A 947,875-nucleotide genomic window follows, 5' to 3' on the forward strand; every position below is an offset into this window, starting at 1 on the left:
GCAATGAAATATAATCATAGCTTAATTGGTAGCATTAAGTTATCTGAAGAAAGAGAGGTGATCTGTAGCCTGGGAAAAGGGAAATTTGATATTAAGGATCTGGCAACTTTTATTCTGCAGAGAGAGAGAAGGAGAGAGAGAGAGAGAGAGAGAGAGAGAGGCTGAAGTTAGAAGGAATTCCAGTTTATTGTGCATTTCGTAGATGAAAGAAATGCCTATTGGGATCATACTGCTCCTGAGTTTTGGCTTCTCTCACTACTAATTAAGTCTCCCCACCATCTCCACTGCAAGTTAATAAATTGGTGCCGAGGTTTATTTATTAATCTTTTATGTGTTGAGTTAATTTTAATTGGGTTTTGAGAAGTTTTCTGGGTACGTGGATATAATGGAGTTTATGGACCTTCAAAAACTAAGGTACAGACTGAAGAACAAGGCGCCTGCATTTAAATATCACTGGTTCAAATTGGTATAATGGTTTAGTTCCTCAGTTAATAAAAAGAATAAAAATAATAATTACTGTTTGTATAGCCCTTCTGTTGCACACTCTGTACTTCACATATTTCTCATCCTTTCTGTAACTTTGCAAGCAGGCTATTATTATTTCATAGGTGAAAGAACTAAAACTCAAATTAATTCTTTCTTTTGGTTCAAATTTTACCATAGAAATATTTAAATGTATGGATCACGAGGTCAGGAGATCGAGACCATCCTGGCTAACCCGGTGAAACCCCGTCTCTACTAAAAAAATACAAAAAACTAGCCGGGCGAGATGGCGGGCGCCTGTAGTCCCAGCTACTCGGGAGGCTGAGGCAGGAGAATGGCGTAAACCCGGGAGGCGGAGCTTGCAGTGAGCTGAGATCCGGCCACTGCACTCCAGCCTGGGTGACAGAGCGAGACTCCGTCTCAAAAAAAAAAAAAAAAAAAAAAAAAAAGAAAAATAGTGCGAATAAGCCCTACGGAATCCAGATACAAGAATTACTGATATCTGCCCATCTTGTTTCAGCTCTGTTCCCCCTACTCTGTTACCCCCAGATACATCTCTTTCTCACCAGCTTGGAGAATTTATATGCCTTGCCCAAGTCCACTCAACCAACAGACTTTCTAAGTATCTACTACGGGTTAAATACTAAATGAGCAATTGAGAGTATAGACAGAATATCTGGTCCCTTCCAGTACGACCACAAACAGCAACAAGTGTTTGCTAGCCATTTTTCTATGAGAATTAACTCAGTTAATAATTACCATGATCCCATAAGGTTGGTATTACCTCTGTCTTACAGATGTGGAAACTGAGTTACAGAGAGGATAAAATGACCCATGCAAGAATGGGAAAGCTGGAATTCTGACCCAGATGATCTGGTTCCAGAAATGGTGCAGTCAGGTAGGGAGAGCAAACTATAAAGAATTTGGAATGATTAGTGGTGATAGGATGAAAGGATCTGGAAGGTTCATCCTTTTGGTGACATTGGCCAACTGGTAACCTTCTCTGCTACCTTTTTCATCTTCATCTCCAGATATAATCCTGCAAGGTAAGCAAACATTTGTATAACAGCACGCACCACATCATTAGAACCATGGCCTGGCTGGGTCTATCTCTTTGGTAGTTTGTGCAGCCAAGTCAAAGTGAAAGTAGAGAAAACTCAGAAGTTAATGACAGACTTTTTGGCCTGCTTGGTTTTTCAGAAGGTGTTAACTGAATAATGTGTATGACTGAATACATTTAGTATAAGTTGGCAGGGCCGGCCTCTGAAAAGCCTTCAGGGGGATGAAACTGGGACTGCTTTTTAACTGCCAGCTAGACATTGTTTCAGCTATGCTGAATTCCAATGAGCTGGGCTTTATTGGCAGCTTCTTCACCATATCATCATGTTACTTTAAATTAAATAATATCTCAGTCATTAATAAGCATTGTTCTTTCATCTGGAATAGTAAGAGTAGAAAAATTGCATTAGGAAGAAGACGTTCCTCTTGATTTATTTTCTTAGCTCCCCATGGATATTCAGTTATTATGTGACAAGCACTCAGATTAATTGCTTATGTGATTAGTAGCGATTTTTGCCCCTGCTCTGGAGACTAAAATGGCAGCTCTGTTACCCTGCAATTCAAAGGCAAATAGATAGGGATGCAAACTTATAGCCGCAGTGCTGATATGAAGAGGGAAAGGAGAAAAGAAAAGAGAGGAAATGAAAGGAGTAGGTCGTAGAATACAATTTTTCTCCTTTGTTAAGAATCACGATATTGGGTGTATGAGAATGATCCCTTACAAATGAAATTCTTCTTAGAGGAATCAGTTGATGTTAGAATTTTTATCTCCTGACTTGAAGTCCAGAATTGTGCAATTGCTGCAATCTTACTTTGTCTTGAAAATTTATTTCTTAGAAATTCAAGCCAAACCTTCTATTCATTCTGGTAACTGAAAGGCAGTCCTCTTGGCTGATTCAGAGTGTGCCAGTGGGAAGTCAGGTTGCTTCTGACTGATGAACTGGCTTGAAGACATGTTATACTCTAAATTGCTTCCAAGTTTATTTTGTAAAACTCTATGGAAGGCTGTATTTCTAGATGCTTGGCAAGCTGCTGGAGAGTAGTGTTCAGTAAGCAAACCATTTTAGTTATTCATCAAAACAAACTCTTACACTCCCACTCACCTTCCAAATTCTCATTGAGCTTTTGATGGAAAGAGACTGTAACTCAGTAGGCTCACTTTCCTATTAAAAAAAAAAAAAAAGAAAGAAAGAAGGAAAGCAGCCTCTGTCACAATGATTCACTAGAGGTAACCGCCCATATCCCAGTTCATCTAAAGTTCATTAAGTTCCAGTCCCCCCACACGCCAAGTTCCAATAACATTGTAATCCAAGAAGTGAAGGAAATAATTTATCCCAACAGTTTATGCACTTGTAAATGCCTTGCTAGCCTTGTGATGTACATGGTTGTATAGAGCTCATTACTGTATTTGACAAGTTTATGCATTAACTTTGGGCAATAGGAATTTTGCTTACATCCCGTTGGTCATATATTGCTAGTGGAACATTAGAATTCTGTTAGTTTGCATAATCTCAAGGTTTGAAATCATTATTTAGAAGAATGCTCTACTCTTCAAAAATTTGCAGAATTTGAAGAACATCATTGCAAATTCTACTCCTTACATTGCATGCCTCTTTGAAAAAAAAAATCACTTTATTGAGGGGTGCTTGACATATGTACATAGTTAATGCACAATTTGATGAGTTTGGAGTATATGTCTTTCAAAATTATTGTTGTGTAATACCATGAATTATTATGTGGCTAATGAAAATGAGGAGAAGACATGATGAAATATTAACGTGTTTTACTATATATAGTTTTACTATATATAGTTATTAAAAAGCATGAAAGTTTAAAAAGGTAAATTTGACTTTGAGAGAAAAATGAATTGTACCATTAGTGAGACTTAACCCACTAGGGATTTTAATCAGTATCATGAAAACATTCAATATATTCTATGTTTGAGTTAAATATCAAACTTGAAAGAGAACTACTTGCTAAATTTGCATTCATTTTAGATACTGAGATTATTTTCGTGGCATTGTCTGGTAGAATCAGTTTTTGTAGAGGATTAGTTTTTTCATATTGGTCGCTGACTGAATGGGATTATAACTGAATTATTATAAATGTTGGTTGTTTTTTGGGAAAGAAAAGTTGTATTATAGTATATTAGGGTTCTTCAGAGAAACAGAAATGCTAGGATTCAAAACACTGAGTTCAAAGGCCTGAGAACTGGAAAAGTAATGATATAACTCTCAGTCTGAGGTTGAAGCCTGAGAACTGAGTTGGGGTGTTGGGGGTGGCTAGCCTGGGGGTGGGGATGGAGGTCTGAAGGCCTGAGAACAAGGAGCTCTGATGTCTGAGGGCAGGAGAAGATGAATGTGTCCCAATTCAAAGAGAGGAGAGAATTTGCCCTTTCTTCTCCATTTGGTCTATTCAGGCCCTCAGCAAATTGGATGGGGCCCACTCACATGGGTGAGGACAGATCTTTATTCAGCCTGCTGACTCAAATGCTGATCATTTCCAGAACACCCTCATACATACATCTAGAAATAATTTTTTTACCAGCTCTCTGGACATCCCTTAGCCCAGTCAAGGTGACACATAAAATTAACCATCATATACAGACCACAGGAAGGGGAAATATGAATTGCCCAATGATTTGACTATTGCTATAATAGAAAATAGAAAGAAAAAAATTTTCTATACTGATAAAGTTAATTAAACGGGTATATATTAAGTAAGAATTGTGATTTGAAGAGACATAAGACATATTCTCTTTTTTGTCATCTCTCTTTTGGGGACTATAGCCTAAGACTTCCTTAAATTTTTTTTTAACTGAAGCACATTTTATTTTAGTTCATGTGGGGCATGCCTGTCTAGACTTTTCAGTTACTTTTACAAAAATATCCACTAAATAATTCATGGATCTCATCTTCACCCATTTAACAACAAATATGTGTTCAGTGGGTATTGTATTTAAAAAACTATTCTAGGCATTGGGAACATAGCAGTGAAAACAATAGGCAGAGCCCTTTACCTTAAGGGGTTTACAACCTAATAGGGGAACAGACAACAGATCAATAATCATGTATAAACCAATTTCTATATCTTAGGTGGATATAGATAAACATATATTAGGAAAATAAAGCAGGGTAGGGAAGCATTAAGGAAGAAAGTGTTACTGTTTTTGAGTGGTTAAGAGAGGCCTCTCTTATAAGAGATTTTTTTTTGGACCAGAGATCTGTAAAATACAAGAGAACAGACTATTCTGTTCTAGGCAGAGGAACATGCCGTGATGGGCATGGGCTTGACATGTTTAAGGATCATCCAGGAAGCCACTGTAGAGGAGGAGCAGTAGGAAGGGATAGGAGAGAGTAGCATGTCGCCTGATTATACAGAACCTTGTGGTTATTTTAAGACTTAGATTTTGTTTGTTCTAATCTAAGAATTTTAGATTAGAAATTTTCTAATTTGTTGTTGTTGTTGTTGTTGTTAGAGACTGGGTCTCACTCTTGTCACCGAGGCTGGAGTACAGTGGCACAATCATAGCTCATTGCAGCCTTGAACTCCTGGGCTCAAGCAATCCTACTGCCTTAGCCTCCCAAGTAGCTAGGAGTACAGGTGTGCATCACTGTGCCTGGCTAATGTTTTAAATTTTTCTGTAGAGACAGGATCTCACTATGTTGTCCAGGCTGGTCTCAAGCTCCTGACCTCAAGCAATCCTCTTGCTTCGGCCTCCCAAAGGACTTAGGTTTCAATATGGAGAAAAATGGGAAGCCATTGAAGGATTTCGAGCAGAGAGATGTAATCTGATTTACAATTAATAGGATTACTCTATTTTTATTTGAGACACATCTCACTCTGTTGCCCAAAGCTAGCATGCAATGGCATGATGTCAGCTCACCGCAACCTCCATCCGCTTCCTGGGTTTGAGTGATTCTCCTACCTCAGCCTCCCGAGTAGCTGGGACTACAGGCATATGCCACCATGCCTGGCTAAGTTTTCTGTTTTTTTTGGGGTAGAGATGGGGTTTTGACATGTTGGTCAGGCTGGTCTCAAACTCCTGACCTCAAGTGATCTGTCTACCTTGGCCTCCCAAAGTGCTAGGATTATAGGCATGAGCCATTGTGCCTGGCCAGGATTACTCTTATTGCAGTGTGGAGATAGAATGTAGGGACACAAGAAAGTAAGAGATTTCAGTTAAAAAAGCACTACAATAATTCAGTTGAAAGACAGTGGTGGACTTGGGGGGAGATGATAGTGGGGAAGTTGGTGAGGAATGCGGAGTTCTAGATATCTATATTGCTAGTGGTAGGATTTCATGATGGATTGGGTGTGTGATGTGAGAAAAACAGATCAACCTAAGAACTATCTTCTCTGATTTGCAGAAGAGCAATACATTTTACTCTATTTCCTTTTTGTCTCTTTGAGGTGGTTGTAGGATGGAGTGTGTGGGCATGGGAGGGAGGAGACTCTTGAGGAGAGTTCAGCTTGGGCTTTATGCAGCCTGCATATTTGCTGTTCTCATGGGCTACTCCCCAAGCCTCAGATTGGTCATTCACTTTTGCCATTGTCATGCTTCCTCTGAGACTTTGGGTGGAATCCTCCCTTGTTTTTTAGCTTCTGATGGTGGTCAGCAACCCTTGGTTTTTCTTGGATTGTAAATATTAATATATCACTGCAGTGTTTGCCTGTTTTCACATGGTCATCTTCCTATGCATCCCTGTCATCTCCTCTTCTTATAAGGGCACCAATCATATTAGATCAGGGACCCATCCTACTCCAGTATGATCTCATCTTAATCATTCACAACCACCCCATTCCCAAATAAGGTCACATTCTAAATACTGGGGACCAGGGCTTCAACATGTTTTAGGGGACACAGTTCAACTCACAATGATGATGGAAATGATGAAGCCTGCTGATATTCCTTGTAGACCCAATTACTTTTTGGTGGTTGTAGTGCCTGTTTCTCCTAAGAGTTTATTTTTTCACCTACCACAGTTTTATGAATGCTGGCAGAACAAATACACATCTTGGGTCAAAGATGAAGGAGAGTTTATTAATCATAGCAATAGGAGTAGTCAAAATACCAGCATTTTGGCATCCATTGCCCAAGCCCCACTTCCCACTTGGTGATGTGAAGAGAATCAGATGACATTTGCACACTCAATGGATTACATTATGAGAGAAAGATACTGAGTTTAGGGAACCTGAATCTTTTAATGGGCAGAAAGCATGTCTGTTGTCTGTTTCAGAGGGACTCCTGGAGAATTGTCTTCCAACAATTGTTATGAGAGGTTATTTCCTCATGAAAACACATATGGTGATGTTGTAATATTTTTCAGAAGATGTGGTGATTTGTGTAAAGTTTTACAGTGACAATATATTTAAATGCTGTTGTTACAACATCACTGCATAGAACAATAACTGTGCACTTCAATGTATAATTCATACGTGGTCCTCAAAATGGTATTGTATGGTAGGTAAAGTAGGAGCTTTGGAGACAGACAGAATTTAGTTTTATCACTCATTGGGTCAATTCTTCATCCATGGGCAAAAAAAAAAAAAAAAAAAAAATCTTCAAAATTGCTTCCTCAGGCTGGGTGCGGTGTCTCATGCCTGTAATCCCAGCACTGTGGGAGGCTGAGGTGGGCGGATCACTTGAGGTCAGGAGTTCGAGTCCAGCCTGGCCAACATGGTGAAACCTTGTCTGTACTAGCAATACAAAATTAGCCAGACATGGTGGTGGCGCCTATAATCCTAGCTAATTGGGAGGCTGAGGCAGGAGAATCACTGGAACCACAGAGGCGGAGGTTGCAGTGAGCCAGAGATCACGCCACCGTGCTCCATCGTGGACAACAGAGTGAGACTCTGTCTCAAAAACAAAAACAAAAAACAAAAAACCAAAAATATTGCTTCTTTGTTGAATCCAACTTAATCCTTACAAAAACACATCAGATCGAAGAGCTTTGGTCACTCTCCCAATGTCATGGTGCTAACAGAAGAGAATCAGGACTGAAACCCAAGTCTACCTGGTTCCTGATTCTTAACTACTTTATTATGACAAAGATGTAAATTACCTTGTGTAATTAATAATAGGTGTTTTTATTTAGTAGTCATAATTTAGTAGTTAGAATTTATAGAAGTCAACAGATTTCCAAAATGAATTCTGAACTATTTCTTGGAAACAGAGAAAGATACAGTTGTGTTAACATCAGAGAAATCAAAGTAGAGAACATCCCTAGAAAGCAGACATCTGTCATTGCCCTTAGAGAAGTTGTTTTCAGAGAAAAATTTGATATAAAAAAGGAATTGTCGTACCTCTGGGCATGGACATTATCTGTTAATTAATGAAGTTGTTTGGCTATAACAGCCAGTGAACGTGAACTATAATTCAGATTTATATATTCATTTGATTCATATCTGCCAAAGCGGGAGAAAAAACAGGGACAAGAGTGGGGAATTATTTACTTTATTTTGCAAGTCAGAAGAGCAGAAAATTTTCTGTTTCATTGTCTTGGTGTAGGAGGGACTCCTGAGCAGTGCTCTAGGTATTTTGGTTGAGTATACACATGAGATTTACCGTATGCTTACATTTTCTCAATGTATGCTTGGCTTTATCAGGTTTGTCTCATCTCTACCACTCAGTGTTTTCTTTGGTGTTGCTGGTTTAAATTTACTAGGCATTAATCACATGCAAGCACTGTAGAAAATACCAGTTACAAAGGATCCCTTCTCAGTACATTTGTGATAGAAATGGAAACATCAAGTGATATATTCTAGGATGGTGATAGGGTTTGGTTGTGTCCCCACTCAAATCTCATCTTGAATTGTAGTTCCCATAAGCCCCACATGTCGTGGGAGAGACCCAGTTGGAGGTAATTTGATCTTGGGGGTGGTTACCCTCATGCTGTTCTCATGCTAGTGAGTTCTCACCAGATCTGATGATTTTATAAGGGGCTTTTCCCCATTTTGTGCAGCACTACTCTTTACTGCCACCATGTGAAGAAGGACGTGTTTGCTTCCCTTTCCACCATGATTGTAAGTTTCCTGAGGCCTTCCTAGGCATGCTGAAATATGAGTCAATTAAATCTCTTTTCTTTATAAACTACCCACTCTTGCGTATGTCTTTATTAGCAGCATGAGAATGGACTAATAAAGATGGCAAGTGGATATTTCTGGTTTTAATTTATTTTCAGTGATGGGTCATTTAGATTCTCAAGTGGCATCCAATCACAGCCTGTCACATGACATATTTGTTTTGCTAAGAGTTAACATTTTCATTTGGCCATTGTTTTTGTTATTGCTGGAGCTTATGCTGTTCTGTGTTCCTTGCTTGTTGGTATAATTGACTGTACTACCCAGGTGTTTGGACAGTCTTGTTGCCAGTAATTAATAAATACTTTCACTTGAGGCTTAAGAAAAGAACTTTGATTCTAAAATAAATGTTTACATCTGGGACATGCATTTGACTTTCAATGTAATGTGAGTTTCCTTTAACTTGATTAACTCTGGGGTTATCTTTTCAAGAATGCCAATTAAGTGCAGACCTGCCCTAGAAAACAAATTCCTTTCAAACACAGGCTGCCAGCAGAGGGGCACAGGCTATTGGCAAGACATTGAAATATCAAAGTTGGAGGCCAAAGGATTGCATTTTAATCCTAATGCCTCTTCTCATTAAGTTCTTAATTTTGGGCAAATCTCTTAACCTTTTGGTGACCATCTTTCCATTTATAATGAGAGCACCTGAATATCTCTAAAACTGATAGGTGCATATAACGTCTTTTATTACTTGTCAATTTTATTTCTTCTAACTTTGTGTGACATATAAGAATTTATTAAGATATTATATAAAATTCTCTGTTCCAGTTTCTATTAGTGTAAAATAAATAATCCTGAAACATAGTGGCTTGGCATGGTAATGTTTTCTTCTTTTTTTTCTTATGGATCTGAAATGTGGACAGAGCTTGACGGCAAGGAGCTCATCTCTACTGGGTACCAGTTGGGGCTGCATGATGGTGGCTAGCAGGTTCATTTATACATTTTCATTGGTAGAGATGGGGTCTCAATATATTGCTCAGACTAGTCTTGAACTCCTGGGATCAAGTGATTCTCCTGCCTTGGCCTCCAAAAGTGTTGGGATTACAGGCATGAGCCACTGTGACTGGCCCAGATCCATTTTTAAGATGCTAGCAAATTGGTGCAGGCCACTGGCAGGGACCTCAGTGCTGTAGGTTGGGGGTCTGGTTCTGCTTCAGCTGGACCTCTCCATGGGCTGTTTGTAGATTCTCATAACACGATGTCAGGTTCCAAGAGCAAGTACCCCAAGAGACAAGTGGAAGCTGCCAGTTCCTAAGGCCTAGAGTCACACACAGGTATAGTGTTACTTTGGCTATAGTCTGTTTTGAAAGTTTTTACAAAGCTCCATTTCAAGAGGAGAGAACCTAGAGGCTACCTTTCAGTGAGAGGTGTGTCAAAAAAAATTGGAGGCCATTTAAAAAAAATTTTAAATAAATTTATCTAAGTTTTTTATTTTAATTTATTTGTTTATGTATGTATGTATGTATTTTTGAGACAGAGTCTAGCTCTGTCACCCAGGCTGGAGTGCAGTGGCGCGATCTTGGCTCACTGCAACCTCTGCCTCCCGGGTTCAAGTGATTCTCCTGTCTCAGCCTCCTGAGTAGCTGGGATTACAGGCCTGTGCCACCATGCTTGGCTAATTTTTGTATTTTTAGTAGAGACGGGCTTTCATCATGTTGACCAGGCTGGTCTTGAACTCCTGATCTCAGGCAATCTACTCACCTCAGTGGAGGCCATTTTAAAACCACCACACCCAGTAGACAGTTTCTGAACTACTGACAATTTATCATGCATCCTTTTAAGTAGCATTTCCTATGTTTAACTTTTTTCTTTAAAATAGGAATGTTCCCCTTGATAGCCTACATCTCTGAATTTGAAACTTCCTCACCATAGTTATTATACATATATATGTATGAATTTCTAATGAAGCAAATGGACAAAGAACTAGAAGAGAGAAGAAAAATTTGTTGTCACCTACCTCTGAGTATTAAAACACTCATAAATTAATTCAGAAAAATTAATTTAAAAGTATCATTCAACTTAATTCAGAAAAATAAAACATATTGAGAAACTCTCAATCAGTGACATCAATGTATCATTAAAAGGAACAGTCTTTGGGAGGCCGAGGCAGGCGGATCACGAGGTCAGGAGATCAAAACCATCCTGGCTAACATGGTGAAACCCCGTCTCTACTAAAAATACAAAAAAAAGCCTGGGGAGGCTGAGGCAGGAGAATGGCGTGAACCCGGGAGGCAGAGCTTGCAGTGAGCCGAGATTGCGCCACTGCACTCCAGCCTGGGTGACAGAGCAAGACTCTATCTCAAAAAAAAAAAAAAAAAAAAAAAAAAAAGAGTCAGAATAGAGCTAGTGGCAGTCAGTCTAATAAATAAATTGTAACAGAAATACACGTTGTATGAGAACACTCTCACCATTTAATCAATGTCACTGATACACATCCTCAACAGGAAAGGGCAGGAGTTCCTATCAAGGTTGGGAAAGCATTCTACACATTGAAGTAAAGAAGGCTTTGTGAACAGTAGTTCTGGGTAGATAGGAGGATTTCTAAATAGCTCCAGAATATTAAAATAGAGTAGAGACACTAAATGGATAAAATGACCACAAGTCCTTTACAACGTTCACTGGGGCGCAATTTCGGAAGCTTGAGCACAAGTACAGCTTTAGAACAGTTAAAATTGGAAGATAAATAAACCTGATATGAAATGGTCTAAAATGGGATGAGTTTTTTTCTGTAGGAGAAAATATGAGTCAAAGAGGGGAAGGTTACATTAACATTAGGTATTAAAAATACCAGCCAAAGCAAAATCTCAAGACTCCTGTAATAGCGAGAGCATCTGTTTTGGCCATCTTCTTCGAGGGGTCCTGAGGAAGAAGGAGGTGGCCACGTGAGGTAGCTGGTATCCCGGACACCTTCTCTGAGGACCTCCCTGGTTTCCCAAGCACTAATACCTTCATACTCTTTTTCTGCTACCTTCATACTCTTTTCTGCTATCTTGACAGTTAGTCTTCATCAGATGGCTCTTTTATGTCTGTTGCAGATTATTGGGTTGCATGTGCATCTCCTTCACTTAATGTACCCTTTTACCATAATGACTGAATGAATATGGAGCTTTTCATGCTACTTTATTAAATCTACTTGTTCTTCATTATTGGCATGAAATCACCTTTTTGTTCTTCTACATGGTTGAAGTTAGTATTGAGTGTCAATTTGATTGGATTGAAGGATGCAAAATATTGTTCCTGGGTGTATCTGTGAGGATGTTACCAAAGGAGATTAACATTTGGGTCAGTGGACTGGGAGAGGTAGACCCACCCTCAATCTGGGTGGGCATCATCTAATCAGCTGCCAGTGTGGCCACGATAAAAGCAGACAGAGGAGCATAGAAGGACTAGACTGGCTTAGTTTTCTGGCCTCCATCTTTCTCCCGTGCTGGATGCTTTCTGCCCTTGAACACCAGACTCCAAGTTCTTCAGCTTTGAGACTCTTCGACCTTCGACCACAGACTGAAGGCTGCACTGTTGGCTTCCCTGCTTTTGAGGTTTTGGAACTCACACTGGCATCCTTGCTCCTCACCTTGCAGACGGCCTGTTTGAGACTTCACATTGTGATCATGTGAGCTAATACTCCTTAGTAAACTCCCCTTTATCTATCTATTCTATTACTTCTGTTCCTTTAGAGAACCCTGACTATTACAGTAGGGTTATGTCTGCCTTTTATCCTAACAGAATAAATTTACTTATATAATCATCTTTTGAAAGGACCATGTGAATCATAAATTGATTAATCATACTCATATCCACTAATAATTTAGGATTGTTCTTTCAGTCAATTGCTAACCACAGCATCATGCACAATGATGTTAAGAGTAAATGCTTTGATATTTGTCCCATTAAAAAGAAAGATCTACTTATTTATATTTGCTTTTGTTATTGGACAATAAGATAGATAACCAATTCACTTTTTAAATCATTAATTTGAAACTTTTTAAAATAAATACAGCATGCATATATATATATATGTATGTTTTTAAATTAAAAACATTTTCTTTTGAGACAGAGTCTTACTCCGTTGCCTGGGCTGGAGTGCAGCAGTATGAACATGGCTCACTTCAGCCTGAACCTCTGAGGCTCAAGGGATCCTACCACCTCAGCCTCCTGAGTAGCTGGAACTATAGGCATGCACCATGTCCAGCTACTTTTTTATTTTTATTTTTTTGTAAAGATGGGGGTCTCACTATGTTGCACAGCTTGTCCAAACTCCTTGGCTCAAGTGATTCTCCTGCCTTGGCCTCTCAAAGTGCTGGGATTATAGGTGTGAGCCACTGCACCTGGCCAGGGTATAGAATTTATGTCATATGAAGAGGAATAGGACCTCAGCAGTATTGCTCAACCTCTGTCTTCTCCTCCTGATACCATCATGACCTTTGTACTACAGTTGTTGCTGTGGCAACCAGCTATATGCAGGCATAACCTGATAACACTTTGCCTCAGCTGATCTCATATTACTGCCCCAGGACTTCTCTGCTGCTGTTCTGTAGGATGTGCACTGAAATCTATCCCACTCCTTTAAACTATGCATAAAAATGGAAGAGTGAGAACATGAACACTTCATGGGCTAGCCCTTGACCCATGGTGCAGGAGGCTGTACATGAATACTTTCTTCTTCAGTCCTTCATTCAGACATTATGAAGTGCATCCAATAAGAGCAGCAGGACCCAGCTCCAGTTGCCCGCAGGGGTGCTCAGGTCAAACATGCACTTTTAAAAAAAATGTTGTGGGTACATCGTAGGTGTATATATTTATGGGGTACATGAGATATTTTGATACAGGCATACAGTATATAATCACATCGGGGTAAATGGGGTATCCATCATCTCAAGCATTGTCCTTTGTTATAAACAATCCAATTGTACTCTTTTAGTTATTTAAAAATGTACAGTTATCTTTGATTATAGTCACCCTGTTATGCTAGCAAATACTAGGTCTTATTCTTTCTAACTATGTTTCTGTACCCATTAACTATCCCCACTACCCTTCCCAGCCTGTGGTAGCCATTCTCTTCCTCTCTATCTCCATTAGTTCCATTATTTTAATTTTTAGCTCCCACAAATAAGTGAGAACATGTGAAATTTGTCTTTTTGTGCCTGACCTATTTCATCTGACATAATGACCTCCAATTCCATCCATGTTGTTACAAATGACAGGATCTCATTATTTTTTTATGGCTGCATAGTACTCCGTTGTGTATATGTACCACATTTCAAAAATGTACATTGTGATGTGCTTTTCCTTCTCTGTTTACTCTTTCCAGTCCCCCATTCCTGTGTGTTAGGATCACCTCCCAGAATAAACTACCTGTACACAAATTCTTGTCTTTGGGGCAACCTGACTCAAGATATCAGAAAAAAAGACAAAAGCAGGAAAGTACCAAAAGTACTCCCCAACATGGAGAGCCTTGGTAGTTCACTTGCCTCTCCCTCATTGCCTTTGAAATGCTGTTCTTTTTTAATTTTGTTATGCAAAATGTATTCTGTGCAAAAGAATGTGCTGCATAACACTTCCTCAGTTTCTATGGTAATGATCTCATTTAGGTATTTACAAGTGAGCATTTAAGTATGTAATAAAAATTAGGCTGTAGTATCAGTGACTCGTGTCCTATATATATATATATTTTTGCCAAATTCTAAATTCAAGTAGGCAAGTCAGTCAATAAAAATGGTGATACCAGATAGGCAAACTTATAAGGAATTCACTTTCCATGCCTATAGAATTGAAATACTAAAATCATGACATAAATTAGAAACATTGCTGTTATGAAAAATGATGAAAATATAGGAGGCAAAGAATATACTATCCAAGGGATGTTTTTGCAAAGGAGGACACATATAATGTCTCAGTTCTTCATTTTAGCAGTTTAATTGGATTTGTGTATAAGATGATTATGTGCTTGCATGTCTTCTTAATTTCTTCTTTATTTTTCCTTTGTCCTTTCTTAATGAGATCTGATTTCCTCTTTAAACATTATTTTGTAATCTTTATTCTTTTGGCCTGGTGAAAGCCACCTTGCTAGAATGTTTAAGGAACACTAGCACCTTTCCTATTAAACACATTCAATACAAATGACAAATTTCTTTTTGAAATTCTAGAAAACTTGGCTGATTTACTGATCTCTATGGTGTCCTTGAGTAACCTATATCTTTTAGTGTGTAATTTTTAGTGAAGAAGGATTTATTATGAATATACAAAAGCAATTTGGAGAGCCTAAGGATGAAAGTACCATTTGGCCACAGAAAAAATGAGATAAACAAAATGAAATATTGTCTGAAGCCAAAGCAGCAAATCTTACTCTTCCATGTAAATCTTTTGTCTCTCTCTATAGCTACAAGTCTCTCCTCTTCATTTTTCCTCTGTATCTTTGCTTCATCCTTTCTTTTCTCTTCATAGGCTTGTCTTTTTTGCTTATGTGTACGGAAAGAGAAGTGGCAGCAACAGACATATGTGGTCTCCCACTAAAATGCTCAGGAGGTACATGCTAGATCCTGTATCTCAGATATGCTAACATGCACTATTGCTTAATGTATTACTAAGGAAAAATGCTGTCTATTAAATGTAATACACAAGCTATTGTAAGATGCATTATGATTTTGGAAATAAAAATATGTGAAAAATATGTATTTAGCATCAACAGAATACAATACTAGAGTGTCTGGTGTCCAGATTCTGAATTCATGGAGAGAACCTGATTGGTTCAGCCAGTTGACTGCGGCCTTCAAGCTCAAATGTATTCCAGGCCCAGTTAGCCATGGCAAGAGGGCCTGTGATTGGTTAAGGGAAAAGTTCCCAGGCAAAGCGCAGATGGTGGGTTGGGGGGCAGGAATTACTCCATATTGTTCTTTAACATTTTCTAGAATTTTACTTTCAGTATTCTGGTAACACAAAATGTTGATATGTTTGCTTTTAAGTTTTCTGTTGGTTTTGAATTGCTGCAAAATATTGGTCAAAAAATTCATACAGGCAAAAATCCAATGTATACTAAATTGTTGTTAATTCAGACAATTAAAAATGTATTGTCTTTGAATATTGAAAGTTCCATTATACGGTCCAGCTACAAACTAAAAATACTTTTCTTTTGTGTTGTTGGTGTCCATATAACCATCTAGGTCAGGCAAAGAACTGTGGAAGTTGAGGTTTTGGGTTTAACCTCAAATTAAAAATTAATATTTAACCCTTTATTTTGAGATTATTTTAGACTTTCAGAAGAGTTCCAGAAATAGTAAAGAGAATTCTCAGATGACCTTCATTCAGCTTACAATTATGGGAATATCTTACATAACCATAGAACAGTGATCAAAACTAAGAAATGTGGCTGGGCGCAGTGGCTCATGCCTGTAATCCCAGCACTTTGGGAGGCCAAGACAGGTGGATAACCTGAGGTCAGGAGTTTGAGACCAGCCTTGTACTACAATACAAAAATTAGTGAAGCGTGGTGGCGGGCATCTGTTGTCCCAGCTACTTGGGAGGCTGAGGCAGGAGAATTGCTTGAACCTGGGAGATGGAGGTTGCAGTGAGCAGAGATTGTGCCTCTGCACTCCAGCCTGGGTGACAGAGCAAGACTTCATCTCAAAAACAAAAAAACAAAACAAAACAACCCTAAGAAATTTGACCTAGATATAATATCATTGTCTAACCATCCTTGGCATGATGTGGCAATGGGCATAAGCACAATATCACCGTTGGATACTCCTAATTTAAACACCTAAAAAGGGCAAAGATCTGGGTAATGAGGCATAGGATGTCTTTGAACGTTTTTGTCAAACTGAGTGTAATGAGATTGGCTGGTTGCTCCTAATGTTGCTGGTAAAAGTGGGAAAAGAAAAGGATGAACTCAGGGATACAAGTTCCTAACTCAAGCATAGAATGAATGAACTGAAAGCTTCTATGTCTGCCCAGAATGCAACACTGAACTTCTACAGCTGTGGGGCTGAGATTGCTGAAGACCAAACCTGTAAGTGACTGTATTACAAAGCAAATGGAATTATCACTCTCACAGGTTGTCTGCTCTTCAGGTGAGGGAATTGATTAGAAAGGAATGGGATTCAGGAAGTTGGAGAATGTGTGTGTGTGAAAACCATGGAAAAGCTGGGGACACTGAACCCCTAAATTTGCATGCATCTCCCTTGCCTGTAAAAGCAACCTCTCCACCACAATTGAGGAGATTAACCCTGCATTGCCTGAAGAAACTGCAACAGCCTCCCTTGAGGCAGTTGCCAAGCAAGACAATGCTCAGACTCCTTAGGACTCATTCCAAATACCCATCTTTGCTTTTCAGCCTATAACTAGACTGAAGTTTTAGAGGTCCCCAAAGGTGAATTACAAAGTGTGAGTCATGCATAAGTATGCTACTGTCCAGAAGAACTTCTTTATTTTTTAATTTATACAAACTGGAACCTGTAGATATGTGTGGAAATGAATATTAAGGGTGTGGAATAGTGGTGGAAGGAACCAATAAAGTTAGATCAGGCTGAATTGATTGATTTGAGTCCGCTAATGAGGCATTCTGCATTTAAAGTCATAGTTCAGGGAGTTACAAAGAATTCTCACAGATTGGTTGGTTGGTTAGTTGATTTAAACATGGAGCAAAAGGAGGCCCATACTGATTGAACCTGAAATACCATATCTGCCTTGGTTTACCATAGAGGAAGCCATTCAAAGGGTTAGGGAGTTTGGAATGTTAGAATGAATTTGTCATCTAAGACCTACTTACCTGCCCTGGGAGCTTTCCCTACAACGATGGGAAATGAATTTGTTAGAGGAGCCCCAATATTCTTGAAGAGCTCTGTGATCCCTGTTCCCTGTAGGCCAGAACTTACAGTGAGAGCAACAGCCACTGAATTAGGAAAACTAAATGCAATGGGAATAATTGCATCCTGGGGTGTAGGGGCTAAGTGGTGGCACTCAACAACCCGAGGCAGGTAGATACAGTTCCTGTAATGAACCGTAGAGGCAAAGCAGTGATTCATTAGTCTGACTCATGCTGACTATGGGATTGGCTAGTTAAATGTTATTTTATCAGAGGTGAAATAGATAGGAAGACTATTAAATTCATCCTTGATCTATATAAGTAAGAAAGCTCTAGGTCAAGAGAAGAAAAGTCTAACCTGAGTCACAAAAACAGAGAGTCATAGCCCATATGTCAATTCTTAGATTTGAACCAGTTTATAGACACAAAGCCCCTTGAATGAAGGGGTGTTTAAGTCCTTTTGGGGAAGAACCCTAGTCCACTGCTAAAAATTTATACTGTTAACCTTTCTTCTAGCTTTCCCCCAAAGGACTACAGCCTTTTATTATGGTAGCTATGCACAAGGGAAAAAGAACTAATCAGACTTGAGGGGACTACTGGACACTGACTGAAGTGGTACTGATTTCAAGAGACTCAAACCATTACTGTGGTCTGTAAGCCAATAGGGGCTTCTGGAGGTCATCAGTGGAGTTTTAGCTGAGGTCTATGGGCCTCGTGGATCCCCAAAGCCATCTTGGTTATAACCCCAGTTCCAGAATTCATAATTGGAATAGACATACTCAGCAACTGGCAGAATTCCCACACTGATTCTCTGACCTGTGGAATCAGGGCCATCATGATGGGAAAAGATAAGTGTAAGCAACTAGAATTGCATTTATCTAGAAAAGTAGTAAATTAAAGTGTACATCATGTTCCTAGAGAGCTTCAACAGATGAGTACCACCAGCAAAGACTTAAAAGAGACATGGGTGGTGATTCCCACCACAGTCCTGTTCAGTTCACTTATTTTGCCTGTGCAGAAGACAGATGGATCTTGGAGAACGGCAGTGGATTATTATAACTTAGCCAGGTGGTGACCCTAATTGCAGCTGCTGTATTAGATGATGTGGTTTCATTATTTGAGCAAATTAACACTTGGCACCTGGTATGTAGCTTTTGATCTGAAATGTGCCTTTTCCTCCATACCTGCCCATAAGGTCCATAAGAAAGATTTTACTTTCAGCTGTCAGTGCTACCAATACATCTTCATTGTTCCACCTCAGTGGTACATCAACTCTACAGCCTTGTGTCATAATTTAGAGTGCAGGGATCTTGTTAGACTTTCCATTCCACAAGATATTATACTGATCCATTATATTGATGACATTTTGCTGATTAGACCTAGAGAGCAAGAAGTAGAAACAACACTAGACTTATTGGTAAGACATTTGTGTGTGAGAGGGTGGGATATAAATCAGTCTAAAATTTGGGAGTCTTCTAGTTCAGTGAAATTTCTAGAGGTCCAGTGGTATAGGACATGTTGAGATATTCCTTTTAAAGTGAAGGATATATTGTTTGCCTCTGGCCCTTCCTATAACAAAAAAGGCTCAATGTCTAGTGGGCCTCTTTTAAGTTTTAGAGGCTACATATTCTTCATTTGGATTTGTTACTCCAGCTGTATGCCAGGTGACCCAAAAAGCTACTAGTTTTGAGTTGGGCTCATAAAAAGAGAAGGTCCAGGCTGCTCTGCCAACTGCTCTGCCAGTTGGGCCATATGATCCAGCAGATCCAGTGGGGTTTGAGGTGTCAGTGGTAGGTAGGAATGCTGTTTGATGCCTTTGACTGACCCTTATGGGAGAATCAAAGAGGATAACTATGCTACTTTTTATTTAATTTTAATTTAATTTTATTATGAGACAAGGTCTTGCTCTGTGGCCCAGGCAAGATTGCAGTGGCGCAATCATAGCTCACTGCAACCTTGACCTACTGAGCTCAAGCAATCCTTCCATCACAGCCTCCTGAGTAGCTGGGACTACAGGTACCACTGTGCCTAGCTAATTTTTTTGGCATTTTGTGTGTGTGTGTGTGTGTTACCCAGGCTTGTCTTGAACTCCTGAGCTCAAGCAATCCTCCCACCTTTGCTTCCCAGAGTGCTGAGGTTACATGCGTGAGCCATTGCCCGTGGCCTTTACTCTCTTTTTCATAAACAATTCTTAACTTGCTTCTGGACCTTAGTAGAGTTATGGGCCATCATGTTACCTTGGAAGCTGAGCTTTATCTGATGAACTGGGTTTTATCTGATCTAGAAAAATGGTACACCAAAATTCATACTAAGCCATAAAGTTGGGCCTATATAGCATGTACATAGCAGCACTCCATCATCAAATGGAGGTGATGTACATGTGATCAGGACCAAGTAGGCCCTGAAGGCACAAGTAAGTTACATGAAGAAGTGGCCCAAATGCCCATGGTCTCCACTCCTGCTACAACTTTCTTTTCTCTTTCAGCCTGAACCCATAGTCTCTTGGAGAGTTCCATATGATCAAATAACAGAGGAAGGGTAAATTCGATCTGGTTTACAGATAGTTTTGCATAATATGCATGTAATATCCAAAACTGGACAACTGTCGCAATACAGCCTTTTTCTGGGACACCTCTGAAGGACAGCGGTGAAGGGGAATCTTCCCCCTGGGCAGAACTTCCAGCAGTGCATCTGGTTGTTCATTTTGCTTGGAAGGAGAATTGACTGGATAAGCAATTATAGACTGACTTAGAAGCCATGGCCAATTGTTTGGCTGCATAGTCAGGGACTTGGAAGGAACAGAATTGGAAAATTGGTGATAAAGAAATCTGGGAGAGAGGTACATAAATAGACCTCTCTGAATGGGCAAAAAACATGAAGATATTTGTATACTATGTGAATGTTCACTAAAGGGTGACCTTAATAGAGGGAGATTTTGATAATCATGTAGACAGCGTGATCCATTCTTTTGATACCAGCTAACCTCTTTCCTCAGCCACTCTTGTCACTACCCTATGGGCCCATGAACAAAATGACCATCACAGCAAAGAGAGAGATTAGGGATGGGCTAACAATATCCACTTTTACTTACCAAGGCCAACCTGATTATAGCTACTGTTGAGTGTCCGGTGTTCCAGCAGCAGACGCCAACACTGAATCCTCAGTATGGCATCATTCTCTGGGGTGATCAGCCAGCTGCCTGGGGCAAGTCATTCCATTGAACTACTTCCATCATGGAAGGGATAGTGTTTTATTCTTATTGGAATAGGCCTTCTGGATATGATTTGCCTTCCCTGCACACTGTTCTTCTGCCAAAACTACCACCTGTAGACTTACAGAGTGCCTTTGCACCCTTATGGTATTCCATACAACATTCCTTCTGGCTAAGGAACTCACTTCACAGCAAATGAAGTGTAGTAATGGGCCTATGCTCATGGAGTTCATTGTATTTACCATGTTGCTCACCATCTTGAAGTGGTTTCCTTGATAGAATGATGGAGTGGCATTTTGAAGACTCAGTTATGGCACCAGATAGATGGCAAAAACTTGCAGGGCTGGGTCAACATTCTCCAGGAGGCTTTATATACTCTGCATCAGAGTCCAGTCTATGGTGCTGTTTATCCCATAGACAGGAGTCACAGGTCCAGGTATCAAGGAGTGGAAATGGGAATGGTACTACTCACTATTAATCCTAGTAATCTGCTAGCAAATTTTTTGCTTCCTGTTCCTTCAGGGGTCTTAGTTGCAGAGGGAGGAATGCATTCACCAGAAACTAAAACAATTATTCCATTCAATGGGAAGTTAAGACTGCCACCTGGACCCCTTGGACTCCTCATATCTCTGAGTCAACAGGCTAAGCAGGGTGTTATGGTGTTGGCTGGCACAACTGATCCCAACTGTCAAAGGGAAATTGGACTGCTATGCTAAAATGGTAGCAAGAAAGAGTATATCTGGAGTAGAGGAAGTCACTTAGGGTGTGTCTTATTGTTATGCCGTGTGATTATAGTCAATAGAAAATGACAACAACCCAATCCAGGAAGGACTAATGGCCCAGACTCTTCAGGAAAGAAGCTTGGATCACTCTACCTGGTAAAGAATCATGACTGCCTGAGGTACTTGCTGAGGGCAAAAGAAATACAGAATGGGTAATGGGAGAAGGTAGCTATACATATTAATATCAGCTATGACCACGTGATCAGTTACAGAAGTGAAGACTGTAATTGTTATGAGTATTTTTTCCTTATTTAGTTGTGAATACATTTGTGCATTTTTGTTTTATTTCCCTCTGTTATCCTGTTATGTAGTGTAAGAGATATTGACTTATAGTATTTAAGTACTCTTTAATTTTACAACATAGTATTTAAGTTATAGAATATGGAGGAGAAGAGTTAACATCACTCTAGAACTTTGTATCCTCTTCTGGGGAAAGAGTATGTTTTTGGTTGTATGCAGAATACTTTATCATGTTAGGTAGAAGTATGACTTTGTTATTGTTGTTATTTGGAGAGTAATATGGTTTAAGAAGATGTGTATGGTGTGAAGTTGACAAGAGTTGCACTTGTGATAGTTAATTTTATGTATCAACTTGGTTGGGCCACAGGATGCCTACATATGCGGTCAAACATTATGCTGGATGTTTCAGTGAAAAATGTTTTTGGATGAAACTGACAGTTAAACAGGTAGACTTTGGGTATAGCAGATTACTCTCCATAATGTGGTATACCTCCTTCAAGCAGTTGAAGCCCTCAGTGGAACAAAAGATTGACCTTCCCCAAGAGGAAATGAATTCTGCCAGCAGATGGTGGTCTTTGGAGTTGAATTACAACATCAACTCTTCCCTGGGTTCATGCCTAATGGCTTTCAGATTTGAACTGGAACATTGACTCTCCTGGGTATCCACCTTGCAAGCCTTCAGACTGGAAGTGAAACATTGATTCTTTCATGCATCTGTAGCCTACTAGCTCACCTTGATGATTCTGGGCTTGCCAGCCTCTATAATCACATGAACCAGTTCCTTAAAATAAATCTGTCTCTCTCTTACACACAGCAATTGGTTCTGTTTAACTGGAGACCTCTGACTAACACAGCTCTCAACCCAGCAAACGTCTCCACAAAGGTAGAAGAGGAGGACAACCGTTTTATTATTGAATAAACATTAAATCACAATGTGATGCACACCACAGGCAATCTGCTAAAGAGATTGCAAAGACAGAAAGAGATCTCACTCCTCCGTATAGCTACACAAATACAACCCATCACATACATGTGCTCAAGTAGAGCAATGACTGCTCTTCAAGTAAAAGGACTTGACAGCATCATTTGTCATAGTTTGTGGTAAATTCACCTGGTGATTGGAGTCATCATCTGTGTTAGCTAATTGGTTTTATCCAAAGGAAAAACTAAACTACTCACATCTTTATGACAGAATGTAGTTAGTCCTGGAGTAATGTGCCCACCTGAGTGAGGCTGCACGCCTCTGACAGAAACTGGGAGATGGGGCACTGTTTTCCATTATGATTACATTTCAAAGAGAGGGCTCCTAGGTCCTTGAGATTCTTGGTTTGTAAAGTTGCCAAAAGGCTTATTTAGGTTTCAAAAAGATTTACACACATCTCAAAGGAACATAGAAGGAATTTATCATAACAAGTTTTCTTAAGAAAATGCTCTGAAAGCAAAAGGGGAAAAGGGTATCTCTCTTTTTGCAGCAGGGAAAGTTAACCTTTTTCTTTTTAAATTTGTATTTACCCTTGCATTATTCATCATTAGCTTTGGAAGTTCATCTTTGCTGTTGTATGGAGCAGTAATTCATTCATCATCAAAAATAGTAATTCATTGAATAACTACAAGAATTTATGTATGTATTCTCTTGTCAATGAACATTTGGTGGGGGTCCTCCTCCTCCTTCCTCCTCCTCTTCCTCCTCCTCTTCTTCTTCCTTCTTTCTTCTTTCTTACTTTTTTTTTTTTTTTTTTTTTTTTTTTTTTAACATGCGGTCTTGTTCTGTCCTCCAGGCATGAGAATCCGGGAGGCGGAGATTGCAGTGAACCGAGAGTGCGCCACTGCACTCCAGCCTGGACAACAGCACGAGACTCTGGCTAAAAAAGCTTCCCTTTAGATCTGCCCTTTCCCTTTCCCTTTCCCTTTCCCTTTCCCTTTCCCTTCCCTTTTGACAGAGTCTCCCTGTGTCATCCAGGCTGGAGTGCAGTGGCGCGATCTGGGTTCACTGCAACCTCCGCCTCCCAGCTTCAAGCGATTCTCCTGCCTCTGTCTCCCTAGTAGTTGGGATTATAGGCATGCGCCACCAGGCTGATTTTTGTATTTTTGGTAGAGACGGGGTTTCACCATGTTGGGGAAACTGGTTTCTTTTTTTTTTTTTTTAATTTTCTTATTTTTTTTATTTTTTATTTTTTATTTATTTTTATTATTATTATACTTTAAGTTGTAGGGTACATGTGCATAACGTGCAGGTTTGTTACATATGTATACTTGTGCCATGTTGGTGTGCTGCACCCATCAACTCGTCATTTACATCAGGTATAACTCCCAATGCAATCCCTCCCCCGTCCCCCCTCCCCATGATAGGCCCCGGTGTGTGATGTTCCCCTTCCCGAGTCCAAGTGATCTCATTGTTCAGTTCCCACCTATGAGTGAGAACATGCGGTGTTTGGTTTTCTGTTCTTGTGATAGTTTGCTAAGAATGATGGTTTCCAGCTGCATCCATGTCCCTACAAAGGACACCAACTCATCCTTTTTTATGGCTGCATAGTATTCCATGGTGTATATGTGCCACATTTTCTTAATCCAATCTGTCACTGATGGACATTTGGGTTGGTGCCAAGTCTTTGCTATTGTGAATAGTGCTGCAATAAACATACGTGTGCATGTGTCTTTATAGCAGCATAATTTATAATCCTTTGGGTATATACCCAGTAATGGGATGGCTGGGTCATATGGTACATCTAGTTCTAGATCCTTGAGGAATCGCCATACTGTTTTCCATAATGGTTGAACTAGTTTACACTCCCACCAACAGTGTAAAAGTGTTCCTATTTCTCCACATCCTCTCCAGCACCTGTTGTTTCCTGACTTTTGAATGATCGCCATTCTAACTGGTGTGAGATGGTATCTCATTGTGGTTTTGATTTGCATTTCTCTGATGGCCAGTGATGATGAGCATTTTTTCATGTGTCTGTTGGCTGTATGAATGTCTTCTTTTGAGAACTGTCTGTTCATATCCTTTGCCCACTTTTTGATGGGGTTGTTTGTTTTTTTCTTGTAAATTTGTTTGAGTTCTTTGTAGGTTCTGGATATTAGCCCTTTGTCAGATGGCAAACTGGTTTCTAACTCCTGACCTCAAGTGATCCGCCCTCCTTGGCCTCCCAAAGTGCCAAGATTACAGGAATGAGCTGTAGCACCGGGCCATATTTCTTCTTTTTACGTATTTTTCAATTAATCATTTGTCTCTTCCTTCTTGATTTATGAGAATTGTTTAATGTATTCTAGCTTATGCTTTACCGATTGCAATAGTATCTTTTAGGCTGATATTTGATTTTATATTTTCTTTTAAAATCTCTGTTGATACAAAGAAACCTTGGTAATTTTAATGAGTCAAGTTTGTTTATTTTTCAACCGTGATTTGTGCTTTGTATCCTGTTTAAGAAAGTCTTCCTTACCACAGGGTGCCAAAAATACTAACCTATATATTTTTTTAAAATGGAAAAATCTCCTTTCACATTTAAATCTTTAATCTGGAATTGATTTTTTGTATGATGTGAGATAGAGTTCTCATTTCTTTTTGTATTTAATCAATTTTTCCAACCTCACTTTTATAAATTCACTTTTCCAACATGATTATTTAAGCTCCAGTAAATCGTTACGGATTTGCAATGCCTATTTTATCATATATTATGTTTTCTTGTATATGAGGGTCTCTTTTTGAGACTACTACAGAGGGTCCCAAGTGGTGAAGCCCATGTTCATTGATGTGACAAGGATAAATGGAATATACTGTACTTTTATTTTTGGCTTCCATTTCATTTAATCCTGCTGTTGATTCTTTTGTTTCTTTATCTTTCTTCGTTTTATTCTTTTGTCTTTTTATGACTTTTTAAAGGATGTTTTCCTTGTCTTTGGTTTTCTGAATGTTTTAGTATGCTGTGTCTAGGCTGTGATTTTTCTGTTATTTTATTTTTTATTTTATTTTTTATTAAATAAAACCCTGCTTGAGTATTTCTAAGCTTTAAAATTTCTAGAAAATTCTTAGACATTATTCTTTAGATATTGCCTATGCCCTAACCTCTTTGTTGTTTCTGACTGTGATTAGATATATGTTAAAATTTCTCATCCTATTCTCCAGACCTCTTAAATTATCTTTTTTTGGGTTGCATTTGGCTAATTTCTTCCGGTATACTTAATTAATTTTTCTTTGGTTTTGTTTCATGTGCTATTTAACTCATTCTCTGAGTGTTGAACTTCAGTAATTTTTTTTTTAATTTTTAAAAGTTTTACTGATTCTTTGTCAAAACTACTTGGTCATTTTTAATATTCTCTTGACCCTTGGCTATGATTCTATTCTTTAAACATTTTAATCTTTGATTATTTTCTATTCTGTGTATTCTAGTATTAATATAAACTTCCACATATTAATACTAGAATACTATTAATATAAAACTTTATTAATATTAATGTTAATAATATAACAATATTTTATAATTACCTTACAATAATTATTTTAAGTTATTAAATCATAATATAATTATGATAAAAATTGCCATAATACATTTATGCAATTATATTATAAAATATTAATACATTATAATTGTATAATTATATAATGAATATATTATGATCATATATTATTATGATTAATAGCATTAATTTTAATTAGATTAATATATTACATATTTATCAATATGTCAATATATTGTTAATATCGGTATAACATGATATAATATAATATTAATATATTAAATATCTATTATTTAATATATTAATTGTGTTAAATATCTATTATAAAGTGATATTAAATTATTATTAATATAAAATTCTGTGTATTGGGGCTCTGAACCTCTTTGTTATTTTTACTGACTCTCAAGATATCTTGTTTTCTTATGTAATTGATAATTATTTTGGTCTAACATTTGACTTTAGAAAATCACATTGGGGCTCAGTGGAAGATGCTTTCTTCCCAAGAGGATTTGTGTTGTCATCCTTGGTCTACTTTAATTAATATTTTGGCTTCTGCTTCCCCAAATCATACACATGATATGAAACCGAGCCCCAACCACATGTGGTGGCAGTCTATGGTTAGAATTTTTTATGAGATTGTTTTTATTCTTCTAATATATTTCTCTCCTTTAACTGAAGCTGGGACTGACAGGTTTTCTTCTTAGCTCTCTTAATTCTGCTGCAGGCCTGAGTTGCCCAGGTCGTTCTTCCACCTTGTTAGAGTTGTCTGTTTTGATGGGGGGCTTATGTCCAGCAGTCTACCCTGGCAAAGACCCACAGTCTAATCCTCAGTTACCCACCTGGTATGATCTCAGTCCCCAAAGCTCGAGGCTCCTGTTATTGACATTTGCCCCCAGGACCTTTCCAACTTCATATTCTCTTTCTCACTGTACTTGTAGTTTATTCTTATTTTCATTTTTTTTTTGCCTTTGGGAATTTTTCTGGACTTTCTTTTTAACTTAACAATGCATTTAAAAGTATGTGGGTTTTATTTTTGATTGTATCTTGTATGTATTTTTTTGTGTCATAGGTTGGGGTAGAGGGATTAGAATGTTAATCCCCAAATGGCCAGAAACAAAATTCTCACCGTATTTTCAGAAATACAAGGAACCAACATTTCAATTACTCTAAACTTTCAGGGAAAAAGAAAATAAGTGATTGTCTTATGATGTGGGAAGGTATGTTGCAAATGACTCCAAATTTTGGCAGGGGCAGGGGGTGATTGGTGAGGTGTTATAAAGGGGTGACATTTTACTTTAACCAGAGCTTCTGCAATGCCTGCAGTACAAAAGAGACTGATTTGTTAATTTCATTCTCTATCTTACTGTAAAGCTATTGCTCTAAATTACTTTGAAAAGGCTATAGATTATATTCCAATTCTTATAGGGAGCCCTAGATATACAGAAAGTCACAATCATAGAATTCCTAATAAAATTTTCTCAGCTGACTCTCTGTTCTAAGATCCTTCTTTCTGACAGTATCTACAGCATTAATTTTACCTTAGAACTGATATAACTTCAGGATCAGCCTCACATTTAGAAAATACTGATTTCATTTTCATAATGAACCAATTAATACCACTTCAGTAATGGAATTGAAGTGTTTTATATAAATCTTATTAAAGATGTAAAACTTGGGAAATTGAAGATTTTGAGTTAACACAGGAAAATCTAAATGTCCTTCTGACTAATTTTTTCTTTCCCAGTTCATTCTGCAGACAACTATGAGATTCTTTTCTGAAAGCAAAAATCTCAGTATATGGGCCTTTCTCTACTCAAGAAACTATCAAAATTCTGCTTTTTCTAATTCCTTCTTAGACCTTTCTATTTGGATGCTCAATTTACAGTCAAATGGTATCTACTTGATTCCAAGACTTTTATTCCATTAAACCAAAATTTATTGATGCCTTCCTTTATATTGTATTCTGTGTAAGTCAGAGATGAACTAGTCATGGTCCTACCTTCCAGGGAACATTTAGTCCAATGGGCAGTCGGAGTGGGGGCAGAGAGGAACAAAAAGCATGTTTTAAAAAGTCACATGCTGTTTTAAGTTTTATAATGGAAGATTAAGTAATTCTTTTCTAAATTTTCATAGCATTTTATCTTTATGTCTTATGTGGCATCATCACTTTCTTCTTTTAGTATCTTTACCTCTTCTATGATACTAAAGTTTTTGAGAAGCAACATACAGATATTACATTTCGTGATATCTTTTTTTTTTTTAATCCTACAACACATTTAGTGGAGTGCCTTACACGGAAAAATAACAATAACAGAATGATAACAGTAATGCCAATAATTAAATAAATCACTTAAAAATGGTTAACTCTGGCCAATATGGTGAAACCTGTCTCTACTAAAAATACAAAAATTAGCTGGGCATGGTGGTGCACACCTATAATCCCAGCTACTCGGGGGGGCTGAGGTAGGAGAATCGCTTGAACCCAGGAGGGGGAGGTTGCAGTGAGCCTAGATCATGCCACTGCACTCATGCCTGGCCAACAGAGCAAGACTCCATCTCAGAAACCAACCAACAAACAAAAAACAAAAAAACCCACAGGGTAAGTACGTACTAGTCTGCGTGTTCTAGAGTTTTATGTATATTAATTCTAATTCATGCCATAGCCGGTGAAATGCAAACAGTTGTTGTCCTCATTCAACTTATGAGGGATCTGAAGCACAAGTAAGTTAAATAACTTGCCCCAGTTCACATAGCTAGTAATGCAGAATTCAGAACTGGGATACAATATATACTTAGAAAATACAGATTTAAGACATAATGAATTATTGCTAGATAGCTTTTATACAAAACTAAAAATCTTAAGCACAAAAGCCTTGGAAATTCTAATACTAATTTGGATTTTGGGTTGCATTATTGGCAAGGAGAGTAAAACAGTATCTGCATTAAATGACTTGATTCATGTCTAATAGGAAGCCTGTTTGCGTCTTTACCTGAAGACATGAAAGATTGACACGTTTTACCTCTAGCAGTTCTTTGATTTTGTTGTTCTGTTTTTCAAGTTGGATGGTCCTCAAAGGACAGAAACTTCATTGGCATGCTAGACATTTCTTGTGTATTACATGGAAACTTCCCAATGTTCTGAATATAAATAAGCTTTACCTGCAATGCATAACAACTGACTTTCTCACTTGCATATTAATGGACCACACTGAAGTGAAAGTCATTTGGAAACCTGGACCCTTTTAGCCTTCATGGTCCTTTACCTTCGGGCCCTAAAATAATCATAGCTTGGTGGAGTTAGAAAGAGCTTTAGGAATCACACAGTCCAGCTGTCTCCTTTTACAGGCCAGGAAGCTGTGGTTAAGAGAAGCTCTGACTCACCCTCAGCCACACTATAAATTACCAGAGAAGGACAATGAGAACAGTCGTGAAAGATAAGACTGACACGCACAGAATAATCGTGGAAATGATCGAGGATAACATGAGTTATTACTATGAAAAGAAAACTGTGTAAACCGTTCCCTGTATTCGAGTAATTTATACTTAGCAGAGAACAATAGGGGGTAGAAGTAATTACACTAAAAAGCGATCTGATAGGGTCTACACACATGATAAACGTTAGATTATATGGGATTATGGAGGAATGATGGATACATTTTAGCTGTTGTATTCATTTATTCATTTGAAATATTTTTATCTAGCTTATGTTCCAGGGGTATGCAGCAGAATTTAGATTGACCAGGGACCTTGTGTTCTGGGGAAGGAGTGATTAAAAACTTGAGACTAATGCAAAATCGCAAAAAGTATGGTTTTGTTAATTAGGAAACAGGCATCTGTTATGAGAATAATATAATTTATACCTTAGTTTGGGATGATTTCTTTCTTTGTAGTCACACAATGGATGAGAGAGATGGAGTTTATTAGAAGGAATAGTAGTGCTGAAACTCTTTCAATAGTCTGTGTATGAGATGCTGCTAGAAGAGTGGGAACAGAAAGAACTGGAGAGAAGCAATGGTTTTTGTTGTTTCAAGAATTTCAGAGAATGAAGACATTATCCTACTGCATGGGATAAACATGACTTCATATATTTCAATGTACCACTGTAGCAGCAAACAGCTTTTAATATCAGCCATTAGAGTTTGGCCATGTGTAATTGCAAATGATAGGAAACAATTATAAGCAAAGAGAGTCTGAATAATATAAGACCGTCTTCCAGGCAACTTTTGACCCAGAAGGTACTATGTCCCTGCTTAAAGCTGGGAAGATCTGAAACCTCACACAGAAGAAAGCTTATGGCAGGAGGCATTGTTCAGAAAGTAGAGGTTAGTTTCAAAGCACATCTTTGTTTCTGTCCTTTGTTTTCTTTGCATTTTAAAATGGCTGAGTTCAGGCTGCAGATAAAATTTTGAATCTGATTCTTCTCAGGCATTATTAGAATTTTTTGGTGGCATAAAAACTCTTGGTAAGCGTAATTGTTAAGCATATTCATGTCTTTGTACATAAACCTTTGCTGATATTTCAAATTATCCCCCTAGGAAATGTTACTAGAAGAGAAATGAATGGACTATTTCCAGTTACTTTTGTTCCTAATAGTTTTTGCATTATTCTTGAGAATGTAGGAAATTGAAGAGGTAGAGTCTTTCATTATTCCTTTCAAATGCAAACATGAAAAGTTGAACATGAATTATCAAAGCATGTCAATGGCTGACTCAGAATGAAATAGTAGTGATTACTTGAATGGCTGATGACTTGATTCTAGTGATACAGACAAGAGGCAGGCAAATACTGGGTAGAAGGGGGGTTCCCTGGTGAAGCCCTACCCTCAAACCTGGAACTGTGGCTCAAAGTGAGAACGTGCATTCTTGTTTCCTGCTTGAATGTTGCCTTCTCTAAAACCACCCACGGCCTGCCCTGCCCTGCATCCTGTACCCATAAAAACCTCGGGTTACTCTGACAGCAGAGTGGCAGAGAGGAGAGAAGAGAGTAAGCAGCTTGACGTTGATGAGAAGCAGGTTGACTTCAGAGGTGGGGCTTGATGGTGGGATCTTGGAGAAAAGTTTGGCTGGGGACAGCTGAACTCCAGGGGAAGACCACCTTTCTTCTCCATCTCCTTCCCAGCTCTCCATCCCACTGAGAACCAATTTTATCAGCAATAAAATTTACTGCATTTATCATCTTCTGTTTGTTCATTCTACCTGATTATTCCTGGATGCCGAACAAGAGCTTGGGGTACAGAGGGCTGTCACATTGAGCTGTTAAACACTGAAGCCCTCTGTGGACAGCAAAGCTGAAAGAGTGCACTCTAACACATGCCTTCTGGGGCTCCAGGGGGTCTCAGGTTCCCCCCCAGATGCTGCCATGGGGCCGCAGAGAGCTCTGCTCCTGCCGGCGCCCAGAAGCATTTGTCTGGGCCCCTGTACTGCTCACCTGCATGCTCCTCCTCCTGTGAGGGATTGAGAGTTGCAGGCTGAGTAAACGAGTCACCGGTTTTGCCAGCTCCGTGAAGGGGTGAGGGAAAATTTCCTGTTTCACTACGGCTTTTATATATTGTCTTCTTTAGGCTTTGAAACAATTCTGAGTCAGGTATTGTTATTCCCACTTTGCAAGTGTGGAAACTGAGGCTGTGAGGGTTAGCCAACGCCTGCAGACTGCTGTGTTTGATTCCAGAGCCTATGCTCTCAGTCTGATGAGACAAATAAATAAAACTAGACAATAACCTGAATGAGAACATCCAAGCCATTCCTGGTTAAGGGTTTTATCCTTAACCCTGCGGGGGAACTATTTCCTCACCTTAAAACATCCCTTTCATCCTCCCTTCTAGCCTTAAATACTAGGCTGAAGTTGTTTTCCTCACAATTAGATTTTAGCTGTTCTTCCTGATTCCACCTGTAACCGCATAGCCCTCGTAACTGTAACCACAGTGTAGTTAGACCTTACTGTAGTACCTGTATATTTAAGATACATTGACTTAGCCTGTAGTTGATTCTGTAGTGTAAATTCAGTAGTTATGCAGTAATTGTTTTGCCATCAACGTAAAGTTAGATGTATAGAAGGCCTTGAAGGACTAAACATTTTTCGATGTGATGTTTGCAAGACTTTGGCCTCCCAGGTATTTCTCCCCACCCTTCTGGCTAAACCCTAATTGTCTATTCAACAGCTGCTGAGCCACCCATTCATTTCTGGAGCTCTTTCCTGCTTCGTGGTTAGCATAACCTGTTTCCTAAAACTCGCTGGGAATTTGAACAACAAATAATTCTTAGAACAAAATTCATTGGGCTTTCTCCTTTCATAAAAGATTTTCTACAGATAATTTAAGGATCTACTTTGAACTGAATTGACCTGATTGACATTTGAAGTTGCTTGTTTTAGTTACAGTTTGGGAAAACCAGGTAATTAGGGATTTTATAACTTCATGTGTCAATAACGATATAAAACAATATTGTAAAGTTACTTACTGAGCAATTATTCAGTATTAGGGTCTGAGCACTTTAAAGACACCATGCCATTTACTTCTGAAAAGAAAGGTGTAATGTACAATTATCAACCCATTTAAAAAGCAGTGAAACCAAAGCTTAATTTAAGTAACTTCCCAGATAGTAGATGGCAGAGCTTGGTTTTTAATCCAGATGTAGTTGACTCCAAAGCCTGGGTTCCAAATCTCTACAAAACCTATTCCCAGCTATCCATTCCTGAAAACAACCAGAAATTCAAACTGAGGCATAATTCAATTGTGCTTAATTGTTTGTTATATAGCCAGGTTGCTTAATTGCATAGTAAAATTTCCTGTTTAGTCAACAAATTATAATTATACTTCAAATGGATCTTTCATTGGCTTGCTTTATTTTCAAAGTACATTTTTTTTTTTTTTTAATGCGAATGAAACAAAAGGGAAAGAAAGCAATTTACTGGGCTTAAAAGTCCATTAATTTGTGTTACACCTTTGAAGATCACAGAGCAATGTTCAAATATATCTCGTTTATGGTCTAAAAGCATCAAATTGTGTATTTTATTTAAATTTTAAGGAAGTTATCAGGATAGCTTGACAGTGAATTTATCTAAATGACATTTTTTCCAGATAATTTTTATTGGAAAATCACTTCATTAATGCTTTTATAAATGTCATCGTTAAGGAATGTATTAGCCATTTATTTGTGCTTTTACTGAGATGGAGACAAATGACCAGCAAAAGCTTAGGTAGTAAAGAACCACAAACCTGTGAATTCTTACTGTTTATCAAGTCTTTAAGATATAAAGGGCAGCTAGCCGGACACCGTGGCTCATGTCTGTAATCCCAGCACTTTGGGAGGATGAGGCGTGCGGATTACCTGAGGTCAGGAGTTTGAGACCAGCCTGGCCAACATGGTGAAACTCCATCTTTACTAAAAATACAAATATTAGCTGGGCGTGGTGGCACATGCCTGTAGTCCCAGCTACTCAGGAGTCTGAGGCAGGATATCACTTGACCCAGGAGGTGGAGGTTGCAGTGAACTGAGATTGTGCCACTGCACTTCAGCCTAGGTGACAGAGTGAGACTCTTTCTCAAAAAACAAAAAAAGATCTAAAGGGCAGCTTTAAATAGATCTCTTGCTATTTTCCAAAGACGATTGGACAACTCTGTGCCATCTGCCAGGGATGTTGTTAATTATGTTTTAGATTGCAGATTCTCCAGCAAAGTCCATGTCTTGGCCATCTTCAGTTTTCCACATGTGATATTGTCATCACTCAAGTCCCACAAAATCATCAGAATCCTAATAGTTTGTGCTGCCATCATTCCAGGAATGCGCTCGCATCAAAGCAATTCAAATATCAGTGAATATTTATTTTATTATTATGTCATTTATTTAAAATGACATGAAGCAAAGAATTGGTATCTGTCCAAAAAGTGGAGGGTTTTAATAGCTTTGGAACCAATCCATTTCATCAATGCTTTTTCTTTTTCTTTTTTTAAAGCTTTTTCTTAATAGATGTGATGAATTGCACTCAGATTATTGACAATTCACAAATATCAATGTTGATAACATTTCCATACTATTTATCAAATCTATGCATGGTGAACACAGTCTTTTTGCAGTTCTGTAATAAATTAAAAGTGTTTTGAAACACTTTAAAATTGTTTAGAAAATTTGAGTCAGAATGTGTAAGTGGATTATTCTCAAGGAGGAGTATGTTTGTATGTTTTCATGCTTTTTCCTTTCATTAATTCTAATGGAGAAGAAGGAAAAAAGGAAAAGTAGACATATATTATTCTTGCTTTATTAACGTGGCCATTTATACAGAGAATGCTTTTCTATAAGCTCAAAACAAGCCCAGAGATCAAATGAGCAAACAGGTATTTGGAATCTTAGGTTTGCCATACTTAACATATTAAGTTGTACATGGTAGTCAACATTTAAAAAAATGTACTGTGCTCTTCTAATAATTTTCCATTCATTCATTCATTCATTCATTCATTCATTCATTCATTCAGATGGAGTCTCGCTCTGTCACCAGGCTGGAGTGCAGTGGCACGATCTGGGCTCACTGCAGCCTCCGCCTCCTGGGTTCAAGTGATTCTTCTGCCTCAGCCTCCTGAGAAGCTGGGATTGCTAATGAAGTGAAATTTCCTGTCAGTGAGAAGGCTGAACAGAGTAGAAGCATTTGAGGCCCAGCATACCTCTTAAAACGTTTGATTTTAATCTTTAATTCAAATTATAAGTGTCTGCGAATTTTTTTAACCTTTGTTTATGTTTGCTGGGCTAGTCATGGCCTGTTTGCCCTCTGACCCACTGTAGCCTTTCCTTGCTTGACTTTTGTTTGACAGTAAGGTGAACACCTGCAGGCTGCTTTATCCAGGAGATGTTGGCTTCCAGTTGGGCGTGGTGAATGGGAGGCTGGGTGGGAATTTAAAGGGCTGTGAAAGAATAGGGCAGATTATCCCCAGCCTGCTCTCCTCCCTATTCCCACCCCTCTGTTTTATCTCAATCAGCTGCTCCATATCCTCACTGGCTGCAATTTCCACCTGAGAGGCTCATTGCTGCTTTAGCTACTCTTGTGTGATCCTGATCCCTGGATGCTGAGAACATCACTTCCATGCTCTCTCCAGTCAAGGAGTGAGAGTGGCTTCCCTCTGTGCTAATGTCCAGGTTGACTCAATGTCCCGTGCTTGACTTCTTCAAACACCACTGTAACCAATTATTTTTACTAAATTCCTTCTATTTTAAATGTTTAGAGTAGTTTCTGTCTTCCTGAAAGACCCCTGAACAATATACTTGCCAGGGCTGTGATAAAGAGTTGAACAATTTTCTATACCCTAGCACAGAAGTGCAGTCTGTTCATCTGGGGATAATAGGGGTACTGGGTTGAATAGTTTATCCCCAAAATTTATGTCAGCCTAAAACCTCAGTATGTGAATTTATTTGGAAGCAGAATCTTCATAGAAGTAATTAGTTAAAATGAGGTCATACTGAATTAGGGTGGGCTCTAAACCCAATGACTAGAATCCTTGTAAGAAGGTCATGTGAAGACTCAGAGACACACACAGAGAAAAACCACGTGAGGCAGATGCAGGGATCACAGTGATGTGTCTACAAGCCAAGGAACATCAAGGATTGCCAGCAACCACTGGAAGCTAGGAGAGACATGGAACAGATTCTTCAGAGCTTCCAGAAGAAACCCATACTCCAACACCTTGATTTCAGATGTTTGGCTTCCAGAAGTGTGAGAGAATACATTTCTGTTGTTTAAAGCCACCCAGTCTGAGCTATTTTGTTATGGTAGCCCCAGGAGACCAATGTACCAACTACCTTTTGCGTTGGGATGTTATTGTAATTCTTATCATCTTCCTTATTTATGTTGGCTCATTTTGCTGATTCTCTCCATGACTGGGAGCAGGTAATTAGCATTATTGATCTAATGAAAAGTAAGTGATGACCTTAGAATAGGGTGCTGGCATGATGAAGTTTCCCCCTAGCCACATTGATATAAAGACTTGCCAATTCCCTGGCATGGTGGCTCACGCTTGTTATCACTTTGGGGGGCTGAGGTGGGCAGTTCACTTTAGGTCAGGAGTTTAAGTCCAGCCTGGGCAACTTGGTGGAACCCCGTCTCTGGTAAAAATACCAACATTAGCTGGGTGTGGTGGCAGGCACCTGTAATTTAAACTACTCAGCAGGCTGAGGCAGGAGATTCGCTTGAACCTGGGAGGTGGAGGTTGCATTGAGCTGAGATCATGCCACTTGCACTCCAGCCTGGGTGACAGAGTGACTCTGTCTCAAAAAAAAAAAAAAATTGCCAATCTAAGTATTCTAATGTAAAAATGTATTTCTATAAGAACACTGTTTTGAAACAATTATGTAACATAAACAAAAGAATATATGTAACATATCTAAGTTATATATGTAAGTTATGAAGCATAATGAGCCAGGAGCCTATCACTGAATTTATGAACTAGAATAGAGATTGGTAAATACTTTCTATGGAGGACCAGATAGGAAATATTTGGGTTTTGTAGACTAGATGGCATCTCTTTTACAACCATTCAAGTCTGCCTTTGTAGCATGAAAGCCACTATATACAATACGTAAATGAATGTGTTCCAATAAAACTTTATAGGCATCAGGCCAGATGTGACCCATGGCTATAATTTGCTGAGCCCTGATCTAGAACATTGCCAGAGTAGATCCTAGATATCCTTCTCCTGTACCCTTGCTCTGAGCAGTAACTACTATTCTGATATTCATGTTGTTCTGTTCCTTAAACATTATTTTATTTTATTTTGTTTTGTTTGTGAGCTTTATTAAAATTCATTTTAAAAGAAAAAGGTCAGAATGGAAGACAATTTTTGCAATCTATCCATCTGACAAAGGTCTAATAATATCCAGAATCTACAAGGAACTTAAATTTGCAAGAAAAAGCAAACAACCCCATCAAAAGGTGGGCAAAGGACATGAACAGACAGTTCTCGAAAGAAAACCCATATGCAACCAATAAACATAGGGAAAAAAGCTTAATATCACTGACCATGAGAGAAATGCAAATCAAAACCGCAATAAACTATCATCTCACATCAGTCAGAATGATGATTATTAAAAAGTCAAGAAACAACATATGTTGGCGAGACTGCGGAGAAATAATAATGCTTTTACACTGTTGGTGGGAATGTAAATTAGTTCAACCATTGTGGAAGACAATGTGGTGATTCCTTAAAGATCTAGAACCAGAAATACGAATTGACCTAGCAATCCCATTACTGGGTATATACCCAAAGGAATATCAATCATTCCATTATAAAGATACATGCACGTGTGTGTTCATTGCAGCATTATTCACAATAGCAAAAACGTGGAATCAACCCAAATGCCCATCAATGATAGACTGGATAAAGAATATGTGGCATATATATATACCATGGAATACTATTCAGCCATTAAAACAAATGAGATCACGTCCTTCACAGGGACATGAATGAAGCAGGAAACCATCATTCTCAGCAAACTAACACAGGAACAGAAAACCAAACACCACATGTTCTTACTTATAAGTAGGAGCTGAACAATGAGAACACGTGGACCCAGGGAGGGGAACAACAAACACTGGGGTCTGCTCAGGAGGGTGGTGTAGGGGGAGGGAGAGCATCAAGATAAATAGCTAATGCATGTGGGGCTTAATACCTAGGTGATGGGTTGACAGGTGCAGCAAACCACCATGGCACATGTTTACCTGTGTAACAAACCTGCATATCCTGCACATGTATCCCAGAACTTAAAATAAAATTTTTTAAAAAAGAAAAAAGAAAAGAAGTCAAATTATACTTGAGAGAGTCATTTGTGGCATTAAGTCAATCATTTTCAATGCTATAAAATATTTTTAATATTAATATTCTCTAGTTTTTCATTTTTCTGTTTTTGGACATTTGGATTGTCTGCTGTTATTTTTTGCTAACATTACTAACAATGTTGCTTTGTTCGTAATATAACAATGTTGCTTTGTTCGTAATACTCATATCCCTGTGCACATGTGCATCTATGGGCCATGTACCTGGGTGTGGAACTGATAAATGGTAAAGCATGCCCATCTTCAATTGTATAAGAAATTGATAAAGTGCTACATTTTTAATGTAGTTACAGTAATTTACATCTTGCTAACAATATATAAAAATCTCCAGGATTCCACATTGTTGCTAAAGCAATATTGCTAGACTTCTTATCTTTTACTCATTTTGGTGAGTATAAAATGATATCTTGGTTTGGTCTTCATTTACATTTCCAGGACTACTAGTTACGTCAAAAATCTTTCTCTGGCCTGTTATTTACTCTTCCGTGAAATGCCTCTATTTTTGCATGTGTGTGTATTTATATTTCATTGGCTCATGTGTCTTTTCCTAATTGATTTGCCAGAATTCTTTTTAGATTCTGGATATTAAGCCTCTATTGATTAAAACAATAGTATAAAAATTTGCCTCACATCGGTATCCTTTAATGGACTTTAGTAAGATTTAATAATCTACAAATTGAATCTGAACACATTTTTGAACTTAATATCCAAGAACCTTGTATTTTTGTACTTTGAGTAAATAGATTCAATTAAAGACATTCTGCTTACTGGTAATAAACCAGGTTTTAATGATAAAAATGGAAATTCTTTAGAAAGTAGGATGCAAATTAGGAATTGAGTAAGTAATAGTGAACTTTATAATAATTGTAAATGTTATAGTCATAGGAAAAAATTTATAATATAAATATAATATGAATTATAAACAAATATTACATATTATGTAATACGTAATTATATTATTTAGATATACATAATGTAAAGCAAATGTATATAAATAATACAAAATAAATTTATAATAATAGTAAATATAATAATAAACAAATACTAGTAACATTATAATAGTAAAATGGTGAATTTTAATCATAGTTCGGCTTTGCATATATTTCCTAGAATATCACAAGTTTATTTTTCCTGAGAGTAATACAATGAGTATAGCTCCATTTTCTAATGGCATACTTTATAAAGTTATGTTGCAGCGTATTTCAGTTTTGTATACCTACTGCAACACAGTGCCAGGAATATTAAGTGTTGTTGTTATTGCTATTTTGGCAAATGAAAGAAGTTTGCCTGACATATCTGGGTTAGAAACCTAGAGACCCGAAGTTCTGTAGTCTGATTTGTGCAATCAGGACTTCCATTAAGAAATTATGCAGAGCTTCAACTGAACAACTATGAATTTCTCTCTCTTTTCTGTCTTTTCAGCATTCATTAAGCCAAATCCCTACATGGTTGTTTAAATAACTACTTAAAAAGTAAACACTGACATTATCAAAATTATATGACTTTCTAAATGTGATATCTTTTAGCATAGATCAGATAAAGAGATAATTTTCATCTCCAAATTTTGTGATTGTACACTAGATAGCAACTATTAGTATCACCAGGCTTAGTCATGTCAGTTTTTTAGATGGAAAGACAACCTAGAAAAAACTATTTTTCTTAAGTGATAAGTTAAAAGCCTACATTTATTTTCATATTACTATGTTGTGATTTGATATAGAGAAAATTTCATAGATTTGCTCCTTTTATAATAACAAGCATCTTCTGGTGCTGCCTACTGTCCCTTGGAACTGTCCCTCTTTCATGCTCTGTGTTTTCAGCCCACATTGTCTTGTTGCATTTCTATGTCTGCCAAAAAGATGTCCACTGGAAGAATTATTTCATAAATCTTTGCTTAATACTTCAGCTCATGTATTAAGCCCAGCAGTGTTATCTCACAAAACAGATCCATTTCTATAAATTTTGAAATTTCTCTATTGACATACTCATCTTTAAAAAAAGAACAAATTATAATCACTTAGCTTAATGAATTACCCCAAAGTATGTAACTGCTATTTAGGTAAAAAAAATGGGAACATTGTCAGTACCAGAGAAGACCCTTTAATGTCCTTTCCCAGTCTTTCTACATTCTCCCCCGCAAATAACCACAATCTTGACCTTGACCTCTAGCATATAGTTTAAGTTTCATCATTATTAGCTTTGGTATAGTTATATAATTGGAATCTTTCAAAGATATTATTTGGGTCTCATTTCTGCTGATTAATATTATGTTTATGATATTCAATCACATTTTTGTGACTAGCTATAGTAAATTTATTTTATATATTTAGTTATACAAGTGTAAGATAATTTAATCTACTTTTTTGGACATTTGGGTTATTTTTAGTTTCTGCTATCCTGAATTATTCTGTTATGAACATTCTCATACATATCTTCTGGTGCACATACGCTGACAGTTTTGTTGGATATATACCTAGAAGTGGATTTGCTGAATCATAAGAAGAGCATATACTTAACTTTAGTGGACAATGCCAAATAGTTGTTCATCTTGGCCTTACCAATTTATACTTTTCCTAGCACTGTATGACAGTTCCCATCTTTCCACCTAATCAACAACATTTGATGCTGTCAGCATTTTAAAATTTAGCCATTTGGGTAGGTGTCTTTGTATTTCATTGTAGTTTTAATTTCAGTGTTCCCAGTGCCTAGTGATGGTAAGAATTATGCTAAGCACCATTTCTCATATTTGTTGTTATTCAAAGTCAGTCTCTTATATACAACATTAAACTGTAGTTGTTATTTTTAAATCTAGTTTGACAATATTACTCTTTTCCTTGGTGTATTTAATTCATTTATATTTAATACAACTTTGAAATAGTTGGGCTTAAAATGATCATACTATTAATATTTTTTATTTTATTCATATTTTTAATTTTTTTATCTTTACTTTTTTCCTTTTCTATTATTATATTACCTTTTTACTATTCTAATATTAATTAAATATTTTAGTTATACATTATTTTACTATCTTTTATTGGTTACTATAGAAATTATAATATATGTCACCTCCTTATTATAGACTAAGGCAAATTATTAATTTTCCCCAGTACTGGAAGAAACTTTTCCCCAGTACTGGAAGAAACTTCAAATCTCTAAAGTCTTTTTACTTACTTTCTACCTTTACATTATCTTCTTTTAAAAAAATCTTTCTACATGTAATTAAAATTTCACAAAATATTACAATTATTGCTATCTATAGGCAATACCCTGTTATGCCTACTCATACCATTATTCACATGTTATTTATATAGTATTCACATTCACTTGTGTATATTTATATGCCTCCAGTATTTATTTGTATATATTCTTACTGGTGATCTTCACTTCCTTTTGTATTTTTATATTTCCTTCTAAAATAATTTTTATTTTGCTTGAAGAATTCTCAGCTTTTCTTTCATTTATGACTGGGAAGTAAGTGAACTCAGTTATTGTCTACACGTTTGTTCATGCTGACTTTCATTTTTGAATGTTATTTTCACTGGATATAGAATTCTAGGTTAGCAGTCATTTTGTCAGCCCTTTGGAGATGCCTTTTAATTTCCTTCTTGTTTACATTATTTTTGTTAAGAAGTGTGCTGTCATTTTTAATATTGTTTCTTTGAAGGCAATGTTTTCCCACTTTGTCTACTTTGAAGCTTTATTCTTTAGCTTTGGTTTATCCTGCTTTGGGTTCATGGAGCTTCTTGGAAACTGTGCGTTAATGCCTCATGTTAGTTTTGAAATTATCTCATCCATTATCTCTTCAAATTGTTTCTGCCCCATTCTTTTCTCTCATTTAGGGATATCAGTTATAAATGTGATAGATATTTTGAACATTTTACATTTACCTGCTATTCCCTGTTCTGTCCCCTCAACCCCACTATTTTTTATTATGCAGTGCTTAACTTAGCATTTTTATTTACTGACTTTTCAATCTACTACTCTTATGTTCTGCTGTATTCAATCTGTTATTAAACTTATCAATAGTATTCTTTATTTTGTACATTCTATTTTTCTTTTTTCAGCTCTAGAATGTCCCTTTGAACCTTTTCATAGATTCCTATTTTCCATTAAATTCCATCCTTTCACTTATTTGATCCATATTTTCATTTATTTCTCAAACATATTGCAGATGTTTTAAAATACCATTGTCTGCTAAACTTACACTTGGATTATCTGTATGTCTGTTTTTATTGTCTGCCATTTCTCTTTTTTAATAGGTAACATTTTCTGACTTCTTTCCAATTATAATAGTTTTTTATTACATGTTGAACATTTATATATGTTGGACATACAAAGAATTAAAGAGGTTCCTATGTTGTAAACTTCCACCAGAGAGAGTTCTTTCTTCTTCCCTCTATTAATCAAATGCGATGAGAATCTTGTTACTGCAGTCCAATTCAAAATTGAGCTGGGTAGGAGCTGAGTTTGAATTTTAGCAATAGATAGTCAACCTCTGGTTCACCTTTGCTTTGAGGATGTGGCTTTCCCAGACCTTATGTGTAGAGCTTGGATTGCCTTATTTTTCTCAGATGTAAAATACTACAGAAGTTACAGTTCTTTACTTCAGAGCCCAAATCTCTAGGCTAACACCCTGCCTATCTTCAAAATGTGGCAAATATTTTGAAGATAAACTTGACGGCGTGCTTGAAACAAGTTTTTATTTCTTAGCATTGAAAAATGGAATTTCAGTCTGCCTATAAAAGGATTTGACCTATATCACCTTACTTCTTTACAAAATCAAAATGCAGAAAATATCTTATAAACACATCAACTATTGTTTCCATTTCTTCAAGTTTTTAATTTGCCACACTACTTCCTCTGTGATTACTACAAGTCTTTCTGGCTTACAGTTCTCTCATTAGGAGCTTTGTGCTTAGGCAAGCCTAAGCTAACACAACCCAAATCATTAGTCTACAACAGAAATTAGCTCATGTTCCATGAAAACAAAACAAAACAAAACCCAAAAACCGTAAAACCCCTGGATATTATTAGATTAGCTTCTCTCAGAAAGTTTCCCCTCTTACATACTTCTTAGAATTCTCCTTAGAATTTTATTTCAAATAACTCTTTTTGTGTCCATAGATTTCTAGTATCTTTAAAAGTATGATTTGGGTAATTTACTTATCTTTTTTTTTTCTAGTTATTGTTTCGTGAGCATTGGCCTGCTATAAAATAGTACATTATACTTAGACATTAAAATTTGAATGGATTGATTATTTTTATTATTTAATGTTTTTCCTACCTATTGGCTTTTTATTTATATAGTCATTCTTCTATTCCTTTAGTTGTTACTTTAAACATTATAGTACACATTCTTACATCTGGAAAATGCAAGATGTTTCTGCTATTTTTGTATAACACAAAGTGCTAGGAAACTTACCGCCTTAAGACAACAATTATTTCTCATGTTTTGTGGCAACTGGGCTTACCTAGACAATTCTTATTTGGGTTTTTTATATGGTTCTAAGTAGATGATGACTAGGACCAGTGCCTACTGAAAACTTAACTGGGTGGGTTTTTTTTTCTTCTTTAAAGAAGAACAGCTATATCCTCTTAATATTTTAATGTGTTTTCTATTTTTTAATGTGCATGTTGATATGATCTTTTATATTCTGATTGTGAAGGATAGTTATTGGAGGGAATTGCTTTTTATTTTTTCCTGCTTTATTAAGGCATAACTGAGCAATAAAAATTATATATACTTATGTAAAACATGATGTTTTGACTTATGTATGCATTGTAAAATGATAAATCTAGCTAGTTAGCATATCAATCACTTCATATACTTATTGTTTTTTAGTGACAGTATTTAGGATCTACTTTCTCAACAATTTTCAAGTGTACAGTACATTATTATTAACGATAATCACCATGCTGTACAATAGATGTCCATAACTTATTCATCCTATCTAACTGAAACTTCCTACTTTTGTCTAACATCTTCCCATTCTCCATCCATCCCCCAACCAGGATAGAGATTCCTGGTAGTTTACTCATGTGATTGACAGTTGATGCTGATCTTCCAGCTGGGACTGTCAACTGAGTAAATGCTTTTCTATGATCAAAAAGTTCTTGGATAGTAAATAACCTCCAGTGATACCCTCCTCAATGAATCCTATTTCCCAGTATTTACAGTATTGTGTGTCCCCCTGTCTTTGAGTCTGACTTACCCTAGAATTCCATTTTTGCCAGTAGAATGGGGCAAACATAATGCTGCATGACTACAAAGGCAAGGTCACAAGAGACATTTCAGCTTCTACCTGTCTCTTGGTGTGTTTGTCCTTGAGGTGCTCCCTCTTAGAATTCAGTTAACATGACGTAATAGGCTCAAGCCAAGTAGCAAGATCATGGAACAGCACTTGGGTTGAGAGTCCCTCCTATGACAACGGTAACAAAAGAAGAATTATGTGAATTTTTTCCTTTCTGAATTTGTTCCCAAAATCCATTATCCTGAAGTTTATACATTTTTATTTGGGGCTTATATTGGTAGGGTGGAATATTTTTAATACCAAGATGATGTGAAAATATTTCTCACAAGAACTGGAGAGCAAACATCACACAGCCTCGTGCTTACTATTTGGTGCCAAGCCCTTGAAGTTGTGCCTTCTATCTCATTGTTATTTAATATATTGCATTAGAATAATCTATTTAAGTTTTTATTAATAAGTCCACAGTACAAAAATTATTCCTCAAGAATATGGACCATTCTTATTCATCTTCTATCCCTAGACCTAAGCATGACTCTCCTGTAGTTAGCACTCAATAGATGGTTGTTGATCTGAATTGATGGGAAGTACAAGCTGTGGATTTCAGATCAGTAAGCTTTCTAAAGTTGTTGTTGTTGTTTTTTAAAATGGTGTGGGTCCCATGGTTCTTGGGTATGAAGAGATAAATGTAAATAGAAGAGAGTTTAAATATTTTGTTCAACTGTAAGTTATCTAGCATAAAACATGGTTTAATTCAATATAAAATTATTACAATGATCACTAGGTAAAAAAAATGTACATTAAGTTTTCAGAAAAAAAAGCAGTCACTGTATTTTCCACCAATCCCATTTCTTTTGCTACGTATTTTCCTTTCTTCTAGTTTTTCTTTATTGTTAATCATCATCATCATATATAAGTTATGTTACTTGATCTCCATATAGCATTAAATTTTAGAAATACAAAGAGGTTACTTTTGGAGGTAAATATTTATGGATCACTTATTGTTTGTTAGGCACTACTTTAGGTTCTTATGATACAATAATGAGCAGAAGTAGATATCATCACTGCTTTCATTTATTGCTTTCATAGAATTTATGAACTAATCACTGTACTTGATTATGTGAAGTACACATAGAAAACACTACTGATAAGCTTTATAGATTCAGAGTAAGTCATCATTGTTGAAGACTCATGTGATTAGGTGTCAAGGTAGAAATATAATTTGAATGGTGGCATGGTTTATATAAGTAGGAAGATACCTTGCTTAGTTATTAACAAAATCCTTGGAATTGTGACCTGTTTGGAGATGAGTAGTTTGTTTTGATTGGATAAGAGGCTTTGGCATGAGTTTAATGGGAGATAGACTTGAAGAGGTAGATGGAGGTTAGATTGTTAAGAACAAGCACCATTTTTGTTATTGTTGTTTGTAGCAAAAAAGGGCCACGTTAGGCAAACTAATGTGACTAACGTGATAGCAGATCGAGTCAAGCAGCAGAACCAGACAAATATGGACATCCCTTTTGCCATATTCTTTTGGTAAACAGGAAGTCACAAGTTCAGCCAACGTTTATAGGAAGGAGATTATGCAAGGGCATAAATAGTAGGAGGTTACCTTGTCTGTAAGGTAACCTTGGGCATGGCAAGGCACCAAAATAGAGGAGAAAGGGATAGACTTACAAAAGGGCACAAGAAAACTTCTGAGGGTGATGAAATAGTCACTCTCTTGATTGTGGTGATTATAATGATTATTTCATGGATGTATACATATGTCAAAACATTATAGAGTTAAAACGTACAGTTTATTGTATGGCAATTATACCTTAATAAAGCTGTTAAGAAAGAAAGAATTGTATTTCTGTACATATCCAGATTCAAATTGAAGCCAAACAAGAATAGGCAAGGAAAAACATTGGCATTTTCTCAGCTGTAGAGAATCAAGCCTATGGATGTGTCCTTGACTATTCTTTAGATGAAAATGTACTAAAGGTGCTAATACAGTCAGTTTTATGTAAAGAAATGCAAAGTGTACAAAACATTACTGTTAGTGATATCAATTTAAATGTATAAAAATTATGAGCTCTTGTAGTTTATGTCTTATAAGGAATAATAAAGAACAATGCAAATTTTATATAATTCAACTGCAAGTTAATTCCCCACATAAAGCATGAATAGGATAAGAAAATAATCTGTCACATTTGTGAAACTAGAGTTAGAGCCCTTAGAGAAGGTATTTTAATGTCATAATGCAAGTCATATTTCAGTTTATCATAATGAAATTATGCAAATATGTTTACAAATGGGCAAGCATGGTGTAACTTGATGGAAATGTGGATATTAAAACTGAGTTGATTTTATGTTTACTGCTAATTTTGAAAGTGTGTGAAAGATAAATCATCAAAAGAGCAAAAAATGAAAGAACACAGCAGCTTATCACTTTCCAGTGAGCAGAATACTGGTAGGTTAATATAGTCTAGGTTTATGGTAATAGAATCAAGAAAATTTCATTCACAATGGGGAAAGAAAGTAGCAACCACTGAGTATCAGATGTGTTAGGAAAATATAGTAGGCACTTTACATATTATGAGTTGAATATTTAATTCATATAAAATTCCTGCAAGTCATTTTCTAAAGGATGAGAATACGGGGCTGAGGTCACACAGAGCTATCTACAGTATAACTAGGTTTCCAGTGATGGTCTGTGTCACCCTAGGTATTTTGTTCCTCAAAATAAGAGGCAGAGCACCATTTTGGAAAGGAGCAGAGATTCTGGAGCCACAGTGTGTAGATTCAAATCCTGATTATATAATCTGATACAAATTATTCCATCTCTCTATGCCTCTGTTTTCTCTACTGTAAATATCAATGATACTTCCTCAGTGCGTTGCTTTTTAACCCATTTCCCATGTAGAAAAAAAAAGTGCAGCCCACTGGCCTCGCAGTATTCTTGGTGCAAATGAGAAATGTGATAAGGAATGGAGAAATATCTATAAAGGGCCTAGAGCAGTGCTTGGCACACAGTAAACACTGCAATTATTTCATCTTATTATTATTACAGTTCCCTGGACATGCACATTAGGACTTTCCAGAGAAACAATTAAGAAGGTGTATATGGGAGAGAGTCTTCAAAAAGTTCACTGAAAATGCATGCTATGAATAAACTACTCATGCATTTCAATTGTTTTTGCACCTCAATAAACTTATACTAACTTGTTATAACATATCTGAACAGGACCTAGTTTGGGACACTAAGAAGGATAAGGTATCTGGTTGAAAAGAGCCCCTATCAGAGCAACCTGAATTCTGTGAAAATTGAAGCAAGAACAAACACCAAATTTATGGTAAGGCTTGAGTAGATGAATGGTGAAATCATGAATGATTTATGACAAGTTTATGGAGACAATGCACCAAAGAAACCAGTAGTTTTCAAATGGATAACTCATTTTAGGAAGGGACAAGACAGTGTTGAAGATACAGTCTGCAGCAGAAGACCATCCACATCAGTTTGTGAGGAAAAAATTTGTCTTGCTTGTGCCCTAATTGACGAGGACCAATGACTAACAGTACAAAAAATTCCCAACACCATAGACATCTCAGTTGATTCAGCTTAAATAATTCTGACTGAAAATTTAAAGTTGGGCAAACTTTCCCTTCAGATGTGAAAACTGTTCTTCCAGACTAGCTATAGACAAGAACAGAGCTTTCAATGCAAGTTTTAAACAAGTGGGATCAAGATCCTGAAGCATTTCTTCAAATAATTGTAACAGGAGATGAAACATGGCTTTATCAGTACGATCCTGAAGACAAAGCACAATCAAAGCAACAGCTACCAAGGAGTGGACTGTTCAAGACCAAAGGTCGTGGCAACAGTTTTCTGGGATGCCCAAGGAATTTTGCTTGTTGACTTTCTGGAGGACTAAAGAATGATAACATCTGCTTGTTATGAGATTTTTTTCTTTTTTCTTTTTAGAAAGCCAAAACTTCAGCAAAAAAGAAACTGGAGAAACTTCACCAGGGAGTCCTTCTCTACCACAATAATGCTCCTGTTCATTTTTCTCATCATACAAGGGCAATTTTGTGAGCTGCAATAGGAAGTCATTCAGCATCCACTGACAGTCCTGATTGGGCTCCTTCTGACTTCTTTTTGATTCCTAATCTTAAAAAATCTTTGAAGTGTGCCAATTTTTCTTCAATTAACAATGTAAAAAAATAACTAAATTGACATGGTTGAATTCCCAGGACCCACAGTTCTTCAGGGATGGACTAAATGGCTGATACAATATCAAACATGTCCTGAACTTGACTGAGCTTGGTTGTAAAATAAAGTTTATATTTTTTATTTTTATCTTTTAATTCCATATTCCCACAAATGTTTTGAAGTTCCCAAATATATAGGAAGAGATTTACTAAAAGGAATTGGCTCATGCAATTGTGAAGGCTGACAAGTTTCGAGTTCTGCAGTGTGAGTTGTCAAGCTAGAGACACAGGGGAGACAATGGTGTAGTTTCAGCCCTAAAGTTGGCAGACTTGAGACCCAGAAAGCCTTGACATTTCAGTTCAGGTCTGAAGGCAGGAAAAAGATGATGTCCCAGTTGAAAGGCATTCAGACCGGAGGAAACCTCTTTTATTCAGGGAAGGATCAGATTTTTTGTTCTATTCCAGCCCTCACCTGATTGGATGAGGTCTATCCACACTAGGGAGGGTGATCTGATTTACTAATTTCACCAATTTAAATGTTAATCTCATCGAAAAACACCCTCAGAGGCACACTCAGAATAACGTTTGACTAACTATCTGGGAACCCTGTACCCAATCATGGAAACAACTATCACACAATTCACCAACACTATGCACCACTAGAGCCTAGATTCTGTGATATTTTTGATTGAGGTTTATTGATGTTTAAATGTTTTATTTTATAGTTATGTTTATGCCTTTTTATTACTGAATGCTTGATGGTTTCTTGCCTTGGCACAGACGCTTATGATTTCTCTTCCTCTTAGTATGACTAATTTATAAGTTATATTGTCTGGAACATGACAAGCTGGCTGCTTATTGTGAAAATAAATTAGAATACTTGTGAGTGATGAAATAACAAATGTTATGTTTTTTTTTTTCTATTAACAAATCATTGGTTTTTAACTCTTTTGAAGCAATTCAGAAATTTTGGGCCTGGTTGGTTCTTAACTACCATTTTAGCATCAAGTGAGACATTAAACAAAAAATGAAAAAGAATAATGAGGTATTAGTAGTAGTACCAGTAATAATATTTACCATTTATTGAGCAACTACGGTGTGCCAAGCACTGGAACAGACACTTCACATCAATTACTTCTTTAATTCTCACACACCTCATGGGTTTGAAATCAATATTTTATTTATGGTTTAATCAAGGAGTCTAATACTTTAGGAAAGAAATGGAGCCAGACTGGGCTTATGGACTTGAGTGCTTTGACTCTTGGCACCTTATTCCGTCCTTCCGCAGGAAGAGATGAGGCATCACGACATGGGGCCCCTTGGGAGATGGTAGCTCTTTAACAGTTTTTCTTCCCAGATGAGAATTACTAGGAATTACTTTAACTTTAGTTGACTTTAGTACATTCCCCCTTCTAATCACTGTGGTTTCTTTCTCCCTTTCTCCCCAGTTCTATATTATAGTGAAAGTCAGCAGGTGTTCTAAAATATAGTGTGTAACGGAAAATTTGAGGTAGAGTAAGTTCAAAAGACCAGGAGATAACTGCTATCAAAAGGATAGTTTATTACTCATAGTTCTCAAAAGAAAGGGCATGTCACACCATGGGGCACCATGCAGGCTAGCACTGGAGTTGGACATGAGGCAGAGGGAGAGGGGCAAACAGTAGGCAAGAGCTTTTGTTGTATTTCTGCAGGAAGGAATGAGTGAGTCAGGGTGAACAGGCTTCAGATTGGCTAGTTTGAATACTTTCAGCAGATTCTGAGGCATAGAGACTGTCCCTAGTTGTATAGTATCTGGCTCTGGTGTATATATAATCGCCTGGAGTGTGAGAGTTCAATAAGAAAATAAGTCCAATAAGAAAAGTGGTTGGGATGTGGATTCTAGTTTGATTGGTTTGTTTGCAAAGTGCTCCCCTGGGAGGTGAACTCCTTCTGAGGAAAAAAGCACGATGAGGGAGGCAAAAGACCAAGGCAAAGCAAGTCACATATATTATTGTGTTGTCTAGAACAAGTTATGTCCAGCATACAAGTATAGGGCAGATGTTAAAGCATCAAGCTTCCAGGAAGTAGAAATGTGGTTAATATAATAGCCCAATTTGCTTCAATTAAAGAAAGGGGAGTTCATGAAGTTGGGTTGAGTATTTGTCTTGTAATGCTCAACTTTTACATGTTTTTGGCAGAATTGCGCAGAAATGTTCTTACAGTGCCCATTCATTTCCTGTTAGTCTATAGACGCCCATCTGCAGTGAAGGTGCTCTTTGTTTGACCAGTGGTTGCAAAGACAACCATCTAATGAACGGTTGTTTGCTGCTCAGCGGTGAGATTTGTTAACATGCACAGAAATCCTCTACTGTAAGGTATGAATGGAAACACCAAAGCAGAAGATTAAAGCTCCAGGAAACCTTGAGATTTGTGAGAAGGGACCATGACTGTGTTGATTTGCATACCCTGCTGACAACTCTCTGGAATGACATGTGCCAGAAATCTCAAGTGTAGATTTTTGTCTTGATTCCCATTCTTTTCCAGATTTGAACAAATATTGTTCATTGAAACTAGTCTCTCTGAGTCCCTCCAATGACTTTTTCTGCCCTTTTTACTCTCATTCTCTGTGTTTTTAAGGATGTTGCACCAATAGCCAAAAGTAATAAAAAAAAGTAACTGATAGAGACAGATTATTTTCATTGACGGGAGAAAAAGGAAGCTGAGGGCAACTGCTTACAGGACATAAAATCCTCCTCTTAACAAAGAATGTGGGTAAGAGAAAATTGGAAAATATTTGCAGTTCAAAATGAAGGCCTGATGGGTGTCTAAGAAGCAGGTAGGTTGAGCTGAATAGGGCAACTTATGAATCTCAATGTGCCATAAACCTGTAGTGAAAGATAGCTCTGTGCATCCGTCTAGACCCAAATATTGTAATATGTTAGCTATCAACAAAACCTGGGGAGATGTTTTGGGCTGTACTTTTCTTCTATTCTGACATTAAGTGCATGGTAAGGGTGCCTTTTTTGGGGTGATTCTGAGAAGTGAGATGAAATTTTTCCTTGGATTGTTAAGGTTTTGGTGGGTCATTTTGAATAGTGTAGAGAACCCATTTCAGGTACACTCTGTGGATAGTTAATTAATAACAAGGCTTCATTTTTGGAATGGAACTTCACTCTTCCACCTTTTGGATACTCAGGGCATTGCAATGTGTTACAGGTGTAGCAGTAACAGAAAAGGTATGGATCTGATGATTGTCTAGAAATGTTTCCCAAAGTCCAGGCTCATCAGGCCTTGAGGAATCTTCCTTCAAACAGACTCTGTGGTTGGCTTTAGATCACTAATGCAATGGGAAGTAGGGAAATGCTAGAAAGTAAACATTACAGGCGTAATCTAACACAGAGTTCCTAAACCAGCGGGTTTTAGGGTTGCCAGACAGGGCTTATAGTGGCTTTCTTCACTAACTCTAGTCTTTTTTTTTTTTTTTTTCCCCAAATATGATCATGTCGTATATATTCTACAATCAGAAAATTGTTGAAAATTACTAATCTAAGGAGTTCTAAAAGGAGAATACCATCTGTTTTTTGTATTCATACTTTCCCATGCCTCTTTAAGGGTATGACCAGGCTGTAACAACCCTTCCAAGGGCAAATTATATGTGTCATTCAAAAGGAACAATACCAAGATTTGAGATGTGAACAAGCACATGAATTAAGCACCAGGAATGATCCTCCCTTCAACATCAGTCCCTTTGTTGGCTGGCTTGTTAATGAGGGAGCCTCTAACTTACCACATCAGATAAATTGGTTTATAGTGATCTGTTCTGTTGGTCAGCAGTTGAATAAAAGAAAGCACTTTTTCTTAGTTCTAACATAAAGTGTTCTAACATAGGTGGGTGCATTTGGTAGCACGACTCTCTGTATTTAGATGGCTCTAAGACTGAAAACTATGCATTTTTTTCTGGGTCAAGATATCACATAAGAGAACACAAATCAAGATTGTTTTGTGTTTTTCTTTTGTAAGTGGTACTGAATGGCTATTTACTTTTTCTTGTAAGGTTAGTACAACTTTTAGCAGCTTTTCTTTCCTTATGTTTTCTATTTCAGTGACTGACACCACTCAAGTCTTAGTCATTAAGCCAGAAATGTGGGAGCTACCTCTGACACAGTCCTCTTTTTTTACCTTCCATATCGTATTAGTCATCAAATCCTTTCAATTTTCTCTCCATGATTTTTGCCTTAGTTCAGGCCATTATGATCTCCTGCATTATTGCAACAACTTCTTTTCATTTTCCCAGAATCTAACCCACTCCCTGCTCCCAACTCCTCCATCCTCCAATCTCCATGTTGATTTCATAGTAATCTTCCTAAAATGCAGCTGTGATTGTATTGATTCCTGTTGCCTATAAGATGAAGACCAAGTTCCTTAGCATAGTTGTAAGGATCAACAACTCTTTTCCTTTCTACATGAGAAATTGATCTTGAATTAAGTGCTTCCAGTTCTCTTCCGCTGAAGACTCAATAAAAGTGGAATGTCCAGTTGTGTTACTGGGCCATATTACAAAGAGCAAAAATTGCGTATTGACACACTGCACCTGCTCAAGGAGCATTGAAGGGGGAAACCATAGGATTGACTCCTTAAGTGTCATGATGGTGTCATTGGGCAATGTCTCTTTGGATCCCTAAAAGCTGTGTCTACAGGACTGTTATAAGATATATTGGTTCGTATTTGGGGCGTGGAGCTACTAAATCAATGTGGCTCCCACATCCACCATCTCATTCCTTAGTATTCAAGTGCTATCTGGGGTTGGGGATAAAGAGGATTGGGCTGTGGATTGCTGTGAGAACTCCTGCCGAGGAAACATGCCTGACAGTCCTTTAATTAATTTCATGCCAAGTGCAGCCTTTTAGTATTGTGGGCTCGACTACTTAGCTGAACTCAAACAGACCTACAAGAAGGGACATTACACTGGCTTACAAGTTGCAGACCCTGCTTCCCAAATGTGTCTTCAGCCACTGTCAGCCTTATGTGTTCTATACTCAGCTTTGTGTTTCCTGAATGTGTTGTCCTCTTTCATCCTTATTTCTCTCTGGATTTCTTCCTCTCCCCCCACCCCTTTCTTTTCCTGTCCTTCTTCTTCTTCTCTTCCTCCTTTTCTACTTTACTGTAGAACATTATAAGCCTGGTGAGTGCCAGTTTTCCAAAATTTCAACTAAATAAAACCTGTCTGAGGTGTTTCTTGGGTGTCTAGAGCAGTGGTCATTGGCCTGCAGGACAAATCAGGGCCTGTTTTCTGAATGACCTGATGGTTCAGAATGATTTTTGCATTTTTAAATGGTTAAAAAGGGGGGAAAAAAGAATATTGTGACATGGGAAAATTATACAAAAATCAAATATTAGTGTTCCTAAGTAAAGTTTTATTGGAACATAGGCACAGTCTCTTGTACAGTGCATTGTCTTGGGCTACTTTTGGACTACAGTGGCAAGGTGCAGTTGTTTTGAGAGAGCACATATGGCTCATAAAGACTAAAATAGTTATTATCAGGCCGGGCGTGGTGGCTCATGCCTGTAATCCCAGCACTTTGGGTGGTTGAGGTAGGTGGATCACAAGGTCAAGAGATAAAGACCATCCTGGCCAACATGGTGAAATGCTTTCTCTACTAAAAATATAAAAATCAGATGGGCACGGTGGTGTGCGCCTGTAATCCCAGCTACTCAGGATGCTGAGGCAGGAGAATTACTTGAACCCAGGAGGCAGAGGTTGCAGTGAGCTGAGATTGCATCACTCTAGCCTGGCAACAAAGTAAGACTCCATCTCAAAAAAAAAAAAAAATTATTATCTGCTCTTTTACAAAAAATATTTACTGACTCCTTGTCTAGAGCAGCACTTTCCAACAGAGATTTCCATAGTGATGGAAATGTTTAAATTTGCATTCTTTATTATGGTAACTACTAGCCTATGTGACCATTTAAGTTTAAATTAATAAAAATTAAATAAAATTTAAAATTCAGTTATTTAGTCACAGTATCCACATATGACTGGTGGCTGACATATTTGGATAGAGCTGGACTAGAAATCTTGCATTGTTGTGTTGGTTAGTTCCATAGCATCCTGAACACAACTGTGTTATTGCATTTAATACATTATTTAATGACTTCTTATTTCCTTCATTTTTTTTTTTCTAATCTAGATAGGGAATTTTGTGGAGACAGTCACTTTTATTTTACTTGGCTTTCGATTGTTACGTCTATTATAGTACTTGGCAGATGACAGGAGCTCAGTAAAAGTTTGTCTGACAGCTCCATCTAATAGTAATGTTTTACGTGTCTATAGTTCTGTTGAGCTGCTTTTTTTCAAAGGGATTTTGAAGGCTTTAGGAATCTACTTAACATGACAAGATTTGTCAGAATAATCAACAGAATGTTTATTACTTTCTTAACATGACCCATTCTTAGTGCTAGGCATGATTATATTCAGTACCTTATTTGATTCCCACAAATTTGCAAAATAAGTTGTTTATTGTAGTCATCATTGCATAGCTAGTGAAAGTCAGACTCACTATTCTTACATTAAGGTTTCACTCTCCCCTTAGGGATTTTAGATATAAAAATCTAAAAAAGAAGCATTCTTTAAAACAAGTAAAGGATTTCCTAATGCAAAATTTCAATGGTCCAGAATAAACGAGAGGGGATGATATTTAGGGTCAGGAAAATAAATTCAGGTTTTCTCAAACTTTTACCCCATAAGTGGTTGTCTTCTGTGTGTTTTATTGGTAGGTTCAAAAGGTATTTAAATAATTTTATTTATTTATATAGTGAAGGGAAGTATCTTATTTAATCCTCACAATTATCTTGTGAGAATATAGATAGATTTACCTTTTTATGTAGATTTAAAAATTTCAACTCCAAAAGATTGAAAAAGTGGGCCGGGCGCGGTGGCTCAAGCCTGTAATCCCAGCACTTTGGGAGGCCGAGACGGGTGGATCACAAGGTCAGGAGATCGAGACCATCCTGGCTAACACAGTGAAACCCTGTCTCTACTAAGAAATACAAAAAAAAAAAAAAACTAGCTGGGCGAGGTGGCGGGTGCCTGTAGTCCCAGCTACTCAGGAGGCTGAGGTCGGAGAATGGCGTGAACCTGGGAGGCGGAGCTTGCAGTGAGCTGAGATCCGGCCACTGCGCTCCAGCCTGGGCAACAGAGTGAGACTCTGTCTCCAAAAAAAAAAAAAAAAAAAAAGGTTGAAAAAGTGACTAAACTGGGATACAAATACCAAGTTATCAAATTCAAAATTTTTGATTCTTAATGGAAACTTCCTGCTATGGTTTCAATATGTCCCATATTCAAATTGTATGTGTTGGAAAGTTAATTCCCAAATTCATATGTTGATGTTACTTGGAGGTGGGGTCTTTGGGAGAGAATTAGCATTAGATAAGGTCATCAGGCAAGGGTTCCCATTATGAGGCTGATGGCTTTATAAGAAGAGAAAGACCTGAACTGGCACTTTCTTGGCCTCTTGCCATGTTACAATGTAGCAAGAAGGCCCTCATCAGATGCCTCAACCATGTACTTGGACTTCCCAGCCTCCAGAACTGTGAGCGAAATAAACCTCTGTTCTTCATAAATTACCCAGTCTGTGGTATTCCATTATAGCAAAGAAAACAGACTAAGACACTTCCTTAATAAAGATGCTTTAGAATTCAGTGATCTAAAATGATACATCTCTCACAACTGAAGTACTGGGACAATTCTGGGCTCAAGGAAATAGTATTTATATCTAATGTACTGACAATACTGAGCCTTCCCGGGTAGTTCAAGAGGATTCTGAGTGTTTCTTTTTCTGTTTTTGCTCATCTAACCTAATTAAGGCTATATTTAGATAGTATGAAGAACTTAGTAAACCAGGCATCTGTTCTTATGCTTGCTGTCTGCCTATTTATCTTACATCTTCCTTGAAGAGGTTTTTTCAAAATTTTCAATTTTCAAAGTGTTCTGCAAGTCAGATGAAATTTCACTAAAATATTCATCACATAAAGTTTTATGTCCTTTTAACAAGTGAGCTAGGTGAAGGGAAAATATATTTTGTGGTGGTGATATCTTATAGCTGTGGTTTATCTTGAAGATTTTTAAAAATTATATAAGTAATGCTTGAAAATATATTCACTGGGAAATTTTTTTTAATCAATAAAGATTATATAGATTTTAAAGTAAGACTCTACTTTATACTCCACATTCAATCTATTTTTCTCCCTAGAGGTAACTATTGTAAATATTGGTACTAGATCTTTACTAGATCTTTTTTCTACATATGAATCAGACATATTTTTTGTATAATGTAATCATCCTATAATCATTTTCTTGACTTGCTTTCATGACTCAATAGTATATTTTTTGAGACTGAGTTAGTGCATTTCATTAATCTATTACCAGCATAATGCTGTGTAACAAAATATCCCAAAGCTTAATGACTTAAAACAGTAGCCCTTTGTTATCTTTCATGTGTCCATAGGTTCAGCTGGTAGTTCTTCAAATATAGGCTGATCTTAGTTTTTTTTTTTTTTTTTTTTTTTTTTTTTTTAATACATCTGTTAGTAAGTGGGCTAGGAGCAGGCTGGTCTATAATGGTATCAGCTGGAAAGCTTGGCTTTTCACCATTTACCTTTCACATCTCTTAAGCAGGCTAGCTCAGGCATGTTATAATTACAGAGGCAGGGATCCAAGAGTTGATGCAGAGGCAATAAGAGTTTTGTCAAACCTCTATTTGCATCAAATTTGCCATTACCCTATTGACTGAAGCCCATCACAAGGTCAAGTGCAGAATCAGTATGGGAATATACTAACAAAGAATGTGAATACCAGGAGCTGTGAAAAATTGGGGTAATGATTATAGCCTACCACAATGCAAAAACAGCATGATTTTGATTCTGCATAGTATTTTACTATATAGCTGTACCAAAATTCATTAATCTTACCCTGGTGATAGACACCGAGGATGCTTCTAGTTTTTAATGTTACAAACATTGCTGCAAGAAATATCCTTTTGCACGTATATTTATATCTACATTTAATTTTTTTTTTTTTTTTTTTTTTTTTTTTTTTTTTTGAGAAGGAGTCTCACTTTGTCGCCCAGGCTTGAGTGCAGTGGCACAATGTTGGATCACTTCAACCTCTGTCTGCCTCCCAGGTTCAGGCAATTCTCCTGCCTCAGCCTCCTGAGTAGCTGGGATTACAGGCATGTGCCACCATGCCCAGCTAATTTTTGTATTTTCAGTAGAGACAGGGTTTCACCATGTTGGTCAGGATGGTCTTGAACTCCTGACCTTATGATCCATTCGCCTCAGCCTCCCAAAGTGCTGGGATTACAGGCACGAACCACGGTGCCCAACCATTTAATTTTTTTAAATAGGAATGCATTCTAAGGACATCTTTACTTTTGCTTCTCATTGAAAGGAAATGAAAGTGTGGGTAGTAAAAGACTAAATTGAGAAGAAGGATGCTTCCCTCAAATTAATTGATTTCTGCCATTGGAAGCAACATTTTCTGTCCGCAAGTTGAGATTTTGACTTGCTATTGGATCAGCAAAGGGCAAAGCACACACTTCTTTCAAGTTTCTCTTGTCCCTGTAAGTGGTGTGAAGTGGGGTCCAATAAAGAGAAGTAGAAACCAAGGACTTGAATAGCACATAATGCCAGGGGAATACTGTACTTTTTTCTATATCTACCATTTCTTTTTAGCAAGTTGTTGATATCATAACTAGTACCTTGTCTTATGGATTAAATATTTCTCATATGTGATTATTTCCTTCTCGAATCTACAGATAGAAATGGAGTCACCTAAAAGCCACATTGACACAGATACAATCATGAACAGTTCCACAGATCTTGGTCATGGTCTAACCCCAAGTACAAGGATCAGTGCAAGCACATAATAGGTGTTTAATACATTTTTGTTAAATAAATATCAAAAATGTTACCACCTGCACTAGAAGTCCTTTGTAATGGAGACTATCTGACAGGAGAAAGTGGGCTGACATTTGAGATCTGAAACATCTTGTGTTTTTAGCTTCTCAGGGACTGTTGTACATAGCACCAGGATTCTGTTTGGCTTGACTATTCATTTACTGTTTAAGATGCTGGGAATAGTGGTTCTCCAGTATTATGAAGTTTCATTCAGTCGTAGTGATAAGGATCTTTGAGGTTCAGCATAAAGATCAGCACATTAGAAATGGATTTGTAAAGAGCCCAGGGCCTGGTTTGGGGTCATGTAATTGAAGACAGTTTTTCTAAATATAATGAAAACAGCCAAGGCCTAAAAGCTAAGAGTTTAAAAGGAACAGATTTATGCAAGGATGAGAAATACTAAGCCATTATGTGAAGAAAGTAATTTTTCATTCTCAAATTGCATTTTCTAATAAGTCAAGATTCAATTTATTTTACTTATAAATGAATAGACACTTTTGTCCTGCCTTCTCCTTGTTTGATTGTAGGAGTTTAGTTCAGAGAATAAGAAAAAAAAAAAAAAACACGAAACCCCACAGTGCCATTGGTTTCCCTTAGAGGAGAGATGGTTATATAATCACCACATTAAATTAAGAATATAGAAAACATCTTTTTAAACTTGCTGCCTATAAAAAAAGGCACATTTTCATTGTCAATGACAAGAAAAAATGTAGTCTAAAGCAAGATAATGTGTTAGCAATCATTTTTTACCATCCTGGAAAAATAGCTTTAAAGAATGAAGTCTGATGCTTTCATTAACTATAAATATTACCACTAGCAATATATAAATCAATCAACTATATTTGTGCTTCCAAGTGGGTAAATATGTTGAATATATAGAAACTCTGGTCCCAGAAACTCAGAAGTCACTAAGAATGGCTTAACCACATTTAGATGCTGTTTTAGAAAGAAGAAAACAGAAATGTTGCATAATGTCACCCGTATTTCCCCAAGTGACATGAAGGTACGTGAGTTAGCATGGGAGGACAAATGGAATCACATTAAAAAATAACCATCTTTAGCCGGAAGTGGTAGCTCACACCTGTAGTCCCTGTATTTTGGGAGGCTGAGGTGGGAGAATCTCTTGAGGCCAGGAGTTCAAGATCAGCCTGGGACTCCATCTCTACAAAAAATAAAATAAAATTTACCTGAATATGATGGCAGGTGGTTGTAGTCCCAGCTACTGGGGAGGCTGAGGCAAGAGGATTGCTTCAGCCCAGAAGTTGGAGATTGCAGTGAGCTATGATCATGCTACTGCACTCCAGCTTAGATGACAGAGTGAGACCCTGTCTCTTGAAAAAAAAAGTAAAATGAAGAAACCAAACTAACCTTTCTCATCACCACCCGCCCATGCAGTGTCCGAAGCCCTGCCTCCGTTACTTTAGGAAGTCTCCAGAAGTGTCTCAAGAGCAAGACTTTCTCACTTATCTGCAGTGAGAAAGCTCATTCTGTTCTTCTCTACTATGCCAGTTCTACCTCCTGATGCTGAGTCCCAGGATGCTGCTTGGGGCTGCTTCAGTGCAGTCAGAGGTACCGGTGGCCATCAGGAGAATATGTGGGGGGTCTATGCTTCCTCTTTTCCCGATGATTGCTTTCAAGGTGCTAAAGTAAGCTTTTCCTGAAGTCATCTGCTGACCATCATCATGTTCTTGTCCCAGGCTGAAGTGTGAAGACAGTCTCTTTTTCCATTCTGTGACATTTTGCTACCTGGAACCAAAGCAGCACAACTTGTGAGCAGAAGTCTCCCAGGGTTCCAGAGGGGTAGACCTTCAATTTTGGTCTGTCATTCCTTTCTGCAGCACTCAGATAGGCATCTTCAGGGCTAGGCAAGTTGTAACCAGCAGATGCTAAGCCCTCCACTATACCACTTTCACTGTCTTTACCTATCTATTCCCACCTCCACCCCTTGCCTCACATGGACACACAACTCCTGCAAACTCCATCCACTAACAACTCTCCTTCAAGCTGGCTCACGAAAACTACCTTTTAAAAAATATGCTTTTAGAGACACTGTCTGGCTTTGTCTCCCAGGCTGTAGTGCAGTGGCACCATCAGAGCTCCCTGTAGCCTCAACTGGGCTCAAGTGAGCCTCCCACTTCAGCCTCCCGAGTAGCTGGGACTACAGGCATGCACCACCACACCGAGCTAAGGCTTTTTCTTTTTTGTAGAGATGAGCTTGCAGTGTTCCCCAGGCTGGTGTTGAACCCCTGGCCTCGAGCCATCCTGCCAGCTTACCTTCCCAAAGCATGGGGATTACAGACATGACCCACCACATTGGCCAGAAAAATCACTGGCCAAAATGACTTCTGATGTCATCTTCTAACAGTTCATGCATCTATGTAGCCATATATAACTTTCCATGATAGCTTAGGACTTTGCTTCTTAGACTGTAATGTACAAGTCAATCACCCAGGGAATCTTGTTGAAATGCAGATTATTCATTTGACCTGAGGTGGGACTTAAGATGATTCATTTTAATAAACTGTCAGCCGATGCTGATATTGCTGGAGCATGGACCACACTGTGAGTAGCAAGGCTGAGAATGCAACTGAGAATTTTGCTATACCAGTAATTGGCCCGTATGGGAGTGACACTTGGGTTCTATCATGGTCTGCAGCTGGTTCCTTTATCTCTAATATTCACTCTTGATTTCCTCATGGTTCCATGAGTAAGTGAGGAAACAGTAAGGCAGAATCAGAAAAATAACTGTTCAGTATTGTGTTTTACTGTGAACAAGGTCAAATACAAAGTGTGCATGTCTGATGAATGATATTTTCATTCATATATTTCATCTGAATATTTCAAATATTCAGATGAATATTTCTGATGAATGATACTCAGGCTGCCCTAGATTTAACCTAAAATTTTGGAGGGTAAGTTATGGTTGCTGTAAGGAAAGCTTATAGTAAATTAGTCTCCACTTATATGCTTAAGATTTTTATCATTCTTTTCCATTTCGGTGCCAACATTGCCTTACTTTGGAAATAAGACTGGATAATTTCTGCATGGTGATAACTTTAGCAGCTTATGGAAAGGTTAGGATGAAATCTATAATTTATATGATTCTAATTATACAACAATAACAACAGTTATGCAGTACAAATTTTACAATTTATTATAAATGTAATGTACATTATAGAATGTAAACTTTGTAACAACCCTGTGAAAGTAAATAATTTAGGATATGTCTAATAAAATTTTATAAATGAGGAAACTGAGGCTCAGGGAGATTATTGAATTTGCCCAAAGTTTCAAGGCTAATAATTGGCAAAGGCAAAATTTAAGGCCAGGTCACTTAATCAGAATCAGTACTTTTCCACTTTTTACCACAATGACTTAGAGATTCTGTTATTTTCTTACCATGTATTCAAACACTCCTCTGTTGTTTGATGGTTAAATTTTACACACACGCAGCCATGCAAATAAACACATTTCATACACTTATGATAGTATGAATCCCCTTCTTCATTTTGCTGAACTCTTTTTTTGCTTTCCTCTGCCATCAAATCAAACTGACCCTCCATCTCCACACAGATACCATGTTAACAATATGATTTTCCTATTTCTTTCATGTTTATATAATCACATAAAATATACATATATGGATATGAATAATAATTATGTAATATACAGTTTTCTGAATTTTGCTTTTCTCATTTAATGCAGTTGGAAATCTTTCCAAATTCAATGGTTTACTTCTTTATTCTTTTGATTGGCCATATAATATGTCATAGTCGTGTATCCTTTAAGTTGTTCAGTATTCTTTTGACAATGGGCATTCAGCGTGTTTGCAGTTTCAGTCATTATGAACAGTGTTGCAATTAATATTCTTGTACATGTGTCTGGTTGCCATTTTGAAGGAGTACATGTTCAATATTCTTAATTTTAATAGTTGTTGATCAATCGTTTCCCAAAAGTTTCTAACAAGCTACATTTCCATAGGAAGTACATAAGAATATAATCTTATGTTCTCTTATGCTCCACCTGCAAGAGATGAGATAATTTTTAATTTTTGCCTATGAGAATAACATGTTATATCATAGCAAATTTCATTTTCACTCTTGCTACTATAGTTGGACATCTTTTTCATATATATATATTATATATATATATATTTGTCATTTGGGTGAGATCTGTGAATTGCCTTTTCATTTTTCTTTTTTAAAAAAAATTTTTTTGAGATGGAGCCTCATTCTGTTGCCCAGGCTGGAGTGCAGTGGCGCGGGCACGGTGTCAGCTCACTGCAACCTCTGCCCCCTGGGTTCAAGCAATTCTCGCGTCTCAGCCTCCCAAGTAGCTGAGACTATAGACAAGCGCCACCACGCCCGGCTAATTTTTGTATTTTTAGCAGAGACAGGGTTCACGCCTGTAATCCCAGCACATTGGGAGGCTGAGGCCAGAGGATCACCTGAGATCAGGAGTTCGTGAATTGCCTTTTCATATCCTTAGTGTAGTTTTCTACAGGGTAGTTTTATTTCCACCTTGCCTGTTTTTAAAAGCTCATGGTATAATTCATCAAATATATGTTAATCTTTTTTGTTTGCATTGCAGTAGTATCAGTGTCTCTTGTTTATCTGTTACATTTTGGTACCTAATGTCATAAAATGTTTATATAATCACATAAAATATATGTATATGGATATGAATAATAATTATGTAATATAAAGTTTTCTGAATTTGCTTTTCTCATTTTATGCAGTTGGAAATCTTTCCAAATTCAACGGTTTACTTCTTCTTTATTCTTTTGATTGGCCATATGATATGTCATGGTCGTGTATCCTATAAGTTGTTCAGTATTCTTTTGACAATGGGCATTCAGTGTGTTTGCAATTTCAGTCATTATGGATTTCTCTCCATGGTAAAGACTTCCCCTGAGATTATAAACTGTGTGTGAATTTTATTGTTTTATGTTTTACATTTAAGTGTTTTGTTCTTCTGAAATTTAGTGATGTACGTGGTGAAACAATCAGTCTGCTTTAATTTTATTCCAGTTGGAAAGCCAGTTGTTTCAATACCATTTGTTGAACTTCACAGTTTTCCACTGAATTAAAATTCCTCCTTTGTTAACTTCTTAAATATACTAGATCTGTTCCTGAATTATGATTTATAGATCTTTGTCAAGAATTATGAAGGATCTGAGATTTTCTTCTACTGAGTTAACAAGGTAGCCTGCCATAGATTTTGGATCCTGGAAAAAGATACAAGACTCCTGAGTCAGAGGCAAAGGACAGTGTGCAACTCAGCAATAGCAGTAGGAATCGTTCCATAATTTTCTGGCACAGATTCCCTCAGCCCCAATTCCTTCAGAATCATATGACAAGGGCCAAGTGACACTGCTTTCACTGCATTACTTAAAGGTTGATATGTTGTGGAGTTTTGGTTTTCTTTTCACTTAGATCAAGAAATTTTCTAATTTATTTTGTGATTTCTTTGACTCGTGTTATTTAAATATGTGTTATTTAATTTCCAAATATTTAGGGGTTTCTCATATTTCTTTCCATTGATTGCTAATTTAATTCCATTATGGTCAGAGTATACATTTTGTTTTATTTAAATACTTTAAAGATTCTTGAAACTTGTATTATGGCCTACAATATAGTCTGCAGAATGTATCATATGCCAATGAAAATGATGCATATTATACATTTCACCTACTTCACGTTAGTACTGACTTAATTCCAGCAAAAATAGCAATTTGGCATCAGTTTAATTCCATTTATGCAGTTCTTATTTACCTGAGGCTGGTGTTACTTTTTTCCAGGTTTTCATCTGGTAGTGTTTCAGTCTCAGGTACTTTCCTTAGCATTTCTTGTAATGCATGTCTGTTACTGACAAATTTATTTTTTATATATCAAAAGAATCTTTATTTTTATAGCTTTTTAAACTTTATTTTATTATGATAAAACACAACATTAAACTTACCATCTTAACCATTTTCAAGTATATAGTTTAGTAGTGTTAAGTATTTTTGTGCAACAGATCTCTAGAATTTTCTCAGCTTGCAACACTGAAACTCTGTACCCATTAGATATAAATACTCTCTCTTTCCTCTAATCACATTTCTACTTACTGTTTTTATGATTTTTGACATTTCAGCTATTTCATATGCATGGAGTAATACAGTGTTTGTCCTTTTGTGACTGGCGTATTTCCCTTAGCATAATGTCTTCAAAGTTCATCCATGTTGTAGCATGTGACGGGGTTTACTTCTTTTTTAAGGCTGCATGATATTCACACACACACACACACACACCACGTTTTCTTTTTCCACTCCTCTGTCATTGAGTATCTAGGTTGTTTCCATGGCTTAGCTATTGTAAATAATGCTGCAATGAATATAATTGTACAAATACTTTGAGATCTTAACTTAGAAATCTTTTGGATGTATACCCAAAAGTGAGATTTCTGGATTATATACTAATTATAATTTAAAAATTTTGAAGAATCTCCATACTGTTTTCCATAATAGCTGTACCATTTTACATTACAACCCATAGTGAGCAAGGGTTCCAATTCTCTGCATCCTCATTAATGCTTAATATTTTTTGTTCTTTTGATAGTGGCCATCCTGATGGGTGTAAGGTTTTGATTTGCATTTCCTTAATGATTAGTGATGTTGAACATCTTTTTATATGGTTATTAGCCATTTATATATATTCTTTGGAGAAGTGTCTAAAGCCTTTACCTATTTTTGTTGAGTTATTGCTGGAATTTTTTAAGGAATATTTGCAGGAGGTTAGAATTCTGGGTTGAGATTTTTCTTTCAGTACTTTAAAGATGTTGTTGTATTGTTTTCTGGCTCTTAATAGGTTTTTTGTTATTGTTTTTTGGTTATTGTTGCTCCCCTTTTCCAAACGTAATACTTATTTTCCTCTGGTTGATTTCAAGATTTTCTGTCAACTCTTTATTTTCAGCCACTTAGCTATAACGTGCCTAGATATTTGTTTGTTTTTCTTAGTATCCTGTTTGGCATTTGCTATTTTTTTTCCCTTTCCATTTCAAGGTTGTAATTTTCACCAAAGTTATTATAATTTCAACTGCCGTTTCTTTAAAATATTTTTCTTCCTCTCTCTCCTCTTTTTTTAGGCTCTGATTCTGTTAGATGACTTAATATTGTTTCACATGTCTATCATTGAAGCTTTGTTCTAATCATTTTTTCAATCTTTCTCTGTTTTTTAGATTGGAACATTTTTATTTATCTTTCTCCATTTATTGTGCTTTTCTTCTTGGAATCTCAATTCTGTTAAGCCTATTAAGCAAAATTCTAATTTTAACATTGTAATTTTCAGTTCTAAAATTTCCATTTAGTTCTCAATTATAGGTTCCAAATTTCTGTTAATATTTTCTATCTTCATTCATTCAGTAATATTTTTATTTGCACTTTTGAACATGTTTATTATAGGTGTTCTGAAAGCTACACTTTCACATCTGGGTAATTGTGGGGTTGGTTTTTATAGACATTTTTCTCTTTATTATGGGAATTTTGTTTTTGTTTTGCTTTCTTTTTAAAATAATGTCTAGTAATTTTTGTTGTGTAATGTACATTTTAGTTGTTATATTGTAGGCATTCTGAATTTTGTTATATTTCAATGAAAAATCTCAAATTTGGCTTTTGTCCTAGCCAACAATTAATTTAGCTAAACTGTAACTCCTAATTATGTCACTTTTGGTGAGCAAGCAATTGAAATTTCCCCTAAATTTCTTGGGCCTCCACTATTTCCTTCACTTGAACCTCTGGAGTATATATAGTTCAGGGACTAACCAAGGATTTGGGTAGAGTTTATAAACAGGTTTAACCCTTCTCCTTTATAGCTTTCCTCATTGTGGATTTTCTCTGTCAGACCTAAACTCCATCCTGTGCATTCATAATGCCCTCACCTATTCAGACTGGGACATACCCTCATAGAAGAAGCTGCAAAAACAAATTTTGCCCAGGGCATTCCCTCTCTTTCAAGGGTGTCTTCCCCTGAGTTATGTAAGCTTCACTCATTCTCCAGTGCCTTAAAATGGTTTTTATTCATATTTTGTCAAGAGTTTGTAAGTATGATCTATGGGAGATCTGACCACTCTATTACAGATAAACCATAGAGATATTGTGGATTCAGTTCCAGACCTCCATACTAAGGTGGATATCATAATTAAGTGAGTTAAAATAATTTTTTGGTTTCCCTGTACATACAAAAGTTATATTTACAGTATATCATAGTCTATTAAGTGCACAATAACATTATGTCTAAAAACTATAAATACCTTAATTAAAAATACCTTATTGCTAAAAGCTGCTAATAATCATCTGAGTCTTCAGTGAATTGTACTCCTTTTGCTGATGGAGGGTCTTGCCTTGATGTTGATGGCTGCTAACTGATCAGGGTGGTGGTTGCTGAAGATTGGAGTGGCTCTGGAAATTTCTTAAGACAACAATGAAGTTTACCACATTGATTGATTCTTCACTTTATGAAAGATTTATCTATAGCATGTAATGTTGTCTCATGGCATTTTACCCACGGGAGAACTTCCTTTAAAATTGGAGTCAGTCTTCTCATACCGTGCCATTGCTTTATCAGTTAAGTTGATGTAATATTCTAAACCCTTTGTTGTCATTTCAATAATGTTCACAGCATTTTCACTAGGAGTAGATTTCATCTCAAGAAACTACTTTCTTTGCTTATTTGTAAGGGGCAACTACTCATTGAAGTTTTGTCATGCAAATGCAGCAGTTCAGTCATATTTTCTGGCTCTACTTCCAATTTTAGTTCTCTTGTATTTCTGCCACATCTGCAGTTGTTTCCTCCACTGAAGGTTTGAACTCCTCAAAGTCATCCATGAGAGTCAGAATGAACTTTTTCCAAACTCTTGTTAATGTTGATATTTTTACCTTCCTCCATGAATCATGAATGTTGTTAATGGCATCTAGATTGGTGAATGCATAAAAACCTTTGCATAAAGTTTTTAACTTTCTTTTCCCAGATTCATCAGAGTGGCAGCTATAGCCTTATGAAATATTTCTTAAATAATAATGATGAAAGTCAAAATTACTTTTTGATCCATGGGCTGCAGGATGGATGTTGTGTTAACAGCATAAAATCAAGATTAATCTCCATATATATCTCCATCAGAGTTATTGGATGACTAGGTGCATTGCCAATGAGCATTCGTATTTTGAAAGGAATCTTTGTTTTCTGAGCAGTAGGTCTCAATAGTGGGCTTTCCATAGTCAGTAAATCATGCTATAAACAGATGGGCTATCATCCAGGCTTTGTTATTTAATTTCTAGGGCACAAGTAGAGTAGATTTAGCAATATTCTTCAGGGCCTTAGGATTTTTGGAGTGGTAAGTGAGCATTGTCTTCAACTTAAAGTCATCAGCTCCATTAGCCCTTAACAGGAGAGTCAGCCTGTCCTTTGAAGCTTTGAAGTCAGGCATTGACTTCTTCTTTCTAAGGTATGCAAGTCCTAGATGACATCGTCTTCTAATAGAAGGCTGTATTCATCTCCATTAAAAATAAGTTGTTTAGTATATCCATCTTCATCAATAATCTTAGCTAGATCTTCTTGATAACTTGCTGCAGCTTCTGCATCGGCACTTGGTGCTTCACCTTGCATTTCTATGTTATCGAGATGGCTTCTTTTATTCAACTATGAACCAACCTCTGCTAGCTTTGAACTTTTCTTCTGCAGCTTCCTCAACTTTCTCAGCCTTCATGTAATTGAATAGAGTTATGGCCTTGCTCTGGATTAGGCTTTGGCTTAAGGGAATGTTGTGGCTGGTTTGATCTATCCAGATCACTAAAACTTCCTCTATATCTGCAACAAGGCTGTTGCACTTTTTTATTTGTGTGTTCACTGGAGTAACACTTTTAAATACCTTCAAGAGCCTTTCCTTTCCTTTCACAACTTGGTTAACGGGTTCAAGAAGCCTAGCTTTCATCCGAGGCTGGCTTTTGATATACCTTCTTCACTAAGCTTAGTAATTTCTAGATTTGATTTTAAAGTGAGAGAAGTGTGACTTTGCCTTTCACTTGAATGCTTAGCACCATAGGAGGGTTATTAAGTGTCCTAGTTTCACTATTGTTGACCTCAGAAAAAAGGGATGCCCAGGAAGAGGGACAGAGGCAGTGGAATGGCTGGTTGGTGAAGCAGTCAGAACACATACAACAGTTAGCAATTAAGCAAGAATCACTTGAGTCCAGGAGGTTGAGGCTGCAGTGACCTGTGGTCACGCCACTGCGCTCCAGGCCAGGCAACAGAGTGAGACCCTATTGCATACACACACAAAAAGTTTTCCATGTTATATGGGCATGGCTGTTCCCCCAAAATATTACAATAGTAATATCAAAGATGTTCCAGGAGTTTGAGATCAGCCTGGGCAACCCCATCTCTCTCTATATATTTTTTTTCAGCTGGGCCGGGTGGTTTGTGCCTGTAGTTCTAGCCACGCAGGAGGCTGAGGTGGGAGGATCACCTGAACCCAGGAATTTGAGGTTGTGGTGAGCAACCTCTGTATCAAACTCTGTATCTCACTCTGTATCAAAATAAATACATAAATAAAAATAAATAAAAAGGTCACTGATAATAGATCATCATAACAGATACAATAATAAGGAAAAGTTTGAACTATTGTGAGAATTACCAAAATGTGACACAGAGACATGAAGTAATCACAAGCTGTTTGAAAAATGGTGCTGATAGACTTCCTCAACACAGATTTGCCACAAACTTTTAATTTGAAAAAAAGCAAAATATCCACAAAGCACAATAAAGCAAATTGCAATAAAACAACATATGCCTGTATTGAAATAGGAATCTGTCCACACTTGTGATAAACTAAAACAACCATCAATTATGGAATCTCTGTTACAATCTCTTGGGAAGAAAAAGTCAAGAAGCATTTTTGAAGTCAATGAGTTTTAATGAATAATTAAAATGAAGTCAATGACTAATTAATGAATAATCAAACAATAACAATTTTCTAGCTACTTGCCAAAGTAATTTCTTCTGAACACATAATAGTTGTTCAACAAAGGCTGATAAACTAATTCATAGAAAAGTTGACCCTTTTGTGTATACTTTATCAATGTAGCCATTATATGGCTTTCATAAGCTTGTATGGCTTACATTTATATGTAAAGCTTTACATTTATATGTAAGTTTATATGAAAGTTTATTAATCAATAAAAAATGGCAAGCATAGCAACCTGGGTGGAATTGGAGACTATTGTTCTAAGTGAAGTAACTCAGGAATGGAAAACCAAACTTATATGTTCTCCCTCGTATGTGGAAGCCCAGCCATGAGGATGCAATTGAATACACAAGCATAGGCATAGAATGAAACGCTGGACTTTGGGGACTGGGAGAAAGGGTAGGGGGGTGGTGAGGGATACAAGACTACACATTAGGTACAGTGTACATCACTGCTCAGGTGATGGGTGCACCGGAATCTCAGAAATCACCACTAAAGAACTTACTCATGAAATGAAACACCACTTGTTCTGCGAAAACCTATTGAAATTAAAAAAAGGTAAAAAATGTGCATAAAAGAAGTGTCAAGGGAATCATATTCTATGGCAGCTCAGGATTAGGTGTGTATAAATGTTTTGGTTTGTTTTATAAAAAATTATTTACTTGTATGAAACCACGCTATGAGTGTGGGTTAAAATTTACTGAAAACATCTGGTTAAAATGACCAGGTATTTCCTTTGTCACTGAAACCAGTTAAAGTTTGGCAACATTGGAGACCCAGGATGAGTTCAGGGTCACATTTTATTCTCCTTTAAATCACAGTTTTTCCCTCTTTGACTTTCCTGCCAAAAAGCCTGTAATTTTTGTACAATAAGTTTTATAATAGATATTTCTTTAAAAAATAGGCTAAGCCAAGTAAAGAGTCATTATATACTTTTTTCTTAAATGGAAAATATGCTTTCATATGATTTTGAAAAGAAGCAAGAATAACAATGTTTTAGGCATATCTGGTACTGGCTTTGTGTAGGAAATGATAATAGTCAATTATTACCATTTTTAATAAGAGCATTGCATTTTCCTTTCTGAGGTGCTCTAAAATGACTAGTTTTGCATATAAAATAGGTTAGATTAGACTGTGAATACCTTGGGGACAGAGCTGCATCACATTTCTTTGTACTCTGTGTCTAGCACAATACCTGGCACACAGTAAAAAGACAAGATATATTTGTTTTCCAAATAGTATTTCTTTTACTACAAATATATTTTTTAAGAAGTAAGAAATAGATTAGTGGATTTTCATCATTTCCATCAATTTATACATTGTGTTGATGGTCTATAGTTTTAATATAAACACTTTGATGTCAGATACATTTCCTTTCTATTTTAAAGTATAATCATATGTCAGGCAAGTAAAAATTCTATTCTTCGTGTAAAGTATTGTTTTGAAAAACAAATTCTGAAGCTAGGTTTTTGTTTTGCTTCAGAAATGAGTGTTACATTTTCACAATTTAGAATTTTAAGTATAGCTTAGGGAGACCATTGTTTAAGGGGAAAATGAGTAGACTGAGATTCTTAAGGTGAGGGCAGTGTATTGTTCTGGCTGCCTTTATATTTGGAATTCCTAGAACATAGTAGGAAATCAATAAATATTGAATTAAATCAATAAAGAGTGAATGCCAGGTTTATTAAAATATGTTGAGATAATAAATGTGATTCTAATATTTCTTAGCAAATCAACTGCCAGTTAGAAAAATTCATAGGTTAATTGCAATTCATTCAGTGTTTTCTACATTTCATTGGAATTTTCCAACATGGCATTAACTTTCAGTGATCTACAGAAATACATTCACTTTTTTCCTACTTTCATGATGGGATTTTATTACATGTATGTTTGCATGTTTAGATTTGCTGTTTTGTTTTACTGACCCTGACAGCTGTTAAGCAGCTTGAGAAGCTGAACATTTTGTACTTATTCTGACTGATGATGATTCTGTTTGAAGATCTGCTCATCATTGAGTAGTCACCCAAGATTCATTTGAAGAAAAGACTCACCCAGTACTCATTGTCTTCATTCACTTAATAGATGGAGGACTGTAACTTATGAAAAGGAAGATAACTTGTGTGGAGCATAGCATACTGTACAATTGTCTTTTATTCCAGACTTTACTTATTGTTTTTGACCTTGCATTCCTCTGATTATATTCATGCAGCTTCCATAAAATAATTACAGTAAGACTAATCTATAATTGTAAAATGCAGTTGGTATTTTTCTGTATTCTTTCACATGTACCAATTACCCAGCTAAATTGAAAATAAAATAGGTGGCTATATTTCATCCTAGTATTATCTAGTCGGGAGTGTCCAGTCTGAGAAAAGGAACTACTCTGGATATATTGAGTAGAGAGGGATCTAATGTTGAGATTGTTACAATAGGCTGATCATGCCGGAGACAGCAATGGGATGGTGAGTGTTACTGTCCCTCCGCTTGGACTCAAAATCCCCCACTCTCACATCTAACTTACTGGGAATTCCAAGGCTGTTTTGCAACCACTTCACTTATTTTTACTTTTTCTTATTTTATTTTATTTTATTTTATTTTATTTTTTGAGACAGAGTCTCGCTCTGTCACCCAGGTTGGAGTGCAATCGTGCGATCATAGCCCACTGCAACCTCCACCTCCCAGGTTCAAGCAATTCTCCTGCCTCAGACTCCCATGTAGCTGGGACTACAGGTGTGTGCCACCAAGCCCAGCTATTTTTTGTATTTTTAGTAGAGACGGGGTTTCACATGTTGGCCAGGCTGGTCTTGAACTCCTGACCTCAAATGATCTGCCTTCCTTGGCCTCCCAAAATGCTGATATTACAGGCATGAACCACTGTGCCTGGCTCCACTTTACTCTTTATTTTGGATTTGGAGATAGATATTTGTTCATAGGACAATAACAATGAACTCTAATGAGCTATTGATTATAAAATCTCGTTAATAAAAACACTTCCATAAGTGTCCATTGATATCATATTATGATGGCTCCACTAGATCTGAATTCCTAAAAGGAAGGTACCTATATGTATTCAGTGCTCTTTATTGAACTGAATTATGGAATTGATGGTTTCTGACTTCAGAAAAGGTTTGTAAAAGATGGAAAAACTAGGGAACAAAAAATTTAGCAGTCTTTTCACTCAATAATCTCAGAAAGCAGATTCATTTTTAGAGCTTGTATCTGCTTTTACAGATTTTGGGTACCATTTGTTGGGACTGGTGGGATTGGGATGTGTCTGCTTATGCATAGGATAATGTTGTACTAGGCATAATATTCTAGGTTATGTGAAATTTATATTTGCTTTTTGTATTACATACTCGAATGTGGAAGTATAATCATTGTCTAAGTTTCAGAGATTTCGTTGCCACTTGTTCAATGAAAATGTAAACAGTTGTGTCTACCACCCAATTTGCTTCAGAATTTGGAAACGATGTTAAACATAAGAATAAAGCAAAATAAGTGACTTTTATTTTAAATACAATCGGGACAAATTTGAGCTGATTCTTTAAAGTTAACTCTATCTCCAGGAATTAAAAATATTATTTCTGAACTGGATATTCTAAGAATGGTACACATCATTTTCACATGTACACTACTGTTAGTTCAGTGTCACTCTCAGTTTTATATTAAAAGTTGGTTGTCATCGTATTTTTAGAAAACTCTTTCCTTATATTCTTATAGTTTATAGTAAATGGCATAGGAAAAACTCCATAAAAATGACTAGACAGAAATCTAAACAAGTGAGTTTTTATGGACATAACATTTATACAGAAATATCAGGTATGTTTTTGAGCATGTGGCCTTGCTAAGCGTGTTAATGTTTCACAGAAGACTTTACTGGGAATAAAATTATGAATCTATTATTTAAATGAGGTAAAGGATTATATGGTTCTTTATGCAGAAAATATATCTCGTTTCTCTTACTTTATTATCTCATTTGGTTTTAGACGAAGGATGTCAGATTGTATAATGAGGAAACCAGTTCTCATTTTCACCAAGACTACCCAAATTTAATACATGTGCTTCAAGCTTCAGTATCCTTCTAAGTAATAAGCTGCTACGTGTCTTACTTTTTTGTTTGTCAAATGGGGGCAAGGGCATTGTGAAACTTACAATTTTGCTCTGCTCAACTGCCTGTAACAATATTAATTGAAATGGCTACATTTTACTATGATATTAAAAGTTGGAATTTTCTACTGTTTCTAATATGCTTTTAAAGATACTTTCAGAGTTATTGGAATTATTAAAGGTAGCAACCAAAGACACTTTCACAGACTATTTCTAACAATTAGCAAATTCTTTATTCACAATCAAGACATAAATAGCATAATAAAACATATATCTAGGTCTAGGCCTATAAAGGGTTTGTTTTCCTCCAAAAAATGATTTCAAAGTAAATAATACCTACACTCTAAATGTCTTTATAGGTTATTTTGTGTCTGCATGGAATGTACACCTGTAAAAAGGATTACTTAAGGATAATATAGAATTTATATTTTACTTATTTCCTTCTCAATTAGTATACATACACATATGTATACACACAAACCACTTGAGCTACCTTGATGGCTAGCCCACACTTTTACCTAAATGAGAAATAGAGTAATATTACAGTAGTGAAGTAAAGAGGAAAAAACACAAGGGCTAGATTTGTCCAACTTGCACTTTCTGGCGGCAGGAAACTTCTAATAGTTCTGAAGAGAAGTAGAATGGCAATTTCTTTATTTAACACCATGTTAACATAAAGATTTAAAAATGTATACTTATTAGAAAGAATGACATAATTTGATTCTTCCTGTTTAATAAAATAAGGTCACCATTTATGTGGACATGCACACGGGAAAAAAAATGACTGCAGGAAAGAATGACTTTGAGATCAGACCCATCAAATAAGATTACTTAATTGTCTGCTGCCATACTAGACACTCAGAAATGCAAAATAAGATAATTTCATTGTGAGGATAAGAAATTCTATTAAAAAATTATAAAATGGTGTGTACTTGGGTAGCATGGGGTGGATATAATTAGGAATCATGTCTTTACTTGGAGGATCAGCCTATTAGGCTGGGTAGCAGGTAGGCAGCTTCAGAAGAGGCAAGCTGAAGAAAAGACTCAGAGGTGGAAATGAGTGTTAGGGCTGTCCTAGGAACTAGGAACAAGGGCCTAATGACACCCAAGACTTCTGTGTTTATTTTTACCTGATTTATCTGAAAGGTTCAGCCCCAGAGATAAAAAAATTGAATGATGAGGACAGGCTTGATTCCCCTACTGATAAAGGAGACAGGCTGTCCTCTGGAAACTGTGAAAAATTATCAGAACCTTGGCACTGATAAGTCAAGGGAAGAATGCTGAAACCAGCAAGATTGGTAACATTTATGAAGGCACATTTATGCAATGGGAAAACATTCATGTCCCATGTTATTGACTAATAAATCTGTATGCTGTAGTAAACTCTGAATAAAAACATAAAAAAATAGCTTAATATTGGCAAAGATAGATATTTCCTTTTGTTTTTTTTAAAACAAGAATGAGGAAAATCCACAGATTTCCCCCCACCCCTCCACCCCTGCTAGAGGTTAGCAGACATGGAAACTGCTCCTTATTTTCATATTGCAATATTTCCCCAATATTTCCTCCTCCTGAGTCTTCTGCTTTGAGCCCAGGTTTCCTTAAATATAAAGCAGAAGTGCTTCTATATAACTGAACCCAGTTCTTTGATTTCCTGTGGTAACTCTGTTTTAAAATGACTGTCATGCAATGGATTTTGTTCTTTCTGTGTCTTGTGTATTTGGCTGAAACCCTTACTAGTTCTTTTAATTTCTACCTTTCAAACATGTCTGATGCAAATGAATAAAAGTTAAAACCCAGTGATCTCAAGATGGGAGTTGGGGTGGGAGAGGGTAAACTTTTTGAAATCAACAGGAAACCTCATTCTCAGTGTCCTGAGGTTAATGTTCACATATGTTAAGTAGCCGAATATGTCTTGAGCAAGTCACTTGGTCTCTTCAGGCATTGGTGTTTTCATTTGAGAAGGTGGGATGATAACAACTTTGAAAGTTGCTTTACATTTCAGTGACTGCATCGGGACATAGTATGTCCTATTTAAAGGCTATAGTAGCTTTTTACCAGTCTTTTCACATAAATGACTGACACTTGGCATAGTGCTCTGTGAGTAGCAAGTATTCACTGTACAATGAACAAATGGGATGGATTTTTCTGGCATTATTGATTCTAGTTGGAAAGTCATATGATATACATTGCCATCTTTAAAAATTAATAGCACCCCTGTCCATACCTAATACATTTTCATAATCTTCCCTATTTATTTTCTTCCTCAAACTTTCAATACTTTATTGTATTACGGATATCAGGAAGTTTGGAAAAAAGTGGGAAAATGAAATAAAAATATCATTTTCAGTCTGCTAATTTGATAGTAGATCTATTAAGTAAAACTAATCATAACTAAAAGTATTTTCACCACAGCTCTCAAATTTCTCATTCAGCTATAACCATGAAAGCTAAAGTGTACAAATTAACAGAGATTATTCAAAGGAGTCCTATGTTAATGAAAATAGGAAATTTTAATAGAATTTTTTTTTTTTTACAAACTTTACTCTTGTGATTGTTATAATTGGAGATACTGAATTGAAAATGTGACCAAGATGTTCAATAACAGGCATTTTGACAGCTTTTGGAATAAAAATATTCAGGCACTTTGTAATTTTAAAGTTTTTTGAAAGTTTAATCTCTTTTGTCATTTGCTCCCGATCACATTTATTTCTTTATACAGATTTATTTCTATAAACTATGCATTTACATTTGTATGAGCAATGTGGCACTAAAATTATGTTTGGAGTAATCAACGAGATTCAAATTTTCATGAATTAGTAAAATTAAAATAGATTATTTTTAATTTTAATAAATTTGAACTTATCAATTTTTTCTTTCATGAACAATGTTTTTGTTATTCTATCTAAAAAGTCATCACATTAATTTTTTAAAGCATCACATTTATTAAAATATATTTTAGTTTTTTGTTTCGTTTTGCATTTTCTTTTTTTATTTTTATACTTTAAGTTCTAGGATACATGTGCAGAATGTGAAAGTTTGTTACATAGGTATACATGTTCCATGGTGGTTTGCTGCACCCATCAACTTGTCATCTACATTAGGTATTTCTCCTAGTGCTGTCCCTCCCCTTGCCCTCCACCCCCTGACAGGCCCTGGTGTGTGACGTTTCCCTCTCTGTGTCCATGTGTTATCATTGTTCAGCTCCCACTTATGCATGAGAACATGTGGTGTTTGGTTTTCTGTTCATGTGTTAGTTTGCTGAGAATGATGGTTTCCAACTTCATCTATGTCCCTGGAAAGGACATGAACTCATTCTTTTTTATGGCTGCAGAGTATTCCATGGTGTATATATGCTACATTTTATTTATCCAGTCTAACATTAATGGTCATTTGGGTTGGTGCCAAGTCTTTGCTATTGTGAACAGAGTTGCAATAAACATACGTGTGCATGTGTCTTTATAGTAGAATGATTTATAATCCTTTGGGTATATACCCAGTAATGGGATTGCTGGGTCAAACGGTATTTCTAGTTCTAGATCCCGGAGGAATCATTGCACTGTCTTCCACAATGGTTGAACTAATTTACACTCCCACTAACAGTGTAAAAGTGTTCCTATTTCTTTACATCTGCTCCAGCATCTGTTGTTTCCTTTCTTTTTAATGATCACCATTCTAACTGGTGTGAGATGGCATCTCATTATGGTTTTGATTTGCATTTCTCTAATAACCAGCGATGATGAACTTTTTTTCATGTATTTGTTGGCCGGATAAATGTCTTCTTTTGGAAAGTGTTTGTTCATATTTTGCCCACTTTTTGATGGGGTTGCTTTTTTCTTGTAAATTTAAGTTCCTTGTAGATTCTGGATATTAGTCCTTTGTCAGATGGATAGATTGCAAAAATTATCTCCCATTCTGTAGGGTGCCTATTCACTCTGATGATAGTTCCTTTTGCTGTGAAGAAGGTCTTTAGTTTAATTAGATTCCATTTGTCTATTTTGGCTTTTGTTGCCATTGCTTTTGGTATTTTAGTCATGAAGTCTTTGCCCACGCCTGTGTCCTGAATGGTATTGCCTAGGTTTTCTTCCAGGGTTTTTATGGTTTTAGGTCTTACATTTAAATCTTTAATCCATCTTGAGTTAATTTTTGTATAAGGTGCAAGGAAGGGGTCCTATTTCAGTTTTCTGCCTATGGCTAGCCGGTTTTCCCAACACCATTTATTAAATAGAAAATCCTTTCTCCATTGCTTGTGTTTGTCAGGTTTGTCAAAGAATGAATGGTTGTAGACGTGTGGTGTGATTTCTGAGGCCTCTGTTCTGTTCCATTGGTCTATATATCTGTTTATCTGTTTTGGTTACTGTAGCCTTGTAGTATAGTTTGAAGTCAGGTAGCATGATGCCTCTAGCTTTGTTCTTTTTGCTTAGGACTGTCTTGGCTATATAGGCTCTTTTTTGGTTCCAAATGAAATTTAAAGTAGTTTTTTCTAATTTTGTGAAGAAAGTCAATGGTAGCTTGATGGGAATAGCATTGAACCTATAAATTATTTTGGACAGTATGGCCATTTTCATGATATTGAGTCTTCCTATCCATGAGCATGGAATGTTTTCCCATCTGTTTGTGTCCTCTCTTATTTCCTTGAGGAGTGGTTTGTAGTTCTCCTTGAAGAGGTCCTTCATATCCCTTTAAGTTGGATGCCTAGGTATTTTATTCTATTTGAGGCAATTGTGAATGGGAGTTTGCTCATTATTTGGCTGTTTGTCTATTACTGGTGTATAGGAATGCTTGTGATTTTTGCACATTGATTTTGTATCCTGAGACTTTATTGAAGTGCTTACCAGCTTAAGGAATTTTTGACTGAGATGATGGGGTTTTCTAGATACACCATCATGTCATCTGCAAATAGAGATAATTTGACTTTCTTTCTTCTATTTGAATACGCTTTATTTCTTTCTCTTGCATGATTGCCCTGGCCACAACTTCCAATACTATGTTGAATAGGAGTGGTGAGAGAGGGCATCCTTTTCTTTTGCCGGATTTCAAAGGGAATGCTTCCAGCTTTTGCCCATTCAGTATGATATTGGCCATGGGTTTGTCATAAATAATTCTTATTATTTTGAGATATGTTCCATCCATACCTAGTTTATTGAGTGTTTTTAGCATGAAGGGACGTTGAATTTTATTGAAGGCCTTTTCTGCATCTATTGAGATAATCATGTGGTTTTTGTCAATGGTTCTGTTTATGTGATGAATTATGTTTATTGATTTGCATATGTTGAGCCAGCCTTGCATCCAGGGATGAAGCCGACTTGATCGTGGTGGATAAGCTTTTTGATGTACTGCTGGATTTGGTTTGGCAGTATTTTATTGAGGATTTTCACATCAATGTTTGTTAGGGATATTAGCCTGAAATTTTATTTTTTTAATTGTGTCTCTGCCAGGTTTTGGTATCAGAATGATGCTGGCCTCATAAAATGAATTAGGAAGGAGTCCCTCTTTTTCTATTGTTTGAAATAGTTTCAGAAGGAATGGTACCAGCTCCTCTTTTTATCTCTAGTAGAATTTGGCTGTGAATCCATCTGGTCCTGGACTTTTTTGGTTGGTAGGCTATTAATTACTGCCTCAATTTCAGATCTTGTTATTGGCCTATTCAGGGATTTGACTTCTTCCTGGTTTAGTCTTGGGAGGGTGTATGTGTCCAGGAATTTATCAGTTTCTTCTAGATTTTCTAAGGGTGTTTGTAGTATTCTCTGATAGTCATTTGTATTTTTGTGGGATCAGTGGTGATATCCCCTTTATCACTTTTTATTGTGTCTATTTGATTCTTCCATCTTTTCTTCTTTATAGTCTGACTAGCAGTCTATCTATTTGTTAATGTTTTCAGAAAACTAACTCCTGGATTTATTGATTTTTTGAAGTGTTTTTCGTGTCTCTGTCTCCTTCACTTCTGCTCTGATCGTAGTTATTTCTTTTCTTCTGCCAGCTTTTGAATTTGTTTACTCTTGATTCTCTAGTTCTTTTAATAGTGATGTTAAGGAGTCAATTTTAGATCTTTCCCTGGGCATTTAGTGGTATAAATTTCCCTGTAAAGACTTCTTTAGCTGTGTTCCAGAGATTCTGGTATGTTGTGTCTTTGTTCTCATTGGTTTTAAAGAACTTATTTATTTCTGCCTTCATTTCGTTATTTACCCAGTAGTCATTCAGGAGCAGGTTGTTCAGTTTCCATGTAGTTGTGCAGTTTTGAGTGAGTTTGTTAATCGTGAAGTCTAATTCGATTGCACTGTGGTCTGAGAAACTGTTTGTTATGACTTCTGTCCTTTTGCTTGTGCTGAGGAGTGTTTTACTTGCAATTATGTGTTTGATTTTAGAATAAGTGCTATGTGGTTCTGAGAAAAATGTATATTCTGTTGATTTGGGATGGAGAGTTCTGTAGACGTCTATTAGGTCTGCTTGGTGCAAAGCTGAGTTCAAGTCCTGAATATTCTTGTTAATTTTCTGTCTTACTGATGTAATATTGACAGTGGGGTGTTAAAGTCTCCCACTATTATTGTGTGGGAGTCTAAGTCTCTTTGTAGGTCTTTAAGAACTTGCCTTATATATCTGGGAGCTCCTGTATTGGGTGCACATATATTTAGGATAGTTAACTCTTCTTGTTGCATTGATCCCTTTACCATTATGTGATGACGTTGTTTGTGTTTTTTGATCTTTGTTGGTTTAAAGTCTGTTTTATCAGAGACCAGGATTGCAACCCCTGCTTTTTTTTTTTTTTTTTTTCCTGCTTTCCATTTGCTTGGTAAATCTTTTCTTTATGCCTTTATTTTTAGCATGTGTCTTTGCGTTTGAAATGGGTCTCCTGAATATAGTACACCGATGGGTCTTGACTCTTTATCCAATTTGCCAGTCTGTGCCTTCTACATTTAATGTTAACATTGTTAGGTGTGAATTTGATCCTGTCATTATGATGCTAGCTGGCTATTTTGCCCATTAGTTGATGCAGTTTCTTCATAGTGTTGATGGTCTTTACATTTTGGTTTGTTTTTGCAGTGACTGGTACCAATTTATCTTTTTCATATTTAGTGCTTCCTTCAGGAGCTCTTGTAAGGGAGACCTGGTGGTGACAAAATCCCTCAGCATTTCCTTTTCTGTAAAGGATTTTATTTCTCCTTCACTTATGAAGCTTAGTTTGGCTGGATATGAAATTCTGGGTTGAAAATTATTTTCTTTAAGAATGTTGAATGTTGGTCCCCACTCTCTTCTGGCTTGCAGGGTTTCTGCAGAGAGATCTGCTGTTAGTCTGATGGACTTCCCTTTGAGAGTAACCTGATGGTTCTCTCTGGCTGCCCTTAACATTTTTTCCTTCATTTCAACCTTGGTGAATCTGACGGTTATGTGTCTTGGGGTTGCTCTACTCGAGTAGTATTTTTGTGGTGTTCTCTGTATTTCCTCAATTAGGATGTTGGCCTTTCTTGCTAGGTTGGGGAAGTTCTCTTGGATAATATCCTGAAGTGTGTTTTCCAACTTGGTTACATTCTCCCTGTCACTTTCAGGTACACCAATCAAATGTAGGTTTGATCTTTTCACATAGTCCCGTATTTCTTAGAGGCTTTGTTCATTCCTTTTCTTTCTTTTTTCTCTAATCTTGTCTTCATACTTTATTTCATTAAATTGATCTGCGGTCAGTAGGCTTTTAGCCTAAGCTTTTCTATTTATCTAACTAGAAGTTGAGGTGTGTCTACTGTTTGCTGTAGTTGTAGGTCAGAGAAAGTAAAATTTCCTCTGGTGTCTTTATTATTGTCTCCTTTGTTGTCTTTGGGTTTCCCTAGAAACTGCTTCTTAAAGAGGGTTTGAGGTTTCCAGTGCTTTTAGTTATAATCTCAGTTGTAGCTGATTGATGTGTTGGCAAGGTGTGGGGGCGGGGAGAACATTCTATCGTTCTGCGATTAGGTCTCAGTCTTTTGGTGAGCCTGTTTCTCTAGGCTGTGACTTTCACAAGTGCTTCTCAGCCTTCTATACCTCTTCCCCTTTTAGGGGGGTTAGAAAGACTAAAAGGGACTGGAGTTGGTAATTTTCCATTCCTCACCTTAACAGATAGAGGGGGCTGGAGTTGGGAATTTCTGGTGAAAGCCATATTGGTTAGAGTCTAATCAATGTGGGGGAGAAGGTAGAACCAGAAAAGAGAAAAGGTCTCATTTATTATCCTATTCCATAATCATACGCCAACACTGACTAAGACCTGGTAATTTCCCCTGCTAAATATTTTTAAATATTTTACACCAGTACATACCATTTCTTCCATTCTTGTTGAAATCAGCAAGATCTCTACCTGTTTCTTTTAATAATCTCTTTTTGAAAAATTATTTTCATTTATTTTCTGAATTAAAGAATTTGAAGGAGCTTTGAAGGGCAAAGGTAGTGTCTGTTATCACCGTGTCTCCAGTGCCAAGTCTGTGAGAGAACACAGTATACATTTATTTAAAGAATGACATTATAAATAAATTATAAGAGCACTGCTACAAGGAATATTTGCATTGCATAGGCTCGAAATTTTTAAGCTAAAAGACAGAGTTAGGCAACAGATATTTTAAAAATAATTGAGGTGAAATTCATATAACATACAATTAGCCATTTAAATGTACAATTCCAGGGCAATTGTATACTTTAAATTCCAGTTGTACACTTTAAATTCCATTTAAATTCCATTTAAAGTGTACAATTTCAGTGTACAGTTTCAGGGACTGCATTCACAATGTTGTGCAACCCCCATCTCTAGTTCCAAAATTATTTAATCACCTCCCAAGAACACCTTATACCCATTATGTTCCCCATTATCCCCTTTGCCCCATAATATGGCAACCACTGATCTGCTTTCTTTTTCTATAGATGTGTCTGTTTTGGATATTTCATATAATAAGATTCCTGCAATATGTATCTTGCATCTGGCTTCGTTTACTTAGTATAATGTTTTTGAGGATCAGACAACTTGTAGTATGTTTCAATGCTTCATTCCCTTTTATTGCCAAATAGTATTCCATTGTGTGTGTGTTCTGTATACACATATGTAATAATCAAGGTCCTGGGAACTCCAACAAGGGAGCAAATTAGAGAAGTGAACCCAAACTACACAGAATTTAAATTCCCTCAAATTAAGGCACATCCTTGGACTATATAGTCTTCTGACCCTGAACTGCACTGGAGGCAATTGCACCATGTAGCCGTCTGCTGGAGTATACACCAACTCTTGACTGACACCACTGGAAGCTTGTGCACATTTATTTTTTGATGAATTACAGGATCCAAATGTCAAACTACCAAATGGGTGAGACACACCTGCATTCTCCAACTTCACTACTCAAGAACTGCCAGATAATCTACCTCTGGCTACCGTCCTTATTCCTCCTCATGCTCAGATTCAAGCAGCTGTTTCAGTGCCCACAAATGCCACAGCAGCTTCCTGTGCTAATGCGGAGACTGTGAATAAACCAATAATGTTCTTTTTGCATCAGCTTCCAACTCCACCTGAACAGTCTTGAGAAACCAGCTGCACAGGAAAAGCCACCAGTTACTTGAGTGTCACTCAGCAAAACTGGTCACTTCTGGAAAGAATATTAAAAAGAGAAAAATATCTATTAAAAATATATGTGTGTGTGTATATATACACACACACAATGAAATATTATACATATATATTTATTGTGATATATAAAAATTTATCCATCAGACTATATGTATGTGTGTGTATGTGTATATATATACACATATATGTATATACATATATATACATGCAATAGAATATTATATGTTATATATATTTACATTCAGTATATATATAATATATAATACTTTATCCATCAGACTTAATTTTAAGGGCAGAAATCTTGCCTTAGTCCACCTGAAAGAAATAATTTATCCTAATAAAGATAACTTGGAGCTAGCCAGCCTAAAAAGTAAGAGTTTATCCCTTTATTGAAAGAAAATAGGTGACCTCTTTATTGGAAGAAAAAAGGTGAAATTATTGAATCGTATATTCTATTGGTTCTTCTCATGGAAATATTCTGCTCAACTTATTTAAATGGCGAAAATCCAGTTCAACGTGGTTTGATGGATGTTGTAATGCTGTCATACTCTAGGACAGGGATTGACATGCTGTGGTTTGGGAGTCAAATCCAGCCTACCATCTGTTTTTATAAGTAAAGTTTTATTGGAACATAGCCAAATCCATTCTTTTCCATACTGTTTATGGCTGCTTTCATATGAAAACAGCAGAATTGCGTAGCTATTACTGAGATTGCGTGGCTTACGATGTCTAAAATACTTCTTCTCTGACAATGTACAGTAAGAGCTTGGTGATCTCTGCTCTAGAATAATGAAATCAGTGATGAATTTCTTTTCTGCAGGATTGCATTGATTTGGATATCTTCAAAGGAAACATTCAACTTAATCAGACTTGGGGGCTTTTCCTCACCAAACTAGAATATAAGAATAAATGTAGTTTTCTCTGTTGGTGGGAGTTTTTTGTTAATAAAAAGAAAGGACCTTAGAATTTCAATCTGGAGGGAACATCTAAGACACTGTAGGATAACATAACACCTTTTGGGATGTGTTGAAAGACAGAAATCAGAAGAATTTGAGTTTTGCTACAATAATTTCTCAACTGAAATATTTAAAAAATCTGTGCCATAGATATCTGTGTAAGGTTAAGAATGATTTTCAATTTAGGAGAAAAAAACTAGATGCTTCTGTGAATAAAAATATCTCACAGTTTTGTTATGCATCAATATCTTTGAAAGACTTTTGGCTTTTCTGTTTTACTTCCTTCTCCAGACCATTTTTGAGGGAAAGGTTCTGAAATAAAAGGCCTACTTGTTTCCATTTTTGTTCAATTACTTTTCAACACATTGTCTAAATGTCATCCCTGTGGATGTAGGGCGCAAATAGTCCTCATCTGTTCTTCTGCTTGGGTAGAAGTGCCCTCTCATTACCTTTTCAAGATTATGTTGTCTCGTAAGAAAACATGTTTTAATTTCAGAAAGCAGCTGATGTAATATTTTTGAAGAAATTTTCTTTAAGACTATAAGATTGAGATAGGATGACAATTGAACTTCTGTTCTAGCTAAATTGGATCAGCAAAACAATAAAAATAGTTTTCAGAATCTTTAACTTTACAAAGCTAGACTCATAAAACCAAAAAGAGGAATCTTGACATTTCTGTCATCCCATAATAAGGACTTAATCTTCAACTGGGGCTAAATATTTGGTTGTATTATTTGTTCAGAGACTTCTGTATGAGTAGGAGACAATGCCATATGGTCATCACAGCTATGTGGCCATAGCAACTACATGATTATTTGAATAATTTCCTTTTCTGTTTAATTTTTCTTCCTTTACAACTGAGTGCCACTTTATAGGCAACCCTCAATTTGGAGCAGATGGTTGTACAGTTTGTGAATTTTTCATGCTTCTTCCATTTTGTTGTTCCTTTCTTGAATGTCCCTTGCTCTCTTTAGTAAAAGTGGATCATCAAAAATCAGGAAAAGCAAATCACATTAATTGGTATCTTAAAAGAAAAAAAAAAACTGTTGAAAGAAAAAAAGAATATTGACCTCGATTACTGTGACTGCTGTGACTGTCTATGCTACTGCAAACGTAAAGGTTATCAATAGTTGACTGTAAGTTTCTTATAGGTACCTAAAGAGCAAATGTATTATGATAAAGATGAATTTGGCATATGTATATTCCTATTTTTCCTTACAATGAATTCAAAATCACATTGCTACTTTTATGAAGTTTATAGACAGTCTGACAAATTTTAGACTTGAAAAGTAAAATGATGATGACATTGGATTTTTAAAACTAAATCTCTTTTAACACCCTTTAGGTGTGTTGGAGTTTAGAAATGATTGAGCTATAATACTTTTCCAGAGTATTGCTCCTATAGGCAATTTCGAGTTCCTTAAGCCCCTTTGATTTCATGTGGTGCCTGGTCTTCCTCATCCTGCAGTCTATGCTTGAGTCGCTTGTTTCTCGCTATCTAGGACTTTGTTCTTCCTTTATAAGCTGCTTCTGACTTTTGTAGTCACTCTGGGTTTCCTAACCAATATCATACTTTGATCATGGTATAGGTGTAAGATTTTTTTGATTAATTTCTGTGTTTCCTCTTAGTAAATGATGATTTCATTATTATCATTATAATCCACAGAAATATCTGTTTTGAAGTGTTGGTTCAAACAGGCCTGTTTCAATTGCAAGCAATAGAAACAAACTTGGCAAAAAAAAAAAAAAAAAAAAAAAAAAAAAAAAAAAAAAAAAAAAAAACAGAGAAAGAAAGACTGACAAACTTAAGAGCCGAATAAAGAAAATCAAAGCTCACAAATTGGTGGAAAGTTTGAAGAACTGGGTTTGGCAATGAATGGAGACTAGAAGAGCTAGTAGCAGCAACTATAAATTAGACCAGGTAGGAACAGTCTGCTCTGGTCACCACAGCTGTTATAAATAAGTTTTGACCAGCTCTAGTCTTTTCTTAACACTTCTCAAGATTCAAAATACAGAGATAGAGTATCACGTTGTCCCTTCTGGATTTAAATTCCCACCCTTTGTCTAAGGGATGGCAAGATACACTGATTAAAATTCCTTCTGATAATATCAAAATAGAGAAGAAATAACTCCACGAAAGGAAATTCAGTTGTTATTAAAGAAAGTGAAATGACTGTGAGTAGCTAGAACCCAATAAGTGTCCAGTACAATATCTGTACATGAAAAATCATAATAGTTTAACAGTTTTTTAACTTTCTTCTAAATTGGGACTTTGGCACTCTGGACAGGTTTTAGAACTTACCTAATATTACTGATTTTGTAATTACATGATGTTTTTCACTTTTACACATTGGGAAGTGTTCAAATTAATTAAGTTTAGGTGGGTGTAGTTTTTATACAAAATATTTTTTAATCCTCTATTTTAAATAAAGGATTATAGTACTTTTAGTTATAAATGCTTATAATCAAAATTTCTAAGAATGTATTAATACAAAATGTTATTTTAAGAGAAATTTCTAGAGTTTTAGACTCTTCTTAGAAATAATACAGTTCTATATGTTTTATATTGATTCAGAAGTTCTTTCTTTTGGAGCTACAAGAAAATGTGACCATAAAAATGATTATACATGAAATTCATCATAATTGCTTAGAAAAGAAAGGTAGAAAATAATGACTATTGAGAGTCACGTATCCAAAGAATAAAAGTAATATGTAGGGTAATGTCCTATACTTGAAAAATCATTCATTTATTTTTTTTGAGATAGGGTCTCACTCTGTCACCCAGGCTGGAGTGCTGTGACACAGTCAACCGCTCGCTTGACCTCCTGGGCTCAATCAATCCTCCCATCTAACTCTCCCAAGTAGCTTGGACTACAGCCAAGTGCCACCATGCCTGGCTAATTATTTAATGTTTTTTATAGGGATGGGATCTGCTTATGTTGCCTAGGCTTGTCTTGAACTCCCAGGCTCAGGCAATCCTCTTACCTCAGCCTCTCAAAGGGTTGGGATTACAGGTGTGAGTCACCGTGCCCAACTGAAAAATATTTTTTTGAAATGTAGAATGATATACACAACATTGAAACTACTTTTACTATTCAGAAATAAATAACATGTTTAATACATATACTAAATGATAACATGGATGTAACTAGAGTTTTAATGTTGTAAGGGAAAGGGAAAAACCAAGCAAGATGAAGAGTAGGGATAGAAATAAAACAGAAATGGAGAGCAAATGGAAGGCAGGGCAGAACTGGAAGCTAAAATTTCCACTTCCCATATCCTTCTTAACAGACTATAATGCCTTCAACCTGTTCCTCTGTTCCTAAATTGGCCTGACATGCTTTCACCCTCTTATGACCTACCTCTGTATTTGAATTAAAACATTCTTAGTCTTGGAAGTTACCCCTTGTTTCAACAGTTCCCTACATTCACTGCCATGAATAACCTACATTTCTTTTATGTGAATCCTTTCTGTTTCAACTCTTTGTATTTTGTAGTAGTACCTTGAAATGGGTCCAAATCTTTTTCTTTGACTTTTGGCCTACTGCCAGTATTATAAGTCTCTCTCTCTCTCCTGTTTTCACTCCATCAACCAAATCACTTATGGTTAATCTGCTTATAGGGTGAATTGTCTTCTGCCTGACCTCTAAATTGGCTGTCATCAATTAATTTATCAAATATTTACTAAGTTTAGATGAGGTACCAAGACCTAGTTCCCCACCCTACTCCTTAATTTCCCAATCCATGCTGAATACTGGCAGATTTCTTATAAGATTTGCCAACCAGTTAATTTTATTTAACTTCTTGCAATAGTTTCTATGTTAAACTAGGGCCTAAGTCTTAACATGGACTCCTATTTTTTTTTTTTTCCCCAGAAATGCATCGACTCTTTGAGGGGCTATGGATACATGAATTTATTGCCTTTTTAAAAAAACTATTGAGCTAGATATTCTTTGGGGCATGAATGGAGGCAAGTATTAAGATAATATACCTGGAATTGAAAAGAAAGAAGAAATTTATTCTGAGTTGCATTTCATAGCTCTCCTGAAATGAAAAATGACATAATCTCTCAGAATGAATCCTTTCTTTTAGGTAAGAAAAAGTGTCACAATCCCAGCACTTAGGGTAGCCGAGGAGGGCAGACCACCTGAGGTAAGGAGTTTGAGACCAGCCTGGTCAATGTGGTCACACCCCATCTCTACTAAAAATACAAAAATTAACTGGGTGTGGTGATGTGTGCCTGAAAGCCCAGCTACTTGGGAGGCTGAAAGATGAGACTCGCTTGAGACCAGGAGGTGGAGGTTGCAGTGAGCCAAGATCGCACCACATCACTCCAGCTTGGGCGAGAGAGCAAGATTCCGTCTCAAAAAAAGAAAGAAAGAAAAATTGTCACAAATGTAGAATGGACATTACTTGGTATACATTTATTAAAAATCCACTGAGAAGTCCATTTGGGTATTTAAAAAAACACCTAAAACCTAATGAGATATTTAAATTATGACAAGTTAAACTAGAGTCAAAGTATTACAGAATTAGCACCAGAAAATTGTGGGAATTCTCAAATGTGATGCTGTGATCACAGATCAATCACAGATCAGTCACAGAGGTCTTCTGGCTAGGGTCCTTTGCTAAAATTCCTCTGACTAGCTTCCTTAATATAAATTTACTACATTTCTATCTTACCTTAAGAGTTCTATGCTTTAGTTGTGAGATACTCTTCTTGAGATTTGATTTATTATTCGTTTGACTGTGTCTCTCTCTTGAGAAGTTTCCTTTTAAAAGTATAAATAATTGGCTGGGTGCGGTGGCTCACACTTGTAATCCCAGCACTTTGGGAGGCCAAGGTGGGTGGATCACTTGAGGTCAGGAGTTCAAGACCAGCCTGACTAACATGGTGAAATCCCGTCTCTACTAAAATTAGAAAAAAAAAAAAGTTTTCTAGGCCTGGTGGTGCACACCTGTAATCCCAGCTACTTGGGAGGCTGAGGCAGGAGAATCTCATGAACCTGGGAGGAGGAGGTTGCAGTGAGCCGAAGTCATGCCATTGCACTCCAACCTGGGCAACAAGAGCAAAACTGCATCACAAATAAATAAATAAACTGTAAAAAATTAAAACTGACAGGAATCAGGAGTCACTTTCTAAATGTGAGCTGGGTAAGGAATGCTGGATGTGGACAGGAGTGTATGCCATTCATGAGAGCCTGGTTTTGAGGCAAAGGTGCTGTGTCAATAACTGTATGGGATCTTCCCATGTTTGCAAAATGTCCCAGTTGGTGATTTTAGTTGATTTTGCATCTTTTTAAATTTTAAATATTTGGCTATTGCATGCAGTGGCTATTGTGTCAAAATGTGTGGCAAATGCTGAAACCTCAAATCCCAGTGGTTTCCGGTTCCTTCCCTCCCTCCATTCTTCCCTCCTTTCCTTCCGTAAACATTTGGAGAACACCTAGTTTGTGTCAGGTTTACATGCTAATCTATATGTTGTTGGTGAGCAACACAGAAAGAGTCCCTGCCTTACAAGGAACTCATTATATTTTTCATAAGTGATTATGAAAAAGATGGATATTAAATAAAATTCCATAAATCAATAAATAGTAACAGACTGCAGCTGTGAAGGAAAAACTGTTGAGTGCTTAGAAGGTACATTATAGATAGACTCCTGTATTAGGGTTCTCTGCTGGACAGAACTAATAGGATAGATGTATATATAAAGGAGAGTTTATTAAGGAGAATTGACTCACATGATCACAAGGCTGTCTGCAAGCTGAGGATCAAGGAAGCCAGTCCGAGTCCCAAAGCTGAAGAACTTGCAGTCCAATGTTTGAGGGCAGGAAACATCCAGCACGGGAGAAAGATGTAAGCCAAAAGACTCAACCGGTCTAGTTGTTCCACGTTCTTCTGCCTGCTTTTATTCTTGCTGCACTGGCAGCTGATTAGATGGAGCCCACCCAGATTGAGGGTGGGTCTGCCTTTCCCAGTTCCCTGACTCAAATGTTAATCTCCTTTGGCAACACACTCACAGACACACCCAGGAACAGTACTTTGCATCCTTCAATCCCATCAAGTTAACACTCAATATTAACCATCATAACTCCTCCTCCAAATCTACACTGTGGTCATTTTTTGGTACTGGAATGAGCCAGGCTCCTGTGGGTCTTTGAGTCTTTTCCACACAGGCTATTTGCTGTATTCTGCAGGGCTCAGTTTAAAATCATTGCCTTAGGAAAGATGTCCAGAACATCTCAGTTTTATCATTTATAAGCTTTTACACTATCCTGGTTGCCTTCCTTAACATTTATTTAAAGGAGCTAATCATTTACTGGTATAATTTTGTTTAATGTCTTATCCTTCCATTGGACTGCACTCTGTCCATCTTGTTCATATATATGTCATTAATGCCTAGAAAGAGAACATGGTAGTTACTTGATAAATGCTTTTTTTTTCCCCCTTAAAGCAGAGATATTGGACTATGGTGACTGTGTTCTTTCTCCAATGTCTGAAGTGAAGAATTTCATGTGTCATTGTGGGTGTTTCCCAGCATCCATTCTATCCTTTTCCTTGTATTTAATAGTCAGGTAACATCGGGGTGACCCCAGCATTAGAGGAGAGGGACTTACTAATCTATGCCAACAGGGCAATTTGATCATTCTTGCCACACTGATAGATTCGGGATCAGGGAGCTTCGGCTGGTTGATTTATGATACCCTCTTGGTCAGGGATTGGAGTGGTTTTGTGATTTAAGCTGAAACAATAAGCTTCAAAGACAGATTTGCCGGAGCCTTCTGGGACAGAATCTTCCTCTTTCTGTCTGTTCTGGGATGCAGATGTGAGGCCGAGGCTGCTGTCTCACTCATCATGAGCCTCAAGTATACACAAAGAGGGGGAGCCTGAGGGGAATCCCAGCAGCAGAACCAGATTGAACTGGCCCTACTGGCCCTGACTCTGGCTTCTGCCCATCTCTGCACTTTCCAGTGACCCAGGGTGAGAAATGGCTTTAACTATTTATTCCAGCTTGAGTTGGGTATTGTTGTTGTATTTTTATTTAAGGATTTAAGTTCTTATTCTCCATTGACACTGGAGATCTCGTCTCACCCACACTTCCATTATCAAACAGGCAAATAAGCAATATTAGGTAATAAAAAACTATAGGAAATCCCAATCCTCACTTAGATAATACTTTACAAATTTTAGAATATGCTCATTTTAAATCTAGTATATTGAGCAAGACGAATTACCTATGTTTCAGAAGAACAAAACAGTAACTTTGTTAACTATTCAAAACTCTTGTGATTTTATTTATTAATTTTGTTTTCATTCATTGTGGTCAAATATACATAACATATGATATGGTTTGGCTCTGTGTCCCCACCCAAATCTTATCTACAATTGTAATTCCCATAATCCCCATATGTTGAGAGAGGAACCAGGTGGGAAGTGGTTGGATCATGGGAATGTTTTCCCTCATGCTGTTCTCCTGATAGTGAGTAAATTCTCAAGAAATCTGATGGTTTTATAAGGCAGGATTTCCTGTTCTTGCTCTCTGTCTCTCTCACCTGCTGCCATGTAAGATGTGCCTGCTTCCTCTTCCACCATGGTTGTAAGTTTCCTGAGGCCTTCCCAGACATGCAGAACTGTGAGTCAACTAAATCTCTTTCCTTTATAAATTACCCCATCTAGGGTATGTCTTTATAGCATTGTGAAAACGGACTAATACAACATACAATTTATCATTTTAACCACTTTTTTCCAGTAACTTGAAAAAACACTTAAAACTATTTTTCAGTAGCATTAAGTACATTCACAATGTTGTGCAGCCATCACCAGTATCAATTCCCAAACATTTTCATTATTCCAGAAAGAAATACTGTACTTCTTAAACAATAACTCTCTGGTCCTTCTTCCCTTAGCCCCTGGTAATCTCTATTCTACTTTCTGTCTCTATGCATTTGCTTATGCTAGGTACATCCTATAAGTATGATTGTATGATATTTGTTCTTTAGTGTCTGGCTTATTACATTTCACATAATGTTTTTTTCAAGGTTCATTCATATTGTAGCATGTATCAGAATCTCATTGCTTTTTAAGGCTGAGTAATATTCCATGGTATGTTTTCACCACATTTTGGTTTTTCATTCACCTGATAGACACAGGTTGTTTTCACATCAAGACTTTTGAATAATGGTACAATAATTCATAATAGCAATAATGCTACAAATAATGCTATTTGAACATCAAACATGCAAACATCTGCTTGAGTACTTGCTTTCAATTCTTTGGGGGTATATATGCCTAGAAGTAGAATTGTTGGATCATTGATAAGTATATGTTCAACTTTTTAAGGAGTCTCTAAGCTGTTTTCCACACTGGCTGCATCATTTTACATTACCACCAGCAAGACAAAAAGGGTCCCGCCTTCCCCACACCCTGCCACCACCCCAACGCTTGTTTTTTTTTTATTCACTTGTTTTTTTTTTTGCTAATAACCATTCTAATGAATGTGAAGTAGTATCTTGTCGTGTGTGTGTGTGTGTGTGTGTGTGTATGTGTTTAATGAATAGCTTCACCAGTTAGCTAGAGAGAGGTTTACTGGTTAGCATTCAAAAGTATAGTCTTCTGAGCCAATATATCAGGGTTCAAATCCTGGCTCTGATACCCAGCAGACACATTAGGGTCACCTTGGGATATTTATCCAATTTTTCCGTGTCCCAGTTTATTCACATGTAAAATGAGGATAATAATAGTAACCCATCTCATAAATTAAATACATTAACTTGATTCAGTCTTGAGAGTTTCCTTTCTATATCTTGAATTTGACTAGTTTTTTTTTTTTTTTTTTTTGAGACAGAGTCTTGCTCTGTCACCCAGATTGGAATGCAGTGGCGCAATCTCAGCTCACTGCAAGTTCCACCTCCCAGGTTCACACCATTCTCCTGCCTCAGCCTCCTGAGTAGCTGGGACTACAAGCGCCCGCCACCACGCCCGGCTAATTTTTTGTATTTTTAGTAGAGGCGGGGTTTCATCGTGTTAGCCAGGATGGTTTCGATCTCCTGACCTTGTGATCCGCCCACCTCGGCCTCCCAAAGTGCTAGGATTACAGGCTTGACTAGTATTTTGTATTAGTCCTTTAAGAGACCATTTTTGTAAATTGTCTTATAGTGAGAAGAGTAATTCAGGTCATCCCAGTCTGTATTGTTATTGATGCACCTTGATATTATTTCATTGAAGAACTCTCTCTCCACCATGCTGTGAGCCATCACTCAAGTACCAACTCTACTCTCTGTTAACATTTTCTATTTTTTTCCTGTCAGCATTTTTAAAAGTCAAACTTTATTCTTTAGAGCAGTTTTAGGTTTACAGCAAAACTGAGCAGAAGGCATAAAGAGTTCCCATAAATTCTCACCCCTGACACAGCTACAGCCTCCTTCAATATCAACATTCCCCACTAGGGTAGCACATTTATTGTAATTGATAAACCTATATCGACAACATCATTTTCACCCAGAGTCCATAGTTACCATTAGGCTTCACTCTTGGTGTTATATATTCCATGGGTTTGGATAAATCTATAATGATGTACATCCACCATTATAGTATTAGACAGAGTAGTTTCATTGCTATAAAAATACTTTGTGTTCTATTAATCCTGCAAATACCTAAAAACCACTGATGTTTTCACTGCCTTAGTTTTGTATTATCCAGAATATCACATACTTGGAATCATATAGAATGTAGCCTTTTCAGATTGTCTTCATTTACTTAGGAATGTGCACTTACAGTTCCTCCATATCTCTTCATGGCTTGGAAACTCATTGCTTTTTAGTGCTGAATAAAGTTTCATTGTCTGGATATACCACAGTTTATTTACTCATTCTACTGAAGGACAACTTGGTGGTTTCCAAGTTTTGGCAATTATGAACAAAGTTGCTATAAATATCCATGTGTATGTTTTTGTATGAATATAAATTTCCAACTACTGTGGTTAAATACCAAAGAGCATGATTGCTGGATCATCTGTAATGGCATGTTTATTTTTGTAGGAAATTGCCAAACTGTCTTCTAAAGTTGCTGCACCAGTTTTCATTACCACTAGCGATGAAGGAGTTTTCCTGTTGCTCCACATCCTTGCCAGCATTGGTGGTCTCAGTGTTTGGATTTTGGCCATTCTAATAGACATGTAGTGATATCACATTGTTGTTTTAATTTGCATTTCCTTGATGACATATGATATGGAAAATCTTTTAATATACTTATTAATCATCTGTCTGTCTTCTTTGATAAGGTGTCAGTTAAATCTTTGGCCCAGTTAATAATCAGGTTGTTTTCTTTTTGTTGAATTTTAAGCATCCTCTGTACATTTTGGTAATAGTCCTTTAGCAGATATGTTTTTTTTAAAATATTTTCTCTCAGTCCGTGACTTGTCTTCTCATTCTCTTGATAATTTTTTTGCAGGACAGAAAATTTTGATTTTAATGAAGTTCAGCTTAGCAATTCTTTCTTTCATGGATTGTGCCTTTTGTATTGTCTCTAAAAAGTCATTGCCAAACCCAAGGTCATCTATATTTTCTCTTAAGCTGTCTTTTAGGTGTTTGGTAGTTTCACATCTTACCCTTCTCTTTATGATCTATTTTGAGTTAATTTTTGTGAAGTGTGGAAATTGTGTATCTAGATCCTTTTTTTTTTAAACGTGCATGTCTGGTTCATCTGGCATCATTTGCTGAAAAAAACAAAAAACAACAACAAAAAACCCCTATATTTTCTCCATAGTATTGCCTTTGACTTTTTATCAAAGATCAGTTGACCATAGTTGTGTAGGTCTATTTCTGGGTGCTTCTATTTTGTTCCATTGACAAATTTGTCTGTTGTTTTGTTCATGCCACATGGTCTTGCTTAATCTGGTTTTATAGTAAGTCTTGAATTCTGATAGTGTCACTTGTCTGAGTTTATTCTTGTTTTTCAATATTTTGTTAGCTATTCTGATCTTTCACCTGTATATAAACTTTAGAATCAGTTTGTCAATATCCACAAAACAACTTGCTGGAATTTTGATTGAATTTGCATTGAATCTCTAGATCACATTGGGAAGAACTATTCTTGACAATATTGTCTTCCTATTCATTTTTAGTTCTTTGATGTCTTTTATTAGAATTTTATAGTTTTCCTCAAATAGGTCTTGTACATATTTTGTTAGATTTATAATTAAGTATTTTATCTTTTGGGGCTAATGTAAATGGTATTGTGTTTTTAATATCAAATCCTACTTGTTCACTGTTGGCATATAGGAAAGCAATTGACTTCTGTATGTTAACCTTGTATTCTGCAAACTTGTTATAATTACTTTTTAGTTCCAGAAGTTTTCGTTGTTTTTGTTTTGCTTTTCTACGTAGATAATCATGTCATCTATCAAAAAAGACAGTTTGAATTCTATCTTCCCAACTGTATAACTTTTGTTTCTTTCACTTGTCTTGTTGCATTTGTTAGGATTTCCAGTACAATGTGGAAAAGCAGTGGCAAAATGTAGCATTCTTGCCTTGTTCCTGATCTTAGCAACATCTCAGTCTGTATTGTTATCAGTAGCTTCTAGTTTGTCATCATTAAGTAGGATGCTAGCTGTATATTTTTTTTGTAGATAAGTCCTAGTTTACTGAGAGGTTTTTTCATGAATGAGTGTTAGGTTTTGTCAAATGCTTTTTCTGTATCTATTGATATAGTTATTTCACTTTTCTTCTTCAGCCTGTTGAGATATTGGGTTATATTAATTGATTTTCAAATGTTCCCTCAACCTTGCATAACTGGATAACTTGGTCCTGGTATGTAACTGTTAAAATACATTTTGAGTTTGATTTGCCAATGCCCTGCCTTATCTCTGATAACTTTCCTTGCTCTGAACTCTGCTGTATCTGAAATTAATATAACTACTTCTATTTTTTTTTTGTTACTGTTAGCATGGTTTATCTTTCCACATCCACTTATTTTTAATCAATATATGTCTTTATATTTAAAATGGGTAGCACATAGTTGGGTATTGTTTTTTGATCCACTCTGACAATCTCTGGCTTTTAATTGGTGTATTTCAATTATTAGTGTTCAGTGATTATTGATATAGTTAGATTAATATCTACTATCTTCATTACTGTTTTATATTTGCTGCCATTATTCTTTGTTCCTATTTTTGTCTTCTGTTTTTATGCTTATTTTGGTTTTAATTGAGTATTTCACATGATTCCATTTTTTTCTTTCTCATTATATATATATATATATATATATATAAACTTTTTTGTTGTTGCCCATGAGTTCACAGTATACATTTACAACTAATCCAAATATACTGCTTTGTGGGTAGTGTAAGTGCCTTATAATAACAGAATAATTTTAATTCCTCCCTTCCATCCCTTGTATCATCACTGTTTTCATTTTACTTATACATTTTATTTATGCATCAGGATACATAAGTATATATATACACATCCATATGTAATTATGGTTATTATAATTATAACTGATAAATAATATATAAGTATATAAAATTATGATTATGTATAACTATATTGCACATATATCCTTATATATAAATATTTGCATATCATTATATATAATATAGTTATATATTTTAATTTATAAAACAAAAACACATGTAATTGGATACATTGTTTCCATTATTATTTTGAATAATCTGGTATCTGTTCACTCAATTAAAAATAAGAAAAATAAAAGTTTATATTTTACCTTATTCTTTCTCCAGTGCTTTTCTTTTTTTTAAATGTTGATCCAAGTTTCTGACATATATTATTTTTCTTCTCTTTAAATAACTTATTTCAACATCTTTTTTGCTAGGCAAGTCTACTGGCAACAGATTTCCTCAAGTTTTGTTTGTCTGAAAAGTCTTTATTTCTCTTTCTCTTCTTTTTTTTTTTTTTTTTTTGAGACCGAGTCTCCCTCTGTTGCCCAGGCTGGAGTGCAGTGGTGGTATCTCAGCTCACTGCAAGCCCCGCCTCCCTGGTTCACGCCATTCTCCTGCTTCAGTCTCCCGAGTAGCTGGAACTACAGGCACCCGCCACCATGCCTGGCTAATTTTTTTGTATTTTCAGTAGAGACGGGGTTTCACCGTGTTAGCCAGGATGGTCTCGATCTCCTGACCTCGTGATCTGCCATCCTCAGCCTCCCAAAGTGCTAGTATTATAGGCGTGAGCCACTGCGCCCTTCTCCTTCACTTTTGAAAGAAAATGTTTCAGGGTACAGAATTCTAGTTTGGTAGTTGTTTTGCTCTCAATGCTCTAAATATTTTACTCTACTCTCTCACTGCTTGTGTGGTTTCTGAGGATGAGTCAGATGTCATTCTTGTCTTTGCTCCTTGGTAGATAAAGTATTTATTTCCTCTGATATCTTTCAGACTTTTTTTTTTTTTTTAAATTAGATACCAAATAGAACCCAAATAAAGAAAATATTTTTGTTATTTTATATTTTGTAGAGACAGGGTCTTGCCCCGTTGCCCAGGCTGGTCTCAAGTTCCTGGCCTCAAGTGATCCTCCCACCTCAGCCTTCCAAACTGCTGGAATTACAGACATGAGCCACCATGCCTGGCCAAAACAGGACTTTTAAAAGATAAAATTGGATGAACTATGCAGTCACCTACTAGTTATATTTGGAAGGATTCTATGAGGGCCTATTTACCCATCAAAACATAGTTTTCGTAATGGCCTTATTGCCTTGTACCCAGCCTGGTCTATTATTCTGATAATCAGAGTCTGAAATAACAGAAGTGATCAGGCATTATTAAAGTACTCTTAAATTAGCTTGTCTTGTTAACTCTTCTTGAAATGGGGGAATTTGAGGGAGGTTGCAGCCTCCTTGAAGGGATGAGTTTTGTTTTGTTTTGTTTCTTTTATTATTATTATTATTATTATTATACTTTAAGTTCTAGGGTACATGTGCATAATGTGCAGGTTTGTTACATATGTATACTTGTGCCATGTTGCTGTGCTGCACCCATCAACTCGTCAGCACCCATCAACTCGTCATTTACATCAGGTATAACTCCCAATGCAATCCCTCCCCCCTCCCCGCTCCCCATGATAGACCCCGGTGTGTGATGTTCCCCTTCCCGAGTCCAAGTGATCTCATTGTTTAGTTCCCACCTGTGAGTGAGAACATGCGGTGTTTGGTTTTCTGTTCTTGTGATAGTTTGCTGAGAATGATGGTTTCCAGGTGCATCCATGTCCCTACAAAGGACACAAACTCATCCTTTTTTATGGCCGCATAGTATTCCATGGTGTATATATGCCACATTTTCTTAATCCAGTCTGTCACTGATGGACATTTGGGTTGATTCAAGTCTTTGCTATTGTGAATAGTGCCGCAATAAACATACATGTGCATGTGTCTTTATAGCAGCATGATTTATAATCCTTTGGGTGTATACCCAGTAATGGGATGGCTGGGTCATATGGTACTTCTAGTTCTAGATCCTTGAGGAATCGCCATACTGTTTTCCATAATGGTTGAACTAGTTTACAATGCCACCAACAGTGTAAAAGTGTTCCTATTTCTCCACATCCTCTCCAGCACCTGTTGTTTCCTGACTTTTTAATGATTGCCATTCTAACTGGTGTGAGATGGTATCTCATTGTGGTTTTGATTTGCATTTCTCTGGTGCTGGGAAAATTGGCTAGCCATAAGTAGAAAGCTGAAACTGGATCCTTTCCTTACTCCTTATACGAAAATTAATTCAAGATGGATTAGAGACTTAAATGTTAGACCTAAAACCATAAAAACCCTAGAAGAAAACCTAGGTAATACCATTCAGGACATAGGCATGGGCAAGAACTTCATGTCTAAAACACCAAAAGCAACGGCAACAAAAGCTAAAATTGACAAATAGGATCTAATTAAACTAAAGAGCTTCTGCACAGCAAAAGAAACTACCATCAGAGTGAACAGGCAAGCTACAGAATGGGAGAAAATTTTTGCAATCTACTTATCTGACAAAGGGCTAATATCCAGAACCTACAAAGAACTCAAACAAATTTACAAGAAAAAACAAACAACCCCATCAAAAAGTGGGCAAAGGATATGAACAGACATTTCTAGAAAGGAGACATTTATCCAGCCAACAGACACTTGAAAAAATGCTCATCATCACTGGCCATCAGAGAAATGCAAATCAGGGATGAGTTTTAATTGTAATTGAATGAAGAATCTCAGCTACTGAATTCTGAAACTCTTGCGAGCTGGATTCTCTATTGTATAGGATGCGCGATTAAGCCATCTTATTGAGATACCAAAAACAGCCAAAACAGGTGACCTTAAAAGGTAGGAGGACTTGAGGACATTTGCGTTATAGGTGTGTGTGTGTATATATATACACACATATACATATATTGCATACAAGAAAATTATTTTCATGGTTACAATAATATTTTTTGGTATTTTTCTGATACAAACTATTCTTAGCAAAAATGTGTTTGGTTAGATTATGTTATTTGCCAAAATTAACTTACTCAGGAAGCATATCCCTGTGGCTCTTGGAGAATTACAAAAGAGTGAAGAATTGTCTGTTGCCTTTGCTTATATTGATGGAAAACGAATGTGAATTCGTTCTTAGGGACTTTCCTGGCATAGGCAGCCCTAAACTACAGTTTCAGCTCAACCCACTATCTCATATTTCATCCTTTCAAAGGCTTTTTCTTTCTTTTCTGCCAATTTTTATGCTGTTTTCAAATTGTCAGTTTACTGATGGCCAAAACTCATCACTGTCCCTTTCATTTCCAGAGGCGTAAGATAGTAAGCTTTTAATTCCAATTCTAGACAGATGTCTACAAGGTAAGCAACAACATTGGCATTTCATTTAATAGTACAAATTACTTTGAATCTCGTCTTCATTTTCCTGTTGTTATTGGTACTACTAGAAATTAGATATATTACAGATAAAAGCAGGTCTTTGGAGAAGATTTTGGATGCAACAGTGGTTGGTGGGGTGATATGGGTCCTTTTGTGAACTAAGTAAGGTCATTAAAAACAGGCGACAGACAACTACAGTTAGACTGAATACTTCTAAGGAATCAAACTAAGAATAAATGTCCATAAGCTGCCTCATTCTTGGGCATAAAATAGCACTATACATAAAAACGTAATTTTAAAGAACAACAATTAACAAATAGTGTTACATTTGTTCTATGCCTGTTAGATATACTGTAAAGCAAGTCTTGCAGGCAAGAATCATATGCCATATTCATTTTGAATCTTGCATACCTAGTAAAGAACCTCATACATGGTTGGTATGAATACGTGCTTAACTACATAAATTAAGGAAATGAATTATGTGTGAAATTCAAATAAAACTTTATTGCTTTTAGAGTCAGAATGGTGTAATTAAATAACGTTAAGTACTAACACGTTTAAGTGGTATTTCACTTTGAGAAAAAAATTATTTCAGTTAGCTGATTTTAAAACTGTTTGTTTCCTTCTAGCAAAGTGAAGTAGAGGCTTAGATAATAAGAGGTGGAGTCTTTTCACAACCCAACTAAATAATATAAAATAATATAAAATAATTCAAAATAATATAAATAATTTAGGCCCACCATACTACCTTTTCCTCATTTATAACATTGCATTTATCAAAATATCTAAATAATTGCCATGGTTTTTTTGGTTTTGTTTATTTTTGAGACCAAGTCTTGCTCTGTTACCCAGGCTGGAGTGCAGTGGCACAATCTTGGCTCACTGCAACCTCTGCCTCCCGGGTTCAAGTGATTCTCCTGCCTTAGCCTCCCAAGTAACTGGGACTATAGGCACGTACCACAAAGCTTGGCTAATTTTTTTGCATTTTTAGTAGAGACGGGGTTTCACCATGTTAGCCAAGATGGTCTTGATCTCTTGATCTCGTGATCCACCTGCCTGGGCCTCCCAAAGTGATTGCCATGATTTTAAACTCGATTTACCTGTGTAAACACAGTCTTATTTTGCTCACCAAATTAGTTTGGCCTACTTTTATATTTGTCATCATTTTTCCACTGCTACCAGCAAATATTTATTGTGTGCTTACTGTGTACAAAGTAGTTTCATACTTTGATGCTGGTATAGAAAATGCATCCCACTTAGAAAGAAGTTTACCATGTGGAAAGAATTTAAAATAAAATAAAAGCATGGAGTAGCTTTTTGACAATTTATTTGTAATATAAAAGTTTTGAAAAGACTAAAAATGGTAGGGGCAAAAGGAAATGGTCATATAAATTGTTAAATCAACTTGATGAAATATTTGAAGATACTCTAGTAACTTGGCAACCTACCATGATATTTAAGCTATTGTGATAACTATGAAACTGTTTGAGTATGAAGGAGAATAGTCAAGGAAGACAGGAAAAATGTACATAGTACTAGCCTAGTTGAAATAAGGGTGATCAATATTTCTTCTTAATTGCTTAAATGTTTAAACAGTTATATAATTTAAATAATGAAAGGTATGACCTGTTGAGATATGACCTTAATCCTTAAAGAGCTTGGCTTATAACTTAATTGCAGGGAGATAGTAAGTACACTTATGCATGGAAAAATAACTCATGCCCTAGAATTTCTGTCATCAGAGTTAAAGGAATACCACGGAAAATAAGAATTTCAGTTCTAACATTTTTCTTCTATGCTGGCATTTTGAGATATTGACAAGATGGTCACTTCAGAGTCCATCAGATACAGGAAATATACTACATGATGAACAGCATCCCTAGTGCATTACTCCGTCATTTCCAGCTCATTTAGTTTCCATCTACAAATCCACTTGGTGCTTCTATTACACAGTGACTGATTTTCCAATTTAAACCATATTCATTCATATTTTATTTAGTTTTGCTTTGTTATAAAACACTCTAGGATAAGACTTAATGATCACCGCTAATTACAGTTTTACAAAAATTTCACTTAATTCTTCTGAAGTTTACCTTTGCATAGGAAATTGGGAACATCTTAATTCAGTTTATCTTCTGAATAATTGTGAGTAAACTATTCTGGAGAAAATATGACTGTAATTGTTTTAGAAAGGGTCAATTTTCAAGTCTGCCCTTGATGCAATGGTTGGTATCCTATGACTGTGTGTGGTTAGACCAGAAAGCTAGTGGATCAAGATCATAGGCTGTTTCTGTGTGACCAAGTTAGGTTTGAAAATGTGCTCACAGTCTCTGCCCTGCTTTTATGTTGTCATATAATATCATCTTATATGATATGATCTTACTAATGCTATGGGCTAAATCGTGTCCCCCTAAAATGTATATGTTGAAGCCCTAACCCCCAATGCGATGGTCTTTGGAGATAGGTCCTTTGAGAGTTAATTAGATTTAGATAAAGTCATGAGGCTGGGCCCTCATAATGGGATTAATATCCTTATTAGAAGAAACTCCAAAGCACTTACCTCCTCTTTCTCTCCCAGCCAAGTGAGGACAAAGCAAGAAGATGGCTTTCTATAAGCCAGGGAGAGATTCCTTAACAGGAGCCAGTAACCATGCTGGCATCCTGACTTTCAAATTCCAGCCTCCAGAACTGTGAAAAACAAACAACCACCAAATTTCTATTGTTTAAGCCGACCAATCTATGCTGTTTTGTTACAGCAACCTGACTAAGGGTTAGGATACATCAGTGGCTGAAGGTCATATTCCAATGGCCAGTGTCTCTAACTTGTTGTTTGAGGACTTTCTCTGAAACCAAAGGCAACTCGGCTTGAGGTCTTGGAAGTGTCAAGAAACTCACCAATGCATTCTCCACCCTCAGCAGTTCTCAACTATGGGCTGCAGCATTTGACTCCTGGCTTTTGGAAAGGAATTCTAGGAGTGTGTTCTAAATTGTTTATCACACCCGTTGGTAGCTGGCTTCATGATGCAGCCTTCTGGGGCTGCCCTCCCCTTGTGGTCACATCCTTATTCCCTGAGAGAGGTTTCCTATATCTTTCAGGTAAACTACCGGCACTTGATTTTTGCTCAGGGTCTGGCTTGTTGGAACACAAGACAATGCTGAAGGTCTTACTTTGTAAGGCATCTTGTTTGTGTGATAGGATGTAGCCAGTTGTAGGGGGGAAATTGCAGGGGTCTGGAAATGTCACTAGGGTGTTAGCAATGTTGGAAAGAGATTTAAGTGCAGCTCTAATCCTGGTAGATAACAGTGTTTCTCTCCTTCCTCAAACACTCAAGCGACACATGCATGTTTGTATTGAACGTATGTTTATTTTTACATTTGTTAAATCAAACTAAAATCTGGTCTGCAAACTCATACACTTGAATTATTGCATATGAACTACAACCTGACTTAGTAAGTAAACAAACAGAAAACCTTATTTAGGAAAGTGGTTCTGTAAGAAGAGCTAAGTCTTAGCAAACGCAGCAGCTCTACTTCAACCATGCACAGGCAGCCAGTGGTTCAGATTGTTTTCAAATAAGACAAATGCTGAGCTGTAACCAATCCAGCTATTTCTGGGCCTCGTTTCTTTTTTTTTTTTCCCTTGAGGCTGAATCTCTCTCTGTTGCCCAGGCTGGAGTGCAGTGGCACGATCTCGGCTTGCTGCAACCTCTGCCTTCTAGGTTCAAGTGGTTCTCCTTCCTCAGCCTCCTGAGTAGCTGGGATTTCAGGCAACCATCAACACCCCTGATTAATTTTTGTGTTTTTAGTACAGACAGATTTTTTTGCCATGCTAACCAGGCTTGTTTTGAACTCCTGAACTCAAGTGATCTACCTGCCTTGGCCTCCCAAAGTGCTGGGATTAGAGGTGTGATCCACCGTGCCCGGCCTCTGTGCCTCACTTCTGGTTTTCGTGCATCACGTTCCTTTTTTTCTGCCTATAAATCTCCTCTGACCACATGGCAGCCCCAGAGTCTCTCTGAATCTGTTCAGATTCTTGGGACTGCCTGATTCATGAATCATGTTTTTTGTCTCGTTCAATTAAACTCTATTAAATTTAATTTCTCTAAAGTTTTTATTTCAACAGATCTGGTATCAGAAGTGAGATTTGAAGTAAAACTTTGGTTGCCCCCAGGAACAGCAGGGGACCAGGTGAGGTGACCCCAGAGCCAATTTTGCTCACTGCTCTCTTTTTTGTAAACTACAGGTCATGGGTGAGTTTTCTCTTAGATTCTGAAGTCCACTAATGTGTATTCTGCACTCTCTGAATTTATTTGAGCAATATTTAGATGCATTGTATCCAGGATTAGATTAGATTTGATAATTAACTGGATTAGATTTACTCAGAGGCCTTGAACCTCAGGCAGGTGCATTTTCGATAATGGGTTATCTCAATCCAAGTTGTCTGGGGCTCCACCTTCTGGGGTTCTAGTTCATTTTATGTATAGAAATTATGAGCCCAGAATGTATATATTTTTAGAGAAACAGGTTAACCTTACTAGAGAAAACTTAGAATTAATATGGCCACAATAGAGAAGTTTTAAATTGGATGAAATGCTTTATTTGTGAGGCATAAGAGAAAAGGATTTAAAAAATCCTGCAAACACAATGGAATGTATTCTTTAATTGGCATGTGGAGGCATCTAAAAAACTATCCAAATCAAAAATTGCTGACTTAAAAAATATATATATATATATTTGCAAAAGAGCAAATGAGAAGTTTAAGTAAGAGACCAAGAACATGACCAAAAAGGGCTATACAGTGACCAAACCAACTCCAACTATACCTTTTCTATCCATTTCTACCTATATACTCTGAGCCCATTCCTAAATTACCCTTTCACAGTGAAGATGATGAAAAAAGAAAAACAAGGTATGCCTTACAAAGTAAGACATATAAACCTTTTTATTTTTATTTCATTCTTTTTTTTTAATTTTATTTTTCCATAAGTTATTGGGATCCAGGTGGTATTTGGTTACATGAGTAAGTTCTTTAGTGGTGATTTGTGAGATCCTGGTGTACCCATTAGCTGAGCAGTATATACTGCACTGTATTTGTTGTACAAAGTAAGACCTTCTGACCTATTGTCAGGTACTAGTATAAAAGCAGACAATCTTTTTTTTCTAGTGCCCTGGCTATTTGCAATAAAGGCAGATAACTTGGGGTGAAAAATTTCTTGTTCTAGGACCTCTTGGTTGGAACTTAAAGTAGGGATGAGAAGGTTTCTTTGGCTTTGTCCCTTATAACTGTTGTAATTGGAGAGACATAAGCTTGTTAGCCTTTTAGGTTTGTTCTTGCCCTGGAGTCCTCACAAAATGTTCAGCCACACTCACCCATTCCATCATATCTGTGACTTCCTATCTCAGTTTATGTTTTTTAATTAAACTGCTAAGCTCAAGACAGAGTCCATTTATAAATAGAGCAGTTAATGCCATTCCAATCCCTGCAGGAAATACTCTGCTCTATGTTGATTCCTCCTTTTTTTTTTTTTTTTTTTGTCTGCAAGATTGTATGATGGGCCAATCAAGTGTTTTGTGTAAAAATCTTAGGAATTGAATCTAAAAGGCTTTATCATTTTTTTTTTCTAGCTCCTTTTGGTGCTTCTCATGAGGAGGTTTTTGAAAGGTCTTTAATATCCTCCTCAGGTTTGTCCAGTTCTATTGTTGCCATCCGTTTTCAGGTGCTGCCAGGCCCCAATGTCAAGTGAATAAATTGGTAAAGGTCAGGGAATCCTGGGTCATAATCTCCTATGATAATTCTAAATTCCTCAGTACATTTTTGAGGATTTTCCCTTGAATCAGGGAAGTCCTTTACAAAGGCTCTAAGCTCAGTTTTAGACCATGAAGTATAGATGGTTGCAGCGGGAGGGCCTGCCTTTGTTCAGAAAGTCTTACTTTGTAAGGCATCTTGTTTAATTTTTCTTTTCTCATCATCTTCATTGTGAAAGGGTAATTTAGCAAAAAGATTAGTGGTACTAACCTATATCGTACTTAATAGTACTGCACAATGGATCAGAAGGTCTTACTTTGGTACTTACCTAAATTGTAGGGTAATATTAGAAAGATAGTACCTTATAATCCTAATGCTATCTATCAAACTTCAGTAAGAGGAATTTTGGCATCAACTAATGAACTGTAGCAAAGCTAACAAAAGATCAATCAAAAGTGCTTTAAAGGGAGCAGTACTGGCTCATATTCTGCCAAGTTTCTGGCCATTCAGGACCTGGCTACAGGGAAAAGAGAATCAAACCAGCAGGTGCTCTGGACCCAAGCTCTCACACTGTGGCTCGCCTTTGTCCTGTGGTACCTGGCAGCCCATGGTCCCCTTGGCATTTCCAGGCCCCCGTGCAATGTGGGTGGAGCCCTAGGAGTCAAGGGGCCACTGGTAAAGGGCTAGAACTTGGCCTTGCAGTCAGTTGGCTTCTGCCTATTGTGGTCATGTTCTTTCCAGAGTGCCTGGAGCACTCTCAGTGGACACAGTGGCCATCCAGCCTTCCTGGACCATTTTCTCATAGAAGATGACTTCCCTGGCGGACATTGCCGTGAGTCAAGGGACTCACTGCCTTTATGGCAAATAACCAGGGCACTAGAAAAAAAAAGTGTTTGCTTTTATATTAGTGCCTGACAATAGGTCAGAAGGTCTTACTTTGTACAAAAAATAAGGTGCCACTGTACTCCAGCCTGGCGACACAGTGAGACTCCATATCAAAAAAAAAAAAAAAAAAAAAAAAAAGATGATCTCCCTCTGAAAATTGCAAGTGTCTTTCTTCAATTCCTGGGCTAGGTCTTGGCCATTTTTCTTGTAGTGGTTGCCGGTCTGACACTCACAGTTCAAAATTTTCATACAGCTTGCCAAGTCTCTCATCAAGGTTCGGGTAGGAAGAGGACACATACTGCCTGGCCTTGATGAGAGAGACTCCTGCTGAGGCCCCATCATGTTTTCTTGGTGCAGTTCAGGCAGAGTAGGAAGCAGCAGCAGCAGCTATCTGAGCTCTCTCTCCAGCTCTGCACTTGCATCCTGCAGAGAGTCCTGCCTCCTGAGCAGATCTTGGATTTGTGCTGTGAGTTCTGTACTCCTTTGGATTTCTTCCCACAGTGGCATGCCTGCTTCAGTCTCCCCCTCAGGACATTCGAAGGACACACCTGAGTCACCATCATCGCCCACAGTCTTCACAGGGACTTGTGGTCAGAATGCTGAGGGACCACCATGTCCTACTTCCCTGTTCCCCTCCATTTTCAAGTCCCTATCTTCCACGTAGTCTCTCCCACCCTCAAGCAGATGCAGGATGCCTGCTGAGGTGTGGGCCAGGGAGGCCACTCCAACATTTGCAGCCTGGTCCATTCCTGCCTTGGCCTCTTCTGGCTTTTTCTTCTTTGCCTGCAAAGGTTGCTTCCATCTTGGAATTTCTTGATCGGGTAGCTCTGCAGGTTGCTGAGAGTCCAAGATGTCATTCAGGTTGTCCATTGTTTGCCCCTGAAGATCCTCTCCACTGTGCTGTGAAGTGTGCAGGACATGGTTTGCATCAGTCACTTGGGGAAGTTCAGGAGGCCTGCTTTCTTTTGCTATTGTCAGAAGCTCACCTGAGTCCCAAAGGGAAGACCTCATTTCATTTGGAATCCTCAAGTAGAGGGTTTGGGGCAATCAAGAACTAGCCTCCGACATGGACAACGTGAAGCCGCCATTGGCCTGAGGTGCTAACCACATCTTGGCCTTTCTGTTGACTTCACGCTGGGCCAAATCCCTTTGGGCCTACTCACTACATGTCTTCTCCTGACCATCAAGGCCACCACAGCAGTGCATGCCTGTCTCACCAGGTATCCTTAAGGTTCCTGGCACTAGTCCCAGGATTCTATGTTAGTACTACTGCCCACAGGTGGGCCAGCAGCAACTGAGTAGGCATTTCGTGGTAGGCAGCAGGCCCTCTGTGGCTCCTAAGGGCTCTGCAGCTCTGCCTTTACTTGTCACTGACCTGTGAGCCACAGCTGACCACTCAAAACCCTGTGGAATATTCCACTTCTAACATGAACAAGGGCCCACCAACCAGGGTGGGCCATCCGTTGAGCTGAGGTGAGGGGAGGCACCCCGTGTGCTAGAAAACTGTGTCCCTGATTTTGCTGTGTGAATAGAAGGTGTCATTACTTATGCAGTTCCTTGGGGGAGTGGAAAGAGTTCATGGCAGTCCCTAGATCAGGCCACTCCAGGCCCCACTTGGCTCTACCACACAGCTAGAGGGTCAAAGCAGGCTGTTACACAGCCCTGTGTCCACACAAGATCCTCTCCGGGCAGTGTGGTGGCTGGTCCCTGGTGGGGCTCATTACCCTGATTTCAAGTTTCCTTCTGCTGCAGGGAAGCCTGGTCCCACCTACAAAGAGGCTGTCTACCTTGCTGGATTGAGCTTCTTGAAGGGACTATGTTTTCTTCATCTCTGTATCCCCAATAGCTCGCCAGTGTCTGGTATACACTAGAGGCTCAGTCGTCGTTTGTCTTGTTCTTTTGTTGACTCGACTCTACTCTCACTTAGGACATACCACTTTCCTCTCTTGACTACATATTCAGATCTGTGAATAAGACTAAGTAGGTAAAGGCCCCTCTAACTTTAAAACCTCTCCAATATAGAGAGGGTTTCTGGTTCTGAAACCAGAACCAGGAGCTAAGGAATGCTGAAGGCAGCATTTTTCCTGGCATGATGGATAAACCCTACAGATCTGGCTACAGGGTGATATCTGGCCACTTGAATGCCTCTGCAGAATTTGACCCTAGTTTTCAAATTAGACCCAAGATGATATTTAGTGTTGGTGGGTTTGTGGTTGTTTTGCTTTCTTTTTTTGAGACCTACAGAGGTTTCTGCCCTGGAATCCTGCTCCCCACAGGCACAGCTACAACATGCTCCAGTCCTGCTCTTTCCAGGAATATAGGCCATGGGACTGCCAGGACCCTGCTTTCTTGAACTCTGCAGTCTGTGTGGGCAGCAAGCCTGAAATGGTGAGAGCTGCCCTGATGGTGAGGGCTGAGAACAAGGTGGTTGTGTTAGGCAGCATCCTGGCCACCAGTGAGGAGAACAGTGACTCAGCTTCTGTCTCCCCCTTGAAGCTGCCATTTTGCCATCATGAGCTCTTCTCCAAGGACCTGTTTTTCGGTTTCCCTTTGCCTGGATGGCAATGGTGGCCTCTCTGGCCCTGCCAGGAACTAGGTGTAGTGAGGGGAGGGGCAGCCGACGGGCCTGAGGTGAGTGGGTGACCTGTGGCCTCTGGTTATGGCCTGCTGCAGCCCAGGCACCTCCTCAGGCCTTCCCTGGCCCTGCTTCAGGCCTCCACCTTCACCACCTCTGGGGGCCTGGACTATATCCAAGACTTACTTCTAAAGCTAAAAGGGCACATACAATTCTCCTCAGAGGGAAAAATAACGTGAGAGTTTCCTGTCTCTCCTGAACCAGAACTGTTATGCTCTCTGTGGCAGAAATTGATAAGATCAAAACTCAGGTCTGTGATACCTCTGACCTTCCTAAAATACCTGAATGCTTATGGACTTCTTCTTCAACTGATACAGGAATAATTAAATGTGTGGAACCTATTAAAGTCCAAGTAGACCATTCGTACCTTTTGCCTAAGTTACCCCATTATCCATGAAAGCCCAAAGAAATTCAAGGGCTGTCACCAATTATAGAATATTTAATTGAATAAGGAGTTACAATTCCATGTTCTCATCCTTCTAACATTCCAATCCTCCAATCTTTCCAGTTTATTTCTTTTTTTCTTTCTTTCTTTTTTTAAAAAACCAAACGAGGTTAGACATGTGATCAAGATTTATAGGTGTTAGCAGTGGCAAATTCATATGTTCTGCAGCAACCTCAGTTCTTTCCTCCTTGGAAGAAAAAATTTGACCGACAGGCATGAGGCAGAGGGAGAGACTGAGGCAAGTTTTAGAGCAGGAATGAAAGTTTATTAAAAATATTTAGAGCAGGAATGAAATGAAGTAAAGTATACTTGAAAGAGGGCTTTTTCCTTGGGAAGACAGTCATGATCAGACTTTTAACCAAATAAAATAGGCTTTACAACAGCCCTCGGATTTAGGACTTCTAAATTACACTAAACCTATTACCTTGTTTGTTCATGAATATAACAAATCAAGTATTAGTAGTTCTTACCGAAGAACAGAGGGGAAAACCTAGGTCCATTGCATGGTAATAGCCTGCAACTAAACCTAGAAGCTAAGGCATATCCCACTTGCTTAGCAGCAGTAGCAGCAGCAGCTAAGTTGGTAGATGCTTCATCTGAACTGGTTTTAGGGGATGCAGTTAATTTGCAAGTCCCATATGCTGTGGAAAGTCTTACATTTCAATGAAACTCAGCCTTTTTTGGCAAATTGACTAAGATCTTATGAAATTCTTCTCCTGTCTCCTACTCTTTACCTAAACACTGCAATCTATTTAACCCTACTCTAACTCTGTCTCGCTCTCTCTCTTCTTTTAACACAGTGAATAATTTCTTGTTTTCCTCCTGAGTCATATAATATGCTGTCTTATATAATATAGCTCACTCAGGAAGCACAGGCTTCATTGTCACTGGGCTATAAAGGGGGCTGTTTATTTGGCTTGTCTATTTTGGGTGCTACAGTCTTAACTGCAGTTGTCATTAGGGATGCATAGAGGGTACATACATGGCCCAGTCATACCAGTTGCTAAAATACTGAAATATTTCTGAACTGGTTGCTAAAAGGCTGCTTCCTTGATACTCCTAAGTATTCTTCCCCACCTCCTGTATTAGTCCATTTTCACACTGCTGATTAAGACATAACCAAGACTGGGCAATTTACAAAAGAAAGAGGTTTAATGGACTTACAGTTCTATGTGATTGGGAAAGCCTCACAATCATGGCAGAAGGCAAAGGAAGAACAAAGGCACATATTACATGGATGACAACAGGCAAAGACAGTTTGTGCAGATTAACACCCCCTTATAAAGCCATCAGATCTCATGACACTTATTCACTATCATTAGAACAGCAAGGGAAAGACCTGCCCTCATGATTCAGTTACCTCCCACCAGGTCCGTCCCACAACATGTGGGAATTCAAGATGAGTTTTGGGTGAGGACACAGCCAAACCATATCACCTCCTTTCTCCCCTCTCAAGCTGTCTAGATTTTCTCGTCACTCAGATCTGATAACTGAAAGGTTAATGCTTACATAGAATTTTTAATCTCAGCACTGTGTATAGGCCAAGAAAAAATAGGAGCTTTATTTATTTATTTATTTATTTATTTATTTATTTATTTATTTCATAGAGTCTCACTCTGTTCCCAGGCCGGAGTACAGTGGCACAATCTTGACTCACTGCCACCTCCGCCTCCTGGGTTCAAGCGATTCTCCTGCCTCAGTCTCCTGAGTAGCTGGGATTACAGATGCCTGCTACCACACCTGGCTAATTTTCGTATTTTTACTAGAGATGGGGTTTTACTATGTTGGTCATGCTGGTCTTGAACTCCTTACCTCGTGATCTGCCCACCTTGGTCTCCCAAAGTGCTGGATGTGTGAGCCACCACACCTGGCCCAAAATGGGAGTTTTTTTATGTAGAAATTTTAAAGGTAACTTTATAATTAGTTTAAATGACTGAGCCTACACAAGGAAATAGGCTTTATTTTTACTTATAAATTAAGCTTATGTATTTATTGTTATCAATTAGCTAAAATATGAATGTATATGTGAGTATATAAAAACATTCACATATATGTATACACAATGCATACATACATAATCATATTTGCATACGTAAAACAAATATCTAACAGATATAACCAGTGGGTAACTCCATATTATCTCTGCCTTGGTCCTACTTTTGCTGATCTGATCCTGTGTCACCATCCTCTGAACCTGTTTTTAATATTACCATAGTGTTCCTTGTTTTAGTCACCTCTAAATACATGTACAGACAAGCGCAGCTTTAGCTTAATCTTCTCAGCTGCTGGGATTCAAACATGTCTGGGCACCTATGGCAGCCGAGCTGTGTGGCCCCATCAGGCAGCATAGTACTGATCTAGGCAAGGGGCTTAGTAGGTTGCTGAGCGTCATCTAAACACGTCTTCTTTGTTCTGATGACTCCCCTGAGTATCTGAGCAAAGATGACACACAGGAAGATTATTTCTCCTTTATCAAAGTTCCTGGGATGCATCTGAAGCCTGTTATTCTAGGAATGAGTTTTCTATCCACTATCGATTTCTGTCTGAAACTTTTCTCTGTGAACTCTGATGTATGCCGTGCCCATGAGAAGAGACTGTAGGATTTGGAGAGGAAAAGAACAATTTCTGGGATTGACAATAATCTGAAAAGAGTCACTTTTGGAGAATAGTTAATGGATGCTGAGCTTAATACCTGGGTGGTGGGATGATCTATGCAGTAAACCACCATGGCACACATTTACCTATGTAACATACCTGCACATCCTGCACATGTACCCCTGCACTTAAAAGTTGAAAAAAAAGAGTCATTTTTGGTATATAAAACTTAGGGCATTTCTTTTGTTTTAATGGAAAATATTTCTCTTGATGGAGTGACCTCTTAGTTTTCTCTGTTAAGTTACGTCAAGTCCATGGTGTGTATGGTGTACTTTCAAGTGTAGCATTTTACTTAATTTCTCCAATATCAATGTGAGTTAGAATGTTAGAAATATGTTTTACATTTACAGATGAGGAAATTGAGGTGCAGGCTGTATTTAGCCTCAACAGTATAAATGACCAGATTAATACCAGCAGCAGCAGCAGCAGCACTAAAACCTTAAATGTTGTGTAAAGGTATTACTTCCTTGAATCTCCTGGAAGAAATGCAGAGCGTTGCAGCCCTAGCTAAATGTAGGCAATTTATATGAAAAAGGACGCTCATAGATTAAGATTTTGGAAATGATTGGCTGTTTGTAAAATGTGACTTTAAAAATGATTCTGGTGATTAAGCATCTGTTTCAGTCCTAATTATGTGCTTCTGGCTTTCATCATTTCTCTTTATTTTTTACCTCTTCATCATCATATTATGTTTAGCTATTTTTTCTTGCTTTCTTTTCTGTTTATTTTCATGCTTGCCTCAGGAAAGATCACATACCCACAGTACTTTATTATTTGGCTTAATAGAAAGCCATCTAGAAATCACTGTTCTCTTCCCTGCTTGTACTTTATTTCTATTATGTGCACAGAAGACATTTGGAATTCATTGGCAAGATCATGGGGATGATTTTTGAAGGTGGCAGTCATGCCTTATTCAATTTTGAGTACACTGGAGCATCTAGCATGGTGTTACAGAGGGAAGTGGTACATTCTTGTTGAATGAATGCTCAAAGGAGAGGAGAACAAGATCAGAAATAAGGGTTTACACGCTTAAAAATGAGAGCAAAAACACAGGAGTGACAATTATAAAAGGAGAGAAAAAGATTTATAAAAATGTATTCTTTATCATTATTTTGTGCATGAAAGATTAAATTGTCAAAAAATTTAGTTGATGTTAAAAAAATAGTTTGTCTTACACCCTATGGAAACATACAGTTTTTACATAATTATTTAGCCTATTCATTGACTTGCTAAAAATGAACTGTCTACTCTGCACTAGCCATTGTAATGGGTGCTAGGGATATAATGGTGCGTAAAAACAGAAATTATTTTTGTTTTCATGTTTTAGAACTACAAATGTAGTTCTAAATGTAAAGACTGAATACAAACAGTGTGATATTTAAGATTCAATTGATTGTAAACAAAAGAAACAAAAATCAACATAGTACAGACAAAAGTAGTCGATGTAGGTAAGAATTTTTGGTACATAAAACCAAAAAGTGGAGGTTATTTCTTTGGCATGGTTGGACTAGGAGACTGTCACTCCCCATTTCCTGGGCTGGTTTTCCTCTGAGGTAGCTTCTTCTCAGGCAGACTTTCTCCACATTCTAGCCAGAGAGCCCCTAGTAACTTCTGCTTTACACAAGCCTTAGCATCTGTGATCCCAGAAGGGGACAGATTCTCCTTTCTCTGTTGTTCCAGCTAAGATGACTTCTTCTTGGGCTAGTAATCACCATGGCTTGGAAGAACTGGGCTGATTGTTCAAGTCGGTGGTGGAAGTATGAAACTTCACCTTCCCATAAGCCACATAAAATGTGGCTTAGAAAGAGTGTTTATGTTTTAGAAGAAGGAGGAAGAGATGATAGGCAAGCACAAATAAATGAGAGTCACCATAAATACTACTAGAAATACAGAAATTATTGATTTGAAGAAAAGGAAAATAATTCTATAAATCAAGTCAAAACGGTGAAAATAGCTAAAATAAAATGGAAATAATATTGCTAACATATATACAGCATTTATTATATGTACATAACGATCATCTTCCTAAATGCAGAAACATTAGCAGCATAACTTTAAAAGTCACCAGAAAGACAGATATACAGACTGTTATTATTTGTATTAAATAATTTACTAGAGGTTTAGGCTATAAATCAAGTCAAAAAAATAGAAATTAAATACATACAGATTAGAAAGGGAGAAATACTGTTGTTGGTTTTTGCCTAATACAGTCATCTGCATACAAATTTAAAATAAGCTCCTGACAAACTAGTAAAAATTGTTCTATCTAAAAGGAAAGTTAGCAAGATGACAAGATATAATAATATCAATATAAACAAATCAATTTTATCTCCATTGACCAACAAAAAAGTCTTTTTAGCACCACCTATAGTAGCAACAAAAACTGAAAAATACATGTAAATATATCTAACAAAAGGTGAACAAGATACATAATAATAAAATTTTATTAAAGGCATTAAAAGAACTCAAAGTGGAGAGTTGTGCTAAATTCATGTGTAAGCAGACAATATCATTCATAATTCAGTTTACCCCAATCTGTCTATAAGGTCCATGTGGGGTCAATAAAAATTCCAGTAGTTATTCACAGAACTTGAAAAACCCAATTTTCACATTTATAGGGGTGTACAAAGCGTCAGTAAAAGTCAAAACACAACAAAAAAAGAAGCATGAAAGAGGACTTGCCTTACTATATATCAAGACTCTTATGTAGCTATAGTAATGAAGACAGTGTGGTGTTAGTACAGAGGACATATTGAACAATGAAAGAGAATAGAAAGATGACAATAGACCATACAGATTTTGAACTTGGTATCTGACAGAGGTGATAAAGCAGATCCATAGTGGAGGAGAGACCATTCCTACAGGGGTTTAAAAGGACTGGTTGACCATATGAAAACCTAAAATGACACTGGGTTCTTACATTACACCAGACTAAAAGCTAAAACAGATTAAAGACATAATATCAAAAACAAAGCTTTAAAACGTCTAGAAGAAAATATAAAGAAGTCTTCTGCTAGCTTTAGGATTGGAGGGATTTTTTGTTTTGTTTTGTTTTGTTTTTTGAGATGGTTTCTCACTCTGTCACCCAGGCTCGAGTGGTGCAATCTCAGCTCACTGCAACCTCTGCCTCCTGGGTTCAAGCAATTCTCTTGCCTCAGCCTTCCCAGTAGCTGGGATTACAGGTACATGTCACCACACCCAGCTAATTTTTTTTTTTTTGTAGTTTTAGTAGAGACAGGGTTTCACCATGTTGGTCAAGCTGGTCTCAAACTCCTGACCTCAAGTGATCCATCCACCTTGGCCTCCCGAAGTGCTAGGATTACAGGTGTGAGCCACCATGCCCAGCCCAAGAGGATTTTTTTTAAGATAGAAAATGTGTTAATCATAAGGGAAACTATGGATACATTTTTTTTATACTAAAGTTAAGAATTTCTGCTTACCAAAACACCTTAACCTAAAAAGAGAGTCTACAGTCTAGGAAAAAATAATTATATTACAAATACCTGACAAAGTACTAGTAACCAGATTATTCATAGAATTGCTACAAGTCAATACAAAAATACAAACAACATGACATAAAAATGGGTAAAATATATGAATTGGCATTTCAAAGATGGAGAAACTCACACTGTTAATAATTAAGAAGTTTGACAATTGCCAGCGTTAGAGATATGGATTATCTGGATCCTTTAGATATTATTGATAAGTTATATGCTGGTACTTGAAACATTGGCCATTGTATTTTAATTGCCTACCTTATAATGAAGCAATTTCAATCCTAGCTATATAGTCAAGAGAACATTCTACCCAGATGCACCAGGAGAAATGAAGAGTAATGTTCCTGTTCAAAAGTAAAAAATTAGAAAAAACATAAATATTCATCAAATACTGATAAATTGTGGTATGTTTCCACTGTGGAATACTTCAGTTATAAATTGCAGCGCCGATAGTATTTTTTGGTATAATTTTGAAAGAAAAAGTCAAGTCTCAGAAGACTGTATACTGCGTATAAAGTTCAAAACTAACAAACACTAAATACTAACTGCTTTGGCATAGATAGAAGGGAATTGTTAGCATAAAGTGAGATTATTTGTTATTGCTGGAAAATGTTTGAAAGGGGGGAAGGACAATGAGATAAGAGAGGAGATGAGCTTATAGGTTTAAGTTATTGTCATGATAATTCTTTGGTTTAAGTAATAGATTAAAATTGACCATTATATTATTTTAAATTGAGCAAATAAAGTAAGGCCTGGCATAGATTGTTAATGATCAGTAATCAAGAACTAATTCAGTCAAATGTTGGACTTAAGTTGCACAACTGGAAAAATCATAAATCATTTACAGGAAAACCTGAAAGCAGACCAAGACATCTCTCAAAAGAAGAAATACAAGAAGCCAACAAACACATGAAAAAATGCTCAACCTCATGAATCATCGGAGAAATGTAAATTAAAACCACAGAGAGAGATCATCTTACACCAGTCAGAATGGCTTTTATTAAAAAGTCAAAAAACAACAGATGGTGTGAATGTGGAGAAAAGGGAACACTCATACACTGTTGGTGGGAATGCAAATTAGTTCAGCCTCTCTTGAAAAAAGTGTGGTGATTTCTCAAAGAACTAAAAATAGAACTACTATTAGACCCAGCAATCCTACTACTGTATCTATCTCAAGAAAAAGAAACCATTATATAGAAAGAGGTACCTGCACTCATACATATATTGCAACACTACTTACAATAGCAAAGTCAGGGAACCAACGTTAGTATACATCAATGATTGATTGGACAAAGATTATATATATTATACACAGACATACACACACACACACACACTGTGGAGTACTATGCAGCCATAAAAATAATGAAATCACGTTCTTGGCAGCAACACGAATGGAGCTGGAGGCTATTATCCTAAGTGAACTAATGCAGAATCAGAAAGTCAAATATTATGTGTTCTCACTTACAAGTGGGAGCTAAATATAGGGTATGCATGAACATAAAGATAAGGTAAATAGACTCTGTGAACTTTAAAATCAGGAAAGCAAGAAGGAGGGTTAGAGTTGAAAAATTACCTATTGGGTACAATGTCCAATTTTGGGATGTTGGGTACACTAGGAGCCCAACTCCCTTTATTACACAATATATCCATGTAACATACAAACATATATATCCCCTGAATCTAAAATTTAAAAGAAAGGAAGAGAAAACACCTATATCGAATTGATGTCTTCAGTTGCTTCTTACTATCGTGGTATCACTTAACCAGAGAAACGAAGAGAATGATTTTAGCAGTATTCTTTTTATTTTGTTCCTTTGGGGTCTACATTGTTATCGGTCTTCCTCTGTGTTCGGTGTCCATTATTTGATTCAGACTTGTATTACTTACTTTCATACATGTTTTATTTGTGAGATGATTTCTGTGCATAGGGGGAAGTCTCAGATTGTACATGGCTTAGTTTACCAACTGCATTCAAATATGTCTGAATACTGATAGGGAATGCTCGTCAAGATCCTGCTTATTGGGAGGACTTTGATGATTCCTCAAGAAGATCTGCTGTAAAAGGAAGAGTGAGTTAGGCAGAGAAGCTTGACTCAGTAAGAAGGTTGAGTCAGTTGTGTATTAGAGGCTATTGTCATGGGTGGATGATATAAAATATATATAACATAGTGTTAATTGAATTTCTATCCACTGATTTACAAATGTATTTTAGGAATGAAGAATCTGAATTTTATTTTTTTATTTTTTTATGTTTTTGAGACAGAGTCTCACTTTGTCGTCCAGGCTGGAGTGCAGTGGTGTGATCTCAGCTCACTGCAACCTCCGCCTCCTGAGTTCAGAGTTTAAGTAATTCTCCTGCTTCGGCCTCCCAAGTAGCTGGGACTACAGGTGCGTGCCACCACGTCCAGCTAATTTTTGTACTTTTAGTAGAGACAGGGTTTCACCATGTTGGCCAGGCTGGTCTTGTACTCCTGACCCCAAGTGATCTGCCCACCTCGGCCTCCCAAAGTGAAGGGATTACAGGTGTGAGCCACCATACTTGGCCTGGAATTTTTTGATAAAAGAGGCACTCTGTGTTAAGGAAACCAGGTGGTCTGAATTGCTACATACCTATTCTACTGGTATAAATACATAGAAGTGCTGGATTAAATAACATAAAATGATTTTTAAATATTACCAAGCTCAAGAGAAAAAAATATGGGAGAAATCCCTTGATAGGAAGACAAAAATCAAAGGAATAGTTGTAAATTGTAGTTAATGATAAGACAATCTTCAGGGTAGTAGACATGGGGAAGGAGGCTCTGGTTTTAACCAGAATATGAAGACAGGGCTTATGATCTTTGTCGTGCACTAGAGTGAGGAGCTGCAACCAATATTTTGCATAAAGTTGAGATCTTCAGAGAGCTTCCAATCTATGAAGTATACTAGAAAAATTAAGGAACATTGAGAAGCAGTGATAGCTCAAAATCTCAATGAAAAATAATTATGAAATTCTCCTAAGACACCGAACACCAAGACATACAACTAGAAATGAAATCTGATTTTTATGAAATGTCCCTTTGCAGTTTAGTATGTCTAAATTATGAGTAATAGGTTATAATCTTCCAGGACCTATCCAGGAAATAGGTCCATGCCATTCTCAGAGCCTGAGTCTTTTATACTCTGGAGCAATGTCTGTGTAGTAATTTTTGGTCACAGGTGACTAAATACTCAATAGCCCATGAGCCAATTTGTGATTTTTACATTGCGTATGCTCAAGGGTAAAATTAGGGGTGTTAACACCTAAGGAATGTTCCTGCAGAGCCATGGTCTCACTATTTTATGAAACCAGCTACTCTGGAAGGTAGACATTTCATCCCTTTACCAGTCCTGGAATACATTACAGTAGTCACTCCTTACTGGTGGTTTGCTTCCATGATTTCAGTTACCTCCAATCAACCATGGTACATAAATAGGTGAGCACAGTACAATAAGATATTTTGAAAGACAGAGACACACAGAGAGAGAGACCACATTCACATTACATTTATTACAATATATTGTTATAATTATTCTATTTTATTACTAGTTGTTGTTTATCTCTTACTATGTCTAATTTACAAATTAAACTTCATCATATGTATGTATGACATTAGTATATACATTTATGTATACATATAGGTATGTGTATATATACATTATATTTCCTATACAGGAAAAAACAGTATATATAAGGTTCAGTACTGTCCACAGTTTCAGACATATACTAGGGATCTTGGAATTAATTCCCCACAGATAAGGAAGGGCTTCTGTACTTCAGTGGCGTGATGATAAATGTTTAACAACTGAACTTCCCAGGGGAAAAATGCTTGCATTTGTAGCATTTTCTGATATCCAAGGTAAAAATTATTCCACCATGGTCAATTTCAGGCTATCATTGTATCTCACTGAAAGTGAGTTTGGGAAGAAATGACCTCAGGTGAGCCAGTGTGAACCAGCCCCAGTGCACTAATATCTTTGATGGTATTTGCCTGTCAGAACAGAAAGGCAGATGTGAGTGAGGCTGAAAAAGAAGTGAGATGACCTCTTTAGATTTTCTGTCTTTATGATATCATACCCTCAACTTTGAGAGTGTGAAGGAATAGATAATGTAAACTAGTATACATTCCTATTTGAAATTTGCTTGACTTCTTTACCCACACTATTAAAATCTAAAATGATAATTTGCATAGTGATTCCCAAGATTGAATTTTTGACAACAAAGAAGACAATTAGTTCCCTCAAAGAGTGAATCATATAAAACCAGAAAATCCAAGTTTAATAGCCAGTCAACTGCAACTTAGATAAGAACCATCTACAGAGGGATAACTTAAAATGAAAGTCACTATCACTGTTGTTTTTGATTCTTTTATCTTTTATAGCACTAACTCGACCCTTGTCCCATCTTGATCTTCCCTGGGGTTATAGTTAGTATTGTGGATTATTAGGCCGAAGTTCAGACACAAGAAACAAAGATAAAGCAACATAAATTTGAACTTTGAAATGCTGCTACTTCTCTGTGATAGAAATTTAGTTTCACTGAGTGGCAAGTGAAATGACACCAGGCAGAAAAATCATGTGTCAGTGGGAGGGAAAAGGGATAAAAGAAAGCTATTAAATCATCAAGAGCAATGAAGAAAATTCAAGAAATCTGTTAACATCCTTTCAACTGAAGGATTCTCTCTTCATATCTCTTAATGCCAACACTTCAGAGTATAATCTAGACTATACACAAAGTATCTATTTTAATCCTCAGAAATAAATAGTTTGGTTAAGTAGGAAAGGTAGAATCCTTGAAATTTTAACTTATCTTTTACTGAAAAGTTAGGGTGGTCAATATGTTCTCACTTTTTTTCTGTGCCTAATTAGCCCAGGCAGTTGGAGAAGAGTTATAACAGGTGTTAAGATGGTTATGAGATCTAATTTAAAGGTTCTAATGGTTTTGTGGCTCTGCCTAGTCCTAAAATCTACAGTTAAGAAAATAAATTCTCTTCATTATGGAGTTGAATCTGTTTATTCTGTCTTCAATTTGGTATTAGATGAAAGTCAACAATGCAGGAGCTGCTCACAATTAAGCTTTCAATTGCAGCTTAACTTCTAATCTTTAAATGCAAGACTATGCAAATCTCATTTTGGCCTCAGACACCAAGAAGCTGCCTCTTCAGAGAAGCCTAAAAATGTCAACTAATCAACGTACAATATACAGTTTGAAAATGAGCTATTAATACAAAAACAGAGCAAATGAAATCTAAAAAGCTGGAGGTAAGACAGGATACCATGTATTAATAAATAGGATTATATATATTTTTCTAGTTTCTCCAAAATGGAGTTGGAACATAAACAACAATGATCAAACATGCTTTGTTTGAATCTGAAAAAAAATCATAGAAAGGAATAACTGAAAGATGTCTATGAAAGCTTTGAGATAAATAAATTTAGAACAAATAAAATATTGGTTTACATGATGGATATCCAAAGAAGGACGTTATAAAATATTAAAGAAGTATTTTAAGAAGTCATGGATGGAAGATACAGTCCATCCTGGTTATTCATGGGTACCATAGTTGCAAATTCATCTGTTTAGTCCAATGTATATGTGACCCCCATACTCTCAATGCCTTGTCATTCACAGACATGCAGAGCAGTAAAACAATTTGAGTCACTAACATGCATGTTTCCAGCTGAGGTGCAAATAGGCAATGCTTTGGTTTCTTAGACTGTCAACAAGTGTCTTTTTTGAGATCTAATTTAGTGCCATATGGTTTGCTTTTTTTTTTTTTTTTGCTTTTTTTGGTGACTTCACTGTTAATGGCCTGCATGCATAGTGCTGAAGTGCCATCTAATGTTCTTAAGCACAAGAAGGCTGTGATGTGCCTCACAGAGAAAATATGGATGTTCCCAGTAGTGGGATGGCTGGGTCAAATGGTATTTCTACTTCCAGATCCTTGAGGAATCGCCACACTGTGTTCTACAATGGTTGAACTAGTTTACAGTCCTACCAAGAGTGTAAGAGTGTTCCTATTTTCCCACATCCTCTCCACTCCCCAGCACATTTGTGCACGTGTGCCCTAGAACTTAAAGTACAATTAAAAAATAAAAAGAAGAAAATACGGATGTTCGGTAAGCGTAGTTCAGGTGTGAGTTACAGTGCTGATGGCTGTGAGTTCAACGTTAACAAATCTATTATATACATAACAAAAACATACATAATGAATGAACAAGAACTAGGGGGAATCTTTAAACAGAAACACACATAAAGACAAGGTTAGCTACTGATTGGCTGAGGAAAATGTGACCAGAAACACAGGAATCTAACTGGGTCTGTCCCTTAGGAATTTAGTGTTTGTAGAGACTTCATAGACTCTAACTGCTGGGAATAATGAGAATTAACCATATATAATGTGCTAAAAAAGGAAGCTTAGGGTGTTTGAAAGATGCGTCCACAACATTTTAAGGTTGTTCAGTGTGGTGTGTTACATGAAAGCTGCTTTGAATCTGTCAGAAACAAAAACTAGACTGAGCCCAACTAATCTGATGCAGTAGGTGTAAAGTCTTTTTGTTTTCAATTGATTATTTTGAAAGAAGTGGCAAAAGAAAAAAACAATCTAGTACCTTATTTGAATAATGGTAATGCATGGAAATTGTAAGGGTGAGGGTGTGGATCATAAGCTTGGAAAGAACTTTGGCATCCACTTCTTTGTCTAAGGATCTGATAAGAACTAATGAGTATCATTTGTCCCCTGAATTAGTATTGATTAGACTGAGATGGTGGGGTTTATTTATCTTTTCCTGGAAAGTTGTCCTATATTTTAATTACTACATAATATTATAAGAAATCTGATCACGTCCCATTGTAAAAATTAATATTTGTGATTACTTTTTTTTTTTAGATGGAGTCTTGCTCTGTCACCCAGGCTGGAGTACAGTGGTGCAATCTCAGCTCACTGCAACCTCTGCCTCCTGGGTTCAAGTGATGCTCGTGATTCTCCTGCCTCAGCCTCCCAAGTAGCTGGGATTATAGGTATGCACCACCATGCCTGGCTAATTTTTGTATTTTTAGTAGAGATGGATTTTCACCATGTTGGCCAGGCTGGTCTTGAATTCCTGACCTCAGGTGATCTGCCCGCCTTGGCCTCCCAAAGTGCTGGGATTACAGGCATGAGCCACTGTGCCTGGCCGCAGTTCCTTTTTTGAATAAAATTGAAGAACATAGGGACATAATATAAAGTGCTTTGAAACTCTGGAACAGAAAACTATTAACTTTTTAAAAAGTGGAAATATTCTCTTAACTAATGTGTCATTAATATTTGATTTGAAAAATGAATTTACTATACCCTATAAAGCTGATTAAAAAAAGAATGCTTATTAAGTTCCTAGGTTTAAGAATTAGACCTTCAAAACATGTATCTGTTCCAGGAATTCTAGCACACTAGAATATAGTACCTTATTGCTATATCATTACCATAACAAAGAACTTCCTTTATGCCTTTTAAGATTATGATAGCATGGGGAAGGGGAGCGGTGAACAGAATTATGCTTTAGATGAAACTGAATCAAGGAGATGATCAGTCCTCTCTGGCATGGCACTGGCAAAGAAGAGCCTAACAGGGAACAATGTCTTTCCTTAATTTATGGAGCAAATTGGAAGTTACAGGTTAGGGAAACCATGAATGAAAGAGCAGATAGGGACTGTGATTGATGACTTTTGGTTTTGCCATCCGTCTCCATTAATTTATCTCTAGGAAGAGTACTCCAGTTTTCTTCTGGCGAATCACACCTTTCTCTTATTCTTAGTCCATGTACTGGGGTGGCAGACCTGGAACTCAATATAGACCTTTCCAAACACTGCCTTGTACCAGCCACAAGGATTGGTTTGATGATGGACTTAAAACCAACCAGAGTTAAGGACACATCTGCTGGGCCTGTTGGGAAAGGGAAGTGTGTGTTTTCATTGCAGCATTGGGTCTCTGCCGCCACCAAGGGGGATGCTTAACTGGCTCTGCCCAGAGCTACTGACAAAATCTGATAATAAACCCAACATAGAGGAAGGCAGGGCTAAGGGAAAGAAATTGAGTTCTGAGACTACTTCATGCTCTGAATGGGACTTTTCAGCTACATCAGCAATAATTTCCTCTTATTTCTTATTTTGCTTTAAATGCCAATTTTATTCAGGTCGTTTACTCTTACAACTAAACGTGTCCTAAGTTACAGATACTTAACTCTTCTAAGTCCTGAATTTCAGAAGTGATGAATGCTTTAGTATCAAATCTCACATTTTTCCTTTCTAAGCATGATATAGAAGCAAGTGAGTAATAATTTATTATATTTTTGAAGAAGGAGTATACTGGGAATTCTTCTTGACATTGTAGAGAATTTAACCTTGGCCCTATAGAGACTGACTAAATAGAATACATCAAGGAGATACCCAAATACTTTGTTTTTTAGGTGAATTCTTGCTCTGTTGCCCAGGCTGGAGTGCAGTGGCATGATCTCAGTTCACTACAACCTCTGCCTCTTGGGTTCAAGCAATTCTTCTGCCTCAGCCTCCCACATAGCTTGGACTACAGGTGTGTACCACCACACTTGGTTAATTTTTGTAATTTTAGTAGAGCTTGGACTACAGGTGTACATCACCACGCCTGGTTAATTTTTGTAACTTTAGTAGAGACGAGGTTTTACCATGTTGGCCAGGCTGGTCTTGAATTCCTGGTCTCAAGTGATCTGCCTACCCTGGCCTCCCAAAGTGTTGAGATTATAGGTGTGAGCCACCATGCCTGGACCTAAATACTTCTTTAACATAATAATAATAATAATAATAATTTATTTTTCTGGTTGCTTTAATTTTTGTGTAAGGCTGAAAATATTTTAAATAAGATATAGTACTTCTCACATTAGGATATTTTAACTACAAATACGCAGCAGTGGTATGCCCATTGTGTTATGAAAATTCTTTTCTATTTTAAGGAAAAATGTACAGACGTCTGCATTCATTAAGTTCAAATAGGTTGATGGACTCAGCTGTAAAATATTTGGAAAAAATTCAAGTGATAATCTCTATAATTTTGCTTTAGTTGTGTCAGTGGGAAGGTTCAGATATAATTGCTCTTAGTTTCTAAGATGACTTGTATTAAAAAGTTGAAGCTTGTGTGTCATAAAAGATTTTATGCACAACTATGCCAAATTAGTTTTGTCTTTTTTAGCTTGAGTATCTGCTGCAAGAATGAAATATAGAATTAGCCAATCTTCCTGGTAGGGCATATTCTGTACAGTTGAGTTGCCAATCACAATGATTGAATGAATACCTCTAGATCTTACTTGATAAAGTCGGCAAGCAGACTTGTGCCTTCGAGAGCCGTTTTATAAATTTGACCTTTAGCATGAAAAAGCAAATTGTGCTTCTTTGATTTTGGATTTCACCTTGTCATAAACTAGTCAGGGCCTCTTGTACTATTTCATTAATTTTAGCACAAAATTCATTTTCAAAAATATAACTCTAATAAATTCAGAAAAAGAAAAATATATTAATAACTTAAAAGTTATTTAGGGAGACTATGGGCAAGTTCAGAGACTGCAAGTATTTGGCCACTACTGGGTATTCCAGGGAGCCATCTCCTTCCTAAAAGATAATTCAATCATGAAATTCACTGGGCATTCATCAGCTTTTAAGGATATACTGCTTCTTAAAGGTTAGAATGCAGGGATGAGAATTGACTATATTACACCAATTCTAATCTAAAGATGATGCCTAAATGGGTCTTGAAAATAGCTTATTAAGTCAGCAAAGGTGAACCCTAGAAAATAGCTCAAAAATAAATTCAGTGGGCTTTTTCTTTTTACAGATTTATAATTATTCTTTACTAGTGGAATGATATAAATCATATCTATAGATACATAGGTTCATAGAATAAATAGAATTTGTAATAGAATAGAATAAATAGAATAGAATAAAATTTGTAAAATAATAGAATAAATAATAGAATTTTTAATGTGTTTAACTTTCTATCTAAAATGAGAGGTTTGCTTTAGTTGTGTCAGTGGGAAGGTTCAGATATAATTGCTCTTAGTTTCTAAGATGATTTATATTAAAAAGTTGAAGCTTGTGCATCATAAAAGATTTTATGCACAACTATGCCAAATCATTTCTACGTAGAAACCTCTCATTTTAGATAGAAAGTTAAACACATTACAAATAGAATGAAAAAATAAATTTAAGAATTCAACTTGTTTTATTTTTTTAGTTTACGTTTAAAATTTATTTTTGTTTTTGTTTCTCTGAGACAGTCTCGCTCTATCACCCAGACTGAAGTACAGTGGCACAATCTTGGCTCACTGCAACTTCCACCTCCCAGGTTCAAGCAATTCTCTTGCCTCAGCCTCCTGAGTAGCTGGGATTACAGGCGCTTGCCACTGCACTTGGCTAATTTTTTATAATTTTTAGTAAAGATGGGGTTTCATCATGTTGGCCAGGCCGGTCTTGAACTCTTGACCTCAGGTGATCCGCCCACCTCGGCCTCCCAAAGTGCTGAGATTACAGGTGTGAGCCACTACATCTGGCCTAAAATTTGTTGTTGTTGTTTTTTTAAATGAAAGAAATAACTACATAATTTAAAGAGTCAATGGTACCACAGGGATTATAATTTTAAGAAGCAGTCCTCTGTCCCAACTCTTTGATAATATTGCTGATAGGACAATAATGATAAAATGAGTACTTTTGGAAAGTGAACTACATTGCATTCCATGATAATATTTGCTTTGATGTACAGATTCTTTTGGACAATACTTGCCTTCCTCCCTCTTCACCTCAATTTTTCTTAGTTTTCTATGACAAAACTGTAAAACTCTTCTCAACAATATATCGGGTTCCTCCTACCCCCAAGTTCCCTTTGGGGACATAACTCCTAGAGATGAGAGATATAACCTAATTACAGTAGGGGCTCCTCTCTGCTGATACATTCTCCAGGACTGTTCCACAGTTGTTGTTTATTATCTATAAATTATTTTTGCTTCTTTTCTATGTAGACTTCACCTTCCTGGATCCCATGTCTTCCTTCTTGGTTTTCTTCTTGCTTTCTGTAAAGCATATAGTCTCTTTGCTTCTTGAGAAGTGTTGCTTTGAAAGTAAAGTTTTTGTGACCTTATTTGTCTGAAAATATTATTCTCCTCCCTTTAACCTTCCCTGCTAATGTTGCACAGAATTCTAGGTTAAAAATTATGTTCAGTTCATAATTCGAAAGTACATGTCAAAGCCAAAATAAAAAATGTAGAAACAAATCTTGAAATTGAATGTTTTAGTTGGGAAAAAAGAATCACATTTCAGGGCATACACACAGACCAACTGGTCTCAGGTTTGTCCAAAGAACAGAGAGAAGGTTAGAGGTTTTACAAAAAAGAAATGTTATGTATCACTCTCGAAGAAAGTTCATTGGCATTAGTTAGGGATTGAGGAGCTGCCTAGCTTCAACTGGTAAGCAATGGTGGTGGGCAAAATTATTTCTAGATTTGCAGCAAGTTATCTCAAAAGCTATAGAAAAAACTGGTTTCACGTTGCAATAGTTTAAACAGTCAGGCTTGCAGAGAAGTACTTTCTTGGAGTAATGGTTTGTACCCTGTGTTTTTTCCCCATGGCTTCTCAAATTTTTCTTCTGGATCTTCTGTTGAATTTTTAACTTCTGTTATTAAATTTTGAAACACAATATTCACTTTTAATTTGTTGCAAATTACTATAAAATAGCATTCTATTTTTATATCACAATAAAATTTTTTTTCTCATCTGTATGAAGATATCTTTTAAGTTTTAAAAATTACTCTCTAAACTTTCTGTTCATTGAAGTTTTTCTTTCTTTGATTCCTAGTTTCTTGTTTCATGTTTTCTTTAAATATTTATTACTATCCTTCTTCTTATTTTTATTATAAAACATTGGGACCCTATTAATCTGATCGGATGTTCTGTGTACATGAGTGGTGCTTATCAAATGAAGGCCTTAGGATGGTGTTCTGGTCATTTCATAGGAGCATCCTCCTAATGTTAGTGTGATGGTCGGTTTTACCTGTAACCTTAGCTAGGCTGCAGTCCTAAGTTATTCAATGAATAGTAATTCTGGTATTGCTGTAAAGGTACTTTGTAACTATGATTGAAGTCCACAATCAGTTGATTTACAAGGGAGAATATCCCAGTATAATCTGATGGACCTGATTCAATCAATTGAAAGGAGTTAAGAGCAGAACTGAGGTTTCCTTGAAGAAGAAGAAATTCTGCCTATGGATAGCAGCTTCAGCTTGTGTTCAAGAATTTTAGCCTGCCCTCCCTAATGGCCTGCCCCATAGATTTCAGATTTGCTTCATCAGGCACCATAATTACATAAACCAGTTACAACTTCAATTTTAAAATTTTAGTACCCCTTACTCCTGCCTTCAGTTATTCCTGGTTTCCTGAGTCCTGAGAGTCTCAGATTCAACATCTCTTAAGAGTACCCTTTCTTTGTTTTGGATCAGGGCAGCCTTCTGTCTGCATGAGCTCGAAGTCTGGAGTATTTTCTTCAATAGGTCGTCTATTTAAACCCCAGCCAAAGTTCAGCTTTCAGTGGTATGTTATCTGGTCTCTTGACCTCTTGTTCTGCTCTGAGTCATGATGGAAATTGGTTTCCTTTTTACTGTATTCTTTTGTAAGCAGTTGGGTTTCATCATTCTGCTAAATGCTGAGTCAGTTACTGCTTGTCTCTTTTCTGTCTCCAATATTCGTTTGATGTGTCTTACCTGTTATAATGCCCTCCCTCTTCTTTTCTTGTAAATTGTGAATTTCCTTTTTAAAAGTCCTTTAACTTCATGTTAATATGGATTTTGGTTTAGGGCAGAGGTTAACACTTAAATGCAATCTGTGTTTAACTGAGAGTTTCCTTTCCTCCTCCTTATTTAAAGAAGGTGTTATTTTATTTTATTTTATCTTGTTATTATTATTATTTTGAGATGGAGTCTCACTCTGTCAACCAGGTTGGAGTGCAGTGACACGACCTTGGCTCATTGCAACCTCCACCTCCCAAGTTCAAGCGATTCTCCTGCCTCAGACTCCTGAGTAGCTGGGACTACAGGCGCATGACACCATGCCCAGCTAATTTTTGTATTTTTAGTAGAGACGGGGTTTCACCATATTGGCCAGGCTGGTCTTGAATTCCTGACCTCAGGTGATCCACCTGCCGCGGCTTCCCAAAGTGCTGCGATTACAGGCGTGAGCCACTGCACCCAGCCACTAAGGTGTTATTTTAAAAATGCAGAAAGAAATTTCCGTGTTCTTTGCATATGTTCCTCCAAAAACTAAACCCATCAAGTCTTTAGGAAGCAATTTCAGTTGCTCAAATCCTTTAACAAGTGGTTATAGACCGAGTTTGTAACTAATGGTGGTGTAAGAGGCCAGCAATGGTATTATAGAGTGTTCTCTTTAAGTTGTCCACAATGCTGTGAGTTTCATTATTCATCAGGATATTAAAAATGCATGCACTGGGTCTTCGAGTCTTTTCAATTCAAATTTAGATAGGAACCTAGATAGAAACAGTTATTTTTCCTTCTTTCATCTAAACAAACCTTAAAACTAAGAGGTTTAATTACATATGTCCCAAATAAAGATTATAGTATATTCTCAGAGCTTCTAGTATTTTAATGTAATTTTATTCAAAATCTTATATAACTATATATATACTTACATTAACACAAGGTAAAAAGCTTTTACTATAAAATTATTTCTGATTTTAACATGTTGAACATATTTCTTTATTGGCAATTTACTACATTTTTTTCTTCAGCTGATAATTGATTCAAAAAATGCTTTGACCTTAACTATTCTTTTGTTTTTCACCTTCAACCAAGTGCTAAATAAACAGTCATTCTCCAAACTCCTCTGTGAAATAAAAGATACTTCAGTAATAATCCCTTATTTCTTTTTATACTGAGAAATTCAGACTTAGAGAAGGAAACGGACTTTAAATAGTGACCTTTATAGTAGACAGTGAATAATACAGGATCAGACTACAAATTTTTCAGTCGCTCCTGTATATCTCATAATATTTCTGATGAAACTTACCAGCAAAAGTCAATCATTCAGAATCAATTGTAGATATCTATTTCTTTCATTAACAGTCTAACAGGGTCAATACAGTAAATTCAGTTGGCAAACTTATTCAGGAAAGCAAGAGAACTATCTTTCACCAAGACGATAGTTAATTGTTAGAGCAAACACAGTATTCTTATTTGCATTTAGAAGTTGATTACTATCTTTTGTTAACTTTTGATTACTTCAGAGCTAAACTTTTTCTATTTTGGTAGAATAATTTAAAAGCACAGGAGATTTGAAATAAATTCGTTTTCCGGCTAGAGAGCAGAACGTTAAGTTTTAAAGAAATGCTTCAGATTTTATTTTAGTTGGAAGAGACTGGAATACATATGTGAACAATGGCCTGAGTACTGGCACAAAAGCAAACCCATGCATTGATTGACAGGAAAGTAAAACCAATTTACACTGAAATCAATGCATGTGTGCTCCAGTTACTGTGGCTGTGTTACAAACATTCTCAAAATGTAGCAACTTAAAGCACCTACCCTTTTATTATATCTCAGGATTCTGTAGGTTAGAAATTCATGCAGAGTTCAGCTAGGTAATTCCTCTGTAATGTATGCAGTCAACTGAGTCTTTAGGTGGTACTCAACTGGTAGATGGACTGGTATAGAGCACCAAACTCAGTTTCACTCATATGTCTGGGGCCTTGGGAGGGATGACTGACAGAGTGGGCTTAGCTGGAAATGTCAGCAAATGTACCTATATGTGGCCTCTCCAGCAGGGAGTCTTCAAGGTATTCTAAAATCTTACATGATAGCTGACTTTCCCCAGAAGGTGCGTCAAGAGAACCATTCAGCTTCTGCACTGCCTTGTCTAAAGTAGCAGTAGATGTCACATGGCATCACTTTTGCCACATTCTTTTCGTTCCAGTTTAACCACATGGCAAATCCAGATTCAGGTGCAAATGGGAAGACCATAGAAGCACATTGTTGAAGAGCAGGTAGGACAAGAGATATCACTGCTGTGCTGTCAATTTAGGAAAATCTATCCATCACAATGTGCTAAGAGATTCCTGGCTTTACTTACCTGGTAAACCTTGTGACTTTGGGTATTTTAATGAATCTTTTTGGGTCTTAATTTTATTATCTGCAACCTGAGGGTAAATAACAAGGCATTTCAGAGATCAAGTGGGAAATAAACTGGAAGTATCTAGTGAAGAGCTGGCAGATAATAAAACTGCTCCAAAATAATAGCTAATGTTATTAATGTAACAAAAGTCTGTTCTCATGCTGCTAATAAAGACATACCTGAGACTGGATAATTTATGAAGTAAAGAGGCTTAATGGACTCACAGTTCTACATGGCTGGGGAAGCCTCACAATCATGGAGGAAGGCAAATTCACATGTTACATGGCAGCAGAAAAGAGAGTGTGTGCAGGGGAACTCCCATTTATATGACCATCAGTTGTGAGAGTTACTCGTTATTATGAGAAAAGCACAGGAAAGACCTGCCCCTGTAATTCAGTTAACTCCCACCAGATCCCTCCTATGACATGTAGGAATTATGGGACCTGCAATTCAGATGAATGCCTTCCCAAAGCAGTCCCCAAAGTCTTAACTCATTTTAGCATTAACTAAAAAGTCCACAGTCCAAAGTCTCATCTGAGACAAGGCAAATTCCTTCTGCCTATGAGCCTGTAAAATCAAAAGCAATTTAGTTACTTCCTAGATCCAATTTGGGGACAGTCATTGAGTAAATACATCCATTCCAAATGGGAGAGATTGGCCCAAACAAAGGGGCTATAGGCCCCATGCAAATCTGAAATCCAGTGGGGCAGTCAAATCTTAAAGTTCCAAAATGATCTCCTTCGACTCCATGTCTCACATCCAGGTCATGCAAGAGATGGGTTCCCATGGTCTTGGGTAGCTCCGCCCTTGTGACTTTGCAGGGTACAGCCCCCTCCCCACCCAGCTGCTTTAATAGGCTGGCATTGAGTGTCTGTGACTTTTCCAGGTGCATGGCATAAGCTATTGGTGGATCTACTATTCTGGGGCCTAAAGGACAGTGGCCCTCTTCTCACAGCTCCACTAGGCAGTGCCCCAGTGGGGACTCTGTGTGGGCACTTGCACCCCACATTTCCGTTCCTCACTGCTTTAGGAGATGTTCTCCATGAGGGCTCCACCCCTGCAGCACACCTCTTCCTGGACATCCAAGCGTTTCCATACATTGTCTGAAATCTAGGTAGAGGTTGCCAAACCTCACTTCTTGACTTCTGTGCACCTGCAGGCCTAACATCATGTGTAAGCCACCAAGATTTGGGGCTTGCACCCTCTGAAGCAATGGCCTGAACTATTTGTTGGCCCCTTTTAGCAATGACTGGGATGGAGGGCACCAAGTCCCAAGACTGCACAAAGCAGCAAGGCCATGGGCCTGGCACACAAAACCATTTTTTCCTCCTTGGCCTCTGGGCCTGTGATGGGAGGGGCTGCCGTGAAGACCGCTGACATGCCCTGGAGACATTTTCCCCATTGTCTTGCCATTGATTAACATTTGGCTCCTCATTAATTATGCACATTTCTGCAACTGGCTTGAAGTTATCAGAAAATGGGTTTTTCTTTTCTGTCACATTGTCAGGCTTCAAATTTTCCAAACTTTTATGCTCTGCTTCCCCTTTAAACATAAGTTCCTATTCCAAACTATATGTTTGCGAATGAATAAAACTGAAATCTTTTAACAGTATCCAAGTCACCTCTTGAATACTTTGCTGCTTAGAAATTTCTTCTGCCAGATGCCCAAAATCATCTCTCTCAAATTCAAAGTTCCACAAATCTCTAGAGCAAGGGCAAAATGCCACTAGTCTCTTTGCTAAAATATAGCAAGAGTCACCTTTGATCCAGTTCCCAACAAGTTTCTCATCTCCATTTGAGACCACCTCAGGCCAGACTTTAATATCCATATTACTATCAGCATTTTGGTCAAAGACATTCAACAAGTCTCTAGGAAGTTCTAAAATGTCCCACATCTTTTTGTCTTCTTCTGAGACCTCCATACTGTTCCAACCTCAACCTTTGCCTGTTACCCAGTTCCAAAGTTGCTTACACATTTTTGGGTATCTTTACAGCAGCACCCCACTCTACTGGTACCAGTTGACTCTGTTCATCTGTTCTCATACTGCTAATAAAGACATACCCAAGACTGGGTAATTTATGAAGAAAGAGAAATTTGATAGACTCACAGTTCCACATGAATGGGGAGCCTCACAATCATGGAGGAAGGTGAAGGAGGAGCAAAAGCATGTCTTACATGGTGGCAGGCAAGAGAGCATGTGCGGGGGAACTCCCCTTTATAAAACTATCAGATCTCATGAGACTTATTCACCATCACAAAAACAGCACAGGAAAGACCCACCCCTATGATTCCATTACCTCCCACTGGGTCTCTCTCATGACACTTGGGAATTATGGCACCTACAAATCAAGATGAAATTTGGGTGGGGATATAGCCAAATCCTATCACAAAGGCATTTCAGAGATGAAATGGGAAATAAACTGGAAGTGTCTAGTGAAGGGCTTGCATGTAATAAAACTGCTGCAAAATAATAGCTAATATTAGTTATTAATGTAATGAAAAAAGGAGAGCATCCAGGAACTTTCCCTGAAGACAGTGACTGTCATTTGGATAATTATCACAAGAGGTCACTGTATTAAGTAATCTGAATTTTTTAACACCAAAAATTAGGAGATATTGACACATCAGATACATCCTTATTCAATACTGCCACTTTAATAAAAGTTAACATTTATCAGAGCTGATTGCTAGGTGCTGTTCTAAATGTTATACATGTATTACATTAATTCCCACAAAATCCCTATAATGTAAGTATTATTATTATTCCCATTTAGAGTTGAAGAAACAGGCAAAGAGGAGTAGGGAAGTTTGTTGAAGATGCTCTAGACAGCAAGTGGAAGGGCAATGACTTGAACTTAGGTTCCAGAACTCAAGTTCTTTCTCACTAGCTTTTATCCTGAAAGTAAAAGATTAATCATTACAAACATAGGACAGGATCATAATATCTTAGAGATTGGAAGCAATGCTGGTAATAGAAGTTAAATTACTTGACTGGTAAATAAAGTAACCAAGAATTTGAGAGCCTGTGGATTTTCCTACTTCTTATATTAGTGTGGGAGAAGTGGGGATGGTTAATGAGTAGAAAAACATATAAAAAATGAATAAGACCCACGATTTGATAGCATAATAGGGTGATTATAGTCAATAATAACTTAATTGTATATTTTAAAATAAAGAATGTAATTCAATTGTTCATAGCTCAAAGGATAAATGCTTGAGGGGGTAGATACCCCATTCTCCATGATATGCTTATTTCACATTTCATGCCTGTATCAAAACATCTTATGTACCCCATAAATATATACACATACTATGTACTCACAAAAATTTAAAAATTTAAAAAGGTATGCTATACAACAAAAAGAAACAATTAATGCCATCTGTTATGTAGTCTATAATTAATACAGACCCAGCCCCTATAGCAAGAACTCAATTAAAAAATGACTGGTATATATTTTATGGATTTTCTGCATCCTAAATGTATTTGTTTCTCTTATTATTTGTAAGTCATATTCCTGCCCAGGTTTTCTTATAACTTTTGCTCTCTCCCATATTTCTGGAATATCTGGGACAATACCTCTCAATTAGGGATGGGAGGATGGTATTTCTTAGGGAGAAAAGGGGGTTATATTTACAAAGGTTGAAAAAAGCATATTCAATATAATATTCTTGAGTTGTTCCTGGTAATAAATTTTAATATATTTGTATTTTAAAATATGTAAACTTTATGTCAAAAACATTCTCAAATTTTGTTTTTTTGAGATGTTAAGGGGCATTTGATGGAAAGTCATACTTGTTCAAATAAGTTTAGAAAATGAACTGTAATGTACTATTCTTTTAGAAATGCACAGAGGAAAATTAGACATAATAAAACTGAAAGGACCCATGATAAACTTTGCTTGCCTTAATATTTTCCAGACTTACTTGAACATGTTTTTAAGTGGGAAATCCATAAATGTCCACATACAGCACAAGATCTTCTCTGAAGTTCAGGGCTAAGAAGCTGGCTGCTTCTGTTGGTTTCAGATCTGAAAACTTAGCCTGACTTTGATTAGTGTATTTTTACATTTTATCTAGAGTTTATTGTTGTGATCTGTGAAAAGGTTGGTCAACAAGAAGCTATGTCACCATTCTGAAATGGAATTCCTCCACTTTATTTTTGATGAATTTTTAAAATTACTTCATTGGGGTATTACTGACATTAAAAAAGCTGTACATATTTAATGCATGTGCCTTGATGAATTTGGAGACAAGTATACACTTATGAAAACATCACCACAACCAATGCCATAGAATATCCAGAATATCCAAAAGTTTCCTCCCACCCTCTTCATTTTATTTTTGTGATAAGATTTTTTTCTGTGCATAAGAACATTTAACATGGCCCAGCACGCTGGCTCATACTTGTAATCCCAGCACTTCGGGAGGCTGAGGTGGGCGGATCACCTGAGGTTGGGAGTTGGAGACCAGCCCGACCAACATAGAGAAACCCCATCTCTACTAAAAATACAAAACTAGCTGCGTGTGGTGGCGCACGCCTGTAATCCCAGCTACCTGGGAGGCTGAGGCAGGAGAATTGCTTGAACCGGGAGGTGGAGGTTGTGTTGAGTCGAGATTGTGCCATTGCACTCCAGCCTGGGCAACAAGAGCATCTCAAAAAACAAACAAAAAAACACACAAAAACCACTTAAGATCTATCCTCTTAGAAGATTTTTGAGTATTGTTAACAATAGCACTATGCTGTATAATGATCTACCACATGCTACTATACTATGTTATATATAGTGCAGTAAATCCCATATGGCATAGGAGACATTCAGGATAAGCTGACCTTCACTTTGTCCAGTTAAATATAGGTGGAATTCCCCCACATCTTGCATAATGGAAACTTTTACCCTTTAATCAATACCTCCCCATTTCCCCCTTCCCCAGCCCCTAGCAACCACAATTCTCTCTAATTCTGTGAGTTTGACTATTTTAGATTCTTAATAAAAATGGGATCATGTAGTATTTATATATTCCAAAAATTGAAGTCAGGATCCTGAAGAGGTATCTGCACACTCATGTTCGTTGCAGTATTATTTTCAATAGCCAAGATGTGAGAAGCAACCCAAATTTTTTTTTAACAGATGTATGGATAAAGAAAATGTGGTATGTACATATAGCAAAATACTATTCAGTCTTAAAAAAAGGAAGCAAATCCTGTCATTTGTGACAACGTGAATAAACCTGAAAGACTATGCTAAATGGAATAAGCCAGACATAAATGGATGTTTTCATTTGCATCAGCATTCTAGTTTGTCCGTTATCTTTTTGCGACAATGGGAAGATGCCATTCCATTTTCTCCCAGTTTTCATCATTTTTGTTTATAATTTTTTAGGTTTTTTTTTTTGAGACAAGGTCTCGCTTTGTTGCCCAAGCCAGAGTGTGGTGGCATGATCTCAGCTCACTGCAGCCTCCACTTCCTGGTCTCAAGCAATCCTCTTATTTCAGCCTTCCAAGTAGCTGGGACTACAGGTGTGCACCACCATGCCCAGCTACTTTAAAAATTTTTGAAGAGACTGCATCTCACTGTGTTGCCCAGGCAGGTCTCAAACTCCTGGGCTCAAGTGATCCACCTGCCTGGACCTCCCAAAGTCCTGGGATTGCAGGCATAAGCCACTTTACCTGGCCAGTTTGGTTTTTAAATAGCATGTTTGTGTTACATGTCTTTAGTAAAGTAAAATTTTAAATTAAAAAATAAAAACATCTTGCAGGGTATATGATCTTATCTATTTTTGTTCTCAGTTGGTCTAACATATAACTTTGAAGTAAATAATTTTCATAAGTTTAATGGATACTTTTTGTGTTTTTTTCCTTCATTTAAATATTGCAAAAGTAATATAAATACTTGGGCTTATCTTAATATTATTTTCCAATAACTAGTAATAGGCTTTTGAAGCACAATACCAATTTGACTATGAAAATACATTTTAAAATCTTGATTTTTCTTCTTCCTTATCTAATTCACAGACAGAGATGGTCTAAAGATTTTGCTGAGATACCACTTCACCTTGAATAATTTATAATCAATGTGGGTTTTTTTGGTTGTGCTAGATGACTGATCATTTATTTATTACATGTCTGGGTTTTTTATGTTTCAAAATAGAATTTTAATGGGCATTAAATCAATTAGAATACATTTGACAATCATTGCAGATTAACTGTATGTGGAATTATAAACCTTTTTTATTTTGATAAATGTGCACTGATAAATACAGTGCTGAGAACTGCTGAGAAAGTCATTAAAGTGAGGGAAAATATTACAATGAAAAATTTCTCAGTCTGTTATAGAAAGTAGGCTGTTTAATGCATGCTAGATTTTGAAAAGTTTGGTAAGTCAATGAATGGATTAGAAGCTAGCAGTTGCTTAGTGAAAACACCTACACAACATTTAAGGTACGTCAATCTGTAATTAATATTTCATTTAAAAATAAAATCTGTTGTAAGGGAGTTGCATTTAATTTTCCAATAACAATGTTATAAACTTCTTCAGTTGGTCGTTTTCTTCTTTTCAGCTCATAGTCAGTTCACAGTGCATCCATCAGAAGGATGCCCAGGGGAAATCAACGGTAGTGAAACTCAACTACAGAGCTCAGCAGCCAGGAGACAGAGGAAGAATAGCAGTTAAAGTGCTTGGCTAAACATGAAGTATTTGAATGATGCAGTTATATATTTTTCAGTATTAATCGGGACTGAAGCCAGGGTGGCCGAAAGAGGCATTTGTCTACAGCAGGGCAATAGGAAGTTACCTTGTCTGAAATTCTATTATTAGAGTTTTATTCCAGGAATAGTGGTGGGGGTGGGATGGAGTGCATATATCTTAAAGTGTAATGGAAAAAGCAATTGCTTTTCATCATGCAGAACTAAATTTTAATTCAAATTGCACCTTTGAGTAGTTTTGTGGGAAAATTCATTTCACCAAAAAATACTCAACTTCACCATGAGAAACGACCATCAGGCAGGCATGGTGGCTCACACCTGTAATCTCAGCACTTTGGGAGGCTGAGGGGGGTGGATCACTTGAGGTCAGGAGTTCAAGACCAGCCTGGCCAACATGGTGAAACCCCATCTCTACTAAAAATACAAAAATTAGCTGGGCATGGTGGTACATGCCTATAATTCCAGCTACTTGGGAGGCTGAGGCAGGACAATAGCTTGAACCCGGGAGGCAGAGGTCACAGTGAGCCGAGATTGCATCACTGCATTCCAGCCTGGGTGACAGAGCAAGACTCCGTCTCAAACCAAAAAAAAAAAGAAAAGAACATCAACATCACAGGATAGGATAGTGGGGATAATGATATCAAGTGAGTTCACATGTGCAAAAATTATTGAACAACATATGGTAGGGGCTTGGTGACTGGTTGTGTCCTTTCCTTCCTCCTCTACCTTCCTTTATCCCCTTCCACCCCCCACTCAAAGAACTTACAATAGGACAACTCTAAAATTTACAGTGAAACATGAAAGATGTCTGATTTCTTACACATTACAATATAGGTATCTCACATTACAAAATGGCTTTAAGAATTAGGGAAATTTTTGTACACAAAACCCTGACATGCTCTAGGGGGAAGAAGCACTTTGGAATCAGAGACATCAGAATATCAATAGTTTCAGAGTCCAGGGAAAACCATTTGTCTTCTTTGAGTTCTGGTTTCTTTTTTGTGAAGTAGTGTGGGGAGAGGTGTGTAAATGTATACACTGCAGACCTCTGCACTTAGTAGGATATCAGAGGATTTTGCATCTTGGGGCCCCATTATCACCAGTAAAGGAGAACGGTGTCAAACTTTAATTCAGTAGCTGTCAGCTGAAAGAATTAAAGAGTTGGCTGCGTGCAAATCTTGACGGGCATATCCCTAAGCTACAGCTGTCACTGATAATTGTTTAACAGTCCAGTTAGCATGGTGGTAAGTTGTTGCTTTCAGACGACTTGTATATTTGGGAAGAGACTTCCAAATCATTTCAGTGACCATACCTGCATTTCAGCTAATTCAAAAGATGTCTCAAGCACTTTGATGACTTTGGGTTTAAATTTTTATTCTAAATATTTGATATAACCTGCTCTTTCTTTTTGAAAGAAGTTGTATATGGGATATCATGAATCATCTTGACAGTCAAAATACAAAGTGGCAATTGTATTACATGTTCAATCAGTCAGGAAAGCAATAAGAGTTTATTGCTGGACTTCAACTATCTAATGCTCAGCATAACCATTAAATTAGCTTCAAGTGATTTAAATTCAGAATATATGGAATACGATTGGCAATGCTTAAAAAACCTGGCTGCTGCCAGCAACTGATATATAAATTTAGCAGTGGGGACCAAGTTTGGGGATTACAGGTGAGGTAGTTAAAATGTGAATATAGAAAGGTTTTTAGCGATGGCTGTGAAATTAGCTTTGGCCATGATGTGGGTGTTCAGGGACAGGGCTGTTCTAGAGCCTGTATTGGGCTTAATACCTTGTTCTCCTCCTAATAGCTAAGTTTTCAATATCTCTCATGAATAATTATTCTTAGGAGGATAAATCTGTGGCAAATACCACACATTTGCTGCAAACTTTTCACGATTATGCCCGTTTTAATCTTAGACTTACTGTTTGAAGTTTCTGAAGTAGAAGCATAGATCTTTTACATTAAAGTAGGTTTTCATTGCTGCCCTGATAGAACCTGCTTTTTAGATTCAGTTTAGAGGCATCCAATGAAGATGTTCCTATCCATCTGGTTCCGATCATTTAGGCACAAAGCCGCGATTCTCAAACCGCAAGTACATCAGTATCCTCTCAAGGGCTTCTTAAAACAGACTTGGCAGGAGGTGTAGAAATGTCTATTTCTGTAGAGCTTCTAGGAGAGGCTGATGCTGCTGGTACAGGGATCACACTTTGAGAACCGCTGCTATGCTACAGAGGAAGTGATTTAGATGGTTTGCATTATGCGACATGTAAGAGAACTCCTGACTCAAGTGACTTCAACTAAACAACTTACCTCACATAATAAATCCAGAAGTAGTAAGTCTCAGAGTTGGTTCAGTGGCACAGTAGGTGCCACTCTTTCTACTTTTGTGTGACGTCCGCACTGTGTTGGTTATGACTTCTTCATATCCCTGGATATGGCATATACATATCACTGGATGACTACAGCAGCTCCAGGCATTAGGTACCAACACAACAGCATTCAGAAGCAGACAAATGGAAGGATAGGAGATCTTTTTGATCTCTACTGGGGAAGCACTCTTAGACAAAGAGGAAGAAGGGGAAGGATTGGAATGGTGCTGACAGGTAACCAACAACCATCAGAGGCAACTTTGACAATAATGTTAGGAAAAGGTCCTCTGACTTTTGTTTTCCACAAGGTTCCACAGCACAAAGGCATTGATTGTTTGTGTTTTTCCTTCCTTCCTTCCTTCCTTCCTTCCTTCCTTCCTTCCTTCCTTCCTTCCTTCCTTCCCTCCCTCCCTCCCTATCTCCCTGCCTCCCTCCCTGCCTCCCTGCCTCCCTTCCTCTCTGCCTGCCTCCCTCCCTCCTTCCCTGTGTTAGGGTTCTCTAGAGGGACAGAACTAATTTTATATATATATATATAAAATTATATACATATAATTAGTTATATATATATAATTATATACATATAATTATATATATAATTATATATCTAATTAGTTATATATATCTAATTAGTTATATATATATAATTAGTTTTATATATATATATATGAAGAGGAGTGTATTAGGAGAATTGACTCACGTGATCACAAGGTGAAGTCCCACAATAGGCTGTCTGCAAGCTGAGGAGCAAGGAAGCCAGTCCCAAAGCCTCAAAGTAGGGAAGCCGACAGTGAAGCCTTTAGTCTGTCGCCAAAGGTCCGACAGCCCCAGGGCAATCCACTGGTATAAGCTCAAGAGTCCAAAAGCTGAAGAACTTGGAGTCTGATGTTTGAGGGCAGGAAGCATCCAGCCTGGGAGAAAGATGGAGGCCTGAAGACTGAATAATCAAGTCCTTCCAACTTCTGCCTGCTTTATTCTAACCATGCTGGCAGCTGATTAGATGGTGCCCATCCAAATTGAGGGTGGGTCTGCCTCTCCCCATCCACTGACTCAAATGCTAATCTCCTTTGGCAACACCTGCACAGACACACCCAGGATCAATACTTTGCATCCTTCAATCAAATCAAGTTGACACTCAATATTAACTATCTCACCCCCTCCCCTCCCCTCCTCTCCCCTGCCCATCCCCTCCCCTCCTCTCCTTCCCTCCCTCCCTCCTTTTCTTCCTCTCCATAATGTACTCTTGTTCTCACTACCTCTTAATACTAACTGCTTTCATCTAACTTCCTTCTTCCCACCCACTAAAAATTTTAAATTACATTTGAGACAGTAAATAATTGCAGTTCTGATTTTAAGAGTCACATGCCTTTTCCTTACTTTCTATGGAGCAGAGTTGGATTTCCTTTCTCCTTCCCGTCATGCTAAATTCCCCCCTTTACCCTTATGGGGAAGAAGCTTTCAGACAAGACATAATAAAATCTTAATTTACCTTGCAGAGTTCTACTCTCAAAAACTGGAAAGCCCCAAAGTTTGCCAGATCAGATGTTGAGTCTATAGGGGTACCAGTGTTTAGAACTCCCAGGATTTCACCCTGCCCTCCTAGAATGGAGTATGTCTCCAAATCTACCCTTCTTACAGTCTTATTTCCATAAAACGTATAACTCCATCTCTAAGTTGTCAGGCCAATATCTGGGAGTTATTTTCTATTCTTCTCTTTCTCTTGCACACCAGAAATAATTCTTTAGCAGAACTTGGCAGTTTTGACTTCAGAATATGCCCCGATCTGACCATTTCTCACACCTTTCATAAATAGAACACTAGTCCAAGTCAACCTTCTCTTATCTGAATTTTTTTCTTGTCCTCACCTTGGTCTTCTTAAATTTATCCCCATCAGGAACCAGAGCGATTCTATTAAAATGTAAATAAGATCAAGCCCCTACTCTTTAAAATCCTTTAGTGGTTCCACATTGCACTACAGTTGAGAGCCAAAGTTGCTGCCCTGGCCTAAGATGTTGATAAACAATCAGCTCTCCGTCCTGCATTGCTGCTCCTTGAACACACTGGGGTGCTACCATATTGAGGCATTTGTTCTTCCTTTATTCCAGGCACCCATGATCTTTCTTCAGGCCATGCCTCAAATGTCTGCTTCTCGGTGGGCCCTTGTCACTCTGTTTAAAATGATATCCTGTGCCCCTGTTCCTTATGTAACTGCATCAGAGCAATCTGGTTCAACTTTTATGTATTAGTGTTGTGAGTTGTTTCTCAGTTGCCATGGACTCTCGGGTCATGCAGCCTGAGCATGCCCAGATGAAGAAAGTGTGCAACCGCGGGGGGACCTAAGTGCTCAGACCGAGGAGCAGGGACTGAATTCAGAAGTGGACACCGCATAGCAGGATCCGACATCCAATCAGATTGAGCCATTGCACCACCCCATGGCAGGATCCAATTAGATCATGCCTGCTAGTGTCACCTCATTGAAAGATCCAATTGGATCACACCTCATTACATTATGCTTATAAAACCTGACCCAACCCCCAGCACTTGGAGTTGTATTTGAGCATTTCCTCCTTTCCCCTTGGCAGTAGACTCCAAATAAAGCTTTTCTTTTCTGAAATACCAATCCCATGGTATCAGCCTCTATGTGCACTGGGCAGCAAACCCATTGATTGTTTGGTAATAACACTTGCTATTTCTCCTCCCTGTCTGCTTTTCCTTTACAGCACTTAGAACCATTCATTATATTGTATCTTTTACTTATTTATTATTTATTTACTCAATATTTTATTTCTTGTTTGTCCTTCTTCACCACAATGTGAGTTCTATGACAATAGCCATGGGTTTTTTTTTTTTTTTTGTATTGGTTCCTGTTCTCAGCAGAACAGAAAACAGTACTTACCACATCAAAACCACGAAGAAAAATTTGTTGAATGAAAGAATCATTGTACAATAATTTAAAACTCACAAGGGATACCAAGCACATGCAAAATAAAGAATATAGTATTATGAACCTCTTATACCAACGATTCAGATTCAATAATGATCATCATTCTGTCATTCTCATGTCATCCTGTCTCCCTATCACTTAATAACTGAGTGGAGACTCAATTGTTATTTATTTTTTAAAGCTTTTTTCAGGTAAAATTACATATATGGAAATGCATAAATGTTATCAGTACAATTTTTGACAAATGTCTATACTTAGACAAACTATACCTCTAACATGATTATAATACATTTTCATCTGCCTGGAAAGTTCACTGATGTCCCTTCCAATGAAATGGGAAAAGTTCCCTTATCCCCCTTGCAGGGCGTGTGATGGGGGTCCAGCTCACTTCTTCAGTGCCCCCCAGCTCATACCCCTAAGGGGGAGCATGCAGATGGACAGGTTGTGGGGAGCGTGGGCTCCAACCCCACAGCAACGTCTAGGGTTGAGTGTTTACAGCTCCTGAAGCCCCAGTGGGCATGTGTTACAGTGTACTCTTTCAGTTTAGCTGTCCACAGGTGGCTTGTGTTAATCCGCTCAATTAGACCCTCTGCCTTATCACAAGGACAGAGGGCTTTCTGTACCCAAGGTTCTTGCCTTAGCGTACTGGAAAAATCGGATCACATGTGAGCTTGGAGAATGAGTGCAAGGTTTAGTAAATGGTGGAGGTAGCTCTCCGCAGATGGATGGGGAGCCAGAAGAGGTATGGAGTGGGAAGGTGGTCTTCCCCTGGAGTCTTTCCTCTGACCGCCCTCAGCCAAATTTCCCGAAGTGTTCATATTTTTCCCCCATGGATGGCCTGCCAGCGTCTGTAGGTTCTGCTGCTGCTGTGTTCCTCTCAATGTCCAGCTGTTTGTGTCTCTGCCTGATAGGGTCTTGGGGTTTTATAGGCACAGGATTGGGGGCATGGCAGGCCAGGGTGGTCTTGGAAAATTAAACATTTGGGTGTGAAAACAGGAGTGCCTGTCCTCACCTAGGTTTGTGAGCTCAGGCCCAAGGGTAGAGCCCTCACCAGGGGCCTTTCTCTACCATGTACTTCCCTGGCCCCCTCCTGTATCACCAAGGCAATCTCTTCCTGCCATCACCACTATCCCTCGTAGGCAGGTAATGACCATTCTGATTTTTCCCACCATAACTTGTTTTTACCTATTTTAGAGCTTATGTGGATTGAATCATACAATAGAAACTCTATTTTTTCTCTCCTGGTCTGGCTTTGAATTTGGGGACCCTTAATTTCCCTCTGCTGTCTTTCACTCAGAATAATATCTATGACATTCATTCATGGTTTGTATGTATTAGTCATCAGTTCCTTTTCATTCAGGCTGGAGTGCAGTGGCGTGATCTCAGTTCACTGCAAGCTCCGCCTCCCGGGTTTACGCCATTCTCCTGCTTCAGCCTCCCAAGGTGGCGCCCGCCACCTCACCCGGTTAGTTTTTTGTATTTTTTAGTAGAGACGGGGTTTCGCCGGGTTAGCCAGGATGGTCTCGATCTCCTGACCTCGTGATCTGCCCGTCTTGGCCTCCCAAAGTGCTGGGATTACAGGCTTGAGCCACCACACTCTGCTGCATTCAATCTTATGAGTATATGGCAATTTATCATTCCATTCTTCCAATGATAGTTATTTGCAATTGTTTTATGGCCCAACACATTCTAGCTAGCATTCTAACTGAATGCTTCATGGGCAATTGAAAGTAATGTTTTTGGCTGTTGATCAAAAGTTGCTAAATATATATATATACACACACACATATATAATTGTACAAGTCTCTTTTTTGAACATATGTTTTCATTTCTCGTAGATAAATAATTAGGAGTAGCATTGTTAGACCAAGGTGTTGGTGTATGATTAACTGTACAACAAATGCCAAATATATCTACCGAGTAGTTGTAGCACTCTACTTTTTTATTAGTAATGTTTTATACTTTTAATTTGCATTTCCCCAATGGCAAATGATATTGAACATTTTTTCACGTGCCACTAGTTATTTATTTGATAAGTGTCTATTGTAAGAGGTTTTTATATATTCCAGATATAAGACCTTAGTCAGCTATATGTTTTGTGGTTATTTCCTCCTAGTCTGTGGTTTGCTGTTAATTTTTTAAATGATGTCTCAATAAGCAATTTTTAATTTTGAGAAAGTGCAATTTATCATTTATTTTTCTGTCTTTTTTTTCTGCTTTCTGTATAAGAAGTTTTGCCTACAGGGACATTTTTCTGTTTCCTTTTAAAAGTGTTATGATGGCCAGGCGCAGTGGCTCACGCCTGTAATCCCAGCACTTTGGGAGGCTGAGGTGGGCAGATCACAAGGTCAGGAGATCAAGACCATTCTGGTTAACACAGTGAAACCCCATCTCTACTAAAAATACAAAAAATTAGCCAGGGGTGGTGGTGGGCGCCTGTAGTCCCAGCTACTCGGGAGGCTGAGGCAGGAGAATGGCGTGAACCCGGGAGGCGGAGCTTGCAGTGAGCTGAGATCGTGCCACTGCACTCCAGCCTGGGTGACAGAGCGAGACTCAGTCTCAAAAAAAAAAAAAAAAAAAAAAAAAGAAAGTGTTATGATGATGTTGTCTTTAACATTTAGAACTCTGCTTCTTTGCAGCATGATTTTTGTTTATGGTGTGAAAGATGGAGGTTATTTATTGATTTTTTTATTTGGATGTCCAGTTGTCCCAACACCATTCGTTGAAAAGATTTTCCTTTCTGCTTTGAATTGCTTTGGAATCTGTAAAATGTCAATTAACTGTGGTAAGTGTGAGTCTATTTCTGGGCTCTGTATTATATTCCAATAACCTATTTGTCTATTTGTATTCCCAGTCCAGATGGATTTGTATTGCTTTATAATAAATCTTGTAGTCAAATGGTATATGTTTTTTGACTTTGTTTTTCTTTTGAAAGATTGTTTTAGGTATTCTAGTTCCTTTGTATTTCCATATAAATTTTAGAAATACCTTATTAATTTCTATAAAAATTTCTCACTGGGATTCTGATTCATATTGTTTTATGGCTCAACATATGGTCTATTTAGCTGAATGTCGGCATGCACTTGAAAAGCAATGTATTCTACAGTTTGAGAATATAGTGCCTATAAATGTTAACAATTTCAAGGTGGTTGATAATCTAGTAGTTTTGGCCGTTACCAAGGAGTGGTACAAAAATTTCCATTTGGTTCTGATACTTTTTCTGTTGCTTTGAACTTTTTATTTATTTATTTATTTATTTTTTACTTTTAGCAGGCCTCGAATTTTTGTTTGGAAAGGCAGACAATGCCATGGTATTGACCTCTATGTGCATTGGGCATCAAGCCCATTGACTGTTATAACACTTGCTATTAATGTATTGGATGAAAGGAACTGCAGGAGTAGGCCTTTTGCAATGTAGTTGTAAGGTGTTGGGTAAGATGTGTCCTATAGTCCTATGGTTAGGTCTCAGTGTTTTCATGTGCCTAAGCCCTTCAGCTGTGAGCTTCACAAGTGCTTCTCAATTCTTATTTTCTTCACCCTCTTTGGTGGAACAGGCTGGCTACAGGAGGCTGAAGTTGGGTATTTTCCTTTACCCAAGTCAGTTAGGTTTTAATCACACCCTCATCTTTCAGATTGTGGTAAAATAGTTTCTCTTGATGACAGGTCTTGAGATTCTCTGTATCCACCTGTCTCTCCAAGCAGTTTGTCCTATGACTTCATTTCTCTGATAAATTTAAGAACTGCTGATTTTTCAGCTCATTCAGTTTTTTTACTCGTTGTTAAGATGGACCAATGACTTCTAAAATCCTTACACATCAGACTGGAAATTGGAAGTCACCATTATTTTTCAAATACTTTTTTTCTGTCTCATTCTCTTTCCTGGCTTTTTGGGACTTCAATTGCATATAGGTTGGATTACTTTGTATTGTATACATGTCTCTTAGTTTTCTGTCCATATTTTTTTTCTCAATCTTTTTTTTCTATTCTGAAAATTGTATAATTATTATTGATATATTCTCAAGTTGACTGAATCTTCAGCTACCATGGATCTTATGGTTAGCCCACCCAGGGAATTTTTTATTCTATTAATAGTTATTACAATTCCTGGTTCTATAATTTTTTAAAATTTGGTTGTGTTTTATAGTTTCAGTTTCTTTGCTGAGATAGCCCATGTGATTGTTCAAAATGATTGCTCACTCACCATAAGCAAATCTTTCTTGAATGTGTTTAAAATAGCTGCTTTAAAGTCTTTGCTAATTCCAGTATCTGGTTCATCTTAGGGTAGTTTTTGTTGACCGGTTTTTACCCTGAGTATGGGTACCTTTTCTTATTTTTTTGTAAATGAAGTAATTTTTAACTGGATTTAACATAAATGATACAGTGTAGGTACTCTACATTCTATTATTTTCTCCTGAGGCATGTTTTTGTTGTTGCCGTTGTTGTTGTTGTTGAGTCAGTTAATTAGGCTGGACTGTACTCTCAATTCTATCTCTTTTGTATGGGGAACTAGCTCTGTTTTTTCAGCTCCAAGCTGCTGTTATTGTTTTTGTTGTTTTGTTTTATTTATTGCTAAGTTTCCTGGATCCTCCCCACCATCTTCTTAAGCATATATAGATTAAAAGTTAGCCCCGGATTAAGATGAATTTTATCTTTGGGGCTCAGCACCTCAGTGGCTCCTCTTCCTCCTTCTATGGATTTAATCCCTGCCTCAAATTTATGGTTGTTTTGTCAGCCCCTAACTCTTCTTTGACACCTCAAGGCAGTACATCTGTGGTACAAATCTGTGGTGCATCTGAGCAGTGGACAGTCTGAGAAGTTCATTCAAGAAAAATACTGCAAAATTACGAGTCTTACCCTTGCTCCTCAGCTTTTCAGGACAGACTCTTTTTCAGTTTCTACCTGGTTTCTCTAGTGCATTCATATATACATACACACACAGTAGTCCCTCCTTACCCAGGATTTTGCTTTCTGTGGTTTCAGTTACTTACAGTCAGCTACAGTCTGAAAATATTGAATGAAAAATTCCAGAAATAAACCATTCATACATTTTGAATTGCATGCTGTTCTGAATAGCATGATGAAATGTCGTGCCATTCTATGTCCTCCCTGGGATGCAAATTATCCCTTTGGGCAGAGTGTCCACACTGTAAGCAGTATTTATACGTTAGTCATTGGCATGTCTGCTTCTGACATCCAGCCATTGACATCATCATGGCTTGCTGTTCCAGAACTCCCTGAAGTGGATGATCCTTCCGATGTATAGTCAGAAAATCAGCAGTAACCTAATAATTACATCACAATGTCTGTGTCATTCGCCTCACTTCATCTCATCACACAGACATTTTATCTCACATTGTCACACAAATAAAAGGGACTACAATAATATATTTTGAGAAAGAGAGAGACCAGAACCACATAACTTTTGTTACTGTGTATTATGATTGTTCTATGTTATTGTTAATCTCTTACTGTGCTTAATTTATAAATTAAACTTTATCATAGGTATGTGTGAATAGGCAAAAACATAGCATATATAGGGTTTAGTACTATTTGTGTTTTCAGGCATCCAGTAGAGGTCTTAGAATGTATCCCTCATGGATGGGGGGGACTACTGTATCTGGGAATGGGATCATTGCAGGTGTAATTAGTTCAGATGAGGTGATACTTGAGTAAGATGGAGTTGAACCTTAATCCAATATGAGGGAAATCCAATCCAACAAGACAGAATTCTTACTCAAAGAAGAGGAAAATTTAGACACAGACACAGAGGGAAGAAGGCCATGTGAAGACAGAGGGAGAGATTAGAGTTGCACAGCCACAATATAGGAAGTGCCTGGGGCTATCAGCAGTGGGAAGAAGTAGAGAATCCTCCCTTTCTAGAGGCTTTAGAGGCATAGCCCAGCCAACACCTTGATTTTGAACTTCTAGCCTCCAGAACGGTGAGACAATACATTTCTGTTACTTAAGCCATGCAGTTTGTGGCACATTGTTAAAGCATCCCTAGGACATTTATACACACACACACACACACACACACACACACACACAGAGGCAGACACACATGCATGTACAAACACATACACAAACACACATCCACAAACACACACACATATACCAACACACACACATGCATATTTATACTGCATAAATATATGTAAGCTTTATTCCAGATTCTAAAATATATAGGAAGATTAATCTGACCAATTTATTCTCCACTATCCCATGGTTATTTGAAGTAAGCTTTCAGATACCGTATTACTTTCTAATAGAATCCTAGTATTTATAATCTGTATTAGAAACATAGATTGTACTGCTGCTTGTATCAGAACCTTAGAAGTTTATTAATCTGTGGTGACTTTGGGAACAAGTACATGTCTCATCAAATTGTGACATTCCCAGTTGGTTAAGAAAACTTGTAGCAAACTCACCCTCTCATTATTCAGTATTGCTTTCCAATTGGCAAAATATCTATTTGCCTTTTACTAAGAATGAATTTTGTCTGATACGTTGTGAATATACACCAAATAATAAAGTTGAAAGAAATGATACGAACCAATGCTGTATTTCTTGATTTATCTGAGTAACATTAAATAACATGTATAACATGATGTCACAGTTTTGGGAAAAATAGTAGTACTATGAGATTATATCCAAGTAGGGGGAGTGTGCTCTGATGTGAATGTTTTTGTCACCTCCAAAGATGCATGTTGAAACTTAATCCCTAGTGTAACTGAATTGAGAGGTGTGGCCTTTTGGAAGGTGTTTAGGTCATGAGGGCTCCACTCTCGCGAAAAGATTGATGCCATTATAAAAGGACATATGGAGGGAATTTGGTCCCCTTTTGACTCTTCTGTCCTTTCCACCATGTGAAGACACAGACTTGCTGTCTTCTGGAGGACGTAGCATTTCAAGGTACCATCTCGGAAGCAGAGAGCTGCCCTCACTGGATGATGGTACCTTGCTCTTGAACTTCCCAGTGTACAGAGCCCTGAGAAATAAATTTCTGTTCTTCATTAATGACCCAGTTTGTGGTACTCTGTTATACCAGCAAAAACAGACTAAGGCAGGGAGATAGACAATAACAAATAAAAAATGAAAGCAAAAAATACCATGTTGTAGTAAGTGATGTAATTATAATAAAACAAGAAAATGTGCAAGAGAGTGAGTGTGGGGATTTAATCTATGTCTGAATGGGTGTGTGTTGGAGAACCCCAGGATGTCATCCACATAGGTTTTGGTGTCAGAGGCACCCCAGAGTTGTGCAATGCAGCAGCCTTAGCTGGGTGGCCAGTTTCTATTGTGTGGTCAGAGAAGATAGCTCTGAATGATAACATTATTCTGTAGCTTTAATGAGATGAAGGAGCTAGCTTTGCAAAGCTTAATGAGAATAGACTATACAGAATTAGGAAAAGCTGGTACAAGTTCTCATTGTAGCTGAAATGGAATAAGGGAAGGAAGGGAATCTACACCAGGACTAGATTATGTAGGAGTTTAGATTTTATTCCAAGTATGATTAAAAGCCCTTTGAAGGTTTAATGCAAAAGTTATTGGATCTGATTTGTAATTTTAAAAGATTCTTCTTTTTGTCTAGGATTATCTTGACTATTCGGGCTCTTTTTTGGTTCCATATGAAATTTAAAGTAGTTTTTTCTAACTCTGTGAAGAAAGTCAATGGTAGCTTGATGGGGATAGCATTGAATACACACTGTAGAATACTATGCAGCCATAAAAAAGGATGAGTTCATGTCCTTTGCAGGGACATGGATGAAGCTGGAAACCATCATTCTCAGTAAACTAATACAAGAACAGAAAACCAAACACCACATATTCTCACTCATAAGTGGGAGTTGAACAGTGAGGACACATGGACACAGGGAGGGGATCATCACACACTAGGGCCTGTTGGAGAATTGGGGGCTAGGGGAGGGATAGCATTAGGAGAAATACCTAATGTAGGTGAAGGATTGATGGGTGCAGCAAGCTATCATGGCATGCGTATACCTATGTAACAAACTTGCATATTCTGCACATATATCCCAGAACTTAAAGTATAATAAAAAAATTTAAAAACCAGATTATTCTTTTTAAGATTCCATATGTAAGTGAGATCATGCAGTATCTGTCTTTCTGTGATTGGCTTATTTCAATGAGCATAATGTCCTCCAGGTTCATCTAGAAAGCTGAACTCATAAAAGCAGAGAATTAGAATGGTGATTTCCAGAGGCTAGTGGTTATGTCGAGGGAATGAGGAAAGAGGAGATATTGGTCAAGGGGTACAAAGTTTTGGTTAGACAGGGGTAAGTTTTTGATCTGTTATTGCATAGCATAGTGACTATAGTTAACAGCAATGTGCATTTCAAAATTGCTAAAAGAGTAGATTTAAAATCTCACCACAAAAATATGACAGTTGAGGTGACGAACATGTTAATTAGGTTGATTTAATTATTCTACTATATATATATTGAAAAATTACGGCCGGGCGCGGTGGCTCAAGCCTGTAATCCCAGCACTTTGGGAGGCCAAGACGGGCGGATCACGAGGTCAGGAGATCGAGACCATCCTGGCTAACCCGGTGAAACCCCGTCTCTACTAAAAAATACAAAAAAACTAGCCAGGCGAGGTGGCGGGTGCCTGTAGTCCCAGCTACTCGGGAGGCTGAGGCAGGAGAATGGCGTAAACCCGGGAGGCGGAGCTTGCAGTGAGCTGAGATCCGGCCACTGCACTCCAGCCTGGGCGACAGAGCGAGACTCCGTCTCACAAAAAAAAAAAAAAAAAAAAAAAAAAAAAAAGAAAAATTACATTATACCTAATAAATATATACAATCTTTTTTCAATTTAGGAAAAAGGATTCTTCTGACCAGTTTGTGGACAGGAATGCAACGTAGCTGGCGGGACAAACATGGACATGGGGGTGGTGAGATGAGCTAGAAGGACATTGCCGTCATGCCATTGAGTGTTGATGTGATCTGAGAGCTGGTTATGCAGCTAGTCTTTATCTTGAAAACAGCCTAAAAGATTTCCAAAAGCAAAAGGAACAAATTGTAGGTTATTCAGTGGTCTCTGAGGCAATAGATCATTGACTCCAATCCAAGTCCCCAGAATAAATATTGCATGCCAGAAAACAATGCCTTTATATTTAGCTTTATTTTCATCAATTCCATAGTCCAGCTAAAATAATTATTTGACACTTCCTAAACTTGTATCATATTTTCCAGTTCTGTACTTCTGCACATGACACTTCTTCCTGTTTGAAATGTATTTCCTTTATCACTGAAACATTTTTTTTTTGAGGTCTTAATCAAATGCTATCAGTCATTTTTTCTTCCTCTCATTTCTGATGCAGTTTTATCTGTTACGTGTTTCAAGGTGTATATTGTATGTTAGTCTACACTGTAATTACTATTTATTTGTTGGCAAGTACTATGAACAGCCTGGGAATTTATCCTAATTGCAAGGTATTAATAACAACAAGTTACAGTTTCGTGGACACTCTTCTGCAACTCCATGGACCCAGGAGACATGAGACTCCTGGGTCAGAGACAAATGGCCTTAATACAGATGGCATTGCAGACAACATGGACTTCATGTTTTGTTGATTCTTCTTGTTCCTCAAGTCCAGTGGGATTAACAAAGAGAAGCCCAGTTGGATATTGTGCACTCTGGGGCTTTGTGTTACAGTTGAGAAGCCCCAAATGTAGGAGATCTGAATCTTATATAAGATGCTGTAAATAAGCCTTTCAGCTTGTTTTGCTCCAGAGGGAGACAGTATATTTATACTGGACAGTCAGCACACTTGACTTCTGGTCTCTGCATCTTCCAATTGTTGTTCACTCTACAAACATCCTTGAAAAGAGAGTCTGAGACGAAAAGGTGGTTAGTGCTTCTGCTAGCACAATATACAGAATCATGAACAAGCTGTCGAAAATTGTCTCCCAGTATTTTTAATGAAAGGATTGAGACCTATATATGCTTATACCACCTGGGTCCCTAGTCCAATGCCTATATGATTAGAGGAGCAATACAATACATATTGAGTAAATGAAATGCCTGATAAATTACCTATTCCTGTGTCTACATCTTCTCAAATCCTGTTAATATAGATTAATACCAATTTAGTATATTATAACAACTTGTTTTCTAAAAAATTTAAATGCTGTACTCCTGTCAGTTAAACTACTTTTGGGACTCTAGATTGTGGAAAAATTTGATTTTCAGATATTCACTAAAATATTGCAGACTTAAAGCACAAGATAGACTACTGAGAGATTTACCTTAATCGGAAGTGAGGAATTCTAGGACAAGACAGTTCAGAAATTGTTCCTGGGATAAGGGTAAATGTGGGAGCAGAGAGAAGAGTATTCGTTAGCTAGGGAGCAAGCAGGTACAGTTGTTCAAAAAAGAAACCCCACATTTTCGGGTTCCCAGCCTTGACAGCTGAGAAACTCTGAAGCTTAGCTTTGCACTGTCTCTAAAGGGAGTTTTGTTCAGGGCAATCATTCATTGTGAGAGATTGTCTAATGCATTGCAGGACACATGGTATTCCTCATTCTCAGGACCTCTGTGCCAGCAGAACTCCCCAGGTAGTATTCGTTGCATGTATTTATCAAAAAAAACCTCCCAGTCAAAACAAAATAAAATGAGACAATATGCCGTAAGGGGGTAATATTGTCCCTGGTCAAGAACTATAGGTGAGATGAAAAGATGTCAAGTTGATGGACTGTGTGTCAAGATCAAGGTAAATTCTAATGTTATATGGGCACAGCTACTGAACTTGTGGGCACTGGTTTCCTGGACAGAATATTATTTTCTGTGAGGTGAACCTCACAAATACTATCAAGATTTCACAAAGATGCCAATTTCCCCATGAAACCATTGCATTCTCTATATCTGATTTATAATTTTTCATCTAATGGCATTTATTTATTAAAAATGTTTGTTGAGTCACTACTGTGTACTAGATACTTGTTCTAGGTGTTGGGATGGGGCATTAGATAAGAAAATGACTCTAGTTTCGTGGAATTTACCTTGTTAGGAGCAGATAAATAACACAATTACACAATTAAAACAGGTAGTTGGATATAGTGACAAGTCTTTATAGGGCTGAGATAGTACCATTAAGGAGAGGGTAGTACCATTAAAGACAGGAAGGCGTCTCATAGGAGGTGATAATAAAATAAAAATCTGAAAGATGAGAAGAGGTTGGACCTGGGAAGAGATAGTGGGAGCCTGATCCAGAGAGAAGGAAGAACAAAGGTGCTGAAGACAAAAACAAGCATGTTATTAAAATACTAAGTAGTCATTAATTGGGATGGTGATGGTTATCATTTCTCAAGCCTTTACAAGGACTCCATTACCTCATTCAATCCTCACAGCAACTCCACGAGATACGTATACTTACTAATTTAGAGATGTGAAATGTGGAGAGGTTCAGTCACTTTACTGAAGGATTTGGATCCCAAACCAAGTCATTTTGATAGCAGACAGTACTCTTCACTGGATCCAGTTCAGACCATTTTTGACTTACTAATGTGTTTTGCAGTTCTATCTTGCCTTCTAGGTATATTCTGAGTTTTATAAAAGATGGTATATTTATCAACCATAACAAAATACCATAAACTGGGGGACTTAGATGACAGGAATTTATTTCTCACAGTTCTGAAGCCTGAGAAGTCCAAGATCAAGGTGCAGGTCCATTTGGTTCCTGGTGATGATACTCTTTCTGGCTTGTTGATGGCTGCCTTTTTGCTGTGTCCTCACATGGTGGAGAAACAGGGAGAGCTCTGATCTCTTCCTCTTCTCATATGCTCACTAATCCCACCAAGAGGACACTACCCTCCTGTCCTCATCTAAACCTAATTACCTTCCAAATACTCTTCCTCCAAATATCATCACACTGGGGTAAGGGCTTCAACATAAGAATTTTGGAGAGACACAGTCAGTCCATAACAGATAGGAACCACACATTGTATATGTTGGATATTCCCTAAAATACTTATCAACCAATGCTGAAGCAATGCTACTTGAATGAACAAATGATGTCAGTTTCATTCAAATACAGACCTACATCTTGAAGTCAGTTAAATCCTGGCTTTAAATACATTCCATTTTTTTCTCTTCTGGAAGCACCCTTAAGCTAAACCATTTTGTCTAGCTAATTCCCAGTTAGTTTTCAGGTTTCAGCTTAGCTGTCAGCTTTCCAGGAAGCCCTAGGTTCACTGCCCCTCTCAGGTGCTTTCATAGCACACTGTATATTTACTTCTTATCCATTTTCTTATCTTTTTTCCCCCTAAGTTTGTAAGCTCCCTGAAAACCATCACTATCACATTACTAATGTGTGGTGGCACAGTATTTGGCACATAGTAATTGTTTAATAATTGTTCAGTTAAATTGATAGATGATCTGTGGCAAGTTACCTGCTCTCTGAACTTTAGTTTCCTCATCTGTAACCTGTGAATAATTAACTTCACGCAGTTAAGAGAGTTCAGTGAACTGATAGATATGTGTGTACTGTTGTTTCCTTTTTCCCATTTGTTAATCATCCACCATTTATTCTCTTCTGAAGTTCTTTACCTTACTTTCAACACATTTTACAATTTAGCTATCCAAAAGGGATAAGTAAACTGTGGCAGGTGATTTCAAAATGGGTCTATCTTTCTAGAACATAGCTGGAATTCTTTAAATACCAAGGTCAAAACAGGACAGTGACTTTTTTTTTTGTCTGAAGATGACCTTTTATCACACTAAAGATAGAGGCAATAGATTTTTCCGTATCTTGTGTAAAAGTTTATAACTGCACTAATATTAAATTATTTGATATGTCTAAGTTGAATTAGCAAAAGGTTAAAGATATGGTTAGAATAACAATAATTTTTAATCAGAAAACCAGATCACATTGTCTGACAAGCATAAGCATATTTATTGGGATAGTTGGATATAATCTTTGAAAATATGACTGTTGCAGAAAATCTTAAGTGATATGAATAGGTGAGCATGAATCTACGGTATTTCAAGGTTCATCATTATTTCCATTCTACATTTATTTATTTATTTTACCAAGCTCCTTGAAGAAAATGCAATGTATCTATAGATACAAATGTATGTAAAATATGTTTTACTATTAAATAATAGGATATACATGGAGTACTTGATCATTATATTTTAATCTTTAAATTTTTAGTTTTATCAACATAATATAATACATAGTATTAAAACACCAAGCTTACTCGAAATAACACCTCCCTCCCCACAACCCTTGGTCTCTTTCTACAAAGGCAAAAACTTTCAACTTTCTTGCTGTTGCTTCTGATATTTACGTTCATGATAAACAACAAGCAAATGTTATTATTTCTTGATTATCGATTTTAGATTTTATTTGCTTCCTGTTATGGTGACCAGTGATATGCCTCTCGTATACCACCTCATTCCTTTACCGAATCCCTCCTTATTGTCTTGATGTAACTCTAATATAGTTTTCATTTACACCATTAATCAATTTCATATGATCATTAGTACGTGAATACCGTTGATAGGTTTCTTTACAGCACAGCCTTTTGTTGTTTTCTGAAATTAATGGCTTTCTCTCTCTCTCCTCATTTGCTTAGTTTTCTATTTATCTACCTCTTTTCGCCACCAAATACTTAACAGGCCAATAATTTTCCAAGTATTTAAAGAAACCCATTAACCCACAATCTTTTGCTTTCCCTGGAAACCTCCTGCTGTGGCCCTGTCCCCAGTTCCTGCCTGGGATGCTTGCTCCTGATTTTGCTGCACAGCTGTTGTTCTGGGACTTCCCACTCTCTAGCCCCAGTGTTCGAAATCCTTGGGCTTAAATCCTAGGTTGTCCTCTCTTGGTTTTCTACCTCCTTTTGCTATAGCACATCTTATTGTAGCTTCATAAGAAAGGGATCATCGATGATACATTTCTTTTCATCATTGTATGTCTCAAAATGTCTTCATTTTACACTTGAAACTTGATTGACAGTGGAGTGGGTTCAAAATTCTAGGTCGAAAATAATTTTCCCTCAACATTTTGACATTATTGATCCATTGCTTCTGTTGAGAATTCTGTCTAGTGCCACTCTGATCTTTGCAGATAATGTTTGTTCTAACTAAAATACATATATCAAAATAAATTTGTATGTATAATATATGCATGCACATATATATCATATATGTACGTTTTTCATTTTGAAAGAATGTAAGCTTATGAAGAAGATGCCAAAATAGTAAAAATAATTGTTCCATATACGTCATCCAGATTCTCTGAATGTTACCAACTTAAAAAATATATTTGTGATTAGTGTATTTGTCAATGTGTCTTTCTATCGATATGCATATTATTATTCATTTTGAACCATTTGAGAGTAAGTTGCAGATATCATGCCCCTTTTCTCTTAAATGCTTCAGTTTGTATTTTCTAAAAACAAGGACATTCTTTCACCACAGTTGCATTTTCTAGATGAGGAAAATAATTTTGATATAATACTCTTATCTAATCTACAGATTCTTTATTTTGTAGCAAAAAAAAAAAAAAAAAAAAAATTCCTGATCCAGGATATGTCCAAGATGAGACACAGCCTTATTGCTTCATACCCAGAATTCAGCATCAGTTTTCTTTACTCCTGTTTGTTTAGTCTGGAAAAGTTCCATGTGCTGAAATTTCACAATGATGTGCTGGACAATCTGTGGGCCCTTTTGTTTTGAAGATTTGTGCTCTTCAGTTGGGTTTTTTTTCCCTTAAATTAAATTTCAAAAATTATTTTCTTAATTTCTCTGCCTTTGTTTTCTCTGCTCTCTCTCTTTCTGGAACATCTAGTAGTGGGATGTTGGATGTTCTGATCTGATGCTCAAGTTTTCTTATCACTTCTCTCCCCATTTTTTGTTTTGATCCTTTTCTTCTAGTTTCTGGTGGATTCTGTTTGCTCTATCTTCTGTCATCTCTATTTTTAAAAATTTCACTTGATTGAATTTTTAATTTCCAAGAGAGTTTTATTCTTTTTCTGATTGTTTCTTTTCTCAAGCAGTCTGTTCTTGCTAATGTTAGATGTAATATCTTAATATCTTTTCTTTTTTCTCTGATGTTATTTTTTATATCTCTTCTTCCAAGCTATAGCTATTTTTTTAAAAAAAGTCTCTTTTTCTGCTGGTTTGATTTGGTCTGTATCTTTCAAGTCAGAGGCTCTATCAGGATCCTGGTAGGTAATAGTTGTCACTCTCAGGCAAGGTGATGGAAAGGCTTCTTTAAAGGGTTTGTTTGCAGGGTTTAGGGTAAACAACCCCTAGATGGTGAAACAAAACAAACAAAACACAACAAAAAAACAGAGGTTAGCAGTAGTGAGGCACTCTTACTGCTGTAGGCCTAAATAGTAAGAGAAGGGAGAAATTAATGGGACTTAGAACACTATGGTTGCCACTGGAGAAGAAAGCTGCCTGAAAGTAACTACAGTTATTTTTAAACAATATTAGTATATTGTTTAATAAAGTAATATAACTGTAGCTAAACTGGCTCGGCAGGGAGAGAGACTTCACTCTTCTCTTGCAATCTGGCTGGGGTCTCTGCTTAACGCAATCTACCTGGGAGCCTGGACTCCAGGACGTGGCTCCTGCATTCTCTAGGGCTCAGCCTCCTGGGTCATGGTACAGGGTAGAGAAGGAAGTGCGGGGTCTGTGGAGAGACAAATAGAGAATATTCAGCACAAAGCCTTTTAAAAATAGTAGTCATCTTTGGCTAGCTACTCATTTGTGAATGATACAATTAAAAGCTAATTGGAGAGTCTAGGATTTCTTGGAGGCCAATCTTTGGGAGAATAGAAGGAGAAAGGGTTAGAATCAAGTACATTGGTCTGAGTGTCCTGAGTTAGGAAGAGGTCTGAGAGAATCTGATATTTGTATATAGGCTTTTTATAAAGTCCTACTTCTTAAAGTCTTATTTTGTTTTAGAGACCAGGTCTCTCTCTGTTGCCCAGACTATAGTGAAGTAGTACAATCACAGCTCACTGCAGCCTTGAACTCCTGGTCTCAAGTGATCCTCTTGCCTCAGCCTCCTGAGTAGCTGGGATTACAAGCATGTGCCAACATACCTAACTAATTAAAAATTTTTTTTGTAGAGATGAGGTCTTGCTATGTTGCCCAGGCTGGCCTCAAACTCCTGGCCTCAAGCAATCCTCCCAACTTGATCTTCCAACATGGTGGGATTATAGGCATGAGCCACTGTGCCTAACCTAAAGTCCAAATTTTTGTTCCTGCAACTCAACTCTGCTTTCCAAGATACTGTGGCCTCCAGTTATTGGAATGCTCAGGATTTCCACGAGACAAATATCTTTTTATCCTCCTCTTCTCTGCTCAACTATTTACAATTTTTTCCATCAACTTTCACAATTTCATTGGGATCTATTTTATGCTATCTTATTTCCTAATCTCTGTACTTTTCATTTATATTTTTTTTGGCTCTTATCCTTAGAGGCTTAGGAATCAAAGAAAATACCTTCAATTTAACTAAAATTCTTAGGCATTTTTATAAGTCAACCCAGGAGAATGTAAATTTTATAAATTGACTTAGAATTGAATAAATTAAGAAACAGTGATTAATAACAATTTCATCACAAAATATGTCTTTAAGTAGAAAGTCACTAATCTGAAAACTATATGGTACAATGAAAAATACCATTTTGTAGTTATCAGATAGAGGACTTATTATTATATACAATTTTGGTCATTTTCTTGTTATTTGAAAAGAAGCTCAAACAATGTGTAATGTTATTGTTTCTAACACTGGAGTCAATTGTTGGCAGGAATGGATGTAGGTTCCTTATCTCTCATTTTGCCCTTTCTCTGGCAAAAGTTGCTAATACACTAAAAGCACAAAGGTGCAGGAGAAAGAAGCAAAGGGTCCGAATTACCCATCCTTAAATGATTGAGAATTTGCTGCACCAGATGCTACAAAAAAAAAAAAAATCTGCCCAAGGTCCATTTTAATCAAACATATTTATAACTCAGTCCTTACATTTGTAATTGAACAATTGAGTTAGTTTCATTTAACTGGCAGCAGATGGTGTGTGATTATTGTCTTCTTAATAAAAAAGTGCCTGTCAATACTTGTTAAATACAGATTCAGCCAAGGGTTCCTGCAACTGCTTGGGTTTTCATTAATATCATTTATTTAATTTCAATTTGGCAATTAAAATGTGTAGGAATTCCATAAATTACATATGCATTATGCATCTTGGCACCTCAGCTGCGAAATGAAGTTTGATAGTGAATTCTTCTGGAAATAAAACTTATTTTTGCTAGTTTAAATTCAAAAATAAAATGGTCCCTGTGTAAACACAGGCAGAAGCTTGCATATTTAAAAACTGATTATGTTTGTGAAATGCTGCCCTTCAGCATGGAGCCTAGGCAGACTTTGCAGCCTGCACGTCGACTCTGGTGTGCTCTCCAATTAGATGGAACACAAGCGTAGAGACACGGCAAGCACAGGCTTCCTTACCGCTGAAGCAGCAGATGGAACTGCAATGCTGTTTTCACTCTTCAGAAACTGTAACTACATTTTTTTAAAAGGTAAATTATCATCCATCAAGTACCTAAGGCTGTTCAGAAGAATGTAGGTTCATTTTTAATGGACTCCTTTGGTGGGAACTGGAGTAACTGCAGTATCATTTGGAAGTTTGCAGGATGGAGTGAATGTCTGGGTAGAATGCATTGCATTATGTATTGCAGGAAAAACAATGCAAGTCATTTTGTCTCAGTTTCTTCCTTTTTTTAAAATGAGCATTGAGTGTTTTAGAGGTTTTTGTTTGTTTGTTCATTTTTAGGCCTTTGCCTCTCCCCTGGTTCATTGTTCATCTTTGTGATATTTTTCAGGGAAATCTCAGGCATAGGCCTGGGGTGGTCTCTGCTGAAGCTTCCTTTCCTCCCTCCAGGGCTCAATTGATTTTCGCTGTAGATCCATTACTTTCCTTTAGGCTTCCGAGAGCTCATCGCTCATTCTTCTCATAACTTAGATGCCTCTTTCTTCAATTTAGAAAAATAGTTTTTGCTGTGATTTGCTTTTAAAGAGAGTTTTTAGAAGACATTTTTTTTGGTGCTGTGTGTAGATGTCATTAAGTTCTAGAATCAAATAGGAATAGACATAGAAAAATATATGGGAAAGTTGTAAAGACAGTTTTATCTTAGCTAAAACAACTTGCCAGTAAAGCACTGCGTAAATCTTGTAATCTGCTAGAGCTTGGGTCCCTCCATAAGAGTTGGTCTGACACAAATTAGGACACTAAATAGGTCTACTTGTATATAGTTTTTGTAGAAAACTAGCAATTGAATATCGGCAATTTTATATAATTTGATGTGACATTTGAGTTTTTTTTAAATTAGAATTAACAGGACTTGATAACTTATTAGTGGCAAAAGAAGAAAGAGCTAAGTGACTTTGATAAATGTTGACCTTTGGTGTTTCTCTTGAATTTGAGTTCATGGCCACTAATGTTAATATAGGCAATAGTCATCACATATAATCTTTGTTTCGGGCACAATTCTCTCTATAATATATATGTATATAAGAACAATATATGCTTTATATGTGTATATATAAAAACAATATATATTTATATACATATATACCATTATATAAGTATATAAATATGTATTATATATACTTATATATTATTATACATTATATATACCTATATATAATATGTATAATATATTTACAATATATAAACAACATATATACACTAATATATGCAAACAATATATATTATATATACTTATATATAAACAATAGATAACATGCTCATATAATATATAAACAACATATATACTAAAATATAGATTGTATATGTATATATTATAACAATATATGTATATTAATATATACTAACAATATATACTATTCGTATATAAATATATATGAACAACATATATGTATATAAACATATATGAACCATATATATTATATATATTCTCCTAATACTCAATATGGAATGTATTATTATGGAGCAGGAAAGGGCAGATCAGAGAGGTTCATTCACTTCCCCAGTTCACTTAGCTAAAAGCTGGCGGAAATTTCATGATCAGGTTGTCTGTCTGCTCCAGAGTCAGTTCTGTCAGCCCTGCGTCATTCCTCTGAGGGCTCTTAATGTTGTCTTACTATTATCCAGTTTTCTCTACTGAATTTACTCCCCCTCTTCTTCTGTAGACCCATTATATACATATCCTTTCTCCTCGAACCTCTAGTACCGCCTCTCCAATACTCACGCTCAGCTTATGACTTTGCTTTCTATATCTCTAAAAACAGAACAGAGCCCTCAGAAATAATACCACACATCTACAGCCATCTGATCTTTGACAAACCTGACAAAAACAAGAAATGGGGAAAGGATTCCCTATTTAATGAATGGTGCTAGGAAAATTGGCTAGCCATAAGTAGAAAGCTGAAACTGGATCCTTTCCTTACTCCTTATATGAAAATTAATTCAAGATGGATTAGAGACTTAAATGTTGGACCTAAAACCATAAAAACCATAGAAGAAAACCTAGGCAATACCATTCAGACATAGGCATGGGTAAGGACTTCATGTCTAAAACACCAAAAGCAACGGCAAGAAAAGCCAAAATTGACAAATGGGATCTAGTTAAATGAAAGAGCTTCTGCACAGCAAAAGAAACTATGATCAGAGTGAACAGGCAAGCTACAGAATGGGAGAAAATTTTTACAATCTACTCATCTGACAAAGGGCTAATATCCAGAACCTACAAAGAACTTGAACAAATTTACAAGAGAAAAACAACCCCATCAAAAAGTGGGCAAAGGATATGAACAGACACTTCTCAAAAGAAGACATTCACGCAGCCAACAGACACATGAAAAAATGCTCATCATCACTGGCCATCAGAGAAATGCAAATCAAAACCACAATGAGATACCATCTCACACCAGTTAGAATGACAGTCATTAAAAAGTCAGGAAACAACAGGTGCTGGAGAGGATGTGGAGAAATAGGAACACTTTGACACTGTTGGTGGGACTGTAAACTAGTTCAACCATTGTGGAAAACAGTGTGGTGATCCCTCAAGGATCTAGAGATAGAAATACCATTTCACCCAACTATCCCATTACTGGGTATATACCCAAAGGATTCTAAATCATGCTGCTATAAAGACACATGCACACGTATGTTTATTGCGGCACTATTCACAATAGCAAAGACTTGGAATCAACCCAAATGTCCATCAGTGACAGACAGGATTAAGAAAATGTGGCATGTATATACCATGAAATACTATGCAGCCATGATAAAGGATGAGTTTGTGTCCTTTGTAGGGACATGGATGCAGCTGGAAACTATCATTCTCAGCAAACTATCGCAAGGACAGAAAACCAAACACCGCATGCTCTCACTCATAGGTGGGAACTGAACAATGAGATCACCTGGACACAGGAAGGGGAACATCATACACTAGGACCTATTGTGGGGAGCGGGGAGGGGGGGCGCAGGGAGGGATAACATTAAGAGATATACCTAATGTAAATGATGAGTTAATGGGTGCAGCACACCAACATGGCACATGTATGCATATGTAACAAACCTGCATGTTGTGTACATGTACCCTAGAACTTAAAGTATAATAAAAATAAAATAAACATAAAAAAATAAAAAATAAAAAAAAGAAAATTGAAGGAATGCGGGCCGGGTGCAGTGGCTCACGCCTGTAATTCCAGCACTTTGGGAGACTGAGGCAGGCAGATCACTTGAGGTCAGGAGTTCGAGACCATCCTGGCCAACATGATGAAACCCTGTCTCTACTAAAAATACAAAAATTAGCTGGGCATGGTGGTGCATGCTTATAATCCCAGCTACTTGGGAGGCTGAGGCAGGAGAATGACTTGAACCTGGGAGGCGGAAGTTGCAGTGAGAAAAGATTGTGCCAATGCACTCCAGCCTGGGCCACAGAGCGTGACTCCATCAGAAGGAAAAACCCACACCGGGCAAGGTGGCGGGCGCCTGTAGTCCCAGCTACTCGGGAGGCTGAGGCAGGAGAATGGCGTAAACCCGGGAGGCGGAGCTTGCAGTGAGCTGAGATCCGGCCACTGCACTCCAGCCTGCCGACAGAGCAAGACTGAGTCTCAAAAAAAAAAAAAAAAAAAAAAAAAAAAAACACACACACACACACACACAAAAGAGAGAGAGAATGTCCTTAATCACCACCACCATTACCTACCCAGCTGTCTAAATCTGTGTTCCTATGCTTTGCCTCATCTTCAGTGAATATGGATAAACTGCCCTGTACCTCCTCACTGTGGACACTAGAGTACATCTCCTTTCACCCACTCAAGGATAATCCTTCAGCAGTTTTCTCCTGTTTTGCATTCTCAATTTTTACCGTTCTCCTGGGTTATTCCCATAGCCATCTTGTAATTACTTTACTCTTAAAAGAAGCAGCACCTTCAACCCACTTTCTTTTCAGCTACTCTTCCACTTTTTTCTCCTACTGTGATGAAACTCTTGAGTTGTTGAGTGAAATAAGCCAGGCACAGAAAGATACATTCCACATGTTCTCACTCATATGTGGAAGCTAAAACAGTTGACTTCATAAAAGTAGACAGTAGTGTAGTGATTACTAGAGGTGGGGATGGATTTGGGAAGGGGGAATAGCAAGAGGCTGGTGAAGGGATAGAGAAGTACAGCTAGACAGGAGAAAGTTCTAGTGTTCTATAGCACTACAGGGTGACTATAATTTACAACAGTTTGTTGTATATTTTCAAATAGCTAGAAGAGCGAATTTTGAATGTTTTCAACAAAAATGTTGTTCGAGCTGATGGATATGCTAATTACCCTGATTTGATCATTACATATTGTATACATGTATTGAAATATCACATCTTATTCCATAAATATGTACAATGATTATGTGTTGATTAAAAATATTATCATAGCAATAAAAGAACTGTTTGGGAAGAGTTACCTATGATAATTTCCCCAAATTCCTCTCTTCCCATTTAATCTACTTCAAGTAGGCTCTTTTGGCTGCTCTTGACAAAGTCACTGATAACCTTCACATCATTGCTATATGCAATGGCTGGCTAGTTTCTTAGTTAATCTCATGGCTGCATTTGCCGTGATATAGTTGATCACTGTCTCCCTTCCCTCCCCTCCCCTCTGCTTCCCTTCCCTTCCCCCTTCCCCTTTCCCCTTCTACTTTCCCTTCCCTGCTCTTTCTGTCTCTCTCTGTCTTTATTTCTTTCCTTTTTTTGTACAGGGTCTCACCCTGTTATCCAGGCTGAAGTGCAGTGGTGTGATCATTGCTCACTGCAGCCTTGAACTCCTGAGCTCAAATGATCCTCCCGCTTCATCCTCCCTAGTAGCTGAGACTACAGGCATGCGGCACCATATCTGACTAATTAAAAACATTTTTTTTTCTTTTTTTATAGAGACAGGATCTCATTGTGTTGTCCAGACTGGTCTCAAATTCCTGGCCTCAAGTGATCCTCCTGCCTTGGCCTCCCAAAGTGTTAGGGTTACAGGTGTGAGCCACCTTGCCCGCTGAATTCCTTTCTTAATTTAGTTTCTAGAACCCCACACTCTCCTGGCTTTCATTCTACTTCCCCAACCTCTCCACCACTTTTGCTTTTTGTCTTTCTGGCCTCTAAACACTGGAGTAACCCATGAATGCAGTTTCTATCTCCTCTCACTGCGTTGGTGCTCTTAATCCTGTATCAGGGCTTTCAATTCTGTTGGTATCCACTGTCCTTGTGTACCTCTTGTGTATCCTCTTTTTCTGTGTACCGTTTCAGATCCTCGCTGTCTTTTGTTCCAGCTCTGTGCCTCTTGTTTGCCTGTTTTTGCCTCCTGTCTCTATTTATGTCACCTGAGAACCTTTCTGCTTATGCCATGCGGCCACACTTGTGCAGCCCAGCAGGGAAGTTAACACTAATAGAAGGGGAGACCTGGTGGATAAATTTCTTCCTCTTTCTCACATTTTGTCTCTCCCATTACAGGCATTTTCACCTTTCCATGCCCTGGTGCTTCGTGTTTTTCACTCCTTCACAATTGTTCTGAGAATGGGAGTGAGCAAAGAAGGCCATTCCTATGTTCCTGTAAAATACTACAAATACAGCTTTAAGTAAAGTATTACATATCTTACCATTAGATTCCGGAATTGTCAACAACAATCATATTCTTCTGGTTAGATGCTGTATCTAAATATCTTTTGTGTTACGTTCCATGAACTGTACACTTTTGTATTGTTTCATAAGCAACTTCTCTATATTTCTGTAACAAGTCCACATATAATAAATGATGGCATTTTTTCTTTTCTAAGTCCACTTTCTTCTTTCTAGTTAAACCCTTACAGATATAGTGTCTCTAATATAGGTGGAATTCCAACTTCTCTTGGTGATTTATCTGATCTTTATTTATTGAATTATTCTGGTCTTTCTCCCATTTCTGCTTGTTTTTGTGAATTATCTGCCTTAAACTCACCTTTCAATGGCTTTTGAGTGTCTCTGACCCATGCTTTGTCATCTCAACCTCATGGCATACACATCATATATTCTCTGACTTTAGGTTTTATTCACCTGTAACTCTAAGGACTCCAAACAGATCTGGGCCTTTAAATGATGGAAACAAAAGTAACTTAGGGGAAAACAGAATGGTGAATAGACTGAGAAAGACCAGACACGTCTTTGTTTATCACTAAAGGGCAAAATAAAAATAAATAAAACATTTTTATTTACTTGAGCATCTTGCTGTTCTCTTTCAGGCTTTTGAAACTCAATTTTACGAAGTTTTGCAATAACAATAAGCAGCTTAACCTGTCCTCCCTTCCCCTCAATTCTGCCTCTTCACTTCAGCCGGAGGACGAAGGTTAAAGGCCAAGTACAAAAGCAAATGTCAAGGCATTGCACATCACCAAGATTTAATCACAACATTTGGCATATTCCATGTCTGATTTATTTGTCTAGCTTCTATCTTTAAGCCTACCATGCCAGGTCCTCCATATGTCGTGTGGAGGGATAAGAGTTTTAGACATTTGTTAGATAACAGAAGACACATAATTCCACTTCTCTTTTTTTCTAAGCACACACCTACGTGGACGCACAATTTATTTCATTTATTCATCCTCACATATTTCTTGAACGAATCACCTTAACATTAGAGTGTCACTCTTGTGATGCTGCCAAGTTGTTCATACCTTACAACTTTTATGTTTCCTTATATGTCAATTTTTTTTCTTTCTCTGTGTAATCAGTATTTTTTGGTGCCACTTTTCCCTCAATGCCTTTGTCAAAAATGGACTCTCCAAACATTACCAATGAAACCTAATGATAAGACTAAGCTGACTGTATGCTTATTATAGAAAGGGAGAATGCTAAGTCACGAAGCTTTGGCAGTGTGTCACAGGAGGAAAGATAAGGTCAGATATATCAAGAATTAGATATTTGAGTTAAGGCAGGTCTTTCAGTGCAAGGACTTGAGTAGAATTGGAACTGATATAACAGCTCAGAATTTATAGAAACAGCCAGATGAGGATTTTGAGGCAAAATTCAAAGTATTTTAGAATGCAAACCCAAGGACAGTCCTGGAAGAGTAAGGAAATGCTAATGAAGATGCAACATGTGGCTTTGGTTTCAATATCTAGGCCAAATGTTGAAGCTGACAATCTTGGTCTCATCTTCTATTTTATGCACATCCTTGAAGAACTAAAATGTCTAAAAATGTACATTTTTTGGCATCCTTATCATGAACAAGGAGATCATAATTTTCTATTCACTGATGGTTATTTCCTAGTATGGAGTTTCAAAACACTGGTCTCATTGATTGATTTTTTTGTGTTGTCAAGATACCCCTCGTATGTGGAACTATTTTACCTTTTAGCCTATTGCTATTTTTACAATGCCATTTATGGCTGCCATCTAAAAGTTAGCACACTCAATCCCCTTGAATTCGTGTTCTAGTCTTCAGTTTTTAATTTGTATTTTACTTTAAGTTCTGGGATACATGTACAGAATGTGCAGGTTTGTCACATAGGTATACATGTGCCATGGTGATTTGCTGCACCTATCAACCCGTCATCTCTGTTTTAAGCCCCGCATGCATTAGGTGTTTGTCCTAATGCTCTCCCTTCCCTTTCCCTCAACCCCCGAACAGGCCCCAGTGTGTGATGTTCCCCTCCCTGTGTCCATGTGTTCTCATTGTTCAGCTCCCACTTATGAGTGAGAACATGTGGTGTTTGGTTTTCTGTTCCCAAAGGATTGTAAATCATTCTTCTATAAAGACACATGCCCACACATATGTTTATTGCAGCACTATCTACAATAGCAAAGACTTGGAACCAACCCAAATGCCCATCAGTGATAGACTGGATAAAGAAAACGTAGCACATATACACCATGGAATACTATGCAGCCTTAAAAAGGACTGAGATCATGTCCTTTGCAGGGACATGGATGAAGCTAGAAGTAATCATTCTCAGCAATGTAATCCAGTCTTCATTTTTATGTTTTTGGGAAGTTTCATACCAGTTAAATGAATAGTCCATTTCTTGTGCTATAGACATTAAAAAATACCTTCTTCCATGTGCAAGGGTGAGAGGGAATTCTATGTGACATGTGACTTATACCTAATGGTCCTATTTCTGCTCTTTGGAACAACAGAGAACAAGGCTTCGCCTTCCTTTATAACTGTTTCCTTAATTCTTCTCCTCTTCTGCTAAACTTTTAGTTTATCTTAGAACAAACATTTGGGTAACTGTGCCATCTTGATTGTCCCCTTGTTCTCTCTTTGAAATGCTTCACAATGTCAATGTTTCTCCCCAAGCAGAATCCTCAGAACTGAACACAATTCTCAAAGTATTCTTGGTCACTCTCCATGAGGAGCAAAACTGCAGCTTCCTTGGTCCTGGATACTATTTGTGAAACCAAAGATTGATTTACAGGCCGGCACAGTGGCTCATGCCTGCAATCCCAGCACTTTGGGAGGCCGAGGTGGGCAGATCAGTTGAGGCCAGGAGTTTGAGACCAGCCTGGCCAATATGGTGAAACCCTGTCTCTACTAAAAATACAAAAATTAGCCAGGCATGGTGGCGCACGCCACCCAGCTACTCGGGAGGCTGAGGCAGGAGAATTGCTTGAACCCAAGAGGTGGAGGTTGCAATGAGTCGAGATCATGCCACTGCACTCCAGCCTAGGTGACAAAGTGAGACTGTCTCAAAAAAACAAAAAATTGATTTGCTTTTTCCTAGATACCATATCACACATTAAATGATATAATGTTAATATCAAAAAAGACCCAGGAGTTTTGCCCAAGTGTTGCTGTGAAGTCACATGTGTTTCATACATGGTGATACAGTCTAGGGGTTAAACACGTAGTCTTTGGATGGTTGAGATTTGGACCTTGGCTCTATTCACTACCAGTTGTGCAAGCGTAGACAACGAATGAAGTCTTTGACCCTTAGTTTTTGAAATTTTAAAATAAAATGAAAAATCTACCTATTTCTTTGGATATTGTGAGGATTCATGCATGATGAGTCCTGAGACTATTTGTGCCAGTGCCTGGCACAGAATAGAAGCCTGATAAAAGTATTAGCATTTATTATATTTTAGGTAGCTCTATTTTTCAAAATGAAAATAGCCTTTTATTATAAAAATGATAAATGTAAGTTACTTTAAACATCAATCTATAATGAAAAGAATAAAGAAAACATAAAATTTTGTTCCCCAGAGATTATCACTCTTAGACTTGTGCTCATCATGTTTCAGATGTTTCTACATGTCTACAGACATACATTTGCAAACTTTTATAAAAGTAAATACTACACATGATGTGTTGCATACTATTTATTTTATGAATACTTTTCACGTCAATTTGTACTGATCTATGACAGAAGTCAGTAACTTTTTTCTAACAACATAGATAGCAAATACTTTATTTAGCCTTGAGAGCCACATGCAGCCTATATTGTATATAGTCCTTTTGTTTCGTTGTTGTTCTTGTTTGTTTTACAGTACTTTAAATATATAAAAACTATTTCTTAGCTTGCATGCTATATAGAAACAGGCCACAGGCCAAATTTGGACTGCAGCCCATAGCATGGCAATCCCTAATCTATATTATGATTTTTCAATAACTAAATTGGATACATGTATCATATTCATAAACTTTTCAACTATTTATATTTTCCCTATTTTAAGAAACTCTGGGATAAAAATTTTATATAATTTTTTGAACAATTTTGCTTTCTCTTTAGAGAAAATTTTAGAAGTGGAATTACTGGATTAAATTTTGATACATATTGAAACTATCTTTGAAGCTAAGTATAATACATTAAAGTAAGAGCCTGATTCTGTCATCGAAATTATTATTCGTTGTCCATAGCTTCTAGTTATTGGAGAATGTCTTCAGCAGTTCTATATCTAATCTTTGTGTGAGGGCAGCAGAATAGTGTCCACTTTTACTTTGACAGCATAATTTCAGAATTGTTTGAAACTTTTAAAATAAGCACTGAATTCTAAATAACTGTAGTTACACCAAACATACATTTACAAAAATCTAAATCTTGGTCAGGCACGGTGGCTCCCACCTGTAATCCCAGCACTTTGGGAGGCCAAGGTGGGCGGATCACGAGGTCAGGAGATCGAGACCATCCTGGCTAACATGGTGAAACCCCGTCTCTACTAAAAATACAAAAAATTAGCCTGGCATGGTGGCGGGCACCTGTAGTCCCAGCTACTCGGGAGGCTGAGGCAGGAGAATGGCGTGGACCTGGGAGGCGGAGCTTGCAGTGAGCCGAGATCGCGCCACCGTGCTCCAGCCTGGGGGACACAACGAGACTCCATCTCAAAAAAAAAAAAAAAAAAAAAAAGAAAAAAGTCTAAATCCTAATAATGTCAGAAATCATCAAAAGATGAGCTGCAAACAGTCTTAAGTTTACTAATGTATTAGACATTTTTCTTTTTTTAAATACCCACATTCTTTGCGCTATTTTGAAATATTTTCCTGGTCTGCAGTTTGTGGAGTCCCCTTGGTTTATTTGTTGGGAGTACTTCCTCTTTGGGTCCACCCTGTAATGCCCTGGGGATACATTTATGTAGAAGATCTCACCCCTTTCCCTCAATTCTAGTGGGGAGCAGCCAAGCAGGTCAATATAACTCATTCTGATAATTAGCAGGAGATTCATACAAGCTAAGACTTTATTTGTATGGCAAACATATTCAAGCCCCTTTCAGCTTCAAGATTCTGCAAATATGCCTAACTGAAATCTTTTCGGTAGGTTATCTTAATGCCCTGGAAGGTCTGAACTGATTTGGAGTCACTAATTATGACACTGCCATCTACCCAGTGGATGCAGACAGAGCTAACTTTATGGATATATTAAAGTCTTAGACTTGTATGGATTGAACAGAAAGCAAAATGTAGACTGATCCGTTTCAATTAAGTAAGCTCCCAGTAATAGTGGCTCTGAATTCTGAGACCAGACTATGAATTTTCTGTCTAACAATTAAAATGAACGGGAACCATAAACAAAATTGGTATATTTTGATATTGAGAGAAGTTTTCAAAAGTGATATTTCAAGAACATTGTGAAAGCATCATTACCTTAAGAAACTCTATGATGGCCAGGTACCGTGGCTCCCGCCTGTAATCCCAGCACTTTGGGAGGCCAAGGCGGGTGGATCACAAGGTCATTGTGACCAACATGGTGAAACCCTGTCTCTACTAAAAATACAAAGATTAGCTGGGCATGGTGACACGTACCTGTAATCCCAGCTACTTGGGAGGTCGAGGCAGGAAAATCGCTTGAACCAGGGAGGAGGAGGTTGCAGTGAACCGAGATCGTGCCACTGTACTCCAGTCTGGCAACAGAGGAAAACTCTGTCTGAAAACAAAATACAACAACAAAAAACTCTATAATTCTTTTATTTTGATTTGGTGAATTTCTGGTTTCAAGGGCTGGCTGCATTTTGTATACAGAATAACATGTCACTCAGTGGAAATAAATCTTTCAGAAGTTTTTGAAAATACTGCTCTAGGTGTGTTGTTATCACTGAATATGTCAACTTCCACATCAAACAGACAAAATGAGTTCTGGTCTTAAACAGATGGATATTGTAGGAGCTGTGATGAGTTGAAATCAAACTTTCTTCCTGTGATCTATTTCAGCCTTTGAGGCTGTATTTCATCACTTGAAAATAAGTCTGGTGCCATCTAAGTGTCTCCCCTGAGCCAGAAGCCACATTCTTACTACTAACTCTGACTTTCCTTGTTACTATGTGAAATTAGATTTCATACTGTGCTATCTTGTAATGTAAAATTTTAAACATTTTCTTTATATTTTAATTGAAATTATATTTGTTAATATTTGATAAAAATATGCATTACATGAAAATTATCTGTAAGCCTACAATTTGGGGGAAATTTTGGAAGATAGTAATGAGAGCATCTTCTGCTTCTGGAATTGCACCTGCAGAGGTGACAGGTTTTTGTAGTGTTGTTGATTTTTTCTAAATAAAGTATTCTCTATATCTTCAACAGAGTTTCAGATAATTTTTTAGGATAGGTCGAACCTATTAAAGCGCATATTTTATAGAACTAACTCATATGCAGCTCTTTAAAGTTTACTGTTATTTCCATGAAGTAGGGGCAAGATTGTAATTAGGTCTGTATGCCCAGCACCCCCTGAATGCCTGATAAATAATATATATTTAATAACTCTTATTTGGAACAATGGAGCTATATCAGAGCTGCATATGTGATTTAACTATAAAAATGAAGCAATTGCAAGAAGATCAGCGTGAGATTCTTTTCAATTATTTAGAACGCGTTTTCAACATTTCATGCACTTACATGAATTTCACTTTAAGTAGGATTCCTTTTCTAAACAGGGCGTCAGTCATTGCCAAGGTTAAAGATTTCCTAAACCGCCAACTTTCTTTGGTATAGAGTTTTACCTGGGAATATCTGTCATACTAAATCAGAGAGTGTTCTTTCCCTGTGTGCCATTCATAATTAGATACAGAATTAAATAAATGAGGTAAACTGAGATAAAGTAATCTTGTAGGTGGCTACTTTCTCCTGTTTCCCATCCTTGTCGCATCCCAGCAGTTATACAGGTGTGTAGTCTCACTTAGATTGTGAGAACTGTGGGATGTCTTTCATTTAAGCTTCCTTGCTGTTTTGGCATGAGATCCCAATGCTTACATTTGAATATCATGTATGATAATTTCTCCTCTTCTATGATCTGTGGATTGATGAGCACTGGCTGGTTGCTCAGCCTCAATTGTGTGATTCCCCACCCATCCTTGCCCCAACCCTGTTCACAATGAGAACAACTATTACATAGAATGCACACCCTAAATGGAGAAGAACCTATTTCTTCCTTCTTGCATTTGTTATATTTCTTAGGTTCCCTACCATCTTATTCTACTAAAGAGCCACTTTTAAATTCCAACACAGACATTTTATTTCCAACGATGAGACTAGGATTTCCTATACTTTCCAACAATACCATAAGGCTGCTGTCAGAATTCTCATTAGAACTTGCTGAAAATTTATCTTACACAAATCATTCTTTTAAGTAGCTTTGTATTAAAAATCATGAGGTAGTTGGTGGTTCGATTATAATTTTTAGAAAATATGTCTTTAAATTTAATAATTATAGAATAAAGCTTTCTTAAAACAAGTTGAGTAGATGTTAGAAAAGATCTGTGTTAAAATATGCCTTTTCCCCCTTAAGTTCAAAATTAATATTTTATTTTTTAAATTCAAAATAAACATTAAATATAATAAAATGAAACTGTGTGTATTAGTTCAGACATTTTTGGTTGACAGGAAGAGGCACTCAGGTCACAAAATCAGCTTGTGTTATTGAAGAATCTCAGGTATAATTCAGCTTCAGGCATAGCTGTATGTAGAGGCTTATGCAGGGTCAATAGGAATTTATTCATCTTCATGTCTTGACTCAGCTAGCATCTGTGTTTGCCTCACTCTCAGAGAGAGTCTTCCCAAATGGTGCTAAAGAGGGCCATTGGATGATGTGGCCACATTGTCTTAGTTTAGCCAGGTCAGCAGGGGAGAGCACCTCTTCCATGACAGTTTCTGACACCTGGGGACTGCTCCTCCTTCGCCTCCCTTGGGTCACATGCTTATGTCTGAACCAATCACCATGGCCAAGAAGATGCACAGACCTGACTGCTCTTGACTAAGACTTGTACTAACACCTCCAACTCCTGTGAAACCACATAGGGGCTTAAAACGAGTTTGGGTGGTTTCTCAAAGAACATCAGTGTGTTATTGCTGAAAGGAGAAATGTGTGCTGGAGAGGTACTCACATAAACAAATAAACAACCCCACTGAGAATTAGAGGCAATCATTTTTATAATATAACATTTATTCATTAGCATGTACCTTCACTGAATATTTATTGAGCACCAATATGTGGTGAATAATATATACTTAGCAGTGGAGATAAAAAGATAAAACATAATGTAAAATCCTTGTAGGTTCCTCACAGCACTATTGACAAGAGCAAAGACAGGGAATCACCCTATGTGCTCATCAACAGCAGACTGGTTAAAGAAAATGTACATATACACCATGGAATAGTATGCAGCCATTAAAAAGAAGGAATTCATGTCCTTTGTAACAATATGGATGCAGCTGGAGGCCATTATCCCTAAGCAAATTAAGGCAGAAACAGAAAATCAAATACTGCATGTTCTCACTTATTAGTGGAAGCTAAATATTGGGTATTCATGGACATAAAGATGGTGGGGACTACCATAGGAGGGAGGGAGGGGGCAGGGCTGGAAAACTATTAGGTATAATGCCCATTACCTGGGTGATAAAATCATTCGCACCCCAAACCTCACTGTCATGCAATACACCCATGTAACAAATCTGCACATGCACTCCCAAGCCTAAAATAAGATTGGAAATCATAAAAAATATAATAAATAAAGCTCTAAAGAGGTCACAGTTTTGAGGTAGGGACTGGACATTGAAGCCAACCATCAGGATGCAGTCTTCAGCAGAAAGGTAAGCGTGCTGTTATGGAAACAAACAGACAACGTGGGAGGTAGCAGAAGTCAGGAATGGTTTTCTGAGGATGTTATGATGGTTGTGTCTTGAGGGATGAACAGGAGTTGTTCAGGCAGATAACTTAGAAGAAGATATAGAAGACAATGCAAGCAGCATCCACAATATTAAAATGCTTCGATTAGTGACTCCTGGGCAGTTTCATAGTAATTATTGTGATATTGGCCCAATGCAACTTCCTTTTGCTTTATGTCAGTGGTAACTCAGTGCTAATTCAATATTCAAATTATTTATGGGTATTTCTGAAGATATTTGCCCTGTTTTTAAAAGAAGGTGTTTAGCTTCATAAGCCCCTCAAATTTTTTCTTTCCAGTGACCTAAATAATTAAATGGATAAAAAAGGGATAAGTTGAAAGGTGAACTTGGAGTCAAAAATAAAGGGTATTCTGACCCCTTTTGTCTTGACGATAGCCTCTGCTCTCACAAAGGCCATGCTTTTGACTAGAGAAGGATTTGTCTCTTGAGACAGCTCAACAGAGGACCACAGAGGAATCCTCACACCAGACCCACCCCTGTATGGGACAACCAGTGACAGAGCACACGGGGCTGGCATGCCAAGCGAGGCACTGATTTATTCATATACTGGCCTGATTCATCACAGTTTAGTGCCCAGTGAAGAAGAACTGGGCCATTCCTGGGCCATTCCATTGTTAACATTTTGGTTAATCAATATAGGGATGGAGTGAATTAAAAAAAAAAATCTAGGGAGGCAGAGGTGGGCAGATCACAAGGTCAGGAATTTGAGACCAGCCTGGCCAATATGGTGAAAAGCTGTCTCTACTAAAAATACAAAAATTAGCCAGGGGTGGTGGCACGCACCTGTAGTCCCAGTCTCTTGGGAGGCTGAGGCAGTAGGATCACTTGAACCTGGGAGGCAGAGGTTGAAGTGAACTGAGATTGTGCCACTCCACTCCAGCCAAGGCGACAGAGCAAGACTCCATCTCAAAATAAATAAATAAATAAATAAATAAATAAATAAATAACCCCCTAAAACTGAAAGCTCCTGACAACTAGAGAAGGGTCAGAGAACTGAAAGCTCCTGACAACTAGAGAGGGGTCAGAGAAGGTTTGGGAAGGGTTAGCATCAAGCCACAGTTGAACAGTTGGGGAAGCAGAAGTCCGGCATATGCTGCTGACGTTCCCAGTAGTATGAGATGCAGCAAATCATCTTACTTTGAGAGTTATCTTCATTCCCAGTAAATTCATGAAAGTGTCAGAACCCTATATATCCACAGGGTTTCTATATCCCTCTTATGTATGGCTTCCACCAATTTAGAGAACCTGCTAATCCATACTTAGATCTTTAGAGAACCTGCTAATCCATGTTTACTAGAAGCTGTTATAAAAATTCCATGTCTATAGAGGAAGAGCAGATGTCCTCTCCCGCAGGTAAGGCGCTGAAAGAACTGCAAACTACATGTGACTCAGAGGAGGTGAGCTGCTGGCACTCTGAATTAAGATAGTGAAGATATATTGATGTCTTCTTGACTGAAAAAATATGTCTAGAGTTCTCTGCTTATTGGAATAAATGAGTCAATACGTCTTCCATATTGATAGCTATACGGGGGCTTTGCCAATATATTCAGTAAAGAAACTATGATTGGAAGAGCAGCTGTTTTCAGAGTCACAATCTGATTATGCTTTCAATAATCCTCCATTATTTTCCAAGACCCATTCAAGTTTTGGAGCAAGGCCAGCAAATAGTTGTTCTCTTGAGAAATAGCTATTGGGTTCAGATAGAGACTAAACTCCTCACCATGAGGCACTAATGATCTTGCAACTTGAGCTGCTCAGAATAAATGGAATGTAATAAGATACACCAAGCTATAAATCTGAGTGTGCCAAGCAGCACTCGATCATCAATGGAGTGATACAAGGTTCAGTAAAACAGTATATACCAGACTTGAACAGGCCACGAAGTCTCAAATAAATTCCAAAAGCAGATAGCTCACACTCCCAGGACATCTGTACAAAATGCCTTATCACTCACATATTTTTTTGCTGTCTAAATTTTTCACTTTTACATTTTTTTAAATTTCTATTTTATTTTCTGGTTTTGCACTAAATGTCATGGCTATCAGAGACATGTCATCTGTGTAATACTAGGTCTTTGGGATATTGTGAAACTAGTTTTAGAAACTAGTATTTTATTCGCATGCATTCTTGTTTGATGCAGAATTTAAAACATATTCATTAGTTAAGGGCTATTGGGAATAAACACTCAGATTTTTAAAAAAATTTAATTTATTTAATTTTATTTGTTTTAAGTTCTGGGGTACATGTGCAGGATATGTAGGTTTGTTACACAGGTAAACGTGTGCCGTGGTGGTTTGCTGCACCTGTCAACCCATCAGCTAGGTATTAAGCCCCATTTGCATTAGTTATTTTTTATTTTTTTATTTTTTTATTTTTATTTTTTTTTGAGACGGAGTCTCGCTCTGTCGCCCAGGTTGGAGTGCTGTGGCCGGATCTCAGCTCACTGCAAGCTCCGCCTCCCGGGTTCACGCCATTCTCCTGCCTCAGCCTCCCGAGTAGCTGGGACTACAGGCGCCTGCCACGGCGCCCGGCTAGTTTTTTGTATTTTTTTAGTAGAGACGGGGTTTCACCATGCTAGCCAGGATGGTCTCGATCTCCTGACCTTGTGATCCACCCGTCTCGGCCTCCCAAAGTGCTGGGATTACAGGCTTGAGCCACCGCGCCCGGCCGCATTAGTTATTTATGCTGATGCTTTCCCTCCCCCTATCCTCTCCAGCAGGCCCCAGTGTATGTTTTTCCCTTCCCTGTGTCCGTGTGTTTTCATTGTTCAGCTCTCACTTATACGTGAGAACATGCAGTGTTTGGTTTTGTGTTCCCGTGCTAGTTTGCTGAGGATAATGACTTCTAGATCCACTTAGGTCCTGCAAAGGACATGATCTCATTCCTTTTTATGGCTGCATAGAATTCCATGGTGTATATGTACCACATTTCCTTTATCCAGTCTATCATTGATGGGCATTTCCGTTGATTCCATGTCTTTGGTATTGTGAATAACATTCTCAGTTTTCAATTGTCCCCAAATTTCTTTGTTTTGTTTTCTATTCTGAGTAAACACTTAGTTTGCTACTGCAAAGGTCCAAGTGTAATTTTTTTATCATCACTATGAAAACATGATTCCACCATCTGCTTGCTTGCATTGTTCTGGTTGAGAAGTTAATTGCTGGTCTAAATAATATTTATTTATAGGTAATATGTTTTGTCTCCCTAATTGATTTTAAGAATTTTTATTTTCTTAAATTTTCTTTTTGGCTACAAAGTATCCAGCTGAATATGTTTTAAATTTATTCTGCACTCTGATTCTTAGAGTGCATGTTTTCTTAATTTCTGGAAAATTTATATTTTCACTAATTCCATTAATGTATATTAATAAATATATAGTATTTATTAATAATACATTCAAATTATATATTCACATATCTATTATTCATATAAGTCATATATTACTAATATACATCAATTGATAATATATTAATGATTATATAATTTATCTACAATTAATATAATATATATTTATATATATAATTAATATATATTGCTTCTCCCTATTTTCTCCTTTATCTCCCCTGCCAACTTTATGTAGTCATATAGTCATATGTTAGACCTGTCATTCTATGTTCCAGGTTTCTTTCTTTCTTTCTTTCTTTCTTTCTTTCTTTCTTTCTTTCTTTCTTTCTTTCTTTTTTTTTTTTTTTTTTTTTTTTTTTTTTTTTTTTTTTTTTTTTTTTTGAGATGGAACTTCACCCTTGTTGCCCAGGGTGGAGTGCAATGTTGAGATCTTGGCTCACTGCATCCTCCGCCTCCTGGGTTCAAGCGATTCCTTCTTGTATGCCAGTTAATTTTTCACTTGAGCTCTTATTTAGATTATCATAAGGCATCTGCCACCATGGCCAGCTAATTTTTTGTATTTTTTAGTACAGATGGAGTTCACCATGTTGGCCAGGCTGATCTCAAATTCCTGACCTCAGGTGATCCACCTGCCCTGGCCTCCCAAAGTGTTGGGATTATTGGCATGAGGCATCATGACAGGCCTATGTCCCAGGTTTCTTAAACTATATATGTTCAATATTTTCTATACACCTGTGTTGCATTTCATGTAATTTATTTTTACCTACCTTGCAATTCATTAAATGCTGTATTCACATCGATTTTTTTCTGTATTCACTTCTATTTTTCTTTGTTATTTTTCTTTTCTATAACTATATTTTTAATTATTCTTTAACAAAATCATTGTTAGTTATTTTGTTAGTTTATTGTTCATTGTGCATAATTTAAAAAAATTTAATCTTTTAGAATATTTGATAGTTATTTTATATTCTCTGTCTCACAATGCCAGTGGACAACTTTCAGTGTCTACTTCGGCCTCTGCTCGTTTGATTGTTTTGTCTCTAAGTCATAGAGGCTTCCTTCCTGTGTGCTGGTTAATTTTTCACTTAAGCTCTTATTTCGATTATCATAATTTATAGGAGTCCTGAAGTGCCTTGTTGAAGGTGCCAGGAATTTTTTCCTAGCAAATTCTTCCTCTAGCTTTATGCAAAGATATTCATTCTAATTCTCCATTTATGCAGGTTCAAGTCCTTTTATCACAGTTCCCAGTTCATCTTTTGCGATTTAGGGGTCTTTTATCTGCAAATGTGTCTTCAGACTTTCGTCATCATTTCTTCTTGCATCTCAAACCTTTATTCAATGCTTATTTTACATTAATCCTGGAATTTTCTTTAAAATAGTCTTGAACATGATGTTTTAGTAATAAACTCTCTTTTGTGTCACCTCTATATCCTCCAATCTCCTTTTCCACTTTGGAAATTGGCTTTACATTTTGCAAGCTCAGCACTTGATTATACATTTAAGAGTGTTTTATATTCCATTCCATCCAACATATAGCTTTTTTTGTGGTTAGATAGTTGGGTTTTTTACAAATAGAAAATGTAGTCAACCATTTTTGCCAAAACTAAAAGTAATGTGTGTATATATTTTGCAAGTGCCTTTATACATCCTTTGCTATGTTTAAAAATTTTTAATGTCAGGGACATAGCTTTATTATTCATTGTATCTCTTCTGTCTTCCTTTTACCTATCTCCAATATCTAGCAAAAAATGGATGTTCATTTTCTTTTCTTTTCTTTCTTTTTTTTTTTTTTTTTTTTTGGAGTTGAAGTTTTGCTCTGTATTCCAGGCTGGAGTGAAGTGTTGCAATCTTCGCTCGCTGCAACTTCTGCCTTCCAGGTTCAAGCTATTCTCCTGCCACAGCCTCCCAAGTAGCTGGGATTATTACAGGTGTGCGCCACCTCACCTGACTCATTTTTGTATTTGTAGTAGAGACGGAGTTTTGTCATGTTGGCCAGACTGGTCTTGAACTCCTGAACTCACGTGATCCACCTGCCTCAGCCTCCTAAAGTGCTGGAATTATAGGCATGAGCCACCACATCCAGCCTGAATATTAGTTTTTAAAGTAAAAGAAGGGAACAATAAAGGAGGAAACATCAGACATAATGGCAATGTTTATGAAGCATCCAGCACAGTGTTAGGGCGCTAGTATTGAATCAGACATTTTTCCCCTTCCTCAATAAACTAGATCAAAGCAACCCTAGGTGCTATCAGTGTTCCTTTATTCCTTGCCCCTTCTGGTACATTTAGAGAAAAAGTGATAAAGATTTATCAGTGGCAAACAATTTTATCTTTTGGAAACAAAATATAAAGTTGTCTTATAAAATATTATACTACTGGATGATATTGAGTTACTTTGGATGCCATATTCCAGTTCATTTCTTGTCTAAATGATGAATGACACTTGAAACACTATGGAGAAATGTTATTTTTAGTAGATAGTAACAGTTAATAAAGCAGTTTACTGGCTGATGCTAGGCAATAAACAGCTATGACAGCAACAAAATACATGATTTTTTTTCCAAATGAAAAATGTTACGAGACCTGAATTTAGAATAAGGATGTAAAATTGAAATATTTCTATATCTTCACATGCTTCCTTACATTCTTTTGTTTCTTTTCTTTCTTCTTCCCTCTTTTTTATTTCTTTCATTTTCTCTCTCTTTCTTCCTCCCTAACTTCCTTTCTTTCTTAAAGAGGAAAACTTGACATGACTTTTGTCTCAATATAATGGCTGAGTTTAGTGTTGAGGGATGATGAAGTGTATTGCCACTGTAATACAAAATTACAGTTTCAAAACCTAAAGTGTCTTTAAAAAGACTTAGACATGGAAAAGCAACACTAACCTAAGAACTGTGTATCTTTCACCTAGTGGCATTTAAAATTTTCACATCTTTATCGCATTATTTACATGTGCCTAGCAAAGTTGATATGATGGTAATCTTTCATTAATTTCATTTAATTAACAATTGAATTGAATTATTTGAGCAACTGCTATCTGCCAGGATACTGTGCTATTATGCTGGTGCCTGGGGATTCAATAGTGAAAAAGTCAAAATCCTGCTGTATCTTTTTTTTTTTTTAATTATTTTTTTAACACACTGAAACAGAAGAAATTTGATAGTTTAATAATCATATATTTAAGGGAAAAAAGCAAGCAAATATCTGATTTTTTCAAAGTCAGATATATTTATTGTAATATTTTGCCATCTTATAAAATTTTACTGCATGTAGTTAAGATGCACAATATGATGTTATGGAATACATATAGACTATAAGAAGGTTACTATAGTGAGGCAAATAGACATATTCAGCATCTCACAGTTACCCATTTGTGTGTATGTGTATGGAAACATCAGCTAAAATCTTCTCCTTCAGCATGAACCCCATATGCAGTATAATTGTATTGCCTATAGTACTCATGTTGTACATTAGATTTTTTTTTTTTCTTTTCTTTCTTTCTTTCTTTTTTTTTGAGATGGAGTCTCACTGTGTCACAAGGCTGGAGTGCAGTGGCGCGATCTCTGCTCACTGTAACCTCCGCCTCCCAGGTTCAAGTGATTCTCCTGCCTCAACCTCCTGAGTAGCTGGGATTACAGGTGCACACCACCATGTCCGGCTAATTTTATATTTTTAGTAGAGACGGGGTTTCACCATGTTGGTCAGGCTGGTCTTGAACTCCTGACCTCATGATCCACCCGCCTCGGCCTTCCAAAGTGCTGGGATTGCATGTACATTAGATCTTTACACTTGCTTGTAAGCCAAGATATGGAAACAACCTAAGTGTCCATTGACAGATGAATCGATAAAGAAATTGTAGATATATATAATGAAATATTATTTGGCCCTTGAAAAGAACAAGATCTTAGCATTTGCCACAATGTAAATGAGCCTGGCTGGAGGACACAATGCTAAGTGAAATAAGCCAGACACACAGAGAGAAAATATTGCATAATCTAATTATATGTGGAGTCTAAAGAATTCAAATATACAGATGTAGAAAACAAATCAGTGTTTATCAGGATCGGAGGAAGAAAATGGGGAAATGTAGCTCATAGGATGCAATGTAGCATGTATGTAGAATGAACAAGTCTAGAGATCTAATGCACAGTCTGCTGCATTCTCATAGGATAGGGAAGGAATCACATGAGGAGACAATGACTATACTGGACTTTCAGGTGCTAAGAATGAGTATTGAAGGCTGCGAGAGAACCTAGGAATGAAATGTAACTCAGCCTGGGTAAGTCAGCCAAGATACCTTAGAGAAAGTCTCCTAAGATGAAAAATAAAGAATAATAATTAACCTGGTGATTGGGGTGGGGAAGGGATCTCAGATCTGGAGCTGAGAGATGGCATGTTTAGAAAACTGCTAGCACAGTTGCTCAGTAAGGCTGTGGCTGAGAGGATAGGGAAGCATTGAGCCTTGCAAAGTATACTCTGTTTGTAAGCTACATTCAGAGTATGATAGTTCTACTGATTTCAGAGGGAAATACATAGGAGTGGATTTGTGCTTCAGAGCGGTCACCCTACCCAAAGACCAGGAAATGAGTTGTGAGTACTAGAAACGTGCTGAGATGAGAATGGGTAGAGTCTTCAACAGAAATACAGAAAATACCAAACGGAGGATAGGTAAGAGTAGTCCAGGAACAATATAGAGATTCCTTACTTGGGTAATTGGACAGAGGAAGATACCATTCATTGAAATATGGAACATGGGAGTAAGAGCTGGTTGGCTGGTGGGGGAAAGGAAGATGAGTTTAGTTTTCTGTTAAAGTAGATGTGTTAATTAGGGGTGTGTGTGTGTATGCATGCACGTGTGTATATGCGTGTACTCAGGAAGAAGTGCATATCAGGATTTCAGACAGAGACAGAGGAAACAAAAATAAAGACATCTTACTTGAAATCATGAGAGTGAAGAGAGAGCCTAGAAAAAAAATATTACTGTAATCTTAGGAGAAAGGAGAACTTAAAATGGAACTATAAAGATAGTCAATATTTAAGGGACAAGGAAAGAAAAAGAAGTAGATGAAGGATTTATTAGTATTTATTTGCAAAACAGAGAGGTAAGAAGAATAAATGTCTGAAACAGGGCTGAAGCACAGTGCAACAAAATGTTAGATTATGTGGAGTGCTCAGAGGTAAGGCAGAATTGTGAATTCCTGTCCCCCTACCCCCCAGAATCCAGAATGTCCACACAACATATATATATATATTCCCCCCCCCACCAATATGGGTAATTTTTAGAACATTTTAAAAAATGCTCAGATGCCTTTTCTGTCCCTGGTCTATGGTCCTTTCCACTCTACATTCTCCAGTTATTTTTGCCTCTTGTGGTTACACTGCAGAAATTAAAATAAAATAGTTGAAAAAGAACTTTAACATCCCCTTAAGAAATCAAATATAAAGCAATGTATAGAACATTCAACATCACATAATTTCTATAATATTCACGTTCATAAGATTATGTAATTAATATGTCTGTGTGATCTCAACTTCAATATGTTGTTCATTCTGAATATGCATCCTGAAATCATGTGTTTCGCTTATAAAAGTAAATTGTGATGAATTGACAGGTGAATTCTTGTGCTATAGAAGAAGGAACACTGTTTTTAGCAGTAGGATATTTGAGCTCTCGTTTCTTACACCAACTGATTGTATTTTCTCACATATATCTCATAACTTCCTTGGGTTGAAGTTATATGATTTATAAAATAATAACATCCAATGTCCCCTCAACTTTTAAAAATCTATGGTTCTTAATTTATCTCAAGAAGCACTTACTAGCACCCGTGGGCTATAGACCAACATACAAAACAAAACAAAAACAAGCAAGGTAAGTTTTCTATTTGATAATAATGGATAAGCATTTTATTTTCGTAGAGCAATTCTAATAATTGGGCCTGAAATTTTGAATATGTCTTAGTGTCCACAATAATGTTCTAAATTACATGAATGTGATTGAGTATGGGAATTAAGACAGACCATTTTTATGTAATTTACAGCTTTATTGTGGTTCCCTCTCCCCTACTATTTATTTGCCTGGCCTTTATTTTTTACAAATGTCTTTCAGGAGATAGCATAACCATAAAGGCTTAAATTGTGTAAATATGGCATACAGGGGGCAATAAAAATCTATGGTTAGCTAGATACAGAACCGGTGCAATTACTCAAGTTAAATATTTTCTAAAGTCACTCCTCTGAAAGAGTAAATTAACTGCCTGGGGAGTAATTTGTTAGAGTTGCAGATAGTTACCAATAGTACCCAGTTATAAGAAGCAAACCTAGGAAAGGAAGAATAGAGAAAAAAAAAAAAAAAGAATATTTCCAATGATGGGCTTGCTTATTACAACTGCCTGATCTCTAATAGACAATACCAAGTAATGCTGTTCTTCCTGGACAGAAGGTTGGCATTCCCAATGAGTGAAGCTTTTCGTTTCCTCTGGATTGCCTGTGTTTTCAGTTCTACACTGGGTCAGCAAGGAACAGAAAGCTTTCAGTGTGACAATGGAGTCTCCTTGCCTCCTGACAGCGTTTGTGACTTCACAGATCAGTGTGGGGACAACAGTGATGAACGGCACTGTAAGTGACATTCTCCTTTCTCCAGTTTCAACTCCCTGTCCATCCTGAAACCCGGGCCTCTGAACAGTCTGGGAGATTTGGCTAGATACCTGGCTCTGTATGGATTTTATTTTATATACCTTTAGTGTAGATCAGAAACTAAGATATATTGTTTACTAAAGAGATGCGTCCGTATATAAAAACTATCAAATCATGAGGATTTTCATCTGATGGAATATATTTTTCAGTCAATTTTTACTGATTATGAAGAAGGAATGCAAAACAAAAATGTAGCTTTTGATGTGATGTGAGTGAAACAAAATTTAAAAGAACTCATTAATGCAGCTGTAAAATGCTATGATGGAAATCAACAGCTTAAGTGTGAATTTAATGTGGAAATATTTGAAATGAATTTTAGATTGGATGGGTAGATTTTATTTTCATTTACAGAACACTGCTACCAAGTGAGTTTGTACCAATTGCATGTGGGGTACAACTCTGGCTTTTTGTCCTTTGATTTCAGAGTAGTAGAAGGGCACAACCTTTGGAGAATACAAGACCTAGATTTACGTCCTGGACAAGTCATCCAGGACCCAAATTTCGTGTGATTTTGAACCTTTGTTTTATTATAAGAGGTCATGAGATGAGATAAAGCAACTATCACAGGTGGGAAAATGCCCCATGACATACTGGGAGAACGCTAATGAACAGGAAAAAGCTTACCAAGGGAAGACATGGGTAATGACACATATGTTCCTGTCATTTCTATTGCAGTATAAAATCTTGAGGGTACACCATCTTTCAGTAATGGAGACTAGTGTCGTTCTTACACACATTCACCCTTCATAAACCACATTTTCATAAAATTACCAGGGGCTCATTGCTGGTTCATAGTAGCTATTGGTGCAGTTAATTATCCAGAGGCACGAATTCCATTATTGTAGGTCACTTAATGCAAACATATATCTTCTTTTTTTTATTCAGATAAAATATCAATTCGTGTTTACAGAATTCATTCTCTTCTGCTAAAATAAGGTTCTACATATTTGATTTTGCCATTGTTTGCCTTCCATTTATATATTCAGTTGCTATTACGTTAAAACCAGAAGAGTGATTACTGAAAAACTTTTTTCTCTATAGAATGAAATAGGCTAATAATATCTTTCTCTTAGTTTGGGATAGCTGTCATACTGTTACTACTCAGTAACCATTCAATACCAAGTGCAGCCAAGGGCAGAGATTCATTTGTATTTGTCCAATTTCCCCAGAGACGCTAACTGTGGGCTTGTTGCCCCTTGCTCTGGACTGTCTGGAAGAACCGTTACTGTTCCTTGATGAGCAAGCAACAAAGAGGAACGACTTGGCTGGTTTGACAAGCAGTGCCAAGTCCCTTCCATTATTAATCTCTATGAAACTTCCTTCAGTACCCTGGCTGTGATAACATGCATGGTCCTGCTTCAGAGAAAAGGTTAACGTGAAGGAATGGAAAGCCGCTGAGTGGGAAAGGTCTTGGCTGCATGAAAGATTCTAAAATTCTAATAACTTTCAGCCTTGGAAGGAAGTGAAGGCATAGATCTGTCGAATAAACAGATTTCATATTAAATGTTACATGGAGAGGTCACCTTTTGGCATTCTTGCTTTTCATTTTCATTTCTGGGAAGTTTCCTCTTTGGCATTTTATTTAAAATGTGGGTGAGAATCTGCAGATAAAAATTGAGAATTACATTAAAGCATGAATTTCTTTTGTATATCACACTAGAAGAAAACTACTGTGAAGAAATAACAATGGCCAAGCAGTTTCACTCGTGGAAACTTGTGATGCTAAACTTATAGATTAGATTTTTTTTTAAACTAGCTTTATAAGGATTTGCAGTAGCCACATTTAAGAAAAAAACAATGTCCCCTTTAACATCCAACTTGTGTGACCTTTAAAGAAATAGATTAATATGTCAACGTTTCTGAATAAAATTGGCATAGCTGAAGTTAAATTTCTGATGCCTCTGGTGCTATTAATACATTTTTGAAAATAAGTTCTTGGACAGCGACGCAAGATGGCAGTCACCACAGGATTAGGAGTAAAAGTCCCTCTCAATTTCCGCTGTTGGAAGAACTCGAAGGCCAGAAAGGAGTAGGAGATGGCACGGTTAGCTAGGGTCTAGAAGATGATGAAGAGATGACATTTATAAGATGGACAGGGATGATAATTGGGTCTCCAACAACAATTTATGAAAACTGAATATACAGCTTTAAAATAGAATGTGGACCTAAATACCCAGAAGCACCCCCCCCTCCTTTGTAAGAGTTATAACAAAAATTAATATGAATGGAGTTAATAGCTCTGATGGTGTGGTGGATCCAAGAGCCATGTCAGTGCTAGCAAAATGGCAGAATTCATATAGCATCAAAGTTGTCCTGCAAGAGCTTCAGAGCCTAATGATGTCTAAAGAAAATATGAAACTCCCTGAGCCACCTGAAGGACAGTGTTACAGCAATTAATCAAAAAGAAAAACCACAGGCCCTTCCCATTTCCCCCCCATTTGATTTAAATAGTCTTCATTTTCCACAGTAGTACATTTTCTAGATATGTCTTGTAGACCTCAAAGTACTGGAAAGGAAGCTGCCATTCAAAGGAAATTTATCTTAACATACTGTAAATGATACTTTTTTTTTTGTCCTTTTGGAATATATAAGTTGTGCTATAACAAATCATCCTGTCAAGTGTAACCACTGTCCATGTAGTTGAACTTCTGGGATCAAGAAAGTCTATTTAAATTGATTCCCATCATAACTGGTGGGGCACATCTAACTTAACTGTGAAAAGACACACCACACAATCACCTTACTGCTAATTACATGGCCTGGGGTCTCTATCTTCTCCGCTTACCCTCCCACCTCCCACCCTCCCTGCAACAATAGCCCTCTAGCCTGGGGGGCTTGTTAGAGTATATGTGAAGGTTTCAGGTTACAGCCTGTGGGACTGCAGCTGGGTGTGTGGGGTGCTTCGCCTGCACCCCTGGTTTCTTTAAGTCTTAAATGATGACCTTCCAAGCCATCATCCTGTTCCCGTGCTCCTCTACTCCTGCCCTTGTCCAGAGTGTAGGTTGTAACCCCTCCTCTCCCCTCTGAGATTGGCCTTCGGTAAGGAATTCAGGGCTTTCCCCATATCTTCTTTCCCCCACCTTTATTGAGGGGTGATACTTTTTCTTCCCTCCTCCTCAAGTTCCTTCTTGCACTATCACCACCCAACACCTTCCATGATACTTCCTTGCTTTGGCCAGAAGCCATCAGGTAAGGCTGGAAAGAGTCTCTGACCTCCCTTGATTAGTTTTGGAACCGTACTTACTCTCCACCAGCCTGGGAAATGAATATTGGGTTCTCAGCCGTGCCACCCTCTGCTGTCATCAGCTGATGCATTGTTTTTAGCTCAGGTTTTGATAAGGTGAAAAGAATAGTTACCAGGGTTACTCAGACCTGCCAGCTCTCGGAGTCCTTGGTGGTTGAACATGGAGAAAGGCCACATGAAGACGCTTGTAAGCGCACAAGATCCTTCTGAATTGTTTTACTTTCCTGTAATTGCTTTTGTTTTTAAAAATTGAAGAAGTTTTAAACAGGGCTTTTATTTGGTCATCCTTGCAATCCATTGGGGTCTAGTTTGGAATCTGACAACTGGAACAAAAAGGACCTTGAATCTGGTGCATGCCTTGGTTTTGGTGCTGCTGCTGCTTCTCCAGATCCTTAGCAGGGATTAAGAAAGAAGCCGGTGTGGACAGCAGATCCCCGAAACTGGCGGGCTTGACCTCCTGGCAAATTGCTTTGTCTTTCCACTTTCTGTTCAGGATCACTAAATGATGACATGTGGATGTGTACAGAATTACAAGCAATTCATTGTGTACTAAAATTTTTTTGTTTGTTTGTTTGTTTTGAAGCAGCAACTATTAAGTCTGAAAAGCAATTGATGTTTCCATTAATCTTTTTCTGGGGGAAAACCTTAGTTCTAAGGATTTAACATCTTGTAAGTGAAGTTTAACGTAACAGTATTCCACAGGTAGTCTTTCTGTTGTCCGACCATTGCCTGACTTTAATATAATAATTAAAAAAAAAAAACCAAAAAACTGTGTGTTAAAAAGAAAGTAAGTTCTTATTTTACATGAACTTCTTTTTTAGAATATGTAAACCTTTTATTTTTACTCAGTATTGTTTTAAGAAATTAGAAAAAAACCTGAGTCCTCAAGATTAAATAAATTCCATTTTCAGATGATATTAAGCACTTAATCTATAGTGAACTAAAAAAGTAATTTGTAGGTCTAATAACTCTTTGGGTCTAGTGTTGATGAGAATCCCTCTTTTAGGACCCATTAACATGCTTAGCAAGGGAAATATAAATTGTCGTACTGGTCTGTGTAATTAAAAAAAATTTTTTTAAATGATTTAAAAATAGCTTTTGAGTCATATTTAAAAAAATTATTAAGTGTTACATTCTCTGCTTCTGTGCTGATTCACGTTGGCTAGTCTTCGTTCTCTTTTGGTATTTTTATTTTTACTTTTTATCCATATTACTTTTAATTGACAAGTTATAATTGTATCCAATTATGGGGTACACAGTGATGATGTAAGTGTATAATGTGAATGATTAAATCAAGCAAAGTAGTCCATTGCTTGCAAAGCATTGCAAATCCATTGCCTCACTTATCATTTGTTTTTGTGATGAGATATTGAAATTTACTCTTAGTTATTTTGAAATATACAATACATTAATATTGACCGTAGTCACCCTGTTGTTCAGTGGATCTCAAAACTTACTCTGTTTATCTATCTGAAACTTTGTGGCTTTTATTAACTTCCCATTATTGCCCCCTATACCTCAGTGTCTGGTAATCATCATTTAATTTACTGCTTCTCTAAGTTCAGTGATTTTAGTTTCCACATGTAGTGAGATTGTGTGGTATTTGTCTTTTGGTGCCTGGCTTGTTTCACTTAGCATAATGTCCTCCAGGTTCATTCGTGTTGTCACGAATGACAGGATTTCCTTCTTTTTATGACTGATAGTGTTTCATTGTGTGTACATACCACATTTTCTTTGTGCATCCATTGATGTGCACTTAAATTGATTCTACATCTTGACTATGGTGAATAGTACTGCAATAAACATAGGAGTGCAGATATCCCTTCAATAAACCGATTTTCTCTCCTTCAGAAATATACCTAGAATTGGGATTGATGGATCATATGGTAGCTTAATTTTTAATATTTGAGAAAGCTCTGTATAGTTTTCCATAATGGCCATACTAAATGACATTCCCACCAACAATGTACAGGAGCTCCCTTATTTCTGCATTCTGCCAGCATTTGTCATCTTTCATCTATTTTTGATAAAAGCCATTCTAACAGTTATGAGATTATATCTCATTGTGGTTGTAATTTGTGTTTTCCTAGTGATTAGTAATACTGAAAAATTTTTTAATGTACCTATTGAACATTTGTATGTTTTCTTTTGAGTAATATCTTCTCAGGTCCTTTGCCCACTTTTAAATCAGGATATTATTTTCTTGATATGAAGTTACTTGAGCTCCTTATATAGTCTGAATATCAACCATTATCAGATGTGTGGTTTACAAATATTTTCTACCATTCTGTGGATTTTGTCTTTACTTTGTTAATTGTCGTCTTTGCTGTGCAGAAATTACTTAGTTTGATTCAGTCCTATTTGTCTATTTTTGTTTTTGTTGCCTGGGCTTTTGGGGATGTAGCCAAAAAACTATTGCCCATACCAGTGACATGGAGCTTTCCTCCATATTTACTTTTACAGGTAGAAGTTTTATAGTTTAAGGTCTTCTATTTAAGTCTTTAATCCATTTCAAATTGATTGTTTTACATGGTGTGATTTAAGGGTCCGATTTCCTTCATCTGCATATGGATGTCCGATGTCCAGTTTTTGTAACACCATTTACTGAGGAGACTGTCCTTTCTCCATTGTGTGTTACTGTCACTTTTGCCAAAGTCAATTGACCATGAATGTGTGGGTTGATAGACACTTAATACAGAAACAGAAAACCAAATGCTGCATGTTCTCACTTATAAGCAGGAGCTAAACATGGAGTACATATGGACACAAGTAGGGGAACAGCACACACTGGGGACTACTTAAGGGAGGAGGGAGAAAGGAGGGTGAGGATCGAAAACCACCTATTGAGTACTATTCCTATTGCCTGGGTAGCAAAATAATCTACACAAACCCTCATGACACACAGTCTACCTATGTAAGAAACGTGCACATGTACCCTGGAACCTAAAATTAGAGTTAAAAAAAAAGTGTTGCTTTATTTCTGGGCTTTCTAGCTTGTTCTGTTGGTCTCTGTGTCTGTTTTTCTTGGTCTATTTTTATGTTTTGATTACAGTTGCTTTATAGTATATTTTGAAACTAGATAGTGTAATGCCTCCAGCTTTGTTCTTTTTGCTCAAGATTGTTTTGGCTACTTGGAATCTTTTGTGATTTCATATGAATTTAAGTTTTTTTTTCTATTTCTATTTCTGTGAAAATTACATTGGAATTTTGATAGGGATTGCATTAAATCTGTAGACTGCTTCGAGTGCTTTGGGCATTTTGACAATATTAAATTTTTAAATCCGTGAATATGGAATACCTTTTCATGTACTTGTGTTTCCTTCACTTTAATTCTCGGTGTTTTATAGTTTTCAGTATGCAGATCTTTCACCTTGTTAATTACATTTTTACCTAAGTATTATACTTGATATGCTGCTATTATAAATGGGATTGTTTTCTCAATATTTTTTGGATAGTTTCTTATTAGTATATAGAAAAACGATTGATTTTTTTTATGTTGCTTTTGTATCCTTCAATGTTACTGAATTTTTTATTAGTTTTAACAGTTTTTTGTTAAGTCTTTTGGGTTTCTACATATAAGATTATGTCATCGGCAAACAGGTATACACTTTTACTTCTTTCTTTCTGATCTGAATGTCTTTTATTTCTTTCTCTTGCCTAAATGTTCTGGCTAGGACTTTCAGGACTATGCTGAAAATTGGTGGTGAGAATAGGTATTTTTGTTTTGTCCCTGATCTTAGAAAAAAAAGTTTTCAACATTTCACTGTTAAGTGTGATGTTTGCTACCTGTTGGTCATATGGCTTTTGTTGTATTCTCTCTATAAGTAATCTGTTGAAAGATTTTATTATAAAAGGATTTTGAATGTTTCAAATGCTTTCTCTGAATCTATTGAGATGGTTCTATGGTTTTTATCCTTCATTCTGTTAATGTGGTGTATCACATTAATTAATTTGCACATGTTGAACCATACTTACAGTCCTCAGCTAAATCCCACTTGACAATGCCGAATGATTCTTTCAATGTGTTGTTGAACTCAGTTTGCAAATATTTTGTTGAAAACATTTGCATCTGTGTTCATCAGGAATATTGGCTTGCAACTTTTATCCTTTAAGTGTCCCCATCTGGCTTTATTATCAAGGTAATGCTGGTCTCATAAAATGACTTTTTATCTATTCAGCCACTCTGTGTCTTTTGATGAATTCAGTACATTTACATTCAAGGAAATTATTGATAGGTATTTAAGTATATTTATTAGTTGCTGGCACCATCAAGGTGCCAGCAGATTCAGTGTCTGGTGCCCTCTTTTTGGTCTGCGGATGGCTGTCTTCTTATTGAGACCTCACATGGCACAGAGACAGATCACATCTCCCGTGGTGTTCTTGAGAGGGCAGTCATCCAGTCATGAAGGCACCATCCTCATGATCTCATAACTTCCCAAAGGCCCCACCTTCCAATACTATTACATTGGGAATTAGGGTTTTAAATATGAATTTGAGGGGACACACATATTCAGCTCATAGTACCACAGAATTAGGTATGCAAGAAATCTAAAAATAAATATGTAGAGCCTATCTGAAGAAAATCAGAAAAAAACACAGATATGCAGAAAAAAGATGACAAGACTATGCTTCTTAATGGGATGTTGCAGTGGTGTGAATAGGTCCATTTTCATGGAATCGATTTAATTACACTCTAGTACAAAATCTCACAAGGATAAACTTTGCCACCTGATAAAGTGTCTTCCAAGTTTATCTAGAAAAATGAGGGATAAATAGCTAGTAAGAGGGAGAAGAAAAAGAGAAAGAATTTTCATTGATAGGTATGATAGTGTATCATGTAAACTACACTAACGTTATGAAAGTTTATAATTAGAAAAGAATGTGATTGTTAAATATATTAAACATACGCGTAATATATTTAACAAATAAACTTGGCCTTCCAAATTAGTTGGGAAAACAAAATAGCTAATAATAATTTCAGCAGATTTGTATACAGTACTTACTGTATGCCAAGCACTGTTAAATAATCTCCATCCAGTGTCTCATTTAATTTTTACCAAACACAAACATAGTAGGAATAGTAGTTTTATTATTGTTCCTATTTTACAGCTTGAGGAAATGAGGCTTAGACTAGCTAAAATAAAATGCCAGAGGACACAGAGCTGTTCCATGGATCTCCTGGAATTCACAAACAATTCTATCGGATCCTGAAACTGTCAATACTAACCACCATACCATGCTGTTTTTATTACATAAAACAAATGAATACAAGGCAATTTCATGAAATACATTTCTTATCTACTCCACACAACAAAAATTTCTAAAGATAAAATGTTAAATATTAACAATGAAGCCATAGTCTTTATTGCCCCTAATAATCAGAAAAGTCAAGGAAAGTTTCTCTTTTTCTTCGACATGTAATAGATTTTCAAAATATGTTTGTTGAATATTGATGTTGAATAAGTATTGGGATGGGAAAGACATTTGTAAGTGTTACATGAAAGAAAAAACGTTAAAAGTCAATAAATTAGAATATATAAATTAAAAGTTTCATTATAGCAAAACATTGCAAGTAAAATGAAAGAGGAAAAATGTCTGCAATATAGCACACCAATAATTCTTTTCCAGGTCTATAAATCAAAGATGCATTTTCCTTTGTAAAAATGTAGGTAAAATTCTTGAAAACAACTCACACACACACAAAGAGAAATGACCACGTATGATGAAGTTATCAACTTCACTATTAATTGTAAATCACAATTGAAAACAAAAAGCTGCCAATATTTTAAAAATAAAATAAATATGAAAAATAAAAAAGTATGTTCATTGTTGGGAAGGGCATAAGAAGATGGATACTACTGCAGGCAAGAGAATTATAAACCCTACCTTCCTTTGTTTAGTATTTTTATAATATGAAAGAGGATTTTAAAAGTGTTCATGCCCTCTAACTGGTAATTTTGCTTTAGAAATTTATTCTAAGAAACAAAATGAGTTCATGCAAAAAGTCTCCTCACAATACCATTTAATATGGTAGAAATGGGAAGTCATTTAATTTTATATTAGGTTCATGTTTAAATAAATTGTGATGCATCGATAATATGGACATCTGTGCAGCCATCTGTCATAATTTTTGATGCTATTTAAAAATGAGAAAATGCTCATGATATATTGTTACGAGAAAAACCATGATTACCCATCAATATATGTATTGTACTTAAAAATATAGTATGGCACTGCACATAAAATATGAGATGGAATTATCTCTGTGTGTTGGGCTTATACATCACTTTTCTTTTTTGTATATCTGTATGGTTTCAACTTTTGTAAAATAGCATCTATTATTTTTTGGGATTTTTTTTTTTTTTTTTTTTTTTAAAGACGGATTCTTGCTCTGTTGCCCAGGCTGGAGTGCCGTGACACGATCTTGGCTCCCTGCAACCTCTGCCTCCCAGTTCAAGTGATTCTCCTGTCTCCCGAGTAGCTGGGACTACAGGTGCATGCCACTACACCCAGCTATTTTTTTTTTTTGTATTTTTCTTAGTAGAGATGGGGTTTCACTGTGTTTGCCAGGCTGATCTTGAACTCCTGCTCAAGTGATTTGCCCACTGTGGCCTCCCAAAGTACTGGGATTACAGGCGTGAGCCACCGTGCTGGCCTCTGCATCTACTGTTTTTTATAATGAGGATAAAATTATATTTTAAAACGATCTAATAAACAGCCTTCCCATTAGCAATTGTGCTTATTCTAGTAATGAGAGCAAGCTAATATTAGGCATATATACCATGTAACAGGATTCCTTTTCTTTCTTTCTGATTTCTATGTTTTTTCTCAAACTAATGAAAAAGGTTTTATTTATTTTTTGTTGTTGCAGATGTTATTTTTTAATCAGAATAAGGAAATTGAGAATTTGCTAGTAAAATAATATGTCAAAGTTATATTAGCAAAGGCAGTCAATATCAGCAAGAAAAGTGTTTATGTAGCAGGGTTAAATCCATGCATTGTCCAGTCCTATTCATGTTCAGAGCCTGGGACTTTTCCTTCCCCATCACAACTGCCCATCTGGATATCAATCTTTTTCTTTTGTTTTGGAGCACAGTGTCTGGGCTCTCTTTTGTGTGTTTGTGTGTGTGTGTGTGTGTGTGTGTGTGCGCATGTGTGTATTCACCAGTATCCACCAATGTTTCCGGTTTTGAGCCTTCTGCCCCATGCAGTTGTTTTATGTACATCACCTTACAGCAGTAAGAGGAGCTCATTGTAGTTCCTCTGTGCTGGTGTTTCTTTGAAGGCAATAACTTGTCTGCAAGTTTGAGCTCAGTTTCCCTGCTGCTCCCTGATGCCAGCCTAGAAGTTGCTTAACCATCACACAAGGTGAACACAGTTCCTTTTTGATGTAATTTCTGGAAATCAGGTTCTTTCTTCTCTCCCCAGTCCCTTCCCCCAGTCTACCCTCTGCAAAGTCATGCCCATCTTTCCTTCTCTCTTCTCGGACCCCTTACCCTTGCCTGGCCTCCCCGGGATGGGGACTTCTCACTCTTCTATTATGGTTTTCCAATTCTAATTCTATGGAGTTAAGCCTATGCCCTCTGTCATTCAGACGTTTTAGCTATTCAAGGACCAATTATTAGTCAAAATTGGACAGTCTATTTTTCCTTGTATTTCATTTATAATGGTTCTAACTTTTCTAGAGGCAATGACAAGAGAGAGGTCACAGAGTAGAAGGTGAAGAAAAAAGAAAAACACCATTTTTAAGATTTCAAGGTTTGTCAGCAAAGTTATATACCTTGAAGATTCTAGAGTGTCAAAGCAGCCTTGTGTCATGTGCAGCAGCACTATTCGCAACAGTGAAGACATGGAATCAGCCTAAATGCCCATCAGTGATAGACTGGATTAGGAAAATGTGGTGTATATATACACCATGGAATACTATGCAGCCATAAAAAGGAATGTGATGATGTCCTTTGTAGGGACATGGATGGAACTGGAGCTGCCCTCAGCAAACTAACACAGTAACGGAAAACCAAATACCGCATGTTCTTACTTATAGGTGGGACCTGAACAATGAGATCACATGGACACAGGGAGTGGAACCACACACACTGGGGCCTGTCAGAGGCTGGGGGGGTCATCAGGAGGGAGAGCATCAGGAAGAATAGCTAATGGATGCTGGGCTTAATACCTAGGTGATAGGATGATCTGTACAGCAAACTACCACGGGACACATTTACCTGTGTAACAAACTCACACATCCTGCACATGTACCCTGAACTTAAAATAAAGTTGAAAATCAAAAAAAAAAAAAAAAAAAGGAAAAGAAATATTGCATTATAGTACAATTGGATATGTAAACAATAGAATTAAGAAAACAGAAATAAATCCTTACATTTATGGTCAAACACCACCACCACCACCACCACACTGAACTCCTTGTTGAAACTTTTGCTGATGTAGATTCTGAAAATTTTCCAGTGAACAAGGTATAGCAAATGAAATTTGCAAGTACTTACTTGTAACTAATATGTCAATGGTATGAATCTTTATTGGGAATTTTATCATTTATTTTAGTTAAACATACCTACTAAAGCTTTTTTATTTTTTCTATGCTATCTTTTCTCCTTCCTTCAATGCTATTTTATTATTACTTATTCAATGCTTTTTATTTCTATGCTATCTTTTCTCCTTCCTTCAATGCTATTTTTCTTCCAAGAGAGTTGATTTTAATCTTGCTCCCATGGATGGACTTCAGATAGACCTTGAACTGGGTATGTCTTTTTTTTTTTTTCTTTTGGGATGTATGTCTATTAGATTCCTTCTGTTATTTTAAAAACAGTATTCATAAAATGCTTTTTATGTCAAATAACACCATTAGGAACTTTTCACTCTTGTCAATTGTTTTATGACTTAGATGCTGGTATATACAGTGGTGTAACATAAATCATTTTCTTTAATATATTTTGGTGTCTATAATTGCTTCCTAGTTGTAGACTGTTTTGTGTCATAACAGGCAATGGAAATATAAAAGAAAAGATGAACCATAAGTAATGTGGATTGTTCTTTCATCTCTGGGTATGATGTTCAAAACTGGCAGTGCTTCCCAAAGCCTGTGAACACATGAAAGCATGGAACTGAGGAAGTGTTCTCAGCATATTCTGAAAATTGGCTACATAGTGACTCTTTCTTCTAGGGAGAAAGTAAAACTTTACTGGAATTTTATTTTGACCCATCTTATAGAGTTTCTTATCACAATTCCAATAAAAGATGCCTTATAACAATTAGGGAAAATTTGGTGGGATCATGTACCTTAGTGAGATTTTAATAAAAAAAAAAAAAAGAAGTATTTCTGAATGAAATGATACCATTCTTCCAGAGCTGCAAACAGTTTCTCTGGTATTTTAAGGAGCTCATGAAAATGCAAAATAGTAACCCCATTCGATCAGGAAATTTACCTAGTTCTCCCACTTCTAGAAGACTGATTGGCACTTAGAGTCAATAAATATTTAATAGACTGGGTGATAGTACTGGTTTACTGACTGAGTGAATGGAGGAATATTCAGTTGCACTATTTTCTTTCACCATGGAATTGGATAAAAGTATTCAGTCTTGCAATGTAGTCTGCTCGTATTTTGTGGCTCAAGTGTGTAAATTGATATCACACAAGAAGAATATTCAGTTTGTGAGCTCCCTTTGAAGATTTCAGACACCTGGCAACATCAAATGGTGAATCGTTTCTTCCAAAACAAATGTCTTCTGAGCCCATATCTGTGCATAGATAGAACTCCTGCCATGCTTGTCATCCCATGTACATTTTTCTGCTTGTAAGCAAAAATGTTTGTAAATAAATATCATTTCTTCATGTACATATTGACACTTTAAGCTTGGCTAGGAATTCTAAGAGAAGCCTGGCATTCTGTTGTGAAAGCTATCAAATTTATGACGGGAAAGACCTTGAATCACAGTTTTTAAATAAGTTTCCATCAGAGAAATATGAATAGAATATAATATTCTCTACTACCCAGAAATAATTGTGACTTTCCACTGGGTAGGTCTTGAAATGCTTGATTGAATTTGGAAAAGAAATTTTACTTATTTTGAGAGAAATTTAAAACCTATTTGGGGAAAAAATGACAGGAGTTCATTTGTTCATGAATTAGCTTAATGAAAAATTTGTCCATGCAAAAGATTAAACTTTCTGTTTAGGGCCCTGTATTTATCTTTGCAGAAAGTACTGAAAAGCCATTACATCTTCTGGCCAAATAGCTACTCTGGAATAGAGAATTATTTGTAAACAGCTATATGACACTTCTAATACTTGAGTGAATACTACTGTAAGCTGGAGTGAATGCTATACCTTGTTAATATTTCTGCAAATATCATCAGACACCTGCAAACACTGAAGACCTCCTTTGAAGGTTGTGAATCATCAGGCAATAATAAAGTTGAAACATGGTCTGGTAATCCTTTTTTCACTGATATAGATACCATTGATGACACAATCCTTGCCAAAGATGTTCTCAAGACTTAAGGATAAAGACAACTATATATGACAAGAATCCTGCTGAAGGAATATTGGATAATTCTGGTGTGAACTTTAACAGTACTCACTTAATTCACTATAGTATACCTTTGTGACTTAGGGTTTTTCTTGTTTATGTGTCAATGAAAATATTAAAATTAATTCAATGTAAATGATAACAAATATATCCTTGATAAAAACTAGTTAATACTTTTAAATCACCAAGCCAAATAGTAGGTCTTTCATTGACATTTACTCTTGAGAATTATGACATTTTACTTTCATTTAATTGGAATATTTTGGATTCATTTCATTCTTTTCAGGAACTGGCCGCTAATTTCTACATTAATTGAGAGTAAGGGAAATTATTCTTTATGAAAATTTTTTGTATGTTATCTAAATGAAGGAAATGGTTTTCCAGAACAATACGATGAATTGTACGTACAATTTTGTGACAATGTAATACATAGTGTGTTAGTCCATTTTCTATTGCTATTCTAGAATCTTTCAGACTAGGTAATTTATTAAAAAACAAAAGGTTGATCTGGCACATGACTCTGCAGGCTGTAGAAGCATGACACCAGCATCTGCTTGACTTCTGGTAAGGAAGACTTATATTCATGGCAGAAGGCAATGGGGGAGCAGATGTGCCACATTGTGAGACAGGCAGCAAGGGAGAGGAGGAGGTGCAAAGCTCCTTTAAACAACCAGATCGCTTGTTAACTAACAGTGAGAACTCACTCATTACCGTGGGGAGGGCACCAAGCCATTCATAGGGGATCCACCTCCATGACCCAAACACCTCCTGCCAGGCTCCACCTCTAAAACTGGGGATCACATTTCAACATGAGATTTGGAGGGGTCACACATCCAAATTATATCACATAGCTTTCCTCAAAAAGGGATAAAACACACTCATAAACTTGGAAAAGAAGGAGACCACCTCAACATAATAAAAGCCATATATGAGAAACCCACAGCTAACATCACACTTGATGGTGAACGACTGAAAGCTTTTCCTTTAAGATCAGGAACAAGACAGGAATGGCCATTTTTATCACTTCTATTCAACATAGTTTTGAAAGTTTTAGACAGTGTAATTAGGCAAGAAAAATTTAAAGGCATTCAAATTGGAAACGAAGAAGTAAAAGTATGTCTATTCATAGACAACATGATCTTAAATGTAGATTCTATTTTAAAAAAAAAAAGAGCTAGTTAAAAATCTCAGCAAAGTTGCAGGATACAAAACAAACACACAAAACTCAGTTGCATTTTAGTACAGTAACGAACAGTCTGAAATGAATAAACCAATTTCATTTACAGTAGCATCAAGAAGAATAAAATACTGAGGAATAAACTAAAGAGACAAAAATCTTTTATATTGAAAACTATGTCATTGTTGAAAGACATTTACAAAGATATAAATGGAAAAGATGTTCTGTGTCCATAGATTGGAGGATTTAATATTATTAAGATTTCAGTATTACCCAAAGCAATCTACAGATTCAGTGCAATCTCAGTCAAAATTTCAATAATTTTTCTTTTGTAAAAGTAGTAAAATTTTTTTTTTTTTTTTTTTTTTTTTTTTTTTTTTTTTTTTTTTTTTTTTTTGAGACAGAGGAGTCTCGCTCTGTTGCCTGGGCTGGAGTGCAGTAGCTGGGACTACAGGCGCCTGCCACCTCGCCTGGCTAGTTTTTTGTATTTTTAATAGAGACGGAGGTTTCACTGTGTTAAGCAGGATGGTCTCGATCTCCTGACCTCGTGATCCGCCCATCTCGGCCTCCCAAAGTGCTGGGATTACAGGCTTGAGCCACCGCGCCCGGCCAAAAGTAGTAAAATTTATCCTAAAATTCATGTGGAATCTCAAGGGACCTCAAAAACAAAAACAAAAACCTGGGAAAAGAAGAAAGAGGTCTAACACTTCCTGATTTCAAACCTTACTAAAAAGCTACAGTATCTGAGTGTGGTATTGACATAAAGACAGACATCTAGACCATGGAATAGAGTAGAGAGCCCAGAAATAAACCTTCAAATATATGGTGAAGTGAGTTTTGAGAAGGGACCCAAGACCAATGGGGAAAGGACAGTCTTTTCAACAAAGGTGGTGGGAAAATTGGGTAGCCACAAGGAAAATAATTGGAGTTGGACCCTTACCTTATACCATATACAACAAAGTACCTCAAAATGGATTGAAGACCTAAATATAAGAGCTAAAACTGTAAAACTTAGTAACATAGGAGACAAGCTTCATAATATTAGATGTGGTAAAGATATATTCAATATGGCACCAACAGCACAGGCAACAAAAGAAAACAGATACACTGACTTCATCGAAATTAAAAACTTCTATTCATCAAAAGACAGTATCAAGAGAGTGAAAAGGCAATCCACGGAGTAGTAGAAAATATTTGCAAATCATACATCTGATAACAGATTAATATCAGAATGTAAAAAGAACTACAACTCAACAACGACAAAAAACAAATAACCTAATTAAAAAATGAATAAAGACCTTAAATAGACATTTCTCAAAAAAGATATATAAATGTCCAATAAGCACATGAAAAGATAGTCAACATTGTTCATCATTAGGTAAATACAAATAAAAACCACAATGAGATACCACTTCACACCCATTGTGATGGCTATTATAACCATCCAAAAACTCTCCTAGAAAATAATGTATATATGAAGATTTGCAGAAATTGGAACACTTGTGCTTTTCTGTTGGGAATGTAAAACGTTTTAGCCACTTTGGAAAACAGATGACAATTCCTCAAAACATTAGAAATAGAATTTCCATATGATATAGCAATTTCAATTCTTGATATATACCCCAAAGAAACCAAAGCAGGGAATTGAATAGGTATTTGTACACCCATGTTCACAGTAGCGTTATTTACAATAGCCCAAAGCTGAAAACCACACAAGTGTCCATTGATAGATGAATGGATAAACAACATTTTATGTGCTACAACATGGATTAACCTTGAAGACATTATGCTAAGTGAAACAAGCAACACACAAAAACATCCACTGTATGATTCCTCTTATATGAGTTACCTACAATACTCTAATTCATAGAGACAGAAGGTAGAATTGTGGTTGCCAGGGGTTGAGTAGGGAGAAATGGAAAGGTGGTGTTTAATGGGTACGAAGTTTCAGTTTTGCAAGATGGAATGACTTCTGGGGATAGATGATGGTGATGGTTGCTTAACAATGTGAATATACTGAATACCACAGAACTCAACACTTAAAAATTGTTAAAATGGGCCAGGCATCGTGGCTCATGCCTGTAATTCCAACACTTTGGGAGGCCAAGACTGGTGGATTGCTTGAACCCAGGAGTTTGAGATCAGCCTGAGCAACATGGCAAAACTCCATCTCTACAAAATGCAAAAAATTAGCTGGGTGTGGTGGTGTGCATCTGTAGTTCCAGCTACTTAGGAGGCTGAGATGGGAGGATCACTTGAGCCTGGGGAGATCAAGGCTGCAATGAGCCAAGATCGCACCATCACACTCCAGCCTAGGTGACAGAGCAAGACCTTGTCTAAAAAAGAAACAAAAAAAGGTTAAAATGGTAAATTTTATGTAATGTATATTTTACCATAATAATAAAAAAAAGTAGCACTCTGATGGGAAGACTGCAACTGTGCCTCATAGAACCTGTAGGAGGAGGAGAAATGTACATTATTAATATTGACCCAGGGAAGATTTTGAAATAAGTGTGGTTTCTATCTCATCTCTTCCCTTGCTAGATTTTTCATAATTTTGCTAGATTTTTCATAATTCTTACATTGTGTTCTGTCTTGTAAGAACATTACGTTGTGATGCTTTACCCAGACCATACTTTCCAGAGTTAATCCTGAGTTCTGGATTATCTGAGTTTCTTCACCATTACTACAATGGAAACTTTATCCTATTCATTCCCATTTCTTCAAAAGCATGCACCAAGCTGACTGTCGCTTTGGCATATTATTTAATATTTTTCTTTCCATTATCATGTTAAAGATCAAAACTAGGAGGATTTCTTTAGTGGTTCTTTAATGAGAGAATCTGACAGTGTGGAACCCAACTCAGGAGATAATTGTGGCTTCCAAGCAACCTTCCAATCCTCCCTCTTTGACTGCAGTACATCTGACCTTTGGGATTATAAAATTGCAAAAAAAGTGATACATTGCACAAGTTCAAAAAGTCCAGAAACTTGGATTCTACTGATACGTTCCTGTATAGCACTCCTAATTGTTCATTATATGGTCCAACTGTGGCGTTATTACTTCACACTATTTAGTGATGGCTGTCATCTACATGGTGACAGATTTTATTACAGCAGATAGTTTCAGACTTGAATGCGATTGTGTGGCATATGAAGTTAAAAGGTAAACCAACTACAATTCAAGGAAAATTATTCAAATTGTTTAAAATGTGCAATTCTCCACTGGGGAAAATGAGTATTTAGAAAATTTTCCTGATGTATTTTTGAGTCATCTGGCAGTTATTAGATGTTCAGGATTGCTTTTTTTGGTAAAAATTAATGGAAAACCTGTGCTCGTTGGATTCATTTTATAACAAAAAGAACCCCTGTTGAGACATTTCGATGAAAAAATGTTTTCTTTAGCCATTTTTTTTCTGGTTCTTACACTCAAAAATTATCATTGTCTTGTGTGTTTTTTTTTTAAAATTTATTTATTATTATTATACTTTAAGTTGTAGGGTACATGTGCACAACGTGCAGGTTTGTTACATATGTATACTTGTGCCATGTTGCTGTGCTGCACCCATCAACTCGTCATTTACATCAGGTATAACTCCCAATGCAATCCCTCCCCCCTCCCCCCTCCCCATGATAGGCCCCGGTGTGTGATGTTCCCCTTCCCGAGTCCAAGTGATCTCATTGTTCAGTTCCCACCTATGAGTGAGAACATGCGGTGTTTGGTTTTCTGTTCTTGTGATAGTTTGCTAAGAATGATGGTTTCCAGCTGCATCCATGTCCCTACAAAGGACACAAACTCATCCTTTTTTATGGCTGCATAGTATTCCATGGTGTATATGTGCCACATTTTCTTAATCCAATCTGTCACTGATGGACATTTGGGTTGATTCCAAGTCTTTGCTATTGTGAATAGTGCTGCAATAAACATACATGTGCATGTGTCTTTATAGCAGCATAATTTATAATCCTTTGGGTATATACCCAGTAATGGGATGGCTGGGTCATATGGTACATCTAGTTCTAGATCCTTGAGGAATCGCCATACTGTTTTCCATAATGGTTGAACTAGTTTACAATGCCACCAACAGTGTAAAAGTGTTCCTATTTCTCCACATCCTCTCCAGCACCTGTTGTTTCCTGACTTTTGAATGATCGCCATTCTAACTGGTGTGAGATGGTATCTCATTGTGGTTTTGATTTGCATTTCTCTGATGGCCAGTGATGATGAGCATTTTTTCATGTGTCTGTTGGCTGTATGAATGTCTTCTTTTGAGAACTGTCTGTTCATATCCTTTGCCCACTTTTTGATGGGGTTGTTTGTTTTTTTTTCTTGTAAATTTGTTTGAGTTCTTTGTAGGTTCTGGATATTAGCCCTTTGTCAGATGAGTAGATTGCAAAAATTTTCTCCCATTCTGTAGGTTGCCTGTTCACTCTGACGGTAGTTTCTTTTGCTGTGCAGAAGCTCTTTAGTTTAACGAGATCCCATTTGTCAATTTTGGCTTTTGCTGCCGTTGCTTTTGGTGTTTTAGACATGAAGTCTTTGCCCACGCCTATGTCCTGAATGGTAGTCTTGTGTGTTAAAAAAACAAAGAACATTGCAAACAGACATCAACTAAGTAATTGTATTGCAGGGAGATTTCTTGGTATTTAAAAAATGTTTGACCACCTGTGTGAGAATGTGTGTACCTTTCATACACATAATTGTTGAAATATGGTGATAAAATAATTTAGAATATTTTATAATCAGATCATTGTAAAAATTGTTGAGAACTAAAAGAAACTTGAAAATAGATACATACTTATGTCAATACATGCATGGCTAATTGAATCTCACATACACACAAACACATATACAAGTTACTATATAATTTAGTTCCTTTTTTTGTTCAGTCAGATTCCTTGGATAATTAGGAGTCTATGAGGTAATAATTTATATATTCCAGCTATCTTAAATATGTCAAAGGCCGTTTAGAAATTGTGTATTCAATCATAGTATGATTCATAGACTAATACAATTTCTTTGCTTTTGAATAGAATGACATCAACTCTATCTGTAAATACTAGTTTCCTTAGGCTGACTAGGAGCTCTGATCGAGCTTTAATTCTAGTTCAGTAATAAAAATGGGACAGTGGATTAATAATTATGTCTCAGAAGAGAGCTTTAAGAGCTATGGTTCTGGAGTACAAAAACTTGTGTTCCGTTCTTGACATTAGCACCCACTAGCTGGTCTATCTTGAGCAAGTTACTTAATGTCTGTAAGACATCATCTGAGTTTTCTTGTCTTTAAAATGGAAGAACAGGCTTGCTTCATGAGGCTTTCTTCTTGCTTCATAAGAAATAAGTTACTTCAAGTGGAATCCCAGCACAGAATAATTACCTCAATAAATTGTAACAATGAGGATTCTTCTTATTATTATACAATACAGCTGGTGGGCAAAATTTTTAAAAATAATGGATCTAGGAGTAAAATTAATGAAATAGGCCACGGCGATGAAGCAGGCTTCATGGCATGTGATTGACTGAATCCACAGATGCTGAACCCACAGACATACAAGCCTCATTACCAATGGCTTGTTTTGTTGACTTTACTCCTAGGTCCCTTATTTTGAAATATTGTGCCAACCAGTGGTATTCTGTAATAGTAAGATTCCTCATTGCTGCACTTTATTGAGGTAATTGTTTTGTGATAGGATGAAATGAAAATTAGGTTCTTTTGACTGGGTTGCCAAGCAGTGTTTAAGTCTCTTAACCAGCATGTTTGCTCCAGCTACAGCTAGTGCAACTAGTCAGGAAGTGAAGGAACTTGTCAGAGTGATGCAGATATGCAGGTGAGCACTGAAATTAGGGCTTAGCCTGGGAGGGTTCTTGGATTCACTCAGGAAAGAATTCACTTAAAGAAGTTTCAGAGTCATAGGGCAATGTTTTGGATATATAGTTAATTGTTCAACAATTATTAAAATCATGCTCAAGGCCTGCTTCTGTGCAGATGCAGAGTTCAAGTTCAAAACAATTCAAAGCCACATTCTGCAACAGTTTTGTTCAAGTAATTAAAAAAAAAAAAGACTTGAAATCTCGAAGCCAAGTGGCTCTGGTGATGAAACAGGAATTATAAAATCTCCACTGTTTTTTAAAGTTTGTTCTTTCTACTTTCTCCAAGCTCACTGTAGTAATCTTATAACTTTACACAGCTGTTTTGTTAGGCAACTCTGAATCAAGCTGAAAAGAGGATTAGAGAAGTTAGGAGAATATCCTTTGCTCCTTTTTACTACTGTGGAATATGTTATTCTACACTAAAGGTTAAAAGAAGGGGAAAGGAAAACAAATCATTATATAACATATATTGACTACAACAAGAGTATTAAACATGAACTGTGGAAATTAAAAAAAAAATTCAGGCCGGACATGGTGACTCATGCCTGTAATCCCAGCACTTTGGGAGGCCAAGATGGGTGGAACACTTGAAGTCAGGAGTTGGAGACCAGGTTGGCCACCATGGTGAAACCTCATCTCTATTAAAAGTACAAAAACAAAACAAAAGAAAATTAGCTGGGCATTGCAGCACATACCTGTAATCCCAGCTACTCTGGAGGCTGAGGTAGGAGAATCACTTGAACCCAGGAGGTGGAGGTTGCAGCGAGCTGAGATTGCACCACTGCAGTCTAGCCTGGGTGACAGAATGAGACTTCATTTCAAAAAAAAAAAAAAAAAAAAAAAAAAATTCACAGATGAGCTGGTGGTGGTAAACATCGTCTTTTATTGAATTGTAGTTGCTCCATGTGGAGTAGGGCTAACTCATAGGTAGTGCACCTAGAGCCATGCTTGTGGGGTGTTGGCAACTGTAGTTATACCCATTGTTACTTACATGCAAATCAAGGAGCAGGTTTATGCAAATTGAGGGGCAGGCTACTTAGAAATTTCTAGAGGCCAGGCGTGGTGGCTCAAGCCTGTAATCCCAGCACTTTGGTAGGCCGAGGTGGGTGGATCACGAGGTCAGGTGATCGAGACCATCCTGGCTAACACGGTGAAACCCCATCTCTACTAAACATACAAAAAATTATCCGGGCGTGGTGGTGGGTGCCTGTAGTCCCAGCTACTTGGGAGGCTGAGGCAGGAGAATGGCGTGAACCCGGGAGGCAGAGCTTGCGGTGAGCCGAGATCGTGCCACTGCACTCCAGCCTGGGCGACAGAGCGAGACTCTGCCTCAAAAAAAAAAAGAAATCTCTAGAAAGGAAGTGGTAACTTTTGGGTAATTACCATGGCATTTGCAAACTGTCATGGCACTGGTGGGAGTGTCTTATGCTAGTGAGCAATGAGAACAACTAGGGATTGTTTCTGTAGCCATCTGCTGGTTTCTGCCAGCTTCTTCACTTTATCCTGACTGGACCAGATCCTATTTTGGTCAGCAGGGTTGAGACCATAAAACAAGTCCTGCTGTTCTCCTACCTCAAAAGGACCATCTTTACAGTTGCTGAGGACCACAACCTGGGGAGGGGCCATTTGTGGTTGAGATCATCTATTTTTAGAATGTGACATTCATAGACATTGGATAATAGAATAAAGCCCTACATGGGTAGGTATTGGGAACAACCACATTCTTGAATTTTTCTGTTTCTCCCTAGCCTCTTAGATCACCCAGAGAAAGAGTCAGAAATGTCTTTGTTGTGATTTAAAACACTAAACTTTCCTCAAACACTGAGATTCAATGATGAGGTCCTGTACTTAATTTAAGGAGTATGTCTCGGCCACTGATGGTTGAGTTTTCATCAGTGGGGTCTCTGTGATTTGATCTGCCAAAACCTGAAATTCTGATATGCCTGCATGGCATGAAGACGGAAGTTGAGTTTTAAGATGTAACCTTAATAATAATTCCTTATGTGTTGTGGTACCTAAGAGTTATAAAGTACAATGGTCTCTTGCTATCCATGGATAGCAAGTCTGTGATATAAAATGATGTAGTATTTACATATAACCTATGCATATCTTCCTGTATACTTTAAGTCATCTCTAGACAATTTATAATACCTCAGACAATGTAAATATTAACACTATGTACATAGTTGGTATACTGTATTCTTTAGGAAATAACAAGAAAAAATCTGTATGTGTTCAGTACAGATGCATTTTTTTCCTGAATATTTTTGATCTGCCATTGATTGAATCCACAGATGAGGAATTCATAGACACGGAGGGCCAACTGTATTTTTATATGTATTGTATTATAGATCTTCATAGCAATTGCTTGAGAGACACAGGACAGGATGTTACTGTTCTGATTTTGCAAGTAAGGAAAGGTTTGCTATGTTTGAATAGTTAAGCTAAGACACTCAGTTAATAAGAATCAAAATCAAGGTTAGGTCCTCAGTCTTCTGACCCTGTGTCGTGTGGCATTCTTTCTATTTGAACACACTGTTTTTTGTTGTGGCAACTTACTAGAATATTGGATGCATGAAAAACTTTGCATGAATAAAGTAGACTTAGATTTGTAAGGAATAATGCTTATGTTAACTTACATTTGTCATTTGTTGCTAAACTTTATTTTTCTGCTATTGTCTTATTTTTTAAAAAGCCAAACATAGTTGTGAAAACCAATTTCTCTTCTCTCTCATTAGGCTCGAATTATGAAAGATGTGATTTTGAGGATGGTCTCTGTAACATGACTGAAGATCAGAGTCTGCAACCTAGTTGGACAAAGAGAAATGGGATGACCAGTCTATCACCTCCGTTTTATGATCACAGTGGTGATGTGTCTGGTAAATGCTTTAAATTTATTTTCTCACCTCTCTCCCTTCCTCCTTTTTTTCCTTCCCTCCCTTCCTTCTTCATTCTTTTCCACCTCTGTTTCTTCCTTTCCCCCCAAATATTTAATTAGGGAAGTAGAATCTAACTACATATTAGTAGTTAAAATGCCCAATTTTATACATTCTTTAACCAGTTTCAAAATATTTATGATTTTAAAATGTCATATTGGATTCTCATAATTGGGTTCCTGGGATTCTAATGGGCCTATTTAGATAACTGGAATTTTCCAGTTTTTCTTACTCTTTATGGAAATTGTAAAATGTAAATGGGAAAATATACCTAGATTAATTAGACAGTCAAATGTCTTTTATTTTGGCTGGACTGGTTTTAGCTTTGGGACAATATACACAGCTTAATTGGACAAATTTCTTTTCTTTTGGCTGGACTGGTTTCAGCTCTGTCTAGTACCACTTGTTAAATCAAGTTGACTGGAAAGCTCTGCTGAACGGCTCTGTAGACTTTGAGGTAGCTCTGGAGCGAGCCAGAAATTTCTTCATTTATTAACTAAGGAACTCCATTCATTCAACATCAGGTACTGGGTGTTTAAGATGTACTAGAGAGCAAAAATGGACTCCATGCCTGCCCTCATCTGATGGGTTTGCACATGCTAGGAAAAGAAGTAACACATTTCCTGGCATAACTAAAAGCTACTTATTTTTATAAGTGATACTTCCCTCAAATAAATTCAATTAATGTTAAAATATGGTTATTACCCTAGAGGTAATTTGAAACAAGCAAATATTCAGGCATTGGATGTTAGTTTGGCAAAGTTTTCATAAATATTACACATGTGGATTAGACTCCCTAGTCTGTCCCTCCCTAGCTGTAAAATCTTAGATAAATTTTTTGAACCTTATTTTTTACAAGTTTAAGAGAGGAAATAATGATGCTAAATTTTTAGGATGGTTAAGAACTACGTGAGAAATTGTTGATAGAGCTTATTATAGAAAACCCAGCACTCAAAAAAGTAGATGTTTAGTCCATTTCTGAATAATTTGGGTGTTGCTAATTTTACCTCTAGATTGATAAGATGGAGTTTCTTAATTTGTTTGGCTTTAATGTCAAAAATTATTTTTGTTTAGAATTCCTAACAATTTTTAGGAATCAGCCAGTTTTATTACCAAAAAGGGACCAGCGTCACAAATAGTAACAAGCACTAACTGCAATATAGGAAACTTTTATTACAGATTTAGTTATGTTAGATGGTGATATTGAATCTTGTCCCCAACCTAACGGCCATTGCAGTCTTACAGATGGCTGATTCCATATGTCTCTCCTTTAGTACCTCTCCTCTGTTTCTTTCTTTTACTCAGAAGGTTTTTCACAGCACATATTTATTTACTCTAGGCTTTTGTTTGTTGATGGCTCTTACTGAATGCCTCTTGCTTGCCTCCTTACTGCGGAGTTAAATAACTTCAGAAGACACTGTGCTTCCTAATTTTCTTCTCTCTCTCTTTCCTGTCTGCCATTTTCCCTCATTATTTTTTCATGCATATTTTGGATTGCCTAGTCAAGAGATAAAATGGGGGCAATCCACATCAAAACTGAGATGTTGTGTAGGCAGATACCATAGAACGATATCATCTGCGTTGACTTAAAATCTCTGGAATCAGACTATATGGGTTTGAATTCCAGCCTTGCCAGTCCGCTAGTTTTGTAGTCTCAGTTTCCTCATCTGTAAAACAAAGATAATAATAATGCAAGCTGCATATGAAAAAGAGACAAAATATTGCCTGCATAACTAATTGAAGGCTGGTAACTTTGGTAATAGTCATGCATCTCTTACAAATACAATTAAATGTTAACATGTAAGTATTCTCTAGCAATAATTTTAAGTAAGCAAGTGTTCTGGCTGTAGATATTAGCTGTTGGAAAATATTTATAGAAAATGATCTGAATCCTGTCTTTACTCAAAAATTCTTATTTCATAAGTATTAACCAAATTTTTGATTAACTTACTCTTGAAATGATTTGCCAGTGCTCCAAAATTATATTTTTCATTATGTAATCAATGCCTTGAGTGGCAAGTTTGAGAATCAATTAGAACATTAAAAACATCACTGTTGTCGATATTTGAAATCTAGTAAAGCTCAGGGAAAGAATGGTTAAAATGTAGTACTAATTTTTAAAACAATGTAACGTTGCATTTAGATAAAATAGTAGTACTACAACAAAATCAAATACATCTTTGTAAAGATGGTAAAACTACTTTTAAAGATGGGAATACAAATATGAAAGTTTTAAGTAATTCTGGAGCTCAGCTGATATTAAAGATGACAAAGGGGTTTTTAAATGTATAATTCACTTTAAGTCTATCAAAGATTAAAAAACAATTTATTTGAAAAAATATTTCCCATTATGTCACAAATTATTATTTTCTAATTTGGGCATTTACAATCAGTTTTAAATGAGGATATTAGAGCTTTTGTTATTCTGATCCATTGTTAGATCTAAAATTCATATATTATGAAACATGTACACTATTAAATAGCATCTGATATTTTTATTTTGTTCTACAGTGTTCACATATATTGTGTCTATAATCTCTACATATTATAAACCCTACAAATCAATGTTATAATATTGCTTTAGACAGCATTAAAATAAATGAAGAAGAAGATATTCTTTTATCATATTTATTATTTGCAGCAATCTTTATTTCTTCTAACTATCTGAGTTTGTTTCTGGTATCATTTCTCTTTAGCTTGAAGAAACTCCTTTAGTATTTCTTGTAGTGCAGTTCTGTTAAGGATAAATTATGTTAGTTTTTCCTCCTCAAAATGTTTTCGTTTTGCCTTCATTCTTGAAATGTATTCCTGCTGGATATATAATTTTTCATGGTCTTTTTTTTCTTTTAGTACTTTAAAGACATTATTTTGTTGTCTTCACCTAGTTTCTAATGTGATATCCACAATTTCATTTTTTTTGTGTGTGTAATATATCTGTTGTTTTGATGCTTTCAAAATTTGGTCTTTATTGTTGGATTTTAGCATGAGCATTTTAAATTTTATCATACTTACGTTAAGTAAGCTTCTTGAATCTGAAATGTATGCTGTCTGCCAATTTTGAAAAGTATTTTGCTCTTGTTTATTCAAATAGTTCTTCTGTCCCATTCTCTCTTTCATTTCCTTTTTGTATTTCAATTATCAGTGTGTTAGTCTGTAAGTCTAATGGGCTGTTAGATGAGGCTTCACCATATATTTTGATTTTGTTTTCTGTTTTTCAGAGTGCATAATTGCAATTGATATATCCTCAAGTTCTGTGATTTTTTCCTTTGTTATCTTCATTCTACTGATAATCCTATGCAGTGATTAAAAAAGAAATCAACTACAGATGCTTCTCAAATTATAATAGAGTTATATCTCAATAAATCCATCATAAATTGAAAATGCATTTACTATACCTAACCTACTGAGAATCATAGCTTAGCCTAGCCTACCTTAAACTTGCCGAGAACATATATGTTAGCCTACAGTTGGGTCAAGTCATCTAACACAAAGCCTATTTCATAGTAAATATTGAATACTTCATGTAATTTATTGCATATTGTACTTGAAAATGAAAAATAGAGTGGTTGTGTCCCTCCAAATATATATCACTTTTGCACCATCATAAAGCAGAAAAATCCTAAGTGGAACCATTGTAAGTCAGGGATTGCCTGCACTGTATTTTTCAGTTCTAAAATTTTTAATTGGTTGTTTCAGTTAAAATAAAAAGTTCTCTGTTACCTTTTCATTCATGATAAGAATATTTTCCCTTACTTCATTATGCATAATTATGTCGGGAGTTTTAAAATCCTTGCGTGCATCATCTCAGATTTACCTGCTGCTGATTACATTTTCCCATGTATGATTATGTCATCCTAGTTCTTTGTCATATAATTTTGAGTTTTATCCTGCATGTGTGAATGGAGGCTCTGGGATGTGTTGTATTTTTTTTTGAGGCACAGTGATAATTTGTTTAAGCAAGTGATTAAGTTGCATAGACTCAAATGACAAACTCTTTTTTTTTTTTTTCTTTTTTTTTTTTGGAGACAGAGTCTTGTTCCGTTGCCCAAACTGGAGTTCAGTGGCATGATCTCAGCTCACTACAGCCTCTGCCTCTCAGGTTCAAGCAATTCTTCTGCATCAGTCTCCTGAGTAGCTGGGATTACAGGCATGCGCCACCACTCCTGGCTAATTTTTATACTTTTAGTAGAGATGAGGTTCTCCATGTTGACCAGGCTAGTCTCGAACTCCTGACCTCAGGTGATCCCACCTCAGCATCCCAAAGTGCTGGGATTACAGGCGTGAGTCACCAGGTCTAGCCTCAAATGACGAACTTTTTACTGCTCTGGGCAGCAGTCCAAATATCAATTCAATTCCTCTAGGCTTAGCTGCTGGAAGGGCTCCCTGCACATACAGGTTTCTGCTTTGGCCAGAGACTTGGATAGAGATTATTCATAGAACATTGGGGCACTCTTTTTATTATTTTTTTATGGCTCTCTTCTTTATAAAATTTCTCTTTTTTTGGTCATACCTGGTTATTCCAGGTTTCCCTTCCTAGTTCCTCAGGCCAAGGAGAGAGCAGCCCTTCTCTCAGAGTTTTAGCCTTGCATGCCACCTGCAGCTGCAGCCGGACCCCATGCCAAAGCCTGACAGAATGGAATTTGCTGTGATCCCTTCACCTAAGTTCCCTATCCCTTAAAAATAATGCCTCCTCTCTTTATCTCGAAGTACTCTTGTGGTCCCAGCTTACAGATTTTTCTTGTTTTTCTACCGTAGTCATTATGTCAATCACTGAGTTTCCCAACTGAGTGAACACCAGCATCCCCTAAGCGGCTCTATGTTGCCCTTTCTGAAGGGAAACTGAGCCATAATCCACTCCTAAGTAAAAGGTAGGCTCTGCTACATACAGGTTGAGTTGGGTTCTTTTATTAAGAAGAAACTGTAAAAGACCAAACAGAGAGACAAGAATCCCACATTCTCACTCTCTAGATTATGTTTCTGCAGCCTCTGTGGTCTGAATATCTGTTTACTTTTAAATCAGTGAAAATTTAATGTCCTTTCGTTCCTTTCTATATTTACTTTGAAAACTCTTTACTGAACATCTGCATTGCTCCACATGCTCTTCCAGGACCTGAAGATATAAAAGTGAACAAGAATTCAGCTCTTGTCCCTGGTGAACTTGCAATCTGGTGATAGAGACATAAACCATTTACACGTACTTATGATTATATATTAAGATTTAGAAAAAAGCAACTAGCAACCGTTTTCTTGTCTGCACATACGCATTTAAAAAGCTCACAATGTGACAAGGATACGATGTATGTGCTTTACAGATGTTGTTTGGGAGCATCTATGTTGTTTGTAATCTGAGAAATTTCCATTGAACAACTCATCCATTCCAGGCATCTGCACGCTTTTCATTGAAAGGTCTGATAGTAAATATTTTTGACTTTTTGGGCCATATGGTCCATGTCCCAAAAACTCGACTCTGCCATCTACTCTATAAAAATAGTCATACATACACAATACATAAAGATTAAGCATGGCTGTGTTATGTTAACCTTTTGTTTATGAACATGGAAATGTATAATTAATATCATTTTTACATGTTTAAAAATATATTTTTTTGAATTTTTCAATGATTTAAACATGTAAAAATGCTTCTTAACCATAGGATATGCACAATTAGGTGGCAGATGGATTTTTCTGTGGGTTATAGTTTGCTGCCCCTGGGTCTGTTCACAATAAACATTAATTGAGCATTTTATGTCTGACACTATTCAATATTGGACATAAATGAATAAAGAATATAATTCTTCCTCTAAGAACATAGATACATTATAATCTTAATTTTAGTGCCCAGTGTTTACATTTATAACAAACATAAGTGAAGCAAACTTTGTTTCTGTATCAGAATCAGCTTTATTATGCTATTATTTAAACATGTATCTGAACTTTCATTAAGGGGGAAATTTTGTTATAGTAGTCAGTCCTCTTTCTTTAAAATAAATATGTTTAGCGCTTACTTGTACTGAGAGTACAAACAAGATGTGTTAACGAAATGGAATTACGGTGTCTTTTTTTCATTTACCCTTTTTTTTTTTAAACAGAGTCTTACTCTGTCACTCAGACTGGAGTGCAGTGGCATGCTCTCGTCTCACTGCAACCTCCCCCTCCTGGATTCAAGCTATTCTCCTGCCTCAGCCTCTTGAGTAGCTGGGATTATAGGCATGTGCCACCATGCCCGGCTAATCCTTGTATTTTTATTAGAGATGGGGTTTCACCATTTTGGCCAGACTGGTCTTGAATTCCAGACCTCAAGTGATCTGCCCACTTTGGCCTCCCGAAGTGCTGGAATTACAGGTGTGACCCACCACACCAGACCTCTTACCCATTTTTAGTATGGTAGTTTTGTTATTTTAAAGGTAAAATTATTAAAATAAAAATTTGTTACATATGTATATTTATGTTGTTAGATTTATATATGCTGATTATTATTGTTAATTTCAATGCAAAAGCTTTTATTAATTCCAGTGTAAGACATCATGATAATGTTGTTAAGATAATAAAGACTACAGGTTTATCATCCGTTATCCAAAAATCTGAAATCCAAAATGTTCCCAAATTGGAAACTTTTCGAGTGCCAATATGATGCTACAAGTGGAAAATTCCACACCTGACGCCTTTGGTTTCTGATAGTTTAATGTGCAGAGACTTTGTTTTATGCACAAAATTATTTAAAAATATTGTACAAAATTATCAGGTTATGTGAATAAAGTGAAAATAATGAAACATAAATGAATTTTATGTTTAGACTTGTGTCCCATCTGTAATGTATGTGCAAATATTCCAAAATCTGAAAAAATCTGAAATCCAAAACACTTCTGGTCCCAAGCATTTTAGGTAAGAGATACTCAACCTGTATTAAGTTACAGGCTATACATCAAGGTGTTTGTGATGTCTTTGAGACACATGTTTGGGAATAAAACAATTACTTATTGGGAGAAAGAACAAGGTACAAAATATGGGTTTGAATAAATTTCTCTGAGACTAGAGACAAATTCTGACTCCAGAAAGCAAAAAAGCATTTGAGGAAATAGTTGAAACATGAGTAGTATTTCAATGGATGGAGAGATGACAGAAATGGTATTTCAAATGGAAAGAACCACGTAAGGGCAAGGTGGAGATAGTTGCTGTGCTCAGGCGATGACATAGAAGTCTACTATGACTAGAAATGACTGGAAATAAAGAATATAGACTAAAAGTGTATGTTGTGAATGTCAAGAATTATGTCATCCACAGGTTACTGATTTTGCTCACCTGAACTGTTTCCTTGCCTTCTTTTTCCTTCTATACCCAAACTGCTTCACAGTTGACAATCGTATTTCTGCCACTGTCCAGCCAGGCAGCAGAAATGAGAGACATTGATGGATATAATAGCAGTGGTTGAGGGATAGTGTAAGGAATTTCAAGGGCATGCATATTTGGTGCTTAAGGATTCCTTCTGCCTCAAGCAGTATTTTCCAGAGAGCTTTAGTGTCTTGCACAAATTCTTTCATTGTTAAGCTAATATTGCCAAGGTCCTTGATGTCTGTGTGTTTGTGTGTGTGCCTGAATTTGAAATGGGTGAACTATATGAGATTTTCATAGTCCCTCAACAATCTTGACATCTTTTGTGTATTGGATAATATATTTGTTCTATTTTTCCACTTATTTCAAATTCAGCATTATATGTCATACTTGACAACTTAGATACTTATTTGAATTAACCGATACCATATCATTGAAATTTTGCAATATAATATTAATAGTCAAGCTGTCAGATATGTTAGAGTACTGATGAGAGCTAAAAATGATATATTCTCTAATTTCTCTCTTGAAAAATAGAAATATTTTTCTATGCATCATTTGCTTTTCGTTTGGCAATTTTTATTTTTATAGGCAGGTGGCTTGATTATTTGTTGAATTTATAGACAGATATATTCTTCAAATTAATTTAGACACAATTGACAAAATTCATGCTCAACAGAAATACATAAAAATCCCATAATAGTATATTAAAATTAAAATATTACAAATTTCAAAAGATACATATATTGAACCATGATCTAAGGGTCATTTGAATGAGATTCTCTCAAATGAGTGTGACCATGATACTTTACTAATGAAACATACCCAATAGATGTCAATTACCTACATATGAACTCTGGGAAGTATGATGAACAGTAATTTGTTTTTAAGTATCTTACAAGTGAATTAGTCCAGGAAGCTTACAGAGACTCAAAGTACTTTAGGCTTTTCAGATTTTGATCAGTACCTTGGTATATTGCAAATGGAAAAGGAGAATCAAATTATTGTCTACCTAATTGTGGCAGGCAGATTATAAAATCTGCGCCTCCCCACCCCACCCCAATTTCCTGTCCTCTGGTTGTTCAATCAAACATTAATCTGGGAACTTGTGTGAAGAGATTTCATAAATGGGTTATTAATCAACTGACCTCAAAATCACAAGATTATCTTGGACTGTTCAAGTGGGTTCAGTGTAATCACATGAGCCCTTAAAAGCAGAAGTAGAAGGCAGGAGAGCTGAGGCAGAAGGGAAGATTAAAGAGATTTGAAGTTTGAGGACTTGACCTGCATTGCTGACTTTGGAAATGAAGAAAGAGGATCACAAGAAAGTAATACAGGGGCCACTAAAAGTGGAGAACAATCACTGGTTAACAGCCAGCAAAGACGCAGGGATCTCAGTCTTAAGGCTGCATGGAATTGAATTCTTACGGCTGCATGGAATTGAATTCTGCCAACCACTTAAATGAACTTGAAAGCATATTCATCCTCAGGGCCTTCGGAAGGTAGCACAGCCACCCTACACTTCTGTTTCAGCCTTTTGTGCATCTAAGAAAAGAACCAGCTAAACCACACCATGCCTGGTCTTTTGACCTATAGAAGCTGTGATATAATACATTTGTGTTGTTTTAAGCCACTGGGTGTGTAGTAATTTGTTATGGAAGCAATATAAAATGAATACACTAATTTTCAAAGTTTTTAGGGAAAGAAAGGTTTATATTTTCTTGATTGTCTATTCTTGCTAATAATGAACGTTTGCACTGAGTAAAATCTCCCTTTTACTGGGTAAAGAGGAACAATTCTAAAAGTCATCTAGAGACCTGGATTCTTCTTAAAAACTAATTAATGGTATGATATAGGGGAAAATCCCTGGATTGTCTTTTTTCTCTTTTACATGGTTCCAGTTCCTCTGGTTTTTCATTTGTATGTTTAATTTTTTTTATTCTTACCCCTATTTTCATTGTTTTCCTTTAGATCATGCCAAAAATTAAGGATCTATCTTCCATTAATGCCACTTGCCCCTACTGTCCTAGCCTGTATAATTTTGATAAAGTCAGATTTAATTATCTGTCTACTCATCATCCATCTCTCTCTCTCTCTCTCTCTCTCTCTCTCTCAATCATCTATCTATGTACTTATTTATTTATTTACTTCTTTATATGGTTGCTCTTGTTTTAGATGTATCTAAGAAACCATTGCCTAATCCAAGGTCATAGACTTATACCTATAGTTCCTTCTAACAGTTTATATCTTTATATCTTATACTTAGGTCTTTAATCCATCTTTAGTTAATTTTTAATATGGTATGAGATATCCACTTTTGATGTACCTATCTGGTTGTCTGAGCACCATATATTGAAAACTCTATACTTTCCCCACTGAATTATCTTAACACAGTCAAAATTCATATATGTACTGTTTTACTTTTGAACTTTCAATGCAATTGCATTGATCTTTCTGCCTATACTTATGGCAGTACCACACTACCTTCTTGATTACTGCAGCCGTGTACTGTAGTTTGAAAGGAAGTTACTAGGGAAGAGTAAGTCCTATAATTTTGTTATTTTCTTTCAGGATTTTTTTGTCTATTCTGTGTTTCTTCCATTTCCATATGTATTTTAGTATTAATTTGCAAATTTCTGCAAAAATGGTCGTTGAAATTTTGAGAGGAATTGCATTGAATTGGTAGATAAATTTGGTAACAATTGTCATCTTAACAATATTGTCTTCCAACCTATCATGTATGATGTCTTTCTGTTTACTTAGGTCTTCTTTGATTTCTTTCAACATTGTATTTTTAAAATTTTTGTTGTACAATTCTTGCTTTTTATTTATTACAGTTATTCCTACGTCTTTTATTGCTTTTAAGGCAACATTAAATGAGATTTTTTTCTTAATTTTATTTTGTATTGTTCCTTGCCAGTGTATAGAAATGAAACTGGTTTTTGTCTATTGACTTTATATCCTAAAAACTTACCAACTTATTAGCTCTAACAGTTTTTAATTAATTCATTTTTTGGTGATTTATCAGGATCTTCTATATACAAGATCATGTCGTCTGCAAATAGAGATAATTTTACTTTTTGTTTTCATTCTGGGTGCTTTTAATTTTATTTCCTTGCCTAATTGTCTGAGAGAAACTCCAGTGCAATGTTGACTAGAAGTGGCGACAGACATCCTTGTCTTTTTCCTATTAGGGGAATCTTTTTCAGTCTTTTACCATTAGGTATGCTATTAGCTGTAAGTTTTTTTATATATGCCGTTTATCAAGCAGAGCATGTTTCCTTCTATTATTAGTATGCTGAGTGTTTCTTTTATTATAAGAGAGTGTTAAGACCTTGTCATATCTTTTTTGCATCTATTGTCATAGTCGTGTGGTTTTTCTTTACTTGATCAATATGGTGTCTGTATTGATTGATTTTTATATGTGGAACCAATTTTGCATTCCTAGGATAAATTCCACTCGACTACGGTGAAAAATTTTTAAAATGTGTTGCTCGATGTATATTCATCAGATATGTTGGTCTGTTGTTTGCTTTTTTGTGATGTCTTTGTCTGGTTTTGGTTTATTAAGGTAATAGTGGCCTTATAGAATGAGTTGGGAAGTGTTTCCTCCTCTTTTGTTTTTTATAATAGTTTGTGAAGTATTAGTGTTAATCATTTACATGTTTCATATAATTTACTAGTAAGCCTTTCGTGCTGGAGCATTTGTGGAAAGATTTTTGATTACCAATTTATTCTCTTGTTACAGTCTATTTGGATTTTTTATTTCTTCTTGAATTGGTTTTGGTAGTTTGTGTCTTTCTAGAAATTTGTCCATCTCATCTAGGTTATCTAATTTGGTAGCATAAAATTTTTCATAGTATTCCCTTGTAATTGTTTTTATTTATGTAAGGTTAGAAATTCTGACCCTTGTTCACTCTTCATTTTAGTAAATTGAGTATTTAATTTTATTTTTTCTTGGTTCATCTAGTGAAAAGATTGTCAGTTTTATTGATATTTCCATGAACTTTTGTTTCTTAATTTTTTTTGTCGTTTTTCTATTGCCTATTTTATTTATTTCTTCTCTAATACTTATTATTTTCCTCCTCTGCTTGCTTTGGGTTTAGTTTGCTCTTCTTTTAGCTTCTTATTAATATTTAGATCTTTCTTTGTTTAAATTTAGGCATTTATACCTATACATTTCTTACTAAGCACTGAGATAACAACATCCCATCCATTTTTATATGTTGTATTTTTATTTTCATGTATTTAAAGTATTTTCTAACATCTCTTGCAATTTATTCTTTAGCCTATCGGTTATTTAGGAGACTGTTATTTAATTCTATGTATTTGTGAATTTTTCTAATTTAATTCTGTTATTAATTTAAATCATTCTATTATTTCTGGAGAACATACTTGTATGATTTGTCTGCTCTTAAATGTATTGAGATTTGTTTTATGATCTAAAATATTCTCTTTCTTGGAGAATGTTCTGTGTGTACTTTAGAATCATATATATTCTTTTGTTGTTGGGTAGAGTAAGTGTGCCATATGTATCTGTTAGGTCTAGTTGGTTTATAGAATTGCTCAAGTTTTCTATTTTTCTTGCTGATCTTCTATCAAATAGTTCTATATATTTATTTTTGAAGGTAGAATATTACAGTCTGCAACTATTATTGTAAAATGGTCTACTTTTCAATTATTTTAGCTTTTGCTTCACATATTTCAGGGCTCTGTTTTTACATGCAGAGATGTTTATAGTTTTTATATATTCTTGATTGGTTGACTTATTTGCCATTATAAAATGCCCTGTTTTGTCTCTAATAACAATTCTGTCTTCTGTCCAGGGTAATCAAGCAAGAGAAAGAAAGAAAGCATATTCAGATAGGAAGAGAGGAGCTCAAATTATCTTTATTTGCAGCATACATGATTCTATATCTAGAAAACTCCATTTTCTCAGCAGAAAAAATCCTTAAGCTGATAAGCAATGTCAGCAATCTCAAGATACAAAATCCATATGCAAAAATTGCTAGCAATCCTATATACTAACATCTGGCAAATAGAGAGCCAAGTTATGAATGAACTTCCATTCACAATTGTCACAAAGAGAATAAAACACAGAGGAATACAGTTAACAAGGGAAGTGAAGGACCTCTTCAAGGAGAACTACAAACTACCACTCAAAGAAATCAGAGAGGACACAAAGAAATGGAAAAACATTCCATGTTCATGGATAAGAGGACTCAGTATTGTAAAAATGGCCATACTGACCAAAGTAATTTATAGATTGAATGCTATTCCCATTAAACTACCATTGGCATTCTTCACAAAATTAGAAGGAACTATTTTAAAATTAGTATATAACCCAAAATAGGTCAAATAGCCAAGATAGTCCTCAACAATGAGCACAAAACTAGAGGCATCATGCTACCCAACTTCAAACTATACGGCAAGGCTACAGTAACCCAAAAAGCATGGTACTGGTACAGAAACAGACACATAGACCAATGGCACATAATGGAGAACTCAGAATTAAGACCACACATCTACAACTATCTGATCTTTGACAAACCTGGCAAAAACAAGCTATGGGGAAAGGATTCCCTATTTAACAAATGGTGCTGGGAGAACTGGCTATCCATACGCAACGAATTGAAACTGGACCCCTTCCTTATACCTTATACAAAAATTAACTCAAGATGGACTACAGACTTACACGTAAAACCCCAAACTGTAAACATTCTAGAAGAAAATCCAGGCAATGACTTTGATGGCATAGACACGAGCAGAGATTTCATGATGAAGGCACTGAAAGTAATAGCACCAAAAGCAAAAATTGACAAATAGGATCTAATTAAAGAGCTTCTGCACAGCAAATAAACTATCATCAGTGTGAACAGAAAACCTACAGAATGAGAGAAAATGTTTTCACTCTATCCATCCAGCAAAGATCTAATATCCAGAGTCTACCAGAAACTTAAACAAATTTTCAGGAAAAAACCCCATTAAAATGTGGGCAAAGGACATGAACAGACATTTCTCAAAATAAAATATTCATGTGGCCCACAAACATATGAAAAAAAAACCTTAACATCACTGATTAGTAGAGAAATGCAAATCAAAACCACAATGAGATTGCCATCACATACCAGTCAGAATGGTGATTATTAAAAAGTCAAGAAACAACAGATGCTAGCGAGGATGCAGAGAAAAAGGAATGCTTTACATAGTAGATGAGAATGTAAATTAGTTCAACGACTATGGAAGACAGTGTGGCAACTCCTCAAAAGATCTAGAACCAGACATACCATTTGATTCAACAGTCCCATTACTGGGTACCATTTGATTCAGCAATCCCATTACTGTACATACTGGGTATAAATAAATATAAATGATTCTATTATAAAGACACATACATGCATATGTTCATTGGAGCACTGTTCACGATAGCAAAGACATGGAATCAACCCAAATGCCCATCAGTGATAGAATGGATAAAGAAAATGTGGTACATACACACCATGGAATTTTATGCAGCCATAAAAAGGAATGAGATCATGTCCTTTGCAGGGACACGGATAGAGCTGGAAACTGTTATCCTCAGCAAACTGATGCTGAAACAGAAAACCAAATACCACATATTCTCACTTATAAGTGGGAACTGAATGATGAGAACACATGGACACATGGCAGGGAACAACAGACACTGGGACTTGTCAGGAGGGGAGAAGGGAGGTAGATCATCAGGAAGAATAGCTAATGGATGCTGGGCTTAATATGTGGGTGAGGGATTGATCTCTGCAACAAACCACCATGGCACACGTTTACCCGTTTACCTGGGTTACAAACCTGCACATCCTGCACGTGTACCCCAGAACTTAAAAGTTGAAAAGAAAGAAAATCATTCTTCTGAATTTCATGTAGCCATTTCAGCTTTCTTTTTGTTATTGTTTATATAGTGTGTCTTTTATATCCTTTTACTGCTAACCTTTTTCTGTGGTTGAATCTAAAATGTGTCTCTTGTAGACAGCATATGGTTAGATCATGTTTTTATACAATATGCCAACTTCTTACTTTCGATTTAAGAATTTAATCTATTTGCGTATTATATAATTATGATTTACACATATCATCACAGTGATAGGTTGTTTGTTGCCATTTTCCTACTTGTTTTCTGTATGACTTATTTTTTTTTCTTATTACTCTGTTCCTCCATTACTACCTTATTTTGTTAAATAGATATATTCTAGTGTATTATATTAATATCCTTTTCTTTTTCTACTATATATTTTTGAATTATTTTATTAGTTGTTGCCTTAGGGATTACATTTAACATTTTAATTTACGAAAACTTAGGTTGGATTAATGCCAGTGTAATTTTAATAATATACAAAAATTTTGATCTTATATACTTCTGCTCACTTCTTCTTTATGCTGTTATTGCCACAAATTATATCATTACATATTGTGCCCATAACCTGTTATTATTATTGATTTTTATCAGTTATATAATGATTATAAAAATTATTGATTATATAATATCTACCTCTTTATCAATATTCTCTATTTTATGACACATTGTTCTTATAATTTCTGTAGTTCTTTATATATAGTTTCCTTAGCTCTTGAAAATATTTGACATAACTGATTTAAAGTCTTTGTCTAAAAAATCTGGTCTTTCTCAGAGACGTTGTATATTGATTGCTTTTCTTTTTTTCTCTCTACGTGGGAGATACCTTCTTGTTTCTTTGTATTTCTCACTTAAAAAAAAAAACCTGGACATTTAAAACAATATACTTTTGGACCTCTGGAAATCAGATGCTCAGTCTCCCAAAAACTCCCACACATTTGCTTCTGTTACTGTTTGTTGTAGTTATAGTTGTTTTGTTGTTAATTTAGTGACTTTACTGAGAGTCTCTTAGATGTCACTGTTTTAGTCCATTTTGGCTGCTAGAACAAAATGCCATAAACTACGTAGAGTATAAACAATGGAAATTTATTTCTCACAGTTCTATAGGCTGGGAAGTCCAAGATCAAGGCACTGGCAGATTCAAGTGTCTGATGAGGGACCACTTCCTGGTTCATAGGACAGTACTATCCTGCTGAGTTCTCACATGGTGGAAGGGCCAAGACAACTCTCTAGTCCTTCTTGTATAAATGAATTAAATCCATCCTTGAGGACTCTACCTTCAGGATCTAATCATATCCCAAAAGTCTCATCTCCAAAGATTATGCTTCCACATATGAATGTGTGTGTGTGCAGGGGCACAAACATTCAGACCAAAGCAGCCTGGGATCAATAAATCTCTATGTTTTGCTGAGGGACTCTGTGTGTATGTTGGGGTGCACTTTCCATACTCATCCAGGCAGCTGATAACTCTGCCTTAGTTTCCATTTCCTGCTTTCATAGAGCCTCAGTATCAGCCAGATGTTAGGGCTTAGGGTCTTTTCAGGTATTTCCAGAGCATGTATACAGCTCTACACATGCACATGTCTGGCTAGATTTGCAGGAATATGTTGGAACTTTTAAAATTCTCTATCAATGTCTCATTCTATTAGTTTGTTATTTTCACCAACTGTTACACACTGCCTCAGGTGACTATAAAGTTATAACACTTGCTGGTAATTGTTTTCAACAAACCCCTTATGTAGAAAAAGCATTTTATACTGAGCAAGCTATCATTATGGTCAATTTCACATGACGTTTTAATTGTGGTCTTTCAGGGAACCAAAAGACAAATCAAATAATGACAATTATTTGAGAATGAGGCTTTGAAGAAGGTCTGGCACCATTTTACTCATTCTTGTGGCTGCCAGGCTGCACAGGAATGCAAGCTGCTATTTTTCGAAGTTAAGGGCGGATCACGAGGTCAGGAGATCGAGACCATCCTGGCTAACAAGGTGAAACCCCATCTCTACTAAAAAATACAAAAAACTAGCCGGGCGAGGTGGCGGGCGTCTGTAGTCCCAGCCACTCGGGAGGCGAAGGCAGGAGAATGGCGTGAACCCGGGAGGCGGAGCTTGCTGTGAGCCGAGATCCGGCCACTGCACTCCAGCCTGGGTGACAGAGCGAGACTCCGTCTCAAAAAAAAAAAAGAATTAAAAAAAAAAAAAAAAATGTGAAACTGGAGAGTGGGCAATGAGACTAGGGCAAGTTAAAGCCCATAAAACTCACCATTTTTAAAAACTGAGATTTAGCCATTTGTTGAATAAAAGCCCTCCAAATTCCCAAAAAGCTTGACTGATTTCCAGAGTTCAAGACAAGTTGATCCTGACTTTTTTTCCAGTTTTAAAATTGATTTTGTGGGGGCAAAAGTTTCAGAGGTCTCTATTCTGGCATTTTCATTGACAGTACTCTTGTGGTTTACTATATATTTTATGATCTCCTAAAGTGACTCACATAGCCCTTTGTCACTGAAGTCAGACATAAGTGGATATGGCAGCATCCATGTACAACTTGCTAGTAATGAGAAGGGATTACTATTTGAGGGTATTCTTTAAGTGATACCATTTTAGCAAATATTACCTGGTTCTGTTCAGCTTGCTAGCTTAATAAATTGGTATGAATCAAAACTTATGATTCAAAGGAAACAGAATTTAATAAATAGACAAATTATCAACTTGAAGAGGTTTGTATCTAATACTACTATTTGCTCTCTATTATCCGAATTAAACTATGCTTTTTGTCAGAAATTAGTGCATTTTCATATTTCCATAAGTTTTGACATTTTAACATTTGCTGCAAAACTTGGATCTTGTTATGATGATCCATTCCTACAGCCTGATTTTTTTAAACGTTCTTGAGAACTGATATTATCTCACTGTTAAAATTCTCCTTTTTTGAGTTCCTTTGAACCAATTGGTTACTCTGCAGCATGCAACAGGATTTATGTCTCTCCTGCTCACATTCAGGTCCATTAATCTCTCAGAACATGGGAAATGGAGGAAGTACAAGGCTGCCCATCAGTGGTTGAGGAAAGTGAGACCGAAAGTTCTACCTTATCTTTCCTGAAGATCAAGGTTGATGGAATTCACTGCCAAAGTTATTGGATTTAGCTCTCAAACCTTGATTCATGGTTTTTGTTGCTTTCATATTTTATATACCTCATTTTTTTGGTCATCAAACTTGGGATTTCATTCCAATACTTAACCAGTAACTGAGAAAAAGTATTTTTTAAAGTCCTCTAACATAAACATTTAAGATTATAAATGAAATTATGCTATTTATATTATTTCATCATTTTAATAATTAACCCTTTGTCACAAGATCGTGTTACACATGTGTTTCAAAGACATTATGCATTGACTTTTATAAATGCAGGCACAACATGGGAATTTAAGTATCATGTAAACAAACTATAATGAGGATGGTGTAGAGGTTAATGGAGATATATGATGATAATGGTGATTATGTGTTCGTGATATCTGTATTATTAGGCTGCTAAAGGAAGTACAAGAGGTTTATAGAGAAAATATTCAATATAAACTTTGTTGTTCAAGAGCTTTATGCAGTCTTTTCTGGCTGGTTAGAGCTGTAGTAGATGTGAGTGTTAAATGAGGGAACGTTGAAGTGGAAAAAAGTTATGCTGTCAAAGATTTGCCTTTTTCTCTTAAACTCTTAAACAGCCATGATAAAAAGTGTTCTCTGGAAAGCCAGGGAACTTTCTATAGAGTGACATTTTTCTTTAGGGAACATCTCCATCTGTGAATTAAAGAAATTCTATACTCATACTAAAGGAGCAAGGTAAATGAAGTGCACACTAAAAAAAATCGCGATTGTCACTAAGTTAAAATTAAACATGGAAAACAGATATTGCCACTGGGTGCATTTTGAACAATTTTTTCCCCATACAAAGAAAAAAGTTTATTACTAGAACAAAGGTCAAAAGATATAAAGCTGTTTCTGAATTTAAACCTTTACTTTCTACTATAACCTGAAGATTGACCTTTATTGAATATTTGATACAATACAGAATAATTTATAGTGCCATAACACATACCAAATGACAAAGTTTTTATTTATGAAACACTGTTTAAATATTTAAATAATTTATTAATGTGTGAGTTGAAAAATATCACTGAAAAATGCTGCTTTTATTATTTAATAACAATGTGTCAAATCTGATTTTTAATGTCAAGTTTTTAAAAATATGAATAATTTAGGTAATATTGACAAATAAAAATAATTTTTCTGAGTTTCTCAGGGATTCTTTTTAGTAGTTGAATATTTATAAAGAACAATTTAGAGCCGACTGAATGCTATTACCATTTGTATTGCTAATAATATTATTTAAACCTACAATAATATATGCATAGGACTTATTATATTTATTTGATTATTCACTTGCTTAACATTTGTTTACCTGCTGCAAGAGCCAACTAATGATAGTCCACTTGCATCACCATGATAGCCGCTCTTCATCTAAATTGTGTTTACATAACAATTCCACTAAGTATATTCTTAGAATAATTGTGTGTTATTACAGTTATTTCAGTTATGTCTCTGACTATATTCATAAGCAATCGTTAATGTCACTGTTTGCTGCTTAATTAGGATGCAATTTTGGAATAGGAGTAGGGAAGAGAGGTTTCTTCCTTAGGTCTCATAATTTTACTATTGATTCTTTTAATGATGTGACAATTAGATTTCATTTCCAATCTGACTTTAAAATACCACTGAATAATTGAGGTAGGTATGTCATCATAGTCATCATCATCATATTTCTCATTCCTTTTGACAAAGAGAAGCACATGAAATAAAGTGGCAGAAAACAATGGTTTTCAGATTATATGCTAGAACCTGCATAAAACATTACAGGAAATCTATGAGAGCCCAGGGAATGCTCAACATTTATTTTACAGACTTCTAAACCATAAGAGTCCACAGGTATTATCCATACTGCAGTGCATAGGAAAGCATCAGGGCTCAGAGTTGTTTTCCATAATCCTAGGAAAAGCTGGGACTATCTGATCCAGGTTTTTCTGAACAAAAGCACAGTGAGCAATGATCTCTTCTAAAGCTGTAAGAGTTGAAGAAGGATGAAAGAAACATGAAAAGTGACTCATCAGTCAGAAACAGGTTTATTTTAAAGAATAAACCTGAGAGGGGCCTCTGGCCGTTAGGTCAAGAGCCCTCTCTCTTACAGACTAAGAGTATTTTAGGACGGGAGAGCTTACAACAGGCTCAGAATATTTCTGTGTCTCTTTGTCTTGCTTATCTGGGAGGCAGAGTTTTGTGTCTGTTCCCATACATCTTTCTGCAGCTGCAGGCATACCCCCCAAGTCTGCTTTTAGGTTCCCTATCTTAGTGAACCTAAAGAGAAAGGAATGTGCTTATTAGGGTCCACTGTTTTACTTGGGCCTATTGTATGAGTGTGAAGTTTGGTCTTTACACCATGCAGCTGTCTTATCTGTATTGTACTGTCTGCTCTTTCTAGCTGCTTATTGTTGGAAGTGATTTATTTGAAATGCATGAGGTTAGAAAGGGAGCTGGAGCTTAAAATAGTGGTGTTTGTCCAAGATAATGGTACTCCTGCTCTGTCAAAAGTCTTCCTTGAATTGCTTATTTTGGTAGGCAGTTCTGATAGTATAATGTTTTCCTTAGATAGCATCTTTGCAGGAATGTACCTTTCTATGTTAAATGTGATAAATTGGGTTGTGAACTATAGCCCATGATCATATTATAGGCAGTATAATTGCAATTAGCTGTATCACTGGGCAACAGAAAGAAGTAAAAATATCAGATGGTTTGCAAAAGTAAATGATGTAGTTAAATTATTCTTTAAACAAAAAAAATTATTAATCTAGTGAGGAGGTGGGCCTGAATCATCACCTGGTGTCTTAAATTTGCCAGTGATCACTCTGAATCTAACACATTGTCTGTTGTTTCTATTCTTTTTTTTTTTTTTTTTAAGTTTTGTAGGTACGTAGTAGATGCGTATATTTATGGGGTACATGAGATGTTTTGATACAGGTATGCAATGCATAATAATCTCATCATGGAGAATGGGGTACCCATCCCCTAAGCATTGATCTTTTATGTTACCCACAATTCAATCACACTCTTTTAGTTATTTTTAAATGTACAGTGAAATTATTATTGACTACAGTCACTCCGTTATGCTATCAAATAGTAGGTCTTATTCATTCTCTCTTTTTTTTTTTTTTTTTGTACTGTGTTTCTTCTCTCCGATAGCTCACTTCCTTTTACTGGTGTCCAGAGTGGATTCTATTTCCTCAAGTTTAAGAAGCAGAGTTTTCCTTCCGACAAATGATCAACATGACTGCCAGGTATTTGAAAGCACACAGCATTTTAAATATTTTGTCCCATTTGGGGATTCTTTATCATAACTGTTTGGGTACTAATTGTCTTTCACAGATTATATTTTATTACTTCTCCAGCCAAGTGAGTGGCAAGTTAATGGTTGGGCTTCAAACTGCATATGGAGGTCCTATTCAGCATTTATGGCAAAACACAGCTGCACTCCCAAATCAGTGGGAGAGAAATGTCATCAAAATCCAGAGTTCACAGAGATTTCAGGTATATGTGTTCTATTTTCTAACTATGGCCTTAAAGAAAAAATAAGATACAGATCTTTAACACCAGGTGAACTAAAAGTAAGGCAACCATCCCAGTTTGCCAGCGACTGAGGGATTTCCCAAGACTTTCAAGTGCTGAAAGTGGACATCTCAGGCAATTTGTGATGGCTAGCCACCCTGAAAGACACTTTTACAATAAGGTTTTGAATTGTATGTATGAAAACTAAAGGTGATATATTTTAAGACATACTAATATATCAGTAAAATACAACCTTTTAATTTCCTCCTAATTTCTTGAACCATCTGCATATTCCTCTCTACTTTTCTTACTGCTCCAACTTCTTTCTTTTCATTACTTTTTCCTTCCAGACTTTTTTTTCATGCTTTTGAGAGAAGGGAATGCTGGGTAATGAGGAAGGAGAATGTTTAAACACTTATTACAAATGCTGTTGAAGTAGAATAATTGTCATATTCATTTCATAGATAAACTCAACACAACCTTTCTTTTCTAAAGTAATTTAGAGAATTAAAGTCAATGCAAACCTATAAAACACAACTTATTTATGCAGCCTAATAAAACTTATGCATGGTCGAAATGATAATCTAATGATTATTACCAGTTCTTGAAGAAGTATTGCCTATTTTAACATTTGGGATAATCAAACAAAATTTTCCTATTAAACATGAGATTTTAAAGCATTTTATTCCTTAAAACTTTCTAATCCTTCTCTGTGAGTCAATTTAACCCAAGTCGGGTTTTTTTATCATCTATTATTAGAATGATATAATAATCAGTGTTATAAATTTGATATAAATCAAATCATTTGTTATATGGTGGATTTAGCACTTGCTTAAATATAGGGATTAAATTGGATTGAATTTTACCTTTGATTCTTTTGAGTGGCTAAGAGAAAAAGAATGGCTAAATGAACAGGATCTTCATTGTAAAAGCTGAATTATAAGATATAAGAATGGCATAGCTTCTTAATTGATTGATCATAAATCACTGTAATTTGGAATTTTCAGGTTTTGATAAACTTAATGGGGATCAAAAGAAGGCTACAAAAAATCCCTTAACAGGTGGTTAAATGACACCTATATGGCAGGACTTCAGAGAAACTCCCACTGGAAACGCTAACCAGAGACTGAGACTGTACTCTATTGAAGTCAAATATCAGTGTTGGGGGTGTGGGTGGTTGGAAAGGCATGTTAAGCCATCAGACACTTAAGTCTTTCTATCAACAATTCATTCATTCACTCAAGAAAGATTAATTTGGGGCTCTTGGATGTGGTAGGTTCCCTACCGCATGTTAAGGGAAGATGCTTGATAGGTGTGGGCAGGGGATACTATGTGTCCCTCGGCCCTGAAGACATCTGTGGCTTTCAAGGGCTGTGGTATGCAGAATGAATACCCCCTTAACACCAATAATATATTTGATTTGCTGTGGATGCTCAAGTGTTATTAACCACTGGAGAAGTTATTTTATTTCTTACCCTTCTCTTCTTAATTCCCTGTGTCTGCTTGTTGTCTCAACAACGACAACAAAAGCAACAAAACCAGGCCAAGATTGTGTTTATGGGGATTGAGTCACATCGAGTAGACTCTGAAGGTTGATCTTGCTGAAGTTCCATCTCTCTCCGTTCTTGTAGACACTTAATAAGTGAGATGAGAATCTTATCTACGGATCAACTCCATCATTATTTACACATCTTTTTAACTTTGAAACAGAGCTGATGGTATGGGAGTCTTAAACTACTTTTGCCAAGCTTTGTGCCTTCTTAGACCTGTCTATGTCTTTCGGTCCAGATCTCTATTAGAAGCATAAGAGATCAGAGTGTTGAGTAGAACCGGAACTTGCTGTATCTTGTAGGTCAAACCTTTCAAAATAACGTCCTTGTTTTGCTCAGCTTCCTATTCTCAAGTGATACATCCTGAGTTCTGATGATTAAATATGTGCAGTAGATCAATTAAAAAAAAAAAGTAAAACTCCAGAATATGTAATATCCAGGGTGATTAGACTGTAGCTGAGGCAGCAGGGTTATTCACTTGAGTGCTTTAAATGTACCAGTGGCTTCAACTAAAGCAGATGCATGTGCAATATATTAATTTTATATCCCAAAATACGTTATTGCTGATGTGAAAATAGTGCATTTACCTTAAAGGCTTTGCAAAAATTAGGAGACCATATGGCTCTCTCGGGATCCCTCGGCTACACCAGCCTTTTCGGATTGCAGGTATGCTTTAGTTCTGTCCTGTCAGCAAGTGAGCAGATGTTCATTTGCTTTTGTTTGGTGGGCCACAGAGAAGTGCTGTACTTGTAATACGGCCTGGCACCATCTAGTATCTCACTCCTGAAAAGATTTTGTGAGGGGCTTATTCAAGGGAATTCTGTAATCAGAGTCTCCAGACAGTATCTGCTGCCTCGACAACTTATAAGCCTCTGAGAATTATTTCATTTTCTGCCATTTCCTTTCCATGCTGACTTCTAATAGTTTAAAAGCCATGCATCCTTCCTTTAAAAATGTCCAAATAGGAGATTTCGGTCCCAGCTGGATCCCAGCTTCGCATGGGCTTAGGACAAAGTCTCTGCAGCTGATGCTCACCTGGGGGCTTTATCACCTCCATCTGTGAATGACTAGGTCTCTCCTTTAATGAAATTGAAGCAGGTTAATTTCTGATGGAATGCTGCTGCATATACAAGGATTGCTGTTTATCTACTTAGCAAAGACGGAAGCATTTCAGAGAGTTTTTGAAGATATTTAAGGAATAATAACAACTAAAATTTCTTTAGCACTTACTATATGTAAGGCACTGTGTTTACTTCTTTGGATACATAATTTTATTGACCCTTCACAAAAATCCTCTAAGGTAGAAAGATGATTTATTCCAAGAATTACAAGCTTTAGAGAGTTAAATAACCTACTATATCCCATACCGGCTTAGACTCTAAGGTAGTTTGATTTCAGATCTCAATTACTGAGTCACTGAGCTATAATAACTTTTTTTTATTATGTTAAGCATTACAGGGATTTAGAATACATAGGGGAAAAAAAGCCCAACCTCTAGTTTGGTCAAATCTGTTGTGTGTGACTTATTATATATTCTTTTGTCTGCTGTGCTGGGTAAAACAACAATTTTAGGCATTGCATGCTGCTGATTAATTGCAATCACATTTTTTAAAAATTGCAGACATAAGCGATTAATTTTACTGTTGTCCTAAAATATTCAAGGAGAGAAATAATAAAACAAACTTAACATGCAGTAGAAATGTAGCCCCTAATTCAGGTGAAACCTTGTTTAGTCAGAGGCATAAGTACCAGAGTGACTCCATCTTGAGTGAGGGCTAGGAAAATGAGCTTGCTGGGTTGCATCCCCAGAAATCTAGGCATTCCTAGCCTCTAGATATTTACTGTTAAGGGAACAGACTGATAACATTTACTAAACAGACTTGGACTTGGGAGTGTCCTGGTATCCCGACACTTTGAGAACAAAATCATTCCTAATTTTGCTTTATAGATAATAATGTCGATTCTTGCAAAATATAGTAATTAAGAAAATTAATCCTTTATCGCAAAAGATTATAGCAGAGCACATCTCCCCGTGATCTTTTTTTATCCTGTATATAAACAAGTATCATACCTAGGGTGGACCCATTCCTCCTCCTACTTGCGGGAAAGCCCTGCTTTGTCTATTGAGTGGCCATTCTTTTATTCTTCTACTTTCTTAATAAACTTGCTTTCACTTTACTCTCTGGACATTCTCTCAATTCTTTCTTGCGCGAGCTCCAAGACCCTCTCTTGGGGTCTGGATCGGGACTTCCTTTCGGTAACACTTTCACTCCTGTTTGTTGTTGTTCTTGAAAGAAGCTCATGTAACAGTTTTATGGGTAAGAAGGAATGAATACTATCCCTTACTACTAAGTATATCACTGACTATAATTTTCACGTTGAATGTCTAGATTGTTAAACTAAATGAACAATCAGTGCCTTAAGTATAAAAAGATACTGAAGCATTTTTAACACGCTATTATTTACTTTTCATTTCTTTGATATTTCATTGAGAAATGCTGGAGAGTTCTCAGCAGCCTCCTATTTAGAAAGAATAGAATTTATTAATAAAGACAAAAGATGAGCTTTACATTTTAAAAAATGTAAATTTTAACCTTAACTTTTAAAATTTTACTGTCACTCTTCAAAATCATTATCTGAGGTATTTTCCCTTTTAATTCAATAATATTTATGATAACACGTGATGAGGAAATAATTACTCTCATCATTTTGTATCTCAAATGTTTGCTTGGGAAATGAATGCATACTACTAATTAAGAAAACTCTTACATAATACATATAACCATAAATGTTTCTAATGTTTATACTCATGCTGAAGCAGTCTCGTTGTCTGGGGCGATACCTGAGATTAATTGTTTCATGCCAAGGAAATCAAAGACGTGAACACACAAGGCGTGAGGTTAAGAATGGAGGTAATAATAGGTGAAAGAAAGAGAAGAGCTCTCTCCTGCAGAGAGAGGGATCCTGAATGGGTTTCCAGTCCATGGCAAAATGCAGGGGGTTTTATAGATGAGCTTGAGGAAGCGGTGTCTGATTTACATAGCGCACTAAAGACTGGTCAGACTAGGTGTGTTACTTGCATAAGGCACAAAAAACTGGTTAGGGGTAGGTGTGCTGTTTGCATAGGGTACAAAAAGATGGCCTTTCCCACCCTAATCTGTTATTATGCAGATGGGTTCTCTAACTGGCTGGTACCATGTTGCCTGTTTCTTTACTGTGCATGTGGTAATAAAAGGGAAGACGGAGCTTCTATATTGGCTATGCCTGGCCCCCAGGTAGCCTTTTTTTATTGATGCAACTGCCAGCATTCACCTGTGCAAGCTTTCAGCTTGCTTATCTATGTTTACAGCTTGATTTTTCAGGCTGCTCTTTGTTGGAAAAAATAATTTATTGGGCTGCTTTTTGGTAGAAGGGAAGTCTTGCTGAGGACTCTTTTACCTTCACTATCTGCCTAAATAATTTCTTTCTAGCTCCTGTATCAATGCCATCCAGGTGGTATTATCCATATGTCATCACCATTTCCTCTAACATTTAAATCAAGTGGCTTGAGTGCTGACCGCTTACCTCTATTCAGAGGTCATCTATCTTCTCTTAAAATGTTTGGGGTGAAAGGAATTTGTTTCATGTTCACTGTCGGATTAGTGCGGGCCGTCCCTGACTTCTGTGGTGTCGGAACTCCATCATCTGTCCTATGATCCACTTTTATTTTGCTGCTTTGCTCCTTTAACAAAACCTATCTATCTATCTATCTTCCAATGTTATTAAAATGAGGTGGGTGTTTGGAAAATAATCTTGCTGATGTTTTGGAGAAAACAAAGAATGTGTGTTAGATACTACTTTTCCTAAGAATACAACTACCACACAGCAACACAGCTCTGACCAGGGCCCTCCATAGAACCTACATATATATATATATATATATATATATATATATATATATATATATATATATTTTTTTTTTTTTTTTTTTTTTTTTTCTTTTTCCAAGATGGAGTCTCACTCTGTCACCCAGGTTGGCATGCAGTGGCACCATCTCAGATTGCAACCTCTGCCTCCTGGGTTTAAGCAATTATCCTGCCTCAGCCTCCTGAGTAGCTGGGATTACAGATGTGTACCATAACACTTGGCTAATTTTTGTATTTTTAATTGAGATGGGGTTTTGCCATGTTGGCCAGGCTAGTCTCGAACTCCTGACCTCAGGTGATCAGCCTGCCTTGGCCTCCCAAAGTGTTGGGATTATAGGCGTGAGCCACCACGTCCTGCCTTTATTTTTTCTTGTTTTTTAATCATCCTGGGGTTCCATTTTCTTTAGCTAATTTTCCAGATTCTAACCCAAATCCTTGTCAACTCTTTTCGTTTAAATCTGTTTAGCTAGACTATTTAATTATGCCTGATGGGTCTTGTGTTTTATAGCCACATAGACCCATTAGTAAATTTCCCTCCAGTTAGAGAAATAGTTATTTCCCTAAGAAAAATGTTCCTTCCTGCTAGGCTAGTGGACTCAAATGGCAGCGAATTTTCACAATGACGTTTCATCAGTTATAGCAAGTTAACATGTAATTTAACAGAATCAAATAAATATGTAATATCTATTGCAAACTCTAATGAGGAGAGGATTATGGCAAGAAGGTAATTTAAAAGCTACTTCAGTAGTCAAGGGAGAGGAGATGGGAGAGGTAGTAAGAATGAAAGGAAAATAGGGATTAATGGAGCTTGTCTCATTGGAAATGAGAATGGAGGAGAAAGGGACTCTCAAGATCAGTTTGGATTTTTGAGCATTGGAGAGTACCAATCTTCTGGTACCATTGTCAGGAAATGAGAGTGAGATGAGAGCTCCAATCCGAGGAGAAAGGACAAAGTGTTGTGAATTATAAATGACTTGTGTCATCTGAGTGAAAATGTCCAGCAGACTGTGGAAACTGGGGAGGAGAGTTCAGGAAAGAGATTAACATTTGTAATGTAAGTTTCTGATTTATCAACCCTGAAGATGAATGTTGTTTTTTTGGTGAGGAGTGTGGAGAAAAAAAGCACGAGACATGTGATATAGTTAACACTTATTTCTACCTCTTTTTTAAAATATGGTGACTGTCGGCATATCCTTAACTCAGCAACAGCTAGGACTATCTCTATGAAAAAGCTTCCAGAAAGAATAAAATGTTAATTTGTAAAGAATAGATTTTTACCTACAAACACACAATTCATATAATAGCTTAAATATTTTAATAACTATGTTACAATAACAGTAGCTAACACTATTTAATGCTAACTATATACCAGGTGCTGTTTTACATGTTTGCAACTCATTTTTCCTTATCATGTAGGCTATCATTTTATCATTACAATTGTACAAAGAAGCAAACTGAGGAACAGAGATGTTAAATAGTTCTCCAAGGTCTTGTTGCTATTAAGTGGTATAGCAAGGAACTGAATCCAAATAGTTTTATTTGAAATACATATATATATATTCAAAATATATATAATATGTTACAAGTATATAATTTATCTATATTATAAATAGATATTTTGAATCAAACTACTTGGATATATATAATATATATGGTTATATATTATACATAACCAACTTGGGTATGTATATTATATTATACATATATATTTTAATAATATAGTACAATTGCATATTATATAATTTATATAATATAAATTAATATGTGTATATTATATAAATGTATATTATAACATATATAAAAATATATTTTATAATATATAAAATATAACATAATATGTATATTATATATAATCTGTATATAATACATAATTTTATGTATGTATACATACATACATATGCAAAATCTATACTATATATAATATATAGTTCTATAATATATACATTATATCACATATATAATATGTATACATATATGTATATGGAGATATATAACATATTTATATATTACAAATTTATTATATATTAATATATAACATAATTTATTAATATGTACTATTATATAATATTATATGTTATATATTGTATATCTCCAAGTAGTTTGATTAAAAATATCTATATCTATCTATATAATATATATTAATCTATATGTTATAATATTATAACTATAACATATATAACATATATGATATAACATAGCATAATGATATATGATATAAATTATATAATGTATATTATATAACTACATATATGATATAAAATATATTTTTTTGAAAAAATGTATTTTGAATCAAACTACTTGGTTTCAGATCCTAGCTATATGTTGGATTCAGATTCTAGCCATACTTTTAATCACTATGTTATACCACCTTTGTATAAAACTATCTCTACACAATAATCTTTGCCAGTCCTTTGCAACATGGTTCTATTTTCAAGTAGTTACACTTATTTTTGTATAAAGAGAATATGACTTTCTTAGGGCTATTGACAGATTTTTCTATAGGTCGTGGATGTTTCTCAGTGGATTTGTAATAGAGTGATAGATAGCATATGGTTTGAAAGGAAATGTATTGGTACAGCATATTGTACAGGGATGAAATAATTTACCGTAGAAAAATGATCTGTTATGTTTTGCTGCATCTAGATCAATTGTAAACCTAAAAATCTGGGCCGACTTCTTGAGAAATACAATGCTTATGTTGTACACAAGACTGAATAATGCACATGTTTTTATCACATCCATGAACAAAGCCTCCAACATTAGTGATATTCATTAATAAGAGTGGGATACTGTCTGCCATCAACATGCCAATTTTCTATCGATTTGGGTAATTAGAAAATCGGAGAGTGGCTTCTTTTTAAGTTTGTCAGATCAATCATACCAGAGTATCTTTTCTTAGTGGTGTCCTGGGTGGGCTCCACATCATAATGTCACGTTCAGTCATTTCTTTTCTCTTTTTTGAGACAGAGTCTTGCTCTGTCACCCAGGCTGCAGTGTAGTGGTGCGATCTCCACTCACTGCAACCTCTGCCTCCCGGGTTCAAGCAATTCAACCTCCGCTTCCCTGGTTCGAGCAGTTCTCCTGTCTTAGCCTCCTGAGTAGCTGGGATTACAGGTGCCCGCCACCACTCCCAGCTAATTTGTTGTATTTTTAGTAGATACGGGGTTTCACCATGTTTGCCAGGTTGGTCTAGAATTCCTGACCTCTAGTGATTCACCCGCCTCATCCTCCCAAAGTGCCAGGATTACAGGTTTGAGGCACTGTGACAGGCCACGTTCAGTCATTTTAACAATAAGTCACAGAACAATCATTTCCAGTCAATGTTTAGGTAATGGCAGAAAATGTGCAATAGGATAGCATGAGGATGACATCTAAGGCAAGAGTGGATAAGATTTAGAGAACCAAAGGGGAAGATGGCATACAACTGCAAAACGCCAAGAACTGTATCTCAAGATGGAGCATGGATCCAAAAGCTGGTAAATGTGAAACAGTATGAACACATAGGAACTGAATATAGGAGATGGTTGTAGGGAAAAATCCAGGTGAGTATTTCTGCATTTCACTGACATGTTACCTATCCTATGCCAGACATTTGAGATACAGTGATGACCCTACATTTCTTTGTTTTTCAGAGTGTTTGCTTTGATTTCTTTGCACCTGGAATTGGCATAGTCACCCAAGTGCTTCTAGAGAGTGACATGTTTCCTATTGCAGGCTCTCTTTTATAACACTGTGAGACAGTGATGTTCCTTGCTTTATGTTTTTGTTTTGTTTTGTTTTTCTTGTGTAGGTTGTTTTTCAAGGTCAAATGACTTCAACTTATGAACAGGATGAAGTCATTGCTATTGATGATATATCTTTCAGTTCAGGCTGCTTGCCTGCCAATGGTAAGAACTTTTTCTCTCATTTTGACCTTTATTGTGTATAAAGATTTCAGTGCAATTTAAACATTGTAATGACTTTAATCTCCTGTTTATTTTTGTCTGATGTTTTCATGTGGGCTATTTTTCCTTGTTCTAGTACATTGTATAACAGTGACTGGATCTATACTAGGAGTGAAGATTGGCTGTTTTTCACTGACTGATGCTGTAAAGAACTGAATGGGATAATTTAGTCTCAGACTTGAAATCTTGTAGCAATGTTTACAGTGGCTAAAGTTAAATCTGAACAAGGCAACTCTGTTCCTTCTAGGAGACTGGGAGAAAACTAGCCTCCATAGACTTGAAATTGTCTTCTTGGACAATTGGTTTGATTATTCTGCTGAAAGATACAAAATAGAGATATTAGTTATAATCTATTTTCTATTTTGACATATCAATAAACCACATATATCAGATATAAACTTTTATTTCTATTGTTCCTTTGATTATATTAACTGAATAATATTCTATTCTTCATTTATATTATTCCAAAACAATTCAATATTAAAATTATAGTTAAAATAGCATAAAATATCAAGCTTAATCTAATTATCAAAAAGAATCAGTCATATATATTTCAGGGTTTTTTTCTTTTAAGAATTTTGTTATATTGTGGCATGTTGTAACAGAATAAAGATAGTTATTTTATAGATAAGGCTTCTGAGTTCAATTTGGTACAGAGATATAGTTGTTGTGGTAAATAATATTTCAAGACAAGAAGAGATGTCTTCATCTACCTAAGACCGACCATTGGATCTTGATATTGTGCTTGGTTTTTAAAAAGTTTTATTTTATTTTCAATTGACACATAATTGTACATATTTATTGGATATTATGTGATGTGATGTTAAGTACATGTATACATTGTGTGATGATTAAATCAGGGTAATTATTTGTTATCTCAAAAATTTATTTTTTCTTTGTAATCAGAACTTTTGAAATTCTCTCTTCTAGTTATTTTGAAATAATATAATATTGTTAACTATACTGTGTAATAGAAAAACAGAATTTATTCCTCTGATCTATCTGTAATTTCATACCCATTGACCAGTTTCTACACACACACTGTCCATGCTATCTTCCCCAGCCTCTGGTAACCACTATTCTACCCTGTACTTCTATAAGATAGATTTTTGAAAATTTTGCAAACGAGTAAGATAATATAGTATTTGTTTTACTGTGTCTGGTTATTTCATTTAATGTCTTCCAGATTCATCCATATTGTCACAAATGGTAGGCTTTTATTCTTTTTATAGTTAAATAAAAAAGAATTATATTGCTTGTGTATTACCACATTTTCTTTATCCATTCATCCATTGATGGACACTTAGGTTGATTCCATATCTTGGCTATTGTTAATAGTTCGGCAATAAACATGGGAATGCAAAAATCTCTTTGACAGAGATTGAAATCATATCTCTTTGATTTCATTTTCTTTGGATAAATACTCAGAAGTGGGATTGATGAATCATTCGGTAGTTCTATTTTAAACTTTTTGAGGAACCTCCATACTGTTCTATATGGTTGTACTAATTTACATTTCTACCAACAGTATATAAGTATTCCCATTTATCCACATCCACACCAGCATTTGTTAACTTTGACTTTTTGATAATAGCCATTCTGAGAAGTATGAGATGATATATCATTGTGATTTTAATTTGCATTTCCCTGATGATTAATGATGCTGAGAATTTTTTTCATATTCTATTCATTGGTCATTTTTCTGTCTTTTTCTGAGAAATATCTATTGAGGTTTTCTGTCCATTTTCAAATTTGATTATTTGTTTTCTTGAAAATGAGTTGTTTTGAATTTCTTACGTATTCTGGGTATTGACCCCATATGAGATGCACAGTTTGCAAACATTGCCTCCGATCCTGTAGGTTGTCTCTTCACTCAGTTATTTTCTTTGTTGTGCAGAAACTTTTTAGTTTGATGTAATTTCATTTTTTAAAATGATAGGTACTAGTTATTTATTTATTTATTTTATGAGTGAAATATTTTACATATTTATGGGGTGCATGTGAGTTTGTTACATGCATAGAATGTATTCAGCCTCCATTTACATTCCCTTTCCACCCACTCACCCTTCACAGCCTCTAGTATCTGTCATTCTATTCTTTTATTTCCGTGAGATCAATTCTTTTAGCTCTAACATATCAGTGAGAGGTTATTAGTTATTTATTAAATGTTTGCTAGAATTGATTAGTGAAGCCATCAGGGTCTGGGTTGTTCTTTGGTGGGGGACATTTTATTAATAATTCAATCTGTTCAGATTTTCTATTTCTTCAATTTTAGTAGGTTTTATGTGTCCAGAAATTTATGAATTTCTTCTAGGTTTTCCGGCATATGATTGTTCATAATGGCTTTTTATGATCTTTTGTATTTCTGTGCAACTAGTCATAATATCTCCTTGTTCATCTCTCATTTTATTTGAATCTTCTATCTTTTTATCCTTAGTCCAGCTATTGTTTGTCAATTTTGTTTATCTTTTAAAAAAAACAACTTTTTGCTTTGTTGTCTTTGGTATTGTTTTGTTTAGTCTGTATTTAATTTAAGTCTGCTCTGATCTTTATTATTTATTTCCTTCTACTAATTTTTGATTTGGTTTCTTCCTGCGTTTTCTAATTCCTTGAAGTATAACTTTAGGTTGTTTGAGATCTTTCTAATATTTTGATGTAGGCATTTATTGCGATAAACTTCTCTCTTAGAATTGCTTTTGCTGTTTCCCATAGTTTTGGTAGATTGTGTGTCTATCTTTATTTGTCTCAAGGAATATTTAACTGTTCTTTTTAATTTTAGCATTGGCTTATTTTGTTCTTCAAAGGTATGATTAATTTTTGTGTATTTGTATAGCTTCCAAAGTTCATTTTGTTGTTGAATTCTACTTTTATTCCATTGTGGCTGGAAAAGATAATTAATATGATTTTGATTTTTACAGAATTGTTGAGACTTGTTTTGTGGCCTAACATATGATATATCCTGGAGAAAATTCCATGTGCTGATGGGAAAATGTATATTTTGTAATTATTGAATAGAATGTTCTGCAAATATATTTTAGGTTTCTTTGATCTAGAGTTAAGTTTGAATATAATGTTTCTTTGTTCATTTTCTGTCTGAATGATCCGTCCATTACTGAAAGTAAGGGATTAAAATCCTTTACTATTATTGTATTGCAGTCTATCTATTTCTGTACATCTAATAATATTTGCTTTATATATTGGGAGGTCTAGTTTTGGGTGAATGTATATTTACACGTGTTTTATCTTTTTTCTAAATAGATCCCTTTATCATTATATTATGACCATCATTATCGATTTTTTCAGTTTTCAAATTAAAGTCTATTTTATATGATATAGTTATAGCTACTGCTAGTCTCTTTTGATTTCTATTTGCATGGAATATTTTTCTTCCATTCCTTTACTTTCTCTGTCTATGGGTATTCTTACAGGTGATGTGAGTCTCTTGTAGGCAGCATAGAATTTTGTCTTGTTTTTTAATCCACTTATCCACTCTACATATTTTGAGAATTTAATCCATTTACATTTAATGTTATTATTGACAGATAAGGTCCTACTCCTTTCATTTCATTCATTATTTTCTGGTTATTTTTTAGAAATTTGTTTCTTTCTTCTCTTGTTTATCTTTGTGGCTTGGTGGTTTTGTGTGGTGATAAGCTTTGATTCTTTTCTATTTCCCATTTGTTTATCTGCTGTAATTTTTTCTCTCTGGTTACCATGGGGCTTACATTAAAAAAATCTTACAGAACACTATTTTAAACTGATAACAACTTAAGCTTGGTTGCATGCAAATATTCTAGAATTTTACTTTCCTCCCACAATTTGTAATTATGTTACCTTAATTTGCATCTTTTTATATTACATGTCCTCTAACAACATATTGTGGCTGTGGTTATCATTGATGATTTTGACTTTTACTCATCATCCTAGAGATTTGAAAGATTATATAACACCATTACAATAATTAAGTATTCTGAATTCGATTATAAATTTACCTCTACAAGTAAGTTTTATATTTTCACAGGATTTCATAGTAATAATGAATATCCTTTTATTTCCAGTTATAACACTCCCTTAAGCATTTTTTGTAAGACTAGTTTAGTGGTGATTAATTCCCTCAGCTTTTGCTTGTCTGTAAAATACTTTTTTCTCCTTAATTTCCGAAGAATAGCTTTACAGATAATATGTTCTTGGCTAACAGTTTCTTTTTCTTTTAGAACTTTGAATATATCATTCCATTCTCTCCTGGCCTACATGGTTTCTGCTGAGAAATCTGTTCATAGTCTAATGAATTCCTATAGATATGATTTGATGCTCTTCTCTTGCTACTTTTAGAATTATCTATTTGTCTTTGACTTTTGGTAATATGATTTTAATGTGTCTTAAAGAGGACATCTTTATGTTCAATCTAATGGAGACTGGGCTTTGTGTATATGGACGTTCATATTTCTCCCAAGGCTTGGGAGGTTTTTAACTATTATTTTAATAAGATTACTGTGCCTTTCTTCATCTTTTTTCCCTCTGGAAACTGTATAATGCAAAACTTTGTCTGCTTAATGATTTCCCATAGGTCACATAGGCTTTGCTTGCTGTTTTTCATTCTCTCTTCTTTCTTTTCTTCCCTCCTAAGCTATTTCAAAAGACTTGTCTTCAAGTTCAAGGATTCAGAAAATCCTTGTTATACTAGGCTGTTATTGACATCCTCAATTGTATTTTTTGTTTCATTAGTTGATATCCTCTGCTACAAGATTTCTGTCTTATAAATGGTATCTCTTTGTTGAATTAATTATTGAACCCATGAATTGTTTTTCTAATTTTGTTGAATTGTCTGTATTCTCTTTTATCTCACTGAGTTACCTTAAGATTATTATTTTGAATTCCTTTTTGGGCAATTTATAAATTTCCATTTTGGTAGGGGTCAGGTGCTGGAGAGTTATTGTGTTTTTTTAGTGGTATCATGTTTCTTTGCTTTTCTGTATTTCTTATTTCCCTATGTTGATATCTGTGCAACTGGTGGAATAATTGCCCCTTCCAATTTTATAGAATGGCTTTCAGGGGGAAATATTTTCACCTGTGTTTTAGAATATTGGTTAAGTAGGGTACCTTGATTGCACGTGTGCTTTAGAGTATTGGTTAGGTAGGGTACACTGATTTTGGTTCCAGGTGGACACAGTAAGGTAGTCTCTGGGCAATTTCTTCAGCTATAGTCAACATCAGTAATACCTGAAGGGGTCTCACTGGCTTAGGTTGTGGGAGTTTGTGCAGCTCCTTGGACAAGACTCCCTACTGGAGGTGGGGATGCTAGGCTGTTCTGAATGCCAAGTGTATGTGAGAGCTGCTCTGTTACTGGGTCAAGTGTTACCTCCCTGTCGGGGACAGAAATGCTGGGCTGTTTTGTGTATTGAGGGTTTGTCAGGGCTGCTCCACTTTGGATGTGGCTTCTTTGCTGATGTTCATGGTGCCAGACTGTTTCACATACAAGGGTACATTGGGACTGCTGTATCTCCGGTCAGTCATGACCTCCCTGGTTGGCAAGATTGCTTATAATTTTGGGGGGCAAGGCATCTCATAAGCTTGGCCACTGGAGTTGCAGCAGTACCACTAGGTATAGGCTTCAAATAGCTGGGATGGTGTGCTACATCCACTTGAACTAGAAGGTTGGAGTGCCTGCTGGCAGTTTATTCACAGAAGTAGAGAGCTGTAGCTTCTTGGATGGAGAATGGTGCACTACCATGTGTGAGCACAGTGTAGTGCCATCAGATCCTCATGGATGGGGAGATGCAGTGGCTACTGGACCCCAGAGAAAGATGCACTCTAGTCATGGCTCCAGTCTCAGATAGCACTTTATAGCAGCAGTGTAGATCATGGGAAGAGAAGGCACAGTGTGGGCTCCTTCTTTGGAGTAGCATAACCATGTCAACTTCTGGCAGTGATCTTAGATTGGGCTTAGGGCCTGTGATGACCACAGAGTTCTATAGCGTCAAAAACCGTGGCAACTGATCTTTGATGGGGGATGCTGGGGGCCTCCTGCTTTCTCTCCCTCCCTCCCCTCCCTCCCTCCCCTCCCTCCCCTCCCCCCTCCCCTCCCTCCCTCCCCTCCCCTCCCCTCCCTCCCTCCCTCCCTCCCTCCTCTCCCCTCCCCTCCCCTCCCCTCCCCTCCCCTCCCCTCCCTCCCTCCCTCCCTCCCTCCCTCCCTCCCTTCCTTCCTTCCTTCCTTCCTTCCTTCCTTCCTTCCTTCCTTCCTTCCTTTCTTCCTTCCTTCCTTCCTCAGACTCTCGCTCTGTCACCCAGGCTGGAGTGCAGTGGCACAATCTTGGCTCACAGCAAACTGTACCTCCCAGGTTCACGCCATTCTCCTGCCTCAGCCTTCCGAGTAGCTGGGACTACAGGGGCCCCCCACCACGCCTGGCTAAGTTTTTGTATTTTTAGTAGAGATGGGGTTTCACCCTGTTAGCCATGATGGTCTTGATCTGCTGACCTTGGGATCTGCTCGCCTCGGCCTCCCAAAGTGCTGGGATTACAGATGTGAGCCACCACACCCAGCCCCTGCTTACCTTTTGTTTGCAAGGATAATTGCTTCTGATTTTGAGCTACTCCCAACTGGGGAGACAGGGCAGTAAAAATAAGGTATTTTCTTCCATTTTCTAGGAATCTATTCTGAGTCTCCATGCTCTAAAGGGTCACTGCTATTCCCCTGCAACACTCTGGTGCTTTCCCTCAACTACTGTAGTCAAAATGTGCTTGTTTGTTCATTGTTTTAGTCCTTTTTAGCGGAGGGAAAATACACTAGGCATCTCTAGTCAGTTGTCTTGCTTACATTATTCCTGTCTGTGCTTGGGTTTTTAACATCCCTTCTGTTAGTATAAGAGTTTACAGATAGATGTTTCTTGCCTTGTGGACCGAGCCTGGGTTTTATAGAAGCTGGTGACAGTCGCTTCTAACACTGAACATGTAAAATTCCTGTTTGCTTTTGTATTTTTAGTGGTCAGTGTTTATCAGGTGAGAAATCACTATATGCTACATTTAAAAGTAGATAAATTGAAATAGAGAACTTTAAGGGAACAGATTATAACCCCCCTGCCTCATACCTAGAAGTAAATAAAGTATCGTCCTCATGCCTTTTTACTGTTAGAAAATAACATTTATTGGACTTATCAAAAGGGATACAATGTATCAATAGAGAATATATGGTTAACTGAAGGCATTGCAGCCTCTACTGCTGACAGATTTGTTATTTAAAATCTTCTCTAATACTCCCTCTTCTGTCACTTTGCATGGCATTCCTGGGTCCAGAGCACAGCCAGCTTAGTTTTAATGAGACATCTGGTTCTTGACCCTGATCCCTTCAGCAATGTCTTTATATATCTCAATTTTTTAGTTTCTGCAGAGGTCAGGGTCTGTCAAACAAAATGATCCCTGACTAGTGTACTAGTGTTATTCATTGGCTAGTCTGGCTAATCATGTTCAAAGGAGAAAAAGGCAAGGAAATCACCTATTGGCTGGACTTTCCTACTGTAGGGAAGTTAGGAATAGGTTGCTGCCCTTGAAACTGTATTTGCATTACAAATTTACAAACACACATGCTTGGGTGGTGCTTGGGAGTTGAGATGGCCTGTAATAAGATTCTGCTATCATGTTAGATATAAATTTCTCTGTATATTTGGTCCTGGGAACTAAAGCCATTTCCCTAATTACCCATTATCTATATACTGGGACAAAGACCAAGTAGATGGGCCATCATATATATTCAGAAGACAAATGTCAGATTTGTACTAAGTATTTAAAGTAAGTATTTAAGTAAGTGCTAAAAATTAAGTAGCATTAAATTGCCAAGTACTATAAAATCACTGCAAAAGTATAAAAGCAATCATAGTACAAGTGAGACTTCAGAAAGATGAATATTCAAAGGAAAATTGTGATCCAATAGAAAAACATGAGTATCTACAATTTCTAAGATAATTGTTCTAGACATTATTATAACCATAATGTATTTGAGGTGGTATGGAAATGAAATTTACTAAAGATGAGGCATCAATAAATTTTAAGGCTCATTTATTACCCGAGCCTTTCACATGAATATGAAATTTGCATAACATGACAAGCTTTGGGACTGGAGAGAAGGACTTTGAAATCTAAGACTGAAGTCATCAGTGAATATGGAAAGTAGACCTACATGTATGACAGAGGGCAATAAGCTGAATATCTTGAACCAAGATGTTTGCCCACATTCAAAGATAAATACTTGTGTTGAAGCAACATTGGGGATTTAGATGAACTGCAACCCTATTTTTAGGCTTTGCCTTTTATGGGGCATTGTAAACGATGTCATCTCCTGGGAAAAAAGCTGCAAAGAAAGAGGTTTTCTTATGGAGAAAGTCAAGATTCAGATGAGGTCACCTGGTGTGTTCTTTGAAGATAAGGACACAGAGAGTTGTTTCTGTTTTTGTTTTTCAAATAAAATAAGGATTGAGGGCATATTTACATTTTTGGGAGGAAAACACAGCAGCACAAAGATTAATAATAGAGGAAAAACATAAAGCATTATGGGATGAGATTGGCACTTGACTGGGGCTGCACTTTGTAAATGGCAGAAATGTGAGCGATTGTAAAATTAAGTAGCATTAAATTGCCAAGTGGGACTCTCTAGCCAAGTTCAGGCACTGTCGTAACAGACTAAACCAAGTTAATCATCAGAATCACATCGGGGAGTGATTGATTCTGGGCTTCACGCCAGTGATAGATGGGAATCACTGTGAGTGGAGCCTGAATTTTAAATAAGATTCTCAGGATATATATATTTTTTATTTGTGAAGCCACTGGAGCCCAGGCTTAAGAACAGGACTAGCATTTGGGAACAGGTCTGGTATCATGCTGGTGATTGTACTTGGGGCAGGGTCCCAGCTAACTAGAAGTAGTAGTTTTAGTCTTGTGCAATCCTGGTGGTGGTGGTTGCGGCAGGGGTGGAGGGAGCATCGGACATGCAATCCAGCATCTTCTGGACATCGTCATCAGAAAATCCTATTCCTATGGAGGGTAGGTATAGGGCTTCTTGCATTTGGATGCATGAAAACAGGCACGTTTACTTAAATTACTTAAGGAAATGAAGGAGATAATTATGGCAAAGGTTCATCAGTCCCAATACTGTTAGAGTCGAAGATCAAGGAATTTATTTTTTTCTATTTGCCTTATTACCTTATGCTTGTCACTTTATGGCTATAAGGTGATGGTTAAAGGCCTATACATCTCAAATTTTGGGCAGGAAGAAGGCATAAATAAGAAGGGGCAATGTTTTTGGCCACATCATTGGCTTGACTATTTTATCTGGATAACTTTAGTTGCTAGGCAGGCTAACAAAACTGAATATTTAGCTTTTAGCTTCTGGAATAGAGGTGAGCAAGGAGAACAGATTTATGAGTGGAATAAGCAAACGTATTTGCTACAGAAACTGAAAATCAACATGTTTAGAAGTAAATTTCAATTTTTTTTTCAAAATCTGTTACCTCTCATTCATTCCCTGTTTTAGTCATTAGCAGTTATTTTGTCTCACTCAAAAAGCTAAGAGTCATTTTTACATATTCTTCTCTTTTTTTCACCCTTATATCAATTTGGCTAAATTATTGAGGGAATGTCCTACCTTATTTCTTAAATTTTCTCCTCTTATTTATTACTATTATTTATCTAATCCTGACTTTGTTCCAGCCCACATTTTTTTTCCTGTGGGATACATTTTTTCTTCCAATTTTAATGTATTCTAATCAACAATCTACTTACAACAGATTATACTTTATAACAGACACCTATGGCCAGATCTCCACTTCTCATAAATCCATCAGTAAGTCTTATTGCCTCCAGGACAGAATTCAAATATTTTATCATGATATTAGCTTCTCATGATACTGCTCTTTTTCAGTAGTCCAATGTCCTACTTCACAGTTCCCCCAAGAATCCCATACTCTGGTCAAAACAAATTACTTGCGAGTTCAGCAACACAGGGTCCTCTAATTCTTGGGAGTTATGCAAACTTCTTTTCCTCTGCCTGAAAGCCTCATTTCATGACTTTTCTTTTTCTTCTTCTTCTCATTTTTCCTCTCCTTCACCTCTCCCTATCCTCAAGCTTCTCTTCCCTCTTTTCTCCCCATTTTTCTCCCCTCTGTCCTCCTCCTACATTTCTCCTCCTTCCTTCCTTTACTTCACTTGCCCTCTTCCTCTCCTTTCCTTTTTCTTCCTTCTTCTCCCTTCTGCCTTCATTGTTCCTTCCTTTTCTTTTTTCCTTTTCTTCTTTTTTATATGCTCAGATTTCTGAGCATAAGTTTCTTGTGAGTTGAGTTTTCTTGTGCAGGGTAATTTCCCTTATAGACTATCCCTCCACACTACCACTGCCACCACCCCCCCCCCCCCCACACACACACACGCACACACACATGTTTATTGATTTATCTTCTAGACTAAATTCTAAGTGCCTTGAGGCATAGTTCCTATCCTGTCTAATTCACTTGTGGAACCCTAGAACAGAACAAGCGCTTTGTGAATAGAGATTGACCAAATGATTGAACAGAGAACATGTGCAGTTATTCAAATGCCAAATATTTGAGATTTTGGATGATTTCTTCTTCCTTGTGAGATAAGTATGCTCCATTCCATAAAAAAATAGATTTAAATAAAATATCAGGGGAAGGTGTTTTTAACAGTACTTACATTTGTGCTGAGAATATTATATTATTTCTAGGTTTTTGTTTTAGTATGAAAAATGAAGCTAGGTCCTCAAACTACATAAGGAGGCTTTATTGAAGGAGAATTAATCTGGGCCAACCATTTCCCATATTTTAATAGACATACAGGTGCTTTTGCCACATTATAACAGAAATATTGTATTTAGAAATGAGTGGACTTAAAGAAAATGAGTGGAGTTAAGTTCTAACATAGCCGTCTTTTGATATGGTTTATTGAAATGATTGTTTAGGAGGCTGAGATGGGCGGATCACTTGAGGTCAGGAGTTCGAGACCTGCCTGGCCAACATGGTGAAACCCCATCTCTACTAAAAATACAAAAATTAGCTGGGCATGGTGACGTGCACCTGTAATCCCAGCTACACTGGAGGCTGAGGCAGGAGAATCACTTGAACCCAGGAGGCGGAGGTTGCAGTGTGCTGAGATGGCACTACTGCACTCCAGCCTGGGTGACAAAACAAGACTCTGTCCTGGAAAGAAAAGAAAAAGATATTTAGATTTCCTAAAAAGACTTCTTCTTTCTTCAAACTAATATGCCTTTCAATTTTTTTCTATTTTTTTAAATGACACTAGGAAGCGATTGTATTAACTGTGTTATTTTTTTTTCCTGTATTCTGACGCAGTGAAATCTGGGGTCTTGGTGGACCTGGAGGGGTCTCACAGGGTAAGCTTATTCCTAGAGATAGTAAACAGCTCACCCTTTTCACGTAACCAGTGTGCTTGTCAAATACAAATCAACAAATCCAGAGCCCCTATCCCCATCCACTTCCTCTATTGTTGGGCTTTCACATACCCGGGCCACTACGCACCTGCCCTACACACCCCAGGGCTAGTATATTAGTTTATTATGGCTGCCGTAACAAAGTACCTCAGACTGTGTTACTCAAACAACAGAAATTTATTTTCTCTTGATTCTTGAGGCCAGACATCTGAGTTCAGAATGTCAACAGGATTGATTGAGTTTTGTGTCCTTTCTTCTTGGCTTATAGATGACTGTCTTCTCCCTGTGTTTTCACATGGTCATTCTATACCTGACTATGACCTATACTCTAGTTATAAATACACCAGCCAGATTGGATTAGGGCCACCCGGTTACCTCATTTTACCTTAGTTAGCTGTATAAAGGACATATTTCCAAATACAGTCACTTTCAGAAGTACTTTGGGTTAGCACTTCAACATCGGAATTTCGGGAGGTGTGATTTGGCCCATAATAACCAAGTTCCACACAACTAGAAACAGCTTCTATGTTCTAGGGCCTGCTGACATCATTTAAACTAGCCAGTCCTAGGCCTGCTAACCTTGCCTCCCTTGCTTCTCCTAGAAACCAGAAGAAAGTTTCTGGCCCACATTTCACTCCTCTTCCTCTGCCTCCTGACTGACTCACGCTGGGACTTTCCCATGTGCTCCCTCTTCTTGCAGAGGGGGTGTCTAGAGACACCCAAGATGAGGTCTATACTCTGGGTGACCAAATAATGTGTATAACAGAGCCCCATGACATGAATTTCCTATATAACAAACCTGCACATGTATCCCGAAGTTAAAATTAAAGCTGCTTTTTTTTTAAAAAAAAAAAAAAAAGAGAAAACAACTCATAGAGCTGAATACTGGAAAATAGGAACTTTACCATATGTAAATTTATAAGTAATTTGAAAATGAAATGACCAATTTTTAAAGGTGAAAAATTCTGATGAGGAAGTTTATAAGTTTATATAGCTTATTTATTATGCTGTCATTTATGAAAATGAAGCTATTATTTTACCATATATATTTCTCTTTACTAAAAAAATATATCATAAGGTCAGGAGTTTGAGACTAGCCTGGCCAACATGGTGAAACCCTGTATCTACTAAAAATATAAAAATTAGCCAGGTGTGGTGGTGCATGCCTGTAATCCCAGCTACTGGGGAGGGTAAGACAGGAGAATCGCTTGAACCCGGGAGGCAGAAGTTGCAGTGAGCAGAGATCACGGCACTGTACTCCAGCCTGGGTGACAAACAAAAGAAAAAACAAAAAAGTACATATAAGCTATTTTATTTATAAAACTGCTTAGTATTAGGTATTTTCGCAGTTTCTGAACACTTTGCAAGTTGGACAATAAAACTAATTCTTTAATATGAAAGAAATTATTGAGACTATTTTCAGATTTTCAAACAATACCATTCTAACCTCTGCCCCTTCCAAGATGTGAAAATTTATTGTACATTTATTGAAAAGAGGATCACTTTAGATTTTACCAAAGTAGCTAGTATGAAAAAAAAAAATCAAGACTTGCTATTGTGATTAAATAAGAACATGTTCAATCACTGACTCTTGAATAATACTGATTCCTAAAGAAACAGCTGATTATAATTTTGTATAATGATTTCATGCAGTCAGTGGCTCATAATCAGAATATTGTGAATATTCTGTGAATATTTTTAGATTGGTTTTTCAGGACTTTTCCTAAGTCTCATATGCAAATCCCTCAAATGTACCAATCATCCCTTTATTAGAATCTGAATGATGCATATATATTATCCAGTTAAATAACTAAGGACCTTTTTTTATTTTAGTTGCTTCCAGTTTTCTTTTAAGAGACAGTAACTGTTCCTTGAAATCCACTACTAATTAAGGAAAATTGACAAATTGTCTAAAACCTCTGGAGTAAAAACTGGATGTCAGTTATAACTTTTACCTCAATGGCCTTGAGACTTGGACTTCATTTTCTACCCTCAGAGAGTCTGGACAATTTCATTTAATTGGTTTGTGCTAGATAATATTTGAAGGATGGCAGGCCCTAGACATGTGGCTTCAGTGATATAGACACCTTGAAAGGGTTGGCAAAGCTTCATTCCACTAATCATGTATCATTGACGGAGGATTTGAAAACCCCTAAAATAATATTCTACGGCCAGATTGTGGTACAATGTAAGAATAAGAGAAAGAGAGTTGGGCATGGTGGCTCACGCCTGTAATCTCAGCACTTTGGGAGGCCAAGGTGGGCAGATCGCCTGAGGTCAGGAGTTCGAGACCAACCTCAACCTGGCCAACATGATGAAACCTTTCTCTACTTAAAATACAGAAATTAGCCAGGTGTGGTGGCATGCACCTGTAATCCCAGCTACTTGGGAGACTGAGGCAGGAGAGTTGCTTGAACCTGAGAGATGGAGGTTGCAGTGAGCCAAGATTGTGCCACTGCACTCCAGCCAGCCTGGGCAACAGAGTGAGACTCTGTCTTAAAAAAAAAAAAAAAAAAAAAAAAAAAAAGAGAGGAGAGAGTGAAGGAGGGAAAATTAATGTGAATATAAATAACTGACATATTTAAATAGCTTTGAGCTCTGGGATTGAATGCACTAAAATAAAAAGAGCTGTCCAGTTTTATTGATCAACAATTTATGCATGCCAGGCCAAAATACAAACTCATATGCCACTGTTTTTATGGTTGTAAATTCCAGTTTTCAGGCCAAAGTTAGTAAAAGTGGTAGACCCTGGTGAAAGAAATTTAATACATTTGACAAAAGCTATGTTTTTAATTCCATGCAATTTGTACTCAACTGTTTTGCTTTTTTGTTTGTAGTACTTCTGGGTGTTTTTTTTTTTTTTTTTTTTTTTTTTTGTCTAGTATAAATAGTGACAAATTAGAGATAATATACAACATTTAATTGAGCTATGACCAATATTTAGTTTTGTAGCTCTAGGGATAGAAGATTTGTAGCTATTATATGAATCTACAAAAATTACAGTTTTAATTGTTTCATAGTAATCATTATTGTGCAATCTTAGCTTCATTTATCGCCAACATTCCCTTAATTGCATATGCAGCTTTATTTTCAGTGGATCTTACATTCAAGAGGATTTGCATATTCATCATTTGTAAACTCCCATTATGAGAAACCAGATTGTGGATGCATTCATAAATCATTTCCGTAACCAATTGCTTCAGTTTTATCACAAATAAAAGTGAAAATGATGTATATTGAGTCTACAGTCTTTTAAAAATTTTCATCAGGTTGTTCTTAGGTCATTTATTCATTTATCAAACAAGTATACATTGAGCATCTATTATGCCAATAATTTTTTTAGGTAGTGGTGTGATAGCAGTGAAAAAACAAATAGTAATCATTGCATTCTCCAAGCTTACAATTTAGTCAGGGAGAAAAATGATACTAAGCAAATAAATAATATAGTTTATGTCAAGTGGTGGTATTTGCTATGGAGAACAGTAAAGCAAAAAACTGTGAGAAGTTCCAGAAATGAGGATGAGATGAAGGATGGAGGTCATAAAATGTAGTTAGATTCTGGATGCATTTTATTGATAATGTGAAAATTTGCTGATGGATTGCATGTTTGGTGAGAGAGAGAGAAAGAGATGAGTCTTGGAAGACTCCCAATTTCTCACCTTCACTCATCTCATATTTAACTTTTTTAAGTTAAATATGAGATTTGGCAATATAGAGGTCAATCTCGATATATGCAGTTTCAGGGGAGCGGTAAAGGTGACCAAAAAACAAACAAAACAAAGAAGGAATAAAATACTGATCTGTGCTACAACATGGATGAGCCTCAAAAACATTTTGCTGAGTGAAAGAAGCCAAGCACAAAGGCTACAGCCTTCATGATTCCATTTAAATCGTCAGTATGTTCACATTAAAATATGTAATCTGAGAAAAATAGCCAAAGAATAGAGGAAACAAGCCATGTGAATATTAGATAGTTGACAAAAAGAGTCACGCTCTGTAAAATATTAAAGGAGATTTATTCTGAGCCAAACATGAGTGACCAATGGGTCATGACACAGTCCTCAGGAGATCCTGAGAACAGATGCCCAGGGCGGTCGGGCTACAAGTTGGTTTGATACAATTTAGGGAGACATAAAATGTCAATCAATGCATGCAAGATGTACATTGGTTGAGTTTAGAAAGGCAGAACAACTGGGAGAGGGGGCTTCCAGGTCATAGGTGGATTCAAAGATTTTCTGATTGACTATCGGTTGAGTTATTATCTAAAGACCTGGAATATAGGAAGGCATTCTAGGTTACAGTAAGAGGTGGTGGAGACCAAGGTTTTATCATGTAGATGAAGCCTCCAGGTAGCAAGCTTCAGAGAGAATAGACTGTAGATGTTTCTTATCAGACTTAGTTTGTTCTACCAGTAATTGCAAAAGGGAGGAGGGTATAATGAGGCATGTCTGGCTTCACTTTCCCATCATGGCCTGAACCAATTTTACAGGTTAACTTTGGAATGTCCGTGGATGAGAGGAGGGGTCCATTCAGATGGCTGGGGGCTTAGGGTTTAATTTTTTTATTTATAGATCCAGCGATAAATGCAAGGCCTTGAAGAAAGAGTCCTTGGTTTATATGAGGAAGGCCATAGTAAAGCATTGATGTTTACTTCATGTAGGATGAAAACCCTGGAAGAGCAGAGGAGACATGATCTGACCCACATATCTAAGATTATAGTGGAGCAAGGACAACCACAGGAAGACAAATTAAGAAGTTACTAAGACGATCAAGAAGGAGATGGTGTTTCCTGAGCCAGAGTTGGTAGTAGCAGTGGAGGTTATAAAATGTAGTTAGATTCTGGATGTGCTTTATTGATAATGCAGAAATTTGCTGATGGATTGCATGTTTGGTGAGAGAGGAGAGAGAGAGAAATAGATGAGTCGTGGAAGACTCCCAATTTCTTGCCTTAGCTAGACGGATGGGGTTTCATTAACTGGGATAAGAAAGGTTGTGGGAAGAGAAAATTTAGGTTGAGAAAAATCAGAAGTTTATTTGAGATAGTAACCGCCCATGGGGTTCACCTTGCCTACTGCCTCGAAAGAGCCAATTGATCAAGACAGGGGAATTGCAATAGAGAAAGAGTAATTCACACAGAGCTGGCTATGTGGGAGACTGGAGTTATATTAACACTCAAATCAATCTCCCTGAGCATTCAGGGAGCAGAGTTTTTAAGGATAACTTGGTGGGCGGGGGGAAGCCAGTGAGCCAGGAGTGCTGACTGGTCAGAGATGAAATCACAGGGAGTCAGAGCTGTCTTCTTGTGCTCAGTCAGTTCCTAGGATGAGGCCACAAGATCAGATGAGCCAGTTTATTGACCTGGGTGGTGCCAGTTGATCCATCAAGTGCAGGGTCTGCAAAATATGTCAAGCACTGATCTTAGGAGCAGTTTAGGGAGGGTCAGAATCTTATAGCCTCCAGCTGCATGACTCCAAAACCATAATTTCTAATCTTGTGGCTAATGTTAGTCCTACAAAGGCCATCTAGTCCCCATGCAAGAAGGTGGTCTGCTTTGGGAAAGGGCTGTTACCAACTTTGTTTAAACTATAAACTAAGTTCCTCCCAAAGTTAGTCCAGCCTACACCCAGGAATGAGCAAGGAGAGCTTGGAAGGTAGAAGTAAGATGGAGTCAATTAAGTTAGATCTCTTTCACTATCTCAGTTATACTTTTGCAAAGGTGTTTTCAAGATTTAGACCTATTTCTGTGACCCGAGGGAAGAGGCTTAAGTCAGTAACAGGATATTGCTGGAGTGTAGAGTTGGAGTCCAGCAAAAATTTTGGGCCTGAGGTATAATTTTATGAGTCATCAGCATTTAGGAAAGGATTTAATGGCATGTGACTAGGTGATATTAACAAGGTTGTGGGTTTGTAAAGAGGAGAAGAGATGGAAGGACTGAGCTTTGAGGCAGTCCTATGTTGAGCAGATGGGGGAAAACCACAAGAGAGACTGAGAAAAAAATAGCTGGCAACATGAGCAGAAAACCAGAAGAGAGATTTATGCAAAAGCCTGGTGAAGAAAATATTTCAAGAAAAAGGGAGTGAGCAGCTCTGTCCAATAATAATGATATGTCAAGTATGTTGAAGAAAAAAAGTTAAATATGTGATTTGGCAATGTAGAGGTCAATCTTGATATATGCAGTTTCAGGGGAGTGGTAAAGGTGACCAAAAAACAAACAAACAAAGAAGGAATAAAATACTGATCCATGTTACAGCATGGATGAACCTCAAAAACATTTTGCTGAGTGAAAGAAGCCAAGCACAAAGGCTACAACCTCCATGATTCCATTTGTGTGAAATAGCCAGAGGTGGAAATCCATAGAGATAGAAATCAGATGTAGTGGCTGCCAGGGGAGGAGGGGAGAAGAGAGAACGGTGAAGTGACTGAGGGGTACAAGTGATGAAAATGTCTTGGAATTAGGTAGTTTGATAATTGCACAACATTGCAAATTTAATAAAAGCCACTGACTTGTACACTTTTTTTTGGTTGAAGCAGAATTTCACTCTTGTTGCCCATGCTGGAGTGTGGTGGCATGATCTCAGCTCACTACAACCTCTGCCTCCCGGGTTCAAGTGATTCTCCTGTCTCACCTCCTGAGTAGCTGGGACTACAGGCATGCACCACCACCCCTGGCTAATTTTTGTATTTCTAGTAGAGACGGAGTTTTGCCATGTTGGTCAGGCTTATCTCAAACTCCTGACCTCAGGTGATCCACCTGTCTCAGCCTCCCCAAAGTGCCGGGATTACAGGCATGAGCCACTGTTCCTAGTCTTTTTTTTTTTTTCGACGGAGCTCTGTCACCCAGGTTGAAGTGCAGTGGTGCGATCTCGACTCACTGCAACCTCCGCCTCCTGGGTTCAAGCGATTCTCCCGTCTCAGATTTCCTAGCTGGGATTGCAGGCGTGTACCACCACAACTTGCTAATATTTGTATTTTTGGTAGAGATGGGGTTTCACCATGTTGGCCAGGCTGGTCTCAAACTCCTGAACTCAAGTGATCCACCTGCCTCGGCCTCCCAAAGTGCTGGGATCACAGGCATGAGCCACTGTGCCTGGCCTACTTGTACACTTTAAAATAGATAAAATGGAAATGGTAAGTGATATGTTTTGTGATGTTTATCTCAATTTTTAAAAAACCATTATTGACATAGGTTTAAGAGAGAATAGGAGGGGAAAGAACTGGTGTTGGAGTCAGTGTGAGAATAGGCAGAACTTTGAGAAGTTAGTTGGAGAAGGTTGTCGGGTCAGGAGAGTGTTTTTCTAAGATGGGTGAAGTTTTGGCCATTTAGGTCCTGAAGGAAATGATCTTGTTGAGAAAGAGAACACACTGTTGTAAATGAGAGGAGAGGAAATTGGCAGCATGATTCCTTAAATAGCCAACAGAGATGAAATTTCTGTCTTAATGGAAGACGTCATCCAGAGAAGGGTATGGAGAGTTGACCCGTTCCTACAGAGGGCAAAGCATGTGGACAGCCGGCCAGTGAGATTGATGATGAGACTTGTAAAGTTTTCTTCTGATTTCTCTCATCTTCCAAATGAAATATGAAGCAAGATAGTAAGCTGAGAATAATGATAGGAAAAGAAGAGCTAGAAGTTAAAAGAGGGAATAGAAGGCTTTGAACAATTGTCTAGGAATGCGGAAAAGGAAAGAATGAGGGTCACCATGACACCATGCAGTGAGTAGTCATCAATACGATGTCATTTCTGTTTGCATGATTGTGAACAAAGTGAAATCTGCATGATTTCTTCACTCCATTCAGCTGTACAGATACAGGCTAGAGTAGGTGAAGGGATGTATTTTCTAGAGTTTTTGCCATGAGAGTATGGAGAAATATGAGCATGGCCAAGGAATGATTGCTTGTCTGACATCTGTAATAAAGGAAATGAAGACATGATATGTGAGGGAAATAATTGAAAAGAATTTAGGACACTGGGCTTGTAGAACCTGGCCCAGTCGAAATATTGTTAGAGTAGAGATATGAAAAGAAGTGAGCTGGAAAGCTAGGGATGATGGTTGGGGAGCGGACCACTTGAAATTAAGACAAGGAAACGTTATCATCATTAGTAATGGTAATACTCCTTTTGAAGAGTGGTGGCAGAGGTGGTTTTTCATGAAAGTTCTCCTTCAAGGTCATCAATAAGAAGAGATCAAGAAACTGAGAAGCAAATAAAAGTGAATATTGAAATGACAAAGAATGACAGTGAGCTCAGAGCTAGAATCTTCAGGGGTTGAGGGACAGGGCACCCTCAGGGATCACCCACAGTGTCTGTAGGTGATTATAACAAGCTGGAACACTGAGGGGTGCCATTTGACATCATGAGAGTCAAAGCTTGGGTATCTAGGAAGGTCAGAGGGAGAACTGTCTGCAAGTGATATGGGCAGGAAGGACTCCTAGTCTACCTTCAAGTCTTATATTAGGAGGGCTTGGGGAAAGGAAAACAAAAAAACAGGCACAACTTTTTTTTATTTTTTATTTTTTATTTTTTATTATTTTTTAGATGGAGTCTTGCTGTGTTGCCCAGGCTAGAGTGAAGTAGCGTGACCTTGGCTTACTGCAACCTCTGCCTCCTGGGTTCAAGCGATTCTCCTGCCTCAGCCTCCCTAGTAGCTGGGATTGTGGATGCATGACACCACGCCCAGCTAATTTTTTCATTTTTAGTAGAGACGGGGTTTTGCCATGTTGGCCAGGCTGGTGTCAAACTCCTGAACTCAGGTGATCCACCCGCCTTGGCCTCCCAAAGGCCGGTCCATGGCTGGGATTAAAGGTGTGAGCCACCATGGCCGGCCAACAGGCACAATTTGAGAAAGCTCCAGAGAAAGCAGTTCCAGGGAAGATCTACCTTCAGGTTTAATGGGACACCATATCTTGTATTGGACATATATATAACTGTCTTTCAAATGGTAGACTCTGAGTTCTAACATTAGACAGTTTTTTCACTCCTGTGAGGGACTGGCTTTGGGACTTGCCAGTCACTATGGAGATATGATTAAAATCCCGAAACACTGGCATGGTTGTTTTGTTCTGTTTTTCTCTGTCTCTATGTGAGTGGTGTGTGTGTATGTGTGTGAGTGAGAGAGAGAGATAGGGTTACCTAAAGGGTGGTAGAGAAATTGGTTACAGAGTGCTTTGTAGAATGAATATTAACATTAAAAAAAAAAAATACTTGAGTCTTTCCAGTTGCACCTGCATTTCACTTCTTGCCAATCTTTAAATTTAACAGATGGAATTTTACTGTGTCAGGAAGCACTGAATGCTGAGCAGGAGCTATGCCATCCAGATACAGATCTCTGCAGATTTGATACTACAGATGAAGAATTGAAATGTGAGTGTTAAATTGAGATATTCACTTTTCTGGTGTATAAGCAATATATGAGACCCAGAGACCATTCACAAGCCAACCTATGTTGACATTAATGTCCTAGTTTTAGCTGGAGTGTTATTGGGAGGCTGTGGTGGTTTATACCAAATACATCAATTTAAAGCCATGTCATTTTGTAAAACAAACTGAAACCATCTTGAAACTATATGCAATGTTTCTTCTTTAAATTTCAGTGTGATTATGAATAGTAAATAATTTAACTAATCTAATCCCATAAAGTAGGTAAGGCAAAATATAAAGCCATTTTAAAAATAGTTGACTGGGTATCGTGGCTCATGCCTATAATCCCAGTGCTTTGAGAGGCTGGGATGAGAGGATTGCTTGAGGCCAAGAGCTCAAAATTAGCCTGGGCAGTATAGCAAGATGTCATCTCTACAAAAAAAAAAAAAAAAAAAAAAAAAAAAAAAAAAAAAATTACCCGGGCATGGTAGTGTGCACCTGTGGTCCTAGCTACTTGGGAGGCTGAGGCTGGAATATTGCTTGAGCCCAGGAGTTTGAGGCTATAGTGGGCTCTGATTGCACCACTGCATTTGGCCTGGGTGACAGAGCGAGACCCTGTCTCTTAACAAAATTAAGACATATTGTGACGGAAGTTGTGACGCATACAAGAAAAACTAGGAATCTCCTTTTTTTAATGCAATGGTTCTCATTTGAGAGAATATCGTACATGTGGATCAACTGAAAAATTTTTCAAAATAGAGTTGCTGGTACACTCTAAGACTTATTGAATTCCAACTTCCAGATGTAAATTAGTATGTGCTAATGTGTATGTGTGTATATAAGCCTTTTGGTTGATTACAATACGTAACCTGGTTAAGCAGCCACTCTAGCAGACTAATAGTCCACCAAGATCTTTTTCTCCCCTGTTTAGTGTGTCAGGCCTGTGGGTTTGAATTTGACATGTGTGAGTGGACATCAGAGGCATCTGTTGGCCAAATTTCCTGGATGCGCACAAAAGCGAGAGAGGTCCCTGCATTAGAATCCACACCTCAGCAGGATCAAGGAGGTGGTGATGAAGGTAGGAAAAAAATATCTTTTGTGTATTACTTTTAGAATTCTGCTTTATGGTGACTAGTTATAAGACATTACATAGGGGGCGTTGGTGAATATACTGAGTATATTTTATTGAAAATACACCCTGCAATAGGAGCTGAAGGTGAAAATAACAATTATGTTTCCAACAGTGTAAAAGAAGAGTTGTACTAGGTGAACAATTTTTTTTAAGTTTTATTATTTCCTTCAGGAGTTATTATTGTGTGAACAAAAAGGAGAAGTATTAAAATGTTTTTTTTTTTGTTATGCCTGTTAGCTTTCTTTTCTTTTCTTTTCTTTTCTTTTCTTTTCTTTTCTTTTCTTTTCTTTTCTTTTTTTTTTTTTTTTAAAAGAGTCTTACTCTGTCACCCAGGTTGGAATGCAGTGATGAGATCTCGGCTCACTGCAACCCCCGCCTCCTCGGTTCAAGCGATTCTCCTGCCTCCGCCTCCTGAGAAGCTAGGACTACAGGCACGTGCCACCATGCCTGGATAATTTTTGAATTTTTAGTAGAGACATAATTTCAACATGTTGGCCAGGCTGGTCTCAAACTCCTGACCTCAAGTGTTCCACCAACCTTAGCCTCCCAAAGTGCTGGGATTACAGGTGTAAGCCATTGTGCCTGGCCAAGTCTGCTAGCTTTTTCTTTTTCTTTCTTTCTTTTTTTTTTTTTCTTTCCCTCCCTCCCTCCCTCCCTCCCTCTCTCCCTTCATTCCTTCCTTCCGTCCTTCCTTCCTTTTTCTTTCTTATTTTTTTTAACACTGCCATGTTGTCTATGAGTTTCTTCCTCTTGCTAACATATTAATTTGTATTTTCTGTTTACTTTTATTCTTTTTGCTTTTTTTCTTTCTTCCTTTTCTTTGAAGGGTGAGTATTGTTACATTTTTATTTTTATTTTTTTAACTGATCTGGAAGCTTTAATTTATATATCTTATTGTTATGACTATTCTTAATTTTAGGATATATTTTTTATATGAAATTTCTTTAACAAAGCCTAAAGTGATTTAGTATTTCTGCTTTTTTGAACGTGAGAAAGACCAAAGTACTATTTAATTATTTTTTGGTCCTGAGTTACAGTTGAACATTTTAAAGTGTTTTAAAGTCAATATCTTGTTATGATACTGATAACTATTAAGATTATATATTTCATTATTTCTTTTACTCACCACTGTTTTTTAGATTTTATGCTTTCCTTCTTGGTTCCCTTATCCCCTTGCAAAGGTTGACTCTTTAATCAATTGTTCTTAATCAATTGTTCTCTTATTTAGAAAAGATCTGTGGTGATGAGCTCCCACAGTATCTGTAAACTTAAAATATTTTAAAATTGTTCCCACTTCTAAATAATAATTTATATGGTCATACAATTTTAGAATTTTTTTTTTTTTTTTTAATTTCTAAGTACAGGGTGATTTTCCCTCTTTAGCTGCTGATATCTACTGTAGTGACTGAGAAGTCTGAGTGCAAGTAATGTTTTTTTAGTTTAATGCAGATTTAAAAAATGTTTCTTTATCTTTGATATTTGAAAATTTCAGTATGATGAGTGTAGGAATGAGGTATATGTTTAATTTTTAATGCTCAGAATGCACATATATCATCTTTTGCAGAAATTGTGTTATTTTATTCAAGTAATTCTCTTTTACTCCCTCTAATCTTTTCATCTTGAGTTTCTGTTAAACACAACTAATGTTCACACTCCATTACTTGACTGCTCCTTTTTATTTTCTATATAATTTACTGTATTTTGAGTTATATTTCAGGGCTTCTGGTACATGAATTTTCTCTTTGACACTATGGCCAGTCTAGGTTATATTCTGCCTATTGGGCATTTAATTTAAAGTCTTAATTTATTTTTGTTTTAAGTTTATACTTGCTAATATTTTCTTATTTATTTCCTAGTGTATCTTAATATGTTTTTAATAGAATGTATTATAATTGTATGAAATGTAATTTCTTTTTTGTACAATTTATAAATGTAATTAGTTTTTGCTGTCTTTAGCATTATATTTATATGTTTTATTGTGCAGATTATTATTTTTATTTTTTAATTTTTTGGGGGTAGTAGTAATATTATTATTATTGTTATTTATTTTATTTAAGTTCCAGGCTACATGTGCAGGATGTGCAGGTTTGTTACATAAGTAAACATGTGCTGTGGTTGTCTGTACCTGTCAGCCCATTACCTAGGTATTAAGACCAGCATGCATTAGCTATTTATTCCGATGCTCTCCCTCCCCTCAGCCCTCAACAGGCCCCAGTGTGTGTTGTTCCCCTCCATGTGTCTGTGTTCACGTTGTTCAGCTGCCACATATAAGTGAGAACATGTGGTGCTTGGCTTTCTGTTCTGCCATTAGTTTGCTGAGGATAATGGCTTCTAGCTCCACCCATGCTCCTGCAATGGACATGATCTCATTCCTTTTTGTGGCTGCACAGTATTCCATGGTGTATATGTACCACATTTCCTTTATCCAGTCTATCAATGATGGGCATTTGGGTTGATTCCCTGTCTTTGATATTGTGAATAGTGTACAGACTATTTTCAAAAAGATTAATAGACTTTACTTTTTAGGATTATTCTTTTCAAACTGTGTTTTTTGCCTTGCAGATGCCTTGTAATTTTTTGTTGAAAGTCAGACATGATTTACTGTGTAAAAGTCATTAATGTAAATAGTGTGAGTTTTACATTACGTTTATCCAGCTAAGGATTATGTTATGCTTAGTATTTGCTGTAGCTGTAAATATCTGAAGCTGAAATTTTGTCTAATGTTCTTGTTTTTGTCTTTCTTATTGTATTTGGGTTTCCTTAGAGACTTCTTTTAAAACAGTTTCTGAGACATGCAGCTCTTTCAGTAGCATGAAGAAGTATTTCAGACTTTATTTTTGAAAATGAAGTAAAATTACAGAAATCTCTTTATAAATCGGTGTTGTCAATGTTATTAAGTTCAAGAACAGCTCAAATTGGTTTTAAATATCAGATGGGGAAAAACTTATCTACAATATCTTTATGTAAAGCAAAATCCATAAGTGATGTTTAAAAGGACCGTAGATATCTCATACCTCTGTGTGGCTTGGTAAGAAAGAAGGCATTTTAAGTTGTATTTCCTAAAACTATAAAGGATTTTCTACAAAAAGTAAATCAGAAAATCATCCAGAGGGGCAAGAATTCTGGGAAAGATGAAGAGAAATTCTTGATTGAAAAAAGGATTGAATTGTGATATTTAAAAGAAAATGACAATAATTTGGTGGTGTAGCAATTTGTATATGTAGATTTCTTTTATAGGAATCTTGAATTTTTACAAAAGGGTATTATCAAAAGGGTTTATAGAAATTAGGGGAAGATTTCTCTACATATTGGAGCTAATATAAAAATTAAAACCTCTTATTTGTAGTTGATGTAATCATTTGAACACATTCTGTCCTTTTAAGTAAAATATTTGTGTTTTAAGTCCAGTTTTGAACACTTCAGAAATGTAATAGTTTTAGTCAGACAGAAAGAAGCTAATATTTTCCTAAATTACTTATTTTTTCTTTTATATTTCAGGTTATTATGTATGGGTAGGGGCTAAGCATGCTTTTCCTCTTAACCATGTAGACAGCAGGGCTTACCTAAATAGCTCTGTGTGTCATTGCTTGGGCAAGAGCTGTCATCTTCAATTCTATTATACTATGGAAAGCAGTGTCCTGAGAGTAAGACTGTATAATAATAAGGTAAGAAGAAAGTTGCATTTATTTCAAATTCATTGAATCAGTGAAGTTTCTAACTCTTGGCAACTTGTGTTTCGATTTCTCAGTTGCACATAAGCTTTTATTCTTGAACTTGACTTTATCTGGTATACTTTTAAAAAGAATTATTAAGAAACAAGCATAGGGGACACTCTCATGTACAAAAGTTAATGTGATAAGCTGCTCAATATTATTTCATAAAGTTTTCAAAATTCATCAAAGTATATTAAATAAACTGTAGATCTAATAAAAATGAGATAGCTGAGATTCTGTAACGTGAGCTCTGTATTGAAGCTCTGATGTGATCTGTTTTGGGCATTACATCTATATATCATTAGAACTATAATGGTTGAAACTTGTTTGGGTAGCAGTCGACATAATTTTCAAGACTGGTAATTATCGATTAAATATTGAAAAAATGGCACACTGGTTAGACTGAGTCCATTCTTCTTCTCTCTCTCCTTGTCCAGCGTGCTCAATGAGTTCTAAAGTGTAAAGTTGGGTGAGTACTCCAATTAGAAAAAGAGATAAAAACAAACTTACAGTTGATTCCATAGTGTAGGAAAAAACCTGCTTTTTCTACTCTTATGCCCTCAGCACTCCCGATATCTTACTTCTGACACCAGATTCGTGTTTCGTTTTTTTTTTTTTTCCAACACAGCAATTCAGTTCTCTGGCAGACACCAACTGAGTGTCCTATGATTTGCCTCAATTCTGACACTAGCTACCTGGAGATAGTGCAGATTCCACGGGTTGAGGTCTCAGGCCCGCAATACTACCCCTACTTCAGATGTCAATCACAAGCTTCCTATTGTGAGCTGAGCTGTGCCTCTTACCTACCAGCTATAAATTGCAGTTCCCATGGCCCCCTTCTTAGGTTTGATAATTTGCTAGGATGGCTCACAGAATTCACGAAAACGTTTTACTCATGTTTACCCACTTATTATTAGAAATGTAGATGAACAATCATATGGAAGAGATGAATAGGGCAAGGTATTTGGGAAGAGGGGTGGTGCTTCGCTTCCATGCATCCCCGGGTGTGCACCCTCTAGGAATCAGCACATGTTCAGCAATCTAGAAGCTCTCTGAAACCTGTACTCCAGAAATTTTTATAGAGGATTTGCCATGTAGGTATGATCAATTACTAGCTTAATCTCCAGCCCCTCTCTTCTTCCCAGAAGAGGTGGGACTGAAAGTTCCAAGCTTCTAATCATAGCTTGACCTTTCTGGTGATGAGTCCCCTAAGATTCTATTAATATCCCTATTGATTAGGAAATTCACAAGTTTTTGGGAACTCTCTGCCAGAAACTGGAGATGAATAAATATATTCATAATAAATAATACATAATGTATAATTATATATAATATAATATATAACAAATAATATATTATTTAATGTATCCAGATTTATATGGATTCACATAATTACATCTATGTGGATGTGAGATATCTATAGATATAGATATATATCTCTACACATCCACATAGATGTAAAAATATAGATAAATATGGATGTGATATATATACATATATCACATATCTATAGATGTGGATGTGAGATATATATATCTTCCCACACATTCATATACACACATGTAGATATGTAAAGTAATATACATATGCATATACATTCTTTTTTAATTGGATGCGATATAATTTTTCTGGCATTCTAGAACTTGTTATGTTTTTGTGATTTTTGCAGTAGTACTTTGTGGTCACTGCCCTGCAATCTATTTAATATATTTCATTCCATTTGGTACGGTGTGGGGGAAGGAAGAAAAGAGGACAGCATCTCCTTATCCTTCCTACAGCACTACAAACTGTCCAGATACATGGCATCAATTTTACCGAAAAGGAAGAGAGAAAAAATTTAACTGTATCCATATATGTTCCACCATTCATGCCTCAATATTTCAGTTGCTGTCACCTGTGCTGTTTGAACCAATTCCAGTGAGCCTCCATGCAATCTGCAACATTCTATAATTTCCAGCTCCTTCTTCAATAAAGGCATAGTAGATAAATTCTAGAATAATTTCGTTGAGTTTAAATTATAGTTAAAAATGGTTACATTATATATGTGGGCCTATGGTAATGCTTTTTAGATGACAGATAATTATTTCATTAAAATTGAATGAGTTCTTAGCCTAAATTTAAGTAGAAATTTGTATTATAATATGATCTAATCCTGAGGATTATTTTAATCTGCTCTCAAAATGAGTGATGCATTTTAAAAGTTTCATTGCATGTAGAATAGAATTATGTTTTTAATTATGAATGTGTGTATGTATTGTGTATGTAATTATGAATGTGTGTGTATAGTATGTATGTATTTATGAATGTATGTAGATTGAAATTACTGAAAATGAGCAGTGCCATTCTTCCGGTGGCTTTAGAACTATGCAAGAAAGGAGTGAAAACAAATTGGCTTCAAGTATTACATCATATATAAATGATGTTAGATACCACACATTGTTAACTCTATTAATCAGTAATACAGTTATCAAGATTCTGTCTGTCATATTATAAGAAAAGAAGTTAATCATAGGGAAATGATCTAGCGCATTAACCAGAACCAAATGGTTGTACATCTTAGAGATTGTTGACTGATGCTTGATTCGTTAGACGGTATTCTGTGAGGTGTCCTGTCTTTTCTGATACTATTTGCTATCCTCTATACATATGTTACTCACTGATGCAAAATCTGCATCGAAGTACATTTAAGTCACAAGTCAGTGTTTTATCACACACTTAAAAGGACTCCAAAGCTATCATTTAAAAAAATAGCTCTTGATGAAAATGATGATTTACGTCTTTCTATGAATAGAATGCTGTTTTCTGTTATGAACATCTATTACTCTATAAATGTGAGCAGGTAAGCCAAGAAATATCTAACAAGAATGTTGAAAGTTGTTTTCTTTATTTCCAGAGGACATTAAAACTTAAGAAGTGAAAAACTCAGGGGAAGACAAGTTGTTAAATACAAAGTTCACTCTTTAGAATCAACTGAAGTGTGTAGCAATTAAAGTTTGTACCATCTAACTATTCTTGGGTTAGATCTGTGTCCATGATCTATAAAATAATACTCATAGCAACAGCCTACTTTTTATTCTGTGTAAAGTTTCCATGTAATTATTTACCAAAAAATATTACGTGTAATTTTTCTTTACAACCAAATTTACTTGTAATTCTTTACCAGATTACATGGTCTTATTCCTAGATGTGATCCAAAGTAGTGAAACTCAACAACGTTGACTTTGGTACCCTTGATTTCTTTACTGGAAGAGAAAAGCATAGACTGGCATCTCTAAGAGAGAGAGTGTTAATAAATATGTTAAATATTTTTCTTGAAAGTTAAATCAGCATTATTGATCCTGGACTAGGGGAGCAAAGATATATTTTTTAAAAAATTATTTACTGATTTTAAGATAAAAGAAAAGTAGAACATCATTTGAAAAGCTTTGCTGAGTTGGAGATTTCTTTTTTTGCATTAACACCTGTGAAAAGTAACTAGAAAGAGGGAGAGTAAGAACAGAAATAAAATGAAACCTGATTTCACTTAGAATAAATTCTTTTTACAAAACATTGCTAGTGCCATCAGACTGGAAAATGTATAGAAAAATTTAGATATCATTCACTGTGTGCTATGAACTTGGCTTTTGAAAAACCATTTAAGTTTGGAAGGAACACTGCTCACTTTTCAAAAAAATGTAAGTGCACCCATCTTCAGGGGGAGCAGAGGGGAATCAGTTAGTCACTGTGAAAAAAGAGCACAGTAGTTCTAAATTATTTTCATAAAAGGAAAGTGGTGAATGCAGTTTGCCAAGAGGTGTCACTGAAAGCATCTGTGGAGGGTGTAAGTGTTTTGATGCTAAATAACTGAAGTTGTGTAAGAAATAAGTAGAAGAAAAATTAGTTGCTTGTCTCAACTTTTTATAACTCCAGTTCATCCTGATCCGCCATGAAAGCTATCAGCCGACAGTATGTCCACCCCATGTGCTTCATTGTCTTGTGGAAATCTTCTCAGTTGATATGAATAAGTAATGAAGTACATTATAATGGATTTAGACTATCTTCTGAAATATTTAGGACTTGGAAATTTGGAGCAGGCATCTGAGGGTGCAGGACTAAGTTGAAAGTAGATTCATTTTTAGAAAATCTTGGGCATGAATAAAATATGTGACGCTGAGTGAGGAGACAAATATTGATGTCACATGTCATTTGGATTACAACAAGATGTTGCCTTTCAGGGCTGCTTTCTATCTCATGCTAGAAAGTGGGACAGAGCCAGGCTCAGAGCTTGACCTGAGAGAGAATTATGTCAATCTTTGCATTTTTATCGTATTGTTACCTAAAAAATTAGTGCATTCTATATGTAAATATTATGAACAATTTGGTCTATTTTTGGGGAGATATGTCAAATTAATTTGAATGCCTGATAAAATGTAAATAAAAGTAAGATGATTTCAGAACATAAAAGCATTATCATAAATCATAAAGACCAATGCCATACATGCAGTAGACAAAATTTTGGGTAACTTATAGACTTTTTATTTTATTTTATTTTATTTTATTTTATTTTATTTTATTTTATTTTATTTTATTTTATTTAGTTTTTTTGAGATGGATTCATGCTGTGTTGCCCAGGCTGGAGTGCAGTGGTGCCATCTTGGCTCACTGCAACCTCCGCCTCCCGGGTTCAGGTGATTCTCCTGCCTCAACCTCCTGAGTAGCTGGGATTGCAGGCACCCACCACCACGCCTGGCTAATTTTTGTATTTTTAGTAGAGATGGAGTTTCACCATAGACTTTTATTGAGCTTCTTACACTCAATACATATTTTGAATGCAGTAAAGGCTTGTTACTACACTCATAGCATGTAGTAACAATTTTATATACATTTTGCAATCTGAAAAATGATCATTGTACAGGTGCATGACATAGATTTCTCTAAAAGATGTAAATTGGCCTTTGATAGAATGACCAAATTAAGAATGTAATTTTCAGAAAATAACTGTGTGGTTTGGAACTTGGACCAAATGTTTCCATAGGAAAAAATATTTAGTATAAATTGAAATTGTGCAGAAAATACATCTGATAACATTTTTAACCTTTATATTGTTTGCCTGTAATATTTTTCTTTACTAGTATCATGGCAATATAACAAAATGTAAAAATGTTATTGAGATCAACATTTAAATTGCTGATTTTATTAGCTGTTACTTAGAATTTTATTTTTGAAGCTCACTACTGTTTTTTTTAAAGATTTCATCCAAATGTTTGTTCCATCCTAATACTGTTTATCTGCAAAAAGCAGCTTTACTGCATAAACATGCTTTATTTTCCTATTTTTTTAAATGATATTCAGCTTTTTCAATTTTACTACCAAGACTTTAGATTTCCTAGTACTTTATATCTTACAGGTAAGGTAATACCTACTAAAATGTAATTAAGAGAGCATGTATGTAAATGTGAAGATTAGAATATGGGGAATGAGTGATGTCTTTCTCTTCAAATCAAAGGAAGAAGAAATATTTTGGACATACAACACATCAACTCACAGCCAGTGGGTGAAAGCAGATGTGTTAATACCAGAAGGTCTGAAGACATTTAAGGTATGAAAGAAAAAAACAAAACAAGTATTTTTTTTAAATCATGGTTTAAGTTTTAGCTTTGCAGTAATAAATTGATCATGCGCTGCTAAAGTTAAATTAGCATTTAAGTTCGGGATGCATACTTGTATATTTGGGGAGAGTGATTGCCTACTTTTTAAATTGTACCTTTTCCTTCTCAGACCAAATTTTCGATGGCAGAGGAAACTGAGTGTATCCACTCTTGTTCACAGCTTCCTCAGTCTCCACAGCCTTCCTTTCTTGCTCCCCAGCATCATGCTTTGCCCCAGGGAAACAAATTGCATTATGAAGTAGATAAATAGTAAACTGGTATTGAATTTAGTAGAGTATAGGCAAATGTTTTGAATGCAATAATTCATATCTTTATAACACATGGATAGCTCTATCTATACCAAGAAGCATATGAAACATACATAGGCTCAAATAGGAATGCTGTCTCTTAAAAAATTACATTGATATTTTGTTTTTGTATTAGGTTGGTGCAAATTGCAGCTTTTGCCATTGTGGCTTTTGCCATTACTTTTAATAACCAAAACCTCAATTACTTTTGCACCAACATGTTATATGGAATGTGTAAGTTTATTTATGCTGGAGTGTGAGTATAAAATGATGATACTGATTATATGTGTAGGTTATGAAATCCATTTCATTTCTTTATGGTGATTTTCCATTCATATATCCTATCACAGCCTATTGAGTTAACATATTGACACTGTTTAATTTTTTTTAGTCTGATGTCTGTTTTTATAACTTCTCAGGTACTAAACAAGTTTCTTTTTTCATAAACTGAAGATTAAATTTTGTTTTAACTCAAAGATAAAACAAAGTAAAATGTAAAGAAAATGAATTTGAGAGTTATTCCGGGTTCTCAAGTGCATATGTAATATAATTAGCTGTTCAATAATTATAGGCCTTTGAGGCCTAAGTTTAAACCCATCAGTTTTTGAACCCCAAATTAATATCATTTCTGCATATCTGATCTCTTGCTGCTATGAAAATACACAGCTATACACTAATAATTTTTACATGTATGATAATTCATTATGGGAAAAGTATGTAGCAGCGTACAAAGTTTTCTCATTGTTGGCTATGATTTAAATTTAATATTATTTTCTAAACCAAATTATTAGACATATTTGCAAACTGCACATTTGACCTTAAGTAATTCTTAATGAACAAACAAATAGATATCCCTTGTGTTTTGTTTGTTTTAAATGGAGTCTTGCCCAGTTGCCCAGGCTGGAGTGCAGTGGTGGGATTTTGTCTCACTGCAGCCTCCACTTCCTGGGCTCAGGCAATTCGCTTGTCTTAGCCTCCCAAGCAGCTGGGACTACAGGCATGTGCCACCACACCTGCCTAATTTTTGTATTTTTAGTAGAGATAGATTTCATCATTTTGGCCAGGTTGGTCTCAAACTCCTGACCTCAAGTGATCCACCCTCCTTGGCCTCACAAAGTACTGGGATTACAGGTGTGAGTCACCACACCTGGCCTATCCCTCATGTTGAAAAGAAAATCTATTCAGAAACTTTAAGCTGGATGAAACTGAAGGAAGTCAATTTTAATTCTTAGTATCTGGCTGGAATTTTAACCACATTTAGGGCTGTTTGATACAACTTTCTGCATAATGGAAATGCTTTATATCTGATGTCCAGTATGGTAGCCACTGATCACATGAGGGTATTGAACAATTGAAATTTGACTACTATGACTGAGGGAACTAAATTTTATTTTGTTTTCATTGATTTGAATTGAAATAGTCATCTCTGGCTCATGGCTAATGTTTTGGACAGCAAATAATTAGTTATTTGTGATACAGTCAGCTATTTATTCTTCTGCACTTTTGATTTTAAATAATAATTGCTCTTGGTAGAAACTCAAGCAATACTAATACTTGGACATTATCTTACACTTGACCAGCAATGTGTGGTTGTTTCATTTGCTAATATTGCTTATCTTCAGAAAAGGTAGCAATTCAATTGGTGACCACAAGATGTATTTACTTTAATTGACACTTCTTTTCTCATTAAATAAATTACTCTTTTATGTAAGTTTAATAGAGTTTTATGTTTATTCCCTTACATTTTTTTATTCCTATATTGTGTCTGTTTCCATTTGCCTGATATTTTTCTTCATGTATTCAAATACCAATTTTAGTAGTTAAAAACTAAGTCAGATGCAGTTACAGCTCTTGTTCGATAAGTAATTCTTATTTTCCTTGAAAATTAAGGATGATGATCAAGTAACAAGACTGCAGTCAGGGACATCTTCGATAGTTAAGTGGGATGCTTGTGTTTTCCCTGATCCTAGGAGGTGTCTCTGAGCCTTTAGTGGAGCAGATGTTTCCATCAGTCTTATGAGCATGGGTTGAGCTTATCAAACAGGAACTTTGTTATATGTTGCCTTGGTTGCTTTAAACACTTTTTCTCAATAACTATTTAGTCTTTATCAACCTTCTTTAGTTTTTTGTCTTATTAAGGAGATTGTAAACTCATAAATTGATCTTTTTCTTCCTGAAGATTATTTTTGAAGGGACTCTTTTGAGCCAGAGAAGTTTTATTGGGCTTGATCACCTCTGGGTCTATGCCTGTGGACAGGCCCAATCCAGAAAGCTTTGCTCTGCAGATGAATTCCCTTGCTCTTGTGGCCAGTGCATCGCCAAAGAATCTGTCTGTGACTCTCGGCAGGACTGCTCCGATGGGAGTGATGAAGACCCAGAAACTTGCGGTAAGTGACTGAATGGCTTACTAGTTTACACGCTCTAATTCACGACTGTTAGTTAGGTTTAAAATAGTCTTTGTTTCTGTCAAGGCAAAGGTAAGTCATATGTATGAAATATGATAAATATGCATTATCGCTCTGAAACTATTACTACTATTCCTTCAGGGATCTCTATTTTAACTTAATGTTTTGGTGCTTGTTGCAAAAACTACAACATCTCTCTCAATTTGTTCTACAAATGAATAGTTGTGATTATTGTTGGCTGGGTGCGTGAATGTGTGTGCTTTGATTAAAGAGAAGATGGGTGGGAGAGGGAACCTTTTTGTACCTTCGCCTTGGAGGTATATAGTATGGTTTACCAACTTTTATTAAGTGTATGCTTTTTCCTTCTCTAGTCAATCATCTTGGAACTGTAGCAGAGAGGGGCGAGTAGGAGGAGGGTGGCCCTTCCTCCAGGGCAGTCTTCAGCCATCATGGCTGCTCTGGAGGAAGGGCCACCCTCCTCCTACTTGCCTAGAAATCACTTCAACTGGCCAGGTGTCGTGGCTTATACCTGTAATCCCAGCACTTTGAGAGGCCAAGGCAGGCAGATCACGAGGTCAGGAGTTCAAGACCATCCTGGCCAACATAGTGAAACCCCGTCTCCACCAAAAATACAAAAAATTAGCCAGGCGTGGTGGTGGGCACCTGTAATTGCAGCTACTTCAGAGACTGAGGTAGAAGAATCACCTGAACCCGGGAGGTGGAGGTGCCGTGAGCTGAGATCGCACCATTGCACTCCAGCCTGGGCTACAGTGTGAGACTCCATCTCAAAAAAGAAAGAAAAAAAAAAAGAAAGAAATCATTTCAGCCATGACTGGCGTTTGGGAGGGCCAAAATGCCCCAACACCTTTCAGGCCTTTTCTGAAGAGTCTTTGATGGAAGTGATGACAAGAGATCCCATTATTATTCAAGCATAGTCATATTTCAACAAAAATATAATTTAATTTACAATCCACAAGATGGTTCTCATATGAGGTAACTTAGCAACTGAGATCCCTGTGTCTCTTTAGAAAACATGAATTCCAAGGATATGAATCCAGTTTCTGTATCACAAACAGGTGGTTTTTTAAAAGATATTAAAAATTTGACATTTATTTTACTGCAGTGTTTTCTTTTTGCGAGATGTTTGGTTGAGCAGAGGTGAAAATATTATAATAAGAGAAATGCCACCTTTTAAGTGAAAAGCTCTGTATAATAGGTTTCTCTTGGGAAGCTTAGATTTTATTAAGAGCAACACAGAGAGGGACATGGGAGAGAGGAGATGAGAAAGTAAGGTTAAAATCCCCTTCTGCCATGTTCATCAACAGCAATCCAGTTAATACCTCAGACTCCTAGCTTTAGACCAAGTAATCGGCTAACCAATGTGAGCTCAATGGAGCTTTTGGGTGGCTCCCTTCTTTTGTTCAAAACAAACAATGTAAGAACAATTTATTTACTCCAATGTATGTGATGTTTCTTTCTATGTTTTATTTAAATTTTTTACAGACAATTTGGTGCATTTCTATTGGGAAAATATTTCTAACAGTTTCTATAATTCTTAATGCCAATAACTGAAGGAAAATATATTTCCTTTCTTTCCACTTACATAATATTTATTTATTTATTTATTTATTTATTTATTTATTCATTTAATTTTGAGACAGAGTCTTGCTCTGTCACCCAGGCTGAAGTACAATGGCATGATCTTGGCTCACTACAACCTCCACCTCCTGAGTTCAAGCGATTCTTCTGCCTCAGCCTCCAGAGTAACTGGGATTACAAGTGTGTGCCACCACACCCAGCTAATTTTTGTATTTTTAGTAGTGATGGGGTTTCACTGTGTTGACCAGGTTGGTCTTGAACTCCTGATCTCAGGTGATCCACCCACCTCGGCCTCCCAAAGTGCTGGGATTACAGTCATGAGCCACTGCACCTGGGCACTTGTGTATTTGAAAGCTTAGCTTTTTTCCCCTCCATTGTTTTCCCCATAGTAAATCATTCTTTATGTTCACCCTTTTAAAAATTGTTTAGCATTTGATTTTTGACATATTTTCTCATTTACTGACGTTTCATTGACTCTATATATGACATTTTTCCAATTCAGTAGAACTTGATACCGTTTTGCTATTTTCTTTGGGTGAATGCAGGAATGGGTAATTGTGTTTCTCAACAAAAACAGTATTACTTAATAATCTTTTAAGTTTTTAAATAGTATAACCTCATTTGTCCAATGAAAACCTGTCATGTTTGCATGACTGAGATTGACTTGATATAGGGAATATGTCATAAAAATGTAGCCATATTGCATACAGTATATATGTGTATTCATGTATTTTGATACCAAAATGAGTGTTTCATGTATTTATTTATACAATTATTTCTGCTGTGAAGTTATATAGATTTGAATTATTAGAACTGATATAAATTTACATTTTTTGCTGCACTAAAGTATTTAATATATTTGTGCATATAGATACGTGCATATGTATATTCTTACAAAATAAGAGAGGCTTTCCTTTGAAATTTAAAACCGCTTTAAAATATTTTACATATACATATGCATTTGTATTTTACAAATTTGAATTTGCAATATCAAGTTTTTTTTCATAAATGATTGATTCTTCCATGTTCATGAAGCACAAGAAAAATACCTTTTTATCTTTTTTTTTATTGCACTTTGGAATGAATCTCTAGGAGGGTATAGTCTGTGCAGGCAGTTTGAATAGCACTGGGAATACTTACCAAATTCTAGAGAATGAGTAAATATGAACTCGTGAGGATTGTCAGTTGGTATTCCACAGTGTGCTTTTCCCCAAAGGCAGACTCACTCAGGTCTTCTCTCATTATCAACTTGCCCTTACTTTTAGGCATTATTTTAATATATGGCGTAGCCTCCAGACCAGTGGCTTTTCAAAAGCAGTTAATAAAAAGGGCCTGTGGGTTTTGCTGCAATAGCAAACTCCACAGACCAGAGCATTAGCATTACCTGGGAACTTAGTGGAAAAGCAGAACCTCACGCCCCGGCCCAGCCTTTCAGCACCAAAAGCCACACGGAACAAGGTCCAGGTGACTTGTCTGCATATGAAACTTTGAGAACCACATACCAAAGAGGCTTCAGGAAGGAAGACAGCTAGGGGAAGAAACAGATGGCATCTAAAGAAAATGGATAAAAACTGAAGGCAAACAAGTCAGAGTTCTCTCAGGGTGGAATCAAAAACTCTCATTACTTTGCTAGTCCATTAGAGTGCGAATATTAACAAAATATTTATAATGTGTATTTATAATGTATAGTAACAAAATATTTATAATATAATCCTATTAGAATCTAGTATATTCTTATTAAATGAAGTATTCCCCATTCATTTCCCATACATGGCTTTCTTTCTTATTTCACAGAGAGCTGATTAACTTCTAGAGGATTCATAAAATAATTTACTTTTCATGATCCGGAATTTTTCTCAGATGTACAATGAAATTACTTCTTGTCTGCCCACATGCTGTAGTGTTTAAATATGCAAGAGAAAGCTTTGTCATAATCTTAAAATATTACTTTAACTGATGAACTCTGAGTAAAATTTCTCTAAAACCAAACAATAGGTTTTCTATGTTTATTAACATAATCCTGTATTAAATGAGGGCAGTTAAGATTAAAATACATCTGCACCCTCATGTTCATTGCAGCATTATTCAAAATATCCAACCAAAACAATTGAAGTCTCTGAGAATGGATCAAACAAGTAGTGTGTGTGTGTGTGTGTGTGTGTGTGTGTTTATAAAATATATATGTACTCACAATGGAATATTATTCAGCAATAATGAGAAAAATCCTGCTATTTGCGATGGTGATGAGCCTGCAGGGGATGATGCAAAGTGAAATAACCCAGACAGAGAAAGACAAATACAGCACAATCTCACTTACACATGGAATCTAAAAAAGTTGAATTTGTAGAAACAGAGAGTAGAATGGCAGTTGTTCAGGGTTGAAGCCTGGTGGAAATGAGGAAATGTTGGTCAAAAGATACAAATTTTCACTTACAAGATGAATAAGTTCTGGGGGTCTAGTGCACAGCCTGGTGACTATAGTTAATAACACTGTATTGTATTCTTGAAATTTGCTGAGAGTAGATCTGAAATCTTCTCATCACACACACAAAAGGTAACTATATGATGAAATGATGCTAATTAGCTTTACTATGGTAATCCATTCACTATGTATTATATATCAAAACATTACATTGTGTACCTTAGTTACAATTTTATTTGTCATGTAAACATCAGTAAAGCTTAAAAAAGTAATACATATATATGCAATATGTTTTAAAATTTTCTATCAAAATAATTAAAATACAACATGCCAAACGTATCCAAAGATACACATTGGATCCCTGAACAGTTTATATATGAAATAGATATAATTTTCAGACACACGCTACAACATGGATGAACTTTGAAGACGTTAAGTCAAATAAGCCAGAGACAAAAGGACACATATTGTTTGATCCCACTTATATGAGGTACCTAAAGTAGGCAAATTCATAGAGACAGATAGTAAAATTGAGGGGAGGGGATATGGAAGTTGTTATTTAATAGGGGTGGAGATTCAGTTTGGGAATGAAAAAGTTCTGGAGAGGGATGGTGGTAATGGTTGTACAACAATGGGAATGTACCTAATACCATCGAACCTTACATTAAAAATTGTTAAAATATTACATTTCTGTCATGTGTATTTTACCACAATAAAATACACATTTGTATTTATATATAAAATTTTCAATAACTCATATAGGAAAGAAAATGTATATATAGAATCTACTTCACTGTGTTCCAGAAAAGTTGGCATAATAGATATATCTTCAAATCAAAATAGTTCAGGAAATTCCATGAAACAGGGTTTTTTCTTATTATAGGACTTTTAAAACAATTTTAAATGCTAATATGAATTGTGTGCCTTCAAAGGGAACGTTGGCATAATAGTCAAATGAAAGAAATTGAAAGCAAGAATGTTGTACAATGCATTAATTTTTACTGTGATATTGTCTCTAGAAATCTTTCATGTTAAAAAAAAGTTGAATGCTAAAACATTTCATCAAGGGAAAGGAAATACCAACATAAAAATATTTAGTGTAGCAATGATCTGTGTGGGTTTGCAATACATATCAACAAAATATTTATGTAATCCTGTTAAAATCTAATATATTCTCATTAAGTGAAATATTCCCCATTCATTTCCCCTACATAGCTTTTTTTCCCCCTTATTTCACAGAGAGTTGATTAACTTCTAGAGGATTCATAAAATATTTTACTTTTCATGATCCAGATTTTTTCTCAGCTGAACAATGAAATTCTTTCTTGTCCGCCCACATGCTGCAGTGGTTAAATATGCAAGAGAAAGCTTTGTCATAATCTTAAAGTATTACTTTAACTGCCACACTCTGAGTAAAATTTCTCTAAAATTGTGAACAGTGGCATATCTCATACTGCACTTAGAGATGGTGAAGCGTATTCTATAATCACAGAAAGTTAAAATAAAAGCAACCAAGTAATCAAAATCATTATTTTAATGAAAGTACTTTATAACATTAATAGATTTTTTTAGATTTTGCAAATGTTTACATTTAACACATATAGTATGATAAGGCATTTAATAATTGCTATAATGCATTTGACTCTCCTGGCTTTCTTCAGATATTTATAAGTTCACTTTAAAGTTTTTGAATTACACAGGGGAGATATTAATGGAAGAACTTCAATTTAGTTACTGGAACTTGACTTATATTTTACAGTACAGTGAAGTTCTTGAACTTTTAGCTTTAAAAAATACTCTTTTACGTGTACAGGAACACATTAGTAAAAACAGCCAAGCAATTCACCAAGGTTTTTACAGAGGTGGTTGCACCATGTCACTGTGTTGCTTTCACAAATCTTTACAGTGATGGATTTTGAAAGCTAATTTTCATTTTTCAAAGGATAGTGGTGTTTAGCGTTCTGTAAAAAGCACAGTGATTGACATTTTTTAACCGATAAAACATCTAGGTAATGAAAGAAATGGTTTGAACTTTTGTCCTAAAGCCAAATTTCAACATATATACAATCAAAAGTTGCTTTTATCTTGAGAGCTTCGTTCTTTACGTCTTTGCGGTTGAGTGACCAGCTCAATTGTGAAGAGTCTGGGTAAGGGTGTGGTGTGCATCAGTCATATGGTACTTTCCATTTTCACACTCATCGATCTCATTGCCATTTCACACCACTGCCTTGTTGGGGAAATTAGGATGGTGACTTCAGCAGCTCTCTGCGATGAAGAAGATTGCTGTTTGCATGGATTTGCTTCCTTTGTATAGCAATGCATAGTTTGCTGCCCTAACAGTGCAATATTGAGTTTATTACTCAAACAGGGACTGAGAGAGGGAAAAGATGCTAGGACAACAGGCATGCATTGAAGCAACCCTGGGCCAGGCCAGACATGTGGTCACTCTACCCATGGAAGATTTTGTATTCCAGGGAAGTATATTCTGGGATTTGGGGGTACCCATGTAGTGAAGTGGAAGAATTTCTTGGTCAAATCCACAGCCAAGAATGTGGAACTTTGAAGCACATTTCGGAGGCCAAGTATGTACTTTGAGTCTCAAATATTTCTTTTTTTTTTTTTAATTATACTTTAAGTTCTAGGGTACATGTGCACAATGTGCAGGTTTGTTACATATGTGTACATGAGCCATGTTGGTGTGCTGCACGCATTAACTTGTCATTTACATTAGGTATATCTCCTAATGCTATCCCTCCCCCCTCCCCCCTCCTCCCTCCCCACAATAGGACCCGGTCTGTGATGTTCCCCTTCCTGTGTCCAAGTGATCTCATTGTTCAGTTCCTACCTATGAGTGAGAACATGCCATATACCACACTCCACCAACTGACAGAAAATTTTGGAGGTGGCCTAGAAGGTGGCAGAGCTCACAGAGGAGCAAAGGATTAGACCAGAGGGTTCTGTGAATGCCCAAGGAGAAAGTCACAGCTGTGTTATAAGTTCTCAAGATTGTGTCAAAAAACAAAAGGCACTCTCCCTTGGGGAGTAATGTTTTGTCAACAACCATATCCAATAAATTGTGTAGACACACCTGAGAAAAGAAAAACATAGCCAAGAGCAATAGATTTCCAGCTCGGTATATGGGCAAATTGCACTTCCTTGTCATATCAGTGCACCATTAGGCAATATGCAGCATGTTTTTGTTACTATACTGTAGTCGATTTAGTTGTTTTTTATTTGTAGATAAATCCATTTAGAGGAAAAAAATAATATTCATTTGTAATGAAAGAAATGTTACACCAAAATCTATGAATGCTTAAGTTCCTGGAGAACTTGAGCCCCGGGGAAAAGTCAGTCCTTGTATCTGCAGGTTACACATCCTGCTAATACTATATTTTTGAATCACGATTGGTTGAATCTGCAACAAGGAACCCACAGATATGAAAGACCTACTGTCTATTCTATGACTGTCTAACAAGCATGGCTTTCAGTTCTAAAAGTTCAATTTGCATGTAGAGAAATTGAAAGTGGCATTATCATTTGCATACCACACTTCAATGTTTTAATAGTTGACATATCAGGGGTAAAAATATGTGGTCATAAAATCAGGTGTCCCTATTTATGGAGATTTGAAGATGCTTTGATTATTAGGGTATAGTGAGCTTATTCCATATGCTAGTTAAATTGGCCATATTATTTAAAATTTACAAGTTGAATATAATCGTCAGAAGCAAACCCATGGCAATGGAATCTTTTAAATTATGAAACAGAGTTCCTGGTTTAAGGAGGCTTCATAGTATGAGCTTTTGGTGTCAGGTTCAAAGGCTCGATGTCTCATTTACTAAAATGTACCACAGGCAAGTTTCTTCGTGTTCTGAGTTCCAATTTTCTCTTTTAGGAAATGGTTTTTACTATGTAGAGTGTAAGAATTAAGGGTAATATATGTAAAATACCTGCTACATACTTAGAACTCAGTGGTAGTACGGCTCTTTTTATTGTTATTAAAGACGATAGCATGAAGATCTTAGGAATCCTGTCAAAAATTTGGATGTTTTCTGACAATCAATTTAATTCTCCTTTTCACCCCCACTATTTGAAAGGTGCCTCAGCATAAAGAGGAATATTTAGGAATAAGGTTATAAATTAATTGTATTAATTTTTCCCCAAAAGTACTATCTAAGATAGTCTGATACTATGATTCTTATTTTAGGAAAATGAAATTTAAGCACATAAAAATGAATTTCTTGAAAGCACAAATCAAGCTATTAGACTTTCTAGTTGAATGCCCAGTCTTATGAAACTGTCTATTTTTCTCTCATAAATCTGGTGTCAAAGCTGTGAAAGATGCCTATAAAGTATGCTCCAAATACTGACTTTCTCTAGAACCAGTTCTTTTATGATAAATGGAGGAAATTAAGTACTTGGCAACTTTTGAGTTATGTATTAAGTGAAGACAGGCTGAGGTTGGGCACAGTGGCTCATGCCTGTAATCCCAGCACTTTGGCAGGCCAAGATGAGCAGATCACTTGAGGTCAGGAGTTCAAGACTAGCCTGGCCAACACAGTGAAACACTGTCTCTCCTAAAAATACAAAAAATATTCGGGCATCGTGGCATGTGCCTGTAATCCCAGCTATTTGGGAGGCCGAGGCAGGAGAATTGCTTGAACCCAGGAGGTGGAGATTGCATGGAGCCATTGAGCCGAGATTGTGTCACTGCACTCCAGCCTGAGCGACAGAACGAGAGTCCGCCTGAAAAAAAAAAAAAGAAAAAGAAAAGACAAAAGATAACACAAGCTCAGTTCAGAATATCTAATTTACCTGTAATTCCAAAATGGCTAGGCATTTTTTTTTTTGAGAAAGTGTTAGGATAGAATAATAAAATGAATACTGAGATGCTGACCTCAAGTTGTTTGCGTGTCCAGAATTAATTTAAATTTCCCCCTTCCCAATGGATTTTCTTCCTTTAAACTACCATCTCAGCAGGTTTATACTGGGCAAGCAAATTAGTTACTCCCTGAAAAGCTCTGGAGTTCCACCTTGCATGATTAAATACAATGGAAATGGCCAACTGGAATGAAATGTACCAGACTTACAGATAGAAGCATGTGGAAGGGTCATGCCTCACAGAGCACCTGGGATATGGTGTGGGACTGGATAAAGGCAAGCTATTCTGATAATCAGAGAACATTCACTACCAAGAAGAATAATTTTGCAGGCCTCCTAAGGTGATTAGCTAATGCAGAGCAGTGTTTCCCTGCATGCTCTTCGTTTCTCCTCACCTTTTTCTCTTCCATGTGTAACAGCAAAGCATCTCACCTGTGACTTTGAGTCGGGTTTCTGTGGCTGGGAGCGATTTCTCACAGAAGAGTCACACTGGAAGCTGATGAAAGGATTGAATAGTGGAGAGCACCACTTCCCTGCAGCTGATCACACAGCAAACATAAATCATGGTAGGACATTTTCCTCTTTAAGAAAAAAAATTAGTTTTCTTTCTTGCATGTTGTGGGATGATGATACTATGTATTTTCATTTTTCCTCTGTAGGCTGTATACATGGAACTCTGGTTTGTCTTGCTTTAAAACCTCCTGACCAAGTAAATAATTGGTGGGTAATTGAGTTCCCTGAAAGGAGCGTTGTTTTAATCACCAACATTTTTGTTGTTGCAATTTTTATAAGATTGGGTTAAAGGCATAAAGAGGTGGAAAAGTTTTCTGATCATTTTCTCAAGTTGCCCAGAATCGAGTACAGTAGACTTGCCTTCTTTTTAGAGCAATCCAGTTTTTTCAAAACAGGAAGAAAAATAGTCTAATCTTGTTTCTGGGAACCAAGAACAGAGATTTAGCTCTATCTTTAACATAAATCTACAAATACTTGAATGCAATTTAATCACTCTTCATGCTTCTTTATAACAAACAGTCTTATTCTTCCACATATATATTTTTAACCGTCATTCCAGTGTTTACATATCCTCTTAAAATAGGAACCATAACTACCTGTGGTATTCCAATAAGTATCTGTGAAACACCAATAAAACAGAAAGGGTTTGTTCTCTTTTTTGTTTTGTTTACATTTATCATCGGATGTCATTCCCCATATAAGTTAGCATCATATTAATTTACTTCTTAAATGTATATATTTTAAGTAAAGACGCTATCTCTCCGTCTTGCCCAGGCTGATCTCGAACTCCTGGCCTCAAGCAATCCTCTCACCTCAGCCTCCCAAACTGCTGGGGTTATAAGAGTGAGCCACCACACCTGGCCAGCCTTATAATAGCACAACTGTACTTGTACGGTAGATCATTTTTCAACCTCATTGAACATTATCCTATTTGTTTCTTCTTTCAGACTTCCAAAGAATTATATCAAAAATAAGTATTGATCATATTTTTAATTACAGCCATTGGAAATTAGGGTTGGTGGTAGGGGGTGAGGGTACTAGGGGATGGGGTGGGAGAATTTAACCATCCATCTGTTGGCTACAGTCGTAAATCCAGTTCGTTGTTTAACAGTGTGGTAAGTTCTTAATTTTTGCTTTTGTGCCATGACTCATTTCTTTAAGATTTGTGGCAGACTATATTAAGTTTAAAGTTTAAAATAGATAGGGGACTATAAATCATTGGAACTATGTATTAACAGCACATTTTCTCTAAACTCATATAATATTTTACTTCTTTTCCTCTGTTCAAGTCAATTATTAAATACATAGCATATACAATACCTGGATGCACAAAGATGGACACCATGATCCCTGCCTTTGAGGTGGTCTGAGTCTGGTAACTGAAGTAGATAAGCAAGGAATTGCAGTCAGTTATGAGGATGCTTTAAGAGGGATGGAAGATGATTCAGATGAATTCGAGATGCCTTACTGAAGGAAATGACTCCTGAACTGAGCACTGAAGGGAAATGAAAAGTAGTCAGGGAGCCGGAAGTAAGGAATTATGGAGAGAAGGCAGAACCAAAGAGAGGTGGGAGGGATCATATCCTAATTGGAGGAAAGAATCCCAAAAGAGGGAAGAAAGATGGTAGTAGTTAGGGATGAAAGACATGTATGATTGGACAGGAGAACCGAAGTGATGAAACAGGAGAGGAAGGAAGGGGACTCTAGAGAGTGCTGAGGAATTGGAAATGTGTCTGCAGGATGATTGTGACCCAGGTAGTCATATTAAAGCACGTGACCAATCAAATTTGCTCTAAACGACTGTTCTGGCTGAGATGAGGGGAATGGAGAGGGTGAAAGGCCGGGGTGAAAAAAAACATGGATGTGCTGAAGAAATATCAGTGAGAGATGACGAAGGCCTAAGCCAAGGCAGAGTTTCCCAAAGGGAAGCTGTGCAGGCAGTGTGTCATGGTGGTCTGTTGTAAGCACTACCGTAGTCAGTTAGGGAAGAGCACGGGCTGCCCAGGGTTCTGTCAGGATGTTGACACTGCACCCATGTCTAAATGCTAGGGTGCTTCAGTTTTATTAGATAGAAAATAGAGAAAAGAAAAGTAGCTTCCCTGTGGAGTTGTCATGAGGATTAAATGAAATAACACCTGTGAAGGTTTTTCATATAGTAAGAGCTCCATAAATATTAATAGATATTTGTTGTCCATTCTAATAAGACTAGGAATAGCACCAGATAAGACAATTGGAAAATATGTTTATACTTCACCTTTAATCTCTTACTATCTTATAATTACTACATAACTGTGATTTGCATTAAAAAGATTCTAGTAGAGCCCCTGTGTTAGATGTTGAAAGACTCATTCTTTTCTGGTGAGATGAAGAATAGTGAAAGATAACAATATGACTGATAAAACTAGGGGCAGCTGGTCTCACCCAGAGTGTGAGGGAAAAAAACTCAGTCTTTCTCATTTTAGAAAGGGCCAATATAAATATATATATATATGTATCTGGATCACGGAGTCAGCATTTCTTTACCTATGTTTGCCATGATCAAACCTTAAAGAGAATCAGTAATGGTTTTAAATTGCAAGTGAGGAGGAGAATTGAAAAAAAAAAAAAAGCACCAGGAAGAGAAAGGAAAGTGAAATGGAAATTTCTGGTAGAGTCAGAGGCAGCCTAATAGTTCTGATATCTAAGAAAGTGAAGTTCTAGTTCATTTTGTTCTTAGAGCCTTAAACATAGATTGCAGCTTTTAAAACTTTTTCTTTCTCTCTCTGTCTCTTTTCCTTCCTTCCTTCCTTATTTCCTTATTTCCCTCCTTCCTTCCTTCCTTCCTTCCTTCCTTCCTTCCTTCCTTCCTTCCTTCCTTCCTTCCTTCCTTCCTTCCTTCCTTCCTTTTTCTTTTCTTTCTTTCTTTCTTTTCTTTTTTTCTTTCTCTTTCTTTTTATCTATCTATCTATCTATCTATCTATCTGTCTGTCTGTCTGTCTGTCTGTCTGTCTAACACAGAGTCTCACTCAGTTGCCCAGGCTGGAGTGCAGTGGTGTGATCTATGCTCACTGCAAACCCCACCTCCCAGGTTCAAGCAATTCTCCTGCCTTATCCTCCCAAGTAGCTGGGACTACAGGTGCACACCACCACGCCCGGCTGATTTTTTGTTTTTGTATTTTTAGTAGAGCCAGAGGTTTCACCGTGTTGACCAGGCTGAATATGTTGATAATTATGTAGTTTTTGTGCATATGTGTGTAATTAAGTCTCGAATTTCCTTCCTTCCTTTTTTGCTTGGTTTCTACCTTACTATTCCTACTCTGTTAAATTTCCATCAAAGTAGGCAACTCATGTTACTTATCTGCCACTTTTATCTAAGTTCATATAGTCCCACACAGATACATACATAGTAGATACATACATATTCAAAATTATATGTGTTTCTGTGATTGTTTATTTTATAAGAAATGTATTATCTTGTAACTATTGTCTTGTTACTAAAGATAGCTTATGGCAGTTGTTCCAAGTCATCAAATACTGTCTTTTTTTTTCATTTTTTTATTGTAAAGTATTGGTTAAATGTAAAATTCAACCATTTTAGTGTACAGTTCACTGAGTTCTAACAAACATATACAGTTGTGTAACCATCACAAAAATGAAGATGTAAAACAATTCTATTCCTGCCCCACACGTTGTTCAGTGCCATTTTATACTCAGTGATTCTCCCACTTCCAACCACCGACACCAATGGTCTGATTTCTATCCCTACTGTATTGCCTATTCCAGAATGTCTTGAAAATGGAATCATATCATATGTAGCATTTCGATTCTGCCTTCTTTCAATTAGCATAAAGGACTTGAGACTCATCCATGTCACTGGCTTCAGCCACAGTTCCTTCCTTTTTTACTGCTGAGTAGTTGGGTCCATTGTGTGGATGAACCATACTTCATTTATCCACTAACCAGCTGAAGGACACTTGGATTGTTTCCAAATATTGTCGAATATGAGTAAAAACATTGTCAAATTTGCATACGTGTTTTTTTTCTGGGCACAAGTGTTTGGTTTGAGTTCTCTATCCAATGCCTATGTCTGTTTTTTTAGACTCTGGGTGGTAAGAGAACTCCACCATTCCTGACTTTCTGTGACCTTCAGGAAATGTTCCAGCTATCCATTTCAGGTGTTTTTATCCCCAGACTCAGGTAGTTTTCTCCAATCCATGCACACGATTGGTCCTTACATGGCGATTTAGGGGGGACTGTCTGCAGATCTCCGGAGCTTGCTGTCTTTACAAAGCTCCAGTACCTGAAAGGGGCAGCTGGCACTCTGTCTTACGAATTCTACCCATGTGGGTCTCCCCAAAGCACCGACTCTATCTGTTTCAACTCGAGGAGACCACCACACTCCTGTGTTTCCCCTCTGCACAGGCACCTGGAAACTCTATCTAGGCAGTAAGCTGTGGAAATTATAGGACCTACCTAACTCATTTGTTTCCCGTCTCTCAGAGATCACTATCCTGTGATCTGTCACTATCTTGCATTCTCAACGTCCTGTATTTGACAATCCATGCTAAATATGCTTTTATCTAATTTTTTTTGCTAGTTTAAGACAGAAGATAAAATCTGGTCTGTGATACTCAGTCTTACCTGGAATCAGAAGAAGTTTAATTCATGTTTGTTTATTTAGCTAAATTTATTTGATTTGGATATACTATAATGTATCTAGCCATTCCCCTATCCAGTGACATCAATATCATGACAGTGTTTCAAATTTATTATTCTACACATTTCCTCACGTAGGATACTTTCGATTTTATGCAACAGATAACTAGGAGTGAGATTCCTATATTTTTAAATCAAGATATGTATTTATACTTTCAATAAATATTTATAGATTCATTTCCCCTGAAACTTTAGTACTTCAATTTTCAGTGGCAAAATGGGAGTACTTTTTCCTATTTTCCTACCAGCAAGAGGCATTATAATTCTCTTTAAAAATTTCCAATTAATGGGTATACAATGCTTTCTCATATGTAATATTTATTTGCATTTCACTGAAAAATATTTTTTTCAAATGTTTCCAATTCTCAATTTATTTGGGTTCTTTAATTTTACTAAATAATATTTTACAACTTTCAGTGTAGAGATTTTGAAAATCTTTTGCTAATATTTGCCTAGGTTTTTGTGCTATTATAAATGTTACATTTAAAGAACTTCTTATTTTAATTATTGCTGACATATAGAAATGCATTTTTTTATAGAAAATATTGACCTTGTATCCAGTGGCCTTGGTAATTTTATTTATCGGAGTTAAGAACTTATACATATATATTTTATTTTCTAGGATCACAATTATTTTGTCTGCAAATAATGACAATTTTATTTCCTTTTTTCTAAATATTAACATTTCTATTTTTCTTTTGTTGTTTTATGTACTGGATAGAATTTCTAGAATGTGTTGAATAGAACTGGTGATAGCTGCTAGACTTGTCTTATTTCTGTCTCAGAGGAAAAGCTGTCAATAGTTGAACCTTAAGTTCCATTCTTACTGAAAAATTGTATTCTTTATCATATAAGAATGCTCCCTTCTATTCAGAGTGTACTTTTAAAAAAAATTTAAAAAGTGAATGTATGTTAAAAATTTTCAATATTTTTCAGCATCTATTATGATCATATGATTGTCAGATTATCTTTTTTGTCTATAAGGTAAATTGATTTTTTAAATATTAAACCCCTCTTGCACTCCGGAACCAAACCTAATTGGAATAGTTTTATTTATTATTTATTTCTTCATTCTCTATGGTAATGCTTAGTTATTACTTTTGCGTTTGTAAAAGTTATAGAGACTGGCCTCTAATGTTCTCAACACATGTGAGATGTTACTTTTAGGCCCGTGCATTAACAAGGATGCATGTTGTGCAGAAGATGAGGTCAAGCCAGATGTGAACACTTTAACCCAGGGAGACTATTCACTCCCTCCTTTAATTTTTATATTGTGCGGATCACATAGCCCCTCTGGGATATGTGGGTGTGTAAGAGTTTTACAATAAACAATTCTGATTACCAGAAGTAAACTCCTTGCCGTTACCGGGAATACAATTGGTAAATTCCACATTTCTCCAACTTGGTTCATTGTTTAGAGCAGGCTTATAGGAAGATAAATCAAGGGACTTATTCCTAGAAGTCCCTGGGCCTGTGGTCAGAGTTTAGGCTCTCTATACCCCTTACCTGCACATATTAATTTTAACACAGTATTATCAACTTTCTAAATATTTGATTAAAATTATTGTAGGATAGCATTTAGCTTCCCAATCAATGGTCAGTAACTTCATATTTTAATTCTATTATCTTTCCATCTAGAAACATGTTATCTCTTTTCATCTAACTAGGGAGTTTGTAGTCTTTCACAAAGTTTTTAATGTTCTTCATATAAATCATGTCCCTTTTCTGTTAAATTTATTCCTACATAAAAAAAGTTAATTTTGCTATCAGGAGTTGGATTTTTCTTGCTGTTTCTATATCTAGAAACTTACTGCTAAGTTAAGAGAAGTAATTTTATAACATCTGTTTCCATTTAGCTTGCCAAATTGTTTAAATGATACCATAATTATAAAAAATAGAATACTTTGGCTTTCCATTTTTACAATTATAATATTGGTAAAACATGAGAAATTTGCCTCTCTCTTTCTATAATGTCTACTAGATGTTTTATTTCCTTGGCTTCTACATTCACCAGACCTTTAAGATAATATTAGTCTAAGATAATATATATTGTCTACTATTATCTCTAATTGATAATTATGACAGAAATATATTATGTCATTTCTCATTTTAATTATTGTTTTGTCATTTGCCATTTAGAATGCTATTTATTTTGGGGTTGTTCATTAGTCTTTATTTAATTATTTCCTTTTGTTTTATTAAGGTTTGTGACTTGAAATTGTTCACTGGTTTTCCATAGTCTTTTCAACATTTGGATAGGATTCTATGACTTGATACTTTCATTTTGTTGATGTAATTGAATGTGGTGACCAAGCTTCTAAATTAAACCAAACCTCCATTCTCAGAAAGCTCAGATTAATCAAGACACACTATTTTTGGATAATGATTTCAAATTTATTTGATATCATTTTAATTAGAATATTTGTTCCTATGCTCACAAGTGAGGTTGCTCTCTAGAGTTTTAAATTTTGTCCTTTTTCATCAGTTTTATTAAAAATTAAAGATATTCTGGCAACCTAAAATGAATCAGGAAGCTCTCCATATTTTTCTAAGATCTGAGGTTCCTCGAATAATGTTGCAAATGTTTGTTTTTTAAAAATTAAATAGGGAGCCAGGTACAGTGGCTCATGCTTGAAATCCAAGCACTTTGAAGGACCAAGGCAAGAGGATTGCTTGAGGTCAGGAGTTTGAGACTCTGTCCCTACAAAGAAATGGAAAAATTTGCTGTATGTGGTAGTGTGCTCTTGCAGTCCCAGTGGGAGGCTAAAGCTGGAGGATTGTTTGAACCCAGGAGTTCCAGGCAGCAGTGAGTCATAATCATGCTACTGCACTCTAGCCTAGGTGACAGAGCCAGACCCTGTATCAGGAAAAAAAAAAAAAAAAAGAAAGAAAGAAAATTAAATTTTACTTAGATGTGGCACCATACATTTCTTGTTAGGTTTTCTTTTCATTACTTTTTCAGTTACTTTTGTTGTCTAAATGATTTATTCATACCTTTTGCTCCTTTCAGATTTTGGTGTCTTAATGTGTACATGTTCTCACCTTCATTAACTGCTTGTTTGAAATCGTGTATATTCTTTTAAATGACTGGAGGAGTAAGGTCTTTGAATATTGGTTCATTTGGTTTTAGAATTTTGATTGTCTTTTTAAAAATATTCAGTTGAATTTTACCTAAACCTGAGCGTTTTTAGGTGGAAGAATTTTTCAAACTGACCTTTTTCTACTCTTTTCCTTTCTAGGTGAAGCATAGAGAATTTAATGAACTTGCTTGCATATGCTGTTTCCATTACCCATAGTTTGGAATTTGGGAACAATAATCTTTATCTTTCCAAGTTGGTTTTGAGATTTAAAAACAATATAAACTTGGGTTTATATTTTTCCTACTCAAAGATGGCACTGCTGACTCACACCCTTGGTTGTTTGGTTTAACACATGGTGGAGTCTATAAAATAATACATTCTAATTCTAAATCCTTTCCTTTCTGTGTAGTCAGCATTAACTTGTCTCTAGCAAAATCACTCTCTGAATATGGTATTTTCCAATGAAAATAGTTGGTTTTCCAAATTGCCCATCTTTGTGATTATCAAAGGGCAGGATCAGACCTTGACATTGTTGGGTATAGCCTTCCTTGTCAGTCTTCAATATTCAGTGAAACTACCCCAGACAGCAGCTCCGAACATGTGATCTTTTAAGCTGTTGAGAGATGTTATCCCCTGCACATTTGCTATGAGCACATCCGTTGTAGTTAAAATCTAAAAGCGGTTATTTTGTTAATGTTCAGATTAGATCTTTAATTAAGCTTTCATCCCCTCTAGCACAGACAACAATGTCAAACCTGAGAAACTAAAATTCATTCCATAAGCTCATATCCTTCAGTACTTTGTGAGGAAACTAAAAAATAAAGCTCTTGTGGGTATTTCATGAAGGGCATGTTGAATATCTAATTGTCAGCTTAGAAGCTTCATTTAATTTGATGTCAAACTCTATGACATAAATGAAGCCAATAAAAATGTTTGTTCAGGTGATTTGGATCAAGAGCTTGTTTTAATTGATTAAATGTTATTTTAGGTATTTAATGTTATACATGTATAAATGCTATTTGTTATCTACAAACCATAATAGTAAATATGTAAAAATGTAATTTTCCTTATCTAATTGATAGTTTAACATGTGCAAGGATAAGATTCTGAAGCAAAGAACAACTAAGTGTGTAAGAGAACTTGTATCCGTATGACTTTCCCTTTGTTTTTGCAGGATCATTTATTTATTTGGAGGCACAGCACTCCCCTGGGGTGGCCAAGCTTGGAAGTCCTGTTCTTACAAAATTGCTCACTGCCTCTAACCCATGTCAGGTAATCAACTGTTCTGAATTTCCATTGGCCATTCTGTGGTTGTAAATCGCTGGGCTTGGGTTATTCTGCTAGTAAATGCCTGCCATGTTTTACTATCACTTTAATGATGAATTAAGAGATTTATATGCGCTATTTCAACACGAAATGCCATGTCCTTCTAAAAGACCATTTGTAACATGTAACTGGCACCATTCTTTGGGGGCAGCTATTAAAGAAGCTTTCTGTTATTTTATATTCTTTTCACACAGTCATTTCAATAATCTAAAGCTGTGGATACATATTGCCAAAATGTTTGGCCAACAATGTGCATTGAGAAAAATAAAGTCAGTTAAATAAGTGTTTGTTGAAAGAAAGACGAGTGGATAAGATAAATGTATACAGAAAAAATGATTATATTTACTGAAATTTGAGTTTTTCAGATGAGTCCTCTGGTGCCAGGTAAACACAAACCAAGCAGTGAAATACTCATTTTATTTCAGCAGCATATTAGAGAGGACGGACTTGGCTCAAGTCTCTTTTGCCACTTTGTAATTGTGGCTCAGACAAATTGTATATTCCTTTTGAGACTTAGTGTCTACACCAGAAACATACATGATTCTATGGATTAAATGTCAGCATTTACACTTGAAGCATACACGATTGTACACAATTGTATGGAATAATGACAAGGATTAAAATGTGATTAAGTAAAGCACCTGGCAAAATATTTGGTACCTAATAGGTAAACAATGTTTGTACCAAATATTGGTATATATGTACCAAATATAATCTTAATTTAGTCAACATAATTCCTTTGCTTTCCATAAAAGTAACACCTAAATCAGGGGTCTCTATTCAACTTGTCTTGTTTTCAGTCCTTTTGAGAGCTCCAACATACCTCTCGCCCTTAGGATTTCAGCTCATTTTTTGATCTTTACTTGTCAGAAAATATTGAAGAGATCAATAGTGCCACATAGTACATTCACTGCCTGTAAGTGTAGTGTTACAGCAATTTGCTTGGGCATCCCTGGTGATAAGTGACATATTATTCCCAGGTATAAACCTAATTATACTTTCAGTTTGGAATAAGTCTAAGTGGGAGTGTCCTGAGTTCTTAATAGTGATGTCCCATAGATACTTTAAAGTCCTAAAGATACTTTCTTTTCCTTTCTTCTTTTTTTTTTTTTGTTTCTTCCCATTTCTTTGTGAGAATAAGAATTAAAACAACTGCCTGGTCTCCATTTCCATTTTATCCAAATGCCTTTTACCCATTCCTACCTCTTTATTTTAATTAAATCCTATAAGATAGACAGAAAAAGAGAAAGATAGATACAGAGTTTTTTTTTTTTTTTTTTTTGGGAGGGAAAAATCCAGAAGTCCAGAAGCACTTGTTCTTTGAAAGTACAAGCTAACTTAGATTTAATTCAAGGTCATACATTAATGTGATGAGACCACGAATGTCAGTTATATAGAAGAAATTGAATGTAAAGGAATACGATGTGTTAATTCTGCCTGCTTTACTCAAATTTGAAGATATTAAGAGTGTATTAGAAATTCCTATGACTCACCTAGAGTCCCTGAGAAATCAAACGCATGTATATGATTTTAAAAGGTAATCTATATTTTCCATCATTGTATGCTTCCTGATAGTCATTGATTTGTGGTCGCCGGGATTGAGTTTCAGTTTATCATTGTTTCCACTTGAGGACACTTGATTTTTGCTTAAATTTGTGACTTAGTTGGGGTTGAGGGTGTTATTTAGGTGGGATCTCAGTGAAAATGCTGTCATGGACACTTTGAGTGCTTGCTAGTTTATGTCGAAACCAAGGCTTCGATTTCTAAAGGCTGTGGATGCTGACTTCATGGTTTGCCTTGGTTTTTGAAAAACTGAGACTGTTTCAAGGAGCCACTATAGACTGCCAGAAGAGATATTTGTTTTTCATGCTTTTCTCTATGTGCTTGAATTTTAGGAGTCTTTGAGTTAGCAGGAAGGATATTTGAGTTGCTTTATAATGCTTTCCAGTTTAGGATGTAGGACTAGACTGTAGGAGAATGTTATTGATAGTCTGAGATACACATAGCTAAGGTTCTCAGGATTTTTCTAAGACTATAATATGACTGTTTTTATAAGTTTGTGGCAATATGTGATATTTTCTTACATAGAAGTTACAGAATAAGCAAACAAAACAAATTCTTACCTTCTTGGGTAATTGGAAAATCTAGCCAGTCCTCTGAATTGGAACGTATTAATAGTGCTTTCATGGAACCAGTGTTCTTCATTATAAGGTAGTAGAGTCAAGCAGTGAGATAACCAGTGTGGGGTACTTTGACATGATTAAAGCCTTCGTTTTCTGACAGTATATGTTTTGTTTTGTTTCGTTTTTTTCCTACATAATCCTATCAGGCTGATACAGTTAAGAATTTTTTCTTTTTAATGGGGAAAGGATTCCCTATTTAATAAATGGTGCTGGGAAAACTGGCTAGCCATAAGTAGAAAGCTGAAACTGGATCCTTTCCTTACTCCTTATACGAAAATTAATTCAAGATGGATTAGAGACTTAAATGTTAGACCTAATACCATAAAAATCCTAGAGGAAAACCTAGGTAGTACCATTCAGGACATAGGCATGGGCAAAGACTTTATGTCTAAAACACCAAAAGCAACGGCAACAAAAGCCAAAATTGACAAATGGGATCTCATCAAACTAAAGAGCTTCTGCACAGCAAAAGAAACTACCATCAGAGTGAGCAGGCAACCTACAGAATGGGAGAAAATTTTTGCAATCTACTCATCTGACAAAGGGCTAATATCCAGAACCTACAAAGAACTCAAACAAATTTACAAGAAAAAAACAAACAACCCCATCCAAAAGTGGGCAAAGGATATGAACAGACATTTCTCAAAAGAAGACATTCATACAGCCAACAGACACATGAAAAAATGCTCATCATCACTGGCCATCAGAGAAATGCAAATCAAAACCACAATGAGATACCATCTCACACCAGTTAGAATGGCGATCATTCAAAAGTCAGGAAACAACAGGTGCTGGAGAGGATGTGGAGAAATAGGAACACTTTTACACTGTTGGTGGGATTGTAAACTAGTTCAACCATTATGGAAAACAGTATGGCGATTCCTCAAGGATCTAGAACTAGATGTACCATATGACCCAGCCATCCCATTACTGGGTATATACCCAAAGGATTATAAATTATGCTGCTATAAGGACACATGCACACGTATGTTTATTGCAGCACTATTCACAATAGCAAAGACTTGGAATCAACCCAAATGTCCATCAGTGACAGACTGGATTAAGAAAATGTGGCACATATACACCATGGAATACTATGCAGCCATAAAAAGGATGAGTTTGTGTCCTTTGTAGGGACATGGATGCAGCTGGAAACCATCATTCTTAGCAAACTATCACAAGAACAGAAAACCAAACACCACATGTTCTCACTCGTAGGTGGGAACTGAACAATGAGATCACTTGGACTCGGGAAGGGGAACATCACACACCGGGGCCTATCATGGGGAGGGGGGAGGGGGGAGGGATTGCACTGGGAGTTATACCTGATGTAAATGACGAGTTGATGGGTGCAGCACACCAACATGGCACAAGTATACATATGTAGCAAACCTGCACGTTGTGCACATGTACCCTACAACTTGAAGTTTAATAATAATAAATAAAAAAAAAAAAAAAAAAAAGAATTTTTTCTTTTTTTGAAAGGACTTTAAAGCAACTTGAGCTTTCTTGTGAGTTGCCATATCTAACAGCACAATTTTAGGGCCAGTTTACATGGATTACCTTGTACTTTATATGTGGCCAACACATGGCATCAGCATGGACAGTTGTTCCTGCAGCTAATCATTGTTCAAGATGCGGACTTTAATTTACGCTTCAAAAGTCCCTTCAGCCACTAGTGGAAAATTGGCATTTTTCTTTGAAATATGAGATAGGACTAACAGAACACGAGGAAGCCCAAAGCTATTCTATCTTATGCTGTTGAAATGCTGTTACTGTTTACAAGTAACTAGGAAACATAAAGTATGAAGGGAATTAATGTGGATACTAATATTTTCTGAGTTCTCATATTTGAGTTACTGTGTAAGTAACATAATCTCTTACTTTTAGGACTTCACAATTACATACAGGAAGATGGATAATATGAAGCTTTTGCTTTCAAAATTAATTTGTATGTTCATCTATTGATCTTTCTTTTGTTTTTAGTTCTCCAACTTGTTTTACAATTACATTAATATTCCTTCAGTAAAAGATAATCCATAGATTGTTTTACAAATATGAATGAGAAAATCAGGACAAAGGTAGATGAAACCAGAGATGGGTTGGATCCCAAAGTAAGGTTTATTAGGGCCAGCCTACACATTTGAGTCTGCCAATGAAGAGAGGGCCACATGTGGTTCAGATTCAAGGAAGTAAAAAGAAAAAAACAAAACTAAAAATAGTTATTCTGAGACTTCTCCTCTGAGTGCTTGCTATGATACCAAAGTAAACATTATGCCTACGATCCAACATATATATATTGCTTATCTACTGTGTGTTGATCATAGTCCTTGATGCAGGGAATATAATGGCACCAACCTAAACACATACTTGCTCTAATAAAATGTAGTTTAGTGGGGGATACTGATAGCAATTCAGTGTAAAATGCTCCAAGCTGCAAGAGGGTAAGTCCAGTATAATAATAATACTCTATTTACAAATCTCGAAGAGTTTTCAAAGGCCATGTCTTACAATGTCCCCAAAGTAGGACAATGAACTCGAGTCAAAGAACAATTAAGAAAAAAAAATAATTTTGGAGCATGTCCTGGAATGGTGCAGTTGTGCTCTAGTCCCTGGTCATCGTGTTTAATCCAAAGATCAATGTTACAATAGCTGATGGATTCTAAAGGAAGCGACGGTCTACAGAGGAAAGGGCGAGCAGGTGCTCTCTCTCCACTCTGTTCATCAAAGCACCTGAAGATTAATCATTTAAACTAGAAAAACAGATTCTGTTTTATTGAAGATTCTAAACCTCAATGTAAGCTTGTTCAGGAAAAGAATGCCCAGGAAAAAGTGTAATTGACTAGGAGCCATAAAAATCACTATGGTAATGGTGAGGGATGTGTTTGTGTGTCTGTGTGTTTATGTATGTGATGAATGATTCCCTCTTTCAATATATACTTATTCCTAGCTGAATTTTGAGCAGCTGTAGATATCCTAGCTTGTTTTTTTTTTTTTTTTTTCCATTTCTCCCATTTATTTATTTTGCTTTTTTGGCTACGCTTGTTCTTCTGTATCTTCGTATTCTAGATCTTATAAAGGTGCAATAAGTGTGGCAATAAACAGACTGAGGAAGGCATAAAGGGTCTGATGTGAAGCAGAGAAGGCAGAGTTTGCTGAGGGTTTGGAATAAAATAGACAATGTCCATGAAGATCTGACCAAGGAGCTCTGAGATTGAGAAGGAATTAGAACAAAGGCCATAGGCAAGTTGAAAAAATTGGCAGAAAATTTGAAGAGGAGAGTTTCAACAAGAGATGATCAAAATTAAAAAAGAAAAGAAAAGAAAAGAAAACAGAAAAATAAGGAAGAAATCATTTTAAACTTCTGAATCATGACCTTGGGTGTCATTTTAAACTTCTGAATCATGACCTGGGACACCTTGGGTGTCCCAGACTTAAGTATCAGAGAGTCCAAGGCCCCAGAGGCACTGTACAGAAACAAGAGCCAATGGAACTAAGACTGTCACCCCCTCTCCAGCTTAGGTACTTACCCATATACAATAACTGCTGTAAATCACCAGATATTCTTTCCTTTAGTAGTAAAATATATGATTTAATACATACATATTTAGATACTTTAAAAATAGAAATAATTTAAAATCATAAGAATACAATTAAAACTAAAATAATTGGAGCTTCCATTTTTGTCTTCAATATTCAAAAAGAACTGCTTTGTTGGAAACTTTTTTAACCACATGAAATTCTCTTGAGTGCATTGATTCAAAGTCTTGAATATAGTCATACTATATATAAAATCTGCCTTAGTGGAGACCCAAGAAAAATAAAAGCAAGCCCTTTTTGTTAATATTTTACTTAACTGCTTTTGAATGATTCAGGCATGCGTCAAGAAAATTTCCTTTAAAACTGATCAAGTAGTAAATAAAATTTGAATGTTTGGTGTCATTTTCACTTACATGCTTTGCAGACCTGTTTAATGCGACATTCTGGGATGATGGACAATGTCCCCTATGTTAAGTATAGTAGCTACTAGCTACATAGAGCTAGCTATTGAACATTTAAAACATAACTGAGAAGCCGGGTGCAGTGGCTCATGCCTGTAATCCCAGCACTTTGGGAGGCTGAGGAGGATGGATCACAAAGTCAGGAGATCAAGTTCATCCTGGCCAACATGGTGGAATCTCATCTCTACTGAAAATACAAAACGTAGCCGGGCGTGGTGGCACGTGCCTGTAGTCCCAGCTACTCAGGAGGCTGAGGCAGGAGAATTGCTTGAACCTGGGAGGCGGAGGCTACAGTGAGCCGAGATTTCGCCACTGCACTCCAGCCTGGGCAACAGAGCGAAGCTCTGTCTCAAAAACAACAACAACAACAACAACAACAACAACAACAACAACAACAAAAACATAACTGAGAAACTGAATTTTTCATTTTCATTTTAATTAATTTAAATTTAATAGCCACCCTATTTTCACACTTCTGTAGTTATGCTCATTATAATTAAATGCTCATTTTCTTTTGCCACTCTTCCTCCAAAAGACTCAAAGGTCCCTAAGGACCCATAATGCCTTATACATTTTTTGACATAGAACAGATTATCTTTCTTCCTCTCTTCTCTCTCTCTCTCTCTCTCTCTCTCTCTCTCTCTCTCTCTATTTTCTCTCTATATATATTTCTGAATGTTTACAGGCATTTACTTAAGCACCGATATTAACAGTCCACTCATTTCTTCTTTTTTCCCCAATACATATGAACTGAATACCTGGAAAACACAAATTACTATAATAAGTTCTGTGAGGAATTTATGACATGTTTCATGATTTGGAGTTTAAGGTTTAGTGTTCTGCTACTGGCATATACCAGGCTGAGAGGCACAGAGTTTGCATACTTGAGTACTGCTTGTGTGAAATCACAGCTTGTATCAATAACTTAAAATTGATCATTAGAGAAATTCAAATCAAAACCACAATGAGATACCATCTCACACCAGTCAGAATGGCCATTATTAAAATGTCAAAAAATAACATGCTGGCATGGTTGTGGAGAAAAAGGGATACTTATACACTGTTGATAGGAGTGTAAATTAGTTCAACCATTGCAGAAAACAGTATGGCAACTCCTCAAAGAGCTAAAAGCAGAACTACCATTCCACCCAGCAATCCTATTACTGGGTATATATGCCCAGAGTAATAGAAATTATTCTACTGTAGGTCAGGGGCAGTGGCTCACGCCTGTAATCCCTGCACTTTGGGCAGGTGAAGTGGGTGGATTGCTTGAGTCCAGGAGTTCAAGACCAGTCTGAGTAACATGGTGAAACCTTCATCTCTACTGAAAATTAAAAAAAAAAAAAAAAAAAATAGCTGGGCGTGGTGGTGCATGCCTGTAGTCCCAATTACTGAGGAGGCTGAGGTGGGAGAATTACCTGAGCTTGGGAGGTTGAGGCTTCAGTGAGTCACGAACATGCCACTGCACTCCAGCCCGAACAATTGGAGTGAAACCCTGTCTCAATAATAAATAAATAAATAAATAAATAAATAAAAAGAAATAAGACATCATTCTATCATAAAGACACATACATGTGAATGGTCATTGCAGCACTATTTACAGTAGCAAGGACATGGAATCAACCTAGATGCCCATCTATGACAGATTGTATAAAGAAAGAGTGGTACATATGTACTACGGAATATGCAGCCATATAAAAAGAACAAGATCATGTCTTTTGTGGGAACATGGGTGGAGCTGGAGGCCATTTTCCTCAGCAAACTAACACAGGAAGAGAAAACCAAATGCCACATGTTCTCACTTACAAGTTGGGAGCTAAATAATGAGAACATATGAACACAAAGAAGAAAACAACAGACACTGGGGTCTACTTTAGTGGGGAGGGTGGAGGAGGGAGAGGAGCAGAAAAGATAACTGTTGGGTACAAGGCTTAGTACCTGGGTGACTAAATAATCTGTACAACAAGCCCCCGTGACATGTGTTTACCTATGTAACAAATCTTCACATGTACCCCTGAACCTAAAAGTAAATAGAAAAAACAATCAATTTTAAAAAATTGTGAGCTGTATCAATAACTTTTGTTCAGTGATTTCACCCTCAGAAATTGAAAAGATAATGGAACATTTCTTGGTATCTAATAACTTAAGAATTTAAGTCCCCATAATGCAAATTCTGTAAAAAAAGTAAATTATATATAAGTTCCAAGCTCTTATCCCATTGAATATGGATCCCATTGGCATTTATACTTAATACACTATTAAAATAACTTCACACTGGTGATGTACTGAGTGACAGTTTGACAGCTCGAAATTCTAATGGGACATGCACATCTCTTGTACAACTAGGTTTCAAGCTGTGTTTTGCATATTTACAAGCTTGGGACATAGTGAAACTTACAGCAGGGATCTAAAATTTAATTGCAGTTGAGAAACATGAATCATCTCTTTCCATGGAATTTAATTAAACATTTCCATTATTTTTGTTTCTAACTTACGTGTCAAGGTGTGAATTAAGGTAAGTACAGTAATAAAATCAAAAATGAAATTAAACAATCAGAATTTTTAAATCAGGTGGTCACAATTAAGTAGACATTGATAAAAATTTGTGCCAAATAGAATGCTTGATGTTATGAAATGAAAAATTTTTTTTTTTAAAAGCATTTAAAACATCTTTTTTGGTCAACATTCATCACTGGAATTGGGTCTCAACAGTGAAATGCATGGTTTGCCTATATATACACTAGTATCTGTCCATGTATCAGTATAAAAGCACAATGATGAATAAGAAAACATTTTTTAAGAAGAATTTAAAATATAACGAACCTGAAAAAATATCACTCAATCTAAAGAGAAATGTTCCACTTTTGAGGGACCTTATCTTTAAATGTTGGGTTTTTCTTTAAAACATACAGCCTTAGGACCTGTTATGTGATAATCAGAAGAAGCAAAAAAATTTGACTGCAGCATATCTGAAGTTGTTTTAATGGAGGTTTTGTGGGCATATTTTACAGAATGAATCATCCAAACAACATTGAGGGAATTAATTTTTGCCTCATACAGCTCCAGGTACTTAGAAAGTGTTCAGTAAATATTGGTTGAATCAGTAACAGTATGGAATTTCATTTTAGGGCTACTGCTATCAGCACCTGGAATAATCGTCTCTATTCTCTTTAGTATGTAGTTAAGCCATCAAACCTTTAGATTGTGTTATTCTTGATGGTGAATAGGAAGTGAAATGATTAAGCTTCCCTGCCCTCAAAGAATGTTGTCTTACTTGGCTCAATTATTCATTAACAGTACCCTGTGAGCTTCCAAGTAATTTGATAATGTTACCACAGAGACTAAATTAGTATAAAGTATTAATTACAGTTTTTAAAATTAAACTAAAAATAATTTTTAAGGAAACTTTTTCTTGTTTGAAACATCAAGTATGTATAGTGATACTTGATTTTTAATGTTGTGTCTCAACGTGTACCTCCCAGATTTATAAGAATCCAGAGAAGGATTCTGGAAACTTCCATGGAAACAATAGTACTGCCATGACTGGGTTACACATCTGGGGGAAAGGAGAATTGAGAAGATTATATTTAACACTGAAGTTGTTTGGAATATATATACATAGTTTGTTGTTGTTGTTGTTGGTTCTGAGATGGAGTCTCGCTCTCGTTGCCTTGGCTGGAGTGCAACAGCATGATCTCAGTTCACTGCAACCTCCCCACCTTCTGGGTTCAAACGATTCTCCTACCTCAGCCTCCCAAACAGCTGGGATTACACGCGCACACCACCACACCTGGCTAATTTTTGGATTATTAGTAGAGATGGGAGGCAGGCAGATCACCTGAGGTCATGAATATTTCAAATTATAGGAAAAACTACCAGAGACAGGTCAATGGAATATTTATATAATTGAAAATATGTTTTCAACAGGTGCAGTTTTGGTATCATTTGTCTCAACATTCACATCTCTCAGTTTTTACAAGAACATCTCTAGATGGAAACTTGCAAAAGCAAGGCAAAATAATCAGATTCTCTGAATCTCAGTGGAACCACGCAAAAATTGATCTCATTGCAAAAGCGGGAGAATCTACTCTACCTTTTCAGGTAAGCACATAAGAAATTAATACCACTCAACAGAAGACACTTATTTCATGCTAATCCTTTCAGATAACAATATAACACATATAGCTCATACTTTTTCAGGTAAGCGCATAAGAAATTAATACAACGCGACAGAAGACACTTATTTAATGCTAATCCTTTCAGATAACAAAATAGTACACATAGCTCATGAATTTATTCAACATTAATGAAGCAAACACATTCAGAGATCAAACACACGATCTGGGATGAGTAGAGAGATTGTTTTGACTATGCGCTCAAGAAGTATGTGTAGAATAGTAGCAAAAGTGGAGATAAGAAATGAATAAGATGCCAGAGAGAAGAGTACCTTAAAGTGATTTCTTTTTCGAAGTAAAGACGTTGGATTATATGATGTAGTGAAAATAAAATCTGACTTGGGCTGTAATATATTAATCTTATTGTCTCACTTTCTGCTGCCTGGTAACATTGAGAATGTTATCCACCTTTGGGAAGTGGAGGACATTATATTAGGTGAAATAAGCCAGGCACAGAAAGACAAATATGGCAGGTTCTCACTCACGCGTGGGAGCTAAAAAGTTGATCTCATGGAGGCAGAGAGAAGAATGGTGGTTACTAGAGGCTGAGAAGGGTGGTGGGGAGGAGGAAGTTAGGAAGGGAGGTTTGTTAGTGGTTAAAAATTGTAGTTAGAAGGAATAAGCTCTAGTGTTTGATAGCACAGTAGGCAACTATAACAAGTTATTGTGTATTTCAAAATATTTAGGAGATAAGATTTGGAGCATTCCCAACACAAAGAAATGAGAAGTGTGTAAGGTGATGGATATCCTAATTACCTTTATCTGATCATGACACAATGTATGCATGTATCAAAATATCACATTTACCCCTTAAATATGTACAACTATGTATTAATAAAAAATAATAATAAAAGAAGGCAATTGTATCTTGTCAAATGGGCATTCTAATTTCTACTCTCCTGTACATAAGTCTTCTGGATGACATTTGAAAAGAGCAATTTTGTAAACTAGATTGGATGGAGTGGAATATGATGGAAAGCACACTGTTTTGGAGTCAGGTGGTCTGAGTTTTAGTCTCTGCTCTGCTCATTGGTTGCTAAGTGACTGTGTAAATATTGTCTTTGAGCGTCAAATTTCCTAATGTGTGAAAATCAGTGATGATAAAAGCAATACCCCAGAGGAGTCTGAATATTAAAGATGATATAGCTAAAATGGCAGCCATGAACATGGGCTCTGGAACCTTGGGTTCAAGTTAAAGTGTATGATCGGCTGGTTGCAGTGGCTCATGCCTGTAATCCCAGCACTTTGGGAGGCTGAGGCAGGAAGATCATGAGGTCAGGAGATCGAGACCATCCTGAGTAACATGGTGAAACCCCATCTCTACAAAAAATTAGCCGAGCGTGGTGGCACGCACCTGTAGTCCCAGCTACTCGGGAGGCTGGAGCAGGAGAAGCACTTGAACCCAGGAGGTGGAAGTTGCAGTGAGCCGAGATGGCGCCACTGCACTCCAGCCTGGGTGACAGAGTGAGACTCCATCTTAAAAAAACAAAGACAAAAAAGTGTATGATCACAGACAAGTTACCCAAGTCTTCTATGCCTCTTTCACTAGTAGGGTGTGAGGATAATAGTAGGGGCTTTAAGGTCATCTCGTCCTCATTTCTGAACAAATTGAGATAAATATAGAAGTTAAACGGGTAGAGAATACATATTTTGGAGCAGATGGCTTTAGAATGTAGAGTCACTTATTTAAAATAATGCTTGATCTTAGAATAAATAGAATTACCCAGAGAACAACTGACTGTGCTGGAGAAATATAGAGCTCATACTTTAGGGGAAGTCTCTTACCATTAGCCAGAGATTAATATCAGAATGCATGCCTCCTGAGGACAGACTGGCTCCCAACAGGGGGTGTTGAATGGGAGAGGAGGATAAGTTGAGTTCCCCCAGGTTACTCTTCTAACTTCACAGTCAGCTAAATCTTCCTTCTGCCACGGAGTGAGGGGTAAGTAACAGCAATGTTACGACAGGGAACTGCCTTCCCATGGAAGCAGGAAGAATAGGGAATAAGCATCAACTGTAATCAATTACTGTTCTCTATAGAGTTATCGTGAGGATTATATGGTGTATACTTGTAAAGCACGTGGAAGCGAATCTGGCATAGACATGGGATTTAGCTATTTTTATTGCTGTGGTTATTCCTTGGATATTGTCTGGAAATAGTAGACACTCAATAAATGTTAGTATTCTCTGTTTTAAAAAGGGAATTTCTGCTTGATCAGAACTCTAGGCTCAATCATTAAAGGCCTCTTCACTCAGTGACAGTCTCCAACTTCCCTTCTCAAAGATCAATTTATTCTATTCTCATATTTAATGGAAAAAGACATCATGAATACTAGCAGCTCTTAATTGGGAAGCATTTGACACACAGGCTGGTCATGAAATCATTTTGGTGTCAATCTCCATTGCAAGGAGCAGGGCAGTGAAATCAGAACAATTTGATCTTTTGCCTCCTGCATTTATATTCTATAGAAAATTGTTTTCATTCAGTTTGCTTTTAGTTAGAATGAAACTCACCAAGAAGATCGTTCAGAGTTTGTCATTAATTGACATATTGAGAAGAAAACAGAATGTCCTTTCTAGCAGTAGATAATTTAGAAATATGAGTTGAAGTACATGCCATTTCTGTCTACAGCTGGAAGCTCTCATTGACCCATCACCATTACTGAAGAGTTTCAGTGAATGCAGTTTTTGTTTTCTCTTTAATGTTCTCCTTTTTGGATATAGTAATGATTTTGCTTTGCAGTGCAAATGGATACTATTTCTTATTATCTGGGGGGCATATTAACTAGTTTGTAGATAGGCAGTGGTTTGGTTAGATTCTGTGATTTTGTTGCAATGGATGTATGAGGGTTTCTAACCCAGCCCTGTTGTTCCCTCTCCCTTCATCCCCCTGCTGGTGGCTCAGCACCTTGTGTTGCTTTTTCTCTCCAATCAGCCTCAATGCTGAGTTCTTTCAAGGTCTCAGTCATGTTTAATTCAACCCAGAGAAGCTAAGATTTTTCCTCTGTGTCTCCCCACTTAATCCAGTTATGAGTTGGCTACAGCACATGTTTATTTTGGAAACTACAGATGAGTAAAAGAAAAATAAAAAAAAAATTCCCTCAAATTTCACTCTCAAGAAGGCCACGACGGCCCTATAATATCTAATCAGCAATTTAGAAAATTAAATTTGGAAAGCAATAAGCTTTTTAAAAATGAGTTTAGAAGCAAAACTCAAGCTGCCGAGGCCTTTAGGTAGCTCCTTTCATGATAGGTTTGATTTGACAGTGCTGCCCCCAATGTCCCAGAGGGTATCATGTAATAAACACTCTCAGTGTTATGTTACCATTCTCAGCTCTAAGCTATTCACATTTCAAAACTCATCTGGCCCCAAAGACTTTAGATAAGAAACTGTGGACTTGTATTGACGTTCTGTTGTGAATTAGTCTGGATTTTATACACACACAATATAAATAAATAGATACACTGGCACAGATATATACATGGTACTATTCAATACACGATTATCGCATATATTTACTATTAAATATTTCAAACTAGTAGTTAATACAGAGAGAAACAAATACTCAAATGCACCTCAGTATTAACTAATGTTAATATTTCATTTGCTTATAATGTTAAAGTTTGTTTGCTCATGAAGATGCAACTTTTGTCTTCCTTGTATGTCTCTCCATCCCATTTCTTATCCTCTGAAAAAAAAAAAGATGCTAATATGTTGGCTTTAACCTGATTTCTATCAGTGTATTTTTAAAGATGTGAAAATATACGTGAGGATTCTAGCTAAGTACAGTTCTACTTTGTTCTTTTATCAACAACAAATGAAAAAGATATTACACCTACAAATAGTTAATCTAGCTTTTTAAATATTCAAATATTTAAAGTTTGTCTTCTTGGAAATAGGCTAGGATTTAAGGTTAATAGCCTGAATCATTTAAGGGTGACCTTAGTCATTGCCTAGTCATCAGTTCCATGTGACTGAGCTCTGAACATATTTATACAGTACAGTGTAACCCAGTCCAAATATTGGAAAGAAGAAAGACATCAAATCATGTGACCTCTGTGTTCCCTTTTAGCCATGAAATTCTGATTCAGTGTGGTTCTTTTGATGTCAGTTGTAGACAATATAACAGAATACATATTGCTTTGGGTTTCATAGGAAATCAACACCCCTAATTAGGTAGGGCATTCGCTCTTCTTGCTGGCAAAGAATTAGGTTTACTGTTTATTCTGTAAGAACAGCAAATTAATGACATTTCATTATTCCCTCCATTTCTTGTGAGAGTTTTATTGGAAAAATTTAGGCCAAAGAGTTAATAGTAGTTTTCAAACCTGTTTTAACTTGGCCTGCTCACTTGGTATGTTCAACTTTTCACATAAATATATTCTTTTAATATTTCTTTTCCCCCTAACTGCTGTGCTGTTTTCGTATCTCAAGGTGGCACTTTTTCTGAGTAGTCCATTGATTTCAAGTAGCTCTACTTGCTTTGAGCTTCCCATTAAAATGTAATTGTATCATATTTTAGATTTCGTTTTAAAATGACCCTTTTGTGAAATTTCCCACAATGATGGATACCATGTTCTGTCTTTATCGGTGTCAATGATATAAATCAATAACAATTTCCTGACATTATTTGATGATTCAGTGAAGGGTAAGAGTCATAACACAAAAGTAAAAGGTGATCGAGTCTCTGTGAAGTTGCTGTGTCCTTGGCCTGCTTAATTTAGAGCTGCATGCAATCTTGTTTCTCCAGGCCGCCCTATTCTGCAGCATCCACTAAAGCCCAGTTATCTCTTTATTTTGTTAGAGAGACACAGGATGGTGTAATCATTAATGGCTCAGCTTACGTATTTTTCTTACTTGACATGTGATGCTCAACCAATTACTTCTATAATCTGTTTCTTTCACTTTAAAATAAGATGAAAATAGCATCATCTTCACAGGATTAAAGCAAGTGAATGTGACTGGCATGTAGTAAGTGCTAAATAAAAGATGACTGCTGCTCTTATTATTGATACCATCATCATCCTTCAAAAATTAATATATTCCTACTCCTCTCTACTCCTTCTTACTGTATTTCTATTTTCTCTTGGATTCATATTCATTTTTTGCTCCTGTTATTTTTTTGAAAACAAGATTTCTGTGTTAATTGTGTATTTTTCTGGAAAAGCACCTGAGTTTTATACTTACAAAAAGTAATCACTTGATTGTGAACATTTATGAATTTTTGTGGTTCCTGAAAGCAAGAAATTGTTTTGTTCTTAAAGGGAGTAATATAATTGAATAAAACAAAAATCAACAAGATCCCAGAAAATAGTTTTAGAAGAGAGAGTCATCTAATTTAATTTAAAATATAAATTCTCCAATTACTTTGAGAATCTTATCAAATGAGGTTTTCACTCTTCCTCCATCCGTGGCTGAAACAGCTCTTCTGAGTGACCTCTTTCTCACTTACTGATTACCAGTTGATGCTGACTGTGTTCCAAAAGGGAATTGGTCACAGCATTTTATATACACACACACATACATGTATACACACACATTGTGTGTGTGTGTGTGTGTGTGTGTGTGTGGTTTTGGTTAAAACCAGCAATAAAAAAAAAAAGTAACAACCATGATGATTTTGAAGCCATGAAATGGTCATTATTTACAGGTATAACGTACATTTCTTGAAGGAAGTAATTGCTTGTATTTTAAAATTTGTATGATTTTAATTAATGGTAGAATTACAATTTCTAATTGTATAATTATGAATTTCATTATGTAGAAGTAAGCAAAATGTAGACGAACTAATGTTACTTTTATTTGGCTTTTGAAGTTGGATTTATTCTTCCATTTTACTATGAATATCTAAAGGAACCTGGTAGTTCCCTTCAGGTAAAATAATGTAACCACATTTTAAAGAGTACTTCATCATTTTACTTCACCTCATCCCAGGGCCCACCCATTCCATTCAAATAATGTGAGCAGGTACCTTTTTAGGAGCATAGAGAAGTGCCTCAAACAGTCGCTTTTTTCCTCCAGTTTTCTTTGAGTAGCACAGACCTTCAAATATGATGGTCAACAAATGCTTGTCTAAGGAGTCTGAAGAATTAAGCTTCTATTTTAATGGACATCAATGCGAGATGTATTATAATAACAAATTTAGAAAAACTCTTTCAAACATAAAGCTGTCCAAAAAAATCACAATCACTTAATGGTATTAAACACAATATGTCTCTAAAGTACAATACTTGTGTATGTTTTACCAAGATCCTTTTTCAAAACCTGTTATTTTCTGCCTCTGGAATGAAGGCTATATTTCTTAGCTGGTTAAGATTCTACAGAAACCGGCCGGGCGCAGTGGCTCAAGCCTGTAATCCCAGCACTTTGGGAGGCTGAGACGGGCGGATCACGAGGTCAGGAGATCGAGACCATCCTGGTTAACATGGTGAAACCCCGTCTCTACTAAAAAATACAAAAAACTAGCCGGGCGAGGTGGTGGGCGCCTGTAGTCCCAGCTACTCGGGAGGCTGAGGCAGGAGAATGGCGTGAATCCGGGAGGCGGAGCTTGCAGTGAACTGAGATCCGGCCACTGCACTCCAGCCTGGGTGACAGAGCGAGACTCCGTCTCAAAAAAAAAAAAAAAAAGAAAAAAAAAAAAAAGATTCTACAGAAACCATCTCTAATCAGAATCTTAAAAATTATTATTATGTACATTACATTAAAATATCAAAAATTGCAAATAAAGCAACAGTCCCTGCTGACTATCCTCATCACCCACCATAGATTTTGTATTGGGTATTTATAGATAACAATTTATTTTTACTTCCAGTCCATTTTCTATTTACTTAACATGTATGAATGTACCACATATACTTGGAAATCTGAACGGTTGGATGTTTTCAGCCTAAGTAATATTATACTATAATATTTTTCTGTAACTTAATTTTTTACTCCAAACACATGTTAAATTTCTTTCCATAATGACACATGTAGATAGATGTTATTTTTAACTTGTATAGTATTTCTCACTATTGATTGATTCACATGTAAGTTCTTTCCTGTCATTTGTCATCAAAACCAGCACTGAATTAAACATTCCTTCACAGGCCTTCATGTGTATACTTTTGAATGTCTCTCTAGGATAAATGCCAAGAAATTAACTCAATTTTTATGGTCTATGCAATTTTTTTTTAATAGATGCTATCTACTTGCTATCCAATTGAGCTGTACCAACTCATGAAATTTTCCTCTCCATCTATTATCTGATTCATTTGTTGTTCTCTTAAAATCTTATACTCCTATAACACCCATCAACATTTTCTTTTATTATTATTATTATTATTGTACTTTAAGTTCTAGGATGTATGTGCACAACATGCAGTTTGTTACTTGTGTATCCATGTGCCATGTTGGTGTGCTGCACCCATTAACTCATCATTTACATTAGGTATATCTCCTAATGCTATCCCTCCTCCTCCCCCCACCCCACGACAGGCCCCGGTGTGTGTTGTTTCCCTTCCTGTGTCCAAGTGATCTCATTGTTCAGTTTTCACCTATGAGTGAGAATATGTGGTGTTTGGTTTTCTGTCCTCGCGATAGTTTGCTTAGAATGATGATTTCCTTCATCCGTGTCCCTACAAAGGACATGAACTCATCCTTTTTTATGGCTGCATAGTATTCCATGGTGTATGTATGCCACCTTTTCTTAATCCAGTCCATGATTGATGGACATTTGACACCCATCAACATTTTCTAAACACACCATGCACTTTCTCATCTCGGTGTTTTTGCTGAAATTGCTGCCTCAGTTTCTTGAGGTAAAATATTTTGCCCAACAAAATTTGGTATCATGGAGGCTATTACTTCTCCATCCAATCTTTTCCCAAACTCTCATTATTGGCAAAAAGAATGAATTGTCTTCTTTGAGTCTCCTAGTATCTTATACTTATTTCTTATACAGCATTTATGATATAGTATAGTGAATGTGTCATACCAAGTGTAAGAGAGAAAAAGTAATATCGTTTTCTCACTCATCACAAGGGGCATGACTGGAACCCCTATAACAAAAGACAGGTTAAAAGGAAAAAAAGTAACAAATTTATTAACATTTTATGTGACATAGGGGCCTTCATAAACAAAGGCCCAAAGACCAGGGAAAACTCTCTATGTTTATGCTTAGGTTCAAAGATGAGTGGACACTCATGAAGAAATATAAATGGACAAAAAGAGTATTATCTCATTGTAATAAATTGGAGAGAACTGAGCAGAGATCTTTATTGGCCTCTCTGTGTAGTGTCTGTTTCATCCAGGTATAGATAGGGTAGGACACCAGTTACATGAGGTTCTTATGACCTGTTTTGAGGAGAAGTAAGCCAGATAATTGCTTTTTATCTGGCTTTCACAAAGAGAAGAGAGGGGAAGTCGGAGAGTGACTCCAAGGTGCTATATTTTGGGATAGCATGTTCTGAGCCCTGGCACAAGTAAATTTAATGATCCTTGAGATTAGAGACCCTCCCTGATAAGATAGAGATGTACCTTCTGTCTGTGTCCTGGACTGGTGGTCCACTATATGGGTTCATAAGATTCCAGGCATAAATTACTTCTTCCTTTCCCTCCTCTCTCTCTCTCTCTTTTCTTGGAATAACAGCATAATAATAGGAGTAATTAACAAGAAAGAAAACAAATTAAATCAGACATTATTCAGAGTGTTGGAATAAATTAAACTTAAATAGATGTCTCTGAGTGCTTGAGCATATGAATATTATCAACCAGTGTATATGTGGTTATTGATGTGTGCTTTACTACGTTGAGTACGTTTCTGTGTATGTATATAATATATATTATGTTTCTATGTATGTATATAATACTTAAATATTTTAATATGGAAATAAATCATTGCCTCCAGCACACTCATTACAAATGAATTCATATCTCAATTAAATTGAGTTGTAAGCCACACAGTTGACTGCTCCAAAGAGCTCATTATAAATGCATATGACTCTTAATGGCTCCAATGGGAAGAGATCTCTTCATTAATGATGAATGTTACCACTTTTAATTGAAACAAGGTTACCTTTGGCATTAAGGTTACATAAGATGCTGTCAAAGCAGTTATGGCTTTATAAATTTAAATTAGGATGTTCTGGTCAGAACAGGTTTCTAAAATTAGATTGGGAAATGGGACAGATGTATTTCTACACAAAGAAATACGATTGTAAGACATTACTTTTGTGATGTGTTTTTAACAGTTTTATCTTTCTGTAATTATAGTTAATTTTGGAAGCTACTGTTTTTTCGTCAAATGCTACTGTTGCTCTAGATGACATCAGTGTATCCCAGGAATGTGAAATTTCCTATAAATCACTACCAAGGACCAGTACACAAAGCAAATGTAAGTTTTTCCTTGTCACTGTTGCTATTTTAAACATTGAATTAAGCTCTTCTCAATATCAAAATATAAAATATGTTAGAGTCACGAATACCTAATACAGCATGTGGATTATATCACCTGTTCTTGAAACCTAAGATATATATACATTTTTAAAATGGTAAACATCTGGTCTATCATAGTCTAGTCCTTAGCCCTGTCTTCCAGTAATACGGAAAATGTTCTATGCTTGCAGCTGAAATTATTACGTCCAAATATTTAAATTATAAATGTTATGAAAAAATTATAATTGTTTTGCATGTTTTAAATACACTTTTTAAATATTCACATCTCCATTAATTTTATTCAGAACTTCAAATGAGCATGTAATAGTATTCATATTTAAGAATCACCCAGGAGTTCAAAAAAACCAAAAACGTTGTGTTTGGAAAAATGATGTAAGGCCAACCAAAAATTTAAAACTGGACCTTAAAATTCTGTGTTTCTATTCAAAATTTAATATTTTCAAATCACAGATGGAGTTTGTCTAATTCTTTGACTAAATTTTTTGGAGAGAATATCAATTAAAGGCCAGAAATGGTGCCATAAAAATGAATCTCATATAGGCAACTATGTATTTTAAAACCTAATCATTATTTAGATTCTGGGATCAGTGTACACACTGAAAGATTTTACAGTGTATCTTCGGTTACTTTCTCTTCCCAGTACTAATTGATGTTTCTCTCTGACCACTCCTACCCTCAGATCTGAATGAATAAGTAGACAATATTAAAAAAATGTTTTCTGAAAAGTGTCACACTTTATTTTTCTTAATCTATATCTGTGGAAAATATTTGCATGTGAAAATCAGACATAGTGTATATTCCTGAGTTATATTTACTTACACAACATACTTAGTGAGTGGAACAGTTGCATTCTTACAGGAGCTGAATGGACTATCAAGAAAAATTTGGGGCACATGATTCTGGATTGAGACGAAGATTCAAGAATTTTTAATTAAAGGTCCTTTATTAAAGACATCTTTCATTCGAGAGATTGTATATTTCTAGGTACTCACTTATATTGGGTTAAGGTGCATTTACTTTTTTCAGAATGCGTGTTCTGCATGCATAATAGACCATTCTAAGCTCTGTGTGTGTGTGTTCATGCAAATATGTGTTCATGCAAGTGCGTGTTCATGCAAGTGTGTGTGTGCATGTGTGCACGTGTGCCTGTATGTTTGCGTATGTGCGTGTCCGTGCATGTGTGCATGCATGTGTGCATGTGTGTGCATGTGTGTGCACGTGTGTGTGTGTATGATTCTGATAGACACTGAAGAGTGCAGAGCAGCAGATTTAATGATTCATTTAAAGATTCACGAGTTCGGCCAGGCGCAGAGGCTCACACCTGTTATCCCAGCACTTTGGGAGGCCGACGTGGGCGGATTCCGAGGTCAGGAGATCAAGACCATCCTGGCTAACACGGTGAAACCCCGTCTCTACTAAAAATACAAAAAATTAGCTAGGCGTGGCGGCAGGTGCCTGTAGTCCCAGCTACTCGGGAGACTGAGGCAGGAGAATGGCGTGAACCCGGGAGGCGGAGCTTGCAGTGAGCCGAGATCGCGCCACTGCACTCCAGCCTGGGCAACAGAGCGAGGCTCCGTCTCAGGGAAAAAACAAAACAAAACAAACTTTTACTAGTTTTTAAGGTTTAAACAGGATTACCTTATTTTTGTTGTTTAATTAAAGATTTTCTTTCTCCTAATGAAATACCACATCACCAGAATCGCAATAGCTGAACGGCATTAAAGTTGACATTGAAGAGCATTCCCTTGTAATGTAGTACTTGGAGGTGTAGGGACAGAAAGGTGTGACAAAAACCTTTCCTCACCCATCATAAGGGTCACAGCTGACACTCCCAGAATGAAAGACAGTTTAATAGGGGGAAAAGCATAACCAATTTGTTTATCAAAGTTTTACTTGACACAGGAGCCTTCAGAAATGAAGAGGCAAAGACCCAGAGAAAACCATGTGTTTTCTTTTACTTTTTCATTTTTATTTGCTTTTCATGCCCTTTTCCTAGTCAGAAAACTGTGTATTTTTCTGCTAGGTTTTGGTGAAGAACAACCAACCATTTTGAAATGTGACTGGACAAAAGGGTATGATCCAATGGTAACAGACTGAACAGGGAAATTTAGCAAAGCCTCTGTGTTCAGAGTCTCCTTGACTCCTTTGTGTAGAATTTCTCCCCCCCTGGGAACAGGGAAGGACCCCTCTAGAATGAGGCTCTTGTTACCTAATTTCAGGCAAGATAAGCTAGATAATTTCTTTATGACCAGCGCTCACAAAGAAAGGTCAGGGAAGATCAGAGTGACCTTGCTCCTGGGGTACCTCCCGATCTCCTTCAGTTCAATGTACTTTGGGGTAGCCTTTCCTGAGCTCTTACCGAGACAAACGTGTGGTTAAAGGTTTTAAATCATTCCTAAAGTTAACCTTAGCTAAAGTTATTGAGACTACTTGTTCTTGCTTATGGAGAGTTCTTTTTCATAAATTCACTCAGGATTCACGGATGCGTGCTTCTATGTGAACGGCAGATCAGTTGAATTGATTATATATCTAATTAGGACAAATTACATGAATGATTCCTGAAAGATCAATGGATGTACACAAAGGAAAAAAAAAAAGGGTTTCTTACTGTTTTTGCAAATATGTCCAGTTGACAATTATAGGATCTCATTTGTGGAATTCAGTATTAGTAATGGGCAGAAGTTTATGGAGAGAAACTGAAAGGAATATTTAAAAACGTGCCATGCTCCATTGACAGTACATTGTTATATGTATGGAGCAGAATGGCCAAAGAGTTACCCAGATTACCCAGACCCTGTACAGGACTTGAAGCTTTTGAAATATTTAATTGGCATACAAATGGCCACACCACTTCAAAGCAATCTTCGAGCTGTAGTTTTCTGCTCACAGTTCACATGATGAAAATCGCAAGTACTGCTTTGATTTCACCTTTAATCAAGCTGCTTCTCCTTCAGAATATTTAAAAGCTAGTGTTGATGAAACAATTATGCGTTCTGTTTATTTGTTAAAGGGAGAGAGCCTGTTTTACGCTCTTAATCCCAATTTTGAAGCCAGATTTGTGCCAGGTGAGGATGCAGGTTGTATTTCATCTAGGAAGATCCATGATTTTCCACCTGAGTGCCCAAAGGGAGCACATGAAACTAATTGCTGTGAGTGCATTACTGACTCCTTCGGCAAATATTTATATGTACATATTTACTCTCTGAATGTAAAGTGCATACTACTCAAGTGAGCATTGTTTGATGAAGACAGAACAGAGACCTCTTCGTGATGGAAATGACTTGCCTGTGAGAACAAACCAGATTCGCTTTAAACTAGAGGCGATGAATGAAAACGTCCTGCTAACTTTCAGTTTTGCCGTGCCAGAGTATAACATTTGAAATAAATGCAGGATAGAGCTCAAAACACAGGAACAAGGATGTATCTAGCCAGTCATAGAAAAATAAGTACTACATGATACCACTTATATGAGGTATCTACATCGTCAAGTTTCTAGAATCAAAGAGTAAAATTGTGGTAACCAGGTTCTGGGAGGAGAGGAAGTGGAAAATTACTATTCAACAGGCATACGTTTTCAGGCAAACAAGATGAATAGATGAAAAAGATCTAGACATCTGCTGTATAACATGGTACCTACGGTCAATAACAATGTATTGTACACTTAAAAATGTGTTAAGGAGGTAGATCTGGCTGGGTGTGGTGGCTCAAGCCGGTAGTCCCTGCGCTTTGGGAGGCTGAGGTAGGTGGATCACTTGAGGTCAGGAGTTCAAGACCAGCCTGACCAACATCGCAAAACCCTCTCTCTACTAAAAATATAAAAATTAGCAGGGCATGGTGGCACATGTCTATAATCCCAGCTACTCAGGAGGGGCAGGTTGCATTGAGCTGAGATCACACCCACTGCATTCCAGCCTGGGTGACAGAGTGAGACCCTGTCTGCCACCCCTCCCATAAAAAAGAAGGTAGATCTCATGTTTTCTTATCACAATATATGTATTATGAACATTTCTTTATTATATTATTTTTAACATCATAGTATTCTTATTAAGCACTTGCTATTTCAGTACAACTAGCAGTAGAAGGCGTTATAATGCTTACGAATGTTATTTCAAATGATACTGTACAAATAAATAGTTCTGTGGTCACAAAACTGTAGACCCTGTCTAGTTCTATATATTTTTCCACCTTTGAGAGTCTCCTTTCATTTTGTCTTTTTCCAGGACAATGCCTCCATTCTTTCTGCATTCTACTTAAACAATACTAAAACTATTGTAGCATCCCTGAAAAAGTAATATAGAAGACGAAGAAAGAAAAAAAGAAGGGTGTGTGTTGGTGGATAAGCTTTTCCAGAAGTATTTAAATAACTGTGCTATTGAACACAATAAAAAAGGCAAGAGGAAAGGCAAGATAAGCATTCCATCTTATTGATTACCCATACCCAAGGTATAAACCAAGGTGGTTTTGAGTCAGGACAATGGAGGAACACAGACATTTTCCGGAAGTGTGGTGGGACAAAGAATTAGAGAGACACTTTCCTCTGCATTCAAAACATACATGAGAATGATCAGAACAATCAGGGCCATTGCTGAGTGCTAATACATTGACAAGCAGCCATGCTCTGTGACCCACAAGAAACCTTATGCGCATCTTTTCTATATCAAGAGATTTGGTAAAGAAGAAAGTCTGATCATTTCCCTCAAGAAATGTAATCTGTTACGGAGATCTCAGAAATAAATCTGAACATAAAAGACCAATTAAGTTTTGATAAAGGCACCAAGAGGACACAACAGGGAAAAAACAGTCTCTTCAATAAATGGTGCCGGAAAATCTGGACGTTCCCATGCGAAAGAATGAAATTGGACCTTTGTCTTACACCATCCACTTAAATAAATTCAAAATGTAAGAAAGTCCTATATTTAAGACCTGAAATCATTAAATTCCTAGAAGAGAACATAGGGGAAAAACTCCTTGACATTGGGGTTGGCAATGATTTTTTAATATCACACCAAATGCCCTTGCTACAAAAGCAGAAATATATAATGGGATTACCTCAAACTAAAAAGCTTCTGCACAGTAAAGGAAACACTCAGCAAAATAAAATAACAACCTGCATATCGGGAAAAATATTTGCAAACCATATATCTGATAAGGGGTCAATATTCAAAATTTATGAAGATTTTATACAACTCAGAAATAGATAAATAGATAAAAAATGGGCAAAGGCTCTGAATGGACATTTCTCCACAGAAGTCATAAAAATAATCAACTGATATATGAACAGATATTCAACATTTCTTTGGCATTAATCATCAGGGAAATACAAATCCAAAACTCTTTTAGATACCTCCTCATATCAATTAGGATGGCTATAATAAAAAAAGGTTAACAAATTTTAGTAAGAGTGTGGAGAAAAGAGTACTCATATACTGTTGGTACAAATGTGAATTGTGCAGCCATTATGGAATATGGTATGGAGGTTTCTAAAGAAATTGAAAATAAAACTACCCTATGATTTAGCAATCCCTCTTTTGGGTATATACCCAGAAGAAATGAAATTCCCACCTCAGAAAGCTATCTGCACTCCCATGTTCGCTGCAGGATTATTCTTGATAGCCAAGATATGAAAACAACCTAAGTGTCTGTTATGGACAGATAGATAAACTGTGGCATTTACAAAACAGTGGAATATTATTCAGCCTTAAAAAAAAGAGATTCTGCCTTTTTTCGCATCCTGGGTGAATCTGGAGGAAATTATGCTAAGTGAAATAAGCCAAACACAGGAAGGAAAATATTACATTATCTCAATTATGAGTGGCATCTAAAAATTGTATACAGTTATAGACAATGAAACAGTGGTTATCAGAGGCAGGGGCCAAGAGAAAGAAATGGAGATAGGTAGATCGGAGGATATGATGTAGCAGATATGGAGGAGAAATGTGTCTAGGGATGGAATGTACAACATGAGGACTACGGTTAATAATACTTTCCTGGATTTGAGTTTTCAGATTTGATAAATGAGTGAGTTTTAGCTACTCTTGCCACAAAATAAAAGAAAAAAAGGGGTAATTATGTGAGATAATGGATATTTAATTTGCCTCGCTGTAATAACCTCTATATGTAGCTCATAACCTTATGTCATGCATGTTTGATATACACAATAAAATTTGTTTTAAAAATTAAGAAAAGAAGCCTAGTCTGTGAGGGAAGAAATGTATCGGTTTAATAGTTTTGTAATGATTACTGGATTAGAGATGTAAACAAGTAGCTATTTTAAGTCTAGGAAGTTGGAGAATATATTCAATAGAAGGTATGTAAGTCCTCTATTGGAATTTCTTAAGATGTTTTCTAGTTTTCTTGCTGTTTAAGAAGAGTGTCTATTGCAAGTTCTGCCAGGGATTAAAAGTTCTAGGCCTCTCTCTGATATACATTAAGACTGTTACCAAATGTACATGGTTTAAGAACCTTACCTATATAGTCTTTTAATCATCAAATATAAGAAATAGGTACTATTTTCCTCATTTTACAAACTTTCTTATCATTTAGTTTTCTTATCAGAATTCCATTTTAAACACAGTCTGCCTCCAAAACCTATATTTCTTTTTTTTTTTTCTTTTTTTTTTTTTTTTTTTTTTTTTTTTTTTTGAGATGGAGTCTCGCTCTGTTGCCCAGGCTGGAGTGCAGTGGCACAGTCTGGGCTCACGCCTCCCAGGTTCACACCATTCTCCTGCCTCAGCCTCCCGAGTAGCTGGGACTACAGGTGCCCGCCACCACAGCTGGCTAATTTTTTTTGTATTTTCAGTAGGGACGGGGTTTCACCGTGTTAGCCAGGATGGTCTCGATCTCCTGACCTCGTGATCTGCCCGCCTCAGCCTTCCAATGTCTAGAAGTTTAATGAATGAATGTCTTTAAAAAATAATACTTAATCCTTTATCCTTAGTAATTATTTCTTTATTACATTACATTTTATAAATCTGAAATGTATTAAATAGCTTTTAATTCTTATAGTGCTTTTCAGGGACTTAAAATATAATTTTTCAGACATAAAAGGAAAATAAAAGATCACTATTTGGATAATGGACCCACCCTCATATGGAATTGAATTAGAAAATTAGCAAATGAGCTCCAGTTCTCTAAAGTCTTATTTTAAGTTCTTTTTTTTTTTTTTTGCCTGCTTTTTTTGAAAAAGCTAATTTTATACTGTGATTCTGTTTATTCATAGAAATGCTAATTCTTCATCCCATTTTTGTGAATGCTTTCATTAAAGATTCTGGCAATGAGTGGAGGTGAGGTAAAGACACAGTGAAGAATACGGAGAAATAGGAGTCTTTTTTTTTTTTTTTCTTGTCTTTTTGCAGCAAAAATGTTTGAAGGAAGCATGCAAAATTTAGGCTGCGATTCTAGTGTTGAAAAAACGAACATATCACTTCTCTTATAAAGACCTTAATTGCTTGAAAAAACAGGGGTTTCTTATGAGGAGGAAAAGACAATGCCACTCTCAGGATTTCTGTTTATGAACTTAAATCCTCCTAAAAAGGACCATTGCTATTCTTGAATTTCAAACATTTAATATTTTAATACTATTTACTTGAATTTTTCTCACTTTCACAACCATGTTTAACACAATTTACTTTCTCTTTTACATGAGACTGATCATGGCCTACCTTAAACGGGTTATTAAGTTTGCTAAAAATTTAGATCTTCAGTACCTTGAAATATCTTCAGATTTTATAGACAAAAATAGCAAATATAAATTGTAACCAATTTTGGTAAATGAGAGAAAAACAGTTAATGGATTTGTTCAAGAACTGTTTGGGATACATAGAGGTTGGGAAGTTTTACAGAATTTTGATAGCCTTGGATAATTTAATTGAATGTTTCCATATTTATTTATATTATGATATAAAAGCACAATTACTTAAATTGTAACCCAGGTGGCCAGGTTTTCAAGGAGTCTCTCTCTCTGCCAGTTAAAACACCACACACTGACTATGATGTTAAATTGTGTCTGATATTTTAATCATAATAACTGAAGGACTGAAATACCTACATAGCATGACACATAACAACATATTTCAACAAAACTTCTCTGAACCTTCAGAAACTCTAAGGGACAGGCTGCAGGGTGAATCACTGTTGGATACAATTTTTGTCTGGGCAGGGTGGAATTACAACGTATCAGAAAAGTTCAATGCCAAGAGTGGATTTTAGACCTGGACTCACGTTGCCATTTATGAGGAACTAGACAAATACTCTGTATGTTTTCATTTAAGGGAGTGTTTAACATGATGTGCACATCTTAGCTCTCAAGCCAAACTTGGCATCAGGACAAACCCTAAAAGGAGGCAGATTGGGAGTGAGCTCCAGAGAGCAGAACCAGTACCTAGGTGTCTTTCCATAATTCCAGTGTTCTGAAAAGTCCATTTCTCCTAGACAGGTTATTTGATGTAGAGGCCAATCATAATGCCACCTCATCATTTTTGAAATCTTATCTTCATTTTTCTTATATCAAAATTGTTACTCTAAATTGATTCTTTAGTATAGGTTATCGAAATACTATTTATAAGTTCCTATTTTTGTGAGCAAATACTTAGTTTCCTCAAGACTCAAATAAATAATGCTACTGATCAAGAATAATTGCATTACTCTGCGCTGAGTCTTATGTTTTCTTTTATTACATAAATTCAGAGAGAAGGCTTGAATTTCCTATAGCAACTCTCTGCTCTATATTTTTTTGAGAAGTGTTTGTGTATGTGTGTGTGTGTGTCTTAAGTCTTTGAATTAGGACTATTTTTTCAGTGTATTTTCTGAAAAATGTTTCTGAGTAGGCCTTTTTGGCTAGAGTGGAGATATTTAATCTTAATTATAATATTAAAGGCTTTCTATGATGTGTCTGTCTGTATAATTACAAATTACTTTTAATTTAATAAGACCTGGGAAAATTAGCTGCTGTTTTCTATGTTCTATCTTATGTTCTTTTTCCATAGCCCTGAATACAAGGAAAAAAAGTCTCAAAATATGCATAAATTTGCTAATTATTGAGTATCTTCCTTTTTTATTAAATGCATATTGGTAAATAAGTCTCTGTAGGGAAAAAGGCTATCTGGTTATTTTTCCGTAGTAGACTGGATTTCCATTCTCTTCTCTTGACAACTGTTTTCTAGTCAGACAAATCCCTCTAGACAGACGTCATTGTGAAAGACCCTAATGGGAGATTGTTTCTGGTGAAGGCTTGTCATTTCTGTGGCATAAAACCAAGAAGTGGAGAAAACGTCCATTCACCCTCATTTATGGAAGTCATTGATCACTGATAAAGAAAAGTGAAAAGTATTTCTATAGACAGGTACAATCTGATAAATAACCCATGATATTTTGATCAATCTTTGCTGCAGATAATCATGTTGTTAAATTAGGAGAATTCAGGACAGTAATGAAAATAAGTGATTCTTCTTCCTCAGTTGAAAATTCTATTGAGAATAAAGTCAGGCATTTAATAAGAAAGGCTTTTTCTGTGATTATTTAAGATTAAATTCCAATACATTAGATTATTAATGGTGACTATGGAGACAGTGGATTTTTTTTTCTGTGTCATTACTTTGAGCTTGGATGGGATATTATTTTTTTGACAAGATCATTGTTCTTCTTCGCTCTTAAAATTGTGTTAGAAGTGTTAGCAGCTTTCCTTTTCTTTTTGTTGCTTATGTGCTGAAACTATTCAGTTCTTCTCTTTTCTCCCATGCCACTACTCTTGTTGATTTTGTTTCCATTTTCAGGTTAGCAATGTGTATGATAGGTAAAAGGGGGGCATACAGAGCCTTCCCCATCTTACACCAAGTGTTCCAAGCATCCAAGCAGTTGATGTCTCCCTGCCTTGCAGAAACACACCACTGTAGGGAGTGAAATGTACATTGCTTCTGATGTGATAGAATTATCTCTTTGGGATATAGGTTTAAAGACACCTAAAAGACCACAGAATAATTTACTTAATTTATATAGTATAAATACTCACATGCTTACTTTTAAGCACTTACTTTATAGCTGACAGTGTTTGAAGTAAATTTGCATGCACAAGCTAATTTATAGCTCTGTAAAATAAGGCATAAAGAGGATTAATATTAGGGCCCTGCTTCCTAGCTGGGGAGAGACTGACACTTATAATGAGTGAATAAATTATGTACTATTTTTAGAAGGGATATATGCTGTAGAGAAAAAATGAGGCAAGGAAAGGGCAATGGGGGAAGGCAAGGGAACTTTGCAATTTCCAAGAGAGTGGTCATAGTACATCTCAGTTACAAGGTGGCATTGAAACAAAGACTTGAGAAGGTGAGGAAACAAGCTTTGAGATATCTCTGGAAAGAGTGTTCTAAGAAGAAAGAAGGAACTAAGGGATTGGGACAGGAACACACCTGGTGAGTTTGAACAATTGCAAGGGGACCAATGTGATTGGAAGAGGTTGATTAAAGAGAACAAGTATAGGATAATAAGGCTGAGGAAGAGCAGCCCACCTAGAGCAATGGTTCCCAACATTGGCTGTGTGTGAGAGGCACTCCGAGTTCTTTGCAGCAACATGGGTTGAGTTGGAGGGCAGAATCCTAAGCAAATTAACACAGAAACGGAAACCAAATACCACATGTTCTTAATCGTAAGTGGCAACTAAAACATTGAGTGCACCTGAACATAAATAGGGACACAACAGACAATGGACTACTGGAGGGTGGAGAGGTGGGTGGGTTTAAAAACTACCTGTTGGGTACTGTGCTGACTACCTGGGTTATGGGATCTGTACTCCAAACCTTGGCATCGTTCAGTATTCCCATTGAACAAATCTGCACATGTACTCACTGTATCTAAAATGAAAGTCGAAATGAAAAGACTTGAGGCAGGGCTAATTAAATCACAATCTCTAGGGTAGAATCCTGGCATTCATAATTTTTAAATTATGTGCAACCAAGGTTGAGGACCATTTCAGCTGAGGCCTTATGGGTCATTGTAAGGACACTAGCTTTTAAGTGAGACTGGGAGCATTTTGAACAGAAGACTTTCAAGATCTGACTTGCCACAATCACTGTGTTTGCTACATTGAAAAGGGATAGAAGGGGGTTGTTGATGCCCATCATCAATGACAACCTGTAACAAAATTGGGTTTATTGATAATTGCTAAGCAAGGAAAATGGCCTACCAGGAAAAACTTGGATGTGGCTTAGCAAGAGGAACTTATTCTAGGATTTGAACTTGTGTTGGGTGGTTTACAGAAGGGCTCAAGGAAGCAAGAATTCTCTTTTGATTGGATGTTTTTTCAAAAAATAGGATAATTCTATAATTGTGTATCTAAATAAAATTTAGGAGGTGAGAGAAATTGAACTGAAGTTATCATTGGTTAAAATACAATACTCATGTCAGTCAGGAAAGGGGAATGAATATTTGAGCACTTTCGAGTTTACACTGTGATCTTTTTTTTGTCTGTGTTCACAAATGAATAGAGTGACCTTCTTTTTGTCTGGTTTTATTTCTCAGTCTACAGAGTGACCTTGTTGGATGTTGTTGATCTGTGCAAATATTTATGTTCAACGGAAGATGACTACAGCTTAGCTGTTATTGTTGGTTCAGGTACTAGCAACACCAAAGTCTAGATGACATTACCAGCAAGCTCCCAACTGATGGCCAGTGGCAAAAATGGAAGCAGAAAGAGCAGTTGGGGAGTATTCCAAGGACTGAATAAGGAAATGATGGTGACTTCAACTAGGTAGGGTGAGAGCAGTAGAGATGGTCAGAAGTGGGCAGATTCTGGATCTATTTTGAAGGCAGGTAGAAGTGAAAAGCTTTGATAGAAGTGAATAAATAAAGATAATAAAGCAAATCAAAGAAATCAAACATTGGTTCTTCAAAAAGATTGATAAAATTGACAAACCTTTAGCTAAATGGACCAAGGGAGAAAGAGAGAGAGAGGGAGAGAGAGACAGAGAGAGGGAGAGACAAAGAGAGAGAGAAGATTCAAATTACTATAATCAGAAATAAAAGTGGGGACATTACTATCAATTCTACATAAATAAAAAAGATTATAAGAGAGTACCATATACAAGTGCATGCCTTTGGATAACTTAAGTATAATAAACAGATAACTGGATAAAATTGGATAACTTAAGTATAATAAACAGATTTCTAGAAATGTAAAACCTACCAAGACTAAAGCACAAAGAAATAGAAAATCTGAATGGATCTACAACTAGCAAAGAGATTTGATGAATAATAAAAGATCTGCCAACAAAGTAAAGCCCTGGAACTGTCCCATTAGTATCAGTGGTGAAGTTTGCCACATATGTAAAAAAGAACTAACAACAGTCCTTCTCAAATTTTTCCAAAAATTTGAAGAGAAAGAATATTTTCTAACTTATTCAGTGAGGCCAGCATTACCCTAAGACTCAAGCCAGACAAAGAGACTGCCAAAAAAAAAAAAAAAAAAAGAAAACTATGAACCCATATCCTTTATGATCATTTATGCAAAATCCTCAACAAAATATTAGCAAATTTATATCAGAAGCATATTAAAAAGATTATACAACATTACCAAGTGGGATTTTTTCCTGGAATGCAGGAATGGTTCAACCGAGGAATATCTATCTATGTAATGCACCACATTAACGGAACGAAGGAAAGAAAAAAACACGTGATCACCTCAATTGATACAGAAAAAACATTTGATACAATTCAATATTCAATTCAGGATAAAAATACTCAACAAACCAGGAAAAAAAGGAAACCACCTCAACATAATAAAAGCCGTATATGAAAAACCCACAGCTACATTATACTCATTGGTGAAAGACTAAAAGGTTTTCTTTTAAGATCAGGAATAAGGCAAGGATGTCCATCCATATCCACGTTTGCCACTTCTATTCATAGTACTAGCAAAAGCAATTAGTTTAAAACATAACAAAAAAAGAAAATAATAGGAATAAAGATAATGAAATAAAAGTCATACAAGTTGGAAAGAAAGAATTTTTATATGTAAATATCCCTGTAAATTCTACAAAAAATCCTATTAGAATTAAAAAATGAATTCAACAAAATATAAAGTTAAAATACAAAAATTGGTTGCATTTCTGTACATTAGCAATGAACCATCCAAAAAGGAAATTAAAAAGCCAATTTGTTTGCAATAACATAAAAAAAGAGAGAAAGTCTTTAGGAATTAAGATGATGAAAGACTTGTACAATAAAAAATTTTTTAAAAATTTCTGAAAGAAACTGTAAAAATATAAATAATGAAAAGACATTCCATGTTCATGGATTAGAAGACTTAATATCCTTAAGATGTGAGTACCACTCAAATTGATCTACAGATTCAATACAATCCCTATTAAAATACCAATCACATTTTTTTAGCTGAAATAGAAAATAAGTTCATATTGAATCTCAACCCCAAATAGACAAAATCATTCTGAAAAAGAGGAACAAAGTTGGAGGACACACACACACCCTGATTTCAAAACTTATTACAAAACTACAGTAAACAAAACAAAAACAGTATGGTACTACCAAAAAGACCAATGTATAGATCAATGGAATAGATTACAGAGTCCAGAAATAAACCCTCACATATATGATCAAATGATTTTTTTTTTTTTTTCCGGCAAAGGTACCAACACCATTCAATTGGTAAAAACCAGTATTTTCAATACATGCTCCTGGGAAAACTAGATACCAACTTGTGAAAGTATGAAGTTGGACACTTACCTAACTTCATATTCAAAAATTAACTTAAAATCAATCCATAACCTAAATATAAGACCTAAAACTATAAAACTCTTAAAATATAGGACAAAAACTTTATGATGCTGAGGTTGTCAATGATTTAATGGATGACACCAAAGGCATAGGCAACAAAATAAAAAATAGACAAATTGGAGTTTATGAAAACTTGAAAATTTTTTGCATCCTGAAACAGTATTAACAGAGTAAAAAGGCAACCCCAAGAAGGGGAGAAACTTTTGCAAATTATATATCTGATAAGGGATTGATATCCACAATATAGAGAGAACTTCTAAAACTCAATAATAGACCAACAGCTCAATTCAAAAGTAGACAAAATATTTTAATGGATGTTTCTCCAAAGAAGATAAACACATGACCAATAAGCATGTGAAAAGTTATCCAACATCACCAACATTAGGGAAATGCAAATCAAAACAATGAGAGACCACCATGCACCCATTAGATTACTACCAAAAAAATAAAAACCCAAAACAAAAAACAACCAAACAAAAAACTAATCCAGAAATTAACAAGTGTTAGTGAGGGTGTGGAAATTGGAACTCGTGTGCACTGTTGGGGATGTAAAATGGCATAGCTACTGTGGAAGAGGAAAGTAGTTCTTCGAAAAAATTAAAAATATGATTACCATATGATTTGGCAATTCCAGCTTTGGGTATATACTCAAAATAATTGAAAGCAGGATCTCAAAGAGGTATTTGTACATTCATATTCATAGAAATATTATTCACAATAGCTAAAAGCTGAAAATAACCCATTCATTCACTGACAGATGAGGGGATAAGAAAAATGTGGTGAATGCATACAGTGGAATGTTATTCAGTCATAACAAGGAAAGAAATTCTGACATATGCTATAAAGTGAATAAAACTTGAGGACATGGCCGGGTGCAGTTACTGACGCCTGTAATCCCAGCACTTTGGGAGGCTGAGGTGGGTGGGTGGATCACCTGAGGTCAGGAGTTTGAGACCAGCCTGGCCAACATGGTGAAATCCCATCTCTACTAAAAATACAAAAATTAGCTGGGTGTGGTGGTGTGCACCTGTAATCCCAGCTACTCAGGAGGCTGAAGCAGGAGAATTGTTTGAATCTGGGAAGTGGAGGTTGTAGTGAGCCGAGATCACTCATGCCACTGCACTCCAGCCTGGGTAACAGAGCAAAACTCCATCTCAAAAATAAATAAGTAAAAAAACAAAACAAAACAAAAAAACCAAACTTGAGGACATAATGCTCAGTGAGATAAGCCATTCACAAAAAGAAATAATGATATGGTTAGACTTATCTAACCATATCATTACAGAGGTACAGAGGTACAGAGAATAGCCTAAATCTTAGAGACAGTAGAATGGTAATTTCCTGGGCCTGAGGAAGAAGGAAGTGGAGTATTCTTGTGTAATGGGTACAGATGTCAGTTTTGCGAGATGAAAAGAGTTTTGGACATGGATGTTGGTGATGGTTGTGCAACAATATGAATGCACTTAATACTTTTAAGTTGTGCACTTAAAATGGTTTAGATAATAATTTTATGTGTATTTTATGACAATAAAGAAAAAGTAGGGGAAAAAGCAAATAAGAAGAGGGCTTGGTATGCCATTGCTGGTTTAAAGATGGAAGGAGCCACATGAAAAGATAGGACAGTCAGCCTTAAGGAGACAAAAGAAATCCTCAGCAGACAGCCAGCAGTAAAACAAGGACCTCAGTCTTAACAGCCACGAAAAACTGAATTCTGCCATCCACATAAATGAGAATAAGCCAGGAAGAAGATTTCCCCCCACAGCCTCCAGATAAGAGCCATTGTGACTTGCACTTTTATTGCTGCCTTGTGAGACCCTAAGCAGACAGCCATGCCCTGCCGTCCTAGACCTCTGACCTACAGAAACTATGAGGTAATAAATGAGTGTGGCAAGTCCCTAGGTTGCGGTTGTTTGTTACATAGCAGTAGAAAACTGATAGAAACTAAAATAAAATATAACCAACTAAAATAAAATAAAACCAATGCCCTGGGTGTCAATAGAAAACAAATGCACCGGCTGTTATTTTCTTCCAACACTCTAAAGATAACATTCCTTTTCTTTCTGGTTTCCATTGCATCTATTAAAGAGGTCTAATAAGTATTCTTTGAAGGTGATTTATGCTTTTTTTTTTCCAGCTGCTTTTAACATTTTTCTCTCTGGCATAGATTTTCGGCAGTTTGGCTAGGGTGTGCCTTTGTGGGTTTTCTTTGTATGTGTTCTTTTGTGTTCACAGGGATACTTGAAATATGGCTTTATACTCTTTTCAGTTTTGAAATTTATTAGACAGATTTTTCTAATACTTCTTCAGTTCCTGGAAATACTGTATGCCTCACAATGAATTCTGAAAGAAGGCCAACATTATTTCAACAAACGATCAACAATAGAATTGTAAGAGGGTGATAAAATAACTTACAACATCAGGCATACATAGTCATGAAATAAGATGGATCAAGCCAGGCTCGGTGGCTCTCACCTGTAATCCCAGCACTTTGAGAGGCTGAGGCAGGAGGATCACTTGAGCCCAGGAGTTCCAGACCAGTCTGGGCAACATGACAAAACCTCATCTCTACAAAAAATACAAACATTAGCTGGGCGTGGTGGCACATGCTTGTAGTCCCAGCTACTCAGAGGCTGAGAAGGAAGGATCATTAAAGTTTGGGAGGTTGAGGCTGCAGTGAACCATGATCATGCCACTGCACTCCAGCCTGGGCAACACAGTGAGATCCCATCTCAAAAAAAAAGAAAGATTGAATTATTAAATAGTGCTACAATATATGGGAATATTAATACAATTGCACTTGATTTGGGTTGTAAACATGGGGAGGGTTAATATAAATAATTCCTTATATCCTGGAGAGCAGGTTATCTTGGGTAATAAGAGATCCCTGTAAATTTTAACCAAGCAACCTGAGTTTTAACTTAAAATATTCATATTTTGGCTCTTTAGGTAATTGAGCTTTTACCAAGAAGTATAAAACATTTGAGATCATTAGCTTGGTCTGGGGGAAAAAATAATACATATATATACACACACACACATATATATGCATATATATGTAATGCAAAGACAATATAAATAAACATTTAGCATGATAGAAAAAAAGTTACATTATTTAAAAAATGTATCACTAATTTCTGCCTACCCCCAGAGAAAAAATAGTAGGGTCTTTTACGAATCATACATTTTGTTCATCTATTACTATAGTATACCCTTAATGTGATTATCTAAAAAAAAATTATTTATCTAATAACAACCCACCTCATGTCACTGTAGCACTAACAGTCTTCTCGTAAATATAAGCATAATAATGGGTACCGTTTTTAACGTGAGCTCATTAATACAATTTCACGTTTCAAACACAATTGTGGGTGCTCCTTAGAGACCCTGATAAGCCTAAGTTATATTTGCTTTTAAATATAAACATAAAGAAAATAAACATAGGTTTTTTGTAAGCCTGTACAAATTTGGTATGAATTGATATACAGTTATTGCTTGTATTTTTGTAATATTTTCCATAGCCTATTGAGTCCTCTTTAAGGACTCTGGAGTAACAAGAGTTCCTCATGGGAGTCATTTATCCAGTAACAACAAAACGTTCTCTTCTTTTTCACTGTCAGTCTTTAGTGCTACTCAAGCAGCCTTGGTTTCTTTATTATTCCCAGTTTCTAAAATACAATTTCCATAATGACACTGTCACTCTATTACCATACATGAGCTGTCTGGACACTTCGATACTTTCTGCTTGTGAACTAGATCCCATCTTTTCTTTACTATTCAATGGTGTCTCTCCAGCAAATCCCACCCACTTTGTCCCTGTCTACTGTGTCTTCCCCATGAGCCTAGATAAACATGCTGTTCAACTCTCTTGACCCCATTTTCTATGACAGCTTTCTACCTTATTTCTCAGTTTTCCTTGATAAAGTCTTAGAAAGATGTTGTCAAAAGTTATTCTCTTCTCCAATATTTACTTAAATTCTCTCTATTCAGGCTTTTCCCCCTGTAATCAGGACCCACAAGGGCCTTATATTGTTACATCTAAAAGTCAATTCTTAGCCCTCATCCTGATTTGTACAGTGGTCCACCCTTATCTGCAGTTTTGCTTTCCACAGTCAACCTCAGTCTGAAAATATAAAATGGAAAATTCCAGAAATAAATTCACAAGTTTTAAATTGCACTCCATTCTAAGTAGTGTGATGAATTCTCATGCTGTCCTTATCTGTCCTGCCCAGGATGTGAATCATCCTTTTGTCCAGTGTATTCAGGCTGTCTATGACCACCCTGCTTGGTAGCCAACTTGATTGTCAGATAGAAAAGCAGCGTATGTTGTGTTCAGCATAATCCAGAGCTTCAGCCATCTACTAGGGGGTCTTGGAAAATATCCCTTGTAAATAAATGGGGATTACTAAAAGCAATATTTGCAGCTAACCACATTTTCCGTTTCCTGAAAACATTTTATTCACTTGGCTTTCAAGATGGCAAATTCCCTAGGTTTTCCTCAACTTCCTTGATTGTTCTTTCTCATCTTTGCTTGTTTTTCTTTCTGGTTCTGATGTCTAGACCTTAGATCTTTTATCTTCACTACTGTAGAAAACTCATCTAGTCTTCAGCTTTAAATGCCATTGATATGATCATGTCTCCCAAATTTGTATCTCTAGTTTAAACCTCTTTCTTGAACTCCAGACTCAGATCTAACTCTCTATTAAACATCTTCCCCTGGACGTTTAATTGGGATCTTAAATTTTTCATACCCACCTGCAAGCTTCTGAGAGTTTCCTCCAAACATGGTCTTAGAGTATGCCCAGGGTTAGAAATGACAACGCCATTCTTCAGTTGCTACAGGTAAACACTTTGTACTCATCTTTAACTCCACCCTTTTCCTTATACTCCACATCCAGTCAACAAGCATAGCTGAATGTGGCTAGAGATAGAAAAACAAAAACAAACAGACAAAAAACCCAGTGCCATCTGTTCTCACTTTACATTGGGGATTGCTGCCCTAAAGTGTGTTCTCAAGGTTACCCGGTAAGCATATGCAATTTCCCCAATCCATTGCCTCCCCTGCCTTCCTCAATGAATAACACATTTTTCATCTGTCTTCTTTAACATCTGTCTTCAACTTCTCTATTCCTAGCCTCAACTGTGATCTTACATGTTATTTCACTGAAAAAATAGAAACAACCGGAAAAGAACTTTTAGAAATTCCAGCACCACTTCTACCCACTGGTAAAGTCAGTCTTTTCTCCTGTACCCAAAGTAAACTGTCCGTGTTTCTTATATGTAGAACCCCTTTCCGTTTGCCTGTTCAACAGCATTACTCCTGAAAGTTTTTCTACCAGTCTTTTCTATAAGCAAAAAAATAAATAAATAAATAAATAAATAAATAAAAAGGTTTTTACCTCTCACATCTTAAAAATATCTTGTCTTGATCTAGTTTCTCCTTCCAGCTAATATACCATTTTTCTCTCATTTCCTTTACATTTTCCCCCTTTCCTTTATAGTACTTCAAAGAATTCACTGTATTCACTTTCTTTAACCTTTCTCTTCTGAATCTCCTTTTAACTCAGTCCAGTGAGGCTCTGGCTGTCACCATTCAATAGAAACTGTTCTTATCCAAGTTACCAGTGACCTAGATCCAGTGACCTATTCTCAATCTTCATTTGACGCAGATGGTATCACCCTCCTCCTTCAAATACTTAAACTTGACTTGGCTCCCATGGCCATGAGGCACCACTCTTTGTTTTTTTGTTGTTGTTTTTTTTTTTTTCTCGTATTTTTATGCCTTCCTTTTGTCGCTTTGATAATTTTCTAATTTATATCTCCCGCCTAAACTCCTCATGTGAACTTCAGGCTCGTACATACAGCTCTCGACCTGACAGGATCACTTAAATACCTAATAGGAACGCAAGTACAACATGTCCAAAATTGAGATTCTGTTTCCCCTAATCGCCTTCAAACCTGCCTCCCCACAGTCTTCCCATTTCATGAATGCTACCTTCATTATTCCAAATGCTCAGGTTAAAGACTTTGAAATCATATTAACTTCTCTTTTGCTCATACTACACCTTTGATACCAATTAATCCTGTCATGTCTTCTTTCAAAGTGTCTCCAAAAGGGCTCATTTTTGTCTTCATTGCTACCACCCTGTATTAGTCTGTTTTCACACTGCTCTAAGAACGGCCTGGGACTGGGTAATTTATAAAGGAAAGAGGTTTAATTGGCTCACAGTTCTGCATGGCTGGGGAGGCCTCAAGAAACTCACAATCATGGCAGAAGGTGGAGGGGAAGCAAGGCACGTCTTACATGGTGGCAGGAGAGAGACAGAATGAAGGGAGTACAACTTTTAAACCATCAGATCTCATGAGAACTCACTCACTATAACGAGAACAGCATTGGGGGAAACCGCCCCCATGATCCAATCTCATCCCACCAGGTCCCTCCCTCAACACGTGGGAATTACAACTCAAAATGAGATTTGGGTGGGAACACAGAGCCAAACCATATCACACCTTGACCTCGAATTCTCAATTCTTGTCTGGATTTTTGCAATATTCTTCCCCTTCCTTGTTTGTCCTCCACTCTCTTCAGTAAAGTCAGATGTTGTCACATCTCTGCTTAAAACATCCCAATTGTTTCCCATCTCATTCAAAATTATAGCCAAAAAAATTGAAGTGCCTGTCTAATTTAATATCTTATTATTGTACTGTCACTCATTGTCCTTGTGATGCACTCGTCTCTGAATACATCTGAAATACATGAGAAGCATGCTTTGGCCTCAAGGCTTTGTCCCTGTGGTTCCCTTGGTGGTGAGTGTCTTTTACTTGCATAGCTGCACAACTTGCTTCCTCACCTACCCCCTTCAGCCATTTACCTAGTTGCCAAATTTTCTATAAAGTCTTCCTTGATCATTGACAAAATTACAGCCCTTTGCTCTAACATTTTCAATATTCTTCCTTATTTTTTTTTTATTAGCCCTTTTACCATTACTTACTTATCTTGTGTTTTTATTGTTATCTCCACTAATGTCCACACCCCCCTGGCTTTCATATGTAAAAATCCATGAGTACAGAGGTTTTCTTTCTTTTCCCTGCTATACTCTTAGACTTTATACTTGTACAGACATATAGCATATATTTGCTAAGTTTTTGTCAAATGAATGAATAATGAATGAATGAGCACATAGTGGTTTTTACTCTCTGATGGTTGCCTACTTGCTTATGAATTTCCCACACTAGAGTCTAAGCTTTCCTTTTTTTCTTGTTGTGAGACGGAGTCTCACTGTCACCCAGACTGGAGTGCAGTGATGTGATCTCGGCTCACGGCAAAGTGGTAGTATACATAGATATTGAATATAGTGTCAAGTATTGTGAAGGGTCTACAATTTTACCTGACTGATAAGGAAACAAGTTAGCCTGCCATTGTTTCATGGATGCTGACAGAAGAGGTGAGATTCCTGTGTCACAGGCAGATGACTTTTTACTAATGGTATAGCAAATGTTGTGAGCAACATATTTCCAATGGTTCTCCTTGCTCCCCATGTTCCCTAAGTAAGGGGCCAATAGAGAGGTGCCGAGGTAGATAGATGTACACATGAAGCAGGCTTGCATCACTACTAAAGAGGCCTAAACTTATGGAACTCAGATCTTTTATAAGCTGCAAATAAACTTGTCTGACCTTTTCTTTAGAAAGAGGCATTATCTTTATTCTACAGGATAATAACTTGTCTTCTGTTGTAGAGGGAGTCACTATCTGACTTTCATAGCTCTGCTATTTAAATACTCTTGAAAGGATAGCCTGGAACAAAGGGGCAGTTAATGGCCCTGCTCATAACCTGTGTAGAAGCATAAGAGACCCATGAGGCATTATCTGCCATTGTCTGGATCTCAGGAGACCGTTTAAGCCATAGGTAGAATAGTGTAATTAATTATTCTTATTTCAAATACAATAATGATTTAATTATTTATGTATTGGCATTTTTAAAAGATTTAATTATTTCTATTCATTTATATAGACATCTTTAAAATAATTTTATGGTACTTTTGCAAACATTGTCTTACTATTGTATATTTTGTTTTAAATAATTAATAACTATTAACTATTGATGAAGTCTAGAGTTTAATTGCTTCAACCTTATGATAACTTCAAACACATAACCATTAGAATGCATAGAAAAGCCTGAAACTCAAAAGAATTACAGTGTTACAGAACCTGTTCCAAAATAGATAATACAGTATTCATGTATTTGGAGTTTATAGCAAATGTTTAATCAAATAAAGGACAACCTCTATGAACCTAAGCCGACATACTAGAATACTCAATTAACTTTTGTCCTCCTTCATGCAACTTTCAGCAGGGTCACAAAATCTAGAGGAAAAAGAAGCCTTTAAAGGAGCAAGAAGAGTCAATGTGGTGGACTTAACAGCTATTATTATTGTATGGTGTAACATGTATTTCCAGAATGTGTCCTGTGGTCATACATGTTTTGATTTTGTGTCATTGTCCATTAAAAACACATAGCATGATGCTTGCTATAGAATAGCTGTTTAAAAATTGTTATCATTATTAATGATTTAACTTAATAGAAGCTGTATAATTTTTAAGAGCATAGGCTTTGCCATTAGGTTTGGGTTAGAATCCTGACAATAGTAATGAGCACTGAAAAATTATATGTCACTCCTCTTTCAACCTCATATTTCTCATATCTTCTAAAATAGGGACACAGGCCAGGTGCAGTGACTCACGCCTGTAATCTCAGCACTTAGGGAGGCCCAGGCAGGTGGATCACTTGAGGTCAGGAGTTGAAGACCAGCCTGGCCAACATGGCAAAAACTCATCTCTACTAAAAATACAAACATTAACTGGATGTGGTGGCAGGCACCTGTAATCCCAGCTACTCCGTAGGCTGAGGCATGAGAATTGCTTGAACCTGGGAGGTGGAGGTTTCAGTGAGCTGAGATCGCGGCCACTGCACTCCAGCCTGGGGTATAGAGCAATACTCTGTCTCCAAATTTAAAAAAATAATAAATAAAATAAAATAAAATAGGGACATGGCCAAGCATGGTGGCTTACCACTTGTAATCCCTGCACTTTGGGAGGTAAAGGCAGGAGGACCCTTGAGCCCTCAGACCAGCATGGGCAATATGAGGAGACCCCATCTCAACAATTTTTTTTTTTTTTTTTTTTTTAGTTAACCAGGCATGGTGGCATGTACCTGTGTTTTCAACTACTCAGGAGGCTGAAGCAGGAGAACTGCCTGAGCCTGGGAGGTTGAGGCTGCCATGACCCGAGATCATGTCACTGCACTCCAGCCTGGGTTACTAAATGAGACTTTGTCTCAAAAAAAATAAAATAAGATAGGGACAATAATATTTTCTTTGGTATTTCATGAGGATTAAATCAGATGACATATGTATTAACAGATGTCTTTCACTTTGCATTTATGTTCTTTCTGGTTCAGATCTTTCTGTAAGTCACAATGGTAGCTCTAGGTTTTAACTTTTTACAATTACCACTCACATGTTCAGCTTTTGTTTTATTTTGTTTTTTTCACTCAACATGAGCATCTTGCCTCTGTGGCTAACACCAGGAGTTCAACTGTTCAAAGTTCAACCACGTGATGAGTCAGGACGTATTTCCTCCTATGAATGTTTAAATCCTTGTGTGAGGCCCAAATTACCAGCTCAGACTTCAGACTTCTCTTTTGTACACTTCATGTTTATTCCTTACCAACAAACCTCAGTAGAATCATCCTAAACCATCGGAGAAGTTCTAAGACAGTGAATCTGAAATAAGAAAGAATCTGATTCTGGGCTTTTTGTATCCCTCCCTGCTTGAGGTTTTTTTTTTTTTTTGCTTCTACATAAATTCATCTTCTTTTATCTCAATGAAGAGCTCAAAAAATGACAGGGATAGACTGTGAGCCAGCCCAGCAAGTATCCCGTAACGCCATTTCTCCAGGGGCAACTGCTGTAATGATATTTACATAATTAATAGAGGCCATTCAGTTAATTTTTCTCACAGTAACTAAAAGCTGCTGTAGAATCATTAGCTTTTCAACCTATAGCCATAGTACAGACAGGCATAATTTTTATTAAATATAAATTTTGTGTCAATGGGCATCCTGTTAGTCCTGTAGCGGCCCCTAGCACAAAGCTGGCTATACACTAAACCTTGAGTAAATGCTAATTGCAGTTATTATTGCAAAAATGAGGATTCTGATGATGATAACTGAGAAAGTCAATAATGCTTCAGAAACAGTGAAAAATCCTGGGATCTCAATTTTTAAAACATACCCAGGCTATTGTATTTCTCCTTTTCTAACTTAGAAATTTTATAATTGTAGACGTGTGTGCTTATATATACACATATATATTTATATATTATATACAATTTATGTATAATTCTATGTATAAATTATATGTATAATTTTTCAAAACTGTTCTAGTGAAGCACATATTCAATTAATGACTAACTAGGAGACTAATTTAATTGACTATTACATTTATGATCAATCAAGGGGAGTTTTTAAATCTAAGTAGGAATAAAGAATACTAGAAAAGCATATTTGAATTTTAACAGCATAATTATCTGTTGAAAAATCACTATCTTTGAAGAGTCTTATCTAAGAGAACTACAAAGTCACTGTAATGATTTCTTAAATTTTACTACCATTTGAATATTCACTTATTTCTATAGCAATATCTCCCTGGATAGCAGATAATAAGGTTCCCTTTCCAGGTAGCTATGTGAGATAGATATTATACATTAGCAATAACCTGCTTTCTCCCTATATTTACATAATAATAACTGCTAGATCCAGTTCCCTGGATTGTCTGAAATAAGAATGGAAAGCATTTGCTTCCCAGGTATTGAAATGACATCCACACACTTTGAAAACTCTGGACTCTATGTATATTTATGTGTTGTTTGCATATTATTTACTTACAGAGATGGCTTTTAATAATATGAAGACAAACATCTTTTGCATTTTATTTCTAACTTGTGTTATTTACTATTATTATCTTTAATTTTTGAGCAGTATATAATTTTGCTTTGCCACAGATTTCTAAACTTTACTTGAGAAATCTTTTTTTTTGAGACGGAGCCTCGCTCTGTCACCCAGGCTGGAGTGCGGTGGAGGATCTCAGCTCACTGCAACCTCCGCCTCCCGATTCAAAGGATTCTCCTGCTTCAGCCTCCCGAGTAGCTGGGACTACAGATGCTTGCCACCATGCCCAGCTAATTTTTGTATTTTTAGTAGAGATGGGGTTTCACCATGTTGGCCAGGATGGTCTTGATCTCTTGACTTCGTGATCACTCCGCCTCGGCCACCCAAAGTGTTGGGATTACAGATATGAGCCACTGCGCCTGACTGATAAATCTTTAAATACAGTAAAACTTCTTTCATTTCACTTATTTCTAATTGTCTTTATATACTGAAGTATAGCCATCTCTTGCATATTAAGGTAGATGTGACACTTTTAAAGTATTTATTGTTAGAATATAGATGTATTTATACATTCCCTGTGATTCTGATAAGATTCAGAACTACTTTGTTGGCCAAATTTGTGCCAGGAAATTTGATAGAAAGCAAATATGGTTTTGAAATTAGACATTTCATAGAAAGCATAAAAAACTTAGAAGGTGTTTGTAATATTATTCCCTCACATTCTTCTCCATGTAGAAGAGGCATTTTCAGGATTCAAAATGATAATTTTATCATTAGGTTAAAATGCTCTTACAATTAGGTTAAATTCCCTATAATTTTATTATTACATTAAAATGCCCTTATAATTTTACATTTTGTAATCTCATTTAGTGATTTAGTTTATCCTTTTTTCCCTAAACTCATTGTTTACCTCCTAATTTATTTTACAAGGGTATGTCTATGCAGTTTATTAGTATATTCCTTGATAAAAATAGCCAATGGCTAAGAATTTCAGTGTAATCATCGTCAATGAAAATAAAGTTCATTTTACATTGGTCTATGTAGTAACAGCTGAATGTTCGTGCCAAGCAAATTCAGATTATACCTTTTTGCTTTACTTTTTTTTTTAAATCTAATGACAGTTAACACTTACTGTCAACAGTTGCAGAAAGAATATTAGCCTAATATTTGGATTACAGTCCCACTTTATAACTTCCTAAATATTTGACCTTGGTTACATTAATAACTCCTCTCAACCTCTCTTCTTCTGTAAAATAACAACAATAATACCTTCCTATATGGCTGTTTGTGAAGGTTAGATAGATATATATTCCACACAGAGTCTATGATATAAAGTGTTCAATAACTATTAGCTGTACTATTACACTACTAACATTATAATTTCCCTTTCTTTTTCTTTCTCTTCTTCCCTTTTTCCTCTACCTTTTCCAGAATATCTCTGTGGAATTTAACTGATTTCTCTGCATACTTATCTGAAAAATAGTTCAAATTATTCTTTTCTGCACCAATTAGGCAATGCATATAACACTTCGTGAAATATTAAGCTCTATAAAAATCTGGGGTACACATTGTATTAAATATAGTGTATCTGGGATTCTTCACATATTAAATTGTTTAGAAGTAGCAGCTTTTTATGATTTAACATAAAATACCCAGCAGGAACAATGACGCCTCACAGCTGATGTAATAGTAGCAGGGAAACTAACGTGAGTATCGGGATGAATTAGGCATACCTTGACAATTCTATAAGCAATCAGACTGAATGATACTGTTTCTCAGAACATTTGGAAAAAATTTGTATTTCTTAAATTGAGAATTCTGTCTTCTCAGTCTCCAGTATGGAAAGGGTAGCTCCATTTTTGCAAATGCAAAAATATGTTTTTTATTTTCTGAAATGTGTCCCTCATTGCCCTTCATGTCGTAGAGAAGTATAATAAGGTGATTTCCATTTGAGCTCTGCCTTTTCAAGGCGTGGGAGCAGTTTGGAGAGAGAGTTAACATAAGAGCCACATTTTTGTTCTTCAGTTTCCAAGTGTGATTTTGAAGCAAACAGCTGTGGTTGGTTTGAAGCAATTAGTGGTGACCATTTTGACTGGATGTGGAGCTCTCGGAATGAACTTTCTTCTGATTTTGAGCACCAGGCTCCACCTCGGGATCATAGTCTCAACACATCTCAAGGTAAGAAGCAAACAGGGATTCTCTAACCACTGCTATTTACTGTTTAGTTAGACCTCAGAAGAGAAAGGGAAGCTGGTACAGTTCTGTGACAACTACAGCGAACAGTTGGATAGTTGATTATTGTCAGTTACAGTTATGCTGTCTGCATGGACTGATTCCCTTATGGGTGGTACAGATGGCATATAGATATACTTTTGACTGAACTAGCTGAGGTTACCAATTGTCTTTGGTTATCATTTAACATGAGATGTAGATAGTGGTTCAACATTTATCAGAGCAAATTTGACCAAGAGTCACTGATTGATTTTTATTGTATAATTTTAATTTCAGTTGGACAATGATCTTGCTCAGTGTAGGGTTAAGGGACAGATGTCTCATTTTTGAATCCAATAGGTTAATGAAGGCTTTGTTTTTATATCTCAACAGGGCATTTTATGTTCATTCTGAAGAAAGGCAGTAGCTTGTGGCAAATTGCTAAGCTTCAGAGCCCAACTTTTAGCCAGACAGGACCTGGATGCATACTTTCCTTCTGGTAAATATTAAACAAAATGGTCAGTTACCCTAGTGGTCAAGTGTTTGCAGGCATACCTCTGCACTTATTCATTTCTGTGGTTTACTGCTGGTTTTACTCTAAAAATGGCTGTTGCATTAAATTCATATGATTTTCATTTTACCTAGGAGTGTGTTCTCAGTATATGTTGTTTTCTTTCTTAAGATGAAAGGGGCTTTTTCCCTCCAACCATGGATTATAATTTAATTAAGAGTGCTTCCTCTTGTTCAGTACTGAGCTCCTTGAGACAAGTTCCCAGGGTTGTGAGAACCACAGAGTGTGTGCCTCAGCAGATAAGCTCTTGCAAAGGGACAGCCACAGTTATTGCATGAAAGTAAAATGTCTTAGGATAACTCATTAAAATTGACTGTTGACCAAGTGGAAAAGTCTAAAGGTTAAATATGTAGTCTATTCTATAAATCACTTCCATTTCTTATATTTACTCTTTTTTAGGTTCTATAACTATGGCCTGTCAGTGGGAGCAGCTGAGCTGCAGCTACATATGGAAGAATCTCATGACTCAACCGTGCTTTGGAGAGTATTATACAGTCAGGGCGAACGGTGGTCAGAGGCAACCATTCAGCTAGGGCGCCTTTCTCAGCCCTTCCATTTGTCACTAGATAAAGTCAGTCTGGGCATTTATGATGGGGTTTCAGCTATTGATGACATCCGATTTGAAAATTGTTCTCTACCCCTTCCTGCTGAGAGCTGTGAAGGGCTGGATCATTTCTGGTGTCGCCACACCAGGGCTTGCATAGAAAAGCTTCGGCTATGTGACCTGGTGGATGACTGTGGTGATCGTACTGATGAAGTCAACTGCAGTAAGTTCTTTTTGTTGAGGGATTCTCTTTCTCATTTTGAAAGTGTCAACCTTGATGAATTCACTTTTATCTTGTCAGTCAAACCGATAAGAGTAAGCATAGCTCCAAAACTGATGAATGGTATGTGTGGTTAGTTAGTCAAGCCATCAGTATTTATTAAGTGAATTTATTAGATACTAGATACCAAATACTAGACATACAATGATAAACACAGCTACAGAGTCCCTGCCCTCATGGAGCTTACAATCTTATTGAAAGACAAATATCTAAATATTTAATAAACAAAAATGGTAGCTTTGATAGGAACTATGAAGAAGAGTGCTGTGACTTTACATAATAATGGCACTGGACGTTCTAGACATTAGGACTTAGATCAGATCTAAAAAAAAAATCACAAGTCAAAGCATGTAACTAAAAGCCCTGAGATGTGGCTGCAAGGCAGATGGAAAATAGCCAGTGTGGCTGGAGCAAGGAGATGAAGGGGAAAGAGGGCCCAAAATATAATAAGGATGAAGGTGTGGGGAAGGCCAGATTCACAGGCCTTTGTAGTACATAGGAGTACAATTTGAACCTAGCTCCATTATTGCCCACTGCACTTAGTGGTGCAGTGCAGAAAATAAGTTCCAAGTTAATAGGATTTTTTTTTTTTTTATTACAAAACCTTGTCAAGAAAAAGAAAAGTTTGCATCTTTCCTTGGACTCAAGATTCCTCATCCAGAAATAGCAATGATTTTAAAAATGGAAGATACTTGAATATTATATTTATTTTATAAATTACTTATATTTTATATATGAAAAATTTATAAATTATGCAATTTATTTTATTAAATTTATTTTATAAGCAAATTATTTATTTTATGTATTAAATTTATGTTCATGAAGTAGGGATGCTAATTGCAAACCAAAGTAGAAACATAAAATGCATACTACATCATAGAAAACATTAAGAAATTTCCATATAAATCATTGTAGAGAGTTTTGCATCTATATAATCTTCGGTACACATATTATCAAAGGCATATCAAAGTCAGGCCTATTAAATTCAGCATTACCATGCATCTCATGAAATTTACACACCAATATTTGAGTGGATATAATTAAAATTGGTAATTTTGACAATGACTATCATATGAAGTGTAACTTTTCCTAAGGCCAATTTATTTTTGCAAATTTAGAAAGCCTTTTCATCTTTTCAAGCTCTCTAAATCCTACTCATTAAAAAATGTTGATGTGCTGCTAAAAATAAGCAAATTACCCCTCAAGCTTCCCTATATTCGCTTAGTAGGATGTGATAATGGGAATACAACTATAGTATAAAAATACTTCTTCTTTTTTTTTTTTTTTTTTTTTTGAGACGGAGTCTCGCTCTGTCGCCCAGGCTGGAGTGCAGTGGCCGGATCTCAGCTCACTGCAAGCTCCGCCTCCCGGGTTCATGCCATTCTCCTGCCTCAGCCTCCCGAGTAGCTGGGACTACAGGCGCCGCCACCTCGCCCGGCTAGTTTTTTGTATTGTTAGTAGAGACGGGGTTTCACCGTGTTAGCCAGGATGGTCTCGATCTCCTGACCTCGTGATCCGCCCGTCTCGGCCTCCCAAAGTGCTGGGATTACAGGCTTGAGCCACCGCGCCCGGCTGATTATGGATTAGTGAAAGAATGTCAGTTTCTCACACGGCTTTCCATCAAGGCATTTTACTTCATTACACAGTATACATTAGAGATCCACAAATCCATGTTGGATTTCCTGAAATATATTGAGAGATGCGGTCTTTTACGGAAAGGTGGAGCTAGGCATATTCCCTTTGGAAATGAAGTTTGAGTGTGCAGTCAGCACCAAGACAGACAATAGAAAAATGTGTTTGCTTTAGCGTCAGTTTTATGTCAGAAACGCAGCAACTTGCCATTCACCTTCTGCCCTACAGCCGAAGACTGACATCTGGAGGGTACACTGTGTCTCCCCAGTTCACATCACAGCTGGGCTTGATTAGCCACAAGTGAGGAAATATCAAAAGAAAGCTCGTCTCCCACTTGACATTTACTCACTTGGTTCCCTTCATTAGGTCTAAGCTCCTCTTCTGTGATTTTCCAAGACAGATGATTTGTTCTCGCCTGGCTGCATTTATTCGCATACCCTTTTATTTATTGTTTCAGAGTATTTGTTCACTTTTGGCACCAAGTGCCATTACTAAGATGAATAGTTAAAGGATGGTTGACATTTATTAAAACAAAAAACTACCATGTAAATGAAGCTAAAATTTAGAACTACTTGTTAATTCTAAAACCTGTCCCCTTCTCCCAAAGACTGTCAAATGCCCATTTTATACCATTTAGTCAATACAGTGAGTATCATTTGAAAAATGGACACATTCCTATATTACCCTAGAAATTTAGATAAGAGTTTTCAATTATTGACTACAGTAGACTTCCCCCTTACCTGTGGGCTTCCAAGATCACCAGTGGATTCCTGAAACAGAATAGTAACTAGTCCTATAGATACTATGTTTTGTTCCTATGCATGCATACTTATGATAAAGTTTTTTGTTTGTTTGTTGTGTGTGTGTGTGTGTGTGTGTGTTTTTTTTTTTTTAGACAAAGTCTCCCTCTGTTGCTCAGGCTGGAGTACAGTGGCAGAATCTCTGCTCACTGCAACCTCTGCCTCCCGGGTTCAAGCGATTCTCCTGCCTCAGCCTCCTGAGTAGCTGGGATTGCAGGTGCCTGTCACCACTCCCAGCTAATTTTTTTTTTGTATTTTTAGTAGAGATGGGATTTTACCATGTTGGCCAGGCTGATCTTGAACTCCTGACCTCAAGTGATCCACTCACCTTGGCCTCTCAAAGTTCTAGGATTACAGAAGCGAGCCACTGCGCCCAGCCTGATAATGTTTAATTTATAAATTAGGCATTAAGAGATTAACAACAACTAATAATAAAATAGAACAATTATAACAATATGCCTGTGCTATAACTCTTGCACTTTGGTGCCATTATTAAGTAAAATAAGGGTGACATTTAAACACAGGCACTGTGATCCTGTTACAGTCGATCTAATAACTGAGATAACTATTGTTTGTGATGGTACAAGATTTCATCAGGCTGCTCAGAATGACCTACAACTCAAAATGTATGAATTGCTTATTTCAGGAATTCTCCATTTCACATTTTTTGACCACAGTTGGTTGTGGGTTACTGTAACTGCTAACAGCAAAACATCAGATAAGGCAGGACTCCTGTAAGATTCTTCCTAAATCTGAATTGGTCTAGGGACTGAAGGAAGCTGAAGTTTAAAAGCTGCAACTCAAAGGAGCTACAATCCAGTGAGAAGAAAAGACCCAAACTGATGAATCACAGCAAAAAAATGGCAAGGCACATACCTAACATGAGGGCAAACAGAGGTAGAGGAAGAGGTGGGGTGTTTAGAATACATGGGGAAGATGGTGCAGGGTATGGGGAAGAGTCATAGGGACCAGGCAGTCATTTTAATTTGGGGAAAGTGGAGTTTGAAAGACAGAGGAGTTTTTATTTAAAGTTTGGATTCTATGAGCATGGATGAAAGAATTTGGATTCAAGAAGGAAGTGGTAATACTGTCATTGAAGTTTGTTACCTTGGCACTGATGTGTAGGGACACCAGGATCTAGGATGGGATGGAATCAAAGATGAGAGATTTGGGAATGAGGTCAAGAAAACATCTGTATCACGGTGCTTGTTAAAAATGTGGATTTCTGGGCTTCACCCTATATCTAACAAGCTAGTATCTGTTTCAGTGTTTTACTATGAAGTAAGCAATTTTACCATGAGCCCCAGGTGATTCTTAACATATGATTGTTCTCAGCTCTGCCTGTTAGAATCACCAAGGGAGTTTAGAAAAAATCCTGATGCATGGCTTTACCACTAGGAGCAATTAAATCAACACCTCTGGAGATGAATTCTGGGCTTTAGTGTTTGTTTTTTTTTTAATGTTCCCTGGCAATTGGAACATTCATTTGAGGTTGAAATCTACTGAGCCAGAAGTTTCTCACAGTGAGCCAGGCATGGGGTCTTGATCATTTTCCTGGAGTTATGGTCATAGAAACGGAGAAGATATGTGCATAAAAAATGTTTGGAAAAAAATGTCCAAAGCAATTCCATCTTTAGTTCATAAAATATTATTAATTGATATATCACTTAGAAACACAAACTTTTTTTTTAAAAAAATCTTTGGTGTTGGATTTTTAAAAATAAAGTGGCTTACCCTGGCATGAGCAAAGTATCAACTAGCATTCTTTAAATATTAATAAATAGAATGTGGTTGCATGTATTTTTGTCCCTAATTATCTTTTGCTTTTTTTAAATGTGGATTTCAGCACCTGAGCTGCAGTGTAACTTTGAAAATGGAATCTGTAACTGGGAACAAGATACAAAAGATGACTTTGATTGGACCAGGAGCCAGGGTCCAACTCCAACACTTAACACAGGGCCAATGAAAGATAACACTCTGGGCACAGCTAAAGGACACTATCTCTACATAGAATCTTCAGAGCCACAGGCTTTTCAAGACAGTGCTGCCTTACTCAGCCCAATCCTTAATGCCACTGATACAAAAGGCTGCACCTTCCGCTTCTATTACCACATGTTTGGAAAGCAGATTTATAGGTTGGCAATCTACCAACGAATCTGGAGAGACTCAAGGGGACAGCTGCTGTGGCAGATATTTGGGAATCAAGGCAACAGATGGATTAGGAAACACCTCAACATTTCCAGCAGGCAGCCCTTTCAGGTATGGATAATGGGTTTTATAATGTACATTTGAAATGCATCCGAATGTCTAAAGAATATGAAAGATCACTGTATTCTTGAATTGAAAGTAAGTGGAATTTGATCAAAATTACATTGACACACATTTATCATTTAATTGAGGGTGTATCAAAGCTCTTTACATTGTTTCCTCCTTGACTACCTCCAATAATGTAAGATTAGAATTTCTGAAGATGAACATGAGGCCATTGGAAACAGCTGCAGGTCCTTCCAATTTCAAGTAATTGTTCTACTGAAATGAACAACCTGGAAGTGGAGGGAAGAGTTTTGCATAATCTCTGATACTTTGCAAAAAGCACAGACTCTGAAATCTGTGATTTTCCTTATTTCATTTTATTTTTATCTTTTTATAGGTAAGTAACAGAAATCCAGGCTTTATTCAACAATCAGCTTCTCTGAGGAATAATTAGAATTTGAATATCGTTCTCCTTACTCCTAGGGGAATATTCTTTACTTCAGATTTCACATGTTGTTTTCTAACAGTCAGACTTACTGTAGCAAGCTCAAATGCGTATGTGGCTGTTAACAGTTTTGTAAAGGAATTTTATATATTATCTATCTGATTATCTCAGCAATTTCCTGATTTTGGTAAGTCAGAAGTCCTTTCAGCCAATTTTGTAGATTCAAAGAAAAAATCTTAGAGTGCTGGTTGTTTATCCTTGGCCAAATAGCTTATGGGCAGCAGAACTGGGATTTGGACCAGAACTCACAGTTTCTGATGAATGAACATGTATTTACTTTCCAGCATATCATACAGCCTATAACATGCAGGGGGCTTGAATATTTGTTCTTTCATCCTATAGTCAAATTGATCTACACATAACATACTGGAAAACAGTTCTTACCTGTCCCTGGCTAAACTTTTTTTTTTTTTTTTTTTTTTTGCATGTGCTAAACTTCTTTAGTTACCCATATTTAAAGCACTATATCTATCTAAGTATCTAAATCTAGTTAACAGTTTTGTAACCAAGAACTTAGCTCCAGGTCACCTTTTGAAATCGTCTAAAAGTCATAGATGTAGATTGTACAGTGAAGAACACATTGGAATAGGAGATTTGTCCAGATTATAAACCAAAAGCTTGAGAACGAATCCCTCATCTATAGTGTGGCATCGTTCTGGTCAGCCACAGGGTAAGGTACATGTAAGCATGAGAATGAATCCCCCATCTATAGTGTGGAATCGTTCCTCTCTGCCACAGCGTAAGGTACATGTAATCATATGGAATGAAATGGAAAGGAGGTCCTTTGACTTTTATGTAATAATGGCTTATCCACTTCAGATTAATTCTTAAGGTTTTATTGGGTCAATTATAATTTGCATTGAGCAAGTATGTAGTGGATAAACCCTTCTTATGATATTTACTCAAGGATTGGTTTCCAGGAGAATATCAACTTTACAGGAAAGCAGCTTCATAGCCAGATCGATGCGTGACTAACCAAGGAACACTTTCGTCATGAACCTTAAACATGAAACTTGAGGTTTGAGACCCACGTTGGGTTACAAATGGAGTGTTCTGATTGATTTTATCTAAGGCTCCTTTTAGTCTTAAATAATAATGATAGTAAGATTCAGGCCCAAAAAGATGAAATCAGAGATTCTCCATGCTGTGTGGATTTGTCATTCTAGTGAGTAAAAAATGGGGCCTGAATCACACCTGTAATCCCAAGACTGGGAGACCAAGGCGGGAGGATTACTTGAGGTCAGAAGATCAAGACCAGCCTGGGCAACATGGCAAAATCCTATCTCTACTAAAAATACAAAACAATTAACCAGGCATGCACCTGTAATCCCAGCTACTTGAGAGGCTGAGGCAGGAGAATTGCTTGAACCTGGGAGGCAGAAGTTGCAGTGAACTGAGATGTGCTACTGCACTCCAGCCTGGGCAACAGAGCATGACTCCTCAAAAAAAAAAAAAGAAGTTGGGCAGGGTGGGCCTCTGATTTAAGGAACAGGATATTTTTTATCCATTGAATAATGGATAGACATAGTTTCTGTTCTACTGAGAAACAGCAGCAATAACAACCAGCATTTTAATTAACTGTGATATGATAGATGGAATTACCTAGCATAGGGCCCAGCAAATAGGAGGTACTCATGCTGTGTTTGTGTAAAGAAAAATGCAGAGATTTTTCAAGATCACTCATGTAACATGAAAGAAAGAAGATAGGAATAAATTGTACATGTAAGTGTACAGGAACCAGTTTGCTTGTTAACGTCAGTTGAAATAATCAGCCAATGCTTTCATGTGTACCATGGTCAGTAAAGGCTCAGAAAATCATTACACATGAAACTTCAGTTCAATCTTTTGATTTATATTACAAATTTTATTTTGTATAACGTATAATAAACTAAATATATTGAAAGTTTTGAAACTATCAACACACAATCAAGGTAATGGAAATATGCTTCACCTCCAGTCCTGATGCCTCTATAATACGTTTCTCTGGCCCCTCATTCCTGGCACTTACCAGCCACCGAAGTGCTTTCTCTCACTAGACAGTAATTCATACAGTCAAAATTTTATATAAATAAAATTTTACACTATGTACTCTTTTGTCTGACATTTTGTCTTTTTCTCTGCACGTTTTGCCTCTAGAGTCTGCCTTGTTTCATCTAGAACGATTATTTTGAGATTCATTCATGTCATAGCATGTATCCATAATTTGGACAAAGCAAGTTGATTCATTAATGTATTGATTGATATCTAGACCGTTTCTAGTTTGAGCTATTATGAATACATGTGCTATGAACATTTGTGCTGATAACATTATATGAATACCTACTTTTATTTCTCTTGGGTAAATACCCAGGAGTGCAATGGCTGAGTCTTATGGCAGAGGTATATTTAACTTTTCAAGGGACTCTTAAACTGTTTTACAAAGTTTACACTTTTTTAAATTCCCATCAGCAGTGTATGAGAGTTTCAGCTTTTCCACATCCAAGCCACTGCTTGGCTGACTATTATCAGTCATGCTAATCTTAGCTATTTAAAAATAGAGAGTGGCGTCTCATTGTGGTTTTAATTTGCATTGCCCTAAGTATTAATTATGTTGAGCATATGTGCTTATTTACCAAACAAATGTCTACTTTGAAATAAATGTCTGTTCCAGTCTTGCACCCAAGTTTTAAATGGGGTTGTTTGCTTTTCATTATTAAATTTGGAGCTTTTAAAATATATTTTTGATGCAAGCCTTTTATCAGATATATGAATTGCAAATATTTTCTCCCAGCCTGCAGCTTGTCTTTTCAGTCTCTTAATGGATTCTTTTGAAGAGCAGATTTTTTTTTTTAATTTGATGAGTTCTTCTTATCAATATATTATTTTATAAATCATGCTGTGGGGTCATATCAAAGAAAGCTTTGCCTTACTCAAAGTCCCAAATGTTTTCACATCTTCTTTCTCCTCTCCTTTGAGAACTTAGATTATACATAAATTCAGTGACTTGAAATTTACTGTCTACTATTGCTGTGTTCATGTTTTTTAAAAATTTATTTTCTCTCTGTATTTTATTTTGAGAAGTGTCTATCTTTTCTTCTTTAATGACTAATGTGCTATCAGCCTACTGAGTAGCTGGGACTACAGCTGCATGCCACCATGCCCAGCTAATTTTTGTATTTTTAGTAGAGATGGGCTTTCACCTTATTGGTCAGGCTGGTCTTGAACTCCTGAGTTCATGATTCGCCTGCCTTGGCCTCCCAAAATGCTGAGATTACAGGCATGAGCCACTGCGCCTGGCCCCCTTTAGTGTATCTTGTATATCTCTATTTTAGAACTTATAGAATACTGTTTTAAATAAGCATTTTAATGTATTTAAACTGATAATTCTGGCATCTGGATTTACTCTGGATCAGTTCTGACTGAGTGATTTTTCTCCTCATTATGAGCCATATTTTTCTGTCTTTTATTGTTACTGTTGCTTCCCTGCTAATTTGTGTCTGGATGTCAGATATGGTGAATTTTATCTTATTGAGTGCTAGAAGTATATATAAATATTATTGATCTTTGTATTGGTATGTATTTAAGTTTAGTTGGAAAGAGTTTGACTCTTTTTGGTCTTGCTTTAAAAATTCATTAGGTGGGATCAGACCAGTTCTCATTTTAGAGCTAATTACGCCCAACTAGTGAGGCAAGACCCTTCTGGGTATCCCTGTGAATCTTGAAGTGTTTGTGGTCTGGCTGGTAAAATAAGCATTATTACTGGACATTGGTGAGCACGTGTACTGTTACCTTTCATCCTCTCTGGGTGTTCTTTCCCCAACTTCAGGTACCTTTCTCTAGGCCTGTCCCAACAAGTACTTAGCTATGTACTTTAGGGGGACCCTTTGCAGAGCTCCGGAGTTCTCTTTCTGTGCAGCCCCTTCTTCTCTGAAACTTTGTCCTGAGAGCTCATGTCAACATGGTTTCTGTGGACTCTCAGCTCTGTCCCCTCAGCTCAGGGAGAACAATGGGCTCCTCCTCAGCTCTTCTCCTGGAGTAGGGGGCTGGAAAACCTTTCCAGGCATAAATTAGAGCAGTTGTCGGGCTCACCTTGTTTGAGATTGACTTTACAGCGTCTTGCAAACTTTTGTGGCATATATATATATATATATATATATTTTTTTTTTTTTTTTCTTTTTGAGACGGAGTCTCGCTCTGTCGCCCAGGCTGGAGTGCAGTGGTGCGATCTTGGCTCACTGCAAGCTCTGCCTCCCGGGTTCATGCCATTCACGCCTCAGCCTCCTGGGTAGCTGGGACTACAGGCGCCCGCCACCGCGCCTGGCTAATTTTTTTGTATTTTTAGTAGAGACGGGGTTTCACCGTGGTCTCGATCTCCTGACCTTGTGATCCGCCCGCCTCGGCCTCTCAAAGTGCTGGGATTACAGGCGTGAGCCACCGCTCCCGGCCTGTGGCATATATTTTGGCCATTTTTTTGGTTGTTTCAGGAGGGAGAGAAAGTCTAGTTCTTGTTACTCCATCATGGTCATTGCAGAAGTCAACCTAACTGGTATTTGCCAATACAGTCTGTTGCTACACATTGAACTTGCTTAAAATAATTTTTAGATGGCTCAGAACTTCCTGCCATTGAATGAGACTCTCTGCTTATTTTGTAAGTGCTCATTTGTATGTAGGAACTTCAAAAAGTTTGTGGAAAAATGAAGTTAAAAGATAAACATTGAAAATGTGATCTTCGTTTTTTCATCCCTAAAGAAGTGATGGTCCTGGGAACGTAACAATGTCAATGCAGTCTTTTATACATTATTAGCTTAAGAACAATGGGTGTCCTTTACACGTTTGTTGAGATTGGGAAACAAAAACAAGTCAGAAAGAGCCAAATCAGAGCTGTAAGGTGGATGCCTGACGATTTTCCATTGAGACTCTCACAAAATTGCCTTTGCTTGATGAGAGGAATAAGCAGAAACATTGTGGTGTTAGAAGGCTCTCTGCTAAAACTTCACCAGGTATTTTCCACTAAAACTTTGGCTAACTTATTCAAAACACTCTCAGGATAAGCAGATATTATTGTTCTTTGACCTTCCACAAAATCAACAAACAAAATGCCTGGAATGTCCCCAAAAAGCTGTTGCCATGACTTTTGCTCTTGAGTGATCCCCCTTTGCTTTGACTGAATCACTTCCAACTCTTGGTAGCCATTACTTTGATTGTGTTTTGTCCTCAGGATCATACTGGGAAAGCCAGGTTTTATCTTCTGGTACAGTTCTTCAAAGAAATGCTTCAGGATCTTGACCCTAGTTCTTTAAAATTTCCCTTGAGAGCTCTGCTCTTGTCTGCAGCTGATCTGGGCACAACACTTCTGGCACCCATGCAGTGGAAAGTGTGTTCAACTTTAATTTTTCAGTCAGAACTGTGTAAGCTGAACCAATTAGGATGTCTATGGTGTTGGCTATTGTTTGTGCTGTTGATTATCAGTCCTCTTCAATTAGGGCACAAACAGGATTAATTTTTTTCCTTGCAAATTACTGTGGATGGTCTGTCCCTGTGCACTTCATCTTCCACATCATCTTGTTTCTTCTTTAAGAAAGCTATCCACTTGTGAACTACTAATTTCTTTGGTGCATTGTCCCCCCAAGCTTCTTGTAAAGCATCGATGATTTCACCGTTCTTTCACCTAAGCTTTATCATAATTTAAGGTTTGTTCTTGCTTCAATTTTAGCAGAATTTACATTGCTCTGATAGGGGCTCTTTTCAAACTAATGTCTACTCCTTCTTAGTGTCTCAAACTAGATCCCGTTCGGACATGCTATAATAAAGTAGTATAAGTTTATTTTGCTGCCAAAATTGAAATCTTCGCATAGTTTTTTTCATAATATATGTTTTCCATGAGCTTTTTAAGGCCTCTCATATATTCACAGGGGGAGTGCCTTACCTATTCTGACTTCAGTCAATTATTCAGGCCTCTTTCCTTGTCAGTGATACATTAGAAAGGCAGAGTATTGAAAAATGAGAGTAGCGTCTGCTAAGTAAGAAATACTATATCTTTTTCTGATTCTTTCTTTCTTTTCTTTTTTTTTTTTTTTTGAGACAGAGTCCTGCTTTGTCACTCAGGCTGGAGTGCAGTGGCGCAATCTCGGCTCATTGCAACCTCTGCCTCCTGGGGTCAAGTGATTCTCCTGCCTCAACCTCCTGAGTAGCTGGGACTACAGGCACATGCCACCACACTCAGCTAATTTTTGTATTTTTAGTGGAGACGGGGTTTCACCATATTGGCCAGGCTGGTCTTGAACTCCTGACCTTGTGATCTGCCTGACTCAGCCACCCAAAGTGCTGGGATTACAGGCGTGAGCAACGGTACTCAGCTTTCTACTTCTTTCTTATTATTTTCCCTCTCTCTCCTTCCCATATTCTCTGTTTCTCCTCCCTTCCTCCCCTCTCCCTGTTTCCTTCCTTTTTTCCTTCCTTTCATCTTTCCTATTTTCAAGACTTAATGAATATTTCTTGAATATCAGATGTCATAATATGTTATTTGTTTAATCTTCACGTAACAATAATAGTTTAAATACAAATAATATTTATTTTCATCCCCATGTTATCAATATAACAGTAAAGATGTGCAGAGGCCAAACTGATGGCTCTTATATCCACGCTCTGTCTGCTAAATGATTTCACTTTAGTTTTAGTCTGCATCTCCAACCATAGTTAGTTGCAATAGTACCTTCTATCTGGCCTTGCTGCTCTCATTTTTGGACCTCCTCACTGAAATCAAATTGATCTTTCTAAAATGGAAAACTGGTCTTAGTATTTTATTACTTAAAACTCATTGGTGGCTTTCCATAATTTATGGAATAAAGTCAAAATTCCTGTTTTTGCCCATATTTCTGTGTGCCTCTCATCCCTACATTTACTGATTCCTGTATGCCTTAAGTTGCGAATAGTCCAGAGTTCATTCTCTTTTTGTACTTGGGAAGACTTCTGCATCCTGCAACTTCTGCCTTGAAACATGCTTGGAAAGTACTCATTTTTTTTCAGATTCAGGTTAGTTTTTTACTTCAGTTTCTGTTACTTTTTCCTGAAGCTTACACTGACTGCTCCATATGTCTTCAGGGGATTAGCTACTCATTCCTTTGTGCCCTTTGTAGATATACGTTTATCATGCAGTCTTTTTTTTTTTTTTTTTTTTTTTTTTTGAGACAGAGTCTCACTCTGTCACCGGGCTGGAGTGCAGTAGCACGATCTTGGCTCACTGCAACCTCAACCTCCCAGGTTCAAGTGATTCTCTTGCCTCAGCCTCTTGAGTAACTACTGGTGTGTGTCACCATGCACAGCTAATTTTTTTATTTTTAGTAGAGACGGGGTTTCACCATGTTTGCCAGAATGGTCTCAAATCTCTTGACCTCGTGATCTACTCACCTAGGCCTCACAAAGTACTGGGATTACAGGCATGAGCCACTGCTCCCGGCCAATCATGCAATCTTTATACTTACTTGTTTACTTGCCTGTGAGCTCACTGAATGCAGGGACTATGTCCTTGTTGCTCTAGTGCCTAACCCAGTACCTGGTATCCAGAAGCTGTATGCTAAATGTTTGTTGAATGACTGTTTGACTGAATGATTGTACTCCTAATTAGAAGATAGAAAGCGAGGACTCCTTTCCAGTTCGTCATTCTTTGTGCTTAATTCTGGTTTCTTTATTGAGTTCATAAGAATTCCTTAGTGACTTGAAACTATGGAGCTAGTATGTCAGCTCATTTAAGCGATGATTGGTTTATGTATGTAAGAGGCTTTAATAATTATATATTTTTATTTCAATTTCAATAAATGATCAATTTATTAATTTTCTCTGTTTTGGCTTATTGTTCACATTTAATATCAAATAAAGGTGTTTTACTTAAAATTATTCATGCCAATTATGTTAGTTAGGTGAATATTACTTTGATTTACATTCAAGTAGTTTGGTTGAACCCTGAATATGCTAAGACGTCACCTTTCTTTTTTTTATGAACAGGCTACTGTGTTTATATAAATTATTAAAATCTTCTTTGAAAATACGAAGAGTGTTATATTCTTATTTTTAGTTCTCTGTGCTTCAGAATTCCTGTGACACTTGCACTTAAGTCCTTCTGAGCAGTTGATGTTAATATTAATGTGGTTAATTCCATGAGACATGGTGGTTTTCATTTCCATCATTAATTTATACAGGAGATAGACTGTTTTCCCGGTGTACGCTCAGTCATATAATTAGAAAATTTATAAGCAGAAAGGAGTTCTTTGGTCTAACCCATTTATTCTATAGATAGAGAAATTAGAGTCCAGAAACTCTGTCTTCTTTAAAGTCTAGTAGGTATTTAAGAGCAAAGAATAGATTTGAGGTTTCCGGGTTTTGAACCCAGTGATCTTGGCACTGTAATGATCTTTATCCATATTATTCACAGAAATAAATATAATCTATATTAAATAAGAAACAAAAAATACTAGAGAGCTATTATACTGAAAAATGAAGTATTATCTTAATTATTATCGGATTCAATATAGAGCAACTTGAAGGCTAATAATTCCAATGATTTCCTGAGTAAACCATTTTTCTAATATGATTACAAGTTTTAGTAATCTAATTATTTTGACTGATCCACATGCTACCCCACTAGTCTGAAAAATGTGTTTATTTATATGTCATAAAGAATTGTTTATTCCAAAAAGGCTAATTTTCAAAATATTGGAATCTTCTGAAACTGTATTTTTTTCCCACATGTTTTCTAAATAAATTTTAGAGGGCATTTGTAGATTTTCATGGTGCTGAAAAATTATGGTATAATGCTCTTATGAAGGAGAATAATGGCATTTAGACATTGTAATTTTGGAGGATCACAATATCTTTTGGAATGTGGTTGTTGCAGCACTGGTCACTTATACTAATTATATAATAACATCCTATACTAATGCAATAATATGCCATACTAAATTATTAAATGGTAAATTGGTCTTAAATTCTCTAGAATACTACAAAGAAATAGTTTATATAAAAAAGAGTACCATAGTGTGTGTCAACACAATAGTTCCAATTTTTTTTCTTCTTTTTTTTATTTTTTTGAAGACAAGTTCTCACTCTGTAGCCCAAACTGCAGTTCAGTGCCATGTTCATAGTTCACTGCAGCCTCACACTCCCAGGCTCAAGTGATCCTCTTGATTCAGCCTCCGAAGTAGCTGCGCCTACAGGCATGCACGACCACACCCGGCTAATTTTTAAAATTTTTTATAGATATGAGGTCTCACTATGTTACCCAAGCTAGTCTCAAATTCTTGAGCTCAAGAGATCCTCTCACCTTGGCCTTTCAGAGTGTTGGGATTACAGGCATGAGCCACCATACCCAGCCAATATTTCTTTTCTAAAAGACATTTTCTATCATACTTCTCATTTTAACTAACATGATATTGAAAGTGTAGATCTGAGAAAGAGATAGTGTCTGCAGATCTGGGATCCTACATACTAATATTATGGGATGCATTCAGATTTGATCAGCAGATATTCCATTTAATCCAGAACACCACCAGTGGAAGAATGAAATTACATCTATCACTAAAACTTTGTGTCAATACAGACTACTGTACTTGTTATCATAGATGGTCCTTGGATGGCAGCCTTAAACAATTTTAAACCTAGAAAGTTGATGTACTTTTTCTTTTTGGATAAGTTTCATTGTTTTATCTAATTTGGTTATAATTAATGTGTTTAGTATGGCTTGCTTGAATTTTTAAAAGTTGTTTAGTATCCTTAGAACTCAGGGCTGATTTATTTTTCTAGCAGACCTTTTATATAGGACATCTTTCTTTCTCCTGGCTCTCTACTACTAGCATGTCTCTGTGAAAAATCAAGACAGCAAAATAATTTGTTATAGAACAGCCTGTGTAGAGGGACATGGGAGGAGTCATATTCCAAGAGGGAAAGAGCTTTGAACCAGGCTCAATTTGTAGGGGCTGTTGAATGAAAATGAGAGAGAGAGAATGGACACTTTATCACACTATTAAAGCAAAATTCTGACAATAACTTCTAAAAACATCTTAACTCTTATACAGCGAGCATATTACCGACCCTCCAAAAGTATAATTTCTTACAAGAACATCCAAGTACATCATGAAAAATAACTTTTTCATACCACTATCTTCAGCTGCCTTTATTGTTGGTTCACCACAAATGTTTTTATCAGAATCACAAAACATTAATTTTTAAATTAGCTACCATTACAACTAACTTGAGAAGAACTTTCTTTTTAAGAATTTGACCCAGATGCATTCTAGATCTATGCTAGAATTTGCGTTGTGAAGTGAGATTTAGCATACTGTTCAGTAAGCAACAAATCTGAGTGTTGCTTACACAGGATTCATAACAGCAGCCTCCTTCCAACCTCTTTCAATGCAAATTCTAGCAAATTCACACTTGGAAGAAAAATATTCCATGAAGCTGCATATGTAATTTATACTTTCAGCATTTCTGTATATAATTTCAGGGAAAGTGGGATCAACTTAACATTATTAAACATGGTCCTATGTTATTTGCAACATAACTTCAGAAACATTTTATTACTAGAAGTATTAAAAAATGATGTACCATTTAGGATTTAAGACACACCCTACAAATGAAAAAACAAATTATATTATAAACAACATTTAAAAAAAATTATGATATCTCTTTCACTACAAAATCCTCCTGGGGGAAAATATATTTTTCTTCTTTATTGAAGGATGCTATCAGAGCACAGTGGAATTACTCATTTCCTAGAATGGGTAAGAAAAATATGAATAAGAAAAAGTAGGAACATAAATGCTTTAAATTCAATTTGTCTCTTAACCCTTCTCAGTCCGTGGCCAGTTTTGAAACTTGGTGTAACTTCCTGCCTTTATTCCTCCCTCCCTTGCTTCCTCCATCCCTTCTTCCCAGCCTCCTTCCCTTCCTCTCTCCTTGCCTTTCCCTCTTCTTTCTTTCTTTTCTTTTTTTTTTTTTTAATTATTATTATACTTTAAGTTCTAGGGTACATGTGCATAACGTGCAGGTTTGTTACATATGTATACTTGTGCCATGTTGCTGTGCTGCACCCATCAACTCGTCAGCACCCATCAACTCGTCATTTACATCAGGTATAACTCCCAATGCAATCCCTCCCCCCTCCCCCCTCCCCATGATAGGCCCCGGTGTGTGATGTTCCCCTTCCCGAGTCCAAGTGATCTCATTATTCAGTTCCCACCTATGAGTGAGAACATTCGGTGTTTGGTTTTCTGTTCTTGTGATAGTTTGCTAAGAATGATGGTTTAGAGACTTAAATGTTAGACCTAATACCATAAAAACCCTAGAGGAAAACCTAGGTAGTACCATTCAGGACATAGGCATGGGCAAAGACTTCATGTCTAAAACACCAAAAGCAACGGCAGCAAAAGCCAAAATTGACAAATGGGATCCCTCTTCTTTCTTTTCTCCCTCCCTCCTTCTCTTTTTCCCTTAGTTCACCAGAATCACAGATACCAGTCATTTGAATGCTTTCTGCTCATAGATACTGCCAAGCCACCTCACCCAGACTTCTGACTGGATTTAGTAGACTGGAATGAGAAACATAGACTTTGTGTCTGGGGCGGCCACGTCTGATTTTGCAGATTTTTGCTGTGATGATGCTATCCAGCTGAGGGCCTCTAGATAGGGTTGAAATTTTGATTGTAGGATTTATTTACCATTTTGGAATTTGCAGAAATATACTGCATATGCTAACAGCCTCCTGGCTAGCTTCCACTTCTCAAGGAAGTATTTAAATATACATGTGTAAAGGTGTAATATGAAGAAAACTGCATTAGATCCTAAGGGATTAATTATTTTGTAAGTAACTATACCTTCAAATACCATACCTGGTATCAATCATCTTAATCAGATGGTATCTGTGTATATAGGTATATAAACAAAAAAAGCAGGAGTTTATTTCTCTCTAATGTATCCTTTACTCCTAGCAATGACCTCTGAAATGTCTCTGCTGGTCCAGACTTGTTTGAATCACGTGCAACGTTTCAGATTTGTCTTTTCTCTGCAAGTTTTTTTTTTGTTGTAAAGTACTATAACATATTGAACCAAATTGTTTTGCTTGCTTATATTGATGACACATGATTTTGACTTTTATCTTCAGTGGAAAATCAATATGTCACATGGCGTTCACTAAGGAAAAGGTATGGGGCCTCTTTGTAATTCTTTGTCAGCTGATTGCTTTATCTTGATTTATGCCTTAAACTTTTTCCCATTCAGCAGAAAATACTATGTTGCTATCTGTGAGAGCAAAGCGATCTATACCAATTTATGCTCTGAGTATAGCCTCCTTCCAGAACGGCTTATGGAACATATCAACTCACTATAGATTAGGGACGTAATGGATTCTTCTTTCTTAAAAGTGGCAGATTGACAATTTTAGTTCATACACAAGCTTTTATATTAACATTAAAAAATATTTGTATGTAAAATAAAAGATTATAGTTTATTATTATTTGAGAGACTCCCAGAATTTCAAGGTCTGTAAAGAAACTCAGTGTTCCTGGTGGTAACAAAATTGCCCAGACTTCCTTGTATCAGGACTGCCATTTGGAACTGCTGGGGAAGCTATTTTCAGAAATTATTTTCAAAACAGCATTGTCGCCTTTTGCCAAACTGAAATCTGATTGTAAACTTTTAAAAACTAGTTCCTTGGAATGGAATTCAAGATGTCTCCTAAGCAATTTTTTTTTAACTCAAACATACATTTTAGCTTGCTTTATTATGTCACTGTGTGAGAAGCATATTTCTATTTTTACCGTTTTGAAGTTTTTAAGTTAAACTTAAATATTATTAGGCCTGTTTTGTACTTGAATAGAAGATATGTGTGTGTGTGTGTGTGTGTGTGTGTGTGTGTGTGTGTGTGTATGTATATTAAGTTCTGGGATACATGTGCAGAACTTGCAGGTTTGTGAAATAGGTATACACGTGCTGTGGTGGTTTACTGCACCCATCGTCCCGTCATCTACATTAAGTATTTCTCCTAATGCTATCCTTCCCCTAGCCCCCCGACCCACTGACATACCCTGGTGTGTAATGTTACCCTCCCTGCGTCCATGTGTTCTCATTGTTCAACTCCCATTTATGAGTGAGAACATGCGGTGTTTGGTTTTCTGTTCCTGTGTTAGTTTGCTGAAATAATGGTTTCCAGCTTCATTCTTGTCTCTGCAAAGGACATGAACTCATCCTTCTTTGTGGCTGCATAGTATTCCATGGTGTATATGTGCCATATGTTCTTTATCCAGTCTATCACTGATGGGCATTTGGGTTGGTTCCTAGTCTTTGCCATTGTGAATAGTGCTGCAATAAACATATGTCAATGTGTCTTTATAGTAGAATGATTTATAATCCTTTGTATATATACCTGGTAATGAGATTGCTGGGTCAAATGGTATTTCTAATTCTGGATCCTTGAGGAATCGCCACACTATCTTCCACAGTGGTTGAACTAATTTACACTCCCACCAACAGTGTAAAAGTGTTCCTATTTCTCTGCATCCTCCCTAGCACCTGTTGTTTCCTGACTTTGTAATGATTGCCATTCTAGCTGGCACAAGTTGGTATCTCATTGGGCCAGTGATGATGAGCTTTTTTTTTTTTTTTTTTTGAGACAAGAGTCTCACTCTGTCACCCAGAGTGGAGTGCAGTGGCATGATTTCGGCTTACTACAACCTCCACCTCATGTGTTCAAGCAATTCTCCTGCCTTAGCCTCTTGAGTAGCCGGGATTACAGGTATGTACCACCATGCCTGGTTAAAGTGTTTTTTTGTGTTTTTAGTAGAGACAGGGTTTCACCATATTGGCGAGGCTGGTCTCAAACCCCTGACCTTGTGATCCACCCTCCTTGGCCTCCCAAAGTGCTGGGATTACAGGCGTGAGCCACCACACCCAGCCTATGATGAGCTTTTTTTCATATGTTTGTTGGCTGCATAAATGTCTTATTTTGAGACGTGTCTGTTCATATCCTTTGCCCTGAATTTCCTTCTTCTTTCTTTTCTCCCTCCCTCCTTCTCTTTTTCCCTTAGTTCCGCGGAAGCACATATACCAGCCACGTGAATGGTTTCTGCTCATAGATACTGCCAAGCCACCTCACCCAGACTTCTGACTAGATTTGGTAGAATGGAATGAGAAATGGTTGTTTGGTTTTTTCTTGTAAATTTGTTTAAGTTCCTTGTAGATTCTGGATATTAGCCCTTTGTTAGATGGATAGATTGCAAAAATTTCTCCCACTCTGTAAGTTGCCTGTTCACTCAGATGATAGTTTCTTTTGCTGTGCAGAAGCTCTTTAGTTTAATTAGATCCCATTTGTCAATTTTGGCTTTTGTTGCCATTGCTATTGGTGTTTTAGTCATGAAGTTTTTGCCTATGCCTATGTCCTGAATGATATTGGCTAGGTTTTCTTCTAGAGTTTTTATGGTTTTAGGTCTTATGGTTAAGTCTTTAATCCGTCTTGAGTTAATTTTTTTATAAAGTGTAAGGAAGGGGTCCAGTTTCAGTTTTCTTCATATGGCTAGTCAGTTTTCCCATCACCATTTATTAAATAGTGAATCTTTCCCCATTGCTTGTTTTTGTCAGGTTTGTCAAAGATATGTTTTATATTTTATGGCATAAAGCCTTCTGCCAATGGGGAAAAATAACAAACATATATGGAATGAATGAAGTCTACTATGGTTAAGGTTGAGAATATTTACTGATCCTTGAACTCAGTCTCCAGGAATGTTGGAAGTAGAGAATGGAGATAATGGAGATAAAGAAAGGTTCTAAAAATGATAAAAATAGAAGTCACTTCCCATAATGTCAAAATTGTGATCTATTGGAGAATTCTGTGATACACCAAAACCTCTGTTTATACTGATGTTTGTTATTGTGTATAAGCATATTTTTATCAGGTGTAGGCTATTTCTATACTTTCATATCTTTAAATCCATGTTTCTATTCACATATGTATATATGCAAATAGATGCATGTTAATGTTACATATGTATTTTTTCTGTCATTAGCGTGATTGCTATGATTATCATTAGCATGTATTAGTATGACCAAAGTATCATCAGTATCATTTTCTTTCTAACTGCAGTGCTCCTATAATTGCTTCATTTGTACAGAGCCAACCTACACCCACCGTTTCCCTGACTATAAGTTTACCTAAATTATAAACCCTTCTAAAGCCATGAAAACCTACCAAGAATTGTCGAAGAAGCTAGGCAGCAGCCAGGCTCTGCTTTAGGAAGACTCCACTTTTTATTATCATGTGCAGTACTTAACTACTTGTTTTGACCTCTAAGACATTGCTCTCCTATGTTTCCATCGCCTGGCTTTCTGACATTTCATGTGATTATATTTGAAAATTTAGCCTTGCTTTCCTTTTTGGCATCTCTGGTATCTCTGCTGCCACAGGTAATGACAGCTTCCTTTATAACTCTTGGTGTTATCCTTGGTCAGATTATTACTGATGAGAGAAGTAGATGTTTTGTGTGGATTATCTTGATACCAAAAGCAAATACGGATGTCACAACTCAACAGTGACAGACTGATAACCATTATGAACTTAGATGCAACATTCTTAATACAATATTAGCAAGTTGAGTCTAGGAATATTTAAAAATGATAATGTGTTTTAACAAAATGGGATTTATCTCATGTTGGTTTCAACAACTGAAAATCTACCATATTGACAGAAAAAGGGAGAAAAATCACATGACACTCTCAATAGATGCAAAAAAGGAATTTACAAAATACAACATATTTTTTAAATTAAAAACTCCCAGCAAACTAAGGATAGAAGAGTACATTTTCAAACTGATTACGTGTTTACAAAAAATTTATAGCAAACATCTTACTTAAAATGGTGAAAGCCTTAATACTTTCTACATAAGATGGTGAAAAATGCAATGATGTCATCTCTCCCCAGTTCTTTGAAGTATTGCATTAAATATTAAATAAGTGGAAATATATACCAAGTTCATTGATAAATATTTAATACTTATGAGATGATAATTCTCCTGTCAATCAATTTCTCCTGAAATTGATCTCCAGATTTAGTGTAATTCCTATGAAAACTTATAGGTCCTTTTGGATAAATTACAAAACTGATTCTAAAACAGGGATAAAGAAAGGAGGGAAGGAAGGAGGAATGGACAGAAGGAAGAAAGAAAAAGAAAAGAAAAGAAGAAATAAGTGATATCCAAGTTGGGAAGAAAGAAAAAACTATTCTCATGTGATGTAAATATATACATAGAAAATTCTTAGGCATCTGCAGAAACGTGCTAGAGGTATGAAGTGAATTTTAAAAAGCTGTGAGATGAAAGATCAATAAATAAAATCAATTGTATTTCTATACACAATCAACACCAACTAGAAAATAAAATTATGTAAGCAATTCAACTTATAATAGCCTCAAAAATAATAAAATAGTTCAGAATAAATTTAATGAAAGGTATGCCAATCCAAAATTTCCAAATCACTAATATGAGAAATTGAATAGGTAGAAATATGTATCAAGTTCATTGATAAATATATATTTTGTACTTATTAGAAGATAATTCTTCTGAAACTGATCTCCAGATTTGGCACAATCCAAATCAAACCTATAGGCGTTTCTGAAGAAATTACTAAGCAGATTCTATTTTCTTTTAAATGCAAAAGTCCTGGAATAGCCAGAGAATGTTTTAGGAAGAGGAACAAAGTTGGAGAACTTTCCAAATTTCAAGACATATTGTAAAGCTACACTAACCAATACAGTACAGTTATTGGCATGAAGACATAGTATGTTTCCAAATTTCAAGACATATCATAAAGCTACACTTACCAATACAGTAAAGTTATTGGCATGAAGAAGAGATAGTATGTGTCAGTGAAACAGAATGAATGATTTAGAAAGATATCCAGCCTTACATGGCCAAAGTTGCCACAATAATTCAATAAGGAAAAGTCTTTATAAAGATGGTCCTATTAAAACTGGATATTAAATGGAGAATATGAACTTCAGAATTACCTCACACCATATCCTCAAATTAACTCAACATGTATCATATACATAATGTAAATATAAAAAGTATAAAGCTTACTAAATAGGAAAAATATTTTAATACTCTTACTATAGCTAAAACATTTTTAGATAAGAAAAGAATAGATGAAAATAGAAAAAAATAGTAAGTTGGACTTCATCAAATTAAAACTTTTGTATTTAAAACATAGCATCAAAAAATGAAAAGGCAAACCACAAATTGGGACAGAATAATTTTAAATATGTCTGACAAAGAACTTGTATCTAGAATGTACCCATAAGTACAAAGCTAAAGAACAAAACACAACTCATTTAACATATTATTTTGACCTAAATGGGCCAAATATTTGTACAGACATTTTAATTTAAAAAGAGATGATGCCCAATATGCAGATGAAAAGATACTTAACATTACTTGTCATCAGGGAAATGCAAGTTAAAACCACATTGAGGTACTACTGTACACCCACTGGAGTGGCTGACATGAGCAGAACTGACCATACTACACGATGTGAAGAATTGCTATTCACACCTGGCTGGTGGGACTTCAAAACGGTACAGACATTTTGGAAAGCAGTTTGATAGTTTCTTTTAACATTAATCTTAGTACTGATCGTATGGCTAAATAACTCCACTGCGACTCAAAATAGATAAAAACATATGTATGCCAAGCCTCATCCTTGAAGTTCATAGCAGATGTATCCATCAACTTGTAAATGGATAAACCAGTTGTGGCAAGTCCATAGATGTAGTACCACTCAACAATAAAAAGGAGTAAACTGATACAACAGCCATATAAATGAATCTCAAAAGCATTATGTTGAGTGAAAGAAGCTAGCCATCAAAGACACCAATGTATCATTGCACTAGTAAGATACTCTAGCAAATGCAAACTGTAGCAACAGAAGCAGATTAGTGGTTGCCTGTGTTCAGGAATGGAGAAAAGATCAAATGCAAAACAGCAAAAGAAAACATTTTGTGATGATGCAGATTTTCTGTATCTTGATCATGATTGTGGTCAAATGATGATACTCATCCGCCATAACCCATTAAATTGCACATTTAAAAGGCTGAATTTTACTGTGTGTACATTATACTTAAATGGAGCTGTAAATATATTTGGAGCTTATCTGTGAAGATTAGTTGCAGAGCAGGAGTTATTTTTATAGAGTGGAAATGTGCTGAGTACAAACTTGAGAAGGGTTGAAAGAAATTAGAATCTTCTTCCAACACGTTTCAATTAGAACACTCTTAGGCTGTCCTTACGGCTATGCTCTATATTGGAGTCTCTGATGAAATCGCATGTCTAACAATCTTAGCATGCTTTTATTACACAGCATATACACGTGATTTCTTTTTTCACTATAAAGAATACACCAGGCCAGGCATAGTGGCTCACGCCTGTAATCCCAGCACTTTGGGAGGCCGAGGCAGGCGGATCACAAGGTCAGGAGATCGAAACCATCCTGGCTAACACGGTGAAACCCCGTCTCTACTAAAAAAAATACAAAAAAAAAAAAAAAAAATTAGTCGGGCGTGGTGACAGGTGCCTGTAGTCCCAGCTACTTCTACTTGGGAAGCTGAGGCAGGGGAATGGCGTGAACCTGGGAGGTGGAGCTTGCAGTGAGCCGAGATTGTGCCACTGTACTCCAGCCTGGGCAACAGAGCACGACTCCATCTCAAAAAAGAAAAAAAAAGAATACACCAAACAACTTTCTCAAGACTTTACTTCAAAAAGGCATGTATTTTTGCAACTTTTGTGGTAAGTCTTTATTTCAAAATGAAAAATTGAAAATAAAATGACAGTTATTTACTCAGACCCCACAAAAAAGGCTTGTATGGGGAATGCATGTATGGTGTGTGTGTGTGTGTGTGTGTGTGTGTGTGTGTGTGTATGTGTGTAATTTGAAGAATTCAAAAAATTTTAGTGGGGTTTTGTAGCATCACTTTGATAGCATCCTGTAATTTTGTATTGTGTTTGAAATAAAAATAAAGTGACACCGATAAAAGAATTTGGAAAGAATTTGCATTATTGCCTAAATTATGTGTGCTTTCCACAATGGCATGAATCGAACATCTTTAACCCATGTAATAATATATCAGAATGTATTAGGTAAAAAAAAGTAAACTGGTATAATGAAGTTAAATATTTCTAGAGGAAAACTATAGCTTTATTTTTTTTTCCTGAAATGTTTTGAGGAGGTATTTACAACAAAATATATTTTCACTAATCAATGAAACTTTTTCAAAATTGGCTTGTGTCCCATGAATATTTAATTACATAGTGCTTCTGTGAGTTCCATTTCATTAATTTAGCATTGACAGAGGAGAAGGCAATGGCTCTGCAGCCTCTCTGGGTGTGGGATGCTTCTGGTTCCACTGACTGATCTCTATTAGAACCATGGCCTCAATCATGCCTTTCATGTTTCTAACTTGATTTGCATTTGTTGTATATTCCAAATTTATTCTCTTGTTTAGTAACTTCCACCCATACAAAAGCAGGTCTTTTTCCATTCCCCTTCACCATTGCCCTCCTTTTTTCCTTTTGTCCTCCCGTGATGAAAAACAAGACAGAAAACAAACTATAACAACAACAAACACCTTTTGTCTATGGTCACCAATGCATTGTAACACTAAACTTTGTTCAAAATCTCTAGATCTAACCTCTATATCTGCTGTTCCCAGAGTTTCTCGAAGTATTCTCTAGACTGCTATGGCCCACTGACAGAAAGCCTAGCTATATTCAGTTGAAAGTTATTACTGTCTGATATGGTTTGGCTGTGTCCTCACCCAAATCTCATCTTGAATTGTAGCTCCCATAATTCACATGTTGTGGGAGGGACCCGGTGGAGGATAATTGAATCATGGGGATGGTTTTCCCCATACTCTTCTAGTGGTAGTGAATAAGTCTTATGAGATCTGATGGTTTTATAAGGGGAAACCCCTTTCACTTGGTTCTTATTCGCTGTTTGCCTGCTGCCATGTAAGATGTGCCTTTCGCCTTCTGTTATAATTGTGAGGCCTCCTCAGTCATGTGGAACTGTGAGTTCATTAAACCTCTTTTTACTTAAATTACCCGGTCTTGGGTATGTCTTTATCAGTGGCATGGGAATGGACTAATAAACTATCTATGAATGATAGTTTGTTAGCCCATTTGCATTGTTATAAAGAAATAACCTGAGTCTCGGAAATTTATAAAGAAATGAGGTTTATTTGGCTCCTGGTTCTGCAGGCTGTACATGAAGCATAGTATTGGCACCTGCTTCCAGGGAGGGCCTCAGAAGGCTTCCAGTCGTGGTGGAAGGTGAAGGGAAACCAGTGTGTCACATGGTGAGAGAGGAAGCAAGAGAGACAGGGAGGAGGTGTCAGTCTCCTCCAGATCTTGCATGAACTCATAGGGTGAGAACTCATTCATTACCAAGAGGGCAGTACCAAGCCGTTCAGGAGGCATCTATCTCTAGCACTGGGGATCACATTTTAACATGAGATTTGAAGGGGACAAACATCCAAACTATATGAGATACCACAGTTGACAATGCTTAGGATCTTTAGTTGTTCCAGGTTCTGGGAAGAGGGAGTGAGTTAGCTTTTCACCTCTGTGACGTGCTACTCTATATTATATTAGTAATTATTGTTCTCTAAAGGTTCTTAAAAGCAAATAAACAAATGCAAGGCAAAACATATGAAATGCATTAAAAACATTGAGTGTCAATATATAGATTTTATCTTTTTTATTATTATACTTTAAGTTCTAGGGTACATGTGCACAACTTGCAGGTTTGTTACATATGTATACATGTGCCATGTTGGTGTGCTGCACCCATTAACTCGTCATTTACATTAGGTATATCTCCTAATGCTATCCCTCCCTGCTTCCCCGCCCCCCCACGACAGGCCCCAGTGTGTGATGTTCCCCAACCTGTGTCCAACTGTTCTCATTGTTCAGTTCCCACCTATGAGTGAGAACATGTGGTGTTTGCTTTTCTGTCCTTGCAATAGTTTGCTCAGAATGATGGTTTTTAGTTTCTGTTGCTTAACCAAATAGATTATGTAGTTTTGATTCACTGGCCATGAATTAGCTCTGCCTACATAAAATTTCTCATGAATAATTGGTTGTGGAGACTATTGTGTGTGACCCAAATCCTCCCTCAAAACTGAAGTTTGCCTAGCTATTGGGAGTGTTGGCAGATCATGCCTCTCAGCTGATTCTCTCTAGAATTTATTCTCAGGAGAATGAATTAATAACTTGTCAAGCTGATGTCCATCCTTGGGGACAACTCATGTCTGAAGAATGGCCAATGAAAGGTATTAAAACTCTATATTCCTGCCTCAACTTAGGGCAACTCTGAAGGGTCACCCCAGCTTCTCAGCTCCCCCTTGAGATTAGCTGAGGTATTTGTTGTGACTGCCTCATATCTCAACTCCCTTTATCCAATTCAGCCTTTCCCCCACAGTCCTTGGTTCCTAGGAAGTTACCTAATAAATGTTCTCTACACAAATGTCTCTCTCAAGTCTGCTTTACAGGGAACTTGGCCTCAGACAGGTTTTCATTAGGTTCTGGGCATAACCCTAATTAGTCATTGATATGATTCGCCTGTGTCTCCACCCAGATCTCACCCTGAGTTGTAATTATCCCCACATGTCAAGGATGGAGCCAGGTGGAGACAATTGAATCATAGGGCTGGCTTCCCCCATCCTGTTCTCGTGGTAGTGAGTAAGTCTCATGAGATCTGATGGTTTTAAAATGGGAGTTTCCCTACACAGGCGATCTGCTCTGCTACCATTTAAGATGTGCCTTTGCTTCTTTTTCGCCTTCTGCCATGATTGTGAGGCCTTCCCAGCCATGTGGAACTGTGAGTTCTTTAAATCTCTTTCCTTTATAAATTACCTAGTCTTGGGTATGACTTTATTAGCAGCATGAGGACAGACTAGTACAGTCTGTTCTATAAGCCCAAGTCGAATCACAGAGTCTCGCTTTCTGTTTTGTTTTTTTTTTTTTCCTAGCCTATATTTCTACCAAAACTTGAGTCATATAGACTTAAAACAAAATAATTAAGCATGACTAATATTTATTTAATATTTTATACATGCCAGGTACTGAATTTTCTAACTTATATTTTAATAATCTTTCCAAATCTCTAAAAGGAGAATTCTGCTCTTTTATAGAGAAAACAAGGATGGCTCTGAAAATTTAGCATTAGGGGAAGTAGGGTGAGGGACATAGGGGGCACTTTGTGTTATTTGCGCATTTTACTATCAGTCTAAAATCAGGTCAAAATTAAAATTAAAACAACAATGAGTAGTAGAAGCAGGTTGTTAAGATTTTCATTGCGACTCTCGAATTGTTTTGTTTGTTGTTTCTTTTGGAGTGCAGTGGTGGGATCTCTGCTCACTGCAACCTCAACTTCCCAGGCTCAAGCAATTCTCCTGCCTCAGCCTCCCAGGTAGCTGGGATTATGGGCACTCGCCACCACAGCCACCTAATTTTTGTATTATTTTTAGTAGAGATGGGGTTTCACCATGTTGGCCAGGCTGGTCTCCAACTCCTGACTTCAAGCCATCCACCCGCCTTGGCCTCCCGAAGTGCTGGGACTACAGGCACGAGCCACCACGCCTGGCCCAAAGTTCATATTTTAACTACTAACCTAAATTATTTTAAAAACAAAAGTCTCTTCGGACTCAAACCAGTGCAGAGTAACATGATCACGTGCATGTTTTGTGCAGGGTGAAGTGAGATTGTTATCCAGGAAATAGCTGAAATGTTTTGTTATGGATATAAATATTTCATATAAATTCTAAGCTTAATATTAGCACTTAGGTTACAATTACCTAAAGAATAGAGAACAATTTCATATAATTTTCAGCGTATCAGGCAGAATCAAAAGTACACGTACAAGCATGCAGATGAATTTCAGCGAATATAGTGGTGACAATGCCCAACAGAATATGTGCCCCCCACTCTGACCCTGCTTTGTGCTCTTTCACTGTCCTAGAGATAGAACAAAATGGTTCAGGCATCCAGCTTGTCCCCTCCACACTTATGTTTAACACTTTGTAATCTTTAAGGTGTTTCTAATTCTTTCTGGTAGATCTCAGGACTGAGGAATGAGGAAGAATGATTTTACTTAAATAAGGTTGCTTAATTAAAAAAAAAAAAATTTAGTTTTAAAATATTTTAATTATTTTATAAATTTTTTGTGGGTACATAATGGGTGTATATATTTGTGGGGCACATGAGATGTTTGGATACAGGCATGCAATGTGAAATAATCCCATCATGAGGAATGGCCTTTCCATCGCCTCAAGCATTTATCCTCTGAGTTAAAAACCATTCAGTTGTCTGGGTGCGGTGGCTCATGCCTATAGTCCCAGCTCCTTGGGAGGCCGAGGTGGGCGGATCGCCTGAGGTCAGGAGTTTGAGACCAGCCTGGCCAACATGATGAAACCGTGTCTCTACTAGAAATACAAAAATTAGCCAGGTGTGGTGGAGAGTGTCTGTCATCCCAGCTACTCGGGAGGCTGAGACAGGAGAATCATTTGAACCTGGGAGGTGGAGATTACAGTGAGCTGAGATCACGCTCATTGTACTCCAGCCTAAGTGACAAGAGAGAAACTCCATCTCAAAAACAAATAAAAAATTACATTCTTTAAGTTATTAAAATTTAAAATCGTAAAAGATTTTTTTTCCAAACCTTTTTCAAAGAAAAAAATAGTTAGAAAAAAATACACTTTCTACTGATTTCCAACATGTGTTTCTAGCATGTGTTAAGATGAAAAATTGATTTTATGTTTAATACAAAGCATAGCATAATGTAATGCAAAACAAGATTGTAATGATCAAGGAAAATAACATTAGTGCCAGTTTGCTTCAATTTGAAGCATTGGATTAAAATGAATTAGGTTATATTCCAACATGTTTATATTGAATTTCTTTTTTCTCTAATTGGTTTCTTGTTTTTTAAGGGGGAGTGTTGCCTTTGTAAAAGGTTTCCCTATTATATTTGATTGTTTTGAGATGCTTTTAATATGAAGTTTTTATGTTTTGTTTTTGATGTATGCATGTTATGCTTTTATGATGAGTTTGATATTTGGTGCTCTACATGCAAAGCAAAGGTAATTTCCCAGCTTTTTTTATTTTTTAAAGCCCTGGGAAGCAACATAATAAAGTAGAAATAGTATCAAGACAGGAGTTAGAATACCTGGATTCTAAAATTTAATTTTTCCATCAAGGGATCTAGTGACCTTATAGGTGTTCCTTGATCTTCTGATGACCTGATTCCTCAAAAGAATAATAAAATGATCTATAAATTGTTTCTAATTCTAAAACTATTAATTCTATTTTAAAAATTATAATTAATTGAACTCTATAATTCTTGCATGTTGTAAGGGTCACAAAAATCCCTATTAAGAAACTAAAATAAACTTTTTCATATCTTAAAAATACCCTCCTTTTCTTTTTTTGTATACTGACATGAATTCTAACTATTTTCAAGGCCCTAAAAACATTTAAGATCACAGTTTATATTTTATTATTGACTTTCAGATAATTAACATTTTACTGATAGATATGAACAAATGTACTCTAATGGAGATAACCATTAGTTTATTTCTCTCTTTTCAATATCAATGAAAAGTATCGATTTAATAATAACAATGAATTAATTGCCTGAAAGAAATGAAACGTAAGCAGCAAAAGTGAACTTTTTAGTATAACTCCCCTTGTAAACATTGACTTAGTTCAAAGGGAGCTTATCTTAAAAAAAAAAAAAAGTGCTAATTCATGTCTATTGGTATAGATACAATCTTTTGTTCCTTGAAAATAGCTCCCACTATACTCCAGACACTATGCCACTTGGTGGAGATATTAACACAAATAGTAGATGATCATTGCCCTCTTGGAGTTCATTTTAAAGAGATCAAAGTGAGACAGACACACAAGCAAATAACTACAATACAAAGGGGATGGCATCTGACTATGTATGGTGGTGTCACGGAAGGTGTTGTTTTGTTTAGGTTTTGAAGCATGGGTAGGAGATGGCCCATGTTGAGAGTGGGAGTTGGGAATTAAAAAGATGAGAAGGTCTCTGCAAATCTACATGGATAGGAAGTAGCATGCTGACGTGGAAAACAACTAAAAAGTTCCAGAATGCACGGTTTATAAAGCTTGAGTCAGAGAGGGCTAGACCAGTAGCCAGATCAAGGATGTCTCTGATGTTACAGTCATGAATTAGTGCATTGACCTGTAGGCCATGGGAGCCATTGAAGGTTTCCATCAGGTAAGCGTTCTTTAGATAGGCTGCTGTCTTGGCTGTAAGGGGGAGACGTTTGAAGTAGGGCTATAGCTAAAAATATACAGACATTTCTTCTCCACAGTCCTGCTGGCATCTGTTGTATTTTGACTTTTTAATAATAGCCATTCCAACTGGTATGAGATGGTATCTCATTGTGTTTTGATTTGTACTTTTCTGATGATTAGTGATTCTAAGCATTTTTTCATGTATTTGTTGGCCATTTGTATATGTTATTTTGAGAAGTGTTTGTTCATGTCCTTTGTCTATTTTTTAATTGGGTTATTTTTTTTCTAATTGATTTAAGTTCCCTGTAGATTCTGGATATTCAACAACGAACAAAAGCCAGAAGTAATAAATACTCAGGACACACACACACACACACACACACCCCTAGGTTAGAGACCTAGGTAAGAGACCACCAACCACCAGGGTCTAAACTAGGAACACAGTCTAGTACAGACAGAATGAAAAGGATTCATGAAATATCTAGAAAGTAACATTAATGAGATTTACATGTATGGAGTGAATGAGGAGAAATAGGGATCATTCAGGATTCTGGTGGGAATAACAGGAGGAGCCATTAGTTGAAATTTAGAAGTGGGAGAGGGAGTTTTAGGGAGAAAGATGCATTGTTTTTTTTAGCTATTTCAAACCCTTGAAGCTTCTGTGGGACATCACAGTGGAAATAACAGTCCGTCGGTTGGGACAATAAAGGAAAAAATTGGTTGAAGTCTAGGGGAAAAGTATAAAGCAAAGAGATTTAAGATAATAAACATATGGGGTAGTTGAAAATGTGGGACTGGATTACAAAGGAAGAATGATTTCAGTTATAAAGCCCAAAGGCTGACAGTAGAAATGGGTGACTCCTCGAGGTGTTCATATACATCTCTTATTGTATGAATAAAAAAAATTTATCTGTTCTTTCCTAAAGATATCTTCAACCTGTTTTTGGATACATATGGGCACTGCTTTTCACTTTCTCAACCCCATTTCGTACTTTAGCCTCTGCTGTAGCAATCAGTTCTGCACAGGCTTTGACCCAGGCTTTGACTAATTGGTGCGGGTGTGATATGACACTTACCTGGAATGGCCCACAGTTTGTGGCTCCTCTCACTTAACCAGGTGAGATACGCATGCAGGTGTAACCTAGAAGCTTGGTAGAGTTTATGCCCATGGGGCAACCTGTGACCAGTCAAAAATAAAGCCGTTTCCTCCTCCCAGTTGACAAGTCTTGCATTATGTAATAAGACTCCTTAGAAGGCCTATTAGGTTCCAATATGGCATTAAGTAACTTGATAAGTTATCCCATAATCAGCCTTCTTTTCTTCCCTCATTCCTCTGCCTCTCACTCTTTCTTTCTAAGTTAACTTCTTAGATAAAATACCAACTTTCCATATTTTGCTTCACATCAGGGAAAATAATTGTATATCACATTTCAAAAGCACATAAAAAGGAAGGTTACTGTACAGAAAATTTGTCTTTAATAGATTAAACTGTAATTTTCCAAATACTTTAAAATTTTATTACAGATATGTTTTTCATTTTTATAAGCTTCATCTAAAAGCAGAGTTCATCTAAGAATATACCTAAGAGCATATTACATAAAATATTTTTTATATTTCAATAGTTTAGCTAGGATTCTTTCAAAATTGAGAGGATCTACAAATATTTCTAATACATTAGTTTTCAGTCTTAAGGCTGAGTCAAGAACAAAGCTCCTAAACTTTGCATTGGTGATTGAAAACATTTTAAAATTGCTATTTAATTCGTTACTTTATTTTAAAAAATTTTCACATTGTAATTATGTAGATTTATGGGATACAATTTGATGTTTCAATGAATATGTATGTTGTATAATGATCCAATAAGGATAGTTAGCATATACATTACCTCATGCATTTATCATTTCTTTGTAATCAGAAAATTCAAAATCCTTTCTTCTAGATACTTTGTAATATACAATACTTTACTTTTAACTATAGTCACGCACTGCTGTGCAAAGAACACTACAACTTATTCTTCCTATATAATTGTGATTTCATACCTGTTAACCAATCTTCCTCCATTTTCCCCTCCCCACTTCTTCCTCACTGTTTGGTAACCACTATTCTACTGTACTTCTCTATTAACTATTTTTTTTTTTTTTAAGATTCCACATATGAGGGAGATCATGTGGTGTTTGCTTTCTGTGTCTGGCTTATTTCACTTAACATTATATCCTACAGGGTCATCCATGTTGTTGCAACTGGCAGAATTTCATTCATTTCTATGGCTGAATAGTATTTCATTGTGTGTGTATCCATATATATATATATATATATATATAATTACACATAATTATAAATATGTAATTATATATAATATATAATAGAACATAAAATATACATGTAATTATAAATATGTAATATATAAATATATATATACATGGTCTTCACTTATTTGTTTTTAGACACATAGGTTAATTCCATATCTGATTATTACAAATAGTGCTACAGTAAACATGAGAGTGTAGATATTTCTCAAACACAATGATTTCATTTCCTATGGATATATACCCAGTAGTGGGATTGCTGGGTTATGTGATCAAATGATTGTTTTTTATATTTTTTATTTTTAAATGAACTTCTGTAAAGTTTTGCTTAATGGTTGTAGTAGTTTACAATTCCATCAACAATGTGTAAGGGTTCCCCTTTTCTCCACTTCCTTGCCAACTCCTTTTATATTTTGCCTTCTTGATAATAGCCATTCTAATGGGTAAACTGGTATCTCATTGTGGTTTTGATTTGCATTTCCCTGATGGTTAGTGATGTTGAACATTATTTTTTTTTATTCCTTTTGGTCATTTCTATATTTTCTCTTGTGGCACGTCTATTAGTGTATTTTGTTCACCGCCTGCCCCCCCCCCCCTTTTTTTTTAGATGTAGTCCTGCTCTGTTGCCCAAGTTGGAGTTCAGTGGTGCAATCTGGGCTCACTGCAACCTCCACCTCCCTGGTTCAAGCAATTCTCCTGGGTCAGCCTCCTGAGTAGCTGGGATTACAGGCACACGCCACCACATTTGGCTAAATTTTTGTATTTTTAGTAGAGAAGGGATTTCACCCTATTGGTCAGGCTGGTCTCAAACTCCTGGCCTCAGGGAATCTCCCTGCCTCAGCCTCCCAATTTGGCCCATTTTTAAATAAGTTACTTATGTTTTTGCTGTTAAGTTTCTTAAATAATCTGGGCATTAACTCCTTAGCAGATGTATAGTTTGCAAATATTGTATCCCATTCTGTAAGTAAGTTGTCTCTTCACTCATATTAAGTTTCCTTTGCTATGCAAAAGCTTTTTAGTTTGATGAAACCCCATGTATCTATTTTTGCTTCTGTTGCCTGTGCTTTTGACATCTCATTCAAAAAATTCTTGTCCAACCCAGTCATGGAGAATTTCCCGTATGTTATCTTCCAGTAGTTTTTCATAGTTTTGAATTTTACATTTAGGTCTTTAATTGAGTTTGAGTTGATTTTTGTATAAATTAAAAGATAGAGGTCTAATTTCATTCTCCCACATGTGGATATCCAGTCTTCCCAGTACCATTTAATGAAGAGACCGTCTGTACCCCTATGTGTGCTCGACTCCTTTTTTTGAAAATCAGTTGAATTTAGGTATGAGAATTTATTCCTGAGCTGTATATTCTGTTCCATTGGTCTATGTGTTTGCTTTATGCCAGTACCATGCTGTTTTGCTTACTATGGCTTTGTAGTGTATTTTGAAGTCAGGTAGAGTGGTGCCTCCAGCTTTGTTATTTTTACACAGGATTGCTTTGGTTATTTCGGGTCTTTTCTTGTTTCATACAAATTTTAGGATTTTTTTTTTCTATTTCTGTGAAGAATTTCATTGGTATTTTGATGGAGATTGCATTGAATCTCTAGGACATTTTGTTAGTATGGTCATTTCAACAGTATCAGTTCTTCCAATCCATTAGTATATAGTGTCTTTCCATTTTTTGTTTATCGTAATTTTTTTTCCATCAGTGTTTTATAGTTTTCATTGTAGAGATCTTTCATCACCTTGATTAAATTTATCTGCAGATTTCTTGGTAGCTATTGTAAATGGAATTCCTTTCTTGATGAGTTTTTCAGGTAGTTCACTATTAGCATACAGAAACACCACTGAATTTTCTGTGTTGATTTTGTATCCTACAACTTTACTGAGTTTATTATTTCTAGTAGTTTTTGGTAAAGTCTTTAGGGTTCTCACTCTATATATCTATAAGTGTATATAGAAAGAACCCTAAAGAGAGAAAGAGAGATCATATATATCTATATGATCATATATATATCATATGTGTAACATATGTATGATATGTATGTAATATATGATCATACTTTCTACAAACAGAGACAATCTGACTTCCTTCTTTCCAGTTTGGATCCCTCTTATTTATTTCTTTTGTCTAATTGCTCTGACTAGGACCTCCAGTACTATGCTAAATAGAAGTGGTGGAAATTGACATCCTTGTCTTCTTCCATATCATAGAGGAAAAGCATTTTACTTTTCCCCATAAATATGATGTTAGCTGTGGTTCTGTCACATATGGCCTTTATTGTGTTGAGGTACCCTCCTTCTATATCTACTTTGTTGACAGTTTTTATCATAAAGGAATGTTGACTTTTGTCGAGTGCTCTTTTTGCATCTATTGAAATGATCACATTGTTTTTGTTTTTCTTTCTATTATGGTGGTGTATCATATTTACTGATTTGTGCATATTAAACCATCCTTCCATCCCTGGGATGAATCCCACTTGATCATAGTGAATAATCTTTTTAGTGGGCTGTTGAAGTCAGTTTACTATTATCTTGTCGAGAATTTTTGTGTCTATGTTCTTCAGGAATATTGGCCTATCATTTTCATTTTGTGTGTGTCTTTGGTTTTAGAATCAGGGTATTGTGAGCCTTATAAAATGAGCATGGTAGTATTCCTTCCTCATTACTTTAGTGGAAAAATTTATGGAGAATTGGTATTCAACTCTTTGGTAGAATTCAGCAGTGAAGCCATCAGGTCCTGGGTGGTGGTGGTGGTGGTTGTTTTGATGGAAGATGTTTTATTACTGATTAAATTTCCAAACTCATTATTGATGTGTTCAGATGTTCTATTTCTTCACAATTTAATCTTGGTAGTTGTATGTGTGCAGAAATTTATTCATTTTATTCTACATTATCAAATTTGTTGGCATATAGTTAAGAGTAATATCTTTCAATCCGTTGTATTTCTGTAGTGTATCAGTTGTAATGTCTCCTTTTTCATCTTTTATTTATTTGAATTTTCTCTCTTTTTGTCTTAGTTTAGCTAAAGGTTTTGTCAGTTTTACCTTTACACTTTGTTTTTTTTTTTGTCTTTTGAAATATTTTTTAGTGTCTGTTTCATTTATATCTGCTGTGAACTTTATGATTTCCTTCCTTCTACGAAGTTTGGGTTCAGTTTGTTCTTGATGTTCTAGTTACTTGAAGTGTATAATTTTGCTGTGTAATTTGAAAATCTTTGTTCTTTTTTGATGTACGCTTTTACTACTACACTTTTCTATTAGAACTGCTTTTGCCATGTTCCATAGGTTTGGGTATGATGGATTTTCATTCTTACATGTCTCAGTGACTTTTGAAATTTTCCTATTAATGTCTTAATTAGACCCATTGGTTTCTTGGGTGCATGCTATTTCATTCCCACGTTTTAATAAAATTTCCAAGGGCTTTTCTGTTGTTGATTTCTGACTTTATATCATTGTAGTCAGAAAAGATACTTCATATGATATCTGTCTTCTTAAATTTGTTAAGACTTACTATGTGCCCTAATATATGATTGGTCTTGGAGAACGTTTGGTGTACAGTTGAGAATAATGTGTATTCTGCAGCTGTTGGATGATGTACTAGTCCGTTTTCAAACTGCTGATAAAGACATACCTGAGACTGGGTAATTTACAGAGAAAAAGGTTTAGTGAACTCATAGTTCCATGTAACTGGGGAGGTCTCACAATCATGGTGGAAGGTGAAAGACACGTCTTACATAGTGGCAAACAAAATAGAAATGAGAACCGAGTAAAAAGGGTTCCCCCTTATAAAACCATCAGATCTTATAAGACGTATTCACTACCACAAGAATAGTATGGGGGAAGCTGCCCCCATGATTCAGTTATCTCCCACTGGTTCCCTCCCACAACATGTATGAATTATGGGAGCTGCAATCAAGATGAGATTTGGGTGGGGATATAGAGCCAAACCATAACAGATGAGATCTTCTTTATCTGCTGGGTCCATTTGGCCAGTGGTATAGTTTGAGTCTGTCATTTCTTGGTTGATTTTCTCTTCTGATAATCTGTCCATTTTTAAAGTGGAGTGTTGAAGTTTCCTACTAATATTGTATTGCAGTCTATCTCTACCTTTAAATCTAATATTTGCTTTATATATCTGGGTGCTCTCATATTGGGTACCTATATAGTTGCACCTAAGATATGTTACGTCCTCTTGTTGAATTGGCCCCTTTATCATTATACAGTGACACTCTTTGTTTTTTTAAAATAGTTTTTTACTTAAAGCCTTTTAAAATCTGCCATGACTGTGGCTACTCCTGCTTGCTTTTCATTTGTTTGCGTAAAATATATTTTACCATCTCTTCACTTTCCATCTATTTGTCTTTAATAGTGAGGTAAGTATCATGTAGGCAGCATATAGGGGGGTTTTGCTATCTGAATCCATTTATCCAATTTATATATTTTAATTAGAGTTTAATCTACTTATATTCAGGTTTATTTTTGATAAATTAGGACTTCCTTCTACCATTTCATTAATTGTTTTATAGATTACTTGTTCAGGTCTTCCTTTCTTATCGTTTACCTCTGTAGTTTGGTGATTTTCTGTGGTGCTAAGCTTTGTTTCTTTTTCCGTTTTTGTTTGTGTATCTGCTGTAATTTGTTTCTTTCTCATTAGTGAAACTAACGTACAAAGTCCTATGTTTATAACACACTATTTTAAACTGATAACAACTTAACTTTTGTCACATAAAAATACTCTTGACTTCTCCCCTCCACACACACAATTTATATTTTTGTTACCTTACATTACATCTTTATGAATGGTAGACTCCATCGAACATAGAATCTATGTCACATCTAAATCAATTCTTTAATGGCAACATTAAAGCAGCCCAGAGAATGTGAAAAATTGGTGTGGCTGTATTTAGCTTTTAAAAACTGTATTTCATAACATTTTCATTAAAAAGTCTTTATAAAAGTTTGCTAATGCCTAATCTTTACAACCAGCCACTGTAGACTTCACAAGATAAATATATTATTTCAGTAGTAATTGAGGCAGAATTTTTGTGCTGTTCTTGCCCTTAGAGATTGTATGTTATCCTCAGATGTAATTCTTTGATTTTTTTTTCTTTTCATGTTGTTACACATAGTTATCAACAATCAATGTGAGAATAACCTTTGAACATTTTCAAGCATTAAGATTTGTTTATCCAGCTGCACAATTAGACAACCAACACTCTTGGGTCTTTACCTCTTGCCCTGGGGACAGAATACACCTGATTATTAACTTAAAGGTATGAATGGAATTGTATCAATTTTTCTTGGTCACCTAGTTTTAGAAATATGTAATAACAATAAGCTTGGGTCTGCTTCTTCAGAAGGCTAGGAGGTGGAGTGATGGTTCTCTGAAGAGGCTGAAAATAAAGTATGTGTTTTCACAAGGCTTAACAGAATATGTTAAGACACAGGCCATTAACACAAAAGTGAAAGAAATGCAAAAAAAGTATGAAAGTAGGGACTTGAGAAGGGAAGTTTTATTTTTAACTCTAAGATTCATATGAATTATATGAAAGTAAATGTCCTATCCTTAAAATTAGCCAAAGGAAGCACTTTAATCATCAGTATGATACGACTTTTCATACTCCTATCTAAAGATATCCTAAACTAAGATCCAATTTTCTAAGAAAAGACCTTTTACTCATGCTTTAAGGCATGTAAAGTGATATTCCTACCACATCACATCATGCTGTTTACATGTATGATTTAAACTGCATTTATTCTTCAACTCACTGGTTCCTTAGGCTTCTTATCTTTCCTTGCATGCTTAGATAATTTTATGTAAAATTCATTTTTGGAAGTTTAGTTGCTGGGCACAGTGGCTGTCACCTGTAATCCCAGTACTTTGGGAATTCAAGGCAGGTGGATTGCTTGAGTCTGGGAGTTTGAGACCAGCATGGGAAAGACGACAAACCTCATTTGTACAAAAATAAAAATATTAGCTGGATATGGTGGCACATGCCTGTGGTCTCAGCTACTCCAGAGGCTGAGGTGGGAAGATGACTTGAATCCAGGAGGCAGAGGTGTAAGTGAGCCAAGACCATGCCTTGCAGTCCAGCCTGGGCAACAGAGCCAGACCCTGCTTCAAAAAACAAACAAACAAACAAAAAGTCTGGTAAGATTTGATTTCTATGTGGTTCAGAACTAGGAGAGCTCCAGGGCTAATGACTTTTTAAAAATGGTCATTGCTACTTGCATTTTCTGTGAAGCCAGCATACATGCAACATGCAACTTAAAAACCAAGCTATTTAATATGTTGCTTAGATTTCAGGTTGCCTTTGAGGTTTGATTGTTGCAGAGATCAACTCCCAGACCAAATATAGATCAATTCTGCATTTGGTCTCTTTATCATATGAAACATCCCAGCCTTGGGTATAAATTAAGAGCAAATACAGACGTCCTTGTCAGGTGGTTGCTTCTCTGCACCTCCCATAGGTGGCGGTGAACTAAGACCATCAAGAGAGAAGTCAGAATAGTATCTTAGATGACGTTAAAGTATGTTTCAGTAACTCATAAACTCTGTCAGTGAGCTTGCAGCATTGCTGGAGCATACTTCTTAGAATCCAAGGGATGAAAAGCAGGTACAAATAAATTACGTATTGAGTGACTTTCAGACTGCAGTAGTATTAATGTTGTTTCAATGTTGAAATGTTGTCATTGAAGAAGTCCTAGATTCCACATGAGCTTATACACTGAGAGTTCACAATGAGATGCAGCATTATTTTGAACTATAATCTAGGTAATGTGAAGAACTAGAGAAAGCAGAATAGGTTCTTAGGAAGTAGAAATAGAGAGCTCATCTAAATTACAAATGAATTTTTTGTGTAGGCTTTAACTGGTTTTACAGGAGGCTACAAGGTACAAACTATGAATCCTCAATAGACTAGGGAAAACATAGCAAAAATTTTCTTGTAAGCAATAAAATAAATAAATGTATGCATACTGTATTCTCTCCACATTGCGTGGTTGAATAGATAGAAATTTGATTTAAGAGGAACTGATGGTTCACTCTTATCTCAGTTATTAGGTCAAGTAATTTATATTTCTAGGACTTTTATTTGCATGTGTGTGAAAAATTATAAAATATCTGAGTTATCAGGCAAAGGACTTTATGTCCCTGGGAATCCACTTGTCCTCTTTAACACAGAACTTAGATTAGATTATTAGCTCTTAAATTTTCCTAATTATCAGAAAATCCTAAAGTCTTACACAAAAATGCAGATTCCCTAGAAGCACCAATATTGAAAGCTCCAGAGGAGAATCCTAAGAATCTGTATTTTTAGCAAAAGCTGGTAGTGGTTCTGATGGTAGGAAAGACAAATTGGGGAAACATTAGATTAAATGATGTGTAAAGTAAGTGCCATGTGATTGGATGTCACAATTTATTTTTAAAATTTCTTGAGATGAATTGTAAATGTGACAATTCATTCTAGCTTATCTCCTAAATAGCATCAAGGACCCTATATTCTCTCTTTAAATTTCATTACAAAGATGCTAACTTAAATGCAGTCAGTGGAAGGTAGCTGAATCACAAAAAATGATGGTGTGTCTTACAGTTAATAAGAGCTTTTGTTAATGGTGAAGATTTTATCTGTGCTTTTAGTTCTGTAGAAAGGAGAGGGTGTCAATGCACTATCCCTTTCTAGTTGGTAGAAAACTGACTGTATTAGTTTGCTGTTACTATCTCTATAGAATATTCCACACCTCCTTCCCTCTGTTTTATCTGCTTAGCAAACAGTTCTATCCTTGATTTTGTTCAAGTAGATTTCCTTTCCTGATAACCATATTTTGATTACCAGCTAGCATAAATATTCAGACACATGTAGAGTTACATTTGCATTTTGTATTAAATAACTGGCATTTTGTTTTATGGTTACTTTCTGGGGATACTGTCCACTGAAGACCAGATGCAAGCTGAATATAGGGGGAGACACTGTAAGAGGCTGGCATGAGGCGCTAGTGCTTATTTTCTTCTACTGTAAAATGCCTGGGCATGAAGGGGAAAAGGCCTGGATGTAATTTGATCTGGAATTTCTGACCTAATGCTTTAAACGGATTTCTGATTTGAGGCACCGCTTGAGACAAACTCATCCTCTTAAATAGGAGCCTGGGGCAGTGGCTGGACACCAGAGTATATGAACAAAAAGTAGAAATCAGGCTTATCTTGTGACAGATGAAGCTGAGGTGACTGCTTGAATATTTACCCCAGGCATAATTGAGATAAAGGACCATCCTGCTGAGCTGCCAGATAATGCAATGAGAATGGTTTCCATAACTAATTCCCAGTTTTCAGGGAAAGTAGTATACTAATGTTTCAGAATTGAATACTTAATTTTTATTTTTGTATGTACAAAAATATACTTGATGAGTTTGGGAAAAGCATTAATGGACAATTTCATCAGTTTGATATATAGAGATGCTCTCTATCACTTAGCTTAATATGAATATGTGGCTCTATACAACAGTGTGTTTTTTTTTCTTAGTTGTGTGACTTACTGCCATCAAAAATCCCATTATACAAACGTGTATAATGAGAAAGGCTGCAACATAGTTTAGTGAAATTATGATGAAAGGTGTTTAGCAAAACTTTGACCAAATATATAATCAAAAATAGTTAATTTGCATAGCTAGTCTACAAAGTACCTAGGATCTCATGAACTGAAGATCCAGAAAGTTCTTGCAAATGGAATTTTTTTAATAGAAAAGCCAAAGGGCTTTCATATGAAAGAGCAGTTGGTTGTTCTACTGCCACATCTTCACAAACTGAAAAAGAAATACAAAAACAAAAAGCCTTAAGAAATTTATAACCCTCAACATGTTGAAAAATTAAATTACTTCATTAGAAATATTATCTTAACATTTATCACATTAAGAATTCACATAAGTAATGAAATATCTCTTAAATATTCAAGGATAACTTGGGTTGCAAGGTCTAAACCACCAAAAAGATTTTACTCTAGATTTCTAGAATTAAAATTATCTATTTTTTTTCAAGTAGTTAAGGAGTGATGTTTAGTTTCTATGTTAAAGGATTTGCAACATTTATGAATATTCCTGTGTTCTTATGATTCTTTGGTCTTGTAAGGTCTGTTATATATATTAGCCTTATTGTGAGGAGAAATGTATGTTAAATTATAGTCTTTGATGAGCTAAATTCCCCCACCCCCGAACTACATTATAATGTACACATTATGTCACAGTTAATGTTCAACATATCCTCAAATACCATTTTGGGAATCAGTGGCTTAGGTGACACCAAAGGATTTCCATGTGTAAGTATTAAAAAACATAGCATTAACATTGTATTTTTATTTTCAAGGATGTCAAATTTGAAGAGCAATTACAAAGTGGACAAGAACTTGACAATAAAAAACTTTAAAGTTACATTTCAAATGAAATACTATAATTTTAAAGAAGAAAATATTAACAGCATTGGTTTTTGTTAAAATAAAAACTTTACCCACATTAAATTTAACATAATTTAATTGAGGAAGGAAAGATTCATGAATTGGGCAGCTTCAGAACCAGGAGCGGTTCAGAGAGCTCCACCCTGTAACATGGGCAGGCAGTACTTGTAGACAGAAAAAAGAAGTGACGTACACAAACAGCTTGATTGCTTAGAGCTCAGCATTTGCCTTATTTGAGCATGGTGTGATAAGGCGTTTGCTTTATGTGGACGTGGTCTAATCATTTGTGCTGAAGTTTGGCTGCTGTGATTGACACTCAGCTATGAGAGTATACTCTTAGTAAATTGCAGGTTGTTTACATACTAAGTTAGGTTGCTGTTTGTTATGTAGGGATTCAAAGTACTAAGGTACTAAGTATGGAGGAAACTTTAAGCCAAATTTAATTTAATCTGATAGTTTCAAAAGCAGTTATTATTTTCACTAAAATGAGATTTTAAAATCTAAATTGAAAAAAGTGTTTATTTTGGAAAAACATTTATTATACAGAACTTGCTCCTCTTGTAAGAGTCCAAGGTCAGTTACATAATGAATATTAAGGTGCCAGGAAAAAAAAAATAAAGTGTGACACATGTAGAAAATGTTATATTATTATTATAATGCTAACCACTTGGTAGATGTTACAATTTTATAGTAAGAATAGTTATTTAAATATAAATAACTGTCTAAATTGGTTTTGTATTATTTGTATAGCTTTCTCTGTCATTTAACACCTATTAGTTACTATGTGATCAGTAAAAAAAGCTAAGAAGCCTAGTAAAAGAGAAAGTGAAAGTAAAAATTTGAATCATTTGGACCTTTTAAACCAGTCAAGAATTAGACTCTTTGACTGTTTGGACATCATTTAACCAATGGTCTTTCTATGGGCCTATGGATGAGTTACTTAAATTTTGTGGGTCTCATTTATTCAAATGTAAAATAAGAATTTTAGATTCTAAATGTTCTCTATGGACCCATTTAGTATTAAAATTATAGATTTAAAAAAATATGTTGTAAGACTGGCCACAACTAATAACTATTATACAGATATGTAACATATATGATATACATGTATATCAGATATGTAACATATACATGTATATCAGGTATGTAACATACATGTATATCTTATGTGTGTATATATGTTTTAATTTATATTATATATTTTATATGAATTATTATGTATTATTAAATGTAATTCTATATAATATAAATTAAAACATATACACGTGTGTATATATGACTGTGCGCACATGCACATATATGCACATACACGTATGTATGTGTGTATATATATTTTAATTCATCTAACAAATGACATTGATATTACTCCAGATAGAAAGTGATGCTTGATAAATAACTGAAGATTGAAGGAAAGGACTTGGAAATGCAGGCATAAGTTGGGGAATGGTAAAAGGAGGATGGTCATGACAAAACTGTATAAATGTAGGTAGAAGTCGAATTGGAATTCAGGAACTAGGCTGTGTAAGGAAGAGAAAGACACGGTTTCAAAGCAAAAGGATGCAGGATTTGTCGGCAGTTTAGATAGGAGCGTGAAATATTAACGTAATCAGTGTCTTTGGCACATATTTGTTTTTTCGATACTTTTATGTTATGTAAAACAGGTGGGATATGGCATGGCACCAAGTGTAACACCAACAGTTTTAGTTGAAAGGAGAAGTTTCATTTTTCCTTAAAATACATTGAGAGCTTATAATGTGCTAGTTACTGTGCTGGATGCTGTTTGCAGCCCTTGTGTCCTTCAGTGTCTCTCCTGGAGGTTGTCCTTAAAGTCTCATAGGGAAGACAAACACTAAACGCACAAATACTTATGTGATTATAAACTATGAGAAGTTTGTAAAAATAAAAAGAAAATAACCTCACCTTGAGTGGTCAAGGAAGGCTTCTCTGAGGAAGTAACATCTAACCTGGAACTTCAGATAGAATTTCTAATTCACGGTAACTAATGGGTGGGTACATGGGACATTGAGCCAGAACAAAAGACAAATGTGGGTTAGTTAAGGTTTAAGTAGGGTTTAAATCTATCATTTTTTTTTATTTCTGCTTTAAGTCTGCGTCAGTGTTAAGCTGCTACATAGAAACATAAAAATAGCGGTAAAAATGGGATTTGGTGTCTCCTTTTACAAAGAGAATGAAAGGCTTATGATTTTTGTAAAAATACTCATATATTAAAAATAATAAATTAGAGTTCAACTCTTTTCTTTAAAAATACCTTTAATGGTATGGAAGATACAAAATTTAGTCATTTGATGGAAAAAAATAACATTTAATAATTTTAAAGCTATGCTTCCTAAATAAGAATTTAATTTTGGCATGTGTGAGCCTATTGATTGGACAGTATTACATTGTATTCTGTTAAAATCTTATTATACCTTATTAGGTCATTTTTAAATAATAATAACATAATTTACTGAAAATTTTAATCAATAGCTCTGAACCGTCTTCACCTTTTTCTTGAGTATCAACTGGACCTTTTTAAATTAAATCCTTTGTAACCTTTAGTCAAATAGGTTCCATATAATTTTTAGGATTGGAAAAACTGAAACTGATTTGTCCTCATTCACATAATATATGAGATGCGAAGTGGGTTACAGGGTATATGGGTTCTCTGAGGGTATTTTAAAATAGCATATGAGTGTGCAGAGTTTCAAGTAGCAAACTGATTTCAATATGATCAACATTTATTCTTTTTAAATTTTACTTAGATAGGTTTCAGGAAGGCATTGTTATGTATGGGAGGCAAAAACAAAAATGTGACCCAATTTTGGCCTTTTTTTTTTTTTTTTTTTGGTACGTCTAAAAACACACAGAGGAAAATAGAACTGAAATGAACTTTGTGGTTTGTGAATCCTTTAAAAACCGCAAAAAGCAAATTAATCTCATATGACTTGAATACTTAGAGATGATATGTGTGATGATATGTGTAATGTAAGACATTTGTTTACATTTCAAATAAAGATCAGCTCCCCACATCCTCCCTCTCTCTCCCTCTCAATGTGTGGATTCTCTTTCACTCAGTAAGATTAGCAGAAAGAATTCTATGTAAGTAAAAAAACATGTCTGAGGTTTTGAATGACCCAATTTCTTAAACCTTTTTTGATTTCTGTTTTAATATTGTTATTATTTACTCTCTGCCCTCAACACAGCAGATGCCTTGATGGGAAAAGATTTTGTGGGCAAGCGATAGGTGGGTGGTCGAATCTGGAAGGTGCTAACAAATGAGACTCCTTCCTTCAGAAGAGTATAAAATGAGACATTTTATTAGGGGAAGGGAGGCTGAGTTGATTTAACCATTCCAATGTGCAGATATATTAGAAGACAATTAAGGGATCATAATTCTTCCAAAAATGAAATATTTCAACCATGCAGCACCATCCAACTGTGCTGTTTGGAGATAATTCTCCATGGATTTCTTCTGTTTGGCACAGTTCAGCCTTTGAGCAAAGGGCATAGTTAAATGGTCTTTACCTTGAGACATTTACTTACATTCCAGAGTAAAAATAAGCTCTCTTTGCCACCTCTCTTTCTCTGGAGGGGAGAATGGGCAGACTTGCCAGCAGCCTATTCCAGCTAGAGTCTTCTCATTTTGGATTCCTCTCTTATGGGTGTGACTGTCTCACATGCAGGTAAACATCCAGGCCTCCTCATGTTGCCCTGTGGAAATGGAAGGTACTTCTCTGGCTGTTGCTTTTTCCTATCTTTCCTGTAATATATATATATATAAAATAGTGGCAGATTAACTCACTAGCTTCCACGTAGGGTAAAATCTCAGGCCCTTCATTCTTTCTGCCTTAAACTGCACAAGGACTGGCAAACCCAATGGGAACCAGGCATGGGACATTAATTGAAAAAAGTAGGTGATATGGTTTGGCTCTGTGTCCCGACCTAAATCTCATGTTGATTTTTAATCTCCAGTGTTGGGAGTGGACTGGTGGGAGGTGATTGGATCATGGGGGCGGGATTTCCCCTTACTGTTCTCATGATAATGAGGGAATTCTCATGAGATCTGGTTATTTAAAAGTATGTCACACTTTCCTCCTTTCCCCTTCATTCTCTTCCTCCTACTCCAGTCATGTAGGAAATTCTGGCTTCCCTTTGCCTTCTGCCATGATTGTAAGTTTCCTGAGGCCTCCCAAGGCATACTTCCTGTACAGCCTGTGGAACTGTGAATTGATGAAACCTCTTTTCTTTATAGATTACCCAGTCTCAGTTCTTTACAGCAACGTGAAAATGAACTAATACAGTAGGTGAGGTTTAAAATAATGAATGGCAACTGACAACCTTGGTGTGGGTGCATAATAGGGTAGACTAGTGTCTGTAGCAGCCGAGGAGCAATGTCTTCTTGTGAGATACCCTACTTTTAAAATATTGGCAACCAGTCTGACTCAAGAACACTGATGGAGTTAAGCTAAACTGTTATGGACTGAGTTCAGCCCAAGGGCCACCATTTAGTCTTCTCTGTTGTAAATGGTGAGATAGTCAGGATGGGGATGAATTTATTTCTTCCTGGTAACTATGGAATCACTTGGCACAATGCCTAAGTAGGCACTCATTTTTCTTTTTTGAATCAAAAATTCTCAGCAAGCTATAAGCCAGACGTTAGCTAAGAAGAAATACAATGTAATGCCAAAAGATCAACATAAATTTTGTCATGATTTTGTTTCCCAAAATAAGAACACAGATTTGGTAGACATCATATTTTTCGGTCAGTAATCCTCTTATAGTTTTTGACTACTTATCTATCCTAGCATTTTATTTTGTCTCTACTGTTACCACAATGTTATTATTATTATCCATTCCTGTGCCCAGTTTCTCACACAGTTTTAATATGGCACTTATGGCTCTTGTTTTATGATAAATGGTTTTCATATGTCTACTACAGTAATTGAAAAACTCCAATTATTCTGCAGTCTTGTGTGTGTGATAGAGTCAGCCACAGAGTTAGAGTCATAAAATTTGTCAGGCCAAATGTGAGTTTTATTTCATAGAGATTGGTTTCAGGGTTATGTAAACAATTGCAAAGATGATTTAAAAACCAATATAAATTGTGTCCAGCAAATATTTCCCTCAGTATTGACCTAAAAAGTTTGCAGTTCTAAGAGGACTTTCTAAAAGTTCCCAAGAATTGTAGGTTATGTGGTTAAATATTAGATAGTTGTCTGGATGTGTTTATAAGAGTTTACTTAACACCTTAGTCAGGTGTTAAAATGGGCTAAAAGAGAGCTTCATGTAATGCCTTTCATTCTGTTTGTGCATTTTTAATTATCGGAAAATCCAGTGAAAAATAAGTGGGTGTCCTTAAGAAGTATAAGAAAGAGTGTAAATATTTTTCTTCTAGGAAATTATAAGTGGATAGCCAGAGAAGATTGTTCATAGCCAAATTGAAGAATAGATTGAGATTCTTGAGATTACTATATTTAATTTATTGTTATAAAATGCCACACATTAAATTAGCAATTGAGAAAAAAGTGAAAGTAATAGACATATTGATGACTTATGGCAATAGATATAGAATAAATGCTTTGTATTTGTTTATTGAGATATGATTTAAAGGTCAATTTTATCCTGTTTAGGTGAACAGTTCTATGAATTTCAACAAATGTACAGTTGTCTTTTGGGATTCAGAGGATCAGCTCCAGGACTGCCCCCATATAACTAAATCAGCACATACTCAAGTCCTGCACTGGGACAAAGTGTTGGCCCTCTGTATACACATCTTTCACAGCCACAAATATTTTTTATTGTGTGTGGTTTAAAAGAAGCCACATGTAAGTGGACCAAGGCAGTTCAAACTCATGTTGTTTAAGAGTCAACTGTATACAGTTGTGTAAGCAACCGCCACAACCAAAATAGAGTATATCTCCTCCATTCCCCCAAATCTTCCATTTCCTGATATTGTCAATCTCCTCCTTTTACACCCACAGCTTGTGTCAACACAAATCTGATTTCTTTCCTAATTGATAGGGTTTGGCTCTGTGTCCCTATCCAAATCTCACCTTGAATTGTAATAATCACCATGGGTCAAGGGTGGGACCAGGTGGAGATATGATGGTGGTTTCCTCCATACTATTCTCACAAGATCTGATGGTTTTATAAGGGTTTTCACCCTTTGCTCGGGTCTCATTCTCTCTCCTGTCACCATGTGAAGAAGGACATGTTATCTTCCCCTTCTGTCACAATTGTAAGTTTCTTGAGGCCTCCCCAACCCTACAGAACTGTGAGTCAGTCAAACCTCTTTTCTTTGCAAATTACCCAGTCTTAGACAGTTCTTTATAGCAGCATGAGAGTAGTCTAATACACCAGTAATTCTAACTTTTCTAAAACGGCATAAAAGCAGTTGATAAATGATACAGGCTTTTGAGTCTGGCTTCTTTCACTTACTATAATGCTTTTGAGGTTCACAGCTGTTGTTGCATATATCACTGTTCCTTTTTGTTGCTGAGTGGTATTCTATTGTATGAATGTACTGCAATTTGCTTGTCTGCTTACCAGTTGGGAGATATTTGGGTTGATTTGAGCTTTTGGAGATTATTAATAAAGCCTTATAAACCTTATTAATGGGTTCTTGTTTAGACATGTCTTCATTTATCTTGAATAAATAAATACCTACATGTGCATTGCCATGTCATATGAAAGTGTATGTTTAATTTTGTAAGAACCTGCCAAATTAGTTGTATGATTATGGCTGTGCCATTTAGGATTCTCATGGAATGCACTGGAGTCTCAGTTGCTCCACAGAGAATATGTGCTTTTTATAAATTTTAAACTGGAATTTCTGCCTCAAATATAATGTATCTTTATATAAAACATATTTGAGACAGAAATTCTTGTTTAAAATTTATAAATTTATAATGTATCTGAAAATACATTATAGTTATAAAACATACCAAAAAACTGATATGTTATATTGGAATTGTGTAATATTTTACAAATGCATGATGGCTAAAGGGACAGTAAACAGTAGGTTGAATTAATTCCATTTCTCTTATGAGTTAATGGAGCCTAAAACATGTGTTTGTGTGTGAGGACAATCGTTTCCATATCATTTAAAATTTTTGGTCAGTCATTCAGAGTTTCCTAAATATATAGAAGGATGAGTTCAGGAAAGTTGCTATAGCCTTGTTAATGTTTAAACCTCAAAGTTCCTACGTGGTTGACAAGGCCAGTCTGTCTTTACTTGGACCAGGTGGCAGCCCATGCAAAGAGCGACTTGGATGAGCTGGTTCACTTCATAACATTTCCAAGACGATGATAGTTCCAATACAAGTAGAATTGACCTGTACAGATAAGGCAGGTCATTTTAACTAAACTGGATTTTCAGTTGTCCTTTGAGGCACTCCATAAGGTACTGATGGGATTTAGGAGTAAAATTTGGCTTCCCTAATTTCCAGAATAGCAATACTATCTTACATACAATGTATAATGCTTGTGTTTTGATAATCTTCTATTCGTTCTGGGGGAAAAAACATCATAAATGAAAGTGACATTTTCATAATAGAGGCATTAGGGTTTATACTTCTTGTGGTCATTTTCTTAGGATTAGTATTTTAGAATAATTTACCAAGCTTTTTTGCAAGACTAAATTAAATATAGGGTTAAAGTAGGGTTAAACTTTAACAGTCATAACTTTGTTCCTGAGGTGTGATTATTATCAAAAAGTCTTTTAAAAATGCTTTTCTTAAATATTCAAAAGAAATTGAGACTATCATAAAATGGACAGGTTTAGTATCTCAAATTGTAACTATTGTTCATTAATTCTCAAGAATGCTAACATTTAGGGGTTAGCAAATTGAAGATATTTTGGTAAAAATTATGATTAAGTTGTGTATTAGAGCAAAACCAAACTGTCTTCTGTCTTGGATTGCTTCTTTGTCTTCCCATTGGCTTTGAATGCAGACAGGAACAATATTAAAATACTTCTCATGCAACATCAAGTAAATTCCAAAAGAAAAATGCCTTGTGCAAATCACATTCTCTAGCATGTTACGGACCTCTCTGCGTTACAGAATTTTGTCTGAAATTTTCATAGATAGCCAGTTATTTAATTTGTGACTATATAAAAACAATAAAAACGTCTTGGAACAATTGACTCCAACACCAGAATGGAGCTATAAATGTGTATATATCCCTACAGTTGGTTTACAGCTACTTATATTTACAACAACCTCACTCTCTGTGAAGTGGGATGTTAATACCAATTTTCTATTCCTTCTTATTAATAAGGTAATGATAATCATGAGGAGTAAGACCAAGTCAATAGTATTTATTTTTATTTACCCTGGTTTCTTCTTTATCTTGCTGTTTCTTCTAAGCCATTTGTTAGCATATTCTGTGTTGTATTGCAGTGGGATTTGCATGTATCGGTACAGGGCATTTATTAGTGATTAATTTGTATTTGTGCCTTTTCACCAATTGTTCAGCCAACTCTATTTTTAAAAATAAAACAGAAAACGTTTTTCTGTAGTATGTTCTTTCAAATTCTGTCTGCTAGTTTAGGTTTATGGAAATTAATTGTATGATTTTGTACTAAATATTCTTTACACATTTTTGTTTTCTCTTCCTATAATGCCTTTCATTCATGATGATGGTGGGAAAAAGGATGCATTTTTATGTTTGGAGAGACTCATTGTAAAACAGCAGGACACTTCCTGTGTAACACCATTAAATGTTGTTCAGACAATGTCAGGTGGACTATCTTTGCCCACTAGTTCTATGCAGAAACATTTCCCAAATTAATTAATTTCCTAAGTGACAAATCAGGGAGAAAATCCTGGTAGACCTCAAGAAAGTGTAGAAAGTTGGGGAAGTGTTACGAGGTTTGAGGTCAGCAATTTGACCTTTTAAAACTTTCTTTCTCAAGGAGAATGTCAACAAATAATGTATGTGGTAACTTTGAATGAAGGATAGAGCTTGACAAGTAAAACTTCAACTCCCACATATAACATTTGTGAGGAAAATGAAATGAAAACATATGTTCGTATAATAATGGGAAAACATAATGTATTTTTCTAAGTTTGAGTTTGCTAGAAGTTCTTTATTATTAAATTATGCTGGAATTCCTAGTAAGCATGCAATGCATTTGCATAAGTATTAAAATAATTCATCATGATTAATTCTATTACAGTAAATCTCAACCCTAATCACAATCTACCATATACTACAGTGGTTTGTCTATGTGTGATATTTCATATTTTACTAAGTTTTGGTGGAACTGCAGCTTCTGTAGCAGCACAAATGTCATCTGACTTCACTGTGATTAATGTGGTCCTGAAGGAGATCTAATCACGATTAGCCAATTTCATAAAGTGTTACAGAATCAGTGTCATGTGAGAAACATTTTAAAGCCCTTAAAAATGTATATCCTAGCAAGTAACTCTGGTAGAAAATTGAGTTTCTAGGAGGATGAAGAGGTTTAACCTGGGAAATAGATGACCCAGGGGGATCAGGGGACAATTATTTGCCTTCAGATACTTAAAGGACCAGAAGAAAACTATACAAATCTAGAACTAATGGCTGAAAGTTGTAGGGCAGTGGATATCAATCTAATATGCTGAAATTTCAAAAATGGAAACTCATCAGAGGGGCAATGAGCTCCATGAGTCTAACAGGCTCAATGAAGTATGGAGGTTTCTGTTACTAGAAGTATTCAAGGCAAGATGACCACTTATGGAGACTACTTCAAAGTAATTTTTTAATGGCACGGAAGGTTATATTTGGGTAAATTCTAAATTCCTCTTCGTCCATTCCATAAATTTCCCTTACCACATAAACACATTTCTTCTTTTTTGTTTTTTAGATTTATTTATTTATTTATTTATTTATTTATTTATTTATTTAAGATATTGGTGGAGGCTTCAGTGGGAGATGGCTTCACTGGAGATATTGCGATTGATGATCTGTCATTCCTGGACTGCACCCTCTACCCTGGTAAGAGAGAACATTTCAATTTGGGGTTATTTCTAAATCTGTTTACTTGGAAAACTTCCAAGGAAATCAGTATTTCATTTCTACAAAATTTCCAACATGACCTTGCTTTTATTCTTTTTCTCAAATCTATTAACTCTGGAAAAGATATTTTTAGATCCTTGCTAGTAATTAGTTTTAAAGTGTCAAACATAGTGAAGATGTTTGAATCATGTATATCTATGTCGTATCATATGCAAAATACTAGAAAGTCATGTCTGAATTACTGAATGTGCAAAAACTGGAAAAATTCCCTTTGAAACTGGCACAAGACAGGGATGCCCTCTCTCACCACTCCTATTCAACATAGTGTTGGAAGTTCTGGCTAGGGCAATCAGGCAAGAGAAAGAAATCAAGGGGATTCAGTTAGGAAAAGAAGAAGTCAAATTGTCCCTGTTTGCAGACGACATGATTATATATTTAGACAACCCCATTGTCTCAGCCCAAAACCTCCTTAAGCTGATCAGCAACTTCAGCAAAGTCTCAGGATACAAAATTAATGTGCAAAAATCACAAGCATTCTTATACACCAGTGACAGTCAAACAGAGAGCCAAATCAGGAATGAACTTCCATTCACAATTGCTTCAAAGAGAATAAAATACCTAGGAATCCAACTTACAAGGGATGTAAAGGACCTCTTCAAGGAGAACTACAAACCACTGCTCAGTGAAATCAAAGAGGACACAAACAAATGGAAGAACATACCATGCTCATGGATAGGAAGAATCAATATCGTGAAAATGGCCATACTGCCCAAGGTAATTTATAGATTCAGTGCCATCCCCATCAAGCTACCAATGAGCTTCTTCACAGAATTGGAAAAAACTGCTTTAAAGTTCATATGGAACCAAAAAAGAGCCCGCATCTCCAAGACAATCCTAAGTCAAAAGAACAAAGCTGGAGGCATCACGCTACCTGACTTCAAACTATACTACAAGGCTACAGTAACCAAAACAGCATGGTACTGGTACCAAAACAGAGATATAGACCAATGGAACAGAACAGAGTCCTCAGAAATAATACCACACATCTACAGCCATCTGATCTTTGACAAACCTGAGAGAAACAAGAAATGGGGAAAGGATTCCCTATTTAATAAATGGTGCTGGGAAAACTGGCTAGCCATAAGTAGAAAGCTGAAACTGGATCCTTTCCTTACTCCTTATACGAAAATTAATTCAAGATGGATTAGAGACTTAAATGTTAGACCTAATACCATAAAAATCCTAGAGGAAAACCTAGGTAGTACCATTCAGGACATAGGCATGGGCAAAGACTTCATGTCTAAAACACCAAAAGCAACGGCAACAAAAGCCAAAATTGACAAATGGGATCTCATCAAACTAAAGAGCTTCTGCACAGCAAAAGAAACTACCATCAGAGTGAACAGGCAACCTACAGAATGGGAGAAAATTTTTGCAATCTACTCATCTGACAAAGGGCTAATATCCAGAACCTACAAAGAACTCAAACAAATTTACAAGAAAAAAACAAACAACCCCATCAAAAAGTGGGCAAAGGATATGAACAGACATTTCTCAAAAGAAGACATTCATACAGCCAACAGACACATGAAAAAATGCTCATCATCACTGGCCATCAGAGAAATGCAAATCAAAACCACAATGAGATACCATCTCACACCAGTTAGAATGGCGATCATTAAAAAGTCAGGAAACAACAGGTGCTGGAGAGGATGTGGAGAAATAGGAACACTTTTACACTGTTGGTGGGATTGTAAACTAGTTCAACCATTATGGAAAACAGTATGGCGATTCCTCAAGGATCTAGAACTAGATGTACCATATGACCCAGCCATCCCATTACTGGGTATATACCCAAAGGATTATAAATTATGCTGCTATAAGGACACATGCACACGTATGTTTATTGCAGCACTATTCACAATAGCAAAGACTTGGAATCAACCCAAATGTCCATCAGTGACAGATTGGATTAAGAAAATGTGGCACATATACACCATGGAATACTATGCAGCCATAAAAAAGGATGAGTTTGTGTCCTTTGTAGGGACATGGATGCAGCTAGAAACCATCATTCTTAGCAAACTATCACAAGAACAGAAAACCAAACACCGCATGTTCTCACTCGTAGGTGGGAACTGAACAATGAGATCACTTGGACTCGGGAAGGGGAACATCACACACCGGGGCCTATCATGGGGAGGGGGGAGGGGGAAGGGATTGCATTGGGAGTTATACCTGATGTAAATGACGAGTTGATGGGTGCAGCACACCAACATGGCACAAGTATACATATGTAGCAAACCTGCACGTTGTGCACATGTACCCTACAACTTGAAGTTTAATAATAATAAATAAATTAAAAATAAATAAATAAATAAATAAATAAATAAAATGTAATTCCATTATATTTAAGGAGTTATAATAACCAAACCATTTGCCTTATATTTACATCGTATTGGATACTTTATTAACCTCTCGGTTTGCTCTCTGGAAACACTTTAAATATTTCTAAGGATTGTTGTCAACCATCTCCTCATCTCTTCACTATATTATAGATGTATGTCTATTAAAATGACATAAATGACATATTTTCCAAATTTATGTATCCATTTTCAAACTTTCCCCTGAACTCCAGACTCATCTACTAACTACCTACTCAGCAGCTTAACCTGGATGTCTAGTAGGCATCTTAAAGATAATAATAGAAAATAACCTAAAATAAACACAACCCAGGCCTCGAATAGTGTTATGAGGAGAAACCCATTCTGGGAAGTACATAGTGATCTAAGAAGACTGGATATTAAACGAATGGAGTTTGGCACTCAGACTGAGAACTCTTAAAGTGCACGATAAGAGGGAACATGATATCCTCCCTGAGTGATCAGAGGCTGGAACCCAACAACATTCTCAATTGCTGAAAACTTAACATCCATCCCTGCTCTGTCATCTTAGCCTCATTGGTCAGCGGAGCACCAGCTCCATCCCAGGCAGAGTCAGTCAGGGGATGGGGCCAATTCCAATATTTTCAGCTGTAGCATGTGACACAGCTCTGATCCTACCCACCACTCAGCGTCCTAACAGGATCTATTGGTGTCACCACTCTGTGTCATAGTTTTTCACAGAACTCTGGAGACAGCCAAATCCCTCTCTCGAAGGCCAGTAAAACAAGAGGCAGAATTGAACAAATTTGCCCTTACCTCTGAAGGCCTAAAAGTGAATTCCTGATTACCACTTGCCTCTCAATCCTGCATTCCTGCATACCTCCCTATCTCAGCAAATGACAGTTTATGTCTAGCTGCTTATTCCATATTAACAAATCTGATTTATATTAACAAACTCAGTTTAGAACCCACTCCTCATTGCCCTCACCACTTCCCCATTGGTCCAAGCAACCAGTGTCTATGCATGGATTATTGCAATTGCTTTTTAAATGATCTCTCTGCTCCTACCCTTGTGCGCTATATTCTGAAAACAGCAGCCCACATGTTCCTTTTCAAACTTAGATGAGATTAGGTCATTCTATTGTCAGAATTCCTATGACTCTATCTCATTCAGAGCAAATCTCAAACTAATGATAGCTTCCAAGGAATAAATGAATAACCCCTTATACCTCTTGAATTCACCTTTCACCAGTGTATATCTCATTCACTTTTCCCTACTACAAAGGCCTCTTGGCTAATTATTAAGCACTTCAGCCAATTTATGGTGTATTAGTCCATTCTCACACTACTAATAAAGACATAACCGAGACTGGGTAATTTATAAAGAAAGGTGGTTTAATTGACTCAGTTCTACATGACTAGGAAGGCCTCACAATCATGGCAGAAGGTGAAGGAGGAGCAAAGTCACATCTTACATGGTGCAGGCAAAGAGAGTGTGTGCAGGGGAACTCCCCTTTATAAAACCATCAAATCTTGTAAGACTTATTCACTTACAAGAGCAGTGTAGGGTGATTCAATTGCCTCTTAATGGGTCCTCCCATGACATGTGGGAATTATGGGAGCTATAATTCAAGATGAGATTCGGGAGGGACACAACCAAACTGTATCATATGGTTAGGACTTTTCCATCTGCTTTTCCCTGTTCCTGGAACAGGTTTCCTACAGATGTCTCTCTGACTCCCTCCCTTACTTCCTTGTGGTCTCTGCCAGTTTCTTCAGGGAAGCCTCCTCTGAACACACATACAAACACACACACACACACACACACACACACACACACACACACACAGAGTTTCTTATCTGGCATTTTCTATTTCTATTCCTGGTGTTATTTTTCTCCGTAACACGTATCACCCTTATAGTTAAATTTATATTTTCCCCCATATTGATGTTAGTTGCATGAGAGCAGGTGTATTACCTCTTCACTATTTCATCTCCAACACCTACAACAGTATCTGACACATACTGGTACTCAACAAATATTTGTTGGATGGATAAGTAGATAGAGGAATGTCAGTAATTTTAGGTGTTTTATGTACTCTTGTTATGTATTTTAGTTTAGTTTTAATATTATTGCTAAAACATTAAATATTTCTATGTGCCAGATACTATATTATGTATCAGTCAGCTTTTGTTGAAAGCCAGGTCTCAGTAGCTTATGACTGCATTTAGTTCTTGCTCTCAAGCGTGTGGGTTGACATAGAGAATAAGAGCAAAGACACAGACAGACAGACAGATATATCCTAATCATAGCTCTATGTAATTTTATGTAGCTCTTAGCTATGTGTCTCTGTTTCACATGGTCCTATCTCTCTGAGACCCTGGCTAAAAGACCAAGTCCCTATTTGACACATTTCATAGAGGATGGGGAAAAAAGTGTATTTGAAATTTATATTGGGACATGGTATACATCTCATTGTGTCTGTTCATGTTCATTATCCATTGATCAGATCCTAACAATGGGGCAGAGAAGTATTTTCCACCTCCAGGGAGCTCAGCAAGGGTAGGAGAAAATCTTTACAAGAAAGAGAGGTGGTATGTAGGGACAATATTACAACTGGTCACTCATGCGTATTTTATCATACATAATCTTACAATGTTTAAAGAGCCTAGAAGAGTGCCTGGTCCAACATAGGTGAATAGATGTTGTATATGGAGTAGAATTAATGCCTATATTATACCAATTTTATGGATGAAATTGAAAAGGAGATAACCTGCTCAAGGGTACCTAGCTGTAAAGTGGCAGAACACAGTGACTGCCTCTTGGGACCATAGTGTTCACCACTAGTATTACACTGCTCATCAAACCTGCAAAGAAGAGGCTACAATCTCCAATTTACAGATATGAAACATTAAACTTAAAGAGCCTAAGTAGCCTGGATGAGAATACAAAATTAGGGATTGGATTGTGATTTTACCTAAGCTTGTCTGATTTCAATGGCCAGGGCTTTCCCCACATTGCCCCCAAGTCTGAGATTAGAGAGAATCACTGTGACCTCAGAGACAGAAGAGACCAAAAAAAGAACACAGAAAAGAAACATGAGTCACCATTGAAACTGTTGTTGCCCTGATTATCCTGCTAAATCCATTCTGTGGCTCACAGTTCCAAGGAGAGGTAAAACAGCTACTAGAGGCACAGGCAGAGATGTGAAATATATGAACAGACATTTCTCAAAAGAAGACATCCATACAGCCAACAGACACATGAAAAAATGCTCATCATCACTGGCCATCAGAGAAATGCAAATCAAAACCACAATGAGATACCATCTCACACCAGTTAGAATGGCGATCATTAAAAAGTCAAGAAACAACAGGTGCTGGAGAGGATGTGGAGAAATAGGAACACTTTTACACTGTTGGTGGGATTGTAAACTAGTTCAACCATTATGGAAAACAGTATGGCGATTCCTCAAGGATCTAGAACTAGATGTACCATATGACCCAGCCATCCCATTACTGGGTATATACCCAAAGGATTATAAATCATGCTGCTATAAAGACACATGCACACGTATGTTTATTGCGGCACTATTCACAATAGCAAAGACTTGGAATCAACCCAAATGTCCATCAGTGACAGACTGGATTAAGAAAATGTGGCACATATACACCATGGAATACTATGCAGCCATAAAAAAGGATGAGTTTGTGTCCTTTGTAGGGACATGGATGCAGCTGGAAACCATCATTCTTAGCAAACTATCACAAGAACAGAAAACCAAACACCACGTGTTCTCACTGATATGTGGGAACTGAACAATGAGATCACTTGGACTCGGGAAGGGGAACATCACACACTGGGGCCTATCATGGGGAGGGGGGAGGGGGGAAGGATTGCATTGGGAGTTATACCTGATGTAAATGACGAGTTGATGGGTGCAGCACAGCAACATGGCACAAGTATACATATGTAACAAACCTGCACGTTATGCACATGTACCCTAGAACTTAAAGTATAATAATAAAAAATAATTTTAAAAAAAATCAGTTACAGAGTGTCAGTCCCAATTTGCTGTTTCAAGTTTTGGAAGAAAAATAAAAAACTTTAAAAACTGTATGAGTTGTGTGTTTTTTGCGTTGGCTTTATAACAAAATAAACTATGGGTCTAAACCACAAGGCTTGTTGAATCCTTAGGTTTGATAAAGGAATTTGATGTAATCTTGCCATAAGATGAAAGAAAAATAAAAACTGGGCTCTTCACAAAAAATGTTACTCTTGATGCTTTCCAGTCTTTTTTTTTTTTTTTTTTTTTTCTTCCATGGCATCATGTTACGTGAAGTAAGAATCATGCTTATAACTTCACTTAGGGCATTGATTTCCTTTCAATATTAACTGATTGTTTGTTTATAGCATTATTCTTCCTTGACCAATAAAACAAAGCAAAATAAATAAAAACTCAAAGTCACATACACACAAACCAAAATGTTGACCTGATCCCCAAAATGTGGATTTCTATCTTACCTACAACTTTTATTTTATAGAAAATGACTGAGCAGTAGATTATTTTACTTTTCTTTGTTACTTCAAAATCAACCTTTTCCCCTCATGCCTTCCTTGTAATTGTAATGAAAGCAGTGTACTCCAGCAACCTGGGCTTGAATTTCCAGTCATCTTTGACATTCTTCTTAAACTTGTTCGGTTGTAATTTCCACTGACTACAACCATAAGATATTTCTCAGACCTGCTTTTTTCCATTACTCTGACTCGAGACAGTATTAACTTGAATGAAAAGCAAATATTAGACTAAATATGTTATTAATTTTGCCCAATAGTTTTTATGCCCTTAGCTGAGTTTATTTTCACTTTGTCTTAAAACATCATCATTTGCTCTTCCAAGTCTTCTCTCTCATATTCTAAGCTATAGATGTTTCTAATTTAATTTTCAAATCTTTCTCAATTATGAATTATACCTGCTTTGTTTCAATACTTTTATAATATTGTTAATTTATTTTTCCTAGTTTATTAAGATGTAATTGGCAAAATGGTATGTTTTGATATGTCTGTATATTATGAAATAGTTACCACAATCAAACTATTAATAATTAACACATCTCTAACCTCATACAGTTACTCATCCTCTGTGTGTGTGGTAAGTGAACTTGACCAGGTGTGGTGGCTCACACATGTAAACCTAGCACTTTGGGAGGCTGAGGCGGGTGGATCACCTAAGGTCAGGAGTTTAACACCAGCCCGGTCAATGTGGTGAAACATGGTCTCTACTAAAAATACAAAAGTTAGCCAGGCATGGTGGCACACACCTGTAATCCCAGCTACTTAGGAGGCTGAAGCAGGAGTATTGCTTGAACCTGGGAAGCGGAGATTGCAGTGGGCCAAGATTGCGCTACTGCACTCCAGCCTGGGCGACAGAGCAAGACTCTCAAAAAAAGAAAAAAGAAAAAAAAAAAAGGTGCTTAAAATCTACTCTCAACAAATTTCAAGTATACAATATCTTACCAGAAGTTACTCTTCTGATGACTGAAAGTTTGTACCATTTCACAAACATATCTCCATTTCCTTCATCTCTCAACCTCTGCTAACTACCTCTCTACTCTCTTCTGAGTTCAACTTTTAGATTCCTTTTACATGTGCAATCATTCAGTATTTGTCTTCTGTGTCTGTCTTATTTCACTTAGTGTAATGGACATGGCATTATTCTAATTTCATAATGACAGGATTTCTTGTGTTTTTTTAAAGTTGCATAATGTTTCAATGTACATATATATCACATTTTTTTATCCATTCATCTATCTTCATACATGTAAATTGTTTCCCTATTGTGGCTCTTGTGAATCATGCTGCAATGAACATGGGAGTTCATTGGAGTCCAGATATCTCTTTGAAATAGTGATTTTTATTGCCCCTGGATATACACCCAGAATTGGAATTGCTGGATCATGTGGATAGTTACATTTTTAATTTTTGGAGCAACCTCCATACTGTTTTTCATAATGACTGTATCAGTTTACATTCCTACCAACAGGTATGGGTGTTCCCTTTTCTCCACATCTTCACCAACACTGGCTATCTTTTAACTTTTGATAATAGACATCTTAACAGATGAGAATTAATATCTCATCGTAATTTCGATTTGCATTTTTCTGATCATTACTGATAGTGAGTGCCTTTTCATATACCTGTTGTCTATGTCTTCTTTGGATAAAAAGTCTATTCAGGTATTTTGCCCCTCTTAAAATTGGATTATTTGTTGTTGTTTTTTGTTTTGTTTGTTTTTGCTGTTGAGTTGTATAAGTTTCTTACATAGTTTGATATTAGCTCCTTATCTCTTACATAGTTTGGAAATACTTTCTCCCATTGTGATTTTGTACATGATGTAAGATAAGAGCCCAATTTCATTTTGCTTTGCATTTCTTTAACACCGCTTATTGAAGAGATTGTTTTTCCCATTGTGTGTTCTTGTCATTTTTCTTATAGATTACTTGACTGTATATATGTAGGCTTATTTCTGTGCTTTCTATTTTGCTCCATTGGTCCATGTTTCTGCTTTTATGCAAGTACCATGCTGTTTTGATTACTATAACATTGTAATATAATTTGAAAGCAGGAAGTATGATGCCATCAGTTTTTTTCTTCTTGTTCAAAATTGCTTTATCTAGTTGAAATCTTTTATAGTTCTGTATGAATTTTTGTCTTAGAGACAAAGATTTGAGGATCTTAGAGGAAAAACTTTTAGCTTTTTACCATTGAGTGTGATGTTAACTTTGGGCTTGTACAGAGGTTCACTTTTACCCACATCCTCCCAATACTTGTTAAAAGCTTTAAGACTGTTCCTGTATTGAGGAGCATTTCTTCTATTCCTAATTTGTTTGGAGTTTTTATCATGAAAGGATGTTAAATATTGTCAAATGCCTTTTCTACATTTTTTTTACCTGATCATAAGATTTTAAGCCTTCATTCTGTTAATGTTATGTATCACATTTATTAATTTTCATGTGTTGAACCATCTTTATGTCGCAGGGATAAATTCCACTTGGTCATGATATATAATTCTTTTACACTGTTGTTGAAATCAGTTTGCTAGTATTTTGCTGAGGATTTTTGCATCTATATTCATCAGTCATATTGGCCTGTAATTTTCTTTCCTTGTAGTCTCCTTTTCTAGCTTGGAATCAGACTGATCATACAAAATGAGTTTGAAAGTGTTTCTGCCTCTTCAGTTTTTGGAAGAGTTTGATAAGGATTGGTATGAATTCTTTAAATATTTGGCGGAATTTAGCAGTGAATCCATCAGGCCCTCAACTTTTCTTTGGTGGGAGATTTTTGGTTAATTATTCAGTCTCATTACTCATAATTCCATCTGTTTAGATTTTTTATTTCTCCTTGATTCCATCTTGGTAGGTTGTATGTTTCTAGGAATTTATCCATTTCTTTAATGCTATTCAATTTCTTGGAGCATAATTGTTAATGGCAGTCTTGTATGATCCTTTGTATTTCTGTGGCATCAGTTGTAATGTCTCATTCTGATTTTATCTATTTGGCTCTTCTGTTTTTCTTATACCTAAAGGGTTGTTAATATTATCTTTCAAAAAATTAATTTTCAGTTTCATTGATCTTTTTTTTTTCTTATCTTCATTGTAATTATTTTTGCTCGGATCTTTATTAGTTCCTTCTTTCTGTTAACTTGGAGCTTATTCTTTTTCAAGTTCCTTGAGGTATAAAGGTAAATGTTTTATTTGAGATTTTTAAATTTCTGTATTTTTTTTTATTTCTTAGGTATTTTGTACTACAAACTTTCCTCTTAGAACTGCTATTGCTGTATCTCATAAGTTTTAATATGTTGTGTTTCCATTTTCATTTATCTCAGATTTTTTATTTCACTTTGATTTCTTCTTTGACCTATTGGTTTTTAAGGAGTGTGTTGTTTTAATTACCATGTTTGTGAATTTTCCAACTTTCCCCTGTCTTTAATTTCTAGTTTCATACTGTTGTGGCTAGAAAAGGTGCTGGATATGATTTCAAACTTCTTTATTTGTTAATGTTTGTTTTGTGACCTAACATATTATCTATCCTGGAGAATGTTCTGTGTGCTCTTGAGAAGGTGTATTCTGCTGCTGTTGAATGAAATGTTTTGTACATTATTGTTAGGTCAATTTGCTCTAAAGTATCATTTAAGTTCAATGTTTCTTAATTGATTTTCTGTCTGTATGATCTATCCATTGTTGGAAGTGGGACATTGAAGTCCTTTACTATTATTGTTTTGCTGTCTGTTTCTCCCTTCAGATTTATTAATATTTGCTATATATTTGGGTTCTCTCATGTTGAGTACATATGTATTTACAATTATATCCTCTTGATTAGTTGACCTCTATATATTTATATAATGACTTTTTTGTCTCCTTTTACCATTTTTGACTTAAAGTATATTTTGTCTTATGTAAGTCTACCTTCCGGTGCTCTTTTTGGGTTTGCATTTGCGTAGGATGTGTTTTTTGTTCTTTCACTTTCTGTATATCTGTCTTTAAAGTCGAAGTGAGACTTTTGTAGGCAGCACATTGTTGGATCTTGCTTTTTTTCCCTCTTAATCCATTAAGACCTTCTGTGTCTTTTGATTGTACAGTGTAATTTACTTACACTTAAAAGTAATTCTTAATGGGTAAGGACTTACTATAGCCATTTAAAAAATTCCTTTCTAGCTGTTTCATAGATCTTTTGTTTCCTTCTTTCTCTCTTGCTGTCTTCCATTGTGATGTAATAATTTTCTGTAGTGGTATGCTTTGATTGCTTTCTCTTTATCTTTTGTGTATTTACTATAGGTTTTTGCTATGTGTTTAACATAAGGCTTATAAAAGCCAGCTTATAGTTATAGCAATTCATTTTAAGCTGATAAAAACTTAATTTTAATTCCATACAAAAACCCTACACGTTTTCGTACCCCAACATTTATGTTTTCGATTTCACAGTTTACATCTTTTTACATTTATGATATTTAATAACTCTAAATTCAGAATACAGAATACACACTAGTACTGTAATGATAATATGTAAATCACTTATACCTCTAAATGCTAAAAGATAAATGTTAAAAATAACTATAGCTTCAGTAATTTGTTAATGGATATGCAATATATAAAGAAATTCTTATTTTTAATCTAATCCATTAGACGAAATTAACTACATTTCCAGGGACAGTAGGAACTTAGCCATGTAATACATTTCTGTGGTTCTTTGCATAACTGTACAATGATGCTATTACCTGAGGAGACAATCGTGAGGAATGATGACAGAGGTAAAGAGATTTCCGTATATCTTGAATCAGATCTTTAGATTAGATTAGGAATTACTCTGAGACATTTATATTAAAAAGTGTGTATCTCAAAAGAAGTATTTGCTTTTCATTATTCTTTCTGTCCTTCATTAGAAAGGCCAGAAGTATATTTTCTGCAGCTGAACACACATGACAAGAATTTTCTTTCTTGTAGTAAGGATTAATGGTGAGATAACTGGTTTATTTAGAAAAATAAAACATTGACTACATCACAAAATACTGTCTGCAAATTAAAAAATAATTTATGTGCTTTTTATTCTCTTTTAAAATTTCAGATTTCAGCATGCACATTAGAATTGTTAGTTACTAAAATGATTAGTTAGTAGAATGTAAGTATTATATGAATATCCATGTTTAAGGTATTATTAGTACTTTATTTTCTCCAGGATAACTGTTACTAAAGCAGTGGCACATTGTACAACTGATGATGCCTTAAAATTGATAAAATATGATGACTATTTTAAGGATGCTTAACATAATTTTTATGATGTCCTCCCCCACCCCTCACACATTGAATGTGTTGTTTTGTTGTTGTTGTTGAACTGAGTTGATTACATTTTTGGCATTCCTCTCTCATAAGCCTCAATGTCTCACCAGCTTTATTTACAAATGGTGTTCAAGTCTTTATTCTGCAGAGATGAATGTTTGTTTCAGTGTGAATCAAAAAGCAAGGGGAACAGTGTAAATACTGTTGGCTTTACTTTTAAGATATCACTTGCAGCTTTTCATCTTCTAATATGCTGTCTGGTATATTCATTATATTTGTCTCAGAATAATAAATTACGTGAAAGCACTGTGTTTTGAAATATGCCTTCTTTTGTACTTTCTAAAGGAGGTATAGACTCAGAAGAAAATACCAAATTATTGGAAAGTTTTGCAGTTTAAGATTTCAGGACAAAAATAAAGAAATTTGAGCCTTGGTTATTGCAATCTTAAATATTTTGGTTTTAACTTCTTTGGTGTCATCTGTAAAGTGATTTAGCATATACATAGGAAAGAAAAATTTGGCTGAAGTCTGTGATATGTTCAATTAGCAGTTTTATTGTGTTCCTAGAAAATAAAATTGGACAAATTATTCACTTAACCTATTGTAAGTTAAAACTTTTACATTGTTTTACATTCTCTCTTAATTGAGAGAAATGCTAAATATTAAACATGGAGAAAGTTGTCTAAATGGTTAGTTTTCAGCTTAGAAATTTTCCATCTGCTACTTCAGTCATTTGTAGTCACATTCAAATATAGTAGAATACCTGTAAAGATGGAAAATGTCATTGAATCTTTATTTATAAAGCAAAAGTATTCCAAAAATTATTGATTGGCTACCAGAGACAGAAAAAAAAAAAAGAACATTGCATAGTTTGTGGCAAACAGCTATAGCACAGTTGTTATAATCGTATCTAAGGAATAACTTTGCTTTCATAAAACCTTTTCTCCTAGAAAGTAGATCTAACACAGACACTTCAATACAATCATACTAAACATAATTCTTTCAGCTTATGGATATAACTCTAAGTTATTGTACTAAGTGAAATAGAAGAAAGGTATGATATTCCCAAAAGCTATAGATATTTAAAAATTTAAAATTTTCTAAGGAGACTGTTTAAGCTTCAAGTATGCTTTTAGATTTTTACATTAAATATATTTCTTCACTCCAAAATTCACAGGGAAAACATATACATTGTTACCTACAGATAGACATAAAGTACAATGATTCATATTGGTTAAGCAATTCAGGGATAGTATGGCTAAAGTTGGTAACAATTTATCAAGGACTAGGGATGTTAAAATGTTGATTTTATTTTCTTAATTATCAATGTGGGAATGACTGTTGGGGAGTGGGGGAGTCTAATATAAAACAAGTTAGAAAATCTGTTTCACCAGAGAGGTTATATTATTAGTGTAGCCTGAAGTTTATCATATGTGTTACAGTGAATTCGCAGAGTGAGGACTTAGAACATTGAGTCCCTCTGGAACCTAAGACATCTACTTATGAAATCTTCCACATGACAGATGTGGAGGTAGTTTGGTTCCCCTGTGGCTCTGGGATGTGGAAGAAGATCAAATCAAACTAGACTAATCTCTGCTTCTTAGTGAGTGCAAACTTCAGTCATATGCATTTCATCTTTTCAATTTTTGTTTCATCTGCAAAGCTTTTAGTGTTCTTTGTTTACAGAGACATAAATCTATCATTGCTACCAACTTTAGCCTTATTCTAAGTAATTATAGGTCAACAAAACCCTAAAAGCTTTGCAACAAGTTGAATATTTGCCCTACCCCACAATTCGTATATTGAAACCTTAATCCCCAGTGAGATGGTATTTGGAAGTGAGGCCTTTGAGAGGTAATTTGGAGTAGATTAGGTCATGAGGATGGGGTTCTTATGATGGGATTAGTACTCCTATATAAAGAGGATGAGACGGGAGCTCTTGCGCACTCTGTCTGTCTCTCTCTCTCTCTCTCTCGCTCTCTCTCTCTCTTTTTCCATATACTGCATAGTCATTTCTAGCATCACCTGAGTTAAGAGTGTGATACTTTAGAAAATACTCTTCTAATTACTTGCAAAGTTAAATGACTTCACCGCATGTACCTTAGAGGAAAAAACAATGTGTGAGGACCAGAGAGTCTGTCAGGAATCTTAACAGTCCTTGTCATGCCTTGGTCACACATGAAGAATTGGCCTAACCATGTTTCTGGATTCTGTTTTACTTCCACATCACAGAATCTGTGAAATCAGCTGCAACTCCATCTTCCCAGTTACAGCCACCACCAATTGCAAAGTTCAGCTCCAGAAGGAGAAACATTTTTCTCAGTTAGCCCTTATAGTGCTCTTCTCTTCGATGCAAGACATTGGACTTATTTGGTTTGTAAAATTTCCTCATTCTGGTGGAGTAATAAATAAGGAAGTAATGAGAATAGGACTAAGAATTATAAACTCTTACAATGTTTTCGCTTAGAGTAGTTGTTCTTTTACTTATTCTCTGAAACCTTTTTAAGATAAAAATGAATTGTCTCTACTTTTCTTCAGTATGAAGTCATCGGTCTCTCTTTCAAGTCATCCAACTTATGTCCATGATTTCTCTCTAAGGATTATTTTCCACTTAAGTTGAAATCAGGACTAAAGATGCAGTTCAGACTGCTGGTTTTGCTGAGCACAGTGGCTCATGCCTGTAATTCCAGGACTTTGGGAGGCCAAGGTGAGCGGATCACCTGAGGTCAGGAGTTTGAGACCAGCCTACCCAACATGGTGAAACCCCATCTCTACTGAAAATACAAAAACTTAGATGGCCATGGTGGTCGGCACCTGTAATCCCAGCTACTCAGGAAGCTGAGGCAGAAGAATCACTTGAACTGGGAGGCAGAAGTTGCAGTGATCCGAGATCGTGCCACTGCATTCCAGCCTGGGCAACAGTGAGTCCGTCTCTCTCTCTCGCTCTCTCTCTCTCTCTCTCTCTCTCTCACACACACACACACACGCACGCACACACACACACACACACACACACACACACACACCAAACAGCTGCTGGTTTTAGTAGTATGGAAGACCAGATAACCTAAAAACTGTAACACTATTTATTCCTAGAAATGTCAAATATAACACAACATGCATTGATTTAAATGTCAAGCTGAGCTTAAAAAGGAGAAATCTCCAGGTGAGAGAAAAAAAGAGAGGGTACTGAGAAATAGAACGGAAAGATAAAGCCAGTGCCAGAGTTAGGGAGTAAGAGCATATGGGATAGACAAGGTGGAGAAAAATGGGAGAGGAGAGCCAGAAGTGAGTCAATTGCAAAACAACCACAATTAGGCTGATGACTCCTTCTCAACAGCAAGAACAGAGGTCAGAGGACAGATATAATTTTCAGAGTTCTAAAGCTATTAATTGTTAGCCTAAAGCAAAGCAAAACTTTTTCAGGAAAGAGGTTTAAGATGGCATTCAAAGGATAACACACACACACACACACACACATACACACACACACAAATACTATTTCACTGCAGCAGATTCTGCAGTTCAGACAAATGAACTATGTAAATGTGAATCTCAGAAACACACAAAATGAGCTAAACCAGGGATGTGATGAAAACTGGCAAACACATGGATAAACCTAAATATACAAATAGATGGCAAGTACATAACGCAACTTGAATGTTTATATACTGCTGGGAAGTATAGAATTACTTCGGAAACCAGTTTGGCATTATCTCCTAAAGCTGAAATTGTACATACCCTGTGACCAAGCAATTCCATTTCTAGATACATAAGGAGAAATGTACAAAATGAGAAAACAATACCTTAGAAGAATCAACCCCAAAATCATTAATGGTGGAATGGCTAACTACAATATATTTTCATATAATAAAATATTAGACAGCATTCAGAATTACTGAATTATAATATACACATTAACATTAATGAATTAAAGTACTATCTTGAGGAAAATACCACATTGCATTGGTTAAAATCTCTAATGGTTATAATCTCTGTTAATGATACAGAGAAAACTTCCATTCATCTAAAGTTCAAAACCCAAATACCATTTCATTTAAAAAGGACCTGCCTGATGTTTGCTATATTATGTCACTATTATTAGAATTTAAAAATGTTTGACTGGGTACATTGACTCATGCAAAATATCAAAGTGGTCCTTTAAAAATATATATTTAAAATTATTTCTTTTTAAATTTTATCTTTTATTTATTTTATTATATTTTAAGTTCTAGGATACATGTGCAGAACGTACATGTTTGTTACATAGGTATACATGTGCCATGGTGATTTGCTGTACCCACCCACCTGTCATCTAGGTTTTAAGCCCTGCATGCATTAGGTATTTGTCCTAATGCTATCCCTCCCCTTGCCCTCCACCCACCACAGGCTCCGGTGTGTGATGTTCCCCTCCCTGTGTCCATGTGTTCTTATTGTTCAACTCCCACTGTGAGTGAGAACATACGATGTTTGGTTTTCTGTTCCTGTGTTAGTTTGCTGAGAATGATGGTTTCCAGCTTCATCCATGTCCCTGCAAAGGACATGAAGTCATTCTTTTTTTATGGCTGCATAGTATTCCATGGTGTATATGTGCCACATTTTCTTTATCCAGTCTGTCATTCATGGACATTTCAGTTGGTTCCAAGTCTTTGCTATTGTAAATAGCGCTGCAATAAACATATGTGTGCATGTATCTTTATAGTAGAATTATCTATAATCCTTTGGGTATATACCCAGTAATGGGATTACTTGGTCAAATGGTATTTCTGGTTCCAGATCCCTGAGTAATCACTACACTGTCTTCCACAATGGTTGAACTAATTTACACTCCCATCCCAGCACTTTGGGAGGCCGAGACGGGCGGATCACGAGGTCAGGAGTTCGAGACCATCCTGGCTAACACGGTGAAACCCCGTCTCTACTAAAAAATACAAAAAAAAACTAGCCGGGCGAGGTGGCGGCGCCTGTAGTCCCGGCTACTCGGGAGGCTGAGGCAGGAGAATGGCGTAAAAACCCGGGAGGCGGAGCTTGCAGTGAGCTGAGATCCGGCCACTGCACTCCAGCCTGGGCGATACAGCGAGACTCCGTCTCAAAAAAAAAAAAAAAAAAAAAATATTTCTTAATGTAAAAATTATATAACTTTTATAATCTCAATAATTTTCATAATTTCAATAATTAGGAAAATACAAATTAAAATGTCAAATGTCAAATGCAAGGATGTGGAGCAACAGGAATTCACATTCATTGCTGGTAGAAATACCAAATTATATAGCCACTTTGAAAAAGGTTTGACATTTTCTTCTAGAATTAAACATAGCCTTACCATATCATCGAGCAGTCAGGTGCTTTAGTATTTACCCAAATTAGTATATTCACACAAAAACCTCAATATAGATAGGTGTTTATAGCAGCTTTATTCAGAATCGGTAAAACTTGGAAGCAACCAAGATATCCTTCAGTAGATAAATAAGTAATAAACTGGATCACATCCAGAGAATGGAATATTACTCAGTGCTAAATGAGCTATCAAGCTGAGGAATGAAGGAAATTTACCTAACTATTACTAAGCAAAATAAGCCAATATGAAAAGGCGACATACCCTATGATTCTGACAATATGACGTTCTGGAAAAAAGCAAAACTATGGAGATAGTAAAAACATTAGTGTTTGCCATTGTTTAGGGGAGAGGGTAGGATGAATAGATGGAGGGTTTTTAGAGCAGTGAAACTAGTTTACATGATACTATAATTGCTGATCTAAGTGGTGACAGTAATAGAGTGTCAGATTTGGGGTTGCTGAGAACAAAAAGATACACCAGTGTCCAACAAGCATGTGAAAAGATGCTCAACACGACCAATTAAGGAAAATGGAAATCAAAACCACAGTGAGACATCACCTCATAGCCATTAGGATGGTCACTATCCAAATAATAAAAATTGGCATTCGTGAGAATATAGAGAAATCAAAATTCTTGTGCATTCTCGGTGGGACTGTAAAGTGGTTTAGCCATTATGGAAAGCAGTATGACCATTCCTCAAAAAATTAAAAATAGAATTATCCTGTGATGTAGCAATCCTACTTTCAGATATATATCCAAAAAATTTAAAGCAGAATCTTGGGATTTTTGCTTCCCCTTATTTGTTGACACATTATTCACAATAGCTGAGAAGTAGAATAACCCAAATGTCTATTAACAGATGATTGGATAAAGAAAATGTGGTATATACATACAACGGAATATTATGCAGTCTTAAGGGGGAAGGAAATCCCATCACATACTACCACATAGATGCTGTGGACTGAATGTATTTTCCCAAAATTTATATGTTGAAATTCCAGCCCCCAGCGTGATGGTGTTTGTATGTGGGATAATTAGGTCAGGAGAGTAAAGCTTTCATGGGTGGAATCAATGCCTTTATAAAAAGACAGGAGAGAGCTTGCTTTTTCTCTCCCTATTCTCTACCATGTGAGGATACAAGGAGAAAATGGCCAACTGCAAACCAGGAAGTGGGCCCTCAGCTGATATCACATCTGCTGGCACCTTGAGCTTGCACTTCCCAACCTTCAGAACTAAGGTAAATAAATGGCTGTTTAAGACACTCACTGTGTGATAGTGTGTTACGGCAACCTGAACTGACTAGGACAATGGATTAACCTCAAGGACATCATGCTAAGCTAAGTAAGCCAGTCACAAAAGTACAACCATTGTAAGACTCAAGTCATATGAAGTATCTAAGGTAGTCAATATCCTAGAAACAAATGTAGAAAGGTGCTTACCGAGAGCTGGCAGGAGGAAGGAAGGAGAACAAGTGTTTAATGGATATAGAGTTTCCATTTTTTGAGATAAAAAAAAGCTCTAAAGATCTGTTGTACAACAATGTGAATAGCCTTAACTCTATTTACCACAATAAAAACAATTAGAAAACAAACATGAGAAAATACAAATTGGTACAAACTAGTATTTGGATAAGAGTCCCTCTGAAGGCATTAGTGAAGGAGTGGAAAGAGGAAGAATGAGGTCTGAGCTTTATAGGAACGTTTTCTTTCTTTCTATTCTTTCTTCCTCTTTTTGTTAGTATAAAGATCTGAGGCAATGCTGCAATAACAATTTATTTAGTGGAGTCATGTATCATATAATTTTCTTAATTTTTATGAATGTTTAAAATTATTCATAAAGGTATTTTTTAAAGAAAAGAAGAGGTAATTGAATATGAAGCAGTTCAGTTGATGTCGTCTTTGTCTCAAATGCAAAGTTATTGACGCTGAATTCACTGGGCTTCTATCCTACCCTGAAATGCTCTTCTCTTGAAGGAAGAGTAATAAAATCAGAAATCGGCCAGGAGCAATGGCTCACGCCTGTAATCTCAGTACTTTGGGAGGCCGAGGCGGACGGATCACGAGGTCAGGAGATCGAGACCATCCTGGCTAACACGGTGAAACCCAGTCTCTACTAAAAGTACAAAAAAATTAGCCAGGCCTTGTGGTGGGCACCTGTAGTCCCAGCTGCTTGGGAGGCTGGGGCAGGAGAATCGCTTGAACCTAGGAGGCGGAGGTTGCAGTGAGCTGAGATCTGCCACTGCACTCCAGCCTGTGTGACACAGCGAGACACTGTCTCAAAAATAAATAAATAAATAAATAAAAATAATAAATAAATAAAATCAAAAATCAGTAAATCCTAGGTATTTGTGACTAGAAGTGCATTATCGAGCAAGTTTAAAGTAGTACAGTCAGTGAAGAACATCATATATGTGTTTCCATTTAGCTGTTTATTGAAGTTTCTATGTATTAAGGCAAGATGATTAATTGTAAATCTCTATTTTGAAGAATAGGAAAACATGTGTGATCCACTGTTTTTTAAGACTTTTATTGGTCTAGTAATGTGTATTTACCCTGAGCTTGGAACACAAATTTACCCATTCTCTCTTGAAATTAACACATGTCAAAATGGCTGCCTAAATTAGAGCATAGAACGCATTTCTCAGTGCAAATGACAGTCATCTCTGTGGAATTACAATCTTTGTCTTCAACTAAAACCTTATTATCTAAATATGGAACAAACCAGCTTGGATGAGCATGTGCTAAAGTGAAAGAACATGACATCCTGCTTTAGTTAAAGGCAAACACTCATTGAAACTTTGACAAAATACATCACTTTCCAGATGACATTTTTGATATAGGACATACAAATAAAACGTTTACATGCATCTTCTAATGCATTTTAGTTATATATATTTTCAGTAAAATTATGTAAGTGAATTATGCTCTGAAATGTCACAACAAATTTAGCAATCAAATTAGAAGATTATTTTTAAGACCTTGTATTTGAACATTTTGAAAGGATGATTTTCAAAGAAATTTGTTCAGTATATTCCACTGAGACATATAAAATATCCATCAGCCTGGCCATTGAATGTTTTGCAGTTCTCAGCAAATTCCCTCAGAAGTAATTTTTATAATCTTATTTTAGATTTATTTGAAAATAATTTTTCAACAAGGTTAGTGAAGTTTTCTTTCTCTGATTCAAACTCTGTTCTTCAACATCTTCAAAATCATCAGCATAGGATATATACCTAATGTAAATGATGAGTTAATGGGTGCAGCATACCAACATGGCACATGTATACATATGTAACAAACCTACATGTTGTGCACATGTACCCTAGAACTTAAAGTATAATAGTAAAAAAAAAATCATCAGTATTCAAAAATGATAAAATGATTCTCTTTTAAATTTTTTTTTCAAATTTTATAATGTTGGATGCATCAGATTTCTGTGGAAGGTAATAACTTTCACCTCTAATTGGGTTCTTATTTTTGTTCAATGACTTAGACGTGAGTATATCAAACTGGATGTGGGATAAATTTTCCAACCTGTTAGGATCTGCTTTTTTTGTGTTGTCATTGGCTAGGATAGAAAATATTTATTTTTACATTTATTTTACTTTTTTAAAAAAATTTTTAATTTTTAGTTTGGCATGGGGGTGGGGAGGCGGGATCTTACTCTGTCACCCAGACCAGAGTGCAGTAGTGTGATCTCGGCTCACTGCAGCCTCAACCTCCCCAACTCAAGTGATTTTCCCACCTCAGCCTCTCGCATAGTTGGAACTACAGGTGTGGACCACCATGTCCAGCTGATTTTTGTAGTTTTCATTTTTGTAGCGATGAGGTTTCACCACGTTGCCTATGCTAATCTCAAAATCCTGAGCTCGAGTGATCCACTTGCCGTGGCATCCCAAAGTGCTGGGATTACAGATGTGAGCCACCATATGTGGTGAGAAAATATTTCTTATTCCTAAAAACTGACTCCTTCTCTTCTGTATTTTATATATCTGATCTGGGGAATAGAATGTTGATTTACTTAACAATCCATTAATCATTTCAAACTCACCCCTATGGGATCAGAATACTATTTCCTTGGTCTTAGTCTCTCATGTACACTGAGCTCTATCTGGTAGCCTAACATTCCTGGTCTCTCTTCATCCTCTTATTCATTCCTTCCCAGAGGAAGGAAGAGCAACAATGGATTGGTGGGTTTTCAAGAAGAACCTGAGTATGCCTGCCTGGTCCCTCACCTCCTCTTTTCTTTTTAGTGTTTACTAGCTAAGGAAATAAGAAATCTGGTCACCTCTTCCTTGCTATAGTTTCACCCAGGGTAGCCTGTAAGGCATAGTTCTGTGTCTTATTTCTGGGTTTTGCATTTTAGAGGACCACTTAGCTACAGAAATAGGCGATTTTCTTCAGGATTAGCTATATCAATAAAAAGTTGATATTTTGTTCTATCTTCAATCTTAGTTCTTAATTGCCTCCACACTTGAGCTAAGAAATAAAGTACTAGTTACTGAATTTTCCCTGAATTCCCAACAGCATGTAAATCCCCAGCCCTCCAGATACTGGACGTTTAATATTGCTCAGATTTTTGCTCTTTTCTTTAAACTATCTCTGCTTTAGTTTATTAGTTGCCTGGATTAAAGAAAAAGGTTAACTATTACAACTATTTTTTTTCCCAATGTTAGAGCAACCTACAATTCATGCTTCACACTGCTGCCAAAAAGTGTATGTTGAAGTAGAAATTTTATATCTTGTTATTTCTCCTCATTTTTGTGTGTTTATTTCAGACTCCTAAGTTTATTTCACCTGGCTCTTTATGGTAACTGTCTACTCTCCCATTCCATATCTAATGAGTCAATCAGATGCATGCTTATCATATCACAAGATAATATATTAAACTCTCACAGTATTTAAAATAAAAAAACAGTTTAATATATTTCCTTGCATTCACACAAGTTTTTTCTCATTGCCCATAAAAACCTTGTATTATTTTTCACCTAGCAAGATGAGCTCATCAACCTTTGAAAGTCAGTTTAAGCATCAGCTTGCAAGGCATCTTATTTGACTCCCATTTGATATATGGTTTTCTTCTGTTTGCTTTCAATATACTGTGAAATCTTCCATTTGTTATTTTGTTCATTCATTCACTCTGGTTTTCATTGATCCATCCATCCATCCATCCATCCATCTGTTCAATTGTCCATGTTAGCATACCTATCATGTACCATGGTCTGTGAATTTTACTATGGATGCAGGGGTGAAAGATGCCATTCTTGCTTCCCTGGAGTTACATCTCTACCATAAATTTATCCCAAATGCCTATAATGAAAGATATATCTGACTGCCTTGTCTACTAGACTGTTAACTATTTAATGGCAGAGATGGCGTATTTGACTCGTGTTCTGTGCAGGAAATGTGTGAGGGGATAAGAAAAGGCACACACACAGTACCTTTAAGGGTAAACAAACTTTATCCCACATAAGTGGTAATGCAGATATAATAAGCAAATGATATAATAAGCAAATTGTAATTGGAAGGGGATAAGGGAAAAATATATGTATCAATTAAAAATATCAATTAAAAATCAATGAATACTCTTGTGAATCTCATGGAAACCAGAGAAGAGCATGAATAAGTGAACAAAATTATATATATACAAACACACACACACACACACACATATACATACATACATATACACTCACCAGACTATGGAGGATTCACCACCAAACTGGGAAGCAACAGCCTGGGCTCCAGAGTTGGACACTGCACTCACCAGACAGTGGAGGATTCACCACGAGGCTGGGAAGCAATGGCCTGGGCTCCAGAGTTGGCCACTCATCCATGCACAGACAAGGAGAGATCTCATGAAGCTTCGGCGCAGTCTGGGACCCTAGCTCTTTTTGTAATGAGCTGTTTGGCATGAGCTCCAGTCACAAGGGTCCTTCCTGATGGGGCCTAAGGAACACAAAAAGGTCGACTTGTTTTTGCTATTTTCTGTTGTTTTTCAATAACTAACATATAGGCATAGATTGACATAGAGATTTCTTCGAAACGACGCTGGATGAAAGCCTCAAGGGGCTCACACAACCCCTTCTGGGACTTGGTAATCATTCTTTGTGTCCATGTTCAGTTGAGTTCAGATTTAATATTTAACTTTTTCTCCACAGCTTGGATTCCCTGCATCTACCGTGTGTATGGCACAGACATGTTATCAATATACGTTTATTGAATAACTAATAGTCAACATCTATAAATGTCTTCCATCCTCAGTAATTTCAGAAATTGTAATATTGTACAAAACTTCTAGGTGAGGATTTGTGGTTTGACTCTTTCCTGAAGCCTTGCATTTTGAATATGTGAAAATACGTTAAACAAAGATGAGGAGACGTTAGATTTATTGTAGCAGTGGAAGAACAAAGGTTATTTACCTAGTAGATTAGAAAGTTATTTAGATCTTTACTCTGGTTCTTAATTCCAGAATCTGAAACTCCCTTGGTTTCTGCTGATTCTCTAAGCCCTGGCCTTGGGCCTCCCATGTATTTGTTGAGCTCTGAATAACTTTTCAGTAATTTCCATCTGTACCTTAATCATTTTTCATTAACAAAATTATTTAGTTATTTACTGTTACTAAATCAAGAACCTCAATTTTATTTTAGCAGAGTAGTCAATACTACCCACTGTTCTCTATGATATTAATTGTAAGGCATATTTAGAAAGCTTCATTGTGTAAAATCTAAAAGAAGTAGAAAACCTGCTAAATGATGCCTGTATATTTTTTCTTATCAAGGTAATTTGCCAGCAGACTTCCCAACTCCACCCGAAACCTCAGTTCCTGTAACATTACCTCCACACAACTGCACAGACAATGAATTTGTCTGCAGGTCTGATGGTCACTGCATTGAAAAAATGCAGAAATGTGATTTTAAATATGACTGCCCTGACAAATCAGATGAAGCATCCTGTGGTAGGTGGATTCTTAAAATTTGTTTATTGCTACAAAATAGATAAGAAAATACAAGTGTAATATCTAAATAGCACAGCCTAGTATCATAGTTAGATATTTTCAACTTGAGTTAGTGCAACTTCTAAATGTAACAGTTATTCATACAGAAAATTGTAATGGAAGAATCAGAATGCATTTTCTATCAGGCCCAGTAAGAGGTACGTGTCTTTAGATTAATGTTTTGGATTGAAAACTCATTTTCACAAACTTTACTTGACTCTGGGAGTAGCATTTAGTAGCTCTTTCCATCCATTCCCTTTGATCTGTACTCCTCACACTATAAAATAGGGAATGTTTAGGGAGGTAGCTTTATAGTACTGTCAGATTAATTCATTCAAATTTTGCTGTTGCCAAAATGCACATATAACATTAAGTACTATTAAAATATGCAGAATTAATGAGAAAACCTATCTTAATGCAGATGGGACCTCTGTCCCCTGTGTCCTAGTTTTTACCTGCCAATTCAGTGGCTTTTCCTAAATGGATCAAAGACAAACTATTTAATTTAAAAGTGGATTTGTAAGCCAAAGATACAGTCTTAGAGGAGAAAGATTAATCTGTGTCTGAATGAGCAAAGCATAAGATCAGAAGGAGTAAACACTTAGTAATATATTTCCCTTCCCTGTTCTTCATGGAGTAGCCTGCGAATTGGCTCTACCATCATATTTCTCAAGTGTCTTGATAATATTAAGGGCTCAGAACAGACAGATAACACAGAGAGAGTAGTGAAACCCTTATTTTATGTCAACCTTGTGAAGAAATTCTAGGACTTAAGAGATCCAATGAGGTTCATATTTATTCTTCTAACCCAGAAAAAAATATTCCTTAATGTACAAATACACCACCAATTAACTATCTAATCTAGACCAAAAAATCATAAAAGCAAAGCCGACTCACTTTGTGCAGAAGATGAGACAGTAATTAACTCAAGCTACCCAGGGATTTATGTCATGCACCACAGAGGAAAAATAATACAATGGAAAGTGTGGTGGTGGTCAGACTTCCTCATGGGAAGGCATTCAAATCCTCTTATGATCTTATATAAGTTGTAGTGTTTGTAAGAGTTTATACAAAACCTAATAAATTACACATAATGAGTATCTTTAGGGAATACTGAATTTCCTGTAAGTTCAACTTTGCCATTTTAGTAATGTCATTTATGATTAGAGGGGAAGTTTTGATAAATCCTTTAAATGTCTAAATAAATGCCTACTATTAAGTTATTTTAAATCAATGAGTTTTTATAATTTTGAACAACTATAAATGAATTATTACCATTTTATTTATGGATAAACTGAGATTTTGTCTCTTCCACCCTTTTGTAAGATAAAATATTATGACAAATCTGCTTGTAAACTGTGCAAGTTTTCAAATTGATTTTGAAAATTGTGATAAAAACACATAACATGGCCAGGTGCAATGGCTTATGCCTGTAATCACAGCTCTTTGGGAGACCAAGGTGGGCAGATCAGTTGAGCCCCGGAGTTCGAGACCAGCCTGGCCAACATGGCAAAACCCCATCTCTACAAAAAGAATACACAAATTAGCTGGGTGTGGTGGTATGTGCCTGTAATCCTAGCTACTTAAGAAGATCAGGTAGGAGAATTGCTTGAGCCTAGGATGGGGAGCCAAGATCGTGCCACTGCACTCTGGCCTGGGTGACAGAGTGAGACCATGTCTCAAAAAACAAAACAAAACAAAAACAAAAAACAAAAAACAAAAAAACATAACAAGAGATCTGCCCTCTTAACAAAATGTTAAGGGTACAATACATTATGGTTGACTCTCCTACAGTGTTGTACAGCAGATACCTAGAACCTATTCATCTTGCTTGACATGTTATATTTTCTAACGGTTCTTTTAAAAGCCTACAAATTATATCTTTTAAATGATATGAAGAACAGAGATATATTGGATCCTAAATCCCTTCACAAGATAAACAATTAATGTCAGAGATTAACTAATACACCTGAATGTCAACATTAAAAACACTTTTATAAATGTTTCCTTTTCAGATTTTACATTAACTCATATACCCAAATTTCTAAATGGTCATAGTGGTATGCTGGCCCTGTTAATGTCATTTAAAAGCTAGAGTGCACACCAGATTTTCTATAGTATACACAAGAACTTCATTGAATTGAATCTTTCTTTTTTATTCAGCAGCGGAAGATTTTAGACATATGAACACATTCAGAGAGAATTCAGATAACAGTTTTATGCATAACCTGTACATTTTAAAAAAAAACAGTGGGCCTGTAGTTTCCTGTGATATTAGAATAAAATTATTACAAGAATCTATAAAACTTTCTAAGAAACAGGTCCAATATGAAAGTTATTGGAAATCTCGTTGCTTAAACTGTAGTTGGGAATTTGCGATAACCCCTTCAGAGGCTGAGAAAAGGAGAACAGACTTGTCAGAAGTTGGAGATCAGGCAAGGAATGAAATTGGTTAATGAAACTGCTTAAATTGCTGCTGTAGAAGCTAATTGAAATCTCACCTCCTCATGAAACCGGATCATTAGTATATGTATTTTTTCTATATTTTATTCCCATACATATTTGACTAGAAAAAAACCTAGATTTCTTTGAAACTGTTCCAGTGATTTTACAAACCATTTGCCTAGTTATTTTAATAATGTTTAAAAGTTACATTATAATTAAAAACAAGAGTAAGAAAGTGCTGATTAAGATTGTACAGATTGAAATTGCCACTTATTAGCTCACCTTTTCTTTGTTCTACCCTGTCCAAGTTATGGAAGTTTGCAGCTTTGAGAAAAGAAGCCTGTGTAAATGGTATCAACCTATCCCAGTACATTTACTTCAAGATTCAAACACATTCAGATGGGGGCTTGGGAACGGGATTAGCATTCATCATGGGGAAGAAAACCACAGGCCATCGGTGGATCATACACAGTAAGTGACCGTGTACTTTGAACATGTCTCTTGGGAAATATTTATTAAGTGTCTCCCAAATTTCTGCCCCCACCACCTTATCCTAGGCCCATGTGATTGTAAAGACGAATGTTAAGTTGGAAAGAAGGCTGTGTGTTTTCTTTCATATAAAATGGAAAAAAATATATCAATTATAAAAGCAACGAATGCTCTCGTGAATCTCATAGAAACCCGAGAAGAGCATGAATAAGTGAACAAAATAATTTAATATTATCACTCTTTGAAAAGCCCTGTTAATATGTTGTTTTATAAATGATCTATGAATTTCTTCCCTCCCCAAATCTCTTTTCTCCTTCTCCCCTTTTCCATCTTTTCTGCCGCCACCTCCTCCCATTTCCTCTTCTTCAGCCTCCTTCCCCCCCCGACCTTCCCCTTTCTCTCTTTCTACTTTTTCTCTGATGCGTATTTGTTATACATGTATGAACACAGGTAAATGTGCGGATTTTCAACATAGATGAAAATATTTTTCTACTTTTCAGTAAGTCATGCCATTAAATATTCATCATTATTTGTATTTCACTGTAATGACTTTCAACAGTTTACTAATCTGTTCTCAACTAATGGATTTCCTAGTTATTTTCATATTATCTCAATATTATAAAGTTGCTTCAAAGAAGAAATAGAACGCCTAGTGTGTGAGAACGCTGCTGTAGGCACTAGAAATAAAGGAGTGACTGAAACAGATGGTCTTTGGCTCTCATTAGGGAGATAGGCAGTAAGTCAATAAATAGAAAGCGTTGCAGATGCTGTTAACTGCTACACAGCAGAATGGAAACAAGGAAAGGGTTTGTTAGTGATGGAGCATTAGTGATGGAGCATTTCTTTCTGAATGGAACCCAGAGGGAAAGGCCCATGCAGGAAGACCAGCGTGGCTGGGGTGGGATAAGAAGAGCAAACTACACAACAAATGTATATTTTTTTCTTTATTGTATTGACTATTAAGGCTTTCGTCCATTTTGAACTTTTTTCACTTTTGTGAAATGCGTGAATATTTTCTAGTGTTGTAAGCATGTTTGTATTTTACGTACCAACTTTTTCTATTTACCACTTTCATCTTTATGTATCACATGTAACAAATTTTTATCACAGTGACTGCATGTGTCTAGTCTAAAAGTGTCAAAGAGAATTGACAGTCTTATAATGACAAACAGCTGACATTCCTTCAGTAACATCAATCCAATTCCCTGGAGATACCCTATTACGTCCAAGATCATTCCTCTATACTTTCTTACTTTTATTAGGGACTGGTTATAGGTGCTAGTCCATATTTATAAAAGAATATATAGTCATTTCTTGATTCAAAAATTTTGGCTTCCTCTATTGACATCCTATTATGAGGAATGGAACCTCTATTCCTTTCCCCAAATCCTATTTCTCTCCCTCCCATCATTCCGACTGTGTATACTTATACACAGTTCTGTTTAAGTTTTTAGCTTAGCAGTATTCTGACTCTCTTGAAATTTCTGAGCTGGATATTGCATGATGATTATTTCTTTTGTTAGTATTTTATGTGAAAATTAATAGTTTCCTTACCTTTTATTTTCCATAGATGTTTTATGAACTTAATGTGCTTTTCCTCAATATCAGTTGCAATATCAATTTGCATTCTCCCGAACCAAGTAGGGAAAATGATTGATATTTAGTAATGGTGCTGGGATATTTGATTTTTCATATAAAAATTACATATATAAATTTAAAAACTATACTATGTGGTTTTGTGTAACTATACTGTATGATGTTGAGGTGAAGACAAATCGCCTAGCAATGCATTTCTCAGAACTTATTCCCGTTGTTAATTGACACATGACTATATGCAGTTATATAGTTGTTCAGCCTGTTTTTTATTAGGACTTGTTTATAGGGAGCAGAATCTAACACGTAGGTGGAAGTATTAATTTTACCTTGGAAGAAGGATATTCCTTGCTGTATAACAAGCAGGGAGAAAGAATGTATTGCTACCGACTCAGATGAATTTATGAATTTAAAAAAATTAGGCAACGTGACATACAAAGTAATTTAATGGATTTTTTCAAGTATCTATTTTTCACGTACTTGTCTTCTGTTTTTTAGTTTTCATTATTAATTTCTTTTTGGAGGAGTCTCACTCTGCCACACAGGCTGGAGTGCAGTGGCTCAATCTCAGCTCACTGAAACCTCTAGTTTTAATTTTTGTGGGTACACGATAGATATATATATTTATGGATTGCATAAGGTGTTTTGATACAGGCAAGCAATGTATAATAATCACATCATGAATGGGGTACCCATACCCTCAAGCATTTATCATTTGAGTTACAAACTGTCCAGTTACTCTCTTTATTTTAAAGTGTACCATTATTATTGATAATAATAACCCTGTTGTGCTATCAGATAGGTCCTATTCATTCTTTCTGTTTTTTGTACCCATTAATCATACCTACCTCCCTCTACCAGCCTCCACTACCCTTCCCAGCACAAGTATTCATCCTTCTCTGGCTTCTTTTTCACATGTCATTTTCTTTACCTTTTCTTTACATTTTTCCTTGTTCATTTGCTCCTCACATTTACATGGTAATAATTATTTTAAGTAGGGATTTTGTGACCTCATTTTGTTCCTTGTTATCATTTATTTTGATATCTTCTCTTTTTCTGAGGTTCGGTAACTAGTATATTTCCCGTTTTGTAGTCCACAATTCTATTGTGTGCCCAAGTCCTGCGAGATCTCCTCCTTCCTCCTCTCATTCTGATAATTCCAGGGAAATGTTATTGCAGATGCTCTTATATAAATAATCTTTTCAAAATCTTTATGCCCTTTACATCCCTCTCCACAGTTAAAACTTCACAACCCCCAAATTCTGTAGCTGCTGCTTCAAAGAAAACCAGTGGTGTCTCTGCTGCTCTGTCTGGACCTCCTTCTGCAGGTGGGCCTTATACCCAAGAGATTCACAACATCTTCAGCATCTAATTATTTTCTTTAGGCTGATTTCCCCTCTCCCTGCTTTTGAAGCTCTCTTTTGTCACTGCTTTTGTTCTATTAAGACGGCTTCGGTTTTTTATTTAATATTTTTTTAATTTTTAATTTTTTTATTAAAAAATGTTTTTCTTTAATATTTTTTCCTTGGACTGCTTCTGACTCACACACACACACACGAAAAAGCAAAGGGCACTTACAGAATGTTTTTGTGGCTTATATCAGTAAATGATATCTTATGAATAATCTGTAAGTACTTTAAGAAAAGGTGGACTAGAATTTCACGTGTAAGTGGTAAAGGTAGAAGTAGCAATGTGTCAAAGTATTATAAGGCAGTAATTTGTATTTCCTCTCACCCTACCACTTTCAATAGACTGAAAATTTCCTGAGGAATCCCAGGAGCTGTGATTTCCCAATTTGTTGTATTATTTTCAGGTGTCTGGTGCATAATAGGTCTCAATAATTATTTGTTGAATGAATTAGTTGCTAATTAGTATCAATATATTTGTGTTTTATAATTATAGGCTACAGAACACAAAATTAAATTTTAAATAGGAATGCTTAATAGTCCGATAATATTTAACATAGGTGCTCTACATGACAATAAATTGTGGAGAAGGGAATGGCACCTAACCTTACATCCCCTCTCCTTTTCTTCTTTTCTCTCTAGGCTCACTCCTCAGCCAAGGAAGGCTTGATATTTTTTCTTTTCTTAAAAAATAATTCTTGTGCGTCAGATAGCCTACTCTATAGCTGATAGTAAGATTCTAAGCTCAGTTTTCCAAATTTTGTTTTTTGTGTTTGAAGGAAAAGTTTTCTAATTTTAAAATGGCTTTTCTCTCTCAGGCATCTTGCTATAGAAATTTAAAGCCGGGTTTTTAAGGATGTTGTTTTGGAAATAGTTCTCAAGATTAGTTTTAAAAATTGAAAGGATTTCTCTCAATTCTTTCTTGTCTCTTTCTCTAATTCCAGCTCTCTTGTAGAAAAAGATTGCTTCTGGCTCAGTAAAGTAAGGATTATTTATGAGCAAGTATAAGAGAAAAAAAAAACAATAATATATTTCAAAATATTCTCTCACTTTATACACTTAATGAAACAATAAAAAAGTCTAGAAAAGCCACAGTAGGGTAGGAATATGTAGGGAAGTTTTCATTGTGTAGTTGAGTCTTAGGCAAGGTCTTAAAATGCACATTTTTATCATGAAATGACACAACTACCTGATATTCTACTTTTTTTTTTTTTTTTTTTTTTTTGCATCCACAATTTAATGGACTATCCTTGGCACATCTGAAGTGAACTCTGTAATATGAAGTTAAGATTGCATCTTTATTTTTTATGTTTGTGGGAGAGTAACACAATTCCATGCAGCGAATTTATTAATTTTTACATGAATTAGAAAAAGGCATCTCTTCTTGTAGACGGAGGCATTTTCAGCACAGAGTTCGGGGGTGGATTCTCCCTTTGTCGTGATCAGCAGGGCTCAACTGAGGTTACCTGGTATGATTTTTCTAGGGTTATAATCAAGGTATATGGATTGCTCTCAACTATAATGCAATGGAAAGATAAAGTAAAAATCATTCAATGTCAATATCATCAGTTGCAATTTATGGTGTTTTTTTGTTTTTTGTTTTTTGTTTTGAGATTGGGGTTGAATAAGATTTCCATTTCCTTTAAATTATGTAGGGAAAGAGAATAGTAGAAAAGTATTTTTCCTAGTATTTTGAGAAAAGAACTATAATCTAGTATTAAATAAAATGAGTTTGTACCCATTCATGCTCCAACAACTACTAAGGCAGTTGGCAAAATCATGAGTCCTACTCAACTGAGAAATTTTTTAAAAAGTTATTATTTGTTTATCATTGAATCAAGATACTTGGACCATCTAGAACCTGAGCCGTATAATTCACATTTAAATATGCTTAAATGGCTGTATGTTTGCAGGTCTCATGTAATGGTTCCTCTCAGTTTGCGATTTTTATATGATCTCAGAATCCTGTACTCTGACCTACACAATTAGTTTATTTGGTCAAGTCTCTTAGCACGGGCAGTGTTTCTGTAGTATGTAAACTGGCTCATAGCCAAGCACCGTAAATTTTATGATCCTTTTTATCTCATAAGAAAAGCCTTTATTTGATCCAATTTATTCATTTTTATTGCTGGAAGCTAGAGAGCAAAGTTTTAAGTTCTTGGTCCTCAAATACATTTTATTTTACTAAATGCCAATCTGTTGGTTAAATAATGTTTAATATTAAGACATTTTTTGGACTACAAAATTATCCCCTCAAGCAAAATAAAGTTCCTCACACTTCATTCATGTGACATGATGTCTAGTAGAATATCTACGTGTATTCTAAGTCATTGGTTTCTAACTATGCTCGTAGAACCCTTGGCGGAAATTCTCAAAATGGAGATTAAGGACCAATGAAAATTTATATATAAATTTGCTTATACATTTTTAAATGCAGATTGTAAAATCTTGGATTAAAATCTCTGGGAATGAGGCCAGGTGCAGTCACTTGCACCTATAATCCCATTGAATGGGGAAAAGTGGTTGGATCACTTGAGCCCAGGAAATTGAGGTTGTAGTACACTACGATCATTGCCATTGCACTCCAGCCTGGGTGACAGAATGACACTTTATCTCTAAAAAGAAAAAAAAAATCATGAAATAGAGTTGGGAATTTGTATTTTTGGTATAATTCCTGGATGATTCTAGAATCTCATTGTTAGGAGCTTTCAAGGCAAGAAGTGGGGAAGGTATTGCTAAAAGAGAGAGGGTGGCTTTCTCACCTAATTCCAATTTTGATCAGAGAAGATTCATTTTTCTCTAAATCTAATAACTAATTTAAAAAAGTTTCAGAAGAAAGAAAAATTGCTCTAAGGTCCTTCCATTAAAGAACATAAAATAAAATTTTTGGGCTGGGTGCAGTGATTTACATCTGTAATCCCAACACTTTGAGAGACTGAGGCAGGTGGACCACTTGACCTCAGGAGTTCAAGACCAGCCTGGTCAACTTGGTGAAACCCCATCTCTATTAAAAATGCAAAAAATTATACTCAGACATGGTGGTGCGGGCCTGTAATTCCAGTTACTCAGGAGGCTGAGTCAGGAGAATAGCTACAACCCGGAAAGCGGGGTTTGCAGTAAGCTAAGATGGTGCCACTGCATTCCAGTCTGGGTGACAGAGCGAGACCCTGTCTCAAAAAAAAAAAAAAAAAAAACAAATTTGTGTGTCCTAGGGGAACTATTATAACTGTAAAATAGTTTTGAGGGAAAACTCTACCCTGAGTCATTCTAAAAAGCATCCTTTCAAGGCACCCTTTGACTTGCTTCATTTATTGTACAATACACAATGTTTTTTTCTCAATCATTTTTGCATAAGTGATTTCTTCTCTGTCTAATCAAAATTACCTTTGTCTTTCTGTTGGATCAAAACAAAAACACACATACCAATCTCATGATTAACCAATCTCATGATTATCTGGAGGTGATGGATATTTTAAAATGTTGTGGATTTGCTTAAAATATTAGGACTTGGCTTACAGGTGGTTGAGAAACTATTTGTTTGAATATGCAATATCTTGAAAAGTAGAAGTACCCAAATTTTTTAAAAAATAACACTGATTATTATCTTTCAGTTGGAAATGAGTTATGGTCCCCACTGCTGCTCATGCACCTACATTCCTATCTGTATTATACATTTGTGCAGACTTGACATCATGACAAACTAAAAGCCATACAAATAATGCAAACTATGTCCATGTGACATTAACTCTGTGTATCCTTCTATATCTAGGGCTGGATATGAATGTGGATAAAAACGTCAGTAAAGAGAAAAATATTACATTTTTTTCCATAACAATAATAATTTTCAAAGCTTTAGTCCCTTAGACAGTAAATACCAGAATTATTGCCTTCTCTCATAAGAAGATAAGCCAATATTTTATAGGCCAGTTTAGAAGCCATAACATTCTCCCAGCATAATTTCTAACAGATCAAGATTTTTAAATCTAAAATAATGGTTAAATACCAGTCATTAGAAACAGTTTTACTGCAATAAAAAGCAAGTGGTGAAAACAGCTGAAATTTAACTGTAGTCACTTTTTTTTTTTTTTTTTTTTTTTGCCAAGACAACAAGTACAAATATGTAGTTATTTTCTTTTAACTGTTTTGATGCTTGTTGTCAACTAGTATTCTGGCAGTATTGCCATAGGACTGACTATAAAACGTAATTATCCCTCTAAACACACAAAACAATGCCCTTATTTTAGATTGTCCTTGAGTTAAGGACCTATTATTTGCATTTTCATATATATCAGTAATTTCTGGTGCGTAAGTAAATTTAATCACTTTAATTTTGATTTTATTCAAAGGTATTTTAGCTGGATGATTTTTTAAAATTAACTAGAAAAGAACGAGATCATATCTTTTGTGGAAATATGGATGGAACTGAAGGCCATCATATTTAGCAAACTATAATGCAGTGGGAGCTAAATGAAAAGAACTCTTAGACACAAAGAGGGGAACAACAGACACTGTGACCTATTTGAGTGTGGAGGGTGGGAGGAGGAAGAGAACCAGAAAAAATAACTTGGGTACCAGGGTTATTACCTGGGTGATGAAATAATCTGTATAACAAATCCCTGTGACGTGAGTTTTACCTGTATGACAAACCCATGCATGTACCCCTGAACCTAAATGTTTAAATAAAAAAAAATTAAATGCAGTCGCTTGAAATACATGGGCTTTAAGAAAAATTTGTGCTGAAAATGTACAAACCATATCTAAAATGACAGAGAGAGAGAGTGGTTAGGTAGCATACTTACTATACAAGGTAAACTTTTAAGAAGATAGTCGTAAAAAGGTCTATAAAATTATGTTACCAATGATCATAACATTTTTGACTAATAAAATAACTTTCATATCACAGTTACAATTGCATTCAAAAATTAAAAATTCATTTTCATTGTATAATCTTTAAATATGCTTTTCCTTTAGCCATGTTAAAATGAAATAATTATACTTGCATTCCAACTCCTGTAAAGAATTGTTATAATTGCCCAAAAGATTGTAGGAAAAACATGTTTCCTATACTAAGTAAATGCAAATTAGACTCGATTTCCTATAGTGAGACAAGAACTTGAAAAAATGAATATGCCATATGAAATATGAATTATTTTTAGGACATTTGTATGATCTTTTGACATAATGATTTATGCAGATACATCAGTTACTCAAATCAAACATCTTTATTGCCTAAAAGATTCATAGATTGTATCGAGTAGGCATACCATTTATCCTTAACATTAGGCATGTATTTCCTGAGCCCCTACTCTGTGAGAACAGAAAACTTTAGGCATGGAACCAGACATATATAAGTAGATGTGTAAAACCCAGTAGAAAGTGTTACTTACTGAAAGGGTGGTCCACTTAGATAACGACCTGTCAGGTTGATGTTCTTGGTTGTATGTCTGTCTTTAAAGATACCCAAGGCATTCTCTATCTTTGGATTTTGTTGGATAATACAAGTTAACTAAAATAATACTATGGGTAAAGACCATATACTGTTAAGAATTTCTTAGCTTTTTTATTGCTACAAAATTTCTTTTTTTTTTTTACCATGAAAAGAAAAATACATTTTTATTTTAGAGAAGTGTTTAGATATAGATAAGAAAGACAATGACATTAACCATAACCCTACTACCATGATATGAACATTATGCATATATGCATATATATTTTTAATAAATATGCATTTATATTGACCACACTGTTTTTGACTATGTTTTTAATTTTGTTTGCAATCTGTAATAAACTGTTTATTAATATTTTATGGGCCAAGAGTATCCCATTAAGTGAAGGTGCCAAAATTCACTAGGCCAAGTCATCGCTGTTATTAGTTGCTTTTGGTGATAAACAATTTTGATCAATCTTCATTGAACAATGTATAGCTTTGACACATCTCACATCATGTACTGAAAGGAAAATGAAACCATACACAGTAGAATTTTCTGTTAATTATTATTCGTAATTTAGACATTTGGTAAGTCTAAATTACTCCTCAAAAATGTACCACTTTTGCAAACAGTTTATGAGATACCTGTTTTTCTGTATGCTTGCTAATGCTGAATATATAAGTATTTTTTCATATTTTCTAATTTGACAAGTTAAAATAGTATCCAGTCATATATATATATTTTTATGCCTTTGGTACTAATGAAGCTCACCATTTTTTATGCTTTGCCCAAGTATATTTTGCATGTGTGTGTGTGTTTTTCCTGTTTGTGCCCTTGGCTTGAAGTGTGCAGTGTTTGTTTTTTCATCATTGATTCGTAAGACTTTTTAAAGCATTGTTGTGTTTATCTGTTATGTATGTTGTAAAGATTTTTTCCACTTTTTGTTGGCCTTTGTTTTACTGTTTATCATATTTTCATGTTTTAAAATTCTTAGTTTTTATATAGTTATGTCTTCCAATCTTATTCTTTATGGTTTATATTTTATTGTGCCTAGAAGGACATTTTACACTGAGGTTTATATATAATTCATCTGTATTTTCTACTTTTACTTTAGTAGTTTTGGTGTTTTTACAATTATATCTTGAATTCTTCTGGCAATTTATTTTGCTGACTGTTATGTAAAAAGAATCTCTTTTGTCTTAATGATTAACTAGTTGCTTTGACTTTTTTTATTATTATACTTTTAAGTTCTCGGGTACATGTGCAGAACGTGCAGGTTTGTTACATATGTATACACGTGCCATGGTGGTTTGCTGCACCCATCAACCCGTCATCTGCATTAAGAATTTCTCCTAATGCTATCCCTCCCCTATCCCCTCACTCCCTCGACAGGTCCCGGTGTGTGATATTTCCCCCCATGTCCATGTGGTCTCGTTGTTTAACTCCCACTTGTGAATGAGAACAAGTGGTGTCTGGTTTTCTGTTACTGTGTTAGTTTGCTGAGAATGATGGTTTCCAGCTTCATCCATGTCCCTGCAAAGGATATGAACTCATTCTTTTTTATGACTGAATGGTATTCCATGGTGTATACATGCCACATTTTCTTTATCCAGTCTATCACTGATGAACATTTGGGTTGGTTCCAAGTCTTTGCTATTGTGAATACTGCTGCAGTAAACAACCCCATCATGCTTTGGCATTTTTAATAGACGCAGTCTTGTTTCACTAAGTATCCTTTGCCACTGAGAGACCTCTAGTTCCAGGTGATGGAATCTCCATCTTGATCCTGGAGTTTTTCTATGGCTAGCATGTCTTGCTGAGCATATTGAGTAGCATCAGTCCAAGATAAAGTCCTACCATGTGGAGCCAGACATCCACATGATGCTTTTATGTTGCTTGTCCCCTTAAACCACACATGTGCTTGTGGTTGCTGACCCAGCTGGGAATCCCACGACTGCAGTAATCTAACCTGTCTCGCTAGGCTGCTGCTACATGGGAACCACTCCCTTCTAGGTCAACCAGTGATGTTCATCTTGCAGGATTCTCCCTGCCACAAGTTCAAGGATGAACTCCTTTCAGTATGTGGTAACGGAAGGAACCTGACATAAGTATTTAGGATTACTTTCAGCATAAGTCTTCTTTGATGCTTCTCCTACTCTGAATTGGTGCCTTATTTTGGAAAAGTGTTCCCAGCCTCTGGGCATCCCATTTCTTTTAGGTTAATGTTGTTTGATACCGTCTCCAGGCTGCTGGATAGACATGGGAGTAATGCCATTGAACCTAATCCTGTGGCCATCAACCTCAAATTCTACTCAAGTGGATTCTGATTTGGGAACAAGTGGTTTTGCCTGTAGGTGGCAGTGGAGAGCAGGGTTTCAGTGCCTGCATTAGTTTCCTATGGCTGCTATTACAAATTTTCACAGACTTGATGCTGTTAAACAATACAAATGTTTTTTTCTCCTGGTTCTAGAGGCAGAAAGTCTGAAATCAGTTATTACTGGGACAAAATCAAAGTATCAGCAGGGCTGTGCCCTCCAAAGGCTCTAGGGGAGACTGTTCTGTGCCTCTTCCAGCTTTTGGTGGCTGCTGGCATTCCTGGATTAGTGGCCTTGTCATTCTCCTGCCTCCTTGTTCATGTTGCCTCCTCTTCTCCTTGCATCAAATGTCCCTCCGCTTCTCTCATTGTCACACTTATGATTGCCTTTAGAGTCTATCCAGATAATCCAGGGTAATGGCCTATCTCAAGTCTGTTAATTTAATCATAGTGGAATAGGCTTAGCCATGTAAGGTAAAATTTATGGTTTGCAAGGATTAGGACTGATAGTTTTGGAGTCTGTGATTTAGTCTGTTATAGTGCCTAAGTTCTGGAATCAGATAACACAAGATCTAAATCCCTGATCCAGCATTTATTAGTTGTATGGACTTAGGGGATGATATAAACTCTGTGCTTTAGTTTATTCATCTGAAAAATTGGCATAAAAGTACATATTTCATATGGTTATTGTCAGCCATAAGTAAGAAAATGCAGACAAAATAAGGATCAAAAGTACGTGTCTCGTAATACAATGTGAAATGTTACTTATTATGTTGTGATATAAGATTGAAAAAATATATTAGATCAAATTGCAGAGAGTCTTAAGCACTGTGCTAAGAAGATTAACAGGAGCTTTGTGGGGGGTGGCCCTTTCAGGAGCCATTGCCGAATTTTTAATACAAATGAATCAGAAGATAATTGGTGTTTATTAAATATTTATTGTGATATTTGTGTGTAGACAGGTTTGAGAAAGAAAAAAGTTGGAAGTTAGAAAATTAGTTGAAGTAATTGAACAGGTTTTATTGACATAAACTAGACAGAAAGAATAATTTTGCAAAGGGAGGATCTTCCATGTGTCTCTTAGACCACAAGCTCCAGGAAGATAGAAACGAGGCTATTTTGTTCACCATTGTAGCCCTAGTACTTAGAAAAGCACATTCCACCTGTACTGTATTCTCAAGCACATCAGAATTGCCTGGAGATTTGTTAAAACACAGGAATCTTGGGCTCACTCTAGAGTTTCTGATTTAGTAGGTCTGGGGTAGACCCTAAGAATTTACATTTTAAACAAATTCCCAGGTGATGCTGATGCTACTGGTGTGGGAACCTTACTTTGAGAACCACTTAGTCAAGATCTGGTTCTTGAAATTGGCAGCACATTGGAATTACTTGGAGGCAGAATTGAAAGATACTCTTACCCAGGTCCTGTTTCAGTCAATGAAATCAGAATCTTGATGGTAGATGTGGTTGTATTTTATAAAGCATTGCAAGGGTAGGCAGCCAACTCTTTGGAAATTGCTATCTATACTAGGCAGATAACTTTAAACACAGTTCCAGGGAATATATTTCATGCTCCAAAAAATGGTTTCTTTATAACTTTTTCACCTTTATCACCTTTTTGGGTATGCGCTCACATGACTGTACTTTTGTTACACTTTTTCCTCAAATGTAACTATTTCTTCTCCTAGAGTTACAGTCCTTTTACATTTCTAGTTTTTTGTTTGTTTGTTTGTTTCCGACTGTTTCTTATTTGGCAAGTTGATAATCTGACTTTCCTAGCTATGTGTTTTATAAGAGGAGCAAGCCGGCTCTGGCATGATTTTTCCAATTTAGAAAAACATTGCTGTCTTCATCATTTTGTGGGGAAAATTTCAGGAATGATAAATTATTCTTAAATAATTGTTAAATCTCAAAATATTTTCTGGAGGTTTTATCACCTTTTCCTCAGCACTTAAGTGTTAAAAGGAAATGGATTTAAGGCATATGCTTACTCTAAAGAACTGCGCTATCATTTCAAGATAAGTTGGGACTGGTTTATGAAGGACACATTTAAATATCTTATTGGCTATTCATGTATTGATTTATTGAATTGATGAGTATTTGTTATATGAAATAGTCTGTTGGAAGCCCTTCATTATTCATTGTAAAAATGTGATTGAAGTAATTGTTCATCATGTTATACCTGTTCTCTTTGAGAAGACATTTGTGAGAAATTAGTTTCCAGACTTTTATGAGCACGTGATGTAATTTTACTGAAGAATCACTTTGGTTTTGTGTTTTCATAAGGCTCTCATGATTATTGCTAATTATGTTTTCTTCCTTACATTGACTCATAGAAAGCTTAGAACTGATTTTTTCATATGTTGTTAGTAAGTCTGTGAAATTTCTGTAATGCCTTTTGTGATCTACTTTTATCCTTGACTCCATTTAGTGCCCCAACTCTTTTCTCTTGGTATTATCTTTATTTATATGTAAATATATATATGTGTGTGTGTGTGTGTGTGTGTGTGAGTGTATCTTTTAGTTTATTATATTGTACTGTATTGCATGTATTTTTGAGAATAAGGTGAGTTTTAAGTAAACACTAAATTAAATTTAAAAAATATAAGCATTATGAGGCATCTCATTAGAAGTACACAAGTTCTGTGAACTTTGTTTTAATTGAAATAATTATTTACTTATAATTGTTTTCATTTTATGAACTAGTTTATTTTCTCATTCACTATAAAATAATTTACAAGAGTTAATTCTACAATCATAAGATTAAAAGAGGGAGTATATATAGGTTGGGTTTTCTTTAGGTAACTAAAACATATTTAGACATTGTATTAGTGGCATGACAGTAAAAGTAATGCAGTTTCTGGAATAATAAAGTTTGGGGTAAGAGTATAGATCATCATGGCTATTTTTAAGACTTTATTTATATAGTTACACTTTTAAAAGAATGTAGTGACTGCATACCCTGCCTCACAAATGTATAAACTATATTTATAGCATTATTTGTATACCCTATGATATATTACTTTCAAAGGCATGTTAAAATGCAATTTTATAGCTGTTTTGCATACAAGTTATGAGAAATATTTTATGCAAGTAACAGGAGATGCAAAGTCTTTAAATTTAGATTTTAAAAAGTGTATCATTTAAAACAATGTAAGGACCAGAAAGAAGATACAAAGTATTCTATGGGAACTGAGGAGAGAGGCTTCATGTCCACAAAGGAAAAAAAAAAGCATTATGGGAAAGGTAATTTTTGAGTTGGCTGTAAAGCGTTGCATAGAATTTCATCAAGCAAAGTGATGGCTACACCCAGCATGGGGAAATAATAAATGATTCTTTTATTATATTAAAAACTTAGTATCTAAGAGCAATGGCTTGGAAGGTGTCTTCATTCATTTTGTGTTTTTTATAAAGGAATACCTGAGGCTGAGTAATATATAAATGAAACAGGTTTATTTAGCTCATGGTCTGCAGGCTGTACAAGAAGCATGGTGCCCACATCTGCTCAGTTTCTGGTGAGGACTTTTGTACTGCATCAAAACATGGCAGAAAAAGTCAAAGGGAAATGGGCACATGGGAAGAAGGACCAAGCCTAAGAGGCTTCCTTGCTTTATAACAACCCACTAATCCCTTCCCTACAAGAATCAATCCAGTCTCCTGAGAGTGGGAACTCACTCACTACTGCTAGAAAAGCACCAAGCTATTCATAGATAATCAGTGCCCATGACCCAAATATCTCCTACTAGGCTTCATCTCCCAACACTGCCACACTGGAGATCAAATTTCAACATACTTGGTTGGAATGGGACAAAGGACATGATTTACAAGGGAACTGATAGGAAAGACAAGAAGGAAAGAAAAGGAAACAAGGGGAAACAAAGGGAAAGAGAGGAAAGGGAAGGGAAGCAAGGGAAAAGGGGGAAAGGGAGAAAGGGGAAAAAAGAGAAAGGGAACTCTAAGGGGAACGTGTGTGACAGAGACTATAGGAAATTATTAATGTCAAATGGGTAATGTCATGACTAAACTGTAAGAGAAGATAATGACTGTGGAACCTTGGAGAGTGCCTTTTTTAAAAACATAAGCAGGACTAGAAAAGAGACACAAGAGTGTGCCTTGTATGCCTTGACAGAGAGGTACTCAGCACGTTAAGATGCTCAGCAGCATGAGTGAGTGAGAAGTTAAGAAGAACGCAGAGTTTTGGCTCACAGGGGTAGAAACCTCAAAGCCCACCTTCAATCGGTTCACTCCATATTTAAGATGATTTGCTGGGATACATTTTGCTGGCCAGAAGTGAACATTTATCTTCTTAGAGAGGAGGTAACATCATCCAGACCCTCAAATCCTTTGCGTAGTTCCAGGCACAATGTATTGGAGAAAAAAATCAAAACTAGAATTCTATACCTGGTAAAAATATTCCTCAAAACTGAAGGCAAATTGAAGACTTTTTCAGACAAATGAAACCAAGAAAATTTGTCATCAGCAGGCTTACACAAAAGAAATGTCTACAACCAGAAGGAAAATAATCCTCGATAGAAATAAGGAATGCATTATTGAATGAAAAGCTGAGAGATAAATGTACAAATGAATTTAAATTAACATAGGCTATATGAAATAATATTTATGGATTTATAATATGTAAATCATATATTGATTAAGATACACAAAATTAATAGTATAAAAAGCAGTATAAGGCGCACTTCACATGACAAGTGCCTTGGGAATTCTGCTTCTCCATAAAACCAGGCAAAAGTTATCAAATACAAAGTAAGGGGTGGAGAAAGATCTATCAAATAGAAAACAATAGGGAGCAGGAGTTGCTATTCTAATTTCAGACAAAGCAGACTTTGAGCGAGCAATTATCCAAAAGGACAAAGAAGCGCATTAGATAATAAAGGGTACAACTCAAAAAGAATATATAACTATCCTAATTATATATGCATCCAATACTAGAGCACCTGGATTCATAAAACAAATTCTTAGAGATCTACAAAGAGACTTACACACAACATACACAAATCAATAAATGTGATGTGATTCAGCACATAAGCAGAACTAAAACCAAAACCCACATGATTATCTCAATAGATGCAGAAAAGACTTTCAATAAAATTCAACATCTTTTCATGTTAAACCCTCAACGAACTAGGCATTGAAGGAATACCTCAAAATAACAAGAGCCATCTATGACAGACCCACAGACAACATATGGAGAGGACAAAAGCTGTAAGCTTTTCCTCTGAGAACCAGAACAAGACAAAGATGCCCACTCTTATCACTCCTATTCAGCATAGCTCTGGAGTCTTAGCCAGGGCAATCAGTCAAGAGAAATAAAAGGCATCTGAATAAGAAGAGAGGAAGCCATACCATCTCTCTTTACAAACAATATGATTCTATAACTAGAGAACCCCATAGGTTCTGCCCAAGGGCTCCTGGATTCAAGAAACAACTTCAGAAAAGTTTCAGGATACAAAATCAAATAATTAGTAACATTTCTATATGCCAACAACATCCAAGCTGAGAGTCAAATCAAGGATGCACTTCTGTTCACAATGGTCACAAAAAGAACAAGATACCTAGGGATGCAACTAACCAGGGAGGTGAAATATCTTTATAACAAGAATTATGAAACACTTCTGAAAGAAATCAGAGATGACACAAGCAAATGGAGAAAAAAATCATGCTGATGGATAGGAAGAATCAATGTTGTTAAAATGGCTATACTGCCCAAAGCAATTTATAGATTTAATGCTATTCCTATCAAATTGCCAATGAAATTTTTCACAGAATTCAAAAAACTACTCTAAAATTAATATGGAACCAAAACAGAGCCTGAATAGCAAAAGCAATCCTAAGCAAAAATAAAGCAGGAGAAATCATACTACTCAGCAAACTATATTACAGAGCTACAGTAACCAAAACAGAATAGTGCTGTTACAAAAATAGACACGTAGACCAAGAGAAGAGGTTAGAGAACCCAGAAATAAAGCTGCACACCTTCAACCATCTGATCTTTGACAAAATTGACAATAACAAGCAATGGGGAAAGGACTCCCCTAGTCAATAAATGATACTGGGATAACTGGCTAGATATACACAGAGGATTGAAACTGGACTCCTTCCTTATTCCATATTCAAAAATCAACTTAATGTGGATGAAAAATACCTAAATGTAAAGCTAAAACTATAAAATCCTTAGAAGAAATCCTAGGAAATAGTATTCTGGACATAGACCCTGGCAAAGATTTCATAAGCAAATGCCAAAAGCAATGGTAACAAAAACAAAAATTGACAAGTGAGACCTAATTAAAGACCTTATGCACAGCACAAGAAGCTATCAACAGAGTAAACAGACAATCTGTAGAATGGGAGAAAATATTTGCAAACTCTGCATTGACAAAGGCCTAACTTCCAGAATCTATAAGGAACTTGAATCAAACAAACAAAGCAAACAAACAACCCAAATAATCCCATTAGAACATGTGCAAAGGACATGAGCAGACACTTCTCAAAGTTACACATATGGGTGCCCAAAAAGCGGATGAAGAAATGTTTGTCACTGATCATTAGAGAATTGCAAATCAAAACCACAGTGAGATACCATCTCAAACCAGTCAAAATGACTATTACTAAAAAGTCAAAAATTAACACAGGCAGATGAGGTTATGGAGAAAAGTAAATGCTTATACACTGTTGGTGGCAATGTAAATCTGTTCAGCTGTTGTTTAAAGCAGTGTGGTGATTTCTCAAAGAACTCAAAGCAGAATTACCATTCGATCCAGCAATCCCATTATTATTGAGTATATATCCAAAGGAATATAAATCATTCTACCATAAAGACACATGCACTGCATGTATGTTCAAGGCAGCGCTATTCACAATAACAAAGACATGGAATCAACCTAAATTCCCATCAACAGCAGATTGGATAAAGAAAATGTGGTACATATATATAGCATAGAACACTATGCAGCCATAGAAAAGAATGAGATCATGCCCTTTGCAGTGACATGGATGAAGCTGGGGGTCATCATCCTAAGAAAATTAACACAGGAACAGAAAACCAAATACCACATATCCTTTAGAAGTGGGAGCTAAACACTGAGTACACACGGGCATAAAGAAGGGAACAACAGGCACCGGGGCCTTCTTGAGGGTGGAGGTGGGAGGAGGGCGAGGATTGAAATGCTACCTATTGGGTACTGTGCTCATTATCTGATGACAAAATACTTTGTACATCAAACCTCAGTGACACAGAATTTACCCATGTAACAAACCTGCATATGTACCCATTGAACCTAAAATAAAAGAAAAAATATATATAAATAACTCTTATAACTAAGCCATAAAAGACAGATAACCTACTTTAAAATAGGGAAAGCATTTGAGTAGGTGTTTTTCCAAAGAAGTTATACAAACAGCTAAAAGGCAAACAAAAGAAGCTAAACATCAGTAGTCAATAGAAAATTTAAATCAAAACCAGAGTGAGATACCACTTCACACCCATGAGGATGGCAATAAGCATGAGGAGAATTAGACAGTAACAGGTGTTGATGAGAACATGGAGAAATTCAAGTCCTCATACTTGTTAGTGGTAATGTAAAAATTATACAGGCAACTGTGAACATTGCCTGGCAGTTTCTTAAATAGTCAAACAGAATTATATGACTCAGCGGTTCCTCAACCAATTGAATGAGTCACCATATGATTCATAGGTGTATACCTAAAGAAGTGAAAACACATGCCCACACACAACCTTGTACATGAGTACTCATAACAGCATTATTCATAATAGGTAAAATGTGGCCACGCCTCAATGACAATTATCCTATGAATGGACAAACAAAAATGTTATATCCATATAAGGAAATGCTATTCAGCTGTAAAATGGAATGAAGGACCATTATGTGCTACAACATGGATGAACCTTGAAAACATTTTACTAAGTGAAAGAAGCCAAATGCAAGACCACATGTATTTTTATTGAATTGATACAAAATTTCCAGATTGGGCAAATCTACAGAAAGAGAAAGTCTTCCAAAGGATAGAGAAAGGCAGAATGGATAAGGGGTTACTTTTTGGGGTGATCAAAATGTTCTGGATTAAATAGAGATTGACAATTCTGAATATACTAAAATTCTCTACATTGTATACTTCAAAAATTACATGAAGTATGAACTTTTTGGTATGTGAATTACAACTCAAAGCTAATTTTTTAAAAAAATAAAAAGGAAGAGGTAAACATTCAATAGGTGAGGGGTGAATTTTTTAAAACTATTAAATCAAAGATACATGTTTAATTTCTCAGATGTGAAAATTGTAAGATTTTATAACTAACAACTAATAAAGTAGAAAAGTAAAGCAAAATTATCTTTAACTCAGATTAGTTAGGGAAGAAAATGAAAGAAGAAACGTAAAAAAGTTGGAACAAAGAGTAGAAAATGGTAAGTTGGTAAAATTGAACCCTAAAGTACAACATTTAGATTAAATATGTGAGGGCTAATTACTCAAATGAAAGACAAAGATAGACTGGATGAAAAGTTATACATACACACCCCAAAATCCAACTATATGGTACTTAAAAAATAAACATATTAAATAAAAGGATTCAACAAGTTTGAAAATAGTATGGTAAAAATATATATACTATCCCAAGACCAAAACAAGCAAGCTGGCATAACAGTATAAATATCTGAGAAAATAGACATTAGGTCAGAATTACTACTGAGACAACAATTCATTTTATAATGATAAATAAAATAGTCATTACACCAAGTATGTATTATAACCCCAAGTTAGGGTCTCTCTTATAATTTATCATTTAATATATAAATAAATATTTGGCAATGATCAGAAGTCACAGATATAAATAGAAAAACTCAGAATTAAAATGCAAATGCTAAAACACTTTGAAAGGGAGAAAATGAATAGACAAAAATCAGTAAATACATAGAATAATTAATGAACTTAGCAAACTTGAATTAATGCTATTTCTTGTACTCTATACTGTTGCTATCCAATGGAAATATAATGCAAGCCTTGTGTGTAATTTTAAATTTTCTAGTAGCCACAACATATAAAAACAAAAATAAATAGGTGAGATGATTTCTGTAATACATTAACTTATTTTTATTAATACATACAAATCTTTTCATTTCAACATGTAATCAATACAAAGTTAAGATATTTGTGTCCTTTTTAAAATAATCTTCAAAATCCAGTGTGAACATTACATACTATATTGTAATTTAAAAACTAAAGTCCCATTGGAATTAGTTGTTCTCTGAACTTCATAAAATTTACATTTGAAAAAGTAGATTCATATACTCAGGTTATTTCAAATATACTTAAAAGTCCGTTACCAAAAATGAAAAACTGGGTCATCTTCTTAGAAGAATCATTTTTACCTTAAAAGCATATGTAATCCTTAATTTTAAGTTTCAACTTGACTGGGTTAAGGGATGCTGGGGTAGCTGGTAAAGTGTTATGTCTGGGTATGCCTACAAGGGTTTCTGGAATAGAATGATATTTGAATCAGTGAACTAAGAAAGGAAGATCTGCCCTCACCAAGTGAGCAGGCACCATTCAATTCGTTGAGGAACAAAAAGACAGTGGGAAGGTGAATTTGACTTGAACGAGCAGCCACTCAGATTCCCTGACCTTTGGACTTGGACTAAATTATACCATCAGCTTCTCATGTTCCGTGGCATATCATGGAACTTCTCAGCCTCATAATTGTGTGAGCCAATTCCCACAATGTCTGTCTGTCTATCCATCATCTCTCTCTGTCTCTCTCTCTCTCTCTCTCTCTATCATCTATCTATTAGTCATCATCATTATCTATCTATATCCTATTGCTTCTGTTTCTCTGGAGATTCTTGACTAATATAGCATATCAGTTTCGAAATTACATTTGTACAAGTCAAATATATTCCCTAGCCCTTGCATTAAATTGGTATTATTGATATCAACTTCAAAGGGATACATCATAAATTGAAAAGCAACTCTAAATTTATCAATGTCAACAAAACATTCTTCACATTCTTCTTGTAGATTTGTAGCCAATTACATAATCCTATTGATTGGATTTAAATTAACTGGCATGTTGATTTATGTTTGAAAAATATGTTTCATCATTATTATTGATTTGTATTATGAAAAGTTTCCATTTCAACATAGATTTTAGTACTTGTCACCTTTGTGACTAAGGTCACAAATAAGCTTTTCTTTATTTCTTCAAGCTTCACGTTTAGCTTGTTCATCACATTGTGATATCAGTGAGAAACTGCAAATCACAATGTCAATTTTGTTTTCATTGATTATTGTCTGTTTGGCAAGCATTCCTTTTTGTCAAGAAAAGCTTGAATTGAAGTTAATAGTATGGTGGATGTTTATAGAATCCTTACCTCATGAACTAAAAAGTGTTGGCAAAGCATCCACAATCATTGAAGTCATTGTCTTCTGCTTCTTCCAATGGTTCCTTGAGCTGGAGATGATTCATAGCATTACTATGCAAATCCTGAATGACTTTAACAACTGAATCCATGAAACTTTTTATTAGGTTGGTGCAAAAGTAATTGTGGTTTTTACGATTATATGGAGTCTCATTCAGAAAGCAAATCATATCTATTTTAACATATATCGTGCAGTGGAATCAGGCAATAAGAAAAACATCGATCTCTTGTTTAAAAATTCCAAGAAATCTAATCTCAGTCTAACATTGATGTGAAGTACTACCTTTGTTGTAATAGAAAATACTTTTTAAAAATCTAGCTGAAATTCTTCTTTGAAAATTATACGAATAAGAAATACTTATTCCCCAAGTAAGGTTTTCAGGTTATGACTTGACAACATTTTGTTTGTTTGTTTTTGTACATTTTGATGTAACTTGAGACCTAATATGCTCTAAGATGAGACACTGGGGAGTTATTCATAGAGCATAAATCAATATAAAGTTAAATAAAAGTATTGCAAGTTTTCAATTTTGAACCAATTTATTGTTGTGAGAAAGATCTTATATTCTATGGGCAATTATTGGGCAGCTTTACTGATGATCTTTCATTTCTTTTCCAGCCTGTATCTTCATTTCATTGTTTCTGTATTTACCCTGTTAGAGGATAATACCTGCTTCTTAAAGTAACTTAATCCTGATATTGTCTGTCCTCAGCATTCTGCTGGGTGAATTATCATTCATTCAAATACACACACACACACACACACACACACACACACACACACACACACACAAATAAATGAAGGTGTATTAGTCCGTTCTCATGCTGCTGATAAAGACATACCCAAGACTGAGTAAGTTATACATGAAAGAGGTTTAATTGACTCACAGTTCAGCATGGCTTGGGAGGCCTCAGGAAACTTACAGTCATGGCAGAAGCGGAAGCAAATGCATCCTTTTCACATGGCAGCAAGGAGAAGTGCCAAGTGAAAGGAGGAAAAGCCTCTTATAAAGCCACTGGATCTCATGAAATCTCATTCACTATCAAGAGAACAGCAGCATGGGGGTAACTGCCACCATGATTCAGTCACCTCCCACGGGTCCCTCCCAAGGCACTACAGTTCAAGATAAGATTTTGGTGGGGACACAGCCAAACCATATCAGAATGAAGACCATCAAATCGTGCTGAACAGAGGGTGTATGACAGAGATATTGGAATTGTAAGGGAACAACATTTAAAAAATTATGCTGCATAGGGTCTGCAGTTATGACATAAACAATATTATTGTTTATTGAATTGGGATGCATTGCACATTCATTGTGCAAAAGTGGGTACCCATTATATACTTTGGTAGGACATAACTATTCTCAGCTACAGAAACGTCAAACTCTCACCTGAACCACAGGGTTTTTACCCGTATTCCATTAATTTGTCTAAGGCAGATACTTGATGAATTAGTTCTGCCTGACACTACTGCCTTGTCTGTACCATATGCTGTGATTTGTGATTCTGCTGGGACACAGTTTCTATGAGCCCTCAACTGTCAGGAGGGAGTCTGTCCATCAGATTTGGAAGAACTGAGCTGAACACAGCTAGTAATTCTAACTTTTTAGCTTGGGAGATGTGAAAAATTGAGAATTTGACACATTCAGTCATAAAATACAGTTTCAGTGATATATAACTCACTAGCGGTGTGGATATTATTAATTCAGAGTATGATAATTTCTTAAACAGGCTGAGGCACATTTCTACTTGCAAACTGCATGGCATGGTTCTTTGAGGCAAATTGATAATGAAAACAATATGCTGAAGCTAATGCCAGAGACATAGTTATCCTCCATAGTTTTGTTGTGGGGAGGAAAAATATTGGATAGAGAATTGAGTTTAGAATGAAAAAAAATTGAATTAGAATTTTGCCACCTACCAACCTACTGCTAAACTTACTCTAAAGTTGTTTCTTTCTTGAAGATTTAATTAAATTTAATTTTTAATTGACAATAATTACACATATTTATGGGATACATGATTTTATCTTTTTAAAAAATTGTGTGGGTCCATAGTAGGTGTACATGTTTGTAAGGTACATGGGATGTCTTGATACAGGCCTGCAATGAAAAATAATCACGTCATGGAGAATGGGGTATCCATTCCTTCAAGAATTTATCCTTTGTGTTACCATCAGTCCAATTACATTCTTTTAGTTATTTTTAAATGCACTATTAAGTTATCGGCTATAGTCACCCCATTGTGCTGTCAAGTAGTAGGTATTATTCTTTCTATTTTTTTTTGGTACTTATTAACTATCCCTACCTTTCCCCTAGACTCCCACTATCTTTCCCAGCCTCTGGGAGCACCATCCTTCTATTATCTATGTCTATGTGTTCAATTGTTTTGATTTCATATGTGTAATGATGAGAACAGGGCAATTAGCATATTCATCATCTCAAGCATTTATCACGACTTTGTGTTGGGATCATTCAATATCCTCATCCTATGTTAACTATATAGTATATTATTGTTATCTATACTCATTCTACAGTGATGTAAAATACTAGGAGTTTCTTCATATCCAGAAATAGGAAAAGAAGTAATAGACTAGGGAATGATTAGCAGAAGTGGACAGAGTGAGGAGGATAAACTTGGCCTAGTGGGAGTCTTAAGCTTAGTCCAGTCCAGATAATAATTTCTGCAGGCTGTTTTGGTCTTCTTCTAAGAAGATATTATAATTCTCTATTTTATACTGATTTGAGATACTACCATATTTTATCCCCAGGTAGAGTTTAGCATGACGTCACAGAGTCAGACAGTATACCTGGCCGTACATGTCCTACTGTAATTGCTGACTTAACACAGTTCTCCTATTATGTTGTGAGCCCATTAGAGAAAAAGTGTGTCTTTTCTATTTCAGGCCCTTCGGACTTTAGTCCAGTGTTTAGAACAAAAGAGCTTACCTAATGTAAATTTCCAAATTCAGAGAAAGAAATACAATTTAATCTTAAAAACAATTATTTTGTACTAAGAATGTAATAAATCAAAGACAGCTGAACTGAGAAGGTAGTATCAGAGACTAATATATTGAGTATGTTTCTGTTTTAGATTTTTTAAAAATGAAGCTGTATTTTATAATCTGGGTTTTGGGCTTGTATTGCAAATCAGGATTAGGAAAGACAAATGCACTGGAAATTACAGCATTTAAGGTTTGTTCTATTACCATAAATCTAAATTTAAGATTGTTCTATCATTGTTAAATGAACCAGAATTTATTTTGTTTTTATGCTTGCCTGTTGAATTCAGTGGAGATGGATTCTCACAGAAGTATTCATGGAGCATACATTTTTTTAGTAAAGAGACGGCAACCAGAGTAGAAACTTGGCCTCCTTCAATGTGTGGTACCTTTACCTTTTGTTTAGGGTCTTTAAAGAGCAACACTCACCAATATTTAAGAATTTATAATACCTCTTTTATTTTCTCTGCTTACTTCATTTTTATAAAACATGGGAGGGAATTTTTACCAAAATATATCTATTTACCAGACCATATTTTATACCTCTATAACTGAAATTTATTATATGTAGGGTTCTCTACAGTCTATCTATAGTACCTCTGTAACTGAAATTTATTATATATAGGGTTCTCTACAGTCTATCTGTAGTAGTGTTATGGGTCACTATTGTTAAAAGGTACTATATTGAACAGGCACCATTCCAGGCTCTGGGGAAAATGATAAAAAAAGTATTTGCTTAGGTGAGCTAGACAAAGACAGATTGAAAGTAAGTAGAGACTGTGTGAACAGGCGAGACGGTGATGTTGGTGTTTAATACTGATAAATGTATGGCATGAACTAGCTGGTTAAAAGTATTCTAAAAAGAGTTGACAGATTATGCAAAAACAGGGATCAATGAAGAGTCCTAGGTTATCTGTACAGTGGTGTTAAGTAACCTGTGACAGCATGGTAGGCTCCATGCGGAAAAATGAGGTAGGTAAAGGGTAGGATGGGGACTATATTAGTTTGGGCCCAGGCAGGAAACAGTTGGCACAAAGAATTTAATCAAAGAGACTTTACTGCGAAGACTATAAAGGATTGAATCATGCACTGAAAGACCAGCAACACCTAAATCTGAAGGGGCAAGGGAAGGAGACCAGATTGCCCCATCCCCCCCAAAAAAAAAGGCTTTAAAAGAGACAAGCTCCCACAGTGAGGCAGGAAGGAAAGGGATTGGAGTTGTGGAAATAGATACTCTGAACTCTTTCCTCTCACTTTCCAATCCCTTGCCAGTGTCTCACACAGGCCAAATGTAATTCAAGGTCAGAAGACGAATGGACCTGGGTGATGCACTGCGTAAAGGTCCTCACAGTTGGGACTATTTTGCAAACAGTATAGTCATAAAAGAGACAGGAAATGAAGGGAACGATGTGCTTAGATTTGCTTTTTATCTGACGTTATTGGTAACAGACTGATTTGAGTAGGGCATGATTTTATGCATGGGAGCCGCTTCATTGTTGAAATCATCTGAGTAAGTGATGAATAAGGAGAGGTGTTAGAAAGGACAGTTGAAGGGATAACTACATTTAAATCCTGAATTGTGATACATTTATGATGTGAAGGCAATACAGTATGATTGTTAATCGGAAATTGAAAAACAAAAAGCAGCTAGATGAAAGAGGACCATTAGCTTTGAACTTGCAAACCTGGATTGTCAGAAGTCCAATTAGGAAAGTTCTGTGAACACAGAAGATAATCCATCTTATTTTTGAATTCCTTAGTTTAAGAAAACTAGAAGACCTCCAAATAGCTGCTCTTCATCTCCGAAATTTGTTCTTAAGATCTTTCGTTGTGTGGCCCAGTCTTCTTATTTTGGACTCAGTCAGCAGCCTGCTCTACCATCCGTGCAATTAATACATTTATTCTTCCCATATGACTCTGTTTTGTGCCACAGTGCCTTCGTTAAACGATCTCCTAATCATCTTTCCAAACTGAGTTCAAGATCAACTCTTCTAGGAAACTTTCCTTGATTGTGCTCTCGAGTCTGATCCCACAGTCCCTTCTCTGGGTATCATCTATATTACAGTGCATGTCCCGGAATACCATCAGTATTAATTCACTTAACTCCCACATGAATCTGTAAGCATCTCAAGGGAAATGACACTAATTTACTTTTTAGTCAACATCTATCTTAGTGCTGGCCTCAGACTAGGCCATGAGAAGAGAAGGATACCTTGAATGATAAAAATAAAAAGCTGAAACATAATATTTGGACAAAAGAGAATAGTTCTTTTATGTTAAGGAGAAGCTGAAGACAAGGGCAAAAGAGATGTAGTAACAATAATAACATCTTTCAGATAAAATTAGTTCTCTTTTCTAAGCTGCTTGTAGATATGGTTTTAATGCTTCTGTGGATTATTCCCTTATAAGTTATATTCTTAACTCGTGCACAGATATGTTACTTTTATTAACCTTGGTTATATTTTTCATGAGTATGTAGGAAGTTTCTTATAAAAAAAGAAGAAAGACACGGAAAAATGTATTGAGCTAGAATTTGGGGAAATTCCTGGGTTTAAAATTACATTTTCTCATATATACTTTAAAGTAAATACCTAAATTTCCTGCTAGTGATTACCTGTTATTCCCTTTTAAATTAAATACAATTAAGTAAAATTAAATTTTCTAACTAAACATTTGCTAGGATGTCATGAACTGAAAGTATTCTAGTGAGTTAATGAGAAAATACAGATTTTTAAAAGTAAATAATTTTTACTTTATTAATATATTTTTTAATTAAGTCATTAAGTTCAAGAATTTAATATTTTTATCAATGAAATTCTAAAACATGTAAATTATGAACAATCTATATTTCTGTCAATATAATCAACATTGTTTCAAAGCTCAGGGTAAAAATGAAATGCAATGATATATTTTTATGAAATGGGAAAATAGGCTCTTAAGTTATCCTAAATTAGACTCCTTTGGATTAGACCCATTCACTGTCATGTTCAAATCAAAGAAAAGTTTCCTTTCAACAGTACTTAAACTGTTAAAGCTTGTAAAATTTTTATCTCACTGCTAGCATTGCCTTAGAATAAATTCCAGTTGTGACATTTTGTACTCATGTTATTATAAAAACAGGGATAGGCCACAAAACACTGTGGTGGTATTTGTTTGCCTTCTGAAATACTTCCAGCATGATCTGCATCTTTTATATATTCAGAATTTAGATTGGCCTTTCCATCACGGGCCATGATGCTATAAATAACCGATAAAGGCAGTTGCTGATGAGCAAAGCTGTAGGGTAATGTAAAGGTCAAAGAATGATAATTCATGATCATCTTAACAAAGTACATATACCACGCATTAAAATACTGAAACTGAACTCTGGTGGCAAAACACAGGGAAGAAATGACACCACGTGAATGTCCTCCCCTAAATGTGACTGTGAGGAGGTTAAGAACTAGAACAAACTTATCTGTTCTTCCATTGAATGTTTATATCCAAGGGTCAGCTTTCTGTGTATAACACATTAGAGTGGATACTTTTAGACCTTATAGCTATTACTTATGCTCTTTTAATTAACCTAAAGTCTAAAACATTTGCACATCAATCTGTCTCAAATCCTGGCTTCAGCACTACTATGCAAATTAACACTGGCAGATTATTTAATTTTAGTTATCTCAGCTAGGAAATAGTCATGATTATAATCCTAACTTCTCATGTTTATTGAAAATATTAAACAATAAAATATTGATACTAAAAAGCCTCCTAACTTAAAGACTGATCTAAAATCTGTGATTTAAAATATTCATATGTCTCAGATGTGAATGTTTTTGGCCTAAAATCTAACTTACAAAGATTATATTTACTTTAGTGGGACTTTTTTCCCGAAAATAGCTAGAATAGAATAATTTGAATGTTTCTAGCATGAAGGAAACACAAAGATGTAAGGTGATTGATATCCCAGGTACTCCAATTTGATCTTGACAAATTATATGAAGGTATTATATGATCACACATACCCTCAAACTATGTACATCTATTATGAATCAATTAAAATGTTTTATAAAGGTCTAATATTTCTTTAGTGAGACTCTTAAAGTCGTATTTGAAATAAGATCATAAATAAAAACACATTACATCATGTAATTTCTTATACTTTTTTATTTATGTGTTTATACTTGCCCCATAAAGTGTTTTTCTCCAGTGAATATCATACAATATTGAAACAGAAACTGTGGTTGCTCCTAACTAGAATAGTTGGCTCTGATAGCTTTGTTATTGAAGTTTTTAGTTGCTTAAGCCCTAGGTGGTTATGTAACATTTCAACAACTGTTGTCGCTACATCATTTTTATTTCATGAGACCGGGAAAGAGAATTCCAAAAGCACTCTGCTAAAATTGTAAGTTTATTTTCAAAATCAAGATGCCTTACATTCATAAAGGAGAATTTTATATAGAAAAGTAAGAATCCTCTGTCACTTTTATTTAGCAACAGATTCAGTGAATATTTATTGAGTGCCACTTGAACTCAAGCTACTTTTCAAGATGTTCTAGATATTATGATAAAGAAGTTAAAATGTGCACGTCGGTATGTTTATAACTTACTGGGCATACAGCTATGTAGTCAATGAATTGATATCTCTAATGTTGAATGCATTGAAAAAGTTACATAGGAGGTGCTGTAAAATTCTTTGGTGAATCAGGAAATCTTGAGTTTAGAAACTTGAGTCTAGGATTCTAAAAAGGCTTGAAAATGAGAGTATATTTGAAATATATTGTGGAAGATTAGTAAGTATTATGGAGGGAGGACCAGTAGCAGAAGCTGTAAGTGTGCCCAGAAGAAAGACCAATATAAAGGAGGCACAGAGAAATGAAAAGGCATGATGTATTTAAGTAATTGCATGAATCCATGAAATGGGCGTATCCGGGTATCTGAATAAATTCATATGTAAAAATTGAAGGTAGAAATTGGAGTAGAAAGTTATTCCTCAGAGCCTAACAAGTTGAGTCTTTATCCGTAGAGCAGCAGTGAGCAAACTATAGCCTGTAAGCAAAATCCAACCTGATGCCTGCTTTTGTAAATACGGTTTTATTGAATCATGGTCATATCACTCTTTTAAGTAGTATCCATGGCTGCTTTCGTACTACAAAGGCAGAGTTGAATAGTTGTAATAGAGACCATATGGCCTCAAAGTCTAAAATATTTTCTATCTGGATCTTTACCAAAAAAAATTTCTGACCCTAGTTGTAGACCAGTGCAATGTGAAGTGCCAGTCTGTTGATTGTTAGTTATAAGTATTGTATATGACCAGATAAATAGCTTTCATAGAATGCAAATTAATTCACTTTACCAAGAAAATCTTGCTATGAAAAAGATAATTCCAGCTGATCTGGACTGTGTGCTTAGTAAATTTATATAATTTATATGATTATAGTTATATAATATATCATATTTAATTATATATAATACATATTTAATTATATACTGCACATTATGTTATATAATATATATCTATAATATGTATGTATATAATATATATGTATCATGTATAATTTATATAATTTACTAGGCACACAGTCCATATTAGCTGACATTTTTTCATTATCTTATTATTTAAAATGTTTACTTATACATAGGTATATTATTTTACTAAAATAGTACAATTTTACTAAAATAGTATAGTAGTATACTATTATACTAAGTTCACATACCTGTGAGTTTACTCAGACATCCAGATATACCCATTTCATGGGTTCATGCCTTTATTTAAATAAATCATGCACTTTTATTTCTCTGTGCCTCCTTTATATTGGTACTATTAAAGTCACTAGTAAATTTATGTAATTTACTAAGCACACTTGCTCTGCACGTAAATATATATGTTCTAGTAACACTGTGTATTTACTTGCAGAGCAATGCTATACAGTTTAGTTCAAGGACCTCACCTTGAGTCAGTCAAGATGTGGTGAACATTTCTGTGCAGGATATTAGGACCAGATGTGTATTTTGGAAAGGACCAATAAAGTCAAAAACGAGACTGTCTTGGTTTCGTCTGGAATACCACAGCGGAGTAGAAAGGTCATGTATGGGGCTATGGAGTTGGCCACAGCTGTTTCCAAACTCTGGGGAGTCAGCCAGTAAGAAGACTGGGCAAACAATACGGAATGTTCTTTTTTCATTAATTTACATGCTAAAATCCCACACAAGAACTCTGATTGGTCTGGCAAGTTTGCGAAGCCCACTTACTCCAGCAGTTGGTGGGTCAGGGACTTTTTCATCACACAATGGGGTTGGTAGTGGGAATGGGGTGCAGTTCTGCACAATGAGGAATGATCTGCAGATACCAGGGTAATGCTGTGGAAACTATGAGAAGTCTAGTGTTCTCACCTATTTGTGGGATCTAAACATCAGACAGTTGAACTCATGGAGATACGGAATAGAACAGTGATGGTTATCAAAGGCTGGGAAGGGTAGTACGGGGAGTAAGGGGGAGGTGGGGATGGTTCATGAGTACAAAAAAATAGAATGATTAAGACTTACTATTTGATAGCACAACAAGGGGACTGTAGTCAATAATTTATTTGTGCACCTTAAAATAACTAAAGGAATATGATTGGATTGCAACAGAAAGGATAAATGCTTGAGGAGATGGATACCAATTTTTCCATGATGTAATTATTATGCATTGCATGCCCATACCAAAATATCTCATGTGCCCGTTAAGCACATGAGTACCTACTATGTACCTCATGTGTACCTACTATGTATACACAAAAATTAAAACTAAAACAAAACTTTTTTTAAAGAAAATTAGCACTATTGACCACTGGCTTGGCTTATTTGGGCTCCTGTTTCTAAATGCTATAAACTGGGTTGCTTATAAATAGCAAACATATATTTCTCACAGTTCTGAAGGCTAATAAGGCTACGATCAAGGCACTGACATATTTACTGAGAGCTTTCTTGTTGGTAGATAGAGCCTTCTAGCTGTGTTTTCTTATGGTGGAAAAGCTGAGATAGTTCTAGGGTCTCTTTTCTAAGGACAGTAATCCCAATCATGGAAGTTTTACCCTGAAGATCCAATCACCTCCCAGTGGCCCCACTCCTTAATAACATTACCTTGGAGAGTAGGATTTCAACATATAAATTTTGGGGTATGGACTCTAAACATTAAGATCATTGCAAGTTCTTTGTATTTTCTGCTGCTTGAAGTATTGTTCACAACAGCTCTTTTAGTGGATTGTGTCATGTCAGATATGCTAAAACAGCCTAAGCTAGCACCGTGAATCAAAGGACAGATTCCATCTGATCCTGGAGAATAAGTCTCTCATACTGTGTGTGCCCAGGCCCAAAGATTGATGGGCCTTACTGAAAAATATCTTGATTTGTTCACAAATGGGTATTTTTTTTCCTACTCATTGAATTAGAGTAACTACTCAGGAGATTCTCAACAAAGGAAAAAACAGTCAGTGTTTTAATTACTTAATCTGTGTGATAGTAAGAGTTTAGAAACTGATTATCCTGTAAGACCTAAGCAACTTTTGTGAAAATAGCATGGACTATAAATCAGATCTCTTGTTACATAATGACTTTTCAAAGGACTTGTACATTATCACCTTGGATCTTTACTTTTGCAACACCTGAAAGTAAAGCACGATTTTCTTAAACCTTTACTACTGTGTGGTTTATGATATGTTTTATTAGAAAAAGATATGCTTCTATAAAACATCCTACTTCCCACTCTGTATGAGAAAAGATAATTTGAAGGTTGGTAGAGGGACGCTGATATTTTATGAGTGACAGTACTGTTAGCTGTGGTCATTACTGCTGTAGTCATTCCAGGAGAGGAGCTGATATCCTCTGCAGGTGCATGCTTGAATAATCTCATTGCAGACACAGGCAAGTGTTTATGCAATTCTTCATTTTTCCATTAGGGATCATACATACATCATGTGCCTCCAATTAATGCCTATAAGACTGGCGACCAAATGATATATTGCTACGTTGTACTGTGTTCACAGTTTGATAAAAACACAAATGCAGTTTGGTTGTTTGCATTTTTCAAATTGATCTCCTGACGTATGTCCTTTTTTTTTTTTCTTTTCCCTGCAGGCGAAAGGAATATTTCAGAGATATATAATATTAGACAATTGTTTCCATAATTTATTTTATGTTTGACCTTATGATTGAATTTTCTACAATTCTGTTGGATTGGGGAAATTATACCTTGATTACCTTAAATTTTTTTTTTCATTATTTGTGTAGTTTCTGGGTAATTAATACAGGGACCTTTATTTGAAGAACCAGTGACAAATGCTTTTATGGTTTCTACAATTGTGACCACTAGTCATGTAATTTCTCCATGGTCTCCAGATCTATTAGCCTTATTCTGTCTCTTCTTACCTTTTATGTTTGCCACAGTCTGGAACAATGATCAACTTTTTATGTATAATTTAATCTGAGTCTACAATTTTTGTCACAACTTTATTTTTTATTATACATGTGCTTTATTAATTTTAAATTCACTTGGTTATTTTACCTGTTTTGAAGGTCTACTAGACCCTGTGTAGAAAACAAAATGGATATGGTCCCTAAGTAAAGCAATAAATGTATCAACATTTTGGGATATTTTATCCAATTCTACCTGGTAGGAATATATAGTTAAATAAATATGTGCATATAATAACATACATACACACACACACACACACACACACACGCACACACACAGTTGAACATCTGGCGTACCGCATGCTACAAAGAAGGCAATCAATAAATGTTATATTCATTTAACGTGATACAAATGTTTTCTCCCATTGACTGGTTGGCCTTTTCATCATCATATTGATTTTTATGATAAATAGAAATCCTTATTTTAAATGCAGTATCATTTTTTCAATATTTTCCTTTATGGTTAGTGATTTTTATATACTGTTGAAAACAAACTTTCTTATTCCCACATCATGAAGATACTATTATATAAGCTTTCATTCCAAGTATAATCTACCTGGAATTTGTTATTTTTGAATGCTGTGAAATACCAGTTAAGGTTCATTTTTCCCTCTCATGGCTAACTAACTTACTCAGTTCATTTACAAAAAACATTATTCTTTCCAAAACTACTTGACAAGAGCCACAGTTTTCATAAATCAGGTGTCCAAATACATGTGGATCTGTTTCAGGACAATTTCTTATAGTTCTCTGGATTGTTTGTTCTTGTTCTAATTCCACTCTGTCTTAATGTTTTAGCCTATTCAGGCTGCTATAACAACAACAACAAAAAACCCATAAACAGAGAGACTTATAAATGAAGCACATTTATTTATCACAGTTTTGGAGGCCTTGAAGTCCAAGATCATGGTGCTGGCAGATTTGTTATCTGGTGAGGACCTATTTCCTCCTTCATAGATGGCGCCTGCTTGCTGTTTCCTCTTGTGGTAGAAGGGACTAGCTAGCTCTCTGTGGTCTCCTTTATAAGAGCATTAATCTCATTAAGGTCACTTAATCGACTCCCTAAAGGCCCTGCATACTAAGATGATCACCTTTGTATTTAGGAGTTCAACATGTGAATTTGGGGAAACACAAATGTTCAGACCATAGCACCTGATAACTCTATAATGAGTCTTTTTTTTTTTTAACTTAAAGCATTTATTGATTTAAAACATTTAACGCATTTGTAGAAAAAATCTTAAAGTTATTTTCTTTTGTAGCCACATATGAAATGGAATTTGTAAACTGCTAACCTGAGTTTTATAAAACTACTTTTTTTGTTGTTTGTTTTCAAATTTTACTTTAGGTTCTGGGATATATGTGCTGAACGTGCAGGTTTGTTACATAGGTATACATGTGCCATGGTACTTAGCTGCACCTATCAACCCATCATCTAGGTTTAAGCCCTGCATGCATTAGATATTTATCCTAATGCTCTCCCTCCCCTTGCTCCCTACCTCGACAGGCCCTGGTGTGTGATGTTCCCCTCCTTGTGTCAATGTGTTCTCATTGTTCAGCTCCCACTTATGAGTGAGAACATGCAGTGTTTGGTTTTCTGTTCCTGTGTTAGTTTGCTGAGGATGATGGTTTCCAGCTTCATCCATGTCCCTGCAAAGGACATGAACACATTCTTTTTCATAGCCACATAGTATTCCATGGTGTATATGTGCCACATTTTTATCCAGTCTATCATTGATAGGCATTTGGGTTGGTTCCAAGTCTTTACTATTGTAAATAGGGCTAAAATAAACATATGTGTTCATGTGTCTTTATAGTAGAATGATTTATATTCCTTTGGGTAAAAACCCCAAAATGGGATTGCTTGATCAAATGGTATTTCTAGTTCTAGATCCTTGAGGAATCACCACACTGTCTTCTACAATGGTTGAGCTAATTTACACTCCCATCAACAGTGTAAAAGTGTTCCTATTTCTCCACATCCTCTCCAGCATCTGTTGTTTCCTGTCTTTTTAATGGTTGCCATTCTAACTGGCGTGAGATGGTATCTCATTGTGGTCTTGATTTGCATTTCTTTAATTACCAGTGATGATGATATTTTTTTCATATGTTTGTTGGCTGCATAAATGTCTTCTTTTGAGAAGTTTCTGTTCATATCCTTTGCCCAATTTTGATGGTTTCTTTTTTTCTTGTAAATTTGTTTAAGTTCTTTGTAGATTTTGGATGTTAGACCTTTGTCAGATGGATAGATTGCAAAAATTTTCTCCCATTCTCTAGGTTGTCTGTTCATGGTGATAATAGTTTCTTTTACTGTACAGAATCTCTAGTTCAATTAGATCCCGTTTGTCTATTTTGACTTTAGTTGCCATTACTTTTGATGTTTTAGTCATGAAGTCTTTGCCCATGCCTGTGTCCTGAATGAGTCTTGATATCTGATTAAATCCTCCAACTCTGTTCTTCTCATGATAAAATTAGCTATTCCTGTCTCCTTATATTTCTATATGAAGCTTAAGATTAGTTTCCCAATTTCTGAAAAATAAAGTCTATCAGGATTGTGTTGGGATTTCATTGAATCTTTAAACCAATTTCTGAGGAATTGATATTTTTAAAACACTAAGTTTGATAATTCACACATGCGTTGTTGCTCTGGAGTCAGATTGCATTGCCTCAGGCGGGGCGATGGGAATCATCTCTTCCCAACTCCTGTTCCAACTGGGAGACAGAGATCCAAGTTATGTAGAGATTTGTAAGGCATATTAAACATATATTTTAATTATTTCAAAATTATGTTTTAATTGATGCATGATAGATGTACATAACTCCAGAGTACATGTGATAATTTAATACATTCAACTAAATCATAAAGATCAAATCGGCATACCTGGGATATTCATCACCTTAAATATTTGTCTGTCTTTATGTTAGAAACATCGGAATGATTCCCTTCTAGCCACTTGGAAGTGTACAGTAGATTATTATAAACTATATTCACCCTACTGATTTATCAAACACTAGGTCTTTTTCTTCCATTAAACTGTAATTTCGCACCCATTAATCAGCTCCTCTTTATTCCTTCTTGCTCCCCCTTCCTGGTGTCCTGTGTCAATTAAAAATACTTTAGCAGGTTTTAAGGCGTGCATTGGGGGGACATGATTTAATCCAATATCCATTAAAAATTATTCTAAGTGGTGTGTGAAGAAAGAATAGAGTGAATCAATGGTATATGTGAAAGAACAATGAGATTTATTATTCTAAGCAAGAGGTAGTAAAAATGTGATGAAGTGATAGCATTAAAATTGGAGAGGAATGGACAATTCAAGCTACATCTCATAAGCAGAACTCAATTTCCTGGTGGACATTTAGATGTAGCACATTGAAATAATTTTCAATGAAGTATAATAAAATTATAATAATCCTGACATTTGCTTAAAGAAAGATATGCAGGTTAAATAAATCATATGCATATAGGTATGTGCATGCAATTTTTTCTTGACTATTGCTTCTATATATCTGAATGTATAAGTATATCTATCTTTGTTCTGGGTATCCCTGTTATACTGGGATATTTAGCATATTATATATAAGAAAGAAAGCTGGAAATGCTTTTTCTCTGAGACATAATTCAGACAAATATAAATGATAATTCTGCCTCTTAAAAATTAACTCATAACTCTGTGGTTTGCAGGACACTAAAGTTCTTATTTCATTAGGAAGAATGAAGGATATAAACCTAACCACAAAGTACAACTTCCATTTTTTTAATATATAAAATATGCCAAGTACGGTGTTAGGTATTCCACATATTTTATTTATGATTCTTATTAACACCATACATGGAACTATCTCATTTTCTGAAATGAAGAAACTAAGATGTTTAGAGAAGTTAAATAATCTGCCCTAAATTGACCATCTAGGAAATGAGGAGGCCTGAGGCCAAACCCTGCTGTGTCTTTTGCGGACAATTCTATTCCTAGAACCTTGAGCAGTCACTGGCAAGACTTGCAAGACTGAGCGCTCTGTAAATACATGGTGACTGAACGGCTACTTCCACCTCTCTTTCCATCTGTTTGCTGTTCATAATTCCCCCAAAATGATAAACATTTTCAAAATAAAATAGCTTTAATAAGAAGCAAATTTAAACTCTAGTTTCTAGCATCTACCATTTAAATTAGAAAGTGGCAAGAAATCAAGTTAATCCAAAACCGAGTGCCAGAATACCAAACTGTGTGGATCACTTCTTTATGCTTCAAAAAGCTGTATATAACCTAGAATGACTTTAATGTTTTATTCTCTTTTGAATTAATTTTCCAAGTACGGTTATAAATTCTTTCTTTTATAGCAGAAAATATATTGATATTTAATCATTTCCATCATTATTTTTCCTTTTTAATTTAGGCCTAGGAAAGAAAGGATATTCTTTAAAATTATGCACAAGGTTACTAAAATGTGTTGAAGTGAAACTGAGCTAAATCAATATAGAGAGAGTACATTTGAATAGAAACCCTTTGAGACAGACCAGTTTCCTGTTTTTCATCCCCTACTTATTCATGTTTTTCCTTCCTTTAATGTTTCTTCTAAAGGCAATCAGTGCTTTAGGGCCTCATTTTACTCACATTAAAATTAGCTCTAAAATGCTGATTAGAGTATTAGTGGTATTATTGTAAAAATATCAACCAAGTTATTACAGATTTGGTAGTTTCAGCCTTTGTCATAATTTTATACACATTGTACCAATTGATATCATTGCAAGGACTATGGGTTCAAAATCAAAGTGGCAGAAGTATTATTTCTGATGAAGGTAATGGATGATAATTATGCTATATAACACATTATACTTTTAGGAAAAAATACAAAGCAATAAAATATGGTTAATGACAAACTATACTATGTTTTGCAGTCGTCGTCTTCTTCTTCTTCTTCTTCTTCTTCTTCTTCTTCTTCTTCTTCTTCTTCTTCTTCTTCTTCTTCTTCTTCTTCTTCTTCCCTCCTCCTCCTCCTCCTCCTCCTTCTTCTCCTTCTCCTCCTCCTCCTCCTCCTCCTCCTCCTCCTCCTCCTCTCTTTTCTCTTTTCTCTTTTCTCTTTTCTTTTTTTTTGAGATGGAGTTTCACCTTGTTGCCCAGACGGGAGTACAATGACACGATCTCAGCTCATTTCAACTTGCACCTCCTGGGTTCCAGCTATTCTCCTGCCTCAGCCTTCTAAGTAGCTGGGATTACAGGCACATGCCACCATGCCCAGCTTGTTTTTTCATATTTTTAGTAGAGACGGGCTTTCATCACGTTGGCTAGGTCGGTCTTGAACTCCTGACTGCAGGTGATCCACCTGCCTCAACCTCCCAAATTGCTGGGATTACAGGCATGAGCCACCGCACCCGGCCTCTTCTTTTTATAATATGATAAATTCCTTTTCCAGAAATACCACAGATGGCTGGTACCTGTATGCTGACAGTTCTAATGGGAAATTTGGTGACACAGCTGACATTCTTACTCCTGTCATTTCATTCACGGGACCAAAATGTACCTTGGTGTTCTGGACACATATGAATGGGGCCACCGTTGGTTCTCTTCAGGTACTATTTAGGCAATCACATTTTCTGAATTTTCTCTGTAAAAGTACATAGTGCATAATTTGGTATCATTAAAATATATTCTGTTAATAAGTGAAAATGGACAATTACCAACACTTCACTAGATTTGTAATGGTATGATGGAGTAAAAACTTTAACAGAATTGGACATGAATAACTAGTAAGTAATTTTTATTCTATTTAATTATGAATGTTGTCTCTATGCTGAGGTTATAGCTTCTGGGTAATACTATTTTACACTTGAAACATATGCATGTTTCAATATCAGTGTTCTGAGTATAACACAATCAGATAAATATATACACTTGGGTAATATCTGGATGTGTCTTCTTGTTGCCTTTGATGGTAGTAGTACTACATTCTGCAATAGTCTTTTTCAAAATGTTTCTCTGTTAAAAAATTTAAACTGTTTTAAACACATAAAATGTTTCAAGAATAGCACAGACAACTCCAATATATCCTTCACTCAGAGATCTTACTTTTTTTTTAAATGAGTTGTCCTGGTAATGTCCCCTATAGAAAAAAAAAAAAAAATCCAGTATAGGATAATAGATTATACCAAGTTATTTCTTTCTACAGTATTTCAAACAGGAATAATTCCCTATCTTCCCTAGGTTTTTATAAACTTGCTATTTTAAAAGCCAATAGCCACGTCATTTCGTAAAATGTCTCTTAGTTTAGTTTTACTGTGTTAAACTCTTTTTTCCCTATTCGTGTTATTTTTATTGCATCCCATTAGTTAATGATCCTTATCAGCCCCATTACTTTTGTGTTTTTTTTGTTATCAATAAATATTTTACGAAGAGAAATCAATATGAATATTGATTTCATTTCCATTTTACCCACAAATTTTTGCCTTCAGTGGTGGCTTTTTTTTTTTTTTTTTTTTGCCTGAATTAATTTTACAATGCTGATTGCCTAACTGTGATTTTCTAACTCTATCATTCTGTCCACATTTGTAGGTTGGATTCATGTTAAAAAAAAATTCTCATCTCTCTATTTGTATGTTCATTTACTGTTCTATATCAATGTGGACTCATAAGTTTCTATTTTAGTCAACGTAATAGTATTATTATTTATTTGGTCCTAAAATTGTCTCAGATTTGGAAATAAGAGTCCCTCTTAACCAACCTCCATGTCTCTCTAAAAAGGCCCATTGTTCTTTGAGCATATTCTTTCTTTTTGGCCAAGATGTTACAAACTTCACCTTCTTTTTATCCTGTCCTGTCTCTGGAATTAACAATTGTTTCAGGAAGTCCTGTATTTTTTTATTCTGGGGGATCCAACATATACAGGCCAGAGAGCAGTTCTGGAATATTAATGCAAAGCCCCAAGTCCTTTCTTCCCATACTGTATATTCCCTGGTAGAGAATAATGCATAAGGTTCATGACTAATATGCATAGACACATCAGTTATACTGAAGAAGCCAACTAAAATTTGGAGCATCTCCATTTATTCTGTTTCATAGCTTATGTGTTCCTTTCCAGGAAACCTTGTCTGAAAATAAATCCACAAATTCCAGAATTGTATATACTATGAGCAGTTTTAGAGTAGGGCTATCTTGCTAGAAGCAATCTATTGATAAGGACTCTCCCCCTCTTAAATACTATTAGCTTGCCAAGAAATCTTGAGCATATTTGCAACAAGATTAGACATGAGTTTCCTGCTTTTTCCCCAGTAGAGAGATACAGACTGTGACCAACTGCTAGGTAATTTATTTTCCAAAACGTTGATTGCAATATTAGTAGTAAGTGCTACCTCGATTCTTGTTTTCTTTTATTCTAGGGTTTTCCTGGCTATTGTTATTCATTTTTCTAAAGAAACTTTAGACAAACGTAGTTTCTTTCAAAAATGTTGTTTTTTTTTTTTATTGGAAACATTTATTGTTTTCATTCTGAAAACAGTTTAAAAGTATATTTGTGTGTATACGTGCATGGTTATGTTTAATAATCTAAAGGCATCCAAATGGTCTTCTGGATTGATGTTATAACTTATTGTTGTAAAGTGACTTTTTAAAAATGGTTTTAGGCAAAGCAATTACTACAACTTACTGTACGATTTTTGTCAATAAAATGAGAATTATTTGCCTGGAATATTGTGGGGTTAGGATTGATGATTTGAAATATGCTTTCATTTTTTCAGTATAAAATTTGGTATTGGTAGATTAACTTTTTTAAAAGGATTAAAATTTTATAAGTATGGAATTATAAAATGAATAAAATGATATCTATGCCTGATTTTTTTGTGCATGGATAAATAAAATAACATTAAATGTTGCATTAATAAGTTTCTTGAACATGTTTTTTTCTCAGTGATTTGTATATAGTGTGGTATTAATATAAAGAAGACTCATTTGCTATACATTTTTTCCAATGCCTTTCAAAATTGATTTTTACTTATTGGTTAGAAATGATATTTTCTTGACCTTGATAGTGTTCCAGATTAATTTGAATTTTATAGACTGATAATTTAGTGATAGTTTTGCTGGTAACACATTTTTTCTGTGACTCTGGAAACTCCAATTACATTTTTAAAATGTGAATTTCATTAAAAAAACATAATGAAATCCTTAAAATTCATCTTCACTTTTAAAAGTCAGGACTTTCACAAATCTTTTATCTGAATAATTCTTTGGTTGTGTAAATTCTATTTTTAAAAAGTAGTGTTTTGAAATCATTTAATACACTATCTAAGTCAGTTATTTTACAATCTGAAATTGTTCCACTCTCCTATGAGCCTTAGTTACTCACTTCATGGCTCATTTTGTATCATTCTAAAAGAAGAGCCATAATAGTTTGCTGAGAGTAATCTGGATTCTGCTTTACGGTGAGGGTACCGTACTGATGAGAATATGTTGGTTTCACGGTTGTTGGGCAGGAAGCTCTTACTGGTGCAGCATAAATAGATGCTCACTCATCTCACCCATCTGTGCGCTTACAATGAAATGAGCTGACATTGTAACATTACTGCCCCTCTGGAACCATCTAATGAGAAAGATCATTCTCAAAAGAGTGTTTTAGTAAGCAATTCCATACTTTCTCATTTGACCACAAGAATATTATATAATATATAAAACAGCAATTGTTACTGCCACCAGATATTTAAAAAGTTGCTGTAGTTGAGTTCTTAATTAAATGGTGCCCAGATACCTTAGGACTTGACTGACAGATATTCATGCTCATCTTTATTGTACAAAGCTTGTGAGGTACCCTAGGGGCACAATGCTGTAGAAAACAAAGATATCTAATAAAAAAAAGTCTTAGCTCTTCTCTCCGGGACTTCATGTTGATATTGCAACTAAAAAAGAATCACTGGAAGAATTCTACATGTTTGCAATTTCTCAAGATAAAATACTTCAATGACTTTTACCTGATTTATCTCTGCAGGTACTCATCAAGAAAGATAATGTTACTTCTAAATTGTGGGCTCAAACTGGAGGGCAAGGTGCACAGTGGAAGAGAGCAGAAGTGTTTTTAGGCATTCGTTCACATACACAGGTGTGTAATACAGGTAGTTATGGGGTGAGTGAGTTCTGCTGATTTTTTTTTTCATCCTATTTCCTTCCATACTCACAGTCTTCTTGCTCCCCATTCCCTTTTTGATGTGTTCTATGGATGCGTAGACATGACACTTAACACTTTAACACTCCATGGGGCATTTTACATAAGGAATTGACAACTTCAGAATACTCCAATTTCTTCCAAGTAGATATTCGTACTTCTAGGAATATTTAATTTGAATAACAACCTTCCTTCACTCCCCAACCAGCCCCACACATATAAAGAACGTTTCCCTCTGTTTTGCAAATATATTCTCAGAGCTTGTACAGCAATTAATTCTTTCAAACCCAATTTAAAAGACAGTCTTTGGAAAACATATTATATTGTTAAACCTTATTATAGGCAATAGATTCACCTAATTTAAAAATATTTTTGGGAGGCACAATATTATGTAATGCTCTACTTGTCTTCATGGAATTTGTGATAATAGTAAGAGGATCAGACCTATACATATTAATAACTAAAGAAAAGTACTAGTTTGCAGCTGAAAATGTTTAAATTGAAAATAAGCATGTGCTGAAATGTTTGGCACAAAGCATATTTCTTATGGATTACCAAGAAAGCAAGGCCTCCATTGGCTGCTGTTTTATTGGGAATTTTCTTTAAGATGAGGCTTAGCTCTGAAGATTTGTTAAAATTTGAATAGGCAGAGTGAGAACACAGAGCCATTTATGTACAGCATTTTCTTCTTAGTCTTAACTGCCTGGGTCTTAATTCCATGAATTTAGAGCCGTTTATCTCCAGATAGAAGGGATAAAATTCTTGTTGAATATTGCATTTTTACTCTTCCCTGTGCAGCTGGGGTAGTCAAGTTGGCTGTGAATGTTCAGATAAATACATCTACAACCATGTGCTTTCTCTGATAGATCAGCTGCTCCCAACTCCAATGGGAGTATACAGGCTTCCATTGTATAAAAGCACTGATAAGTATTACAGCCAATTTCTTAGAATGATAGATGTAGTAAATCCTATGTATCTTTTGCCTCTCTCTGGAATCCAGTTTTCTTGTGAATCACTTGTAGATAATTTAGGATGTGTATAAGAAGGAAGTTCAACTTGAAGCAGTAAAGACTGAATAGCTATTTCATAGCCTTGCACAATATGAAAGTTTTGTTAGAGGGATCCCAACTGTTCTGCCTCTCAGGTCTTTAAACTGAGGCGAGAAGAAATCTCATCAAGAACATGTAGAAGGTTCTACTCTGTCACACTTGGGCTTCCACCCCAGGTGATGAAGTCTTAACTAGTTCTGTGCATGTAAAATATTTGTATAGTAAAATTGTGTTTGAAGTAATATTAAGGGGAATTTCAACATATACAATCAATTATTAATTTTGCCATTCTGATTTCTAATATTTCACATATTGAGATTAAAGAGAAATATAGCCCTGATTTTTTGACTCTTAAAACTAAATATTAATGGCTTGTGAATATTTGTTGTTTTATGTGTGATTTCTTCTATAAAATATTATTGAGCACTTACTACATGCAAAGCACGTTGCTATGCACCATACACGAGAGAGACAGTGATGAGTTAGGCACACTCTTCACGATTCTGCCATTTCTTACAAGATTGTTCTCTTTAGTCTCACAAAGATGAGTGCCTCTAGCCCTTGAGGAAACATATAAAATATTTTTAGATATGGTATGCTGAACATCTCTGGGAAGTTTGTATAATTTTATTTGGGAACACCCCCCAAATTAAAATATTTAATTATAATTTTTACTATTAGAGCAATCATGTATGTAGCACTTACTGAGTGCTACATACTGTTACATGAATTTTTAAAATATTTACTCATCTTGCTTTCATAATAACCTTGCAAGTTACATAGTATTATTATCTCTATATTATAAATTAGAATACAGAAATACCCAGATGTTAGGTCTTCTGTTCTAATTATGTAACTACAAATAGCAGAGGCTGACTGTAGACAGGGTCAGGCCTTCCACCAGTCCACAGTGCAACTGCCATGCTACATTGTCTACCAAATTTTACAAAAATAATTAACCCTGACTTTATTCTGTCTGAAAAAAAAAAAGATACATTGTAGTTTCTCTCTTTTTTACGAACAGTTAATCACATTCAGTGTTAAAGTCTAGGGAATCACAACCAACACTGTGTGAAACGTTGAGACCTAAGTGATGATTTGATTATGTGAACAAGGCAGGCAACTGAGATTGGACCTATACGACAGAAGATAAGCAAATTAATAGTGCAACACTCATTGCATTATCTGATTTCCTATTCACAGAGCATTACAGCACATATTGAAATTTTAGACTATCCAGATAATAGAGTATCTTTTTTATTTTTCATATCAGTATTTTTCCATGGCTCGATTTCCCTTTTAAGAAAGTTGTAGTCCTTATTATACTTTTTGGTTTCATCTCTTTTTAATCACTTTTAAGCTCTGCATCTATTTTACTAATTTATTTTTTTCTTTCCAAGCTCACCGACTATGAAGAGCAGTCTATTCCTTTTATGTAAATTCACTATACGAACACAGTTATATTTTTCTTTTGATAATGTGAGAGGCATGATTTCAGTTATTCCATCTTCTCATGTTAAGAGGAGAATACCTAGGTTCACACAACAGTATAAAGACCTATCACATCTGAAGGGGAAAAAAAAACTATAATTATTTATTTTAAGAAAAATAATCATCCATAATTGGTCAAAAGACATTTCTAAATATGGTAACAGTAAATATTTTGTACAGCATCACTAAAGTAAAACTGTCCTTGTTAACTCAACTCTAATTGTTCTAAATTTATTTTGAAATATCTGAATATTTCTTATGTTAACATATACATACTTAGCTTGCAGAAAAACTTAATCATTTCACTGAAATATCCTAAACTACAGAATATGTGATGTTTTATGTACCTATGAAACAGCGTTCATTTTTATTTCAAGCAACAGTATTGTTAACAAATTGAAGATGGAATTTGTAAAACCATTAATGATTCCTGTTGCTATTCTTCATTCTTCCTGATTCAACTGAAGTCCACATATGTGGGAGATCATTGTCAAACAATAGGACACGTGAAGATTCTGTTTATCACATATATGAATCAAAAGCAAATCAAAGTCATTTCAATTCCAAAGATGTGTCCGATTAAAAACAAAAAAAAACTCATGGTATTGAAGACTTATCTGTTAGCTTTCAAATAGTAGGAATGGAGAGATCTGAGGAATGACAAGAATTGAGCAAAATAAAGAATCTACTTGTATCTTTTCACTCTTGGTACTTTATGTCATCCAATTGACCTACTGCTTTCCTGTGCAGTAATACTCTCAAACAGGACTAGGTCTTGTTTGACATCTGAGAGCTGGCAAAGGCAGTAGTGGATCAGTGTCTCCTGCCAATTTTCTAGACCTATCTCCTAAAAATCTGGACATGAGCCAGTGGTGTTGCCACTCCCACATTCTTAGGTGTTGAGGATGACCTGGGTCTTAAATGGTCCTTAAATTTCCTGGTTCATTTTCAGCATAGGGATATTAAAAAAACAAGACAAAACAAACAGGTTCAAGCTTGATGTGCTTGATAAATAGTGTTTGCCCAGGTTTTGAACTACTTGATTGACAGTGTAACTGTAACTGGCTTTTGTTTTTTTCGTTTTTTGTTTTAGATTGTCTTCAGAGCCAAACGTGGTATCAGTTACATAGGAGATGTAGCAGTGGATGATATTTCCTTCCAAGATTGCTCCCCTTTGCTTAACCCAGAGAGAAAGTGTACTGCTCACGAATTCATGTGTGCTAATAAGCACTGCATTGCAAAGGACAAGCTTTGTGATTTTGTGAATGATTGTGCTGATAATTCAGATGAGACTACTTTCATTTGTCGTAAGTAAAATGGTTCTGTTTTCTTACTTTCACCTTCAACTGCCACAGCCTTACTCAATATGCTGCGTTTATTGTTGAAACATGCAGAGTGTGTGTATCTCAATACTGGGGGAAGGTAAGGTGATTTAACTTGATTCTTTCCCTCCTTTCTCTGAATAATTCATTTATACTCATAATTCATTTAAAACCAATTGATGGCTGTGTGTGTGTGTGTATGTGTGTATTAATTGGAGATAAATTGGAAAACAGGTGTCTTCAAAGAAAAACAGAATGGAAACAAGTATTTTTCATATGAAAGTTTTTTTTTTTTTTCTTTTTGTGAGACGGATTCTCACTCTGTTGCCAGGATGGAGTGCAGTGGCACGATATCAGTTCACTGCAACCTCCGCCTCCCGAGTTCAAGTGATTCTCCTGCCTCAGCTTCCCGATTTGTTGGTACTACAGGCACGCACCACCATGCCCAGCTATTTTTTGTGTTTTTAGTAGAGATCGGGTTTCACCATGTTGGCCAGGATGGTCTTGATCTCTTGACCTCATGGTCCACCTGCCTTGGCTTCCCAAAGTGCTGGGATTACAGGCGTGAGTCACTGAGCCTGGCCTGAAATAAATTTTTTTTTTTTGAAAAATTACAGCAAAATTTTCATTAAAGACAATTCATGCAGGGCTGGTGAGCCTACAGGCTCCGAGGCATTTCAGAGGATTGTCATTTCTCTGTGTATGTTGTCAGATAGGTTGTTTAAAAAAAAAATCAACACCCTGATAAATACCTGTATATAAAATAGACTTAGTGATCTCTCAAGGAGATACGTATCAGCTGGGTGATATAGTCGAAAGAGATCAACTCATAATGAACACCATATATTAAAATATCCTTAGCTAAATGGGCCATATGTACTCATTCTGCTAGGCCTGTAAAATTGTGCAACATAGTCCATTTGTGGCTTCGTTTAACTGCAAATGAGGTGAATATAAATTGTCAAAATGAAGGTTGACAAATTATGTCACCATTACCTTTAATAACTTCTGAACTAGAATATTGCAGTTTGATATTATTTGCTTCTTGGAACCGAAACTGAAATATCATGAACAACTTCAGCTCACATATACATAGAACTTTTAATGTTCAAAGTCTTTTTTATTTATTCATCTTCATTTGAACTTCAGAAGCCTTGAGAGTTAGGTGGGAAAGATATTAGTGCAGTCAACAGATGAAGCTGTCAACAAGAGTGGCTTAGGTTTTGTCAAAGTTCATAAAACTTGTACTGATAGAGTTGGTCCTAGAACAGAAGTATTTTGTTTATTATTATTATACTTTAAGTTCTGAGACACATGTGCAGAATGTGCAGGTTTGTTACATAGGTTTACACATTCCATTGTTGTTTGCTGCACCCATCAACATTAGGTATGTCTCCTAATGCTATCCCTCCCCTAGCCCCCTAGCCCCTGACAGGCCCTGGTGTGTGATGTTCCCCTCCCTGTGTCCATGTGTTCTCATTAGAACTGAAGTATTTTGATTTATGATCCAATGTTTTGCCCAAGCTACCATACCACTTCTTTTAAAACAAATTATTTCAATTTTTATTTTAGAATCAGCGGTACATGTGCAGGTTTCTCGTATAGTGTGATGGTGAAATTTGGGGTATGATTAGTCTTGTCAGCCAGATAGTGAGCATAGGACACAATAGATTTTTAGCCCTTTTCCTCCTCTCTCCCTCCCTACTCTAGTAGTCCCTAGTGCTTATTGTTCCCATGTTTATGTCCACGTTTACCCAGTGTTGAGCATCCACTTATAAGTGAGAATATGCAGTGTTTGGTTTTCTGTTCCTGCATTAATTCACTTAGAATTATGGCCCCCACCTGCATCCATGTTGGTGCGAAGGACTTGATTTCATTCTTTTTTTTTTTAATGACTGTATAGTATTCCATGGTGTATATGTAACAGATTTTCTTTATTTAGTCCACCACTGATGGGCCCCTGGATTGATTCCATGTCTTTGGTATTGTGACTCGTCCTGTGATGAACATAGGAATAAGTTTATCTTTTTAGGAGAAAGATTTATTTTCCTTTGGTTATATACCCAATAATAAAATTGCTGGGTCAAATGGTAATTCTGCTTTGAGTTCTTTCACAGTCTTCAAACTCCCTTCCACAGTGGCTGAACTAATTTACATTCCCACCAGCAGTGTGTAAGCTTTACCTTTTCTTGGTAACCTCACCAACATCTGTTATTTTTTGACTTTTTAATAATGGCCATTTTGACTAATGTAAGATGGTATCTCACTGTGGTTTTGATTTGCATTTCTCTGATGATTAGTGATACAGAGAATTTCTTTCATATGTTTGTTGGCTACTTGTTTGTCTTCTTTTAGAAAAGTGTCTGTTCATGTCCTTTGCCCACTTTTTAATGGGGTTGTTTTTGCTTGTTGAATTGACTAAATTCTTTATGGATTCATGAAGTGTGACCTTTGTTGTATGCGTAGTCTGTGACTATTTTCTCCCGTTTTGTAGGTTTTCTGTTTACTCTGTTGAGAGGTTTTTTTGGTTGTTTGTTTGTTTTTTTCTGTGCAGAACTCTTTAGTTTAATTAGATCCCACTTATCAATTTTTGGTTTCATTTCAATTGCTTTTGATGATTTAGTCATAAATTCCTTGCCAGGGTTGTTGTGAAAAATTCAGTTTCCTTCTAGAATTTTTATAGTTTTAGGTCTTGCCTTTTAAGTCTTTAATCCATCTTGAGTTTATAGTTATGTATGATAAAAGGTAGAGTTCCAGCTTCATTCTCCTGCATATACCTTACCACTTTTGTGTATAATTGAATCTTAAAAAAAAAAAAAACTTAATGTTTTTACCACAAAGAGATGACAAGTGTTTGAGATATGATAAGTGTTAACTTTGATTTGATCAGTACTATAATATATACATATATTAAAACATTACACTGTACCCCATAAATATGACAATTAATGTGTCGGTTGAAAACAAAACTTATTCTCTATAGACATAGATGGCCTTTTAAAATCATATGACTATATATTCTTTCAATTTTGAATTATTTATTATATACATTATTATATGAACAAGGAAAAATACTTTGCTACTCTGGAATTCTGTATTTGTTAATATTTCTCTTTACCTTATGAATATTTTCTGCTGTTGTCTTAGTTATTTCTGTATCAAATGCTTGTACATTTTCTTCATTGTCATTTTCACTTAAATATCACACAAACATATAAGGTTAACAGAGCACACATAATGCTTTTGAATTTTATTTGTAATGTCACCAGTGTATCTCTTTCCTAGAGATATAGTTTAGTGTAATTTTTCAGAATTCAAAGTATCATTTTATTTCTGGCTAAATATTTTGTGAGCTCTTTGTATTTCAGCTCTAAAGTTGTGCATATTTCTAGGAATTTCTCTCTCTATTAGGGAAAGTATGCTGATTTACCAAGGGAATCAGAAACATATTAAAAATGTACTGTCTTGGTAGTTCTTCTGTTTCAAACCTAAAGGCCAAAGTAATCATGAGCCTTTGGAGGATAAGTTGTACCAGAAGGTGCTTTTTGGTGAATGATTGCAAATTCTCTTGTTCTTTTTTTTTTTTAGATTTGAGTGGGCATATTCATACCAGTAATATTAGAGCAAGAAAGCTGAATTAGTCCCACATAATGCACAGGAATAAAACTTTTTCAGCTGCTAGTACAAACAAAGAAATTAGAATAAACCTGATTTTGGCATTGATTGCCATTACATGAGAATTATCTCTTTTAACATAGCATTGCTAATTTTTTTTGAAGTTCAACTGTGTTTCCAGTCTACTGGTCTTAAATGTTATGTTTTAGTTATAAAGTGGCTGGAATCTGCCATATGAATTATGAGTGGTGTTATTATATTTATATGCTATAAACTTTGATGCCCTAATTAGACCCAGAAGAAGAGAAAGACAAAAGAATCTCCATAGCAACTGATTTCAAAAGTTTGGCTGGCAACCAACCATGTATTTGGGTTTAAATTCCACAGTCTCCTTTCTTTATTTTGTTTTGTTTTGAGAATTCTAAGTAAAGCTTGAACACATATCACAACTCTAAGAAGGCTTTGAAAATCTGATTAGGTAGAAATATACCATCTAGGAATAGCAGAAAGAATGAAAGAAATCAACTCCTTTTAAAGATACAAGACGTTTCATGGAGAAAAAAATATTTTTTATTACTATACTTTAAGTTCTGGGGTACATGTGCAGAACGTGCAGGTTTTGTTACATAGATATACACGTGCCATGGTGGTTTGCTGCACCCATCAACCTGTCATCTACATTAGGTATTTCCCCTAATGCTATCCCTCCCCTAGCCCCCCACCCTCCAACAGCCAATAATAGGCAAACAGAGAGCCAAATCATGAGTGAACTCCCGTTCACAATTGCTACAAAGTGAATAAAACACCTAGAAATCCTTTGTAATATAAACATGTACATCCTGCTTTAATTATCTGTAGATCAATGTAGACTCTGAAAGCAAAATCTTTAAAAAAGTAATTTTAAAAAATAATCTGAATAACACTTCTGTAATACAGGATGTAGTCAAAGTGATTTGTGTATCTAGGAACTCTAAAATCTTATTTGAATATAATCATGCCATTGATACAGAGACTTCTTTCAGAAACAACCATTTTATTAGTTTCCAAATACATTCTAATTAGCTTATTTACTGATGAGTCACAATTCAGAGTACTTCAGGCATTCTCAAAATGTTTTAGTTTTGTGCTATGGTAAGGATGCAATAGAGTTGACCAGCATAGTCAGTGATCTATACCTAATGGGCATATGTAATGCAATTTACCAGCTTCAGATATATATGATTTTCAAGCACACACAGAACATTTAGCAAGGAACAAAAAAGGGTTATAATTTTAAATGATAAGGCAATGTCTAGGAAACTCCCATTGTTTAGGAGAAAGACACTTTAAATAGCCCATGTCCCCCTCGTAAATCACATTAAATTAAAAAATGTTTTGAAACAGAAATAACAACAATATTGTATGACATAAACTATGCGCATTTTCTAAGCCAGTAGATAGAGAAAAATATATTGCCTTAAAAATTTATATTAGAAACCAGTTAGGTAATAGCACAAATTAATGAAATAGAACACAACTCTAAGATGGAGGACTTCAGAAGACCAATAAAATTTTCAAAACCCTGCCAAGAATAAAGAAAAATAAAGACAAAACTGTTTAATTAATATATATTTATTGGGCAGTTGCTATATGGCAAGCAATGTTTGAGACACCTAGTATACATCATTAAATGAAACAGAAAAAAAATCATGTTCTTCTTGAGCATGTACTTTTGTGTTAAACAGAAAATATATATTTTGTGTGTATATATATTACACAAAATATATTGTGTGTATTTATTTGTATATATATTATACACAAACTTACACTTTTGTATATGTAAGTAAACTTTCATACTTACATATGTGTATATAAACGTGTATTTGTACATACTTACGTATGTGTATATAATATGTGTATATGTACATGCTTACATATGTGTATATAAGTAAGTTACACAGCTTGTTAAGTAATAGGTACATACTTACATATGTGTATGTAAAATTACACAGCTCGTTAAGAGGTTATCAGTACTGTGATAAAAAGATAAAACATAAGAAGTCATAAGATGGAAGGATGGCAAATTAAAATATTAAGTATCATGGTAAGGACAGGCCTAGATGAGAAGGTATTCAAGCAAATTTTTGAAGGAGGTCTGGGACCTGCTGCTTTCCTTTTTAAGCTTTTTAATTATAGCCATCCTAGGGAGTATCAAGTGTAATCTCATGGTTTTGATTTGCATTTCCCTAATGATGAATGATGTTGAACATCTTTTCTTGATCTTATTGGTCATTTGTGTATCTTTTTTGGAGAAATATCTATTTTGCCCAATTTTTTTCACAGAATTATCTTTTGTTGAGTTATAGGAGTTCTTTAGAATTCTAATACTTAAATCATTATCAAATATGCAATTTGCATATATTCATTATCATTTTGTAGGTTGTCTTTTTTCATGTTTATTTTTAATACCTTTAATTTTATAGCAATTTTAGGTTTACAACAAACTGAGTAGAAAGTACAGTTATCAACTGGGTGCGGTGGCTCACGCCTGTAATCCCAGCACTTTGGGAGGCCAAGGCGGGCGGATCATGAGGTCAGGAGATCAAGACCATCCTGGCTAACATAGTGAAACCCCGTCTCTTCTAAAAATACAAAAAATTAGCTGGGCATGGTGGCACGCGCTTGTAGTCCCAGCTACTCGGGAGGCTGAGGCAGGGGAATTATTTGAACCCAGGAGGCGGAGGTTGCAGTGAGCCGAGATCGTGCCACTATACTCCTGTCTGGTGACAGCAAGATTCCATAAAAAAAAAAAAAAAAAAAAGAAGAAAGGAAGAACAAACGAACGAACATATACCCTTTATTTCCATATACCCACAGCCTTCCCCATACAAGAGTGGTACATTTTCTACAATCGATAAACCTAAAAGGACACATCATTAACACTCAAACTCCATAGTTTACATTAGGTCTCACTCCTGGTGCTGTACATTCTGTGGGTTATAACAAATGTATGATAACGTGTATCGACTATCATAGTATCCTACAGAGTCGTTTCATTGCCCTAAAAATCATCTGTGCTCTGCCTGTTCATTCCTCTCCACCCTTAAACAGCTGGCAACTGATTTTGATCCTGTCTGCATAGTTTTGTCTTTTCTAGAATGTCATGTAGTTGAAATCACACAGCATGTAGCGTTTTCAAATTTCCTTTTTTCACTTGATAATAGACATGAAAACTCACTGCTTTTTACAGCTGGATAATATTCTGTTGTCTGAATATGCCACAGTTTATTTGTCCATTTGCTCACTGAGGGGCATCTTGGTTGCTTCCAATTTTGGCAATTATGAATAAAGCTGCTGTAAGCATGCATGTGCAGGTTCTTGTGTGGACATAAGTTTTTAACTCCTTTGGGAAAATAGCAGGGACCAAGTTTGCGGGGTTATATGGTAAAGTATGTTTAGTTTTGCAAGGAACTGCCAAACTCTTTTCCAAAGTGACTGTACCATTTTGCATTCACAGCATCAATGAATGGCAATTTCTGTCACTCCATATCTTTGCCAGCACTTGATGTTTTCAGCTTTTTAAAATTTTTGCTATCTTAATGGGTATTTAGTGGTATGCCACTTTTTAAAATTTGCAATTTCCTGATGACATACGATGTTGAGCTTCGTTTCATTTCCTTACTTGCCATTGTATGTAGTCTTTGATGAGTTATCTGTTCAGATCTTCTGTCCGTTTATTAATTAGGTTGTTTGTTCTGAGTTTTGAGTATGTTTTGGATAATAATTTTTTCTCAGATGTATCTTTCACATATTTTCTTTCAGTTTGTGACTAGTCTTCTCCTGGTAATTTGCTTTACAGTGTCTTTCAGAAAGCATCACTTCTAAAATTTAAGAAAGTCCAACTTACCAATTATTTGTTTCATGAATTGTGCCATTGGTGTTGTATTTAAAAAACTATCACTATAGCAAAAGATTATCTAGATATTCTCAGATGTTATTTGCTAGAATTTTTATAGTTTCGCATTTTATATTCATGTCTATTATCCATTTTGAGTTAATTTTTGTGGAGAATATAAACTTATAAACTCTGTGTCTAGATTCATTGTTTTGCATGTAGATGTTCAATTTTTCCAGCGCCATTTACTAAAAAGACTCTTCTTTCTCATTGACTTGTTTTTGTTCTGTTTTTCAAATATCAATAACCATATTTTTGTTCATCTGTTTCTGTGCTCTGTATTGTGTTTGATTCATCTATTTGTATATTCTTTTGCCAATGTTTCATTGTCTTGATTACTGAAACTTTATTGTAAGGCCTGGGGTCAGGTAGTATTAGCTGTCTTCTTTTGTTTTATTTTTACTATTGTCTTGACTATTCTGAATCTTTTACCTCTCTATGCAAGCCTTAGGATTGTTTGTCAATAACCACAATATAACTTGCTGGGATTTTATTGGGATTGCATTGTATCTAAAGGTCAAATTGGGAAGAATTGATATCTTGACAACCTTGAGCATTTCTATTGATGAACATGAATTAACTCTCCATTTATTTAGTTATTCTTTGATATATTTTATCATAGTTTAATAGTTTTCCTCATATACATCTTACATCTGGCAGGGTGCAGTGGCTAACACCTGTAATGCCAGCATTTTGGGAGGCTGAGGCAGATGGATACACTGAGGTCTAGAGTTTGAGACTAGCCTGGCCAACATGGCGAAACCTCATCTCTACTAGAATTACAAAAAATATAGCTGGGTGTGGTGGCACGTGCCTGTAATCCCAGCTACTCAGGAGGCTGAGACAGGAGAATCATTTGAACCCAGGAGGCAAAGGTTGTAGTGAGCCAAGATCGTGCCACTGCACTCCATCCTGGGTGACAGAGCGAGACTCCACCTCAGAAAAAAACAAATAAAATAAAAATAAATCTTAAATCTACTTTGTTAGACATATACCTAAGTATTTCATTTCTGCGGAGAGAGAGTGCTAATATAAATGTTATCATGTTTTTAATTTCAAATTCCACTTGTTCACTGTTGATATATAGGAAAGCAATTGACTTTTGTGTATTAATCATGTATCCTGCAACCCCCTGTAATTGCTTATTAGTTCCAGAATATTTTTGTCTTTTAGAATTTACATAGGTAATTATGCCACGTGACCAAAGACAGTTTTGTATCTTCCTTCCTAATTTGTGTAACTTTTACTTCCTTTTCTTGTTTTATTGCATGAGTTAGGACTGTCAGTGTGATGTTGAAAAGGAGTTGTGAGAGGGAACATCTTTGTCTTGCTCCTGCTATTAGCAAAAATGCGTCTAGCTTTTCACCATTAAATGTAGTTTTAGCTGTAGGTTTTTTTGTAGTTGTTCTTTAAGAAGTTGAGAAAGTTTTCCTCTATTTCTAGTTTGCTGAGAGTTTTTATCATGAATGGGTGTCGGATTTTGTCAGATGCTTTTTCTTCATGTATTGATATGATTATATGATTTTTCGTCTTTAGCTTGTTGATGTGATGGATTACATTATTTGGTTATCGAATGTTGAGCCAGCCTTACAAACCTGGAACAAATCCCATTTGGCTATGCCATGTAGTTATTTTTAGACATCGTTGGATTTGATTTGCTAATATTTCATTGAATATTTTCAGATCTATGTTCATGAGAAATGTTGCTCTTTAGTTCTTGTTTCTTACAAGTTTTTGTCTGGTTTTGGTATTAGAAGTAATACTGGCTTCAAACAATGAATGAGAAAATATTCCCACTGCTTCTATCTTCTATAAGAAATTGTGGAGAATCTTCCTACCATTTTTAGGTTGCTGTCTTCTTGATTCAGCATTTGCTTGCTTGTTGTAATCTTTTGACTGCTTTCCAGAGTTCTGACAACATTGATTCTGACATTTTCTGCTTGCATTTTGATGTGTCTGTGGCTGAACGGAGCTTAGAGCTGCCTCTTCACCAGTTTGCTGATGTGACTTCTGCTTTTGCAAGAGACTCCCCACCTGCAAGGTCTGCAGTTCATGTTGCTTCTCACCCACTGTAAAATTCTCTGTGAGATGTGCCTTTTTCTCTAAATTTAATCACAGTTTTTTTGGATGTCTCAGATTTTTGTAAAACCATAACAAAATAAACCATAAAAAATATCACCTCCCACTATGTTTCTCCCTGACATGTGGGGATTACAATTTGAGATGAGATTTGGGTGGGGACAAAGAGCCAAATAATTTCATAGTAGGTATATATATTTATGAGGTATGTGAGATGTTTGAATACAGGCATGCAATGTGAAATAAGCATCTCATGGAGAATGGGGTGTCCATCTCCTCAAGCATTTATCCTTTGAATTACAAGCAATTCACTTGCACTCTTTAAGTTATTTTAAAATGTAAAACTAAGATATTACTGATTATAGGCACCCTGATGTGCTGTTAAATAGTAACTCTTATTAATTCTTTCTAACTATATATATATGTACACACACACGTACATATATATACAGATTTACACAATATATATAGCTACATATATACTATATGCTGGTTAATACATATACTAGTTATATACTATATATAAAACTTTGTGTATATATAGTTAGAATGAATTAATAAGACCTACTACTTAATAGCACATCAGGGTGACTATATATATAGTGTACTTGTGTGTGTGTGTGTATATATATATATACACACACACATATACATACATACATACACACACACATACCTAGGAGGATGTTTTTCCTGTCAAAAGTCTGAAAAACAGTCTCCAGCTCTACACTTGGTTTGGACTTTATCCCAAGGCCATGCTTTCATGATGGAGCCCTGGGTTTGGTCTTTTCTGGAAGATATGTTTTAGCATTCCACTATTTAAATGATCAATTAAAGTTTCTACTTCCGAGGTTTAAAATGTCCGAATTTCTCACCTCTCTCCTTGCCTTCTTAAATGTGTTTACTAGCTTATCAGTTCTTTCCTGAGCTTATATTTTTCTTGTGGCATCATATCAAATACATCAAGTAGTAACCAATTCATGTTTTCAACATTTTGCCCGGAAAACTCCTCACACAAATTTGTAATATAATTATATACATATTCAGCTTTCCACAGTATCTTGGGCACTAGGTTTATCAAATGTTTTGATGTTACATAATATAAATCTCAATTTTTTCAGTCTCCTGTAACAATTCCTTTATTGCCTGCCATCCTGGCCGTTGCTACAAATTTTAGGTAATTTTTATGTCAGCACTCCATTAAAGTACTAATTTCTGTATAAGTTATCTGTATCATGATAATGCTGTGTAACAATCTACAGCAAAAATCATTGTCAATTTAAAAACCGTTTCTTATTTTCACCCTGTAATGGTGAGGTTCTATGATTTGTTTTCTTAATTTTTAAATTTCTAAATTTTGTAGGTACATAGTATGTGTTATATTAGTTCATTCTCACACTGCTATAAAGACATATTTGAGACTGGGTAATTTATAAATAAAAGAGGTTTAACTGACTTACAGTTCCACATGGCTGGGGAGGCCTCAGGAAACTTACAATTACCGTGGAAAGTGTAGGGGAAGCAAGGAATGTCTTCCATGGAAGCAGAAGAGAGAGAGCGAGAGAGTGAGTGCTTTACTTTTAAACCATTAGATCTCCTGAGAACTCGCTCACTATCATAAGAACAGCATGGGGGAAACTGTCCTCTTGATCTAATTACCTCCCTCCAGATCCCTCTCTGACACATGGAGATTACAATTTGAGATGACATTTTGGGTGGGGATAAAGATCCAAACCATTTCATAGTAGGTGTCTATATCTATGGGTTACATAAGATGTTTTGATTCAGGCATGCCATGAAAAATAATCAGATTCCAGAGAATGGGGTATCCACCTTCTCAAACATTTATCCTATGTGTTACAATCTATTTACACTCTTTTGCTTATTTTAAAATGTAAAATTAATTTATCATTGACTGTCGTCAATTTGAGGTGCTATGAAATAGTAGGTCTTATTCATTCTTTCTAACCTTTTTTTTTTGTACCCATTAACACTCCCAAAAGGTTCTGTGATTTGGGTTGAGCTTAGCAGGGCTTAGTTGTAAGGTCTGGGTGGAGTTCATGCCTGAGCCAGCAGCTACGTAAGTCATGTTCTTTGAGCAGAAAATAGAAGGAAAAAGGCACAAATCCAGACATGAAAGTAAATGTTTATTCTCTGCCTGTATCATGTCTCTCAATATTTCATTGGCCATAGAAAGTCACAAATCCATTTCCAAAATCAATGGGATAGAAAAGTGTACTCTGCCTAGATTGGGAGGATGAGGGGAAAGAACATTCAAAAAAAAAATCAACCAAACTCTTATACTCAGTCACGTAATAGCAGTCTTTCACAATTATTAGATATGTTTAAACACAGGTTATTTCCCACTGGATGAAATGTGCCTCAAAATATTATTACTTTTTACGTCATAGCAGAGCAAAATTAAATATTGCTAAAGAATTAAACTTACTTCCAATCAGATTTTGGTCTAGAGAGCATCAGCATCTTTGCTAGCATTGAGGCCCCATCTGAGACTCACTAAATCATAAACTTCTTGTTAGCAAGTTCCTCAGGTGATTCATATGTGTATTAAAATTCAAAAAGTGTTGCTCTCGATAATACAACAATTTCACAAAGCTTTCTGGTGGAAGAGGGAGCTGTTATTGTACTCTTTAGTTCCTTGTCAACATAAGCAAATATCTGTTGGTTTTAATATTCGATATTAATTTTTTAACCATTAGCAATAATTTGTGTTTTATTTTGTACATCTTTCTTTCTATATTTTTTACCACTTTCTCTCTGGTTTTATTAATTGAATAGACTGAAATATATTCAAGTCAAGACATAGTTCATATACGTGTGTTTGCCTACTAATATAACTTATTGAAGATTTTGAGAAACTTGTAAAAATGAGCATTCATTCAGCAAGTGTTTATTATGATATTTCTGGCATTTTTTCTAATTTCTTGGAATAATGAAATGAACAATACATATATATGTCCTGCTGTCATGGAGTTTCCATTCTGACTGTTGGTGGTGGGTGGGACACAAACATCAAAGAAAATAAGTAAAATAACACTATATATATACATACACACACACACACATACACACACACACACACACACATTACAGTGATTAGTGGTCCAGCAAAAAGTACGGAAAAGTAAAGCAAAATGCTTGGGGTGGTGGTTTACAATTTTAAATAGGCACTCATAGAAATTCTCATTGAGAAATTAATATTTGACCAAAGAATGAAAAATGATGAATCAAGCCAAAGGATATATGATGTAATTGAAGGAATTAAAAAAATCAATGAAATATTTTAAAAGCCAAGAATAATTAAAACACAGCCCCTTTTATGTCATCACTATGTCAATAACAATGTCCTTTGGGTTCTATAAATGCATAAGGAGAATTTCACTACCCACTTTATCCCTCAGGATGCTTTTATTTACTTAGTTTTCTGAGTTGATGTGTTTACATCTTGATTGCCCTCTTTTAATTGTTATGGCATATGACTATATAGCATTCTCTAATTTCCAAGAAAACAGATGAATTCTGGGGGAGAAGGGATTATGATTTTAAGGTGTAATTGTTAGTTTTGCAGTGAGGTTATATTACATGTATTATTTATTTATTATAGTAAGGTCGACGTTCCATCTGAAACTTTTTATGTTTTCATAATTAGTGTTCAGTTGTGGCAAAAATGAATTTCACAGTGTACACTGCCTCTGGGCTAGGGAGTACACCAGTGTGCATTATCCTGGATACTGAAAACCACTGACCTGGGTAATTACTTCGTTCTTAGTCAATAACCATTTAAAATCTAAGAAAGCATTTTATAATTAACACTCACATTATCTGGCATATTACTACCAGATTTCCTTTTCATTTATTTATTTGGTAAACATTAGGCACCCCCAATAGAAGTGGCCCTAGGGCAAAAACAAAGAAAAACAAGATATGGTCTGAATAATTGTGGAGCTTCTTGTATAGTAAAAGAGATACATAAATAAACATTTGCATTTTTTGAGAGTTAGAGAAAGTGTCAAGTATTTTTGGAGGGGCGAAATGAAGATAATTTGGTCATGTATAAATACTAATCCCAACATAGGTTTTCATAAAAGTAACACACTGCTTTGAAAACAACCAGTGTGTTTTCAGAGTTGTTATTAAGCATGGACTGAGAATAGCTTTTGTTTTCTTTGAGAAATTATGTTGGAAAGTAGGTCAGATATCATGATGTTACTAAGGCAGGCTTTCTGGGAAGGATCCGCTGTCCTGACCTTGAGGAATTCATTAGATCCGGCTGGAGCTGAGTGACGGGAGCCAAGACCACATTCGTTGTCTTTCCAAAATTACCAACAGTGGTCCCTCCTCTTACTATCACAGTGTCTTGCGTGACAAGTGTTAGGATAATATTTTCCAGATTATAAAACCAGGTCGTCGACAGAGAAGAAAAAATTATATGTGAAGGACCTCTCTGAATCACTCATGAGATAATCCATATTTTCCAAATGTTTGATATATAATGTGCCTTATGATTTTCAAAAGGTTGATGCACATAGGACTTTTCTAAATTATTTATCCTCAAAACTGCCTTTTTCTTTGTAGGAACACAAATATGCTTTGTAGTACGGTCATTCTGTATATCACAGTGTGAAAATATTTGTTTAATATATTTATGATTATTACTTCACAGAATAACAAAATACACTGAAAACCACTCTATCATAAATTCCTAATGATAATCAGCAATTGATATTAATATTTTAGCCTTTAATTTTGAAATATTTATGAATTCATAGAAAGTTCAAAGAGAGGCCGGGCACGGTGGCTCATGCCTGTAATCCCAGCACTTTGGGAGGCCGAGGTGGGCAGATCACGAGGTCAGGAGATCGAGACCATCCTGGCTAACACATTGAAACCCCATCTCTACTAAAAATACAAAAAAATTAGCCGCATGTGGTGGCGGGTGCCTGTAGTCCCAGCTACTCGGGAGGCTGAGGCAGGAGAATGGCGTGAACCCAGGAGGCAAAGGTTAGAGTGAGCCGAGATCACGCCACTGCACTCCAGCCAGGGCGACAGAGCGAGACTCCGTCCAAAAAAAAAAGAAAGTTCAAAAGCTCAAAGATACCCTTCATGTATTTTTCCCTCAGTGGTTATATAACTATGGTCCAATATTAAAACCTGGAAACTAATATTGGCTCAATGTTTGAAAGTCTGCAGCATTTCATTACATGCATAAATTTATGTAAAGCATCATTGCCACAGTCAAGATACTCCATCTTTACAAAGATCTTCCTTGAGCTGCTTCTTTACAGTCATTCTCATCATCTCTAACCTCAGGAAGCCACTACTTTGTTTTATATCTCTTTGCTTTATCATTTTGAGAAAGTTGTATAAATGGATCTATACAGGATGTGACCTTTGAGAATAGGTCTCAAAGATCTTCTTTGTCTCAGTGTCATCCTCTTGAGATCCATCAAAGTTGTTGTATGTATAAATGAGGTTTTCCTCTGTATTGTTTAGTCATGTTTCGTGCTAACATACCCTGGTGCTGTTTTCCAGAGTGATTGCCTCGTGTCACACTACCACCAATAATGTACACAAGAACAAGTTTTGCCATGACCTTGTGAACATTTAATGGTGTTACTATTTTGTTTTCACATTACCCTTCTTATAAGGAGTGCTATCTCATCATGGTCTTAATTTGCACTTCCTTGTTAGCTAGTAATGTTGAATATTATTTCCTGTGCTTGTTTATAATCCATATATCCTCTTGGCTGAAATATCTCTTTTGCCCATTCTCGAATCAGGCTTTTTTTAACTGTTGAGTTTTGAGAATTCTTTATACATTATTGGTATAAGTCTTTTAACAGATATGTGAATGGCAAATATTTTCTCCCCAGCTTTAGGTTGTCTTTTTTGTTCTCTTAACAGGATCATTTGCAGAGCAAACATTTTTAATGTTGATGAAGTTCAATGTATTGATCTTTCCTCTTTGAGATCATGCTTTTGATATCACATCTAAGAATATTTCACCAAGTCCTAGGTCCCTGATTTTCTCCTTTGGGTTCTTTAAAAAGTTGTATGGTATCACATTTTACATTTAAGGTTATGAATCATTTTGTTAATTTTTGTATGAAGTGTCAAATTTTGGTCACAGTTTCTTTATTTGTATATTTGCCTATAACCAACTACTCCAGCATCGTTAATGAGACTGTTCTACTTTTGTTTAATTGTTTTTGTACCTTTGTCAAAACTTAGTTGTACTTACATGGAGCTAATTCTGGGTTCTTTTCTGTTCTATTGATCCAGGTATCTGTTCCTCCAGTAGTACAAGACAGTCTGGATAGCTCTGATGGAGATATAAAGGGAGTTTGATGTTGCTTTCATGACTACTAACACAATATTCATTTTCTTGTCCATGAATCAAGGAGTAATTTTGACTTTCAGGTTTTACTATTTAAGAAATACATTTTATAAGGCAACAACTGCCATAGGGGGTGATTTCTTTGATGGATCTGGACGAAGTAAATCAAAAAAGCTGTGTCATGAATCTTGAAATCAGTTAGATTAATTCCTTCTAATGTATTCTTCTTGTACAAAATTGTTTTAGTTATTCTAGTTCCATTGACGTTCTATATAAATCTTATAAAAATATATAGCTATAAATTATTTTGATGGAACTTTGATAAAAATTGCATTTAATAACATGTCAATTTGGGGAGAAGTCATATTTTTAATGTATTGAGTTTTCCAATCATCAGCACAGTAGGTTTCTCCCCATTATTTAGATCTTTGATTTCTCTCATCAGTATTTCGTGGTTTTCAGCATACAAATTCTATGTATGTCTTACAATATTTACACCTGTTTCATTTTTTGAAGGATTATAAATGGTATTATATTTTAATTTTTATTTCTGTCTTCATTTCTAGGATTCAGAAATAAAATTTAATTATTTAATTTTCCTTAAGTAATATGGTATGTCAATCTTGTGTCCTGTGACCTTGCTGACTCATTTATTAGCTATCAGAGTTTTGTAGATTTTCTTTGTGGACAGTCATGCTTTCGGAAAATAGAAACGGCTTTTAAGTCTTTCCATCCCTCCCTCCCTCTCTCCCTCCTTTCCTCCGTCCCTCCTTCCCAGTACACTCCTTAGATTTTCTTTGTGGACAGTTGTGCCTTCGGAAAATAAAGATGGTTTTTAACCAACCTCTGTTCGTCCGTCCATCCCTCCGTCCCTCCATCCCTCCCTCCCTCCCTCCCTCCCTCCCTCCCTCCCTTCCTTCCTCCCTTCCTCCCTCCTTTCCTCCCTCCCTTCCTTCCTTCCTTCCTTCCTTCCTTCCTTCCTTCCTTCCTGCCTGCCTGCCTGCCTGCCTGCCTGCCTTCCTCCCTCCCTCCCTCCCTCCCTCTCTCCCTCTCTCCCTCTCTCCCTCCCTCCCTTCCTCCCTTCCTTCCTCCTTTCCTCCCTTCTTTCTTTTTCTTGAGATAGGAACTCACTCTGTTGCCCAAGCTAGAGTACAGTGGCAAGATCTTGGCTCACTGCAACCTCTGCCTCCTGGGTTCCAGTGATTCTGGTGCCTCAGCCTCCTGAGTAGCTGAGACAACAGGCGCATGCCACCATACCTGACTAATTTTTGTATTTTTAGTAGAGATGGAGTTTCAACATGTTGCCTAGGCTGGTCTCAAACTCCTGGCCTCAAGTGATCCACCCACCTCGGCTTCCCAAAATGCTGGGATTACAGGCAAGAGCCACCATGCCCAGCAGGTTTTAAGTCTTTCTTAGTTTAAGCTCATTGAAATGGGGATTCAACATTTAGACTTTTGTATAGTGTTTATTGTACTCAATTACAATTAATCATAAATTTTCCATCTCCATCCTAGCACTTACCCCATTCTATTAAAATGCGAGAGAACTCCATTAGGACATGCTTGTTGATGAACCAGCCCCAACATCTGTTACACTGTTAAATTAATTTATCAAATGCAACACCAACCAATAAAGGAATCATTTCTGTAACTTCCGTGACTTGGCTGACAATGGAGGTGGAGGGAAGTCACCTAATTCCTGCTTCAACATTTTCATAAGAGAGAGTACATTGACTCATACCAAAGGCCGTTTCAACTGTCAGGTTCCCCCGTTGTAATAATGTTTTTCCTAATATGAATCCATGTTTCCATATTTTCCCAGTATGGATTTTGAGTATGCTCTCTAAATGGAACAATAAAGCCTAGATGAAGGCACATCTGTTTATAGCATGGTTTACTGAAGCCCACTGTTCAAATTTACAGCTCAGAAAAAGAAAAATCCTGTCAAAATATTACCACTTACTGACAATACACCTGATCTCCCAAGAGCTCTGATGGAGATATAAAGGGAGTTTGATGTTGCTTTCCTGCCTACTAACACAATATTAATTTTGTTGTCCATGAATCAAGGAGTAATTTTGACTTTCAGGTTTTACTATTTAAGAAATACGTTTTATGAGGCAACAACTGCCATAGGGGGTGATTCCTTTCATGGATCTGGACAAAGTAAATCAAAAACCTTCTGGAAAGGATTCACCATCCTAGATGCCATTAAGAACATTTGTGATTCATGGCAGAAGGTCAAAATGCTAACATTAACAGGAGTATGAAAGAAGTTGATTTTAATCTTCATGGATGACTTTGAGGGCTTCAAGATTTCAGTGCAGGAAGTAACACAGATGTGGTGGAAACAGCAAAAGAACTAGAATTAGAAGTGGAGCCTGAAGATATGTCTAAACAAACAAAACAAACGGCTTTACCTGCTACAGAGAATCTTTAGTGAAGAGTCAACCAATGTAGCAAACTTATTTCAAGCAAACTTGTTTTCTTATTTTAAGAAATTGCTACAGTAGCCAACTTAGCAGCCACCTTCAGCAACCACCATCTTGACCATTCGGCAACCATCAACATTGAGGCAATATCCTCCATCAGCAAAAGCATTGTGATTCACTAAATGTTCAGATGATAGCATTTTTTAGGAATAAATTATTTTTAACTAAGGCATTTACACTTTTTAGACATAATGTTACTTTTAGTACACTGTAGTATAGTGTAAGCATAACTTTTCTATGCACTGAGAAACCCAAAATTTCATGTGATTTGCTTTATTGTGGTATTTACTTTCTTGTAATGTCCTGGAATTGACAGAGCAATACATTAGAGGTGTGCCTGTGTATCCACATGCACATGAATTTAGATAGAATGGGGAAAATATAAACATTTGTGAACTTGGTTAAAGGGTAGATGAAAGATATTTTTATTATTATTGCAACTTTTGTGCAAGTTTGAAACTATTTCAGAATAAAAGGTTGCAAAAATATTGTTAAGAAAATAAGAAATGCTAACTTGAAAAAAAATTCAAATGATAAGTCCAAGACTGTTATTTTTAAAAGTAGAGGTAGTAGATAAACTTTTACTAATTTTTAACTTAGAAAAGGAAGAAAGATACAAATAAATGTAGTTTTGCTAAAGGAGACATAAAAAGGATATAGAGACCAATAACTCTGTGCTAATTTGCAAATGTCAGTGAAATAGTTACTTTTCTAGGGGAAAAATAACCAAAATTAACTAATAAAGCAAAAAAACCTGAAAAGACCATTAACTATCAAATAAGTTATCAACAAATGTCCTCCAGTTCTTTCTCCTGGGGTAGATACTACAGAGTTCTACCAAATTTTAATGAACTAATAATGCCCAAAGAAACTATTTCAACCATATGAAAAGGTAGAATTTATTTTATTAAGCTAATATATCACTGATTATGAAGCCTCCAAAAATCAGACAAGTGATATTCAAACGCCCTGTGAATATACATGCAGAAAAGCTTAAAATGCTAGCAAACTAAATTCATCATAATACATGTAGTATATACATAGTAATATATCATGCAATTTGAGATGAAGATCTTATAACATTTTAAGTGTATTTTGATGTCATAATATGTCAATGTACCCACATTACTGAAGAAAATAATAGCAAGCTGATAGGTGCTGAAAATTCCTGTTTAAATTAAGCAGCCATTTCTTATGCTATGCAGAGCATGCATATGATTATTTTTAAGACATTAAAGGTGTTCTATCAAATTAATATAGGAAAGAGTGAAAATACTTATATTAAAATCAAGAACATGTCAAAATATCTACTATTAGTATTACTATTTAATATTATCTTTGTGGTCCTGGTCAATATTTAAGACATGAAATGAAACAAAGGATAGCCAAATTATAATTATTTTTGAATGATATGATTACATAGCACAAAAGCCCAAGAGATTTACCTTTGAAAAAGTAAACATTTAAGTAACTGGGTTGTATAATGTCCACTGAAAATTTAGTTACACGTGGTCACCTGGAATTTTAAACTCATGGTCACCTGGAATCTCAGAATGCGACCTTATTTGGAAATAGGACTTTTGCAGATGTCATCTAGTTAAAATACAGTCCTGCTGGATAAAGGTGGGTCCTAATTCAATGACTGGTGTCTTTATAAGAAGAGGGAAAATTGGGCACAGAGAGAAGATGATGTGAAAACAGACAGGGAGAATGACAGGTGATTGATGTGATTCATCTGCAAGCCAAGGAACACTAAGATGGCCCATAGCTACCAGCAGCTATGAAGAGACAAGGAAAGGTTCTCCTCTGTAGCCATCAGAGAGAGCATGATGCTGCCAACACCTTCATTTCAGACTTCCAGCCTGAAAATGGAGTCAGACAAAAAATTTCTGTTGATTTAAGCCACTCAGTTTGTGATATTTTTGTATGCAGCCCTAGGAAACTAAGACCCAGCTTCTCTAATTATGCCTTTTGCTTGTTTGTCTTAATATCAGGATTTGAAAATCTTGTCCCGTATCATAAGCATACTATTCTACAATATGTTAATAGTTCTGCCAAAGATAAAAAGGTTCCTTAGTCAAATACATTGGGAATATCCTCTCTTGCCTAAAGAAATAGTCTGCGTATTGTGGGAATTCTCAGAGCCTTTAATATACTAGCATCTTTTAAAATCTTTCAAAGACAAAATTTATAGAATTGATCCCATTCATTTGAATGCAGAATCTTCTTCCTTTGAATGACAAATTGACACCTGTAGGACATTCATATTCAGAAGAACAGTTAAAGAAGTGATGAACTACATCATGCCACAATACCTCAAGAATAATCACACTAAATTGAATGACTGCTGTGTTCATGTTGCTACCGGCTCACAGAGGAAGGAGTCTCTTAGAGAATGTTTTCTATACATACATGTACTTTCTTATCCCATTGTATTTGTAAATTTGTTCTATTTTAACTCTCACCCCTAACTGCTACATTCCACATTATCAAAGGGAGTAGTACTAAAGGAGCTGTGTATTGTATCCTCCTTCAGCTCTGCTACTTACAGTGGAATACAAAGCAAAGTTTAATTCTGAACTTCAACTTTCTCATTAACCAAAATAAGAATGGTAACTATTATATAGAGACAAAGTGAGGATTAAATGAAATGACAGATATAAAGATAATGTTTCAGGACCTGGAACACATTATATTTCATACCCAGTACCCCTCTTTTCCTATTTTCCTCAGTGTGCTTTATTTATAGAATATGCTCAGTAATTTTATATTGAATGAATACATGAATATAATGGTAAGATTTTAATTTTTTGAGTTTGATGGTAGGACCTTAAAAGGAATTATGTTATGTTCCTTCCAAATATGCCTTTTTAAATGAGACATATTTTATACCTATAGTGATATTGATCAATGGACAAATTATAGGATTTAGAAAGGTAGAAACTAGTTTGATGACACAGCTGTAGACAAAGGTGTTCATTGTCTTCCTGATGGCACAGCTGTCTGATATTGGCATTAACTGCACCAGAAATGCCAGGAATTGGCATCAGTTCTCAAGACTATGTTATGTTTTTTAGCTGGTACCTATGGGAAATAATAGGATATGAAATTATAAGTTGTTCCCACTCATCACAGTGATGTGAAATGCAAACAACTTATTTTTACTTATTTTATTTTCCCCACTGGTATATTAGAAATAAACTTTCCAAGAAAACATAACTTCAAAACAAGGGAAAAGATCAAAAGAAAAATATGATTTACATTGTAAAGATCCATGTAACAGTGTTTACATGAATAAAAATATCAAATCTGTTTTTCAGCAGCACACATTATTTTCTTATATGAATGGCCTCTCCAGATGCTGCTCTATATGCTAATCTGTTTCTCAGAGGCTGCTAAATTTTCCAACACAAGGCAACTGAATTATTTATTTCATTTTATAGTTCTGAACCAAGACAGCGGTTCATATTCTTAAACTAGATGCTGAGTTGGAGTTCATTATTATTTTCCTGACATCTACTCCCCAGTCCTTTGAAAGGATACTTAGAACTTCAGTATTCTATACTACAATAGGTTATAAGTATTACAGTCTAGTCTAGGAAAAAAAAAATTACAAAATATATTTCAAATCACATTTGAAAACTGAATTAGCAATTAGATTTTAAAAAGGCATTCTGTTGATTTGATGACATAAATTATGACAGAAATTTTATCTCTATCCTTGAAGACATTGCAAATATGTATTATCTTGACTGGTAAACAATTTACAAAAACAAATTATCAGTCTTGATGTTTTCTTAATGTAATATGTTTAGTTCTTTCAAAAGCTAAAAATGCTTATTTTAAGCCCTTTTTCTTTATTGTATAAGTTCCTTGCTCATAGGTGTAAGAAAGTTAGCTTATATTTTATTTTAGTTTTTTCTTATATATCCCCAAATGGCATAGAAACAATGATAAAACTCGCATGTTTTCTTTTTTAATTTTTAATTCTTAAAATTTAATTTAACTATTTGTAGAGACAGTCTCACTTTGTTGGTTAGGATGGTCTTGAACTGGCCTCATGTGATCCTCTCACCTTGGCCTCCTAAAATGTTGTAATTACAGGGGTGAACCACTCCACCCAGCCTCATATGTTTTCATATTTTCCACCTTGTAAACTACAAAGAGTTCAGGGTTTGTTTTGCACATTGAGACAATTTTATCTGACTTGGGATAACTGTAAGAATGTATCCATACAGAAACAAACAAAAACCTCACTGTTTTGATGCCACATGCAACAGAACTTGGACATTCTTAAAGAGTCATGTGTAATAAAATAGAGTGGATGATTTGTCCAGGAATTACCATGGCTTCTATGGGGTTATCTGCCTTTCTTTGGCTTGTGCATTGGAGAGCAAGTCCCTGAATGTTTTGATGACAGAGTCATTCTTACCCTCATTTGCCTTAAAAATTTTGAGCAATTGTTTAAATGAGGTTTATTTAAGAGAGAAACATTTATCTGAAGATATATCAACATGCTACCATAGGTTCTTTTCAAGTATTTTTAATATTTGGACACTTATCTCACTTATGATTTTACAGATTTTTATTGCAGTTGTAATCTTCAAAAAGAACTTCATAAAGAATTATTGTCATTAAAGAATTCTAAACAGTACATTTTGTTACTTATGATCAAATTACTCACTCCCTGGTTTTTTGTTTTTTGTTTTTGTTTTTGTTTTGAGATGGAGTCTTGCTTTGTCACCCAGGCTGGAGTGCAGTGGCACGATCTCGGCTCACTGCATCCTCTACATCCCAGGTTCAAGTGATTCTTCTGCCTCAGCCTCCTGAGCAGCTGGGACCACAAGTGCAAGCCACCACGCCCAGCTAATTTTGTATGTTTAGTAGAGATGGGATTTCACCATGTTGGCCAGGCTGGTCTCAAACTCCTGACCTCAGGTGATCTACCTGCCTCAGCCTCAATGTGCTAGGATTACAGGTGTGGGCCACCATGCCCGGCCTCCCTCATTGGTTTTATGCAGAATCATGAATATTGACTTAAAAATGAAAAGTATCAAAAGTCCTAAATATATAAATGTATAAGATATGACACCTTCATATCACAATGCTCAGTTTTATAACATCTTCACTACCATTTTCAGCTGTATAATTTACTTGCAGCATGATAAAAATATTCCTGTGTAATTACTACTATCTTGGAAATGGGAAAATAAAGCAACTTAAGCAATGACAGTAATAAAATACTTCAAAAAACACCTGGGAAATAGTTTGGTATTTGATGCAATAATTTGATATTTGATGCAACTTAACATATTTAATTTCTGCAACTTATTACAATAAGCTCATTCAAATTATCACACCTTTTTACCTCACTTTTCTGTTTCACAATTTTCTCTAAAATAAAGAACTGTTCTAAAATAAAATAACTACTATGATTAATGATAACTTTTGCTCGGAGCAGCATTATCCAAGCTAAAATGTATTGCAGAATAATAAACTTCATAAATTTCTTACCAAGACCTGAGAAGCATAGATGAGAAGACAGAATAAATAAATTACATTGACCAAATAGATATTTAGAGAAGGAAATGTGTGTAATACTAAAATAGTTTATCAACTTTGAAACAGACCAGATATGTAGAGAAATGAACTTACAGAAGCCAAGGAAGTAGCTGTGTGTATAGCAAACCAAATTGGTCTCTTTATATCTTGCTATCAGGATAGCATTATAAGGTTTCAAATATTACATGATACAGCAAGATCACTGCAATTTTGAATTGCGTGTTTTAAAGTCAGTACATTTCCATTTTCCATAACATATATTTGGAAATATTTTCCAGGTACCTCCAGTGGGCGCTGTGATTTCGAATTTGATCTTTGTTCCTGGGAGCAGGAGAAAGATGAGGACTTCGACTGGAATCTGAAAGCTAGCAGCATCCCTGCAGCAGGCACAGAGCCAGCGGCAGATCACACTTTGGGAAATTCATCTGGTCATTACATCTTTATAAAGAGTTTGTTCCCTCAGCAGCCCATGAGAGCTGCCAGAATTTCAAGTCCAGTTATAAGTAAGAGAAGCAAAAACTGCAAGGTATGGGGAAAATCAAACCAACCAACCAAACAAACACAGAATTATTTTGAGAAACTGTTGATAAATTGACATACAGAAAATAGAGTGGCGGGGGCCAGAGAAAAGATGAGTTTGAATTTATTCAACTTTGGATATGTGAGGGAGGGAAAAAGCGAAGTTCAGAAGGAAAGGGAAGGATTGCTATAACTGTTAGAACAATTTCTCCTATGGATAAATTCCATGGATATTGAAGTTTGGGAAACCATTGGAAAATTCCATGGTTGTTATTCACAGCCATATATAATACAGAAGAAGTAAGATACCAGTTGCTTTCTGTTAAGAAGTTTAGTGCTTATTAAAACTATGGAAATTTTACAAACAGAAACAGAATTAAACAACAGTCAGTATATAATTAAATATCTACAAGAATGAATACTAGAGATAGTTAGAACCACAAAAATTGTTGAGTAAGTCTTCATGAAAAACAAAACAAAAAGGACCCTGAACTTACTCCTAAAACAAGTAGAATAATTTCTATAGGCAGGAAGAAAACATGACTTGGTTATTAGCCTGTGAAAATTTCACAAAAACGTCTGTGGATAATTAAAAGTATAAATAAGGTTGTATGGCTCTTTGGGAAAAGCAGCAGCCTCATTCGATAACAACGTATTTACAGGGTTTTCCACTTTCCTTTGTTTATTGTTTGCTTGTTTGTTTATATTCCATAAAAGACTTGAGTCAGCTAGGCTAAGAACTGAATTTAGCTTTACATATAGTACAAATTAAGTGTTTAGGGATCACAAGTCCTCAGAGATCTCTTGCTTACAAGAGATGGATATAGAAATAAATATATTTACAATAAGAAACGCAGTCTCTAATTTCTGAACACATGTATTTTGACTAGAGTGTTCCCCAATGTTTGAACTCTGAAAAGCAAACAAATTACATCCAGAAACTTTCTTCCCTTCCCTTCCTCTTCCCCTTCCCTTCGACAGAGTCTCACTCTGTCGCCCAGGCTGGAGGGCAGTGGCGTGATCTCAGCTCACTGCAACATCCACCTCCCAGGTTCAAGTGGTTCTACTGCCTCAGTCGCCTGAGGAGCTGGGATTACAGGCTTGCGCCATCATCCCAGCTAATTTTTGTATTTTTAGTAGAGACAGGGTTTTCACCATGTTGCCCAGGCTGGTCTCGAACTCCTGACCTCAGGTGATCTGCCCACCTCGACCTCCCACAGTATTGGGATTACAGGCGTGAGCCACTCTGCCTGGTCCAACTTACACTTCTCCGTGCCTGTGTCCACAACTGACAGAGCCCTAACCGTGGGAGAGAGACATATCAAACAGCCTTCAACACCTTAGCACTGCCATAGTATTAATACATGTTAAACTTTTACTTTGTCTTAAAAGTTTTTCTGTCTCATCGTGAGTTGATTTTACAGTTTAACTCTCATAGAGCAATTTCATCTATCACGTAGACAGTGAAGATTTTCTGCAAGGGAAGTGACATGATCAGATGAGAGTTTTAGTGATAGAACTTGGTCAGCAGTCTAGAATGAAAGTAAATCATACAAAACTATTTTGGCAAAAATTGAGTTTTTATCAAGTATAGTTTTTATCTGTTTTTGCTATCTTCCAGATTACTTGGTACTTTCTCAGGAATAAAACCCAAGCATACCAGATTTTCTGTATGTTGGCTATACATCTATAAATTTAGCTTTATACATCTATAGATATTTTGAAAATCACAAATTAGTTTTAGTCTTATAAACCTAACTAACTATTAAATACAAAATATGAAAATTCCAGGTTGACATCTAAGCTTTTCTATTGAGACACTTCTGAAAATGTCCGGTGAATATTTTTTCATACTGTAGTAACTAAGATTTCATCCATTGCTATATTCCCCTGGTCCCAGAACTAGAGTCCCCAATGTTTTAAACATCTGTATGAGAATAATGAAGTATGCCTGGAAGAAATGTCAAAAAATTAATGATGAATGGTTCATTTTATGAATATTTATGATATAGATTGAATAAGAATATGTAAGGAAAGATTGTGCTGGGAAATATTGGGTCTCCCATATTAAAAATATATTCTTCAGGTAAGCAGATTGAACTCCCAGATTTTTATGAGAATCACCTCTGCCCCTTCACCTTGTGGAATACCTTTCAAGCAGAGATAATCAATTTTTTTTCTTTGTGGGGGTTAGTGTGTAGGAAGGATGCATATAGAGGGTGATAAGAGAATAGATCAGACCTTAATGGGGTTTTTTTTCTTTTTGAGATGGAGCCTCACTTTGTTGCCTGGACTGGAGTGCAGTGGTGTGATCTCTGCTCACTGTAACCTCTGCCTCCCAGGTTCAAGCAATTATCCTGCCTCAACCTCCTGAGTAGCTGGGACTGCAGGCACAGTCCACGAAGCCTAGCTATTTTATTGTTGTTGTTGTTGTTATTATTGCTGCTGCTGTTGTATTTTTAGTAGAGACAGGGTTTCACTAAGTTTGCCAGGCTGGTCTCGAACCCCTGACCTCAGGTGATCCGCCTGCCTTGGCCTTCCAAAGTGCAGGGATTACAGGTGTGAGCCACTGGGCCTACCAATGCTTAGAAGATTTTTATTCACTCTCACTACCCTGTGTTAGGCTTTGTTGTCACCAGGTGTTCCCCCTGGAAATAGGGGTATTGGTGCATCTGTTTGCGTGTTAACCTGAAGGCATCATTCAGCAAATGAGCTGAAGAAGATACAGACGTATTTACTGAGACGTAAAACATAGGCCTTATATTTGTTGCACAAATAAGACAAACACAAAAGGAGGAGACCCTCTTTATAGCCGCAAGGGGTCCTTGCATAAGTGTGCTGGACAGGTGGCCCTGGGATGCTGTCTGAGAGGTTGGTCCCTGGCCACTTTGTTTCTCACTCAAATGAGTCATGGTACCCAAATTTCACCAGTAGCAGGACAATCTATAATGATCATAGAGCTCATGTTGGGAAAGTTAGTCCATAGAATAGGTATTTTGGGGTCATAGAATAATATTTAAAGGTTTCATCAGTTGGGAGATGGGTAGTCACTGCATGGCTCACCCATTCTTGGTTGATCCTTTTTGGATTAATGCACTGCATATGTGATTTAATGGTGTTCATTTTTCTTCTTGTAGAGTATGATTTATATGACTGCTAGTGTTTAAAACATGTCTTTTTCCTGTGTGCAGAGCACTTTGGTCACTGTTTTCCCTCATTCACACGAATGACAAGACAAAAGCTTTAAAGGCTTTGAATTCCTACTGCTCCTAAGCTGTCCTGTTCTTTTCCCAGAATTTTTCCTGACTTTTTTCAGTGTGTAACAATCGCTCAAAATCTGTTAAATTTCATCTTTGTAACATTGAAATATTAATCTCTGAAAATACTTTCTATTAATTTTTACTCAGAGAAGAGCTCCCCAGGCTGCTCTGCAAAAGTCCATTGGTAGCATTTCAAGTAAAATTTGGATAATTACTGTTCTGGGGTTTTGCTGTATTTAAATGAAGCCCAGAGAACCTTGCAGAACTGAGAAAGTGTTTCAAGTACAAAAATGGCAGTGGAATAAGCAAAAGAAGAAAAGAAAATAAGTTTCATGAGATTAAAAATAATCTTCTTTTGTTCCTGTTATTTCTTAATCATGAAGTCTTTTTATATAATGCATTGCAGTTTAATGATCTTGTATTCCTTTGACAATGGGCTCTAAGAGTTTATGAAGGAATCTTGCTTTTAGAAGTCACAGGAAGAACGTAAACTCAGCCCTTTTATCCCTACTAAATTTATATTTGATTCTTCCTCTGCTGTCTCCCATACATTGCAACATATGATTCAAGGCTTGTCTGACTTCACTCAGTGTTAAAGTGTAGACAGAGCAAGAGAATAAAGAGGTGTAATTTGCCTCCAGAAATATGTTAATAAAGAAGAGGGCAATGGGATAGAATAGAAAATAATATATTAATTATACTAATCGTATCATATGTATATTTCTATTCTTGATTACAGATTATTTTTCATTATCACATGTATGGAAATGGCATTGGGGCACTCACCTTAATGCAGGTGTCAGTCACAAACCAAATGAAGGTTCTACTTAACCTCACTGTAGAACAAGGCAATTTCTGGCAGAGGGAAGAACTGTCATTGTTTGGTGATGAAGACTTCCAACTCAAATTTGAAGGTAGAGTTGGGAAAGGTCAGCGTGGTGACATTGCACTTGATGACATTGTGCTTACAGAAGATTGTCTATCACTCCGTGAATCCATGCAAGAAGAACTGGCAGTGCCTCTTCCAACAGGTACATTCTAATCTGTGTGTGTTTGGTATTTTTGCATGGTGAAAGGTGAAAAGGAAGAAAGAAGATGCAAAAGACATAGCATAAACACCTAGTAATTTATCACTTTCATAAAGAAAATATAAGATCTTTCTAAACTCAAAAAAATATTTCTGAAGCCTTTACTCATAAAAATGTCTTCCACATTTTCTCCAAGCTTTGGTCTGTTTATCAGTTCCCACCTTCTCTGTTTAGTCAGCTTCCTCTTAGATCAATAAAATAAGGGAAGACTCCTTTGTTTGCAGTCTGCTTCAGAATTTAATCCTAAGCAAACATCGATTCACTTCCAATAAAACATAAGTAAATTGAGGACAGGGTTATACAATTTTAATTAGACATTTTTGTGGTTATGATGTTTGCCACCTTCTTCATGGACCCATGAGCAAGCCAATTTGATATTGAAACAGAGTAGATAATTGAATGTGTCCATACGCCCTTTTAACCTAAAATAACTTTTGATAATTTGTTGAAAGAATTTTCCTCAAATGTTGAGTTGGCACATGTTCAATGTAATTCCTACAGAGACAATCAGAGACAATGCTATAAGTAGTATAATTAGCAATCACCATTAACCCATATAATATTAAATGTTTGAGATGAAAATAAATGCAATAAATATTATTAACATAACAAAGGAGTAAATTTTGTTAGCCAATGATATGATAGATATTACTTTTTTTCTTTTTTTGAGACAGAGTCTAGCTCAGTCACCCAGACTGGAGTGCAGTGGTACAGTCTCAGCTCACTGCAACCTCTTCCTCCTGGGCTCAATTGATCCTCTCACCTCGGCCTCCTGAATAGCTAGGTCTACAGGCATGTTCCACCTCACCCGGCAAATTTTTGTGTTTTTTGCAGAAATGGGGTCTTGCTGTATTGCCTAGGTTGGTCTCAGACTCCTGGGCTCAAGAGATCCACCTGTCTTGGCCTCCCTAAGTACTGAGATTATAGGCATGAGCCACCATGCCCAACAGATATTAATTTTTTTAACCATGAGTTTAGTGTAGAAAACAGAAGTACAGTTTCATTGATAATTAAATTATATTTATTATAATTGATGAATATGAAAATGGTTTATTAAAAGCAAACTTATTTGTTTGCTCTGGCTTGTAACATAGTAGGCAGAATGGACAATGTTGCCATTTCTGCCTTCCCCATTTATTTCAAAGGGAGTCTTTTCGTTTGGTTACATGAAAGTTTCTAGGTAAATGTTTCCCAGTGGACCATTAGTTAAACAGGCTCTTTGCCTGACAAGCTTCTAACACTATATAGTATAGAGGAAAGCAAATAAACATTTTAAGACTGTAATGAAAGGGAAATATACATAGGTGCATTTAATGCAAAAGTGATTCACATGCCCAAGACTACTCTACTTCTCCAAGAAAAGCTTTGCCTTTCATTCTGTGTGGGATGCTTGATGGTAGATATAGGTCTTATATAAGTCTGGTCCTTTGTAGAGTAATTATTTGATCACAATAAAAAATAATCTTGTAGCATCCCATTGGTGAGGGAGCAAAAATTTTCTTTTTTTTTTTTTTTTCTTTTTTTTGGTACAGATGGGTTTTTGTTATGTTGGCCAGGCTGGTCTCAAACTCTTGAGCTCAAAGCGATCCACCTGCCTCAGCCTCTCAAAGTTCTGGGATTACAGGCTTGCACCACATGCCTGACTCAAGGAAGCAACATTAAAATAAAAAGTTAAACCGCTTTAAAATGTAATAAAAAACTATTGAGTGGGATACAAAAGAAACAAACCAATTGTGTTGGGGATTTTAAAACCTTAAACTAGTAAAATCTTGAATGAGGTCATATTTTAGGAAATATCCAACAGGAAAATTTTAAAGTATGTACAAAATAGTATTGATTGTACATTAATTACAAATTAAGGGCACAAATGAATCACACCAGAGCTCTTTGAATATCATAATATTTGAGAGGGTGTATTACAATTTTTAATGAATTTTTTTTTTTTTTTAAATTGCTCTTTAATACAAGATGGCAAGTGGGTAGAAAAAAATTCCCTGAATAACTTTAATATTGAGTAGGATGTAACTAAAATTGAGTAGGATGTAACTGAATGCCAGGAGAAATATTTAAACATTATACATTACTGAACACTAGATTGTATTCCTTCTATCTGACTGTATTTTTGTACCTATTAACCAACCAACCTATCTTTATCCCCCCATCCCCACTACCCTTTCCAGCCTCTGGTAACTACCATTCTACTCTCTACCTTTGTGGGATCATTTTTTTTAGTTCTCGCATATGAGTGAGAACACATGATATTTGTCTCTGGACCTGGCTTATTTTACTTAGCATAATATCCTCCAGTTCCATTCATGTTGTATATAGGATGAATGTAATTAACAGTAATTTACTGTATATTTCCAAATAACTAGAGGAACGGATTTGGAATGGTCCCAACATTTAAAAAAATGATAAATGTTTGAGGTGATGGTTATCCCAGTTACCCTGATTTGATCATTATACATTGCATGCTTGTATCAAAATGTCACATGTCCCCCATAAGTATGTACAGCTATTGTGTATCTGTAAATATTAAAAATAAAGAAATTTGGAGAAAAGCAAAAATATTTTATGAGGTTGTAGAGAAAAATAAAGAAAACATTCAGCTGAGGATATCTAATTTGAAATGTATTTATAGGGTGCTCAAGAATTTGGAACCACACTTAGAGCTCATAGGAGGGAAAGATCCCTTCGGTTTGTAGGGCAGGGGCGGTGGAATTTGAGCCCTGGAGGACCAGATAAAGGATATGGTCGTGAGAGTGCTGTAGGCAGGCTAAATGGCATAAGAAAGAACAGGGATGGTGTCATGCATACTGCAGTGTGGGCTGTGGGTGATGATTTGGCTGAGGTGGGCACCTTATGTAGCTATCTGAGATATTGCAAGGGAAATAGAATCAAATTGTGGACCACCTTGGGTATCAGTTTAATTTTTTCTCAAAATGAACCTACATCAAAAGGATATTAAATGGTCTTAGAAAACAAAGAATAAGAATTTAATATAAGAATATGAAAAGTTAATATAAAAGGTTAATTATATTAAACATTAATTTATTACATTAAAATAAAAAAGAGTATTCATTCATATAAAGTATGATAACTTGTGGAAATGTCTGCAGTAGAAAAACTCCAAGAAAAACAACTGAGTGGCTTTATTTCTATGATTAGAGCATTCTGAAAATTAAGGTGAGATACTGCAGTATTTGTATAGCTATCTCAGCTGTAACGCTTACATTCAAGTGAAGCAGATGACAAATAAATGCATGTGGAGTTCACTTTCCTATAAACTACTTGATGTACCTTTAATTGTGCTTTCAGAAACTAAAAGTATACACCCATTTCTTGGTAAAAGTGAAATGCTAAAGTTGGTTTAGAGACTCAAGCTGTGAAATAATTCTGAAACACCTTAACTTCATGGTGAGTTTAGAAGACTCTGTAGGAGTCTCTGATATTTTTAGAGAAGTATGTGTGTATATACATACACACATATAAGTATACTTATATATGTATATATACATATATACACATATGTCTATATATACATATATACATATCTATATATACATATATACACATACGCATATATACACTTATACGTATATATGTATATACACACATATATGTAGACGTATGTGTATGTGTATATGTGTATATATGTATATGTGTATATATGTGTATGTATATGTGTATATATGTGTATGTGTATATATGTGTATATATGCTGGGGTTAGTCAGGGTTGGAATGCAGACAATATAAGTCGCTCTAAATATGTAATTCGATGGAGACAATTTTATATGCATAAATTGTTGAAATGGTTGGATGAATGAGCTCTAATGAGGTCTTCCAGAAATGGCTCCCAGAATTGGCTCTCCATGAGACCAACTACCACTAGAGAAGTTACAGGACATCTTTCTTGGTGAGATATATTTATATCTATATGTATATCTATATCTACCATGTATATCTATATGAAGTTACAGAACATCTTTCTTGGTGAGGTATATCTATATCTGTGTGTATCTATATCTACATCTAACATCTATCTATATCTATATGGAGGGGAGGATAAAGCCAGAGGTGGGAATAGTGGTATCTTGAACAAATAAAAAGCCAGAATGTTTCTTTTGCTATTTATGGAAGTTGGTGCAAGCGAGTTAAGGAATAGCATAAATTTCCAATAGAGCCACAAATGTAAGCCACATATTTAGTTTTACATTTTCTAAGAGTGACATTTTTAAAAATGAAATTAATTTTAATAATATATTTTAATTCAATCTACCCAAATTTTACCAGCCTAACACAAAATCAATATAAAGTATTAATGAGTTATTTTGCATTATTGTTTACATACTAAGTTTTTAAATCCAGTGTGTATTATAAACTCACTGCACATCTCAATTTGAATTAGTTACATTTCAATTACCCAGTAGCTACTCATGTCTGTTGGTTACCCCAGTGGACAACAAAGGAGATAAAATCAACACTCTAGGGCACTTTTGGGCCTGTCTCTGACAAAAGAGCTCCATTAGTTGATGTGATATTTGTAAATTTCCAAGAATTTCAGCTATTTTCCTGTTTGATAGAAGTATAAAAATGCACCTTGCCAAGCACAGTGGCTCACACCTGTAATCCCAGCACTTTGGGATGCTGAGGTGGGTGAATCACCTGAGGTCAGGAGTTCGAGACCAGCCTGACCAACATGGCAAAACCCCATCTCTACTAAAAATACAAAAATTAGCCAGGCATGGTGGTGGGTGCCTGTAATTCCAGCTACTTGGGAGGCTGAGGCAGGGAGAATTGCTTGAATCTGGGAGGTAGAGGTTGCAGTGAACTGACATCTTGCCCCTGCACTCCAGCCTGGGCAACAGAGTGAGACTCCATCTGGAAAAAAAAAAAAAAAAAAAAAGAGAAATGCACCTCAAGGTCAAATGTGAAAGCACAGGCACCATGTTCTAGTGGAATAGATATTAGTATCAGACTCTCCCCTTATTAGCTATTTTTACCCAATTTATCTGAGACACAGTTTCCTCATCTATAAAGCAGAGATAATTTCCGCATGTTTCTTAGGTTCTAAGACTCTTAAGAATCAAAAGAGGTAACTGCCCACATAATTTTCTTAATGTCTGGTGTATGGTAGGTATTTTTCAATAAAAAAATCTCATATTATCCTATATTTTTATGTCTTTACCCATATTCTTTAGGTGGCATAAACATTTGACAGTAAACCTTGTTTATTTGCATTTTATTAAGAACATGTTTCTTTCATTTGTTTTAGCAAAATTATATTTCTTGCTAATATCACAAGCATATCCTTATTTTATATTGTATTATAACTATAAAATCTTATTATTTATCAAAAACATCTCTAATTTTTGATGTCTCATGAGTAGTGTATGTGTGTGTATCTTTAGAATGTTTAATGATTCTTAATTTCTCATTACTGCAAAAACACTTAACTTGGAATTTGCACAGAGTGAACTGGGATAAATGGCATTATGTTCCATCAACAGTAACAAGATCCATCAAACTTTTGGAAATGACTCTAGCTCACACACACTTTTCATCTATATTCATGTGTTTAGGCTAACAACTCCATCAAGGATAGCTTAAAATAGAAAAGACAAGAGGGGAAAAATGTATATATTTAGGAAGATGCAATTGAACAGAATCTGGAATCAGTAATTCTGATTAATCAAAATAGACCCAGGGCTTTATTAGCAAAAATAATATTAAATTATTATTAAGTCTCTAGGAGTCATATTTAAGAGCTTACTTTGATGGCAATTTTGTTAATTGCTAAATGATGAAAGTTAAAAATAATTGTTTTATGAATTTTAATAAGAAAAAGACAACCAAATTTCCTCTTCTAAATGTCCATATGCAAATTAAATCATGGTCATATTCTCTACTTATTGACAGGTATTTAATAAAACCTATATATATGCAATCAGGGCAGGAGTCGTGTGTGTGTGTGTGTGTGTGTGAGAGAGAGAGAGAGAGAGAGAGAGAGGGAGTTTAATCACAACGGCTATCTCCAAATAGGAGTTATTCAATGTATTTGTTTTGGGATATAATATGGTAATCAATTTCTTTTAAAAATGTATGGAAAACAATGAGGACTGAATAGCTCATCTTTCAAGTCACTCATTTCTCTGCAATATTTAGCAGTGCTTTAAAACTAATGCCTGGTGATGAGACTATTGGCGTAGCAACTCAGAGTCCTGAGTTAGGAATATCTGGCTGGTCGTATATGGCTAAATAATTTAGTGAAACCTACATATGCTGTTTCGCGCAAAGTACATGTGTTACATTCTGAGATTTATATACATAAATTTGGATCTTGACACTGCTTACTAACTGTGATGTCAGCTAATCTACTTAAACCTCTCTAATTCCTATCTTTATGTTCTGTACAATTGGGACTGTTGGAATCTACTTCTGAGTGATTTGAAAAACAAATCAGATAGTAACATATAGCACTTCTTGAACAATGTGTGGCATATAGTCAGTGTTAGGTGTTACTTTCTTTGCCTCTCTTTATTCCCACTAAGGAGACTATGAAATTAAACTGTACACATGTTGACATTTCTTAAAAGCATATTTTATACTTGCTGTTCTTTCTTCCTCATGTTCTATTCGCTACTCAAAGCAAGGGTTCAAATCTCCTTTGCCTTCATTTTCTCTTCAGAAAAAAAAAATGCTTTCAAAAAGTCTCTAAAATTTCTAACTGCTAAATGTGGTGTTTTAACTGATTATTCATAATAAGAAATGGAGAAGAAATAATAGTCACAATAAAGATCCAGGGATAGAATTGACATGACGGCCAGTGATGGACAAAGGAGATAAAGAAAAGATTACAGTTTTGAACCTGGAAAACCTTACAAAATAGAACTGAGATTCAGAGAAGTTGATGAGTTGGCTGGATATGATATGTAGGGAGGAGAGAAAAGTTCATTTTTAAAAATATTGGCATGCTCCACAGAATATTTTCCAAATTAATGTTTTCCCAATAAAGCACTTACTGATTTTTAATATCCAAATTTCACAGAATGCTTCTTTTTGCTTTTGGTGTTTGGTTTTTGACTAATACCTGTATTGGAAATACACATTGACATCACCCCAAACTCACTAGACTACTGTTCATACAGTATATTGTGCAAGAAAAATCACAAGTTCCATTCCAAATACAAGTTCCATTCCAAACTGGTAGACAAAGACGTTTTGCAGATTTTGTGGAGTGGCAATGGAGGCTGTTCATCACGGATGTTGCTGGAACTGGGAGAAACAGCATAGCATTAGATGCACTGTGGGCCGATACTCCATTGCGCAGTTCTTCCAGATAAATTCACTATTGTCTTTCCTGTGTAGTCATGTTTTTGTCTAATTTGAGCTATAAATGGCCCTAGAAGTTGAGAAAGTGTTGGAAAAAGTTGTGGAGAGGAAAGCAAAGCAAGTGAAAAGCATCACAATGTAGGAGAAGATAAAAGAATACAGAATTTTGACCCAGGAGAGCTGGCTTTGATGAAGTAGATGAAAAAGAATAATTAAAGAACTCTTGGAAAATCTAACTGAGGGATTCACTACCAAGTTTATTCATATCAACATGTAATGTTAGTCTAAAGAAGACAGCAGTGAAGACCCAATAAACCAGCTCATCTCACTGATGAGCATCACTGATTTAAAAGAATTTATGGCCCTTGCAAATGCCGTGATAAGCATTACACCTTTATTAGTTTCACTGGATGTCATCTGCATTTTAAGAACTTAGAATGATGGTAGATATGGAATACATTATAATTATCCCCATTTACATAATGGGAAATTTTAAAAGAGAGAAATTAAAATAATTATTCTAATTATAAAGGGAAATTGCCTCTAGGATATAGCATTTCATTTGTATAAGCAGGACATCTGACTTTCAGGAACACATTACTAAAAGTATATGAGTGGGGGCTATACTTTGTTTAAATTCTCCATGGGGCATGCTGGTATATATATTTGGTCAGCACTTGGACTTGTGAGACTTCAGATGTCTGAATGGCCAGGGATGAACTGGGCCTTTTAAGGTCTGAAAGCTGTTTCTTTTCTGCTACCTAGGTCTATTTAAAAATACTTATCTTCTGTTCGTGGATCTAATAACAAGTAGCCTAAATAGCTCCACAGCCTCTCTCCTTTAAATACAAGATATTTTCCTGGAAACCTGCTTTTTTGTATATTTGTCCTAAGAACTAAAATTTCTTCATTATGGAAGCTGGATTGTCTACCCATCCCTCCTCACTCTCATTCCCAAATTCCAATCTTGCTGGTGATAACTATATTTTACCTATCCTCATTCTTCCAATTTCAGACGTTATAGAACAGAAATTGTATAAAATTCTGCATGGCCTACATGGAAGACATTCCTGAAAATACTAGCTAATATTTTTAATATATTTAAAATTGGTTTTGAATGTAACAACACATAGTAAACAGCCTTATAAATATTGAAACAGCAGCTTCTTCCACATTATTTACCCAGTGCATCAATTTAAAAATGCATGACGTCATTATGTATTAAAATTATGGAATGATTTAGTAGAAAATAGTAATCATGTTACATGTTATCAATTATAATGCATATTATTACACTGCAATATTAACTCATAGTAGCATAGTATTATTTTAAAATCTCTAGTTAAGGTAACCAGTGAAGTTTTTATTTGAAATTCATTCCTTCATATAGCTTTACTGTGGTCTGATTATTACATAGATTAACTATATAAAAGTAAGCACTGCTGCCTGAACAAGGTGTCATTATTTTATCAAATCACCCAAGACTGGAGGTGTGGTAGTCTGCTATTTGCTCCTCAACAGCCATTCTCTTCTGCTTCTTGTAGTGATAAAACTCCCAATACTGATATAGATACATAGTCAAAGAGAGTAAAGACTATATTTCCCAGTCTCTGTTATCACCAGTGTGGAACATGTGAATGTATTTTGCCAATGGCATGTAAACAGATACTATACAAAATCTATAGGTTGTGCAATTAAAGAGAAGAGGCATTCCCTCCATTTCCCTTCTTTCCTTCCCACTGGCCAGCATGTGAATGTGAGGGTAGGCGCTCAAGCTTTGATCTCAGCTCATGAACGGTAGGAGGGGTCTGGTTCCCATCCCCCAAACACTAAAGAGCTGCCACATCAGCCTACGATTTCTTAGCTCATATTTTCTGTGAAAAAGAGAATAATCTCTTACCTTTTCACTGCTATCTTGTGGTTTGGCATAGCAGCTAAGCCTACATCTTAATAAAGGAACTTACTATTTTTCATTATCATGTGCTGTGTAACTAGGATGTTTACTTGAATGTTGACTTATCCCTAGTTACACTCAGAAGATCTCTAATTTCCCAGAAGTCATCAAGAAAGATGTTCTGTGACTTCTGTATTGTTAGTCGGTTTCATGGAGAGCCAATTCTGGGAGCCATTTCTGGAAGACCTCAATAGAGCTCACTCCTCCAACCATTTCAACACTTTATCTGTGTAAAATTCTCTCCATAAAATTACAGTCTTCTCAAAATATTTACAGTGATTTAGATCATCTGCATTTAAAGCCTGACTAACCCCAGAATTACTTATCAAAAGTTGAGTTTTATTGTTTGAATCACTTGTGGTTGTATACATTTTCTAGATGTGTCATTCTGATTCTAAAGATTCAAATTTTTTTTCCCCCAGAAAGTGCCCCAAATTTTACTTATAGGACCTTTCCAGGCTTGGTTTTAATCTTTATTCTAATTCTGCAATCTGGTGAGTCAAATCTTGTGTCTGATTTTTGCCTACATCAGCTTTGTGCCTACAAGCAAGAAGAAATTCTTTTAGGGCTGTCATAGCAATACTCTGAATTTCTGACCAGCCCGTGAGTCAATAATTTAAATTTAAGAGCCAGTTATTTCTTTTTATAAACTCTCTGATTATCAATTTCAGTGTATCCAATTCACTCCTATAGTGCTTGAATTTCTTATACCGCTCACTCTGTTATGGAAACCACCATTTGGTATTCTAATACTTTGCCTTTAATGGATACTTCTTTCCCGGTAACTGTAGATAATATTGAAAGTATTTTTTTGTGAAGTGTATTACTAGTAACGCTCCTCTAATGGTAACATACCCTCACTGCTTCCAAATATAATCAGGTCATATAAATAACACACATAAGCAAAGACAATGAAAAAGTAATTTCATATGAGGTTGTTTGAATAGACTTGAAGGAGACGTGGACATTAGCTAAGCAGACATCAGACAAAAGAGTATCCCAGGCATAGGAAGCATCCCAGGTGAAGGTACCAAGACAGGGCATGCCTGACAAATTTAAAGAAGAGGCCAGTGTAGCTAAGAAACTAACGCTGGAAGAAGGTAGTGGGATAGGAGGTCAGAGAGGAGATGGAGAGGCAGGTTTTGTAGGTTACTACAAGGGCTTTGGTTTTTATTTTGAGCAAAATGGAGGGAAAAAAAACTCTGCAAGTGATGTGATCTGCCTTACATTTAGAAAGAATCTTTTTGGCAGTAATGTAGAGAGATTTCAGAATAACCAGGTAAGAGCAGCAGGACTAGTTAGGAGGATGTTGAAGTAATGCAAGCAAGAAATGATAATGCCATAGACCAGTGTGGTGGCAAGGAAGATAGCAAGAGGTGGTTAAGTGAAAGACAAGATGTGAGGTGAGAAGTAAAAAGAGGAATTAAGAGAGATTCTTGATCTGAGGCCCTTGAAGGATGAATATGCCATCAGAGGAAATGAGGAAGACTGTGGGAGGAGCAGATTTCATAGGGGAGAGTTCAGGTATTCAGTTTGGACATGTTCAGTTTAAATGTCCATCATCTAGGCACGTACAGATGTCAACCTAGCATCTGAATACAAATCTAAGCTTTGAGGGAGGCCTGAGAGGCAGACATTAATCTAGGGGTTGTCAGAATTAAAGTCATATGCATATAAAATCATCAAAGAATGAATAGACATTTATTCCTTGAAGAATGAATAATAGAGGATAAGAGAAGATCCAGAGAAGAATGAAGAACCAGGAACTAAGCCCTGGGACATTCAACGTTATGAGATCAAGAGATTAAGACAAAGCAACAAAGGAAACAGACATAGAGAGACCAGAGTGAAAGGAAGACGATCAGGTGAACAGTGTTCTGGAAGCCAAAGGAAAATGAGTATTACCCAAGAGTGACTATGTCAAATGTTGCTGCTGGGTTAAACAAAATGAGGTCTGAAACTGGAGGGTATGTCCTGTGAGAAGAGCCAGGATATAGTACCTTGGCTTCCAAAGAATCATCAGGAATTTCTTTAAAAATTCTAACTCCCAAGACATCCCACTTCCAATGTCCAATAAATCAGTATTTCTGTGGTTAAGGACTGATCATCAGGTGATTCTAATATGCAACCAGGATGGAAAATATTGCATTGCAGTAAAAAAGAGAGTAGTGTTTTGTGAAGGCCCTGAGAATATGAAGGAGTTTGTTTACAAACAAAGAATCCTAGGGCATGATGGAAAGGATTGTGAAGGGGCCAAAAAGTTAAAAAATATAAGCATGGGAGGAGGAAGGGGAAAACAGTTTTTGCATTAGAGAACAAGAAAGAACTGGAAATCACTTTTTTGGGATAAAAATGTAAGGATCATAGTGATCAGTGTCAAGGATGAAATTAACTGAGGGTGATGCTCTGTGGATCTTGCAAAGGTAGCACCTTGCACTGTAATTGTTTAATAACAATGACATGATTTAAATTTATTACTTGATATGCTAACTTAAAATGACTACCTTATTTCCTGTTAAGTGATTGGTAGGAATGAAATCATTGCATAATTCCCCAAAATATGCTTCTGTGTCACAAATATGTTCCTTAGCACTCACAATTTGGTTCCTTCTTAGGAGCTCTAAAAACCAAAAGACTACATTTTTAATGTCCTAAATAATATATGTGTTTGTGTTTCTGATAAAGTTAATCTTTACTGAAATATAAGGCAAGTTTGAAATTACAGAATTATTGGCATTATCTTGGTTATCAAGCTAAAACTAAACTATTTTTTACTGTGTGAGTTCCTAAACTATGTTCTAGTTAAATAAAAACCAAAAATGGTCATATAATAATCTATTTTGAATGGTTGAGTGTAAGTGAAACAACATAGTACATTTCTCTTGGAAGAAAAATATTATTGTGTGAAACTGAATATGTTTCATATCCCAATGAACTTAATTTGTTAGAAAACTTCAGTTTCACTTGAAATGCCAATTGGCTGTACTCTACTTATATAATAGGGGTGAGATGTGCAGTTTAAAATACTTTAATTTTTAACTCTATCATTGTTCCAAGAAAATGTCCTTAATTCAATTTAGGATTCTTTCCACATAAGCCATTTCTTTCATTTCTGTGGAAAGAATATTGGGGATTAGCATATCTGAGTGCTATTATTTTAACAGATATTTGGTCTTCCCAACCTACCACCACATCATCTGCTTTCACAGATATATGAATAGATTACAAAAATAACATTTCTTAGAAGAATATCATTTAAAATTTTTAAGTTGTTTATATAAAATTTTGTGTCAAACCATAAAAACGAAAACACATACATGTTTTTTCTTTGAAATATATTTTATTTAAAATGAAATAAAATGAAAAGGAAAGATGTTTAAAAATTTTAGATCCAGTTTTCTTGCTCATTTGTCTGTAGTTTACATCTCTGTTCTGCCTTCTGAGATTATTATCTTCATTCTTTAAATATGCTAACTCTAAGAAATGCCTTTAATGATGATTTTTTGGGGGTTACCTGTAATTAACTTAAATACTTTTACTTCAGCAGAGTGTTTGAAAATAGATGAATTGGACATACTACAGGTTTAGGTTAGAAGTTATTTTCTGTTAGATATTTTCAACAGACATTTTATCATTCTCTTGGTTTCTAATTTTGCGATCAAGATATCAGCTCTGGGTCTAATTGTCACACCTTTTAAGCAAAGTGTTTTTTGTTTTTGTTTTTGTTTTCCTTTTAAGCTTTTGTGATTTTCTCTTTGTCTCTGGTATTCCACTCAATATTATAATGTGTATTAGTATGGGTTTCTTATTCGTCCTGTTTGAGATTCATTAAGATTTCTCAATCTGAGAATTGACATGTTTTATAAATTCTAAAAAAAAAATCCAAGCTACTATGTTTTTTGAATATTGCTTTCTCTCATTTGCTCTTTTCTCTCCTTTGGATCTCTGATGAGACTTACCTTGAGTCTTCTCCCCTTATCCTTTCATTTTGGGATACAATACAATGAATTCTGACAAATGCAGACCAGCATAAGTTCAACTACACCAAAACAGAGAACATCTACATCAACCCAGAAACTTTCCTATTCTTCCAAGTAATGCTGCCCTCCACCCCAGCACTCAGAGGCAACCAGTATTTTGATGTCTATTACCATACATTAGATTTGTTTGTCATGAGCTTCCTATCAATTATGTGAAATTTAGAGCAGCGATCCACAATCTTTTTGGCACCAGAGACCAGTTTCATGGAAGACAATTTTTCCACATACCGAGGAGTAGGGGGAAGGGGTGGTTTAGGGATGATTCAATTATATTACATTTATTGTGTACTTTATTATTATTACTACACTGTAATATCTAATAAAATAATTATACAATTTACCATAATGTAGAATCAGTGGGAGCCCTGAGTTTATTTTCCTGCAACTAGATGGTCCTATCTGGGGGTGATGGGAGACAGTGACAGATCATCAGGCATTAGCTTCTCATAAGGAGCGTGCAACCTAGATCCCTCTCATGCGCAGCAAATAATAGGGTTTGCGCTTCTGCAAGAATCTAGTGCTGCCACTGATCTGACAGGAGGTGGAGCTCAGGTGGTCATGTGAGCGATGGGGAGTAGCTGTAAATACAGGTGAAGCTTAGCTCACTCACTCGGTGCTCACCTCCTGCTCTGTGGCCCAGTTCCTAACAGGCCATGGACTGGTAGTAGTCCATGGCTCAGGGTTTGGGGACCCCTTTTCTAGGGTGTCTGACTCCTTTATCTCAACATAATATTTTTGTAACATATTCATATTGTTCTATTGTTAATTTGTTTATTTTGAATGAATAGCATTTTATTGTATGACTATTTCACAATGTGCTTATGCATTCTGGTGATGAACATATGGTTTGAGTCAAACCATTAGATATTGTGCATTAGGCTGCTGTGAAAATGTTTGTACACATCTCCTTGTAAGTACCTGGAACTTTGATTGCTGGGTCCAGAAGCATGACTTACTTTATAAGAAATAACTAAACAATTTTCCAATATGTGTATCACTTTATAATCTCACTGACAAATTTCAGTGTGTGAAATTTGTAGTTGCCCCACATCTTCACCAGTATTTGGTTTGTCAGTGTCTTTAAGTTTAGCAATTCTAGTGGGCATAAAGTCTTACACTGTGCTTTCAATTTGCTTTAAAAAAAATTTTAAATTGTCACATCATAATTGTACTTATTTTTGGGGTACGTAGTGATACTGTAATACATGCAATGGGTAGTGATCAGATGAGGGTAATTAGCATATCCATTTCAAGTATTTATTATTTATTTGTATTGGAAACATTCAGTATCCTCCTTCTAGCTGTTTGAAACTTAATATATTATTGTTAGCTATAGTCATCCTAGTGTGTATGGTACACTAGATCTTACTCCTTCTCTCTAGCTGTGATTTTATACCTTTAGCAAATCTCTCCTTATCCTTCTCTTCCTCCTACCCTTCCAAGCCCCTAGTATTCTCTGTTCTACTGTTTACTTCTAGGAGATCAACTTTATTTTAGCTTCTACATATGAGTGAGAACATGTGTTGTTTAACTTTCTATTCCTGGTGTATTTCACTTAACATAATGTCTCCAGTTCCATCCATGTTGCTGCTCACAACAGGATTTCATTCCTTTTTATGGCTGAATAAGATTGCATTGTGTATTTATACCACATTTTCTTTATCCGTTCACCTGTTATTGGACACCGAGGCTTATTTATTATCTTGACTATTGTGAATAGTGCTGCAGTAGACATAAGAGTGCAGATATCTCTTTGACGTACTAATTATTGTTCCCCCTTTGGATAAATGCCCATAGGGGGATTGAAGTTTTCTGAGGAGCCTCCATACTGTTCTTCATAGTGGCTGAACTAGTTTTCATTCTCAAGAACAGGGTATAAAAGTTCTCTTTTCTCTGCATTCTCACCGGTATTTGTTATTTTTTGTCTTATTGTATAATAGCCATCCTAGCAAGGGTGATATGATACCTCATTGTGATTTTGATTTGCATTTCCCTGGTGATTAGTGATATTGATCATTTTTTTTCATACAGTTGTTGGCCATTTCTGTGTGTTTTGAGAAATGTTTGTTCAGATCATTTGTCTATTTTTAAATTGGAGGAGTATTGTTATTATTTTTGCTGTTGAGATGTATGGTTTCCTCATATATTCTGGATATTAGTCCTCTGTTGGATGGATAGTTTACAATATTTTCAATGCAACAGGCTGTCTTTTTACCCTGTTGATGGTTTTCTTTGCTGTGCAAAACCTTTTTATTTTTATATAATCCCATGTATTTACTTTGTTTTATCTTTGTTTGTTTGTTTTGTTTGTTTTTTACCTGTGCTTTTTTGGTCTTATTCATGAATTGATTTCCCAGCCAAAACTCCTGAAGCATTTCCCTTATGTTTTCTTCTAGTAGGCTTAGTTTTGTGTCTTAAATTAGGTCTTTGATCAATTTTAATTTTGTATAGGCTGAGAGGTGGGGGCCTAGTTTCATTCTTTGGCATGTGGATATCTAGGTTTCCCTAGCACCATTTATTAAAGACACTGTCCTTTCCCCAATGTCTGTTCTTGGTGCCTTTGTCAAAAATCAATTGGCTGTAGAATTGTGGATTCATTTTGGGGTTCTGTATTCTGTTCCATTGGTCTATGTTTCTGTTTTTATGCCAGTACCATGCTGTTTTGATTACTACGCTTTGTAATGTATTTTGACGTTCAGTAGTGTGATGCCTGCAGCTTTGTTCTTTTGGTTGAGGATTGCTTTAACTGTTTGAGGTCTTTTGTAATTCCATATCAATTTTAAGATTTTTTTATATCTGTGAAGAACGTCATTGATATTTTGATAGAAATTGTGTTGAGTCTGTATATTTCTTATATAGTATGGTTATTTTAACAATATTGATTCTTCTCAGTGATCATGGGATGTTTTTCCATTTGTTTGTATCCTCTTCAATTTCTTTCCTCAATGTTTTGGAGTTTGCCTTGTAGACTTCAATTTGCTTTTTCCTGATAGATTTTTGCTTGTGCTTGTTGGTGATTTGTGTATGTGTGTGTGTGTATATATATGTAATTTAAATATATTTCTTTAAATAATATATCAGTAATATATATAATGATACTTGCATCCAGTATATATAACAAATATCTATAACTCAGTGTTAGACAAATACTTTAGCAGATAGTCCAGAGGAATATATGTGTGGGTATGTATCAATATATATTTAAATATATTTATATATAACATATTTAAATATTAATTCTTGTATATAAATGTATTTATATTTAAATATACATGTTTATGTTGTATATAATGTATATTAATGTGATATAAATATAAAATATATAAATATAAAATATGTATATATATTATATATCTGTGTATTTTAAATATACAACATATTTAAATATATTTATATATAAATGCACACACACTCCTCTATGGAGTATCTGCTAAAGTATCTATTTGCTTAACATTGAGATATAGATATTTTTTATACACTCTGGATGCAAGTGTCATAGTGTATGTGTGTATATATAAATTTAGATATATGTAAATATACAAATATTTAAATATATTTACATACAATATATAAATATATGTGAATATATCCATATAAATATATTCACATGAATATATTTAAATATACATAAGTATACAAATATGCATAAGTACACAAATGTATACATATATTTAAATATATGTAAGTACACACACACATATATTCCTTTATAGAGTATCTGTTAAAGTATCTATTTGTCTGCTTAACATTGAGTTGTAGATATTTTTCATATACTCTGAATGCCAGTATCATTATATATATTACTGATATATTATTTTCTTCAGTAAGTGTCCTATTTTATTTTCATAATGGTGTCTTCTGATAATTAGAAATGTTTGGTTTTGATGACATACAATTTATTAACCTTCTTCTATAATGGTTGCTGCTTTCTATGCTTCTGCAAATAATTTTTCTCCACCCTGGTCACAGAGATATTCCACTATATTTTCCTGGAAGTTTTTGAGCTTTAGCTTTTACATATAGGCCTCTGATTCATCATGAATTAATGTCATTATGGTGTTCCAGCTTCATTTGTTGAAATGACTCTCATTTACCTATTCATTGCCTGGAAGATTTTGTTGAAAATTAATTATATACTTATAGATCTACAACTGGTACTTTGTTCTCTTTCATCAGTCTGTTTGCCTTATTTCACCACCGATTTTGTGACCTACATATTTTTATATAAATGTGAGACCCTACTGGGATATTGATTATCATATTATTAAATCTGTTAATCTGGGAGGATTGGTGTATGAATTATATTGACTTTTCCTATCCGTGGGCATGATGTATCTCTTCAATTATTCAAATATTCTTTCATTTGTCTCAGTGCTGCTTTTTAGTTTGATTGTATAGATCTTGTCTATATAAATTATCTCCAACTATTTTATTTTTTAATGCTATTAAGTCCTATTTTTTAAATTTTACTGACATTCATTGCTCTATTATAACTACAATTAATTTTTATATGATAATTTTGTATTTTACAGCTTTGCTAAATTCACATATTGTTTTGTTTTTGAGATGGAGTCTCACTGGCTCTGTCACCCAGGCTTTAGTGCAGTGGTGTGATCTCTGCTCACTACAACCTCCACCTCCTGGGTTCAAGTGATTCTTGTGCCTCAGCCTCCTGGGTACCTGGAACTACGGGGGCACACCACCAAACCTGGCTAATTTTTGTACATTTTGTACAGACTCGATTTTGTCATGTTGGTCAGGCTGGTCTCAAACTCCTGACCTCAAGTAATCTGCCTGCCTTGGCCTCCCAAAGTGCTGGGGTTACAGGCATGAGCCACTGCACCAGGCCCACATGTTAGTTTTAATAGTCACCTTTTCACAAATTCTTTGTAATTTAAAATTACGAAAGCTGTGATTTTTAAAAAAAGTGTTTGTCTTCCTTTTCAAACTTTAGGCCTTTATTTTTGTTGTCGTTGTTAGCTAGGATATCCAAGACCATATTTTTAAGAGGTAGTAGAAGTTTTAGACCAGGCTGGGCAGCATAGTGAGGCCCTCTCTCTACAAAAATTAAAACAAAACAAAAAAAATAGCCAGGTGTGGTGGCATGCACCTGTCGTCCCAGCTCTCAGGAGGATAACTTGAGCCCAGGAGTTGGAGGCTGCAGTGAGCTATGATGGCACTACTGCATTCCAGCCTGGGCAACCCAGCAAGACCCTGTCTCTTAAAAAGGAAAAGAAAAGAAGAAAAACATAATTGACATTGCTTCTGATTTTAGAGAAAAGCCATCTTTTCCCATGGAGTATATTAGCTTTACATTTTTTATGTAGTGCCCTTTATCAGTATGAGGAAGTTTCCGTCCATTCTCAATATCCTAAGAGATTTTATCATCATTGAACATTACATTTTGTCAAATTCTCTTTTGAATCTATGCGGAAAATTATGGTTTTTTTTGGTTGTGTTTGGTTTTGTTTTTACTTGTATATCTAGTTGTGGGTATTACACTAACCAATTTTCAAATCTTGGCCCAGGCTTGCAGTCTTAGAATTAATCCTACTTGGTCAGAATCTATTATCCCTTCTATATATTGCTAGATTTTAGCTAATCATTGTTGAAATTTTTGCACATATATTTCTGAAAGGCATTGTTCTATAATTGTCTTTTCAAAGCTTTTTCCTTACAATTATATTCACTCATAATATGTATTATGTGCCTATATAAGGTATATATGAAACATATATTTATATAATTACTTTGTATTTTCTCTCACTACAATTGCAGCTTCATAGTGCTAGGGATAATTTGTTAATTGCTTTGCTTACTGCCTGGATCATAGTTGGAGGTAGGTAAATACTCTTTAAATAAACGAATGAGAAGGGCAAAGGGAATTCCTACAGATATGAGTATATAGAAGGTCTTAGCTGTAGCTCATCCAGATTGGGTCTGGAGCCATAAACTGAATCAGTATGTTCCAGAACACGTATAAGTGAACAATTAATCATTGAATTGATTATATTTAGAGGAGTTCTGTAACTCAGTTATACAATTAAATAAAAATAGGAAATAATTTAAGACAAATAATATTTGTTTGAGAACTTAAATATAACATACTATATGACTAAGTTAATTGCAATATTTATATAGGTAATGAACACTGAAGATATAATTAAACAAAAATTATAACAACCCTTGGATTGTTGAGGGGAGAAAAGTGTACATCTTGGGGAAAGAAATAGCATAAGACCTATATCCTTATCCTTCATAGGACAAAGATAAAATTGAAAAATCAAAAATTAGCATGATAAATATTTAGACACATGCAGAAAATATTAGAAAAATAGAAAGATATTAAAAGTGATTGTATCCAAAGTATAACATAGAGTTAGTGTAGGGTGAGACATAGGCCTCTTGAAATAATATTTAATTTTTTTTTTTTTTTGGAGATGGAGTTTCGCTCTGTCATCCAGGCTGGAGTGTAGTGGTGTGATCCCAGCTCACTGCAACCTCCACCTCCCAGGTTCAAGTGATTCTCCTACCTCAGCCTCCCAAGTAACTGGGATTACAGGTGCCCATCATCATGCCCAGCTAATTTCTGTATTTTTAGTAGAGACAGGGTCTCACCATGTTTGCCAGGATGGTCTCAAACTCCTGACCTCAAGTGATCCACCTGCCTCGGTCTCTCTAAGTGCTGGGATTACAGGTGTGAGCCACAGTGCCCAGCCAATATTCAATTTTTAAACTCCATTTATGCATTACTTTAATAAAAATATAAATTAAATTAAAGGTAAATTTAACTGGATAAGAGAGCTTATGTATAACACATACATAAGACTGGTGTAGTTTTTAAAAGCTCAGCACATTTCTCAAGATTACAAGATTACTAATCAGCTTATATATTTTTCACTATCATTATATTCCTCATAAATAATTTCGTGAAGATAATTACATAAATATGGATGGTCATGTGAATGAAAGTTCCCTGGCCATGCTTATTCTCAAGTGAATTTTAAAGATGAAAGGTCTTTGAAAATGTGAATTTACACTTTTGGAGAAAAAATAATTCATTGATGAAAATTTGAGTAGATAAAGCAGAAAAATAAAAGTTGTTCTCATTTTTTTCCAGGATGTTTCCTCCTTGCATTTCAACAAATGCTAAATACAAAAAAAAAAAAAAATTAAAGGGGCCAGGCACAGTGGCTCATGCATGTAATCCCAGCACTTTGGGAGGCCAAGGTGGGCAGATCACAAGGTCAGAAGTTTGAGACCAGCCTGGCCAACATGGTGAAACCCCATCTCTAATAAAAATACAAAAAAAAAAAAAAAAAAAAAAATTAGCCAGATGTGGTGGTGGCGGGCGCCTGTAATTCCAGCTACTCTGGAGGCTGAGGCAGGAGAATTGCTTGAAACCAGAGGCAGAGGTTGCAGTGAGCCGAGATCATGCCACTGCACTCCAGCCTGGGCGACAAAAGCAAAACTCTGTCAAAAAACAAAATAAAGTAAAAGAAGAAAGAAAGAAAAGGAAGGAAGGAAGAGGAAAGGGAAGAAGGGAGAGAGGGAGGGATGGAAGAAGGAAAAAATGACAACATAAAACACAAGGGAAAACACTTCTATATAACCTTATTAGGACATGCCTTGTCACTGTTAAGTTTCTCACACATGTGTACTTGTATGTGTGCTATTCTTCACTTTGCATTATCCTTGAATCCATAGGCTGGACATTGCTATTTCTAAAAATTATAAAGGTCAATTAAACAAGAAGCTTTGACAGTTTTCACACTGTTTCGTGGGTATAACTCAGACTCCAGCTTGCAAACTGAAAAACTGAAATTTTCTCTTGGTTAGATTTGCACTAGATATACAAGAACACACATTTATCAATTCAAAACAATTCGTGACTGGTCTGTTTCTCTTTCACCCCGAATAGTGCAAAACCAATTGAACTAAATGAAATACAGTTCTTTACTGCTCTCTTAGCATAAATTATTCTTTGCACTGGGAAATTGTTTAAGCGGCTATTTGTGAGGGGACTTTAATTTTGGCATCTTTATTACCTTTCCAAAGAAAGTTCATTTAAATATGTGCATACACTAGATGCTTTTTAAATGTTTTCAATGACTTAGTCTGCATATATAAATACGCACTACTGTTTTTTAAATGCCTTAGTAATTTAGACTGCACACACAGTACAATAAAGTACTAATGTAGAAATCCATTTTCTTGTGATACATAGAACATTGTAATATTCTGGAAATTATACTGTGTAATCTTGCTAGAGTATACAGCTCAGATTTCAATTCATATTAATTCTATAGCCTGTTTCAGATAAATTAAAATTTTCAGCGTAATAGTTTACATGATAAATGTTCACATTAAAAATATGATGGTTGGTACAAAGCCCAGTAGCACAATTACTGTAGGCTGCTTTCTGCAAGCTGTAACAAACCTACTTAGTTTATTTCCTGACATTCTATGCAAATTTTTGAAACAGTTATGTGATTTCATTTAGTATCACATCTTATTTCATAAGTGATTTGAAGTATCATGTAAATGACATGCATATAGTTTAGCCAATGTGTGCACACACATATACATACACATGTATATATACTGAAGGTTTATAGAATCAAGATTCAACCAACTCAGTGTCCTGGGCAGCCCTTTACAGTCTTCACTCTTCAGGATCCACAATGGTGGTATGCTCCTTCCAGGTAGCAGGGTGGATGAAGAGACAAAGAAACTGGCCAACAGGTGCATGCCAGCTGTCGTTTAGGAAAAGTATCTGGAGATCATCACAGGACCCGCAGGGTTATATGATGTTAGCCAGAACCTAGTAGTGTGATCATACTACATTTTTCTGGAAAATGGATTTCATTCTGGGCAGCCATGTAACCAGCTAAGAATTGTAAATCAGAAACAAAGGACAGATATAGGGGGCAAACATTAGTCCCTAACACGTGCAATGATAACTCATTGTGAAGGAATGGTCACAAAGTGAAATTGGCCATGGGATGCTATGGCCCTGCACATTTTCTAGACATAGACTGAAAATATAAGCTTCTTATTGACCAGAGGGAAAAGAAAAAATTGTGATGAGGTTGAACACTCTTCGCTATAACCAATAACCAGGTCAGTAGAAACACAACTTATATTAGTTGAGAATCTGATAAAATTTTCTATTGATATACTTCCAATATTCCCCCAAGTAGGTACAATAGGTAATTTTAATATTTCACGTTTAAAAATAATGTTTCTCAATACATGCCAAAGTGAAATTCACTCATTGCAACAATGGAGGAATGCGAAGTTAGATAGCTAATGTATACCCAGATATAAGATGGTATAGCTTGATCTAGTGTTGTGTTTATTATAGAGAAAGGGTTTTTCTCTGGTGGTGAGAGAGAGAGAGTTGGGAGGAAAATTTCATTATAGAACAATATATTGGGCTTTAAGGTAATAGATGTTAATCTTGTTGCTATACCAAAATCACCTGCAAGGCCCTGGATAAGGACACACATCCTTACCATACTGCCACCCGTTATGCTCTCCTACTAAGTTGGAAGGTCTCAGGCATGACCTTGCTATCTGTATTTTTCTAAAGATACACTGGTTATTTTGATACATAACTGGTTGAGAACCATTGTTATAAGATGTGAGAATTATTGGTTCCTTGTTATAAGGAGAGAGACCAACTCCTTCCTTGAAAGCTACACACGGCACTATTCACAATAGCAAAGACTTGGAATCAACCCAAATGTCCATCAGTGACAGACTGGATTAAGAAAATGTGGCACATATACACCATGGAATACTATGCAGCCATAAAAAAGGATGAGTTTGTGTCCTTTGTAGGGACATGGATGCAGCTGGAAACCATCATTCTTAGCAAACTATCACAAGAACAGAAAACCAAACACCGCATGTTCTCACTCATAGGTGGGAACTGAACAATGAGATCACTTGGACTTGGGAAGAGAAACATCACACACCGGGGCCGATCATGGGGAGGGGGGAGGGGGGAGGGATTGCACTGGGAATTATACCTGATGTAAATGACGAGTTGATGGGTGCTGACGAGTTGATGGGTGCAGCACACCAACATGGCACAAGTATACATATGTAACAAACCTGCACGTTATGCACATGTACCCTAGAACTCAAAGTATAATAATAAAAAATAAATTAAAAAAAAAAAAACTCAACCACGATGAAATTAAAACAACAACAACAACAACAGCAACAACAGACTAGTCAATCCTGTAAACCAGAAGGAACTTGAATTTACAATTAAAAAGTTCCCAAAATGAAAAATCTCCAGGCGGCAAGGCACAGTGGCCTACGCCTGTAATCCAAGCACTTTGGGAGGCCAGAGCAGATGGATCATGAGGTCAAGAGATCGAGACCATCCTGGCCAATGTGGTGAAACCCTGTCTCTACTAAAAGTACAAAAATTAACTGGGCATAGTGATGCACACCTGTAGTCCCAGCTACTCGGGAGGCTGAGGCAGGAGAGTCACTTGAACTAGGGAGGTGGAGGTTGCCGTGAGCTGAGATTGCACCACTGTACTCCAGCCTGGGTGGCAGAGCGAGACTTTGTCTCAAAAAAAAAAAAAAAAAAAAAAAAAATTATACCAAACATTTAAAGAAGATCTTTCTTCCTTTCCTTGCCTTCAGCTTCTTCAAATTGTAACTATCTCATATTTCATTTCCTCAGATTTCTACCTTTATTTAATCTGGGCTTATGAATCTGTGGTTAATAAGATGGTTAAGTTATGTTGCACTGAGTTTCTGCTTCTCTGAGGAGCCTCTTAAGAACCAATTACATGTGCAGGGGCAAAATACTGTTAACATGGGACAGAGAGGAGGGGGAGGTCCCCAGACATCACAAATTGTTTCCCTCACAGCAGCTGGGTAGGTGTTCTTTGATATTGTGTACTATTTGAACAAACAATGGAGGATAAAAATGTTGGAAAGCCAAGGAGTTGATAGATTCTTTTTAGAATTTTTTTTTTTTTTTTTTTTTTTTTTTTTTTGGTGAGCGGGAACCTTGCTCCTGTTGCCCAGGCTGGAGTGCAGTGGTGAGATCTTGGCTCACTGCAACCTCTGCCTCCTGGGTTCAAGTGATTCTCCTGCCTCAGCCTCCCGAGTAGCTAAGATTATAGGTGCCCACCACCACACCCGGCTAATTTTTGTATTTTAGTAGAGACGGGGTTTCACCATGTTGGTCAGGCTGGTCTCAAACTCCTGACAGTGACTGATCTGACCACCTCGACCTCCCAGAGTGCTGATACATTATTCTAGTTCACCTTAATATCCAAGCAAGGAACTCCCTCTTTTGTGAAAAGACTGTTTGCAATAAGTTGATTCATTGGAAAAAACTGAACAGGAATAGCAAGGAGGACTCTTTTATTTTTCAAATTATATTAAGTAAAAGGAGAATGATTATGGTAAAATAAATGAAACACTATGTGGTACAATTCTTAGAACAGGATTCTATTCCATTCAAAATAGTCAATCCAAAGTATAACATATTATTACCACATATCATGCTGAGGCATAAATAAAACTATACCCAACTGTTGGGCTCAAAACTGATATTCAAGCCCCTTAATTCCATTGCTAGATAATTTTTTGGTTTTGCAAAATGAAGAGAAATAGTAAAATCATTTCAAAAATGAAAAGATGGCTTGTTATTTTGTGGTGTTTTTTTAAAAAAGGAAAGGAATAATGCATGGGTGATTTTTATATATTAAGTAAAAAATAATACAACATTTTCTTACTAAAGAAACTAACATTTTCTTACTGAAATATATTTCATGCCCTTAAGCAACTGGTAATACACAAAGTTATTGAGAATGGTTTCTGGAACCAAACTACCTAGATTCAGAACTCAGGTCTGCTCTCTACTCAATTGTGTAGTATTGAGGAAGATGCTTTATTCTCTGCTCATTAGTTTTTTCATCTGTAAAATGAGTATTAAGCAGAACTACTTCATAAGATTGTTGTGAAGATTGAATAAGATACATAAAATTCTTATAAGCATGACTAACAACTGAAAATTTTAAGTCTCAGTCATAAATTATTGTTTTTTTTTTCATTTTTATGATACAAGTCCCTTAACCATTAATGAATTAAGAACAAATTTGTTACAGTGAACATATATGTTAAAGGAAAATATCAGGTGTAAAATGAGGTGATTTCAGGAATTAATAGATTATTATTTCTGAGTATTTTGTTTGCATTGCCAGTATTCTATAAAAAAATTAACCCTAAGCTTTATAAATAATGAAATATAATTTCCTTTCAGTAGATTTTAAAATACTCTATGCACAAAGCTTTGCCCAGTTCTACGAAATACCATTGATAATTGCCAGCAATAAAATCCCAATCCCTTTCATTCACAATTTTCACCATTTTTTTCAATTTAAGAATCAAGAATTCTGTGATAAAGTAAGCTGGACATACAGATTTTAAAACATAATTGGATTAATTGACATTTTTCTCTCCCTACTTTATTAGAAACATTATGTATTTAGCTTTTCAAATATATACGGTTTTTGCACTCTAAACTTCATATTTCTAGAGGGCCAGTATTAGATTTTATACTGTATGGAAGCTACCTCTCTATCTTGAACTAGAACCATACCAAAGCTTAAACAATATGTATTCAGTTAATGAAGAAGGGAATTAGTTTTGCATTTCCAAAAGCATTATTGAAAATAAATTCTCTGATGGCCAGTGATGATGAGCATTTTTTTCATGTGTCTGTTGGCTGTATGAATGTCTTCTTTTGAGAAATGTCTGTTCATATCCTTTGCCCACTTTTTGATGGGGTTGTTTGTTTTTTTCTTGTAAATTTGTTTGAGTTCTTTGTAGGTTCTGGATATTAGCCCTTTGTCAGATGAGTAGATTGCAAAAATTTTCCCCCATTCTGTAGGTTGCCTGTTCACTCTGATGGTAGTTTCTTTTGCTGTGCAGAAGCTCTTTAGTTTAATGAGATCCCATTTGTCAATTTTGGCTTTTGCTGCCGTTGCTTTTGGTGTTTTAGACATGAAGTCTTTGCCCATGCCTATGTCCTGAATGGTACTACCTAGGTTTTCCTCTAGGGTTTTTATGGTATTAGGTCTAACATTTAAGTCTCTAATCCATCTTGAATTAATTTTCGTATAAGGAGTAAGGAAAGGATCCAGTTTCAGCTTTCTACTTATGGCTAGCCAATTTTCCCAGCACCATTTATTAAATAGGGAATCCTTTCCCCATTTCTTGTTTCTCTCAGGTTTGTCAAAGATCAGATGGCTGTAGATGTGTGGTATTATTTCTGAGGACTCTGTTCTGTTCCATTGGTCTATATGTCTGTTTTGGTACCAGTACCATGCTGTTTTGGTTGCTGTAGCCTTGTAGTATAGTTTGAAGTCAGGTAGCGTGAATCAAAACTACAATGAGATACCATCTCACACCAGTTAGAATGGCGATCATTAAAAAGTCAGGAAACAACAGGTGCTGGAGAGGATGTGGAGAAATAGGAACACTTTTAAACTGTTGGTGGGATTGTAAACTAGTTCAACCACTGTGGAAAACAGTATGGCGATTCCTCAAGGATCTAGAACTAGATGTACCATATGACCCAACCATCCCATTACTGGGTATATACCCAAAGGATTATAAATTATGCTGCTATAAAGACACATGCACACGTATGTTTATTGCGGCACTATTCACAATAGCAAAGACTTGGAATCAACCCAAATGTCCATCAGTGACAGACTGGATTAAGAAAATGTGGCACATATACACCATGGAATACTATGCAGCCATAAAAAAGGATGAGTTTGTGTCCTTTGTAGGGACATGGATGCAGCTGGAAACCATCATTCTTAGCAAACTATCACAAGAACAGAAAACCAAACACCGCATGTTCTCACTCATAGGTGGGAACTGAACAATGAGATCACTTGGACTCGGGAAGGGGAACATCACACACTGGGGCCTATCATGGGGAGGGGGGAGGAGGGAGGGACTGCGTTGGGAGTTATGCCTGATGTAAATGACGAGTTGATGGGTGCAGCACAGCAACATGGCACAAGTATACATATGTAACAAACCTGCACGTTATGCACATGTACCCTAGAACTTAAAGTGTAATAATAATAAAAAATAATAAAAAAAGAAAATAAATTCTCCACTGTAATTTATCACATGCACTTGTGACAATGATAATGAAATGAAATCCACTGGTAGAAGTGGATTTGGTTGAATGAATCTGCTGTCAAAACTCCTTCTCTACTACTGTATCAACAAATATTTTCCAGATTCAGACAGCATCCTTTTGGTGGGCATGAAAAGAAGTATTAATCTGCACCAGCAAAGTCTTAAGACACGAGTAGTTGAAAGAACACGGGGCCTGTGATCAATCAGTGTATGGTCTACCTCTTGCTCTGATGTGTGCCAGATATTTCAGAAGACAAATATTTTTTGTTTATGCCTTTTTCTGAATCTATTAAAAATATCTTGTGTTTTTCCCTTTATTTTGTTTATGGTTATTTATATTACTTGATATTCAAGTGAATTCCTTGCACTCTGACATGAACATGATCATGACATGCTGTCTTATGTGCGGAACTTTATTGGCTAATTTAGTACAGAGTTTTGTGCCTCTGTTCATGAGAAATATTGGTCTATCGTTTTCTTGTCATGTGTTTTTCTGCTTTTGGTATTAGAGTAATATTGGCATCATAAAATACACGTGGGAGTGCTCCCTCTTCCTCTGTTTTATGGAAGAGTACATGTTAGATTACTATTATTTCTTCTTTATATGTGTCGTAGAATTTATCAGCTAAATTTTGCCCTAGCGTCTTCTTTGTGACAAGACTGTTAATTATGGTTTCTATCCATGTAATAGTTGTAGGGCTATTCACCTTTATTTTTTTCCTTAAGTTGGATTTGGTAATTTGTTTTTGGAGGAATTGATGTAGTTCACCAAAGTTGTCAAGTTTAGTGTTATAAACTTGCTCATAATAATCCTTTATTATCTTCTTAAAGTCTATACAACATGTAGTGATACGTTGTCTTTCATTTTTCGTATTGGGAATCTTTGTCTTATTTTTATTTATTCATCAGTACAGATGACGTTTTATCAGTTTCATTGATATGTACAACTAAACAGTATTTGGTTGAACTACTGTTTTTCACAATTGTTCATTTTGTCTTTAATATCTCTTCTTATCTCTATTATTTTCCTCCTCTGTGATAAATTTGCTTTTATTTTTCTAGCTTCTTATGATAGAAAATTAATTATAGATCTCGTTTTGTTAAATGTAAGCACTTATAGCCTGTATGTTAACTGAACTGCTTTACCTGGAGCCCATAAATTTTGATATGCTGGGTTTTCATTTTCACAGAGGTCAAACTATATTCTAATTACTGTTGTTATTTCTTCTTTGACTCAATGGTTGTTTACAAATATGTTGTTTGATTTCAAATATTTGGGTGATTTTTCAGATATGTAATTTGATACTGATTTCTGTTTTAAATCTGTTGTGCTTAGAAAGCATACTCTGTATGATTTTAATTCTTTTAAATTTATTGAAACCTGTTTTATGGCCTTTTATATGGTCCATCTAGTGACTATTTAACATGTCCTTAAAAACAATGCGTATTCTGCTCTTGTTTGGTGTATTGTTATGTAAATGTTAACTAGACCGGTATGCTTCGTCATGGGTTCATATATTCCATATATTTACTTTGTGTTTTATCAGTAACTGGAAAAGGGGTGGTATACTTCCAACTAACCTTGCAGATTTGCTTATTTCTCCTTTTGATTCTGTCAGTGTTTGTTTGTTGTAATTACATGGATAAACACTGAATTTTTTTTTTTTTTTTTGAAGACAGAGTGTTGCTCTGTCACCCAGGCTGGAGTGAAGTGGCACAATCTTGGCGCACTGCAGCCTCTGCCTCCCAGGTTCCAGTGATTCTCCTGCCTCAGTCTCCCAAGTAGCTGGGATTACAGGCATGCACCACCACACCTGGGTAATTTTTGTATTTTTAGTAGAGGTGGTGTTTCACCATGTTGGCCAGGCTGGTCTTGATCTCCTGACCTCAGGTGATCCACCCGCCTTGGCCTCCCGAAGTGCTAGGATTACAGGTGTGAGCCACTGTGCCTGGCCTTTTTTTTTTTTTTTTTTTTTAATCGAACGACCCTTTATTACTTCTAAATGGTCCTCTTTGTTCTTGGAAGTATTCCATACCATGAGTTCTACTCATTCTGTCTATTCTGGTGGAATTCCAGCACCTATTGGCCCTAAGTAATTTGTATGAATTATTCCCTTCAGCTGTTCAGTAGCTCTTTTGTTTCATTTTTGCTTACTTTTTATCTATTTTAAAAGTGTTTGGAATTTTACTTTACACACTTTTTCTCTCTTAAATAAAATCCCAATTTACTCTTTCTCTTAAATCCCAATTTTCTCTTCCTCTGACACTTCTATGTAGTCTTTACCGTAGAATTGTAATGTCCATACATAATATTATAAGGTTTAAAGTAATTTAATATATTAACTAATTTAATATATTAAATTTTAATATATAAAGTAATTTAATATATAATAATTTAATATTCCTTTTGAATATTATATAGAATTTAAAACTGTTTTAATCATTTCCTCTCTATCCATTTACATGTAGTTAGTTGTTTTGCCACATTTTGATACGTTACATCAAAATTTGGCATTATTGTTATCGATATTTACATCAAGTGTACTGCTTTCTTTACTAGAAATTTTTTGTAACATCTTCGGTTTTTCTTCTAGGATCATTTGACTTCTTTCTAAAGAGCATTCCTTAGCAATTTCTTAATAGAGTCTTTTGGTGGCAACGTCTTTGACAAGATCTGCTGAAGGCACGTTAGCCAAATGCCGTACCTCTAAATAGCTCTCCTTACAGATACATCGTATGTTTCATTCTCTATTATTTTCATTATAACCTCATTGAAAAATGGGTTATGGCCAGGTGCAGTGGCTCATGCCTGTAATCCCAACGTAACAGGAGGCCAGGGTGAGTGGATCCCTTGAGGTCAGGAGTTTGAGACCAGCCTGGCCTCCATGGTGAAACTCTATCTCTACTAAAAATATAAAAAAAATTGCCAGGCCTGGTGCCAGGCACCTGTAATCGCAGCTACTTGGGAGGCTGAGGCAGGAGAATCACTTGAACCTGGGAGGTGGAGGTTGTAGTGAGCTGAGATTACGCCACTGCACTCCAGCCTGGGTGACAGAGTGAGACTCCGTCTCAAAAATATAAAATAAAATAAAAATGATTATCATTAATATTATGGAACAAAAAACAACACAAGAGTTCAGGGAAGAAATGACATTTCCAACTGAGTAAAATTTTAACAGATTTTGTGGGATGTATTAAAACATTATTTTTGACCACTGCTACTACGAAATTTGTATGTGTATATATTCAGGTGTGTATATTTGAGAAATAGCTTATAGATAATTGAACTTCGAAACACTACTCCAGTCTCTGTCCTTAATGTCAAAAATATGTCTGTTCTCTTAAATACTGCCTGGCTTTAACAATTACAGATTGTTTTAATAATTTAAGAGTCTCAGATTTCATTGTGCTAAGAAATTCCAAAACTCTAGATCATCCTCACAGTATGTTGTTTTGATGTCTTTTCCTGAATACCTGTAAAAATAAATGGAAGTTTGACATTCACAACAGGCCTGATCTACTTGTAGTGTAGTGTGATGCATGCGATGACATCTGATATTATTTGATAGATTGAAGCATGTGTGTGTGTGTGTGTGTGTGTGTGTGTGTCTTAGAGAAATGGAGAGAAATGGACATAGTAAAAGGAACATTGGCATAAAAGTTAGAATATCTGAATGGTTTTATTCTTTGCTTATCTACTATTATGTGATCACAAACTAGAAGGCATAGTTGTGTCTCTTAATTTTAGTAACTCTGATTTTTATAATAGAAGTTTTTTTCTTTTTTTGGTCATGTTTGAGTTTATGTAACATACAACTGCAGAAGTAAATACCTGGGATTTACACCTGCTGTTTAATTCAGATAAAGGTCTTGATCTGGACTTTCTTCTTTTTGTCCTTTGTTATTTCTGTTAATTTTCCTGGTCTGCTCCGGGAGTCATTATAAATATAGGGAACCCTCAACTTCCACTGACCAGAAGACTCACTGAGTAGGAGCTGTTAGTACCCTAGAATATTTAGCAACATAGATACTTGTGTGACCAAATTATTTCAGGTAGAAGATTTTCATCCCATACCACTCCTGCTACTCAGTGTTTCTGCAAATGTTAAAAGGATATATACTCTTTCTTTAGTAATTAGATTCTTACACCAAACTTCTTTATATGACCTACTACAAGTTATTAAATGTTTTATGCAAATTATTAATATCAGGAATGAAGTAGGGAACACCACTACAGATACCATGGACATTAAAAGGATAATAAAAGAATTCTATGAACAACTGTATGTTCACAATTTGCTAATCTAGATGAAATGTTTGTTATATAGGTAACTTGCATGTCATGGGAGTTTGGTGTACTGATTATTTTGTCACCCAGATAATCAACATAGTACCTGATAGGTCGCTTTTTGATTTGCAGACTCCTCCCATCCTCCACCCTCAAGCCCTGGTGTCTGTTGTTCCTTTCTTAGTGTCGCTGTGTCCTCAAAGTTTAGCTCCCATTGATAAATGAGAACATACAGTGTTGACTTTCTGTTCCTGTGTTATTTTACTTAGGATAATGGCCTCCAGCTCCATTCTTGTTACTGCAAAGGATATAATCTCATTCTATTTTGTGGCTTCATAGTATTCCATGGTGAATATATACCACATTTTCCTTATCCAGTCTAATGTTGATGGGCATTTAGGTCATTCTATGTCTTAGTTATTCTGGATAGTGCTGTGATGATGATGCATGTGCATATTTCTTTATGGTAGAATGATTTATATTCTTTTGATAACTTTTTGATAATGAATATGAACTGAGAGTTACTAAACATATACTTCAGGTGGTTCATGCTGCTTAGTCTATTACATGTTAACTAATTTTAATCCTTGTAACTCTGAAAGGTAGACAAGTGTTATTATTATTTTCATTAATTAGGTAAGTCGTATTTACATGTGATGATCAAAATATCTCTTCCAATAACAAAAACTTTATGGGTTGACTATTTTAAGTCTATTTCTTATTTAGGATTAAATAGATACTAGATGCTAAGCCGTGGATGTGCAGCAATATGGAAACAGTACATTCTCTAGGACTTTGAGAGAGGCACACAATTTAAGGAAGGAATTAAACTATGATAAGTGCTGTGATATGGGAAGTGTGAGGTGTTATGGAAATGTGTAGCATTTCGGTTAATAGAACCTAACTTAGACCGAATGGTAAAGAAAGGGAACCCTAAGAATAAAGACTTAAAGTCTGAATGATAATTCTGGTATTGGAAGATAAGTATTCCAGGTAAGAGAGAGCATGGTGTGAGATGATATTGTGGTTTGCATTTGCATTCCCCTGATGATTCGTGATGTTGAGCATCTTTTCATATATACATTGTCCACTTGTATGTCTTCTTTGGAGAAATGTCTTTTGCCAATTTTTAAATCAGGTTATCTGGGATTTTGTACTATAGAGTTGTAAGAGTTTATATATATATATAAAAATATATATGTATTATATATAAATATATACTATATAATATAAATATGTAATATAATATGTATTATATATGGTAGATATATTTACTATATATTATCTATATAGCATATATAAAATAGTATATACTATATTTTATATGAATTATTCCCTCAGCTTTTCGGTATTATATATAATATTCATATATATAGTATATAATATGTAAATATTATATAGGATATATACCATATAATATATAATATATAGTGTATATATAGTATATAGTATATGTAGTATACTAGATAAATCGTATTTACATGTGATGATCAAAATATCTCTTCCAAAAACAAAAACTTTATGGGCTGACTATTTTAAGTCTATTTCTTATTTAGGATTAAATAGATACTAGATGCTAAGTATATATATACTATATATACTAATACATGGTATATATATTATATATAAAATATATATGTATAATATATATTATATATAAAATATATATGTATAATATATATTATATATAAAATATATATGTATAATATATATTATATGCTATATATAAGAGAATATATAATATATAGTATATTTACATATAGTACATATACTATATAGTATATATAAATATATATATTTTATATATAAATATTTATATATAGTACATATACTATATAGTGTGTATATATACTACGTAGTATATTTATATATAGTATATATAAATATTTTTATATTTTCAATATAAAATATATTTTAAATATAATTATATAATATATAATATACAACGTGTAACATTAATATTAATTAGATATTATATATTGTTTTATATATTATATGGTATATACATAAAATACTATATATACCATATATACACAAACTCAGTATAATATATATAGTATATAGTATATAATATATAATACATAATTATATATTAATAATGTTACATGTTGTATATTATATATTGTATAATAATTATATATTATATTTTACATTTAAATATATCATATTTTATATATATTTATATTTATAAATATATATTATAAATGAAACTATAAATAAAATATTTATAAATATATAAATATATAATATATTATATATACTATATAGTATATAATATATAATTATATGTTAATGTTACATATTATATATTATATTATATAATCATATATAATTATATATTATATATTTTACATTTAAATATATATATAAATTACATATAACATATCCTATATAGTATATATACTATATAATAATGCATAATTATATATTAATATTGCTACATATTATATATTATATATTATATTATATGATATAATATATCATATTATATATTATATAATATATTATATATTATGTATTATATAATATATATCATAATAATTATATATAATTATATATTATATATTTTACATTTAAATATTGTTTATAACTTCTATATAATATATTAATTATATATTGTATAATTATATGTCATTTCATGATATATAGTACATATAGTATATTATATATTATATGTAGTATATATTATATATTGCATATATAATATTATTCTTTTTATATTTTAATGCTTCCCTTTTTTCTTTTCTTGCCTAATTGCTCAGACTAGTACTACTGGTCCTATTTTGAATAGAAGTGCCAAGACTGGGCATTAATTCTTTACTCCTTATGCTGGAGAAAGAACTGAAAAATTTTCGCTGTTGAGTGTAATGTTGTGTTTGAGTTTTTTATATATGACCTTTATTATGTTGATGAAAATTCCTTCTATATATAATTTAAGAGATTTTATTATGAAATGGTGTTGAATTTCGTCAAATGCTTTTTCTGCATCTATTTAAATGATCATAAGATTTTTATTCTTCATTCTGTTAATGTGGAGTATCACATTATTAATTTCCTGATGTTAAACTGTTCTTGCATGTAAGATGTAATCTTACATGGTAATGATGCATGATCCTCTTAAAGTGCTGTTGAATTTGGTTTGCTAATATTTGGTTGAGGATTTTTGCATCCATATTTATTAGGGATATTGGCTGTAGTTTTCTTCTTTTGTAGTGTTTTTGCATGGCTTTGGTATTGAGGTAATGCTGGATTAATAAAATGAATTACAAAATGTTCACTTCTCTTCAATTTTTTGGAAGAGTTTGAGAAGGATTAATGGTAATTCTTCTCTGAATATTTAGTAGAATTCACCCTTGAAACCATCTGGTTCTGGACTTTATTGGGAGGATTGTTACCATTTCAATCTCATTACTCATTATTAGTCTGTTCAGATTTTCTGTTTCTTATGATTCAGTCTTAGTAGGCTGTAGGAATCTCTAGGAATGTATCCATTTATCCACGTTATTCGATTTTTGGTGTATAATTGTTCATAGTAGTCTCAGTGATCCTTTATGTTTATATGACATCAGTTGTAATAACTCCTCCTTTAATTTCTAAGTTTATTTATCTGAGGCTTCTCCTTTTTTCTTTGTTCGTCTAGCTAAGTGTTTGTCAGTTTTGTTTATCTTTTCAAAAAATGAACTATGTATTTTATTGACTTTTCTATGGTTTATTCTCTATATTATTTATTTATGTTCTAATCTTTGTAATTATTTTTATTCTGCTAACTTTGGGCTTAGTTCTTTTTCTTCTAGTTTTCTGGCAAATATAGTTAGGATATTTATTTAAGGTATTTCTTTTTTAATGTAGGTATGTATCACTGTATACTTCCCGCTTAGTACTGCTTTTGCTGCATCTCACAAGTTTTGCTATGTTGTGTTTTCATTTCATAAAATGTTCATAATTAACCTAACCAAAAAAATTTTGTCAGAGATGGAGTCCATGGTTGAAACTTATTTTCATTGGCTTTGTAATGGAAAGTTCACCTAATTAGGCAAGCTCAAACAGTTCAGGAATAGCGTAGTATACAAAATTGCCATAAGCCTTCATAACACCAGTTTCCTCTCCAGTGGCTTCAATGTGGCATTCCATTCATCTTCATTTTCTACTCTCTTCCCTCTTGACCATCTATTGTCTAAAATGTGAGCCTTATCCATGAGGTACATGCTTCTATATGAGGTTTTATCACCAGCCATTTCCAGATGCCAGAAAAACCTTATAATAAATACTGAACTTCATTCCCTACCTCTGACCCACATCAACCCTCATCTACCAGGTAACTGGCCTCCAGAGGTTCAGGCGGGGAGGCTACCACCATTACAGTAAAGCAAGGAGTGATGTTATCAGATCCTCTACCTGGAAGAAGGGGAAGACAAGAAGAAAGAAAATGTCAGATCCTGTAGAGTCAGAGAAAAAAATGTGAAGCTGATATCCCAAGTTGGATTTCTAAACAACTTTTTCTATTGAAATATTGTTACCCATGACAGTTAAATTCTATTGTAATATTGGAGTAGTATAATAATAATACCTTCAGTATACATTCTAAACAACCTTATTCCGAAGCACTTTTATTTCACTCATTCATTTATTTGACTAATATTTACTAATCACATACTAAGAGCCATGCACTGTTCTAGGCAACAGTGATATATATATATACACATATACATATACACACACAATACTGTCTTAAATTAGCTTAACTTCTCTAGGATTTTGCTCTTTTTATCTCTTTTGAGATAAGGAAACTAAAGTTTATCAAATATTGGTATGATCCAAGTCACATTACTAATAAATATCAGCACTAGAGGTCAAACTCAGGTCTTCAAAGGCATTGCTTTTTCTCATGTTTTATGCACAAATCTCTATGGTTGACATTGCGTTGCAGAAAAATTGCTTCTAAAACTCCAAATTATAGACAAATAAATATGCATTTTAGAGAAAAATCTGTTGTTGTGTCAGTTATTAGTTATATATTTGCAGTCGTGCTTCTAAGGAGGTGTCTTACATATCGTGGCTTCTGAAAAATATTGGAGTGAATGGATGCTAATGGAATGTATTTCCAAATGCCACATAATACGTGACCTCTTAGTTCCTTAAAGATTTTATTTCCAGATGAAAAAATAGAAAGCTTCACATTGGCTCTCAGATAGAATTTACATCCTTGAACACAGTTTACAAGGAATGCTGCATTTGGGGAGACGGAGGGGTACTTTCCTAGATCAATAAAGTGATGCTTTTTTTTTTTTTAGCATTTGTAAATAATCATAGTCATGAATAAGCTTCTATAGTTAGAGCTCTGGAGCAGAGTGGGAGAGAGAGAGAGATGGGGTTCAGGTACCTCAAATTCCTGAGAACAGTATGTTCCTTTATAGATTAAAATGAATCCACTCTTACTGCTTTTTGACCTCACTGAATGTGTTAGGAGTGTTCGCTCATTCTTGTTTTGTTTTGTTTTTTGTTTTAGGTTTCTGCCCACTTGGCTATTGGGAATGTCAGAATGGAAAATGCTATAGGCTGGAACAAAGCTGTAACTTCGTAGATGACTGTGGAGATAATACTGATGAAAATGAGTGTGGTAGCTCCTGCACTTTTGAAAAAGGCTGGTGTGGCTGGCACAACTCCCTGGCTGACAACTTTGATTGGGTTTTAGGGGTTGGTTCTCATCAAAGCTTAAGACCTCCCAAAGACCACACACTTGGAAATGAAAATGGTAGGTTATTAGATTGTCGTAATTGCTTTCACATGATATTCGCAACGTACATTAAAATGTCTTTTCCAACAGCACCTGGGGAGCTCTGGAGAGTCCACCACGATGATATTGCAAGGCGATCAAGCGTGTAGTGAGTGTATGTTTTTTCTTAGGACTGCAGTAAGAAAGGGCCACAGAGTGGATGGCTTAGACAACGGACATTTATTGTCTCAAATTCTGCAGGCTGGAAGTCCAAGATCAAGATATTGGGAATGGTGGTTCCTTGTGAGGGTTGTGAGGGAGAATTATCTCTTCCATGTACACTCCTAGATTCTGGTAGTTTCATTAGTTCCTTGGCTTGTGAATGGTGGTTTTCCCTAAGTCTTCACATCATCTTCTCTGTGAGCATGTCTGATTCTTACTCCAAATTCCCTGTTTTATTAGGACCCAGTCATATTGGATAAGTTTCCATCCTAATAGCCTCATTGTAACCTAATCATCAGCAGAAACCCTATTTCCAAATAAGGTCACATTCGTAAGAACTGGGGGTTAGAACGTTGACATATTTTTGGGAAGGGGGGAACACAATTCAAACCATAATGGTTTTTAGCCAGAATCCAGTATTAATCATTAATTCAGTCATTGAAGTTAGATGAGAATGTATGCTGCCATCAAACATCTTTCCTAAATGGCATACACTTGTAATCAATAACCCTGAATTCTGCCACTCATATGATCATCAGCAAGTCATGTAACTTTTCAGATTCTCAGATTCCTCATCTGTCATTTTGAGATAGTAAAATTCGACCTGTGTGCCTCACAGAGATGGTGGAGATGATGTATAGGAAGGGATAAGAGTTTGAAACCTATAGAGATGGCATGAAAATTTAACTGTAAAACCACATATGTTAAGGGTATTGGGCATGGCTCATTTTTGTAGTGAGTAGCTGAGATCAAGTCTCAGCCTCCTTGGTGAAGGAATAAAGGACAGTAGCAGAATGAAGAAGGGACCCTGAATCCCTGGATGCTATGTAATATGCAAAGAAGTCTAAATATTGAAATTCCATAGGCCTATTGGAAAAAAAAAAACTGACCAAGCCACAGAGAGCAAGACCAAAGTCTCATTCAAACACTCAGCTCTCCATACATGAAATGTTTTGGATATGTCAATGCGCAAGAACAAAACTCAATACCTTTCTTCCCATGTTACTTACTAAAATTCTCAGTATTTACACACTCAACAGATGACTGAATTTTTAAAAGCACATTTTATCACTCTTTTCTTTTAGATTTCATAGGTAGTCTTTACATTATTTTACAATCACTTGATAGTTGGGAAATCAATAAAATAATTTTTGTAACTATCTTGTTGATTCAATGGCGTAAATATCCCATCAGATCAGTTGGTCTGCATACTGTGAAGCATGTGCTAAAAGCACAGACAGTTGGAAATTGTTCTGTCAGCAAGCTAGAGGCAAGGCTATTCGATTTTCTTTCTGTTCCAGATGAAAATACTTTTGACAGCTCAGATCATATGAATTGTAATTAAAGACCGTAACTATGATGAAAATGTAAAAATAATCCCATCATTGTTATTTTGGTCTTTTCTGAATTCTGTCCTTCTTCCTAGGGCACTTCATGTATCTGGAGACCACTGCAGTGGGCCTTCGGGGTGACAAAGCACACATCAGGAGTACCATGTGGCGGGAATCCAGTGCAGCCTGCACCATGAGCTTCTGGTATTTCATATCTGCAAAGGCCACAGGATCCATTGAGATTCTCGTCAAGGTAGGAACATGGCCTGTGATGCCTCTGAGCTTATTGTGTTCTGTTTTAGAGACAGGGTCTTGCTCTGTCACCCAGGCTGCAGTGCAGTGGTGCAGTCATGGCTCACTGCAGCCTCCAACTCCTGGATTCAAGCGATCCTCCTGCCTCCGACTCCCTAATAGCTGGGACTACAGGCACACACCACCATGCCTGGCTAGGGACTACAGGCACGCACCACCATGCCTGGCTAATTTTATATTCTTTGTAGAGATCAGGTCTCACTATGTTGTCCAGGCTTGTCTCAATTCCTGGGCTCAAGCAATCCTGCCACTTCAACCTCTTGAAGTTCTGGGACTACATGCATGAGCCACCACACCTGGCCCCCTCTCTCTAGGTATCATGTGGCCTGAGGGAGTTGACTTGGCTAGAGAAGGCCCCCTGTTTTTCAAAGGTGCCATTTCTTGTGGCTGAGATGATCTATGGGGTTTGGTAAGCTGGTGCATGAGAACCAGCTTTGAGTTCGACATCATATCCTGTGATGATGACTGAATCCTAGAGACTCCTTATATAATAATAATTAAGACACGTACATTTCTTCTTCCTATTTTGTTGTTTCCTTCCCTATCCTTTCCAATAAAAGAAAATAGATTATTTGTATATCTGAAAGAAGAGCGACTATCCATTTTTCCTCACATATGAGCAATCATTAAGGGAACTAATAATAGACATTCTGGTTCGAAGCACACTGTGCAAAGGGCTGAACTACTCAGGAGAATGATCAAGGTATGATTACACGGAACTGCTTATTAACTGTGACACGGTAATGCATTTTCTTCCTGAGTATTAATTGGATGTTTCTGCCAGAGCTTTAATTTAGTATAATAAAGTGACAGTGTTCAGGGAACAAAATAACATAGTAAATATTAATATTAATGAGACTTGGTCAAACACCTTTTCTCTTTACTGAGTTAAAACAGCAGCTGAAAGGAGATATATGTGTGCGTGCGCAGGTATGTGTGTATTTATTTGAAGAATCTAGGTGGAATTCCTAGAAAGCTTACTTTAAAGCATGCCGTGAAGACCATTGCTGTTTTTTTTTTTTTCCCTCCTCACACATGAGCTTTGGTTAAATGCCCTGGCACTGATAGAAAATGCCTGAGCTGAATACCAAAGAACTTTTACCTTTGAACAGTTTATGTCTGCAGAGTCTTATGTTTCATCGGAAACCAGAATCGACTTTATAACTTAGGACTCTTCGATAATGATGCAGAAAAGTCTGCCTAATAAAATACATGTTGCAAGAACCACAACAAATCATTCTTACATTTAAAGATGGAAATTTACAAAAATATAGCACTTATAAAGTTCTCGTAAGAGGACTTCACTGGCACTCTTGGAATGTGATACTTGATTCTATGGTGTGCACCATGTAAGAGATTTGGTACTGCTCTGTGGGCTTTGCTTTTATTATTTGCCTTAGTTGTATTTACATTTCAATTATGTTATACTGACAAGCTTTATATTTCTAGAAAGTATAATATTAAACCATTTTGTGATATTAGTCTTCCTTCCAAGGAATAGAATTCCTGTGGTTCCTCTAATTGATTCTTAGGGAAATTTCACAGCATTTTAAAAAGCCTATCTTCTTACTACACACACACACACACACACACACACACACACACACTTAAAAAGTATATGCCTATATTTAATTAGTCATGTTGATTGTGAAGAAATTTCTCATAATATAGTTGGATTTTATATTTATGAATATTAGGGCAATCATTTCATCTTGGTGATTAGTAAGATATGTGTTTCCAACCAGCATTACAAAGTAGTTATTTGGCTGTCTGTGTGGAATCACGCTGGATTTTACCTTGCTCATTCTTTTGAAAGCATCCTAGCTAGATGGTAAACCCAATAAAGGCAAGGATTCTGCCTCCGAATTATTTCTTTCTTTACTCTTCATCTTTTAAAATGTTCTAGTATACACATGCGCTCCCTCTGGCTTGGCCCTCCCTCTTTTCTTAGGTAGGCCCACTTCTGTGTTTTCTATCTTTTCCCTCCACACGGAGTCACACCCAATCAGGAAAACTCGGCCTTTTGCAGAACTTTCCTTGACCATATTTGCCTAGCCTCCCACAGTGGTTCCTTTTCTGAGTGTCTTGCAGCTCCAGAAAGATTCCTGCTAACTGGCTGTTCATTGGAAATTATTCTAGTTCAACAAACTGATTGTAAAGTCTTGAGAGCAAGGCACTGAAGTTGTAGGCGCCAAGTGTCCCTCTCAGATCTTCAGAAAAGGGTCTGCTGGTTGAAGCAAAAAAGTGGTGGCCTCCCAGAGGTTGTGGCTGAGCTGGAGCCAACCCTTATTTAGGACAACCCTTGTGAAGGGATGGCCATTGTGCCTTACATGCGTGACATTCAAGTCTAGCCTGAAGAAGAGTCTGCCATCTAAATCAGAAACATACATGGAATCAGACATAAAAGCATGTGCCATTGAACAATAATTTACTGGTAGCATCATTTATATGGGGTAATACTGGTTATAGATAACTACAACAATGCATTCATAAATATGTCATTTATAGAACACCATTACTTATGTTATTTCATGGAATTCTTAGCACACCCCTCTGAGTTAAATAATGGGAGCCTTATTTTACTAAAGGGGTAGGGGGGTCACAGAAATAACTTTACCACCCTATAGCTAAATACCCAGTCAGGGACAGAGTGGGAACGTGAATCCAAGTATGTCTATGTCCAGAACTCATTTGTTTACTCCCAACCTTGAGCCCCAAGTGTTCCACACTGACTTTAATATTGAAACGAAGATCCCCTTTTACCTAGATCTATACACATTGCATAGAATAATTTTTTAGGAAAAAAAAAAAACAGAATGAATCATGGTTCTTAGAATGGCCATATATGATTCTTAAATGACTCCTGTAATGAAAAAGTAAATTCAGAGAAACTTCAATAAAGCAAAGCTATTGCTTTTGAGAACATTTGGTAAAAAGCAGTACCATATTACCTATTACCTATTTCTGCGTTTTTTGCCTCTGGTTACATGAGAGTTACTTTTCATTAGAGAGATGCAACTGAAACAAATGTAATTTTTTTTGTCTTTAATCAAGCAATGGGTGAATAATAAGAGGATCAAAAAAATTGAGAAATTGATGTTAATTTTCTCTTCTTCTTGAAGTTTGCTTTAGTTATGAATGAGAAAAAAAAAATTACCCTTAAAAGGATGTAGTTAACTTTTTGGAAGGAATAACAATTTTTTTTTAAATTTATTTATTATTATTATACTTTAAGTTGTAGGGTACATGTGCATAACGTGCAGGTTTGTTACATATGTATACTTGTGCCATGTTGCTGTGCTGCACCCATCAACTCGTCATTTACATCAGGTATAACTCCCAGTGCAATCCCTCCCCCCTCCCCCCTCCCCATGATAGGCCCCGGTGTGTGATGTTCCCCTTCCCGAGTCCAAGTGATCTCATTGTTCAGTTCCCACCTACGAGTGAGAACATGCAGTGTTTGGTTTTCTGTTCTTGTGATAGTTTGCTAAGAATGATGGTGTCTAGCTGCATCCATGTCCCTACAAAGGACACAAACTCATCCTTTTTTATGGCTGCATAGTATTCCATGGTGTATATGTGCCACATTTTCTTAATCCAATCTGTCACTGATGGACATTTGGGTTGATTCCAAGTCTTTGCTATTGTGAATAGTGCTGCGATAAACATACGTGTGCATGTGTCTTTATAGCAGCATAATTTATAATCCTTTGGGTATATACCCAGTAATGGGATGGCTGGGTCATATGGTACATCTAGTTCTAGGTCCTTGAGGAATCGCCATACTGTTTTCCATAATGGTTGAACTAGTTTACAATCCCACCAGCAGTGTAAAAGTGTTCCTATTTCTCCACATCCTCTCCAGCACCTGTTGTTTCCTGACTTTTTAATGATTGCCATTCTAACTGGTGTGAGATGGTATCTCATTGTGGTTTTGATTTGCATTTCTCTGATGGCCAGTGATGATGAGCATTTTTTCATGTGTCTGTTGGCTGTATGAATGTCTTCTTTTGAGAAATATCTGTTCATATCCTTTGCCCACTTTTTGATGGGGTTGTTTGTTTTTTTCTTGTAAATTTGTTTGAGTTCTTTGTAGGTTCTGGATATTAGCCCTTTGTCAGATGAGTAGATTGCAAAAATTTTCTCCCATTCTGTAGGTTGCCTGTTCACTCTGATGGTAGTTTCTTTTGCTGTGCAGAAGCTCTTTAGTTTAATGAGATCCCGTTTGTCAATTTTGGCTTTTGCTGCTGTTGCTTTTGGTGTTTTAGACATGAAGTCTTTGCCCATGCCTATGTCCTGAATGGTACTACCTAGGTTTTCCTCTAGGATTTTTATGGTATTAGGTCTAACATTTAAGTCTCTAATCCATCTTGACTTAATTTTCGTATAAGGAGTAAGGAAAGGATCCAGTTTCAGCTTTCTACTTATGGCTAGCCAATTTTCCCAGCACCATTTATTAAATAGGGAATCCTTTCCCCATTTCTTGTTTCTCTCAGGTTTGTCAAAGATCAGATGGCTGTAGATGTGTGGTATTATTTCTGAGGACTCTGTTCTGTTCCTTTGGTCTATATCTCTGTTTTGGTACCAGTACCATGCTGTTTTGGTTACTGTAGCCTTGTAGTATAGTTTGAAGTCAGGTAGCGTGATGCCTCCAGCTTTGTTCTTTTGACTTAGGATTGTCTTGGAGATGCGGGCTCTTTTTTGGTTCCATATGAACTTTAAAGCATTTTTTTCCAATTCTGTGAAGAAGCTCATTGGTAGCTTGATGGGAATGGCATTGAATCTATAAATTACCTTGGGCAGTATGGCCATTTTCACGATATTGATTCTTCCTATCCATGAGCATGGTATGTTCTTCCATTTGTTTGTGTCCTCTTTTATTTCACTGAGCAGTGGTTTGTAGTTCTCCTTGAAGAGGTCCTTTACATCCCTTGTAAGTTGGATTCCTAGGTATTTTATTCTCTTTGAAGCAATTGTGAATGGAAGTTCATTCCTGATTTGGCTCTCTGTTTGTCTGTTACTGGTGTATAAGAATGCTTGTGATTTTTGCACATTAATTTTGTATCCTGAGACTTTGCTGAAGTTGCTGATCAGCTTAAGGAGATTTTGGGCTGAGACAATGGGGTTTTCTAAATATACAATCATGTCATCTGCAAACAGGGACAATTTGACTTCTTCTTTTCCTAACTGAATCCCCTTGATTTCTTTCTCTTGCCTGATTGCCCTAGCCAGAACTTCCAACACTATGTTGAATAGGAGTGGTGAGAGAGGGCATCCCTGTCTTGTGCCAGTTTTCAAAGGGAATTTTTCCAGTTTTTGCCCATTCAGTATGATATTGGCTGTGGGTTTGTCATAAATAGCTCTTATTATTTTGAGGTACGTTCCATCAATAGCGAACTTATTGAGCGTTTTTAGCATGAAGGGCTGTTGAATTTTGTCAAAAGCCTTTTCTGCATCTATTGAGATAATGATGTGGTTCTTGTCTTTGGTTCTGTTTATATGCTGGATTATGTTTATTGATTTGCGAATGTTGAACCAGCCTTGCATCCCAGGGATGAAGCCCACTTGATCATGGTGGATAAGCTTTTTGATGTGTTGCTGGATCCGGTTTGCCAGTATTTTATTGAGGATTTTTGCATCGATGTTCATCAGGGATATTGGTCTAAAATTCTCTTTTTTTGTTGTGTCTCTGCCATGCTTTGGTATCAGGATGATGTTGGCCTCATAAAATGAGTTAGGGAGGATTCCCTCTTTTTCTATTGATTGGAATAGTTTCAGAAGGAATGGTACCAGCTCCTCCTTGTACCTCTGGTAGAATTCAGCTGTGAATCCATCTGGTCCTGGACTTTTTTTCGTTGGTAGGCTATTAATTATTGCCTCAATTTCAGAGCCTGCTATTGGTCTACTCAGGGATTCAACTTCTTCCTGGTTTAGTCTTGGAAGAGTATAAGTGTCCAGGAAATTATCCATTTCTTCTAAATTTTCCAGTTTATTTGTTTAGAGGTGTTTATAGTATTCTCTGATGATAGTTTGTATTTCTGTGGGGTCGGTGGTGATATCCCCTTTATCATTTTTAATTGCATCGATTTGATTCTTCTCTCTTTTCTTCTTTATTAGTCTTGCTAGTGGTCTGTCAATTTTGTTGATCTTTTCAGAAAACCAACTCCTGGATTCATTGATTTTTTGGAGGGTTTTTTGTGTCTCTATCTCCTTCAGTTCTGCTCTGATCTTAGTTATTTCTTGCCTTCTGCTAGCTTTCGAATGTGTTTGCTCTTGCTTCTCTAGTTCTTTTAATTGCAATGGTAGAGTGTCAATTTTAGATCTTTCCTGCTTTCTCTTGTGGGCATTTAGTGCTATAAATTTCCCTCTACACACTGCTTTAAATGTGTCCCAGAGATTCTGGTATGTTGTATCTTTGTTCTCATTGGTTTCAAAGAACATCTTTATTTCTGCCTTCATTTCGTTATGTACCCAGTAGTCATTCAGGAGCAGGTTGTTCAGTTTCCATGTAGTTGAGCGGTTTTGATTGAGTTTCTTAGTCCTGAGTTCTAGTTTGATTGCACTGTGGTCTGAGAGACAGTTTGTTATAATTTCTATTCTTGTACATTTGCTGAGGAGTGCTTTACTTCCAATTACGTGGTCAATTTTGGAGTAAGTACGATGTGGTGCTGAGAAGAATGTATATTCTGTTGATTTGGGGTGGAGAGTTCTATAGATGTCTATTAGGTCTGCTTGCTGCAGAGATGAGTTCAATTCCTGGATATCCTTGTTAACTTTCTGTCTCGTTGATCTGTCTAATGTTGACAGTGGAGTGTTGAAGTCTCCCATTATTATTGTATGGGAGTCTAAGTCTCTTTGTAAGTCTCTAAGGACTTGCTTTATGAATCTGGGTGCTCCTGTATTGGGTGCATATATATTTAGGATAATTAGCTCTTCCTGTTGAATTGATCCCTTTACCATTATGTAATGGCCTTCTTTGTCTCTTTTGATCTTTGATGGTTTAAAGTCTGTTTTATCAGAGACTAGTATTGCAACCCCCGCTTTTTTTTGTTCTCCATTTGCTTGGTAAATCTTCCTCCATCCCTTTATTTTGAGCCTATGTATGTCTCTGCGTGTGAGATGGGTCTCCTGAATACAGCAGACTGATGGGTCTTGACTGTTTATCCAGCTTGCCAGTCTGTGTCTTTTAATTGGGGCATTTAGTCCATTTACATTTAAGGTTAAGATTGTTATGTGTGAACTTGATCCTGCCATGATGATATTAACTGGTTATTTTGCTCGTTAGTTGATGCAGTTTCTTCCTAGCCTTGATAGTCTTTACATTTTGGCATGTTTTTGCAATGGCTGGTACCGGTTGTTCCTTTCCATGTTTAGTGCTTCCTTCAGGGTCTCTTGTAAGGCAGGCCTAGTGGTGACAAAATCTCTAAGCATTTGCTTATCTGTAAAGGATTTTATTTCTCCTTCACTTATGAAACTTAGTTTGGCTGGATATAAAATTCTGGGTTTAAAATTCTTTTCTTTAAGAATGTTGAATATTGGCCCCCACTCTCTTCTGGCTTGAAGAGTTTCTGCCGAGAGATCTGCTGTTAGTCTGATGGGCTTCCCTTTGTGGGTAACCCGACCTTTCTCTCTGGCTGCCCTTAAGATTTTTTCCTTCATTTCAACTTTGGTGAATCTGGCAATTATGTGTCTTGGAGTTGCTCTTCTCGAGGAGTATCTTTGTGGCGTTCTCTGTATTTCCTGGATTTGAATGTTGGCCTGCCCTACTAGGTTGGGGAAGTTCTCCTGGATGATATCCTGAAGAGTGTTTTCCAACTTGGTTCCATTTTCCCCCTCACTTTCAGGCACCCCAATCAGACGTAGATTTGGTCTTTTTACATAATCCCATACTTCTTGCAGGCTTTGTTCATTCCTTTTTCTTCTTTTTTCTTTTGGTTTCTCTTCTCGCTTCATTTCATTCATTTGATCCTCAATCGCTGACATTCTTTCTTCCAGTTGATCGAGTCGGTTACTGAAGCTTGTGCATTTGTCACGTATTTCTCGTGTCATGGTTTTCGTCTCTTTCATTTCGTTTATGACCTTCTCTGCATTAATTACTCTAGCCATCAATTCTTCCACTTTTTTTTCAAGATTTTTAGTTTCTTTGAGCTGGGTATGTAATTCCTCCTTTAGCTCTGAGAAATTTGATGGACTGAAGCCGCCTTCTCTCATCTCGTTGAAGTCATTCTCCGTCCAGCTTTGATCCGTTGCTGGCGATGAGCTGCGCTCCTTTGCCGGGGGAGATGCGCTCTTATTTTTTGAATTTCCAGCTTTTCTGCCCTGCTTTTTCCCCATCTTTGTGGTTTTATCTGCCTCTGGTCTTTGATCTTTGATGATGGTGATGTACTGATGGGGTTTTGGTGTAGGTGTCCTTCCTGTTTGATAGTTTTCCTTCTAACAGTCAGGACCTTCAGCTGTAGGTCTGTTGGAGATTGCTTGAGGTCCACTCCAGACCCTGTCTGCCTAGGTATCAGCAGCAGAGGCTGCAGAAAATAGAATATTTCTGAAGAGCGAGTGTACCTGTCTGATTCTTGCTTTGGAAGCTTCCTGTCAGGGGTGTACTCCACCCTGTGGGTGTGGGGTGTCAGACTGCCCCTAGTGGGGGATGTCTCCCAGTTAGGCTACTCCGGGGTCAGGGACCCACTTGAGCAGGGAGTCTGTCCCTTCTCAGATCTCAACCTCCGTGTTGGGAGATCCACTGCTCTCTTCAAAGCTGTCAGACAGAGTCGTTTGCGTCTGCAGAGCTTTCTGTTGTTATTGTTTACTGTGCCCTGTCCCCAGAGGTGGAGTCTACAAAGAGACAGGCAGGTTTCCTTGAGCTGCTGTGAGCTCCACCCAGTTCGAGCTTCCCAGCGGCTTTGTTTACCTACTTAAGCCTCAGCAATGGCGGGCGCCCCTCCCCCAGCCTCGCTGCTGCCTTGCCGGTAGATCACAGACTGCTCACAGACTGCTGTGCTAGCAATGAGGGAGGCTCCCTGGGTGTGGGACCCTCCCGGCCAGGTGTGGGATATGATCTCCTGGTGTGCCTGTTTGCTTAAAGCACAGTATTGGGGTGGGAGTTACCCGATTTTCCAGGTGTTGTGTGTCTCAGTTCCCCTGGCTAGGAAAAGGGATTCCCTTCCCCCTTGCGCTTCCCAGGGGAGGCAATGCCTCGCCCTGCTTCAGCTCTCGCTGGTCGGGCTGCAGCAGCTGACCAGCACCAATCCTCCGGCACTCCCCAGTGAGATGGACCCAGTACCTCAGTTGAAAATGCAGAAATCACCGGTCTTCTGTGTCGCTCGCGCTGGGAGTTGGAGACTGGAGCTGTTCCTATTCGGCCATCTTGCTCCGCCCCCCAGGAATAACAATTTTTTAAATACAGTTTGTTTTGTATGAGATCAGAGAGTTTACCAGGTAGGATGATTGGCTCTCACTCTCTGCTTGAGCCAAGCCAAACACTGTGTGATGAGATTCAGCCTGTGGGAAGCAATGACAATCTCTGTTACTCCACTCCTTAATTTTATGGGTGAGTCAAGAGAGGCTCAGATGGGCTAGGTTATAAACTCAAGGTCACTAGTAAGTGGATCGACTATGACTTGAACTCAGGTATTCTGAAATTAAGTTTAGAAAGTCTGCATAATTGGTTTGGTTTATCTGTTTCTAAGGAAGAGATTTGGATGTTAATCTAAGTAAAAATAACTGGGCCCTATCTTATTCTGAATTTTGTAATAGTTCATTTTTAAAATTCCATCCTTATTATTGCTAACATTTCTCATTTTTCCTTTTTAACTCATTTATATTCAGTATTAAATTTCTTATTAAATTTAAATGCATTACCTTCCAGACCACGTAAGATTTAAAACAAAAAATAAAAGAAGTACTCAAGAGTAGAAAAGGGGTTTTACAAGATGAAAGTTAACTCATTTTGCAAATATATTTAATTTTACTCCCACTGTTTTACCTGTTGTCACTCGTTTCCTGATGGGGTTAAAGTTTTTTTTTTTTGTTTTTTTTTTTTTTTGTTTTTTGTTTTTGAGACAGAGTCTCGCTCTGTCACCCAGGCTGGAGTGCAGTGGTGGCGCGATCTCGGCTCACTGCAAGCTCTGCCTCCCGGGTTCGTGCCATTCTCCTGCCTCAGCCTTCCGAGTAGCTGGGACTACAGGCGCCCACGACCACTCCTGGATAATTTTTTTTTTTTTTTTTTTTTGTATTTTTAGTAGAGATGGAATTTCACCGTGTAAGCTAGGATGGTCTCAGTCTCCTGACCTCGTGATTCACCTGCCTCAGCCTCCCAAAGTGCTGGGATTACAGGCATGAGCCACCGCACCCGGCCCTGATAGGGTTAATTAATGATGAGTAATATGTATACATGAATACACTAAAAGTAATTTGAGGGAAATTTTGAAATGGACTTTGTTTTTGACAATTGTTTTTATTGGGTAAAATCTGTCTAGCCTCTACAAGAAACAAAAGACCTTTCGTCTTTTCAATCAGCCTTTTGAATAAAATGCAGGAACACCTGCTACCTGAAGAGCATTATCTTCCTTTGGAACTATTCCATCTGTAATAAACTGTTGATATTTTAATCAAGATTACTGCATGCTTTAGGGAATTTGAATATATTTAATTGAAGGCATTCGGGACTGTCCATTATGCAGTCGTGATAGAAAACATAATATATTCAAGCCAGAAGTGGAGAAAAATAATGTGTTTCAGGAGAGCCCTCCTGATAGAGCAACCTAGTTAAGCTGAAAGACCATAATTAAATTAGCTCATTGCTTTATCTTGCTTAGTGGTTCAGATAATTTTAGAGTTGGTGGGGTCTTACTCTCAGCTATTCATTTTACAGATGAAGGAAGCAAGAGTAAGAGGTTATATTTCTTGCCTCAGCTCACATGGTATTTTAAGAAAAAAGTCAAGATGTGAATTCAGTTTTTCTGAATTCTAACTTAAAGCTCTTCTACTTGTCTTTCTAGAAATTTTATCTAACGATTTTGATATGTAATAGGGAAATAAATATTTTGTTCAAGAGGCTGTGGAAAGTATTAGATAAAGAGAAGCTAGCTTTTCTTAAGTAAAATACTGTGGCCATTCTGGGTCCACAACCTTGCTAACACTTCACAACCTTGCTAACACTTCTTTATCTTTCGTCTTTTTGATAATAGCCATTCTAACAGGCATGAGGTGATATCCATCATGGTTTTGATTTGTATTTCCCTGAAGATTAGTGATGCTGAGCATTTTTTTCTCATATATCTCTTGGCCATGTATGTGTCCTCGTTTAAGACATGTATATTAAGGTCTTTTACCCATTGTTTAATCAGATTATTTGCTTTTTTGATTATTTAATTTTTTGAGCTCCTTATTTATTCTGGATATTATCCCTTTGTCAGATGAATAGTTTGCAGTATTTTATACCATTCTGTAGATTGTCTCTTCATTCTGTTGATTGTTTCATTTGCTGTGCAGAAGCTTTGTAGTTTGATGCAATCTCATTTGTCTATTTTTTCTTTTGTTGCTGTGAATTTGAGGTCTTATCCAAAAAAATCCTTGTCCATTCTGATGTCATGAAGCATTTCTTCAATATTTTCTTTTAGTAGTTTTGTAGGAATAGCTGCATTTTAATGTTGGTTAGGAAAGAATGAATTAGAAACAAAGTAATACCAATCATTAAAATATTTTTAAAAATCTGTAATAGTGACTTTGTGAATATATGTTAAACAAGATTTATGGAGGAAGAAGTAACTACCATTATTTTAAAGGAGTGATAAACATAAATGATACTTTTGAGATAGCCAAAGTATTATAATGGGATATTAAAATATCTACTATTACTATTGGTGAGAAAGTCACAGGTACTACTAGTACCTGTGATCTGTTGCCTGTATTCACAATGTGAAGAACATACCAAAACTTTAGTTGAAGTTTGTGAAAATAAAGATGGATTTCCTCCATCCATGTTATAACTCTCTTGAAAATTAATATTCTGTTTCTAAGAAGCCTGAAGAATTTTCAGTTTTATGAGGACATCTATCTTATGTGTTCAGTGTTTACGTTTATTTATTAAGAAATATTAGTGTGCTTGTCTGTGGAGGAATTTCTTATATGAAAAAGCAATTCCAGCTTCTAACATTTGAGATCCATTAAGTCACTGAAGATAGCGTTCTATCTGAGCCAAGTTTAGAGCAGACAAAGTATAAATGAGTTTAAATGCTGTCACAGCAAAGAGCTATTTCAGCTAACTAGGCATCAGGCCTGTAGCCAGGTAGAGTCAGCAACTTCCAAACTGGCTGCTCATGGATTAATATAGTGAGAGATTTGTCACCCGGACTCAAGAGTGCCTCTCCAAATGTCATAAGTAGTCATAGACATTGTCATCTTAGCTATTATAAGATCTGAGAGAAGGAAGAGAAGAAAAGCAATATTGTGGCTTGTCTGGTTTAAAATATAATAGGCCAGTGGCTTCACATGGTACTGTCCATTTGCCCACAGAAACTTTGTAGGTACAATTGCTGTACACACAACTGGTCTGTGTAGGAGTCCTGAGAGCCAGTTAATTTCAATTTAACTTCTTCTTATTTACTGATAGTATTTGAATTTGGATTATTTCAAACAAATTTTTCATGGTGAAACATTTCTTTCTTTCTCTTCTCATTTTTCTAGGTCATTGCTTGAAAAATTGTAACAGTTTTCAGCACATGGCATTGCTTGAAAAATTGTAACAGTTTTCAGCGCATGATAGTAACTCTTTGTAGAACTCATAAGTTCTTAATTAATTGTTAATGCCTACTCTTCATTTTCTACAGTTTTCAATACGTGCTGCAGCCAAAGTAGGGTAGAATTGCTTATCAGTGGTCTGATTGTTCCAACTGAATCACATTTCTGACTCAGATGCTGCTATAAGTTTGGCAGTCCATTTTTACCAATTATAAATCACAGAGTTGGAGTATAGAGAAAACCCTTGTGATTCACTTTTGTATGCATCGATAAAATAAGAAATTAAAATGGCAATAATCTTAGATATTTTATCTCTGTAAGAAATGAATGTACAAAACAGTAGCATTTGTAATCTTTGAGGGAATTTTTATTAAAATAAATGTTTTAAACTTTTTTTAACAAATGAAGAAGTGTTTAGACAAACTTACATTTTCTAGATTAGTGTATTTCTTTACATCTTCTAAAGAAGTCAGGAATATTTTCTGATAATCTGTTGTGACAATAAAGCTCATTGGTAAATTCTGCTATGGTTCTCCCACTGTGGATAGTATTGTATGAAAGATATAAACAACAACAAAAAAAAAGCTGAGCAGTTTGGGATATACTATGCCCAACTTAGACTATTTGTAACTAACAATTCCTTTAATTTAGGATTACAACTTTCTTCTGCAAGTACCGAGTTTCCAGCTCCATCCCAGTTTTTTCACCCTTGCTTTCATTCATTGCAATTTAAACAGATAGTTAGTGAGCTTCTCCTGAATACACTCTGGTCTCATGGAGCTTGTGAGTTTAAAGTAGGCTTAACTGCTGGCAAAAAGCAATGGTATGGCATGGATTCTTTCTATCAGAAGTTGTAAGAGCTTCTCATTGGACCCTGAATGTCCTTCAGTATTTAATTCTCCTCCTTCGGAAGTCATCCTTTTCCTGAAAAGGTGGTTTATGACTTCACGTGCTACATTCTTGGCACTGGAACCTCTCTGAGGTTCATGGAATGGGTTTGAATTAAGTGGCGCTGTGTTCCCATGTGATTAAGTCTTTGTCTCCTGGCACTGCCACGCTGCTTGATGACTGAGTATGTGAAAAGTTCTCTTCTCCAGTGACTAGGGAAGTTTCATGATGCGGACCTCATCTACCTTGTTTACTATCCTGTATGTAGCGAGTAGCATAGTGCCTTGCACATAGTAGGTATTAAACACATATTTTTTAATTGAATGAAAGATTGAATGTACAAGCAGTACATAAATGCCAACTCTACGGAATAATTCAATATTCTATGAATTAAAAAGCTACTGAAGTATATATAGGCTGAAAGTGTTTAGAAGAAATAAAAAAATTAAATTGGATTTTGAAAGATAAGTAGAATTTGGATAAATAGAAGCAGGAGGCCAGGTGTGGAAGCTCACGCCTATAATCCCAGCACTTTTGTAGGCCAAGGCAGGCAGATCACTTGAAGTCAGAAGTTTGAGACCAGCCTGGCAAACATGGTGAAACCCCATCTCTACTAAAAATTCAAAAATTAGCCAGGCATGGTGACATGTTCCTGTAATCCTAGTTACTTGGGAGGCTGAGTCAGGAGAATAGCTTGAACCCAAAAGGTGGAGGTTGCAATGAGCCAAGATTGCGCCACTGCACTCCAGCCTGGGTGACAGAGGGAGACTCTGTTTCAAAAATAAAAATAAATAAATAAATAAAAATAAATTAAGAAAGAAAGGAGAACATTATTTCAAATGAGAGAATACACAGAGGAAGAGAAGCCTGGGATGTATTGAGTGGACCCTGAATTCACTAATTATTGGATAGTAATTAAGGATATGATGTTAATGACAATAAAAAATAAGCATTTATTTTACGCTCTACAGTCTACATCATACATTTGCATATCTGATACTGTGATTCTATTTGTGTCATTTAACATAGCACTGCTTTCATTGTTTCTGTAATTTTCAATTATTTCTGACTTATTAACTTATATTTAGCTTTAACTTAACTTTGTAATCATTTCTTTTGGGTAACTTCTAATATAATGTATTTAAATTAAATAAGTTATGATGTACCAAATTATATATGCAAGTTAGCAGTTTGTATAAACACAAATAATAGGAAGTAATCAAATTGAAAACTAATCCAAAACTGCTTTTGGAACGGCAGAAGAAAAACAATTGAAAAATGAAATCCTTGAATATTATTTGAATGACCTTAACTTTTAATTTTTTCTTGATATGAGAAAACAAATTTCAACTTAGTTGGTAGATATTCATTCAGACATTGACATTATTTTCTTTGTAGCAATGGACATGATGACAGATAAAATAACTTTTGTAGAATTAAGAAAATATAAATGTTTAATTTAATTCTTATAACTCAAGTTCGCACAAGATCATCGAGAATCAAGCATAAACAGCATTAACATAACAGTCAGTGACAGCCAACAGGCACATGCTGGCCACCTCTAGTGATACGACTTTAAGATTGATCAAACAATCAAAAGAGAGTTATTTAATCAAAACAATCTATTTGCCAACACTTTGTAGCATTTGTCTTGTGCACTTTTCATGTAATTTTGGAGAACTCCAATACCACTCATGTTTATACTTAAGAAAACATGATACTTACATAAACCCAACAAGAATAATTAAATTTTGAAGAATGAGACTTGCATGTATAACACTGAGCTTTGAAAGCCACAAACTGTTTGATATCTAAAATTCTGCTCCCTCTAGAACCAATTTTTGTCCCTTTGAGGGCAATATTGGCCCCTCTTAAGAATGTGTGTTATACTGTCTACTTTTTCTCCAAGTCCCATCTTTCAGTCTTTAAGAACCCTCTTTCTTCTGGGAAGGCCATCATTCTTCATCTTTGCAGAGAGCAAGTTGTCAAACTTAACACAATCACTAAACTTGAGTCCCAGAGATTGAGACCATCATGGACAACATAGCGAGACCCCATGATATGGTTTGGCTGTTTCCCGCCCAAATCTCACCTTGAATTGTAATAATACCCATGTGTCAACAACGGGGCCAGCCGGGGATAATTGAATCATGGGGACGATTTCTCCTGTACTGTTCTCCCGGTAGTGAATAAGTCTCAGGAGATCTGATGGTTTTATAAGTGGGAGTACAAGCTCTCCTGTCTCCTACCATGTAAAACATACTTTGCTCCTCACTTGTCTTCAGCCATGACTCTGAGGCCTCCCCAGCTATGTGGAACTGTGAGTCAATTTAACTTCTTTCCTTTATAAATTACCCACTCATTGGTATGTCTTTATTAGCAGCATGAGAACAGACTAATATACCCCATCTCAAAAAACATGAATAAAATAAAAAAGCTATTCCCTTACAATCTTTCTTAATAAGCCAGGGTAACCACATATTATTAATACACATGTGTCTTCCTTGCTCTTATTTATGCCTTTTTCTTATCTGTGCCTTTGTTAAATCCATGTCTTTTTCTACATTTGGAATGTTTGTCTCCTCTCCGTCCTTCCTCCGCCAACACACACATGTAGATTTTGACATAACCAAATCCTGAACATCTTTCTAGACCCAGATTGAATATTTTCCCTTCTGCGTCTTGTCACTTACTACCATTATCTTGAGAGTCAGATGTAGGTACGATTTAGTTTTGTGTCCTCCATAATAAATGGCTCATTGTAGACTCATATAATGTTAGAAAAAATAAGACATTTATAGTGCTTAAAGAAGCTTAACTATGAACAGGGAGAAAAATATGTGAACCTATAGTAATAATTTACAAAGTGGAAGATTTGGGGGAAATTGGGAGCTGATGATGGAATTATCTTTGCAGTCTAAAAAGAAATTATGTTTTCCAAAAAAAAGACTAGTTTTGTAGTCCTGATTTAAAACCCTTATATCATGTTGTGGTGAATATTATGCCTCTATGAATAAAAAATAGAAGTTATTAAAAATGGACTTGGACAAATTACTATTCTTTTTATAAATTAGACCATATGGTTATGAATTTACTTTATGGATTAGACCATATGTATTAGGGTTTTGCCATTAAAAATTCCATGAATGACTCATTGAGGACTTTGTTACGGGTTACAAATGCTGATACATTTTATTTTCCATTCACAATGTGCCATTTAATATATCCACATGTAATCATTGATCATTGCTTTGTCTTTTATGCTCACCTGTTGGTGGCAAGAAAGCATACTTAGTTCTTCAGACTTATGAGCTGAGGGATCATTGTTCTGAGTGCTAGCAATTGAAGTGACATAGAGACTTAAGGTTAAAAAGAAGGGTAAAATAATATTTTTATGTGAATTCATGGATTTCTTTTCATCAGCATTCATGAGCCCTAAGGATTTTACAGGTCATATTTTTAATGAGTTATCTTGACTCTTTTTGACTTCACTGGGGGTCATTCAGCAAATAAAATTTTACCAAAGTTAGAGGTATATATGACTCCTGAATGATGAAAGAATGGTGAGAATATTCTTTAGTCTTTTTAGGGTTTTCTTTTAAGTTGTTTTTCAGAATATCCCCAAATTATAAGGCAGAACATTGAAATTAATTACTTTGTTGGCTTCATTAGAATCAGAGCTGAATTTTCTTGGTAGTCAAAAGAATATAAAACATAACAAAACGTGTATTGTGAAAAGCATAAAATAATACTTCAAATGGCGTTAAGCTTTTTACTAAGCAATTTTGTTTCTCGTGAGGTTTTTAAAAAATGTCTAAGCAGAAGATAAATTAAAAATATAGTCAAGCTTAGAGAAAAAAATACTTTTTATTTTGCTTTTCCATTTGAACACAAAATATAATGGGAGCATATAAGTAAAACTTTTACAATTTACTATGTTTCCTTAGATGTAGGGAGATTGTGAACAGTTTTATTTTTATAGATAGATGGTTTGCAGTGATTTCAGAATGCACTTATGCTTTTTTATTATTACTTTATCCATGTAGTAATAAACATCATTAGGAAAAAAAACTCATACAATAATTTCAAGCAGATATTTCAGTACTTAATTTTTTTTATGCCTTGTAGAATGATTAAGGGCAGAGTGTTGACCTGAAACTACAGATAATTTATCTTTGGCTAAGACGTAGTATATTCTATTTCATATTAGAAGTTTCTGATATATGTTGCTCCCTTGAAAATCTTCCACTTATTTTCTTCTACACTTCCAAGCCACAAATATATGGGTTTTTTTCTAAGTACCTTAAGCACTGTTAAATATTTTAGAAAATTTTGTTAATGTAAATATAGCCAGATCATTGAGTAGGCAAACAATCAATGGTAGCAAATAACTGACATATCCATAATAGAGTCACTTTGTTTTCCTAGACCTCTGGGGAAGTGATCGTTTTATATCACTTCACTTATTTTGCACACACATACTGCAAATTACTTAAAATTCTGTTTCTGAAATAATTTGTTTAAAAACTAGCACTTCAGAAAATTTCTGTTAAATTTAATAACTTCAATGTGAACGCCCTGGATCAGAATCATTATACATAACAGAGCACTCAATATATCCATTGTATCTTCTCATATGTCGTGAGCTCTGAAAATATATGAAATGCTATGCACAGAGAAGAGAAAGCAAATGTACTAGTTGCTTTTCCTTATAACTTCTTATGAATGAGTCCATGAAAATGCATGTCCTATGTATATTCATGAAGAGAACTAGCATTTTATTTAGTAGGTTTTTCATGACAACAAAAAAGCAATCCTTTGAAAGGCAGAATTTGTGAAAATAATCGAAATTTGAAATGAGGCATTGGTGGTCTTTTGCATATATACACATTACCCCAACTTTCTAAATATTTCTTAATTTGGTAAGAATGCTTCAACATCTTCTTTGTTATTTTGTACCAAGGAAGTTAAAACTACTGGTAGAATGTAGAAGGAGAAATACGAACATAATTATTACCTTTACGGGAAATTTACGTTCAACAGGAAGGGTTACCTCCTCTCCCTCTTTGAAGTCCCAACCATTCTCTTATATTTTTGAGTTTATTTTTATATCTCCCACAGAGTTGTTTACTGTGCGCTGCTTCTCAGCATTGTGTACTTTTCCCTGCAACTCCCAACAATAGTTTTGGCCATGGATTATTCTGTTCTAGTTGCTGCCTAAGAGTCTGAGACCCCTGACTTGATCATCTGCTATAATCAACATACTGTTTACAACAAAGATTCAATGGGAGGAAAACCACATCTCTCTTTGGTCCCATCCGTCAATTCAAAACAAAAACACCAACACATGACTTATTTGCATGTTATAGATTTTACAGAAGCATTGATCCTAATTAGAATCTTAGAACCCAGAATAAGGCTGTACTGAGAGTACAAAAGGAAAATCAGATCTCAAAACTTTCACACAGAGATTCTCTCCATACAAATATCCTAGTTCCTAGACTCATTCCTTTGCATCAATGTTGACCCTCCTTTGAATCTATTAAAGGAACCACATGTTCTATTCTTCCAATGCATACACAGACTCCAATTTCAGGTAACACCACTCACTAAACATAGGGATTACTTTTGCCTTAGGATGCATTTTTTTTTTTCTTTTTGTTGGAGCGATGAAGACCCTGTGACCTATTGAGTTTATTTCCTGAAGTATGAGGTATTTAGCCAAGAGAATTTCACAGTGGGCTCCTAGATGTGACAAAAGATCACTGGCCATGTAGCTGGAGACAGACCTGGATTTGAATGTCAACTCTGCCACTTACTACTCATGATCTTGGGCAAACTACTTAGAATCCATAAGCCACTTTCTTTACATGTAAGAAATAATGATTATAATGAGTTGCAAATTGTTTTCAGGGCCACCAAATGCTATAACAATGGATGAAAGAGTACTTTGGAAACTATAAAGCATTTAACACACTTTAGGTAAAGTTTTCAATTAATCTTTCATGAAATGTAAGCATAGGAAAGGGAGAAAAAGTAAAATTCAGAATATTTGTTTAGTTGTGTTGTTAAAATAGACTGCATTAATATCTGTATCATCTAAAACTGTGCCATCTATTACTTTTCTAAGCAGGAGTTTTCATTGTATTTCCATTAAATGCCCTTTCACTTGAGGCCAGAATTCATTCTATGTGTTTAGTCTCACACGTTATCTGGTTGGATGAGTGTTCGTTAAACTTCGTGCCTGTGTTCACTGATAGCTGGGCCTCGATGAGATCCCGTCAGGTGGTAAGCTTAGAGCACAAGCTGTTATTGTTTGCCTCCCATAACCTGGCTAAGGGTGTCTGTCATTTAGGAGGTAATGTTAGAAAGGGAGAATGTTGTCAGCAGGTGAGTTATTCATGATGAATAAATATCCAAGGAAAACTAAAATGTTTGTTTTTAAAGCGAAGGAAGGGCATTGAGATCTGTTGACATATTCTGTTTTTAAAAATTATGCTGTTCTTGTACATGATGAATGTTCAAATAATATCTCACAGACAGAAGAGCATTAACATGACGTAGTGCCATGTACAACTCACTTAGTAGGTCTATAGTGAGAAAAAATACAGTACCCTCACTTGTTATTAGAGGGCCAACTTCTCCATAAAAGCACAAAATAGGAGGATAATCTGATGATTAATATGATATCAAAATTTTTTTTTTAGTTTTTCATATGGAACCCCTGTGTATACCTTCTACCACCAAACACATGTGCTGCTTCCTGTCTTAAATGAGGCGGGGTCTGTCTTCCTGATGAATTCGCCTTTTGCCTTGACTCTACTCCCCACTCCCCAATTCTGGAATCTGGCTTTTATGAGCACTGATCAAATCCCAAGATTTAAGCTTCAGTACCTGTGCTTGTAATCACCATATACTACTGCCTCTATAACCCCTGGACAGGCATGGTGGCTCACAGCTGTAATCCCAGCACTTTGGGAAGCTGAGGCAGAAGGATGCCTTTAAGCCAGGAGTTCAAGACCACTTTGGGAAACATAGTGAGACCCTATCTCTACAAAAAATAAAAATCAATAGTCAGATGTGGTGGTGTGCACCTGTAGTCCCAACAACTCAGGACGCTGAGATAGGAGGCTCACTGCAGCCCAGGAGTTCAAGGCTACAGTGAGCTGTGATTGTGTCACTGCACTCCAGTCTGGGCAACAGAGTAAGCCCTGTTTCTTAAAAAATAATAATAATAAAAATAAAGAACTTCTAATTGCTTTAGCATAGACGAATTGACAAAAGACATACATAGGTATCACACCTAAGAGGAAACAGAAAAGGCAACTAATAAACCTATAAAAAGATGCCCTGCCACTGTAGTGATCAGGTAAATGCAAATAAAGCCTAAATACCCAAATGTTGAGCAAAAGTTAAAAAGCTGATACCAAGGATTTCTATGGATGTGGAACAAACAATTAAAAATTTAGTATACTCTTGGCAGGAGTCTAAATTGGTAAAACAACAATTTGGCAGTAGTAAGTAAAATTGAAGCTGCACATACTATCCTATTACATAGCCATATTCTTCCTTTGTATGTTCTCTAGAAAAAATACTTATCTGTGTGTCCAAGAGATATAAGCAAAAATGTTCAAAGCAGAGAGTTTTGAACAACCCTGAAAATGGGTGTTTCCATAACACTGTTACCAAACACCATGGATTCAGTCTATCACTGAGACAATGAGTATTGCCAGGGAAGAAGGCTTTATTATATTACAGATAATGTCAGCCAGAGAGATGATAGCCAAATCTGAACTCCATTCCTCCTCCCCAACTAAAGGATTTATATAGATGAGAAGGAAAAGAGGAAGGGAAAGCAGGAGAAGTTGGTCAACAGGCAGCAAGTGCTTGAATGAAGGGTCTGGTGTCTCGTGGTAACCACGTGAAGGAAAACAGGAATTAAGGAAGGTTAGGGAATAGGAATTGGTCAGAGGCAGCAGGTGCGTCTGTAGGTGAAACTATAGGCTTCTCAATCTTCAGTTCTATGGGCATCTGGCTTGTTGGAAAATTGGGCCAGTTTCAACACGAAAGGAAAGACAAATATCAAACTTCACACATGATTTCTCTTCATAAGCACATTCTAGTTCCCAGCCTTGATCCTTGACTTCATGCTTGACTCTCCTTTGAGTATTTTAAAGGAATAATATATCTGTCCTTCCAAAGAATAGATAATGGATGATATAGTCAAACAATGAAAATCATACATCAGTGAAATGCATTAACAAAAAAATTAAACAATCAAATTAGAAAATGGGCAAAAAACATAAACATTTCACCAAAGAGAATATACAGATGGCAAAACAAAAACACGAAGAGGTTTTCAGCATCAGTAACCATTAGGGAAATACAAGGTAAATCCACAGTGCGATATCACTACACGCTGACCAGAATAGTGGAAAAAAAAATGATAATAACGTCAATACCAAATGCTTGGGACGATATAGAGATACTGAATCATTATACATTGCTGCTGAGAATATAAAATGGTATAGAAACTCTGTAACAAAGGGTTTGGCAGTTTCTTAAAAACAAACCAAAAACTAAACATGCAACTACCATATAATCCAGCAGTTGCACTCATAGTTGTTTATTCCAGAGAAATGAAGAGTTATGTTCACGAGAAAACCTGTTCACAGATGTTTATAACAGCATTCTGTTAACTGTGCTAGCCATTATCTAGAAACAACATTCTTTGCAATAGCCAATTTCTAGAAACAACCCAGATGGCCTTCAGTTGAGTGAATGGTTGAATAAACTGGCACATCCATACCCTAGAATACCACTCAGCAATGAAAAGAAGCAAACTATTGATGCATGCAACAACCTGGATGAATCACCAGAGAATCAGATTGAGTGAAAGATGAGGATTCCAAAAAGTGACTAATTTTTTTATTCCATTCATATGACATTTTTGAAATGACCAAATTCCTTTAGAAATGGATAACAGGCTACGTGAGTTCAGTGGCTTACACCTGTACTCTCAGTGCTTTGGAAAGCTGGAGCAGGAAGACCACTTGGGCTCAGGAGATCAAAGCTGCAGTGAGCTATGATCATACCAATACACTCTAGCTTGGGCAACAGAGTGAGACCCGTCTTTAAAATAAATAAATAAAATAAAAATAAATAGATAACATGTTAGGGATTGCAAAAAGTTAAGGAGGGAAATGGGATAGGAGAAAAGTGGGTACAGCTATTAGATAGCAACGTGAAGAATATTGTCAATGCTTGTGGTAATGGAGATGTTTTGTATCTTCACTGTATTTGTGTCAATATCCTAGTTATGATATTGTACTCTAGTTTTGAAAGATGTTACAAATGGGGGAATTGGATAAAGGGTATTTTGAGATTGCTCCATATTATTTCTTAAAACTTCATGTGAATTCATAGTTATCTCACAATAAGCACTTTAATTAAAAATAATTGTGTTAAATTTAAATTCTAGTGGTGATTTAGTTTCATTTAGTTTACATATAGCTAAAATTTACTTCCAATTTGTACAATGTGAAAGCATCTCCATCTTCTTTTTTAATTTTTAATTTAACTTAATTTTAGTTGAAAAATAATAATGCATATGCGTGCGGTGCATAGTGATATTTTGATGCATATAATATATGGTGATCATGACATATTTAGATCTGTAAACTCTGTAGTCCACAATATCATCACAAAATGGACAACAAAATAATCTTAGCCATTGACGTTTCAGGTTTTGGTTAATTAGTAGCTTGCTTTGTGTCTGTTCCAAGCCATGTCACATAATTAATACATGGATAACATCCATGACTGCTTATAGGTTTTGTCAGTTTTACCCTCATTTAAGCAATTCTTAAACATTTTCCAAATGTGTTATTTTTGTACTTTCTGTTTTTCATATTGCCTGTATTATCCAATGTCAAGTTGTAGATTTAAGCTAGATTTAGTATGATAAATAGTTTTTGATATCCTACACCCAAGTTTAGTATAGATTTTGTTTCACCTCATTACAAACCACTCTAAATGAACCTTAAGGCAGTCTTCATGAACCTCAAGTCTAGAAAACAGTCATTTTTCTCACTACTTAAAAAGTATAGGTGAAATAATGTGCACTCTGGGATGAAGCTGTAGTCAGGCATTTCAAACCAAAAAACTTGCGTAGTACAAGCCTAGGTCTTGACCTCTGAAAATCTAAATTACATCTATCAGTTAAGTGTGAACATTGTACACTTCAGGGAATAGCCTTGATAATGGACGCTAGGAAAGTAGAACTAGACAGAAACTAGTGAACAACTTCCCTCCTTATTCCCTCCCCTCCTTCTTTTTTTTCCGTCTTCCCTCCCTCCTCTTTCCCTCCCCATCCATTCTTCCTTCCTTTTTTTTTTTTTCTTTAACAAGTGTTTAGTGAGAACCTACTTTAATCTAGGAAGAGTCAAGAATAGATGTTGCATGGTAGCAGAAAATAGATGATTAATTAATGTTCTAGAAATTCCATTTAGCTTATGGGATAATGCAGAATATACAGATTTAGACATCTACTATGTCAAAAGCTGAATTTGTGTACAAGAACATAAATGAATCTTTTTGACATAAATGTTGCCTAGTAATATAGTCCATCTTTATAAGATATATGACCATGTGGATTTTTCCATTTTTATTCACTCTTAATTGGGCATTTTTGGTAAATGTGCTATAACTTCTTTTTCAGAAAAATATTTTCAACAAACACAGGATTAATATAATATCAAATCTGAGACTTTTTGAATGAGAATACTTTAAATATCAGGCCATTCTCTTAGGCAGCAGTAAATGGAAGAATGGTTTTAAAATATTATGTAGCAATTGTCCACAATAATGTGTGACCCAATCCAGAAAATATAAAATTCAGACTTCTGAGAAGATATTGTTTAGACTCCATGAGGTTGCCTTTTTTAAGTCAGCTAGGTAAAGAGATGAAGAACACAAACTAAAATAGTTGGGTTTGTGAATACATTTGCTTAGTTCCAAAAACCACCACCAGCAAGCAGCAGCAGCAGCAGTAGCTAGCATTTCCCTGGAGCTAATACCAGTATTATCCAAACACAACCTAGCTCATAATAGGCAATTAATAAATGTTTGCTTAATGGAACAATTAGTGGTACCTAAGTCTTATTCATCTCTTCCTATGAACTAAGCACTCTTTTAACTACATGATCTCATTTAATGTGCATAATAAGTGCAAAGAAGCTACCGTGATCATACTTTATGCAGATCAGATAACTAAGTTACGGAGAACTCATTAACTTTTTCATGTTAGTAAGTGGTTGAGCTGGAGTACAACTCCAGACATTCTGGTTCCAAGATCCAAGCACTTAACCATCACGCAGACTAGCTGTCGAGGTATAGGACTTAAAGATTTACTAATTCCACACACAGCCATTACCCAACATTTAGCAGGCAACCAACCAAGGGACACTAGTATTTTCCTAGAATTATTTAAGCATAGCAGTGATTTGGAGCTTGGTAAGAGAAAATTTTAATTATAAAGCTAAATTAAGTTCATGGATGTAAAAACAATGTTGCAGCTGCCAAAACTTTCTGATTAAATGTGTAAGCTGTTAAAAAATTAAAGTATAAGCCTTGTGGGACAACTGACTGCACACTTACAGTTTTTTATATCTTTACATTGATCATTACTTAAGTAAATTGTATAACATGCAATGGTATTTATTAAGAAGTTTATGGCCAGGCACAGTGGCTCACACCTGCCATCCCAGCACTTTGGGAGGCCGAGGTGAGTGGATCACTTGAGGTCAGGAGTTCGAGACGAGCCTGGCCAACATGGTGAAACCCCGTCTCTACTAAAAATACAAAAATTAGCTGGGTGTGGTGGCGGGTGCCTGTAGTCCCAGCTACTCGTCAGGCTGAGGTGGGAGAATCACTTGAACTCGTGAGGTGGAGGTTGCAGTGAGCCAAAATTGAGCCATTACACTCCAATCTGGGTGAAAGAGTGAAACTCCATCTCAAATAAGTAAATAAAAGTTTATAACATTGCTTACTCTCTTAAATGACAGAAATGAGCTTTTACCCTGCGTCAATTAAACTACTTAATCAATAGAAGGGATACTAGAAAAATCCCATCAACTAGCAAGGAAAAGAGTAAAGAAGTTTGTCACCTGATAGGAGTCTTGTATGGGGGCTGAAACGTCTCTGACATAACTAGAAAACCCAAATGTGTACAGTGATTCAGTGGGGAATCCAAATGTGTGTGTGTGTGTGTGTGTGTGTGTGTGTGTATTTTTTTTTTTTTTTTTTTTTTTTTGAGATGGAGTTTCACTGTTGTTGCCCAGGCTGGAGTGCAGTGGCACAATCTAGTCTTACTACAACCTCCGCCTCCCGGGTTCCAGCAATTCTCCTGCCTCAGCCTCCCAAGTAGCTGGGATCACAGGCATGTACCATCACACCCAGCTAATGTTGTATTTTTAATAGAGATGGGGTTTCTCCATGTTGGTCAGGCTGGTCTTGAATTCCTGACCTCAGGTGATCTGCCTGCCTCAGCCTCCCAAAGTGCTAGGATTACAGGCATGAGCCCGGTCCCAAATGTATATTATTGCATAATGAAGACACGATGAGCTAAGAAATTAGTATTAAAACAAATATGGGACCCTGGGATCTTTCGGGTGGAACCTGAAGCCCTATAGTGACAAATGGATAACTTAAACACACAACCTCCTGCTCATGATGAACTCGTGGTGAAAAATGACAAACCGATGTAAGAAATAAGCCACCAGGAGGCAGAGTCTGCCAACCAAAAACAGAAGCGTCATCATTCCACTACTGCTCCTGAGCTGGTGTCTTGCCGTCTTTCTCCATGAAAATCCTACTCATCTGTTGAGGGGATTAATTCTGTGATTTACCTATCACTGTTTTCTCTCATAGTAATGTTAAGTGTAGACATCTCATGTGTTGAGTAAATTAAAAGCTATTACTATGTAGATCAAACATTTTATTTGACAAAGAAAGAAAATAAATTATTCATATATGATGTGTTTTAGAACATAACTTTATTCTTAAAAATTGAATCTCTTTATGTAAAGATATTGAAATCTTAGAAAAAAAAAGTAATAGTTAACATCAATTGTGGAATCCCTCCTATGTGTAAGGTCACCATCATATACAGGATGTAACCCAGTTCTCTTAACAATATTATGAAGCAGTTATCCTCACATTTTACAAATAAAAAACTGAGACTCAAAGATTTTCAGTCTCTGACTTCACAACCCTTGATAACAAAAAACTACTAAATAGTTTTGAAATTGAGGCACTATTAATGATTTGACCATGATTCCATTGTGTAAAATGTCTTTAACTTCTTATCATCTTGCAACATTATTTCAAATTTAGGTCTGAGATATTGGTAGATTTATGTTCTCAGAAAAAGCACCCTAACCCTTCAACAGGAATATTCAGTTTACTATACTTTTCCTGTGCTTCTTTCACCAATTTTCTGCTTTCTACTAGATTGATTTTGAGAGAGATTTCCTTTATTTACAATTTTTGATTTATGCTTTGAAAACTGAGTATCCAATTTTAATAATTTTAATAGAAATAATTTAGGTTACTTCTCTTTTAATCATGAAAAAAAAGAATTTTAGGGCAATTTAATTTATTACCTCCCAGTCTTTTCCACCCATCTACCAGATTATTATTCTCTAGTTTCTCCTTGTTTTTCTGCACTACCACATAGCCAGTCTTTTTTTTTTTTTTTTTTTTTTTTTTTTTTTTTAATGATTTTAGGCTGCGTGTGGTCGCTCATGCCTGTAATCCCAGCACTTTGGGAGGCCGAGGTGAGTGGATCACAAGGTCGGGAGTTTGAGACCAGCCTGACCAATATTGTCAAATGCCATCTCTGGCGGGTACCTATAGTCCCAGCTACCTGGGGGGCTGAGGCTGGAGAATCACTTGAACCCGAGAAGCAGAGGTTGCAGTGAGCCGAGATCACACCACTGCACTCCAGCCTGGGTGACAGAGCGAGACTCCATCTCAAATGAAACAAAACAAACAAAACAAAACAAAACAAAAACAATGATTTTACCAATTGTTTTCCTCATAATTGATTCTCCTTCCTTCTAAGTACAATTTCCTCTTAAATGTAATAGATCATTTAGTAGTTTTATCAGTAAGGTTCTCTTATAGACTCTGCAGAACTTTATATAATAATGTACTCTGTTCAACAATTCAAATTATGGATAAATAATTCCTACATATTGTCCAGAAGGTTGTTGTAGTGGTAGCACATGGGACACACTAGAGGGGGGACAAGAAGTAAAATTCATTTAGGTGCAACTTAAAATTATTACAAAGCAATAACTGATAAGCCATTTTGTCACAAATAAGATAACAACCTATGTGATAAATTTTAAAAAATATATTGTCAAGCAAGTGGTTTGTGACTCAGAATTGGGAAACCAAGGAAAGAGAGGCATAAAGAGCCTACGTTTTTTGAGTTATTGGGGTGAAACTTAGAATAGGAAACTCAGGAAGACGATCAACCTAGTTTTGGAGAAGAAAATGATGAATTGGTTTTAGATTGTCATATAATTTTAGTGCTTATATGACATCTAGCATGTAATATGAATTGTACAGCTGTGTCCAGAAAGATATTAAAGTTGGAGGTGAAAATTTGGTAGTTATTCTCAGAAATGTATTAGTGAAAGTTGGGAAAGGATATCATAGTTAAGTTACAGAGTGTAGGGGAAGGGAAAGGAGGGCTTCGTGAAAGCTGTTGATAATCAGTACTGTAGTCAGCATCTTCTGAGGCAACTGATTCCCCCAAGAACTCTATAAGCTAGCAGTTTCCTGGACAGCAGGCTAGCAATTTCATAGAGTTTCTTGCAAAATTTTTAAATGGCATAACTTTCTATGTAAATGTAAAAGAAAGTCATATATAGTGTAACTCTTTACTACGGGTCAAACACCTCAGGTTTCATATTGATTATAGACAGCCCCAAATGATCTTGTTTTCCATAAAATCATCTTCATACCTTCTAGTTGAACTCATAACAGTTTTTTTCTGATAAGCCATGATTTGTTTCATCTATTAGTCTATGAAGCCCTATTTAAACCATAATGTAGCTCTACATTTGAAATTAAAACAATAGGTGTAGAAAACATCTTTTTTGTTGTTGTTTAAACACCAAAATTATAATTCAGTACATGGGACAGAAAAAATAATCTTTAGTAGATGCAGTAATTTTTAAATGTGTTAAATTAGAGATAACTAAAGCATGCTAATAAGGCACATCCATACAAAGGATTTATTTATTTGGGCATTTACCGTATCTTGTCAAGATTAGTATAAGATTTGTATTCATTTCAGTAAAGGTGGTTATATAAACTTTTCCTAAAATAGTTAATGATACTGTGATTCCCCCTTGTGAATTATTAGACAAAATCAATACTTTAAAGACATAATCCCTCTAATTTTTTATTTGTTGTTAAGATGATTTATCTTCATAAATAATGTGTTATTGTACTAGCTTAAGGCTAATTAAGTTAATTCACATATTGAAACATGGTAAATGGCAATCAATGTACTATTTCTGCATGTAGACCAAGCAGGAAAGCAAGATTTTTAAAAAAGACATATTCAAATTATCAGATTATTTTAAAATTGGCTAATTTTTAAAAAATTCATAAGTGTGCTGTTTTAAGAAATGGGCCTAGAGAATAGATGATTTCTATAGAATTCTACAAGATCATTATTTTTGAAAAGACCCTAGGATAGCTTTCATATCAAAGAGAGACAATACCAAAATTTTATTAAGTGAAAAACCCTACTTTGTAATACTGCCAATAGAAAGGGGTGTTCTCATGGTCTTTATAATCTCTAGACAATAAATCTCTGTAAACAGCGGTCATCAGTTTTCTGTGTTGTTCACACATGAAATCCAAGTATTAAGAATAGGGCTTGATAAATTTGGTAAAACTCAACCTTTTATTTAATGAAGTGGGCTTTTAAAGTAAAAGTACAAACTGAGTGAAGAGAGTTTTCTGATTTTTCTCTGGCTATAAACAAACTGTTTAAATGTTAGTTAGAAAGTGCAGGTTGCTTGTTAACTAATTTGCCTAACTTCCAGGAGAAACTGAAGTTCCTATTACCATTGATGTAGTTTGTGTTAGGTTTTTAGGATCTGGAATTCTACTTAATTGTGTTTGAAGTAGGTTAGATTTAAAAGACAAAGCAAGATAATGGTTGTGCCAATTAAACTAAATGAGAGTTACAAGGAAGAGATCTGTTCCCCAAATTATCTGAAAGTAACCCAAATTGAGAGAATCAGAAAAGCCACAAATCTGCATTTCCACAATATGTGATTTGTGGTATCAGCCAGCACTCTTCAATGTGGGAAGGGGCTACCTAAGAGCACCACAGGCTGGAATAAATGAATATTGAGAGGCAGAGATTAAGGTCCATCTTGGAGGCTGATTGCCCCAGGGCCATCCTGATAACCACTAGCAGCTTAATCTTCATTGATGTGAGTTCTAACCCTTCTCATCTGCTCAAATATATTCAGCAGCTCCTCATTGCCAGATGGAAAAAAAAAGTCCAAACCTGTAATTCCTGTGTATAACTCAACAGTTTGGCAACAGAAGTCAACTTTTATAGCTTATCTCATACAATACCTCTCTATTTACCATCCAGCTATGTTCTAGGTTTTAATCCTGCTCTTCTGCTCAAGGACCTTGTTTTCTTGATACTCTTTCTTCTATTTCAAGTCTCACCCTCTCACTGCATCAGCAAATGAACCTACAAACATCTTTAAAAGGTTTTAATCTATCATATTCCTGGCTTGAGTTATCACTTCTTTACTCTGCTTCCCTGGACAGGAAAACTTTTCAAAAACTTGCCATTCTTGCTCTTGCTTCTTTAATTTGTATTCACTGATCAATCCCTAAAACTCCACAGAATCTACTCTTGGAAGGCCATCAGTTTCATCTCACCAACAGGCGATGAACACTTTGCTATCTGTCACCAAATTGCTTGACTGTTCAGTCATATTCAACAACTATGGCCAGTCCTTCTTGGAAGCCCTTTCTCTTCTTATGAGATACCATACCTCCTTGGTTGTCCTCCCACTTTCCCAGCTTTTTATTCTTATCCCTTTTTCCAACTATGTCTCTTCCAGTTTCTAAATACTGGATTACCTGAGGACTGGGTCTTTGCCTCCTTAATTTTTCTCTTCAAATGGTCTCTCTGGGTCGTTGTATCTTTTCATATAGCTATAAATGTCCACTGTTTTGTTCTTTAACTCATATCAAACTGCCTAATCAATTGGATTTACAATAAATTTAACATACCAAATTGAACTTTGATTTTGGTGGACATTTTTAAGTTTCCCTATTTTATAATAGTTTCATGTGTATATGACTTATCTTCCCCAAATTAGTTGTAAATACTTAAGAGTTTTTGAAATAGCATTTTGTATTTTTCAACTTGTTATGACATATACCAGGAGAGGGGACTACTTGGTACTTAATACTCATTGAATTCCATTAACATATCAATATGGCAAGACAAGCCCTGTGAAATAAATTTGTTCCACAGCTTTAGGCAGTGGAACAAATTTACTCCTAAGTTTTAATTAGCTTTACTAATTTACATAAGCAGAGATCTCTAAAATTATATCTTAAGTCAGCATATGTAATATTGTTAAATGATTATGATATTGAGTGTCACATCAGCGTTCCAGAATGCTTTTCTTAGACTGAGATCATTCATTTTTAGGTACACCTTGAGCAGCAGTTAATTGAGTGCTGTTTTTACTCACTAATTCAATACAATGTAAAGATCTCAATTCTGAGTGAGCTGAATGCATGTAACATTGTATGGATTACACTATGTATCACATCATATAAATGTATGATATAGTGAAAACATCATTTCCTTACTGTTCAACAAAGCTTTACTGACTTCATGAGTGCCTACAGTGCACTGGGGTTACAACAGCAAACCACACACACACACACCCCTACAGACACACACCCCTACACACACACCTGCCCTCTGGATTAATTTCTCTTAAGGAAAACAAATTTATCTAAGAAAAGTCTTGACAATTTTTTTTTAATATTGATGAGCCCATATGAATATTTTCATCATAAAATAAAGCCTTAGGATGAATGTGGATCAATTGATCTGTGTCTATCTATAGATATAGATATGCTGATAAACTATCATTATAGATTATCTGTGCCTAGGAAACACATACATTCAGTAAACTAGCTAGATAATAGATCAAATATGCACCATTCCCTCCAGCCCCCAACAAATACACATTGCTTTCAAACATAAATGCCATGATTTAGAAGATTTTAAACTAAAAATAATTTAAAAAGAAAGATTATGTTTTTCAAGCTAATCTCTTTTTAGGTATGTTTTATATTTTTCTTAGCATTTCAGCATACATTTTTTGGAGATTGAGATTAAGGTTTTCTTCATCTTTAAATGAACTCCAACAGCCACTGCTATACCTGACATGTAGAAACATTGTAATGAATGTTTTTAGTGCCTTCCATGATGTCTAAATTGTTTACTATAACAGTGAATAATTTCAGTGGATTTTGGTGGATGCTACCCTGTTATCATCATATGATTTTCCTTAGATACATTTCTGATTACTAAAATAATTACAAAATTAAGATGTCATATTTTAATCATGAAATGTGATATAAAAGCTTCTTTTCAAAGCCACATAGAAGAGATATCTCTTTATCTGCCAATGGAAAAAATATATATTTCAAATCTCTTAAGGTCAATAAATTGTGATTTTCTATCCATTAAACCCTTAAGGCTTTCATAATTTTTTTCTATCCTTATAACCAACATCTTAGCCCAGGTTATCACATAGCAGCTTTGGGATTGGCCTCCTTTCATTCTAACTTCACATCTCTCCTAGTGCCTGGGACAGTGCTGTATATCCACTTTGCCTCCTTGAAAGCTATTCTATCTATCCTGCCACAAAAAAAAAGTAGTATGGTGGAGCACGTAAATGATCATTTCATTATTTAAAATCATTTGGTGGTTCCCCATAACCACAGAGGATGAACTCAAACCATTTCAATATGCACAACCTTCTCCAGCTAACGGCCTTCCTTTCCACATCTCCAGCCTCTGCCACCTGACTCCCACGTGATCTATATATGCTTGTCTTTTAATACCTTCATTTCCCTAAACTCATGATCCCTTACACTTTCCTGGTTTTAAATATGGTCCTTTTAAAATGGTTTTCCTTCTCCGTCTTCTTTTATTTTATTTTTTTATTTTTATTTTTATTTTTATTTTTTTTTAAAGAGTAGTTGGTCAGGCTGGTCTCAAACTCCTGGCCTCAGGTGATCCACCAGCCTCTGCCTCCCAAAGTGCTGAGATTACAGGCGTGAGCCACCACACCCCGCCAATTTTCCTTCTTTCAAATGGAAAAATCCTTTTACTCTTCAAATCCCATTTAGTATTAACACTTCTGTGAAATATTCCAGCCCAAAACAGTGATCACTGTAATATATTCATACTTTAATTATAGTAGTATTATATTGTATTTTACAGCTATCTTTTCCAATAGACTCTGAACCCCTGAATGGCTGTCAACTTCTCTTATTTGTAAAGCTTAGAGCCAGGCATGATAAATGTTTATTGAATGGATCAATAAACTAAATACTATCCTACTGTTAGGAAAGGAAAAAAAAATAAAAAGAAGACATAAAGTGTCGCTCACTGTCCCCTATTAAATAGAAAGATAAAAGTGTTATATATAAAGTTTCGGTGCTGCAAAATAAATAGCACCGAAATATAAAATTGTCTTTTTAATTCTCAGCAAGGCAAGATACTTCTATAGAAGGGTGTACCCTTACAGATGGAGCAATGGTGAGCGCACACTTGGACAAGGGAGGGGAAGGGATTCTTATCCCTGATGCACGTGGCCCCTGATGCTGTGTCGTTCCCCTATTGGCTAGGGTTAGATCGCGCAGGCTAAACTAATTCCGATTGGCTAATTTAAAGAGAGTGACAGGGTGAGTGGTTTGGCGGGAAAAATGGTTATGACAGAGCATGTAATCAGGAATGAGTCAGGGTGGAGTAGATAATCGGAATGAGTCAGGGTGGAATAGGTGACTGAAATGAGTCAAGGTGGAGCAGGTAATCGAAAAAGGTTGCTTTATGAAGAAGTTTAAAAGTAGAAAGCAAAGAATTGAACATACTGACATATTGATTCTTTGAAAAGAAATTTGGAACTTATATCTAACAAAAGTTATCTTCATAAGGAAAAGCAATCATATATTTGTTTCCATGGGATCTCTATTCCCTACATCTAATATGAAAAACAGAGGAATAAGTTTTCTCTTAAAGCATTGTCTATATTTAACTATCGCTCATCAGTGATTCATGCTCTCGGTAACAAGCCATTTAATCAAGTTGCAACTAGATAAGGAGGATGTTACTTTTAAATCCTTGTTATTGTGTCTTTTAGAGTCTTTTGTGCACACACACTCTGCCTGGATCAGAGCTTTGTCTCTCATGCTGCATAGCAATATTGTAAAATTTAAAAAATGCATTTGACTTACAGAAACTTCCAGGGGTAGAGAGATACAAAGTAAATGCGATGCACAGGGGTAGCAAAGTCATCAGAGGCTTGCAGCATCCCTCAAATGGGCAACTCCAAAGTGGGCAAGGCTGTGAAACCATCTTCACCACTGGAATCAGAAGGGTGCATTTCATTTTCGAAGGAAACAGGGCTACTTGTCTCTTTTTAGTTGCCATTCATTTTGATTTTGTTCACATAGACTTACCTGAGTACCCTCTCTTACACTTGCAAAATGACTCTACTCATTGGTCAATTATGGGATTTGAATGGTAAAGATGAATATTCCCAAGGATATGTGGGACACAGAGTCTGTGCTAATGGGAGAGATCTTGCTCTGTGATCAGCCGCCTCAGAGGGTTAGTGTTCCCTTCAAATCAGCCAAAACAACAATACCTGTTGTCTTTTCCTGTCTCTGAAGATGTTTTTGATGTATCTGTTTGTGTGTATGTGTGCATGTCTGTGCACACTTTAATCCTAGAATTTGTTAAATGCTATGTTTTAGAAACTGTGCCAATGACACCAGGATTTGAACCCTGGCTCTCCGATGCACTCTGATTCTAAGCACTGATATTCTAACCCTGGCTTAGGAGATGAATGGAGAAAGTCACTAACTTAAGTAGGGAATAACAGGTAATTGTGGGAAAAGATGGGCAATCTTAAAAGGAAGTATTTTTAATTTCTGGTTAGAGGCTGCAGTAAAATAAGTATGAGACATTACAAATACTAAGTCCTGTAATTACTGTGTCCCTAGATAATTATGCCCCAGTTAGAGAATGTTTAAAAGCTTTACACACTAAAGAGTATGAGAAACACATTTCATTATTGTAAATTTTGCTAAATGCATCAATGATTAATGGCGGCACTAGTCAACATATCCCATATCTTCTCGTCATATTAATAAGGTTAAAAACATAATTTGTGTTTTTCCCACTGTCATAGTGTTGGATTGTCAGCAACCCATAAAGGCGATTTTTACAATTAATCATCTTTCTCTCCACTTTTCAGAGGCAGATTGCTATTGCCTTTTTCCCCCTGGCCAGTAAAGGGTTAAATCCTCTACTTGAAATACATGTTGAGAGTTTGGCTTAGATGCAGGGATTTTGAAGATCAGAGCCAAAGTGAGTGTGTTTGTGCCAAGAAGGATGGAAGGAGCATATGACTGGACCCATCTGTAGCAAATTGCCTTTGATGATGCAACAAAAAATAATTAAAACACAACAAAGAATAGTGAATGATCCCAGTAATGAGCAGAATCCTCTGGAAGACAGATAAAGATGCTGGTGCAGAAAAACAGCATTTCTTCCAGGAAGACATTTTCAAAAGGAAACCACATTGATTTAACCTTTAGAAAGTCTTACTGCTTCTATTAGGTTCCATTTAAATCGTATTCTTTTCTAACCTCAAGTTGGCATTACTAATAGTTAGTAAAATTTTCTGTAAAGCCCTGAGATGGAATGCCACTTTGCAGTATCTTTGCAATTTTGTGATCAATAAAATACCTTCCTGCCAGAACAGAGTAATCAATGTATGAGAAATAAATTTCAAACAAAACAATAACAAAGATATTGGTGAGAAAATATATTTTAGATGTTAAAAATGTTACATATAGAAAGTAAACACAACAAAACATAGACCAAAACCAGACTTACAACATTTGCATCAGTCATGATATAAAACCTGAAGGCCTGTTAGACAAAATGTTAGAGATGATTTAAGGATAGTAAAGAGAATTATTACTCTGTATTATTTGTGCACAGAGTAGTAATTGCTTTCTGGCCCCAGAGATACAGATCTAGAGTGAAACTGAGCAAATGAGAATTGCATTTTTATACTTCATGATTACATGTAGAATACCCTGGATCTATGGTTTACTGGAACCCTGTAAAATAATTACTATATTATTTCATTTTCTAAGCCAGATTTCACCTTCTGTGTATAATTTTTTCCTGAAGTTTATTTTGTCTGAGTTTTCATATCCCCCTCAATGGGGGAAGTTTATGAAGCCTCACTAATTAGGCTGGAAATTTCAACGACAAAAAGTGCAGAATAATGATAGCATTTTCATTTTTGTCTATTGTGTTTCAAGTATGCCTCCAAGAGGGCCTGCACTCTGTTTCTATCCCACTTTAGGGCAATCCCATCAGTAAGTAGGCTCTGGTATCTCTTGTACTGCTCATATCTACTGTTCTCCTGAGAAGTGAGTTTCTTAAGCCCTTGCAGGGCTCACCATAGACTCATGGCTTCCTGTCCTATGCTGTCAGGTTGGAGAATGCCTTTAGAATTGAAAGACTGACATCAACCAAAAAATGTGCTAATTCCAATTTAGCAAGTTTTGGGAAGCCTAGCGATGGCTATTTGAGGATCACCTAAATCTTGTGTAGAACACTTTGTCAGGTTGCAATTTATATTGTTCCAACAAACAGATCTAGGATATTGTACACACCTACCACTCACTCCATGGTAAAATGCAATCCTATTTGCTCAATTTGACTCTAAATTTGTCTCTCTGTGGACCTGAAGTTATTAGCAATCTAGGAATAAATATTATAATGATGATTTGTACTATTTTTAAGGTAGACTATTCCCCCCAATAATTAAGAAGCTTATTATTAAATAAACATTAAATAATAGATTAAATGATAGGTAGATTAATCTGATACAAAAATGCCCTCCCACCCCCCCAAAAAACATAAACCTACAATGCAGTGCTCTAAGTGAATGGTGGTGGCAAAGTTTAAATGAAATACATTAAGCCATGAGCCACTGTCTGCAAGCTATGCAGTACAGGTGGTGCTCTGAGTGTCTATGGAAGAATATAGGCGCATAGAGAGGTTACTGTGGCAGGTCATCGTGTGTGTCAAATGATGAGAGCACCCATTCAGCAGCCAGGAATGAGAGAGGAGAAATCAAGGGATTGAGGCCGTAGGAGGGAGGTCATGTGTTCCATCCCAAAAACTGAAAAGAGACATGCAAAATTGGCAGATTCATGTCACCCTGAAGCCCTTCCTTCTGCTGTTCATGAAGGGCCAGGATGCAGCAGGGAGGCTGATTTCAATCTGCATATGGGTGGTCATCCTAACAATGAACACAGTTTGACATAGGAAGAGCTGATTCAAATGTCACCAGACTAAATGGAGATGATTATTTCATATGGATCATTTATGTTGGATGTTAATCTTACAGAGATGACATGTACAAATATCAATGCAACCAATTAAGAGATGGATGTAACATCTGTAGTCGAAAATAAAACAGAAAAAAAAATCCAATTTGTTTTGAATATCAGTTTAATGAAATAAATTGAGCCAAGAGTTTGGAAATCTAGCTCATGTATGTTTCTGGAATTATGCCGCTTATTCTTTGTTTTTCTTTCTTTCTTTTTTTTCTTTTCGTTTTTCTTTAAAGAGTCTTGGTCTGTTGCCCAGCCAGGGTGGAGTTCAGTGGCGCAATCTCAGCTCACTGCAACCTCTGCCTCCCAGGTTCAAGCGATTCTCCTGCCTCCGCCTCTCAAGTAGCTGGGATTACAGGCACCCACAACCACGCTTAGCTCGTTTTTGTATTTTTAGTAGAGACAGGATCTTTCTATGTTGGCCAGTCTGGTCTCAATCTCCTGACTTCAACTGATCTACCCGCCTTAGCCTCCCAAAGTTCTGGGATCACAGGTGTGGGCCACCATGCCCGGCTGCCAGTTATTCTTTAATGTAACCTTAACTAATTTCAGTTCTAAAACAATATTTAAAAATAATACTTTTCTATGCAAAATGTACACTAATATGAGATCTGCTTTTTTCACTGATATTTCAAAAATCAGAGCTAAAGTAATTTTCAGTGTTACAATTAAAATATTACGGAAATGTGTCCATTGCCTTTGTGAAATGGACAATTCAGCATTGCCTGCTTTGGTTTTCAGAAATTCCTTCAATTGTGTTTAGTGGTGAGAATTCATATTTGCTTTAAGAATCACATTTGTTTTTTTTTTTCTGTAAGCCTTGATATGGCTTTTATCCAAAAGCAGTAGAATTCTGACCTGAGTTTGCTTGGGAGCAGATACCAGCAACTGGATTAATATCAAGCATTAGAAAATTCTGGGTCTCTAGCTGACAAAAGGGTGGCTCTTTAAAACTGAATGTCAAAAGAACCAAAGAGTGAAATGGAAAAAAAAAAAAGAAGCAACAAAGGAGAAAAGGATAGGATTACAACAGGGAGAACACTTTCCAAAAATCATATTCATGGTTGACATGAATTATTTTTGGATTTGCCTTTTAAAATATGATAGTTTTATATTTAATCATGTCATTAAAAAGTGCTTGGGGGCCATTTCTTCTCTTTTTATCTGCCAGAGTGGCTTTCTGAGAGAGATCTGCCCTTTAGCAACTATTAAATGACAATGTGAAGTAAACCCAAGCCCTTTTTATTAGCCTTTAAAATTTCGTCTTTTCCTTATTAGCCTTAATAATAGAGTTTTGGCTATTGCTTTTGACATTTTACCTCAGTTTGATCTTAATATATTATTTGTGATTTCCACCTCTTCCCTTTATTCACCATCAGTGAGTCAGTCCTGTGGAAAATTGGTCTCCAGTGACTATTAAGGAATAGTAGCATTGAATATGTTCTGGTAGAAGGGTGTACATGTGTGTGGAAGTATATAGGTGTGTGTGTATGTATATATGGATCCATACCCACACATCTGTCTGTGACTGACTGACTGTCTGTCTGTCTATCTATCTATCTATCTATCTATCTATCTATCTATCTATCTATCAAACTGAAGGCTGACAAGAGTGCATTAGAGGAAGGATACAACTGTTCTCCATGGGTTGCAGAGAACTGCAAGGGCAGAGCGAAGTGAGGGACAATGTACCTGTTCTCTGTTGCATTAAGGGAGCTCAGCGCATTCTCCTGAGATGTTTAAAACTGGAGAGGGGAGTAAGAGGGAAAAGACCTCCAGCCCGCGTTTGACTCTATTTCTTGATAGAACAAGTAGTTTTAACATGGAAACATATAGTTTTAACATGGAAATGTCTGTGGTCTTGGGAGTTATAGAGGAGGATGATTGAATTGTTAAAAATTAAAATAAGGGTGATAATTTGTCCTTAGAGTCTCCTTCGAACCATAGGCTACCAATTCATTCATTAGTCTTGCCTCCTGCCCAAATCCCAGAGCAGTAATCTAATCCATGAAAAATGTAGATATACATGTATATTTTTCCTTAGTTTTCTGTTTCTTCATCTCTCTCCCAAAACATTTCACTGGAAAGAAAATAAGATGAGGGATGCTATTGTTTAAACAATTATTATTTCTAGAAAAATATTTTTAACAGTCTTATTAATGAGTGTTGACATATGTATATATATCAGCAAAATATTAATGTCTTCCATATGCCAAGCATCATGTTAGAAGCTTTAAGTCCTTGATTTCCAATCCTCACAATAGCCTGCATGGTAAATGTGACAGTTTTCATGTTTCAGAATGAGGAAAATGGGGTACTTAGTGGTTAAAACATGTCAAATAAATAAGAGAGCTGGATTATTTCTGTTCTACTCCATTGACTTCAAAATAAAGTAAATACAGATGAGTGGAGTTTGAGAATAGTGAAAGAGTGCAGTTCATTTGCCACTTACCATGAAGTTTAAGGGATGGAAAATACCTGCAGAAAGCATGATTTTTTCCCATTTAGTACTTACGAAAGACGTCACTAATCAGTCCTGACAATTTTTTTTTTCCTACTAGCCACATGCAGTTTTAAAATCTTCAGGCTTTGGTTGGGCATGGTGGCTCACACTTGTAATCCCAGCACTTTGGGAGGGTGAGGTGGGTGGATCATTTGAGGTCAGGAGTTTGAGACTATCCTGGCCAACATGGTGAAACCCTGTCTCTACTAAAAGCATAAAAAATTAGCTGGGCGTGGTGGGGCATGCCTGTAATCTCAGCTTCTCAGGAGGCTGAGGCAAGAGAATCGCTTGAACCCGGGAGGTAGAGGTTGCAGTGAACCGAGATCACACCACTGCACTCCAGCCTGGGCAACAGAGTAAGAGTCCATCTCAAAAAAAAAAAAAAAAAAAAAAAAAAAAAAATTTCAGGCTTTGATAAATGAAAATAAATTCTGGCATCTCAAGTCTATGGGTAGGATTTTATATATATATTTTTTCTTTTTAAATGTGGTCTCATAACACTTTTCTAATTAGCTTCCTCTTTTCAATTATATAAATGTGTGTTGTTTGTGCGTATCTATATTTGCGGGTTCTTTTCCATAATGACTGTCGCTATGAGGAATGTTGATGCTAACACCTAGGTCAGTGCACTAGGATTTGCTTAATTTTTACATGAATTTTCACTCAACCAGTTTTATCACTTAGTTTTATATTGTTATATTCTAGTATCTCCATTTTTAATGCTTAGAACAAGGATATGAATTCATAAAAGCAATAATTATTCTTTCTGTATGGCATCCTTGTTGTTAGTAAATGGCTTCCCATTTATTGCTGAGTAATTAATCCACTATTCATGGGTATTTGGGTCTCAGTGCTATTGCCCAAGGCTTTAAGGGACATACACAGCTCTTTCATAATATTAAACCTTAATGAGCATGGCTATCATAATTTTATATACATAATAAATTGAAAGCCTAAACCAAATCAAAATTTTATTTTTCATTCTCCCCCTGGTGTTTCAGCAGTTAAAATGTCCAGATAACAGATTATAGAGGGAGTGTTGTTATAGCCATTTTAAAAAGAAATATGACAATTGCCTAGCAGGGGCTTAAACCATGTCTTGCAGATGGCCTCTGGTTAATTTAGCGCTCTAGTTCCCAGTAGTGGATGGTGGCACAGACATCAAATTCAGACAAATCTGGGTTCAATCTCTTAAATTTCCTGCAATGTGTTTTTGGCCTCATCCCCTAAGTAGTCTGAGCCTCAATTTCCTTATTTGTAAAATGGTTAAATAATAGGTCTTTTCAGGGCTATTATTGCCATTATACAGACTGTGTGTAAGATTCTAGTATAGTTACGTCTATTTTGGGGTTAATATTATTATAATTTATAGAACATACATACATGAGAGCTAAAAGAGTCCCAATCATTTTGCGATTTACTGAGCATCTTCTGTGTAGGATGTATTGTACTAGGCATCTTTGATAGAGGAACACAGAGAATTAAGACATGGAATTTGCCTTGAACGCAGTCCCAGTGTGAAGCTTATGTATGCTGCATATCACTGTATACACATATGAATGCAGCCTAAATCTCAAATCACATACACTAATTTCCTGAACTAGAAGCATCAAGAGCTGTAAATACTTGGCCTCTCTCACCTGAGCAGAATCTCTGACCAGCATCAACATCCCCACTTTGTGGACAGAGTAAAGAACAGTTTGACCCAGCGTCACTTTCCCCTACTGCCTTAGTTTCTCCTTGGAGTGGGCAGGGAGATTTTGGGAGATGAGGTGTTGGCAATTAGGAGGTGAGTGGATGATCTCCAAGAGTTTCACCGAGATTTCACAGCAAGCTCCATGTTTAATTAATTTCATCAAAAGTTTTCCTTCTTTATGAGGCTCATGCATAGGTTTATCTGACTTCCTCTTTTTTCTTCTCTTAGACCTGAACCTAGGAAACTACTTCAGAAAAGTCTTCTTCACCTGAAATTGTTCTGATCTGATTCTGAAATGTTTAACTCTGAAATTCTAATCCCTGAATACAATCTTCTGCCATTTTATTTCTCAAATGACTTTTCTCTCATGGTAACCCCAAATCCCCCTTATTCTCCTAATGTCTGCCTGTTCTTTTCCTTCATAAACACCCCCATCATCTCCACCACAGGAGCTACTGAGTGCTTCAGGTCCAGATGCTCTCCAAAATCCTTCACATATATTATCTATGTAATTATCACAACCTTATGATTTTAAAGGGTGTGCTAAAGTCCACACACCGCTATCCATAAACTCTTTCAAACATTTGAAATGTCAAAAATTTGAAAAAAATCAGGTAATAGAAAAGTTACATTATTTAAACTGCAAGCATACTGAAATGTTTTAAGTTTATGTATAAGTTAATCCCATTTTGAATTTTCAGAAATAAGATGAAATTAACCGTAGACTATTTTAGATTTGCATAAAATGTATTCTACAGGAATAACCATAAATTCAAAGTCTAAAACCTGAAGTTTTTTAAAAAAAATTATAACTCACTTGCCATCACATTTGACAAAAACTGACATGAGCCTATTTGTAGTCTGACTTTGTTCCATTGAACATAAATAGCCATATATTTTACTTTGAAAGTATTTCTGTGTCTTATTATGGAACTGCTATTACAAACTTACTGGGCTGTTACATCTAATATATGGTATGTGTATTATAAGAACTTTCTAAAGTTTAAGCAATTCTGAATTTAAAAACACGCTTGACCACAAAGACTTGAATTAAGGGACTGTAAATCCGTATTATTATTACCTTCATTTTACAACTGAGGAAAACAAAGCCAGAATAAATTGAGTGACTTTCCCAAAGTCACATACTAGTGTGATGTGACTGGGAGTCAAATAGAGTCACTTAGGCCAGGTGCAGTGGCTCGTGCCTATAATCCCAGCACTTCAGGAGGCCGAGACAGGTGGATCGCCTGAGGTCAGGAGTTTAAGACCGGCCTGGCCAACATGGTGAAACCCCATCTCTACTAAAAATACAAAAATTAGGTGGTGGCACACACCTGTAATCCCGGCTACTCAGAAGGCTGAGGCCAGAGAATCACTTGAACCTGGGAGGTGGAGGTTGCAGTGAGCTGAGATCGTGCCATTGTACCCCAGCCTGGGCAACAGAGTGAGATTCCATAACAAAACAAAACAAAACAAAACAAAACAAAACAAATAGAGTCACTTGGTACCCAGAGCCTGTGTCCAGTTGCTGCTAAGCCTGTGGATTTTTGGATACCTGCTGTAGTCCCCAGTTTTCTCAGCCCTACCCTAGATATTTAACCCCATATGTTCAATTATCTTCATCTGATTTCTAGTTCTTGATATTGCGCTTGTATCGATCAGTTCCATTAATGAATTTATGATATCTAATGTCAACTAGATCTTCAGTGTGACCCTTCAGTTCTCCCACTTATTCCAAGGCTCTGCCTACTCTCAGGCCCCTCAGCTTCACCTCCACAAATTCCCTACCATCTTTAAGATTCCTGCCCTGACCCATCTCACAAATCCTTGTAATAGAATTAAAGACACTTTCAGAATATGGCCTATGTACCTAGTCATGACTTCTTAAGGTCTTTAACTCACTATTGATGTTCTCACCATCTCAGACTATTCAAGGTTCCTAAAATATTTAAACACTTCCATACTTCAGTATCTTCAATCATGCGGTTTCTTTGCTTGGAATTTCCTCATTTTCTTTATGCTCTTGCTGGTATCGTGTTCACTTTCCAAAGCCCATTTCAAGTGCTACACACTTTATTACAACTTGCTAATTTCATACAGGTCCTTCATTTCATTGAGAGCCCACTAAAGTACTTTCCCTTTTTGTTATAATATAATAGAATTTGCTCACACACAAGTATAATCATTACATGTTTTCATTGCCTTTTATTTGTGAGCTCCTTAAATCATGTATTCTTATTTTCCCATGTGACACCCAGCTCTATTGACACATAAAAGACACTTAATATTAATTGGATTTGAATGAAAATGATGACCTTAATGTGGATTGTATCTGTGTAGGTTTCATTATGTGTCTTCACCTACGCTAAGGAGTATTAAAATGTATTGAGCAACTTAAATATACCTCGTTCAAGTTTGTGTAAAACAAGTGTAAATTTAAGTTGTGTTTCTATAATTGTAACATTTTATCAGCAAATAGAAGGGTGCCTAATATATACTTGATGCTCCATATATGGGTTGAGTAAGTAAGAAAAAAATAAAGTTATCGTGTTGGGATTCTAATCGTTAGTTAATAAACCATTTTTTAATTTTAATTTTTATTTCAAGTTCTGGTGTACATGTGCAGGATGTGATGGTTTGTTACATAGGTAAACATGTTCCATGGTAGTTTGCTGTACCTATCAACCCATCACCTACGTATTAAGCCCAGCATATGTTAGCTATTTTTCCTAACTCTCTCCCTCCTCTGACCCCATGAACAATAAACCAATTTTTATCCTACTTAATTCCCATCCTGCATAAATTAATGGCTAGACTTCTCTCTTTTGTTATAGACTTAATTCTTCCTTTAATACTTTGTTGTTTTAGCATAAGGTCCATTTTCTAGGTTTGTACTTCTTTTTTTTCAGTATGTCTTTCTAATTCATTAATATATTTTCAGAGTAAAAGTTTGGATATTTTGACTTGTCTATTGTTAAGAAAATACACAATAGCATTTTTGTTTTGGAGAATCCAGCGATTTATTTAAGCCAGGAAATTCTCCCATTCCCTTATACATATACAGTAGATACTTTTCTGAGTAGTAACGTATTTCTATATTTTATTTTTATGTACTGTTAGATAGTATTGGTTTTCAGAAATTTTCGCATTGAACATTTTACTTTTAGCACTCCTCAAACAAATTTATCCATTTATACCCAATGTATGCAAGTGTTCCTCTGGGAAGAGAAATTGGTACAAGAATCTTGGCTTGAAATTTGTTGTTCCTTTATACACAGTTGCCGTTTCACATGCATACATTTGTTTTATTTTCTCTCTCGTCATTCCCCACCCCTCAAAGAAGACAAGTGAGCTGAGTTATGTCCAATAATTTTGCCATAAAATACTGTTCTTCTGTTTGCATTGAATGGCTATCAACCTTCATGAGCGACAGTGTGCCACAGGACAGATACAATCATTCATAACTGACACCTTGCTTTTGACCTTGCTGCCTTTACTTATTACTCTTCCTGTCAGGTGCTTCCTAAGGACTTTTCATTCTTATTTTTTTCCCGTTGTTCTTGTATGTTCCACCGTACGAATTTTTTTTTCTCCTTCAGGAACCAAATGTAGTGTGAAAGACAGTGAAAATCAGCCATCAACCACTAAGTGGGAAATCATCTTGAGTGTCATGGTTTGGGGTTTTAATTAGGTTAGTGAGCCTTTTCTATACAGAGAGTAAGGACCTGGCGTGAGTCATTCTGAATATAACTTTGTCAGAACAATGAGCAACATTGGCTATTGTCTGCTATAGACAAGGCTTACTCTTTTTTGTGTTACCTAAGATTGAGAACAATGATAGTATGCCTCAGGAAAATCACCTATATAAATGCAACAATTCACTGTTTAGGGAAAACACCCTTTAGTAAATTTTGAAATGTTTATTTTACATGTGTGCAATTTAGGCATGCAATTTAAACGAATTAAGATTAATTTTTACCTATATCAGACAAAGAATCTGAAATCTAATAGTTGGATAGGGAAGTTTTGAGTCAACTTTTAGCCAGTGGTTACAGTTCCATGAAATGCCTTAATTCATTCAGTCAAAATTAATTGATTAAATAAATACTTATTTAGTGCCTTCACAATGCTCTGTTTTAGGTATGGGAGATCCAGAAATGAATGAAGTGGAGAAAGTACTTGTCCTCATGAATCTTAAATTGTGAAGGGGAAGACAGACAATTAACAAATGTGATTTTGAAAAGAGAAGTGAAAGGTGCTGTAAATAAGCAGGTTGATTCAATATGAATAAGAATGGAGCCCATTTTGAAAGTTCTGAAAAGGCTTCTCCAAAGTGACATTTGAAGAGAAAAAGCCAATCACTAAATATTGCTTTTCTGCAATTCTGATAATTGCATTCCTGATATGTTTTCTCTTTCTCCCCCAAACTTGCAATATCCAAAGACTCTTGTGAACATTTCAAAAAGAAAACTGAATAATTTTGGATGCTTTATAATAAGCACATTTTAAAATTACATTCTTTACATTACATACACACTCAGTATCTGTTATGTAATGCACTTGTAGTACCTCTGCACACATATATGTATATATAGATACAGTTATTCCACTTGCAGTTATTTATTGAACACTTATTATGTGCAAGGCACTGTGTTAGGTACTCCTTATCAGATTTTACCTATCGTTATATTATTTTTATCTAATGAAAGAGACAGATATTTATCAGGTTTTCATACCATGGAAAACTGTATATAAGTGTAGTAAGTGCTAAGAAGGAGAAGCATATCCTGCTCTCAGAGTGTATGGCAGGGAGGCGTGCCTTTGTTGAGGGGGTCAGTGAAGGCTCCCATGAGGACGTGATTCTGCTGAAATGTGTAGAAATTAAGGAGGTTGAAATGGGGAAAGACAAAGAGTATTTCCTATAAATGTCCTGAGATAGGAGGGATCTTGGGTCATTGGAATACTCTTTGAAAGGGAGTGTGTGACTGGAGCAGGAGTGAGTTGAAGCATGATAGAAAATGAGGTTCGGCAGAGGGCCTCCGAGCCCTTTAAACATGACAGCCTCTTTGTGTCATATTATGGTATCAATTTCATAGGCTCACTTGATAAGTCCAATTTTGGTCAACAGTCATGTCAGATGGCTTATTAGACATGTTTTAGGACTTTGTGAAAATTTTTTAACTCCATTAACTATTTCGAAGATCTAGAGGCAGCTGTCAGATGTTGCTTTATTAACTTCCAATCATGAGCATGGCAGAAAATGACCATTTGAACATGGAGGAAAAAAAAAAAATGGACATCTGTGTGGAGAATGGAAAGGCTCAGTGAGAGTCATGCATGGGAACTGTGACCATTCTGTAGACAGACAGGGGGCAAATAATGGTCAGGGTGAGAATGTGGTTTCTATTTCCCTGAGAAGACCCTTGAAGAACCAAACACACACACACACACGCGCGCGCGCGCACACACACACACACACACAGGGATATTTATATCATATTTATGTGTTTATGTGAATGAAAGAGACACTAAACTTTCTATCATATATAATATAAATGAGTTTCTGGTTCTGTAATTGGAAACCCTAGGAAACAGAGAAAGACTGGTGTGGTAAAAAGGAAAATGGTTACTAAATATGGTTTCTACCTCTTCAGCTCCTCTACTTTGATCGCTATAATTTGCATTAAAATGCCTCCTTCGCCTTTGAGTCGCATATTGGCCCAAATCATTAAAGAAAAGTGTCAGTAAATAAGTATTTCAGATTTAAAGAACACTACTCTAGTAAAGAATGAGAGGATATTCTGTCTGTTTAAAACGATTTTATAAAATGTATGTCTAAAATCACATGTCTACCCAATGTGTATGTTGATCTAACCTTCATAATTATTTTCTCAGGGAAGAAAATTTCCTGTAAATGCAAGAGCCACTGATACAGGTATTTCTCCAACAATAAGAGCTGTTTGCAAGATATTTCTGTAGACGAGATTTTATGTAAATTTAAAATAGTCTACATTGATTTCATTTTATTTTTAAAAATTCAAAATACAATTAACATATATATAAACTTTAAACATTTCAATATGCAGTTTAAATATAACTTTTCTATTACTCAATGTTTTTCAAATTTTTAATATTTTAAATGGTTTAAAGAATTATATTTATTAATCTACTAGATTCAGATATTATTCTACATTCAAGCCACTCCTTTCCATTTCTTTAAAGATATTTAAAAATATTTTATTGTAACGATGGAGGATTTTAATATCAGAAAACCATCTATGTAGCTTGAAATATTTTTATGTTCTAGTCTTTTTCTGAGGCAAAAGATAAAACTAGACCTTCATGGCAGTGATTAGGGCCACACATGTATAAAATGATTTTTCTTTTGTTGTTGATTAGATTCAAAATGATTCCTGAATCTTTTTATTTATTATTTGCATGGTCCACCGTAAACATAACTTAAGGTTTGATTGATAAAATACGAAAAAAATTAACAAGAAAAGAATTATTGGACATACCAGACACAAAAAGAAAGTTTTATTTAATTAAAACATTGAAAGCTATGCTCTATTATATTAAAAATGAATAAAGGTCAGACAGTTCTTATAGTTATTAATTTTTCTGACTTTGTCGCATTCAATTGGATAAATTCTCATTACATGTGGGAATTATACAAAAATATACATAATTAATTTATAATACATATTTTATTTTATAATAATATCCTATATTATATATAGAGCAGCTTTTTAAAATTTATTTAATTAACTGCCTTATTTTAGAAAAGTTTTAGATTTAAGTAATTCTTGCAAAGATAGTACTTCACATTCATTTTCCCCTGGTATTAACATCTTATGTTAGAATGGTACATTTGTCACCATTAATGAACCAGTAATGTCCGCTATTAGTAACTGAGTCCATACCTTATGCAGATTACCTTGGTTTTTGACTAATGTCATTTTCTGTTGTAGTACTCAGGTCTTCCTAGCCTCCTCTTGGTTATGACAGTTTCCCATTTTTTTTCTTGTTTTTGGTGATCATGACAGTTTTAAGGCATACTGATCAGGTATTTTTTAGAATGTTCATTAACTGGTATTTTATCTGATGTTTTTTAAAAAATGAATGGATTGGGGTAATATGTTGGAGAATAAGACCACAGAGGTTCCATTGTTATCACATTGTATCAAGAGTCCGTAGTATCAAAATGCAAGGTCATGGTTGATGGTAACTTTGATCACCAGACTTGATAAAGTTGTCAAGTTCTTTCCCATATCCCTGGAAAGTTGCTGTCCCTTATGCCCTTTTTGTGCGTTTCAGAAGAAATCCACTGTGCGCAGCCCACGGTGATGGAATGAGAAATCATGGTCCACCTCCGTAAGGGTGGAGGATCTATGTAAATCATTTAGAATTCTTTAGCATGGGATGTTTATTCTCCCATTTATTTCTTTATTCAACTGTTTTTTTAATATTAGTATGGGCTCATTGATACTTATCTTGTAATGTGGGTTATAATTCAATAGCACTCTTTTTGTTTTGTTGCTCAAGTTGTTCCAGTTTGGGCACTGGGAACTCTCAGCACCTGTGTCACCTGTTGTATCCCCATTATTGTGGGAATTTATTTATTTAAGCACTTTCTGACTTTTCAGCCCTACAAGATGTCCTAGGCTCTTGTAGATTGCAAGACCAAGTCCTAGAATCAGTCTTTTCTCCAAGGATCGCTGGTTCTTTTATTGGAGAATAATATTAGAAATGACAACTAAGCACTGTGTTGCTTGGAGAGCCTCTCAGCTGACAGAGCTAAGAGACCTGAGTCTATGTACAGATCTGTGAATATACACATATCTATAAATATTTGTATATGCAATCATCTTTATCTAAATTAATCTAAATACAAGTTTATATTATTTCCAACTACACTCTATTACCACATGGATCATTCCAGTCTTCTCCATTAACTTAAATGTAATCTTTCACTCCAACAGTGAGAAACTTGGTTTCTATATAACATTCCATTAAAATGGTTCCATCCCCTAACCATTTAATTAATCATTTAATTTTTGTAGACGTGGATAGTGCTTTCAGAATTGTGGACCTATACCCCTGTAGGAAACAGCTTTAGTAACCAGAGTACAGTGCTTACATGCAGTTCCTTTTCACTTTGGTTTTAAGGACTCCAACTCATTTTCACATTTTCTTAGGTCAATAACTTATTTCCACTCATCCCTCTATAAGGTTGTTTCATACATTTGTAATACATTTGCATTGATTGGTCAGATTCTGCATTTCTTCCTGGCATACTTCAGACTCTTAAATGATCTTTCTAAATGGCTTACTTTTAATGGCATAACATGCTATTAAGTTGTATGAATGAGTTTTGAAAAATGCTTAGTATCTTGAGCTTACCATTACAGTATTATACAGAAAAGTGTCACTGCTCTAAAGAAATCCCCTGTTCCTCACCTATTCAATTATCTTCCTATACTCCTGGACCACTGACAGTCAGTGATAGCTTTATCATCTCTATACTTTCGGGTTTTCTAGAATATTATGACAATTGCATTTAGAGGAGTATTTGAGGGGGAATATAATGACTCTTCAAACACTGAAAGTGCAATGAATATTAACAAAACAAATGTGACCTTTTTTTGTAGACAGAATTCTGTAGCAGAAGAAAATGACAAACACCTCAAAAGGACAAGGCCACAATATGGAACTTAAATCTTTGTAGTTAACAGATAAATGATATGATGACTTGGGTATTGGTCCTAAGATCACTTGTTTTGTTTCTTTGTTCTTTGTTTTATTTTGTTTCTTCTTTTTATTTATTTATATTTTCTTTGTTTTTGTTTGTTTGTTCCACTGCTTTGTATATTTAATGTTTCAGTTGAGAGGGCCCTGATACCAATACGATTTTCTTTCCTTGTAAGTAAATTACTTCCAATTTCTGGAAGCTCATGACATTTTCTCTTAAATTTGGAGTTTAGAAATGTCACCAGGATGTGTTTCAATCTTAACATTTTGAACTGTTCTTCAGCCCAGAAATTATCTTTTATTTATTTTTTTTTTTATTGTTTCTCCTCGATCTATTTCTCTCTTTCTGGAACTCACATTTGGATCTAGATTTCCTGAATCCATTCACATTGCTTGTCTTTTCACTCACAATATTCACTTTTTTGCATTTTGCTTATTAATAGTATTAATAATAAATATTGTTTGAATATAATATCAACGACTAATGTTATATGTTAATGCTAGCTACTGATAAGTGCTGAGCTTAATTTTAGACCTGGCAGTCTACCTTCAGAGCCTAGAGGCCCGTCATTACAGTGATACATGCTGTATTTTGAGATTTCTTCAGTTATTTCAGATCACATATTTGGCTTCTAGAAATTTCAATTCTGTTATTGATTTAAGCTTTTTTTCCTGAAATAATTTTGTCTTAATAGACCCAATTCTTTACATCCTCAAATTGCCCCCCTTCCTTACAATTTCTGGTAGTATCTTTTTTGAAAACATGTCTTTCTCTGCTATTAAATATGCCTTGATAGAAGTCCCTGATGTGACTTTTAGATTTTTTTTATTTTAAATTGTGGTAAAATATATAGAACATGAAATTTACTGTCTTATCCATCATTTAAGTGGTACATTTTAGTAGCTTGCAGTGCACTCACATTGTTGTGCAACCCTCACCACCATCTATTCAAGAGCTCCTTTCATCTTGCAAAACTGAAATTCTGTACCCGTTACACTCTTAACTTTTCTTTCTTCCCTCCCCCAACCCTTGGAAACCACCATTTCACTTTCTGTCTCTATGTTTCTTTTTTTACTCTGGGTGTCTTATATAAGTGGAATCATGGAGTATTTGTCCTTTTGTCACTACTGTACACTGCATAATAGAAATATAAATATGTCCTCAAATATAAAAATGTCCTCAAAGTACACACATGTTGTAGCATGTGTCAGAATTGGTTTTCTTTTTAAGGCTGAATAATATTCCATTTTATGTATATACCACGTTACATAATGGATTATATACACCATAATCGATTCATTCATGGATGCACAAGTAGATTGCTTCCACATTTTGCTATTGCAAATAATGTTGTTATTAACATGGGTTTACAAATATATCTCTTCAAGTCTCTGCTTTCAATTACTTGCCCAGAAGCATAATTGATGGATCACATAGTAATTCCATTTTTAGTTTTCTATAGAACCTCCATACTGTTTTCTACAGTGACTGTACTATTTTATATTCTTAGCAACGTGCACAAGAGTTCCAATTTTTTCGCCTCTTTACCGACACGTGTTATTTTCTTTTATAGTAGCCATCTCAGTGAGTGTGAAATAGACTTGATGTGCTTTTGATGGTTTACTTTAGTGTTCATACAAACTATTGGGTTCTCTTGAGTGGTGAGTGACTTTTTTTCTTGTGCTCAGCAGACCCCACAGCTCAGATAGACAAGCCTTCTTTGTTGATTGCAGCATGAATAATGTTCAGTAAAAACACTTTCCACAGGACCTATCCCAGGCTCTTCTGAACTCAATGCCTGTAGCATGGTTACCGTTCATCCAAGATTCACAGGCAACCGATGCTTTTTCTTGAATCCACTGGCTGTTTACTGTCATGGTTATGTGTCTCCATCAAGGAACTAGGAGCATGATGAGGTCATGGATATGTTTACAAAATGCTAATTTCCTCAAAATTCTCACAGATTATACTTGAAAACTACCCATCTGTTGAATTTAAGTTTGTAATTGTTTTTAACAATTAGAATTTTAATTAATTAAAATTTAATTTAAAAGTTACATAAAACAGCCACTATTATGTTCACTGTTAAACATTGCTCTGAAAGATTAAGGCAATGTAAAAATAAAGTTAAAAGAGAGAAGAAGCTGGGCATGGTGGCTCATTCCTGCAATCCCAGCACTTTGGGAGGCCAAAGCAGGAGGAGGGCTTGAGCCGAGGAGTTTAAGACCAGGCTGGGCAACATAGTAAGACCCGGTCTCCTCAAAAAATAAATTTAAAAAATATTCGCCGATTGTGGTGGTGCATCCCTACAGTCCTGAGGGTGGGAGACTGAGGCTGGAGGATCACTTGTGCCTGTGAGGTCAGAGCCTGTAGTGAGCCAGGGTCACACCACTGCACTCCAGGCTGGGAAACAAAACAAGACCCTGTCTCCAAAAAAAGGAGGGAGGGGATAGATATTAGCAAGGAATAAATAAAAGTCATGCACAAGACAGTATAATTAAAAGTCAAAGTATTTAGAGTGCAGTACATTAGCTATACAACTATACTAATTAGCTAAATATATAAAATAGTTTTCTTCCTTTATTTTAATGTATTTAGTGTGTATATATAGATATAAGTAATAAATATATAATATGTGTACTGTTGTTTTGAATGTTTCGTATTTTTCATTTTGTATTGTATGTATTTTCTTTTACCATTTTTCCCCCTTCCCCACTCCATTTCCCTTTTACTCCATAGGCAACCTTTCTAATGTATATTCTTTGGTTGTATACATTTTATAATATGTGTGCTATTACTTCGAGTGTGTCAAAATTTACATTTTGTTTATTACATTTTCCCTTTCATTCTATGTCTTAAAGATCCATCTTGGCTTTGATGTATACATCCAGTCAATTGCTTCTCACTGATGCAAAGCAATTCCTGGGGCGTACTCATCACACTTTAGGTGTCCATCCTACCACTGCCTGATTGCCACCAAATCTGAGCATCTCCTTTTATGCTTGTTGAGCTGTTGTTTCCTGTAAATTGTTTAAAAAGATCTCTTTCACATTTTTCTGTTTTTCTGTCATTTTTGCATTGACTTTGGGGAGAGTTTTTTTAAATACTAGTTTTTAGTCCGTAGTCTATTTATATTTCTATTTTTATTACGGTAAGGCTTATTGCTATTCTGTATCATATTTTTTCAAATTTTACATTTTATTTTTGTTCTTATGAAGGTTTTTATCTAAAGCTTAAAACTCATTCTTTTTTTAATTATTATACTTTAAGTTCTAGGGTACCTGTGCACAACATGCAAGTTTGTTACATGTATATACATGTGTCATGTTGGTGTGCTGCACCCATTAACTCGTCATTTATATTAGGTATTTCTCCTAATACTATCCCTCCCCTTCCCCCACTCCACAACAGGCCCCAGTGTGTGGTGTTCCCCACCCTGCGTCCAAGTGTTCTCATTGTTCAGTTCCCACCTGTGAGTGAGAACATGCTGTTTGGTTTTCTGTCCCTGTGATGGTTTGTTCAGAATGATAGTTTCCAGCTGCATCCATGTCAATACAAAGGACATGAAATCATCCTTTTTTATGGCTGCATAGTATTCCATGGTGTATATGTGCCACATTTTCTTAATCCAGTCTATCACTGATGGACATTTGGGTTGGTTCCAAGTCTTTGCTATTGTGAATAGTGTCACAGTAAATATACATGTGCATGTGTCTTTGTAGCAGCATGATTTATAATCCTTTGGGTGTATACCCAGTAATGGGATGGCTGGGTCAAATGCTATTTCTAGTTCTAGATCCTTGAGGAATCACCACACTGTCTTCCACAATGGTTGAACTAGTTTACAGTCCCACCAACAGTGTTAAAGTGTTCCTTTTTCTCCACATCCTCTCCAACACCTGTTGTTTCCTGACTTTTTAATGATTGCCATTCTAACTGGTGTGAGATGGTATCTCATTGTGATTTTGATTTGCATTTCTCTGATGGCTAGTGATGATGAGCATTTCTTCATGTGTCTGTTGGCTGCATAAATGTCATCTTCTGAGAAGTGTCTGTTCATATCCTTTGACCACTTTTTGATGGGGTTGTTTGATTTTTTTCTTGTATATTTGTTTAAGTTCTTTGTAGATTCTAGATATTAGCCCTTTGTCAGATGGGAAGATCATAAACATTTTCTCCCATTCAGTAGGTTGCCTGTTTACTCTGATGGTAGTTTCTTTTGCTGTGCAGAAGCTCTTTAGTTTAATTAGGTCCCATTTGTCAATTTTGGTTTTTGTTGCCATTGCTATTGGTGTCTTAGTCATGAAGTTCTTGCCCATGCCTGTGTCCTGAATGGTATTGCCTAGGTTTTCTTCTAGGGTTTTTATGGTTTTAGTTCTAATATTTAAGTCTTTAATCCTCCTTGAATTAATTTCTGTATAAGGTGTAAGGAAGGGATCCAGTTTTGGCTTTCTACATATGGTTAGCCAGTTTCCCCAGCGCCATTTATTAAATAGGGAATCCTTTCCCCTTTTCTTGTTTTTGTCAGGTTTGTCGAAGATCAGATGATTGTAGATGGGTGGTATTATTTCTGAGGACTCTGTTCTGTTCCATTGGTCTGTATCTCTGTTTTGGTACCCGTACCATGCTGTTTTGGTTACTGTAGCCTTGTAGTATAGTTTACAGTCAGGTAGTGTGATGCCTCCAGCTTTGATCTTTTGGCTTAGGATTGTCTTGGCAATCATGGCTATTTTTTTGTTCTATATGAACTTTAAAATACTTTTTTCCAATTCTGTGAAGAAAGTCATTGATAGCTTGATGGAAATGGCATTGAATCTATAAATTAACTTGCGCAGTATGGCCATATTCACGATATTGATTCTTCCTATCCATGGGCATGGAATGTTCTTCCATTTGTTTGTGTCCTCTTTTATTTCACTGAGCAGTGGTTTGTAGTTCTCCTTGAAGAGGTTCTTCACATCCCTTACAAGTTGGATTCTTAGATATTTTAACTCTCTTAGAAGCAGTTGTGAATGGGAGTTCATTTGTGATTTGGCTCTCTGTTTGTCTGTTATTGGTGTATAAGAATGCTTGTGATTTCTGCACATTGATTTGTATCCTGAGACTTTGCTGAAGTTGCTTTATCAGCTTAAGGAGATTTGGGGCTGAGATGATGGGGTTTTCTAAATGTACAGTCATGTTCTCTGCAAAGAGGGACAATTTGACTTCCTCTTTTCCTAATTGAATACCATTTATTTCTTACTCCTGCCTGATTGCCCTGGCCAGAACTTCCAACACTATGTTGAATCTGAGTAGTGAGAGAGGGCATCCCTGTGTTGTGCCAGTTTTCAAAGGGAATGCTTCTAGTTTTTGCCCATTCAGTATGATATTGGCTGTGGGTTTGTCATACATAGCTCTTATTATTTTGAGATACATCCCATCAGTACCTAGTTTATTGAGAGTTTTTAGCATGTAGGGCTGTTGAATTTTGTTGAAGGCCTTTTGTGCATCTATTGGGATAATCATGTGGTTTTCTTCTTTGGTTCTGTTTATATGATGGATTACGTTTGTGATTTGCATATGTTGAACCAGCCTTGCATCCCAGGGATGAAGCCAACTTGATTGTGTTGGATAAGCTTTTTGATGTGCTGCTGGATTTGGTTAGCCAGTATTTTATTGAGGATTTTTGCATCGATGTTCATCAGGGATATTGGTCTAAAATTCTCTTCTTCTTGTGTCTCCACCACGCTTTGGTATCAGGATGATGCTGGCCTCATAAAATGAGTTAGGGAGGATTCCCTCTTTTTCTGTTGATTGGAATAGTTTCAGATGGAATGGTACCAGCTCCTGTTTGTACCTCTGGTAGAATTCGGCTGTGAATCCTTCTGGTCCTGGACTTCCTTTGGTTGGTAGGCTATTAATTATTGCCTCAATTTCAGAGCCTGTTATTGGTCTATTCAGGGATTCAACTTCTTCCTGGTTGAGTCTTGGGAGAGTGTATGTGTCCAGGAATTTATCCATTTCTTCTAGGTTTTCTAGTTTGTGTAGAGGTGTTCATAGTATCACCTGATGGTAGTTTGTATTTTGTGGAATCACTGGTGATATCCCTTTTATCATTTTTTATTGTGTCTATTTGATTCTTCTCTCTTTTCTTCTTTATTAGTCTTGCTAGCGGTCTATCAATTTTGTTGATCTTTTCAGAAAACCAGTGTCTGAATTCATTGATTTTTTTTGGAGGGTTTTTTGTGTCTCTATCTCCTTCAGTTCTGCTCTGATCTTAGTTATTTCTTGCCTTCTGCCAGCTTTTGAATGTGTTTGCTCTTGCTTCTCTAGTTCTTTTAATTGTGATGTTAGGGTGTCAATTTTAGATCTTTTCTGCTTTCTGTTGCGGGCATTTAGTGCTATAAATTTCCCCCTACACACTGCTTTAAATGTGTCCCAGAGGTTCTGGTATGTTGTATCTTTGTTCTCATTGGTTTCAAAGAACACCTTTATTTCTGCCTTCATGTTATGTACCCAGTAGTCATTTAGGAGCAGGTTTTTCAGTTTCCATGTAGTTTGACAGTTTTGAGTGAGTTTCTTAATCCTGAGTTCTAATTTGATTGCACTGTGGTTTGAGAGACAATTGTCATAATTTCTGTTCTTTTACATTTGCTGAGGAGTGCTTTACTTCCAACTATGTGGTCAGTTTTGGAATAAGTGTGATATGGTGCTGATAAGAATGTATATTCTGTTGATTTGGGGTGGAGAGTTCTGTAGATGTCTCTTAGGTCTTCTTGGTGCAGAGTTGAGTTCAGTTCTTGAATATCTTTGTTAACTTTCTGTCTTGTTGATCTGTGTAATGTTGAACAGTGGGGTGTTAAAGTCTCCCATTATTACTTTGTGGTAGTCTAAGTTTCTTTGTAGGTCTCTAAGGACTTGTTTTATGAATCTGGGTGCTCCTGTATTGGGTGCATGTATATTTAGGATAGTTAGCTCTTCTTGTTTTATTGATCCCTTTACCATTATGTAATAGCCTTCTTTGTCTCTTTTGGTCTTTGTTGGTTTAAAGTCTGTTTTATCAGAGACTAGGATTGCAACCCCTGCTTTTTTTGTTTTCCATTTGCTTGGTAGATATTCCTCTATCCCTTTATTTTGAGCCTATGTGTGTCTCTGCACATGAGATGGGTCTCCTGAATACAGCACACTGATGGGTCTTGACTCTTTATCCAACTTTTCAGTCTGTGTCTTTTAATTGGACCATTTAGCCCATTTACACTTAAGGTTAATATTGTTATGTGTGAATTTGATCCTGTCATTATGATGTTAGCTGGTTATTTTGCTCGTTAGTTGATGCAGTTTCTTCCTAGTATCAATGGTCTTTACAATTTGGAATATTTTTGCAGTGGCTGGTACTGGTTGTTCCTTTCCATGTTTAGTGCTTCCTTCAGGAGCTCTTGTAAGGCAGGTCTGGTGGTGACAAAATCTCTCAGTATTTGCTTGTCTGTAAAGGATTTTATTTCTCTTCACTTATGCAGCTTAGTTTGGCTGGATTTGAAATTCTGGATTGAAAATTCTTTTCTTTAAGAATGTTGAATATTGGCCCCCACTCTCTTCTGGCTTGTAGAGTTTCTGCCGAGAGATCCACTGTTAGTCTGGTGGGCTTCCCTTTGTGGGTAACCCGAATTTTTTCTCTGACTGTCCTTAATATTTTTTTCCTTCATTTCAACTTTGGTGAATCTGACAATTATGCATCTTGGAGTTGCTCTTCTTGAGGAGTATCTTTGTGGCATTCTCTGTATTTCTTGAATTTGAATGTTGGCCTGCCTTGCTAGATTGGTGAAATTCTCCTGGATAATATCCTGAAGTGTTTTCCAACTTGGTTCCATTCTCCCTGTCACTTTCAGATACACCAATCAAAGTAGATTTGGTCTTTTCACATAGTCCCATGTTTCTTGGAGGCTTTGTTCATTTATTTTACTCTTTTTTCTCTAAACTTCTCTTCTCACTTCATTTTATTCATTTGATCTTCATTCACCGATACCCTGTCTTCCACTTGATCAAATCAGCTACTGAAGCTTTTGCATGCGTCACGTAGCTCTCGTGCCATGGTTTTCTGTTCCATCAGGTTATTTAAGGTCTTCTCTAGGCTGTTTATTGTAGTTAGCCATTTGTCTCATCTTTTTTTCAAGATTTTTAGCTTCTTTGAGATGCGTTTGAACATCCTCTTTTAGCTCGGAGAAGTTTGTTATTACCAATCATCTGAAGCCTACTTCTGTCAACTTGTCAAAGTCATTCTCCATCTAGCTTTGTTCCATTGCTGGCAAGGAGCTGCATTCCTTTGGAGGAGAAGAGGTGTTCTGATTTTTAGAATTTTCAGCCTTTATGCTCTGGTTTCTCCCCATCTTTGTGCTTTTATCTACCTTTGGTCTTTGATGATGGTGATGTACAGATGGGGTTTTGGTGTGGATGTCCTTTCTGTTTGTTAGTTTTCCTTCTAACAGTCAGCACCTTCAGCTGCAGATCTGTTGGAGTTTCCTGGAAGTCCACTCCAGACCCTGTTTGCCTGGTTATCACCAGCAGAGGCTGCAGAACAGCAAATATTGCTGCCTGATCCTTCCTCTGGAAGCTTCATTTCAGAAGGGCACCCAGCTGTATGAGGTGTCAGTCAGCCCCTACTGGGAGGTATCTCCCTGTTAGGCTACTCGGGGGTCAGGGACCCACTTGAGGAGGCATGCTGTCTGTTCTCAGATCTCAAATTCTATGCTGGGAGAATCACTACTCTCTTCAAAGCTGTCAGACAGGGACGTTTAAGTCTGCAGAAGTTTCTCCTGCCTTTTGTTCAGCTATGCCCTGCCCCAAGAGGTGGAGTCTACAGAAGCAGGCAGGCCTCCTTGAGCTGCAGTGGGCTCCACCCAGTTCCAGCTTCCCAGCCATTTTGTTTACCTACTCAAGCTTCAGCAGTGGCAGGCGCCCCTCCCCCAGCCTCGCTGCTGCCTTATAGTTGATCTCAGACTGCCGTGGTAGCAGTGAGCGAGGCTCCATGGGCATAGGATCCTCCAAGCCAGGCGCGGGATATAATCTCCTGGTGTGCTGTTTGCTGAGACTGTTGGAAATGCGTGGATTAGGGTGGGAGTGTCCCAATTTGGCTAGGAAAGGGAATTCCCCGAACCCTTGCACTTCCTGGTTGAGGCGATGCCCCACCCTGCTTTGGCTCACACTCTGTGGGCTGCACTCACTGTCCAACAAGCCCCAGTGAGATCAACCCGGTACCTCAGTTGGAAATGCAGGAAAAAAATTCTTGTATTTATTTACCTTTATTAAATAGTGAAAACTCTAGAAACAGATTCAAATTATGATAAAGATGTCAGTTGGAAAAAAAAAAGGTATTATTTAAATGGTTTAGAAAAAATGGCTAGTGATTTGGGAAAAATTTGTATATTCCCTTCAAACATATGAAATAGAACTTCCAAGTAGATCTGTCTATTAATATGTTTGTAAAATCTGAAGTGGTTCGATCTTTTTAGTGTTTCTTATTGCCTTACTTTGCACAGCCCAAGAAAGAAAGACTGGTGTAAAGTATGAAGACAAACACACTATAAAATAAATATGCAATATCTAAGATAAATGTCCATGTGCATACATGTGAGGAATCATTTCAAAATTTGGAAAAAGGTTAAATTAGAAGAAGAAAGTAATTCTTCAGTATCTCTAACCATTTTTGTATTAATGTCTATTTTTTATTATTAATGTGGTTAATCACTTTTCATAGGCTTATTTCCTCTGGGTATTGAGATTAAAATCTATATAAATGCAAGAGAGAAGTCCTTTGGCAGAGGCAAAGTTACGAGTTGGGAGTGAGAGATTTTTCACTTTCACAATTTAAAACGAATTTAAATCAGGATATTAAGTAAATAGGTGAAGTAACGACATACGTGGAATAAAATTTGGGAACTGACTACATAATCACTTTTTAAAAAGTTTGTCTGTTAGTAATACAGACACAGATTGAGAGAGAGAGAGAGAGTGCACGTGCAAGCGCGAGCGCTTTTATAGTAGTTTTTTTGTATGACTCTTTTTCCTGTGTTAAATTATTACATCTCCAAGATAGGCTCCCTGTCTTTTCACGTTTTTGTGCCTGGCATCTAACTTAGTACCTGGCACTGTGTGAGCATAGAAAGTTTGCTGAATAAAGGAATGAATGAATGAATGGATAAGGAAATAAATCTCCATTGCACATTAGGATGAATATTTTTGTTAATTGTAGGGATAACATTTGATGTTATCAAACAACAGCTAATATATTAGAATGATGTCTTGTAATACATCATCATTAGGTTGATCCATGGTTGGTTTGCAAAATAATTTACCCTCATTTTTTTTCTAACACATAAAATGACAGTGAATACATTATTTGTCTCTTTGTTTTTACTAGAAGACCAGTTGTAAGATTTAAGGAATGATTCACCTTTTTTGATTAGTGTGATCATATGCTCTTCTTTGATGGTATTTGTTGAAAATTCTTTGGGGATTTGGCATAGCTAATGAGTGGCTTTATAAACTGCATAGGCAGATAAAAAGGAAAAGTTAGTAAAGTGAATTAAGTCTGTAAATCAAGACAGACTTTTATCAATATCCAACCTCTAATATTGCTAGAAGTCAGACAGACCACCCTTTCCTTTAATTTTTAATTTAACTAACCATCCCTTTGATTTCAAATCACTAAGACATCACTGAGAGTCAAAGACTAACCTTGAGAAGGATTTATCTTCTTTAGTCATCAGAAAGATATGAAATTCCATTAATTAGGTGTGAATTTTCCACCCTTTTCAGTACAGAAGTTACATGAATCTGTAGGTGTCAGATTTGTAGTTGTTTTGTTAAGGATGTTAATGATCTATCTATAAACTGTTAGTTGTTTTGCAAAGTTAATTTTAGATTAACTGATGCATAGTTGTGCTTTCTGTAACCATGCAAAGGAAGAACCACTTGATCAAACATCTTCGTCTACCTCAGCAGAACAAGGCATCAGACATATTTATTAGCATTAGTTCCCTGAAAACATGAAGTTATGAATATCTAGCTCCTTGGTATACCCTCTTCTGACATTCCTTTTCGTTTTTTCCTCTTTAGCTTTTATTTTTTAGATTATCTGTAAATTACACATTTCACACCTATATGCTATAAATCTATTGGAACATTTTGCTTCACTTCTGTATGCCATTTCCCTAAATCTTCTCCTCTAGTCTACTGTTTTGATTACAAGCTTCAGAGACAAAGTTTTTCTTGTGAATCATCATGAAAATGCTATGACCCAGGACCAAGGAATATGAATTGGGAACTAACCATAAACAGAATACTGTGTATATATGTATATTTTTTTCTTTGCCAAATATCCATCATTATGATTTGTTAAATCATCTAGTTCCCAGAAAGGGCTAGACCTAGAATACCAAAAAACAGTGTATACAATCTAAGCCTTGCCCTGTGCTCAACTGGTTAATATGCTGTTTTAGTGAAGTTGTCATTTTTGTTTGGTCATTGGGCTTATATGTCATTTTATGTCATGTTACATTATACTGGGTCAGTTCACATATTAGAATATTGTATTACTAGTTAAGCAACCTCAGATATTGATGTTTATGTAAGATTTTTAGAAAATTAATTTGTTCTTTTCAATTAAAAAAATTTATGTGAAAACAATTATAGTTGTTACTTATATAATAATTACATTATAACAGAATTTATAAAAATCAAAATAATATGTAATATAATTTTTGAAATCTTATTGCTGTTAAAATTATCACTTTTCCTCCACTCTCAATTCACTTCATAAATCCTTTATTACATCCATCAGGGATAAGTGATTTCTCCAACATATTTCTCCTTTTCTCTTTTCCTGTGTCAGTGATTTAAGCTTTCTGAAGAAGGTACAACTTGAATAATTAAACAATATGAATAGAAGTTTGGATAGCTAGTGACATCTGAAACTGTAAACCCAGGGCCTCAGTAAACCGTTCAGATTTTATCAAATATCCATAATTTCATGTAAATGCAAGGAAAGGTAGATTTTACTGAGTAGGGCAATTTATTTTATTTTATTTTATTTTATTTTATTTTATTTTATTTTATTTTATTTATTTTATTTATTTTTTGAGACAGAGTCTCACTCTGTTGCCAGGCTGGAGTGCAGTGGTGCGATCTCAGCTCACTGCAACCTCTGCCTCCCAGGTTCAAGCGATTCTCCTGCTTCAACCTCCTAAGTAGCTGGGACTACTGGCGCATACCACCACACACTGCTAATGTTGTATTTTTAGTAGAGATGGGGTTTCACCATGTTGGCCAGGATGGTCTCAATTTCTTGACCTCATGATCCGAGTAGAGCAATTTATAATAATGGTGTCTCTAAAAGTTCCAAAATAAATGTATTGCTAATTCTGCTAGTTTTTCTTTTGGGAAGTACTTTAGTAGATTAATATGCCTCTGTTTGGATGAGATAAACTATGTCTTAGTTATTATCAGAGATATGTTAAAGTCAAATAAAATATAGATAAAAATATCTAAAAAATTTTTTTGAGGGAAGCAAGAATTGCAATTTGGGGCATATACACAGACAAGGTGGTCTTCAGTATATCTGAAGAACAAAGAGAAGATTGGAGGTTTTGTAAAGGAGTAATGTAAAAATAACTATTTGGTACTATGCTTAGTACTTGATCAACAAAATAATCTGTACGTCCAACCTCCCATGACATGAGTTTGCCGGTATAACAAACATGCACACGTACCCCTGAACCTAAAATAAAAGTTTTTTAGGAAAAAAAAAAAAAGAGAGAGAAATGTTCCATATTGTTGTGAAAGAAAGTTCATTGGCACTGGTAAAGTTATGCAGAGCTGGCAAGCTCTAACTGGTGCATGATGGGTAAAACTAGTTTTAGAGTCTCAGCAGATTCTTTCAGTATCTGTCAGATACAACTAATTTCAGGTTACAACTGTCAGTTTCAGGAGCCAGGTTTGCAGAGAATTTTGTTTTTGGAGCAGTGTTACATGCCCTGAGTGCTTTCCACGACCCCTGACCTCTTGACTCTGTTTGACTTGGGTTTGACAAGAATGACTCAATTCGTAAGATCAGCTTTCACAGATTCAGTGCTTCTTTGTTGTTTCAGTTTTTATTGGTCAGATGCTTCTGAGCTAAATAACTGGGTTTTGCCCCACACTGTGTCATCTTCTTTCATGTTTGATTATTTCCCTCATACAAACTTCTTTACTTTCAGACAGAGAAAGGACTATCAAAAGTATGGCAAGAAAGTAAGCAGAACCCTGGTAATCATTGGCAAAAGGCCGACATCCTGCTAGGAAAGTTAAGGAATTTTGAAGTCATATTTCAAGGTATCAGAACAAGAGATCTTGGAGGAGGAGCTGCAATTGATGATATTGAATTTAAAAACTGCACAACTGGTAAGTTTCCAGAAAGCACTTCCATTTTGAAGTACATTTATAATCTTACCGTTTTATCTTTGTTGCATATGTTTAAAATGCTTTACTGTTTTGTATTTTGTACACATACACAAATCAATTGAAAGGTATAATTTTATAATTGTGAACTTAAAACTCTGTGTTAAGAGATAATACCTATCTTAGTCTGTTTGGGCTGCTATTACAAAATGCCATAAGCTGGGTAGCATATAAACAACAGAATTTTTTTCCTTGTGGTTTGGAGGCTGGGAAGGTCAAGATCAAGACAGGCAGATTTGGTATGTGGTGAAGGCTCATTTCTTGGTTAATAGATGGCTCCTTCTTGCTGTGTCTTCACTTGGTGGAGTCCAAGTGGAGCCCTTATAAAATGAGCTCACTTGGGCCTATGTTATAAAGGCACTAATTCCATTCATGAGGACTCTGCCCCCATGACATAGTCATCTTCCTGAAGACCCCATCTCTAGACACTGTCACCTTTGGGTTTAGGATTTCCACATATGAATGAAGGGAGGAGAATAAACAGTCAGACCATAGCAATATCTTCTTCATCATTCAATTGCACGAGTGACTCCCCACTTCCTTCCATACTATCCACTTTCTAACAAGAATAATTTTTCCCTTCTGCATTTGTTTTTAACACAATTTTAAATGTGAGCCTAATATTTACATGTATTTACCTAATTTAAACTAATTATAAATGAACCAGGAAAAACGGGTTAGAAATCTGGTAGTTAGTGCTTCTATAAGAAATAAATTCAATCAGGCAAAATTCAAGCAGAAATTGAACTGAGAGCTGTACTTGGGAGATTTAAAGATGCTACTCCAGCCTGTGAACAGTAACTTGAAAAAAAGTACTTCCATTTATCATGTTTCTAAATGAAAAGTATAACTACACTTAGATTCTCTTTACAAAACTACCCAGAAAATGTCAAAAATAATTATAAATACATTTGTACAATTTCACAGTTTGCAAAGTTCTTCCAGAGGAATTATTCCATTTGGTTTCCAAAATAATCCTGTGTGAGATATACTGCCAAGGAAATATATGCCTTCTGTGGTTTTCTATACTGATTCACTTGGCAGCAAGCCTCTGCGACTAAAAGAGCTAAACCTGAATGCTATTTAATTTTATTGTTGCTCTCATATTAAAATATCATTTCACTGAGGCAGTTCAAAAAATGTGACTTTGGTTTTTTCGTAGTGTTACAGCATCTGCTCTTTTTATGAGCAGTTCTGTTTCAAAAGATTCTGCTTAGAAATACATTCTTTTAACTTTTATATCCCTCTCCTCCAACCTATGTTTCTAGAAAAGGTGGTTGTTACTCAGTTATCTTATGTTACATAAAATCAGTAATTATGTGTTTCAGACCATTTAAGGAGCATATAGCTCCAGGTATCTATGTCATGCAGGTGACAGGATTTGGGTTTGAAGATGCTGGGGAGAGGGTGTCTTGATGAAAGAAGTTGAGGTTTTGCACATATATTCGTGTAAAGGGAATCTCAGAAATGAGAATATGCTTCTTGAACTCTCTCCTAGTAACTTTCCAAGTAATATGTTGAAATTCTATTATGGTTAGTAACTCAATCTAGAAATGATTTTGGCCACTCAAAAGGAAAATTCTTCAAAATTTTCTCTGAGATTTTAGAAAGGAAGAAGCCTTATTCAATAAGAGAAATTCCTTTTCTCTCAAGGGAAGCAGAAGGATTCCTAGATGGGTTGATTCAGGACAGAAGGAAACTGAGAGTTATTATTCTGGCTTTGCCAGTTTCATGTAGAAGTTTGCACTCTTTCTTCCCCTTTTTGTTATAGAGTTCTGTGAGAATTTACATGATTACAATTAATTTTGTTCAATTGAAGCCAACACTTGGCTAAGTTATACTTTAATATTGTATATTTAGTGATCAATTGCTTTTAGGCCTATAGTTCTTTCTTTGTCATCAACTAAAGAGGCATCATGTTGTCAGTTATAGTTGAATATGGTCTATTGCACATTTAATACATTTTCAGAAAAAGTAGCCACTGGTTTTTAACAGCCCAGCCAGCTACAATTAACAAGGATTTTCAAATTGTTTTTCAGTAAAAAATAGAAAACATGAAAAAATTATGAGAAAGTTTGAAAGACTGTGAATGGAACTCAATGACATTCTTTTTAATCATCTTAGTTTTTAGCTTTATGCCAGTGAAATATCAGGGCTGTGTAATGTGGATGATCAGAAGGAGCTTAGAGTGTAAGTTACACTAAGTTGCTTTCTGCAGTTGCCACTTTAGAAGATGAGAATGGTATTTAGCAAAACACTTCAAAGTCAGAAAGGCACTTTATCATAGGGTTTAAGAACGAGGAGCCTCGAGTCAAACTATGTGGGCATGGCATTTGGCTGTGTCATCTGGCTCAGGTAAGTTTCTTCATTTTGCTTTGCGTCAATTTCCTCACCAATAAAATTGAGAAGATGAAAATAGTATTTTCATCAATGGTTTACATAAATATTAAATATGTTAATATATGTGAAGTTCTTTGAATAGTCTTGGTACATAGCAAAATTAATGTTACATTTTATTATTACAGTGATCATCATTACTATTAACATGCCATATTCTAAAATGGTGCTTTATTGTCCTGTGTTAGGAAACCAACTTCAAATCGTAAACTACCAGGTCACCACACAATTGATCATGAAGTTGTCGATGTTATGCATTTGAAATAAATAACTTAAAAAATCAGTGAATGTTTATTTCTGTCACATTCTAATCACAAAAAAATCCACACATATTGTATGCTACCATTTATATGAATTGTACAGAATAGACAAATGTATAGAGACAGAGAGGAGGTGAGTTGTTACTTAGGTATGAGGGAATGAGGAGAGGAGAATGGCTGCTAACTGATACTGAATTTCTTCATGGAGTGATAAAAATATTCTAATGTTGTTTATAGTGATCAATGCACAACTTCATAAACATATTAGAACCATTAAATGTCATATGGCTAAACTTAATGGCATGTAAATTATAAATCAATAAAACTTTTTAAATGAAAGGAATGACCCACCTGGGCAACATAGCAAAACTGCCATCTCTATAAAAATTTTAGGCCAGGTACTTGGGAGGCTGAGGCAGCTGGATTATTTAAGATCAGGAGTTTGAGACCAGCCTGGCCAATATGGTGAAACTCCAACTCTACTAAAAATAGAAAAATGAACTGGGCGTGGTGGTACATGCTTGTAATCCCAGCTACTCAGCAGGCTGAGGCATGAGAATTGCTGGAACCAGGGAAGCAGAGGTTTGCAGTGAGCCGAGATCGTGCCACTGCATTCCAACTAGGGTGATGGGGCAAGACTCTGTCAGAAAACAAAAAACAAAACAAAACAAAACAAAAACCACAAAAAAATATATAAAATTAAAACATAAGCCAGGCATGGTGGCTTGCACCTGTAGTCCCCAGCTACTCAGGAGGCTGAGGCAGGAGAGTTGCAGCAGGCTGAGCTCAGGAGTTGGAGGTTTCAGTGAGCCATAATCATGCCACTGCACTCCAGGCTAGGTAACAGAGTCAGACCCTGTCTCAAAGAAAAAAGATCAAGAATTCTGGAAAGATAGTGCTAGTAGTGCCATAACAGTTTTTGGATTTTCCCAAGTCCTCACACAAAACGATCAGAGAACCTAATTGGCGAAGTCAGCAAGTCATGAAAAACATATACAACAAAATTAAATGAAAATACAGCTCTACAAAATCCAAAATACAAACTAATAGGACAAACCACAAACAGTGACAAGACTTGTGTATTATTTATTTCTATAAGGGGGAAGGCAGGAAAATCACAAAAGAGTCAACAGATACTGGAAAACAGCGAGGTTTGAGAATGGCAACTAACAGTGGACAGGTTTTCTGACTTGGAGAACCGAATGGGTCCAAGGTATCTGTGATGAGGCCTGTGCGGCTGGAACAATTTGAACTCTCAAAATTGATCCAACAGGATTCCCTTCTATAAAAACAGCCCACATTAAAAAACCAAACAATTAAAAAACAAAGATGCCAATAAAAACACTCCCGGGAGTGGAATCAAATTGAACAGTCTAGGGACAGTTGAAGATGAGAAAAGATTCGCTTCAAAGTGTGGGAGAACATTAGCCAGGAAATGTAAACATAAAGGAACATTAAAGAACTTTAGTCAGGAGATGTCAAAAAGCAATCACCATATTTTTATAGATATATATAGATTTTATAGACTTATATACTCTTTTCAGATTTTGACCCTAATAATATGAATTTAATCGTATTCTTTTAGAGCCTCAGGTTCCTTATCCACAAAACAACAGGATCGTGATAGGTAATCTCTGCGATTTCCCTGCAATTACCTGATATAAGTCTGGAATTTATGCATATATTTTTAAATTTCAGAATCATTGAGAACAAATTTAAATTGGTTGTGAGTAGAAATGAGGAAAGATAGATTATACATACTGTATATATAATTATATGATACGTATAAATCATATATATAAAAAATGGCATATACAAATATTCTTAGACTTATGATGGTGTTATATATGGATAAACCCATATAAGTTGAAAATGCATTCCATACCCAATAAACCCGTTATGAAGTCAAAAAATTTTAAGTCAAACCATTATAAATGCAGATGGATTTATGATGAGGTTACGTCCTGATAAAGCCATTGTAAAGCTGAAGAATTATAAATCAAACCATTGTAAATTGAGGACTGTCTGTGCACACGTACACACAGACACACATACACATTATATGTACCATAATATGTATGGTACATATTTGGTAGTTATCTACGTGCAAATAGGAAAGCTATTTAAGTTTCATATTTCTTTCTTACTTTCTATTCAAAAACTTACAACTCAATTTATTAGATAATATTTAGAAAATAGCCAACATAAAGCTAGATATATTCTTTTTTATTTCTTTGCATTCTGAATACATTGTGGTGCTATCTTCAACTTATTATCAAATGTATTTTTCTAAAAAGAAAAAGCAAAATAATGGGCATATTCTGTAGTCTGTCCAGGTACACAGTAAGAAGCCTCTCTCCTTTTTGGACAAGTTAATAAGGAAGCAAGTAGCTTATTCATATAAAAATAAGTGACAGATTATAAATTTGATGTCCCTCCTTTTTATTCAAGTTGGTTTAAAAATGATTTGTACAGAAATCTTATAAAATGCAGCAACCATTCCACAGAACAGAGAAGTAGGAAGACAATTCATATTGAAAAGAAAGGAATATCCTATCATTGTAATTCTAAAGTTCTAAATTTAAATGACTTCTGAAATTTCAGAATGTTACTTAAAGTACAATCATTTCTTAAGCACAGTCATTCACCTGATACTCAGGGAGCTTACTATAAATACTAAGTAGCATTTATGTCAGCTGTAAAGATCCCAGATCAGCAATAAGACCACTAGGTGTGAGTCCTAGCTTATGCGTTTGCTGTCTGTTCTATGGTTTTAGGCAAATGACATGATCTTCTTTTGCCTTATGTTTTTCATCTATAAAATTGTAATAATGCTTCTATCTCATAAAGTTCCTATGAAGATTAAATTATTAACTCTATACAATGTACTTTGAAAAATGCATGAGATATAGCAAGCATCTGAATATTCATTGGCCAATAAGTATAAATGAACTACACTGCAAGACTTGTTAATTGTTTTAGGGACAACACTTTTTATAGCACATTTAGAATCCTATTCTGTTTTGTTCCTTCATTTTCACAGGTTCAGCAAACATTATCGATTTTCTAGTCTGCAGAAAGCTTTGTGCAATGCACTGCACACATCTACGGAGAGCTGAGCTGAAATGTATGCATTCCAGAGTGTTCAGTTTTGTGGATTTTTCTGTTTCCCTTTTCAGTACCCCTTTCTTAATTCCTGGCATTTGTCTCCTTCCCCACTGTGTTCCCCCCATGTTTTCTATTTCCAGGACCCCTCTGTGAACTGCTCGAAGACACTGGTAAACCCAGTACCTCAGGGTAGAATCCAATAATGGTATAAGATGTTGCGTTTTCAACTGAATATCCAGAAAATCCAATTTAATGATGACCAGTTTTCAGTTCAAGGAAAAGGAAGAGATAATTTAGGGAACAGAGAATATTTCCACAATCTTCTGACAGTAGTTACTCAATCTTTCCCTACATTCATACATAGCAAAACACTCACACCCCCTAAATAATCTTGATTGTGAAAAGAAAAAAATACCTTGAGGGTAAAATAAAATAAGCTGGCATTGTTATAATTTCAGATGTCTTAGGTGTTGTCTTCACACATAATATAAAAAGGCATTCTTTTTTATCATAGCCACTTTCCCATCTTTCATTTTTTTCCTGTTAAAAACTGTATGTATGACTCCTGAGTGTTCTTTAAACAGTGATTGATCTGGAGTGAAAAATAGTGGCATGATGATAATGATCTCAGTGCAGCATCACTCTGGATTCATATTGAACTTGGGAGATCACAAAATGGTGATTGCTCTATATAAAGTTCACACACAAATAAATCTATAAAGAGAACTCCATAGATTTTAACTTCAGAACTTACCTTCTTCACTTAGTTTACATGAAAAGCTGTATTTCTGCTCACAGGCGAGTGCTCTGAGTGTTGCATTCAGATCGCTTGCAGGCTTCTTCTATAGTAAATGTCAGAAAAGAAAAAGAAGAAAAAGAAGGTGGCAATGAGTAGAAAAGTAATGTGTATCTCACCCTAATGAAATAATTTAAAGTGATATTTATTTATTTATTTATTTAGAGACAGAGTCTTGCGCTGTCACCAGGCTGGAGTGCAAAGGCACGATCTTGGTTCACTGCAACCTCCACCTCCTGGGTTCAAGCGATTCTTCTGCCTCAGCCTCCTGAGTAGCTGGGATTACAGGCATGCATCACCATGCCCAGCTAATTTTTGTATTTTTAGTAGAGACAGGATTTCACCATGTTTGCCAGGATGGTTTGATATCCGGACCTCGTGATCTGCCTGCCTCAGCGTCCCAAAGTGCTGGAATTACAGGCATGGGCCACTGCGCCCATTGCTTTAAGTAAATATTGTCAGAAAAGGAAAAGAAGAAAAAGAAGATGGTAATAAGTGGAAAACTAATGCACATCCTACCCTAACAAAATAATTAAAAATGACTTTTATTTTTAAAAGTGAATGGCTAGATAATATGTAGTACTGTGTAATGTAAGGGTGGATAAATGATAAATGAATGGATGTAAGGATGGATGGATGGATGCATGGGTGGATGGCCAGACAGATGGTTTAATAGACACCATGCATTCAAATCTTGTTATATATGTAAAATTCAGAATAGAGCAAGTTCCTGTCTTTATTGAGTTACATTCTAGTGGCACATGCAGATAATAAGCAAAGTAATATATGATATATTATATAGTAGTGATAAGTGCTACAAATGGTAAAGGGAAAAAGTAATACAGAAGTATTTCCCTGATTAGAGTGGGCAGAAACAGCCTATTTGAAGGTTGTATTTGTACAAAGGCTTAAGTGAAGTGAGGAGGCAACCATACAAACATGTCAGGGAAGAGAAATCCAGGCTTAGCAACCAGTGAGGCAGATTTGCTAGAAGAGCAAATTGCTGGAGTGAAAGGGAAGGGTATACAGACAGTGATGGTCCTCATCATGCAGAGCTTTGGTATCAGAAATGCCTGCTCACAGCATAGGGATTAAGCAAGCCAAACCTGGAGTCAGACTTCCCAGGTTCAAATCCTAGCTTTGCCACTTACTTGCTGTGTGATCTTGAATAAGTGCTTAGCAACTCAGTGCCTCAGTTTCTTTATGGCAATAAATATAGGACCTCCCAGCCAGGCATGGTGACTCATGCCTGTAATCCTAGCAGTTGGGAGGCCAAGGCAGGCAGATAACTTGAGGTCAGGAGTTCGAGACCAGCCTGGCCAACATGGTGAAACCCCGTCTCTACTAAAAATAAAATAAAAAAAAAAATTAGCTGGGGGTTTTGGCACACACCTGTAATCCAGCTACCCAGGAGGCTGAGGCAGGATAATTGCTTGAACCTGGGAGGCAAAGGTTGTAGTGAGCCAAGATTGTGCCACTATACTCAAGCCTGGGTGACAAGGAGAGACTCCATCTCAAAAAAAAAAAAAAAAAAAAAAAAAAAAAAAAAAAAAAAGGAACCTGCCTTATATTATTAGAATGATAGTGTGGATTTAAAAGTTACTATATGCCAAGTGCTTTGTACAATAACTCTTCACAGTAGCTACTGAAGCAATGTTTGATATGATTGCCATCATTCATTAATACCATCATATTTAATTGAATCCTTAAGACTCTGAAAAATTGAAATAGCTAGACATTACACCAAATAACAGCTGAACTGATTTCCTTACTGATGCTTAATGGCATGGAAACATAGCCTTATTAACCATAACATTGTAGAATACTACTAAAATAATGATAAAGAACTTGGAGGTAAAAGCAGTCACGTAGCACCTGACATATCTGTCAAACAGGTTCACTGTCCACTGGTTACCAATTTGCCTGAGTCTGGTGAGACAGAATCCTCATACACTAGTTACGTAGAGCAGCTTTATTACCTACAGAAAGACAGCAAGGGACAACAGAAAATTAGGGTTCATCATTAAACTGGTCCCCCAAGGCTCAGGAAAGCTGCCCAGCATGGATGGAATCTCATCTGTGCAAGACCCTGTTGCACCACAGCTGATGATCTGGCAAAGCCCGCCCTGGGTTCTATACCTTAAGTGAAAACATGAAAGAATGTTCTGTTTCTAAAAGGAATTGGAACCGAGACCAGGCTGTTCTAGAGCGTCCCTCTTATCTCAGAATGTTGCATTCCCAGCACATTCTGTATTTCTTCTTGAGAACTGCAGGCAAGAAACTAGGGAGACCTGGGTTGGTCCAAGGCCACAGAGAGAAATGTTCAGCAATATCTAGTTTGCCAATGATTTCAAATGGTCTTGAAAGAAAACAAGTGATATCAGACATATCATTAGTGTTTCTAATAGTAGAATGTTTTAGTAATACTAGTTTAAGTATTTTAAAACATTGTAAGTGATGTTTTAAAATTTTTTAATATTCAAATAATTCTTATTGTTACAGGTTTGTTTTATTTTGGATTCAAAAGGTTTTCAGGAAGGAAAGGGAGGGATAAGAATATGATCCTTAACTACAAATGTTATTTAACTTGAACCAGACCCAGATCATAGCAATTTCTTTCTTTACCTGATTATATATGACTGTTTTTATGCTAGGTTTCTTTATACACTGCAATGCACCTTTTGTACCTAGAGCTAAAATTTTCTGCCAACAATTGATATAATTTGTTAAGTATGCTCTTTGTATAAGAATCAATTCATACATTTAAACTTGCACTTTAAATGAAACCTGCACTTAATGGCAGGATGAAGTACTCAATGCTTCTCAAATGACAGATTAGTCTTATTTGAAGTAACTACATCCCTGCAAATATTGATTAACAAAAAGTGTCAAAGTCATGTTTAAAAATAGCTTTGTATAATTAGTTTATCTGCTGATTATATGTTCTCTTCCAACTTATCAATATTAATAATGTCCATATATGAATGCATATTTTACTAAATATATATTGTATATGGATGCAAAGATTAATTTTGACTTTTCAACGAAAGGTAACTGATTTTTATTGATTGAAGAATTTTGATTATTTATCAAGAGGTAAGAATGGTGATATCTTTGTCATTGATTTATAGACAGATGCTATCTTTTTAAAAACGTATCACCACATGTGGTAGAGACACTCTGAATAATGTCCGTTTCTTTCCCACATGTCTCCCTTTTAGTTAAATGGGACAATGTGAATGAGAACTGGCCAATGTGCTGTGAGGAAGTAGCATGTGTCATTTCCATTTGAAGTGTTTAAAATGTAGTGTACAATTTTCATCATTACAGATTTATTTTGGATTCAAAAGTAAATCTCATCAGGTCTCCCTTGCATGTTAAAAGGGGCCTTATATCCCAGATAGTATATCTACATCTGCCTCATCTTTCTGAATCTGTAGAGGAGAATCTCTTAGCAAACTTGTTTTTTGCATATGTATTTTTATATATATATGTGTGTGTGTGTGTATATATATGTGTATATATGTATGTGTATGTGTATATATATGAATACATATGTGTGTATATATATGTATACGTGTGTGTGTATATATAGTATTTTTAACGATTTAAGTGGCATTTTAAAAGTATACCATCAAGCCCATCCTAACACACATGCAATTTACTACCTAACACACAATGCAATATTACATAAAGAGACATTATTTAACATTGAGTTTTCCAGCTTCTCTACCTTGGAAGCAAATACATTTGCTGTATTTAAGGTCACAGTCTGAGGATTGTGGTTGCTTAATTAATAAACAAAAAGAAACCACAACCAAGCTATCAATCCTTTGCAGGTTTATTCAACCTGAAGATGTAAGAGAGAAGTATACTTACCTTCAGATTCTAATAGTCTGAAGGTGTTAACCAGAAGCTCCCAGCATTCCGGGGTTCAGCCTTTTGAGGAAGTACCCTCAGTGAATAAAGTTGACACTAAACAAAATTCTGAACAAAGAGGTGGAGATAGTCTTTGTGACATCGACTCTCTACCTTCAGTCATTGCTAGTTATAAATCTAACTTTCTTTTATTGCTTGAATTGATTTGAGATAGGCTTCAGAAGAGAGGCTTCATTGCCGTGGTCAACTAACTGCATTGTTCTTCATTAAGCCAAATAATTTGTTTCTTATAAAATCAGGGACTAGTTCTTTTTTTCTGGTCCAAGGCCATTCATTAAACAAAAGAACTATGTGATGCAGTTTATTATACTTTTAATCAGTGTTTTTAAATTAAAAAAAATCAAAGCCATGGATGAATCTGATTACTTTAACATTGTATTCAAGTAAACCATTTGTTACATACCTTGAAAGCATCAATACTGCTTTATCTCTCAATAAAAATAGAAAATTAGCATCTGAATGTTAAAAAGGTCTATATTTAAAGATGTAATTTAAATCATAATCATAAATATTACTATTAATATATTATAATCCAAACACAATGCTATTCCTTGGTTCATTTACATTATTAAGAAAAAATAATTATTTGAGCAGACATTTTAGTAAAGTTTAAATAGCCCTTAAAATATCCCTAGGTTCAGATAGAGGCAACTGTAAATCTGAATGTTAACATTATCCTCAGTTCATGTAATTTCTAATTAGAATTTGTTTCAATTACAATGAACATTTTCATATTCAGGATCTAGGTCCATAGGACCATTGCATAGAGTTTTTGTGACGACATGGTGTTTCAGTTTTTACTGAACTATATTTTACTTATTTTCATGCAAAATGAATATGATGTTTACCAAGAAGACTCCTACTTTATACTCATATATATTTTTTTCCCACTACATAGTTGAAGTATATGCTATTTAGTCCTGAAATATCGGTACAGATATATAATAGTATATAAGATGTATAAGCTATGGTTGAACTTGAGTAGATGTGGAACACATGAAAATTACATCTAGTTGAGCCAAACATAAAGAAACAGTTAACAATAAAATCTACAGATATTTATACATGCACAGATATTAAGCCAGGACTACAAACCAATTTTCTTGTCTATTACACTTGATGGAATGCATACACAATGCACATACTCACACACAGATTTTTTTTTTACTATAACATAATCTATAAGTTTCTGAAAAATCTCATGTTTTGAATAATATGAAAAGAAGAAAGCCTTTGGAAAAATAGGGTTGGAGCAAGCCACTATAATCATAGGTAATCTAGTTACCCAGCACTAATATAAACACTAGCAATTACATTCAAACTACTAGTACAGTTTAAAGTATCTTGAATTCCTAATAAGTGGAGGAACTTTTGAGTAAATGTATGACTCTACCTAAAACAGTGGGGGTGGATGGGAGGCAAGGACCTTGATGTAAAAGTAGTATAAAATGTTTAAGGCTGTTGAATTTTGAAGGCAAGAGCAAATTACCCAAAGACCAGGAGAACTAGGCAATAAAGAAGCACTTTCAAAAGAGAGCACATGGATAACTCATCTAAAAAATTTGATTGAAGCACACTCTGTGCAGTCATGGAATTCCTCTATGACTTGCTGAGCTCAGCTGTGCAAGTACACTTTGGTTTCATCTGCTGTATGTTGGTGCTACAAGAATTATTGTAGTGGTCAAAATCATGGACCAATCAATACAACTTCTGTGTTATAGGAACCTAATTCCTCCACTGATTAGTTGTATACATGCCTACTTGTTTAATTGTTTTACAGAAGCATGCATTGAATAAGTGACAATCAAGACAATGGAAGGAAATGAATAGATATTGAAAAATCAATGGGCGACATGTCATACTAGACCCAGCATATACACAATCTCATTTCAGCGGGGAATAAGGATGTTTAATATGGAATGGATTCTTGAAGGATTTGAGTCAGATGACTCACACAAATTGTCTGGAAAGTTGTCTTGGAGGAATTGGGAAATGAGGAGGTTAAAATCATTGATTAAAAGGTCAGGAAGGAGTTCAGAAAAAGAAATCAAGTGTGTTTGGAGTTCTTGCCACTAGCTTAGTTTTTGGTCTTTTAGTCTTTGTACAATCTCATGATAATTTCTTGGAAATCTCTATGTTAACTAGATTTACTCTACCTGCCAACAATGTCAAACATAAAAGGAGTTTATGTAAAGGTACAAGAAATCACATAGATCAAGAATACAGTACAACGTCAGGAAGATATGAAAAAAGACTAAAAAGTGAGAGGGGGTAGGGGCAGTGGCTCACACCTGTAATCCTTCACTGTGGGAGGCTGAGGCAGGAAGATCACTTGAGACCAGAAGCTCAGGATCAGCCTGGGCAACATAGTGAGACCCCGTCTCTACAGAAAAAATTTAAAAATTGGCTGGTGTGGTGGTGTACTCCTGTGGTCCCAGCTACTTAGAAGGCCGAGGCAACAAGATCACTTGAACCTGGGAGGTTGAGGCTGCAGTGAGTCGTGATCTCACCACTGCACTCTAACCTGGGTGACAGAAACTGTGTCTTTCAGCTCATCTTTTTAATTTCCCTTTCTGTGGAACGTCCATCTCTGCTTTACCATACATACAGAAAACATGTCTCCGGGGAGTACACGAGCCTGGACACATTGTTGCAGGCATCCTTTAGTTTTGTTTCTAAATTCTCTGATTGACCTATCTTGGGTCAAATGGTCACCCTCAGACTAGTTATTGTAGACGGATGGCAGGATACATTAGACAAACATGCCAACCGGAACTCCACCTTTTGTGACTGTATTGATGAAGGAGTGTCACCAGAATAGGGGAGCTGGGCATACAAATTATAATAACTATGTCTTATTTTCTGTATTCTGATGCTTCCTAGCAATAGTAAAGCTCTTCTTCTTGAGTGCATTTTTCAAATGCAAACCAACCAATCTAGAGCCCACATCTCCACCTATTTCCTTTATGAAGCCCTCACACTCAGAGCCACTATCCACCTGCCTTAATCATCCTAGGGTTAAGTACCAGAGACTAGGAAGAGCCACCATGCCCCAGAGCTTACTGAAATTATTCAAACTAGCCAATTGCAAATCTGCTTCTCACAGAAACTACAATAAAGGCTCTTGCCCACAATTTTGCATCTCTTTGTGCCTCCAGATCAATCCAAGTGTTTCCCTTTGCAGCCTCCCTGCAGTGAAGTGTTCTTCCTTCCCTCAGGATCTGTGAGTATAAAAACCTGGCTTTTCCATGGCAGTCATTTCCTGATCTGTTGGCCTCACCATGCTTAAATATTACTAAAACCTAAGTGAAAGCACAAATCCACTATAAGCCCATTTAAAATCTGTTCTTAGAACATGATATGATGCATTCAATAAATATTAATACAGTACCTCCTACTAGCAAGATATTACACAGATTAGTTGATTATTCTAATAGATGGCTAGTCCAATAGTGAGGATAAAAAGTAATGAACTGCACTAGAGCAGTACAGTGAGAGTGGAGATGGGGAGGGGGTGCCTGAAATATTGGGAGAGGAATGATAATTCAAGAGGCTGCTTTAGCTCTGGTAGCTTCCATCTGGCTGGCAAGGAAAAAAAAGGCAGAGAAAAAGACAATGGAAGGACATACTTGATGTCTTTTAAAATTGATTTCTTGAAGCTTTTGTGTATTCTACTTACAATGAATTAACCAAAATTTAGTTGCGTGGTTAAATCATAAGGAAATCTACGAAATGTGTTTATTCAAAACTAAGTTGTATTACTAGGAAAGAGGAAGGGAATGTATATTTGTATAGAGAACCAATAGCCTACCAGAAGTTCTTATAAGGTCATTTCTTTTTTCATTTCTTTAATTTTAATTATATATGTGTGTGTGTGTGTGTGTGTGTGTGTGTGTGTGTGTGTGTGTGTGTGTGTATTTCCATAGGTTTTGGGGGAATAGGTGATATTTGGTTACATGAGTATGTTTTTCAGTAGTGATTTGAGAGATTTTGGTGCACCCATCACGTGAGAAGTACACAGTGAACCCAATTTGTAGTTTTTTTTTTATCCCTTACCTCTCTTCCACCTCCCACCCTTTCCCAAGTCCTCAGAGTCCTTTGTATCATTCTTATGCCTTTGCATCCTCATAGCTTAGCTCCCACTTACGAGTAAGAACATAGGATGTTTGGTTTTCCATTCCCAAGTTAGTTTACTTAGAATAACAGTCTTTAGTTCCATCCAGGTTGCTGCAAATGCCAAATGCCACTAATTCGTTCCCTTTTGTGGCTGAGTAGTATTCCATCATACATACATATATATATGTGTGTGTGTATTTGTGGTGTGTGTGTATATATATATGATGATACCACTATTTGTGGTATATATATATGATGATGATGATACCACTATTTGTGGTGTGTGTGTATATGTGTGTGTGTGTATATATATAAATACACATACCACTATTTGTGGTGTATATATATATACACATACCAGTATTTGTGGTATGTGTATACATACACCCCCCCCCACTATTTGTGGTGTGTATATATATACATACCACTATTTGTGGTGTATATATGTGTATATATGTATATATTTATATATGTATATGTATATATGCATATACATACCACTACTTTTTTACTCATTGACTGGTGGGCATTTGGTTACATATTTTTGAAATTGTGAACTGTGCTGCTATAAACATGCGTGTGCAAGTATCTTTTTTCGTATAATTACTTCTTTTCCTCTGAGTAAATACCCAGTAGTGGGATTGCTGGATCAAATGGTATTTCTACTCTTGGTTCTTTAAGGTCTATTCGCACTGTTTTCCATAGTGGTTGTACTAGTTTACATTCCCACCAGCAGTGTAAAAGTGTTCCCTTTGCACCACATCCACACCAACATCTATTATTTTTTGATTTTTTGATTATGGCCATTCTTGCAGTAGTAAGGTGGTATCACATTATGGTTTTGATTTGCATTTCCCTGATCATTAGTGATGCTGAACATTTTTTCATATGTTTCTTGACCATGTGTATATCTTCTTTGGACAATTGTCTATTCATATCCTTAGCCTACTTTTTGATGGGGTTGTTTTTTTCTTGCTAATTTGTTTGAGTTCATTGCAGACTCTGGATGTTAGTCCTTTGTCAGAGGTATATATTATGAAGAGTTTTCTCCCACTCTGTAGGTTGTCTCTTTACTCTGCTCACTGTTCCTTTTGCTATGCAGCAGCTCTTTAATTAAGTCCCAACTGTTTATCTTTGTTTTTGTTACATTTGCTTTTGGGTTCTTGGTCATGAAGTCTTTGCCTAAGCCAATGCCTAGAAGGGTTTTTCCGATGTTATCTTCCAGAATTTTTATAGTTTCAGGTCTTAGATTTAAGTCCTTGATCCATCTTGAGTTGATTTTTGTATAAGGTGAGAGATGAAGATCCAGTTGCATTCTCCTACATGTGACTTGCCAATTATCCCAGCACCGTTTTTTGAATAGGGTGTCCTTTCCCTACTTTATATTTTTGCTTGCTTTGTCAAAGATCAGTTGGCTGTGAGAATTTGGGGTTTACTTCTTGGTTCTGTATTCTGCTCCATTGGTCTGTGTTCCTATGTTTATACCAGTACCATGCTGTTTTGGTGACTATGGCCTTATAGTACAGTTTGAAATCAAGTAATGTGATGCCTCCAGATTTGTTCTTTTTGGTCAGTCTTGCTTTGGCTATGTGGGCTTTTTTCTGTTCCATATGAATTTTAGGATTTTTTTTCTAGTTCTGTGAGAATGATGGTGGTATTTTCATGCGAATTACATTGAATTTGTAGATTGCTTTTGGCAGGATGGTCATTTTCACAACATTGATTCTACCCATCCCCGAACATGGGACGTGTTTCCAATTGTTTACGTTGCCTGTAATTTCTTTCAGCAGCGTTTTATAGTTTTCCTTGTAGAGGTCTTTCACCTCCTTGGTTACGTATAATTCCTTTTTTTTTTTTTTTTTTTTTGCAGCTCTTGTAAAAGTGATTGAGTTCTTGATTTGATTCTCAGCTTTGTCACTGTTGTTATATAGCAGAGTTACTGAATTGTGTATATTAATTTTGTATCCTGAAACTTTGCTGAATTCATTTATCAGTTTTAGGAGCTTTTTGGAGGAATCTTTAGAGTTTTCTAGGTATACGATCATATCATCAGCAAACAGTGACAGTTTGACTTCCTCCTTACCGATTTAAAGCCCTTTATTTCTTTCTCTTGTCTGATTGCTCTGGCTAGGGCTTCCAGTACTCTGTTGAATAGAAGTGGTGAGAGTGGGTATCCTTGTCTTGTTCCAGTTCTCAGAGGGAATGCTTTCAACTTTTCCCCTTTCAGTATTCTATTGGCTGTGAGTTTGTCATAAACAGCTTTTTATAAGGTAATTTCTGAGCTTAAAAATATGTAAAAGTATGACTTTAATATATACTGTCAATTAAGAATTTGTATCAAATGTAAAGTTTTACCTAACCCCGTGGTCTTAGGGCTGTTTCTTCACATACTCTCTGTTGAGGTTGCTTGTTGTTTGATTCTCTGGAGTCTTTAAAAAAATTTTTTTTGAGATATAGTCTCACTCTGTCACCCAGGCTGAAGTATAATAGCACAATCACAGCTCACTGTAGCCTAAACTTCACAGGCTCCAGCAATCTTCCCACTTCAGTCTCCCAAGTAGCCGTGACCACAGGCGTATGTGCCAGCACGTCCAGCTGATTTTTTGTATTTTTAATAGAGACAGGATTTTGCCATGTTGCCCGGGCTAGTCTCAGACTCTTGAGCTCAAGCAATCTACCTGCTTTGGCCTCCCAAAGTGCTGTGATTCCTGAGCCATGCTTGGCCTCTCCAGAGTCTGTGGGTGTCTTTCCCTGTCTCTGTAATTCAAAAACTTAAACCTTTCTTATAATCCCACCACTCCCATCAGGTTCCTTTCCTTTTTTAATATAGGTGCAATAATTTGTCAATTTCTTGAAATTCTCACCAAACTTTTTAAAAAGAAATTTCAATTTTTTAAATAGAAAAATTTCCTAATCAAGCAGATGAAATTGTAGATTGTTTTAATTTATATCTGTGATTAATAATGAGGTTGAATCTTTTTTAAAATTCATGTGCGAATTATTAAACATTTATTTTTCTTCTTTTGAGAATTACCCATTTATTTTCTTGCCAAGAATTTCTATTGAGCTGCTTGCTTTCTGGTATTCATTCAGAAGTGGTCTGTCTTCATTAACTATATTAACCTTTTTTATAAGATATAATGTAAATATATTTTTCTTGATTTTCATTGTCTTTGCATATTGTTTCTAGTAATTTTGATGAAAACTTTTTTCCCAATTTGTTTAATTTAGTCAAGATTTTCTTCTGTTGCTTTTGCCTTTGTCATTAGGCTTAAGAAGCCCCCTAAAATTAAATAAATATTATTCATATGTTTCTATATTTTCTACCTTTACATTTTAGGGCCTATATTAGTTTTCTTGGGCTGTCATAATAAAATACCACAGACTAGGAATCTTAAACAGGAGAAGTTAATTTTCTCTCAGTTCTGGAGGCTGGAAGTCCAGGTTCAAAGTGTTAGCATGATTGGTTTCTTCTGAGGCCTCTCTCCATGGCTTGAAGATGATTTTCTTCTACTTGTGTTATTACAAGTTCTTTCCTCTGTGCATGTACCCGTTGAGTATTTCTTATTGGAAATCCTTGGGACCAGAAGTGTTTTGAATTTTTTATTTTTTCAGAGTTTGGAGTATTTGCATATACATGAGATATCTTAGGAATGGGGCCCAGATCCAAACACAGAATTCACTTATGTTTTATATACACCTATGCACATAGCCTGAAGGTAATTTTATACAATATTTTAAATAATATATATGACCCATCACATGAGACCAGGTGTGGAATTTTTCACTGACATCATTACTCCGTGCTGAAAACATTTTGACTTTTGAAGCATTATCAATTTTGGATTTTCAGATTAGGGATATTTAACATTTTCATGCCTGGCATCTGTCTCCTGCTTTCTAAGGACAGAAGTCACATTGGATTACTGCTCCACCCTTAGGGCTTCAGTTCAATTTAAGGACCTTTCTTGACTGGGCCTGGTGTCTCATGCCTGTAATCCCAGCACTTTGGGAGGCCGAGGTGGGTGGATCATGACGTCAGGAGATCAAGGCCATCCTGGCTAACACAGTGAAACCCCGTCTCTACTAAAAATACAAAAAAATTAGTGGGGCGTGGCAGCGGGCGCCTGTGGTCCCAGCTACTCGGGAGTCTGAGGCAGGAGAATGGTGTGAACCTGGGAGGTGGAGCTTGCCCTGAGCCAAGATCGTGTCACTGTACCTGCAGCCTGGGTGACAGAGCGAGACTCCGCCTCAAAAAAAAAAAAAAAAAAAAAAAAAAAAAAAAAAAGCCTTTCTTTCAGCACTATCTCCAAATATAGTAACATAGATTATAGCTTACCCATATTATCTCATTTAAACTTTATTATCTCTTTAAAGGCCTTATTTCCATATATGACTTCATTTGAGATACCAGGGGTTGGGACTTCAACTTAGGAATTTTGGGGGAGAGGATGTAATTCACCCCACAATAATGCTAAAGCCCTCATATGTAAATGTCCTTGAACCATACCTTATTCTCAAGTTCCCTACCAAAATAATGTACCATAAGGCTTTTTTGGCTTTTTTTGTCAAACAAGGTTTTTTCCCTTTACAAAATGCTAGTATATATTATTTCTCTTGTTGCATAATCTACATAGTTAAAAAATTTAATTAAAAAATTTTTATTTTAATTAAAAATTTTTTTTGAGATGGAGTCTCACTCTGTTGTCCAGGCTGGAGTGCAGTGGCATGATCTCGGCTCACTGCAACCTCTGCCTCTTGAGTTCAAGTAATTCTCCTGCTTCAGCCTCCCAAGCAGCTGAGATTACAGGCATGCACCACCATGCCCAGCCAATTTTTGTATGTTTGGTAGAGACTGGGTTTCTCCTTGTTGGCCAGACTGGTCTTGAAGTCCTGACCTCAAGTGATTCACCTGCCTCAGCCTCCCAAAGTGCTAGGATTACATATGTGAGCCACCATGCCTGGCCTAGATAATTGAAAACAATAACAAAAAAATCTACTGTGCTTTGCACGAAGAGAACATCCTGTATTCATTTTAGTTGTTTGTTTCTTAATGGTTAATTAGAATTCCCTTAATTGTCCCACTCTGGTGGAAACTAAACTGTGGAATTAGGTGATTATCCTGATTATCACGGGATCACAGGAATTCATTTGACTAGGTGAGGCTTTTATTTTATTAATTGCTTTAAATGTAGGCATAGTCCAAAATATTAAAATGTTCTTTTAATCTAAGACTAAATGTGTTAGTTGAATTAATTTTAAAAAGAAAACAAAAAAGAAATGAACATATTTTGAAATTAATAGTTTTATCACTCACTAATGTTTTACTCTTGTTAATATATTTCTAGATCTTCTTTAGTATAAGTTATTGTTTCCTACATATATTTTCATGAGTTGAGTCACTGATTGAAAGTTATCTTAGTATGCATTAAATATTATAAGCACATTGAAATGAAGCTGAGTAGAATACAGCTTTCTTTGAACAAGATACAATTTTCCAGTATCTGAATATCTGATACAGACTGCTAGGGAATATCTGAAACAGACTCTGTGTAAGAACACAGCCTCTGCGAGGTTAGCTGGGGGCCCTACACTACCAAAACCTCAGCGTTTATATAATCTGAAAGATTCTGTATTCCCAGTCTTCACGAGATCCCAGAAAACCCATTTCCAGAAATACACTCCTTTTTTAATTTTTTGCCCTTTGTTCTCATTGGTTCTGATACTAAAGTTACCCACAGCCCTCCATGACAAATGTATTTCTATGAAAAGGTAAAACTTTGTTTTCCTTTCAGTTTTCTTTATTTCTCTCTGACTCTTCTCTCCCTCCTCTTTATTTTTTTTAATAAATAATATTTATTTCCCATTGTGAAATGCATCAGTGACTGTGGTTCTCAAACTTGGCTACATGTCAAAATCTTTTAAGGAACATAAAATACTATTTCTACCTGGGCAGACCAATTAAATCATTCTCTCTGGGTATGGGGTCCTAGAATCCATACTTTTTAAAACTTCAAATTATTATAAGGTGAATACAGTAATGTGAGCCCTTATTATACACATAAAAGAATATTTTTAGTGTACACTTTCAGCTTAATAATAAAATAAGATGTTCCCCTTAGTTACTCCACACAAATTAAGTATATTATCTGTCTTTGGGAAATTTTTTATGTGTTCTTGTTGAATTACGTACTTTTCTCTTCTGGTAGAGGAAGTCATTGCCATTTCTTTTATGATAATGATCTTCTTGACTTTATTTTTAGTTTTAGCACAGCTGATTGTATTCCTAAATAATGCTATTTAATTTAGCCACTTTTTGTCCTTCATATAGATAGTTACGCATTTTAGTGATTTGCTTCTTTCTGAGTGATATGTGTTTGAGATTCTTCACTAAGCACAGAGCTGTGACTCATTCATTTCATCAATTACTTTATGTAATCATGGATGAATATTCCTAAAATAAGAAAGAATTCCATTTTGTTTCTAATTTTTGCTTTTATGGAAGTAAGTAATAAGAAACCTAATCCACATAGAATTGGGATGTTTGCTGAGATTCGAGTTTTGCTGTTGCATTGTCCTGCAGGTGTCTGAACTGGGTTACATGCCAAAAGTAAGTTACATGCCAAAAATCAGTGTTGCATAATCAAAAATTGTTATTCTCTTTCTTTCCAAAAGACTTTATTCAAGTGTGATTGCCATATAGAAAGTTGTATTTAGTGAATACAACTCAATGTGTTTGGGGATGAGTATACACTCATGAAAAAAGTCACCGGCAAGGCCATAGATATATATCTCACATCCGTAAGTTGCCTCCCATCCCGTTTATTGGAATTTTTATGGTTAAAAACACTAAGCATAGGGTCTACTTTCTTAGCAAATTTTAAATATTTAATGTAGTGTTGTTGTCTAGAGGCACTATACAATATAGGGCAATCTCAGAACTTACTTATCTTGCATCACTGAAACTTTGTACCCCTTAAACATTACCTCCACATTTCCCCCTTCCACCAGACTCTGGCAATCACCACTCCATGCTTCTGTGAATCTAAAAGAAGATTCCACATATAACTAAAGTCATGTCATATTTATCTTTCTGTGTCTGGCATATTTCACTTAGGTAATACCTTCCAGAGTCACCCATGTTGTCCCAAATGGCGGGATTCCCTTCATTTTCAAGGTTGAATAATATTCCACTGCGTGTGTATACCACATTTTCTTTATGCATTCATCCATCCATTCCATGGACATTTAGGTTTTTTCCATATCTTGGTTATAATGCTGCAATTATGATACCAGGTATAAATCTCTTTGAGATACTAATTTCAGTTCCTTTGGGATATATACCCTGAAGTAGAATTGTCGGTTTATTATGATAGTTTTATTTTTAATTTTTTAAGGAAACTCTCTACTGTTTTCTGTATGGGTGTACCAACTTACATTTTCACCAGCAGTGTGCAGTGGTTTCCTTTTCTCCACATTCCCCCCGTCTTTTATTTTTCAAAATAGTAGCCATCCCAAGAGGTGTGCGGAGATAGCTCATGGAGGTTTTGATTTGTGTTTCTCTGATGATTAGTGATATTGTCCATGTTTTCATATACCTGCTGTCCATTTGTTATGTCTTTTCTGGGAAAATGTCCATTCACGGCCTTTGGCAATTTTTGCAAGTTATTATTTTTTTCTGTTGTGTGAGCTACTTATATATTTCTGATATTAATCCTTTATCAGATATATGATTCACAAATATTTTCTCCTAATATTTTCTTGGGTCATGTAGGTTGCCTTTTCATTTTGTTGATTGCTTCCTTTGCTATGCAGAAGCTTTTCAGTTTGATGTGTCTTACTTGTTTATTTTTGTTTTTGTTGCCTGACATTAGGGGTTGACATCCAAAAATTTATTGCCAAGATCAATGTCAAGGAACTTTTCCCCTATCCTTTTTTAGGAGTTTTACCATTTGGGTCTTATGTTTAGGTTTAATCCATTTGAGTTGATTTTTTTTTTTTTTTTTTTTTTTGTAAGATAAATGTTCAGTTGCATTCTTGTGCATGTGAGTATTCAGTTTTCCCAGTACCATTTGCTGAAGAGATTATTCTTTTTTCATTGTGTATTCTTGGCACCCTTGTCCAAAATTAGTTAGTCCTACATGTATGGGCTTATTTCTGGGCTCTTGATTATGTTCCATTGGTCTGTGGGCCTGGTTTTAATGCCAGTATCCACACTGTTTTCATTACTGTGGCTTTGTAATATGTTTTGAAATCAGGAAACATGATGCCTTTGGCTTTATTTTTCTTGAGGGTGCTTTGTCTAATCAGGGTATTTTGTAATTCAGTATGAATTTTAGGACTTTTTTTTTTCTGTGGAAAACGACATTGGAATTTGGATGAGGATTGCATTGAATGTGTGGATCACTTTGGGTAGTATAGACATTTTAACAATATCAATGTTTCAATTCATGAAAATGAGATTTCTTCCCAATTATTTGTCCCTTTTCCTATTTCTCTCAGGATTTTTTTTTAACTTTTCAGTATGCATATATTTCACCTCTGCTTAAATTTCTGTTTTTGATTCTTTAATAGATGGGTTTGTTTTTCTAATTTCTTTTTCATATAGTTTATTTTTATCATGAAGAAACACTACTGATTTTTGCAAGTTGATTTTTGTATATCCTGCAACTTTACAAAATTTGTTTAATAATTCTAACAGGTTTTTTGTAGATTCTTTAGGGTTTTATATATATAAGATCATGTCATCTACAGAGACAACTTTACTTTTTCTTTCAAATTTGAATGCCTTTTATTTCCTTTTCTTATCTATTTTCCCTGGCAAGGACTTGCAGTACTGTTTTAAATAAAAGTGGTAAGAGTGGGCATTCTTGCTTTGTTCCTGATCTTAGAGGAAAAATATTTTTCCTTTTCACTATTGAACTTCACATATGGCTTTTATTATGTTGAGTTACATTCCCTCTATACCTAAATTTGTTGACAGGTTTCATCATAAGAGTTGAAATTTGTCAGATGCTTTTTCTCCATCTATTGAAATGATTGTATGATTTTTATCCTTCGTCAGTTAATGCGGTGTACCACATTTCTTGATTTACCTACGTTGAATCAACTTTGAATCTCATGAATAAATCATACTTGATCATGGTATATGATCCTTTCGATGTGCTGTGAAGTTCTGTTTGCTAGAGCTTTGCTGAGGATTTTGCATGGATGTTTATCAGAATATTTGTCTGTATTTTTTTTTTCTTGTAGTATTCTTATCTGACTTTGATATCAGAGTGATGTGGGTCTCATAAATGAACTTGGAAGTATTTCCTCCTCTTCAATTATTTGTGAAAGTTTGGGAAGAATTGTCATCAATCTTTTTTAAAAGAAGAATTTGATAAAATTCACCAGTCAAGCAATCCAGTCCTGGGCTTTTCCTTGTTGAGAGTTTTTGATGACTGATTCAATCTCTTTACTCATTATTGGTCTGTTCAGATTTTCTCTTTCTTCATGACTCAGTCTTGGTAGAACGTATGTTACTAGGAATTTATCTATTTATTTCAGGTTATCAAAGTTGTTAGAATACATTTGTTAATAGTAGAATCATATGATCCTTTGTATCTCTGTGGTAACAGTGGTAATATCATTCATAATTTTATTTATGTTGTTATCTGGCCTTTCTAAGTCTAGCTAAATGTTTATCAATTTTGTATGTCTTTTCAAAAAACAAACTTGTAGTTTTTTTGATCTTTTTAATTTTTTTATCATTCCCTATTTCATTTATTTCTGTTCTCATCATGATTTTCTGACTTCTAAATTTAATCATTGATAAATATGAATTTATCTCATACCCTTCACATATATTTTTAAATATGTAATTTTAATATCCTAGACAATAATATTTGCCATTCCAGTGACAACATTCCACATTCAATGGAAATTGAAGCTAAACATTTTTGGCATCCAAAGCTTGTTCATATATAAGAAATATGAAAGCTTGCTCATAACCTCACTTTATCCTCAAAATTTAAGTTAAGGATAAAGTGAGGTTATGACGTATACCCTGCTCCTATAACAGTGCCTGACGTACTACAGACAACAAACAAATAACTACGTAATATTTTAAAAACTATTTAAAAATTGTGGTAAAATATATAGAACATAAAATTACCTTCTTAATCATTGTTAGGAATACAGTTCAGTAGCCTTAAGTACATTCACATTGTTCAACCATCACCATCATCATCATCCATCTCCAGAATTTCCATCTTGCAAAACTGAAATTCTGTACCTGTTGACAATAACTCGTCGTTTTCTCCTTCCCCAGCCCCTGATGTCCACCATTCTACTTTCTGTCTGTGTGAGTTTTTCTACTGTGGGTGCCACACGTGAGTGGAATCATACAGTATTTGCCCATTTGTGACTGGTTTATTTCATTTAGCGTAATGTACTCAAAGCTTACCCTGTTGTAGCCTGTGTCAAAACTTCTGTGAAAACTTGTTTTTTTCCAGGCAGAATAATATTCTATTGTATGCATATACCACACTTCGTTTATCTGTCAGTGGACACTTGAGTTGCTTTTGCCTTTTGACTATTGTGAATAATGCTGCTATGACATTAGTGCACAAATATCTGTTCAAATCCCTGCTTTCAGTTCCTTTGAATATAAGCCAGAAGTGGAACAGGAACAGTTTGATTATATGGTAATTCTATTTGTAATTTTTGTAAGAACCACCACATTCTTTTCCATAGCAGCTCTATCATTTTACAATCCCACCAAAAGTGCATGAGGGTTCCATTTTCTCCACATCTTCACCAACACACGTATTTTCTGTTTTTTTTTTTTTTTCATAGTAGTCATTCCCATGGGTGTAAGATGTTATCTAATTTTGGTTTTCATTTGTATTTCCCTAATGATTAGTGATGTTGAACATCGTTTCATGTGCTTATTGGACATTTGTGTATGTTCTTTGGAGAAATATCTACTTAAGTCTTTTGCCCATTGATTAGTCAGGTTATTTTTTTGTTATTGCTTTTGTCAAGTTTTAAGCAATCATTTTTTTAAAATGAGTAAAGAGATGAATGTGAACAGTAGGATCACTCTTTTGCTTTGTCATTGAGCAGCTAATAAAATATAAATACATATGCAGTTATAAATATAGAAACATTTATAAATTTATCCTATTCCCAATGTACATCCAAAGAGATTTGAATAAAAGTGTCCAAGTTTTAAAAATCTCTTCATCAAGTAGTCAAGTCTTTGTTTGCTATAATCTCATTAGTTACAAAATATTCTTTGCTCTAAGGCATAGCTTTCCTTTTTAATCTACCATACATTTCGACACAGTCTTTTGAACAATGTCTTCTGCCATCCTTTTCATTCACCAACTGATGTTGTTCCCTGGTGTCATTACAGGGAATAAACCCATTGTAAGTTATCGATTTTAATATCATTTACTAATATTATTTTATAAATTTAGAAAGTAAATGATAATATAAAATATTATTTGTGTTTTCTCAAAGAAGCATTTTGTTCTTAAAAGACTGCCGGCCAAGGATGAAAACAAACAAACAAACAAAATTAGAACTTTCAACATTTCCTATAAATCAAGAACTGTTTTGTCAACTTTGTATATTTTATTTTATCTTGGCAAAATTGTACTAGAACCCATTTTATAGAACTAAGGGTGTAACAGGGCAGGAAATTAAGAATCAAGGAGGAAAAAAAAACCTAGAAAAATGAATGTTATATAACATTTATTAAATGCCAAACACGTACTGAAAATTTTGCATTCATCAGTTCATTAAATGTTTACACACCACTTCATATAGGAAGAACACTATCCCTGTTTATCACATGAGAAATATGAGACTCAGAAAGATTTGTTAAATTTAACCTAGTCACACAGTTGTGGCAGATTTTGCTGAGGGATTTTAAGATTTCATTTAAAAACATTTTAAACTTTCTTTAAATTTTCTTTTTTGTAGCTTTGTTAACAATTACAAAATAAAGAATATAAGGTAAAAATATTAATCTTGAGTCCCAGTGTCAATAATAATCCTCAGTTCACAGCAAACCTATTGAATTCTGAAAGTGTGATTGAAATACTATGTCAAAAGTATAGTAAAGATTAAATTGTTACACAGCCCCTAAATATAAGCAAGTTCAATGGAAAGGGTCAAAGACAATATTATGCTGTGATTAGACTTGTTTGTATTCATTTTATGCAGAAAAACATAACCTGTTCATTGTTTGACCCTGAAATTTGCACATAAATTGAAAATTATGTAACTGTGTTCTGCAGTGACCTGTCTACATCAATAATAGACAAGAAAGGCTAATTAAAAGGTCTCAATCTGATTGCTCAGCTTCTCAAAATCTCTTCTTCTTCATTAAAGCCCATTAATGTTATCAAAATCAGAGAGATTCTAAAACCTCATGTTTGGGAAAGTTGTATCTCCTTTAACGTGGGATTGTTTTTCTTTTATTACACACATCAGTGATGATTATTGATGCCGCTCCTCTCCTCACTTTGAGAGTGGGACCTAAAAAGATCAATAATAGATGCAATTAATAGTTAATATTCATTTTAGTGCACATACCTTCAATAAATCAAGGGCATTTTTGCCAAAGATTGGGGGATGATGGGTCAGAAAAGTGAAAAAACAATTGTGGAAGCCATCCTTGGGGAGAGTAAGGTCCAAGGATCTCAGCAGTAGGTGTGTATGGAAATTTGCTCCAATGAGCTGCCCACTAGATGCCTGTCCCCGCCAAACTTGCATCTCTAGGTGTCTTAGTACAGCATTCAATCCCAAGTGGAATAGTCCTGTCATTCTGTCTTTGATCAGTTGTCTATCCTTAGGTCAATAAGCCATGTAATATCATCTTGAGATACAGGATAATGAGTATTTCAGGGCTCTTTTCTGTCCCTCTCTGAGCTACAGCCTTCCTCACTTGGCAAGGGATGTGTCCAGCTAAGAGGACACACCCACTCAGAGACATGCTCCCTTTTCCAGATCCAGGATCTCAGGTTTCTGTGGTTCACGTCTACCTCAGAGGTCTTTGCAGGCCTCTTCCCCAGCTCTGTCCTCTGTCAGATGAATTGCCCTGCTGGTGTGCTTACCCCAGGCTGGTGGAGTGGCTAAGCAATGACTGTGGATTTGAGGCATTTGTATGTGAACAGGTTAGACATGGATTTACAACCATAGCCTGAGTGGTCATCTTGAACCAGGATACACATTCATTTTGTGTTTACTTTGGACACCATTCTAGGCTGCACATAATAGCACTTATTTTACAAGACTCTAGCTATGTTTTTTTTATTCATATGACATGTTCTTACACAATGAACATAGAACGTTCGTGAGTCTTTCTTGGAGGTATGTACCCTTCAGAAATACATCTCTATATTTCAACATATGCTTCCAAACTCTCCATCTCATTAACCTAACTTCTTTGTCAAATTAAAAAAAAAGGTTTTCTACTGAAAAACATTCACGTTTTTATTTTTTCCAGGTATTCCAACATCTCATTTTTTAGAATCAATGGTACTAAACTCTTAGCTCTATATAATTCTTGATTTTTCCATGCCAGTGGAAACATACATTCAGAGATGGGAATGCCTAGGCCTTGAAATGCACTACAAGAATATGTTTTAACCTGTTAGTGCTCAACAATATTAATAGAATTTTAATCTTACTTTTTACCTCGTAAGAGGAATATATTATTGCATAGCTGAAAATGATACTCTTATATTACTTGTTATAGAAATTTTTATACTTGCATTTATATGTTTTAAAGGCTACAAGAGAATAGTCAATAAATTAACTAAGTATCTTCAAGGTAATATTCAAAACTCTATAAAATTTTAAAGATCCAAAGTAATTGAATGATATCTTTCAAAGTTACTCGGGGGATTTTACAAATGGGAAAATAGAAATAAGGCCTGTTGGCTCTTAGTTGAGTGACTATTGTGCTACTCTAGAGTAGTTGGAAATAAATAAATAAATAAACACAATAATTGTTGACTGCTTGGTCATGAAGCAGCATCATTGTCTGGGGCAAATACCTGGGGTTCATTGTCTCACGCCAGAGAAATTATGGATGCAGACACACAAGAAGTGAGTTTAAGGGTGGAGGTTTAGTAGACAAAAGAAAGAGAAAAAAGAATAGCACTCTCTCTTGCAGAGAGAGAGGGGCTCCCAAGTGGGACTTCTAGTTTTTTGCTGAAATGCATCAGATTTCATAGATAAGCTTGAAGAGTCAGTGTCTGATTTACACAGGGCCCAAGAGATTGGTCGGACCAGGTGTGACATTTGCATAGCACATGAAGAAACTGGTCATCCCACCCTAATCTTTTATTATGCAGATGGTGTCTCTACCTGGCCATCACCATGTTGTCTGTTTGTTACTGTACACATGGTTGACAAAAGGAAAGTTGGAGCTGCCATGTTGAACATGCCTGGCTCCCAAGTAACCCTTTTCTATTGGCACAGTTGCCAGCATTCACCTGTGCAAGCTTCTAGTTTGCCTTTCTATGTCTGCAGCTGAGTTTTACAGGCTGCTCTTTGTCAGAAAGGAAATGATTTGGGGGGCTGCTTTTATTAAAAGGGAAATCTTACCAAGGACTCTCTGGCCCTAACATTTTCAAACTCCATCAGAATAAATCAACTTTATCACCAATATAGCCAATTAATGAAGGGCCTCTTTTTAATGAGGATTACAGTTTCCTGGTCTGATTTCTTTTCTTTCCTTGCAATTTTATATCTCATACTAAATTCACCTTTCTCAACAAGAGCATTTACTATTTCAGTACTCCTTATTGCTGTGACCCGATTCTGGTTTGTTTACCTTTGCTTTCTGCCTCATTTCATCACGTACCATGGGCCTCCTTGTCTATGTAACAACCAGTAAATTGCTTCGTTAGCGGTGTTTATATAGAATATCAAAGTCACCAAATACATCACATTTCAGAAATTATCTTGGGCAATGACAATAATTATCACACAGGCTCTTTATCCTCTGAATGGTTTTCAATGGTTGAGAGCTTTTTTAGCAACCATTTTTACCTGTAAAATAATCTAAGAATCATTTTAACCAAAGTATTTTAAATTCTTTAAATGTAGGAATTAGCCTAGTACTAATAGCATGTTTAGAATGTATTTGGTGTTTCAGATAGCCACCTATTCTCACTGCAGTGGTGAAGCCAGCCCAAGCAGTTTTACCAGATTTAAACACAGTTCCATAAAATATTATTAAAAGATATCTGGGTTTTGTGCTAGTATTTAGTATATAGTGATGATTATAATACAGTTTCTTCCTTTAAGGATCCTTCATTTTCTTTCAGAATGGGCATGTTTATCTGTTGCAGAGTAAAGAAATCAAATAGAAAATGCACCATTGTATAGCATTTCAATATCATGTGCTATAGTTAGGATATCTGGAGCCCCAGAAGAGCCAGGTGGTTAGATGGGTCTGAGGCAGGTCAGATAATTCTTCATGGAAGGAACAGCACCTAAGGTGTGAGTTATAGGAGTCCATATTTGAGTAGGATGAGAGGACATATGGATTTTGTTGGCTGAGGGTAAACACTGTGGTGCCAAAGCATGAATTCTGGCTTGGCTATTAAGTAACTACATGAAATTAGGTAAGCGAAATAATAAGAATTCTAGTACCTGCTTCACGAAGCTGTTTGGAGAATTATATGAGTTAATATGTTAATATGTAACGTGCTTAAATTGAATAAGGCATGTAATAAATTCTCCATAAGTGCTAGTGTCACCATCATCATCGTCACATCCTTATCATATCAGGCTACTGCATAACAAAATAGATCCAAAAAAAAATTCATAATCCAGGAAGTATATCTCCTGTTCCCTTTACAGTAGTTGTCATGTAAACAGATTGGTGAGGTGGCTTTTCTGTTGTATTTACTCAGGGACCCAGGCCTTCAATCTGTGGCCTTCAAGGTCCATCCCACTCATCATGACTTTTCCATCCACGTGGAGAGGTACAGAACATAGGGAACAGTGTGCAGAAGTCTGTGTGGCCTCACCTGGATGTGTGCACATTACTTCTCACATTCCATGGGTTAGAACTCAGCCTTATGAGCTCACCTAGTAGCAAAACGAGCTGATAAAATGCCTGTGTGAGCAGCCACAGCCCAGAAACAAGCATGTGCTATAGAAGCGTGACCACAGGACCTGAAATAACCATCCTTCTCTACCACGTGGCTGAGGAGGGACAGATGCATGAAAGAAGATGGTGTGCATCTCCGGACCATACATGGATGGTTATCCTGAGATTGCTCATGAGTCAAGGAGTAGAGAATGATAAATAAATTAGGAGGCAAAGAAAGAAGATAGTGTGTGGATTTTTAATCCTGTTTAGTATGTCTGATATGTTGCAGAGAAATCTCACAGAAAATGTACAATAAGTGTTTAGATCTCAGCAAAAGGAACAGGTTGCCATTGTAGACATCAGGCCATCAGCCTCCAGATAGCAGTTAAAATCAAGTGGGACTACAAAGGAAAATGAATTGGGGGTCACAGTTTGTTTTTCTAGAATTTAGAAGTCTGGACTGGAAAAGGAACCAAAAGAGGAGAAGGAAGGTTGAGACTTTGACAGAGTACCAAGAATACCATGCTAAAGAGCTTAAGGAATTGAGGTTTCAAAGTGGAAGGCGTTTTCGGCATATCAGCAGCAGCAATAAATCCAGAATGGGAAGGGTTGACATTTATTTTAAAATGGTAATTAGGACATCATTAGATATTTAAGGAAGGGTTCTTTTAGTGCAGTAGTAGAAACTGCTAAGAAGCAAGGAGTGAATGATGACTTCTGAATCACTAAAGCACTGAAAATGTTTCCTTTTGTGTAACAGCATAGTGGTCCTTGTCAGGTATACCAGTTCTGAGTTTTGTGCTTGTGTTGCTTTAATTTCTTGTTATCTCTTCTTCCTTTTTCTAGGCCTTCTAAACAGGCTCTTTTTTTTGGTGGGGGGAGGAGCAGTCTGAAACTGTAAACCAGTGATTTGAAGTATGCATAGCCTAGGGTTCAGCAATCAATTGTTCTAAAATTATATGAAGAATTCATTTTATTTATTTATTATTTTTTAAAATTATTATACTTTACGTTCTAGGGTACATGTGCACAACGTGCAGGTTTGTTACATATGTATACTTGTGCCATGTTGGTGTGCTGCACCCATCAACTTGTCAGCACCCATCAGCTCGTCATTTGCATCAGGTATAACTCCTGATGCCATCCCTCCCCCCGACCCCTCCCCATAATAGGCCCTGGTGTGTGATGTTCCCCTTCCTGAGTCCAAGTGATCTCATTGTCCAATTCCTACCTATGAGTGAGAACATGTGGTGTTTGGTTTTCTGTTCTTGCCATAGTTTGCTGAGAATGATGATTTCCAGCTGCATCCATGTCCCTACAAAGGACACAAACTCATCCTTTTTTATGGCTGCATAGTATTTCATGGTGTATATGTGCCACATTTTCTTAATCCTGTCTGTCACTGATGGACATTTGGGTTGATTCCAAGTCTTTGCTATTGTGAATAGTGCTGCAGTAAACATACGTGTGCATGTGTCTTTATAGCAGCATGATTTATAATCCTTTGGGTATATACCCACTAATGGGGTGGCTGGGTCAAATGGTATTTCCAGTTCTAGATCCTTGAGGAATCGCCATACTGTTTTCCATAATGGTTGAACTAGTTTACAATCCCACCAACAGTGTAAAAGTATTCCTATTTCTCCACATCTTCTCCAGCACCTGTTGTTTCCTGACTTTTTAATGATTGCCATTCTAACTGGTGTGAGATGCTATCTCATTGTGGTTTTGATTTGCATTTCTCTGATGGCCAGTGATGATGAGCATTTTTTCATGTGTCTGTTGGCTGTATGGATGTCTTCTTTTGAGAAATGTCTGTTCATATCCTTTGCCCACTTTTTGATGGGGTTGTTTGTTTTTTTCTTGTAAATTTGTTTGAGTTCTTTGTAGGTTCTGGATATTAGCCCTTTGTCAGATGAGTAGATTGCAAAAATTTTCTCCCATTCTGTAGGTTGCCTGTTCACTCTGATGGTAGTTTCTTTTGCTGTGCAGAAGCTCTTTAGTTTAATTAGATCCCGTTTGTCAGTTTTGGCTTTTGCTGCCGTTGCTTTTGGTGTTTTAGACATGAAGTCCTTGCCCATGGCTATGTCCTTAAAAACTGGATATTTAAAATATGTCCATACACAAAATATTAAAGATAAAATGAGTTTCATGTCAGAAAAGATAGTTTGGTATATATACTTTTCTTTCAAACAAGTATACATACAGTTTATGAAGTCATCTTTTTATTTAAAATATGAAAAGTCAAACTTCAGGAAATACTCCTTTCAGCATGCACCTTACCTCTGTGTATTGCCATTGAAATCACATTTTAAAATATTTTTCTAAACTGTTTCTGTACACTAATACATGGTCCAGTAACTCTGATAACACCTCTGATAATTTCGATGCAAACTGAAGTGTGCTGTCACTGAGATCACTAAGGTTACAGTTTCAGACATGTTGCTATTAATTGCCTGATATGTGCATTGACCTTTAAACCTAATTCTTTTGACCTTAAGATAGACTTAAATTATCATGGTGAATCGAAAATGTTCTATTATGTGTATGTTCTAGATATTTGAAAATACTGGTCATGTGATATCAAATCACTGGCAGTGATGAGTTGTCCTTTTATTTGCAAACTTGCTTCTGATAGTTCCTTCTAGAGTAAGAGAGCAACCGAGTGAAATAAGTAGTTCATCTGTGAAGAGACATTTGGGTGCATGATCTTCCCAAAATATATTGTCCCCTTTATTTTCTCAAATGTTGTTCTTCCTTCACGTAAGTACGAATCTTCTAGTCATATTTATTTGCAATAGGTTGCCAAACTTGCTTTATAAGGAAACTGAGAAGAATGGAATTTTATAAATAAGGAAACTCAAAAAGGAATTGATCCCTTTCTATTGAGTGTCTGGCCTATTATTCTACTTGGTTAAATGACCCACTAGGATGATAGGTAATTCGAAATGTCATCAACAATTTATATTAACACACCAGTACAAACTAGGGCTACTTTTATTGTCTTCTGACAACAACTCATAAATATATTCAATTATAGCACTAAATATACTGTTTTACTAATAACTTTTCATCACTGGATCAAATATTGAGAGCTATCTCAATATTTTCCATAGTGTCTGATAGTTGCTCGATACATGTTTCTGGCATGAATAAATGGAAGGTTCTAAATTGTTGGCATCACTAGATATAAACACACTGTACTTTGTGTGAGAGAGTGATTATTCTTATTATTCTTATTTAGAAATCACACTAAATGACTTATTAAAGATTACAGCTTTTATAAGAACTGGGGTTCAGATCATTATCTTGGTCAACATATTTGTACTGCTCAATAGCAATCAGTGTTTACTGTCCAGAATTACCAGGTCTAACTAGAGGTTAACTTTTGCTTGTAAATTCAAAACTTTTGAGAGATGCCTACCATAAAAATTGTCCAAAGATAATTTATCAACAAGTCAAAACAGATAAATCACAAGGAAAATTCATGTATTAAAAAGCTAAAAAAAACCCAATCAAACAAAAAAACAATTTTATAGAAAAGTTTCTGGAAGTCCTAGCCAGAGCAATGAGGTAAGAGAAAGGACGAAAAGGCATCCAAATAGGGTAAGAAGTCAAATTATCTCTCTTTGCTGATGATAGGATTCTATACCTAGAAAGTCCAAAAGACTCTTCCAGAAGGACCCTGTAACTGATCCACAACAATGTACAAAAAATAGTAGCATTTATATATACTAATAAGGTTCAAGTTGAGAGCTAAAGAGCACAATCTGATTTATAACAGCCACACACTAAAAAAAAAAAAAAAAAAAAAAAAAAAAACTTAGGAATACATCTAACCAAGGAGGTGAAAGATGTCTACAAGAAGAACTATAAATAACACAAAAAAATGGAAAAACATTCCATGTTCATGGATTGGAAAAGTCAGTATCATTAAAATGGCCATACTGCCCAAATAATTCAGGAGATTCAATGCTATTCCTATCAAACAACAAATACCATTTTTCACAAAATTATAAAACACTATCCTAAAATCTATATGGAACCATAAAAGAGCACAAATTGCCAGAATAATCCTAAGCACAAAGAATAAAGCTAGAGTTATCACATTACCTGACTTCAAACTGTATTATAAGGCTACGTTAACCAAAACAGCATGGTACTGGTACAAAAAATAGACACATAGACCAATGGAACAGAACCCAAAAATAAGGTCACACACCTTTTACCATATACAGAAAGTAACTCAAAATGGATTAAAGATTTAATGGAAGAACTCAAACTATAAGAATCCTAGAAAAAAAGAAAAATAGGAAACACCATTTTTGACATTGACCCTGGGAAAGAATTTATGTCTAAGTCCTCAAAAGCAATTGCAACAAAAATAAAAATTGACAAATGAGACCTAATTAAAGAACTTCTGCACAGCAAAGGAAACTATCAACAGAGTCAACAGACAACTTACAGAATGAGAGAAAACATTCACAGACTATGCATGCAACAAAGGTCTAATATTCAGAATTTATAAGCAACTGAAGTTGATAACAAAAAAACAAAACATTAAAAAGTGGACAAAGGACATGAACAGACAGTTCTCAAAAGAAGACATACATATGGCCAATGAACATGAAAAATGTTACACTTCACCAGTCATCAGAGAAATACAAATTAAAACCACCATGAGATACCATTTCACATCAGTCAGAATGACTACTATTAGAAAGCCAAAAAATAACAGACGCTGTTGAGGTTGCAGAGAAAAAGTAATGCTTATATACTGCTGGTGGAAATGTAAATTTGTTTAGCCACTGTGGAAAGCAGTTTGGAGATTTCTTAAAGAATTTAGAACTACCATTCAACTCAGTAATCCCATTACTTGATGTATATTCAAAAGAAAATAAATCTACTACAAAAAAGATGTGTGCATGCATATGCTCTTCATAGCACCATTCTCAACAGCAAAGACATGGAATCAACCTACGTGCCCATCAACAGTGAATTGGATAAAGAAAATGTACATATTATACACCATGGATAACACACAGCCATAAAGAGGAATGATATGTCCTTTGCAGCAACATGGATGTACCTGGAGGCCATTATCCTAAGTGAATTAACATAGGAACAGAAAGTCAAATACCACGTCTTCTCACTTAACAGGAGAGCTAAACCTTGAGTGCTCATGGACATAAAGATGGCAACAATAAACACTGGGAACTACTGATGAGAGGAGGGAGGGAGGAGGGCAAGGACTGACATGCTAACTTTTGGTGACAAGGTCACTACCTAGGTGACAGGATTATTTGTATCTCAAACCTCAGCATCACACAATATACCCATGTAACAAACTTGTGCCATGTACCCTGTGAATCTAAAATAAAATTGTGTAGGTTTATCAACAGCACAGTTCACAATTGTAAAGATACAGAATCAGCCTAAGAGCTCAGCAACCCATGAGTGGATAAGGAAAATGTGATATATATACACCATGAAATACTACTCAGGCATACAAAATAATGAAACAATGTCTGTTGCAGCAACTTGGATGGAACTGGAAGCCACTGTCTTAAGTGAAGTAACTCAGGAATGGAAAACCAAATACTGCATGTTTTCACTTACAAGTGGAACTAAGCTATGGGTATATGGAGTGGCATACAGAGTGGTATGAAGAACACTGGAACCTCAGGAAGAGGGAGGCTGAGAGAGTAGGTCGAGGGATGAAAAACTGCCTGATGCATATAATGTACTCTATTTGTATTGCAGTTGCACTGAAAGCCCAGACTTTATTACTATACAATTCATCATGTAACCAAAACCATTTCTACCCCTGAGGCTATTGAAATTAATTTTTTAAAAATAATAAATCGGTGTAGCTTTTTTGAAAAGCAATTAATTTCATTGATATCAGAAGCCCTAAAAGACACAAATTCATCAATACATTTTTATACCTAACAATGGCATTTTAGGAGTCTGTCTTACATAAATACTTCCAATTATGAAGAAGCTAAATGTGGTTTTGATTAAATGTAAAATAATGTGAAAACTCTATAATAACGTCATAATGGAATTGTTAACTAAAGTAAGGGTATATTCAGTTTCATTATATTTTATAGATATTAGTGATTACTTTGAAAAGCAGATGAAGTATGATATAAATATAAAGAAGTGGAGAAATATTGTGTATATGATTACAAGTGTATAACCGAGTTACAAAAAATTTTAAAAAGAAAAATGTGACAAAATGTTAAAGACATTGTGTAAAGAGGAGAGTTTTTTTCTACATTATCTATTTAAATTCTTATTATAATAAAATATGTTTTAAAAACTCAGAGGTTTCCATTTGCTTATCACATTAAATCAAATGTCAATCTGCATTTTCAGAACCAAAATATTTAGTTTCTCAATACTTCACAGAACAACATACCTTTGTCAGTCTGATCAGTGTTTTTAACTCCTGCTCACTCATGGACATCTTTGAGTCTTTGATAGTTAAAATTCTTTGTTGTGGCCTAAACTCCTTTCATGCCTTCAATGCATCTAGATGTTTACTTGCTTAAGACTTTTCTTAGATATATTTCCTGGGTCACCGTATTCCATGGGAAAGTTCTCTTGCACTTGGAATTTCACTAGGTCTTCCACACATATATAGCAGCCTTAAAAACTCCAATTGTTTCTTTTCAGTTGATTCCAAAGCTGAATACGTGGATTTGTCAACTAAATAACATGGTCTTCAAAAGCAGGGATTATGCCCATTTTATGTTTAATATTCTTCATGTGGTTATGTGAAAAACAAAGGTGCTTAGAAACACATGCCCGTGTGAAACTTGCCATCTGGAATCTCAGAGCATATTGGAATGCCGTCAGCTTAAGAAAGTAATAAAACAAGTGTTTCTTCATAAATATTATCTATAGAATGATTGTATCTAGTTCAGTGTAATGAGCTCTGTGTACAAAATTATTTTAATCCAAATTGAAATTTGTAGAGTCGAGGATTTGTAAGTTTTGTTTCAAAGTAAAATGAAACTAGTTTCCAATTGGTGTCACTTTCAGGTTGGTGAGAGTTTGTTTAAATCTACAGTAGATTAGTGCTATATATACCTTATGTTCTTACTGGATGAAATTTTCTTTTCTTATGGCTGCATTATTTTCCAGGGCCTTCATAGGATCTTTCAGTTTCTCTTGTTTTAGTTACGTCTTTAGATCTCTATTTGTCAGTCTTTTTATAGCAAAGTAAATATCCTAGTTTTTCATATGCCATAATCTGCTAGCCAGGTTATTTTCAACTTTTATTATGAGCACCAATGTTCTATCCATTCTTGTATCATCAAATATAGAATATGTGAGATATCTTTCATTTCATATATTTGACAACCTGGTGAATAGTTATTGCCTTTATCATTACCATTATGGCTGAATAAAAAATATAAAATGGCTAAACACATGCAAAAGAGTCTTTCATTAAAAAAATCGATCTTTTCAATTTACTGTATTCTTGTCTTAAAAAAGATATGTGAGGCTGTTTTTATTTTTTTTTCTTTGGACACCTAATATTCATAGATATTCTAGTCATTGTTCAGTTGACTGCAATTCAAAGCATCACTTTATTTCTCTTCATGGCTCTGCTATTCTATATTATGAAAGAAAGGAAGCCTTATTTAGAGAGGTAGCTGATTTTAGCTATTTTTTAAAATAAAAACCAAAGAACCAATGATTTAGAGTGAGTCAAAGCACATTTCCCCTGTGGAGTAATTATATGGCTTTACACCCTATGGCATGGAAAAATAAAATAATCTCAAATGCATAGACTTGCATATGGAAAAAATGCCCACATACTGCCCTAGGGTTAACTGTAAATTCTCACTAGTGTTAATTAAAATTATGTGGCAAAATTCCTAAAGTACTCAGTAAACATGACCTTTAAGTCGTCGTCTTGTTAATGTCCATAATTGGACCATTTGCTGTTGTCTTAGATGTTCTCTCTTCAGTCTTCATATTTGTGTACACTAAATTTTACTGGTAACTTGGTTTTGGATGTCATACAGGTTTTAGCTATTATATTATGGGTATAATCCAAAGACTCTGGATATGCACTTTTAGTCAGGTCTGTAGAGTTGTGTTTTATTATTTGTGGAAGTGCTGCCTCTCAGAAAATTACCTCCACCTCAGGTACATCACCTCTGAACCTATAATCACTATGTAACAAAGGAACTGCTGAATTTAATTTGTTGAAGTTGATAAAAAAAAAAATTGTGAACCTTTAATGTAAGTCACTATGAATCTGTGAAGTATTATCATTTGACTACGTATCTGATGAAATAATATTTAAATATATGAGTTGCTCTAAAAATTCTATGTCAATTCACTTTTCTAAGTCCCCTTTAGATGAAACCATTGTTTCTGAAATTATGATAACCAAGATTTATGAAGAGCCAACTATATATTAGGTTCTATGTGAGGCCCAAGAGAACACAATAAAAACTTCTGCTTCTAAGGAGCTTGGAGTCTGGGGGGACAGCTAGCCATGTGTAAATAGCTCTTATATGTGATGATACTCATTGTAATATAGGAATAAAAGGGTACTTAGGTGGCATGAAACAGGATCGTCTTACCTGCGGCAAAGATGGCAATGAGAAAGGCAAGACAAAAGTAGAGAAAGAGAAGTGATTTCATTGAATTGTAAGTTTGGGGAGCGGGCACCTGGGGCTCTGGAGGGAATAGTCAGGGCAGACAGAGGAAGTAGCTCCTGTGAATGCATGAAAAAACGAAGAGCAAGGGACAGATTTGTGAAACCTTCAGTCACAGGATATAGAGCAATTTCAGGTACTTAAGAAGCACAGAAAATGAGACTGGAAAACTGAGCTGGAACCAAGAACAAAGGATTTTTAATGTCTTTATTAGGGGTTTGGATTTATGTGCTAGGTAATGATCAGCCTCAGTCCCCACCTGTACAACTATGGAAAGGCGTGTGGCCATGCAAAGAAGTCAAATGTCATGGATGGCCTCCCTGCAGAGTTAGGATTTTTGTTAAGAATACTTTGCATTTACTAAGAAGTAGTTTGAATTATTACATGGGTTATTAAGATCCCGTGTACTGATAAAAGTTTGGGGTCAGAGGAGAAGGCGGGCTCCCAATCCAGTTCCATCTGGTTCTCCCACCATCCCCCACCAGGGGTCTCAGCCAGCTCAGAGGGCAGGAGGAGCGGCAGTGCCAGGCACCGCGCACACGCCCTTCCAGAGCCAGGATGCCCAAGAGGAAGGTGAGCTCCTCTAAAGGGACCGCCAAAGGAAGAGTCCAACAGGAGATCAGCGCGGTTGTCAGGTTAACCTGCTCCTGCAAAAGTGGAAGCGAAGCCAAAAAAGGCAGCAGCGAAGGATACATCTTCAGACGAAAAAGCACAAACAAAAGGGAAAAGGGCAGCAAAGGGAAAACAGGCCTAAGTGGTTAACCAAGAAAGTAAAGAAAAGTTACCTGCAGAAAACTGGGAAATGAAAACTGCAGAGAGTCCAGCCTCTGATGAAGCAGGAGAGAAAGAAGCCAAGTCTGATTAATACTAAGTACCATGTCTTATCAGCGGCCCCTGTCTCCCTTCTGGTAAAATCCAGGGAAATGTTTTTATCAGCTATTTTGTAAATGTAAGTTGTTTAGTAGCTCCAGAAACATTTTTAAGAAGGAGGGAATCCCATCTCATCCTATTTTTAAAGTGTAAATGCTTTCTTTTAAGAGGTGAAATCATTCGCTAGTTGTTTATTTTTTTGTTACAACCAGAGAATAGTGTGGGATATTGAATTATGGAAGGCTTTCACTGCCTTGGGTGTCAGCTTAACATTCCATAGATGGGGGATTAGTTTTCATATCCTATAATACAAAGCATATTAAATGGCAATATGGAGTCACAATCCTGCATCTAATGTCGTTAACATTTTAAAGTACTTCTATTCCCGTGTTGTTTTGTAGTAGAATTGTTTCCTGAAGAAAACTACTCCTCGATCCTGGCTCTCCCTGTCAGAATTGTGGGCACTCTGTAGCCTCTTTGGTTGTGATAGTCCTGTTTTCCTAATAACTCTGTTACTGTGCTGTGAAAGATCAAAAATTTGAATATGTAGTGTACATGCTATTCAATTAGAATAACTTTAAGAGAGAATTACAATATATAGCTTTTTAGATTTTTGGTACATGTGTTAAGAATTGTGTTCAAATTGAAATGTCTATACTCAACCCATACAATCTCAATTATGAAAGAAAAAAATATCTTTTTATCTTTTTTTTCCTTCTTTTTCCTTCGTCCATTTAAAATGTTTGATTTTTCTTTCTAAATTAGGCTGTGATGTGCCAGTGAAATAGGCAATGTTGGCAAAACAATGTTTGTTACAATAAAATACGTTAGACATTTAAATAACCTTAAAAACCAGGCGAAGGGACATAAACCCAGTCAATTGAATCTGGAATGATGTTTTCTGCACAAGCAAGTACAGGCATACCTCTCATTAAAACTGATGTAAACAGAATGAAACATCAAATCCTACAGAAGGAGCCAAGTGGGGCAGGGGGTGGGGGTTAGGAGGGTGAGGGTAGGGTGGGGGTGAGGTGAAGGGAGGCCAAGGTGGAAGAGGGAAATGACAAACCAAAATAACACAAACTGAGGTAGCAGGACTTTGCTCAGTGCAGAAAAATTGGCTTATGAATAAAAATTAGACTATGATATCAAATTAAATTCAGATCATCATGGCAAAAGACTCAATACATGCTATTTAGTTTTAGGAAAAAAACACACACATTCGTTTCCTAAAATCTGCTGCCAATTAATTTGCTGATGGTGTCTGCTGGCTCGACTATTTTTTATACAAGGATGTGTATTAAATACTCCATTCTTTTGCCTAAGATAGTGTTAGTTCTCTGTACTTGCCAATGGACACTTTAATTGTGTGTATAAAAAGGAAAATCTTGCCCCATGGGAGTCAGAAAAAGCAAAATAAAATCTAGAGTATGAAACCTCCACAAGCCAGTATGTTCATGTGAAAATTCAGCAGAAATAGACAGTTGCTTTGAACAACAAAAAAATTAGTTAAGTTGAACATCTTCTTTATGTAAAATAGTCAAGACGGGAACATACCGCTAAAGTTCGTGTCTGTGCTATAGACCCAGACCACCAGAGGCATTATGAGCAGCACAAATGGCCAGGAAATCCCATCAGTGCATGCTGACAGTGAGTAGGATTTGGTGGCAGGCTGCACACACCCTTTACCAGGTTCTAGGTAGTTATGGGCCACAAACTTGCGCATCTTATCCGTGAGAATCATGGACAAGGAGATTTTCAGCACCATTAAAGTGCATAAAAGGTATTTCAGAAGTAGAATCAGTATAACTTGCTGAACCATTGATGGTGGGACTGAGAAAGAGGAAGTTGGGGAAGTCCACCTTAGGTAACTGTTGAAATCCTTAACCAGCTCACTAGTTGAAATCTGTAATATACCTAACCAGAATCTTTAATGAAAATATTGGCTAAATACTGCTTTTTTTTTTTTTTTCTCTAGTGGGAGAGATCTCTGAGATTTGTCCAGAAACCACTGATTTTTTGTGTCGGGACAAGAAGTGCATTGCATCCCACCTTGTTTGTGATTATAAGCCAGACTGCTCTGATAGGTCTGATGAAGCTCACTGTGGTAAGTTTATCTATCTGCTGTATGGCAGCCAGTTCAGCAGAGATTTTCCTTTATAAGTAGTGTTAGATATTGGCATTGATGATGGAGAAGAAGTATTATTTTCATGCACTAGAGTAGATTTAGAATAGCCCAAATATTTCCCCAAATTTGTATACAAGTACCAAATACAAATATAAATGGCAGTCCTTTCATATTCTTTACCCCTATACTGAGAACTGCAACAAGTCTATAGAATATCATTTTACCAAAAAATAACCCCATTCTGTAATTAGGCACACTGTGTGTAGGGTTAGAATTAAAGTTTCTAGGAACTGCAGTAGCAATCTGCCTTTCTTTATTGGTCTTCATTTGTTTTTTCTATTTTTTTTTTCCAAAAAATTGTTAATTTTGTATATGTGACTGAAAATCAGCACTTTTAATAAATACCAGTTTAGTAATTAATTTTATCAATTACATTGCACTGGAGAAAGAGGACTGGATGGGCCCCATTGGATTTTTATTCAAGCTTTAATTCAAGCAATGTTTTAAAACTTATATAAAAAACTAAGTATATAATTTTAAAATATGAGCAGATATTTAAATTCAAAGGATCTTTATTCCATATATCTTTTTTTTCTTTTGAGGCAGAGTCTTGCTGTGTCCCCCAGGCTCTTGCTGTGTCCCCCAGGCTCGAGTACAGTGGTGCGATCTCGGCTCACTGCAAGCTCTGCCTCCCAGGTTCATGCCATTCTCCTGCCTCAGCCTCCCGAGTAGCTGGGACTACAGGTGCCTGCCACCATGCCCGGATAATTTTTTGTATTTTTAGTAGAGATGGGGTTTCACCGTGTTAGCCAGGATGGTCTCGATCTCCTGACCGCGTGATCCAACTGCCTCAGCCTCCCAAAGTTTTTTCCATATATCTTATTGGGAAAAAAAGGATCTTTTTTCCATATATCTTATCTTTGCTAGAGAATATTGATACCATACGAGCTACTGTTGCAGTTACCATTTGCTGCCTAACAAGCTACCCCAGAAGTTAGTGGTCTAGGCCACTGTTACATTTTGCTCACAATTTTTGGGGTCAGTAATTCAGGAAGGGCTCTTCTGGGCAGTTTGTCTGTGATGGCCTGTGTCGAACTGATAGGGTGGAGCTGGATAATCACATCCAGGATGACTTCTTCTCTTGATACTCTTTGGTCTCTCTGTCTTACTAGAGATGGTGTCGCATCCTCCAGAGTAGTCCATGTGACTTGGGCTTTACATAACATGGCAGCCACAGGGCGGTAAGCCATTGTACACAAGGCTGGCTTCTACTAGAAAGTGTCCCCTGACCCTCAGGAAAAATAGCAACCGTTACTTTGATTTAGCCTCAGATGTTCCATAATACCATACCTCATTCCTGCTAATGGCCAAGCAAATAACAAAGTCTAGACTAGACTTTCAATGGGAAAACATCACACGTCAAATGTAGAGAAGGTTGTAGGGTGATCTTTTTGGAGACAAACTAACACACAAGCATATTTACATTTTTATTTTATAGCTCAATTTAATTTTTATTTCTTAGGATCTTATACTGATGCTTCCAATGGGCTCATTTTCTATTTAAAATTTTTAATATATTTTTAAACTTTAAAAAGCTGTGGTAAAAAATACGTAATAAAAAATTTACCATTTTAACCATTTAAATGTATAATTTAATGGCATTAAGTACATTTGTATTGTTGTGCAACCACTGCCACCATCCATCTCTAGAACTATTTTTATCCAAAAAAACTAAAACTGTACTAATTAAAGAATAACCCTCCATTTACCCCTTCCCCTAGACCATGGTAACTACCCTTCTCCTTTCCATCTCTATAAAAGATCTTTCATTTCTCTTCTAGGTACTTCATATAAGTGGAATCACATAGTATTTTTCTTTTCTGTGACTGGCTTATGTCACTTACCATAATGTCTTCAATGTTCATTTTGTATTTTAATTTTAAATGAAAGTATTTTTAAAAAGTCAAAACAATCAACACATCTTAAGACTTTATTACTAATACCAGAGAATTATAGTATTAATTTTATAAAATATCATGTATTTCTTTCATAGTATGTACATTCTCAAATAAAACTTATAGTGCACTGAGTAACATTTTCTAGTGTTATTTCTAGCTTATTTTAAATTCACCAGCTGGGCGTGGTGACTCACACCTGTAGTCGCAGCACTTTGGGAGGCCGATGTGGGTGAATCACAAGGTCAGGAGTTCAAGACCCGCCTGGCCAATATGGTGAAACCCCGTCTCTACTAAAAATAAAAAATAAAAAAATAGCCAGACCTGGTGGTGGATGCCTGTAATCCCAGCCACTCGGGAGGCTGAGGCAGAGAATTGCTTGAACCTGGGAGGCAGAGGTTGCAGTGAGCCAAGATTGTGCCACTGCACTCCAGCCTGGGCAACAGAGTGAGACTCATCTCAAAAAAAAAAAAAATTTTCACGAAAAAAGTGTATTTTTAAAAATACTGAGTGTAAGGAATTAATTTCAATGGAAGTCTCTAAAACGTGTGAAATCACCATTTTCCCCGCAAGATGTACTAAGTAGGGCATTTAATAGTCACCCACGAAACAGTAAAAACTTGGACAAATTCAAGCCCGTAAACTGCAGTCAGCACTCAGGTGAAAGAGGAGCCCACACATTTAGAGCATTAAGAGGGAACACAGCTGCATCTGTGAGGAAATACAACGGGACCACATGATTAAGAGCCTACCTACTGACCCCTGCACTTAGCACCACATGCTGGCTGGATTACACCCCAAATCTTTAACGCCAAAGTGCTTTGCTAACATACCCTCCATCAAACCAAAGGCAAGAAGTCAGCTACAAATGAGGACCCTGAACAAAGCCTCAGTCCTCTGGAAACATCCAGAAAAGAATTCTAATGACTGTACTCAATCTACGCTGAAGTTAAAGGAACATTTGCACACAGAAATAAGAAAGAACCGGTGAAAGAACTCTGGCAACTCAAATGGCCAGAGTGTCTTCTGTTCTCCAAAGGACCACAGTGGTTCTCCAGCAAGCGTTCTTAATCAGGTGAGATGGCTGAAATGGCACACATAGAATTCAGAATATGGGTAGAAACAAATATTGAGATTCAGGACGACATTGAAACCCAATCCAAAGAAGCTAAGAATAACAATTAAGTTATGCAGGAGCTGACAGATGGAATATCCAGTATAAAAAAATAACCTAACTCACCTAATGGAGCTGAAAAGCACACTACAAGAATTTTACGATGTAATCACAAGTATTAGCACCAGAATAGAACAAGTTTAGGAAAAAATCACAGAGCTTGAAGACTGGCTTACTGAAATAACATAGACAAAAATAAAGAAAAAAGAATAAAAAGGAATGAAAAAATTCTCTGAGAAATATGTGATTATGTTAAGAGGCCAAATCAATGAATCACTGGTATCCCTGAAAGAGACAGGGAGAAAGCAAACAACTTGAAAAATTGCTTTCAGGATATTGTTAATAAAAACTTCGCCAACCTCACTAAAGAGGCCAACATTCAAATTCAGGAAATGAAGAGAACCCCTGCAAGATATTACACATGAAGATCATCCACAAGACACATAATCATGGCTCTTTTTTTTTTTTTTTTGTGAGCTAGAGTCTTGCTCTGTCGCCCAGGCTGGAGAGCAGTGACACAGTCTCAGCTCACTGCAACCTCCACCTCCCAGGTTCAAGCAATTCTCCTGCCTCAGCCTCCTTAGTAGCTGGGATTACAGGTGTCTACCACCATACCCAGCTAATTTGTCTATTTTTAGTAGAGATGGGGGTTTGCCATGTTGGCCAGACTGGTCTCGAACTCCTGATCTCAAGTGATCTGCCTGCCTTGGCCTCCCTAAGTGCTGGGATTACAGATATGAGTCATCACACCTGGCCATAATAATCACATTTCCCAAGGTCAAAATGAAAGAAAAAATGTTAAAGGTAGCTAAAAAGAAAGGGCAGGTCACCTACAAAGGGAACCTCATCAGACTAACAGTGAATCTTTCAGCAGTGAATCTTTTGCCCTCCAAGCCAGAAGAAATTGGGGGCCTATATTCAACATTCTAAACACACACACACACACACAAAAAAAACAAAACAAAACCAAAAGAATTTCACATACAGGCAAACTAAACTTCAGAAATGAAGGAGAAATAACTGAGACAAGAAAATGCTGAGATAATTCATTATCTGCAAACCTGCCTTACAAAAGCTTCTGAAGACCATCACCAGCCACTACAAAAACACACCTGAGTACACAGACCAGTGACACTATAAGCAACCAGACACACAAGTCTGCGTAACAGCCAGCTAATGACATGATGACAGGATTAAATCCATGCATATCATGTTAACCTTGAATGTAAATGGGCAAAATGCCCCAATTAGAAGGCGCAGAGTGGCAAGCTAAAGAAGCAAGACCAAGTGGTTGACTGTCTTCAAGAGACCCATCTCACACTCAGTGACACCCATAGGCTCAAAATAAAGGAAAGGAGAAAAATCTACCAAGCAAATGGAAATCAGAAAAAAAGCAGAGATTGCAAACCTCATTTCAGACAAAATATACTTTAAATCAATAAAGATCAAAAAAGACAATGACAGTAGATATGGTAAAGGATTCAATTCAACAAGAAGACCTAACTATCCTAAATATATATGCACCCAGAACAGGAGTACCCATATTCATAAAGCCAGTTTCTAGAGACCTATGAAGAGACTTAGACTCCCAAACAATAATGGTGGAAGACTTCAACACCCCATTGACAGTATTAGACAGATAATTGAGGCAGAAAATTAACAAAGATATTCAACTCATGTTGAACTCAACACTTGACCAATGAACCTAATAGACATCTACAGAACACCCCACCCCAAAACCACAGAATATACATTCTTATTGCCAGATGGCACATACTTTAAAATTGACCACGCAGTTGTACATAAAATAATCCTCAGCAAATTCCAAAAAAAAATGAAATTATACCAACCATCACAGCACAATAAAAATGGAAATCAGTGCCAAGAAGATCTCCCAATACAATGTATTTACACAGAAATTAAACAATCTGCTTCTAAATGACTTTTGGGTAAATAATGAAATTAAGGTAGAAATCAGAAAGTTCTTTGAAACTAATGAGAACATGCATGCAACATATCAGAATCTCTGGGAAACAACTAAGACAGTGTTAAGAGGGAAATTTATAGCACCAAATGCCCACATCAAAAAGTTGGAAAGATCTCAAATTAATAACCTCAAATAATTTCAAATTAACCATCGCGGTCGTTGATTGGTGGGACATCAGCGTAAAAGTGTGAAAGCCCATGGAAAGGGATGATTAAGGCCAATACAGAGTGAGAAATGTAAGCAAGCAAATATATGTGAATATTTTTAAATTAATAGGGGCAGCCTGGCTGTATGACTGCAAAATAGAAGAAAGGAATTAGAAGAGAATGTGAAATTGAAGGACATGGAAAAATATGTAACTTTGAAGAAAATGAAGCTGTGGAATGTCAATAGCAGTGTTTTGATAAGGAGTTGAGATCATAAACAGAGATTAGCCTTAGGAAAGAGATAAGTGGCATAGTTTGAGATTGAGAGAATGAAATGTACGAGAATTTATCCTGATTGGATAAGTATCTTTAGAGTCAAAGATAAAGTCATATATTAAGCAAGGCAGGACAGAGGGTGCAAGGATGATCACAGAGAATAAAAAAGGATGTAGAATTAATATTGTAGGGCTGTATATCAGGGAGTCACTTACACAGAACACTAGTAAAGAATGTGCAGGTGGCATCATTCTAAAGACATAATGGCTGTCTTTTATATTCATTGCAAGATTCTGAATTTTTACAGATGTGTTGGCTAAACACCAGCAGAACAGAATGTCTCATTTTTATCTATATCATATAATAAAAACCTATTCTATATTATATAACACCGGCATGACAAACACAAAAAAGACACACATAGCCCATAAATAAGCATACAAGAAGCAATAGTTGATATAGTTATATAGAATGAATGAAAGGAATGTACATGAATACAAGTGGTTGTAATTTGTAGGGATAAGATGCAGTAATGCTTGAGAAGTAAAATGCTAATATTTTATTTAAATAATCTCAGGGATCCAGAAAGTTTTGTATGGAAATATTAAAGCTTTGCTTGCTATATATTTAGTGTCTATTTTTACAGCAAGGCTTTTTTTCTGATTACATTTCTATATGCTAACATTGGTTGTATGTTCAGGAAAAGTTGTGAACAAGAAGAAATTTTAAAAATAACACAAACTTTCTTTCTAAAAAGAAAGGAAAAGTAAATGATGACCTCAGTTGATTCATACCGATTAAATCACCCTATCATTCTTTCTGTCTGTACAACACAGTCTGGTTTTACAGTGGGTACTCAAAAGTAATAACTGATGTACAAAAAAGAGAAAGAAAAATGAAAGCCTAGATCAGGGTATCATGATGGCACTTTTCACAGGTGACTAGAAATAGATACAGTTATTATCTATTAATTTTTCTCATTGTGAATAATTTAATTTTTAAGGAGTTATCAATCAACACTTTTAGAAGAGAATTTCTTTTTTAGTGACTAGCTCTGATATGTGATGCTACAGTGACTGGTATGGTGTCCGAGATAATTTGTGTCCTATATAGTTTACTACTTCTCCCAAAGTGCCTTTTCTTTAGTAAATGACTTTGTGTCACTGATAGGCTATGCTATTCAAACATCACAATAAGGGAAGGAAGTGAATTAAACATCCAGACAACTGAAGCTGTTTATTTATTTGACCTGAATAATCTTGTATTAGCATAATGTTATGTTCATTGTTCATGTGTAGACACAGTTTTAACTATTATCTATAAATATTTTTCATCAATGCATATAACTCCTTAATGGATAAGTGACAACATTCATACACTGCTTCTAGATCTTTCGATTAAAATACTATCAATGAGTACAAATGTCTTGATGCTGTAAATATATTTATAAAGAATTAGACTATGCAGATACTAATTGTAAATGATCCCAAATATAGGGTAACAGCAAAGGTGATAGACATTTCCAGAAACTTCCATTAATATTTTTGCTTCCCCAGCACAGTATACAAGCACAACAGGAAGCTGCAATTTTGAAACAAGTTCAGGAAATTGGACCACAGCCTGCAGTCTTACTCAAGACTCTGAGGATGACTTGGACTGGGCCATTGGCAGCAGAATTCCTGCCGAAGCATTAATTCCAGACTCTGATCACACGCCAGGTATGTCTAGTAGCCATCCCCAGACCATGAAATCCACTTATCTGGAAACCTGCTTTAACAATTTGTGTGAATTTCAGTGTGCATTTCTTATGTGTATGTGGGGACAGAGCTCAGTAGATTTTTACGGAAAGAGGGCTAGTCCCTTCTATTGCAAACTCTGAATTAATAAATAGACCCAGAGCTGACACTGCTACAACAAAGAAGCTCACCACTCATGTTTTAAGAGACTCACAGATTTTACTCTACCCTAAAGGTGCCATTAAATTCCCCAATTGGGGGAGGGTAGGTGGATGGCATTCAGATTAATGATTGCAATATGCAAAGATACACAACTGACAATGCTAAAAGTTATCCTGTCATGACAATGGCCAATCACAACAATGAAATGGCTGACCACCAGTTTCCTTTCCATCATTTGGAAGTACAGGAGCCAAAGCGTAAAATGCTAAGTGGTAATGGAATGAGTGAGCATCAGCACAATCTTCACAAGTTTTGCTTTCTGCCCTGTGATTTCAGATTATGCAATCTTTAATGGCTTTACAGTTAATAGACTCAAAGTAGGAGTAAGCTTGTAATCTTATTTACTCTTATGAAGAAGTCCTATCGACTCAGAATTTATCTTAGAAATCTAGCTTTTATTAGGGATTAAAAAAACCTAAGATATTTGTGATGGCTAATTTTATTTGTCAATTTGGAGGTGTTTTGGATAAGATCAACATTTAGATTGATGAGCTTTGAGTGAAGTGGATTGCCCTTCATAATGTGGCCTCCTCCAATCAACTGAAGGCCTGAATAGAAAAACAAAACAAAACACCAGCCTATGCAGCAAGAAGGATCCCCAAGAGAATGTCTTCAGATTTCATCTGCATCATGGGCTTTCATGGTTTTCCAGCATGACAGTCCACCCTGCAGATATTGGACTTGGCAGCCTTCATAACTTCATGAGCCAATTCCTTATAAGAAATCTCTTTCTAGATGTACACACATCCTATTGATTCTGTTTCTTAGGAGAACCCTAATCAATACCATATTCTTCAGAACAGTTGAAACATATGCGCAGTAGAAAAGAACAAGATTACGTGAAATTTAAGTAACTTTCAAAAGATTGTCCTAGCCATTATATGACTAGGGAAAAGAGCACACTAATTTTATTATTTATATGTTTCAGGCTGATTGAATGTATCGTGCTATTTAATTACAATATGGGCATTCACTCTTGTTTTAAAGATTTTTCCCTAATTCGTTTTATATGGTGAATCACATGTATTGATTTGCATATGTTGAACCAACCTTGCATCTTAGGAATGAACCCTACTGGATTGTGGTGAATTAACTTTTTGATATGATGCTGGATTTGGTTTGCTAGTATTTTGTTGATGATTTTTTATGTCTGTGTTTATCAGGGATATTAGCCTGTAGTTTTCTTTTTTCACTGTGGCTTTGCCAGATTTTAGTATCGGGGTAATGCTGGCTTCATAGAATGAGTTAGGGAGGAATCCCTCCTCCTCAAATTTTTAGAATAGTGGAATTGTCACCAGCTCTTCTTTTTATGTCTGGTAGAATTAATCTTTAAATTGAATATTCTAACTCCCTTTGACTTGTCACGTTGTATCTCCCTTTCCTTTCACAAGTTTTTGTTTCCCTTAAAAACATGAAATTAATGTATACTAGATTATAAGTTGAACAGGATAGAGGATCAAGAAACTAAGGTCAGTAATTATAAGGATTTAGTATATAACAAAGGTAGATATTTAAAATACTAGGAAAAAGGTGGATGATACAGGATGGTGCTGGTATATCTGGTTATCCACCTGGAAGGACTTAAAATTAAATCCAAGTTTTATATCATATGCAGCAATACAATCTAGATAAAGACTTAAATGTAACAAATAAAAACAAGAAAATCCTTGCAAGAAAACAGAGAGTAAACTGTGTGTAATTTAGAGCAGAATATTTTAAAACCTCCTAAACCCAATTTAGAAAGGATTTTTGCCTCTTTGACATAGAAGTCAACTTTGAAAACCTGGAAGTCAGCTTCTAAACCCAATTTAGAAAGCGTTTTGGCCTCTTGCACATAGAAGGGCCGACACATAATGACTTATATGAGGATATTTACGTCAGCATTGCTTTTAGCAGAAATAATGGGAAATAAATGAATGCCTATTATATGATCATTTATGTGTTCCTTCCTTCATTCACTTAGCTATTTATCAAATGCCAGGCACTTGGCCAGGTCCTGTGGATGCATCAGTGAATAAAACAGGTATAAATCCCTGTCACAATAGAGCTTACATTACAGAAGGAGGAAAAAGATAATGGGTAAACATAATAAATAAATAAATTAGATGGCTTATTAGAAGTTAAGGGGAGAAAAGGGAAGGAATAGAGTACATACGAGTGTGAAAGACTAGGTAGGTAGGTGTGTGCCTTGGAGTTGGGAGGATGGCCATGTAAATAGGCTGGTCAAATTAGACCCTGCATAGAAATGCCATTCAACAAGAGACCTGAAGGAGCTGTGAGGAAGTGACCTATGGTTACCTAAGGAAAGAATGTTCCAGAGCTAGATCAACCTGTGTTTGGAAGGTGTCTCAACCCAGTTGCTAATGACATTTGGGGCAATCTAATTAATTAGGGGTTTGACCTAATTAATTGGTCAATTGTAAGATGTAAGATGCAATTGTAAGATGTTTAGCAGCACTTGAGGCCTCTACCAACTAGTTGTCAGAAGCACTGCTCTTTCTAATCATAATAAAGCCAAAATGTCTTTAGAAATTGCCCCTGTTGAGAACCCAGAAAAACAGCCTGGAAGCCAAGGTAACTTGTAAAATCTACAACATGCAATATTATGCAGACACTAAAAAGAATTTAGTCATGTATAGCCGATTTGAAAGGATTTCCAAATGATAGTGTTGAAGGAGTAAAGCAATATGCAAAATGTTAAGATAGTGTGATCTAGTTTTTCTAAAGCAGACAACTAGTACCCCCTTATTGTGCATATGTATAAATCTGTGCATAGATATTTCTATGAATGACTGTAGCCATGGAGGAGAATATAAAAGGATACATATTTGTTTATTAACATAGATTACTTGAATGGGTGATAGGGTTAAAGTAGACAAGAGGAAGAAATAAACTCAATATAAAAAGAAACAAGCCCGGGCACAGTGGCTCATGCCTGTAATCCCAGCCCTTTGGGAGGCCAAGGCAGGAGGATTGCTTGAGCCTAGCAGTTTGAGACCAGCCTGGGCAACATGGTGAAACCCCATCTCTACAAAAAATAAAAAATTAGCCAGGTGTGGTGGCATGCCTCTTGTCCCCACTACTCGGGAGGCTGAGGCAGGAGGATGGCTTGAGCCCATGAGGTTGAGGCTGCAGTTCGTGTTTACTCCTTTGCACTCTGGCAAGACCCTGTCTCAAAAAAAAAGAACAAAAGAAGAAGCAAATAACAGGAATTGTACCTGAAAAGAAAATCCAACATACATGGTGGTAGCACATTTGTGCGCTTGTGAAAAATGTGGTGAATATGTTAAGATTTGCCACTTCAAAGGTCTGAACTGTTGCTTGTCCTTTTAATATTTACTTTTTCTTCAATGTTTCTACTTATCAATTTTACATTACTAAATAATATAGTTTTTCTAAAATTTTTAGAATATAAATAAGCAGAAAAAACTTTTCTAGTAACCTCAGAGTAATGATAAAGCCATCAATAAGCTTCATGTTTGTTCATACTCCCATTCTTTCTTAATGTATGCATTTTCAAAGAGAACTAGTTTCTAGTTGATTTTGTAATACTAAAAATATAGTGTAAACAAAGTTATATGTAGTGAAATATCTTGCACAGCATAGTTTTATAGTATTTTACTTTTTGAATATATCAAAATTTACAAAATCTAATTATAAACATTATTTTCTCCATTATGATAAATATCACAACAATGAATTGACATTTAGATGGAATTTTTTTACTTCTGTAATTCCTGAAGATGAATATTTGGGATTTTTTGAGAAAATATGAGAAACAAGCCAATTTTCATTTATTCTGCTTAGATCTGGACAATAACATGTGGACACAAATGCCTGTGAGTTCGTTAGATATTATCTGCCACAATCTTCCCTTATGCTAAGACAGTATTTGAAAACTGTAGAGCATATCTTCTGCTACAATAATACTAAAGATAAAAAAACTGCAGGCTCAGTTGAGAACAAGATTAAAGTATAGTCAATAGATATGAGAAAGTTTACATCTGTTGTTCAAAAAGAAAAATGTGAGTGATCAATGGATACCTTTTAATGGAAATATTAAAGACTATTAATAAGAGTATTAATTTTTCTTTTTTTAACTTTTAGAGCTTATGTATGTTCATTAAAGACCACGTGCAAATTTTGAATCTGATTGTTTATGTAATGTTATATACAAGCAATGTTGTCCACAGATTTAAAAAAAAGCAATAATTCTGACAGAACACTTTATTATCCTCCTTATTAATCACTACTTGAGGCAGTATTTTTACAGAGTGCTGTCTTCAAAGCAGCCTGATTATATCATTCTTGATACACTAATACAGCTGAGTGAGACTGTTTAGGCATCTCTGAGATAATGGGATGCTGAATAAATTGTAAGGACATTAATTAATTTTGGCCCTCTGGGAAAAACAAAATTCTTTATGAGAAGACCAACAAATTCAATGAACTTATGGTCTATTTCTAAGCATCACAACATAGTTGTTAATGAAAATCGTATTTATGGAGTTTTGCACTTATTGTTATCAAGACGAAGAATTAGATACATAAGGGGGCCGTTTTCAATGCCCATCACAGCACTGTTTATGAGCCTTTTTGGAGACACTGGCGAAGCTGGAGAGAGAAACTACAAACATCAATCCACTCTCTGGTCTACACATGAGTACTGTTTAGACTTAATGTATACAAGATTGAATGGCAAGAGTGACATTTATGTAGCATGAATTAATGAAGGCGTAAGGCACAAAGCTGCTGCTGTCTCTTTTTTTCCCTTCATAACTTTATGCTCTCTTTAATGATATAATTGGCCATCTCCACAATTAGACTATCAACTCCAGTAAGACAAGTGTCACATGTTTTGATAAATACTTTTGTAGGTAAATTGGAACTATCCCCTACTATATTTATTGACAGTGAAGTATTTTGGATTACTTAATGCATTAAGCATTTCCTGATTGCCCGCTAAATACCATTCATTGTGTTGGGAACTGAGAATATGAATTAACTAAATGTTTGGTAAGTAACTAAGGAATCAAATATGCTGACTGATATAACATACATGCTTACTATGGTGCATTTCTACACTAACCACTCAAGGTCAAAAAATATCCCCAAATAATCTTAGCAAGCTAATGCTCTCATGTATAATAGCAATTTAAGACATATAGTATTCAATAAATACAACTCAATTTGATATTTGGTTGATAGTGTCCTGCAGGTAACGCAGATGATAACTACTTCCTATGGGCAGATAGGACAGACATTATCATTCTGATATCAGAGATGAGGAACACAGATATTAAATGATTTTTCTCAACCTGTAAAATGAGTAACAAAGCCGGAGTGGAAACCCTGGTGTATGGATCCTAATCCAAGCCCTTTTTTAGGACATCACTGTAGTGTGTTCCTTCCTTATATGCAGCTCTGCCTGAATCCCCTTAACCTTCTTAGCCTTCATATTCAGGGCCACTAAACCTCGATTTCACTCTAGATTCTTATCACCCTGGTCTCTGATCGAGTAGAGGGAGACTCCTATATTCATTTGCTTGGGAAGGTTGGACAGGGATATGGAGTTGGATATAAAAAAGCCAGCCCTCGCTCACATGATTCCCAGACCATTATTCTTAGACCCACTTTGATCTTACTCACATGCACTTAAACACACGCATACACTTAAAGACATACTTGCACACACACTCATGCACAGACACATACACATATACAGAAACATATAATGACTCTATTGTAACACATATTTTAAAGATTAAACTGTTGGACAAGAAATTTTTGAAGCATTCCAAGAAAAAGAAGGAGAAGATGGGGGAGGAGCTGGGGGGGAAAAAGAAGGAGAAAGAGGCAGAGGAGGAGGAATAGGGAGAGGAATAGGAATAGGAGGAGGAACAGGAAAAAGGCAAATGGGATCAGAGTGAATGGAGGAAGAACATCAGAAATCCTAAGTTAAGGAAAAATAGTTCACTGTAGGTCTTCCCAAAGAAGCTACACGTATATACAGATATCCTAAGATCCAAGGACTGAATTGTGCCCCCTTCCTCTAGAATTCATATATTGAAGTGCTAATCCTAATGTGACTATTTGGAGATAAACTATCTTTAAATAGGTAATTAAAGTTAAATGGGGTCATAAGAGTCCTAATTCAATAGGACGGTTGTCCTCATAAAATGAAGGAGAAACACCAGGAAGTACAGAAGAAAAGCCAGGTAAGGACACAGAGAGAAGACAGTCATTGCAAGCCAAGGAAAGAGGCCTCAGGAGAAATCAAACCTCTGGGCACCTTGGTCTTGGACTTCCAGCCTTCAGAACTGTGAGGAAATAAATTTCTGTTGTTTAAGTCACTAAGCCTCTGGCATTTTGTTATGGCAGCGCTAGCAAACCAATAAAAATGCTAAGAAAGGTTGTGAAGAACTCTGCAGGGGAGCTCACTCGGACCACTTGGAGGAATTGTGAAGTTGGCCCCGCTTCTCAAGTTTCCCACCAATGATCACAGCTTCCAAACACAACTGCTCACATAAATGGCTTTTCCTCTCAGGATTAAGTCAGGGAAGGGCAGTCTAAAGAAATTTGGACATCTGCCTGGGGAAAGATAATCATGAGATAATTATAGCCTGAAAATTAGTCAATGTCATAGTTGGGGTTACACAGGATCATCACAATAGGGAGTGGTTTTGAACCTTGGCTGCATATTCAAATCATCTAGGGACTTAATGAAAGTACTAATAGCTGGGTCCCACCCACAAAGATTCTGATTTAATTGGTCTATGCTGTAGGCTGGGCATGAAGATTTTTAAGAATTCCGCATGGGATTCTAGTGTGTGGTGAAGGATGAGAATGCCTGCCCTACAGGGAAGCGTGCTTGCCTGCATGCTCAGCCTACATCCAAAGCACCTGCTGTTCATCCTCCCATTCAAAGAAGTCTGTTGGGAAAACAGTTATTTATTTTGACTATTGAAATTTTTTATTGTGTCCTAAGCAACAAAGACTTTCATTGATGAGCTTAAATAAACAACCAAGAATCACCACACATTTGAAGACAACTAATGTCATGAAAGAGAAAGTAGAGGATGTGAAAAGAACAGTTATCCCTGGAAGAAATAGAACTCAGCATAATGGACAAAAATCATATTGCTCATTGCTCTTTAAAGAACTGTCACTGGGTTTATTATCCAGATACATGAGCCCAATCTCATTCAACTTCTCGTGTACTTAGGATGAAAACTATCAATCAGATGCACCTGTAGAAGGCATTGATTTGGAAGTCAGCATCAATCATACTTATCTAATGACACCAGTGTACCATACAAGTGCAACCATTTTTATCATGATATTATAAATATTGGTGAATTCCTATATATACATGTATATTCCAATGCAAATGTGTGTATATATTTAAGTAAATATTAACATAAAATATATTTTCTGTTGGTTAGATATTATAAGTGTTGTTAACTGTAATATGCTACTAATAAGAAAGAAGTCATTATCTGATAAAAATATATACTGAAGTATTTAAAGATGGTGCAATTTGATACCAGGCTTGCTTTCAAATAATTCCGTAGTATTGAAAATGTAGGTGGAAATACAGACAAAGCAAGATGGACCATGTGTATTAGGCCATCCTTGCATTGCTATAAAGAAGTACCTGAGACTGGGTAATTGATAAAGAGATTTAGTTAACTCATGGTTCTACAGCCTGTACAGGAAGAATAGTGCCAACACCTGCTTGGCTTCTGGGAAGGCCTCAGGAAGCTTGCAATTATGGCAGATGGTGAAGGGGGAGCAGGCACATTGCATGGTGAAAGCAGGAGCAAGAGAGAGAGTGGTGGTGAGAGGAGGTGCCACACACTTTTAAATGACCAGATCTCCAGAGAACTGACAAAGAGAGCACTGAGCCATGAGAGAGGGTTCTTCTGCCATGATCCGGTCACCTCTCACCAGGCCCCAACTCCAGCAATGGGGATTTCAGTTAAGCATGAGATTTAGGCAGGAACCAATATCCAAATGATATCACCATGGGTTGAAGATGGTTAAAGCTGGGTTTTGGGTAGGTAGGAGTTCATTAGTCTATTATTTGTACTTTGGTATAAATGTAAAAATTTTCAAAATAAAGGTGTTTAGAAAAATGGTCCCCACAAAGTATGAATGTGATCAAATCTAGTGAAAAAACCTAACAATATGAAACCTAGTGTGGAATTAGAACTGATTATTTAGAAAATATCAAGGGAGTTGTACACCAGATAGAAGACAAGAAATAATAGTATCTCTTCACTAGGTTTTCAAGTTGTACTGAAACATAACAAAGAATGTGATACATAAATTCTTCTTTCATTTAATATGATTTTTAAACAATACATTGGAATTTGTTGTGATGCCAATTCAGAAGAAATTTCTGTTTAATACTGGTTAGTGTTTGGATACTCAAGAGGAGTTAATTACTACGAATAGTCATGATAACAATAAATCCTGAGAGTGTTAAAGTGAAACATCTGGGATTTCTGTGATACTTCAATCACCACATTGAAAACGTATGTGAATAAATGGAGGCGTTTTCACAGGTGGGTGATACAAAAGTAAAATAATGTACATTGGCATGACGAAAAAAATGTTTCTTCAATCATTCATCCAAGAAATATTTCTTGAAGTCCATTTTTTGAGGCACTCTTCTAGGTACTTGAAATATCTGTTGAATAAATCAGAGAAGAATCTCTGCCATCATGTGGCTGACATTGTAGCAAAGGGGGAAAGAAAGTCAATATGAAGCATTATCAATCACAGATTTATATAGTTTGTTGGTTGTTGATAAGTGCTATAGGAAACAAAAGAAAAGTAGGAGTTTCTGGATGATGGTGGGAGAAGAAGAGTGAGTTAAATAAGATATTACATGTAACTACTGCAATAAAGATGCTTTCATTAGTGTTTTTAGTTTTTGAAAGAGTTGTGGATGGATGGATGGATGCGTGATATATGCTGAATAAACAAAAAAGTTTTTTTCAAACACAATGAGAAATTTCAGAATGATTTATAGGAAGAAAACTAACATTTATTAAATGTTTCCTGAGAGTCAGAAACTGTGAGAAAAAGAATTTATGTATGTTGTCTCATTTAATATATTTAAACACTGTGATGTAAAACATATGTTTTTAGAAAGGTTAAAAAGCTTTACCATGTCACATGGATGACTGAGCAGGTAGATTGGAATACCAAATTTTCTGACTCAAAACACTTTCTTCTGAACCTACACTGTCCAATATGATAGCAGCTAGTCACATGGAACTATTGAGTCCTTGAAATGTGGCTAGCAAAAATTGAGATGTGCTCTATGTGTAAATTACAAACTGGATTTCAAATATGTGGTAACAAACAAAGAATATAAAATATTATACTAGTAAGTTGTATATTGAGTATATGTTGAAATTATAACATTTTGGATATATTAGATTAAATAAATTACTACAAACTTACCTTTTTTACTTCTTAAAATGTGGCTACTAAATATGCTAAAACTACATATGTGGCTCACATTGTTTTCATTGGCAACCCTGTTTAATACTACACTGCATAGGTAAAGAAGGCTATCTTGTCTACTGAGTGAATGAAACACGAGTTGACTAGAGAAATATTGAAAAAAGCTGTCCCTATATAACTTTGAAGATGAGTAGTCTTTTACTTATAAATTTACACACTTGCAGCAAGAAGTGGCAAAGATGGTCTATTTGACTTCCAATTCACTTTAAGTCAAAAGTACTTTGGAGAAAAACAGAACAATGAAAAGCAAAGTGGTATAATTGTAACAATTTAGCCTAGTCTATTATCTTTATATTACATTATGTATATTAACAAAGTATATCCTGATAGTTAAACATTATTAAAAGAAGAATGTTAGACAAATTATATTTAGCAGAGTTTATTTGCACAATGGATAATTCATGAATTGGGCAGCACTCAGAACCAAAAGTGGTTCAGAGAGCTCCACCCTTCAGTGTGAGCAACAAGCTTTTATGAGCCAAAAACAGAAGCAAAGTAGGGAAATTATCTGATTGACTATAGCTAGGCATCTGCCTCATTTAGGCATGGTATGATGAGTTGGCTGCCACTCATTGGCTGAAATTTGTCTGTTATACTCCTAAATTTAGTTTTGGTTTATTTCTGTACTAAGTTAGGTTGCAGTTGGTTATCTAGGAACTCAAAGTACAAAGAAGACTTCAGGGCAATGGCCTCTTGCTTATTTACTTTGACAATTTCCTTTTGTGGTCAGCCTCTCAATCTTGAGAGATTGATGGAAACCTTGGGCACTGATGCTACTGTTTATCACCATCGTAGTGGACATTATTGGTCTCAGTATAGAACTCACTGGCTACAGCATTGAGTCAGCTAAATGATTATGTTCTCTTTGTGCTTTTGTGGTTCTAACCAAAGTGAGACCGTTTGATACACAGTGAATGGCTACACACAAGCATTTAAGACTCTTGAGAGAATACAGTGTACCAGGGAGACTACTATGATGACTATCAGAAGGATAATACCAAGACACTGAAGTTTACTCTATAGCAGTAGCCCTGTAAATCAAATGAATTAAAATCACATAAATCAAAAAATAAACCAGAAGAGAAATCTGCTTGTTTTAACCAAATAGCTTGTTTATTGAATTCTTACAAATTAGTTTCTATACCAGATATATGTATCCATGTGCAGCAAGAGGTGTTAGCTATTGCAGATACTCCCGCTGTTCAGCCAACAGGTAGTCCAAAGCAATCTTGCTATCTAAAACAACCTTATCAGGAGAACTTAAAGAAATGTACTGGGCAGTCATAGTGTTTGCAGTATAGTCAGCTCTATCAGTTAATATTTGAGACTGATTTCTAACCATAACTTTATTATATTTATGCCCAGCCAGGAAAGGAGTGTTCTACCCAAAGATGCTCATTTATAGCTATTAACACCTGCTAGAAAAATCTTACTTATTTTACAGTGAAAATTGAAATGTATAGATCAATTATCAGTTTCCAATTGATTGTGGAGTGACTGGTGCCATTAAAATCCCTAACCCAGATTGGCCACTTTTTGAGACATGGAACTGCTATGCATATGGCTGATTTTTAAATTCTCTACAAATAAAAATATATCTTCAAGGGCCACAGTGACAGTTCCCTTTAAGATGTCTTGTGATTTAAGGATCACTAGTAGGAAAGCACTAGTAAAATTTATCCAGGACTTTATTATCAAATCATTGCATGGTTAGAGGCCATCAAAAATTAGGGTATATATTTGTCTACAAAATGTCAAACTATCTTTTGTTCTTATTTAATTTCTGGCAGAATTAACTGCAAAACCCTCACTATATGTTTTGCCTACTGTTAGCTTTAAACAAGGAATATGAATATGTGAATCTAAAAGTCTAACCCTATAGAAGAACCAAATCTACAATATGCAAAAATGGTCACATTTGGAATATCAGTAAATTTTGTTTTAGTGTGAAATGGAGGATCTCTAAGATCATGTAGGGATATTGGTTTAACATGACATAGTCAACATTCAGTTAGGTTTTCTACAGAAGTTATCAACTGTGAAATCTGGATTTTGGCATTATCTTACCATTTGTAAACAGAAAAGAAACACAGAGAAAAAATTAAAAAGACAAAGTTTTCATAATGAGAGCGGGGAGAAGTTTTGATCCTTGTTTTGGGAAAATCGGCCATATCTAGGATGTTATCTTCTTCTGAAGAGAAATCTCCTTGGTCAGTTTTGCGTTGACGTCTCCAGAAGATGTGCAGTCTTGGAGGAGTCCTCTTGAGTTGAGAGATGTGGAGCCAGGACTGAAGGTTATAAAGTTTTGCTGCAGTATGACTGCTTAAAAGAGCTTGGTATCATTCCTTCCAGTGGGGCTCAGGGGCAGACTTTCCCTGGTGTCGTTTCCAATAGACCCATTCTCTGTGTCCTAGATCATGAAAAATTTGGTTTCATCAGTTGGTGGGTCACAAAGGGCTTTTTTTTTTTTACATGGTAAACATATACTCTGGCATAACACATTAAAGCTTGGCAAATATTTAGTCATTTATAAGAACGAGAGGTACAGACAGCTGTATTATTATGGGTAAAGGCCTTCCAGTGACTATTTTATAAGATTTCATAATTGGTGTTTTCCAGGGGGTGTGGATCTTATTTCCATCAAGGACAGCAGTAATACATTTGCCCAAGGCAATCCAGTCTATTCAGTTAGTTTTGCATAATGTCATTGTGTTTGTAATATCTTATTTAACTGTTTGATGATTTGCCCATTGAAATGAGTGCCTGCATCACTGGAAATACAGGAATACCCCATAAAAGAAAAACATTTATAATGATCTCTTAGTTACTGTCATAGCACTGACTTTCCCATACAGGAAAGCTTCTGTTTAACCGGGAAACATACAAACTACAAGAACACATTGATATCCCTTCAGTGGGATAGGTGGCAATTGAGTGAAATCCATTTGTAAAAGTTTAAATGGTTTATTGGTAGAAATGTAACACCTAAAGAGTTGATTGTGTTCCCAGATTTATGGGTTTGACAAACCAAAAAATGCTTACAAATCATTTTAGCAATTTTAGGCTAGTCACTCCGATTTTTTTTCCTAATTTAAGTCATTTTGAAATTTCCATAATGATTCGTGGAGTGCATAGTTTTAAATAATGGAAGATTTAAGGACTCAGGAAGGACCAAGTAGTCATCTGGGTCCTCCATGGGTGTACAATTAACATTGAATTTACTTACTTTTAAATAACACATTGTTTCTTCATTTCAGGTGTATAGCACTGTTTATTAAATAGGTTGTCATAGATAATTTGACTTGGGTCAATCTTTCTGTGTTCACTTAAATTGCATGTATGATATGGTTTGTATATTTGTCCCCTCCAAATCTCATGTTAAAATGTAATCCCCAGTGTTGGAGATGGAACCTAGTGAGAGCTGTTTGGGTCATGAGGGTGGATTCCTCATGAACGGCATGGTGCTCCACCTCTGGTAATGAGTCCATATGAGAGCTCATTGGTAAAATGTATCTGGGGCCTCCCCCTTCACTCTCTTGCTTCCTTTCTCACTATGTGATACAGCATGTCCCCTTTTCCCTTCTGTCATGACTATAAGCTTCCTGAGGCCTCACCAGAAGCCAAGCAGATACTGGTGCCATGCTTATACAGCCTGCAGAACCATGAGTCAAATAATTTTTTTTTTTTTTTTTTTTTTTTTTTTTTTTTTTTTTTTTAATAAATTGTCCAACCACGGCCGGTCGCGGAGGCTCTAGCCTGTAATCCCAGCACTTTGGGAGGCCGAGACGGGCGGATCACGAGGTCAGGAGATCGAGACCATCCTGGCTAACACGGTGAAACCCCGTCTCTACTAAAAAAAGTACAAAAAACTAGCCGGGCGAGGTGGCGGGTGCCTGTAGTCCCAGCTACTCCGGAGGCTGAGGCAGGAGAATGGCGTGAACCCAGGAGGCGGAGCTTGCAGTGAGCCGAGATCCGGCCACCGCACTCCAGCCTGGGCGACAGAGCGAGACTCCGTCTCAAAAAAAAATAAATAAAAATAAAATAAAAATAAATTATCCAACCTAAGGTACTCATTTATAGCAATGCAAAATTAACACAGTATCTTAACAATTTCAGTATTGGCTGACTTACCACGAAAATCTGCTACAGTATTTCCTTGGCATTCAAATGAATTCTTCTTCTACTTGATGTTGGGTTAGCAATTTAGGTGCCAATCAGTTTCTACATTAAAATTCTGGGAATTCTTATCTAGTCAAATAGTGGGATCTTACAGTTATCAGAAACCTGTTATATTATATGATATGTTATTAATATGTGTTTAGTATCACATTAATAAGGTTTAGTATCACTTATTATTTGACAGTGTTTCCCATGCCATTTAACATGTTAGATAAGCCTAATTAGTTTTACACCTCTCTTTAAATAAAGAGAAAGAAAGAAAAAAATTCTTTTGAGATATTTCTATGGCCTGTAGGAAAACTCCGTAAGTTAGTTCAAAGTCAAAAGATCCTAATTTAGACTTTGATTTTGGGAAGTCATGAAAAATAAGAGGTTTTAAATACTTGATTAAAATAGGATTACAAGGCACTGTGAAACAATGCTTACTCATTTAGCTAGAGTGATAATTAAAATATTTAAAGACAAATACAGAAAGGTACATAGTTATAGGAAAGAAAAACCTTAGTTCATTTAGTAAACAGAACTCACTTTTCTTAAGAAATGAAAGCTCCTTTACAGACTGCATGAAGCGTAGGAAATTATCTTGATAAAACACAGAGTATTTGTTTCCTAGGTCAATTATCTAAAAGGAAAACCTTTCACAATTTTCTACTAAAAGCAGACCAAGACTCCAAGTAAACCTTATTGTTTTAACACAGAGGATCAAATTCTTGTTTTGTATCAGCATACTTTTGATATAAAAGCTTAATTTTTTCGAAGACTTAAAAATGATTCCCTACTAATTGCAGCCAGTTTGATCACACATAAAATATCTGTCCATTCCTTCTACAACACCCTTACATCCATTCAGTTTTTGTTTTATACATTTTCCCATTTTGAAACAGCCATTTCTTATGCTTTAGGACAAAGAAATATATTTTTATTTAACAATCAACGAAAACACAACTTTTTACTTTATAGCTTTTCTTACCAAAAACATAGCTTGCCATCTTTATATATTTGAATTTAGAATGGTTTTTCTCATTATTTCTAGTAATTTTAGTTACAGGTATGAATTCAAATAATGAACTCTTAGTGACCTTAATTTACAGGGAACACTAGGAAGCAAGCAAGCAACTGAGGTATATCACACCAGCTTTCTGTAGATTGGCAAATCCATGAATCATAATTTCTAGAAAAGTGTGCTTTTTCATAGTACACTGTTTTTTGGTATGACACAGAACATGTGTACTAACAGTTTAAACTACCTTTGGTCTCTGTAATGAGAAACTATAGAAGAGGCAACATTTTATCTCTGTCCTTACAGAGTTTTTTTTTAGTAGTCACTTTAAGTGGTGGTTTGTACAGATTTAGCCTCAACTTCCTCTTTTTTTTTTTTTCCGGCGGGGCGGGGGCGCCGGGGCAGGAACAGAGTCTCGCTCTGTCACCCAGACTGGAGTGCAGTGGTGTGATCTCGGCTCACTGCAAGCTCTGCCTCCCGGGTTCATGCCATTCTCCTGCCTCAGCCTCCCGAGTAGCTGGCACTACAGGCGTCCGCCACCATGCCTGGCTAATTTATTTATTTATTTTTTTAGTAGAGATGGAGTTTAAGCGTGTTAGCCAGATGGTCTCAATCTCCTGACCTCGTGATCTGCCCGCCTCCGCCTCCCAAAGTGCTGGGATTATAGGCGTGAGCCACCGCACCCGGCCAACTTTCTCTTCTTGATGATAAAAGAACGTTAATATGACCCAGCCATCCCATTACTGGGTATATACCCAAAGGATTATAAATCATGCTGCTATAAAGACACATGCACACATATGTTTATTGCGACACTATTCACAATAGCAAAGACTTGGAATCAACCCAAATGCCCATCAGTGACAGACTGGGTTAAGAAAATGTGGCACATATACACCATGGAATACTATGCAGCCATGAAAAAGGATGAGTTTGTGTCCTTTGTAGGGACATGGATGCAGCTGGAAACCATCATTCTTAGCAAACTATCACAAGAACAGAAAACCAAACACCGCATGTTCTCACTCATAGGTGGGAACTGAACAATGAGGTCACTTGGACTCGGGAAGGGGAACATCACACGCCAGGGCCTATCATGGGGAGGGGGGAGGGGGGAGGGATTGCATTGGGAGTTATACCTGATGTAAATGACGAGTTGATGGGTGCTGACGAGTTGATGGGTGCAGCACACCAACATGGCACAAGTATACATATGTAACAAACCTGCACGTTGTGCACATGTACCCTAGAACTTAAAATATAATAATAAAAACAAATAAAAAAATATAAGAAATAATAAAATAGCTCTAATAGAATAATTTGATTTGCAAGTTCTGACCAATTCCATTTTACATAAATCCTACTTTGGCTTATTATACCACACAGTTGTGCTTTGTCCACCTTGGTCTACCTGTGTATCAGTAACTGCCTCGAACACCTGAGACTTGTAATATCCGTACTGTGTCCAATCAACTGAAAAAGACAGATTGTGAAAATTTTAAGAAAACTGTATTCATTGTGCAATTCTAAATTCCTCTTTTAAAATGTTTGCATATTTTTGTTCGTGATATGCATTTCCTGGTAACTGTATGCAATTCCAAAAAGTAAAGCAGATATATGCATATATATATATACACAATACATATATATATGTGCATGTCGCTTAACTAGGAAATATTACTACTGACCTTTGAAATCAGATCTCCTAAAATAAAAATCATGCCTCTAAAAAAAAAAAAAAAAAAAAAAGAACGTTAAAACCAGCTAGTATAGGAAGGACATCATTCTTCTGGGAATTTTAGATTACTTACATCTATTTAATTCACTTGTTTTTATGATTATGCTTGGGTTGCTTATGAAGATGAGGCATTAAACAACTAGCCATCATCGTAAGTTATTTTCCTTGCTGACAAATTTTGTAATACAGAGATAAAGTTGTGCATCTGAATTATATCTAGTGTTGAAAAATCTGTAGATGTACCTGCTTTAATCAAACTCACACACTTTAATTAACTTTTATTTACCAAAGAGTATCCCAGATCATGTAAATTTGAAAATAATTTGTGTTAGTTTCTTTCTAAGAGTTTAAGGAATATCTAATTTACGCAAGTGCCATTTTTTTTTTTTTTTTTTTGAGACGGAGTCTCGCTCTGTCGCCCAGGCTGGAGGGCAGTGGCCGGATCTCAGCTCACTGCAAGCTCCGCCTCCCGGGTTTGCGCCATTCTCCTGCCTCAGCCTCCCGAGTAGCAGGGACTACAGGCGCCCGCCACCTCGCCCGGCTAGGTTTTGTATTTTTTTTTTTAGTAGAGACGGGGTTTCACCGTGTTAGCCAGGATGGTCTCGATCTCCTGACCTCGTGATCCGCCCGTCTCGGCCTCCCAAAGTGCTGGGATTACAGGCTTGAGCCACCGCGCCCGGCCAAGTGCTCATTTTTTTAAGCCAATTTAACAGAGCTCTTTTACTATTTGATTTTGGCAATCCTGTAAGGTGGTAGAAAAATATCACACATACATAACACACAGATAATTAGACAAAAATATATAGACAGAAACCTTTCTTATAGCTTTTATTTGAAAATTTAAACCATGTTTCAGGTACAATAATATGAAACTCACTAATTTATTAAAGATCAGGAGTCAAATTCTTTTTTTTATACATGGAACAAGATTGCTTTCCTAGATGACTAAATATTCTACTAATATTTGTGGGAAAACTTTTAAGATTTTTTCATTTGTTCAATTTTCAAATATCTCCTCCTCCTCCTCCTCTTCCTCTTCTTTTTCCTCCTACTCTTCTTCCTCTTACCACTCTTCTTCCTCATCTCCTCCCTCCCTCCCTCCCTCTTCTTTATTCTTCCTCTTCTCCTTCCCCTTCTTCTCCTCCCTCTTCTCCTCTTTCTCCTTCATCATTATCATTTTCTCTACTCTTGCATTTTAAAATGATATCTATGAGGTCCTACAGAAGTCAGGGTTAAATTTTAAAGTCACAGAGCTTAAATTTTAGGCTTAAATACTGTAGTCTGCCTAAATCAAGAAAGAATGGCTTAAATACTGTAGTCTGCCTAAACCAAGAAACAATGGCATAGCTAAAAGCCCAGTTAAGACAAGATGGCCATGGCAAGTACTTAAAACAAAAGTAAGGCTTTTTAATTGACTGAGTAATTCCACTGGGTGAAGCAGGATTGAATAGAAAAAAACAATTAATTCTGACAAACGCTTTTCTGAAAAGATACAAATATCAATTGGATAGATTAAAACTATAGACTTTTGGGGGCTTGACTTGAAACTCGCACCACAGAAATATGCTTTTTTTTTTAATCTGAGGGTTTGGTTGGTTATTGTCCTGGGAGTCAAGCCCTTAAGTACTTTTTCTAGTAGGGAAACATTCCAGGCCAATGTGAGTGCATTCATCAGATGGCTGGTGAAAATATGGGCAATTTCTTTTCCAATAGCCTGGCTGTTTCCAGTAAAGGCAGAAATCTCAGGGCACAAGGTTCTAGTTTGAAATCTCTCAGTTTGGGTTTTAAAATACACACAAGGTGGACCTCTTAGTCCCATAGATAGAAAGACATGCATCGTGACTTTTCTAAAGAGTTTTCTCACTGTAGCCAATGTAACTCTAAGTTACCTTTGGTAAAATTTACCCATTTCTGTAGAAAAACACAGATTCTAGGTCCGTAGTTCTTATATATGAAATCAACTGGTGTTCTAGATGGGAGACTTCTAGATACCTTGGATACAGATGAACCTACAATTTTATGTAGTAACCTTACCTATTGGATCCAGTCAAGTTTTGTTGTGAGGTTCAATATGAGCCTGGGCACAGTCATATCAAAAAATTGTTCAAATAAAATCAAGGAGCTCAAAACACAAATTTGAGGAGCTCAAATCTAAGAGAAAACTCACCCACAACCTTTACTTGTTGCAAGAGAGCAATGGACATAATGGACTCAGCAAGTACCTTTGCTTGGTCACTTGGCACTTCTGAGGGTCGTGGGAGGTTTCCTCCACATCTCACTTCTGACACCGAACTGTTAATTTAAACAAATTAAATGTAGCAGAGTTATTTTTACAGAAATGATTTATAAATCAGGTAGCACTCAGAACCAGAAAAGGTTCAGAGAGCTCTGCCTGAGTTTGAGCAAGGTTTTATGAGTGAAACACAGAAGTGCTTTAGGGAATCCCCTGATTGGCTATACTGCTAGGCATCTACCTTATTTCAGAATGTTGTGATTAGTTGCCTGCCTATGACTGGCTGAAGCTCTATTGTTTGTTATACTCCTAAGTTTTATTATAGTTTGTGTACATACTAAGTTAGGTTGTAGTTTGTTTTGCAGAAACTCAAAGAGACAACCTCAGGCTAATGGCCTCCTGCTAATTTAACAACATTTACATGGCAATCTGAATATATCAGCAATTTCAATGTCCATAAATAACTGTCTTCTGAATTATTGTGCAGATATTATCATTTCTGTTTTATAATTTCCATAGAGAAAAACCAATGACTTTCTTAATTTTATATTTTCTTTATCTTTTATATGTTTTTCTTTTTCCTATACAATGTCAAAGTTGATATTTTATTATTTTTTGAAATTACAGAGTCTCTACTGACCTGTGAGATAGTATTTATGATAGTGCAATAACATCTCTATAATGACATATGTTTCCTTCATAATTAATTATACAAAATCATCCAGATCTCTATTTCCAAATTTTGTATTAATTGTTACGGGCTCTGCATTTTCAGGTAATGGTGTGAACAATTTTTTCATAAATACTAAAATGCAATTATCTTTGTCAGCAGAAAGGTACTTTTCTTAATAAAATGTTTAGTTGTTTTGCCAACAGTCATGTTCTGAAACTTCCTAAATGGAACAAACTTTGACTTACTACGTAATTAGTTTCATAGTGGCAATTGCCATGCATGAATCACTCACAACCACTATGATAATTATGACCATCAGCACTCGCAGTGCAACACTAATCATAAGGTTGATTTGCTTTAGTTGTTTTGCTTTTACAATGAATTAGACAGCATTATCCCTATAATGTCGTTTGGTATATGTAATGCAAGATCTCACTTTTTAATGATATATGAATGTATCTCGGGTTATTTTAAAAGCTTTTTCTCTTTTTGTCTCTTTTCTTTGGATGCCCTAGAAATATCCCCTTCATGTTTACCATTACTTAAAAAATGTATATACTTATTCTAATTTTTTCATTGTCAACATTTTTCTTCAGCATAGTAAAGTTTTGCATAATAGCATTTATCTGTACTATGAATATTAGTTTTTTCTCATTTTCTTCTATTGTTGCCTCCTATTTTTCCTTTTCCTTTGACTTTTCTTCTTATACCACCAGAACATATAAGCATGAGGTGAAAGGAGATTTTATCAAGGAAAATGACAAACTATTAGTATAAAATGAATACTTATTAATATTACTAATATTTCCTATACTCATTATATACTTTGAAAAATCTTTAGTATCATCTTTTTAAAATAATTTGGTTCTAGGTGGGCACAGAGGCTTACACCTGTAATCCTAGCACTTTGGGAGGCCATCGTAGGAGGCAGGAGGACTACTTGAGCCCAGGAGTTTGAGACCAACCTGGGAGACATTGTGTGACCCTGTTGCTACAGTTTTTTTAATAAGGTAGCCAGGTGTGTATCTGTAGTCCCAGCTACTTGGGAAGCTGAAGTGAGAAGATTACTTGAGCACAGAACGTTGAAGCTGCAATGAGATGTTATCACGCCACTGCACTCTAGCCAGGGCAACAGAGCAAGGTGGCTTCTCAAACGAACAACAAAAAACTGGTTCTTATATTTTCTAAATATTATATTTGTTCAATGATTAAGTAAATACTTTTATTTAGTTTGGAACAAAAGACTATTAAATGGTCTACTTCCACACAAAGCAAATGAAGAGGGGTTCTTACAGTTGCTATTGTTTTCCTCTTTTTAAAGGAATAACATATAACTAAAGGTAGATCATTGTTATGTCCACCTAAATAGAACATGTCTTGTTGTCAAAACTGATGTGACTCTTTGTAGCTACTATTCACTGAGTGTCAATCACCGTGCACTTGGCTCTGAACAGGCTTTTTCATTTAATCCTCACAACAACCTTGAATCCTTCACGGAAGAGGAAATTGATGCGCCAAAAGGGTTACCCACAACTTTGCCCCAGCTACACAGAAGGCACTTATTGAACTTAGTACTGAAACTCATGTGTATCTAAAGCCTGTATTTGTAACCACTGTCCTTTTTTAAAATTTTTTTTATTATACTTAAAGTTCTAGGGTACATGTGCACAATGTGTAGGTTTGTTACATATGTATACATGTGCCATGTTGGTGTGCTGCACCCATTAACTCATCATTTACATTAGGTATATCTCTTAATGCTATCCCTCCTCCTTCCCCCAACCCCACCACAGGCCCGAGTGTGTGATGTTCCCCACCCTGCGTCCAAGTGTTCTCATTGTTCAGTTCCCACCTATGAGTGAGAACATGTGGTGTTTGGTTTTCTGTTCTTGTAATAGTTTGCTGAGAATGATGGTTTCCAACTGCAGCCACTTCCCTACAAAGGATATGAACTCATCGTTTTTTATGGCTGCATAGTTTTCCATGGTGTATATGTGCCACATTTTCTTAATCCAGTCTGTCACTGATGGACATTTGGGTTGGTTCCAAGTCTTTGCTATTGTGAATAGTGCTGCAATAAACATACGTGTGCATGTGTCTTTACAGCAGCATGATTTATAATCCTTTGGGTATATACCCACTAATGGGGTGGCTGGGTCAAATGGTATTTCCAGTTCTAGATCCTTGAGGAATCGCCACACTGTCTTCCACAATGGTTGAACTAGTTTACCGTCCCACCAGCAGTGTAAAAGTATTCCTATTTCTCCACATCCTCTCTAGCACCTGTTGTTTCCTGCCTTTTTAATGATTGCCATTCTAACTGGTGTGAGATAGTATCTCATTGTGGTTTTGATTTGCATTTCTCTGATGGCCAGTGATGATGAGCATTTTTTCATGTGTCTGTTGGCTGCATAAATGTCATCTTTTGAGAAGTGTCTGTTCATATCCTTTGACCACTTTTTGATGGGGTTGTTTGTTTTTTTCTTGTAAATTTATTTGAGTTCTTTGTAGGTTCTGGATATTAGCCCTTTGTCAGATGAGTAGATTGCAAAAATTTTCTCCCATTCTGTAGGTTGCCTGTTCACTCTGATGGTAGTTTCTTTTGCTGTGCAGAAGCTCTTTAGTTTAATTAGATCCCATTTGTCAATTTTGGCTTTTGTTGTCATTGCTTTAGGTGTTTTAGACATGAAGTCCTTGCCCATGCCTATGTCCTGAATGGTATTCCCTAGGTTTTCTTCTAGGTTTTTTATGGTGTTAGGTCAAACACTTAAGTCTCTAATCCATCTTGAATTAATTTTCATATAAGGAGTAAGGAAAGGATCCAGTTTCAGCTTTCTACTTATGGCTAGCCAATTTTCCCAGCACCATTTATTAAATAGGGAATCCTTTCCCCATGTCTTGTTTTTCTCAGGTTTGTCAAAGATCAAATGGTTGTAGATGTGTGATATTATTTCTGAGGGCTGTGTTCTGGTCCATTGGTCTACATCTCTATTTTTGTACCAGTAACATGCTGTTTTGGTTACCGTAGCCGTGTAGTATAGTTTAAAGTCAGGTAATGTGATGCCTCCAGCTTTGTTCTTTTGGCTTAGGATTGTCTTGGCAATGTGGGTTCTTTTTTGGTTCCATATGAACTTTAAAGTAGTTTTTTCCAATTCTGTGAAGAAAGTCATTGGTAGCTTAATGGGGATGGCATTGAATCTATAAATTATCTTGGGCAGTATGGCCATTTTGACGATATTGATTCTTCCTATCCATCAGCATGGAATGTTCTTCCATTTGTTTATGTCCTCTTTTATTTCACTGAGCAGTGGTTTGTAGTTCTCCTTGAAGAGGTCCTTTACATCCCTTGTAAGTTGGATTCCTAGGTATTTTATTCTCTTAGAAACAATTGTGAATGGGAGTTCACTCATGATTTGGATCTCTGTTTGTCTGTTATTGGTGTATAGGAATGCTTCTGATTTTTACACATTGTTTTTGTATCCTGAGACTTTGCTGAAGTTGCTTATCAGCTGAAGGATATTTTGGGCTGAGATGGTGGGGTTTTCTAAATATGCAATCATGTCATCTACAAACAGGGACAACTTGGCTTCCTCTTTTCCTAATTGAATAACCTTTATTTGTTTCTCCTGCCTGATTGCCCTGGTCAGAACTTCCAACACTGTGTTGAATAGGAGTGGTGAGAGAGGGCATCCCTGTGTTGTGCCAGTTTTCAAAGGGAATGCTTCCAGTTTTTGCCTGTTCAGTATTGGCTGTCTGTTTGTCATAAATAGCTCTTATTATTTTGAGATATGTTCCATCAATACTGAATTTATTGAGAGTTTTTAGTATGAAGGGCTGTTGAATTTTGTCAAAGGCCTTTTCTGCATCTATTGAGATAGTAATATAGTTTTTGTCTTTGGTTCTGTTTATATGCTGGATTATGTTTATTGATTTGCATATCTGAACCAGCCTTGCATCCCAGGGATGAAGCCCACTTGATCATGGTGGATAAGCTTTTTGATGTGCTGCCGATTTCGGTTTGCCAGTATTTTATTGAGGATTCTTGCATCAATGTTTATCAGGAATATTGGTCTAAAAGCACTCCTTAGCAAATGTAAAAAACAGAAATTATAACAAACTGTCTCTCAGACCACAGTGCAATCAAACTAGAATTCAGGATTAAGAAACTCACTCAAAACCCCTCAACTACATGGAAACTGAACAACCTGCTCCTGAATGACTACTGGGTACGTAACAAAATGAAAGCAGAAGTAAAGATGTTGCTTGAAACCAACGAGAACAAAGATACAACATACCAGAATCTCTGGGGCACATTTAAAGCAGTGTGTAGAGGGAAATTTATAGCACTAAATGCCCATGAGAGAAAGCAGGAAAGATCTAAAATTGACACATCCCAATTAAAAAAACTAGAGAAGCAAGATCAAACACATTCAAAAGCTAGCAGAAGGCAAGAAATAACTAAGATCAGAGCAGAACTGAAGGAGATAGAGACACAAAAATCCCTTCAAAAAATCAATGAATCCAGGAGCTGGTTCTTTGAAAAGAACAACAAAATTGATAGACTGGTAGCAGGACTGATAAAGAATAAAAGAGAGAAGAATCAAATAGAAACAACAAAAAATGATAAAGGGGATATCACCACCGATCCCACAGAAATACAAACTACCATCAGAGAATACAATAAACACCCCTGCACAAATAAGCTAGAAAACCTAGAAGAAATGGATAAATTCCTGGATATATACACTCTCCCAAGACTAAACCAGGAAGAAGTTGAATCCCTGAATAGACCAATAACAGGTTCTGAAATTCAGGCAATAATTAATAGCCTACCAACCAAAAAAAGGTCCAGGACCAGACGGATTCGTAGCCGAATTCTACCAGAGGTACAAGGAGGAACTGGTACTATTCCTTCTGAAACTATTCCAATCAATAGAAAAAGAGGAAATCCCGACTAACTCATTTTATGAGGCCAGCATCATCCTGATACCAAAGCCTCGTGGAGACACAACAAAAAAAAGAGAATTTTAGACCACTGTCCTTTAATGTAGATTTCTCAAAACATCCCAAAATGTGTAAAACTGATGACATAAAAATGGTTAGTAATTGATGGTTTGTTTTCTAAAAAAAAAAAAAAAAAAAAAAAAAAAAAAAAAAAAAAAAAGCTGCAATTGATATCATCTTTGTCATTGCATTTTGTCTACACCAAATGGCTCAAATCAAGTAAGTACGTTTTTTCTATTCTTCTTACTCTAGTTGCTGTTTTCTTCCTACATATCAGTATCATTTCTACTTTCTCCTTCTCTTGTTTCACTTTTTAGAAATACAAGTATTCCACTCCATACATACAATACCATCAAAAAATAAATCCAGGTGACTTTGTTGGCTGATATAAGCCTCAGAATGTGTCTTGTACATTTAGTTTTCTTAAAAGTTTCCTGTGAAAAGGAATAAATGATAGCCATTGTTTGCTTGTTAACCATAATTAGAATATAAGTGTTTCTCTATGAAACCATAGTGAGTGTTTAGGTTAGGGTCCTTCCTGTTTATTTTTCTCTGAGACAGGTTTTTTACCTTAGTGATATTAGACAACAAGAATAAACCCTGATTGTCTATAGCTGCTCAATATTTCTTCAAATATTCACCCCATCAAATAAACAGTAACTTTCATTTTGCTGCCAAAAGGCAATGCTGGTCTGAAAATATGAACCCCTTCTATTCATCCACATGTACCATCTGAATCAGATACCCAATCAAATATTCTTGGGTATATTTGTCTACATTTATTTAAAGTATTTCCAAGAATACTTAACAACTGTTTCCAGCAGGACCAAAATGATGCTTGCTTGCTTGCATTTTTTGTTTATGCCAAAATGCCGTGAGATGATACTGAGTGAAAAATATGTGAATGAATCAATTCATTTGGAATCTTGGAGGGCATGATTAAACTGTGAATATGTAATCTGAAAACTTTTCAGATAAATTACTTCATCATTTTATAAGCATCTAGAAACTGTAATTTCTCCAAAAACAATCTCCTAAATATATATTTATTTACAGACTCTATTTCCCAATAAAATAATAAACCACTAAACCATTTCTATCTTCCCAAAATCTTACTTCCTTGAATTTATTTCATTGAGTGTCCTTAAACTGTTACTCTATCACCATATCATACTTTTTGTCTTCAAGCATTACAGTTCTCTTTGACCTTAACCAAAAAAGAAAAAACGAAATAAAGTTAGTCTAGATTCTCTTCTAATGATTATTGTTTTGATATATATACTAAATAATGTTTATATAATAAATAATATAAATATATATATATAAAATAACCATTGCTCATGTACTTTGTATCCTGCCCCTCACTATCCACACCTTCCTTGGTGCCCTTCAATCTGTCTTCTGCAAAATATTTTTTCTGCAACTAATAATCATTGGTCACTCATTCTTGGTCATTGATCTAAATAGTGTAAAGATATTTTACAAAATGCAGTCTCTGTCCTCTTGAATATATTCTAGTTCTCTTCAAGGACTTTTACAATTTTTTTAATTGTAACAACCTGATTCTTGCTATTATATATATATTTAATACCACTAATCACTTATTTCCACATTTGAGTTCTATACTATCATTTGCACACTAGGTAGTTGTTTGTATCTCCAAGTCACATATTCAAATGTAAACTTGCCTTCCTTGCAGAAAGCATCTTCTCATGACCCTAGTATTTCTGTTATTGTCATCATCATTGTTAACACTGTTAATTCTCTCTCAATTTCAAATTCTGTCAGCTCTCTTTCTCAGCTGATTATATGTTTTCATATCTTTGCATTTTCACATCTGTCATCCATACTCACTTCTGGGCTATTGTAGATGTCAAGACTGCTCATTTACAATGCAAGTATTCTTCTGTACAAGGCCGCTCTTCACACTGATGCAAGATTAATATTTATAATTGGTGACTCCTGGTCCTCCAAATGATCAGAGGCTCTTCATTGCCTTTCAGTTTAGCATCAAGGACTCTCTGCATTCTCCTCCAAATTGTACTTTTCATTCTAAATCTTATGTTCTTCTTTTACAAACTGAGTTCTTGTACCTCAAAAGTACTCTAGGTTTTATTAATATCAACACTTCATAGTATCATTGTTTTGGTATGATTTGTAATCTTTGGCTGATAGTAGACACTATATACTCGGTAAAAGAAACTGAGATTTAAAGGCCATTAGTGTGAGATTTTTATGTTTATCTGCCTTAGGACTAAGATTGTATTTACTGTTTGTTATAGCAGTAGGTGTCAGAAGGTAACATTTCCTCTGGTATCCTTGTCTTTGTCTTCCTTACGATAGTTGAGTTTCCTTGGAAGCTTCTTCTTAAGTGAGGACTGCAAGATGGCCTGTCTTTCAGTGGTCGTCCCCCATTAGTACACACCTTTTATGAAGTTTTTCCTCCTCCACCAAATTTAAGCCATCTTTTATTTGTTGAACTATGTAGCATTTATGATCTACATCAATATTTGATATTATATGATCCCAGCAATCTGAATGAGCTGTAAATTATTATTATTATCCTCTTTTGATAGATGATAAATATGAGACATAGTAGGGATTGAGAAATTTTCCCAAAGTCACAAAGCTTATAAGTATCAGCATGTGGCTTTTAACTCAGGCAGTTTGACTCAGAGCTTGCCTTTAAAACAATACATATTATTATCTTGTATTGTAAGATTCTTTTGGATTTGTTTCATATTTTACCAATCTTGTACATCATTCTACATCCAAATGAAAGACATGCTACCTTCTTTATAGTAGTTATTCAATCAATAACTTGCAATTAATTGTCTTATTTCCACTGATAGAATCATCTTTATATCTATTCTCTAAATTTCCCAGGAGAGTAGCCTTAATTTGCAACTATGTTCTAAGTACTTTACATGTAGTAGATCATTTAATTTTTACCACAACCCCATGAGGCTGAAGTATGTACTATAATTATCTCTTATTGCTTCAGAGTCCTAGAGAATTTAAGTAGGTTATCCAAGGTCACATACCTAATAAGTGGTAGAGTCAGGATGCAAATCAAAGTCTAGAGCTCCGGTGCCTTCAGACTTAACCAGTGGACAATCCTGCCTACAGTTCTACCCATTACATATTCATTAAAATAATGTGATAATATATTTCCCAGTTTCAATGAAAATAGCTATTCTTCTGTTCTTACTTGCTTTCCACACTCCTCCAGGTAAAATAGATCTGAAATTTAAATGAAGTCAAAGCTCTTTTATAATAGTGACCACTTATCATTTTACCTAAATAAAAGCATCTGTCATTTATTTTATTAGTTTTGCCTTCCTGCATGACCATGAAACAAGTTTTACTTGTAATCTCAGTTTGGAAAATAAAGTTACAGAAATGTTATTAAGCAAATTCATGTTTCCAAAGGCATCTTGAGAAATAAATGTCTCATAAAGAGATTTTTCAGGGTTCTTTGAATATGAGGATGTGGAGATTCAGAATCCCTTGTCTCTAGCTGTAACTTACAGGAAATGGCAACCAGTTTCACTTATATTTCATCTTCCTGTGATTGAGGTATTCTTCCTGCTAAGTATATTAGGAGCTTTCAAAATAAGATGACTCTACCTTGTGTTAGCATGCCACAACCAGAAGCTTCATTTTTGTATCAGATTAATGCATACTGTGGGGGGCAGGGTGGAGGGGGGAGTTTATAATATTGATTTTGATGGCAGTTAATAGCATTAAAATAAGACATTCTGGTAAAAAAAAAAAAGTGTTTTTATTTAAAGGGGCAATAATTAGTCTCAAAGGAGATTAATTCCTAAAGCATAACTTATTGGAACGAAATACAATTTATGATATTTAAAGGAAATAGTCATCGTATCACTCTTTAAAAAGCAAATCAAAATAATGTAACGACAGACATTTTTATCAAATGCTATGAGAAAAATTCATTCGCCTCCAGAAACACTGCATCTGTATTTTCCATTCTGACAACTTTGAAGAAACTTCGTTCTCTCGCTGGCCATATTTACATTTCACAGCCTTTAAAAATTGCAGATGTTAGCTGGGTGCAGTGACTCACGCCTGTAATTCCAGCACTTTGTGAGGCCAAGGTGGGTGGATCACCTGAGGTCAGGAGTTCGAGACCAGCCTGGCCAACATGGTGAAACCCTGTCTCTACTAAAAATACAAAAAATTAGCGGGGTGTCATGGTGTGTGCCTGTAGTCCCAGCTACTTGGGAGGCTGAGGCATGAGAATCACTTGAACCCGGGAGGCGGAGGTTGCAGTGAGCCGAGATTGTGCCACTGCACTGCAGCCTGGGAGACAGAGTGAGAAAAAAAAAAAAAAAATTGCAGATGCACGTTGAAAATCTGGGGGAAGAAAATAAAAGCACAAAAGAGATTGAGAGCATTTCACCTGATAGTCATTAGACACCCTTCTATTGAGAGTGAGAGACAGGCAGAAATTACAGAGGATGCAGAGGCAGACTGAATAAATCTGACTCTGAAGAATGGAGCTTTTGCTATTTTGAAAAAGGCATCATGCACAGCATTTTTAAAAACTATTAGCCAGCTTTATTTTATGAACAGGAAAATAGGGAAAAAAAAGTCTAAAATTGACTCTTAATTTAAAGCAGGGAGAGAATTCAGATCACTAGAAGTGAGAAATTATCTTTTATTGTTTTTCCTTAGTGCAATAAGTATGATTCTTCTTAGGGCACTGAAACTGTCAAAGCATACCTTTCCTTTATTTTTTAAGTTTTATTATTATTATATTGAGATGGAGTTTTGCTCTTGTCATCCAGGCTGAAGTGCAATGGCACAATCTCGGCTCACTGCAACCTCCCTGCCTCCCAGGTTCAAGAGATTCTCCTGCCTCAGCCTCCCAAGTAGCTGGCATTACAGGCATGCACCACCATGCCCGGCTAATTTTATTTTTTGTATTTCCAGTAGAGACGGGTTTCCCTATGTTGGTCAGGCTGGTCTCGGACTCCTGACCCTAGGCAGTCTGCCCGCCTGGGCCTCCCAAAGTGCTGGGATTTTAGGCGTGAGCCACCAAGCCCGGCTAACTTTCCTTTAAAAGTACCAACTTTTTTTTTTTTTTTAACAGAAAAATGTAAAATTCATTACCTTATAGTAGAATGACTCAACAGAACAGTTATAAAATCTCAAGATTGTAGCTAATCACATCTAAAAAACAAATTAGAATTTTTTACTCTCTGCTGACGTCAATGTGAAAAAATGTCCGTGAAGCATAGTGATTGATTCTGAATTTGGCTAATATATATTTGGCACTCTGATACTAAGTATTGTGATTTGAGGATAGTACACTTTGATGCTGAATTTGAGGTTTTAAGGTAAAAGTTGAATATTAATTGGAAATCTCTATTCATTGACTAATTGTAGCCAATTAAGATGCAAAATATAAAATCTGTGCCCCAGGAATCTTAAGAATTTATAATCATAAACTTACACAAGCAAAAGTGAAGTATTAAATGAAAAGTGTCCAGAAAATATTTGGTGTCAGTTTGGGAGAAGTAAAATTCAGATATATTTAATGAATACAATATTCCAGAATACTACACCTGGTAGTATTTAATTAAAGTGTAATCTATTTTACAAAATTAATTGAATGCATTTTGATCTGACTATATGAGAGTTAAGTAGCTTTTGAAATGGCAAGTAGTAAGCTGTAAAACAGTGCAAAATCAAACAAATAAACAAAAATTCTGCTTCTATAAATACCTGTCCTGTGAATGTTGTTGATCTTTTCGTAGAGTCATATAAATAAAGCGAGTTGGTTTAATGATTTACTATTAAATTCTAAATATGTTGTGGCAGTTCAGACATTTAAACTTTATTATCTGCTTTAATAAATTCTGAACTTTGTGCGAGAGGCTACATTGACCTTCCCCAAGGATTTTGCTAGATATAAATAGGTAGGTCTCAATGAAGCAACTGAAAGTTTATAAATGTTTGAAAATGGGTCTGGTCTGAGCTCACTAGATAAAGAATGAGTCTATTTCTGAAAGTATAATTCAATGTAAGATATTATAACATTGAGATACAGTACATAGTTTCTGGATAATTCATGTATTTCTATTAATAATTTGAAGAAGCTAAGCAACTTTTCACCTTTATGATTCTCCAAAATGTATATATATATGCAAGTATATATATGGAATCACAAAAGTTTTTCCCTCTTATAAAGTCAAACTTAGATATGCTAGAGTTTCACAATTAAAAATTGCCAAAGATTAAATTCTCAATGATGTCTTCTAAATTTCCAGGTGCATTTTTACATTCTTAAATTTTAAAATGAATACCTTGGCATGCATTAATATTTCGGCCAAGAATCAGTTTTCTGACTTTTGTGTTAAACTGAGGAATTTTATAAGAGCAAAATTGAGTATACAAATTTGAAGATATTAAGTGAGGATATACTTTGATAACTCAGCCCGGAGTCCCTTAATTAATAATTGGAATGGTTAGCTTTGATATTGGGCCTTACATGACATTGATTGTTCTGTGCCAAAATAAATATCCTGCAGTGAAATGGTAGATGATCATTCCCAGTGAATTAATTTTCTTCACATTGTGTTTCATGATATAACCCTAAAATGCAAACATTAGATTGTATAACATTTCTTTCTATGACGTCATACCTTTGCTAAACTGGTTTTAGTAGTTGCTGTCACAAAAGTGACATTTACTGGGGAAGAGTTGGAATAGCAAAAGAAGGTAATGTTCACTCCAATTTCAAGGTTTGGAAATTTGTGTAGTGCCCAAAAGACACACATTCCATTAGAAAATAACTGTGGCCATTTAAGAAAGAAATAATGCGTATGTTATTGTTTCCACCTGTGTGCAATAATTTTCCAAGTACCTGCAATGTTGTTAGAATATTTTTCAAGTACTTGAAATGTTATTAGGTACCAGGCTGGAAGAAATATCTCAATTTTGTTTTTTAAGTACTTTTCTTTATTAGTAAATTACTGAGACTCTAAAGATGTTGTGACTTGAGTTACTTTAGGAGCCTGTAACTTATTACAAAGGATGGAGCATTTGGTTGGACTTAATTCAGGTTGTTGTAGAAACTTAAAATTGTCCTTTTATAATTAAGTATTGGACTAAAAGTATTGAAAAGAAATATCTGAATTAGTGAAATTTCAATGTATTTATGCAATTTGAGGAATAAATTTACATAAATACAAGATTTTAAATCAGAATTCAATTCCTAACTTTGCAAAATTGGTTGAATTTGTGTCAATGAACCTAATTACTACTTTTCCTACTGCTCTAAATATTTGGCTTTCAACATTGGGTTGACTCTACAAAATGGAAAAAGAAATATTTAAAGTCTGAATTAAATAGGATCTGCTTCTGAGATGGAAGTACATTAGTTATCATTATATATGTTATAGTATTTGAGAACTGAACTATAAAAACAATTTATACAAACATGTTAGTTATTTAACTATTTGGGACAAAGTCAAGGCTATTTTTTCACGTCTAATATAGGATGAATATATTCGATACTTTCAATTAAGCCCTACTGTACATGAAGAGTTACTATAACTCGTTGGATTATACCATATTTTTCTTACTGAAGACAGTGTTTTAAAGTTGGTCTGATAAAGTGCAGTCTAAATGTGTTAGAAATTCTCAAGTGTATAAAAGGCAACAGAATGTAGAGAAATCCAGATGTTCTTATTTAATTAAAAATACCATGGATTTAAAGAAAGCATGTTTTTAATGACTAAGCCGATGTTCGCTGTAGGTTCGACAGGTGCTGTCTAGGTATTCTGGTTTCACATGCCACCTGTTTGTGATTTTCCAAATAAGAAAACAAACAAGCAGTATTTTGGGAACAAAATGTGAAACTTAGAAAACTTTTTTTTTTCCTGTGGCTAAATTAAATACTGTGTTCAGTTTTCCTAACCCAATATTTGGTGGTACATACAATATATTTCAAAGGACAATGTGGATAGAAAACAGTTTACCAAAGCTACAGGAATAGTTCAAGTTGTTTTCATGTATACTCTTTTGTCCTGAAAATTTTGCTGCAATAATTCTCAGACAAAGTTCCCTGCTTATCTTACTGAAGTAAAATTAGGCCAGGCGCAGTGGCTCACGCCTGTGATCCCAGCACTTTGGGAAGCTGAGGCGGGGGGATCACAAGGTCAGGAGATCGAGACCATCCTGGCCAACATGGTGAAACCCCATCTCTACTAAAAATACAAAAATTAGCTGGGCTTGGTGGCACACACCTGTAGTCCCATCTACTTGGGAGTCTGAGGCAGGAGAATCGCTTGAACCCGGGAGGCAGAGGTTGCAGTGAACCGAGATCGTGCCACTGCACTCCAGCCTGGCGACAGAGCAAGACTCCATCTGAATAATTAATTAATTAATTAAATTAATTAGAAAAATAAATTTTATGGAAATTTTCTTATTTTTGCAGCCTTTATAAAGGGGTGTTAGTGAAAAGAGATATTTTCAGTCAAATAGTTTTTTTAAAAAAAAATAGATGCAAGTTATTTGCATCTTCCAGTCCAGCATGTAAGGAGCTTGGAAGGCATCATTCCTATCATTATAGAAGGAAAGGTGAACCAGCTGAAAATCAATTCTTTTTAGATTCATTAGAGAACTGGGGTCACAAGCAAACCACTACCCCCAACATTGGACAGCCAGACAGCCAGACACAGAGTATTGCAACTTACCTGGGCAAGTAGCCCATGAATGGGAACTCTTCAGGGAACAAGTACTGGTGTAGGAATCCTGACTGTAACCGACAGATTGCTGCAGCCTCAATGTGGACAAGTTTGAGAGAAAACAATGTGATGGGGACCAGTCCTTGGTAGCCCACACACTTTGGTCAATGTTGCCTTCAGGGGCCCTCCCACATTCTCACAGCAAAGGTGAAAGAAAAATCTCAGTTTTCAGCAGGGAAAAGGGGAAAAGCAGCCATTTTGAAATATTGCTAGAGCGTTCTGTTCTTAACAAGGCCTGCTTTCAAGAAAAACATTTTCCCGGAACCTAACCAACCTAGGGGAATAGAAATACCCAACTATGTTATAAGAAGTGAGAGGGAACAATTGAAAATACTGTCTTACAGTACTTTTACTACCCATGAAATGGGTTAGTTATGTTGTTATGTAAATTGCTTATAAAATTGTATGATGATATTTGACAGAGGATTTGATTTGGTAGTTATAGTGTATATTGCAAATTCAAAGTCAGTCCCTAGAAAAAGAATGGAAAAACAGAAGATGTAAAATTGATATGTTAAGAGAGGATGAAAACAGAATCATGAAATATTCAATTAAAGCCAGAGAAGACAGAAAAAAACAGAAGGGGGGGAAAGAAACAAAGATTAAGAATATAAGAGTGTTGAATACAAAATAGAGAAAAATATGGTAGATGTATAAATATTACTCCAACTATATGAATAATTACTTTAAGTGCCAATCATCTAAATTCACCTGTTTGTCAAAATAGATACAAACACAAGACCCAACTATATATTGTCAGTAAGAAACCTACATTTAATATACACACACATTAAAAGTGAAGGCATGGAGAAACACATACCATACTAACATTAATCAAAAGAACGTAGAAATTTAGATAAAGATGACTTTGGAGCAAGGAAGATTACAGGGATAAAAAGAAACATTATATAACATTATGTAGCAATAATGAGATCATTCTTCCAAGAAGCCAAAACATAGATGTTCTATGTACATGGATAGTAAGACAATAGTTTGTAGATGTCAGTTCTTCCCAACATGATGTATAAATTCAATGCAATTCCAATCCCAAGTTATTTTGTAGATATTAATAAACTGATTCTGAAGATTGCATGGAAAGGCAAAAGACTCAGAATAGCCAGAACAATATTTAATTAATAAGGATGTGTCAATATTGGCTCATTAATTGTAACTAATGTGCCACACTTTGTTGAAATGTCCTTCAAAAAAATGAAAAGGCAAAAATCCAGGCCATTAAGTGGTGTGACATGGTCATCTAATTCTCCTTTGCAATATATTCTAGCCACTTCAATTTTCAATTGTATTCCGTTTCAATTGTATTCAAGCGTACAGCACATGAGTATTCCTTGCACTGAAGAATTAAATGCTGGGAGATAAAGGTAAACTAATACATATGCTGACTATTCTGATACATATTCAAGGATATAGCACATGAGTATTCCTTGCACTGAAGAATTAAATGCTGAGAGATAAAGGTAAACTAATACATATGCTGATTATATGAAGAGTACTCAATTGACCTGACAACAAGTTTTTTAAAAGAAAAACTTCAAAAGAGAAGCCTATTGGACCACTAACTCACAAATAATGCTTTAAAAACATATATCTGAATAACAATACTAAAATACCACAGGAAATCAAGAATACTTTTAATTATAAATTATTTTAATAGCCTCAATTTTGAACTAAAATTAAACAGGTAACTGAAGGGAAAAATACACATACACATAGGTAACATATAAATATATGTAGAAAATATTTTAATATATTATATATTAATATATGGTAGATAAATATATAATAGATAAATATATTTAATTATTTTATTATATATTATAAATATAAATATAAAAATATATGTGTAAATATGTAATATATTATAAATATAAAAAATATATGTGTATTTTTTCCTTAAGTTAAATATTTATTTGTAGTCTCATTCAAAACTATTAATATATTTTCTACATATAAATATACATTCATATATTTATATTTATATATTATATATTATATAATTAAATATATATTTATATTATTTATTATATATAATTAACTATTATATATAATACATTATATATAATGATTATATATAATTATATATAATATATATTTCTATTTACATATTTATACATAAATATATTTATATTTACATATATATTAAAAACATTAATAGTTTTGAATGAGACTACAAATAAATATTTAACTTAAGGAAAAAATACACCACACATATATATATATTTTACCTATCCACAAAGGGAAATGGTATCTATGATGAATTTCTGACAATGGCAACAGAAAAAAATGCAATTGTGTTTAAATGCAGAAATCTTTCACATACTAATGCATTTGAGAAGAAAAGAAGTTGTGTATTACCTAGAAAAAACTAATGTAATGACCTGAAGAATCACATTTCACTTTGCAGTTATAGCCATTCACTACTACCCTGGCCAGTGTGGGAATCAGAGCAACTGAAAATAAGATACGATACTAGTCAGTCCCCAGTACCTACTCTGTACTTGCTGTATGCACAGCATACGAAGTATTTTATTGCTGGAATCTGACAAGTTTGAGCAAATTAGGAGAACAGTAATACACCTTCATATTCAAAACCAGTATTTGATTACTTTATGAGTCACCGGCTCAAGGGAATTTTGTGAATCACATGATCATAGTGACACTTTTTTGGCTCAGAAGAATGAAATGTTATTGATATATGACTCCCAAAATGAAAATGAGTTCTGTTTGATTGTGTGTATGTATGAGGATAAAAAGATATCTGTTAATGGTTGCAATACATTCCGACTCATGCGATATTATCATTGCACTGAAAAAAATTGTGTTAATCTATTTCAAGGTAGTGGTAAGCACTTCCTGTACGTCAACTCATCTGGCTCCAAGGAAGGATCCATCGCCAGAGTTACTACCTCCAAATCCTTCCCAGCAAGCCTCGGAATGTGTACTGTTCGGTTCTGGTTCTACACGATCGATCCCAGGAGTATGGGAATATTAAAGGTACAAAAGGAAGCCAGAGATTTATGACCACTGAAATATTCATGGCATGTTTAAACATTGTCTTTCCTTGTCTTATTTGTATTTTCGTTGGTCACACCACCAATGCCGATGCCATTAATTTCTCATTTCTTTCTGGGGCAATGGGACTTTGGCAAGCTGTGCTGTCATTCATCTTAATCTCATTCAAGATTTATCTCGCTGACAGCTGCCACCTGAACTCAATTATGTCGAATGCTATTTAAAAGATCATCTGGAGGTAAAAGAATTTGGGCAGATTCCACATGTATCTTCTTTAGCAGCTTAGCTAGGGACAGTGAAGAAATGTGATGAGGCATAATGGTGAAGAAGATAATTTTCTACCCAAAATTGAGTAAAGGAAAAGCAAATTTGAGATTTTAAGTGTATATCAGCTTACAGTAAAATCAACATGCATGCTCTATTTTTAACTAATTTAAAGCAATAATCTGTACCAAATGCAGATACCTTTAATGAAACAAGTTGCTGCACGTATACTTTTCATTGTATCAATGAGTTTTTCAGTCATTATGACCCAATTTTAAGATCCTGGTTTCTAATTAAATGATTACATATCAGCACATCACACCTAGTGTTATTAACTTACAGTTTATCCTATCCTGTTTTTTAAATAAATGCAATTGGGATTTTTGTCCTTATATTAAATGGTCTGTAAATGCTCTGTAAATAACAGCTCTTATTAAATTCTGCCTTATATTTACATGTATTAGAAACCCATCTATGGTATCAATTTTAATTCTCACCTTCATCTGATGAGGAAAGTATATTTTTCCCAATTTTACAACAAAGGAACTGAGATTCAAAGAGCCTTAGTAACTTTTTCAAGATTTCACAGTCAAAATTCTGATTTCAAAAATCTGATACCTTTTTTTGGTGGGGGGCAGGGAGGGACAGAGTCTTCCTCTGTCGCCCCGGCTGAAGTGCAATGGTGTGACCTCAGTTCACTGGAACCTCCGCCTCCCAGGTTCAAGCGGTTCTCTTGCCTCAGCCTCCTAAGTAGCTGGGATTACAGGCGTGCATCACCCTGCCCAGCTAATTTTTTATATTTTTAGTAGAGATGGGGTTTCACCGTGTTGGCCAGGCTGGTCTCAAACTCCTAACCTCATGATCCACCCACCTCATCATCCCAGAGTGCCGGGATTACAGGCGTGAGCCGCCATGCCCCCACCTAAAAAATATGATATCTGTTGCCCACTTTTGTTTCTCAGATTCTCTGTGGTCAACCAGAGAAGTCAGAAGAGAAACATGTGAAAATGAGAGAAAGTAAAAAGGCCTTATCAATTCTAGGCATCGACAGAGATTGAAACTCTTAAGTAAAAATCTAAACGTGCAAAGAAAGTTGAGAATTTATCCTGACTCTATAAGGATGTCTGTTTTTTCAAAGGAAGCCAGTAAAACAACAGAGAAAGAGGTTCATTTTTAACAGTCTGGGAGCACATGAGTAAATGCAGAGTATGTAAAAATTTTATTTTTCATAGTTTTTACATCTAATCGATGAATATTCAGTAGATTAGCCTATTGCTTATGCTAAATTTTATCCATTGTAATTTATAACCATTGAGCTTCAAGAAACTCCAAAACACCTTATTTCTACTGACATTATGAAACACAGATTGCTACAACTGAAGAGAACACTAGTCTACAGTTCCTCACCGAAGCAATTATCAATGGAAAGGCCACTAGACCCTTCCGTATAATATAGGCAGACTTCCGTCACTTTCTAAGAAATTGTTGCTTCCTCAATTCAAAAAGATCATTTGTGTGTTCTTTAGCTACTCACCAGCTGGACCTTCAGTTCCTTAGTTACCCAGTTAATTGGCCCTCTGTGTTTAGCCATGTTTCTGTAAATAACCTTTGAAATAGAAATGTTGGCCTCATGTCTTGATTTCTGATACTTGGCTTTGGTGCCTACTGGTTTTTCTCACCAGAAGGCAGCAGGTAAGTAGATGCTTTTCTACTCTGACCAGTTTTCAGAGAGGTCTGGTAGAAAGAATAGTGGCAGGAAATTGATAACCAGCATGATACTGATTTTTCTGTAGCAATGGTCTTGGTGGGTATATTGGGTCATTCTTGCATTGCTATAAAGAAATACCTGAGACTGGTAATTTATAAAGGAAATAGGTTTAATTGGCTCACAGTTCTGCAGGCTGTACAGGAAGCATGGCACCAGGCATCTGCTCAGCTTCTGATGAGGCCTCAAGAAGCATTTAAGTATGGTGGAATGCAAAGTGGGAACTGTCGCAATAGTGAAAGCAGAGGCAAGAGGGGGAGGTGCCAGCGTTTTTAAATGATCGGGTATCATGATAACTCACTCACTATCATGAAGACAGCATCCAGCCATGACAGATCTGCCCCCATGACCCATACAGCTCCCACCAGTCCCCACCTCCAGCATTGGGGATTACAATTCAACATGAGATGTGGACGGGGTCAAGTATCTAAACTACATCAGTGGGGTTGACTGCCACAGTGACTTTCTTTTACCACGTTCATGGGTGACCTCAGTAGGGCCAATAATAAGCTCCTTTAAGCATTTGATGCAGAGGAAGAGAGGTATTTCTCTTTCTTTTGGATTACAAGTTGTAGGAACATAGACTAGGTGTGGGGCTGTTGGAGGCTATCTTTCCCCACAAAGGGAGAGAGATTGTTTGACAAAAAAGCTAACACACAGGGGGACACAGAGCTAAAGAAAGGGGAAGAAACAGAAACATACCTGCTCTAGTTAAACTCTCAATCCCACTTTTTCTGCTCCAGTAGAATTCTCCTTTTGTTATTTGCTGCTGAAAAAGCCCTAACCATTACAGAAACTCAGCAAAAACTGTTTTCCTAATGTGTTCTTATATCACTGATGGATCATAGCAGCTGGGCAAATCTTATTTTCTCAGCTATTGCTGTGGAAAATCTTGAGTTATTCACAGACTGAAAACCTTCCTAAGCATGCAGTAATTTTACATGTGGAGGAACCAATGAAGTGGAAACCCATTCTCCCTGCTCTTAGGATTGAGGTCCATTGGCATGCTTTTCTTTTACCTGCAACTTGGTGCTTTCTTACAATCTCAAATTTGGGTATTATAGTGCTGCAGGACCACTCCTTATAAATAAGATGTGGACCCATGTTTGTGGCTCTATTTTCACAAATAAATGATACCAAAATTCCAATTAATATAATCTGGACTTGCGGTGGGAAAAAAACCTCTTTTTCTAAGTAAAAAAGAAGTCCTTTATTCCCCTTCTCTAATAATGTTGACACCATAAAAAAACTTAAAAGAATAAAATAAATGATCATATCTACTGTTGGTGTGGATGTAAAGAAATAGATATTTATTGCTAGTTGGACTATCAATTTGCAATTATGAAGACTATTTTGACAATTAAAAAATTATAATTTTTATATTTACTAAAACATTTTACATCTAGAAATTTATTGTAATGAAATATAGATATATATGCTATTTTATTTATAAAGTTTTTGTTGTTGTTATTGTTGTTGTTTGAGATGGAGTCTTGCTCTGTCACCAGACTGGAGTGCAGTGGCGCGATCTCAGCTCGCTGCAACCTCTGCCTCCCTGGTTCAAGCGATTCTCCTGCCTCAGACTCCTGAGCAGCTGGGATTACAGGCAAGCACCACCACGCCCAGCTAACTTTTGTATTTTTAGTAGAGATGGCATTTCACCATGTTGGTCAGGCTGGTCTCAATCTTCTGACCTAGTGATCCACCTGCCTTGGCCTCCCAAAGTGCTGGGATTACAGGCGTGAGCCACTGCACCCGACCAAAGTTGGTTTTTTTTTTTTTTTTTTTTTTTTTTTTTTTTTTTTTTTTTAAATCTCAATGTTTACCCTAGTAAATTTTGGAAACCACTTGAGCATCAAATAGTGGAAATTACTAAAATATAATACATTCAGTCATATGGAAACACTGTAGAACAATTCTGTGAATGAATAATTAGTGATAAAAAGAAATGTTTATTATTCTTTAATGATCTAAGCAGATTGTTAAGGAATATGCATACTAGTATGCAATTAAAAAAATCAAATTTTGTGTGAAAATGTGTATATGGCTATAGATATTTACCTATATAAATATATGTATGTATATATATGAAAGGGAAAAGAAATAAATGGAGAAATACACACTACAATGGTTAAAAGAATTATTTGTACTTTTTGAGATGAAAAACTTTATTATTTTGCAGTCTTATGTATTTTATAATTTTTCTACCTGAAACTTGTATTAGCTTTCTAATAAAAATTACATATTTCTAAAGGGTCCTCATATTTGGAAGGGTTGAGAGACACTGCCCCAGAATGTGCCATAAACACATAACCTCTTGGGTTAATAATAGCAAATGTGGTTCCAGAGTACATGGTAGCTTACAATTGTCTGAAACTATTTCTTACGTTGATTATAGAAACCCTTCAGAAGGGATGTGGCAAAGAAAATGCCTAAGATGAATTTTCAGAGGCAAGGGTTTATGAGGCAATAAAAATAGGAAGGCATTGTCAAAAGAGATTCTGAATTGTAGATTGTGGGAGTATGTCTCCTTGTCAGCATAAATTTTCTGAAATCTCACTAAAGGTTATGCATTCCCTGCCCTTCCAGGATCTGCTCTGTATTCCAGAGAACTACACTTCCCTGGCTCCTTTGCTTTCTGCCTTCCTAGGTAGGTTTGGTCAGTGGAAGGTACCCACCAACGACCTGAGGACAGGAAGAGAAAACAAGCCTTCCTCCTCTCTCTTCCTATTTTGGATTGAATCTCTAACTGTACCTTATCTGTGACTCAGCTTCCCCCAATTAGGCCATGCTTCTTTAGTTCCAGCTCCCGTAGAACATGCTCGAAAAATTTTCTATCCTTCCAGCAGCTTGACTTTGGCGACTTTCTTCCTTTGTCCCTCTCGTTTTAGGGATGGAAACATTCTACATATGGTAGGTTGTATCATAATTTCCTTGCTGACTTCTCATCTGTTCCATAACCTTTGTAATCAGTCCCCTATATCTCTATATTAAACTTCCTTTATTTGAAATATGTTAGAGTAGTTTAGCTACTCTAAACTTGATTTTGTCTGATATAAGTGTGCACTGTAAAGAAAACACAAATCTTTTGATGCTATGACCTTACAAAATAATAATTAAAAAATTGAGTGACAGTCAGCTTCAATTTGTCCTCATAACATTAACTTTTTTCTGAATAAGGTTCTAGTAAGTGATAACAGAAAACATGTAAACAAATAAAACAGGTAACTATAGACCTTCTATTTGCCATATAGAACTCTGGAGCAAATAATAAGTTTCCTGTGATTATTACTCATCGCCTGCTGAGAGAGGCATTTTATTTTGAATGGTAAGGAAGCCCCTCTCAGAAAGATGATATTTGGATTTAGAGTTGAAAAACCAAGAAGGAGCCAGCTTTGTGAGTATCTGGAGAAAGACTGCTCTAAGCAGAGGTTACAAGCTAGTGAAAAAGCTCCCATGTAGAAATTTCTAGGGCTGACATAGCGGGAACAACATAGACCAGAGAGATAAATAAGATTGAAGATGCAGGAAGAGACCAGGTCATTTATGACCTTGTACATGATAAGGAGATTCAATTTTATTCTAAAAACCATGGGAAGCCATCAGAGAGTATTAACATGAAGAGTAATCTATTTAAAAAATGTAAAAGGGCTGTTGGGCTGCTGTATGGAAAAGGGCTGGAATCTGGTGGGTAGGAGGAGGCCGAAGAGAAAATGAAACTTGATGTCTTAGTTCTTTCAGGTCGCTATTACCAAATACCATTGACTGGGTGACTTATAAACAACATAAATTTATTTCTTCTAGTTCTGGAGGCTGGGAAGTCCAAGATCAAGGGACTGGCAAGTTTAGTATCTCACCAGACCTTTTCTGTGACTTCACATGATGGAAAAGGCAGGAGAGCTCTCTTCTCTCTCTCCTTTATCTCCTCCCTCCTCTTTCTTCAGATATTCACAAGGCTGGCTTCTTGTATTCAAATATCATCTTTCTCAGAGGGGCTTCCTTATCAGTTGATATAAAATACCTCTCCCAGCAGAAGATGAGTAATTACTTATCAAGGGAAACTGATTTTTTTTTTCCAGAGAACTATATCACAAATGGAAAGTTTCATAGCTACCTGTGTTGTTGTTTGTCATTTCTCTTACTTGACTTCAGTCTCTTTATAATGGCACTAATGCCATTCATGAGGTCTCCCCCTTCATGATCTTGTCCCTCCTTCTAATACTATCACCTTCGGGGTTAGGATTTCAATATATGAATCTTGGGGAGTAATATTCAGTCCATTGCATGGGAGAAAAGTGAAGATGATTTCAGAAGTCCAGGGCCACAAAGATGTGGCTTGATTTAAAATGCAATATAAAGATAAACTGAAAACCATTGTCTATAAATAATGCACAGGACTTAGATCTTCACTGACATTTAAGATAATTTTCTAAATAAAGCATATCTAAGTTTTATTAGCATATTAATGAAGTGTATGATGTAAAGCGAAAGCAATCAACTACTTGTATAGTTGATGAGATTAAGGTGAAATTCAATTATGATTTTCCTATTATGTTTTAGGATAAAAAGCCAAACTATGCTGATTTATCTCAGCCTTCAAAGTAGAGGGCTGCATAAAGAAAATACTTTATAGAAATTAGGAAGACTTCAATATCTTTTCATCGTAAATGACTGATAATCAGAATAATAAAATGTTCACGTAGGCATCAATATCCTTCAATTAAAGGCTGAAGGAATTAGGGAACAATGCTAATTTGTACTTAATTAATAATTGCTTTATTTTCTAGTAATGCTAAACCAGAAGCACTTACAAAGATCAGTTTCTTTCTCTCTTTCAATTACCTACTTACATGTCAAATTAAAAACACTCTTTAAAATGATGGTGGTCACTTTTTGATCCACCTTGCCAAAAGAGCCCTGAATGAAACCAAATTAATTTCCCATTATATTATTTAATTACAGTTATTCAGCTTCTTACCTTCTGTCTTGTTTTGATGTTTAATGCTATCTCATTTGAGTTGGTCTATAAAAAGCAGTTAATTTGGCACTGGACAAGATGATTTCTCTAAAAATAACTAATATATTTTATTACTCCAGACTTTTTTTTAAAGAAATAAAAGGAAAATGAATAGGTAACTCACAATTTATATTTTGTAATATTTTTGTAATTTATATAAATTTCTAATTGCTCATGGAAAAAAAAAGCTACTTTCTAAAACTTCCATGATAACAGATAAGTATATGTATATACTTATATATATATCTATTCATATACGTATACATGTATATATATGAATGGGATTCCAGAAACCGATTGTTTGTATTTCAGAACAAGTAGCCTATAGTGTTGAAATAGTCTCTATCTTAGATTTCAGGTGTTCTTAGGCCCCAGTGAGTTTCAGTAAAACCCATAGGATAAGACATTTAGCATGTAAATGTTCCAGTTCAGAAAACCATTATTGTTCTGAGCTGGTGCTATTGAGTTTTGTTTTGTTTTATTTCAATGTAATATTTAGGAAGATAGTAAAAGCAGAGAAAAAAAAACAGAATAATATCAGAGTCAGACTTAATAATATCTGATGGTTACGATATGCCATACACCAAAGTCCTTTATCATAAATTAATTAATCTGATTCTCACACCCTCCAATGAGGCAAGTACTGACATTATCGATATTTTAACAGATAAGGCAAATGAGATAGACAAAGCTTCAGGAATTTGTCCAAGGTCATGGAGCTGGGCAGGTTTTCCCACATGACCTATCTCTACTCTATGCTTGTAACTACTGCGCTTTTCTGCCTTTCAGAATTAGAGGGCTATTTTATGATATATTTAGGGTTTGCATTTTCGTTATTCAAAATTGTCTTATATTTTCTACCAGTAGTTGATAAAATTTAATTCTTTAAAAGGTATTTTGCGTATTTCGTGTTCTGCATATTATACTTTTCAGCATACATTTGGTTGGAATTATAAATTTTACAAAATGGCATCATAGTAGCTTAGTTAGATGTGTCCCTACATGCTTAGTGTGTATGAGTTTAGTATGGGGGATGCTGTAAGTATTTGTTTTACCAATAGTTGCCTATAAGACATGCCGTGCAATCCTTTTGTTCTGTTGCTTTGTTTTTAAATTTTTTATATTTTTGAGACAGGGTTTCACTCTGTCACCCAGACTGGAGTGTAGTGGTGCAATCTTCACTCACTGCAGTCTTGACCTCCTGGGCTCGAGTTGTCCTCCCACGTCAGCCTTTCTAGTACCTGGGACTACCAGCATGTGCCACCACATCCAGCTAATTTCTTTTTTGTTTTGTTTTGTTTTGTTTTTGTTTTTGTGTGTGTGCAGTGATGGGGTTTTGCCATGTTGACCAGGCTGGTCTTGAACTCTTGAGCTCAAGTGATTTTCCCACCTCGGCCTCCCATAGTGCTCGGATGATAGGTGTGAGCCACGTGCCCAGCGTGTTCTGCTGCTTGAGATGATTAACTTTTGAATGAGCTGCTCAAGGTCAAGGGCCACCAAGACTGTGTCTTCTTTGTCAAACTCACTGAGGGCCCTTCTGGTCAATTTTGTAATCATCTAGAATTTGTCATTAAATCTACAGTTGTCCTGTTAGAATTGGCAGACATTTCCGGAACCCATTCTTTAGGCTAGTGCAAGAGGAAATTCTATTCCCTGTGATGATAGCAGACATCTCATCATCAAAATAGGCAGTTTAGCAGAGAAGAAAAAGAGTCTTACCCCCCTCAGCCTCTCTTGAATGCAGAATGGCTGTGGGCCCTCTGGGGTGTGGTGCAGAGACATGTGGCACCCACAGTGGAAGGTCTTTTGAGGTAGTAAGGCTTTTGATATATCATTCAGCAGTGATTCTCACAACCTGTAATAACACAGCAAAAAATATGAATAATGAACCAATGAAATATGGCACATAGCAAGTTTCTAACAACAGAGGAAACACATTGTCTTTACGTTCCCTTAATCAGGTACTAGGTTGTCATTTATTGCAGTGAAGTAATAATTTAGAAAATGATAACCCTTGTTACTTAGCTACTGAAAAGGCTCTGGTTATTCCCATGAGATGTTACCATATAGATTAGGACCCAGCCCATCTCATAGTTATCAAATGTGCCGCAGAAATTTCTCCAGCCATATGTTGAGTGAAAAGAGAAGTAGAAAAAAGACCTTGAAGTTTCAATAGCAAAAAATATGTGAAGTTGAACATTCACTTATATTTACGAAAAACATTTATTTTCAGAAATTAAAATTGGAAGGCCGGGCACAGTGTCTCATGCCTGTATTCCCAGCACTTTGGGAGGCTGAAGCAGGAGGATTGCTTGATGCCAGGAATTTGAGACCAGCTTGGGCAACATGGCAAGACCTTGTCTCTTTAAAAATAAAAATATATTCAGGATAAAAAAAATGAAAGGAATTAAGTGAGTGCTAGTTTGTATAACATATGCTTAAGGCAATATGAACATCAGGACTTTTTGTTGTGTTTCTTTTATATTGACACTGTAAAAATGCATTCTTATGAAAGTTATTGAGTGGCATTATCAGTATGCTGTCTCTAATTTTATTCATTTTCAAAATACATTTTAACTAATTTTCTAGATTAACCAGTTCTCTTTCATTCTTGTTTATGCTGAACTTCATGGCCAGTGTTTTTACAAGTGGTGTTAAATTGCTTATCAATGGTAGCTTTGGAGAATCATATTAGATAGTATTTAAGAGACATATGCAATTATCCACATGCCTAAAAGGTAGGGAGATGTGTGTGGAAGTTTTTAAGCATACTTAACAAATTTATAAATAGACTTGCAGAAAACCTAGATTATACCTTAAATCTGAGCATGCCTTACTATTTTCAGCAGAAACATGAAAAGTAATGTTCTAGGGCAGTAGCTCTTAATGTATCACTCATCCTGGCACATTGAAATCATTTGTACAATATGACATGAGTAATGTGTTATAGCAATAGTTAAAATGAAGCAAGATATTTTTTAATGATTTCTTTTTCTCTTTGTAAAGAATAGATTCAAGTTTCTCCCTCTATAATATCAATGTTTTCTATTTTAATCTAATATGTTTTATTGAATAGCAGAAAAAGGCAAGGTTTGGTCTGGTGTGCCAGAGACACTTAGGATCCTGCAGCAGGGTACACTTAGAAGTGTGTCAAGCATACAAACATGATCTATCACATAGTGAGAATCACCAGCTCATATTAACACCTTAGCAAAGATGGTTGAATAGGTCTTGATAGCAAAGAGATACTCTGACAGCTGTGCCAGAGTAAACCTTGCTAAAATATACTATGTGTCTTCCATTGTTAATAATAGAAAATATAAACCATAGGGTGGCAAAAACCAAAACCAAAAACAAACAAACAAAAAAATACTGCTATTAAGTTTGCTATTGAATTATAAATTAGGCAGGATGGGAAATCACTGCACAAAATGCAAAGGTCGACACTCAAGAGAAAGAGCTAATCTAATTTGACCTTCAAAGTAGACTTTCCTTTCACAATATAATAAAAGTAGAAAAATAAAAGTGAACTCAACTTGAAGAGTTATGCAACTAAAAATTAAAATCAAGTCACAGTTTTAAGACAAAGGCATGGGAATTTGCAAAAGAAGGTCTTTCTTACCCCTGACTACAGATGGACTAGGTGCAAAGTCACCTTGAGAAAGAACCTAAATCAGCTTCACTTGGAAGTCTGGGTCTGGAGCTGAATATTATTTCTTTATAAAGACCATTTAATATATGTGAAGCTCAAGTAACTTTTCTTTTACATTTTTATTTCACGAAAGCTACCCACCTTTATTTTACTTACAGAGTCTGAGTTTAATGCCTTGTTTAGGAAACCATTTTCTGTCATAAAATAACAAACTACTTTCATTTGTTTTAATAATTATATATTTTCCATTTGTTTGTGTCCTCTTTTATTTCACTGAGCAGTGGTTTGTAGTTCTCCTTGAAGAGGTCCTTTACATCCCTTGTAAGTTGGATTCCTAGGTATTTTATTCTCTTTGAAGCAACTGTGAATGGAAGTTCATTCATGATTTGGCTGTCTGTTTGTCTGTTACTGGTGTATAAGAATGCTTGTGATTTTTGCCATTAATTTTGTATCCTGAGACTCTGCTGAAGTTGCTTATCAGCTTAAGGAGATTTTGGGCTGAGACAATGGGGTTTTCTAAATACACAATCATGTCATCTGCAAAGAGGGACAATTTGACTTCTTTTCCTAACTGAATACCCTTGATTTCTTTCTCTTGCCTGATTGCCCTAGCCAGAACTTCCAACACTATGTTGAATAGGAGTGGTGAGAGAGGGCATCCCTGTCTTGTGCCAGATTTCAAAGGGAATTTTTCCAGTTTTTGCCCATTCAGTATGATACTGGCTGTGGGTTTGTCATAAATAGCTCTTATTATTTTGAGGTACGTTCCATCAATACCGAATTTATTGAGCGTTTTTAGCATGAAGGGCTGTTGAATTTTGTCAAAAGCCTTTTCTGTATCTATTGAGATAATCATGTGGTTCTTGTCTTTGGTTCTGTTTATATGCTGGATTATGTTTATTGATTTGCGAATGTTGAACCAGCTTTGCATCCCAGGGATGAAGCCCACTTGATCATGGTGGATAAGCTTTTTGATGTGCTGCTGGATCCGGTTTGCCAGTATTTTATTGAGGATTTTTGCATCGATGTTCATCAGGGATATTGGTCTAAAATTCTCTTTTTTTGTTGTGTCTCTGCCATGCTTTGGTATCAGGATGATGTTGGCCTCATAAAATGAGTTAGGGAGGATTCCCTCTTTTTCTAAAGATGGGAATAGTTTCAGAAGGAATGGTACCAGCTCCTCCTTGTACCTCTGGTAGAATTCAGCTGTGAATCCATCTGGTCCTGGACTTTTTTTCGTTGGTAGGCTATTAATTATTGCCTCAATTTCAGAGCCTGCTATTGGTCTATTCAGGGATTCAACTTCTTCCTGGTTTAGTCTTGGAAGAGTGTAAGTGTCCAGGAAATTATCCATTTCTTCTAGATTTTCCAGTTTATTTGCGTAGAGGTGTTTATAGTATTCTCTGATGGTAGTTTGTATTTCTGTGGGGTTGGTGGTGATATCCCCTTTATCACTTTTTATTGCATCTATTTGATTCTTCTCTCTTTTCTTCTTTATAAGTCTTGCTAGCGGTCTAACAATTTTGTTGATCTTTTCAAAAAACCAACTCCTGGATTCATTGATTTTTTAGAGGGTTTTTTGTGTCTGTGTCTCCTTCAGTTCTGCTCTGATCTTAGTTATTTAAATGGAAGAACATACCATGCTCATGGGTAGGAAGAATCAATATCGTGAAAATGGCCATACTGCCCAAGGTAATTTATAGATTCAGTGCCATCCCCATCAAGCTACCAATGAATTTCTTCACAGAATTGGAAAAAACTGCCTTAAAGTTCATATGGAACCAAAAAAGAGCCCGCATCTCCAAGACAATCCTAAGTCAAAAGAACAAAGCTGGAGGCATCACGCTACCTGACTTCAAACTATACTACAAGGCTACAGTAACCAAAACAGCATGGTACTGGTACCAAAATAGAGATATAGACCAATGGAACAGAACAGAGTCCTCAGAAATAATACCACACATCTACAGCCATCTGATCTTTGACAAACCTGAGAGAAACAAGAAATGGGGAAAGGATTCCCTATTTAATAAATGGTGCTGGGAAAATTGGCTAGCCATAAGTAGAAAGCTGAAACTGGATCCTTTCTTACTCCTTATACGAAAATTAAGTCAAGATGGATTAGAGACTTAAATGTTAGACCTAATACCATAAAAACCCTAGAGGAAAACCTAGGTAGTACCATTCAGGACATAGGCATGGGCAAAGACTTCATGTCTAAAACACCAAAAGCAACGGCCACAAAAGCCAAAATTGACAAATGGGATCTCATTAAACTAAAGAGCTTCTGCACAGCAAAAGAAACTACCATCAGAGTGAACAGGCAACCTACAGAATGGGAGAAAATTTTTGCAATCTACTCATCTGACAAAGGGCTAATATCCAGAACCTACAAAGAACTCAAATAAATTTACAAGAAAAAAACAAACAACCCCATCAAAAAGTGGGCAAAGGATATGAACAGACATTTCTCAAAAGAAGACATTCATACAGCCAACAGACACATGAAAAAATGCTCATCATCACTGGCCATCAGAGAAATGCAAATCAAAACCACAATGAGATACCATCTCACACCAGTTAGAATGGCAATCATTAAAAAGTCAGGAAACAACAGGTGCTAGAGAGGATGTGGAGAAATAGGAACACTTTTACACTGTTGGTGGGACTGTAAACTAGTTCAACCATTATGGAAAACAGTATGGCGATTCCTCAAGGATCTAGAACTAGATGTACCATATGACTCAGCCATCCCATTACTGGGTATATACCCAAAGGATTATAAATCATGCTGCTATAAAGACACATGCACACATATGTTTATTGCGGCACTATTCACAATAGCAAAGACTTGGAATCAACCCAAATGTCCATCAGTGACAGACTGGATTAAGAAAATGTGTCACATATACACCATGGAATACTATGCAGCCATAAAAAAGGATGAGTTTGTGTCCTTTGTAGGGACATGGATGCAGCTGGAAACCATCATTCTTAGCAAACTATCACAAGAATAGAAAACCAAACACCGCATGTTCTCACTCATGGGTGGGAACTGAATAATGAGATAACTTGGACTCGGGAAGGGGAACATCACATACCGGGGCCTATCATGGGGAGGGGGGAGAGGGGAGGGATGGCATTGGGAGTTATACCTGATGTAAATGACGACTTGATGAGTGCTGACGAGTTGATGGGTGCAGCACAGCAACATGGCACAAGTATACATATGTAACAAACCTGCACGTTATGCACATGTACCCTAGAACTTAAAGTATAATAATAATAATAATAAAAAGAGAAAAAAATAAATAATTATATAATTTATGATTTTAATAATTATATAATTCTGATTTCTAGTTTTAACTACTTAATCTAGTTATAATTCATTTTTGTTTATGAGTGATAAGAGGTTAGAATCTTCTGATGGCTTTTTTCCAAATTGCAGTATAGTTGTTTCAATACCATTGATGTAATTCTTTGTCCTCTCCTGTGGATTGGACCTGCCTCCACTATCATATGGTAAAATTATATACACAGATGTAAATTTTCTTTAAATGTGTGAAAGAATGATAGCTTCTCAGCTGGATACAAAGATAGGTAGATAAATAGATATTAGAAATACAGAGACAAACCATAATCCTCTCTATCCTTTCTGTTATTGGCTTAATTTGTCAGTGTAGGAAAAAGGTATTTTAGAATCCTCCAGTACAATTATAAAAGTGTCTATTTGTCTTTTTGTTTTATCTGTCTTAGAATTTTTTGTGTCGAAGTTATGATGTTGAATGTCTAAAGATTCAGACAGTTGTGTCTGTTTGGGGAATTATAACTTTTATCAACAGTAAATGGCCCTCTTTATTCTTTCTCTGGAAATCCTGTATTATTTGTTAGTAATATGGATGTTCTACTGTCTTCATTTTTTGTCGGATTCATATAAGAAAATAAAAGAACTTTTATCTGAGCAATGCAAGAGTCCTATTAATTATTACAGCCAGGGAGACATTAAACTGAGATAGCAATTACACCGTACTCCCCTGGGTTTTTCTTTTTCCTTTTTTTTTTTTTTTTTTTTGAGACAGGATCTTGTACTATCAGGCTGGAGTACAGTGGTGCAATCACAGCTCACTGCAGCCTTGGCTTCCTAGGCTCAAGGCTCAAGCAATTCTCTGGTCTCAGCCTTTCAAGTAGCTGGGACTACAGATGTAAAAATTATGCCCAGCTGAATTTTTTTTTTTTTTTTTTTTTTTTTTGAGAGAGAGAGAGAGAGAGAGAGAGATGGGGTCTCATTATGTTGCCTAGGCTGGTCTCCAACTCCTGGACTCAATCTGTCCTCCTGCCTCAGAATCCCAAAGTGCTGAGATTACAAGCCTGAGCCACCATACTAGGCTTACTCCCCTTTTTGAGTTATGTATTTATCTCTTCAAACTGCTTGTGATTGCCCCAAGCATCTATAAATCAACCTAATAATGCCACACCAGACACTGTAACCCACACCCTGTAGCTTCACAATGCATAGCCAATCACTAATCAGTGTTATTTTTGCAAACCAATGGAGAATTCTTGGCAGACAACTTTGTGTCAACTCACTCCCTATCCCTCTTTTTGCCTTTACAAATCCACTTGTAACTGCTGCTAAATGAAGTGTATATTCAGGGCAGCCGGAATCTGTGCTCCTGGGTTTCCATCCTCAAGCCTGGTCCAAATAAACTCTCTTGTTCACATTAATTTCACCTCACCTTCTTCTTTTTAGATCAATATATATCTTATCTTTATTTTAATTATTCCATGCTTCTTGTCTTTAGTTATGCCTTTTATAAACAGTATATGGCTGGATTGGTTTTTTCCCACACAATCTGAGCTTCTGGTTTTTTAAATGTATCAATTCAGTCTTTTTATATGTTGTGGTTAGGTTTCATTGTCATATAGATCTTTTGGTTGTGTGTTTTCTACCTCACCCCCCACCCCCACTTGTGTCTTTTTGCTTTATTTTGGGTGGTTTTTTTTTTTTTTTTTTTTTTTTTTTTTTTTTAGATGGAGTCTCCTGTCACCCAGGCTGGAGTGCAATGGTGTGACCTGGGCTCACTGCAACCTCTGCCTCCTGGGCTCAGGTGATTCTCCTGCATCAGCCTCCCACGTAGCTGGGACTATAGGCCCCTGCCACCACACCTGGCTACTTTTTGTATTTTTAGTAGAGACGGGGTTTCACCATGTTGGCCAGGCTGGTCTCGAACTCCTGACCTCAAGTGATTCACCCACCTAGGCCTCCCAGAGTGCTGGGATTACCGACGTGAGTCACCACACCAGGCCTGCTTGAGTCTTTAGATGGGTTGGCTAGATTTCTTTTGTTCTTCCTTATTCCCAGTGTTTGTTAGTTTTACTTGCTGTGCCTTTTTTTTTTCTAAAGTGGACACAATTTTTATTGTCTATTAAAGTATTTATTATGAATGAAAATTAATAACCTACCTACCACCCACTAAAAGTAGATCTTTGGCAAGATTTGATTGTCCTCCCTAAAAGTTCTATGACTTATTAAAATTGTTTGGAACTAAAGTGTAAAAAATTTCCCTACTTTCTTGGCAATCATAAAAATGACCAAGATCTCTCTTCAGTTTTTCAATTCACAGGGTATTATCATCAAGTAAAACTATGCATTTTACTGGATGATAATATCAAGCAGTGGGCAAGTTATCTTTGCTTACCACTCTTTATTAATGCCTATGCAATCTACTATATTGGATTCTTTTTGTTTAATATGCGTATTAGCTTGCTAGAGTTACCATAACAAGATACCATAGACTGGATGGCTTCAACAATAGAAATATATTTCCTTATAGTCATGGAGGCTGGAGGTCCAAGATCAAGGCGTCAGCAGGTATGAGTTCTTCTGAGGCTTCTTCCTTGACTGGTCACTGGTCACCTTTCCACTGTCCTCAGCAAGGTCTTCCCTCTGTGTAGGCATATCTATCCCTCATGTTTCTTCTTATGTCTTAATTTTTGTTTTATAAGGGCATCATTCACATTGGATTAGGGCCTATCCTAACAGCCTCATTATAACTTAACGAGGCCCTGTCTCAAAATACAGTCACATTCTGAGGTTCTGTGGTTTAGGGTTGCAACATACAAACTTTAGGGGAACACATTCATCCTGTAACAGTATATTTTGCTCATATGCATTTCAGATAAGTGCAAAATGCTAACCTTTTGAGTTCCTGATTGAAAAAAACAATCATGAGTCTATATTGGAAAGATTGGTTGGGTAGAGATTTCTAGTTGAAAATTATTTTTCCTTACGTAATTGAAGATGTGGCTGCACTGCATGCTAATATCCAGTACCTGCCTACCTTTTAGAAGACTGATGTCTGTCTGATTATTTCTTCTTCAGGATTTTTACACTACCTACTTTTCCTCATAAGTGAATAAAATGTTCTTTTTATTCCCTGGAATCCATAAATTTTCCTGGAAATTTAATGAGCCCTCATCATTTGTCACCTTAGGGAGGAATTCCTCTGTAATTTACTTGGTTATCTCCTTCAAGGAAAACTATTAGACAGATCTACAAACTTCTGGACCTTTCCCCACCAACCCCTCACATAAATTCACAACGTTTTCAGCTTTTAGTCCTCTGGCACTGTGGTCTTGGACAATCACATCTTTCAGTTTTCCAATTCACTTTTTGGTATTTAATCTGGGTCAGTTCTGCTGTTCAGTCTCTCTCTGAGGGTTTTATTTTTACAATCATACTGTTAATTTCCAAGAACTCTGAATGCTTCCCCCCTTTTGTGTTTGCCTGTTAGATACGACTGACACCCAAATCTCTCAAGGAAGTTAATTTTATTTCTTTCTTCATTTTCCCATTGATTCTATTAACTGTCTTCCCCATGGTGTTCAGTATTCTGTTTAATGTAGAGTTTCTGTTTTACAGTTTTTCACAACTGTCTGGTTACTTAGTATTACTGTTCTATTTCTATAGATAGATGAATCTACACTGAATATTATTACTATATGTGTTTTATCTTCTCCCACCAAGTAAGAAATTTCCTTTCCCTAACAGTGAATATGCATTCTGGTTCAGGATCTCTGGTTTCATAATGCTCTGATGTAAAGGACTAGCTGTTTTCTAGTGTGTTTATGTTTATGATGTATTGTTAGCTTGTTTATGTGTTGAAGGAGGTACACGTATTTTTATGGCAGTCATAAGGGACATTGCATCATTTCTCTGGTCTCAGTAAAAACTCTTGTAAACTCCTATGTCGGAGCTCCGTTTCAGCAATATTTTCCCATCTTGTCTGTTCTGGGTACGAATGCTAGAATCAGCAACTCCTAACCCAAGGAATCAGCCTGGCTCTTCTGGAGTTCTTGGATTAATTACCAGATGGTGACGTATACACGACTCCTTCTCTTTGGTTTTCATCTCTTTGAGTTATTCCAGAATTTGGCTGGAACAGCTCACATTTTTGTCATTGGTACTGATCTTTTCTTTTACTTGTAGGTGTTTGCAAATGCCTCAGTTCTGTTTATGTATTTTCATCAGACAGCTTCCATTTGATTTAAAACTTCCAGAAAGTCCTATTTTTGTAAGCTGGTACCTGTGATCCTGATTTTCCAGTGCTTCTGTGGATTTATGTCAGTGTTTTTCCTGTCTTTCCAGTGGAACATTTTTGGAGAGTGTAAGTAGTGTGTGTTTCAGTTAGCCATCAGACAGAAATGATTTTTCTAAATATTTACAACTTTTGAAGAACCTACTAAAAGAACAGTAATTCAGCTCAGAAATTCATTTTTTTCCCCATTTGCTGCCTTGCAGTGTAAATTTTCCTTCAATTTGAGGGAAGGTGTTTTGAAGGCATTCTGAAGGTGGTCTGTGTAGTGATATTGTTCATTGAGAGAAAAGCCTGTAAGCGTCAGGCTAACTAACATTAAATGCTACATGGGTCATTTTACTAGGAAGAGGTATTTTCTTGGTGCTTTATTTCTGATTACTCCTATTTCTAGTTACTTGATCTCTTTCACATAATGTGGTGTTAAAGTTGAAGAGCTAAATACAAATCAGCCATTTCAATTTCCACATGCATAGTAGCTATAAGTTTTTTCAGTTCTTCCTCCTGTGAGACATTCAGTGATGTTTATTACAAACCAAGTGAGGTGCAAGAAAGACTACCCGACTGGAACACAGGAAACCTGTGTCCAACACCCAGCTTAGAAAGTCACTAAGGATTAGAAACTCAGAAATTTCTAAAGCTCTCTGCTTCTCGTCCTTCTTATTTCCAAGCACCTTAGTAATACGTTAAAAAAAAAATCTGAAAAACCTAAAACTACATCTGAAATTATTACTGTTTTAATTCCACAAAAGAATGCCAACTTCTCATAATGAAATTCCCCAGTTACCACTCTTATTAACATGACGTGACTTATCCTTGTATATTAGCTCCTTTTTTCCACCATAAGATATATATGATATGTAATAGCAATAGTAGTAAAATGTGCTTAGTGTTGGTACTGAGTTGACATGCTTCACTTAAATTTAAACCTAGTAACAGATCTATCAGGGAGCTATAGCACACTTTGTTTTATTGTACTCCATTTTACTGAACTTCACAGATATATATATATATATATATATATATATATATATATATATGTGTGTATATATATATATATATATAGAGAGAGAGAGTACAAATTGAAGGTTTGTAACAACATTGCATTCAGCAAATCTATGTATGGCTGCTATTTTCCCAATAGCTTGTGCTCGCTTTGTGTTTCTGTGTCACATTTTGAAAATTCTCCCAACATTTCAAGCTTTCCTCTTATCACTATACTTTTGTGTGTGTGTGTGACAAAGTTTCCCTCTTGTTGCCCAGGCTGGAGTGCAATGGCACAATCCCAGCTCACTGCAACCTCCACCTCCCAGTTCAGGCAATTCTACTGCCTCAGCCTCCCAACTAGCTGGGATTACAGGCATGTGCCACCACCCCTGGCTAATTTTGTATTTTTAGTGGAGATGGGGTTTCAACATGTTGGTCAGACTGATCTCGAACTCCTGACCTCAGGTGATCTGCCCCCTCTGCCTCCCAAAGTGCTGGGATTATAGGCGTGAACTACTACGTCTGGCCTACTTGAGTCTTTAGATGTGTTGGTTAGATTTTCTTTGTTCTTCCCTATTCCCAGTGTTTATAAGTTTTAATTGCTGTGTCTTTTTTTCTGAAGTGGACATCATTTTTATTGTCTATTAAATTATTTACATACTATGAATGAAAATTAATTGCACACTTGTAACTTACCACCCAAGTAAAAGTAGATCTTTGGCAAGATTTGATTGGCCTGAATCATCCTCCCTAACAGCTCTATGACTTACTAAAATTGTCACCGTGCCTGGCCTCATTATATTTCTTATGGTGATCTGTGGTCAGTGATCTTTGATGCTACTATTGTATTTTTTTCTGGGGTGTTATGAACTGTAATATAAAATGGTGAATACAGTTGATAAATACTGTGTGTGTTCTGACTGCTAGATTGACCTGTGGATCCCTTGTCTCTCTCCCTTTCTTTGGGCCTTCCTATTTCCTGAGACAAGACCACATAAAAATTAGGCCAACCCTTAAAGGCCAATGGTCTTTAAGTGTTCAAGTGAAAGGAAGAGCAGCACTTCTCTCACGTTAAATCAAAAGCTAGAAATGATTAAGCTTAGTGAGGAAAGCATGTCGAAAGGTGAGATAGGCTGAAAGCTAGACCTCTTGCTCCAAACAGCTAGTCAAGTTGGGGATGCAAGGGAAAAGTTCGTGAAGGAAGTTAAAACTGCTACTCCAGTGAACACACACATGATCACAAAGCAAAACAGCCTTACTGCTAAAAAGTTAGTGAGAAAGTTTAAGTGGTCTGGTTAGAAGATCAAACCAGCTGCAATATTCCCTTAATCCAAAGCCTAATCCAGAACAAGACCCAACTCTCTTCAGTTTTATGAAGGCTGAGAGAAGTGAGGAAGCTGTGGAAGAAAAGTTGGAAGCTAGTAGAGGATGGTTAGTTCATGAGATTTAAGGAAAGGAGCCACCTGCCTAATGTAAAAGTACAAAGTGAAGCAGAAAGTACTGACGAAGTGCTCGATAAAGCAGCAGCAGGGTTTGAGAGGATTGATTCCGATTTTGAAAGACGTTCTACTGTGAGTAAAATACTATCAACTAGCATCATTTGCTACAGAGAAATCTTTTGAACAAGGAAGAGTCGATCATGCAGCAAACTTATTGTCTTACTTTTAGAAATTGCCACAGCCACTCCAGCCTTCAGCAATCACCACCCTAATCAGTGAGTAGCCCAACAAGGCAAGACCCTTCACCAGCAAGAAGGTTATGACCCGAAGGCTGAGATGGTCATTAGCATATTTTAGCAATAATATATTTTTAAATTAAGGTATATACATGGCTTTTTGTAGACATACTGCTGTTGAACACTTAACCAACTACAGTATAGTGTAAACATGACTTTTATATGCGCTGAGAAACCAAAAGATTTGTATGACTCATGTTATTGCAATATTCAGTTTATTGCAGTAGTCTGGAACCGAACTCGCAATATCTTTGAGCTCTGCTTATTAACGTGTCTTTCATTTAATAGCCATTAAAACTGAAATTTAAAGAGATTAAGTAACTTGGCCTAAAACATTCAATTAATCTGGGAAAAGACAGGATTGGAATCTGGGTCCTAATTCCTATTACGTTGCTCAGCTTTCTGGCTAACAGGTAGGTTAAACATTGGGGGAAAGTTCTATGCTTTTGAAATATAGTAGAGATTAACAGAAATGCCTCCCTGTATCACAAATAATCACCAACCAATTTTGGACAGTCCTTTATAGTTTGAAAAAGTATTTCATATATATAAACCCGTTTAATTTGCTTTGAGGTGTTAGAAAGGAAACTGTGGGATTTTTGGTCTTTGTCTTAAATAAGAAAGGTGAAGAAAAAGATAAGAGTGATCTATTTCCTCAATCTTTAATGACTCAGCTGAATTGTAGATTGTTATTTCATCCTAATTCTGATTGTTCTAAGATTTGGTTTTTATTATTACCCACTCCCCTACTTGCCTATGGTGCATTCTTTATAACATGCCCTAGATTATTTATAATTCAGTGACATCCAAACCCAGAAATTGTGGTGAAGTGTTAGTGCAACAAAGTAATTAAGTTTTTTAAACTTTTTAATTTTAAGTTCAGGGGTACATGTGCAGGTTTGTTACACAGGTAGATGTGTGCCATGGGTTTTTATTATTATTATTTCATCACCTAGGTATTAAGCCAAATAACTAGTACCCCTTAATTATATTTCCTGACCCCCTACCTCCTTCCACCCTCCACCCTCCACCCTCCAATAGGCCCCAGTGTGTGTGGGCTCCCCTCTATGTGTCCACATGTTCTCATCATTTCGCTCCCACTTAAGTGTGAGAAAATGCGGTATTTGGTTTTCTGTTCCTGCATTAGTCTCCTGAGGATAATGGCTTCCAGCTCCATCCATGTCCCTGCAAAGGACATGATCTCATTCTTTTTAATGGCCACATAGTATTCCATGGTGTCTATGTACCATATTTTCCTTATCCAGTCTATCATTAATAGGGATTTAGGTTGATTCCATGCCTTTGCTACCATTAATAGTGCTGCAATGAACATACATACCTGTATGTATGTCTTTATAGTAGAAGGATTTATATTTTGGGGGGTATATACCCCATAATAGAATTGCAGGATAAAATGCTAGTTCTGTTTCTAGATTTTTGAGGAATCACCACACTGTCTTCCACAATATAAGTGTTCCTTTTTCTCTACAACCTTGTCAGCATCTGTTATTTTTTGCCTTTTTACTGGTAGCCATTCTGACTGGTGTGAGATGATATCTTATTGTGATTTTGATTTGCGTTTCTGTAAAGATCAGTGATTGAACTTTTTTTTTTTTTCATATGATTGTTGGCTGCATGTAGGTCTTCTTTTGAAAAGTGTCTGTTCATGTCCTTTACCCATCTTTAATATGGTTGTTTTTGTTCCTGTAAACTTAAGTTCTTTAGAGATGCTGGATATTAGACCTTTATAAGATGCAAAGTATGCAAATGTTTCCTCACATTCTGTAGGTTGTCTGTTTACTCTGTTCTTTTTGCTTAGGATTGCCTTGGCTATTTGGGCTCTTTTTTGCTTTGTTCTTTTTGTTTGGGATTGTCTTGGCTATTCTGGCTCTTTTTTGGTTCCGTATAAATTTTAAAATAGTCTTTTCTAGTTCTGTGAAGAGTGTCAGTGGTAGTTTAATGGGACTAGCATTAAATCTATAAATTGCTTTGGGCAGTACGGCTATTTTAATAATATTGCTTCTTCCTATCCGTGAGCATGAAATGTTTTTCCATTTGTTTATGTCATCTCTGATATTTTTCAGCACTGTCTTGTAATTTTCATTGTAGAGATATTTCACCTCCCTGGTTCACTGTATTCCTAGATATTTTATTCATTTGTTGCTATTGTGAACGGGATTTTATTCCTGGCTCAGCTCTCAGCTTGACTGTTGCTGGTATATAGGAATGCTACTGATTTTTGTATGTTGATTTTGTATCTTGAGACTTTACTGAAGTTGCTTATCAGCTTAAGAAGCTTTTGCGCTGAGACAATGGGGTTTTCTAGATATAGGATCATGTCGCCTGCAAGCAAGGGTAATTTAACTTTCTCTCTTCCTTTTTGGAAGCCTTTGTTTCTTTATCTTTCCCGATTGCCCTGGTCTGGACTTTCAGTACTGTGTTGAATAGGAGTGGTGAGAGAGTGCCTCCTTGTCTTGAAGGGGGAACGCTTCTAGCTTTTGCCCATTGAGTATAATATTGGCTGTGGGTTTGTTCTATGTGGCTTTTATTATTTTGAGGTATATTCCTTCAATATACAGTTTATTGAGAGTTTTTAACCTGAACAGATGCTGAATTTCAACGAAAGCCTTTCTGCATCTATTGAGATAATCATGTGGTTTTGTCTTTAGTTTTGTTTATGCAATGAATCATATTTATTGATTTCTGTATGTTGAACGAACCCTGCATCCTAGGGATGAAGGCTACTTGATTGTGGTAAATAAGCTTTTTGATGTGCTGCTAGATTAGTTTGCCAGTATTTTTTTTTTTTTTTTTGAGGATTTTTGCATTTATGTTCATTGAAGATATTGGCCTGAAGTTTTCTTTTTTTTGCTGTATCTCTGCCAGGTTTTGGTATCAGGATGATGCTGCCCTAGTAGAATGAGTTAGGGAGGAGTCCCTCCTTTTCAATTTTTTTGCTATAGTTTCTGTAGGAATGGTACCAGCTATTCTTTGTACATCTGGTAGAATTCAGCTGTGAATTCATCTGGTCCTAGGATTTTTTGGTTGGTAGGCTATTTATTACCGCTTCAATTTCAGAACTCGTTATTGGCCTGTTCAGGGATTCAATTTCAGGGTGTATATGTCTGGAAATTCATGAATTTCTTCTAGATTTCCTAGTTCATGTGCATAGAGGTATTTATAATATTCTCTGATGGTTGTTTGTATTTCTGTGGAGTCAGTGGTAATATCACCCTTATCATTTCTGATTGTTTATTTGAATCTTCTCTCTTTTCTTCTTTGTTAGTCTAGCTAGTAGCTACCTACTTTATTAATTGTTTTCAAAGTGCCAGCTCCTGGATTTGTTGATGTTTTGAATGTTGTGTGTGTGTGTGTGTGTGTGTGTGTGTCTCTGTCTCCTTATCTGTAAACAGGGTAAGAACACTACTAACTCTCACAGCAGTACCTGAATAATCCTGGTTTTTGTAAGTAGATGGATTTGTCTTTTAAATAAGTTGATGAATTGATTATGGTAGAAACATTTTTTAATTTCAAAAGAAAAAATTATTTTGTTTTTCTTTTGTTCAGTGTTTGCTTTTGTAAAGAATTAATAGTTACACTATAATAACTTATACACAATAAACATCAAGTTCTGCTCTCCTGCCCTCCTTCCCCATGTTGCCTCCAGTACACATGTTCAAGCTATGATCCACAACATTATTTTCTGATAAATATGTTATAACAGTTTGATCTAAGTGTAGATACATTATATTGTACTTGTCCCTGGAAGAAAACAAATTTTAATATGCAAATGTTTGTTTATATAATACGTAAATGGAAAAAACTATAGTAGGCATACGACCTAATTATGACTTGTAGATGATGATTTCTAGATACTCTCCTACTAGCAATGAATGTTTAAAAGTCCTAAGAAGACTATTTTATTTATATATGTACTCGTTTTCACCTTATTCCATATACTGTACATGGCTATTGACAATCTGGGAATTTAAAGGTGCAGCCCTCAAGAAGCTGTTAATAACTAAAAACAAAAACAGTTGGGCTCTATGGTTGGACAAGGAAAACTCAGAAATTTTCCAATTTAAAATTTCATATCAGTAGGAAAATATTAAAAAATAATTTTCTGGACTGGACACGGTGGCTCACGCCTGTAATCCCAGCCCTTTGGGAGGCCAAGGCGAGTGGATCACAAGGTCAGATCAAGACCATCGTGGCTAATTCAGTGAAACCCCATCTCTACTAAAAATACAAAAAAAAAAGTAGCCAGGCGTGGTGGCGGGCGCCTGTAGTCCCAGCTATTCGGGAGGCTGAGGCAGGAGAATGGCGTGAACCCAGGAGGTGGAGTTTACAGTGAGCCGAGATTATGCCATTGAACTCCAGCCTGGGTGACAGAAAATCCATCTCAAATAATAATAATAATAATTTTCTGTATATATGTATGGATATGTTTATATATTGAATTGTTCATATATCTCATGTTATCAATACAATTTAAGTCAAGACATTTGGTTGTGTTATTTTTCTGGTTAATAACCAGTATGTCAAAGTATAAAAATATTTTGTACCATCATTTTAAAAAATCCATTTATCATTTCAACAGCTTGTACTGTTTTTTAAAAAATTTTATATTCTTCATAACTAAATTCCCTGATTTCTAGTGTTAAATCCCCTACTTAAATTAAAACCATTTTGTTATTCAGAAACTGAATAATGTTTAAATTTAGCAAGTTCTCTTTAAGTTTTTAATGTTCTACATTATAAGCAGTAGCTTTGAACATAATATCTTTACATATAATATAACCTTAATGATAACATAAACTCTAGTATAATTTGATATTTTTATATATTCTTGGAATCTATATTTTTATGACAAAGATTATGCTAAAATTATTACTTTACATTATAAAATATTGACAGTTAATATATTACTGGGTCTGTGTTCAACTAAAATTGAAAAAATATTAAAATAGAAATAACCAAATTCATCCAGCAGTTAATTTTTAGAAAGCTATTTCAAATAATTATTACTGTGATATGTGTTGCTGTTTTAGTAGAGTGTGTTTAATAAATGTAAAATTAGAAACAAATGACATTGGAATTAATTATTTTTCAAGGAAGTTAGCATGGTGGTTTTTCAAAATTATCGACATTTAAAAGTTATTAAAAATAAATATTTTGTTGAAAGTTATCACACAGAAACCCTCAGAATACAATAACATCAATTCCATTGAAGTACAAAAATATATGCTGTAATTTTAGTTGTTAATGGGCTTCCCATTAGACATAATGAATAAACAACATTATGAGTTCTTAAATAATACTCCTAGTTTTCCTCATTGACCACAATGACTATGGAAGCACTTGCCATAACATGTAATTATTCAATTTAATACACTGGAGGTATTATAAATACATGTTGCTAATGAAATAACCTACAAACTGGCCGAAATGTCATTGAAATAAATAGTGAGTTAGTAAAGTTGACCAGAATTAATTGGGACTAGTGGTAGGGTCAAATAATGGGGTAAGATGTGTTGACATGTATTGGAGAGTTTAATGCTCATGGCATGGGGGAGAAAAAGTCATGGTATGGTTTTGAGAAGTAGAGTAGGAAGAGAATGGAAGGAAAATGAATTTGACAAGAGCATGTAGGATTGAAGATTTAAAAGACTGAATGCAGAGAGAAAAATAAACTGTAAAACCAATAAAAATAGATACATTAATAAATATGCGCAGAGGTTTGGGGAAAAAACAAAGTGTTGTAGTTACATTTTCATGTAATTTGGCTTTCTAAACTAATTTTGCCAGAAAAAAAATTACAAAATAAATATAATAAAGCCATTTATTTTTAAGTTACTGTGATATAAACCAAGATTTTTGTAAAACTCAGAGTTCACTTTAATTAGGTTCTGTATAGTATGCTCTGTTATCAACAAATTGAATTAGACATTTCACATCTTTTTATTTTTAATTTTTAAGAAATGGAAAAATAATTGGATAAGCTTGTAAACCAAGTATCCACCAGATGCTGGGGCTGAAGATTCTTTGGGATGAGTGCTTACGTGTCAGACTGGAAGTAGTCAACAGATCCAAATTCCCTTCAGATTGAATCTTAGCTTCTTTTGTTAATTAAAGGATCCACATTAAAAGTTTTTTTTTTTTTTTCTTAAGAAATGTCTCGAGAATCATCTTTTCCAAAATGTCCAGTTTGACTTTAGGGTTTAAGTCTCACATTTCAGGTTTCCAAACTTTGGGCAAATTTTAAATTTTTCTTTAGTTTATAGTCATCTTGATTTATTTTTGTTTTGTTTAATTTCCATTAACAGCTAGATTTCTGAAATTGATCTTAGATTTCTTTTGTACTTGGGGACACTAGCAACATGCTTAACTTCTGGCTCTGGAATATTTGGTGATTCTTGGTAATATTTCTAGAATGTCAATTTAATATCATAAAATGTAATAAGATGACTGGTATTCTTTCCTTACAGTATAAATTTTGGATATATTTTTATTTATCTATTTATTTTTATTTTATTTTATTTTATTTCTTTTGAGATGGAGTCTTACTCTGTCGTCCAGGCTGGAGTGCAGTGGTGCAATCTCAGCTCACTGCAAGCTCCACCTCCTGGGTTCACGCCATTCTCCTGCCTCAGCCTCCCGAGTAGCTGGGACTACAGGTGCCCGCCACCATGCCCGGCTAATTTTTTGTTTTCTTTTTGTATTTTTAGTAGAGATGGGGTTTCACCATGTTAGCCAGAATGGTCTCTATCTTCTGACCTCCTGATCTACCTGCCTCGGCCTCCCAAAGTGCTGGAATTACAGGCATGAGCCATCGCACCAGACCATATTTTATAGGATAAGTTAACTGTGGATAAATTTTGACACTAAGAAAACAGTGACACAGTAAGATTTTTTAGTAAGAGGGAGGTCATTGGAAAAATATACTATTGCAATAGAAGAAAATTAATATCCGTGTATTTTCTTTTCTCTGGGTCTTATTTTCCCATGTGAAAAAAAGCATTGTATAACTGATTGCTGAAGTATACTATAAGCCAAATATAAATATATAGAGATATATAGATAGTATTATGTATAAGTATCTAATTATATATGGTATGATATATAAATATTACTATATTACCAAATTATATATAACTTTGATATCTAACTTTAAAATTTAGGTGCAAAAAGAGAATATAGAAATATTTCTTTTATCATACCTTTTTCCTCATTAATTATAGGATGTTTTAAACAGCACTAGAAAATGCCATTTTTAAAAAATTATTTCTACTGATAAAAATACTAAATCTAGCATGTTTGTTGGTTTCAAAGCTAACTATTTCTCTTTCATTTCTTGTTTGTTGCATTTGTTAGTCACTGAACTATAAAAAAAAGTGCTGAATATCGATGCTAGTTAATCCAGGAAGATTTCCATCTTCAAAATGTTAAAATATTTTCTGCACATTACTATGGTTTTTAAAATGACTTCTATAATCTCATATTCATTTATCATATTCATGTATCTTGAGGGTCCTCTTTTTCTGCAGTTACAGAACCTTAGTCTAACACAGACAAAGTTCTTTACAATAAAAAAAATTGTGTTTGTATCTCCTCTAGCTTTTTAAATGCTTAAGACACTTACAGTTTTTTTTTATTATGTCCAGTTTGACATACAGAAGTTGATGACAGAAGCAAACAAAGGTCCTACTAACCAAGGAAAATATAACATCCATTGACTCACTTTATAACTCACAATTTCTACAGATAGAAAATACAATAGTCAATATATTGAGCTGTTACATAGCCAGAGATTTCATTCTTTCATCAATCATCTGGATGTCCTGATACTTCTAATATCCAATCATAAAAAGTTATTTTTTAATGATTTTTAAAGGTGTATACCATTGAAGAATCGGGGCTAAACATCCTGGTGTGGTCAGTGATTGGAAATAAAAGAACGGGATGGACATATGGCTATGTGCCTCTCTCCAGTAACAGTCCATTTAAGGTGGCATTTGAAGCTGATTTGGATGGCAATGAGGACATCTTTATTGCTCTTGATGACATCTCTTTTACCCCAGAGTGTGTGACTGGAGGTAAGTGATTCTTTCAGAAAATGGGAATAAGTATTTATTTTTAGTATCTAAATATACTAAATATTTGGGAATTTCTGAGGAATTACATTTGTTTTCAGGTCCAGTTCTAGTTACACATGGAAAAGAGACATATATAGTAAGAAGTAAAGTTTATCTGCCCATGAACTTTGCCATGAAATTTTCATGTCTTGTAGGCAACAAAATAACTTTGCACTAAAGTTGTTTTAGAAACCCTGAGGAAATTTTGTTCAGTGAATGTAGCTTTATTTTCTGCTTTCCTTATTCCCAAAGGTTCACAAGAACTGCACAAGGCAAAGGCCCCCGTGGCTACCTGTTGTCTTCCAGACTGTCTTCTCCATCTAGTATTGACCTTTCACCTTCCCCAGGCCATGTTCCTTCTCCTAACCGTTTCTACTGTACAAGCTAGAAGGCTCATTCTATTTCAAAAAGAAAAAAAAAAGGGTTATATTCTAAATACCTTTTCTAAAAAAGTCACCCCTTTAAATGAATTCTGAATTTCTGCTATTTAAGACGTTCCCCCCTAAGTGGGGCTGTTTGTTCCCTTACTGAGTCTTCCATTTAAAATATTAAATAGTAGGGTCATTGTCTTTCTAACTACTCAATGCCTCTTTTAAAGTTTTTTTTTTCCCCCCCTAACACTCCTACTCAAAGGTTTCTTTTCTTTTAAGGCCACACATCTGAATTTTTATTCTTCTCATAGTTTTTCTCTGGATTCTAAATCTTGGGCAATTTCAACTTCAGGTGACACACCCTATCTAAAACATCAACTTCTTTGAGTCTAATAGCTAGTGCAAACCTGCTTCTGCAATAAATCATCCCATAGTTACATTCAGGGCCTGAGCATCCCCTTTGAAATCTTAAGGTTAAAAATCTCATATAATCACCACTTTCTCATCTTCATTACTCCTCCGAAGGCTGTTTTCTAGTAACATTAATAATAAGAAAAATATATTTTAAATCATCAAGGCCTCCTGGTTTTTAGGATTCCATAAACAGCCTCTTACTTTTTCACCCAATAATTATAGATTTAATGATTAACTCCTTATCCAAATCCATTCACATTCTGAATTTTGAATTCTGTTATGTCCTATTTCTTAAATTTTTCACACAAATTTGAATACTATGTGCCAGGCAATTTGCTAAGCATTTTGCACATATTAATACATTTATTTATCAGTACACTCCTGTAAATAGATTCTAGATGTACATGCATATAATAATATGAATAGATCATTCAACTGATATTCTGCCATAATGGCTTTATGGTAAATAAACTTATTTACAATAAATTATAATTTATTTACAATAAGTAAATCTATTATTGTAAATAGATTCTAGATCTATATTCATATAATAATATGAATAGATTATTCATCCCATATTCTGCCATAATGGCTTTAATCATCTTTGCGATTGAGTTCATATAACCATCTGAATTTTCCAAAACTGCTGCTGGTCATGCTGATTAGAACCACTAGATGTGCTGGTATCTTACCTTAGCTAGGCCTTTTAGGTCCCCAGACACATGAGTTTCTCATTTCCTGGCACCCATTTTCTCCAGCAATCCTCAAAGCCTCCCATTTCTCCCAGGCACATTCTTTACTCTGCTGGTGTTCTTGTGTCCTTTGAATAGAAGTAAAGCCATTTTGTGATAAATTCCTTTAATTTCCTCATTTTCACCCCGTAAATGGGCCTGCATCTGCCTCCAAACTTTTTTTTTCACCATTTATCTCAGGTAAAAAAAAAATTCTCCATCTTCCCAAGCATGAATATATATTTTTAGAACATTTGCTTTCTCAACTACTCTCAGCCATTGCTCCATAAAAGTCTTCTGTAGCTCATGTCTTCAATACCTCTTCTTCCACTCATTCTTGGCTCTGTCTTTTATATATATATTTTTTTCCATAATATTTATATTATAAAATGTATTATTATATATTATAATGTATATTGCTAATTACATTATTATATTATTCATTAGTAACACATATATTAACATGCAGTTCATATGTATAATTCTATATACATCATTATATATATTATATATATACTGGAATATATATTTACATATATTTCTTATATATATTATTCCATATGTATATAATGGAATAATACATATTTATATGTATTTTATGAATTTTGAGCTCCTCAAGAGCGAGAGAAGCTTGAGAGCTTATATTTCATCTCCAGATTCTAACATAGGGCCTAGGAAATGTAACCTAAGAAATTGCTGTTTTTCAAAATAACATAATAACAGTGAAAACTGATTGTGTGAACAACAACCTAACATTCACCAAAGTATAAAGGTTCATCTTTCCCAGTATGTTATAGAACAGACTTTACTGTCAAGGACTATTTAAAAAAAACAAAACACTGTGACCTTTGGCATTAAACCTTGAACTTTGTCATTTTATGTAATAAAAGTACCTCTCCCTAGCCCCATTCTGTCCTCCAAAATCCAGAGTCTTAAGGCATAGCTTCTACAGCATGACTTCATTATTGATTCAGGCAGTTGCTTTTAGAAAATCATAAATTAAATCAGCACTCCTAAAACTGGGGTGCACAGATGCCCACAGCAATGTCCTAGGGAGTATGCAATACCACGAAATAAATCCGATGTAATTCATTGGGTTTATCTGAAAATTTTGGGAGAAAAGTTAAATAATTTATTATGTGACATTTGAAGTAAACACAAATCTACTATATAGTGGAATGTCAAAGAGAAAATAGAAAGATTTAAAGGAATGTGATCCTTTAGCGCTATTACTAATATCCTCTTCCCTGTGGTTTTTGGCACTATTGTGGAAAATTTTGAAAGGTGCCTAATAGATAATTTAGACACTGAACACCTGTGTCATATAATAGACAATATGCATAATATATTGGTGAATATGAAAGTTACAACCAATGCAAGATCTAAATAATACAAGAGTCTATTGTTAAGTGTAGAAAAATGATAAAGAAAAGAGTAAAACCAATTTTAATAAGGTATCCATCAAAAAAGATATCTATCTATAAATCCTGAAAGATATACAAAATATAATATCTGTCTCTGAAAAATAGAAATATGAATTATTTTTCTTTTCTTCGTGGTATTTTTCTTCCATGTTTTTTAATGTCTGCTTAAAACTGTGTTGTTCGTAATTGGGAAAAAAATAATGATGTTGCTTTATCAAGTAAAGTATAAGGTCATGATACATATAATTAAGAACCACATATTTTGGGTTAATTATTGTTTTAATCTTGCCCTAAATGAAGTTATTTATTGAAATTATTATAGGGCACTGTTGCATAGATGGATTTATTTCTATTACTTTGAGTCCTGTGTTTTTCCAATAGTTATTCCTGTTAATAATAACTCCTATATGTGAAACTCTTTGAGAAATGTGAGAACAGATTATAATTAGCTCTTCTTACTTGCCAAGGTTAGGGAACGTCAGGCAGAATAAACGTTACGGGTGAGCTGTTCTGCTAGTAGTTCAGGCATCTGATGTTTCACCGTTCAGGAGCAAATCTTTATCATGTGTAAAAATGACTGATCTAGAATTAGTTTATCCTGTGTAAGAATGACTAATCTAGAATTAGTTTTGCCTTAGCGGTTTTTCTTCCAGTTGCCTTAACTTTCCAAATAACAGCCAACAAAGTTAGACAGAAGTTTTAGATGTTCAAGAAGGAAACAAAAATAGCAATTATATGTATGCCTCAGAGACATTTGGTAAAAATTATCTTTTAAGTGTTAGTACTTAGCAAGGCAAACTTCATTTCCCAGAAATGCTGGATAAAGGGAGCATTCTTTTTCACATAACATTTAAAATAGGTCAAATTGAGACATTCCTCTTTAAAGTTTCTATTTTATAGGCTAAAAATCTCCAGAATAGGATGCAGTTTACCAGTGAAATATAGTTGTTAAAAAATGCAAGAATTCTGATAGTACAAGACCTACCACAATCTGAATAAAGCAAGAAACAGAAATTAAATATTTTTTTTCAGTATCCATTTATGTGTTCATACTTCAGCCCTTAGGAAATGTGAAAAAGTCTATACTATTAAAACTACTAGCTTTGTTTGTCTTTCCGTAGTAAACACAGACAAGACACAAATGAATCAAGGCACCTGAATTAACAGATAACTTTCTTCAGATCTTATAACAAGACATCCAGATTTGTATGTTGAACATGCCAGCTTTCTGCTCGGGTCCAGATTAACATCCTACGATTGAAAACAGCAAACTCTCAACTTCATTTCAACCTCATATTAGGTGTTTTGCTGTTGTTTTTATCACCCCCACAAACTCCCATAATCGGAAGGAATATAGAACAACATTTGTCACCCCAAGTTACCTGCAGTTTTCTTTCCATGTAGAAGATTCCACTAAAAACAGCAGTCCTATCCCCCACCAACCTTTACCTTCCGCATTATTACTTCTCTGTCCTGCCTTAATTCCTTTACGTTTCCCAGGGCAACATTTTGTAAACGAGACAAACTTGACGGAATAGGAAATCTCCAGAAATTCTGAGTCAACAGAAGAGTGTGTTTATTTTTATTGCATCTGTTTTCCTTAGCCATGTGAGTTTCCAAGAGGGAAATGTGTTTTCTGTTTTACTTCTATCATTTGAAACAAGGAGGATCTCATCTGTCTCTGTGATGAAGAAACATTTTACAGCACTGTTAGGACGTGGATACTTTTAAAACTAAATGTGAGGTTGTAAAAATATTTGAAATAACAATGGCTTGAAAATACTGTGCATATCTGCGCCGTTTTGTCAGGAGTTTAATAAGGTGGCAAATACCAACAGACACAACCCTATGGAGATTGCGCCATAGCTAGGAAGTGGATTATTTCCATATAGAAGTTGGCTGGTACACTGGGTAGAATAGTATCTTCTCAAAAATCCATGTTCTTTGCAAGACCTCAGAATATGACCTCATTTAGAAATATGGCCTTTGTGGATATAATTAAGAAGTGAATTAAGGGCATTTTGGAGTAGGATGGACCCTAATCCAATATGACCAATGTCCTTAGAAGAAGAAGAGGAGAAAACACACAGAGAATACCATGTGATGAAGGAGGCAGAGATTGGAGTAACTTATCTACAAGCCAGGGAATGCCCAGCATGGTCAGCCAAAAAGATGCTGAGAGAAAGGAGTGGAGCAGCTTGTCCCCAGAGTCTGCAGAGAGAGCAGGGCCCTAGCAACACCTTGAATTCAGACTTCTGGTCTCCACAACTATGGAAGCATCAATGTCTAGTGTTTTCAGCCATCTACCTTGTGTTACTTTGTTACTGTGACTAGGAAACTAATACAACTGGGAGCATTGAAGCCTACTTTATAGTCAAGAACTGGGTGCAGATCTTCATTATGCACTGCTTCCTGTTTTCTTTCTGTCTCTCTTGTTTGCTATCTGGGATAGGACCCCACTGAGCCATGAGCTCTAGATTCTGTACAGCGGGCAGAAAACCTTGACCATGGGACATTTTCCTTCTGGATCCTGCCCCAGGTCAAGGTGGTTGGAAACCCTCCCTGGACCTGGAAGCCATTAAGGCTTGGCCTCCCATCACCATGGCCCTCTCCTAGGAGGGACTCAAGGCTGGCATGGCTCTGCATGGCAGGCATGGTGGATCAGGGCACCTGCCCAGCTCAGCCAGTCCCTGGTGCCCCTTCTTCTGAACCAGGTGGCGGCAGCAGCCATGGGCAGAAGAGACAGCTAGGAAGTGGTCTCATGGAAGCCCAGTGGAGCAGAGAAATGAGAAACAAAGCACATTTCATCCAACTTTAGGCAGGAAAAGCAGAGATTCGCCCCCTGCCTCATTTTCTTTCTCTTCCCAGAATAATCATTAAACTTTTCCCTTGCTCAGCCACCCCCTTCCCCCACAAAAAGAAAAAAAATCTTCATTATGCTAACTTACTACTCATTGGACCTGATTTTTCTCATCCATGAAATGATTATTGTCAGGATTTAGTAATATGCCTTTCCTAAGAGTTGCATTAACCACTTCACGCAAATGAGGAATCATTTTGAAAAACCTACGAATCATTCTTAAGTGACCTAATATATCACTTAATATTCCCCATTGAAACATGCTGCATCTGAAACTCCCTTAGATAAAGGCAGTAAATAACAAGAGGTGCTATGATATGTTCAAACGCTGAGGAAACTCCAGTTTGGGAGATTAACATTATGGGCACTTTCTCCCCTTCCCCCAGTGACTAGGTTTTGTTGTTATTGAATTGAAAGAAAATAGACCTTCAGAGAGTGAATGGAGATTCTAAAGAAAAGAAATGTCATCATAGGGCATCCTTTTTGTCTTGACTTGATAAATGTAAGTTAATGGCAAATAGCAAGGTGTCAAACAAAATAAAGAATAAAATTCATAATAAAGTTAAGGGGAGTAGTTCAAATTCTGTTTCACTGCTGAAAAATAATAGCTCTCACTTCATTAATGAATAGAGACTCCCATTCTTCTTTCATATCTCTAGGCTGGACTAGCAAGTCCAAGTTAGAATTTTCAGGTGTAATCTCTTAAGCACAAATCATTTAAAGGCAGAGATCTTTGTCAGTTGTGTTCAATGGTGTATTCTATATGCCTAGATGAGTTCCTGTTATGTAGTAAGCACTCAATGAGTATGTTGTATCACTAGAGAAATATGTTGAATGAAGAGATAATTAAGTAAAAGTCACCGTTAGTTGAATTTATGTGGCACCTCTCTCTTCATACTCACCAATGACCTCAGCCTGCAAAGTTGTCTCAATTTTGTGTTTGGGGAAAAGAGAGATCAAGAACAAGAGACAGAGAGAGAGAGAGAGAATGAATTTTGTGAATAGTCCAGCAGGCTCTGTGTGGTTGTATTGAGTGGTGGAAAGAAGACTGCTGGAATAAAATTATGGAGAGCTTGGTCTAAACCATGGTTGAGCCACTAGATACTTGTACAATTTTGGACAAATCATTTAAACTCTCTAGACCATGTTATGTCATTGGGGAAATGAAATGGATGATTGCTTAAATCCCTTCCAACTCTGCCATTTTGTGATTATATGAGACTAGATTTGGAGGAAAGGATTAGGGAAACAGAAAGAAGGCACAGAGCATGACATGGGAGAGTAGAGAATTCAGAGAGAATGAGGAGGGAGTTAAAGGAGATCTGGGAGTTAGAGGAGCGAGGTAAAAGTAGAAATGTCGTTGCAGTTAGATGCAGAAGACTTCTCACTACTGGATGTGTCTTTGAATTTAAGTTTGCCATTCATACAGTCAATGCTAGTTGACAATCAATGTGCTGCCCTCAAGTTGGATTGGAAAGACAGGTAGGAATGTAGCAATGTCTACAGCTCTCGAGGAGTTTACAATCTAAGAAAATACTGTTATAATGATGCATACCTGAAAGTTTAAAGTACAGTTTGCCCTTGAACTACATGGATTCGAATTGCCCAGGTTCACTTATTTGTGGAATTTTTTTCAACCAAATGCAGATGGAAAATGCAATATTCGTGGGATGCAAAACCCACATATACAGAGGGCAACTATTCGTATAAGCAAGACCCAGCAGGGCTAACCAAAGCCCCAATTTGTAGCATTTGCCTATTTGGTGTAAATACTCCCAGCATGGTTGATTTCAGGCTGCTCATGTGACATTCCTGAAGGTGATATTAAGAATAGATACTCAGCATCATCTGGTGAACCAGTACAAGCAGGATGCTACACGTAGTGTCAGAGGAGTGAGCCCCAGGTTCAACAGCACCACTTCCCTCCCAGCTAGACAGTGGGAATAAAAGCAAAGGCCATGGTTCATGGCAAAAAAATAAAGTAAATAAATAAATAAATAAATAAAGTAGCACATTTACTCAGCATTATTAATAGATATTATTGCCAATGAGCAATAATGTTTTCATAATAAGGATATTTGTACCTTTTGTTTCAGTTGATAAAGAAGGCCTCAGAAGTCTCTTGGTTATGAATGATAAGGAAATGCCTTTAGTGTCTTCAGTGCCTGTGCATACCTTTGTAAATATCCACTTTGAAACCAGTTATTATCCACTGCTCCATATCCTTACTCTCAGTACAGCTCAGTCAGTAAGTTCTATAAATGTTGCCATCTTTTCTTCTCCCAGTTTCTTTTTACTGCCCAAGTTCTCATTTGAGACCTTCTGATTGTTCATCAGACTCTCTGTAACGACCACATAACTGATGTATCTAATTTATTCACACATATACAACTCCCAAATTAGTCCTCTAGTACCAATTATGTTGTCAGTTCCAGAAAGGTAGACCACTCCCCTATCTTACCACAATAGAGAAAAGAATATGTTATTGCAAGCAACAGAATTGTGCTTGGGCTAACTTAAGCAGAAAGTAAGTTTACTGAAAGGATATTGGATTGCTCCAAAATTCAGAAGTAAGGTTAAAAATCCAAACCAGGGACATGAGCAGGAAGAAAGTGAGACAACATTTGAGGGTAAGATTGGCTAATGCCACTGCCTTCAAGTAATTGCTTGAAGAATTGTACCCCTCTGCCATCACTATGAATAATCTTAAATACTCCCTATGTCATTCTTCCAAAATTGAAAGTGCTGGTTGGAGCATACCATTTCCAATCCCAAGTCATACTTCCACACTTCTAAGTCACATTAAGTTACTCTATCATCTTTAATTTGCACAACATGCCTCTCTGGATGATAGCCATTCTTATTCTCATTTTATCAGAGTTAAGCTTGAAAATTCTGCAACATTTGTGCCAAATTATAACATTAACCAGCAACAATAAACCCTCTATGTATACTTTCATGTTGTATAATAGAACACAAATAGAAGGGAAATTAATCAAAATACATAAATTCATGCAAGTTGTAAAGAGGAGAAGAATGCTTAGTGGTTAATTGCCTACTAAATAAGTTTCTTATTCTTTAGTACACCTACTGACTTATCTGTCTCTGTCTATAAAATGATCCCTTTAAACAGGATCCTTTGTCTTTCTCAAGTCATTACCCATATCCCCTCATCTCCATGATTTTAGTCCTACCACTTCTCTGGCTGAGAAAGCACAACCCTTTATCTCCTGTTGTGTAAATCCTCCTCCAATTTCGGGGCAGAGCAAAAGCTGCTTTCTTCATGAACTTATCCTTAATCCTCCCCACAGGAACCCATGCTCTGAGATTGTCTTAGCTTTAACTTTGCAGTTCTTCTATAGTATATCTTACAAGATACTGTTGATATCTGTAGCTTGTTCTCTGTCATTTTTAGTTTCTCCACATTGAAAAATCCACATTGTCTTTTTTTTATAGATATATGGTGATAGGGTTATGGATAACTTTCTCCTCATCTTTAGAATTTTTTTTCTCTTTTATTTTTTAATTTATTTTTTATTATACTTTAAGTTCTAGGGTACATGTACACAACATGCAAGTTTGTTACATATATATACATGTGCCATGTTGGTGTGCTGCACCCATTAACTTGTCATTTACATTAGGTATATCTCCTAATGCTATCCCTCCCCACTACCCCATCCCCACAGTAGGACCTGGTATGTGAGTTTGATTTAGCAAGAATGAGTGATCGTTAACTTCAAAATGGATTGAGAAAATGTAAAATAAATTTCAAGTCAGTATATAACATAGAGTAGGTATCTATTGTATATAATATAGCAATTGTAGATGAATTATTTAGAACTTTGTTTTAATATGAGTGTCATTTTTATGATTTTGGTTCAGTTAGTGATTCATAGGCCTTGTTTTAAAATGAATAGTGATAAATGTATAAAAGCCGAAAGGAAATGATTACCAGGCAATCCTGATTCACTTATTGGATTATAGAATATTATTAGATTTTAAATCTATTATTGTGGGTCATGAAGTCCTTACTGTTTGTCAGAAGATGGGTTAATTCCTTTTTGCTCCTGGAAGGGATATTAGATTTGAAGGCAAAAACACTAGAGCCAGAAAATGGCATTAAATGCTAATACCAGGCAGGCTTAAGGGAGTAAAACCTGGATTCCCTGCTTGACAGCCTTTGGAGGAGTCTGCCTGTTATACTAGGAGGTGGTTCTTACTTGGTTGCCTGCTGCTCATCAGGCTGGAAGGAATTTTGTTGAATTAGGGGGAAGAACTCTAAATGACAACCATGGAAAAATCACTCTCAGTGTGAATCATATTCCATTAGCTTGAATTTCACAAGTGTCTCATCCAGAACTCAAAGATGAAACATAAACCACTGTCCCAACACTCTGTCTTAAAGATGAAGGCTTTTATGTGAACGATGACATTGGTCACATAAATACATATGCATTAATATATATGCAGCATAACATATATATAAAATAAAACATAACATGGTAACTTAGTCATTTCACAACCATATGGAAACAATCATCAATTCCTAAATTCCTGGTCACTTTTGGAAATTATAACTTTTGCTGACTCTTATTTTCACTCAGAAAAGCTCAGCATCCAAATGTTTTACCAGGCCAAGCAGGTCAGAGAGATTCTGTGGGCTTTTCACAGCCAGGGTCAATCTGGCCCTGTTTTGTTCTCTTGGGCTAAAGAGAGTCTACTTTTATTATGATTTTTCTGATTCCTTGGAACACATATGTTGTTTGCTGGAAAACATCCAGACTTTATAAAAACAAGTTCATTTGTTGTCTAAGAAATAGGAGAATGCAATGTTGTTTTACTTAATAGTCTAAGTTTTAAGAAAATATTTTTTTTTTTTTTCAGATAGAAAAAGAAGAGACTTTCCCAGAATGGCCTTTTTTTCTTTTGTAATAGCATCTTATTGATGTGTAAGACTATTTTACCCAGAAAGAACCAGTGGCTATTTGTAGAAATAGCTGAAAATGGGGGCCTGGGTGGGATTGATGGTTCAACAAAGAGTGATTGTGCATACACATATGAGTCTTCATTTTTTACCATTGTAAATTTGCTCAAAATAGAAAACATGGGATTAGAGAAATAACCCAGTTCCGGGTGCAGTGGCTCATGCCTGTCATCCCAGCACTTAGGAAGCCTGAGGCAGGTAGAACACCTGAGGTCAGGTGTTTGAGCCCACTCTGGCTGACATGGTGAAGCCATGTCTCTATTAAAAATATAAAAATTAACTTAATGTGGAGGCACATGCCTGTAATCTCAGCTACTTGGGAAGCTGAGGCAGAAGAATCGCTTGAACCCGAGAGATGGAGGTTACAGTGAGCTGAGATCATGTCACTGCACTCCAGCTGGGGGGACAGAAAAAGAAAACAAAAAAGAGGTGACAAGCTCATGGCTGGGTTTTTTGTTTTGTTTTGTTTTGTTTTCACAGAATACATGATTGACCAATTTAAAGACCAGTCCAAGAACCAAAATATCTAAACCTTGTGTTTTGTCCTTCCTTCTTCTTCTGATGGTGTTGTAACTCATGTTATGCATGCTGGTGAGATGTGCACCCTGTGGGTTTCCATATACATCTTTTAGCTTACATCTTCATACTTGAGTCAGCCTGTTCTGACCAACAATCTCAGGGAACGCGTGTTATATAATGGGACAAGATAACCCAACAGAATTTAATCTAATAACATTTAGTTGTTTCTATTAGGAAGGCAGAAATTATTCTCAACCTCTGTGTTTTATAAAATAATGATGTAGTCATATGCAGTGCTTTAAATGTTAGATTAAGGGGCTCATTCACATTCCTCAAAAGTTACTCTTCAGTTAAATATAGCTATATTTGTCTTTGTCTTTAGTGCCGATCACTGTTAACTGGAAGGTATGGTATCACAGCCACTTGTTCTATTTGGTTGCATCATAGAGTGGTTGAGATATTGCACCTGGAGGGTATCTATTAGAGAAAACTGTAGAATAACAGACAAGTGTAGAATAATACCTGACTCTTGAGTGGTCTTCTCTAATGCCCATCTCACTAAATGATTTTTCTCTCATTTGACCTTTCTAAGACAGGTAAAGCAGATGTTCCCAAAGTGCATATGAAATTTAACATTCTTCCTTCACTGATAGATTGTCTAAAACTCCTAGAAGTTTTTTATTGTATATATATATATATATGGTGTGTGATGAGAGATGGCTTCTCACTCTCCATTCTCAGCCTTTTATACTAAGAGAAAGATCTGATAATATTGATTGGTGCCAAAGCACCTGCTCATAATTTCTGTAAATAACAGCTTTCCACTCATAGGACTGATGATGACTTTCTCTTTCTCAGCCTACACCAGCTAGCCAAGAATATAATGCATGTCCTATGGTCTGAAATATTCGTTATTTCCTCTGTAATTTTAGGGTTTTCTAGAGAAGAACGTGAGCATAGGTGAGTCTGAATCAGATGTCAGTGTGTTGAATACCAACTAAAAATGGTAGACTTAACCCTATAAGGCGTTGGAGAACCATTTTTGAGCAGAGTTCTTCCTTTGGGAAATGTGTGCTGGAAGAAATGTAAATGTTGAATTAAAAAAGGAAAGTATTTAATAATACTGGGCCTAAAGTTAGAAGTCAAGAGTTGAGGATTTGGGGAATGCTTTAGCTATTAAATAAACGTGCAGTAAATATGGACTAGAGCTCAGTGAGCAACAGCATTAAATTAGGCCAAGTACACAACCTCGTCCAACATTGCATATAATTGCGGCCACGCTAACACAGATATGTCAGACTGGGAACTATTGCACCATCTGGAAATGATTAAACAGGAATGAATCTGTAATGCACAGGGGTCCCTCTGGGTTCCAGGGCTCATGGCAGGAAAAAAAATGGCCAGCAACCACCCTTCCTTTTTATATTTTTAATATATTTTATCACTTTTACATACGTTTTAGATTATTGGGGGTTATATGAAGGCAGTAAATTCATCATGTATGCAATTTCAGTCATTTGCAGTGTTATCACTATTTATGGATATGGAGGAATTATTTAAAATCCCGGCAAATATTGATGTTGGGTAAAAACGATAACTCTTTTGGGGCCTCTTAAGACATTCTATTTCTTCAGATCCTATTTTCTTTCAAGTCTGCAGCCTCTTTATGTGCTGGGGGAAAGGAAGGACTCTGTTAATAGGGTTTTCACTTCTCCACCTCCATCTCATCTTTCCTCTAAATGATGTTGCCCATCATCCACTGCCTGGCTATCTTCTCCAAAACTCCTCTATTATTAGTAAGTAGCTTCCTGCTTTCAGGTAACCTGCCTCTGGATGCATGCACACATATTTGTACAAATAACATATACATACATAAGTGCATTTATGTTTGTGTTAAGTTTGAATTTTTTCCAGCTCCCTCCTATATTGATTTTATTTAGCTTTGGCCTTAACTAGCTGCAGTTATTCACTTTGAAAATAATTATCACTTTGTACTTGGCATCTCTTCTCAGATACTTGTTAGCTTCCACATTGGACATAAGTTCTGGAAAGTTCTCCATTTTCTTCACTCTTGTCTCTCTGTCTGGCTTTTGACTTTTTGGTTATGGCCGAACGAGCCTTCTTGATTTCTTATACTACACGCACTCTGTGTACTTTACCTCACATGCCAGGACTTTCTGAGTCTTTAGACAAATAGAGGTCATGTTCCATCTTTCTAGGAATATTTAAGCTGTTAAATATATGGAAATGAAATAAGATCAAATTATTCTTTTCTCTGTCCCCATTACAGAGGATGATTTTTTAAACTAAAGAAGAAATTAATATTTGTATACTTTATGAGGGGCTCTTATGGAGACATAACCACAGTTATAATTCACAATAACGTGAAAACAAGAGTACTTATAATTGCAGCTACTAAATTATAATAGTTTCCCCTCATAGATTTTTTGGTAATCTTTTTGAATGCTGTTAATAAAATGCCTCCCAGAGACAATTACCCATTTGTAACAGGTGTATTATGTTTTACAATGAGCATTTTTACTGTCTATCACTGAGTATGACAATATTTGGCAACAACATAATTTCTGCCCTTTAAAACTGAAGTTCTACGTGCATATCATTTTTCTTTCAAGACAGACAATTTTCCTTTTCTCTAAACATATTAATCATAAAGATAAAAATCCATCAGATTATCCTTGGGCACTTTAAGCTTTTATGGAACTTGTATGAAATTCGTGAGAACATTTCATTGACTTTCACTGTAAATTATCAGTGTGAAATAATTTTTATTGCTATAAGAAATATGTTTCTACTGCTATGCAAACGTTAAATGAACAATGAAGCTTAACGTCTTGTGGGAGGACAAAGAAACACCCACAATGTCAGGAATTGGAACTGTCTGCATAGCACAAAGTGAAGTGATGGTAATCAGAGACATGTCTTGGTTACTACGAATGTCGAAGTTCCTAAATGCCAGTTCCTAAATCCCTTATCCTAGGTGTTTTTCTCTTCTTAAATATTTTCTTTTGCTCTCTTTAAGATCTATAGGAAACAAAAATGGCAGATTTATTCATATATATATATATATATATATATATATGCATGCATATACAACATCATTTGCAAAAGTCCGTTATGTAAAATCACATAAAACTTCTGAAGCAATTGGTAAAGACCTGTAGGATGCATATGAAATAAATGACAGAATTCTTTACTTAAATATAAGTTTATATTCAAATATATTAGAAAGTTTATTTTTTAAAGAGCTTTCCAGTTTCTGTATTGTTAATCTATCCTTTTACTACTTATGATTTAGTCCATGGAAAGAGTCAATGAAGTCAATGAAAGAATTCTTCAGTTCATCCATTTTGATTATCTAACTTCATATTAATTATCAAGAAAAGTAAAATTCCTGTTTAAACCATTGATGTATTATTCATCAATGTAAGAAATGTTGATTGAACACATACCTCATGCCATTTACTCTGTTGGACACTAGTATGTCAGTGTATTCTCAAAGAGAGGTTAAAACTTGTCCAATATGATTTGGAGTGTCCAAGCTCTATTTGAGTCACAGTTTTGAGCAAAACATGAGTAAAGACCTGGTGAAGATGCTATAATAGTAATATAATTACAATTTCCTGACAAAGCCCAAGTATAGCTTTGATTGGGGGATTTTCTGTTGCTTCAGAATCCTTTTTCTCAAAGCTAATTTGTACACTAATTCCCTAAATTCTAAAGTAAGATTTCTTATTTATTCATTTATTTAGAGATGGAGTCTTGCTCTGTCACCCAGACTGGAGTGCAATGGCACGATCTCTGCTCACTGCAGTCTCCACCTCTTGGGTTCCAGTGATTCTCTCACCTCAGCCTCCGGAGTAGCTGGGATTACAGGTTCATGGCACCATGCCTGGCTAATTTTTGTATTTTTAGTAGAGATAGGGTTTCGCCACGTTGGCCAGGCTGATCTGGAACTGCTGACCTCAAGTCATCTGCCCACCTCAGCCTCCCAAAGTGCTGGGATTATAGGCGTGAGCCACTGCACCTGGCCCAAAGCAACGTTTCTTAACCTGTTTTCTGCTGAAACCCATGCTAGCTGATGTTTATGTGCTTGTCACATTACTTGCACAATGTAAAGACAAGAGAGTGAAATTGTATATATTGAATAATGTACAATTTCAGGGTAAACATTTTATTGTACATTTTAAGCATTGGATTACTGCATATTAAAAGAGATTTAGAGAAATTAAAAAATTAAAATTTTAAGAGAAAAGTATCAAATATGATGTACAGACTGAAATATATGTTGTAAGGGATATTGGTACAAGATAGACAGACAGATAGATAGATAGAAGATAGCTCAATACCAATGTTGGTATTTATGTGTACCAATATTAGTATATATAAATAAAGTATGTCTAAATATGTGTAGCTATATATATAGCTGTGAATGCACACCCTTATTCCTTACTGAAGGAAGCATATTTGGTGGCATACAAGTGAGTGAGAGTAACTTTATTGCTAGTACAGCCTTGAATCAGCTCCAATATACAAAGAATAAATCAGTTGCAAACAATGGCATGAGATATACTTTATTGCTGATTCCAACACACTTGAAACTTGGGATCCTTTTGAGAAACACTCCCTAAAGCATATAAACTAAGCTTTCATATGAATCTCTTTGTTCTTCTCACCCCAGCATTAGGTCTGTATAATACCCCTAATCAGATGTAGCTTGAAAACTGTTGACTTAACAAAAACAAACAAACAAACTCCATTAAGATATATAATGAGTCATCTTGTCAAGATGAATCAACGTTTTTTTGGAATGTCTTTATTTTCTCATCTCTTTCCCTCCATCACAGTCACCAACATTTCTGAGTGCCCCTCTACATTTCTTTTGTACATCCCTTCATCCTTTCTGATGGTACTCTTTGGGGTATATGCAAACGACACTATCAACACAGAATGTACTATTTTCATTTGCTTTCCTGATCTAAGTTTTATTTTTGCACTGAGCATGTTAGGCTCTTCCACACAGTAACTGTCTCACATAATGAATGACAACATGAATTTCCAAGGAGGCTAACTACTGTCGGGACCGACCTGAAAGCATTTCCCTTGCACAGTCACCAGCCTTGCACCTCAATGCCATTGGTTTTTAGCAACCTGACCAAGCAGCTCACTGGGCATAGTAAGAAATGGATCAATGTGCTTGATCAAGGCACAGTACATTTATCAAAGTGTTATGCATTTACTTGCTGGATTGCTACATTCTCAAATAAATTTAGAGAAATTAGAACATAGAAATTTTAAGAGAATCACCAAACATGAGGTGTTGGTTACAATGTAGGTTCTAAGGAATATTGGTGGTGATATATATATAATATATATAGACATATTTTATATATGTATATATTTTATATGTGTATATATTCATATTATATATATATATAGGTAGTGAGATATCTATCTATAGATCTGTCTTATGCCTTTGCAGGGATGTTCCTGAGAGAACTTCTATGAAATCTCTGATTTGGAGTGTACCTTAAAGTCAGCTTCCCAGGGAACCTGACTTATGACACTCTAAATGAATCTAGTTTAAATTAAATCTCCTCTGAATTGTTCCTCAAATTTTCATAAGACAGATCTATAGATAGATATCTCACCACCAATATTGTTATTTTTATATATCAAAGCTAATACATGTATATATACAGTGTGTGTATGTCTCTGTGCGTGTGTATGTGTATACTTTATACTCTACAGCAGTTTTAGGTTCACAGCAGAATCGAGAAGAAAATTTCACATATACTCCCTGCCCCCACCCTCATAGTCTTACCCGCTATTAACATACTGCACCAGAGTGGTACATTTGTTACAGTCAATGAGATGAACCTACGTTGGCACACTGTTGTCACCCCAAGTCCATAGTATACATTAAGTTTCACTCTTTGTGTTGAAAGTTCTATGGATTTTGACAAACATACAATGATATGTATCCACCATTATAATACAATACATATAGTTAGTTTCACCGCCCTGAAAATCTCCTGTGTTCTACCTTTTCATTCCTCCTTGCCCTACCTCCCACCCCATAATTCCTGGCAGATCTTTTTCCTGTCTCCATAATTTTGCCTTTTCTAGAATGTCATATCTTCGAAATCAGACAGCGTGTAGCCTTTTCAGATTGGCTTTTTTCACTAGTAACATGCATTTAAGGTAGTGCTGAGGTTTTTCAGAGTATTAAAAAGAGAACAATGAATGTTGTTCTTATTTTACAGAGTTAAAGGAATCGTATATTATTATCAGCTCCAAAATATAAAGAATAAATCAACTGCAAACTGCAACATGAGATACACTTTATGCTCACTGCAACCTTTGCCTCTTGGTTTCAAGCGAATCGATTGCCTGAGCCTCCTGAGTTGCTGGATTACAGGCGTGTGCCACCACGCCAGGCTAATTTTTGTATTTTTAGAAGAGACGGAGTTTCGCCACGTTGGCCAGGCTGGTCTCGAACTCCTGACCTCACATGATCTGCTGCCTCAGCCTCCAAACTGTTGGGATTACAGGCATGAGCCACCATGACCATCTAGCCACACTTCTTAAAGCATGTATATAGCAGAGTGCATCCAAGTCAAAAGATAAACATAGTACATCTTCCAGGAGAATTAGTTTATTTGATTACCTAAAGGAAACCACTTATATCAAAAAGTATGGATTTATAGTAGAATACAGAGTTTTCATTAGGTTAAAACAAGAGACAAAATAAATATGGAGTGAATGAAGGACTGTTCTTGGCTAAGAGACTACCTAGACTCTCCGTGGGAAGCAAAGTCATGTTCTCCCTACATCAGAAATATTTCTTTAGAAAATTTGAGGAGCAATTCAGAGCAGATTTAATTTAAACTAGATTCATTTTTATGTTTGGAGAGTGTTGCAAGTGAGGTTCTCTGGGAAGCTGACTTTAAGGCACACTCTAAATCAGAGATTTCTTAGAAATTGTCTCAGGAACATCCCTGCAAAGGAGGGGAGGAAACAGAACTGGGCATCTGCCTGGTGGCAGGTGGGGTTCAGCTGTGATGCAAGTGCAGTGAGAGCCTCCACCAATACCATGGGGAGCTCTGGAGCTGCACTGGCTCTTTGTAGATGTCTTACCTTGAGGCATAGGGCTTAGGCCATCTTATCTCCAACTCACCAGTCAATGAATGGAGCTGTTCCCAGGAGGTGGTGTAACTCTGGAGGGCAATTCCTGGAGCCTGACTCAAACATGAGCTGTCATCTGGCAACCTCCCAGCAGCTGGGGGAATGGACACCTTGATGTGGATGGAGGAAGCTGGGCAACAAGCCAGTATGCACTATAGGCAGGACAAGCCCAACGGAGTCTTTGAAAAGAAGGGTCTAGAGCAAGTGAGTTCTGAGTATCATTCAATTTAAAAAAATTTGGCATTTAATGCAATGGCTACCTCCAAAAGGAGAAATTTTTATTTTTGCACATCCACTGTAAGAAAAAATATAGACACACACACACACACACACACACACACACACACATCATTCTGAATAGGAACTGGGAAACATAAGAAGTCTGTTTGTTTTCAAATAGAGAACATTACTTTCCTCATTTTTTTAAGACTTAGCTAAGTCATAGATATATTACTAAAGTTGGTTCTAGATTCTTGTTATATGCAAAGAATTTGTTAAACCTTTTCGACTTTGGTGAGCTCATAAAGATGAAAGTTTCATGCATAAAATACTTTAGAAAAAAGAATTTCTGTCCTTCTTAAGTGTGAGATTAATCTAATGGAAAGTTTGCAGAGAAACTATTTATTTGACCATGGTCCAGTACCAGAAGAGCTATATATAAAAGTATAAATATTTAAATGCAATTTACTTTCAAAGTTTGAATTTATAATTTGTACATTGGAACATTGCAATTTTATATGCTACTGTGATCTCAGGCAGTTAGATTAAAACATGACAGTGATGTCTCCAAGTCATACATTTATCTATCTCCTACTTAAATATACTAACTTCTATGAACATAGGCTTCCTAAGCACAGCCACGTGTATCCCAGATACATGACTTTAGTCATAGGATCAGAGTCTAAATTCCTTCTAGATATATCTTCACTATTGGTTTAATGAGGAGGGAGAGGGACTTTCAAATCTCATTTTTTAAATGAACTCACTATATCATCTTTACATATAATACAAATTATTCTCATACAACCCATAAATAAAATAGTTTAAAATGTCAAGAAAACAAAATAAACCATTCCTGAACTGGCCTCCATTGTTACCTGGCTCTGTATTTTCCCCTTAATATATTGTTGAGTCCCTCACTAACTAGCACAGAGACAATACAGAGTGTAAGAAGCATCCCACTAATCACCAATTAGTGAAGTCCTATATATTCACATACCTTCTCTGACCTTTAGAAACATCAGATAGTCAACACTCAGCAGTCAGCCTCTGCTTTAAGTTTGGCTTAATGTGGACTCAAACATTTGCTGCAGAAAAGTTTCATGTAACCAAAGTTTATTACACTAGCATTGAGTCTTTGGATATTTAAAATTTGTGGGCTTCAGGGTCTTCATTTGTAAAATGAATTGGTTGGATTTGAAGCAGGCTATCTTCAGGATTCCTAGTGTAACATCTTAGATTACACTATGATTTTATCTGGCTTTAGATATGGCAGCACATGGCCTTTCACCTGTAGTGAAGATTCAAGGACGGAGTGCAGTGTGACAAAACCATAGCAGATCTCTACGTCTGTGGCTCAAACCTGTCCAGGGTCTCAAGAGCCAGATTCCCTGGGTGGGGGCCACTAAGAGACAGTAAATAAATGATACTGTGATATTGTAACAATTCCCTTAAATTCTAAAATTGTGAGTGCATCTTTCCAAAGTTTCTAATTTACTGCATGAAAGTATCTTTACTCTTGAGCACAATCTGATTTAATAGTCCAATTGAAGGCATAGAAATCAAAATGTCTTTTTTAATTTGAAGGTGTCAGTTTCCATGTCAATGATGCCTTTTTAAAAAATATTGTACCTGTAAGAATGGCCATAATTAAAAAGTCCAAAAGCAATAGATGTTGGTGCGGATGTGGCGAAAAGGGAACACTTCTACACTGCTGGTGGGAATGTACATTAGTAGCACCACTATGGAAAATAGTATGGAGATGGCTTAAAGAACTAAAAGTTGAACTGCCATTTGATCAGCAGTCTCACTATTGGGTATCTACCCCCAAAAAAGTCATTATATGAAAAAGACACATCCATATGCATGTTTATAGCGGCACAATTCACAGTTGCAAAGATATGGAACCAACCCAAATGCCCATCAATCAGCAAGTTGATAAAGAAAATGCAGTATATATACATCATGGAACACTACTCAGCCATAAAAAGGAATGAAATAATGTCTTTTGCAACAACTAGGATGGAGCTGGAGGTCATTATTCTAAATGAAGTAAACCAGGAATGAAAAACTAAATATTGTATGTTCTCATGTATAAGTGGGAGCTAAGCTATCAGGATGCAAAGGCATAATAATGATATAATGGACTGTGGGGACTCAAGGAGAAAGATTCGGCATATGGTGAGAGATAAAAGACTATATATCGGGTACAGTGTACACTGCTCAGGTGATAGGTGCACCAAAATTTCAGAAATCACCACTAAAGAACTTATCAGTGTAACCAAAAACCACCTGTTCCCCCCAAATTATTGAAATTAAAATAATTTTTTATGTTCCTGACATTATGATAAGTCATATTATTGAATCACATTTGCCTGTTTTGTGGGCTTCCTATTAATCCTAATTGGAAATTAATTTACTTCGATTAACAAAATTCATTGTATACAGTAATAAATGCAACCTGTAATGTCCCAACACTGGATGGAGGGAAATTCCCTAATGCCAACATGACTTGACCTGCTCTCTTTTTAGGTCCTGTCCCAGCGCAGCCATCACCCTGTGAAGCTGATCAGTTTTCTTGTGTCTACACACTCCAATGTGTCCCTCTCTCAGGGAAATGTGATGAACATGAAGACTGCACGGACGGATCCGATGAAATGGATTGTCCTCCCAGCCCCACCCCTCCACTCTGTAGTAACATGGAGTTCCCATGCTCTACAGATGAGTGCATCCCTTCCCTCCTGCTATGCGATGGAGTGCCTGACTGCCACTTCAATGAAGATGAACTCATCTGCTGTGAGTTACTTTCACTAACTCAGTGTGTCAGGGAAGGAATGCTGCTTTAGAATGAGAGAGAAGGCTCCACAGATAAAATGAAGTTCTCTAGAGCCTTACTGTGATTGTATCATTAATAACACAGCTTTCTGTGTTATGTTGCAAAACAAGGCATCTGTCCTCTGCTTAGTGTTTCTAGAAACACCCTGTTTGCGGTCATGCTAATTTTTGTTAAACCTATCTATTTCCTTTCCCATTTACATCGAAGTCATTCATATGGAAGATGCCATTATGTGTTTTTATCTCATTAACGTGTTCATGGAAGTGGTTTGAAGAAATTCAGTTAGAGTTTCTTCCTACCACAAAGGTTCATGAAGATGGCTCAAGTAAAGGGCATATTGATAGATATTTCCTTTTTCATCAAGTGGCAAATGTTGATTTTAATGGATCTATATAGTTAAGGGTTGGATCTGGATAATTACCTGAGTAAATGTCATGTCATTAGGAGTTCATGGGATAATGCATCCTAGAGACATGGGTTTGAATTTCATCCCTGTTACTTATCATGCATGCAGTCTTGGGGGAAGTTATTTGAGTGCTGCCAATTTTGTTTTGTCATCCAGGTAATGAATTCAGTAATACCTAACTTACAAGGCTGTGACGATTTGAACAAATGCATGTGAAATCCCAAGCTTTGTATTCAGTACCTTTGATTTTTAGTATAATAAGCCAGTGTCAGGTAGGGAAGGAAGAATGTTAGGTAAGAAGTAATTACACACATCTTAAAGTGAGTACATAATCATGGTGGTGTCCAAACGCCTAGCATTTTATTTAGTTATTTGCTTGCTTCCTTACTTATTTTATATTTTATTATACCATATTATATTTTTGGATTAGTGCTGCAGTGATAGTGGTCCATAAACTATATGTTAATGATCATACTTTTTGGAATAGTAAAAGTCAGTTTGAAATGTAACTACAAGAGGGGAACATTGAATGAGTCTGGGTGCAGTGGCTCAGGCCTGTTATCCCAGCACTTTGAAAGGCCAAAGTAGGAGGATCCCTTGGGCTCAGGAGTTTAAGCCAACCTGGGCAACATAGTGAGACCCCATCTGTACAAAAATAGCAATAATAATAATAATAACAACCAGGTGTGGTGGTGCATGCCTGTAGTCCAAGCTACTCTGAAGGCTGAGGTGGAAGGATTTCTTGGGCACAGGAGTTTGAGGCTGCAGTGAACTATGATTGTGCCACTGTACCACTGCACTCCAGCCTGGGGGACAAAGTGAGAATCTGTCTCAAAAAGAAAAGAAAAGAAAAGAACGAAAGAGAGACAAAGAAGGAAGAGGGGAAGGGAGGAAAGGAGGAAGTGGGGGAGGGAAGGAGGGAGAGAGGGACAGAGAAGGAAGGAAGGAAAGGGAAGGGAAAGGAAGGGAAGGAAGAAGGAAGGAAGTAAAGGAGGGAAGGAGGGAAGGAAAGATGGAAGGAAGAAAGCAAGGGCTATTTCAGGGACCTGTGTAGTATGGGACCTCTAGAAATCTGGAAAAATTGGAAGAGGAGTAAAGATGAATGAAAGAAAAGAGAGATGACCTTGGGATGTTTAAAGGCTTTAGCCTTAAATCAGTAAAACTGTTTTCCTGGTTCAGACTAACAAATTGGTTTTCCAACTCCCTGTTATTTCCTACCTATATATTCTCTCTGAGATAAAGTCAACCTGTCAGGTCTTATAATCTTTTCTTAGAAGCAAGGTAAGCAAATGGAGGTGAATAGAAAAGAGAAAGCCTGCCAAATTACTTATCCCTGTTCCCATCAGAGCTCTAATGTAATTTGGCTGATAGAAATCATACTAAGTTCAATATAGTCATATGATATTTGGCTTCAAATAAGACTGCTATTTAAAGAGAAGCTTAGGGAAGTACTGTGTCCTTATAATGCTAGGCATTCATTGGAAAAATGGAGTTTGCCTAGTCCTATGAACTTTTGTTCCAAAAGGGAAATAAGCCTATTTTAGGAATAGATGGGGGACAAAATTCTAGAACAAAATTATAGAATAAGAAAATTTAGTGGTCAAAATTCACCAAACATTTGAAGATATAACGGTCTTTGGGAGCTTTCCTATTGGTTTAGAATGCCATTTTGTAAACTCACATTCATTCATTCATTTATTCACAAACCTCATTAAGAGCCTAACTGACGCCACATATTATGTTATGTATTGACGAGACAGATAGATATGACACTGTCAGAGCTCAGGCTGACGATGTGCTATTCATTAGTGAAGGAGGCTAGTCAGTGAAAGTGAGGAATAGTATATGATCAATCCTATGACAGAGACAAGCGTCTCATGTTAGAAGGCACACAGGGAACTCTCTATGGTGTTAGGGAGTCTTTACATTTTCATGAGAAGAGTGATTACACAGCCAAACTTGGAAAGACAAATAGTCATTGGATGAATAAAGCAGAGATCTGGATTCAAGTGAAGTGAAGATTGTTCCAGGAGCAGAGAACAAGTCGTTAGAGTGAAGCATATTTTGTGTTGCTAGAGCAGAGCCTGTGGTTGGAAATGTAGAAAGAATCCCGGAGAGTGAAGCGGGACCCACATCTTGCAGAATCCTCACCCCCGTGCCACCATGCCAGTGCTACATAACGGCACTTAAGTTGGATAGGAGATGGATTGGAGTGAGGAAGAGGGACTGGTTAGGAGATGTCAACAGTTCAAATATAAAGCAATTGATTAGACTTTAAGGTAAAGATTATTAATAGACTTAAGGGATGGTCAGGTGATAAGGAAGAGAAAGGAATCAACAGTGACTTCCAAGACTGTGTTTTCAGGGATCACGTCTATAGTTTGCTACTAGAGAAGTTTTTCTGAACACATAGGTCACCAGAAGCACAGGGAGGAGGTACAGCCTTCTCTCCTGAACGTGAAGCTGGCTCTTGGTCTTGCTTTGTTCCAACCTACCATTTGCCATTGATTATGTCCTTCTCTTCCTTCCAGAAAGTAAAAGGGAGAGAATGTAGTCTGAGTGATTTTTGTTAATCAAAAAAAAAAAAAAAAGAAGGACTTCCAACTTTCTAATTTGGACATCAGGTCAGCTCATGTGCCATTGCTTGAGCTAGGGAAAATAGGAGAAGAACATGTTTGGGGAAGATGTGGCTTCAATTTTAGATGTGTTGTATATGATACCTGTGACCCGTGCACATGAAAATGTTCAGAATGTGTTTGGAAGTGTATATATAAAGCTCAGGAGAGAGCTAAAATAAGATAATATAAGGATGCATGGCCATCAGCGTATGATTATTGAAGCTGTGGGTGTAGACGAGATCAAAGAGAGAGGAAAGAGATAAAGTGGCAGGCAGAACCTGAAGGAACAGCCAAAAGACTGTTTAGAAAAAAGCAGACATTGAAGACACTGAGAAGATGTGGTCCTAGACATAGTGGGGTCACAAGAGACTAAGGATCTTAAAGGCAAAAATCCTTTAGTTTCAAAATCTTCACAGGTTGAAATGTTTCTGAGAGATCAAATAAGAGAGGGCCTAAAAAATATAAATTGGAAAAAGCCAAAAAAGTGGTTTTTGATGATTTTGGAGAGAGAACTTTTTATGGAGTGGAAGGGCAGAATTCTGAAGCTACTCTTTTTTAAGAGCAAATGGGAAATGTAAAAGAGGGAAATCAATTGTAGATAACTCTTTCAAGAAGTCGTAATTGGAGTGGAATGCAGGAAAAAAGAATTGGTTTCTTTGTTTTCTGTGGCTTTCTCATGTTTAAATGTTGTAGGACTAAGGATTTGGAGATGTTTACAATTTTAGACAGGGAAGTCAACAATAATAGATGTTTACGGGCCTTTATTTTTGCAGAAATAAATTTTCTAGTATTAGAAATGTTTAGATAAACCTGTGAGTTCAACATTTAAAAACACTTCATATTTGAATATTGTCTTTCCATTGAAAACATTAATTTTTCATGGACTGAAGCAATATAGTTTTTATCAAACATATCTCCTTTCCCTAAAAAAAGAAAAGAAAGAAGAAACATGGTTAATTGTATGGAAGAACAGCACAAAACTAGAAACACTCTTTTCACTGATATTCCTCTGATAGCCATCTTCTATTCACCAGGAGAGTTTCAAGATTTCATCAGCCGTTGTGTCAGTCAATATCCTGGCAAGAAATACTTATTGATATTGCGTAAGTTGAAAAAATATTAATAAGGGGATTGTTTATTAGAGAAATAGTATGCATAGCAAAGCCATAAGGGATAGTAAGAGTGAGGGCTTTTATCACCTACAGACCAAAGAGTGTGAGAGGAGGTTCAGTTACCTGAGCCTAGAGTGAGAAGGGAGTACATGGTAAGATGTTTAGTTAAGGGAAGCAGTTAGTCCATGCTGATCTCAAAGGGTCTCTTCGCTCCATATTAATCTGCTGGTGGTGTTACCCATTGGCCAAATCCAATCATACACCAGAAGTTTAAAAGGCTTATTAATGTATCCTTATCGTCCAGCCTTCCAGGGCCCAGATGGGGAGAGAAGGTGGAGAATAGATCAGGAGAAGTACATGGAAACTAGGCATCAATGACAGAACAACTGTGGAAAACAAAGGGCATAAGTGGGTGTTTTACCTCCTTTCCGATGGTAATGGAGATGTCCTGTGAAGTGCATAACACTTCTGGTGATTTGGAATGGGTCACATTCCTAAGACTTGTGGATCACACCTTATCATCAATATTTTTGCTATTGGCTTTTAAATATGTTAGCTATGATCTCAACATCTGATAGTGCTTTTCAACAACAGTGGTGAAGATTATTCCTCTGCATTTACCTGCTTCATTTCTTACAACATTGTTCCTCAGTTTTCTTCAACATTAAAAATCATGGTAATTAATCTGTTTTAGGGAGGTATTGGAGGAGTAAATGAAATTAATATGGTAGAGTGCATAATACACACAATAAATTATTATCCTTTCCCCATTAAATTATCTCATAGTTTCATTGAATATTATTTAAACTGCTAAGATACTTTAATAAGAGTACTGGTTGAATTTAAATCAAGAATAAAATAAATATCCATCCTGCTATATGTTAGGTGTGTGTGCCCTGAAGGTCTTGTAGCCTTCATTCTCATGGCCCAAGACCATAGTTTCTCTGCCATTAGAAATATTGATCTGCTGCATATAGATTTTATTTTACTAGAAAATAGGTGTACATCCATAGGCTTACTTTATGTTCAAACATATTTTCCATGCAGCAACTATAATCGATTGAGAAATTTTGCTTTCAGGAAGTAGTGCCAATGAACCATTCATAAATTGTTTAAAGTATCATCAACCTGAGTGAATGAGCTATGTGGCACAAAATGCCCTGTGTTACTTAGCCTATTTTGGTAAGAAAGAATACCAATTTCTAGGATGAGAAATGTAATAACTATTTTTGTTTGTTTCTTTTTTTTTTTTTTTTTTTTTTGGGGTTCACATAATCACATTTAGTTGCCTTTCTGACCTTATCTTGGAAAACATCATAAAGGCATGTTTTCTAAGTATTGTGTACAGGGCATGTATAGGATATAAGATTTCTGTCAGAAACCGCTCACATCATCTTTAAACAATTGATGCTCAAATATGAACTGTCTGCTTGGAATCATAAATATTTACAACGCTGACATTTGATTATTTTTTTGTTAGTTTTTAAGACCGAGTCTCACTCTTTTGCCCAGGTTGGAGTGCAGTGGCACAATTGTAAATCACTGCAGCCTTGCCCTCCCAGGCTCAAGTAATCCCGCCATCTCAGTCTCCCAAGTAGCACAGGCATGCTCCACCATGTCTAGCTAATTTTTTTAAAACAAAATTTGTAGAGGTAGGATCTTGCTAGGTGGCTCAGGCTGGTTTCCAGCTTCTGGGCTCAAATGATCCTGCCGCCTTGGTCTCCCAAAGTTTTGGGATTACAGGTGTGAGCCACTATGCTCAGCCAAATAAGTATTTTATAGATTTTAAAACATAATGTCTGAAAGAGAATGTACCAAAAAATAGATATTATTCATGGAAACATTTTGAAACGTAAGTTTTCTATGAATTTTATATATGAAATTTTGGCTTAATATTGGAATTATTCTATGTTGTACGTATATTAATAAAGAAGGAAAAATAGAAAGTGAATGGCTCAGATTATTTTCCTATATTCAGTACAATGTTATTTGCCTTATGGATGCCAATAAATATTAGATGCATTCATAATTTATTTGCCATCTACTGTTAAAAGAATATGAATATTAAATATAATTTTAATGCTATTTAAAATGCAACAGAAACTAATATTTTGTTTATAAATTTCATGAAGCCAAAGTCAGTTTTTAACTATCTAAACTGTTAACTTTCTAAGACAAAAGTAAAACTTTTTATATTGAAACCATTTATTTTCTGATTTTTTAATGTGTTTCAACTGCATTTGTGCCAAAGTTGTGAACTTATATCATTTACAAGTTAGAGCTCATTATTATGCAGTCAACTTGAAAACAAGTTACCAGTCACATTAGAAATTGGATGAAGAAATATGGATAAATTCCTATCTCCAATAGAGGAAGGGTTCAAAATATATGTTTTCAAGAAGTTGAGTAGTATCTGCCATATTTGTATACAAATGTTAATATATTATATTGTTTAAAACCTCAAAACTATGATCTTATATTATCTCTCAGATTTTTGCAATGAAAAATAATGGTAAAAATATATATGCACACACAAAATATGTGTATATATACACACACATATATATCAGATACATATATACACACATATTTTTGTGTGCATACAAAATAAAATAAACAGGCACACCTTGTTTTATTGTGTATTGCTTAATTGCGCTTCACAGATGTTTCATTTTTTACAAATTGAAGCTCTTCATCCTTGCATCCTGCAAGTCTATCATTGCCAGTTTTCTAACAGTATATGCTCATATCATGTCTGTATCCCATTTTAGTGATTCTCACAATATTTCAAACTTCTTCATGACTATTATATCTGTTTTGGTGATCTGCGATCAGTGATCTTTGATGTTACTATTGTAATTGTTCTGCGGTGCCGTGAACCATGCCCATATAAGATGGTAAATTTAATTGATACATGTCCTGTGTGTTCTGACTGCTCCACCAATCAGCCATTCCCCCATTTGTCTCTTCCTCTCCTTGGGTCTCCCCGTTCCCTGAGGCTGAACAATATTGCAGTTAGGCCAACTACAATAGCTTCTAAGTGTTCAAGTGAAAGGAGAAAATGCAGATCTCTCACTTTAAGTCAACAGCTAGAAATGATTATTAGTGAGTAACGCATGTTGAACACCAAGATAGGCTGAAAGCTGGCCCTTTTTCTCCAAACAGCCAAGTTGTGAATGTGAAGGAAAAATTCTTGAAGGCTCCTCCAGTGAACACTGGAGTAGTCTTGAACACTATTCCAGTGAATATACAAATGATAGGAAAGCAAAACAGCCTTATTGTGGATATGGAGAAAGTTTTGACATATTCCTGCTGAACCCTGGAACTCAGAGGAGCAGGGTTAGAAGAAAAGAATAGATTGATACCACTATTATTTAGTGCTTTTGAAATCTATCCAGACCTTCTGACAAAATGGTGCAGTGGGTTCATTCTTTGACACATTCCCTCTGCTCCAGCCTAATCTAGAGCAAAGTTCTAGCTATCTTTAATTCTATGAAGTCTGAGAGAGGTGAGGAAGCTTTGGAGGAAAAGCTGGAAGATAGCAGAGATTGGTTTATGAAGTTGAAGGAAAGAAGCCATCACCATAACATGAAAGTACAAGATGAGTCACCAAATGCTGAGATGGAGAAGCTGTACCAAGTGATCTAGATCTAGCTAAAATCACTGATGAAGGTGGCTACGCTGCACAACAGATCTTCAGTGTCAATGAAACAGCCTTCTGTTGGAAAAAGATGCCACATAGGACTTCCACAGCTAGAGAGGAGAAGTCAATGCGTGGCTTAAATAAAAACTAAATATTTTCTAGTTATTATTTTGTTAGACATTAGGCTGTTGCACATTTAATTGGCTAAGGTATAGTGCAGACATAACATATGCGCTGGAAAAGAACAATTTTATGTGACTTGTATTAATGTAACATTAGCTTTATTATGGTTATCTGGAACTGAGCCTACCATATCGCTGAGAAATGCCTACATACTTCTTCATTTTTAACAAACATTATCTTATAAGATTTTGCTTTAAGAGTTTATCTTATAAGAGTTTGAAGATTATTATTTCCTAGTTTACTTGGTTTGCAATGTAATTTATCTTGTCTATGTATATCCTAAAATGATTTAAACATTTGGGAAAGCTGAAGATCAGTCTTCTCCTGAAACCCTAGACAATTTCTGCCATTTGATTACAGCTTTTTGTTTGTTTGTTTTGTTTTGTTTTACAGAATCTTGCTGTGTTCCCAGGGTGGCGTGCAGTGGCACAATCTTGGCTCACTGCAACTTCTACCTCCCAGGTTCAAGCAATTCTCCTTCCTCAGCCTCCCAAGTAGCTGGGACTACAGTCACAAGCCACCAATCCTGGCTATTTTTATTTTATTTTATTTTATTTTATTTTATTTTATTTTATTTTTATTTTTATTTTTATTTTTAGTAGAGACAGGTTTCACCGTGTTAGCCAGGCTGGTCTCGAACTCCTGACCTCATGTGATCTGCCCACCTCGGCCTCCCAAAGTGCTGGGATTGCAGGCGTGAGCCACTGTGCCTGGACCAGCTTTTTTTTTTTTTGGTTTATCTGTACTACTTCCTTATCTAACCTCCCTAGTCAAAAATGACCTGCTGTACTCACTGAACCAATAGAAAGCTTATTGATTTTCCATCTGTAGACTTTATTCCTACTCTACTAAATGGCTTTTCTCTAGAAATATTAAAATTTAAAATATGTTTAAAGATTCTGATCTTAACCTTTAGCTTTTATAGATCTCTGTATGCTAAAGGAATTTTCGTTTTTATAAATGCTTCTCTACAGCAATGCTTTGCCTACTAAGTTTGACCTCACGGAATTTCTTTTCTTATTGTTTTGAGCTGTTTATCACTCCTGTATTGTTGTTCTCTTGTCATCACCATGTATGATTCTGGTCATTCATTTTCAAATTTCTGCCCTGAACTCTACATTCTAAGTTCTAGGACACTGTGTTACATATGGTGGAGGCTCAATATTTTTTGGTGTGAATTCATAGTCTAGCACCTCAGGAAGAATTGCTCAATAAAGAATATTGCCTAAATTTTTCAGAGTCAGCATTTTCAGTCAATGGAGATACATTTTCTTAAAAACACGATTTTTTTATGTCCAACTTTAAAATATATTTTAATGGGCCATTTTCAAAATTAATTGTGTCAATTATCTATGATACATAAAATAAATTATTTGTTCCAACCCATAATTATACTTGAAGAAAAAAATAATTTATGAAAGAACTGGCAATATCTGTATAAGAACCATACATGGGGACATTTATTCTTGGGTCCTTTAAATAATTTACTTTGAAAAGGTTGTAACTTCATTGTCTTTATTCATGTGCAAGGAATTTTTCAGACTAATCATCTTTAAACTTTTAGTAGCAGGTTTGGAGTAAAATGTTCAAATGAGAAGTTGTATATGATACCTTTAAGTAAATCAGAGGAAAACAAAGCTGTTCTTGTTGAACCTGGGTTAAGTGCGAGACAGTTCTGACTATCTACTGCTGCCTTTGACATATTTCTGCTGAACCCTGGTACTCAGAGGAGCAGGGTTAGAAAACAAGAATAGATCAATACCATTATTATTTAGAGCTTTTGAAATCTATCCAGACTTTCTGACAAAATAGTGCAGTAAGTTCATGCTTTGACACATTCCCTCTGCTCCAGACACATCACAATACTAGATAGTAGAGTTATCCCATTAAATACTCTTGAGAAACAAGATGAACATCAACACTGGCACAGACCAGAACCAGAGTAGAACCACAAAAGGGATCAGGCCTGCAACCCGGAATTCTTAGCTTCCAGGTCCTGAAGCAAGCAGGAAAACAGAGGAACCATATTTCACACTCGATGGCAGCCTGAAATGAGAAGTTCTCATTTAGCTCTAACTCAATGCCAACCACAGCCTCTTCTTTCTAGGAAGTTGTAATCCTAAAGAAAGGAAGAACATAGTACAATTTTAGAACTGAAAACTGAGCTTCCTAATAGACAAATCAGATATCATTAAATTAATCAAGTTGCATACAAGAAAGGTAAAGTGCTTTGCAAGACTAGATAGCCATTGAATAGGCATCAATGCGATGGGCATCAATACGGACACTTTTCTGAAACAACCGAAGTCTTATGAGCAATAGCATCTCTCAGCTATTAAAATGTTTGCCTACTGAAGTCAGATCAGTGTCTGCTTGCATTTCATGCAATGCATTTGATGACATGTGTAACACTATGTAATGCATGTATTAGTCAGCACAGGCTGCCATAAGAAAATAACACACACAGGATAGCTAAAACAATAGGAATTTATTTTCTCAAACTTCTGGAGGCTAAAAGTCCAAGATCACCATGTAGGCAGGTTTGGTGTCTCCTAAGGCCTCTCTCATTGGCTTGCAGATGGCCACCTTCTTACTATGTCTTCACATAGCCTTTCCTCAATATAAGTGCATCCCTGATGTCTCTCTCTTCTTAAAACCTTCATTACCTTCTTAAAGCTCCTATCTGTAAATACAGTCCTTTTGCGGGTTAGGGTTTCAAGATATGAATGTTGAGGTGAGGACACAATTCAGTCCCTAAGAGTGCACATCTGGGAAGTGATTCTACAAGCAAATGTGGTTTTCCTTCCAGAAATTTTTAAGTTAATGCATTTGAAATATTCTTCAAAAAGAACTGTGTTCCAGAATATCAGACTAGAACAACATCAAGAATAACATAATATTTGCATTTCTCTGGTGGCCAGTGATGATGAGCATTTATTCATGTGTCTGTTGGCTGCATAAATGTCTTCTTTTGAGAGTGTCTGTTCATGTCCTTTGCCCACTTTTTGATGGGGTTGTTTGTTTTTTTTCTTGTAAATTTGTTTCAGTTATTTGTAGGTTCTGGATATTAGCCGTTTGTCAGATGAGTAGATTGCAAAAATTTTCTCCCATTCTGTAGGTTGCCTATTCACTCTGACGGTAGTTTCTTTTGCTGTGCAGCAGCTCTTTAGTTTAGTTAGATCTCATTTGTCAGTTTTGGCTTTTGTTGCCATTGCTTTTGGTGTTTTAGACATGAAGTCCTTGCCCATGCCTATGTCCTGAATGGTATTCCCTAGGTTTTCTTCTAGGGTTTTTATGGTTTTAGGTCTAACGTTTAAGTCTTTAATCCATCTTGAATTAATTTTTGTATAAAGTGTAAGGAAGGGATCCAGTTTCAGCTTTCTACTTATGGCTAGCCAGTTTTCCCAGCACCATTTATTAAATAGGGAGTCTTTTCCCCATTTCTTGTTTTTTGTCAGGTTTGTCAAAGATCAGATGGCTGTAGATATGTGGTAGTATTTCTGAGGGCTCTGTTCTGTTCCATTGGTCTAGATCTCTGTTTTGGTACCCGTACTTTGCTGTTTTGGTTACTGTAGCCTTGTAGTATAGTTTGAAGTCAGGTAGCGTGATGCCTCCAGCTTTGTTCTTTTGGCTTAGGACTGTCTTGGCAATGCGGGCTCTTTTTTGGTTCCATATGAGCTTTAAAGTAGTTCTTTCCAATTCTGTGAAGAAAGTCATTGGTAGCTTGATGGGGATGGCATTGAATCTATAAATTACCTTGAGCAGTATGGCCATTTTCACGATATTGATTCTTCCTATCCGTGGGCATGGGATGTTCTTCCATTTGTTTGTATCCTCTTTTATTTCGTTGAGCAGTGGTTTGTAGTTCTCCTTGAAGAGGTCCTTCACATCCCTTGTAAGTTGGATTCCTAGATACCATCTCACACCAGTTAGAATGGCGATCATTAAAAAGTCAGGAAACAACAGGTGCTGGAGAGGATGTGGAGAAATAGGAACACTTTGACACTGTTGGTGGGACTGTAAACTAGTTCAACCATTGTGGAAGACAGTGTGGCGATTCCTCAAGGATATAGAACTAGAAATACCATTTGACCCAGCCATCTCATTACTGGGTATATACCCAAACAATTATAAATCATGCTGCTATAAAGACACATGTACACATATGTTTATTGTGGCACTATTCACAATAGCAAAGGCTTGGAACCAACACAAATGTCCATCAATGATAGACTGGATTAAGAAAATGTGGCACATATGTACCATGGAATACTATGCAGCCATAAAAAAGGATGAGTTCGTTTCCTTTGTAGGGACATGGATGAAGCTGAAAACCATCATTCTCAGCAAACTATCACAAGGACAAAAAACCAAACACTGCATGCTCTCACTCATAGGTGGGAATTGAACAATGAGAACACTTGGACACAAGAAGGGGAGCATCACACATCGGGGCCTGTTGTGGGGTGGGGGGAGGAGGAAGGATACCATTAGGAGATATACCTAATGTAAATGACAAGTTAATGGGTGCAGCACACCAACATGGCACATGTATACATATGTAATAAACCTGTATGTTGTGCACATGTACCCTAGAACTTAAAGTATAATAAAAAAAGAGTAATATAATGAACTGTTACATATTATTTTGTTGTGATAATTCACTGGGACAAAAAAAAAATGCTTGCATCCCTGATCATTATTCTTTTTGTTTGCAGCCAACAAGAGCTGTTCTAATGGAGCTCTGGTATGTGCCTCCTCTAATAGCTGTATCCCAGCCCACCAGCGCTGTGATGGTTTTGCCGACTGCATGGATTTCCAGCTTGATGAGTCCAGCTGCTCAGGTACCCCATTTCCATTAAAATATTCTTGTGATATGAACCAGCAACTTAACCTGCACACAGTGAAAATATTAAAACTTGAGGTTCTAAATAATGGCAAGCATGGAATAATTGGATTTCTATTCTTGGTTTGGGGGCAGAAAGAATGTTGACATTAATTGCTACATTTCTAAAAATTATAAACATATAATGGGCTCATGCTAGATCTACACAGTGTTCGATAAGAAAAGAAAAATCAAATATGTAATTTTAACACAATGTAATTTAAGATTATTAGCATTTAATAATCTCTCCTCTGAAAATTGCTTGGTTTCTATAATAAAGAAACCCTATACAATCTAGTGCTATTATTTTATTTTTAAATTGTGGTCTTCTTTTGTCCACTTCTTTATAAGAGTTTTCTATTTGCATAATCTAGCTACATATTTAAAACTAAATTTATTAAACCTTAGTTTGACTTCTAAACATTTTTCTTTCTTCTGATCTTGGAACATTTATACAGCATAAGAACTGACAGTATATATCTGTCAGTATACTTTTATCAAAGCTGCTTTAAAATTTTCTAATTTATTGTAGCCGCTTGTTAACATCTCTCCTGAGTAACTGATTTTTTTATTTCACATAGGTGACATATAAAGTAACAGACCATTAAAGGCAATATGGTTTTGTCCTAACTAAAGGATAATATAAATTTATGATAGAGATATATTCAGTGAAATTTCCTAAATAAGTTAGAAATATTTTATATCAAAACTAGTTAAGAAAATACTCTATCTTTCAAGAGAGGAGAACATTATGAGATCTGTGGTAGAAGCATGATAATTGTAATCAAATCACATTGTGAAAAACTCTTATTTTTTTATAATGCTGGAAGTGAGTACTCACACAGCACTGCATTTTATGAGTACAAAAGCAAATGAAAAAGTGACCAAATCTGGCCCCATAAAATGTGCAAAGATGGATACTCTTTGTCACTTTTTCTGCACTCAGAATGCATGTACTTCAGATAAGATACCAGTATTATTTTCTTTACAGAAAGTAAGAAAGCCATTACTGAATAGCTGCATTCTTTGACACTAGTAAGAGACAGTATTTATGCCAGACCCAAACTTATTTACATAAAGATGAGATTACCTTCAGCATGGTCCTATATGAGCACAAACATAATATGTTATAATTTGTTAGCTTCTTTGATGTAGTCTGCTTTTAAAAGTGGGATCAGAAAAACAGAATACTTGTCATTCATACCCAGCAACAGACACTCTGCAGGTAGTACTATAGAACACATTTTTGTTGTCCGTCTCTTTTCATCAGTCACCAGTCATGTTTACAGTTCACTTCCAAAGTGTAGGTCATGTTGACACAGCTATTGGGTTAGAGTAAAATAAAGAACTAGTGAAATACAGTTTTCAGAAATAAAATCCCTATTATATTATGTTTTATCTATTTACATGTTACATACATGATACAATCATAATTGTATGCTTTTTGGCCTGTCAATCAAGTGTAATAAAGCCAAGCTTCTGTTTTAAAGATGTCTTCAAGCCTGATCCACACTAAAGATTTGTCAATGTACATTACACATTACTCTTTCTTTCCAACATTATGTTCTTTTAAGGTCAGCATTTAATAGGCTTTTGTGAACCCAATATTTACAGTATCCAATAATTCCCATAGTGGTCTCACCATGATCAGAATCTGGCCTCACCCACCTTGAGGTTTAAGTCATAAACAAGAATATTAAGGTCAGGCACTGTATAAATGTTGCAGGCTACACATATTTCAGTGAATCCTGTTCATGCCTAACTTATATTGTGAAAGTATATTATTTTCCAGTTTTAGTTGCTTTGCAACCAGAAATTATTGGCCAGAATTTGTCTGGCTAAATCTAAACTGAAAGTGTTTTTCTAGTCATGTGCGGTAGTAGAGGTTAATAAAGCTTATGCTAAGGTGAAACGATAATTATGATAATCATTCATTTGAAGGAGAATTAGGAAAGGACACTAAAAATGTAAAATTGTAGGATGGGACATTATAAATATAATACTATACATAAAAACACTGACAATGGTGGTGGTAATGATGATGATGACGATGATGATGATGATACAGCTTAATAAAGTTTCAGGAGTATTTAAAAACCAAACAAAACAAATGCAAACACTTCTGAGGCAAGTACTGTGGAGCTACTTCAAGTTTGTTTGTTATTATTATTTTTATTTTTTAACTGACACATCATAATTGTACATATTTATGGGGTACAATTTGACGTTTCAGTGCATATGTTTTGTATAATGATCAAATCAGGGTGGTTAGCTTATCCATCATCTCATGCATTAATTATTTCTTTGTGGTAAGAATGTTGAAGAGCCTCTCTCCTAGCCATTTTGTAATACATAATATCTTAATATTCACCCATTACCCTACTGTGCGATAGAACACCAAAACTTGTTCCTTCTATCTAATAGTAACTTTGTACTCATTGGCCAACATCTGCCTGTCCTTTTCCTCCCCTCTGCAGTCACTGGTAAGCACTGTTCTATTCTCTGCTTCTATGATATCAACTTTTGAGGCTTGATAGATTTTCCTGTAGTCCCTGTGCCAGGATTTCAAGATAAAGAAAATAATCTCTTCCCTCTGGGACTTGGTTTGTTGCATAAAATCTTCGGGTGGACTCCTAGGGTGTATATATCTCTTCAAACTATGTGCAAATAATCATGTATATGTATACTTATCTGGGACAGTACATAAATGCCACGTGATTCAAAGGGGTTCGTATGCCCACAGCATCAAAAACTGCAAGCAGTTGTAGAAATTCTGAGCTAAATAGCTAATTATTTGACATTTTTATTCTAACAGGCTTTGGAGTCAGAAGACAGGGTTTAGTTCTAGTTCAGATGCTTCTTTGCTATTAACTCAAGTAAGTTGTATGAACCACTCGAGGCATCACTTTCCTCCTCTGCAAAATGAGGATAATTGTGGTATATAAGACACAATGTTATGAGGACTAAGTGAGATAACACACGTAAAACTCTTAGGCCAGTCCCTGATACATAGTAGGCCTTATATAAATGGTAGTGGTGATGGTGATTATAACCACAAAGGAAGAAAAGGAAGAGAAGAAGGAGAAGATAGAGAGAGCAATGTCAAGGAAACTAGGTTTCACAGGCAATGCAAATACTCCCCCCAATATCGAAAGATGATTGAGAACAATTATTTAATACCTTATACACATCATTCACTAGTATAAAAATGCTAACAAATTTAATTTAACCTTCCTAGCAGTCCTATAAGAAAGTGATATCATACATATTTCTACATGAAGAACCTTTTTTTTTTTTTTTTTTTTTTTGAGACGGAGTCTCGCTCTATCGCCCGGACTGGAGTGCAGTGGTGCCATCTTGGCTCACTGCAAGCTCTGCCTCCTGGGTTCACGCCATTCTCCTGCCTCAGCCTTCCGAGTAGCTGGGACTACAGGCGCCCGCCACCACACCCGGCTAATTTTTTGTATTTTTAGTAGAGACGGGTGGATCACGAGGTCAGGATGGTCTCGATCTCCTGACCTCGTGATCCGCCTGTCTCGGCCTCCCAAAGTGCTGGGATTACGGGCGTGAGCCGCTGCGCCCGGCCTCTACATGAAGAACCTTATATTTAGAGTACCTAGCTCAAAGTTCCATAACTCTTAAATGACTGAGCCAGGTATCATCAGGGAGCACCAGGATTCATGTGGTATCAATCTTCCCAGAAAACTAGTGTATAGCACCTGTCACTTCCCTAGTCTCTATGTACATTAAGGGGAAAAAATGGAGGCTTACTTGCAAATTATTTCTATTTAAGCTTAAAAGTTACTATTGTTTTTATATGTGTGTTCCTCTTTGGGATTCAATGTGAAATACCCAGAATGATACTTCTCTGTAATCAGTTGTGAGTTGTATTGGCCTCCAGACACATATTCATAATAACCAACACAAAGGGCTACAAACCAGAGAGACAGTGCTGTGGCTAAAGATTGGAAACCTCTGCTAATGGTAATATTGCCCCATAGATTCCCAGTTCCCATATTGGGAATTATATCTACTTATCTCCTGGAAATACTCAGCCTCTTCATGGCTAATTAGCCATATCTATCTCCTTCCCCATTTCATTTGCTCTCTGCTTAAAATTGTTTTGGGTAAATCAAAGCTGAATATACTTTGTGCTGTGTCTTTCTGTATTATGGATAAAGAACCTGGGTCTAAAGCAGAAAGTTATAAAATCTTATCCCAGAGACAACCTGTGAGTTTTCTGCCCTGCAAAACAACAGGACTCACCTCTGTTTCCAGTGAACATCTGTGTTCTTTGGACCGTGCTCCACTATACAGCACAAAAATGCATGTTTAGATTCACACAGAATCATTCTGATGTAAAGCAAGCTTATGTTTCATTTTCTGTAATCAATTTAAATATGAATGACCCACCCCAAAATGAGCAGCTCTGCTGTGCTGTTTGTTTTCTGATACTCTGCAGTCTCCGACACTGTTCTCATTTTTCAATAAAACAGAATCCATATTTGAGGAGGACTGAAATTATACCTAAGATCAAAAATCACCATAAAACAGCTTATCTAACAAGGTTTATGCCAATTTATGCTTTGTCATATTGGTGGCTATTGTTCAGTTAAATCAGCAAATTGCTTATTTGTAAAGGAGATCTCATGTCTGTCCTGTTCAGTGGAGCATGCCACCCAGTCCTGAGGGACGGAGCTCCTTACTCTCATCTTTGGCACCTTACTCCCCTGTTTTATGTAATTAGTTAAATAAGGAGGACTAAGGGGGGGCAAGATGGGAAATACATTCCTGGGAAAACAAACTGCTGATTTTTTTTTTGAAACCAAAAATGATGCCAGACTCAAGATATATTTCAGTTTTGGTCCTAAACTGCAACTTCCCTCCTTCCTTGCTTTCCTCTTTCTTAATGCCTGCTATTCCTTCTAATAAAGGCAATGACTGCCTTTATTAGCCCATTCTCACACTGCTATAAAGGCATACCTGAGAATGGGTAGTTTATTTGAAAAAAAGGAAAAAAAAAGAAGAGGTTTAATTGGCTCATGGTTCTGCAGGTTAGACAGGATTCTGCTTCTAAGCTGGCTTCAGGAAACTTACAATCATGATGGAAGGCAAAGGCAAAGCAAGCACATACACATGGCTGGCAGGAGAGGGAGAGAGAAGGGGGAAGTGCTAAATACTTTCAAACAACCAGATCTCATGAGAACTCCACCATGAGACAGCACTAGGGGGAGGGTGCTAAACTTAGAAACCACTCCCATGATCCAGTCACCTCCCACTAGGCCCCACATCCAACACTGGGGATCACAGTTTGACATAAGATTTGGATGGGGACACAAAACCAAACCTTATCACTGCTTAACAGTCTGCTCTCTCATGCCACCCTTTCCTTGTTTTACTTCAATATGTATTGCTTACATAAAATTTCTAGTTCTCTATTTTCTCACTATCCTTCATGATTATCATCATTTCTCTGTTCTAGTAAGTGTTTTCTCTGTCTCTGCTAAGATCGGGCTTATCAAAGACAAGAAACATTATCTATGTGACCCTATAGTACCAGAAACAATGATTTCAAAATGACTTGAAAAACTCCGAACAGTGATGCTATCTAAAAGGCAGAGAAAAAATATCTGAAGAAAAGCCTCAAATCTATATCGTTACTTCATATTAAATATTTCATCTGAGGTTGAGACCTGCAAATTCCATGCCCACAGGTCAGGTCACTTCCACTTGGATGTCCCTTATGCACTTAAAACATAATATTATCTTTTCCTTTAAAAATCTTAATTCCCTATAAATCCCCCTCAGTGAATGAAACCACCAACTAGCCAGTGACCCAGCCAGAAAGGTGGACATGATCGTTGACTCTTCCAAATAGTCACCAAGATGTTTCAATCCTAATATTTAAATATCTCTTAAAAGGTCAACAACTTTCTACCCCCAAACCCATCCTAATCCTTTAATTCAGGCAACCATTATATTTTTGCTAGTTTATTACAAAAACACTCTCTAACGGGGCTCTCACATTTTAGGCTTGGTCTTTCTGTTGGCTTGATGCACTGCAGCCAGAATTCTAACACATGAAACATGGCACTTCCACTCTTAAAATCTTGGCTGGGCTGATGTGACCCAAAAACTGTGTGTCTTTGACTTTTTTCTACACTATCTTTGTATTATTAGCAGTTCAACTAGACTGGGCTGTCTTCAGTTCCTCAAACATGCTACACCCTCTTCTGTGGCCTCTGGGTCTTTATGCTCACCTTGACACACACACACACTACCACTACTGCCCAAATAAATGGCTACTGATTCTCTCTGGAAAGTTTCTTCTTACTCCCCAAATGTGACCAAAGTGCTCTTCTTGGTGTTCCCATCACCCTTAGAACATCCATCCCAATAGAGTAATTTCATTCTGCATTTTAATGCCACACTCACTTATTATTATTATTATTATTATTATTTGCATCTGGAAGGACAGTAGGAGCAGGGACCATAGTTGTGTATTTTTTTAAGTCAACATTTATTAAACTCATACTATGAACTGGTTGTTCTTCTAACAGTCTCACAAACCTATGAGGTAGTTATTATTTGTTAACCTTGTTTACAGAAAGCAAATAGAGGCACAGAGATGTTAACTACCTTACCCCATACTACTCAGCTAATAAATTGAGCTGAGATGAGCAACTGGGCTCCTGTGCCCTCAGTCTTAACAACTATACTAAGATGTCTATATTATTTATTAGTATATTTCCAGTGCCCAGCCCAGTGCCAGACATTTTATAGGTGCTCAGAATATATTTATTTGATTAAAATTAAAGACAGGAAATTTTAATCAAGTGTTGGAGTTAAAGTAAACCACCGAGGGAGGACTGGTATCCTGCAAGAGAGGTGTTGAATTATACCCCATAAATATGTACAATTGCAATGTGTCAAGTGAAAACAAAAAGCCTAGGAACAACTTGGGTCTTAACTGAATAGGGGAATTGACAGGCCGGTGGGTCTAGATGTCTCGTGAGGGTACAAGGAGGCAGTTCATATGAACACAGCATCAGAAGCTAAATGTGCTCTCTCCCAGTAGTTACTCTATGAAGATATTTAGTCACTCTCCCAGTAGTTACTCTATGAAGATATTTAGCTTCTTTTTAACCTATTAAGTAAACCACCTTTGAAAATAAATGTTCCTGTTAAACTAGAACTAGGGAGTGACACAAGCAGTGAAATAAGAAGACCAGGGACAAACCTGAGTTATACTGACATCGATCACGGATGCAGAGGTAGGATATCTGCATGCTCATAAGTGAGTGACGTATCAAAAAAGGCTTTTGCCTGCCGTGACATGAGGACTGTGTGTAGAACTAGAGAAATGTTTCAGTAAACAAAACACTTCATTGTCATCACAAATATGTCATGCAGACACATTCTAAATAAGTGGATGATACCCAATCCAGGGGAGAAGTTCTGGTGTTCTAAAGCACTGTGAGATGACTATAGTTAACGATAATATATCATACAGTTTCAAATAGTTCCAAGGAGGATACTGAATGTTCTCAACACAAAGAAACAGTAAATTTATGAGATGATGGATATGCCAACTTCCCTGATCCCCTGATCTGGTCACTATACGATGTGTGTGTGTGTGTGTGTGTGTGTGTATACATATGTGTGTGTGTATATATATGTACACAGACTATACACACACACTATATACACACACACACACTATATATACATACATACATATGTATGTATGTGTCTATATAGTGCATAGTGACCAGATTTTTTGCTAAAAAAAATTTAAAAAATTAAACAAATAAATAATGTTTTTAAGTCTTCTCTTTTTGTGGATCATTCAGGCATGTGAAGGGCATGAACACATTCAGGGCAGCAGGGGCCACTGGACAAATTTGAAGGGAGTACAGGAAAGTAACCTACGGAAATTCTTTTGCTTTTTGCAACTGGAAAGGAATTTACTCTCAGAGATTATTAGATTTAATGTCATGACAAATAGTGATATCTTCTCCTCTCTCCTAATACTATTTATCATTAACTGGCATCTTTGTGATGCTTCCTTTTAGAATGTCCATTAAATTACTGCAGAAATGGCGGGACTTGTGTAGTGGAGAAAAATGGTCCTATGTGTCGGTAAGAAGCATTGTTTAATTTTTTTTTTACGATTTTTTGAAGCTGGCTTACTTATTTTTCTATAGGCTGATATAATAGAGCATCAATCAGTAGGTGGCTAGTAAGGTAAAAACAGTTAATAATGGTATATTTACATTTATCTGTCTGAATAAGGTAAAGGAATATCTGAGTACATTTCAGAGAAATATGTGTTATTTATTATGATTGTGTATGTTTTTCATCATTTTATATGTGGAATATATAATTTTAATAATACTATTCCTTGCATTTAATATTTCTATCAGGTTTTTAAAAGATTTTTTTCTGATATGAGTATCTTTCTATTTCAGATGAACTTTGTGTCTGTATTTTCTGTCTTCATTTCAAAGTTCATATTTCTCTTTAACAACAAAGGATGAAATTAATTTATAAATAAAATCATTTGCTTGTGTATGCAGTGGGTATTTATAAGTAAAGTATAGATAAGAAATACATTTGCAGACTCAAAGCAAGAGTAAACAAAAATAGGCCTTCTGATTTCTTTGGGGAGATATTTATATTGCATATCAAAGATGGCTTGATTTCTTCTCTCACTCTTTGGGGAACTGTGCAAAACAGTTTCATGAACTCCAAAGGAAATGATGCATATTTCATTATATTTGTGTTTATGCCTGTATAAGCTAGCAGACCAATGGATATATCACTTTCCTTATTAGAAAACTCACTGAAGGTTGCTACTCAAATCATTACAAAACACACAAAGGTATCTGAAAAACAATGATTAATAGTTGTTTGAGTCCTTATTTCTTTCTGAATCAACACACATAATTTAGAAAAAGTAGTTTATTCCTAAAAAAATTAAAAAATATACCAATTAAAACAACAGCAAAAATTTTATGATGAACTATATTTAGACACTGCTTTAGTTTAACATTGTTGAAATGTAACTACTAATGAGTTTCTTGGAACTGTTTTCTCTTTCAATGTTTTACATAACTTATTTCTCAGCATGTCAACAAAATTGTACTTTTCCCCATGTCAGTTTCCATGGAAATTAATTTATCAGAAACTATTACTTGATGAAAAACAGGATACATAATATTAATTTCTAAAATCTTCTGAGAGAAGTTTGAATTATACCATAAATAATGTTTACTAAATATCAACTGAGTAAATATTAATTAATGTCAACTGCTTACAGTAAAGAGGTTTGATTTTTGTCCTCTTTAATCCTGACAGTTAGGCCAGAAGACTCCCAGAAAGAGCAAGAAAAGAACTTTACATTCTTGTCATGGTCTTAAATAAACTTTAAAAATTAAAATCCAGATGGTGAAGTCCTAAACTTCTCTCAAATGGGATAACTCGAAGGTGAGGGAAATGAGACAGAGAATTGAGAGAAGAAAGGAAGTCAATGGAGAAAAATGTAGAAAGGAATTTACTGCTAAGAAAGTCAATCAAATGTCCTGAAGTATTATTTTTGATAGCAAATAATACTTTACAATTATTGAAATAACTATAATGAACATCAGTGAAAACAAATGTTGGAATTAATGCTGTCTAGAATGTAGGTATGAAAAAATGACTTTTGAAACTTTTTCTGTATTGTAATAGCTTAGCCATTTCATTCAATTTTTTCTTTCTTTAAAATTATGAACTAAAATGTAATATATGTGGGTTGTCATAAGTCTTTTTAAAACATGCAGTAGTGTATCAGGCAAAAAGTAGAACTCTTGACAGTCAAATCCTAGTCTGTAGTAGTAAGGTTTGTATCCATTTAGATCTGTTTTTCTTTACACAAACATACATACACACAAAATTTTAAATTCTTAGATCCCTTGTATATTATTTCAATCTTTATTTTAGGTTCAGGGTTTATTTTAGGTTCAAAATCCTCCATGACGAGTTTACTTATGTAACAAACCTACAAGTGTAGTTTTATTTATTAAAAATTTATTGAGTCAAATATTTGTTAAGTAAACTCGTCATGGGGGATTTTGTACAGATTATTCTATCACCCAGGTACTAAGCCTAGTACTCATTTTTTTATTTTGCCCGATCCTCTGTTTCCTCCCACCCTACATGCATCAGTAGGCCCCAGTGTCTGTTGTTCCCCTTTGTGCATCCATGTGTTCTCATCATTTAGCTCACACTTACAAGTGAGAACATGTGGTATTTGGTTTTCTGTTCCTGCGTTAGTTTGCTAAAGATAATGGCCTCTGGCTCCATCCATGTTCCTGCAAAGGACATGATCTAATTCTTTTTTTTAAGGCTGCATAGTATTCCATGGTGTATACGTACCACATTTCCTTTATCCAGTCTACCATCGATGGGCATTTAGATTGATTCTTCATCGTTGCTACTGTGAATAGTGCTACAATGAACATATGTGTGTAGGTGCCTTTATGATAGAAAAACTTATATTCCTTTGGGTATATGCCCAGTAATGGGATTGCTGGGTCCAGTGGTAGTTCTGTTTTTAGCTCTTTGAGGAATCACCACACCGCTTTGACAATGGTTGAACTAATTTACACTTTCACCAGCAGTATATAAGTGTTCCCTTTTCCCCACAGCCTTGTTAGCATCTGATATTTTTTGACTTTTTAATAATAGCCATTCTGACTGGTGTGAGATGATATGTCACTATGGTTTTGACTTCGATTCCTGTAATGATCAGTAATGTTGGGCTTTTTTCATATGCTTATTGGCTGTGTGTGTGTCTTCTTTCAAAAAGTGTCTGTTCATGTCCTTTGCTCCCTATTTAATGGGGTTGTTTGTTTTCTTCTTGTAAATTTGAAACCCCTCATATTAAAAAGGCACTTTAACCTGGAATTTATAATAAAGTGATAATCTTTACTTTTCACCTTTTCATCTTGGCAGTGTTTAGCGTGGATTGCTCTTTCTCATTACCTGGTTTCTGGGATATCACTGACCATGCCTGTCACTCTCCTTCACCCATTCCTTTTCTTTCCTGTTGTCTAAATATTGGGATGTTCGACGATGCTGGCAGTTTCTGTCCTGACTATCTACACTTGCTCACTGTCTAATCTTGTCTAGTCTTGGACCTGGGAATAAAATTTGTAGACTTTGAATACAGCTTACCAGCAGACCAGACTCCACATTTAACCAGCGACACGATGCCAGATCTCATTCAGATTTTATTTGGATATCTCCTAGGCATCGCAAATGTCATGTGTTCTAAAAGACCAGTTTTCTGGACAGGCCATGTTCTTCTATTTCTCTAAGCTTTGGATAAACTGATCCTTCTGTCTAGAACTTTCTCTTTTTTAACCTATTTGCCCAGAGGATGCCTTTTCATCCTTTAAATCCAACATAGGTGACGTTTTTTCTGGGAAGCCGATTCCAGCCCAACCAGGGACGGTCGCTTTTTCCTCCTTCTGGCTCCTCTCCTCTCTTGCTTCCCTTTCCACAATATTTTACGAGTATTAGTTTTACAAAACTACCTGTGGAAAATCAGCCCCATCTATCTAAAAAATGCATTTCCAGTAAAATTCTGTTCTTTATGATGATCAGAATTTGTTTTGCCCAAATTTTTGCTAGTTTTCATTTTTAAGGATACCTTCAACAAGTATGTTCATCAAAAAATTGTTAAATATGCTGACTTCTTACAGAGTACACATTATATAAATTAATGAAACGGGAGTGAAAAATGTTTAAAACTAACACAAAAAAGGAACGAAAGGAATAAATAACAATAGCACAACAGATCAGTTGCTTTTCTGAAAGAAATATTGTAAAGTGTAACATTATATATTGACATCATTGCATTGCAAGTTTTTCTAGCTATTAATTCTTATTTATCTTTTGCAAGAATTTGTATTTCTGACCTGATAACTTGTTCAAAATATCAAAACTAAATTACTATCTGACAAATGTGACAACGTGAAAACATCATGGTTAATAAAAAGCATTTCATCCAAATAAAGGCCAGGCGCAGTGGCTCACCCTCATGGTCTCAGTACTTTGGGAGACTGAGGCAGGAGTATTGCTTGAGCCTGGGAGGTAGAGGCTGCAATGAGTTGTGATCGTGCCAGCCTGAGTGACAGAGTGGGTTCCTGTCTCAATAATAATAATAATAATAATAAATTATTGTTCATATTTTGTGACAGAAAAAAATTAATAATATAATCAAAGACCTTAAAGTATAAAATAGATTAGGATAAAAATATGTCGAGAAGAGAAATCGAAAGATTAGTTTAAGGAAGAAAGGTACATTTAAATTTTTTTTTTTTTTTACTTATTTACTAACTTTTATTGTAGGGTCACGGGTACATGTGTAGGTTTGTTATATAAACAAATTATATGTCTCAGAGGTTTGGTGTATAGATTATTTCATCATCCAGGTAATAAGCATAGTACCCAATAGGTAGTATAGTTCTATCCTCACCCTCCTCCCACCCTCCACTCTCAAGCAGGCCCCGGTGTCTGTTGTTCCCTTCTTTGTGTCCATGTATATTTGATGTTTAGCTCCCAATTAAAATGTCTAACTATTAAAAACTTTTAGGCATTTTGTATTGAAAGATGACGCATATGCAATCACCATTGTAATTACATTTTCGACGTCTACATTTAAGAGAGTGATGTCAGTTTCATTTACAGTAACCTGGAAATTGTATCTTTTGTAATTTATTAATATTAACCTGAAAAACATTAATTTTGACAAAATTAAAGGGACTGTGAAATTTTTCAAAAACTCCTTTGGAGAGTTCATGGGCAAAAATTTTGAAGACCATGGGCCAAGAAAACAAAGGTCATGTCTTCAGTACCTTTTCATGACCAGTCCCTAATGTATACCTGATATTGCAAGAGTTATTTTAGTAGGTGGCTCACAAAATAAATGATGAATGAATGTAAAGTCCTGAAATTTCAAAGAAAAGCATCAATACATTGAAATATATTCTTGAAATGTATTGAAATATGAGAAAATGACCTCACCATAACCCAAACTATTATTCAAAAAAGAATTAGTGGGGGATTTCGTATGTATGCAGCAAGAAGTACTGAGTAAGCATATGATGTGTTCATCATGCTAAAAAGAAATTACTCTCCAATTTATAGGATAGAGCAACTACCAAAAAAAAAAAAATTGTCATCTATTAAAGAAATTCCATTTTACTACAATGACAGAAGAGGGTGCTCTTAAATTAGAAATCTTGTAAACTATCTCGAATTTCATAAATTGAAGGGACAAATGAAATTTTCATTCATACAAGGCCTTTGTTAAAAATAAAATTCAGTTAGAACACTTCCTCTCCCCACCCAAAAAACAACAAAGAAACATGGTGTAAAAAATAAAATACATTAAGACCTTTAAGTCGAATTCCAGGCTAAATTAAATATTATTTTAAAAAACATACAATTGGGGATATTTGAAAACAAATACATGCAATACTTTAATTTAAAATTTTAAAGTCTAAGTATAAAAACAAAAAACCAAAAACAAAAAACAAAAAAAAACACAGTAAGAATCAATTGAACCCAAGGAAATAAATTGGCTGAATTAACTTAATTGCTTGAACCCAGGAAAAAATGAAATTGAAAAAGTAAAGATTAAATTATCATTTTCAAAGGATGATATATTCAAATATAAATGTATTAAGAAATTTTTAACAAAAGTGGAAAAATAAGGAAATGGAAATTAGATAAAGTAAGGAGAATCAAAGAGAAAGTAATTAAAATGGAAGAAAAAGAACACTCATATGATTGGAGTCCCTAAAGAGGAAAATAAACTAGTAGAACAGAACTCACATTTGAACTATAATTCAAGTACACTTTTTTCAAAAAAATGAAAAGAGACCTGAATTTACATATTGAAAAAGTCAACAGGTACCTGAAAACTGTAACACAAAACCAAAAACTCTAATGCTGGTAAAAATATTAAACTTTTAAGATACAGAAAAAAATGTTCATGGCCTCTAGGAAAAGAACCAAATAACACAGGAGGACAAGGGATTCGGCTGACATTAGACTTCTGAAAGTGAAGGAACAAAGAAAACTCTTGTGATTGTCTCCAGAGTTGTGAAAAAGTCTTTGAAAAAATTTAACATCCATTCTTTGTATTTTAAAAAGAGGCACTACAGAAAATGTAAATTGATGGATATTTTTTAAGTATGGTAAACTCTGTATTCCCTATTCCTAAATGTGGCACCTTCCTTAAGAGAAAACCATAAAAAGCACTTCCATTAAAATTAGAAACAAAGCAAGTATAACCACTAGTTAAACTGATATTTCATATTGCACTGGAGGTAGTCACCAATAAGAAAAAAGTTATTAAGAATTAGAAAAGAAGTTATCATGATGGCATACCTGGAAAACCCTAGAGAATCGATAAAAGTTAATTCAAACAATAAAAACAATTTACTAAGCAGGTTTGGAGGATATAAACTTAGTATTCTTAGATTAATAGTCTACATACATAGACAAAACTATTAAAAGGAAAAAATGAAAAACAAAACTCTATTCACATTGACAACAAAAAGATAAAATATTAGAAATACATTTAATAAAATAGAAGCAAAGCTATATAATAAAAACAATCCAGAAGAACTTAAACAAGTGGAAAAATATTTCCTTTCCTGGATAGTTGACTTAACATCATAAAGGTGTCACTTCTCCCTAGATAATTCTATAAGTTTAACACAATCTCAACAAAAAGACCTACAAGCTTTTTATAGGGGTAAACAATTAGATATTGCTTTGCATTCATATGGAAAAATAAGTGGAACAATAGCTAGTAAAACACTGAAAAAAAACAAAAACCCAAGCTATGAGAATCTGAGTAGCCATGAGAAGCTATGAGAATACCAGTATCAATAGAATAAAGCTTTTATTATTAAACAGCATTAGGCAGGCATTTGAATAGACAATTCAACATTTCAGACTAGTAGAGTAGAAAGTTGAAAAATGAATCCAAGTACATATGAAAACTTAGTAAATGATAAAGATGGCATCTCAAATTTCTGGACAAAGATGAACTTCTTAAAAGGGAGTATTGGGGCAACTAGTTAAGTATTTAGAAAAAGATAAAATTAGAACCATACCTCACACTATATATACACAAAGATAATCTTCACTTAAATCAGAGTTCAGAGTGAAACCATACACACTAAAGAAATACACAGTAAATTTCTTTATATTATGAATGTAGGAAAAAGCTTTATTTCAATGACTCGAATGCAATTGTATTTGAAGACAGATAAAATTAATTATATAAAAATGTATTTTTAAAAACCTTTTTTATGACAAAAATTACCACCATAAGCAATATCAAAAGATAAGTGGCAATCTGAGAGAAAATACTTACGTTGCATGTATCAGAAAAAGGACAAATATTCCTAATACATAAAGAACTATTTTAATATACAGAGAAAGCTCAAATATCACAGAGAAGAAAGAGATAAAAAATTAATTTTAAAATGTAGAGAATGATGCTTGTATTTGTCAATGTTCTCCAGAGAACCAGAACTAATAGGATATATATAGATAAATAAGCAAAGATTTATGATGAGAATTGGCTCCTGTAGTTATGGAGGCTGAGAAATCCCACAGCATGCCATCTGCAAGCTAAAGAACCAGGAAATACAGTGATGTAATTCAGTCCCAGTTTGAAGGACTAAGAACCAGAGAAGCCAATGCTCTAACTCCCAGTCTAAGGCTGTAGGCCTGAGAACTGGGGATGGATGTTGTACATCCCAAACCCCAAGGCTGACAACTAAGACCTCTGATGTCTAAGAGCAGCAAGATGGTTGTCCCATCTCAAGAAGGAACCAGTTCCCCCTCTCTTCCTCTTTTTATTCTCTTTGGGCTCTCAATAGGTTGCATGAAACCTCCCCTCACTGGTGAAGGTGAATCATTTTTACCCAGTCTACTGATTCAAATGCTAATCTCTTCTGGAAATATCCTCACAGACACACTCAGAAATAATATTTTACCAGCTATCTGGGCATCCCTTAGCTCAGTTAAAACATAAAATTAACCATCACAATGCATAAACATATGAAAAAAGATTCATTTATTTAAAAAAGCAAATTACAACAATGCTAAGATGTCATTTCTCACTTCTTGAGTAAGCAACATATTCTGATAGCAAAGATATGAAGAAACACACACTTTGCTAATTGCTAATGCAAATTGGTGTAATTCTCATGGAGGTGAATTTGGTAGTCTCTAACAAAACTACATATTCATTTACTTTGGGACCTAACAATTCCATTTATAGAATTTATTCTGTAGGCGGCGCAGTTCTGACACTATGAAAATCCATGTCCATAAGGCCTCTGTCACTTTTATAATTTCAAAATATTGGAAACATCCTAAATGCCCACAGATGAATAATCTATTATATGATATACCCATACCATGGAATGCAAGGGGAACATAGAACAGTTAAGAAGCTTTCCTTGGGCCAGGTATAGAAAAGTTATTTTCTGGGCCAAGCTAAAGGAAAATGAAAAAAATATAGTTATCATCACTGAAACTGTTCTGTAGCTTTCTTTCATTTGACTCAAATTTTAAAATAACCTAAAAAGTGTGTCATTATTGATAATTACATGTCAAGCACAACCTAAGTGTTTGACATGCCTATGCTCATGACATAAACCTGTAGAACAGGTAATAGTATGTGTAATTCAGCAGTTAAGATGAGGGACATTTTGGCCGGGCACGGTGACTCACACCTATAATCCCACCACTTTGGGAGGCCAAGGCAGGTGGATCACTTGAGATCGGGAGTTTGGGACCAGCCTGGCCAACATAGTGAAATTCCATCTCTACTAAAAATACAAAAATTAGTTGGGGTTGATGGCACATGCCTATAATTTTAGCTGCTTTGGAGATTAAGGCAGGAGAATCACCTGAACCCAGGAGGTGGAGGTTGCAGTGAGCTGAGATCGCACCACTGCACTTCATACTCCAGCCTGGGTGACGGAGTGAGACTGTGTCAAAAAAAGAAAAAAAAAAAAAGATGGGAAACATTTAGATGAGCCTGAGCACAGTGGCTCACACCTGTAATCCTAGCACTTTGGAGGCAGAAGTGGAAGGATTGCTTGAGCCCAGGCTTTAGTGAGCTATAATGGCATTATTGCACTTTAGCTTGTGTGACTGAATGAGATCCTATTTTAAAAAGAGAGAGAGAGAGAGAGAGATGAGATATGGTGAAATTAAGTATTTCTCCCAGAGACAAAAAACAAAACAGTTGCTTAAGTCCAAATTCAAACCTAGTTCTTTGGCCACGATCTATGCTCAACCCTTATGGATGCTACCTCTTTGGAGATCTGACTAGATGGCGTATGATTCTAGGGTTGCATGATACTATGAGTACAAATTTGAATAAAATGCCTTAAAGAAAATCTAAAACTTAGCTTTATTTGCATTTGGCTCTTTCCTTTTCTTTAACACACTGTGCAGTTTTGTTCCTATGAGAATTCATATTGCCTATTTTATGCTTTCCCACCTTGACTAACTGAAAAACTCCAGATTCATCCTTTACTTCCCAGTTAATGTAGAATCTCCTCTCTAGAACATTCCCTGAACCCACAGGCATATAGATCATATCCTGTGTGCAGTGCAGTGTACAATAAAGGAAAGAGATATGATTCTAAAAACGGAAAGACCCAGGTTTGGGTATGAGCTCCACTGCTAACTAACTCCATGACTTAAAAAAATTACCTAACCTCTCACTAAGGCAGAGGATGAAAATGGACATTTGCTTAAAACTAACCTTCTCTGCCATGATGAAGCTGTGAATTAAAAGAGGATACTGCAATTGCTGAAATGTATCATTAATAATTGTTTTATTTACTGAAGAATGTTTTTTAAAAAATTGTGTATCTAAGTGGGAGACACTAGTAATCTGTTTGCCAATTGCATATTTAACATCAGCTAAATTATCTCCATAGCAACCAACAATCATTCTTTACTAGGTGGAATACAAAACACATCATCAAAATGTAAGACCATGGCCTCTGCTGTTGTTTTTTCAAGCATAACGTAGTACTCAAATGTTGAGGACTAACAAAAATCCTCATAATAACATTGGGATGCTTTGCAAAGAAAAATCATTCCAAAGTTTCAAAAAAGTCAATTTAAAGTAGAGAATATTTAGATATATTTTAGGTAATAAGCTTGAGAGGCCATGCAGGGTGATGCATTATTTTCAAATCTAACTTGTGGAAAAGACAATTTTGTAGAAAAGCATAAATTACTAAAATTGGCCCAAGAATAGGCATAAAAGTTGAGTACATTGGTAGACATAGGAGAAATTTAAAAGTCAAAACTGTAGTCTCTCCCTCCAAAAAGTGTCAATGTGTTTTCTGTCAAAAAACTGAAGGCATTTTCCCTTAAAACCAAGAATTTTTTTTTTTTTTTTTTTTAAAGTCAGGGAGGTCTGCCCAGCCTTGGATTATTCTGTTTGCTCACGGGGTTTTAGCCAAAGGTACAAGCCAAAATAAGTAGAAGCTAAACATATTGAAAAAGAAGAAACAAATATTTTTGCAGATATTGACAGCCTAGGAAATCCACGTAAATTTACTGCAATTAGATTGAAAAGAGGTTTCAGTGAAATAGATGGAAATAAGATAAATATAAAAGACTAGATGAATTTCCTTTTCACCAGTAGTAATAATAATTAAACTAGATAATTGGAAAAGGGCTCCATTCTGAAATAGTAGTAATTATTATAATATATAGAGGCCTATACTGAACAGTACACATGCATCACCTACATAAAGAACCCTAAAAAGCACAAATGAAGGACCCTCACAGAAGACCTAAATAAATGGATAGAAAAAAAAATGAACAAACCACTTTCTAGAGTTAGTGATTTTCAATATTGCACAAATGACCATTAGCCAATTAATTACATTGACTAATTAAATCTAGTTAATAATTTAGATTTTTGTTTGATTTTGAAATAGGCAAATGGATTTTAATGTTCACTTGGAAAAATAAAACTTAAAGTCAAAATTATGAAATGGTATTTACAATACTTGATGATACAGCTTGCTATAAAGTCATTGTAATAAATATTATGAAGCTGGAACAGAAATAGACAAATAGACCCTTGGAAAAGAATAAAAAGTCTACAAATAGCTTAATGTGGTTACATAAAATCAGTATAAAATAGGTGGCGTTTCAAGTTAATGAGAATGGATGAGTTGGAATATGTAACAATTGATATTAAGATAATTAGTTAGCCATTAATTTAAAATGTAAATTATTATTGACATAATATGCAGGAATTAATTTCAGAATTATTAAAAGTATATATAGGGGAAAAGTATAAAATTTTTTAGGGAAAATAGCATGCAAGAATATTTTAAAATCTGGAAGTATGAAGATCTTTTCTAAGCTTACTAAGCAGCCATAAAATAAAAGATAAACAGATTTGAAAATTTGATCAAATGGATGATTCTTAAACAAAAGTATTTAGTGTGGTAAAAGACACTATAAACAAAATTAAAAAAAATAATAATAACCAGGGCCAAGTGCGGTGGCTCACACCTGTAATCCCAGCACTTTGGTAGGCCAGGTAGGGTAGATCACCTGAGGTCAGGAGTGCAAGACTAGCCTGGCCAACATGATGAAACCCCATCTCTTCTAAAAATACAAAAATCAGCCAGGTGTGGTGGCAGGTTCCTGTAATCCCAGCTACACGGGAAGCTGGGGTAGAAGAATGGCTTGAACACGGGTGGGGGCAGAGGTTTTACAGTGAGCCAAGATTCCACCACTCCCTCCAGCCTGGATGACAGAGTGTGACTGTCTCCAAAAAAAAAAAAAAAAAAAAAAAAAAAAAAGGAAAGAAAAAACAATAACAGGCCAGGAGGAAGATATACAGGATACATTACAGCTAGGGATTACTCATAATATATACCGTATTCCCTCAAAACAATAAAAACTATGTAACATATAAACTAGACCAACATTATTTACAGAAAAAGGAAAATAAATTGTCAACACACATCTGAAAAATAATTCAACCTAATTAATAAATAAGTGCAAAGTAAGTCATGGATATCCTGTTTTTACCTATTAAAGTGACAAAACATTTTCTGGTAATATCCATTATTTGTGAAACTATAGAAACACTGTCCCTTTTATATACAGCCTGTGGGACTATAACTTTTCTAAATATACAACATGGAGAAAAATACAACTTTTAGGAAAAATAAAGTGGCAATATTCATTCAATGTTTTAATATACACATTCCTTAATTCAACAATCTCAATCCCAGGATTGTAGCCTACTAACAAGAAATACAAACACAAATGTATTGCTCTTGGCATTTTGCAATAGCACCATATTGAAAACACAGTTAAGTGTTCCAAATAGTGTCATGGAATACTATGTAATATTTTTTTTAAATAGAAGATATAAATCCTGATATACAAAAGTATCCATATTGTTAGGTGAAAAGACAAATGCCAGAATTATATGTATATTAAGATACTGTTTGGAGAGGGAGAAAATGTGTAACTGTATATGAAAAAGAAAAAGGAGACTGGTGAGTTAGACATCAAACTGTTAAGAATGGTTAGTGAGCTCTGTGGAAGACTGGCTTGGGGGAAAGAGAGATTTCATACTTGAATTTTTGCAATTTTATTTTACCAGGTACTGCTTTTTATAACTTAAAAAAGCATTAAAAAGATTTTTTAAAACATATGTTGCTGATTTTTCAGGTAAGAAACAAAAGAAAAAAATAGTTTTTATGTTTAAAAAAAAACTAACATCTCTTACAGTAAAAGGCAGTCAGTTGGCTGCTTCTAACAAAGTGTCCTGCAGATGAATGTGCCCGTCCCTCAGTTTTTCTTTCCATGTTGTCAGAAAGCATTACACACTTTCTGCCTCCTGCAGAGCCAAGCAAGCAAGACAGACCAGGAATGTGATTGAAGGTGAAGCCACAAACCGCTCTCGCCAAGCTCACCGAGCCTTCTTCCCTGCCTCATTTGCAGAGCTGGATTGTACTCCAATCACATATGCCAGCAGACTCACAAAAACGAAAAGCACAGTAATACCTAATTTCCCCCTCTCTGCTCTCCTTTCCCAGAGAGAAAGCCTCGTGATATGTTTGTACACTTAGCTATTACATGGTTTTTAGGCTCCCGGTGATAGCCGTAAGCTTTCGCAGTTGGCACCTCCCAAATGAATGACCTGTTGACTCAACCAGGGAGGGCATCCTCTAAGGAAAGGCATGGCCCAGATTCCGTTCACTGGTCGTTGCTGACAGGGATTTGTGATCCAGATATTTTCCAAGATCTCCAGTATGACCTGACTGCTAAGTAGATATTTCCGTCCTCTGAGAAGAGTAGTGGGTTATTTGTGGGGCAGTATCTAATGCCAGAGGATTTGCTTTAAAAGAGAGAACAAGAAATAGCTGTCTAGAGTGTAAGAATCAGGAGATTCAAAAAACTCACTCCATCCCCCATCCTAAAGTAGCTTCATAGGAAAATGTTTCTACACAGTTTTCACTTTATCAGTTTTCCTAATATGTGCATGACCAAGCTTCATGGGGTAGCCGTTGGTTGAAAATGACACCTCTTCTTTCTTTGCTGTCTGTGATGTGTGTGCATGTGGCCAATGCACTCTACTGAACAGAAGCAAGAGACACAGCTCAGTGGTGGCGCTCAAGAGACTGGAGCTTCTAAGAATGCTGACAAAAAGTCATTCCTCAGACTGAATTTCACAATTTCCCCAACCAGGCCTCCCCAGTGGCCCTGGAACGGCAGGCCATCCAGCTCTCCTCTGATCCTACACAGCTTTTCTTCCTGCTCAGCCAGCATGAGTTTAACTATGTCAGAGTAGAAGCTTTTGTGCTGTTGCTAGGTGGCTGATCTCTGCCTTACAGAAGCAAAATCTAGCAAATGAGGTAGAACTTTTTGAACTTATCCCTCTTAGTAGAGAAATGTTGACAGATCTAAGTAGTTCAATGCATTTTAATTTTGAAACCCCCGTGGGACTTTTCTTATCCTCTGAAAGCACTAGTTAATGTTTGCCATTGCCCTAATCTGCTGTCTGTAATTCTGCCATGAATCCTTTTGTATTTTTCAGAGAAAGACTTACTTTCCTTATTTCCACCAGGCAAAAGAAGGAGATAATGAAACTGGTTTATGTTCCCAAGTTTAAGGTTAAATTATGAGTATTCATGATCAGTGGTTAGAGTTTTTATATATGGTTATATAAACATACACTTTGGTATTGAATTAAAAAATACATCTCTTTCAAATTTATTGCTTGGGCATCTAGAATGAAAACATATAATATCACTTCATAGTAAGTCTTTTCATTTTAGTGCTACCACCGCCTAACAATTTTGAGGACTAATGTAGCATGCTTTCTGAATATATAGGGGGAATTCTAACTTTGAAACAAGAACATTTTCTAAGAATTACATTTTTCTTTCTGTAGATAAAAACCAAAAAGCAATATTTTCCTGTTACAGTGTTAGAATAAGAGTGTGTTTAGTTTGAATAAAGACTTCAGTAATGAGAATAAGGCTTTACATATATTATTCTTTTCCATTTGTTGAATTAAAAATTATATTGTAAGAATTTTCTCCATAGCAATGTAAATTATGATGTATTGTCTTTTCCTGTTGTTTATAGATTTTATGGTGTCAAGGGAACACAAGTTATATACATAAAAAGAATATTTGAAAGGCATTTTATATACGTAAATATATATTTATAGTATATATTTAACTAGGATAAATTGCCCTAGCAAACATATATTTATATCGACAAGAATTTGCCTATATTTTTTGGTTTGTTTTTATGGCAAAACATCATAATACATAAAATTAAATTAGTCATTCGTTGGCTATACAGTATATGAAACATCATGATATACATGTGAAGGAAGACTGGCCTTGGAATTAAAAGACCTGCCTTGACTGCACTTTGAAAAACTTTTATTTTAGATTCAGGGGTACATGTGGAGGTTTGTAATATAGGCAAACTCATGTCATGGAGATTTGTTTGACAGATTATTTCATCACCCAGTACTAAGCCTGATAACCAATAGTTTGGTTTTTTTTGTTTTTTTTTTTTTTTTTTGATCCTTTTCCTCCTCCCAACCTGCACCTTCAAGTAGGCCCCAGTGTTTGTTGTTCCGCTCTATGTGTCCATGTGTTCTCATCATTTAGCTCCCACTTATACGTGAGAACAGGTGGCATGTGGTTTTTTGTTTCTGCATTAGTTTACTAAGGATGATGGCCTCCAGCTCCATCCCTGTTCTTGTAAAGGACATAATCTCTTTGTTTTTTATGGCTGCATAGTATTTCATGATGTATATGTATCTCATTTCCTTTATCCAGTCTACCATTGATTGGCATTTAAGTTGATTTCATATCTTTGATATTGTGAATACTGCTCTAATGAACATATACATGCATGTGTCTTATGGTAGGACAATTTATATTCCTTTGGGTACATATCCAGTAATGGGATTGCTGGATCCGATGGTAGCTCTCTTTTTAGTTCTTTGAGGAATCATCACACTGCTTTCCACAATGGTTGAACTAATTTACACTTTCACCAACAGTGTATAAGAGTTCCTTTTTGTCCACAACCTCACCAGCATCTGTTATATTTTGACTTTTTAATAGTAGCTATTCTGATTGGTGTGAGATGATATGTCATTGTGGTTTTGATTTACATTTATCTAATGAACAGTGATTGAGCTTTTCTTCATCTGCATGTTGGCTGCATGTATGTCTTCTTTTGAATTGTTTTTTCTTGTAAATTTGTTCAAGTTCCTTATAGAGGCTGGATATTAGACCTTTGTCAGATGCCTAGTTTGCAAAGATTTTCTCCCATTCTATAGGATGTTTGTTTACTCTGTTGATAGTTTCTTCTGCTGCTGCACTTAATAATTGTATAGTAGTATCAGTCAGGAACCTGGTAGAAAGAGAATTCAACTCAGACGGCCCAAATAAGAAAACTTTCATGAAGTGGCCTCTTACATTAATGAAAGTATGAGCAAGGTTGAAAGAACAACATATTGAGGCTCCAGGAAACTAGCGGCAGTAGAAAGCCTAAATCTAAAGAGACAAAGAGTAGACTTTTGTTAACCAGCTTCTAATGAGAACTGGCACTGTGGTAGAGCTTCAAATAAAAATCTTTAGTTGGAGGACAACCTGGTTACTGCCATCGTGAAGAAGTTGGAGGAAGCAGGCAAAATGTATTCCACATTCCCTGTCCTTCCACCTTCCAATCTCCAGCTTCTATCTTCCACTGGCCAAGAGAAGCAGGAAGCCAGCCAACCAGGCAACATGGATAGGAAAGCAGCCCATAGATTCCTTTCTCCCAGGGCTCTGAGCCAGTACCGTGATGCTGGTGAATCTTTTTATCTCTATCTTAGTATATGCAAAAGTTATAAAGAACATTCAGTTTCTAGGAATACAAATCTGGCTTAAAAACCTAAGGAATGATGATTTTTTTGATAACAAAAATTGTAGTGGTAAATGATTACCAATATTGTTTCACTTATTCAAGGACATCAGAAACAAATCTGTGATTCTCCCAACCTTACATGCTGGGCCCAGAACTCCATCCTAATCCCTTTCTAGAGAAACCCCAAAAAAGGCAGGGCAGAAAAACCAAAAGAGCTTAACCAGAGGCCTCACCCAACAATTTTTGCATATGTCTCATTTTCCTAAGAAATATGCTGGAAAAAAATGTTAAGTGGATGTTTAGATTGAGGTACAGTGACCAATAAATAAGAGATTATCCAGATTATAAGAGTGTGATTTTTAGACCTTTTGTGCTACATTGAGCCTATGAAAAGTGTTGAGAGAGAAATGTTAAGAGAGTGGACTTCTGGGCCAGGCACAGTGTCTCATGCCTGTAATCCCAGCACTTTGGGAGGCTGAGGCAGGTGGATCACTTGAGGTCAGGAGTTCAAGACTAACCTGGCCAATATGGTGAAACCCTGTCTCTGCTAAATATACAACAATTAGCTGGGTGTGGTGATGTGCACCTGTAATCACAGCTACTCTGGAGGTTGAGACTGGAGATCACTTGAATCTGGGAGGTGGAGGTTACAGTGAGCCAAGATCGTGCCACTGCACTGCAGCCTGGGCAACAGAGCCAGATTCTGTCTCAAAGAAAAAAAAAAAAAAAAAAAACAGGGGGGGGGACTTCTGAAGATTTCTTGGCCATGTTGTGAGTTTCATACCACGCCACCCCCGAAGGAGAAGCACAGTGTAATTCATTTCGAAGGGACTTCCCAGAGAGTATTGATATGTTTCTTATAGTAGTAAAAGCTCATAGGAATGTTTGTCAAGCACATGAGATATTTAAAAATATTTGCTGTGGCTGTCAACCCATCGTATCAAAGCAGAGCAAGAGTAGCTAGAACATTGGAAACTCCACGTCTCCCCTTAGAAGTGAGTCAAAAATATACAAATCCTAGAGACAGAATATTCTACCCATATTAGTAATGCCAGCCTGGTGGCTTCAAAAAGATTTCCCCAAATAGTTTTGTCAGAAGTTGAGGAGAACCCAAAGTAAAGAAACTCCAAAAAGCCTTGTGAAAAAATACTTACAGATTTTTTTTAAGCCTACAGCACACAGTATTCCCAGGAAGCTTCCCATTCAGGTAATAACCAGTCTCAACCCCTCAACCCTGGCTTAGCTTTCACAAGACCAGATGAGATCAGACACACAAACACATTCAGGATAGTATGGTTATAGACCACAATTTCTTTTTCTTTTCTTTTCTCTTCTCTTCTCTTTTTTCTTTTCTTTTCTTTTCTTTTCTTTTCTTTTCTTTTCTTTTCTTTTCTTTTCCTTCCTTCCTTCCTTCTTTCCTTCCTTCCCTCCCTCCATCCCTCCGTCCCTCCCTCCCTCCCTCCTTTCTTTCTTCCTTCCTTCCTTCCTTCCTTCCTTCCTTCCTTCCTTTCTCTCTTTCTCTCTTTCTCTCTTTCTCTTTCTTTCTTTCTTTCTTTCTTTCTTTCTTTCTTTCTTTCTTTCTTTCTTTCTTTCTTTCTTTCTTTCTCTTTCTTTCTTTCTTTCTTTCTTTCTTTCTTTCTCTCTTTCTTTCTTTGTTTCCTTTTTTTTTTCTTTTTACAGAGTCTCACTCTGGTACCCAGGCTGTAGTGCAGTGGGGTGATCTCAGCTCACTGCAACCTCCATCTCTGGGATTCAAGCAATTCTTCTGCCTCAGCCTCCCGAGTAGCTGGGACTAAAGGGGGGCGCCACCAGGCCAAGCTAGTTTTGTTGTATTTTTAGTAGAGATGGTGATTTGCCATGTTGGCCAGGCTGGTCTTGAACTCCTGACCTCAAGTGATCCACCCACTTCGACCTCCCAAAGGGGTTACAGACATGAACCACCGCACCCGGCCACACAGTTTCTTCTTAAAACACCTGCCAGGCCCAGAGAACTGGAAGCACGCTCAAATCAAAAAGTTATTCCTCTCCTTTCCTGCTGCCTTCCCAGACTCCAATGCCAGATGAGCAGAAGACACTGGGACTGGAGTAGCTGAAGAAGAGCGAAAATATCAACTCACCTACTCAGATGGTGGTCAGCCTTCTGGAGGGGAAGAAATGCTGCTAAATGTGAGATTTTGGTTGTTACACAAGGCTGAGCATTTAAATCACCAAAATTAGGTCAATTTTTGTGACTTACAGTGCCCATCACATTATTGATTTACCCAAGACTGATCAAGGAACTCATGAGATCTAGTAGAAACGTTATTCCTGTGTAGCAGGTTTAAAGATCATCGAAGAAACAATGGATTTCTATTTTAAATTATATTCCATAAGTCATGCTTGTGGAATATGGAGACTTAGATTTTCAGTTTGGCATTGTTCTGGATTCTGTTGGTAAGAAAGGAAAAAATAGACATGGGAAAGACAACAGTCTTTCCCATAATACTCATCTGCAAAGCAAGCAGAGTGAACTAGACCAGGGACCTCAACATGGTTGCACAGCTATACAATAATCATATGCTATAAAAAGTAAGAACGCTATAAAAACTTAGCAAGAAGAGTTGGATTCCAGAGACCTATTTGAAAAACAACAACAACAAAAAGCTAAATTGTCTGGATGTCTGACTCCACTAAAGGAATCAACAAAAAGTACTTCCAGGTTGGTGAAATAGAGGTTCACCGTATGAAACTGGCTGTGCAAGCAACGTTCTGTACCCATGAAATTAGGATGAAGAAATGGTGCAGTTTTGCCTTGATCTGTAGCTTTTCCAGAACTGAATATTTGTCATAGCAAGGATCACAGACTGCCTTACAACTAGTACTTCGATCAAACCTTCTATAGGAATAATCCCTAAGATGATGACAGCACAGGGGCCCTGAAACAGCAAAAGACTTAACTGGAGAATGGAAGAAAACCTAAGGAAAGTAACCCTAAAATCACTGCACAGAAAAACATCAGAAGGGAGAAAACTTCAATTCAAGAGAAGCTCAAAAATAGAACTCCAAGACAGTGAGAAAATCTTGTGGTAAAAGAGACAGAAAGTGAAATGGGCAATTGGAAAATATGCTCCTGATAAAATAAAAAGAGTAAGTCAGCTGAAACTGTATTTAAATAAGTGTGTTTATGATTCTCAAAAACTTGAAGAAAAATAGTTCATAAGAAACAAAAAGAGTTTAAAAGTTCAAAAGCAGCTGATTAAAGAAAAATTAGGCATAAAAACTAGTCCCTGGAAATTTAAAATCAAATCCAATTATGAGTTAAATACAATCTAAGAGAGAAGTAATAAAGTGAAGGATATCATTAAGGAATTCACTCAGAATACAACACAGAAAGAAAAAAAGATTTAAAAATACAGAAGAAGAGTAATGATATATGTGATATATGGATGAATAGATGGAAAGCTACAAGGTACAGCTGTTAGGATTTCTAGAAGTATTGGCTAAAATATTTTTTAAACATAGTGAAAGAATAAAATATCTCAGAATATTTCTTATTTGCATAAAATTTACATAAAATAACCTCAAAAATTCTCTCACATACATGCATGCAAAACGTTACACTGAAATAAACTAAAAATGCACACCTTGACATATTATTGTAAAATTGCAGGAAAACAAGGAAAATAAAATATTTAATTTTTTTATTGTATTTAGTCTTAATTTTTCTTTTTTTTTTTTTTTGAAATGGAATGTCACTCTGTCACCCAGGCTGGAGTGCAATTCACAATCTTGGCTCACTACAACCTCCTCTTCCTGGGTTTAAGCAGTTCTCCCGCGTCAACCTTCTCAGTAGCTAGGATTACAGACACGACCACCACACCCATCTAATTTTTTGGAAAACAAAATATTTTAAAAGCCTTCACAGAAGTAATACAAATTACCTATATAGTTTTAACAACTACATTGACCATGGAATTCTCTTAGGACAATAGCTATCAGAAGATAACAGAAAGAAAATACTAAGGCAAAGTAATTGTCAAGCTAGAATTTCATGCCCTAGTAAGCTAGTTCTATGAAGACAGGAGGGTGACATAAAGACATCGTCAGCCAAACAGAGTTAGGAATATTTACTACTCATTGACTTTCCAATAAAGCAAATAATTCCTTGGTATGTGTTTAAGCAAAAAGAGAAGTTTATCCCCAAAGGGAACGTGAAGATAAACAAAACAATTGGGATAATGTTGGTATCAGCAATGCTTAAGGACAGAGCGAAAGATGTATAGACCAATCTTTCTTATGAATAAAGGTGGATTAAAAAAAAATTCCTCATGAGTTTAAATAAAACACTACAGCCTCAAAATAAATATATATAGTAAAGATTGACCAAATTACAAGAAAAATATACATTTCTAGGATTGAATAAAGAATAAAACTTAGGCCCGGTGCAGTGGCTCACGTCTGTAATCCCAGCACTTTGTTAGGCTGTGGTGGGTGGATCACCTGAGGTCAGGAGTTCAAGACCAGTCAGAGCAACGTGGTGAAACCCTGTCTCTACTAAAAATACAAAACTTAGCCAGGCGTGGTGGCATGTGCCTGTAATCCCAGCTACTCAGGAGACTGAGGCAGGAGAATCGCTTGAGCCCAGGAGGCAGAAGTTGCAGTGAGTCAAGATTGTGCCATTGCACTCCAGCCTGGGCGACAGAGTGAGACTCCTTCTCGTTAAAAAAAAAAAAAAAAAAAAAAAAAAAAAAAAAAAAGAATAAAACTAATTCAGAGTAGTTTTTTTTTTAAATGTGAGATTACTGTATTATGTTGTCAATAAATTTTAAAACTATACAAAATTGGTAATTATCTGGAAATTTTAAATTACCAGAAATGGCTTAGGATTAAATAAAAGTAAACCTGTCACCCTAAATAAATTAAATTGATAACTAAAAAGTCATCCTATTAAATGGCCAATAAGACTTGATAAGTTTATTTTTTCCTTCACCTTTTAATGTGAAATATACATTTAGAAAAGTGAAGAAAATACATATGTCAACCTAACAAATAATTGCAAAGCAAACTCCCATATCTGATGGTTTTAAAACTTAACTTTACCAAATTTTAATGGAACAATAATGGCAGTTTCTTGCCACCTATCTCAGAAACAAACAAAAAAAAAAGAGGTAGAAAACTATCCTACTTATTTGATAAGACTTGAGATAATGTTGGTATCAACAATGATTAAGGACACTACAAAGGAAGTATAGATTAATCTTAAAAGTAAAGTATTAGAAAATCAAATTTATTGTCACCAGGTAAGGTGACTTACTCATAGAGAGGTTCAGAAGCTTGCCCTTGTGCTCGTGATAAAACTGGATACCATGCTGACCCGGCTCCAGAATTCCAGTTGAGAGGGAAGTTGCTGATGATGTGTAACTACATAAGCCACATGATTAAAATTATTTTTGGAGAGGTTATTGTCCTGTTCACTTTGTAGAAAAAAGAAATGCATTAGCCAACATCCAGCTACATGACGTAGTGGGTACCTGGGGCTAAGTCAGGGCACTGGTATGAAGTAGTGAAAGTAGATGCAGTTGCCAAAACCAGTTTGAGATCACTTCCTTGAAAAGCAGCCAGGTGATCCTAGAGAGAGAGCATTATGTGGCACATTTAAGAATTTGGTAGGCCAGATGCGGTGGCTCATGTCTGTAATCCCAGAACTTTGGGAGGCCAAGGCAGGCAGATCACCTGAGGTCAGGAGTTCAAGACCAACCTGGCCAATATGGTGAAACCCCATGTCTACTAAAAATGCAAGAATTAGCCAGGTGTGGTGGCAGGTGCCTGTGATCCCAGCTACTCAGGAGGCTGAGGCACGAGAATTGCTTGAACCCAGGAGGCAGGGGTTGCAGTGAGCAGAGATTGTGCCACTGCACTCTAGCCTGGGCAACAAGAGAGAAACTCAGTCTCAAAAAAAAAAAAAAAAAAAAAAAAGAATTCGGTCGCCATGGCAAAACTGTCCATGCTAATTTGTCAACAAAAGGAATGCCAAGGTTTTATAAGGTATGTATCTAAGCAAAGGCTGTGAATAAGGTCACATGCCAGAGGCTACTTTTTTCCCCTTTTTGTTACTTTCCATGAATTATATAAACATGTTAAGTGTGTTACAGACACAGAGAAAACAAATGGAGGTGGGAATGAAAGTAGACAGATTGTAATAATAATAACGGAGATTGAAAATAATAATAAAAGTGACAGACACTCTATTAGTCATCTAAAAGTAAAGTGATCCTGCATTAAGGGAGTAGCAGAAGGTTTATTTTAGAAAAGAGATTTTAAAATGTAATAATTAATTGGTTATGAGTGAGGGATGATTAAGAAGAAAGAAAAATCAAAGTACACTGAGCCTTCTTAATCACTTGGAAAATGGTAGTACTGTAAGCAAGAAGTGGAATGTCTAGAAGAACTGTTGTTTTTAAGAGAAGAGACCTACTGTTCTATTAAACTGTCCAAAAAGCATATTTCCAGCTACTTCAGGAATGTGAGTCAAGCAATCCTGCACCAGAGCTGGGATTTGTTTGCGATGATTATGGCATATATTTTAGCCTTTGCCCTCAGATTCCAGTGAGGTCACCACCCACAGAAGATTGTCTGTGGAAGCTGGTATTTGGCAAGACTCCTAAGAAGGGAGCTCAGATTCAAACCATAAGAGACATGTCAGCAAACAGTTTAACTTCCTTTTTGTCATGTGGGTGACCATCATAACAGAAAGCCTGACTTTATTTTATTTTATGTTTTTTTTTTGTAATTGAAGCCTCATGAATACTAAGTTCTCAAAATTTGCTTTATCTAGGGGTTGTTTGGGGGTGGGAGGGGGGTGAAGGTTGGGGAAGAAATCAACCAGAGCTCCCTAAGAAAGAAAACCAAACTGAAAGTAAAAATTAGGAAATGGAAGTACGGCATGGTCCGAAAGTTCAGATGTAGAAACACGTATAGGGTTAAAAATGAGCAACATTTTTCTCCTTCAAAAAGTGATTGTGTAGCAAAGAAAAATAAATAGTCTTGATCCTGGACTTTTATTTTAGAAAAAGTATACATTATATCATCAAGGAGGACTCAGCTGTACACAGATGGGTGAAATTTATGAGTTTATTATTTGTCTCTAGAACACTGTAGGATATAGTCATCTCTAAGGGATCTTGATTAGGCAAGTGGCTGAGATGGAGTTAAAATGAAATAGGCACATCTCTTTGATCTCCACAAGAATCCTGTAAAATAATTCTCTAACCAGCACACATGGAGATGCCATACCCTTTAAGGTAACATTTCCTCAGTTCACACCATACATTTTGAGAAATCAGCAACAAAAATAACACTTGAAAATCGGAGTTTCACTCTGCACAGTGTCCCTGAAGGAGTCACTTAAATCTCAGTGGTCCATTCCTGTAGCGCACGGGAACCATTAGTGTTCATCTCAAGCCTTCCACCATATTAGTGTGAGAAATGACAGACACAAATGATTTTATTGAGAGAGGAAAGTAAAAGAGTATAAATATATAGCAATTGAATGTTAGTATGTGCTCTGATCCTATTTCCAACATAAATACCTCTCTCTGGTGGGAAGCTAAGCACAGTATCATTTTCAGAATGCAGATAATGTGAATGTTTTTAACGCAACAGGGCAAGATGTAGTTTCAGTCACCATTAGCTAAATCTAGAGTTACCATTGCCCTAAAGAGTCAATGTGTGGCTTTGTGTCTGTATTTCACATATATTAGAAAATATGGGATTTTGGGGGTAGTGGTGAGAGCAGAGATGGTGGTTAAGTGCACAGGAAAGCTGTGCAGATTCCATTGAAATGGGTCAAGTCACTTTCTTTCCCTGCAATGCACAGGGAGTAAATGCAGTTACTCCCCATTGACTGTGAGGCCCACTGTCGGGGAAAGGGATGCTTCGTTGTCATCTTTTTTATTTTATTTTTTTCTTGAGAAAGAGTTTTGCTCTTGTTACCCAGGCCGGAGTGCAGTGGCGCGATCTTGGCTCACTGCAACCTCCACCTCCCGGGTTCAAGCTATTCTCCTGCCTCAGCCTACAGATTACAGGTGTGCGCCACTATACCCAGCTAACGTTTGTATTTTTAGTAGAGGCGGGGTTCACCATGTTGGCCAGGCTGGTCTCGAACACCTGACCTCAGGTAGTCCACCCACCTCAGCCTCCCAAAGTGCTGGGATTACAGGCGTGAGCCACCACACCCGGCCTTTGTTGTCTTATACTCACTGGCTGCCATTCCTTACAGTCTCTTTGCAACATCCAAAGGCACTTTCATTCCTGGAAAAGAAGAAGAACCAGGATAAGAAAGTATGTTTTAATTTTTTTTTCAACTAAATAAATGTCTGTGGGGAATTTCAAAAAAGTTGCTAATTGAAATAACATTTATTTGTGTTCCTTTCTACCCTAACCCTGTCCTATGTAAGGTATTTTATGGAGTCTCCTAGCACTAGACTATTTTGTAAAATGTGGTATCTAACAGCATCTAATTCTAATTTGTGTCTCTCTAGGTCACTATTACCCTGTGGTTAAAAAGGGTTCTTTTTTTAAAAAAAAAAAAAAAAAAAAAAAGAACTTTTTTTTAAAAAAAAAAAAGTTCGTTTTTTGAACTTATTTATCTAGTTTCCTCCTTTCCCCTTTCTACCCAATCCAGAAATAACTGTATTTGTGGTATTACACAGCAAAACAGCTGAAATGTGGAAGTGATATATTAAGTTCTTGTTTAATGAAATTTTTTTAAAAGGCAAATAAAATAATTCGTTAGAATAATGGAGTTCTGTATTTGAAAAAAATAGTTTTCATATCCAATAGGAAATCATCTAAGAATTGCTTTCTACCCATAGTATCATTTTAATGCCACGTACATTTATTTATCTTGGACATTCACTTCTACTAATGGTCCCTTGGCAGAAGAAAGATAGGCTTAAATAAGAGAAAAAGACAATTGCATGCATTTATCAGGTTAAAACATCCCTAAAGATATATTTAATGCAATATACTTTCTATGATGATGGGTAATTTTTTTTGGACAGCAAATATGGTAGGATGAATGTGAAAAACAGCTAGATACATAGTGACATTCTAGAGTTAGCATTCAAAACCTTATTCTTGGATAAAATAATAATGCAACACTGAAGATACTGTAGATAAACTGTACATGTCAGAGTATAAAGCAAGCGTTATGTATATACCAGTCATTGCCCCTTGATCACTAAACAGAGGCTTTACATGCAACCAAAAAGAATGCACTCTGAAATACAAAAAGGAAACAAGTTAGTGGGTAATACTTTATTTTAAAAATATGGTTCATACAAGCAAAAGACACCTGCCCTAAGAAAGATGTATAATTTTGTTTTACTTATTGAACAAATGTCTTCTCCCCAGTACCATATTGGAAATCATTTAGAACCCTTTGTTAGACTCTAGTTCTTCTTTACATATCATAGGAGGCAACATATAAATTATAGAAAAAACAGGACCTTCAGAAACCATTTGTTATATTCTTGGAGTCAAGAGCCGTTGTTAGGAAGGAATTAGCATTGTGGCTATGTTTCTCAATTTATAATCTAATGTGAGTTTGCCTCTCCCTTATGCAAGCTCATTAGTTGATTTTTAATGGCTGGTACAAGCAGCATAAATTTAATTACAAATGCATTTTACAAAATATTTCCCAATGACTAGACATAGCTTCCCCAGAGTGAAATTGTAAATTTAACACTCATGTATGTTAAATGACCCAAGTGGTGTTACAACCTACAGATCTAAACTCTGTCCCTTTATTATTGGCAATAACAAGTAGTTCAGAATAGTAGGAGTCAAAGATTGTCTTTGAGTGAAAAAAAAAGATTAATGCATAATTTGCCTCAAAATTAAAACTAATCTTGATCATGTGGAGGATATTTCTAAAAAATGTATTCAAATGATACATTACAAACTCAACCCCAAACTAAATTTATTAAAAGTTCATAACATGCTTAGTTTCAAAGAATTATCTCAGCAAAACATATATTTTGCTTGTTAGCTTATGCATCTCCACATATTGGCTTGAATTGTAGAAATCAGATGACAGACTATTCCAGAAAACCTAATGAATCTTGGTAGTTAATTGTATCACTCTTCTGTGAAGGTGTATTGAACTCTATGATCTCGAGAATTAGCAAATGGGTAATTTTTAAAATTTTCTTTTTTTAATGAGACTGTACTCCTGCTTTTGAAATCCATTCAGAGGTACAGAAAGTACTTATGAAAAGCTAACCAAAGCAAACAAGAATGTCAAATTTCTTTACTTGAAACAGTCTGCCTGCATAGTTGACCATCTTACATTGCTACTTCCCATTCCTCAGTAAAAGTGGAAGATAAAGGAAAAGCAAAATAATACAAAACAAGATAGAATATATTGAATAGAATCACAGGGAGAAAAATATCAAAATTAGCAGTACAGTAACTATACCTGCCATCCGTCTGGATTCATCCTACTTCTAAAGCTAGGAACAAATTAGAAAGATCTAAAAACAACAAGAAACACATTCTGCATAGAAATCCTCAAGTTCAACGTAGGTAACATTCCTACGAGAAGATCTGAGGCTTCTGAAATTTGAAGTCCTTGATTAAATGCCTCAAGTTTGAGAGCCTGGAGGGAAAAAGTCAAAGATTATTGCATCTTACTAGTAGTGGGTATAAGGTTGTTAGGTAAGAGGGAGGACGTGAGAGAGAATATTTCTAATAGGTTTCAAGGAGTAGATGCTGATAGGCATGAGCAAACAAAGGGATTATTACTATTGGCTCCAGAAATTCCTTCTTCTTCAGGTTCTCACTGAACTTTATTCACACTATGACTTAATAATTGTAGTAATTTTGTAGTTAGTTTGAACGTTGCTATCTTATCACATCCTTGTGGCTAGTGATCAAGTCCCATTTGTCTTCATATCTCTTTTTTATATTCTCTTTGTTGTAGAAAAAAATACTGTGTATCAACTAGCATGGTAATTAATAAGTAGTAATGTGGGTAAAATAATAATTGTTTAAGCTGGGCGTGGTGGCTCACGCCTGTAATCCCAGCACTTTGGGAGGCAGAGGTGGGTGGATCACCTCAGGTCAGGAGTTCGCGACCACCCTGGCCAACATGGTGAAACCCCGTCTCTACTAAAAATACCAAAAAAATAAAAATAAAAGAATTAGCCATGTGTGGTGGCAGGTGCCTGTAATCCCAACTACACAGGAGGCTGAGGAAGGAGAATTGCTTGAACCTGGGAGGCTGAGGTTGCAGTGAGCCGAGACTGTGCCAGTGCACTTCAGCATGGGCAACAAGAAAGAAACTACGTCTCAAAAAAAATTGTTTAAGCATTCATGAATAAGATTGTGTTTATTATTTATTCAATTAACCCAAGTTAATTGATTATTTGACTAAAATGTTCAATAGTTTCCACAAAATTTTATAATAGGAGCTCATATTAATTAAGACATTAGAGTAGAAAAATCAGCACTAATTCTGATTTGAGCTCCCACACTACTCCAATAATAGATGAAATTAAAGTGTAGACACCAGAATGTTTTAAATAGAATTGTATTTATTAGTACACAGTGTCAAGTCTAGAAACACTGCCTATCCTGTCCCCTTCCTTGAAGCACGCATTGCGTTTCCCCCTTTCCTATCTATTCCCTCCCTTTCTTCTCCCATACTCTGTGCCTGGGATGCTGGCCATCCTGGACTGCATCAAGAGGCTCCCTTATCCTCTAGCTTCTAATGGAATTCAGCCGATGGGATGCATTGGCAAAGGTCAGAGGGTGGAGGGAGAATGAGAGTATCTTCTCCAGCTCCCTTCCTTCTGCACCACTGTAGACTATGCTTTAATAAGAGCTAGCTTCTGGCAAGCAGCTCTCTGCTAGAGATCTATTTCTTCAAAGAACTCTCTCGTCTTGCCTCTTCGGCTTTTTACTGCTGCTTGACCTAACATACTGCTCCATCTTTTGTTGCATTGCCTAAACCTTTCCATTGTTTTGTAAAATTCCCTTCAATAGACTCTCCTTAAAAACCCAACTTGACTATGTCCTCTGTGTTCTGCTGGAACCCTGATAAATTCCTCATCTTCAAACTCTTGATGTTAAGAAGGGGTAAGATTCAAAGGCAATGCTTTATTGGTGTGTAGGTTCCCTAACTACAGAAACCAGAATTTCTGTGGGATACTATCTTCCTGAACTCATTTTACATACCTGATCTGGTGAAGAAATTCCATCATCCTTCATTTGAAAGAGACATTAACGTTGCCTGGAGTCTTAGAAAGTTCTTACTGCAACTGCCTTATCAATCTACTTTGCTAGAAGAAACTTATGCCCCCAAATGCTTTGCTTACGGTCATTAGACATGCATGAAAGGAAGCAGTTACTTCATTTAGATCATGCATAGTGATGGGGGCCAGTTTGTGCTTATGTAAGTAAAGGTTATATGACTTTATCCTTCCATACAGGATAGCATCTGATTCTAAACCGTGAAATGGACTTAAGTCAGGACTGTCTTAAAGATGAGAACTTTCCAAGAAGATCTTATCCCATGACAAGACCTGAAAGAAAATGTGTTAGTAGATAATATATCATCTAATAATATAAATGATTACCATTTTTTAATATTATGAATCAGGCACCATTGTCTCATTTAATTCTAAGGAAAATAATGAGAGTGTTGCTTTCAGATGATGAATTTGAGGATTAGACATACATTCCTAAAGTCATGTGGCTAACAAGCAGCAAAATTGGAATGTAAACCAAATTTTTCTACCTGTAGGTAATATTACCGTAACTCTTAACCCTCATAACTAGCCTCTTAGTGCAGATAAGAAAGCAATAGTTCACAAATCTATTTATTGTCCATGTGGAGTAAGTAACAGATCCTGTAAAAATTAATTTTGTTTTGATAATAGAATGAAGCAATTATCTAGTACTGATTAAAACTTGGAATAAATCACATTAATTCAAATTCAAAGACATTATCAGATCATTTTTCTTATTTTCCCATTTTAATAGTGTCATTATATCTCGTAAAATCTTAGACGAGACCTCTGAATTCAGTATATAAGAAATGGATAGGAGCTGAATTTTTTTTTTTAATTTTTAAATAGTAAATTAACAACTTGTCTGTTTTCCTATGAAAACAAATTCTGGTTTGCCTTCATTTTTGTTTTTGTTCTTGTGGACTAAATATAAGTTTTGTAGCTTGTAGAAATAGAAAAAGTAATTTATTTTTATAACAAACATGGATAAAGTTTTTTCAAAAATGTTTCTTTTCTTTTTAAAACATGAGACTGTTACTTCTTTTGTTTATTTTCTCTGAGACTATCCAAAGGTTAGCATTTCCTTTACAGCAGTTCATTAACAAGAGTGCTGGCATGTAGGGGCTACTGGCTGGAGTTACTAATAGGAAAACTCACTACACTGTCTGATCTACTACATCATTTCCAGCTTTTGGTTAACCAATGACCAAAATATTTGTAGAACATAAAATATTTTAGGGCTCGGCCCAGTGGCTCATGCCTATAATGGCAGCACTTCAAGAGGCCGATGGGGACAGATCACTTGAGGCCAGGAATTCAAGACCAGCCTGGCCAACCTGGCAAAACCCCATCTCTACTAAAAATACAAAAAATTAGCTGGGTGTAGTGGCACGCACCTGTAATGCCAGCTACTTGGGAGGCTGAGGCAGGAGAACCGCCTGAATCTGGGAGGTGAAAGTTGCAGTGAGCCGAGATCACGCCATTGCACTACAGCCTGGGCGACAGAGTGAGACTGTGTCTCAAAAAAAAAAAAAATTAAGTTTAAAGTAGGTCTTGAAGTTTCTTCTGTTAGACTCTATTAGTTTCTCAACAATAGGATGTAAGTACCTGGGCAACAAGAAAGAAACTCCATCTCAAAAAAAAAAAAAAAAAATTGTTTAAGCATTCATGAACAAGACTGTGTCTATTATTTATTCAATTAACCAAAGTTAATTGATTATTTGAATAAAATGAAAAATCTGTATCCCTGACACTGAGAACAGTGTCTGGCAAATTTGTGCTTTAAAAATATATATATAATGCTAATGATAATCATTTTTATAAAGTTGTTTTATGTGTCTAATGAGAGATAACATATATAATCTTTCACTCTTGTTTGTGACAGAAGAGAGGGACAGAAGGTGTTGCATTGTAGTTTAAGACATGAAATGTGCTGGAGGTGTCATCCTCAACTGAAAACTCCTAACTGAGCTCTGCTGAGCACTGAGTAGTCAAAGACCTATGAGAGGTAATTGAGCAGACAGGAGAAAGGAACAGAGATCACTTTAAAAAGCTGAATGAAACTTGAAAAATGTCCTCAGGTGACCTAGAAGTGTTTCTTAAATATGTTTCAACAACAGAGCCCTAGCAGCAAGAAGAAACAAATGCACTTCCCTGGAGAAATCTGAGGGTACAGCTTGAAGCAGCTCCTTGCAAACATGACATTTCATCAGAGTGCCCTGTTTTATCTTGAAGAAGTCACACAAATTTGCAGTGTACGCCCTATTTTGTCTGCATGTATATTTAGATAGCAATGTTTTTCCAAACTCATTGAATCTAATTGATGTCTCACAATTAAGTATGCCATTTCTACTATGTTTTGAATATTCCTAGCATTCCACTATTAGGCCAGCCTGTTAGAAGAAAACCAAGCTAGAGGAGCTTGCCATGCCCAGTCTCCTTGGGAGTACATGGCAAGTAGGCTTTCCATAGGAAAGTGACTGTTACAAATGGGCTGCACCTGAATAGGAATAAGAATAGACGAGTAAAGTGACCAGTGATTTGTTTTCTAAAGTGGAAAGTGGAACACATTTGAATGTGAAAGGGTCACAATTTAGCCAGGACAAATTAAGCAACACTGTCCCAAGTAAACCAGGACATATGGTAATCTAAGTTATAGAGGGAGATCCTAAGTAAATTGTGCAACGGATAGAGCAAGAACTGTCCAACTGGTTTAACCAGGGATATTGACATTTTATGTATCAAAAAGATTGGCAGGAGATAGACTAAATGAAGTCATTAAATCAATAATATGAAATATTAAAACTTTTGCTTCCAGCTGTTGTGGAATAACTGACATAAGACTTAACCATCTTGTTTTCGACAACCATAAAACTAGGCAAAATACATGACACACTCTTTTCCAACATTGGACAAGAGGGCTGCACCACACAGCAATTCCTGTGAGAAGGGAAACTCAGGAGGTAAGTCCCATGATTTTGCGGACTCTCTGCCTGGGGATAATTTCCCAATTGTGGCACAGAATGTAAGTGTCCAAGCAGAGCATGATGACTAGGGAAGCTGGAGCTACCGGAATTTGCAAAGCAGGACTCAGGGAGAAGGAACCTGTACAAAAGAGTGGCCTAGAAGAATGTGAAGGCCGTGTTCCACAAGCACAGTGCAAAACTCCTCAAGGGTTACTGCTGTGGGACCAGAAATGAAAGAGAGATATTAGAGATCAAGCAGTCCTGACAGGTGTTGGAAGTCCAACATGACCAAGTAGAAAGATCTTATTAACACATTTTTTAGCATCACTGGTATTCATTTGAGACACATAAAATTTGTTACAAGATAAAGCCTTACTTTAGATTAAGAATCACATCTCAGAATAAGGCCTATTCCGTAGATCATCACAACAAAGCCTAAAATCAAACCTTGAGAAATGCACCAGGGAGAGAGTTTGGAGTTTGAGTCCACCAAGTTAGAGGAGCTTGGAAAACCCCTTAGGCTTTCACAGATCAGCCCTATCATAGCTTAAAACTATGCTTTCACAGGGTTCAAGAGAATCAACCAATAAATGAACTGAGGTCTGCTAGAGAAAAACATCAGCACTCTTCAGAGGAGGATGATCAAAATATCTCCAGTATATAACCTACAGAGCAAGTGAATACAAACTTACAGAGATCCAGAAAAAGAAAACCCTTAGTCAAAGAAAAAAGCAGCCAATACAAACCAACTCCAAAATATCTGATTATTGCAGTTAGCATCTATTTTATATATATCCTAAAATTATTTTTTATCATTATAACATGTTTTAAACCTTTAGTTTTGGGAGTAAATGTGAAAGTTTGTTATATAGGTAAATGCGTGTCATGGGGATTTGTTGTACATACTATTTCATCACCCAGGTATTAAGGCCAGTACCCAATAGTTATCTTTCCGGCTCCTCTCTGTCCTCTCACCCACCTCAAGTAGACCCCAGTGTCTGTTGTTTCCTTCTTTGGTTTCATAAGTTCTTATCATTTAGCCTCCACTTATAAGTGAGAACATGTAGTATTTGGTTTTCTGTTCCTGCGTTAGTTTCCTAAGGATGATAGCCTCCAGGTCCATCCACGGTCCCACAAAAGACATGATCTTGTTCTTTTCTAGAGCTGCATAATATTCCATGGTGGGTATGTTCCACATTTTCTTTATCCAGTCTGTCATTGATGGGCATTTAGGTGGATTCCATGTCTCTGCTATTGTGAACAGTGCTGCAATGAACATTCATGTTTATGTGTCTTTATGGTAGAATGCTTCATATTCCTCTGGGTATACACCCAGTAATGGGATTGCTGGGTTGAATGGTAGTTCTGCTTTTAGCTCTTTGAGTAATCACCATAGTGCTTTCCAGAATAATTGAACTAATTTATACTCCCACCAGTAGTGTGTAAGTGTTCCCTTTTCTCTGCAACCTCGCTAGCATCTGTTATTTTTTGACTTTTTAATAATAACCATTTGGACAGGTGTGAGATGGTATCTCATGTGATTTTGATTGCCTTTCTCTAATGATCAGTGATATTGAGCTTCTTTTCATATGCTTCTTGGCCACACGTATGTCTTCTTTTCAGAAATGTCTGTTCATGTCCTTTGCCTACTTTTTAATGGAGTTGTTTTTGTCTTGTAACTTTAAGTTCCTTATAGATTCTGGATATTAGACCTTTGTCAGATGCATAATTTGCAAATATTTTCTCCCATTTTGTGGGTTGTCTGTTTAGTCTGTGGATAGTTTATTTTGCTGTGCAGAAGCTCTTTGGTTTAGATACCATTGGTCAATGTTTGCTTTTGTTGTGATTGCTTTTGGTGTCTTTGTCATGAAATCTTTGCCCGTTCCTATGTCCAGGATGGTATTGCCTAGGTTGTCTTCCAGGGTTTTTATAGTTTTCTGTTTTACATTTAAGCCTTTAATCCATCTTGAGTTGATTTTTATATATGGTGTAAGGAAGGTTTCCAGCTTCAATATTCTGCATATGACTAGCCAGTTATCCTAGCATCATTTATTGAATAGGGAGTCTTTTCCCCATTCCTTGTTTTTGTCATATGCTCAAATAATTAATGGAAAGTATGATCTTGATTTTTAAATAAATACGGAATCTTAGCAAAGAAATGGAAATTATAGAAAAGAACAAAATGGAAACTCTAGAACTGAAAAGTCAATAATTGGACTGAAAATTTTCCTAAGTAGGATTAGCAGATTACAGATGTCAGAATAAAGATTCAGTGGCTTTGAAGACAGAAATTATCCTATCTGGAAAAGTCTACAGTGATGAAGGAAAAAGGAATTGTCCGATAAAAATACCACTGAAAGCAAACATGAAATACAGCTCAACTTCAGATAGAAAAAAAACTGTGAAGATTTGTCCTCAGCAGCTGTCTACTACAAGAAATGCATAAAAATAACGTTCAGGCTGAAGAGAAATAATACAAAATGGAAACGTGCATCTATAGAAAAAAAAAGGCATCAAGAATGGCAATTAAGAAGTAAATCTAGAAGACTATGTTGTTTTTCCTCGTTTTTCCTTAAAAGACAACTAACAGCTTATAGCAAATCTGTAATAAGTTTTCTGTAACATCGTAAGGTAGGAAATAGAAAACATGTAGAGTAAGAGATATAATAATAGCAAAATAATGATGAGGTGGGGAAATAGAATTATATTGTTGTGAGTTTATTACATTTGTTAAGTAGAAGATAGGGAGTTTCTCGATAATAGGGAGGCGTAAAGTCAATAAAAGTAGATGGCAGCCTCAACTAATGTCTCCATAATAGCATTTTAATACATCTTAACATTCCAGATTTCCAACCAATTCTCAAGCACCTTTCAATTTAGCTCAGGCTCCCCAAGCTGCCTCCTTTGTCTCCCATTAGAGCAGTTTAGCAGCAGTTTCTACTAAGAGTGAGAATAGGTGTCGTTTTGGCCTGACAGTCAATGCTGACAGCAAGAGAGTGTACTGCAAATTAGAGAATGCATCAGGAGTTGTTTGCAAACCCACTGAGTGGATAATAGAAAGCCAGTTTCCCCACTATCTCTAGAATCCCTTGTCCATATCAAAAGATGGTCTCTGCTCTTGACCCAAATGGAATACTTTAAGTCAATAATGGCATCTTTTAGACAATACCATTTCTCTTGTTTTTCTCTGTTTAAAAATGTTAAATGGCCACAAGTCCAAAGAATTTAGTTACTGTCTTACCATAAAATTTTAATTAACTATCATGGTTAGGAAATTGATATTTCTGATTAACTGAAGATTAGTTAGTAAAATTGATTGGGACTGGAGCATCCTTGAATATGCTGGGGTGTGCTATGGTGATCTAGTTCTTATCTAACTTCAAAAAAGTTAATGTTTCTTTCTAAATTAAAAGCAAGAGGATTGTTTCATCCCTCAACAATGTGTCTTTAGAAAACACTTTAAATAATGATTTAAGGTAGGCCAATGCATCCTACTTACATATTATTCTTATTTTTAAAAGAAGGCCATTATTTGAAGGAGAAAAAGCATGATGTGAAAAAGAAGACTACTTCGAAACCACAATTATTCAGTTATTCATTAAATAGTTCCCTCACACAAAACAAACAAACGAACAACACTTAATGAGCATTTTTATGTACAAGGACCTGGGATCAGATGTGGATAAAAACATAAAGAAGGCAACTATCCAAGCTCCCAGATGGTTAATAGAGTGGGAGAGACAGATGAGCAACAGAGCCACAGTATAATGAGATGTTGCACAACATCTCACTGTAAAAGACTTGTAAGCACCGTAGAAAGAATGCCATGAGATCAGAGAGTGGGGCTTGATTCATTCTGTCTCAGCATGATGTCAGGGCTCTTAGTTACACGCAAAAGAAATAAATCTGACAAATTTAAATACAGCGGATGAGGGTTTTTTTTGTTGTTGTTTTTTGTTTTTAAATGTTGCATGACCCACAGAAACACTTGGAGATCTGGAGAACAAGGCTTGGGGTCTATGAAGCCAGGCACAAGGGCCAAATTGATGCAACAGAGCTGATGGAGAAGGGGCACCAGCGTGGCTGCCACTTGAACCTAGGGCTAGCCTTGTGACAATACTGTCTCAGAAACTGACAACTGATGAAACTGCCAATAGGGCCAGCGAGGGTGACCGTAATGCATCACTAGATCCAAATTCAAAGTCCAGGATGAGAGCCTGTCCTTGGCAGAGCCTATGTCATGTGCTGACACCCTGGCTGACATGGAAACCAAAACAGCAAGTGTCAGGTACATTCGACTTTATCATACAAGGTTGGTTTGTCCTCCCACTTCATTTTTAAGCACTCTTGAGGTGAATCTTGAACAATAAATTCATTCTTATTAAATAGGCAAGGAATTACATGTTCTAAGAAGAAAGAGCCAAATGTGCAAAAGCATAATTTTCAAACTGCGAGTAGTTTAGTAGTGCTCGAGTATGTGGCCCATATGAGAGGCATGGAAGGTGAAATTCCAAAGGTAGATAGTACACAGATCATGAAAGTTTGTGTATGCCACTGTAAAGAGTATAAGCTTTATCCTCGGAGAAATGGGAAGAGATATTCTCGGATTTGAGTGTTACGAAGTTCACTGTGTGCTGTGGGAGATGCTCTGTGACCCAAGTGTGGGTCAATACTGCACTGAAGCAAGGAGGATTTGTCCAGAGGTGATTAAACTGGCTGGCGCAGTGACTCACCTCACACCTGTAACCCCAACACCTAAGAACTACCAGCTTAGCAGGAAATTGTATACCCTGTGATTGGCATAAATTATCTAACTCTTTATATAAACCTTAGGGGTGAGATTGTTCCCATTTTATAGTTGAAGAAACTGAGGTTTACAGATTTAAATAACTTATCAAGATCATATAGCTTATAAGTTGTAGAGCAGAGACTCAAACCAAAGACAGTCTGACCAAAAGCTTCGGCCCCTGCCACCATGCAACGTTGCTTCTTTCTCAACAATCTTGTCTAAGTGCCAGACATTCATTTAGAACTCTCCAGGGGAAATCACCATAGGCATAATTTATATATCAGTATGTCTAAGATTGAATTAAACATCATCTTGCAAAACCTTCTAATGTATCTGCCTCTCTTATTCAGAGACCATTATTCCTAGCAATCTATTGTACAAATCAGCAATCTTGAGTGTTTGGGGAAGCCATTCATTTTCTCTCATCCCTGAGCAGCTGGAAACATCTGATCAGTTTCCATCTCTTGCTGATTTCTCTTTTACACTTTATTAATTTTTTTTTTCTTTTTTCAAGACAGGGTTTCACTCTATCACCCAGGCTGGAGTGCAGTGGCACAATCATAGCTCACTACAGCCTCAAAATCCTGGGCTCAGGTGATGGTCGCACCTTAGCCACCTGAATAGCTGGGAGTACAGACATGCACCACCACACTCAGCCAATTTTTGAATTTCTTTAGAAAGAGGGAGGTCTCACTATGTTGCCCAGGCTGATCTCAAACTCCTGGCCTCAAGCAGTCCACCCGCTTCAGCCTTCCAAAGCAAGATTTTTTGTTTCCTTAGATTTAAATTGTTGTTCCATAGGTTTTAAAGTGAAACAAAAATAACAGCAGAAAGAAATCCTTGGGAAAGAGGTTAAAGTTCCTACGTCCTCTTGTGCTGAAGTTTTCATTTGTTCATTTTTAATTTTTTCTTCTTGCCTCTGGGAGATTTTGTTTCTTACCTCTAAGCAAGTAACTCAGAGGCAATGTCCGAATAGTCTATGTAAATTTCAGAGTAGTATCAAAGTTATTCTTTGGTGGTCCATGGTGATTCATTTCAGTAATTTTTCCACTATCAGGTCTTGTCTTCCTCTTCTATTTTTTTGAGACTTTGTTGGAGAGCTAATTTGGGCACTCCTTTGCTGCTAAGAAATGATTCTAGATCTCAACCCAGAGTCACCCAGATGGGTGAAATCCAAGTGCAACTGAAATCACAAGTGTTAACTTTTTAATTAATCTGTTTGTTAACAATGAGCAGAGTTATTAATACAGCGAGTAGCTTCCTGACATGTGCCACATTAAAAATAGGCAGTCATAGCTATTTTACAGCATAATATTGTCTCCTGTGGGAGCAGATGGAATTGTGATTTTTTTTTTTTTTTTTTGGAAATGACAAAATGATTTATCACCTCCCATAAGCACTGCCGTCTACCTGGCAGGAATGATGCATCCCCTGGCATCCTCCATCCAGTGGGAACAAACAAGTTTGATGGATAAAAGACTAAACCAAGATTAAGAAAAGGGAAAGAAAAAAATGTTATCAAAAAAGTGGGTTTTTTTAAAGCATGTCTTATTAACAAGATGTGTAGCAGAACACATTTAACCAAACACAGTCATCATTCAAGCCTGTATGTGAATGTCTGTTTAATTTTATCAGTGCTTTAATGATTTATAGTGTAAGCGTCAATGGAAACAAACATAAAGGCTGACTTCAGCTGGGACAAATGACCATTATCAATATCTCTACGTAGATGAACCCAAAAGGAGAGTCATATTAAATAGTGCAGTTGCTTGTTCTGACTATATCTGAGAAAGGAAACCTTTGCTGGCAATAAATGACTGCCTTTTCTTTGCTTTCACTTACTCTCAATTGTGAACAAATAACTTTCAGTTGAATCTGAAATCCAATGTTCTTAAAGTAAAAAGAGCTTAGGAAACAAAGTTCCTGAAAGAAACTACCTTTGTTGTTGAGTACTGTAAAATACAAATGAGACAGAATGAAAATTGAAGCTGAAAATATCCAGGCACAGAAGGGAAATCAGAAAGTGGCTACCAAGAGAATTAGACACAAGAAAGGAATGCAAAAGATAGACACCTCTGTGTGTGCTGGGGCTGGATGCTTACATATTTATGGACTGTTTCACCTTCCTACCCCCCCTGCTGCATAAAAGTCTTATGAAAATTTGAGCTATTTGAGTTCAGTAGGGATTAAAGAAGTGCCACATTATTTCCTATTAATAACTTTAAATAAATCAGAATTATGTGAGACTGAAGATGCATTTTAGAAACAAATGCGATGCAATTTGTCAATATTTTGCCCTGTTCTATGGAATAAGAATCATGAAGAATAGGAATCTGTAGACAGAATAAAGCTGCAGAGGTATAGAAACTGCATTTGTGATCAAAAAGAAACATGCATACGTTTTGTTATTGTCTTTATTGTTGTTGTTGTTCTCCCACAGTCTTTTGGTTAAATTACTTTTGAAAATGAAATGCAAATTGGAGACTTTAAATTTCTGCAATAAGGCTTGAGAAAAATGATCTGTTTCTAGAAGTTTGTCCTTAGTATGCCTGAATGGCAGGAAGAGACAAGTAATTTTATAAACCATTTCTGGCCCCAGTTTATCCATATTATTTGGCCCTCCAGATCTTACTTTCTTCAATGTAATTATTGTTGATCTGAAGATATTCTTGACATCAAAGAGCCTAGAGATCCCAGGAAGTTATATATATGTGTGTGTGTACATATATATGTGTATGTATTTATGGAGATAAGATAATTTTATTCACAATTATTCTAATTCTAATAATACATGAGATATAACATAATTGCTTTGTGAGATGTATCTAGACATATGACATACTCATTGTTGAAAAAAAATACCACTAGAATAAAGATTTTGTTTTAAGGCAGGTAGTGACTCAAATAGAAAGACCCATTATTACCACATCTCTAATTTACCTTCTGCCAATTTCCACATATTTCTATTCCGCTAAAGGGCCACACACTTACCTTCATTGATTTCAGGCAGTAGAGTGTATGGAATCTGGGGACAGAGTGTCTGAGTAAGTATCTGGGTCTGATGCCATCTAGCTGATTAAGTGTATGGAATTTGGGGACAGAGTGTCTGAGTTGGTAGCTGTCTCTGATGCTGTCTAGCTGCAGGAGCTTGGACATGTTAATCACATTCTCTTCTATATTCTCATATATAAATTGTAGATAGTAATGGAACCCATCTCAGAGTATAAGTGTAAGGATTAGCTGAGTGAAATTGGCAAAACAATGTCAGGTATGTAGTAAGTGCTCAATTCTGGAAACTTTTTATAATTATTTCAGTTTGTTTGTACTAAGAAAAACTCTACCATTTTACAGAACTTATCAAAAAGCAGAGTATCTTATATCTTGACCCAAATATATGAGTCCTAATACTGCTTGAGGTGTTTAGAGATTCCAAGCCATTCTTCAATTTATTTATGCTAACCACTTATAAACTCATATTTGAAAAATATCTATGAAAGTTCAATTATTTTAGAGTGCTTTATTTGGTGTTATTTACAACAAACTATATATTGCTCTTATAGTTAGTGTTTTGTGAGAACAGTAATCAGATACATTCACCTAAAGTTTCCGATTTACTAATTCTATAAATGTTTTTCTTTATTAAATATAATTTAAAATAATAATAAGGGCCAATTACTTCTTGCTGAAGAGCCACCAGTTATTCTCAGTATTCCTTTTGCTATTGTGGTCCAAGAAACCCTGGCAATATCTCACACGGCAAACATTTTTTTCTGTCTGACTCAAATTAACCTCTGCCCTGTATATTTATCTGCAGCCTCCATCTAATCTTATAAAAACTTTCCCAATAGATACAAATTTGGCATTCTGGGAACGTTTCTCAGCTGTATACCTGCTTTATGAATGGTATGATGACTTTAGAGCAGACAACCTTTTATTCATTAGCGTGTCTATCAACTTGTCCAGTAGTGATCTTGACCTTGTCTTCATGAAGCATTTTACTTTGGGGCTTTTTTCATTATGACACACTCAATCTCATTTGCTGTAATACCTTTCTTCACTCTGCTTACAAGCACTTGCAGTTTTATTGTTAGCTATCTATCGATCTTGTGTGTTTTTATTTTTATTTAGAGGATCTAAGGGCATAGTTACAACTAAATCAATGCATTGCACCAATGTAGATATGGATCAAATAATATTTTGCCAAAATTGTGATGGTTTTGTATCCTTCCTTCCACCCACCAAATTTTTCCAATCTATAGATCACAGCTGCTATCCTCATCCTCTCACAGTCTTTTCATTCCTTTGCCCTTGATACTGTGGTGCACTGGCAAAGGTGTTCAGACCCCTTGCCCACTCCCTAATTAGCTAATTCAGTCTTTTCTCTCTCTGACCTGTCTTCAGCTTTTGCTTTGCAGACCAGTCTGGCCTTTACACGAACTGAATTTTTATTCTTTGTTGAATTAACTCCCCTTTCCCACATCCTAACAGTGTACATTCTTCCATACTCAATCTTCAGGTCTTTGCTTTCTCTTTTCTTCAAAATTGAGAGCTCAGAGTGACTTTCCAGAAGAACCCAGGAAGAACACACTCCAGCCCAGGGGTCCCCATCAGGGGCCTCTGTCTGGGGTCAGGAAACCCAGTCAAGAGGGAACCCTTCCTACACGCTGAGAAATGACTGCAAACACAGTAAATTACAGAGTTGGGATTTTTTTCTTAATGTTTAATTTTTTTAATTTTAATTTCTGTTGGTACATATTAGGCATATATATATAATGGGACACATGAAATATTTTGGTGCAAGCATGAATGAGTAATAATCACATCATGGAGAACTGGGTATCCATCACCTCAAGCATTTATGCTTTGAGATAAATAACCAATTATACTCTGTTAGCTATTTTAAAATAAACAGTTAATTATTATTGACTATAGTCTCATAGGGTTTTTTTGTTGTTTATTTCAAAAATAAAGGAATGAAAAAAGAAGAATCATACAATATAGATTATATACACATGAATCTAATAATTAGTTAAATACACCACTAATTTATGGCCAGGTGCAACAGCTCATGCCTGTAATCCCAGCACTTTGGGAGGCTGAGGCGGGTGGATCACCTGAGGTTGGGAGTTTGAGACCAGCCTAACCGACGTGGAGATACACTGTCTCTACTAAAAATACAAAAATTAGCCAGGCATGGTGGCAGGTGCCTGTAATTCCAGCTACTTGGGAGGTTGAGGCAGGAGAATCACTTGAACCCAGGAGGCAGAGGTTGCTGTGAGCTGAGATCGTGCCATTGCACTCCAGCCTGGGCAACCAGAGCGAAACTCCCTCAAAACAAACCAAAAAAAAAACCCCACTAATTTCAAAATGTACAAGTCATAAAACATTAAGAATCTCCATTTTACATTCATTCAGTTTACACATCTTGCCTTCTGCTATTTTTGCTTTTGAGACCTCTGTAAACATTGATATGTTCATCTGTAAAATGTGGTAACAATGTTTGCCTTGGGTGGTTCATAGGGCTCTTCTGAGATCTGAATAAAATAATGTGTATAGAAGTTATTTGAAACTTCTATTCTGTAGATATCAAGCATCAAAGATATTTTAGCTTTTGAAAGAGAGCTAAACAGTTTATCCTTGGTAGTCTAGTGGTTAGGAAAACACACCACATGTGCACACACACACACACACACACGCACGCACAAACACACACCCCAGTTTGGAATATTAGAGAGAGCTTTATATTAAGTAAGGGTCAAGAGTTTTCGGCCTAATAACTGCTCTGTCAAAAGCTGGGCTATTTCTCTCCAGTTAATTCACTTCTCTGATCTCCAGTTTTCTTATGTGTAAATCAAAGTAGAGGCAGGGACTTGGACAAGAAGAACAATTAAGGTCCCTGCCAGCTTGAATTTCTATTACTGTCTCCTATTTACCTACCGTGGTAGTTGGCATGACCTCCAGTTTCATACTGTTTCTTTTCCACTGTACCATTGGCCACAGTTGAAAACCACGCTCGATTTCTCTGGATGGTTTACCTCGGACAGTAGTCATTGCTGCATGAATTTTCCTAGAAGAATGCCATTAAAAATAATCTTGATATTTTTTTAAGAAAGAAATGAAAAATCAGTTGAGCCAAACATTTACTTTGGAAAACAAATGGTTTGTTATCTGTGTAAGTGTTTTAATTGGCAAAACAGAAAGCTGCCTGTTTACCACATGACCAAAAAATGACTAGTCTGTGTATTTTCCTACTTTTTGCTCTTTAGCCATCAGGGTTATTTTAGGACAGAGAGCTCTTCTTGTCTATTTCAGTCTTCTGCTAGTTATCTGAACAATTCTTATCAATATATCAGTTGCTTTAGCCTTTATACTTCTAATAATTAGCACTATACACTGCATATATTAGGAGCTTAATAAAATGATTGTTTATGGTAATAATAGCAAATATTCATAGCATGTATAATATGTACAGTTCTAGGCACTTACATGTGTTAAATGAGTTACGACTTACAATAGCCCTAGGAGATGGGTGCTATTATGTTTGTGTATTTTACAAATAAGGAAACAGAGGCACAAAGGAAGTCAATCATTATCTTCTTACTTACACGATGAGATTCTTAAGTTACTCCTCATCAATCAACTATTTTTTGAAATACCTATTTCTATATTCATTACCACTGATACATAGATAACCTTACATTTTTAAACCATTCTCTTAAATTTTAATATGGGATTCCATATATTTTTCCTGTTCATATCAATTTCATTCTCTTCACCAGTTGTCTGCCTCATAAAAGCCATTTCTTCTTATAATAACACATTGTTTGGATCTTCAGGATAATGTTCCTTTCAGCTTTTCCTAACATAATTGTAAGATTACATATTTAATTTTCTCATGTTTTTATATAAAGTCAATAAATAAAATATATAAGGTGCTCATGTCCCTGTTGCATTTCTTCCTGGGTAATTTGAAGCCCCGTCTCAAATCGAATGATGAGTGTTCCATTTTCAGCTCCACACTCTACTGAGGTAGAAAATTTCCTATCCGTGCTATTTTGTCCTCTGATTTGCTGAACTGGTAAATAAACAGGTAGTGAATTTTCTAAGATACAGAGAACAGCTTGAGCTATTAGGAGAATTTCTCCCTAACTCCATCCCCACTTACAGTGACTTTAACTGTAAGAACAAAATCACACAGTTGTCATGTGCCCCAGTCGATACCTTTGGGCCGTGTTTCTCTCTGGGGGTTGATTCCATGGAAAGGACATAGAGATAAAAGCACACCCTTGTAGTAACAAAATGACTTTTTTGTTCTCTGCTAGGCACTGACTCTGAACTTGTGATTAAAGTCTGGTGACACAGATGATGTGTCAGAGCTTGGGTATGTTTGTGTTAATCTGTCGGGTTTATGATTTGGAGAAATTTCTGCCAGACAATATTGATCTTAAGTTTTCTTCTTTTTCTCTGTGATATTCTGGGTTATACAGTCACATCAACACAATTTAATTCAAAATGTGTAAATTGATTGACCAAAAACCAAACCTATCCAAACCCGTAGACAAAGCAGTGACCAAGGCAGATGGTACTACTGCCTGCCTGGACCTTAGAGCCTGAGAGGAGAAATACACTTTTAATGAGTCACTCTATATGCATGATGAGTTTAATGGGAGTGGAAGAACAGCATCCTAGGCATGTTTACAGTCATCAGGCACCATGTTAAAATGCCCAAAGTTCCTTATGCACTACCTTCACCTTTCTCCATGTGAAAAGTAGTTTTGTTTTATTTTGACTTGACTTGCTTTTGAGAGTAAAGAGTAGCTGTCATCACTTGAAAGCATGGAATATTTTCTCCCGTAAGTATCGAATCTAATAAAATAGCATGTGTCAAAATACCAGTGGCATTAATTCTAGCAGGTTTTTCCACTTCCTTACATTTTCATAAAAGAGAAACCTAGTTAGCCACAGTTCTCATCATTCCTCAAAGAATTTATTTTACAATTGAATTTCCTTGTTTAACTATGTTTCCCCTAAGTTCAGCCTGTTATCTTTCCGTGCAGAAAGAAGTAGTAGATACTTCAGTTACTTTAACATCATTCTTCGTAACACACTTAAGAATTTTTGTTTGGTGAAAAGGAAAACAAATGACAGATGAAAATTAACAAGAATATAATTACAGAGAACAAACCAAGGAAAACAGCCTTAACTGCTATTGTCAGAAATGATGCATCTATTAAACACCATGGCTAACACCAAGATGAACAAAATAAGTACTTCAGGTTCAAAAACTGAGATTCTAAATTCATTTTCCAATATATAAATGGATTCAATATGACACATATTCCTTCATTTTTTAAATATCCAAAGAAGTAACATCTGTTAATATAATCAGAGACTATTTTAATATGAAAGAGTATAATTATTATGTACTATTCTAAGTCCTAGGAAGAAAAAAAAATAATTGAATAAGACTTTTTTAATGTATTCTTGATATTGACTAGGTACTGTTCAATACCAACACTATTTTGTATTTATAATTGAATACACATAAATTAACTTGTTATTTGAAGCAAAATGCATACCGCAAAATCAAAGCGTGAATGGAAGTTAAAGGACCTTTAAGATGGAAGTCTCCATTGAGGCTCTCCTTCACCTGATCTTTAAAAGAGATTAACAAGCACACTAATTTCATCACAGAGCAGCAGGTTGCAGAAACAAAAAGCAAAGAGATAACTAATTCTTTTATTCACTATTTGTTATTTAACAAAATTAAATATTATTGTCGAGTTTAATATACTGTCATTCTTTTTGAAGAATCCAAAATACTCTCCCACTCTTAAAACATTATATATTTGTAGCATTTCTAAGATGTAAAGAATATACAGTGGTGTGTGCAGACCAAGGTATTAAGAGTTTTAATGATTTACTCAAGGTCATCCAATTATTCAAGGAAAGAGAAAAGTTGGGTTTTTAAATTTTCAACTGCTCATGTTTTTGCACCATTTTGTGCATTTCTGTATATAACTTTGGAAAACATGATCCTGATTATGATTCATCAGGGTGTGACTTGGTCTATCACCCACACCAATTCCATAACAAAAGCAATAAGAGTAAGAAAAGTGAATCAAAAATCTGAAAACTCTCAGAGATCAACCAGGAGAGTGTGACAAGGAGGCCAAGAATTTGTTCTAGAATAAGCCAAGGAAAAAAGCTTCAAGAGAAGAGTCCGATTTTCATTAATCATGGAATGTTGACCCTCAGAAGAGGAGTATACCATATCCATGGATGGCTTGAGTGACCCTGTAGTGGGATTTTTTGTAATTGCTGGATTTCTGTATTTTATTTTATTTATTTTTATAGATTTAGGGAGTACAAGTACACTTTTGTTACATGGATATACTGCATAGTGGCAAAGTCTAGGCTTTTAGTTTAACCATCACCCATATAATGGACTTTGTACCCAACTGGTAATTTTCCATCCCTCACCCCTTTTCCATCCTTCCATATTTTTGTGTCTCCAGTGCCTATTTTCCACTCTCTATGCCCATGTGTACAGATTATTTAGCTTCCACTTATAAGTGAGACCGTGTGATATTTGACTTTTTTTTTTCTCAGTTATTTCACTGAGGATAATGGCCTCCAGGTTCATCCATGTTGCTGCAAAAGACATGATTTCATTTTTTCTTATGGCTGAGTAGTGTTCCATGGTATATATCTATGACATTTTCTTTATCCAGTCCTCCACTGAAAGACACTTAAGTTGAATCCATGACTTTGCTATTCTGAATAGTGCTGAAATGAACATACAAATGCAGGTGTATTTTTTAATGTAATGGCTTCTTTTCCTTTGGGTAGGTAGCCAGTAGAGGGAGTGCTGAATCAAATCGTGGTTCTAGTTTTAGTTCTTTGAGAAATTGGAGCACAATTTTTAATGGGTTGTCAGAAGATAGAGCAGAACCCAGGTTGCACAACAAGGGCTGCACTCAGCTTCCACAGAGCTACCACAACCCTCAGACAGACAGCATCCGGCTTTCAAACCCTTCATCTGGGAAACAAGTGAACTGCTTTCAGACCATTTCAGAATAATTCACTTGTTAGGGTAGAGAAATGGGAGTTTTCTTCCCTGATGTTGGTCTGGACAACAGGTGGATATGGTTAAAATGTTCTGACCTGCTGAGCTAGCTTTGACCAGTGTTTTCTCGGCTAGACAGAACAGGCCTTTTGGGGAACTTTTATTGGCTGCACCCACACACGTTTCTGGGTTGTGGCCTTTTCTACTGGCCAGGCAGGGACATATAAGAAACAAGGAAAAGGCAAACAAGCAAGCAAAAACAAGAGGGAATTCATCCCCAAGTGGTTCATTGATTCCTGAAGTCACTGAACAATTTGCCTTCTCTTCTCTGCTTTCAGAGTCTTCCATAGGTGACTTTCGTATTTTCTCCAGGGTTTTCTTGTGATCATCTACAAGAATAAAATGAAATGCCTTTGCACCATCTAAGACTGTAGTGTCATAGTATAAAATAAAATAAAACAAAATAAAATAAAGAAACATGGTGACTAGTTCCATCTACCTGCTAATTTAGATTGTTAATTTAATGATTAATTAGATCTAATGTAATTTCTTTTGCTTTGTACCTTTCTTGTGACAGTGGTTTCAGAATTTTATATATTATCTAGTCATCAGAATAATCATGCACTCCAGGGATTTTTGATTCAGTAATTCTCAGGCAGACTCAGGAGATCTCTTTTTTTTTTTCTTCCTTCTTTTTTTAATTGCTTTCCTAGTAATTCTGGTGATGTGTCTAGTTGTAAATTGCTGGATTCAAGTGTTAATTCAATTTAATGGCCTTTGTATATGTCAAAAGCAAGTTTGTTTATTAAGTTAAAGGCTTCACAGAATAACAACATCTTTCTTTAAATAAATGGAGGCCCACAGCTAAGGAAGAAAAAAAGATGTAATTCCTGTACTTCTGATATATTTTTTAAATTTTTGTTGTTTCTGTATTGAAAAGAGCTGTTTTAATATATTTATTATAAATTTAAAAATTCAGAAGCTTATCTAGTTTAAACTCAAAACCTCAGAAATAACCAAAATTAATATGTTTATATATCTTTACCTTTAAAAGTGGGATCATAGTTTGTTAATCATTGGAATGCTTCTTTTTGTACTCTTTATCATGACCATTATTTTTGCATTTCATTAGAAATATCGTAAAATAATATTAATTATTCACCTATCATCAAAAATTTAGATTTAAGCCAAAGGCCAATTACCTTGAATCTTAGCAGATCAAGAGGCACTTATTAAGATTGATTGTATTTATACCTTTTGTAAGAGAAGAAAATAACTTTGTCCTCTACCCATCTTAGGTTCATTGACTAAGGCTCTGCAAATTAGACTGACAAAATATAGATTAACAAGACAAAAAAACAAGTTTATTAACACATATATACACATGGAGAACTCCATGATGAGTAACTCAGAGGTGGTTAGAATTTAGGCTTACATAGCATCCTAACAAAATAACAATACATTTACAGAGAAGTGACAAGACAAAACAAACAAACAAACAAAAAATGGATTTTGAGCTTCTGGGGTGGAAAGTTGTGGGACAAAAATAGAGGGAAACTAATGGTAGATGAGGGCTAGCTAATAAGGTTCCTTTGCGTAGCATCTCAGTGCCACCTTCCTCCGGTGATAAGGTCGTTCTCCCATTCTTCGTACCGGAAGCTGAGTGGGGGTAGGACCTTCATAAGGGGAATTTATGTTCTGTTTTCAGGCAGATAAAGGGAATGGTAGAGTTCATTCTCTGTGGTTTTTTTATCAATTGCCCCACAGTGATCCTTTTTCCAAAGTGGCACATTTTAGGGTGACAGAACTCAGATCCCCTTCACTTTCCTCCCACAAGACATCGCACGTACCATTTCACACTACTGATACAGCAGCTTCCCTGAAATTCTATGAAAACGTGGGCATTCAGGGCTTTAACTTAAACATTAACTTCTCTATGCTTTTGCTCTCAGAGCCATCAATTACCATTCAGGATTTCTGATCCCATTTTATAGAGTACATTTGCTTATCTAAATTAATCCTGTTCTCACTCCATTTTCCCAAACTTTCTTTGTGTCCCCTGGATCTCTGGCTCTGTAGTTAACTAACTGTCTTGTAGCCTTGAGATCTTCTCTAATGATTTTTTTTTTTTTTAATTATTTGCTCTAACAGAAAATAGGCTGTCCCTGGAGGACAGTGCTTTCGCTGTGGCCCTCTCAGTGCAAGCTGGTTATGTGTTCACAAGTCAAATGGTTAGAATTCAAACCCAGGAGGGAAACAGGTGTCCTCCTCATCCCTCCTTGCTTCCCCCAAAACTTTTGTCCTGCCTCTTCTTTCAAAGCCGCTAGCTTCTTTGAGGCACGTGCCATCTGGCTACCCTGTTTGCTATTCCTCATAGTTCCTGGCATCAGCCTCCTCACATTTATTGATTTGTATTTTTTATCTGTATTTATTTCCATTCCTGTAATCATTCTTAGTCACCTAACCATCCATGAGTTTATCTTCCAAATGTTCTTGGTCCTTTCAATTGTCTGACCTCTCTCTAATTAGCTTTTCTTCTATACTTTCAGATCTTTTCATTCTTTTTGTCATATTCTGGATGTTGTCACCACTTACAGCTATAGTATTTCCATTTCAGATATCACTGTTTCTGACTATAGTGCTGTATACTATTAGACTATGGAATCAGTCTAGTACTTTTCACTGCAATATTCCCTGTTCTTATTCAGATTCTCAAACTATTGACTTCAAACCCGTTTTTACATATTTCGTTATTTTCCTCATCTTCCTTTACTTCCATTCTTACCAAACTTAAATTCCATGATCCATTATTGAGAGTATTCTCTTGGAAATATTGTCAATTTCTTTTTACCTTTCTCCATGAATCATGTTTATTGGGAAAAACTTTACTTCCAAATGAACCCAACTACCTGTCTTTTCTATGACTGCATTAGAGCAGCTAAAGTAGATGGAGAACATTTTAAATGCTGGTAGGTAGCTGGTAGCATAAGCCTTTATCATTTCTACCTTTCCAGACTCACCAAAACAACAACAAAAAAGAATAAAGCCATATAAATCCACAAGGGCAGGGCAGTGAAGAATGAACAAGGAAAGTTAATAACATTTTAGAAGATAAGCTGTAGATGGCAGAGTGACTTATTGGAGTGGAAGAGCTGGAACCTGTGTATCTGTAGAAGAAGCTATCAGTGAGGAGCAAATGCATTCCCTTTACAGACACCCTAGGAGGCCGAGGAATTAGCGGTAACCTGCACCTCACACTGCAGAATGGAGCATTAAATTGGACATAAAATTGCTTGCTACCCTGTAAGGAGTTCTTTGATATCCAGACTCCAGCTGCACCCCATGAGGCCCCACCCCCATCACCACCTCTCAATAAAGGAGATTTATTCTCTAGAAAAATTGTGCCAAAAACTTTGGACTGAGGCCAGGTTCTGTGGCTCACACCTGTAATCCTAGTGCTTTGGGAGGCTGAGGCAGAAGGATCACTTGAAGCCAGGAGTTTGAGACCAGCCTGAGCAACACAGGCAGATCTCATCTCTATTTTAAAAAGAAAAGAAAAATCGTTTGGACTCAGTAACAGCTTACTTAGCAGAGGGCAGCTATAAGGTACTGTTCCAATGTTTTAGTCCTTTGGTGCTGCTGTAACAAAATACCACATGATATAGTTTGGATCTGTGTCCTACCCAAATCTCATGTTGAATTGTAATCCCCAGTGCTAGCGTTGGGACCTGGTGGAAGGTGTTTGGGTCATGGGGACAGAACCTTTGTGGCTTGATGCAGTCTTCACAATAGTGAGTGAGTTCTCACGAGAGCTGGTCATTTAAAAGTATGTGGCACCTCCCTGCCACTGTCTCCTTCTCTCTTGCTTACCCTTGCTTGCTTACCCCTGCTTTCACTGTGTGATGTGCTGGCTTCCCCTTTGCTTTCTGCCATGACTGAAAGCTTCCTGAGGTTTCACTAGAAGCTGAGCAGATGCAGCACCATGCTTTCTGTACAGTCTGCAGAACTGTGAGCCAATCAAACCTCTTCTCTTTATAAATTACCCAGTCTCAGGTATTTCTTTACAGTAATGCCATGATGACCTGATACATCATAGAAGGATTTATTTTTCATAGTTCTGGAGGCTGGGAAGTCCAAGGTCAAGGTGCTGGCAGATTCAGTGTCTGTTGTGAGCATTCTCTGGTTCATAGATGGTGCCTTTTTTCTGTGTCCTCATATGATGGAAGAGGCAAGGCAGTCCTCTGAGACCTCTTTTATAAGGACATTAATCCCATTAATGAGGGCTCCACCCTCATGATCTCAACACCTCCCAAAGACCCCACCTCTGAATATACTCCAATTGGTAATTAGGTTTTCAAGAAATAAATTTAGGAAGATACAAACATTCAGACCATAGCACCCAAGAATTGCCTATTTGCATGTTTACTGGAGAGAAACCTATTCTCATTTCCTCCCTGGTTCCTGGGAGACCAGCAGCCACTCTTAGATCTTCCCCATGCCAAACTCCCACTGCCACCACAGAGTGAAAGATGGAAGTGTCTCTCAATGGGGAGGCGAAATGACACCAGAATGAAGCCTTGAAAAATCTATAATAGGACATGCACCAAGAAATGGAGGCTGGTGACCTAAAACACAGCCTTTCAATCACCCAGTCCAGTCCATGCTAGACACCCTGTGATCATTTTTTCAGGGCTTTACTCATCAGTGCACCCAGAAAGCTGAGAATAACCAAATGTAGGAGGACGCCACTAATAAGAAAACCAGATAAAACTAACACATCAACAGATTCTGGTAGAAAAAATATAACCCCAATGAAAAAGAAATGATATAGAGATCTGAAGAGAAACATTTAATTCTATTTAATATGTGCAGAGAGTTAGAAAATATACCTGGTATCTGTGAAAAAGTAATGACCAGAGGAAAAAAAGGGATTTAGGAAATTAAAATACAACACTCAAAAATTTTAGACATTGACAAAAATACTGGAATATAAATTCAACCCCTTCTCCTCCAGAAAAAAGAGTATAAAGAAAAGGAAAATATGGAAAAAAATAAGAAAATTTAAGGGTCAATTCAGAAAGTTCAATATCCAAATAGTAGCAATTCCAGGAAGAGAGAACAGAGAAAATAGATCAGGGAGAAAATGGTAAAATAAATAATGCAAAAATTTCCCCAGATTAATGAAGGCCTCTAACTTCCAGGTACAATAAATTGGGAAAGATTTATGCCAAGGCGCTCCATAGCGAAATTTCAGGGAAACTGAGATGGCAGCACTGTCCGTAAAGATTATCTGTGAATATAACTGTCCACATAAAAAGATTCATGAATACTGAAAGAATCACTGAAAGCTGGGAGATACTGGAGCAATCTTCTTAGAAACTACAAATTAATAGAGTTATCTAGAAGCTAGAAGATAATGGAGAAGCTGTCTAGCTATCTAGAAGCTAGAGGATAATGGAGAAACTGTCTAGCTATCTAGAATCTAGAAGATTTGCATTCATTACATTAAATAATTTTTGAACCTGAGTTCCAAAGCCAACCAAACTAAAAATTGACTAGGAGCATAGTATTTGAAACAAACAAACAAAAAATCTTTAGAAATTAACGTTCTATGTGCTCTGTACTCTAGCAAAATGAGGGAGGAAGCTGAGGAAAAGGAAGACATGGGATCAGGGACCCAGGGCTGAAGTTTGAGAGAAGGCCTACAGGTTGTTAAGGAGAGGACCCAAAGAGCAAGCCATTCAGGCTGGAGCAAAGGGACAGGGGATTTTGGAAGTCTTCTTCTAAAACTTTTGTTTTTTGTTTTTTGTTTTTTGTTTTTTGTTTTTATTTTTTATTTTTTATGCAGCCATAAAAAAGGATGAGTTTGTGTCCTTTGTAGGGACATGGATGCAGCTGGAAACCATCATTCTTAGCAAACTATCACAAGAACAGAAAACCAAACACCGCATGTTCTCACTCATAGGTGGGAACTGAACAATGAGATCCCTTGGACTCGGGAAGGGGAACATCACACACCGGGGCCTATCATGGGGAGGGGGGAGGGGGGAGGGATTGCATTGGGAGTTATACCTGATGTAAATGACGAGTTGATGGGTGCAGCACACCAACATGGCACAAGTATACATATGTAACAAACCTGCACGTTATGCACATGTACCCTACAACTTAAAGTATAATAATAATAAATAAATTTTAAAAAATAAATAAAAAAAAAATAAAACTTTTATACGTTTCCCTTTCCTAAAGGAAAGGGTAATCATAGTTTATCTAGTACTTTAATCTAGTACAAAATTATGTTGAGAAATTGTTGGAGAGTTTAGGAATTAGCCATAAAGTATAAAGAGCTGAGCAAATGAAAATAAATTAGATAATTAACTCCAGAAAAAAATTAAAAAATAAATAATTCTTAATCCTCATACACTATTGACTCAGCAGTAAACCATACTATTTATGTAGTAATAATGTTATAAACTCTGAATATGAATTTAATTACATCAGGTGGTAGAGGCTGCTAGGAGGCAGTGAGTGAGTAAGAAACTGCTGGTTATATAGTATAGAAAAATTTTTAGTTTTAACAATGAAATAGATAAAGAACCTGACATATATATATGATTTATCAAAACAGAGGTGCCCACTAGAAGAAACGAATCAAAATTTTTTGTCTTCAGAGCTCAAGACTTCCAGTGCAGCTTGAATTTTTGAACAATATGCATAAAATAATTAAGTGAAAATAAAGTATAATGCCCTCTTCTCTCTCTCTCTCTCTCTCTCACTCTCACACACACACACACACACACACACACACACACACACACACACACACTTAGTTATAACCTTAAATAGGCATTCAGCACTGCCTTAAAGTTTCACTACATGTTTCTGGTTTGAACGCTTTCTGGAAGTTAAAAATTACTCCAAATGTGTGCTTTCTTCTCTTCCCCTCAATCCTCCCACTCCACATTTCTGCAAATTATTTACCCATAAATTTTGTTAAGGGATTCATTATCAAAGAATTCCCAAGTTGTTCCATCAGCAAACCCATCAGCCAGCCTTCACCTGTTGTCGTGATCCATGTCTTCCCTCAGAAAAGACCCTTTGCCGCCAACACTCAGAAACCCATTCCTCCTCCTCTTCCCAAGAATTTTCATTATGCTCTTGCTCTCTTTCTCAGACACTAGCCTCTCTACTGAATTGTCTGCTGAATTATCAACAAGCAGGCTCACATGGCTACCCTAAAACAAGAAAAACACAAAACAACCCTCGATTGTCCTCACTTCTATTCCAGCTTCCAACAGATTCATCTTGTTCATTTCATGACAAAACTTCTCGAAAGCATTCACCACATTACTGTTTCCAACTTGGTCCTCACACTGGCAGTGCAACCCCCGTGACTCCGTCATGAACCTAGTTACTTACACCTTTGCATATTTTCTTTTTCGACACACATACACTCCCTTCAATAAAATGTAAGCTTCATGAAGTCAGAGAGTTTATCTTTTGTGCTGCTATCCTGATTCTTAATACATAGCACCTAACCTTCAATAAATATTTTGACCACTGTAATATCTTTACTTCACAACAAGACAATGATTTTCTAAAAGATACTTTAGCATAAAATGTATAGTACACACTGTGGAATGTATGATGACTACTTGAATAGATTTTTAAGATCTAAACTTTAAAACCTCTTCTATTTAGTGTAAATATGGAATGTGAATCCCATGCTGATATACATTTCTTATTTTGCATCAATCTGTGTGTATGTTACATATGTAAATATAACATGCTACAAAAATAGCTAAATATTGGCAGGCATGGTGGCTCACACCTGTTATCCCAGCACTTTGAGAGGCTGAGGTAGGTGGATCACCTGAGGTTAGGAGTTCGAGACCAGTCTAGCCAACATGGCAAAACCTCGCCTCTATTAAAAATACAAAAATTAGCCAGGTGTGGTGGCACGCACCTGTAGTCCCAGCAACTGAGGAGGATGAGGCAAGGGAACTGCCTGAACCCAGGGGGCAGAGGATAGAGTGAGCTGAGATGGTAACACTGCACTTCAGCACTCCAGTCGGGGTGACAGAGTGAGACTTCGTCTCAAAAAAAAATAAAAAATAAAAAAAAAGGTAAATATTTATCACTACAAACACCACCAATACATTCTATGTATCCATTGCCTAAAAATCAGAATTTTAGTGTCCATATGTTTCCTGGAAAATGTAGTGGAAAACTAAGGAAATAATGAAAACTCTATACATTTTTAATTTAACAGAAAATTCCTGTTGCTCTGTAGGTGGGATGGGGCAAAATCACTTGGTACCAGGATTTATTGTGACAGAAACTACTGAACCCTAAGTAGAAGATAAGGCAGCCTTTCTTTGGTGGCAGTCATCTCTTGCTCTGCCTTTTTTTTCATTCATTCTTTCTTTTTTCCAATTTTTCTCCTGCCCTAACCAATTAGAGTGTCCACAGGCCAGGTGGTAAATGTCCTATTGTCCTTAAAACTTATGAGATTATTACAACATGGAATAGTTCCTAGGAGACTCATTTTTCTTCCACTGTTAGCCATGCCATCTTATTCTTATTCCAGAGAGTCCACATTTCTGTCAACTCCAGCCCCATCTTCATAGGTGTTACACATTAAAGACCATCATTCTTCATTTTTTCCAATGATGTGAAGATTTCAGAGATCATTAAGTCATCTAACAACAAAGATACATAAACAGTGGAATTGCTCTTAGACCTCTCTCTATATATATAATATTATATTACTGCCAGTTCTTTGGACTCCTTTATAGGAGATCATCTACTGCATAGATCAACTTTGAGGTTGATCTATGATTTTGTAGATGTGTTATATTTGATTGATGCAACAGAGATATATAGCTTTTTGGTTTTTTTGTATTTTTTTTTTCTTTTGAGACAGGCTCTCTCTGTCACCCAGGCTGGAGTGTAGTGGCGCAATCTCGGCTCACTGCAACCTCCACCTCCTGGGTTTAAGCGATTCTCCTGCCTCAGCTTCCCGAGTAGCTGGGATTACAGGTGCACACCACTGTGCCTGGCTAATTTTCATATTTTAAGTGGAGAAAGGATTTTGCCATGTTGGCCAGGCTGAACTTGAACTCCTGGCCTCAGATGATCTGTCTGCCTCGACCTCCCAAAGTGCTGGGATTACAGGTGTGAGTCACTGCACCTGACTGATATATATCTTGTTGAAACCTATCAGTTAACCTTCATCTTTTTAAAAGAGTACATATAACCTGAGAATTACCTTTTTTTGAACATTTTTGAGATAATTCACCAGTAAATTGATAGAGGCCAGAGAATATCTTAGGAGATTCTTCATTAATAGGAAAATAGTTCTGATTTTACTCATTTTATGTGTTTAGAAGAGGTTATATAATATGAGGATTATTTATTCATTAAGAGTTTGAAGAAATTCATAAGTACAGTGCTTTTTGGTGGAAATTTTATTGGAGGTAGTCGGTTGACAACTTAGGACAATAGATTTTCTGCTATATTTTTACTTCTCTCCCACAAGGCCTTCTGCTTTTTATACAAATTTATTTGCCTTTGGCCGGGTGCGGTGGCTCACGCCTGTAATCCCAGCACTTTGGGAGGCCAAGGAGGGCGGATCATGAGGTCAGGAGACTGAGACCATCCTGGCTAACATGGTGAAACCCTGTCTCTACTGAAAAAAAAAAAAAAAGTACAAAAAATTAGCCGGATGGGGTGGCAGGCACCTGTAGTCCCAGCTACTAGGGAGGCTGAGGCAGGAGAATGGCGTGAACCCGGGAGGCGGAGCTTACAGTGAGCCAAGATCACGCCACTGCTCTTCAGTCTGGGCGACAGAGCAAGACTCCATCTCAAAAAAAAAAAAAAATTATTTGCCTTTTCCTTATGGATTAGAACTGTATACTGAGGGAAGAGGCAGTTTTCACTAAATGCTGTAGCATTATATACTCTTATATTCAGATTGCGGTAATTTAATTAAGATGTTGACATCTATAAATGACACTGTTCTCAGATTTTCTTCTGTGCATAAGATTTTTTGAGCTCTATTATCAGGCAAATATTGGCTTATTTTCCAAATGTATAGCATGAAGATTACCTTTTCCTGAAACTTTGAAAGAACAAACAGCAAAATAGCCTAGATTGAAGCATGTGGTAAGACTTTTTCAGTATCATAAATATTATTGAACTATCATGGATTTCTACAGTTTCTGTTACTTTTTTATTATTTACAGTATCTCTTTAAAATCATCTTGTTCAGGTTTTCAGATTTCTATTGATATATCTGCTTTTAATATATGTACATAATATTTCAATACTTTTATTACACTTACAAATATATTTTAAATATATATACATAATTTATATGCATGTGCATGTATGTGTCTGGGTGCATGTGTGTGTGCATAATGTTTGGGTAGTAAAAAATGCAATAAAATTAGGGTAAGCAGATGTCAGAAAGAGATGGGGAGGAGCTGATGGCAGTGGCATATCTTAGACTTGTTGACTAAGACATCTCTGAGAGGGTGTAATTTGAGTTAAGACCACAATTCCATGAAAGTGCAAGATATTCTAAGATTTGGGCAGAGTGTATCTGTCACTGGAAAGAGCAAACATGAAGTCACTAAGAAAAGGATAAGCTTAGTATATTTAGGGAATGGCGTAACCTTATCTCCACTGAGTAAGTTCAGAGGCCAGAAAGCACGTGGTTTGATAGGATATGATGTCTATGACCTAGTGCAAAGCCTAGCAAATAGAAGGTACTCAATGATTCCTCGCTGGCCAACATATTCAGAGTTTACACTTTTTATCTCCATTTGATGGAAAGCCATTGAAAAATTTCCTGTTTTATGTTCACCAAGTAGAGAACCTCCTTGTTTTCCCAGAAGGTCAAAGAGAGTCTTAGAGCCTCACAGATTCTGCAGTTGGTGGAAATTCCTTCCTTCCAGAGCCCAGCAATTCATTGCTTATTCTTTCTAATTTCAACATTCCCATTTTTGTTTATTTGTGTGCTTTTATGTATATTTCAAGTGATAGAAAACATGAATAAGATCTTACTGGAAATAAGAGGCCAGAATATACATTTTAAAGGAAAAAATCTTTCAGACTTCCTATGAAAAGAGAAGAAAAATTTCAAAAACCTATGTCTTGGAAGGACTACACTCCACAGCAAAAATTTAATGCCTTCACCTTCTTCATCTTAAAACAAGACTGGTTTCTATTGACTTGCATCCATTTTCAATTGCCCAGTTTGTGAATTATTTAGTTTCCTCTCTATTCTTCCTTTTTTTTCTTTCCAACTCCAGGGAAATATTACTTCATAACAGCTTGAAAAAAAGGAAAGGCAGGAGAAATAGAAAGCTCAAAACACCAACCTCAGGACTTTTTTTTTTAACTAAAACATTTTTTTTAGTATCATCTCAGCCATAGCATCACATCATCAACCTGTTTGAAAAAAAAGGGAAAAGAAGAATGCTTTTTATCTGCTGCATTTCTACTCAAGTAATTCAAGTTATTTCAAATGTATTGTAATAATTTTGAAATAATGTTGAAATGTGCTTCCTTCCTACATTTGCAATTCTGTGCAACTTGACTACCAATTCAAATGAAAATTGCAATAAAAACCACACAAGAGCACATGATTTGCATTTTCAAGTTATAATCTAAGGACAGAATTTGATAATATATAAACTGCCTTTTTATGAAGAACTGAAATAAATTTACTATTTCACTAATATGGTACAATGGCAAGCAGACAAGCAGTTCACTAATATTCACATGGTACAATGACAAGCAGACAAGCAGTTCAGAGGCCCTGAATTTACTACTTACAAAGCTATTGCTCTCTGAACTTCAATTTCCTCTGTAAATTGGGAATAACACTTAATCTTTCACAGGGCTGTTCTAAGGCAGTGGTTCTCAAAGTGTGTACCCCAGACCAAAGTGTATACCCAGTAATGGGATTGCTGGATGAAATGGTCTTTCTGGTTCTAGGTCTTTGAGGAATCATCACAATGTCTTCCATAATGGTTGACCTAATTTACATTCCTACCAGCAGTGTAAAAGCATTCCCATTTCTCCACAGCCTCACAGCATCTGTTGTTTCTTGACTTTTTAATAATCGCCATTCTGACTGCCATGAGACGGTATCTCACTGTGGTTTTGATTTGCATTTCTCTAATGATCAGTGATGTTGATCTTTCTTTTTATATGTTTGTTGGCTGCATAAATGTCTTCTTTTGAGAAGTGTTTTTTCATGTCCTTTGCCCACTTTTTAATGGGGTTGTTTGGGGTTTATTTTTGTAAATTTGTTTAAGTTCCCTGTAGATTCTGGATATTAGACATTTATCAGATGAATAGATTGCAAAAATTTTCTCCCATTCTGTAGGTTGTCTGTCCACTCTGATGATAGTTTCTTTTGCTGTACAGAAGCTCTATTAGTTTAATTAGATCCTATTTGTCAATGTTTGCTTTTGTTGCAATTGCTTTTGACATTTTCATCATGAAATATTTGCCCATGCTTATATGCTGAATGGTATTGCCTAACTTTTCTTCTAGGGTTTTTATAGTTTTGGGTTTTACATTTAAGTCTTTAATCCATCTTGAATTAATTTTTGTATAACGTGTAAGAAAGGGGTCCAGTTTCAATTTTCTGCATATGCTAGCCAGTTATCCCAGCACTATTTATTAAATAGGGAATCCTTTCCCCATTGCTAGTTTTTGTCAGGTCTGTCAACAATCAGATAGTTGTAGATGTGTGATCTTACTTCTGAGTTCTAGATTCTGTCCCATTGGTCTATGTTTCCGTTTTTGTACTAGTACCATGCTATTTTGGTTACTGTAGCCTTGTAGTATAGTTTGAAGCCAGGTAGCATGATGCCTCCAGCTTTGTTCTTTTAGCTTAGGATTGTCTTGGCTATATTGGCTCTTTTTTGTTTCCATATGAATTTTAAGGTATTTTTTTTCGAATTCTGTGAAGATGTCAATAGTAGTTTAATGGGAATAGCATTGATTTATAAATTACTGTGGGCGTTATGGCCATTTTCACAATATTGATTCTTCCTATCCATGAGCCTGGCATGTCTTACCATTTGTTTGTGTCTTCTTTGCTTTCCTTGAGGAGAGGTTTGTAGTTCTCCTTGAAGAGGTTCTTCATTTCCCTTGTTAGCTATATTCCTAGGTATTTTATTCTCTTTGTAGTAATTGTGAATGGGAGTCCATTCATGATTTGGCTCTCTGCTTGTCTATTGTTGGTGTATAGGAATGCTTGTGATTTTTGTACATTGATTTTATATCCTGAGACTTTGCTGAAGTTGCTTTTCAGCTTAAGAAGCTTTTGGGCCAAGATGGTAAGGTTTTCTAGATACAGGATTATGTAATCTGTAAACAGAGACAGTTTAACTTCTTATCTTCCTATTTGAATACTCTTTATTTCTTTCTCTCCTCTGATTGCCCTGGCCATAACTTCCAATTCTATGTTGAATAGGAGTGATGAAAGAGGACATCCTTGTCTTATGCTGGTTTTCAAAGGGAATGCTTCCAGCTTTTGCCCATTCAGTATGATATTGGCTGTGAGTTTGTCATAAATGGCTCTTATTATTTTGAGATACATTCCATCAATACCTAGTTTATTGAGAGTTTTTAACATGAAGGGTTGTGGAATTTTATCGAAAGACTTTTCTGCGTCTATTGAGACAATCCATCATTATGTGATTTTTGTCTTTGGTTCTGTTTATGTGATGAATTATGCTTATTGATTTGCATATGTTGAACCAGCCTTGCATCCTGGGTTTGAAGCCTCCTTGATCATGGTAGATAAACTTTTTGATGTGCTGCCGGATTCAGTTTGCCATTATTTTGTTGAGAATTTTTGCACTAATGTTCATCAGAGATATTTTTCTGATATTTTCTTTTTTTGTTGTATCTCTACCAGGTTTTGATATCAGGATGATGCTGGCCCCAAAAATGAGTTAAGGAAGAATCCTTCCTTTTTAATTGTATGGAATAATTTCAGAAGGAATGGTACCAACTTCTCTTTGTACCTCTGGTAGAATTCAGTGGCAAATTCACCTGGTCCTGGGCTTTTATTTGTTGGTATGCTATTTATTACTCCATTTCAGAACTTTTTATTGGTCTTTTCAGGGATTCAGCTTCTTTCTGGTTCAGTCTTGGGAGGGTGTATTTGTCCAGGAATTTATCCATTTCTTCTAGATTTTCTAGTTTATTTTCATAGAGGTATTTACCGTATTCTCTGATGGTTGTTTGTATTTCTGTGGGTTCAGTTCTGATATCCCATTTATTATTTTTATTGTGTCTATTTAATTCTTCTCTCTTTTCTTCTTTTTTAGTCTAGCTAGTGGTCTATTTTATTTTATTTTTTTTTTTCAAAAAAACGCCTCCTAGATTCATTGATTTTTTGAAGGGTTTTCATGTCTGCCTCCTTCAGTTCTACCCTGATCTTGGTTATTTCTTGTCTTCTGCTAGCTTTGGGCTTTGTTTCCTCTTGGTGCTCTAGTTCTTGTAGTTTGGTGTTAGGGTGTCGATTTGAGATCTTTTGAGCTTTTCAGTGTGGTGATTTAGTGCTACAAATTTCCCTCTTAACACTGCTTTAACTGTGTCCAAGAGATTCTGGTACATTGTCCCTTTGTTCTCACTGGTTTCAAATAACTTCTTGATATCTACCTTAATTTCATTATTTACCCAGGAATCATTCAGAAGCAGGTTGTTCAATTTCCATGTGGTTGTGTAGTTTTGAGTAAGTTTCTTAATCTTGAGTTCTAGTTTGATTGTGCTGTGGTCTGAGAGACTCTTTGTTATGATTTCAGTTCTTTAGCATTTGCTGAGGAGTTTTACTTCCAATTATGTGACCAATTTTAGAGTAAGTACCATGTGGTGCCAAGAAGAATGTATATTCTGTTGTTTTGCAGTGGACAGTTTTACAGATATCTATCAGGTCCACTTGATCCAGAGCTGAGTTCAAGTCCTGAATATCCTTCTTTATTCTCTGTCTCAATGATCTGTGTAATATTGACAGTTGGGTGTTGAAGTCTTCCACTATTATTGTGTGGGAGTCAAAGTCTCTTTGTAGGCCTCTAAGAACTTGTTTTATGAATCTGAGTGCTCCTGTATTGGGTGCATATATATTTAGGATACTTAGCTCTTCCTCCTGAATTGGCCCCTTTACCATTATGTAATGCCCTTCTTTGTCTTTTTTGATCTTTGTTGGTTTAAAGTGTTTTTTCAGAAACTAGGATTGCAACCCCTGCTTTTTTCTGCTTTCCATTTGCTTGGTAAATTTGCCTCCATACTTTATTTCGAGCCTATGTGAGTCTTTGATATGAGATGGATCTCTTGAATACAGTACACTGATGGGTCTTGACTCTTTCCAGCTTGCCATTCTGTGTCTTTTAATTGGGGCATTTATTCTATTTACATTTAAGGTTAATATTGTTATGTGTGGATGTGATCCTGCCATCATGATGCTAGCTGGTTATTTTGCAGACTTGTTGATGTAGTTGCTTCATAGTGTCATTGGTCTTTGTACTTCAGTGTGTTTTTGTAGTGGCTTGTAACAGTTTTTCCTTTCTATATTTAGCGTTTCCTTCAGGAGCTCTTGCAAGGCAGGCCTGGTGGTAATGAATTCCCTTAGCATTTGCTTGTCTGTAAAGGATCTTATTAATATTTCTCTTTTGCTTATGAAGCTTAGTTTGGTCAGGTATGAAATTCTGGGTTGGAAATTCTTTTCTTTTAGAATGTTGACTATTGGCCCCCCACTATCTTCTGGCTTGTAGGGTTTCTGCTGAGAAGTCTGCTGTTGGTCTGATGGACTTCTCTTTGTAGATGACCTGGCCTTTCTCTCTGGCTGCCCTTAACATTTTTTCCTTTATTTTGACCTTGGAGAATCTGATTGTGTGTCTTGGGGTTGATCTTCTTCTGGAGTATCTTACTAGGGTTCTCTTGATTTCCTGAATTTGAATGTTGGTCTGTCTTACTAGTTTTGGGAAGTTCTCCTGGATGATATCCTGAAGTATGTTTTCCAACCTGGTTCCATTTTCCTCATCTCTTTCAGGTACACCAATCAGCTATGGGTTCAGTCTTTTTGAGTAATCCCATAGTTCTCTGAGGTTTTGTTCATTCCTTTTCGTTCTTTTTTTCTCTAATCTTGTTTGCCTGCCTTATTTCAGCAAGATAGTCTTTACGCTCTGAAATTCTTTACTCTGCCTGCTCAGTTTGGCTACTGATACTTGCGGTTGCATTGCGACGTTCTTGTGTTGTGTTTTTCTGCTCCATCAGGTCATTTACGCTTGTCTTTAACCTGGTTATTCTGGTTAACACCTCCTGTAATGTTTCATCATGGTTCTTAACTTCTTTGCATCAGGTTAGAACACGCTCCTTTAGCTCAACAAAGTTCATTATTACCCACCTTATGAAGCCGACTTCTGTCAGTTCATCTATCTCAGCCTCAGCCCAGTTCTGTGCCCTTGCCCGAGAGGTGTCGCAATCATTTGGAGGAGAAGAGGCACTCTGGGTTTTTGAGTTTTCTGCATTTTTTCGTTGATTCCTTCTCGTCTTCATGACTTTCTCTATCTTTGATCTTTAAGGCTACTGACCTTTGGATGAGGTTTTTGTAGGGAAATGTCACTTTTTTTTTTTTGAGACAGTGTCTTGCTCTACCTCCAGGTTGGAGTACAGTGGCACAATCTCAGCTCACTGCTACCTCTGTGTCTCAGGATGGCCTCCCCACGTTAGCTGTAGCTGGGACTACAGGTATGCACCACCATGCCCAGCTAATTTCTGAAATAACTTTATCTCTGTGTTAGCAGTTTGTTTTACTTTAGACTTATTAGAACAATTATAAATAAAACTTTTTTTTAACTTTAGACTTATTAGAACAATTCAAGTCGATTAAAAGACTGGAGTAAACCCTCTGCCAGTTCCAATCAAATTAATTGTGAACCCATGCTTAGAAAACTTGAGGTTCCTCATTTGTTTTCTCTGACAATGAGACAAATGAGCTGAGATGAGCACACAATGACAATAAGGGTGGGAGGAGTTTTTGTTCCAGGCGTTAGTATAATGAATGGGTGTTACCAAGCACACTCAGGAATAAGTTATTTCCAACACTCCTTCGTTATAACCTACTAATAGCAAAAGACCTGTTAGAATTTAGGAAATATTTGATTAGGTTGGCTGTGGCTGAAAGCGTCCAATTACATTTTATTTTTTCTTTCTCCTCTTCATGTTAAGAAAGCAGGCTCTTATGCATGAATGGAGCGGGATGTTTATCTCTCTCTTTCAGGTGGGCTCTGCCTAATACTTATAAATATTATGAAACATGCCAGAGCTAATTAGATGTGCAAGAAATTAGTCCAAGCAAATTAATCACTGCTGCTCAAAGTGGAATTTTAGTGCCTTGTGGCTCAGAGATTATTTAGTGACTTCTCTTGCTTTCTCATTTTGTTACGATATAATTCACCCATGACAATGGGAATGGCTTGCTGAGGATTACCTCAATTTTCCCTTCTGCTGACAGAGGCTCAGCATATGGCCCAGAAAACACTCGGTCTGAGCTGCAGCTTTCAGGTTAAGTTGGAAGAGCAGTACTTTCTCCCGCCTAGAGCCCTTCTGATGGGATAGAAACTTCACCTGGGCATGGGGAAAAGTCATGCACATGGCAGGTACTAAGCATCTTCAACATCTGCTGATTCTTCCCTTTCCTGTGTAACACGATCAAAAGCCTCCAGGCTACTGAGACACCAAAATGGGTTTGAGGCCGGGCACAGTGGCTCACTCCTGTAATCTCAGCACTTTGGGAGGCCGAGGCAGGCAGATCACTTAAGCCAGGTGTTCAAGACCAGCCTGGCCAACCTGGGGAAATCCCATCTCAAGAACGAGAGAAACAGAGAGAGAGAGAAAGGGAGAAAGGAAAGGAAAGGGAAGGGAAGGGAAGGGAAGGGAAGGGAAGGGAAGGAAGGGGAGGGGAGGGGAGGGGAGGGGAGGAAGAGGAGGGGAGGGGAGGGGAGGAAGAGGAGGGGAGGGGAGGAAGAGGAGGGGAGGGGAGGGGAGAAAGAGGAGGGGAGGGGAGAGGAGGGGTGGGAAGAAGGGACGAAGGTAGGAAGGGTTTCTAAATAACAGAATTGGTAAGCCATGAAAACGGAAACTGGCAGTGACTTTCTAACTTTTTCTAAGTCTTAACCGAGTGCTCACAATGGGATCAGAGACTGCACTTGCTAGATCCAGCTCCTTGGCAGACCAGGCTGTTAGGGAATGTGGGCCTAAGGTCAGCCGGGAAAAGCCACGACCAGAATTTATAGCAGAAAGCTAAAAATTGTGTAGCAAACAGCTTGGCATAGCACTTTACAGTCTACAATGTATTTTCATGTGCATCGTAATATTTAATTCTCATACCCATTCTGAGAGTGATACTTATGGCCGTTTGTGAATAGGAAACTGAATCTGCCTGACTATCCCAAAGCCACATAGCTAGAAAGCAGCAGAGTCTAGCTTGAACTCCAGGTGCCCTGAGTCCTGCCTGCCTTTCTCTTTCCAGCATCACAGCTGCCTCTCTATATCTTGAGATGTTTGCAGGGTGAGGCTTAATGTGATAAACGGACATTTTCAGACCTTTACAGCCAGAAATTTATTATGTTATGAGAGTGTTGCTCTCATAACAGATAAAAATTGTAAAGTTAATTAGCATTACAAATGGTTTTTATGCATTCTTTTATTTTATTTATTTAAGTTCTGGGATACGTGTGCAGAACACGCAGGATTATTACATAGGTGTACATGTGCTGTGGTAGTTTGCTGCACCCATCAACCCGTCATCTAGGTTTCAAGCCCAGCGAGCATTAGGTATTTGTCCTAATGCTCTCCCTCCCCTTGTCCCCCACCCACCGACAGGCCCCGGTGTGTGGCGTTCCCCTCTTTGTGTCAGTGTGTTCTCATTATTCAACGCCCACTTATGAGAGAACGTGCAATGTTTGGTTTTTTGTTCCTGCGTTAGTTTGCTGAGGATGATGGTTTCCGGCTTCATCCACGTTCCTGCAAAGGACATGAACTCCTTCTTTTTTATGTCTGCATATTTTAACTTTAGAAAGATGACAAGAAGCAAAACCATGTAGTCAACAGAGCCAAAGTTGAAAATCTCCATCAGATTGTACCCTTTGGTGATTTACAGCTCAATCTCTCTGTGACTTCGTCTTCTCCTCTATGAAATGGGGAAATAATCCTGACTCTGTAACATTATCGTATTATTAAAAATCTGGAAAGCATTTAGAACCTTGTTTAGCACATAATGAGTGCTCAATAAATATTTCTTATTGGGTGCGCTTTATATAATTTCTAAAGCATATAATGTAAATGAAGAATGACACCATCACCTTTCAACATGATAGACATGAGTTTCATAGTTATGTTGCTATAAAAAAAAAAAAATGCCTGCTAATGGCTGGGCATGGTGGCTCATGCCTGTAATTCCAGCACTTTGGGAGGCTGAGGCAGATGGATCACTTGAGGCCAGGATTTTGAGGCCAGCCTGGTCAACATGGCGAAACCCCGTCTCTACTAAAAATACAAAAATTAGACATGATGGCACATGCCTGTAGTCTCAGCTACTCAAATGGCTGAGGCAGGAGAATCCCTTGAACCTGGGAGATGGAGGTTGCAGTGAGCCAAGATTGTGCCATTACAATCCAGCCTGGGTGACAGAGCAAGATTCTAACTTAAAAACAAACAAACAAACAAATAAATAAATAAACATAGCCTGCTAAAAAGAAAAACAAGGCTACATACTATAAAACTAAAATATAAATTGAATCTGGAATATATTCCAAACATACTGCTTCTGAAGGAATTTTTCTCCACATCCTTCAAAACTACAAAATTAGAGACTGAGCATGGTATGGAATCAGTATACTATGATATAGAATTAGTAAATCTGCAGGTTAGTCTAGGATCCTATTAACAACTTGTATTTGGACATATCTCTCCAGAAAAAAATCAGTTATAGGATTTCTATATACTTGGATAACCAATATTTTCAAAGCACAGATACAGTATACATATAGAAACACTTCCTTCTTTAGAATACATATAATTTAATATATCATATGGTCCATAAATGCCCAGGTGAGATTGCACATTTTTCACTTTCTAGGTCTGGAAAAATAAAAATTTACAAAGCAATTCTTTGATGCTCTCTTTAAGAACTTTTCTTTATTTTATTTTCTATTTTGCATCTTAGTTATTTTTACATGTATTTTTCATTTTCTCTCTAAGTTCATGCTTCTACAAATTCTTAGCCATGGCTTGTCCATCTTTATATCCTCAACATATCTGGTCGAGTACCTTGTACATAGTAGACATTCAGTAAATATTTTATGAACACAGGATTATTGATTTAATGAGAAGAGCTGTAGGGAGTAAAATGGAGAAGTAGAAGAATTAAAGTTTGTGTGTAGATGTGTGTGTGTGCTAGTAATCAAAGACCGGATTCAAACTGGCTCAAATGATACAGGAATTTATTGACTTATACAACTAAAATGTCTACATGCAGAGCAGGCTTGGAACATGAACTGATGGAAAAGTTCGCAATGCCATCAAAGTTATTCTGCTATTTCTTCATGACTTTGAAGGCCCTGTCTTCCTTTTAGTTGATTTTATCCCTTGGCTGTTTATTGTAGCACAATGGTAGCAGATGAGTACCTGAGATTAAGAGGGCTGCATGCTTCCTCTTTTACATCAGAGTTGGGAAGAAGAGGTCTCTTACCACAATTATCCATCGAAATGTACCCTTTTGTGACAGAATTCTTACTGGACAAACTTACATCCATGTCTATCTATGAACCAATCCCGTGGCTTAGCAGTGCCGTGCGGTGATAGGTGTGGTTCTGAGCCCACATTCGAGCAAGAAAAATGGCATGACCCTAGGAACTGGGTTGAGGGTTCAATTCTGTTAGCAGTGGAGAGTATCTGAGTCAGGCAGCACTTAAGTATGTTACTGTAGGCAGCAAATTCTTACAAGTCTGCAGCAACCTCCATTCTTGCCTTCTCAGAAGAAAGAGTTCCACCAAGGGGCCTAACTAAGACAGAGGAGAGACACAGGCAAGTTTTAGAGCAGGAGTGAAAATATATTTAAAAACTTTAGAACAGGAATGAAAAGGAGTAACGTATACTTGGAAGAGGGCCGAGCGGGAAACTTCAGAGATGAAGAGCACAGTTTGACGTTTAACTTGAAGTTTTACATTTTGGCATACTTCCAGGGTCTTGCATCCCATCTCCCCTGATTCCTCCCTTGGGGTGGGCTGTCTGCATGTGTGGGGGCCTACCGATACTTCGGAGGGGCCATGTGTGGTCTGTTTGCTGGAGTTGTGTGCGTGCTCTCTTGAGGCGTTCTTCTCTTACCAGTCCAACATCCCTAGAGGAAGGTCATATACCAGTTCAACTCTGCCGTTTTGCCTCTTAGTGTGCATGTGTGAGCCCATTTGCTTAACTCCAGAGATCTTATTAGGAAGCTGCTGATCTCCAGTTTCAGGTGTTTCTATCTACTGGGAAACTGCCTTTGCTTCAGCTGTGGCCAATTATTATTTTAGAGCGGCAGCTTAATAACTGCCTAACCATCACCTGATGGTCACCTGGCGTTTCTGGTGGAGGAGTGCCTTCTTCTGCCCCGTTAATATCTGACTAGTGACCTACTGTAACAATCCCAACCAAATCATGGAAATGCTCAACAATTTGTGGCGGGAAGGGAGTGAGGATGGAAGGCTAAATGAATTTGAAGGAGGCGACCACAGCATGTGCAACATACATTGGGTAATAGTTTAAATTTCCAGAGTTCAAAAAATAAGGCTGAAATGCTGCAGTGTTATACTCACACTAATACATGCGAAAGAAGTGGTAAAACGTAGAGCCCCATAAAAGCTCAAAATATGTCAGGTCCTCTTGGGATGCTTTTTACTTATAAGTGCTCTTTGAAAAAAAATTAGCAAGTGTTTGTTTTTTTTTTTTTCCTGTTAAGATTAACTGTTAATTTTATGAGTAAAACTGATTTTAATAATTCCCTATAAAAATATGACTGCTAAAGTAATTACATCACATCTAACATTTTTTTTCTTCTTGACATTAAAACAAACAAGCATTCTAATTTAGATGGATGTGTCTTAGTACAAGTATTATTTAATGTTTATGGTCTTTATGGATCTTTTTGGATTACACAAGGGGCAGAATCATATTTGCATTCAGCCTTGTGTAGTCATAAAATAGCAAACAGATTACCTGAAAAGGGCTATTCTAGTCCTTAAGAAATTGTCAAGCTCCTAAAGTGAATCTCATTGTGCTATTCCTTTAGGATCCTTCTTTCTGGCCTCAGACAACGGTTCAGCATTTCCCATACCCACCCACCAACCGACTCAGCCACTCAGCTCCCCACAGCTGTGCCTAAAATATCCCTACTTGTACTGATTTTCTCTGGTTGGCATCAGCCTAGCCTAAACCCACTGAATTACCTCCACCTAGCTTATCCACTCTCCCTGTCCTATTTCTCTCTACAGGAGCCTTCACCCTTTACCCCAACCAACTATAAAAATACCCAAAACACTGCTTAAAAACAAATACTTGCTTTATCCCTTCAGGATTAGACATTTTCTCATTTTTCATTTGTTATACAAATCTTACTGATTTACTATTGAGATATATTAGGTTGGTGCAAAACTAATTGCGCTTTTGGCCATTCCTTTTAGAAACAACGACTGCAATTAATTTCGCACCAATCTAATAAATAGATGAGGGAGATAGCTAAGCTTCCCTACCCAGATTCCATGTGAAAAATGATGGAGAAAATCATTGTAGTATTTTCTTTATAAAACACCTTAATTATTATTATTAGTTATTTTTATTTTTATTTTTGGAGATGGAATCTCACTCTGTCGCCCAGGCTGGAGTGCAGTGGTGCGATCTCGGGTCGCTGCAACCTCCACCTCCCAGGTTCAAACAATTCTCCTGCCTCAGCCTCCCAAGTTGCTGGGATTACAGGTGCCCACTGCCATACCCGGCTGATTTTGGTATTTTTAGTAGAGGCGGGGTTTCGCCATGTTGGCCAGGCTGGTCTTGGAACTCCTGACCTCAGATGATCTGCTTGCCTTGGCCTCCCAAAGTGCTGGTATTACAGGCATGAGCCACTGTGCCTGGCCTATTAATATCATTATTTTTTGAGACAGGGTTTGCTCTGTTGCCCATGCTGGAATGCAGTGCATAGCTCCTTGCAGCCCCCAACTCTTGGGCTTAAGCAATTCTCTCACTTTAACCTCCTTAGTAATTAGGACTACAGGGGCACACTACCTTGCACGGCTAATTTTTAAAATTTTTGTAGAGAAGAAGTCTCTCCCTATTGCCCAGACTGATCTCAAACTCCTGGCCTCAAGTAATCCTCCCACCTTGGCCTCCAAAAGTGCTGGAATTACAGGCCTGAGCCACCATGTTCGATCCTAATGATTCTTATTAGTTAGTTACGGTTAGCTTGGAAGATAAGGGAGTCCACCAAGCTCTAGTTAGTGCAGACAGGATTTTCTATTTTTGCTTCCAGCCCACAGTACACAGGGGGATGGCAGGAGAGAAATTTCTTTCACTGCTGTTGTTCAAAGAATGGGTGGAACTTCAACATACCATTCTCGCATGTGATTAATGCTGTTCTCCGCGTGCCATTAGAAGGGTTGGAAACTCACCCCTTTCAGGGAGATTTTAAAGAAATCTAGGGATCAGACTGCCACAATTACTTTGAACACTGGATATTCCATGGAGGAGGTTTAGTTTAACAAAGATGAAAATGCGTGTTTAATATTCTCACTTGCTTCTTTCTGCAACCCAGCAAATGTCTCTCCCTTCTCCTCCTCCTCCACATTATATACTGGGGTGAAGAGGAAAGAAGAGGAAAGAAAAGCAACAACAAGAAAAAGTTTGAACTAAAAATATATATTTATGTATACATGTACAATACGATAATTTCTAAAAATAAATGTGACAGTTATTTGCACAGATATCTGATCTTAAGGAAATGCGTGATACATCGTTGAGAGAAAAAGCTAGGTGCAGAGAGAAGTATATGCTTCTATTATAGGAAACACACATACAAAACCAATATATAGATAGCTCTATGTGTTTGTGTATCTGTACGTGTGTGTGTTCTATGAGAAGGTAAAAGTAGTAGAAGGAGACATACCTTAGTTACCTTGGGAGGACGGAATTGCATATGGGAATGACAGTTTGTGTTTTAACATACATTTGTGGGTAAATTCCTTGTCACTTCAAGTATATATTATTTTTAATGTAATAAACATCAAGTGATAATTTTACAAGGGAAATTTTCTTCACTATAGAAAATTTTTCTTTACTGTAGAAAAATGCACTCCCTTTTGGATTTGAGGTAAATGATGGATAAAGTAATATTGGACACTGGTGCAAAATGAGTCAATTTTTAAAAACAAAGAACCATGTGGAAACCATGTTTCTACCTTATAAAGTCAACAAGGTGACTATTGAAAAAAATTATCTTACACAACGATATGAAAATAATACAATTTAATTTTGGTTTTGCTTTGGCTTAACGTTTTTGGTTTCTTATCAAAGATATCCGTGTTCCTTGTATCTCATTAAATTTATTGACATTCATCATTTTATCCCATGACAGTTCTGTGATTTTACAAGGAAACTTGTTACACAGGAGGGGATAATTTGGGAATTTTAGCATGGAGATTGCAATTTTTGCTTCAGGTAGCAACATATCCATTTATATTCAGACTTACTGACTAAAATTTTTGGAATCATAGATTTCACCATGTAAGTTTAAAATCTCAGTAATCTCTACTCCCATTTAAAAATTTACTGACATCTATTAAAATTTGTAGAAGGTAAATTCTCTCAAAAACATGTATAGAAATCATTTTGTTTCAAGATGGCAGGCTGATAAAAAAAAACTGAAGTGGAAAGTTTTGGGGGGTAGTGTATTCATTTTTCTCTAAAATCATTTTTTGTAACTGTTATGTAAATAACACACAACAAATAAAGATATAAATGAATCATACTTATTAAATTCAAGTTTTCGTATGACAAAAATGACTAAAATTCAACATATTTTGAAACTACTTTAGACCCTTACCGTAGTTTGTTTCCTATTATTTTCTCATGTTAGCTGATAGGATATTAGTTTGATTTGTTCTATAACATAACTGCTCTGTGGTAAAATCAGTCAATCAATTAGTAATATATATTTCCATAGCTATTGGAAGGAAGACCCCTTCGAAGATTCCAATACCTTTGTTTTATTTAGAAACATACATAATAAAACTTCTAACACTAGAATGGGCAGGTCTTTACAAAGTTCAGAATTGGAGAATATCCTGGGCCTCTAAATGGGTAATAAGGGTTATTTCTCACCAAATCTTTCTGTTATTTTTATTTTTATAGGCAAATTTTTATAAACATAAGAACAAATTTTCTGTCTTTGTTTTTTTTTTGTTTTATCCCTCGTTCTATGCATATTTCCTGTAAAATTAACGTAAGAATTATTTCAGTCTAGTTGAACTCCCCATAGAACTATCAAAAGGCCACTCAGTACTCTATTTGTTCATCACCAGGTTTTATATATAAATATAAATACACATTTAGATAAATAGGCAATATAGATCACGGATAGGTGGCTAGAAGATAGAATGAAAGATAGATAGATAGATAGATAGATAGATAGATAGATAGATAGATAGACAGACAGACAGACAGCATCCATATTCTTTCTCCATGTGTCTTGGGTTTCTCCATTATTTTCTTAACTGATACTCCAAGACAGTTTCCTCTAAAATTTATCAATAGGCACATTCAAACGTTTAGTATTTGTCTCAGATGATTACTGTAGCCCTGATGCCAGGAAAGTGGCACTTTCAACATTTAAAGGAATTGAATTAACTCAGAGTGAAAATGCGTCCCCATATCTAGATCATACCAGTGTGTGCATGTGCGAAAGATTGACGGTAGGATTCACAAGGTCAGATGAGGACTGACAAGGAATGCATCTTAAGGATTGTGAGGGAAAATAAGAAATACCCCAATCTCCCACAATTATAATTTATTTTAATTTGAATTGAAGAAACGTTAAAGCAATGAAATTGTCTCCCATTTCTACTTTTAAAATAATATTTGCTAAAGAAAGAAAGGCATTCTGATAGGCCTCCATGAACGTCTAAGCTTTTTATGTTTAAAGAAGCTGATTGCTTTTGTGAAGGAAATACTTTGAGCATACAAATTTTCAAATTTTAAAGAGAGATTAAGTGAAAATTCGATACGTTGTGCTGAAGAAGCATTGCTTCTAACACTCAGTTTTTATACATACATATTCAAAAGCGATGTTTTCATCCTATTTTGTAGCATGTACTGTGAAGTTGGCAGGAAATTTGACCAAACCCGTCATAATTTGTAATTTGTATCCTGTTACTACTGCTAAACAAGTATGTGTACATGAACTTTCAGATACTACCAGAAAAATTTCAATACATTTACTGCTTAGCAATAAACCTTATCTTAGAGGCAGAAGGTACTCTTTCATTCTTAACTTTCTCAAGACCATCCGCACCAGTGTTAAAAGTTTCATCATGTACATCCCTAAATAAAACAAAGGTAATAGAACCGTAGTAAGTATCCGAGATTTTATTAGTACATCAAATGAGATTATTAACCTGTTTCCAAGTCTAAACACTTGAAGGATTATCCCTTTGTAATGAGAAATAAATGTGTTCTCTGGTTTTTATTTATGGTAATGTAAGATTTGAATCTGCTCCATTAGTGTTCTGAAATAACTTAAATCTCTTCACTATAGAAAAATGCATCCCCTTTTGGATTTGAGGCAAATGATGGATAAAGTAAAGTAATATTGGACACTGGAGAAAAATGAGTCAATTTTTAAAAACAAAGAACCATGGGGAAACCATGTTTCTACCTTATAAAGTCAAGAAGATGAATATTGATGAAAATTCTCTTACACAACAATATGAAAACGATTTAATTTTGGTTTTGCTTTGGCTTAACATTTTTCATTTTTTGTCGAAGTTATCCATGTTCCTAGTATCTCGCTATTTATTGACATTCATCATTTTATCCCATGCCAGTTCTGTTCAAATATGTTTTCACTTTTCTTTTTTCCAACTATTTCATTTTATCTCATTTCCAGATGTGGACAAGGATGGAAAGGAAATCGATGCCATATCAAGTTTAATCCTCCTACTACAGACTTCACGGACGCTCAGAATAGTAGGTGACATGATGACTAAACAAATGGCTTGGTTTGGGTGGTCTCTAATATATTTCACTGCATATTTATCTTTTTCATTGGTTTAAAATTCCAGATACATGGACTCTCCTGGGTATTGGATTAGCATTTCTGGTGACTCATATCACAGTTGCGGTCTTGTGTTTTCTTGCAAACAGAAAAGTACCAGTAAGGTAAGTGATGCCTTTAGTTGTTAAATGAAATATACCATAGCAGAAAAATTTTCTGCAACATTTCCTTTGCTATTTTTTTCTGTCACTCCATATTACATTCAGGAAACTTTAGTGTTTTCATGCTTTATGGATTTATTTTTCTGGGTAGAAAGGAGGAGCTACCTAACAAGAAATGCTCTTCTTTCTTTAGTATAAAGCCTGAAATTTACTTTTCAGATTATGTTAGGAGCCTTTTTGAGGGCATCTATATATATGTGACATTATCATATATATATGACATTATCATATATATGTGTGTGTGTGTATATATGTGTGTGTGTGTGTATGACATTATCCACAGACTAAAAAGACTTGAGGGGCTAGACTTGCCACTTCTGGTGGTGCCTGGGGAAGATAGCAGAACAGCAAAGGAAATTCTTTTTTTGCTTACACAGTGTATTAGCCTGTTCTCACACTGCTAATAAAGACATACCGAGACTTCTGCATAATTTATAGAGGAAAGAAGTTTAATGGACTCACAGTTTCATATGACTGGGGAGGCTTCACAATCATGGTGGAAGGCAAAAGAGAAGCAAAGGCATGATTTTCTTTCTTTCTTTTTTTTTTTTTTTTTTTTTTGAGACAGAGTCTCACTCTGTTGCCCAGGCTGGAGTGCAGTGGCATAATCTCGGCTCGCTGCAACCTCCGCCTCCCGGGTTCAAGTGATTCTCCTGCCTCAGCCTCCCAAGTAGCTGGGATTACAGGCACCTGCCACCTTGCCTGGCTAATTTTATTTTTAGTAGAGACGGGGTTTCACCATCTTGGCCAGGCTGGTCTCAAAATCCTGACCTCGTAATCCACCCGCCTCAGCCTCCCAAAGTGCTGGGATTACAGGCGTGAGCCACCGTGCCTGGCCGCCAAAGGCATGCCTTTCATGGCAGCAGGCAAGACAGCTTGTGTAGGGGAACTCCCCTTTATAAAACCATTAGATCTCGTGAGATGTATTCATATCATGAGAACAGCATGGGAAAGACTCACCCCCATGATTCAATTACCTTCCACCAAGTCACTCCAATGACACGTGAGAATTATTACAATTCAAGGTGAGATATGGGTGGAGACACAACAAAACCGTATCACATAGGGAGGCAGGACTCTTAGCACTAATGTTTTAGCCTTAGCACCCCATGTACCGAGCATGCACAAAACAGGGCCAAGAGCTGCTGCATCTGTGTGAAGGAACTCTGCAGGCTGGGCTCATGCAAGACTCAGAGACCCTCACAATCAACAGTGCCACCAAGGGTCCTGGATCTTTTCTACCCATTACCCATTTTCTCATTCCTAGCATGGGTTCCAAGTAAACCAAGCAATGAATGTGATTGGCTTTTATGAACTCAGCAAGATAAGGGCTCACTAAAAGATTTAATAACATTTTTAGAAATTAAAGAAATGCATCATATCTTGAACACCTGAGTTTGTGGTCAGAAATTTAGATCTGCTGCAACACCAAATATGTCACAGAGCAAAAGATTCTTCACTTTTTTCCTTGGTGTCAATTTGTACATCCCTCCTCATAAATTATCTTCAGATCTCCAGCCTGCAATCATGTGAATAAATAGACACCTATCTTGATAACGGGAATTATAGCTAGGTTATTATAGAACTATGGTGTTCGTAAGAAAAAAAAAAAATTGTAATCTATTAAGACTATATTGTTCCGGACGCGATGGCTCATGACTGTAATCCCAGCACTTTGGGAGGGCAAGATGGGCAGATCACTTGAGGTCAGGAGTTCAAGACCAGCCTGGCCAACATGAGGAAACCTTATCTCTACCCAAAATACAACAACAACAACAACAAAAAATAGCCCAGTGTGGTGGCACATGCCTGTAATCCCAACTACTTGGGAGACTGAGACAGGAGAATCATTTGAACCTGGGAGGAAGAGGTTGCAGTAAGCTGAGGTCACGCCACCACACTTTAACCTGGGTGACAAAGTGAGACTCCAAAAAAAAAAAAAAAGACTAACTTATTCAGTATTAATTATGTAATTATTTTTTGTGAGCCTACAATATGCTAGATAACATGAACACAAACATGAATGAGAAGCTGTCTAGACTTTAAGAAGTTTCTAAGCTAGAGAAAGAAGCAGATACGTAAACCACTAGGTGAAATACTAGTTGTGTGCTAGAATACACACATGTATTTGTCTGGCTTCTCTAGAGAAACATTAAAAAAAAAAAAAAAAAAAAAGGATATAGAGATAGAGACAGAGAGAGAAAGAGAAAGAGAGAGAGAGAGATTTAAGGACTTGTCTCATGCCATTGTGGGGACTGGCAAGCTTGAAAACTATAAGGCAGACCAGCAGAGTAGAAATCCAAGTAAGAGTAGATGGTCCAGTCTTGAGTCTAAAATCTGCAGGGCAAAACACCAGGCAGGAAACTCTGACAGAGTTTTTGCTTCTCAGTCTTGACCCTTTCTTTATAAGGAAATCCCAGTCTGCGCTTGAGCCCCCCGCTGCCACCCCCATTATGGAGGACCATCTGCCTTACTTAAAGTCAACTGATTATAATGGTTAATCACGTCCGAAAACTACCTCCACAGCAACCTCTAGACTAGTGTTTGACCAAACAATCGGGCATCATAGCCTAGCCAAGTTGACACAAAAAGTTAACTTTCATGATATATAAGCAAGCTGTCATTTTCATACCACCAAGAGTGTTCGAAAATAATTCTAAATTTCACAATTTCTCCAGATTCATGTTGAACAGGCTGTCATTGGAAATTATTGAGAGGACCCTCACGCAAATATTGGTGTCACTATGCCAAAAGCCCGACAGAGCCGCCTCTCTTGCTCTCTTCTATTTCTCTCATTTTCTTTAATTTTACATGTTCCTTTCTCTTTGCTTCTTACCTTCTTTCTTTGCCAGACTCTACTTCTATTTACCCTTTCCCTATTTCTTTGTCCTTCTCTTAACCTCAAATTTTCTTCTGTCTCGCTGTTTTTTTAAGCATTTTCTTCCAGTAACTTATTTAGATTCCCCAGGGTTTGCCTCTCCATCCACTTTTCTTCCTCCTCTACACATTCTCCATAGATGTCATTCATTTCCAAGATTTTAAGTGACATCTAGATGTAAATGCCTTAAAGTCAGGTCTCTCTCTTACTGAAATATTTTTCCAAGCTCCAGATCCATACCATGCTTTCAACCATTTGTTAGACTTTCCAGCTGAATATTTCTCAAACTACTTCGACCTTAACATATGAGATATTAGTGCTTATAATTTCCATATCCTGGAATCTACCTTTGAAGCCTGAGGAATAAAGGGTAGCATCATTATTTGAGGTGTAAAGCTCAGATATAGCTATTTTTATTGTCTTACCAAACACACCAGAACTCTAATAGTATCCATCCCTCATACACAAGTATCACAAGGAATTGAGTGAAATTGGCTACACCCCTCAAATAAGAGGTTCAAGTAACACATGTTCTATAAACTGCCAAAGACTACCAATAATTGGGGTCAGACACAAATCCCTGAGGCTCACAAAAGGAAGCAGAACCATCTCTGTTGAACCATCTCTTTCCTCTTCCCAGTCTATACAAGGAGATGACTGGAAAGAAAGAAGAATGAGAGTTTTTGAAGTTATTGTCTTTGGAATAGTGCAGTATATTTGATGAGAAGTTTTTCCTCTTTCCTGGGAGAAGAAATGGGGAAGGTGAGGAAGATACCATCACCAGCACTACCCAAAATCAACTATGGAAAGGCTGCAAAAGAATCAATAGTTTAGATTGATGATGGCTAGAAAACAGGTGCAAAATCTACAAAAATCTACTCCCTGGAGCTGCATCAGAGTAGGGTGTAAAGAAAACATTTCTAGGAGTGTAAAGACAATGTTGGCTTAATGTTTTGAAAGTAGATGGCCACTGGAGTATTCTGCCCCAGCAAGTCTTAAAAAGACTGTGGTATGGAATACTATGTAGCCATAAAAAAAGAATGAGTTCATGCCCTTTGCAGGGACATGGATGAAGCTGGAAAACATCATTCTTAGCAAACTAACACAGGAACAGAAAACCAAACACCGCATGTTCTCACCATAAGTGGGAGTTGAACAATGAGAACACATGGACTCATGGAGGGGAACATCACACACTGGGGTCTGTTGGGGGATGGGGGGGAAGGGGAGGGAGACCACTAGGACAAATACCTAATGCATGCAGGGCTTAAAACCTAGATGGTTGATGGGTACAGCAAACCACTATGGCACATGTGTACCTGTGTAAAAAACCTGCACATTCTGCAGATGTATCACAGAACTTAAAGTATAATAATAATAATAATAAAGACCATGGTGTAATATGTACCTGGGAAGGGAGGAAATTGTACTGTGGGGAAAGCAGGGAAAGGAGGAAGGGAGGAAATTGTACTATGTCTCAGTTATGCAGATCCACAGAAGATGTGGAAGCTGGAGTTTACTTTCAGTCCATTTGAGGAAACACAGAAAATAGAGATAAATTGGAATTGTAGGGTTGTTCAGGCAGTGCTCATTCAGGTGAGGTGAAGAAGCCCTTCCTGGAGAGGGCAATAGGGGCAGAATTGAGCTGAAGGTAGACACAGCTACCTTTCCTTTAAAAGGCGTATTGGGCCATTGTTGCATTGCTGCAAAGACATACCTGAAATGGGGTCATTTATTTTAAAAGATGTTTAATTGGCTAACAGTTCTGCAGGCTATACAGGAAGCATAGCACCAGGATCTGCTACTGGGGAGGCTTCAGGAGGCTTTTACTCATGGCAGAAGGCAAGGCAGGAGTTTGCACATCACATGGTGTAAACAGGAGCAGGAGAGAGAGAGTAGGGGAGTAGTGGCACACAATTCTAAATAACCAGATCTGGTGAGACCTCATTCACTACGGTAGGAACAGCACCAAGTCAGGGGCATGCCCTAGATGGCTGAATAGGAACAGCTCCAACCTCCAGCTCTCAGTGTGAGCGAAACAGAAGACAGGTGATTTCTGCATGTTCAACTGAAGTACCGGGGTCATCTCACTGGGTCGTGTCAGACAGTTGGTGCTGGTCCACAAGTGCAGCCCGACCAGCGAGAGCTGAAGCAGGGTGAGGCATTGCCTCACCTGGGAAGCGCAAGGGGGAAGGGAATTCCTTTTCCTAGCCAAAGGAAATTGAGACAAACAACACCTGGAAAATCGGGAAACTCCCACCCTAATACTGCGCTTTATCAAGGGTCTTAGCAAACAGCACACTAGGAGATTATATCCCACACCTGGCCCAGAGGGTCCCACGCCCATGGAGCCTCCCTCATTGCTAGCACAGCAGTCTGAGATCTAACTGCAAGGCGGCAGTGAGGCTGGGGGAGGGGTGCCCACCATTGCTGAGGCTTAATAGGTAAACAAAACCTCCTGGAAGCTTGAATTGGGTGGAGCCCACCACAGCTCAAGGAGGTTGGCGTGCCTCTGTAGACTCCTCCTCTGGGGACAGGACATAGCTAAATATTTACCTCAGCAGAGGTAAATGCCCCCGTCTCACAGCTTTGAAGAGAGCAGGGGATCTCCCAGCACGGAGGTTGAGATCTGAGAATGGGCAGACTGCCTGCTCAAGTGGGTCCCTGACCCCTGAGTAGCCTAACTGGGAGACAGACCCCACTAGGTGCAGACCAACACCTCACACCTCACACAGGGGAGTACACCGCAGAGATGAAGCTTCCAGAGCAAGAATCAGACAGCAACACTTACTGTTCAGCAGTATTCTATCTTCTGCAACCTCCGCTGCTGATACCCAGGCAAACAGGGTCTGGAGTAGACCTCAAGCAAACTCCAACAGACCTACAGCTGAGGGTCCTGATTGTTATAAGGAAAACTAACAAACAGAAAGGACACCCACACCAAAACCCCATCAGTACGTCACCATCATCAAAGACCAAAGGCAGATAAAACCACAAAGATGGGGAAAAAGCAGTGCAGAAAAGCTGGAAATTCATAAAATTAAGAGCGCATCTCCCCCTCCAAAGGAACACAGCTCATCGCCAGCAACGGAACAAAGCTGGACGGAAAATGACTTTGATGAGTCGAGAGAAGAAGGCTTCAGTTGATCAAACTTCTCAGAGCTAAAGGAGGAACTACATAATCAGTGCAAAGAAACTAAAAACCTTGAAAAAAGATTTGACAAATGGCTAACTAGAATAACAATGTAGAAAAGTCCTTGAAAGAACTGATAGAGATGAAAACCATAACACGAGAACTATGTGACAAATGCACAAGCTTCAGTAACGGACTCGATCATCTGGAAAACAGAGTGTCAGCGATTGAAGATCAAATGAATGAAATGAAGCGAGAAGTGTACAGAAAAAACAGTAAAAAGAAATGAACAAAGCCTCCAAGAAATGTGGGATTATGTGAAAACACCAAATCTACGTCTGATTGGGGTGCCTGAAAGTGATGGGGAAAATGGAACCAAGTTGGAAAACACTCTGCAGGATATCATCCAGGAGAACTTCCCCAACCTAGTAAGGCAGGCCAACATTCAAATTCAGGAAATACAGAGAACGCCACAAAGACACTCCTCGAGAAGAGCAACTCCAAGACACATAATTGTCAGATTCACCAAAGTTGAAATGAAGGAAAAAATGTTAAGGGCAGCTAGAGAGAAAGGTCAGGTTACACACAAAGGGAAGCCCATCAGACTAACAGCAGATCTCTCAGCCGAAACTCTCCAAGCCAGAAGAGAGTGGGGGCCAATATTCAACATTCTTAAAGAAAAGAATTTCCAACCCAGAATTTCATAATCCAGCCAAATTAAGTTTCATAAGTGAAGGAGAAATAAAACCCTTTACAGACAAGCAAATGCTTAGAAATTTTGTCACCACCAGGCCTGCCCTACAAGAGATCCTGAAGGAAGCACTAAACATGAAAAGGAACAACAGGTACCAGCCATTGCAAAAACATGTCAAAATGTAAAGTCCATCGATGCTAGGAAGAAACTCAACTAGTGAGCAAAGTAACCAGCTAATATCATAATGACAGGATCAAGTTCACACAGAACAATATTAACCTTAAATGTAAATGGACTAGATGGTCCAATTAAAAGACACAGACTGGCAAACTGGATAAAGAGTCAAGACCCATCAGTTTGCTGTGTTCAAGAGACCCATCTCACATGCAGAGACACACATAGGCTCAAAATAAAGGGAGGGAGGAAGATCTACCAAGCAAATGGAAAATAAAAAAAAAGCAGGGGTTGCAATCCTAGTCTCTGATAAAACAGACTTTAAACCATCAGAGATCAAAAGAGACAAGGAAGGCCATTACATAATGGTAAAGGGATCAATTCATCAGGAAGAGCTAACTATCCTAAATATATATGCACCCAGTACAGGAGCACCCAGATTCATAAAGCAAGTCCTTAGAGACTTACAAAGAGACTTAGATTCCCATACAATAATAGTGGGAGACTTTAATACCCCACTGTCAACATTAGACAGATCAACAAGACAGAAAGTCAACAAAGATATCCAGGAATTGAATTCAACTCTGCACCAAGTGGACCTAATAAACTTCTACAGAACTCTCCACCTACATCAACAGAATATACATTCTTCTCAGCACCACATCGCACTTATTCCAAAATTGACCACATAGTTGGAAGTAAAGCACTCCTCAGAAAATGTAAAAGAACAGAAATTATAACAAACTGTCTCTCAGACCACAGTGCAATCAAACTAGAACTCAGGACTAAGAAACTCAATCAAAACTGCTCAACTACATGGAAACTGAACAACCTGCTCCTGCATGACTACTGGGTACATAATGAAATGAAGGTAGAAATAAAGATGTTCTTTGAAACCAATGAGAACAAAGATACAACATACCAGAATCTCTGGGACACATTTAAAGCAGTGTGTAGAGGGAAATTTATAGCACTAAATGCCCACAAGAGAAAGCAGGAAAGATCTAAGATTGACACCCTAGCATCACAATTAAAAGAACTAGAGAAGCAAGAGCAAACACATTCAAAAGTTAGCAGAAGGTAAGAAATAACTAAGATCAGAGCAGAACTGAAGGAGATAGAGACACAAAAAACCCTCCAAACAATTAATGAATCCAGGAGTTGGTTTATTGAAAAGATCAACCAAATTGATAGACTGCTAGGAAGACTAATAAAGAAGAAAAGAGAGAAGAATCAAAGAGATGCAATAAAAAATGATAAAGGGGATATCACCACCGACCCCACAGAAATACAAACTACCATCAGAGAATACTATAAACACCTCTACGCAAATAAACTAGAAAACCTAGAAGAAAAGGATAATTTCCTGGACACTTACACTCTCCCAAGACTAAACCAGGAAGAAGTTGAATCCCTGAGTAGACCAATAGCAGACTCTGAAGTTGAGGCAATAATTAATATCCTACCAACCAAAAAAAGTCCAGGACCAGATGGATTCCCAGCCGAATTCTACCAGAGGTACAAGGAGGAGCTGGTACCATTCCTTCTAAAACTATTCCAATCAATAGAAAAAGAGGGAATCCTCCCTAACTCAATTTACGAGGCCAACATCATCCTGATACTGAAGCCTGACAGAGATACAACCAAAAAAGAGAATTTTAGACCAATATCCCTGATGAACATCGATGCAAAAATCCTCAATAAAATACTGGCAAACCAAATCCAGCAGCACATCAAAAAGCTTATCCACCATGATCAAGTGGGCTTCATCCCTGGGATGCAAGGCTGATTCAACATACGCGAATCAATAAATGTAATCTGGCATATTAACAGAACCAAAGACAATAACCACATTATTATCTCAATAGATGCAGAAAAGTCCTTTGACAAAATTCAACAGCCCTTCATGCTAAAAACTCTCAATAAATTCAATATTGATAGAACATATCCCAAAATAATAAGAGCTATTTATGGCAAACCCACAGCCAATATCATACTGAATGGGCAAAAACTAGAAGCATTCCCTTTGAAAACCAGCACAAGACAGGGATGCCCTCTCTCACCACTCCTATTCAACATAGTGTTGGAAGTTCTGGCTAGGGCAATCAGGCAAGAGAAAGAAATCAAGGGTATTCAGTTAGGAAAAGAAGAAGTCAAATTGTCCCTGTTTGCAGATGACATGATTGTGTATTTAGAAAACCCCATTGTCTCAGCCCAAAATCTCCTTAAGTTGATAAGCAACTTCAGCAAAGTCTCAGGATACAAAATCAATGTGCAAAAATCACAAGCATTCTTATACACCCAGTAACAGACAAACAGAGAGCCAAATAATGAATGAACTTCCATTCACAATAGCTTCAAAGAGAATAAAATACCTACAAATCCAACTTACAAGGGATGTAAAAGACTTCTTCAAGGAGAACTAGAAACCACTGCTCAGTGAAATAAAAGAGGACATAAACAAATGGAAGAACATACCATGCTCATGGATAGGAAGAATCAATATTGTGAAAATGGCCATACTGCCCAAGGTAATTTATAGATTCAATGGCATCCCCATTAAGCTACCAATGACTTTCTTCACAGAATTGGAAAAACTGCTTTAAAGTTCATATGGAACCAAAAAAGACCCCACATTGCCAAAACAATCCTAAGCCAAAAGATCAAAGCTGGAGGCATCACGCTACCTGACTTCAAACTATACTACAAGGCTACACTAACCAAAACAGCATGGTACGGGTACCAAAACAGAGATATTGACCAATGGAACAGAACAGAGCCCTCAGAAATAATACCACAATCTCCAGCCATCTGATCTTTGACAAACCTGAGAAAAACAAGAAATGGGGAAAAGATTTCCTATTTAATAAATGGTGCTGGGAAAATTGGCTAGCCATAAGTAGAAAGCTGAAACTGGATCCTTTCCTTACTCCTTATACGAAAATTAATTCAAGATGGATTAGAGACTTAAATGTTAGACCTAAAACCATAAAAACCCTAGAAGAAAACCTAGGGAATACCATTCAGGAAATAGGCATGGGCAAGGACTTCATGTCTAAAACACCAAAAGCAATGGCAACAAAAGCCAAAATTGACAAATGAGATCTAATTAAACTAAAGAGCTTCTGCACAGCAAAAGAAACTACTATCAGAGTGAACAGGCAACCTACAGAATGGGAGAAAAAGTTTGCAATCTACTCATCTGACAAAGGGCTAATATCCAGAACCTATAAAAACTCAATGAAATTTACAAGAAAAAAGCAAACAACCCCATCAAAAAGTGGGCAAAGGATATGAACAGACACTTCTCAAAGGAAGACATTCATACAGCCAACAGTCACGTGAAAAAATACTTATCATCACTTTCCATTAGAGAAATGCAAATCAAAACTGCAATGAGATACCATCTCACAGCAGTTAGAATGGCAATCATTAAAAAAATCAAGAAAAAACAGGTGCTGGAGAGGATGTGGAGAAATAGGAACACTTTGACACTGTTGGTGGGACTGTAAACTAGTTCATCCCTTGTGGAAAACAGTGTGGCGATTCCTCAAGGATCTAGAACTAGAAATACCTTTCGACCCAGCTATCCCATTACTGGGGATATAACCAATGGATTATAAGTCATGCTGCTATAAAGACACATGCACACGTATGTTTATTGTGGCACTATTCACAATAGCAAAGATTTGGAATCAACGCAAATGTTCATCAGCGACAGACTGGATTAAGAAAATGTAGCACATATACACCATGGAATACTATGCAGCCATAAAAAAGGATGAGTTCCTTTTTTATAGGGACATGGATGCAGCTGGAAACCATCATTCTCAGCAAACTGTCACAAGAACAGAAAACCAAATACTGCATGTTCTCACTCATAGGTGGGAATTGAACAATGAGATCACTTGGACACAGGAAGGGGAACATCACACACATTTACACAATGTAAATGACGAGTTAATGGGTACAGCACACCAGCATGGCTCATGTATACATATGTAACAAACCTGCACATTGTGCACATGTACCCTAGAACTTAAAGTATAATAAAAATTAATTAATTAACTCAAAAAAAGAAAAAGAACAGCACCAAATCATGACGGATCTGCTCCCATGACACAAGCATCTCCCACCAGACCCCACCTCCAACACTGGGGGTTACAATTCACCATGAGATTTGGGTGGCAACAAATAACCAAACGATCAATATATCATAGTATATCAAAAGACATCCAATGATAGAAGGGTCCCAAGTGAAATTGATTTAGACACACACACACACACACACACACACACACGAAACCCATACACTGTCACCATGAAGGCCACAACAACAGAAAAGTCAAGCCAAAAAGTCAGAACTACATTAACCCACTGCAATAGAAGACACCTCCCTACTATTGACAAGTAACAAGTTACCAAAGAAGATTCCAGCCTGTTTCCATCTGTTCTCTGTGTCTACACTGTTCAGCCAAGCCTTGACAAAGGAGTGGGGCATGCTTCAGAGCCAAAACATAACCTTCCCAACTTTCCTTGCTCCAGGTGGCAACGTTGTACAAATCTGCCATCTGCCATGAGGAAAGGGTAGGGGGGAAATAGAGGTTGGAATTTGGTTTTATTTGACAACCTTAAAGTGGATTGAACTAAGTTTTAATCTTTAAAAGTGACCATAAATTTATGAAATTTGCCCAAGATAGATGAACTGGACCAGGAAGAAAGGAGGTTGATAAAATATGAAAGAAATGAATAATTGCAAAAAAATAGAAGCACTTTCATGTTTTTAAACTACCTTGTTGTGATACTTGATCTATGAGTGACTCAAGTCTTAGTCTCTACTACCTAATAGAAGCGGGTTAGGTCCAAGATAATATCTATCTCTAACCCTCTGATTACCTTCCTGGAGATCTTCTCTTCTGATGTCCTTCATCTCCAAACAAAAGGCTTTTTTCCCTGTGACTGCCGAAAACAATTATCACCCAAGACTGTAGCCAGTTTTAGTGACCTTTTGAGTCATTTGATCTGCACCTGCTCTTAAGACCAAGATAATGAAGTTCTTACAAGTTGTACTCAAAAGGGAAGGATTCCCTCAGGCCGGGTACAGTGGCTCATACCTGTAATCCCAACACTTTGGGAGGCCAAGGTGAGGGAATCTCTAGCTCAAGACTACCCTGGGCAGCGTAGCAAAACCCCACCTCTACAAACAAATACAAAAATTCGCCAGGTGTGGTGGTGCGTGCCTGTAGTCCCAGCTATTCAGGAGGCAGAGGTGAGAGGATTGCTTGAGCCTGGGAGGTCAAGGCTGCAGTGAGCTGTGATTGTGCCACTGCACTCCAGCCTGGGTGACAAAGCAAGACCCCATCTCTCTAAAAATAAAATTTAAAAAAATTAAAAAGAGAGAAAGAGAGAGAAGGAATCCCTCAAAGGAAGCAGACCAACCTCAGCAGATGGCTAGGCAGACCCAAAGGTTCACTCTACTCAAGGGCTTCAGATCCTCAGATCCTTACTCTCAGGCCTCAGTGATCTCATAAGGGGATGTGGCCCAGATAGTTCTAGGGAATCATTTTGCAGATGCTCAAATGTTATATATTATCTTCTGAAAGGGATCTAATTGAGGAATGTGTACCAGCTTGCTGTGCCTTCTTTGTCATTTCCTCTTTCTCAAATGTCCTTTTCCTTATCTCAAAACTATATTGGGGAGATGGAGGAATATGCCCTGGAAGAAGGGAGCAGAGGGACACTCAGGGGCTGAAGCACCCAAAAAAGAAACTTAAGTAGCAAAAGATGAGATTCAAGACAAGCAATATGGAAAAAGGAGCAGGAGATAAACCTTTGCCAAGTTTCTGTATTTCCCTTCCCTTCCCTCCCTTTCCCCTCCCCTCCCCTCCCCTTCCCTTTCACCTTTCCCTCCCCTCCCTTCCTCTCCCCTCCCCTTCTCTTCTTCTCCCTCCCCCTTTTCCTCCTTCTTTTCTCTTTCTCTTCTGCCTCCCTCACCTTCTCCCTTCTCCTTTCTCCCTATTCCCTTTTCCCTCCTCCCTCCTCCCTCCTCTTCTCTCCTTTCCCTTCTCACCCCTTAGAATTACAAATCACAATCAATAGAGATGATTGTGCTAGTACATATTTTAACATTTCTATTTGAGGTGGACAATAAAGTTAAACTTCTCAAAAGAAAATTCTGATTTCATTGACTGGGCAGACAGCCTGACTGGCTTTGTCCTTTAGATTAAGTGAAAAACAATTTCTCTAGTTTTAAGGAGCTCAATTTACATCTTCAGAATATCGTGCTATTATATTTAAAGCACATCTACAACATAAAATATGTCAGAAATGTAAACATATAATAAAAGTCTTAAATATGAACTTAGATATGCAAAAGGAGATGCATAGCTTTTCAAAATTATTTCATGAAATATTCAAGTGATAATACAGCACGTTTAATTTTTCACTGTTCCCATTCTTCCACTCCCTACTCCTGGGAAAAGTCTCACTATTCCCCAAAAGCATATGACTATTCATGACCTCTGCCTGGCAGAGCTATTCAACCGCATATATATTTGATACCAGGCAAATATTTCCTGCCATCCTGTCGGGGTGAGTCACTCAGAACGCTGTCCTCAGCAACAATGTTATAGCAATGATGACATCATGTTATAACAGCTATTTCCACATTAATCCTTATTTTTATATTTCCAGTATCTGGGATTGTGTGCATAATTTGTATCCAATATATGATTGCCGAAGGTTGTCTAGACTTTATTTAAGATTATCTACTTGAAAGCATCACCAAAAACGTTGCTTATCCAATGATTACATCCACATAATAATATTACAAGTTAAACCTCAAAATCAGTCTTTTTGCATGAAATCGTTTAAGCCCTAAAGTAAGTTAAAATGTTTGGTCAAGGGATGGCTCAGTGAAATAACGTGGCTCACCTTGAAAATAATGCCCAAACCTTGAGATACACAGAACTTCACATAAGCAGGAAACCGTCACCCTCTCAACATTAACCTTAACCTTAAGATTTTTCCGTTAGATTTTGTACAAAGAATCTGTGGCATAAGAGGCCTTCAGTAACTTGAAAGAAAAATTTTTTCATTGCTTTTTAAAAACGGGGAATGGAGCATGGTGTGCTCAGACAAACCTAAGCACAGGAACCAGCCTCTTAAAGTTGTTGTTAGAGATTTGATTTCCTGGATTTTATTATACATTCTGCGACTCTTCTGTTAGCTACTTGCCACCTAATGTGTTTGTGAGGACACTTTGATTACAGGGGGAAAAAAGCAAGTCAAGCTGATTTGCTCAAAATAAAGAATTTAGGGTGAAGACACAGGATGTCTCACAGAGCTCAAGGGTGGGAATGAATGAGTAGAGCCTCAGAAAGGCCTGAGCCAGAGGAATTCTTCATCTGCCTCTCATCTCTTTTTCTTTCTGCTTGTCTACATTGATTCTCTCTCTGCAGGTATATTTCCTCTGCTTCCTGTCCCTGTAACAAACTAGTATTGCCTAGAGGATAACTGTATATGCGGCAAGGGCCACAGCACACCATAGCTTCAGGGAAACATACCAAGGCATTCTTGTGGCCGGGACGGGCCAAAAAAGAGGTGATTGTGAAAGATCTCTGAAAGCCGTCTTCTACATCTATCCTCGTGGTTCAAAATACTCCAGATTTTCATTAGTGACACCTTCAAGGAAGCAGGAAATACAGCAGCCTTCAAGAGTTCATAGTAAAAGAAGAGAGATGTAATCATCAGATCTATATCTGTAAATCACGGTTAAAGGGTACAAATAGGCCTGGTGCAGTGGCTCACACTGGTAATCCCAGCACTTTGAGAGGCCAAGACAGGTGGATCACCTGAGGTCAGGAGTTCAAGACCAGCCTGGCCAACATGGCGAAACCCTATCTCTACTAAAAATACAATAATTAGCCAGGGTCCCTGTAATCCCAGCTACTCAGAAGACTGAGGCAGGAGAACCACTTGAACAGGAAGCAGAGGGTGCAGTAAGCTGAGATTGCGCCACTGCACTCCAGCGTAGGTGACAGAGCAAGACTCTGATTCAAAAATAAATAAATAAATAAATAAATAAATAAATATTAAAAAATAAAGGGTAAAAATAAACAGTAAGCCATTTATTCTTACCTTACCAGCAGCCTGACTATGCCCGTTGCTTTCCTTTTTCAGACTGTATCATCTTTGCCTGGGGAAACATTTGCAATAACTAACTGTTTACTATTTAGCATTGGGGCACATCCTCTTGAAGCACTGTACTAATTTGGTAAATAAACTAACAAAGGTTAAAAATCAGAATTTTTTTAGCTATGCTGAGAAATAACATATATTCATGTGAAAAGTTGTTTGAAAAGTTTAGATCTGGAAATATTCTAAGTAATTTCATAGAATCATAAGTCAGTTTGGGCTATTAAAACAAAATACCATAAACTGGGTGGTATAAACAAGCATTTATTTCTCACAGTTCTGGAGGCTAAAAAGTCCAAGATCCAGGAACTGGCAGATTCAGTTTCTGATGAGGACCCTCTCTCTGTGGCTTGCACACAGCCACTTTCTTACTGTATTATTACATGGCAAAGACAGAAAGATCTGGAGTCTCTTTGCCTTCTTATAAGGGCATGAGGGCTCCACCTTCGTGGCCTCATGTAAGCCAAATTACTTCCAAGGGCCCCACCTCGTAATGCCATCGCTTTAATAGGGCTTCAGTATATAAATTTGGGGGGACACAAACGTTCAGTTCATCACAGTAAGTACGTAACAGTAGAAAGAGTGTTGAGTAGGAAATTATAAGATGTGAATGTGATCTGGAGCAAGTCTCATAATTCCCTTCCACAAACATTTATTAAGACTTCCTTTGCATCAGCAAATAATACCCCCACTTTCTGGTTCGTCTGAGTATGTTCAGTTATAATATATGTTTGACTCTGATGAATGTTATGATAGAAATGTAAACCAAAATACTTTGGGGGTAAAATGGAAGGAAAGAATGATCAAGAGAATGATGCTTGTTTTTATTTCTGATAAGGAAAGAAAGCGGCCAGGAGTGGGGCCCATGCCTGTAATCCCAGCACTTGGGGAGGCTGAGGAGGGCAGATGGCTTGAGCTCAGGAGTTCAAGACTAGCCACGGCAACATGAGAAAACCCTGTCTCTACAAAAAAAGAAAGAAAGAGAGGTGATTAGGATCCCAAATCTTGGAGTAGCTAACCCATGGGAGGTACAGAACATTGTTTGAGATTCTTGAATGGTTGGCCCTGGCCCCAAATGAAATATATATTCCTATATTATTATATTCTCTGTATCAGACCCTTTCTCACTGCAAACATTGTATGATAATGTGAATCCTTGAAGGCAGAAGTTTAGCTGCTATCCAAGCCTGACATCCTAGATAGGCCTAGCCTGCACTCACTGATGAATATTTATCCTTAGCAAAAATCAAAATCTTGCTTACTCTGTGCCTCAAGGCATACAGCTGCTTTTGCAGCTACAGTGTCACAAGCGAGCCTGTCCTGGTCCCAGAAATACTTAGCCTTAGCAAACTGGAATTTCACTAGCACAGTGGCCGAGGTCATCTCATAATGCTTGCAAAACTGTTACTCTCTCCACGTGTCCACATGTGCCTTCGCCTACAAGAAGTAAAGCTGTTCTCACAGTTTGAGATCCACAAACCTCACTCCCAAATCCCAGTCCCTTGTGCATATATTGGCCATGCTCTGACAATCCTGCTAAATGTTAACTTTGAGCCAGAAAAGGGAAATTGAGAACAGGATTTTGAGATCTTACCCTTAAAAACAGGGTTAGGCCACCAATGGGATTCCTCCTCCTCTTCCTCCTCCTCCTCCTCCTCCTCCTTCTCCTTCTCCTCTTCCTATTCCTCCTGCACCACCTATTCCTCCTCCTCCTCCTTCTTTTTTCTTCTTTTCTATTTTAAAAGAGAAGCCTAAACAGCCTGATCTCTAATTTTTTTTCCTTAATCCCTAGACCTAGACCTTGTTCTCATGTCCTGCAATAGTTGGAGGAAAAAAAAGCCCACAAGAGAGGCTTCAAAGGAAAGAAAGCATTTCTTTCAAGCCAGTCATTATTTATTCCACCCATAAAGCATTCTACCCCTTACCCTTTTTTCAGAGATTTCATAAAGTTAGACCTCCTTGTTCAGAGTCAAATTAGAAGTGCACCTTGATATATGACTTGAAGGCAATGGATACTGGAGAGCCAGCAATTTGGATGGATGAATTCACAGGGCTATAAAAGGAGATAGCACTTGGATTGAGATCTGAAGGATGGAGAAATCTGGTAGAGAAGTGGAAAGGGAGTTCAAGAAAACAAAAGAAAATGTAGAAACTTATGGTTTCAAAAACGATGAACACAGCCAGAGAGTATGGGAAGGGAAACAGATTACACTTAGAAAAGTGTGTTGTAGAGATGTGGTTAAGGTATTTGAAAGCTAACAAAAGAGATTTTCATGTATTTCATTTTATGTAGATGGACTTTCGCTCTTTCACCCAGGCTAGAGGCTGGAGTGAAGTGAAGTGGCATGATCTCAGTTCACTGCAACCTCTGCCCCCACACCCCCCCCCCCCCGGACCCAGGTTCAAGCGATTCTCCTGCCTCAGTCTCCCCAGCCTCCCTTGTAGGTGGGATTACAGGTGCCTGCCACCTCGCCTGGCTAACTTTTGTATTTTTAGTAGAGACGGGGTTTTTGTCATGTGGGCCAGGCTAGTCTCGAACTCCTGACCTCAGGTGATTTGCCCACCTCAGCCTCCCAAAGTGCTAGGATTACAGGCATGAGCCACTGCCTGTAATTTATTGTTAAAAAGGAAAAAAAAAAAAAAAAAAAAAAAAAAAAAAAAAAAAAAAGGCCAAGTGTTGTCTCCTGTCTCCCTCTCAGATCCACCCTCCACCCATTGTCCACTGAACAAGACAGAGAAGGATAGCAGTTGGATCTAGGAGCTGGCTTTTACGGATTTCATTAATGGGCCCCTGTCTTCTGAATTTGCCTTATGTTTAACCAAACTGGAGCACCTTGAGACAGGAAAAAGAGGGAGAACTGGATATTCATAACCCTGGATTCCTTCCTGCAACCTAATTCTAGCTGGCTGCTTGGAGCGACAGGTTTGTCAGCATACCCTTACACTGACAACTTCCAATAACCCTTTCTCCTCCTCTTCCTCCTCCTCCCTTCTTCTCCTCCTCCTCCTCCCTTCTTCTCCTCCTCCTCCTCTTTTCTTCTTCTTCCTCCTCCTCTTCCTTTCTTCTTCCTCCTCCTCCTCCTCCTCTTCCTTCTTCTCCTTCTCTTTCTTCTTCCCTCCAGCTTAAGGTGGTAACAGGCCTGATATTATTAGCCCAGCACAATGCACATCACTTATGATTTCTCTTTATTCTGGCCACACCTTCGTAAATTGCCACTTTATAAAAATCTCAAATTTTCCAGTTTAAGTATGTCAGCTGGTTCCTGCTAGGGCCCTAACTGACATGAACAAGGCAAGTGTTCTAAGCAGAAGAAGACAAGAGCATGTCTGTGTTTAAGAGAAGAACACAGAGTGTGAGAATAGATTTTAAAAGATTGAGAAAGAGATTTTCAGTCTAGAGGGCATAAGCCTGTTCAAAAGACTTAGATGAGCGATGATAAGGACTTGAACCTGAGCAGCAGTGACTGACTTAATACAGGAAGTGAGAAAAAAAATGAAAAAGTAAGCATCAAAGATGATCCCGGAGTATCATACTTAGATGACTGCACAGCTGATAATGCTGAGATCTGAAAACTGAAGAGGAAAGCTTATTTGGGCAGTAGGGAAGGAAATTATTTTATGATGTGTATTTTCTTATGCATAGAATGAGGAAGTTGGCATGAATCAGTTTTATCCAAACTTCTATCATTTATAGGCCACCCTCACAATTTAGACCATGACTACATATGATGTTATGATGTGTTTTTTTTTTTTTATTTTACCTTCTTTTTCTTTTCTTTTCTTTTTCTTTCTTTCTTTTTTTTTCGAGACAGGGTTTTGTTCTGCTGCCCATGCTAAAGTGCAAGGGCACAATCATGGCACACCACAGCCTCAACCTCCCAGGCTCGAGCAATCTCCCACCTTAGCCTCCTTCATAGCTGGGACCACAGGCCTGTACCAACACTCCCAGCTATTTTTTTTTTTTTTTTGTACAGACATGGTCTTGCTATATTGTCCCGATTGGTTTCAAACTCCAGGGCTCAAGCAATTCTCCCACCTTAGCCTCCTTCATAGCTGGGACCACAGGCATGTACCAACACTCCCAGCTCTGTGTGTGTGTGTGTGTGTGTGTGTGTGTGTGTGTAGACATGGTCTTGCTATATTGTCCCGATTAGTTTCAAACTCCTGGGCTCGAGTGATTCTCCCGCCGGGGCCTCCCAAAGTACTGGGATCATCACATGCCTGAGCCACCATGCCGGGTCACACTGATTTTTTATTTTTGTTTATTTTGAGACGGAGTCTCGCTCTGTCGCCCAGGCTGGAGTGCAGTGGCGCAATCTCGGCTCACTGCAAGCTCCGCCTCCCAGGTTCATGCCATTCTCCTGCCTCAGCCTCGCGAGTACCTGGGACTTCAGGCTTCCGCCACCATGCCCGGCTAATTTTTGTATTTTTAGTAGAGATGGGGTTTCACCATGTTGGCCAAGATGATCTTGGAACTCCTGACTTCAGGTGATCTGCCCGGCTCAGCCTCCCAAGGTGCTGGGATTATAGGCATGAGCCACCACACTCAGCCAGCCACATTTATTTTTAAATGGAAACATGGATTCACCTTTTTTTTTTTCTCTCATTTTTTAAATTGACTTCTTTGCTCTTTCCTAAGCAAAAATATTCATGAAGTCATGGGTTTGATGTGCCATTTATAAATATTTCCATTATGACTGGGCGCTGTGGCTCATGCCTGTAATCCCTGCACTTTGGGAGGCCAAGGTGGGAAGACCACTTGAGGCCAGGAGTTCAAGACCAACCTGGATAACATGGTGAAACCCCATCTGTACTAAAAAAAATACACAAATGAGCCAGGCATGGTGGCGCGCACCTGTAGTCCCAGCCACTTGAGGGCCTTAGGCAGGAGAATTGCTTGAGCCCAGGAGGTGAAGGTTGTAGTGAGCTAAGATTGGAGATTGGACATTGCACTCTAGCCTGGATGATAGAGCAAGATTCTGTCTAAATATGTATTTTTTTCATTATACTTTCAATATGAAATTTAACTATAAAATTATAATCTTTGTGTTGCCTAAAGTTAATATCTTTTATGAGCCATTCACTCCAACAACATAATGGGAAATAATAAATTATTTTACGGTTCTTTCGCAGCTCTGAAATTCTATGATTTAAATAGAATATTGAGCTTAGTTCTTTTGGGTCCTAAGTATTCACTAGTTGCAGTGTAACTCGGCGTTAAATCTTTCAGCTATAAGGGTGTCTTTAATTTGACTGAGTAGTGCTCTACACTTATCTTTGCATTACAACTCCCTGAAAGAGTTAATGCTCATTTTAAAAATTAAAAAGATGCCTAATTTACAATTCACGATTAGATGAGACACTCGGCAACTTTATCTGTATGCTAGTCTTAACTACACAACAGGCTGATGGTTAAAACAACAAAGTCTGGGGCTCATGTGTTGTAATTCTATTTGCTGAAAAATCTCTGGAAAGTAGGGACACTATTGGCATGTCTTGCATCTTCCCTAACACATTGTGGGAATTTTATAAATGACGTGTTGGGCAGGTGCAAAATCAGAAGCTGAGAGAGAAGATTGCTTGAACCCAGGAGTTGGAGGCTGTAGTGAGCCATGATCACACCACTGAACTCCAGGCTGGGCAACAAAGCAAGCCCCTATCTGAAAAACAAAACAAAACAAAACAAAACAAGCAGAGGGACTGTGCTCAGTCATTCCAATATTGCCCTCACTTGAGACTATTTAATTTGGATGTCTATGTGTGACAGATTCTGCCCCTAAGTTCCTGAAAAGCAGTGCCTGGCAGCTGACAACCTATTTACCAATTTTACTAATAAGGATGTCACTCTTGCATTATTTTTCTTAGAGAAATGAGTGCATAATGAACCCTTTTTTAAAAAGTAATAATTGTATTTACTGATGGAACATGATTTAAAATTTCACATGTATTTTAACTAATATCTCATATTTATTTAACGAATTCCTTCATCATTTAAGATATTATTCGACCATACAAAATCAGTTTACATGCAATGTATCAGGAACACTTTTATTGAATAACGCAAGCTTCATTGGTGTGTATACACGTGTTTGTGTGTTGTTATTGCTGAGTATCCCAGGTTGTTCTTAATCCATTTTCATTGGACACAAACTCCAAACAATCTATAGAACAATACAAACCGTATAAACTATATGAAGACTACTTTACTATATTACGACTCCATATTCTAATTATTTGGTCTGACAGCTATTTCACCATTATCATTTCGTCAGTATAATATCTCTGTTTGGCAGAGACTGTCCCTGGAGTGACAGTTGTAGCATTTTTCAGCATCCTCCCTCTGTTCACAGTAAATCCTACACAGCAAGAACACAACCTTTCAGTCTCTGACATTTCTGGGTTGCACTGTTTCCTCATACAAGCAGTCATTGTAGATGAATGTGCTGTAGCCAAATCAGAGATGGCTCTTAAAAGAGGTGACTTGGGTAAATGAAGAAAGACAGTAAAGAGAACTGAGGTGCTTTATTAGTTTTAAGTTATATAGTTTTCCAATGGCATGCAGCAAATATATTCAGCACCTTTGACTAGTGTGAATCAATCATGTTACCGAAGGTTAGAAACTTGGGAGGGAGAGCGGCTTCTTAATTTTTGTTTAATAATTGCTTTCTTATCTTCCTGATAGACTCTTTTTTTACTTTCAAATCTTCTGTCACACCATTTCTCCTTAAATGCATCCTTAGGGACCCTCTTCCAACTTCCACGATCTGTTTCTTGTGTTTGGTTTTCAAGCTCACTAATGAATCAAAGTTCTTCAAAGACCCGTTTATTTTCATCTTTTCAAAGAAAGAAACACATAAATCAGAAACTCTTAGCAATTCATTCTTTTTTTTTTTTTTTTTGGCAAACATCTGTTAAGCACTTATTATTTGCTAGTCACTGTGTTAGGGGCTAGGAATATAAGAATAAATAGTAGTTTATACTCTAATGGAGGAGGTATATATAAAAGCAAATAATCTCAGCACTGCAGTAAGCATATATCAAACATACACAGGTACTTCATAGAAAGCACTGGGAGAGGAGAGACAGTCTTTGGTTTGAAGGTAATGGTACTATGGAAGGTTGAAAAAGGGTTGCTGCAGAGGTGCTGTATCACTCCAACCTGGACTCATGGATTGAAATCCACCAAGTGTCAAAGAAGAGCATCCCCAAAAATAGAGCAGCCTGTGTACATGTGTATGGCACACACTGTGATAGGGAATTGTTTCTGAAACACCAGGGGTTTGGTCTAGGCCCTGCTGCTCGCTGCTCAGAAAGCCAATCACTGAGACAACAAGTATTGCCAGGGAAGAAGGTTTTAATGGGGTACTGTAGCCAAGGAGATGGGAGATCAGCCTCAAATCCATCTCCCTGACCAATTAAAATCAGGGATTAGCAGAGAAGAAATATAACCATCTGTGGGAAAACAGGAATTAGAGAGGGGTAAGGAAGAGGAGCTGGTCAACAGGGAGCAGGTGGGCAGTTGGAAAATCTTAATGGGTGAGGGGTCTGACATCTCACTGTCCAGATCCAGTCATCTGATGAGTTTCAGGTCCTCAATACTATCTGGGAGGCCTGATGGTTGGTTTCCTGAGAAAGGAACTCAAATAAGACAAATATCAATTTCTATGTTTAGTCAAAGAAACCATAAACATCAGCTCTATGAAACACTTGAGTCAGCTTCAGAACTGCATGGTTAGTGTGAACAGAACACAGGTCATGGATGAAAAAATGGTGGGTAATTGACTAGGAGTTTAATAGAGAAAGATCACTTTTAAGAAACCAAACAAAATCCTAATTGTATCTTTGTATGCCTATAATTTGTTTTTAAATAGGATATTTAAAAATAATTACAAGAAAATGCAGTTTTATTGCCTTTTTCAATGTTTCCATTGTCCTGAAAGCTGAAATTGTTTGTAGATTCAGAACAGTTTAAATGTATTAATAAACCCAATGTGAGATATATGTGAAGGAATTTGTGGATATTCAGGCGTCATAATGAAATAAGATCATTTTTCTAGACAGATTCTTACATAAGGCTATTAAGTTTAAATCGTCTAAAAATATTTAGGAAAAAGGAAGCTGCTAGGTGATTGCTAAGGGAAATCACGAAAGCTGATAATTAACTTCAACATTGAATTAGTTTTCAATTAAACAGATTATGTGTCTAAAATAATCCAATAAGAAAATTATAGTGAGTTTTCATATAGAGTAATTTGCAAGGAAAAAATATTTCCTTCTGATCAGAGAAGGTTAGACAGTACCTGGACCTTTCCAACCGTGGAAACTTGGAGATATCACAGTCATAAGGGGGAAAGGGTGATAAAAGAATATTTTTCGAAGAGATAGCTAGCAAAACCATGTTGAATGAAAAATAGAAGTCAACCAGGTAAGTCAATATTTACTCATGTCTGTGTCAATAGAACAGAGCCACTCAAATGATGTGTCTTTAAGGAACAGTTCTGTTTTTGTTTCCAATCCATTATATACCAATGGTTTGTAAAATATAATAAAAAAGAATTCTTAGAAAAAAGAAATAAAGAGGGGGTCTCCTCTTTCGGCTTTGGAGGAGCCCCCTCCCTCTGTCTCTGTCTTCTTCCTTCTGCCTTCTTCCTTCTTTCTTGCCTATTAAACTCTCCAGCCCTTAAAACCACACACAAAAAAAGAAACAGGAAATAAAAAGACGAAAAATACTAGTCCAACTTTCTTATTCTTATCATCAACAGACATAAAATTACTCTGTCAAATTGCTATGAATGTTTCTAAACATATATTCTCTGTTCTTATACTTATCTGATCCTGGAACCATATCCAGATAAGACCAAAACCATACATAAACCACACTCTGAGTAGCTCTGTGGTAGGGGATAAGGCATATAGTTGGAGCTCAAATAATGTTTCCTAAGCAAGCTGGGAAAATAAAGACTTTGGCTCCGCCCATGGGAAGTTAATCTTCAAGAGACATGAATGTAAATAAATTGATGCCACTAAGTCCATTTTTCTGGACAGATTCTTACATAGGTTGTCAACTTTTAATTGTCTGAAAAATATTTAAGAAGCAAGTTGTTAGGTGGTTGCTAAGGGCAATCACAAAGACAGCAGTATTGCAATTCATTTTCAACCCAAGAGATTATATGTCTAAGAGAATATAATAAGGAAAGTAGAGTGAGTTTGCATATAGAGCAATCTAGTTGGAAAAATATTTCATTGCAAGGAGAGAAAGTACTACTCATCCTCATGGTAAAATGCACAATGCACAGTGGCGTGCAGAGAAGTGGTCAGTCTGACTCCAGGGTTGGCAAAGGTTCTGGCCAATGAGAAAGGCATTCAAAAGCAAATGCAAGAGTTAAGAAAAATGTTGAAGTGGGAAAAGTCCCCTTATCCCTCTTGCAGAGCGTACAATGGGTGTGTGGGGCTCGCTCCGTCGGTGCCCCGCTGCTCAAACCTCTAGGGGGAGCATGCGGACAGGCAAGTTGTGGGGATCCGACCCCACAGCAGTGTCTGGGGTTGAGTTTCTACAGCGCCCCAGTGGGCGTGTGTTACAGTATGCTCTTTCAGTTTAGCTGTCTGTAGGCGGCTTGTGTTATCCAGCTCAATTAGACCCTCTGCCTTATGGCAAAGACAGAGGGCTTTCTGTTTCCTGGATTCTTGCTTTGGTGTACTGCAAAAACCGGGTCACACTTGGGCTTGGAGGATGGGTGCAAGGGTTTTTATTGAGTGGTGGTAGCTCTCAGATGATGGAACCAGAAGGGAATGGATTGGGAAGGTGGTTTTCCCCTGGAGTAAGGCTGCCCAGTGGCCGGGCTCCCCTCCAACCACCCCGGCCAAACTCCGCCTCGTTCTGCTGGTCGGCCTGCCAGCGTCTACCTGCTTCTGCTGACTGACATCTGTTTGGGTATTCTTTCACCAGTGTGTTCCTCTCGACATCCAGCTGCTTATATGTCTGCCCGCTAGGGTCTCAGGGTGTTTATAGGCACAGGATGGGGGCTTGGCAGGCCAGGATGGTCTGGGAAATGCAACATTTGGGCAAGAAAACAGAAATGCCTGTCCTCACCTAGGTCCGTTGGCACAGTCCTGGGGGTGGAGCCCTCGCCAGGGACCTGCCCTTCTCTACCCAGCTCTTCCCTGTCCCCCTGCCGTATCAATGTGACACATCCAAAAAGTGGTGAGTAGTACTGCAGGGCTAGGAGGTAGCTTGAGAAGAGATGATAAAGAGGGGAATCAGCAAAACAGGGAACGTGAAAATCACGAGGCGTACAGATCTCATCTATTATTTAGGCAAATGTCCTACAAGGTGTGTGGGCAGGGTGGAGGTGGGGAGCTCAAGTTGGGGACACATCTTGTGATCTTTCCAAATTGTGAAACTATCACCCCTACCCTGAGATTCCAATGCACAACTGACACATAAATAGAACTTGGGAAATCCAACTACATGGGTTTAAAAGAATTTAAAATGTTAGTTAATCTCATCACCCAGAGTTACATACTGTTAACATTTTGATGTATCTTCTTTTGAACTTTTATCAATGTATAAATATGTACTTGCAGTCTTTCCTCTTAAAATTGAAATTGCTATGAAATTTATTTCTCCTTATTTCGCTATACTGACCATTCTCAAACATTTTGGTCTAAACATACCATCACACCTTTAAAACTTATTGAAGACCCCAAAGAGTTTTCTTAAGGTGGTTTATACCTATCAAGACTTACCATATATGAAATTAAACTAAGAAATATATACAATTATATTTATTAATAGCTTTTTAAGTGACAAGATATCCGTTATAACCTATTATGAAAACATATTTGTATATTTAAAGTATAAGGTGTATATATACATATATATGAAATGTAACATTCATATATATATGAAATAAACATTCATATATATATATGAAATATAACATTCTATTTAAAAGTGACCTTTACCAACTGTGGAGCTTTGGGATATCACATTTGTTGAAGAAAGAGAGAGAAAAAAATATTTCCACAACAGGTAACTAGCAAAAATTTATCAAAGGAAAAGTATATGTTAGCCAAATAAATAAGTGTTTATTCATATTTGAACCCACAGTGCTTAGTAGAACAAAGCTACTTGTATTAGTCCATTTGCATTGCTATAAAGAAATACCCGAGGGTGGGTAATTTATAAAGAAAAGAGGTTTGTTTGGCTGACGGTTCCGCAAGCTGTACAAACAGCATGATGCCAGCATCTGCTTATGGTGAGGCCTCAGAAAACTTACAATCATGGCAGAAGGCAAAGGGGAAACTGGTGCATCACATGACAAGGGTGATCGAGAGAGAGGGAGGAGGTGCCATGCTCTTGTAAACAACTAGATCTCTCATGAATTCATAGAGTGAGAACTCATTACTGCAAGGGTAGCACTAAGCCCTTCACGGGGGATCTGCCCCCATGGCCCAAACCTCGCAGTAGGCCCACTGTCCAACACTGGAGCTCACATTTCAACATGAGATTTGAAGGGGACAAGACATCCAAATCATATCACCACTCCAACTAAAACAAACCTTTCGTGAGAGCTAGTGTGGGATTCTTATATCCACTTCTGCATTAAAGCCATTATCTTGATTTGTTGAAATATATGAACCACATTCAACCTCACACAGATACGTATTTTTAAAAAGGAGGTGATATGGTTTGGATCTGTGTCCCCACCAAACTTCAGCTCAAATTGTAATCCCCATTGTTGGAGGTGGGGCCTGGTGGGAGGTGATTGAATCGTGGGGGCAGAGTTTTCATTAATGGGTTAGCACCATCCCCCCAGTGCTGTTCTACTGATAGCGAGTGAGTTGTTGTGAGATCTGGTTGTTTAAAACTGTGTGGCACCTGCCCCCACTCTCTCTTGCTCCTGCCCCAGCCATGTGAGACATGCTTGCTTCCACCTGACTGTATATTTCCTTTGGCATCCCCAGAAACAGAAGCCACTATGCTTCCTGTACAGCCTGCAGAACTGTGAGCCAATTAAACCTCATCTCTTTGTAAATTACCCAGTCTCAGGTATTTCATCATAGCAATGCAAGAATAGAAAAATACAGAAGGTGTATTTTACTAGCTTTTGAGATAATTATTGATACTTTTCTATTACACTAAAACTTTACATGGGGCAGTTTCTTCAAATGCAGTTGTAATGCAGAATCTGAAACCACATCCATAGAATTTTTGAACTGTTACATTAAAAATTCACTGGTCTATTTTTCACTTTGAATGGATCACTTACCTATGTGTGATTTTGTAGTATCATGCATGTTACATTTAGAAAATATTGGTTCACTGATTTATGCAGTATGTCAGTTGTTGACCCATTTCATTCTTCAATATAGCAAACAAACAAACAAACAAAACCTCATCAATCAATTATTGAAGAAAGAAGGAAGAAAGAAGGAGAAATAGAAATACTTGAAGCTGAGACTGGATAATTTATAAAGAAAAGGGGTTTAATTGGCTCACAATTCTGCAAGCTGTATAAGAAGCTTGGTGCCAGTATCTACTCAGCTCTTGGGGAGGAATGAGGGAGCTTTTTTACTAATGGCAAAAGGCGAAGCAGGAGCAAGCACATCATGTGGCAAGAGCAAGAGCAAAAGAGACTGGAAGGAGGTCCCACACACTTTCACACAACCAAATCGCATGAACTCAGAGCAGGAACTCACTCATCACCAAGGGGATGTGGCGCTAAGCCTTTCCTGAGGGATCTGCCCCCATGATCCAGTCAGGTCCCACCAGGCTCTACCTCCAACATTAGGGATCGCATTTCATCATGAGATTTGAAGGGGACAAATATCCAAACCATATCATAGCCCTATACCACTAAATATTCTTTAAAGTATGACTTCAAAAGGTTGATGTGTCAAGTACATGGATCGTCATTTAACCATTCTCCTATTAGACATTGAGCTTGCATCTAATTTTTCATTATTATTGATAATTTGTGATGAACCTTTTTCTGTATGCATTTTTGTCTTTCTCTGTAATTATTACCTAAAGACTGACTCTAATAATTTTACTAGGTCAAGACATATTTTTTAAATGTGCTGTTAGGGCAGGCATTGTGTCTAAGGCCTGTAATCCCTGCACTTTGTGAGGCCGAGGCAGGAGGATTGCTTGAGTCCGGGAGCTCAAGGCAACACGGCAAGAGCTCATCTCGGCAAAACAAACAAACAAAAAAATTAGCTGGTCATGGTGGTACATGGCTGTAGTGCTAGCTACCCAAGAGGCTGAGGAGGGAGGATTGCCTGAGTCCAGGAGGTCAAACTGTGATCCCACGACTGCACTCCAACCTGGGCAGCAGAGCAAGACACTGTCCAAAAATATATATATATATAAAATATATATACACTATCAAATATATTTCCAAAGGGACTTTCCTGCTAGGCATCTGGTTTCTATTAGGTGGTTGTGAATTTGCTAACACTGCACTTGAGAAGTGGAGTGAAGACGGAGCTCCCATTGGCAGCCTGGGTTTTCTTTAAGGTTAAATTACAGAAACCTGGGTCAGCTTTATTCCTACTAATTGCCTCCATATTCCTGGGCATGTTCCCATTAAAATGCTCTGCCACAGCAAGACTGCTTAAACAGTGACGGTTTTGTGGTCAGCATATTTATTTCCTGCCCGAAAAGAGTGGAAGAAAAATAAAGCAGCTGCTGTATCATGTGAATGAGTTTAGCAAAATTTGGTGTTCCAATTGTTTGGTTTTGTGACCCTGGGTGATGAATCTTTTCCTCTGCCTTTTGTGGCATTTCTGGTTGTGTTTGCAAACCCAGTTCTTTCTGAACTTTTTCACCCAAACATTTGGTTCAGTTTGTTCCTGAAATGAACAAGGAGTTGGAATGAAAATGTGAGCTCATAGACATTTCCCCTTAATGTATCGTTGCTTTTTCAAATTGACTTCTTTTCTTTCTTTCTTTTCCTCCAGATTGTTTATTTAAAAAAAAAAAAATCATCATTTGACAGGAATAGAAACCATTAGTTTGCTATTTACATTCTAATTTCTCTCTCTCTCTCTCTCTCTCTCTCTCTCTCTCTCTCTCTCTCTCTCTCAGCAGTAGTCAGATAACATCGTATTTTATGGGAGTGTACACTCAATGAGAATAGGTTGACTTCATAGACTCAACTTATTTCTTCTATTACCTTATGACTTTGTGCACAAAGTCATTTTTCTACCTGTAGACTTCTATAACAGATCTAATGTGTTACACTGCAATGATGCACTATAAATTATAAGCTTGGTGTTGACTTTTTTATGATAAACATGAATATATGAAAATGCCCCCAAAATCAAATTCTCTAAGGCATTGTTGTGCTTCAAGATCTCCATAAAATCTCCCCTCCCTCCTTGCCAACACTTTCTGGGTAGCTTTTACTGAAGCACATCTTGGCATCGTTTCAGCTTGATGTTTGAAAAGTATTCGTTGAAACAACCTAGTGTAACCCTTTGCTGATTTTCCTAAAATAACGTGGTTAGGGATGTGTTACTTTGTAACATTAGATTGCAGTAACAGGATCCACACAATAAATGCTTTATCTCTTGAGTTAGAGAAAAAGTGCTTCTAAGTATCTGGTTTGTTTCTTTTTGAAATTATAGCCTGCGTAATTGATTGTCTTGCTTAAATTTGATTTCTAGAATCTTTAAGTTGCGTCCTGCCTCTAATAAATATACATACTCTGATGATAGCCATTTCATGAACTGTCCATCTTGTTACCTTTGCCTCAATTCTATTTTCCTGTTCTCAGATTCCCTTTCTCTAACTTCCTACCTACTTCTTATCTGTTTTCTGTTGTTTTACTGTGCTATTGTTTTTGTAAAATGCTATAAATCAGTCTTTATTACAAAAAGGACAAAATAGTGCCTAAAATTAAAATTTATGATTACTTTCCTTGAAAAAACCAGTCTATTCAAACAGGCTAAAAAATGGACTGTAAATGATCAGAGAGCAGGTGTAAAATAACACTTTAAGGTTTTGAGAAAAGAAAGATGATACATTGAATCATTTGAGACTGAGCGTTACATTGGAAACACAGGGCACCAATCTCTCATGATTACTGCAAGTGAAAAATGAACAAGTAAACAAACCACAAAACCTATTTCCTTAGGTTATAAAGCCAGGGAAGAAAAAAAAAATTAAAGAACATTGCTCATTGATTTTTAGGATGAGACAAAGTTTAAAAAAAAAAAAAAAAAAAAAAAAGAAGAAGAAGAAGAAAACAGTACCCTGGTTAAGAAACAACCATTTCTAAAAAGATCTCTTGTTGGCAGTGGGAAATATATTTAATGAACATTAAAAATAGGTGTAATTAAAAACAAACCCAGGAATATTTTATTTTGATTGGAATGCTGTATTGTATTTTCCTTTTATCTGGAAGATTAGATCGTTGGGAAAGGCTTCAAATTCCTTAAATCTTAAGACTGGAAACATTTGGGGAAAACTAAGTGAAGACTTTAAAATGAGAGAGGTGGAAGTAGGAAGAGGAGAATTAAGATTTACTTCCCTGGGACAGCTCAGATTCACCATTAATTACTCAAAACAAAATAAAATGTAATAGGCATGACTCCAGAATAAATGAATTCTATTTCCACCAGTGAAATTATTGTCTTTCATAATTTAGATGCAGCCTTTAAAAAAAAAGTCACATGCATTTTTGTGGTTAGGAAACATCTCTCCCTAGTAGTAACAAATCAAACTCTTCACAGCATGAAAATTCACTTGAAGACCTTGATGTTTATGCATAGATGTTCCATACCCCTCATGGTTTAAAAGAAGTACATAGGAGGAACACAGATCTTTATTTTTCAAATATTGTAAAATAACAAATTAGTACTCAGGTGATTTATTTTCCAGCCATATAACTTTTTAATTTTCTCCATAGTAGAAATAAATAGAAAGGCCATGCCTAATCTACTGTACTCTGCTCATCTTCAGGGGAGCCTCCAAGCTACTCTGGGCTGCCACTTAAGCAGGTGAAAAAGGAATGGAAAAAGAAAAACAAAACAAAACAAAAGAAAAACAGAGGGCAGAGAGTACTCCTGACCCACTTAATGTCTTGGGCCAAGCAGAACAGGAAGCTACATACAAACATGGCTCTATTGAACAATAGTAAAAAATGAATTATCTTTCCTCCGTGGGGGTTGAGGAAATGTATCATTGAGGGTGGAAATAGGCAGAGAGAAGTTAGTGGGCTTCATTTCATCACTAAACCTTTAGACCATAGACAATTATCATTAATCTTTCTACAAACACTCAGTTGATTCCTACTGTTTTCCACGCCTTCACAAGGTGCTGTGACAGAGAGATGAGGAAACCAGACATGTTCCTTATCCCTCAGAGGACTTAGAGTCTAGTTGGGGGAGAATCTCAGTTGCTCCATCTGTAATAGAAGACAGAGACAAATGATTGCAAAGGTTTTTGCCAGGCTCTAAATTAATAAATCTATTTTATTTAAATTAAAAGTAATGCTAGGCATGGTGGCTCACACCTGTAATCCCAGCACGTTCAGAGGCTGAGGTGGGAGGATTGCTTGAAGCTAGAAGTTCAAGACCAGCCTGGGCAACATAGTGAGATGTCATCTCTACAAAAATTAAAAAATTAGCTGGCTGTGATAGCACATTCCTGTAGTCCCAGCTGGTCAGGAGACTGAGGCAGGAGGATCTCTTGAGCCCAGGAGTTGGAGGCTGCTGTGGGCTAGGATCATGCCACTGTATGATGGCCTAAGTGGCAGAGCAAGACCATGTCTCTAAAAAAAAAAAAGGTGGAAAAAGTTCAAAGTAGTACCGTGATTATTAATTTTGACACCTCCTTATTATTGTTCTTTATACCAATGTCCTTTCATTTCACAAATTTGGGGGTCAGGAGAAAGAAGTAGGAAGTTTAAAAGAAGATGTAAATGACAAAAGGAGGAAAGCATAAGGAAAGAAGTTGAAGAGAATGGCACTCAACTATCGGTAGGCACCTACTTGTGATAAGCACTTTATAAACATGGCATTTCATCTAAGGACAGAAACCAGCAGTTGCCACCCTCTGAAAAGCTCTAGAGGTAGGAGCCGTATACTAATCAACTTTGTAAATCTAGGACCCAGTGCAACGTTTGGTACATAGTATGTGTCCTAGACATGTTGGGTGAATGTCAATAAGTAAATAAGAAAAATGATAAGTAACATTAAGAAATTCTCTTTCCACCATCTGAAGGAGTGAGTTACCACATTGGAGAGCATCAATTCCTTTCAGGCACTTAACTCATGACAATTGTGTCTCGGATTTTAGGATATTGTCTGACATCTTACAAACAATGTCTAGAAATCATTTCACTCATGGAAGCATGAGGACCAATGCCTCCACTCAAGAAATACAGGGAAAATACCTTTTGATAGATAAATTATTTTGTTTATCCATTAACATCGTTTGACACCTGCATTGTAATTATCCTAATTTCAGACAGTATGATTCTTCATACTTTCACATGGACAGGTTTCGACACTGAAATTTTATAGCACAATCCACCAAGATATGATGGAAATAATCATCCATGACCCTCACAAATGGTATTCCCTTTCACTTAAAAAATCTGTGCTAACAGTTTGAGCTCATGTCAGGCACAGTGGCTCACACCCTAATCCCAGTGCATTAGGAGACCAAGACGAGAGCATTGCTTGAAGTCAGGAATTTTGAGTTCAAGACCAGACTGGACAATATAACAAGACCCCATCTCTACAAAAAAATGTAAAAATTAGCCAGGTGTGTTGGCATGCACCTATAGTCCCAGCAACTCAGGAGGGTGAGGCCGGAGGATAACTTGGGCCCAGGAGTTCAAGGCTGCAATGAGCTATGATCACACCACTGTATACAAGCCTGGGCAACAGAGTGAGACTCTGTCTCTAAAAATAAAAAATAAAAAAAAGTTAAAGTTTTGAGCTCATTTTTCTTTGAATATTTTCTAAACCTAATTTTAAATATGAACATATTATATTGTAACAGTGTTACTCCCATGAGATGGCAGTGGAAACTTGGTGTTTGGTGAATTTCACTAAGCAGCAGGAGCAGTTTTACAGACACACCAAGTGACTTACTCGTAAATTAGGGGGAAAATCAAAAACAAAAACAAACACATGTCTGTAGTTAACATAAAGAAATTAAATCACTCATTTATCACTAAAAATGGCAATCAATTTAGTAAATAAAGTGAAAACACTCAGTAAAACAAATTATAAAAGTGTGTATTAAAAATTAACAAACTTGCAACGTGTGTAAAAGGATGTTTATTTTGAAGAACAGGCCTCTCAGCAGGAACATTGTGCTGTCACTCTGTCCTAGACACGTCAGCATTTGGAGTGACAGCTAGTCTCACTGTCACCTTTGTTTCCTTTCAACACAGATAAAGGTTTATTCACTTAGCTAGTCTAAAGATGTTCACTTTAAGTGGCAATCGGATTCTACCCTGAAACTGTCCAAACATTGCCATAATAATTTTCCTATACATTAGCTTTAAAATTGTTTATATTAAGGAAGTTTTATAGCCCCACTTAGCTAGGGATAAATGTGGTTATCAAAAATAAACTTTTGCCAGAGGAACTGGGAAAAAAAGGAAGTAAAAGGCATTCAAATTGGAAAAGAAGACGTAAAATTCAGTATTCACAAATGGCATGATTCTATATATAAGAAATCCCAAAGAATCCACAAGACAACTACTAGAGCAAATAAACAAATTCAGAGAAGTTACAAGGTATAAAAACACTCAAAAATCAGTTGTATTGCTACATACTAGCAATGAACAATCAGAAAAGGAAATCTTGAAGGCAGTTCTATTGATAATAGCATCTAAAAGAATAAAATACCTGGGAATAAATTTAACCCGTGAGGTGAAAGATTTATACATTTAAAATCACAAAGCATTATTGAAAGAAATTAAATAAGACCTAACTAAATGGAAAGACTCACTATGTTCATAGAAAGGAAGACAATATTGTCTAGATGTTAATACTAACTAAAGCAACTGATATGGTTTGGCTCCGTGTCCCCACCCAAATCTCATCTTGAATTCTAGTTTCCATAATCCCCACAAGTCGTGGGAGAGACCTAGTGGGAGGTAATTTAATCATGGGGGTGCTTACCCTCATGCTGCTGTTCTCATGATAGTGAGTAAGTTCTCACAAAGTCTGATGGCTTTATCAGGGGCTTTTCCCCCTTTTGCTCTGCACTTCTTGCTGCCACTGTGTGAAGAAGGGCATGTTTGCTTCCCCTTCTGCCATGATTGTAAGTTACCTGAGCCCTCCCCAGCCCTGTGGAACTGTGAGTCAATTAAACCTCTTTCCTTTATAAATTACCCAGGCTCAGGTATTTCTTCACAGCAGCATGAGAACAGACTAATACAGCAACCTACATATTCAAGGCAATCTCTATAGAAAATTCCAACAGCCATTTTTGCAAAAATGAAAAACCTCTTCTCAAATTTATAAATTGCAAGGGTACCAGATAGCCAAAACAATGTTGGAGAACTCAAACTTCCTAATTTCAAAATTTACTACAAAAATACAGTAAACAAAATTGTGTGGTACTGGCATGAGGCATGAGAACATACATATAGATCAACTGAATTGAATTGAATTGAATTGTAAATTCAAATATAAACCCATACATCTATCATGATCAATGTTTGACAAAGATGCCAAGTCCATCCAATGGGGAACAAATAGTCTCTTCAATACATGACATTGGGACAACTGGATTTTGACATGCAAAAGAATGCAGATGGAACCCCTACTTCACACCACATACAGAAATTAGCTCAAAATGGATCAAAGAGCTACATGTAAGAGCTAAAGCCATAATGCATTTAAAAGAAAACATAGTGGTAAATCTTCATGATCTTGGATTTGGAAATTGATTCTTTCTTAAATATGACACCAAAAGCACAAGCAACAACAAAAAATAAATAAGTAAATTGGACTTTATCAAAATCAAAACCTTTTGTGCAACAAAAGACATTATCAAGAAAGTGAAAAGACAATCTGCAAAATGTTAGAAAATATTCAAAATTATGTAACTGATCAAAGTTTAATATCCAGAATATATAAAAATCCATACAACTTAAGAACAAAAAGACAACCCAATTTCAAAATGGGCAAAGGACTAGAATAGTCATTTCTTCAAAGAAGATTACATATAGTCAATAAGCACATAAAAAGATGTTCAACATCACTAGTCATTAGGGAAATGAAAATCAGTACCACAATTAGATACCATTCACTTCCACTGAGATAGCAATAATAATAATAATTTTAAAACTGAAAATAACAAGTGTTAATGAGGATGAGGAGAAATAGAAACCCTCACATTGTTGGTGGGAATGTAAAATGGTGCAGCACTATCAACAGTTGGTAGTTCCTTGAAAGTTAAAAAAGAATTACCAAGTGTTCCATCAATTCAACTCCTAGTTATACACCTCGAAGAATCAAAATGGAGACTTAAGCAGATATTCATACAGCAATGTTCACCATAGCACTAGTCTCAGTAGCCAAAAGATGGAAACTACCCAAATTTCCATCAACAGATGAATGAATAAACAAAATGTGGCATATACATCCAATGGAATATTATTCAGCAATAAAAATGATTAAAGTTCTGATACATGCTACAATATGGATGAATCTGGAAAACATTATGCTAAGTGAAATAAGCCAAACATGAAAGGACAAATACTGTATGATTCCACTTAGATGAGGTACCTAGAGTCTCATAAAGACAGAAGGTAGATCAGAGTTTACCTGGGACTGGTTGGATGGGAATGGGGTGTTAATGCTTACCGGCCATGGAGTTTCAGTTCAGAGTGATAAAAACATTTTGGAAATAGTAGTAATGGTAGCACAACACTGTGAATAGAATTAATGGCATTGAGTTGTATACTCGAAATGGTTAAAATGGCAAATTTTATGTGATATATAGGTTACCACTCTTAATTAGAAATTAATAAAAGTAACATTACTGAAAACCATTGAATTGTATCTTTAAGTTTGTGAATTGTATGGCATGTGATTTATAGCTCCATAAAGCTGCTAAAAATAAAAATGTAAAACATTCCCAAGTCATGTTTATTGGTATTGGATGTAACATAGATTGGTCTTTGTTTTATTCTTCTTTTCTTCCTTCCCATTTGTAATAATTTCAGACTATTATAAACACTTTCATGCTTTTATCAACACTAAAACAATGTTGTCAGTTAATAAGTGAATTGCATTAGAACTATAAATATGCTCACTAAATTAAAATTGGAAATTGCCATCAGAATTATCTTAGTTTTGCACTGACATATGTCTCTTGTCGCACATTCAGAATTCCACTTCGCATGGTATCTGCACATAATGGATCTAAGATAAACTTAATTTATGTGAATGCATGATAAGTCAAGGGAGAAAAACTTATATGATCCATGCAACTTCCTTTCCTCTACTCAAAATTTCTAAGTCAATTCCTTTATCATCGTTATTCCTAGAGGTGGTTATATTCTTTAGAACCTCAATTCTTACAACTCACTTATTCATTGGTAGGGAAAAAAAAAAAAATCAACTCCTTAAGAGCGCCTTAAGAGCTACCAGCATATTGACAAATACAGTAAGTCAAACATTGCATTTTTTTTTTTTTTTTTTTTTTGGCCTGATGAAGACTCTTCATTACACCATTGAGTTTCAGAATTGGCCAAAAACTTTATAATGAAACAAACATTTTGTTTCCCTCATGTAAGGATCCACCATTCTAACTAAAATTGCCTTATTTGAATATCAAATTGACATAGGTGATGAAGATGGAAAATCATAGTATTGAACTTGAAACAGTAAATATGTAGAGTGACATTAGCAATTTCCTTCATGGAAGAATCTGTGGACGGTGTGTATAATAGTTTACCTTATAAATAAACAGGAAAGACATTAAAATGTAAGTCTAATTATCCAGGGATTTTCAAGAATGGGAGATATATCTTCGATCTGGGAAAAATAAAAGCAATGAGACTACTAAAAAACAAAAGTTGCAGTAGGAAGGATTTGCCATTGCTCACCTCCCAATACTCACACTGAAACCCTTTCTTCTTTTATTGCAACTCCACATCCTTACTCTTAAATATCTTCCTTCTTTGTAGTTACCCAAATCTTGAAGGCCAGACACCTTCAAATGCTGTTTTTTCATTTTAATGGGAAATTATTTCAGACTTAAAACCCTTGCAGAAGACAAGCAGCTTCAATAATTGAATTAAGAGGGCTGGGAATTATATAAATTCACCTGGCTTCTGCCTGCCAACCATGGTCTGGGTCATCTGGAGTCCCAGCAGTTTAAGGCCAAAAATAATTGCTTCATATCAAGATCTTTTGTGTTGCTTCTGCCTCACATCCTTGTGACTGACGGCCACGTTGGTCCCTTCAGCTCCTGGTTGCACGCTCGGCCTTTGACCATCTGTCCTGTCTAGCCCTGTGGTTTGGGTTTCCTCCTGCTTCCTGATTTCATGCCTGATTTCAGCCTCTATTAATTTTCTGAGCTCTTGGTGTCAGCAGCTGTCTTATCTTTACTTGGTTCCTAATTTCTATTTTGTTTTGATCATCGCTACTTCCGTGTCCATTTTTTCCTGCTTTGGTATTTTGATACATTTCAAAACTATACTTCACTCCCTACCTAGTCTCAACTCTAAGATCATCCCTGGCTCAGCTCATGTGCTAACCCTGCTGTGTACTGAGATTACTACTCCAAGAATTTAACGTAGACTAGTCTTGAACAAAGTAAAGGCAAAGAGTCAAACACAACTTATTCAAATTAATCAGAGCAACTAATAGGCATTCAATTAGTGCTTAAGGAATTAACAGATATTTGTTGCCTCAGTTCAGACTTTTTTCAAGAATAACCCACAAAATAGATGCAAATGGCCCGATTCATCAATAAGCAAAATGTACCCGCAGTGAGGGTGAAACATTTAATCTATTGTATATTTAAGCCAGTGGAGATCAGGAAGCTTAAAAGACACTGAATCCACAGGGAAAATATATTGCCAGCCAAACATAATTAGCCAGATTAGACTGTTAGGCTCACTGATGCTGCAGTTTCTTTGAAAAGGACCATGTGGTTTGGTAGATGACAATGGGCAGTTATGCCTATGGCAGTTTGTTTTTAGAAATCCAATCAGTAAGAGCCTCCTTTTTAGTACATTTTATTTTGGGACTTAGAATTATATTAGTGACAAGCATTAATTTTCACTATATCCTGATTAGGCAAAATATATATATTATACATACATTATACATTGTATTATACAGTTATCATACATTATATATTTGTTACTCTTGTCATTAAGCCCTTAAAAAAATCATCCTGGAATTGGTCTTCCATTCTCCATTGTGTGTGTGTGTGTGCACGTATACACAGGCAGGTATAGGATCCTTTCGTGTGTGTGTTTGTGTGTGTGTGTTTTTAGTTTTTGGTTATTTTTTGTTGTTCCTATGATGGACATTTTTCTTCATCAGTTGTCACCAAGTAGTCCAGGGCTGTGTGTCTTCTAATAAGTCTATTAATTCTTAAGTATAAAAGGAAAAAATCATATGGAGCCCAGTTAATTATAGTGAATTATGCACATCTACTCTGATATGTGATATTACCAAGGGCTTGCTGTTTTTGATTTTCATGAAACATTACCCTAAAGAACTTTTCAGAACACTTGTACTTAACTTTGCTGATGAAAATGTTAAGGACTATGACTCATGCGCTACAGATCTTTATGACAGATACTGTCATGGAAAACAGTCTTCAGGATGTAGTGGTTTGGCACTTTGCAGTGTCAAGGACTTCAAGATGACCTTTCTTTATCACTAGTACAGCTTCATATTACATTGTTCTTTCTAGTGTTGGACACTTTGCACTGAGTAATAGTTTAAGAAATCAACATTCAGACTACTAACTTTTGCCATTTCTTTTATTTGCCTGGGTTTATTTGGATCTAAATACTCAAAGAGTTCAAATTACATTTGCTTTCATGAATGTGGTTTCCTTGGTGTCCTGCAAAAAAAAATAAAAAACAAACAAACTTTACTTATGGTAATACATTCATGGAAATAAGTGTGCTGGCTAGACAACATGTCTCAAAAGTTTCTAACAAACAATAACCTGAAAATGTACTATGGTAAATGTCAATACTTTTTATTTTTTAATTTTTTTGATGGCCTGTGTGCTTTAAGGAAAACCGAGGGAAGTGGTAACTGTGCCTTTGTCAATCCAGTTTACGGGAACTGGAGCGACCCAGAGAAAACAGAGGTAAGTGGCAAAGGGTGAACTATATCATTTCACACAAATGCAGACACACACACACACACACACGCACACACACATACACTGAACCAGTGTTGCTTGAACATGTTTCTACGTCATAACTAAAAGAAATGTTTTAGTGGAGTTATTTCAATTGGGGGTAGAAAGGAGTTTCCGTCTCTACAAATATGCCATGAGAATTGTCCATTTCAGGACAGCTTCAGCCTGCTTGTAAGTTCAGTTCACTGTTAAATGGCATTGTGGTCACTGTTTATACTCAAAAAGAGCTGACAAATCTGGAAAATATCAGTTTAACCCACAGAGTATTAGTCAGTTACTTATAGTAACTATTAATTGAATGTCTTTCATATTTTATTTTCAAAAACAAAAGAGAGGATAGCATTCTATGTTCTGTTTAAATTTAGAGTGACTAGTGAGGGCCATTACCTGATAACTTAGAAGAGAAAAAAGAAGTGAGAATGTATTACATCTTCCTTGGACCTTTTTGGGGCTATCCCTTATTTGTATAAGCAGGGAGAAAATGGCAAGGAAAACCTTTCTTGTTACTTTTTTAGATTTTTTTAATTTTTAAGTCATTTTTAGGTATAGTTGACAAATACAACTTTTATATGTTTAAAGTATACATTATATTTTACTATAGTATACATTGTGAAGTGATTACTACAACAAAACTATTTAAAATATCTGTCACCTCACATAGTTAACTGTGTGTGTGTGTGTGTGCGCGCGCGCGCGCTGCAAACTGAGGATCTCTCTTAGCAAATTTTGAGTATATCACACAGTATTATAGTCACATGTCATACATTAGATCCCCAGAATTTATTCGTCTTACACAGAAGCTTTGCACTCTTTGATCAACATCTCATTCCTTTCTTTTTATTTTTCCCATTCCTTTCTTAAGTAAGTGTTACGAGACTTCATCTGGATATAAAGTAAATTTAGTTATGACACACCACTTCTGAACTCTAAAAGTTTTATTACATCTGATTTTAGAGCTATGTAAAATTCACTCCTTATAAAGTGAGTGTTATATAAAGCTAAAGTTTTAATTATTCTTTTTCTTTATGAAAATAGGTCATAGTTTTTTATCTTGCTCTTGGCTATGAAAATGAGTAGCGAGGTATCAGGTCAGGTGGTTTCTAGTAGTTTAAGAGCCTTGAGTGCTGTGGTTGAAGCCTAACAAAACACTTGACTTTTTTATTTTTGTGTTTTAATCAATAATGATATGATACACACTTTTAGTATTGTTTTGGTAGGAATGAAAACAGGAAGTAAACGATTTCCTAAAGCACAGAGAAAATGAATTTAGATGATTCAACAAGTAAGACAGAGTAAAAATGAAAAGGTAGACCTACTTCATGGATAAAAAACACATACATATTTAAGAAAACAAATGTAATATATCTTTTTGACAAACTAGGATGGTATAATATAAATATATTTTCATTTTTACTAGAGAAAGAAAATTTATTATTATTATTTTTTTGAGACAGAGTTTCACTCTTGTCTCCCAGGCTAGAGTGCAATGGCATGATCTTGACTCACTGCAACCTCCACCTCCTGGGTTCAAGTGATTCCCCTGCCTCAGCATCCTGAGTACCTGGGATTACAGGTGCCTATCACCACGCCTGGCTAATTTTTGTATTTTTAGTGAGACAGGGTTTCACCATGTTGGCCAGGCTGATGTCGAACTCCTGACCTTAGGTGATCCACCATCCTTGGCCTTCCAAAGTGCTGGGATTACAGGCATGAGCCACTGTACCTGGTCAGAACATTTAGTATTTTTTATCCTCAACTTAGTTTAACTTTTACTGCCTGAAAGATACACCTGAGATAAGGAATTAAAGTGAGATATTTTAAATTTTATATTTTTTATATTAGTGTCTCATAAACTTGTAGTAAGTAAAAAGTGGCTCGGTAGGTGTTATGGATTCTTTACTTTCTGCTGAGATGAGTTCTGTTGCATTCAGATCTGTACTTCTCAGCAAGCACAGAAGGGGTCTCCATCAAAGACCCACCTTTCAATCTGCTTTCAAGATGGTTTCCACTGTGTGTGAGTGTGGTGGCGTAATGGATGACTAGAGAGCACCTCGGAAGTGATTTATGTTTATTTTCTATTTTGATAAAAGAAAAATTCCTTTTTCGTTTTCTGTTTTCCTTTCATTATGAATGGCTAAAGAAGAAATCCTGGCACATCTCCTGGCCTTTGTGGCTATTTTGATTTCTATATTGTTTCAGAAGCAAATGACTTTGTATTAATCAAACTAGGTCTACTTTCCCTATCATCAGAAAGATAGACTTCTCTAAATCTATCCTTCAAACTTTTTTTTAATTGTTGGAGAAAACTCTTACATTCTGATACAGAAATGGAGAGAATATTCATGGCAACATTCGTTGGCAATTCATGCCAATATTCATGGCAATATTCATTGTAAGCAACTGCCATGTACCCATCAGCCAGCTTCAAGGACCATCAACCCATGGTCATTGCTGTTTCACCTCTACTGCCCTCCATTTCCTTACCCTCCAGAAGGTTTTCAAACAAATCTCAGATATCATTTAATTTCAACTGTAAAGACTTCCGTTGTGTCTTCAAAGGACAAGGACTTTTAAAAATATAACGGCAGGATCATACCTAAACATTTAACAAGAATGTCTTGAGGCCATCACTCACTCACTGTTCAACCTACCCCAAATGTCTCATTAAAATGTAAAAAGGTTTTCTATGGGGGTTTTGTTGTTGTTGCTATATTTTAAAAATCGGAAATTTTAGAAGGTAGATGCATCCAAATGGGTAGATATGTCTCTTAAACCTCTTTTCATTTCTAAGTTCTATTTTCTCTCTCTTATTTTTTTTTCTTGCACATTATTTGTTGAAGAAGCCAGACTGTCCTATAGAATTTCACAAATTTTAGGTTTTCCTGTAAACTATATAATTATAGTTTACAGGAAACTTAAATGAAATGGCATTTAAACTTACATAAAATGGCTTTGTATACTTAAAGTCATTGGTTTTGTTTTGTTTTGTCTAACCTAACTATATTCAATACAGAAGGCTTAGTGAAACCAGCATCAGAGAAAGAAGTAGTCAAAATATTGGTCATTGCATTCCCCCACCCCACCAGAGGTGAGACAGTGGTGCCTAAGTCTGGAGGACCCCAGGATACATGGAATCTAGGCTTGTGTCAGAAACTCAAGCAGTGCGGGCTGTAAGTGCTGGAGGAAGAGTCAAGGATGTTCTAGTTATTACTCCAGTGAAAATCCATTAGAACCTTTGCTGCATTCTGCGTGATCTTTAAAGAGGTTTCTTATTTTAATGCCTAAAATCCTACCCTTTCAAATGTGTTTTTCATCTTCAGAGTTCTGTCTATTCCTTCTCAAATCCATTATATGGCACAACATCAGGAAGCCTGGACACCCTGTCACATCATCTCAAACAGCAGCATCGAGACCAAGTCTGATCCAAAATGTGTAGTTTCTAGAAAATTGAAGTCTCCACAATCTAATAGAAACTCATCTTCTACAATGGTAAAAAGAGAAAGGATTTAAATGCCAGTGTAATTATAACATTTATGAATGAATCTTCTTACAGAATATAGAGAATGTTTATATGGAATCAGATTCAGTACCTTATCTTCACTGAACATCTGAATATTTTAATAAAATTACTACTTAATCAAGTTTCTTGTTTTGCTTTGATTTTATCTTTTTTTAAATGATGAATCAATTTGTTTCAGATTCTGAATATAAAGAAGTTTTAAAATGCTCTTTCTTTGCCGTATAGCTTGGAAACACAGGTGAACTGACTTGGTATACACACGGGTAGAAATGGACAAATAACAGCAATCCAAGGCAACATATTCATAAGTTGTTTCAGCATGTTGTAAAAAAATGTGATAAATTATCCGCCTATTCTTGCCTTTTTCAAATAATTAATACTTTTCTACAGACATAAAAATAATGCTAAACCTAGGAGTTAAGAAGCTTGTAGCTGCAAGAAACTGTAAACTCCCCAAGCGAATGTCTTGAATCGTGTGGCAATCATTACCCCACAAACTAGGAAATTAGGAGACGGAGCCCCTGTTAGGATGGTCGTTGGAACACTTCCATGACCCCAGTAAGGACCTCATCGGTTGCTGAGTTTCACTTCCCAGCCTGTGCTCTCAGGCTACCTCCCCTACAGCTTAGGTGAGAGCTCCAGCACAATGAGCTGCAGCATCGTTGTATTCGTAGTAAAGTTCGGAGGCAGAGAGGCCCATTTCTTTCTGCTTTTCACTTTTGACCAGGAAGAAAATCCCTTCTCCCACGCACTTCCCGCCACAGCACTCTTCTTATTGGCCAGCATAGACGTGGCGCTCAGGCTGAGCCAGTTACTTAGAGGGCAATGCGCCCACCGTGATTGGCTGGAACCCTTCGCTTATACCCCTTGGGGCTGAGAGTATCTGTGAAGCACCTTGTGAAGCAGATGACTGTAGGTCCTTAAATGAAGTTAGGAAAGGTGAAGGGGATTATATCTATTAGGCAGCAATCAGCATCTAAAGGAAAGGAATGTTCCTCTCTCTAGTAATGTGCCCTGCAATCACTTCAGTGGATTTAGATAGAATGGATTAGCAATCTGCCCAGCCCTTGCCCTCAAGGGGTTGAAGACGAGAAAAAGCTGGGAGTCACTACCACGCGATTATCTGGGACATTTCTAAGCAGAATAGAAAGTCAGTTGTATGCCATGTAAGTTTCATTATTCTATTAGTGCCTTTTGTAAAAGTACAGACTGGCGGGGAAATATTATTTCTCATCAATCTTGCAGTAAATCTCAAATTTTATCTAAATTAATTTTTTGAATGCATTATTGTTTTGCTCTGTATTATCTTTTTCTAATTGCTGCTTTTATATTGACACTAACGTTTTTGATTTCGGAAATATTCACACGAGGAAAGGTCAGTAGTAGTAGCAGGTGTTCTTGTCCTTGACTCAGTCTGAATCCTGGAATTGTGGGACATAGACGCTTTTGAAAGTTACATTTGTTTTAGCTTAAAACTGCTAATATTATCCACATAGATTTAGCATATTTGCTTAAGCATACAGTATTCTTTTAAAAAGAATATAATTAAAATTCAGCTATGGTCTCAGTAAAGAACTCTTGAGGCTACTACGTGAAAAATGTAGGAAAATTCAATTCCTTACACAAAAGATAATAAAGATTATTCTATACCTTCAACTGGCCTGCTTCACAGGGATATTGAGAGAATTCGTGACATATAAGGAACCCCAAATACAGGTTACTGACAGAAAATTAAAGAACAGAGATGAGAGTATTCTTTTTTTTTTTTTTTTTTTTTTAATTCTACTTTAAGTTCTGGGATACATGTGCAGAACATGCAGGTTTGTTACATAGGTATACATGTGCCATGGTGAGTTGCTGCACCCATCAACCCCTCATCCCCTCATCTGCATTAGGTATTTGTCCTAACACTCTCCTTCCCCTGGCCCCTCATCCCCCAACAGGCCCCAGTGTGTGATGTTCCCTCCCTGTGTTCATGTGTTCTCATTGTTCAACACCCACTTATGAGTGTGAACATGTTGTGTTTGGTTTTCTGTTCCTGTGTTAGTTTGCTGAGAATGATGATTTCCAGCTTCATCCATGTCCCTGCAAAGGACAGGAACTCATTCTTTTTATGGCTGCATAGTATTCCATGGTGTATATGTACCACATTTTCTTTATCCAGTCAATCAATTACTGGCATTTGGGTTGGTTCCAAGTCTTTGCTTTTGTGAATAGTGCCGCAGTAAACATATGTGGGCATGTGTCTTTATAGTGGAATGATTACTGCCCAACATAATTTATAGATTAAACGCTATCCCCATCGAGCTACCATTGACTTTCTTCACAGAAGTAGAAAAAAAAAAAACTTTAAATTTCATGTGGAACCAAAACAGAACCTGTATAGCCAAGACAATCCTAAGCAAAAAGAATAAAGCTGGAGACATCACATTACCTGACTTCAAAATATACTACAAGGCTACAGTGACCAAAACAGCATGCTACTTGTACCAAAACACACGTATATGCCAATGGAACAGAATAGAGGCCTCAGAAATAACGCCACACATCTACAACCATCTGATCTTTGACAAACCTGACAAAAACAAGCAATATGGAACGCATTCCCTATTTAATAAATGGTGTTGGAAAAATGGGCTAACCATAGGCAGAAAACTGAAAGTGGACCCCTTCCTTAAACACCTTATACAAAAATTAACTCAAGATGGATTAAAGACTTCAGTGTTAGACCTAAAACCATAAAAACCCTAGAAGAAAACCTAGGCAATACCATTCAGGATGTGGGCATGGGCAAAGACTTCATGACTAAAACACCAAAAGCCATGGCAACAAAAGCCATAATTGACAAATGGGATCTAATTAAACTGAAGACCTTTTGCACAGCAAAAGAAACTGTCATCAGAGTGAACAGACAACCTACAGAATGGGAGAAAATTTTTGTAATCTATCCATCTGACAAGGGGCTAATATCCAGAATCTACAAGGAACTTAAACAAATTTACAAGAAAAAAACCACCCCATCAAAAAGTGGATGAAGGATATGAATAGACACTTCTCAAAAGAAGACATTTATGTGGCCAACAAACATATGAAGAAAAGCTCATCACCACTGGTCATTAGAGAAATGCAAATTAAAACCACAATGAGATACCATCTCAGGGCAGTTGGAATGGTGATCATTAAAAAGCCAGGAAACAACAGATGCTGGAGAGGATGTGGAGAAATGGGAACGCTTTTACCCTGTTGGTGGGAATGTAAATTAGTTCAACCATTGTGGAAGACAGTGTGGCAATTCCTCAGAGATCTAGAACCAGAAATACCATTTGACCCAGCAATCCCATTACTGGGTATACACCCAAAGGAGAGTACTCTTAAGGGTATTTAAATTTTTCTTCAGGTGCAAGTTATATGCACCCTAAACTGCCTAAAGCAAGTAGTTAATAAGGTGTTATAAATACAGATTGCAATTCTGTGAAACTAAAACATAAAACTGATTTTTCTTATCCAATATGTAAAATAGGTTCAGTGCCCATGTTCAGTTTTCTTTATTTGACATGAGATTCAGAAATGAAGAATTTAGTTTTCTTTGCATCATGTTTCTTTGGAAAAATTTTTGGCATAAGTCCACATTTGCACCATTGTGATTGTAAAAACAGGCAAGGTGGAAGAAGGGAAAACCGGCAGCGCACCGTGTCCACAATTATATAACCTATTTTCCAAAACATACTTTAAGCATAAAATCATGTAACAATAACAACAAGAAACACAGGTAAGTATGGATTATCTGCCAAATACTGTTCTAAGTATTTTATGTATTTTAACTCATGTAAATATAAATAACATACTGTATACTATTGTAATTACTAGCCACATATGGCTATTTAATTTGAAATTTAAATTAATAAAAAATATATATATATTTAAACTTTTATGTTTGGGGGTACATGTGCAGGGTTATTATGTAGTAAACTTGTGACATGGGAGTTTGTTGTACAGATTATTTTGTCACCCAGGTATTAAGCCTAGTACCCATTAGTTATTTTTCTTGATCCTCTCCCTCCCCCTACCCTCTACCCTTCGTTAGGCCCCAGTGTCTGTTGTTCCCCTCTATATGTTCTCATCATTTAGCCCCCACTTATAAGTGATAATATGCATACCCTTAAGCATATTCTGTTTTCTGTTCCCATGTTAGTTTGCTAAGGTTAATGGCTTCTAGCTCTACCCATGTTCCTGCAAAGGACATGATCTCATTCTTTTTTAGGGCTGCATACTATTCCATGGTGTATATGTACCGCATTTTCTTTATCCAGTCTACCGTTAGTAGGCGTTTAGGTTGGTTCTGTGTCTTTACTATTGTGAAAAGTGCTGCAATGAACATATGTGTGCATGTGCCTTCATGATATAACAATTTATATTCCTTTGGGTATATCCCTCATAATGGTATTTCTGGGTCAAATTGTTGTTCTATTTTTAGTTCTTTGAGGAATCACCACATTGCTTTCCACAATGGTTGAAATAATTTACACTCCTATCAAGAGTGTATAAGCATTCCTTTTTGCTGCAACCTCATCAACATCTTGCCAGTTATTTTTTTTACTTTTTGATAATAGCCATTCTGACTGTTGTGAGATGGTATCTTATTGTGGTTTTGATTTGCATCGCTCTAATGATCAGTAATGTTAAGCTTTTTTTTTCATATTTTTCATATGCTTGTTGGCTGTATGTATATCTTCTTTTGAGAAGAGTCTGTTCTTGTCCTTCACCTACATTTTAATGGGGCTGTTTGTTTTTCTCTTGTAAATTTGTTTAAGTTCCTTATAGATTCTGGATATTAGACCTTTGTCAGATGCATAATTTATAAAAATTTTCTCCATTTGCAGGCTGTTTACTCTGTTGATAGCTTCTTTTGCTGTGCAGAAGTTCTTTAGTTTAATTAGATTCCATATGTCAATAAAATTAAACCTAAAATGTAGTTCATCAGATGCCCTAGCTACATTCCAAGTGCTCAGTAGCTAAATGTGCCATTAGCTACTATATTCGGCAACTAGAGAACACTGCTATCATCCCAATAAATTATTTTGGTGAGCGTTGGCTTAGAACAAGGTTGAAGTAATGTACTATAAATAGTACAGTAATCTTTATTAATCTAATTGGTGCTCAGATTATTTCCCAGTATGTGTATTTTAACCAGATACAGCCCATTTTCACATGATAATAAATTTAAAATAATACAAAGTATATTGAGCTGAAAGCAAACTAGCAAACCTATGTGATGAAGTTCATTTTAATAATGTTTTCTCACACTATAAATGTGTTATGTCATTCTATTATACCCGCATAATCTTTGAATATTCCTTTTTATATTTAGATGGAACATTGAAAAAACTATGTAAGAATTTGTTTTTCCATTTTTAGCTTCTTGATTTTCAATCATTTTTCATATTTATCACACTAAGAACTGAAGATTCACGTTCTCCTTGAAATACTAACTGCATTGTGTTTGGCTTTTAAGGGTATGCATTTAAATAAACCAATTACTATATCCAGGGGAATGTTTTTTGCAATAAGTAGTCTTAAATTTCATTGTTATAAATAAAAACCAGGGAAGTTTCATCATGAAATATAAAAAGACTGGGCTTTTTTTTTTCCCCCTAATGGCCTTTTAAAAAAAATCAAACGTCAAGTGTATATTTTCAATGTCAAACCAATGACAGCTTTGTGATTCTTAATGTTATTCTACTTTTCTTTGTGTCAACTTGCAAAATGCTTTGCATTTCATTGCTAATATGTCTAGAAAACCAATGCAAGGGTTAGTACCTAAAGCAAATAATCATCAAACTCAAGAACCTACTCTTTAAATAATTAATTACAAGTGGAAAGGCACCACTTTCTACAAGCATCCACTTGTGAAATTTTAATGAAACTAAGTACAAGCTATATCTTGAATTAACGAACTCTATATCTGTGAATCAATTTGAGTATGTATGAACAAAAAATAAATGATTATAATGTTTTAGGACCTACTTAGAAATCCACAGTGATACATGTCATTAAACATTCTGAGAAAGTAAAGTGCTCTAAAAAGCATGTTTTCTTCTTTAGAATGGAGAAGCAATAATAAAGAGCCTTTTGTTTTCCTAATTTTAAAAATTTTTGCTTATTTATTTAGGCCTGGTCTGGCTTTTTTAGAGGTAACTTCCTTGGAACTTCATAATATCTGTCCCGAGTTTTGTGACTGAGAAATTTTCTCATTAAATTAGGATAATATAATTTAGGGCCAATAAAAGAAATGCCATCCTAATAGATCAGCCATGACAAATCTAGTTTTTTAATCCAGATTCTTACTGAAAATATTAAGTAAATATTTAATATATTAATAACCATAAACTAATGGTTAAAGATTTAGTCACTGTGATAAAACTTGCCTTGCTGTTAATTTGTTCAACAAATCTTTGTAAAGAATTTTTATGGTGAAAGAAGTAAGAGAAGGCAGTGAGGAAGTGAGATGACAGCTGAATAACAAACAATGTATATAATGTGGCCATTACCCATCTATCCTCCTAGGACATCTACCTTCTAGATGCCAGCCTCATAATTATTCTCTCGTCAGTACTGGAGTTTTTTCAAGTATACAAGTTAAGAAATTAATAAAATAGAAACACATATAAAATGAAGTCGGTAAACAAAATTAAATGTTGGTTTTATGAAAAAAGTGATAAATCCTTGATGAAACAAAAATTTATAAACTTTTGGTAAAAACAAATTATAAAATGAATAATAAACACTTAAAAATCAGAGAAATAAGACAATGTACAAATAGCCAATGTCAGAAATAAAAATGATATAATCACCCCAGATCTTACAAACACTAAAAGGATAATTAAAATGTTGTTTATTAAAAAGCTTTATGATAAAAATAATCAAAATTCAGTGGAAATAAATTTCTGAAAATGCAAGTTTTCTAAAACAAGCATAAGAAGAAATAGAAGAGCTAAGTAGTCCTATAACAAAGTAATTGATTCATGTTAAATAATCTTCCTTCAACAAACTCTAAGTTCATAAGTTTCACTAGCAACTTTTAAGAATTAATCACATTTAATTAATTTAATTTAATTACATTTAAATTAATTACATTGAAGAACTGACCAACTTACACAAGTACTTTCAAAGAATAGGAAAAGATGTAATACTTCCCAATACATGTCATGAGCACAGCATAGTTTTAATACAAACCCTGACAAAGACATTGTAAGAAAGAAAAATTTTAGGCCAATGTTACATATAAACACATATGTGAAGCATTAAGTGTGTGCATATATTATATATTATGTAATATATGAAGTACTAAATATATGTTATATATAAATATATGATATATGTGAATAACCAAATATATATTACTGTTTTTATATTTACTCCATGAATGCAAATTTTGTTTAACTTAAAACCTCAGTGTAACTCAACACATCAGCAGAATGAGAAAAAAGTACATGATAATTATAATAAGTGCAGAGAAAAGATTTGGTAAAATACATGTGTTCATAATAAAGATTTTTAGAAAACTAGGAAATTAAGGGAAGTTAACATTATTAATATGATAAAAGGCATCTGCAAAAAAACTCACAGCTATATTTAATGGTAAAATGTTGAAAACTTTCACTTTGACGTGAGGAATAAGCCAAGTATACCCACTATTGACACTTCTTTCAAAATATTTTAACTGTTTACTGGATATCTTAGTGAGAAAATAAGACATGAAAAAGAAATATAAGGTATAAGAACTGAAAAGGAAAAAAAATACTGTACTTATTCACAGATAGTGTGATTGGTTACATAGAAAATTTAGAGCAATCTCAAGGTCAATAAATTAATTATTGACTTTAGTAGGTTTGTTATACAATTAATATATAATGTTTAATTGAATTTCTATAGATCTTGAAACAAATATGAAATAAGTAAAATCGTAAGTTAAAAATAAATACATTAGAATAAATTTTACAAAAGACACATATAACTTAAAAATTTTAATGAGCGATATTAAAGAGGACATGTAAATGGAGACATGTACTATGTATTTTTTTCAAATTGATCTGTAAAGATTCAATTAAATTCTTACCAAATTTTTGCCAGATATTAAAGACCTGAGGAACTGATTCTAAAATCTGTATGGAAATGCAGTGATCTAAAATTAGCCAAGAAAGTGTTGAAGAATGTGGTGTGAGGAATTCTTTATTGAAGATCATATATAAAGTTAGAATAATTTTTACATTGTGATATTGTCTTATCTATAAAGATAGAGATCCCAGAAACAGACACCCACATAGAGGGGTACCTGATTTCCAACAAATAGGGAACTGCAAAATAGTGCAGAAAGGGCATTTTCAGGGATGGCCTAAAGCTTTGCTTCCATGCAGAAAAATTAGTGAAACCTGACATCCCCCACCTACTTTATGTGAACATCAATTCCATGTGGGTTTTATTGAACAAATGTTCCCCAATTTATGATGGTTCTATTTAGGATTTTTTGACTTTAAAATACTATGAAAGGAATGTTCAGTAGAAACTGTACTTTGAGTACCCACACAACCATTGTTTTTTACTTTCTGTATGGTATTCGATAAATTACAGGAAATATTCAATAATTTATTATAAAATGAGCTTTGTGTTACATGATTTTGTCCAACTGTAGGCTAATGTAAGTGTTCTGAGCATGTCTAGGGTAGACAGCTAGGAAGTTCGGTAAGTTAGATGTGTTGAATGCATTTTTGGCTTATGATATTTTCAATTTGCAATGTGTTTATCAGGATATAACCCCATCATAAATGGAGGAGCATCTGTCCATCTAAATGTGAAAGACATAACAGTAAACCTCCTAGAATGACCCAGAATATAATATATACAAAAGTATGATTATTATCTCCATAAGAGGGAGACTTCTTAAGTGAGCACAAAATTAACCATAATAGAAAAGATTAATAAATTGGATAATATTAAATTTAGATACTTCTGTTCAACAAAAGATGCCATTAAGAGATGAAAAACAGTGAACTACATAAAACTAGTAAAATACATATACAAAGAATATATTTTTATTACTCCGTCATCCAGGCTTGAGTGCAATGGTGCAATCATGGCTTACTGCAGCCTCAATCTCCTGGACTTAAGCAATCCTCCTGCCTCAGCCTCTGGAGTAGCTGGGACTACCGGTGTGTACCTTTTATTTTTTTTTATTTTATTTTTTTGGAGAGATAGTACTTCAGCATGTAGTTCAGGCTGGTCTCAAATTCGTGGTCTCAAGTGATTCTCCCGCCTTGGACTCTCAAATTGCCGGGGTTACAGGCATGACCCACCATACCAGGCCAGAACATTTTTTTTTTTTTAATTCTAAATCCATAAGAAAAAAGCAACAGAAAAATTAGCAAGAAACTTGAACATGAAATTCACAAAACAAAATGAGCAAATAATCATATGAATACATCCCAACCTTGTAAATTATCTGGCAAATCCAAATTAAATGTACAACTAGATAGCACTAGATACTAGGTTCATATATACTACTACTTGCCAATCTGAATGGCTAAAATTTAAGAAGACTGACAATACTAAATGTCAGTGTTATAGACTGACTATGTCTCCCCAGATTCATATGTTAAGTCCTAACCCTCGGTGTGATAGCATTTGGAAATAGGGTGTTTGTGAGGTAACTAATGTTAGCTGAGGTCATGAGAGTGGGACCACCATGATGGGATTAGTGGCCTCATGAGAGACACCCAGAGAAACCTCTCTCTGTGTCCTTCTCTGTCTCTTTCTCTCTTTCTCTTTCTGCCTGCCTCTGTCTTTCTCTCTCTTTCTCTGTCTCTCTCTGTTTCTCTGTCTCGCTCTCCATTATGCCATGCATGTAAAAAAAAAAATAGATCATGTGAACACATAATGAGATGGCAGCTGCCTAAAGCCAAAAGGAGTTTTCAAAATGAAACCTACCCTGTCAGCACGTTGATCTCAGACATTCCAGCTTCCATAACTGTGAGAAATACGTTTCTGTTGTCTAAGCCACCAGACTATGGTGTTTTGTTACAGTAACTCAAGTTGACTAAGACAACTGGCAAATACCAAGGATACTGCCAACAAACTGTTGACAATACCTAGGAAATGAAGCAACTAGACTTTCATACCTGCTGCTAAGAGTGTAAATGTGTCATTATCTTTTAAAGCTGAGCATATGGCTACCTCATAACCCACCATTCACCCGCTTCAGGAATTCCATACATATGTGAATCCAGGAATTTTATATATATGTATCTCCAATAAAATGTGCAACCAGTACACAAAATTGCATACACATGTGGATTGAGATACATATATAAGAATAATGATTACCACATTATTATAAACAGGAAAAAATCCAAATAGCTAATGTCAGTTGTGTGTGTGTGTGTGTAATACATTAAGTAAAGTGTAGCATAGTAATAAAATAGAACAATAGAATGAACAAACTACAGTACATGCAACAGTGTCAAATCTCACAAACACAATGTTCAGGAAAGAGGGTAGATGCAAAAACATATATATTAGGAATATAGTGTTTAGGTGTGCAAGTCTAGGTGGTGAAATTATGAAAGAACATATGAAAAGGAGATCTTGACAATGACCTACTTTTTGACTTAGAGGCTATTACACAAGCATGATTTATATGATAATTCATGAAACTATGTATTTTGATTTTTTAAGTTGAGATAATTCATATACCATAACATTTACCATTTAGCCTCTTATACAAGTAACATGAAGACATTCTCCATTGCATAAGCTTACATCAGACAGGAATAACTCACTGATAGTTAACAGCCTAATATTAATAAATGATATAATAAGCACCCTATTATTTATACTGTTAACCCAACACAACCATGCTCTAAGGAAAGATTACAAAAAGTAAAGGGAATTCAGCAAATCTTACACTGCCTGTTTACCAAAAACATCACCTATAGCAGTACCAGTATTAAAGGCACTGCCTGCCCAGTGACATATATTCAATGGCTGCGGTATCCTGACTGTGCAAAGGTAGCATAATCACTTGTTCCCTAAATAGGGACTTATATGAATGGCCACACAAGGGTTCAGCTGTCTCTTACTTTTAATTGGTGAAATTGACCCATCTGTGAAGAGGCAGATATAAATAAATAAGAAGACTATATGGAGGTTTAATTCATTAAATCAAATAAAAACTCAAACAAGCCTAGAGGCCCTAGCCTACTATCCCTGCATTAAAAAATTTGGTTGGGGTAACCTTGGAGCATAATTCAACCTCCGTAGGGAGGGGACTTCGTAAGAGGAGAGCGATAGAAAGGGCTAGGGTTGGAGCAATAATATAAAGGGTAATAGTAGATATTGAGGGCCATAAAGGTTCTTTGGTGAAAAGTTTTATTGCATCAATGAATGGTTGAAGCAGCCCATAGGGATCTACAATGTTGGGTCCTTTGTGTAGTTGCATATAACCTAAGACTTTTTGTTCGATGAGTGTAAGGAACGCTATAACAATAAGAGTGGGGATAAGGAGAAGGTTAATTATAGGCATATTGTTAAGAAGAGGAGTTGAACTTCTGATTATTAAGTTTTAGGTTTTATGCAATTGCTGGGCTCTGCCATCTTAACGAACCTACCACTTACACTAGCATCTTTGCATATGATATATCTCAGTGCCTGTCTTCATTTCCAGCATCCCACCCCAAACATAGGAAATATGTCTGACAAAAGAATTACTTTGATAGAGTAAACCATAGAGGTTAAAATCCTCTTATTTCTAGGATTTGAAATACTTTGAAATAATTCCTACATTCTATAGGAATTGAACCTACCCCTGAGAATCCAAAATTCTACATGCTACCTATTACACCACGTCCTAGAGCAAGGTCAGCTAAATAAGCTATCGGGCCCATACCCTGCAAATGTTGGTTACACCTTTCCTGCACTAATTAATCCCTTAGCTCAACTTAGTATTTCCCTTACTATTTTCACAGGAACTCTTATCACAATGCTAGGCTCACACTGATTTCTCAACTGAACAGGCCTAGAAATAAACAAACTAGCCTTACTCCAATCTTAATTAAAAAAAAAAAAAAAAAAAAAATCCCTGCTCTACAGAGGCAGCCACTAAATATTTCCTTACACAAGCAAGCACATCTTTAATTCTCATGATAGGCATCCCTCCCAATAACCTGGCTTCCAAACAATGAACAGTTCTAAACACTATCAATCAATTCTCATCCTTAATAATAGTGGCCCTAGTAACAAAACTAGGAATAGCCTCTCTTCTCTTCTGAGTCCCAGAGGTAACCCAAGGAATCTCTCTAATGTCTGGTATACTTCTCCTGACATGACAAAAACTAGCCCCTATCTCGATTATGTTTCAAATTTTCCCATCAACAAACATGAACATCCTTCTATCTATCAGAATCCTATTATAGTGGGCAGTTGAGCGGGACTTAACGAAACACAACTGTATAAAATCCTGGCCTACTCCTCAATCACTCACATAGCTTGAATAATAGCAGTACTAATTTATAACACAAATATTACCACCCTAAACCTGATTATTTACTTTAACAACAACCACATTTCTAGCGCTCAACCTGAGTATAAGCACCACAACCCTGTCACTATCTCATGCCTGAAACAAATTAGCGTGGTTGACACCTATAATTCCACTAATTCTACTATCCCTAGGAGGTTTACCCCCATTAACAGGGTTCTGCCTAAATGAATCATCATCCAAGAACCTACGAAAAGCAATAGCCTTACTACCCCTATATAAATTATAAAATTCAGTGATTTTTATATATATTCTCATCTCATGCATCTATTACCACAGTCTAATCCCAGAAACTGTTTCTATTACCTCAAAAACAAATTCCATATCTGTGAGCCCTTATTCCCAATTCTCCCTTTCCCGCATTACCTGACAATCACTAATCCACCTTCTGTCTTTGTAGATTTCCCTATTCTAGATACTTAATATAGATGAAATTATCTACTTCTCTGCAGAATTCACAGAAAAAAAGGAATTTATATGGGACTTTTTATGTCTGGCTTCTTTCACTTAGCTAATGTTTTCAAGATTATCAATGTTGTAGGATGTTCTAGTACTTTAATACTACTTATTGTTGAATAATATAGAGATATATGGATATATTTATATGGTATAGATATGTCACATTTTATTTGTACATTCATCAGTTGATAAACTGGATTATTTCCACTTTCCAGCTATTATGAATAGGACTGCTATGCGCATTCATGTATAAGTTTTTGTGTAAACAAATAGTTTCAGTTTCAATTATCTTGTGTATATATCAAGGAGTAAGATTACTGGGTTATATTTTTTAACTTCTTCAGATATCACCATACTATTTTCCACATTGATTGCATCATTTATGTTCTTACCAGCAATGCATGACGGTTCCAGTTTCTCCATATCCTCACAAAGATTTGTTAATATCTGTATTTTTTTAATTATAGCCACCCTAGTGGTGATAAAGTTGTATTTTGTGGTTTTAAGTTGGATTTCTCTAATGATTAATAATGTTGGGAATCTCTTCATGTGCTTGTTAGCCATTTGTATATCTTCTTTGGAGAACTATGTAATGAATTCTTAAATTTTTATGTTGCACCTGTGTCCATTTTCAATACAAGTTTAACTTTCTCACACCAGAAGCAGCACTCATTTACCCTTGACACAGTGTCCAGTCTAGGCCACACCCAAATTACTCAAGCTGGTGGCCAGAGATGAGAACTTAGGGATGCCTTTTCTGTCTAGGAGACTGGTGTTCCCTGCCACTTCCTTTGAATGCACTATTCAAGCATTTGTCCACAAACTTAAAATGATCCACACCCTATTTCCTTATATATACTCTCATGAGCTCACTCTTTCTCTGCCTGACTCTTCATTCCTGCCTACATGATACAGGGATTAAGGACCACCCTTCTGACTCATTGAGCCCTCCTTGACCAGGATCTGTAAGTAAAAACCTTTGAACTTGTTCCCTACTGTGGTGGCGTATTAAATTTGTGCCTTCCACCTAAAGGACCAAGCGTTGCTCCAGGTTGAGCTTTCCCTGGGACACCAGAAGAGAACACAAGGTCAGGTTCCTAGCACCAGAGCCTTCGTCAGAGAAGCATAAACTGTACACATTGCAGAAGAGCCACAAGGGCATCTGCCAGTATAAACAGGTTTCCCATGTGAGAGACAGCCCCCTAGTTACAGGTTGGACAACAAGGCTTCAGGTCATCTGCCAGGTAAAAGAAGTATCCCATGAATAGCACAAAGTAAACACCCACATCTAGCTTCTTTGTATTCTGTTAGGGGACAGTTACTAGCTTCTCTAGTACTAGAACCTCAGTTTAGCTGGGAGCTCCAAAAACAAACTGTGTACTCAAATACTTTGACCATTTTTCATGGACTTATTTTTAAATGGTTGAGTTATAAGTATTCTTTATATATTGTGGATACTAGACCCTTATCAGATAGATGATTCGCAAACACTTTCTACCATTCTGTGGGTTGTCTTTTTGCTTCCTTAATCGTGTCCTTTGATGTACAATTTGTTTTTATTTTTATGATGTATGATTTCTTTATGTTTTGCCCTTGGTTGTGTGTTAGGTGTTATATCTAAGAAACTCTTGCCAATTGCAAGGTCAAGAAGATTATACTGTTTTCTTCCAAGAGTTTTTCTTGAGATTCTTGGATGTGTATAGTTTTTGAAGATCAAATTTGAGAAATTTTGGCCTTTTTACTTTCTGGCCTTTTTACTTTTCCTCTTTCTTCTGGGCCTCACATAAGTGGTTGCTGGTGTACTTCATAGTTCCCACAGATCTCTGAAGTCTATTCATTTTCCTTCATTTATTTCTCTTTCTGTTTCTCATACTAGAGAATTGTATGATCTTTAAATATACTGCTTCTTTCTTCTGCATGCTGGAATCTGATTTTGAGACCCTCTAGTAATCTTTTTAAAATTTCAGTTACTGTATTTTTCATCTGCATAATTGCAGTTTAGTTCTTTTTTATAATTTCAATATCTTTCTTGATATTCCGTATTTGGTGAGACCTAATTTTTATACTTTCATTTAGATCTTTACACATGATTTATTTCAACTCTTAAAAATGACAATAAAGAAAATAATAAAATTTATAAATACGATAGATATTTTAGTAAAAGCAAAAAGAATATTTATTGGTTAAAAACATAAAAAACACTGTATACAAAACATACACCTAATGTAAAGTGAAGTTGAAAGTAGAGTGGTAAACTAAGTCATAATTTTTTTAATGTCAGCAAAATCAAATTCTGATTAGGAAAATTAATATTTGAAAAAACTGAAGCCAAGGAAATATCATTAAGTGTTACTGTGAGCTTTTATTATGCTTATAAAGAATATGATCAGTAATGATAGCATAACTACCACGAACCCTCTTTACCAAATCACATAATATTTAAATATATAAAGAAAAAATTCCTCTGAGTAGAAAACAATACTAGGGAGAGGTTTAAACATAATTATCCCTGTCATTAGCAAATCAAATACATCATAAACTTAAGTGTATAAAGTATAAATAAGGGTAGTCTAGAAATACATGAAAATCTACACCCTATCAAAAACATATCTTTCCAAGCTCCATGAAATATTTATAAAAATTGATCATTAAAAGAATCTTTTAAAAAATCAATAAATTAACATAACCTGAATTGATTATGTTCTCTTTTCAAAAAGCAATGGAAATCATTATGGCCTAAGTAGAAACCAAACCGAAACTTAATTTACCTGACGGAAAATTAAAATACGTCTCAGAGACAACTGTTAATAAGAAGAGATAAAATAACGGTTTGATTGTGTAATATATTTGAGGATTGGTGACAAAGAGTTGTCTTTTTATGAGATGTCACCAAAGATGCATGCACATGAAGATTTGTCACTTTACTTATTTTGCCAGTAAATATAAGGATAATTTAATTATGTATTTAATTCAATGAAAAATGGCAAAAGAAAAAAACCTATGGACCACATTAAAAACTGACTAAAAAAGAGCAAATGGGAAATTTGACAAATTATAGCACACAGGCATATATTAAAACTGATTATGAGACCCATGCACTTCAACAGTAATAAAAGAGATAAGCTACCAACCAGTCCAATAAAATAAAGAAAATATGAAAATCAAGAAGAGGAGTGAGATAAGGAAAAGCTTTACAAATACTGGCCAGATTTTGAAACTATAAAAAGTACTTTGTACTAATGAAGGCTAATCAATTTGAAAACCTAGATAAATTTAATGATTTTCTAGGGAAATATTAATAAAAAATCGAGGCAACAGATAACGGAAAACATGGAGTAATAACTATAGCAGTCATTCAGAAATCACAAAGCAAAGATGATTTCAAAGGAAATTATTTCAGATTTTCTAGAAAAATATGTACATGTGATTTGGCCAGGCACGGTGGCTCATGCCTATTTTCCCAGCACTTTGGGAGGCCGAGGTGGGTGGATCACTTGAGGCCAGTAGTTCGAGACTAGCCTGGCCAAAACGGTGAAATCCAGTCTCTACTAGAAATACAAAAATTAGCTGGGCATGTTGGTACTCACCTGTAGTCCCAGCTATTTGGGAGGCTGAAGCATGAGGATCACTTGAACCCAGCAGGTGGAGGTTGCAGTGAACCCAGATTGTGCCATTGCGCTCCAGTCTGCAGAACAGGGTGAGACTCTGTCTCAAAAAAAAAAAAAAAAAAAAAAAAAAGAAGAAGAAGAAGGATATTTACATGTGATTCAAACAATTCTGTACCATTGTTCTCCTTTTTCAATTGTGATACCTGCATTATTATGTCAAAAAACTGGAATACAGCAAAGAAAATATAATTTTGACAGATGCTACTTATAGAAATTGATATAAAAATTATGAAATAAATGTTACCAATCCCAGGTAGGTCAATGAAGTTCTCTCTAATGGGAATTTGCATCTTAAACAAAGACACAGAATGGAAAGTGGTTACGAAGTGAACAAGGCTGAAGCACCTGAGAGAAATGCCTGGAAACATGATGACCTTACTCCTGATATGGCGATATGCAAAGCAAACCTACATCATATTCTTCACGGATTCTGGTTGTTTTGCTTTTTTCTTTAATTCTGAGAGCTCCCTGGTATCCTTTCAGTGTGTCTTTTTTGCTTGCTTAAGATATTAAGGTTAGTTTCTGTTGCTAAACAACCAAAGAATACCAACTTAAGCAACATAAGTTGGTGCTTTTCTTAGTTCTGGCTGCTACAACAATGTATCCTCAACTGGGTTGCTTAAAAAGCAGACATTTATTTCTCAGACTTCTCGAGGCTGGGAAGTCCAAAATCAAGGGGCCAACAAGGCAAGTTTCTTTCTGAGGCCTCCTGTCTTGGAGGTGGCTGCAATCTCCATTTGTCCTTATATGACCTCTTTTTTGTGTACACTCAAGCAACCTCGCTGTTGTCTTTTCTGTATTTATTTATTTATTTATTTATTTATTTTTGAGATGGGGTCTTGCTCTGTTGCCCAGGCTGGAGTGCAGTGGCACAATCTCGGCTCACTGCAACCTCTGCCCCCCAGGTTCAAGAGACTCTCCTACCTCAGCCTCCCAAGTAGCTAGGATCACAGGCATGCACTACCATACCCAGCTAATTTTTGTATTTTTAGTAGAGATGGGGTTTCATCATATTGACAAGGCTGGTCTCAAACTCCTGACCTCAGATGATCCACCCGCCTTGGCCTCTCAAAGTGCTGGGATTACAGATGAGCCACTGTGCCCGGCCTGGTTTCTCTTCTTGTAAGTGCACTCATCCTATCATGAGGGTTCGACCTTCGTGACCTCATTTAATCTTAATTAATCTCTGAAAGACCTCATATCAAATACCATCACATTGAGGTTAGGGCCTCAACATTTGAATTTTGTGTGTACACAGACATTCAGTTCATAATAGTACTGTTATAAGAACCTGCCACTTTTGCCATTATTAGTGCATAGATAATATGTGTGGGAAATATATTATGAATTGGCTGAGAATATAACAGAATAAGAATGCAGACAAGGAATGTGTTAGGAAATATATCCCTTCAGGTTTCCAATAATTCTTCCATGTCTTCTTTACAGATACTTCTGCATATTCCCTGTTATTCAGGATTAATCATAATCATTCAAAAGATAAGTTTTTCAGAAAAAAATATTATTAAAGTAACAAAAAAAGATTTGATTTTTTTTTTCTTTTTTTTGAGGTGGTCTCACTCTTTCACCCAGGCTGAACTGCAGTGGCATTATCACTCCTAGTGCAACCTTAACCTCCTAGGCTCAAGTGATCCTCCCATCTCAGTTTCCCAAGAGGCTGGGACTTCAGGCATATGCCACCACACCCAGCTATTTTTAAAATTGTTTTGTAGAGACAACATCTCACTACATTGTTCAGACTGGTCTCAAACTCTTGAGCTCAAGTGATTCTCCAGCCTCAGCTTCCAAAGGGCTGGGATTATAGGCATGAGCTACCATGCCCAGCCAAAAATATTATATTGATAGATTTTCAGAAGGCATGATGGTTAATATTGAGTGTCAACTTGATTGGATTGAAGGATGCAAGGTATTGTTCCTGGATATGTCTGTGAGGGTGTTGCCAAAGGAGATTATCATTTGAGTCGTTGGACTGGGAGAGGCAGAGCCACCCTCAGTCTGGGTGGGCACCATCTTATAGCTATCAGTATGGCTAGAATAAAGCAGGCAGAGGAAAGTGGAATGAGGGAGACTTGTTGAGTCTTCATCTTTCTCCTGTGCTGGGTACTTCCTGCCCTCGAACATTAGACCCAAGTTCTTTAGCTTTTGGACTCTTGAACCAGTGGTTTGCCAGGGGCTCTCAGGCCTTTGGCCACAGACTGAAGCCTGCACTGTTGGCTTTCCTACTTTTGAAGTTCTGGAACTTGTACTGACCCACAACTTCCCTGCTCCTCAACTTGCAGGCGGCCTATTGTGAGACTTTACCTTGTGATCATGTGAGCTAATTCTCCTTAATAAATGCCCTTTCATATATACATATATACTACTAGTTCTGTCCCTCTAGAAAATCCCTGACTAATACAGAAGGCATTACATGCTTTGAGAACAGACTGTAAGAGCAAAATGATAAAAATACCTTAAAAATAAAACTCATGAAAGGTTATCACTGAATTAGCAAAGTTATTAAACTTGCTTTTAAAATAAATCATGAAGGATCACAATAAATATTTACTTGGTAAATTTTGCATTCATTTGGTCTGGTAGACTCCAATAAGCACAATTCCACTTTACTTTGACTTTCCTTATAAACATTCTATGGTGAGACATTCTGAGGAGGTGATACGTTATTCCTCACAAATCAATTTATAGGACCTTACTTTTGCTGCCGATGCAAATGTGTAAAGTACTGAACTGTACAAATCTTGAAACACATTAAAATACATGTCACAATACTATTCATTATTAATCTGCTCATGGAAACAAATTTCAAGAAGTAGAGGGTATTTAATGTCAAATTAAAGCAGGCTTGTGATAGAACTCGACACTATAATCACATTAATATCAAAAATGATAATAATTTATGTCAGTGTGCCTGAAAATTAGTAATGATTTCTCAGCTAAAGAAAGAAGGAAATGTATTCATTTAAATGACATTAATTCTGTCCAGGTATATAAGTAACACATTCAAACCCATATATAATTCTATCCCATGTCTGTACACATTACAGGCTGCAAAACGAAAACTCCTTTAGTCCAGAAAATGTGCAGTTTAACAGAGAACTTTGTAGTGATGGTAGAACAAAGTGCTGATAAAAGTGTAGCCTTTTCAAGGACAATATAGAGAGACAGAAATAGAGATAGAGATACATGTCTATGTGTATGTATATATCTGTAGCGCGCGCGAGAGAGAGAGACAGAGAGAGATTGGTTCTGGTCTGTGTCAAATCATGAAATTGAGGCTTAAGTCCTTTCTTTTGCTACCCTCTTTAGTCTACTCCAGTCTAACTGTGGCCATGATGGAAAGACATCACCTCTCCGCAGCTGCCCAGACAAGCCAAGTGTCTCAGCGTCCCTGGTAGGAAATTCTTAGGTCGCCCTCTCTGTGCCTCCACAGTTCTTGGGTCCTGGGAGCTCTGTTTCTTAGGAAGAATCCCATGTGAGAGTCTGGGGGCAGATCTTTCCCTTACATGTAAAAAATAGTAAGGAACTTATAGATTCCTTAGTCTATAAGTTAAGATCAACTTCTCGTTATGAGACTTTTTTTTCTTTTTAGTCACCTTTCAAGTCGCTAAAATCGGTCAGGTTTCATTCTAATAATGTGCCTATTAGAAAAAGTATTTTTTGGTAGCTTCAGAAAACTACAAAAATCCACCAATTTTTCTTAAATTTGTACATTTTTCTACAAAATAAATTCTGCTAGAAAATTTTGATTAGAAAAGGACCTTGGAATTTCACTTCTTGAAGAACATTTGATGGAGTATATCAGATTCAGAGATATTGTATCATATAATTAAATGGAATAAGGTAGGGAACACTTTTATTTAAAATTGTAAATGTTAACAGAGGAAAACAATGCAGTCGCCTGTGCCCTACATATAAGAGATAAGACAAATTATGTGTGTGCCAAACAGGATTTCTGTGATCTAGAAATTTCTGAAAGCAAATTTTAAAATTTTCGAGAGCACTAGAATTTTTTCTCCTGATACCTATTTGGCAGATGCCCATTTGTAGTTTGCCGAAACATTTGCATTTTTCCACAGTTAAGATGCTTGCAAGACACAAATATGAAAATAGACCATTTCTGATTCAAAAGACTGCCAACCAGTGCTTGGTATTATACATTTCAATGCTTGGTCATTTAGTGTTGCCAAAGTAATTAAAACCAATTCTTTGAAATTGAATTGCTCATTTGATGTGTCTTACATTAATTGCAGAACCACCTACCACACTGAAAATGCTCATCCAACAGAGGCTGTCTTCTCCCCAAAAATCCTAGTTCCAAATGATTATTTCTTTCTGACATTACAGAAAAAGCTTCTACAATAGGCACATATCAATTCTGCACAGTTCAGCTCGTCCTTCTATGATTGATGCATAATAGATACTATTGTAGCTGTTCCAAATACTCTTGTTCTTCTTCGTCACTCTCTATCATACCATGACTCAAAAGACAATGAGCACGTTGCTGTTTTTGAGATGCTTTGATCTACTGCAGCATCTAGAGGCAGAACTGAAAAGAAAGGAAGAATGATGGAAAAAGATCTCTGAAAACCAGCCTGGCCTGTGTTTATTTCCATGCAGAGCATAAAACCACCACCAAGCCAAAGAACAGAATGAATCTAGATCAATTAGTGCAAGAAAGGAGCCAGTGTTGGATGGGTGTCTATGAATCACATCACAGCAATAACTGTAATTTGGAAGTTGAAAAATTATCAAAGCTGATATTACAATTCAAAGCTCAACTTTTATGTTTTATTGGAACTAAATGTGTTTGATGGGAACTAAAAAGATAAATATTATATTATCTTGATGTCTTTTGGATCTAAAGTATCAGTATGAATTAAAGTGGAGTAAAACGCATTAGGACCAAATAAACAATGTCCTTTCTTCCCATTAAAAGCTCCACAAATAAAATTCCTCTTTTTGCTGAAGGTTTTTACACTGTCTATATATTTGCAGTGGCATATTTAGAAATATAATGCCTTGGAAAGGGATTTTATCATGCAAGTTCATTATTTTTTCTACCATGATAAGGAGAGGAAAGGAGAAGAATGCATCTTATTACTTGCTAACAAAATATTGTTGACTTGTTCCACAAGATCCTTTGCTATAAAAATCGGAGGGGATTTTTATTCGTGTGAGTGTTTTTGTTTGTTTGTTTGTTTGTTTGTTTGTTTGTTTTGAGACAGCCTCTTGCTATGTTTGCCAGGCTGAACTTACTCCTGGGCTGGGCTCCAGTGATCCTCCTGCCTCAGTCTACTAAGTAGCTGAGACTACAGGCATGACCACCGTGCCCAGCTAATCTTAGTTATTTTATGTTTGAATATGCAGAAAGACTATAGCATGTAAAAAGATAAATGTATTGATTTTAGAATTAAAGACTTACATTAAAACATATTTACATTTTCAACTGATAGCAAAGGTTTTATGAGAGCAGCAGATCACTAATGATTATCAAGATTGATTTAAACAACTGTTATACTTTTATTTTAAGGATTTCTTATACTCCACTATAGGTAAAATGTTATATTATTTTTAAGTGATTGATGTAGATGTTTATGCTATACATAGTAACTTATCACAGTAAACTTTCAAATGTCATTTTATGTATAGCGTAAGGGCCTTACAACAGTATTTTTCTCTCTTCTCCCTCTTTTCCTATGTGCTGTTTTTTGTTTACTTTTGCATCTGTATATGTCAAAACTCCACAATGCATTGTTACTATTTCTACATTATTATCTTTTAAGGCAATTCAAAACATGGAAAAACATCTTTTATATTTTACCATTATTTTTACCCTTCCAGGCCCACTATTTCTTTGAATAGTTTCTAATTTTCAATCTGATGTCATATTCCTCTGTCTAAAGAATAAAGAACTTCCTTAATAAACAAAGGGCTAATGCCAGCAAATCCTCTAAACCTTTATTTGCTAATCAACTTTTAATTTCATATTAACTTTTTAAAGATTTTTTTTGCTTAGTGTAAAATTCATGCTGAAAGATTTCTTGCATTACTTTAAAGATATCACTAATTTTTGGAGGAGTTACAAAGAGTTTCTAAGAAGTCTAATGAAATTATTATCTTTGTTTCTCTCTTTGTAATATTTATATTTTTTTCTGGTTGCTTTCTATATTGTTCTGTTTATCACTTGTTTTTAGCTGATTGATCATGATGTGTATAGGTGTGTTTTCAGGAATTTACCCTGCTTAGGGCTCTTTTGAGCTTCATAGATCTGTGGCTTATATTTTTTCCATTAATTTTGAAAAATTTCAAAAAACAATTCTTGCCTTTTCTAGTGTCTAGAAAAAAAAAACAAAGAAAAAATGTCTAGCTGTTTTCTCTGCATATGTTTATTCTGTTCCATTCTCTGTCTTCTTCTTCTTTTGGGACTCCAATTTCATATATGTTAGACCATTTGATACTGGGCTGAAGCTCCTGGGAGCTGAGTCTGTTTTGGGTTTGTTTTTACAGTTTTTATCTTTGAGCTTCAGTCTGGACCATTTCTACTGACCCATGTTCAAGTTTATTTATTATTTTCTCAGCTACACTTAGCCAGCTGATGAGCCCAGTGCAGGACTTTTTCACCTCTGATATTCTACATTTTATTTTTAATGTCTTCATTGTACTTTTTAGAAATGATTTCTTCTTGTCTGCTGAAATTCCCCTTCTTCTCATACGTGTTTACTTTTCCACAAGCTTCTTGTGAATTATACTTATGTAAAATTCTCTATCAGACAATTTCAACATCTCGGTCACTTCAAAACTGGACCTTTTGATTACTTTATCTCCTCATGACGTATTGTTTTCCTTGTTTTTTTTTTTTTTAATCTGTCTGATAGATAGCTTGCTTGCTTTATTTATTTATTCATTCATTCATTCATTCATTCATTCATTCATTCATTCATTCTAAGAGACTGGGTCTCATTCTGTCATCCAGACAGGAGTGCAGTGGCACAATGATGGTTTGCTGCAGCCTCCAACTCCTGGGCTCAAGCGATCCTCCCACCTCAGCCTCCCAAAGTGCTTGGATTATAGGTGCATGCCACCATAGCACCTGACCCTGGTCGATTTTTAGAGAATGCTAGATATCATACACAGAACAGCAGAGACTGAAGTAAATAGTATTTATGTGTACAAACGAGCATATACCTCTTCTTTAGTCATGATTTTAGTGCATGGGTTTGAGATATTTTAATCAGAAGCTTACATCTTTGTTTCTGTTCTCATACTCTTTAGTTTACCACAGACTTCAAATCTTCTAGCAATTGGATATTGTTATTTTGAACAGACTAAGGCACTCGAGGTTTTATTCTGTGCTCACGCTCCACCCTTATGTTCAGCAACACCTGCATGTCTAAGCTGAAAAACTGAGTCTCGCTTCACTTTCTGTCCCCACAGGGTGCTAGATTTAGGGTGGGAGCAGCAATGGAGGGAGTTCTGTGGTCTCCTTCTTGGCCCTCGGGGGTGGGTCTCCTTCTGGCCTGTGTGTGTGACTGGCCCTCAGGGGTGGTACTTCAGCACTCCCGGGTGTCCTCACTGTGGCACTGGTCTTAAGGAGGAGAGAGTTCTCTGCCTCTAACCCAGCATTGATAGATCTCTTCCGGGTATTGATTTAGGATCCCAGGCAAGACAGTTTTCTGGTCTTTCTAAGGATTGGGAGTTACTGTTTCTATCCTGTTAAGAACTGAATTTTGTCTTACTCAAAATTAGTATGTCAAAGCCCTAACCCTCAGTACTTCAGAATGCTGCTGTATTTGGAGACAGAACCTTTGAAGAGTCCGTTAACTTAAATGAGGTTGTTAGGATGGGCCTTAATGCAATCTGACAGGTACCCTTATAAGGAAATGAAATTTGGACTCACAGAGACCCCAGGGATGTGCACCTGGGCAGATGTGGCCACGTGAGAACACACAAGGTGGCTGTTTTAAGGCTGAGGAGACAGACCTCAGAGAAAATCAAACCTGCCAATTGATCTTGGACTTCCTCTAGAACTCTGAAAACATAAATTCTGTTATTTAAGCCTCCCAGTCTGCAGTAGTTTGTTATGACAACCTTCGCAAACCAGTACATTCCCTTTGACCCTACTTCCCTAGCAGCAATAAACCTTTGTCTGTGTCCTGAGATACAAGAGGTTTACCTACCCTTCTACAGGCAGATGGGTTTCATTTCTACTCTTCCCCAGAGGACATGGATTTTCAGCTGAGCTCCTGGTGTGTGGACAAAGAGCTGAATTGCTGCCCCTGTTCCAGTGAGTTAAGCCTTCTACATTGCGGCAGAGACCATCGAAGTGGTAGTACTCCAAACTTGTCCACCACCAGCAGCCAATTACCCTCGTTGCTGTCAAAGGGAAATCTCCAGTTTCTTGCTCTGCCTCCATAAGTCTTTGTGAGCACCTGACAGAAGCCTATGGAAAAGTAATTGTGAATGCAACTTTTGCCTGAGGCTTCCACCTTCTACCAGCTCACATGTTAACTCATGCTTGGCCTTTTAAAAATTGTTCAAGTTTTGCCTGATTTCTTCTTTTTTAAAACAAATTTATTGGCTGCGTGCGGTGGCTTATGCCTGTACTCTCACCATTTTGGGAGGCCGAGGTGGGCAGATCACCTGAGGTCAGGAGTTTCAGACCAGCCTGGCCAACATAGTGAAACCCCATCTCTACTAAAAATACAAAAATTAGCAGGGCACAGTGGCAGGCGCCTGTAATCCCTGCTACTCTGGAGGCTGAGGCAGGAGAATCGCTTGAACCCAGGAGGCGGAGGTTGCAGTGAACGAAACTCTGTCTCCAAACAAAACAAAACAAAAAAACCCAAAACTTTATTGAGATACAATTCACATACCATACCGATTCACTTATTTAAAGTGTACAATTATTCAATGGTTTTTAACATATTCACAGATTTCTGTACAACCATCACTATAGTCAATGTTAGAACATTTTTCATCTCAAAAACCTCATAGTTTTCAAGCTATCATCCTCACCCAAGCTGTCACCCCAGCCCAAGGCAACTACCAATCTACTTTGTCTCTATAAAATGTCCTTGTTTTGGAGTTTCATATAAATACAATTGTATAATAAGTGGTATGTTGTGACTGGCTTCTAGCACTTAGCATGCTATTTTTGTGGTTCGTCTGTGTTGTGGAACATATCAGTACTATGTTCCTTTTTTATGGCTGAGTAGTATTTCACTGTGTTGCTATACAACCTTTTGGTTTATCTGTTCATCAGTTGATGCACATTTAGTTTGTTCCCACCTTTTGGCTGTTCCAAGTAGTGTTTCTATAAATATCCTTATACAAGTTTCTATGTAGACATATGTTTTTATTTATTTGAGGTGAAATCTACCAGCGGAATTGCTGAGTTATTTTTTAACACCATATTTAATTATTTGAGCAACTGCTAGACTGTTTTCCAAAGCAGCTGCATGATCATACATTCTTACCAGTAGTGTATGAAGGTTCTGATTTATCTGCATTTTCGCCAACACTTGATAGTATCAGACTTAGGATTCTAGCCATCCTAGTGGTTGGGAAGTGGTAACTTGTGATATTTATTTGCATTTTCCTGATGACTAATATGTCAAGAATCTTTTCATGGGCTTATTAGGCATTTGTATGCCTTCCTCACAAAAGTGTCTATTCAGATCCTTTGTCCATTTTTACATTTATTTTTTTTTATTTTTGAATTGGAAGAGTTTTTATATAGTCTGGATGTCTGGATGGAAGTCCTTTATCAGATATATGATTTGCAAATATTTTCTGCCATTCTGAGGGTTGTCTTTACACTTTTTAGATGGTGTCCTTGGAAGCGCAGAAGTTTTTGTTTTTCTTAACTTTGTTGGAGTCTAATTTATCTATTTTTTGTTTTGTTGTTCATATTTTTGGTATCATGCCTAAGAATCCATTGCCAAATGCAAGGTCATAAAGATTTATTTTATTCTTATGTTTTCTTGGTTAAGGAAATTTGTGCCTGTATTTATAAGATATATGAAGCTGTACTTTTCTTATGATATCTTTGTCTAATTTTGGTATCAAGGTGATAGAAGTCTCATTAAGAGAGTTGGGAAGTATTCCCTTCTCTTCCATTTTTTTTTAAAGGGTTTATAAATAATTGGTTTCAATTATTCTTTAAATATAATATTTGGTAAGATTTAGTGGTGAAGCCCTCTAGGCTTGGCCTTTTCTTTGTGGGTAGTTTATTATTATTGTTATTTCTCCTTCAGTCTAGCTGCTTATCACAGGTCTAGTCAGATGGTCTATTTTTGTCTGGAGTCAGTTTTAGTCATTTATACATTTCCAGGAATTAGTCCATTTTTTTCTAAGCTGCCTGATTTGTTGGCATACAATTGTATATGACGTTCATTTAAAATCCTTTTTATTCCTATAGGGTTCATAGTAATGTTCCTTTTTAAATTTCTGATTCAAGTGACTTGAGTCCTCTCTCTTTTCTGTGGTAAATCTAGCTAAAGACTTGCCGATTTTGTTATTCTTTTAAAGAACCAGCTTTTGGTTTCACTGAGTTTTCTCTATTATTCTCCTATCCACTAATTCATTAATTTCTTTTCTAATATTCATTATATTCTCCATTCTGCTTGCTTTATGTTTAGTTTGCACATCCTTTTCTAGCATCAAAAGGTAGAAGATTAGGTCATTGATTTAAGATATTTTCTTCCTTTATGTGATTGGCATTTACTGCAATAAATTGGCCTCTAGGCAGTGCTTCAGTGGCATCTAGTAAGTTTTGACATGGTGTGTGTTCATTTTCTTTTATCTCAAAGTATTTTCTGGTTTGTCTTTTGATTTCTTCTTTGACCCACTGATGATTCAGGAGTGCGTTTAATTTCCACATATTTATGAGTTACCAATTTTTTGAATGCTATTGATTTCTAATTTCATTTCATTGTAGTCAGAGAATGTATTTTGCATTATTTCTATCCTTTTAAAGTTATTGAGGCTTGTTTTGGGGCTTAGCAATATTATTAGGGCTCCCTTTTAAATACTGAGTAATTTTTTTCTTACTGCCCACAAGATGTTTTCCTTGTTTTCACCTTTCAACATTTTTACCATGATTTGTACATTTGTGGTTCTCTTTGAGTTTATCCTATGTAAAATGCATTGAGCTTTCTGGATGGGTATGATACTGTTTTTCAATACATTTGGGAAGCTTCAGCTATTGATTTTTTGCCTATTCTTTTTCCATTCGTTTCTCTCCTCTCCTTTGGTACTCCCATTGCACATATATTGATATGCTTCATGATGTCCCACATTTCTCTGAAGCATTTGTCACTTTTCTTCAGTCTTTATATTCATTCTTTTTATTTCTGTTTTTCAGCTTACATAACTTTTATTGATCTGTCTTCTACTTCCTTATTGTTTCTTCTGTGAGATCCAGATCTAATGTTGAGCCCTTCTGGTGAATTTTTTAAATTTAGTAATTACTTAGAATTTCATTTGTTTTCTAAAATTTCTATCTCTATTGATATTGTATATTTGACTTAATGTTGTTATTATTCTTTCTTTACTCCTTTATTTTTTGTTGCCTTAGCTCTGTGAACATGCTTATAATGGCTACTTCAAAGTCTTTTTCTGAAAAATCTAACATCTGGTCTCTCTCACATGCAGTTTCTATTGCCTAATTTTTTTTTTTTTTTGTATGCCTCACAATTTCTTTGTTGAAAATTTTCCATAGTATATGCAATTAAATATATATAGATATTTAATGTATATATTAATTAATTTAAAAGACTACTCAGAAATTCTGAGTACTACCCAACCCCAGGGAGGACTTGTTATTATTGGCCTGAGTGAATTATTTCAGCAAAATCTATGTCTCTTCATCTCTGGTGTTAGCTTTTGATGTTTTTCTTCTGCAAGGTATAGCTTCAGGTGTGCCCGTCGTCGCCCTAGAATGACAGTGGTACTAGTAGGACTATTTTCATCTCTTTCACTGACTACTCTTAGCTATTAAACGCCACCAATTACTGGCAGATTGTTCTATTGTCTTTAACAATGCCCTATGACATAAATTGTTCCATGAACTAATCCAATCAAATTGTGACTTCTCTGACAGAATAGTTACTGAAGTGACTGGTTTTTGCTCAGACCTCAGGCAGACTCCAGGGGAGACTCTTTCCAGATTCCCTGGTTCTCTCCTTCAAACTTGTTGTCCTACAGTTTAGATTGTATCTTTTTTTTTTCTTTCTTTTTTTAGAGCCAAGATCTCACTCTGTCACCCAATCTGGAGGGCAAGGGCAGAATCACAACTCACTGCAACCTCAGAATCCTGAGCTCGAGCAATCCTCCTGCCTCAGCATCCTGAGTAGCTCCGCCTATGGGTGTGCACCATCACACCTGGCTAATTTGCTAAAATTTTTTTGTAAGGATGGGGGTCTCACTATGTTTTCCAGGCTGGCCTTGAACTTCTGGACTCAAGCAGTCCACCTAGCCACAACTGCCATTATTCTTGACAGCACGTCTGGGATTGAATTTCTTCTCTCTGTTGCAAATGAAGTCAGTTCCTTAAAAATAAATGAGATTGGCCGGGCACAGTGGCTCACGCCTGTAATCCCAGCACTTTGGGAGGCTGAGGTGGGCGGATCACCTGAGGTCAGGAGTTTGAGACCAGCCTGGTAACATGGTGAAACCCCATCTCTCCTAAAAACACAAAAATTAGCCCAGCATGGTGGTGCGCGCCTGTAATCCCAGTTAGTCTACTCCGGAGGCTGAGTCAGGAGAATCGCTGCAGTCTGGGAGGCAGAGGCAGCAGTGAGCTGAGATCGCGCCACTGTACTCCAGCCTGGGTGACAGAACAAGACTCCATCTCAGTAAGTAAGTAAGTAAATAAATAAATAAATAAATAAATAAATAAATAAATAAATCAGATGTTATCTGTTTTTTGGCTTGTTTTCACTCAGGCAAAATCTCTGAACTAAGGTTCTGGAATTATGGGCAGAGAGGATGGCAGTCTCTGTGAGTGACATCCCTGCTCTAGGACCCCAGTACTCAGTGAGTGAGAGCAAGAGTGAGCAGGGCCCCAGTATTTCAGCAGAACGCACCCGTGGTAGAGTCTCTGACCCAGGAGTGATGGCTAGGCAGAAGGGTATCCCCACTCCTCCACTGCACTCACACAGAACTTTGCCTCAGCAGCTGGTGGTTGGGATCAGGAATGGAAAGCAAGGATGCCCTGCTCCTCCTGGGAGGAAAGCCCTCCAGTTGCGAACTGGGAGGAGAGGCAGCCCAGCGTTCTTGGAGGCAGCAGTGTGGAGTCAGCCTCACTGAGATGACAGGGAGTCGAAAGGAACTGGTCTCGGCTCAAGTACTATAAATACTTGCCTTTATTGCAGAATTTTCAGAGATGTTCTTGAATAGATGTTCATTTGCTTTTTGCCCTTGGGATCATTTCTAGAGGTTTTACACGGTGGTTATTTCTTGTAGTTTTCACCCGTTTCAGTAGGGAACAGGGAGCCTGGCTCCTCATGCTGCCACGCTGGAAGTCCATCACCTAATTTCTTACCTGCTTTTGTTACAGACACCAGGCCCGTGGCTCCTTATGTAATGGAAATGTACATGGGCCAAGCTGTTTTCCCAGATAAGGCTTTATTTCAGGGCTTGTGCTCCAGTGCAAAGGAAACAGCAGAGGTGCAAGGATCCTCTGGCAGGCTCTTTAAAAAGCCAGTAGGGGCCAGGCGTGGTGTCTCATGCCTGTAATCCCAGCACTTTGGGCGGCCAAGGCGGGCGGATCACGGGGTCGGGAGATTGAGACCAGCCTGGCCAACATGGTGAAACCCCGTCTCCACTAAAAATACAAAAATTAGCAGGGCATGGTGGCATGTGCCTGTAATCCCATCTGCTCGGGAGGCTGAGGCAGGAGAATCGCTTGAACCCGGGAGGCGGAGGTTGCAGTGAGCCGAGATCGCACCACTGTACTACAGCCTGGGGACAGAGTGAGACTCTGTCAAAAAAAAAAAAAAAAAAAAAAAAAAAAGCCTGTAGGGATTAGGCAAAGTGCAGGAATTGACTTTGCTAGGAAAACGGGAGCATAGGAAAGCCAGAGTGACACATTGTTTTATTATTGTTGTTGTTGTTTTATTTATTTTTGAGACGGAGTCTGGCTCTGTCGCCCAGGCTGGAGTGCGGAGTGCGGTGGCGCGATCTGGGCTCACTGCAACCTCCGCTTCCCGGGTTCAAGCGTTTCTCCTGCCTCAGCCGCCGGAGTAGCTGGAACTGCAGGCATGTGCCGCCATGCCCAGCTAATTTTTTGTATTTTTAGTAGAGATGAGGTTTCATCGTGTTAGCCGGGATGGTCTCTGTCTCCGGGTATCGTGATCCACCCGCCTTGGCCTCCCAAAGTGCTGGGTTTACAGGCGTGAGCCACCGCGACCGGCCGAGTGACACCTTTTTAAAAATCAACTCCATCTGAAAACTAGCAAGGCACATTCCTTGCCAGCCACGACCCACGGTCATAGGATGTTTAAGGCTGAGGATGCAGCTTAATAATGCCTGCAAGGATAAATACCTGGGACAACAAAACACCCAGATGTTCCAATATTACCTAACAATATGCACTTTTTAAGTGATAATACTTATGCTTTGTGCTTATGCACTAAAATGCCAAGGATAACTGTCTTTAAATCAACAAAGTAATAAATTCTGTCATTCTGCCAGCCCACCCACATGCAGACACAATTTAGCTTAGCTTTTACATAGATAAGACCCCGATATAAGAAAAACTTAAAACACAGATGTTGCATTCCTCCTCTTGCTTTCTGAGAACACCCCGCTGTGTAACTGAGTAGCTTTCAATACTCTCTCGCTGCACTCTGTAACTCGCCTTGCATTCCTTCCTGCACACGATCCAAGCATCCTATGTTGGAGTCTGGATTAGGACCTCTTTTTCCCGCGGCAACAACAGGGATAGGGTATGCAGGCTCTGCTAGGCAAAGCGGGTGAGGGGTAGGGGCTGCAGGTCGCTTACCTGGTTGTGATGGTTATCTTGAGTAATGGGCCACCTGGTAGTCTGGCCAATGGCAACAAGACTTTCAATCAGCGTTCCTTTCCTGGGTGGGGCATTACTCATGGTTTCAGTCACGTTCCACTCCACATCTACCACACTAATGCTAGGGCAATTGTTAAAGGGCATTTTGTTCCTGACTAGCTGCCTCCTCCATTACCTTCATGTTCCTGGAAATTGTGACGCCAAAAACTATCTACAGTCAATCAAGAGCTGATGTTATTTTAAAGTAAATTCTTGGAAAACAACTTAGGAATGGCTTATTTTTTCTTTAAAAATCTGATTGGAACTGCTGCTAATTGGAGTATATATTCAGGGAAACGAATCTGTGTTACCAGGTGGCTATCCTCAAGCTTTGAGCTGGAATACACTCTATACTTAATCATATTTTCTGAATCTCATTATTTAAAGTTAACATTTTTTATGTCTATACAATGTTACTGAGTATAAATATGTCCAGACCTTATTAAAATAAATTATGGTTTTGATAACCTTTTGAATTTCCTGTGTATTCAGATGTAGACTATTAATTCAATCATTTATTTCACAAAAAAATTATTAAGCACTTCTATATATGATAATACTGTAGTTTTCAGGGATGGGGGACTAAATCCTGAGTCTTACCTTCCAGGGGATGTCAGTTTACCAGGAGACACATGCATGTAGAAAGATAACTACAGAAAGACTTAATAAAGGAGCTAGGAAAAGCTAAGTCTGAAGAATGGAAGAGAGTTTCAAAGGCAAGAAATATTGGGGAAGCCCATGGAAGTAGAAGCTAGAACAAACGCTTTCTAGACAAGTTTCATGTGTCCGAGGATTGGATACAAAGTATGGCGAAAATGAAACCGGAAACATAGATCAAGGCTCGTTAATAAAGGATGCTGTGTCTTGATAAGGAGTTACAACGTGACAGGTGCTTTTGGATAGAGAATAACTAGTAGCAAGGAGACCAATTTAAAGGCTATCATATCAACCAGCAATTATTTGAATTTGGACTAAAAATGTGGCTGTGTGGGTAGAAGATGTTGAAACCTACTTTTAAGGTAGAATTGGCTTTATTTTATTTATTTATTTATTTATTTATTTTTGACTATTTGGCCACGGTGGTTTAGAGAAAGAGAACGTAAAACTACTATAGGTTTCTGGCTTGCAAGTCTAAGTAGATATTGTTATAATAATTAACTAAATTATTAATGCAAAGCAGATAATCTCATCTCGAAAGGAAAATAATGAATTTGGAATTAAACATGTTAAATTTGAGTAACCTAGATATTGCAGTGAGGATTGTAATACACTGTAAGTAACATGGATCTGCGGTTCTAGACCAATGTGCAAGTGTGAAAGTGAGTACAGGCAGACCTGGATTTATATTATGGTTTCCTTTCTTTCTTTCTTCTTTTTTTCTTTCTTTCTCTCTCTCTCTGTCTCTCTTTCCTTCTTTCTTTCTTTCTTTCTTTCTTTCTTTCTTTCTTTCTTTCTTTCTTTCTTTCTTTCTTTCTCTTTCCTCTTTCTTTCTTCTTTTGTTTTTTCAGAGTCTTACTCTGTCACCCAGGCTGGAATGCAGTGGCATGATCTCAGCTCACTGCAACCTCTGCCTCCTGAGTTCAAGCAATTCTCCTGCCTCAGCATCCCAAGCACCTGGAATTACAGGCATGCGCCATCACACCGGCTAATTTTTGTATTTTCAGTAAAGACAGAATTTCACCATGTTGGCCAGGCTGGTCTTGAACTCCTGACCTCAGGTGACCTGCCTGCCTTGGCCTCCCAACGTGCTGAGATTACAGGTGTGAGCCACTGCACCCGCCCTACATTCTGGTTTTCTTAAACAAGTTCGTTTACTTTCATTTTTAAAGTACAAGTAATATGAGCTACTTCACAGAGCTTTTAGTGGGTGATTAAATTACAATTTAATCATAAATGACAGCTATGATGCTATTTATTTTGTTTGTAAATTGATATATGATAATTGTTCATGTTCATAGGGTACAGGGTGATGTTTCAATACACGTGCACAATGTATAGTGATCAAATCAGGTTAGTTAGGATGTCCGCCACTTCAAACCTTTATCATTTCTTTGTGATGATACTTTCAAGATTGTCTTTTCTACCCATCTTGAAACATAACAATACATTGTTCTGAGTCACCATACTATGTAACAGAACACTGGAAGGTATTCTCCCCATCTAAGTATTGATGCTATTTGTTAATGAAGTCTGATTTGTATTAATAGAGATTAATTAAATGAACCAAACAGAGTACATACAGGTTGAGTATCACTTATATGAAATGCTAGGTACCAGAAATGTTTCAGATTTCAGGTTATTTTCTGATTTGGGAATATTTGATTTATACTTATGAGTTGAGCATCTGTAATTTGGATATCAAATTAGGGTTGAGCATCATGTCAACACCAAAAATGTTTCAGATTTGGGAGCATTTCCAATTTTGGATTTTCAAATCAGGAACACTCAACCTGTAATGTGTTTAAAGTTAAATCCAAAGAAGTGCTTCTTGGTACAGTTTTGTGGTTTAACAGAACCTTAGGTCAAGCTTGATCCTTTAAGGTAGCAGAGCAGGAGAAAATCTAAAGAGTTTGAGATTTGTTTTCTCTTTAGCACTTTTCAAGTGCTTTCTTATGTATCATCTCATCACATTCTCAAAGCCATTCTTTGAATGAGGCATGTTCACCCCAATTTTATACAATTTATGACTTGCCTGCCTAAAGTCAATCACAAAGCGTAGTTATGGAACTGAACGCTCAAGTCTGGCTTCTGGCTTGTAGCCTACAACTCTTGTCATATCAAACCTGCCACTCAACGGGTTTCACATTCATCCTCCTATTCTGAAACTTACCTTAGACCTCAATAAAATAGCTCTATGAAAGAGGACCTTTGCAAGGCAGCTCTGACATGTAACTTTTTTGGCTCGAAAGCACATTAGCAGTTTGTTATTACCATTCAAAAACCACCTTCAAGGAGACAAGAGATCAAAACCAACAAGTAAATGAAGGTGTTAGGTGAACGATTCAATTAAATAATTTGGAAATATAGGTGATATTGTTTTTTTCAGAAGTCTGTGTTGGAATTCCAATGCTGTTATGACATAAAACCAATCAAATTGTAAAAAGGTTACTGTTGTTGCCAAAAATTCAGCCCCCACACACTCAGTGCTGTCGTAAATAATAGTTATCCTTATGGAAAAACTAACACATCTTGTTAGCTATATGTCAATATGAAAAATAAAATTCAAAATGAAGCAAAAATATATGCTATAGACTTTTCTTCCTTTGACTCTTTCATCTCTTCAACACTCTAAATTTTTTCTTAGGTGTTTCTTGTTAATCGAAGAAAGTTTAAGCATATGAACAATATTTTGTTACCAAGTTCATGATGCATTTCTTGAAAACTTACTACTCTAGTGACAATATTACTATCATGTGAACCATCAGTTTCTGCAAAATAAAATTTGTGTTTTACATGAGTTAATGGTGATATCTGCAGTTTTCCTCCTTTCAGGAACCTCAAAACATTCATGAAAGTACCACTTCGGCTGTGATAAGAACACTTTCTCCTCCAGTTAGTTTCTATTTCTTTCTTATATTCCATGAGACAATGTCCCATGACATGAGAAGATGGGAACTTAATTCTGTTCAGGCACATAATTGCTGCAGTCCATGGAAAATAACAGCAATAGGTCTTGAGTTCATCTAAGAAGAGTAATTATTCATTAAATGATCCAGTTTATGCTGGACATCTGTAGCATATAGCTGTAATTAATCAAGAATTGGTAAATGTAAAAATATTAAATATGAGGATAAGCATTCTCTGTCGCTTGTTTTTTTCCTATTCACTAAAAGAGAACATGAATATATTAGAATTAACAGTAAATTATGAAAAGGTTTATTTGAAAGAAAATCTTGAATCTTCAAAGTTTTGAGATAAATAATCCTCAAGAAAACTGATTCTTGGTAAAAAACCTTTATGATAGGTCCAATTTGGAAGGAATGAGGAGAAAACATTTTATTATAATCAAGAGAAGAAATAGAAAAAGTAAATGGGGGAGAGAGGAAGTGTCAGTTTATCCATCATCCTTTGAGTAAAATTAAACGATCAAATATGATTCTAATATTCTGTGTCTATGCACTCCTAGGTAAAACAGTAAGCTATGCAAAAGATGCAGGAAAAACCCTCCAATATAATACTCAAGATTATGTGCATTTTGTGATAAGGATAGGTAAACTCCAAAAAAGTGTAATTATATAGGTATAATTTTAGGTGCTCTGGCATCTGAACAGAAATGGAATTTAATCCAGTAAATGACTGTGGGTCACCTACTATCTTACCTGTACTGTTTTTACTGCTGGGAATAAAGAGATGAGTAATACCTGGTCCCTGTTCTGGATAAACTGAAAATCCAGGCAGTATTTTAGAGCACACCCCAAAACAAGCAAACAACAAAAACCACAATAAATGACTGAAGTCATAATATGAATAAATTATCATCACAACACAGAGAAATACATGCTTAACTTTTAGCCTAGAGGAAACAGAAATGCAGATTAGTAAACAGCCTCTCAGAGGAAGTGAACTTGAGCTGGCATTTCACCAATGTAGAGCTGTCTCCAGGCAGGCCAGGGTAAGAGGTGGCGTTCTTTTAAGTCCCTCAGAGCCTCTGACATTCTTTGAAGTACTTAATGACATGAAACATATTTAAAATGTGCCCATTTATGCATGATCATATGAGTTGAATTACATTTGACAAGATACTATAATGTACACTTTGTAGACATTAAATGTTTATCAACTCAATTTTATGATTTTTAAAATATATGTAATACAATATAGTTTCCCCATTTTCCAACACTTTCTTGCACTCTTGGAGAACTCATGTTCTTTATGCAGTATTCCCATGGTGCCTAATGGAAAACAATGACTGAGGAGAAGGCATTCCAGCCACAAGGTTCAGTGGAATCCAAGCTCTGGGAAGATACATATTTAAGTAGAAAAGTTTTTTGGCCCATTTAGACTGCTATAATACAATATCTTAGAATGAGTAGCTTATAAACAACAGACATGTATTTCTCACAGTTCTGGAGGCTGTGAAGTCCAAGACCAAGGCTCTGGCATATTTGGTAGATATTGAGGTCCTGTTTCTGGTTTGCAGATGACCTTCTTCTTGCTATGTCCTCATATGGTGGAAGGGGTAAGGCAGCTCTATGGGGTTGCTTTCATAAAGGCACTAATCCCATTCATGAGGGCTTCACCCTCATTACCTGATCATCTCCCCAAAGCCCCATGTCCAAATACCATTGCATTCAGGGTTAGGTTTAGACATGTAAATCTGAGGGGGACCCAAGCATACAGTCTGTAGCATAAAGCCTCTCAAATCATAATATCACTGATTAACCCTGTGGAGGCATATACATTTCCACATTGTCATAGTTCATTCTTTCCACCCTGTAGTCAGATGTCATCACCAAAGTGCCTGATTGAGGATTTCTCAGAGAAGATACTTCCCCACTAACTCTGTAATTGTGGATAACTCCCTTAGCCTCTTCAGCCTTTGTTGACTTGTGTGTAAAATAAGGATAGTACTATAGTACTCTAAATACAATGTATTTGAAGTTGCCTATGGAAGACTTTCTGGAGATGTAAGGCATTAGAGCAGCCACAATCATTCAGTGTTTTTTATTTACCACTCTTCTTAGAACCCAGGAATGGCAAAAGTACTTAAAATGTTTTCGTTACTAGAAAAACAGCATGTAATAAGAAAATGAGAGTAAAACTCCTCTCTTCTTTACTTTTTGAAAGAATTGAAAGAGAGCTTTTCTTTTAATAGAAAATACTTGAGAAATGTTGGCTTTCTTTGTGAATTATCATATGTAAAATCATACTTGACTAATAGCATGCAATATTTAACCTTAGCTCAAGCTGTGAGGAATTAGACTGATATCCTTCCCACACACGTAGAGTGACAGTAATATGATCTGAGGTATTTGGGGCTTGGGAAGATGGCTAATGGTGTAAGCATGTCAATTAATAAATATTTTAAAACATAAGCACATTTTTTCTTTTTCTTTCTTTCTTTTTCTTTTTCTTTTTCTTTTGTTTTGTTTTTGGCAAGGTCTGGCTCTGTTGCCCAGGCTGGAGTGTAGTAGCATGATCTTTGCTCACTACAACCTTTGCCTCCTGGGTTCAAGCAATTCTCGTGCCTCAGTCTCTTGAGTAGCTGGGATTACAGGTGTGCACCACCACACCCAGCAAAATTTGATATTTCAGTAGAGATGTGGTTTTGCCATGTTGCCAAGGCTGATCTTGAACTCCTAAACTCAAGTGATCCACCCGCCTCGGCCTCCCAAAGTGCTGGAATTACTGCTGCACCCAGCCATTAGAAATATTTAAAATGTTGTGTAGGTTGTATATTTTACAGGAAAAGCTCACAGTTGAAATATCTTACCTAATTTACGTATATATCACTAGCAACTTCTGGTTATTATAACTTAACACTAACAATCCCCATACATATTGAAGAGTAAATTTTGTTCTTTCCAGATGCGTTATTGTTGCCAGGGGTAGGTATTTGGTGTTTTGTTGTTGTTATTGTTAGGCACTTACTTGTATTTTTGTCAAGGGGCTACAATTATGTGCTTCAGATACCAGAAAGCATTAAAATATATACAGTGAGATATCTCTTGTCTCTGTCCCCAACTTCCAAGTCTTCACTCCTTTCTTCCATCTTCTTAATCCCATTTTAGCCACACCCCACAAATAACCACCGTCGTTAATGCTAACATTAAACGCTTTGCTTAAAAAATTAAAATATGACTATTTAGTCATTTGTAGGGGGAAACTTATGGGTATTTTATAGACTCAGAGAAATTACAGAAGCAAAATCTTGGAGAATTGAATAAGGAAAAGGACTTATATAACAAGTGAAAAGCTTGTGTCATGGTTTGTGTCACTATCTGAGTCTATCTGCTTTAACAAATTATTCTCTGAAAAGCAACTATACAGTTGACCTTGTGTGCCTGCTGCTGTAGCTTGTTTCTTCAAGGAAAATTCAAAACACTCTGTTAGTCTGTTTTTTCATTGCTATCAAGGAATATTTGAGGCTGGGTTATTTATAAAGAAAAGAGGTTTTACTTTGACTCATGGTTCTGCAGACTGTACACAAAGTACAGTGCCAGCATCTGCTTCTGATGAGGTACTCTGGAAGTTTACAGTCATGGCAGGAGGCGAAGGAGACCCTGCACGTCACATGGCAAGAGAGAGAAGCGGGAGGTTCCATACACTTATTTATTTATTTATTTATTTACTTTTTGAGACCAAGTTTCACTCTTGTTGCCCAGGCTGGGGTGCAATGGCACGATCTCGGCTCACCGCAACCTCTGCCTCCAGGGTTCAAGTGATTCTTCTGCCTCAGCCTCCCGAGTAGCTGGGATAGCAGGCATGCGCCACCATGTCCAGCTACTTTTTGTATTTTTAGTAGAGACGGGGTTTCTCCATGTTGGTCAAGCTGGTCTGGAACTCCCGACGTCATGTGATCCGACCGCCTCAGCCTTCCAAAGTGCTGGGATTACAGGCATGAGCCACTGCACCCAGCCACACTTTTAAACATTCAGAATCCTGCATGAACTCAGAGAATGAGCTCACTCATTACCAGGAGGATGGCACCAAGCCATTCGTAAAGGATCTGCTCCCGTGTTCCAGTGCTTCTCACGAGGCCCCACCTCCACTAGGGATCATATTTCAGCATGAGATTTGGAGTAGACACACAATCAAACCATATTAAGTCTGAAAATTGATAGATCAGGATATGCCCTGCCAAATTCATAGCATTGTAAAATTTTCTCCCAGGGAGTAATGTCATCATTCTGTCACTAACTTTTTATTTGGTAGTTAAGGAAACAGAGCTCGTAGGCATTTTGGGCACTTCCAGAGTTTTTATTTCCTTCTTTCTACTAAATTGATATTTTGAAATAATTATATGATAAATTTAGTCACCTCTACAAGCTAAGAATAATCAATCTAACTTAAATATTCTGTATTGATATTGTAAAAATATGTTTGTTGAATGAAATTAATAGTTATGTATCAGTCGATCAATGTTAATAAATCAAGGCAAAAAATATTTGTCAGGTTTCTATGGAATAAAGTACATATAAATCGAATCACTCTTCATTTATCAGAAAGACCTACTTGCATTATATTATTGACTGAGTTTTGTTGGTTTCAAAACTTCTTCCTTATTCCATTCACTCTTGGTTTGAAAAATTATTTCTCACTCCATTCAGAAAGCATTTTGATATGTATCTGTCCCAGCACCTGCCACACAGCCTGACACATGGCAGATTCCAAATAAATATTTGCTGACATCTAGACCAATTATATATATTACAAAATTAATATTTGTTATTTTTTCATGTGATATTTAACATTATTCTTGATGATAAAGGGTTTTTTATACAAATTTATTGTTTATTTGCTTTAAGAAAATAATTAAAAACTAGAAAATGTCATAAAAGATGATTGTTCTCAGTAATTTATTAAACATGTAACACAATTAGAAAATTTTAAAAATAAGCAACTAATAACGTTGCCAGAATGAGTTCATCTCACAAGGTATCATATATTTCTTTGTTTGAGATTTTTCACAGAAAAGTGGGAAATGGGTGAAGCATAGCCAAGTTGCAGCATATTTTCCCAAACTTATCTTGTGTTTTTAAATTTTCAACAAAACTTTCTTCTCATGTCATTACCCTCCGTCTTTATCACCCACAATCCTACTGCCATGTCAACCGAATAAAACTCCCTATCCTGTCTTCACTGTGTATCCATCTCTTACTCTATCTTGAAGCTTCCAGTGAAGTCCTCCCTTCTCCAGGAAGCCTCTCCTCCACCTCTCAGCCTTCAGTGATTTCTTTGCCCTGAACTCTTACGGTAGCGGTAATACTCATTGCATACTTAACCTCCCTTATATTTAGACATTATTGGCTAAGTTTCTTATGCATACATTCTAGTCAGATTGATTTCAAGAATTTCAAGAGTAAGAACAGCCTCCACCTTGTCTCAGTTCAATCCTGGGAATTGAGAATGTATGGGAAACTGGGGCTCACTGAGAGGGGGTAAATGAATGCCTCACATTCACAGGTTTGCGTGGCAGGAATGAATATGTCTCTCATTCCCCAGTGTTTCTACTTTCTTACTGTGTACCTAGAGAGTAGGATCTTTGCATGTCTTTCTATCCACAGCAAGGCTAAGCATGCTGCCTTACAGAGAATGCATTTGGGGTTCTTCATTATTGTTGTTTTGTTATAAACTTGATGTAAAACATACAGTCTACTATAGGTTTTAGGAAATATTGGCTCAGTGCTTTGATAGAGGAGCATTTGTGCTGGCATGCATTCATATTGTAAAGCAGCACTTGCTTTTTGGAGGCTATTTGGCAAGAGTCTATTCCTGTGTTTGACAGGCCCGTCACAACTGACTCATTGGGCAAAACAAATTCTATGTTTAGACAAATAAAAAAGAGGGGAGAAGCTTAGAAAGTTGAATTAATTTACCATTATCAAAAACATAAGAACACATTATGTTTACTTATGCCTCCCTCACTACCCTACCTAGCAAAAGAAACCAGATACACACACACACACACACACACACACACACACATACATACATGGAATGGACTAAATGTTTGTTTTGCTTCAAAATTCATATGTTGAAAACCTACTTCCCAATGTGATAATATTTGGAGGTTGTCTTTGGAAGGTAATCCTAACTACTCAGGAAGCTGAGGCAGGAGAATCACTTGAACCCACGAGGAGGAGATGGCAGTGAGCTGAGATGGTGCCATTGCACTCCAGCCTGGGTGACAGAGTGAGACTCTGTATCAAAAACAAACAAACAATCAAAAAAAAAAAAAAAAAAAAAGAGCTCCTTAATGTTGTTAGAGGTATGGCAGACTCAGCAGCAGTCCCATTTTCCCCTCGCTGTCCTCACCTGGGTCCTCGGCCCATTGCTCAGCCATCATCATGCCTCTCACATCACCTAGCTTCAAGGTCTTATCTCTCAGCCTCACGGTGATTGGTTCAGCAGATAGTGGGGCTTCCCATGTCTTTTCCCACCATCCATAGGAAGAGCTGCAACTGCCCCAGTGGTGGTGGATGACTCCCGCTTAGACCAGGAAGCGGTAGAGAAAGCCATTTTGGCGACTGATTCTTTCTTCCACACTCTGCTCTCACAGAAGCCCTAGGGGATGCTGTGATTACTTGGATCAATTCAATTATGACTTGTGCATCCCTCTTTCTTAGGGCAAAGTTCATAAGTCTCTGACCTTTCCTATTCTCTGGGTTACACAATAATAGCAAGAAAAGTGACAATGATGATAATTAACATTTGTTAGAACTTCCTAGGTGCTAGATAATAAGTACATTTTTTACATGTAACTCATTAATCTTCATAGTTCCATGAGGTAAATAGACAGTCATGTGCTCCCCAACAATGTTTTGGTCAAAGACAGACTGCGTAAATGAAAGTGATCTGATAATATTATAATGAAGCTGAAAACTTCCTGTGGTTTAGTGACACTGTAGCTATCCTAATGTCATTGTGAAACACATTACTCACATGTTTGTGGTGATGCTGGTGTAAACAAGCCTATTGTGCTGACAGTAATATAAAAGTATAGCACATATAGCATAACTGTGTATAATACATAATACTTGCTAGTGATAACAAACAATGTTATTACTGGTTCATGCTTTTACTATACTATACTTTTTATTGTTATTATAGAGTGTACTCTTTCTACTTACTTAAAAAAAGTTAACTGTAAAACAGTTTCAGGCATATATTTCAGGGAGCATTCCAGGAGAAGGCATTGTTTATATAGGAGATGACAGTGCTACGCATATTATCACCCCCAAGGACCTTCTAAGTGGGACAGGATGTGGAGGTGGAAGACAGTGAAATTGGCGATTCCAACCCTGTATGGACCTAGACTAATATGTGTGTTTGTGTCTTAATTTTCAACAAAAGTGTTTCAAAAGTAAAAAAATTAAAAATGAGAAATTTTAAAAAGAAAAAGAAAAGCTTCTAGAATAAGGATATCATAAAATAAAACATTTTTGGACAGTCGTACAATGTATTTGTGTTTTAAAGCTAAGCTTTAAGTGTTTTAAAGCTCCTTTGTGTTTTTACAAAGGAGCCAAAAAGTTAGAAATCAAATGTTTATACAGTAAAACATTACAGTAAGCTAAGGTTAATTTATTAATGAGGAAAGAAAAATATTTTTGAAGAACGTAGTCTGGGTATACAGTGTTTATGAGGTCTAAGTAGTATACAGTAATGTCCTAGGCCATCACTCACCACCCACTCACGACTCACCCAGTGCAACTTCCAATTCTGCAAGCTCCTTTCATGGTCACTGCCCTATATAGGTATACTATTTCTTATATACTATGCTTTTACTGTCTCCTTTCTATGTTTAGATACATGAATCCTTACCAGTGTGTTACAATTGTTACAATTGCCTATAGCATTCAGTCCAGTAACATGCTGTGCAATGTTGCAGCCTAGAAGCAACAGACTATTCATTCCTTATGGCCTGGATGTGTAGGAGGCTCTACCATCTAGGTTTGTGCAAGTACACCCAAGGATATTTATCAACAACGAAATCACCTATCCATACATATCTCAGAATATATCCCCATCAAGAAGTGACATATGACTCTGTTATTCCCATTTCTCAGTTAATGACTTTGAGGCCCTCAGTAGTTGAGCGATTTACCCAAATTCACAGCTTAAAAGTGAAGGCAGCATTTAAACTCTATCTGACTCTAGAATTTGCATTCTGAACTATAAGTTCCAGCTGCTTCTCATAATGTACATCCCATAGTAAATAATAACAGTATCGATGACACTATAGATACCCATTGATAAGGCCCATGCTTTGAGTAGTTTTTCAGTGAGTTGAATGGGTTACACTGAATTAAATTATTTGCTGTCTCCCCTGGTTCCTCCAAATAGGAGCACCCTTGTGGGGCTGGCTAAATGGAGCTGGAAATGTAATCTGTAGTTAGGAAACATTAGGGGCTTTTTGTTTGTTGTTAAATCTAAGATAACTACTTATTAATAGCCTTTGGGGGATGTTTGAATGTTTATAAAGTATTATTACAATCAGAGTCCACTTCAAAGTATAATCAAGAGTTCAAATGATTTCCTTCTTCCTTAATCTTATAATACAAAAGGGAATTCACTCCTTTTCTGCAAGTAGAAAATCTGAAATCTAGTTATAGGAAAGAAGAACATGAAACTGCAAACTTGTTTTTTCCCTTTGCCTTTGAAATCTATCACCTTCCTTTACCATAGAGACAAAAGATTATTATAATTTTTTTCTAAGATTATTAGAATTTATTTCATGTGCAATACTTCCTGGCTTTAATATCTCATAAATTTGAAATGTTCTGAATTTCTATGGCTTAGTTATTCCTCAGGAAGTATTTATCTTTCTGTTTGTTTGTTTTTCTTAGCACATTTAGAAAAAGAAAATATTTGTACTCTCATTTGTCATGTAACAGTTCCTGAGCATTCCAATTTATTCTTCAGAATCTATTAGTGTGGAGTCGAAAGCCTTATCATTTTAGGGACATTTTTAAGCTTTCCTATTTTTCTCTCCTGGCACTTTCTAAAACTTCTAGCGTTAACTTTAACATTGCATTTCTGAAATTTAATGAAAATCATTTTGTCTTGGATATTACCACAAGAAATGAATTTAGTGACCAATGTACATGTTTTCACCCCCATTACCTAGTTAATCTACAATTATCAGGGAAGAAATCATCTGAATAAGAAATTTTCCAGAAATTAGGAATTTGCTAATTTAAATATTCAAAATGTGGAAAATATATACGGTTGACAAATATTTTCTTGCTTTAAAAAGAATATGTGAAGCACAACCTAACCACATTTATTATTTTGGTTTCAGTAGAGGTATAAATTATTATGGAGCACTGCAATAATACAACAGCTATTTTCTCACTGATAAAACTCCTTCTCACCTTAAATTCAACAAGTTTATTCAACACACATCTTTAATGAATGCCTATTATATTTGACACTCTGCCAAGTGAATGACAGCTTACGAAACAGCACTCATATAAAAACATTGACCAGCACCAGCACCCCCTGAAACCTCCCCCAGTGGCTTCTCCCAATCGTCAACCCCACCTCCTTCCCATTGCTATCTACTCTTTGACTTCCTACATCATATGTTAGTTACTATCCTTTGTAAATGAAATAATATATATTCTTTTGTATCTTGCTTTTTGTTTAACATTGTATTTGTGAAATTCATTCGTCTCATGGCATTTCGCAGCAGTTTTCATTGTGAATGAATATACCAAAAATTGCTCATCCATTCTACTTTTTCATGGACATTTTGGCCTGTTTCTAAATTGAACTTACAGAAATACTGCTATTTTAAATATTCTGGGACATGCCTCGTGGTAAACATATGTATGCATTTTTGCTAGGAATTTATCTAAGAAAAGATGTGCTATGTTTTCAGATAAACGTATGCTTAGCTTTAATACAAAAGGGTCACATCATGTAGTCTCCAACACCGTTCTAGAAATCTCACATAATACTTCTGAGTATGTATATTTAATTGGCCATAACCCAGCCTAAGGCCACATACCTAGCTTCAAGAAAGGGAAAGCAGCAATGGATTTTGGCTGGATCCATTCCCATCCTTAATAAATTCTGAATTCTGACACCAGGAAAGAAAGGGAGTATTGGTAATGCGTGACAAGCACAGATCTCTGCCACACTAACTCTCCCTCAGCCCTTGCCATCTCAGGAAATAAACTATTGTCCACTTAGTGTTCCAGTAAAAAATCCCAGGGTCATTCTTCACTCCTACTACCCCCTTCCAGTCTATCAGCAAGTCTTCTTGTATTTCCCAAATACATCTCGACTCTATCATCTTCTCTCCTCCTCTGCTATCCCCCTAATATAAGCCTGTATCATCTCTTAGAGAGACACACTATTGCAGCCGCTTCCTGTCCTGTTGGAGCTGTTTTGATCCAGTTTTGCTCCCCCGCCATCCTTATAGCAATCAGTATGGTTTGGTTTGGTTTGGTTTTGCCTTCCTGTTTGGGGGGTTTATTTCCTTCCAATAATGCCACATTATTTCCCTATCTAAAAGCTTTCAATGGCTTCCTTTTGTACTCACAGTAAAAACTCAACTTCCTAACACTGGCCCTCTTGAACATCTACACGTTCGTTCCACTCTCATCCTCTGCTCCAGCTACAAAAGCTTCACATACATCAAATTCTTTCCCACTTCATGATCTTTTCCCCAGAACATGCTCCTTCCAAGTTTTATGGTTTTGTTTGCTCGTTTTGTTTGCAGTTTGTCTCCCACCACGGGAACGTAGGCATTGTGAATGTAGGGCTTGTCTGAGCTCTGTACCCAATGGGAAGGGGACCAGCCTAAACCCTGGTGGTGGTGAACAATGCTGAATGAACAAATGCATCTCTTATTTGTGAGCCTATGAACAATTTTGATTTCTTTTTATGGCTTATACTCTATTCTAAATATTCTCAGTATTCTTTAGCAAACATGGATTGCTCTTGAATGTTAAAAAGGTTTAATTTAGCGACTACATTAAATAATTTGCCATGTATAATTATTAAGTCTGAAGTTAATCAATTAGTAATGTCAACTAATATTTTGCAACAGCACCTAGAATACTTAATATATAGTGTAGGAACATTAGGTAACAGACAAATCAACACACATTATAACTTTGAGGAACTTATGATTCTGAAATGAGAGCTAAGAAATAAACATAGCTATCTATATTCTAATCCAGACTTTTTAAGTTCTAGAAAAGGTACATAAGTTAAGTGTGAGTGATTACTACATGATTTTTTTCTCATTAAATGTTGTTATAATGGGTCTCAAAATTCTGTGGCAGAGTTTTGATCAAGTTGTTTCCATTAAAAATTACTGACTTTAAAAACTAATAACTTAAAACTGCCCCATGCAGAAAATGCCAAAATAGTCCACAAAACATACTTCTTTTCTTCTAAAGATTTTGTGATGCGTTGTTATCATTACCCAGTTTTTTACTATTAAACTTAAATGGCCAATTGAAACAAAGAGTTCTGAGACTGTTCTTGTACCACTGATTAAGACTGTGATGGCAGGTGTTACAGATAATTCCATTTAGCCATATACTATGGTTTGGATTTGTGTCCCTGCCGAAATCTCATGTCGAATTGGAGGAGGGACCTGGTGGGAGGTGATTGGATCATCGTGGTGGATTTCCTCCTTGCTGTTCTTGTGATAGTGAGTGAGTCCCTTGTGCAGCTGTTATGTGAAGTAACATAACAATACTATTCGGGTATTGGAATGATAATACCATTCAGGTATTCAAGGCAATACCACTCAGGACATAGGAATGAGCAAAGATTTCCTGATGAAGATACCAAAAATGATTGCAACAAAAGCAAACATTCAAGTTCTTGCTTGATCTTACAGCAAATATTTCTCCATCTTAGTTCATGTTTTATTATTATTTACCCTAAAAGCAAATCTAACATAAAAATAAGAAAAGAATTTTAAAAAACATAAAAACAAATAACAAAGAAAACCACCAGTCTCTGAAGTAAGTTCCCAAGTATGCGTGCAATCGCTGTCTAGATACTAGGCAAGTATTTTCCAGCACTTGGTCTAACTCAGCAATGCTGTTCAGCTTACTTCAGGGAAAATGAGCAGCTTATTTGATATATGCTGGATTAATCTGCCTTTTCTACAGGATAACAGCCTCAGGGAAAGGCACCATTTGGAAATCAAAGCTGAAAATCTTTAAGACCTCCAAAGAACACTAGAGATAAGGTACAACTGAAGTTAAAAACAAACATTTAATAGCCTTAATTTATCTTAAAGAATAAATGCCTCATGACATTGAAAGATGTTTAGTAAGCTGTTTATTGAAAAGAACCCAGACAAATGTTATGTAAAGGGTGGCAAAGTCTAGCAATGTTATGGTGCTATTTAAAATTACTTTGATAGGCATCCAAATGGGAAGACAGGAAGACAAACTATCCCTGTTTGCAGAGGACATAATTCTATATCTGGAAAACCCCATAGTCTCTTCCCAAAAGCTCCTTTAGCTGATAAACAACTTCAGCAAAGTTTCAGAATACAAAATCAATGTACAAAAATCAATAAAATTCCAATACACCAACATCCAAGTCCAGAGGCAAATCAGTAATGAAATCTCATTCACAGTTGCTACAAAAAGAATAAAATACCTAGGAATACAACTAACCAGGGAAGTGAAAATCCCTTAAATGAAAAATATGAAACACTGCTCAAAAAAAAAAAAAAAAAAAAAACAGAGATGTCGCAAACAAATGCTCATGGATAGGAAGAATCAGTAATGTTTAAAAAGGCCATATTGTCCAAGGGAATGAACAGATTCAATGATATTCCCATCAAACTACCAATGGCATTCTTCACAAAACTAGGAAAAAACTATTTAAAAATTCATATGAAACCAACAAAAGAGCCTGAATAGCCAAGACAATTCTAAGCAAAAGAACAAAACTGGAGGCATTACGTTACCCGACTTCAAAGTGTACTACAGGGCTACAGTAACCAAAACATCATGGTACTGGGAGAAAAGCAGACACATTGACCAATGGAACAGAAGAGAGGGCCCAGAAATAAAACTGCACACCTACGACCATCTGATCTTTCACAAAACTGACAAAAACAAGCAATGGGAAAATGAATCCCTATTTGATAAATGGTGCTGAGATAATTGGCTAGCCACATGCAGAAAATTGAAACTGAACCCCTTTTTAATACCATATACAAAAATCAACTCAAGATGGATTAAAGACTTAAGTTTGAAACCTAAAACTATAAAAACCCCTTGTAGATAGCCTAGGAAATACCATTCAGAACATAGGAATGAGCAAAGATTTCCTGATGAAGATGCCAAAAACAATTGCAACAAAAGCAAAAAAACCACAAATGGAATCTAATTAAACCAAAGAGCTTCCACACAGCAAAAGAAACTACCAACAGAGTAAACAGACAGCCTACAGAATGGGAAACAAATTTTCGCAAACTATGCTTCTGACAAAGGTCTAATATCCTGAATATATAAGGAACTTACACAAATTTTCAAGCAAAAACAGCCCCATTAAAATGTGGGCAAAGAACATGAACAGACACTTCTCAAAAGAAGACATACAAACGGCCAATAAGCACGTAAAAAGAAAGCTCAGTATCACTGATCATTAGAGAAATGCAAATCAAACCACAATGAGATACCATCTCACATCACTCAGAGTGGCTATTATTAAAAAGTCAAAGATGCTGGTGAGGTTGTGGAGGAAAGGAAACCCTTATACATTGTGGAAGTATAAATTCATTCAGCCATTGTGGACAGCAGTGTGGAGATTCCTCAAAGAGCTAGAAACAGAATTACCATATTACCCAGCAATTCCTTTACTGGGTATATAACCAAAGGAATATAAATTGTTCTACCATAAAGACACATGCATTTGTATGTTCAATGCAGCACTATTCACAATAGCAAAGACCTGAAAGAAATATAAGTTTCCATCAATGGTAGACTGGAAAAAGAAAACATAGAACATATACACTATGGAATGCTACGGAATGAGATCATGTCCTTTGCAGGAACATGGATGGAGCTGGAGGCCATCATCCTTAGCAAACTAATGCAAGAATAGAAAAGCAAATACCGCATGTCCTCACTTATAAGTGGGAGCTAAATAATGAGAACACACGGACACATACAGGGGAACACCACACACTGGGTCCTACTTGAGGGAGGAGGGTGAGAGGACGGAAAGGACCTGAAAAAAGTAACTATCTAGTACTATGCTTAGTATCGACATGACAAAATAATCTGTATACCAAACCCGCATGACACCAGTTTACCTATGTTACAGACCTGCACATGTACCTCTGAACCTAAAAGTTAAATAAATACATAAAATAAAGAAAATAAAATTATGTTGACTCTTTTTGCTCTTATTTTCCTATTTACTTCTTGAGAAGTATTTGTAGCTATAGTTTTATTAATAGGCATCCTCAGAATTCTAGACATGAACTACTTAATAAATGATAGTTACCATTTATTGTGTAATCACGGTAATACGCAAAGAAATCTAGTCACATTTTTCCTGTATCCTTTATAAAGCCTGATCCTGCCTCAGTTCACCTTGGTTATTTAATACATATTCATTTATTTTACTACATCGTTGTGAAAACAGTGTATTGAAATGAAAAAATAATTCTCAATTCAATCACTTATTAGCATTTATTAATAATCTATGGTTTTTCATAGATTTTTCATAGATTTTCTATGGTTTTTCATTGATTACATAACTGCTAAAGTTCCTCCTGGCTGTAAACTGTAAATCCTTTAGTTTTAGTATTCTCTCTCCTTCTTCCTTCCTTCCTTCCTTCCTTTTTCTTTTTTTCTCTCTCTTTCCTTCCTTTCTATGTCTGTATAGCATACATTCCCCTTCTTAGACCCTATTCATCCACTCAACCAGTATTTGTTGAAGACCTACCACCCACTCTTCCAGTGTAATTCAGCAATATCAAATAAGTCTTTGCCTGCTCATGGATTCCTTGAGAGAAGACTCAGTCTGATCCATTGTTACATTTTTCCATGGTGTCTGGAAGAGGGTATTTGCCTTGTAGATACAAAAAAAAATTAATAAAGTGAACTTTTCACTACTTCAGGTTTTAAAATGCAGTCCTTTTTTTGATAAATTATAGTTAAAGGAACACCAGATGGCCTCACAGACATTGAACCAAGGAGACAAAATGTAGATAATTATAGGCAGTTACCTTTTTCTAAATGTGTTCATCTTCCATAGAAGTTTAATTTTCACAAATTATACATCTGTGTCCTTTAGACGACCTTCAGAATTCTGATTTCAGACTTTCATAAGCAACAGACACACATTTTAAGCTATCACGAAAAAGAACTCTTCTTAGGCTATTCAATTTTGATGACATCACCATTTATGTGCACCAGAGGTTTTGTAATTATTTTAATCTTATTTCATTTTGTCCTTAACGCTTGACAAAAAAATATGAAAACTGAAAAATAAAACATGCTGACTTGGCTGACAAGAACTATGGCTCTCATAAACCTAATACATTTTAAATAGCAGTAGAAAACTTTTAAGGTTTTAAAAATATATCTTAACCAGATTCTGATTAGATTTAAGCAGGTCTACCCTGTATTTGGTTGTTAAATTAAAACAAATGAACAAAAACAACTTTAATATGTATAAAATGTTGGAATTTTATCGTGGAAGATTAAGTGTAACAAAAAGAGGTTGCTTTTTTATTTTTCTTCAAACTCTCTGGGAAGAGACACTCTTCCCATATTTGACTATTACCTGATTAACGTGCATGAGACTTTCACACACATTTTCAAAAATGCATTTGATATGAAAGTATATCTATCCAACAGGGGTCTCTGATAGCCAATTGGTGGTGGTATCCTCTCTTTTATTTCTCTCTTTGTTTTTCTTCTGTCTCCTTGTTTTTCTGTACTTTCTCTACTTATGCGTTAGGCTTGCTAGTGACACCTAGAGGTATCTGCAGGCATGGCATGCCACAGGATAGAAGAGTTGGTTGATCGCTACTATGAATTTTAAATAATTAGAGGTTTTGGAACCTATATGTTTTCTTTTGTCTCATTTTTACAAATGCTACAGAGAGTTTGAAGACATTTGATAATTTTTAAAATGCTTGGCTAGTTCAGTATGGTACAGTCAAAAATGTGTATGTATGTTTGCACTGGATTAAAAACGTGACTCTGTCATTGATCAGCTGAGCAACATATTCACTTAAAAAGTTGGGTTCCATATTTATAAAATGTCTATTAAGATACTGATCACTTCAGATTTTTGTGAGAATCAGATATATGTATATAGAGCACCTAACATATAGTAGATACTAAATAAATGGTAGTTATTATCATGATGTGACTTATAATGTTCATATTTTCTATTACACTGGATTAAATTATTTTTACATTTAAAACATGGGTACAATTAAATGAAATTGAAGATTGTCCCCTCAAGAAAACCTTGAAAATTTAAAGCAAAATTGACTATCATGTCATATTTTTATCTGATTTTTAAGAAAATGTTAATAAATTCATAAATGTTTAACAGAAGAGCCTTGGGTATCAGTGACAAAAGCTCAAATAATTAAGACAGTGAATAAATTAATTGTGAAAGCAGATCTCTTCCTTAAAAATAAGACATTGAACAAAATGTTTCTACATTTTCTCATAACTCAGAGATACCAAAATGGTACTGAATCATGACCACTCTCCTTATCCTTACTAACTGAAAGGAGAAAATGTTCAGAAACAGTAAAATTCAAAGAATTTACATCTCAAAATTAAGCAGCAAGAAATGCTGAATGTCTCCTTCTTCCCACTGATCCAACTTTAAAAAGGTCTTTAAATCCTTAGAGAAAAACACAGGGGAACCATTAAAACAAACAAGAATCAACAGCCAAGGGAAGAATTTGAATTGTTTCATTTCTTTGTTTGTTTTATTGTTTTTATATATATATATTTTTTTTTTCTTCTCCTCCAAATATTGTTTACTCCTCTATCCTGGATAGTGATTTCTTTTCCCAACACCTCAAAACTTTGCCCCCACTCTTTTTCTTTTTTCATCCTCTTTCATGATTGTTTTTATTTATGGTTCATCTGTTGATTCTACACTGTAAGATATAAGGGCAATTTGAAAACATCTTGAGCTTAGTACCAACTTTATTAAATAGATAAAAATGTGAGCTCCAGAAAGCAAACTATGGGCCTGAAAACTGTTGGTATTTTTAAAAGCAGTGGGCATATATAGAGGAAGGAGCACATTCTGTACTAGGGTCTCTCTCAGAGGCGATAGGGTTACATATTCAGTACTGGATAGGACAAGAAGTGAAGACACCATAAGAGGTTCACTGTGTATTTCCATTAAAGTGAATTACATGGGCAAGTTAACAGAGGCAGAAAGAATACAGGTTTAAACTTGATGACTTGGGTGAAGAGCAAGTCATCAAGTTTCAGGGCTACTGGAGAAGATCCAAGAAATGTGGGCAATATCGAAGACAGCTTTGAAAGACAGAGTCTAAGGAGGCTGACTCTAGTGAAGAGCATAACATCTCTGAGAAAATAATTTTGGTGACAAAATGGAGAAAGGGTGGTAGGAAGAGGTATAACTTACTCATTGTAACATTCCAAGCCTAAAGTTTCAAGTGCCTAAAATAATAAATTTGGGATGCTTATCTAACTACTTAATATTTCCGATAGAAAATAATACTGCATTTATAGTTGCAGTAGAGTTTACCATGTGGTTTTATATTATTTTATTTTTTACAACCACCTTCTGAACTAAGGAAGGGATTGTTATTTTTGCTTTACAGAGGAGAAATGTGATACTCAGAGGGTGTGGGTGACAAGCTCCAAGACACAGGTAATAAGTAAAATTTCGATCTCGTCTTTTAATTGAAACTAGAAACATAGGAAAAAACAACAGAAATTACAACAATTTAACAGTTTTTTAGAGTTATCAATGATTTGGGATTTAAAAATACAGAATTTAACATTTCTGGTTTCAAAGCAATTCACGGTTTCCATATGACACTATAGAATATTTTAAGTAAAAAAGAAAAGATAATTTATCTGATGTATAGTAAATTGTGTGTTAATAGTTCTCATGTTATTGGTTTGGGATTATAATTGGAAATTATATCTGAAAGTAATAAAATCATAGTTGATGATAGAATGAGACAGGCTTTACCAACCTTTCCAAAATTCAGATGACTTTCCAAATTTTATTTTTAAAAAGTCCACCAAATAATTTTTTGAAAGATTAATAGGTTCTCACAGAGCACAAATACATAAAATAATGGCTGCCTTTTGAAAGATTACATTGTTTTCACTTATCTCATTGGTATTTGAGGAGAAATCAGGACTTGTATTTTCTCACAAAATGTGAAGGGAAAGGCTCTAATAGCATTTTAAACCACCAAAAGGGCATGATTGATTATTATATTCATGTGGTTGAATTTCTTTAAATTTTGCTTTTTAATGAATCTTTAAATTATAGTGTTAATAGTTACACTTGTTAATTTCAATAGAATATTTTCTGTAATAGAAAAAAAACACAAAACATGTAGCATAACTAAAGAAAATCAAGTGAAATGGAAGAGTAAATGATAGATTCTCCAGTCTCTGTTAATCTCATACAGGCTTTGTTAATCTCATGGTTGAAACCAGAAACTTGCATGCCAATCACTTGGTGTGTACTACATACACTCTGATTTAAAAGATATCTGGAATGATACAGCATCAGATTGTTCCTTCTAACACTTAAGTGTCCTTGATACATAGAAAAGAGAAGAAAGTGCCAGTCAGGCAGATTAAGACCTTTACTTATAAATGATTCATTTCCCTGCTTGCTTAATTTCTAAAAGTAGATATCTGGGTGTTGTCCAACAAAATGAATGGAAAACTGCCAGCCTGCATGATATATACATGTGAGACTGAAGTCACCTGATATCTGGGTCAAGAATTCATGTTACACACTGAAGGATGCACTTCAAACAGAGGTTTATACTTTACACAACTTAAAAATAATAGTTAATAAGACTACAGCTTTTGAGAGGGGCTAATTTGCTTTGTAGTGAATTGCATCCAAGTATGTACATAATAGTTGATGTATGTGTATATAAATGATATAAAAGTTGAAGAGATATCCTAATTTCCCACTGGTTTGTTGACCACATCTTTATTCCCAGAACCTATGAATATCTTACTTTACATGATGGAAGGGACTTTGAAGACATTAATTTAAGCACCTGGAGATGGATGATTCTGGATTATTTGGATAGGCATGATATAATCACAAGAGAGAGGGAGAAGAATCAGAGTCAGTAGAAGAAAATGTAACGATAAAAGCAAAAGGCTGGAGCTATGCAAGGTTCGGGCCATGAGCCAATAGATGCAGGAAGCCTCTAGAAGCTGAGAAAAGTCAGGAAAAGTATTCCCCCGAGAAGAAACGCAGCCCTGCCAATCTCTTTCTTTTTCCCTGGAGACCCATTTTGGACTTCTGCCCTCCCACCAGACTAGTAAGGTAACAAATTCGTGTTGTTTTAAGACACAAATTTTGTGTTTATTTATTTATTTTAGAGACAGTGTCTCGCTCTGTCATGCAGGTTGGAGTGCGGTAGCACACTCATAGCTCGCTGCAGTCTTGAACTCCTGGGCTCAAGCCATCTTCCTACCTTAGGCTTTCAAGTAGCTAGGACTACAGGCTCATGCCACCATGCCCAGCTAGCTTTTTATTTGTTTTTGTTTGTTTGTTTTTGTTTTTGTTTTTTGTAGAGATAGGCTTTTGCTATGTTACTCAGGCTGGACTCCAATTCCCCAGCTTCAAGCAATCCTTCTGCCTCGGCCTCCGAAAGAACTAGGATTACAGGTGTGAGTCACCATGCCAGACCTGTGGTAATATATTACAGCAGCAATAAGAAACATAATGAAAGTAAGATTTCCAAATAAATACATAATAATCACATAACTTTGCTATAATTAACCATTTCTGTATTGTTCAACTTTAGCTTGTTTCCATTTTTTTCTATTATAAATAGTGCTGAAGTGAATATCCTTATGCATACATGTTAGCATACACTTCTGATTTATTTTCTTTAGATTAAAAAACTGGAAATGGCTTGGAGCAGTGGCTCCTATCTGTCATCCCATCACTTTGGGAGGATGAGGCAGGCAGACTTGCTTGAGCCCAAGAGTTTGACACCAGCCTAGGCAACATGGTGAAACCCCGTCTCTACAAAAAATACAAAAATTAACTGTGTGTGGTGGCACACATCTGTGGTCCAGCTTCTCAGGAGGCTGAGGTAGGATGATCACTTGAGCCTGGGGGGCTAAGCTTGCGGTGAGTTGTAATCAGGCCACCACACTCCAGCCTGGGCAACACACTGAGACTCTGTCTCTAAATAAATAAATTAAATAAATAAATAAATAAATAAATAAAATTAGAAGAAATAAAAACCTGGAAATGAAATGACTGCTGTAATATTTTTTAAATATTTAAACACAAAGACAGTAGAGAGCAACATACAACTAACACTTCGATTCATACGTGAAGATGAACTTTTATTAATGTAAGTAAAATATTCGTGATAGAGATCAAGTACCATTGAATCCCCTTTTCCATCCTCTCTCCACACTCTCATCTCCTCCAATACAAAGACTGAAAAATATGGAATGATTCACAAATGTGTGAACCACCCTTGCACAGGGACAGTGCTGATCTCTGCACTGTTCTAATTTTAGTATCTATAATAATGAAGCAAGCACCAGGGTTTTATTTTATTCTTAAAAACACCCTTGAAGAAAGTAGCCAAGGTTATACATTATAGCTTGTTTGTGACAACAATCCTTTTAGACTCCAAAATATCTTCATAGACAAGAAAAGGCAAATACGGGCCTTTTGAATGAGAAAGAGAACGGCAGGATTGAATAATGAGCCAATTGGAGCTATTTTTGCTGGATAGGCATTTCATTTTCACTGTTGATTTTACCTCACATTTAAAATATGAAATGTTAAAATTTTTTAAATCTTCTAATTATGCATTTACAAACCATTACTGTCACCATTTCCAAATTAGCCAGACTGGTCTGTGTTCTGAACTGTGAAGAAAAGGCAATAAAGAGGCTATTGTTCCCTTTACTGTAACTCCACTGTTTTATTCGAGTGTCATAGTGCCTACTTCACAATCTGATTTGAGAAGAGGTTCCTCTGTCAAACTTGATCATCATTTGGATGAGCTCTCTACTTAGACAGAACACAGCTCTGTTACGATGATGAGGATTCATTCCAATTGTAGAATATTACAAAACTAGAAGTTGACCTAACGGAATCCCCAAATTAAAAAAAAAAAAAATCAAATATAAGATTTTCTCAAGGTCTGTAACTTTTTGATAAGTTTTACATTCCAAACTGTATGACAGTATCAGTTTCTATTGAACAACTCTGTTGATTCATTTGGAAGAACAAGTCTCGGACCCTCGTCAATCTAAATATTCTCCAGCCTTGGCAACATGGTGAAACCGTGTCTCTACTGAAAAAAAAAAAAAAAAAAAAAACTAGCCAAGTGTGGTGGTGTGCACCTGTAGTCCAAGCTACTAGGGAGGCTGAGTTGGGAGGATTACTGGAGGCCAAGAGGTGGAAGTTGCAGTGAGTCAAGATCATGGCACTGCATTCCAGCCTGGGTGACAGAGTGAGACCCTGTCTTCAAAATTAAATAAATAGGCCAAGTGTGGTGGCTCACTCCAGCATTTTGGGAGTCCAAGGTGGGTGGATCATGAGGTCAGGAGTTCGAGACCAGCCTAGCCAGCATGGTGAAACCCTGTCTCTACTAAAAAAAAAAAAAAAAGGTAACTGGGCATGGTGGCATGCGGCTGTAATCCCAGCCACTCAGGAGGCTGAGGCAGAATTGCTTGAACCTGGGAGGTGAGGCTGCAGTGAGCCGAGATTGCACCACTGCACTTCAGCCTGGGCAACAGAGCAAGACTCCATCTCAAAAAATAAAAAATAAAAATAAAATAAATAAATATTCTAACACAAGATTTAGATAATACAACTTATACAAAAACAACAAGATATAAATTTACTGCCATTTAAATGATACATATTTGGAATTAATTCCTATAAAGTATTTTACATAACCAAAAGCATACATCACAAAGCTAAAAATTAGTATTTGGGTAACAGTGAATTCTTGAAACACAAAGTATTTATTTCTTACAGTCTGTACTATTTTCTCAGATAAAGCCATGAATAATGTGTTTTTTCATTGCTTTCAATAATTTAAAAAGTTATTTAAAGCTAAAATAAATAATCAAATAATAGATGTCATTATATGTATGTATAAGCAATGAGAGATTTTGTGTAATTAAAGGGCTAGTTTGCCAAGACATCAATTATATCCCTGTTTAAAATAATGACCATATGAATAATGCACCTCCCTCTATAGGTATGTGTACTTATTCTGATAAATGAAGCAAGGAAGAAGAAAGTTTCCATAAATACCTCTAAAAAGCCCTATAGGAGAAACTATTGTTTTAGAATCAAAAGGATTTAAGCTTTGACTGGTAACATATAAACATAATCAAGGAGGAGCCATTAAATAAGATGGGCTGGTCTTCAACTTACCTGTTACTGTCCTTCCTAAATTCTGAGTAACAATTCATTATATAAACGGATTTCATCTTAGAGGAATGTGCTTCATATTTAATTTTTAATGTATGCTTCTTCCTTTCTAATCCAAATAAAACCCACTTCAGAAATATAGACACTTATGCCAGGCACAGTGGCTCACACCTATAGTCCCAGCACTTTGGGAGGCCGAGGCCAGCAGATCACCTGAGGTCAGGAGTTCAAGACCAGCCTGACCAATATGGTGAAACCCTGTCACTAGTAAAAATACAAAAAATTAGCCAAGTGTGATGGCGCATGCCTGTGGTCCCAGCTACTCGGGAGACTGAGGCAGGAAAATGGCTTGAACCCAGGAAGCAGAGGTTGCAGTGAGCTGAGATCACACCACTGTACTCCAGCCTAGGCAACAGAGTGAGACTCCATCTCAAACCAAAACAAAACAAAAAATGTAGACACTAGAGAAATGTAAAAAAAATAATAATAATAAATTTAAAAAATCATTCATTAGCTAGGCACAGTGGTTTGCTCCTATAATCCCAGCTACTGGAGAGTTTGAGGTAGAAAGAAAACTTGAGGCCAGGGCTTCAAGACCAGCCTGGGCAATACCATCTCTACGAAAAATAAAAATAATAAATATTATTCATTGTTATTGTATAGAAGTACATTTTCTTTTAAGGTTATCCTCATTCGTCATTAATATTAGAGAGAGAGTATAAAAAATGCATTCATATACACAGGTATAATGGAAATTTATTGTGATGTCTTCAACCTAGGGTTGTTTTGGATGTGTGGTGTTGGGATGACTTGCATAATTTAATCACCTAAAAAGCTTGTTAAAAAATTACTTTCCCACGTTCCGCCCAGAGTCAGACTCACTGAATCAGAATCACCAGGCCGGGTGTGGTTCAGAAGTCTGCATCTGAAACAAGACTATCTGGTGATACTGGTAGAGGCAGTGGAAGGAGGGACCTCTAAGCAGTATTGCTTTAGGGGCTAATGTCAGATTTATCTAAGGTTTACTCTATAAAGCTTTCTTATAGTACATTTCAATGTAATACCAGAGGATCTCTATTGTATATTATGTGAGGTTTTTTTGTTTTGTTTTGACGGAGTTTCACTCTTATTGCCCAGGCTGGAGTGCAATGGCACAATCTCAGCTCATCACAACCTCCATCGTAATTGTTCAAGCAATTCTACTATCTCAGCCTCCTGGTAGCTGGGATTACAGGGCCCTCCTGCCATGCCCAGCTAATTTTTTGTATTTTTAGTAGAGACGGAGTTTCACTATGTTGGCCAAGCTGGTCTTGAACTCCTGACCTCAGGTGATCCACCCACCTCGGCCTCCCAAAGTGCTGGGATTACAGGGGTAAGCCACTGCACCCACTCCATGAGGCTTCTTTTTAAACTAATGATTGACAGCGAATGGAACTGCCCGTAATGGCAGTCCTTACGGAGTCACTAAATTAGTCCCATCCCCAATTTGATACTGAGTCATTCAAAGCTACTTAAACGCTGACTCCTGCAAGCAGTTGTGTAACAGCACTGATTAGCCATTATACATGATTGATATTTTGTGTGCTATTTAATGTTCTCTTTTAATAAGCATAAAAATCTAATTCCTTTCTCATACACCCCACTTCTAGGGTATGGCAGCTACACCACAGCCCCATTAAGAATAACTGTCTTTCTTGGCAGGGCATAGTGTCCTGTAATCCTAGCACTTTGGGAGGCCAGGGAAGGAGGATCACTTGAGTCCAGGAGTTTGAGACCAACCTGGGCAACACAGTGAAATCTTGTCTCTACAAAAACTAAAGATAAATAAAAATTAGCCAGGCATGGTGGCACACACTTGTGGTCCCAACTACTTGGGAGGCTGAGGTGGAAAGATCGCTTGAGCCTAGGAGGTCAAGGTTGCAGTGAGCCATGACAGTTGGGTGAGACTACCAACTTTACCAAAATATATGTGTGTGTGTGTGTGTGTGTGTGTGTGTGTGTGTATTAACCAGCTACTTGGGAGACTGAGCAGGGAGAATCACTTGAGCCCAAAAGTCAAAGCTTCAGTGAGCTATGATTGTGCCACCGCACTCCAGCCTGGTCTGCAGAGTAAGACACAGCCTCAAAACAAAACAAACAAAAAGGAATAACTATCTTTTTAATATTCCCATTAACTAAGATTTTATATTGTAGTTTGTATTTTAAAAAATAGACTTCCTTTCTTTCTCAAAAGCAAAACTATAACATGATTTGTTTTTCTATCTACATATCCTTGAAACTACCTTTACAAAATGATGACAGTAAGAGGTATCTGACATAGTTGACTCCATCTTGCTTCCGACCTCCAAGCTGTCCTTGATCATTCCTGGGCATGGGCCAAGCTAACTTTGGGAGGAATCTAGTTTATAGTTTTACTTGAAAGCAAGGATTATAATGGTCCCTCCCTAAAACTAATCCCCTCTTTGTTCAGGGGCCTACAACCACCTTTGGAAGACTAATAAAAGGCCACAAGAATAGGATTATGAGAGGTACCTGAATTATGATAAGCTAGGCATAGTTTCTATAATCTTTTATTGCTCAGGGCTTCTGTGGCCAGAGGTCACAAGATGTGTGAGTTTCCCAGTTGCTCATATAGAGAACATCACTATTGTAGAACCTAAGATTGCTTTTCAGAGATATCTTTCAGACTGACCCCACTAGGACTCCTGACTCATGACTCGACTGATCCTGTGGCCCCACCCAGAGGCAGACTCAGTGTGCAAGGATGGTTTTCCACACCCCTATGAATCCATCCCCAACCAATCAATAGCACCTATTCCCTAGCCCCTACCCACCAAATTATCCATAAACACTCTAACCTCTGAGCCTTTGGTGAGACTGATTTGAGTAATAACTTCAATTCTCCCTCAGGGGCCAGCCTCACATCAGTTAAACTCTTTCTCTACTGTCATGCTGTGGCCTCAGTGGATGCTTTTCATTTGTGCGGTGGGCAGGAAGAACACTCAGATGATCAGAGTCCTTTTCCTAAAATATCCTCAGATTTGCGGGAAATAATGACAAGTTCATCCTGTTGAGAATCACATTTATGTAAAAAACTCAGGGCCATGCATGGTGGCTCACACCTATAATCCCAGCACTTCAGGAGGCTGAGGGAAGAGGGTCACTTGAGCCCAGGAGTTCAAGACTAGCCTGGGCAACATAGTGAAATCCTGTCTCTACAAAAACTAAAGATAAATAAAAATTAGCCAGGCATGGTGGCACACAGTTGTGGTGCCAACTACTTGGGAGGCTAAAGTGGAAAGATTGCTTAAGCCTGGGAGGTCAAGGTTGCAGTGAACCATGACAGTACCACTGTAATCCAGCCTGGGTGACAGGGTGAGTCCCCATCTCAAAAGTAAATAAATAAAATTCAGATACCGATGAACATCAAATAAAAATGCAGATACTGAGTCAAGTGGCCATTATTAATCTTGGATCTAATTTTAGAGTTTATAAAATTGGCTACACAAGGCTTGAGGTTAGTTAATGATGTTAGGACTCTCAGGTATCACTTGGAACCAAGAGAGGGATCATTATGTGGTTGTAACTCTGTGTCTATCCTCTGATCATATTATCTCTGTATTTCTCCCTGTCCTGTGTCAGGAATCATTCTTTGGTGCTGTCTCCAGAACTACATGTCAGTTATCTCTGATCATCATTTGCTAATATATATATCTATCCAGAGTATGCTCAGTTGTTATAGCTTCTCACAGATCTTCAGAGTCTTTTAAATGTTACCTCCTGATTTTTATCTTTCAATGAACTTCCTCCCACTCAAGCATGGAGTTCTTTGCTCCTACTCCTCTTACACATCCTCTGTCTTCATGTTCAGATACAACCAAGGATAGTGTATGCACTCTGTACTGTAGTGCAAGCATTTCTTGCCTAGACTTTGATCTTGGTTGGCCTTCATCAAGTAAGTTTAAAAGTAAATTCTCAGGTCCCTAAGCAATATATCTTTTTGCTTTCCCTACTACACAAAATAGAAAGTTTAAATGGTCTTTGGGGATGAATACAAAACACTCTTGTAGTAGTCCATTTTCACACTGCTGTTAAAGAACAACCTGAGACTGGTTGATTTAGAAAGAAAAGGGGTTTAATTGATTCACAGTTCTACATGGCTGGAAAGATTTTAGGAAACTTACAATCCTGGCAGAAGACAAAGAGGAAGCACGTTTTACATGGCGTCAGGAAAAAGGGAGCGCAGGGGGAGGTGCCACACTTTTAAACCATCAGATCTCATGAGAACTCACTCACTATCACAAGAACAGCAAGGAGGAAATCTGACCCCATGAACCAATCACCTCCCACCAGGGCCCTTCTCTGACACGTGGGGGTTACAGTTAGAGATGAGATTTGAGTGGAGACACAGAGCCAAACCATATCAACTCTCCAGTCCCTAACATAAAGTAAGTAACTAACATGATCATCTTAATCCAATATATTAGAAAGCTTTTCTCTCTCATTGCCACAGGATTTAGAGGTTATGGAATATTTACAAGTTGTATAATGAAAATATAGAGATGATGTTTTTTATTTGGGGGATCTGTTTATTTTATTGAAGGCCCCAAATCGAGATAGAAATTCAAAATTTCAAAACCCAAGTCATATTGACTACTGAAAAGGCAGGAAAAGCATAAAGAATAATACATAGAAAAATGAACTGAAAGTAAAATGCTATTCGAAAAATTTTAAATAAGAAAGTCACTGAACTATTTTCAAAGTGACATATCAGAAAGAGAAACTTGCAAACAGCTAAAGCTAGTGAGGCGGTCCCAAAAACCAATAAGGAGAAAAATCATCCTAAAAATGATGGATGATTTAATCAGGACAACTAAAATTAAACCAGAAGGAGAGATTGCACACAGATAGTAAAATATGTCAGACCACATATTCTGTAGAGCTAGGAAAAAAATGGGAGTATTGAATTCTTTAATAATAAATGGAATCCTCTAAGTATTAAAAGAAACTAATAGACTTTTCCAGTTATGTGCAAAAGGCATTCATTAACAATAGCACATTAGCATTCATTAAAATTTCTTGGATGCTCTTAAGAGATTCTAAAGCTTTCATTTGCCTTTTAATACACAAATTACACTGTGATTTGTCTGTCATTTTAAGTAGGTCAGAGAATACCTGAGTTTCACTGTTCCTTCATCTTTTGCAGGATTTCAATAAATAGAGCATATGTATTTCAGTGAATTAGTCATGATTAAATAATACTTATGTTCTACTGGAAAAAAGCATTGGTGGCCAAATTCTGTAACTTCTAAAGTACTTGGCCCTGACAAACTCAATACGAAGCTATAGGAAAGGTCAAAGTGTACAATAACATATAACTTGAAAGTTACATATTACTTTTTTTGCTGACATGGCTTTTCATAGTATTATTAGATCAATGTAATATTATCATATGTGTTTCTCTGAAATATCTCCCATCCTTTTTTGTTTGTAGTTAACTTGTAGGATATTATTATGTATGTATGTCATATGGTATATGGTTATACATATGTAACCATGTATATAACTAATGGTTATATGTTTTACTTTTGTCATTTTTTTCTGCTATAAGTACAATTTCAGTACTACTATGAACCAAAAACATATTTTTGACTGTCCTGGCAACTTACTTTGGTGTTGACATACTTCATAACATTTATCACAACATATTTGCTAATGGGAATATAGGTTGCAGTTTAAAAATTAAAAATGACAGGTGTGGACCTTTGGAGCATAATGCCTTCTGAGCCAAGATTTTGTATATTTCTCTTTTGAAAGATGCTAGTTAGTCCTATCTGGTTTGATACACTGTGAAAAGAAGTCTTCTGCCTGACTTGCCTGTGCCATCAGCATCAATTCAATCTGAAAGATATGTTCAACTTGTTCCATTAAAATGAGGGGTTGTTTATTAGCTTATTCTAAACAGATCTCCCAAATATTTGTCTATGAATTCTCTTCTAGTATAACACTGTTTATCTAATTATCTAATAAATTAAATTATTCATTTATCAGAACAAGAGGGAACATTATATTGTTTTTAAATTTAGAAATATACATTCAGATCTGCTAAGCATCACGTGTGAAGTAAATATGATTTTCTATAAAATTCTGGTTTTACCAGCCTGGGCAGCATAGTGAAGCACTGTCTCTACAAAAATACAAAAATTAGCTGGGTGTAGTGGTGTGTGCCTGTGGTCCCAGCTACTTAGAGGGCTGAGGTGGGAGGATTACTTGAGGCCAGAAGGTCAAGGCTGCAGTGAACCAAGATCGTGCCACTATTTTCCAGGCTGGGCGACAGAGCGAGATCCTACCTCAAAAAAAAAAATCAGATTTATCTTTTCATCCAGGCCAGAAAATAGGCGTAGTGAAGAATCCCTGAGATGACTAGGTTGATATTAACCTGTTGATGTGAGTGTGCAGGAACTTGCTGAAGCCATCAAGTTTCAAGTGACTGTACACACAGCAGAAAGAGTTTTCACCACACCCTTTCCTTGCCTTCTGAAGCTTTCACATCACATTACATGAGCAATGTTGACTCTTGTATATGTTGATTTTAATTATCCACATCCCACGTGAGATTTAGCCTTTATTCCTTAATAAAAGTGGATAAGTTGTGATAATCCAGTAACATTTCTCACATTTAAATGGTTCATATCTGCAATCACGTTGATATTCAACTTCCTTCGCTGCAGTAATATGTTTATAGCAAATTAATTCTATGGTATTGTCTTAGTTGAGGATAAAAGAAAAATAAAATAGAAATGGAAGTGCAGTATCTTAAGAAACAAAGTAGTAATATTTGAGGATGCAAAGGAGAGTTTTAGGGGGAAAAACCAGATTGCCAGGAAAATTCTGAAGCCAGTGACGATAGAAGGGTAGGTTAGAATAAGAATGAAACCAGAGTGACAAGACTACAAAGCAAACAAACAGGACTAATTTGTCTTTTAAAAAATTAAAATTGGTATATTGCAAAACCATTGCTATAAAGAATGTATTATTAAGTAGTATTTAAGACTTTTAGAGTATATGTTTTACAAATCTTAATGTTGAGAATAGAGATTATTATACCAAGTTTATTAACATGAAATAAAAGAGCAAGTAAAAGTTAATTTTCAGCCAGCAGTCAGTGTTGAATGGTTCATATACAGGTAAACAGATAAATAACTCAAATGTATCTGCATTCTAGTCATGTAGATATGATACCTTGAAATATGAATGTGGCCTAAGGGATTTATATGGAATGTGTTTTCTTCTTCACTTGCTAGCATAATTTTCTTTTCCAACTTAGTTTTGGCTTGAACATATGAACTAATTATATGCCATCGTTTTTGTTAAAATCATCTCAAGAAAGGAGGTCAGACAAATGTCTGTCAATGGATGAATGGATAAACAAAATGTGTTATGTACATATAATGGAATATTATTCAGTCTTAAAAAGGAATGAAATTGGATACATGGCACAATATGGATGAACGTTGAGGACACTATACTAAGTGAAATAAGCCAGACCCCAAAGAACAAATATTATATGATTCCATTTATATGAGGTACCCAGACTAGTCAACTTCATAAAGATGAAAAGTAAAATAGTGGTTACGAAGGGATGGGGGAATGTGGAATGGGGAATTATTGCATAATGAACACAGAGTTTCACTTTGGGATAATGAAAATGTTTTGAAGGTAGAGAATGATGTTGGTTTCTGAGATGGAGTCTTGCCCTTTCACCCAGGCAGCAGTGCAGTGGTGTGATCTTGGCTCACTGCAACCTCCACCTCCCGGGCTCAAGCGATTCTCCTGCCTCAACCTCCTGAGTAGCTGCGACTACAGGTGCACACCAGCACACCTGGCCAATTTTTGTATTTTTAGTAGGGACAGGATCTTACCGTGTTGACCAGGCTGGTCTTAGACTCCTGACCTCAAGTGATCTGCCCTCCTTGGCTTCCCAAATTGCTGAGATTACAGGTGTGAGCCACCATACCTGATCCAATGCAGAAGTTCTTAATACCATGTAATTATACACTTAAAAATGGTTAGGATGCTAAATTTTATGTTATGCATATTTTACCACAATAAAAGGAAGTTAGAGAACTTGAAACATCTTTAGCCCATTTAAGATCTTAGGATCACTTTGGAAACATGCTAAAATCCAACCAGAAAGAGTATGGAGAAGCACAAAATAATGGGCTGAGGTCAATATCCATTAGTGTTAAAAGAGCTATTACAACAAATCACTTTAATGAGTCATTTTAGTGAACATCTGTGTATAAAGAAATGTCTTTAAGGTCAATCTACCTCTTTTAAGAAATGTTCAAAATATGATAACATGCTCTTCATCTGTTTACTTGTTGAGACTGGATTGATTAATAAAAGATTTTAATTTTTTACAAGAATACATTGATAAGAAGTCAAGTGAGAAAATAAATCAATTTATTTGAACTATTTGCTAAGATTTCTAATAACTCAGAAGTCAACTTTCATCAATGCTACTCATGCTACCTTTTTTTTTTCTTTTTTTGGAGACAGGATTTTGCTCTGCCACTCAGGCTGGAATGGAATGCAGTGGCACAATCTTGGCTCACTGCAGCCTCAGCCTCCCAGGCTTGAGCTGGACTTAAAGTATGTGCCACCACACAGAAAATTAGGCTGACTATTTTTTTACTTTTGTAGAGACAAAGTAATGCCATGTTGCCCAGGCTGGTCTAGACCTCTTGGACTCAGTGATCCTCCCACCTGTCTCCCAAAGTGATCGGATCACAGGCATGAGCTACTGTGCCTGGCCTGATGTAACTCATTTTTATCTTCTAGATTAAAAGTTAATACTTATTTAGCTAAAAATTATGCAAAGGGATGCTGAGCAGTAGTTTGCAGTCCTGCATTGTGTAGGAGCAGGCAGTATAAGGTTAATGAATTTAAAGATATAAATATTTTCTATTATGACATATATTAACATTTTCAAACCAAAATGCATAAAAAGGTAGGGGGGGACTAGTGTATTTTTTAAATCTCTTAACAAATATTCTTAAATCAAAAGAATATACAAATGTGATGCTATTCTATCCCCACCTATTTTGAAAGACTTAACTTACTTTAATGTTAAAGTTAAACCAGATATTATAACTTCATGTACTATATCTTCTTGTTATACTTTAATTATTTCACATTTATTTTTTATAAACATCCTTAATCTCTAAAGTTTTCAGACTATTTAAAAAGGTGCAGGAGTGACATCAGTAAAAATGTTAGAATAAGGATCTCAAAAATTTTCTCCTCTAGAAAAGCAACTGGCAAAGGTAACAGAATCATCTTTTTCAGGATTCTAGAAATTAACCAAATGCTTGAAGGAACCCAGAAAATGTTTATTCAATAAAAAATAGATACTCAACAAAAACCTGAGAGTTTTATGGAATTTTATCATGCTCTAGTTCTATGTCTTGCTCTTCAACTCAATGGCAACCATAAAAAATAACAGTCTGCATTCCTGGTGCACCTTGCCAGCTATTGGAATTAGAAAACAGAGCTGGAGCCATTTCAAAGAGTCATTTCCGAATATCTGTCCTTATTAGACCTGCCGGAAGGATTCCAGAAAGACCCACTTAGAAGGTAACTTGGCAGTTTCCCAGTACTAAAAGCCATATGGCAGGTGAGTGTGGGGGCATTTGTCAGAAACAATTATAAGCAAGAGTTTTACCTTTGTGGCTGCCTATGGAGACTGAAAATTGATGGGGCAAATAATAGACTAACCAAAAAGTTTAAAAGGAGAAACTGAAGAATGAGATATCTAGATGAGTTTTGAGAACCTACAATGTATTTCTGGACTGTAGAAGGCCACGTGCATGCATAAGGCTACAGAAAGACCTTATAAGCCTGTAAGGACTCACTTCTGGCTGACCGTCAGCAGAAAGTGAAGGCTTAAAGCAGATTTGCGGACTGCCAGGCTGAGTGTTGAAGGCTAACCCCAACAGGCACACCGAGCCCCTTAGCATAGACTGAAATAATTTTTCAATCCATTGTGTGTGTGTGTGTGTGGAAACTTCTGTCTAACAATTAGCTGACCCCTTGGCTAACCAAATAGAGACTTAAGAGGCCACTTTTAACAAAGAATACAGACTTTATGAAATTAGTTCAGAAAATTTACTAGATAAACAATGGCTATATCAAGCAGCAATAACAACAAACCCTGGTGAGGGAAGAAAATCTGATTTATAAAGTTGTCACACGGTATGATTTAAAATGTCCAGTTTCCAACAAAAAATTATGAGACATGCACAAAAGTAAGAATATTTGGCTTATGCACAGGGAAAAATCAATCAATAGAGACTATCTCTGAAGAAGCTTATATGTTGGTTTCACTAGACAAAAATTTAAACAAACTAGTTCAAATATGTTCAAAAACCTGCAATAAACCATATATAAATAAGTTTTTTTTAAGCATGAGAATTCATGCTCATAAATGACATTATAGAAATGAACCAAAAAGGAATTCTGGGTTGAAAAATATAATAACTGAAATGAAAAATTTACTAGAGGGGTTCACCAGAATATCTGAACAGTCAGAAAAGAGAATCAGTAAACTTCAATACAGTCAACTGAGATTATTTTGTCTGAGAGATAAAAAGAAGAAAAAATTAAGGAAAAATGAACAGATATCAGAGAATGGTGGGACAACATCGAGTGCACTGATGGATGCAAAACAGAATTCCAGAATGAGAGGACAAAGAGAAGAGACAAAAATATCTGAGGAAGTAGCTGGAAAAATTTATTATATTTGATGAAAATGATTAAGTTACACATCCAAGAAACTCAACAAACTCCAACTAGGAAAAAAATCAAGGAAATCCACACCTAGATATATCATAATAAGCTGTTGAAGGAAAAGAAAGAATCTTGAAAGTACCGAGAAAAATGATTCATCACATAAACAGAATTCTCGATAAGACTGATATTGAATTTCTCGTCAGAAATATTAGAGACCAAAAGGCATTGAAATAATATATTCAAAGTGCTAGAAAACATAACAAAACAATACTTCGTCAACCAAGAATTCTATAGCAGGCAAAACTATTTTTCAAAAATAAAGGTAAGAATAAAATATTCCCAGATAAACAAAAACCAAAGGAGTTCATTGCTGGAAAACCTGCCTGACAAGAAATACTAAAAGGAGTTCTCAGGCTAAAATGAAAGAATACTAGATAGTAACTCTAATTTACATGAATTTTCTTTTTTTTTCTAAAAAGCACCAATAAAAACAACTACATACGTAAACATAAAAGACAGTATAAGGTTTTTGTTTTTTTTTTGTAATTTTTTCTCCTGACTTTAAAAGACAACTGCATAAAACAATATTATAAATCTACATTGATGGGTGCACAATGTATAAACATGTAATTTATGCCAAAAACAGCATGTGGGGGATAACAAAGCTATATAGGAGCAAAATTTTTGTATGCTATTAAAATTAATTTGTATTAATTAAAATTAGATCATTATAAATTAAGATATTATAATTCACAGGACAACTGCTAGGACAATAAAATAGAAAAGAAATAACACAAGAATTAAAATGGTACTCTAGAAGATATATCTATTAAACACTAAATAAGTCAGAAATAAGGGGGAAAAATACATACAGAAAACTGGCCGGGCATGATGGCTCACACCTGTAATCCCAGCACTTTGGGAGGCTGAGGCAGGTAATTCACCTGAGGTCAAGAGTTCAAGACCAGCCTGGCCAACATGGTGAAACCCTGTCTCCACTAAAAATACAAAAATCATCTGGGTGTGGTGGCATACATCTGTAATCACCGCTCCTCAGGAGGCAGAGGCAGGAGAATCACTTGAATATGGAAGATGGAGGTTGCAGTGAGCCAAAATGGTGCCACTGCACCCCAGCCTGGGTGGTAGAGTGAGACTCCATCAAAAAACAACAACAAAAAAGAAAATGATAAGAAAATTGCAAATATGAACCTTACCTTATCAGTAATTATATGACATTTAAATGGATTAAATTTTCCAATTAAAAGATACTGCAAAATAGATTGTTTTAAAACAAAGTTTATCTATATGCTAACTCTAAGAGACAAAATGTAGATTCAATGACACCCACAAAAAATTAAAAGAATAGGAAAACATACACCATCTAAAGAGTAACCAAGAGAGCTAGAGAGTCCATACTAATATTTGACAATAAAAGATTTTAAAACAAAAATTGTTACCAGAGATCAAAAGAACTTTTTATAATTATGAGTCAACCTGAGAAGATATAACAATTATAAACATATATGCAGTTAACAATGGAGCATAAAAGACATAAAGAAAAACTGAAATAATTGAAAAAATAAAAAGAAAATTAAAAAATAATAGTTGAAGACATTAAATAGCGGTTAGAACAAGTAAACACAAAATTAAACCTACTACTGAAGACTTGAACAAACCTATAAACCATCTAGACCAGAGACCTCTGCAGAACATTCTCTATATTTGTGGACTTCTGTAGAACGTCTGTGAAACAACAGAATATATTATTCTCAAGTGCTCACTGAATGTTCTCCAAAATAGACTATGTATTAGTCAATACAACAAGTCTCAATAAATGTAAAAGGTTTGACATCATACAAAATACGTTCTCAGACCAAAAGGAGCTAAAGTTAGAAATCAATAATAGAGAAAATTTGTGATATTCACTAATATGTAGATATTAAACAACACATTCCTAAATGGCTGATGGATAAAAGAAGACATCAGAAGGGAAATTAGAAAACATTTTGAGATTAATGAAATGAAAACACAATATACCAAAACTTGGGATGCAGCAAAAACAGTGTTCTGAAAGAAAATTATAGCTACAAATGCCTACATTTAAAAAGAATAGATCTAAAATCAATGACCTAACTTTCCACCTTAAGAAACTAGAAAAAAATGTAAGCTAACCTAAAATAAATAGGAGGTATACAAGAGAGATTAATGTGGAAATAAAAGAAATAGAGAATGAGAATAGAAAAACAATCAAGAATGCTAACAAAACTCTTAGTTTTTGATTAACAAAATTGACAAAGCTTTACTTCCGTTTAGCAAGAAAAAAGACAGAACACCCAAGTTATCAGAAATGAAAAAGTGGACATTACTACCAACGTTCAGAAATAAAAACTATTATATGGGAATATGATAAACAATTGTATACTAATAAATTAGATAACAAATGGAAAATTCCTGACGAAGAAATATCAAAACAGGCTCAAACAGTAATACAAAATCTGACTAGACTTATAAAAAAGAGAAACGGTAAATTAATAATGAAAAAAGTTTCCACACACACAAAAAATCATACCCAGATGGCTTCACTGGTGAATTCTACTAAAAGATTAAAGATAGATTAACACGTATTTTCCAATTGTTTCCAAAAAGTAAAGAGAAAGGAACATTTCCTAACTCATTCTATGAGGGTAGTATTACCCTGATACCAAAACCACGCAAAGACTTCCCAAGAAAAGACAAATAAAAACTAATGCCCCTTATATATATGGATGCAGAATTTTGTTAAAATGCTAGAAAGCTGAATATAGTATCTGAGAAAAAGGACCATATCCATAACCAAGTAGAATTTCTCTTGAGTATATAAAGTTGGTTCAACACATTAAAATCGATCCATGTAATACGCCATACCAATAGAATAAAAGAAACAAATGCACAGTCTTATTAGGTGATGCAGAAAAAAAAAATGGCAGAATCCAACACCCACTCTTGATAAATATACTCATAAACTAGGAATAGAAGGAATCTCGCTCAACCTGATACAGGGCATCAGTGAAAACTCCACAGCTAATGGCATGTTTAATGGTGAAAGAGTTAAAGCTTTCCCTGTAGGATCAAGAACAAGACAACTACTGTCAACACTTCCATTTAACATTGTACCAGAGGTTCTAACCAGGGTAATTTGACAAGAAAATAAAACAAAAGGCATCTATCTATATGGGAAATGAAGACAAAAAAAGAAAAAAAGATATTTGCAGATCTTATACCTAAAAAAAAACCCTAAGGAATTCTTACGCCTGTAAAAAACTATTAGACATAATAAATGCATTTGGCAAGGTTGCAAAATTAATAAACAAAAATCAGTTGTATTCCTATCTATTAGCTGGTATATGTTGGATTTTTCCCCCTCCAAATTCATGTGTTAAAGACCTAACTCCCAGAACCCGAAAATGTGCCTGTAATTGCGAATTGAGCATTTAAAGAGGTGTTCAAGTTAAAATGAGACTATTATGGTGGTTCCTAATCCAATCTCACTGCTGTCCTTATGATAAAAGAAAATTTGGACACAAAGGAAGAGGTATACACAGAGAAAAGATCATGTGAGAACATGACCATTTATAAGCCAAGAAGTAAGGCCTCGGAAGAAACCAAAACTGCTGGCACCCTGATCTGGGACTCTTAGCCTCCAGAAATGGGAGTGTTTACACCACTCAGTCAGTGGTGTTTTGTTGTGGAAGCCCTAGCAAACTAATACGAGAGCCATTCGAAATCTACAAGTGGAATTAAGAAAATGATTTCATTTATAACAGCATCAAAAAGAACAAAATATTTAGAAATAAATATAACAAAACAAGTGCAATGCTAGTACATTGAAGCTACAAAACTACATAACAATATTGAAATTAATTAAAGAAGAGCAAGATTAATAGAAAAATATTTCATATGCATGGATTGGAAGACTTCCTATTGTCAAGATGGCAACAGTCCCAAAATTAATCTGGAGGTTCAATTAAATCCCAATAAAAATTCCAACAGCTTCTTTTGGAGAAATGGACAACCAGATTCTAAAATTTATATGAAAATGCAAAGGATTCAGACTAGCTAAATCAATCTTGACAAAAAGAACATAGCAAGAGGACTCACACTTCCTTGTTTCAACTCTTACCAAAAAGCTACAATAACCAAAATAGTGTGGTATAAGGATAGACATATATATTAATGGGATAGAATTGAGAGTACAGAAAGAAACCTATATGTCTATGGCCAACTGATTTTCAACAATGATGTCAAAATCATTCAATGTAGTAACAATCTTTTCAACAAGTGGCTGAGACAATTGTATGTCCATATGCAAAAGAATAATTTTTGTGCCCTTCCTCACATTTTATACAAAATTTATATAAGATGGATCAAAGATCTAAATATGAAAGCGAAACTACAAAATTCTTAGGAGAAAATATAGGTATAAATCAACGTTGGAATAGGCATAGCTTTCTTATACATGACACCTATAGTAGAAGTAACCAAAGAAAAATATATACATTGTGCTTTATCAAAACAAAATAAAATGTGCATCAAAGAACACTATCAAGAAAGTGAAAAGACAACCCATATTATTTCATTTCTTTCAGAAAATGTTTGCAAATCCTACATATTTTAAGAACCCAACATCCAGCCTATGTTGAGAACTCGTACAACTCAACAATAAAAAGGCAATCCAATAAAAAATGAGAAAGGATTTAGAGAGAATCTTTTCCAGAGAAGATACACGAATGCTCAATAAGCCCAAGAAAAGATGCTTACCATCAATAGTCATCAGGGAAATGCAAATAAAAACCAGAATGTCATACCACTTCACACCAACTGGGATCACTGTAATTTTTTTTTTGATGAAAATTAACAAGTATTTGCAAGGATGAGGAGACATTGGAACCCTCATGCATTGCTGGGAAAGTAAAAAGGTGCAACCACTGTGGAAAACAGTTTGTCATTTTCTCACAAAGTTAATTGTAGAGTTACCAAACTGCTCATGTGCTTGGATTTTTAAAGTCACGTTATTCGTAATAGCCAAAAAGTGGGAACAACCCAAATGTCCAATAACTGATGGACTTCATCTTTTTCCATAGTATAATTCAATGGAATATTATTGGAAATAAAAAGGAACAAAGTACAGATATAGTCAACAGCACGGGCGAATTTGAAAACATGCTAAGCAAAAGAAATCAGACACAAAAGGCCATATACTGTGTGATTCCATTTATGTGAGCTCTCCAGAAGGAACAAATTCCCAGAGACAGAAAGTAGATTAGTGTTTGCCAGGGGCTGAGGAGAAAGGGGAATGGGCAGTGATTGTTAACGGGTATGGGGTTTCTTTTTGGAGTGAGGACATGTTCTGGAATTAGATGGTAGTCTGGATTTTACCACCTTGTGGGCATACTAAAAACCACTGAATAGTGTACACTTAAAAAAGGTGAATCTTAAGCTATGTAAATTATATATCAATAAAAATTTTGTCGAGATGTAAATAAAAAGACTGGAAATCTAGGGCAAAAGAAAACAGGATGAATGCAAGATGAGGAAAGGAAATTCAGTACAAGTCATGTTGGCGGACACTAGCTGTGGTAGTGCCTGTGGGAATCAGAGCAGTCCTGCCTCCAACACAAGAAGCCCTGTGATCTGTACCAGGAGTAACAGCCTCCACTAGGGGCTCTGCAGAAGCACAAATTCTCCTGGGGCTGATATTTGAGAGTCAAATTTCCTGCAGTTTAGATATTTCCATCAGTTTAGCAAAATCTGGATAGGCTATAAGGCTGACAACTGTGTCCAAAGCAATAATCACTTGAGAACTTTTCCAGGTGCCCCATCACGCTGCATTGTACAGCATATTCTTTAACATGTTTATTTCATTTTGCAATTCACTAAGTGCTTGCTGAGCACTTGCCCATTTTCCTTTATTTGCAAAATGCAGGAATTTAACCTATCTTTGAGCACAATTTGGGAATAAGGTTTAAGTTTCTGTGATACAATGTTGCCATTTAAAAATAAAGGTAACATAATGCTCCTACCCCCTTTTGAGACTATAGTGTTCCATTTTATTAACATCTTTTCTACTTTTTTTTTTTTTTTTTTTCCTTTTTTATGTTTTGCTATTTACTGGTCAAAACCACTTTAGCTCATTCAGATTCAGAAAGGAGACTATAAACATATATGCCATGTTAATGCAGGATATTGTTTCATTATGAATGTGCCTATATTGTTAATTTCATCTAAATAGTACATGCAGTATTTATAGGAGGCTAAAAGGCATAAAGTATTCTTGTATGTGAAACGCTCCAATTAAAAAGAGTTATGTTAGCTGTTAAGTAAGTTTTAAAAAGATGTTTATTCAATTCAAACGCAGAATTGATAAAATTTTATCCTTAAAACTGTAAAGAACAAAAAGCTGGAATTACCCATCAACAGTACAATAGAATTCCAGTTTATTCTGAGAGCAGAACAGCCAAGATGAACAAACGAGTCTTGTAATTGCATACCAGAGGTCAAAAATTAGCCCTACCAAATGAGGAGGGAGAGGAATTGCTGAGACCTAGAAGAAAGGTCATAATATTTGGACTGAATAAAAGCAATTCACTAATAGCAATTTCCCTTTATCTGACAGCAATTGTAGAAAGTTTTAACAAATCCTGTTAAAATGGACAAAAACTATTTCCTGAATAGTTAAGAAAAGATTATAATAAATGTCAAGTATTCTACAGCATGTATAGAATCTCATTTCCAAGGGAGCATGCTGTTTTCTTCAGCATCCTGTTAGCCAAGTTCCAATTTTGGACAGGTCCTAGGAAACACAACATTGTTAAAGACAGAGATGAAACAAAGTGATTAATTGTAAGCATATTTCTATAGATAGTATTGCACTTGGAATGTGTAAAAATCTCTCTGAAGCTTGGTAGAGATAAGGGTTGTAAACAGATTTGAAATCCACACAGC

General features: G+C 36.2%; 1 protein-coding gene, 2 long non-coding RNA genes, 2 other non-coding genes and 2 pseudogenes across 6 annotated transcripts; 4 read left to right on the top strand and 3 right to left on the bottom strand.

Annotated features, from left to right (window-relative positions):
- Window positions 1–184,584: 184,584 nt before the first annotated feature.
- On the top strand, window positions 184,585–872,119 carry MALRD1 (MAM and LDL receptor class A domain containing 1). The gene is made up of 40 exons (XM_008002435.3): window positions 184,585–184,928; window positions 208,584–208,724; window positions 229,285–229,379; window positions 229,468–229,629; window positions 238,893–238,989; window positions 259,751–259,852; window positions 260,781–260,927; window positions 264,480–264,646; window positions 270,180–270,272; window positions 272,809–273,016; window positions 282,356–282,502; window positions 291,399–291,496; window positions 301,662–301,835; window positions 311,163–311,283; window positions 338,099–338,251; window positions 338,678–338,783; window positions 339,255–339,622; window positions 343,958–344,370; window positions 391,839–391,926; window positions 416,284–416,460; window positions 419,253–419,415; window positions 457,476–457,632; window positions 461,037–461,147; window positions 464,844–465,057; window positions 489,391–489,638; window positions 493,631–493,922; window positions 531,303–531,548; window positions 533,158–533,315; window positions 596,971–597,154; window positions 639,465–639,593; window positions 646,709–646,870; window positions 683,112–683,269; window positions 712,197–712,398; window positions 733,701–733,964; window positions 746,685–746,810; window positions 754,927–754,993; window positions 828,696–828,775; window positions 828,871–828,967; window positions 868,349–868,424; window positions 871,799–872,119. The coding sequence occupies exons 1-40, from the start codon at window positions 184,730–184,732 to the stop codon at window positions 871,898–871,900; spliced, it is 6,492 nt and encodes a 2,163-aa protein (XP_008000626.3). The 5' UTR covers window positions 184,585–184,729; the 3' UTR covers window positions 871,901–872,119.
- On the top strand, window positions 186,959–187,403 carry LOC119618824 (ubiquitin-conjugating enzyme E2 variant 1-like; annotated as a pseudogene).
- On the top strand, window positions 637,175–637,481 carry LOC119618823 (non-histone chromosomal protein HMG-14 pseudogene; annotated as a pseudogene).
- LOC103237972 (uncharacterized) lies at window positions 657,742–716,869 on the bottom strand. Of its 2 annotated transcripts, none has more exons than XR_499028.3 (4): window positions 716,760–716,869; window positions 713,915–714,042; window positions 692,053–692,188; window positions 657,742–659,060 (listed from the first exon to the last, which is right to left on the bottom strand). It is a non-coding gene; the product is annotated as an uncharacterized lncRNA (long non-coding RNA). The 2 variants fall into 2 exon arrangements; XR_012093898.1 differs by lacking the exon at window positions 657,742–659,060 and adding an exon at window positions 665,790–665,859.
- Window positions 736,760–736,974, top strand: LOC119618831 (small nucleolar RNA U3). The gene has a single exon (XR_005235196.1). It is a non-coding gene; the product is annotated as a small nucleolar RNA U3 (small nucleolar RNA).
- Window positions 850,603–866,557, bottom strand: LOC119618825 (uncharacterized). Its single transcript, XR_005235190.2, has 5 exons — window positions 866,412–866,557; window positions 860,623–860,715; window positions 860,403–860,514; window positions 856,372–856,463; window positions 850,603–850,932 (listed from the first exon to the last, which is right to left on the bottom strand). It is a non-coding gene; the product is annotated as an uncharacterized lncRNA (long non-coding RNA).
- Window positions 872,120–928,141: 56,022 nt separating the features above from the next.
- On the bottom strand, window positions 928,142–928,245 carry LOC119618849 (U6 spliceosomal RNA). The gene has a single exon (XR_005235213.1). It is a non-coding gene; the product is annotated as a U6 spliceosomal RNA (small nuclear RNA).
- Between the last annotated feature and the right edge of the window lie 19,630 nt (window positions 928,246–947,875).

The sequence above is a fragment of the Chlorocebus sabaeus genome, chromosome 9 (assembly GCF_047675955.1).
Source record: "Chlorocebus sabaeus isolate Y175 chromosome 9, mChlSab1.0.hap1, whole genome shotgun sequence".
Taxonomy (NCBI): Eukaryota; Metazoa; Chordata; class Mammalia; order Primates; family Cercopithecidae; genus Chlorocebus; species Chlorocebus sabaeus.

Bases quoted from the DNA above. Each gene is read 5' to 3' on its own strand.
- MALRD1 (XM_008002435.3), top strand. From the start codon at position 184,730: ATGCTGTTCTTCCTGGACAGAAGGTTGGCATTCCCAATGAGTGAAGCT. The intron at 639,594-646,708 runs GTAAGTTTATCT...TTGCTTCCCCAG, and splicing joins GTCTGATGAAGCTCACTGTG to CACAGTATACAAGCACAACA. The intron at 712,399-733,700 runs GTAAGTGATTCT...CTCTCTTTTTAG, and splicing joins CCCAGAGTGTGTGACTGGAG to GTCCTGTCCCAGCGCAGCCA.